Raw genomic sequence first — 1,153,433 nt, 5'->3', positions numbered from 1 at the left:
AGAGTTTGTCTTAAAATCAGTTCTTTACCAGAATATAAAACTAGGATAATGCAGAAGTTGCTTTAAATGAATCACGTATGTCTTAATAACACAACTCTTTTCATTGACATTTTTCAATTTTCATTTTTTTTATTCATGACTTTTCTGTTTCTTTTTACCACTGTAGTCCAATAATGAAATTGTTCATGTGTTCTTAAAGATTCTGGTATCCCAAAAGACATCAGATATTTAATTGTTTGAAAAGACTCTTCTTATTGACTAACTTATATTTTTTGTGTTAAGTGATTACTACACATGAAGAATGGCACATAAAGATATCAATAGCCCAACCATGAGGCACATTTTAATGACTACAATTAGGGAGCAAGGGGTTTACAAGGTTGCTCACAGCATGTTCCTAATTTATTCTGGGTCCTTGGCTAAGATTTTAAATCTCTTATTTCTGGTTATCTACGTGTCACCACCCACCCAGTTTGGAGAAATAAAAAGGCTAATTTCTCATCAGGTGTTGTGATGTTAATCATGTAAATTTGCTACGCCATCTCTTCTCCTGGCATGCGCTTAGCGTGCCCACCCTATAAATCATAATCCAGAAAACATCTATCACTTGCAGTTTAGTTGAATGAAGAAAAGCATAAGAAGAGGACAATCCAAGAAGACCCGAAGTTTCTAGGAGGATTTCAGAGGAATGAGCTCGCGAGGAAACGTTGAGAAAATTAAGAATAAATGACTATCATTCCGTTTTCTCAACTGTGTTGTTCTAGTGTGGGGCTACCACTTGTGAGAGTACCTCCACTCCCAACCCCACCAAGTCTCCCTGGCTTGCTGAGGTCAGCATGTTGAAGACATGTGCTTGAGGAGTGTGCCCTGCCATTCAGTCCACCAGCAGTGAATCTGTACGTAGACTGAGCTTCAGAGGCAGAGAAAGTCTAATGTGTCATAATGAACCTGTGTCAGAACTTCTCTTGTCTCAGGAATGGGGAACTCTGCATGAGTGGCAACATGACGTGTGCCTCTCATATCTGCCCTTCAACTCAGCAATTGGTCACTGCTGTCATGCATTAGTCTAGTGAAAATGGGGATTTAGAGAAAGAAGGGGAGGGAGGTAAGAAAGCTTCTTCCTGTGGTTCCTGTGCCTGCTGGTCAGCCTCACCCTCCATGGTCCTGACTTCCATAAGGTCATCTCCATAAGACTGTTCTAGCTGCTGGGCTTTGGAAATGCTCCTTATTCCCCTATGTCTGTATATGTGGAGTGTTGAGGCTAGAAAACCTCAAATTACACTCTGTGAAACTTAATGGCTGAAAACATGAATATACTCAAAATTTTGTAATTTAGCCAGGTCTCAAGAATTAGGGACAATTCAACTCTGTTCCACGTGACATCAACTGGGTGTTCTAACTAGGGTTAGAAGTCCTGTTTTCAAAATGGCCTCACTTCTATGGCTTATTCCTGGCTCTTGGCTGGGTGCTGAACTAGGGTTGAGGGTCTGGGCTTCTGCTCTACCCCACCTGGTGTCTTCACAGAACTATGTTGGTCTCCTCACAGTATAGCCGTCTTGGATTAGCCAAATCCTTACACAATCCAGGTTTCCCTAGTGTACAAAAGCAGAAGGTTCTAGGTCTATTTAGTGTCTGAGTTCAAAAGTCCCAGAATCTTATTTACATCACCTCATACTATTCAAATTAACCACAGATTGACCAGGTTCAAGGGGAGGGGAATTTGCCTTTATCTCTGCATGAGTGATAAGATAATGTTACAAAAGGGCACTTGGAAATGGAGGTGAGTTTCTGCCATCTTTGGAAACATGATTTATCACAGCTGGTTAGTTGGATTTCATGCATTTATTTGTCTTATTCCTTACCAGTTTCCATTGCATCACACTCACCTTAGCAAGGATACAGAAACTTACTCTCCAATTATATTCAGCTTCTTTCTAATGCTTCCTTCACTGATGCATGTGAATCTTTTCCTAACATGCTTATCTTAAATTCTCTCTTTTAATCCACCACTTGTGTTGAGCTACCATTGTCTTTTCTAACTTCAATTAACTGTCCTCTTTTTTTTAACTTAACATGAATCTATAATATTACTTCGCCCCTCTGAGTTGTAGGGTCTTTTCTCTTTTCCCATTCTGCTTGATACCTTCTTTCCACTGTCTTTTCCCTAAAGTCAACATTATTTCTCTTTTGCTAATTCATGCCTCAGTGGTTTCCCTTTCAAAGACGTTTTCTTCTGTATACCACACAAATACCTTATTGAATCCCAAGCCAAATATTAAGTGTGTATTATGGGTGTAGGGGAGGTTATGGGCCAAGTTCTCTATAATATGTATGCATTATTTAGTGAAAATAAAAGAGATTGTCCATTTCAGTAGTTTTGCAAATACCATCAAAATGTTCTCAGGTTCAATCATAATTCCAAGTTTGGTCAACTCATCTTCATATGCATTGGTAAAAAGAATAATATTATCTGCTTCCATCCAAACTCCCTAAAATATTTCCCATGAAAGCAATTGTGTTCAGTATTTTAAACCAACCATAATTTGAAAGAAAATCTGTACACACAATGATTACTTACTCTATCTTAGCAATAACCATATCTGCTGGCTCTGGGACAAAGGTTCATGGTACATGTAGCACCTTGGCTACTTGTTCATTGGGACTCTTAGGCCCAAAAGAAATGCCTTCAATTCAGTTAATTTTCTGGTTAAATCTCAACAACTTTGTAAGCTTTTGCATCCTAAGCAGTGCACCTATTGGGCACTGAACAAATTCTCAGTCCTTGGGATTGTATTGGATACTGCCATTCTAATGACCTGTTGCACATTGATTTTTACTCAGTGCTTGACTTTTACTCTAGCTATTTCCTACATCCAGATTCACAAATGTGGGGATGTCACCAAGAATAATATAATAACTTAATGTTAAAATTGTGAAATGCCTCAGAGTACCAGGTCCCATGGTGTCAGACAAACATCACTGTGTTTTGCTAGATAATTAAAGATATGCCTTGGCACCCCTGAGATCCCAAGGAACCTCAGCACAGAGTTTGTTCGTGTTCTAGAGCAGCAGTTCTTAATCAGGGGACACTTGAGCCCCAGGGGACACATGGGTGTCACAACCTAAGTGTTACTGGCATCTACAGGGTAGTGACCAGTGATGCAGCCAAATATCCTGTAATGCACCGGACAGCCCAACAGAGACTGATCCAGCCCAAATGTCAATAGTGCCAAAGTCAAGAAACCCTCTTCTAGATGTTTGGAAATGGCATAGGTTACGGAAAGGAGATTTTTATTTCTCTATTTTCTAGTTTTTGTAACCAATCTCTATTCACCAAAACTTGGGATCTGGTATACCTTTTTCTTTTATAAAAGTGAGGCTTGGGCGCCTGGGTGGCTCAGTGGGTTAAGCCGCTGCCTTCGGCTCAGGTCATGGTCTCAGGGTCCTGGGATCGAGTCCCGCATCGGGCTCTCTGCTCAGCAGGGAGCCTGCTTCCTTCTCTCTCTCTCTGCCTGCCTCTCAGTGTACTTGTAATTTCTCTCTGTCAAATAAATAAATAAAATCTTTAAAAAAAAAAAAAAAAGTGAGGCTTAAAGAAAGAAAGGACAGGGTCACTGAAGACGGAAGTTCAGTGGAACATTTTTTACCTGTTCTGTCTCATGAGGCTTCTGTCTCATCCAAAATTACTTTTGATAAGAAACAAATTCTGTGAGCTAACTCCCTAGAATGGATAGAAACCTCCTTTCAATCTTTGAATATATTTTTATACCTGGTTGGTGGGCTCAGCTTCGGATTGGTAAGTCTCTTATTTTCTGATTCTCTTCGAAAATACTTTAGTTGAATATGAAAGTTTGCTTGAAATCTGAGGAGAAATGATAAATACCTTGAAAACAAAATGAAAGAGATTAACAACTGTTGAAATTTTGGAGTGGCAGATAGAGAGATGCTTAACAAGTTATGATGAGAAAAGGTAGAAGGAAAATATGCAAAAAAAATATTTGCTATAGATGGCCATGAGGAGAACATATTTTACGTAAAATATTGAACACTATGTGTCTTCCCACAGCCATGTAGTTTGTATACAGTTTAGTACAGATAGGTGTGTGAGTAAAATAATCATGGTTAATGTGGTCTGTGTCTCATGGAGCCATTAGTGGTGCCATGAGAAAAAAGATGAGGAATCTAGAGCCTTGGAGAAGATTTCAGAGAACAGGTGGAATTAGACTTGGTTCCACCAGAGTTATTAGGGCATTGAGAGAAGCAATAGCTAAGAGTCCCTGGACTGCTGAAACAGAGAGTGCAGAGCAAAGGAGCACCAAGAGCATTGCCTTGTTAAAAAGTGGTAGATAGGGGCACCTGGGTGGCTCAGTGGGTTAAAGCCTCTGCCTTCAGCTCAGGTCATGATCCCAGGGTCTTGGGATCAAGCCCTGCATCAGGCTCCCTGTTCAGCAGGGAGGCTGCTTCCCTTCCTCTCTCTCTCTGCCTACTTGTGATCTCTGTCTGTCAAATATAAATATAAAAATATTAAAAAAAAGAGGTGGTAGACATCATGTGTGCTAGGAGCATGGGGCACATGCACTGGAGAGGCAAGAAAGGAGAGTAGGACCTGCACACCTGACAATCTTGAGTAGGCAGGACCCTTGGCCACCCTGGGAAAGAGAAATATGATAGCAACAAGGGTTAGGCCAGGGATCAATTACCAACAGTCAAGCTTGTATTGAAATTGGAGGACAATACATTGAGGGGCAGAGTCATGAATAGTCCCAGGTTCCAACAGGTGAAGCACCGGGAATGCCCAGAGATGAGACATTAGGGTCAGACTTCTCTGACGTTTCACTCAGAGACAAGTGGATACTTCAGGCACCTACCAGTGGCACAAAAGCAATGCCAAGAAAACTGTCCCAAATCCATGTCTGGGGAGAGCCAGGGCTGGGGAGACTCAGAGAAAAACAGAGTAAGAGACATGGAGGCATATGCTTGGGCTTTCAAGATACCATGGTCCATGGTACGTGCTCATTTCAAATATAATTTTTCTCTTTTGGGAAAAGATTTTAAGTTGAACATCATAAATAAATTCTAACTAATTTTCCTTTTCAGATCAATTACTGTGAATTAATTGCAGATTTTTATAAGGTAAACAAATCTAACGATTTTTAAACGTCCTCCAGCCTGCCACGCACTGTGCAGCTTCTTGAAGCTGTCACTATTTTATTTACTTGTGCTAGCAAACATTTTTCCTCGCAGAGAATGAAGCAATCAATCTGTGAGTCTGAGCTGAGTGGAGCCTCATTTCGAATGTAGAGCTGAACTTTGCAGAAAGGGCCCAATGGTTCTCCATGTCCCCTCTAGAGCTGGTTCACTGGTACTTGAAATGGATAAGTATCCCCCCCTTTGTGAGAAAAGATACTGAGAACACTCCCTTAAACACCGCTTTCTCCCTAAATCCCTCCTCCCTAACATCATGACTCCAGGTGTCTGGTACCATTGGTTGTTCGACTATAAAGAACTTCGCTGATGGTTGAGCAGCAAAAGGGATGCTCTGGGAGAGCCCAGGAAACCATGCCTGGAGATGGCTCCATGGGCACCTTCCAGTGTATGAATTAATGCCAGTTCTAGTCTTCTTTTTCTTCTCTGTCTCCCCCTCCCTTCCTTTTTCTATTATTGGTATTGTTGCGTTGTTCTTATTTGAGGGAGATGAAAAGAATCCTGTGTGATATGGTAGATAAGTTGTTTAGAAACCAAAGAGTAGAGTTCTTCTGGGTGGTTTGGGGACACTTTTGTCCCCCCATAATCTGTATAAACCTGAGCTACCAAAAAGTATCTTGGAGCTGGTGTGTTTTCATCAGTGAAGCCAGAAGGCTCTCCTATTGAGCATATGTGATTTCACAAAATGCTGGCACCAGACAAGGTGTGTGACCGTGATGCATCAAAAAGAAAACCAGACTCTTCTGCAGTCATGTCTGAGTGTGCGCACACACACACACACATGCACTCACACATGATAAACAAGAACACAGCCCAAACCACAGGAAATGACACAACATTACCCTCTCCCAACTAACCCGAGTGACAGCTGGCTGCTTCCTCCCACCTCCTAGGTAAGATTCATTGAGAGACCCAGTCACAGACTCTCTTAAGACTCCACTCATCCAGAACAAGATAACGGCTCCTTAATTATATCTCCTGAGTAACATAAGCAAACCCAAAGCCTTCCACAAGCCTTCTTACTGAGAAGGTCCAACATCCTCCAAAAGTTGCTGTTTTCCTGTTGCAACAAACCAGTACATTTAACTTTGATCAGAAAACATATTTCTTGGGCGCCTGGGTGGCTCAGTGGGTTAAGCCGCTGCCTTCGGCTCAGGTCGTGATCTCAGGGTCCTGGGATCGAGTCCCGTATCGGGCTCTCTGCTCAGCAGGGAGCCTGCTTCCCTCTCTCTCTCTCTCTCTCTGCCTGCCTCTCTGTCTACTTGTGATCTCTCTCTGTCAAATAAATAAATAAAATATTTAAAAAAAAAAAAAAAAAGAAAACGTATTTCTTGTGGTATTTAGTGGGATGAAGAAGCTACCTCCCAGTCAAGACATGCCAAACTGAATAAACCTAAAATGGGGTGTAGGGGTGGGCACCAAAACCATTTCAGGATGAGCGCCCCGAACCACCTCTTTGTGTCCAGACTGTTGCCTCTAAGCCCCTCCATATAGAAGGTCCAACATCACCTGGGGCCAGTGATGACAGGACGGACAATGGATATGGGTGGGGTTTTCCCCAGAGAAGCAGAGCTCCCCATTTGTCAGTGTGGAAAGGAGATGTTTTGGGTACAGGGAAAACCAACTGCTGCCATCAAGGCAAGCTAGGACCCTTGAGGGACTCCAGCTCCCCACTGGGGCCAGCCTGTTCCCTCAAAGACAGGTCCCATTGAGTTGTTTTCAGGAATGTGTTTTTCTCCTGTCATGCCTGCCCAGGTTCTCCCCCGAGTGATCCTGAGGTTGGTGCCTGCCTTCAATATGCTTGGCAGTCCCTTCGTGTGCTTTCTGTAGACAAAACTGTCACTCTGTTCTTTGCCCCAGATGATTTGTTTTCAATTTTAACTAGGAAATACCATGCCCTCTTTTGACCACTCTCAATCCATAATTTATCGAAGCAAAGTATTTCACATCATTTCCTCATCATTTTGGCCTTCATTTTGCCATGTGACATACGGCCACACCTCCCCTTATTTTCCTGATACAGTTGGAATCTCACTATGTGATGGCATGTTAAAGCTCAGGTGTCTGAAAGAATATTGATTGGATGGTGTCTCCGTGGACATAGATGGTTAGGGACAAGCTGTTTCCATCTCCTGGGGATGGAACCCAGTGAGTGGACTTGGGATCTGCCTTTTCTAGAGGTGAGTGGCGCTGGTTTGAGGTACACCAGGTATACTGGCCTTGGCTCTGTCTTTTTCTACCTGGGGAATGGGAAAGGTCACCTCAGCTCTTCCATGCTACAAATCTTATGGTGCCAGGCCCCCAGTGAGGCCACTCTATCTAGTACTAACAGAGCCTGGGTGGGAAAATTGGTCTAATTATGGAATTTAGCGAATGTTCTCCTTTGGCTCTAGACTAAATGGCACCTCTAATTTAGCCTTTATTTGTAGTGGGGATGATACAGAGCACTGTTATTGTCTTCTAGAGCAAGGTGATTTTGAGCTCCAAGTGCTTACTTTTTTCCCAAGGTCAAGGGTGTGGGAAATATATATATCTCCCAGAAATGCTCCTTGGGCTTATTTTAAGGCTCTCATTCATGTTTAGAATGAAACATAGGGTAGCAATTCTTTCTAGAAGAATCAATTCTGAAAAGTAGGTACATCTCTGTCATGATGTCTGAGTCATTCCTGCTTTCAGGGTTTCTTACAGAGGTACTCCAAGGGCCAACTCAATTGATTGGTGATTGATGGGTTCACGTGTGGTGTGAACCCCATAGGCCCACCCCAATAAGGATCTTGTCAACCTCTGGGTGATAGTAGACTGCATTCTGTTCACTCTAGTATTTCAGAATTAATCCCTGCCTCATTTAAATGCAAAACAGGTGATAGCACCACAAGTGGGCAGAAAGCAAAAAGGGACAATATTAATGATCCTAAGAAAGGTGAGTCACAGTATAACCTTTTGATGAAGTGAAGAATCAGTGCTGGTCATGAAGGCACACTGATGGTTTACTTGTTAATGCACTGTGACACCGTTATAAATGGAAAAATACAGTTTCATGAAGCAATTCAAGTAGCTGGGTCTTTCAAAGATGCATCTGGAGTATGCAAACTTCTAGGTGAGGTATAAAGCTGAAACAAGTAGAAACCTACATGTGGTGAAGGCAGTCAATGGCGGTAGAAGACATTTTCCCCAAGAGGTGGTTTTCAGCTGGGCTGCTGATAGGGCTGGAGCATCTGTAATGAGAAAGACAAGATGATTAAAACAACAAAACAAAACAACTGCAACATTTTTCATGGCACAACACATTGGAATAATTATTTTGTTGTAAAAAAAAAAATGAGAATGAGAGAAAAAAAAAAAAAATAGATTCCGGGGCGTAAAAAAGACAGTGTGGAAGAATTTGTGTGTTTACCCAGTTTTGTCCCAGGGAAAGGGTGCTTTGATTCTAGGGCATTGCTCCTGGCTATCTGGACAAATGCCGGTCTTTCATGCTCTATGTGTTGGCAGCAATACCCCTTCATAAAACGTTCAGAGTCCTCCTTTCTAGCCACCTTAGTCCCCATCGTGAGTGACTGAATTGTCACGCTGGTTTCTCTCCACACCTTGAGAAGGTATTAGGTGCTTTCCCTAGGCCTGATCGCTTTGAGGCAAGCTAGTGGAACTGCCATTTTCCATAGAGAACCCACCAAGTTCTCTGCCTCGGGGCAGTTCTGCCTGCCTTGGCCAGCAGGCTTTCTTCTTTGGTACCTCTCTGCCTACAGACTCTTCTTGTGTATCTTCTTGGGTTTTCCTATTAGCTTCATATGCCTTTGTCATGATAGTGGTCTTTCAATGTGGTTTTGGTGATGGAGACTTGTCCCAACAGAGCAGTTTGCCTGGAGGCAGCCACATGGGAAGAAGAAAGCAAGTGTGTCTGCCTTGGGCAGGAAGGGCAAGCCAACACTAACAGACACATCAGTAGGAGTGTTTTCCTGCCCAGCAGTTGCAATCCTTATAAGAGCAGGAGAGAACCAGCCACCCACCCACACACAAGAACCACCTGACCCACAAGCTTTGGTGATGCAGCCATTTTCCCTCTCATGCCTTTGTGGCTAAAGCACCTGGGGGCTGGGTCCCTATCTGGGATTCACTTATACACCGGCTTCCAATGCATGGAGCCTTGGCTTATGATCCTCTGTGATACTCCAAGGCCCATCTGTGTTCATGTGTCAAGTCTTGATTCCAGTTTTGATCAGAAGTTTGGGGCTCTGCCCCACCCCTCTCCACCTTTGGTTTTTGGTCTTGTATTTTCCAGTTAGGAAAGCAAATTATTTCAATGCAAATTTACTGGCTGCATTTAGCTTAGGCTGCTTCCACTTAGGCACTTCCTGGTGGCTGCAAAATTTCACATCCCCTCTGTTCCCATAAGTCCATTTCCCAATTATATGCTCAGGGTGGACAAGCTCTGAAGACTGGCCAGGTGAGCTCAAGGGGCCAGCTCTCTGCTTTCTGTGTCCTCCAGGCTGAGTGTTGACTCTGCCACCTGCCAGCACTCTCATCAATGTTCATGCTAGTTAAATGCTATGCCTCCCATAACATTGTCCCATAAAGAGAAACATGACTGAGAGTCCTCAGCCAGGAGGGAAAATCTTAAAGTATTACCTTTTTCTGAGAAAGTTTTCATGTCTAACTGTTTGAAATATCAGGAAGTTTCAGACTTTGTGTATGTTCTCTGGATATGAAATTAAAAGACCAAATGTCCTCCCAGTTAGCATATTTGGGACATAACCACTCTCTCAATATACATAAATGTTTATATTTTTCTAATTATAATAAAAGTTAATTTTTTTCTTATGACAAGATGAAGAAACTATCAAAGCAATAATTTCTATAATACATTGCCTGCCTTTCTGAGACTTGAAAGGTAAAATGAAAACCTTATCAAACAAAACATCCAATAATGCAATATGTATTTCAATAAAAATAACTATGTAGGGGTCATGGAGGGAAAGCAGGTTTGAGAATATTTTAAAAAGAGACAGCCAGAAAAGATTATTTTCTTATTTTATTAAATCACATGGTTTATCACTCCTTAACAGGAACTTGGGAAGTTCTCCATCTGCATTCAGTTGCTTTTAAATGGAAACTGCATGAAACATAAATGGAAGAGAGCTAATTTCAACCACCAGCTCCCCTAGAATACTCACCTCTGGACCTGCCCCCACAAAATGTGGCAAAGTACAGGTCGTTTCTTGGAGGATGCCATTCTTTACCCCTAGTATGCATGAACTCTCCCTGAGTGTCTTACGAAACACTAATTCTGGGTCTGTAGACCCCCCACTAGGTTGAGTGTGGGTATAGTTTTACCGTGGTCTCCTGTTGTTTTGTGTGATAATGGAAACACATATTTTTGAGGTTTTCCCATGTCTTTGGGGTCTGAGAGCTGAAGCAAGCTCAGGGGTGCAAGATCCCGTGATTGCTTTTGGACAGCTCTCGGGCAGGGAAATTCCTAATCAATCATGTGCTAAGGAACTAGGACGGTCACCCTGGGATGGACAGCAGTTTAGCAGATGGATTAGAAAGTACAGCTTCTACCAGAAGCTCTGCTAGTGATTTTTCTTTTCTGCCTCCATTCCTTGACAATTAATTAATCAACTAACATGCATTTATTAAGCTCCATTATTAAATATCGATTATATTTCTCTCTGTGTGTAAAGTTCCATAGAGAACAGAAGATATATTGATGGGAGATACAATGATGATTACAAAATAATCACCAGGGTACTGTGATAAAGGCTGCCTCTGTTTATTAATTACTGCCCATGTGCTGGGAAGAATCCTGGTGCTTCACACATATCATCTGTAGCTCTTTTGGAGGCACTAAAAGATGACTGTACCGGCCCCATTTTAAACAGAAAGAAATCAAGGCTCATAGTAGTTGCACTTTCCCCAAGACTTTACATAGGAAATGAGTAAGATAATATCACCATATACTAATTCTGAAGATGACATTGGTTATCATTCAGTAAGTACAAAGGGCTTAATGTGTGCAAGGCAGTCCTTGTGCCACTAAGAGCCTAGGAAAAATACAGAAGAGGAAGATTCAGTCTTTGTCTTCTATGAAACCCAACTATCATCAGTTGGTTACAAAACATACATATCCATAGGCCTACCCTTGATTTAATAATGATCCCAATAATCTTTGCCCCAATGTGAGAAGCACATGTAAGGATACAGGAATGACCTTAAAAGGGTAACTATTTGGACAGTCACATGAAACAGCTAGAAGAGTTCTGCCCAAGCACAGCGGCCTCTGTTCCAGATTCTGTTCCTGAATCTGGAGCAGAATATGGTGCTTATGTAAGTTCTTTCACCTCTGTGAGCCTCAGTCTCCCTGTCTATACATGGGGTTGTGCAGGCTCCACCTGCCTCCCACCCCTGAAAGACTCAGTCATGTGAGACATGTTCTAACTCATGTTCTAGCAATGTTATTACTATTGTACATACTCTACAGGGTAATCTCAGAAGACTTAGTGTTCAAATATGTCACTTGAAGGAAAGCCAGTTCAGTTCAGTTGGGCTGAACTTCCACTTTATAAGCTGTCTTTCATTGGTACCCAAGGACCTCAGGCTGAGGGACTAACTCAAGCCCACTGAGCAAACACATCCTCAGTGGACAGCAGAATGTTTATTCATGTCTTTACAGCATCATAGCCCTTGTACAGACTGGAAGTTGTCAGGTCTTTGTAATCTCTCAGCAGTTTCTCTCTCTCATTAGGAAAACAAAATCCTACTCATTGATAAAAATACAGAGTTCAAATACTTAAAGTTCATTAGATTTTTTAAAAAAAATCCCTCATGTGGGTCCATATCTGGGCTCTCTACTCTGCTCCACTGGTATATGTGTCTGTTTTTGTGCCAGTACTATGCTGTCTTGGTGATCACAGCTTTGTAGTAAATCTTGAAATCAGGCAAGGTGATGCTCCCAGTTTTGTTTTTCTTTTTCAACATTTCCTTAGCAATTCAGGGTCTCTTCTGATTCTATACAAATTTTAGGATTATTTGCTCCAGCTCTTTGAAAAATGCTGGTGGAATTTTTATCGGAATGGCATTGAAAGTATAGACTGCTCTAGGCAGTATAGACATTTTAATAATGTTTATTCTTCCAATCCATGAGCATGGAATGCTCTTCCATCTTTTCATGTCTTCTTCAATTTCTTTCATGAGTTTTCTGTAGTTCCTTGAGTACAGATCCTTTACCTCTTTGGTTAGGTTTATTCCCAGGTATTTGTAGAAGAATGAAACTCAATAATTCCCTTACACCATACACAAAGATAAACTTGCAATGGATAAAAGACCTCAACGTGAGGCATGAATCTATCAGAATCCTAGAGGAGAACCTAGGCAGTAACCTCTTTGACATCAACCACAGCAACTTCTTTCAAGATCTGTCTCCAAATACAAAGGAAACAAAAGTGAAAATGAACTTTTGGGACTTCATCAAGATCAAAAGCTTCTGCACAGAAAAGGAAACAGTCAACAAAACAAAGAGGCAAGCAATGGAATGGGAGAAGATATTAGCAAATGACAGTACAGACAAAGGGATGATAACCAAGATCTATAAACGACTCCTCAAACTCAACACACACAAAACAGATAATCATGTCAAAAAATGGGCAGAAGACATGAACAGACACTTCTCTAATGAAGACATACAAATGGCTAACAGACACATGAAGAAATGTTCATCATCATTAGCCATCAGGGAGATTCAAATCAAAACCACATTGAGATACCACCTTACACCAGTTAGAAAGGCCAAAATTAGCAAGACAGTTAACAGCAAGTGTTGGAGAGGATGTGGAGAAAGGGAAACCCTCTTACACTGTTGGTGGGAATGCAAGTTGGTGCAGCCACTTTGGAAAACAGTGTGGAGATTCCTTAAGAAATTAAAAATAGAGCTTCCCTAGAACCCTGTAATTGCACTAATGGGTATTTACTCCAAGATATAGATGTAGTGAAAAGAAGGGCCATCCACACCCCAATGTTCATAGCAGCAATGACCACGGTCGCCAAATTGTGGAAAGAACCAAGATGCCCTTCAACGGATGAATGGATAAGGAAGATGTGGTCCATATATACTATGATGTATTATGCCTCCATCAGAAAGGATGAATACCCAATTTCTGTATCAACATGAACAGGACTGGAGGAAATTATGCTGAGTGAAATAAGTCAAGGAGAGATAATTAATAATCATATGGTTTCACTTATTTGTAGCACATAAGGAATAACACGGAGGACATGGGGAGATGGAGAAGAGAAGGGAATTAGGGGAAATTGGAGGGGGAGAGGAACCATGAGAACATGTGGACTCTGAGGAACTGAGGGTTTTGGAGGGGAGGAGCGTGGGAGGTAGGGTGAGCCTGGTGCTGGGTACGTATTGCATGGAGCAGTGGGTATGGTGCATAAAGAATGAATTCTGGAACACTGAAAAGAAATTTAAAAAATAAATAAAATTTTAAGAAAAAATCCCTTCTGTGGGCAGGCATATATGAAAATAAGAAATGTGTCTATTGAGTTGAAATAAGAATAAGGAGGCTTAATCACCTTGGATTGTTTCATTCTCTCAGGCCAAAATGGAATGGCTGTACCTTTCGGACTAAAAATGAAATTTTTATTTCATTCCCATATCCTCATTACATGAGGAATGGCCTTGGTAATGACACTGGATCCCCAAAAGTCTGTGTCTGTTTTTTCTACTAAAACTGAATTCAATTGTTCAATTATTGGCTCTAGTATTCTACCTTTTATTCCTGTGCTATTATGACAATTCCACGTTTTGGAGTTACCGATTTCAAAACAAAAAATAGATAGGACCAAGGACAGCACTGTCTTGTAGGCCATCTACCAAAAGTATAAACTCAGGCAATGTACTTTCCCTCTTAAAGCTCAATTTCCCCACAGTAGAAAGGGGAAAACAATATCTAATTTATATTACTGTTGTGAAAATAAGCAAGATAATATATGCAAATTATTCAGAACCACTTTGAAACATGGAAAATACAGTAATTAGTAGATATTGGCATTGAGTTGAAAAATGAGTTCTTGGTTAATTGCTACCAAATGCACCTTTGACAATAAGGGAAAGTTTCTGAATTCTTTCTCTTGTAGAGAGTTGTCTTCACCTTAAGTCCACCAATTTCAAGAAGACTAACTGCATCACAGTTATTTTTTTTTTCATCCTAATCAACATTTAGTGAGTCCAAACTTTAGAAAGTTTCTGAGCTATAAACTATTAGTGGTTGTGAAGATATTTTTAGATTAACTAAAGGCATATTATGCACTCTTGGGAGTTTGGAGCAAATAAGTATGCCACGGCACACATAGCTCAAACATGAAAAAGAACATGAGACTTTTCATGAGGCTTAAGTCCTCAAGAGGAAGAAAAATTAAATTGTGCTCTATGTTTGACCTCACATGGGTTCTTTTCATATTGGAAGTAGTTATCAATCTCTTTAGGGGAAAAAATTGAATGAAGTCTTTGAATTCTAGCATCTCTTTCTACATCTACCTTGAGGATAAATTGACAAAGACTTGAGTCAAAACTTTGCATTTTAACTTTAGTTCAGGTATAGAAAATGTGAACATAACACTGAAGCAACCTTCAGTCAGCCCCCTGCCCACATGGGTACTTGGGCACAAGGACCCCCGTGAACAGAATTGAATTCAGAGAGTAACTGGACCTCCAGTGCTCTTTGAGGATCAGACACAGCCAGATGGGCCTGATCATACTGATGCAAAACCTTTCACAAATGACTTTTCAATGACATCTTTTATTGTCTAAAATTTCTATGTACTCCAGAGTAATTCTCTCGAGCTATGTGACTGGGTTGTCATGTTGAAAATTGTGTTTAATGTCATTGAAATATTCAAGGCAGGGAGTGCCTTCCTTTCAGTCATTACCCTGTCCCACCTGAGACAAGAGTCCCTTGTTGTTGGTAGTGGCATCACTGTTCCATTCTGAAAGGGGAACATCAGCAGGGATGTGTTTTTGCTATTTGTTATCCATAGTAAAGAATACTAACTAACTAATGATAAATAAATAAATGTGTGTCAGCTTCAGTCTGTGCCCTCCAGAGCCTCAAACCATTCTGCAGTGATTATAAAATACTTCTCTTCTCCAGTCCCATCCTGGTTCTGAAAGGGGGAAAGTAGATGGTTTGGATTGGCTAGAGAAGAGCTGCCTGAGCTGACTTTCTATTTAGTGAGCCCTTGGCTTCTTCGTGTATAGTGCTCAAGGATCCCAGACTCTGAGAAACTGACTCAACTTCACTAAATATATTCAAAAGGTAACGGACAGTCATCTTAACAGTCCCTCTACAATGGATTTAGGGTTTACTTATTTATTTTTATTCTTTGATAACACCCTTCTTCTATTTTGCAACAAACTCTTCTGTTATTAAAGCCTTAAAAGTTAAAAATGCATATTCCTGTCGATCTTCAACATTGAATTTCCGTAAGGAATTTAAGGAAAATGGATCATGACCATGTAACTTGCACAAAACATTTTCCCATCCATCGTGGGAGCTTGTGGTGACATTCCTGACCACATGAAACAGAGAAGACGCAGACCTGCTCCTCAAGTGTCTGTAAGTGTTTTAAGAAGGCTGTGTCCAAAATCATGTATTTGGAGTTGTGATGGCTAGGTTGACACACCACTCGTTATGTTACAACCTTGTATTTAGGTCACATGACAGGATCTCTAAATTAGTTCATTCAGTTTTGACTTCAGGTTTTCTTTTACAGGAAGAAACAGTGAACCTGTTGTTCATGCTTTGGCTCCAAAAGCAGGGAAGCATCCCCAAGTACTGATGATGCCAGTTTAGTATCAGTGTCATCAGAGGTTTCAGACAAAAAGTCATGAGATTCTAGTAATAAGAAGTGGTTTTCATCTAATCCCTAGATGCAAAGTAAACTGTGCCAGACTCAATCACCTACTTGAACACAATGTAGTTCCTGACTCTATGAATCCACTCTCCCAAACAGGCCCTCCTCAAGCCCATCAGTGAGTGGTTAGATGGGGCACAGGTTTCTTTAAGAGTACTTGTTACAGAACTCTAAAAATCCTTTCAAATTCTCTATTATTTCTCTAATGCAGCTGGGAGATACAGTGGAAACAGATCATAATGGTTTAGTTATATGGTGACATTCTCTGTTTATTTAGAGAATGAAAGAGTAATCGAATCTCATGAGGGTGGACGAAGGAAGACTTGAGAAGGGGTTGTTTTTAGTTAGTTTTCATAGCTCTCTCAGATAATCACTGAGGCAATGCTGATGGAAGACCTCAGGATATAGAATTGGTAGGTATCAGGAGAAATGGAGAATGACACGCATTTTCCTGAGATGGAAATATATAATTCTAATATAACTGAGACATATATTTTTCTTTTTTAAAAATCAAGACACAATTGACATATAACAGTGTTATTAGTTTTAGGCATACAGTATAATGATTCTGTGTTTGTATATGTTGCAAAATGGTAGTTAACATTAGTCATCATACATAGTTATAATTTTTTTTCTTATAAGAACTTTCGAGATCTCTCTTAGTGACTTCCAGTGTGCCATGTGCCATTATTAACTGTAGTCACCATGCTGTACATGGCATCCCCGTGACTTATTTGTTTTATAACTGGAAGTTTGTATCTTTTGGTCTTCCATTATCCATTTTACCTACCCCCGACCCCCAATCTGTTGCATCCACCAACCTGTTTCCGGGATCCAATAGCATGGTGCCCTTGAGGTCTTTCCAAGTTGTCACAAATAGCAAGATCTCATTATTTTTTATGGCTGAATAATATTTCAGAAAGAGAGAGACAGAGCAAGAGAGAGAAACATTTGCCACATTTTCTTTGTCCATCTATGAATACTTAAGTGTTTTCATATCCTGACTATCACAAATAATCTTGCAACAAATGTCAGGAGGCATGTATCTTTTTAAGCTACTGCTTTCATTTTCTTTAGATAAATAGCCAGGACTGGAATCACTGCATCATACGGTATTTCTATTTTATTCATTTTTTAAGAAAACCACATACTCTTTTCCACAGTGGCTGCACCAGTTTACATTCCTACCAACAGGGCACAGGGTTCCCTTTTCTCCACATCCTCGCCAACACTTGTTATTTCTTGTCTTTTAATGCTAATAGGTCTGAGGTAAGATCTTATTGCAATTTGTTTTGACTTTCCATTCCCTGACAATGAGTGATGTTGAGCACCTTTTCATACATCTGTTGGTCGTCTGTATGTCTTCTTTAGAAAAATGTCTGTTTAGTGGCACCTGGGTGGCTCAGTCAGTTAAGTAGCTGCCTTTGGCTCAAGTTGTGATCCCAGGGTCCTAAGATCAAGCCCTGCGTCAGGCTCCCTGCTCAGCAAGGAGTCTGCTTGTCCCTCTTCCTCTGTCCCTCACCTCATACACACACTCATGCTCCCTCTCAAATAAATAAATAAAATCTCAAAAAAAGGAAAAATGTCTGTTTAGATATTCTGCCCTTATTCTAATTGAATTGTCTGATTGGTTTTGTTTGTTTATTTGGTTTTGCTGTTGAGGTGTGTGAGTTCTTTATATATGTTGGAAATTAACTCCTTATCAGACATATGATTTGCAAATATTCTCCCCCACTCAGGAGTTAACCTTTTCATTTTGTTAATGTCTATTTTTTGCCATACAACTTTTCTGTATCTTTTTTATTTATTTTCAAGTTATGCTAATATGGCAAGCATACACAAAAATGCAAAAATTCCCCTTTCCCTGGTGCCCACAAATCCTTTTCTTCCAGGCAAGCTCTGGTTTTAAGCTTGATGAGTTCTTTCCAGATCTGTGTCTATGCAGATCTTATACATGCATGCATATATAGATATATAAATATATATATACACACACAAATATATAGTTGGCTTGCTCATGACATTAATAGATTCACGATGTGCATTTTTTCTTGCCATGCATTTATTACTGAAAATATCTCAGGATTATTTTAATATCAAAACAAATGGATTTATTTATTTTTTCTTTCTAACCACTGCCACTATTCATCTAAATAGTTCCTCATTGATGAGCAGTTAGGTTGTTTGCAATTATTCTGCTGTGACAAGTGAAGCTTCCTTGCCTGTCCTTGCACACGTCCTTTTTGTACACATATGGATATTTTCCTGGAATGTGAATTTATATTTAATAGATACTGACAGGTTACTTTGTGAAAAAATCTATACCAACTTGGAATTCCACAAGTGCAACACAGGATTTCCATGTGTACCACACCCTCAACAACACACTGCATACTAGCAATTTCTGCCAATCTGAAAGGAAAATCACATGCTATTTGTTGAATTTACATTTTCCTGATTTTGTATATTAACCATTACATATACTTTGTATATTTTACTGCTGTTATCTTTTCTTAGTCAGTCATAAGAACTTTTTGTATATTGTAATTCACTATATATGTGTATGTATACATACATATATATGTACATATATGTATATATGTACATATATATATATATATCCACTGTTAATTTATTTGGAATTTTAGGATTTATGTTTTAATAAAATAATTCTAACTTTGAGTAGAAAGTGAACTTCTATATTCTCTTTCTGTGCATTCGTTATTTTTTTAATGATTTTATTTTATTTTTTTGACAGAGAGAGAGATCACAAATAGGCAGAGAGGCAGGCAGGGTTGGGGAGAAAGCAGGCTCCCTGCTGAGCAGAGAGCCCAATGTGGGGCTTGATCCTATGACCCTGAGATCATGACCTGAGCTGAAGGCAGAGGCTCAACCCACTGAGCCACCCAGGGGCCCCTGCATTTGTTATTTTTATTTATATTATTAATTCACATAAATTTATTTTGATTCTTGATATAGCAGGGATATACCTTTTTGTTTATCAGATTAGTAGGTTTATCCTAACAACAGTCATAGTTTCACTACCAGTATGAAAAGCTGTCTCTTTATGTAATTGTAAACATATTTTATGTGGCTCTGTGGCTGAATTCTCTTCTGTTTCATTTCACTCCTTTGTTCCTGAATTACTATAATTTTAGACTATGTTTTAATATTTTGTAAGATATAGTCACTCTTTGTTCTCTTTCAAAATAGAAACAAAATTCTTGGCAAGTCTCAAGCGTTCTCTCTTACCCACATTCGTTTAAAATAGCTCTGTCTTCTTTAATTAAGGAAGCTGGTTAATTCTCATATCTCTCGCTCCTACAAGGAAGTTTAAGGACTCAGTTATCCAGGAGGAGAGGACATCTGCCACCTAAGCTTTCAGAATGCTCAACACTCATGAATGGAGAGATGATCGATGGTATCCTGGCTGATGGCTTCACAACTTTGCCAAGAATGTATCCCTCTCTCATTATAGGTGTATTGTAATTGATAGCCTGAAGTCATTTCTATTTGTGTATTGAAATTTACTTATTCTCTTCTATTTATGTGAATATAAACTTCAGATGAAAGAGAAGCAGGCTGCTCCAGAACAACTACTCTGGTGAATGTGGGGGCTCATAACCAAATATCAGGTAAGGGCTTTGTACTGCTGATGGGGGCTAGGGGACAGTAAGCTATCCTGTCCATAGCTTATCCAGTAAGCTATGTTATTAGCTCCCTTCTGGGCTTCCACCATACTTTAAAATCAGAAAGCCAAGTCAGAGATGAAGAGAGGACCATTGAGAGAGAGGCCAGGTCAGACATCCATCTTGCACAGCCCCATGTGACCATGATGGTGCAGTAGTTTAGCTTCTCCTGCTCCAGAACTGGAATCAATCATCAGTAGAGGGAAGACCCCCACTGTTGCCCCACCTAGATGCAGGTAGACACACGAGTGGATGCCATCCCCAGGTCTCATTGTGCAACAAGCAGTAGGAGAGGGTAACCGTCTTAAAATGTCATAAAATATTCAACCAAGATAAAGATAAGATTTAATAACTGGACCAATGTGCAATAAAGTGGATGCTTATGAATAAGTACCCAGACCCTGTTACACTGTCAATTGAGAATTTTCTTCTCTCTGATGCCTAAAATGAGTGGCGAAATAAGAATCAGATTTCAGAAGGGAAAAGTTGGTAGTGGTTATTTGAACAAAACCTGTTCTGTGTTTGTACCTCACTAAGTCTCCACAATCACATGTTTACAAAGATTAATGGAACCACCATTCATATGGTGTCTAATACCAGAAAATCCAGAATTGCTCGCTATAGCTTCACCTTCTTCCTCTCCTCACAAATCCCATTAATCAAGTCCTATTGATTTTACTTCTTGTATATTTTTTAGATGTGCTGAACCCTCTCAAACTGCCATCGGCTGATCAAACCACTATCACCTGGATTCACGTCATTGTCCCCTAAGTGTTCTCCACACTCCTTCCTTGTTCCACTCCATATAGTCTATGCAGTAACCAAAATCACATCAAGAAGCAAGCAAAGCAAGCAGAACATCTAACCAATCTCCCTCTTGAGAGGCAGAAAGCTTGGGGTCTAACCTTCCCCACTAACCTGGTTATAGATATGTCAACTTCATCTCTCACTGCTCACGCCTTGCTCACGAATCTCTTTGCCTTTCTTACTCTGCTTCTTAAAGCTCCACCATGTGCTCCCAGCACCTAGTTCCTTCACAACTGCCTTTTACCTGCATCTTTCCACACTTCCCCTGCCTAACACCTGCTCATTGTTCCTGCCTCAACCAAACGGCAATCCCTTGACTGACCCACAATTTAATGACCCCATGATTTTATGGAGCCCATGACACCTCATAATTTTGCTTTGTAAAATCTGGAATTATGTGTTTGTCTGCCTTCCCTTCTAGAATGTAGGCTTTAGCCTTGGTTCTTATGATTATTGTCTGGAAATGTCAGTCTTTCTGAGTGATGACTGGTAACTTGGCTAGACATAATCTTAGTTTCCTTTTCGTCTGGTGTTTTATTATTTCCTGTGTCATTGGTTCTCAAGGATTAACATGTATCACAAACACCAGGAAGGTCTGTTAAGACATCACTCTGGAGGACCCCAACTCCAGAGTTTCCTGGTCAGTAGGTCTAACGGAGAGGCTCCTGAATTAGCATTTCTAATAAGTTCTCCAGGCACCCCATTTGAGAACCATTGTTACAGTTTTCTGCTTCCCCACAGCCTGACCTAAGCTGATGGAGTCAGTAGTAATGAATGCTCTGGGGACCAAGTACAGAAGTACACTCCAGGAGACAAGAACTATATTCCCAATTTTGTCATTTTTTCCTTTGTGTCCTCAGTAAATCACCAAACATTTAAGAAAACAACTTCGTCTTTTAGGAAAATGCTGACCCAAGTGCTTTGGGAAATAAAATATTACAATCCATTTTGGATTTTCAAAATCATATTGAGGTACTCAGCAATTACTGCCTTATGATGTAATATTGATTACAACCCAGCTCACTTATTGACCCAACAGCATATTAATTATTGATGGAAATGGTCTGCCTGAGAGTCTAATTCAATTGAACATAGTTGTCATCACACTCATGGTAAAGTTGCATTCATCATCAGGAGTGTTCCCTGCTGGACCATTAGAACGCCCTGACCAGTGTGACTCTGTGAGTGGTTGCTTCATACCTAAACAAGCCAAAGAATGATAAATATGGTGTTTTTTTAGGACCTGAATTATATCTCTCCTACTTCGCTGGCTTTGTCCTATTGACTCTAAGTTCCAGCTCCCAGAGTGGGAGAGACAACTAAATGTTTTATCTATTAGTGACTTTTCTCAATTACAGCAAGAAAAATCCTTTCAGTGAACATAGATCTTCCTTTCATAGCATTGCTATGGACACATATTACTTCTGCCTGAAAGAATTATCTTTTAATAAACTGAACTGTAGTTTCCAACTGGGTGACAGGACCGCCTGATTGCATTTGTCCCCAACAGTGTTACAGAAACAAGTGTCATGATACCATTAACTATAAGAAACCAAGAAATCCTGGAGATTTTTGAGAACACAAAAACATTCATATGTAAAGAAATCTTGGAACACTGAAAAAATAAAATAAAATAAAATTCTCCTATGTGCCCTCACATACAGAGTAAAACTATCTGTCCCTGCATATATTTAAAAAAAAAAAAAAGCAAAAACATACATCTACTACTACATTCTCTTTCTAGAAAATTTGACATGGCTGGCTAGTGGATTTAGGCTAGTGAGGAAAGGTAGACCACTGGCAGAAGTGATGATTAAAAGACATGCTCATCCTTATTAGACAGCTACTGCTTCTCCTGATGGGTTCCTGTTTTGGGAGATGGGCCAGGATTCCATGTGGACCATGAGAGCAGAAGCGATACCTTATAAGGAGTTGCTTCTTATAGATCCAGAACATAATATCATCGAAGGGCTTCTGTTTACTCCAATAGGTCTTGGTCCTTGATGGCCTCTTGAACTTGGTTCACCTGAGAACTTCATGCTGCTTAGATCCCCCCTAGGATCTAATGTGTGCACCAATGATGCTTTGTCTTATGATTATGAACATTTTCCCTGGTAAACTGGCAGTCAGGGGTACACTTGAAAGAGAAAGCCCAAGTGAGTTTCTTATAATGTCCTTGTGAAATCAAGGTTCACAGGAAGTGTACACAAAGTCACCGAAGAGATTAATTTGACCAAATGTTATACAAATAAAGAATATGCCTTCATCCAAGAAGTACAGTAGGAGACCATTGCTTTCAGAACTCCATGTTCCTTTTGGACTCTAAAAGTAGCACCACCCATGGTATTCCCATGCCTCTATCCTGAACTTTTAGCGTCAGCTTGGCCTCTTCACAGATCCCAAGGTGTTTAGTGTGTGATGTGTCATGTGTGTTGTATGTTATGGGGAGGCTGCTACCTATCAGGGACACATCAGAGACATATTATATCAAGACAAATATTTGGGGACTGAGTCATTGCACAGGTATGTCTTAAATAATAAGCTTGAAAACCAGAGAAAAAAAGTGAGAAGTCCACATGCAGATGTCCAGATATTTAAGTTTTGTTTTAAGTCCTTGCCAGTGTCCTGGCAATGGGATTCTCAGTTGTTAATTCATATTAAGATTTCCTTGTCTTAACCTACCTCTCCTCAAACCTTTACTCCCAGGATTAAAACAGAATAGATAAGTTATGATATTAAATCATATGTGTGTTTAATCATATGTATATTTAGTGGACACTAAATCATATTTTAAATCATATGTATATTTAGTGGACACTAAATATAAATATACATAAACAAGTACCTCTATTCTCACACACATCCAAACACAAGCCCATGCATACATAAAGTACGTGGTATATTGTGCTTATGGTTCTGAAGGACTCAAGCTTCCTTTCCTCCTCAGTACTCACTCATTTCTGATCTTGGAGTCATCGGACAGGTTCATATCACCATATGGTCCTTGGCCTGATCTTTCATGTCATGGCTTAGAATAAACATTTTCCTGGGTCCTTTTATACACAGCAACGCCTAATGATAACTTTACTATACATAGACGCAACAAGACTTATGTACACACATCTCAACACAGCCAGACTAGATGCAATCCCTTCCTCACTCAAGCCCCCAAGAGCTGATTCCATAAATGTCTACAACAAACAGGCATGCAGTGAAGTGTGGTAGAAAGAAGACAAGGGGAAAGCAACTGGTGTTTTAACCAATTGCAGTAGCCGTATTGTCACTTACGGAACTTATTTAACTTATCACTGCATGAACATGTTGCTAGGGCTCAGGGGTGGCCATGCACGTGAAGGAGCCTGAAGCTAAAGCTTCTTGACAGAACTCTGTCGGCTGGCTGTGTGGAGGCAGGAGCTAGAACAAGCAAGTCATTAGTGCTTCATCTCTCTGCCTCTGAGGCCATGGAGATTCTTGCTTCTGCTTATCCATAAGCTCCCACTCCCCAGCGCTTTCCCTGATCATCCTTTGCCTACAGTGGTGGTGACAACCCTACATAAACTTTCAGCCTTGGCACCTGTCACTGACTGGCTGGATCTGGGTTTCTTAGTCAGTCTTGGGAAGGGAAGGTGATTAAGGTTCAGCTAATAGTCCATGAACTGGTCTGTGCCTGGGGAGGTGAGGGTTATGTCACCTGCTGCCCACCCTTTAGGATTGTGGACAGAGTTGAATTCTTACCGCTGCATTGGAATTCACTAAAACATATCCAGGGGATTTTTTAACTCCATTTTTTTAACCACTCTTTTAAAATATTTCTGGCTTCCCCACTGCCTTTCTCCACCAATTTATGTCTAAATGTATTGAAATGCCCAAGACCCTGTCCTCCTTTCTTTCTTCAGTTTCCTCCTATCTTTTCTTGTCCCCCTCATCCCTCTACATCACACACAATTTACCACATCAGCCACTCTTGGTTACTACCTAAACTCCCTGATATCTGTGGATTTTCAGTGCCATCCCCACCCTGCCAACAGGAAACCCACTCTGACTATCCAATCTTTTCAGATCCTCCCCCTGGAGCCCAAGCTCCATGGGTATCATTGGAGAGTATGACATGTACTTGAAGATTAGGACCCCTAAACATCATGGTCTCCAACCTCACACCCCTAATAATCCTGCTCTCTCCTGGGTCTGTCTCTAGGATTTCTCATTAAAAATGGTTCCACCAGATAAGTCCCTAGCTCGAAGTCTTGAGAACAGCACATACACAGTCAATTAATTTAGATGTGGGGATGGAAATAGGTGAATATCAACTGAGAAGTGCTAACAGATTGTAACTTCAAACACAAGTGGGTACATTTTTGCAGAACTTCTACAAGGTGGTACCTATCAAAGCAAGTGAATTTCTGGAGGGAAACTCTGTATGACTTGAATCTCTCCCTAAGTAAACAATGAAGAAATACCATGAGAATGCCAAAAAATGTGGTATTTCTAGATCAGGAAAAAAAAAATGGTTCCAAAGTTGTATCTTGTGATTCCTTACTATTATACTGTAACTCACATCTGTTCCAGAAAGTTCCCTCACCTACAATTTCATAAAGGAAATAGAGGGATTAGTAAGATCTTCCCAGATCCTGGCTTCCCTCTCCCTTCCCCACCCCCATCAATTTCACACTCACCAGCACCTGCTCTGCTCATTCCGTTCCTCTTGCTCAGCAGAGGAGCCTCTCCTCCAGCCAAGGACTGACCTCCAACTTGTGTTTTGGTTTCCTCTCCTTCCAGCCCTTCAGGAACTGTCCCAAATCTCCACAGATCTCCAACCTCTCCTCTCTACTTACTGGTCTACTTCGACCTATTCCTAGGTCCTAATGAATCACCATCTCAAAAACTTTCCCTTCATCCTGCTTCTCAATCCTGCCTATTGCCCAAGGCATTTGTTTCAGTTTTTAGGTGTGTTGCAGTCTACAGGTGCCTCAGCCTCCTCATCCCTCATACGGGGCCTCCAGGAGATCTGTTCCTTCTCAGATCCTGAGTGACCTCTGGGTTCCAGAGTCTATGACCTGTGTACACACAGGCCCACAACAAGATATGACCATAATGACCTACCTCTCCTCAAGTAAATTAGTTCTTTGACACCTCTTTTTCTCGGTCTTCCTTCTGTTCTTCTGAGCTCTCTTACCAATCCCTCTATTTTAATACTGAGGTTCCCAGGTATTCCAACCTGCATCCCTTTCTCTTCTCACTCTTCATACTTTTAATGCCTACTCTCATAGATCCTCCTTCAGACTTCCACCCACTTGGCTCCAGATTGAAGTATCTTCCAGATTATTTCACAGTTTCTACATGAATATCTCACAGTAGGTTGACATAAGATATGTCTAAAACTAAACTCAGACCCCCTACCCTGCCTCTTTTTTTAGCCCCTTGCCCCTATACTACATCTGTATAATGACTACATTCCATCTTCACCACCCACATGTGATGGCCCCTGTCTCTGCATTGCCCCCATCTTGGTATATGACACCACCAGGTTACCCAGTCCAGAGACCCTCCTGTTACCCCTGACCCCCAGACTTCTTTCACATCCCAAATCAGATCAGTCTCTAACTGCTGCTAATTTTACCATCTACCTGCTACTCAAAATGACCTATTCCTCCCTATTTTCACCATTACAGCTTTGCTTCCATCCATTCCCAGTTCTTCTGCTGGCCAGTGGCTCTTATGAGGCTTGCACTCCCTCTTGTTGTGACCTGAGTAACATAACTGTCTTGTTTTTTTGATGGTGTAAATAAGATCATGCTTTTATGACTATTAATATAGCACAACTCCCATCTCGCCCCATTCGACTTATTCAACCCTCATTCCCAGTTACATCAGAGTTGGAAGCTTCCCCACATCTCCAAACTTGCTCTTTTCTGCAGCCCTGACACACACTGGCCTTCTGCTCGGGAAGGGTGTCCTTTGCCTACCTTCATCTTAATCCCTATGTTTGATGCTTTTTCAAAGCATCTCAGGTATTAACCCCCAAAGGAAGCCTCTCCTAGCTGAGTCAGAGCTTCTGTGGATTGCAATTGTGGGTTTACCTGGTCAGGAAGAGATGGATGCCACCACCCCCAGCCCATCCCGGGATGCAGCTCAGCTCCCAGCACAACCGGGCACTCAGCGTGTAGACCGTCCGTACTCACACAGCACAGCAAGACCATGGTCAAAGCCAAATGACATTCTGAGTTTGTTTTCTATTTTAACCACCTCACCCCCACTCCATTTGCCTTTACAAAGACGTTTCTCATGACCTGACTTCTAGTTGACAGTTTCCTTTCATTATCCCCAAGTATAATTTACCGGCTCACTTTTCTTCCTTCCAGTTTATTTTTATAGTATTTCTATTCATTTCTGGAGTAACAACTAGTCTTAAAAGCTTATTCTTTTTGAGAAAACAAGCATGAAAACTAGTGGAAGGTATCATAAAGAGAATCCTTTGTGTCCTACCCACACATCATCGGAACTGGCTAACAGCAGTTTCTATAGATATAGATATAGATATAGATATCTTCTGAAGATACATAAGGGCTCGTGTTTGAATAGTTTTCATGTTTTTCCCTTTTTCACTATCTCCTTATAGAAAATTCTCATCATGTTCTCTAGGTTATTGCAAATTCTGCCAGTATCATTAAAACTATGTTCAAACCATCTATTTTTTTCATACATAATTACTTATTTCAGAGATTGTAGCATTCACAGAACTGAATTTTTCCCTGTTTTCTGAATAATTTTGTTAATCTAGGAAGGAATTTAAAGCTACTGACTCATCACATTGCATTTTCACTCAGAGTTGCCTTAATGAGATCCTCACCAATAGTTGACAAAGATGTTACATTTCTTAACTATCAAGGTAGGGAACAAAGGTCTAAAGTCATTCTTCATAACAGAAAGAAGAGAAAGAGAAAAATAAGTATTGAGATGGCACCATAGGGAGTCTTAGTATATTTACCTTGCTTATTTAAATTAATTCAACTGGAAATATTGTTTAAAGAAGAATTTTTCACACTACCTTATACATCTAAAACTGAAACAGATGCATTTGTTTTAAAATATGACCATTTGAATGCCTTTTTTTCCACACAATTCCATGTTTTGTCTCATCTTCCTCTTGTGGGGAACTGACTCATTAATTAATTTATGCTAATTTTGAGGGATATGTTCACAAAATACACCCATATACACACAGACATACCTTTAGAAGGAAAAAGTCTTTCTTATAGTTCATGATATTTCATTGCATGTGAAGTTGACTTCCCTAAATCCTTTGTTAATGAACATTTATGTTGTTTCAAACATTTTTGGCATTGCAGGTAACACTGTATGGGTAATAATGCACATATGCCATGTCACATGTACATAAGAATATCTGCAGAATACTCTCAGAATGGAAATGATCTGATCAAAGGCTATGTGCATTTGTAATTTTGGTATCTATTTCCAGATTACTATCCATCAAAGTAGAACTGTATGTCTATGTCTCTACCTATCTGTCATCTATCTATCCATATCACCATCAGCAACATAAGACTGATTGGCCTTTCTAAAGGCTTTTGATCTTTTGAGGCAAGAGGAATGGTTGAAAATCCCTCCCTTCCTGGGGCTTCTGTCAGTTTCTGACAGAAGTAATTCAGAGAAAGGAGTACGTGCAATCCTCTGTGCAGAAGTAAGATTTAGCAAAATTCAAAACATTGCTAATTGCATAAGAGTGCTCCTGACTCTATTGAACTTGATTGTATGCTGAATTTGGTCTGTACATTACAAACCCCATGTACTAAAATAATCCTGAATATGTTTCCACAGTATTTTATTGTTAATTCAACTTTTAATTTTAAAATAATTTTAGGTTCACAGGAAAGTTGCAGTTTCACAAATTGCACAGATGGCACAATTCTCATATACTCCCACCCAGTTCTCCTATTATCAACATCTTACATTAGTATGTGTGATTGTTAAAATTATTGAACCAATATTGATACATTATAAATAACTAAAGCCCATCCATATTACAGACTTCTTTAGTTTTTACATTTTGGGTGTTTTGGGTTTTTTTTTTTTTTTAATTCTGTCTTCCAGACTCTCCATCCGAGGTACCACATTCCTGTCCACCTTGATACTACTTGACATAACTTGTCAACCTCCTGGCTCCTCACTCATTGCCCATTGATGACCCACTTCTCAAATGGGGAATTCTGTGGGCTGTAGTTTGTGTCACCGAATTCATACATTGACAAGACCAAGGTGACAGTATAGGGATGTAAGACATTTGGGAGGTGACAAGATCATTAGGGCATTGGTCATAAGGTCATTAGCACCCTTACAAAAGTGGTCTTGGAGAGCTAGCCCCTCCTGCCATGTGAAGGTACAACCTGAAGTCTATGACTCAGCAGAGAGCCTCCCCTGATGGTGCTGTACCAAGCTTGATCTTGGCTCCCCAGCCTTCAGAACTGTGAAAAATAATTTATGTTGTTTATAAGCTACCTAGCCTGTGGTAGTTTGTTATAGCAGAGTGACAGACTAAGACAGAGGATTGTTTTTCCCTCACACCCACCAAACCGGAGGGCCAGAATAAGGCATTAGGCTCCCCTTTGCTTCCCCGTGCTGCCTCCAGACCATCACTCATCTTCAGCTTTCATAAGCTCTGCTCCCAATGAGAGTAACACCATTAATCAGTCCTACCTCCTCCTCATTGCTGCCTGCACCGTCATCCTGGTCACTTCCTTCATTTGCTGAACATTTTACCTTCTGGATCACTGGCTTCTTCTCTATTCCTACATCTAATCATACCTTCTACTTACATCCCTGCATGATCCTTGGATGTCATCACCCACACAGACGTACCCCCCATGATCCACATGGATGGCTGTTCACACCTTGACCTTGAAGCTCTGTCTCTTCATCTTCCATGACTTCTCCCACTATGCAGTTTGGCCACTCTATCTTGGGTCCTACATCAGAAAATGATCAGTTCTGACGTTTCACTCCTCAAGTGGCTAACCACCAACACATTTGGCCAAGAATATTCCACTGAGAAATTTCTGAGTCTTAATGTAATTTTTAGCTCACTTAAACTTTTCATTTTCTCACCATCTCTTTGGCTTTCAATTCCTTCATTATATAGCCTAACCTCATCATTAAAATCCTTCTTCTGTCAACTCCCTTCTTTCTCTTTTCCTGCCTGATACTTGAATGGCAACCCTCCAACCTGAATGGACACTTCCATCTGATATCTGAAGCCTTCACCAGAGTGGCTGAACACTGCTAGAGGAAAAGGCACAGCCTATCCTCAATATATCCTTCCCATGTCTTCATTTCAGATTTCATGTGGGAATGATTACATCTATTCCCCTTGGTTTCCCCCTCTCCTAGGTGGCCATCTCATAAATTTTCCTTCCTCATAGCCCCAGTGGAAAACCTTGCCTCATAATTCACAGAATGAATAGAGGTCACCAGATGGGAGACCTCTATTGTTCCCTCCCAACTCATTAATCTGTCCACATTGCAGCTCAGTTCTTCTCTCTTCCCATAATAACTGATCAACTATTCCTCCTTTTATCAGAATCCAGTCCTTCCAGATGTCCTGTGGGTCTCATCTCTCTCATTTTTTTTCCTTCAGAGAGGGCAAGAGACAGAGGGCAGGGGAGGGGCAGAGGGGCAGAGGGAGAGGAAAAGAGAGAATCTTAAGCAGACTCCATGCCCAGCACAGATCCTGATGCACAGCTTGATCTCACAACCCTGAGATCATAACCTGAGCCAAAATTAAGAGTCGGGAGCTTAACCAACTGAGCCACCCATGTGTCCCAGGTCCCCTCTCTTCTTCACATTGTATTGCTCCTTCTGCCATCCTCTCTTTCCTATATCATCAATCCCCATGCTTTTCCAGATTATTACTGACAGCTTGTAAACATGTTCTAGTATTGTCCTCTAAAAACAAAATGAAACAAAGCCCCACATCTCCCTTGGCCATCAATTCCTTTGCAGACCCATCTGTTCTACCCCCTCATGGCCAAGTTTCTCTAAATAGTTGCCTCCAAGTGTTTCCTGCACCTCTTCATCTTCCATTTGCTCCTCAATGGACCACAGTCTGGTTTCTGGCCTTCCTACATCTTGAAAACAACTCTTTTCAAGACAGTCTCCATGTTGTTCTACAATGGTTACTTTTGGTTTTTATTTCACTGTAGTTGCCCCTGCTAATGATCTTTTTCTCCTGGCTTCTGTGACATCACTCCCTCTTGGCTCTAGGACCTTTTTAGGGGTGTGCTCCCACTTACCCTTTAGGCTCCTCTTCATTTTTAAATGGTGAGCCTGAAGGACCCAATCTTGGATCATTTACTCTTCTCCTTTGGAATTCTATTTCGAGAGGACAGCCTCCATTTTCAAGGGCTCAGATCATATCTCAATGACTCTGAGTGCATTTTACCCTTACTGAAGTTTGTTTTTGTTTTTGTTTTCCCAATAAACCTCTTACAAGTCTAATCCCATACTAGAGTCTGCTTCTTGGAGAACTTGAACTAACCCAAGAAATGGGAGGACAAATTTTTCTTCAACAAAGATATAATTACTCACACCTTAAGGAAACACCATTGGAACCTCAGCAAAAGGATAAATTTTAGGGAGCTTTGTGACTTCCCATGGTGGGGGTTGGGAGGGCAGGCTGCTTGACCGAAATGACAGGAGAGAGGTCAGTCATATCACATTCACTTGGTCTTTCATGAGGAACCACAACACACATTGGTTAGCCAGGAAGATTTCAGTAAGCAGGTCCAACTGAGGCAAGAATGCACTTAGAAGGAAGAAATAATTTTTCCGCATACTGGATTTTAAGAAATCATTCGGAAGAACAACATATGTGCCTTTGAAAGCATAAAGCCACTAAAGTCTAAGACAGAACACAGATCATTAGTGAGGTGGCAGGGAAATGGAAATAAATGTTCTTCATGGAAAAGTCACACCTCAAGTAAGACCTTTTGCTGCCACCACAGCAAATTCCTAAACTTTCACAAAGGCAGCAAAATGCCTAGATATTAGATTGAGGAAAATAAAAAAAAATTAGAATTTAAACCTTCGGACTTCGAACCTGCAAGAGCAAAATGCTTGAAATTACACCTAAAGAAATTTATTTCTAAGGGGGTTTAATTCTTTAGCTTTAATATCTCCTTGAAACTCATAATAATGAGAAGGGCTTAATATCAAAAGTTAGAATTTCATCATGGAAAGGGTTTTCATGTTTTGTTGTTGTGTTTTCTTGATATGGTAAGTGGATATCTTGGCAGAACAACTGATGGACTATTTTGAACATGACATTTGGAATAGGAAGTAGAATCAGAAGTGATTCTTAGTTTTGAGTCAGGATAACCCTAAAGTCATTTTAGTTATTGTATTCTTCAGTCCCACCTTGGGGAGTCAGGAGGGTCAAATCTATGCTGCCCCCCCCCATGTTTCCAATGGAATATTTAAAGGTATTCTGAATCAGAGTTGGTGTTAGGTGGGCACACTTGTGAGATGGGAGTAAGGTTGCTTTGTTTGCATTCACACAGGATGAAGAGCCACACCTGAGTCACCACAGGCTTCTATACTAACTTCAGACCTGTTGGTGAGGGGGTTAGGTGGGCATGTATGGAAGAGGGTGACTACTTATTATCCACCCCTGCCATTTACTTTCACAGGAAGGGAAAGTTCAATGTAAATAACACTCCTGATTTCTCTCCGTCACCTTCATATTCTCCTTTGCAGGGGAGTACAAGTAACTTCTGAAATGTGAGAAGACAACCCAATCAGATCCACTTCTTCCGTTTCTCTTGTCATCTGCCTTCCCACAGAGAGCAGCTGTTCTCCTCCGCTGCCCATCCAGAAATGACTGTGTTGCCTTGGTTCTATCTGTTCCAGGATGGGAGTTTCTGGAGCCCACTGAGCAATCATGCTACATTACATTTCACATCTCAGATACCTCACCAGCACCTCGCTTCCTTGTGGGGAGCTGCCTCCAGACCATGTGTGTTCACAGGATTCTTGCTCCATGTGATAATGGGGCACAGTCCGGCCCTCCCTGGTGCGAGTGCTGGAGAATGGCAGCCCCAGCAGTTTGTTTGGTCATTAGAGATGCATGCTCCCTAACTCCTAAATTGCATACATCACAGAGGACAATTAATTTTAAAGGAGGCTGTCATGCACCTGGACTTTGAGAGCTGGTAGAATTACTAGCAATACTGAGAGAATTATTCTAAGGAGCTTTATGGCTTCATGGAAGAGGGATTTAAAACTGTTGTCATTGCATAAGAAAGAGTTCAGATAAATATGGCAATGTTTTCTTATTACATTTTATCTAAATGACAGTGATTTGCAAGACCTTGCTTAGCATCTGACATGAGAAGTGGAAGGGATTTACAGCACTGGTTTAAAACAAGGTTTTGTGTTGTTTTATTTATTTCCTTAAACAATGTACCAGAAAGGACTGGATCACGTTTTTGTGGGAGAATGTCTGTGGAATTTGTAATAAGGAGGTTTTGCTTCACTGAATTGCTAGAAGGTATTCTCAGATAGTTTTTTGCTATTGTATTATCCAAAGTCACCTGTGATCCCAGGGGTAGAAGGAAGATCTCTGGAGCCCAGTGTGACAGTAGTTCAAGATGGTCAAACCACAGAACAATTGCTTTGGTTTAAGGAGTTATAGGGGCACAGAGGAGTATGTAGCCTCAGATTGCCTCAGAATGTAGAGATGAGATTATTTCAATAAATCATCGCCAACTGCCTGCCCACTTGTCTTTAGTTTCTTGACCATATTAGCGATAGCAATAGAACATTCTTACTCTCTTGGCTTTGAAAATCAACCGGTACGTAGCAACTACTCCACCTGTTGGTGTTTGTGGTTATAATTTAAGAGTAGCAACTTTGATATAGAATTCATAATGCCACCAATATCATTTCTAATCTCCAGAAGGACTGAAATAATTTCAGATAAAGCCAGGGTAAAATTTCCCAACTTCGCTCCTAAATAGACCTTCTGGAATCCCACCAGGGATGAGAAGCCTTCTTTATCAAGCTCTGCACAAGACAACTCTGGGATATTTGGAAGAGTCTTGAACATCTCAGTAATTGAGACACCCCCCTCCCCAAATAGCAGAGGCACAGAGAGAGTGACCCCATGTGGTACCCAAGTTCCATGACAATAGCTGTGCTCTGAGGGTGGCCAGGGGCCCTAGGAGTTTAATGCCAGTGACATTTTTAGATCACAAGAGTGTTTCCTTGAAATGAAGACTGCTTCTCCCCATCATTCTCCTGACAGGGCGTTCTTTAACCCATGCCTTGGGCTAAGCTAGATGTCTTCATCTGCAAGAGCCACACACTTTGTATGAATAAGGATGGGTTTGACATCCCAGAGGTTATAATTTATGCCTCCTGCTTATGAAAAATATCTTTAAAGAAGGAAGATGTTAAGCAGAATTGCAAGTTTCCCACATGTACTTTCATTAGAGAAGAAACGGCACAGATTTTATTTTCTTCCACTTAAAAACAATATGTAATTTAAAGAAGGGAAATTTCAGAGGATTTTGTATTTGCTTTTGCAAGTTAACAAAAGGAAAGGAGCCATTTTAATGCATGTCCCATTTAGCGCTATCCCCTCACAGCTTGGCTCCCCCATCCCAGGTGCTGTATTCTGTGTTCACTGTGGAAATCAGGCTCAGGTTGAGTCATGCTATAGGAGTCACATGTGTACGCTCACACAGAAATGTGCCTATGGGGCTTGGCCATGTCCGTTAGTTTCAGATCAACTTGGACTAGTGCGGGGACTGACTGGAAACCCAACAAAATAGGTAAGAAGACAAGGGCAAGCACCTTCCACAGCAGGCATCCACCCATGGCATCTCTGGGTCGGTCAGTTACCCCCTGGGTTAGTGTAGAGTAAGGAGGTTCTGAGACCCGGATCCCACAGCGTGCAGAGAGCTTCTCACAGATGCCCATGCTGGTGTCTGCCCCAGAAAGCAGGGCAGCTGCAGGGGGTCCTTCCCAGAAATGCCTTCTCAGAGCAGCCTAGTTGAAGAGAGTGTGCCCATCACATTCCCTTCATAGGAGGCCTCTTCAGAGAAGATCTGGGAAAAGTCCAGAGCTCGGTCAGGCCCAGACACACCCCAGGTTCTCAAGGGAGTGTTCTGCTGTGTGGTTTCTGTGGAGGCCAAGAGAAACAAGGCTGTACCCACCTCGAGTCTAGCCCTGACATAAGTACAGCCATCTTGACAAAGCAAAAGCTGGCACCTCGCACCCCCTCTCCACCCTCTCCCCTGGTAATATGTGTGACATTCCTCAGCCACCCCTGACTGTCCTAAAAGAAAAACAAGTAGTTAACTTGCAGAAATCACAATCCTGAAAGACAGGAGTCTCCCTCAGTTTACAAATGTCCCAGTGCTAAATCTCACTAATGGGGACGCTTGATGGGAGGAATGTGACATTCCACCAGGAAACTCCCAACTGTCTTCATGTTAGTGCCTCATTAGAGGAAAAAACAGCCTTGGCTTGATAATAACCAGGCCTCCAATATCCTGACAGTCTCTTTACCCTGATAGCCCTTCTGAATATCCCCTTTGTCCTCACCCACCACCGAGTCCACCCCTACCTCTGCCTTTAAAAACTCTGACTGTAATCTGGTTAGGGGTCCAAGTCCCTACTCCGCTATGTCAGGTATACTTGGGCGTAAGCTTAAGCTTGTCAAATAAACCCTCGTGTGATTGCATCAGTGTTGGCTCCTTGGTGGCCTCTCGGACGCAAAAACTCGGACATAACAGTTTCAGTCAAAGAACAGGTTCTTCAGCTAATTCATTCTTAATATGGCGGCCCTCCCTGCTGCCATTTTGGTGAAGCACTGAGGTCAAGTCAACCTTTGCAGGTAATAACCTCAACCGGGTAATGTCGACTCATGGTTTTCCTCTTTTTGTTTTAAGATTTTATTTAGTTATTTGCCAGAGAGAGAGAGCGAGCACAAGCAAGGTTTGCAGCTGGCAGAGGGAGAAGCAGGCTAACCGCTGAGCAAGGGTCCCAATACAGGATTCAATCCTACGACCCTGGGGTCATGACTGAGCTGAAGGCAGATGTTCAACTGAGTGAACCACCCAGGTGTCCCTCATTGTTTTTCTATAGGGTTCAATGTCAAATTCCACAGCAGCTCCAGTATTCCCTGGCCGCAGGTGTCCACAGGCAGCACCTGTGCTCTGGGGACAAGCGCCAAGGCCATCACCCTAAATGCACATCCCGAGCTTGTGGGGCTTTGAGGCAGGCAGGACCAAAATGGGTTTGCTGTGAAGTGTGTCCTCTCTCTTCTCCTATGATTGTTTTCTTAATTACCTCAAAAATTTGGGCTGTGAGCACAGTACATGCTCAGAGATTTCTAATTCGGTGTGCATGTGAGTGTGCATGTGTGCGTGCGCGTGTGAAAAACTGAGTCTACATGACATACTCTGACAACCTAAATCTGCAATTTAAATAGATCAGGCAATATTCAGGTTTCATGCTCTATGCAAAAGCACGATAAACCCATCCGCATAAAGTAAACATCTTTGTCTTTGAGGAGGGTCTCATCATGTAGGAACAAAAGTTCAATGGATTAAAGAATGACGTTACCGTTGCCTGTGTGTCTGAGCCCTCGTGGAGTTGTGATTACACTATGCAAATTTTAATATCGATCTTCCGTGTGGTGAAAATCAGAACTGTCCTTTTTCATACATTTTCAGTGTTAAGTGATGACTGTGTCAAGCATGTAAATAAGCAGACAACAGAAAGCAGTGGTATATAGACTGGGAACACAGGGGTTTCCAGTTTCTCCAGAAAATTTGAATTTAATTTAGAAATTTCTATATAAAATACTTTAACAATTTTTGAACAATCTACAATGTGAAAGCATCAAGAAATACCTGGTCCTATATTGTGTACAAAGGCAGGATAGGTTCCTCAGCCTAAATAAAACATCTTTATCTTCCAGGAGTTTTTCAATGTTTCAGGAACAAGAGTTCACCCTATTTAAACAGTACTGCTAGCTGACGTCTGTTTCCGAGCCTATGTGATTTTTTATTATCATACTTTTTGGGGAATATCCGTCATCGATGTAGTGAAAATCACACTTGTCCTGTCCCATGTTTTTAACACTGATGATAACTGACTAAAGCATTTAGAGATAAGCAATCAGAATTTTACAAAGTAGCAATTCTTTGTTTTGTGCTGCTGATTCTGTTAGGTCCGCTATATACCATGGATGAAAACGCTTTTCTCTGAAGGCTGTTGTGATTCATTAAAAACGCAGCGCACACCCAGGCACCCTGCTCGTGCTGGACCCTGATCGGCTCTGTGTTCCTTCCTACATTTTGCCCTTTCTTTGTTTTCCTTCTCTGTTTCTTTCCTTTTCTGTAAAATAGTAGATACTGAAATAGCTCCCGGTGCCCATCCCCTGATGTTCCCTGAAGGAACACAATCGCACCCCCCAGGCTCTGCTCTCCTCCGAGATCCTTCCTCCACTCCTCTGTGCTGGGGGTTTCGCATCTACTCTGCCCCCGACGGCTTCCCATTTCCCTGGTCAGTGCACCGCTTCCTTTTGGATCTACACTTAGATTGTAGGTATTTTTCTAGCTGAGGCCTCATGAAAACCCAAATATCAAAATAAGCTGAACCAGAACCAAGATTTTTAAAATATGAGGAGGTATTTCAAGTATTTCAATCACACTAAAAATATCGGTATGCTTGTAATCACTTATAAGGATATAATCATGTTTTTGATGAGAGGGGTACTTAGAATAAATATAAAGTAACTTTAAGGAAAAAAAAAAAAAAAACACAGGGATGGAGGAGGTTCAGGGAGAGAGAGGGAGAGAGACCTAGGAATGGAAGGATTTCTGGTCTTTTTCCTTTGTTTACAGCGGCTGTGCCCTCTCCCTGGTCACTCTCCTACCAGCACTTGGACAAGTTCTCCTCAGCCTTAAGATACATCAAGATAGGACTCAGAGAGGTGTTTCTGACCACGGCCAACTTACTAGGGGTCCCTCCCCGCATGTTTTTCCACAGCATCGTCTGCCTACAGCTGTCTCGCCACATGGCCCCAGGGATGGCAAAACCCAGTGACTGTCTCTCTCAGGAACCGTGACCACCCTCCCAGAGGAAACCTTGTTATATTTACCTCTGAAACCACATGGCGTCACGCCGGGTCTGACAAATCCCAAGCCCTCATTGGATGTTCGATCAGTGAATCGGTGAGGATCAAGCGGGGAAAAAAGATAGCAATTAGGAAATAAGGAACAGGCGTGATGATCAAAGGAGCTTCCAGACTAGGGAATGTGAAGTAAAGCCCGACAGCTGAGAACATTCCAGAGGGAATCTTCTTCTCCCTTCCTCTCTGGTAGCAATAACTGTCCCTTCACGCAGAAACCACAGGGTGGGGCAGAAGAACCCACCCGCCCCCGGGATGAGCGGCTTCACAGGCTGGTCAAGGTGAGGAAACTCTGGCCGCCTCCCTCCAGGACAAAGATTTTCTGATCTGACTGAAATCCATCTTGGTCGGTCTTAGCCAGTTCTCTTACAGGGAGCCACACGGGTTTAGTTTAAATGATGAAGTTCATGAAAGGCCTGCGTGCAGTAAGTTGCCATTTAACGGTTTATTTTGTTATAATGGAATTCATTGCAGATGATTGACCTGGGAGTGGTTGTTCCCTGAACCCAGCTGGCTGAGACATTTCCGCCCATTCAAGGAGAGGTTACTCCTTGTCGCCTCCACCTGCTTCTCACCCTCGGTGCCGGGATTGTGGTGGCCAGGGACTGAGAGGGAGGGGCGGGCAGAGAGCAGCTAACTTCTTCATACACATCATTCTGTTTCTGTTCCAGGCATTTCTTGGCTCCTGCCTGCCTCCTACCGGTGTCCAGCCTCCTCCACCTCTGGTCATGTCTGTTCAGCTGGCTGCCCTAGGACCCTGTCCACTGTCTCCCAACCTCACCTTCCTTAGCCTGGCTCTCCCTTTCACATGTTCACCCACGGCTGAAATTCGTCCGATAATTGCTAATTCTAAGAAAGTGGGAAAATGGACATACACTCTCCCTTTTAGCGATGGGAAGACTGAGACAGAGCACCTTGGAGTGGCTCTCCTAAGATCACACAGCTCCTTAGTGACAGCACTGAAAACTATTTTTATCTTTCTGTAGCTCTTCTCCAGAGAAACCAGAGGGTCTGTCCAGCCATCAGTGAACTCAAAGCCTGCCCTAATTCTTCAAAGTCCGTGAAGCACAGTACATTGTCTCGTGTCATCCAGAACTGACCTTGTAAATAACAAAATACTGACCTGCTGGTATGGAATGACCAATGCCTAGCCAGAGATAACAGAGGGATATTAGACGGCATCAAGTATCTTCACAGTGGGTGTCTGATAAACCGATTCCCCATTCTAGCTCCTTCCCAGCTTCTTTGTCTATATCTTTAAAACCCACTGAATCTAATGTTTACAGTCTACTGAATCCAAATATCAGTACTTTACTTATTCAGTAATGAATTTGCTATCAAGTTTTGATGAAGGCCAGCTTAAACAGCTGCTGGGTTGAGCCAGGTGAGGACTAATAATGTGGACAGTACCCAAGATTGTATTCACTGCAAAGATCAAGGAATTGGGGAGTAGAACTTAAAATTTATCTGATATCCTAGTAAGATTTTTCTTCTTTGGCCTTAACACTGGATAACATGGCACACGGCCTTGGCTGGCCAGTGTCCCACTGGGAACCTCTTTCTCTGCTGTGCCTCTAGCCCCTTGGAGGAATAGTCATGGTTCTTCTCTCTGTCCCTTCTTGCCTTCTGTACTTGGCTGCTACACACACTTTACATTAGAACTAATCTAACCTATTGGCTGCCCACGGGAAATATCTTTAGATTTATTCATTTATTGATAAAGCAGGTCAACTGGAAACTTAATCTAATATATATTTAAATGAAAATAAGAAGAATAGACCTTCATTTCTATATATCACTGGAGTTGTACCCCAGCCAAGCTCATTTATTTGGAGATCTCAGCCACTGCACATTTTAAAAAGGGAGTATTAAGTAAAATTGAATCGGCATACTAACAATATTTTTGCTCACGTATTTCTTTATTCTAATCGACTATATACCCTTCCAATCACGCAGTGGGATTATATGATACAATTCGGATTTCCCAGATCTGTTTCCGTTTGCCCCCAAAAGGCTATCTGACAAATACCAGGTACGTATTTCTGGAGAACAAATAGACTCCATTTCTCAGCGAAGGGCATTCTGTCGTTTGAATTCGTTACCAGGGAATGCAAGATCACACTAAATACACAGAAACCCATCTTCCAGTTGAGAAGCAGCTGAACTGCCATGACCAAGATATGTAAAATCCCTACCATATAGCAGGTTTTCGTTTTACTATAGAACGCAGACAGACATTAATATTTTTACTAAATCTCATTCTCGTGTTTATTAGATTCTAATATTGGTCCCAATCTTGCCCAAATAAGTTCAACTTTAAAACTACTAAAGAGACCCTGTCGTTCCCTCCTTCCCTTCCTTGGGGCTAGTCAGCCCTCCCTGTTCTCCTGGGCACCAACAGTCAGGAAACCATGTTAGACGCAGACTTAAAACAGCTGATTTTCCAGCCTGCTCTAGGTCCATTTATGACCTAGTCTTTAAGAGTCTCTCATTCTGCATTGGAAAGAGACCTGTGAAATCCACCTATGTTTGCCAGAAAAAGCCAAAACTAAAGGTAGCAAATAAACTGCCCACATGCAGAAATATAATAGCTTTGAATGTTGAGCATAAATTCTTTCCTCAAGTTTCTTCTTTATGGCTGTTCCCTCTGTTAAGCAAGTAACCAGTACAGACCTTTCTACCTGAGGGCTGCCTACCTTGGGGAGGACCTCTGTGATCCCAGAGCACGGCGATCAGAGGCACCAGTGGTGTGTCTCAGCAGCCAGAGCTTGGGACTGACCTTCTGCATGATGCCCAGACCCAGCTCATTCTGTGGTCTTCCCACCTGGAGCCGGTCCCATGCCTCCTATCCTTGGTGGCTTGTCACCCTTCCCGTGACACATTGAGTGGGAAACTCACAGGAGTGTCTTGTTGAGCCCTCTGCAGACACCTGCAGAACCATCTTTGGAAAACCAAGTCTCCTGGAAGGAACTTTTCCAAAACATGACCTTCAAAGTTTTGGAAAGGTCCTTCAAGGCCCTGGTGCATTCAGGAATAATTCAGTGATAATTATCAACATAAAATTCAGGAAGTTAATTATCAACGTTGAAAAATCCGAAAGTATAAGAAGAGCCCTGATCTTGGAATCATACAGTGTGTTCTCTCCTGGGCTCTGTCACCGAAGCTTGGTGACACTGAGGACACTGAGGATGGTCCTTGGCCTTGCCAGGCCTTGATGAACAATGGAGGGGTTGCCCTTTGATCACTAAGATCGGCTCCTGAGCTAACACTCTGGGCTGGTGGAGCCTTCCAGGAGACCCAGCTTTATGAGTTCAGTGCACAGGGGCTCCCCATGGGATGGATCAGAATAACTTATCCCCTGAAGCCAATCTACACAGTCTTGGTACACTTTCCCCCAGGGAAACAAGCTTCTGTTTCCCCCTCTCCCTGTTTTTAGAAACACACACCCGGGAAGCCTGGCCAAGGTAGACAAGGATGCCATTAACCTGCCTGGCTCCCCAGGACCCTAGGATGTACTTTCCCTGCTGAAACTGCTTTCCCACCATCCACCTCACCTGCAAAACGCTTTGACCTCATGTGAAACCTTAGAATATCCTTTGCTCTAAACAAATACATTTTGTGCTAACATGAATCAATGCCCGTACGCGATGGCTGCCATTAGAGCACATCATTGTCAGCCGCCCCGTTATCATTCTCTTCTGCTCCCACAACTACTTGTGGAAACTAGTTTCAATATCTTAGAGCTGCATGTGAAGGTTTTTTACATCAATGACACCAGCCTGAAAAATTGTGTCGTCTCTGAAAAGCTACCATTAGCAAGATCAAGACCTCTTGGCTTCTCAGACCACCATGCCCAACATGATTGGGAGCACAGTTTCATAACAGCCAAGTGATGAAGGTATTTATTCCAGTTTACTTTTTATATATGTATATATCCAATTTGATGTGTTTTTGAACTGTTGGCTTCCCAGCGCATTACTGGTTAAGAAAGGACTTAATATCAATTTATTCCCAAAATAGTGACAATAAGCTTTATTTTCCTTTTTTTTTTTTTTTTAAATTAAGACTTCACTTTTTAAAAGGAGTTTTGGCTTCATAGCAAAATTGAGGGCAAGGTATAAAGATGTCCCATATACTCCTGCCTCCTCATGAGCATAGCCTACCCCTCCAGCCCCTTATCACCATCCCCCACCAGAGTAGTCCATTCGTTACGGTGGTTCATTTGCTGCAGTCGACGAACCTACATTGACACCTTCTGATCCATAGTTTATACTGGACATATTTGATGAATCATGGCAATCCACAGTTTATATTACAGTTCACTCTGGAGTGGTACAGTCTATGGGCTTGGATAAATGTGTCATGACATGTATCTCTAATTTTTGTATCCTACAGAGTATGTTTACTTCCTTAGGAATCCCTGTGCCCTGCCTATTCCTCCCACCCCAGTGTCCAAACTTCTGGCAACTGCTGATCTTTTTATTGTCTCTGTAATTTTGTCTCTTCCAGAACGTCCTAGAGTTGGAACCATACATGATGTAGCCTTCTCAGATTGGCTTCTTCCATGAAATAATAGGCATGTAAGGTCTTTCCATGCATTTTCATGGCTTGCTAGCTCATTGCTTTTTAGTGCTGACTAGTGTTCCACTGTCTGGATGGACCGCAGTTTGTTTAACCACCCACGTCCCTTGAAGGGCATCATGGTTGCTCCCAAAGGTTTCATTTTAATAACTTAGTTTACAGCTACCAGCCAAGATTCTCCACTGTAGAATCATACACTTCCCTTTGAAGGTAATCCCTGGGTAGACACTTGGGTGTGTAAAAAGACACTGTCTGTCATCAAACTTCACTTTTTAGTTCTAGCATCCACTGAGGAATGGGTGACTCCTTCACCCTTTCCGTACTTATTACTTAGCATCCCACTGCAAATGAGAGCTTGATCTCCCTATTGGTATGTTTATTTATGTCAGGGTCAACTCGCATATTTTTATTTTATCGAGTAGGTTATTGTCTATTGCATTAAATATTTATTTTGATGCGCAGATTTTGACAGATTGGGTGAAGGCAGCTCTTGTAACTCCTGACTCCCTTCGACACGGTCCTGGGACTCCTTAGGGACCTGTTTACTTTCTGGTGCATTAAAGTGTTCCAGTCTCCTCTTGTGCTTTTCCTGGCTCAGCTCTGGAATTAGCTATCTTCCCAAGGAGTCCTGGTTCTTCTTAGCAGAAAATGTTATTTAGAAGTCAAAATCTCGATGCTAGGCTATATGTGTATTGCATTCTTCTCTAACTTCATAGAATAAACCAGGAGCTTACTCTAATCACTCTTTGAAGACATCCAGGATGGCGAGGAGAGAGGAAATTGAAACCTGGCATTTTATAACACCTGGATTGTGATATTGTACTCATATTATGCCTCCCTACAGATTCCTATGCAGAGTGAACTGGTTTGCCTTTTGTTTTTAAAATTGCTTGATTTTAATGCCAATGACTGATATTTCTGCACCATTTGTTCTAAACATAGGTGTGAGGAGGACAGAGTAAATTGGCTAAAGAAGTACGTGGGCACCATAGAAAAACAATGCTCTGTATTACGTCATGAAATATCTTCTGTCAGCTTTGTTTAAAGTTACATATAGCTCATTTCCCGTAATTACATTTTATTGTCTATTGCTATGACAATTATAAGAAAATTATTTCTATAGGAACTGTATTTTTATTCTTTGATTAACCTTTCTATTAGATTGAAAATATGTCTAGTGGCTTGCTGAATTCACTGTCAAAAAATAGTAAAACATTAAATAGAATCATCTTAATTATTCCCAAGTAAAGTTCTCAGGTCTTACTATACTTGAAAATGTAGCTAACACGGGTCATATTTCCTCCTCTTCAGCCGCAATGTCATTTTCAGTCCTGAAGTCTGTTGTCAGTGGTCATTATGATTTCTAGTAAAAATCCCTTATTTTATTGTAGGCATTTGTTCCCTTGAGTCCTTACAATATTGGCTGAAAGAACATTTCATACAACCTCTACTATTAATTTTGGTTATAACTACCACCCGTTAAGTGTCTTGTCTACACAGTTTATCTTCATGACTACGTTATGTTTTACTCATTCCAACGTCTGGGGAAAGCAGCTGGAGATCCACTGTCTCAGGGCTGAGTTTAGAACTGCATCTCCAGAATCTCATGCAGTTCCTCCACGCCCAGAGCCCACATTGGGTTCATTGTCAAGCACTGTTTAGTATTCATGCTAGGGAAACGTTACCCTTTTCACTGAACTAGAGAATGCACCCAAAGCACAAACGATGTGCCTGCACGTGAATTCCAATTTTATGTGGATCTCTTTCTTCATGGTGATAAGTGTGTTTCGAAATACGCCATGGATCAGCCAAATTTTTAGTTGTCAGTGTATCTTCTCTCTGACGCTGTATCTATCAAATAGTTAATTATTTTTCAGCCAAAACATATATTTCTCCAGAGAGTTCATGCACTGAAAGGCATATTCCACAAGTTACTTAGTCCATTCACCACTGGGAAGGAGCCTCCCTGCGCTGAGGTGATTAAGCACAGATGTGGGTCTCCACTCATCGACACAGACCGGGTCTAATGATTGGCTGAAAAGTACAAGCAGAGTCGTGTTGTCCCCCTCGAAACACTGAGCATGACAGTCTAGGAACAAGAGTAGGATAGAAACAAGAGTAGGATTGTTTGTGCCTAGGAGATGGAATTAGGGTTAGTCTTACTTTTCTCTTTATGACATTCTGAAATGACGAAAACATGTCAACTCGACTCTTTGGATTTAGACCACCAGAGTTCTAATTGTCAAAGGACACTCAAGTGTAGCCTGGAAAATAGTCTGTGAGCATCTCAGAACTGAGAATGTGAGCAAACACACACCCAGACAAGAGTTAGTAACAAAATAAGCATACTAGCTCTCTGTAAATTGGGTATTAATACAGTCTTGTACATATCAACTGTACTTTTAAAGAAATCTGGGGGGAGCTATTAATTAGATGACTGATATTAATGAACTTTTCCAATTGTGAAATATCTCTGCCTCACAAACGTGCAATTTCCATTTTTTTATTATACTCTTAAAGTAGATCTGCCAGTATTGTATTTAACAGTTGATGATCTATAGTGTAAATGATACTGAAAACCTTTTTAATTACTTCCATGTCTATTAAGAAGTCATATTTTCATGCATTTGAATGAGTATATGTGTAGTTACAGTTGTGTATGTATATGTAATTTAATATATACTTATATCCTTGTGAAATGCATTTCTTAGAGATTTTCCAATTCATTATAAAAAGTGTTATATTTTATTCTTTTGAACTTTGTTGTTATTCTACTGTTCTTATAATTCTTTTTTTAAAGATTTTACTTATTTATTTGACACGGACAGAGAGAACACAAGCAGGCAGAGAGGCAGACAGAGAGAGAGGGGGAAGCAGGTCCCCGATGAGCAGAGAGCCCGATGTGGGACTCGATCCCAGGACCCCAAGATCATGACCCGAGCTGAAGGCAGAGGCTTAACCCACTGAGCCACCCAGGTGCCCCTATAATTCTTTTTTAAAAGTATTTTGTTTATTTATCTGACAGAGAGAGAGAGAGAGCACACATGCATGAAAGGGGGTGAAGGGGCAGAGGCAGAGGGAGAAGCAGGCTCCCCGCTGAGAAGCCAGAGATGGTGGTGGATCCCAGGACTCTGAGATCATGACCTGAGCCTAAGGCAGATGCTTAACCAATTGAGCCACCCAGACGCCCCTTTTGCTCTTGTAATTCTTTTTTTTTTTTTTTTAAGATTTTGTTTATTTATTTGACAGAGAGAGCGAGAGAGGGAACACAAGCAGGGGGAGTGGGAGAGGGAGAAGCAGGCTCCCCACTGAGCAGGTATCCCTATGCAGGGCTCCATCCCAGGACCCTAGGACCATGACCTGAACCAAAGGCAGACGCTTAACGACTAAACCACCCAGGTGCCCCATTCTTGTCATTCTTCATAGTATTCTTTTCTGTCTTTTTCAGTGGCCATTTGGCTCAGGGAAGTCTATGTAATCCCTCCTAGTCTCAGCATGGTCCTTTGTAGAATGGAATCGGAAACACCTTCCCCATAAGGTGGTTAGATTCAATGAGGATAAAATGCTAACACAGCAGCCTACCCATGGCAAACTGGCTGTAGTTGCCAAGCCAGCCATGCATCCCCCTGGTCTCTGAGACGCGTCTCTGTGTAGCATCTTTCCTTGACCAGGGCAGAGTCGTTGGTGTGTTGGCAGAGACGGATGCACAGAGGGCCCTCACCTTCCCCTCTCTCTTCCATGGAACAGGCTCTCGGACAATCTCTCACATCATGGTCATTCCTGTCTTCAAGAACCACCACCAGGGTCTTCTGGTTTGAGTCTGGGTGGTTTGACGCCGCAAAGCAGGTGATGCGAGGCAGTTTCCTCCCACCGGGCTCCCCACAAGCGGAGCAGTTTGTCCTCAAAGAGTCACTGCAGTTGCTACATGAGGCCCCTGCTCAAGGAGCTGGTCTTCTCCTCTGATACGAATCAATAATAGATCTTCCCATTTTTGCTCCTTCCAGCTGTCTCAGGGCTCTGGAAATGCATTTTCAAATCTTTTAGACGCTTCATTCTACTTGAGTGGTTCCTGGCCACCCGATCCGTAGGGCCGTGCCTGCCGCTGCAGTGAGATCCTCGCCGGCTCTGCCTCCTCTGGCTGTTGCTGTCGTCGGCAGGACTCCGCAGGGGCTTATCTTGTAGTATTTTAGGGTTGATTTGCATAGTTTGTGAATTGATTTCTGTCTGAGTCTTATCACAAAAACCACACCAAAAATCTCTCCGGAAGCTTAAAGAGAGTGAGGGGAAATCGCCAACTTCACTGAGGAAAAAGATAAGAAGGAAATGACCATCGACCTTGTCACCTTGACAGGTCACCCTGGAAAAAACAAGAGAGGATGCGACTAGCAAGAGTGGTTTGTTCTTTGTTTTGTTTTGTTTTTAATTCCTGTCCAGGAATCCTTGGATGAATGGTGTTTTTCTTATATAGATAGATAGACAGATAGAGATATATATTTATATAAATATAAATATAAATAAACCTGTTATGAATTATAAATGAGACTTGCTTTTTTATGAATGGGAGAGACAACTAAAGCCCGTAACTGGGAGGTTGCTTCAAACAGAAAGGATGGATTACAAACAGCGAAGAATTACAACCTACAGCTGCTTACCAATAGGAGTAACAGTGTTTTAATTGATCTAATGTCCAAAATAATTTTTTAATATAGAATGCGCAGGGCACAATACCCTCTCCATCCCCATGCATCCACCACAGATACTAAACAGACATGGACATTTTGTCTATGAGCCCTGGAACCTTTCCCAGCTTCCCCTCACTTGGACCTTCTCAGAGGCAACAGGTACCCCTAGCTGCTGTGTAGTTGCAGTGTCACTGAGAAGAAAGACATGAAGCCCGCAGACCCAGGTGCCAGTGATGGGTCCTGAGCAATGTCCACATCCTGCTGCGTCAGAAGACCAGGACTCATGGCGCTGGCAGAGAAGGGGTGGAAGGCACGACCTCTGTCCCCCAGCATCCCCTCCTTTGTCTCCAAGGACCCTTCAGAGAGGTGCAGTGGGAGCCTGTCCCCTTTGGAGCAGCACCACCTAGAAACCTGCTTCCCCTAAGTGTGGGACCTCGGGCTAAGCAACCCCAGTTCCTTGTTTGCAAGGGAGCCCGGTGTCTCTGGGAACACAGCTCCTGGGAAGGGGCAGTGGGCTTCCTGTCTGATTTGCATTTGGACAAGTCAATTAAATAGGGACCGAGGTCAAGATATTGTTCCTGGACTAAGGTCCAGTCTGGGACAGCCTGCCTCTTAGAACAGACCCGAGTGTGGGTGCAGCTCTACAGGGTTCCCTGTAGTAGGTATCCTGCTCTCCACCTTCAGGCAAGTCAAAACAAAGCCTGCACTTCTGCCTGAGGAGGAGTCCCAGGGGAGGCCACGTGCGATACCACATTCTACCGTCAGGGGCGGGTTCTGGGAGAATCAGGCCCGGCCCAGGTCCCCTTCTGCTCCTGGGCTCTACTTCTGGTCCCTAGGCCTCTGTCGGTAGCCATTGCTAACTTGGGGGTGGGGAGCTGGGCTTTTCCAACATTAAATACTGTGATCCCGAGGGTCATCGGGAGGACTGGCCTTAGGGAGAACGCTCCTTCCTCCTTCACTGATTTCTTTCCAAGGCCTTAACGTTCTTCTGTCAAGTCCTTTGAGGTTCATCCACCACTGGCATGGGTGTGAGTCACAGGACCCCACAGAAGCACTTTAACAAAATGCCGTTTGCAGCAGGATTTCCCGTTCCATCCTTGGGATAAGCAGAGAAAGAGAAAAACTCTTGCCTCCTCCACCGATGTTGCCCCCGCGGACCCCACAGAGAGCATCTCCCACTTGTCCCGCCTCGACTCCAGGGACCACTCTCCGCACCTGTGAGAGGTTTCTGGTGTGACTGACCAACCCTTCTCTGGCTAACTCAAGCACAGGGGAAATTGCTGACCTGACTCAGGGTGGCTGAACAGTCAGTTTTCAGAAGGCCCAGAGCAGCGGAGAGTCAAATATTCTATCCTTGATTCTCTCTCCCAGTCAAGATTCAAGTTCCAGAAGAGAGAGATTCTGATTGGCCTGGTTTGGGTCACCCGCTGCCCTCTGAACCTGAAGGAAGGGACCATCTGATGAATATTCTTGGCGGCACGACCTCAGAGAAGTAGGCTTACCGATTCTTCCTGACTTGCCTGAGGCTTCCTAGTTTAATCACTGAAAGTCCTGCATCCTGGGCCCATGAAAAGTGGGAGAATAGTCACTTACCCTAGAAAGGGCTTGTTTGCTTCTCCTTTGAAGACTGAGGCATTACTACCAGCCAAAGACAGAAAGAAAATTGAACTGAGCAGAACAATAAATACCATGACATCACCCTCTTACGATTCAGGGGGCATATGATTTTCTGAGTGTCCACCATATGGACTTGGTTTGCCTCCTTGTCTGGGAAGCCCTAGAGTTCTGTATGTGAACGGGAATGATAAGCCACCCAGGAATGTCACCACACTGCCCTTTTCTCTTCGTTGTAAAGAAATGCATCTCCACTGTCGTAACAGACACGGTGACTCTTTTCACTGTGATCTTTCCTTGGGTCCTCCACTCTGGTTTTCTAATTTCTAAGCTAATGTCCTTCCAAAACATTGGGCTTTGAGGAAAGTACATATGTGTCCTGTGTTGACCACATTATATTGCTAACAAATTCAAGCTGTACAAGTTTAACTGAACATTTATTCAATACCAGGCCCAGAAAATCCTCTGCAGTTGCAAACATGATCAAGACCTAGAGGGGCCTCTAGTCAAGGGGTCCCAGTCATGGGAGCAATTTCTCTTGGGATCAGTGAATTTGGCTGAGTTCCAAGGCCACAGCCACCGCCCCACCACCTCTAGGAAACCTCCCCTGACTGAGTCTCCAGAACCCAGAGGAAGGAGTTCCCACTTCTTCTGTGAAGTTGCTGGCCCTTCTCATTCTCGTTAGAAGTCTGTGAGTGTGGAGTGTTCCATCCATACACTGACTGCGTAATTAAATGGGATTTATGCACCATGATTAAAATTAACAGGTGACTACTACTTAATAGTGTATCAACTTCATATTTTGTCAGAATTCTTTCTAATTTCTAGTTCCTATTTTATTAGAAAACTATGTTGGGAGATGGAGAGGAGAAGTGAGTTGGGGGAAATCGTAGGGGAAGACGAACCATCAGAGACTGTGGACTCTGAGAAACAGACTGAGGGGAGGGGTGAGGGATGGGGTGAGCCGGGTGGTGGGTATTCAGGAGGACACGGATTGCATGGAGCACTGGGTGTGGTGCATAAACCATGAATTCTGGAACATTGAAAAGAAATAAAATTTAAAAAAAAAAAGGAAGAAAGAAAACTCATGTTTAATTATATACGGCCATAGTAGTCACAATGTGGGCTTCTGGAAACTCCAACTCTCCAAAGCCAAACCTGATTTCTGTCCAATGAATGTTAATGTGTTAATGACATCACAGAAAAATGAACAAGCCTCCCTCGAAGTTAACTTATACTCCTTCTACTGTGAGGAGGTACTTCGGAAATAGATGAGGTAGAACTTCTTATTTTAGGCTTAAGAGTAGTTACTTACCTTTGCTCTTAAGTCTAGATGGTTTTTTGGTTTGGTTTTGTTTTTAATTGGATTCTTTTGGTTAATTTGTTTTGTTGTTGTTGTTTGTTTGTTGTTTTTTTTTTTTTTTTTTTTTTGGTTTGACTTAATCCTGATGCTTCAGAATTTTTTTTTTAAGATTTTATTTATTTATTTGACAGAGAGAAATCACAAGTAGATGGAGAGGCAGGCAGAGAGAGAGAGGGAAGCAGGCTCCCCGCTGAGCAGAGAGCCTGATGCGGGACTCGATCCCAGGGCTCTGAGATCATGACCCGAGCCGAAGGCAGCGGCTTAACTCACTGAGCCACCCAGGCACCCCTGCTTCAGAATTCTTGCAAATAGATCTTTTTATTTTATGGTAACATTATATTCTGGATCCTAAGTTTTGGGAGATGTTCCAGTTTACAATATTCTTTCATTTATTTCCTGCATCAACAAAATTAATCAGATACAACAATGATCAGCATCCAAAACACGTCTCATGGACATCCTCTTGCACCTGGACATGGCACAATGTTGAGTTGTTGTATGTTGTCCCCAGTTTTGTTGCAGGAAATGTGATAATGCTTTCCATAGGTCACTCCTAGGAAACCAAGGCAGGAGCTCCAGATTTCTTGGCACCTGAACACCCAGACGGAGAGGACTTGATGAGCAGCTAGAACATGGATGACAAATGCCATGTTTTCTTTGCATGGCAACGTGCAAAAATCATAATTTGAGAAAAGTGTGCAGGGAGAGCAATTAGCCATCACGTTTCCTGTGAATCAAAGAGATGTTTAGCATGTGACTTAACTTATACTTATAACTTATACTTATACTTAACTTATACTCCTTCTACTGTGAGGAGGTGCTTTGGAAATAGATGAGGTAGAACTTTTTATTTTAGGCTTAAGAGTAGTTACTTACCTTTGCTCTTAAGTCTAGATGGTTTTTTTGGTTTTGTATTCACATATTCAGATACAAAGGAGATACCACCAAAGTGTGGGACCCCATGGCTTTATCTTCAAGGACCACTGTCACGGAGATGCATGGATCTCCCACCAGCTCTGGGCCAGGCACTAGCTTATCTCTGGGGATGTGAACGCAAAGAAAATGTGGCTCCTCTTCTGGAGATACTTCTACACATTTGGATGTTTTGGCAAAACTAGACTTGAGAGTAGACAGAGCCCCTAAAATGCACAGTCTTGCTAGCCTGCCAGAATGGTATGAGGCAAAATAATGTATGAATTGTAAATAAACCTCTTCTGAGAGTCGAGGAATATTTCGTAATGATGTAGATTTATACTGATAAAAGCTAGTAAGAGACTGTTAGGCAAACTGAAATTTTCAGCTCTTAGAGTCATCCAAGAACTGTGTCTGGAGGCGGGAAGATGAAGGGCGGGAATCCTAAATCATTGCTTCTGCGTCTGCTGCTCTGAAATCTCCTGCAGGTCTCCAAAGAGAGATCTTCTGTGTGCTCACTGCTTCCAGGCTCACATCTATATTTCTTGGTGGTAATCATTCTTTTCGTGTGTGTGGTGAAATCCTCGAGATCCAGATCCAGTCCCCTCCAAGTATATAATGCCACACGATTAACTATCGTCCTCACGTTGTGCGCTAGATCCTCTGAACATACTCTTTCTTTCACTGACGATGTGTAGGCTTTGACCTCTGCCTCACCTATTGTCCCCCTCCCCCAGCCCCTGACAACCCCCATCCTATTCTCTGTTTCTGTGAAATTTTCCTTTCTCTTTCTTAAAATTTCACATGTAAGTGAATCTACGTAATAATTGTTTTTGCCTTATGTGAGCTTGATGCCATCCAAATCTATCCACGTTGTTATAACTGACAGGATTCTTTTTATGACTTAACAACAGTCCAGTGTGTGTGTGTGTGGGGTGTGTGTGTGTGTGTGTGTGTGTCATATCACATTTTCTTTATCGCTTCTGAAGGACTTTTAGGTTGTTTCCATGCCTGGCTACTGTGAATAATGCCACTATAAACATGGGACTGAAGATATTTCTTTGAGATCTTGATTTTAATTCTTTTTGGTATATATCCAGAAGTAGAATTGTGGATCATATGCTAGTCCTATTGGTAGATTTTTGAGGAACTATCATATGGTTTTTCACATGGGCTCTACCAATGTACATTTCCACCAACAGCTTATAAGGGTTCCCTTTTCTCTACATCTCGCCAGCACATTTTATCTCTTATCTTTTTGATAATAGCTTGATGTTAATTGTCCTTGAGTCTTGCATAGGAGTTTCATGGAATTATGTGCCTCCTGCCTGCCTGCCTGCCTGCCTGCCTTTCTTCTGATGCAGTGTTCAATGATTCATGAGCTGTGTATAAAACCCAGTGCTGATTCTCTTTCTGAAGAAAGAGGAGATATATATGAGGATTTGATTTTAGGAAAACTTCATTTGCCACTGGCAAATGTGAGGTGTCTGCATTTTAAATTATGTTAAGAGGAAAAGTACTGCCTACCCCCTGAGGTTTTATTTAATTCCAAGTATCAGTGTGTTTAATTGGAAAGAGATTTTAAAGATAAATCAAATAGTGTAAGGCTTAAGAGACTCTAGCATTGTTAAGGATTATTTTAAAACTACTGCATGAATTTTTTTTATTGTTTTTCACAAGAGGGTTAGGACCAGCAGACCACAAATGAATCAGTCTTTCTACCGTATGCTTTCATTATCTGTTCTTAACATCTGCCTTGGGGTCTTTTAGAATAATCAAAAACTGCCTTAAGTTATAGTACAAGTAAAGGGAGATGAGCCAGGTTTCCCACCTCATTTTATGCAAATATATTAAATTACAAGCTCTGAAAAAAATTAGCAAGGACATGGTATCAACTAGCATTTCTTTCTTTGAACATGGTAAAGTGTAATGAGTAGAGATGTTTTATAACCATAGGTATTAAATGCCCTTCCTCTTTTTCACTTTTCCTTTTAATAGACCCAAGGCTGTAAAACCTAAATAAAATCTTAAAGGTTGTCTTGTCCAACAGCTTTGATTAGAAGAAAGCCAGGTCCAGAAGAATTAAGTCACTTTCTTGTAATGGCAGAACCTGTGTGTGTGTTTGTACCATATGCATATAGATAAAGATATATGTACGTACACTCCATGTAGATGTATGTGGGTAAACCAACGGTATCATTCCTTCCTAAATAATCCTACATTTATTTAGTGTGATACATGGAATCTGGAAAGATATATATAGTTTTTGAGAACTAATAGGAGAACAGTTATCTTAATACTTCTATGATAAAAAGTATTTTCACATCTCTAATGAAAAGCAAGCTTTAAAAAAGTGAATAATGTTTGATTTAAGAAAACAGGGTCAAATCTGATGCCATTATTCTCCTAAAATAAAGCCAACCTTTGCACCAGTTTCTAGCGGGTTTGTAGACAGCCGATCAATATGGAGTTCCAATATGGGCGCTGAGGAAGGTGTCCAGTTGCGTGTGCCGAACAGGGTGATCAGAGCACCCTACTTCCACTGCCAAACGCCATCTGCCTCGAGCACACAGACTGTCACATTCTGACTTGTGCCCTGTGTCATTCGATGACTGTGGGACTCTGTCAGGGGCCTTGGAGGAGCCATTTAAATTCTCACTCCTTCAAATGATGATGAAGTCACAGCAGTGATCTATCAACAGATGCCTTGAGAATGAATATGCAGCGCTCAGTGTGTTTTGTTTGTCTGATTCCAACAACCAAGAGTCACTAAAATACTGCAGTTCACCCATTTCCATGAAATTCATGCATGACCCAGAAAGGCATGACAATCTTGTGGGGTTAAGGAGTTTTGTTAAAGTTCTGGTAGGAAAAGGGAGGGCGATGGGGCCTCTATTTGAAACTTCAAGCAACAAAGTGTCCAGCATTTCATCTGCCTGAATGTCTTTGAGTTCTGTCCTACCAATGGAAGAACAGAAAATCCCATGTAATGCATTACAGTCATAAAACAGTTATGTTGATTCGAGGGATTGATGTCCTCTTTCTCCAAGTTTCCTTGTAAGCAGGACAAGAATTTTTAAGGTGCAGACACTTACACATAAATGTTACTCCATACCTATTGGTTGATTAATTTAAAAATCACTGGGCTGAACGCATAGCCAAGTTACCAAGAAAATGTCAGCTGTGTTTTATTTTGATTTTTGTTTGTGGAGTTATCAGACCATGATGTAGAGAACCCAATGCTATTCCACCGAAAATTACCTCTGGGAACTTGGCATATCATACATAATAATTTACAACAGGAAGTCCTACTCCAGGTAACAGACTCACAAGCTTCCCTGGCAAGCCTTTACTGGGCGCCTGCTGCATGCAGACCAGGCAATATGTGAGTTGCAGAGTAGAGACAGAGGCAGCGATTGTCTGAGACCAAGGAGATAAGCGCCATTAAAACGGGGCTCAAGTCCAGCAAGTGGAACCATCTTGGAGTAAAGAAGTCAGTGACACAACATCTAAGTGACCACCTCCCAGTGACTGCGCTGCCCTCAAGGGTAGCAGCTCTCAGGGGAGCAGTAAACTTTTCTATAGGCACAAGGTCAAAGTTAATATACTGAGTGCACTAGAAACCCAATATCATATAAAATAAAAGGTCTACTGGCTGAGTGTCTTTCCTAGTAGATGAGCTTGTCTTCTTGCACGTGAGAAGTAAGGCTGGCAGTAACTTCCCAGTGTTACGAGAAACCTGACATTTTCTCAAAAGCAACTGTGACCAAAACACTTGCATATATTTGCAATCCCATAGACTTTGTTAAACTTAAATACAATGACTTTTTGACTAAGCATTTATCTCAAAGGCTACACTTGACAACATCTTTTCAAACCCCCAGGAATCTCTGTAAGACCAGGTTTCTAGCAGGGTAACCCCAGGCCTGGGCTGGGCTTCAGGAATCCAGCCCTCTTCGCTCCATTATGAAGTGAGTCCACAGCTCCTCACCGCTCTTGCAGCTGTGGGGCGAAACCGGAGAATGCAGCCCCAGAGGTCAGCACCATTCCTGGAAGGGCCACTGAAGGTCCTTATCAGATGTGTGCTTGGTACATGGAACGTGGCTATGAATTCTCTGCAGAAATGCGTCTGAGGGGGGCTCCAAAACTTAAGACATCTGTCGATTAGGCTCTCAGCACACTGTATGGATAACAGCAAATGTATTCCCTCATCAAGAGAAGGATGGCATGTCCCCATCCAAGATCAAAGGGAATCTTCCTTTGTTCTGCCAAACCTCTCTGTGTGTTCAGACCAGCAAGGTTGTGATGAAAAGGTGAGGAGGGATGAACTCTTCAGGGAATCTGCTTGACTGGGGAGGGGGAAGAATGTGGGATTCCCAGGCCACCTGAGAGACAAGCAACATTCCCTCTAGTTGAGACGAGATTGCATCATAACCTGCGGACACATGCGGGGAAAGTCTCCCGAACCAGGAGGTGCTGTCAGAAGGCAGAGACCCCACTTTGATCTTGCGGTTTCTTTGACTCACTGCCCCGGAAGCATCGGCTCTTTCTTCCCTGTCTCCCCCGCTGCACCTGTGCCCCACCCTGAACAGAGCGTCCATATTCACAAAGGGGCGATTGAGATGGACATTCTGTCCCTTGCGCTGTTTGTTTGGTGGAAATTAAATAGTCTCAGGGTTGAAACTGAGGAACTGAACTTCACGTCCCGGAGAAGAGATGGATGAAACGGGTGCAGATAAGTCGGGCTGTGAGGGGCAATGTTGAGGAGGCCGACAGCCTCATCAGCCAGCAAGCCACTTTGGGCCAGTGCTTGACCTCACATTCCGGTGAGTGCAAGTTAGCAAAATTCCAGCGCAGTCACTTGCTCCACACCCGCAGTGTCCATCAGAGGGATGCACAGAATGGGAACAGCCCACCTGGGCGAGAAAACCAGACACTGTGACTCAGCCGCACATCGATCTAGAAACAGAATTTCTGTCACATACAACACAGTTTGGAATTCATCTCAGCTGAGATGTGGTTGAACGCCATTTGGATGCAGATGAAGAGCATTAGATTCAGAAAACAGACTCAAATTCTCCAAAACACACCCACGTCAATGTGTGTGTCAACCCCGCCTTTGGGAGGATGTCCCTGAGAGTCAGTCCTCCAGGCCAGCTTGACAGCGGGGTAGGGGGTCCTGAACCGTGAATGGTCCAGAACAGAGAATGGTCTCTCTGAAGCTGGTGACAGGTAGTGAGAGCCCACGGGACTGGTGCCACCTATCACACTTGTCCCCAGCAAGACATCAGGGACAACCTAAAGGACCTCTCCTGTAGCTTTTCCATGTACAGCTTTTTCACACGCGGCTTTCTGTGTTTCTGCTTTACTCCAAGGGGCAGGGCTTTCTCTAGAGCTCCTGCCAGGAGAGAAGAGAGAAGAGTTTAGCATCAAAAGTTGGACTTTGTCCTCTGCCCAACTTGCTTCCTGCCTTCTTTCTCCTGGTTGCTGATCTCCAGGAAGTATCTCCTATCCAAACTTCAACTCAGCATCTGCTTCCTGAGGATACAATCTGTGAGAAAATAAATGTGTGTCTTGGGGATTTTCCGTGGAATAGACAGCACAGTGTCCCATGCTATTTGCCCTCTTGCTCTTTGCCTGGGTGGCTCCGTTAGTTAAGCATCTGGGCTCTGACATCTTCAAAGAGTCTGCTTTTCTCCCTCTCCCTATGCCCTTCCCCCCCAACTGTACTCTCTCTCACTCTCTAAAATAAATATCTTCCAAAAATAAATAAAATAAAATCCTGGCTCCTATAAGATTGCCACGCATTTCTGCCAAAACAAAATATGAGTTGTCCTGTCAATGACTGGTTTTCCCTGGGGGGCAAAATGTCTCTTAAGTGATTACTGGTGGGAAGCTGCCTCATCCGTCACGCGTCAGCTTAGATGTGTACCATAGAAGACGGTGAATAATAACCATGAGTAAGGTCAGCCTTGGCTTGTGAAGATGGACCGAAGTTCTCCCTCTCCTTATGGAGACGCACAACTCTTCACGTTCTGATGGCTCCATCTGCATGTGCCCACATGACCCCCTGCACTGCCCATACTGGAGCTCATCAGACTCTCCGTGAGGTCCTCTCTGTGGAAAAGCCATTTCCGATGCCCTGGAGAATGCTGGTAGTGGACACTCCAGGCATCAATGTGGTGGTTTGTGCCTGCAGCATCTCAGCATCAAAAGGCAAAGAATCCTAACACATGGCCCCGAGTCAAAGGCTGAGACAGGAACTTACTGCTCTGGGGACCTGGACCAAGAAAAGGCAACTCTAGCCAGAGAACTGTGATAACCAGGAGCTGTTGGGGCCAACCTAGGTTTTTGTTTTGTGTTATTTTATTTTCATTCCCAAATCACTGACAAGGCGTTCCTGGACACCTGCACTATTTGACATTTTGGCACTGGGATCTTAAAGTAAAGTTTAGATTAATTTCTGGAGGCATTTCCTGCAGGGGGATATGGAAAAAGGGTAAAAATAAATCACTTGCCTTTGGGCACAGTGGGAGCTCCCAGGTTGAAGGGAATCTTTGGAAAGATTTTGCTCTCAGCTCAGAATTTAAACCCAAACCTGCGATTTCGGGGACTCCATAGTTAATTTCCAGTGGTTATTGAAGGGGCCAGGTGTCAGTGGCTAGACGGGTGGAAATGAAACATAAACAGGAGATGCAAGGGGCTCATTTTCCTGATCCAAATCCACTGCCCAAGACAGCCATCTTCTGAAAAACAACAAAGATTAAATTTTAAAATGTTTTTAGGCAGCAAGAAAAATGAAAAATAGATCACATTTTAGTGGTTTAGGGAGTTCAAAGGGCAAAGACATTTCCATAGCGGTATAATTATGAATTTATTTTGACACTGTTTTTTAAATTAGTATTGCATAGTGAAAAAATCATAATTTTTTGTATTCTTTTTAGCACTGTGCAGTATAAATATTGACATTTTAAACATTTTCACAAAGTATAAAATACCCACACAATATTTAATGCTTTAAGGGAGAAGATATTTAATGATGCTCTTTTGCATAGTTAACCTCTGCCCTTTGCATTCATAAATATTCATTTCCTCTCAGTCTTCTGCAGGTTTGCCATCCCAGGGCTAACGTTTATAAAATCGGTGTTCGGTAATTAGGGGACAGATGATGTGCTGGTGGGTGCTATGTGGGGAGGACAGGCAACCGAAGATGGGAAACGGTGCCTCTCCTCTGAGCAAATCCCACTCATCAGAAGTCAGGATGGCTTAGGAAAGCGGGGTGTGTTTCACCCGGATCAGAAGGGGGCACCAAAGTCCCTAAGCACCCGTGTGACCCATCAGGTGTACATGTTTTTCAAGCATCAGTCATGTTTGTATAACAACGCACAACCTCTCCCCATCTGCTCAGGCTGCCATGACCAACCATCCCAGACGGGGCGGCTTAACCACAGAGCTTCATTGGTTCGCAGCCCCAGAGGCTGGAAGTCCAAGATCACAGTGTTTGCAGGTGTGGTTTCTCCTGGGTGAGCACACGCCCCTCCCGTTGGCTCCTCACACGGTCTTCCCTCTGCCCGTGCGTGTCCGGAGGCTCTTGTGTGGACAGACAAGGACTTCTTACAAGGACACCCACTGGACTGGACAGTGGCCCACCCTACGAGCCTCCTTTTAACAGAAGCACCTCCTCAAGGCTCTGTCTCCAAATACGACATGGGGGCAAGGGCTTCAACAAATGACATTGGACACAGTGCAGCCTGCAACACACCTCACAAAAAAAAAATTTTTTCCCCAAAGTTACGTGGAGTCATTTAACTCCAGGGGCAGACACTGAACAGATCTTATTATCCCGACTTTCAGATGAGGAAACAGATCAGAGAGATGCTGGCGGGTCTGAGGGAACTCCAGAGCTCTGACTTCACATGTCAATACCCCTAGTCAGCAGCCCTGTGGAAGGTTCCGTCTGCTGTGAGGGCTGGGCCACAGGGTCTGTGCACACCAGGAGGAGCTCCAGCACTGGCCCTCGCCGGCCCACCCCTCACCCCCAGAAGAAGGCATTATGGCTCTGAGATATTTGATTTTAAGGAAAATGCTGCATTTATTCATGATGAAGTCATGCCCCTGCTTTTCATTAAGAAATTTTCCTTTTGCTTCTTGCCCTTTCCGTTTCTAAATTAGTTGGAAGAATCAGGTAAAAAGGATGTAACAGAAAAATGGTGAAGGAAAGAGAGCCACTAGAAGCTGCCGAATCTCTCTCTCCTCAGTGGGATAAATTGTGCTCACTGACGCTGGCTATGTTTTATGTTGCCAATAGATAGAACAAATGAGCTTTGCTTTTTGTAACTGTTTGATACTCCTATTTGTTTAGCTATGGCAAGGAGGATTTTTTTTTTTTTATTAAATAGATCTAATTTTTTAAATTCTTTATCTCCAACATTTTTTTCTGCCTCATCTGTGCCTGCCCTGCCATTAGTCATCGTCTATATACACTTTATTTTTCCAACAAGATGCTATATATCACTTGGCCCCAGCAAACTTCTTTCTGTGCTTGAAGGGAAAAGAAATTGAATGTGTGTGTGAGGAATTGGGGTGGGCCAGGGAGAGGGGGAGGGGAGAGAGGATGGAGAACAAAGGTGGGAGGGACGGAGGGAGGAGGGAGGAGAGAGTTCTAGAATCCATACCCTCGTTGCAAAAACCAGCGCACCCAGTCACAATATGTAAGGTCAGTATCTGTTTGAGTAACTCTAAGTAGAAGCCCTCTGTGACAGAGGGTCAGATCGTTGGCTTCAAGGGACACGCGAGCAGTCAACAGTTTAAAATTTGTTCTCGCTTCTGAATGTTTCTATGAATTGGTCAAGTTTCCATTCCACACAGCGAACTTCTTCCACTCGCATAATTCCTCACTAAGCAGATGCAGAATCAAAATATGCTAAACAAGATTGTCTTTATTTAGAGGACACATTTCCATACATATTTACCCAGACTGCAGACTTCATGAAGGTTCCGGTAATAAGAGCCAAGTTCCACAGCTCTGCATGGGCTACGCAGAGGTGGGTGAGTCGTGACTGACACCAGGGCACTAAGCTGCGTTTGTGAGCGTCACTCTGGCTGGGGTCTGTAAGCCCAGCTATTTCAAGAAATCCTTTGGTAATAATGTAGCGATCAGGCTTTGAACCTGAGTTGGGGAAATAGTTGGGAACATATTTAATGAATATTGAAGATTAAGAAGCCTTTGCTAGTGATGTCTGTACTAAGAGAAAGAAGCAACAAAATGTTTGTTTTACTAAATGGAAAGCTATTGTAGACACACACTGCAAACACACACCAGAAACGTACCACACACACACAGCATAGATACACACTACATACACACATGCCACACACACATACATAAAACACATACACCCACACTCAACATATACATACAACACGTACCTAAAACACACAGATACCACACACATAACCATACCCATGAAACAAAAACAAAAACATACACAAAAAACAAAAACATACACACATATGCACACACCACAAAGTACACAAACACGTAACTCATATACATCACACCACACACACACACACACACACACACACACACACATTCTTTGGAAAGGTACAGGAAGTGAAAGAAATGAGCAAAGACTCGGTTTTAAACTTTCATCCAAAAGTGAAAGTCGCCAAGCTCCCTCAAAGTTGACCATTGAGAGTTGAACTGTTCCACAGCCCACAATGCTTTGTTTCAGAAAAGAATTTTATTCACCAGTAATTACCACAAATTATACAGAAGAAAAAGAAATGACTGTAATTTTGATCAAAAACATATCTTATCCTTTTTAAACAAAACATACATTCTGTGGTACAGAACAAGATGAAATCTAGGCAGGCTCTTTCCCTCTGCTGACTTTAAAAGATAAATGGCTTTTGTGATGGTAAATTTTTCCGTATGAGAGCATAGCAGTGTCTCAGTGTACATAAATGCTACTTCTGCTTTCTGTACGTCTTGTAGAAAATACTACGAGACACTCTCCTTTCTTCAGGAACTCAGATGTTCCCATGCTTTGCCCCAGGTGGGGACAAAAGCAAGCTTTGGAGAAGTTACCACAGAGACATTTATCCTAACAGGGAGAGCTGAGGAGACAATTGGGCTGCGCATTCAAATGCTCCAAGGTTTTCAAAGATGATGGCACCTCTGCAAAAGTGGACCACAGACCTGTCCCCTGTCGTCCTCCAGAAGCTGAACAGCGCACATTAGAAATGATCACGCGAAGAGAAGATGCCCTTCTTCATGCTTGCGCTGGTATAAGCCTCACCAGAGGACCGTGCGGGAGGCTGTGGGGAAGCAATCAGACGCATTCCAGCTTCAAACCAGCAGCTGGGTGGGTGGTGACGTGGGTGTCACCAATGCGTCTGTGTCGTTCAGGTCTGCGGAAAAGATTGTTCTACAGCTCACTCAAGGTCAAGGCCTCTATCTCCTCCTGAGCAGAAGCAGCCCCAGACCATGAGGTGAAATGATCATTATCACTCCTCATTCAGACATAGGGCATGGGGGGACTTGAGCTGCCCCCAGGTCTACTGCGTGGTGCCCACGGCAGTGGTGCAGGGAATGGCAGGTGAGGGCGGGGCGCCCTGCCACGGACATTTGTTAGAATTCTTCACCAGTCCCTCAGTCAGTCAGAAATGTCCACAAACTGTATTTGCTGAGCTCTCGGATATACATGAAAATTCCATCCTACTCTTGGAAAAGTCTCCCAAGCTTACGTGTGTGTGTGTGTGTGTGTGTGTGTGTGTGTGTGACGATGGGATAGGGGGAGGGTGTTGGGGTTGTCTATGGGGATGGAGATCCCAAGTATTACCAGAATTGCTAGGAGGATTTCAGTATGGGCACCCCAAACTAGATCAGGTTTGAGGGAGGAGAAACTCTCAGACTATTATTCTTCTTTTTGCTCCAGGAAGGGCTGGCTGAGATGCTAACAAGGGACAGCATGTATGGGACAACATGAACTCCCCTCTCCTGCCACCAGGACCTTTGGCTTGTCCTCACCCTCTTCAATGTATCCCCCACTCAGCACAAAACCTTTTAAATCTCTTGAATGGATGAATGGATGGATGAATTAGGTAGCTAGGACAGATAGGTAGACAAGATGATGACAGATAGATAATGGATGATGATGATGATAGACAGACACATAGACATCCTGGGTCCTGCTTACCTCCCGTTTCACTGACCTAAACTCAACCCCTGCCTGGCTCTCCACTGTAAAACCAAAAAGTCCTTTATCCCTTAGAGGAAGGTCTATTATGTGTAAGATGACAATCAGATCTGAGAATCTACCTTTTTAGTGAGTTTCTCACTAGCTAAGGACATTTCTTTATGCTCTTTTCCTGAAGAATAAAAACAGTTCCATCTCTGGAACATTAATTAACCCACAAAACTAACTCCCTGGCCTTTATTATCTTAAGTTATTAGATGCAGATAAGACAGAGTTTTAGTTACTAAGATACGGGCTACCTCGTCTCTCTGCTGGCCTCATTACGCAGGGCGCAGCTCTCCAGGAAGATTTAGAAGGTAATTATACCGCCTCTATTTAAAACGTGAGCTACCTTTAAACAGTATCTAACCTTTGTCACAAATAAGCCATTAGTTACCCCCAAATGTTTTCTAGGATCTGTACCAACAGAAGAAGCTAATTAGCCCTTTATTCTGTTTCATGTATGCTCTTAAATATTCATATACAGCATGTACGGTTGGATGTGGGCTTATGTGTGTGCCTGGGAAGGAAATGGAGACTGAGAGACGAGGACAGACAGACCAAGACAGGGAGACAGACAGAGCTCCTGCCTAGACGGTTCTGGGTGTTCTGGATGGGACTGGGGGCCTCTCTCCTTCCAAATGCATCCTCTACTTGGTTTCCACCCTGTGGCTCACCCGGCAGGAGGTGCTGTGCTGTTAGCAGTGGGAGGAGGGAAGAGGGAATGCCTTTTTATTTTACTTTATTTTATTTTATTTATTTTGTCTTGGTTTTATTTTACTGAAATTCCAGAAGTGAAATGAAAAGCATGAAGACACAGAGAACTGATAACCCGTCACTGCTTCATGTCTCAGAGCTCTTTGAACAGGAATGAAGTTCAAACGACTTAGCAGCTCCTTAAAAGGACGATACCAGCCCCCAGGACGAGGGTCCTCCCAACAGAGGTTGTGGATTCTGGACGTGAGCCACGGACTCCCAGCGTGTCACAGTTCTTCATGGGGATGCCCGCTGCTTCCACGCCACTTGCTCCCTCCTCGTCCTCCAGCTGACCCAGCCCTTCCGGGGACACACACAGACAATTTTGCTACTTGGGTCCATGAGGATTGTTCCCTTAGAAGTGGGGTGAACAGTGCGACCAATAACATCCCTATGGCATATAAAATTATGAGTTTCACTGGGTTTTTCTTAAAACAGACCTTAGCATATGCGAAAATACAACTCAGAGGTCCGTCTGCGGGCATATAAAATAATCCCCACACATATTTGGCTCTGCCCAACGGTGGGATTTGACCAAAGGTCACGTAAGTGCACTGCAAATGGGTCACAGTCTCTGTCTTTATTTCCAAGACCAAAGTCTGAGCCCTGGATTTGAAGTTAAACCGCAAGAATAGGCCAGGCTGGTTTGCCTGTGATTAGCCCTTCTGACAGCTGTGCCATGGTATCCCGAGGGGGGTTAACCTGCATTTCCCCATGGCTAAGGAGGTGGAGTATCTTTGTTTTGTCAACCATGTGACTTCCTTTGGAGCTCGATCTGTTCGCTTGCTGCTCCCACTGCCTAATTAGGTTGCTTGATTTCTTCTTGTTAACCCTTCTGAGTTCTGTACACGTTCTGGACAGAAGTCCTTTGTCAGACATGTGATTTCCAAATATGTTTCCCCTGTTCGTGGCTTGTATTTTCTTTCTCTTAAACACCTTAAATTATTTTAAATTTTTTAAATGGAAGTGTCACACAAACACAGAAAATGACCTAATTCATAATTGTGCAGTTCATAATTATGCATTCTTTTCAATTCCCATCAAGAAAGGGGATCAAAATTGGTTGTCATTTAAGACGGACAGCTCCAGCCAAGCATAATCACTCACCGCCCCAGGCTAGGTTAGCAGTATCATTTTTTCAGCCATCTTCTCTGCATGACCTTGATGTCATGACCTTGCATGGAAAGTCACGCTGAGTCACTGCACTGATGAAAGCATGCGGGCCAGACAGGGGAACAGGATGCCCCCTGTCCCACCATGGGCTTCAACCAGAAGCTCAACAGGCCGTTTCAAGCAAATGCACGTTCAACTTGTGCTCACAGCCACTCATCTCAGGTGTGCACTCCTCATGCCTCCATTCCCACTCTGGGTCTTCCTCTGATGACAGGCTGTCTGGGGGGCCGCTCACGCATGTGGTTCAGAAGGCCAGGGGACAGAAAACACCTACAGGTGAACGTCAGCCAATGCTCAGTGGAGCCTGATGAAAACCACTTTGACCTGCCATCCTTCAGACAGGCAATTATGAAGGAGTCTCTGCTTCTCAGGAGCTTCTAGGAGAAGTGAATCCCTCAGCAGCTATAGGAAAGAAAACTAACATGTTCTCAGAAAGTCAGGGCTTTTGTTCGGTTTTGTTTTGTATGGTTTTGTTTTGTGTTTTCCTCGCAATGCATGCTTTTTATAGGATTCATGTAATACACAGGGAAATGGGTCACTCATAAACGTAGAAGAACCGTCCGATTTGTGACGCTTCTCAGGTATCAAGTCTTTGGCACAGGAGATGTAACAACGCAGAGAACAAACAAAAGCTCTATTTTCAGCTAGCAAAATAGTATACGAAATGTTTCAGAAATTGAGCTTTTGGCTCAAGATCTTAACACAGAAAACATATTTTCACTGATGACAGGTACATTCATTAAGGCAGGGAGTGGCCCATCTCATATTCCTCAGCTTTCCAATGGCAATACAAGATACAAAATCGATTCCAAAAGGACTATGTCTGTGATGCAGGTGGCGTGCAACCTTCAAGCACCTTCTCAAAACACTTCAAGGGCAAGTGAGTGGGGAAAATAGCATATTTACCATTGTTGCAACTTTGTGTGTTTCATAATTTTGGGCTTTTTCCTTTGAAGTTACCAAAAAGGGGAACATTTTTCTGAACACTGTGAAGTATAATGGCTTTTCCATTTTAAAAACCACTTATATTCTGTATCTTTGGGGTAAATACCTAGTAGTGCAATTGTCGGATGGAACTAGAGCGTATTATTCTGAGTGAAAAAAGTCCATCAGAGAAAGAGAGTTATCGCGTGGTTTCACTGCTGCGTGGAACGTAAGAAACAGCACAGAGGATCGTAGGGGATGAAGGGAATACTGAATGGGAAGTCAGAGAGGGAGAAAAACCATGAGGTAGTCTTAACTCTAGGAAACAAAGTGAGGGTTGCTGGAGGGGAAATGGGTGGGACGATGGGGTAACGGGGTGATGGGTTTAAGGAGGGCACGTGATGGGATGAACACTGGGTGTTCTATGCAACTGATGGATTATGGAACACTACATCTGAAACTAATGATACACTATATGCTGGCTAATGGAATTTAAATGCAAAAAAACTATAGTCTGAAACGGTATGACCATAGGGTAGTGGAGAGAAAATATTCCTCACTTGCCTGTGTTTAACAACCAAAAATAGTGACAACAAGGGTCTTACTTGCTTTATTTTTTCTCTTCTCGCTCCACCTCAAAGATGGATTTCTAGATACTGAATTTTTGTTTAATATTTAGCATGCATGGCAATGGGAATTGATGGCCAAATTACTCCCAGATTTGCTTTTTACCTACTGATCCTTCCACAAGTAATACATAAGTTTTCTTTTTTCCACATGTCCTTACTAAAAGTTATAGCATCTTTTAACTAAATCTTCTCATCCATGAAAATGGTATATGTTTCCATTAATTTATTCTAGACTTCTAATACTTTACAAAACTTTATAATTTTTATATATAAAGGTCTTATACATGTTTATATTTTGCTTCCTTCTGAAGAATTTGGTAATAATTCTGAGTGCGTTTGTTAAATTATTTTCAATTTCCTAATTTCAGATGATTAGGAATGGTATTTCCTTTTCTGTATTAATCATACAGCCAAAATTCACGGCTTTAAATGCTTATTTACCCTAATAGTCTGTTTATATTCTAAAATTTTTCTATGTTTAGCCAAATATATTTTCTGTAATTAACCAAGCTTATATCTCTTTCTTTTTCTAATCTTATGGTATAGGTTAAGAACTCCAGACACATTATTGAAGAATAGAGATGTTTCCAATTTTAAAATTAATGAGAATCACTTTGATGGTTTAATGCTATGAATACCATTTATTTTAATGTTTGGTGGTCATAGAATTATAATTTAAGAAGTTCTTTAATATTCCTAGTTGTTAAAAAGTTGAGCAATCCTTTTTTGTACTTTTTAAAATAGATTATTTATTTATTTGAAAGAGAGAGAGTGAGCATGAGCAGTGGGAGAGGCAGAGGGAAAGGAAGAAGTAGGCTACTTGCTGAGCAGGACCCCCTCCCCCATGTGGGGTTTGATCCCAGGACCCTGAGATCACGATCTGAGCTGAAAACAGATACTTAACCAACTGAGCAACCCAGGCACCCCCAAAAGTTGAGCTATCTTGAATGGTTGCTGAATCTTATATTTCTACATATTCTCAGGTGATCTTTTAAGTTTACTCATTTAATTAGTTAATATGAGAAAATGAACTTTTTAAAATATTCTAAGATTTTATTTATTTATGTGAGAGAGAGAGGGTGAGAGAGAGAAAGCATGAGAGGGGGGAGGGTCAGAAGTGGAAGCAGACTCCCCACTGGTCCAGAAGCCAGATGCAGGACTGGATTCTAGGACTCTGGAATCAGGACCTGAGCCAAAGGGAAATGCTCAACTGACTGAGCCACCCAGGCACCCAACATTAAACTTTTAAATGTTAAAACATTCTACAATTCCTGGAAAAAGTCTGAGCTAATCATAATGTTTAATTTTATCTGCATTTCTAGATTCCATTTACCAATATTTGAAAATTTCTGCTTCTGGATTTATACATGGAAGTGACCCATAGTTTTTTGTTTGTTTGTTTTATTTTGTTTTTATTCTTGCTATCAATATGATAACAATACCTCAGGAGTTTGTTAACAGTCCTTGTTTTTCCTGTATACTGTTTATATAAGGATTATACATTTTCTGAGTTACATAAACTTCTGTGACACATTTGTTTTTACTCGCACTTGGCAAAGGCTTTCATTATGACACAAATGGAATTTTACAAGATGCTAATTCTTCATCTAGTGAGATATTCATATTTTTCCTTTAATCTCTTATTACTAATTATATTTTTCGTTTTTTGATCATTAAGCCAAACTTGAATTCCTGCTGTAAACTTAAATTGGCTTTATGCTTTTTCTTTTTAACTTGTTGACCTTGGTTTGCTAATACTTCCTTTAAGATTTTTGTATTTATGTACAGAAAGAAGCTAGCCTGTAATTTTCTTTCCAGCAGTCTCATTTGGTTTAACGTCAGTATATAAAAACCCTTCTCTTTGTACTTTCTGCACAATAGAGCTTTTACATTGCTTTTTTGTAATATGTGGCTGGTTTTGGCCCTGTGACCCTTATTTTGTGGAGCACCTTGCAGATTTCAGGAGCACACTCTTTGCTGACACTGGTCCAGAAGAACGGCTGTCCCAGTGAGGTGTCCATACTTCCGCAATTGATGCAATGGCTTGGGCAGGCAGAGGTATTACAAACCATTTTATGTTTCTAGTCCCTCGATCCCCATGTGCTGTGTGCTGCACCTGCTGTGCCTGAGTACCATGTGGTCGGCTGTTGCTTCTCTCTCCCCTCCCCTTTCATTCCTGTGCTGTCCCCACCCTACAGAGCAAGGCAGCCATCCCCCTCATCCCTTCTTCCTCCTTTGAGGGCAAAGCTCTGGGCACCCATCTCAGATGTCACCTAGAATTTCCACTACTAAGGATGCACTTCACAGGAGAGCAAAGAAGGTAAACTTCTCAGAAAGACTGGGGTGTCAAACCTTATATGGCCCGGCCAAAAAAAAAAAAATCACACGAACCTCTGTGTGTCTACTATCTTCCTATCTATCTATCTGTTGTCTATCATTTGTCTATCATCTATGAATCATCTGTCTTCACAGAATTCAGAGGTGACAAAGCTATCTTGTAATTATTACCATGTTTATTAGAAATAAAGCATGAACTGAGGTTATTTTCTGAAATGATGTAAGTCTGATTTAGCAAACACAAAAAAGACTTCTTGTCAGTATAACTGATACTTGCATTTTCCTTTAAAGAATGATGTAAACTTGCACTTCCAATAGTTTGGTGAAAATAGATTTAATCTCCATACACAACACATAATAAAATAAATATATATATTCTCGGCAAATACTTAAAAGTATTTAACAAATGTTAAATGTTTATATGCTAGTGTTTTGAGTGGACAATTGTTTTTCAAAATTCATTTAGAGCTAATGAAAATGAAAGTATTGAAAAACGCTGGTCTCAGAGATTATTCTCTTTCTTTATAAATGACAGAAACCATACAGTACGTTATATACAATTCTTCTCTGTACATTAAAAACCAGAAATATGTGCATTTAACTTTGTTCACCCTAGTGTTTGGCCTTGTAAAATCCCAAACAAGGTAATTTTAATGCTAATTATAAATAAAAATGTTGCTAATTCAGAGAAAATAACTGTATTAAAGTTCTCTAGAAAAGAAACATATATATGTATATATACCTACATGGCAGGGGAGAGCGACAGAGACAGAGACAGAGAGAGAAACCCCTTCACTCAGTCTACCAACTTAAATGTTAATCTCATACAAAACACACTATCACAGAAAAACCTGCAATAAAGTTAAAAAGTTAACAGTCAAGTTAACACATAAAGTCAAACATCACACTGACCACAGTTAACCTTGGAACAACACGGTGTTTAACAGCACAGGTTCACTTATATGCAACTTCTTTTTTTCCAACAAATACAGTAGAGATCTATAAATGTATTTCCTTTTCCTTACAATTTTCTTAATAACATTTTCTTCTTTCTTATTTATTTTATTCTAAGAATACAGCATATACCACATATATCAAATATGTTAATCAACTATTTCTGTTATCGTTAAGGCTCCAGGTAACAGTAGGCTATTAAGTTTGGGGGAAGTCAAAAATTAGACACAGAGTTTTGGCTGTGCTGGGGGGTTGCAAACCTAACCCCTTGTTGTTTAAGGACTAAGTGTGTATTATCAGCCAGTGACTTTATGTAATTAACTGAAGTTTCTGTGCCTTGATTTCTTCTTCTGTAACAGGACTAAACATTTGTCTGTCTTTCTTCCTTCCTTTCTTTCTTTGTTCCTTTCTTTGCAACAGAGAGCATAAGCCAGGGAGAAAGGCAGAGGGAGAAACAGATTCCCCCCAGAGCAGGGAGCCTGACATGGAGCTCAATCCAGGACCCTGAGATCATGACCTGAGTCATGGGCAGATACTTCACCAAATGAGCCCTCCAGGTGCCCCAAACACTTGTCTTTTTTATCTCATTTATATAGACATCTGTTGTAAATCCAAAATTGTTTTGTAAATTCTACTATAAAAATAATGATAGGTTGATCATTCAGGACATCCGCTAATGAATTCACAGTCTGCACATTAAAACCACCCAGAAAAAATAGTTTTGTTCTATTTTCACACCACAAAAGAGTCCCTGTTGCAAGCCACTCAGCCGATTTCCATTTTTACATGTTGTTGGTGATTAGTTTGTTTTTTCTCATTTTCTCTCTTTCTTTTTCAAGATGAGGAGTATCTATTTCCTTGGGAACTAATTTTTCACTCAGGGGGTAAACTTCTCAATGTAGAGGCAGATGGCTGTTCTTGGGTACAGTTTGGATAGCAAATGGTTCTGGAATCTCAAATCTTCAAAACGTTCCACCAACACAGGTGCCGGATGAAGCTAGCCTATTTTTTACTCAAGTTCTTTATTAACTTTAGTTTCCTTTGGGACTGGGCATGGGAGCCAAGAGCGGAGCAATGGCTAGTGGCACTATTTCAGAAATTTGTGTCCCCTTAGTGCCTGCATTCTTAGTCTCAACACTTAGAAGGATGAAGAGGTAGACCAGATGGACAGTGGTGGGCAGCAAAGCAGCGTTTATTGAACAAGACTATTAACATTCCTGGAGAGGAACAGGGCCCGAGAGAGTTGCTCCTGGAGTTCCTAAGCTTAGGGGGTTCTATGAGCTCTTCTGAAGAACATTCTTAAGCAATCAGGGTGTGCTGAGTCATGCCAATCAGGGCTTTGGTCACATATCTATCTACTATTAGGTTCATGTCCACGTCTGATGGTCTTTTGTGACTGACATTTGGGGCCTTACATCTAAACTGCCCCTTGCCTGTGATATTGACAAATGCTTTGTGGTTCATTGTCTTATTTTAAGACATTTTGCTTAAATCATTTCTGTAAATTCTGCAAAGCAGAATGTCCGTTTGGTCCTGTCTAAGCTGCAAACAGGATATCAGTGCTGTTTGATCTTAGCTGTCCTGACTCCATATTTTCTTGTGGGGGACCCCGGCCCCTGACTACCTGATGGTCTAACTCACTCCTAACAGTGCTGACTACAAAAAGGCAGCAAAGGATGTGTGTGCCTGTAACCACCGGAACAGGTGTCACGCTCTGCATGGCACTCATCAGCATTGTTTTTTTCCTCTTCCATAATTAAAATGGAGTGGGTAACATTTTCCATGTAATTATTTGTTTTCTTGTTTGCGCTTGATGCTATTTATATCTTTAACTCAATAAAGTCTTTGCTCTTGTGAGTTCATTCATTCTGTGTGGCTTTAATGAGCTCCGTGGTAATGTCACAGTCAAAACATCCTGCACTGCTTTGAACAGTGGGGGTAACGGTGGAAAATAATTAGTAGCTATTTTCGGTCCTGAGGTCTTTCTGTGACAATAGGAAAAGAGGGGAGCAGAGAGAATAATCAGGAAAGGACTTTGCCCAGCAGGATACAGACTTAATTAATTTACCCCAAGCTAATCTGAAAAGAGAGGAAAATGGACTCAAGAATAAAAGACTATGCTAAGCTTATTTTCTCAGAAGTTTTGTTTTACCACTTTATGCAACTGACATAGTTTATTTTAATGTAGATAACATATAACCTCAAAGCCCCCAAAGAGCTAGTCATTTACTCACATATAGTCATTTACTCACATGCAATGAATTCCTTTATTCACTTAATCAAATATTACATGTTGATGGGAAAAGTTGAAATTACAATAAAATCAAAGAGAGTGACGTGTGAGTTAAAAATGATGATGTGAGAACATCAATTTCCTCCCTCTTGCTTTGCTGAGAAACCCCAAATGTGACTTTCAGCAAGTGTATTTTTTTTTTAATTTTTTATTTTTTATAAACATATATTTTTATCCCCAGGGGTACAGGTCTGTGAATCACCAGGTTTACACACTTCACGGCACTCACCAAATCACATAACCTCCCCAATGTCCATAATCCCACCCCCTTCTCCCAAACCCCCTCCCCCCGGCAACCCTCAGTTTGTTTTGTGAGATTAAGAGTCACTTATGGTTTGTCTCCCTCCCAATCCCATCTTGTTTCATTTATTCTTCTTCTACCCACTTAAGCCTCCATGTTGTATCACCACTTCGTCATATCAGGGAGATCATATGATAGTTGTCTTTCTCTGCTTGACTTATTTCGCTAAGCATGATACGCTCTAGTTCCATCCATGTTGTTGCAAATGGCAAGATTTCATTTCTTTTGATGGCTGCATAGTATTCCATTGTGTATATATACCACATCTTCTTGATCCATTCATCTGTTGATGGACATCTAGGTTCTTTCCATAGTTTGGCTATTGTGGACATTGCTGCTATAAACATTCGGGTGCATGTGCCCCTTTGGATCACTACATTTGTATCTTTAGGGTAAATACCCAATAGTGCAATTGCTGGGTCATAGGGCAGTTCTATTTTCAACATTTTGAGGAACCTCCATGCTGTTTTCCAGAGTGGCTGCACCAGCTTGCATTCCCACCAACAGTGTAGGAGGGTTCCCCTTTCTCCGCATCCTCGCCAGCATCTGTCATTTCCTGACTTGTTGATTTCAGCAAGTGTATTTTTTAATGAGCCATTTTTTTTGACTCCTTAAAGTAAGAAGATTTTCAATCAGAGCCATAGACTAGTACTTAGATGGAAAGTCCTGAGGATGCTTCGAATGTCCCTAAGCCATCGGGAGAAATAAAAATGGTGCTCTATTGATTCCAAAGAAGAAAAAAATAATGTAAGCACCCTCTAAGCCTTACGTAGAGATTTGCAGGTATAATGCAGGTTTTTCTGAGGCACCTACCCTGTGAATAGGCCATGACTCAATTCAGTGTCAAAGTGAAGAGAGAAAATCGTTGATCAGGATGTCTCAGTGGTGAAGGCTCTGTGAAATTCAAAAACTTCTCCACGTCTTTCATCCCAGTTGCTGAGCCTTCAGGAAAAGAAGCCCTCACCACAGTCCCTGCTTGTGTGTAGATATTTCCTAAGAATATGCTGGCATGACACACATGCTCAGTGGTCAGCAATGCCCAGGACACTAGTCCGTGCAGCACAGAGTTGGTGATGGTGTCATCTGAGCCAAGTGGAAGGAGGCTCTGGTGACATGCTGACTCCTCCTTGAGCAGCAGCCTGGCAGCTCTCCTGGACCACCTCTGCATGCATTTGTGTGGATGACTCACCCTGAGCAGAGCCTAGTCTGAGTGCGGCTAGCACAGAAGTGTGATTGCCTTTTAGTGTTTGCTGATCTAACGGGGACTAACGGGCAGCACTGGTGAACCCATAACTGCTAAATTATGCATTGTTGACACAACATAAATGTTTGGCATTATGGATATAAATAGTTGATAGTTTGTATACACAGTCCCTGAAAACAAATTTCTGTTTGCCCACAGAATTAGATTTCAATGACAGACCAAGTTTCTTACCATGATTTTGACATTCATCATAATGCGCCCTATGGGAAAGACACACTCTGGGAAGTTTCCTCTCCCTGGAGCACATGGATGCATTTACTCTTAACATAGTTAAGATGCTGGACTCTATTTTTAGTAGTTTTAATAGGTTATATTTCAGGGACATTATCAGGTAAGATTAAAAAGTCTCAAATCAAAGAGACCATCTTAACTTTCAAACATTAATTCTTTGACCCCTGATAAACCATTTGGGATTTCCATGTGCTACTTTCCTCAGCTGTAGAATAATGATAATACTACATACCTATATGGTTATTTTGTAGCTCAAAAGGAAACATGAGATTAAGAATTTCAGCCTGACAACAGATCCATCATCGATATTCAAATAGTAACTATCATTAATCTCAGTTAATTATTCCTTTATTCACTGATTGTTCCATTAATTTTGAAACTTTACATGTAAAAATGTTTTTGCCTTAAAAATAACAATAAAAAATAAAATTAGGATATTACTTATTCATGTTACTGCTTATTAATAATACGACCACATTGGAATGTAGGGTTTTCTAGGGGAGGAACTGTATCATGTATGTGTGTTTACTGCACATATTAAAGGACTCCTTGTTCTGTTAAAAAAAAAAATCATTAGAAGCAAATTCTCCTAGTTCTGGTAAAATCTTTTTTTAAAAAGTTGTTTACTTAAATAAAAATGAAAAGGGGGCTCTGGAGTCATGAAAAAAATGTTTTTTGCTCCCCACTTGTTTTCATCTCCTTGGGGGCAATGTCACCCAGGTTGACATGGTCAGCCTTTTTCTGAGACAGAAAAACCTTGACTGATCCATGTCTGAAAAGAGAGCTGGGCCACCAGTGAGCACACAGATCTCTATGTGTCTCTTAATTAAAAGTTTAGGGATAAGGTGCACTCCCCCAGCTTTCATAGAAGGGGGAGATGTAGGTAGCAAGCACTTTGCATGGCCCACTTATTCTGCCTGAGAAGGATGGAGCTTTGTAATCAGACAACGTTCCAAAAATGTCTAATGACTAAAGGGAACATGGAGGAAGTTACGGCAGTGTGCTCTGTGGATTTAGGTTGAATCAGTCAGGAGAATAAAGATTGCTGAGACGGTTTTTGAAATAACATATGTGCGAGAGAATAATGATCTAACTGACAAGAGTGGTGTCAACAGAATGGAGGAAAAAAGAGAATTACCAAAATTGCCTAATTTGGCTGGAGAGAGACCGAACGATGACTCAGTTGTTGGAATCTAGATCTGGACATCTGAGAAAAGTATGTGTCATATACATGCTAAAGAATGTCAGAAAGGATACCTGGTTTAAGAAAGAGGTTTCTAGGGGTGCCTGGGTGGTTCAGTGGGTTAAAGCCTCTGCCTTTGGCTCAGGCCATGACCCCAGGGTCCTAGGATCGAGCCCCGCATTGGGCTTTCTGCTTGGCCTGCTTTCTTCTCTCTCTGCCTGCCTCTCTGCCCACTTGTGATTTCTGTCTGTCAAATAAATAAATTAAAATTAAAAAAAAAAAAAAGAAAGAAGTTTCTACATTTTAGATTTACTTATTTGAACTTAACTGCTTTACATGTTGAAAGTATTTGCATGTTTTTCTCCTATGTAGACTTATTTCACCCACACGTATTAAAATGAATATATTTAAATTATGTTTTAACTAATGAGGCTGAAAATATTAGCGATAGTATTAGCTATTTGCCAAAAATAACTTATCCTATAAAAATAACTATGCAACTGACATTTGAAATATGACATTTTGGCATATATGTCATAATAGAGGTGATCTCTGAGATGTTTTTGGAATTATATTTGTAGAATCATCCTAATGACTAATGTTAGTTAGATTTGTGATTATCATCATGATATCGAAGCTCTTAGTAAACAAGATATCTACAAAAAAAAATTTTTTTTTATGAGAATTTCTCTGGGTGCAAATTGGCAGGATTTTTGCAAAGTCTATTTCTGAACACAGGAAGTTCATGTCCACATATGATAATAATCTCAGAGACCCTAGAGGAACAAAAAAATCTCTATCCCACAACTGTGCATTCAATAAAAATTATGTTCTATGAAAATCAGCTACAGAAAAAGAAAAATTCCAAGGCAAAAGATGTAAACATCATGGACTCAGTAGACACATAAAAAGTTCAAATCCAGAAATGGATCTTTATTCCCGCAGAGTTTTGCAATGTGTATTCTGGATTTATTCTGTTATCATTAAAAACCTGAATAACAGTTAAGTTGCCAAGCTGCTGTTGATCTCATTATACTGGGTTTCTTTGCTATATTCATAGTTTTTCTTCACTGTGGATCGATTCAATTGTATTTATTCAAGTGAAAATTTGGATTCAGTTTAATGGAAGTGTATCTACAGGGAGATGAGCTCCTTAGGTGAAGTTGTAGCAATTCTGTATCAGAGCCAGAGCTGAAAAACCCTGACACATGATGCATGGATTAAAGGAGAAAAGTAACATACACACATCTTAGTTCAGCAGACACATCTGCTAGGGATCCATTCAATAATCATACAGACTCAGAATCCAATCCATTATGGTGTCACAGATCCACATGCATTCTTTGGGTTCCTAACTGCCAAGTGAACTGAAGGATGTTGGCATGAGAATTGATTGTATTTTCAAGATAGCTTTTGTGTTACACCCATCAGCAGGCACAGACCAGACTCTGCACTGTAGGTTTCACTCATAGAGTAACACCAACGTGTTCATTCTAGCAGAGATATTCTCACATCAGGCACAAACTTAATCAAACTCAAGGGAACGGAGAAACTATGGCTCCTCCTGATTCTTAGCCCCCAACTTGTTCTGGGAACCAAGACTTGCCCTACCTCTGACCTTTGTGAAGGAATTTTTATGGGCAGTATTTTCAAACGAGTTGGAAAAGATAAAAATCTATCCCTAGATGAGATTACCGTATCCTACTTAAAATCCATATTATTTTTATTTGTATTCAGATAGGAGCCTCGTATGAATTTATGAATATTTTTACTCTGTTTCTATATGTATCAAGACAATGAAAAAAGCAAGCATTTTTTTCCTCATTAAAGCTTCCACATCTAAATATTAACCATTGATAGTGACATAGACATTGAATGATAGCATCAGATAATGATGACTATTGCTACTAGAAAAAGTACTATGATAGGGTCTGTCATTTTGCAGTTAGTGCTAAGGATGATATTTACCTTTTTTAGGATGATATTTACATTTTAAAGAGTTGTCAAAATACATATACACATGCAACAGAGATCTATGTGGTCCACAAAACTGATAATATTTACTCTTACTCTATATAGAAAAAGTTCCCTGATTCCTGATGTAAAGGATTAGGTTTCCTGCTTTGTTACTTAATCTGGCTCCCACCCCTTCCCACAGTGTGTGCTAGTTAACTTTTCATCTTTGTGATGATTCTTTTTTTTTAAATTTTATTTATTTATTTGACAGAGAGAGATCACAAGTAGGCAGAGAGGCAGGCAGAGAGAGAGGGGGAAGCAGGGTCCCCGTTGAACAGGGAGCCCGATGTGGGGCTCAATCCCAGGACCCTGAGATCATGACCTGAGCTGAAGGCAGAGGCTTAACCCACTGAGCCACCCAGGCACCCCAGCAGGCACTATTATTAATCATTTCTTCGGTATTCCATCTTCCTAATGAGTCCCTGCCTCTCCAAGGTCAAGGAAAATTCTGATTGCAAAGTAATTGATTAACAGCCATCCTTGACTTTTTTATAGTGTATGTTCTTCAGTGGATCGTGTCTATTGAGTAGCCCAGACAGCATTTCCTTCTCCCTCACACTTTTTTTCTGCCATCCATCTTCTTGCTAGTCCTGCCCCTTCAAGGTCCGGATCAGCAAGGGTCAGAAGCAAGAATTTATTTACATGGATTCCTGCCTTTTCCAGGGCAGGAGCATAGCAGTTCCATCACCTCCTATCCTTAGATGGAAATGCTGAAATTAGGATGAGAAACCTGGGGCAGAAATGATGGGAGCCAACTCTTCTGGTGAGGTGTGGGGATGTGGTAGAAGAACACAGGCCCTGGGTGGTCAGAGGGCAGTTTGGTCCGCACAACGTATTGAGAGCCTAACCTGAGCAGGCACTACTCTAGATTGTGGAAACAAGGCAGATGATGACAACTGAATAAGAAAGAAGGATATGTAGACTGATAGATAGATGATAGATAGATTAGATAGATAGGTAGATAGTTGATAGATAGATAGTTGATAGATAGATAGATAGATAGATAGTTTATAGACTAGATAGATAGGAAATAGTTGATAGGTAGATAGTTGATAGAGTTAATTCTCATTGTGCACTTACTTAATGTCTGTGGAATCTTGCACAAACTAAAATAACAATCTAAGCCTTGGTTTTTTTGTAAAGTTGTTACTTAAATGCTCATCTCGTAATCACATGTATATAAACTTATACACACACACGTGTCTGTGGATATACACAAACATATATTTGTATATTCTATATATAAAATCTGTGAGTGTGTGTATATGCAGATATATGTATATATCCATACCTATCCAGGGAGAGAGAACATGAACTTGGATCATGATAGCTCCTGGATTACAGTGCAGGGGTACCTGCTGCTTACCTGTTTTGTCATCTGATCCCAGCTTTCCTTATAGACCCCTGTCAACCTCCAGCATCATTTTTGGGCCAGGATGTGACCATTTGCCTTCCTAAGTGGCCCTAAATGATGTCTGAGCTTTCTAATAATATTCCCTGTTCCTGATAGACCACCATCCCAGGAAAACACCGATGGGGTACAGGTGGGCTGACCCAGGAGTGATTTTTGCGTCAGCACCTCCAGCCCTCCTGGAACCACGCGGGGAGCTGTCTTCAGATGGCAATTATTCTCGGCTGCAGCCATGGCCCCATTAAAGACAGAGCTCTAGAGATGAAAAGTCCCAGATCCCATTATCAGTCCCTACTTCAAACATGAACTCTGGGTCTCGAAGTCTCTTCATGTGGCTTCCGCAGCTTAATGACGCCATTAGCATCTCCTACCTGAAGGCAGCGCTAATTAAGGCACTAAGACGCAGGGCCATATTTCAGTTAATTGAGTTCATTTGCTAGTTTGCAAAGAAACACAATTAATAAAGTAAGCTGTGTGTGTCGCATTTTTTTGCAGATCGACTTTGAAGTGATAACTATTTGATCTGCTTTGAATAAAATGAGGAAAATAGTTCATGCTGAACTATTTGTAGGCGGAGGTAGTGAACATATGTTTCTAATTTGAGTTAAGAGAAAAGCAAAAATATACAAATTTAGCAAATCTTAGTTCTTGACAACCACTCACAGGATATTTCAGCTAAGAAGTGAGCATATGGTTCAGGGAATAAATGAACTAGCTAGTGTGGTGTAGAAATGATGTTTCTAGTCTCAGAGTTTCATGGCGGCTACAGCTCATTCTTTCTGAGATGGGGGTCAGGTCTTGAACATTTCCTGTGGATTTTCCCTTCAGTAAACTATGCTGCTTATGTATTCAGGTGAGTCATGCGGGGGTAGAATGGGCACCTCATTATCGTAAAGCCCACTTTGGGTGGGGTGAGTTTCACAAAGAGAAGATTAGGTCTCTTCAGAGCTCCTGCATCTGGAAGTGACCAGGTGGTTAGGTTTGCTTCAGGTAGTGTGAAGTGTGATGGCAGAGAGGTGTGGATTGTCTCTGCCCTTACAACACAATGTAGAAAAGGGATTTGGCCACTGCGATGCTTGGCTTTGAGGGGGAACAGGATATGCTACCTCAGAATGTGCCACTTTGGCATGTGGATTATTTCAAGCTGAAGACAATCAGGGTTCAGCAGACTCAGATAGAGGATTTCACCTTCCTTTTAACTGCCTAAAAGAATTTAGGTAAGGGGCCTGTGCCAGGAAGAGAGCTATTACCAGAAATAATGCTCATGAAAGAAACTGAAAAGGACACAAAAAGATGGAAGACCATTCCATGCTCTTGGATTGGAAGAATAAACATTGTTAAAATGTCTATACTGCCTAGAGCAATCTATACTTTTAATGCCATTCCAATCAAAATTTCACCAGTATTTTTCAAAGAGCTGGAGCAAATAATCCAAAAATTTGTATGGAACCAGAAATAACTCTCTATACCCAAAACACTTACCTGCACAGCATGGAAACATTTGTTACCAAGTGTCTGCTCTTCCAAGCCTCCCGTGAATTCTCTTCCTCCACTTTGAGACCCCTTGTCCCTAACTCAGGATGGAATGTAAACTTTAATTATCTGAGGGCTGGGAGGTCTCATATTTGAATGGGGATTCCAAACATATGAAATTTGTTTTCTTCCTGTTAATCTGTCTTATGTCAGTTTGACTAGGAGACCAACCAAAGAACCTAGAAGAGGAAAGGAGAAAGTTTCCACCCCTACAGCTTTTCAATCACAATCATTTTATTATAGTCAGACTATGGACAAATTATTTCATTTCTTGGTGCATCTGTTTGTTTTTAAATTCCTAAGCCTATTTACACAATACTTACTGCTTTGCAAGCATAAAGTTTACCCTTGCACTGTAATTTATAGAACTGATATTATTTTCAAGTTTTCTCTGATGATAAAATATTTCAAGTTTTCTCAGACATGTTTCCAAATTCAAAGAAAAGCACCATGTTTGATGCCCAAGACTGTGTGTGATGGGGGACTAAGTCAGTGGACCAGAAGCCCCACCCCAAGCATTGTGATCCTGAACGCAACTTGTGAATCAGGAAAAAGTCCCTTAGTCTGGAGGCCTGGAGGCCTCCATTTCCCCATATTTGGAATGGAGGATCCTCAGGATTTATACCAGCTCACAAGTCCTGGAGATTGATGATAAGAGGGTAGACTGTCTGTAATTTATGGACACAATCTTATGGATTCTTCAGCAGGCTAAGGAAACTTGATTCAATGGGGAGGCCACATTCCTAGGGAGAGTACCCAAGCCATCTGACAACAGAGAACACAACCCTTGGGCTTCCTTGACTTTAAGGGTAGGATTTCCACTGCCTGCCATGTTAGCTGCCTAGGTTAACAAGTTTAGGCACAATATGGGTCCTCCAGCTCCTTGCCTTCTCCCAGCCCAGGGGACAACTTGTCATTTCTCTGAAGCAGATGTATTGGCAAAGCTGCAAAGTCAGTAATTGGACATCCTTGAATCCAACATGAGGAAGAATTTTCTCTGTCAGAGTTGCCCAGGATGAGCTGCCTCAGGAAGCCTCCCACTGTGGGTTCTAGCACAGGCCAGGAAAAGGGAAGGACCTTTCAGACACAAGGGGTACAGTCCCATGGTGCTCACCACGTGTTCCCTGGATCAGTGGTGTCGCTCTGAGATACTAAATGGGATCAACCTCACCCCACCCATTAGTGAATTATTCTGGATATTAGTTCTCAAGTTTTTATTAACTATGATTTACTTTTTTTATGATTTACTTTTTAACCACAGCTTCACTTTCCACTGTAACAAAAATAATGTCAATAGAATTTCTGAAAACAAATTACTCCTGAGATTTTAAAAGAACTAAAAATCTTAACAGTCTCAGGAGAGAGCCCCTACAGAGGTGGAGACAAGCCTACAGGCCGCACACTAAGAATTATTTGATTATTGAATGAATATGAGTTGGAATTTTGAGGGAAATTTTCAGCTAATGAAGTCATTCTAATGTGAGACTGCTGGGCAAACCAGAAGGCAATTCAGGTACAGAAAATTAATTTTTTTTTTTTTTTTTTAAATCTGAGAGCATGAGGAGAGGGTGACTTGTGGGAGATGGGGAGACAGAACGAGAGAGATTACCACTTGAGGGTGACCACTTGTGTGGTTACCAGTGATGTCTGGACCTTTCCCAGCCATGAAGGAGAGGCACCACATCCAGCATCAGAGCCAGTACACATCCCGCCTCTACCAGGCACTTCCATGTCCGCCCGCACAGTCAGCCTGAACTCCCAGACGGCATAGGTGCTGTTCAGTGCCAGGAGTGAGGCCTGTCTACAGGCCTGAGAGGAGACCACCATTCCCATCGAGGACTATGAACAATGGAAAATTAAATATCGGGTTTTTTTAAGATTTTATTTATTTATTTGAGAAAGACAACACGTGCACAAGCAGGGGGAGCTGCAGGCAGAGAGAGAGGGAGAAGCAGGCTTCCCACTGAGCAGGGAGCCTGATGCTAGAGTTCTGACAAAAAGCACAACACACAGTTTGACCTTTGATATTTAGTAGTGCATCATTTGTATTACTTTTAATCCCACTCACTGGTGGAATTGGCAATAATTTCAGTTTTGCAATAGTACTCCAGGGTGTTCCTTCTGAGGAAATTCTGCATGAGCTCCATGAGTCTCTTGCCTCACTGGGTCCCCTTACTGTATTCTGCCCCATTTGCTGGAGGTTTCCACAAGCTCCCCTATGGGGTCCAGCTGGATTACTGGTCACTATAGACTGAGAAATGATCTTCTCACTATAGGCTAAAATGATCTTCCATCCCATGAGCCCAGCTCTGCAGTCCATCCCCATGAAAGGGTTGGGGACAAGCTTGGGAAAACACTGAAGCAATCCTCAAGATTAACTTCTTGGATATCTCAGAAAGAAAGGAAAACTTCTTAGGAAACTGGCATGAAAAGGGAATTAGAAGCTTAATTATGTTTTTCATCTCATCCCCACTAAAACTGACTTATGTGATGTGTCACTTTGCTTTTGCACAAACATTAGTAGATCTTGCAAGGTTGGAATAAACGTGTTCTGAAACCCCCTGAGCCAGTGGACTTTTAACTCCCAGATCCTCTGAATGAGCCACTGCTGGAAGAAAACCAATGCTCTGAAAACACAAGTTTAGGATAACTCCTAAACTTTTGGGCTTTTCTCATGACCTGGTAAAACCAATCACTCCATCTTAGAGCCACAGTAAATGTCTCAAGACCATCACAGGAGCCTGACCCTGTGGCTACGGTAAAGCTAGTTCAGCCTCCCTGAGCTGGAAATCAAGTTTGTGTTTGTAAGAACTGATGGGAGATTCTAAAAGGCAACTAACTCCTCCCTCTCATTTTGTACTCCATATACATTCGGATTTTGCTATGAGTTTTATCTAAAGTATAAAAAGGACCAGGAATAGCTACTTTGCACACCTTTGTTTCAAAGGTACGTCAGACTGAAAAATCATCTCTGATTAAAATAATGAGTGTGGGATTGAGGTACAGCATTTGAGATAAATAAAGCAATGTGATCGATCGATCTTCAGGAGAACAAAAATTAAAATGTTTTCTGCGAGGATGTGTCACCAGTTTAGCTCTTTTGTAAGATTTTTAATGACACTAATACACTATGTGGTCTGTTTGATTTTAGAGGTACTGCTTTCTCTACATTATTAAATTGCATTTATGTCAAGATGTTTCACTTGTCGTTTTAGGGTGAGGCTCTTAATAGTCTCTGAAAATTCAGAAACAGAAATGAGCTTTTGCTTAATATGTCTGAGTCTGTGGTTATGTAACTGATTGTTGTTCATCCTAGGCAGCCTTGTGATTGAGGAATAATGATTATATGCCAATAGTAGAGACTGATCGATGCATTCAATCAATCACGAGTCTGGCTGCTCTGTGGTAGGCTCCTGGCTCAGTGCTGGGGGGGAAATGCTTACCTCAAGACAGAGTCTTCACTCTGAGTTCTTCCTCTAGTAGCAAAGGACTTCAAAAGAAAGTTAATTGGGCGTTGTAAGTGCAGTGATGGCTCAGTGTGTGTAAAATACACAAGGAACAGAGCAGCTGACTCCATCCCCAGGGCCAAGAGAGGCAGAGAAAATGGAAGTATTTTGAAAACATGACTATATTTCATCAGTGAGAAATGACCAGAAATTTTAAACTTTATCTGGTAGAAACTGAGATACCTCAGATGGGTTTTAGCCAAGAAGCAACCACATAAATATTGAAAATTTTATTATCAAATATTCCTACGAGGCTTGTTCTGATTTCATATTAGGAAGAATTTCAAAAGAATATTCTCTGTGTTTTTCTACAATGGTGTCATATTTCTGCCATTTGTGTTCACAACTTTAATCCATCTGGAGACATTTTTAAACTTAATCTGAGTAGTGATATAATTTTATTTCCTGTATAAGGTGAGACAGATCTTCCATTATGTGTTTGTGATATGGTCCATTTTTCTATTCCTTTATGGCAGGATCTCTCAAGCTCAGTACGACTGACATTTCTGGGCTGGGTAGTTCTTTGTTGTGGGGACTGCACTGTATGTTGTAGAGTATATAGCAACATGCCTAGTCTCTACACTCTATATGCCAGTAGCTCACCCCCCTCCCCAGGTGTGACACCAAAAATGTCCTCAAATTCCCAAATGTTCCCTGAAGGACAAAATCACCTCTAGTTCAGAACTACTGCCTTAAAACTATCACTCTGACCCCATTGATATAACTACAGAATAGTCCTTTCTATAAGCTTGGATGAGTCTTATTTCTTTATTTTCACATATATTTTTGAAAGATGTTGTCCAGTATCTCCCTAATATCACCCGCTATTAATTGATTATGTTAAAGTTTTTGTTAATTTGGGGGCTATGGATATATTTAAAATGTTATGTTTCTCCCTTTATTCAGTCTTTTGTGTAATTTAATTGACTTTTATCATTTATACATAAATAGTTCTATCCCTAATTAATCTAGGTAGGTTATAGATTAATATTAATGCAAATAGTATCTGAGTTTCTGTTACATTTTCCATTACTTTTTGTGGAAATGTTTGTGTTGATCTTCTCAGTCACTTTGTGCTCACTTTGAGACCAAACACTGCTGCTTTCCTCAGTAAGTACGAATAAATCCACATACATTCTACAAATTAGTTTAAATTTTGTTGGACATATTTATACTTCAGACTTACACGCAGACACACAGAAAACAAACAACATTAATTTGATTTCTATAAAAGTGATTGCTTGATTTCCTATCACTGTGGGGAACAACTATAAATTAAGGACTTGAAGAATTTCATAGGTGTGTTTTGTTTTGTTTTGTTTTGTTTTACTTCCCCCTAATTTAAAATAAACTTGCACAAAACTTTCTATTTCAAAACATTATTACAAGTACAATGTTGCAAGAGTCACATGCAAAATTTATTCTAAAGCTAGAGTAGTTAAGACAGGGCATTGTATAAGATATACAAGACATGTCAGTGGAGTGCAGTAGAGACAAGACATAGACCCACACGCATACAGTCAACTGGTTTTTGAGAAGATGCATAAACAAATCAATTGAGAAAAAAAAAATAGTCTTTTCACAAATGGTACAGGGAAAACTGGATGTTCATATGCCAAGAAGAAGAAGAAGAATCATCTTGACAAAGATCTTGACGAAGATAACTTTCACAGAAATTAACTCAAAATGAACATAGATCCAAATGTAAAACACAACTTCTAGAAGGAAACGTAGGAGAAAAAACTCCATGATGCTGGATTACTTGAGCAATTCTTAAGTAGAAGGCCAAAGCAAAATTAATGAAACAATAACAACAACAGAATAGTAAGCCAGACTTCATTAAAATTAAAAACTTCTACCTGCAAAGACACTGATAAGAAAATGAAAAGACAAGCCCAAGACTGAGATAAAAGATTTGCAAAACACATATTCTGATAATGATCAATATACAAAATATACCAAGAACACTTAAGACTCAAAAATAAGAAAACAAACAACCCAATTTAAAAATGAGCAAAAGATCTGAACATACATCTCAACAATGAAGATATACAGATGGCAAGTAAGCACATGAAAATATGCTCAGTATCATTTCTCAACAGTAAAATGAAAATTAAAATAATAAGGTGCTATTGCACACTTATTAGAGTGGCTAAAATCCAAAACAAATGACAATGAATATTGCTAACATTGATGTACCTTGTGGTAAAGCAAAAAGATATTGCCATTTGGGGAGACTTTAGTTGTTTCTGACAAAGTTAAACAGAGTCTTACCATACAGCCCAGCCATTGGTTTAAATTGAAAACTTATATGTACACACAAAGTCTGTGCATGAATGCTAACAGCAAGTGTTATAATCACCAAAAACTGGAAGCGATCAAGACCCTTTAACAGATAAATGAATAAACAAACAATGAAGTAATTATACAATAAAATACTCTCCACGAATAAATGCATATGGGCTATCAAGCCATGTAAAAAACATGGCTCTACCTTAAGTGCATATTGCTAAATGAAAGAAACCAGTCTGAAATACTATCTATGTACTAATGACGTTCTGGAAATGCAAACAAATAAAGATAGCAAGCAGGTCAGTTGCTGTCAAAAGCTTGGAGTCAAGGATTGAATATGTGAAGTGCCGATGATTTTAGGACAATAAGCTATTTTGTATGATATGGTAATGGTAGGCAAATGACAAAATGTGTTTGTCAAAACCCATAGAACTTTACCACCCAAAGAAGCTTAATATCTGCAAATTTGTGGAAATCATTTAGAAGGACAGAGAATGCCAGGTTAGAATGCACAGTGTGGCAGAAGAATCTAAATATATAACCCGCACAAAATAGCCTCCCGACAAAGAGTGTGAGGGAAAAGTGCCAACCCAGATAACGTAGAAAATTAATGAACTGTTCAAGACGAAAGGCAGAAGGACGTGTACGTAAACACTGTACTCTACTTGATAAAGTTACTTCCCGTGAAGGTTCAGATGAACAATTGTAAAACCACCCTAGGGGGCACCTAACTGACTCAGATGGTACAGTCTTGATCTTGGGGTTATAAGTTCGAGCCCCACATTGGGTGTAGAGATTACTTAAAAACAAAGTCTTTAAAAATGAACAAATAAATAAATAAATAAATAAGCAAACAAACAAATATTTAAAAATAAATAAATAAGGACCTTCCAAGGACCTGTTGTTTTGAGAAACTCAGTGAATGGATGACAGGCGTTAGAAACCAGGTTTCTCACTATTGATGGGGGAGGTTGCAGCTGAGGAAGAGGAAGAGGTTAGAATAATCCTCGTGGCAACTGACTGGAGTTGGACATCAGTAGGAACTCATGAGTAACTCAACATCGATATAGATTGATACACATAGAAACGTTTATAGATGTGTATCTACACGTGCATCAGTATATACACATATAATTCCTTGCTTCTGCATCTAAGGAAGTCTAGAAGCAACAACATCCCAGAGCAATAAGTACACTGGTATGCAGATATTGCCTTCTAATACCCTTCTCCAACAAAAGGAACCAGACTCTTTTTTCTTTAAGATTTATTTGTTTATTTATTTGAGAGAGAGAAAGAGAGAGAACACAAGCAGAGAGCAGAGGCAGAGGCAGAGGGAGAAGCAGGCTCCCCGTGGAGCAAGGAGCCTAATGCAGGACTCAATCCCAGGACCCTGGGATCATGACCTGCACCAAAGGCAGATGCTTAACCAAATGAGCCACCCGGACATCCCAGAGGGCATGGCTGATCTGGGGAACAGGGCAGGAAATACACAAGAAGAATCTGGAGCATCTTGCAGTGCCAGAAAGCAAGACAGACAGTGCTCCAAAAACCCACAATGATGAGGTTATGTCAAAAGGACAGAAGCCAAATGAAAGCTCCCAGTGACCAAAACTGGAACAATTTCAGCAACAAAATGAATAAGTAATATTTGATTTAACTAAAACTATAAAAGAAATATCCATGAGTCCATGCTGAAATAAATATGTAATTGAATCAATAAATTGGTGTGTGTGTAGGGGGGGAATTTACAACTCTTCCATGTAGAGTAACTCTAAATAATTTGTGTAGATACTTCTCTCTCAAGGAGTGAAGAATCACTGCCCACTTCATAAATGCAGGCTGCACGTGATGACTTCCAAAGAGTACCAAATGGAAAAGGGAGGAGATAGGGTAGCTTTACAGTGGAGACTCTAACAAAACTACCTCAGCCAGTTGATAAAGTTAACACTAAACATGGTAACTCGTGTTTCTAGTAGGTGTCAGTCATGGTGATGTGATGAGAATGGCACTTTACACTGAGGTCTTCCCCCCAAACACCCAGAGCCCCTGTCTGATGAGGAAAACATCAGACAACTCTTTTTTTTTTTTTTAATTTTTTATTTTTTATAAACATATATTTTTATCCCCAGGGGTACAGGTCTGTGAATCACCAGGTTTACACACTTCACAGCACTCACCAAATCACATAACCTCCCCAATGTCCATAATCCCACCCCCTTCTCCCAAACCCCCTCCCCCCGGCAACCCTCAGTTTGTTTTGTGAGATTAAGAGTCACTTATGGTTTGTCTCCCTCCCAATCCCATCTTGTTTCATTTATTCTTCTTCTACCCACTTAAGCCTCCATGTTGCATCACCACTTCCTCATATCAGGGAGATCATATGATAGTTGTCTTTCTCTGCTTGACTTATTTCGCTAAGCATGATACGCTCTAGTTCCATCCATGTTGTCGCAAATGGCAAGATTTCATTTCTTTTGATGGCTGCATAGTATTCCATTGTGTATATATACCACATCTTCTTGATCCATTCATCTGTTGATGGACATCTAGGTTCTTTCCATAGTTTGGCTATTGTGGACATTGCTGCTATAAACATTCGGGTGCATGTGTCCCTTTGGATCACTACATTTGTATCTTTAGGGTAAATACCCAATAGTGCAATTGCTGGGTCATAGGGCAGTTCTATTTTCAACATTTTGAGGAACCTCCATGCTGTTTTCCAGAGTGGCTGCACCAGCTTGCATTCCCACCAACAGTGTAGGAGGGTTCCCCTTTCTCCGCATCCTCGCCAGCATCTGTCATTTCCTGACTTGTTGATTTTAGCCATTCTGACTGGTGTGAGGTGATATCTCATTGTGGTTTTGATTTGTATTTCCCTGATGCCGAGTGATATGGAGCACTTTTTCATGTGTCTGTTCGCCATCTGGATGTCTTCTTTGCAGAAATGTCTGTTCATGTCTTCTGCCCATTTCTTGATTGGATTATTTGTTCTTTGGGTGTTGAGTTTGCTAAGTTCTTTATAGATTCTGGACACTAGTCCTTTATCTGATATGTCGTTTGCAAATATCTTCTCCCATTCTGTCAGTTGTCTTTTGATTTTGTTAACTGTTTCCTTTGCTGTGCAAAAGCTTTTGATCTTGATGAAATCCCAATAGTTCATTTTTTCCCTTGCTTCCCTTGCCTTTGGCGTTGTTCCTAGGAAGATGTTGCTGCGGCAGAGGTCGAAGAGGTTGCTGCCTGTGTTCTCCTCAAGGATTTTGATGGACTCCTTTCGCACATTGAGGTCCTTCATCCATTTTGAGTCTATTTTTGTGTGTGGTGTAAGGAAATGGTCCAATTTCATTTTTCTGCATGTGGCTGTCCAATTTTCCCAGCACCATTTATTGAAAAGGCTGTCTTTTTTCCATTGGACATTCTTTCCTGCTTTGTCGAAGATTAGTTGACCATAGATTTGAGGGTCTATTTCTGGGCTCTCTATTCTGTTCCATTGATCTATGTGTCTGTTTTTGTGCCAGTACCATGCTGTCTTGATGATGACAGCTTTGTAATAGAGCTTGAAGTCCGGAATTGTGATGCCACCAACGTTGGCTTTCTTTTTCAATATCCCTTTGGCTATTCGAGGTCTTTTCTGGTTCCATATAAATTTTAGAATTATTTGTTCCATTTCTTTGAAAAAGATGGATGGTACTTTGATAGGAATTGCATTAAATGTGTAGATTGCTTTAGGTAGCATAGACATTTTCACAATATTTATTCTTCCAATCCAGGAGCATGGAACATTTTTCCATTTCTTTGTGTCTTCCTCAATTTCTTTCATGAGTACTTTATAGTTTTCTGAGTATAGATTCTGTGTCTCTTTGGTTAGGTTTATTCCTAGGTATCTTATGGTTTTGGATGCAATTGTAAATGGGATTGACTCCTTAATATCTCTTTCTTCTGTCTTACTGTTGGTGTAGAGAAATGCAACTGATTTCTGTGCATTGATTTTATATCCTGACACTTTACTGAATTCCTGTATAAGTTCTAGCAGTTTTGGAGTGGAGTCTTTAGGGTTTTCCACATATAGTATCATATCATCTGCGAAGAGTGATAATTTGACTTCTTCTTTGCCAATTTGGATGCCTTTAATTTCCTTTTGTTGTCTGATTGCTGAGGCTAGGACCTCTAGTACGATGTTGAATAGCAGTGGTGATAATGGTCATCCCTGCCGTGTTCCTGACCTTAGCGGAAAAGCTTTCAGTTTTTCTCCATTGAGAATGATATTTGCGGTGGGTTTTTCATAGATGGCTTTGATGATATTGAGGTATGTGCCCTCTATCCCTACACTTTGAAGAGTTTTGATCAGGAAGGGATGTTGTACTTTGTCAAATGCTTTTTCAGCATCTATTGAGAGTATCATATGGTTCTTGTTCTTTCTTTTATTGATGTGTTGTATCACATTGACTGATTTGCGGATGTTGAACCAACCTTGCAGCCCTGGAATAAATCCCACTTGGTCGTGGTGAATAATCTTTTTAATGTACCGTTGAATCCTATTGGCTAGTATTTTGTTGAGTATTTTCGCATCTGTGTTCATCAAGGATATCGGTCTATAGCTCTCTTTTTTGGTGGGATCCTTGTCTGGTTTTGGGATCAAGGTGATGCTGGCCTCATAAAATGAGTTTGGAAGTTTTCCTTCCATTTCTATTTTTTGGAACAGTTTCAGGAGAATAGGAATTAGTTCTTCTTTAAATGTTTGGTAGAATTCCCCTGGGAAGCCGTCTGGCCCTGGGCTTTTGTTTGTTTGGAGATTTTTAATGACTGTTTCAATCTCCTTACTGGTTATGGGTCTGTTCAGGCTTTCTATTTCTTCCTGGTTCAGTTGTGGTAGTTTATGTTTCTAGGAATGCATCCATTTCTTCCAGATTGTCAAATTTATTGCCGTAGAGTTGCTCATAGTATGTTCTTATAATAGTTTGTATTTCTTTGGTGTTAGTTGTGATCTCTCCTCTTTCATTCATGATTTTATTTATTTGGGTCCTTTCTCTTTTCTTTTTGATAAGTCGGGCCAGGGGTTTATCAATTTTATTAATTCTTTCAAAGAACCAGCTCCTAGTTTCGTTGATTTGTTCTATTGTTTTTTTGGTTTCTATTTCATTGATTTCTGCTCTGATCTTTATGATTTCTCTTCTCCTGCTGGGCTTAGGGTTTCTTTCTTGTTTTTCTCCAGCTCCTTTAGGTGTAGGGTTAGGTTGTGTACCTGAGACCTTTCTTGTTTCTTGAGAAAGGCTTGTACCGCTATATATTTTCCTCTCAGGACTGCCTTTGTTGTGTCCCACAGATTTTGAACCGTTGTATTTTCATTATCATTTGTTTCCATGATTTTTTTCAATTCTTCTTTAATTTCCCGGTTGACCCATTCATTCTTTAGAAGGATACTGTTTAGTCTCCATGTATTTGGGTTCTTTCCAAACTTCCTTTTGTGGTTGAGTTCTAGCTTTAGAGCATTGTGGTCTGAAAATATGCAGGGAATGATCCCAATCTTTTGATACCGGTTGAGTCCTGATTTAGGACCGAGGATGTGATCTATTCTGGAGAATGTTCCATGTGCACTAGAGAAGAATGTGTATTCTGTTGCTTTGGGATGAAATATTCTGAATATATCTGTGATGTCCATCTGGTCCAGTGTGTCATTTAAGGCCTTTATTTCCTTGCTGATCTTTTGCTTGGATGACCTGTCCATTTCAGTCAGGGGAGTGTTAAAGTCCCCTACTATTATTGTATTATTGTTGATGTGTTTCTTTGATTTTGTTATTAATTGGTTTATATAGTTGGCTGCTCCCACATTGGGGGCATAGATATTTAAAATTGTTAAATCTTCTTGTTGGACAGACCCTTTGAGTATGATATAGTGTCCTTCCTCATCTCTTATTATAGTCTTTGGCTTAAAATCTAATTGATCTGATATAAGGATTGCCACTCCTGCTTTCTTCTGATGTCCATTAGCATGGTAAATTCTTTTCCACCCCCTCACTTTAAATCTGGAGGTGTCTTCGGGCTTAAAATGTGTTTCTTGGAGGCAACATATAGATGGGTTTTGTTTTTTTATCCATTCTGATACCCTGTGTCTTTTGACAGGGGCATTTAGCCCATTCACATTCAGGGTAACTATTGAGAGATATGAATTTAGTGCCATTGTATTGCCTGTAAGGTGACTGTTACTGTATATGGTCTCTGTTCCTTTCTGATCTACCACTTGTAGGCTCTCTCTTTGCTTAGAGGACCCCTTTCAATATTTCCTGTAGAGCTGGTTTGGTATTTGCAAATTCTTTCAGTTGTTGTATGTCCTGGAAGCTTTTAATCTCTCCTTCTATTTTCAATGATAGCCTAGCTGGATATAGTATTCTTGGCTGCATGTTTTTCTCGTTTAGTGCTCTGAAAATATCATGCCAGCTCTTTCTGGCCTGCCAGGTCTCTGTGGATAAGTCAGCTGCCAATCTAATATTTTTACCATTGTATGTTACAGACTTCTTTTCCCGGGCTGCTTTCAGGATTTTCTCTTTGTCATTGAGACTTGTAAATTTTACTATTAGGTGACGGGGTGTGGGCCTATTCTTATTGATTTTGAGGGGCATTCTCTGAACCTCCTGAATTTTGATGCTCGTTCCCTTTGCCATATTGGGGAAATTCTCCCCAATAATTCTCTCCAGTATACCTTCTGCTCCCCTCTCACTTTCTTCTTCTTCTGGAATCCCAATTATTCTAATGTTGTTTCGTCTTATGGTGTCACTTATCTCTCGAATTCTCCCCTCGTGGTCCAGTAGCTGTTTGTCCCTCTTTTGCTCAGCTTCTTTATTCTCTGTCATTTGGTCTTCTATATCACTAATTCTTTCTTCTGCCTCATTTATCCTAGCAGTTAGAGCCTCCATTTTTGATTGCACCTCATTAATAGCTTTTTTGATTTCACCTTGGTTAGATTTTAGTTCTTTTATTTCTCCAGAAAGGGCTTTTATATCTCTCGAGAGGGTTTCTCTAATATCTTCCATGCCTTTTTCGAGCCCGGCTAGAACCTTGAGAATTGTCATTCTGAACTCTAGATCTGACATATTACCGATGTCTGTATTGATTAGGTCCCTAGCCTTCGGTACTGCCTCTTGTTCTTTTTTTTGTGTTGAATTTTTACGTCTTGTCATTTTGTCCAGATAAGAGTAAATGAAGGGGCAAGTAAAATACTAAAAGGGTGGCAACAACCCCAGGAAAATATGCTTTAACCAAATTAGAAGAGATCCAAAATCGTGAGTGGGGAGAAAGGGGATAAAAAGAGGTTCAAAAAGGAAGAAAGAAAAAAGAAAAAAAAAAAAAGAAAAGAATATTTTTAAAAAAAGAAAACACCTAAGAAAAATGTAAATATATATATATATATATATATATATATATATATATATTAGATAAACTAGTAAAAAATCGTTAAAAAAGAAAAAGGTAACAGTTAAAAAAAAAATTTTACCCGAAGGCGAGAAAAAAAAAAAAAATGAAAAAGAAAAAATTAAATTAACTGCAAGACTAAAAAAAATCACAGGAAAAAAGCCATGAGTTCCGTGCTTGGCTTTCTCCTCCTCTGGAATTCTGCTGCTCTCCTTGGTATTGAAACCGCACTCCTTGGTAGGTGAACTTGGTCTCGGCTGGATTTCTTGTTGATCTTCTGGGGGAGGGGCCTGTTGTAGTGATTCTCAAGTGTCTTTGCCCCAGGCGGAATTACACCGCCCTTACCCGGGGCCGGGGTGAGTAATCCGCTCGGGTTTGCTTTCAGGAGCTTTTGTTCCCTGAGCGCTTTCCGTAGAGTTCCGGAGGACGGGAATACAAATGGCGGCCTCCTGGTCTCCGGCCCCGGAGGAGCCGAGAGCCCAGGGCCGCACTCCTCAGTGCGCCCTCAGAGAACAGCGCCCAGTCACTCCCGTCTGCCTGACCTCCGGCCGCGCTCCGAGCTCACCCAGCCTGCGACCGGTTCAAGGTCACCCCAAGCTGCGAGCTTACTGTCAGTTCTGTCTCTGTAGCCGGCTTTCCCGTTCCAATACCCGCAAGCTCTGCGACACTCAGACACCCCCGATCCTTCTGTGACCCTGCGGGACCTGAGGCCACGCTGACCCCGCGTGGGCTTCGCCCCGGCTTAGCCTCTGGAGCGATGTCCCTCAGCGGAACAGACTTTTAAAAGTCCTGATTTTGTGCGCGGTTGCTCCGCCGCTTGCCGGGAGCCGGCCCCTCCCCCCGGGGTCTATCTTCCCGTCGCTTTGGATTCACTTCTCCGCCGGTCCTACCTTTCAGAAAGTGGTTGTTTTTCTGTTCCCAGAATTGCTGTTCTTCTTCTCTTCGATCTGCCGATGGATTTGCAGGTGTTTGCAATCTTTAGATAAGCTATCTAGCTGATCTCCAGCTAGCTGAAGCAGTCTCAGCTTGCTACTTCTCCGCCATCTTGACTCCTCCCCCCCATCAGACAACTCTTAACTGAGGAATGGTCTACCAAACACCTGCCCAGTACTCCTCAAATTCAAGGTCATCCAAACAAGGAAATTCTAAAACACTATCTCAACCAAGAGAAGCCTAAGAATACATGACCATTAAATGTCATGCTGTCTCTGGGATGGAATCTTGGTACAGAAGATGACATGAAGTAAAAACTAAGGAAATCTGAATACAGTGCAGACTTTAATTAATAGTTTATTAATTATAAATATTATTTATAACTTATTTAATTACAGTATAATTTACTTATGTTTAATTATAAGATTAATATATTATCAGTAATTGATATTTTAATTATTTAATGTCTTATCTTATTGATATTTAATAATATTTATTAATACTGATATTTTATTTTATAATTTTGACAAATAGTAGATGTAAGATGTTGAGAATAGGGAAACTGTGAGGTAAAGTGTGTATGGGTAATACCTTTGCAACTTTTTATCAACATAAACTATTCTAATATAAAAAAGTTTTTAAAAAACAGTATTGCAGGTGTCCAGTAGACATGAATGAAAAATAAATTCATTCCAGAAGATTTAAAATAGTATATGTGGCTTGCATCATATTTGCACTATACAGTGTTGTTCTAAAGCATACCTTCATCCACATGCATTACAGCTCTAATAACAATGTTCAGGTTTTCACTTGCTTTCTAGCTGTGCCATGTATGTCTTCCCTGTTGGAGTTGAGAGATCACTTGCAGGAAATGGAGGAAGACTCTAGGATGCCTCTTAGACATCTACACTCTGTACTCCCAGCACACATCTGGAGACTGTCCCTACCTTCCAAGGACCTGTTGTCTTCACTGGAGATTCTATTACAATGATGATTCTGATCCAAAGGCTCAACAGTGAGCACTGAGTTTTGTATGTAAGTGATGAGTCACTAAATCCTACTCCTAAAAGTAATATTATAGTATATGTTAACTAACTAGAATTTAATAAAAACCTGAAACATTAAAAAAGAATAAAGGCTTCTTACAGCCTAAAAATCTGAGAAACTCTCATTAAAATCTAAGAGATACAATAATGTCAGAAGCCAAACAAAGCACCCACACATTTTCACCTATTTAGATCTCTCAGGTAGCAATTTATAGGTTCCAATGTTGGTTTAAACAATTACATGTCAAAATAAATATCCAAGAGTTTCTAATAATGTCTTTTCATCTGAGAGGTGTTTCATTACATTTGAAGGTAGGAATATATTTCCCTTTTGGAACCCATATTCAGCAAGGATGCAGTTTTATGTTTGGTCATTTATAGATCTTAGGCATAATTTATGAAGGAAAGTAAGACAAAGAAATGATAGGAAAATATAAACTATTCCCTTGGGACAGTGAAACAAAACTAAACAATACAGCCATAGGAAAATATGCCATATGTCTTCCCACAATGTTCAGTCTTTGGACTATTTCTGCTACATTCACACAGTTAGTAAATGATGAATCTTTTGGCTTATTAATATAGTTCCCAGTTGCCCCACATGGAAATTAAATCTTAAGGATTTCAATGAGAAGAATGTTGAATAAAAAGGGAAAGTACTTCATCTTCCTCAGAAAAAGCTGTCACGCCATTCTCTGCATGAGCAAAAACACTTATTTTTAGTGCAGATTTGAGTTTGGTGGTCACTAGATGTAACTTTTAAAACTCTGAGGCTTTTTATTTTTATTGCTTATCAGAAACTTTTTTTTTTTTCAAGATCATGTTGAAAAAAAACAATTTCAGCATCTAACTGGTCTTAAAAATCATAGACTTTCAAAAGGTAAGAGTTTTAAGTTCTTGTTTTTTTTTATCATGTGTATTTGAGATTCTAAGGGAAAAATAGAAGTTATCCAATTAGTAGCAATTTTTTCAAGTGTTTATTGGATACCAGGGATATGTTCGTGAACCAGACCTCCTGCTTCCTGGGAGACAGACAATCAAACACATAATCACCATAGTGTTCAATCATGTTATAATGGAGGAAGCACAGGTAATTGAGGAACACAAGCAGGGCTGACTCACCCGGTCTGGGGCCAGAAGAGGGATTCCATATAAAGGAATATTTAAGCTGAGACCCGAACCACGGATGAAGGATGAGGGCGGGAAGATTGTTCCAGGTGGAGTATGGGGCAAAGGCAAAGGCCAACATGACTCCTTTGGGACCAATGAAGTTGGCCACCAAGTCTGGACCCTGGAGAAAGAGTGGTGGCAGAGAGGGAAGAGGGGCTGAATCCAGAGGACTTCAGAGCCAGGTTGTTTGTTTTGTTATCTACAGGGCCATGGGAGGCCATTAAAGAGTTTAAGTCCCATAATTTATAAATGTCCCTCTAGCTACAGTGACTAGAGAGGTAGCATGGAAGCAGAAGACATGCCAGAGAACAAGATCCATAGTCCAGGATAAAAATACAGACTCTACCTAGAATTGGAAGGGGAAAATGGAGAGGTGCAACAGATATTTCAGAAGCAGAGCTAAACACATTTGGTGATTGTCTGAGTGTTGGTAATGAGGGAGCAGTAGGGCAGCATACCTCCGATAGCTGTGCAGGTTGTGCACTGAGCAATGGCAGGATGCCATTGCCATCACATTTACATGAAAGTCCCTTGAAGAAATTGAGCACTATGGTCAAAAGTGAGAGCTCAATGATGAAAGAGCATGTATGCTTCTATCCTGGATGAATGGGTGATTGTTAGTGGAAGGTAGAAAGAGAATCAAGATCCATGATGGAGTGGCTTGGATTTTGCAGCAGTAATGAGGGGATATAAGGATTTGAGTACCAAACAGCCTGAGTTTGAATGGAGATGTGCAAAAGGAAAGTGAATATGTGTCTTCCAATCAGGATATAGGACAATCAAGAAACCTTGGCTTTCTTGGAGTAATTGAAGCTAGGGTGCTGCCCAAGGTTAGACAAAGAAAGCCTGTAGGGACAGAAGAATATATAATATTAATATATAATTATATTAATATGTAATATTAATATTAATATCAATACCTTTGTAATGACAACATCTGTTGAGGGGGATATGGGAAGAATCCTATGAAAAGACAGGGAATGGAGTGTAAAACCAGGAAAGCGTGGTGGCACAGGATCCGCAGAAGAGAATGAAAGGGCCAAGTTGCTGAGGTTGCAAAAGGGAAAGTGCCCATAGGGTTTAAGGATATGGGGGCCATACGTGGCCTTGATTAGAACAGTCCACTGGGAGGAGGGACAGGAGCCAGAGTGCAATGAATTGAGGAGGGAGGAAGAAAGTGCATGATGGAAGCAGAAGGTATAGACAGTTCACACTGCTTAGTTGTGCGCATTAGCACAAGCTGGCCAAGGAGGAATTAAGGTCAGGAAAGGTACTGAAGATGCAAAGAGAATGGTGCCTTACTATTGCTGACGTGGTTTAGGGGGACGAGCCACACAGACCAGGCAACTGGCTTCCTGGAGGAGGCAGCACAGCCCTTACACTGTAACAGCGGGCTATGTTCTCCCACAAATTTGCAATATTTTTTCACTTGAGTTTGCTCAGAATTCAAAAAGGATGTAAGCTGATAAAGCCCAATGTTCAGAGAAGTTTTTTAGATCCATCCTGAAAATTCACATGTTCCCTAACACAACGATTGTTTCATCAATTTTTGGAGACGTTCCTTTTCCCTTTTCAATTTACCTGTTCGGTGGCTTATAAAACTTTCATGCTAATAGCTCAGGAAATTCAAAGAGCGACAGAGATGTAGAAGAAAAAGAACATCAATCTTCACCTGACTAATCTATGCAAATCTGTGATGCTGAAGTTGGACACAATGGCTGGATTCTTGAAAGAAAGCCCTCTGCTAAATATCTGCATCCCGGCTGCCTGTAGGACTGCTGTAAATGTTGTGGGTGCACAGGGAATTGTGATTCAAGCTGGTTCTGGTTTGCGTCAAATCTGATGTCTGGCACAACCACCACTCCCCCAGCTATGTAGATAGAGTTCCACTCTACTTCTCGGGAAGGTTACCAGTGTCTTGGTATATTGCCCCATCCCTGGGGTGAGTTTGAGCAAAAGCTCGGATTTTATTCCTGATGGTCCATGAACTGACCTCACACTGGCTTCTGTTGAGAAGGAGCTCTTCAGATGCCATGAAATCCAAGTTGTGCATCCCTGTGTCCCGGAGATGACACAATCCTCGGCTAAGCTGGGGAGGGAGAGCAGAAGACCTGCTTTTGTTGAAAGTAGTCCCCTCTGTGTTGTTGTTTCCTAACTCAGTCCCTGGTCCCAGGTCCCCAGTATCCATCACCTTATCACACCTTCCATCTCACACCTCCCAGTCTCCAGTTTGTTAAGTAGTTTTCTGCTCTTGTCTGGTGTTTTCTCCCATAATTTGGGTCTATTCCAGCAGTTTTCCACATCTCTCAGGCTGTAAGATATTGAAAATCAGTATCAGAAAAGATTCTCTTTAACTTCATTTTCTGTTGTCATGTCTCTCACATAGATAGCAAGTTTATGAGGGCAAGGAAGAAAGGGACTATGGAGAACGAATAAAGCACAATAAAGCAACATGTCCCATTCCAGTAGCAAGCTCTTAGAATGTTCAGACTGGCAGGGAGGGTGTGAGCTTGGAGACCATGTTCCTCTCTGTTTTCAAGCAAGTCCAGTCATGAAGATCCTCTAAACTAAGTTTCCATGAAAGGAAGGAGGGTTCTGCTCTCTGCACAGGATGTGTCAAAACATGCACACTTGGGCTGGGGCAATGGCTGGCAGGACAGAGTCCTTACAGCCCTGATCATGACCTTTCTGAGGGGCACTGATGCCTGCGGCTCCCCAGGGAGAAAAGGGTGAACCTCACAAGGCTGTGGACTTTGGCCTCTGACTCTCATCTTACAAAGGATTTGGGGGAACCCATTGCCTCCAGGGACTGCCATTAGCATGTGGAGGGCAGGGAATGCTAGGAAACACCAACTTTGTTTCCACAGAGCTTCAGGGCCACAAGGAATTGTCAGTGGTAAATGAATAAACAGACAATTTTAAACAAAATGAAATATGACTTGTTACAACTTGTTTTTGAAGCGAAAATTTGTTGTTCTACTATAATTAGAATATTCTAAACTATGGATACAATATGGGACCTAAAAAGAAACATAGAGGTTTAATTCTTGCTTGCTGAACAGTCTAAAGTTGTTCCAACCACTCGGCCATTCGGTGTGGTTTCTGAGGGTCTGTGAGCTCGACACACCAGTCGTCCGGAAGGAGGATACGTAACTAGGGAACGGAGTCCTGTTCTGTGCTCAAGAAGGGAGAGTGGATTTGAACAGTGTATTCAGTAGCATTTAGGATGCTTACCTTTGGAAACTACTCTTCCATCATTTCTCATCCCTCTCTGGGCTTTCCCATCTTAAGGACCAATTCTTCTACTCTGGTCTTGAAGGGGTTTTGAACTTTTGATTCCTGAATGATACTTTGCCTCATAAGAAAACAAAGTAAGAGCTAAGGGAGCTATAGTGGGCAACACCAATATACTCCATCAAGGGGCACCTTCATTTTTCCACTAAATTCTAGGTATTCAAAATTTTTGCTTATTTAACCAAAACAGTATACCCTAGCCAAAAACAATTAATTAAAATTCAACTCCCCTGTTCTCTATTTTCTAGTCTTAACACTACAATCCCCAAATGCCATAAATGTGAATACAAAAGTCTTATCATTAAAAAAATGTCTCATCATAATACTCTACATAAAAACCATTCATTAGGGGCACGTTGGTGGCTCCACTGGTTAAGTATCTGACTCTTGATCTGAGCTCAAACCATGATCTCAGGGCCATGGGCTCAAGACCTGCACTGGGCTCTGTGCTCAGCATGGAGTCTGCTTGAGGTTTTTCCTCTCTCCCTCTCCCTCTGCACTGGCCTTGCTCATGCTCTCTAAAAAACAAAGAAATCAAAAACAAACAAACAAATGAAACAACAAAAACCTTCGTTAAAAGAGTCCCAAGGTTCTCTTTACTCCTCCAGGAACTCATCAAACAAGTGCAATTTTTAGTATAATGATTATTTGGCAGGAAAAAAAAAATACAAACCTTAAAAGCATTAAACTACTATTAATAACCACTTCTAACTCTCCCTGCTAAAATAATTTCTTATCCCTCGCATCAAATCAGTCAATACTCTGTGTAAAATCCTTATAATGTTAATGTTCTGAGACAGATACAAACTCTCCATGATTATATTCAACATAGAGTTTTGTGTCTTAATCTGGAAAAATACTGCTCTCTCTCTCTCTTTTTATATTTTTTAACTTGGATGGAGTCTCAGTAAAAGCAGGATGCCATCCTAATTAAGGGTAAGTGTATGTGTAAATGGGCCTGTGCAGTTTCCTCTCAGGCTTAGGTACTTGTACTTGTTGAGCCTGGACTTTAGACTGAGTGGGTATGATAGAAATCCAGAGACAAAGCAGTCCATCTTTAGAGCTTCCCCTCCCTTCACTGCATTTAAAAATGACAAATTGGGGTGGGGGTGGGAGGTGGGGGCCGGTGGCTAACTTGGTTAAGCGTGCGACTCTTAGTTTCAGGTCAGGTCATGATTTCAGGGTGGTGGGATCAAGCCCTACATCTGGCTCTATGCTCAGTGGGCGTAAGCTTGCGATTCTCTCTCTCCCTCTGCCCCTCCTCTAGCTCATGCTCAGTCTCTCTTTCTAAAATAAATACTCAAATTTTTTAAAAAACTAACAGATTAGAATTTAACTCTTTCTTTATGGAGATGTGAGAAATTCCTACTGATGAGGTCAAGAAGTATATTCAATATGGTTTTGCTGGGCAGTAAAAGATAAGCAGTGAAATGCACAGGTATTGTTGTTGGGTAAAGGGGGATTTTTGTGAAATGTGAAAGGCACTGGAAACACATAAAACTACTTTACCTTGAAAAATAAAATCTCCAGAGCATGGTCATTTCACTGAAACTTTACAACCAGTATCTACAGATGTTGGTGTTATTGTAGCAAAAACTTTTTTCCTTATGATACCAGTGGAAAGGACAGATATGGGTATTACTTAAAAATCAAACAAATGTTTTCATTGGAAATAAAAAGTTTAGTATTTAAGAGCATTATAAAAAAATAGCGAGTGCAAACATTGCGTGTTTATCTTCTCAATAAATAAGTCAGGAGACAATAGCTTCCAGGGAAAGATAGTTTAAGAAGGTTTACTGGCTGCTTTATGGAAGCAATGCTTGCAAAACTTTTTAAAATAATTATTTTAAATAACCAGTAGTTATTTTAAATAACCAAGTCATCATTTTTGTTATCATGCTACAATCAGTTTTTATAGTGGAATCCAAGAATCGTTATTCAACTCATTACCTGACAAAGATTCTGAAGCAAGACTCTGTATAAGTAAATGTTACTATGACATAGGTGTGGTTTTTTGAGTCATTTTCTTCCTTTTGAGGATGTGGCAACAGTTCTTTCTATGTCAAGTGGAAGGCACTGGGCAGCCAGCCAGGCCCAGCACTGTGCAACCATCCTCCACAGCTTCTCCTCCAAGTCCATACCCCCAGCTTCTATAGACTGAAACTTTCAGCTGCAAAATGAGTAAATTCCAAGGATCTAATATAAGACATGATGATTATAGTTAACAACACTGTACTGTATGATTGGAATTTGTGAAGACAGTAGAATTTAGATGTTCTCCCCACCAAGAAAAAAAATCACTATGTCAGGTGACAGATGTGTTAATGAAGTAGGTGGTAGGAACCATTTTACAATGTATCAGCATATAAGATTATAAAATGTATACTTTAAATGTCTGACAATTTTGTCAGCTAATGCCTCAATTAAAAAAAAAAAAAACTAAAATGTGAAAATATGTGCATGAGAAACTGAGTGAACAAAGAAGCAGGAAAATAAACTCCAATCTCAGACAACAACGAGATGATTTAGTTATCTGATGGTCTAGGTGGTGGGAGGCTTGCTCATACTTTTTCACAGCACTTACATTAATTCCTCCAGGAGACATTCCCACGCTTCTTCTGTATGTCTTCAGTTTTTGGCTTTGCTTTATCTTTCCTCATCGTTTCCTGATTATCTCATGCTCAGGGATGCTGATAAGACACACTCTTAATTTTCCCAGGATGACATTTAAAATGATTTCATGATGAGTCTCCCAAGACCTTTCTGCAAATCTCAACTGTGATTCATGGCTCCAAACTTTAGTGCTAAGAACAAAGATGATAACGCAGAGCACTTTGTTTGTTCGAGCCTGAAAAAAAAAAAAAAATTAACTTTGACCTCCTTTCCACAAACCTCTTGGTGTTGCTGAAATTGTGTGTGTTTATAAGTTTTGAGTTGAAAACTGTGGGAACGTTGTATGAGCTGTTCCTCTCAGCTACAAAAAGGGCAAACTATCTCTGTTGAAAATTGCCAGCATCATTTTTCCTAATAAGGTGATACTGTTCTTCTTACCAAGGCATTAGACTTGTTTTATATATCTAAAATACGGAATCAAAAAGAGCATGTAATTCAAAATATACCACTAGTGGCAGCTAATTGAGTTTTAACACTCTCGAATGCAGAATCTCAGCATGAGGACACTCCGACAAAAGTTAAACTATGCTTTTTATAAATCAAGTCTAGATGGTAAAATGGGTTCAAATATGCATTAAAAAGGGAAGCAGAATCCTAAAGAAGGCGCGTTGGTGCACAGGGGTGAAATGTGGAACGCAGCCTCATCGGATCTTGGTCACCTTCATCCAGTTGTGCCTGGGTGGATGCAGCCCCTTCATCTAGAACAGATGCTGGAAAGAGAAACTAGAAGCTGCTTGGCTCAAAATCAAACTATTCTCTGCACTGTCCAGGAGGAAAGTGGAAACTGGTCATTTGGTTGTTTATTCATTTATTTTTAATACTTACCGATGCCATATTTCTCAGATGAGCTATTGAACTTGGACTCGATTACCGCGTTTATAACAAACTGCTTCTATTAGAGCCATGCCCGAGAAAATAATTTTTTCAAGAAGGACCATGATGAAGTCTTTTTGCTCTGATTTGATAACAAATGGAGACCATTTGGACTTTTTTTTTTCCTTTAAAGATTTTATTTGTTTATATGAGAAGGAGACAGTGAGGGAGAGAGGAGAGGAGAAGGTCAGAGGGAGAAGCAGACTCCCCATGGAGCTGGGAGCCTGATGTGGAACTTGAAGCCAGGACTCCATCTGGGACTCGATCCCGGGACTCCAGGATCGTGACCTGAGCCTAAGGCAGTTGCTTATCCAACTGAGCCACCCAGGCACCCCCATTTGGACTTTTTAAAAAAGGAAGTTTATGTTCTTTGATATCTATTTATGTTCTTATATGAAAAAATCCTGGAATTCTTATTGCTGCCAGTTCTAGAAGTATCTGTAGCTGTATTTAAGCTATATGAACAATGTTTAAGGTAACTATTTATTGAGGAGGAATTATATTAGGCATTTCTGTAGTGCTGCTTTAATTAGAGATACTTGTAAAATTAAGGAGAAGGCCTCAAAAAGAAATCACCTGTATTGCATAATACAGCTAACAGAGTCCTTTAACACTGTTGGCATCCTGAGAGCTGGTTTTTGGTGTTTTGTGGGTTTTTTTTTTTTTTAATCTTTTGGAATGATGTCAATATATATTGCCTATATGCAGATAGCGGTTTTATTGTGTCAGTATTATAATTATGATTTATGAATTCAGGTTAGCCAGAATTGTTGACTTTCTTTAAAGCTTTATGTCTCATTAAGCTGAGTTTTAAAAATACTTGTACTAGCTAAACATATTGAGTAATCAATAGATAAATCAAATTAACAACCTTATCTTTTCCATATGGAATTCTAGTTAGTTTTAAAAATCCATTAAATTTCTTATTCTAATAAAAAAAGAGCTGAAAAATATGCACACCGTTAGGTTGCTATTTGAATTACTGGATTTGGGGCGTATTTTCCTCACATATTGATTCTAGCTTTTCCTGCCAGCTCCTCTGTATGTCTTTAAGCAATTACTTATGACTTAATATGCACTGATGCACTCATAAGAAATTATAGCATCTCATTATCCTATTGGAAAAAAATAATGTTTTCCCAGATGTAGGCATTTGTCAAAATTGAGCAAATATACACTTATGATTTATACATTTCATTTCATGTAAATGTTATAAAAAGCTGTGAACAAATGTTGAAATTTAACTAACGATATGCATGCAGAGTATTTAGGAAGATGTATTTACAGCAACTTACTTCAAAATGCATAAAATGGTTCAACAGAAAGAGAGAAGGGTCGGCGCATGTACGGGAATTTGATGAACAAGGGGAGTAAAATGTTAATGGCAGAAAATAGTTAGGCTCTGAGGGGCTTCATTAGAAAAGTATTTCAACTTTGCTTAAACTTCCAAAATAAAATGCAATTGGGGGGGGCAGGGGGCAGTCTCTAATGCTTGTGCTGTGTTCAGTAGCCTTGTTTTCACTGATATCCAGTGCTTAGTCAGCCCTGTCCACTATTCCTATAATGTACTGACCGAATCTGGCCACTTCTCCTCATCTCCCCCCATTCATTCTGCCACCAGCTACCCTCATTATTCACAGGATGACCCTCAACTGGTCTCCTTACCTCTGCTCTTACCTGCCCAGATTCTCTCCCTGCAGAACAGCTAGAGAGAACTTTGAGGAACATTAATCATATTGTATCTGTACAATTGCAAATAGTATCTCCTTTAAGTCAACAGATGACTAGGAGCTCTCACGTACAACTTCCATCAAAACACATCTGGAAGAGCTGTTGGGTTGTTAGCCAGTGATCACCCCCAGAGACTCTTCCTCGTTGTGGGGTTTGATTAGCTTGTATGATCTTAAGATGAAAAGTGAAACCAAAGAGTTGTTTTTCCAATGATACAACTGCATTGAAATATGTTTTGTAACTGATGTACAGGAGAGCTCTGTACATGTTGGGTACCAGTTCTTTGTAGCTTACGTGTAGCACAAAGCTCTTCTCCAGCCTCAACTTGCTGTTTCACACTCTTAATGGTGTATTTTTAATAATAAACTTTCTTAATTCGAATATTATCCAACATTATACTTCATGGTAACTAATTGTCATGCCTTGTTTAAGGAATCTTAGCCCAAAATCATGAGAATATTCTCCGCTATATTCTAGAAGACTCCATGTTTTACCTTTTCACTTTCAGATCTGTAATTCACTAGGAACTGATTTTGACTGTGGTATGGGATAAAAGCCAAGATTCTTTTTTAATATATATGGATATATAATTGACATGGACCCATGTATTGAAAAAAATCATCCTTCATCCTTTGCTCTCATGAGGCACCTTTGGCATTTATGTGTGTGTGTGTGATATCTTGGATCCTATTCTTTTGAATCAGTCTGTTTGTCTGCATGAAACTCACATCATTTTATTTATACTCACCCTTTACTAAGTCTTGTTATTTATTAAGTCTTATTATTTTGTTTTTATGTGCAGACATCTTAGCTCTCCCAGGTCCATTACCTTTTCACATAATTTAAAATCGATTTCTGTTTTTTAAAAGTTGCCTCTTTTCTTTTGTTGTTTTTAGTGTTATGTTCTGTGTTTTTACATAGTTATCTCAGTTCCTTTTCCTTTTTGTTTTTTAGTGAGTGTATTTGTAATTATAAATGTCCCACTGCATTTTGCTCTGACAACATTCTGAAGATTTTGAGTAGTTTTCTCATTTTTGTTCATTTATCAGTCATTTTTAACTTATTTGAATTTCTTTTGAAAAAAGAGATATTTTGAAATGTATGTTTATAAATTTCAGAATATTATATTCGTACATTTTATTATAATCAAACTTTATTGCATATGACCCATAAAATTTTCTGCTCTTTTGGATTGCAAGGAAGATGTCTGATCATTTTTCAACAATCCATGTGTATGTGAGTAAACTTTGTTCATACATTACCGAATATAATAGATGGGCTATTTGCTTACTCAGGTAGAATTGTTTTTCAAATCTTCAGTATTCTCAATATGTTCGCATAATTTATTAACCTGAGTTTCCAAGATAGGTATGTTGTGCTTTTGTTAAATTTTCCTTGTAGTTCCTTAAATTTTGTCTTCAATATTTGAATCCTATGTTACTAATTGAATAAAATTAATGAGTGATACATTTTTGGAATATTTTTATTTTAATAAATATAACATATTATGCTTTTTCTTTTAGATATTGAATTGGGGTTCATGTGAGAGTAATATTGCCAGATTTGTTTTCTTTTGCTTTCTATGTATTTTTTATTGATCCTTTGTTTTTATCTTTTGTTTACATTGCAGTTGTAGAATTTTGTCACTCTGTAATCTTCATTAATCATAAAAAAGTAAACATAAGTTAGCAATTGCCGACATAAACCAACATTTTTAAAAAGGAAAGCTATGAAACAATACAGAGACAACGTAATCAAGATTTTGTTTTCCTTCATTTGTTGAAATGGAAGTATCTTATGCAATCGTTATCATGACAATGCTTTTATATTACTTTCATTGTTCAAAGCAAGGTGCCTGAAACCTGTGTTAATTCAGATGCATGGTCAGATAGATCTATAATATATGACTATTAAGTGATAAAAAAGATGTGAATTGGGGATGCCTGGGTGGCTGAGTTGATTAAATGTCTGCCTTTGGGTCAGGTAGTGATCTCAGAGTCCTGGGATCAAGTCCTACATCGGGCTCGTTGCTCAGCTGGGAGTCCGCTTCTCCCCCTGTCTGCCCTTCTCCCTGCTCGCACTCTCTCTCTCTGACAAATAAATAAGATCTTTAAAAAAATATGTGAATTGTTAGCATTTTTAATTGTGTCTAATTGATATCATGCATGTTTCATAAAATCAAATACTATTTTTCCACTGAAAAAGAGGAAGAAATTACCATTTTTGAAAAACAGAGTGGATGTGATAAGGAGACCATTTTCATTCATTTAGAAATGAGAAACAAGAGTAATGAGAGAGAAAGTACAAACATTATGAATTTGGTTCAATAGACATAAGGCTTTTCAGCGACTTTCCAGGAAAAGAACAGACGGGTGAGTGAGTGGTACAAGGTAAATGTGCTACAGGTGCCCCGGCCCTGTGGGCACTCCTCCGGTGAGCTAAATGCAGGTAAATGCAGGTACTGAATGGCTTTGAGTCAATGAGTTCATAAGGTAAGTTTTTGAATGAAGGTCACATCATTTGACATAGAGGACAATCTGACAGCTGTTGAGGTTTTAGAAATGATACGGTAACCGTAAATACATGAAAAGTTAGAATACTCTTTTTAAGACCTACTTAGCTTCTTCATGATCCTGAACACACAAATGCACCCACAGACTTTCTTTTATGACTTCTGGGACTGTTTCTTTGAACTTATGGTTATGGTTAATGCTGACAAGCCACCTCACTTCCCAAGAGGCCTCTCTGCATATTGCACTAGAACAGCAAGTTTCTTCTAGAACATTTTTCATCTGATCTTTTGGTAGTGATACTATGTTAAGCGGGATTCTGAAGCTCTGAAGCTTCAGAATCCCGCTTAACAACTGACGACTGATATCGTTGTTATCAGTTAGCAGTTAAGATGAGGTTGGTTGTTGCTGGAAGCTGCTAAGCAACCTTGTAGATGTTATCTCTCATCTCAGATATACACCATTTAAGGACAGAGACCTCGGTCTGCTTTAAATATATAGATAGATAGATGATAGATAGATTGATTGATTGATTGATTTTTGGGAGAGAGAAGCAGAGGGAGAGGGAGAGAATCTCTGGCACACTTATTGCTGAGCACAGAGGCCATGTGGGCCTGGATCCCACAACCTCAAGATCATGACCTGAGCTGAAATCAGGAGTCAGATTCAACTGACTGAGCTGCTCAGGTGCCTCTTCAATCTGCTTTTTATCTCCAGCATATGAAACTAAGGCTTTGAATAATAAATATTTGTGAAATGAAGAAAAAAATCAAAATTAATTTTATAATGAGAGGGATTTCTGGTATTGTGGAGGATAAAATCAGTAGTATTTTATGTGGTCGGCCATAACACAGTACCACAGGCTGGGTGGTATCTTAACCAGCAAAAATTATTGTGCCTCAGTTCTAGGAGCCATAAGTCCAAGATCAAGGGATGGGCATGGTTGGTTTCTGGTGGGAGAGCTCATCCTGCCCTGTAGACTGCCCCCTCCGTGTGTCTTCACAAGGCCTTTCCTCTGTGTGCCCACTTTTAAGAGCACTAATCTTACTGAATTTGGGCTCTATCCCTACAATCTCATTAACCTTATGTATCTCCCTAAGTAACTACCAAAGAAGGCTGAGATTCATGGACAATGAATTGCAGACAGATCATAATTCTGCTATAAGGCTTTTACCAGGACAGTCTGAGAAGTTTGATCTCAATACCTGAAACTTCCATATAGCTCAGTGAGCATACAAAAAAAATAAGTATCACTCATCTCAGAGCCATAAAGTCGAGTGTACACAGGTTAAATTTTATTATTCAATTGAGAAATATTTTAACCTAATAGAGTTATTTCATATTTAAAGGATATTGAGAATAAAACTGTTATATAAGGAAGAAATTATTATGTAATATGCATAATTAATATGTAGATATGCCAAACATGTATAATTTGCAAAACTTCATCATTTTCTTTTCCAAGTGAGATACATACGTACAGATTTGCAAGAACAATTTTTATCTCAAAGAAATCTCAACGACACAGTGCCAGGTTTTTTTATGATGTATAAAATTTTAATCATTTGACATTTTCCAAATACCTCAATGCTGAAGTATTTACACATGAACATCCAGTCATCCACTTATTCAACAAGATTTATTGAGCACTTACTGTGTTCTCAAGCAGCCCTGCTGAGACCCAGTGGGAGAGAGGCAAGTGAGAAGTGAGCCACATTTTCACCAGTGGTCTAGTGGGAAAGTAGATGTGTAATGTCTTTGTTTGTGTTCACATCTAATTCATGTCCTTTAAGAGATTTTAGAGTTTCAAATTTAACTTTATGTCTAGCTATTTTACTTTCCTATATATTATATTAATTTGTAATATTGTCTATGGATCTACTATGCTTTCTATTTGTTTCATATATATGGATATATCTATAGCTGCTCATTATTATAAACAGGTTATTGATTGTTTAACATGCTTTTTTGCTAAATTATCTCATTTTTTAAAAAATATTATTTATTTGAGAGAAAGAGAGAGATAGATTGTACATGGTAGAAGGGGTGAGGGAGAGACTCTTCAAGGAGACTCCCACGGAGCCAGAACCTGACATGGAGCTCAGTCTCACAATCCATGAAATCATGGCCTGAGCCAAAACCGAAGTCAGATGCATTTAATTGACTGAGCCACCCAGGTGCCCCATAAATTATCTTATAATTTGTAGCAATTTTCCTTTAATTTTTGTGAAATTTAAACTATAAAATCATATTACCTGCAAATGTATATAGTTTTATCTATTTTATTCTAAATCCTGTTCCTTTAATTACTTTCTTCTGTGTAATTTTATATATGTTTGTGACATATACATGTGCATATATATGTACATATACATGCCAATACATGTACCGATTCCTAGTTTACTGAGTGTTTTAATATGAATGTGTTATGAGTTAGAAACCATCAAACACATTTTCTACATCTATGTAGATGATCATAGAGTTTTCCTTTAATTTCTATGAATCTGATGGATCATGTTAATAGGTTTAACATATTGACCCATTCTCACTCCTGGAATTTATCCCGGTTAACTGTGATACATTATTTTCTCCAATGGATTATTTGACATACCTTTGCCCAAGTCATATTGAGGAAGAAAAATATTCCTCTGTTTACATGTTTGTATAGAGGAACCTGGCTTTCACCCAACAATCCAGTAATGGCAATAATGGAATGGATGCTACATCTAGTTTACTTTCTGCACTTTATTATTAGTTTCCTCAAATAAAAAGAAGGATCTGTTGACTGCATTGCATTTGTTCCCAGGTGGTGCAGACATGGTGTCTCAAAGCAAGAAAGCAGACAAGTTCTCTCTTTTTCTACTTGTTTTCAGATTGGAGGGAAGATGGGGGAGGGGGATTCAACACTTGTGATGAGCAGGGGTTGTTGTACCAACATAAAGAATTACTAAACTCTACCCTTGAAGCCAATATTATACTATATGCTAACGAACTAGAATATACATTAAAAAACTTGGAACTTTGGTGAGTGCTGTGAAGTGTGTAAACCTGGTGATTCACAGACCTGTACCCCTGGAGATAAAAATATAAGTTTATAAAAAATAAAAAATTAATAAAAAAAAATCAATAAAAAAAAAAAACTTGAAACAAACAAAAAAGAATGGAGGAATAATACTGTGTTTCCCTTTCTAGGCACATTTCCCTCATGTTTGTGTGAGAGTTCAGTAGGTCGACCATACTAGGGAGCAAACATTGTTACATTAAGGTACTCTGTCCGTTTTACGCTCTTCCCTGCCCACTAAGCCTCAAAAGGAGACTACCCCATTTCTTTGTATCATCTTGAATTTTTCCATCAGGGTTTTATCGTTTTCAGAACACAGTCTTTAACCTCTTTGGTTAGGTTTATTCCTAGGTATTTGTGGGGGGGGGGGCAATTGTAAATGGGATTGTTTACTTAATTTCTCTTTCTGCCACTTCATTATTGGTGTATAGAAATGCAACAGATTTCTGTACATTGGTTTTGTATCCTGCAACTTTACTGAATTTGTGTATCAGTTCTACTAGTTTTGTGGTGGAGTTTTTAGGGTTTTCTATAAATAGTCAAACAGTGAAAGTTGCCCTTTTCCCTTACCAATTTGGATGTCTTTTATTTCTCTTTGTTGTCTGATTGCTGTCGCTCGGACTTCTAGCACTATGTTGGATAACAGTGGTGAGAGTGGACATCCCTGTCTCCTTCCTGACGTTAGGGGAAAATCTCTGTTTTTGATTTGAGTATGATGTTAGCTGTGGATGTGTCATATTTTTTATTATGTTGACGTATTATGTGCCCTTTAAACCTACTTTGTTGGGGGGTTTTAGCATAAATGGATATTAAACTTTGTCAAATATTTTTTCTGCATCTATCGTTTCTCAGATTTATGTGATATATCACGTTGATTGATTTGCTTATATTGAATGACCTTGGCAAACACAGGCATAAATCCAATTTGATTGTGGTCAATAATTTTTTTAATGTATTGTTGAATTTGGTTTGCCAGTATTTTATTGAGGATTTTTGCATCTCTGTTAATTAGGGGTATTGGCCTATAGTTCTCTGTTTTTCTGGTGTCCTTATCAGGTGTAGCCCCTGTAGAAAACAGTATGTACGTTCCTCAAGGAGTTAAAAACAGAACTACCTAATGATCCAACACCACACTACTAGGTATTTAACCAAAAAGAAATGGAAGAACTCTAATTCAAAGTGATACATGCATCCCAATGTTTACAATAGCATTATTTACCATAACCAAGATAAAGAAGATGTGAGATAATATCATGTATTAGTATGCAGCCATAAAAAAGAATGAAATCTTGTCATTTGCAACAAAGTTGACTGAGCTAAAGAAGATATTGTAAGGGACATAAGCCAGTCCAAGAAAGACAAATACCATATGATTTCACTCATATGTGAAATTTAAGAAACAAAACAAACAAGCAAAGGGGAAAAAATAAGAGAGAGATAAAGACAAAGCAGAAAACAGACTCTCAATTATGCAGAACAATATGATAGTCCCCAGAGGGGAGGTGGGTCGAAGACGGGCGAAGTAGGTGATGGGCATTAAGGAGGGTACTTGTCATGATGGCACATGAGGGCACAGGTCATGCACGGAAGTGCTGACTCACTATACTATGCACCTGAAACTAATATAATCCCGTATGTAAACTAACCGGAATTAAAATAAAAACTTTAAAAAAGAGGGGGGGGGGCTCCTGGATGGCTCAGTGGGTTAAAGCCTCTGCCTTCAGCTCAGGTCATAATCCCAGGGTCCTGGGATTGAGCCCTACATTGGGCTCTCTGCTCGGCAGGGAGCCTGCTTCCTCCTCTCTCTCTCTCTCTCTCTCTGCCTGCCTCTCTGCCTACTTGTAATCTCTGTCTGTCAAATAAAATAAATAAAACCTTAAAAAAAAAAAAAACTTTAAAAAAAGGAGACTAACCCCAGCTTTGATCCCAGCCCTCCCAAAGAATATCCAAGACATCAGGTTGAAACAATATTAATATTGCTCTTAAAGACATAATTCTGGGACAAAATTAAGGGTGCGTATGTTTTGATTTTTTGCTTTTCCTTTGTAATAGGACTTCATTAGACCCTTTCGTACTCAGTATTTGAAAACCTACAGAGAAGGGTCAACCTACAATATGATAACCTTCCTTGACATTGTGATGAGAAAAATAGGGAAGGTAGACTCCAAGACCTTTTCGGCAATAGTGACTTATAAACCTAACTGGAATATAGCCCCAGAATGGTTCTGGAGAAGCAGTTCTATGAAGTGTTTTATGGGTGGACTTCTAGTGTTCAGTGTAGGAAACTGACATCTCCATGCACAAAGTTCAAGTGTGGGGCTCTGATAATGTGGGCTGTTGCATGTGGTAAAACCACATGATTGCTTGAGCCCTACTTAGTATTTTTAGGTGCTGATTAAAAAAAAAAAAAAACAAAAAAAACAAAAAAAAACTCATAACTGTACGAATTGAGAAGTATGAGATCACTGATAAGGAGATATTTAAAGCTGTGTGTTAATTTTATTGTAATGGCTCATGTTTTGGGTGGAATCAGACTCCTAATTTTGGGGAATTAGGAAGCAAAGCAGATTTCTTACATCTTCTTCTGATATGTAGTGAAAATCCATTGAAACAGTTTTGCTTCTACCTAGTTTTTCCTCCGGTTATCCAAAACATTCTATTGTTCCTAGAATTAATGTGCTTTATTTTCTGATACCATTAGCACTTACTTACCTGGTTCTTGCAACCGACAGTGTGACTACGCTATCTATGTGAGCTTTTCCTTTATAAGCCATCTCTTGTAAAGTATGTATGTCATACCTGATAAGAGACAATGTGGATTCATCTGATCTCTGCAGCGAGCACGATGTTTAGTGTTCTCTCACACTTAAACTAGAATCCTGAATTGATTCACACCTAGAGACTCACGAGAGAAGGATCTCTCAGAGTCTGCCTCTGAAGAACTTTATGAAAATTACAATAGTTTAAATTAAAGGATATTTTAATGTAGTAGGGAAGTTCACCACATAAAAGAAGTCAAAGTCAAAAACCCTTCTTACCATGAAGAACTGGCTGTCTTTTAACTACCTTTGTTATTTGTTTTCCGGGATGGACCAAGTTTAGAGGAAGTAAATTTTCCTAGACTCTTAGTCTCTGACTAAGTTTTGGAATGTACCAAAAAAAAAAAAAAAAAAGAAGAAGAAGAAGAAGAAGAAAGAAAGAAAAAACACAAAAACTTAAATTCAGTGTGGGATATTAAATAAAGGTAATTAATGTGTCCCTGTCTTGTGCCAAGAGACGTGTGTCCATTTGGAAATGCATTCATGCAAAGCTTTGTAACAACTTGTACAAGAAGAATTTAGAAGGATCTCATTCTGTGATGCTCAAGGAGTCCTGACAGCCTGAACGTCAAGAAGCTCCCGGTTCTGGGCTTCCCCGAGCTCATGTCCCTCCACACTTGGGCCCTCACTGCTGACTGTAGGCAGCTCGCTCCCTCCACCTGGAGAAAGTTTCCTGCCTGTGCCCTGTCCTCTCCTTCATTCCCTCACCAACCTCACCTGCGCCTTCCAATCATAATCCCCAATAGGAAAAAGTGATTGGGTATCCGTCGCTAGGCATCTAAATTGATTTGCCTATAAATTATGGACAGACGCTACTCTTGTATGAACACTATGAACCGAGTACAAAGAATGACCCTGACAAGGATGGGTTGAGAATAAATGTACAGAAAAATTGGGAAATGATCCCCATCTTCATGGACTGGCCCGTACACCTCAATTCCCCTGCCCTCCCTCCCGCCTGCCTTTTCTCCCGCTCTCCAAGCTCTGGCTGGCAGATCTGGGGCGTCGCTTTGATGTCAGCCCTTCCCCCCACCAAATATTTAATGATTTCCCCCAGACCTACACATTGATTTCAGATTCCTAAGCTTGGAATTCAACAACTTCTGAAATGAGGCTCTGTGTTCATTCCCACCTTACCCACACGGACCCCAGGGGGTGGGCAGGTGGCACAGGCTACTCAGTTCCCTGTTTCCTGGGCCCCCCAGTGCACTTCACCCCCACAGTCTGCCCAGCACAGACCCCATGCCAGGGGCTCCCCAGTGCACCTCACAGCGCACTGGTTCCTACCCTTACTTCTCTGCTGAACTTGCACTGTGCCTGCATAAAAAATTGGCTTTCATAATATATGAAATATATGGTGTCTTGTACCTGTTTGCTGCCTCTAATCCTGGAGGGAATTTTGTTTTGTGCTAATTTTACAGTTTCTTAGACACTGTTATGAGCTAGCTGGTTAAAGACAAACAAAAAGTCAATTAAGTGTGGATATGTGCTTTTCTTTTTGTTAATTCATGTTCAAACTCGTACTTGCCCTTAGATTTCTAACGTGAATAAAGTATACAATCCAGAGAAATTTTTTTGCGTGGAATTGGGTTTCTACAGAAATATGTTGCTCAGACACTGGAATCACACAGAATTTCCATTTTATTGCATTTGCTAAAAGAGAATATTTATTTAAAAGAAAATTGAAAGCCAAAACACATACAGTATCTAAGGTAGATTATTTAAAAATTATACATATTTTAATAAAGTAGACATTTTATATGAAATTCATAGTCCCAAAAAGGCCTATTTTTAGAGAAATAATATTTTATTGAGACAACTATATTTATGAGCTCTTTATTATTTCTTTCCATATCTTTCTTTAAACTTCTCTAGAGTAATATAAAAAGCAATAAAGCCACAGTTGGACAGTCTGCATTAGTGACAGATTTCTGAAACACATGACATTTGTTTGTCATATTAAAAGGCGTAAGTTTGGAAGGCATGATAAAGGACAGAACAGAACAGCTTTTGACTGTATCAGCATCAGAGTTTCCAGGTTAAATGGTGACGTTGGCATCAGATAATGGAGACCACAGAGCTGCAAAAGCAAAACCCCAAACCATGGGGCAATGAGTTTGCGGGGGCGGGGCAGGTCTCTGGGTATCTGATGAAATGGGGAACGCTTTGGACTTCTCATGGAATTTGAGATCGGAAGTACTCCTTTATCTCCTGGAAAGCTGATAAAACATCAGCATCACAGTACCTACCCCATGTTCACTACATCAGTATCTCCTGACGTATGATGAGCAATGCTAGCCTCACCTTCTCCAGAAACAAGCACAGTGCCAAGAAATCCCAACATAGAGGCTAGGGAAAATCTATTGTCCCCCACCACAGAGAGGACCAAGGATGAGCTAGACCATTCATAACTCTTACATATTTTCTATCTGTTGTCAGGTATTATTGTTAAGCTTTTAAGAGCCACAGTATAAAAGTTATGTTTATGGAAATCAGAGATACTATTCTTGTCTTGACAGGAAGGCATGGAATCACTTGAATGAAAACTATTTGAGTTGAGGGAACTCGAGGGTTTCTCAAAAACGGTGTGGCTTGTGTTTTGCTATATCATTCCATATGGTAGAATTTTGACAATCTGTCATGCACCTAGAAAATCTTTTTGCAATCACCCAAATTCCCTAAAATGTAAAGAACACGTCTTCCCTGTAATGTTGGAAGACAACTAATCAAAGTGAAAATGAACAATGAGGAAGGGTATTAAGTATGAATTAAACTATGCTGTCTGCTCTCACTTTGATTTCTGAAGAGCTTTGAGGACCCCTTACTTGTAAGTCTCAGCGGCATGGCACTGAACCACAGGCTCATCTGTGACATTCAGCACAACATAAGGTATGAGAACATGGGAAAGTGGGAATGAGAATTTATAGAATGCCCTCATATAGAAAGACGAACAGCCTCTGGATAATTTTTTTTTAAGTGTGAGATATGTGTTTAAATGCATGCCTTCTTTCCATGTTACATGAGTCCCAGGCACAATGTAATAGATCATGCTCATATATTTTCAATCATGAGTTTCACTGTATCAGGATAACTGCACATACTTTTCTCTGACAAGGTTCTATTTCCACCCGACAATAGGAAAACAAAATGCTATTGAATAATAAACTAAAACCAATCCACTAACTTTTCTGGGCACTCTGACTTCAATAGCGTCCTACAGGAATATCTATCATCACATCTAAACTTCTTTAACTCAGGTCTGGGTTGACATTTGCACTCTGAAGTCCCCCGGGGCCCCAGCCAGCTGGCCCATCTGCAAAGAGAGTCTGTCCTTGGCTTTGGCATGTCTGGGTCCCACCTGGGCCAGGATCGTGCTTGGTCATGGCTCTTGCCTGTGGTGGCCTGCATGACCTCCCAGATGCTCCATTGTATGGGCTCCAGGTGTTCCCAGAGTTACAAGTCAGGTACTATACACTAATGTATTTGCTGCATTACTCCTAAGGAATGATAAAAATGAGATGGGTTATAATTAACTACCATAAATCCATGGTAACTATGTTTTTATTAGTGCCATGGTGTTAACCAATATTCCCTGTTCTCCAGTGGTTGAAATTAATTTAAATCCAAATTCTCATAAAGAGTTTGACAGTATAAACTCTCACCCATAGAAAAGATGGAAAAGAACATCACAAAAATATATAATCTATATACGCACAATATAAAGATACTATATTGCTGTTTTTCTTCAATTGCAACATTTTTATCTCAAGATTTCTACTCATTTCAAAATCACAAATAAAAGATATGAAAAGGAATATCTTGGGCTTGTTTTTGAGGTTTATACTTTCCTCAGTTCTTAAAAAAATGATCTTTTTATAAAATTAAATGCAATAAAAGACAACAAAAGAGGTTTAAAATAATAAAAAAACAATTTAAAAGAGAAAAAAAATAGAGCAATTTAAGATACCTAATACATTGATGTAGTGAAACACTGAATTTAGGGAAATATATTCAAACATAGAATTCTACAGCAGGCAAATATCTAGCTCTGCATGAGAGGGACACAGCCCCTGGACCACTGAGGAGGAGAAAGAAGCTCCAGTGTCTGCTCAGCCCAACCAACCCCACATCCCTCGGCAAATCAGCCTCACCTGGGAAACATGGACCCAGGAAATAGGACCGGGATCAGAAGACTGGATTTTGATCAAAGCATTTACCATCTAAACGTTATTTGTCCAACTCTGTAATGGATTTAGTAATGCCTTTTATCAGCTTTTGAAGGATTAAATCAGATATAATAATCGAATGTCACTGGAAGGTGGCAAGATAGGTAAAATCTAAACCATATATGCTGACCAGGAAAGGTGAGCTTTACCTGAAATACAAATCCTAGAAGGGCCACTAACTGGTTCTGGTAACAAATTAATGTTCACTGATGTGGTATGGTCCCAGAAGACCATGATCTTCCTCAGACCTAACGGAGCCTAGATGGGCTGTGTATGTGGTTCTCACACACTGACACACACTGGAGAGAGGCGAGGCCGTTGTGTGTTGGCTTGCGGATTGAAGGAAAAAGGGATGGAATGAGAATTTCTGTTTTTAGACAGACTGCTGTCAGCCAGGCGCCTGCCTCTCTCCTTAGTAGGAGATAGTACCTTTTGTAATTTCATCTTGTTTACAAATTTGTGAGCAAGATTTTATCCCACTTCACAGCTGAAAACAATAGAGATTAAATTACTTGCCGCAGGTCAAACTGTTCGTGACCCAGTCGTTATCATAAAATCACATGCTTGCTCTAGTGCAATCTGCACTATACATATATGTATGTCTCTGTGTGTACATAGGTAAATGTGTTATATATAGGATACATATGTATGTGTGTTTATATGTATACATGTGTTAATACATGGGTGTCTATGTGTATGTGTGTGTGGATATGTATATATATTGAGGCTATACGTCTCCCCCCTGACTCTGCAGATTGCTCTGGCCTTTCTCCCACTCACCTGTCTCCCTTTATTACAAAGGTATCTTCTCTTTTACTTCTCTTGTTCTCACTTGAAGACCAATCCAAATCAGGTCAAATTACTACTTTGAAGTTACTTAGAAGAGCTTCTCCCTATGATTATGTTACCATTCAACACATAGTTATGTCCATTGTCTTCATTTTCATGTTGCTTTCAATTGCTGATTGCTACTTGTTTGGGTTTTGTTTTATAATTGTGTTAAATATTCATTTGGTTTCACAATTAAATACACAAAATGAGTTCTATCTTGGTCTCTGTCCCCTCTACCCTGTATCTTCCGTAGTGATAACAATTCTCTTTTAAATTTTACCATATATACTTCCTTTGTTTTTTTCTAACATATAAAACATGAATGTCCGTGTCTAAATCTATATTTGTGCATGTAGGTGTGTATCATTTGTACAGTGTGTGAATACATACAAAATATATTTGTGTGTGCAGGTGGGGGGTATATGTGCTTGTAGATAGATAGGTATGTTTTCTTGGAAGAACAGAGGCAAACTGTATACTCATTTATCATTCAACCTGGAAATTATTCCACAGTATTACATAAATGTTATTCCTTATCTATTTCTCTGGTAACATAGTACTTTCTTCTGTGGATGAACCATATTTTAGTCCACCAGTTCCCTATTACTGAAGTTCAAGTGGCTTCAAATATTTCGTGATTATTTTTGTATGCTTTTAATAGAAATCACCAGAGTTACACTTAAGAGTATATTTTCCTTGGGGGCACCTGGATGTCTCAGTCAGTTAAGTGTCAGCCTTTAGCTTGGGTCATGATACTGGGGTCCTGGGATCGAGCCCCACAGCAGACTCCCTGCTCAGTGGAGAGTCTGCTTCTCCCTCTCACTCTTCCTTTGTGCTTTCTTTTTCTCTCTCTCACATAAATAAATAAAATATTAAAAAAAAAAAAGAAGAGTGTATTTCTTTGGAAAAAGATGCATGTTTTCTTAGTTTGATCTAATACAGGAAGGAGTGAAAAGAAGAGCACTTTTTCCCATAAAAAATTAATGAGTAAAATCGTTGTGCATTGAACCAGTGCCAAATCTGAGGGTCCACTAACTTTGGCTTTCAGATTAGTCATTTGTGAAAACATTCAGCCCAGCTCATCTGTTGGAAGGTGAGCCACAAGCTCAGAAACAAGTTTCACAAAATGATCAGAATGATCTATTTTCATCATTCCTGGTAGACACACGCGACTGCACTTGAAAAGCTTGGGAAATCATCACCCTCTCAGGGTGGATACTACAGACCATAAGGTTGGACAATCCTGGGCCTCTCAACTAGTGTGACAGCTTTCCAGGTTTCAGTGTGGAAATAACTTCACCACAAGAGTTAAAGTGAGAATTCAATGCGACAATGTTTGTACATCATGAGTCCTAGGGCTTGGAGTAAAATAGTTACCCAGGAAATGCCAAATTATTTTTACCATCATCTACATGAACAAAATATTGTTCTCCAGCCACCCCCATGAAACCTTGGTTTTGAAAACTTGGGTAGGTATTCTAAATTAAACCTTTTGGTCTAATTTCTTTAGCTGACTTTAATTACTTGGGCAAACTATAGCCATTGGTATTTAAACACTTTAACTTATGCAACTTTTCCAAAACATCTCAAGAACATAGACTCCAGTGAGAATAATTATCAGACCAGTATGAAAAGGGCTAGAACAAAATTTTCAGAAGTGATTATCCTGTCTGTATCTACACCTTGGAACAAGCCACTGAACCCACAGTGTTCATCTCACTCAATGCACCCATTGAGTTTTGAAGAATTTCTTCACATTAGGTAGTAAGGGGAAATTTACTGTATGTTGAACAACATTTATTTATATAGGACACACTCCACAAAATTGATTAGAATGATTTATTTATTAGAATGATTTAATTTTCATCATTCCTGTTAGAGATGTGAGAATTTACTTGGAAAGCTTAGAAAATCACACTCTGGTCTTTTGGAAGTTGTGGTTTAAAAAGTAGCTGGTGAGAACAAGTCTTTGGGGAAGGTAGGGTAAGGGTAAGTTTTCCTGTTCTACTTGGGTGAGAATTTTCATTAAATTAGAATTCTCAGGTTTTATAATTTAAATTGAATATTACTGCAGTATTATATGAGGTATATCTCATTTTCTGAGATTTTCCTAGGTTCAATCCAATATATTTTAGTTATTTTCACTAAAAAAAAAAAAAAAAAAATCATGACCTATGCAATTAGAGTAAGTCTACCAAGTACTATATTTCAATATTAATTTTCTGTATGGAAACAGAGCTGAATAACAGAGCCTCATATAGAATCCTGAAAATATTTCCAATTCAGAGATGCTCACAGACTCAACTAACTTAATGCTCAAATTGAGCTCCTAAAACTTTATATTTAGTGAAAATTGACAAAAATTTTTCATGTTATGCTTAAAATTTAACTGTATTAAAGTGTGTTTTTTATATTAAATGAGATCTTATAGTTAACAAAACATCTAACCTGTAATGGTAAACTCACGATCTTAGTGATCTTTATTTAAAGCTGAAATATTGGGGGGGCGCCTGGGTGGCTCAATCATTAAGCATTGGCCTTTGGCTCAGATCATGATCCCAGTGTCCTGGGATCGGCTGCATCTGGCTCCTTGCTTGGTAGGAACCCTGCTTCTCCCTCTCCCACTCCCCCTGCTTGTGTTCCCTTTCTCACTGTGTCTCTCTGTCAAATAAATAAAATAAAATACCATTTAACCTGAAATATTTCTCTGATGTTACTAAGATCTAAGATCAAACATCATTTACTGTTTCCCCTGACAACACCACGTGAAGTTGATATATAACTTTGAAAACAAGGACAAAGGATTTATTAGATAAATGGAATTGGTGCTTCCTTAAGTTAAAAAGGTAAACATGACCCTAATCCAAAATTGGTTGTTACTAAACAAGAAAAACCGGCTATTTGCTTGACTAACCTGGATGGTCTGCAAACCAGCCAAGTCCAAGAGTGAAAGACAAAAACTATCAAAATATATCTAGAAAATCTGTTTGCTGTCCACATTCTTTGATTTATGTACCTTATTTCCCATCATTGCAAACGTCATTGATGTTGATTTAATGGCTCAATATTTCTTTAAAATCACAATTAATATTTAAATACATATTAGAGGGACTTGAATACTACTCAGCTTGATAATCAGTTGGCTTTCAGCCAGAACATAAAGATATTTGAATAGAAAGAGTAATTCCTATCAACCTTTTATATTGCTTCATAAAATTCTCAAATCTTTTCCTTTTCTAGCAGTAACGTATCCTTTCATCTTGTCTCCTGATGGAGAGCTTGATCATAAACATTCTTTTTATTTTTAATTCCCTCAATTTCTTTTATTTCCATTTTGAAAGTGGTTCAAGTATTTAAGATAATACTACCTTTAACAAAGTAGCTCTACATTCTCAATAGAGTGTCTCTAATAAGAGTATGATATCCTTAAATTAACATTTGGTTGACCTTAAAATATAAGCTTCATCTCTCATGCAAACAAATTCCATATAAGAGATCATATTATCTTTTTAGGGATATGAAAGAAATTTAGAATGTCACTCAAATTTCCCACTAATGTTTCTTCGGTTGTGTTCAACAACTCTGTACAATAATTTTTCTTTACATCCTTTGTTATCCTTTTTAGTATGTTTCATAAAATTCAAATGTGCTGCTGTTAAAACTGGCTCTATTAGGGCCATTACTGCACAGGTAAAGGGAAGAATGCTAAGAAATTAACAGATTGAAGTGAGAGGACTCACCCCAATGTCAGAGGACATTATATGCTCAGTTGGGGCTGTAGAGTCAGCAGTAGCAAAATGCAGCAGGCTATTTCAAGGTTTAATTGCTGCACTTAAGGCCATTTATCACAGGACAGCTCAGCAACCTGTTCACAATTTAAAGAAAAAATATCACATTCACAAGCTATTGCAAAAATGAAATCCCCATAAAAAGTAAGAAAAATATTCATTAGTGTCACTGCTAGAGCCTCAGGAAATATGGTAGAAAAGAAGGATATATTTCAGAAATGTAAAACAAGGAAAAAGGAAGGAAGGCAGGAAAAAAGGAAAGAAGCGAGGGAAGGAGGAAGGAAGGGGTAGGGAAGAGAGAGGGCAACTAAAATATTGTGATATTAATATAGTACTGAAAAAGTGGTAAAGGTCTTAGAGCACTTTATTTTAAATTAATTCCTATGTATTCACTCTGGAAACCAGTCATGCAAAGTCCTAGAATTTTTCTTTGTCTGAGTTTTGTATTATTGACTTTTCAGTGCCATATTGTCCTTAGAACACAGACATAATTTGGAAATATGAAGTCCATCTGTATCTCAACTTTATGGTCCATTTCCCAGGACTAGGACAATTCACCAAGGTTTGAAGAGATATTTCATAATCATTATAGTCTGTCTCTACATTACCAAGGCCCTAGAGGACAAAAGTTCTTTACTGAATAAGTGAATGGATATGTATAATAAATGTCTACCTTCGTCATAGGATAAGAGAATGAGAGCATGTTTAAAACCACTTTACTGAAGTATGATTGACAGGTGTAAAGCTGGACGCACTTCCGTTCTTCCTTCCTCCCCCACCCCCGACTCCTCCCTTCCTGTCTGCTCTCTCTCCTCCCTTTCTTCCTCAGTGAGCTCAGGACATGTGTACGCCTGTGAAACTCTCACCGCCAAGCCATAGACATATCCAACAGAGAGAGTATTTTTCAATCTTTTAACAGATTCAATGAATTTTTTGAAATTATAGATCTATGTTGCTATTCGTTATGTATCTTTTCTTAAGTTAATAGATACAAATCTTAAAGTAACCAAACAATACAGTGAGGACTACAGCAGACAGAGAGTGTCCCATAACGTATTTTCTCCCCTTAGGAAACAAATCCCAACAGCTTAGTTTTTATTCTTATTCATCAGAATTGTTTCTATGTGTACAGTAGTTATGCATGATTGATTATGGTTGTGTCATAGATAATATTTTTATAAAAATGGATGGCATATCATCTCATGCTTGCATTTTTATCCTAATATATTATCTATAACCCAATTAAATCAATGCCAAGATTTTTGCTGAGATACAATTTCTTTTTCTTTAATTTATTTAATTTATTTTCAGTGTAACAGTATTCATTGTTTTTGCACCATACCCAGTGCTCCATGTAATACGTACCCTCTCTAATACCCACCACCTGGTTCCCCCAACCTCCCACCCCCCACCCCTTGAGACCCCTCAGATTGTTTTTCAGAGTCCATAGTCTCTCATGGTTCACCTCCCCTTCCAATTTCCCTCAACTCCCTTCTTCTCTCTATCTCCCCTTGTCCTCTATGCTATTTGTTATGCTCCACAAATAAGTGAAACCATATGATAATTGACTTTCTCTGCTTGACTTATTTCACTCAGCATCATCTCTTCCAGTCCTGTCCATGTTGCTACAAAAGTTGGGTATTCATCCTTTCTGATGGAGGCATCATACTCCATAGTGTATATGGACCACATCTTCCTTATCCATTCTTCTGTGAAAGGACATCTTGGTTCTTTCCACCATTTGGCAACCATGGCCATTGTTGCTATAAACATTGGGGTACAGATGGCCCTTCTTTTCACGACATCTGTATCTTTGGGGTAAATACCCAGTAGTGCAATTGCAGGGTCATAGGGAAGCTCCATTTTTAATTTCTTGAGGAATCTCCACACTGTTCTCTAAAGTGGCTGCACCAACTTGCATTCCCACCAAGAGTGTAAGAGGGTTCAGTGGGAGTCGTTACTGAGCTTTGAAGGCAATACAGCCAGGACCCATACACTTTGGTCTCTTTGGAGCGTAAAGAAAACAAGAAACCCCTGGGAACATCAACTTGCCCATTGACCAACGAGGATTTGGTACATTTCCATCAGTCGGGTGTGGGGCAGGTGATGAAGAATCTTCTAGCCCATCGCTGAGGTTAAGCCAAATTTCTGAATTGGGTTCTTTGCTGCCCCGTTATTAATTAAATGATACTGTCATTGTCCATTGGCCCTTCTGTGTAGACTTTGTCTCGATGCAGGTGAAGAGTGGAGAGTGAAAATGCCTGACAGGGCAGGATGAGGAAGCATATCAGCACCAAATTCTGAAATACTTGACCCTTGCAAGTTACCAAGAGCAGCCCAGAAGGATGCCGACCAGGAAGTTTGCAACAGGCCATGCATCCTCTTAGAGAACTCCTTTCTAATGGACACATTTTGTATTTAGATACCTTGGTACTTTCGGTCAGTGATGTCAGAGCCTTCTCTACTAGTTACTCCTGCAGGATGGTTACCTCTGCAAGATGATTTTGCAAATCTTTGCTTTCACCCCCTTTGCAAATCTTTCTTCTAACCTTTTCATGGTTTCACCCACAGACCATTTTTGCCATCTTGCCAGTTTTGGGAAACAACTCATTGTAGTCCTCAAATGCAGACAGAAAGAGAGTTTCATTAAACCTTTCTGACAGTATTTTAAGTTGTGTGCAAAAATAAAGAACGATGTTTAATAATATTACATGATGATAAAAATAGTAAAAAGAATGTGCATATAGACCTTGGTCTGCATCGATGAGATTTAATTCATTTTATTTTAATGAGAAAGGAAAATTTTAAGGCTATGACCGTGAACAATTGCTCATTAGAATTCTTGTTTATTTCAAAGGAAAAGACAAGACATATGGTTTTCACTCTCCATCTTTTCAGGTAAAGCAAAACCTGATGAAGAGAAACGGAGAAGAAACAAGGACAGGAAAGAATGAGAGGCAGGTGAAGCGTGTAGGATTACTTTGATGGCCTACTTGCATTTTCCGGTTTTATTTGTCAACACAGAAAATGGCCGGTACGTGGCAAAACAAGGTGTAGGATTAATTCAAAACCACACATTAATTTTCTATATCAGCCTCCAGAGATTGAAGACAATGTCTGTGTGAGATAGTTTAAAATTGACATTCATCTAAACCTGGAATTTATTCTTTGTTTTGTCACATGTCAGTGAATGGTGTCCTTATTAGAAATGGATGGCCATAGGTATGGCAACTAGAATAAAACAAATCACGAGGGCACTGATGAAATGGTACCTCGGCTGGAAACATTCCCAGCTGCAATGGTAGAAGTAATGCATTGTGGTCACTTCCTGAGATTTTGTTCAAATCAGTTGGAAATTTGAATTTTTGCTATATCATTTAGACCTCTCTGAACTTGGAGATTTGACATTCAGTGACAGATTATGTGGTTATAGAGCCAGGAAATAATGTAGAAGTTAAAAACTGTGTAGCCATCCTGACTCACTGTTCCCCGTCTTCCCCTAAAATCTCAAAATGAGAGAATCCAGAGGATAATGTAGGTCTGACAGCAGCAGCTCCAAGGATAAATGTGCTGCCTCCCCCAGGGAGGCCCCCTGCTCACCCGCACTGGACTGGAACAGAAGCATTATTCCATTATTTCTTTTCACCCAGTTACACTCTGCTTTTACCAGGCATTTCCTTAACCATATCTCCCACTGGACCTCTTTCACAGGTAAATTACTAAAAGGTCTAGTTATCTTTGGGCTTTCCTACTTTTAAGAAAACTATCATTTTCTTCTCTTTTCTTTTCTTTTTTAAATGATTTTATTTATTTATTTGACAGAGAGAGACACAGCGAGGGAGGGAACACAAGCAGGGGGAGTGGGAGAGCGAGAGGCAGGCTTCCTCTACAGGGAACCAGAAGGGGGGCTGGACCCCAGGACCCAGGATCCTGACCTGAGCCAAAGGCAGACGCTCAACAACAGAGCCACCCAGGCACCCAAACTGTCACTTTGCATTATTAAGGTCGGATGAGGTAAGCCTTGTGTTTGCTTTTATTGTGACTGTTATGGGTCTTCATTAATACTCATAATTAGCAGCAGTTCAATTAAAATCAAAGACCAGTGCAAAATCAGAGAGTTCACTTCAGTTATTCACGTATTCCAGAGTCAAAATGAATTTAAAAATCACTGGATATTAAGATTTCTAAGGATAGCAAAGATTTCTGAATGATTTCTCAAGAAAATCAGGTCAGAGCCAGCCTGGGAGGACCACAATAAATTACACAGACTTTGGAGAGCCAGTAGCTATTCTTTTAGGGGAAAAAAAAAAAATACCCTCATTTGCTGATGTAATGTATATTTCCTGATCCTGCTTTAGGCTGAACAACGTGTGAGTCCGAGAGCATGGACTTAAACTGAAACTTCCCTTGGTGACACAGGGAAGCTGAAGCGAGCAAATTTAAAGAGGTGGGTGTATGTGAACTGGGGTCTTGGAATCCATGTATATTCCAGTGCGGCTGAGACTGTCAACAAACACTGTTGGCACTAAAAGCAGAGAGAAATCATAAAAGAGGAAGCATGGCCAAAGTAAGGAGTGAACTGAGTATTGTACGTTATTCTCACAAATTTGTATAAAATAATTTAATTCACATAGCATTATTGTTCATGTAGTCCATGCAAGTTCTGAGAACATTCCTCAGAACGGATGACCACATCTGAGTGTGAAGGTGAATTTGATGTGTCTGTTCGACTAACCTAAGGGGTGAAGGAGTGCCCAGAAAACTGGTAAGACATTATTTCTGGCTGTGCCTGGGAAGGTATTTCCAGAATAAATTAACATTTGAATTTGTAGAGTGAATAAAGGAGATTGTCCTTGCCAGTGTGGGCAGGCATCTTCCAAACCTTTGGGGGACTAAGAGAACAAAAAGATGGAGGAAGGTTTGAGTAGAGGGGGCCATCTTCTCTTGCCCTCAGACACCCCAGCTTCTGGTTCCAGAGCCTTCAGACTCAAACTACAGCTTACCTTGATCCCCCTGCTTCCCAAGCCTTCAGACGTGGACTGGAATGAAACCACTGGCTTTCCTGGGTCTCCACCTTGCTAATACCGGATCATAGGACTTCTTAACACTCCGTAATCATGTGAGGCGACCCTTCATAATAACTGTCTTCGTGGATAGCTATCTACATCCTATCCACTCCTAATACACTGAGTCTTCAAGTATTTGAGGAGCTGACTCTGTAAGTCCCGTTCATGTGTAAGCCACTCCTCCACGTCATACTTAGTTATTAACACATGAGATTGATTACTAAATGCTGGGCCTTAAGCAGTGTCAGATGTAAATAATATTTTAGAAGAATTTGACAAACTCCTCCTTTCGCTTTGAAACGCCTCTCAACAATGAGAAAGGATGGGCGCCTGGGTGGCTCAGTGGGTTAAGCTGCTGCCTTCGGCTCAGGTCATGATCTCAGGGTCCTGGGATCGAGTCCCACATCGGGCTCTCTGCTCAGCAGGGAGCCTGCTTCCTCTCTCTCTCTCTCTCTCTCTCTCTCTCTGCCTGCCTCTCCATCTACTTGTGATTTCTGTCAAGTAAATAAATAAAATCTTTAAAAAAAAAAAAAAAAAAAAAAAAAAAAAAACAATGAGAAAGGATATTATGCTGGCTTATCGTCAGAGCACGGCTTACCTTTTTCTTTCCCAGGCACCATTTGGTACAAATGAAAGGATTTCCTAGAAGCTGTATTCATCTAATTAGTCTTTAAGAAAGGGATGTTGGACAGGCTTCATTTTCTTTTTTTCCTTCAAGACTATTTCAGTGGCCATTTCCATTTTCCAACCCTGCAAATAGCATGCTCTCCATACTCCCTCTCAGTTCACTTGCACACCAGCGAGCCTCTTTGTGAGGTCATCTCTTTCTTGTGGGACTTCATTACCTGGACTAATGACAGCCAGCACACACAGTTTTGAAAGTACTTCATCTAGACCCCACGATTGCCAGAGAAAAGAGAGGATGCCCAGTTAAATTTCATAGAAACAACCAATTTTCTTTTGGTATTAGTATGTCCTTAATACTTTATAGGACATACCTATACTAAAAAGTTATTGTTTATCTGAAATTGAAATTTAACAGAGTATTCTGTGTTTTTATTTGCTAAACCTGGCAATGCTACAAGAGTTTCAGCTTCCATAGATACATATATAGCTTCCCAGTCCACCAAATATTTCACAGGTCAGGGTCATAAGATTTATAGCTATGTCTGGTACATGGTATTGCGGGCAGCCAAGATCACAAACAAAAGTCCAAGCAAATAGGACGACATCCTTAGAACTTTTGGTCGGATATGGAATAAGTCACAATCACCCACATTAGCACTTCTAGTTATAAAATATATTATATTTAAGTTGTTTATCCTAACTGCCATTAAAAGTATTTATTACTTTACTGTATAAATGTTTTATATTATTTTGATTTTTTATTCTTTTTATCAATGTCAGGTTTGGATCTTCTAAACCCGATGCACAAATCTTGGTAAGTACAATCTTAATCAAATTTGGAAGTAGACTTGAGAATTTTTTTTAAGAGTACATTGATGTCCAATAAAAAAGTTTCAGTAAGCTGAAGTTATTTTATTTTGTTTTTTTTTTAAAGATTTTTATTTATTTATTTGACAGAGAGAGAGAGATCACAAGTAGGCAGAGAGGCAGGCAGAGAGGGGGAAGCAGGCTCCCTGCTGAACAGAACCTGATGTGGGGCTCAATCCTAGGACCCTAAGACCATGACCAGAGCTGAAGACCATAACCCAATGAGCCACCCAGGCGCCGCAAGCTGAAGTTATTTTAAATTCATTCAAGTTCATTATCTATTCAAGAGATACTGTCAAATGTAACCAATTCTTCCGATCAAAAGGGAGATAAGCAAAAATAAATTTTAAAAATATTATTGATGAGTTTGCTCTCATTAAAGCTAGGAATATAAGGTTGTAATAAATTAGCTATGAGTATAGTGAAATATGTAAACTTAAACATAATTTTATGAGTTTTAATATATCTAGTTTTTATTCTTTCAAAGATCTTTCCATGGCAGTACAAAAAATATAGGCTATCATAATTTATTTAATATTTATTTTTATTTTGTCCATTAATAATATGTAGCTGACTCATTTTTATATTCATTTATATCTTATAATTTGCTACCTACCAACTGTTAAAGTTTTATAGAAGTATATTCTACTTAAATTCTTTCTCTTATAGTCACCTAATGATATAAACATATTTGTGGATTTGGGGCTTCTGGGTGGCTCAGTCGGTTAAGTGTCTGCCTTTGGCTCAGGTCATGATCCCAGGGTCCTGGGATCAAGTTCCACATCAGGCTCCCTGCTTAGCAAGGAATCTGCTTCTTCTGACCCTTCCCTCTGCTCATGTTCTCTCTCTCACAAAAATAAATAAATAAAGTCTTTTTAAAAATAAAATAAAAATATAAGTATTTGTGCATTTAAAATTACTTGTTTAGTTAAAATTATCTTTAGAACATCAGATTGCTAGTGATTTACATTTACTTAATAAGATCATATATTATATACTAATTATAGCTATAGATATACTAAATCATTATTATATATAGAATTTTCTTAAAATTATAAACATACATTATAATAACAATATCATATATGCATTATATATTATATACATTATATATATATATTCTACCTACAATTATAAGTAAAAATTAAATTAGCCAGTAATGTAATCATTATAAAGGTTTTTCTTAGTTAAAGGGAAATTTACCCGAGAAAGCATTTCCTCTGTGCATGAGTAAAGCCGTATCAATTCAGTGACTATCAGCTCAGTTCTGGTGATTGAGCTAAAAAGGATCAAAGTAAATGAGCCTTTCTAAAATAATAATGTGGACCTAATTTCACTTCATTTCTCTTGCTGAGATTTTTCTATTGAGCTTAATATATCAAGAGCAGGAAATTATTTTCACATTTATGTTATTCACATAATTAATTAAATCTGAATTCAGATGCATTTTAGAGAAGTACCCCAGGGATATTAAAAATGTCAAGATCCAACATCGTTTCTCAAACTTGCTATATTAGACCTGTTGTAACAAATAGAAAGAAAAGCAATGCAAGCAGAGCAATTTCTGAACTCGTGGATTATAACCGATAAATATGATACCGGCCACTCCAGGCAAGGTTTGAAGCAGGTCAGCTTAATGTAACCTGTACTATGAAGGCTTAGCTTTCCTGGTGTCAACTATTAAATTTAAACTTTCCATTTCTGAATTTATTCTGTAATATATTAAGAGCGCTGCTGAAAAGATCAGAAAAATCTGATCATCACAAAGACATAAAAAGGGCAGAAAGAGCAATGTATTTTTGACATAATATCAGATTTCACTTTTACTTCTTTTCTATGAAAAAGAATAAATCCCAAATCCATTCAAACAAAGTTAATAGAACATAGAATTTCAGCCTCACGTCTCTGGAAGATTCTAAGGAACATTGTTTGGCTTTCTGTTCATTTTCTTCTTTTGGATTCTACTTAGATGAAGTGGAGACTTGAGATAGTGCAGAGAAAAATAAAACCAAAACAGACACATAAACCTGATCTCTTGGGCCTTTTAAAAATTAATGGTCGGGAAGATTTAATTTGTTCAAAGTGTATTATAGACTTTGTAAAGGCATGATTGCTGAGAATATCCTTAGAAATTTGTTTTAACCTTGTGATCATACCGTAGGATTTTTAGGCTCCTTGACCCCAGAAGCAGTTTTGAGGTGTCGAGGTGGGGGACACCTGAGTTCACCTTTGTCCAGGTCCACTTCCTATGTGAGCGAATGCTCTGTGGGTGGAGCAGAGAAGCACAGGATGCTGAGGTCGGAGGGATGGGACACTGTTGTCTTCTCTCTATGGTAAGTGGAAGAAGATCCAGATTTGTAGGTCAAGACAGATCTGGTGAGGAGGCACGAGTTAGACCATTAAGGCAAACTGCCAAGCGCCAGTTCCATGCTCTGAGAAACCGGACTGGACCATTCACCCAGGCACAAGTTGGTGTGGGCAGAGGGAGCTGCCTCCCCAACCCTTTCCCTTTAGCCTGGCCACCAGTCAATCATTCAGGGCAGAGACTAATCTCCATCCCACAAGATGGAATCTCAAGAAGGAGTCAAATGATGCCTATATACCCATGACCCAGTGCAAAGTTCTGGCCCTGAGCACTACCCCCATTTCAGGGCAGGGAGAGCACAGAAGAGGGAAAGTGGTGAAAACCCAAGTGCCCTTCACCAGCAACCACTTTGTCTACCAGCCTCTCATGAATCCAGCTGCCATGAGCCCCTAGGTCTAACCACCGCAGGAAACTGGGGCTCAGGATTTCCGAGTTGGGATTCCTCTTGGAATGCCTTTTCTGATTTTATTCACTCAGGACTCTGTGAATGGGGACACTACCTTTTATCCCACTGCAGGCTCAGGAAGGTCCCATTCCTATTGGGAACAATCTTGAAAAGCAAATAAATAAATATGGAGACGCTAGAAGGAAAACAGAGCTCTAAATGCCACCTCTCTTTACACTGGAAGACCAAATTCCAATAAATATAACTGCAGACAGCTGTATGCCCCACTGAGCGGAATCCCGTTAGCTGATTTACCGTTAGCAGGATAATCTTGACCTAGGGAACATTTATAGATAAGTAACTGAGAGCATCAATCCTTAATCAAACACAGAATGAGGCCAAATGTGTAAAATCTCCTTTGTACTTTTGACTTTCTAAAAGAATGATGTTTAAAATGCCCTATTAATTTGGAGCTCTACCAAAGATAAAGCCATCTGGGGTAAATAAATAAACTTCGTAAGCAGAATAAAGTCAAGAATGCTTCTCACTGGTGACTTTTTCCCTGCTGGGATTAATGTCTTCTAATACTCAATTGAGTTAATGTAGAATATTTAGCTGGGATTCTCGGTTCATCTTGATGATATTAATTCTCTTGAATGCTCGGAGAGGAGGGAGTCCACTGAGGCATATGCCCCCATTTAATGCGTCACTGGCTCACAACTGTCTGTCTCAGCCCCACAGGCTGCTCACTCATCCAGTTGCTCTGTCTTCTGAAAAGCTTCCTGGATGACATTGTTATGTGTGCTATTGAGTATCATTTTGGGCAGAGTGGAATGGGCAACATTGTAGGATGGCATTACGAATCACTAGCTCAACAACACTGTGATAGGGCTCTCAAATTTATCATCCAGTTTGGGCCATTCCTCTTCCAACTCTCTGTCCTCTGGCCTCCCCACGGTTGATGAAGAGCTTCTGTTTCAGGCACACAGGGCTCTTTCAGCTGGACACTGGAAGGCACCTCATGACCACCACTCCCATGACTTCACCCAACCTTGGAAACTGGGGAGGGTGTTGGTGGGACCATGTGCTACTCCTTATAGATGCAGAGTCTGGCCCTGGACACCAGCAGTGTGTCCTTGGACAAGGGGGTTAACCAAACTCGGTTGCCAAGAATACTGTTTGATGGTTACTAAATAAGCCAAAAGTAGCTTAGATTTTATTTTTTTTATTTATTTTATTTTTTATTTTCAGCATAACAGTATTCATTATTTTTGCACCACACCCAGTGCTCCATGCAATCCGTGCCCTCTATAATACCCACCACCTGATACTCTGACCTCCCACCCCCTCCGCCCCTTCAAAACCCTCAAATTGTTTTTCAGAGTCCATAGTCTCTCATGGTTCACCTCCCCTCCCAATTTCCCCCAACTCCCTTCTCATCTCTATCTCTCCATGTCCTCCATGCTATTTGTTATGCTCCACAAATAAGTGATACCATATGATAATTGACTCTCTCTGCTTTACTTATTTCACTCAGCATAATCTCTTCCAGTCCCGTCCATGTTGCTACAAAAGTTGGGTATTCGTCCTTTCTGATGGAGGCATAATACTCCATAGTGTATAAGGACCACATCTTCCTTATCCATTCGTCCGTTGAAGGGCATCTTGGTTCTTTCCACAGTTTGGCGACCTGGTGGCCATTGCTGCTATAAACATTGGGGTACAGATGGCCCTTCTTTTCACTACATCTGTATCATTGGGGTAAATACCCAGGAGTGCAATGGCAGGGTCATAGGGAAGTTCTATTTTTAATTTCTTGAGGAATCTCCACACTGTTCTCCAAAGAGGCTGCACCAACTTGCATTCCCACCAACAGTGGAAGAGGGTTCCCCTTTCTCCACATCCTCTCCAACACATGTTGTTTCCTGTCTTGCTAATTTTGGCCATTCTAACTGGTGTAAGGTGATATCTCAATGTAGTTTTAATTTGAATCTTCCTGATGGCTAGTGATGATGAACATTTTTTCATGTGTCTGATAGCCATTTGTATGTCTTCATTGGAGAAGTGTCTTTCCATATATTCTGCCCATTTTTTGATATGATTGTCTGTTTTGTGTGTGTTGAGTTTGAGGAGTTCATTATAGATCCTGGATCTGTACTCGAGGAACTACAGAACACTCATGAAAGAAATTGAAGAAGAGACAAAAAGATGGAAGACCATTCCATGCTCTTGGATCGGAAGAATAAACATTGTTAAAATGTCTATACTGCCTAGAGCAATCTATACTTTAATGCTATTCCGGCAAAATTCCACTGGTATTCTTCAAAGAGCTGGAGCAAATAATCCAAAAATTAGTATGGTATCAGAAGAGACCCCGAATCGCTAAGGAAATGTTGAAAAACAAAAATAAAACGGGGGACATCACGTTACCTGATTTCAAGCTTTACTACAAAGCTGTGATCACCAAAACAGCATGGTACTGGCATAAAAACAGACACATAGACCAGTTGGAACAGAGTAGAGAGCCCAGATATGAACCCTTAACTCTATGGTCAAATAATCTTTGACAAAACAGGAAAAAATATACAGTGGTAAAAAGACAGTCTTCAATAAATGGTGCTGGGAAAACTGGGCAGCTATATGTAGAAGAATGTAACTCGACCATTCTCTTCTTCTCGACCATTTCTCTTCTCGACCATAAAGATTTTATTTTATTTTTTTAAAGATTTTATTTTCTGTCAGAAAGAAAGAAAACACAAGCAGAGGGAGTGGCAGGTAGAGGGAGAAGCAGACTCCCCACTGAGCAGGGAGCGCAATGCGGGGCTCGATCCCAACACCCTGGGATCATGACCCGAGTCAAAGGAGATGCTTAACCGACTGAGCCACCCAGGTGTCCCAGTTTTTAATTTTTTTTGTCCCGGCAGAGAGATTGTGTCCAGATATAGGCAGTTTCTAAAAGCCTAATGATAGTTAAGTGTCCAACTTTTTTGGATGATGTTTCTGTCGTGGCTTCACCTACATTACCCCATGCAATGTTTATCACACTCTAGCAATTAGGAGTGTCCGCACCACTACCTAAGGTAGGGAAAGGCAGTGCCTAGCCTGAGGCCATGGGCAAAGTGGCTGATAGTTGGTGACAGATACTTCCCAGTAGATCAGAGAAGGTCACTAGAAGAAAGGAGTCATTGAACCATTTTCAGATCTCATATGGAAGTTCTATTTTTAATTTCTTGAGGAATCTCCACACTGTTCTCCAAAGTGGCTGCACCAACTTGCACTCCCACCAACAGTGTAAGAGGGTTCCCCTTTCTCCACATCTTCTCCAACACATGTTGTTTCCTGTCTTGCTAATTTTGGCCATTCTAACTGGTGTAAGGTGATATCTCAATGTGGTTTTAATTTGAATCTCCCTGAGGACTAGTGATGATGAACATTTTTTCATGTGTCTGATAGTCATTTGTATGTCTTCATTGGAGAAGTCTCTGTTCATATCTTCTGCCCATTTTTTTTATATGATTGCCTGTCTTGTGTGTGAGGAGTTCATTATAGATCCTGGATATCAACCTTTTGTCTGTACTGTCATTTGCAAATATCTTCTCCCATTCCGTGGGTTGCCTCTTTGTTTTGTTGACTGTTTCCTTTGCTGTGAAGAAGCTTTTGATTTTTAAAATCATATCATATACATCTCTGCTTGCATGTAGCATATGCATTAAAATCAGTTTTCCAATTTTCCAAAAGTAATAAAATAAATCTTACAAAAGCCTTGCCATATTTTAGAAAATAAAAATATCTGATTTTAGTATTATCTCTTATTATAAGACCAGGAAAGTTTCAGTTAAAGATTTTTTTTTTAAATGTATACCTAAGTGTCTTACATAATAAATTTTATTTCTGGCGTATCTTCTCCTGTGCGTACATACATGCACATACTTTGTCTAATTGTAAGAAAGTGAACCAGAACTGCTCCTCATGGTTCAGTCATTATTATGCCACAGATTTTTCTAAATTCTTACATTATCTTCTCTATCAGTGCGTGCATACTACAACGATTCATTAGGATTTAACCATTTCCCATTGGTTGGATTAAAATTCTGCTTACAAACATAGGAATTTCTCTAGAATGTTCTCACCTTTCCATTCAGAACTGACACATTTGATTATTTCCGTATATGCGTTAGGATTAACCTCATTGGCACCAGGGTTAACGTATGGGAATTCATCCGAATATGATTTGTCTCTGGAATTTAGCTGGTGCATTTCTTGTATGGGTCAGAGCTAGTGGTCTTGGTTACCGATTTCCAACTCGCTCCCCCACATAATGGCTCCAAAGTTTTGTAATAGAGGAAGGGGAAATCAATCCATGTGATAGGAAAGCCATTCCTATCCAGACACCATCCCTGCTCATTAGGAAGCTTGGACTATCTTACAGCTCTGGGCAGATGGATGCCTCTGTTCCATCATGCTTTTCTTAGATTAAAATTCAGTCATTATTAACCCAGGACATTGGCATTCAGCACAACTACGAGCACTTTAGTTGTTATAGACTGATAAAGAATGGTATACTGCTGGTGTAGTACTTCTATTATGCATTAGACAGGTAAAATCCTGGCAGGGCTATATTTTTAATAACTAGGGCAATATTTTTAATAATCATTTTCAATGATTATTCCAAAATTATACCATTATCCCTTGGAACTGAGTGTCAGAAATTTCTGGGCTTCCTGCAGCGCTGAAATCCTTTAGTCTCTAGCATTCCATCGGTTTGCTCACATGGACCAAGGGCACTAGAAGACCCTCCTGCTGAAAGGAGAAATGTAGCCTTATCTGGGGATAATGCTGTTGCCTTGAGATGTTCTGCTTAGCTTGGTTCTTGAAGGGAGAACAGTTGGCTTTCCACATGCAATCCTGTTTTGAACATCGACCTTTTAAATGCACTCGTGAATGCAGCTGAGTCAGACTTTATCACACTTTATGGAACAAACTAAGAAAGTGATTTTGCAGACAGTATGACAAAGGGGTGTTGTTCCTTCACAGTGACTATCAGAGGGAAAGAAACTCCCCACTTGACTTGTTACACATAAAGTCAACAGACATTAAGACCTGAAAATGGGGGAAACAAAACTACACCCAAACAAAAACCAGAAACCTGGAAACTGCCTGCCTCCAGAGGCAAAGTCTCCCCGACATCTTAATCAGTAACAGACGTTGACAAAGAGCCAGGGACAGCAGTGGGGAGACTCCCACCAGTTAGCACATCCTGAAGAGTGTTCTGTGCCCCAGGATAAAGTGCCAAGCAGGCCCCCAAGCCCCGGACACGCTGGCCTGCGTGCTTGGACTTCCGGTTGCCTGTCCACACCCCAGACAGGTGCATAGGAAATGAACATGTCCCAGTGCTCCGTGGTCCCACTCTGTGCGGAAAATTCTTCCCTGAAGAACATTCTTTAACGCTGATCATTCCTGGAAATCTTCAACTCTCTTCTGCTGTAGGCCCCTTTCCCAGCACACCTGCCTCCTGCCTTTGGTCTCACCTGAGTTAGCCACACTCCTTCTCACCGTGGGGCCCTGTGGGATCCTGACTCCAGGAAGCTGAGGTCTGAAACTGCCATTCTCGACCCTAGATTCTTGGTTCTTGAAGGCTTTCCTTCATTTTCTTCATTCCTATTCTTATTCCAGTGAATGAATGGAGACAGCACCACCCACAGCTGACCATTCATAGTATACCTACTTCTCCCTTTGCTCGTCTCCCCCGCAACTGTTTTTCTGTTACTGTGTTCTTGTTTATTGCATAGATTTTTTAATAGAGTGAACCCACCTGTGTTATTACTTAAGACTTCTGATCAGTGATTAGCAAGGCCTTCCCCTTTTCAAAATTATTGTTTAACTATGTTATGCTTGTGGTTTTAATTTTTTCAGTTGATTGTTTTATATAACTGGAATTTATTTTTGTGTAAGGGATGAGGTAGCAATACAATTGGCATTTCCAAGTTATTAAAGAGTTGTTTTAATCACATTTATTTAAGAATCCATATTTCTCTGCCGACTTAAAAGGACAATTCCCTTTTGGTTGTTATTTTGTTTGTTTGTTTTGGCTTAATACCTATATATTTTTTTAAGATTTTATTTATTTATTTGACAGAGCGAGATCATAAGTAGGCATAAGTAGGCAGAGAGGCAGGCAAAGAGAGAGAGGAGGAAGCAGGCTCCCTGCCAAACAGAGAGCCCGATGCAAGACTCGATCCCAGGACCCTGAGATCATGACCTGAGCCTTTGGTCTCACCTGAGTTAAGGCAGAGGCTTAATCCACTGGGCCACCCAGGCGCCCCCTATATGTTTTTTTAGTTTATTTCCAGATTCAAAATTATGTTCTACTGATTATACACACTCTTTGTGCATGATTATCACACTATTTGAATTAACGCTGCTTTCTGTTAGTTTCTCATTAAGACATAATTGACGTACAAGATTGTGTAACTTTAAGGTATGAAACCGTTGATTTGACACATGATATATTCCAATAAGGTTATCACTGTTAACACCTCTATCAAGTCAATAATTATCATTTCTTTTTTGTGATAAGAAAATTTGAAATCTAGTTTCTTAGCAACTTTAAAATATATAATATAATATTGTTGATTATAATCATTACATTTTTAGTATTTGATGGAATTAGTTCACCTTGATTATTCTTCCTTTTCAAAGCGACATCCATTTTCTTGTACACTTATTTCCCCAAAGAACTTAAGAATTAGTTAATGTATGTGCAAAACAATGTTGTCTATGCATTTATTAGTGTCCACGGAATACTCTGCATAGGCTAGTTTATAAAGCTGGCTTCTTAACAATAACATTTTCCTTTTCCAGCCCAGGAGTGATACACACATTTCTATTTATCTTCTGTTGTATCCCTCAGTACCATCGTAAAGAGTCATTCTTCCAAAAATACATAAATAACTAATATAAAATAAAAGAGATTTACTCTACATGGTGTGCCTGCTTTTAAAGTTTACATCAAGTATTATTCTAATAAGTGGGATATTTCATTCCAATACATTTACTGTTGTTTGTGTTCAGTTAAGCTATTGATTTTTATGTTAATTTTGTACTCAACATCTTACTGAATCCTGTAATTGATTTTAAAGTGTTTTTACTTGATTCCCTTAGATTGACTTTCCACACGGTCCTGCCTCCCCCAGATCCTCAGACCTGAAACTCATCATTTATTATGTTTTTCTAATATGCATGCAACACAAATTTTTTGGCTTTCTGTCAACTAATACTTTTATAGATATATTAGCTTGTGGGGCTCCTGCTTGTTTTCTGGCATGTAAATTAGAAAGCTGGAATTTGAGAGAAATTCACGGACAAACCCATTATCTTCTCCCCTTGTTCTTGCCTACCTTGAAGAAGCGTTGTCCGGATTAAACAGATAAATCCTCTAAATTAGTTCTGAGAGCACTTTATCTCATCAATATTCAAAGATGGGAAGAGATTGTAGACTAAGAACGTCAAGCCGGCTTGTGTGTTTCCAGAACTGATACGGCATCTACAGAACGGAGATGGACATTTCCCACAGACAGAGTTGAGTCATACAGCAAGTGCAAGAATGTGGCCGAGAGAAAAATTGCAGAAACATGTATTAGTATCAACGCGGGCCGTTGCATGGAGCACGGGGTGTGATACATAAACAATGAATTCTGGTACACTGAAAATAAATTTAAAAAATAAAAAATGTTTGAAAAAAGAAAGAATAAAATAAATGAAGGCCGTGTTTTAAAAAAGAGAGAACATAGCCTAAAGATAGGTTGAGTATTGTGAGAGTGAGCATTTGCCAATAAATCCAAATTCCGACAGCCTGACACCCAGAAACTTCTTCCGTAAGGCTAACAGGAGTCCTGCGAAGAAGCATTTTGGGTGTAAAGAGTTTCATCGAGGTTAAGTCTGTATGATTCCCAGTGATCAGGTACATCCACAAAGTCAAGGAAGCTGCCCCTGGTGTCTTGGCCCGAAGCTCTGAGGTGAGTGGCCGTCCGGCTGCCACTGGAGAGAGCCTCAGTCCCACACATTCGCTAGGGATCTCCCTCCACCTGCTGGGGTCTGTGGACGTGTCGGGGATGGTTTCCAAGAGCCCACCAGGAAGCATCAGGAAACCTGTGTCGGCCCACGTGTCTGGTTGTCATGAAATTCCTCTTTCTGGCAAATTCTAGCTTAGAGACATACAGGAAGGGACCCCTGCGCTGTACTTCCTTGGCCTTGGTAGCAACAAGGAGGAACTCTTAGGAAGGGCGGTGGTGATGCCCAGTTGACAAAGCACCAGGCTGCGAACCCACTGAGCAGGGCAACGTGAGCGTCCTGCAGGGAGCACAGCTCACCGAGCAACGTTCGGGCTGCGGTTCCTTAGTCTGCAGCCTTTGGCGTCTCCGTGGGGCCTGTGCCCTCTGCACCCATTCCACAGCTGAGGGAAAGAGGGGAAGCCGCCTTGGCTTACGAGTGATCTGTATCACCTCCATCCGTCCCAATAGCCAGGGACAGACTCATGTCCCCACTCATCCTCAAGAGGGGCATAGAGGTGTCGTCCCGAATGGGAAGCTACTTCCCAATGACCATTCATATTTTGGGAAGGGGGCAGTGATAATGGCGAACAGCACTTAGGAAATAAATTATTAAAAAATAAAAGTTTGGGGTGCCTGGGTGGCTCAGTGGGTTAAAGCCTCTGCCTTCGGCTCAGGTCATGATCTCAGGGTCCCAGGATCGAGCCCGGAGTCGGTGGGGTGGTGGGGGGGTCCTCTGCTCGGTGGGGAGCCTGCTTCCCCCCTCTCTCTGCCTGCCTCTCTGTGTACTTGTGATCTCTCTCTGTCAAATACATAAATAAAATATTTTTAAAAAACAAATAAATAAAAGTTCAAATCCACTTTGGTGTTTGATTTTAAAAAATCAGTCTGGCGATCTATATGCAACAGGCACTGACACTTTCTCAGCACAATATTAAGCTTGACCCTTTAGATTTTTCTTTGTCTTTAGAACATTATATTCTACAACTTCGAATCCACTAGAGTTCTGGTCAGGACAAAATGTTCTCTGAAAAACTCTGAGTTTCATTGCATTTTTTGGTATTGAACCAATATATCATCATTTGGCTTCTGTCATTCACACTGGCCATTAGCCTGCAAGGAATGGATTTATTTTCTGGAATTTGGGGGAAATCTGTCCTCTTAAAAATCGATGAAAAAGGCTGAAATCCTTGATGAAACAGACTTATATCAGAAAGACAGAGTGGACACTTTTACATTTCCTTACACCACACACAGCAATATTTATTTAAATTTCCACAAATATGTGTACCTTCTACCCCTGTTTTGGGCTAAAAATCCCCCCCCCCCAAAAAAAAGTCTGGGCTTGCACTATTCGAAACAGTTTGTCATCAAGGAGAAAATAAACAAATGCTTGTCTGAACCCACTTGTATTTCGCTCAGTTGGACTGGAAAACGTGAGGAGTCAAATGAAAGGCAGGAAAGTGATGCAACTTTTATCACCAAAGGCAGTCTAACAGAATAGTCAATGAACTAATGTTTACTTCCCTCCTGCCTTTGGTCTAGGATTTCCAAAGCCAGAAATTTTTATCCCTTGCACTTAACAATGTTTGTTGCATTTATTTCAATGAAAAAATAAAAAAGCAATGGGTGTGTTTGCAATAAGAACTGGCAGCCTGTGTACCTGATTAAAGGGATCCTAAATATACCTTTCCATCATAGTTCAGGGCATTATTATTTTTCCTGAAATTCTAACCAGAGTCACCCCAGTAACATGACCTTGCCTACAAAATGGGTTCTAATTTATTAAGTTTGAAGATCCCCTGCATTTTTAGGGCAGAAAGGAAACTGATACAGAGATTCACACACTGTGTTTTCCCTAAGTGTCTTTTCTGGTTAAAGGTTAATTCGTTTTATTATATATCTCTGTTTTCATTGGCTGTTGCACTCTGTGTGGATGCCTGTGTTATCTGTTTTCTGGTAACTGCCTCAATGTGTTTTAAGTCTAAGAATCCTTCACCAGAGTTATAGGACTGTGGTGAGGCAGTAGTTATGCCTATGACAAATTTATTTTATAGAGCATATATTTTCACACAGCTTTTCCATTCTAAAATAAGCTCGGTGCCAAAGGGCTCACGATGTGGACAGCATTACCATAGCGTTTCAGACACAGTGTATTTAAAAGTTTGTAACACCAGATGACGATAAGAACAGCACATCGGCAGATAATTAGAGATTTACGATGATGTTATAATTTAATTTCCACAAGGCAACCTTCATACATGGGTTTTTCAAGCGTGTAATTATGAAATTCACTTCAAAATGCCAAACGGAAGCTTTGCAAATAGAATTCCTAAATCCTTATGTGATGCACAAGCAGAGAATATAGGAAGTCGGGAAAATAGTGAACCAAAATGGCACTGGGCACTTGGTGTTTCTCTGAAGGAAGCCTGGAATGATAAAAAGGAATCCGAGAATGTATGAAAACTCCCCCAAGGGCCAGTGGCCCTCCCTCAGGAACGTGCTGCTGGGGAGGGTCGACGTCCCAGTCACAACCGAGGGCTATGACAGACACGGAGGCAACTGTTGAGAATACGAATGTGCAGCTTCATTAATATCTGTTACGGGCTAAGTCCGTCCGCCCACGGTTCATGTCCAAGCCCTTCTCCCCAGGCCCTCAGAAGGAAACTGATTCAGAAATAGGATCTTTGTGGATGTAACGAAGTTAAAACAAAGCCATGAGCCCCTAATCTGTTATGTCTGGCTTTCTTAAAAATAGGGGAAATTTGGAGACAGATGTGAACACAAAGGCAGAAGTCCGGGAGATGCTTGTCTAAGCCAAGGAAGGCCGGCCGTGGCCAGCCACCCCCAGAAGGCAGGACAGGGGCGTGGAGCTCCGCGCTCTCAGAGCCGGGGAAGGAACCTGCCCTGCCCACATCTGGATCTCACACTCCCAGCCTCCAGAAGCAGGACACGATGCCCCTCTGCTGTTTCAGGGGGTTAGTGTGTACTTGGTTACAACAGCTCTAGAAAACCAGCGCAGTAGCATTACTGTGGGACTCACAGTTTAAAAGGAGTGTGCTTACTGAGGAAATAAAAATGTGCTTCAGTAGAATGAGACGGTGTCTGCTGTAATCTAAAGTCGACCTGATAAGGCATTCTGTCCGTGGTCCACGCGTTTTAATTAGACACGGAACCCTCGTGAATACAGAGTAGGTAAAATTTCATAACTCTCTGAGATATCTGCTTTTTCATAATAAATTACAGATAAATAAATAATTATGCATAATGAGCAGTAATAGCAAAGCCCTGTCCTCTTAATTCCTAGATAGCAAAGTTCCTTGAAGACTCAATTATGGAATATGAACGAAAGCAAATGTGGTTATAAGAGAATCATACGAGATTTTTAAATCTATTAATTTATCATGGAAAATGAGAGTTTATTCACTAGAGAATGTCTCTTACACATAGACTATTCTACTAGAAAATGGAATGAGTCTGCATAAATTGTGAAGAAAAATTATCTGTTTTACTTGAAACTTGCTGAAAATTTATTTATTTATATTTTTTTAAAGATTGTTATTTATTTGACAGAGAGATAGAGAGTACAAGTGTGCAGAGCAGCAGGCAGAGGGAGAGGGAGAAGCAGACTCCCCGCCCAGCAGGAAGCCCGATGTGGGACTGGATCCCAGGACCCTGGAATCATGACCTGAGCTGGAGGCAGATGCTTAACCCACTGAGGAACCCAGGAGCCCCTGAAAATGTTTTTGTCTCCTTTGGCATCTAGCCAAAATTTGGAAGTCTTTGTCTATGTACTGAAAGACACTAAGTTGTTGTTGTGAGTGAAATCTCCTTGATATGGGTGGGCATTTTAGATGAAAATGTAAAAACTACGTAGAATCACATATTATCATATAAAAGAAAATGATATCATCTTAAAGTCTAAGTGAAAATTGACATTTATACTACAAAGTATGAACTGATATTTTACCTATATTTGAAGATATTTGAAACAGCTAGAAAACTTCTGCTTCATTCTTTTATGATGTTTTGAGGCAGTGTACTTAGTTTTATTTCTCAGAAGGTTTTTATATGAAGAATATTACAGTTTCAAAGCAATCAGTTTAAACAGTTGAAAGTCCACAGAAATATATAGATGGTACAACTTGGTGTTTACATAATACATTAGAATCATTACCAATAAAATGCCTCTTCTGCATTGTTATTAAAAACTAAAATTGTGTATAGAGATAGAAAATAGTTTCGTGGCTGCCTGGCCTGGGGATGAGAAAGGGAACAACTACAATTGGGCACAAGGTGTCTACCAAGGGTAATACGGTGACCTGAAATGGCTCCCCACCAAGACATATCCACTTAATCCTCACAGCCGGTGGAAGTTAATGTGTATGGCAGAAATACATCTAAGAATTTCCAAATACAAATCAAACTACAAAATATCATCTCATACCTATTAGGATGTCACTCATCAAAAAGACAACGGACACCAAATGTTGACAAGGACGTGGGAAAAGGGGAACCCTTGTGCACTGTTGGTGGGAAGAGAAATTGGTGCAGCCACTGTGGAAAACAGTGTGGAGGTCCCTCAAAGAATTAAAAATAGAACTATCCTATGATCTAGCAATCCATCATCTAGACATAGATCCAAAGGAAATGAGCTCTGTACCTCAGAGAGATATCTGCGCTCCCACATTTAGTACAGCATTGTTCCCAACAGACAAGATATAGAAACAATCCAAGTGTTAGCTGACCAATGAATAGATAAAGAAAAAGGAAAAATGGAATATATGTACACACACACACACACACACACACACACACACACACGCAGCTTGATGGGGCAGTTAAGAGTTTTTAAAGGAAAGCAAATAGAAATCATTTTTCATTGATGATTGCACTTGACATAAGACAGATTGGAGAGGAAATAGTCTAATATGAAGATCTTTAGAAAAGAACCGTCCAGATGTCAAAGAACCTTGCTTGATCTTAAAAGCTGCCCCACTGAAACTCGGCGCCTCTTAGGCTGTTCATGACAGCGGGGACTACCCCATTCCCCCTGGGTTTTCCCCACCCTTTTCCCAGTGTCATGGTGTCAGACCACAGGTCATCTCTTCCAGAACTAAAGGCAGTCAACCCTTCCGCTCTGGGCTATGCGCCTGTGTTCGCGGAGCACCTCCTCATATAAGAAGCAGTGCATGTGGGACCCTGCTTGGCTTAGCATGTTAAAGCCTCTGCCTTTGGCTCAGGTCATGACCCCAGGGTCTTGGGATCGAGCCCCGCATCGAATTCTCTGCTCAGCGGGGAGCCTGCTCCCCCCACCCACTGTCTGCCTCTCTGCCTACTTGTGATCTATGCCTGTCAAATAAATAAATAAAATCTTTAAAAAAAGAAAAAAGGAAGCATGTACTGAAAAGGCTGAACTAATCTGTAAGGTTTTCCCCAATCTTAATATTTTGTATTTAAAGGAAGGTTTTTAGATCTTGTGAATTGTTTCTGTTACGGAGAGAGACTGTGTGGCTGCTATGGTAGGATTCTAAAGTCCCACGATACATCATCCTCATTTTGGGCTTCAAAGAGTTTCAAGCCCTCATAAGCCAGAGTTTAGCTTTTGAAGGCACGGAATTCCTTACTACAGTTAAAATACCTCTCCCGGATCAACTGTAGGAATTCTACAGGACCTGAGCGGCGTTCATCTCTCCCCTATGAGGTTTACTGTTGCCCTCTCCTCCCAGAACTGGGCCAGTAGAGGAAAGCATCAAGTTCACAGCATTGCTTGAATTGGGCGTCTACCAGGTATTGCGTGGAGTGTTTCCCATGTGTCACTCCATTTAACTATCGGACAGCCCTGAATTGCTGTTTCCTTTTATCTTTCGACAGAGGAATAGGCTCTGCTAATTCATGCAAGACCCCTTAACTCTCTAATGGACAGGACTGGGGTTGGAGGCTGGGGCCGGGCGTCTCAGGAGCCCACCTGTGTGAGAATGTACAGTCTGTCGAGTGAGCCTCAGCCTCTCCGAGCTCTCAGTTGATTCTGACACTGCCTCGGTGTTGGGGGATTTCCGTCGCCTTCACGGAAGCCATTCAAGCTCACTCAGGCTTCAGCACAGTATCTTACTTATGGGGTGGGAAATGCCACTTCCTATGACTTTAACTTTCCCATCGCAGCTGCCCATTTGAAGAGGGAGAGCAAAGCACTGATTGGGATTACGCATTCTCCCGGCAGGCGGGCTGTGCGAGGGCTGCTCTCTCTGCAGTTCTCCTCAAGGATACATGCTGTGAGGACACCGTTGGCCCTAGGGCTGAAAGGAGTTGGAGGAGAAGAAAGGCTACAGAGAGTATGATTCTCACCCTCCAAGGCCACATGTGTCTGATGCCATCATCCCGACAGTGGCTGCCTCTTGTTACCCTTGAGGGGCAGAATGTGGATTTGGGACAGCAGGAGGGGGCACATTAAGAGGCCATGCAGTTTGGCCTGAGTTTTACTTCTGCCCATTAAATTGGATCAGAAGTCACGCTCCTTCTGCACCCGTCATACTAAGCTGCCTTGGACTTACTTGAGTAAGTCATTACTGGAAGGGGCTGTGGTACAAGGGTTGGAAATTTCAGGTTTTTCTGGCCTATAGGCAAAAAAAAAAAAAAAAAAAAAAAAAAAAAAAGTTTTGTTTGAGATTCAATAGGGGAGCTTTTTATTTTTCTGTGGCTCCTCCAAACAGTGATTCTGTGCGATGATAGGAAATGAAATTACTGACCTTGGGAATTAATCTCTGTTGCTATTAAATCACTTTCATGCTATCGCTTTAGGGAGGTTTCAAAAGTCCTTTCCTGCATTTTTGAGAGATCCCTTTCCCACAATCATAACATATTTTCCTTTAAAATTATTGCCTATGTTACTAGTGCTTGGAAAATATTAACTTCGAGTAAAAGCTTCCATATTACCCACTGCTAACTTTTCTTCCTGTTTTAATGGTCTGGTCTGGTAAGCCACAAAAAGTTGATGTGCTCCCTTGAGAAAAAAGAATAATAAAGTTACCCTCATGTACTCTATTTGCTGGCGGCGAGGTTTAGGGGAAGGGAGAGAAAACTTGTTCACAGTAGCCTTAAGACGGTCCCCTTCCTCCATAGTAATGTTTGCATGCCTTGCGGACTTTGCTCAGAAACTTGTCTAAAGACAAGATGCCAGCCCAGAAAGAGTGTTGCATGTGTTTCTGGGAGGCAGGTTTCCCTTCATTTAACTTGGAAATGCTGCGTGCTACAGAGCTCCCATACAGAACATTAAAATCGGAGGACTGTGAAGTGTGAGTTTCTCTCCCTAATTTATCATCGATTTTCACCACCATCGTTCTCTGACAGGAACATCTGTTCAGGAGATCTTTGGTGCCAATGTGTACCCCAAGAGCTTCCCCAGCAGGATAGCACCAAGCTGTGTCTAGGCTGGCCCCAAGAGAGCCTTGGGTATTTTCCTTTTCTCAGTGGGTGCTGTCTGAGCTACCATGTGTTGGAGGTCCCGTGCTAGTATGGAATTAAGTCACCGTCATGGTGCACCTGGCATACGAGCTCCCATTCTGGGGAAGTGGAACCCATGAGGTCCTTCTGATTGAAGGTGCAGTTTCAACGGATCCACACAAAGTACTCACAAGGTTCATTACTTAAAGTCCCAGAATGGGCGTCGGGGGTGGGAAGGGTGAAATGAGGTGGGGAAAAAGCCATCCTCTGTGCCAGGTCAGAACTAGCAGGAGACAGAATGCCCAGTGGCAGGCACCTGTTACAAGGTGATGGGGCAGAGGTCATCAAATTTTCTTGGCCTTAATTCTTCATGGTTACTTTAAAAGGCGTTAGGGGAAAAGCAAAACGGGAGCTTAAGGAGGGCATCCTTAACTCACATCTTGATCTACACGTCCAGAGTCTGGGTGCCAGCAGGGTTCTCATACCATAAAATGCCCAGGCAGCAACTCGGAAAAACAAAAGTTGGTTTTCTCAAAAGTTCTTTCTCGCAAACTGTAAAGTTAGTCTGATAACTTAGAAAGAAAGAGAAAAAAGACAAAGTGAAAATGCCTCAAAACAAAACTGCTTGTGGGGTCTCCTAAGACTGATCATTTCACAGCTTCTGTTGAGCACGTAAATGGGGAGTTAATTAGCCATTGTTGTGACTGATACGGAAGCCCACGGTTTCGGGCTGTCTCGCACAGGGTTTAGTAACCAGAGGGTTCACAACAGCGTGAAAAATAATTCACACATGACGAAAAACATTAAAAACATCCAAATAACCAGTCTGTAAACTGCCACTCCTCATCATTAAAAGTCGTGAAAAATAACAACACACAAAAAAACTTCGAGTTCAGCTCAAGTCCCACTTTCTACTCTTAATAAAAGGACGACTGTCGTAGCACAGTCGGAATCAGGAATCTTAGAGACGCAGAGGAGGTGCAGGCGGCAGGAGGGCAAACTGGGTTTCATCTCCGAGGCCGCGGGGGCTGGCGGGGGGCGCGCGTCGGGGAGCCCCGAGCACGCGGTTACTGAGGCCGCAGACGCCGCGGGCTCCAGGCTTGGCGCGTGTCCCGAAGAAGCCGGCCAGCCACCTGCCCAGTCCCTGGAGAGTCCCAGCGAGGAAGTTAAAGGCTTCGAGGCTTCCAGCTGCGGAGAATAACGGAGACCACAAGGGCCCTGAGATCCCAGCAGCGTCCGGGACGCACAGGGCAGCGGCAGCCTGAGTCCGAGCTTTGCGCTTGCGCCCGCGCCCTGACCCGCACAGAAGCCACTGCGTCACACCCTGACACCGGTCTGGTCTCACAGGAGGTGAGATCAGCCTCCGCCGCGGGGATCCACCCGAGGGTCAGGCAAGGGCGCGGATGCCGTGTCCCAGCCGACCTGGCCCTGGTGGCGGTACCACCTCCAGGATCCCCATGGGTGTCAGGGGCCGCCTTCCAAAGGAGGGACCCTGGCCTGTCGTCCTGCAGTTGTGACAGCTGCACCGGGAATAGGAGGGGTGTCAGCAAGTCTGGGGCAGTCCCGCCCCCCACGACCCCGGGATGGGTTTGCCCCACAGGGAAAGAAAAGAGGGCTAGTATGACGTTAGTTCCTACCGTGTTCCAGAAAGGGAAGGACACTGGGGTGTGATTCTGCCTCTGCCTCTCACGGCCGTCCTGAGAAGTGAGTCCGCCTCTGACCACAATGGAAAGGAGATTTTGTGATACCGTAGCTTGTCCCATGTCATTCAGCTGAGAGACCACCACGGGCAGGACCCGAATCAAGATGCGTCTGACCCCAGAGTCCGAGCTCCTCTACTGCCTCCTGTCTCTCTTAGTGAAGGTCTGGTCTCCCCTGAGTCTTTTCCCCATTTCTCTAGAAGCGGACTTTCTCCACCTGCAGAATCTCACTCAATCCAACACCCAGGGTAGTCAAGTTACCAAAAAATAAAATAAAATAAAATATAGAATAAAATAATTAATTAATTAATTAATATAATAAAATAGAACTTAGCCAGGGAAGGAGGTGACTGCAATGTCAATGGAGGGACAGAACCTACGTTAAGGAATTTAGTTTATTGGTCCAGGGTTGACCTTGGAAAATTGCAAATAAGGCACCAGACCTTTAGTATGACTACTCTGAATCACTCATCTCTTCAAATATCTTTTCCTGGATGTGATGGTGAATTTTGTATGTCAACTTGACTAGGTTATGGTGCCCAGTTCTGAAAAACTCTAGTCTAGATGTTACTGTAAAGATATTTATACTCGTGATTCACATCAGTTGACTTTGAGTAAAGCAGATACCTTCAAAATGTGGGTGGGCCTCATCCAATCAGTTGAAGGCCATAATTGCATATTGCAAAACTAAGGTTTCCTAGAGAAGAAGGAATTCTACTCAAGACTGTAACACAGAACTCCTGCCTGAGTCTTCAGCCTGCTCCATGTTGCTCATGGAGCTCGCCAATTCGAACCTTCCTTGGGACCCATGTGCTTGCACCTCTCTCACTGCTATTTCCTTGTGTCTCGATCTGTCTCACCATCATTCCTCAGCACAAATATTTCTTCCTAGGAGAAGGCTTACCTGACCACTTTGATTAATTTAGCATGATGAAGCACTATTAGATATCTCGCTCATTCCCTCTATCCATCCCCTGTAGTGAAAGCTCCTTAAGATTTGATGGGTTCTCTATCGCTCACTCCCCCACACTTAGAATGATCCTTACCAGACAGTAGGAAGCCAGATCCTACTCTGAACAAATAAGCGTATGAATGAGTGTTAGGTCTGGTTTTTAGTTGGGCAAGTGAGAGGAGACACAGGTTTCTGGAGTTCCATCTAAGAGTGAACTTCCTGATTTACTTTTCTGTTCATTTAGTCAAACTTTTATTAAATTATCAAGTGCATGACTTGCAAAATTCCTAAATACTAGGTATAGAACGTGATGTATTTTTCCTAGCAAACACGTTTGCAACCTGCCACTAGATGGAGAAACGGAATATGGTCCCAGCCCCCTGCAGCTGATGCCCCTGACTCCAAAGGGCAGCCTGTAGCCTGACTTCTGACTCCACAGATTCATTGGCCTGTTTGGGGCTATTGTGTTCTTTTCACAGTTACAAAATGGAATCCGGGTGTCTACTAATTTTTGCTTGACTTCTTCCACTCAACACTTAGTTTCTGAGATTGGCGTCTGATACCGTGTGTGTAGCTTTAGTTTGTCCCGTACCATTGCTGTATACTATTCAGTTGCAGGAATGTACTGCAGTTCGCAGGTGCGTTGACTGCAGGCAGACGCCTCAGCTCTCCCCTCAGTCGGCTTTTAAGAATGGGGCCGCTAAGGCCTTCTAGTACATCATTTGGTGAACACATTTATTCATTTTTTTTTTCCTTTGAGAGAGAGAGAGTGAGCATGCATGAGCGGGGGTGGAGGGAGAGGGAGAGAGAAACTTTTTGTTTTTTTTTAATTTAATTTCTTTTCGGTGTAACAGTATTCATTGTTTATGCACCACACCCAGTGCTCCACGCAATCCGTGCCCTCCATAATACCCACCACCAGGCGCCCCCAGCCCCCACCCCCGCCCCTTCAAAACCCTCAGTTTGTTTCTCAGAGTCCACAGTCTCTCATGGTTCATCTCCCCCTCCCATTCCCCCCAACTCCCTTCTCCTCTCCATCTCCCCATGTCCTCCATGTTATTCCTTATGCTCCACAAATAAGTGAAACCATATGATAATTGACTCTCTCTGCTTGACTTATTTCACTCAGCATCATCTCCTCCAGTCCCGTCCATGTTGCTACAAAAGTTGGGTATTCATCCTTTCTGATGGAGGCATCATACTCCATAGTGTATATGGACCACATCTTCCTTATCCATTCGTCCATTGAAGGGCATCTTGGTTCTTTCCACAGTTTGGCAACGGTGGCCATTGTTGCTATAAACATTGGGGTACAGATGGCCCTTCTTTTCACTACATCTGTATCTTTGGGGTAAATACCCAGGAGTGCAATGGCAGGGTCATAGGGAAGTTCTATTTTTAATTTCTTGAGCAATCTCCACACTGTTCTCCAAAGAGGCTGCACCAACTTGCATTCCCACCAACAGTGGAAGAGGGTTCCCCTTTCTCCACATCCTCTCCAACACATGTTATTTCCTGTCTTGCTAATTTTGGCCATTCTAACTGTTGCAACGTGGTATCTCAATGTGATTTTAATTTGAATCAGGGAGAAATAATCTTAAGAAGCCTCCATATTCACCATGGAGCCTAATGTGGAGCTCAATCTCACTACTCTGAGATCATAACCTGAGCAAAAATCAAGAGTGAGACACTCAACTGACTGAGCCACCCTGGTCTCCTGGAACATAAAATTCCTAGGAGTGGAGTTGTTGCATCATAGGGAGTGCTGTGCATTTGACCAGCTTTTGCAGATACTACCAGTTTTCCAAAAATTTCAATGTTATCATTACCACTTTATACTTCCATTAACAATATATAAGATTTCCACTTGCTCTGCACCTAGTCAGCATTAGATGTTGTCTGTTTATCGTGTTAAGCATTCTGGCAGGTGTGTCTTCTTTTTGTTTCTCCTGATGAACATATTTTCATATGTTTATTGCCCTTTGGATATTCTCTTTTGTAAAGTATCTGTTCAAGTAAGTCTTTTGCCTATTTTTTATGGGATCTTCTGCTATCTATTCTTTGAGTTGTAAAATAATATATACGAGCCCTTTTTCAAACATACACATTGAAAATACCTATTCCTGGTTGTTGGGTCTTGCACTCTAAATGATGTCCTTTGATGAAGGTAAGTTTGTAATTCTAACACAATCAAATTTATCCTTTTCCTATAGGGTTAGTATTTTCATTCATGTGTGTTCTAAGAAATTTTTTATACCACAGTGTCTTGAAGATCATTTTCATTGTTTTCTTCCAAAAACTTTATTGTTTTATTGCAATAAGATTTTATATCTGAAATTGATTTTTTGTATCTAGTCTTAGAGGATCTACCCTCTTTATATTCACAGGGACAGCCAATTATCTCAAATCTATATTTTTCAAAATATCTTCCTTTCCTAACTTCAAAGCAATGTCATAAATCTCATGACTTTCTCTGGGTGGATTGTTTCTGGGCTTCTTAGTGGATTCTATTGGTCTCTTTGCCTTAATTACTGTAACTTCATAATAAATCATCAGATCTGTTAAGAGAATTCTTTTGTTTTTGTTGTTTCTCTTCAATATTGATTCTCCTATTCCTGTGATGAATTATGTCTAAATAGGACAATTTGGCTGCTGGGTTGAAAGCAGAATTTGGAGTAAACGATATAAGGAGGAAGGATATCAGTGAGGAGGCTTTTGCATTAAGCCAGACGGAAATATTGAAAAGTAGTTGGATTATGAAAATATTTGGAATATCAGTAGCAGAGATGACTTATAGCCTGGATGTGGACAAGTAAGGTCACTCCAGAGATTTGGGGCCCAACAAAACAAGGACAGAACCATCATTCACTGAGATATTGGAGACTCAGAAAAGAAAACATTAGGGGAGGAAATGAAGAATGTCCATTTTGAACTTCTTAAATTTGAGTAAGAGGACGAGTAAGAAGGTGAATATAGATGACTTCCCTTTCTTTCGGCTCTGGCTACCCAACAGAATTTTGAGTCTTGTCATCCTCACGGGCAAAATGTCTTCAACAGGGCCAGAGATCCACAAACGTTTTCTTGAAAGGGCCAGATAGTAAATATGTCAAATTTTGCAGGCCATGCATGGTCTCTGTTGCGTGGTCTTCTCTTTTTACAATCCTTCAAAAAGAGAAAAATAATTCTATTTTTTTTAAGATTTTAATTATTTATTTGAGATAGAGCATGATAGAGAGATAGAAAACACAAGCAGGGGTGGGGGACGTGGGGGAAGCAAACACCCCACTAAGTAGCGAGGCCACTGCATGAGGAATCTGGGATCATGACCCAAGCCAAAGACAGACTGGGCCACCCAGGCACCCCTGTAAAACTCATTCTTACGTTTCTGGCCCTCCAGAAACTTCAGGGCTGTAGTTTGCCAAGCCCTGGTCTATAAAGTTATTGACGCTCCCCATGCTTCAGTTAGTTCTGTCTGATCTCTTCATCGACATCCTTAGTCTTCCATGTCTCCTTCACAGAGGAGTAAGAATTATGGGTTTTGGGTTTTGGTTTTTGTTCCTGTGTTTGTCGCTTAATCAAGGTCAGATGATGACACTTGCATGGCTTCACACTGAAGGCACAATGAGGCAAAACTTTCCATACAGCCTACCAGGCTGTGCATGCCCTGGCTGCTCTTGAGGAAAGCGGATCCAGCTACAGCCTGTGTTTACAAATACAGTTTTGCTGCGACACAGCCATGAGCATTTGTTTGCGTGTTGTCTAGGGCCGCTTTCACACCATAACGGCAGAGCTCAGGAGTTGTGACAAGACCACATGGCCCACAAAGCCTGAAATATTTACTGTCGGGACCATTGCAGAAAAAGTTCCCTGACCCCTATTCTAAAGCATCAGCATTATTCATGTGCAAGGCTTTTACATGACCTCTCTATAGTGCTCTTGCTTCCAACCTTGTGTCATGGACTTCAAGTTCAACATTTAGTTGATTATTCTCTTCAGTTCACGACAGCCATCATTGGCTTGTGTGAATCGGCACTGTGTCCTTGTCTTGTCTTGTGTGGCATTGTTCTGGGTTTCCACCCCCATCAATCCCCACCCATGTTCTCATTTCATTCCTAATATGGCCTGGTTGGATCAGGTCAGAAAATACATTCTCTGAGAAATCATGTCTCTGAAGTTTTTGTGATTTAACTATGGCCCAAGAGGTGGTCAATTTTCATATAAATTCCATGTGTTATAGAAAACAATGTGTAGATGTATACAACAGGTGAATCACTAAATTCTATCTCTGAAACTAATAATACAGCATATGTTAATTAAATTGAATTTAAATAAAAATTTTTAAAGAGAAAACAATGTGTAGATGTTGAGTATAACGTGCTGTATATTTCCATTCAGACCATTTTGTTAATAATGTTAACCCAATCTTTTGTATCTTGACATTTTATCTGCTTGTTGTGTTCCTTTCTGAGAAATGTTAATATATTTGCCTTTAACGATGAGATTATTGGTTTCTCTGTGTAGTTTGTCAAATTTTTACCTTAGAGCACGATTAGATACGTAAAAATTAATAATTGTCATATATTTCTGATAAATTGAATCTTTCATCATTTGAAGTATCCCTTATCTCTTGCCTAACTAAATCTATGTCTTCTGATAATATACAAATATATAGATAGTAGATATTTAATATAGCTACTAGAGGATATTTTTTGTTAGTGTTTTATTCTATATATTTTCTTTTTCTTTATATCTTCCTGCTTCTTTGTATTATAGCTATATCTCTGATAAAGAGTGAATTGTTGTCTTCTTATCCACACCAATAAACTCTCTCTTTCAACAAAAACATTCAGCTTACTTACCCTGAGTGTACTACTGATGCATTTATGTTTTAGTATCTATTATTTTCCTTTCTATTTGAACCTTCTGTTCTTTTTAACACATTTATTTCCACTTTTCATTTATAATCCCCTTTAATGTCAAAGTAATCCTTTATTTGTTAAGGATTCTGTTTATATATTTTAATAACTTTTCATGATAACATGACTTATGAGATTATACCCACATTATTTATAATATTGTTCTTTTACCATCCTTCCAGATAATGCATATTCTCAGGATTTTAACTCCATTTAGCTCTCTCTAATTGAAGACCACTGTTGTCATATAATAGCCAAGACACAACACTCTGGGGTCTCCCTCCCAGCCCCCAGCTGCCATGCTGTGACAGCAGAAGCATAAGGGAAATCCGTACTGAGATGTGCTCCTCTGGCTCCAGCTGGGTTCCCGGCCAATGACCTTAATACCCTCCAGTCACATGAGTCAGCTGGTGGACCTTCTAGCAATATCAAGCCCCCAGATGACCAGAGCCTCAGGACATGGTGAAGAGAGTTGCTGAGCTGAGTCCCGGCACTAAGAGAAATAGTAAAACGGTGGTGGCTGTTTGCTATACAACGTGCTAAACGATATGGGTTTTTGTGTGATTTTAAAAATAAATTCTCCCTTCAAATTAGATCCTTTGCTCGGTTTCTCTTTATTTTGCTCTGGAATTCTAGTTAAATGTGTATTAGATGGCACACTCCCTTCCACATAATCTCCATGTAGTCCTTACGATTGCATGCATACAATGCTGCATTCTTGATATGCTCTGATCTTAGTTGGTTTACCATTTGTCTGTTTAACTGGGCTTAATCTGCCATTGAATCTGATTATTTATTCAGCCTTTAATTTTTACTGTCTCATGCCAAGAAATATGAAGGGTCTGAGAATTTGCCTTACTTGCAATCTAACAAATTAGCTGAGACTGTTCCCTGAATAGAAAAGAGGAGACGTCTAGGTAAGAGACAGAGAACTTTACGGCTCACCACACAGCAAGAGATGCATGAGCTTCATGTGGACATTGGTCCTCAGTTCCAAAGGGGATGACAGGTAGGGGTCTAGGCAGAAGCTCTGCATGCCGGGGTTTGGGACCTGGAGAATCTTGTATTTAGAGTGCCCAAATCTTTTAGAATGAGAAATAAGCAAATCAACCTGATATTTTCCCCTGAAGGAGATACTATCTTTACTATACAGGATAGTAAGCAAACCTACACTCTGTTCATATGAAACCTCTCTCTTCATCTTTCAAGGCTACTATAGATACAAACATACTTGAAATGACAGCCCAGAATAAAGGCAATTAGTTTCTCTTTTAACAAAATACGCAGAAATATAAAAGACCCATGGACAATTGTCTCCCAACCTTTGCTTTTTCAAATCTAAGATTGTTTTTTATATCAGGTATGTAATGCGATGTGCTCAATGTTCTCCTGAAAAAAAAAGCGAACAAACAAATAAATAAATAAATTTTATGGGAAAACTGGGAACCCAAATAAGTCCAGAGTTGTTTTCTTAAATTTGACGCGTGTGCCATGCTTCTGCAAAGTGAGAGCATTGAGGAAATGGGTGAGGAGCATGGAGGAACAAATGTAGAATCTTTGCAACTTTTCTGCAAATCTAAAATTATTTTGAGTGAAAAGTTTATTAAAATACTCTGCTTAGTTTTGCAAATCAGTTCTGTTTAAATTTACTATTTTCATAGGAGCAAATACTATAGAGGTGACTATGACTTCGAGTACCTGAGTATTGGGCTTGCCTGGCTAGACTCCAGTGGTCTCGCTGCTGGCTTCATGAATCCTAGTGGTCCTCTTAGCATTTCAGAAATTATGAAGAGATCTGTTTTAGGTTTCAAGCATACTTTCAACTCACACAGCAGAAGAATTTCCCAAGTTCCTAATTCACTGTTATCAGATGCACTGAACCTCCCCCACCACAGGAACCCACTCTCTTATCTTCAGTCAGTAGCCTTTGAATTCATCCTCTGCCTCTATGCTTACATGCTGTGTTTCCTTTAAAGTGGATAGTATGGCGTGTGTGTGTGTGTGTGTGTGTGTGTGTGTGTGTGTGTGTTTAAGATTTTATTCATTTATTTGACAGAGAGAGAGATCACAAGTAGGCAGAGGCAGGCTGAGCAGAGAGCCCGATGCGGGGCTCAATCCCAGGACCCTGAGATCATGACCTGAGCTGAAGGCAGAGGCTTTAACCTATTGAGCCACCCATGTGTGTGTTTTTAACTTAGATCAATGACTCAATTCTCATACTTCCTATTTATTCATCACTTCATTTTCATATGTTTCTGTATGTAACTCCGCTACACTTTTTAAATGCTGCATAATGGTCCACCCAATGCCTATGTCACAGGGATCTATTTCATTCCTGTAAAGTCTGACCCAGACATTGAGTTTAACTCCTTGTTTCTATAAGCACCAGCTATGCTTCAACAATTATCCCAATACACCTCCTCAGGAATATGAATACAGAAAACATGGTGGTTGTTGTGTATACATGTAATTTTACTAAATACTGCCGCCTTATTTTTCATAATGCCCGAAGCAGTGACATCACAGTCCTAGCAACTGTGTTTCAGGCTTGAGGCTCCCTACTCTTACAGTCATTTGACGAGCACTGACCATTTGTGCCAGCTACTAGAGTATTTTCTCAAAGTTTTGTTGATTTTCACCTCCTTAATTGTTGGTGTGACGGAGACTCCCAACGTGTACATATTAGTGATTTATTAGGATTCCCTTTCTGTGAATGGTCTATTTAGAGATTTTGCCCTATGTTTTCTTGCAGAAATATCTGCTGTCTGCTCCAAATGAATCTGTTATCAGCTTAGCTATTGAAAATACTGTTGCAATGTCTACTACACATCTGTTACCTTTGTTAATACTATTTCAGTTTTAAAAAGAAATTTTAATTACTAAACTACACTAAGGAGACGATTCAATTTCCCCAAATTAATGCCAGCATGACTGTGGTCTCAATGAAAAAAAAAAAAATGGTCTCAATAAACTAATTCAAAAACATATGGAAGGGCAAAAGACCAAGAGCAGCCAACGCAAAATTGAAGAACCAGGACAACACGGAGGAACTGGCAAGACTCACTGAAGGGCTGTAGTGATCAAGACGGAAAGATGGGTGAAAATTGGCAAAAGAATACTGGTGAAAGAACAGACAAGTAGGTTGATGACCCAGAGTAGAGAGCCTAGAAACGAACCCACATGAATGCAGTGGCCCTTCCTTTTCCAGAGTTTTGCTCCTTGCCGTTTCAGGCACCGAGGTCAACTGCATCTGGGAACAGATTATCCCCCGCCCCCATGGATAGGTCAAGTGGTAGCCTAGTGTTACATCATGGGGCTTACATCACTCACCTCATTTCATCCCATCACTAGATATTTTGTCTTCTCTCATCATCCTAAGAGGAAGGGTGAGGACAATGTATTAAGATATGTTCAGAGAGAGAGAGAGAGAGACCACATTCCCATAAAGCTTGTTACAGAATATTGTTATAATTGTTTTATTTTACTATTAGTTATTGTTAATCTCTTATTTTGCCTAATTTATACATTACATTTTATCATAAGTGTGTTTGTACAGGAAAAAAAAAACGTAGAATATACAGGGTCAGTGTAATATGCAGTTTCAATCATCTATTGGGGATCTTGGAAGTATGGACACCTTGTGGATCAGAGGGACAACCGTGTTGTCAACTCATCTTTGAAAAAAGATCGAAGGTAGTTAAATAGAAAAGGGATATTTTTTTCAACAAATGGTGCTGGAACAATAAGACATCCACATCAAAAACATGAATCTAGACTAAGATCTTATACTTGTCACAGCCATTAACTCAGAATGGCTAACAGACCCAATTATTTAAAAAAAAAAAAAAAAAAAAAAGGTTTTTATGGAAACTCCTAGAAGATAACGCAGGAGAAAATTCAGGTTTCCTTGGATTTGGTTATAAATTTTAGATATGGCACCAAAAACAGGATCCATGAAATAATTAAATTTCATTAACATTTAAAACTTTTCTTTGTGGAAGACTGCTAAGAGATTGACGAGACGGGCCACAGACCGGGAGAAAATATTTGTAAAGGATGTATGTGATAAGGGGCTTTTATCCAAAAAATACAAAGAACACTGAAAACTCAACAGTAAGAAAACAGTGTGATTCAAAAAATGGGCAAAGATCTGAACAGACAGCTTACCAAAGAAGATATAGAGTCAGCAAACAAGCCTCTGAAAAGATGCTCAACATCTTACATCATTAGGAAATTTCAAATTAAACAAAGATTAAGTACCACTGCACCCACTAGAACGGCCAAAACCCCCAACAGCAACACCACCGAATGCTGGTGGAACACGTGCGGCGACAGGAGCCCTCGTTCACCCCTGGCAGGAACGTGCAACGGCCCGAGCACTCTGAAGACAGGTCAGCGTTTCCCATAAAACTGAACATGCGTTTCCCATAAGATCCAGCAACGGAAGTCCTTGGTATTTACTCAAACTGAAAACTTGGGTCCACACAAGAACCTGCCCATGGATGATGATAGCACCGTCAATCGTAACTATCAGAACTTGGCAGCAAGGTGGCCTTCAACAGGCAAGTGGATAAGCGAACGGTGGTATGTCCACGCAATGGGGTGTCATCCAGTGCTAAAGAGAAATGAATTACAAGTCCCGAAATAAGGGGAGGAACCTAAAAGTCACATGACCCAGTGAGAGGAGTCCATCCGAAATGTGACACACTGTCTGATTCTGATTACACAACATTCTGGGAAAATCCAAACTATGGTGACAGTGTAAGAATCAGTGGTTTCCAGGGCTTGCAGGCAGGGACAGCAAGATGAACAGGCAGAGCACAAGAGACTTTTAGGGTAGTGGAAATGTTCTGTATGATATGGTCATGGGACACACATACCACGTGTCAAACCCATAGAACCAGACAGCACAAGGGAACACGAACATAGACTGTGAGACTCTTAGTTAATAATAATGTATCGACACTCACTGCTCGTAACACACGCACAACACTAATGCAAGACATCAGTGACGGGGATAGAAGAAGAGGAGGGAGTATGACGAGGAAGCACGTGTGAGTTTTCTGTTAACTTTCTGTGAAACTTGAACTTTCTATAAACCTAAAACTGCTCTAAGAAATAAAGCTTATTAATTAAAAAAAAAAGTTAACTATACTGTCACAAAGTTCGGTAAGTATAACATATGGAAAAGGTGATAAAATAAATCCCGCTATACCAGAGGTTGTAGGAAACAATTTATTCATCATCATTGTGGGCAGAACAACTCCCACATTGGATTTTTTAAAAGATCCAGGAAAATATTTCTTGAAGAGAAAGACTTGCCTTGGGCTCTACACTTAGAGCAGGTCTCCCTCCATAGGCCCACGATCAATTTTTGTATAATCTGCAAGCTAAATTTTTTTTTCACATTTGAAATGTGGTTTTTTTTATTCTAAAGGTGAATCATAGGGTAGCCCTATTTTTAATATTTGAGGAACCTCCCTACTATTTTCCAGAGTGGAAAACTCTTAAACCAACAGTGTAAGAGGGCTCCCTTCTCTATGATTCAGCAATTGCACTACTCGGTATTTACCCAAAGAACACAAAAATACTAATTCAAAGGGACACATGCACCCTGATGTTTAGAGCAGCATTATCTCCAATAGCCAAATTATGGAAGCAGCCCAAGTGTCCATCAATTGATAAATGGATAAAGAAGTGATATATATATATTTATAGATATCTCAGAAATTACAATTAAATATCCCATTGCATGGATGTACCATAGTTTGTTTATCCACTCGCCTGTTGAAGGCCACCTTGGTTGCTGCCAAGTTTTGACAGTTATGATTGACGGTGCTTTACAATTTATAAAGAAATGACAAATAAATAAAAAGACAAATTGTCACCCATGCTAAATCCTTCCTCTTTTTCCATATATACACACACACACACACACACACATATATATATATATAATGGACTATTACTCAGCCATAAAAAAGAATGACATCTTTCCTTTTACAACAGTGTGGGTGGAGCTAGAGAGTATAATGCTAAGTGAAATAAGTCAGAGAAATACAAATACCATATCATTTCACTCGAGCATGGAATTTAAGAAACAAATCAGATGAACAAAGGGGAAAGGAAAAAAGAGAGAGGCAAACCATAAGGACACTCTTAACTGTAGACTACACCCGGAGAGTTGCTGGAGGGCAGACGGGTGGGAAGATGGAATAACTGGGGACGGGCATGAAGGGGGCACTTGTGAGGAGCACTGGGCGGTTATGTGAGGGAGGAGTCACGAAATTCCACTCCTGAAACTAGTATTACGCTACATGTCAACTAGTATTTAAATAAAAACTGGAAACACTAAATAAATAAAGAAAGAAGAAAACTATTTTATGACTCGTGAAAATTTTAGGAATTTCAAAGCTCATCAGTGTCATTTTATTGAAAAACAATTAAGTCAAGCTGGGCACGTTGAGGGTGGTCTGGCAGTGGACAAGCCCTGTACACTCAGGGACACTCAACATAGTATTACTAAAGTAGTACAGATGCGTGAAGCAGTTTTACAAAATAGAATGGCATTAGTTGTTTTAGCTGTTGCACAAGGTAGAACCTGCGCTATCATAAAAACAGAATGCTGTGTATACATTGCAGATCACCACAAAAATATTTCTGGGTTTATAACCAACATCAATACTCAAACTGGTACTTCAGATGATCTCTCTTTCCATTAACAATTGGTTTAGTTCCTGGCTTAGAGGAAGATTCTGGTCAACTGTCAAGGGTCACTTTATTGGACTTCTCATGTTCACAGCCTTACTAACCTTCGTGGGTTGCCTTTTTCCATTTCTCTCCCCTTGGCGCCAAAACTCCATCCGTGCAAGGACTTCAGGGCAGCAGACGATCCTTCCCACCAACAAAGGTAGGTACCTCCGTTACTATAAACCTAAACTGCATTGGATTCAGCTGCCTCTACCTTTTCTAACTACCCTACATGACAGGGTTTTGGGGTATAGGTGAGGTTCAGTGGAGTGAAGTCCAGAGCTGATGACCAAGAAAGAATTCTTGGGACATATTTGGTGCAAAATGGTGTCTTTTTTGTTGTTGTTTTTTGGTTTTTTTTTTTTTTTTTTTTTTTTTTTTTTTAACTATTTGACAGACAGAGATCACAAGTAGGCAGAGAGGCAAGCAGAGAGAGAGAGAGAGGGAAGCAGACTCCCTGCTGAGCAGAGACCCTGGGATGATGACCTGAGCCTGAGCCGAAGGCAGAGGCTTAACCCACTGAGCCACCCAGGTGCCCCAAAATGGTGGTTTATTAAAGTGCAGGGACAGGACCCATGGGCAGAAGAGCTGCTGGCGCGTGGTTGGGAGAGGTGGCTGATTGTCTACTATGGGGTTGGGGAGGTAAGGAAAAGGGAGGTCTCAAAAGGAGTTGCACATGCTAGAGAAGACTCCCAGACACTGGGGCCTTGACCTGGGCAAGTTAAGGTGGTTTTTCCCTCTAGCAAGACAGTAACATGAAGATAATGGGGAGCTTCCTGGAGGAACATTGCTCTCTGCCCACCTCAATTATCTGTTAATGGGCTGCAGGTTATAAGGACATTTAAATGTATCTACATTCCCTTCTGGAAGCTAGGTTGTTGATAGAAATGCTTTTTCCTTGTAGATTGCTAACAAATTTGTAAACTGAGGGAGACTCCAGTCTTATAAGATTGTGACTTCATAATTTAACTATTTGTTTTTCCTTTCCTTGGCTTTAGGGCGGCCCAGGAGTGCCTGGGGGATGCCACATATATCATATATCTCAGCTTCTGCTTTGTCCTCAGCTAGCCTTCTCTTCCCGCACCATACACATTCCCCGACTGACCTGTGCTGACCCCTAGGTAGGGACATCTCTACTCCCCTACTGAGCAGGAGGGAGTTACAGAAGAGGAGACCCTTCCACCTTCAACAACCTTCAAGATTTAAGGGTCAAAATAGTCCAGGGGAGAAAGCAGGAGGGAGCAGAAGGCTAACTGAAGACAAAGCAGAAAACCACACGCGGCAACCTCCCCCACCACCACCCCTGTGTGGGACCATCAGGACCTGCTTCCAGGAATCCCAACTGTTTTCATGTTAATGCCTTGCTAGAGGGAAAACAACCTTAACTTGCTGCTGGCAAGGCTTTAGTTACCTCTTAGCATATGAAAGTTCTTTCGAAACCTCCCTTTCTGCTTAACCTCCCCCAACCCCACAGAAGATAATCAGTTCTACCCCTGCGTTTTAATAAACCACTGCATGGCACCAAAAACAAAACAAAACAAAAAACACAATTAAGTACTCGTAAAACATCCTCAGTCTTGTCTGTTGGCTCACAAAATCGGAAATATTTGCTGTCTGGCCCTTTACAGAAATAGCCTGCTGGCCCTATTTTAGAGGGTCCGCTACATTATAAAAACAGAAAGTGTTGAAGAACACCTGGACATCTGCTTCACTCGTATTTATTGCTGCTTCAGCAAAACCAAAACGCAAAGCACCTGTTTTTGTGACTAACCCCCAAGGGGCTCCAGAGAAATACTTTTCCACAGAGCTGGCTATTTCCTTGAAAGAAAGGGACCTCCGTCTGAAGTCCCTGGAGTTTGGAGGTTGGTGCCGCTGGCCGGGCTGAGATGGACTCAGTAGTGGAGCATGGTGTGGATTTGAACAGTAGCAGCACTTGGGTAAAAAATAAATTACAAAAAATAAAAAGATAAATCGACACACATGCTAAATCCTTCCTCTTACCTATCAGAAGCTCAAGATACCCAACAGGGTTTCCTCCCAAGCATTGTGGTTTACAGACTCCCCTTCCTTTACTTTGGCTCCAAATGCACGTTCTGGGAGAACTCAATTAGCAAGGAATTGAAACTTGCATATGCAGCCTGAGGAACATCCTGCAATTTAAAAATACTTACCCGTTCTTAGATTTGTAGAGTCTATACACTCTCAAATACGTTTCGTCTAAGTACCAGGCCTGAAGTACCCTGTGATTCTTCACACTGGAAACCACAAGTGGAAAAAGTGTGATTGGGACAGCAGGAGGTAAAAAATATTAATCCAGGATAAAAATGCACTTGCCTTAATAGTAGCATGCCCAAAGAGGCATATGCAATTATTTCATTGCCACGCTTCATAGCAAAAATGGGAAACATCTTAAAGGGCCTTCCATCAAAGACTGAGGACAGTTTTGCATGTGGACATGGTAATGTCTAGTGCTAGGCAGCCATGGCCTCCAGGCGCCAGTGTTAAGTGAAAATGCACCTAAGAAGGGGCTGGGGGCTGAGTATGTGGGAATGCTGCTTGCCGAGGACCGCAGCTTTTTCTGGGTTATTTAGAACATTTGCCAGGAATGCATATCTTTTAAAAGTACGTTTCAATCCTAGGGGTGGAGGAGAGGTTTATGTGAGCTTAGACGGATCAGTAAATAAATCTGAAATACTGAGTTCAAATGAGACAGTCAGGTTGTACTAAAAATGGCCCATTTTCTCCCCTGGGCGGTTCTCTAGTATAATTTTCTGTTTGCATTTCTGAATTGCATGAAGGATTGCTAGAATACCATTAGTTATGGTTGAAGAATTACTTTCAAGCTAAACTCTTGTTCTTAAGACGCTTTAATTTCTTGTAAAAAAAAAAATGTAGCTTCAAATTTTACTCGCTATTTTCAAGCCAAATAGAACTTTTGTTTGAAAAGTTTAGAAGAAAAAGATTCCCTTTGTTCTTGTTAAGTTATGCATAAATCAAAGGTGTTTTTTTAACGCATTGAAAAAAAAAGAAAATTATTCTGAATAATTTTAATGGGTAACTGAACGGGTTTGCACCACATACCCTTTATCTTGTCTTGGTTGCAGGTAAGCGCCACAGAATAGTTCAGTCACGGAAACATCACTGCCTTTCTGGATTCTCAGGACACATGCAGCTATGGTGTAAGTCTTTTCTCATGCAAATTCCATTCTCTAGTGTTTGGTTTTAATTACAGCAGCTGGACAATATGGCATTTCTCCTATTTTTACATTATGTTCTCTCTCTGTTTTCTGTTGTCTTTTGTTTCGACAAGGTGATGCACCAGCCTGACTCAAAATTTCAATAAAATAACACAGCAAATAAAGAAAACTCAGTCCCCTCCAGGACCCACCCTTCAGGTCAGCGTTCCCAGAGTCACATGATCGGAACAAGCTCCTGGCGGATCCTCCCAGATGCGTTCTATGTTTACAAGCACGTGCGCACACACCGGACACTTCCTCCTCCGCAGGGGGACGGGGTATATTCCACATTGCAATCCTGAGAACTCAGAGCTTTTGCCAAGATGTTTGTTCAAAGAGAGTGACTCTGTGCGTGTAACCATTCTGGCTAGAGACGGGTTTACGGTTTCATCCATCAGCCCCAGCCAGGCATGGCCAGCATGAGTCTTCTCAGTAAAAGAAACGACTTGGCTGGCTTTCCCCACACCTACCCACTCCCTCTGGACAGAAACGAAGCTGGGGATCCTGAGAGGGCATGGACTCTGCCCTCAGATTTTCACTCTTTGCAGAATCTGGATGAGCTCTGGTCTCAGCTTGTACCAGCCAGTAGCCCGAGATCTTCCTTTATCTTCACTCCGGACATCTCCCTTCCGGACTCCAAGTTAACTCACCTGCACACCCCATGTAAGGGCCAGAACATGCACCTGCTCCCACCAAGAGGGTAAGGATGGCCAGTCGAGGTTTTCCAGAGAGGCAGCAGAGCCCAGGACCAGCAGACACAAGGTGGCACCCCGGCGATAAAATGAGGGTGAACCCCACATTCCCTCTCCACTGCTCCCCGTCGCCCCGAGCCAGAGAAGTTGGGCTCTGCACAGACGAAGGGAAGAAGATGTCCCGGGACTGGGCCTCGGTGCCTTCCTCCACTCACCAAGCCTGGAGTGGGAAGGAGAGGGAGTGAATGAAGACCAGACCCTCGCCCACTTCAGGTCCCGGAGCTGCCACCCTGACTATCCGCGATAGAGAGAGCACCTTTGGGCTGGGCACCAGATTGGAGCTCGGAGCTGGAGAGATTTTGTAAAGCTGGCAGATAGGGTCAAGAGGACATTAGAGAAACTGCTACTGAACAGTCAAGGAAGGTTTGACCCAGCACAACTAGTCGCCTTGGCTGCTAAGAAAATCAAAGCCCTCCCTCCAAGTGCAGACTGTTTGCTGAATGTTTCTATAAACCACAGCTTATGAGTTAGGGACAGGTAGATAGGTAGATAGTTGTTAAAGTGTTCTTAGCAGTTGATTTTCACCATTTCTCAAACTTACTCATGAAGAGGCTTTGATTTACAGACCCAGGTGTATTTTACAATATTTTAGCCTTTGAATATCTGTCGCTCAGAAACACAGGCCTTCTCCACCTGTCTTCTCTTTCTATGTCTGCCACAGAAATGAAAAACACATGCACCCCCACCCGTAGACAGGAAATACAGGTGCACACAGCAGCGGGAAACATGCGCGCACAGGTGTGGGTGGGACCGAAGTAGCCTAGGCGGGGAGCGGGGGCCTGTCAGACACACGGGGCCAGCTGGGGACCAGCAGGATGCAGGGGGACTGAGCTCTAGGAGGGAACAAGGCAGCAACAGTCAGGTCTTTGGTGGGGTAGCCTGTGAGCACCTGTGAAGGCTTTTCTCTCCATGTTACAGACCTATGCGAATTTATAGCCAAAGGTTACAGCCAGAGTGTTTCTGAGACACAGGTGAAGAGTTCCAGGTAGCCAGACTTTCCTCAGAAGTTCAGTCATTGTCATCACTGCTTCTCGAGGGGTAAAAATAAGGGTGGCTGCGTACATAAAGCCTTGAAAAGACACCATTTTTAACAGAAAGACTTTAATTTCTGAAGTGCAAAGGAAGTTATACTATTTTTATATTGATTAATTACAGATTAATATCTGGATGAGAGACTTTTCAAATGCTTGCTTTAAACCTTTGAGCAGGTGCATTAAAAAACAAAAACAAAAACCTGAACTAAAACAGAACTTATGAAAGGCAGCAGTAAACTCAAACCAAAACCCATGCTGGAACCACACGGAAACCCAGCGAGAGCATTAGCCCTGGGCTCCCGCAGCCTGACCGTAAGACTGGTTGGATCATAGGCTGTTTCCTTGCAAACACACATCCTGAACCTCAGCTCCCTGGTCACCTCTCCCATGTAACCACGAGAATAAGTACAGAGATCAGAACGGAGCTCTGCATTCCATCGGCGGGGGGGTTCTAGACACAGGCAAGGAGCTTTCAGTGGAACCACAAGCCACACATGTGTGCTGCTGCCCTGGTTGTGGCTCCTATGTCGGCTTCTTCCACGTGGACAGCTCCTGGGTGCACCTGATGCCAGGTGCCCGCCACTGGCCACCATCAAGCCTCCCAGCTCTGATCTCCTGCTCTTACCTCCCTGTGACTGCTAGCCTACCTCACCCCGAGTCAACTTTGCCCTCCTTTAAGTGGCTTGAGATAATCAACTTTAGCTTAAGCTATTGTCTTAACTTTGTGTTCTGGTAGTACACTGCTTTCTGCTTTGGACGTTAGAGAGCTTTGCACAGTGATGACTCTTTTCGCCAAGATCCTCTGACCCTGGCTCACCTCTGGCCCATCTGCTAGCCACCCTCCTCCTACTTCTCTACCTTTTCTTCCACTGCAGTCCCTCCAGCAAGTCCCTGTCATGGTCCCTGCCTGGCATGGACTCCCCTTCCTGTGCTCTTGAATCCTGGGGCTGCATAATAATGAGCCAGAGAGAGACATGTGTTGGGAGAATAAAAAGGGAGCCTCGGGGGACTGATTATGGAAAATACAGTGAGAACCTGTCAGCTCTGGAAAAGGTGGACGAGAAACCCAGACGTGCAAGCAAACTGCAAGTCAGGTGCCCAGCTCACCCAGTGGAGCCAGAGATGGGGCTCTCGGGCCTCTCCTGGTGCAGGTGGAGCCCAGGGCGCCGGTGGGATCGCTCCAGGCGACCTTGGGAACACTGTCCTCTGTGGAGTACACACACTGGGGACCGGAGCAAGGTGGACACTGCCTTAGATGGGCGGGGTGGGTGTTGGAGCCAAGGTGGAGACAACGCCAACAGGGAGCGTCCTTGACCCTGATGTATTTTCTGGGCTGTGGCAGGTGGGGCCCCTGGAACCGCTCTGAGCTCAGCATGCGCCGGGTTGGGGCTTTTGTCCTCCCTATGTCGGGGCTTCCTTGTGAAGTGAAAAGTCCCCGTGCGAGACACCCAGATGGATTCAGGGTCTGTGATTCAATGTGTGTCCCGGGACTCAGAGCCCAGTGGGCACGCAGTGGGGGGGCGGAAGGGTGGTCCCGACCAGGGCCTGTGAATAAACAGATAGATGAGTAAAAGACGAGTGAGGAAGGTTCATCACCCAGTAGGGCTGGGCGGAGCTGCGGGGCGGTTCACAGGTGCTCGGACTAAGATGCTGAGCAAGCGTGGTCTGAGCCAAGACTGTGAAACCACAGCAGGTGCCTGGGTTGTGCTGACCTTGGGAAACAGACGTGGGAGAGGAGCTTACAAAACTTGCTAAAGGTCCGAGATCTCTGCTTTGAGAAACACCATTCTGGGAGACGTCTTCCGATAAAAAGAAAGGACGTTATCAATCATTCTTTACACCCTGCTGGTGTAAATATGTAAAACAGACCCAGAACGAATCACCTGTTGAAGAGCCGCTTTAATTTCAGAGGTTAATTCAGCTCCCAGTATATCAGAAACAAAACAGAATCAAGGCCAACTCATTTTCCCCTGTTGGAGTCCTTATCTTGTTACTATGACAACTCACTTCACAAATTTGTTGCCAGACACAGGATAAAAATATGGGAGAGTGCTGTATCTGGTAGAATTGAAAATAAATCCCTGAAAGTGCAAGGCAAATAATAATCCAGTAGCCAAAAGAATTAAAAATGTCCCTGAATAAGTTGTTTTCGCAGTGATATAGATTTTAAAGTTCCTAAAATTGTGAAAACTTTCACAAATTAATATTGAAAATATATTTTCTTAAAATCTGCAAAACCAAATGGTAGCAGAACCATTTTAACCTGCTCAATAAATATGTTATTAGGGGCACCTGAGTGGCTCAGTGGGTTAAAGCCTCTGCCTTCAGCTCAGGTCATGATCCCTGGGTCCTGGGATCGAGCCTCACATCAGGCTCTCTGCTCAGTATGGAGCCTGCTTCCTCCTCTCTCTGCCTACTTGTGATCTCTGTCAAATAAATAAATAAAATCTTTTATAAAAAATAAATATGTTATTAGTTTTGGACAATATTTATGTTTTACTGCACTTGCAGAGGTCATGCATGACATCATGCTATGTGTAAAACAACAGAACCTTCAGAACTAAAGTAAACACAGAAATTCCTCCTTTACTCTCCGTGCTTCATACAGTCAGGGACTTTTCATCTCTTCCCCAAAAGGAGTCACTCTTAACAATTTGTATCTTTCCATAGTAACGAATAGTATGGATAGAGAGAGAAATTTCTTCTCTATACCTTCTTTTTTGATAGCATAGTGCAAGGACTCGCCGTCTTTTATAATAACACGTTCCGCTCTAACTCACTGCCTTCAACGACTCCATCATGCATGGCATAATGAGGATTTACTAGAGTTTTCAGCCATCCCTTCATGGACTGACATTCAGGTTGCTTCCGCTTTGTCATTACCGCAAACAAGGTTACAGAGGACCTGTTGTAACCGTGCCTTAAGGCACATGGTTTATTCCTTCAGTGTGGCAGATGCCAAAAGGGGAAGCAAGAGATAGTCGCAGGAGAAGGGTACTTAATATTTGAGAGGTACTACCAAATTGTTCTTTAAGTGGTCTGTGAAAAGCTGTCTATTAAAAGATGCAAGTGCCCATTTCCGCACTCCTTCAGATAAACCATATTCATATAATCAATTCGCTTATTTGTACCAGTGCAATAGGCAAATATGTATGTATATGAGCCACATACATACAATATCTTTGATTTTATAACTTCCTCAGTAACCATGAAATAATGTGTGATTTCATAGGTGTGTTAGCATTTCAACTTTTTCTTCTGCTGATGTCTTTATTTGTATTCTATACCCGTTTCTTTGTGGCCATTTGTCTACAGAGAAGAAAGGGTTCATTCATCTTACGTTATAGATATAACTCCATTGCACTGGTGAATCCTGCGGGTGTCTATGAGATGAAAATGTTCATCGTATTTACAACTTTGGGGGTTTTTTTCAAATTAATTTTTTTTTCTTTTCAGCGTAACAGAATTCATTGTTTATGCACCACACCCTGTGCTCCATGCAATATGTGCCCTTCTTAGTACCCACCACCAGGCTCACCCAACCTCCCACCCCCTCTCCTTCAAAACCCTCGGATTGTTTTTCAGAGTCCACCGTCTCTCATGGTTCATCTCCCCTTCCAATTTCCCTCAACTCCCTTCTCCTCTCCATCTCCCCTTGTCCTCCATGCTATTTGTTATGCTCCACAAATCAGTGAAACCATATGAGAATTGACTCTCTCTGCTTGACTTATTTTACTCAGCATCATCTCTTCCAGTTCCGTCCATGTTGCTACAAAAGTTGGGTATTCATCCTTTCTGATGGAGGCATCATACTCCATAGTGTATACGGACCACATCTTCCTTATCCATTCGTCTGTTGAACGGCATCTTGGTTCTTTCCACAGTTTGGCTACCGTGGCCAATATTTATAGTTGCTGCTATAAATATTGGGGTAGAGATGGCCCTTCTTTTCACTACATTTCTATCTTTGGGGTAAATACCCAGTAGTGCAATTTCAGGGTCCTAGGGTACCTCTATTTTTAATTTCTTGAGGAATCTCCACACTGTTCTCCAAAGTGGCTGCACCAACTTGCATTCCCACCAACAGTGTAAGAGGGTTCCCCTTTCTCCACATCCTCTCCAACACATGTTGTTTCTTGTCTTGCTAATTTTGGCCATTCTAACTGGTGTAAGGTGGTATCTCAATGTGGTTTTAGTTTGAATCTCCCTGAGGGCTAGTGATGATGAACATTTTTTCATAGCCATTTGTATGTCTTTATTGGAGAAGTGTCTGTTCATATCTTCTCCCCATTTTTTGACATGATTATCTGTTTTGTGTCTGTTGAGTTTGAGAAGTTCTTTATAGATCCTGGGTATCAACCTTTTGTCTGTACTGTCATTTGCGAATATCTTCTCCCATTCCGTGGGCTGCCTCTTTATTCTGTTGACTGTTTCCTTTGCTGTGCAGAAGCTTTTGATCTTGATGAAGTCCCAGAAGTTCAAATTAACTTTTTGAAAAACAAATTCTGAAAACAAGGCATTATAATATTCAAATATATTCAAATTGGATTATTAATTTCTTCCTGTGTGTCTTTTAGTTTTTGTTTTGCCTACTTGGAGACACTGTTATCGAAGGTGTTATCTGCGGTCTTCGTGGCATATAATTTTTCTCTCTGTTTGTCCCATTTAATGATTTTCGGCTGGATTTCTGATTTTATACCTGCCAGGCTTCTTATCTTTTTAGTAACCTATTCTTGATATATCTTTCTTGTACCATGCATTTACTTTTCACTTTTATACAGCATAGCTGTTAAAAGCATAGCCTCTAGAGTCAACCCTTGGGTCAGTAATTGCGCTTAGTTCATAATGTCATTTTGAGGATTAAATGAGCTGATCCTTGCAAAAAGATTGGTCTAGTGCTTCCAACATAGTCAGCAGACCGTGTGTCTTTGTTTTATTTTTGGTATGTGTCCTTGTAAACGTCTTTTAGCTGAATTCTTATTTTGTCCCCATCAGGCAATAAATATATCCCGTTCAAATTTATTGTGAAAACTAATACATATTTTTTTATATTCTTCTATTTGACTCCATTTAGTGTTTAGCAAAAACGTTTAAACATACTTTTTATTTAACTGATACCAAAACCCTGTTTAAGTTCCCCTGATGTGAACACGATAATCAGTCACATACTCAAATCCATCAAACTCTTCTTATTGCCCATGCATTTAAAAATTATGTAAAATTTTAACTCTAAGTTATTAATTTTTTTTAATATTGTGCTTTGGGATTTCTTGGAATTGTTTCTTCACAGTTGGGGTTTACAAGCGGCTACATTTTCCACAGTTGTGGAGGTATAAATCAGCTTATATATTTTTTTAATTCATCACCAGTTTTGAATATTGTGTTTGTTCCTAAATTCTAATTTTCCATCTTTCTACTATCTAGGTCTTAATTGCTCTTTTTCTAGCTTTTCAAGGTGGAAACTTGAGTCATTGTTATGAAACCTTACAGTTAAAGTGATAAATCTGTCTCCAAGCCTTGCATATTTTAAGCTCTACAGGGCAAGAGGAAAAAACCAAGAATATTCTCTAAATGTTTCTATAACAAGAGAAAAAAAAATTTTCACAAATTGCTATCGATGACATTAGAACAGTATAATAACAATTGAGTAATACTGTGATACAGGTGTAACTGATGAAAATAACAGGATTCTGATTTAGGGGGCAACATTTCACTTAACGTGGGTTTCCATACAGCATGTCATTAAAAATGAGAGTAAAAACATGGTATTAGCTTCATTTGTTGGGAGGCAAAAAGAAGCTAATTGGAAACTGCAGAGATTGTGGCTAAAGATCAGGGTGGCATGGAGAAAGAAAGAAAGCAAGTTCATGAGTGCCTCAGAGCCCAGATGTTTCCCTAGTGAGGTCATTCATTCATGCAACAAATACTCAGTGAGGAGCTACCACATCCCCAGCACTATTCTAGGCAGCTGGGATACATCAGTGAACAAAACAGCAGAGATGATTGCCCACATAGAACTCGCTCCACAGGGTGAGATAAGAAAATTCCTAAGTCGGGCATGTGGGTGGCTCAGTTGGTTAAGCGTCTCCCTTCAGCTCAGGTCAGGATTCCAGGGTCTTAGGATCGAGTACAGCATGGGACTCCCTGCTCAACAAGGAATTACTTCTCCCTCTGCCCCTCACCCCCACTCTTGCACACACGTGCTCGCTCTCTCTCTCTCTCTCACAAAAATAAATAAATAAATTTAAAATAATTCATAAGCCAAGACCTAATATTTATTCAGTGTACCTGTGTTGTAGCTCACTTATAATGGTCTGAAGATTTAAAAATATTTTAAAAAAATGTAAATAAGTGAAAGCTGGGAATGTGCATGTAATTTATATGGTCTGTATAAAGACATCTGAAATTACATACTAAGATTCACCCTTAAGCATGTCTTATGTGTAATTGAACAGAAGTTTCAGGAAAGCTTATTGGGTGATCATCAAGATATTTTGATATATTCGACTTCTAATATAAAATCTTAACTATTTTTGTTAGAATAGGACAGGCTACAGAGCATAACAAAAATGTATTGGTTTTGACTCAAAGTCCTTAATTTAATTCTTCATTTAAAGAATAGATGAAATGCAAACTTTCAAATTGTTTTGGCTTGCATTAACTAATATGCAAAATAACCTATTTTACATTAAAATAAAAAATATGAAATTAAATCAACTTGATAGTTTTTTTTTTTGAAATTGACAATGAGGTTAAAGGATTTTTTTTTTTTTTTTAGAAAAATTTTTTAAAGCTCTTGTTTATTTCCTTGAGAGAGAAAGAGAGCACAAACAGGGCAAGCAGCAGAGAGAGAGGGAGGAAGAGACTCGCCACTGAGCAGGGCACCCATGCAGAGCTGGATCCCAGGACCCTGAGAAATGACCTGAGCCAAAGGCAGAGGCTTAACCCACTGAGCCACCGGGGTGCCCCTGAGGATTATTATTTATTCACCCTATGGAAAAAGTGAACATGGAAAATCCTTGGCATTCTTAAATTAAGATCACAAATATGCCATAATCTAAGACACAAGGGAGTTTTTATTCTGCTGTGTAATATTCTTTGGGGACTATACCACAAAAATTAATCCACAATTCTGACCTGAACAAGCATATTAGGTTACTAAAATTCATCAGTATCTTTATAGAGTTTTTTCCCACATAGCCATGTTTTTCCATATTACCATATTTTTATTTATTGAAGCTAATGTCTGTAGTAACAATATTATTTAAAGGAAGTAGATCATAAAATAGAAATGTTTGATAACCTTAAAAACTCCTTAAAAACCTTTGCATAAAATCTTATACTACTGCACAGAAAAGGTCTGCTGAGGCTTATGACATGAATATCTTCATGGATTCTAATTTGAAGCAGAAGTAAACTAGAACATTCTGCACCAGGGCACTGCATACACTCTCCCCAAAAAGAAATCCCATGGGTGCTTCCTCAGAAGTTAGCTGGTGGCTGAAGACAACATCTTGATTTGATCTATTTGGCAACATTCAAAATTAAACCCAGTGTAATTACAGTTAAAATTGTTTTCAAAAAAGATAGTTTTATTTCTCACATTTCACATGCTTTTTAACTGCATAGCTTTGTACTCCCTCTGAACCATGAAACAAAGGGGAAATTTTCAGAAGATAGAATACGTGTCATTGTCATATCAGCTCTTACCCTTCTCTTTCCCAGCGGTACGAGGCCGTTTCTTATTTGTTATTTGTTCATCTGTCTTATTCTTACTTGTCATCTAGTCGGTCATGAACAGGTATCTTTACCAGGTTCCTATGGGGAGCCCAGGTTAGATCCTGAGACACAGCGAGACCTACAGGGTGTACAGATATTCCCCAGTTGTGCTGTGTGCTGGAAAGGCAGCACATTATTCCAAGGTAGAGGATGAGAGGAACACATGCTTCACATGATCACAGATGTCCCGCACAGCAGAGGGGGAAGCCAGTGGAGAAGGCTCCCCATCAAGGGTTTAGAATTAAAAGAGATTTCAGCTCTCGATCTTTGGTAAACAGCCTCTTTAACCTCAGTTTTTTCCAACATTTTTTACATATACGAAGCCTGGAAATTTACGTGGTAACTTTAATAAATATTATTTGTCTGTTTAATTCTTGTTTTCTTTTCCCTTTTAACTTCTGAACTCACTTTATCTCACCTCTACTCACATTATGTAACCTCTGGTTTGGGACCAATGGGTGAAGCATCACCAGCCAGGCTTCCACTTTCTAAATTCTTCTGTAAGAAGCCAAGTCATAGCTCAGAGCCTCAGGGAGTGGATAGCAAATGCTGGCCTACACCCCATGGAAACTATGCCTCAAGCCTCTTGCTCTGGATTTAACCCCCAAAATGGTTCAGAAACACTGTATTGTCTTCACAACCCAGAGGTAGAACACACTGAACTGTAAGAGACAGACCAGAGAGAAAACCAGCCACCATTCAGACTTGGACTGTGTCAATGGAGGGACTTCATGGTTAACTGAAAATCAGCGTCTCCAAGAGAATCCAAGTCAGTACATCTCCTACGACACTGACACCTCACTTCTTTCAAAATCAAAATGTAGAAATTATTTAAAGACTGACTAGAAAATGTCAGCAGAACAGACCAGGTTTACTTCGTATTTTCTGACTGGATAGTTTCAGTTGCTTCTCTCTCCTGTGACTCAGTTTTTAATTTCTAGTACAATGAGAGACAGGAGAAAGCAGTCATTATCACCTATGCCCATTTTGAAAAGATGCTGAATTTTCTATAAATGTCTTCTGAACTTTCACCTTCACCTTCCAGAGACTCTCTTCCCTCTTTATTATCAGAGTTGTAACTCTGCAGCGTACCACGTTGTGACAAGTCTGGAGGGGAATAGCACCAGAATGAAGTTCCTCTTATTGTCCGTTGGGTTCAACAGGCCTGAACTCTCTAGATAATAAACTTAAAAATCTCTCAAACCCCTAAGTGCGCACAAAGATAATCACTCCAAGAAAATATTTTAGGTCAGACGGCTTTGTCCACAGTCTGAAAGCTAAATAAGAACATGCTGGTATCTGCACCATGGGAATGGAGAAGTACCCCCAAATCACCCCTAGTGATTGGAAGGACCTGGGATCTTTGAGTCAGTCTTCCTTTGCTCCTGAGGAGATTTTTGTATTTGGTGGATCCCAAATGTTAGAATTAAAGGATACCATTTGTGAGGGAAGTTGTCTATGGCTGGCCATCTTGGGTGAGGATTCCTGGGTGAAGTCCACCAGGAGAGCTCCCTGACCAGTTCACAAGGGGACCTTGTCCCCAGTGTCCAGGAGTCTGAAATGAAGGTCCTTCCAGACACAGGTGGAGAAGCCATGGATGAAGGACAGAGTGGGAAATGTTTCTATCAGGAGAGAGCTCCTCATTCTAGGTGATTATCTGAAGGGGTGAAGGTAGCCTTGAGTTGGAGATTCAACGAGAGGCAGGAAAGACGTTGTCCACTGTAGGTGAGCACTAATCCACAGATGTCTGGCTAACATTGCCTTGCAGGAGTCCTGAGAGCTGCGGGATGCTCTCTGCAGGAGGAGGCACGTGATGAGTGGGCTGCCAGCACTGTAGTGGGCAGAGTCCAACAGAAGTCAACACTCGAGAAAGAAGCCACAGAAACACAGAGTTCACCACATGTTTTGCCTACAGCAGACCCTGGAGTCACTTCGACTTCTGAGAACATACATGTGATGGAAGGACCAGAGGCCAAGGACTCTGGAAATATCCTTCTTGATGTACTCTTTCACAGACAACTAGGTCTTCAGGCCCATTCCTTGTGTGCACTCCGTTTCCAACATCCTTAACACAGTGGTCTTTCCACAGCAGCCTTAGACAACTCCAGACCACAGATGATCTGTTCTATTTCTATAGAATCTTTAAATGTTAAAAAGGTCTGCAAACTTCTGGTCCCATTCCAGGAGTATCAGCCCATGAATCTGCAGTTTTCTCAGAATCATATTTAGCAACAGTTTTTCCATAATTTTATACAACATTAAAATGTCCAATCAATATTAGATTTTTCTTTTTTATCAGTCAATAAACAGGCGTTTATTGATCACCTACTGTGGGGATTTCAGAGTAAATATACAAGGAGCCTACACATCATGGTTAAATATGAATTCTGTGTGCAGGTGAAAATAGCTTTAACTAAAAAAAGAATTTATACTATTTCTTCTCTCCTTCCATGTGTGTCTCTCTGTTTATTTTTATATCAGTTTTTAAATTGCATATTAGTTTATAGGCTATATATTCTAACCAGTGATTTGGTGGGTGCTCAGACCCTCTCCTTAAACATTTCCATTTGTGTTTGGAGGAAGGACATCTCTAGACAAGTCTCTCTACCCACCTCCATCACACCAGATCATGCCCTTGGCCTAGATTTAGGGAAAGGCCTCCGTGTTCTTTGTTGTTCATTACTGCTTCCAGATCATGTCCCTCCCTCTTTCCTGGCTCCCCCAACTTTGAATCTTATATATCAGAATATACTACCTCACCCCCCCACCCTGTTAACAATCTCCTACCAAACCCTGTACTGACCCTTAATTCCAAGAAGATTTTAGCCCTGCTCAACATCACGTACCTGCTCTCCCCAACACTACCACCGTCGTAACTCTTCACTCTTTATGAAGATGACTTTTCACTTCTTTGGCCTCTGTCCTTTATAAACTCTGCTGCAAACAAATTCTGTGCCTCCCTTTTATGGTCGAATTCCTGATCTCATTGTTTCCAACGCTGCAATACCTATACAATCTCAATCCCAAAGAACTCTGGTCTCCAACAACCATCCTCCAAGATTTCTAACTTACTCCTTCTGCAACCCCACGCCACAAGTCCTGTGACCTCTCAGGACCTCAAATTTGTCCCCCCATATCTTCACTAACCCACAATGGTCCTGTGCCCTATTCATCGTGAATTCTGTGGTCCGACACTGAATCAAGGCATTGTGCATATGCCCCAGCTCACTTTGGTCTTGTTTCCTCAAAAGAGAAAGAACAACAATATAATCTGAAAAACACAACCCCCGACCTGAGCCAGCTCGGCATCAGCAAAACTGAGTGAGGCTGGACAAAAGCACAGAAACACTTTGGATTCATGATTTCTAATATCAAGCAGGTGGTAGTGCTTCCTGGCGGTCTTATTTTCTCTCGTCCAGTCACTCACTCCATCTCTTCTCTCCTCTCCCTTCAGTCTCTGAGACTTCCTCCCCTACTGCCCACCCAGGCTTCCCCATTCACTGACCGACTCGTGCAGCTCTGCCACTCCACCCTTCCTGCTGATACTGTGATGACTGGTCCTAAAGCAGGTCCTCTGCCTGCGAGCTAGAGCCCAGCCTTGTGTCCCAACTAAGGAACACACTGCAGCAATTCTCCCCCTCTTCCTACTTCACCCATATTTCTCCACTGGATCATCTCCATTAGGACACAACCTCTGGCTTCACACATCTTTAAAAACAAAAAACAAAAAGCCATAGCTGTCTCTTGAGTCCACATTCTGTTCTAGACACCATGTGATTCCTCTATTCCCCTCAGAGCAAGCTCTTCCATCAATGCCTCCAGAACCTTCTTCCCTCTCTTCCATGAATCTACCTGCATGCCTCCCAGCACACTTGCTCTATCCTGGGCCGCCAGTGAGCTCTCTACTTCTGTACTCATGTATCCAATCTCAAACCTCTCTTTCATTATATGTGAAAAGTTATCACTCATTAATCCTCAGAAATGCTTCTTTCGTTGTCCTGCACATGCTCACCTGCCTTTCCTCTGCGGCATCTCATTGGAAAATTCTACTTTGCTTGTTTCATTTCATCCCTCTCAACTTCTAACCCCTAGAATCCCTGGAGGCTCAGTCTGTGACCCTCTTATTGTTTCCGTCTATCCTCACTTGGGGATCTCATTCTCACCTGTGTCTTTAACTACAGACAACTAATAAATTTATATCAAGCCTGAATCTCACCATGGAACACCAGATTCTAAAATCTCATTCTCTTCTGAGCTTTTGCACTTAAAGTTCTAATGAGCACCTTGAACATAACATGTTCCAAAGCCCTTGAATGACCACACCCACACCCACACACACACACACACACACACACACACACACATGGTTTCTGTAGAACTCTTCCCCATGTCAGTAAAGACAGCTCCATTTCCCAGTTGGGTAAACCAAAAACCTTGAGATAACTCTTGACTCTTTCCTTTTATATCCATAGGCAATTCATCAGCAAATCCCACTGGCTTTAGATCATGAATAAGTCCAAGATCGCCACTGTCCACACAGAGTTCCCACTTCCTTTCCTCCAAACCATGGCAGTGGCCTCCAAACTGGTCTTCTACACATTGGACCCTTACATGCTATCCCTAACCAACTGGAGTGATCATCTCAGGGAGCAAGTAAAATCATGATAGCATTCCTCCCAATACGCTCTGAGGCTCCACATCTCATTCAGAGTAAAAATCGAAGTCTGCACAATGACTTCAGGGGCTCCACATAACCTGGATCCCTGTTACCTCTCTTATTCTACCTACTGTCTTCCTCCCCTAAGATCTCCTGCCCTAGGCACCGTGGTCCCCTTGCACTTACTGAAAATGACAAGCATGCTCCAACCTCAGGGCATTTGCACTCTCTATGCCCACTGCCAGGACACAGATAGATATACCTGCTTTCCTCATCCCCCCATCACCCATATACTACTTTATTTCTTTCCATGACACATATCATGAATATTCTATTTAATGCAATAAAATATAATATCATCTATGATGTACTAGTCTTTTCAACCATGATGCATTTTTCTCCACTAGACTGTGGTCTTCAAGATGGATTTTAATCTATTTTGTGCACTACTGAATCCCCAGCACAGAATATGGTATCTCATATGCATAAAGCACTTACTAGATACTTGCTTAATTAATCAATGAGTCACTTCACACCACATTGGCATCCAGCTTATGCATAAACCCTCCATGAAGACATTCACTAACTCCTTACATAACCTCTTCCATTCTTAGAGAATTCTGCTGTAAAATCATTACAAAAAGTCCGTCACATTTACATCTGACCAATTGCTCATAGGCCCATTTGTTGCAGTCATACAGGGTAAGTCCAATCCCTCTTCCTTCTGACCTTTGGGGAAAGCCTGGTGACTACCTTCAGTAAGGCTGTACAAGAATTGTGAGAAGGAGACACAGAATAAGAAGCAATCTGAACAATAAAACACCTGGCATGTGCCAAAGTCTCTCTTACTGGGATATCATCCTCTTCCTCGTCGATAGCCACTGTGTATTTTTGATCAAGAAAGCACATTAATGTTCTCAAAATGCTTTTTGAGTTAGTTCATCGTCAATTCTCTTGCCTCACTGAAGGTTTCTGCTAGATATTGTCTAAAACAATCCTCCAAGCAAATTAAAATGCAAAGGAAGTAAATCTGAAGCCAATGTCTGGAAATGAAACTTTCATAAAATAAACCGATAGCAGGGAAAGAAGGAAAAAATAGTGAAAAATAATGGCAAAGGATTTCCAATATTCGGGCCTCCATAAATATTTATAAAACCATGTTCAGTCCTAAAAGGCAGCACGGGATAGTAACCAAAGCATGGATCTAGTACTAGTTCTCAGTATTTAAATTCTGTCTATGCAAGCTGCCCCCCAAAACCATGATCCAGTTGGACTCCAGAATTACTGTGGACCAATGTTGTGTGTGTCTCCCAGTTTACCCCTTTTTGAGTAAGACAGTCTGTAGCAGCTATCCCATACTTATCCTACCTTTGTATGTTGGGTACCTGTGGGGGCAGGGGTGAAAGATAACTCTTCATAGGTCTGCAGATCAAGACATACTCTACTCTAGGACTGTAGTCCAGGAATCATACCTGAAGAGCCTCAACCACACTTAATTTGATTCACACAAGATCCTGGATTTTGAGCTGATGTTATAAAGGACTGAGACCCGGGGGTATTGGAAGAGGTGATTATGTTTTACATATGGAGAGACATGAGTCATTGGTGCAAAGAGTGGCATGTGTGAGCGAACTCCAAGATGGCCACCGAGAATCATCATCTTGTGGGACTTCTGTGTAGCTCCCTCGCACATGGAATCAGGACTAACGGCACGGAGAATAGTAAGAGTATATGATTTCTGAGCCTAGGTCATAAAGGCATTGCTGCTTCCACCTTGGGCCTTTTAATTGCTTACTCTAGAGGAAAGAAGCCACCATGATATGAGGTCACTACCAGCGTGTGACAAGTCCTAAGAGGAGAGGAACTGAGGTGTCAACTCACCAGCAAGGTGACTGAGTATCCAAGGAAGCAAATTCTCCACTCAGACAAGCTCTCCCATGACTGCAACCTGGCTAGCTATTACTCCACAATGATGCAAAAAATTTAACCTACAAGCAGATATGCACAGACTAAAAGTATAATGACAGATGCAGTGTTGTTAAAATAAAAAATAAAAATAGTCCAACAAACATTAAGCATCAATTTGTGGCAGATGATACGATACATTAGAATGTGTTCCCCACAGTCAGAATCCTATGACCCTGCCAGAAAGACAGATGTAATCACAGGAGGTCATTAAATGTAGTCCAATAGAGGCTTTCAGAGAACACAATAGAGTAGGGGAGAAGTCTATGTCCAGGGTTTAGAAGAACTCCCTGGGTAGCTTATGGTCAGTTTGGGCCTGTCGAGTGACTCAGCCCCAAAAGTAGATGGCCTCCTGCATACTGACTAGGCTAACTTTTTGCTCAGGTTGCCATGGGAACAGCCTAGAAAGAGGCCACAAACTTCATCCAACAAAGTTGTGGCTTAGAGACTCTGTAAGAAGGGTAGTAGTTACACTTAACCTTAAATAACAGGACACTGGACTAACAGAAAGAGAGGGAAAGAGGAAAGGAGGAACAGCAGACAGAGAGCTCCAAGCTGGGAAAGTAGAGGTGCTTGAGAGAAAGAAGACTGGCCAGCGCCTGGAGTACAGGGTTTATAAGCCGGGGAAGGGGTAGAGAGAGCCTCGCTGAGGGTCAGAGGGAGTCCTGCAGCAGCACGTCCTTGGCACATGATGGAACTTGCACATTTTTCTGTAGGTCTGAAGAGCGACTTGAAAATGCTTAAGTAAACATTTCGTGGTCACATAAGAGTTTAAGAAAGATCAGTTTGGTCCTTGAGTATAAGACGGATTAGAGGAGAAGGGCTCCAGAGTGGCTCAGGCAGAGGAGCTTCCAGCCCTCGGATTCAGCTGAGGTCATGATGTCAAAGTCATGGGAGGGAGGCCCACTTAGGGCTCCACACTCAGGACAGAGACAGCTTGAGATTCTCTCCCTCTGCCCCTCCCTACCTCCCACCCCCGCTCTCTCACTCTTTCTTAAATAAACAAACAAATAAATAAATAAATATCTTTTTCTTCTTTTTTCAAAGATGAATTAGAGGAGAGAGGGCAGGGGGCCAGAGAAATTAGATCAAATCTTGCTCTAATGACCCCGTCCCTGGAAGTGAGGTCAGGGCGTGGGGACGGAGGGAGCAGGGATTGCCACTGCAGTGGAGGTTGGAGAGAGAGAAGAGCAGAGAGGTGCCCGAGGCAGCAATAATCTGACCCTGCCCTGGGAGGGACGCAGCAGGCCCTGGTCTTCCACAATGATGACCAGTTTAATATTTTCATCTTGTAATTATCCACTAGCATATGTCCCTCCATTTTGGTCTACGTGATAGACCAGATCTCTAGAAATCTTAGAAATCTTAAGTTGTTCAATGAGAATTCAATGAGGTTCAATGAGAAAATTGTTGGGTTTTTTTCTTTTAAAGATTTATTTATTTATTTATTTATTTTAGAGAGGCAAGAGGGGCAGAGGGAGCAGGAGAGAGAATCTCCCAACAGATTCCCCACTGAGCATAGAGCCTGACTCAGCGCTCGATCCCATGACCCCGAGATCATGACCTGAGCTGAAACAGAGTCCCTCGGTTAACTGACTGAGCCACCCAGGCATCCCCTAAAGAGAAAGTTTTAAATGGACTCACAAATTTAACCCATATTTTGGACTGCTTAAGGTCAGTGAGAATAGTTGTAATATGAACCTCTTTTTCTTCTTTTCTTTGCCCTGAGCTTGCAACTGTACATCTTTAAGAAGAACAATCTGGGTTGAGGTATTTAGTTCCCAGCATTTCTCATCCCTTTCACTTTTTAATGTTCTGTGCAAGGCTGTCTTTCCCCGTAGAAACTCACAGAGCAGAAAGAGCTGTATCTGCTTGGACTGTGCAGAGTGAAGGCCAGAGACAGGTAAGACAAAGCCCAAATAGATTCCGACTTCTAAGTGTTTACAGCAGAAACCACAGCCCTGGTTTCTCAACTGTCACTGGTAAATGAGTATCCAGAAAAAAACAATGGAATAATATGTAACCATTAATTGTCAAGGCCTTCCACACACACAACCTCTTGGGAGTTGCTTCTATATGTGGACAAAGAAAAAAAAAATGTATTTGACTTTGAGCCAGGAAACCTGATATTAAAGTTAAACTAGATGAGTGGAATTTTGAAGAATCAAAGATAATCACTTAAGCAGAAAAAAAAACAAAATTTTAAAAGATAAGTGGTATTGGTTTATTGGTAATGGCTACAAACACAGGTAGGCAAAAAAGAAAAAGTGCAAACATTATGTGTCTATACTTAAGTATCTGAAACCCAGTTCCCTCCTTGTGTCAAAAAAGTTAGTACAGGTAGCTCCAGCTGAAACTAATCATTCCCTTCAAAATCCCCTCTCTGGGGATGTGCCTTCACCTCCTCATCAGGGCAGGATAGACACACTGGGACCCTCAAGGAACCAGGCTTAGGATCGGGGTGGACTTGGGTATCATGAGCCACACTGCATCACTTGCCCTGTGTTCTGGTGGTTACAACAGCATCTTCTTCAACATGGCAGGAGACCCCCATTGTGACCAGCTGGTGACATGGTTTGGGGGGCCATCTGGAAAAGCAGCTAGGAGGAAGTTCGTAGGCACTTGCTGAACCGTGGTGAACACACACATAAAGAAGTGGTGTATAGACCGGGACTTCGGTTGAGGTCTTGGTTCCTTTGAGCAAAAGGGAGGCTTGTTATCAGCACAGCCAAGCACTGGATACTACAATAACCGACCCTCACTGAGGGAATGCCACATGGGAAGCCAGTGTAATTTAAAGAAAGAATTCTCCTATTTTTTGTAACATTTGCTAGTACTGTATTAGAGAAGGAGTTATTATTCTAAATTCCTCCCCAATAAAGGACAAAATAGCTAAAATATTTCTCTGGCTGTACAGATGGAAGTTAACACCAGATGGAAATATCAGGGACAACTGTGCTGTCACCAGAAAGTGAGGGCCCAGACCCGCACCCGACATTAATGAGATCTGCAAGTGGTCCCAGAGATCACTTGAGCGAATGACTGGCTTATTAGGAAAACAGAAATGTCATTCTGTCTCTATTACAGACCAGGAAGGCATCTACTGGAGATATCCTAAAACACGCTGCTCACTATAAATTATCCACAATAAACAGATCAATTTCTCCCCATTTTCTTCATCCTTCCGTGGTAATTGGACCCAGGAATCACTCTAGAAACCTCAAAAGCCTCGTGGCCTTCTGTTAAAGTCAGCAGTTATCTAAATTTTCACAATTACAGTCTGAATGCCGAGAGAAAAAGAGTAATTCTGAAAGGGTCTAAAAGCAGCTCCTTGTTTAACTTGGCTGCACGACAAATCAGTTGGTGTCCAGCAGAAACAAAGCCACACTTTCAGGGAAAGCGGGAGCCGCTGACTAACCGAAAGCACCCCCAGGGGAGAGTGTAAACCAGGAAGGAAAATGTCTCTTGAGACGGAATGACAGGAAGGAGAATCTCCATGGCAGCAGGAACAGCATCAAATTCTGGGGAAGAGCCAGAGCCTTGAGGCCCCCAGAGGAGCAGGGTTAGAGCTCAGTGTGGACCCCGGAACCCCTGCCAGTGCAGGGCTGTGGAGAAGATGCGTGTGTCCCCTGCTCCCCTGAGACCCAGGGGTGCGTGACAAGCACAGGACCAGGGGAGGGTTAGGAACCTTCACAGAAGGTAAATCCACCCGGGTGCCCTCCCGATGACCTGGTTTCAGGGAAGGGCTCCGGGCGGATTCGGAAACACAGACGAGGAAATGGAACCATGATGGTCTGGACGTCCGAGGAGAGCCGTGTCCTCCCGGCGCGTTTCTAACCGGATCATGAGGGCAGGTCCTTGTGCACCTGTGGGGCGCGGACAGCTGCCAGCGGCTGGCCCGGGGCGCACGGCTCTTTTCCCTAAAGTCCTCTTGGTATGGACCAAGGGGTGCTTTGTGTCACCTCCCAGGGAGGATGTGCCGAGTCCCCACGTGCCTTCAGGGCCATGACCTTCATTCTGAAGTTTTCCCCGCGGCTAACTGGTGTCCGCGAATGTCCTGCGGTTGTCCTGTTTGTCCACACGAAGGCTGCCCGCCGCTCCTGGGCTCTACTCGGGAAGGGAGTGACTCGGGGGCGCACTGTGTTGGCCGTGGGCGTCGGTCCCACTCCCAGTGAGTCTCGGCAGAGCGGCTGCTTGTGACAATGTCAGCCGAGTCCCTCGAGGCGGCCACCGGGGCGGGTCTCGTCCCGACGTCCCAGTCCTCGGGGCCTCCACCTCGCGCTGCCGCCGCCTCACTCCCCGTTGGACCCGCGCGGCGCCGGCCTCACGGGCGCTCGCTCTGCTCCACGACGCGCCAGCTCTCCGCAGAGTGAGCGCTGGTGACTGTCGTTCGTCCCACGGCAAAGGTCTGGAGAGAGACCGCACTGCGCAGAGAGCGCCGCTCTCGGTTTATCCGACCACCAGCGAGAGACCCCAGCGTCAAGGGCAATCGCAGGTGTCCTTAGGACGTCAGATCTAAGAACCGCAGACTTGCGGTGACCAGGGAGGAGGGAGCTCGGGGTTTTCTCTGCAGCCCCCATGATTCACACACGAGGGGAGAGACCAGCGGGGAAGGGCTGGGGACGTGCTGGCGACCACCCGCTGGTGGGGGCAGCTGGGCCCTGATGCATGGCTCCTCTTGACCTCCTGGGGACCCAGTGCCTGGCTCTTCCACCCCCTCCATGGTCCAAATAACAACATTATCCATGAAAGTGTCCTCGAGCTTCTCAGACGTCCTTGAGAAAAGCCCTTCGCCACTTCGTACCACGGAGTTCCTGCAAGGGCAGGACCGCTTGGAACCGAAAACCAAACGCTGACCCGAGACAAACGGCACAAGCCACTTAATGCTCAAGTGTGCCAGCAAATGCTCATCTCAAGTGCCTGACGTGAGAGCCGAGCAGAAGCAGCTGACACACGTTCTCTCCGACCCTCCGCCCAGGATGCTCAGCACCAGGGACTGTGGCCCTCGGTTCCATGGCAGGTGACACGGCAGGTCTACAGGCTGTGCTGGGTCCCGAGGCCACTGAGTCAGCAGAGCAGGGCAAGTGTGAGTGTGCGTGTGTGTGTGTGCAAGTGTGAGAGGAGAGGGACAGCTTGTGAATGTGTGTGAGAGTGTGTGGGTGTACATGCCCATTTGTGGGTGTGGTGTGACTGTGACTGTAAATTCACGTCTGCAGGTGTGTTGTGATCATATGCGTGTGAACACACGTGTGTGTCCTGTGAGCGCATAGGAGTGGGAGTGTCAGGTGAGAGCGCGTGAGGACCGATGGTTGTGTCCCTGTGTGGGGAGATTGGGGACCGGTGAGAAGAGGGACGTGGAGAGTCTGAAGCACTTTCCCGGGAAAACAGGGACACGGGCACTTGTCCTCCCTGCACACGCGTGTCTTGCTGACACGTCACAGCGCCCCAGGAGCTGGAACAATGACATGGCAGCCCGTCAGGACGGAAACTAAGACCCCCTGTGAGTGCAGCATCACTGTTTACTCTTGCACGTGACCTTCAGTGCCCTTGTCCCAGCGGTAGCTCTGCTCTCTCCGGTGGGTTTGCTGTATCAGGGGAGAGAGAATCGGCCAGAAACCGCCGTGCAGATAGATCTCCTCTCCCCGTTACTTCTTTTTTCCGCCGGTCCTTTAGTCCCCTCAGATGTTCGGAACATTTGCAGCTGATCACTTCGGGTCAATAACTTTCCAAGAGAAATGATTTGGAAAAAGTCCGTTTGCTAATTTTAGATCTGCTTCTGCACACCTGGTACAGCAACTTAAATAACGAAATCAGCAGAAGAGCACAGAGGATTTCCGAATTTGCTGTTTGTGTTTTGCCCTGAAGGAGTTCCCATCACGGGGGACCGAGAGCATGTTTGAAAAGTCCTAACCGGTCTATGTGTCTGTTTTGATGCCAGTCAGTACCATGCTGTCTTGGTGATCACAGCTTTGTAGTAAAGCTTGAAATCAGGTAACCTGATGTCACCCGTTTTATTTTTGTTTCTCAACATTTCCTTAGCAATTTGGGGTCTCTTCTGATTCCATACAAATTTTAGGATTATTTGCTCTAACTCTTTGAAAAATACTGGTGGAATTTTGATCAGAATGGCATTAAAAGTATAGATTGCTCTAGGCAGTATAGACATTTTAACAATGCTTATTCTTCCAATCCAAGAGCATGGAATGATCGATCTTCCATCTTTTTGTGTCTTCTTCAATTTCTTTCATGAGTGTTCTGTAGTTCCTCGAGTACAGATCCTTTACCTCTTTGGTTAGGTTTAGTCCCAGGTATCTTATGGTTCTTGGTGCTATAGTAAATGGAATCGATTCTCTAATTTCCCTTTCTGTTCTTTCATTGTTAGTGTATAAGAAAGCCACTGATTTCTGTACATTGACTTTGTGTCCTACCACGTTACTGAATTGCTGTATGAGTTCTAGTAGTTTGGGGGTGGAGTCTTTTGGGTTATCCATATAAAGAATCATATCATCTGCGAAGAGAGAGAGTTTGACTTCTTCATTGCTAATTTGGATACCTTTTATTTCTCTTTGTTGTCTGATTGTTGTTGCTAGGACTTTTAATACTATGTTGAACAAGAATGGTGAGAGTGGGCATCCATGTCGTGTTCCTGATCTCAACGGGAAGGCTGCAAGCTTTTTCCCATTGAGGATGATATTTGAATATGAATATCATATGAATCTATCTATCTATATGAATCTATCTATTCATAGATATATTTTATGAAGTTAAGGAGTGTTCCCTCTATCCCTATACTTTGAAGTGTTTTAATCAGGAACGGATGCTGGATTTTGTCAAATGCTTTTTCTGCATCAATCGAGAGGACCATGTGGTTCTTCTCTCTTCTCTTATTGATTTGTTCTATCATATTGATTGATTTGAGAATGTTGAACCATCCTTGGAACCCAGGGATGAATCCTACCTGGTCGTGGTAGATAATCTTTTTAATGTGCTATTGGATCCTGTTTATTAGAATCTTGTTGAGAATCTTAGCATCCATATTCATCAGTGATATTGGTTTGAAATTCTCCTTTTTGGTGTGGTCTTTGCCTGGTTTGGGGATCAGGTAAAACAGACACATAGACCAGTGGAACAGAGTAGAGAGCCCAGATATGGACCCTCAACTCTATGGTCAAATAATCTTCGACAAAGCAGGAAAAAATATCCAGTGGGAAAAAAAACACTCTCTTCAATAAATGGTGCTGGGAAAATTGGACAGCTATGTGTAGAAGAATGAAACTCGACCATTCTCTTACACCGTACACAAAGTTAGACTTGAAGAAAAAAAAAAAAAAAGACCTCAATGTGAGACAGGAATCCATCAGAATCCTAGGGGAGAACATAGGCAGTAAACTCTTTGTTATCAGCTACAGCAACTTCTTTCAAGATATGTTTCCAAAGGAAAAGGAAAGGAAAACGAAAATGAACTTTTGGGACTTCATCAAGATCAAAACCTTCTGCACAGCAAAGGAAACAGTCAACAAAACAAAGAGGCAACCCACAGAATGGGAGAAGATATTTGCAAATGACAGTACAGACAAAAGGCTGATATCCAGGATCTATAAAGATCTTCTCAAATTCGACACACACAAAACAGATAATCATGTCAAAAAATGGGCAGAAGATATGAACAGACACTTCTCCAATGAAGACATACAAATGGCTATCAGACACATGAAAAAATGTTCATCATCACTAGCCATCAGAGAGATTCAAATTAAAACCACATTGAGATACCACCTTACACCAGTTAGAATGGCCAAAATTAGGAAGACAGGAAACAACATGTGTTGGAGAGGATGTGGAGAAAGGCAAACCGTCTTCCACTGTTGGTGGGAATGCAAGTTGGTGCAGCCTCTTTGGAGAACACTGTAGAGATTCCTTAAGAAATTAAAACTAGAGCTTCCCTATGACCCTGCCATTGCACTCCTGGGTATTTACCCCAAAGATACAGATGTAGTGAAAAGAAGGGCCATCTGTACCCCAATGTTTATAGCAGCAACGGCCACGGTCGCCAAACGGTGGAAAGAACCAAGATGCCCTTCAATGTACGAATGGATAAGGAAGATGTGGTCCATATACACTATGGAGTATGATGCCTCCATCAGAAAGGATGAATACCCAACTTTTGTAGCAACATGGGCGGGACTGGAAGAGATGATGCTGAGTAAAATAAGTCAAGCAGAGAGTGTCAATTATCATATGGTTTCTTTTATTTGTGGAGCATAACAAATAACATGGAGGACACAGAGAGATGGAGAGGAGAAGGGAGTTGAGGGAAATTGGAAGGGGAGGTGAACCATGAGAGACTATGGACTCTGGAAAACAACCTGAGGGTTTTGAAGGGGTGGGGGGTGGAGGTTGGGGGAGCCAGGTGGTGGGTATTAAGGAGGGCATGGATTGCATGACACACTGGATATGGTGCAAAAACAATGAATACTGTTACACTGAAAAGAAATTAAGAAAAAAAAAAGAAAGAAAGAAAAGAAAAGTCCTAACTGAGCAGCATGGCTGCAGCATCTTCCCTGGCAGGAAGAACATTCGTCCTGCACAGGGAAAGGTCTGCCTCGCACAGGAGGCTTGGAAGAGCTGCCCTGGGGGTGGGGGTGGGGAAAGGAGAGCTCACAGCCCTGTTCCGCCGGATCTCTCTGAGAAAATGAGTGCTGTGAGCTCACATGTCCCAGATCAGCTTCTTTCAGTCCAGGAGAAGGAAACATTCCCTTAGAAGCCAAAGATGCCGTAACAGGGAGCGAGGACAGACAGTTGGAACATTCCATGGATGAGAACCTGGGGCGAGAAGACAAGACCCAAATCTTGGTCTTCAGGCTTTCATCTCTATATGGTCACATTAAGAAATCTTGACATCTTATATAGATGCATCCCATGATTAATTTGAGAAAATTCATCTTATTCCATGAGCATCAATGATCCCATTAGGAAGCTCATTTACTATGGATTTGAGACCCTAACTCAAAGGTGTCCATGGTGGCACCTCAACGTGATGAGATCCAGTGACACTGATGCTGAGCTGAGGTCCTAGGCAAATGGGGAAGGAGACGTTGTCTCTGGGGTCGGTTGTACAGCTCTGAGCAGTGACCCTGCTGCTGCTCTCTTGGGTATGAACTTTATGGAGAAGGGACAATCAGAGCAAAGTCAGGGGGCCTTGTCTCTCCTACTGTGACCTCACTCTGATAATACATGGTAATAACTGATTTTTTTCTCTTCTGAAAAATGTAAAATACCTGTCCTTCACTTATTAATGCCAATATATATGCAATAAGATATCACAATGAAGGAGCAAATTGAAAGAAAATCACCTACGATATATTCCTTTGTGGATTTTCATTTTTTGTGATCTTCCAGTTTTAAGATTAAACCCATAGCCAAAGGGAAATACCTGGAAACACCGTAAAAGACACTGTGCTGTCCTTTCTTTTTCTTTCTTTCTTTCTTTCTTTCTTTTTAATGTGCTGTCCTTTCTAACATCACAGGAAGCCAGGGGACGTCCATTTCCCAGAACACCTGCGGCAGAGACTCTTGGCTGTGAGCGTTTCCTACTGACTTGAACCAGAGACCTGGCAGGACTTTACAACCTCTTGATTAAAGCAGACAAGGGAGAGTGCAGTTCTACATACTAATGACACCTCCGGAAAATTATCTGGGTCACCGTGGAGGGCCTGTCTTAATCTTTCTACAGCAACACCGATGGATGGGCCCTGGTTTTCTTCCAGCTCAGAGAAGCAACCCAACATTCTCATCTGTTCGGCGTGTGCTACACAGAATTGAGAAGGACAGAAGGAAGACAAAAGCAAGTTTCCACAGGGAGCATTAGAGCATTTTTCATTATTAAGTCAATAGAGTCAGACAATGAAAATTCCTGCATTGCTTTATGACGACTAGGCTTTGTGCCCAATGAGAAATGAATCTCCTTCCATAGACCCTAAGAGTAAGTATCTCTACTTAAGCTGGTTTTGATTCATTATTTGCTGAAAAGAAATTAGGTTGGGGCACCTGGCTGGCTCAGTAGAGCATGTGACTCTTGATCTTGGGGTTGTGAGTTTGAGCCCCATGTTGTGTGTACAATTTATGAAGAAAAAAAAAAAAACTACAAATGTTTGAAAAGAAATGAGCTTGTTGGGTCTCCATAAATGTTAATAAATCAATACATGTCATATGTAGAGAAAAAAATAGGTGAACTTTCCAAAATTCTGGACTTGTAGAAATAAATGATGTGCTCTTGGTGGCACACTTCACAAGGTCACAGAGATGTCGTTTCTGGATGGAGATTTCAGCACACAGGCTAGGAAAGAAAGAAGAATCAATTTCAGATACACCAACTTTAACATTAAGTAAGTTGACATAAAAATGGAAAGCAAGCATCCTAATTACCCATTAATGAACACTAAATTAATTTCCATTAAAAACAGACACAACTATTTAATTAGAGATTAAAATAAAATTTCTTATATTGTCCAAAACATATTATACTCATCTTCGTTTCTATTCACAGCTAGTGACTCCACAGTCTCTTGAACAAGTTGATATCAGCCCTGTTTATGTTGAAGCAAACAGCGGCCTTTGAAGCTTGTGGAAAAAGCTTGCATCCTGGCCTACGCTGAGAAAAGCCACTGACCCCGAGAAGAATGAGCTACTCCTAAAACGTGCCTTCTTCCCACTGCAGGTTTGCTTTGTGGAGGGTGACCTGGGCCACATGATATAGATCTTCCAAGTAACTGCTCTAGAAGAGATAGAAGAAAAAAATATTTGAAAAAAAAGAATAAAATATTTGTAGGTGGTAATTTCAAAGAATACAAAAGATTTAACCTTTTATTTTTCTATTAAAAGTGTCTTCATTTGGAAAAAAATGGAATTAGTGTTTAGATGGTTGGGTAAGAATTAGGTAATACTGAATTCCTTTTTTATTTAATTTTTTTTAAATTTTTTTTAAGAATTTATTTATTTATTTGACAGACAGAGATCACAAGTAGGCAGAGAGGCAGGCAGAGAGAGAGGAGGAAACAGGCTCTCCGCTGAGCAGAGACCCTGATCCCAGGACTCTGGGATCATGACCTGAGCCGAAGGCAGTGGCCCAACCCACTGAGCCACCCAGGCGCCCCTGAATTCCTTTTTTAAATACATCAGAAAGGCAGGGGCACTTGGGGGGGCTCAGTCAATTAAGCGTCTGCCTTCGGCTCAGGCCATGATCACAGGATCCTAGGATCGAGCCCGGAATCAGGCTCCCTGCTCGGCTGGGTGTCTTCTTCTCCCTCTCCTTCTGTCCCTTCCCCTGCTTGTACACACACTCTCTTTCTAATAAATACATAAGAATCTTTTAAAAATGCATAAATAATAAATACACATTGGGAAGGCTATAGTTCCCATTTTGAGCCCATTTACTTAGATTTCTCTGTTTCTCAACCCATGCGTTTGCATGTTTTTACGTGTGTGTGTTTACACACAATATTAGATGCACATTTGATGGGTATTTATAGACAGTGCATACACATGCAGTGTCCGGGTGCATCTGTGTAAATGTCTAAAAGAACAGTCACTAAACGTGCCTGTGACCTTGCCTGAACACTGACATTTCTAGTGATTTCTTCCTTTTTTATTGTTCTGATTTCCGACATTTATGTAATACAATAAGTGTGTCTTATCTACGTCATTGCATAAAATGTAAGATATTTTACTGGTAATTTTATTGGAAAAAATGTAACTGCTTCATATATATGAAGAGATCAGGTTGGTTTTTTTCCTACACACCTTTTCCTATAATATAATGGACTGTATTAGGGCTTTTAAAGAAATGAATGCCTTTCTTCTCACTTCCAGATACCACCTCCATTTTAAGTCAATAGGGGAAAACTAAAATGGTTATAGTCTACATTTTATTTATCTTTATAGGGAGCCGCTTTATTTTTTTAAATGCACAAACCATTTGTATTCATATTTGGGTGAAATCAAATATTTATCATGCGCTATGATCATTCCTGCAAACCAGGCTGATTTCTAAGAAAAAATTCTGATCTGGTCCTCAAACGTAAGACCCCATGCAGTTCTAGTTTAGTCAGATTATTTGTTGTAGCCAACACCACAAAGGGGAGGAGACTGCATCTCCTCGTTTCGAGACAAGGTATTGACATTGGGGGCACAGCTTTCCCAATACTGGCTATGTTGCTTTTGTCTTAATTTTTTTTTCTTAGTAAATTATTTTTTTCACAACTGTTTATAATTTTTATTCAGAATAAAATGCTGATTTTTACTCATTTATTACAGAAAATTTCTAAGGTAGTATAACTTCAGAGTAAAATAAACTGAATTCTATTTTTTCTAAAGCATGGTTTAGTGAAGGCAAAAACTTCTGCAAAGAGAAATTGGCGGCACTAAGGGTTACGTGAAAAGGAATTATGAACGGAAGACGACAGAGAGCAGGTATCAAACCTGAGAAAACCAGCCTTGAGCAAATACTGTAGATTGATGTCTTGATTTTATAGCATTTCAGTATCATTTGTAAAAATGTTCTACAAATCGCTTTTAATATTTTCAAAGGAATTCACTAGACTCGGGCAAAATTAAGAGGACTACCCACCAGCGGAAGCCACGGTATTTGGCCCTGGCACCAGAATTGGCATCACGGCCTCAGGTCTCGATTCTCTGCTCCGCTATGGGTCCTCCTCTGCGGTCACACAAGGTCACACAAGGGTATGATGTCAGCAGGCTGCCACCACCAGAGAGTGATGTCACCCAGGTTAGGGTGAGGGCAGGTCTTGGGCTCCAGCCTCACTCCAGAACTGAGGGCACACAAAACAGTGTGGTCGTGGTACACACTGCTCTGTCTCACCATGACAGGCATGAGCCCCAGGTGTCGGCTGTGAGAGGGGCCTCTGAACAATGCTCCTGTCCCCCCACCCATGTTCTGCATCAGCTGGGGAGGAATGGGCAGATGCTGGATGTGACTGCTACACCCATTCCTGATTAAGGCCGAGTGGGGCACATCAGCTGCTGGGAAAGGAGGCTGGGTGAACCAAGGACCAGGGACTCTCCCGTCTCTGATCCAGGCCAAGTGAAGGACCTGTGGGACAGACATGCTGAGAGAGGCAGCTGCCCCCAGAGGAGACAGGGAACAGGACTGCGCTGAACTTGAGCTGAGCTCATTCTTCCAGAGTTCAGACAGAGCTTTTTTCTGGGCACAGTGAGGAGAGAGGAAAGAGGCAGAGATCACGCTGAGGGAGCGCCTTTCCCATAATGGAAGGTTGAGGGTTGGCCACGGTTTTGTCCCCAGCACAAGAGCTTCAGTGTGGGGCTCCCTTGGCCTTGACTTTGGACCCAAGAGTTACCTGCCCTTCGAGTGAGCAAGACACCTGGTCCTCGTGCAGCTGTTCCTCATACAGAAACGCAGATGCAGTTCAATATGTGCTTTCAGTGAGTTGAGATCGATCTATAAAATAACTGGCGGATGCTCAAGTAAATATTGTCACTCTGAGCCCAATGTATACTTAGTCAGTTGTGGCAGGTTTTTTTGTTTGTTTGTTTGTTTAAGATTTTATTTATTTATTTGTCAGAGAGAGGGAAAGAGCAAGTGAGCACAAGCAGGGAGAGCAGGAGGCAGAGGAAGAAGCAGACTCCCCGTGGAGCTGGGAGCCCAATGCAGGACTCGACCCCAGGACCCTGGGATCATGATCTGAGTTGGAGGCAGACGCTTTGCCGACTGAGCCACCCAGGCACCCTGAACTGTGATAGTTGTGACAGTTATTCATGTATTTATTAGCCAGTCAGATATTAATACATGTTACAGCACACAGCCAGCCCACCCCATCTCTCTGCAGTTATTCAGAGAGAAGTCAAAACATCCTGGACGGGGATAATGGAGTATCTTCAACCAAGCGACAGCAGATGAGACTAGGCTATAACAAGATTTTCCTGAAAGTCCCTCTGTCGACTCTCCCTTCTTAATATGGCTCAAATCTGTTCACCGTCCTCCAGATACAACCTTGGTACAAGCACCTCTCACCTGTCCTCCTAAATATCCTCCTGAGCCCTGGTTTGTTTCCTCCAGTCTCTACCCCAGAAAATCCAGAGAGTTTCCTGTAAAGATGGAAACCATCTCAAGGACTCCCCAAATCTAGGCTCTGCTTCATGCTGCATCCTTGTCAGAGATAGTGGTTTCCTGGGCTCCTGACTCCAAATTGTGCTTGTCTTCAGACTGGGTCAGCCTCTCAAGAGCATCCTGTCCCTGAGGCTTCGTGCTTTCTGATCTATACCCTGTTCTCCTCTCCTGCACTGGAAGACTGTCACCATTTTTTTTTTCACATAAATGGGAATCTTAGTAACTCAGATGAGACATGACCTTTTCAGGAAAGCTTTCTTTGGCCTCTCCAGGCTGGAACAAGCACTTATATTCAAGGCATCATGTCACACTTCACACGACACGTAACTTGAGTTTTAGCTGTATCTCCCCCCAGACTGTGCTCCTCAAGAGCACGGAGGGAATCATTTCATGCGTATTCTCACTGGCACGTCCAACCACAGGCACATTTGTGTGTTGCGTACACCTTTCTCCAGCTCTTCCGGAGTGAGTGAATGAATGAACAAATGAATGAAATGCAGATATGTGGTGTTACTTCAGGGACAATCCTCTGCCCCTATCCAGTATTCCTACTGTCCCAATCCCTGCTTTTCCCATTCCACAGATAAGCCACTACAATCCTATATATTCCACAACCCCTACTTTAATTAGTGGCACTCATTTCTCTATCTGGAATGACCAGGATAAAACTCAAAGTCAAGGTCACCATGTGACATGATGGTACAATCTGCAGATTATCAGAGTAAAGATTAAAACTTGTAGAATCCACTTGGGACGTTCCTTTGAGGATCTTTTTCTCTTAGGGTTTCTTCCTTTCTACTTTCTCTTCTTTGGGATTATATTTGTATACCTCCTTCTGCTCATCATACCCACCCCTCCCTTTTTGGTTTAATGAACATCTCACTAATATTTTAGCTTAGATATCTTCCTTTATCAGTTATTTTTGGTCATTAAAAACATATCCAATGCCTGGAAAGCCCCCCCGCCTTTTGGAATGTTACCAGTATCCAGGCAGAATCCAGAGGAAGAGAGGAAAGGAATGTGTGATTTCAGCAAGCTGTTCAAGAAGATTTCTGTCCCCTGAGATATTTTTTTCTCTGGTGTTTCTCATATGGTATCCCTCCACTCAACAGTGGAAGTACAGCAGAGCAATAAAGGCAAAAAGAGTCAGGAACTTTGGAGGCAAAGTAGGAGCACCTCAGGAAACAGAGGCAGGAAACAGGTTGCTGCATTCAGGGTGCTTTGGTCTTCCTGCACCATTCAGAACCAAGTTTGGGCATCTTATACTTGGTCCAGAATAGTCCATCAGGTTCAACATTCCCTCATGGGGCTGTTAACCCACACTGAAAGCAGTAAGCTAAATGTGCCCTGGAGAATGTTCCTGTCACCTTCAGGGCCTTACAGCTAGTGGAGATCGCAAAGATCCTGGACGTCAGCCATTCATCAGTGTCTTTGCGTCATTGAGAACAAAAGCATCTGCCCTCAGGAGGAAGGCTCTTCCCTCAGATAGTGGGTCTGACTCTGTTTTATCTTACCTTGTACCACCAGATATGACATCTACGGCTTGTGTCTTCTATTTCTCCCTTTCTATTGTTTCCTTCCTTGAACATAAAAATATACTCAGCCTCTTACCATACTTAAAATACTTGTTTCCTAAACCTTATTCTCCTTTCTCCTTATACACCTGACCTATTTCTCCCTGTCCTTCCTGTCAGATTTCTAAGGTCATCTGTAATCAGTCTCTACTTCCTTCCCTTCTGTCCATTGACCAAACTGCAATGCTGTAATTCCTGTCTGCCTCTTGAAATCACCTTCAAGTTAAGGTCATCAGGGTCCTAATAATTACTACCCACTTTGGATTTTTTTCATTCAGGAGATATCTACTAAACCAGTTATTACATAAATGATCCAGTTGGTGGGATCTGTGTGACCTTTGACAATGACCTGCTATGATCTTCTTCTAGAACTTTTATTCACCTGACAACATTTTCTCCTGCTCCACCCACCCATCTGTGTCTCATACTTGCTCTTTCCCTTCTATGCTTTTATATTTATGGAGCATATATTTATTTATGCTTTTATATTTATTACAAATAATGATTTTGTTAAATAATTAGCTGTCAACTTTCTGCTAAGAAGTTCCTATAATAGCAAAGTCCTTGTTAATCTGATAAACACAGTGTTATCTGTGGGTGAGTATGGAGCTGAGCTTGGCAATAATACTTGGGATGAGTTGAATATTTCACATAATTAAGTGAGAATTTTGAATGCTTGGGTACTGGGCAGGAGAAAGAAAAGAGAGAAGAAAAGAGAAAACTAGGCAAAAGAGTGAGAAACAGGTAAAAATCAAGATGAAGGAATAATGAGAAACTATCAGGGTCAAGGTAGCTAGAAAGAAAAATAAGTCCTTGTGAGTTGAGGTTCATGCAGTGTGCGAGGTAAGCCCTCCCTGTGACCTCCAGCTGTTCAGTAAACAATCTTCGACTTTAATGAAGGAATTGCTCTTGATGGAGGAAATGAAGAAGCTAAGTCTCAGGTCTGGACCGATGTCAGGGAAACAACATAAAGACCACCTTCCTAGAGTTAGTACACTGAAGCCAGAGGAAAGAAGAAAATGTGGATCCTGATGAAAACGTGAAAACACCTGAAGATGTTTCAAACTTCCACCATTATTAGCATGAGAGTTTAAATCAATCGTTCCTGCATCACAGGGTAATAGGTAATGTCTGAAAACAAATGTTTCCACATCAAGTAATACCTTTGTCATGATCTGCTCCTTAAGTCAAGCCAGTGCACAAAAATTCATGTGACCCTCTTCTGTCTTTCATCCTGAGCTGCTCTTCAACCTGTTGGTCTTCAGTTCAATCCCATTCTTCACTGTTTGCCCATTCTATTCTCTATCATGGGGTCCATCCTTGCAAGCTGATTTGTTCTGGCAGGATCCCACGAATAGGAGGCTCAAAAAAAAAAAAAAAAAAAAAAAAAAAAAAAAAAAAAAAGAGAGAGAGAGAGAGAGAAGATGAAGGAAAAGGAAAGCTTGGTGCATTTCTTTCCCTCCCTCTACAGTTGATGGAGTCATTGCCAATGGCTGAGTGTCCCCTGTATATCCAGATGGAATTCTGTTCTTGCTTCTGGCCCTGAGTGACCTCAGCCTTGGGTTCTGATAAGTATCTCTTCCGTATACAGCTGGGGAAAATGAGAATAGTAGCATTACCTGTGGCTGGCCCATATCTGAGATGTCCCTATGGATTCCTATAAAAATTTCTCAATTTTTCCATCATTTTTGTAAACATCTCCTTGTATTAAACTCTCCTTGTTTGTTCTAACCAAAGTCTCAATGGGAAATAAATACTACCATCTTCTCCCTTCTTCCATATGCCCATGTGGTCTTTTATTCCCTCCCTCTCTCTCCCCTAAATATTCCCCAGAGATTATATTAAATCAAAACAATCCTAGAACTTAATGTTATTAATAAATACACTTGAAGCTCGAGGGACAACCAATATTCTAAAGATATTGGAATAGAAAAGGCTACACAATATACATAATATTATTAACACCTCGGACACGCATGGCAAAGTCAATAAAACTGTCAAAGCATCCAATTACTTACAGTCATTTATTAGAACCTACCCTGGGTCAGTAACTCTCCTTTGTTTCTCAAGGGGAGGGTTGGGGAGAAATTGTAGATGGAAAAATCAGAGTACTGAAATAACCTGCTTTAAGCTGAAGAGAAGCAAATGGTGGACTGCAGAGCCAAAGGGTAAACAAATAATTACTGTAACTTCTAAGCAGGCTCTACACCCCCCAGAGCAATGCCAGCCAGGGAGGGGCAGGCAGCCAGAGAATGCAGCTTAATATCCTCAAAAGCTCCCTCCACTAAGGCTAGTGGTTTCAAAAATATTTATTATCTTCTTGTGTTTATTCTGACTGCAATTCATTTGTATGTATCTTTTGTTTGGCTTTCCAAAACCAGTTAGATAATCAAGCAGCCAAACCTGCAAACCCTGTGTTCTCACAGCTGTCAAGGACTGTGAGTCCATGTTTTTGTATTAATTTGCAATTATCATACAGAAAAGAAATGTGTACAGTGCCAAAAGTATCAGAATATCTCTATAGCAAGACCTATTTTAAAATTCATTGCACCGTGGGTTTCTTTTCCAATTCACTGAATATATCCCATAGCAGAAATAAATTTAAATGTGATATTTCTTAGAATTATCTATACACCACCAAAGCACCCTATTTCATTTAATTTAAAATTGACTGCTCTTTAAGCCATAAGCACATCTTTTATGAAATGCTACAACATGAAGCAAACCTTAAAGAATCACAGATTGCGAGTGATATCTTGTCGATCATCTCAGCATCTGGGCTGACGCTGGAGCCAAACAAATCCTCATAATCTGCATCTGCAGCTCTGAACACAGAAATCAACATAAGTTTAAAAAAAAATAAGATTTTTTAGAAATCGATTTTTATTTATCTTCTTTCCCTTTTTACATGCATTTAGTCTGTTAGGTAAAATGTTCCTAGAACACAACTTAATTATGGGAATAAAAATATTGAGGTAGAAGATGCACTCAGGTTTACAAAAACAGATGAATATTTAGAGCTTTCAATAAGCCGCCTCCAAGAGAGATTGTGAAACCATTTGCCTATGTCTTAGCTCTAAACTTGGGGCTTCTAATAAGACCAAAAGCATGAGAACACTCCTGGGGTATGAGAGCCATTGGTGAGGAAGGCACACGAGGAAAAGCCATCAGGGACAACCAGGAGGTGTCAGGGGCTCCTCCTAGAGAATGAGTTTGCAGCAGGACAGGTCAGCCACAGAAGGCACCAAAGGAAAGCCTCATACCTACCTCACCAAGCTGAAGGACTCCACTGAAATCATGAGGTACAGTTTGTTTTGCTTTAAACTACAAACAAATCTAATTCTGATGAAGTAAAATTCATTTAAATAAATACACATTTCTAAAATATTTCAATGTCGTGTTTTACATAGGCATCAAGCTACATTATTTCTAGGCTCACAAGGTCCCTAATATCTTATGATTTTGTCTAACTGTGATTATGGAGGGAGAAAATAAAACTGCCAGATATTTCAGAGGAAAAGACTATAAACCTGATATGCTATAACAAGAAGTTGGCAGAAGTTTTTGGTAACTTTTATATTGACAGTAAATATTTAAGGATTTGTAAGCCATATCCTCTCTGTTGCAACTTTTCACTGTACAGTTAGAGCATGAAAGCAGCCACAGCCGATACATAAATAAATAAATATGATTGAATTCCAATAAAACTTTATTTACAAAAATTATCGTGGGTCAGATTTGAATTCAGGCTGTAGTTTACCAAAGCCGTTTTGCAATATAGAGCTGTGTTCTAAACTGTACGTGACTCTCAGAAGAATCCAAATCCTTCAGCTGTCTGGGGACACTCACTCACCTCCACATGTGGATGTGGCCTCTGTGCCAGCTCAGGACTCATGTCAAATGGGCGGCAGCAACTTCCCACTGTGCTTAGCGCCACAGAGAACATGGTCAAAACCTCGAATTCTGTTCCTGGGCCCTCCTTGCACAGGGACAAGGCCACACTGAGCAGTATTCACAGCTAAGTGACCTGGATAGACACACATAGCTTTGCCATGTGAGGAAAGATTGGAGGAGGTCAGCATGTTTAGCCCCAGTATCAGAGAACATCAAGGAGATCTTTCACTGAGTGCCTGTCTCTGGTAAATTGTCAATTAAAATGACAGTATTAGGTAGGGCACAGATTGCATGGAGCACTGGGTGTGGTGCAAAAAACAGTGAATACTGTTACGCTGAAAAAAAAATAGGAAAGACAATAAAAATTATAAGGGTTTGTTATAAGGGTTAGGAAACATACAAATTTCTGACATTTAGGAGGGACTAAATAAATGGTAATTGTGATTAAAAAATAAAAATAAAATAAATAAAAATAAAAAATAAAAATAAAATGACAGTCTTTATATTATGTATTTGTAGTACTGAGGTGCAAAACATGATAGCTATAGGAAATTTCAGTAAGGCACATTTTTTTTTCTCAATATAAGGAAGAACTACAAAATTAGAGCTTGCTGAAAATGCATCTGGCCACCTTTGGAAAATTTTCCTACACTTGGGTATTGAGGCGGAGCCCAAATTAGCATCCCTAAATTAAACTGACTAGATGGCTTTGTGCTTTGCTTTTTCCTACCGATGTTTTTCTCTAGACTTTTAAACTGAGACATAACATACATCAGATACTTCAGATTTCCTTTCCAAATAACATGGAGAATTTAAATATTGTGGTCCTATGCTAAGTGAGCTGTCACAATCAAAAGCCTTTGAATAAAGGCATGTTCTTTAAAGAAAACCCAGTAGAAACATTCAGTTATCTGGGGTAATGCATTGCAGGCTCCATCTGATTAATAACATTCTCTTCTCCATGGGACTCTGCACTTAACCCTTGGTTACCCATCACTATGAAGCCTAATTAAAGGGTGAATGCAAAAGAGAAAGGAAAAGCTAACAAAAATAGATGATGTAAACAATTCAAGGATCTCCGATTCTCCAAACTATAATTTCATTAGGCATCTGACATCTAAGAGATTTGGGTACCAAAGAATTAAATCATAGAAAGATATCACTGAATATAGACACCCTGCCTTTCTGTTTAAGGATATCTATACATCTAGTATCTAGCCTACCAGAGCCTAAAAATTAAAGTAATGGGCAAAGTAGTGATATCACCTTGGAAAAGCAAAGAAAGGACAACCCGTACTCCAAAAATATGTATGTTAACAATAGGGGGTCCAGTGCTAAACTCCCCCCTGCTGAAGATGTGCTGGGTGTCTTTTGGGCCCAAATACTCCACGTTGTAGACAAATAGGTTCCCACCAGTCTTCCAGGGCCGCTGTGACAAAGTACCACAGACTGAGTGACTTAAAGAACAGAAATACACCGTTTCACATGTTTGGAGGCCAGAAATCTGAAATCAAAGAGTTGGCAGAATGGTTCCTTCTGAGGCCATGAGGGAGAATCTACTCTGGGGCTATTTCCTTGGTTTTATAGAAAACCATCTTCTTCCTGTGTCTTCACATCATTTTTCCCTCTATGAATGTCTGTCTCTGTGCCTAAATGTCCCATTTTTATAAGAACATCAGTCACACTGGACTTCCTTCACCCCACCCTGTGACCACATTTTAATTGAGTTTCTTCTGTCAAGTCCTTATCTCCAAGTAAGGTCACATTCTGAACATATCTTTTTTTGGTGAAGGCACGGTTCAACTCATAACACCTTCCCCGGAGCATGAACATCTTAACTCACCCTTAAGGGTTGTTATCAACAAAATAGGTCTTTACTTTTGTTCTAGGCAACACACTGTTCCTGGCACATAATTAGGCTAAACAATGCAAGACTGTCCTCCGAGGCATCAAGGGCATTTTCGTCGTGCTCCCTGGCATTTGTGATCAGTCCGTCCGAAAAGTAATACAAAATCTTCAAATAGTTACAAACACCTCACTAAATCAAGACCCACTGGGAAAGGCAGGTCTTCCCAACATCCTACAGTTACAGAGTTAATGCTAATATTCCTTGAAACCCAGTGCATTCTTGTCACACAACCTGGCTGCTCCCAGTCACTATAAAATCCAACTAAATGCAGGCTGCACAGCACCCGTGGCCTGGGAGCTCAGTAATAACACTGCTGGATATTTCTGAGCTCCACATGGATAGCTGACAGCAACTTCCCTGAACAGAATGTGCAACTGAGAAGCAATATGGGTCTCCTTAAGTGATCAGACTTATTAGGTATTGTCTATGCTCATTACTGTTCATGTCAAAATGAGCAGGAACAGATCCACACAAATTGTTCACAGGCCAGAGTGAGCCCTAGCTAACATGTGGATTCGCAGATCAGGGGGGACTATAATTCTGCTGTTGGCCCTGTTACCACTCATCAAACACAATCTGCTTTACACCAGTACTTCCATTTGTTAGACACCAGAATATTGCTGAGGGAGATGATGTCATGTTTTCACTACAATATTGCCTCTTCAGGGAAATTTTTACAGAAAATACATGTATCGTAATCATACCAGAGCTCATTTTCTTTCTAGTTCTAAATGAGGCGCTGTTACGGGGTGATTATGTCCCCCAAAAAAGATGTGTTTCAGTCTTAACCCCTGGTACCGAGGAATGTGATTTTATCTAAAATAAGGTCTTTGCAGATGTTATCAAGTTAACATGAGGTGATACTGGATTAACGTGGACCCTATACCAATGCCTGGTATTGAGAAGATAAGGAAGGAAATTGGACACAGACACACATGGAGAGAAGAATGTCACGTGAAGGCAAAGACAGACAGAGGGGAGATCATCACATAACAGTAGAGACAGTGATTTTGTGATGATTTCAAAAGGCAAAGAACCCCAAGAATTGCCAGGAAACAGCAGAAACTAAGAAGATATAGGAAAACATGCTCCCCAGAACCTTAGCTTCCCCAACATCTTAATTTCAGACTTCTAACCTTCCCAGAACTGTGAGAAAATAAATTTCTCTCATAGCCATTCATTTCTGTAATTTGCTATGGCATCTCTAGGAAAACATTACAGGTACTAGACTAATTCAAATAATTCCATGTGTTTCTGTGCTATGCTAAGTATGTGGAAGATAGCATGGTACATCACGGTGAGTTTATAATTTGGTTAGGAAAATAATGCATAAATACTTAGCATGCAGACAGAAAGTTGCAATGCCTTTTAAGTGCATATCATTATAATTTTATCTCTTACCCAAGAGCTCTCACTATTAAGACTCAAAAAGGAATGAGTTCCAAGCCTTCTCCCCCCATGTCTGAGATTGAGGACCTGTGGCACATGTATGTTGGGGAGTATGTATGCATGCAAGAAGGGGCTAGTATGCCGGAAGAACAGATTAGACACTGTCCCTGCTTCTCTCTGCCTTTTTAATCTGCTGGGAGAACTCCAGGGTTTCCACTGGAAGCATGCTTCTCTGGAGAAGCACACAGCCCCAAAATAAAACAAAGAACAGACTTGTCAAAGAATAGGAGTTCTGTTTCCACCAGTCTGCATGCCCTCCCACTGCATTCACTTTCTCTTTTTCTTAACTAAGATATAATTGAAATACAACATAATTTTAATTTCAGGACTACAACATAATGACTCAATATTTGTATGTAGTGTGAAATACTCACCATGATAAGTCTCATTAACATCCATTACCATACATTTTTGCAAAAATTTTCATCTGGTAATGAAAACTTTTAAGATCTACTCTCTTAGAAGCTTCCAAATAGGTAAAATGGTATTATTAAGTACAATCACCATGCTGTACCTGACATCCGCATGATTTACTCATTTTATAACGAAGTTTGCTCTTTTTGACGCCCTTCACCCATCTCAACACCCCCTGCACCGTGAATCCATTCTCTATCTACAAGTCCATTCTCTTTATCTCTCTGTCTTTTAGGTTCCACATATAAATGAGATCACATAGTATTGTCTTTCTCCTTCTGATTTATTTCACTTAGCATAATGCCCTCCAGGTTCATTCATGAAGATGTCCTTCTTGTTTAGGGCTGGGTAATACATCCCATTAGGGAATTTTCCCCAACAGCAGGAGGGCTCGTGGTGGGAGCCCTTTAGTCACTATGACCTGTCCCAAACAGAAGAAGAGGGAAATGCCACAATGATAGTGGTAGGACTGAGAAATGACGCAAAAGATATATTTGGGTGTTGCCTGAGATTACAATATGGAATTTGGGGGCAAGCACATGCTTCTTCCCTGAAAAGATAAGAGGTCTGGAATATTAGTTGCTCGTTTGCCCTCTGTGTAGAGAAAGCGTATCTGCAGGAAGAAGCTGTGTAGAAACAACCTGAACAAAAAGGAAGATTCAGAATCCTTCTGATCTTATTGGAGTACCTGGATCCAGCCGTACAGAAACCTGATCCATCCCTGGACTTCTTAGTAACATGGGACAATATATTCCTTCCTCTCAGTATGTTTCCTATGCCAGAATGAGCTTATCTTCTGCATTCCTCTGATACAAAAATAAATCCCATTGGTCATTACATATATCACCACGTCTACACTATCCACAGATTCCTTTTCCAGAAATGCAACACTCCAAACCTTGGCAAAAATCTTGTGCACATAGTAATTTATCTTACTTATAGAGAGATGGATAGATAGATGATAGATAATAGATGAAATGGATGACAGATGATAGATAGATAGATAGATAGATAGATGATAGATATTCTAACTATCCTAAGTTTGGTTTAACATTGAAATGTCAGTCAGCAAAGTTTATTAAATAGACTAAATAATTTCACTAACAAAGGAGAAAACGATAGTATCATGTTAATAGTTTAAAAATACATAATTGCTAAAGTTCAACACCTATTCATGATAAAAAGAAACCTCAATAAAATCAGAATATAGGTGAACTTCCTTAATCAGATAAAAATGCTTCTATAAAAAACTTATACTTAGCCATATGCCTAATGATAAAATACTGCTTTCATATACCTAACAGCAGAATCAAAGATCAAGGTATCTTCTTTCTCCACATTTATTATGTTGTTCTTTTGGAAGTCCTAGTCATTTCAATAATTCAAGAGTTGTAAATGAGATAAATGCCATACAGATTGGAAAGTATGTAGGAAGCTTGTAAGATGGCCCCCACTTCCTGGCATTTACCATTACATAATCTCTAACCCTTGAGTGTGGACTGGACTTATTGATCTGCCTCTAACAAACAGAATGTGGCAGATGTAATAGGATGTCACTCTCACTATGAAATTCTAAGAAGACTATGGCTTCCCCTGGGCATTCTCTGGATCCTTCTCTGTTAGATCACCAAGAGCCATGATATGAGTTCACCTTGGAAACCTATGACAAATTCCAAATGAGAAGGAACCAGGACCTGCCAACAGCCATGGAGTAAGCTTGGAAGTAGATCTCCTCACCTCAGATGAGCCCCCATATGAAACCACGTCCCAAGCCAACAGCATAATTGTTCCCAGAGGAATGCCATGAGAGACTTTAAGCCAGAGGAACCTAACCAAGTAAGTCACATCCAGATCTCCGATCCACAGAAACCATGACGTAATGAATGTTTGTCCTTTCATGCAACTAATTTTGAGGTAATTTATTATGCAGAACTAGATAAATCAGATAAGAAGAAATAAAACTATCTTTATTGCAGAAGGTATGTTATCTGCCAAAAAAAAAACCCAAAAACAAAAACAAAATATCTATGAAAAGCCTCTTTCTTCTTCAAGGTCATAGGATGCAATATCAATTCTATTTTATATGCTGGCAACAGAAAATTGAAATAAAAAATGAACGTTTAAAATAGCATCATGGGGCACCTGAGTGGCTCAGTGGGTTTAGCACGTGACTCTTGATTTCGGCTCTGGTCATGATGTCAGGGTTGAGAGATCCAGCTCTACATTGAGCCCAGCATGGAGCCTGATTAAGTTTCTCTCTCTCCCTCTCCAGCCTGCCCTTTTGTCTCCCCTCCACCCCCAACATAAAATAACATAATAAAACACAAAATACTTAGGGATAAATTGAACAAGCTATGTACAAAAGCTGTAAACTGAGAACTATAAAACATTGAAAAAGAAATTAAAGAATAGCTAAATAAACTGGGAAATATACCATGTTCATACATCAAAAAATAAATCGTGCTATGATATAAATTCTCTCCAAATTATTTATAAATTCAATAAACTTTTTGTCAAAATAGAAGCAGACATTCTTGTAAAACTTGAAAAGCTGACTCTAACATTTGTATTAGAATTCAGTGACTTAAAATTTGCAAAGTGTTTTTTAATTTAAAAAAGGATTAAATGGAATATTTATGTTTCACTAAAGATAAAATTTCCTCTCACTCAAAATACTATGTAGAAGTTTGTTTTAAACTTTGTTTTAAACAATCTAACATTGTTTCATCATAGTGAAAATTATAATTCATTAATAAGATTGGAACGACTTATATTTTGACAATCTACTACAATTTCATATTTGCAATTATTCCATGAAAATAAACTTTTAAAATGTGCACATTGGATCATTTGTTACTTTATATATGCTATAAGTCGAAGCATCAGTTACACATTTCTGTAACAAATTTTAAGAAGAAAAAGATATTTCAAAATCAGAAATGTTCCAATAAAGGAAGTTCTTAATTGTTCTTGGCTGCCATATCTAACCATAAGCATCTTTCAGTGGCTCACCTTTAGTGACTTCTTGCGAGCTGAAGATGCTCTCTTCAAGGCACCCCCCCCATATTCCCAGGGTGTCTCCTCTGAAGGGCCCTATTCCTAATTCTCTGCAACTGCTTGTCTATCTGTTATATGTTTGCTTTTATCCATGACTTTTATCACTTTTATGTGAGCAAGAGAACATGTTTCCTGGTTTTGCTTATGTGATATGACAGCATTACTTGAATAATATTTTCTTTTAAAACACTTAAGTATTGTGTTTTTCTATTGTAAAAGACAATGTTCAGAGTCATTCATTTTCTTTCACATTTTAGGCCATAGGAAATAGAATTCTGCCTCCTTGGTTGAACCGCTACCCTCAAAACATATTATCATCTCCTTCCCTAGCTTCATTAACTCTGAATTAGTTCATTTTGTCACACCCTTCATCCGTTCCTCTCTGGAAGAGGAAATTTCCTGTGCCTCTGTGATCATATGAGTCTGTTGCTAAGCTGCTCACTGAATAATCATGCTATTGGGTTACTAAAGCCTCTCAGAGATTTGCAGCGTGTTTTCTTCCCCTTCACTCCCTTCTGTGTGGGGGGGATGTAGTTTTCTCTCATGGTGGTATCTTGTATCCCATTAAGCCACGGATCAGCGCCAGGAATCCCACGTCCTCTGGACAGGTATCTCAGCAGGTGGAGGAGCTTCCTGGTGCTTCTGATTTCCACTCATTCCCCACAGGGCATCAAATATGTAATCTCTACTTGTTCAGCTTTTCTCTTTCCCCAACAGTAGCCAAGTAAAAAGGCTGCGGTGGAGACAGAAATAATGATGAAAAACAGCAATCAAAGGTAGCCAAACCAAGTGTTCGATTTCAGCTTCTTCGAGCCCAGTTCTTCCAGCAGTTTCCATGTTTCCCAGCACTGAGGCAGAGGGGGTGTGGACTAGTCCATGACACCCTCCCCTCCCCAAAGCAGATGCCCAGGCTCCTGGGGGCTGTTGACCTCTGCCCTTCTCTGCAGACCTCTGAATCTGCAACAGAAAGTGGCCATATGGGCTACTGGGCTGAGTCTATCCTACATCATTAGTAACCTGTCATATTCAAGGACAACACTGTAATCACCTCTTTCGGGGAGTCATGAGAAACCATGCTGAGCACTGCTGGGTCGTGAGCAGAGAGAAACCCATGCTTTCTTCTGTCTCCTCTCTAGGCAATAATGATCTCATGATAGCCAGCCTCCTGATTCCTGGACCAGAGCATCAGGTACAATTTTAAGGTTTTGTTTTTTTTTTTTAATCAGAGGCTAAATGCATTTAAAGAGTGTTGTGCTAAGCCATTACCTTGCAGGAACTTGCTGCCCCAATCCTACCTGAAGAGCATGATGCCCTCTCTACAGCTAGAAGCATAGCACAGATGCTTGGGAGCCAATAAGTAGGGGTGAAAGAGGGAGCAAACCAACATACTCTAAGTTTCAACATTGCAAAATGCAGCCATGTGACGGTTGGCATCCACACTTCAGATCCTCTGTTCTTCTATGAGTATCCTTTTCACCAGCAGGATCAGCTTCATAATTTTCAGGGTCAGATGCAAAATCAAATGCTGATTCTCTTGTCCAAAAATTATTTAAAATTTCAAGGTAATGACAGCAGAGCACTGAGTCAAACATAGGGGCCCTTCTGGATGTGGGTGCCTGTGGACCACACCCATCACAGCCATGACACTGGTCCTGCCACCAGCTAACATAAGAGGAGGAGTTGGTGAGAATGCAGCATAGCTTCCTGTGGACCCATGTTGCCTATTTGCTGCAGATACTCCCTAGAAGAAACCACCGATTGTTCCAATTTCCCCTCAGCTTTTACCTACTACCTGTTGTCTAACATGTCTCATTCCCCATTTGGGCAAAGAAACAACAGATGCCCACCTTGTAACACCACAGACTCTCCAAGATGCTGCTGTTAACCAAGGATTTTCCTGTAAGCACCTTGTTCCCTGCAGTAGAATTATAATTAGAGTGTATCAGCCACAAGTCATCTTGAACCCTAAAATGTAGAGCTTCTGGAGAGCTGCCTTGCTTATCTTTGAAGGTATGGAGGGAGCCTCTCCCTCCTTGGCACTGCCACAGCATGGTTATTTCAGGGAGGGTGACAATTGCTTAATTTTGTCTTCCCTCTGCATGTACCGCTGACAGTTGACAATGCCATGTGGCTACAGCCTCTGCTCCCTTCCCCCTGTTAATAAACACTTCTCCTGTTTCCAGTGAGTCTCATCAAGAGAGCCATTTCTCTGTCTTACAGCAATGTTCAAATTCTTTCCCCGTAACTACTCTTTCAGGGCAAAGGAGAGAGGAATGGCACCACTGAGATATGGCAGTGGAAGTGTAACTTCAGAAAAACTGAAATGGATACGTGAACCCTCATATTTCACCTGTAAACGTCATATGAATATTTACAGTTCTAAATGCTGTAAAACTTCTTTTATAAAAATAATATTTTTAAGGAACCAGGAAACTTCTCTTATATCATTTTTAAGGGAAATTGATGAAGTTTTATCATCTTTATTCTACGGCTCCCTGTACTTTCGGACAAGTGGGTCTTCCTTTTAAAAATAAGGAAATTGTTTCTTGGTTTCCATTCTTAGAAAAATACTTGCTGAGCGATGAGTCAGGGATCCATTTATGAGTCAATTACACTTTAGTCTGAATAAGCTTATTCAAACTTCTCCTCGGGGTGCTTGGGCGGCTCAGTCAGTTAAGCGTCTGACTGTTCATTTCAGCTCAGGTCATGAACTCATTGTGAGATCAAGTTCTGCATCAGCATTCACCGGGGGCAGGTAGCCTGCTTAAGATTCTCTCTCTGCCTCAACCCTCTGCTCCACCCTCCCCCCTAAAAAAGAAAAAAAAAGAACTTTTTCTAAGCAAGGGTGAGGGTGAAGGGAGAAGGGGGTGTCGTGCAATTACACGGTGACCTACCTACAAGGGGAAAAGGGGATCCCACTGAGTGAAAACAACGGCACGGAGCTGGGCGCAGACTCCTCTGTATCAAACTCTCTCATATTTCCTCTTCTTGCAAGATCTTGCCCTTTGTTAAAATAATCTGAATATTCATTTCAAACCATTTCCACTAGAAAGAACCATTAAAGTCCCATTAACCTGCCCCCACATTTCCATTGCCTTCACTGTGGGCTGCTGATGTGCCCACTGCAAAGCAGGAGAAATGAGGATAGCCCATTCTGATTCACAGTCTGGAAATAGTAACCATGAATCCTTCATTAATTTTTATTAATATTAATTAATATTAATTAATATTTATTGAATATTAACTATTATTAAGTATGTATTAAATAATTACTTTTGAAGTTTTCTGTTATAGTAAGGTCTTTAAATTTTGGGGGTGGGGAAGCACATGCCACATATAGCAAGAAGAAATAGGTAAAATTTAGGTCAGAATGAATGCAAATCTGTTTGAATATTAGAAGTGCTCATGGAAAATTCAAAGTTGGAAGTGGGTATTTGATAGGAGGTGTGTGGCATGTCAATGGACTTGCTCTGTTCTTTTCCCACAGGTTCAGTGTTTGTCACAGAATGTGTTATGTAACTGTGGGTCCTCATTCACCCTATCAACTGGCGGTGTGTTTCTCCAAGTCTATCACAAAAAGCCTTGAGGATTAATGAGAACCTGTTCTCCAGCTTCATGCTCCTCAGAAAAGATGACCTTGAAATAGAAGACTCGTTGCCTTGTATCCTGAGAGGAAAATATGCAGAAATAAAAAATCGCCTCCTCGAGGAAATAGACAGTTCTATGCTCATTGGGCAGAAGGTTAATTAATATCCTCTGACCGAATAACTTTTGTGTTTCAGAAGAAGCATTTCTTATTTTCATTTCATATCAAAGTTTTTACCTGTTCATATCAAAGTTTTTTCATATCAAAGATTTTTGTATCAAAATTTTTACCTGTTCTTCCCTGGTCACTTGGAAGTAAGCATTATTTAAATTCCCCATCAATGCTGGAAACTCTAGAAATCATGCTGAACATTAAACACACATATTTTTATATCTGAAAATTGATTGTTCTCACATAGTTTTATTTTAAGTTTGAAAAACTTTACAGGCAATGCTAAAGTGAACCCAAGTTCACCGATTCAAGCTCTCTTTGTTATACAGGTATTCCCCACTGTCCAAAAGTTCACATTACACCATTCCACCTTTGTGGAAGACCTATATTTGTACCTGTTTTCACTAAACAGAAGTGATCCAGAGAGGATGTTTGCTTTACCAAAAAAAAAAAAAAAAAAAATCTGTGGCCATATTAATGTACTTTTCACTTCACATCATTTTGGCTTAAGAAAGGTTTCATAGGAACACTCCACTTCTGGATAGTGGAGAAAACCTGTATTGTGATGCCTGTTACCTAATATCTATCACGTAATATGGACTGAAACTTTTCATACAAATTTTTTTTATTTTTTTCTTGTCTCTCTGTCTGAATTGTTCTATTACTTAATTGGCCATTTTTTCCATATGCTTTGAACCTGATTAAAATATGCTTCAACTAGAAAAGCATTTCAAATAACTTGTGTATTTCATGGCTTTTCACTAATACAGAAGAATTTGGCGTAAATTGATGTTATAGAATCTTGCCAACAGAATCAGACATTAGCAAATGGAGACCAAACTAAACTAACTCTCATAGCTAAAACATGTTTTTGCTACTGGTTCATTTGCTTAATGCAAGTGCATTAAGTGAGTAATTTTAGATTAGACCTGCTGCCTTTACTCAAATCATCACGCCTTCTCTCTCTGCTCTGAAGTCTTATTAATGACATGGCTTGCCATTACCAAGCTCACAAGTAAGGATACTCTATCCACTCAAATACCTCCTATTTTTTCCAAAAAGACACAGGCTCAGCATGAGTTTAGGAAGCATGTGAAACACAGTAAGAAAAGAGCTTAAAATATCAAATATGATTAAAACTTGAACAGTGCCTATATTAGTGAAAATTTTCTTGTAAATTGATCTATACACTATTTCAGAATTGTGCCACGGAAAAAATGGTGGAATGGACAGGTAAGGTACTCTTACAGAAACAGCAATAACTGACTAAGAAGTATCTAATGTGGGGCGTCTGGGTGGTTCAGTCAGTTAAGCAGCCAAGTCTCGATTTGGCTCAAGTCATGATCTTGGGGTCCTGGGGTCAAGCTCTGTGTTTAGAGGGAAGTCTGCTTGAAGAGTCTCTCACTCTTCCTCTGCCCCTCCCCATGCTCTCTCTCTCTCTCTCTCTCAAAATAAATAAATATATATATATTTTTTAAGTGGCTGGGGTACGTAGAATGATATGAGACATCAGTTTACTTATATATGCAGCATATTCCAAGTGGTCACTTTCATTATAGGAGATCAAGTGAATTTATTTGAAGAAACTTGTATTTCCCAATGATTATAACATGGGTCAGGAAGAGTAGAAGCAACTCAATGGGGGGTCCAAATTTTGGGGTTCTCAATACCAGCTACATGTTAGAACCATGGGGTTGTTAAAGAATACAGATGGAGCCTAGACCACTGGCTGGGATGCAGTAGTGTTAAGGATGACTGGGACATATTATCTTTAGAAATCTCCCCAGGTGACTTTAACACACAGCAAGAATTGAAGTTTATATTTAGTTACAATCAATAACATTGAAAGGTCACACTCTTTAGTCTATATTTTCTTGTTCTAAAACCAAAAGTCAAATGGATCTGCCATTTGTGACTTGCATTCTGGCAGGGGTCTTCTGTGACTACCTGGTTGAGAGTAATTCCCTAGACCAGCGTGGCTAACATTTGCACTGGCATAGGAATAATCTGGAGATGTTCTGTTTCAGGAGGTCTTGGGCAGGGTCCACAATTCATCATTGCTAACAAGCTCCCAGGGGATGCTGAGACCAAGGAGGCTGATGGCTCAGAAACCACATTTTGAGAACTGGAATCTAGAATTTATTTGCTTAATAAACACCATTCCTTCCAAACACCATTAAAAAATGTAATACATTTATATTAGTCGGGAGAAGAGACTGATTCAATAACCTGTCAATGGATAACTATCTATACCAATTACTATAATATGCATGTCTTGATTTCTTATTACTTATATGCAATATAAATATAACAACCATTTCAATGAAATTCCATTACTTTGTAAATAAATATAACAGAGCATTTTCCTACCTGGGAATTCTGACACTATTAACTCCTTAGGTCCAATGGTGCCCCACACCTGTTATAAATCTCTGTCCACAGACTTGTATGTGTGAGACCTGCACCTGGATTCTATGTAACTCTACCTAGCATTGAATCTGAATTACCAATTACCTAGCTGGGTGAGAAACAGTGCAGGTCTTTGGGATGCAGCTTTCAAAGCTCTGACTTCACAGCTCACGGCCTTTCTCATGCCAAGCACCATATGAGGATGGGACAACAAGGTGTCTCTCACTAATCCACAAAATAACATGCCCATAGTAGCAGGAGCTATAGGTACAAGACAGAGGGCCAACTACACACCCAGGATGCTTTGATGGACTGGTTGACAGATATATGGCTCACTGTGGGATACATTCACCTCAGTGATTCATTCAACCAATGTTCTTATTTATGGAAAGATAAGATCATTCCCTATAGCTTAATTGGTTATCATGATGGCCATCATATTCATCTCAAAGCCCTTGGCCAATTTCTCTAGGTGAGATGTGCAAAGACAAAGGGATTTAATGAGAGATCTAAAAGTTTCTGTTGACTAAAACTTCACTGAGGAACATCAAGTTGCCAGTTCTACCACTGCTGCCAATGCTGATACCACTTTCTTTTAATAAATTTCTCCAATCTGATAAATTAATATCATCATTTAAATTTCCACTTTTAAATATTTCTTACATATCTGATTTATCCTTTTTTCTAACGTTTTTATCTTTTCATTTGAAAGAGTTCTTAATGTCACATTGCAGATATTTGTTTTGATTTGGGATGGATTTGAAATTGGATTTGCCCCGTACTCCATCCTCTTCCCCAAAAGTGTGTGTATGAGCCTCTCTAGAATGTCCTTCAGCATTCCAGGTCCCAAGAATGTTCCAGGAACTGTTTTCTTCCTTCAATTAATGCAAAAGAGCCTAGAGCTTCCAAGGACAATCCCTGGCCCACTCCTTCAGTGGTCATAGCCTTTTCTCTGTCCCCAGCCAAGTGTGAGTTATAGGAGATGAGTCTTGCATACTCTTGAGATAATGTATGATTAATTAGATTAATTGTGCACACACACACACACACACACACACACACCAACAGACACCCTTGTCAAAACAATTTTGTAGAATGTAGTAGAATCTAAATGTAGTAGAATCTAAAAATAAATTGTTCTACTTCCAGGGAAGATGGTGAAGTAGAAGGATCTTAAGCTTACCTCATCCCATGGGTACACCTAGATAACACTCTTATCAGTATAAATAACCCAGAACATGAGCCAAAGACTATCAGAACAGATTCTCCACAGCTTAAAGTAGATATGAGTCCACATTGAAGAGGGTAGGAAGGGTGGATACATTGTTTGGAGCCAAATGGACCTGTGGGACTGTCCATAAGTGGGAAGGACATGAAAAGAGGACAGAGGGGAGAGAAGCAGACCCCACACCAGGCACCACAGGCTTAGGGGACCTACACTGATAAGACAAATCCTCATATCATTCAGGTTTGAAAACCAGAGAGGTCTAACTTCATAAGTTCTTATAATCAGGGGGCTTAACACCTGAAACTTTAAATATCAGTAGTCTCAGTCTTGGAAGAACTAGGAGGACAATAGGAAACTGAGTCCCTAGCCTTAAAAAGACAGAGTACGAAAGAGCCCACTGAGATACAGGACAGAAAAAGCAGTTTGAAAAACACTAGGTGTATACAGGATGAAGATTAGTTGCTAATCTCAGAGTGTGTGCCGGAGGAGCAGGGATCTTTGGGAGACCTCTCTAAGAACAGTGGATGCCATTTCCCTCCTCATATCCCAGCCTAGAGACACAGACATCTGCAGGAACTAGTGCAACAACAACACTCTCTACCTAGCTTCCTGTGGACATGCCTCTCCAACCCAGCACCAACAGGAGTTTTTCAGGATGGTTTCAGGTGCCATCTTGCAGCAGACTTGCAGAGACCTTACTGGCACATTGCACCCCACCCCCACACTCTCCTGCAGACCTGCCTCCTCCAACATTACCCTGGCAGGAGTCCATTCAATGCAGTGCCACAAGAGCAGCAGTATGCAAGCAGCCATGTCAGGAACCAACACCACCCCAAAATGACTCCTACAATGGGGCTGGGGGAGAAAACCACACACACACACCAGTTTGGCGGTGGCCACAAAGTGAGCTGGGGCAGACATCTGGTCTGACTACAGGTTTTGCCCATCAATGAAAGCTTCTCAGGGGATAACATAAAAAGAGTGCCCTGCAGTTCTTTTTATAGCTCTGGTCTGACTCAGCTCAACCCAAGGTGACCCCAGATGGCTCACTAACAACACAGGGACCAAACCCTGCTCACAGCAGGCAAAGAGGGTAATTGCAGATGACTGGACTGAAGACAAAAACAGCTCACTGCAACAGTAGGGCACATGCAACACTCATATGAGACACCCTGAAGTATCAGGTTCTGGTGAACATGGTACACTGCACTACAGCACCCCTTCTTCATAAAGCTACTACTTTTAAGAGTAGAAGATGTAGCTGACTTTTCTAGCACAGAGAAACTGACAGAGAGTTAAATAAAATGAGGAGACAGAGGACCATGTCCTAAATGAAAGAATAGGACAAAATCACAACAAAAGAGCTAAAGGGCACAGAGATGAGTAATATGCTTGATAAAAAATTTAAAGTAACAGTCATAAAGATACTCACTGAACTTGAGAAAAGAGTGGAGGACCTCAGTAAGACCCTCAATGAAGATAGAAAACATAAGAGAACCTATCAGAGATATAGAACTCAATAACTGAAATTAAAAACACACTAGAGGGAATAAGTAGAAGACTAAAGGAAACAGACAAATGGATCAGCAACCTGGAGGATAGATTAATGGAAAGCAATCAAACTGAACAGGAGAGAGAAAAATATAATAAAAAAAACAATGAAATAGATTAAGGGAATGCAACAACACTATCAAGGGTAATAATGTTCACATAGTAAGGATGCTAGAAGGAGAGGAAGAGAGAAAAGGGAGCAAATAATTATTTGAAGAAACAATAGCTGAAAACTTCTTGAATCTGGGAAAGAAACAGAAATGCAGCTCCAGGTGGCACAGAGAGACCCAAAAAAATTAACCCAAGAAGGTCCACTTGAAGACACATAGTAATTAAAGTGGAAAAAAGTAGTGATAGAGAATTTTAACACCAACAAAAGACAAAAACAAAACAAAACAAAAAACAAGTTACATAAAAGGGAAACCCCATAAGGCAATCACCCGATTTCTGAGCACAAAGGGTGGAAGAGAGTGGCATGAAATGTTCAAAATGCTGAAAGAAGAAAACCTGCATCTAAGAATACACTATCCAGGAAGGTTGTCATTCAGAATAAAAAACAGAAGTTAACAAACAAACAAAATTTAAAGGAATGCATCACCACTAACATAACCTTACAAGAAATGTTAAGGGGGACTCTGAGCAGAAATGGAAGACCACAAGTAGAAGTAAGAAAGTAGGAAGCACAAAAACAGTAAGATTAAGTATATCTATAAAAATCAATCAAGGGGTTCATAAAATAAAGGAATGTAAATATGACACCATATGCTGGTGGAGGAATAGAAATTCAGTGATTTTAGGGATTTGTGGACAGCTCTGTCAGTTAAGCATCTGTCTTCAGTTCTGCTCATGATCACAGAATTCTTTGATTGAGTACAGCATCAGGCTCCTTTCTTGGTGAGGAACCTGCTTCTCCCTCGACCTGCCACACCCCCTGCTTATGTGCATTTTTTCTCTCCCCCTTTGATAAATAAAGAAAGAAAGAAATGTTGTTTTAAAAGAAATTTAGTAATTTTAGAAATGTTTCAAATTTAAGCAACCATCAACTTAATATAGACCACTACAGCATAAGATGTTATATATAAACCTAAAGGTAACCACAAATCAAAAACCAATAATAGATATGCAAAAATTAAAGAGAAAGGAACTCAAGGATATCACTAAATAAAGCTAGTAAACCAAGAAAAAAGAGAGCAAAAGAAGAGAGGAACACAGAAAAACAACCAAAAAACCCATAAAACAAGTAACATAATGTCAGTAAGTACACACCTATCAATAATTACTATGAATGTAAATGGACCAAACACTCCAATCAAAAGACATAGGGTGACAGAGTGGCTAAAACCCCCATCCCTGGGTGCCTGGGCGGCTCAGTGGGTTAAGCCACTGCCTTCGGCTTGGGTCATGATCTCAGGGTCCTGGGATCGAGTCCCACATCAGGCTCTCTGCTCAGCAGGGAGCCTGCTTCCCTCTCTCTCTCTGCCTGCCTCTCAGTCTACTTGTGATCTCTCTCTGTAAAATAAATAAATAAAATCTGTAAAAAAAAAAAAAAAATAGAATATATCCACATAATCAGTCTTTAAAAAAAAAAAAAAACCCATCCCCAAAATGTCAAACCAAAACCAAAGCAAAACAAAACAAAAACAAGACCTATATATATATGCTTCTTATAAGACTCATTTCAGACCTAAAGATATCAGCAGATTGAAAATGAGTGATGGAGAAACATTTATCATATAAATGGAAGTCAAAAGAAAGAAAGGGCAGCAATATTATATTAGATAAAATAGACTTTAAAACAAAGAGTGTAAAGAGAGACAAAGAAAGACACTATATAATAATAAAGGGGACAATCCAACTAGAAGATATAACAAGATCTGCACCCAACATCAGCACACTCAAATACATAAAACATTTAATAATAAACAAAGGAACTAGTCAATAGTAATACAATAATATCAGGGGACTTTAACACTTCATTTGTACTGATGGACATGTCATCCACTCAGAAAATAGGAAGGAAATGGAGACTTTGAATAACACTTTGGACAATGGGTCTAACATAAATATTCAGAATATCCCATCCTAAAACAGTGGAATATACATTATTTTCAAGAACACACTTTCTCCACAATAGTTCACATTAGACAACAAAATAAATTTCAACAAATACAAAAGATTGAAGTCATACTATCCATCTTTCCAACCACAATGTTATGAAACTAGAAATCAACCACAAAAAAAAAAAAAAAAAAAAAAAAAATTGGAAAAAACAAAAATCCATGGAGGTTAAATAACATGCTACTAAACAATCAATGGTCAAACAAGAAATCAAAGAGAAAATTAAAAGATACATGGAGACAAATGAAAATTAAACACAATGGCCTAAAATATTTGGGATATAGTGAAAACTATTTTAAGAGGGAAGTTCCTAGCAATACAGACATACATCAAGAAGTAAGAAAAATCTCAATAAAAAACTGAACCTTACACCTAAAGGAGCAGAAAAAGAACAAATAAAACTCCAAACCAATAGAAGGAAGGAAGTAATAAAGACTAGAGCAGAAATAAACAAAATTGAAACAAACAAACAAACAAACAAACAAAAACTATAGAACAGATTAATGAAGCCAGGGACTGGTTCTTTGAAAAGATCAATAAAGTTGATAAACTTTTGCAGAACTCATTAAAAAAAGAAGAAGAAGAAGAGGCTGGAAATCAAATAAAATAAAAGAAGTAAAAATCCACAACAAATATAAACAAAGGATTATAAGAAAATATTATGAAAATTTATATGCCAACAAATTGGACAACCTAGAAGAAACTGATCAATTCTTAGAAACACAATCTCCCAAAACTGAATCAGAAAGATATAGAAGAATTGAAGAAATCAATTAACAGCAATGAAATTGAATCAATAATCAAAAACTCACAAATAGACAAAAGTCCAGGATCAGGTGGCTTCACAGGTGAACTCTATCAAACATTTAAGGAAAAGCCAATACTTATTCTTCTCAAACTACTCCAGAAAATAGAAAAGGAAAGAAAGCTTCCAAACTCATTCTAAGAAGCCAGCATTACCCTGATATGAAAACCAGATAAAGAGACTACAAAACAATAGAACTATAGGCCAATATCTCTGATAAACATAGATGCAAAAATCCTCAAGAAAATGTTAGCAAATCAAATCCAACAACACATTTAAAAAGTCTTTCTCCACCATCAGGTGGGATTTATTCCTGGAATGCAAGAATAGTTCAATATTTGCAAATAAATCAACATGATACATCACATCAGTGAGAGAAAGGATAAAAACAATATGGTCATGAATAGATGCAGAAAAACATTTGACAAAGTACAACATCCATTCATGATAAAAATCCTCAACAAAGTAGGTTTAGAGGAAACATACTGCAACATAATAAAGGCCATATATGAAAAACCCACAGTTAACATCATACTCAATGTTGAAGAACAGAGCTTTTTCCTTAATATGAGAGCAAGACAAGGATGTCAACTCTCAATACTGTTATTCAATATTGTAATGGTAGTACCAGCCATAGCAATCAAATAAGAAAAAGAAAGAAAAGGAATCCAATTTATAAGAAAGAAGTAAAACTTCTACTATTTGCAGATGACATGATGTTATATATAGAAAATCTTAAGGATTCCACCCAAAAAAAACTCTTAGAACTAATAAATGAATTCAATATGGTTGCAGGATACAAAATCAATATACAGAATTTTGTTGCATTTCTATACATTAATAATGAAGTAGCAGTAAGAGAATTTAAGAAAATGGTCCCATTTACAATTGCATCAAAAATAGTAGATTACCTAAGAATAAAGTTAACCAAGGAGGTGAAAGACTTGTACTCTGAAAACTATAAAACACTGATGAAAGAAATTGAAGATGACACAAATGGAAAGATATGCCATGCTTATGGATTTGTAGAACAAATACTGCTAGGATGTCTATACTACTCAAAACAATCTACAGATTTAATGCCCTCACTATCAAAACCCTAACAGCACTTTTCATAGAACTAGAACAAATAATCCTAAAATTTGCATAGAACCACAGAAGACCCCAAAGAGCCAAAGCAATCTTGAAAAAGAACAATAAAACTAGAGGTATCACAATCCCAGATTTCAAGAGATACTACCAAACTGTAGTAATCAAGAGTATGGTACTGGCATAAAAATAGACACACAGATCAATGAAATAGAACAGAAAACCCAGAAATAAACCCACAAGTATTTGGCCAATAAATCTTCGACAGAGCAGAAAAGAATATCTAAAAGGAAAAATATCTTTTCAACAAATGGTGTTGGGAAAGCCAGACAGATACATGCAAAAGAATGAAACTGGACCCCTTCCTTACACTATACACAAAAACAACTCAAAATCGGGGTGCCTGGACGGCTTAGTGGGTTAAACCTCTGCTTTCGGCTCAGGTCATGATCCCAGAGTCCTGGGATTGAGCCCTGCATTGGGCTCTCTGCTCAGCAGGGAGCCTGCTTCCTCCTCTCTCTCTGCTTGCCTCTCTGCCTACTTGTGATCTCTGTCAAATAAATGAATAAAATCTTTAAAAATAAATAAATAAACTCAAAATAGATTAAAGGCCTACATGTGAGACCTGAAACCATAAAAATCCTAGAAGAGAGCGCAGGCAGTAATTTCTCTGATATAAGCTGTAGCAACAATTCTAGATCTGTGCTCATGAGGCAAGGGGGAAAAAAAGCAAAAATAAACCATTGGGACTACAGGAAGATAAACAGCTCCTGCACAATGAAGGAAATAAATCAACAAAACTAAAAGACAACCTACTTAAGAGATTTTTGAAGAAGGGTCAGTATTCAAAACATACAAAGAACTTATAAAACTCAATCCCCCAAAAAACAAATAATTCAGTTAAAAAATTAGAAGACTTAAATAGACATATCTCCAAAGAAGACATACAAATAGCCAATTGACACCAGGAAAGATTCCCATCATCACTCATCACCAGGGAAATGCAAATCAAAACTACAATGAGATATCACCTCTCACCTGTCAAAATAGATAAAATCAAAAACTGAAGAAACAACAAGTGTTGGCAAAGATGTGGAGAAAAGGGAACTCCCTTGTACTGTTAGCAGGAATGCAAACTGGAGAAGCCACTGTGGAAAACAGTATGAAGTTTCCTCGGAAAGTTAAAAATATAACTACCCTATGATCCAGTAATCGCACTCCTGGTTATTTACCCCCAAAATACAAGAACACTAATTCAAAGGAATACGTGCACCCCTATGTTTATTGCAACATTATTTACAATAGCCAAGATTTGCAAGCAGCCCAAATGTCCGTTGATAGGTTAATGGATGAAGAAGAGTTCATATATATATACACATATACACAATGAAATACTATTCACCCATAAAAAGAATGAAATCTTGCCATTTGCAACAACATGGGTGGATCTAGAGGATATAATGCTAACTGAAATAAGTCAGTCAAAGGAAGACAAATACCATATGATTTCATTCATATGTAGTAATTAAGAAACAATACAAACAAAGAAAAAAGATAAAATTGAACAAGTAGACCCTTTTTTCAACAGATTTTATTTACCTGACAGAGAGAAAGAGAGTGGGTACAAGCAGGGGGACCAGCAGAGCCAGAGGGAGAAGCAGACCCCCCGCTGAGCAGGAAACCGGACACAGGACTCAATCCCAGGACGTGGGATCATGACCTGAGCCAAAGGCAGACGCTAAACTGACTGAGCGGCCCAGGCGAAAGCCTATTTTTCACCCCCCAAAAATAGACTCTTAACTATAGCGAACAACCCGGTGGTTATCAGAGAGGAGGAGGTAAGGGGCTGCGTGGAAGAAGAGAAGAGAAGTGAGTACACATATGATGAGGAACACTGAGCAGTACGTAGAATTGCTGAATCATTATATTGCAAACCTGAAACTAATATAACACTGTGCATTTATTAGACTGGAATTAAAATTTTTTTAAATGTCTAAGATACAATTGTACACATATAAAATTTTGCAAGTATTTAGAATCTCATAAAAATAAATAGAAAATAAAAATTAGTTTTCTAACTTCTACAATCTTTATGGCTGTGTCTATAATAGTGGACTATTTTTCTCAAATACAGTAAATGTGAAGTTTTTGTTTTCTTCATCCCATGCTATCAAACCACGCCCTTCATTCTGGGCAGGAATAAGAAGCAGGACCACCACAGCCCTGTGTATGCATGGGGGTCCTCAGCCTCCCCTGCAGGAAACCTGGATCAGACTTCAAATACACATGTGCAAGGCTAACCATGTCTTCTCAAAGGGGAAACCTGTCCTCAGGGTCTGTTTGGGAGAAAGAAGCTGAACTTGCCCTGGGCAGAAGGGAGCCAGTGCAGCTTTCTGATCAAGGAAAAGGCATTATCAAATTGATGTCAAATAGAACATCCCACAGCAACGTGCATGACGGGTTGTAGGGAGCGAAGTTTGGAAGTTCTTTGGGAGAATATAACAGAGCAGCAGAATCAGGATGAGGAGTAGGTGGGAGACAGGTCATAGTTACAGAGGCTGATGCTAGGGCACTGTGTTACAAGGACCTCTGAGCTCACCGTTAGGCACAGGGACCAGAGACCGATGCATGGAGATTCATCCATACATAGACATTGGCTGTAGACCCCAGCTCATGTGTGGCTTTACCTTCAAGCTTACACCCTTCATCCTTCTGCTCCTGCCTCAGGTTTGATTCCAGGGACATCATCACTTCCTGGTATTTCTGGATACCGTTATTTCTCTTGATAATTATACTAACAAACGCCAATGTCTGCTTCTGCCTTATCTGGATCTGGGCACCTGCTCTTTTGTTGAAGATAGGACATAGACAGTAATTGAGGTCAGTAAGCCTCACTTCTCCTGTCACGCCTGGATAGTGGCTCTGACCTACATTTTTCTTTCTTTCTTTTTTTTTTTTTAACACTCATGTGTGCTTAGAAGAAGAGGACATAACAATAGCATGAGATCAATTTGAAAAATCCTGAAATTCTCTGATTTTGCTTTTGAGCATATATTTTAAATGTAGGCTTTGGTAACCGAGGACACACTCAGAGACCTTCTGTGAGAGGAACCTCATTTGTTTGTCTAGTTTTAGCCCTTTGTTTGCAAGAGTCTAAACGTTCTAGGAGAAAAAATTGCCGAAGGAATGTTTTCTTATTAACTTCAGGAAGATAGCTAGCATTTTGTCATGGGAAGAAGTACATTAAGAGCAAGAAGCCCTAATTTGAACTACACTTGAATTTGCTGAGCCCGGTTACCATGGAGATCACCCTCCTTCTCACCTGGTGCACCTGTGGCAATTAAGATGAACCTTTGGTATTGTACTTTGTACGTTGGTCCCTGTGTAGACACCACAGAGAATCTGTGTTCTTGAATTTATACAGAAAATTCACCCTGGAATGAAGTTCTCCTGTACTGGGCCACACCCCAAGATTTTAGTCTCCTCGTTTTGTGGTCAGCTCTAGATGTCAGAGTATTTATTTTAAGTTTCCCAGATTACAATGTAGTTCAGACAGAATAACAAATCCCTGATTTAGTTAGATTAAATTTTAATCAGTCCCAAAACTTATTTCAAAAACTGCAGGAGGAAATCTCCCCATTGGGGAAGTTGGAGGATCCTTACAGATAAGCATCACGTCCTCCAATGTCCATGTCCCATGCATAGCTGTGGGTTAGAAGCTTTAAAAGCCAATGGATGTTTTGTCACATTCCCTTTGACCTACTAGGGCAACTGAAAATTCACCGAGGAGAGTGTTCAATCATCTAATCCTTAGATAATTATGAGGAGCAGAATATCCCTGCCCACCCACACTGGAAAAGACATGCAACTGAGAAATAAAACTCGTTATCTTTAGCCACTGAGATTTTGGGATTATCTGTTACTTCAGCAAAACATGACCGATTCTGATTGATACTCTATAACACAACTTCCGGAAATTTAAAATGTTTCGTGCTTCACTGAGATTAAGATACCATGTGACAAAGAGAAGGGTGATTCTGATAGTGTAAATGCATTTACCTATGAAAAAGATATGTTCTTTTTATTGTGTGATGGATATAAATGTATTTATTACCTCACATGGGTTTAGGTAAAGGTGACTTGTAGATTTCAATTTGTTCCCAAGTTTTCTGATGCTGAGGCTAAAAATATTGGGTTATTTTGAAAAGATGGCTGTAAAGGGATAGCAGATGAAGGTGCCGCAAGAGCTAATTTTGCAATTTAGTGGTCAGCAAGTGAGATTTCAAGAGAATTTACAGAGAATGCTCATAGAAATATGATAGAGCCAATTTCACCTTGGGGATTATTTTATTCAGTTTAGCATTCTGTACTTCAGATTTGTTATTAGCTAATGCTTACAGCAATGAACTAGGAAAATGACATGCAATTGGGATCATATGCATAAAATTACATGAAAAATTAAAATACCAAGGTTGTTTAGCACAGCTGCCTGCTAATGAGATACATTTCCAATACAGATGATTATCATATAACAGGGAGATCCATTTAAGACTCTAAAGTCCACAGGTATAATATAGTCATCAAAGAAATAGGTAAACAAAGACAGAAAAAGGGAAGATTATTTTCAATCAAATAGTTCCTAAAGCCATAGAAATCTACATTACTGAGCATCAAGAATGAGAAAGAAATGTTCACTCTTTGTGAACAGAGAACCAAAGCTCTTCGAAGACAGTCTCCTAGCTGCCATCATCCCGGACTGATTTGAATTGGAAATCACAAGTGACCTCTGTCTAGATGAGTCTTTCAAAGCTCTCCCTATGCTCCCGTCTTTTCTCATACAATTTCTTATATTTTTGCCGCTGCTTCATGCATTATAAATAGAGCAATGAAATACCCATCAGTCCTCAGCTGCACTCAGAGTAACAGCGGAGACAATGGCAAACACATCCTGCTTGTGTTCTCCTTCTTGTGCTGAAGGTACTAAAATACCGCTAGCTACCAGACTCAAAGCAGTGCCTATAACTTGTCTGGTAGCTGGAACTGCATTTTTTATTAGTCTTAAGTGTGTTTACTTGCATTGGAGAATTACATGGTAAAACAGATGGGAAGAAAAAAAAAACCTTTCTCTTTTTTTATATTCTCAGGAAAGCACTCTGGAACAACAACAAAATAAGAGTTGCTCAGGACATGAAGTTTGAAGCAAGAGTGGAAGCAAGAGGGGTCGTCGCATGAGCACAATGAGGGGATGCCGGCAGGATCCTGAAGGCTGAAGTGCAAAGAGAGCTTCTCGCCATGAGGACAGCTGCTTATGGAGTCTCAGCTCTTTGGTGACAGGCTGAAATAATACCTCCTGCGTTATGGTTTGATCATTGATAACTTGGTGGAAACCCAAAAGCAATGTCTGTGTAATATTCTTTTTTTTTTAATATTTTATTTATTTATTTGAAAGCACAAGCAGGGGGAACAGCAGGCAGAGGAGGAGGGAGAAGAGAATCAGACTCCCCGCTGAGCAGGGAGTCCCATGTGGGGTGCGATCCCAGGACCACGACCTGAGCCGAGGGCAGATGCTTCACTGACTGAGCCACCCAGGCGTCCCATCTGTGGAATAGTCTGAGGAAGGTTGTACTTCACACACTTGTTGCAGACTTCCAGCTGTGTCTTGGTTTGAGAATGTCGTTATTCTGTCCATATCAGCGATGTGTTAATAACACTTTGGATCCTGGTGCTCATCCAGGCCATCTGCACGCGAGGACTCAGGGAAGAAAAGTCAGCAGGACGTGCCCTTCTTTACAACTTCCTACTAAGAAACAAAACGGACCTGAAAAGCACCTTCCACGGCTCTTTTGATAGCTTAGCCGAGGGATGGCTCAGCATGGCAGGATCTGCTCAACAGAGGAACGAGCTGGCACCAACCACGGTTCCCATTACCTGACAGCCCAACTGGCAATCCGGAGAGCATCCCCTGGTAATGGTCACACAGGTGTTCCCTGACCCTGGGCACCAGAGGAACAGGGACACAGGTTCACTGGGGGTGTGGAGACTAAGGTGTGGGATAGTAAGAGTTCATGGGTTGTTATAGACCAAGTGTTTGTGTCCCCTCACATCCATATGTAGAAATCCTAACCCCTCGTGTGTTGGAGATGGGGTCTCAGGGAAGCCATTAGGTCTTGAAAGTGGAAGCTTCATGCATGGGATCAGTGCCCTTAGCACGGCGCTCCCACAAAGCTCCTTGGTCTGTTCTTGCCGTGTGAGGACACAAAGAAGAGGGCCGTCTGTGAACCACGAAGTGGGTCTTTGCTAGACACCGAATCTTTCCAGTGCCCTAGTCCTGGATATCCAAGTCTCCAGAACTCTGAGAAATAAATGTCTTGTTTATAAGTCCCGAGTCTGTGATGAGTTATCAAAGGCGCCCAGACCCACTGAGACAAGTGTGTGCTCTAGTACTCCGGAGCTCCTAAGTTCTCCTCGGGGGACCCCACATGCCACCTGCAGCGCCGGCTCCTGCTGTCTGAAAGTGACCCCTTTGCACCGCCTAGGAGCTATGCAGACCAGTCCACAGCCCACCGCAGGAGTGTTAAACCGTCTAAAAGCCGCATTCTGCAGTGCTGCTGGGAGAAGAGGACTAAGTCCCTCCTCCCTGGAAGGGCAGTTTCACGGGGGACGTGGTCATTGGGTAGGACCCTGGAAGTCCAGCAGGATTTGGACAGATCAGGGATGAGGCCTCCAGGGCCCAGACAGGGGTTAGGGAAGAATGTGGAGTGCTTAGGTGGCATGTGCCCCGTCGGGTTCGGGGATATGTGCTCTCAGTGGGTCGTATCTGCCCAAACAGCAAAGGGCTCGCAGAATAAAATCTGCCTGTGTTGGCGCCCCGCCCTCCTAGGCACACCACGTCTATAGGACACTTGTCACTAGGAAATCCCAGAACACAGCTGAACAGGACCGAAGACCCATTAAAATATATATATATATATATTTTTTTTTCTCTTCACTGTGGTTTTCCAGCTCTCCTTAAATGCACGGCTTCCTCAAAAGAGGGGAGTTTTGAGCCCACCACCCATTCTGGAAAACATATATTTATTTTAAAATAACACATTTTTTCTAAATATTTATCACCATTTTGTTTGGTTCTATTGGATAGATCCCACCTTTTCTCTTCCAATAATTGTTTTTGTGTTTTTTCTTCGGTAAGATCTGGGCTTTGCATATGTTGCTAAAACAGATCTAAGGTCAGTTTCAAAGGAGTAATGACTAGTTCCCTTTAAAATTCTAATAAAACACCTGTTTTCAAACACCAAGTAAAACATATTGTTCTATGACATTCTATAAAGAATTATAATTTTCTAAGGCTTATTGTCGTCACTGCTAGCAACATAAATACTAAGAGGAAAAAAAATTGCTAAAGGTCACTCAACTTCTTTCTGTCTTTTCCCCAAAATGTATAATACCCTGAACATAAGTTGGGATTTTAAGTTTAACCAAAAATTCCATTAGTCAGGTGTTCACAGACATAGGTTTCTGAGAACAAAGGTTTTTCAAGATTTGAGGTCAGGGCAAAAATATAAAATTTATAGGACAACTCGACTCAAAATATTCCGGTTTCTGCCAATGGAGCATGAATTGATAAAAAGGGCAGGTTTACCCCATTAAATTAAAGATGTATGGAATGCACTTTTTCACTCCTCATTCCAACTCCTTACTTCCTTAATATACATCTAACTTTGACCTTCTCACATATCCATCCCCAGCAGTGGGGCAGCTAGTCTTTCTGAACAGGGAATGTTAAGAAGAGCATTACCATGTTCACCATAAATTACTATAAAAGAACAGTTCTCAACCTAGAATTCCGTATGCAGCTTTTTAAACATGGAGGTGAAATAAAGACATTTTTAGGCAAACACAGGAATGACAATCCAGTGCAGCAACTTGTATAAAAAATATTAAAGAAAATTCTTCAGTTTGAAGGAAGATGACAGTGTATAAAATTTGTATCTACATGAAAGACAGTAAGACAGTGAAAGTAATAGTTATTAAGTAAATATGACAGAGTTTTAAATTTCATCTTTTTTTTTTTTTTAAGATTTTATTTGTCTGAGGTCTGGGGCCTCTTCAGCCTATGTGATCCACCGACCTCTCCAGACCCCCAGCCCTATGGGCCCACTTGCCCCCACTCCCAGGACCTCTAGAACACTCTTGCTCCAAATGACTCATCAGGCCTCTGTCTGAAGAGTAAGAAGATCCTGAGAGCATGTTTATTTTCATCAAACATGGAGACACCATCGATTTGTGTGATGAAACAGGGACAATGAAGTTGCTTTTTCTGACGAAGACCCCTGGAGACTATGCCGGCAAATTCCTTACTGCTCGCAACACCTACTGCATTTGTAAGCTGGAGCGTGGAGCACCAGGAACCCGACTGGAGAATGCCTACAGAGCTTTTGTGCCTCTCCTCAAGAATCCAGAACCTGAGCTAATTGATGCCTTGCGCACACAATGAGACATCCTGGAGAAGAGCCGAGTGAAATTGCTTAGAAGCCAAGAAGCCAAGAAAGTTGTTCCTATTGAATCTTCCATGAACCTCCCAACCAAATCAACCGGAAGATCAGATGAAGAGGGGCCCACTCGCAGGGGTCCAACCTTTAGGACCAGAGCGGACTTTTTCAGTAGGAGGGATAAACATCGCTAACTAAATAAAGTGACCAATTGAGAGCAGTTAAAAAAAAAAAAAAAAAAGATTTTATTTGTCTGAGGGAGAGCAAAGGAGCACAAACAGGGGGAGGGGCAGAAGCAGGCTTCCTACTGAGCAGGGAGCCCAGGGCTGCAGGGCTCCATTCCAGGACGCAGAATCATGACCTGAACCAGAGGCAGCCACTTAACTGACTGAGCCACCCAAGCTCCCCTTAAATTTCATTTTAAAGTTTAAAGAATCAATACTCAAACTTTTGGGTCTCAAAGCCCATTTACATTAAAAAAAAAAAAAAATGAGGCTACCAAAGAGCTTTTATTTATGTGAATTATAGCTACTAATATGCTTAACAATTAGAAACTGGAACTAAGAAATAATATATGTGTGTATATATACATTCTTGTGTGTATATATATATATATGTATATATAAAATAAATATATGCATAAAATGAATATATAATATATATAGTACAATAGCACAGTAAGTATATATTCTCTCTCTATATATATAAATTTACTTAAAAATAAGAAGAATCCCATAAATCTTGACAAAAATAACGTATTTTCAAAGAAATATAACTTTTTAAAACAAAGCTATTAGCAAGAAGAATGGAACTGTTTTATATTTTCTGCAAATTTGTCTAATGTGTGAATTAAGAAAAGATGGCTAGATTCTCCTATCTGCTTTGTAGTCAATCTGTTACATACCATATGTTATTTAGCCTCTGAAAATGCAAACACATCCTCATGAAAGAATGAGACTGAAAAGGTAAAGGCTTTAGAAGTATTCTGAAAATAGTTCCAAACTCAAGAACAATGTGAAAAAATTTCAGGGTTTCTGGGCCACAATTTGAGAAAATTTGATTAAAGGCAAAGATAATAACAATATATTTTGGAGTTTGTAACAGATAGAGAAGAACAAAAATAGCACATAGGATAAGAAGCAGGATATAGAACTCTACTTCTGCAAGGTTCTCACATTCTGCCACTGTTAATAATCAATATGAAGGTAAACAATAAATCAAAATTGTATATTAAACCCAAGAACAGCACTGGGCAGTTTGGGAGAATGAAAAGGAGAGAGTTAATAAGCCAAAAACAGAATAGAGCATTAATCACTGGATCCCCAAAAAGACAGTAAAGAGTGAAAAAGGACTAATAAACTGATGACATAAATAATAAATAAACGGAGAGAAGGAAAATTAAACATCCAAATGGCAGAAATTACATTAAATTAAAGTTATCTAGTCTAGTTTACTTTTAAAAATCTAAATTATGTAAAACAAATTAAAAAATTAAAGACCTAAACAGTCTAGTTCAGGATGTTTTTTAAAAAAACAGGTTAGTAACTCTGTATGCCGAGTACAGGGGCATACATTAAATATAAAAACATAGTGAACATACAGAAAAAATATATGCCATTGTGAATATGAATTATAACAAGCTTCAAAAGATATTTTAAAGTTGGATGAAGCAGTTTTCAAGACAATAAAAAAAAAGAGCATCAAATAATGATAAGAGTGAATAAATCAAGAAGGCTTAAAAGTTCTCTGAGTACATACCTATTATAGACCTTCTGCATACATAAAGAAAGAATTCACACAAGATTTTTAAAAAAACCGTCTACAATCATAGTGGGGACTTTTGAATGATGGAATGGCACTATCAACCAACTTGACCTAATTGACATTGATAAAACACTCCATCTCAACAGAGCAGAGTGTACATCCTTTTCAAGTGAACAATGAACATTCACCAATATCATAATACATAAACTTAACCATCACACTCCTTTTAAGAAATTTAAAGAATTAAAATTATACAGTGTATGATCTCTGACTGCAACAGAAATAAACTGAGAAATCAATAAAACTAATTGAAGGTTTTCCCCAGATATTTGGTAATTAAACAACACGATTCCAAATAACACATAGATCAAAGAAAAAATTACAAGAAATATTAAAAATAGTTTATTTTTTAAAGATTTATTTAATTATTTGACAGAATGAGAGACAACGAGAGAGGGAACTTAAGCAGGGGGAGTCGGAGAGGGAAAAGCAGGCCTACTGCAAAGCAAGGAGCCCAATGCAGGGCTCGATTCCAGGACCCCAGGATCGTGACCTGAGCTGAAGGCAGACATTTAATGACTGAGCCACCCAGGTGCCCCTAAAAATAGTTTATTAAGTGATGAGTTAAAACTACATATTAGGAACACCTCAGTGACTTAGTTAAATGTCTGCCTTTGGCTCAGGTCATGATCTTGGGGTCCTGGAATCCAGCCCCGCATCAGGATCCCTGCTCAGCCAGAAGTCTGCAACTTTCTCTCTCTCTGCCCCTCCTCACTGCTGTGCTCTCTCTCTCCCAAATAAATAAAAAATATATATTTTAAACTACATATTAAATATGAGATGCAACTAAACACCCCTGATAAGACACGTATAGCTTCGCATGTTTATATTAGAAAAAACAAAAAGCTCAAATCAGTGACCTAGGCCTAAGCTTTCACCATAAGAATCTAGAGAAAGAAGAACAATTTAAATGCAAAGTAGAAGGAAAGAAATAAGAAATATGAGAACAAAATGACCAAAAATAGAAAATAAATAGTAATGAAACCCAGTCTACCAGGTAAGTAGCACGGAAGCCATTGTTCCATCCAAACAAAAAAAAAAAAAAAAAAGAACTGAAAAATCAACAGCTCCTCTTAGATCCCTCAAAGAAGGAGGACCCTCAACCAGGGCCCTCAAATTTTAGAGACATGCCAGCAGATACAGAGAAACATAATTTCCTGAAGCAAAAGTCTATGGGCAGAGACTTCCAAGAGAAATAGGGTGTGGTTAGGAAAGCCTGAAATGTAACTGATGAATTGCTGAAGGCATCTACAGGGGGACACAGACACAATGGGGAAGTGACAGGGGTGGTGGGTGCATACCAATCAAGAGCTTTACCTCCAGCAGCTTGATCAGGTGTCTCAGTGACAATCAGAGAAAAGTCTCCTGTGCTCCTGATGGGAGGAGGGGAAAAGAGACCATTTCTTGATACACCAGAGCATTCTGTCCTACTTAACAAGGCCAGCTCTGGAGAGAAACTATTTTACTAGAACCTAACTTAACAGAGTTTTCTCAAAGCCTAACCAACCTGGGGTAAAGGAAATAAATACCCAAATACAAGCCCATCTACCTTCCAAGTAGAGGAAGGGAATACTCCCTCCAGCCCCCTCTAGCCATCTCATACCACATTTAGGGCTGAAAAAAATTGAGAAACATTTCTGAAGGTTATAGTCCAGGGCGCTAGGATCATTAAAAGGCTGAGACCTAATCCTTGGACATAGAGAGTCCTCCCCCTACACCCCACCACGACCTTACTGAAGACCAATTTATCATGGTCCTTCTGCCCAGTACATGATATCTGCCCTTACACAAAGAATTACAAGGCATACTAAAGGGCAAAAACAAACAAACAAACATAGTGTGAAAGACAAAACAAGTGTCTGAACCAGACCCAAATATGGCAATGATGTCAGAATTATTGACCATGAATTTACAACAACTGTGATTAAAATGCTGAGAGTTTTTACTGTATTTCTATATATAAGCAACGAACAACTGGGAAATAAAATTAAAACAACACATTTACAATGGCAAAAAACATCACAAAATACTTAAAAACAAAATTAACAAAAATAGTCAAGACTTGTACATTAAAAACAAAACAACTGCTGAGAGAAGTTAGGGGCCTATGCAAACAAATAGATGTATTATGTAAATGAGCTGGAAGATGGGAGTCTAAGAATGTCAATTCTCCCCAAATTGATCTATATATTTAATACAATTCCAATCAAAATCCCAGCAGGTTGTTGTAGCGGTAGACAATCTAGTTCTAAAATTTACATGAAAAAGACTTAGATTTGTCAAAGAAACTTAGTAAAAGAATAACAAATTGGCAAGTTTAAATTACCTGTTTTCAAAGACTGATGGTAAAGTTAACTAGTCATGAGTGTGGAATGTTGGCATAAAGATAGGTATATGGACCAATGGTACAGGCCAGACACCCTAGAAATATTAGAACACATACATGTGCAGTAAGTTTTCAACAAAGGTAACAAAATACTTTACTGGGGAGAGGAGAGTCTTCTCAGCAAATGATATTGGAACCATAAGATATCCTTATGGAAGAAAACAAACTTTAATGCATCTCATGATGTTGCCAGAAACCAACTCAATATAAAACTATCACATAAATTTAAAATAATCTTCTAATGTGTTTAAGCAATTATGCATTTAGGGGACGATGTGTTGGAGCTGTTCAGAAAGCCAGACAAACTGGCACCAGAGATCACACCTTTACCTCTTAGGCCACACTCTCTACAATATGATGTGGTGAACCTAACAGGTCAGAGAAAGTTAAATACAGTAATGAAGTGTCCTACATTTTAATTACTGATTAAATGGCATGCATCTTTTCTCTGTGAGTGAAGCAATGTAGCCACAGAATGTCTGCTCATCAGACAAGAAGAGACATGTAGGGAGCAGAGATGGGTTTGTTAGAGCTTCATTCTTGCCATAGGACCATGGAAATCAGTGTTTCCTTTCATGAGCCCAGAAGGCAGGATTTAGTTCAAGAATAGGTTGAGAATCATAAGGCATTGCCTGTATTTCCTGAGACCTAGCATTCTTGGTCTATATGCCTAGAATTCTTGTGTATGTTTAAATGGTAGATAGTGAGCGTTCCAAGCCAAAAGGTTTAACCAAGATCTTACTATATTCCAGGCTCTTCACTAGTTGATAGACAGACTATAAAAATAAGATATCTCTTTTCTGATAGTGAGAAAACTGTGAGTTAGGGGGTTGTGAGAAAGTACAGGAAGTCCTAACACAAAATAGAATGTAAGTGTCCACGAGGGCTGAAAACGCAAAAGTTCCAGGCTGTTCAGAGACGCAAATATCAGATGGGGCGTCTCGGAGGGTTAGGTATTGGAGATAGCTTTAAAAATAAATATGGAAACTTATGAAATGCCATTAATGCCTGGGAGAAACATGCCAGGTTTTTTGCGTTATTATTTTTCAGGGCCCACGGTCCCCACGGAGTTTGTAAATTTAAAGCTCTAACTGGAGGACGAAACTTGATCTTAGCCAAAAGGCAGAGAACTGATGGCTCTGACTAGAGAGGATTCTGAGTTAATAAATTCTGGATGAAGTTTTAGTACATTAGGTACTTTCTTTAGGACAAGATGATGGAAAGATTAATTGTACACATTCAGTATTGAGGTGAAGACTCAGAACAAGTAAATTGCTTTAAATACTCAGTAATGTAAACTACAGAAAAGCTGGTGATAACAATCATAAATAGAATCGTGCATACTTTATATCAAGTGCATAGATATTAGTTTGACCCAAGGTGGGGGGAATTCATGATACATACCATAATAATGAAGATTACCACAAGAGGAATATAAGAGAACAAAAACAAAAAGAGCCTGAATGAGAAATCTTGAGATAATGAGATGAATTTCAGTAAAAATCAATAGCTGAATGCATGCTAAGTCACTCTCCCCAAAAAACCACAAAACCTAAACTCTGAACCTTAGAAACATTTAAAACCGTTTCCTGCCAACTCCTGTAGACAGATATAGGAGGAAGATCCTACAGACACACAGTGAAATCAAAATGAATCAGAAGCCCTGGTCCTTGCAGAAGGCTCCCCGAGTACGTTAACTTTCCTTATCCAGAAATCATTAGCATTTAACTCTGATTCATGGTCATGTTAAACTGAAATTCTGCAAGTGACAGCTTTAGACTTCACAAACCAGACATGTCAAGAATATTCCATCTTTGGGTAGCCTGTGTTAGAAGAGTCATTGATTTTACCTTCTCATGTCTCCAGCAAAATTATGATCCCAAAAAAGAAGAAAAAGTCTCCCTTGTTGGGCATCTGTCTGTCCATTCCCTTTACCTTTTCTCTCTTCCTGTTTCCCCTACTCCCCTTCAGCTGGAGGACCATTTGCTTCTTAATCCAGAGTTAACATTTCTACTATCCATTTTGATTTTTACCCTATTGATTTCCTACCTTAGGGAAACAGGGTGGCCATCTCTTCTTCTAGTGCCCCAATGCCAACGGTCCATCTTAACCTGGAAATCTGTGAAGAAGATGGGACTGATATCCTTAATGGCTCTACAAACACCCCTTTAATCCCTACACCTTTCCTGGGGCAGGATTTTCCCCTGTTCCTTGCCTAGAAAACATTCATATCTAGTGAACTCAGTACCAGTAGAACATCAGGAAAGAAAAACAAATATATCTACACATTAGATGAGGTTCATTTTTTCTTTCTTCCCTTGGAGGTTTTTCCCAACTTCATGGGTTGGTTTAACCACTAATGATAAATTTTTAACTTAATGAGATTATTAGTTTTCTATTGCTGCATTAAATTTTACTACAAAATTAATGGCTAACCTACACCTGTTGACAATCTCCTATTTCTACAGTTGGAGTCCAGGTAGCTTTGCAGGATCACCAGGGTCATGGGGCCAAAATCCAGGTGTCAGACAATCTGGCCTCTTACCTGGATCCTCTGAGATAGAACCCACTTTCACACTTATTCAAGCTGTCCACCACATTCACTTCTTTGTAGGTATAGAACTGAGGCCCCCATTCTCTTGCTGCTATGGGCTGCAAGGTCATTTTCTAGGTTTTAGAGACTGCCCCCCTTTCCTTGGCTTATGGTTCTGTCCATATTCAAAACCTGTGGCATCTGTCAGACTCTCCTTGCACCTTGTAGCTCTGACATTCTAACCCATCCAGCTAATTCAGGATAACCTCCCTATTTGAAGGCCAACTAATTAGAAAATCTCATTACATTTGCAAAATCCCATATAATTGCCATATAACATATTTATAAGCAAGATATCTCATCATGTCCAGACTCCAGAGATTAGCTCACAAAATCTTGAGGCAAGGAATGGAAGGGGTTGGATTTCTAGTATTCTGCCATAACATGATGCTCCTAGTCAAATACATATAGCTTTATTTTTAGTTTATTGCACATAGTAATGTCATCATAGGGGTTTTTTTTAATTTTTTATTTTTTATAAACACATATTTTTATCCCCAGGGCTACAGGTCTGTGAATCACCAGGTTTACACACTTCACAGCACTCACCAAAGCATATACCCTCCCCAGTCCATAATCCCACCCCTTCTCCCAAACCCCCTCCCCCCAGCAACCCTCAGTTTGTTTTGTGAGATTAAGAGTCACTTATGGTTTGTCTCCCTCCCAATCCCATCTTGTTTCATTTATTCTTCTCCTACCCACTTAAACCCCCATGTTGCATCACCACTTCTTCATATCAGGGAGATCATATGATAGTTGTCTTTCTCTGCTTGACTTATTTTGCTAAGCATGATATGCTCTAGTTCCATCCATGTTGTCACAAATGGCAAGATTTCATTTCTTTTGATGGCTGCATAGTATTCCATTGTGTATATATACCACATCTTCTTGATCCATTCATCTGTTGATGGACATCTAGGTTCTTTCCATTTGGCTATTGTGGACATTGCTGCTATAAACATTCGGGTGCACGTGCCCCTTTGGATCACTACGTTTGTATCTTTAGGGTAAATACCCAATAGTGCAATTTCTGGGTCATAGGGCAGTTCTATTTTCAACATTTTGAGGAATCTCCATGCTGTTTTCCAGAGTGGCTGCACCAGCTTGCATTCCCACCAACAGTGTAGGAGGGTTCCCCTTTCTCCACATCCTGGCCAGCATCTGTCATTTCCCGACTTGTTTATTTTAGCCATTCTGACTGGTGTGAGGTGATATCTCATTGTGGTTTTGATTTGTATTTCCCTGATGCCGAGTGATATGGAGCACTTTTTCATGTGTCTGTTGGCCATCTGGATGTCTTCTTTGCAGAAATGTCTGTTCATGTCCTCTGCCCATTTCTTGATTGGATTATTTTTTCTTTGGGTGTTGAGTTTGCTAAGTTCTTTATAGATTCTGGACACTAGTCCTTTATCTGATATGTCGTTTACAAATATCTTCTCCCATTCTGTCAGTTGTCTTTTGATTTTGTTAACTGTTTCCTTTGCTGTGCAAAAGCTTTTGATCTTGATGAAATCCCAATAGTTCATTTTTGCCCTTGCTTCTGTTGCCTTTGGCGTTGTTCCTAGGAAGATGTTGCTGCGGCTGAGGTCGAAGAGGTTGCTGCCTGTGTTCTCCTCAAGGATTTTGATAGATTCCTTTCGCACATTGAGGTCCTTCATCCATTTTGAGTCTATTTTTGTGTGTGGTGTAAGGAAATGGTCCAGTTTCATTTTTCTGCATGTGGCTGTCCAATTTTCCCAGCACCATTTATTGAAGAGGCTGTCTTTTTTCCATTGGACATTCTTTCCTGCTTTGTCAAAGATTAGAGTTGAGGGTCTATTTCTGGGCTCTCTATTCTGTTCCATTGATCTATGTGTCTGTTTTTGTGCCAGTACCATGCTGTCTTGATGATGACAGCTTTGTAATAGAGCTTGAAGTCCGGAATTGTGATGCCACCAACGTTGGCTTTCTTTTTCAATATCCCTTTGGCTATTCGAGGTCTTTTCTAGTTCCATATAAATTTTAGAATTATTTGTTCCATTTCTTTGAAAAAGATGGATGGTACTTTGATAGGAATTGCATTAAATGTATAGATTGCTTTAGGTAGCATAGACATTTTCACAATATTTATTCTTCCAATCCAGGAGCATGGAACATTTTTCCATTTCTTTGTGTCTTCCTCAATTTCTTTCAGGAGTACTTTATAGTTTTCTGAGTATAGATTCTGTGCCTCTTTGGTTAGGTTTATTCCTAGGTATCTTATGGTTTTGGGTGCAATTGTAAATGGGATTGACTCCTTAATTTCTCTTTCTTCTGTCTTGCTTTTGGTGTAGAGAAATGCAACTGATTTCTGTGCATTGATTTTATATCCTGACACTTTACTGAATTCCTGTATAAGTTCTAGCAGTTTTGGAGTGGAGTCTTTTGGGTTTTCCACATATAGTATCATATCATCTGCGAAGAGTGATAATTTGACTTCTTCTTTGCCGATTTGGATGCCTTTAATTTCCTTTTGTTGTCTGATTGCTGAGGCTAGGACCTCTAGTACTATGTTGAATAGCAGTGGTGATAATGGACATCCCTGCCGTGTTCCTGACCTTAGCGGAAAAGCTTTCAGTTTTTCTCCATTGAGAATGATATTTGCGGTGGGTTTTTCATAGATGGCTTTGATGATATTGAGGTATGTGCCCTCTATTCCTACACCTTGAAGAGTTTTGATCAGGAAGGGATGCTGTACTTTGTCAAATGCTTTTTCAGCATCTATTGAGAGTATCATATGGTTCTTGTTCTTTCTTTTATTGATGTGTTTTATCACATTGACTGATTTGCGGATGTTGAACCAACATCATAGGGTTTTTTAATATTAAATACTGGGCTTATTTTAGACGCTAGTTTTCAAAAAGAATTGTTTTATAATACCTCTTATTTGTTCAAGTAATATGGATATTTTGTTTTGTTTTGTTTCTCTTTTAAATCTAAAGACTAGTGTACATCATTTTTATCGATTACTTACAATGATTGCCGTTACAAATTTTTAAAGTAATCTTGTTCTCAAATTTAACACTACAAATGTTCTTTTTACTTGTATTTTAATTTTTTATTTAATTTAAAAGTTATATAGATTTGATCATGTTATTATTCTCTATTGAAAATCTTTCCAGTTGTCTTCCTGACATTAGATAAATCCCAATGGCCACTAAATAACACACATGACCATTTATGACACAGCCCCACTCCACAGAGATCATTTCATTTCTCTCCCCATTCTTGCCCTATCCTTGCTATGCTATGGTCACAGAATTCTAAAAACAAGTGTCGATAACTTTAAAAGTTATCGACTTTAAAAGTTTGCTGAAATCATGCAGAGTATATTGTATCACAATAACAAATCCAAGTAGAAACTAGACTGACACCTGAAAAATATCCCAAATATCTAAAAATGCAGTAACACATTCTGAAATAATCCATGGATCCGAGAAGAAGTCACAAAGGAAATTAGAATGAAAGGGAAAATACAGCATACTATATATTTGGTATATAACGGAAGCAATGGATATAGGAATTGCTATAGCATTAAAAAATCTATAGTAGAAATGGAGCAGCATGTAAAATTAATTATCCCCCACAAGAATCTGGAAATAAAAGAGCAAATCAACTGCCAAGAATGTAGAAGCTAAGAAAAAAAAAATAATAAACACATAAATAATTAAAATACAAAAGGGACAACTAAGAAAAAAAATAATGAAACTAAAGTTAGTTCCTTGAAAAGATTGATAAAATTGATAAAACTCTGATAAGAACGAGCAAGAAAATAGAGAGGACTAATTGCCAGTCTCAGAGATGAAGGATAGGGCCCTCGTCACATATTCTACACATTAAGAAAATAATAGGGAATAATGTTAAGTTTTATGTCAATAAATCTGGAAGTCTAGATGAAATGGACAAATTCCTTGATACAAAGCTAACACAAGAAAAAATGGAAAACCTGAAGAGGCCCTCGTCAGCCAAAGGAGGCTGCTCCAGGGCTCCCCTCTGGGGGTCTGTGCTGCTGCCTCCACTCTAGTGACTAATCTCAGTTTCGGAAAATGCAAAACTGGGCTCCTTAATGGGACTGAAGCAGACTCCTGCCACCTCTTCACCATCCTCCTGAAAGACAGCACTTTAAAATTTTAGAAATAGGAAGAGGTGGGATGCCTGGGGGGTGGGGGGGAGGTGCTCAGTCAGTTAAGCTTTGCCTTAGGCCCAGGTCATGATGTCAGGGTGCTAGGATTGAGTCCTGCCCCCCATTGTGCTCTCTTTCTGACAAATAAACAAATAATATTTTTTAAAGGAAGGAAAGGAAGGAAGGAAAGAGGAAAGAAACAGAAAGAGGACTTCAGTTCTCACATAGAAGTTGGGGATAATGATGCTTCATTCTTTCCTTATAAAACTCCCACACCACAAAACAAAAAACAAAACAACAACAACAAAAAAAAAACACAAGAAACAAACAAACAAACAAAAAAACCTATAATGAATACCTGGTATTTTTTCACACACATATAAAGATAGAAATGTATCTATCTATTTATCTATCAATCTATAGATAGAGATATCTTTAAATTTTTATTGGACATAATGCTCCCCAAGCAGCCCAAGTGGTTTATGAGCAGCTGACTTCACTCCTTCCTTCTGTCCTTCCTTCCTTTTTTCCTTCCTCCTCTCCTTTTTTATATCTTTCCTGAATTCATCTGCTCATTTAGTATGCTCCAGAGAGCAATATGCTTTAAAATATTATTTTGACTATTAACTCAAAACATTCTTAATTGAAGAGACTGTCTTTTTTCCACTGTATATTTTTTCCTGTTTTGTCGAAGATTATTTGACCATAGAGTTGAGGGTTCATATCTGGGCTCTCTACTCTGTTCCACTGGTCTATGTGTCTGTTTTTATGCCAGTACCATGCTGTCTTGGTGACACAGTAGGAAAAAATATACAGTGGAAAAAAGACAGTCTCTTCAATAAATGGTGCTGGGGAAACTGGGCAGCTATATGTAGAAGAATGAAACTCAATCATTCTCTTACACCGTACACAAAGATAAACTCAAAATGGATAAAAGACCTCAACGTGAGACAGGAATCCATCAGAATCCTAGAGGAGAACATAGGCAGTAATCTCTTCGATATCAGCCACAGCAACTTCTTTCAAGATATGTCTCCAAAGGCAAAGGAAACAAAAGCAAAAATGAACTTTGGGGACTTCATCAAATCAAAAGCTTCTTCACAGCAAAGGAAACAGTCAACAAAACAAAGAGGCAACCCACGGAATGGGAGACGATATTTGCAAATGACAGTACAGACAAAAGGTTGATATCTAGTATCTATAATGAACTCATCAAACTCAACACACACAAAACAGACAATCATATCAAAAAATGGGCAGAAGATATGGACAGACACTTCTCCAATGAAGACATACAAATGGCTGTCAGACACATGAAAAAATGTTCATCATCCCTAGCCGTCAGGAAGATTCAAATTAAAACCACATTAAGATATCACCTTACACCATTTAGAATGGCCAAAATTAACAAGACAGGAAACAACATGTGTTGGCGGGGATGTGGAGAAAGGGGAACCCTCTTACACTGTTGGTGGGAATGCAAGTTGGCGCGGCCTCTTTGGAGAACACTGTGGAGATTCCTCAAGAAATTAAAAATAGAACTTCCCTATGACTCTGTCATTGCACTCCAGGGTATTTACCCCAAAGATACAGATGGAATGAAAAGAAGGGCCATCTGTACCCCAATGATTTATAGCAGTAATGGCCACGGTCGCCAAACTGTGGAAAGAACCAAGATGTCCTTCAACAGATGAATGGATAAGGAAGATGTGGTCCATATACACTATGGAGTATTATGCCTCCATCAGAAAGGATGAATACCCAACTTTTGTAGCAACATGGACAGGACTGGAAGAAATTCTGCTGAGTGAAATAAGTCAAGCAAAGAGAGTCAATTATCATATGGTTTCACTTATTTGTGGAGCATAACAAATAGCATGGAGGATGTGGGGAGATAGAGAGGAGAAGGAAGCTGGGGCAAATTGGAAGGGGAGGTGAACCATGAGAGACTATGGACTCTGAAAAACAATCTGAGGGTTTTGAAGGGGCGTGGGGTGGGAGGTCGGGGTACCAGGTGGTGGGTATTATAGAGGGCACAGATTGCATGGAGCACTGGGTGTGGTGCAAAAATAATGAATACTGTTATGCTGAAAATAAAAAATAAATTAAAAAAAACATTCTTAATTGCAAAGATGACCCCTAATTATTTAAGCAAATCATAGTCAGACTATCTCTGTTTTTTGTGATTGTTCCAGAATGGTTCCAATTTGGGCCAATGTGGTATACAGAGGGGTTTATCTCTGGCTCCAGAGGAAATTCCTTCTCATCTTCCTAGGAAAATGCACTGGACTGTTCTCTCTATCCCAGGTGTGAATGCGGAGTCCCAAATCCCCAGACCCTCTCAGGCTCAGGGAACCAGCCTTGTGGGGAGACACAAAGCCTGGATCCTCCATGACCCATGTGACCAATGGAACCCATCAACTCTGAAGCCAATGGCACCTTGGATCTCCAGGCCATGAGTCCTGGGGGTGTCTTTACTGTTGCAGATATGGGGTTGAAAATACCCCAAATGTTTCATAGGAAAGAGAATAAAATTATTTTTAATTAAGTGGATAATATACATTGATAAAGAAAAGAATTTTTGTAGACTAAGTCCGGAACGTTTATCTGAGTAGGAGACCTGGTCCCAGAAACCAGCTGGCTTTTAATTATAGACAAACTTGTTATTTCCCTTTTTTGGTCTGTGCTTTCTGTGCCTCCTCGTTTGTAATATTCATGCAAATTAGAAAAATTATTCCATGGGACTCAGTAAATATGTAAATTAATGGGAATACTCCCACAAAATTAATTATAATTAAATCTGTCATGATTCCAGTTTGGTCTGATTCATTATGAGAAAGTAAGTTCTCAGATGATTTTGAATTAATGCTAGACTACACCTTACTATAATCCAGACACCATTTACTCCAGAATATTATTTTAAATATTAACTCAATAACACACCCTTAATGGCAGGTGTGCTCCCTGAATAAACCAACTGAAAGCAGCCCATCCCCACTGCCACTGTTGGGATCTGGAGTGAAAACGTGCACCCCAGGACCAGTGAAGTATAAGGATAGGTTTGCTGCTGGCTTCAGAGGCAGTTCCTGTTCCTCTCTCACGGAATGGACAGGAGCAGCCCTTTCCATCTGCAGGTGTGAAAGAGGATCCCTGGAGCTTCAGGTTCTAGTGATTCCATCTTCAGGGAACCAATCCTGGTAGGATCTGGGTGTGGCCCAAGGACAGGAGAGGCAGAAGGACTGGGTGCCTTGGAACGCCTCCTAGCCAGAGGTCCATCAGCACCAAGGCCAGCAGCTTTTTGCCCCACCTAGGAGTGAGCCTGGGGGCTTCCCGACTTCTTTGCTGAGTATATTTAGGGTTGAACCTCTCCGTATAACTTCTGGAATGGCCACCACATACATCCTCCTGGATGTTCAGACATCCTCCAAGCTGAGAGACGCAGGTGGTTCTAACTAAGCAGAAAATGTACAGTGATCGGAGCACCTGGGTGGCTCAGCAGGTTAAGCCTCTGCCTTCGGTTCAGGTCATGATCCCAGGATCCTGGGAGCAAGCCCCGTATCAGGCTCTCTGCTCAGCAGGGAGCCTGCTTCCTCCTCTCTCTCTGCCTGCTTCTCTGCCTACTTGTGATCTCTGTCAAATAAATAAATAAAATTCTAAAAAAATTAAAAAAAAAAAAAAGAAAATGTACAGTGATCAAAAAAAAGGAGATGGAGATAAGAAAGGAGTTGGGGGAAATGGGAGGGGGAGATGAACCATGAGAGACTGTGGACTCTGAAAAACAATCTGAGGGTTTTGGAGGGGCTGAGGGTGGGAGGTTGGGTGAGCCTGGTGGTGGGTATTATGGAAGGCGTGTATTGCATGGAGCACTGGGTTTGATGCATAAGCAATGCGTTCTGGAACACTGAAAAGAAATTTAAAAAATAAATAAAAATTTTAAAAAAGAGAGAGAGAGAGCCCAGTGGACTGAGTCTGGGAAGTTTGCTCTATGTAGGAGATCTGGTTCCAGGGACCAGCTTACCTTTTAATTATGGGCAAATTTGTTTATTTCCCCTGTATGTGCTGGCAATTCTTCAGTTTTAACATTCAATCCGGTAAGAAAAATTACTCTCCAAGACTCAATGAATGTGTAAGTGACTGACAATACCCATACAAAGTCAATTATAATTAAATTTATCATGCTCCCAGCACGGTCTGATTCATCATGAGGAGGCAAGTTTTCAGATGACTTTGAATTAATCTAGAATAGCATATCAGTCTTCAGTAACTTCCCTCAAAGCACTATTAATAGTCAGCTAGTGGCTGTGACTTCAAATGTATTCCATTTGGAAGCCAGCCATATTAAGTCCCTACAGAAGTATGTGCATAGCCCTCTTCTAATCTGCATGCCACTAAAATTTGTAGATAAATAATTTATGATCAGACTTCAAATATGTTGATTCTGGTCTGGTCATTGTTCTAAAGAATTTATTCTACTTGTTACACATCTTCCAGAAGTCACCAATGAAATCTCTTCACCTATGGAAGGAACACTGTGTCATGGACATGTTTTTGTGAACCTGTTTGAAGTGATTGGCAGGTGCATCAAATGAAATGTTCTCACCCTGAGCTTTATTAACAAATGACTTCAAGAGATGGGGCCAGTTGGCAATTCTATCATGCCCAGGAGCAGTGATGATAGTGTAACAGACTCTTCCCCCGGCATGACCTCTGGTCTGCTCACTGATGCCCAGCCCACTGTCTGCCCAGTTCCCAAGCCCTGTCTTCCAGCTTTTTCTCTGAGCTCATGAGAGGGTTCCAGTAAGTGTCATCCTTGGTTAAGATGACCAGAATTGTTTCCCCTGCTGGTAACTGGAACTGTGATTCCACCATCACCCAGGATTCCCACCTTCCTCACACATTCAGAGAATCATTCTCATGCTGGTAAGTTTCTGCTACATTCCTCTGAGCTAGGAAGGGAGTGGGAGAAGTGGAAGGCGAGTTTGTTGCTGTGTCTGAAGAGAATCAGGTCAAGGTGAGGTAGATCCGAATACTAGCTAGGTCAGATAATGTCTTCAGTCCCCACCATTTCCAGTGTGCACCTGCTCCTGAGACAGCTCACTTGGACAGTTCAATAGGATGCAAGGAAGGGAACCAAACCTAACGGCTTTGCAGCCAGGCAGGACCAAATTCGCATTTCATGCTTTGCCTTGATGGTTTTATTGTTCTGGCAAGTTTCTTAATCTCTTTGACTCTTAATTTCTTAAAATGCATATTATTTCACTTAACTTATACATTACTGAAAAGATGAGAGATATTGGCAGTAGTCACTGACTCAGGTGTGTACCATAAGTGATAGTGTTTATTATTATTAATATTCATATCATCATGTCACTTCTCTATAGGACAATGCAATTGCAGAAGCTCACATTTTGGAGTTGGAGGATCTGCTTTGAAATCTGGACCTGCCGACTTCCAGCAGTGTAAAAATTCAGGCATAAACACAATTCAAAATGTTGGCTACAACCAACAGGCAAACACTTCACCATGTTTGAGCCTTGTTTCTTTTCCTGTAAAAAGGAAATAAAATTATGCTGATCAAGATTTGTGGGAGGTCAACTGGATAGTATTTTTAACACCCAGAACTGTAGTGGCTCACAGTAGGAGTGTGATCTCCATCATTTTCCTCCTATTTTTCTCTGCCTTTTCTTCTCTTTTTTCTTCCTCACAATCCTTCAAAAACTAACACCTGCTCAGTTTAGTCCTCAAGATCCTGCTCAGTTTGGCTTCAGTTTAACCTTTGGGTGTTACCTTCAACTTCTCTGCTAACAAATTCTCCACTGTGTCAGTGTGCAGCCTGCTCCCCCAGCTGTGCCTCCCTGCTCCTGTGCCCACAGGGTGACTTAACCACAGATGCTTGTTTCCCCACTGACCAGACATAAGGTCTCTTGAGGACAGGGAGGCACAGTATAATGCTTTCTCTCACAGCTGCCACAGAAATGTCGGGCCTCTCTCTCTGCCGCTGATTTTTCATTCCTCGTCTATTCCCCAGCAAAGGGATTAACTAGTCCATTCATTTTCTCTCTTTTCTTTGACAGTGTAACAGGACCGTCTTTATTAAACATAGCAGAATAGAAGGAGACACACTTTTCTGAGTATAGGAGTATATATTGCTGAGCCATAAAATGAAATTCTCATATCAAAGTAGTTCACCCTTGTCCCTTCTGTCATTTTTGTTAAAACAAATCATTTTGTAAATGAACCAGAGAAGTTGGATTTTCTTGGCTTCTTCTCGTGATTTTGTGCATGGTTTGCCACCTCGTCACAGCTGGAGAGGTTGTTGGCCCCATGGCTGAGCACATGGCCAACTCCAGTCCTGCCTCTTGTTGGCCACAGGGTCCCAGCCAGGGAGGACACCACCACTCCTGGGTTTTTCTGGTGAGCACTACGTAGGAGGCCAGAAGAGAGACGGGTAAGAGAGTACTTGGGCTTCCGATGATAAAGCCTGTGCATGGAGCCAGGACTCTGCTCCTTTTCTTTTTTTTTATTTAGGTGAGAAAGACTGAGGAAGGGGATTTCTCTATAGTCCTTTTAGGTGTTCATGTTTTTTCTTTGAAGTCACTTCCAGCCACTAGATGAATCTGAACCAGCTCCTGTCAGTTTAACAATAGTTCAGTAATGTTTGGACCATGGCCTGTGGTGGATTTGGTGAGAAATGGTCACATTCCGGGTATATTTTGGTGGTAGAACAAGAATAAAAAAAGGCGCTGATGAACTAGCCGTGGGATGTGTGAAAGAATAGGAGGGGGCTGGTGTGGACCTCACAGGGGCATCTTGAAGAAGAAATGGGGTCCTGCAAGCCGTCTGAGCCTCCTCCGCATGCTTTGCCAAAACACTGTTGGCCGGCATGAGTGCGTGTCTTTATCGCAGAGATTCATTTTCAGTGTTGGCAAGGAACAAAAGAAATGGTCATTTGATGAATTTAAAACCATAGGAAAATGGAAGCAAAATGGCTCCATTTGAAGATATTTACTTCCACATTTATCACAGAATGACTAAATTTATTCTGAGTGTTGCAAGAGTAGATAATTATGGAAAAATTCATTGTTTTGCTTAAATTATCATTCATGTAGTATGCATTTGTTGGCAGAAAAGTCTGTAAATTCATGAATATAATGATTTGTAAGAACCGAATTGAAAAGTCTTAGTTTAGCAAAATGCCATCAAAGTCTGGATTGTTGTTAGTTACGATGCCTGAAAAACTATTACAAATCAAACTTGACAAGCAACTCCATTTGTATGTTGTTATTATCAAATATTTATAATTAAATTCTTGATTTAAATGCATTTCATTTCAGACATTGAAGGACACTTCTCATAACTGAGGAAAAATAAAAACTACACAATTAGATATAATGGCACAAATATTTCAATAGATTTTTGAAATACTATAGTTTTTCAGAGGTGGCATTTATGGCTTATCATAAATTCTGAATGCAATATTCTAAGATGTGTGACATTGAGAACATATATTTAATTATTACTTTAAGAGGCATGATATTAGGTTACAGGAAGAGCATGTAAAGGTATATAGACTATGGCACTGAGAACATGAACTCCCTTCCCTGGTAGTCTTGAAGAAATCTTGCTGACTATTGGGAAAAAAAGAACAGTAACCCTTACAATTTAATACCAAGGAGGCAGCAACAGCAGAATTGAGTACTTAGTATGTAGCAGGAACAGTTTTAAAGATTTTATATGTGTTAAAGGTAGAATAGTGGACTCCCCAAAAAATAACTATGGCCTATTCCCTGAAACTTGTCATTATGTAAAATGGTAAAAAGAACTTGGCAAATGTGATTAAGATAAAGATCTTGCTATAGAGAAATTATCCTGGATTATTTGGGTGATCCCAATGTAATCACGAGTTGACCTCAGTGTAAGAGGGAAACAAGAGAGTCAGGGTCAGAGAGATTTGATAACACAAGCAAAAGTTGGCGTGAAGCCCTTTGAAGTTGGAGGAAGGGGCCAGAAGCCCAGGACACAGGCGACCTCCGGATGGTGGCAAACTCCGGGAACGGATTCTGCCCTGGAGCCTCCAGAGATGAACGGCCCAGTTGACACCTCAAATGCAGTGTGGTGTAACTGATTTTGAACTTCTGCCCTCCAGAACTGAAAGGTAATGACTCATGTTGTCATAACCACTAAGTTTGTGGGAATTTGTTGCAGCAGCCAGAGGAAACTCACATAGCTTACACAATCCCATTTTAGCTTCGAGACGCCACTGTGAGGTCCACACCAACCTCCTCCTATCTCGTCCCTCTCGTCTGAGAGCCATTATTTTCTTTCACACATCCCACATTTAGTTCATCGGTGCATTTTTTTTCTGTTCTGTCACCAAAATATACCCAGAATGTAACTATTTCTCACCAAATGCACCTCAGGCCATGGTCCAAACATTCTTGCACTATTGTGTCTGGCATGGGATCAGAGAAGATAGCCTCCTATCTCCTACCCTCTTTATCTTCAGTCCCCTACACCGCCCCGTACCATATTGGTTTGACCGACCTCTGCCTCTCAGCCCTTGTCCCCCTCTGTCCTCCCACACTTTCCTTGGCCCTAGGGTGCAAGGATCACTTGGTTCCAGAACTTACTTGGCAGTTTCTAGCTTTAGTGCCTGTTATGGGCTGGATTTTATACCCACCCCCCAAAATTTACAGGTTGAAATCCTAATCTCTAGTCCCTCAGAAGTGACTGTATTTGGAGTTACAGAGGTAAAGAATAGAAATGAGATCATTAGAGTAGACTCCAACCCAGTATGACAGGTGTCCCTATACGAAGAGGAGATTAGGACGCTGGCATGCACTTAGGGAAGGCTGTGTAAGAACACAGAGAGAAGACAGCCAACTACAAGTCAAGGAGAGAGGCCTCAGAAGAGAGCAACACTGCCAACACTCTACTCTTGAACTTCTAAGCTCCAGAACTGTGAGAAAGTACATTCCTGGAATTTAATTTAAGCTCCCCAGTCTCTGGTGCTTTGTCATAGCAGCCCTAGGAGACTAGAGTAGTGCTTTGGTCCCCGTGTCTCTCAAGTCTTTGCTCAAAAAATCAGCTTCCCAGTGTTGCCATTCTTGGACAAATTTTCACCCTGTTTGCTCCTGAATTTTCATACCTGTTTCCCTGATTTATGTGCCCTTGACCCACAGGCACTACTTGGAGCTAGCTGCAGAGTGGAGAGCACTACCTCTGCCATTATGAACAACTTAGATGGTATCCATGACTGATCTATCACTTTCTGGAAGCCAGGTTTTGTACCCATGATTTACTTAAATTACAACCCTTAACCTGCACAGTATCCCTAGGAGGTAGAAAACCTGTCTATCCCACTTACAGATGAGGAGACTGAGGGTCATGAAGGTTAAATGTTGCTCATATTGGTGCAAGATAGTACGATAAAATGGTTAAACGTAAAGGTTAAACAGGACTGACAGTTAATCCCAGAGTCCACCCTATCATGAGTAATGGGAAACTGGGCAGGACCTGGGCTTGGAGCCACCCGCCCAGGAAGACCGAGGGCTTACACAGCAGAGTACTGCACTCCCTGCCGGTAAGCTCACTCCCACCACAAGGATCGGGAGCAGCTTAGCCAACAGACATTTTTCTTACTCACCAACTTAGTAACATGATAAATCCTCAGGCAGAGAGAGAAAACGGGACAGAGACGAGAGGCTTACACACATCGGGCTCTGCCCAGAGAAGGAAACGGCAGGAGAGGGAGAGAACTGTTTCAGCCTAACACGGTCTTTCAAGGACAAACCCAATCACTCCTCCTTCTGAAAGATAATGGACTCTTCAGGCAAAATTAATCTTTCCTTCGCTTGACTCTTTTCCAGTATGGACTCTGTAATGGAACCTGCTTTCTCCTAGATCATGGACAGTTCTGTCAATATCCAATATCCCTGAGGAGATTGGAGGCTCATGAGGAAAGTCTTCCTATCTTAGCATTTTGTCTTACTCTCAATAGTCAGCATCTTCCCTCACAAAGAGTAAAATCTCCATGACGAGTGACTAAACAATTGAAATTTGGAGATACATACTAAGCAAGACAGATTAGTGTGTATTTACAACAAATGGTGGGACCCCCTTTTCCTTGTGCCATGGCGAACTTCACACTCAGTGTACTGAGTGTTACACAAGAGGAAGTCCTGGTTTAAATTCTCCTCATGCAGGAGGACATGAAACCAGGTTAGAATCTAACAACGCATGTTAATTGCAGAGACTGAATACATAGCCTTAGCATTTCAGTTTAGCTCCTGGATTTCTAAAACAATGAACCAATTATTCAACAGTTAACAAACCAAATAGTGTGAATTGGTCACAATTTTTGTAAGTAAATTTGAATATTTTCTGCTCTTGACTATCTCATTTTATCCAATGTTTAAAACAATGAATTATTAATGTGCCTGAAAATTTTCCATTGGAAAGCAGAGCTTTCTAAAGGCTTTCAATAACAGAAGTAAATTATAGAGTTGGCATTCGTAAATTCCAACTTGAGAAATATCACTCATTTTTGTTAGGATGAGAACGTTTTGAGTTAAAGGATTAAAAATAATATTGTCTTTTCCAATTAGGGAAAGTCAGTTATTGGAATCATAAATTACCAGACATCATTTTAGAATAAAGTGATATAAGAATGTAAACTAATTGAAATTCAAGGCTTTGTGATTCCCTTTTGAAACATGATTTTGAAAAGAAAATACACTATTATTGATGGTAACAATTCTTTGTTTTAGTAACTGTATTGTAACTATGCACTTTTTTTTGCCAGGAAAGACTCCTATGGCCCTCCCTTGGGCTCTCTTTGGGGCTCTCCCAACACCCTCCGCATGTCTCTAGAATTTGCTTATCATATCAACTCCACCAGTCTGGCTATCTCCCACATTGAAGAGTAAGACCGTCAAGGGAAGGATGGTCATATTCAGCCATCATGAATTCTGGACAATGATGGGTATTTCAGGACTGACATTCCTTGTACTAAATGATGGCTTCTCATGGTCTTCATACTTCTCAGACCACCTTTCCAAGCCCTTCACAAATTGTCCCTCGGTCCTTTTCCAGGCTTAAAGCTCCCAGCACTCTGTGAACCCGAGACAGCAGAAAACTCCCTGGCCCACTTGTTACCATGCCTGGGCTCATGCCCTTCCATTCCACAGCTCCCACTAGCCCAAGAGATCATCCATGTGTTCAGTCAGCCAACTTTATGAATCACGAAGAAGCCTCACTCATAGTGAGAACGAACATTCCCATCTGCCCATCGATTATCGTCCTCCGTGATTCCTCTGACAGCCTTATCTATTACAATGTGTTTTGTGGTTGGAGGTGACCATGCCTTGTTATTCAGACTCAACTGTAGGCTGTGTAAGGGCGAGGACCAGAGTCCCTGGCAGTACAGCACAGTGTGTGACTTGTGTGGCGACATTCTAGAATTGCTTCTTGAATTAAGACAATTTCTTCAGTGAGGTAGTATATTTACTGATAATATAGGAACAAGAATTATCTTCCTAAAACTGGTGTCCTCTACCCTTAGAAGCTCCATGCCAAAAACAGTTTATCTATCACCACAGAACTACTTTTTTTTTTTTTTTTAATTGATGTGGGGAAAATACTTGCATAATCATCTCACTTTTTTAGTGCAAATTCAAAATAATGCCAGAAGTTAACTGTGACAAATTAGTTTGAAAAAAATGAATTTTTATTAAAAGAGCCTTGGGAGGGACGCCTGGGTGGCTCAGTTGGTTAAGCAGCTGCCTTCGGCTCAGGTCATGATCCCAGCGTCCTGGGATCGAGTCCCACATCGGGCTCCTTGCTCCGCAGGGAGCCTGCTTCTCCCTCTGACTCTGCCTTCCACTCTGTCTGCCTGTGCTCACTCTCACTCTCTCTCTCTTACAAATAAATAAATAAAATCTTTAAAAAAAAAAAAAAAGAGCCTTGGGATGCCTGGGTGGTTCAGTCAGTTAAACGTCCAACTCTTGATTTTGGCTCAGGTCATGATCTCAGGTTTGTGAGATCCAGCCCAGCATCCAGCTTTGCACTGGGTGTGGAGCCTCCTTAAGAGTCTTTCTCAGGGGTGACTCAGTGACCCAGTTGTTAAGAGTCTGCCTTCAGCTCAGGTCAAGAACCCAGGGTCCTGGGTACAAGCCTCACACTGGGATCCCGGCTTGGGGCAACGGGGAAAGACCTGCTTTTCCCTCTCCCACTCCCCTGCTTGTGTTCCCTCTCTCACTGTGTCTTGCCCTGTCAAATAAATAAAATAAAAAAGACTCTCTCTCCCTTCCTGCTCAATTTCTCTCTTTCTCAAGAAAATGGAAAAGAAAGAGAAAGAAAGAAAGAAAAGAAAGAAAGAAAGAAAGAAAGAAAGAAAGAAAGAAAGAAACAATGTCCAAATTTAAGAATCTAATTTAAAGAATTTATTAACTAATTTAGTTATTTATTCGAGGGGTGGCTGAGGAGTAGAAGGAGAAGGACAAGCAGACTCCCCACTGCGGGTGAGCCTGACATAGGGCTCAATCCCACAACCCTGAGATCATGACTGAAACTGAAATCAAGAGTCAGGTGCTTCACCAACTGAGCCACCCAAGCGCCCCTCAAGAATCTAACTCAAGAAGAAAAATGTGCATTCTATTTTCCTTGAATGGAATGTTTTATGTATATTTCCTAGAACCACGTATTCTGATATATGATTTAAATAAAAAATATTCTTGTTGAAAAAAGAAAAAAAAAAGAATCTAACTCAAACATTTTATATAAGTTTAATTTTAATTACTAGTTATTACAGTTGAAGATAGGAAAAAAAAAATCCTTAAAAATCCTGGAATGTGGGCGCCTGGGTGGCTCAGTTGGTTAAGTGCCTGCCTTCAGCTCAGATCATGATCCCGGGGTCTTTGGATTGAGTCTCACATGGGAATCCCTGCTCAGAGGGACAATCTGCTTTTCCTTCTCCGTTTGTCTGCTGTTAGCCTCACTTGTGCTTGCGCTCTCTCTGACAAATAAATAAATTTTAAAAATCTTTTTAAAAAAATCCTGGAATGTATCCAAAATGAAATCAACCCTCGGGACGCCTGGGTGGCTCAGTTGGTTGGATGACTGCCTTCAGCTCAGGTCATGATCCTGGAGTCCCGGGATCGAGTCCCGCATCGGACTCCCAGCTCCATGGGGAGTCTGCTTCTTGACCTTCTCCTCATTCATGCTCTCTCTCACTGTCTCTCTCTCAAGTAAATAAATAAAATCTTTAAAAAAAAAAATCAACCCTTAAAGATGTCATTTAATCAGATTTGCAAATGCAAATGTGATGACACCGACATTGAGGAGCCCCAGTGCTGAGGTAAACACAGCACTTGTAAGTGCTAAGTAAACACAGTTTACTTAGGTAAACTTCACCTAAAATGATGGCATACGAAGAATTTTTAAGGTTCAAAGCATGGTCCACTTTAAAGTCACCAAAGCTCAGCTACATTTATGTAAACTCTCAGAAAGCACCCCTTTCGCCTCTGTTATCCTAAACACAGACAGTCCCTAGTGATGTCAGCAGTCCTCCAAAAGATAGTTGTTGCACCAACAGAAAGTCCAAAACAGGAAGACTGCCAGCAAACCAGAGTGCCTTTATCATGGACTGCATTGAATTTCCACAAAATTCATACGTTAAATGCTTCACGCAATGTTTGATAAGGACGTTAGGGAAGAAATAAAGTTACAGGAGGGTCGTAAAGGTGGGGTCCTAAGCCAACATTCCTAGTGTCCTTATACTAAGAAGAAAACACCCCAGAAAGCTCCCTCTCTGTCTCCCTCTCCTCCCCAACTCTCACACAGAGAAGGAACCATCTACAAGCCAAAGAGAGGGGCCTCACCAGAAACCAACCCGGAAGGCACATTGATCTCGGGCTTCCGGCCTCCTGAACTGTGAGAAAATTAACTTCTGTGGCTTAAGCCCCCAGTCTGTGGTGTTCTGTTATGGCAGCCAAAACTAACTAATATAGCCTGTCTGTTTCCTTTAATTCAAGTCTGTTTCCCATCTCACCAACATTCACGATCATCTTTTGGGATAAAAAAAAGAATTACAGGCAGTTAAAGGCCTACAAATTAGTAGGTATTACTAAGGGGGATTGTGCATATAGATATGCATGTGACAGGAAAATTCTTTGTGAGGCTGTCAATGTATTTTTTTTTTTATTGGTGAGTTTGGGGTCACAAAGTGTTCCTCACTGAGATCTAATAGTATTCTGTTCATGGAGGAAAGTATGGCACTGGAGTAAGTCACGAATATCTGACTTCAAATCCAAGCATTATATTTATTAGTTATGTGACCACAGGCAATTTCTGTAACTTCTTTGTCAGTTTTTCTCATTTCTAGAGGGAGAGGATCCCACCTCTCTTCATTGCTGAGAAATATGATACTGTATGCAAAGTGTCTGGTGGAGAATCAAAACTATTTTTTTTGTTTTGTTTTCTTAAGGATTTCATAGGCTTCCAGGTTACCAGAATTTGCAGAGCTACTTAGGAAGCAAATATCACAATGGGAAATCTTACTTGTCTATGTGCTATGGTGTTCAGAACATTCTTCTGGTGGTAGGACCAAAAGACGGTGTAAACTTTGAGTATTTACTCAACTATGGGTCACTGCTGCAAAGATTACTGGACTTGACCACAAAAGAACTGGGCTTGAGACCAGGGTCTGCCACTCTCTATGGAACTTAAGACAAGGTCTTTAATCTCTGACCTCAGGTTCCTCATCTATGAAATGGGAATAACTCTCTCTACTTTAACCTCACAGATGTTTGTGGGATTCGAAGACAATATGCAAAGTATTTTGCAAGTCATCGAAAAAGAAATTAGATTCTAATAGAAAAGAATTATTGGATTTGTGTGGGAATTCAGACTATAGTGGCTGAGGACTCTGGGTCATGTATTCATTCAACTAGTATTCAGAGAAATGATCCTGGACCCTGTGGTGGGCACAAAGTCTACCTTGATGAATGAGAGGAATTTGGTTCCTCACTTTAAAGAACCATCCATCAAGCAAGGGAGGCAGATAGTAAACACACAAGAAAACCAATACTTGTATTATTTTAAGCTATGGTGAGTTCAGGGTGCTTGGGTGGCTCAGTCGGTTGGGTATCTGCCTTTGGCTTGGGTCATGATCCCGGGGTCCTGGAATCGAGCTCCACATCGGGCTCCCTGCTTGGCAAAGAACCCACTGCTCCCTCTCCCTCTGCCTGCTGCTCCTCCTGCTCTCCCTCTCTCTGTCAAATAATTAAAAATAAAATATTTAAATAAGGAAATAAATAAACCATGATGAGTTCTGCAAACAGAAAGAATAAACAGTCACGAAAAAGCATTTATAAGATGGTGTGGGGGACTGAGAGTCAAGGTCAGCGTTTTACTGCTGGGAGGAGAGAGGGAAGGAGAGCATCCTGGCCACTGGGATGTGGGGAGGAAAGATTGGACCCGAGGGAAGGAAGGAAATATATATTGGAGTCAGATATATTTTGCAGGTACAATGTCCAGGCAGGTTTGTTCAAATAAGCAAAGGCAGCATCGTCACCTCCCTATGTGGGGAAGGAAATAGCATGAGTCTTTATGAAAAAAAGTTTTTGCTAGATGAATAACTTTTGAAAATTACTGGCAAGTCTGAATTGAAATGTTTTGATAATTCTTCCTTTTCCTTCCAGGAAAAGTAATGTCACTCCACCAATTTCACAGCAAGAAATGAAGGCAAAGCAATTGCTTGGGGTTGGGAGAGAAAACTCAATAGTAAAAAGTCAATGCAGCTTAACTTTTATTTCTCTCATACTAATTGAGTGTAATAAGACTTTGTGATTATACTTCAGCTTCAATATTGTAAGTTGTTATTTGCCTCTGAAACTTTTCTAAAGTTTCCCTATGTCTGCTTTTCACAAAAGTGCTTTTATTTTCTTCCTTCGATTTAAGTTGCCATAATTATTTTAATTATCTCTCTCCTATTTTATATCCTATTTTTTTTTCTTTTTCTTTCATTTGCCTGTATAGGAAGTATCTTATCAGTTTATAAGAAATGGCAGGCTTTCATAACTTTAACTTCAACACAATAAAAAAACATTTTGACCATTTTTCCAAGGACAGAAGTTATGAAAGGAACTTTAGACTGTTAGAGATATCGATAAAATCAGATCGACTTTTCCAATAAAATACCAGCCAGCAGAAATTTGAAGTTACAATACTTTCAGGTTTAGAGCAACACCACATTTCAATCTGTCATCTGCTTTTCATTATTAGCACCCTCTAAAATATTTCTCTTTCGTTTTATCTGCTCTCGTAATACTCTGTTCTGAGGAGCTGGCGGGAAGGGAGGCAGCCTCTTCTCTCACAAGAAGCCCATAAGCTGTATGTAATTCCTCACCCTCCTAGTGATTTTCTCACAGCCAATGTTTCCATAAATTCCTTTCTTTTCAACTTCTGAAATGACTGATTTGTTTTGTAATGCATCTTTCATTCACCCATGTGCATATAAAAATAAGTTATAGTTTACAGTATTGCATCGATACAGTAATGTCACTCTCTGTTGCTAGTATTAAAGATCCTATTTATGCCGAATCCATGTGAAATAGACTAATAGTGATAACACCAGTAATGTCATATTTTCACATTAAGTCTCTTTTCTAAGCCTTGAAATGTGGCTAAATTAATAAGTAATTAAAAATCAACTTTTTCTAGAGAGAAAAGTGATTTTCTACTCTCCAATAATCTAATGAATCGCCCTAAGTTTCAAAGGGAGGTGATTCTAACTTCTCAAGAGCCTCATCAATGACCTGGATGGTACCCAGATTCCTCCCTAAGGGTCTCTCCAGCAAGGAGAGATAGACCTGGAGTATAGATATTCGTGGCCTCTTTTGTGTTTTCAGACTGGTCAGAGCCCACCAAGCACCAACCTACTCTGCTTAGGGTCAATGATGACAAACTAGCTTATCTTCTCTCTGGGCTTCTAGAATTCAGGTAACCTTACGGACTGGGAACATGGCCATTTTAAGTAACTTTGGTTCTATAGATAACATAAAATTATCCAAGGATATATTTGATTTTGTTTTCTCATATGGATATCTCTGCAGCCTAGGCAGAATAACGCAATTGTAAGGAGAAAAACCATAGCTATAAATCCCCTTTCTATAACACCTGAAGGTTTATATAAGGTTCTGATCAGTTTCTCATTTTTATTTTGATCCACACATCAATGCCATGGGGAAGGAAGACTAGTTACTGGCCCTATTTCACAGGTAAGGAAAATAAGAAAACATGGTGGTGATTTTGCCCAAGTCCCAAAGCTCACACTTTAGTGAGCTAAATACAGTGATTCAGCACCTCCATACATCACATGGTGCTCATCACAAGTGCAATCCTTCTTCCCCATCAACTAGTTCCCCCACCCACCCCACCTCCTCTCTGGGGACCATCAGTGTGTTTTCTATATTTGAGAGTCTATTCTTGGTTTTCCTCTACCTCTCTCTTCCCCCAGCTTTGCTCATTTATTTTTATGTCTTAAATTCCACATATGACTGAAATCACATGGTATTTGTCTTTCTCTGAGTTATTTTGCTTAGCATTATACTCTCTAGCTCCAAGCATGTTGTTGCAAATGGCAAGATTTCAATTTTTTATGGCTGAGTAATATTCCATTGTGTGTGTGGGGGGGGTGCCACATCTTCTTTATCTATTCATCAGTTGATGGACACTTGAGCTATTTCCATAGTTAAGTTGTTGTAGACAATGCTGCCATTAATATCATGGTGTATGTATCCCTTTGAATTACTATTTTTGCATTCTTTGTAAGGATATTTGTGTGTATGTGTATATACTTTTTCTCTTTAGGAATAGGTTAACTTTTCCTAAATGGAAGACAGAAAACATTGACTATAAAAGATACTGATAAATTCAAATACGTGAAAATTATAAAGTTCCTTTGAGTATTTCAAAGTGAAAAGCCAGAGCAGAAAATGTGGTTTTTCATACATAGATTCAACATAAATTTTGTATCAAGAATTCCTTTAAAGTCTGACAAATTAGTAAGTGAAAGACTGGTGCCCCACAGAGAAAGTCTTGGAAACATGAGTTCATGTAAGTCTCCTTGGCACCTGAAACAAATCATCATAAATCAACAATTATGTTTATCTGTAGTAAAATAAAAAGTAGAAGTTATATGGATTCTCTAATACTTCTTAGCGGTGTATAAGCATTTACATTCTTATCCAGGCATTCAGCAATGTCATTTTCTTTGTTACTTTGAACTGTCTTTCCACTCACTGTTTTTTGACATTGAATTACACAGATCAAACATGACTTTTCCAGTCATTTTTCTTTCCAAGCAAAAGTAATGGGGTTGAATTGTAATATTACTGGTTTTTCCATTTGTTCAATTTTTTTAGTATATTATATATTTGCTTATGAAACCTATGGGCTTTCTATCCAATTCTACTTGCTTCTTAAAGAAACGAGAAGTGGAAAAGCAATAACCAGTAGAGAGTCACATCACATCGTATTCAGACAAGAGTTCCTTTATATTTCCATTCATAAACATTACAAAACTTTGTGAATAAAAAAGATGGTAGGGTTTTACACTAAACATAGAAATGTTCAAGAGAAAAATTTCTTTAGATTAAAACAAACCAGAATGGAAGGAGACTTCAGTCTCTTAAAATTCATTAGTCTATAAACTAGAACCAACAACCATTTTCTGTGACGATGCTTCCAAGTATACCCCCTGGTCCACTCAGTCTTCAATAGTTCTTGCTTCCAGCCTTCCATGAGATTAGCCACTGACCTATCTCAGATTAGTGCCGGCAAGCAGATATCCTGACTTGCATTTTCATTCATCATTTCCTTCTTCCTCCTTGTTAACCAGAAGCAAGTGACCCATCCTTTTTCTCTAACTTACCCCCCTGATTCTCCGGGACTCATCCACGGTACCTCTCACGGTACCCACGGGCACCCTGTCCTATCGGTTATCTTCTCTCTAGTGTATTTTCAACCTCATCTTCTTTGTCTACTCATCCCCATTAAGATTGTTCATGAATATTCTAAGAAAATAAAGCTCTGGACACTACATGTTCTTCTCTTTTCCTCACAGGGCTCTTTTCCTCCACCATAAACGTCCTTAAAATCCTACTACTTTTGCTTTCTCGCTTCCTCATCACCACCCCACTCTCTCCTCAATCTCTTCATCTCCCTCTACCCCAACACGCAGCTGAAACCTGTCTACAAAACACCCGTGATCAACCCATTGCTACATCCAGGGCACGTTTTCAGATCCGCCCCTGAAGGTGGATCCTGCCCATTCATTCACAAAGTCAGTGAGTAAATGACGTCATGTTCCACCCAGTTTTTCATGCCAGAAGCTGAACAAGGGAAGGCGTTGGCCTGGATCCCGTAAGACAGTAGCTTTTCCAGTTTGCCACCTGCTCCCTATGGAATTCTGTTGTATACACTGAGAAGGATGATGTAAGTTAAACACCAAGCAAAATTCCAAAAATATACCTCGAAATGTGTAAATTTGTATTTCTATTAAAAGGGAGCTTGTTTCCATACATTTACTATCACCAGGACATTACCTTTCTCTCCGGGTCAACGTGTAAGGAAGATATGGAGTTTTGCATTCTGAATCCCGATGATGCTGAACCTTTGTCTGGATTTTTGTACTTTCTGAATTCAAATTTCATCCTTTGCCTATTTTTCTATTATCTTGTCATCATCTTTTTGGCTTGTAAACTCTTTAAAAGAGATATAAAACTGTGAAAAGAGTTTTGTTGTGTTAACCAATGGAATGTACCCAGATTATGTATTATCCTTAGTCTGTATCTTGCTATTGAGTTATACCTTCAAAACACAATCAAGTGAAAATAACTGAAGGTACAACTGAAAAATAAAATATCATCATTGATAAAATGTCAGCATCATCATAGACCCAGCTTTCAGACTGTGTAGACATTAGTAGGGACATAAATTACTCAGACTAAGTGTGTTACAGGTTCATTGTAGGCCAGACACTTTATCATTTTGCAGTGAAGCTCAGAGTTCCTGACTTTAATCCGTCCTCAAGTCAAGGAGGCTGTGGTCTTACTTTACAGTGAACTATGAGGTACTTCTCTGACGTGGGTAGACCTCTCACATTGATGAGTGTCCATATGTTCCTCCTGTTGGCCGCAGGTGGGGATGGTATTGGATGGTGGGGGCAGGGGGCAGAAATGAACAATAGGGCTGTCTCACCAGTCCCCAATGCCCATGACCACCTAACATTTACTCATTCTTTATGATTACATAATCTAACTGCTAAAAAGCAATGCTATGTAGAAATCTGGACCAAGCAAGGGATTGCTTTTAGCTCTTTTCAGACAGCTGCCGTCACCCTAGCTCTTTCCACCCCTGCCTTGAAGATGTAGCTGACCTCCTAGCCTCCTGGCTTCCAGAGTCCCTACTAGCCTCTTACAAAGTCATCTGGGAAGTCTTCCCAAACCCTGACTTCAGTGTTATCATTCTCTAAATGCTCTAAAAGATGAGAGTAGATAGTGTCAGAAATGAGTTCAACTATAAGACACCCCATTGGCGTGGGACAATTACTTGGTGGTGGCATGAGAAAAACCCTCCCCATCCCCCAACACTAGAATCATTTGGTGCGGAATGTTTAGATGTTATAGGAAATGAAATTGTTTTCTTGATTTCCTTTACAGATTTTTCATTGTTAGTATGTAGAAATATAAGTGATTTGGGGTGTTGATTTTGTATACTGCAACTTTGCTGAATTTATTATTTTTAACTTTGTGTGTGGGGGGGTAGATCTTTAGGGCAAACTTGCTTTTAAATTATTTGTTAACATCAGGCAATGGGAATTCACACTGTTGAAAATGTTAACATTGCATGTATCAGTTCCATGGGCATAAAGATGTACCCCTCTGATCTGCCTTCAAGGAAAGCTGTTGCCCAGAGACAGATTTTGTTCAGCAGACACCTGCTGCAGCTCAGTCCTCTGGGGGTCCGCCTCAGGTGCGGGGAGCTGCCTCATCCACAGCCATGTCCTTCTCCAGGCACCTACATCTGGGAAGGCAGTGAACACGTGGCCCCTTCAGCCTGGTGCATGACGACTAGACCTGTTCACCCCACTCCTGGGCTCCCTGCAGGGGCAGAGGCTCAGTCAGGTGGCATCACATGTCACCCTCCCCTCTGCCCAATGCTGGGTCCTTCCTTTCGCCTTCACACGTGGTCACTCAGATGAGCGTTTTTCGTCTCAGCTTCATCTCAGCGTCTGCTTCAGGAAACGCACCCTGAGACAGTCGCTAGTTTAGAGATGACTGCTGTTGCATTATTTGTCATTTTTAATTTTCCAGATATTTGACAAAAGCTCACTTAGACAATGGTAATAATTTAAAAGCCTACAATTGCTTTTTTAGAAAGTTTGTACAAAAAAAATTCCAAAGTCACAACTATTTGCTTTCATTCTTTCATCCTTGTTTTCAGAGGAATCAATAAAGATGACCTTGGGGTCCTGTTTACTTTTCCTTCTGAGTTGACGTCAACCAGATGCAATCTTTCAAACACCAGCTCCTTGCTGCTTTACTGAAAGGCTTAAACTCTTCCAACTCTTGAAATGCTTTTTTAAATAAATCTGTTATTTAAGAGTCCCCCCCCAAAGTTGCATGATTTAAAGTTTTCTCTCAGGTGTTTTCTGTGCTTAAAAATCTGTGTTGTTGCTGTTTATTAACGGTCCACCTTCAGCCCTTCAGCTTTTATTGTGTGTGTTTCCCTTTTCCCTTGGCCTGTGACACCAAGGGAAGAGGCAGGACACAGAATGCCCCACTCAGGTGTGGTGTGTTCTACCTCCGCAGCCTAGAAAAGGGGCCATGAGTGTCCAGGAAGAGAAGACCAATATGGCGCCTGTGCGTGCCGCACTGTTTCCAGTAAGAGCCTCATGGGTCCCTGGTAATCGTGAACCACCATGTGGTTCTCACCTGGTGGCAGCACAATCAGCCATGACACATAGTTTGTGCTGCTGATTTAACATTAAACACATAGAAAGCAAACTATGCATACAGACAACTCATTTATTTCTCATGAATTCTGACAGCCGGTGCCAACAGCAGCAGAGGACTGCCAGTTGTGCCTTTATCAACTCCAGCAGCGATTTGCCCAAACTTACAAATCAGGTAAAACTGGCCTCCATTTCATGCTTCGATTATCAATGTTCACGGATCCTCATAATTCTACAATAACGGGGCAACATAGGAAGTCATTTGATCCAGCCATAAGACAATAAGGAAAACCACCAAGGTGTTAGTTCTAATTTAGGCATTTACACAAATTTTCTGGGAAAATTTTAACACTGTCTTTTCTCTGTTTTTCCTAAAAAATAGTTGGTTTCTGTCTGGGGAAGAATTCTTTCAACTACATTAAATGTGGATTTCTCTCTCTATGATACCCTCGTGGACAACACACTGTTCCTTTGAGGACTCCTCTTTGCGGCATACACATATCCCACAAGCCAGCCCCAGTGTGGGGAAAACAAGTCAAGTGCAGTTACAACAAAAAATAAAGTAAAATGTGCACAAGTCTAGTAACACACAGCTTCCGACCATCGGAGCACTTTCCCTGCTGGCTTGGAAGTTGTGATGTAGAAAAATGAATGTGTAGTCTTTTTAGAGTCTTTCTCTTCGTGGCATTTTCTTCAGCTTTTTATTCTGTGTCCACGCTGGACAAATTTGGGTTTTTAAAGAAGTGCCCTAGGTCATCACATTATTGCCCACCCGGAAAATAAAACGTGTTTCCAGTCTCTGACGATGTATATACTCTTTCTTCCGCACGGCGTTCCTGATACGAGCCGGGGGGATGGCACCCATATTCCATTCTGCAAACGACTGTAGAGAAGACATCCCAGAACAAACGTACTTCCTCCCGGCAGAGCAGCGGATTCTTGCTTCTACTTCACGGACACTCGCTCCCTCTTTTCGGTCCCACTCGGAGCACGATCTCCACTTTCCCCCTGTGCCCTGGCATGCAGGCCCTTAATAAACCAATTTATTCTCTCGTTCAAATATTTAGAAGCACTGATAACTTCTGGAACACTTTGACCAGGCCTGTTTTCATGGTGACAAGCAATTTTCTGGTTTTTAAGTACAGCCTGTAAGCCTGTATTCCATCTACGAGTGACAGCAGGTCTTAGGTCTTTGGATGGTAATTCAGGGAGGGGAGGTAAGGCTAAGTGGTTTACATGGGTGCTAAGTTCCTTTCTCCCATAACTACTTTCCCACTATTGTTTCCCTCGTGTTGCAGAACCTTAACACCAATGAAATGAGCCTCATGTCCTCTCTTTTCCTTACCTGTATTTGTGATCATATGAAAAGACACGCATAGCTGTAGTTCTCTTTAAGTATCTCGAACACATCACTACCTTTTGTGGTTCCTGAAAACATGCCTTCTCTCTCCCCACTGACCAGGACTCCCTCTGCTGGAACTTAGAGCTGAAATTAAGGCTGAAATTAAGAGCAAAATTACAGGCTACAATATTTCCACTTCTAACAAACCTTGTGCCAGACCACCCATTGTTAAGAACAACAGTTTAACTAAATTACTGCTGTAAACTATTCCCATTTAATTGACACTATGGAAACCACATTCAGAGACTTGGGATTTTTTTCCTCCTGTTTTGCCCCTGGGTTTAGAGGTGGAAGAGGCTGGTGTCACAGACTGCATAATAACCTCATTGTTCTTTGATCATCTTTTCTGCTGGGGATTATACATTACAGTTGGTCAGAGGTCAGAGATCTGGTCATCCGGATTCTGGCTGTTTCTGAGCAAGGAGGTTGCAGAAGAGAAAAGGCCAGATGTGGTGTGTCTTTTGGAATGTGGGTATCTGTGTTTTACCTGCTTAATGTTTCTGAAAAGTCTTGGCCAGGCCCAGGTGAACGTTTAGGCGTAGGATAACCAAGGGCCTCTAAGAATTGACCGTACAAATGTAATTATTGGGTTTTCAGCAGTTATTATAAGAGCAGATAGGATCCAAGGGATTAATAAAGCAGAGAAAAGCAGTGCATTTTCTTCACATAAGAGGAAAAAATTCAGAAAGGAAATCAGAAATCTAGACATGAATAGCTCAAATTCAATACCCATTAAAAATACCGGAATGAATCATCAAAGAATCAATTTGTACACAAGTCTGCAACCGCAGGGGGACTAAGCCAAGAAATCCATGGGGCTTTGTGAAGAATACGTTCAACAGCCCAAGGCAATTTCCTCCTGAGCATTGTCACAAGCCTGAAAGATCAACAGAAGCCAGAGACAGGACCTGGTCTGCTGTGAAAGCCACTGTCCCCTCCTGCGTGTGGCTCTCTCTCCAACAGCGAGTTAGAATTTTTGGCCCTTGTGATCTTAGAATAGGATTGCAAATCACTGTAAAGTTAACCAGCGCTGCACGCCACACGCTGGGGAGGCAAACCTGGCATAAGGTCCATCAATAATTTACTAGGAAAATCAAGCTTAGGCAAAGTAAAATGAATTTAAGAAGAGATTATCAATAAAGATTCCATTAAAATTAAGAAAGATTAAGTCTGAGTCCTCTGGAGATATTTTACTTGATGATTTATTGATTTCATGTTTAATTGAACAATTATTCTCTTGTTATTATGATTCACTATACCTACTGAATGATACCGAGGAAAGACAGGAAGACCAAACAAAGAGGACAGGCACAGGCTATTTATACAGAGTTTGCTTTATGGCCAGGGAGTCGGCCTGCGTTCTGTGTGTTTGGCAGAGGCTCAAAGGCAGGCCCAGGAGTGGCAAGGTTTATGGAGGGAGAGGAATAGCTAGGGGGTGCCTCGTTTGCAGCTGTTGGTGTGGGCAAGCTGGAGGCGAGCTAACTAGAAGCAGGCATCCTGTGTGATTGGTTAGAGTTTATTTTTGGCTTTCTTTGGCTGGCCCTAAATTGGAACAGGGCAAAAATTGGGGAAACTGCCCATTCAGAACCGACTTTTACAGGACTTATTTTTCTGACCCCCTAGAACATTCACTAGACAACGGCAGTCTGACTTCTGGTAAGTCTGACGTACAGGGAGCCGGCTGGCATCCTGGGCTGGTTACACAGATGATGGTTAGTTTCCTGAACCAACTGTGCAGACTGTGGCTCAGAGTTCTATTGAATACGTAGTGCGGCCCCTGTCCACTTGGACGTTCAGTCTGTCACTACTCCGTCACTGACATGTAATAGTCATTCCTTGATTGAGTCACATTTAATTCCGACAGGATGCTGCAAGGAGTCCTTTGTTAAGGAATAAGATACCGAGTCTTCTTCACATGATGTGTGTCCAGCTATGGAGTAAATGATGTAGTTAGTGATTAGATTTGGGTCGTTTGGCCCTGAAGCATGAGCTCCGGACAGCCCCATGCTCCTGCCTCCCAGATTCTCACTGATGACATCGGTGTTAACTGCGAGATTTGCAAGGTGAGAGGTAGCTTGATACAGACCAGCTAGTCTGCCTGGCTCTTGTGTCCATTTCTATCAGAGAATTTGCTCAAATAGTTTTAGAAAATCCTTCATCTCAGTGTGTCTGTCTCTTCAGAATCTTAAATGAATTTCTACAGCAGAAGGTTAAGCGAAAGGTCCACAGAACCAAACAAATAACCTGAAGGTGTGCATCCCCGGACATAAGGCATGGTGGGGAGGGACTCACATCTGGCAGAGAATAAGTGTCCCTTCTGTACTTGCGCGTTTTCGCCAGGTCACCAGCTGTGCGCTGGACAAGCCAAACCTTCCGGGCAGGAGCTTGTAGCCCTCATCCTAATGTCTGCAGTAGAATCAAGTGGGAAAGGTTCTCGGTTAAAAGTTCAGTCCAAAGAACACCTGCTTAAGAAGATTTTAAAGACTCCTCAGCCCTCAGATGCTGCTGGTTGATGTGCTGCTTTAGCTTCGCCCAATAATCCTTGCAGCTTTCTTCTATTGGATGCGCAACAGTCATTATAACGAACGTCAGATATGGCATGATATTTCAAGGAAGTTTAACTTGAACAATTACAATTTCATCCAGACTCCAGACCCTCTGTTGTCAAGAAGAGTTGAAATGCCAGTTGAGGAAGGAGGAGTCAAGATGGCGGAGAAGTAGCAAGCTGAGACTGCTTCAGCTAGCCGGAGATCAGCTAGATAGCTTATCTAAAGATTGCAAACACCTGAAAATCCATCGGCAGATCGAAGAGAAGAAGAACAGCAATTCTGGAAACAGAAAAACAACCACTTTCTGAAAGGTAGGACCGGCGGAGAAGTGAATCCAAAGCGACGGGAAGATAGACCCCGGGGGGAGGGGCCGGCTCCCGGCAAGCAGCGGAGCAACCGTGCACAAAATCAGGACTTTTAAAAGTCTGTTCCGCTGAGGGACATCGCTCCAGAGGCTAAACCGGGGCGAAGCCCACGCGGGGTCAGCGTGGCCTCAGGTCCCGCAGGGTCACAGAAGGATCGGGGGTGTCTGAGTGTCGCAGAGCTTGCGGGTATTGGAACGGGAAAGCCGGCTACAGAGACAGAGCCGACAGTAAGCTCACAGCTCCGTGTTACCTTGAACCGGTCGCAGGCTCGATGAGCTCGGAGCGCGGCCGGAGGTCAGGCAGACGGGAGTAACTGGGCGCTGTTCTCTGAAGGCGCACTGAGGAGTGGGGCCCTGGGCTCTCGGCTCCTCCGGGCCGGAGACCAGGAGGCCGCCATTTGCATTCCCGTCCTCCGGAACTCTACGGAAAGGGCTCAGGGAACAAAAGCTCCTGAAAGCAAACCCGAGCGGATTACTCACCCCGGCCCCGGGTAAGGGCGGTGTAATTCCGCCTGGGGCAAAGACACTTGAGAATCACTACACCAGGCCCCTCCCCAAGAAGATCAACAAGAAATCCAGCCGAGACCAAGTTCACCTACCAAGGAGTGCGGTTTCAATACCAAGGAGAGCAGCAGAATTCCCGAGGAGGAGAAAGCCAAACACGGAACTCATGGCTTTTTTCCTGTGATTTTTTTTAGTCTTGCAGTTAATTTAATTTTTTCTTTTTCATTTTTTTTTTTTCTCGCCTTCGGGTAAAATTTTTTTTTTTAACTGTTACCTTTTTCTTTTTTAACGATTTTTTACTAGTTTATCTAATATATATATTTTTTCTTTTTTATATTTTTCTTAGGTGTTTTCTTTTTTAAAAAATTCTTTTCTTTTCTTTTCTTTTTTTCTTTTATTTTTGGTTTTTTTTTTTCTTTCTTCCTTTTTGAACCTCTTTTTATCCCCTTTCTCCCCACTCACGATTTTGGATCTCTTCTAATTTGGTTAAAGCATATTTTCCTGGGGTTGTTGCCACCCTTTTAGTATTTTACTTGCCCCTTCATTTACTCTTATCTGGACAAAATGACAAGACATAAAAATTCAACACAAAAAAAAGAACAAGAGGCAGTACCGAAGGCTAGGGACCTAATCAATACAGACATCGGTAATATGTCAGATCTAGAGTTCAGAATGACAATTCTCAAGGTTCTAGCCGGGCTCGAAAAAGGCATGGAAGATATTAGAGAAACCCTCTCGAGAGATATAAAAGCCCTTTCTGGAGAAATAAAAGAACTAAAATCTAACCAAGGTGAAATCAAAAAAGCTATTAATGAGGTGCAATCAAAAATGGAGGCTCTAACTGCTAGGATAAATGAGGCAGAAGAAAGAATTAGTGATATAGAAGACCAAATGACAGAGAATAAAGAAGCTGAGCAAAAGAGGGACAAACAGCTACTGGACCACGAGGGGAGAATTCGAGAGATAAGTGACACCATAAGACGAAACAACATTAGAATAATTGGGATTCCAGAAGAAGAAGAAAATGAGAGGGGAGCAGAAGGTATACTGGAGAGAATTATTGGGGAGAATTTCCCCAATATGGCAAAGGGAACGAGCATCAAAATTCAGGAGGTTCAGAGAACGCCCCTCAAAATCAATAAGAATAGGCCCACACCCCGTCACCTAATAGTAAAATTTACAAGTCTCAATGACAAAGAGAAAATCCTGAAAGCAGCCCGGGAAAAGAAGTCTGTAACATACAATGGCAAAAATATTAGATTGGCAGCTGACTTATCCACAGAGACCTGGCAGGCCAGAAAGAGCTGGCATGATATTTTCAGAGCACTAAACGAGAAAAACATGCAGCCAAGAATACTATATCCAGCTAGGCTATCATTGAAAATAGAAGGAGAGATTAAAAGCTTCCAGGACATACAACAACTGAAAGAATTTGCAAATACCAAACCAGCTCTACAGGAAATATTGAAAGGGGTCCTCTAAGCAAAGAGAGAGCCTACAAGTGGTAGATCAGAAAGGAACAGAGACCATATACAGTAACAGTCACCTTACAGGCAATACAATGGCACTAAATTCATATCTCTCAATACTTACCCTGAATGTGAATGGGCTAAATGCCCCTGTCAAAAGACACAGGGTATCAGAATGGATAAAAAAACAAAACCCATCTATATGTTGCCTCCAAGAAACACATTTTAAGCCCGAAGACACCTCCAGATTTAAAGTGAGGGGGTGGAAAAGAATTTACCATGCTAATGGACATCAGAAGAAAGCAGGAGTGGCAATCCTTATATCAGATCAATTAGATTTTAAGCCAAAGACTGTAATAAGAGATGAGGAAGGACACTATATCATACTCAAAGGGTCTGTCCAACAAGAAGATTTAACAATTTTAAATATCTATGCCCCCAATGTGGGAGCAGTCAACTATATAAACCAATTAATAACAAAATCAAAGAAACACATCAACAATAATACAATAATAGTAGGGGACTTTAACACTCCCCTCACTGAAATAGACAGGTCATCCAAGCAAAAGATCAGCAAGGAAATAAAGGCCTTAAACGACACACTGGACCAGATGGACATCACAGATATATTCAGAGCATTTCATCCCAAAGCAACAGAATACACATTCTTCTCTAGTGCACATGGAACATTCTCCAGAATAGATCACATCCTCGGTCCTAAATCAGGACTCAACCGGTATCAAAAGATTGGGATCATTCCCTGCATATTTTCAGACCACAATGCTCTAAAGCTAGAACTCAACCACAAAAGGAAGTTTGGAAAGAACCCAAATACATGGAGACTAAACAGTATCCTTCTAAAGAATGAATGGGTCAACCGGGAAATTAAAGAAGAATTGAAAAAAATCATGGAAACAAATGATAATGAAAATACAATGGTTCAAAATCTGTGGGACACAACAAAGGCAGTCCTGAGAGGAAAATATATAGCGGTACAAGCCTTTCTCAAGAAACAAGAAAGGTCTCAGGTACACAACCTAACCCTACACCTAAAGGAGCTGGAGAAAGAACAAGAAAGAAACCCTAAGCCCAGCAGGAGAAGAGAAATCATAAAGATCAGAGCAGAAATCAATGAAATAGAAACCAAAAAAACAATAGAACAAATCAACGAAACTAGGAGCTGGTTCTTTGAAAGAATTAATAAAATTGATAAACCCCTGGCCCGACTTATCAAAAAGAAAAGAGAAAGGACCCAAATAAATAAAATCATGAATGAAAGAGGAGAGATCACAACTAACACCAAAGAAATACAAACTATTATAAGAACATACTATGAGCAACTCTATGGCAATAAATTTGACAATCTGGAAGAAATGGATGCATTCCTAGAAACATATAAACTACCACAACTGAACCAGGAAGAAATAGAAAGCCTGAACAGACCCATAACCAGTAAGGAGATTGAAACAGTCATTAAAAATCTCCAAACAAACAAAAGCCCAGGGCCAGACGGCTTCCCGGGGGAATTCTACCAAACTTTTAAAGAAGAACTAATTCCTATTCTCCTGAAACTGTTCCAAAAAATAGAAATGGAAGGAAAACTTCCAAACTCATTTTATGAAGCCAGCATCACCTTGATCCCAAAACCAGACAAGGATCCCACCAAAAAAGAGAGCTATAGACCGATATCCTTGATGAACACAGATGCGAAAATACTCAACAAAATACTAGCCAATAGGATTCAACAGTACATTAAAAAGATTATTCACCACGACCAAGTGGGATTTATTCCAGGGCTGCAAGGTTGGTTCAACATCCGCAAGTCAGTCAATGTGATACAACACATCAATAAAAGAAAGAACAAGAACCATATGATACTCTCAATAGATGCTGAAAAAGCATTTGACAAAGTACAACATCCCTTCCTGATCAAAACTCTTCAAAGTGTAGGGATAGAGGGCACATACCCCAATATCATCAAAGCCATCTATGAAAAACCCACCGCAAATATCATTCTCAATGGAGAAAAACTGAAAGCTTTTCCGCTAAGGTCAGGAACACGGCAGGGATGTCCATTATCACCACTGCTATTCAACATCGTACTAGAGGTCCTAGCCTCAGCAATCAGACAACAAAAGGAAATTAAAGGCATCCAAATCGGCAAAGAAGAAGTCAAATTATCACTCTTCGCAGATGATATGATACTATATGTGGAAAACCCAAAAGACTCCACTCCAAAACTGCTAGAACTTATACAGGAATTCAGTAAAGTGTCAGGATATAAAATCAATGCACAGAAATCAGTTGCATTTCTCTACACCAACAGCAAGACAGAAGAAAGAGATATTAAGGAGTCAATCCCATTTACAATTGCATCCAAAACCATAAGATACCTAGGAATAAACCTAACCAAAGAGACACAGAATCTATACTCAGAAAACTATAAAGTACTCATGAAAGAAATTGAGGAAGACACAAAGAAATGGAAAAATGTTCCATGCTCCTGGATTGGAAGAATAAATATTGTGAAAATGTCTATGCTACCTAAAGCAATCTACACATTTAATGCAATTCCTATCAAAGTACCATCCATATTTTTCAAAGAAATGGAACAAATAATGCTAAAATTTATATGGAACCAGAAAAGACCTCGAATAGCCAAAGGGATATTGAAAAAGAAAGCCAACGTTGGTGGGCATCACAATTCCGGACTTCAAGCTCTATTACAAAGCTGTCATCATCAAGACAGCATGGTACTGGCACAAAAACAGACACATAGATCAATGGAACAGAATAGAGAGCTCAGAAATAGACCCTCAAATCTATGGTCAACTAATCTTCGACAAAGCAGGAAAGAATGTCCAATGGAAAAAAGACAGCCTTTTCAATAAATGGTGCTGGGAAAATTGGACAGCCACATGCAGAAAAATGAAATTGGACCATTTCCTTACACCACACACAAAAATAGACTCAAAATGGATGAAGGACCTCAATGTACGAAAGGAATCCATCAAAATCCTTGAGGAGAACACGGGCAGCAACCTCTTCGACCTCTGCCGCAGCAACATCTTCCTAGGAACAACGCAAAAGGCAAGGGAAGCAAGGGAAAACATGAACTACTGGGATTTCATCAAGATCAAAAGCTTTTGCACAGCAAAGGAAACAGTTAACAAAATCAAAAGACAACTGACAGAATGGGAGAAGATATTTGCAAACGACATATCAGATAAAGGACTAGTGTCCAGAATCTATAAAGAACTTAGCAAACTCAACACCCAAAGAACAAATAATCCAATCAAGAAATGGGCAGAAGACATGAACAGACATTTCTGCAAAGAAGACATCCAGATGGCGAACAGACACATGAAAAAGTGCTCCATATCACTCGGCATCAGGGAAATACAAATCAAAACCACAATGAGATATCACCTCACACCAGTCAGAATGGCTAAAATCAACAAGTCAGGAAATGACAGATGCTGGCGAGGATGCGGAGAAAGGGGAACCCTCCTACACTGTTGGTGGGAATGCAAGCTGGTGCAGCCACTCTGGAAAACAGCATGGAGGTTCCTCAAAATGTTGAAAATAGAACTGCCCTATGACCCAGCAATTGCACTATTGGGTATTTACCCTAACGATACAAATGTAGTGATCCAAAGGGGCACATGCACCCGAATGTTTATAGCAGCAATGTCCACAATAGCCAAACTATGGAAAGAACCTAGATGTCCATCAACAGATGAATGGATCAAGAAGATGTGGTATATATACACAATGGAATACTATGCAGCCATCAAAAGAAATGAAATCTTGCCATTTGCAACAACATGGATGGAACTAGAGCGTATCATGCTTAGCGAAATAAGTCAAGCAGAGAAAGACAACTATCATATGATCTCCCTGATATGAGGAAGTGGTGATGCAACATGGAGGCTTAAGTGGGTAGAAGAAGAATAAATGAAACAAGATGGGATTGGGAGGGAGACAAACCATAAGTGACTCTTAATCTCACAAAACAAACTGAGGGTTGCCGGGGGGAGGGGGTTTGGGAGAAGGGGTTGGGATTATGGACATTGGGGAGGGCATGTGATTTGGTGAGTGCTGTGAAGTGTGTAAACCTGGTGATTCACAGACCTGTACCCCTGGGGATAAAAATATATGTTTATAAAAAATAAAAAAATTTAAAAAAAAAAAAAAAGAAATGCCAGTTGAAAGCATTCAGAAAAAAAAAAAAAAAGAAGAAGAAGATTTTAAAGACTTGTTAATGCCCCTTCTGAATAAATAGGTTTTAAACTGATCTGTGAAAATTCAAAAGTAAAATAATTTGAGAGAAGCAGTATAATTAAGAGGTCTGTACAGAACAGGGGTGGAGTAAGAATCGGTTGGCATGAATATTCTAATTGGACGCATTTTTAAATTTTGTTACTGTGAAAGGATTTTACATTTTCAAAGGTTGTGCTCCTTTCTGTTGTGCTGGGTCTGTAGCCACCACAGAATGAAAATTTAAAAAGCCAAGATTAAATTAAGAATGTATGCAAACAACTACAACACTGGATTCCATTTTGCAATGTGTTTACAGGATAAAATTACAGAATAATTTTTTCTTTGCTTAAATTGTAAGATATTCTGGCCTGTATAAGGATGACTGAGGACTCTATTTAATTGTCCTGGAGAATATTAGGATGTGGTGGAAGTGTAGATCCAGAATTGGGAAACTCAGTGGTCCCCGGCTGCTCACATAACTACTCCATGGGAATCCTAGAGATGATAGATTTAATTTCACTTCTGTTTTCTGTGCCTTAGGTTCATGTTTTTTCACATTATGACAAAGACATGAGTATGTGCCATTGTCCCTAGCAAATGATTAGGGGCGAAGTTTTTAAAAGGTAGGATTGCATTAGACTCAAGTGTTCAGTCTTCTTGATCCTAGAAATGAGTAACTGCTGCATTCCGGGGGAAAATTCTTGTTAGCCTTGCAGAGAGAAAAATCACAGGAAGAAGGCCAGGACATCTGTGCAGACGTCAGGTTCACCGAAGGCCAGGACATGGCCAAGATAAGCGAATGACGGTCTCCGCACCTCTGCAGAGGCAGGGCCACCAACCAGCGCTCTTCCCGGGAAGAGCTAAACACACTGAGTTGAGGGGCCCAGCCTGCTTCCGTGGAGGATGAGAGAAGAGAAACCAACATAAACCAAATCAGTGGGGTCACATGACATTCTCACTGTATATCAGTTGTCCTGGGGTAATTATTATTAGTGCCAAAAATGTCCTGTTCAGCCTAAAAGTTATATGGCTGATAACTAGAGGCTCATTCTATGCTTCCCATCTGGCCAACCTGAGCTCATCTGTGGGCCCCTGTGACTCCGTGAGAAGCAGAGGGAGGGATTGACTCCCTAATACAAAGTGGGGTTTAATGTTTTGATTTTTTGGTGTTTTTGTTTTTGTTTTTACTCGGAGAGAGAAAAAGAAAATGTAGACAATCATTGCTTACTAGAAGTCTCAAAACCAGGAACGCCTGGGTGGCTCAGTAGATAAAGAGGCTGCCTTCGGCTCAGGTCATGATCCCTGGGTCCTGGGATCGAGCCTGCATCAGGCTCCCTGCTCAGTAGAGGGACTGCTTCTCCCTCTCCCTCTGCCTGCTGCTCTGCCTACTTATGCTCTCTCTCTAGCTCTCTCAAATAAATTAAAAAAAAAAAAAAAAACTTAAAAAAACAAAAGAAGTCTCAAAACCAGTTGCTTTGATTCTAAGCACAATTAGGGAAGCCCATGAAAAGGTGACTTTAAAAAAAAAAAAAAAAAAAGGTGACTTTTCGGGCGCCTGGGTGGCTCAGTTGGTTAAGCGACTGCCTTCAGCTCAGGTCATGATCCCGGAGTCCCGGAATCGAGTCCCGCATTGGGCTCCCAGCTCCATGGGGAGTCTGCTTCTCCCTCTGACCTTCTCCCCTCTCATGCTCTCTCTCTCTCACTCTCTCTCTCAAATAAATAAATAAATAATCTTTTAAAAAAAAAAAAAGTGACTTTTCAGATGACCCTTGTAGGTCTGTACACCTGGGAGGCACAAGGGGTAACACCACGCAGGCTACATCAAGAGATGAATCTTCCACTTTTTCTTGCTTTGGGTAGCTGCACCACTTCCGTGAGCTCATTTGTATAAAGCTTCCAGACCCGGATGGAACTCCCCAGGGAATTTCTGCCCCAGGGACCACAGAATTCGGGTCCCCATGGCAGTTTCTTCTTCTTGGTCTTACTTTCTATTGATAACAGGACAAAACCCCACTAACAGGAGGCTTGATCTGAGCAGTACGAATACACAAAACATAGGCCCATCTCCATTTGGAGAGGGAAAAGAAGCTTTTCCTGCTACTTCTACAGATGTGTACTTCATTTGGATGCTGAAATAATTATTCCTGATTTGCCTCAACAGTTTCTCTTCTGGTAATGACCAAATACCTCAACTGGACCAACCTTCTTGAAGATTTCTACACAAACTCTGCACAAAATATAAAAATAACACCTTAAGAAAACTAGAGACTGGCCAAAAGGAGGCAAATGCTAGAGGGCTGGGCATGTGGAAAAAGAGAATAGTGTTTTACGGAGTGCAAGTTTCCCCTTTTTTGTAGCTTTTCACCAGAGGGCGTCAAACAGCAGCCCATCAAGGGGCTGAAACCCTCATCAACACCTGCTGTATTATGGGCTTGGGGAAACAGGACTGAGTTTGGAGCAACTACAGGAACTAAAAGTTATGAGGAAAAATGACCAAAAGGAGGGTTGCAGATGGGGACCCGAGTTTTGGGATACAAACTACACAAAGTTCTTGCTGGTCCAGAACCACTTGAGTGCAGGCAGACCACAGGCAGCACAGCTAAAGTTACAGATCTCAGCACAGATTTTGGTTTGCTGCCCACTGTGAGGGAGGCAGGGTTTGGAGTTTTAAGTCCAACTGCCTCCAAAAACAACAACAACAATAAAAACTCAACACCTCTCAGAGGAGAACATAACAGGAGAGTGGCTATGTCCTATTAGTAACAATGACCAAGAAATGATCTAAAATTACTAGATACACAAAGAAATAGGAAAATGTGACCCATATTCAAGGGGAAATGTGGCTAACAAAGACTTCATGCCTTGCAGATTTAGGGACAAATGAAGACACAAACACACTTAGCTAGAGCCATGGGATTTTCTTACACAGATCCTCTGGACACAGCCCTCTACCCAGACTGCTCACATCACCCACTTTTTTTTTCATTAACATCTAATGTATGATTTGTTTCAAGGGTACAGGTCTGTCATTCATCAGTCTTACACAGTTCACAGCACTCACCATAGCACACAACCTCCCTAGTGTCCATCATCCAGCTACTCCATCCCTCGAACACTTCTCCCCTCCATCAACCCTCAGTTTGTTTCCTGAGATTGAGTCTCTTATGGTTTGTCTCACTCTCTCTCTCTGGTTTCATCTTGTTTTCTTTTTTCCTCCCTCCCCAATGACCCTCTGTCTTGTTTCTCAAATTCCTCATATCAGTGAGATCATATGATAACTGTCTTTCTCTGATTGACTAATTTCACTTAGTGTAATATCCTCTAGTTCCATCCACATAACTGCTAATGACAAGACTTCACAGATGTTTTGATGTCTGTGTAGTATTCCAGTGTGTGTGTGTGTGTGTATACCAAATCCTCTTTATCCATTCCTCTGTTGATGGACATCTAGGTTCCTTCCATAGTTTGGCTATTGTGGATATTGCTGGTATAAACATTTGGGTACATGTATCCATTCAGATCAGTACACTTATATCTTTGGGGTAAATACCCAGTAATGCTTGGTCATAGGGTAACTCTGTTTTTAACTTTTTGAGAAAGCTCTACACTGTTTCTGAGTGGCTGCACCAGCTTGCATTTCCACCAACAGTGGAGGAGGGTTCCCCTTTCTCCACATCCTCACCAACACCTGTCATTTCCTGTCTTGTTAATTTAAGCATTCTGACTGGTTTGAGGTGGTTTCTTATTGAGGTTTTGATTTGTATTTCCCTGATGCCGAGTGATGCTGAGCATTTGTTCATTTGTCTGTTGGCCATTGGGATGTCTTCTTTGCAGAAATGTCTGTTCATGTCTTCTGTCCGTTTCCTGATTGGATTACTTGTTCTTCCGGTATTGAGTTTGATAAGTTCTTTACAGATTTTGGATACTAGCCCTTTATCTGATACACCATTTGCAAATACCTTCTGCCATTCTGTCAGTTGTCTTTTGGTTTTGCTGACTGTTTCCTTTGCTGTACAAAGCTTGTATCTTGATGAAGTCCCAATAGTTCATTTTTGCCCTTGCTTCCCTTGCCTCTAGTGCACATCACCCACTTTTAACTTACAAAGGTCTCCTGTTGAAGGGTCCTTGATTCAAACTCTCATATATTAACATATTACTCTTTACTACCAACAGTGGAAGGCAGGAAATTGGGACCATGTGGATGGAGAAGGGGAGAGAAGGTTTTATGTTCTCCTGGCTTTTAAAGCTTGCTTTGAACTTATCAGGGCCTGAGGGCATGTGTATTTAGGAGAACTGCTGAAGAACTCCTGAAGTACAATGATTCTTCTGTTTATTTACTAAACTTCTCTGAAAAAGACTTGGGAAGTGATCTAACTCAACTTCTTTGTCTAACAACTAGTCTTGGAATTGTTCAAGGTTGCAATGGTCATAGAGCTAGTTTTAAGAAATGGGACCAGAATATCACCCTAACACTTTGGATGTGTTGGATGTGTTGGATCCCTAACACTTTATGGTGCGGGGGTCTGCCATTGATTATTTTATTCATTTTTCAGTGCATTTTTTTTTTTTTTGTATGCTTACAATGTGGCAACTCTTCTGGCATCTGGGTGTTAAAATAAACAAGGAAGATGAGATTCCGGCATTCAATCCTCTCTTAATATTCTGCCTCCAAAGCTGCTCTTCTCTGATTTTAAATATTAACATGGACTATTAGACTTTTATCTTTTAAGATTCTTTCCACTCTAATACTCTTTTTTTTTTTTTACAGGAGAATGCACTTTATTTTTTTCACTGAAGTATAGTAAAGTGAGACTCATTTCTTATGACGGCTTCCTATTAATTTTCCTTATATGTTATTACCTCCCCCAGATTAAGCCATAAGATTCTAAATAAAACCAGACATTTCAATAGACAAAATAGCTGCCACTGGGTCCTTTCCTATAACTTATTTGTTGCCAGGCGTCCTTCCCTTTTCTTTATGACTCTTAAAGCTGTTCTTGGTCTACATGCTATCTATCTCATTGAAGCCAATTTGAATAAATATCACAAGGTACAGTAGTTTAAACGTTCTTTATCTCAGAGCCATAAAAATGTGCAATGTCTCTTACCTATCATTTTCTTGTTGCTTTCAGGGCAGAATAAATAACTACATTGTTGAACAGAATGTAATTTCTTTTTAAAATGTCTTTTGATACTAAAATTCATGATGATTTCATGAAAAGTTACTTTCCAAAGTAAAAACGTGTGACTCTGAATTGTTTTCATGATTATTCTTTTTTCTTTTGCAACCTGACCATTTACTGTAAAGAAATGGATTTTTGCCACCCACCATCCATCACCCCCTTTTGTAACAGCTTTTTCAGGAACTCGCTCCTTCTTGGATGCATGGGAACCAAACCAGATCCATCACCCCCTTACGTTGGAATGGTGAACTGGAGCAGAAGGATGCTTAAAGTCAGCACATCCCAGGGAGGTCTCTGAAGATACTACATCTGCCAATTCAGTTTCCTCTTTCATTTCATTGTCTAAATCATAGCTTTATTTAAAAAAAAGAAGAAGAAGAAGAAGAAAAAAGAAAAGAAAAAAGAAAAACTCCTCTGTCCTTCCTTTAGCCAGAGTTGATTTCTATTTCTTAAAACTGAAAAATTATAACTTAGTCATTCAAAACCCCGTTTCCTCTCTCAAATATGGTTACTTAAAGCCAATGTTAATATTATAGAAGTGTAAATTTGAATGAAATGGAATGGAGAAATTTAATATAGTTTAGTTTTTGCTTTTGCATCTTGGTAGGTTATAGGGGGAAAGCCTTTTTGCAATTCTGCTATATGAAAATGATAACTTCTTCACTGACAAAATAGTACACAAATGCTTACTGATTCCCCAGTTAAAGTAAAACTTCAGAAGGATTAAGCAGCAAACTTTAAAGTGGTGGAATTGCTCCAAATATCTATCCAGTGGCAACTATTCCACTGGTGCCGGAGCTGCTGGCCCTGGATAAGCCGATTTACTCTGCTGCTATCTCCCATGCCCTTCATGTTACTCTAAACGCTCAGAGGGTGCAGAAGCTCAGGCTTAGCCCATAAGCTCAAGAACTTTCACTGAGTAAAGGGGGAAACATAGCATAAAACCAAGTGCATGTTAATTTTTCTTTTCATTTGGAAAGAACATTTTGTAAATGTAAAGTAAAAATGTAGACTGGCTGGTGTATGTTGAGTACAGTCAAGATAGTTGGAAGAGAAAGTGTTCAGCACAGCAGCAGCTACAGAGGAAGAAATTGAGGTTTCATGATTCTCACCCCACGCGGTTGTTACATTGTGTATTTTCCAGCAAGCATGCATACAGACTGACTACTTCCAGGTGGCATAAGTAAGAAACTCGTAGTTTCATTAGCATGAGAAGGTGCAAATAATGAAGGATTTGTTCTACTGCTTTCGGTCACACAGCTAAGTAAAAATAGGGGGTGTCTGCGTGACTTAGTGGGGTAAGTGTCTGATTCTTGATCCCAGCTCAGGTCTCGATCTCCGAGTCCTGAGTTTGAGCCTTGCCTTGAGCCCTGTGTTGGGCTCCGTGCTGGCCACGAAGCCAACTTAAAAGAAAAAAATACATGTACATAGATCACACAGCTAGGCAAAAGTAGAAATGAAATGACCACATAAACTTCCTGGTTAAATGCTATCCTCTTGGGGCTCCTGCATAGCTCTGTCAGTTAAGCATCTGCCTAAGGCTCTCAAGCCTTCACTTCCTAAGTTACCTGTGGGAGCCCGGCTGCCGTGTCCCACTGACATGCACACTGTCTCCCCTCCAGAAAAGAATAGATACATCTCTTCTAGACCCAGTCCCAGGTCTTCAGTGTTGACTAGAAATCAGGAGTTATTTTTGAAATTTCACTCTTATCTGCCCCCCATTTAATTTTTTTTTTAATATTTTATTTATTTATTTATTTGACAGAGAGAGATCACAAGTAGATGGAGAGGCAGGCAGAGAGAGAGAGAGAGAGAAGCAGGCTCCCTGCTGAGCAGAGAGCCCGATGCGGGACTGGATCCCAGGACCTGAGCCGAAGGCAGCGGCTTAACCCACTGAGCCACCCAGGCGCCCCCCCCATTTAATTTATTTGAAGTTACTATTGTATACATATTATACAGTTGTATGAATTTTTATATCCATTTCCTAATGCTGTTATACAACAAATTTCCACAACCTTAGTGGCCAGAAACAATACCAATTTGTTATCTTACAGTTCTAGAGGTCACAAGTCCAGAATGGGCCTCTGAATTGAATCGAGGTGTCAACAGAACAGACTGCCTTCTAGAGATTTGAGGGGAGAATCTGTCTCTGGCCTCTTCCAGATTCCAGAGGCTGTCTGTATTCCTTGGCTTGAGGACCCTTCCTCCACCATTAAAGCCAGCAGAATAGCATTTTCGAATCTCTCTCTGACCCTGACCTCCCCTTCTGTGTCCATCTTCCACATTTGAGGATGCTTGTGATTTCACTGGACTCCCCCCAAGGAATCCAGGATCCCTTTATTTTAAGGTCATGTGATTAGCAAACTTAAGTCCAGCTTCCACCCTAGGTCCCCTCTGCCATGGATCATAACATATTCATGCACCCACATTACAGATTACAATGTGGATGTCTTTGAAAAAGGGGACATCTTCCTGCCCACGGCCATCTTAGCATCTTCCCCTTGGTTTATCCTATTTCTGTGAATAAATGAATGTTATGGGAGTCAGTGTGCAATTTTGTCATTACGCTCTTTTGCCTGCAACCAAAGTTGCCAAATAAAGGATACTAATTGATGAGATTATCACAAATTACTATTATGTGGCTACGCCTAAGCTGCTTTTCCTGGCTACATCTTTGTAATGTTCCCATTAGACGCAGATTTCTCTCTAATCCGCTGACTTCATGAATCATGAAGATTTGATGGCCTCACTTGAGCTGAGCTGTCAAGTATGCATTTTCACAGATGAATGAGACATGGACCCTTTCCAAGTAGACTTCAGGGGGTAAGTTTTAGGTCTGTGCTGAAATTAGGGTTCTCATGGGTTCTGGGATGCCAATTTAATTTTACTGTATCATCATTTGCTAGAAACAGTGATATAAAATAAGACCTGGCTGAACACCTAGGGTGTCTAATCAGGGCGATGAAGATGGAGTGAGAACCAACGTGCCCTTGGTGTTAACGAAGCCTGAACATTTAATTCCTGAAATGTGTACTGAAAAGTTCTCCCCAGTACCTAAGAGTGTCCTTCCTATTGTGAATGATTGTATGCTGTTGTGTGTGCAGAGAAACACCCATTCTTCGCAAGCAATCCCATCAGAGATATGTGCTTTGACGTGACCTAGTCCTTCCTTCCTTGACACACGAATTCAGTTTTTCCGTGCCTCTAAATTTTCACACAGACTTTCTGTTACCCGTTGCCTTTTCCTTCAATTAAACAAAAGTCACTAGATTTCAAATATCATAACTATTTACAAAAGTCTGGACATGGCCCCCTTCCAGTGCCATCAAGGTCAATCAGTCCTGTTCGTGCAATATGCAGTTGTCACAAAACATCAACCTGTATTTGGTGCATATTCAAGTACTATGGGGTTAGGAATGTTTGTAATATGATTGAATGGTTCATTATTAAAAGTGGAAATGATACACATTCTCCCATTTATTCCATTCATTTATTCACTTTTAATCTATGCATGTCATAAACCATGGTAGATATGATGGATACAAGATTGGGTAAGATAAAGTACTTCCTGTCACAAAAACGGGGTTTGAAAGAGAAAAATACATATATATTAAACAGAAAGAAAAAGTAATCTATGGGCTAAGGCAGTCTTATGCCACCTCTTCAGAGAGCTCTCAGATTTTTCTCACCCCTGCACGAATATCAGTCCTTAGACCTAACATGGTGGCATTCCCAATGAAAACAGGGTAAAAATCAACAAAGAAGCTTGGGAAAGGTTGACCTGGGGGGACCTATGAAAGTACAAAGACTGAGATCAAAGGTGCTGCTTAAGACCCAACCTCAGATAACATCACTTTAAAACTTTCATAAGCTTTGAAAATTCCTTAGATCAACTAAAGTATGGTCACACACAACCTGCAATATAAGAAGAATCCGAATGGAGCGAAGCAATAGCTTTCTGGAAGGGAGACGAGCATCCGTGTTCGACACTGGAATGCTCCGGGGAAGGCTCTTCCCGATAGGAGTCTCAGGTGTATTTAATCATTCTGATGCTCTGCTCATGCCACTTCGCTGAAATCAAAAAACATGAAAAAAGGGTCTTTCCTCTTGCCTTCTTCACACCCAATGCAAAGCTGGCTGCTCCTTCCTCTGGATTCAGTTTCCACTTTTACTGCTCTTTTGGAACTTGTCAAAGTCTCTCGCACATTCTTACATAAACTTACCTAATGAATTAGGAGCTCCTGGAGGGCAGAGTCTGTGATCACCTCGGGTCCCAAACATCCCCCATGACCATGCTTTGCTTATGGAAGACTCTCCATGGTGGCTTCTCAAATGTAAAATAATTAGTTCCAGGATCCTCACAGATGCTTTTAATCTCTATCCCTATGCTCACCAGGGTAATAGCAGACTATGAACACTTCCCTTGTAGTTAAAAAATAAAATTTTCCAGAACATGGGGGGGAAAAAAGCTATTTTTATTTTCTATAGTACACAATTGTGCGCTATAAATCTGCTCTCTGCTTTGTTGAAAAAATATACTTTGCCCACTCTACTGGCTTTTACTGATGGCATGCTCTGTATTTCAGCACTCCAGTGGGCTCTCTAGAATACTCCAAACCCACATCAGGTGCCGCAGAGTCCCATGAACTAGTGATGACCCCAAGGAGGTGTATTGATACATCTCCTTAAACCAAACAGAAAATCGGCCTTGTCAATAGGCAACAAGGATGAGAATCAAGACAGCGCAGAGCACAGGTCATGAGTATCTGTGGCTTCATGTGGCTTGGGGTACTTCATGCCCTCTGCCCGACTGAACAGAGAGGGGGTCTTCTTAGAACCTGGGTGACACTGAGAGAAGACAGCTCACATGGATCCTCATCCACAGGCTGCTCCATGTGCTAGAACAAATACACACTCAGGAGACCCCATCCCAGGACACTGAGGATGAGAAGATGGGGGTCCCAGCCCTGACTCAGCCCAGTGAGATCTGTGACTGGGAAAGTCACTTTGCCACTCTTGCCTTGGCATCCTTCTCAAGGGTGGAATGAGAGGACTATGCCTAGATTCGCCCAAAAGGCAATGCCAACTTCAATACTGTGTTCATTTCATTCAAGCATTAGGGACAAACACAAGTCATCTGGAGTCCTATCAGATGCCCAAGAGTTTTATAGCTCTCGGTAAAGACGTAACGAATGTGCTCTGTCTAGTAGGAGAAAAGGAGATGTTTGCAGCTGCAGCCAGAAGTTTCCTGTGATTGAGGAGATCATAGATGATATAAATAATTGTGTGGCCAAGAAAATACACCCCAAGGCCTCTATTTTTCTCCAAAGAGTGGGGAATCCAAACACCACAGATTTTATTTTTTTGTTAAAGGTTGTATTTATTTCTTTTATTTGACACAGAGAGAGAGAGAGAGAGAGAACAAGAGAGAGCAACAAGCAGGGGGAGCAGCAGGCAGAGAGAGAAGCAGACTCTCTGCTGAGCAGGGAATCCCACACAGGACTCAATCCCAGGACCCTGAGATTATGACCTGAGCTGAAGGCAGATACTTAACCAACTGAGACACCCAGGCACCCCCATGATTTTATTCCTGAAAGCGAAAGAAGAGAGGAGTATGCCCCAATGCAGCACAGTCTGAAATACAAAGCAGTTATCAGAATAGAGTTATGAATATAATATAGCAATGAGTTATGAATAGGGTTATGAATATAATTTTTGTCCTTTTATCATTTTATGAAGAAAAATAGTCTTAGTTCATGCCAGTTGCACTACCTTGAATGCAGGAGGAAAAAAATAAGGTGACAGAAATCAAAGAAACAGTATCAAAACATGTTTTGATACGGTTACTTTAAAGCATACAAACGTTTTACATTGATTTTGCTAAAGATACCATTTTCCTTAAGATTATGAAAGTTCTATAAACTCTCATCGGAATTGAAGCTTATCTAGTGATTCCAATTCCTTAAATCTATACTGTATAATGCTGTTGGAATAGCTATCTTTTAATCATGTTTTTCTATGATTAGTTTATTGAAGCAGAAGAGTGTATTAAAGCCCTTCTGTGTCCAAGACGCCACTGTGCAAAGCACGTTAATGACGTATCCACCTCAGTCTGTCCTTGGAGGAGCTACAACCTATAAGAAATAATGCACACACAACCCCAAAACGACCCAGTGACAGAAGAGTCTTACTAGAACTTTGTCCCAGTCTCCATGGGTTGTTCTTACACATTAACTCTTGCTGAGTTTCTCAACAAGTCTGCGGAATAGAAGAGGCTGGCGATATTTCTCACTCTTAACCAGTGGGGGCGCAAATGCAAGTCAGGGATCAAGAAACGTAGATTTTACTTCCTTCTAATACATCAAGGTATTTCTGCAGCTGATGGTAGATCTATGTCAAGATCAGTAACCCAAAGAAGCTTATGAGAAATTTGGCTTTTGCTTTGAGTCTGGAAGAACAGGTGTGAGTTCTCTTAAGGGAGTTGAGGCTGCTGAGCATTCCAGTGAATGGGGCAGGAGCACGGACAGGACCGAGTGTACGGGAGGCTCTGGTGTCTGACGAGCAGCACCCTCCGTCCCGGCAGAGCCTCGGGGACAGATGAGCAGCAGCAGGGGTGGGGCAGTGTCCATTAGAGCTTAGACTTAGCAATGCATTCGGCAAGAGCTTTCAGTCATTGGAAATACTTAAGTGAATAAGGATAGATGAAATTGGTAATTTCTAGAGTCAGGTAGGAGATTCTTATAGACTTCTGGTCTCTAGACTTAAAAATACTGGTGAGGGCTGGAGGGAGATGGAAATTAATGCCCATATGAGAATAAGAAACCCAGTTATGACGTTTAAACACAAAAGAGAGTATATCTCACATGCACACACACAAACACACACACACACACACACAGAGTCCTAATGTTGTACAGATTTCTAAGTCCAGATACTAAAACTACATCATCCAAAATCTGCCCCCTCCCTCCGTCTCTTGATTCTGCTTTTCTCTGTGTTGTTTTCTCTCTTAGGCACTTCCTTCAAGTGATATGCAAGAAGATGTTGGAACTCTAAATCTCCATGGTATTTTCCTCCTGGGAGCTCAGAAAGGAAGAGAATGGACACAGATTGGTCCCTCTGGGGGCCCAGGTCTCAGTGAGCTCTGAGGGAGAAGGGGAATCAGATTAGTCAGTTTACGCCCCTGTGATGAGGAGGGTCAGGGCCCTTGACGGGCAGTCTGCCATGAAGAAACTTCTGTCACTTCCTTTCACATTTCACTGGTCAAAGCAGGTCAGGAAGTCAACACTCACGTTCAAAGAGGGAGAAATGGCAATCGTATCGTGTTTCAAAGAGAAGCCAAGAAATTGTGTGGGAAAAGCACTAGCGAACCCCACACGGCCCCCCAGAATCCCAGGAGGTTCAGAAGCAGAATCCTGAGGGGAAAGAACTCTGGTGCTTCTGAGTCAAGCACTGGGCTAGCAACGCCACGTGAAAGTCACTTCAAAGGAATAATGACTGTGGCCTGGTGAGAAATGAGATATGGAGAAAGAAACCATAGTGAACACCCAGGGCTTTTGGTTTCATTGTTATTTTTTTTGCCTTTTACTTATTCATTTTTGTCCTGGTGCCTCAGGGGACTGAGGTATTAGAAACAGAAACAGAAAAATCAGGAAGAAAGAGTTGGTAAAGGCTGATCATAGGTCTCAAAACGTCCAGAAGATAAATGTGACTTTAGAGTCACCTACAAAGGCAATGTCAGGAAACTCTCTACAGTGATCTTAGGAGTTGAACTGTGACCCCACAAAATTTGTGCGCTGAAGCTAAGGACCTCAGACGGTGACTGTACTCACAGACAACATCGTCAAGGAGGTAGTTAGGGTGTCATGGGGTCATTAGAATGGGCCCCGATGCAACATGACTGGGAAAAGTCATTCTAACTACGTAATGTGATCAAACAATACTAATTTAAACACAGAAAGCAAAGTGTTCTTCTCAACAGCAGCTCAATACAATCTGCCTTACTTCTAATTAGTAAAATCTTCTGTTTTAACAAATACTTAAGTTTAAGAGACTTCAGGCATTTTTTTTTCCCACACACAACATTTTGGATGGTAAGGCATTAAGTATCAGAACTTTTTCTGAAAAAAAATTTTTTTAATTTTCTTAAAGCTGTTCTGTGCGCATTAGGAGAGTGAGCTGTGGGGAATGGAAGCCTTAGTTCTGGGATATGCCGGCCACAGCGCTCTGAGTGACATAAAAGCAGAGCACACCAACATCCCCAGAGGAAATAGCTTCTCTCTTCACAACCATCCCATCACAAAGAAGAAAATCCCAGGTAATTTAGCAGACACGATGATCTTCCTCCCAAGAGAGGCAAAACTTGTCACCTTCTTTCTAGTGCATCCCTTTTAGAGTTGGACATATTAACTTGGTTTTCCAACTCAGGCTGTTAAAATGCCATAAACATCGATGTCCAATCCTGTTGGGATGAATGTAAGATTGAGACATGTCGGAATTTTTGCCCTTAATCCCTTTCTGTGCATTGTTTCCAAACACAGAATCTTTACAGGGATGGAATTCAAGCTGGGCACAGTGGGTAGAATGCCGTCTCTACCTGGGTGGATAAGAAGTCGTTGTTGGTTCCAAATGACCTTGGCGTTCCCTCCCAAAGGGTGACCTTCACAAGCTCCGAGACGTCATCTGCAGTCGGACACCAGGATTTGCCGTTACCCAGATCCCATTTTAATTTTATTGCAGAGTTGAAACTTGTTTTCTGAAAAGCTTCCAGAAAATAGGCCGACTACACTGGAAAGCTAACAGTGATGGGTTTGAAGATACACAAGACAGTTGGCGATGCTCTAAGCCCTGAGCTCACCCTGCCTCCTGCTCTCCGGGTGGTCGTGGGGACAGGTGCTGACGGCCAACCACCAGCGCAAGCATCAGCGCTGCCCAGGGCCCTCCGCTCTCTCCTGACCTCTGCTCTCTCCTTCTTCCTCTCTCCTGGAACTGCAAATCCTTTTCCTCCGGGGAGCCTCCGGCTCTGTGGGTGCACAGCCCGTCCCAGCAGAGCCCTCCCAGAGCAGCAAGCTGACCTGGAGGGTTAGACGAGGACCAGCGCCCTTGGCCCTGGTAATCGCTCAGCAAAAACGGGTCTCCCCATGCCTCAGCCATCCCTGCCCCCTTCGGTGTTCTGCACGTCCGGGGTTCATATGACTGTTTGACCTAAAAAAAGAAGAGGTCCCCACAACTGGCAACAAGAGATCACCTGTCCTCAGGTTGCCAGTTGCTTCTGTGCTTTGACAAAGGTACAGAAGGCGCGCCCACCCCCGGTTGTGGGGCCCCTCCTGCTGACTCCCTCAACCTCCTGGCCGGTCCCGTCCCGCACAGCGCCGCGCCCTCGACGCCCTCGGCCCAGCCTCCCGGCCGCAGCCTCCCGCACCCTCACCGCCTCTCCCTGCCCCGGCTCCTGCTTGGCCAAAACCGCGGCACTTCGGTTTTCCTCCCTGGCCTTTCATCTGCTCCGTTCCTGCCGTTTCGGGTAAGTGACCTCCATCGCAGCGACCTCCCTGTGCCCTGACCCGCACAGCGGCTCCCCACAGAGCAGAGGGCCCCCCCCCCCCCGCCCCAGGCCGCGGTCCCCAGAGCTGGGCTCCGCCGCGTCCTCAGCCGGTCCCGCGGCTGAGCACACCCAGCCCCTGGCGCTGCCAGCGAGTGACTGTCCCCAACCAGCAACGAATTCCAACCTCCCGAAGCCCTTTCTAGGTATTTTAGATAAAGATCTGGATTTTCAGAAAGCCACCTTCCTATGCAATTACTCCTGCCCAAGAGCAGATTCATATGTAGACTTGGCGGCCGGGAAATCGGGGTCTGACTAAATCAGTTTATCCGAGCAGGTGCAAGTCCCTCCCCCGGGGTCAGGAAGAGGCACGCAGGCGGCGAGGCTGAGAGCGCATGCGCAGCCGCTCCCGCCCTCCGGCCCGGCTGCCGAGGGCCCCTGCGGCGTCGGGAACCCCAGGGCTGTGGTCAAGGGCACGAGCCCCAGATTTTTTCCCTTTTAATTGTGCAAGTTCCCAGCTATCATGAGGACATTTTGATACAGTATTACATCTTGAAATGTTATTTACATTTGAGCTCACTCTAATAATAGCACAAACAACCCCTCACATTTGTTGAAATTATCCTGTTGAAAAAATCTCTGTCCAGCCAGGGATTTTTCTAAGTGCTTTATGTGAATTAACTCAATGAATTATTAACACGTCCCTATGAGATCAGTGCAGAATCCCCACTTTGCAGGCGGAAAACTGAGACAATGAGAAGTTAATTAATACCCCCAGGGTCCCAGTTAAGGCCAGAGAGCTGAGTCCAGGCAGTACCCACTGTGCCCACCTCCTTACCTGAACCAGCTTCATTCATAAGAGTGGGCAATCACGGTTCCCTCACAACTTGCCAGATTATTTTGAGCATTTGGTGGGGGGGGGGGGGGGGCGGGGAGCGCAGGGGTGAAGAGGGGCGGGGGAGAGAACCTCAGGCAGACTCCTCGCCTAGTAGGGCTCTTATGACCTGAGTTCAGGCCTGAGCCAAAACCAAGAGTCAGACAGTTAACCAACTAAGCCCTGAGTCTTCCATTTTTTAAGAGGCAAGGATGCACTTCGGGAGATTTAAAGCCAATAAGCAAACACAATATATTACTCATATATTTAGTACTATCCAAGGTTTTTAAAACTTTTTTATTTTCAAATGTTGAATGGTAAGTTATAAGTTAAATGATTTTGAAAAAACACTGAATATAACAAAAGTTTGGGGAAATATTTCAGAACGCGTGATCATGATCTTCCCAAACTGTTAAAATGTGAAACACTCCGTATCCCCGTATTCACCTCAAAGATTAAACAGCTTCGGACTGGAGCTCCCAGTTCCTCCCCCCCCCCCCCCTTCAGGTCTTCCTTGGTGCATGCGCGGTTCACGCTAGCCCTGTATGACTGACCACACGGGGGCCGTGAACTCCTGGGGTCGGCTTTCTCTAGTTGTCTTGTGATCTTCCTGAGAGCAAGGAATCAGGATCCTTCACTTTTGTACATCAGCTCTGCAACCAGAATTAATAACGATTCATGGATTTGAATCGTGTGCCATTCCTTGGCACACCCCAAGCCAGTAATACCTTGGCAGCGTCTAGACGCACAGCTAAGTCTGCAGAGTCCGACACCACGTCCTGTTCTCACATCAAGCAGAGACATATGTGTGTCCTTCTTTCCACGGCTCCCCGCACTTTGCTGGTACAAACTGGCTTTTCAATTCCCCCAGGTTCATTCAGGGTCAAGACGCCACTCAGCAGCCCAGCCAGGCATGGACCTTACACCTGGTGGCGTGGTCTTGCTCTGCCTACTCGATGTTTTTCGACATTATTCTTCTCGCAGTACAGCCCCAGTCCTCTTCTCCTCTCTGACCACAGACACATATTCCCAGGTGCTGCCGTATGCCAAGCTCAGGGAGGCTGAAGCCCCCAGCTTCTCGCGGGAGGCTGAACGGATGGAGAGCGCCCTAGCCTGGCACACAGCTTACAGGAAGCCTTCCAGGATTGTTAATACCCAAAAGGCTATTCTGCGATCGCCTGTCAGTTCCCTGGATTATGACCTACTGGGTTTCAGGGAGCCTTTCTGTTCCTCCCCTTGGTCCCTTCCGGCCTAAACACCTTTGTGCCTTCAGCAGGTTGGACCACCTGAAACCTGTCCCCTGTCCCAGCTCCTCAGAGAAGGTAATAACACCACCTGTCACGCTGAAACCAGTGACCTCTCACTGTCAACTTTCTGCTCTAGCAACTGGCCACCCACCCAGACGCTGCTTCCCCCTCACAGACATTTTTAAAACAAACAGTTTTCTTGCCTGTCACTCTGTGGATGGCATCTTTCTTAGTCTCTTGAGGGGGAGTTAGCAAAAGCCTTTCAAATCTAGAAATGCCGCACGTCTGAACACATTCTGTCTCCTGAGCTTTCTTCAGTTACCACTATGTCAACTTCAAAAGTTCTATGATATATCAATTTTATAAAAATCAGCATTCTCCATTTTATTCTGCTTTTATTAAATATTTACTGGTTAAGGATTTACTTTGTTTACTTCCTTTGTTCCTGTCTCGTTTCTGCTGACAGGAGAGGTGAAGGCTAACTGTGTCCACTGCACTCAAACTCATGTTAGACTCTTTTTCCTTTTTTGAGCATTTGATTTCTCTCTGAATTTGTAGTTTTCATTCAAAACCAGTGGGCCGCGTCTTTGGCTGCCCTTTGTCAGAGTCTGTAGAGAAATCTCCAGAATTGAACTTTAGAGTTTATTCATAAAAAGCACCCGCACGCGACATGGACATCTGGTCACCCAGCACACAGAGCTGACACCTCACACCCTTCCCTTAAAGCCTGATCACATCTCCAGGATCCTTCCTGGAGTGAAATTAAAGAAGCCCCGTTCAATTTCTTATCTGAAGACATGAAGTTCACATTTCACTAGCACTGAGAGCTACTATATTAGAAAATATCCATCAAAGTTCAAATTACCTTCTCTCTGAACTGTGTTATACAGACATGTCCAGCGGCAGTAACTCCCATGTGGGGCTGCCTTAGGACAAGTGTGGGATAGGGCTCGAGAAATATCATCCCTCACGGCAGTGTCCATCCTTCACAGGGATGGATTCCGTAATGCCTGCCATGCTGTGCCGTTCCAGCTGGGGAAGACCTAAAACGGCACCAATAACATGCTAGACTACTCTGAAAGGAGCCACTGTCTGTGATTGAAGGTTCAGGATGAGAAAACTCGGGTTTGTATGCTTATCAGTGTGGACTGTGATAGTCCCGTTGGAGAAGGCTGCCCATGCCTGATGGCACTTGGACACAATTCTCATGAGTCTCATGACCGAATGGCTTGAGTAAATACTCTGTTAGGCGAGTTCCTTCCCTCCTCCAAAGTCAGATTTCTGCAACTGGCCTTCAGGAAGTGCATCAACATGGTGAGAGCCCATAGTGTTCATCTCAGCTTAGGGATGACGAAGAGAGCAAATCAAAAGACAGAAGGAAGCTATTCTGCCTAGAAGGTTTATGGGAGAGGGCATCCCAGAGAGGACCAGGTCTAACTTAGATGGCATTGCATGAGCTCAACAGTCCTGACAGCCTTTGGGAAGAGGTGATATCATGCCACTTTCATCCCAGATCTGATGACCACAAGACAGCTTCCCAACTGAACTGACCTACCGCAAATGTATTTGTTCATTTCAACATGGGTAATCCAAAGGTAAGGGGGCAGAACAATGAGAGGAAGCAAGAAGAGAGGACGACAAGGATGGGGAGCAAGGAGTGGGAACAACTGTGAGTTATAAGGAGTAGACAATCCCTAAATGGTCACCAGCGGGGAGCTCGGGAACCAAAGGTACCTGGAGATACCGGAAAGCCCTTGGTTCTGGGAACTCACTGGATGTCTCTATCTTATCCTCATCAGCTCCCACCGACTGTTAGCTCAGAATCCCAGACCATCCCTTCCACTCACTACCAGGATCAGCACCATCTTGCCTTAATGCCCTTCCCTTCCATCTGGTCAAACCCTAGAGGCAGACCACTTAACATCAAACATTCATAAATTCTATATAAGACAAATTGCAAGTTAGAAAGAAAAGGAAGATGAAAAGAAGAAAGAAATCAGGGAGGGAGCAAGGGAAGAAAGATTATAAACACTTTAGAATTACTATTTATATAATAGGAAAATGCCAACATCTGTTTTGACATATCTCTAGAACTGGCAGACTAATTTGCTTAGCAGTTTTCTCCCAGGAGTTGATGATATTTGAAGCGTTAGATGAAAACAATGAAGCTGTGTTTTCCATAGCTTGACTCACTCACTAGACTGGAAAATGGAGAGATATTTAAATTCTTATGTATGGGCTTAGTTCATTTGACATATTTAACTGATAGTGCTAAGTATGCAACAGCTTTTAATTTCTGAGTTGAGATTTTTTAATTATATAAATAATCAGGTTCTATAACGTGTTGTGGCTTAAAATGTTTATGATAAAGTCTTAAAATACAGTCACTTCATTTAATTGCAAAAGTAACAGGACCCCTGCATGGCTCAGTCAGTTAAGTGTCTGACTCTTCAGCTCAGGTTATGATCCCAGGGTCTTGGGGTTGAGCCTTACATTGGGCTCCGCACTCGAAGGGGAATCTGCTTGAGATTTTCTTTTTCTCTCTCCCTGCCCTTCCCAGCCCTGTACTCTCATTCTCTGTCTCTCTAAAATAAATAAATAAATAACTTCAAAAGTAACTACAAACCTTTAGAAATGTCTCCTAATGCCACCGTAGACCTGCACAGTATTTTACTTTGAGTTAAATATGGAAAAAATCCAAACCCTTTATGTGCTCTGATATATAAATTGGGCCTAAATCTCTCAGATTATTTTTTGGTACTTTGGTTGATTGGCTTAATATTTGAAACTTTTTATAAAAGTTTTAGGTAAATCTTTCTTTGGGAATACAGGTACAATCTACCATGCCCAGCGGCATATTTTCATGTGTTATCTTATATCTGGGAAGAATGTGGATCATCACCATAAGTTAGAAAAACAAAACACCGTATTGGTTTCTTGAGAAGAGTTCAAAAATAGGTAGTGACTTTTTAAGGGGGGGAAACAAACAAACAAAAACCAGAAGAGCTAAAAGCACCTGTACAGTGAATGAAAGAATGACCCTTGAGTTCACTTCCATCCTTTTGTGTTTGTTCCCAACCTGCCTCCCTCAGGATGAAGAACAAAAGAAGTCTGCTTCCGTTGAGATCCTTACAGCCACACTTTCCAACTCTCTCCCATCCAGGCTGCTTCCTTCTCTGAGAATCACCTATCTCCTTTGGTCCACCACTATATTTTCTAGAAAACTCTCATCCTCCAGAGATCACTCCCTCAGCCACTGTGCGTCTATAGAAGCCCCAAGCTGAGCGGGGACTAATTTCTCAAGTGCCCTCTTCCCCCATGTGGGAAGAAGAAGAAAAATCTCCCTCCTCCTGGCTCCTGGAGAGCAGTGCTGCAGTGCTGCACCATCTTCTCTCCTCCTTCTCCCTTGGGCATCCCGTGCTCCCATGGTGATACTTCTATTTCTGGAGCGTCGCTGTAGGTCACTTCTCAACTCACTACCCCTCTCTTCTTGAGCACCCTGCCCTGGTTCAGTGTTCTGCCTCCACTTCATCCTCTGCCAAGACCAGAGTCATTAGAGCCTCTGTATTTATGTGTCATCGATGACATGATAGCAACTCCAGTGACACCTGCCTCCGGATAGTTGTTGTCTTCAAATGGCCTGGCCACACCCCCATGGTGTCATGTCTGGTATGGTCTCACCGTAAAAGGTCCAGTTCTGAACTTCTGGGCTCTGACAACAGGCCCTTCCCTGTCCCTGTCCCCATAGTTGACCGTCAGCTCACTGCAGTGGATTCCTTACATTCTCCCTGAGCTGCACTCCTTCCATGAACCACCTGCTCTCAGCTGGCATCTTCGAGTTCCTCTCATGAAAGATTTATAAATCACCCCTCCCACCTCCATAGAATTTCTGTCACCTCTTTTGTACATCCACCACTGAGGCCTGCTCAGGCCAAGTTCCCATTCCTGCAATGCTGAATTATGTTGGCGAGAAGTCAACTGCTTGAGAACCTTTCCAGACTCAGGTGCTCCTTTCATCTCTACTTTCAGGGCAGTTCCAGGGTCTCCTCTCCCACCCTTGGTTAGTGCACTTTTTAATTCCTCATATTGGTACTGCTTTTCTCCAAGTGTTCATACCTCTATCGCCCAAACCTTTTTAGTGCAGATGTTCTCCCTGTAATTCATTAAAAGCAAGAAGCCATCAGCCTCGAACCGCTTCAGTGCTGGTACACTTTTCGTCAAACCCTTCCTTGCTTCCCCTTTCTCCCTCTCTCTTTTCTCCAGTTTTAGAGGAAAGAATCTTCCGACTTGTTTCTGGGCCTTACCCCATCCCATTAGAAGCCTCAGATTTAGGAAAACTTGTGAATCCCAAATACTAAAAATACAAAGACCACCACACCAAGGCACATCCTAGAAAAACTGCTGAAAGCAAAAGAGAAAAGCATTTATGAAGCTTCAGAATAATCAAAGCTTTAAGGTGAAAAACAGTGTAGGAAGTTGTGCTCACTTACTTGAAGTTCCCTTGTCAGAAGAACTGTGGACTGCAAACACCTGGGTTTTGTTTTTTTTTTTCTTTTTGTTTTGTTTCACTTTGCTTTTTTACTGTCCTTATGTCCAAATATGATTCTCTGACCCTTTGAGGCTTATAATAGCTCAGAGCTGCTGCTGCTTTTTGCCCAAGTTCCTTGCAACTTCTGAAACAGCAAATGTCATAAAGATAAGGGCAGAAAGAATGTTGGACCCTCTTTGTCGTTTCTTCCTTCAGCCATCAGAGATCATTTGTTTCAAAGTGATCTGGGCCCCAGAAAGTTTGACAAAAAGCAGCTTATTGAAATTTTCTGTGAAGTATAAATTGGCAATAAAAACAATTTGATAGAAAGTGTAAAGTATATGTTCATTGATTTTCAAACATATAATAAATCATATTGTAATTTTGTCATCTTAAAGTGGCAACATTTCTATAGAACTTTTCACTTTCACCTTACAAATTAATTTTAGTCAGTTATTCTTGTCCTATACCCTGTTAGAGGAAATGTATGGGAATACCTAAAATCCAGAAATGTAAGAAAAACTCATAGTAAAACCAATATCAAGCAATTGGTATATTTAATTAAAAGATCAGATTAGATTTTCAAGCTTTTATAATAAAACTTTTCTTAGGATGAAACAAAGTGTGTCTGTGTATACATAGGGTGTGGGCGGATACTTAGTGCTTAAAAATCGTGGGCTCTACTACCCAACTGTTAGGGTCAGAGCCCAGTTTAGCATGGACTGAGTGGGATCTCTAAATAAGTTTCTATTTAATTTCCTTGTATAATTTCTATGTTTGTTCGCGTTCTCTATGTGATGAGACACTGTTCTCCGACCTTCCTTCAACTACTCTGACAGGTTTCTTCTGCCTTTTCAACATCTGATTCAGTCTCTGTCCAGTAAATCCAACATCTGGGCTTGCTCTGGGACAATTTCTGTTGATGGTTTTTTTCTTTCCTACATATTAACTACCCATGATTTCACATTTCTTTGAATGTCTCAGAACTTTTTGTTGAAAACAAGATATTTCTAATTCTATAATGTGGCGACTCTAGAAATCAGATCCACACTCCCTGGAAGACTGTGGTCGTTACCATTGGTTGTCACATGCGTGTTTTGTTGGTGCTATTTGTTTAGTGACTTCACTGGACAGGTTCTGCTCATTCTGTACTCCCTGTCATCTGGCCACTGAAGCTTCTGCTAACTTAGCTTAATGGACAGCCAATGATTGGACAGACATGGCCTTAAATGCCATGAATCCTAAGTATCTCACTAAGTTTTGCAAAGGGGCTCTGGGTGTGTTTAGGCTCACCTTCAATGCTCAGCAGGTTATAACTGGTTCAGCTTTTCCTTCCTGCTCATGCAAAGTTTCAGATGAGCTACAGGCAAGAGATTGGGGTTTTGTAGGTCTTTGCTGAGCGTGGGCAGTGCTGCACACGTGCTTGTGGTTTCTAGATTCTCAGAAATATATCAGAGCCCTTCAAAGACCTCATAAACGTCTAATTTTCTAGATTTTAATTTTTTATCAGCTTATTGCTTATTCTGGCTAATAATACTGCCTCAGGAAGCTACAATATTAAACAATTGCTGCTGGTTATTTTTGACAAACAACATGGTGTTAGGGATGTTCATACCGAGCAAGCTCTGAGTCGGTTGAGTAGAGAAAGGGCTGAGAATACAGCTTTTCAGGGAGCTTACAGACAGGTTAAATAAACAAATTCTGTAAGGATGTGGGTTTTTTGTTTTGGTTTGGTTTGGGATTTTTTTATTTTTTTTTAAATTCTAAACCCATCCTGCCCCTTCCAGTAGCTGCTAGAATGCAAGTTTTCACAGTTACCATGGTTGCAAGGTTATGGGTTTTCATGGTTATGTTAGACCTGAAGAGAGAGAGAGAGGGGAATAGAACAAGTAAAAATACCCCAAAACTCATGCTTTCTACCGTGATTCATTTACTTTTCCCCAGATTATTGGAAGCCTTTGTTTTTTTCCAGCATGTGAAAAGTTGCTTTTTAACAATTTCTGACAGTGTTCTGATTGCTTTTCTGGAGAAATAAGCTTTTGGAGGTCTTCTTTCAATTACTCCAGAATTGGCATTTTTTCATATTTTTGTGTGCACAACTTTTTCCATCTGCTAAATGGGGAAAATAAAAGCACTTACTTCATAAGATTATCATAAAGATAAAATTATCTGGCACCTGTAAAAGCATGTAGAGTAGTCTGGGGCACATAAGCACTCACTGAACATGAGCTACTATGGTTATGGACAGAATCAAAGACGGAAGGATACACACATAGTGGCAATAATAATTATCTTTGGGTAGGTAGGATTGTGGATATAAATTTGTAGTATTTTTACCTTTCTAAGTTTTCTGGGTATTCCATTAACAAATATGCAATGCATTTATAATAAAAAAGGGAAAATATAAATATATAACAGAGGTTCTGTCATTTTTTAAATTTATATATATATATTTTTTAATTTTATTTTATTTTTTCGGTGTTCTAAGGTTCATTGTTTGTGCACCACACCCAGTGCTCCATGCAATCCGTGCCCTCCTTAATACCCACCACCAGGCGCACTCATGCCCCCACCCCCTTCCCTTCCAAAACCCTATTTTTAATATATTTTTTAAAATATTGAAAGCAAATGATGACTCCTCTGCCTATACAGCAATAATTTTATATGCGAGGAATAAAAGCTCACCTTCAATGATTTAAAATTCTTTGTTAATCACATTTCCTTTCCTGCACTTATTAAAAGATATTTAGATAGGGATCAAGGACTTGCGGCTGGATTCCCATGAGAGGCAGAGGGTCACGCATTACTTTATGGTGGTATCCTAGGGAAGGAACCAGCCTCAGGCTATGACTACGTAAGTTCCTTAAGAGAAATGACTCTGTCCATGGGACCCTAACTGCGCCATCGACCTTACACTCTCAACACAGCTTGAAACACTGACTGTTTAATGACAATGGAGTACCCACGGTATCTTCCTCCTCTAACCCCTATATGGATGTGTCTTCTTCAGACCATGGAAGTTCTACACTATTGTGAGAAGAAAGAAGGGGTGAGAGAGATCCCCAGAATTATCAACATTGAAGATTATGTCTTTTATATCAAAGATATAAAAGTGAGCTATTTCTTGCACATCTGAGTTAATGGAATCAGTTGTGAAAGTTGTGGAGTCTTATATTATTTTCCTTCTTAACTGTACATTTAGGTTAATCTCATGAAAATTATCAAAAATGTATAATATATGCAGTTATAATGACTAGAACTAGGGAAAAAAATTAACTGTGACTGAGGGGAGATTCATTTTTGACCCCGTCATTGCTTGGATCAAATTGTCACATCAAGCAACTTGCTGCCAATCCATCAGATTCAAATTAAAATGTATCAAAGTAAATCGGGGGCCACCTGTCTCTCTTACGTCTCCACTCTTCCCAACGTGTTTTTTCACCATTTTTTGCCTCCATCTATTTCATGACCTCTTGATTTTCTATTTGCTACCCATCTATTTCTCACAGAAAAATGTAAAACATTGTTATATGCAACTGATGAATCACTAAATTCTATTTCTGAAACTGATTAAAAAAAAGAAATTCTTCAGAAGTTCAACACTTCATTACTTGGAGTTTGGGGGTGTTTTGGCATGTACACACACACATACACATACATATGTACATATACACATGTGGCATTTTGGCATATATATACATATACACACACATATATATACACATACACAGAGATATATCCTTAATGAAGTCATGAATACTGAAATATGACTTTCACTAATAGAGTGGTTTTCCCGGGCCAGGCCTCTTCCAGATGTGTTCTGTTGACTGATAGCAGTTTATTCAAGAAAGCTGTCTTTGGTGAATATGTTTACTACTTTGATTGTAGTGACAGTTCCCAAGTATATGCGTATGTCCAAAGACACCCAACTGGATACATTAAAAATGTATAGTTTTTTGTATATCAATTATACCTCAACAAAACTATTTATAAAGCAAAACAAAAACCCTTTTTCATGCAAGGAACAGTGGGATATGGTGTGCTGAAGGGAGGGTGAGTATAATACAATTTAGTAAATCAATCAATAACCAGACCAGGTATTAACTCCTTGTAAATTAAAAACCTAATAGGCTTTCCTTGTCTGCCAATGGAAATGCTTTTTTTTTTTTTTTAATTGTTGAGGACATCACAGAGTCAGCCTGCTGCTGGTTGGCCCTCTCCAGGCACCTAGGCAAGAGGCCACAGGGATCTGAAGGTCACACAGGAGCATGTCATGGGGTTTGACCAGGAGGTCTTCTCCAGTCTCACTTCTTAACAGGAACCTTCAAGGAACCATGGCGCCTTGGCACATCTGGAGACTCAACTCTCTTTGAGGCTATGCAAAAAAGGTGCACCATCAAATTGTTCTCTAAATGGAAGGATTTATTTTCATGCTCACAGACAATTGCATGAAACAGACTATTTACATAAAACATAAGTACAAACAATATAATACAACTTATAATGCACATAATTAGGATTCTCTTATTTTTGCTCAGAACAATATTGGCAGAGACAGCAGGACCGTTGCTAAAGGAAGAATCTGAGAATTGTTAGCAATACTCTGAATCATTTCTCATGCCTTTTTTTTTTTTAAGAAGAATCAGTTTGGGTTATAGAAATTGGAAATTCACTAACAGCATGAGTGAGCACACTTTCACTTCTGTGATAATGACTAATTTTATCTTATAAACGTGTTGTTTTCCTCAGAGCTGGGGCTTGGAATGGGTGTGAGCAGTTTCTTCTGACTGTTTAGGTAAATTCCCACTCCTCAGAACTTTCATAATTGATCCAATGCCCCAGGCAATGAGTGCCCAGCCCTGGCTGCCACAACTCGTGTCTTAAACTGACTTTTAAAAACAATGTCTCTGACAGATGTCATTAAACAACATTTTTTACAGGTAGAACTGGACAGCTCTCAAAGGAGCATTTGACATCAGTGAATTAAAGGGGAAATTTATATTGTTCACATCTAACAACAAGATTTCAAATGACTGTCATAATTAAGATCTTAAGACTGCAAAAATGTATGGTGCCTCCAATGACCCATAGAGGAAATATCCAGCAAAACATGAGCATCGCAACAGAACAACCAAAATTACCCTCTCTCATCCCAATGAAGGAAGAAATGCCATCTCATCGTATAAAAGCTCCATTGTAATTCGAGGTTTCTGAGAGAAGCAAGGTTGGTAATTTCCTATACTTTTGCCAAGGTTTGAAGTTGACTTTCAAGAATGTCCAAAGACAAAATAAAATAATTCCAAATAGGTTTGATTTTATACCACAAAACATGCAACATGATCAAATAAAAATTAGGAATTTAACATTTCATGTTTTTAGAAGTGTCTTCAAATGGTAGAGCACTAGTTCATTGTCAGGCACTTTATAAGAATCCTACATTGGACCGAGTGTATGCATGTTTTCTGCGGATGATGTCATTTCGTTGGTGATTCTGGATGCTCAGACTGGAGGTTCATATTGTACTTCCCTTCAAAGTGCAGAAGTTCGAGTCTGGTGGTGGTTACGAGTCATGGTATAGGCCAAAATAATCAACTTTAACAGGATAAACATTAGCTTTCTTAGTCAAAGCTAAGGAGGACACTGTTGCACACTCGCGAAGCAGTTTGACACTTACCTTTAAAAAAATCAGGTGGTGTTCTAGGTGCTTCTCATATGGCCAGTCACCATGTCTGCGGCAGGCAAGAGCCAGTGTCTGACTTCCCTGTAGCTATGGTTTTCCTGAGGAAGAAGAGTAACAAGTCCTCTGATTTCCCAGGTATCACATTCCCATTCTACTACAGAACAAACACTACAGTGGTATGAGATTGGTTGGCTTGTTTGTCTGTTTCTGGAAAATGTAAAAATTAGAATGGAGTCAGGCTCTGGAGGCTGAGGCTGGGTTGGCCTAAATTTTAAATTGATTTTTTTCCAGTACCACCTCCCCAGCAGAGTCGGATGGGCGTTGTGTCAGTGGTTTTCTATTCCCGGGTTCAAAGAGAGTCATGAGTAATTTCCTTAAAGTATATCCAGTCAATCATCTGCTTCTAACTAGAACCAACAGTATCTATGAGTAATGATTAATCATCTTAAACAGGGTGCTGGCAACTTTTCATAGGATATTAAACTATCTACAGTAGGTATGCTAATATCAGAGAGGACAGTTTGATGTTCCAGAATCCAGATCTCCTCCTTAGCTTATGAGTCTATAACGTTGAGTCATTTCAAGTTTTTCTTGTTGTGGAGGATTAAATTAGCAGGAGTCGAGAAAGGAAGAAAGCACGTTTGAATGCCTGGTTTCTGATCTCTGATTAAATTAGGAGAAGTGGAGCACAGTTTCTTGGCCAACCTACATCTGAGTTAAGACATTTTCAACTGCTAGCAATGTGTAGTGAATATTCTACCACTTTTCTTCTCTCTGGTCTGAAAATGTGCTGGCTAACTCTATCTTGTCAACACAATAAAATAGGTTTATCTGAATTAGATCTGATATCAACTTTTATCATGGGTAATAAGCCTTATTTTTTTCCAATGGCAGAGCTAATATGATCTTTAGAAAAGACTATATGAAGTGACTTTTGCTAGAAACTGTACAATTGGTATCATACTCTGATTAGGTTTTTATGATGCTGTAAGTCACTTTGCAGTGTGAACTAGATTTTCAAAAGAGAGCAGGTCTCCATTCCTGATGTTTTAATGCCAAATTTCTGATCATAGACTATATTAAAGTTGAATAAAATTTTAACCCATCTGCTAAAAGAAATGTATAATTCATATTTAATATAAGTCCATTTTAAAAAGAGTAGGAATACCATCATTTTAAAAATCACTATCAGAACTTGAGCATTGCAGAGAGGCAATCAGACATGAATAATGCATCTCATTTATTGTTTTTCAATATTCAAAAGAGAAAGGAAGCAAAGATTAGAGCAATATATTTTCTTTGGTTTTGTAGTTTTGAAACAAATACCCTGAAAGCTTTGGTCCAGTATTTATTGAGTTACAAAACATCATTAACTCGATTATAAATCAATTACGAGTAGTGTTCTCAACGAGAAAAAACAGCAAAATAACATCAAAAATGGTACCCAGCCTGCAAATATTTTACCCAAATGGGAATGCATTGTGCAATATTTGGTTTACCTTTGGTGCACTTCTTAGGTGCAAATAAATATTATTTTATGTTATCTCACTTCACGAGGACTGATTGGTATGGTCTTCTGGTATCTGCCATAGATAATTCACAGAAGAATAATCAAATATTGGCCATGCCATGTCAGTAGAAATTGCCAAGCACACTATGAATGAATGGATGTACTGGGCGTGACCAAAGCAATCATCTTAAAAAAGAGTAGCAAAGAGTTTGCAAATGAGTTCGTTTAACAGTGTCATTTGAATACCTATGTAGAAATTGGTTACTGTAGCAATGAGACTACAGCATGAGCCCTCCACATGGAGAGCAGCCACTTTGAGGCAAAGAGAGTTCACTGTATCCATCCATGACACCTGTTATTTGCCCCAGAGCTATCTTTTGAGATAAAAATGCTCAATTCTTACATAATAGAGATACTTAAAAAAAACGTATGTATAAAAAAAAGAACCCTTATGGAGTATACAAGGCATCCTGGGGCTGAAGAAAGTCTATGGCCGTCAGCAAAGTCTATCCTGAAGGTGTTTTCACAGTGCTGAAGACAGGTTCACGATTTATTCTGAAAGCAAGGAAAATGTCATAAAGAAGCAGCAGGGTATTTGTGAACTCAGACGCTACCAACACTACACCTTCAGTGTGCATTACGGCAGTGTTCATGCAAAATGATTAGCTGAGTGCAGACTTGCTACATGTTTAACATAAAATCTCCTCTGATCTTCCAGTAGACCCTGGTGTATCCTGGGGACACGGGACTCCCCCGCTGAGACTGTGTCCCTAAGTCGGAAGGCGGTCTGACCCATGGATTCTGCCAAAGCTCCAGTGGAAACCCTCACCGTCCTGGACTTTGAGTCCCACGACTCTCACCCCTGTGCAGAGAAATAAGGAAATAAGGCCATCCTCGGCTGAAACTCCCGCCCTCAGGACAGTCGGTTCTGGAAGAGTCCCAGCGTCAGACCCACAGAACTGTGCGCGCATCCCGGCTCCCCACCTGGGACCCGCCCTCACACTCAGCTCGGGAGCCACTGGGTCCCCATTGTCACCTTTTCTCACTTTTGCTTCTCTGCCCTCTGGCATCACTCCGTGAGTCCGTGGGACCAGACCCTGGTCCACCCTGAGCACGGGGGCGACCCCTTCCCAGGGACAGGGCTACTCCGGGGCAGGGATGCATGTCCCGCACCGTCCATTCCTCCGCAGGCCCTGAGGTACCCCGCCCGGCCCGGCGCGCACACAGGGAAGCGCCACTGGCGGTCAGGACACACCTGAGTGGGCTTGCTGGACGTCCCCGCGGGAGTGGGGTGCAGAGACCGCCCCAAAGCATCACGGACATGGGCCTCCAGCGAGCCTGGCAACAGAGCGCAGAAGCACGGAGTCTGCTGGCGGAGGGGCTTCCGTGGGGCAGAGCTGCTCCCAAGTCGCTGTCCCATCGCTCAGGGGTGACGAACCCATGTTCATGCCAGCCGCTGGTCCACAGCGCTCCCTGAGAAAACTGTGCTGAGGTCTCCCTCCGAAGGATGGTGGCCTCCACAGTCTATTTTCTCAAAACAGAGACTTGTCCCCTCTGGAGAAAAGACCCTGAGCCCTGCCTCTGGGAATCGCTTCCAAAGAATTTAATGTGAGCCCCAGGAAAGCCAGTTTCCTAATGAAAAGCAAAAAAACTTCAACTGTATCCAGAAATAACCCTAGAGATTAAACTGTGATAGTGTCATTTGATATTAATGGCATTTGATTTTTCCTTTAGCAGGATTAAATTGGTTGGTGCAGCTTGAAAGTATTACTCTCCAATTGTGTTTCACATAGTAAAAAGAAAAAAGGATGATAACAGGTGTTGGCGAGGACGCAGAGAAAGAAGAACCCTCTCACACTGGTGGTGGGAATGCAAGCTGGTGCAGCCACTCTGGAAAAAAGTATGGAGGCTCCTTAAAAAGTTAGAAATAGAACTACTCTAAGACCAAGAATTTGCACTACTTGGTATTTACTGAAAGAATACAAAAATACTGATTCAAAGTCTATAATCACCCCAATGTCTATAGCAGCACTTTCCACCATAGCCAAACTATGGAAAGACCCCAAGTGTTCATCAGCTGATGAATGGATAAAGAAGACACATATAAAATAGAATATTATGCAGCCATCAAAAATGAAATGTTGACACTTGCAACAAGATAGAGAGAACTAGAGAGTATTATGCTCTGCGAAATAAGTCAGAGAAAGATAAATACCATATGATGTCACTCATATGTAGAATTTGAGAAACAAAACAAATGGGCAAAAGGAAAAAAAAGAGAGACGAACTAAGAAACAGACTCTTAACCACAGAGAACACATGGATGGTTACTCTAGGGGAGGGGGGCTGGCAGAAATACATGAAGATTAAGGTGCACAGTTGTCATGTTGGGAAAAAAAAATTAATTACAAAGGAAAAGAGAAAAGAATGAAAAAGTCGCAAAGAAATTAAAAATATGACAAGCATCCCAGAAGTTCTCGGCAGGAATCCCAAACATTCCAAGCCAAAGAAGAGCTGCTTTGTGAAGGGGTGGGTGGAAGTGGCGGATGTGCTGAAAGCCCACTTGGGGCTCAAGGAATCACCAAGGGTGGGGAGACCAGGGCAGACTCGTGAGCAGCCGCTGTACAGGGATGGGAAAACAGAGATACTCCCCAGGAGTGAAAATGCCTTGATTATAGCTAAAAATTTTTTTAATGTTTTTTAAAGATTTTATTTATTTATTTGACAGGGAGAGAGAGATCACAAGCAGGCAGAGCTGCAGGCAGAGAGAGAGGGGGAAGCAGGCTCCCCACTGAGCAGAGAGTCCCATGCGGGGCTCGATCCCAGGACCCTGAGATCATGACCTGAGCCAAAGGCAGAGGCTTAACCCACTGAACCACCCAGGCACCCCTAGCTAAAATTCTTCTAAACCAATCATTCTTGTGTTAAGGAATCCTTTTGTTTATTATTTTTTTAAAGATTTATTTATTTATTTATGTGAGAGAGAAAGAGAGAGAGCATGTGCGGGGAGGGACGGGGGAGAAGGAGGGAGAGCATCTCAAGCAGACTCCACGCTCAGTGCGGAGCCTGATGCGGGGCTCGATCTCCTGACCTCGCAATCATGATCAGAGCCAAAATCAAGAGTCAGCAGCCCATCTGACTGAGGCTCCCCAAGGCATTCTTTCAAAAGATTACAACAGGGACATACCCCCACATACCCAGTAAGAAAACTAAACTACAAGTAATGGCCGCAGCATTACTGGCAGGGATGTGGAGTGACGGGGACCCTCATGCATTGCTGGCAGGAACGAGGTCCTGCTGCCGCTTTGGAAGACGGGGAGCAGCGCTGTACCAAGCTCCAAGCAGCCTTATCTCATCATCCAGCAGTGTTCCTCCTGGGTTTTTCGTAACTGATTCTAAAACTTAGGGCCACACAAAAACTGGCACTCAGAAGTTTATAGCAGCTTTTTTTCCCTCATAATTAGGGAAAGCTAGAGGCAGTCAAGGTGTCCTGCAGTAGGTGTACAGATAAACAAATCAAGGTACATCCATACAATGGGGCATTTATTATTGAGCAGTAAAAAGAAATGCTAAGAAGCCTCACAAAGATGTAGATGAGATTTTAATGTAAATTGCGTTAAGATTTCCCATTAACTCTGAAGGTTCCTGTGCCCTGAGTGAACCCCAAGGACCAGTGAATCACTTGTCCAAATGCCCAACGTAATGGGGATCTGGGACCCTTTTGCTGGAATCCCATTTAGACAAATCCCATTTTTTTTTTTTAATCATTCTGGAAATTCATTTGGAAAGTTCTGGAGAACTCCACAGTATCTGTTAGGTGTTGGTGTGAGTGCCTCCCCGCCCCCACGAGGTGAGTTCCTTCCTCTTCCTCATGCTGCGGGGGGCTCTGTGAGAAGCATGTTACTCCTAGGAGGCGCCCATGGCTTCTGGATCCTGCTTTCCTCAGAGGCCCCGCGGGGAAACACAAACGGATTGGAAGGGACAGAAATGATACTGGTGGAACAGAGAGGCCATCCAAACACTCCTTCAGTATTTTTTGAATCATCAAATGAAATAGAACATCAATATTTAGTTTACTCCATTCTGGAAAATTCCCCTCCCTCCTGTATGTGGCAGTGGAGGTTGGACATCCTTGATGCCTTTCCAAGGACATTTATCACCACTTGTGCACACTTGGTAGCAAGGCTGGACCCTCCTTGCTGGCCACGGGGCTTTATGCACTGAACCCATTTAAACCTTACTGCAATATGGAAGTCATTGTCCTAAGCGGTGGTGCACCTCTTAGACATGTAGAAACCAAGATACAAAGAAGCCAAATAAGTTTCCCAGCACCACAATAGAAATGACCACTGGGGGAGAAAAAAGAAAAAAAAAAGAAATGACAGTAGACAGTCTTGCTCCAAGCCTTGTGCTCTGAACCACCACTCAAATCCCGAAACCCCGGTTTAACGAGCATTCATGCACCATACGCCGGTCGAGGAATTTTATAGAGAATTTCTCATTCGATGCTTGCAGCCGTCCTGGAAGCGGGGCCCTATTATCTCCAATTTATAGACAGAGCAATGGAGGCTTGGAAGGTCCAAGCTGCTTTCTCAAGGTTATGCAGGTCAGTCAAGTCCAAAGTTAATGTTCCCTCCCCCACCTCTTCCTGGGAACTAGGAGACTGGCCGTCTACACAATTGTTTGGTTTAAAAACTCACGGTTTAATTGCCCACTGGGAAAAGAAATAGCAATATGCACCACTTCACACCAGAAACGGGAAGCATCTCCTTACAGTGTGCAAAGAACCTTCCCTGCACTTGGAAAGAGGTTGATGCCGGTGAAAATACTGCAAACGTTGTCTCAGGGCGCCATCTAGGGGACAGTCCTTGAAGTGACACCCTTTTCCTCGTTGCTCTCAACTGCCAGGCAGGCCTGCGGGCCTCTGGCCAGCGCAGCACAACTTCCTGCCCAGAAGCACCTGAGTCTGGGGTTTAGACACATCTGGACGTCGGACAACTGTCCAACACGGAGGAAGTCTTCATTTCTTGTGTTTCGCTTGTTCTTCTACATGTGCGCAACTAATGTGGCCTACCACGGTGTGGGGAGCAAAGCAGAACTAAAAAGGGAGTGGGTCAGGGGCGGGGCGGGGGCATCACCGTTGCCAGCCTGACACCTGCGCCACTGGGTTCTGCCAGCAGCCACCAGGGTCCACTGCCTCCCTTGCACACCTGGCTGCAGGCGTCGCTGCCCATCCCTGACCTTGGTGGCCTCTTGCTCCGTCGTTCCCTTACGTGCACCCTTCCCTCGGAACCTGGACGATTCCGTCCACAGGAGCAGAACCAGGCAGGCGTGTGCAGGTGCCCCAGACACAGGCCCCAGGGCTCTGCCGAGTCCCTCCTGAGCCCGGAGGGGCTCGAGGCCCATGGGGAGCGCCACGGCCTCACTGGATCCACAGCAGGAGTGGGCTACCTTCCACACCCTGACGTCCCCCTATGCCGTGTCCCTTTACGACTCCCGGACGCCGCGCTCCTGGGACCCCTGAGAGACAGAGCGGCGTCCCCAGGGGAGCGGCCAGCATGCACGGAGGCGGGGCGCACCGGAAGCTGCAGCCCACTCCCCCCCCATTCCTGCCGCAGGTGTCCAGGCCGGCAGCTCCAGGCCCTGGATCATCCGGCCGCACGTGACTAGAATATTCCACAAGCATCACCTCCCCCACCTCCAGCTGTTTCTCACTTCTTGATTCTCTGGTCCCTGGTCTAACAAAATGGAAGCAATTCACGAAACTCTGACCTTTCCGGATTTTGTCTGAAGCCTCCAGAGCTGGACCTGGATGGGTTGGACCAAACCCCGGGGGGCAGCCCACCAGCCACTAGAGGTGTCCACGAGAACACTGAAACTGTGCTCAAGGCACGCGAGAACGGATGTCATATGGGCTGTCATCACTTTATACTGCAGCCACTTTGAGTCCCCAGGGTCAACGCCACCTACCGAGAAGAGTGCTTTCTGCGGCACTGATGGCGTTTGATTATAACGTGCGGAGACGGAGAGGAACGGTGCTCGCCATATGCGGATACTTTGTCATCGTGGATGAATCATGGGTGCAGGTGCGGGGGTGGGGGCTGGGGCCAACCGACATCTTTATGAGGATTACATAGTCTATGCAACTAAAAATAGCCAAGCTGGAAATTTTCACTAGAGCCTACACTTTTCTGGATAAGGGGAAAATAGTGCCAAGTAAATCTCTTTTGAATTTGCTTAGTGAGGCTCTTTCCTTTAAATATGCTTTTTTGCTGTTATTGGTCAGTAAGCTGACCTAGAACCACCCCCTGCCCGCACTGGTAGGTGTGTAGGGAACCGATTTTCTGAGCAAAGTCTGATTTATTTCTCAATGAAAAAAAGGAAGAAGTGTATATTGTCTTCCTAAGCCTTCTCAACCATCACTGTTGAATAATTGCTTATTTTCACGCATCGGGCTGACAGTGAGATGCACTGACCTCCCGCCAGCCTCTGTGGATGTGTTAACGTGGGCAGCCTCAGCGGTCACGCCGCCTTTCCGGCGACTGTGAAGTTCTTGTCGCTTCAGGCAGCATCGCGGCGAGGCATGCTTCCGGGCCGTACCCGTATTTGCTGCAGAAGCAGCATTTGCGGACAGGAGTGGGCTCTGCAGCATGTCCTCCTGGTGGGCGAGGCCCTTGCTGGACTCCGCTGTCCTACCGCCGAGCGAGCCAGTGCGGATGGTCTGGGGCTCGATCAGCCCTCCTACCCGGCACGCGTGAGAGACACACAAGTGCTCAGGTGCCCTCCGGACGGCACAGTCTGAAACGTCCCAAGTCACAGTGGACTTGAACCCGAGTGTGCTGTTTGCCCTCCGGGGCGATGGAAAGTTAACGGTAAGTTAACTTATTACTGCACATCAGGCCCTGTTCTACTTCTCACGCCAAACTGGAGACTTCGGTGGATTCCCGCAGATCTTCCAGGTATGTGTCCCTGAACACTCCGGTGCCGTCTCACTCCCGGGCGCTCTCTAGAGGCCAAGCACTTGCACCGGCATGTGTACAATTATATACGGGGTTTGGGGGGTCCATGGGGCATCTTCATTCTGTCAGTCCTGGTCCCTAGCAGAAGGAACAAAAGGTAGGGGGTGGGGAATGGTCATAAAGTGTCAGAAGGTGGGTTCACCTTTGAGGGAAAAACTTGCCTCTAAGCCTCTTCTCTTCTACTCACAGACTTTGCCACAGATCCTTCTGGAAGAACAAAGTCATGGAAGGATGATGACTTTCACACTTTAAGAATACCTGTTTTGGGGGTCACTTGGGTGGTCTGTTGGTTAAGCATCCAACGGTTGATTTCAGCTCCTGTCATGGTCCCAGGGATGTGAGGTCGAGCCCCGTGTCGGGCTCCGTGCTCAGTGTGGAGTCTGCTTGAGATTTTCTCTCTCCCTCTGTCCTTCCCAGTCGAGGAAACAAAGTCTATCTCCCTCTTAAAAATATATATGTGTAAAAGAATACCTATTTTTTACATGACTTGAAGTTCTAGAGGCTTGTTTTATGATAAAAATTACAATCTGTAGGTGGCGATTCTTTTTTCTACTTTGTGTTTTATATTTGTGTGTTTCTGTGGCTGATTTTGGTCAGAAATGCCCTGAGGAAAGAGAAGGAGGATGTGGCCATTTGCTGCCTTTGGAGCTGAAACCATGGCCCCGGAGTCAGATCCCCCATGCTGGATTTCTGGTGGAATCTCACTGCCAGCTGTCAATCCTGGATGGTGCTCCCTGCCCCAGCTCTTTGGTTCATCAGAGCCCTGCTGCCCCACTGCCCACAGAGGGGAACCGACCGGGAGATCTCAAGATGCCCCTGTAAATCAGCGGACCATCACTACTCATCAGGCAAATGCAAATTACAAGCACAGTGAGAAAATGCAACTAGACACAGATCTCAAGCCCTTCGCACAATCAGCTCAGAACGGATCACGGTCCTCAATGTAAAACACAGGACTGAAACTCCCAGCAGATCACAGGAGGAAACCCAGGTGCCCTGGGGCATGCAGTGGCTTCTTACATACAACACCAGTGACGTGACCCATGAAAGAAGTCGCTGATAAGCTGGACTGCATGAAAAACACACACTCCTACTCCACAAAAGATTGTATCAAGAGAATTAAAGACAAACCGCAGGCTAGGGGAAAAAAAAAATTGTAAAAGACACATCTGATTAAGGACTGTTCTCCCAAATATACAAAGAACTCCTAAAACTCAACAGTAAGAGAACAAACAGCCTGATTAAAAAATGGGCCAAAAACATTAAGAGACACCTCACCAAAGATACACAAGTGGCAGGTTAGTCCATGAAAAGATGCTCCACCTGGTGTGATCAGAGGAGTGCAAACAAGGCCAGGCCACTACGCGGTGACTGCCTCACCCGGATCCGGAGATCTGACACCACCAAATGCTGGCAGGGATGTGGAGGAATGGGAACTCTCATGCATTCCTGGAGAACACAGAATGCTACAACTACTTTGGAAGACTGTCTCGCAGTTTCTTATAACACTAAACAGACCTTTACCCTACAATCAGGCGATCAGGCTCCTTGGCATTTACCCAAAGGAGCTTAAAACATGTCCACACAGAATCCTGTACACACGGTTTGGAGCAGCTTTATTCATAATCACCCAAACTTGGAAGCAGCAAAAATGTCTTTTAGTGGGTGAATGGATTAGAAGTATATCCAGACGATAGAATATTATTCAGCACTAAAAAGAAACGAGCTATCAAGTCGTGAAAAGACATGGAAGAAACTGAAGTGCATACTACTCAGTGAGAGAAGTCCATCTGAACAGGCTCATAAGGTACAATACCGACTAACGCATTCTGGAAAAGGCAGAAGTACGGGGACAGTAAAACGATCAGAGGTTATGGGAGGAGGAAGATGGGCGGAGGGAAATAGGCAGAGCACTGAGGATTTTTAGGGCTGTGAAAATATTCTGCACCCTATTATAATAATGGACAAACACCGTTATGCATTCGTCCTAATCCAAGAGTGAATCTTTACGTCAACCATGGACTTTGGTGAGAGTGTTGTGTCAGTGAAGGTTCATCCTAGGCTAAGACAAAGGATCCATTCTGCTGAGGGATGTTGACGATGGTGGGGAGGGCCGGGGCGGTAAGAAATCTCTATACCTGCCTCTCAGTTTCATTGTAAATTGAGAACTGCTGTAAAAACAGTCTTTAAAAAACTGGGGAATGGAGATCTCATGCCGCCAAAGGGACATAAGACAGTATAATCTCTTTGGAAAGCAGTTTGGCAGAGTTAAACACACATCCTCGTATAACCCAGTTATTTGATACCTAGGCATTTGCTGAAGAGTAGAAAAGCACATGGCCACACAGTTCTTGTATGCCAATGTCATAGCAGCTTTATTCAGAAGAGCCAACAGCTGGAAAGATGTGACTGGTTATCAACAGGTAAATGAATCCACAAATCATGGCATGTCCATACAGTGGAATATTACTCTGCAAGGAAAAGGAATAAACTATTGATTGCATGCAATGATATGAATAAATTTCAAAATAATTATGGTCACCAAAAGAATCTAAAAGAAAAGAGAGTATATGGTGTATGATTCCATTTACAGGAAGTTCTAGAAAATGCAAAGTAATGTATAATGACATCCAGCAGCTCAGTGGTTGAGGTAGGGTTATTGGTGTGAAAGGAGGCATGTATCTATCTCAAAGGGACACAACAAAATTTTTGGAGTTCATTATCTTGATGTTTTGATAGTTTCACAGGTGTACATGTATGTCAAAGGTCATCGAATTGTGCACATAAGGTATGTGTGCTTCATTTGATGTGTGTTATCCTTCAATAAAACTAAAAGGGGGGGGTGCCTGGATGGCTCTGTCAGTTAAGTGTCCAACTCTTGATTTTGGCTCAAATCATGATCTCAGGGTCCTGAGATCAAACCCCACATTGGGTTCTGCACTGGGCTGGAGCCTGTTTGAGGTCATCTCTCCCCCTCTCCCACTTTACAAAATTATCTTTCTCTCTCTGTCTCTCAAAAAAAAAAAAAGGTAATTTGTTTCCTAAGTAAAAGGTCTATTATTCAATAACTATTATGGGCTAAGTAATGTCTCCCCAATATTCCTGTGTTGAAGTCCTAACACCCATGACCCCAGAATGTGCTATTTTAAGCCCCTAGTGGAATTGTGTTAAGGCAGCCTTGGGAGACTATTGCAATAATTTGCATAAACTTGCAGAATTTGACGTTTCCCTTTCTAATGCCTACTCGACTTTTTATTATCTAACAATATATGTAAGAAAATAAGGAGGAATCAAACATTTGACAAAAGTTGTATCAGTAGTAAGAATACAAGCGTTTGCCTAGAATTTTGTAATTTTCAAAAACAATCCCACAAAATTTTCTATCTCAACAGATTTTCTGGTATCTTTTCTCCCCTCTGACTATAATATTAGTCCAAGCTTGAATCACCCACATGCTAAGGAGCAGGAAAACCATTGCCGCTATTACGGGAAGGAAATCCCAGGGGTCAAAAAATTTGGCTGCCTGAGTATACAAGTGTACAAAGGACCAGGGTCTCAGAGGGATTTATTGACTTACGGAGAGAGTAGAAGAGTCCACTTTGGAACCAGCCCTGTAGTTGGGGGTTCCTTGGCTTCTAAATCCCATGACGTCTCTAGAGATAAAAGCGTAAGTGTATGCGTTCACGATCTTTCTACAATCAGGAGATCTTGCGCAAGACAAATGACGCATCCAGTCACCCCTGTGACGCTCCCAACAGTGCTTATCCCGGTCCGTTTTGCAAGGAATTCTGACACCAGCTTGTAAGTGATCTGACCGAACACATCGCCTGCCCGGTCTTGCAGCCCGGAATCCATTCCCCGTGCAAAGCGGCTTCCCGGGGCTGCGGAGCGTAGGGCTGTGTGAAATGTGAGCCGAAGGAGGGAGCCCTGGAGGTTTATGTGACATTTGTAACACAATCCAGGTCCTAAATCATTCCCACATGTGAAATTCAAAGTCAACACGACGCTACCCAGCTATCATCTTCAATTGCACTGCCCTTGGGGCTAAATCCAAGAAGCTAGGGAGATGGCTGTTTCCAGTGCTCAGGTAATCGTGGAGGTTGGAGAGCCCCGTCAGTTTTATGCTTGTTCCCCTTGCTTTGTGCTCCTTTGCACTTGTTTCCCAGTCCATCTATTAGCAATTATTTCCAGTTGTCTGGACGTTGCCTTGCAGCCGACGGGGATTCCGTCAGCGGGAAGAGCGTCTGTCTTCCTGGACAGGACGCTGCGTGCACATGCAGTCCTGAGGCTGGCTGTCCTGGTCAGTGCGTTAGCCCTCTCTGTGCTCCTCCTGCCGAGTCCTGGGAGCAGCCCTCACACCTGACTCACTGCACCTGATCTTCCCCGTAACCCAAGACCCCTTCATCGACGCCTCACGGCCACCCGAGCGCTGTCTAGGGCTCTGCATGTTGCCTCTGACTGTGCCCCATGACCGTTCCGGAACAGCAGGAACTTCCATGACGGTCCCGCTCACTGCGGCACCCCCAGCTCCCTGCACAGGCTGGCACACACGGGACAACCATCAGTCATCCTTCGCTGGGGCCTGAGGGAGAGGCAGGAGTTGGCCACATAGAGGAAGGGAATGGGGAGTGAGGGAGGGGTCATTCCAAACCTCAGATGCAGAGAAACATGTGAGCATAACCTCTTTTTCGGTGGGTACAAGCAATTTAGTCGCGCTGGAGAAGGAGACGAGATTGGAGCAGGGATTGTAGGAGTCATGGAGCAGATGGGCAGAGGCGTGTGTTTCCTTTTTCTTCTCTTTTCTTTCTTTTTTGTTTTTTTTTTAGGGACACATATTTTCGATCCTTCCGGTACTTAGTAGTATACTGTGCTTTGATTTATGTAGTACTTGTGAATTGATTATCACATTATTTATCAATTCATATAACTGTTCCCACTCAAGAGTGAGCCTTTCCCGAGGGTCAGCTAGCACCTCGCAGGTTTGTAACAGCGGCTCAGTGAGCCTCTGTTGGGCAGACGGGTGCGTGAGTGGAGAGGAGCAGGAGCGTGGGGACAGATGGATGGACGGCGGACGGGCGGACGGCTTGGGGGACGGACAGACAAATGGACGGATGAATGAGTATGAAAGTTAAATGGAAAACGCAGAGTTCCCAGGGCAGGGGGGACTATTTTGAGTTTTAGTTACTAAAATTTCATTTAGCCAGCAAGCAGAACTGCAGATCTGCCGATCTGATAGTCTAGAAAGAAGGTAGACCAGAAGTATCTTCCTCCATTTTCCCTTTGACTTTTTGGATTTAATAGTCAATGACTTTGTCTCATGGAATTGTACAACCAGTGCTGGACACCTGGTCCAGAATTATTGAAGTACTTCCATGCATCACTAAGGGACCCACAAGGCTGCTTGAATAGCATTGTGTTCCCAAATTATTGGATGTGGGGGATTATCGGATTATATTACCATAAAACAAGTCAGATTCATGGTCTGGAATCTTCTAGTCCAACTCCAAGTTGACCCTTACCAGCCCATCCCTTTTGACCATCAGTAAGACAAAAAGATGCAGGTCCGTAGCAAGCTGCCCCACTCTAGCGTATGTATCTGTGGTTGCTGTCAAACCAGGGTGTACTTGAGGAAACAATTTTTCCATGTGGAAAAGTCCCAGAGCTATAGCAGGTCTTGTGATACAGAGTTCACATATATTACTTAGAAACTTCTTACAAAGAAAATACAAGTATCTCACCTCCCCCTTGAAAATCTGGAAGAAAAAAATCTTAACAACCTCCAGATATGTTCTGAAATAAAAGCAAGATTTAACTGCTCTTATACACAATGGAGTCACGCTCTTGTGTTGAAGTCATCCATCCGGAAAAATGGAAACATGATTTAGACCTTTTCTGAACCTGTTCCTTTGCCTGTTAACCTTTGGAAAGTGAATTAAAGCTGGCGGAAGGTGCTGAGTTAACTGCTATTGAATCAAGGGCCACGGAGACGGATGTCTGCTCCGGAGCCATGCGGTGGGCTGGACACACGCCAGGGAACGGAAAACATACCAGAGTGACCTTGCCATACGTCAAACGCTCCTCTGAAATTCGGAGCACACCCATCCCCAGAATGTCCCTCCGGGAACAACTGCAGCAGCGACAGTAATCCTCGTAGGAGTAGCAACAGTAGCGATAAAGCAGAGTAACACTGTTTTGTTTTAGTTTTTTTAAGATTGCTTTATTTTTTAGAGAGAGTACGTGGGGGGGGGGGGGCAGAGGGATAGAATCTCAAGCCGGGTCCCTGCTGAGTGTGGAGCCCAACTCGGGGCCCAATCCCAGGACCCTGGGGTCATGACCTGAGCGGAAATCGAGAGCGGAAACCTTAACCAACTGAGCCCCCCAGGCGCCCCCATACAAACACCGTTTTAAATGCTTACTTTCTGGGGCCATCATCAAAACTCTTGCTCACTTAGGTTTGAACACCTACCCGGTTGCCAAGATCAATACGGGTGTAAAAATGTTCTTGTAAGGTAGACAATGTGACCCAGACTCTCGCCCAGTCTGCCAATCAGAGGCCTCAGTCGTGAGAAGCAGACCAAGAGGCAAATACATCATTAACCACTGAAGAAATACCGAGCAATTAAGTCTTATCTTGGGTGGTCAGAGTCAAGGAGTGTCTTGGGTTTGTTTTTTGTTTTTGTTTTTGTTTTTGGTGTGTGGCTGATTGGTTTGTTGTTTGTTTTCAGAAAACCCATACCCAAAGTGTGGGTACTGTGGTGAGCAGAACTCGAAGCCATAAACCACACGAACTCGCCTGGCCTTTTGAAGCCATGTTCCTCACACCCCGTTGGAAAATGAGTATTTGTGTGCTTGGCTTCTGGTCTGATATTTACAACAAAGATCAGCTTTGGTTAAAGTATCTGAAAACAGAAGTTTAAAAAGGTTCCAAAATCAGAGTGTCATTTAATACACACAGAAGTAATGGTGCATTTTCTCTTCACTTGGATGACTTAAAAGATACTGGGTTGTCTGCTTTGCTATCAGAGGACAGAGGACGGGAGTGGAGACCACCCGGTCACCACTCGGTATACCGGACCTCGGTATTTTGCGTTCCCCCAAGCAGGCCATGCCATGGCAGGATCTCGGGAAAGCACGTGTGTGACCGTGCGCAGTCCTATGTCCCCACCTTGGTGTTCATGGCAGGCAGCTGGCTCACTGGAGCTGGTGTGGAGCTGGTGACCCCTTTGACATGGCCACGTGACACGTCAAAGGAATGAAGGATTCCCGACCAAATCCCCTTCCCGCGTGGGGCTCACAGACGCCAGCGGACCTCAGCCCCTCACACTCGCCGTCTGTCATTCTTCAGGTAGTGTCAGATGCTGAACAATGAAAAAAGTGCGATTTCTGTCCGTGAAAAAGGCGAAATAAGTAGCAGTCACGTGTTAGATGATCTGTATTCAATTTCTGTATTTTAACACAGTCATGAAATAAAGCATGGTAGCCTTTTTACATGCTTCATCTTTCTTTCTGTTTTCTTTTTTTTTTTAAAGAAAATTCTCCCTCCCACGTGATAGAAACCTCTTGCCTCAGAACGCTGTGTTTTTTATTCTTATGACCCCAGGCCGCACCCTCTTTCTGAAACCACGCTTTGGGCCAGCAGTGACCTACCTAGCATGTTTCACACCCGGAGCAGATCCCACCTCCTCTGTGCAAATTATTTCCAGCAGTAATTACGTTAATGAAACACATAATAATAATAGCAGGCAAGAAACACAGAGAAAATTCCCTTTTATTGAATTTGATATGTGTATATAATTGTGCCAATTAAAAAGAAGGTAAAATAAATATTATAATACAAAATACACTAAGACGCTAATATTTTTTTTTGAAAAACAAGAGAGACTTGTAGCTACATATTGGTCTAACACCTGAATGAACTACACCGCCATGTCTAGTTTCAATCCTTAAGTTCTATGTATTTGTCAAAATTAACGTTTTAGCACATTCATGTTCAACGGACATAAAATAAGATTTGTCCTGCCTCTTCACCCATAGCTAACGAAAAATACTTTCTAAATTCTAATTTTGAAAAAAATCTTTTTTCACATGAGGGAACAGACATGTGAATTGTTAGGACAAGTCTCCAGTACAAGCGTGAGTTTGTCAGAGATTTATACAAATCACGCTTCACAATAATTTCCAGAAGCGGCAATAGTATTGGTATCTCTGTTTCTTTGGGGTTGATTCTAACAGCCTTCCGATGTCTCTGCCATTGAAGCATTTCCCCGAAGATACCTGCCCCAGAAACCTCACCATCGATTTCTTTTTTTCTTTTTCTTTTTTTTTTTTTTTAAGATTTTACTTATTTGACAAATATCACTATCACAAGTAGGCAGAGCAGCAGGCAGAGAGGGAGGAAGCAGGCTCCCTGCTGCGCAGAGAGCCTGACACGGGGCTCAATCCCAGGACCCTGGGATCATGACCTGAGCCGAAGGCAGAGGCTTTAACCCACTGAGCCAGCCAGGCGCCCCCTCACCATCGATTTCTATTAAGGGAAAACATCCAAAAGAACCTGAGAATACGGCTGAAGGTTGACAGACACTGAGAATATTGAAGCTGTCACTTTAGGAGAAGTGGCCTGTTCTTGGGGACATTAATAAAGCTATTCAAATAAGCCCCACCGTTCCTTCTGCCATCGCGAGGCCAACACCTTCTCTCCTTTCCCCCGACATTCTGCCTTGAAATCTGATTCTTTTCTTTCTGTGTAAATTTCCATCTGCTTCTGGTTTTGGTTGCAGAGTTAATGGGTTTCTCTGGCGGGACTGTGCGCTGATCTTCGAGGAACGATTTCAAAGCTTGTGTTTCGCTCTGATTTTTAGGGTCAGTTCTGGATATTTGTAAATATTTTTTATCTGACTTACTTGATTTAAAATTTCACATCAGAAAAAAAAGATGGCTCGGAGAAAACACGGCGTAGAGCAGAGAACAAAATCGAAGGGGCACCTCTCCCGGCCTCTCCATGTTCAGGTCGCGGCGCCCTTGCAAGGTGCAGGCCGACTTCAACCTTGGCCTTTGCTCTGTGGGGAGCCTCGTAATGAGCACATGTTTCCGGCAGGGGGAGCCTTTTCATGATTCTACCTCTATCTGAGAGCATTTGCCACTTACATAAAGAGGTGGAAAGGAATAAATGATTGTTTTCCAAAGGTTAAAAAGAGCCACCAGGAAGGGAAACTTCAAATGGTCATAGAGACAAACAGCACTGAAGGAACCCAAGTTCTGCTTCTTTGTGTTTCTAGTGACTATTGCTGCCACGTCAAGTTTTGCATTCCCTGCTTAAATGCAGCAATCCGTCACTGTGCGGCTGGGGGCCTGGAGGGCACCCACAGCGAGATCTAACAGCGCTGAGCTCCGACCAGTCTGCTCTCAGAATAAATGCAGGAGCGTTCGCTCCTTGCTGGTGGGAATGCAAAATGAGACAGCCGCGTTGGAAGACAGCTCTGCAGTTTCCTACGATTGTGTTTCTAAAAAAGGAAAATAAAATGAAAACTGAATATTTGACCCAGAAATCCCACTCCTGTGTGTTTCTGCAAGTGAACTAAAGTCTTGTGTTTACACAGAAGATTCCCTTCAGTCGGCAAATGAGTGAGCAGTCATGCATTCCCACAACAGAATGCTGCTTGGTGATAAAGTGGGACTCAATACTGATTCACGGAGCCACATGGAGGCACCTTAAAGCCGTTTCGTTAGATGAAAGGCAACTTACCCAAAAAGCCACATGTTGTATAATTCTAATCATATCACAGTCTGGAAAAAGGCAAAATGAGAAGTATTGAAAAGAGATCAGTGGTCGTCAGGGTTCTCTAATAAAAGGAATTGGGGCTCTTTGGGGAAATGGTCTGTAATGCCTCGGGGTTAAGAAATGAAAATCGAAAGACAGCCAATCACAGGCAGCCAGGCTATCCCAAATAATGCAGCGCCTGAAGCCATAGCCAACCCAATAATGTCCTCGCTTTGCTTCCCTGTCTTTTCTGGAAAAGCATAGCTCCATCCTGGGGAGCACTCCTAACGACTTCTGTTTTGGTGCTGTCCGATTTGAACTGATTTTTGTTCAAATAAAATCTTGGAACTTTCACTATGCCTCGGTTTATCTTTACCAAATCTATACAAGGGAATATTATTCAGCCACGAGAAAGAAGGAAATCCTGCCTTTTGTGACATGAATATACACAGAGGACATGCAGCTAAGTGAAGTAAGCCTGAAGTAAGCAAGGAAAGACACGTGTCACTCATATGTGGAATCTAACGTAACCCAGAAGGTCAAAATCATAGAAATAGAGAGTGGGATGGGGATTGTCGGGGAGGAGCTGGAGAGTGAGGAAATGGGGAGACGCTGGTCAAAGATTCAAAGTCTCCAGTTAGAAGACGAATAGGGTCTGGGGACTCTCACACGTTGTGTGGTGACTGTCAAGAATGTGGCAGCGTACCCTTGAAGGTGCTAAAAGAATGAAGTGTTCTCATCTCACTCACACACAGTGGTAAGCATGTGAGGAGAAAAGCGCGTTCCCCTTCGTAACCTTGGTACCCTTTGTAAATGTGATCGCTTCGCACAGTACATCACACTGTACACTTAAATACATACAAATTTATTTGTTAATTATACCTCAGTAAAGCTGGGGAAATCCTGAACAATTTACTTTGGCTTTCTGATTATTTTTCTATTGTGCACTTTTTTCCTATTCCGTTCTTCTCTCACCTTCGAAATATCCTTCCATATTCTTGGTGTTTCATTTCCTGATCATGTTCTAACTTCCCAATATATGAGTTTAAATCATTGACTTTTAAGGTTTTTGGGGTTTTTTAAAGATTTTATTTATTTATTTGTCAGAGAGACAGAGAGAGTGAGCACAAGGCAGACAGAGTGGCAGAGGGTGAAGCAGGCTCCCTGCAGAGCAAGGAGCCTGATGCGGGACTCAATCCCAGGACGCTGGGATCATGACCTGAGCCAAAGGCAGTCGCTTAACCAACTGAGCCACTCAGGCGTCCCTAAGATTTTTTTTTTTTTTAAGATTTTATTTATTTACTTGACAGACAGAGATCACAAGTAGGCAGAGAGAGATAGGAGGAGGAGGCAGGCTCCCTGCTGAGCAGAGAGCCCGATGCGGGGCTCGATCCCAGGACCCTGGGATCATGACCTAGGCTGAAGGCAGAGGCTTTAACCCACTGAGCCACCCAGGCGCTCCAGCCTAAGATTTTTTTTAATAAGAATTCAGATCCACCCATGGAGACCCAGAGCACTGATCAAGCCACAAACTACAAATTTGGTATGTCCCTTTTTCTTCTTCAAAATAATTTCTAAATCCCTTTGTGATTTTTTTTTTTTGACTTGGGAGTGGTGTGTTACTTATTTTTTAATGGTTGGGGAGTTTTCTAGTTTCATTTTGATACTGACTTTCGATTCTTAGAAAGTCCACTGTATGGTCTCCATCTTTCTGGAAGTTGGTCAACTCTGGCAGAGACTCAGTGTAAAGTAGAACAGAAGTTCGGAAGGGGTCGGTGTCAGAATGCTCTCTATGTCTACCAGTCCCATTGGTTTTGTTGCTAAAAATCTAAATGTTTACTGCTTTGTCTGCTTGTGCTTTCCGCTACTAAGAATGGTGTATTGCATTTCCCAATTGGGATTTTAGATTTGGCTTTTCTTCCTCTTAGCTTTTCTGACAAATGTATGTATTTTGGAGTTTTGTTATTAATGCATACTTGGGATTTTTCCTGTCTTCCTTATTAACTCTAATCACCATGAAAATATCTCTACTAGCATTTCTTGCTTTAAGTTTCCTGTTTATATTAAGTGCATCTGCTTTCTTGTGTGCGTGGCATGTCCCATTCCAAGCTTTTAAACATAAAGTAGAGCTTGTCTCTTCTAAACAGCATATGGATGGGTTTGCTTAACATTCTTTCTTTTCCTTGGAATTGTTTCATACTCTTAATGCAATTACTAAATACTTTGTGCAGGGTGTACTCAGGGTGTCCAGCACGCACACTATAAGTAAACCTAGGATGGAAAATTTATGAGGCTTGGCTTTCCAGAAAGTGTTACATTCACTGTGTGATTTTTCTCATGTAAAATGAAGACATTTCATGACCTAAATAACTCCTTTTGTATGAGGGATGCCCCCTCTGTGATTTATGGATATGTTTACTCTCAGCCAGGACCTAAGGACCTGAGAGGGAAGAAGGGAGCAGTGGAGGGGGTCCTAGATTTCTCCACCCTTCACCTGTGTCCTGAAATTACCTGCACACACCTGGCGTTAGTAAAGGTACAATCGATCTCGTGAGTCTGATTCGAGGATCTGACCCCTTGTTTGCATCATGTCAGCTTGCCAAGAGGTTTTGCTGCTCTGATCCTTGGCTTCCCCAGGACAGCCAGAGGAAGCGCTCCAGGGTGGAAGCTAGATCCTATTACTCCTTCCATCAAGTGGCTCTCTGGACGCTTCGGGTAGACGCCTTAATCTGCAATGACCTCCAGGCATGCACCATCAGACCTCCCCTTCTCTGCTCCTCCCGTGATCAGACACTGTCCTCAGGGCCTTTGTCTTTTCCCCTCAGCCTGAAGAAATCCACAGTGGCTGGCTCTAATGTAGGAGAGACGTTAAGGTTTGAAACCAATGGCCAGAAAAGCACTATTTATTTGGTGCAAAAAGGTGGTGGGGGTTAAAGCACAGGGACAGCACCGATTGGCAGAAAGAGCTGCACTGGGGTCTTTCAAGTTGGGAGGGGGTTAGGGATAGACTTAGGGTTTAGAGATAGACTTCCCAAGTTTAAGGAATTTTGGAAGCAAGTTTTCCAGGACCAGAGGGGGCTAGATATTGTTGAGGAAAGGTCATTTATTACCACCTGATAAAACCCTAAGTCATGAGACCTTTCAGATGTATATCGGTGGGTCATATGGTTGGGGGGTGATTGCCAACATGTATCTTGCGGGGGGGGGGGGGGCAGTGGTCAGGCTAGGATTGCCTTTTGCCCATAGCAAAGGGTCAACATCAACGAAGTTGAGTCCCTAGAGGAATGTCACTCTGCCTGCTTCAAGGACTTGTCAATGGGCTGTAGGTAGTGAGGACATTTAAGTTTTTCTTCTGCCTTTGTTTCCCAGATCACGGAGACCCTTCAGATGTCTATCGATGGGTCATATGCTTCGGGGGTGACTGCCAATATGTATCTTGGGGGTAGAGATAATGGAAGTTCCCAAAGGAATTTTTATATAGTAAAGTAGACTCACGGGATCCTGGAGAGTCTGGCCAAGATCGCCTTTTGCCCTTAGCAAGGTATTAACCTTGAGGAGCTGAGCTCCTGGAGGAACATCACTCTGCGTGTTTCAAGGACCTGTCAATGGGCTGTAAGTAGTAAGAACATTTTTTTTTTTTTTTTTTTTTTTTGCCTGTTTCCCACATCAGCTCTCTTGTTCAAGTTTTCCCTTTTCCAGTGAGACTGTCCCCGACTCCCCCGAGGTTGCCTGGCCCCTGGAATACTCCTTCCCACCGCACCCTGGACCACCTCCTCAGACGCATGTAACCAGGCCATCGCTTACTCACCGACAGGTCTCTTCTCCACTTGCGAACGTGAGCTTCCTGAGAACAGAGGCTTAGTTTCGACCACGGCTGTACCCGGAGTACTGAGCAGTACTTGACAAAGCACTCTCGACCACCTGTGGCATGCAGGAACGCCCCCTCTGCATACTGTTTTGGCTGTACCCCACACTCATTTAGTAGTCTAAATCAGTCCCAAATACCCTGTGATCTGGTATTTCCTCCTACGCCATGAGTCAATGGCCTGTATTCTTATGTGCTTTGTGGATTGCTTTCTACAGCTTAGTGTTAACTCCACTAGGGTCAGAGAACTTGCCTTATTTTATGCACCTGTTTTCCCCATGGCCTAGCTCATAATCCATTTCCAATCACGTGTCTTGGAAAGCAGTGAGGGAACTCTTTTTCCAGATGTGGCATATACTAGTTTTTTAACTGTGAAATTGGAATCCTGTTTTATCTGACTCAGTATAGGATACTTCGGCCCAGATACGCAGAGTAAAGAACGCTTGGGTGTAGTTAGCACTCTAGTAAAAAAAACCCACATTGCAGACAGCTGGCTGCCGCCCAGCTCCTCGGTGATCAGCATTGGTACTGAAAACCACGGGTCCACAGCAGCTTGATGGAATGACTGAGTTTGGAAAGGATGTCTTGTTGGTGGAACCAGTGGTGTTCAAGATCTGATGGGAGTTTGGGTAGGCGGGGCGCTCCCCACCCCTACACACAGCTCAGATTACCTGGCGAGGCCCCCGGGGAGTGCCTGAGGCTTGGCCCTACAGCAGCACTGTGTCCAGCCCACGGTGGTAAGAGGGACATAATCCTGACCCTGGAAAGTCGAAACCACCTTGAAAGACAGGCCGTGGACCTTCTAGAGACCTAACGCCGCTAAGCACACCTAAGCACGCTGGGCGTCTACCGCTGCCTAAGGAAGTAAGGGGGTTGCCGGAGGGAGACGAGACGGCTAAGGGCAGGTGCCAGCACCCACTGGGAAGGCGTATTTGTCAGTTTCTCTTTCCAGGTCAGCTTTGGGGCCACGTTCATAGACAACACGGCAGGTGAACACAAGTTCTTGTTCCACTTTGTGACACTTACCAGTGAAGAACATTGTCCTTTTGAATGTTCTCATCTCATCTGCTTTGGCTGATGTACACAGCATATGCATAGAATTAGGTCTGTAACCAGATCTGCTTGACATGTTCTACTTTGTAGGTCTGTTTCCATTACAAGATGTAAGACATATGACTAGACATTAAACAGCCATAAAGCTTTATCAAATCTTAACACTGTTATTTTTTCAAAATGACCAGAAACCTTTGACAGGTAGATGTTTTTGAAATGCCAATCTATTGAATAAAAAACCAATATACACCAGAGCCTAGAAAAATTAATCATACCCTTTTACACTGTCTTCTGTTCTGACAAATTTTAAGAGAATCTGTCACTAGGAATTGTCATAGTCCATTTGGGCGGCTTGTAATAAAACACCAGCCAGTGGCGGCTCATAAATAAAGATTTCTTTCTCTCTGTCCTGGAGGCTGGAAGTCCAGGAGTGGGCTGTGGGTGGGGTGGGCAGAAGGAGCCCGAGCGCTGGGGGGCCTCCCATCAGGGCCCTGATCCCAGGCCGGAGGGCTCCCCGCTCATGACCTTAGCACCTCCCAGGGGCCCCACCTCTTGAGGTCATCGTAATGGAGGTTAGGACTGGAACGTAGGAATTTGGAGGGACATAAATATTCAGAATGGTAGAACTTTTAAAAATGCAAAGATACTAATTTAAGCAGGCATTTTAAGCCCAGGATACAATTTTATATCATGGGATTAATGTAGAAAAACTAAAAAAATATACCAAAAAGAGCACAGAGGAAGAGTAGGAGGGATTGTAGTTTTACTAAAATATGTACTGCCTTGCACCTATACACAGGGTACAAATTTCCTAAATTCTAAAACTGTGATATTATCAATTGTGATAAAAATCATATTTCACATTTCTAAAGTCATTTTAAAAATATCTCTAAGCGTTACCTTAATATTTTATCAGAAATATAGCTTTGGTAATAAATAACCATTTGATAAGGTTATACAGATCTTCCTTAACTTATAGTGAAGTTACATCCCAATAAATCCATGGTAAGTTGAAAATCTCGTTAGGTCAAAAGGCACTTAAGGCACCGAACACTACAGCTGGGCCTGTCCTTCCTCACACGTGCTCAGAGCCTTACGGAGCCCGCAGTCACGTAAGGGGAAGGATCCCATGTTACTGACTGAACGCCGCAGGACGGGACAGAACGGTTGCGTGGGCGCCGACGGCTGCTGGCCCTGGAGACCGGCGCCACTGCCCAGCGCCAGGAGAGCGGAGGTGATCAGTCGCCAGCAGCCCAGGACTCGAACTGGAGCTCGAACGCGGGCGGTCTCTGCTGACCGAGTACGGCTTTACACCGTTGTCCCTCGCACGTCCGGCGCTGTCCAGGTGAACAAGTAATCAGATACGCTGTACCGAGTTCATTTCAATACATTAATAGGCATTCTTTATGGGAGAGTTCATTAAAAAATAAATTATTTTGTCCTTATTTTAAAAACTGGCAACAGAAGTTGAGAGGCTGTAACCATCTATGCGATGGGCACGCGTGCCCATATCCACACCAGGAAGCCTCATCACACGCAGACAGACGCTCTCCTGTGACCCGGAGGCAGCACCTGTGATGTTCTCTAGGACACGGTGGCCACCCCTCAGCTCAGGCGGCCTCCAGGCTGAAGCCAGCGCTGCAGGAAAACCCGAACGGGAGGCTGCTGCCACGGGAAGGTGGCTGCTCCACTCTACCTCCTCCAAAAATTTTCATTTTTAATTTTAAAAATGTTAAGTCTGTTTCAGCCAGTCTTTTACTTTTTTTCTTTTACGTTCAGCCAAAAAAAGCATCGTACTCTTCCTTTATTTTTTGATTTTATGACCAAATGTCCTGAAGATACCGTTTTTCTTCTTTCAAAGTAGCCAACATTTTCAGTGCTTCTAGCTTTTCAACTCCAGCCTGTTTGCTGATTATCTCCACAAGGGTGTCACTGACGTCTTTGGCCATATTCTTAGCATCTCTAGAAAAAAGAACCGCATCTGTGTTTGTTCAGAAAACAAGAATTTTACCAAAGCCTCCATAATTCACAAATCTAACTCCCACTGACTCCCCCACCCTCCAGCCTGGCCTCCAGTTCTCTGGGAAGTGTCTCAACAGGTGTCCCAGCCGGTCACCCGTCAGGCCTCTCCCCAGGGACCAACCCAATCCACAAAGCCGACCCTGTCATTCACAGCTGAAAGCCCCTCACAGGCGTCCTGTCCCAGGAGCAGCTGAGTCTTCGGTTAGTGTGGAGGGACCTCACAGACCTGGCTCCTCGCGTCACTGTCATCCCCGCCCGTCATCCCCCGGGCACACGCGGAACCTGCATTCCCAAGGGCAACAGGCTTTTAGGCCTACAAGCCTTCATGTACACACTGTGCGCACACACACGCGTCCAATCACCAACAGACGCGATCTCCACCACCCCAGCTGTGGGCCCGGCTCTCAGGGCTGACGGGTTTCAGCGCACTCGTTCACAGGACTGGGGAGGGGCCCCCGAGTCCCCCTGCGGCCCCGCCATGGCGCCTACTTTCCCGCCAGAGAGCGGGCGGCCTGCCGGCGGGGGCGGGCCTCGCTGCACCTTGCATCTCTCAACACCTGAGCCGGGCCACAGCACTCGGGAGGCACCGAATGCTGTGGAATGACGAAAACTGGACAGGACACTAATATGTCAGCAAGAGAGCTTGTCCTGTCCTTACAGTGACATTTCCTGAAAAGGGGGTCTCCAGGGGCCACTGCAACTTCCTCCATCACGCTTCCACTCAAGCACGACGAAGCAGCCAGTCCCATGGCTGCTCCCCGGGCACCAGCAGCCGCCAGCAGCCAAACCTACCAGCCCCTCTGTCTTCCTTTTTTTTTTTTTTTTTTTAAAGATATTATTTATTTATTTATTTATTTGAGAGAGATATCGCAATAGGTAGAGAGGCAGGCAGAGAGAGAGAAGGAAGCAGGCTCCACACTGAGCAGAGAGCCCGAAGTGGGGCTCAATCTCAGGACCCTGAGACCAGGACCTGAGCTGAAGGCAGAGGCTTTAACCCACTGAGCCACCCAGGCCCCCCCCTCCCCGTTTTCTTACTGGACTATCAGAGCATAAGGTTCCCCTGCTTGGGAGTGTCCCCTGGACTCAGGGACAAATTCACTCCTTCCAAGGGGCTGGTCCGCGTTAGGGGGCCATGGGGCCTCCCTCCGAGCCCACACCACTGACCACCATGAACACTATCAACTCCACTGTACAGACAGAAGAATGAAAGCACCAGGGATTGTAAAGCAATTTCTGGGCTAATGTGTTGGGACATTTGACATGTTCCCAAGCTGTCATTTACCAGTTATTCATGTATTTGTACAACTGACTGTGCCTCTATTAGTTAGACGCACATCTAAAACTCCAGCCTGGGGGTGCCTGGGGGGCTCAGTCGGTTATACGTCTGCCTTCGGCTCAGGTCTCGATCCCAGAGTCCTGGTATCGATTCCTGCATCAGGCTCCCTGTTCAGATGGGGGTCTGCTTCTCCCTCTGCCTCTGTCACTCCCCCCACTTGTGCTCATGCTCTTGCTCTCAAATAAATAAATAAATCTTTAAAACTCGGCCTGTTCTTCAACACTGACAGCTCTATCCTCTACAAAGTGAAGGTCAGACACTTCTTTAAAAGCTAAATGAAAATGTAAACCAGCACAACGTCCAGAATCTATACCCTTTATCAACCTAAAGTAGGGTTTCTCAACTGAGAGTCAAAAATCCATGAACAGGTCATAAAGTCAACTTAGAAGGCAAAATCAGTGTTTAAAAAACAATGAAACAAAAATTATCATACTATGTCATGAGAAGTAAACAGAAAAAGTTCTGTTTTATAAAACCTGTTTCTATTATATTTATATCTATTCTAGGTCATATACCAGTATTTCTTCTTTGTATCACAGTTAAAAACAAAACAAGGGGCACCTGGGTGGCTCAGTGGTTAAGCCTCTGCCTTCAACTCAGGTTGCGATCTTAGGGTCCTGGGATCAAGTTCCGCATCGGGGTCTCTGCCCAGCGAGGAGACTGCTTCCCCCTCTCTCTCTGCCTGCTGCTCTGCCTACTTGTGATCTCTCTCTCTGTCAAATAAATAAAATCTTAAAAAAAAAAAAAAAAGAGAGAAAGAAAAAAAAACCCCACACCTAATTTGGTGATGTATATAAGTTTCTAAATGCCTGGGATGTGTCAGAATTAAAAAGAGCTATTTCTTACTCAAAAGACCTTTTTAATTAACACAGTATTTTTGAATTCCATTAAAACAAGTTGGTAAGTTTCTAAAACTTTCATTTTTCACGGCAATTTTGAGTTTCCGTAACAGATCTTGCCTCAGAAAGTATATAAAACTTAACATAAAAATGATTCCTCGCTTACTGCCAATTTTGACAATACAAATTATGCCTTAAAAAAAAATCTTGAGATCTCCATTCTCAGAGTCAAAGCCACGGTTTTCTTAGCCAGGTCAAATGCACAAATCACGTATTCTTGCATACAACAAATCAATCTTGAGACTTCAAGTTAAAGTAGCATCTTCACACCAAACAGAACTTCTGGAGGCTAAAACATGTATCCATACAGCACCATGTACTCTGAAATGCAAGAGCCGATTTCACTTCTATTTACATGATAATGATAACATCTCGGCTATGAAATGTATATTAAAGTCATTTCAGAACTTGTATTTCTATTCCAGTCCTTAAGAATCAAACCTCTCGTCCCTGTCTGGATTAATGGTCCCGGTCCATTCAGTAAACACCATCAGCTGCCCTCGTCTGCCCGGCCTCGGGGTGACGGCCACGTACCCACACACGTAAATGCAGCCGCGCTCATGAAGAAGGAGCCTCGCCACCTGCTCGCTGTGAAGCCGGATGTTGTCCTGCACGTACTTCACCGGGGCTTCCTCCTCCCCAACAGGAGCATCTCTTGAGAAGGAAACCTTCAAGTGAGTTAGGACTCCACGCTGGTGGAAACGTCTGAGCTCTTCCCTGAAACACAGCATGTAACGGGACACTGAAAGGTTTGTCACTGACGGTTACAAGGTCCGAAACGAGAACTGTAGGCCCGCTGCTGAGTCCTCCAGTACCAGAATCACACAGTACCTGAATAAATAATCCCTATCTTTGTGTCGGCAGCCAAAAAACAACCACATTGCTCCAAAGTGCCCATCTGGATGTTGTTCTTGGAGTTTCTCTCTACGTGGAAAAGAAAGCAGAGATAGGATAGAAAGAATATGTAAAACCCATCTACTTGGTCAGAAACATCACCAACCAATCCAGACAGGATTCACCGTCACTGTTGAGTTTAGCCACTGAGGTACCGTCGTCCTGTCCACAGGGACCCAAGCGCCCCAGCAGACACCTGGACAAGCACGTGCATCTGTTGGTTACGGACACCTACAAGCTCTGTACGACATCTATGAGGATAATTCAAAATATCCCAGTGTGAAACCTACACTAATTTCTACATTAAAAATTAACAGAAACTTTCTGAATAAAATTAACTCTCAATCAATGTAAGAGAAAGTGGCCCAGGGTTTTAAACGGTAGAACTATTTGCCGTGAACGGTTTCAGGAATGACCCAGCAAGGAGACTTGCTGAGTATGTCTGCCATTATTCTCTGCTTCCTTAAAGGAAAAAACCAAGGATAAAAACAACAAAAAGACCTTGTCCAAAGGATATTACACCATTAAATGTGGACCGGCACATGAAGAATTGTTCATTATCTCACAAGCAGGGAGAGAAGCACGATTTCTTTTATGTCATATAGTTCTAGAATAGCAATCGGCTGAAAACTACTGATGTTTGGGTTTAAGTTGGAAACTTCTGGTGTAATTGTATCTCTGTTAGTAGCAAATTTATCTAGTTAAGGAACAGCCTGTACATCATCACAGCATAAAGATGTGTCTGAAATTTGTCCCCAGCTACATACGTTATAAACTATAGTGCAGCTGGGGGAAAAGAAAGTGCTATAGTAGAAAGGGAAGTTCTAATACAAAACAAAACCTCTGGAAGACATCACGCTTACTTTTCCCATGGTGACAAATTATGCTATTCTATCACACATTTGACAGTAATTTTTTTAAATAAAAACTTCACAACTGAAGTCTGATATCTAAAAGAAAATCTCTAAAGAGACAAAAAGGCTACCATATTTCCACTGAGAATTACAAGGGATACATTTTCTCAGCAGTCAAAGAAAGCTCATACCTGTGTTGCAGGAAACCAATGAAGGGCGCTATGCCAGTTCCCGGACCCACCATTATGACGGGGGCAGAGGAGTCACTCGGTAAGTGGAAAAAATTGGTTGTTCGAGGAGAGATGGATATCTGGAATGTTAAACCAATGCTCATAAGTCTGAAAGAAAACCTAGGCAAAAGCATATAACCAAGATGATCTTTGCTAAAGAAAACAGCAGCATTAAATCTTACTGAAACCATGAACACATCTGTCATTACAGAGAAAAACAAAATCTATCTTCTAAATTTTTCTTTTCTTTCTTTTTTTTTTTCTTTAAAGATTTATTTAGTTTATTTATTTAGTTAGTTAGTTAGTTAGTTGACAGACAGAGATCACAAGGAGGCAGAGAGGCAGGCAGAGAGAGAGGAGGAAGCAGGCTCCCCGCTGAGCAGAGAGCCCAACATGGGGCTCGATTCCAGGACACTGAGATCATGACCTGAGCCGATGGCAGAGGCTTAACCCCCTGAGCCACCCAGGTACCCCGCAAATTTTTCTTTTCCATCAAAATCAAAGGTGCTTTAAAAATCACAAGCGTATTTCCAAGGGAGAACACTGGTACAAGTCCTTTTCCTAGGCCCATGAGAAGCACACACCTCCTAGCAGGCAGCCTCCATGTGCTCCATGGAGAAGTGCGGGCAAACCGCAGCTGGGATTCTGTGTTTGCACATAAGGGGGCAACAAAGACCAGCATCCAGATGGAGTGAGCGCTTCAAGGGCAAACTGGCACCTGAAGGAAAACTGAGGGGGTCGCTCCAAAGATGCTGAAGGACTGTGTCATGTTTGTTAATCTAAGTTCAATGTTACGTGTTTGTGCAAAACCAGAGGAATAAGCAGCACGCACAGATAAAGACAATCTTTTTGCTAAAATTTCAAAAGATTTTTCTCCTAAACCATGTGCTAGGGATACGTGCGAGGAATCCATCTAAAAATATTTCAGTTCCCGTGTCACTTCGCCATGAGTGAGTTACACCAAGTCACAGCAATCTGTTCTGGGTGTAATGGTGCACATTTTAACCTTTAACATAAAGAAAACCTTTCGAATTTTGACAGGATGGACAGGAAAGAACAGGCAGAGCGATGGGAGAGGAGTGCTGGCCTTCTGCAATGAGACTGTCACTCGTCTCACACGAGTCTCACTGACCCACCACTTACCAGTCCCACGGACGGTACTCAGTATGACACGCACCACAGATACAGAAATGAACAGAAACCCTGTCCTCGTGGGCCTACATTCTACTGGGAGGAAGAGACAATAATCAAACATTTATCTGTAAAATGACTGGGAATAAGATCCATGAAGCAAACCAGAGCAGGAGACCCTGGGTCGGACCAGAGCGGGTAGCGAGAGCACACCGCCTGCGTTCTAGGGACTGTACGGAGACCCGGACTGGCCCTCTCTCGCCGCAGTCACCTCAAATGCTGACAACAGCAAACACTTCTTTCTGCCTGGTCGCCGTAATGGCCACAGGCGGGCTACAGCTCTGCAGCCCAGGTACCTCCTACTGGCAGCCAAGACCCAGGGGCGTCCCTGACCCGCATCCGCCCAGCCTCCTGTCAAAGAGGAGAAACAAGCCCCACCAGCAGGCGTGCGGCGCTCCCGCTCAGAGGGGACGCAGCCAGACCGCACACCATGGGGGAGCGCCCTAAGCCTCCCACGGACGGGGTATCTCAACATCCGCCAGCTGGAGGAGAGTGTGGGTGGGTCATGTGAATGTGAACATTCTCCACACTTCCTATAACTTATGCACGGCAGTAAGCGCCAATTTAAATTGTATCCTTATTCCCAGACCTCCAGTGCCTGAAGAGTAGGCAGTCTGTGATGAAGATCTGTTAAAAGGGAGAAAAGAGAAAAGGCAGCAGGAAGGAAAGAATGAATGCGGGGACGGCGCCCATGCCGGGTGTCTGCAATAGGTCGTGGGTAGATCTATTTCTTGAACTTTCTGGAGAGCATCCATTTTTACAGGATCATAAAATGACATAATACTTTTCTGTCCATACCATAATGTTTCTTTTCAAAAAAGGAACAGTGTCTCAAGTTCTTAATATTTTGTTGATGCATTATGGGAAAATACCACGGAAAAGGGCAATTTCAAGCAGCAGCTTCCCATGAGCCCTCTCAGGCATATACTGAAGTCTCACTTTCCCCTTAGGGCATGAACTTTTCAACTCCAATAACTTACAGCAACCAAACCAGTCCTAAGATAATGCTACAGACGACACGTTCATTTTTTCAATACCACAGAAAAAGACGACTTCATGATAACACCTGAAAGGTTTTGTTTTATTTCAACCATCCTTATGGGCAGGAAGGGACTTTAAATTGTTCCTTACGCTGTGGTCCCGAGTGAGATTTGCCAAGTGCTGTATCAAAGCATGAAGGATGGCACTAAGTCTGCATGTAAATGTGTCCACGGTTTGGTCACTCACTCACTCGAGAATTATCAAGGAATACGCTTCTCCTACGTGTTTCAAAAGTGCTTCCCCCTCATTACGCCTTCACACGAAGAGCGCTAATTTGGATTCTACACCACACTAAGACAAAAAGGGAAGAAACGGCAAAAATCCTACTACCCTAAACTGAAGGACAAAGTTACTCTTTGGTTGTGAACGGACTGCCAAGTAAGGATTCACCTGGGACATGGTATGGTCTACACAGAAGACGAGGTTGTCTCTCAACACCAGCCTTCAGACTTTACTTCAGTCTTTACTTGGCTCTTTTCCTGTGCTCAGTCTTCCAAGAGTATTAGCCAAAGACTGTCTTTTCTATGAATATGATGAGGAAGGAGAAAAGAGTATTATGGAAAATTCACACTTTATATATTCGAGAAACACACAGATTTTAATAGTGAATGAACGGGGCGCTGGGGTGGCTCAGTGGGTTAAGCCTCTGCCTCTCAGCGTCCAGGGATCGAGCCCTGAACCGGGCTCTCTGCTCAGCAGGGAGCCTGCTTCCCCTCTCTCTGCCTGCCTCTCTGCCTGCTTGTGATCTCTGTCTCCCTCTGTCAAATAAATAAATAAAACCTTTAAAAGAATTAAAAATTTAAAAAAATAGTAAATGAAAAAAGTAATGTTTTCCTGACTTTCCAACAGAGATTCTAAAATTCAAGTAGGACAAACATTTTCCTTTGAATAATCTTGATGGTAACGGGCAACACAGGGGAGACCACATCGTTCTTCCTAACTAGGCGAACAGCGTCATTCTAGTAACGCCCAAACCGTGCACTCCCAGTACCTCTGGAGCCGGGGCTTTCCCGCCTTCAGCACGGGACACTCGCATGTCTGGACGAAGAACGGGTGCGACCACCGCGGCCAGCCAGCCTGTGCACACGCCCTTCCGCAGAACCTCCTTTGTGGTGTGAGACAGAAACTCCACAATGTTGAAAATGAAACGAAGCTTCCCTGGGTGCGACAGGTTTGAGCTGCAGAGACACACAGGTCAGTTTTAAACTCTGCATCAGGACTAATGCATACAGGCCAGATGCAGACTTTTTCCTAAACTGAAGGATTTTTCCTGTGGGCTGTCCTCTACCTCTACTTTTCAGGGGAAAGACTTCTGTTGCTACTTAAAAGCTCCTCCTCTCCTGCCCCCGTTTTGTGATATTCAGAAAAGTTTCCAACGACCTGTTTGCTTTAAGACTCCGTAAGATTGACACAACTTTTCATCTCCCCGCTGCCCGCCTCTGGTGCCCAGTGGAGATGGCCTGGCACGGCCGTAAAGGCAGCAGGTAGAGGCGCGAGGCACTCGCAGCCCGACCTGGGGAAACGTGGCTGTGGACCACAATGTGGTTGTGCTGCTGGAGACTCTACATTCTCTGCACGCCCACAGGACGGGAGTCCCAACACCCGCCTCCTCCATTCCTTACCATGCCGGCTATTGTCCACAAATCAGGTATATTTTCCCTGGGTAATAAGGATGTGGAAGCCAGAGATTCACATTTTGGGAGAAAGATACTCTATGTTTTGGCTTTTTTTTTTTTTTTTTTAAAGATGTTGTACGCTAATAAACATCAGTACCTCGCGCATGAATATGGTCTGGGCTGGAGCTTAGGAAGGTGTTCTGGGGAAAAAAAAAAAAAAACACACAAGCAATTAATTCACTGCTACTGAGAATTATATGAAAGGGTTTGTAAAAATTCAAGACTGAGTTGGATTTTTCTTATTTAGAACACCCAAAATAACATTTTAATTTAAATCATATTTTAGAGCAAGTGTAAATTCACTGTACCTAAGTAAGTCTCTACTGACTATTTTTTTCCAATTCCTCACGTTAAAAACCAGACATATTGAATTTCTTTACCTGGAATCAGTGTCATTCTAAAGGCTGGTTTCTTAAACCGAAGGATAATAAAAGCATTCATGAATGGGTTTCAGAATCAAGAAACCCATGAAATTTTCTGTGTGTACACAATTTTCTGCAGAAGTGTCCAGAGTTTTCATATTTGAAATAAGATGATGACCCCCCAGAAGGTTAAAGATCACTATTTTAAGGATTATGGGAAATGGGAAATACCTAAGCTTAAAATATCTTTCCTTCTTAATAAAAAAAGGAAATATTTTTCCTTCTTATATTTCTATAAAAACAAAATGAGAGCATCATGATAAAACCTTTAAGTTACCCAGGCCCCAGTGGTTTCTCATACATTGGGGCTCTTTTTAAAGCAGGACAAAGGGGCGCCTGGGTGGCAGTTGGTTAAGCACCTGCCTTCGGCTCGGTCATGAACCCACGGTCGGGGGATCGAGCCCCACATCATCGGTCTCCCTGCTCAGCAGGAAGCCTGCTTCTCCCTCTCCTGCTTCCCCTACTTGTGCTCCCTCTCTCACTGTCTCTCTATCAAATACATAAATAAAATCTTTTAATAAATAAATAAGTAAAAGCAGGTCAAAGAATCGATCTTTGAATACTTAACTGACCACACACAAACTCTGAATTTTTTTTCTGTTCAAGGTTATATTTTCAATAGTTATCTGGCAAAGATTCAGAAAGACCTTTCTAAAATTTAATAAATAAAAGAATAAGCTTAATAGAGAGCTCAACATAATACTAAGCTCTAGATATGTTTACTTAAAGAAGTGGAAAATAAATTTCTTTAAGTCTCAATGCTTTTATCAGTTTTTTATAGAACTACATAATAAATGTTATATACAAGCTTAAAAAAAAAACAACACAGCAAATCCACACAAAGAACTGAAACACTGTCATACGCAGGACAGCTTTACAAGAATTCTAACAACTTCCCCACATCTGTTCTGATTATTCTCCCGACCCCTGCGTTCATTCTAAACGGAGGAGAGGAGTGTGTGTTTGAATACAGGCAAGTGGGAAGAGCCACATCATTTAGTAACGTCACCATTTCGAGGGGGAAAAGGAATAATAAAAGGGAGAGAAAGCAGGATCTGACTTAATAAAGGAGAGTACCCCGAACTGTACTGGACATCAGGGGATCCTGGAGCCTTAAAGTGAAAAGCACAACACACATTTTCCTATCACCGAAGACAAATGCAAATTTTGGAAACTTTATTACTTGTCCCCACAGGGAAGGAGAGAGGAGAGGAGAAAATTGCCAGCGCAGGAAGTACTCAAGGTTTAAGAATCCTGTCCAGTTCCCACAGTCGCTGCCCCTCATAAATGCCCCCGATCCCTAGCGAGGTCACCACCAAAACCCCCTCTGCTGACCCCAGTTCCTCAGGCAGATCTTCTCTCTTCTGTGGGCATGAAGACCCCAGGGGCCAGTGAGGACAAAAACCAGAATCGCCTTATATTTGAGCATTTGGCGACAGGTCATGTCCCGGCTTCAAGCCTGGAGCACTCTGAACAAGGCCACTTGCCCTGGCATGGCCGGCGGTGGGGGGTTCCCCCCACTGCCCTCACCGATCCCGGAGATGAGCTTGGCCAGATGCAGCCTTTCTGTCTTCCGCACAGACAGCACACTGCATTAACCTCTGTCAATTACATCTAATGTTCCTCAGCTTTGAAAAAGAAGAAAAAAAAATGTCTTTTCTTTTCGTTGGGAAACTCATTTTTAGGTAACACTGGACTGAAAAAACAACAACAACAACAACAACAAAGCTTTCTGAAAACCCGCTGAGTAGACAGGATGCTGCATACTGACCCCCGGAAAGAGAATTAGGGCTGGCTATGGTGAGGGAGCAAGGGCTGGTGAGGATGGTGAGGAAGCAGCAGGAGCCAGTCCACCTCGGCAGAGGGATTCCTTCCCACTCGCAGGAGGCCCTGAACACACTCGGATGTTTCCCCAGTGAGACGTGTCCCCACGTGCCAGACAGCCTCTGGCGGGAGGCTGACAAGCAGAGGGCTGTGCGCCAGAAGGCCCGCTGGCGCAGGGGCCGGCGGAGCGGCACTCACCGAGCAGGAGACGGAGCGGCGGCCGGCAGGACGGGAAAGCGAGGAGGAGGTCCAGCAGGCCGGCGCGCTCGTCCCGCACGAAACGGTTGTAATCGGCCGCGCCCTCCCGGCTGCACAGCTCCTGCAGCCTTCGCTTCTCCTGCCCGTCGCTGGTGTGGTCCACGAGGGCTCGTAGCAACGCCTGCAGCCAAGGCAAAGGGAGCAGACTGAAAGTACCTCGTGCGGTCAGGCTGCTAGAATCTGGTTAGGATCGAACTGGGGATGTGCGCAGTGACCCAAGAAAAAGTGACAGCGCCCTTCGGAGTTCGATCAAGAAAAGAGAATTTAACTTATTTGCTTTAATGTCAGCCTGTTAAAAAAAATCACCTTCCATGTTCTCCTTTTAGCCACCTTTCCTGTTTCCTAAACCAACCTCATCAGTCCCAAGTATGATCTCAAATTACGTGTCCGATATATCTGAGTAACAATGCCCAGCGATCTCCTAACGCATTGCTTTAACTCAAGACGAAATGCTTGTTCTTCTCTCAGTGGATGATTCCACGCCAGACTTCTGCGTCCATCTGACAACTGCTAGTGCTCTTTATACAACAGGCAGTGGGCATGACAGCTCTATGCTGACAAGGGCTCACCGGCGAGGGACAGCGTGCAAGAGGCCAACTACCCCAACAGGGGCACACAGGGGCACACCCAGGAGGTCAGGGGCTTCTGAAGCCTAAGGTGCGCCAGAACGCAAGCGTGGGCTGAGGGCTGCCCACAGGAAGAAAGTGTGAAGCAGGGCTAAGCCGATGGCCCCGCTGCAGGAAGGCACAGGAGGCAGGCAAAGGCTCGCTCCTGGGGCTACACGCAGTTTCATGTGGGCCCCAGGCATGCAGACACGGGACGAAGGCTGAAAAGACCAGCTGGGCCTCCTGCACACGGACTCTTAGTCATCTCAGACTCACTGGAGAAAGAGGAGGAGAATATAAACGAAGAAAGCAAAGCAACAACATCCGGAATCCCAAGTGCCAAAGACAGAGCCAAGTCCAAACTCTTGGACAAAAGACCAAACGTGCCAATAACGACTTTTGGTTTCAACATATTCCAAATAGCTCTGACTACTCAAGGATTAAGAATAAAGCAATTAAGCACACAAACTACATCAAATGCTAAGTGAAATGCTAACAGGGACTTTTTATTCCATGGCTCGAGCACCTTTGTGTCCTGAACTCCCTCAGCAGGGATCACTCCTCGTCAGGGCCACAGGTCCCCACGGCCCTGCTCAGAAGCCCTGCCGAAACTACCCTGAGACCAGCACATCACATGCCTTCTTCAAAACGCCAGCTCAGAACCAAACGCGGAACTATCTTGGGAAACTGCGTGGGATGAATGTGCACCCGTGTCTCTGCGCGGACCTCTGGTAAGAGACCTTCTCCGTGCTGGGGTATACAAACTCCCGAGTTCTATTTGGGTAAAGAAGACATGACAGAACAGCATACATACTAGAAGATCTCGTTTTTTTCTTAGCAAAACAAAATTCAAGCATTAAGCCTGAGGATTTGATTATAAAGGACTTCTGTTTCCCAAGTTACTTAATTCTGTGTCCAGAATTTTTATGAGTGCGTTACTTTTATAGTAAGGAAAAACGTGTTTACCTATACGTGCTTTATGACCTGTAGAGCTGAACTAAAATTGTGAAACTGACTGTATTTATTCAAGAAGTTCTCATCACAGTGACTACCACATTTATTCAAATCATATCTAGGTCTGAGCCTCTCTCTAAAGGAGTTTGCTTCCCAAAGACTGCATGCAACAAGCACATTAATAAGATAGAGCATAAAAAAGGCCTTGTGGAGGGCAGCCTGATAACAGCACTATTTACGGGCACTGGCGATACGAATGTGGCAAAGCACAGCTGGGAGGTGTCCCCATTCATACCCATGGGAGGGACAGGCCCAGAGAGGAGCACATTTTAAAAGACAGCTCCCGGAACCCTGCTGACATCTAGTGCCTCATTCTCTCCACGTTCATGCAAACATCAATCGAATCTCCCAGAACCTTTCACGTTTCCTGATGAATTCTGACTTAACAATAAAGAATTATGTACTTTCACAAAGAAGAGATCTCAACATTAAACAGGTGACAAGTTGGGGAAAGCCTGAACTCTCCTAAGCTTCCTGTCATCAGTCACAGAAAGGGTCAAGGTGAAGGGCAGCTGGGTGACACAAGGTCATGTGGGGTCACCTGAATCACTGATTAATGTAGCACATCAAGTGGATATCCAGTAAAAATAAGAAAAAGCGCTACTTTAAAAACCTTATTTCAATACAAAACAAAATTTCAATACAAGCGTAACACAAAAATATCTATGACAACTGCAAAAATACAATGTACCTTTAGGATCCATTTCTGAAAACATGGGTACGAAAGCCCTATTTTCGAAGCCTTCAAAGGGCAAATATCAGATTTAATAAATCCTACACAGCGCTAGTACACTTTTAAATAGTTACCCAAAGAAAAGTACCTTTTTAGGAACTGCTCGTATTTCAAGGCACCAAGTCAGAATGAACTGGAGAGAACGTCCGTCAGGTATGTGCGGGGGTAAGGCTGCTCCTTTTCAGACAGACAGGAAGAGAGTCCGTGACACAGAAAGTAAAGAACAAAACATCTCTGCTTTCTTAAAAAAACAATTAACTGTACACATTACAGTGCTAGCAATGTAAACATGATTTGTGGCCATGTTTGCGGAGTCAAAAAAATTTTCAAAATGGATGCAGGGGGGAGAAATACCTTACAAAAAATAAATAAATAAAAGAATCATAAATTCAATAGCATTATTAGCCACATTTTAAATCTACCAAAGATAAATCTTTGGTGTGTTTCATAAAGATACCAAATCAAAGTATGCCAAACAAGAGGGTAATTATCCAAAGCCAAGGAACAAAAACCCAAAAGATGGCACTTGTCCATTAACACTGCGTATTATTCTCAAAAAGGATTTCAAACTGATGGAACTTCAGTTCAAGATTCTAAGCAAATAACTTAAAAAAAAAACCAAAATTTTCCTTTAATCATGAAAAACTGTTTTACATATTAAATCAGCAATAATATACTATGAGAAATACACATGATTAAAAAAAACTTTAAAAAGGTTCATATAATAAACTTTTACTTTAGGACTACTCTTGTATAACTCAGAAACAAAATAATGCTAACTCAAAAAGCAAACTAACAAATCAGCTCAACTAATCCACCGGCTTCTCCAAGACTACAGCTACATTCTGGATGCAGAGTTTCCAGCATTCTTACTGGACATTTTTTCTGTCCAGTAGTGTCCAAATAAGCATAAAATCCACCATCCTCTCATTCAGTGTACCTGAAGTTAAAAAACCCACAAACCAGAGAGAGTATTGGGATTCTGTCCACCAACCCGTGGCCAACCTCAGACCACCTGTGCAGCCATCACAAAAGGGCTGGGGAGGGGGTCCTTAGACTTGTCACCATTAGCCCAATGACATCCTAAGAAGAGATCAGGGGTGTACCTTTCTTTTTTGTGTCTTCCTTAATTTTCAAGTGGACACAGTGTTCTCTTCTGTCCGTGAGCTGCAGTCTTTGGAGAAGGTTTTGTACCTCAGAATCACTGTTGGGACAGATCACATTGAAGGCATCTCCAGGCTGATAGGAAAAATCTGTTTTCTAGAAACAACCAACATGAAAGAGAAAAAAAAAAGTCCAAGAGTTAAAGAGTTTTAGTTATGGGGTAACAAAAGCATGTTTTTTACTATATGATCCTTTAAAAATATGAATTAGAAACAAAATGATTCTAACTGCAAAAAACAAATGAGCCCAACCGAACAATCTTTTTTTTTTAAAGATTTTATTTACTTGACAGCGACACAGTGAGAGAGGGAACACAAGCAGGGGGAGTGGGAGAAGGAGAAGCAGGCTTCCCACCAAACAGGGAGCCTGATGTGGGGCTCAATCCCAGGACTCTGGGATCGTGACCCAAGCTGAAGGCAGACACCCAACAACTGAGCCACCCAGGTGGCCCTGAATCTTTCATTATAAATTATCTTTTTTTTTTTTAATTTTAAGTAATTTCTATACACACTACGGGCCTCAAACTCATAACCACAAGATCAAGAGTCACATGCTAGCCAGGCACCCAAAGAGTCACTTTAAAGAAGAAAAACTCAGTTATCCAGTGTTTTGCTTTAAATCATTTCAGTATTTTTTACCATATTAGTTAAAACTATTCTCATTTAAGGTGTCTCAGTAAGTAATGTTTTACCAATGTAAAAACCCCTCTTATGAAAACATCCATGATGAGGGAGAGAAACCATTTAGGGCTGCCCACATTGGTTCTCAATTTCCTTTCTGTAGGGGAAGACGACGGGTCGGAGAGGACACTAGTTTTCCCGACTGAGCACAGGCCACCGCAGCACCTGGCTGGGCACTGTGCGTGAACGAGGGCTGGGTGAGCCGCCCCCCACCGCACGGCTGTTTATGGAGGGCTGCAGCGCGAGGGCAGCATCCGGAGACAGCCTCTGACCACACGTGCTCCCGGCCCTGGCCTGAGACGGGCACAGCCTGACCCCACCTACTGGCCAACCCTCACCACTTTATGACAAGAGTATAGAACAGAATAAAAAAACAAATGCTTTGGTGGACAAAGAGTATTTAACAATATGGATATTAAAATGTGGAATGTGGAACATCCAACAGTATGTAAGCAAACCACCTGGTCTTGATGCCTGCCATCCGTTCCCCAGGAGGGGTTCACTGAAATCTACACGCACAGCCCTGACACACCCTTTCCTGCAAGCACAACCCTCCTCCCAGCACCTCCATCGAAACACAGAGCAGAGTGACTCCGAAGACGTAAGTCAAGCTTTACTGAGGTTACGGGATTAGCGGGTGGCTTCTTAACCGAGGCCAGTGGTTTGGGGCAGGGGTGGGCTTGTGGACGTGGACGGAGGTGAGAGGCAGCACGGGAGCCTCCGAAGCTACATGAAAAATGTTTCTATGTAAGTATTTTCCTGCGGGGTGGGGAGCGGGCTGTGACTTCTTCCAGAGTCTCAAAGGAATGAGACCATCACTGTAAAAAATGAAGCACTGTAGGCCCGTCCGGCCTGAGCTCGACTTCCAACTACTGGCTGACCTCGGGTGAGCAGGGGCCTTTCTCAGGACTCCTCTCACACCGAAAAGGCTGCTCTAACTCCATTACTCTTCCGCGGCTTCCTGGGTAAGGGAGCAACGCTGGTCTTTCAAACTGAGTCACCTGTGGGGTCACTCCTCATGTTAAGCTCCTTCCTGAAGTGACAAGAACGGGTGTGAGGTGGGGAGGAAGAACGAGGGGTCAAGAGTAGAGAGGCCAGAGCTCCTGTAGAGGCGCTCCTCCCTCCCGAACGTGTGGACTACGACAGCACGCAGGTCTCCGCGCTTCCTGACAACAACGCTGAGAGAGATAAATTCTGTAACTTACCGAAATGTCCAATTCCACCAGAAGAGTGGTTTTTACGGCATCATTTGTAGTCAGTTGAACTGCCTTTGAAATTGGAACTTGAAAAATTGGATCCACTGAAGTCACAGATGCTTGGCTTTCCTCCTTGAGAAACAAATGTGATAAAATATTACTAAATGCAATTTTCTATCTTATTCGCCATTGCTTCACTTAGTGACCAGGTAAGATCAATAGGATTTTATAAAACGTCCTAGATATTGAAGTATTCTTATCTAAGACAGATGGCTACACACATAGGCCTCTCAATCTTTCAGAAGAGAGAGCTCATCCGTATCTTAAACTCCTTGACTATCATTTGACTTAAACTCCTTGATTAAATTTCTGGGATGTATATATTGAAAATAACAGATACCAGCATTTTCCTGTGAAGGTCTAAGAGTATTCCAAAATAAACCATGCAAAAGGAGACCATATGCATGCACAGTTTCAGGAAGGAGATTCTAAAAGGAAGGACATTTAGGGCTGGAAGACGCCTGAAGAAAGGTTCACAAGAATCTGCAGAGTGGCGGGCCCTGGCGTGGGAATGTTCCACACCTACGTCAGTCAGTACAGGAGCCACTAGCCAGATGTGCCTAAACCCCTGAATTCTTAGTTTTATTTTCATTTATTTGAATTTGAGTGGTCACACATGACTAGCAGCTTTTATATTAGATAGCATAGGTCTTGGGAAACTGCAAAGAAACCCAATTCATTGCACTACGTCTGCTTCTTTTCTAACTCGATATTTCTAAGTTCTGTTGAAGACAGAAACTTACAAAATGCTCATCAGTTAATAGTGGATAAATGGCTATGTGGAAAAACTAGAAAAAGGATCAAACTCAGAGCCTGACAGTCATGACATATGGGACACTGGGAGATGCCGCCCAAGACCGACCTCGGCAAGGCTGCTGGTAAGGTTGTCAGCAGATGGCCCTCAGCTAGCTCAGAGTCATCTCAGTGACCTCAGCATTCCCAGGTCATACCCCTTTTCAGAGGCAGCCCACATCCAACGGTTCATCGAGGACTATAAAGGCCCAGCCCTTTGCCCCAACTCAGGACAATGTTGAAGGGCCATCCTAGCTCTGGAGAACCCTGTTGAGGCTAGCCGGGGCCTTTGCTGGGACACATCACAGTGCACTTCTCACTGTGCCCACTCCTGCTTCTGTCCTCTGCATTCCCCAAGGTGAGGATCCCAAGGGGATAACCTAAGAAATAATCACACAGTTCTATTCAAAGGAAGCCAGTTGGTGACAGCTGGCGCTAGCCCGGTTTCAAGGAAGATGCTACATGGGCGTCTGGAGCTGCATAGCCCACCTGGCTGACAATGAGCACACAACACTGGTGACAGTTGGGAGAGAGGGAGCACAAGGTGATGACAGTGCACGAGCTAAGTGTGATGATACACCATAAGAGGGAAGGCATTAGTGTGTACGCAGTAGCTGGTGCTTGAGATCTATGGGGAAATGGCACTGATAAGGCCTGCAGAATTGTGGGTATTGCCAGCCTTCCATGATAACTCTGGAAAAAATGCAAAAAAACTGAGAACAATTAATGAACAATTAAGCACTAAGTGTGAAAGCCAGAGGACAGCTCTGCAGCACACGAAGAAGCTGCTCATCTCCTGCTGCTAGAATGCTAAGACCTGACTCGGGGAGGCAAAGAATGGCCTGCTGGCAGCTGGGAGAGGGGCATGTGGGTCAAAAATCTCGACTCCCTAGATGTCCTTGAACCTGCTGAGCCTGCACAAGTGACTACTTCTTCCTAAGAAGAGCAAGAATGTCCTCCTCGCATTCAGACCTCCGTCCGGCAAGACAGGCCCATATCCCCGCTCCTGAGTCCCATCTCCTCTCCTGGCTGCTGGGCCAGTGAGGCTCAAGTCAGACACACTAGGCCTCAGATGGGCTGGGCCAGCTAAGGCAGGAGAGGGACTATGCTCTGAAGAGTGTGCAGGACACAGCAACCGCACCAGCAAAAACCAGCAGCGTGTGCACAAGACGGAACGTTGAGGTCCCGGGCCAACAAGGGTAGAATGTCAACTTGGACAGAGAAGTTTTGCTCACTGGGAGCACTATCTCAGGATACTGGCTTTAGCACCTTGGCAACAGCCTCTAGAGATGGTTATGAGGCCAAGGAGGAAGCTAAAGTCCACACTAAATGAGGAAGAACTGCTGACAGTTCCATGGCCAGCACCAGATGACAGGAGTAAAAGGCAAAGAGAAGTGGACAGAGTAAAACGGATGACACTATGAAGAGCCAAAACCTATGGGATGCTGCTGCTCCCTGGAGGGCCCAGAGCACACTCCATTGCCAAGGCCGACAGGACAGTGCTGGTGAGGGGCACCGACATCATGGAGGAGTTCAGGGCTGGCCGCTCTGCCGGCCCGAGCTAACGGACCGGGCCAAGAATAAGGGCGGACCACTGAAGACCAGAGGGACGTGGGAGCGCTTAGTCAGCAAAGTCCTGTGGGGTGTTGGAGGGAGGCCTAAGTATCCCAGCAGGAAGGCTGGAGGGGTGGCTGAACGGAGTCTCCCATGGGTAGGGGAGGTGGTGGGGGAGACTCAGCAGCATCGCAGAGATCATACTCGGTCAAGTTCTTTCAGGCAGAAAACATACACTGGGCCAAGGGGAATACCCAGATACTCCAGGAACTGCTAGAAGAGGGTCCAGCTATGCTGTTACCCAGGAACTCAAAGTGTCATCATGGGCCACATACTAGAGTGCGACCTACAGGGCCAGGCTGTAAACGGGAATCCTGGGCCAGGGCTGGTTCCATGGGTCCACTCAGTTCTTGGCCTGTGGCTAAGGGCTGTACAGGGGGGAGGCCAAGAGGAAGCCTCTAAATCTGACGCTGTCCTCTCCCCTCACCCAAATAGAAAGTGAAAAATACTCCATCCTGAGGAATGGCAGGTATCGATACTGTTATCAATACAACCCCTAAAAACGTACAGGACCAGGGATGGTCTCCATCTAACTCACCAACCCAGTCCCTGCATGCAACCAGGCGGATGCTGGGGGAGAACAATGAAGCGCAAGGAACACCAGCAGTAGCCCCAGTGACGGCCTCCACGATGGATGGTTTCCTTTGCTAGGGTGGATTAAAATGGCCTCAGGCACAGGGCATGTGGACAGAGTGAGCCGCTGGGCTCTTTTCCATCTCTACCCCTAAAGTGGGGCACACTTTCACTTGGAACAATTTCCATTTACCATTTTGACACCAGATTGTGATAATGCTCCTGCCAGCTGCTTCAGGACAGCCTGAATCGACGCAGAACATCTGGACCTCCCGCAGAACGTCACGTCAGCCCATGACATTAGGAACATTATGCTACCCACTACCCACTACCCACTACCGACTCACACGCAATGTGCAAAGTGGCCAGTGTGTAGGAGTTTCTGGAAAGGCCAGACCCTGTGCAGACTGAGAGGCCAGTTTCCAGGAGTCCAGCAGCCTGAGGCACGTCAGGACGCCCCCTCCAGTACAGGACACGCTAGTGCATCTTGTACCTCGTGTCTCCTGGAGAGCGGGAGAAGAGCTGGCATGCCTTTCAGGTCCTGCAAGCACCAGCACTTGCCACACCTGGGATGACAGTGCTGACCCAAGCACCAGGGGACACAATGGGCAGCGGCTGTGAGAGGGGGCCCAAGCAGGAAAGGGCTGTGCAGCAGTTCTGAGCAATGGTGTGGACGAGAGCCCCTGCAGCCTGCACCACAAGACCCGGAGACACCACAGGATCTGAGACACAGCGCTGGGGAACTGACGCTGTGTGGAGCGGGCCTGGCCGAGAGGACATTGAGGCTCAGCTGCCCACTCTGCCCAGTGCTGCTTCCTCCTCCCCTTCTCAGTTCCCTAATGTGAGGATCCCAAGAGGATGCCCCCCCAAATCTTTTTCCAACCCCTTGTAGTCTAAGCATACCCCTTGAGTAAATGTACACGAATATGCGTTAACTGGGTGAGATCTTAAATATTTCTCCACCACATGACCAGAAACTGAAGCCTCTTTAACGACCTGTGCCATACCCCAAGCCTTCTCAGACCCTCCTCCTCAGGAACGTTCACGTTCCTGTGCCTCTGCCACACGCACTGTCCTTGCGGCCTGCAACGGGGGCGCTCACCCTGCCCGCGCACCCCCACCCGCTGTCCAGCCAGAGGCTCACTGCTCACTCCCCTCTACTCCCAAGCCTGAAAAAATACTTACCCTAAGTACCTCACTTAACTAAGCAATTTGCACAATAAGGGAGCGTGAGTGGAAAGCAACACCTGACAGCTGTTTCTATAAACACATTTGCCTGAATGCTCTAGGAAAACACCATAAGCAGATGTTAGAAAAACATTATCCTATCAGGTGCTGGCCAACAGTTCTAAGGGCTAGAAAGCTGTATTTAAATTGCTTCTAAGTTGTACTTAAATTGCTTCTAAAATGCTGGCCTTGCTTCATTAAAATAAATCAAGAAACAAGAAATATAGCTGAGGTCATTTCCTGAGTGCCTACAACACCTGACATCACCTGACCCACATAGAAATTAAGAAACAAATGAATTCTCCAAAATGACAGAGAAACTGAGCTCTTAGCTATTCTTGCTTCAAAGACAGAAATGACGTTATGCAAGCGCTTCTGCCCAGGCACCTTCTCTGGAAGGGGCCAGACAGTAACCATCTCAGGCGCGCCCGCCTCCAGGCACCCCTCTGCCACCCCCCCGAACCCCGCCGCTGCGGCACAGAAGAAGCAACGGGCCACACGGGGATGGACGCGCAGGCCTGGGTCCCGATAAGCCTTACTTTCCGAGGCACGAGGCAGGCCGCATGGGCCCACCAGGCCGGCTTGCAGACCCCTGCCGCAATGCAGTAAGGCCGACGAAGCGGCTGCTCTGGGAAGCGGAGGTTCTGCAGCCGGCGGCCGGAGGGGGAAAGCACTTACCTGGCCCGGACACTCCTGCAGGCGCACGTGCAGGTACTCGGGCGGCGCGGCAGGGATGCTCAGGGCCGCCTGTGAGAGCAGCGGTTCTGAGCGGGTGAGCGAGGAGGACTTGGACTCCGACTCCACCACTGGGGCACCTGACCGACCTCCGTCCACTGCATTCTGTCCCCGCGCCTCAGAATCCCTTCTCCGCGGATCACCTAATCTCAGAAGTTCAACTTGTGATTCAATGTGTAGTAATTCTGGTTTCAGAGGATCCATCCTTTGGGAAGCATCCAATGCCACCCTGAGAGCGCCGATTCTCTCTGCTTTTCCTCGACTGGACGTGAAGTGCTTCGTGAGGGCAGCCCAGAGTCCATCAACCCATGGCTCCACCACAAGTTCTAAACTGGGTTGTTGCAATAAAAAAAGGAAAAAAAATGCCTAAGTTCTCCATTTAAATACAAAATCATGGGATAGTGGCAGTCTACTTGGCAGAACGCTATGCAAATGTCAAAAACACTAAATATAATAATTATTCGGAATACAAAACATACCTATGCTTAAGTTAAAAGCATTACAGTGTGTTTGTTAGAACTTCAGCTGTAAAAAAATTGAGCATAAAGGTCAGAACAGAAATGAAGCCATTTCAATAATAGGTAGCATGAATGGGATTGCTCTTAACTTCCTAAAATATAGTTGGTACTATTTTAAGAAGTTATAATTGTAAGTAGGCCTGCGAAATTCTGATGAGGATAACAGAACTTATCCCAAATCCAAGCCTACTCTAGGATCACGTGATAATTACATATGTCAAATGCAACATCATTTCTTCCCCCTAATTTAGTGAATTTTTTTCCCCTACAAATTAAAATATCACCAAGAAATCCCTCTGGATTAATGCTAGGTATTCTAAGAGTTCAAACCTTTAACGGGTTCTGAAAATTTCTGATGAAATTTTCAGGGCGTCTGAACACAAGAGAAAGAAAACCTAATATTCCTGTAGGAAAGCTGAATGAATCATAGAGAAGTTTTAGAGTGTGGCAGTGTGTTCACTAACAGACAAAGTAGGGCAAGCCAACAATAATATTCCCTACGTTCCCCGAATGGAGAAACTTTAACTGAACAAGTAAGAAACCACGCATCAGAATCTTGGAAATCACAGCCTTTTCATTTTTAATCACAACTCAAAGGAGGTGTCAAGTAAATCCTAATTCATAAAGTTAAGTGACAGAAAAAGGCACATTTCAGACTTCTGTCTTACTAGGACTCTGGCTATAATCTCGTTAGTACAAATCCATCCTTCAGAGCCTTTGGGAAAGCAAGGACATAAAACTCTGGGCTCAGCAACGACAGCTAAGTTTAAAAGCCATCTTCGCAGCTCAAAAACATGAAGTGGCTAACATGTCCACTAGGAGAGCTAATGTTCACGGCACACTTACAGCAGGGCAAGTATTACTCTAAGACGACAACCTGCATCAAGTCATTTGTTCCTCCCCCAAATCTTCCACGACACACACTATTATCCCCTCTCAGAGAGGGAGAACGTGGAGCACACAAGTAAGTAATACGACCAAGGTTTCAGTGCTCCGTGAAGGCGGTTGGCTATCAAGGATCTGCAGGCAGGCGACTGGACCCCACTCTGCATCCTTGTCCCCATCAGTGTGGGGGCTACGACACTACGCCAGGGTATCTCCTTGAAAATAATTTTAGAAGAGGGCAAACTCAAGCGAGGTAGTTAGGCTGAAAATTGAAGAGCTACAGGTTGATGAAAACACCTTCAGGAATTTTAACGCTGGATCCCGTAAACGAACAGGGCAACTGAAAGACTGAAGAGAAGGAAAATGTGGATTCAGTGACAGGCCACGTGGGTTCTGTAAGAAGTTAGCAAGCACATGGCTCATACAAGACAATAAATAAAGGCAACATGACTCCGGCAAAAAACAAGAAACACAAAAACACACACAAAGAAATCAACATAATGGGAGACCAGACTAGAAGGTGAACACGCGAGGCAATATGGCAGAGCTTCGTCACGATCAAGAACATACGCACTGCGCCGTGCGAAAAGACCAGCGCGTCGCCCTCACAGACGGAGCATGAGGGAGCGGAGGGCCGGCTAAGCAGTAACAGAAGTGTTTCCGGCATACCCAAGCAAGGGTGCTATGCAGAAAAGCACAGCATGTGCTGAATTTGTCGTCATTCATAAGCAAAGATCAAGCGGTGAGAATATGCACACCAAGTAGGAAAAAAAAAAAGAGGTGGTCAGCTGTCATCTGCTGAAATAGCCAGAGGCTGAACGGTAACTTAGCTGTAGGACAACATCCATTCGATCTCTGAATAAACACATCAAGAGGAGTTCAAAGGTGGCCCAGAGGGTGAAATGCTGAGGTGTAAAACCACCAGTGAACTAATGCAAACAGGAATTAGATTTCTGGCTGGCATGAGGGCAAGCAGCCATTAAGACGGTAAAGAGAGAGCCAGGGCCCATAGCGTGCCGGCGCGTGAACGCTTCTGGCCTGCGCTCACTGCCAGGGATGCCAGGCGGGATGGGCAGCCTCCGCGCGAGGACCCGCATCCAGTCTCTGTGTGTGCAGGGCAGAAAGCAAACATGCAGGCGATCGAAGTTCCTAAAGAAAATGCGGACTTCTACAAATGCCTCCAGGGCATCTTTACAGATTTCTTCTTTCAGCAGAATCTGGAGGCACTTCAAGTGAACAGAATATAGAAATCAAGCCCTTGCTGATCTTTGGTCCTAGGGCTAAAAAAAGCTAAAAAAGGAAAATAACTTTTAAAATAAAAGCTTCAGTGCTAAATCAAAAGTCATCATATTTCATAAACTCACAAGCTTTCATGTAGTAGAAAGAGGGGCTGACTGGAAATGTGGAGGGGAAGCACACTGCTCTTACCCCACACAGTCATCCGCATGGCCCGTGTCATAGAAATGTCTGGCACCCAGCTCCTGAAGTCGCTTGTCAATGATCTTCCCGCCGTTGCAGAAGTACGTGTACTCCGAATCACCCAGCCCTAGGGAGCCCAAACGGGTTATCAGTGCACACACGGTAAGGTTTAAATTTAAAGAAGCTATACAGAACAAATATTTAAAACAATACCATTCCATGCTCTGATTAATAATGCACACCTTCATGTCTCCTGAGGTTTGCCCTGGGTATATACTAAGTATGCAAATATTTGCCTTCTATTTTACAATATTACAGTAACAGACCCATCAAAATAGAAACACTTCTTGGCCACTGTTAACAAATATTTTCACATTTTTGTTTCCATGAATCTGTGAAAAAATATGGAAATCTTAAAAGAAAAATTAGATAGGTTTAAAAAAAAAAACAGTTATCTGTATTTGCAGACTTCTGATCTTGCGCAAACTACATCCTGTGGGCCAAATACAACTCCTGGACTGAGCCACCCAGGTACCCCCTAAGGACTGTCCTTATAAAGTCGTGCTGGAACACAGCCAAGCCCATTTGTTCACATAGTTTACGGCAGCTCTCCAGATACAACAACAGAGTTAAGTAGTTGTTACAAAGAACACATGGTCTGCAAAGCCTAAGACAGTTACCTTCTGGCCCTTTATAGATTTTACTGACCCCTAATTGAGAGCATAGACAGGTACGTCTGCAGTATAATTTCCTGTATTTCTGTGTTAGGTGAAATAGGAACTCCTATGTTTCCTGGCAAGAAAATGGACTAACATTTTCATACTTGGTTAAAAATTTAGGGTTAAAAGTGTTAATTTCTCAGTTGTTTAATCATCTCCACATACTTTCACAAAAAGAACAGGGTAAGCAGGGCACCTGGGTGGCTCAGTGGGTTAAAGCCTCTGCCTTCAGCTCAGGTCATGATCTCAGGGTCCTGGGATCAAGTCCCACATCGGGCTCTCTGCTCAGCGGGGAGCCTGCTTCCTCCTCGCTCTTTCTCTGCTTGCCTCTCTGCCCACTTGTGATCTCTGCCAAATAAATAAAATCTTTAAAAAAAAAAAAAAAAAAAAAAAAGAACAGGGTAAGCAATCACAGTGGGCACGGGAAGGTCCATAAATGGCCTAACAGTGACTAGAATGGTTGATACCTTTTTTGAGGAATTTTTTAAAGCAACACATACATGTTCATTCTTGAAAACAGAAATTAGAAAAAACTTGAATTAAAAAAATGTAAATGGGGTGCCTGGGTGGCTCAGTCATCGAGCATCTGCCTTCCCCTCAGGTCATGATCGCAGGGTCCTGGGATCGAGCCCCGCATCGGGCTCCCTGCTCAGCAGGAGGCCTGCTTCCCTCTCTCCGCTCCCCCTGCTTGTGTTCCCTCTTACACTGTCAAATAAATACAAATCTTTTTTTTTTTTTAAAGATTTTATTTATTTATTTGTAAGAGAGAGAGAGAGTGAGAGTGAGCACAGGCAGACAGAGTGGAAGGCAGAGTCAGAGGGAGAAGCAGGCTCCCTGCAGAGCAAGGAGCCCGATGTGGGACTGGATCCCAGGACGCTGGGATCATGACCTGAGCCGAAGGCCGCTGCTTAACCAACTGAGCCACCCAGGCGTCCCGACAAATAAATACAAATCTTAAAAAAAAAAAAAAAAAAATGCTATTCCAGGGGCTCCACAGAGGAGCTGCTATGAAGTGAAGACAAGGGAGGCATTCACAGAACACAGGACACCATAGAAATAGAAAACATGTAACCGTAAACAGAAAACCAACAACAAAATCTACACAACTCTATATCATGGTTTTGAAGGATACATTCAGATACCAGAATTAAACCAGGAATAACCGAGGACCGGCAGAGCGCAAACACGGTCCATACCCAGTAATCCGTAGCGCAGGTGAGCAAGGAAGTCTCCCGGCAGGGCCTTGTCCTGTATTGCTTTCAGGAACTTGCGCGCGGTGTCGGGCGGGTCTCCAGTGCCCGTGGTGGAAACCACCACCACGAGAGGCGCTGTTTCAGTTTTCAGATCATACTACAAAACGAGGACCATGCGTCAGGGATCTACAGCTGTACATAGTTCTGACTTGACACATCAGCAAGGCAACCAGCTAGATCTCCTCTATCAAGAACCAGGCATGTGTGCTGCCCGAGGCCTCACGGCAGAGGATGAGGAGGGGGAGTGCAAGCGTTACTCCTCAGGTAACATGGAACCTGGCCCACTCCTCACCCCCTCCGGATCCTGGGAGCTGGGAATACGGAGGCGGGGAATGGAAACCATCGGCAGAAAAGTCGGCAACTTACAGATAAGTTTCTTCACTCTAAGCCTCACCTAATTTAAATATTCCAAAGAGAACACTTCACCCTCTCTATTCCTAATGACTCCATGATCTCTACTGCTCATGTGTATCATCGAATCTGACTGAGGGATTCACTTCTTCTTCATGCTGATACAAGGATTTGAGCTAACAGATTACTAGGTGATTCAATGCTTACAGGAGACAGCACACCCTGTATAGTGAACTTTTACAGTTCATGTAACTTTGTCTTAAAAAGGACTACCATGACCTAGCAAGTAGACAGCTATCTGTTTAAACGTGGATCAAGAACCAGAGAAACCAATGAGCTGGGGAGAGCAAACAGGACCGCTAACATGACTGGCAGCATTCACCTAAGGTTCAAATAGCTGCTGGCCTAGGTGGTGAGGTGAGCCCAAAGGGCCAAACAGGGCTAGTTATATGGTGCTGACAACTTGTTGTTTACAGTAACAGATTCAGATTATATTCTAGCGTGTGGCACCCTCCACACCAACACCGAAGTTGCTGTAGGATTACAGGAACTGCTGACTGGCGGAATCCTCCAGGATGCTCCCTGCGGGGTGAGTGGCTACATCTGGAGTCATCTTGACCCTGACACATACAGATACATGAAGGTTCTCCCATGAGTGGAGTTTATAATTCACTTGTGCTGCTGACAGTCTAGTCCTTTGAACTACAGATGTGGAAAAGACCAGAGGAGACTATGAACTTGAGTATACCGGCTACACTGAGGTTAATTTTTAAAGTACTGAGGGATATTTTTAAAGTGTTAGTGGCTGGCACATCAACTTGTCCTTATATAAAAAGCTCCTGCTAGTTGCTACAGACTGACTTGTAGAAGACAGTAAAATCCAGAAAACTCCATCACACTTACTGAAAGAAGAATACAGATCTGTTACAATCTTCCATGACCTAAGGGAGGAATTTCTGCAGAGACTGAGCCTAAAAATAAGCATTCCCTGCCATAAAGAAGCTGAATCTTCTCTAGAACTTCCACTCCTGCTTTAAATTGTAGTCCACAAAGGAACTGCCTAGTCCTTCACTTGGAGGAACTCTGACATGAATGGCAAAGTCTTTATTTTGAGGAAATGCAAACGGGGCACTTGGGATTCGTGAGTTGAAAAACACACAAGTGCAAGCAAACACTCATCTGTTTAGTTCTCACAGCCAACGAGAGAGAAAGGAAGCACTACGACTACCCCTCACAGTTGAGTAGTTACTTGTTTTTGCTTTTGAAACTGTTGGGTCAAATTCAAATGTACACTTGTATGTTAAAAAAATGACAAATCTTAACAAGAGCTGATAAAATAAATTTCTAAGTGTTGAAAGAAAAGGAAGCATGGAGACATTTAGCAGCTTACTTTGCTGTTTAACATCACCTCCCAACCAACATACTCTGAGCATAAAACACAGTAAAATCCATGAGCAGCCGCTCACCTTATCTGACTCACTAATACAGTGAAGATCTGCGGAAAATCCATGTGCGAATGCTTTTTCACATATTTCTTCCGCTATGGCCTTCGCTTGTCCTTTCTGTGTAGCATAGAGTAACAAAAACCTCCTCATCGCCTCACGGCATGTGCTACAGCTTCAACACACTGTGGAACAGAAGAGACAGGGATTTCTCTTTGTTCCTAACTGAGGCATACACCACAGGTGTTCTCCCTCAGTCTTTCTAAAAGCCTCCGACAATATCCACACGTAACATGAAACAGGCTTCTCTGAGTACGTGAGCGTCATACTCAGCGAGTCTAAAAAAAGAGAATTCATCCAACCAGGGAGAATACAGAAGAAAAGCTCTACATCCACGGTTCAGAAATCGGACGCTGGGGTCCGACTACTCGCACTCAAATCTGGCGCCCATCATGCACGACGGCAGAACTGCGGGCAAGCTTTTCCACTGGTCTGTGCCTCAGCTCCTCGCCCTTGAAATGGGGTAACAGCACCCCGCCCCGACAAAGATGTGCCAGCTGTGGAGATCTGAACCGCAGCTGAGACAGCAGTGCTCAGTACATCTGATGTTTTTATGTTAACAAATGCAATGGGGCGCCTGGGCGGCTCAGTCCATTAAGCACCTGCCTTCCGCTCAGGTCATAAACTCCAAGCCCTGGGATGGAGCCCTGAGGCAGTCTCCCTGCGCGGTGGAGAGTCTGCTTCTCCTCTTCCTCAACTTGTACGCATGCTCTCGCTCTCAGATGAATACATGCTTTTCTTTTAAAAAAGTGTAAAAATTCCATTGGAAGTATACGATTCTGTTCCTACCTGTTCCGAATGCCAAATAAGCTAATCACAGCAGTGACGTGCACGAAGCTACGTACTCCGCTCTGCTTCAGTATCAGACACGGACACACGCGAGTGCACACGTATACACGCACGGAGAGAGAGGAAATATTTCCAATCCACTCAAGCTGAAGATGTGTTTCCTGAAGAGAAAACCAGGAGTAAAACACGGGCCTCTCACAGACTTGTCTCCCTAAACTCATCCAGGATCTAAAGCTGGGGCACTGGAGGGCGCCTGGCTGGCTCAGTCCAGAGTGTGACACCCTTGACCCCCAGGGGGTGAACTTCCAGCACCCGCAGCGGGTGTAGACATTACTCAGTAAATTACACTTAAAAAAATGATGACAAAACCGGGGGACTGACTGCCAACTTGTAGGGGCAGATTTCAATAAATCCGTATCAAATCCTGGCGTTTCGGAATGGGCCATCAGAAGTTTCATATCCACTGGCCAGGTACGTCTAGGGATAAATTAAGCCGCGAAGAAATTAAAAGGATTGTGTCGGGTAACACCGCGCGCACGGAACGCCCTTACGGAACGGCACGCCGGCTGGCTCCGAGCAGGCGGTCAGAGAGTCACCCGAATCAACGAAGCGACACACATTTTGGGCTCAGCGGCAACTGTGGAAATGCAGAGATGGAAATGTCACCGCTTACTGTCCCCACAGCTAAGGACCTCGAGCTCTTCGGGGCGCCAGGCACAGCCCCGGGCGCTCCCGGGGAGGAGGAACCCCTCAGGCCCACCACCACCTCACAGAGGTCTGTGACCCCGTTTCTCCGCGGCGGATCCGCGGCACCCGCCCGGCTCCCGCAGGCGGAGAAGCGGGGAGCAGCACCCCGCGTGACCCCCGCCGCCGCACCCCTTTCCGACGCCCCCTTGGGTCCCCTCGACCCCAGTGTAGGGAAGTGTTCGGGACACAGACGCCCACGGAGGCGCCCACAGGGACCGGCGGGGCCGGCGCCGCCCGTGCAGACGCCGCCGCGGGGCCCGACCCGCTCCCGGGAGGCGACGGGAGACCCAGGCCCCAGGCTCCGGCGCAGTCCGCTCTCCTTCCAACCGGGCCCGGCCCCTGACCCGCCCGTGAGGGCCCAGCCCCGGCCGCGGGAGGGACGTGCGGGCGCAGAGGCCGGTGCCTTCCCCCAGCCGTACGGCCTCCCCGCGGGCTCCAGCTGGGCGGACCGACAGCCCGGGAACTGCAGCCAGCGCTCTCACCGGACCTGCCCAGCCCGAAGCGCCCGGGGCAAGAGTAGGAACGCGAGGCGGCTCCCGCGCGGCGCGCTCCGTCACGGCGCGCACCTTCCCAGCGCCCAAGACCAATAAGGAGCTCGGGAAGGAACGGAGCCAATCACAGAGCTCCCGGCGCGGGCGTGGCCTTCTCTCTGCGCATGCGCCTAGCTGCTGGGGGGGGGGGGGGCATCTGCCCGTACGGAAGCCCACGAGGTTCCGGTGGCTCGGCGCCGCTCGGAGCTCCCGCGGTCTGAGCGCGGTAGGTGTCCCGGCCCCGCGTACGTGAGCCCGCGGCGCCGCCGAAGTGTCCGCGTCGCCATGGCCCGCCCACTCCTCTCCGGCCGCCGCCCCTGCACTCCCCGGGCTGGAGCGCAGGTTCCCGGGTCGCCGGGTTTACAGGCGCCCGGCGCGTGGGGTCCTTTCCCTCCGAAGACGCGGGTCCTGGGGCGCGTCCCCCTGGCCTGCCCACTCGTGTCCCCAGGTCCCACGCGAGCGCTTAGGTGGACCCGGAGCTCTCCCCTCCCCTCCGTGCGCTGCGTCGTGTCACTTCTTTCACATCTGCCTTTTCCCCCAAACTCGAGCCCGCTCTCGCTCAGCCCTGGCCGGATCCGAACTGCGCGAGGAGGGCGACGCCTCGGGCGTTTCCCCGCGTTGGAGCCTGGCTCTGCGTGGACCGCTACGGACTGGGGCCGTTTTACCGTGGCCCCCTTTGGGTGTGTTTTCCCAAACGCAGTGCGGCCAGCCGCCGCGCAGGAGGCGTGTTCGGGGTGCGGACCGCGCGAGGGGAGTCCCCGCTCTGCCGCGGATGAGCCGCGCAAACCTCTTTGGGCTCAGTTTTCTCATCTGTAGAATGAGCAGAAGTACTTGATGCCTTGTGTGGTGAGGGTTAGCTCTGCCGGTAAAGCAGGGGGAGGCGGGAGGATGCCAGGTAGCGGTGAGTATGACTCTTCGATGCCGGCCGCCTTTCCAAGCTGCCGCTGCGGAGACTGGTGTTGGGTACTTGGGCTTATGAGTCACTTGTCTCCAGTACCCCTGCTCGGTTTCTTGAGCAATCATGTGGTTGGATTATGCACTGTATGTATTTGACCTTTTTTTTTTTTTTTTAATTTCCTTTAGTGGTAAATCAAGAAGTGTGGAGAATCCGATGGCATGGCCTTAATTACCTTGTGGAGGAACCTTTGCCATTTATCTGATTTTCGGATCCACCGAGCTCTGGCTGCTCTGAAAAACCATCCTGTGATTCATGTTCACAAGGTAGCCGAGGAGCGTCTGTGTCCGTGGTTCTGTTCACCGCAGGCTCAGCCTCTGGGGGTCAGGTTCCATCACGGCTGTTGTAAAAACTTCCATTCAGAAAACAGAAATGACCTTCATCCGGCTGATGAGGCAGTGTTCTCTCAAGCACACGACTGGGACAGGCCCGAACAAAGTCTTACAAGTGTGGATGAGCAGACGTTTTACAGGAGACTAAACAGCTTCACGTCCTCAGAAGAAGTGTTGAGTTTTATAAGCTGCAAACTGCAAACTTTGCCTGATACTCTAGCAGCAGGCGCCTTACAGCGGATTTGTGAAGTGGAGAGAAAAGATGGTGATGAAAAGCTGCCAAAAGAAATACTAAAGAACCGTGTCTTTCAGGCGCTGTGCATTCAGTGTGAACAGGAACCCTCAGGTCTGCCAGACACGGTGTTGGTGACCACTTTGCAAGCTCTGACTCTGTTGCATGTGGATCCCCACAGTAGCTTGGTTCTGAGCCTGGTGGCAGAATGCCAGCGTCGCCTCAAAGCGGGTGGCCTAGAAGTCCACAGTCTTTGTATTCTTGGGGAAAGTCTGATCAAACTGCAGGGGCCGGGCTGCACGACGCTAGAACTGGTGATATGTCAGCTGAAAAGGGAAAAGTTGGAAGAATTTACCCCTGAGGGTATCGTGGCTCTTTATAGAATCCTGCAGGCTTGTACTGAAAAAGTGGGCCAACACCAAGCATTTCTTAATAAGCTAAACAACTTTGTTCTGTCCGTAGTTTACAGCTTGAGTCCGACATCGATGAGCCAAATCCTCAGTGCCCTGGTGGTTCTTGATCAAACCCAGGCACTTCCTCTGGTTATAAAATTGGGAAAATACGTTGTGAGGCATATCCCTCGTTTTACTAATGAAGAGCTCAGAAAAGTCTTAGAGGCTTTCATATACTTTGGGCACAACGACAGATTTTTTACAAAAGCCCTCGAGCAGCATGTAGCCTCAGTGTGTCTCACTTTGGATCCTGAGGTTGTCAGCAAGGTCACGGAGTACTGCAGTAGGAAGCGGATTCTTTCAAAACCCATCCTCGATGCAGTGGCAGAAACCTTTGTTTGCCAATCAGAAAAATTCTCACCTCATCAGATCTCTGAGTTAATCGAACCATTTGGAAAACTCAATTACTTGCCCCCGAATGCCTCTGCTTTCTTTAGAAAGCTAGAAAACACGTTGCTCACTCATTTCAATTATTTTCCACCCAAAACACTACTGAAAATTCTCCATACGTGTTCACTAATTGAATGCCATCCGGTCAACTTCATGGCAAAAATATTCAGCCCTTATTTTCTTCAAAAGCTGCAAGGTGGGTTGGTTATAAGTTCAAGTGGGGAAATTAACCCTGGAACGTGTGAGGTTTTTGAGGCGCCTGTCTGCCCATACACTTGCCTCTTTTGTAATAACCTTAATAAGAGGGTCAGGTGCGAATCAAAACAGAGTTCCAGGGTGATGGAATACACACAGGGAAAAGAGTTTCGGCTCAACAGACTGCCGGCCCGAGTCTTGTGGGATGACGTGGCCCCGGTCATAGTCACAACACGTCAGAAGCTGTGAGGGCAACTGGAGACTTCCCGGTTTTGAAAGGCTGGCGTCCGTCAGCTCAGTGGATGGCCACCCAGACATGTCGGGTGTCCATGTCTCCAGTTCAAGGGACTCCGTACTGATTTTAACATACCTGTTTCTTTTAATTATATTTTGTCATTTGGAGCTTGAGTTCCTTGGAAGTTAAAATGAGATCGCACGGATGGCAAGCATACTTAACTCTGACACGTTCTTCTGCCAGGTTCGTTTAAAAGTACGTTACTTCCGGGGCGGTTAATATACATTGTACATTCGTGGATGTTCCTTTCTGTCATCACACAGAACAAAATCTAAATGTAACCACAACCGGAACGCTTTTTTATTTCAGGTGAAGAATCACATTTGGACAGACTGAGCCTCGCACAGCTGACCCAACTGTTCTTAAGCGCAGTCCTAGAATGCCCTTTCTATAAGGTAAGAGCGGGAGCCCTGCTGCCTGATTCCGCCATGACGGCAGCTTGCTTTGTGTCCCCGCCCCGAGTCTTTGAAGCTTGTCCTCTTTTTATCTCAGTAACCACATCAGAAAGCGGAACATTCCTGCACTTGGAGTTACTTGCCACCAGGTAACATTTTCTTTGAGAAATTACCCCATTGCTGCCGACTTGGGACCGTTTCCTGCGACAGGGTGTCTTGGAATATTTCATCAAGTGCCGCAGTCAGAGCGCCCCTAGATTCCCTCAGGGCTGTGAAGGGCTTTAGCGCTCCCCACAGCTGTTGGATACAAACCTGCGAATCTCTGGACTGAACAAATCTTAAATGATTACAAGCACATGTTTAAGCCAGACCAGAAATTTCCCTCTTCTCTGTTTAGTTGAGGTGAAGGTTGTGCTTCCCATCTAGGCCTCTAGAGAGTAACTGTCCTGACTTAATCAGGCCCCGTGTGTGGGGTCCCAGATGGCATCTCCAGACTTGCTTGTTTTGCCTGGTCCTCCGGGTCACATTGGATCGCCTTTAAGAGTAGCTCATTTCAGGGGCTCCTGGGTGGCTCAGTGGGTTAAAGCCTTTGCCTTCGGCTCAGGTCATGATCCCAGGGTCCTGGGATCGAGCCCCGCATTGGGCTCTCTGTTTGTCGGGGAGCCTGCTTCCTCCTCTCTCTCTCTGCCTGCCTCTCTGCCTACTTGTGATCTTTGTCTGTCAAATAAATAAATAAATAAATAAAAAGAGTAGCTCCTTTCAGAGTAAGGTGTAAAAATGGAGATACCACTATTTTCTTCTTCTTCTTCTTTTTTTTTTTTTTTTTTTTAAGATTTTACTTACGTATTTGACAGTGGGGGGAGGGAGCGCACAAGCAGCGGGAGCAGCAGCAGGAGCGGGGGAAGCAGGCTCCCCGCTGAGCAGGGAGCCTGGTGCGGGGCCCCATCCCAAGACCCCAGGATCATGACCAGAGTCGAAGGCAGATGCTTAACCAACTGGGCTACCCCCACCCCATCCCCCCCCGCCCACCACCGCCAGCTATTTTGTTTAAAGCAGCTTCAACAGTGCTAAGGCAGCTTAAGAGCAGTGACTTAGCCCAGCCTCCTTCCGTCCCTGAGGGAGCAGTGTTGACCGCAGTTTTTATGTCCAAATGGACACAAAGGCACGAACACTGTCCTGGTTTCTCTCTTGCCTTGGAATGGGGCTACTGCCAGGACAGGGTGCTTTTATGTATACACAGTACATCATGGACATTCCTTGGAGACAGTACACAAAGGTGACATGTGCTCTTTTTAGGAATGGCACGCCATTTCCAGATACTTATTCTGTTCCATCATTGTTGGACTCGCAGGTTTTTCCCCAGCGTTTCTCTCCATCAGCGGGCTGTAGTGAACCTTCTTACGTGTCCTTCCCTACTGGAGCCTTTTTGTTTTTCAATCTAGAGACTAGATTCCTGAAAGTGAGATGACTGAGTTACCTACAAACTTGTTGGCGCTGATGGCTGTAGATGTCCCTTCCCCGGCCATGGCCCTGCCCCTCTGTCGCCGTGTGTTATCAGTCCTTTACTTGTTACCATTCGGCTCCCTGAGGAACACGACTGTGTCACATGTTTAAATTGCATTTTCATGAGCAATAACGAGTTGAACGTACTTCCACAGTGCTTCATGGTCATTTAAGTTGCTACGAATCCTCTTCGAATCCGTGTCTTTACTCACGCTCCTGTTCGGTTGCTCATCCTTTTGCTCTTTGTCTCATCCTAGAACACATTGTGAGATGGAGATACTAGTTCCTGTATATCTGTGTATGGTGTACATATTTTCTCCTGGTTTGTAGTTCTTCTTTTTTTTTAAGATCTTACTTATTTGACACAGAGAGAGAGATCACAAGCAGGCAGAGAGGCAGGCAGAGAGGGGGTGGGGGAAGCAGGTTTCCCGCTGAGCAGAGAGCCCGATGCAGGCTCGATTCCAGGTCGCTGAGGTCATGACCTGGGCTGAAGGCAGAGGCTTAACGCACTGAGCCACCCAGGTGCCCTCCTGGTTTGTAGTTCTTAAATTTTTTTTTTTTTTTTGAGAGGTTGTGTGTGTGTGTGTGTGCATGGCGCAGGGGAGGAGCAGATGCAGATGCAGAGGGAGAGGGAGAAACTTCAGCAGACCCACATTGAACACAGCCTGCGGCGGCGGGCTTCGTCTCAGGACCCTGAGATCCTAAGCTGAAAATCAAGAGTTGGATGCTTAATTGACTGAGCTACCCAAGTGCCCCTATAGTTCTTACTTTTTAATTTTAATTTAATATTGTTTATGGTATCTTTCTATTATATAAAAAATTTTAAGTTTTCTGTAGTAAAATCTATCCATCTTTTAAGGTTTCTTCTCTCACTGAGAATACCTTACCTGTCCTAAGGTAGTATAAATATCTTTCTAAGTTTTCAAAAGTATCATTTCCCTTTCTTTATCTAGCTCTTTATCTCACCTGGAATTTATGATAGTCCACAGTGCTCGCTGGAACTCTCACTTAGCTCGTTCCCAGGTGGACTACCAGTTGCAGCATTTACTATATAGCTATCCTTTTTTCCCTGATTTGAAATGTCACCTTTTTCATACTGTCCTCTATTGAAAACATGAGTGTCCTCAAGGCCCTTAAAGTAATTCTAAGAGTTCCAAAGATGTTTCTGGAGCTGTAATAGCATTATTGTTCTACCCCTCCCTTTCTTTCTGTGACCACTGACTACTTTTTTTTTTTTTTATTTATTTGACAGAGAGAGAGAGAGATCACAAGTACACAGAGAGGCAGGCAGAGAGAGAGGGGGAAGCAGGCTCCCTGCTGAGCAGAGAGCCCGATGCGGGGCTCGATCCCAGGACCCTGAGATCATGACCTGAGCCAAAGGCAGAGGCTTTAAACCACTGAGCCACCCAGGGGCCCCCACTGACTACTTTTAAAACATATTTATAAGATACATTGAACTATTGGATTTATTTTCTTGTTTTGTATCGTTTCTTCCTTTCTCATGTTTAAACATCCAATTTTTAGGGTCAGAAACTTCTTCCTAAATACCGAGTGAGATCATTTCTTACTCCATGTTCTTCCCTGGAGACGCCTGTGGATTTCCAGCTTTACAAATTTGTGAAGATTGGACTGGTTGACCTTTTGGGAGCAAGATTGTATTTTGCTCCGAAAGTGTTAACGCCGTATTGTTACACAATAGGTAAGTAGTAGGGGGTTTGCTGTGCCTGACCAGCCTCGGCATGCTGTCCTCTTTGGGAATCTGTGGGATTTAGTCGCCCCTGCAAGGTCTAGAAATGTAGCAGGGGTGGCCCTTCCCTGAAGGCACATTGGGGGGTGGGGGTGCAGTCCAGACAGTCGGGGGAGTCCCATGTGGTAGCGGAATGTCTTTGGGCAGAGTAACCTTTCTCTGCTTGCTGCTTTTCTGTAAAATGAATGTAAGAAGCACAGTGACCCAGAATTGCATAAGGACCAAGGAAAAGTGTAGAGTGGTACCGGGACTGTAGTACGTGCTGCGTCCCTGCTAGCTGCTGTCGTCATCCAGGGCAGCGCTGGCCAGTGCAGCGGCCAGTAGTACCCGTGGCTACTTAAGTTTCCATCAGCTTCGATTGAAAACCCATCCACAGTTCAGTCCTTCGTTGCATGAGCCACACATCAAGCACTTAAACACCCAGGAGGCTGGCGGATGCTGTGGTGGACAGCAAAGGTGAAAACACCTGCTTCGCGACAGAAAGTTCTGTTGCACAGCACTGACCAGAGAGTTCACATTCTTATGCCCGTCACGTTTTTTTTTCTTAATTAATGAGTAAAAGAAAATCAGCTCAAAGGTGACAGTGCCTTATCGGCTTCAGGTGATCATAGCCCACCTTCTTCACACAGGCTCTTTCTACAGAAGGAATGGCAGGACGTCAGAGGGAAGGAAGCGGTGGTCCGCTGTGCCCGGCGACCGCACATCAGGGTGCAGGAGGCGTTGCTCGGGGGAGGCTCTGGGAGCCGCAGTGATGAAAGTTCTGACTTGCGGAGGTTATACTCGTGCTTCGCTTAAAGGGCTTCCTTCACTCTCTGGGTTGAAGGATTCCCGCCACTTTCTACAGAAGGAGAAGAAGAAAGGCGAGGTTCTTGTCCTGCCCGGTATCTAGAGGGCGCCACTCCTGGTTTTCTCATGGCGGAGCCTCCTTAACTTAAGGCTGACTTGGGTGATTGTAGAGCTGGTTAAAGTGAAATTCTCACCATGGTCTGGTGTGGTCATTGCTTCGCAGACTTCAGCGCGGCTGGCCCATCGCAGTGTGGAAGAAATCAGAACAGGAGGAGGAGGAGGGCAGGCGTGTAGTGTTTGTGAGGGTATCACACGGAGAATGTTTCCTTTCTTCTCTCACCAGATGTTGAAATTAAATTAGACGAAGAAGGATTAGTACTGCCATTTACAGTCAATGAAGATGTGCATAAGAGGTAAAGAAAACTGGTGTGGTTTGATGTGGCGAGACTTGGCAGGCTTGGTAACCGATGCTGTTTTCCCAGGGTGGGAGAGGAGACGAGGTTCTAGAAGTGAAGGCACTGGCATGCAGCATCCCGATTGTGGAAATTCCGTGTAACATAGACATTAATGTTAATAAACTTGAGTGCCATTTCAACACAGGAAAGGATAGCACACCTGTGAGCTACTGGAAATCATGCTGACACATAGGAATAACCGAATCCCAAGCGAATCTGTGCCACTAAGAATATATAAGTATTTTGGATTGTCTTAAAAATTAAATTTCTCCCTCTTATCAGATAAAGGGCTAGTATCCAAAACCTGTAAAGAACTTCTCAGACTCAATACCCAAAAATCAAATAAACCAGTCAAGAAATGGGCAGAAGACATGAGCAGACATTTCTCCAAAGAAGACACACAAATGGCCAACAAACCCATGAAAAGATGTTCAACATCAATCAGGATCAGGGAAATACAAATCAAAACCAACTGAGATACCACCTCACACCAGTCAGAATGGCTAAAATTAACAGAACAGGAAATGACAGATGCTGGCGAGGATGCGGAGAAAGGGGAACCCTCCTACACTGTTGGTGGGAATGCAAGCTGGTGCAGCCACTCTGGAAAACAGGAGGTTCCTTAAGACAATAAACATAGAGCGACCTATGACCTAGTAACCGCACTATTAGGTATTTACCCCAAGGATGCAAACGTAGTGATCCAAAGGGGCACGTGCCCCCCAGTGTTCATAGCAGCGATGTCCACATAAGCCAAACTGTGGAAAAGCCCAGATGCCCACTGGCAGATGAGTGGATAAGGGCGATGTGGTGTGTACATACACGGTGCAGTATTACTCAGCCGTCAGAAAGGATGACCATTCGCAACGTGGCTGGAGCTGGAGCGTATTATGTTAAGCAAAATAAGTCAGCCAGAGAAAGACAAATGCTACTGTATGATTTCACTCATGTGGAATCGAACACATGAACAGATGAACATAGGGGAGGCAGGGGAAAGAGGGAGGAAACCGTAAGAGGTTCTTAACTGGAGACAAACCGGGTTGCTGTGAGGGGAGGCAGGGAGGTAGGGGACAGGGTAACTGGGTGATGGGCATTGAGGGGGCGCTCGGTGTAGTGAGCACTGGGAGCGCTGATGCACGCAACTGGGGAGTCCCCGGCCTCTACCTCTGAAACTAACAATACACTGTTAACGAAACTGAATTTAAATAAAGAATTTTTAAAAATAGTAAAAAATTAAGTTTCTCCCTTCAATCTTTCAGGGTAGCGCTGTGCATCGATGATCCAAACAGGTTTTCTCTGAATACCAAACACTTACTGGGAAAGGAAGCCACGAAACAGAGACACCTGCGCCTGCTGGGTTTCCACGTGGTGCAGGTACGGCTTCTCCGGGTGCCTTTGCTGCGAGAGCAGTTGCTGCTTGTGATTGGCTTTGTCCACGGTGCTGGTCCCAGTGGACACCCAGAATCTTAACATCTAGTTTAAAGGCCAACTCTGTTCATTAGGCTTAATCTCTGTATGTATATTGGAAATATAGAACATTCACACCTTCTGTCCCTGTATTCTCCATAAGCTATGCTAACCTCTGCTTCTAGAATTTCTAAATTAGTAGAATACCTGTTTTGCTTTCGGTTCCCCCGATTCAACGGCTGGGAGTAGGCCGGAGGACCCGTTAAATCCAGGATCCCCCCCCCCTTGTGCCTCGGCCCTCATTCGTGGTTGCGTCAGCAGCGGCCCACCAGGGGCTCCTGCGAGGAATGTGCCTGGAGCTGCCCGGTGTCTGCTGTCCTGTCTGGTCCCTTCCCCACCGCATGTTTCAGCTGCGTCCCCAGACGGATGTTCTCAAGCCCCACCCCACTGCGTGTCCAAAGCCTTTATTTTGCATTCACTGCTCACAGGTGAAAGCGAGAAGCCCTCTGCACCTGAGCGTTCAGGACCCTCCACAGCCACGCCGAGCTCTGTGGCCCCTTTCCTGCTCCCAGTGCCCCCACGGGCTCTCCTTCTGCCCTGGCTGCCTCCCCCATCAGACTGGACCCTGCTGCTCTGAGTATCCATGCTCCGGCTCCGGCTGCGCTCCTGCCGGCCCTAGAGCACCACTGTTCCCGCGTGTTCTGGCTCCCAGAGCCCCGACTATGTGCCAACTGTGTGCCAGCCACTGTCGGAGGCCCTGGGGCCACACAACGAAGGGCTGTGCGCCTCGCCCCCCGGGAGCCTGCACTCTGCCACGGGGGTTCAGGAAACCAGGACACCAAGGTGACTTCACAGTGTGGATCCATTATGATGTCTTTTATTTCCCTCCCTTTACAGATCCCCTATTATGAGATTGAGTTGCTAAAATCAAGAGTGGAATTGGTGGAGTATTTACAAAGAAAACTATTTCCTCAAAAGGTGGGCGTTCATTGGTAACAGGAAGGAAGACTGGCTTTAGGACTCAAAAAAACTGGTGTTTTCGTGGGATTCAGGACAAAACCAGAATGAAGATTGTGAATTAGCCGTTTGTGTGTGGACTGCGGTGATCTGGAAATGGTCTAGTTTTCCTTATACTGTGTATACACTTACCAGTGGTAAATTTAAAATAAATTTTTATTTTTATTTAATACTTTTAGAGGGACTTTTATACATGAAGCAACTGGTCGAGTACAATAAAGGAACGTAATGACTGTCCTTACTTTTAAATCCTTGTTTTATGGTAGTTATTTGCTGACTGAAAGTATTTGCTTTTGAGACCTTTGCTTCCTCTTGTCACAAGCACACGGAAGAAGTCTTGTCTGTTTCCCTCTCTCTGCTTCGTTAGAGGCAGTCGTACGCGGTCAGGAGGAAGAACAGTGGAGAAGAGACTACGACTAAGCATGGAAATGGAAAGTTACAGAATTATGCAGAAGTGACTCTTTACTTAATAGGAAAATGTTCTCCATTGGAAATGGAGCTACTTACACATCCTCCTTCTAAGGTGTAGAGATGTAAAAGTTAACTTGTTTAGCTGGGGCTTGGGGCCGGGCTTTCGGTTGAGAGAGAGAAGCTTCCGAGTCTTGAATCCTGAATCAGACCGTCTCCCGGACCAGATGCGCCCTCGCCCCTTTGAGGTCAGGTCAAAGTTTCAGGGAAGAGGAGCAGGAGGCGGGCTGGTGGGGTGGGCGAGCTCTGGAGTGGGGCGCTCAGGCCCTTCCGCCGGCGAGTCCGTGCCCCGTCAGGGAGCTCCGCTCCTCAGCACGCTCTGCCCACGCCGAGCCCCTGCTGAGCTCCGCAGCTGAGCTCCTGCGAGTCCCCCGCCTTCGGATCTGGGTTTTGTTCCCACTTTGCAGGGTCATGGGCCAGCTCTGCGAGCTTGAGTGTCCTGCCCGTTTCATCCATCACGAGAGATGAAAGAAGGTTCCAGTCTAGTCTTGAGGCTCAGTAGAGCGCAGTGGCTGAGACTCCAGCCTGGGCTCCAGCTTCCCACCTGCTGACAGATGACCTTGGGCCTCTGTGGCCCCAGGGTTGATCATACATCATAACAGGGTTGCAAATAGCTTTCGGGGACGGCCACCACAAAGTACCACAAATGGGGCAGCTTGAAACGGCAGAAACTTACTTGTGGCTCTGGGGCTAGAAGGCGGCCGTCGGTGTCAGCAGGACGACGCTCCCTCTGCAGACTCTAGGGGAGGATGTGTTCTTGCTGCGTTCAGCTTCCAGCCGCCCCAACGCTCTTGGTGTGTGGCTGTGTCCCTCCGGTCTCTATGTTCACATGGCTGCTCTCCCTGTGTGTTTTACTGGCCCAGACTCTGCTGTTTTTATAAGGACTCAAGCCATATGGGATCAGAACCCACCCTAATGACCTCCTCTTAACTTGATCTGCAGAGACCCTCTGTCCAACTAAGGGCATAGTCTCCAGTACTAGGGACCAGCTTTGGGGTGGGGGGCACAGTTCAACGGTCGACATGAGAATTAGTCCAAATACATTCAACACTTGGAAGAGTACCCACAGCCGAGTGAGGCCCCAGTCTGTGAGCTCGAGAAGGGCTTGCCTCCGACTGCCGAGAAAGAAGAACAGCAGGCAGAGGGAGGTGGGGCGAGGAGCGGTCCCTGAGGCTGTCCTGTCCTGTGCCCACACGACCTCGCTGTCCCCTTCCCGGCCTTGCACGTGGGGTCCCATCCCCTGGTGTGCTCGCCTCCTCGGCTCTCCCCTCCCCCTCGCTTGATCGCCAGGTCTTTATTAAGGCGCTCAGACAAGGCTGGGCCCCCCGAATGCTGCAGAGGCAGAGGCAGCAGAAAAGAGCTCAGGATTGAGGGGCGAGGGGTCGAGTGAGGGGAGTCGGTGCGCCAGGTGTATCAGGGACAAAGGAGCTGGCCCCTGAAGAGAGTGTGAGACTCGGAACAGAAAACAATCCAGCCTGCCCAGGGAGGGAGGGAAGGCTTCCAGAGAGCCTGGTGAGCCAAGTTTAGATGGAAAGGAGCTGAGTCTGGGCAATGCAGAGCGTTTCAGGCCTGGCCTGGCCGCAAAGCCCCCCGCACAAAGACAGGGCAGTCTGACCTAAGGAGGCCAGACAGACTGACCCTTGTTTTAAAGTCAATTTTAATCCTGAAAATGGACATGCATGTCCCAAAAATAATTTAGGCTAGTGAATAGACACAAGGTGTCTGGTTCCTCCAGCTGGAAGTGAATTTAACGAACTCCGTAAAATGATAAAGTTGAGTTCTCATCAACTTCATCCTCAGGGCTCTTGAGCTGAAATGTTTACCCATACAAGCATGGTATTGTTGGAATGACATGTCCAGTCCATAGCTCTTGCTACCACACAGCGATGACATCGTTCAATATCTTGCTGTAGCTTTTCAAAAGTAAAAGCAAACCAAATTTTAAAAAATGAAAAATTGTTCTGCACGCAAGCATAACCCTAGAAGCACCAGGTGATATTCTTTAGGCAGACCTCTAGGGGGCAGCAAAGCTCCAGACCCTCCCTGGGTTGCCGCAGTTCAGAAAGGAAGCTTTCGGGGCAGTTGATCCTCCGCAGGCGGGTGAAGTCAGGGCAGGGAGTAGGAGCCCTGGCAGCACGCGGTGACCATAGCCAGCATAAAGCAGGCAGCTTTCCTTACCTGCCTCTAAGGAAGGAATGCGCTTGGCCTGAACAAGTCCTACCCAGACATGGAGGGTGAAGGACCCCTGCTAGGGGTGCCCACTGGGGGGCGGAGTTCCTCGGAGACCAGGACCCTATCTGCCCATCCTTGCGTGGCCAGGTGTGTATGGAGAGAAGGAGAAATAGGAAGGAGAACTCAGTGTGCTTGATGAGATTCTGGGAGGGCAGAAGGCCTCCCTCCCCTCTAAAAGTGCTGTGCCCACTCGAGGACCTCGTGTTCGAGGGCAGTGAAGGCACCTGGGATTGGTGGTGGTGTTGAGCTCGGGGAATTAGCCTCCAAAAGCTGAGATTTCCCCAAACGGGAACATGCCCAGACACCTCGGAGTCTAAAGGCTTCACACAGGATAGTGAAAATGGGGCACACCTTGTCACGTGTTTGGCCAGTCCGGGGAAAGTGGTAAACCCTGGGAAAGGCTTGTGGGCTCTTGTCATTGGTGCATGAGTTATGTTGCGCTCAGTTCAAGGTCACTGTTACTAGGGGCAGGGGTGCATGTGGGGAATGCTCTCGAGGAGGAGCAGGGCTGGCAGGTGAATCCTGGGGATACCACCGTGAACTTGGCAGCGGTTCTTGTTAACATCAAGGACACTGTGCTGAGAGTCCCTCCCACCGTAAAATCTCCGCCATCTGAATCCGTGTCATTAAGAATGGAACATCCCTTTATTGCCTGCAAGATCGGAGCCAGAGGGTGGGGGGGGGGCGGTCTCTGACACAAAGAAGTAGCCTCCGTTTCCAACTACATGCAGAGCTTCAGTGTTTTGGGGGGGGGTGCCTTGGACACAACATCCCACATTAATCTTACTTTTGGGGACTCTGAGTCAGCTTCCCCAGCGGGCCCAATGTTAAGCCCTTTTACATGCACATCTGCTCTGCAGAGAGTATCTCTACCCCAGCTCCATTCAATTTTGCCCCAACCCATCATTTTCCATGTCCTCTGATCATCCCGCTGCCCCTCCATTTGGTTCTCCTGAGGTGCTGTCTCCCTTGCTCAAAAGTCAGTCGGCCTGACTTCACGTGGGTGCTCTTTGCTGCTGGACTCCTTCCTAGGACATTTTACCTTAATACACGCACAATCCCCTCTCAGAAGACGAGCATCTGTCTCCCCACCCGTCCCAAAGTCCCTGGCATCGAGTACACACTCCGTGATATTTTGGGTTCTGATGACTGCAAGAAACAGTATCTCTTAATCATTCTGTTTTTTACTTTGATTATGGAAAATTTTGCAGACAGAAAGTTTAGAGACAGAACAGCATAATGAATTCATGGGAGTCCTTTTATTCAGCAGGAAAAATTAGAACAATTTTCTGATCACTGTTTCATCTGTTCATTCCCCTTATTTCTTTTCCTTTTCTCTTATTGGGAAGTTTGTAGAGAAATCCAAACCATCACACACTTTTACCCTAATACTTCAGTATACATCCACCACTACAAACACAATCCACCAATCACCAGCCACACTTTTTTTTTACTAATCGAACTGGTATTCATCATTACAACTAACAAAACTAGTAATTATTATCTACGGTCACTTAATGCCTGCTCTCTATTCTAAATTACCTTGGCTGTCTCAAAAATAATTAACTGTTGGCTTGTTTGAGTCCGGCTCCACAAAGGTTACATCCTACTTCTACATGTTCTATCACAAAGCCCGACGTCTCCCTCCCGCACCTGCGACCTCCCTCACCTGGTGCGTCGCTCACTCTGTGCGGGGCAGAATCCAGCCGCACGGGGCCTGCGGTCTTCAGGGCATCTCCATGGCTGACGTCTTTAGGGCCCGGTCTCCACGCAATGCCAGGCAGCTACCTCAGACATCCAGTGTGACAGAGTCGATTTTCATTCTGGTGTTTTCCGTCGGCCTCCATGACAGCTCCGCCATGGGCTGGGCAGCTCCTGGGTTTTCCCTGAGCCACCAGCTGGGCCCTCTGGCCCTGGACCAGCGGCCCCACCATGAACGTCCCCTTGGTGGCCAGGTACTCCCCCCGCACTGCTCCCCGAAGCCCCTGAGGTCCCTGTTCCCTGTGGTCTGGCTGGTTCCAGATCCCGGGGACATGACCAGACGCCATCTGGCTTCCTTCCCTGAGCCCAAGGCAGCCAAGGTGTGTGCGCAGCGTCGATGGGGTCCTGGCGTGGGGCACTGGTTCCTCGCGCTGCCCCCCCCCCCCACGGGATGCGTGCCCAGCCCCGTGCGCGCGACCTCTCTGCTCAAGTGTCTGCTCAGAGCTTGTGTCCCCTGTGCACTGCATGGGGCTCTCGGTCCCTGAGTTGCGTGTCCTCCATCTGCCTTCGGTGCAGGAACAGAAACACGCCCCCCACCAGCCCGCGGCGCTCCTCCGCGCTCTCAACGGTGGCTCTGCAGAGCGCGCGCTTCTGACTGAAATAAACTCCGGTTTACCCAGGAGTCCTCTCTCGCCTGTCTTCCCTCTGCCGACCAGCCTCCTCCTCCAAGCCTGCGGCCTGACCGTCCTTGGCGCGCTGGTTTTCTGATGCCTATAATGCGCTCCCGCCCCCGGTGAGGCTGGTAAGGGCTGCACACGGAGTCCCTCCTGGGGATGCAGCTGGGCCCGAGTCCACAGAGAGAACAGGCCGCTTTCGAGGATGGCAGCAGACCGACCCAGAAGCCGCAGCATTCGCCATGAGAGCCTAGAGAAAGCTCCTGATCCCGTGTGCAGGTGAGCGCCAGGCCGGGCCTGCCTCTCACATCGGGGCCTTCTTTGCGAGGTGCGTGGTGCAGCAGTGGTCATGGGGTGATGGATATGGGGGTGTGCCCGGAGGCCGCAGGGCTGCTGGACGCTGGCTCACCCTGGACCAGCCATCATAGGTCAGCTGTGACCCGGCCACAGTCTGAGGGCCAAGGCTGTCGCAACAGCCCCTAGGTTTGGAGGTGCTAGGGCGACGGCCCTGGGTGGAGGAACATCAGTGTCTCTTCCCGAGTCAGGTCTGGGACAGCCCCATGGGGAGGCCCAGTCCACGGCTGTCCGGCGGCTCCTCCAGGTCAGCCTCCCCGGGCCCATGGGCTCTGAGGCACACAGCCAGCCGCCCAGCTCTCACACACCGAGCTGCCTCTCCTGCAGCGATCGGCCTGCACCCCGCCCTCCTGGGCTCCCACTGCATTCCGTCCGTCCTGCTGGCATCCTGTGCCGCCGGGGGCCCCACCCGCACCAGGGGAATCAACACCAGACCTGGGCTTCTGATGAGAACGGGCCGTCCAGAGAGCCCTAAGGAGGCCGGGGAGGCAGGAACACGGCCCGCACACCAAGAGTCGCACTGAATCCTTGCAGGCTGGAGCTGGTGTGGGGGGCACGCGCCCACCGGGGTCCCCGTTCTCTAAGATGCTGCAGAGATTTCAACAGATGAAATAGACCCGAGGTCTGGGGTTTTCTGGGACACACTTGCTGCTGGGGACGCGTGTGGTGAGCACCGGACCCGAGGCCGCACCGGGACGGCATTAGGGAGCTCACTCACCTATTTCTCTGTACAAACAGAGGAAAGGGTCCAAAACGCAACAACACTCAGAACTATAGGAAAACACCAAGAGTGCTGTCCCTTCGATCCGTGAGGCCCTCATTCGGTCCGCGGGTCGCAGACCCCGGGGTGCTGGGAGGGGGCACCTGGGTGGTCCTGAGCGTGTTTACCGCTCAGCTGGATGCGGTTTGCTGCCATCATCCCGCGCCCCCAGCCCCCAACCCCCGAGGCCTTCTTGCAGGCGGCTTTCCCCTGTGAGGGACAGTTTCCCCGGGGCGGCACCCAGGAAGTCAGACTGCCCGGCATCTGAGGACCACGGGGTGCCCCGTGTGCCTGTGGGCGCTCGCACACGTGTGCGCTAGAGCGCGTGAACCACGTAAACCGTCCGGGTTTGTCTTTCTGGGTCTCACTGATTTCACTTCGCGCGATGCCCCCGAGGCCCAGGCACGTCGCTGCCAACAGCGGGATTTCACTCGTGCTCGTGGCTGAGGAATATTCCGGGGTGTGTCCACACTCGTCCTCTCTGTGTGTTCCTCCATCGCCAGACACGGGGGTTGTTCCCCGCGGAGTAAGGGTGGAGGGCGGACGTCTTTTCACATTTATCTTTTCGCTTTTCTCAGATAAACTCCCCGAAGCACAGTTGCTGATTCACAAGGTAATTCTGTTCAGTGAGGGTTTTGTTGTTGTTGTTGTTCTTCTAATTTTTAATTTTTCAAGGAACCTCCCTGCTGTTCCCCACAGGGGCTGCACCAACTTTCATTCCCAAAAACTGTGCCCCAGGGATCCTTTTTCTCCACATCCTCGCCCACACTACACTTGGTGTTTCTTGTCTTTCCGATGCCAGCCCTTCTGACGGGGGTGAGGCGGTCACTCCCGTGGCTTAGATCTGCGTTCCCTGACGACCGGGGATGTTGAGCATCTTTTCATGTTCCCGTTGGCCACCTGTAGGGCTTGTTGTGAGAAAGTCTGTTGGGACCTTCTGCCTATTTTTAATGTTTTTATTTTTGCTATTGTGTAATATGAGTTCTATATGTTTATGAATATGAACCTTATCACATGTGTGATTTGCAAGTATTTGCTCCCAGTCAGTAGATTTCCTTTTCGTTTGGTTGACAGCATCAGTGGCTGAGCAGACACTCTCTCGTTTGGGGGAGTCAAACTAGTTCAGTTTTGCTTCTGTTGCCTTCGCTTCTGCTGTCTAGTGCAGTCAAGCTCAGGGCCCAGGCTGGTACTCAGTCCTGCAGGACAGGCCCCGGGGCAGGGGAAGGTGAGGGGCCTTGGGCTAACCATCCGGAGTCGCCTCCCCACCCAGGGCGGCAGAGCACAGTCTCTGACACAGACAGCACGGGCACGTGGGGCCCAGGTGCCCAGTCCCGGCTTCAGAGGCAGGGGACAGAAGGAGGTTTCTGCACGACACGCTCATGTGGCAGCTAACAGCACTTCCTGCTTAAAAAGGGCAGTTGGTGGCAGTTAGGATTCTGTTTGCAGTTGCCGGCTCCACCTCCCCCATTCTGCCCACAGGCAAGGACGGGGCAGGACCCGCTCTTCTCCGGGGACATGAAGCAGATCAGTATGGACTAAAACCAGACCTTCTCAACCACATCGTGCTCTGGGATTGCTATGGCGTTGGGTGAGGTCACCGGGCAAGCAGGGCGCTGGGGTCCACAGGCGACACTCTGGGGATGTGCCCCCCACATCAGCTCCAGCCTGCAAGGATTCAGTGCGACTCCTTGGTGTGTGGGCTGTGTTCCTGCCTCCCCAGTCCCCTTAGGGTTCTCTGGACGGTCTGTCCTTACCGGAATCCCGGGTTTGGTGCTGATTCTCTGGGTGTGAGTGAAGACCCAGATGATATGGGGACTAGCGAGACGGGAAAGCGGGGTGAGCCCACACAGGGTACGTGCAGGTGAATAGGGGCGGGAGGCAGAGCTGTGTCTGTGTGGAGAGCGGAGAGCTCTGTAGCTCGACCAGGTGCTTTAAAACCTGGGTCCGGGAGGGGGGCTGACTTGGAGGGCCACCGAAGTAATAGCGGAGGAGCCACGGGGCGTCCGTGGACCGGGTCTTCCCAGGGACAGTCAGAGACCTGTCGCATGAGGGGGGGTGCCTTGTACCTACAAACCCGGATGGCCCCTGTGACATTCTTGGTCCTTAAAGTGAGGCCAGGTCACAGCAGACCTGAGGTGCCTGGTCCAGGAACTGTAAATCAGTGTAATGTTTTTTACACGTGAGGGCCATGAATCCTCCAGGAAATCCTCGAGTCCTGAACAGAAAACTTATTCCCCTTTCCAGTCTCCTTCCCAAGAGGGTGGGGAAAGAGATCATTCCAGTCTGGGTACCTGGTGGCCATTGTGAGTAGCTAATCCTAAGTTAGTTACTTCCAAAGGCACAGATTACAGGAGTCACAGCTCTTTCTCAGAAATGTGTCTCTCTGGGCCTACCGAGGGCTTGGAGTAGAATCCCAAGCACAGGTTGTATTCTGTATCTCAAAAAGAGGAAGGCGGTCCCAACTCCTGAGATGGTGAGCAGACGCTTAGGCCAACGCCCTGCTGAGAACCAGGGCAAGCCCCGGGTCAGGGTAAAATACACACACCTGTTAGACCGCTACCGAGACGGGGAGGAACCTCGAGGGTAAAGCCCGGAAGGCTCAGTCCAGGAGACGGGCCTGCTGATTCTGAGGACAACAGCCAGGAGGCTGACCAGAACCTTCCCCAGCATCCCAGTGATGTGAGACAAGAATGGACTTCAGGATCTATGCGGAGGAAGGTGGGCGCTGGAGGTGTGGGGGAGATGCCCTGACCATCCAGCTCATCCGGACCAACTTTGTGGATGAGTGTGACCCAGCCACGGACGGGAGTGGTGCTGCTGCCCCTGGCCGTGAATCCTGACGTGGGCTTGTCTGCTATGTGCTCCGTAGGAGGCTGTCCCCTCCTTGTGGGACCTGGGGATGGAGCAGGAGAGGTCCCCGGGAGGGGCACGTCTCCCCATCCCAGGAGAGGAGGGCGGGAGTGGGCTCCTGAAGTCCTGTCCTCTGGCAGGAAGAAGCAAGTGGTTATGGATGGTGAGACGAGCCTGCTGGACATTCTGGACGCGTGGGCCAGGAGGCGTCTAGCTCCACGGGAGACCAGTACATGCCCACTGGAGGAGACCTCCTGTGTGTGTTTACCATCAACAACATCAAGTCCTTCCAGGACATCCAGTACAGGTGAGCTGCTGGCTGGCCCTCGGGGGTCTCCCTGTCCCTGTTTCTCCTCATGTTTTTCTGTCAAGGTCCTGGGTACGCCCGTGCCTGCAGCATGACAACCGGTTCCCACCTTCTTCCTTGCAGGGAGCAGATGGGACCGCAGGGAGTGACGGATTCCGGGGGAGCCCGGGCTCCGGCGCCAGGACTCTCGGGGACGCCCTGGGGCCCCTGCGACCCAGCAGTCCCTAGTGCTGTAAGTGTCCCTGGATGGCAGGGCCAAAGGAGGGAGGCTGGGTCCAGGGTCCGGGCTGACACAGCTCCAGGGAGAGTCAGAGGTCCCTGCTGCCAGGGTGGTCCTTGTTGGCTCTGTCCCCTTCGTGCGTTGTTGGGGACAAGGTTGGTCGGTCAGCTAGGACTGGGACAGGGGATGTTCAAGCTGGGAGCCAGACCAAGGACCGGCCCCGTGGGGGAGGTCCCGAGGAACGAGTTGCCTGATAGGGATCACCGTGGGGCTGCGGATGAGCCGAACCCATTCGGGGTAGAGAGAAGGTGGGGAAGGACTGGGTCGCTCAGTCCCCTTCCCCCTGCGAGGCCACTAGTCCCCTTCCCCCTGCGAGGCCACTAGGCCAATTCCTACTCTGAAGAGGCCCCTTCTTCCTAGGACGTGAGGACGCCTTCTAGATGCTGGTGCGCGAGAGCCAGGGGCGCAGGTTGGGGAAACGGAGCTCACCCAAGGACGGTGGCCCAGGCTGCATGAGCTGCAAGTCCCCACCCTCCTGACGTCCCTTTCAGGCCATCCTGGCATCCCCGAAGGCCCTCTTGTGCCCCCGAAGCACAGGCAAGGGCAGGGAGGTGCTGGATGCCAGAAGTGGGGGGACAGAGGAAGGAGCAGGAGAAGGAAGAAGGACCCCGGCCGCCCCAGACGCCCTGGACAGAGTCACTGTAGACTGGCTGGACAGAGGGGCAGTAGACCTCCCAGGATGCTGGCACAGATGTGGTGACCTGAGGCCCCAGCACCCCAGCTGTCACTCTCCTCCTAGCCCCGTCCTGGCCCTGTGGCCACAGGCTGAGTCCCAGTCAGTTATTGGATGGTCTTGACCTTGGCGTCTGGCCAAGATGGGAAGGCACTTGGGACCCTCAGCTTTGTGTCTGTCTGCCTGGAAGCCCCTCTCGGGGATGCCTGCAGGGGCTGGTGAGGCAGCCTGGGCAGAGCCACCCTCTTCTCTCTGGGTGTCTGTCTGGTGCTTCTGGCACAGAGCTGTGGCGCTGCGGGAACAGGCCGGCTTCGCATTCTCACACGACAACACTTTATTGAACTCTCAACAGTCAGCGGAGTCTCAGAACCAAGGGAGGGAGCCTTCTCCTGGGGATGGAGACCCGCCTTTCCTTCAGGAGAATGTTGAAATCCCAAGGGGGCACGGGAGCTAGTGTGCCCCACCTTGGAGGTGTGCTGACTCCATGCAGTGACCCCTTAAAGCCAGGTGCTGAGGACAGTGGATCCGAGTCAGAGGGAAGTGTTGGGGTTCCGGGACAGGGTCCTGGCATGTCTGCATGACCTCTTCCTCTGCCCCATGGCTGCCATGAGACTGCTGGTGACCCAGCCTCTGGTGGCACCTGTCTCCTACTGTGGGGGTCAGTGGGCGGGGCCCACCTGCTAGCCCCTGCTCTGCCCTAACCGGGGTGAGATGTGGTCCCCAGTGCTGCCCTAGGTCGGAGATGTGGATCCATGGGGCGTGCCCAGGTCCCAGCTAGCCACACAGAGCCCTGAGAGAACTTAAACAGATTTGGGACAGACCCCAAGGCTGGCCAGGGCCATGGGGCCTATGTCCCATCAGTATTCCTTCTGGTCCTAGGGGGACTTGTGTCGTCTCTGACCCCCAGGACCTGGGACCACTCAGTGAGATCGTTCTGGGTTAGGAACTTGTGCCTCCTAAGGTGGGTGCTGTCCTCTAGGAAGGCCAGTGTGACAAGGCAGGGCATGGTGTTGGCTGCCCAGAGCCTCAGGGTCCGCACGCTCAGCATCGTGCTCTACTCCAGAGGCCAGGAAGCATCTAGTTTCCCTGTATAGGTGGAATCCAAGGGTCCTGGGAAGGTGTGGGCCTTGGGGTTGGTGGCTCAGCGCTGGCCCAGATGTGTCTCAGCTGTGCCAGTCACTCCCCAGAGAGGGTCATGAGCTGCAGAGGCCACAGGGCAGGAAGGGTGTCCTGGGCCCTACAGCTTCATCTGTAGTGGGCTGGGGAGACCCTGTCCCAGGATTCCCAGGGGCATTCTGGGGCCTGGTCTGTGGTGTGACCGCTGGGGTGGCCCAGGCAGGGGCTGAGGGAAAAGGACCCAGTGTTTCGGCTTCATGTCTGGGACTCCCCTTCCTGCATTCTCCTGGTGCGCTGGGAGGCTGCGGGGGTGGGAATTCCATCACTGTGGGAGCAGGCGGGCCAGGCAGGGGTCCTGGGCTGAGGGCAGCTGGGCCAGAACCTGACGCCGGGCCTCCCGGCCACAGGTGGGCAGCCTCGGACTCCGTGGACTTTCCCACCTGCAGTGGCTCCTTGGCCTTGAGCATGGCCTGGCCGGGGGTGGGAGGCTCCTGGCTGCTCAGGGTGTGCGCCGGGCCTGGGGGTGCCACCCCTTCACTCTGGGGAGCATCTCAACGCCGCGAGAAGCGAAAAGAGGCCTGGGCATTGGGGACGTTGCTCCAGACCCAGGGGCATTGGGAACTCTTCAGGGCCCACTGCAAAGAGGCAGACTGGGTTAGCATCTCCAGCAGGCGTCTGTCCCCAGCTGGCTGGGCCCGCAGGGTATACTCATGGCTCCCTGCGTGTCCACCCTGGCCTGCCCCGACAACCACCCTCCAGGCTGCTGATGCCCAACCCCTGCAGGGAACTGGCATATGTCCCGCCCTGGCCTGGGGTCCCCGAGGTTGGAGCCAGGAGTATAGAGGGACAGAGATGACGAAGGCTCTGGGGCGTTGTCCACTGTGTGCTGCCCAGGAGGGAGAATCCGGAGGGATGGGAGCCCTGAGCCTACCTGGGGGTGGGGCAGGTCACACTTCATCCTTCAGAGCGAAGCCATGGAGGCCTGACGGTGTCCTGACACTTCATCCTCCAGGGCCAGGGGCTGGGCTAACGTGTCCTGCAGGAAGTCCCGAAGACCTTTCAGAGGCAGCTTCAGGAGGGGTTCTGGGCAATGTGTGTGAGTCCGAGCCAGCAGGGCCCCACCCTGCCACCCCAGTCTGCCTCCCAGGGGCAGCTGCTGAGGTCCAGCTGTGCCCAGGAGCGAGGCAGGCAGAGCCGGGGCAGGGGGAGGCCTCCTGCCCGCTGCTCCTCTGCAGGGAGTCCTGCCCAAGCCACCTCCCTGGCCTCCGTCCCTCCACCAAGGCTTGAAAGTTCCTCAGCACAGTGGCCCAACGCCCCTGACCCCACCCTCGTGCACGCCTGGGCTCCCGTGGGCTCACTTACTGCGGTGCACCTTGAGGATGGTGTGTGCCATGGTTGTGAGCTTGCACTCCCCATCTAGCATGTGGACATCCCACAGCTTCAGGGTGAGAGAAAAGGGGTCTGGGAGAGCGGGACCATGGGGGGTCCCCGCCACCCCCTGCCTCCATCGGAGAAGGCCCCGCAACCCCTCCTGTGGGTGCCCTCCTCCCGGGGAAGATGGGGTTCCGGACGGCTCCAGGGAAGGGCCTGGCCAGCAGGACATGCGAACCTGGGAGGCCACAGACTCTGCCCCACCCTCGGGGGCCACCCGTCCCGAGAGGCTCGGGGCTGGCCGCAGAATGGGCTGAGGGCCTGTCGCTCTGCAGGCTCCCCTGGCCTTCCTTGGGGAGCTACAAAGGACACAGCTGGTCCCCTGGCACCTCCTCAGGGGTCCTCTTGGGTTCTCCGGGGTTGTTCTGGGCCATGAACCTCGGCCTTAGGGCTGCTGATTCGGGGCCGGCTGGTCTGGGGGGTGAGGCTGAGCTCGGGCCTCCCTGGGGGCCAGGGCCAGGGAGCACGTGGGACTGGGTCTGCCTGGGGGCCTTGCCCAGCCGATGAAGCACTGCAGAAGCCATTTGGGGTGTAAAGCCTCATCTCTTCCTTGTCCTGGTGGAAGGACAGGAGGTGCTCGGGACCCACCCACCGGCGGCAAACCTCCCTGGGCCCGGGCCCTAGAGTTAGGTGGACACGCTCCCCTGGGCCCAGCAGGAGAAGGAACAGGACACTAGGCTCTGGGCAGCATGCGCAGGGTTCTCTGGGACCCCCCATGCCTGCCCCGGGCTGTGGGGACGGAGCCTCTGGGGAGTTTCTACTCGCGAGGTGTTTCTTGAGGTGTTTTAGTTCTTTTGCCATGATGAGCTCGTGATGGGCCTGGAATTGTGCCAGTTTTGGAAACCCTGGAATGAAGAAGCCTGAGAAGGCCTCAGGCGCCACCCCCACCCTACCCTACCCCCCACCAATCAGGGCCTTGTCCCCCACCAGGTGGGGAGCGAGTCCTGGCAGGTGCCTCCTCTTCCATGCCCTGTCTCCAGGGTGTGCCCACAGCCCTCCCGAACCCCGGCTGGTCCCGCTCTTCCCAGACAGCAAGACTGCTGTCCGGGCCTGGATGGGGCGGGGGGTGGAGGGCAGCTGCTGGGGCACAGGACCCTCCTCCTCACAGAGACCCAGCTGGGTGGGTGAGGACCAGGCCTGTCTCACCCAACAACTCTTTACTGCAGGGGTTGCTGCAGGGGCAAGGGAGTTCCCAGCACCCAGGGTCAGGGCACGCGGCCCACAGGGAGGGTGATGGGGGTGTGCAGGGCCAACTCCTGGGCTTGGGATTCAGTCTGGGGACCCATGCGAGTGGCAGATGCTGCTACCTGACTTTGGCCGGCCGTGGGCTGGCGGGGGGGGGGTCTGGGGGGGCAAGCCGGCAGCCAGATAGGAGGCTGAAGGACCCGTGGGAATCTGAGAATGGTCTGCCAATGGTAGGGCCAGTGACCATGGCTACAGAGCCCTGAAAGCTCCCTGGGGAGGCAATGCCCTTTGCTAGTAGGGAGGCGGCCTGGTGCAGTTTCTGGCCTGCCCTGCTGCTGGAGCCGCCCTGCGGGGAGGGCGTCCTGAGCTCCCAGTCCTGTCCAGCCGCCCTGCCGACTCCCTACCCTGTACGGCTTGTCTCTCCAGTGAAACCCACGGAGTTAGCTCCCAAAAAGCCGCCTCCTCGGACAGGAACCTGAGCAGGACTCCCACTATCTGACTCCTGTCCTTTCAGTCGCCTACCTCCTGCAAGAGGTGGCACGTTCCCATGGAATGAGACCACCTCAACGGGCTGGAGATCAGGGTCTTGGGAACCGTTCTGCCCACCCCGTTCTGATTCCTAGTTCGGTCTCTTTAGGACCCAGACCTGAGTTTTAAGGCAATGGTGATACCCACTAGAGCACCAGGCAGCTCCAGAGCTCAGGGACAGGGGCGCTGAGGTCTGCACCCTGTCCTGGCCTCAGTCCTACAGTCCAGAGCCCCATCCTTGCGTCTCTGGGACAATGGGAGCTGGAGTCCCAGCTCTGCATTCTGGCCCCACCGTGAACGTCCCCTTGGTGGCCATCCGCTCCCCGACCCCACACCGCTCCCCGCAGCCCCTGAGGTCCCTCTTCCCCGTGGTCTGGCTTGTCCCAGATCCCGCGGATGCCACTAGACACCATCTGGCTTCCTTCCCTGAGCCCAAGGCAGCCAAGGTGTGTGCACAGAGTCAAGCCCGTCCGTGGTGCAGTCCATGGGGCGCTGGTGCCTCGCGCTGTTCCCCCCCCCCCCCATGGGATGCGTGCCCAGCCCCGTGCGCGCGTCTTCTTTGCTCAAGTGTCTGCTCAGAGCTGTGTCTGCTGTGCGGGGCTCCGGGCGCTCGGTCCCTGAGCTGCGTGTCCTCCATGTGCAAGGGCCCTGTCTTCGGTGCAGGAATGGAAATATGTAACCCCCACGCGCCCCGCCCCTTAGCTTTCCTCCGTGCTCTGAACGGTGGCTCTGCAGAGCGCGCGCTTCTGACTGAAATAAACTCCGGTTTACCCAGGAGTCCTCTCTCGCCTGTCTTCCCTCTGCCGACCAGCCTCCTCCTCCAAGCCTGCGGCCTGACCCTCCTTGTCACGCTGGTTTTCTGATGCCTACAATGCGCTCCCACCCCCGGTGAGGCCAGTAAGGGCTGCACACGGAGTCCCTCCTGGGGATGCAGCTGGGCCTGAGTCCACGGAGAGAACAGGCCGCTTTCGAGGATGGCAGCAGACCGACCCAGAAGCCGCAGCATTCGCCATGAGAGCCTAGAGAAAGCTCTTGATCCCGTGTGCAGGTGAGCCCTGGGCCGGGCCTGCCTCTCACATCGGGGCCCTCTCTGCGAGGTGCATGGTGCAGCAGCAGTCATGGGGTGGTGGATGTGGGGAGGGTGCCCGGGGGCCGCAGGGCTGCTGGAGCCTGGCTCACCCTAGACCAGCGATCAAGGTCAGCCGTGACCCGGCCACACTCTGTGGACACGGCTGACACAGGGCACCCCGGTTCTGTGGTACAAGGTAGCCATCCGCGGTGGAGAAGCATCGACATCTTGTCATGAGGCCTCTTGTCCAGGCCCATCTAGTTGGTCTTCACTGCCCTTGAGGTCAGCGTCTTGGGGGACCCAGGCTTCGGGGCACACTGCTGGCTGCTGGGCTCTCTACACAGCACACCGGCTCCCAGCCCTAGTCACCGGGCACCCCAGCCGGTCGGGGCTCACACTGCGTCTCCCGCTAGGCGCCGCATCAGCAGGGTCTCCAACCACAGAGGGGAACCCAACCTTCGGAAGCTATGTCGGTCCTGGCCTAGGGGTGTCCTGAGGAGCACCCGTCGCCCCTCGCCCCTCGTCCCGGACCGGACTGGACCGCCGTGCAATAGCACAGACACCACCGTCCCAGAACCTTCACCCTCTGGAGCCCCTGCTGAATGGAGGACTCAGTCTGAATGCAGGGGAGGCAGACAAGGGGCCCTCCTTGAAGCAGGCATGGAGTCCCCCATCACTCCTCGGAGTGGCCAGGGGCCTGGCCCAAGGCCCAGCTCCATTCCTGCCTGCTTCCCGGGTTTGCCTCCTGGGTGTCTCTCTCAGCTCCAGCCCAGCCCAGACTCTGCACCTCAGAGGCTCTGGGGATCAAGGCCCTGAGCTGGAGAGATGAGTCCTGCCCCGAGGGAGGCGTTCCTGTAAATGCAGTCCATCCCCGGGATGGATGAAGGAAGAAGGCCCAGAGGACTCAGTACAGAAAGCCATAGTGGTCCGTGAGCCTGCACAGTGTGAGCTCAGCATCTTCCTGGCCGTCCCATGGAGACGCTGCTACATGTGCCTGAAACAGAGGGGGTCCGTGGTGGGGGTCCCGTCCGAACCAGGGGTATGGGGGAAAGGAGGGAGCAGAATGGCTCCTCTCTGCCCTGCATCCTCAGGGAGCCCAGGACCCTCGGAAAAGGGCCCAGCATGAGAGGCAGGCCGTGCTGGCTCCGTGGGAGCAACCTACAGCCTCGCTGGTGTCCACCAGCCACGATCCCCGCCGGGCTTCCCCCGGTCCTACTGCCTCCAATACCCACTGGGTCTCAGCTGCTGGACTCCGGCTCTGATACGCGCCTGGGACATATGTGCTCTTGCTGCCGAAGATTCCCTTTGGGCCAGACCTGCTCCTACATGCCCGTGATCTCCGCCTGGGCCTCCCCTGCTCCTGCTGCCTATGATCCCCGCCTGGGCCTCATCGGCTGTTGACTGTGATCCCGATGGCCCCTCACGGGCTACTCATGCCTGATACCCGCCCCTGGTTCTCATTTGTTCCCAATGACTCTGGTCCCTGTCTGGGCTGAACTGGCCCATCCTTGGCTCTGCCTCCCCCGGCCCCCCCGCAGGCCTTCCCTCTGCCTGCAGGCTCTAGTCCCCACCCCTGCAGGGGGTGCTCCTAGTGTGGATGGTCCCTCTCTGGGCCTCAGCTGAGTTAACTGGCTATGATGCTGGCCCGGTCCAAGACCAGAAGGTTCTCCATGTTCTCTTTCATGGTGCTGTAACCAGAAACCTCCAAATAGGACCCTGCGTGAAAATCTTCAGAGAACAAAGGGGTCTGCTCCCTGTAGGCAAATCCCCAATCCGTCTGAGCCGAGAGCGGAGATACCGTCTAGTTCCGGGCGGCAGGAGGGGGGCCGCTGGGCTGGCGGATCCCACGTGAGCATCCCGCTCCGTGGCACTGCCATCCCTCAGGCTCCTCTTCCAGCCACTGTCCCAGGACACACTGTCACACTTAAATGACAGAGTCTCTTCACCCCAGTGCCAGGAGGCTCTGGGGAACGCTGACCAGATGCTTGATGCGGAGGCCATCTGCCTGGGACCAGCAGCAGGAGGCTGGTTGGAACGGTGGGCCAGCCAGGGTTCCTGCAGCTTGGGGGGAATCAAAGGTGTCTCTGAGATCCCACAAGCACAGGTGACAAAGGGAAAATGCAATGAACTGGACTTCATCAACAGGAAAATCTTAGGCCAGCGAGAGTCTGAACCAAGTCCCCACTCTGGATGCAAGGATTGGGGAATTGCAAGAGGACGAGTGAAGGGGAGACCGGGAGGGCTTCATGTTCCCCGTTCGGGAGGCGTGTGCTGGCTCCTGGCCCAGGAGGCTGAGACCCGGCAGCAGGGGACAGGCCTCACCCCATGGAGCTGTGGAAGGGCTGCCCACGCCAGCTCACGGTCAGTGCTCGGGGGTCAGGGTGTTCTTGGCTACAGCCCGGGAGGCCAGCACCATCCAGCCAGAGCCACAGGCCCCACAGCAGCCTGAAGGGAAGAGGGAGTCGCTCCCACTCACCTGTGACCCGTGGCTGCGTGAGCTGCACTTCCTGTCTACACGGGGGTCCTGGGGCAAGTGGGGCAGTGGGAGTGTGCCTGAGCCGGGGACAGAGCGCGCAAGCACATCCAACAGCCTGTGGACACAGAGCAGAGTGCCCACGAGGCAGCAGTGGGACGCTGGGGCGCCACCGTTCCATCCACAGCGGGGCCCGTGTCATCAGTGCGGGTCAGCGGGTTCCCGTCAGCACTGAACCCTTCACCCTGAAGGTCACACTCCCCAGAAAGGGTCCCGGCACCACGCACGGTGGGAAGGGGAGGCTTGGCTCCCACCATCCTTAGCTCTCACGCTCAGGCCCTCCCGGCACCCTGCCCTTCTAGGTTGACAGGGTGACACACGTCCTCCCACCAGCAAAGGTTCACAGCATGCATTTTGCGCTTAAGAACATTTGCGGGCCTCCTGGGTGGCTCAGTTGGTTGAGGGTCCGACTCTTGATTTTGGCTCAGGTCATGATCTCAGGTCGACAGAATGACTCTGTGTTGGGCCCGGGACTCAGCTTGAGAGTCTCTCTCTCTTCACCTCTCTGTCTGCTTGAGCTCCCTCTCTCTCTCTCTCTCAAATAACTAAAGAAATTAAAAAAAAAAATTAACATTGAAGAACGTCTGAGAAACCTTCATCATCTCTGCAGAGCCGCCTTCATTTTTGGAACGGTTGTACAATCGTCTTAATGGGTCCACTGAGATTTCTACTAGAAGCCCCTATTCTTTAATCTTTATTGAAATACAGTAAACACAGGATGTTACGTTAGTTTTAGGAGTACAGCTTAGTGATTCGACAATTCTGTAGACCTGCACTCTGAAAACTAGAGAACACTCATGAGAGAAATTGAGGAAGATACAGAGAAATGGAAAAACATTTCATGCTCATGGAGTGGAAGAAAAAATATTGTTAAAATGTTTATGCTACCCAGAGCAACCTACATATTCAATGCAATCCTTATCAACATTTTTTGCAGAACTGGAACAAACAATCCTAAAGTTTGTACAGAACCAGAAAAACCCCCAAATACCTAAAGGAATGTTTAAAATGAAAACCATTGTGGCATCACAATGCTTGACTTTAAGCTCTGTTATGAAGTTATAACCATCAAGACAGTATGGTACTGGCACAAAAACAGACACATAGATCAATGGAACAGAATAGAGAGCCCAGAAATAGACCCTCAACTCTATGGTCAACTAATCTTCAACAAAGCAGGAAAGAATGTCCAATGGAAAAAAGATAGCCTCTTCAATAAATGGTGTTGGGAAAATTGGACAGCCACATGCAGAAAAATGAAATTGGACCATTTCCTTATACCACACACAAAAATAGACTCCAAATGGCTAAAGGACCTAAATGTGAGACAGGAATCCATCAAAGTCCTAGAGGAGAACACAGGCAGCAACTCTGTGACCTTGGCAGCAGCAACTTCTTGCAAGACACGTCTTCAAAGGAAAAACTATTGGGACTCCATCAACAAAAAAAGCTTCTGAACAGCAAAGGAAACAGCAGACAAAGCCAAAGACAACCTCCTGAATGGGAGAACATATATGCAAATGTCTTGTCAGATAAAGGGCTAGTATCCAAATTCTATAAAGAACTTTCCAAACTCAACATCCAAAACAAAAAAATACAGTCAAGAAATAGGCAGAAGACATGAACAGATATTTCTCCAAAGAAGACATACAAATAACTAATAGATATATGAAAGAAATGCTCAATATCACTCATCATCAGGGAAATACAAATCAAAACCAGATGAGACAGCCCCTCAAAGCGGTCAGAACAGCCAAAATGAACACCACAAGAAATAACAGGTGCTGGTGAGGACATGGAGAAAGGGGAAGCCTCTGGCACTGTTTGTGGGAATGAGAACTGGAGCAGCCACTCTGGAAAACAGTAAGGAGGTTCCTTTAAAAAGTTAAAAATAGAGCTCCCCTATGACCCAGCAATCGCACTGGGTATTTACCCAAAGGATACAAAAATATTCATTCAAAGGGACACAGGCACCCCACTGTTTATAGCAACATTGTCTACGACAATCAAATTATTTATAAAGTCCAAATGTCTGTGGACTGATGAATGGATAAAGAAGATGGATATATATACAAATGTATGTATGTACACACACACACACACACACACACACACACACACACACTGGAATATTACTCAGCCATCAAAAATGAAATCTTTTCATTTGCAATGATGTGGATGGAGCTGGAGTTTTTTCTACTAAGTGAAACACATCAGAGAGAGACATATGATTTCACTCACACATAGAATTAAAAAAAAAAAAAAGACCTAAACAAATGAACATGGGACGGGGGAGAGAGAGAGAGGCAAACCATAAGTCAGACTTGTAACTACAGAGAACACACAGAGCATTGATGGAGGGAGGTGTTCAGGAACAGACTAGATGCGGGACGAGTAGTAAGGAGGGCCTTGTTGGGATAAGTACTGGGTGTCATGTGTAAGCGGCGAAGCCTTAAATTCTACTCTGGAAACCTTTATTACACGGTATGTTAACTAACTGGGATTTAAATAAAAGCTTAAAACAAAAAGACACAAGGTGAACAAACGAAAATTAAATTTACATTTATATGTTGATTTGTAAGTCTGATGTTTAAAGGAACTAACCACAGGGAGCCCCATCAATGTAATGAGCCAGGCTACAGGAAAACCCTGAGGACAGCGAGCTCCCTAAATCCACTGGCAGTGATACTGGCATTTCCCCAGGAAAGAGGTACCCAGGAAGGTGCAGTCCCGTCCGGTCCTGCGGCAGACCCCTGGCATGCCCACGATCTGGTTACGATGGTTGGGAGGACAGCAGGGCCGGCCCCGTTCCCCGCCCAGAGTCACACTGCTGCTGGCCCCCGCAGAGAGCGCCGGCGGGGGCTTGGAAACCAGTGCAGGCAGGATACCAGGGCTTGAAGGAAAATCCTTTCATTCCCCTGTGTTCAGAATGTCCTTTTTAAAGTCTCCAAAGGCACAGCCCTCCTCCGATCTGGTTGCAAGCTTGGATGTCTTTATGTCCATCCGTTTTACTCTCAGCCTTCATCAGGCCCGCCAAATGTGGAGAAACACTCAACCCACGTCGTTTTTCAGATGTTTTAAAGCCTGCGAATTAAAACCCAACTAATGTTGAGCCACTTAAGTGAGTTTACGCTGACACTTAAAAACAAAATAATTTTAAAAGCTTTTAAATGTGAAATGGAGGTATTAAGATTGTTATATTTTACTTATATTTTTTATTATTATTATTATTACTATTATTATTAAACCTTGTTTTTGAAAGCCTCCGCTGTATGCCTCAGCCTCCGCTGAGGCTTCGTGCTTAGGTAGGGCCTGGCTGCGACTGGGAATGGTTTGGAAGCCCCACGGAGTCCACCCTGCCATCAGACAGATCCCTTCACTCCCAGGTGTTCCCCAGCCTTCCCGCTGGACCCCCCACAGGCCATGTCACCTGCACGGTACTGCACTCCGCCAGGTCTCGGCTCTCTCGTCAGCACAAGGAAGGAGAGGCCCCTTTCTGGCCTGCAACACGAGCAGGTTTAGGAGAGCTTCTGCTAAGCATCCGCTGCCCCGCGAGCCAGCGCTGCATATTATGGGACACGCTAAGGCAACACGACGACTTCTTCGTGGCTTTCTCCTTCCCTGCCTGACAATGACAAAGTTCTTCCCACGGGGCTCCCCGGGCTCACCTCTGCCCACATGTCAGGAGAAACGGCCAAGGCTTCCAGCTGCAGTTTAGACTGAGGACCTCCCACACTCCTGAGAACAGTATTTGCCCCCGGTTCCCCGCGGGCTGTGCAGGTAGCAGAGGGCCTGGTGGGTGAGCAGCGCAGGCTGCGAAGACTAGCAGGAGGGCGCTCGCCGCCAGCCTGAGCCAGAGCAGGGCGACAGGACCCACCCAAAGAGGGCAGCGATCCCTGGATGCTGCGGTGGCACCAGGAGGCGGAATATGGCGCAAGGCGGAGGTGGTCGCGTGCAGCACGGAGCCGAGCCCATCCCCTGCGCAGTTACCCAGCAGCCGGCGTGCTTGCCCGAATCATTCGCTTCCTTGGAGAGTAACTGCTCATTCTTGTCCCTTTCCCTTCTGGACAGAACCTTGCAAGGACAAGTTACAGACATGAGGGACACACATTAGATTCTTTGATGTTGGATTCCACTCATGCCGAGAATACATAATAGGATCATATAGGAAAAAGGTTTTTAAAAGGAACTAAGACCTCTAGATCATGGAAACTGGCAAAGTCTGTCTTATCAAGTCCTTCCTCCTGCCTTTAGGTTGCTGCCCGGTGGCCTTCCTCAGGGCTACCACTCTCCTCCTGAAATAGCCTCATACCTCAGTAGATGCCCCACGCCTTCTGCTGTGAACCCCAGGGCTCCTCTGACTCCAAGATGCCTGCAGGGAGGCTGCACAAAACTGGGCCGGGGTCACACACAGTCAGGAGTCAAAGATCCAAGGGCAAGCCTCAAACCAAGAGGACCACAGACAAGGGATAAAAGGTGCCTCCAGGTCTATCTGGCAGGCAATTCTGGGAGCTCGCTCCATTCTGCTCAAAAAGTTCTGAGGCAGTGCTCCGGCTGCCGTCTGCCGTGACCTTGATAATTCCTCCTTACACCGACTTTGCCACTCCTGTCACTCATGCGGTCCTTCATTCACGCACAGTGGGATTATTTCCCAAATAAGGCAAGAGTCAAACACTTGTCATAATTGTACCTTTAGAGGGAACCAAGTTATGGCAATTGTATCCCATTATTTAGTCACCAAATACTTGTTGAGGACCTACTGTGTGTCAACTATTTGTTGAGGACCTCCCCGAGCCATTAGAGGAAAAAGATGTGTCGCCTCGCCCTACAGAGCTCTAAGTCTAGTGGGTCATTAAATGTCGTCTGCTGAAACAAGATTCACATCCCTGGGCTGTGGAAAAGGATTTTATGATCAAATTATTTCATTGTCAGTGTTAGCTGCCTTCTCAAGCTAATTGGTGTCAGCTACTTCTTCCACTTTCCGCATAATGATACAGGATTACCTGTGCAAGGTTTGCAAAGTCTCATGACCCGGTGATCAACTCTCTTATGTCTTTAAAAGAGGTTGGAGAGGCTACGAAAGGTAATAGAGTATAAGCACTTTTTCTTTTCTCTTTGCTGGTGTTTTTAATGCGGACTTCTCCCATGGGGGGAGGGGGGGGGACATTTTCCTTCACTTCACACGCAGCAGAGGTGGTGGTGCTCTGGCTCCAAGCTCTGAGGACAGAACAACCTCTCATGAGACGCTCCCTGGAGCTTGAGGACAGCGTAGACTGGTGTCTAACCCTTGTCTGATTTGTGCCCAACTCATCTGACCTGCCCGTGGAGCCAAGAGGTGCGAATTAGGGCAAAAAAAGGCCCATGGGGTTCTCAGACCTCCTGGGGGTCCATGAGACAGGGTGGTGACTCATAGTCCTGCCCAGGACCTCTAGGGGACACCAGGTGCCATCTTGTCCCTTGGACTGAGAGGTCCCTAGCCCCCAGCCTGCATCAAGGAATTACAGAGACTCCTAGTAAGAGGGGGTGATGAGAAGGTAGAAGGCTGTCCAAAGACTTTCAGTCTGGTTCTCGGCCTACCTGTGCACCTTGCCTGGCTCCCAGTCCCCTCCTCCTCCTCATGAAGCTCCACCCCCCCTCTTTTCATTGCTGCCCTTGGAACACATCTAGACCGGTCTGCCTCAGGGGCCCCGCAGGCGCTCTTCCCACCGCTTGGAAGGGACTTTCTGGCAGCCTGCGGCAAGCTGGGCTCCTCATTACAGTCTGCTGCACTATGACCTCCTCACAGAGGCTGGCTTCTGCCAAGCACCCTGATTAAAGTATTTCCTCAGTCTTGGTCATCTTGTTGCCCCCAACCCCTCTTATGAATCCGGAGTTTCTGCTCCACGAACTTTCAGCCAAAGGAACAGGCCTAGGGAGCCAGCATTCGGATCTAGAGACCTATAAGTGGCAGAGGGGCGCTAAGGGTAAGGCCCCAGCAGGAGCCACCGAGCACTGATTTAATTCCTGGAGTTCCACACCTCCCCTGGCCATACCGTAACCACCAGCCGCAGCAGGCCGGCACCCTGCCCTGGAACTGTGGCTTAGTAACATGTTACAATGATCATGTTTTGGACAAACTGAGTAAAATAAATATAGCGTTACAACGTATTTCACCTGTCTTTTTGCCTTTTCGGCGTGGTTACGGGAAAGTTTCAAGTTACGTGCGTGGCCCCATCGTGTTCTGTGGGGCAGCGCCACTCTAGACCCTCTTTAGGCTGTGCTGCCCTTCTGCCGGCGGACTGGAAGCCCCGCGGGCGCACCTGCGGCGCGGGTCAAGGATGCGCCTCCCAGGCGGGCGCGGGACGGGGCGCGGTCGGGACCTGCCCCGCCAGACGGTGGCTCTGGCGTGAACGAGCCGGCGCGGCGTGGAGGAGGGTCAGCAGGTTGGGAGGCGCTGATCCGGGGGGGCTCCACCACGCAGCAGGAGGGTCAGCTGATCCGGGGGGGCTCCACCACGCAGCCGCCTCTGCAGCTGGGGCTCGAGGACGCACCCCCGAGGAAACACCGGAGAGTGCGCGAGGTGCGGGGCGGAGGGGCGAGGCGTGGGGGGGCGGGGACGGGGGGGCTCTTCCTTCCCCCCACTCCCGGCCCCGCCCCGCCCCGCCCCGCCCCTCCGCGGGGCCCAGCCCGACCCGCGCGGCCTCGGTTTCCAGGCGACGCCGAACGCGGGCGCCGGGCTGCCTGCAGCCGGCGGGATGGGCCCGACCTCGGCGGGCGCGCGGCCGCTGGACCGGGGTGGCCCGGAGGACGACGAAGAGGAGATCACCGCCGCCACGCTGCGGGGCAAGCCCCGGCTGCCGCCCCTCTCGGCGCTGTCCGCCTTCAGCCACGTCCCGCCGCGGCGCCTGGACCCCCCGGAGCACAGCTACTTCTACCGCCAGAGCCGGGTGAGCCGCACCGGGCAGGGGCTGCGCGCGCGGGCGCGGCGGGGCGGGCGGGAGGGGCAGCCGAGCGGGGCCGAGGCCGGTGGACTGCGGGGTGGGGGCGGGGCTTCACCGCCCGGGAGGGGGCCGGGGCGGGGCAAGGAAGAGCGGAGGGAGGCTGGAGGAGCGGAGGCATAGGGGCGGGGCTTCGCAGCCAGGGAGGGGCGGGGCGGAGAGGTAGGCGGGGACTGCAGAGCGGGGGAGGGGGACTGCGGGGAGGCGGGATGGGGGCGAGGCGGTCCAGGGCGCAGTGGGGCTGGGGTGGAGCTGTACTGGCGGAGACCCGGCTGGGGCCTCACCGCGGGAACCAAGACTGGGGAGAAGGCCGGGGGATGGGGGAGGGCGCGGCGCTGCAGGCCTGGACTACACTTTGGGACAGTCCGAGGGTCCGGGCGGCAACTCTGGCGTGGGGCTCTGGGGGCCAGCCTGCTAGGGGCTTGGGAGGTGGAGGGTGGGGGCTGGTGCAGCTCTGCACAGCCTCTGAGGACAGGTTAAAGGGGCATCAGGGTCACAGGGGGAAGGAAGCTGGGAGAGCAGCCTTCCTCGGGGGCACCTGGACCCCAAAGATTACAGCAAGAGTAAGGTGGACCTCCCCCGACCTAAAGGATGGGCTGGGGCTGAGCTGTGTGTGTGTGTGTGTGTGTGTGTGTGTGTGTGCGCGCGCGCGCACGCGCGTGTTGGGGGATGGGTATGCTCAGCTGGAACGAGGTGCTGGGGTTTGGGCATACAGGGCAGGGTGGGGTATGAGAATGCTCAGCCTGGTATCCTGAGCTGTTTGGGGGTGCGTTAGGTCAAGTGTTTTCAGGGGAAGGGTTGGGGGGCCCCTGGGCTTCCAGGACCACTAGCAGGAGCAGCAAGGTGACCCCTCTGTCCTGGATCTAGAGGAGGGTCTTGGGAGCACCTGGGCTGCACAGAGGTGGGAGACAGGACTCCTTCTGGGGTCAGCGTGACAGCGACCGTACCCCAAAAGTCACAGGTACAGACAGCGATGGAAAGCCCTCCTGCAAACCGAAGATGACCAGGAGGCAGAACTGGACAGCTGCCTGCAGGGACAGCAGGGCATCGAGCCCTCATTAGACTCTGGCCACGCTCCAGCAGGCCCGCCGGCCTCCTGGGGAAAGCCTGCTGGTCTGGGAAGGCCATTTTGCAGCGGAGGCAGGAAGAGAAGCAAATTCAGAACTTGTCAGGAGTCCTCTACTCCTTTGTGAAGCCATTTTCCCTGTCTCCAGTGTGTCTTGGGGTTCAGGGTGCAGGAGCATCATTATTCCAAGGACGCTCAGCCCGCAGACACAGTGAGTGGCTCAGGGAGGGTGTGGGGGAGCCAAGTGCCTGGGAGGAGAAGAGCTCTTTCCCTCATGCTGTGTCGGATGCTTCCTTTCTTCCCTCTCCTCCCCACCCACGAGTCCTAGAGCCCAGGTGAATCCCCGCTCAGGTCAGTCAGCACACTCGGAGGACTGGCCACCCGTGCAGTGTAAGAGAATGTCACGGGGCTTAGCCTTACAGACACCAGCAGAGCTTTCTAAACCATCGTCCCGGGTTGAATTGTGTCCTCCTCGGTGTCTCATGTTAGATGCCCATCCCGGGCACCTCAGAGTGTGACCTTATCTGGAGCCGGGGTCTCTATGGAGGTGATCCAACTAAATGAGGTCGTGGGGAGCCCTCATTCAGCATGACTCGTATCCTTCTGAAAAGGGGAAATTTGGACCCAGAGACAGACCCCCACAGATGGAAGATGGTGGGGAACAGACAGGAAGAAGATGGCCTTCCACAAGCCAAGGAGAGAGGCTGGCAACAGCCCCAGTTGCCGTGTTCCTAATCCAGAGTATCCGGAAGGTAAACACTGGGGAGATTTGGAGTGATGCTGCCCTACCTCAGTGCCACGATGGGCCTCATATTTTCTCCTCCCCTTAGCTTATTTTTGAAAGAACTTTTATCTGTGAATAATTTCATTGGTTAAATGAATTTTACAATTTAAGCAGGCAAAACCTGTATCACTGCCAACTTGTGATTCATGAAGAGCTTTCCGCACAGCATGAGAAAACCAGCCAAAAGGCCAGGAATCTCGATGTTTAAAGTTGGTCCATGCTGGTTTATTGAGAGAACATAAGTTTTGTCTGAAAAAAAAGTCACAAATACATCATTTTATGTGTACCTTTGAGGAGTCCTGTTATGTACCACTTTGAGACTATAGAGAAATAAAAGACTAAAACAGATGGGGGTCAAGATATGGATCTGTCAGAGCTAAAAGCCAGGTTGCAGGTTACTTCTAAGGACTCTGGGTAAAAACTGACCCCGGACACTGAAGCTCTGAGCCAGGTAGATTTACCGATCCGGCCACTGTTGCTGTGGGCCCCAGAAAAAGCAGAGCTGAACTCCCAGCCCCTGGGGGCCAGCTGCTGCCAACAGAAAAAGAGCAGAGTCAGGCATGGAAGGTCTTCATCCTTCCTAAATTCACCAATCTGATACGTGGCTCTACCTTTCTGGGGCCAAGATGCAGAAAGATGCCTGAGCAGTGAGGTCCCCACAGCTCTGTACTTGGAAGGAAATCAGGAGTAAGTAAGAGCTATGCCCCTGTAATTCAGGGGTCCTCACACAAAGGCCCTTGGGCCAAATATGGCCCACTGCCGGTTTTAATAAAGTTTTATTACAACACAGTCCCATGCTCATCATTTAGTATTGTCTGTGGCTACCACCAGACTCGAGTAGTTGCCACAGGAAACCATGTGACCTGAAAGTGACTGTCTCTTTACACAAAACATTCGCCGCCCCCTGCTCTGATACGTTACTGACCCTGGAAGACAGGGATGGGCTTTGGAATGAATGAATGCAAAGCAGACATTATGAAAAACCAGTTCGGTACAGTTTGGATAACTGGGGTCACAGGCAAATTCAAATCCTGAAGTCTTTAGTGTCACACAGAAGAAAATGATGTAGTAGAAATATTAACACCTGCATAAAAGAACCTTAAAAGCAGCAAGAAAAACAAAAGGCATTTCAGAGTACCTTTGCAGGACAGCCACGGATGGTAAGAACGCGCTCCTGGGGATTACGTGAGCCGGTATTTAATCCGCTGGGGGGAATAACGTGCTCCTGGGGATTATGTGATTAATCAGCTGGGGGACTGCTGGAGCTGATTCTCTACCAGGAGATCGTATGGGCTGAAGAAGATGAGCTTCATATCACAAATTTGCTGAGAACTCAGCTGCACTGCAGTGAACTGTAAACCCAGGCCACACTCAAAGCTGAGAAGAAACGTGGCAGAATTAGCTCTTAAGTCATTTACTGTGGAACACACTTAGTAATTCGTTAGGTAGTAGCACAGGCCAAGGAACCTTTGGTTAAAAATACTGGCTCCATGAGAGCAGCTGTGCAGACTGCCCAAGTCACAGCCCCCATGTCTCTCTGCCCACCTATAAATGGGCAGTACTCATGGTACTGCATCAAGGGAGCAATTATGAGAGTTAATTTAATTCGCGGGCATAAAGTGGCACGTGATCAGCCCCATGCAAGTAGCGCTATGATTATTACTATTTGTTTTTGTTAGTGATCATGTGAGTTTCCTTCCACGGAAGGTTAGTTTCCGGCTGGTGTCTTAGACCCCTCACCCTTGTTTGATGTCAGAGATTTCCAGGTGAGGCGGTGTCATTCTGGGGGCTTCTAATCTAAGGGTCTTCCCTGGCAGAGCCCAACGTTAAGGGTCTCAAGACAAATTTGTCACCTAAAGCTGCCTGCTATAATGTGATCAATTCCCGTACTGTCCCCTAGGGGGCACTAGCAGCCTGGGCTTTTCCTATAAAATACTGTTGCCGGGGCAGCAAGGTGAATTCAGTTCAATGATGATTTAAAATTACTTTTTTTCCTTCTTCTGCCTTGTGCAACATTTCTGCCACTGAAATGGAAAAGCTAAGTCAAAGGACAATGCCCTTTTATGAAGGATTTTATTAAATTTCTCCAAGTCTAAGAGCTACATTAAAAAAAAAAAAAAATCTTAGGTGGTTTTAGAATAGGCTTTCCCTCTTGGTAAGCCGGGCTGTGGAGAGCTCTGCCTCCAGGGAAGCTTGGCTCGGAAAGCCTCACCCTGGCTTTCATGAGATTAGCCCACTTTCCTTCTCGGTGCGTGGTGGAGGCAGGGAAGCCAGGGGGCTGCTTCTTGGCTCTCCTGATGGGGGAATTCTTCACCGAATGCAGCCACTTTGTAGAGAAAACGATGCATATTGGCTGTCCAGAGATGTAAAGGGGAATGTCGGGCGGCCCTGTGCTCGCATCCAGTGTGTAGGAGGTGCTCAGTAGCCCGGCACCCCCAGACCCTGATGGAGCCTCCTCATCCCTGGGCATCGAGCACACCTGCCGTGCGCACTCAGCCGCTCCTAGGGGCTCTGTAAGAGGGGTAAGCTCCACTCTGGTGCCCCTTTACTTCTTAAAATCTAGCCAGACCCTTGCACCCACATGCCTTGCAATAAAAATGAGTTCCAGGGGCACCTGGGTGGCTAGTGGGTTAAGCCTCTGCCTTCGGCTCGGGTCATGATCTCGGGGTCCTGGAATCGAGTCCCACATCAGGCTCTCTGCTCGGCGGGGATCCTGCTTCCCCCTCTCTCTCTGCCTGCCTCTCTGCCTACTTGTGATCTCTCTCTCTCTCTGTCAGATAAATTAAAAAAAAAAAAATGAGTTCCAGCGGGGACACCTGGGTGGTTCCATCAGTCAAGCATCTACCTTCGGCTCAGGTAATGGGCCCAGGCGCCTGGGATCTGGCCCCACATCGGGCTCTTTGCTCAGCTTAGACCCTGCTTCTCCCTCTGTCCCTCTCCCTGCTCTTGCTCTCTCTCTCTCTAATAAATAAAACCTTAAAAAAAAAAAAAGAGTTCCAGCTGAATGAAATGATCCCCCCCAGACGTCCCCCCCCCGCCCTTTTTTCCTCTAGTGCACGCTTTAGTACCAACCGACTGAACGCTTTACTTAGTAATCTTGCTGCTTGTTTCACCCGCTGAAGTCTGAGCTCGTGAGGCCAGGGATGATTGCTGTCACCGCTCTGTCCCCTGCACTTGATATACACAGGCTGCCCGAAGGGAGGGGGCGTGCAGGGCCGGGACGCAGCGTTCGTTTAAACCAGGAGAAGTCGCGGACTTACAAGATTAGCCTCTTAGACTACATAGAGGGTCCATGTGGCATAATCCGCTGCCTGGGTTTCCCTGGACCTTGCTCTGCTGCTCAGGGATCAACACCGGGAGCGGACAGGTCGCTTCTCCTGAAGGTGGCTCGCTGCATCTTCTCCGTCTGGTGACCTGCCCTGGAAAACTGGAGGCCTGTGGGGGCCAGAGGAGGGGCTGAGTGTCTTCTTCCAGGGCAGGTAGAGCTCAAAAAGGGGCAGGTCACCCTGAGGGAGGGAGGAAGGGGTGAGGGGAGAGGCTGTACAGGCGTCCTTCCAGCAGAAGTCCTGTGCGCGTATGAATGCAGCGGTGTGTGGCCAACTGTGTTGACAAGAACACGTTCACTCGCACATCACACAGCTGTGTGTATGTCTGTGCAGCTTGCACTTTTCACGTAACATCGTATCTTAGGCATTTATTTCAAATCCATCCCCTTGGGAGCGGCACAGTGACACAGGAAAAGGAACAGCCTTATCCCCCATATATCTGGTCAAGTTTCAGCCCCCGTGGCTCGCCCTTTCTTCTGTGAGGGGCTGGGGGCACGCTGGGGGCTGGCATCAGTGGAAGCGGGAACAAGCGCTCTGAGCCTCCTCTTGGCGACAAGGTGTGCAGAAGCCCTGACGCAGACGCCGTGTGTGTAGGAACACGGGATTAAAGGGCGGTGTTCCTTCACTCTGACGCAGGAGTGAAGGCGGCGGGTTCCAGGGCTCTGGATTTGGGCAGTACTGCCAGCAAGAGAGCCCCTAAAAGTAGTGAAGAAAACACCTCAACAAGGCTGCTTCTGTTAGGATTCTTAATATACTGATAAAATTTTCAGATTATTGGAAAAGTTACGACCATTTCCAAAACTTGTGATCTTAATGCACCAGGAAAGGAAACAGAATCTTTGCCAGAGGAAACCAAAGAGAAGAGCCGAATGTTGTCCTTTTAAGAGCTAACACTGTGTCCTTGATAATACAGTCCTTCTGAGAGTGGAATTTTGAATGGTGTTAATATTAATGAAGATGTCCTCATTAAGCTTCACATACCGCTGGGCCCTGCTGGGGAGAAGCACCAGACTGATCAGAAGTAAAAGTGAGGTCCCCGTGAATCAAAGGAAACCCTTCTGGATCACCTTGAGATGGCAAACAGTCCCCGAGAGCCTTCGTGCGCCCACGAAGAGAGGAAGTGAAAGCAGCCCGACCATAGCCTGATCCCGTTTCAGTCCAGGTGGGCGGGGATGTGCTCTGGAAATAAACAGACCCTGAATCCTGACGGTCTTTACGGTGGTTGGTGTCGGAGCCTGCTTGTACATTTTAGCATTTCGCCTGAACTCTGCATTCAGTTGGAGGCCCGACATCAGGCACAGTGAGAGTATTTCCACTGTGGAAATTAGCAAATGCTACAGGTGAGGTCTTTTTTGTCAGGAGAGCTTTTTTAGGACAGTAACTTGGGAAACCAGGCTTCTCTCTTTTAATGGTTCCAGATGTGCGGATCTTTGGGAACTTGCAGTCCTCTGTTGGAGCCTCTGAACTTGCTGGCCACAGAGCAAGGGAAGTGCATGGAGGACACGTGAGAGTTCTTATGGACCTGGAAGGTGATGCCTGCTGGCTTCCCCTGTAGTTCCTTGCCGGAGCTTGGCACCTGGCCCCAGCCTAATTGTGATGGCACCTGGTGACTGCAGTCTTCTGTTTATTCCAGAAGAGAGAGTGTGTTCAGTGAGCACATTACTCCTGCCCCAGTACCATGAGAGAAATGTATCGACTTCCTTTTTGTTAGTGCCTTGTCTGGATGGACAACGGACAGCACATTTGTATCTAAACGATCGGAAAGAGAGGAGAAGATAAAGGACTCGGGTTCGGTTCGCTGGAGATCTGCCTCTTCTTACTGCTGTGAGAGTGTGTGTGACCTCTTTGGGGGCGGAGCTGCAGGTCGTGCACATCTACTGGGCCCAGTGCCCCAGCAGGAAGCTGCTGACACCTCGCAGGAAGCTTCACAGGTGCTCACAGGATGAGTCTCATGTCACCCCCACTCAGAGGTCATTGCTGAGAACTGGTCACTTGGCTTCCCTCGCCCAAGGGAGCAGTGGAGAGTGACCCTCTGGGGAGTCAGGAGCAGAGCAGAACTGAATATTGGTGATGTCGACCCACCGTCCGATTGGGTTGAACGTTCTACTGACTCAGTTTACCTGGGGCGGAATGCGTTAGCTCCATTCTTATTTTCCGTTGTTCAAAAGATGGCTCCTGCTCGCTATCAAGGGGGTGTGTTAGAGCTGCCATAACGAAGTACCCCAGACCAGGGGCTTAAATGATGGAAATTCACTGTCTCCTCGTGCTGGAGGCCAAGTCAAGGTGTTGGCAGGGTCGGCTCCTTTGGAAGCCGTGAGGGAGAGTCCGCTCCAGGCCGCTGGCCTCTGTGTCTCTCTGGGTCTCCTCACATCACCTCTCTCTGCGTGTCCCTGTCGGTTTCTGAACTTATTAAATAAGGAGACCGGTGCTATTGGAGGAGGGCCCACCCTGCCCCCGTATGACCTCACCTTAACTCGTTACGTCCTCAGCGTCCTTATTTCTAAATCACCTTCTGAGGTCCTGGGGGTTAGGATGTCAACGGATGAATTTTTTGGAGGGTGGAATTCAACACGTAACATGCAGGGAGGGGGCTTCTCTGGGGCTCTGTCCGTACCGGTACGGTACCCGCGACTGCGCCACACAGGCTTCCTGCCTGAGCCCAGCAGATGCTGAATTTTCCTCTCTGGTGCCACCGTACTTTGTGCATACTTCCGTTGCTCCACGGGTATTCCCTTCAACTGTTTAATTAATGACCTTATTTCCATCCTCAGCCTGTGGTCTCCTCTAAGAAGGGGATGCCCTGTTCCTTGCCTCTAGTCCTGCCCTGGCTGGGTGCCTTGTCCGATGGTCAGAGCAATGTGCTTTGGAGGTTGAAAAGTGAAGGTCTCCACTCTACCCACGGCGTCGGCCCAGGGCGACAGAGGGGTTATTTGGCCATGTTAGGAGGAAGGGTCACCGGGGGGAACTGAAGGCAAGGTGCCAGGCCCCAAGCCCAGGGCGAGACCGTGCTACATTTTAACAAGACTCAAAATGCAAAGGGACAAAGGGAGGTCACCGGAGAGACAATAAATGGGGTCATTTTACTTTGTTTTTCAAAAACAATGATACGTGTGCGAGAGGACATTTCTTGAGAGATTTTAATCGCAAAACAGCAGTGAGCGCAGAAGCCCCGGTTTGTGGCGGCTTCTAAGTCCGGGTTAGTTTTTATTAATGCGGTTTTGTTTCAGACGGGGAAGGAACGAAAGACAAACAGAAAGAAGAGAGATTAATAATTAACATTCAGGAGAAGACAGATTTCTGGTCTGATGAGGTGCAGGAAGTAGACATTCACATTGCTAAGCGAGGCTGCCTGCCTGTGGCCCCCCCCACCTCGGCCCCCACGCTTGTTTTTCAGTGACGGAAAAATCCGTTTTTACTCTGGAAAGTGGTGGATGTGCAAAACCCCTGCACAGCGGAGACTGTTCATACCTCGTGGGTGCAGGAGGTCCCTCATAAGGGTTGCTCTAGTGTACGAGAGAGGTAGGCTTTGCAGGAGCCCAACGCCGGGCTGGAACCCATGACCCTGAGATTGTGACCTGAGCCTAAGTCAAGAGTCAGCTGCTTAAGCAACGGAGCCACCCAGGCGCCCCATAGTGCTGCTTCTAAGGAGTGTTGTAGGGGACCTGATGAGGATGGGGAGGGCAGTCGTCTGTGACGCTGCACATCACAGTGGGCTGCTCCCCCGGAGGGGGCAAGGGAAGGAACCTTGCCTCCCTCGTTCAGGTCACAGCGATTGCTTTCTCATTCTGTGCCGGAGTCTGTCTCCAGGACAAGCCCAGGAACCCCCAAAGGGGCTGACTCAGTTCAGGACGGTCAAGCCGGGATGGAAACACCTGCACAGGAGGACAGCACAAGCCAGCAGCTTCCCTGTGCTCGGTCCCCCCACCTCCAGTCCCCCCATCTCCGGCCCCCACAGGGTTGTCCATCAGAACCCCGCTCCGCCGGCCATCCCCACGGCTCCCTGCAGGGACTGGGGCTCACCACAGGTCCCCTCATCTGTGGCCTAGCGTTCTCAGGGCGCAGGTGCCCCCAGGGGCTCAGTCCTGGGGAGCAGGTCTTTCTGCTGCAGACTGCAGCTGCTGTCCCTGAAACACACCCACTTCACAGGGTCAGCCGGGCCAGGAGGGATTCTGGTGACAATGGGACATCTAGATTGTGACCACAACTCCAGCTCAAATTCCTGCGTGTAAGGGAATGGTGTGGGTGTGATGGGCTATTTAGTTGCTGTCTGGGTCGGCCTCCTGGGTTCAGGTGGCCAGTCCAGTAGCTTTGCTCTGAACCCCAAAGGGAAGGGTCTGAAACCTGGCACCTCGCCTCGCAGAGACCAGCATTCGCTCCTTTGGGACATTTATGTCCTACCATCCTGGCAGAGTGGGGGTGTGCTGTACTTGAGTCTACCTTGTGTCACTGCAGGGCCCTCTGGCCTGGTGGCTTCCCCCAAAAGGCTTGCTGCAACCTGTGCTTAACCTCTCCAGGCTGGAAGCAAGCAGCCAGCCAAAGCCCCTAGCTTCTGCGGACACCCTACAATCCCACACACGGTATGTTCAAGACGCCGAGATTTTTCCATCCGTCCTACAGGTTTTTGAAAAAGTCCTAATTTTATTTGATTATCAGATGTCTGATTTTTACATAACCGAAGTGATTGATGTTTTCTTTGTGACATTTTCCCCATTGCTTGTATGCGTAGGAGGTCCCTTATGGATTTTCTTTTCACTTGTTTTTCTAATCCATCCAGAATTGACTTTTGATGATAATGGACTGTGAAGACCCAAGTTTATTGTTTTTCGCAAATAGCTAGCTGATTTTTACAGTACCCAGAACGGAATCAGGTATCACCACCTCGTGGATTTGGGCTTTTTGTTTTTATGAGCTAACTGTAGGTGTCCTTCAGGACAAGTGAAGGCCAGGGCCAGCCAACCCAGGGCATGAACAGACCCAGGAGCCCAGTAGGTGACAGAGGACAGTGCCAACAAGAAGCTACAAAGTGGCCTCATTAAATGGCCATCAGGGTGACAGCTCCTGCCTAAGTCACTTGGAGTGATTCTGAACTGAGGCAAAACCCGTGAATAAATGCTACAGGCGTGTTGCCATTGGAATTCTTAGGAAACTAAAATAATGCTACAAGTTTCACCTTGTTTTGCTTACTAGCTGCTTAATTGTACCAGGACGGTGGCCTGGGGTCTGAGCCATCTTCACGACTCCCCATGCAGGAGTAGCATGTCCGGCACAGGACAGATGACCCGTGAGGGATTTGCCCAGGTGGGGTTGAAGCCACATCACGCTGTGGCATTTCCATTGCTCCCAGCCCTGCGGAGTCCCGCCGTCGGCGAGAATGGGCGGTCTACGTTTTCCAGCCGGCCGAGCCCATGCCATGTGTCCTGTTCACTGTCTGCCTTCTACCTCCGCATCCTGGAGCGAGAGGGAATTGTTGTAGGATTACTACTGGGGAAAACAAGCAGGCAAGCAAGCGCAGGCGAGATACCCTGTGCCCCCAAATGCCAGCGAGACGGAATGCCTGGGTTTGCTGCGGGAGGATCCGGGGCCGCTGGCCCCTGGCTGGAGGGACGTACAGGACAGACCTGACTTACCCGTGAAGATTAAAGAAGAGCTAACACCTGGATTTCTTTTTCTTTTATTAGGTATCAGATAAGGCAGATTAATTTTTGTATCAAGAGAAATTTGAGATAGAAAAATGGAGATATTTCAGATGAAAGCTGTTAGCGGGGTAATTTTCTAATACATCAAAGCTTTGCGTGTGCACGTATTTTTATATCTGTCTGACGTATGTGCGTATATTAGAAATGCATATGTATTATAGATCAGATATATATATATATATATATCTCCATGCATTATGAATGACATTCATTAGAGCCACCACATTTGATTACAGGAAATATTTCTGTGGAGAGAGGTTTGTACTAGGTGCCCCGCCGTTGGCTAGCAACTTACAGATACTTCTGTTTGGTTATATTGTCCCAGTGTTCAATTATGTTTAATTTTTAAAGCAGTACAAGCTTATCGCAGAAAACTTGAAAAATATGAGAAAGGTGGAAATGAAGGAGAAAAACACATCACTTAAGTGGATTGCTGTTATTTTCAGGTTGTGCACGAGTGGTAGAGTCAGAGAGCAGGAGGGTCAAGGGCCTGGGTCACGGAGGGGTGTAGAGGAGGAGCAAGGAACGCGCCACGGAGACGTCCTCGCCTCACGGGGCCTCGCGGGGACCTGCTCTGGTCGTCCAGGGTCTGCTCTGGGGTGAGCTTCCTGAGCACATACTCCGTGTAGACAGGAAACCGCACATCTCCACGGTCCACCGGGGAGAAGCCTGGCGTCCAAGCTCTACAAGGATCGCCGTGGCCCGGCCGTCCAGTGAACCCAGGCCTGTCTTTCTCTTCTTCTCCCCAGACAGGCATCATCTCCCTGTACGACTGTGTCTTTAACAAGAGCCCAGGCTACAATCAGAAACTGCACCGAGATGACAGAGAACACGCAAAAAGCCTGGGACTTCATGTGAATGAGGAGGTGATGTGAAGCCAGGCCGTGGGCAAGGCGTGAACAGATCAGCTATGAGTGCACATCTCTACTCAACAGTGCGCTCTGGCTTCCGTGGGCAGGCCCCCTCCTCCCTCGCCGCCCCCCGGGGCTGAGACCCTGCTGCTCCCAGCTCCCTCTCTTCGGTTTCTGTGTATTTGTTTTTAGGACTGTGTTGTCTAGTTAACGACTTAATGAAGGCGAAACTAAGAAGTTCTTTTCAACAGATAAAGCAGGTTTTTGCTTAACTTCCGAGTCCTGGCTGTCACAGTCCTCCCACGGACCCCAGGAGAGTGACAGGAATAACCTCTCTAGTTCAGGCACCAGCCTTCAACCCCCACATACAGGGCAGCTCCTCCTTTAGGAGGGCTTGGCCTGAGGTCAGGTGCCCGGGTGTGCGAGCAGCAGCAGGAGCAAACTCCCGGTTCCCAGGGAGAGGAGGTCGGTGTCGCAGCAGGTGCTGGGTGCAAGAGGCTGTGCGTCTCCTAGTGGGGAGACCCTCCTGGTACCCTCAGCACTTGGGACTTTGCATCCTCGGAGTCTGATCCGAGGACAGCATGTTTATTAAGAGCCAGATGCCGAGTCGATATCATCATTTCTACAATGCGCAGAATTCGTAATGTGAGAGCCTCTGCTGGGATTTCTTTCTCGGTCAGAGGGTTTTTGCTTGTGGCTGCTCTTGATAAGAATGCTGCCAGGTCACTTCCAACGGACCTTTATTTCGATGGGAAATTCAATGAGGAACTTAAGTCCCAGACATTAAGTGCTTTCCTATTGTTTTTGTATATGGGACTTCATTCCAAGTCGGCTAATGCTTCCCTGTCATAAGAATACCAGCATCGACCCCAGATCCTGAGTGCCCCCATGTGCCCTGAAAAGTCCCTGTCCGCTTAGAGCTGATATTCCTACGGGGAAATAGCACAATAATTGTCATACACATAGGAAACTGAATTCCAGGTTGTGGTAAGTGGTTCGCAGAGAAATAAAGTCTTTTCAGGGGGCAGGGGAAGGGAGAGGAGACTGGGGGGCTGGGAAGGTGGGGGTTTGTGGAGATGAGGGGGTCCGGGGGTGCTCAGGGGACATAGGGGTGCCGGGAATGACAACGTGAATAGTGAAAAGATGTGTTTTGGGGGGAGAGAGGAGGCAGGAAGGGAGAGGGGCAAGTGGGGCTGGAGAGGGCCAGGCAGGAGGCCGGGGGGAGGGAAGGAGGGAGGAACACAGCCGGCAGTGAGGAGGGTGAGACGGTGCCCAGCGCAAGGTCTTTGCCGTTCCTCGGAATGACGTGAAGGACTTGGGGACAATAAGGGGCTCTGAGCACAAGGGACAGGGTCTGCACAGTAGGGGGTCGCCGGCATTAAGAACCCAGCTGGAGAGGGTTGCAGGTGTGTGGGTGAGCCAGGCGGAGATGGCTTCCAGGACGCAAGGTGGGTCCTGTGACCAGGGAGGTGTGAGCTGACCCCGTGTTCTGGTGCCCCTGGACAGGAGCGCCAGCGGCCTGTGGGAGTGCTGATGTCCTCAGTCTATGGGAGGCGCATACACCAGCCCGTGGAGCCTCTGATCCGGGACCACGGCCGTGTCAACCACGTGAAGGCTGACTTCTACAGGAAGAATGACATCCCCAGCATCAAGACGCCTGGCTTTGGGCACATTTCTCCTGCCTGACGCCCCATTTGGGGCCTGGACCGCTGGGTGGCACAGTCAGGCATCAGAGGGTCAGGGAGCTGGCCTGAAGCGGCTTGCACCTGGACAGTGGGGGGATGGGCCCGGGAGCCCCTTTTCCTCGTGTGGCCATGGTGAAGACCCTGGCCAGGGGCCTTTAATGTGATGAAATCTCGTGGGACCGTGTCCGCGGAAATGAAGCCAGAGACCGATCCCTTGTGAGCACCGGAATAAAAGGGAAGTGCTCCCACCTGACAGTGGTCTGCTGACTCTTCACGGTTTCTCTGGTTCCTCAGACCCCAGGGGGCGCTCCGCGAGGGGCGTGCACACCCTTGCTCACCAGCTATGGAAACCACGGCTGCCTGGGTTTACCGTCCTCCAGGAGGCGATATGATATTTCTTTTTACAATAAGTGATCTCTAGATACCACAACATCCCCCTGGCCCAGAGGCCTGAGCCGTTAGTAACAGGTCCGTGCAGTTGAGGACAGAACCCTGGTAGGTCTGGGTGGCCTCTGTCGCCAGCAGTGCCGCCGTCCCCCCTCGCCACAGGTCATGGAGGAGACTGGGCTTTGGTGGTTGACAGCCTTGGGTAAAATTCTCGCTCCTGCCTCTGCCAGCGGCACGGGGACAGAGCCCATCAGGCCATCGACTGGAGCCCAGATTTCCTCCTCTTCCCAGCAGGAATTCCCAACCGTGAGGAGTGTGTGTGGGAATCAGTGGTCCGAAGGCAGGCACCTGAGAGGCTCGGGCTGTTCGTGTGGACGGTTTTCATTTTGGAAACACCTGCTTCTAACCCAAGTTGGAAATGTTTATTTTGGAGATAATTTGAAACTTATTCAAGTATTAAGGTATGCGCTATATTTTTAGTGCACGGCTGTCTTTGAAAGAAATCACCCCGCACCCATCCAATTGAACTTCCCATGGCTTAGTGGTTAATGAGCAGGTGATGTAATTCGTTTTACTGCTGATTCCCCTATGGCTGGTTTTATTGCTCTGATTCTCTAAGGACATATGGCACTGAATTGTTAACAATTTCAAGGCCGAGTGGCTCCTGTGTATTTCTTTATTCTTTTGGAAACGTGTTTTGTTTCCACCTGTAGGTATCTTTTATTACTTTTCCTCCCGAATGCATAGCACTAGTGTATTTGGGATTGCCTTGGGTAGCTTAAGCTCTATTTATAATAATATAATAGAAAATCCATCAACTTTGGATTATGAAAATTTTTATAAATTACTTTCTTCATGACTACTAAGAAAGACGAGGCATCACTAAGAAATGCCTTCATCTGAAATTGACTACAATAAATCTGTGTCAGACTAAGTCATTTTCAGTTATTTAAAGTCAGATTCTACTCCCTTAACCTTCTACTTTTAAAAAGCAGGGCCTGAACTGGACAAGGTTTCAAAAGGTCTTGCGTTCCTTAGGTATCAGGGAAAAATTAAATATATTTCTGTTGGCATCTGGACTTCAACAACTTAAAGCCAGTGAGTGCCCAGTCACCTTCTGAAAGGGAAACATAATAAAAGAATTTGTTTCGATGTATCCAGTCTCCATGGTTAGTCCGTCTTTCTTGGAAGGCAGAGAGGTTGCACTCAGGAAAGCACAACACACTGAGGACAAGGAGCATCGTGGAGGATTTGGGACAACGCAGACATTTCTAAACAGATGTAGGCAACACTGCAGGTTTAATGGGGGCCACATGCAAGCCATTTTCCTGAGAGAGAGCTTTCTGCAAGACTGGACGGTTAAGGAAAGCGTTGAGGAGAGAAGCTTGCTTGCTACCAAGGTCACTGGGCTGCCGGCCATCTGCAGGGTTTGCTCACAGGAATGTTTGTCGCTTCGGAGCTTATTATGAAGACTTGATGCTTTCAGATTTAAGGAGCTGGCCGGTCTGCAGTCTAGGCTTGTCTTGGCCACTGGTCGCTGGGAAGACTGAACAAGGCCCTGGGCCTCTCCACACCCATTTTGTCAGTTGGAAAGCACAGGGCGGCTCAGACTGGGGACCAGAGCCTCCTGGAGAATGTGTTATCTAAACAGTCCCCACGGCCGGGACTCCTGACTCGGCGGGTCTGGGTTGGGGTCAGGAAATGTGCGGGTGCCCGGGAGGCTCCGCCCCCACTGGTCGGGGACCACACTTCAATGATCCGTGTGTGCAGACCTTTGCAAGATGGACTCTGATAATGACTTCGATTGCTTTAGAGCTCAAAAACAGTTTAGTTTGGTAAGCCTGGCAGTTCAGTTTTGGGGAAAAACAAGTCTCCTTTTGAGGTCTTTTCATCAAATTCAGCACATCTTTGGTGGGGGCAGAGAGCCATGCTTAAGTGCACTTGGCCAGTCACTCAATGGTGGGTGCCCGCTAAGAGGAGGTGACCTAACGCGGCCTGGGATGGGTGCTGAAGACTCCAAGGGAGTAAGGACCCCCGGGATATGGCTGCCGACCACGGTTACGAGTGACACAGAAGGCCAGTCTCATGTCACGGAAACCCCAGGGCTCCCTAGTTCCGATCGCTGTTAGAGCAAAGACAGGGGCCCTGACATGCGTTTTTTTCCTTCCGTCACCTTTATGAGAATTCGGTGTATGAAGGCCAGTGCTGACATATAATTATAGGATCAAAAAAATCCCTCACCGAGGCAGGTAACGGACCAAGTCATGCTGCATTCCCACTTGGAGGCCTGTTCCTAGTTTCGAGAAGTGCTTTTATCTGAGTCGGAGTTAAAATCCTGGCTCTGGCGGTGGCTCTGGTGGTAGCTGCCAGGCTCTCTCTCAGTCATTAGCTCTTTGACTCAGACCCGAAGCTATCCAAGAGGAAATACCCCTAAAGAGAAAAGGAGAGATACCCTCCCAGCCACACAGCCCGTAAGCGGCCAGTCAGGAATTAAAACAGGGCTTGTGCTCTGGGTCTGAGTTCCCAAGAACAAGCTGTCCCTGACTGCTCGGGGGTCCTCTGTGCCTCACAGACGCCTGCCCTGAGCCGGGAGGAGAAGCCGGCGTGCCCAGCTGGGTAGGCACCTGTAGCTCTGCTTTCTAACATCGCGTTCTGCACGATCGCTCTCTCGGTCACCCTTTGGCAAAGTACGGTTTCCTTATGTGAAGGAAAAGCCCTCAAACTCTAGAGTTGGATTTACATGAACAAATTTCCCCAAGTCTTCTTTCTTCAAAAATGCGGAACATTGGCTCTGTGCCCTCTTAAGCCTCCTCAGACATAAAAAGTTATCTTCTGGGGCCTGGCAGCTTCTCCCGGTGAGTTCAAACTACTGTGGTGGGCTTCTGAGGTACACAGTCAGTGCCAACTTATTCTCCCACAGCCCGCGGTGAGGGCTGCAGACCAGAGCACGTGGCCAGAGAGAGAGGGCATTGCTGCTGGTAGAGAATTCTTTCACTATTACCGTAACTTCCCAGAAAGTGTTCTCCAGAGATGCCAAGTGAAAACCAGACTGTGGGACCCACAGAGCATTTCCAGAGAGTGGCAGAATCAGGAATCTGCCTCACGGACTTCATCCTGATCTGAATCACTCAAGGATATGTTAACCTTTGCTTCCAGGGAGCTCTTTCTGTCACAACCGTCAGAGGAGCAGGGAAAGCAAATCCCGGTTCTGGAGTGAACCCGGAGGAGAGGGCAGAACGGGGGGTGGGGGGTGGGGGAAGATACAGATTCTAAACCAAAGTACATAAAACTTTTAATGAATCAACTTTACAAAAGACAATGGCATCAAAACATCAGACGCGTTTGGTACAAAACTGGTTCTAGATTGTGAGAACTAATCCTGGAGACGGATGGCACGAGACGCGACAGAGCAAGGCAACAGGACCACGGGTCCCGCTGGGGCCCACGGACAGCCACTGGCGATGAGACACGTGGGTGAACACAGTCAACTCCCATGTGGGGTGACAGAAATCAACTTATTCACAAATACTGTGTGTTTAATATCAGACTAGCAGATGCGGTTGGCGAGCTACCATATTTTCCAGAAAAGAACATGCACCGGAAGATAATATACACCCCCTAGTTTTATTGCCTTAAGAATTTTTGTTTATTTCACGTCCGCCGTCTTTGTGAGTCCGTCGAACGCGTTTCTCCTGTAACACACACTCCTTTTCCTTCTGCTTCGGAGTAAGCACAGTGCAAGTGGCAGAGCGATCTGGGCACACGTCACACACCAAACGAAATGCCACCAGGGTCATAGGAACGAGTCTGAAAAGGCTCCATAGGACAGAACAGAGCACGCACATCAAAAACGAGGGACAAAAGTTTGCGGTCAGAAAGTGCGTTGTACCTTCCCCCAAAATACAGTCTTCTTGCCCCAGTGAAGGCAACTCTTCAGGATGCCAGGTTGCTCTGGGAAAGGGACCGTGACATTTCTGTGTTTACAAAGTACGTCTTCAGCTCGCCCTTGCCTTTCACGTTGATTATTCCTCTGCAGGTGCACGTGTACCCCAGGGTCTGGAGGACGAGGCTTGTCTCCTCGGTGACCTAGAAGCACACGGACAGATGAAGAAGTGGTCAGTGTCTGTGCCGCACCGCCTCTGGGAGGTCCCTTCACCGCAAAGATCAAGAGCCAAAGCCACTCCTGTTCTTTGACTCATTCATTCCACTCCTGAGAAATTAGGAGAGAGAATAACTCAGAAGAAGGAGACCTTTTTAAGGATAATGTATGGTTTTGAGCTGCGACAGTGACAGACTATAAACCACCTAAAAGTCAAGTGATCTCTGGGGGGAGACGAACCGTGACGCCACCGTGATCCGTATCGTGGATGAGACTGTGAAATAAGCAGATCTGCTTCACCCCAAAGGCAGCATGAAGCTTAGACCCACACTATGATCTCTCCTATGTGAGGATGGCGTATTCACATAGAAGAGACCTGGGGAAAAGACAGGAGCTCAGGGTGTGCTGGAGTGGCGGGATTCTGGATAATCTTTGCAAATGGTCATGAATGTCATCTCACGATGTCATAAATCTGAGTAACAGACTTTAATAGGTGGGGGAGGGCATCCTGAGAAGTCTGTGGGTTCCTGCAGACCGCCCCCGGCTTCTGGCTGAATGCTCGAGAGTCAGACCGGAAGGACACTAGGAGTCCACACTAGCCTTCGTTGGGCAAGACCCGGGTCAGGTCCTGAAGGTTCCCTCCCTTCACCGAGTTGGCTGTGAGAGGCTAACAGGGCTGGGGCCTCCTTTGCAGCCCGACGATGACAGGTGATTCCTGCCGCTGCCCCGGGGGCTGGCAGCCTAACCGCAGAGTTGCAGTCAGGTCCTGCTGGGGGCCGCGGGGCAGGGAAGCTCCGGGCCGGCCGGCTCTCCTGTCTGAGCCCGACACCATCTTATTAGCCTGAATGTGTGCTCTGGGCTCTGCTCGGGGCCCACGTCTGGGGAGGGCCGCCCAGGCCTGCCGGGGTCTGTCTGCTCGAATGCTGGGAAGCCTCCTGCTAATGGCGCTTTCTCAAGCAGAGAACAGGTGAGGCGAGAAGAGATGTGGCTCAGGACAGGCCTCGGCCCTGGAGGCGGGAGAAGACCGTCCCATCAGGAACACGGCCCCCAGGTGGGCCCCCCCAGAGGTATCTGGGTCTTGAACAGAGAGTGGGGAGCTGTTTTTCCCGAACTGTCTAGTCAGGCCACTCTGGAAGGGTGTGAGAGAGCAGAGGAGGAAGGATTTCCTCCTGCGTCATCGGAGAAAATGGATGTGGCACCAGCGTGGGGGAGAGGGCAGTCCCCTCAAGTGTGTGAGTGACACATGCGAGCTGGACGGGCTTGTGGACGGCACAGCAAGGCTATCTAACGTACAATTCTGCTTTTGGATCAGGCACTATTGGAGGACCCTGTGGTGAAACAGCCTCCGTGGGCTTGGTGGCTGAGAGGGGTCCAGGGCAGACATTGTCAGGGCACGGAGCAGGAGCACAGCAAAACCACAGGAGAACCCAGGAAGGTATCCAAGGGCCCCCAGAAATAAGGATGAATTGTGTGGTATAAAGGTCTCAAGGGCAGGTTGATGGAACAAGCTAGAAAAATCACTCTCTTCCCGTGGCCAGCCCCTAGCCCAGGGGTCGGTGTGGGTCTTTGGGACCCTTATGACCAGAGCAAGAGAAGGGGGACGCAGGTGCCAGATGCTCACATCCTCCCCTCCTCTAGGGCTGGCTCCAAGTCCTGGGGGAGGACAGGCGAAGCCCCAGCCCAGGCGGACTTTCCATCCCAGATTGGAACCGGAAGACCCTGGACATAGCCGAGAAACTCCGCCTACAGATACGTCCTCGTGATCAGAGTTCTCAGGGCCTGTCAGAACTAGAGGATCCTACAGGCATCTGACTTTGGACCTTCCACAGAGAACACACACATCTTTTGGAGCCTCGGGGGTTCACGGAGCGGCTGACGTGTTTGCGGGCGGGGAGCGGCGGCCCGGGCGTCCGTGAGCTAGCTGCCGGAGTGCGGGACGCCAGCCCTCGATCCTGGGATGGAGCAGCAGGGAGCTGTCTCTGGCAGGAGCCCTGGCTAGTGTCCAAGTGCAAGGGAAGCCCGGCTGCGTGAGCCGTGGGCTTCCTCTGCTGCTGTCTGGGCTTCCAGGCGAGCAGGCTCGGGGGAGTGGGAGGCTCCCTGATCCAAACGGCCTGGTCCGCAGGCCCGGGAGGGGCTCTGTAGTGACCTCAGCACCGCTCACCACTTTTCGTGCACATAAGAGGAAACGCAAAGCTACTGGAGGTGGAGGGAACACGTGCGTTCAGGAGAAGGAGCTCGTGGACACCAGCCTCTGCCGTGCTGCGTGAGCACACACACCTGCCAGCGAGCTGCTCTCCCGCCGAGAAACCCGCCTCGTCTCCTCTGGGCTCCAAGCGAGCAGAGACCCTCCCGGGGCTGCTCAGCCCCCAAACACCCGGAGATTTACGAGGGCCAACATCCTCCTGGAGACACACGGGAGCTCAGGCTCATTTGAAGCCTTGATCTGGGGGGCTTTACGGGCTCCAGGAGGGAGCGCTCTCCCTGACCAGCCGCTCTTAAATTGTTTTTGATTCTTATCCCAAGTACTTGAAAACCACCTGGAGCGTCCTGCAGCTTGTTAAGGTCACCAATCCATCTTCTGAATGTTGCAGGCGTGGGCAGGGGGCCTGGGTCGGCCTACATGTGGGAACGTGTGTCTTTGACAGGAGCACCCTCTCCCACACCAAATGGAAGACGTCTTGTTGGCCAGGATTGCTGGAACATTCCTGCGCAGGGGGAACAGGTGACCCAGGGGCAGGAAGGCCCAGAGGCCGTGGTGGCCTCAGCACACGGTGCAGCTGGACTGTCAACACGGCGGCCGGTGCCCCTCGTGGGGGGAAGCGGGTCGTCTCCTCAGACAGTGACCACTGCTCAGCCCCACTTCTGTGACAGCTCCGTCTGGATTGGCTCTCGTGAGCACAGCCAACCGGCTCTCTTCCCTGGCAACAATGGTTTGGCCGGGAAGCCCCGGCTGCTCCTCCCCATGTCAGCTGTCCTCTCCGCCTTCTCGCTGTCGCTCGGTCGCTCACTTTCAGCGACAGTTGACTAATCATCTGGCTGGAAGAAGATGAACACTGAGAAGTGATGTTGGGCCCGTTCCACATAAAAATTAGGGATATGCTCTAGGAAGCTCACAGGAATGGAATCCTCTTGAATGAATGGGGTGGGGAGCGTGAAGGGCAGGTGAGTGGAGGTTGAATGAAGACCCGCTCTTGACGACGTGGGAGCGCGTCTCCTGCTAAAGTCAGTAGAGAACTCGGAGTCTCTGCCACAATGTTAGAGGCACGGTTATACCTGAGGGCCCTAGCCCAGCCGAGGCACACAGAACAGGGACTTACGGACTTCGTGAAGGACCAACACAAGAAAAAGTGTATGTCCAATGGTTTTCGTACAAACTTGCCATGTGGCAGGAGTTTATCTTCCAGAATATAAGGAGTTGGAGTGACATGTGGAACCACTGCTTTTTGGAGGTGAGGCAAACTGAAAGTTCTGCAGAAACACGCACACACATTCTTCTCATTAGAAGTCAGTCTCTCCTTCTAGATGTCTGGTACCATGTTCAAGCATCCTACCTTGGGTGGATTCCAGCACTTTCCCATCACTCTAGAGAACCAAACCCCATGCTGGTCCGATTTGGCACTGCTATTACCTATCACCCAGAATCCTACCCCCCGCCTTTCCCCAGTGGGCTCTATTCCACTACCCTCTAATTCAGCCACCGGGACAGGAAGTCTGGGGGTTATGTCTGGTATTGGTTATACTATCCCTCTCCCAGGCAAAGCAACTTCTGAGGTGCTGGGCCATGAGACGGAAGAGGAGGAACATGTCCTGCCCTGACTTCATGCTCAAGTATCTGACCGCCAAGTTGATTTTCACGATTGTTGACTTTCACCAAGGCGATAATCTTTATATTATTACATTCCTAAATTATTGCTAAGAGTGAGTACAGAAATGAATTAACCTTTCCCCAATAAAAATGGACTTCTTTTCATGTCGATGTGTTTTGAGGTTTCCTCAAGATTTAAGTAAGTTTCAAGACTCTCTGTTTCAGTATGTTATTAACATTATTACACTTATTTGTGGTTTCAAGAGGACAGAACCGATCGATGCTTACAGAGCACACTGAATTACCTGTATTTTGTCCAACACGCCCGTGCTGTCCATCCTGCTGGCCACATTTACCGTGTTGCCCCAGATATCATACTGCGGCTTCTGAGCTCCAATGACACCCGCTATCACAGGTCCGTGGTTAATACCTGTAGCACAGCAGAGCCAGGTAGATTCACGTCACAGCCACCGTCTTAAACAGAAAAGCTTCGCAAGGATATTCCCGAATCATTGTTGCTGAACAAACATTAGTTCAACCCATGGGGTTCTAAAGCAAAGAAAAACATTCTTTTCCCTTCTTAACCTTGATTCTTGATTATGTCCCCATATATCATTATGATTCCATTGTTATGTTTTTAAAAAACCCAACATAATAGTTTCCTATGTTGCTACATAATCTTAGGCAAGTGACGATCACTGTATTTCCCAATAGTTGTGGAGTTAGTGTTAATTTTGAAATACACGTCTTTCTGCTTGAAATAGCGACCCTGAGAGCAGTGAGTGGCAGTTCTGCTGCTGCTGGACTTCGGGGTCCGTGCCGCCATCTCGCTGAACGCCCCTCACCAGACACCAGAGATGTGTCCTCACCTGCCGTGCGCTGTTCCACGCGCTTTATATGTAAAAACCCCTGTGCTTCTCACAACAGCCTGATAGGGTGGCTACTGTCCTCCTCACTTCCAGCTTCGGGCATGGAGGCAGAGGACGGCCGTCAGACAGGCAGCAGACGGCAGAGACAGGTGGCTCCATGGCCCCTGCTTGCCACACGTGTCCCATGCCCAAGGCTTCTTCCCACCTTGAGGGCTGTTGCCTTGGATAATGTCCCAATGGCAAGTTTACTGAATTCCAGAGGAACATGTTTGTGCTGGGCTAAACCACCTTCCAAAGGACTCCCTGAACATGCACTGCGCTGCTGAGGCCGCCTACCCACGTTGGCGTCAAAACAACAACAGATCTTAGTAGGGGCAATACGGACTCAGATGTGAGGGAATTCTGCCATAAGAGGCTGCAGCCGATAAGCCAAGGGAGGGTCCCCGGAGGCTCGAGTTTGCAGGGATCTTTGGGTAGACAGGCCCCTGGTGGGCAGGTACGTGGGTTCTTGCCCCCTGGAAGCTGGGCTCTTTATAGCTTTGCCTCCATTAGACTGAGGACACCCCTACCTCTGGCATATGTCTCCTTACCAACCGTGATTCCCCAGGGAGACCCCCCAGAAGTTTGCCGGAGAAGCTCCGGAGTCACTACTTTCCAGCCTAGATGGCCAAGACCCCACTGATTGGACGGATTTCTTGCTATCCCAGCTGGCCCATGTGACTTCCCAGATAATCAGGCACCCAAGACCACTGTCGACATTGGTGACGGTGGCCGTGACTGCCCCTTCAGTTCGGAACCGTGATTATAAGCCCATGGTTATTACATGCAGACACCTGAGCTCCGGGTGCATTGAAGCCCTGGAAGTCTGATCAGCTTCTCTAATCAGAGAGGCCGGGCCCCTCCCCCACCCAGTGCTCCAGGCTGGATGAGTCCTTGCCCAGCATCTCAGTCCAAACAGGCAGACCCACATGTCTCACGGGAGTGGTGTGGAGAAAGGCCCCAGAAATAGAAACAGAAATACAGACATGGGTCGATTGTGCCCCTACATTTTCTGCTGGCTCTGAGACCCCTGCCTCACTGCGGGGTCACCTTGCATCCGTTAAGGAGGGTGTTTCTGAGCGATCCCATATCCCACTCCTGAACTGCTTAGCGTGCTACCCTTGGTTACAGACCTAAGCCCAAGCTTCCTCTTTGCAACGGACAGGTGGGCAGGAAGCAGAGTAGAACACCGTTCTGTGAACACGATTCCACAGAATCTTTGAAGGTATGCGAGAAGTGAGCAAGAAATTCTGCTTTTGCCGAGTACACAATAAAGCTTACACTCTGCTTTAGACACCCCAAATAATTTATTCTAGCTGCTGGCTGGTGCTCTCGAACCCCTCTGCCGTCAGCTTTTCTGCTGGCTGCTGAGTCCTGCTTGGTCAGCGCCTGGCGGGGGCGGAGGGTGGGGGGAAGCTTGGGTTGATTCCTGGCACCGGGTCAGTCTACTTAGTGCAGGGATGTGCTCGAACCTTGGCCCCGCTAACCGACTGATTCTGTAGCTTTCCCTGCAGAAAAGGACCTGAGGAGTGAATTCATCTCTTCTTACTTGTATCATTTTTTGGGGAAATATTACTCTCCCGAGTTCCTACCGCGAATGGCCACTGGATGGCGCCACGCAGCCAAGTGCAGCCAAGAGCAGCCAAACCGCCCCCAGAGTGAGGCCCAGGGCTGGGGAGAGGCAGCCCCGAGGCCTGTGAAACACAGAGCTTAGGCTTCCTAGGAAATCCCCAAGAGCTGGTGCGAGGAGTGAGTGTGCAGATACTATTTGTTACTCGATAAGCAGAGTAAATAAACACTCAACAAATTCCTGCCGAAGAGCGTTGATTCCATTCCTTAATTTGGAAAATGCGGTTATGGTCTAGACCAAGGAAACTGCTTTTTTGGGATGTAACGCAGGTGACCAGTGAACAGCTGTCCGCATCTCACCCTGCAGGGAAGGGTGGTGCTGTTTTGTCTGTAAATGCTTCTCTACACACCCGTCATGCCCCCAGGTAACAGATTTTTTTTTTAATTTTTCTTTTTATGAGAGCGCTTGATGTTTGAAGAGCTCATTCTCTCAGCTGCCAAAACAATCAGGAGGCTCTAGGGTCAAGGGGGCGCCTCCGAATCCGACATGGTCAGCAGGCCGTGGGGCAGCCCCCGCCTGCCCAGCCCTGCTCACCGCCGGGGAACGCAGCGCCTCCCCGAGCCCAGCTGGGCCCACAGGCGAGGAAGTCGGAAGGAAAAGGCGTCCAGGCGAGGACACTTAACAGCACAGACGAGCACCTTCAGCTACAGACCCGTAAAATACGCCCGGGTTTTAAAATTCAGCACATATGCACAGCAAAGGAAGAAAATCACTCTAAATATTGGGATTTTTTTTTAAGTGAAAATCTGTATGCAAATGAAATGAAAAGCCATTCCAATGGAATTTATTATGAGACCTACTCGTATGTGGACTGGCTTTCAGAAGAAGCAAAATGTGTGGCCAAGAGGAACATAAAAGGGTCGAAGAACCCGCACCCGCCATGAATGGCCACGACTGTACCCCGGCCAGACGGCGGTGCGCTGCGCTGAGGGCTCAAAGCACACTTTTTATGTGTATAGACGTTTGAAAAACGCAAGTAAGCGTGAAACATGCTCATGAGTCAACTTAAAGTAAGGGAAGAACTTACTAGCAAACGTTAGAAATTTAGAAAGAATTTAAGTGTTTTAAAGAATTTTAAAGAAATACTTTTAGACAAAGTTGGCTTGAATATGCAATCAGAAAAGCTGTGGGTATTTCAGAACCTGGGACACATGTTTAGGGTTCTTGGAGGTTGTGACCCCCAGGGGTGTGTGACTATTTCAACAATTCTAAGATGCCTTTAAAAAAAAAAATATATATATATATATATATTTACATCACAATAAAATTATAATTTACATTACAATTACATTATAAAATATATAAATATATATTAAAATACATATTTATATATAACTATATTGAACTATATTAAATGTTATTAAATATATTTAGATATTTAAATATAAATAATAAAAGTTTTGGATCTCCAAGCCTGGATGCATCTCCCAGCCCATGGCAGGTGCTGATTTCATTGGCAGGGGTCCCTAAACTCATGGGGTGGCTTACAGTCGATGCTGTGCCGCCGGCCTAAGGCCGCACGCAGGGCTTGCAGAGGGACCCTGGCCGCAGGGGTGAGGCAGCGCGGCTGGAATGCAGCGGGAGGACCTGTCAGCGCTCACAGCCGGGCTCCTACCAAAGGCCGTTTTGTCTTCTAATTTGTACAAAAGCGTCTCAGGGGCTCCTCACTTCCCTGAGCCTCCCCGCCCCCCATCCGGCCCTCCTGCCCCTCAGACGCAGGGCTTGGCTCTCCCCGGACCCTCCCCAGCCGGACCCTCCCCAGCCGGTCCCCCGCCGAGCCGCGGCCACAGCTGCGGGATGGTCCCAGCACGTACCGACGCGCAGCTTGAAGTCGTTGAAGGAGTGCTTGTTGATGGCGTCCAGCTTGGCCACCAGCGCAAAGGCGAACTCCACCATGGTGCCAATGTGCATGTACTGCCGCTCGGGCTCCTGGACGGATACAAATATTTAAATATTTATATTTAAATATCTAAATATGTATATGTGGTCCGTATACACTATGGACGGAAGCAGCACGGGGTGGGGGTTAGAGCTCAAGGGGCAGGATGACAGTCCCTGGGTCGCAAGGCGGGCTCCCGTCAGGAAGAATGCCCCAGTCCTGTGGGGTTTACCCCCCGCACGAGGAGGCCTTGTGCCCCCATTCATTTCTGTGGCCGTGGGAGACCTGAGACCTAGGAGACACGGAGCACCCAGACAGACACCCAGACAGACACCCAGACAGAAGACTGCCAGGAGAGCTGGCTCTTGGATCCCCGCTGCCTCCCACACCCATCTCCCCGCCTTCTCCACCGGGCTGGGGCCTCCTGTGGGACTGACCAACGCGAGGGGCCAGGGAGGGTCCGGGGGTGCAGGGGAGAGGGCTGGGTCCATTCCTCCTCTTCCCCACTCCACACCCGCCACAGCTCCCTCCGGTTCTGGAAACACCACATCTTCCTTTTGCCCTGATAGGAGAGGGGTGCTCTGTGTCCACCCAAATTCATAACCTCCAATACCTCAAAATTTGTATTTGGAGATTTTTACCTCCGTCATTAAAGAGGGGATTAAGAACAACTTCCCTATGACCCTGCCTTTGCACTCCTGAGTATTTACCCCAAAGATACAGATGGAGTGAAAAGAAGGGCCCTCTGTACCCCAGTGTTTATAGCAGCAATGGCCACGGTCGCCAAACTGTGGAAAGAACCAAGATGCCCTTCAACGGACAAATGGATAAGGAAGATGTGGTCCATATACACTATGCAGTATGATGCCTCCATCAGAAAGGACGAATACCCAACTTTTGTAGCAACATGGACGGGACTGGAAGAGATTCTGCTGAGTGAGATAAGTCAAGCAGAGAGAGTCGATTATCATATGGTTTCACTTATTCGTGGAGCATAACAAATAGCATGGAGGACATGGGGAGTTAGAGAGGAGAAGGGAGTTGGGGGAAAATGGAAGGGGAGGTGAATCATGAGAGACTATGGACTCTGAAAAACAATCTGAGGGGTTTGAAGTGGTGGGGGGGGTGGGAGGTCGGGGTACCAGGTGGTGGGTATTAGAGAGGGCACGGGCTGCATGGAGCACTGGGTGTGGTGCAAAAACAATGAATACTGTTACGCTGAAAATAAATAAAAAATAAATTTAAAAATAAAAAAAAGAGGGGATTAAGATTAAATTGGGTCATTGGTATGACTTATCCAGTATGACACGTGTGCTTCGAAAAAGGAGACTGAGACACAGACACATGAGAGGACCCTGCAAAGACACGGGGGGAAGAGGGTGTCTACACAGCGAGGATAGAGGCCTCCAAAGAAACCAACCCCATCAGTGCCTCGGCCTCTGACCTGCAGGCTGGAGAACTGGGAGACAACAGATTTCTGTTGCTTAAGCCTCCAGTCGGTGGTGCTCTGTGACGGCAGAACCCTAGCCGACCAACACAGGGTGACGACTCCCTGCCTTCCCGGCCCCAGGCGATTTCTCATCTCTTGAGGAACAGTCATCACACATCACACAGAGAGCCGAAGGAAAGGACAAGTTCAAGGTTTCCAATGAAGGTAAGTGGGAATGTCTATTCCTATTTGCTATTAACTTATATTTGTGACTATTAACTCATATTTGTTAATTTATATTCACAATGAATTTCTAACACCTAATTATGTTTGTAATTCCTTTTGGAGATCATCTTTCTAATATTTCTATTTTTGGTTATATTTTAAACACTGACTCTCTATTAGCATACATATATAATTCATAAAATGTATTCCATGTCCTGAAGTTTCCCGCTGCCCCAATACTGATTAGGGGCATCAGAATGTGGGGTGACATGTAGACCCAGGCCTGTCCACTGGATCTGCCCAGCATCTGGGGCTCGTGGTTCTCCGGTGTCCGTCTCAGCACGAGAATCAGCGCGGTCTTTCATGTCCGTCACTAGCCTGTGAGCTCCCCAAGAGCAGACTGTCTTCTGTTACTCGGTGTCTCCCCAGCATGGCAGTGTGTGGTCCAGGAGCAGCACCCGATGCCTGGTCATCGAGGGACTGCGCTTACACTGCCTGGCGTGGAGCCAAGAGGAAATGTCTGGGAGGAACCGAGAGCATCGTCAAGCTTTGGGGGGAGGTCGAGGCCAAGGGATGCTCACTGGGGTGGGGGGTCCTATGTCCAGGAGCGGCCATTCATACATCCCTGAAGTGGGAGAGGGCTCTGAGGGAAGAAGAACACATGGGATATTCAAGCAGGGATGGGGGGTGGGCCTCACTCGGCTGGGGACACAGGAGGAAACCAGTAAGGACACTGGGAATCCCTGCGATAAAAGCAGGAGAGGTGGGCCTTTGTGGAGCTCAGGTGGCGACTTCCGGGACACGTGCTGGATCCTCTGGACCCCAGGGGAGCTCCGTCAGAGACAGAGAGAGCTCTCCAGAAGGTCAAAGGGGAGGTCCCTGGTGAACGGGGAGGGGAGAGCCCCCCCCCCACAGGGCGGAGATAAAAACCAGCTCTGAGGCTCTCCGTAGGGATGATGGGGCAGGACAGTGGAGGCAGTGGACGTAGCATATTCGAGGTGACAGGGAAGTGGGGAAAACCAAGGCCAAAGGAGAAAGGAAAATGGCAGCAGAGTCACTCCATGAGTCCACGTGTTTCAGGGACCGGAGTCGGGAAGGCTAGCACTGGGCAGGTCCGTTGCCGTGGGCCCTGCTGACACCTGGGCCGGGTCATTCCTTGTCCTGGGGGACTCTGTCCACAGAGGCCAGCAGTGACAGGACGGCTGCCTTCCAGGAATGACAGCCCAAAAGATGTTGCCTGATGTCCCTTCGGGGGCAAACCTCCCCCCCTGACCCAAGACCACTGTGCTCGATCATCTGAACGTGAGCAGGAAAGAGGGTCCATTCCTGGTTCAGAAGAACATCTTCCACTCATGAATTCTGTCCTTCTAGAGAAAGACCAATAAAACCTTACATGAATTCTGTCCTTCTAGAGAAAGACGAATAAAACCTTACATGAATTCTGTCCTTCTAGAGAAAGACCAATAAAACCTTACATGAATGCTGTCCTTCTAGAGAAAGACCAATAAAACCTTACATGAATTCTGTCCTTCTAGAGAAGGACCAATAAAACCTTACATGAATTCTGTCCTTCTAGAGAAAGACCAATAAAACCTTACATGAATTCTGTCCTTCTAGAGAAAGACCAATAAAACCTTACTGGCACCGTAAATCCTTAACTTGGAACGTGCGAGGAAATGCAAACAGCTTCAACAGCCGGAACCGGGGGACGGACGGTCAGTGGATGTCGGCGAGGTCGGCGAGGACGCGGTCATTCCTTCAGACAGTGCGGCGCTTCCGTCCGTGCTCCAATGCCTCCTGTCTCATGACCCCCAGGGAAGGCGTGATTTGGAGGTTCACGCAGTCCCCCGGAGACATCATGCCCTGAACAGGGAGCACGAACTCAACAGGGAGCTCGAAATCAATAGGCAGAATCCCGTGTCACTGACATCACCACTGTCCCAGCAAGGAGCACAGATTTGCAGGGGCGGGGCCGGGGGGGTGACATGGTTTGCTGCCACCGAACGGTGGCGCAGCAAACCCCTCGCCGAGGAATTATCACCCGATCTGTTTTCACGCGGTGGGCTTAAGCTGGAGGTTTCCATGACCTCGGTGATGAATGGAGAGACCAAGTCTGGGGAGTGGGTTTAAATCCAATGTCGATAACTCATTTGGGCTTAGTAAGTCCTTGAAAAAAATGACGCTCAATCTTTATGCTCAGAGCTCAGTTCATTTCAAAAAATCCTTAAACTGAGCTTTTGATAAATATTTGATGACAGTATAAAGCAGCTCTTTCTCTCTCCCACATCAAAATGATTTCTCTCAGATGTCTCCAAGTATTTAAGCGACTTCCAGTGACACGGCAAGGAGGTGCATTCCGTACCCCAGAACCCATCTTGGAAGCTGTTTGCTTTGGAAATTCCACCAGCCAGGAACGCCGCTTAAAGCACATGTATGTTTATCGTGGTCATTATATGACCCACGTGACCGTACACCCCGGGCTCATGCTTTAGGCTGAAATTCACACACGCCTCCTCTCGAGACCACTCTTTTCTCCTCGCCGTCTCCCACCCGTCACATACTCACGGAGCACCTGCTGTGGGGGCATCTGTCTGCTGCTGAAGGGTCAGAACGACCGTCTAGGAGCTTTCTCCCCTGCGAGATTTTTTTTTTTTTAAACATTTTATTTATTTATTTGACAGAGATCACAAGCAGGCAGAGGCAGGCAGAGAGAGAGAGAGGAGGAAGCAGGCTCCCCGCTGAGCAGAGAGCCCGATGCGGGGCTCGATCCCAGGACCCTGAGATCATGACCTGAGCTGAAGGCAGAGGCTTTAACCCACTGAGCCACCCAGGCGCCCCTCCCCTGGGAGATCTGGATGAGACCTTGCATTCTCGAAAGGGAAGGTCTGCTCCGTCCCACGTGGGCTGATCATCACAGGCTGGGGATGGGCTCTCATGTGGTGGCTCTGACCACCCGAGTGTCCAGTACCTGTCGGACCTGTCAGGTACCTGGGACTCCCAGCTTCCCAGTGTTAACCAGAACTCCAAGGCGTAAACACACATTTGGGGAAAGCGGCCTGACTGCTAGGCCATCCGAATCTCCGGAACTTGGATTCAGGTGGGCTCTCACTCTTTTCCACCAGTCTCACTTTCCAGGGAACACAGTTTATTGAAATGCACATTACACAATGTTCTGGAAGCACCCCCCACCCCACCCTCCCGTTTTAAACCATTTCCTAAGAGGAAGTTAGTTACCAAGCACAGCGCTCACCGTGGAGCCACTGTCATGGTTATGAGAGCGTGTACCCCAGGCCTGGTTTTCAGATACATTAATGAATGAGGGACACGATTGTCCCTATGAGCACTGGGACACATAGGTACTGTCCTGGCTGCTGGAGATGTCTGAATAATTGTGAGCAACATCAACATCGTTGCTTGTGTATTTAATCCTCACAGGGAGTCCCATGAAGGACTTCCTGTCTTTATCCCCGTTATGCAGACGGGGAAAGAGAGACCCTGGATGGGTAAAAACTGGCACAGGCGGCAGACCGGGCGTCCGACTCCAGGCCTCATCTTAGCTGCCACGTGGCCGCCCTCCTCGCGCGCATCGAGACTGTGGCGGGACCTTGGCTGTTTGCATTTTGTGTCCCATCTTCATATTTGTGTTGCATCTTTGACTTTCCTTCCAGTTTAGCTTATTAATTTTAAAACTTTCGCATCACATTCATTTTTGTGAGCTTCCTCAGGGACAGGTTTACGTGAAATCTGCACAAACAGGTCGACAAACAGGTAAGCGGTCTTCCGTGATCGTCTTGCTGGTCAATGGTGGCGGGAGGGTTGGATGAGGAGTCCGAGAGGCACTCAGCTGGTGGGGAGCTGGCCCCAGGAACGGCTGGTTAACGGCTCTGGAACTAGCCATGCGGGTGGCTGGAGCTGTACTTGGCGACCCTAGTGCACACCCAAACGGTGTGTCCAAAACTAATACGATTATTTCATCTCCCCAAGGATAGCTCTCACTCTTGACTCTCCTGCTCTGCTAATGGCGTCATCAATCGCAGATCGCTGTATCAGAAGCCGGAGGTGCTGGCAGCTTGGCCTTCTGTGCGGCCGCCCCTCTCCCCGCCCAGCCCCCAGTTCCTACGTCTGCCTCCCCTGGGCTCCCTCCTGCCACTCACGTCTTCCTTTATTTCCCCGGGACCAGCATTAACACTCTGACCGTCCACTGCCTGTCTGAAAGCAGGACGTTCCCCCAAATGACTGCCGATACCTTTGGTCCGGCAACCTTGGGTTCAGCCCCAGGTCCTGTTACCATCAGCTGTGTGGCCTTGGCTGAGTCACTTAACTTCTCTGGGTGTCGGTTTCCTCATCTGTGATGGGACAGTAACTGCCTGTCTCCTAGGGTTGTGGGCAGGGTGAAATGAAGTGGTTAAGTGAATTCAGGCTGTATCCCCGGGGCTCAGGATTTATTTCCTTTCTTTTATGATGGTTTAGAGAAGCATGTCGCTCTGCTTGACGAGAAAATCATCTAGGAGGAAAATGTCGGTCAGAAACTGTCTTATGCCCCAGTGTAGAACTTTCTCCCTTTGCACACACGGAGCATCCTACAGAGATGTATGCCTTTGGCAATGACCGAGCATCTGACATCTCCCGAGTCTTTGAGATTCCCAGTCTATTCCATGAAGATCAATGGTCTGGTTTCTTTCAGTCTTCAGTTTCCTGTCAGTAGCATGAAAGTGGGAAGACATTTCTCTCTGCTTACAACACATCATGGGAGCTGATGTTTGTACAAAAATACACAGCAGAGACCCGAACTATTTTCTCCTTTTCCAGTAAAGGAGACGATGGTTATTGGTTTCGACAGGTGCTTGAGCTACAGTGACACTGCGGCAGAAAGTCTCAGAGTGACCCCTCACTTCTTCCTCAGTCAATTTTTTTTAAAGATTTTATTTATTTATTTGACAGGCAGAGATCACAGGCAGGCAGAGAGGCAGGCAGAGAGAGAGGAAGGGAAGCAGGCTCCCTGCTGAGCAGAGAGCCCTATGTGGGGTTCGATCCATCCCAGGACTCTGGGATCATGACCTGAGCCGAAGGCAGAGGCTTTAACCCACTGAGCCACCCAGGTGCTCCCTTCCCCAGTCAATTTTGCAAAGCCCCTCCGCTATGGACTGAATGTGTCCCCTCAAAATTCCTGTGTTGAAGCCTGAGCGCTGGTGTGATGGATTAGGAGGGGGGGCCTCTGGGCGGTGGCTAGGTCACATGGTGGGGGGGGGGGCTTATGATGGGATTAGTGCCCTCACGCGCAGGGGCTGGGTACAGCTTGCTTCCTCTCCCTGTCTTCCACCATGTGACACACAGCCAGAAGACAGCCATCAGCAAACCGGCAGGAGGGTCCCCACCAGACACCTGATCTGCCGCTGCCTTGGTCTTGGCTATACCAGCTTCCAGAATTGCGATAAATAAATGTTGTCACCCAGCCTCTGGCCGTTTGTTAGGGCGGCCTGGGCTGGCGGAGGTGGCCTCCAGTATTGCACGGCACCCAGCACTGAGACTGGTTGCACATGTGCCATTCCTGGGCTGTAAACTCCGGAGGGCGGTTCCAGAGGAGTCGGCCATCAGCAAGGAGCTGTCACCCGCGCCAGTGAGGAAAGGAAGCATCCGCTGGATGTCCCACCGGCTAAATCTAGACCCACCCAGCCAGAGACGGAGCCATTAACCCGAGTCCGTGAAGGCGGAAGGAAAACGTTTCTTGCTCATGGCTTTGCGGGCAGCTCAGTGTCCCTACCACACTGCGTGAGCCGGTACAGGAGTCTCCCGGATGGATCCCCAGGAGCCTGGGATCTGATCTGGGGGACGGGGGGAGCCGAAAATTGGAGAAACGTTTGTGCTTGCCGACAGCGGTGTCTCTATAGGGCGAACTTGGCAAGACCCAGATGTGGCAAAAGGCGGTGTTAGTAACTGTCCTCAAGCTGCAACCCTGGGTCGGCCGGTGCATTTGTGTGGATACAACAAATAAACGACTACCTTTACTTTTACAAGTTTTTAAAATCAGGTTAATTTTTATAGAAATAAATAATTCAATAGATTAATTTTAAAAATTCTCTCTGCTTGACTTATTTTACTCAGCATCATCTCTTCCAGTCCCATCCATGTTGCTACAAAAGTTGGGGATTCATCCTTTCTGATGGAGGCATCATACTCCATAGTGTATATGGACCACATCTTCCTTATCCATTCGTCCGTTGAAGGGCATCTTGGTTCTTTCCACAGTTTGGTGACCGTGGACATTGCTGCTATAAACATTGGGGTACAGATGGCCCTTCTTTTCACTACATTTGTATCGTTGGGGTAAATACCCAGTAGTGCAATTGCAGGGTCCTAGGGAAGCTCTATTTTTAATTTCTTAAGGAATCTCCACACTGTTCTCCAAAGTGGCTGCACCAACTTGCATTCCCACCAACAGTGTAGGAGGGTTCCCCTTTCTCCACATCCTCTCCAACACATGTGGTTTAATGTCTTGTTAATTTTGGTGGTTTTGATTATCATATGGTTTTACTTACTTGTGGAGCATAAGGAATAACATGGAGGACATCAGGAGAAGGACAGGAGAAGTGAATTGGGAGAAACTGGAGGGGGAGACGAAGTGTGAGAGACCATGGAGTCTGAGAAACAGACTGAGGGTTTTGGAGGGGAGGGGGAAGGGGTATAGGTGAACCTGGTGGTGGGTATTCAGGAGGGCACGGATTGCATGGACCACTGGGTGTGGTGCATAAACAATGAATCTTGGAACACTGAAGAAATAGAATGAAGTTAAAAAATTAAACAAAAAGAATAATTAAAAAGAGAGTGAGAGGACAAATGCTTTATAAAATGGTAGTCCCCCTACTGCGGAAGAGCGTAAGAGCTTCCAGGCACCCCTCTCTGCTTCTCCCCTGCCTATGTTTTCTAGTACTACAAATTGATTCTTTTCAAAGCACTGCTGGGCACGGGTCTCAATCTACTTGAGACCGAGAAGGAGAGCTGGAGGTCTGGCTTACTACAGCAGTAATATAATCAAAGCAAGAATTTGAATGAAAGTTCATTCCTGTATTTAGGGTTCAACATATCTAAGTTCTTTTTTTTTATTTTTTAAGGTTTTATTTATTTATTTGACACAGAGAGAGAAAGAGCACAAGCAGGGGGAGCGGCAGGCAGAGGGAGAGGGAGAAGCAGGCTCGCTGCCGAGCAAGGAGCCCGATGTGGGACTCGATCCCAGGGCCTTGGGATCATGACCTGAGCTGAAGGCAGATGTTTAACTGAATGAGCCACCCAGGTGCCCCTCAACTTATCTAAGTTCTTAATAATATTTGTTTGAAAAAGATCCGAACGATATACACCATGGCTAAGACCAAAGAAAGCCCAATCCTTGACTAGGGCGTGCAGGATGGACTTCCTCTGGGATCCAGGCCCTCGCCTCGGACGCGGAGCGGTGCGGGCCCAGGAGGCAGCGGAGGGAAGGAGGTCACACGGCGTGGCGTGGCGGTGCGGAGAGCACACGGGGCCTCCGGGAAGCAGCTGCTCCCGTGTCCCAGTTGCCGACTATGGTCTTCAGAGATGAGGATCGGGTAGATAAGCTCCCAAGTGTCGGGAGAATTGGAAGTGATTTTTTTTTTTAAGTAAAATGTCCTTTTTCTAAGAACAATACCCTGTAAGTCAAGAAGAGCATACTTGTACCCACGATGTACTCTCAGGGCTTCCGGGGTGAAGGCCATGGCAGGAGCCAGTGGGAGGCTTTGCAGCTGTGCAGCCTGGAAGCAGATTGGGGGGGGGGGGGGCTCCTGGCAGTGAAGGGAAGGGTCCCCGGCTTCCCTCACAGCCCATGTGTTTCTCAGGCGCACGTCCGTGGGGGGCTGAGTGCGGTTAGGACGCCGGCCCATTCTCAGTCTAACGCTTCACTTTCTGACAAGCCCCTGCTTCCTTCGAGAACAACAGTCAGCGGTCATGCATAAGGCAACCAACTACTCAGTCTCGTCGTCTTCAAGCTTCAACAGAGAATGCACTGTTTCATTTAAAAATACGAATGAAGCAAAACAAAGGCAGACACAAGAGCCGTGCTCTGACCAGGTGCGGACAGGCTGCTGGGTCTGTGCAGGTCCCTGTGTGGCCGCCATGGGGAGGAAACAAGAGGGAACCGAGGAACACCAGCTCAATTTCACGCGGCTCTTCTCCAGGTAACTTTGCCTCTTCTCGGATTTAAGAAAAGCACCTTAATCCTTGATCAACCTGATACATTTTGCAAATTGAATGTCTTTTGTTGTCAAACTAAATATTTGGCTAAAGAATGAAGAGAAAGGGTTTTTTTCTTGACTTAGAACTAGAAAGACAAGTAGATAGGTTACAGGCAGGTTACAAAAGGCATAAGAGAATGTTCATTTCTTGGAAAAATAAAATATCCACATTGATACGTATCACATGTGATACGCCCCTCACCCCAATCAAAGGTCATGCACTTTCCTTGCAGAAGACCTGAGCTGCAGTTCAAAGTGTTTCTAGGATGACCTTACTGAGTTCTAATTCAGTGCCCTGCATAAACACAGCTCACACGGAGTAAACGGCCGCGTGGACCTGACGGCATATCCTACTGCATTTATGTCCCAAACCCTTCTAACCGTTCTGCGGAGGCAGCAATGGCCCTGTGCAGAGCCGAGCGCGAGTCACAACTGGGTCATTACGGCTGTCAGCCGTGCCACCTGCTCTGGCCACGCAGTATTCTGTGGATGAAACGGGCTGCTCCCCATTTTACGTGAGGAAACGGGGGGGGGGGCAGATAGCTCAGCTATTGTAGGACGTCACGAGCGGTCTCACGGGACAGTCACGCTCTTTCCGCACCACCATGCGGGCCATCGACACTTAGGACAGAGTGGGGCCTGGGAAGAAGTCAGGAAGCAGCTCACGGGGAGCTGAGAAGGCCGGTTTAGGGCCAGGGGTGGATGAGGGCAGGAGGGATGGGGCCTGCGGGACAGGGAAGGGGTGTCAAGGTCAGGCAGGGGCCGCAGAGACCGAGGGGTTCAGACTGGACCTCGGCGTGCGGCTGTGAACGTGGTGCGGGCGGGGGGGATGGTGAGGAGAAGGAGCCGAGGGACCCAGGGCCCCGGAGCAGCGGGTGAGCCCTGCCCGGAGCGGACGGCCCTGCTCTGTCGCCACTTGTTCTCTCTGTGCCCTTGGGCCAGTTACTGCTCTGCTGTGCCTCCGTTTCTCCTCCTCCATCTAGGACGTGGGTGGTTGCGGGGGGATCTGTTAGGCTTGTTTAAAGCAGACCCAGGAGGTATTTCAGTAAGTTCACAAACGTCACGGGGAGAAAGCAGTGGGTTTCCACCAGCAGGAGCAGGTCCCTGAAACAGGGAAGGAAGCCAAGTGCCGTCCTGAGCAGGAAGGTGGGCACGTGCTCCACCCTCCAGGGAACAAAGCCAGGTCAACGCTGGGCACAGCGCCCCCTGCTGGGGATCTCGGCGGCGGTGGGGGGGGGATACCACCTCCCAAGATGAGGCTGTGGGACACTGGCCCTCCACAGGGACCTGGAAACGCAGGCCTGGCCCATGTCCGGATGGCGATGATGAGGCTGGCGGGGGCGGACTCTGCAGGGGGATGGATCACGGATCAATTATGGGGGAGGCCCTTGACAGAGACGCGGTGTCGGGGTCTGCGAGAGAGAGACCCCAGGCAGCAGGCAGCCCAGCGACGGACCAGAGGCTAAGGAGGAAGGGCTTCTAGGTGGAGGTGACCACCGGCTCGATCAGAGGCCGCAGACAGGACTCTGAGAGTAAGTGTGCAGGGCACACGACCCGACTTGGGTTCTGGAATGTGGAAGTGCTTCCTGGTGTTCAAGAGCAGGATTTACGGTGTCGGGGCTCAAGAGGGTGAGGGAGGAGAGGACGGGCAGAGTAAGGACTCTCGGCCGCAGAGTGCGCCTGAGGGCAGGGAGAGACCCTGGCGAGCCCGCGTCCGGGGAGGCAGAGCACGACACGTCCGGCTTTAGGGGGTGATGGGGGGCGCGTCCACCCTACAGCCCCAGCGCTGAATGGGTTCTCACGCAGCAGCATCTCTGAGAATCTCCACTCTGAGCCTCCGCCAAAGGGGACCTAAGGTCTGTTGGTGACCTAAGGTCTGGAGTGGGTGCAGTCAGGTCACGGACCCTGAAAGGCTCACCAGGGCAGATTGGCCTGCGAGGCCTCAGGAACAGGGTTGGGATGAGGTGACGTGAATGGGGGACCCCCTTTTAGGCACAGAATTTTCAGGAGGTGGCAAAAAGCTCAACAATCAGGATAAATGACATCCTCGTGCGATAGTTTGAAAATAAAAATGAATGCAGAAAAATCCAGAATGAACTAAAATATCAAAACTTGAAATAAAGGTAAATATGTGGAACGAATTGTTTCCTGCCAAAATTCCTATCTTGAAGCCTTAAAACCCTCTCCCCAAGATCTCTTTCTCTCTGTCTCTGCCCTGCGAGGACACAGTCAGAAGGGGGCCGTTACCAGCAGGAAGAGGGCGTTCGCCAGCCCCGTATCCTGCAGGATCGCGACATTGGGCTTGCAGACTCCAGAGCCACGAGGCAGGCCACATCTGCTCTTTGAGCCCCTCCAACGGTGGTGGTCTCTTACCGCGGCCCTCGCGGACTAAGACAGTAAGTGCCCAACACCTCACAGCCTCAGGCAAGAGGAGAAGGTCCCTTCCTGTAGGTAAGATTTTATGTTACATTTTAATGCTTAACTTTTCCCATAACATCAAAGGTGCTCAAAAAGTATAAGTTTGCTTCCATTATAGCCAGGAAAATAAAATGATCATCAGTTCTGTTTTTGGTAATAATTAAGGTAATTCAAGATAATGTCTGGGCGTCTGGATGGCTCAGTCAGTTCAGCGTCTGCTTTCGGCTCAGATCATGATCCCAGGGTTCTGGGATCGAGCCCCGTTCAGGGCTCCCTGCTCAGCTTCTCCTCCCCCGCCTGCTGGTCTGCCTGCTTATGCTCTCTCCCTCTCAAATAAATAAAATATTTAAAAAAGTTATACATTTTCATACCTCTATCTTATAATTTTCCAATACTGTAATGTTCTGTCAATAAAAATCTAATTATTAAAAATACACAATCCCATGTATGTGGGGCTACACATTTCTTCTTTTGCCTCTGACACCAAGATGGCTTGGGAAGGCACTACTCAGAACCCAAGGTAAGAGTCTTCTAAGGTTTCATTTATTGCTCATATATTTTACTTTTTAATATTTTATATTATTTTACATATTATATTATATTATTATATACGATATATATTAATATGTTACTTTATATTTTATGTTATTTATATTTTATATTATTTTTTCTATTTTACTTTTTAAATTTTACTTTTCCTTATTACTAAAGTAACGCTTACCTATTAAAAAAATAATAATCTGGAAGCAAACACCCAAGGAGAAGAGCAAATGGAGTGAGTTGGGAGACTGTTAGCATCACCAGTCAGTCAGAGGGTTCACGCTCCAGCCTCTGCCCATGAATATTGAGGGAAAGGAGCAGAGGGAGCTCTGTTCAGCATGCTGCTGTTTCTCTGTCCCTCTCTGGCCCCATCCAGTCTGTGGGAGGGGGTTGTGGGGGAGGGAGAGAGCAGATGGGCTCAGCCCTGGTTTCTTGGGAGGACTCGGCCTGCCTCCAGCAAGCTGTGCTCTGCTAAGTTCTGTTCCTCTGAGTTGCACCCACCACCTCTGTCTCCACAGCAAACCTGTCCTGGAGCCATCAGGGAGCCCACTGTCCTAAAAGGGAGGGGGTTCTTGTTTACCGAACCACAAGCAACACAGCATATCTACACACACACACACACACACACACACACACACACACACACAGAAACAAAACACAACATAACAGAAAACCCCCTCAAAACTACAGTTACTCAATTTTGCCCCAACCACCTTCTCAACCAAATTTCTCAGTGGTCAGAGTGGTTTTTGGACCACATCAGTTTTAATCAAAAGACCAGGAGCCAACTCTAATGAGTCATCCTAAAATAAACAGCTCTAATCTTCTACCCTTTGTTGTATATTTATCTGGTATCAAGCAGCTGCCAGACGGGTTGTTTTTTCCTACCCCTGCTGACCAGAGAAAGGAATTCTGTGAACAGACCCTGAGAAGCCTCTGGAATCTCTTTTTCTCATTGGGTCTTGATCACTGAGGTTTAGGTTGTACGCACAGTACAGTTTCTGAGTCAGCACATGGCCGTTTGGGCCCCAGGGAGGGTCTATGGGTGGAGCTGAGGCTCCATGTGCTGTTGGGGGGCCGATATGTCTGTACCTGGGCGTGCTCCTGGCTAGGCACGGCGCTCAGACCCGTCGCTGCCATGTATGTGCTGCCAATGGTCTTGATCTTTTCAACTCCACTGAATTTCGGCTTGGACAGCAGCTGGAAAGCAGAGACATGCATTCAGTGACTTAACTGGGTGCACTTTCTAAAGACAGTCTCAAACTCTAGTTCACGATTTTAGAAATACAACTTATTTCAACCACTGCTTACTCACACTTTGACCTTGGGCTTGGATGAGAAAGAACACTTTATATGCTCCATAAAGACAGTGTCCTTGGATGGAAATGCAGTATAATGTTTTACTTCCAATTAACATGAATTAGCTTTTAAAATCTGCCAGTGAAGAAACTAGGATAAATTACAGAGCATGGCCTCAAATAAATTTCCCACGCTGGGTTTGAAAGGCTTAGCACAAACATGATTCAGTGGGGGAGGTCTTCTGTGCATGGGGAGGGTGATTTATGACCAATTATAATGCTGAGAACTGGCTTTTTCCTCTGAGCTCTAGATGTAAGGGGAAGAATGATCTAGAATGTCTCCTCTCATTAGCTCTGACCTGAATATTTCTTGTTCAAGTTTCTGATATCAGTTACCAGCTTCCTACTGGCCTCCTCCCCATCCAAGTACATTAGGACTTGTGGTGGGTTGGAGAATAGGTAAAAATAGGAGCAGAAGCTGTAGGAAAGAGAAGGGTAGAGAGGGGAAGGAAAGAAAACGCTGAAAGATGCTGTCTGCCTCTGCTCAGGAGGACAATGGGACCAACTGAGGGCTGGGAACATCTTGACCCTTTTTTGGCAGTCTGGCTTTTGGGCATACCAGTGGGAATCTCTACTTGCCATGACTTCACCATAAGTCTTGAGTCAACCTCATAGACACAATGGTGGGTACAGAAAAATGTACAGGTCACACAGGACATTTAGAAGGTTGGCCTGAAACCATCATATCACATCAGTAATTTCATCACTGTATTTCAAAGTTCCATAGATCCTGATGAACCTAAGTTCATGTACGTCAATTTTGCTATATTTAGCTTGATATCTGTAAGAATGATGTAGCAACATCCTTAAAACCACAAGTGTGTTTGTTCTTACCAGAAAACAAAACACATTATTCTCTATGTAGGCAGAATACTGGAAATTGAAAAATGACAACTATTTCAAATTCTGAAGCATATACTTTGTCCCTTCTAAGATATGTTATCCCTCATACAGACTGCTTTTTCAGTAACAAAGCATATCATCCCTGCACAATTCAAGTTGATATCTGACCTTGGAGTATGCTGAGATAGATATGCCAATAATCTACTATGATAAATACATTCATCATCTCTTTTTATATCAAGAGATAAGCAAGCATTTTCCTTGGAGCTCAAGCCTTTTGAGAGAATTCATGAGCACACTGGAAAGACATTTTATTGATACTAATTTTGGTACTTGTACCTGGGGATCATCCTATCTCACAAAAAAACTGTATCTCTCTCTCCAAAATTAGTCAAGGACCGTAAGAGAGCAAAAGTCTTTCATTCTTAGCCAGCCACCAAAAATTACACCCAAAGACATATTTCAAGATATGCCACAAGACTGGACTAACTTCCCCCGCAGTGGTCACAAGAATGCTACAGTGTGGGGCGGGGGCTACCCCACCGGGCAAGGGTAATTCTCAAGTACATACATCATCAAAGTCAGCGATGATCTCATTCAGGAGCCGAAGGCATTCCAAGCCCTCCTTGTTCACATCTGATTCCGTGTAGAATTCTTTGAAATCCGGAATAGAGGCAAACATGACGCAGACACAGTCATAGGACTGGTGGTATAAGTCCTGCCCAGGAGAAAGGGAGGCGCTGAGCACTAGGAAACCTTTTCAACAAACACACTCTGCAGGCAAGGGTTTCTCTATGTTAGAACTGGTGAAGAAATCGCCCAGTATCCCACTCCACCTCCCCCACACCAGCCCCGAGCACATTCCAGACCGTGGCTGTTGGTGCCTGGTGAAGGGTTCTAAGGAGCAGGAGGCGGGGTCCGAGTCCTCTGTTCCCACTGCTCTATCAGCTCATCGGAGGAGTCCTTCCGGTAGAATCCCTTCTGCCACCCCGACCTCGGACCATGGCAAGACATCACAGACTTCTGACTTAGTCAAAGAGGTATCCTTTAAGCAACCGAAGGCAAACAAAACCATCTCCCAAACCAGTCTATTGGCCTACAGTGACTTGTGATGCCTAAAATGACACCCTTTGCATTGAGGTCTTTAAGCATTTTATTCTTTACTGTCCCCTGAAAGGAGCAGATGGAACCCATCAAGGTAATTCTCAATGACACCAGAAAGATCCAGTGAAACTCCCCAGGTTCCTTACTCACACAGAATCAAACACCAACACTATTACTCAACATAGCCCTTTGTTTTTAAGTAGAAAGAGATTCATGTTTCTTTATCCATACACATGAATAAAATTACAATGTCTTGTCAATATAATTTTAAGGTGTTTCCATAATGTTTTCAACATACAGCCTTCAAGTTCAGTGACATGTTCAGAAAGGGAGGGTTGTTTTGTAGGCACAGAGGCTGATCCTCGGTGAGGAGCTGTCCTCCCACTGGCGCTCGCTCATCAGGGCCCACAGGTGACATGACACTGGCAGGAAGGCCAGGTGCCATGGCGGGCGCAATGCAGCATGGGAAATACCCCTCCACCAGGGACCATGAGGAATGTTCTGTTAAACAAGATGACTGACCTCAAAGTGGAGAAAGAATGCAGGTGGCCAGGACTTCCTGTGTGCCTGTCAGGGGGAGGGAACGGACTCCGCATGGCTGTTTTGACGAGCTCTGCTCTCTGGGGCACCCAGGGAGACCGCAACTTCAACAGCCCTTGTAAAGGGCTCTCAGAAGAGCCTCTCAGAAGAACCGTTCTTCTCCCACTGAGGTCTCTTAACAAACACATCAGGACAATGGCGACCCACGAAGGTCACCACAACGACTTCCTGAAAAAGCTGAAAAAAAATCCGTTGGCTTCCTGTTCTCAGGGCCAACCGCCCTGCAATGCCTTCTGCTCCTGCCTCATAATCTTCACAAAATACATGGACAATGGAATCAAGGTTTTTCTCTTCTACTCGGCTCTCAACATGGTTGTGTTGGCTCATTGTGCGGACGGTACTTTGTCGGCGGAGCTCTTTGTGAGCATCCGTGCGCTGGGAAGGCAACGCGGGGCCCGTGCGACAGGCGAGCTTAGATTCTAGTGAGTCTGATGAAGCCGGGGAGTCAGCGTACTGGGGAGCGAGAACCCGCTAGAAGCCTGTTCTAGTTAAAAATGCCAGTTTTATCAAAGAAATACACATTTCACTGACCTCCCTACTCCTCAGGAAAAGGAGTACATCTGCAAGACAAAGGGTGTTTTCTGTCCCTGCGTGTCCCCACTGTCTGCTGACGCTGGCCAGAGCGACAGTCTGGGGAGCGAGGATGACAGAGGAGGAAGGCCGGAAATGGTCAGCACTGACCCCAGCGCCTGCTGCTAGAACACTCCACAGGCTTCATTACCTTGCCCCTGGCCACCGTCCTACGAGGCTGTGCTATTATTCTCAATGTACAGAAGGGGAGACTGAGGTCGAGGGCGGTTACATTACTTTCCCAAGGTCACAGTTACCAAGTCTGATGCACACTTGACCCTCACAGACGCTACACTTTACACGTGAACCCGCATGTCCCGATGACCACGGATCGTGCGGCTGATTCAGGGGCAGTGCGGGCCTCCCACCACGTGTGCATCATGTGACCTTTTCTCCTTCCCCCGCGGTCTTGAAGGGCAGGCAGAAATGGGAGACAAGGAAACACAGCACTGAACGCGGCAGCATGGGTGAGGGTGCATATCAGACTCCGCACTGGTTTGGAGTCTGATAAAACACGTTTTATCTGTTGGAGGGAGTCTCGCATGCTATCTCATTCCGCTGTCCTCAAATAGGAATGCATGGGAGAGTCACCAACGGGTTTCTGCCCCTGACCAATGGTGTGTTTGTTTTGGGAAAGGTCCATAGGTTTTTCTGCTGTGCAGCCTTGATTATGAACTACAGACTGAATGAGGAAATGGAAGGTCAGGGGAGTGGGGTGACCCAGCAAGGCTCCCGCTGGCCTTGGGGCCAGGACTACTCTCTAGAGCCCTGTTCTGGCACTCTGCAGGTGGTGAGTACTGCTGGGGGCTTGGGCTGCAAACCTCTCAGCCACTCTCTCTACAGAGCAGGCACTGGGAACCTCTGGGGAAACACCAAGGGTGGGCATGGGTCTCTGGCCCCATGGTCCCCAATTCGAGGCTCAAGGACTCTTCTTGAGAGCCAGGGATGCATCACCAATGGAAAGCTGCATAAATTCTCTGGAGCCAGTGACTTGTGTGGAGCTTAGAACCATACCCTAAACTCATGAGAGGTCCCCTCAGGTATCTGGGTTGGGCTCGGGGCCAGAGAGGACCACGAGCTGATTGGTTGATGGCCTGTGCTTGTCTCATATTTCCAGAGGATCTGGGCATGGAGGCAGGGCAAGTGGGCAGCCTTTGAGGAGATTCTGGAATTCAGGATCTAGAATGGGTGACTCTGGTTGGGCACATGGCTGCCAAGAGGCATCACTGAGCTTTGGAGTTAGAAATGAACCTGGGCGTCATTTCAACCCTCGCTCACATAGAACCACTCTGCCCAACAAGCTCAAGTAATTAAGACGTAAGAATGAACAACTGCGTCTCTGTGCCCACTGCCCCTTGCAGTTTGCTGAGTGACACCTGTTCTTCTCCTACCCAAGCCAACCCTGGACGAAGACTTGGGACAATGCTGTGACTCTTCCTGTCACTCTTGGGTGATTCAAGTCCCCCTGTCAATAATCAAAGTGCCCAGCCCAAGGAGAGGTCAAAACTCGGAACCTGCACGTGAGGCTCTCCTTTAGCAGCACAAGCCTGCTGCAGCGGGGGGAGCCTGGGGAGCAAGGGCCCCAACTGGCCTCTACACTCTCTCTTACATGTGTCGACTTCGACCCTCCCCAGCGTGCTTAGTCAGGCTTTGCAGATCTCCAGGGCGCAGGCCGGGGAGGGAAGGAAGCGTCTGGCGGAGCGGGAAAGCAGTCCCTTGGCTCCATCCTGCTCCGGGGCTCTCGCGCCTGCCCACGTTGCCACGGGTCACTTAGGGACTCCCCATCGCTTCCTCCATCACTGAGCATCCCGCCCGAGCTTCCCTTGCCATGGACGATACACTCCCTCCTGCTTGGGATCACTCTCTGCACCAGGCTCTCCTGCTCTCACAGCTTCTCTGCTGGGGCCTGTTCCCCCTCCAGGTGGCTCTGTAGAACAGCATCCCAGAGAACCCTATGCCAACTGTCTTTCTCTTGCTCTGTCCCCGAGCAACGTTCAGCCTCCTTTGCCCTCCCAAGCCCCGACAGTTGTGTCCCCACCTGCAGCCCCAGCTCTCTCGGCCCAGACACTTTGATCAGCCCCTGCCCTCTGCATTTCCCACTTGTCTGGGACCTGCCTGTCACCTGTGTCCCCCAGAGGTAGGTGTTTTCCCAGGATGCCACTCAGTGGTCCCAGCATAGGGTACACATGGCAGGTCCTGGCGCACGCACAAGGCTGGAGGTGAATGAAGATCCCCGGAGGCCTGACCTCTCACTACATCCTGTCCAGCAGGATGTCTAGCCTCCTGCCCGTTCGGATGCTTCCTGCGAGGGAAGGGCTGAGAATCATGCAACCAGTGTTCAGGACGAGCAAAGGGTAAATGAGCAAAGGGTTCGGTGCCCTCTCTGGAACATGGGAGCTCCTGCTGCGGGTCACAGACAGAAACTCACGCTAGCACCTGGCCTGTGTGTGTGCGCGCGCGTGCGTGCGTGTGTGTGTGTGCACGCGTGCCCACTCTCTCACATCCTCCCCCCGGGGCCGGCTGTACGCTGGGCTTCACACCACGTGTTCGGACCCACAGATGAGCAACACAAGCCCTGCCCTAAGGGGCTCAGGGTCTAGCTGGAGAGCGCGCCCGCAGAAAGAACATGAGAGCAAAGCCTGACTGGGGCTGCATCCAGGCGTGGACATGTCTGCTTGGAAGCCTAGAAAATGTTCAGAACTGACACCAGCACTCAGTTTCTGAACTCCCACATCAGTGCTCTCTCCCCCTGATTCATTCCATGGCCAGGAGGACCTCCTATCCCCTACCTACCCCTGCTCCCAGTTGACCTATGTGCTAACCATGTAGCAGCTGGGTCTCCAACTGTCACCTAATGCCCTAATTTATTCTGAGGTGTCAAGTACTTAGCACAAAGACCCCTCTAGCAAGCGCGGCGTCATTCTAGCCTAACTTTACAAAGAACATGGTTAGGGGGTCTGGCTGGACGACGGGGTGGCGGCGTGGGCCCATGGCTGGGAAGGACAGTGCTGTCTGCGCACCTGGTGAGTCCCCGCAGGGACATCTGGGTCCTGTTCTGATCGGGCCTCCGCTCTCCCGCAATGAGGCTGCCTGGTTCAGAATCACAAGGCTCCTTACCACCTGCAGACTTGGCAAAGGGTCCACTCAGTGACAAAACGTAGTCTTTTCAATGAGCGGTGAAAGCTAGCTTTGATGTCCGCTCAAGAGGCCTTTCGCAACGTTCCTGCGACACAAGGGCAGTTTAAGGGCTCGGGCCGGCACACAGGGCTCTCTCCCTGAGCCTGGATGGTCTATTGCCCGGACCTGGCCAAGACCCTGGCAGCCGAGGGACAGGGAGGCGTGCAGAAGCACTAAGCAAAACAAATACCCCGCGGGAAGGAAGAGGTGCCTGTAGACACAAGCCGTCCTCTGCCCACACGCAGGGAGCACAGGCGGAGGGAACAGGTTTTCGTCAAAATCAAAACTTTAGGGGATCGTTATTGCGATTAAACCATTCTCGACTTCTGAAGGGAAATTCATTTCCTCTGAACATCCATGTGGTGGGCTGGAGAATCAGAAAGAGCTGGAAGGCTCCTTGCTAACATCGGTCCTGGCCAAGGTCATATGTCATGTTCCCAATTAATGTTCCAGAAAACCAAGCCTTGGTAATTAATGCTTATGGTGAACTGAAAGGCATGCACCTGTCTCCCTTCCTACCACCCCTGCCTCCACAGCTGTGAAAGTAAAGCCCTGGGTCTCTGCATCCAGCAGGCGCGGGAGCTCAGCCCACCCCCCAGAGGAGGAGCTGCGGGAATCAGAATGGAGGACAAAGAGGTTACATCGGGGTTTGCTCTCCATCCTCCTTGGGCCATGTAATGGCTGGGGAAGAAGACTTCCTTAAAACGATTAATAAATTCCAGTGGGCAGTGATTTTTAAATTTTGCATAAATCTGGGGTATTTACTTACAAGATAACTAAAATTGAGTGTGGACTGCATGCCAGGCACCACTCCAAGAGCTCTGCAGGAATTACTGCTTTAAAAATCAGTCCTGGACTCGGAGAGGAAGGAGGCCTGGGTCCCACAGCTCGGAAGTGCCAGGGCAGGGACCAGACCTGTGCTCTCAGCCATGAAGCGGGGCCCAGCCCGAGGAGGAAAGCCGGCACGGGTGCAGGCGGGCCAGGCCTCTCTTCCCTTCGAGCAGCCTTGCTCCTGGGTGCAGGCCCCTCCCACGGTCCCTGTTGGTGGCTCTCTGCCATGCCTGGTCTAGAATCCACTGGAAAAGATCCCTCTCCAGGGACCGCACCATTCCACAACAGCCGGACCTCCCCCTCAGAAAGCCTTAGGGAGAGCGAGCGCTCACGCTGGGGGCATCTACTCGGCCCTGACACCTGATGGCCTTGACGGGATCCGCGCCATCAGACCGCACACAGGCCATCATCGCATGGCTGCCAAAGGCCCAGCAACAGCAGCCTGGCAGCCTGGGGTTCCGAGGCCAGGATTCCCCATCAGTGGGGTGGGGAATGGTTTCTTTTGTTCAGGGACAGTCAGGTGAGGACAAAAGGTCTGATGGGGACAGGAGAAGGCGGGCGGCCAACCTGTCAGGAAGTCAGAAGGACGAGGCAGGAGTTTGCTCTGGTTTATGCCCTTAAATGAGTCTCCTTAGAGTAACCTCGTCAGGAGTTCTGGGGGAAAAAACCTGAAAAACATGATCCCCCCCCACTGAGACTCCCAGTGGGGTGCTCAGGACTGTTAGAAGGTGGGAGGGGTAGCGATTTTCTCTCCTGTTCCCCTGCACATGGAGCTCTGTTTTGCATTCAGGATGTTCCCCAGGAGGCTCCTCACCTGGAGAATCTCCTGCACCGAGCGTTTGGTCTTCGGCAGCCGCAGAGCACAAGCCGCCCTGGCCACTGCGCTGCCTTTGAGCACACGGGGCGGACCGTCCTGCCCTGTGAGGCCCGACAGGGGTCCCTGGAAGTTTTTAATCCTCTCGACTTAACAGCGGCAGCTTGGGTAGCTCCCCCCGCACCCCCCCCCCCCCCCATCATTTAACCTAACGGACAAAACCTGGAGGTGCGGTACGGGAAGTCACATCTGAGGACAATCGTGTGTCCTTTGCCCCCCGACAGAGCCCCTTGCCACCCACGGCCGTGCAGCATGTCGCCAGCGGGTCAGGGACCGTCTTGCTGGCCCGAAGCTCCCAGCGTAAGATTCTGCGTGTGTCGCTCTACTGTCCTGAGCAAACTGGGCCGCCACGGCAAACACAGCGATGACGTGCGGGGATCGCGGCACCCGGAGCGAAAACCAAAGACCCCTGCTGTGGGTCTGTGGCTCCGGGGCCTGGAGCAGCCCATGGCAGTGAGTCTGGAAGGTTCTGAAACGGAGCGAGTGCCTCCTTCCCAACAGAGCTGCAGGCGGCCTGGGTCCAGGCTCTGGCTCCTGTTGGTGAGGACCAGCTGTCCTCGGGAGCCACCGGTGAGCTGGGGATTCCCTGGGGTCCAAGACAGGTTCCAAGTACACACAGGAGTGAAGGGGCCATGCATGAAGCCCCCCAAGGAATCCACTTTCCTTATCTGACAAATACGGAAACACGGCATAGGGCTGATGTCGTGACATGATTCCCACTTCGTCCCTGAAGAGTTCCCGAAATGCCCACGTGGAGAGGTAGCCTCCTGAGCCAGAATATTCTCCCTCCCTCCCTCCCCACCTCCATCCCCCCAGCCAGTTTCTAGAACTTTCTTTTCAGTTTCAGAAGCTGCTGCCTCATAGTGGTGGCCTTTCCGGACTCACACATTCATGCCAGTCTGCTTGCACACAGGAGGACGCTGTCGCCTCCAGGTGATGGGGCGGCCTCTGTCTCATCCATCTGTGTCTGGGCCCAGCACCAGCCTGGCCACAGGGCAGGGGCGACATTCAGCACACATTGGATTTATGAGCTGAACTGAGAGCTAGGCAGACAGACAAACATGCTCTTTGTTGCTACTGAAAGCAGGTGGCTCCTTCTAACAGAAGCAGGGATGTCGTTATCTGCCAGCAGCCGGCCGACAGGTGCCGGCCGAGCGACCACCTGCGAGAGCAGCGGGAGAAATGGACGAGTGAGTGGTCCGCAGCCACAGAAACCTGCGGTGGGACCCTGACGGGCTCGCCACGGCTGGCAGGCTTCCAGGAGAACGACAGTGATGACCTTCAGCTCCTACTCACCGCCCGATGCTTTCTACCCAACGTCAACTTCACACACGCTCCGGGGAACTACTGCTTCGAGCCTTCTCACTTGACACTGCTTTGCACCCCAGCATCCTGGAGATGTGGCTTCTCCATGGGCAAGTTCCCGCATCTGTGGGCTCCCAGACCCCTCGCCTGCTCCTGATCCCAACCGAGAACCTCCCCCAAACACGGACCGCACCTCACCTCTGAACCCCCCACAGCGCCAAACGCAGGCCTTCGCATACAGTGGTGCTCAAATATGAGTTTGCCCCCATCCGCCCGCTGACTCTTGTAAGTCAGGAACGTGAAAGAGATGTCATGACATCTGATTTCATCAGCCATTTTGACGTGACCATGACATCCTGGCCTTTCCAATTCTTTCCAATTTCCAAATTCTTTCCAATTTAAGGAACCCTTCCCTCAGACACTCCCAGAGATCGGCACTTCTACCCATTCGAGGGAGCAGACCCAAGTCTTGGACCTGCCCTTGTGCGGAGAGGGCCTCAATTCTGTGTCCTGTCTTTGAAATTCTAAGGCTCTCAAGAGGCCCTCGGGGAAGCTACGAGCTGTGGGATGCCTGCTGGAATTGTGCCGGTTAGGGAGGCGGCCCTCACACCACGGAGAGGCCACCTTTGTGACTTGCTGGGAACCCCAGAGCCTCCCGCCGCACCCTGAGAAAAACCAGGAATAAAGAGTCCACGTTCGGAGGTGAGTCTAACTCCCGGGTCCCTGCTGCCATCCCTATAAACCCGTCAACCTCGCCTCACAACGGACCCGTTGAGGCCACTAGCGGACATGTGCAGCACGCAGGTGTCCCAAGGGCCGCCGGCCTCCAGGTCCGGCCAGCAGCGGCTGGCCCTGGCCCAGCGCACCGCCCCGGGGCGCCCACCTCGTTCTTCAGGCTCCGGGCCAGGAAATGCTCCGCCACGTGCGCGGGCAGCACGTTCTCCAGCAGCACGCGGTTCAGGTTCTCCATGGTTTCTATCTCCTCCCGCTCTTTTTTGAACTTGTTCTTCCACAAGAAGTCTAACCTACAGTAATATTCACTCTGTTACAAGAGGACACAGAGGTAAAGAAACGATAGGGCATCTTGTCCTGCCAGAGAGTGGAGGTTTTCAAGAGAAAACAAAAAGAATGAAACAAAACTGAAAAAAGAACCTCCCCCCCCCCCCCCCCGAACGGAACGGTCTCCCTCCCTACGAAGCCCACGGCTGCCCCCGAGTCTGTCCCCGCCAACCCTTCACCTGCACTGGCACAAAAGCAAGTTTGGGAAAGAACCAGCCTTGGGGACAGGATGGGACGGGGTGGGGGGTGGGGTGAGCAGTGATGGCAGTGACTGGAGGCTTCTTGCAAAGTTACGATAATGAAAAGATGGCTTGCTTTATCTTTGGAGAAGAGGCATAATGGGGTATAAACAAGGGAAATGCATTAGCGGAGAAAGCGCCCTGTGGCATAATTTGCAGTTAAAAAACAAGGGTGCTCATTTGTGGCAGTTTGCCTTGACTCCTTGCAAATCAGTTCTCCGCACCACAAAATTCTGAGACTAAGTATTCACTGAAAATTTCGTCTTTCTTCATTTAGAATGGCATTGTGCTGAGGGAATGACATTGTGTTTACCCAGAAGTTCGTTTGGGGATCATTTAATTAAGATGATGCCTGCTAGTAAAAATGTACGTGTTCATGCTTTATCATGTAGTGAAATTTAATGTGTGTGTGTGTGTGTGTGTGTGTGTGTGTGTGTGTGTGTGTGTTTAACTGTTATTATTAACGTAGAGATAGAGAAGTCTGCTTCCTAGGAAAGGGTTTCTTTGATTTTGGCATTGTGTTACATCGCTATGATAGAAATGATTTTATATGGTGAAACAGCCCTAAAAGAATCCTCCTGTGAGACCAGGACCTAATGGGGTGAATTCCAGCCAAAGAGTCACTTCCTGACAAAAAAAAAAAAAAAAAAAGCAAAGAAGAAATCAATGCTGGGGTCTGTTTTATTGGTCTGATTAACTGTATCAGAGCAGCACAAACCACACACACACAGCCTCTCATGCACAGATGGCAGCTAAAACAACTCACATTTGGAAACCTGAAAGAACAATGATCATTCACCATTTAGGTTTGATTCAGACCACGTTACGATGTGCTCAGAAATTATTCCTCCTCCTCTGGTGGGGAATTTATTTTTACTTCGTAGAGGTTTTTTTTTTTTTTTTTTTTAAGACTGCAAATGAGATATTTTTAATGTTTGTTTATATTAAACTTTTACATTAATGCCAAATCTTCCACATTCTGCACTTACAGAAATCCTGCCCTGCACTTCCTGGAAAAAGCCTGTTGCTTGGAGAATAGAGTATTTGTTTGGGTTTTGGGGGATGACTCCGTGGTGTGGCTGGTTCTAAGCTGAGATGACTTGGCAATCCCTGACGGTGGCATCGAGGAGACCCAGATGCACACTCGGGATCCGACAAAGCGACCTGGGGAGGAACCCAGGAGCGGGCAGGGCAGGCAGCAGGTCCAGTGCAGGGGACCATGTGGGGTTTCCAGGAGCCTTACTAAGGGGTGGTCAGGCCTCCCCAGTGACCGAGACCGCATCACAGGCAGCACCTGGCAAGTCTCTTATGAAAGGGACAGCGATGCTTTGGGACCAGCTTCCCTGGACTGAAAGCAACATTCTGGCAGGTGCTCACCTCCCACCTCCCCAGGGCTTCTGCTAGAGGACCTGCTCCTTGAAGGACAAGCCCATGAGAAACTCACAGAGAACCCCCAATGGAAGACAGATGTTTCCATCCCAAACCAACTGAATGGATTCAATGGTGTCCCCCAGAAAGACAGTTCCAAGTCCTCGTCTCCAGACTCTGGGACTGAGACCTTCTCTGGAAACAGACTCTGAAGGTGTAATTTAAGGAGATCCCGCGGGTCGGCGGGTGGGCTTGAGATGCAATGACTGTGTCCTTACACGAGAAAGGAGAGGAGGCTCGGACACAGACACCCGGGGCAGGTCAGATGGAGGCTGCAGTGCGGGGGGGGGGGGCATGGGAAGCCACTACCCCCAAGACACTGCATGTCCCTTCAACGAAAACAGCAGTGCCGCCTTGTGATGCTCTGTCCCCACATCCTTGCCCACCTCCCCGAGTCTGGGTCTACTTGACCGTTCCCAGGGCCCAGATACCCCGCAGAGACGTGGACTTTGCTCTTCATGTGTGCTGGCAAGGTGAGCAGGAACAGGAAGAGCCTGGAAGGAGCACCAGGCTGTTTCTGGGAAGCTCACTGCTGTCTTTCACACTGGACGCAGCCTCAAGGGCAGTTCTTGCTTTGTCTAGTTCTGAAAACAAGCCAAGGAATTAGAAGGGTTTACATCTTTCTACACGGACAGAAGAGGGGGTCCCGGGCAGGGTAGGAGGCGGCAGGCAGCGTGTGAGTCCACGCCTTCCTGGGCTCTGAAGCCTTGCACACAGGGACCTCAGCCTAACTGAGGCCACCAGACTGCCACCTGCCCAGATCTGTTTCTTGTAGGACTTGTAGAATGCAGACCCTCAATGTCGTGTGTGCTCATTTAAACTCAGGAGAAATACAGAGAATCTCTGTTTCTCAAAAGAGGCCCCTGAATTCAGGCAGACATTTTTTTACCACAGACTGTATTTCAACCCCAGCTCTTTTCCAGGAGGTGTGTTATGGTCTTATTTAGGTGTCTCAGATACCCAGAGCAATATTTAGCATATGCTCATTTGCTCAGAAAGCAAAAACATCACCATCATTTCACAAAAGATGGTCATGGGGCAGAGAGGTCATGAGGACAAAGGACAACAAAAATAAGTTGCAAAATGTCCACACTGTTGTTCTTAAAACACACACACACACACACACACACACACACACACACACACACACACCCGGGAAGTCCCGAGTCCCTGCCTATTTATGAAACTTAAAAGCCTTATTTTAAATATCAGACATTTGTGACCTACTTGTGATTTCAGAAGGGCATGCAGAGCACTAGATCGCAAAAATGTGGACGTTCCTGTGAGCCCAGAAGACTTGGGACCTTCATCTTGGCTCACCCTGGCACATCCCGACGCCGGCTGTCAGGGAATGATCGTTAACACCATCGCCCCTGGAAGGAGCAGGGACTTCTCAGACCCCTGGGTGTCTGTATGATCTGTTGTCAACATTAGTGACGTAACAAGAAAAGACTCCTTATAAGACTGGGGTCAGAGTTATTGTGTTAAATTATGGCCCACCATGATCTGGAACCCTTTGGGTTATCTCACGCCAGAGAGTAATGGATCTTGGGCAGCCACTGGAGGCAGCCACACGGCCACGTACATAGTGGTACTGTGCGCTTGTCATCGCAGTGGCCAATAAGAGTGGGGAGAATTCGGTTTGATTTCTAGGTCCTTAAAAGGTACTGTTGTGAAGCAACCTTGAGTGATCAAGGGAGGAGAAAATGAAGGACCAAACGTCCCTGGGATGAAATGGAGAAACAGGAGACCCCCGCAGAGGGGCTGCCCTGTTTCCGGAGGAGTGACCACACAGGTGATATTCTGCATGGAAGCCCGTTTCTTTCCCATCTTTCACTTCTAACAGGGTTTCCTGAGAGTGGGCATGCCTTTTCTCCAAGAGTGAGAGCAGTAAGCAGGTCAAAAGCGGAGAAAGCCAGGTCTCGGGAGAATCGATGAACCAGGAAAAAAGCGCAGGCATGGTTTAGTGGGTCACCTGAAACGTGCAGAGGCTCAAGACTACAAGCACACGGCGGGGATGGAGGCGGCGTGGGCTGGGGAGGAGACAGGGTGTTCTAGAACTCTGCAGCAGGACCACAGCAGCTCCAGGGAGACTGGTGCTCCCAGGAAGGCATGAGGGGAGGCGACCGTGTTTCCAGGCCGCTGGACTGGCAGCCACGGATCTGGCCTCTGCTCTCACTGTGCCGTCATGAACTTCCTACTTTCAGCTGTTTGGGGACATCTATCTAATTTAAGTGGCTTTGCACTTAGTTGGTTATTTCTATATAAATCGCTTTTCTGCGTCACACCATCCATCCAAGAATTCCAAGCAAACTCTGGTGAAGGCAGAGTGCATGGCGTGCCACGAGTCTTTGTTCTCTGGGCTATCGTGCTCGTGTGCAGCGAGAGGAAGAACGCTGTCCTTGAAAACCCTGCACCTCGGCGCTCCTTGGAGACCAGAAGCAGGGGGGGAGCCCTAGGAGGGACAGTTCCCGTCACAGCACAAAAGACGATTTTTGAACAGAGGACTATAATTGAGGAGGGGCTGCAAGTGATGGCAAAGATACTCATACCCCTTCCTAAGAAAAAAGCCACCCTTTCTGAAATGCAAACAAAACCCCAGTGCAGGGGGTATTTTTCCAAAGAGCGTCAGCTACTGAGAGAACATTCTTGTCAGCTTACAAAACCCACCACGTTCTTTCCCCACCACCCATAGGGAAATGGGCTCACATCTCTATCGTTGGCAAAGTTTGCCTCTTGTGGGAGAAATGAGAGACCTTTTCCCTTTCCCTATGCACGTCCACCCACATTTCTCCTAAGTGATACAATTATTCTGATGTGTTTGCTTGAAAGTCGCTACAAAGCACATCAGCGAAGTATTACCATGATTATCACGGGCGGACTCTGTTTTTAGAACCGAAGTCGAGTCCACGTACGAACCAAGTATTACTAACACAGCACGTGAGAGGAAGTTACGTGAACAAGCGATGTCTTACCTGTCTACCCAGAACGAGCAGTGTGACGAAGAATATAAAGAGAGACACTGAGCCCATGGTCTTCAGGTCTTTCCAAATGCCTGGTCTATTAGAGAACAAACAGAGAGACAGACAGACAAAAGCAATACAAAACAACATACATACAGGACTTAGAATTTGTATATCAACAACTTGAGAACCTCCAGTGCACGTCTTTCTACGCCAGCCGAACACACGCCTTTTAGATACACCCCAGGCCCAGATGGCACCCAAACCAAACAAAATCATCCCTATTTTGAGAGCTTACTAACAGAAGATTCTTTCAAGTTAACAGACTCCTTACTTTCACTCCAAGCTCTAACAAACATAAAAGAAAAGAACAGAGGCATGTGAATAGCATTTTCTTTATCCTCCTAGATCAGTATGGGTAATTTGACATAAAATTTCTTCAACCATTAAAGTGATCACTCTCAGAAAGAGACAGTGTGCTAGAAATTAACAATCATGTCAGGTAAAAAAAAAAAAATGGAGTAGGGAACTTAATTCCTACCAGCTGCTGTCCCCTATGATTATGTAGTTTCTCATAACTTTTTTGGCAGGAAGTTCTCAGACTGTCTTCCGTGTGATTTTGTGACACAAAGAGAGGAACTCTCAGTCCGCTGTCCTGTTTCCCCTGGGGTCCAGGTAGACCTCGGTCATTCATCCTTGCCCGAGTCCTCACCACAACCCTGCAGGCCATGGTCACCCCCCTACGTGGCGTGGGGGGTGGGCACGGTGGGCACGAGATGCCCAGACATTCCCTCCGTGTCATTCCGGGTGTCTCTGTGGGAGTGTTTTCTGGTTGAGATTCACACTTGAATCAGTAACCTGAGTCAACAGATTGCCCTCTGTAATGCAGGTCAGCCTCACCCCATTAGCTGAAGGCTTTTGTGGAAGAGAAGGCTGACCTCGCCCCAGTGAGAGAGCATTCCCTCCTGCCTGACTGCCTCGGAACTCCAACCCTGGCTGCTCCTGGCTCTGCAGCACTTTCTGGCCTTCCATCTCCAACTGGGCCATTCATGACTCAGATTTTGGATTTGCCAGCCTCCGTGATCGTGTGAGCCAATTCCTTGCGATAAACCTCTTGATTGGTATTATATTTATATACAATATTTATATCCTATTGGTTCTGTCTCTCTGGAGTACCCTGACTAATACAGCATGGAAGAAGACATCTCCTGCCATCCTTGGGGAGACCCGCACAGCTGACAAATGACGGATCTTCCACATACAGTAGTGAATAAGACTTGAAAAAGAAATTATGTAATAAGACTTGAAAAAGAAATTATGATTATGTATGGACATATGTCACATAAGCAGCATAGATCATGTGTAATTAAATTGAAGAAATATCAGGTAATTACTTTCTGCTTGTGAGTTGCACCTGCTTTGAGGTTTTCCTGTTTCTCTACTGAGCGTTCAAGGGCTGATGACGTAAGAGTCCATGTGGCAGTGGCCAGGCTCAGGTGGGCTTTGGTGTAGGGTAACCCATGGAGGAACTGAGGCTCCTCTCCTCTTGTCGATCTCTGGGACCTGGGTCAACCTCTCCAAACCTCCCTCACCCCTGGCATCAGTCAAAGGGGGTCACAGTGCCCATCTTATAAGCTGTCCTGGTCACTACATCCCCTGGTCTGATACAGGGGAGGCACTTGAGAGTTTTAGTACTAGCTGCAGAGTGACAAGGGAGGGGACGGAGCTGGAGAGGTAGAGAAAAGGCGCAGAAAATGTAGGTTGGTGAATTAGCATTAACAGAGTGAAAGATCCAAGGGCAAAGGGAACTTGGAGGCAGAGTGACAAGTCTTGGTGCTAGAAGGACTTAGGGCCTCAGAGAACTCTCCAGAAAGGCTGAGCCTCCATTCGGGGTTCTTTCCTCTCTACTAAACCAGCTGGGCAGCAAGCATGTGAGCTCCCCAGCTAAAAGGAGGTCACCAGTTCCTGAGCATGAAGTAAGCTGGGAGCTGCCACTTTCCTGCTTGCCCAGAACTGATTCTAAGAAATGAAGTTGTCCCTTTCTGAGCCTGTGACAGCTCTATTAGCAAAACTGAAGGGACTGAGGGGAGCAGATGTTTATAAATAATGCTGGCTACCACGAACTTTAAACCCCTCTTCTCCCCTATATAGACTGTACTGACGCCATCCTCCCCAAGGAAAGTGGCACAACACAGCCAACGTTCTCAGATGCGCGGGCAGAGTTTGACATTTTCGTGTTGCTTCATGAACCTTCTGGACATTTGTAATTCCAGAGGCCTGAGGAAGCAGCTGTAACAACCCCTTCCACCCTCGCCCGTTACCCCCGAACTAAGAGTAAAACGTTAGCTCCCAGGTCAGGGTCTGGTAGCAGCTTCAGCAGCACAGCCAATCCGAACGCAGGTCTTGCATGCCCAGGTAAGGGACCAGAAGTCCCAAACACGCAGAGCCGGCCCACGTCTCCATCACTGATGGAGAGAGGATGTAGGATCCTCTTTATGCAATTCGGGGCCTGGCTGGGTTTTCAGTTAATCACACAGAAGATACAGGCAAGCCAGCCTTTTCTGGGACTCCTCACATTAATGCATTTGAACACTGGTTTAGGGGCAGAAATGCTCTAGACCACTCATCTCCCACATCTGCAGGCTTCGTGAGGACGAGCGGTGGGAGAGGTGGGGACCTGGAGGAAGAAAGACAAGGTAAGATAAGGCAAGTAGTTGCCGGACCGGACCTAAATGCGCCTTGGAAATAATAAGGCACGTCCAGCCCATACAACGGACTTGTGCGCCAGCACACAAATACCTTTTCCCCTCCCGACCTGCTGTCTCAACGAAGAAGGGCCGTGCTGCCCGTTCATGGATGGCATTTAGGTTTTTCAAAACCTTCTCTTATTCATCCAGCCAAAAAGGATGGCTGGTTCCTGTAGGAGCCCTTCTCTCCTGTGCGGGCCGTGCATGGGCGAGTGCCAGACGGCTCCTGCAGTCTGAAAGAGAAATCTGTCCATCCACAGATGCATTCCTGGGTTACCTGCTCCTTGTGCACTCGTGGAAGACGCAGGGAGGAAGGGGAGTGTGCTGTGTAGACAGAGCATCCAGATTCCGTGGGAAAAAAATCCCAGGATTTAGACGAGGCAATTGTGTTGATGATCACAGTTGGTTTCTAGAACTTTTGAAACAAGGTACTACAAGCTGGGTGGCTCAAAACAACGGAAGTTTATTATTTCACAGTTCTGGAAGCCAGATGTCTGACATCAAGGCGCTGGCAGGACAGCGCTCCCTCTGAAACTTGGAGGGACATCCTTCCTTGCTTCGTTATGGCTTCTGGTGGTTGGCCCCAATCCATGGTGTCTTTGGCTTGCCACAACATCATCTCAGTCTCTGCCTCCATCATCAAAGGGCATTCTCTCAACACGGCCATCTTTTTATGAGAACATTGGCCCTGTTGGGTTAGGGCCCCCACTACACTAGTAGGACTTCCTCTCAAACAAATCCAAGTAAGGCCACACTGTGAGGTAGGGGGTTAGGACTTCACCGTGTCTTCTTTTGGGAGAGACAATTCAATCTATAATAATCGTGTTGGTCATTCAGATAAAAATGGCAGCTAGTAGGGTGTGAGGCCTCCTTCTCTCTCTTAGGTTTTAAGGTTGACATCCATCCTGGACTTTCTGCTTGTCTGGTTGTGCCATCTCTGAGTGATGAAGTAGGGGACACAGCACTAACTGGGAAAGTCTCTAACTCAGTGACAGTTCTAGCCAAAATGTGACTGAATATGCTTTCTTTCATACCTCAAAATTGGGCTCTGGAGACTCAGAAGCCCAAACAAGCCTGCAGCCACACACGAGTTTACAGTGGGTCCTCATCCCGAGGCTGCTAAGGGAGCAATCATTCTGGCCCTCAAGTTTTGAGAGTATAAAAGATCAAAGAAACCTAAAAAATTAGATGAGTAATATGGAGGAATTGCCCAGTGGATCAGTCTCTAACCTAAAGGCAAATGATTCAGTCGTGGTAACAGATGACATTTTTTATTCTCAGGAGAGAAAGCAGTCCAGGCATGGAAACACAAACATGATCTTACTATTTAAAATCTATGTTTTCCTAGATGAAATAGGCCTCTCTTATTTTTAAGAAGTTCTTAAAGAAACTCAGTATTATATGGTAACTCTTTTGTTTGTTTGTTTGTTTCAAGTTTTTGTTTAAATTCCAGTTAGTTAACATACAGCGTCATACTGGTTTCAGGAGTAGAATTTGGTGATTCCTCACTTCCATACCACGCCCAGTGCTCATCACAGCAAGTGCCCTTAATCCCCATCACACATGAAGCCCACTCCTGCCCACCTCCCTCCAGAAACCCTCAGTTAAGAGTCTCTCATGGTTTGCGTACCACTCTGATTTTATCTTATTTTATTTTTCCTTCCCTTTCTCTATACTCACCTGTTTTGTTTCTTAAGTTCCACATAGGAGTGAAATCATATGGTATTTGTCTTTCTCTGAACTGACTTATTTCACTTAGCATTATACACTCTAGCTCCACTCATGTTGTTGTAAGTGGCAATTTCCTTTTTATGGCTGAGTAATATTTCATTGTGCATATATATATATATATATATATATATATACACACACACATACACATATATATGTGTGTGTATAAATATAAATACAAATATATATATGTGTGTGTGTGTATACACACACACACACACACACACACACACAACTTCTTTATCCATTCAACAGTTGATAGACCTTTGGGATCTTTCCATAATTTGGCTATTGTTGGTAGTGCTACCATAAATATCAGGGGGCACGTACCCCTTTGAATCTCTATTTTTGTAGTACAATTGCTGGGTCCTAGGGTAGCTCTATTTTTAACTTTTTGAGGAACCTTCATGCTGTTCTCCAGAGTGGCTGCACTGGCTTGTGTTCCCATCAAAAAGGCAAGAGGTTTCCCCTTACTCTGCATCCTCGTCAATATCTGTTGTTTCCTCAATTGTTAATTTTACCCATTCTGATGGGTGTGAAGTGGTATTTCATCACTGTTTTTAATTTCTATTTCCCTGATGATGAGTGATGTTGAGCGTCTTTTCATGGGTCTGTTGACCATCTGCATGTTTCTTTGGAGAAATGTCTACTCATGCCTTTTGCCCATTTCTTAATGGGATTATTTGGTTTTTGGGTGTTGAGTTAGATAAATTCTTTATAGATTTTGGATACTACCCTTTTTCAGGTATATCATTTGTAAATATCTTCTCCCAATCTGTAGACGGCCTTTTAGTTTTGCTGGTTGTTTTGTTTTGCTGTGCAGAAGCTTTTCATCTTGATGGGGTCCTGATGGTTCATATTTGCTTTTGTTTCCCTTCTCTCCGGAGATGTGTCCGGTAAGAAGTTGCTGCAGCCAAGGTTAGAGAGGTTGCTACCTGTGTTCTCCTCTAGGATACTGATGGTTTCCTGTCTCACATTTAGGTCTTTCATCCATTGGGGATTCTTTTTGAGACACCTTCCATACATGTTCCAGAGTGGCTGCACCAGCTTGCATTCCCACCAACAGTGTAAGAGGCTCCCCTTTCTCCACATCCTCGCCAATACCTGCTGTTTTCTTGTTTGTTTTTATCCATCCAGCCCATCTTGCCTTTTGGGTAGAGAATTCTACTTCCATTGAGAGTAACACTGATTGGCGAGGACTTACGAATGCCCTGTTATTAATAGTTCCCTGGCTGTTCTTCAGCTCCTCTGTTCCCGTCTTTTTTAGGTTTTGTGTTCCTTGAAGTTTTTCATTGCTTTCTTCAACTTGACAGAGCAGTTACACCTTCGAGTTAATTGAGTCTGGGAAGGAAGTGCCCGCAAGCTTCCTGGGTCGGCCGTACCCCCTGCTCTATGCCTCTTGCTCCCTCTTGTGGTGGACTTCTTTTCTTTTCTTTCTTTTTAATTATGTTCCGTTATGCACTGTACAGTACATCGGTAGTTTTTGATGTTGAATGTTTCATGTAGTGTTCAATGACTCATTAGTTACGCATAACACCCCACGCTCATCACAACACGTACCCTCCTTAATACCCGTCACCCTGTTACCCCTCCCCTTTGAAACTCTTAATTTGTTTCCCAGGGTCTATAGTCTCTCATGGCTCGTCTCCCTCTCTGATTTCTCCCCTTCAGATTTCCCTCCCTTCCCCTGTGGTCCTCCGTGTTATTCCTTATGTTCCACATATGAGTGGAACCATACGATAATTGTCTTTCTCTGCTTGATTTACTTCACTCAGCATAATCCCTCCAGTCCTGTCCATGCCAATGCAAATGGCCTTTCTGATAGCTGAGTAACATTCCATGTATCTGTACCTTTGGGGTAAATATCTAGTAGTGCAATTGCAGGGTCACAGGGTAGTTCTATTTTTAAGTTCTTGAGGAACCTCCATACTGTTTTCCAGAGTGGTTGTACCAGCTTGCATTCCCACCAACAGTGTAGGAGGGTTCCCTTTTCTCCGCATCCTCTCCAACATCTGTCCTTTCCTGACTTGTTAATTTTAGCCATTCTGACTGGTGTGAGGTGGTTTCTCATTGAGGTTTTGATTTGTATTTCCCTGATGCCAAGCGATGTCGAACAATTTCTCATGTATCTGATAGCCATTTGTATGTCTTCATTAGAGAAGTGTCTGTTCATGTCTTCCGCCCATTTTTTGACATGATTATCTGTTTCGTGTGTGTTGAGTTTGAGGAGTTCTTTGTAGATCCTGGAATCAGCCCTTTGTACTGCCATTTGTGAATATCTTCTCCCATTCCGTGGGTTGCCGCTTTGTTTTGTTGACTGTTTCCTTTGATGTGCAGAAGCTTTTGATCTTGATGAAGTCCCAAAAGTTCATTTTTGCTTTTGTTTCTTTTGCCTTTGGGGACATGTCTTGAAAGAAGTCGAAGAGGTTACTGCCTATGTTCTCCTCTAGGATTTTGATAGATTCCTGCCTCACATGGACGTCTTTCATCCATTTGGAGTTTGCCTTTGTGTATGGTGTAAGGGAATGGTCAAGTTTCATTTTTTTGTAGGTAGGTATCCAATTTTCCCAGCACCACTTATTGAAGAGGCTTGTCTTTTTTTCATTGGGTATTTTTTCCTGATTTGTCAAAGATTAGTTGACCATAGAGTTGAGGGTCCATATCTGGGATCTCTATTCTGTTCCACTGGTCTATGTGTCTGTTTTAGTAACAATACCGTGCTGTCTTGGTGATCACAGCTTTGTAATATAGCTTGAGGTCAGACACTGTGATGCCTCCAGCTCTGTTTTTCTTTTTTATCATTCCCTTGGCAATTCAGGGTCTTTCTGGTTCTAGCTCTTGTTCTAGCTCTTTGAAAAATGCCACTGGTATTTTAATAGGAATGGCACTGAAAGTGTAAATTGCTCTGGGCAGGATAGACATTTTAACAATGTTTATCCTTCTGATCCATGAGCATGGAATGGTCTTCCATCTTTTTGTGTCTTTTTCAATTTCTTTCATGAGTGTTCTGTAGTTTCCAGAGTATAGATCCTTTACCTCTTTGGTTAGGTTTATTCTTAGGTATCATATGGTTTTTGTTGCTACTGTAAACGAAATCTTGTGGCAGAGTTCTTACATTTTCACACCTCCTCTCCATCGGGCAGGGCACCAGGCAGAGTACTGACAGCCTCCTTTTGTTTTCCCAAACAAAACTTGCTAAAGTCTGTGGTCTGTCTCTCCCTGGCCCAAGATTTGAGCCGGCTTTCTGTGTGTGCTCACCAGCCATCTGCCAAAGCGTGGGAGCGTGGGCAGGGAGCCGGCCACGGGGTCGGGGTGCGGGAGGTGCGGGGATCTGTGGGCGAGGTGTTCCTAGAGTCTCCTGGGCGGGCTTCTCAAAGGAGGCCATGATGCAGTTAAGATCCGGGTCCCTGAGTCCCTACCTGCTCCTGGCTAGCTGCTCCTTGCCCCCGTCACGCAGCTCAGGACTCAGCACTGTGGATGAAGCCAAAGGGGAGTCCCTCTGGCAGCGTCCTTCATGGCTGCTTGTTTGCATGGGAGATCTCCCTTGGGCCTCAGCTGTGCCCTCCTGGGGAAATGGGGGTGTGGGAGAGTCAAGCCGTTCCTCTTACCCACTTTAGTGTGATCAAACAATGTGCTGGAACCCCTGCTCTGGAAACCTGGACTTGCACCACAGCTTTCCAAGGCTCTGTCTGTGGGTCACTGCCCAAGTGTTTTCTAGGGGCTCCTGGACCACAGCCGAGAGGGGATAGCACTGGTTCACAGCTGCTGTAGGGCCCACAGCCGAGAGCCCGTAGGCCCATTATCTGACCCTTGAGTGCAGGAGATGCCTCTCAGGCCCTGCGGCATAAGCTGCTGGATCCCCCAGCTCCTGCAGCAGCACTTCTGTCCCCGGACAGATGCCAAACAACTGTGACTAAGGTTGGCGCTGGCAGTGGGGAGGTTGCAGCAAAGACAAGAGAAACATCACATTCTCTCATGATGGTGAAGTCACTTCCTTCCTGTGCTTCCGAATCCCCAGAGATCTCGAAGCTTTTCCCAGCATCAGTCAGCTCTGGGCTCTCTAACACACGCCAGGCCCACAGGCTCATCCTGTCCTAGGTGTGCAAGATGAGCGTATGCACGACATGCTGACACATCTGTGGGCCGCCTGTGGAAACCCGATTTTCTTATGGAGACTTTCTGTGATCTTCCTCCTCCTCCTCTTCTTCTTTTTGTTTTTAAAGATTTACTTACTTGAGAGAGAGAGAGTGCATGAGTGGGGGAAGGGCAGAGGGAGAATCAGCAGACTCCACACCAGCACGGAGCCTGATGCAGGGGTTCCATCTCTCGACCCTGAGATTGTGACCTGAGCTGAAATCAAGAGTCAGATGCTTAACTGATGGAGCCACCAAGCACCCCTGTGATCTTCTTGACAACAAAGACTACACTTTCTTCATGCCATGCTGTACTCTGGCTCCAGCCCTCAGGCAAGGCATACAAAGGGTGTTCAACAGAAGTGTGTCATAAAAGCAAATGAATGAGTAGACAAATAATCATGTTGGTTTGAAACCTGAGGGGCTTCCTTCCTAGACACTCTTTCCTTTCCTGGCTGGACAGAGATCCACCAGAATCCTACGCAGTCTTCCAGAGAGGATGGTCCGATGTCACCCAAGGACGGACGGCCCAGAGCCTCGTGCTTTCACAGAGCATCCTTCATAACGGCGAAGCAAGACATGCTGGGCTGGAACAGATGAGCACAAGGACGGACAAGCTCACTCTGAGCAATGAGCTCTGCAGGCAGCTGCGGGTCCGGAGAGAAGACAAGGCTGGGGCTGGGCGGTAGTGCTGGCCTCTGCTAAGGCTGTAGTTACATACCTGTGAGTATGGTCGTGGTTTCGTTCTGCAGAGGTGATTTCAAGTGGGAAACAACTGGTCTGGGGTGCAGTAAGGAGCAGGGCTGGGCATGGCTTTGGCCTTGGAGATGGAGGAGGTGAGGATAAGACATATGTGTTCTGCACAATCCATGGGCACAGGCGCTGTGAAATCTCCTGTCTCCCTTCATCCTAAAACCAAACTAAACCAAACCACACAGCCTAAAACCCGAGTAGAATTCTCACAGCAGAATTCTGAGTTGAAATTACCAAGTAGCTCACTAATGGTTGCTTTTTTTTTAATAGAAAAAAAGAAAGCTTGGTGGAACTTGAGTAGCCCTGGGATGACTGGCTTTTTTGTTAATTTGGCAGCTTGGACGACCCTCCTCCTTCTCCGACCTCCCAGGCGGCGGCTGGAGGGGGTCAGCCCCCCAGAAGCGTGTGTGCCTTACTTGCTGGAGCCGGTCCGGGGAGCAGGAGTCGGGAAGGACAAGGAAGCTGAGGTATTGGGTCTGAAAGTAATTGCAAAACTTTTCAATATTAACTAGGATACACAATGGGTTAGAATGTCAATTTGGATCACCTCCCTACTTCCTGGATGGCAGGTGTGGTTACAGACCCTGTGGGTATCAGAGTGGTACCTGCTCTGTCCTTTAACTTAAAAAGAGGAGACTCTAGAGGCATTTTGGGTGCTTTGGGATACCCCAAGGACCCCCCTCCCAGTGGCAGACACACGAGGTTCCCCTGTCCGCTTGTCCCGATTCACTCTGCAGTTCTTCCGCCGGACTCTCAGTGAGCATCTCACTGGCGGATCCCAAGCCAGGACGCTGTCCAAATGTGTCGCGAAATCTCGAATTCTGTGTCTTGAATGAGACGCAGGAGAAACAGAGGGAGCACGATGGAGCTGCGTCCTTCCCGGCTCGCAGTGATGCATATTTGAGCGTCTCCATCACCGTTGTTGACCCGGAGCTTTAAGGCAGTTAGAATCACACAGACATTTCCACCAGCAACCCTCCAGAGCTCCCGACGAGGCTGGACCCTGGGTGTCGTGGCTCACGGACACGCCTCAGTTATATGCTGTCTGCGGAGGACTTGTCTTCTTCCACAAAGTGCTCAGACACCGCTGGTGAGCCCACGGGGCCCCTTGTCAGCCCCTCTGCTCGAGCCCTCCCACCCCCACACCTCCTCCAAAGCAAAGGCACGTTTCCCACACCCAGGTGAGTTAGCATCATTCTGGGTCCATGTGAAACGTAACACGCATCCCTTGAGACTTTTTAGTTCTGTAAGGTAAAAACTCACAGGAAGGATCCGACAGCGTCTTGTGGACTCTGTGGCAAGCCTCTGACATGGGAAGGGACAGTGTCTTTGAAACACAACCAGCTTCCAGCAATAGCAACGCTCACGACCATCACCGTCACTGGGAAGGGCACCGGGGCTCCAGGGCCATATTGGCTGAGGGCTTTGGGAGATAGTGGCATAGGTTGGAACCAGAATGGCTATTAAATGGTTCAGTAAAGCATCCTGTACTCACAGAAAGATGGAGGATGTTATAAATGCCAAAGAAGGAAGGAATAGCTTGTTCTGGACCTTCTAAACACCAGAAACCTCGGAGCATCCTTCACCATGAAGACTGAACTGGAATCTCATAAACACAGTTGGTGATAGGTATGGGGGCATCACCGGCCTCCATTTAATGAATGCTTTATGGCACACCTTCTCAAAGCAGTCTTTTGATCTCCCTTAGAATATGCTTTCCATATTCGTCAATCTGTTAGAGTATCCTTGATGTCTTTTTCTGAATTCATTGATCTGGAGTTTTTCTAGTGCATACTTCTCCTGTTTTCTTTGCTAATCCTGTTGGCAAAAACTGCCCTGGGGCGCCTGGTTGGCTCAGTGGGTTAGAGCCTCTACCTTCGGCTCAGGTCATGATCCCAGGATCCTGGGATCGAGCCCCGCATTGGGCTCTCTGCTCGGCAGGGAGCCTGCTTCTCCATCTCTCTCTGCCTACCTCTCTGCCTACTTGTGATCTCTGTCAAATAAATAAATAAAATTTTTAAACAAACAAACAAACTGCCATGTTGGGTTGTTCTGTCCTGCTGGCCAGTCCATGATCAATGTCATGTGCAGCTGGTTCTGAAAGGTCCCTGAAGCATAGGTCACGGTGAACTCCCATATAGGAAAACACCACCATCCAACTGTGTATTCAGAAGATGGCCTGGCACTGCCTCATGAGCAGAGACGCCCTCTCGGACCTCGCCCTTGAACTATAAGACTACAAACAAAGTGGATGCTTTCCAGCTGTCCCTGGAAAGACACATCGTCAATGAGCTTCTGTCTTCAAGGAAGAAGATGACGTGAGACTTCGTTACAGCCAGTCCTGGGGCCCTTCTGACTATTTGGGAGTGCACCTGCTCTCAGTCATGTATCCAACAGATGTTTATCGAACACCTCCTTACTTCCTGGATGGTAGGTGTGGTTACAGACCCTGTGGGTATCAGAGTGGTACCTGGTTTAGAACTGCTCTGTCCTCAATTTGAGACTATCTAGTATCGCATCGCAGAAAAGGAGACGGCAGACAACGCAGCCCAGGTCATCCACTGCGGGGACATTCTCTGTCTCTGCAGGGCGAGAAGGCTGCTAGGTCCTCAGCAGAAACTTGAGGTGGATCGGCTGGTGGTGCCTGGGGCCGACATGGGCGCCAGTCCAGAGGCCATGGTAGGCACCAAGGATACTCACTGCTGCAGCCAAGCGCACACTCCGGAAAGAAGACCAGGATAAGAACCAGGAAGCCAGGAGTAGAAACGGAGGGCAAGGATGCAAAGACCAGAAATAAGTCGAAAAGAGACAGGACCAAGCTCATCCTCAGTGACACAGATGAGCTCAGTCAGGAAGCGATATGCTGCTTGGCGCTCCTGGGAGCCCCTCCCTGAAGGGGGCCTCTGGCTGTGGGATTTAGGGATGTCCCATCTCAAGGCACTGACCCAAATCAAGGGGCTTTCGTTTTTCTAAGGATCCTAGCAGAAAGAGTTGTGTCAGCATCGACACGGGGCAAAGGATGGGGAAAGCCTTAGCAGGTGTTTGGTGGGAAAAATATCTTGACATTGACATTGAGTTCCAGAGTTCCATCAGACACACACTGAGGCTGGAGAAATCAGGAGGGAGGTGCAAACTCCTGCCCTGAAGAGTCTCTCATTTGGGTATTCAACGGACTTTGAGAAGATGTGTTAATTTCAAGGTGTTCTGTTTCTCTGCCAGTAATGGTCATCGTTCGGTGGAGGAATGCTTCTTCATCCTGGGGGTCCTGTGGCAGCTCACATAGGAAATGGGTGTGGAAATGCCAGGACCTTGCTGAGAGGAGGAGGCTGGGGAGACAGGTGCACCCCTCCTCCTGGCAGGATGCTGGCTTCTGTGGGAGTGAAGGCAGGTCCCCGAGGCCTCTCGGGTCAGCCCTCTCGAGCTGTAAGTTTCTTAGAAAGACAAAACTAGGAGAAGACTCACAAAAGATCTTGGAGGAAATGAAAGGACTCTGAAAGTTAACACCCCTTTTCTTCTTCAACCAAGGAATGACTCTGCTGCTGCTCAGTTCTAAACAGAGATTGTGTGTCTGTCTCAGGTCCCCAGAAGTCATTCTCTCTCCACCAGAAACTCGCTGATCGAATTTCCTCTTTTTCTTTGGATGTGTAGCATAGTCAGGGGCTTCAAATTCAATAAAGGGAAATTCAGCAGCATCGTCGCTGTGCATAAAAATCAGTAACACGACATTTACGGAGGGACTGGATACAGGTTCTTTGGGTACAGCAGAGAAACAGTAAAGCGTGTTTGCTTGGTGAACTGGAGAATTCGCTGGGAAATTAACTCCTGATTTCATTCTCATCCTTCTACGGAATCATAAACTTTCCTTAATACCATTATGCAACTCCACTCCTCTCAGCTTGATTACAGATTATTAGGGCTTCCCAGTGTGGAGGATGATGGAAATTAAATTATGTGAGGAGAATGTGCTGCCGTGGTGTTTCTGAAAGTGCTCTTACTGGCACGGAACACGCACACAGTGAGGTTTTCACTGTACTTGACCCTGAGCCTCCAGTGGAAAAGTAAGTGGCCGTGCGTGGGGAACACAAGCCATCTGTTTGGAGCCACACATCTAGGGAAATATTTAAGGCATTTATTTTATGTTAAAAGAAATACAGATACTTTATGGAGGCTTATGCAACATGCTCATAGAAAAACCCCGAAGGGTGGTGGGTCCAGAAATAAACTTAGTGCATGATATAAAACGTTTTGCTATCAAGATGTGAGATGGAGAACATCATAAGGATTGCATTTTTTTCCAAGCAGAGGATAAATATTCACTGTAAGCTTGTGGAAGTAATTTGATGACAAGAAACCTTTTATAAAGCCGAGGAAGGGCTTGAGGACCCTTCCTCCAGTGTTCCCATCCTCAGGGCTGGCTGTGATCACAGTTGGATCTTCTCACCCGAGTCAGTCTCTTCATAGGAGAGAGAGTTTCCAGTTGATAAGACTCCCTCCACACAAGGGTTGTTTAGGAAATCTCCCAAAAGAAGTTCAATGCTGTAACTTGTGACTATATCCACTTACTTTTCTGGTATTTTCATGTATGTTGATTCATTTGTTTTGAGCTGGCGGGTAGGTGGGCACTTGGCCCCAGGGGGCACACCTGGCAGTGTCTGGAGACATTCTTTGTTGTCATGACTTGGGGGGTGGTTGTGTTGGTGTCAAGAGGTAGGGACAGGGATCTGCTACACATCGTATAATGCCTAGGATGGCCCTCCATCGGCCAACACAACAGGAACTCATTCAGTCCGAAGTATGAACAATGCCGAGGAAGAGAAACCCAACGTTATACTTATCAACACAAATCACCTCTCTAAACTACTTCCTATCCCCTACATGTACATGATGAAACCAACTCTACGTAATCTAGAACGAAGACATACACCAGCTCCCCGCACCACAGTTTTAACGAAACCCGCACGCAATGATGACCGATCACAAGGGTGTTGCTCGTAGGTGTTGACTCAACACACACTCACGTTCTCAACGTCCCAGGAAAGAACCAAGAAGAAGGGAGAGGACGCAGGTTACCTCTCGAATAAGACCTGGCTGTAGTCGTCCAGGACGTGGGCGTGAGTGTGCAGAAGGATGATGTTGTAGGCCACCAACGCCACCATCATGATCAACATCTTCAGCTCGTAGTTGACCCTCAGGAAGACCGAGCAGGAAATCAGTCCCAGGATGCAGCTGTAGATGAAGTACTGGAACAGGGAGAGAGATCGGGGCGTTACTCCGGGTCTCTGCTGAGAAAGGCTTCAGTGAGCAGCAAAACTGGGGGTTACCACCAAGTTTACTCGGGCAGCTGATGAAAACGGCTGTGAAAGCAGATGCCCTTTTCTGTTTTCTGACCCAGCGGAAAATGCCCCAAAACTTCTGCCTTAGGAAGAACTACTCATTCCGTGTCTCGCTGACCCAGTGTAGCGTGTGCAGTAATTGTGCAGACTGCCGCCCGGAAACAATGTTTAACCATCTATATGTGAAGGCGTGTCCTTACAAGCAGACGTCCTTTACTTCTCGAAAATGAAAATACGACTCTGTACCCATTTATAGATTTAAAAAGTCATAGACCACAGAATCTCTTCTCGCCTCGCAATTCTTCATGTACTGAGAGGGTCGGAGTCATTACAGGTAGTTCAGTTAAAGCCACAAGCAAGCCCAGGCGTTTTATTACAAGAGAAACGGTGGGTCTACACCGGGAAGGATTTCACAAACTAACAAGGCTTTGGGCAGGGTGAGCCACGGATTCCCTGGAAGCAGACAGGCACCCCAGGGAGTGGGAAGAACCGAGTGGGAGGAGGAAGGCACACTCCATCCTGTGTGGCCCCAGGAAGCCGCGACTCACTCTTGACCACAGCGGACATCGTCGAGAAGGGACGGCCCTGAGCCATCCTCGCTTGGCTCGCTCATTCGTGGGGATTCTGTGGGCCAGGGACCTGACCTGGCTGTGACACGGTGTCTTCAGCTGTGACACTAGGGGAAGAATATCCTCCTTTTAAGTCACGGAACAGAGTGAGCAGAGCGTGGGGCCCAGAGCCCTGCCCGCCAGGAGGGACTTGCTCAATGAAAGGTCACCAGTCGCATGAAGCCTTTCTCTGCTGCACCAGTTTCTGTGGATGAGGGGTAGCTGCTGTCAGCATTCCAGAAGGGAAGCCACACGCAATAAAGTCTAATAATTTCAATAAAGCATAGACCCGACGGATGCTTGATAAACCCGGTCTTTAAAAGAAAGCCCGGCTTGTAAGGCACTCAATTTTCGTGCCGTTATATGGAGTAAACCATGCACCAGCTGCTTATTTTTGTCACCTGCGCTCTTTTATTTCCCTGGCTAAGGCCACCCGCAGTGAGCCGTCTGGAAGGCTACTGCTATCAGCGCGTCCATCCTGGTCTGGGGAAGAAAGCAAGGCGAGGGGTGAGCCGCCCGGGTGAGATCAGGCCCTTCCTTCTCTGCGAGAGGCGCGCTCCGTGTCAGCACAGACCCCGCACTCGCGGGGACGGGCACCTTCATGTCAGCGAGACCAGCAATCCTCCTGGTCACCGGGCAACGGGTCACCCTTTCAGGGGTGAAGCTTCCGCAGTAAGACCGGGTTACCGGTGACTGCACTGCAGGGGGCCCTGAGGGTTCTCAGCCTCCTTTCTTCGACCGGAGTTACCTCCCGGAGGCCAGTTCTCCCCAGGGCTGACAGCACTCACCCTGGAACCGGGACGAGCAGGAGGACAGGAGGGGAAGACAGGGCTGGCCCAGCGGGAAGACGGAATGAAGACACCGTGAGAGCAGGCAGCAACGGGGCCTCAGTCTCCCCCACAGCAGGAGGCGGGGGGGGGGGTCTGTGCTCTGAAGCCAGTCCTTATTGCCACGGATGTCAGCCACTGTTACCTTTGCTAAATGGCTAAGGAGCCACCTCAGACGGCAGGTGTGGGGGTTTACGACAGGACACGCACCAGGCCTGGGGGCGACCAGAGCACCTGGGGAGGTCCCCTGGGGCAGGGAACGGGTGCAGCAGCCTGACAAGGAGGCTCGTCCCCACTGGATCCCCTGATATAGGCCTCGACTCCTCATGTCTTTTTTTAGTTCATTTTTCTGCTAACTCACTGTTATATTTTTCAAAAGTATCATTCCGTGACAGATTGGAGATAAAAAAAAAAAAAAAAAAAGAAAGAAACAAAGAAACAAAATGAAATCAAGACCTTCCCCACGAGGAGTCTGAGGGCGCTGGTTTGCAACCTGGAGGTCTTCCAGGGAGTAATCTGGAGCATTCTAGAACTGCTCCCTAAAAGCCATGAAATTGCCTTGGGAGCTGGTGGGGGGTGGCGGGGAGGCTCCGTTTCCGACAGGATGCTGCTACGAAAATAACGCTGAAAACCATAGAAATGAACATTACCGACAAGGGCAGCCTAACGGAAGGAGCAGGATTGGGAGCCGCCGTGTGTATCCGCGCGTGAGGGCCGGCAGCCGGGGGACGAGGGCTGTAGAGGTTTCCTTTCCCACCCGCCATGATATAGGTACCAATACCTACGCAAACATGCCTATGGTTTCACCTTTTAAAATTCACAGTCTTAGACTTTACAAACGTTTTCACATTTCAGGAACACTTCCTAGAATATATACATTAATGGGAAGTAGCGTTTAGTCCATCCTTATTAAATAGCTTTCTGGAACAGTTGGAGGCCATGCACAAGGTGGTCTGGGACCAGATTCAAGTAGGCGTGCAGCCTGCAGACCGAGGGACGGGTGGACGAGGGGGACAGCTGAGAAGGCCAGGCCAGGGGTTCTGAAGATCAGCGTCTGCACTGACAAGGCACCTGCCACGGGGCGCTCAGGTGGGCAAGAGTCCCGAGGGCAGGCTCCCAGACAGACTCCCTTAGGGTGGAAGGACTACTGAGCTATTTCTATATAATTCTGATATAATCGATGTATTAGTTAACGACTGTGTTATTTATTAACACTTAAAATTAACATTTAATATCCTTTTGGCTATTCGAGGTCTTTTCTGGTTCCATATAAATTTTAGGATTATTTGTTCCATTTCTTTGAAAAAGATGGATGGTACTTTGATAGGAATTGCATTAAATGGGTAGATTGCTTTACTCTTAATCTCACAAAACAAACTGAGGGTTGCTGGGGGGAGGGGGGTTGGGAGAAGGGGGGTGGGTTATGGACATTGGGGAGGGTACGTGCTTTGGTGAGTGCTGTGAAGTGTGTAAACCTGGCGATTCACAGACCTGTACCCCTGGGGATAAAAATATATGTTTATAAAAAAAATAAAAATAAAATAAAATTAACATTTAATTAAAAGTAATATTTCATTACGAAAATCAGTTGTTACTATTAGTTCATCTTAAGGAAATTAACATTAGTTAATATGGTCATTAACATGCTTGATAAAGCTGATCGATGAAGTCAACTTGCATTTTAATGCCAAAGAAACCACCGCTATTTTCCTGGGTAATTTCCTTAAGTCTCTTTTGGCCTCTGCTCTCCCCTGGAAAACGAGGATTGCACGAACAGCCGCCTCCCAGGGCAGATTTTCAGGTGAAGTAATACAATGTCCGACATGGTACGAACGGCCTACAGGGCAAAAATCCTCTGTGGCTGACTTTGTTGGGCATTCGAAAACGACCTTTCCTCCTTCTATAGGAACGATACATCTGACGCTAAAAGTCAGGGACTATACGGGGACGTCTGGTGGCTCAGCCAGTGAAGCCTCTGCCTTCAGCTCAGGTCATGATCTCGGGGTCCTGGGATCGAGCCCCACACGGAGCCCCCCATGGGTCTCCCCCCTGCCCTTCCCCTGCTCCTGCATGTGTATTCTCTGTCTCTCTCAAATATAATATTTAAAAAACAATTTAGGGAATATATGAAGGACATATATGAAAATAAGGATTTCCTATAATCTCCAACAACCAACTTGAGCCACTATTGATTATTTTGGGTATATCTTTCTAGCCTTTTTGTGTGTGTGTGTGTGCGCTATTTATTACTGGTATTAGTATTTTAGAAAATTGGCAACTTATTTTGTTATGATTTTAAGTGATGCTTCTCAATAGTTCACTGTGACTATATATTTTTATGTCATTAAATATTTTGTAACATCTTTTGTAATGGCTGTGTATAACTAAATAGTAGAATTTATTTAAACAATTAAATTTATTCTAAGTTTTAGGTTGTTGGCTTCCTTTTACTTTCTTGTTTGGTTTGATGTTACATTAAACACTTGGATGAACACCTTTGTAGCTCAGTGTTTGCTCCTGTGAGATTAATTTTTGAAAGTAGTATTGCAGGATAAAAAGTATGTCTATTTTTATGCTTTTTGGTGGCTCTTACAGATTAACATTACGAAGAGTCCTATCACTTTATTATTTTTTAAAGACTTTATTTATTTATTTGAGAGGGAGAGAGAGCAAGCAAGAGCACAAGAACAGGGGGAGGGAGAAGCAGATCCCCGCAGAGCAGGGAGCCTGACGTGGGGCTCGATCCCAGGACCCCGGGATCATGACCTGAGCCGAAGGCAGAGGCTTCACTGGCTGAGTCCCCAATGCGCCCTGAGTCCTATCACTGTATACTTCATATCCCACCACGTTGTCAGCCTCAGATGACCCGCATGATGGGGTTTGCAGAGAAATAAGGTCCAAGTCGTGCACATCCACAAGGGCTTTCCTATGTTCCCGCCCATCTCTGGAGGCAGAAGCCATAGTTTCCAGCATGTTAATAATGCAGTTTCTGTGCAGACACTACTGGGGCACGGGGGGCTTCCTCGGCAAACCTCATCATAACGTTCTTTCTGAGGACTCACTACCGGGACAACGGGGGCTTGTGGACAAAGACAGACCTGGATGTTCAAGAGTCTATTGTGCTTTTTCTCAGAATCTTTTAAGATTGGGTAAATGTTACTTTTCCCCACCTTGGGCTTCTAACGATTTGCTTCTTTTGAAAATAAGATGTCACAGGGACTTACCTCAATGAGACTCAGAGAGATGAACTTACGGCTTTTACTGATGCCAGCACAGTGGGCTGTTCCATCCGAAAACACTGGATGGATGGAGCGATATTTTAAAAAAATGGTTGGGGGCGCCTGAGTGGCTCAGTGGGTTAAAGCCTCTGCCTTTGGCTCAGGTCATGATCCCAGGGTTCTGGGATCGAGCCCCGAATCGGGCTCTCTGCTCAGCGGGGAGCCTGCTTCCCTCTCTCTCTGCCTGCCTCTCTGCCTACTTGTGATCTCTGTCAAATACATAAATAAAAATCTTAAAAAAAAAATGCTTGGGGCAGTTATGCGCCCCTTTCTCATGAAAATGCACAGTCATTGTAAACCCTTGAAAATGCCCTGTGAACGCTGCCTGGGATGCTCTCTCCCTCCGTGGGCCTGTGTACCCCCATGTGCAAACCAGCGCCCCGCATTCAGGGAGGAAGGGCTGGACCGCAGTTCCTTTCTCCACAGAAGGCGGCTCCCAGTTGTCCACAGTGAGATCACAGCCAATAAACCTTTACCACGCAGCCTGTCTCTCACTTTTCACATCGCTGAAACAGAAGGATGCCGTCTGACACTCACGGGGGCTTATGATAGTGCCTTAATGAGGACCAGGACCCCATGCACAAGGGACAGAGCTTAGGACAGCCTTAGGGACTGCGGTCAGCTTGCCTCCGAAGCCTTCTCAGAAACACACCAGACACCCCTGCTCTGTGCACCGAGCTGGGAGCTTCCTGGGGAACTGAAGACAGATGGGGAAAAGAATCAAAGCCAAATAACAAGGGAACAGCTCAGCGAAAGAACGAGGCAGGAAATCTTTGTCACCATAGCTAGTGGAGTTTAAAAAACTGGTGAGGAATTTTTACAGTGTACACACTTATTGAAATTACCTACTTCAATCCCCAAATGGTTCTTCCAGCACTTGGGGAACTGACGACGTGGGACAGAAACTAGATGTGAAGGATCTCAGCTACTTTAGATGATCATGAAGAACAGGAGGGGGTCAGTGCTTTTTGTTTTGTTTTTACATAAATGATTCATGAAACAAAGTTACTAAATAGCAAATAACTGATTCAACCCTTTTCACTTAAAAGACTGACATGATAGCAAGTTCTGAAATTGTGATCTTGGCCCTTCTGGACATCGGTTGAGGTGAGTCAGCCAGCAAGGATTCCTGGAGGATATGATCAGTGCGTGGTGTCTGCAGCCAAAGGAGGGGTGGAAATATGTGATGGGGTTCCCCCCGTCACCAGTCAGGAAGCCGGCACCCGCCCCCTGGGACAACGAGCAAAACCTCTACGCAGTGAATCCAGAACGTCAGTGACTTATGCTCAAACGTGAAAGGCTGAGATACCCGGTGTCGCGCGCAGCCGTGGGAGAAGAGCAGCGAGACACCGGGGAGAGCCTGCCTGTGACACCGGCTGTCTGCAGGCGTCTCGCTCGTGTCGCCGGCCAGGGCTGCTCTGACCGAAGGCCTGAGGTTTGTAGCCGGACAGGACTTTCTCAGGTTATGGATCCCAAAGAGGACAAAGTGAAGTCCAGAGCCGATCGGAACCTGGAGGCCGTCACGTGGAATGGGCGAACCGCTTATAGGACAGCAGCAGAAGCAAGAATAACGAGCGAAATCTTCTTACCGGGAGGAAAAACAGATTTTGCGCCCGCAGAATCGCTGCCTGATTACTTAAGGCGGAAAGACTTGTGTTGGATGTATTGGCAGTTGGAGGAACTGCTTCCTCTGGGTCACTCAGGAAAAACTGCAAAGAAAATGTTTTTCAATGAATTAGTGCACAGGAGATTAAAGAGTTAGCAGATCGGCCTAAATTATTAATGGCCGTGTTCTTTCTGCCCGGTAAGCAGGATTATGTGGGCAGTCGGGTGCCTGTATTTCCAATGCTAATAGCTTCATCTTCTCCTGTTTGAAGCTTTGAGAATTTCTATTAAAGAAGCAAATAACTATTTATTGTTGTGCTCCACGCTTCTAGTGAATTCCAGGCCTACACGACTGATATTAACGAAAACACAAACATGTACAAAGCACAGGGCGGAGGGCTTGGTTGGGATCACTTCTGAGGTTGACAACACCCTGCATGGGGACATTCAGCTTAATACCCAGAAATCAGAGCCTTCGGATATTTTGTTTTTCGCAGTGTTGTCTCGCTTCAAACATCAACTGGGTGCAGGGACTTTTTGATTGTAAGGAATTGTGTGGGCCAGAGGCTGTAACAGGCGTCAGTATTTGTGTGTGTCTGTGAGTGCTCGGCGGCGTGGGGTCACGAGGGTCAGAAGCGGGGAGGGTGACCACGTGAGTAAGGACTGCGGGAGGGGGGTCCTGACTTGAAGGCAAAGTGATCCTGGGACAAGGCAGACGGTGAGCTCTGGTTAAGGTAAAGGCTCTTTCGTACAGGCGGTGGGATTTCAGGGCTGGAATCAACACGAGACACCAGCAACACATGTGGAGACCCGTGTGGAAGGGCCACACGCACGGCCACGGGTGGAGGGTGACGGCGGGCAGCCCCGGCCCTCACGTCTCTGCCCACACAGCCCCCATTTCTGAGTTCGAGAAGGTGACGGCCGTTGATACTAGACAAATGTTCGGGAGGGCTGCCTGCCTGCAGCCAGAAAACTTGAGGGTGAATGGAGGGGCTCCCCTGTTGGGGAGGGACTGTGCATCCCAGACAACAAGAACGTGGAAAACGTGCCCTGGGACATCAGTCAGACCCAGGAACACACACATCGGCAATCCCCGTGCACTGGGGTCTAGACCAGGCCCGTGGCTGGTTGGAGCATGGAGGGTACCAGGGCCTGGGCGAGCAGGCAGCGGGCAGTTAGTGGTTCACGGGCCGGAGTTTCTGTTTGGGATGATAAAAAGCTTCTGGGACTCGTCGTGGTGGGTGCTCAGCAGCGGGAATGGCCTCGGAGCCACTCAGCTGCCCACTGCAAGGCGACAGATCTTACTTTACGTGTACTCTACCCAAGACAAAACTAAGAAGCAGTGCATGCAGAAAGATGAGAAAGAAAAGGAAAAAAGGAAAGCCTTTTTGCTTTATCCCAAAGAGAACACGTAAAAACCACAGGAGCTTTGCAAGGGGACCGGAGTGAGGCTATGACTTTCAAAGGAAACATTTTTTGGATGAAAAATTAGTTTCTTCCCAGGGACCTGAGCAGAACAGGCAGCTTTCCCCCAGCATGTGCACGTGCATGTGTGCACACACGCGTGCACACACACACACACACACAAGAGCTGCTCTTCTTTTAAAATGGGAGTCCAAGGTCTGGATCAGCCTCACTGGGCTAAAGAGGGCTACAAAATAGTGAAGCCACAACTTGGCAGCAGGGCTCCGTCAATTTGGAAATTGTGTTCTCAAAGGAAGGGCTGGTAAGTCTAAAAAGCTATGCTGAATTAAACAGAAACCTCGCCAGGATGGGGCTTGAAGCAGGCTTAGGAAAAAAGGCACAGAAATCATGCCGGCAGCATTTAACGGTGCCCAGGTAAAGACCGGAGGACACCTGTGTCCCAGAAAAACTAAGGGTCTTCTTGCCACAGAGTGGGCGGATGACCCTGGGCGTCCACTTTCTTGCACAGCACCCTCTGGTGCTCAGACTCTGAATGTTTCATCAGTGTGGCCCATGACAGGAGACCCTGTGTCCGTCTCCTGCCATCACAACTTAGGGGACAGCGGTCCGAGTAGCTGGAGGGCATGCCTCTGAAAATCTTCAGATGTGGCCAAAGACCCCACCTTGGTGAAAAAACCCTTCCCCTTCCGTGGTTAATAAGAAATGATAAGAAAGCTTTACAACCAGGGGTAGTGATTTCCTTTCCCTGCCTACTGTCGGCTTTCATACCGCTTTATGGTGTTGCTTTGAAATCGTAAATGCAAAAGGGTTGCTGATGGAGAAGACCTACTGATTTCACAGCACCGGCGATCAACAGAAATGATGGGCGGAAAAAGGTCATCTGCTTCCTCCTTGCCCATGGCTCGGCTGCGGGGGGGGTGGCGGTGAGGGGGGAGCAAAGCCTTATTTCATTCCTGTCTCGAGGGTCATCTATCATACTCCTGACCTGTGTCGCACAGACTTCTCTACCTCTGTTGGCAACAAATTCCTTTTGCCACGAGAAAGGAAAACAATGCTGGGAGATGTATTTCTGGTCCCGAGGATGCATTTTTTTCTCCAAAGGAAACAGTTTATATATATATATATATATATATATATATATATATATATATATATATATATATATATATATATATAAATAAAATAAATAAATATCTGCTGCTAAGTGCTCAGCTCCTCAACCATTTACAGACAGTGTCTGGCCCTCAGTCCCACTGAATATTCTCTCTGAAATGCAATCAGGTGTGCTTCCCATGTCGGTTCTATCTTAAAAAAAAATTGGTGATAAATCCTGGTTTTATCAGGCCAAGGGCACCCCCGCCCCTTCTCCAGGACCCCTAAAGAAGGACTGCTAGGCAGAGGGAAGTGGAAGAGGCCGTCCCAGCTCTGGCTTCCCGCCGGCAACAGCCTCACCGGAGTCTGCACGTGCATCCCAGAAGGAACACGCTCCACGGAGGAACGGCAGGACAGACGCCAAGAAAACACCCGAGGTCCCCCTCAGCCTAGGCCCGTTGCTACGTCCTAACGCAAACACCTGCTCTTAATCGATCCCGGATGCTGCATGTCTCCCCCCCCCCCCCCCCGCCCCCGGGAGCTCCTTCTCCCCGTCCCCTAGAAGACAGCGCAGCCGGCCCTGCCCTCCCCACTTGCCGCCTCTCCACACGTCTGTTGCTGGCTGGGAGACTCACGGTGGCCTTACCCTGCTGCCTGCCGGTCTCCTGGACTTCACCGTGAACTCCCAGAGGCAGGGAACAGACTTTGGGTTCCAGCAACTAGCAATGCACCAGGCACATACTAATGCTCGATAGATCTTTTTATGCCAAATGAAAGCTAAATGGCAAAAACTATGTGTCTATTATTTAATATATATATAGTCTACCTCCTCAACTTATTTCCTGCTTCTGGAAGGCAAGGACTGGACATGATGCTGTGTAGTTCAAACAACCAGTAAAACACCCAAAATATGAAGTATCTTCAGGCCTTACGGTCGATGGCGATAATGTCAGAATAATAATGATGACTGCCGGGTGCCCGGGTTGGTTACGTTTCTCTTCTGAAGGACACGGCCCGAGTGGTAACACTGATCTAGTAAGAGAGACCACTGGTTCAATACTCACAAGCTGCCTGGGGCTGTCCTAGACATGGGAGCCGGGGAAGTCAAAGAGACCATGACCAGACTTCGCCAGGACTCGGGGGCTCGCGGCAGGATTCCTGAGGCACACAGACTCTACTGGCTCCTCCAGGAATTCCTTCCATGTTTTTCCATGACAGCTTTGCTCTGGTTAGTGTAACTAGCCTCTAATAACCGTACACCCCCTCAAGATCTACGTTAGCAATGACCATCCCAGCACATGGCCCACCGTCTATAGCGGAAGGGTCTGGAGCCTAAGGTTTTACGAGACTCTAGTAAATAACCTTGTCTGAGCAGCAGCTAGCCCCTCTAGGTCCCGGAAGCCTTGCTTCCACATTCCTTAGGATTTATGCTCTCCCTAAGCCCCACTAACTAAAGAGTCTAGAATCAGTCACTCCTCCCAACCCCGGTGCGGCGCTTCCTGCCCATGGGTCCTGTCTCCGTGCTATGGTAAAGGCACCCTTTTGCCCCAAAGATGTCTCAAGAATTCTTTCTCTATCATTCGCTCCTGGTCTCAGTAGTGGAAATGGGGGCTGTGGAAGTTTAATGAACACCTCGAAAATCCCCAGCTGGAAAGGTGGGCAGCTAACGTTGGAGACCGGGCCTTTCAGACTCTAGAGCAGGATGCCCGTCCCACGGCACTCCCTGCATCTCGATGGTTCTGTGTCTTCGGTGATTCCCCTGCCGGTGTTCAGCATCGTCTCTGAGGCCAGCAGGGAGGTGAGAAGCTGCCGGTGCCATGGGTGGATGCTGAGTTGAAGAGGGGGTAACTCGTGTCACGGGGAGCTACGGCCGAGGTTGGAAAGTCCCACCATCTCGGGCACCAGAAGCCAAGAGGGTCGTGCCTGGCGGGTGCCCTGACTCACCATGTTGAACACGGCCATGGTCAGAATGATGGCCGTGGTGAGGACGGTGAGAGAGACGCGCGGCCAGGGCCGGTCCGCGATGATGCCCGACGACTTCAACAGCCACAGGAGAGAGGCCGAGGCTTTCTTGCTGCATTGCTGGGAGGAGACAGAAGAGGAAACACATTGCATGAAGTTTCTTCATGAGGCTTAAAACCACCTGAGGCCTCAGGATTCTTCACAGAGCAAAGGAGCAGGCTCTGCTCCGCCCTACCCGAGGCCCAGACAAGGTCACAAACCTTATTAAAATTATGCTGGCATCACTGTTACAAATGAAGAACAAATTAGTTAAATTTCTATGTTAAACATAGAACGACCTGAAATTACTATTATTTTTATTATTTTTAAAATCTCTGGTAAAGGAAAAATGTGTCAGTTAATTAAACCATCTGGGGGATGTGTTGGGTCTCAGATCACAGCGATGATAGAGCCGTTATCATCACTGAGTAGATCCATGCAGAAAACAGAGCGGCCTGGAAGCTCACCGTCAGAACACACGGGACCCCAAAGCAGACTGAAGTCCGTACCTCCAGGACAACCCCTGCTGCCCCGGGGCGAGCGTCCTGCTGATGGCTTTACCTCACCCCACCCAGTGGGTGCTGCTTTCTACTTGGAGAGGCTCTTCTCCAAATTTTTAATTGTGTTAAAAAACACATAGCAGAACACTCTCCCTCTTCATTTTTTTTAAAAGGATTTTTTATTTATTCATTTGAGAGACAGAGAGGGAGAGAGAGCACAAGCAGGGGAAGAACAGAGGGAGAAGGAGAAGCAGACCTCCGCCGCGCAGGGAGCCCGAAGCAGGACTCGATTCCAGGACGCCGGGATCATGACCTGAGCCGAAGGCAGACGCTTAACCGACTGAGCCCCACAGGCGCCCCGCCATCTTCATTTGTAAGCGCACGGTCCGGTAGTGTTACCCGTATTCACATTGTTGTGTAGCATAGGTCTGCGATTTTTAGCCTCGCTCAACTGAAAGTCTAGACCATTAAAGAACTTCCCTCCCCCCTTCCCCTTCCCTCAGGCCACCACTGTCTTACTTCTGCCTCTAAGAGTCTGGCTACCCTGGGTCTCTAATAAACACGGAATCATGCGCTATGGGTGTTTTGTGACCGGCTTCTTTCCCTCAGGCGCATCTCGAGGCTCATTCATGCTGTCACATGTGATGAGATTTCCTTCTTTTCATAAGGTTGAATCATATTCTGTTCTATGTAAACACATTTTATTTACCCATTCGTCTGTGGATGGACACTGTGTGGCCTCTGGTTTGTGGCTCTTGCGAATAACGGGTTAGTGACCATGGACACTGGAGAAGGTCTTTGGGGATGAGAAAGGACTAAGGTATTTATAGGATAGCGATGTTCCCGCAGCATTTTCTGGGGCCCAGACTCTGCTCTGTGGGGTTTCAGGGCGTGAGGTCACTTCATCCTGAAGGCTGCCTTTCCAGAGAGGGGCCGCCATGATCTGGACCTTCATCCAGGTGTAGAGGAATAGAGGTGGGGAGAGTCCTGAGGGGTGGCTGACATGCGACCTGTGCCAGGCACTACTGTGCACAGTCACAGAGGTCCCCTGACACGGCAAGCGGGTACGTAAGACTTCTCTAGGGATCTACATTTTCACCTTCATGCGAAAGGCGCTGTGGCTGGATGGCTACGTGTCCTGAAAACACCAAAAAGAGGTTACGATTTCAAAAATTTTAAGAGAAGGCCAACATCCTCTCACTTTCTGACTTGTACTAAGTTAATATGATGGTAAAACAGGTGTAACATCCATAACCCCCAGCAGCAAATCCTCCCCAGCAAACAAGCAGCCCCTTTATTTCGCTCTCTCTTTTACATCTTTCCGTTTGATTCTCAAAAACATGTCGGCTTTAGTCTCAAAAATGGAAGCATCACAGTGTGTCACATGCTGATATGATGCGATTAAATGAGATTCTTTTTTTTTAGCAATCTTACTAATTAATTTTTTTTATTTAGAGTTAGCTTGAGGGGAGAGGGGCAGAGGCAAAGGGAGAGAGAGAGAAGTTCAAGCAGACTCCTTGCTGAGTGTGGAGTCCGATGAGGGACTTGATCCCAGCACGCTGAGATCATGACCTGAGGTGAAATCAAGAATCATGATGCTTAACTGACTGAGCCACCCCGGTGCCCTTACGTGAACTCCTACAACAAAGTTACTGGTTAGGACAGTAAGAACCAGCCCAGGGTCCCAGGATCAAACATCCACAGTTGAGCAACTTTCTGCAGGTTAACTATCCTCCATGGTCTCAGCTTCCTCATCTCTAAAATGGGGCAATAATACTCCTCTCCTTGGTCTTGTAAGAGATTAAATGAGCCACGTCAGGCACTGGGTTGGGACTTAAAAGCCTTAGCTCTTGTTACATTTATGAAGAAAACATAATACTTCTCAGAGACATTTTAGGGACGAAAAATCTCCTCGCTTCCTATCAATATGAACAAAACCCCCTCATCTTCCCTCTTCTTCACTACAGTGTTTCCTCCAGGCAGCCTGCCTTCTCTCTTCATTCCTCTCGCCAACTAGAGGCCAAGGAGAGAAGTGTTCCAAACGTGAGACTGGGCACCGCTGGCCACAGGACAAGGAAATAGCCGGTGACCGGGACACGGGCCATGAACCACAATACAGAGAGAGGAGGAGGAGGTGAAGATGTTTGCGGAAGCTGAGGAGAAAAGAGACGTCAGAAGGGAGAGGAGACCATGGATTCTACTGCGGCTCTGGGCAAAAGCTCTGCTCGGATCCTGATGTGGTAATTTAGCTCACTTGATTCTACTTTGGATTAAGCATTCGAGTAAAATCTCTGCTGGAAAAATAAGTTTACCAAAATTTGCATCATCCCAGTGAAACATCATAATGGTACCATCTCCCAGAATATTTGGGCATTTATTCAGAAGGTGCTTTTCAGATGAAAATGAGAGCCCGGGTTCGTTCCTCCATGTGATCTTTGGGTTAGCGACTGGCATCACTCCAGTCAAATCTGCGTCCTGTCCTGCCTTTCTTGACCACTAGGGGGTCTCGCCTTATGCACATGGCCTCCCAATCACAGTGAGCTGACTGTTGGTCTTCCAGAAACACACTTGGCTGTTAATGCCCCCGCATCCACTGATAGATGTGGAACTGGGACTAACTGCAGTAGCAGATGGAAAAGGAGAAAGAATATAAATTTATATGGAAATGCTACCCTGGGTTTGGTGCTGGGGACAGTGACCAGGGCAGCTGGCTAACAATGGTGTGGATGGAAGTCAATGTTCTTCATTCAGTACAGGCAGAAGATTCTCCTCAGAAAAATGAAATGTTCATATACTATGTTTGGATTAAAGGAAAAACAACAGGAAAAAAACATTTCCTCCCCCTTCATCCTTTCTACCCCTTACCCCATACCCCCACCCCACTTTGAACCTCTTGCACTGGAAACAATGGGTAATCCGCATTCTAAAATTCTTCCTAATTCAACATGATCTTTATAGCATGGATTGCATTGGCAATTTCATTAGGATCCTTTTACTTTTCTTATTTCTTATTTTTATTTTTGGACAGAGAGAGAGCACACGTGTGCATGTGCGTGGGGGGGCAGGAGAATGGGGGAGAGAGAGAATCTCAAGCAGGTTCCACACACAGTGTGAAGCCACATGTGGGGCTTCATCTCACAACCCTAAGATCATGACTTGAGCGGAAATCAAGAGTTGGACACTTAACAACTGACTGAGCCACCAGGAGCCCCGGTGTCCTTTTAAAAAATAAAATCAATTGCCCGAAAAGAAATAGATGTTGCTATTAATATTAATACAATGAAAAACATTTCAAAAAGCTCTAAATATAACGGGAAGTAATACATTTTTATTATTAGAAAAACAAAACTCATCTTAAAATCTTGCCTGAAAAAATGGTGACTTTTTCATATAAGCATGCATTTTTTGTGTATTTGGCTGAAGGAAAACCTACTTTGGCATTTTAATTCCTCAAGGACTGTCTTTTTGAATGGCAGCAAGCAGCTGTAGCATAATTACTTGTAACATTGTACATGTGCCACAGAGACTGCCACGTGTACTTCACTTCTTTAATTGTACTCGCTTTTCCTACAGAAAGGCTTCTTGATGTCAGTCAGTCCTATTTTACCAATCAACCTGTTTCTTTCATAAGCCGAGTGAACCACATTCCTCAGCCATCCATCCACTGTGTGGCACTCACAGCCTGTCCACACTGTGCTATCTTCGATGATGCACTTGTCTCTGGGAACACGGAGAGCTGGCTGAGGATGGTGACCATATCACACCCCTCTTCATATTCCCCAAGTGGCACAGCGTGCAGCTAAGAGCAGGGACTCAACAGAGGTATGCTCAGCATGTTATCTTATCTTTCACTCAACAATCTTATCTTCATGTGTATCAGCCACTTATTCTTCAAAGAGAAATTTCTAGCAGTCAGAAACAAAGAAGGAGTTCACTGCTAGAGGGACTGAGACTGTGGGGTTGGCCTAGGAGTGTTCTAGAACTGGACACAAGCTGTAACACCTAAAGGGTGGGCTTCTGATGCCCACAGGAAAGAAGATGTTGTCTTGGGCTTGCAAAGGGCGAACAGCTGAGACCAAGAACCCTGAATAAAAGCAGAAGCTCGAGGGGTGGATATATTTTTTCAAATTAGTGTTTTCATTTACTTTGGGGAAGTACTCAATAGTGGAATTACTGGATCATATGAGCACTGAGTAATGTACAGAGCTGTTGAATCATTATATAGCACACCTAAAACTAATATAACACGGCATGTTAATTATACTTCAACAAAAACAAAACAAACAAACAAACAAACAAATCCCAGAGGCCTCAGAAGACTGCTCCCTCTATGTAAACTAGTCTTAAACTTCTAATAAACTTAGATAAATTCTAACTCTAAATGTTAGAATTTATTAATAGGAACCTCAAGTTGAGGGGTTATTCACTGGGTCAAAGACCAGAAAAAGCCCTTCGAGTTCCTGCTAGTGGTTGGAGGATAAGTCCCACCAAACATGACCTCAAAATAAAAAAGAAATTAGGAACCACATAGGACTATGGGCCATAAGAGGAAGAATCAACAGACACAACAGAAAGTAGAATTAGCACCACAGGACCTTCACGTATCATCCATCTTCAACAGCCTGCAAAATTATATTGAAGTAGTCAAGGATGGATTAGAGCACATAATGAATGAGCCCTTAAGAGAAAATAACAGATGCATTTTTAAAAAGATCCACAGATTCTCAAGAGATGAAAACGTAGATATTGAAAAACTCAGTAGCTGTGCTGGGAAGGGTAGGATAGCTCTGAGGAAATAGCCCATAGAACAGAAAGGGATGAAAAACATAAAAGGAATCTTGAGGCACAGAAGGCATAATGAAGATTCCAGACACTTGTAATGAAAGTTTGAGAAAAAGAGAAGAGAAGGACCAAGAAAGAAACAAAATACAAGGAACTACAGACCAGCTGCTTAGTGGACCTGGAGAAAAGCATGAGCTCTGTGACTGATGTGACATCCTGACTCCCAGACAGGAAAATGAAAGCAAACTTCTACCTCAGCACAAGGAATCTATGGCCCATAACTGACAAGGAGAAAATCTACAAAACCACCAGAGAGAAGGCATATTGCCAGCCAAGAAACATCAATTAGCCTCTAGATCTCTCCTTGGAAAATATGGACTCATGTTTTCACAATATTAGAAAAATTATCACACGCAATTACTCAATGAAAAAAACCCCAGACCACTGTTTAAATACAAAAGCTGAATACATTATGCACAGGGTCTCACTGAAAGGGTTATCCTTTGGGACTACGGAGACTGAGTCCTGGGAGAAGGAAGAAAGCTGAGACACTGACACGCAGTAAGAATGATGGCCACAAAGCATAACAAGAACAGTTTAAATTTAGAAAAACGTATCCAATACTCTTCATCTTTCTGGGCTCTTGTACAGCTTACTGACTCAGCTCTTACCTTCCCTTCTTCAGCATAACTCCAGAGTTTCTGATTTCAAGAATCTGATCATCTTATTCCATCTTCCATATTCGAGAATGAAATGGAAGACACAATGATCAGATTTAGAGGACGGTATTCTTCCTCAACAAGGTGGAGATATTATTGAGCTCCACTGGTCGTGGGTACATTACACATTTGAAGTTAATGAGTAAAAAGAAAATAGTCCCTAGAGGGAATAAACAGAACAGGTAACTTGCATGGATCTAAGACAATACTGGAGAGGAAGAAAAAAAAAAAAGTAACAGCAAAGAAGATACATGATGAATTAAAGAAAAAGTGAAGTAAGTCTAGTAGTAATTATAATACACGTAAATGTGTTATACTTGTCAGGTAAAAGAGAGAGACTGCTAGATCAGAGGAAATAACATGCAACTAGATGTTGTTTACCAGAGACACACCTAAAACCCACATACTGACAAGGACAGGCTGAATAAAAAGAAGGAAGGAGAGGACAGTGGGAAAATACAACAGAAAGCTGGCAGAATTGTATTGGCACTGGAGAAAATAGACTTCAAGGGAAAAACACTGCTGGGGCATAGAAAGCTTTTCTATCAGCCAGTGTGTGACCTACTTTCCTTCCACAGGACAGACTTGATGTTTGTGCTTTAATCTCTGCCGGGAACAGGGTCGGTGGGCGGGCACAGAATCTCTGTGACACAAAGCCCAAGATGGCCACATTGAGAGAAAAATCTCTTCTGACGTGTGTCAGCATTTTCATGTACTGTGTCTGGCATCCTTGTTCTAAAAGACGCTCTGGGGGGTGGCTTTCTTGGTGTTATTTTTGGTTAGAGTCACTCTCTTGTATTTGTTGCTGAGATGTACGTCTATTCCGGTCATTTAGTGTTAAATCTGGCTGTCATCACGTACTTATTGCTAGTAGTATGATGACATGTATTACTACTTTCATTGCTGACTTTACTGACAATGTAAAAGGGAATCTCTTATTTTACATTTTAGTTTCTACTTTGCTAAACTGAATTGTTTTGATTATCAAGTAAAATAATAGATTTTCTTATTTGTAGGATTCTCCTAAATGTGAAAACATTTTGCAAAGTATTATTATGAGAGGGACTTTCTTACTAGAATAATTTAGTGTCTAAATTCACTCGTAAACTAAAATTTTCCGCCATCTTACCAAAAGTCTTTTAAGAAGAAGCTGTACTTTCCCCAGGATCCAGTTTTAAAATAAACTGGGCCAACAGCTGGATAATGTGTGTCAGGAAACTAGACCAGAGGGAAATACGAATGAGACTCTCTGTGAGGTGTCTTGACTTTCCAACGTGATTTTGACCAGTGGATGGCTTGGCCATCACTGCAAGGCATCCTCCGTACCACGCATTCCCATGACCATGAACGTGGACATCCTAGCGCTGGGTGCTCACCTGCTGGTGACTCTCTCCACACACAGTCTGACGCCTTCCAAAACATTCCCCCTCCACGACTGCAAGTGGAAACTGCTGAAGCGGGCGGTGCCTCCAGAGCTGGACATCTCTCGTCCACAAAATGCGGGGCTGGATAAGGCCATCTCTGGGTTTCCTGTCTGCTCTCAAGGTTTGCCACTCAGAAATGCTAACCTCAGGAAGGTGCTGATGCCACAGTGCCTGCAGACACCTGACAAGGGAGGACGGGGAAGGGCCAGGATGCCGGCAGGCCAGGACCCTGGCAGCCTTGGCAGCAGGGATTGGCGACTGGGGCTGAACTCAGAGCCACGCGCTCGGAAGAAGTCAACCGGGGGGGAGGATGAGGGCCAGACGTGTTCTGCACAGCAGTGCCGGCAGGCTGCCGCTGGTGCACCCCAACATTCCCTCTAGTGTCCCGAGGTGGGAATATTTATCTTGTATCTCAAGTGCCTGTAGCACTACAATGAACAAAACGGGGCTGCAGCGACCTCGTGAGCGCGCTTGCTCTTGGAAAGATCACAGGTGACAATACAAAAGGAAGCGCCACCGGCAGGCACGCGCGACGTGGGTGGTGACAACGGGGGGCTCTGCCCAGTTGGCTGAGCAAGGGCAGGAGACTAGTTCCAACCGAGGGGACAAGTCGAAGCAGACTGGAGTCAAGGAATAGTAGCATGTGTGAGATGGTGTGTCATCGTGGTGCGACGGGGGTCACCTGCTCACCAGCGCTGTCCGTGTCTGTCTGCCCTCAGGGCCTGGGCCCACGCCAGGGCATCTGAAGAGGATTCCTGTGCCACCAGGGTCACCTAACTGCCTCAGTGGTGGTGTTGGGGAGCAGGGGTGGTATGTGAGAGCAGGGGTGGCATTGGGGAGGCAGGCCTGGTGTTGGGGAGGCTGGGGTGGTATTGGGGATATACGGGTAGTGTTGGGGAGTAGGGGTGGTGTTGGGGAGGCAGGGGGGTGGTGGGGAGGCAGGGGAAGGGGCGTGCAGAGCAGATGAGTGGACTCGGTGGAGGGGACCTCATGAGATGACACGAGGCGCAGTGTTTCCTCAGTGCATGCTTATGAAACACTTCTGTGGGCAGCATTCTGCTGGCTTCACTGGGGGACAGAAAGCCAGCACAGGGAACAATTCTTGTCTCCGAAAACACACTCTGTGTATGGGGAAACAACAGTTACACTGAACCAAAAAAAAAAAAAAAAAAGAGGGGGAGTCAATCACCTGTTACATAATCACGTGCTGAATTATACGGCACAGATCCTAAGCCCCATGGTGCTGGAGGGAGGGCCCATTGCAAGGGCTGGTGGGTTTCTGAGAAAGCTTCTAGAAGGAAGGCGGTTGCAGGGCCCACCCACAGGCTGAAGTGAGCAACATGGGCAGGGGGAGCTTCCAGGGAGCTGCTAGGGCAGGGAGGGCGGGGGAGTGGAGCGGGGGAGGGGCGCAGGGGGGAGGCAGAGAAAGGCATAAAGGCGTGCGTGCTCCAGGCTTCTCAGCGCAGGAAATGTGGTAACAAATACATTTCCTGACTTTTTTCTCACACTGAACAACTATCTGTCTGATTTTTCTAGCAAAAAAAAAAAAAAAAAAAAAAAAAAAAAACAACAAAAAACCCTGCACTTCATGATCACTCTTATTTTTTGCCCATTTTACTGTGGGTCTCTCTCTCTCTCTCTCTCTTTTAAATCAAACCCAGCTGTACAATAATGACAAGTCAATGGCAGGCAGGTCCCCAGGGGGACAAAGGTAAAGCTCTTGGAGGAAAATTCTCCATCAGGCTTACCTTCTCTTGACCTCCTTTATCGAAGGATTTTACTTGAATATTAGCATGAATGTTGCCTCTGGCATTTAAGCTAACATATGGTAATGGGAGGATATGAAGGGTATTAATATTTCTGGGATATTAAATACACTTTCAGAAACTCAGTATTTAATCCAAAAATAAATGAAATCATAGGAACACGTCCTACATTGGGCAGGTTTTCAGGAGGCTAGGGGGTGAGCAGTTAGGATGTCAGGGTAGTTCTCCGTGATCACTAAGATTGTCGGTAACCCACGGCACTTTTGATTGAATTTGGAAGATAGACTAGAAAGCACACCGAAAGCCTTTTGACATTGGTTGTGCCTTAATTTCCTTGATGTTGGCAGTTATAAAAAAGTCCTTACCGAGTCCTTTAAACAGTACAAAGAACCTCTTACGAGAATGAGAAGAATCCCTTGAATTTTACCTGGATTTCCTTTTGACCAGGGATTACAGCCAGTCGGTGGTGGGAGTGTGGAGAGACTCGTTCCCTAATCCTGCTAATTCAAGGTCAGGAACACAGGTCCTCAAGCCTAGGCTTCCAGACCACTTCCGCCAAACCTAGCCTTCTTTCGAGGAGGAGGCAGGCACCCGTTCACTCCCAGCACTGAAATTTTCCCAGAAGGTAACACAGAGTTACAGACTCCCTGGCATCTGGTGTGTGGGTATCAGGGTCTTAGGAAGCCCCTGGTTGGAGGAGGAACCAGGCACTGTGGGTGTGGGATCCTGATGGCCCCGAAGCACCAGAGGGTGGGCGGGGGAGAGACAAGGGGTGCTGAGGCTGGCTGGATTCCAGCCAGGCTGAGCCGAGAGACATCCCGCCAGAGCAGAAGCAGCCTCTCAAAGCAACAAAGTTGCCCTGGAGATCCTTTTCCCAGCCTTGCATCTCCTCCCCACTTCTCTGTTTCTTTTTGATAGCAACTGAGTGGAAAGAAAAAAGTCAGCTTGAAACCTTAAAAACACACTATGTTCCCGGACCCTGAAGACTGGATTCCTTGGAACAGCAAGTGAGAAATGGGGCCATTGAGGCACCATGACAGAAGCTGCTGTAAGCAGAATGAGGCTTGGATTTCCAGTGGGACCATGAAGGCTAGTTCTTGTCTGAAACCTGAGAGATGGACTGCAGAAGCCTTCTGGGGGCCAGGAAGCGGAGGGGGGAGCAAATGACAGGGGAAAGCAAAAAGGAACAGGTTAGCGTGGGGGTAGTTTCCATTATTCCATTCCCAGGAACACCATGGGCTTCATTAGGACTTAAGGTAACGACTTGGTTCCTCACTCACCTTCTGAGAAAAGCCTATGTGCTTTTCCACGTAAGGAAAATGTGAACCTGGAGAACCAGACTTCTTTGTAGTTAAGCATTTTAGAAACTTGACAAAGATTCCCATGGGGCAATATCTACAATCTAGAGTTTTCAGGGATTTAAAGAAGCTTAAGATGCCACCTGTGCATTCCTGGAAATCGGAAACCATGGTGCCACTTTGGGAGGAGTTTCCAATCTGATTTGAAACATCTAAACTATAATCTAGCAAACAACCCCCCCCATTGGTTTGCAAAGGTACGAACGAGGCAGAGACCGTATACAGTGTCCATTGTTGAGAGGCAGAGACATATTCTGAAATCTTAACACATTTTGGCTAAAAGATTTCTACACATCAGACTAGCATGTATCTGATGCTTGGGACCTCGCTCAGAGTGGTCTCTCTTGTTTCTACACAAGAGAAAGCACTGTCTTTTTGGACTTCTGTCTCATTGTTGGCTTTCTTACGATGTTCTCATGGAGCCACTTGCTTTGGCCTCAGAATACTTAGATTTTTGATTCTTACATCCTGAACTAGCACTTGAACCATAACAGCTTGCAATGATTGCTTTAAATGAAAACACTAACAAACCTATTTTTACATTTTTATATTTACATTTTCATATGTTCCAAATTTTTGTATCTTGAAAATGGATATAAAACACATATTTGGTTTAAATTTTAATTCCCCATACAGAAAAATCCTCCTATTATACTAGTGCTTACTGCTATAAAACTCTGAAAAGTCAGAGAGGACACAAAGTGATGACAGAAAAAAAATAAACATGAATATAGTTTTACAGTGTGACAGCCAACACTTGAAATAATCCTCAAGTTAGTGTCTTGGAGGTGCCCAAGCTGCATGAGTTGACATTCTGGGCCGCTGACGTGAAGCATGCAGGCCATTTACGGGGATCTGTGAGCTCCTGAAACGGTAAATCACCAAGCTCCCCTGTTTCAAGCAAGAAGTCAGTTTTCATCCCACGAGCACAGTTTTCAGAAGTTCCGTATTTGAAGTACCTACCAAAAGCTGCCCAGCAAAGCAGATGAAGAGGGTAAAGGCGAGCACGAGAAATGCAGCTCCAAAGGAGATCCCCAGGACGGACGTTCTACCAGGGAAGCAAAAAGGAACAGGTTAGTGTGGGGGTAGTTTCGGTTATTCTGGAAAGCCACCAGGAACACCCTGGGCTTCATTAGGACTTCGGGTAATGAGGACTTCATTCCCCGCTCAGCTTTTGAGAAATGAAACTGGAGCTAAAACCAAAAACACATCCAGAGAAAAGTGTGTTGCAACTGGGTCTGTCACCTTGCTGATTCATCAAAATTGCCCTAGAAGCACCAGATCCTTGTGAAAGCAAAAAACCATCTATTTTGGACTCTCTCACCGCAATGGTGCTTTGATGCCTGGGCCCCGCCTCTTCCCTGGGGGAGCAGCCTTGTCGGATGCCCCGAAGGGCCTCCTGGCCCATCCTTACCCTGCTTACTCAGAAACACTGAGTCCTCACCCTCCCCAAGACAATCCAGCAGATTCCACCTCCTTAAGCAATCACGCAGCTAAATGTTTCCTGAGGTTCCCCACAGACTTCAGCGACCACGGCCTTCACAATCTCGCCCAATCTCTGATGAACACGCAAGCTTCTTCCTATGAGCACGTGACATGCCGAGTTACAATTCTGCCACCGACAGGTTGTGGGTAGATAAAAAGCATTAAAAGAAGTGCATGCCTCTCTGAGACATCCTTTATTTTTTATTTTTAGTTTTTTAGAGATTTATTTATTCATTTCTGAGAGACAGAGTGAGAGAGAGAATCTCAGGCAGACTCCCCACTGAGCGCTGAGACCAATGCAGGGCTCAGTCTCATGTCCCTGAGATCATAACCTGAACCAAAATCAAGAGCCAGAGGCCTAACCGACTGAGCCACCAAGGCACCAAGAAACACCTTTAAAATCATTAAAAAGTTCAAAGCCTCTTAAATCCTCATTTACTCCAAAGATAGTATACAGGGGTATTAAAAGAGCTGAACCACAATGAATAATCAAAGATGAAATTCATCTTATGGTTCTTGGTGCTATAGTGAATGGAACCGATTCTCTAATTTCCCTTTCTGTATTTTCATTGTTAGTGTATAAGAAAACAACTGATTTCTGTACATTAATTTTTCATCCTACCACATTACTGAATTGCTGTATGAGTTCAGGGATGAAGTCTTTTGGGTTTTCCATATAAAGTATCATGTCACCTGCAAAGAGGGAATTTGACTTCTTCATTGCCAATTTGAATACCTTTTATTTCTCTTTGTTTCTGATTGCTGTTGCAAGGACTTCTAGTACTATGCTAAACAACAGTGGCAAGAGTGGACATCCTGGTCGTGTTCCTGATCTCAACGGGAAGGCTGTCAGCTTTTCCCCACTGAAGATGATATTCACTGTGCATTTTTCATAGATTATATGAAGTTGAGGAATGTTCCCTCTATCCCTATACTTTGAAGTGTTTTAATCAGGAACAGATGCTGGATTTATGCATCAACTGAGAGGACCATGTGGTTCTTCTCTCTTCTCTTATTGAGTTGTTCTATCACACTGATTGATTTTCAAATGGTGAACCACATTTGCAACCCAGGGATAAATCCTACCTGGTCATGGTGGATAATCTTTTTAATGTACTGTTGGGTCCTATTAGCTAGGATCTTGCTGAGAATCTTAGCATCCATATTCATCAGGGATATTGATCTGAAATTCTCCTTTTTGGTGGGATCTTTGCCTGGTTTGGGGATTAGAGTAATGCTGGCTTCATAAAAAGAGTCTTGAAGTTTTCCTTCTGCTTCAATTTTTTGAAACAGCTTCAGGAGAACAGGTATTATTTCTTCTTTGAAAGTTTGGTATAATTCCCAAGGAATCTGTCAGGTCCTGGGCTCTTGTTTTTTGGGAGGTTTTTGATCACTGCTTCAATCTCGTTACTAGATATTGGTCTATTCAGGTTGTCAATTTCTTCCTGATTCAGTTTTGGAAGTTTATAGTTTTCCGGGAATGCATCAATTTCATCTAGGTTGTTTAACTTATTGGCATATAACTGTTGATAATAATTTCTGATGATTGTTTCTATTTCCTTGGTGTTAGTCATGATCTCTCCCTTTTCCTTCATAATTTTATTAATTTGGGTCTTCTCTCTTTTCCTTCAGATTAGTTTGGCCAATGGTTTATCAATCTTATTGATTCTTTCAAAAAACCAGCTTCTAGTTCCGTTGATGCGTTCTACTGTATCTCTAGTTTCTATCTCATTGATCTCTGCTCTGATCTTGATTATTTCCCTCCTTGTGTGTGGAGTTGGCTTAATTTGTTGTTGATTCTCCATAAGATACCTGCGAATAAACCTAACCAAAGAGGTAAAGGATCTGTACTTGAGGAACTACAGAACACTCATGAAAGAGATTGAAAAAGACACAAAAAGATGGAAGAGCATTCCATGCTCATGGATCAGAAGAATAAACATTGTTAAAATGTTTACATTGCCTAGAGCAATCTATACTTTCAATACCATTCTGATCAAAATTCCACTGGCATTTTTCAAAGAGCTGAAGCAAACAATCCTAAAATTTGCATGGAATCAGAAGAGACCCCGAATTGCTAAGGAAATGTTGAAAAAGAAAAACAAAACTGGCGGCATCATGTTGCCTGATTTCAAGCTTTACTACAAAGCTGTGATCACCAAGACAGCATGGTACTGGCATAAAAACAGTCACATAGACCAGTGGAACAGAGTAGAGAGCCCAGATATGGTCAAATATCAAATAGAGCCCAGCTCTATGGTCAAATAATCTTCGACAAAGCAGGAAAAAATATACAGTGGAAAAAAGTCTCTTCAATAAATGGTGCTGGGAAAATTGGACAGCTATCTGTAGAAGAATTAAACTCAATGATTCTCTTACACCGTACACAAAGATAAACGCAAATGGATAAAAGACCTCAACATGAGACAGGAATCCATCAGAATCCTAGAGGAGAACACAGGCAGTAACCTCTTCGACATCGGCAACTTCTTTCAAGATATGTCTCCAAAGGCAAAGGAAACAAAAGCAAAAATGAATTATTGGGACTTCATCAAGATCAAAAGCTTTTGCACAGCAAAGGAAACAGTCAACAAAACAAAGAGGCAACCAACAGAATGGAGAAGATATTCGTAAATGACAGTACAAAGGGCTGATACCCAGGATCAAAAAAAAAAAAAAAAACGCCTCAAACTCAACACACACAAAACAGATAATCATGTCAAAAAATGGGCAGAAGACATGAACAGATACTTCTCCAATGAAGACATACAAATGGCTAACAGACACATGAAAAAATGTTCATCATCACTAGCTATCAGGGAGATTCAAATCAAAACCACATTGAGATACTACCTTACACCAGTTAGAATGGCCAAAATTAACAAGACAGTAAATAACATATTTTGGAGAGGATGTGGGGAAAGGGGAACCCTCTTACACTGTTGGTGGGAAGGCAAGTTGGTGCAGCCACTTTGGAGAACAGTGTGGAGATTCCTCAAGAAATTAAAAATAGAGCTACCCTATGACCCTGCAATTGCGCTACCAGGTATTTACCCCAAAGATACAGATGTAGTGAAAAGAAGGGCCATTTTTACCCCAATGTTCACAGCAGCAATGGCCACAGTCACCAAACTGTGGAAAGAACCAAGATGCCCTTCAACGGACGAATGGATAAGGAAGATGTGGTCCATATATGCTATGGAGTATTATGCCTCCATCAGAAAGGAAGAATACCCAACTTTTGAATCAACATGAACAGGACTGGAAGAGATTATGCTGAGTGAAATAAGTCAGGCAGAGAGAATCAATTATCATATGATTTCGTTTATTTGTGGAGCATAAGGAATAACACGGAGGACATGGGGAGATGGAGAGGAGAAGGGAGTTGGGGGAAATTGGAGGGGGAGGCAAACCATGAGAGACTATGGACTCTGAAAAGCAATCTGAGGGTTTTGGAGGGACAGGGGGTGGGAGGCTGAGTGAGGCTGGTGGTGGGTATTATGAAGGGCAGGTGTTGCATGGAGCACTGGGTGCCGTACATAAACAATGATTCTGGAACACTGAAAAAAAAATTTTTAAAAAGGAATAAAAGCTGCCATCCTGAGTGTTGAAGTTAAAAGAATTTTAAAAAAAGATGAAATTCAAATGAGACATTCAAGGAGAGGTCAGGTGGTGTCTCAGACTGCAGTAGAACCTTCTATCCATGAGGTTGGTCACAGATACTGAGGAGACAGAAGAATTGGCATAGAGAACAAAGCAGCGACACTGAGTATTGATGCATGGACGGTTCAGATGGAACTCAGCAACATGCATGCACAGCTGTGAGTTCACAGCAAGGGAAACAAACAGATACCAGTGCCTGTGGCCATCATGATGGGAAGGTTCCACTGTGCTCACACCCTCAAATACCTCCTCTATTATGCAATGATTTACGCATCACTCAAGGTCAACAAAAGCTTGGCTTCAAACCCAAAACTGAGCCTGACTCAGTGGTGCACTGGACACTGAGTTATCTGCTATAGTGAATTCCAGTGCTTTCAATTTACAGGACAGCTCTGATGGGCTTTCTCTGATTCTGTGCTGCCTGGTCCTTTCTGGTATCGAGGTAATATCGGCTTCATCAGGTTGAGTTTAGAAACCTTATATTTTTTTTTTCCTTAGGTCCGAAACTGTTTAAATAACACATAAGTGGTCTCTTCTAGAAGGTTTGGTAAATAAGAACTGTAAAACCATCTGATGAGAGTGATGGTGGTCATGGTGATGGTGATGATCTTGATGATAATGTTGAGGGTGGTGGTGGTGATGGCAGCAATGATGGTGATAGTGACAATGGTGGTGGTGATGGTGATGACACTGATGGTGTGATGGTGATGGTGGTGATCTTGATGATGATGATGGTGGTGATGATGATGATGATGGTGATGGTGATAATGACCATGATGGTTATGATGGTGATGGTGGTAGAGATGGGTGATATGAAGATAGATTACTCTGTGCCAAGTACTATTCTAAAGGCTTTATATGTAGAATTCACTTAATACTCACAATAATCATGGATAACATTTACTATCATTACCTCATTTTACCAAGGAGAAACTGAGGACCAGAGAAGTTGAAAACTTGCCTGAAGTCATAACTCTATTAAGTGGTGTGGTCAGGATTTATGCCCATTTGGTTGTATTTTTGACCCAGATTTGTTTTTTAGGAGCAGACGTGTCACATTTCTGTCTTGATTATTGGCTCTATTTCTTAAGTCAGTTTTGATAATTTTCCTGGAAAATTTAGATTTAGATTTTCAAATGTAAAATATTCTACATAATATTCTTTTAATTTTAAAAGTCTCCATTTTTGAAGCATTGTTTTCTTGACCTTAATGTTTTTTTTCTTTTTCTCTCTAGATCAGACTTTTGAAGTTTTTTCTTGATTGTTATTTATTGCCAATCTTTTGTATTTTCTAATAAATGCACTTAAGGAAATAAATATTTCTATAACTACTGCTTTAGCCAAATCCTACAGCTTTTGATTTGTAGTTACTCATTGTTGTTCTTCTCTAAAAAGCCTATAATTTCAACTTCCATTTCCTTTTAATGCAAGAGTTATTCAGAAGTCTAATTTATAGATTCCACAAGGAGATTATTTTTGATCTGTTCCTGTTACTTCTAATTTTATTAGATTTGACCAGAGATTGTGGTCTCTATTATTTATACTTTAACAATTTATTTTTTCTCCTAGGGTGTGATGAACATGATTTACTTCTATTGTATCTTACAGATTTCTAAAAATATTAGGTATTTCTTTTTGCTGGAAACAAAGCATGTTCTCTAAATATGTCTGTTGTCAGAGCCGGATGAGTTAGTCAGATTCCCAGTGGGCTGACTTAATGGTTCAATTTGGTTTGTCAATTTTAGAATGTATTAATATTTCGGGCTAGGATTGTGGGATTGTCAATATATCTGAACATTCTAATGGCTTCTCTTTATTTCAAAGAGATGCTGGAGTGTGTGAAGGTTTATGATTGTTAAGTCCTCTTGGTGACTCTACCATTGTACAAGTCTTTCTTTTTCTTGTGCTGAATGCCTTCCACTTGATTCCATGTCATCAGAAGTTTTTATTCCTGCAGATTTCCTTTTCCTGTAAGTTGTTTCCCAGAATAGCTGTTTTCCATCCTTATTTTTTACCTTTCTTGTATTTTAATTTTAGCAAGATCTCCTGTACTAGTACAGAGTTGGCCTTAGGTTTTAGCCTCAATCCTTGAGTCTCTTTCCATGATAGGACATTTTAATCCACTCACAATTATGAAATTTGGCAATATTTTCTTAAAGTGTTCAGTGGAATTCACAAATAAATCCCCATGGTGGGAAGTTTTCTTTGAAAGAAGGTTTCAAAGACAAAATTTAGTAAATTTAATGGATATATACCCATTAAAATTTTCTATCCCATTATGTGTCAATTTTGGTAGAGTTAAGAATTTTCCCATTTTAGGCAAATTATAGATCTTTTTGGTCTTGAGTAATTTTTAATATTCCTTATTTATTCCATTAATGTCTATAGGATCTGTAGTGAATCCCTTTTTATTCCGTCTGTCATTAGTTTGGGTGCTCTGTGATTCTGTGATTATCTCTCTTTCTTGATCAGTCTTGCTAGTTGTTTAGGAATTTTTAAACTTTTTCAAAGAACCAACTTTTGCTTTATTTATTTTCTGTATTGGTTATTTTCTATTTTATGGATTTCTTCTTTCTTTAGTATTTATTCCCTTCTATTTGATTTGCTCATCTTTTTCTGGTTTCCTAAATCAAAAGTTCAACAGCAAATTTTAACCCTTTCTTCTTTCTTAATATAAGCATTTTAAAGCTACAGACTTCTCTCTAAACTACTGTTTCAAGCTATACCCCACGTTTTTGGGTAGGTTATATTTCGATATTAAAAATATTTTCTAATTTTTCTTCTGATTTTTAAATTTGACTCATAGGTTATTCAAAAGCATATAGATTAATGCTGAAATATTTGGGGATACTTTAGATATTCTGTTCTTCATTTCTATTTTGATTTTGGTGTGGTTAGACATCACACTGTAAGATTTTTTTTTATCTTCTCAAATTTACTGCAATCTTTATAAATATGTCAAGATGCTTTTATGGCCTAGTATATATTTTGGCTGTGTTCCATGTGTAGTTAAAACCACATGTATTTTACAGCTGGGTTAGTGTTCTAGAAATACCAGGTTCAAGGAGTACATAATCTTGTTTATGTTTTCTATACCTTTATTTATACAATAAGCAAGCAAAAGCGATACTAAAAATCTAGTTGTTATTGTAGATTTATTAAACACTTTGATTTTTAACATTTTTTCCTTCTATCTATTTCATAGCTCTGTTTTAGGCATTATGCACATTTCATTCCTGATGATTTGCCTTTTTCATTATTATTTAATGTCTTTGTTGATACTTGTTTCCCTTATGTCTACTGTGTTATTACTCTATGTACAGTAACCTTCTCACATTGTTTAGATGGTACATGTCTTCTATCCTTTTAATTCTATCCCAACTTGTTTTTGTACTTAAAATGCATCCCTTGGGGGTGTCTGGGTGGCTCAGTTGGTTAAGTGCCTGCCTTTGGCTCAGCTCATGAACTCAGGGTCCTAAGACTGAGCCCTGCATCGGGCTCTCTGCTCAGTGGGAGTCTTCTTCTCTCCTCTCCTCTGCCCCTTGCCCCTCCTTGTGTTTTCTCTCTCAAATAAATACATAAAAACTTAAAAAAATTAAAATGCATCCTTTGTGCTACTGATAATGCGTTTATAAACACTGGGGTGCATGCGTCCCTTTGAATAAGTATTTTTGTGCCCTTTGGGTAAATACCTAGTAGTTCGATTGCTCGGTCATAGGGTCATTTTGCATTTAGCTTTTTGACGAACCTTCATATCGTGTTCCAGAATGGCTGCACCATTTGCATTTTCACCAACAGTGAAAGAGTCATGGAAAGAGCCCAAGTGTGCATGGACTGATGGATGAATAAGGAAGATATGGTGTGTGTGTGTGTGTGTGTGTGTGTATGTGTGTGTGTGTATGTGTGTATGTGTGTGTGTGTATGTGTGCGTGTATGTGTGTGTGTGTGTGTGTGTGTGTGTGTATTGGAATATTACTCTGCTGTCAAAAGAATGAAATCTTGCCATTTTCAATGACATGGATGAACTAGAGTATATTATGCTAAGTGAAATAAGTCAGAGAAAGACAAATACCATATGATTTCACTCATATGTGGAATTTAAAAAACAAAACAGATGAACATAGGAAGAAAGAATAAAAAAATTATTAAAAAAAATGGAGAGGGAGGCGAACTATAAGAAATTCTTAACTATAAGAAACAAATAGTATTGCTGGAGGGGAAGTGGGTGGAGGAAGGGGTACCTGGGTGATGAACATTAAGGAGCTCACTGGATGGAATGAGCACGGGGTGTTCTATGCAACTGATGAATCACTAAATTGTACCCCTGAAATTAATAATACACTGTAGTTAACTAAATTGAATTTAAATGCTAAATAAAGTAAGTTATGACTATCAGACATGGCTCAGGAAGAAATAGAATCTCTGAATAGACCTATAAAAGAGATTAAATCAGTATTTAAAGCAAAACCCAAACCAAAAATTACTTGCAACGAAAAGCTCACACCCAAATGACTTTACTGGTGAATTCTACAAAACATGTAAAGAAGAATTTTTACTACTTTTTAACATCTTCCAGAAAATAAAAAAGATGGACCAGCTTCTAACTGATTCTATAAGGCCAGCATCACCCTCATATCAACATCAAAGATTTCCTAAGAAAACAAACCTGAGACCAATGTGTCTTATAAATATAGACACAAGGACCCTGACAAACTATTAGGAAACCAAATCTAGTCACATACAAAAAGGATTATATAATATGACAAAGTGGGATTTATCTGAGAAATGCAAGGTTGGTTTAATATCTGAAAACCAACTAATGTATAATACACTATACTAATAAAGGAAAAGAAACCCATACAATCATCTCAATAGCTGTTGAAGAAGCATTAGATAAAATCTGACATCCTTTTATTATAAAAACACTTAAGAAACTAGATTAAAAGGGGGGATTTCCTTTATCCTAATAAAGGCATACCTGAACAACCTACAGGTCACATTACGTTTGATGATGAAATACTGAACTCTGTCCTCCTAAAATCATGAACAAGAATGTATGTGTGCTGTGACTCCTGTTGATATCACACTGCAGTTTCTAGTCAGGGAAATTAGGCAAGAAATTGTAATAAAAGACATCACATTGGAAAGGAGGAAGTAAACTTATCTGTATTTGCAGATGATATGAGTTGGTATCGAGAACATTATGTCACAGCCTGAGATTTAGACCCAGAGCACCTCAAACCTATGGCTGTCCAGTTCTCATGTTCATAGTTCACTGGCATTCTTGTTCAGATGGACCACTCATCCCAGGGAACAAGAAACACCATGAGGTAAAGTAATGGCTGGCCAAAAGCTCTTAATTATAACCATTTATCCTGACTGCTCTAACAAAACCATGTTCAGGCTCATTAAGCATACCCAGATGTTTGTGTAGAAGAGTAAATTTTAATTAACATTCTAGCTGCAAAGCTGTTTCTTCTTAACACACAAGCATAATTGATTTATATACTCCCTGAAAAGCAAACTTGACTCTTCCCTGTCATGAGGTGAGAACAATTAAACTTTATAGTGATAGTTTTTGACTTTGGCACTTAAATCAAGTATATTGTTACAGTATATGGAAAAGGCTGATTTGAGACAAGGTCCTTTCTCCTTTCAGTTTTTTTTTTTTTTCTGCAGTCAATTTATTGCTTACAGGTGGTCAGATGTGGGTGAGAAAGCACATTTGCAGGCGGGAAAAATCCAGCAGAAACACACCTGCACTATCTTGCAAATATCTGAAAGCTGTATTAACTATAAACTGGTTCTGTGAGTGAATAATGGCGTCTTTACCTGGAATTCTGTCAATGTGATGACTTCCATGGCCCGCCTCCCTCCTTGCCCTCACCTCCTTCCCCCAAGGACGATGCAGATTCTCCCATCAACACTCTGTTCACAGCTGTTACGTGGTGTTCCGCGAGGATGATACGAACTCAGGGAAGGCTTTTCTCTTAACTGTAAGTTACCACGCAGCCATAAAACCCCCTTTTCTCCCTTGTTTTAAGTGACAGGTGATAGAACTTTGAAACGAAAGGGAATTTGATTAAAACAAAAAAAGTCAGAAGCTGAGAAGGAGAAGAGGCATTTAAATATTCATCATCATTACAGACCACAGCAGCCTTTCTCTAATAACGGGACTTAGGAACTTTGGGACGTTCTGGCCACTTGAAGGTCCTGTGAGGTAGTGAAAGGGAGAAGGAACTGTATTAGGCAGAGCAAAAAGCCTCCACTCCACAGCAATCATGAGGGCTGAAGATTTCAGACGCATTATTCCCCCAGAAGACCCACAGTCTCCACTTCCTATACTCATTTCTTACCCATCCCATCTGATGGATTGAAATATTACCCGCATGCTGCGTTTCCCAAACTGTGGCTCCTCCATTAACCTGGGACTCACGCACTCCCTCCCTCTGTGAAGGTCTAGCACTTGGCTGTCTGGGATGCACACACATGTCTTTGGTCCAGAACTGAGTCCTTGATTCACGGCCCGCCCCACCTGCTCTCCCCCTAAGAGTCTCCCTTCCCGTTAAAGGCAACACCATTTTCCCAGCTGCTCAGCTGAACACCAAACCCAACACCAACATTAAAAACCCCACAGAACTCAGCTTTCTCTTATCGCTCACATCCCGTCCAGTAGCAAGACTGTCTCCATCATTTTTCATGAGCTACCCCCGCAGTTCCCACCTGCTCTGCTACTCTGGTGCCAGCGCCAGCCACCACCTTACCTGGTCTTCCTATTTCTAAACCCCTTCCCCCTGCAGAGCAGCAAGAACAATGCTTCCAAACATACCCAGATCACATCCTCAGCTGAGAACCTTCTGGACCTTCCTGTCACACTTAGCATCGGACCCCAAGTTCTCCCAATCGCCTGGGAGGGTCAACACCACCTGCTGTCACGCTGCCCCTCAGACCCCATCCTCCACAGCTCTCACCTGGCTCACTCTGCTCCCACCACCCTGGCTCTTTGAACATACCGTGGGTCCCATCATCTGGAATGTTCTTCTGCCAGGGAGCCACACAGTTCCCATCTCAAGTCGTTTGGGCCTCTGCTTCAATGTCATGTGATTCGTGATGCTTTCCCTGGTCGCTCTCATCTGAAGTGCCACCCTCCACAGCTCCAGAGTGTCCCATTCTGTCTCATTTTTTCTTAAAGATCATCACCGCTAAACTATCATATGTGTATTTGTTTACCACATCATTGTTGCGCCGCCTACTAGAATGTAGTTATGTGAGAGAAAGGGCATTTAGGGAGGTGCCGGTGCTTCCCCTGCATCTCTAGCGATGCTTAGGATCCGGCAGCTCAGTAAATATTGTGGAATGATTCCACTTGTGACCGGGTACATGTATGTGCTTCTATTATGAATTTCGATTTCTATAACAAATGCTCAGATATATCCCCAGGTATAAAAGTGAAGATCTGTGACCTGTTTCAATGAGTGAAAACATGCTCAGCACCATTTTTCTTGTTAGGGTTCCTCATATCTTACTAGACCACTGAAACACAGCTAAATGCAACACAAATCCGTTTTCATTCCTGGAGAGAATACTGGTTTTCATGAATTCCATTTTTCATGACGACAGCATTTTCAGATGGGCACCCTGTCCTACAGAGCAAAGACTACTCCTTCCAGCCTCCCGTGGAGCCAGGTTCACACATGTGACTACCATCTGTCTTGGGTTGTAAACCCAAGTGTCACGAGGTAGCTTCTAAGTTTCCCCAAGAGATAGCTGTTATGAATGCTTTCTGCCCTCTGCTTCTGGGTCTGTTCCTCCCTCGTGTTGCTCGGAACGTGGATGCTGCCGCTGTAGGGAAGAAGGATGAGGAGCGAAGTCGCTTGGAAGCAGGGGTGAGTGCTGGCGGGACCCAGGTGCCCCCGAGAATCCAAAGGATCGGAGGGCCAGACTGTAACCTTTGGCCTTTGATTAATGGGGGAAAACTAAACTGCCATCTTACATTCAAACTACCATTTGTGAGGCATTTCCTTACTTTCTGATGACCTGAATCCACAGCAGGGTTCTGCTGATCTCAGCAAAACTGTACGGTTCATTTCATCTTGGACCGTGAGACTGATCTCCTCCCTCCGCCTCCCTTTCCTTTCCCACGCTCCGTCCTTCTCTCTCTTTCTTTCCTTCCTGCCTCCTTTTTTTATTTCCCCTAAATTTCATACCCATTCGCCGGGAGTAACTTACTTCTCAGTATCCAATATTTGGATCTACCAGCTTCGTTGCCCACCAAAGAGAACTGCCTCCATAACTGTTATTTTTCCATCATTTCTGTTCAGAAAATCAAGTCTACTTTCAATGGACATGAATGATTCTCCCATTAAACTTTCTTCTACTTTTTTCTCCTTTTCGGAGATAAAACCAAAATGAAAGTGACTCTTTTGAAATGACTATTAAAGAATTAATGGGCATTGATTATTAAAATAAACAATGGAATAAGTATCAAAGAATTTCAGCAGAAATAATAGATCTCACATATTTAAGATTATAATTATTAATTCTGCTTAAGTAAAATATCATTATCTTAATTTAACTTGGGTTAATAAAACACATGATATTTAACTAAATTTTATTAGAAAAAAAATCATTCTTATTGTAACAATTGCCCATGCCTGGTTTAATCTACTTAGCTTGGCAGACAATATGAATAAAGGTACTAAGAACTGCAAAAACAATTTGGGCTCGGGGCGCCTGGGCGGCTCAGTGGGTTAAGCCTCTGCCTTCAGCTCGGGTCATGATCTCGGGGTCCTGGGATTAAGCCTTGCATCGGGCTCTCTGCTCAGCAGGGAGCCTGCTACCCTCCCCCCTCTGCCTGCCTCTCTGCCTACTTGTGATCTCTGTCAAAAAGATAAATAAAATCTTTAAAAAGAAACAATTCAGGTTTGATCATTTTTGATCTTTGAAGGTGGCTCACATTTCTGATAAAGTTATATAGTACAAGGCAGACAGAAGCAAGAGAACAAGCCTAAAAAGAGGAGTCAACCAATAATTTAATTACAACTATTCAAATTCTGAGATTAGAGCCAGATTTATGATTCTGTGTCAAACAGGGATGTTACTTGGCCCTCTTTTAGGCAAAACCTTCCCCTTGATTATCATTTCGAGGTCATGCATTCTTCTATTATTAGTTATTCATGCACTCATTCATTCACTTATTAGTCATTTTTCTCCTTTTTCCTAAGAACATGAGGCAGTTTCTCCAAAAGAATACAAACAGGGTGCCTGGGTGGCTCAGTTGGTTAAGCGACTGCGTGCAGCTCAGGTCATGATCCTGGAGTCCTGGGATCAAGTTCCACATCAGGCTGCCTGCTCAATGGGGAGTCTGCTTCCCCCCAGACCTCCCCTAATATGCTCTCTCCCTCTGTCTGTCTCTCTCTCAAATAAACAAATAGTTAAAAAAAAAAGAAAACAAACGAGTTCAGCACATTAAACAGAAGTGAGGAAGTGAGAAACACTATCCCGACAAAAAGGTTTCACAAAGTATAACAAAATTATTATTTTTAGATAGCCGAGCTCATGAGAAGAGAAAATACTCTGTATACCGAGGGTACTCACAAGCAGAATGTGAGGGGTATTGATGCAAAACAGCCCGGGAGGAAGCAGGGGCTGACACAGGCCTTGGAGTGTGAGATTTAATGTCCACTCAAGGCGGGGGTGCTGTCAGGCATTTCCTTAATGGGAAATTGGAACTGAACTCTCGAATAAAGTCAGGAGCCATAAACCACTGTCCTACCAGGAAACAGGAAACATAAAAACTCTGTCTAGCAGTCTGATAATTTTCAGGGACGTCGACTAACTAGAGTGATGAGTGGAAGCAGAGTCATCCTGAAATGATATCCCCAATCTTGCTCTGTGTTAAGATGTTAGTCAAATTCACAAGACCTGTTTAGTGAAGGGACCTTGACCTTGATCCGAATTTAATAAAATACTTTGACTTGAACTGATGAACCCCAGAGACAGAGAGACACTGAAAAACATATCACAGTAACGCCTTCATAACTCAGAGTATGTGGAATTTCCATGGACCCAAGCCTTTGATGCCAGTGAGCTCACAGTTAAATGACCCAAAGAGACGTGCCACCATGAGTCAGCACAGAGACCGCACAGCAGAATTCATTCATTTATACACCATCATAACAGAATGAAACGAGTGCTGTATTCATATAATATACTTATTCAATTTCATACGATGTGTTTATTATGCTAATAAAGGAAAATTAAAAATGGAATCCTTAGGTAAAATATGGAATTATAAAAAATTCATATTTTCAAGAGACCCTAACAGCCATCTTAGATATAAATAATCACTGAAATTATACACTCAGTGTGCATGAGGGATTCACCAGAATGAATGCAGTGCAGGGAAATAAAGACATGTAAACTCTGAGGAAATAGTATAAGACTTGGAACCCAGAATGAACAGCACAATATTCAACTGGTAAGATTTCAAGGAGGAAAAAGTAAAGATAGAAGGAATATATAAGGTGGTAATGCCAGAAAACTGCCAAAATGTGAATTTTCAGATGGAAAATCACACCCCGGCTATTAGGTGAAGAAGAACAAATGCGCGTGCGCAGAGGGACGGCCTGAGACCCGGGGGCGCCGGAGACACTGGCTGGGTGAAAGGGGACACGATGGCATTGATAGAAGACCTTTCACCAGCAGCAACAGATGATGACATGGGCAGGATATCATCATCATAATACGAAGGAAAAACAGTAGTAACCTAGGGTTTTATATTCAGTTAAACTACTATTCAAGAGCCAATGTGAAATAAGGCAGATAAAAATATTTCAACATAAAGGAAAAAACAGGAGCTCCTGCTACTCATAGACCCTCAGTGAAGGAACTAATAAATGACAGATATCAGAAAGAAGGGAAATAAACTTGAATGAATAGTTTTTTTTTTTTTTTTTTTAAAGAGGGTGGGGGTTTTGGAGGGGAGGGGCTAGGGGATGGGTGAGCCTGGTGGTGGGTATTCAGGAGGGCAGGGATTGCACGGAGCGCTGGGTGTGGTGCATAAACAATGAATCGTGGAACACTGAGAAACTGAAATAAGAGATGGTGAAATAAGTAAGGGGGTTAAGAGTATTCTGGAAGAGCACCGAGAAATGCCTAGAACTGCTGAACACCTGAAACTCACATGACACTGTATTAATTATGCTTCAATAAAAAAGGCACTAATAAACAAATTGGTAAAGAACAAGAGTAAATCTAATAAATACTATGATTACCATCTGCAACAGAAGTTCTAAGAAAAATTATATAGAAGATATCATGATCAACTTCAGAATATCTTAATACTATATATATTGAGTTATTACATACATCGTTATATGAGCACATACACTTTATATATGTGTGCTATATACAGGACTGTAAGTGTGTCTATAAAGAGAGAGAGAGAGAGAGAGAGAGCATGCATGCATGCACACGAGGAGGAGAGAGAAAGAGCAATCCCAACTAGCAGAGGAAAAGAAAAGAATACAGAATACTGGATCAATCCTTCTGAAGTTAGAAAGTGGAAGGTGTGCCAGGAAAAGCCAAGTAATTGAAAAGAGGGAAAAGTGAGTCTCTACATCAGAAACAAAATCAAACACATTAATCTATCAAATTAATCTATCAGAAAACACATCAGATTGAATTAAAAAATAAGCATAGATGATGTTTAGAGGAGGTATGCCCAAACAATAATGGCTTCAGAACCCAGGAACAGATCTATAGGAAGGTAGCACCAGATTAAATTCGTACCATCTGGATTGCGCACACACACGTTTATCATCTCATGCTCTGTATGCTGCAGTATCTCTGAAATACTTTGCAAGAAGAATTGTTTACAAAGGAAAAGAAAGATGAGGACATTAGCATGGAAAGGAGGAACGAAGAGGACATTATAATATGACATAATACAATGTCGACGTAATAGGAAGCAGGCATAGGAGGTTCTGGTCTCAACTCTTTCCTTCAGAAGTGTCCGCAGACCTATTCTGATCTCTGCCAAAGCCGGCACAAAGAGGGAAAGCAACCAGCACAGGTTTCACCACGCTGATGCTCAAAATCAACTTGTTGCTCAAGAGAAACATACTAGGAATTGGTGACGATGCCTGAGAGAAGGAGCTTGGATGAGTCGTCTTCAAGGTACAACACACAAAAGAGAGATGAAATAAAAGACAGGGGTGCCTGGGTGACTCATGGGTTAAAGCCTCTGCCTTCGGCTCAGGTCATGATCTCAGGGTCCTGGGATCGAGCCCCACATCAGGCTCTGCTCAGCAGAGAGCCTACTTCCTCCTCTCTCTGCCTATTTGTGATCTGTGTCATAGAAATAAATAAAATCTTAAAAAAAAGAAAAGAAAAGACAGAGATATCTCCTCGATGTTTTCTGAAGAGTGTGATCCCATGAATTATTTGTCTTGGTCCCTGGAAATTTTTGGCTTCTTTAGCATCACCTTTGAAAACGTCCTAGTAGTGCAATTATTGGATCCTATGGTAATTCTATTTTTAATTTCTTAAGGAACCTCCCTACTGTTTTCCACAGTGGCGGCAACATATTGTAGTCCCACCAAGAGTGCATGAAGGTTGAAAAGAAAAGAAAACAAAACAAAAACACCAATTTGAAAGGAAATACACACTGCATGTTTACTATAGCATTGTTACAAAAGCCAAGATACGGAAGTGGCCCAAATGTCTACAGTAAATGACTGGATAAGGTATACGTAACAATGGAGTATTACTCAGCCATAAAAAAACAACGAAATCTTGTCATTTGTGACGACATGGATGGACCTAGGGGCTAATTTAAAAAACTCAGAGAAAAACAAATGGCATATGACTTTACTCCTACGTAGAATTTAAGAAACAAGACAAAGAAAGAAAAAGGAGACAAACAAGAAACCAGGCTCTTCAAACAGAGAATGGTGGTTGCCAAGGGGATGCAGGCGGACGGATGGGGAACGAGATAACGGGACTGAGAGCTCACTTATGGTCATGAGCCCTGAGTGACGTGCAGAACGGCCGAATCAGTATGACGCACACCTGAAACTGACAGAACACAGTGTAGCGATTATACGCGAATTAAAATAAATAAAATACATAGCATAAAAAGGAATTATTTTGCTTAGTAATAAAATGGATGGTTTGAGAAAGAAAATCCTAGTCTTTCCTCTCTTCCAGTTCCTTCTAATGGGTGATAATCCCAGTCTTAATTATGATGTGGGAAACATGAAGATGTTCATTCAATAGGAAGATGCAGAAAAATCAGTGAATTTATCACCGGAGAGTAATGATAAGGGCGCACTTCCCTTGGGAATCGATTCCCTCATGAGACTTCTCTAGCGGCCTCCGGCTCTCCCTCAGTAAGCTTTGTGTAGGGTTCAGCTGCTCATCTCTTCTACCAAGGGGCACAGGCCTGGAACTCTGAAGGCGTCTAATCCGTTACCTTTCCTCGGGGTGTAAAACAGATACTTTGCTATGGAGAAATTCCATTGACGATTTTGTAAGTCTAGAAGGAGAACTCCTCTGGCCCAGGTGTTTCAGTGCAAATTTACCAGGGGGAAGAGGAAGTTCACTGGGAACCTCCTCTAAAAGGGGACAGAGAGCTTGGGAGTGAACATGTGTGAGTTATACTGCGACGTGTGACTTCTACAAATGCCTTTGTGCTGCTTCTCGCTCAGAAGAACGTCTTTCGGAGCGTGGAGGGGAAAGGCAGACCCTTTCTCTCTAGTTGGCTCAGTATCTGCATGAGACAAAATGCAGCCCAGCCTCGGCAATTCCAGCTGTGGCCAGGTGCTGCTGAAGTTAAATGCGAACACACAGCCGGATCCTGCTAGCTTGAAAATGGCTGCTTTGGCCTTCACAGAGCGTTGATAAACGCAAAGAAGATTTGTCTTGCGAGTTTCTTTCTACATCCCCAATTACAGAAAAAAGACAAAAGTTTCGTTTTCTTCTTTTCTCTTAGACTACAGAATGAGAAAGAAGCCATTACTTTAAGCAAAGTCGGTTGACTTCGATGGCGTTCCTGAAGAAGGTACGAGAGAAAGGCAAGCTAGCAACCCCAGAGTGACTGGATTTTCACCCAGAGATGGCAGGAGGAGTCCACCCCAAAGTGTGCAAGTGTGCACACTAAGCGTCCCCCTTCTGGATCCGGGTGAGCTGTGCAGTGACCGCTTCTAGCCAGAAAGGTGGCAGGTGTGCGCCACTTCTCAGGGAGAAGTTGGAGTCAGAGGGATGGCTGCGTATGGAAAACCCAGAGCAGGTTTTGTCCTTTCTTTTCCTAAATTTTATTTTATTATGTTATGTTAGTGACTACATAGTACTTCATTAGTTTGTGATGTAGGACAATGGGTTAGCCCGGTAACAGGTATTAAGCAGGGCACGTTTTGCAGTGAGCGCTGGCTGTTATACACAGAAGGAACCGTGGAACACTACATCCGAAACTAATGAAGGGGTTCATCTGGGTGGCTCAATAGGTTAAACAACTGCCTTCAACTTGGGTCATGATCCCAGGGTCCTGGGTGTGAGCCCCATGTGGGGCTCCCAGCTCAGCGGGAAGACTGCTTCTCCCTCTACCTGCCATTCCCCTGCTTGTGCTTGTGCTGTCTCTCTCTGTCAAATAAATAAATAAATTCTTAAAAAAAACCACAACTAATGAAGGTTTTGTCTTTTCAATACACAATAACATTACCTGCTTATTAGGAAAAAAGAAGTCCAGAGATTTTGCTCTTTTTGGGTAGCTTTTAAGCTGCATTTCTTCTACTGGGCACCAGAGTAATACAAAAATCAAGTAAGAAGATAACATTTTTTTCTTTTTAAAAGATTATTTATTTATTTATTTGACAGACAGAGATCACAAGTAGGCAGAGAGGCAGGCAGAGTGAGAGGAAGGGAAGCAGGCTCCCTGCCGAGCAGAGAGCCCGATGTGGGGCTCGATCCCAGGACCCTGAGATCATGACCCGAGCCGAAGGCAGAGGCTTTAACCCACTGAGCCACCCAGGTGCCCCTAAATTTATTTTTTAAAAATCCCTATAAGGTGAATCAATACATCCACATTGAGAATGCAATATTATTGTAACCAAGCATGAACGCGGGAGCCACTTAACTTCACAGATACAAAGTGAACTGGCCCTCCCCTGTGATCCGACCCTTCTGTTTGTTAATCTGCATTCTCTCCCACCCTTCAGTATATCTGGGCTCCCGCAGCGCGATGCATGGGGCACGTCCCACTGGGAACCGTAGGTACTTACTTCGGTAATACTAGGATCTGCACAATGAAGATGCAGAAGAAAATGAGACACGCGCAGGTCACGTAGTACTTAAACGCTGGCAGGGCGGTGGCTCGGTACTGAGGGGACAAGAAGGAAACCGTGAGTGCTGCTCTCCAAGGGGGGCGCCGAAACAGCCAGCCGGCAGCCTGCCGCCACCTGCTGCACGCGTCACAGTTGTAAGAGGCCAATGTGGCACAAAACAAGCTAGACGATGGCTGCCCATCTCCAGCAATGAGCGTTTCCTCCTTCCAAAGAGCTATGGAAGAATTTCTTCCCAAAACCACAATTTTTAAGAGGCCAACTGTTCCGAAACCCATTTCAAGTCCACTGGATCACTCCGGCAAGGAGAGAGAGCACCGGACCAGAGGGACGAGGGAGTGAAGGGACCGTCCCAGCATGGTCCCTGCCTGTGCCCCTGGCCCCTTCTGGGTCTGAGGTCCACAGCCACGCGGGGATAGCAGATGGTTAATTAGTTTACTTCTGAAGAGTATTTTGGAAATGCAATTTCCTAATTTTATTGATTTATTTTAGTCTTTTCTGTTATTATTCATCTCAATGCTACTTGGAGGTAGCAAGGAAATTTGGAAGACGGAGAAGGCCAGCGGCTTTGTTCCAGGTCTCTGATGGTTCTGTGGGCTTGTCTGGACCTGCTGGTGGTCACCGCAAGAGCACGCTGGGGACAGGTGGACAGAAAGCGAGCTTAAATCCCAAAGCTGTCTAAAATTTGCCTCAAAGTTGGCCCTAAAAATATGTAATACCAGGAGACTGTCAGCAAAAGGTGCATTTTAAAATGATCACCTTCTGTTTACTTGAATATTTTTTTGGTGAATTTTGAGGCTCGATGGCCAGGATAACGTGCGTGCTGGTGAAGAAGCTACGTTTACGAAACTGTAGAAACGCGATTCTGCTCTGTATGTTCCACTGCACTCTTATCTTTTACCTTCTTCTGAGCTTTCTGTCAAGGTATGAATTGGAATTTCCTTGCGGTATTAATAAAGGAAATGGATTTCTATCAAGCAGGAATCATTTCACATTTAAACAGTAAGTAACCCTCAGTATCTGTTAAAGTTATTTGAAGATAAACTGATCAATAGTAACGATGAGTTATGTCAGACGTCCACTCAGTAAACTGCTGTATTCAGCATCTTGACGTAGAGGTAGACCGCTGATCTCACTGACGGCTAACACACAAGACGGTCTGGGTACAGCTATGAGATTCAGCCTGCGTGGAGTCTGGGCATTCTACTCAGTATCCGTGAAATAATGAATTTTCTTAAGAGCATTTTAAAACCAGTGCTGCAACTTCTGCCATTAATATAGTAGCTTTTGTTCAAACTAAGCCTGTAATTATAGAGTTGGATGATAAAAAATTATCTCTGCCTCATTCCTTTTTCTAGATCCACACACACACAAAGGCAAATACAATAAAACTGACCTAGAAGAGTGGTTGCTTTTTGGGCAATAAACACTTAATTCATTTTAGCAAATCCACGTTCAGCATGTCGAGCCTGATGTCTGCTTCTTCGTGTGCCCTTGCCAGACCTCTTACTTCACAAGTGTGCAAGTGTTTGTGTGCAATAAACACTTAGAAGTTTGGGGTTTCCAATCCTCCAAAACACATGCTGAATGTAACTCCTACCTTTGTTAAAAAATTAAAGTGATTTAATTTTGCAGTAACAAACTGCAACTTTATCCCTTTTTTCTTGATTTCTTGAAGGATTTTATTTTCTTTCAAAAACTTTTTGTAAGAAAACAGGTCATGGAGAGAAACGGTTATGAGCTCCCGTCCCCTCCCCCTAGCCCCAGATCTCAGAGCTGCTGCAAATACCATTCCCACCAGGAGTGTCGAGCATGGTGACAGGCCAGCCAGATACTCAGGTTTTTAAAAACTTGTACTTCAGAAAAAAAGATTGAGGGGAAAAAAGTAGCTTACTTCTTTCTCTAGTATTTTATTGTAGAACAGGAGCGAGATCCTCTGAATGTCTTCAGACTTCAGCCACTGCCTGGAAATAAAAAAAGACAGACATCATAAAACCAAACTTCCAACCAATAATCTGAAACTTCAAAAAAAAAATCACATGCATTCTTCTTTCTTTAGTATAAATCACCCAAAATTGAAGATTCAAAAAAAAATGCTTAATACCAAATTACTAAGTATGCAGTCTAGGACTAAAATAGGATGTATACATATAATATTGGTATTCACATGTGGCCCTCCTTGGGAAATTAGCTATTACAAACCAGTTGGGATATCAAATTGACTCTTCAAATTAAATAACAAGGGAAATAAATCATCAAAAGGATTCAGGTTCAGCAGTAAATTTAGTTCCAGATATTTTACCAAAATCAACATGGTAGGTTTATCCCCTGAAAAATATGGTTCATAGAGAAGCATCATTTTTCTTAGCTTATAGCAAGCAATACATCAGAGCATCAAAACCATTTAGAGTGTCCTCCAAGTTCTGGGAGAGAAGATCCTGCTTCTTGCACACTTACTGAAAATATTTCTATTGTCATGCCTTGCATTTCTTTAAGATAAAAAAATTTGCTTGAATGCATTTTCAAAAATGAATAAAAATATCAACACAATAAACAATCAGTTCAGACCACTAATGTAGTATGTTGATGCAAACATAAACACTTGGGTGTAATACAAACATTCCCTCAGTTGTTTGAAAGTAAAAAAAAGTAAATAAAAATGACATGGAAGTATGTATCCTTACACACTGACTGGCTTTGAGAAATTGGTTTTAAAAAGGCGGCTGAAATAAAGAGCTTAAGGATAGAACTTTGCTCTAGAACGTTGTACACACTCACAAGTGGAACGGTGACACCTGATGTAAGCCCCAGCCAGCTGGGCAGGTGATGCCTGGAACAGTCCCATACCCAGTAACAAAGTACATGCACGTTTGATGACATAAAGATGAGTGAAATGGGAAGATACACACTCTTTTAAGTTCATGAGTATAAAAGCTTCTGCAGAGCAAAGGGAACAGGCAATAAAACAAAGGAGCAACCCACAGAATGGGAGAAGATATTCGCAAATGACACTATAGACAAAGAGGTGATATCCAAGATTTATAAATAACTTCTCAAACTCCACCCAAAAAACAGAGAATCATGTCAAAAAATGGGCAGAACACATGAATAGACACTTCTCCAGTGAAGACATACAACTGGCTAACAGAGATATGAGAAAGTGTTCATCATCTTTAGCTATCAGGGAAATTAAAATCAAAACCACATTGGGATACCTCCTTGCACCAGTTAGAATGGTCAAAATTAACAGGACAGGAAACAAGTGTTGGAGAGGATGTGAAGAAAGGGGAACGCTCTTAAGCTGTTGGTGGGAATGCAAGTTGGTGCAGCCACTTTGGAAAACAGTGTGGAGATTCCTTAAGAAATTAAAAATAGAGCTTCTCTATGACCCTGCAATTGCACTACTGGGTATTTACCCCAAAGATACAGAAGTAATGAAAAGAAGGGCCATCTGTACCCCAATGTTCATAGCAGCTATGTCCACAATAGCCAAATTGTGGAATGAGCTGAGATATCCTTCAACAGATGAATGAATGGATAGAGAAGATATGGTCCATGTACACAATGGAATATTACTCTGCCATCAGAAAGGATGAATCCCCAACTTTTGTATCAACATGGACGGGACTGGAGGAGATTCTGCTGTAAGAAATAAATCAAGGAGAGGGAGTCAATTATCATATGGTTTCACTTACTTGTGGAGAATAAGGAATAACACGGAGGACATTAGGAGAAGGAAAGGAAAAGCGAAGGGGGGTTATGGAAGGGGGAGATGAACCGTGAGAGACTCTGGGCTCTGAGAAACAAACAGAGGGTTTCGGAGGGGAGGGGGGTAGGGGGATGGGTGACCCAGGTGGTGGGTGTTAAGAAGGGTACGGATCGCATGGAGCACTGGGTGTGGTGCCTAAACAATGAATCTTGGAACACTGCATCAAAAACTAATGGTGTATTTTATGGTGACTAACACAACACAATAAAAATTTTAAAATAAAGGAGAATAGGGAAAAACTAAAATCTGTGTATTAAAAAAATCTGGAAATAAATACCAACAAAATATATTATCACCTGGTTTGGGTCATTACACTGGGGAATCTACATTTCTAGTTTCCTACTTTTCTTACATACTTCTATAATAAAAAATAACCTGAGTTATATATGTGTATGCATTAGATATGTGTATATAAACGCATATATCTGCAAGTGCATATAACCATATATCTACATCTATTTCTTTTTGTAAAGGTTTTATTTATTTGACATAAAGAGAGAGAGGGAGAAGCAGAGGGAGAAGGAGAAAGTCTCTCCTCTGAGCAGGGAGACCCATGCCGGGACTCGATCCCAGGACCCCAGAATCCTGACCTGAGCAGAAGGCAGATGCTTAACCGACTGAGCCACCCAGGTGCCCCTAGCTACATCTATTTCTATACCTATACATAAATATACAGGGAGAATGAATACACACACACACACACTATAGTATATATATATATATATATATATATATATATATATATATATATGTATATATACATATATATATTAGGATGTGAGACAAAATTGTTTTATATAGATTTCTAAAAAATGTTGTATCTGTTCAAACACTTATCAGTTCACATGAATTTCTTAATGTGGTACTTTTCCTACTCACTGGTGTCTATGGATCTTGACCGCATGAGGTTTATTTGGGGGATAAGGATTTGAAGATGCAGGAAAGACGGCCAAGTCAACCATTACACCTGACCTTGTAATGGGCAAGTACAGCCAAACCTACTGATATGGATCAGGGTGTGATGCTTCTCATCACGGCTGATGAAAAGTTAATGCAAGATTAATACAGCACATTTGAGAGGGGCTCCTCCAGGTCTACCTGGACAGCCCCAGGCCCAGAACCTCACACAGAGCAGGCACCGTAATGGGCTGGGCTATCGCACCCGACAGACAGTGCACTTTCAACAGAGGCACAGAAGTCAATAATGTGTTCTAGAATGAAGGCCATTTAAAGTGAGAGCTATAAAAATACTTTTTGGTTCAAGATTATAAATAAGCTTTAGGTATCAGGGACGTAAAGTTATCTTGGTATTTCTTACTACTGTACCAGCTGCAGAAATGTGGTATTTTCCTGTTTGATGAAACTGGAAAAATCAGTTTGGTGAATAGCAAAAAGAGCAGAAAATAAAATCCTAGATAAATTTTAACCATATTCATTTTCAGAACTGTGTACTTGTTATGAATATTAAACTATGAATAATATACACAGGTAACTAATTCAAAACAGGTTTTTTTCCCCTTTATCAAGAAAGAAAAATCTAATTTCAAAATGCCCCTGGGTAATCTACGATTGGAAATAAACTAAGAGTGAAATTTATGAAGTAGAAGTAAAAGCATCTCCACGTCAATCAGCAGAGCCCTGTGCCTGGTTGGGTCCCCGTCAGGGACCTGTGTCCTGCCGGGAGACAGGAAGTGCTGGAGACCCGGCCTCACTTCCCGGGGTCCGCAACACTTAACACTGAGCTTCCTCAGCCAGGAGCACCGGGTTCTTCTGACCTTTTCCTCAGAAGGAACGAGAGTATCTTCTCCCCACAGGCTTCACCATCCATAGTTTCTCAAAGATGGATCAATCCCTTTCACTGATTTGCAGGAAGCTCAGACATTTATAAACTGGATTTGGATATTTGGAAAAGGAAAGATTAGCGGGGGTTGATCGGGACAAATATTTTTGAGAACTGGGACTCCAGAGAGGCAAGAAGTGAAGAGGAAGGAAGGTACGGGAGGGAATGTGTGTTACTTATGGCGCCCTGACGTCAGTCTTGACCCACACGGCAATGGGATGAGGAAAATCAACCCCACCCCGGCACTACACAACGAGTGATCCTCTACTGATTTGCCCCAAGTTGGTTTTTGTTTGTTTGTTTTTTGTTTTTTTAAATGCGAGGCCCAGGTCAAAGGAAATTCTAAATGAGATCCTGACTTGCGAGAGGGAATCAGTACCCCCACCTCCTCATCCACAATTATTCTGGAATGGACGAATGTAGGTTCTTACAGCAAAGAGGACACTAAAATAGAAAGGAAGTCACTTTCCTACTGTTACAGACTGAAGGTCCGTATCCCCCCAATTTGTATGTTGAAGGCCTACCTGCCAGTGGGACTATGTCTGGAGATGGGGCCTCTATGGGGACAATCAGGGTTAAATGGGGCCGAAGGGTGGGGCCCTATGGGAAGAGATGAATGTCCTTATGACAAGAGGCACCAGAAGCCCAGCCTCAAGCAAGGGCCCTACGAACACAGCAGGAAGGCTTCTGTGAGTCACGGAGAGGGTCTTCAGCACCCCACCATGCTGGTACGCTGATCTTGGGCCTCCAGCCCCCAGAACTGTGAGAGGGAAAGGTCTGTAGTTCAGCCCCCGGTCTGTGGTCTTCTGCTACGGAGGCCCCAGCAAATGAGTGCACCTGTCTGAGCAGTACGCAACCTGAACACTTCGGTGGCCTTGATGGTGCGCTCAGGCCCTGGGACCTTGGGGAAAGGTAGTATTCGTGGGCGCGTGGATTCTCTGTGTGAAAGACCCACCCTTGCTCAGCCCTGGGGTCTGAGATCCTCCAGTCCGTCTGTCCTGCCCTTGGGCATTTGCTCTGTCCATCAAACATACTGAATCTTGGGGTGCCTGATCTTCTCACCTCGCCAACCTGGGCTAAGTCTGAATCTGGGGCACCTTGCCCTGAGCACTGTGTGGTGATTTCTCCTCTCTCTCCTGGGGCTTTGAGAGGTGACATTGTGCTGTGTCTTGGATGCCAAGCCCACACTGCCCCTGCTCACAAAATGCCCGTGAGGGGAGCAGATGAACGCAGACCGGAAAATCCACACCTGAAACACCATTTCCTGTCTGTCGCAGGACACAACGGAATGGTGCATCAAGCCTGGAGCCCCCATGGTCTCCCCCAGATGAAATTCAAAGATCAGAAGGACATCAGATGTGGGAACAAGAGAGGTAATGATTTGGGCCGAACAGAATAGGACCGAAGCTCATTAGGGAAGCACGCCAACTAGCTTCCGTTTCAATAACTTGCCTTCTGACGTCTGAGTACAGCACGACATCGCTCCCGGTTTCATTTCTGAAACGTGTTGGGAAAATGGCAACCTAAGCGGTTACACCAGCATTAAACATTACCTTAAAATAAAGCGACACAGAAGGACAAAGGTGTTCACACAACACACATTTGAGTACAGAATGATCCAGCACACACAGAATCTGAAAGCCGCCTCCGCCAAAATAAAGCCAAGCCAATGATTAAGTTTTCTAAGAACTACTTTGGTAGGAACACTCTAAAAGGTGGACATAAAGGTCTTTGAAGCAGGTAGAGGTCCTACAGGAAGGCGTGCTGAGTCTGACTTCATGCACGGGCTTTCTATTATTAACATAATTACTGTAATCTGCTAACTTCGTCAGGAACAAGGTGTTGCCTTTCTTCTGATGCTGTGTCTTCCTCTGGGGGGTCCCAAGTAGGAGGTGTGCTTTCCTCCGGCTGAGTGAACATACCCTGCCACCCATCCACATGCCCTCAGACATCCCCCTAGGTTTTGGCTGCCAGCCAACTCCAGGTAAGCAGGTTTCTTGGGTTGTGATGTGTTGAGGTTTCCAGTGGGGCAGAGCGGAGGTTGATTTTCATATTGCTTTTAGGGCCCAGCAAAGCAGAGCATTTCTCTGGGCGCTGCTGGTGTGTCCTGCACCATGACAGGTGGAAGGCCTTCTCTACTTGGGGCATGCAAAGGGGCTCAGAGAGGTGTTGCTTCAACCTGCCAGCACATGTGAATTGCATTTCGGGCTCCGCCCAGACACTCGGTTGTGCACATATACAATCTCACACACACGCACCACATACACAAACCTACACTTGTGCGGTTCTTTCATCAGCCATGTAAGTAGTCCAAAATGGCTGCTTAGAAGGAACACTCTAGAAAAGGTACGTATTTTTCAAAGCTGTGTAACATCATTTTGGAAGCAGGGAGTTCAAGTGAAAATCATTCTTACTTTTCATGAGTCAACTTTCCTGATAAAAATCACATAGTCTGGTTTCCGTAGGATGGAAACTTTTTCATTAAGGCCTTTCTTTTGGACCTACTGATGTGTTCGCTACAATTTAAATTAACAAACCCTCACTGAGTGTCTAATGGCACCAGGCACCACACGGTCATCTATCTGCTGCCCTCCAGGAGCTCAGCCATGACACATGGACCTAAGGAGAATTCAAGGCCAGCGGATGTAGTCATTAAGTCCATCCAGGCTGTGAAAGTTAACACCTTGTTTAATTCCCCACCCCCAGCTCCACACCTCCTGGACCATTTAAGACCACAATAGCAATTCATAGACTGAAGAGACATTCACAGACTTCACGAGCTCATAGACTGAATGATATTTTGTCCCCCAAGGACTCTTTCTTCCTCCCGCTGCTGCCCTGAATTCAGATTCTAATGCTCGTAACCTTTCTTCAACAACCTAGAACCCAGGTGTGTCCATGTTCCCAGATTGTGCATGGGTAGAAGTGCATTTTGAATAGAGAGTGTCGCATATTAACAACTCAGATTTTCCCACGTGGCATTCTTACTGATCTTTAAAAAGTGTTACTTACTGAACATAGTTTGCTATGATTTTCTCCTCTGTGTTTATATCTCATGCTGTTTTTTTAGTAATCTACTTGGAGAGTATTTCTTAGGCAGGAATGAAACATTTTCTAATGACCAAAAGCCATTATTAAGGACAATTGCGGTGAATGGAGCGATGGCTTCCAAAAGCATGGCTTTGTCACAGCAAGTATCAGAGTTTGTGGTGAAATTCGTGGAAAATATGAGACGGTTTTCAAATAACAGGGTTTGAAATTAAAAAAAAAAGTATGATCATTTAAGATCATGAGGTACTCACTTTTGGGCATTAATCCCATCAATTGCTTGAATCATCCTTTCATTTAATTCTTCTTCAAATCTCTTCTTTTGGGACTTGGTTCTGTATGAAAAGGGAGACATTACGAGAGAGAAGGTGACTAAGGCAAATATGAAGTCTGTTTTTCTATGATGCCGAAACCCCCGTTCCATTCTGTCCACGGACAAAAAAAGCAGGAAGGAAGCGAGAGCCGAGACGCAGGCTTTCCTCCACTGACAACCAGCCTCTCTGGGGACTGAGCAAAGGGACTAGAGCTGGTGACGGGTACAGTGAAGTGTTGCCTCACAGTGTCGTCACTGAGACCGAAATGACACCTGGCGTTAAAAAGCAGCTGGAGATGTGTTCTCGGTGTTTGTGATAAAAGAACTTTGTGTCCGAAGAGATGCATTAGCTCTTGACCTGTTGCCTTCGTAAAACTTACTTTACGACAGAGCACACTGGCTTTGGAATTCCCCTGCAAAACTCTGGGCTGGTTGAAAAATAAACAGTTGCTCCTTGTTCGTGTTTCCCTTGGTCAATTTTCAAGAATTTGCAGAACAACAGTCTTCTCTGAGGCATCTCAAAGCTTCATTGTACGCATTTAAAGCTTCCTCAGTATTTGAAAGCACTCGTCATAGGAGACCGTACATGTATCTACAGACACTCAGTTACTCTTAGGAGAAAATAATCTTCAGCTATAATAAAAGATGCCTTGTTAATAAATTAGGCCGAAAGCATGAGCTCCCCAAGGTTCATGTGACCATGCACATGAGAATGATATAAAGGAGAAAATTAAAAATAATCCCTATTTTTAAAAATTGTACATTAAAATTGTACAGGAAAAGCACACGGGAGCCCCACGAAGCTGGCCCGGCCCAGCGGGCATCAGAATTGCGCCCCTGTGAGTCTCGTGGTCCAGTGTGAGGCGAGCCCTCGGCTTCCCTGCGCTCCCCGGGGTGGGGGTGGGGGGCAATCACTCATCCGACAGGCCTCCTACCCTGACGTGGCAGTAACTGTTCTGGTTTCAGAACCGCCTCTAGATGCAGACGAGAACAGCCAGGTCACATTTATCTGTAATTAAATCTCCCGAGAGTACCGTGAGCGAGACGGCCGGGCCTCCCCATCACCCCGGCCCCGCCGGCAGGCTGGTGCCCTGAGCTCCTTCTTTCTAGAAACGGGCGCCGGGCGTTCCGGGTTCAATGGCCCGATGCTCCGACGCGATCCACCTCCGGCTACGAGCGAACCCAACGGAGAGGGGTGGAAGATTCTAAGGCTTGGAAGAAGGCACATTCATTTTGAAAACCCCTCTTTTTTTTAAAAAAGCACGTTAACTTAGCGATCGTCTAGGATGGTTCATTCTCACTTGGAGGCGAGGAGCTCCCTCATGTCCTGTGCAGCGGCCCCTGCCCACTCTCGAGTTTGCGGACGGCAGCTGGTGGCTTGCTTTCTCACAAAGTCTGGCCAAATCGGAGAAGAGTGTAGGTCCCTGGGGGCTCCCAGGAAAACCTAACCCTTCCGAGGTGTGCCCGGGGCCCCGCAGAGCATTGCCTCCGTGAGTCTGTTGTAGGATTAGTTCACGCGACGCCCGCCCGGGACTCAGCTCTGCGAGCGGTGCACGGAGCAGCCCGTGTGCGTGTTAGTACACGTCGACTGTTTAGTATCTGGAAAACAATTCTAACACAGCGGTTCCTTGTCTCTGTCATTTGGGGATCTCTGCTGTGGTGAATGACAGCACACCCCCGGGGCCGATAATCTACCCTGGGAACTCGAAATTTGCCAGCTCGGGTTTTAGTCCTCGGACGTCAGGTGTTTCTGGCTGTCCTGCCCGTGTTCCTGCCGCTGGGCCACCTGCTTTCCGCTGTCCTCCCATTCGTCCTCCTGAGCCCCTTCCCTGACCTGCCCCACTCCCATGCCCGGACTACTGTATCCGAGGATGTGGGGAGGAGGTTGGGATAATCCCAGAGAATGTTCCATCCCAGGACAAGCAGGCTCAACGGCCAGGCTGCAGGCTCATGAAGGTTTTACAACCCAGGCCACGGGGGGACACCAGGACGTGTGAGGACAGCCCCAGTGGGTATGATTTGGAGGTGGTGCTCTCTCCACAAGACCCTGGGGCCGCCACTGATCCAGGCATCAGAGGAACATGGAATCATGGAACTGACATGGAAGAGGCTCCCAGCAAGGTCGGCAGGACAGGACCCCGGAAAGCGGGTTCCAAGCCCAGGGCACAAATCTGGGCCTCGCCTCTGCCAGCCGTGTGCCCATGGGCATTCTCCCGACCCCTCGTGCCTCACAGCACAGCGTCTACGCTGGAGTGACCTGTAGGGATGGCGTGAGGCTTTCCGCGTGCCTGATACGGACCCAGGTGACAGCTTATTGTCATTGTCTTCCACACATCAGTCAGCCTGGAAGGCCGCTGCCCACATCACATGGGCCCTCAGCAAGGCGACCCCACGCTCATTTCGGTAAATAGACCCTTGAAGCAGATCCCAGAGAGGATGAGATGGAGAACTGAAGAAGTGAGGAACACAAAGTGAAAAGATGCCTATGGAATTTCCGTGGCCGGTCTCTTGCGGATGTGCCAGTGGCTTATTGGCTAGAAGAGTCACACCTTCTCAAGGCATCTCGCAGGGTCCACCACGCTCCTAAATTAGCATAAGTTCTCTTTAATGTGCCACTTAATGCTTCCAAAGCCCCCTCATAACATAGGACTCTAAGTACTGTATCTCAATATTGAAATTTCAAATGTGACACAAAATATGAATTAGAACTCATTAAAACAAATGAAGTCACACAGAAGATTCTGGAATAAGGTGTGCTATTTGCAAGGATATGGCAAATGACAATCTGTGTTTGATTATACTTGCATACAATGCATTTTCTACAGAATAAACTCATTTCTCTGTGGGAAAAGAAAGGCTGACTTACGTTTAGGGTTTTCAGTAATTGTCTTAATGACTTCAATAAGAAATACTTAACTCCCCAACCAATACGGACTCTAACCCAAGAGCCAGAGGAGCATGAAAAAGGGCTAGTGCCAGTCATTCTGTGGCTGGGGGTGACAGGGGACCTGCAGACACTGTGTGAAGCTTTTCTTTTTTTTTTTTTTTAAAGATTTTATTTATTTATTTGACAGAGAGAGATCACAAGTAGGCAGAGAGGCAGGCAGAGAGAGAGAGAGAGAGAGGAGGAAGTAGGCTCTCCATGAGCAGAGAGCCCGATGCGGGACTCGATCCCAGGACCCTGAGATCATGACCTGAGCCGAAGGCAGCGGCTTAACCCACTGAGCCACCCAGGCGCCCCAGCTTTTCTCTTTTTATGAGCATGTTGTCAGGCCTTCCCACTATAGAAAGGCCAGACCTATCTTGCTTTTATCTCTAGGACTACACACACACACACACACACACACACACACACAATGTAATTTGAAGCAACATACTCATTTTAAGAAAATTCAGGTTTTTTTTTTACCACATATTAAGAATAGTCATTTTTAGGAAAAACTATTTAAAGTTCTAATGTGCTTACTACCTGGTGGTGTTTTCCCTTTCCCTCTTTTCAACCAATAACATGATACTGATAATTATATTTTTAGAAGCTGAAAACAATCTCATTGAGCATTTCGCAAGGAGCTGCTCTTTTTAGAAGAAATGACCTTCCAAGTTACTCTAATTGATGATAATCACTTTCAGAAATAAATTTTTTTAAAAAGCCTTTAAAAATAAGAAAGTACAATAAATACCATACCTCAAGGTGCGATTCTGAAAATTATGCTGGCCCATTGGCACATCCTATTTCAAAAAACAAACAAACACAAACAATTATTAGTTTCTAAATACATATTTTAGAGAATGACATTGCAGTGATAATCACGTGTAACATTATTTTTCCTTTTATTATGGAAAACATCATTTATGTAACAATTACCCCATGGAGAAGAGTAGCTTAATTATAAATGGGAGAAAGAGGAAACCCTCAGTTGATACTCAGAAAGTTGGTGTCATCTCTAAGCCCGGATGTAGGAAATCCCAGGGTTGTTTTAAAGCTGACATTCTGATATTCGCAGCTATGATTTCAAACAAGGGCCTTGCAAGTAACTGTTAGTGACCGTACACAGCAGACCATCCTGTCTGGCATCAGACTAATATTAAAAAGTGCCTTAAAACACGAACAGCACCACAAGCATTAGCCCTGAGTTGGGCTGCTAAGAAACCACCGCCCTCGATTAAGTGTGCAAAACCACGACTCACTGATCGAAAAGAACAAACCCGCAGGTGAGTGGGGCAGCTGCAGAAAAGGGACAGAGACAGAGACGCTGATCAGGGTTATCAGTGGGGGACATGCCAGCAAGTGCTCCTTAAGAAAACCCCAGAAGATCCACTTGTATCCATTTGTGGTGGAATTTAAAGTTGAAACAAAGCTGCTCCAAGTGGCCCCAAAGGCACTTTCCTTCGCTGGTTCATCTCCCGCGTCACATTAGGGGCTGTATGTAGCCTGGTGAAAGGGAAGGTATTTTTTAAAGAATAACTGGACTCTGGGTCTCCTTACAGGAAGTGTATGAGCCACCGACGCGGGCCCGTATCACATAAGGTGAAGTCACGCGTTATTCACCAGCTCCATCAACGCTCAGTCAAGAGTCAGTTCGGTTCCGGGGAAGGCAGTAAGGAAGAGAAATGACTAAATTGGCAAAGACTCTCTTTGACCCTGGAACGTATTAATAAGAATGACGCTGGGGTCCTTCTCAAAGTGAGCACAGGACACAGACGAGTAACAGTTGTAGGGGCTTCTTGTACTAAACAAAGCCTTGGGATTTTCTTAAGACACCCTCTCCTCGGGGGCGCCTGGGTGACCCAGTCAGTGAAGTATCCGTTTACTTGTTTGCTACTCATGGCCTCACAATTCCCAACAGACGGCCAACTGCTCCCAGACCTGTCTTGGTGGGCTTTCTGGTCGACCAAGGGATATGGCCTTCCGTCATATCACATTTACTTTTTAGCTGGGAAAAAACACAGGGAAGCTGAGAGGAGAGATCTAACGAAGTTAAAACAAGAATATGGGTCTGGGGGCTTGGATGTCATCACCGTGGGCTGCCGGGAGGAATTGGAAAAGTTCGCTTTCAACGGACAGTCTCATGCGTCTTTCTCATCAGCCGATGAGGACTAGGTAACATTCCACTGTCTTTTTTTGTCTCAACTGCCTCCTTAGTACAATTAACGCCATTATACATGAATTTTTACTCAGAGATAGTTTTAAAAATCTAACAATGCTTTTGGGATTATTCTAAGTGCTTTGCCATAGTTACTCTTCCGGCCCCCTGTGGGTCTTTGTATTTTCTATCTGCCTTGCAGCTGTCTTACTGAAAGTGTCCCTGCTGGAAGGAGCGTTGGCACTTGATGAGCCGGTGGAGGCTAGAGTGTCGTAGGTAAGGAGCTACACAACAGAGCACTCACTGCCACGGACACGACTTGAACGTGCCCACCATGAAAAGAATCTGGAGCTGATTCAACCCACAAGGGCATCACGCCTTCATCAGCTCCTTGGTTAGGATGCCTAGACTTTCTACTTCATGAATGCAAACAAACAAAATGCCACAACAACAACAACAAAAAAGAAAGAAGTTCAACTGTATTCAGTTGCTAAGAACTGAATGAAATAACAAATAAATAAAATGGTCCTGGGTTATAAAGTTCTCATGCAAAACCATGCTGGTTCAAACCCTCAGCCACGTGAGCCTGGCGCTCATTCACACCCAAACAGCTGTCTGCAGGGGCCTCCCCAAGGGGAAGGGGAAAGCTTGCTTCTTTACAGACCTACGTTACTTGGGCAGGAGAGGCCTGCCTTTCGTGCTGGGGGCCGAGGGGCCGGCACTCTGCGCTGCGGGCCCCGGGGGGAGCGTACCGTGGTGCTGATCTTGCCGTTTTCTGTGGTCATGCTGTCTCGGTGATGCAGGTGTGCGAAGGGCTTGGCTGCTCCCCAGGACTCCAGGTACCGGGTCATGCGCACGGAGGCCCTCATCTTGGCTCCATCGAGAGTGTGGCGAGGTCTGAAGAGGTGAGGACTCCTTCGCTCTCCCTTGGGGTGAGAAACAAAGCATTACCCCCGCACACAAAGGGGCCGACGTCTCCTGCCTGCTCCCATGCCCCGACGCCCGCGTTCCTCGCGTGTTGCCCCCTCGCCCCCCACGGCTTCTGGCGCCGCCCCCCCCCCCCTCCTTCAGGGACACTGGTTTCCAGTGTTACAAGCTCTCTGAGTGGAGTGATTTTTTTTTTTCCCCAGAGAATAAAAGACAGCTGTAGTTTAAACTTAGGAAAAAATAACAGCCATTTTAATGGGCATTTTTACAAAGCAAATTCTTAAGCAAGATAGGCTGCTCTGTTTCAACTGTTCTTGACGACTGTGGTTTCCTAGAGCGGCAGGTGCTAGAGGCTGGGCTGTGTTCTGGTGCGGAATGCTCATACGGGTCCACGTCCGGGTGTTCCCTGCCGGAACACAAGGTTCTCCGTACACATTTTTTGGGCCTCCTCCCTCCACAGTTCTTCCTGACTGACACACGTCTGTCTCCAGATCAGCTACCCGGTGAGCCGGACGTGTGTCTCCAGAGGCGAACCTGGAGTTCCAGGGAGGCTACCGCCAGGGAGCACCCATGCCCTTGACCTTGTGGATCCTGAGAGACTGGCTTTGATAGCTCGGAGGTGTTTCTTGCTGATAGACTGCACTGTTTACCAGCTGTGCGATTTGGGGAAGTTACATAACCCCCGGGAGCTTCAGATTCTTAATCTGTAAATAGCAGTCGCACTCATTTGGCAGGAATTTGAGAAGGGCGACGAGAAAGAAGAGCTGGAAGCCCTTGCTTGGGCCTGACCTCTGGGGGGAACAGAGCACGAGACAGCTCCGAACTCTCGGGGTGGCCTGGGGAGCCTTCCAGGTAACGAGGAGTTTACTGCCTCCAAGTGAACCCTGTCTGCCCAATGACACTTTGTGGTTAATCTTCTAGAAGTTTCTTCCTTTCCTTCTTTGTCTATGTTCATCCTACTTCATCTCATCAGACTTTTATCATCTGTCGTTTCTCAGTTGCCAGGGTGGGCACACGGAGAGACTTCCAGAAGCATTGGGGACTAACGTACACATTCACTAACACTGATAACCCAACACACAGAGAGTAACCTTACCATAGGAGCAAGCAATTCTTTTCAACTGTTCCTTTAGTCAATATTTCCGTCTATGATTCTAAAACATGTGCCATGATCAAACTGCGATGCATTTAAAGTCATTTTAGGGACAAAGACCAGCGAAGCATTCAACAGATTCTTGACTAAAAGCACTTATCTGGGTCAGTAATTGGCCCCTTTCTAACTTCATCACAGAAGTCACAAGTTAATCATAGACTCTTCACGACAACACTGACCTTGGGGTTGATGACAAAGTAGGTCTTCACCAGGTGCTGTTTTAAATACGGGTCTCTGATGTCACCGTCTCCTTCCTCCACTTTGTAAGCGCCATTCAAGTGCTCCAGAGTGACAGAAGAGATGTGAACGCGTCTGAAATGCCATTTAAAAACCACGGTCAAGATAGGGAAGGATAAACATGAAGGTTTTTCTATTTGCTTGTGAATTTAGAAATAATTTCTTCTCCCCCAAAGAAAGGCTCTATGTTCCTGGTAAAATGGACCGTAATACAGGTTTATATTTTATTAAACAGGGCTTTGGAAAGATGCTGGCAGAGGTCACAGGATACTAACATTTCCAGCTTCTCTGCACTCACAGAAACCTGCACAGTGGGTGTGGTGAGTATGGCGAATAAAAAAGAAATTATGGGAAATAAAAATCGTATGGAAGTTTCACGTGAGACCCTATTTTTTTTTTGAAACACAGGCCAAAGGCATTTTAGGGAGTGTGCTGATGTGTATTAAAGTATGGATTTTCTTTCTCAGAGCTTGCTTCCACGTTTCTTCGAACTATAGCACATCCATCAAAATTCTCTTGTCTGAACCATGCTCTTCTAACAGGAGGGAGACGGTACCATTCACTCATTTCACTAGTATTGGCTTCAGAGGTCACCAATAATAGAGAAATGCCACATCTCACTGCATTAAAAAACACCTTTCCCCTAGTCACGATTCACACACTTGCAAATAAATATAAGTAATTCACGATCTGATAGCCAGAGTCTTTGACCATGGATCATGGGGTGGTGGATTTGAGATTTGAGGGTTCGTGTTAATCTAATTCATGTGAGGGGCCACTGGACAAGGATCATGGGATGCTGATGGAGGCATCAGAAACCATCAGACACCCGGCAGACAGCTGTCAATCCGCTCGCCCAGGGTGTCTCACCTCAACCTGCCCACAGCTTGAAGAGGGAAACCCAGACTGGCCTTACCCAGGGACCCCTCCGGCTTCCATGTGATTGGCCAAGGTAACATCATGTGACCACACGTCATACTGCCACTTCTGCAGACCAATCACCCCGCAGAGGACATTGCCAGAATGCACTCCCACGCGCATGTTGATATCCACTCCGGTGGCGTCCCTCACTTTCCTGAAGAGAAGGAAAAAAACATCACCATCTGGAAACACCCTCCTCTTCCTCTGACTCCTGGCCAGGTTTCAGGGCACTGTGTTACTCAGAATTTTTCAGACTGCTGGAAACAGTCAGGACTCCCTCCTGTGGCAGAAGATTGCTGCTCTAGGCCATGAGAAAGGTCGTTTCTTTCTGGTTGCTTCCAGACCAGACCAAGAGCTCTGTGGCCCTGGCTACGACTGCCAGGTCAGGCCGGACCGTTGGTGCTGATGCAACATTTCAGCTGTAGCTTTGACTTTTTCAGCAAATGTGTATTATCAGAAAACTATCAGTTGCTGACACCTGCTGCGAATTGTCACACTAGAGTCACGTGACATTGACAGAAACAGATTGAGACACCGTCTACGATTCTAGCACTTAGCACAATGCATGTCCCCCGGGAATACTTTCTGCTGAGAAGAGACAGGCGCCGTATTTGTGAGCCTAATGACATCAGCCTGAGTAGGAATTTCTCAAAAAAAGTAACCATGAGTTTAAAGCATTTCATTGTGCACAGTCATCCACAAAAACAATAACAAAACTCTTTAAAAACTTTTAATCATGTGTAAGGAAGATATCATTAAGAAGAAACTAATTGAAAACAATCATTTTTAAAAATACTTTGGGACTCGATCAGTAAGTCATTTACAAAGACAAATGAAGAACTATGGAAAAGCTTATTTATTTCTGCCAGCTGAATGTATTTATCAATGAACTCTGACTGCAGAAGGATACAGGGAGGTGTCCCGAGGTACAGGGAGAGAATTACCCCAGGGCGCATGCGGAGGGAAGCGAGCGCAGTGAGCACTGACGGCCACCCAGCAGGGCGCAGGCTACCAGGTGTGGCTGCAGGACACGAGCAGAATGCCAGGGGCATGGATGTCATGCTTCAGTGACACAGTGGCATCACTTGAGCATGCTGAAAGTGGTAAGAAGTGACAAGAAGAAATGGATCTACAAGGTAAAAGAAAGGACGTCTGCAGGGCTGTCCCGTCCCTCGCGGCGCTGTCCCGTCCCTCGCGGCGCTGTCCCGTCCCTCGCATTCTCTCTCCTCCCGTCACTTCCTCCTTCCCTGTCATCCTGCTCTGTTTTTCTCACACAAAAAATCACAACTTATTTGGTCCCATGCGACTCATCCAACGCTTCCCTCTTGCCCTCACGATGGGTCTCAACATGACACTGGAGGTCTGCCCCTGTTGCTCTGTCCTCTATCAGGGTATGGCTGCCTGGGCACCATATGGTCCTCAACTCTCAGCCTTTGTTCAAGATGGCGCCGCTCTCTGAGCCTCCCTCTCCTGCCAGGGCACAGGCATCCCCTGGCCAGCTGGTACTGGTTTTCCATCAGCGGCTGGAGGCATGACCTCCTCTGGGAAGGCTTTCTGACCCCTCCTCCCAGGTTGATGAGGCCACCCCTCCTTGGTGCTCCGGCCCCGCTGAGTCCAGTCAGCTGTCCCTGCTTGTGTCCACATGTGCTCTCTGAGAGGCAGCCCATGAAGACACACACCTGGATAACTATCAGGGGCTTCAGGGTCTGGTGCAACGTGGACACTGGATATAAGTTTACTAATCGACACAGGTCATTTCTGAAGGATTTTACTGTGCTTCTGTCTTTGGGAGATAATGATCCTGAAAAATCTGACACTGACCTCATAATTGTTCTTAAGATCCTCTGTTACGGAGAGAAGGGTTCCAACCACATGACATTTCTGTTGATCAAATACGGTCAGTAGAAAGTCAAGAAGGAAAGAAGGCTGGATGACACACTTTACGTTTGACCATTTTAACAAAATGGTGAATGATTTGACTTAAAATTTTCTTTTATTTAAATTCAATTTAGTTAACCTATATACTGTATTATTAGTTTCAGAGGTAGAATTCAGTGATTCATCAGTTGAATTCATCATTCATCCAGTACCCATCACAGCATGTCCCCTCCTTAAAGCCCATCACCCAGTTACCCCATCCCCCACCTACCTCCCCTCCAGCAACCCTCAGTTTGTTTCCTAGAATTAAGATTCTCTTATGGTCTGCCTCCCTGTCTGTTTTTATCTTATTTTTCTTTCCTTTCTCCTATGTTCACGTTTTATTTCTTAAATTCCATGTACGAGTGAAATCATATATTTGTCTTTCTCTGTCTTATTTTGCTTCACATAATACCCTCTTTAAAACCATCTCCATGTCCTTTGTGTCTTTTTTTTTTTTTTTTTTTTTTTTAGGAAAATGGGTTGGTTAAGGGTTCAGATGAGTTGACTAACCACATCTTGTAATGCATGTGGATGCAACCTGTGTGAGCTCTACAAAAATACCGCAATAGTTGCCAAAGCTTGTGACCATAGAAGACAATCATTCCAGTTCAAGAGGAGGAACCCTAATCACTAACAAAGTCAGGACTCTGCCTATTACCTCCTCGGTTGAGAAGTTTACATTTTCATGACGGGAAAAAAGAAACCTCTCTAAGCATTGGGAATGTTCCAAACCGCAGCTGACGTGCTCTGTGGTGGTTCTTCAGCTGACAGAGAATGAGGTACTGAACGCGTGGGGAGGTCCTGACACGGAGGAAAAGTATAAGCAAGCGTTCCTGGATCCATGTTCCCGGCTCCCAGGAAAACACTGAGATCACCCGGCGAAATTCCAAGTCTGAGTGTACTCTTTCTCTCTTAAAAAATTAGAATTTTCATATTCATCCTCATCCTATGGTTCATGCATGGGAATGGAAATACTTGCCCTTGTATGTTAGAAGAACAAAGAATTCCTAACATTTGCTGAGATGCCCTCTATGTTCCTGCCCTTTGTGGAAGGTGCCAGAAAACAACCTAATACTGATCACTTTGTCAAATGCACAGAAGCCGAGCAGGTGAAATTTTTTTTATAATTTTTTATTTTTTATAAACATATATTTTTATCCCCAGGGTACAGGTCTGTGAATCACCAGGTTTACACACTTCACAGCACTCACCAAAGCACATACCCTCCCCAATGTCCATAATCCCACCCCCTTCTCCCAAACCCCCTCCCCCCAGCAACCCTCAGTTTGTTTTGTGAGATTAAGAGTCACTTATGGTTTGTCTCCCTCCCAATCCCATCTTGTTTCATTTATTCTTCTCCTACCCACTTAAGCCCCCATGTTGCATCACCACTTCCTCATATCAGGGAGATCATATGATAGCTGTCTTTCTCTGCTTGACTTATTTTGCTAAGCACGATACGCTCTAGTTCCATCCATGTTGTCGCAAATGGCAAGATTTCATTTCTTTTGATGGCTGCATAGTATTCCATTGTGTATATATACCACATCTTCTTGATCCATTCATCTGTTGATGGACATCTAGGTTCTTTCCATAGTTTGGCTATTGTGGACATTGCTGCTATAAACATTTGGGTGCACGTGCCCCTTTGGATTACTACATTTGTATCTTTAAGGTAAATACCCAATAGTGCAATTGCTGGGTCATAGGGCAGTTCTATTTTCAACATTTTGAGGAACCTCCATGCTGTTTTTCCAGAGTGGCTGCACCAGCTTGCATTCCCACCAACAGTGTAGGAGGGTTCCCCTTTCTCCGCATCCTCGCCAGCATCTGTCATTTCCTGACTTGTTTATGAGCAGGTGAATTTAACGGAGAGAGAACATGGATGCCCTTGGTCAGTGAGTGCAGAGCAGAGAGACACACCAACCGTTCGTTGCCTGAGTTGAAGCTCAAGTTTAGTTAGAAGCAAGAGTTCTGGAAAGTTCCTCAAATCTGATAACACTACTGAGATTCTGGACATGAGCTATTAGTATCCATCACAGAGTGATAAATAAAATGTGGTATATCCACATATAATGGACTTAATTACTCCATCGTTAAAAGGAATGAAGGCCTGACACATTCCACAATGTGGATGGATCTTGGAAACATTCCGCTATGTGAAACCAGGCAAACGCTAGTCCACAGATACTGTGTGATTCCACGCATGCCGAGGCATCTAGAAAAGTCAACTTTGCAGAGGCAGAAAGTAGAAAAGGGGTTGCCAGGGGCTCGGGAGAGAGAGGAATGAGGAGTTCCTGCTCAGTAGGATGAAGTTTCTGTCTGAGTTGATGACAAGGTCCTGGAAGTGGACCATGATGCAGGCTGCACGTATTTTAAATGTACTTAATGCCACTGAATTGTACAGGTAAAAATGCTATGGTGCAGTAATTATGTTAGGTATTATGTTACCATGATAAAAAAAATGTAACAGAAAATATATTACTGATGAGTGGGCAGAAGGTGAGTATCCTTCCTCCTAAAAGCTCTTCAATGTGCTGGAATAATGGAAACGTAACAGAACTGGGAAAGAGTTGGCCCGAAAGCAGGAATCAGGCTTCCGTAATCTGATATATTTTTGATGCGCATAATAAGTACATTAGAAAAACCCTTTCTCCCACTAGAACCCATTTCATCCGGTGTTGGAAACCTACATGGAGATCGCCTCCAAGGGCAGGTTATAAATTGGAGAAAACCTTTAGTTTCACTATTTAGATTCACTTACACTGTCTAGACCCAGAGTGTTGGAAATAGTTAATTACATCTGAAACAAAGTAAAAATGTTTTTCATGTCAGAGAAGACAAATGAGTTACTTTGGGGAAGAAGCAGGAGGGACAAGGTGATTCCCACACTGACTAATCCATCCATCTCTGGTTTTAACTCAATTCCACTGAATTCCCTTGCCTCCCGAGACTGATCTGTCCACAGTGGTCTGTCATCACTGCTGCCGACCCAGAGGATCGGTAGCACTGGGACCGCCAGTACCCACAGCAGGCAGTGTGGGCTTCACTGCTTCTCTCTGGACGGGCCTGGGGAAGCCACCTGCTAACTTGTTCAGTTTACTTCACACGTGACCCACATCCACAGTGGCTAAACATGTGACAACCTGACCGCTGCTCTCCCACTGGGAGCCCCATTGACTCTACAGCAGAGACAAGGAAACAGAGCATCAGCCACATAATTCCTGTCCCGTTGAGACTGAAAATGTGCGCAGGAGATGGGAAAATCACTTGACTAAAATAGGCAATCAAAAAACCCAATACACTAAAACCTTTCAATCATATAATCAAATAAGAGCTTTTACCATTACTAAGAATATTCTGGAATCTACCACAGGCATTATTAAAAAGTGTATTATGGCCTTGGTAACAGAAATTAATTTTTATCTTACACTTTTATCTGGTTCTTGTCAATGGTAACATTGTTTGACATAAGGATAGCCTCTCCAGAATTATGATGAAAGAAACTATAAATATGATATAGAAAACATATTCTGTGTATATTAACTGAAACTAAATTTATAGAGCTGAGCATTTTTGACTTGATGCAGTAATTTTGGAATTTTACTGAACTGCAATCTGGTCATGAAAACTACCTTCTCCCCGACAACTTGAGTGTAGCCATATTGTTTGTCGGAAATTGTACGGAAGTGTTGAACCGCTAAATTGCACGTCTGAAACTAATATACTATATGTTAACTAATTGGGATTTAAGTAAAAACTTGAAAAAAAAGAAACTGTTTGTCAGATGGTAAGAGCACAGAGATTTTCCTTAAGATTAAAGAAGATATTTCAATGCAAAAAAAAAAATCACTTTGGAAACAACCCAAACTCTCCGTGCCCGCAGATTTCTCCCTCGGTCTCACTGTACTTCAAGGTTAACCATAACAATAAAAATTTTACAGAAGTCTTACTTTGGACTGAGTTACTCACATACCAGTATTTGGGTCTCTGCACACTTATATTTAAAGGTTCAATAATGTTTTTAATCTCAGTATCAGAAAAACAGAAACAGTCAGGAGTGAGAATCATACCTAGAGATTCTCAAACAGTTAAAAAGGACCCTATGGTGCCTTCACTTACTTTATAGCTTCACACATGTCCAGCCCCATTTTCACACAGTTCTTGGCGTGGTTCGGGAGAGATATGGGGAGTCCGGACACACAGTAGTAGCAGTCTCCCAAAATCTTTATTCTCATGCATTCATTCTCCTAGAAGAAGAAATCACAGCATTCAGCTGCATTCAGATTTTCCGAATGTCATCCAATGCTAGTTCTACTGATACCATCACAGTGACCTAGGATTTGTGGGCGCGGAAATGAGCCCTGGTTGGGTTTCCCTTCATGACCCAAGAAGAATGAACCTCCCTCATCTGCATACCCATTTGCCAAAGCAGGGAGAATCAGGAGAAGGGGAAGAAAAGGAAAGCAGAGAGAATGTGCTGGAATGATTTACTCTGAACTGTAGCAGAGGAGCATACTGACAGGATCATTCTCTCCAGCCCAAACATCCCAAGCACTGACAGCGAAATGAGATCTTCCATGCAGAGCGGAGTCTCAGGACAGTGAACGGTGACAGAACTCGACTGGAATTAGAATTGTCTGTCACTCCCTACTATGCTCAAGGTTCTCCTCATTTTCTTTAAAGCCAAAGCAGATTCTTACCTGAGAACGTAGCTTCTGATAAACATCTCCATAATGCAAAAAAGCCGCCATTCGACATTGCCAAGTAATTTAAAATTTAATTCTGACCTTTGGTTAAACTGTTTTAATATAAAGTAGTATTCACCATTTTTCTTGGCTGGGTGGTTTTTATATTAGGATATTGAGATTAGCTTCATTCATATGTCTAAATCCTACATGCATTTCTAACTTTTCTAGTTACTTCATAGATTAGTCACTAAGGAAAAGGAAAAAAAGAAGAAAAGCAAAAGAAAAAGAAGCAACAAAACAAAACAAAACAAAAACCCAAAGATGTGCCAAACACAGATCTCCTCCTTCTTAACACTAAACATAGGCTTATGTATAAACCGAACTGCAAAAGTCTGAAATAATAAAATGAATATAAGATTTTCTTGTTCTAAAGTACATGTTAGGTTTGTTGAAGATTTCGCACACTTCTTCCCCGTGCGGTAGAGAACCCACAGGCTAGGGCATATTTTCATACTCATCTATGGTGCTACAGTTGATGTGTTTACTAACTCCTGATTAAGAATCTCAGAAGTACTAAAAAGGCAAAAAATTATATACTAATAGGGCTTCCATCCCATACTTCCCAAATAGCTATTCTGAATCTAGAACACAATGAAATTAACAAAAGTGAATTCTCGGAAAACTCATCAAAGACCAGCTGACCGTGTACGTATACGCATGTGTTTATTACTGGGGCTCAGTTCTGTTCTACTGGTCTGTGTGTCTGTTTTTAATGCCAGTATCATACTGTTTTAATTATGGAGCATCGTAATTCATTTTGAAAAAAGGAAGTGTGATGCCTCCAGCTTTCTTCTTCTCACTTAAAATTTCTTTGGCTATTTGGGGTCTCCTGTGATTCTGTATGAATTTTAGATTTTTTGTTTGTTTGTTTGTTTCTGTAGAAGATGCCACTGGGATTTTGATAGGAATGGCACATGCTTCAGGTATGATGGACATTTTAACAATATTAGTTCTTCCAACCCATGAACATGGGATGTCTTTCTATTTATTTGTGTCTTTTTAGATTTCTTTTATCCATGTTTTATAGTTTCTCTTTTTTTAAAAGATTTTATTCATTTATTTGACAGACAGAGACCACAAGTAGGCAGAGAGGCAGAGAGAGAGGTGAAAGCAGGCTCCCCACCAAGCACAGAGCCTGATGCGGGACTCAATCACAGGACCCTGAGATCATGACCTGAGCCGAAGGCAGAGGCTTAACCCACTGAGCCACCCAGGCGCCCATGTTTTATAGTTTCCCATGAATGAGTCATTCACCTACTTGGTTAAGTTTATTCCTAAAATAATATTAATAATTATTAATAATAATATTAATAATATTTTAATATTTTATTCTTTTTGATGCTAATGTAAATGAGATTATTTTGACTTGCTTCTCAGATATTTTATTATCAGTATAAAGAAATGCAGCTGGTTTTTGCACATTGATTTTGTATTCTGCAACTTTACTGAATTTGTTGATTATTTCTTTTTAAAAAAATATTTGTTTATTTGATAAAAAGAGAGAGCACGAGTGGAGGGAGGAGCCGGGGTAGAGGCAGAAGAAGAGAAGCAGACTCCTAGCTGAGCCTGCAGCCTGACACAGGGCTTGATTTTATGACCCTGACATCATGACCTGAGGCAAAATCAAGAATTGACAGCCAACTAACTGAGCCACCCAGACACCCCCCTATCTATTAGTTCTAACAGATATTGCATATATTTTATGGTTTTCTACACACAAGATCATGTAATCTGCAAACAGAGACAATTTTACTTTTTCTTTCTTTTTTTTTTTTTTTTTTAAAGATTTTATTCATTTATTTGACAAACAGAGATCACAAGTAAGCAGAGAGGCAGGCAGAGAGAGGAGGAAGCAGGCTCCCTGCTGAGCAGAGAGCTCGATGTGGGGCTCGATCCCAGGACCCTGAGACCATGGCCTGAGCTGAAGGCAGAGGCTTTAACCCACTGAGCCACCCAGGTGCCCCATTTTTTCTTTTTTGATTTGGATGCCTTTTATTTCTTTTTCTTGCCTGGCCGCTCTGGCGAGCACTTCTAGGTTGTGCTGAGCAGATGTCGTGGGTGCAGCCATCCTCACTGTTCCCAGTCTCGAAGGAGAAGCTCAGTTTTCCTCCATCAACTATAATGTTAGCTATGGGCTTTTTATATATGCCTTTATTTTGTTGAGGTAAGTTTCTTCTATATGTTATCAGTTAAGAGTTTTTATCATGACAGGGTGTTTAATTTTATGAAATGCTATCTCTGTATCTACTGATCATGTAATTTCTAGCCTTCATTCCATGACTGTGGTCTGTCATGTCGATTGAGTCGTGTGTTGAACCAACCTTGTATCCCAGAAATAAATCCCAGTTGGTCATTGGGTACAGTCCTTTAAATGTGCTTTTGAACTCAGTTTGCTAAGTGAAATAAGCCTGACTTTATTCAGGACATCCAGAAGATAGACACTGCATGATCTCACTTCTATGAGGAATCTAGAATAGCCAAATCCACAGAAGCAGAGAGTAGACTGGTGGATGCCAGGCCTGAGGGAAGGGGGCAATGGGGGGTATGGGTAAAAGTGCAGACAGTTTTATGTAAGATGAGTAAGTGCGGGAGACCTACGGTATAGATAGCACAGCGCCTGTTAACAATGCTGTACCATACACTCCAGAATGTGCTAAGAAGGTAGAGCTTATGTTAGGTGTTTTAATCACATCATCATTAATAATAAATCATGAGGGCAGAGAGGACACCTTTGCACGTGGTGGATACATTTATAACATAGATTACACTGATGGCTCATAGGTATATGCTTATCCTCAAGGTCATTACAGTTTATAGATTAAATATGTAGTTTTTCACACGTCAATTATACCTCAATAAAGCAGTTTAAAAGATTAAAAAATAAAAGCATGACGTTGAATTCTTAGTTTAGTTATGTGCTGTATGCAAAATTCACTCAATCGTCTGAGCTGTTTGCTTACGATCATGTCCACCGCCACGTCGTTTAACCATGAGGCACGAACTGGTTTCCTAAACACGTTCTCTCTATAGTAACATTGGGTGGACCTCGCCATCCTAGGCTCTAATCGGATACTGCCTGGACAGCCCTTCGTTCAAACCATCAGAGAGGAACAGGTCACACTAAGTATTTCTGTTACGCGCAATGAAGTTTGTCTTCCCCAAATTCACATGCTGAAGTCCTAACACCTGCAGAGTGTAAACTTGGCCTCCCTGCAGATATAATTAGTTAAGATGAGGTCCTACAGGACTAGGGTGGGTCACGAATCCAATATGACTGGTATCTTTATAAACAGGGCACATTCAGACACTGAGACTTACCCAGAGGGAGAATGGCATGTTAATACTAGAGCTATGCTGTTACCTGCCAAGATTGGGATGTTTCTTCCTAATGTGACAAAAGTGACACTTTATTAATTCAAACTTTGAAGACATTATTTAAGCTTTAAATCATATTTTTCTAAACATGAACACCCAAAAAACCTCAACCTCTCCCTTTGATTTGGTAAGGGGAAGAAAGCTGTGCTATACTCTAACGGCTTTTTTAAAAAAAACACCCCAGTGAGATCCCTCATGGTCAGGCTGGCAGCAGAAGGCACCTCCGGGGGAGCCTGACGCAGGGGTGACCCTGTGAACATCAGCAAGTCACGTCTATTCCTAAGAGGCTTGCTTGGAAATGTTCTGTATGGTTTAAAAGTGAGAGGAATCTTGCAGGGAACTAAATTTGGGACCAACTCTCTCTTCCATATATAAATAATTCATTTTAATCAGCATAATGAAGTATTTTTTGCTGGAAATAATTCAAAGAAAGCATGAGGCTGACCAGTAATGCTTTATGCGGTGGAAGTAAAGGGCTGCCAAGGGAGGAAGTAACTGTTATCGCTCTTCCCACCAGTAACCCTCAGGGTTCCAGTAAATATGCAAGTTCTTGTAGGGTTTTAGATTGCCTCTCACCATTTCCTCTCCATGCGCGTATGCACGGCAAATACAGAACTCACGTTTCTGTTCAAGGGGCACAAGGGTCAGTGGATATTAATGAGACAGCAGTAAGCAAAGGGCTGAGATGGGAAATATGCATCCTATTTTAGGGGTTCTCCCCGGGGGCTGATACATGAACAGTTACGGCTGGAGGAGAGGCAGTCTTGTTTCCAACAGCTGACATGGAAATGCCTAAAAACAGGATCTTAGAAAAGCCCTGGGCAGAGGCTGTTCATCTTAAACTCACCATCTTGAGTGTATTTACTCTATGTGCGCTGAGTTCTCTATAAGCAGAAATTTTAAAAATAGACGCAAACATGTGCTAATTATACGCTCTGACATTTCTCATCCCCAAGAAGTGAGACTCATCAGAGCCCGATAGCCAATAAACCCTACAAATCTATAAACACCAGTTCTAAGTGGAGCTCTATGAAAAACAAAGAATTGATAAGGGACCAGAGAAAAAGGAAGCCAAGAGTCTAGAAAGCCTCAACGCAGAAGGGACTCACTACGACTCACCTTTGCAATTTGGTCGAACTTTCCAAAGAGCTCGTTCAGCATGTGGACGAGTTCTCCCGGAGAGCAGTCACTGGCCAGCCGGGTGAAGCCCACGATGTCAGCGTACAGGATGCTGTGGCAAAAGGGGAACAGTGTTTGCAAGCTCGTGTTTGTTAACAAGTTATGATACTTTTTTTTCCCCTTAAAAGAGTATATAGTTTTTTACATTTATATTTGTGTCTTACAAGAAAAATGCCATTTCCCCAGATAGGAAACAAATACATATTTTGCCAAGCTTTCCTATTAAAAACGTTTTTTTTTGTTTAATGCTGTTTTTATAATTAAAATTGGAGAAGAAAAAAATCACATGATGCACTCTGTCCATTCTAACTGATGACCTTTATTCCCTGATGGACAGTCCCGCCTCCCTCCCTGGCTTACGCGGTATTCCTTCTGAGAGTTCATCACACTGCTAGAATTCAGGTATCAGTGGCCTATGCCTCTGTTTGCACTGTTACATGCATTGACTTTATAGAAATTTCTAAAGTAAAGGAAACAAAATAATAAAAGCAAATTCTGTTTTTACTGACTTGAAGAAAGACTAACAATCTTCTTAAAAGAAAGAGTACTTAACAAAAGGTTTTGGATGACTTACTCCTTGCCGGGATGAAGCAGACACAGTACGTCTCCTTCAAACTCAGAGTGTTGTTGGGGGGGGGGTGGAGTTAAGAAAGTAAGGAAGGACTCCAGCAACGGCCAACCACCGTGTTAACAAGTGTGTGTGTGTGTTGGGGGGTTAGCTGGTGACGCGCCTGGGAAAGCTTCCCTCCATGCGACAAACATGCTAGTGGGACAGATGTCAGATTTCTCTGAGTTGTGTCTGTATTTCGTTAACCTTCAAGGGTCAGGATGGGGAAACAGGCCCCAGGATGTGCGATATCACTTTTCCATACAACGACATGCTTCTGATTTGTATAAAGGCCTCACAAAGAAGCCTAAAATTCCTGCTGGCAGTTGGGAATTCAGATAACATGGCTTAAGACAGACCCTGAGACAAAACTGACTGCTACTTCATACCCATTAGAATGGCCCTTATCAAAGAACTGGGAAGTAACAGATGTTATCAAGGGTGCGGGAGAAATCGGAGCCTTGTGCATTGCTGGTAGGAATGGAAAATGGTGCGGCCACTCTAGCAAACAGTACGGTGGTTCTTCAGCAAAAGAAACAGGATTCCCAGATGGCCCTCTGAGTTCCCTGCTGGGAAAACAACCCAAAGATTGGAGGCACGGACTCAAACCACTATTTGTACCCCATGTTTACAGCAGCATTATTCACAATCATCTAAAGGTAGAAACAGCCCAGATGTTCACTAACTGATGGATGGATAAAGAAATAGGGATAAAAGAAATCCCTACAATGAAATATTATACAGTCTTCAAGAGAGATGGCATTCTTCCACATGAGGCAATGCGGATGAAGCTTGAAGACGCGCCGCTGCGTGCAATGAACCAGGCCCAGGAGGACAGAGGCTGTGGGAGTCCGCTCACACGGGATACCCAGCGCCGTCAGACCGCGGGGCCAGGAACCAGAAGGGTGGGTGCCGGCGGCTGGCTGCGGGAGAGAAGCTGCTGACGCTGCTGCACAGACAATTAAACATGGCTAAAACTGTGCTACGTTATGTTATGTATATTTTGCCACAGTAAAAAAAGGAACGTGGCAGTGGCCAGCCCGATCTTGGGCAGGAAACAACTGGCTCTCTGCTGTTGGCCGAACTCGTTCGCTGGGCCAAGCATGAGGTTGGTGGCTTCATCTTGAAGGAAAGACTTGGTTCTCTGTTGATGACAAAAGCTGGGGGAGAACCCTCTGGCCCAAGAAAACCAGGGCTGCAGGGGCTTCCACACCCTCCATTCTGTTCAGATGGTGCCATCAAACCTTCTCTGCTCCCCCACAGCACCCTTTAGCAGCACAGATCACAGATGCTGCGCCTGGTCCAAGAGGAAAAAGTTTAGAGAGTGTGTCTGATCCAAGGCAGCACTGGGAGGGAGAATGTGCAGATAGATGGGCAGCTGACAACCTCCACCGTGTTTCCTGTGGTCCAACCCTGGAGTGGGTAAAGCCACCCCCGCCCCCAGGTAGGCTGGCTAAATGTCCTACGATGGTCCAAAAATTACTCAGCAGCCAGGAGACTGAGGACGTAAACAGGTCATGGTGATGCAATGTGCAAAGGGTTACAGGAGAGGAAGCAGGGTACTCTCTGGGATCACGCACGTACCCGACCTAGATCTGACCATGTGACCATCTTAGAAAGATCACTCTGGCCACAGCAACCTGGAGGCAGGCAGGTCAGTTAGAATCATAGCCCTTTCCTCCAGAAGGCCCATGTGGAAGGTATCGTCAGGCGAAATGGAGAGAACTGGACAGATATGGGAGAAGTGCAGGAAGGATGAATCAGGCGTGGTTCGCGACCAGACACGGCGGGCAGTGTGTCTAAGGGAGGCGGCGACAGTTTCCGGCGGAGAAGGGGGCTCAAACCTAGCTCTGAACAAGTCACAGCAAGCTTGGAGGGAAGATGACCAGTTCAACTCTGGTTGGGTTGAGTTTGATGGTGGTGTTGGTGGAGCGTCTAAGAGGAAGAGACACATTAGGTGAGCGAGTATGGAAGCTATGGTTGAATTCTGCATCTTGTAAAAAATATTTATTTGACAGAACGAGACAGAGTGGGAGGGGATGGAGGGACAGAGGGAGCGGGAGAGAGAGAAGCTCAAGTGAAGCCCACACTCAGCATGAAGCCCAGTGCAAGGCTCAATCACCTGACCCACGAGGTTATGACCTGAGCTGAAATCAAGAGTCAGACACTCAACCAACTGTGCCCTCCAGGTGCCCTGGCTGAGTTCTGCGCCTTGGTATCCCACAGATGGTAACTGAAGTCCTGAATGAGAAGTGGAGAGACCAGAGCGGAGCTAGGAGGAACCTCTGAAAACACTCATTTACAGAGAGGCCAGATTCAGGGAAGAGAAAATGGCAAAGGACATGGTAAGAAGAGAGAGGGGTAAGATGTCAGGGAGTCCACAGCGAGGGAGAATTCTTAAACCAGGAGGGCAAGGTCCGCCGGCCAACCACACCGAGCTACCAGAAAGAAGGATGCAGAGGCTAAGTCAAACTCAGATCTGGGAGCACGGCAGCTGGTGGTGACCTGAGCGGGCATGAGCTCTGCGCCATGGTGGATGGAGGTGGACGGCAGAGGGTGAGGGTTTGAGGAGGGAGGGAAAACCGGGAAGACCAGTCAGAGAGGGAGGAACCACCTGTCTAGAATCTTGGCTTTGAAAGCGAGAGAGGGCCAGTCTCAGAATTGGACAGTGGCACTGGAGTACGGGGCCTGTGCTTATTTTCAAAGACGGGATGGGTTTGTGAATGTTTCCCTACTATCGGCAGGATTCAGAGGAAGATGCTGAAGATTCGGGAAGTACTTCCCTTCTAGAAATTCCTTCCTTCCTCCTCATCATTATACACATTATTAGCACCCTCAGAAGAGTAAAGAGCTAGGATATGTCATTAACAGAGAATAACCATTTTTTTTTTGAATGAATGAATGGCCAAAGCAGAACTAAGAATGAACAGATCTTTACTGTCCATAGTCCTAATGAGAATTATTATCCAAAAAACCCCTCAAAACTGCTCAGGTATTGACTGGACTCGCCACAATATCCATTTACCATGCCTGCTTCTTGGCTTCTGCTTATCCTGTCCAAGATGAAAAAGTCGTGTTTTCGTATTTCTTATAAAAACAGTTGGTACATCATGTGATTTATGTATGCTTTTACATTTTTAACTTTAGGTATTGAAGTTACTTTAGCGTTCCCAACTATAGTTTTGAATTTTTTTTCATCGAATTTTTTAAATTGATTTTTTACTTTTCAGTGTTCTTGACGCAGCAAACATATTCTAAATGATCTCTGAAGGTGCTTCTCCAATCCCTTGCCTTGACAGCGTGGAAGTCAGCTTCCAAGATGGCCCCAGAGAGACCCTCACCTCCTGGGACTTACTCTTGAACTGTCTACCCTCCCCTGGGGTGGGGCTGATCTGCATCCCCAGGAGGATGCTGCAGGAATTACGACAATGACTTTGCAAGCCTGGGTCATAGAGGAGCTGCTGTTGCCCATGGCCCTGTCCTGGATCCTTGCTCTGGGGAAGCGAGCTCCCATGCTGGGAAGTCCCTCTAGCCACCTGTGAGCAGTAGCTTGGCAAGGACGGCCTGCAGCCTCCAGCCAGCAGTCAGGCCCCTGCAAACCACGTGAGGAGCGGCCTTTAAGTCAGGTCCCCCAGCAGCCCTCCCAACACCAGGCCTCAATCTGTATCAAAGATGGTAAGTCAGAACCACCAGGAGAAGCAGCTCTCAAAGTGTGACAGACAGAAACTGCGAGATGATGTTTACTGTTGTCTGAAGCCACTGGGTTTTGGGGTCCTTTGTGCCGTACAAATTGGTAGCTGACAGACAGCACCGGGAGCCTTTGTCACCTGCCTGAGGCCGGTGGTTTCATTTTGATCAGGCTCTTTTATCCTGGGTCATTTCACAGAGACTGGAAGATATTCCAGGACTCTGTTTAGATACGGCTGTGTTCATCTTTACATGAACTCTTTCCTCAAGTAGGAGGGATATTGCTGCTTTTTCAGACAGCTAAGGCTGGAAAGGGAAATTTCTAGTAAAATACACCTTGTGGGATACCGTGAGAATGTTTCCTCTTTAATTCTTTAAGTGAAATGCTTAAAAACCTGAAAGCAGGCCAGTGTTTTAAATAATTTTACTCCTTAACAGGTGTGGCTCTTCTTGTAATACAGTCATTTTTTTAAATTCCTCAAAATGATAGGGACTTAATTTAATTTAATTTAATTTAATTATTATTTTTTACCCCTGATTCTCCATTTAGCCGCTGCTTCCTTAGTTCTCAGTGATAAGCAGCTTTTTTTCATTACTGCTTTCCCAATCTCCATTTCTCGTCATATATTTAGCTAGGTGCATGCTTGGACATGCCTGGGCCATATCACCAGCTCCACACACCTTTCCTAAAATCTGGGGTCAAAATGAGATGTGTCTTAGCAATGTAGTTAAATTGCAGTGGCAAAGCCTAGTCAAATGTGTTTCTTATTAATAAACTTCCAAAACCCTTGACTTGCAGCAACCAGACTGGAAGCTTGGATCGTGCACTGGAAAGGATCCAGGCTGGAGAGCAAAAGGGCAAGGAGCCAGTGCTCAGCCAGTTGCAGTTACGTTTGTGGTTGTGGCTCCCGAACTAGTGAACAGGGTGAGTAATGACAAGGCGGAATGCATGAGGCCAGATGCACGAGGTACTTAGCGAGAGAACCCGGCAAGAAAGAAAGCACTACTGCACCATAGCTGCATGGATGCAAGGAGAAGCCCGCAAAGAAGTGGCAGGAGGCTTGGGGGGCTTGGGGAACAGTGAGGGGCCAGGCACCCGGGCCTGCAGGGGCTGCATTCTGCAGCCGGGAGACGGGCAGCAGGGGAGGAAACGCCCCCCACGCCGAAGTGAGGGCGCGCACAGCTCCTCCCTGGAGGAGTGCTGGGGAGAAGGAGGCCCCACAGGGTTCTCTTTCCGGATCTCAGTCGCAGGCTGATAGCATGTGTTCCACGTACTGTGATTCTAGAAGGGCTCCCTGAGAAGCAGACGGGACTATGGCAGAACGGAAAGCAGGGACTTGCACTATTAACCAAGGGGCACATCAGTCCCCCGTGACATTGGTCACTGGTTGGCCATACCCCGGACACCCATCATTCCTGACGGTCAGGGAGTGCTCACTTCACCGAGACCCTGGCCCCCAAGTCCCTCCGGAGGAGTCAGGTCTTGCCTCAAGAGCCCACTGTACTACCGTCAGTCTTACTACAGAGTCGCGGGTCCTGGGCTCCGGGATGCCATGAAACTATCCATGGTGTTCCCCGGATAAGGACCCTCCAACCACTCCTCACTCCTTTGGGACAGAGGGTCAGCCGTAGAAAGCAGGGCCATAACAGACAACAGAACCCAGTAAAGTGAAGAAGATTCTACTTCCTTATCTTTCTGTGAAGGCCCTGAGGGGCAGCAGCAGGGAGGGGGGTGGGGGGGGCAGAGACTCCGTTCACAGTTGCGGAGGAGACAGGGTTTTGTGAGACGTGAGCTCCCAGGCTGGCGAGCGGCTCCCGGGACATGCGGAGGGACAAGAACAGAGCAGCGTACCTCACGTTGGTGTGTCGCTTGACATACAGGTTGTGAAAGTTGTTTGTGTTTTCCATTTGGCCGGCTTTGGGGCCCTGCAGCCTCTGGATGATCTCGGCTTTCATCTCCATGGCTATGTGCGCCGGCAGCAGGGAGAGCAGGAGCCGCTCCTGAGAGAGGGTGTGGGAGGAAGGCGGACATTTTACATCATTACGGTGACATCCAAGTCCTCTCTGAGAGCATCGCGGATCTGCACTGGGGCCAAGCGGACGACTCTTTCCAGCAAGTTAAAACAGGGGGAGTAGAAGGACATGTTGAAAAAACCCAACATTTCTAAGGTCAGCATGTGTTATATTATTTATTATTTACGGAGTTCTAAGTATGTGTCCTTCAGAGTGGAGAATAAAGGAAAGCAAAGATACTTCCTCCAAGGATACTATTTATCTACTCCGGTTTTTACACAGTAAAGCAGAAATGATATAAAAATGCCGGAAACCTATGGAGAGTCGAAGATAGAAAATACTCATTTTTGCCTGCCTGTTCATTTGGGAGATAAAGTAAAAGCTTTATTGCATTTCAGAAAGTCAACAAATATTCCGTACTTCTGAAATAAGATAGCCAAATATTTTCAAATATTTCATTTCCTCTGTGATGACTACACAATCCCTTTTAGTGATTCTAAACTATTATAAAGGGACAGAGGCAGAAATAGCATCTGTAAAATGTCATGCATAAAAGACTACAGGTGGAACACATGGAAATGATAAATTATGAGCCTTTTATTTTTGGTCTTTAGACACAGCAATAGTGGCATGTAATATTACACTTATTTTAATATCTACTTATTTTAGAGTGACATTTGCAATACTGTTTTTGAGAAAAAGTATCAAAGAAGAGGAATCTCTGAAACTCTGTGGTCATCCTTAGTTATTTTAAACATTAAATTATTTTAGTGGTGCCTGGGTAGTTCAGTCAGTTAAGCTTCTGATTCTTGGTTTTAGGTCATGATCTCAGGGTCGTGAGATCGAGCCCTACAGTGGGCTCTGCGCTCAGCACAGAGTCTGCTTGAGAGTCTCTCTCCCTCTCCCTCTGCCCCTCCTGCTCATGCACATGCATTCTCTCTTTCTAAAATAAATAAATCTTAAAAAAACACATTCATGTATTATAGAAAACACCATAGTCAGGTGTGCATTTAACAATTAATAGTGTTGATTGAAAAACATTTCTTGAATGAAATATTTTCTCTGTCTTTCCCATTTTCTCTTTTTTCTTCCCTTCTTATTCACTCATTTATTCATTCACCCATTTAACCATTCATTTATGCAGACAAAGTAATAGAACACAGGGGAGGGGAAGCTGGTCTTTTTTCCCAGGTTTACAGGGCCGGTGTCCCTTTGGGTCAAGCCCTAGGGCACGTCATTTCAGTGCCTGCTGAGAACGTCCACTGAGGGAGCAGAGGGAAGGTGTGGAGGGCATCCAGATGCAGATGCGAAGCCCTCACTGCAGCCCCTCCCCAGCCTGTTCCAGGAAAGAAAAAACAGATGAAAAGCTATTAGGAGACGGAGTGGGTACCTATGGGGGGATCTCAGTGCATGGTAGAGTGTTTGACCAAGAACTGGCGTAACTGAGTATTGGTCATTTGTTCTGTCATTCATTTATTTATTAATTTATTCACATATTCAGAAAACATCCATCATTTTCCATTAAATGCCAGGCCCCATGATAAGCACTAATAGTGAATGCAAAGAAGAAAAGAGTCAACATCCTTGCTACCATGTGGTTCATAATCCAGCAACAAGCCCAGCCACAGTGCACTTTCCATCAGATGAAGCTGGAGGACCAGGCTAGTGTTTGCAGGAAGCCACATGCTTGAGATGTAGGAAGTCAGAAGGGAAACTAATAGTCCAGGAGCTCCTGCTATTCATGTGAAACAAATGAAACAAAAAAACAAAACAACACCTCTATTTGGTTAGTACTATCACCAATCTCTTTGCAAAAGGAGGCAGTTAGGTAGGTGGCAAGGTGCTAACAGTTGTCATAACATAAGTGCTGATACTGATATGGCAAAGGGAATTTTAATCAGATTTTAATTTTAATCAGATTAATCAATTTTAAGAGATTAAGAAGACAATTTAATAATTATGTTCTTAATTTTCTTAAATTCTTATTGAAGTTTCCATTTAATTAAAATTAAAAAATAAGATGGAAAAATCCAAATATTTAGTAAGTTAAATGTCCATATACATATCTGGGAAAATATAAATTAATATTAGTTGTACAAAATAATGAGAATAATGTCCTAGGTGATCTAAAATACAACAGAAATGAAATCTACAATGGCATTAACACAATCTGTGAAGTGGAAGTAAGTGGATTTAAAATATTCTGGGGTCCTAGGATTATATGGGAAGTGGCAAAGGTAGTAATTTATAGTAGAATTCAGTAAGTCAAAAATGGATATAATTTCTACTTTAGGAACAAAGAGTGAAAGAATGTATGACTAAGAGGTTAGCTAAAAATGAGACAGAAATTCTTATTAACCCAAAGTAAGTCATAATGAAGAGTCAAATAGAACTTCAAACAGGAGAAACAAGCAGAGTATAAGTCATAAAATTGCTATTATTGGCTTTTTAGATCAGAAATTACATTAAATGTAAATGAACTAAATACTTCAAATACTTGACTAATACTGCCAGGTTGGATTTTTAAAAAGACAAAATGTAACTCTATTCACAATAAGTACATCTTAAATATAAAAACACAGCATTACAGAAAATAAGATAACAAAAAAGAGATAAATTATGAAAACCTTAATGAAAAGAAAGCTGGTGTAGCTAAATTAATATAACAAATAGACTTTGTAGATATTTCAGTCTTCAGGGAGAGGATGAACAAGTCTACATATCTTCTCAAATTTTTTTGAGAGGAGGAAATAATAATTTTTGCTGTGGACATTGGAGATACATCTTCAAATGTGGTTCCTCCGACTCACAGAGACTGGGGACAGAAAAGGAAATAAAGGCACCATATACATTGCTTTATTGCTCAACTCCTGTGCAAGTTCCCAGAAAAGAGTATTTGTTCTAGAGTTATTTCTTGAATGAATGAGTGACCTACCGTACATTTTATCTGGAACACATCAAAGACAAATCTAATTTCAAAGCTTCTGTTTACTGTCAGTGATGACCATGGTGGGTGGGGACCTGGAAACCTTGGGACCTGGGTAGACAGTGCTCATGTTTTAAAGTCATATTAATGACCCTTCTGACCACAAATACCAGCCCTAGGCACAAGCTACACTAGTGATATTCACACAAAGGAAAACTCGACTATTCTGCAAAATAAGGGTAGTGATTGCCTTGGGTTTTCCTCCCTGGAAGACTATCACACTGTGGTTATGGGCCAGGGAATGGAGAGAAGGAGTGAAAGACTCATGCAGAGGCAGGAGAGACACTAGTTTCATATCAACAGTCTGCATTTAAGGAGAAAGAGCACATTCTAAGCTCCCCCATGTTGGGAAATGGCCAGTGAACATTGGAAGCCACTTGAAGTTACATTCTGATTTTATTCCTATCCTAAGCTCAACTTCCCTTCTGTTATTCTCCAACTTTCACTAACAATCTAACAACATAGCAACGTCATGTTAGTTTAAAAGGAGGAGGTGAGTTCAAATTTTGGACTTAAGCAAAATGCTGAGAACAGAAAGCATGCCCGACTCTGTGAGACATCTCAGCATGCAGCTAGGGGCCAGGATAAGCAACACCAGGAGGACAGAAAATACGGAATTCAATAATGGAATAAAAAAATCAAGTAACTGGGTTTAGTAAAGAAACAGATAGCCTCAGAAAAATGGACCCATTTGGAATTAATTCAGAATACCAAGAAACTAGTAATGACATGAAAATACAAGTTCAAATTTTAGAACTTGAAAAAAGTCTGTGTCCTTACTATGCACAAATTGAGCATTTGGTTTATTTGGCTGATGGCTTGGTGGTGATACAAGTTGGTTCTCTCTCTAAGAACCCATGTGAAAAGATAATGGATTTATGCTTAAAATAAATGATAAACCCTTTTAAAATCTTGATATCAAGAGTTAGTCCACCATCTCATCTTTGGCCACCCATCCCCCAAATACACAGATTTGCCACTTATCTTGCATTCTTCCATGGGCTGGCCTTTGTGACCAACAGATATTTGAGAAGTCTAAAAGTCATTAAAATACATGACATATCCAAGGAAGTATTTAAGATAGATAGACTTTGTCCCTTAAAGTTTGGGGCTGAGTCCCACTAAGACAACATTTACTTAAACCCATCTCCACAAGGACTGAGCACACTAGATGTACCAAGGGATACTGTGTGGGATGGTCACTTTCCATTTATCGATTGATGTATTGGATAGTTGCATATAAGACCAAATATTATAAAGGAGTCACTATGTTAAAATCTATCTCAACAAACAGGGGAAAGCTAGTGAGGAATATGAGAAGTTGCTGTCCACAATCACCAGGAGGCCTACCTGCTCATGTTCTCAGCATGAACAGACCAACCCTGGACAGAGCCAAGGGAAGCCTATTGCTCTGAGAAGCCATCAAATCTCTGTCATCATCAAAGCAAGTAGACACTGACTATAAATTTCTTAACTTCTGAAATGGTAATAAAGAACATGATAGAATGTACAACATAACAGATTATTAATCTGGACATAGGCTCTCTTTTTAGAAATCCCAGTGGAATCTGTATTTCTACAGAGAAATCTAGTGATTGGCTTAATTTGATTAAAATGAAGTTAGTATTCTTTCTGATGGGTGACAGATGTGTCAAGGGCCATGAAAAAAATAAAATTCACCAGGACATAATGTTCAACTTACAGAGTTCTGCTCTATTCTTTTATGATCATTACCTGTGTGTGTTCATGGATTCTGTGCAGTCTTCTCTAGGATTTAAAACAATCAGTAGCCTTTCTCACTGTTCACACTCACTTCTAGTCATGCTTCTGGTGGCCGGTGCTGTCCTGTCCATACTCACTCTGCCTTCCTTGGAGGACGCCTGCAGCTTGTTCCTTACAGTTTCATGGGTCTCAACCAATGACGGAGAACTGATGGATAAATCCCCTGACTTCTGCACCCACATCTCTCAGTGGGAAGATCTGAGCATGTTCCATGCTTCCCTCTGAGGGTCTCCAGCAGGTCTGAACCCTGGATGCCCCCGGTGGCCCCTTCCAATAGCTGACCTCCCTCCAGGACCCACTTCCCACTCTGCCACCTGCAGCCACCTTCCAACTAAATGCCTCCACGCAGATCCTTGTCTCAGGGTCTGCTTGGGGTAAACCCAGTTGAGATCTTTCCAAGCATCTTCTCTCCTCCTCATATACTCTGTCATAAGAATAGGCTAAATACCAAAGTTAGCCTTTCCTGAAGGACAGAGTCCACGAACAAAAATGAATCCAATATAGTAATTCTCTTTCAGGCCCATAGCTTCATTTAATGACCAAATGTAAATTATAATCTTTATTTTAGACTCAAATGCAGACGAATGACTGGCTTTTTATAGGTAGTTTCAAAAATATAAGACATATATGTGTGTGTGTGTGTGTGTGTGTGTATATATATATATATATATATATATATATATATATATATATATAGTATAAGCCAAACTTTTCTTTTTTCCCCCCTTTTTTTAGTGTTCAAGAATCTGTGTGAATTTAGACTGGAATTCAGATTTTAGTAACAGCCAACCAGACAAATTTAAGAAACCTAAGGCTGCCTTACTACCATGCTGTTCTGGTACCACTGGTAGAAAGCGGAACCTCTGATTAGAGCTCATGAATGGGGTCTGTGCTTTGGGGTCTGCACATGTCCTCTTGGTGATGACAGCACTGGACAAGAGGGTAAGCCTCAACTAAAAGTCTGTACTGAAATATGTAAATCAATACACTTTTATCTTTTTTTTTTCTTACAAAATGCTATACTCTGAAGAAAAAAAAAAGCCCAATATTATGGCACACATGATAAATTTCAACTCAATTCATAATCTGACAAGGTTAATATTTTCATTAATATTTCAGCTTTTTGCTAATGTAGCTGTGTGCCCTGCCAAATTATCAGAAAGCAACTCACAAACGTAAGTGCTTAATATGCCGGATATAACCCAGCTCTGCTCTCCCTCCAAGTACACTGGAGAAATTCCTTCAGGGGATTTTTGGACAATCAAGCTGTCATTAGATTGACTGATGCATACCATTACTACTTCTTTCTCTTCCTAGAAAAGACTGTCTAATGACAGAAAATCTGTCTAATTCTGGCATATTCAAAGGTTATCTGATAAATCACGGCCCTGGCTTCAGGGGTCTATTTCAACACATCCTTTTATTAAACCTCCAATTATTATTCATTAGCAATTTTTCCCCTAGAAATTGTTCCTTTACATTGTGCCTCATAGAAGAGCTATGGAGTTAGTAAATTCCAATGCCCTGTTGATCAAAGTGTCGGACACTTTGAGCTCCAAGGTGTTTCTAATACAATGAAACAAAGCAGATATTATAACTTTCTATTTTTATGCTATTCTGGAGATTATTTTTGTTGATAGTAAAATCCAATTTAAGCAAAGAAGACTGGTACTCAAATTTTGAGCTAAGATATGATAATGCATGTGATGTCTTGTGCCTTCAATAAGCCATGCATGTAATAACAATTTAAATCTGCTGAATTTTTCAAAGGAGAGGAAGACAGTGACATGCTCCTTTTGTAAGATGGAAATTTTTTTCTTTTTCAAGATTCTTATTTCTAGTTTGTTCTTATTTTAAATGCAATCCAGTTACATCAGGATGCCAAACCAATGTAACAAACAGAAGGGATATTGTTATAAATGTTTCTCCTCCCAACAGAAAGTAGCTATCAGAATGAAAGACACCAGATCCCTCAGCAGCCACCGGGTTACATGTGGTGCTAAGACAGATGATGTCATTTAATACTGGCCTCCCATACGAAAGGACAAAGTGTCCATTCAGGAGCACATGCCGAGAACACTATACTCAGAAAACACCTGCCTGGACATGAAGATACGTCAACACCTTCCCCAGCTCGGATTTCTCTCGCAGCCAGCTTCATGTCTCTTGGTCTCAGAAAACAGGCAGCCTCCACCGGCACCACCTCAATCATCAGTGCATCCCCAAAATATGTTCTAGTAACCACTGCCACTGTTGCTGTTTCCTGTTGTTAAATTGAGCTGCTTTCTTTCAGGTTCCTCCTTAAAAATCCTGTTTCACATCAATTAACCAGAACACACTGAATGCTCTTAGAACCTTAAAGGTCTTGTTTCATCTTTCCAGGATTTTTACAAACATTTCGTCATGAAATGCTCATATGAAAGAGCACAGCTGCACTTTGTAGTAGAAACAACACCGACATGGACTAAGACGTGGCTTCCCGACCTTTTTCAGCCACTATCTAGAACACCCTGACCACGTCACTGCAGCTCTTGAGTCTCAGTTTGGTTGTCTAAAAAACCTGCCTTTTTAGCCAGAAGAGCTGAAGGTCTCCATGTCCACGTGAATGCTGAGCATTTGTTGGAACCACAGGTTGCCTTTTCCAGAATTGACTTCTCAGTGTTTTGGGGTTGAACACTTGGTGACACATAGAGAAAAGGGCCCAAGTGCTCACACTGGGACATGGTGGCAAATATTGTCAGAAGGACCATGAGGAAGGAGTGACCACTTGGAATCTTGACTATGGCAAGAGGAGACTGAGCCTGTGCTGGTTCTTGAAGAGTGACTTCAGTAAGGGGAGGAGGTTGAAGAAAGACCAGAAGATCTGGTGCGCCCTATGAATGGCCGGTGTTGGCGTACAGAGGGAAAGCCCGCCTGTTTGCTCCACAGTCTAGGAAAACCGGAAAGCTTAGTGCAAATTAAAATCAATATGCAATCATAAACTGCTGTTTCCTTTTACAAAATGGTAAGTCCTTTCATTACATTCTTATATCACTGCCTCATTTTACAAATCCTGGTCACATTCAGTCTCACGTGAATGTTAACATTTTTTACCCAAAAAGGGGCACTCTAGATACGGTGTCATTCAGAAGGACGCAGTGAGGTGGTTGGTGTTCACTGGGGAGTCAAGACCAAATGGAACTTCTGTCTCCCGACTTTACAGTCGGGACCACTCTTTGAACGCGTTCTGATTTGCCAGCTCCGTGAGTTGATGGAGAGGGTTTTAGAGCATACATCATTAATAGATGGTACAAGAATAAAATTGTCACTCTCATGGGATGACTCTCTAGTTCAGAGAAGCTGGAAAACAAAAGGGCCAATCAAGTCAAAGTATAAACTGTGTTTATAGTCATGGGGGATGGTAAACGGATACTTTTCAACTTGAACTTTTTACCATCCACTGTCAATTTGATTCTCAAAATTAGAGCTTCTGGAGGGAAAAAAAATCACTGATAAGATAGAAATCTTCAATCCTCGGGTGGAGACTATGGAGGTCCTAAGATAAGAGGCACAGTGCTCTGTTCCCTCAGCCAGCCTGCAGGGCCGTCCACGGCACACAGTGCCCAGAGCAAGATGGCAGGAGGGGTCCGGGGGGTCACAGGCACCTCCCAGGCCAGGGCACCCACCCGGTCTGGGCACAACACAACTCAATGCCGGTGCGGCTGCATCACCCGGAGAGCTCGTCACGCAAACCCCCACACTCACACAACATAGAGTAAAAGTCAGTGCTCCACAGTGGTGTGAATTCTGGTCTGATCGGCCTTTCCAAGAACAGCTGCCCACGAGCAAGGACCCATCCGGCCTGAAGCAGGTGAAGCCGGTGGAGAAAACACTGCGGAGAAGATGTGTTAAGACTGGCCACCCTCCTGGATTTCTGGGGGGAACAGGGGCAAAAAACCCCTTGATATACAGGTGGCCAGAAGACTTCTCCCCAGAAGAAGGGAAGGTGGAGATTAACACTACTGACAGACGGAGCCACAAGAAAGAAGTTTGTTGGAAATCGACTTGAGGAAGGACTGCACGGAGTAAAATCGGATAACTTCATGTTCACAAATGCAACCCTTGGATGAAGCCACGGGCTAGAGAAGACTAGATGCGCTGCTCTGTGCAGGAGACACTTGCAGTGCGCGGACTTGTTTTCCTGAAGGAGGTGTTGGCCCTTTCTTTCCTCGCTCTACTCACCGTAGGCTCGGCCATGGTCTCAGTCTGATCAATTCCGAACAGAACTTAGAAGGGGCCCCTCTTGGGGCTCACCATGTTCTTGGTTTCCTCTGCTTTGGAGATGAGCACTGTCCCCGGTAATGGCTACTATCAGCGCAGGTCCCAAGTCTGATGCAAAACGGCAGCCCGCGACACCAGACAAACATGACTGAGAAGGCTCTATTGCTACCGACACTCTGACTTGGGGGGGATTTTTGCCACAGCCTCGTCTAGCTATCCAGGTAGCTGCAACACCGCAGGGCCATGTGCTCAGTCCTGTGTGCTCAGGATTGTCAAAGCTGCCCTGACTTGGAGAGACATCCCGTACTCACTGCCATAAGCATCCTTGTCCTGTGAGCTGAGGCTCCAAGGTGATAGGTCTGGAAAGCACCTCTGGAAGCAGCGGCTCTTTCCCCAGCAGACTGGAGCCAAGGAGACAGACTCAGAAGGCCGTGTGGTCATGAGGAGCATACTGGTAGTGTCCCCGTGACTTCCCAGCCCGCACTGGTAGTCCCTGCCTGCACGGCTGGCCGGGGAGCAAGGGGCTGGGGATCCGCCCGTCGGTGGCTTTACGAGGTGCAGGGACCCCACCCAGCGTGCAACATTTCAGGACTAATCTGCGTTTCTTTATTCTGTGATGAAAAGCAGGGATGACAAGCCTAAAAGATGGTTTTCTAACTAAAGGTTGAAGTCATGAGAATCTGCCCATTCTTCGTGGCGGCAGGTGTCGTCCTACACACAAAGCATTGTGGTCTCTAGTCTCCTATCAGGGTTTTCATTCTGACTGAATACAAAAGCTATGGGCTTTCCTCAGCCAACCAAGTGTCCCCACACCCCAGGATGCTGGCCGCACAGTGTCACATGGTGATGTCCATGGCATCGGCCAGGACAAGCACAAGTGCACCAGTCTGTCTGCTGGGCGGCTGCGTGATCGAGTTCCCTTCCTGACCGAGCTGAGTCTGCAGGTTCGCTTTGTTTAAGCCCCCAGCGGCCTGGGATCGGAGTGTGGATCGGGCTGCTCTTCCTGAGCCCACGTGCTCGGATTTATGAGACCGTACGAGCCTGTAAGTGGGTGTGAGGGGCGGGGATGGCTTCTGGAGGGCGTGGGGCTTCGGAGGGAAGACCGGTGCCCTCAACATTGCGACCAAGTTTTGCCTCCAAAACGGTCTCTCAAGTCACACCTGAGGCATTCAGAATTGATCAAAGAACAGCAGGAGAGACACTACGGCCAGGAATGTCCTCCTTGTCCTCCCGGCAAGTCACAGAACTGCTCGGCTGCAATGCCGCTGACGTGTTCTGAATTCCCGATTCTCTCCCCCACTCGACAAATACTTCTGGGCTACCTTCCACGTCCCGGTTCCCATTCTGAGCGATCTGTAAGCCTCATGCCACTCGATGCTCCCCCAAACCTAATCAGGAAGCCAGGCTTACGTTGCCCGTTTCTACAGAGAGGAAACTGAGGGCTAGATAGATGGTGGAGGTGTAGTCTGCGGTTAGAGCGCTCCCAAACCCGTTTGCGAAACTCCACCCAGCGAGAACGAACAACCCGCGAACAGGCAGAAGAATAAGCAACAGCTTTGCTAGCAACAGGGAGGGACCGCTCCCCATGGCAGTGTCTCGAGTTGTGAACAACTCCCCTGTCTCTTCAGTGGGGTGCAGGGAACTTTTTCGTAAGGCTAAATGTGGAGACTTGAACCCCAGAGCAAAATCCTCAGCCTCCTACGCCGTCGAAAGCCCTCAGCCTCCTCCTACCCGCCCAGCCTGACCCTGCCAGAAGCACCCCCGGGGCAATGCTAGGGCGCAGAGCACCGCACAGCTGACAGCAAAGGTTGTCTTTGGAAAGGGAGGGGGCTGAGAATTCTGGAAGCAACTGCTTGACATTTCTCCTGTGACCCCACAACTGAATCCTGAAACAGGTGTCTCCTTTCTGCTGCTGTGGCTCGAAGATGAACAGGTGGTGTGGACAGGGGACTCGAGGGCTCCGCAGCTCTGAAGTTGACGCTCCCATTTCTGCTTATTTATCAAATAATAAAGTGCCCCGATGCCAGCCTCCAGAGAAAAGCCTCCAAAGACACAACCCAGCGGATAACACCTCTTAAGTAGCGTGCCTGCCCTTGAACACGGATCGTCATCTTGGGCACGGATGTGGGTGATACCGAGACGTGCCCACGATTTCTGCACCACGTCACCGTCTCCGGAAAAGAAGGACAAGGAGAGAAGGCAGCTGACAGAGCGGTGCTTATTCTCAGTCCCCACAGCAAGCAGTGTCCGGAGTTTCCCCAGATTTAGTCAAAGACGCAAGCAGCACGTGGTCCCGCAAAATCCCCACAGCAAAAAGCTGAAGGGCTCTCCCATCCTAGAATTTTATTAAAAGGAACTCAAAAGAAATGCTGGGGTTCAAACTCGACAATGAAGGTAGCCTTCCGGCTGCAGCTTGCTGGGCAGTGGCCTGGCACAACCCGATCGGTGTACTCACATCACGGGCCAACCGTCATTTTTAAGAACCAGTAATCTCAGTCACAGACAGCGCGTTTTCGTTTGGGGATTCTCCCACTGAAGGCTCACTCACAGTTCTGTCTTTGGAGACAATCACATCGCATATTAGCTTAAAAAAAAAGTGATTCTTGGGCCGCCTGGGTGGCTCAGTTGGTTGAGCAACTGCCTTCGGCTCAGGTCATGATCCCGGACTTCCAGGATCGAGTTCCACGTCGGGCTCCCAGGTCCTTGGGGAGTCGGCTTCTCCCTCTGACTTTCTCCTTTCTCGTGCTCTCTCTCACTCATTCTCCCTCAAATAAATAAATAAAATTAAAAAAAAAAAAGTGATTCTTGCTCAAGACCTCACATGTACTGCTACCTGACAAAAAGGAAGTCATGGATTGGAGGGTCCATAATTTAAGAAAAAAACATCTTGCAATAAACCTTACTGTAAATTACACATGATGATAACTCACGTTTAAATCATAGAGGTAATGCAGCAGGAAACCTTGACCAGGTGTTCTTTCTGACTCAGTTAATCTCAACACAGAGGGGAAGGCCACATCCAAATTTTAAGTTCCCAGGAAGCAGGCTGACAGCCTGTGGGCTGAGCTTGGCCAGGCAGATGAGCTCTGATCGGCTTATAGACGGCACATGTGGTGTGTGTGTGTGTGTGTGTGTATCTGTGTAGGTATGTGTATGCATGTGTAGTATGTCTGTATGTGTGTATGGGTTTGTGTAGGGGTGTGTGTGTGTAGGGTTGTGTGTATGTGTGTATATGTGTGTGTGTATGTGTATGTGCATGTGTGTGTATGTGTGTATGTGTGTAGGGGTGTATATGTGCATGTGTGTAGGGGTGTGTGTATGTGCATGTGTGTCTATGTGTGTAGGTATGGTAGGTATGTGTGTATGTGTGTGTAGGTGTAGGGGTGTGTGTGTGTATGTGTGTAGGTATGGTAGGTATGTATGTGTGTGTAGGTGTGTATGTGTGTATATGTGCATGTGTGTGTAGGTGTGTATGTATGTGCATATGTGTCTATGTGTGTAGGTATGTGTGTGTAGGTGTGTAGGGGTGTGTGTGTGTGTGTGTAGGTGAAGGAATGAGAACAGGTACGCCCTGCAGGTTCACTGTGCACGTTTCCCTTACTGGCATTTGCGGCAGGACAGCTCTTTGCCCTCCTGTACACAACGGGACGTTTAGCAGCATCTCCGCCGTAGACGGAGACGAGACTTCAGAAGCTCCGCACTAGTGAAATGCCAGTAGAGCCCTCATCCCCGTCTGAGACAACCCAAACTGCCTCCCGCCACTGCCAAATGCTCTTTCCTGGGGAGCGGGGAGCAGGCTGAAAAGTTCCCCTGGTGGTAAACCACGACTCTGAGTCGTGAGACGTCCCCCTCGGACCTCTAAGCTGACCACTTTCGCCCTGTGGCCCCGGCCTTCCTTGCTTCCCACTCTGGACTTCGTGGTCCGTCACGTCAATCTCTTTCATGCCCCCATCCTTCCAGAATGGAAGAGCACACCTCCCGGGGGCGTCCTTCGGAAGAACACCATGACTGCTGCTCAAGGGCCATCGGCCAGAGGTCACCACAAGCCCGTCTGTCTCTCTCAGGGATGCTGGGACATGTTTTTAATCAGGATGGCACGTCTCTTTACTACAGAAGGAGAGAATGGATATTGGGAGACGGAACAGTGGTTTCTGTCCCAGGCAGGGACTGAAAATGCAGCATTGCCACCAGAAACGACCTTCCCTCCTCTCGTAAACTTAGTCCAATTAAAAAGTAACCATGCAGGGGTGGCTCAGTGGGTTAAAGCCTCTGCCTTCAGCTCAGGTCATGATCCCGGGGTCCTGGGATGGAGCCCCGCATCAGGCTCTCTGCTCCATGGGGAGCCTGCTTCCTCCTCTCTCTCTGCCTGCCTCTCTGCCTACTTGTGATCTCTGTCAAATAAGTAAATAAAATATTAAGAAAAAAAAAAAGTAACCATGCAGAAACCTGCTCTCATCCTCGGTTACGCTCCCTCTCACCATCCCGCGTCCACGAAGCGGCGATTCCCATCCTTCCCGCCATGCACAGAACTTGCCCCTTTCCCTTGACCGACAGCTCCCTGCCCCCATCCCATTCCTGGCCACGACTGCTGCCCGTCTGAAGAGCAGCTCACCTCCTCGCTGGCTTCTGCTTCCTGTACCCCGTCCTCGTGCTTTCTCTTCTGTAGCAGAGAACTTTCCATCAGGTGAGTCTCAGCTCGGAAAATGTCTTCTGACCAAGTCCAAACTCTCCAGGTGTGACAGGATGAGCTACACCCCTGTGAGCCCCAGCTCCGTGCTTTCTCCTCCTCTGTCTCCCGAGCCTGCAAACCACCTGCAGCCCCAGCGCCGCGCTGCAGTCACCTCCTCCCCGCAGAGCACGCTCCCCGGGACCCGAGCCCCCGGCTCCCACACAGGGTTTCCCTCCACGCCCACTTCCTTCACGAGGGCTATTCCTGCAAATTGTTTGAATTGTTCCGACAGGCTTCTGATCACACACGTCCATCGCCTCCTCCCTGAGGGCTGCTCTGCACGCACTCACCACTCCCAACTTGGACAGGTGCTGTGCACAGTGCCGGCACCCAACATACACCCCTGAACTCTGCTGGAGCCACCTGACCACCTTCCTGCCCAAGGCTGTCGGTGAGGGTGTGGGTGTGCCTGAGCGGGGCTTTCTTTGATACCATATCCCCATATGGAACACCAAGCGGCCCCATAGTAGACACTCAATAAACATTTGTCAGACACAGGCAAGAATGTGTGGTATGCAACTAACCAACACCTCGTTACACTTCAAACCAGAGTTCCTCTGATAGCTCATTCACTCATCTGGTGTTTCCATGGTGGAAGTCCGGAGAATATCCTGGCCTCGACTCTGTCACTCAGTAAGTGGACAAGGGGCAAACTGTTAACTTCTTTGGCTCTCAAAGTCCTCCTTGTAGCCTGACAGGTGTTTGAACAGATTTCTACTGTCATTTCCACATCTACATTTCTTCCACTTTGGAAGGTGTCCGAAAGAAGCTGGAAAGACCGTCTCGAGTGTGGAAGCTGAGAAGAAATACATTTTGAAGTCTTGTTTGTTTTTGGTAGTTTTTAAGAAGTGGTGCCTTTTCTGTGCTCTCAGACACGATGGGAGAATGTGTATAATAAATATGTGATGTACATCACGCATGCGCATAACACACGTGTGTGTCAATCTACACCTACAGATGTCTACACCTATAGATACAGAGGTATCATTTGATCGGCTCACAGTGCTCCAGAGTCTGCATGCACGCAGATTTCTGGGGCAGCTGTGAAGAAACAAGAGCAGTTCTAGCTCTTCGTATACTTTTCCTGAAGGTGTGCTGAAATCTGAGCTTTCTACAGCGAAGGAAGTGGCACGGCTGTTGACTCTTCGGCAGGGGAAGGCAAGTGCGCACACAAACGACTTGGGCCTGGGCTCCTCCTGCCGCGAGTCCGGCTCCCCGTGCGCAGCCCAGAGCAGGGCGCGGAGCCGCAGAGGAGGGGATGACTAACTTACGACTCGCAGCCTCGCCAACGTGAAAAAGACGGCGGGTTTCCTGCCAGGAATCAAAAACTGAGATCGGCGTGAGAATGAAAGTCACAGCTACTGAGAAGAGAGGCTATATTACGTTACAAAATATTTATGAATTTGACTCACAACATCAGCATCTAAAGACTTGGGAAGTCTCAGCGGGGCCACGCCATTAAGCACATTTGTCAGGTGTAAACAGATTTTTAAGAGCACTGAAGGCACAGGTGACAAAGCTGGCATTGGTGAAATACTGTATCTCAAATCACGCAATGCCCTCCCCAGCGTTTGGGCCTGTGTGGACCTGAGCTCAAGCCCAGATCGGATCAGGAATATACTCCAGTTACCTATTGCTGCCAAGTGAGTCACCCCAAAGCTAGTGGTTTAGAAGAGTGATGCCTTTTGTCGTCATGATCTGTGGATCGGCGGGGCAGTTCCTTGGTGGTTTTGCTGTGGGCCGCCACAGGCCTGCACTCACCGGGAAGGCTGGCTGGCTGGAAGGCCCACCATACCCCCAGCCACACGGCCCTACGGCAGTGCCTGCTGGCAGACGTCTGGGCCTTGGTTCTGCTCCACACGCTCTTTCATCCTCTGTGAGGCTGGACTGGCTTCCTAATGGTGATCTCAGGGCAGCAGCCCCAGAAACGAGAAGAGAACTTCAGGGCCTCATAGGGCCTGTGCTCCAGACATCCCAGAGCATGACTTAAATTCTTTTAGAATAAGTAAGAAAAAGCCAGTTCAGATTCAAGGGATGGCAACTGCGTCGGGGGTGGTGGTGGGAACGTTGGTGGTTCTCACTGGACACAGACTGGAGGGCAGGGCCTTCCAGCATTCATGGATCCAAAGGTAAGTAATTTCTACAGGCTCTATAGGCTCAGCCCAACTCCACGAGCAGCCCCAGAGCTCAGGTTCAAGTAACGACTGGGGAGATCTTGGATTCCAACTTGACTTTCTATGAATTCGCCGCATGTCCGTCTCTCTCTACACATCACTTCTCTCTCTTGTCCAAACACGGGCTCTGAGCTGGACCTCTACTCTTTAGGGGGAGGCCTGGGAAGACCAGCTCTCGGGGAGGATATGAGGCAAATACAACTTCAATGCCACCACTACGTCCCTGTTTTGGTTTCTACCCTTGATCAACACTTAGCAAATAATTCTTAGAAATAACTTCAAACCAATAAGACACACAATGAAAATTCAGCAGCTGTCCACAAAGGCAGTGAGTCACTTTCAACTTATTTTAAGATCATTTCAGACATGAATCCGTGTAAATTAGCTCCGACAATGTGGGGGTTTTCAAAATTAATGTTGACTTCTTGTCACGAATATAAAAATAAACAAAAATTGGGTGGGATTGAGATTTCTTTTAATAAACAATTTTGAAAGGAAAGGAGAAAATTAATGAAATGGCATTCGGATATGTGTCAGGATTCACTCTGAAGTGGTCCATGGAAATATCTGGGAATGTTCTGTCCTCTGTTCAGCAATTTTACTAGAACACTTTTCTAGTAGCTTATAGAAACATACAATATCACAGTACCCAAAGCAAGATGTTCTTTGCATATAATATATGCAATTATGATTGAGAAGACTATGTTTAAAAGAAGCAGCCAAATTTTCAGTTCACTTCCCAGACCTTAACCTTCTTACTCAACTTGGATTCACAACTGAGCAACACATAAAATAAGATGTCAGATCCCCAGTCATGCTTTCCTAAATATTGCAAAACTATTAAAAAAAAATCGGGTCTTAAAGGACCATGCATTTAAGACGTGAAATAGAATTATGTATTAACTTCCCAAATCATGATTTCCAGACGATCATAAGGATAGCTACTTGCATTTACAAATGTTCCACTGTGGCTGAACGGTTTTACCCATAAGCCCGTGCCCCTGCCCCCTATCTGGTTGACAGCTTCCACGCAATAGCAAAGGCACCCCTCCTTCAAGTCTAAAACTTGTCCAGGAAGGTCATGGTCCTGTCCAGTCTCTCTACAGTACTTGCTACCATGTCTTTCATAAAATTCCAGAGATGTGGTTCTGTTCATTTCTCCCTGTGCACTCTCTCCCATCATGCTCCCTGTTTTGGTTTGTTCTTAACTTCTCCTTGAAGATCTACCCTTGCCCCTCATCTTAAAGGGGACAGAGAAGCCTGTCCCGAATGGGCTTGCTGTGAGATCAGAGGAACAGATGTTTACAAAGGGCTTAGAACAATGCCTGGCAGGCAGGAGGCCTGTACTTTTTAGCCTCAGGGATAGTGAAGTCTCCGTTGACTGGTACAGACCCACAGGCATTCAGCTTCTCTCAGAATCAGGACTGGTTTCATAGTCGGTGATGCCCGCTGTCACGAATCATTCTCCTGCTCCCTCACTTACACTGGTTTGCCCAGTTCTAGTCTCAGTGACTTCTGGGAGGGGGCAGAACTGGTTGAGATAATGCATTTTATTTTTACATACCTTTGACATTCTAGATGTTTATTACACTCATCAAATGATCAGTAATTATGATTGCACTGGTTGATGACTCTGAGTAGATGAATTAGATAGGGGGCCAAATTTAGTTGTCATGTTAAAACCAGCATAGGGCAGAACTTCCCTCACTCAATACCTAATAAAATAGGTTAACATTTTCAAAAAGCAACAAAGAAATTTCACCAATGACAGCAGTGACACAAAGAAGACATAGAAATGGCCAACAGACACACGAAAAAATGTTCATCATCACTAGCCATCAGGGAGATTCAAATCAAAACCACATTGAGATATTACCTTACACCAGTTAGAATGGCCAAAATTAACAAGACAGTAAACAACATGTGTTGGAGAGGATGTGGAGAAAGGGGAACCCTCCTACACTGTTGGTGGGAATGCAAGTTGGTGCAGCCACTTTGGAAAACAGTGTGGAAATTCCATAAAAAATTAAAAATAGACTGCATGCATCTATGGCTCTATGACCCTGAAGTCACAACAGAAGTAGTGAAAAGAAGGGCCATCTGTAACCAATGTTGATAGCAATGTTGATAGCAGCAATGGGCCCTGTCACCAACTGGGAAAGAACAAGATGCCCTTCAGCAGATGAATGATAAGGAAGATATGGTCCGTATACACTGATGGAGTATTATGCCTCCTTCAGAAAGGATGAATCCCCAACTTTTGTAGCAACATGGATGGGACTGGAAGAGATTATGCTGAGTGAAATAAGTCAAGCAGAGAGAGTCAATTATCATATGGTTTCACTTATTTGTGGAGCATAACAAATAGCATGGAGGACAAGGGGAGATGGAGAGGAGAAGGGAGTTGAGGGAAATTGGAAGGGGAGGTGAACCATGAGAGACTATGGACTCTGAAAAACAATCTGAGGGTTTTGAAGGGGTCGGGGGGTGAGCCAGGTGGTGGGTATTAAGGAGGGCACGGATTGCATGGAGCACTGGGTGTGGTGCATAAACAATAAATCTTGGATCACTGAAAAAATAAAATTAAAAAAAAACAAAAACAAAAACAAGGGCGTGACCCAGGATCATAAACTCCAAAATCAATGGCCAGGAAGAGACAGAGAAGATTCCTGAATTGAGCATGAGGTGGGGCAGGCTGGGATCATAACCCTGCCTGACCCCTACACAATCTCACAGAGGAGACAGAGCCCAAAGAATTCTCACTCGTGTCCACAAACCCGAAGAGAGGTGAAGTAACGTCCCAGAGATCACGACAGGGAGGAAACGGTATGACTTCCCATCTACTTTGAAGGGTGTTCCTAGATCCCAGATAAATTAGGGAAAATGCCCAGTCCCCTCTATAACTGATGCCACGGGGAGGAAGGACGAGCAGTGGGCTCCGTCCCATCCCGTAGTCGGGGCTGGACACAGATGCACGGAGGGGTGGACACTCACCTTAGGGTCCCTGCAAGTGGGGGACCTAACCTGAGTGCTCAGATATGAGAGGATGTAAGCTCCCGAGGTGAGCAGGAAGCCCTGAACAAGTCCCAGTGGCCTCACGGACACAGCTCAGGGAACAATGGAGCATCCTTCAGGATACGGCTGCTGCCCTGGTGTCTGCCCTCTGTGGACTGACCTGTGAGTCTCTCAGGATGACCCGGTCACGCTCTGTCCCACTTCCCCACCTCCTGCTCCTTTCCCATGGCCTTTGCTGTGGGGCCTCCCTCTACAGCAGGCGCGGTAAGCAGGGACAATTCTGCACCTGACTTAGGGGTACGTGGTGGTGCCCGGAGACAGTCGGCTGTCACACTGAAGGATGCCACTGGCTTGCGGTGGGTGGACGGTGGGGCCGCCGCCACACGTTTCTGAGTGCCCTGGGGAGTCCCACAGCGAGGAAGGAGCCAGCCCCGGGGGCCAGGCTGAGCTTGTGACCGGCCACTCCCGGCTGCCTACTTTACAGCCTGTCACTGTGTTTAACGCTTCGTTCAGCTTAGGAATGGGATGGTGGAAGTCGCTGTAGAAAGCCGGCCGCACTTCTGGTCTCCTGGGAGGCACTGGCGCTCAGGAGCCTGGGGGAGCCTCCCTGTGTTACAGAGAGGCAGAGGCAGCTGCTCTGCGCAGACCAGAAGAGACACGCCACCCTGAGTCACGCGGGCCTGCCCAGATCCTGGCGGTGACTGGAGGGACGGAGCAGCAGAGCCGCGGGGAGCAAACACGGCTGTAGAATGCTGTCTTGGTGGCCAGGAGCTGCTGGAACAAACCACCACGGAATCACATCTCCTCATGCTTCCAGAGGTCAAGGTGTCCCAGGGCCGCTGTCTCCCGAGGCCTCTCTCCGGCTTGCAGAAGCTGCGCCCTCCAGGGGTCCCCTGGGTGTCAGAGCACGCATCCCCTCTGGTCAGGGCACCAGTCCGACCGGACGAGAGCCACGCAGTGCCCCGTGTCCACGCACTGGAGAACCGGCGGCCACAGCTGCATTTTATGAACTTGGGGGGGCACCGTTCAGCTCCCAGCTGGAGAAACCCTGCATCCACAGGCAGAGGAGAAGGAGGGGGTGATGCCTGAGCCCCTGGGGCTGCCCTGGGCCCATGAGCAGACAGACCCTGCCTGGCTCGGTCTCCCTCCGACTTCTCCACGCTGCCCCTCCATCGTGCTACCTGCTTATGTGTCCTCACGGCTCCTAAAATATTCCTGTCCCTTCTGTAACTGACCTGAGCCTCTCCCCACGGCCACCCTCTCTGGGCCCGTCACCCAGAGGCACCCAAACTACGCAGCAGGAGTGGCCGCTGGGCAGCTCCCGAGGCTCTCGACTCGGCCAGGAGCCATCCCTCTGCGGAGGGGTGGGCTCTGCGTGTCCTGGGCCTCCCGGGGAGGCCGGGGAGCTGCCCCTTTGGCCGGAACCAGCACATGACCCAGAGCCTCTGCCGACCAAGTGCAGGGCCGGGGTCGGCAAATTCTGCGAAGGGCCAGATGATCCACAGCTCAGGGGCTGTGCCTCAGCCCACCTCTGTCCGAACCACTCAAGGCTGCCATCATGGTGAGAAGCAGCCCCCGGCCCTATGCAAAGGAACCGTGTGCCAAGATTTCACTAGTGGGAACTGAAACTTTAATTTTATAGAGTTTTCATGTGTCGTGAAATATTATTTTTCTTTTGATTAAAGAAAGCATCACCTAACAATGTAAAAAGCATTCTCAGCTCAGGGGACTGTATGGAGGCCGAGGGTGGGTGGCTGAGATTTGGCCCCCGGGCTGCCGTTGGAGGGTCTCGGTACAGAGACACTTCTCTTGGACGTCACACTTAAAGGCACGGCAGCCCCGTCGGAACTGCCACTGACAATCCGAACTACGAACAGGAAAGGGATAAACGGTGTATCCTTCCACCCAAGGGCACCGTTTCACTATCTCGGTGATCTGTCTCTCACTTACTCAACACGCTGGACTTTCCAATAAAAGCCTTCAAGTGGATCTTCTCAGAAAATACCCATTTCCAAGTTCTCTTTGGGTTTTCCGCTGAAGACGAGGGCACAGAGGCCCAGCGCACAGGCTCGGGTGTCCGGGCGTCTGGAAGCAAATCCCAGCTCCCCGATGTGCTTGGGTCCCGGTGGTACCGGCTTCTGGGGGGATGTGGCCACATCCTGGAGGTAAGGGGCTGGTTGCCCCGTCTCGCCACGCGATTCACGACGATGCCGGGGCAGCGCCGTCCCTGCACACCGACCAGACGATGGAAATTCATGTCTGGCCTGGCCACCGCCTTGCAGGGGACTCGTAACCTTTCTGGGCCTCGCTTTCCCCACGCTAACATTGGGCGGCCGGCCTAATCCCAGTCCCCTCCTTGCGACAGAAGCTGGGGAAGCAATCGTTCCAGAACACTTATTTTTAGAGAAAGGAAAAAAAAAAAGTCAACTTGAGTTTAGCTGCAAACAAAAGTATCTCATTTCCCCACTCCATAGCTAATTCTCTAGCCGTCAGAATTCAGAATACATGTTGCTTGATTTATGGTGGCAACCAGTAATTTGTGTGAGAAAGACTTAATTTAGAAGAACGCACATGTCATTTTTTTTCATAACCAAGTAAGAGTTACAATTAGTTTGATTCATACGCTGTCACGAAGCCTCCAGCACGGGCACAGCGAACAATGCAGAGTTTCTCAGGCAGCTCTTTCAGAGAGAGGCTATCTCTCAGTTGTGTGATTAATACTAAACATAAACCCTCCTCCTTCCTCTTGAGCGCCTCATGCCCACTCGAGCGTCATCTCCTGTGAGGGGATCATCCAGTAGGAAAAACACTGAAGAGGCTCACTTTTCTCGGAGTTTTGCTCTGCAAAGCTCTACCTTTGGGAAACTGCCAGAACATGTAAAAGCAAAAAGTCCAACAGCAAAGTTTTTTTTAAAAAAAAATGCCTCAACGTTTCCTCCCATTTTTACCCATTTCTTAACCTGTAGCAAATTTTAAAATATTATCCTTTCATCAAAAGTCCAATGCCTCAAAATGCTTTCCAATGTTTGATTTGGAAATTAAAGGGGCAAAAAATTGAATTTAAAAGGAGAATGGGGGGCGCGCCTGGGTGGCTCCGTGGGTTAAGCCTCTGCCTTCGGCTCAGGTCATGATCTCAGGGTCCTGGGATCGAGCCCCACTCTCTGCTCAGTGGGGAGCCTGTTTCTCCCTCTCTCTCTGTCTGCCTCTCTGCCTGCCTGTGATCTCTCTCTCTGTGTCAAATAAATAAATAAAATCTTAAAAAAAATTGGGCAGGCTGTCTGTGATGGAAGAGTCAAGTGTTCCCACTTACTTGGGTTCTAGTTGCAAACTTCCTTCCTTGCTTATCCTCTATCAGTTGTACTTGGAAATTAAGTAATTAAAATCACATAATAAGCACTGATTAGGAAGAAATAGAAGAAACTACCCACAGCTCAAATCTTAGGAGAAGTTATTATAAGGGACACGGCATCGTGGGTAAGGGGTAAGTGGGGTTTATTTCCAAACGTGAGTGCGTACACACTTCGTAGACCACTGAGAAATATACTCTTGGTACAGAGAACAAGTCTGTGCTTCCTATTATGAAGTTCAATCGCAGGATAATAGTATAGGTTTTCAATAAAGCCATTTGTTCCAATGATATTTTGTCACAAAAAAGAATACATCAATTATTCTTTTAAAAAAAACCCCAAAACAAGGTCCAATGTCTTGTCCGTAATACACGCTCAATAAATAGCGGAAGGACGAACGAACATTGTTTGGAGATTCCAGCTCAGCCCCATCGCCCTGGGGGGCAGCAGCCTCTTAACTTGGATGAGCGAGGAGCAGTCAGTCTGGAAACAGCAGGTGCGCTGGGAAGGGGGAAGGAGGGGACAGCCATCTTTCACAAGCGACAGGCCCACCTTGTTCAGGTGCACAACGCGGGCTTGCAAGCCAGTGTCGTCCTTCTGTGTGACGTGCCCTTCTCCTGTCATGTCTCCGCGTCTACACAGCCTACCTTCTGGGTTAATTGTTCAGTGCTTTTTATATACGAAGGCACTGAAATACAACAAATACATTAGAAAGCAGAAAATAATAGGAGTGACAAGCCCTGCATCCTGAGTGGTTCCCACGGGCCAGGCACTGTGCCTGAGCCACCATGATGCTGGGGCGTCGTAATGCAAAGTGGCCCAGCTCGCGTCGCCTGCTGGTGGTAGTAGCCCTTTTGTGGTGCCTACGCTTGACTCGTCTCCATCATTCATTCCTTTGGCTCTTCCCATCTATGCTCCTTCTGATCCTTTTTCATCGTCTCCTGCTAAGAAGTACCGGAAGTTTGGGTGATTCTCACAAAAACTGTGAGGCACACTGGCCTGGGACACCACTCATCCCACCGCCCAGACCCGAGGCAGGTCCAGGTATGTTTCGACGTGTGTTCTGGGAAACCAGGGGAGCTGGGATGGATTCTCATTCCAGCGTCAGTGGAGACTGAACGGGCACTGATAGACATCAAGCCTCCCATCACCGTTCACATCAGCACCGATATCAGAGCACCTGGCTTCTTCCAGGGCCACGCGGGTCTCAAGTGACAGCGGAACAGAAGAAAGGCTCTGAAGGACAGACTTCCCGCTGCACCGCAATGGCACATGTATATGTTTCTCTTTCTCTGATTAAAAAACACCTTTGTTTCCTGAAAGGTGGGTGGGTATTGTTCTTAATTTCTTTTGATTTCCAGTGATTTCCCCCTGCCCTGTATCAGTCAAGGTCCTCCAGAGAAAACAGAATCAGCAGCATGTACGTCACCTATGCCGGCACCTGTCATAACTTTCAGAGCTCCGTGCCTGCTTCCATCTGCATCTGCCGATCACCAATCTATCAATCCATCACGGTCATCACCAGCTACATTTAAAGGAATTGGATTTTGTGATTTTGGGAAATGTCGAGTTCAAATTCCACAGGGCAGGGCAGCAAGCTGGAGACCCAGGGAAGGACTGGTGTTGCATCTTGACTCCAAAGGCAATCTGCTGGCAGAATTCCCTCCCCCTCGGGGGACCGCACTCTGTTTTGAGGCCTTCAACCGATTGTAAGAAGCCCACCACATTATGGGGGCGGGGGAATCTGCTTTACTCTAAGTCTACTGATTCAAATGTGAATGTCTTACACTTGATCTTAGCCAAAAGGCCGAGAAGCGATCAAATGTGAATGTCTTAAAAACACCTTCATAGCAAACCCTAGACGGATGTTGGAGCAAACAGCTAGGTAGGACGGGCTGGCTGGTCAGACAGACGTATGGAACCAACCATGCACCACAGTGTAACTCGAGTAAGGGAACGGGCATATGATAGAAAAAGTACGGAATCATCCTCATAAAACTTTTCAATAGAGCTGTTTGCAGAGAAATCTAGGGCATTATACATTGAATTTTACTTCCTTTTTCTCCAGAGAAATAGCATCCTCAGGCACCCACAAGCAAAGAGGGAGACATCGATCGACGGGACCCAAACCAATCACAGGGCACCAGCCTGGACCTCGGGATCTTCCGTAGCAGACTCACCCCCGCCCCCATCAACACCAAACATCTTGCTTCCGATGGAGGGAGGAAGGGTGAGTAAGCCACGGTTTCACTTTCAATCTCCCTGATGCCTATGGAATACTTCAGTTTTAAGTAGTTTGGTTAAAGTAATGAACAGATAAGTCTAGTGAGTAGAAGGCAACCGCACCGAATCACTCAGTATCGAAGACCAGGACTTTGCTTCTCCACCCGCAGGAGCAGAGCAGGAGCTCATTCCAAGTGAGGAAATGGTTGCTCTCCTCTCGAACAAGGTTTTGGCATGCTGGTTTGTTATTCCAGAAGAGACTATTATCGTGTCATAAGTATTAAGAGAGGATGATGAATCACATAGTAAATACTGAGCTAAAATTACTTCAAAAAGAAGTGTATTTTGGAATCTGGAAGCAGATGAAGAGTCATGGAAGATGCAGGTTCTACCGTTCTGAGATCTCCCCAAGGCCAGGACGCCTGGATGGTCTGACAGGGGATCACGGGGTCCTTGCCAAAGCATCTTGTGCTTGTTAGAACCTGGGGTGGAATGTAGCACGGAGAAAGCTGATGCTTCTCCTTCCCAGCCCCGTAGATCAACCTCCCGTAACACCACCTTTTCTTTGTTGGAGTTCACGCTTTTCCTCTTTAGGGAAATGCCAAGGCAAGGAGCCAGAGAAGCAACTGTCTCTCCTTCGGACAGCCTGTGAGACAGGGGATTGCCCTCTAGGCACTGAATGGTTCTTTCCTCTGTGCTGGAAGGCTTTTCCCTCCCTCCACGCATCCCTTGATATATACGTGATGATCCCACCAAATGCCAGAACCACATCTACGAACCTGACCCTGCCTGCAGGAGCTCTTGGTTTGTGTGCGAGTGCTCAGGCATGAACCAGATCCTAGCGGTGGACTCCAGTGTTTTCTTCAGGGCAGATGAGACACAGGAGAGAAAATCCATCCTGTGGATAGAATCAGTGTACCGGACCCAGGGTAGGACAGAAAGGAGCAGGAAGCGGGAGGGCAGGGCGAGCCCCAGCACCAGGGCTCTGGGGGGTAGGCGAAAGGGCAGGGCGTGTCGATCCAGACAACTGGGACTAAAATCCTGACCCCTCTGTGCTGCGCTGTGATCCTGGGGACGTCACGTATTGGACTCTGAGTTCTGTCCTCAACAGTACGAGTTCCACCTACCCTGTGTGTTTTCGTTGAAGTCGCTTATAGAAACGTGGAACGTTTCTGGTGCGATGTGGGCACTATGTCAACCGAGTTGCCACCCTCCCAGGCAGCCCTAGAGGATGGCATCTTTAATGTAGAGGCGGCACGGTGGCCCAAGGGGAGGGGGTTCCTCCCTCCTGCAAGCTGGAAAGAGGAATACAAGACTTTAAGAATTAGATGAATAAACAAACACAAATGGACCCAGCACAGACCTCTTCAAGGGCAAGATGCTGCAGAATGGCTTGGCTTGTTGGAACCCCGTGGAGATCAAGAGGAAGAGCAGAAAGGAGAGGGAGAGGAAGCTGCTGATGGTCTCTCTGGGCTGTCCAGGGAGAGGACAGGCAGGCTCAGGACCCCCAGCACTGTGGCCATGTGGACCCCCCAGAGGAGAGCAGCAAGGGAACCCTCAGAACCCATCTTTACAGTAGCCCCTCTAGCTCTGCTCATTCTGATTCTTGCCCCTAAATCCATACACCATGAGAAGAGACCTCCAACACAAGGAGCACGAACTAACCTGCAAATGTGAGCATCGTGCTTTAGGCAACAGTGGGATTTCTCGGTGGAAATCCATAGATGGTCTGCCTTCTGCTCTGATGGCTGGTGCATGGGAGTCTGCTTCCAAGAGTGGGCTGCGTGCTTGGGCGGCTGACAAATCAGGTCACTGAACATCCGAATTGAAAGATAAGCCCAGGCTGAGGAGAAAGGCTCAGCCACTGTGTGGGAGACTTGGGGGACATCCAGGCGGACACCCAGGACTTCCAGGGGACACCTGTGATCGCTCAGTGCAGCAGAATGGGGGCGGCAGACGGTAGGGCTGTACTCCTGGGCACAGACGGTCTCATTATGATTGCTGATAAAGTGAGCCTTTTCTTACCATCCCTCTCTGAAAGCAAAAGTCTTATTGGCGAACAGAAATAGTTCTTTACAATTGAAGTAGAATTTTAAAAATGAGTTTTCAATTCAGCAGTGAGAAAAAATAAAAACACAACTCGCCTGTTTTCAGATTGAACAATTTGCAACTCTGGCCCATAGGTTATTTTGTCCCATCTTTTGCCATTAAATGTTTTTATTAGAAGTTTTATGAAGAGATTCTTTTGAAAGGTTCCTATAACCTCAACTTTAATGGTTTCCATAAACAGAAATTGCTAGTGTTACCTTGAAAATGCATTTCTCCTTTACAGTGCATTAGCACACTGAACCTGGAAGCGCCCAGCTAGCTTGTGCTCAAAGACATGAACAGGATATTTTAGGCATTAGACATCCACACAGGGGCACCTCCATAGTCATCCTCTGAAAGCCACCTTCCAGCCCAACCTGCTGAGTTTCTTCAGATGCCTCTCAGACTCCTGTGATTACCATTGTCAAGAATTCCCTGGTAGCCCAGAGCAAAATCTCCTTCCAAGAGAGTTCTAGGATAAGCAAAACACCCTGTTAAGGTGCACCTGGCCTTAGGCCTTTGTCTTTGATCGCAGAGTCCCACCTGGCAGAAACCTGACCTCATGTGTTTGGGCCTGCCCTGAATATGTTCCCTCCAGCAGTCTCCCATAGCACCCTGTCCTATGGAAGGCTCCCACTGGTCTTCTAGAAGAACCTATATTCAAGAACCAGAACTGTTAATGCGACCACACAAATGAGCCCCATTCCAGGCCCTTCCTAAGGACTCTGAAGGAACAGGCTTCAGGTTTTCTTGCACATGGGATCCTACCAGCCCGTTAATGCAGAAGCCATGGGGCGTCTTCAGAGTCTCCCTGTTAAGAGTCAGAATCCTGAGGTCTCCTGGTGCACACTGGGGTCCTGGGCATTAGGCTGGGAGCTCCAAAAGTGAGGTGTTGCAAATACGAGGAGCACGCCCAAAGACCACTGTCACTTCGGAGCAAATGATGACAGTGACAGTGCCAGTGGTCTGGGAAATGTGCGTCTGTGCCTTCTCGCTCGGGGGAAGGCCTGGCGAGGGGTTGGTGCTGCTGCACAGGATCTCCTCCTCCTCCTCCCCCTCTCCATCCGTTCCCTCCTTCCTTCCATCTTCCACCGCCGCCTCCTCATCCTTCTTCTTCTCCTCCCCCTCCCCCACCCCATCTCCCCCACCCCATCTCCCCGACCACTTCACATTCACTAAGTTGCCGTCAATGTAGAAAGCCTAACTCTGTCCTCTGTAAGTCACTCAACAGCTACCACTAGAGTGATTCTAGTGATATCAATACCAAGAGATTATCATACGGACATGTTCATAGAGCCTCACTCTTCCGGACTGTTGGACTCGGCCTCCAACATCTCCTCAGCCCAGCTTGACACATTCATAGACTCAACACTGACTGTCTTTGGCTAATTCAGACTTGAGTATGCGAATGTGCTGAGTCATGGGCCCGAACCTCTCTGCAGACCTAAAGAAGCAAGGTCCACGTGCAGAGGTGGCCACGGACCATCCTTCCAACAGCTGCCGGTTTGAGTCAACTCTGACCAGTCAGTCTCCTGCTTTTCCTCCTCTTCTGAAGTTTCTGACCTTGTTTCTGAGGATGCCAATAGTACGCAGCACTTTTCTGTGCTCTTGATGTTTTCTAAGAAGCCCTTAAATAATAATAATAAAAAAAGAAAATCTTGTCTTCCAAGAGACAGGAAGACCGCAGACCGGGGAATGCCAGCTGTTGGGGAGATCCATGAAGATCTGCACCTGAATGTCATCAAGGTGAGCAGGGGCTTGGGGCAGACAGATTCCAACCAGGAAGTCTGGGGATAAAGGGACTAGCACTCTGGGTGAAGCTTTTCGAGACCTGACACAAAATGTGTTCCAAATCATGCGAAACACTAGTAAAACAGCCATGGTCCCAGCACTATAAATTAAAAATAGAACAGAAAAGACTACAGCTGCCGTGAAGGGCTGCCAGCCAGAGGCACGAGGGCGTCTGTCTGTTGGGAGGGCCGGGGAGGGAGAGAACAGGCTGCTTCCAGCCTGGCAGCAGCCAGGCCAGGGTGGGGGGGCGAGGGGCAGCAGCTGTTGTAGGGACCCACAACAGCTGGAAGAAGTCTCAGCTGCGTTTCTGCCTGTGTCCTTGGAATGGGAGAGATCTATTTGACAACAGCCTCGTGCTTCCAGAATACTGCTTGCTGCTAAATTTTGCACATTTGCTTCATTGCAAAATGATCACATCCCAATCTAAGGAGTTTTCTTTTCCCTTGGACCCCAACATCGTTCCCCTAACGTCTGCCATCTTCTTCTGTTTTTGGTGTATGAGTGTGCTGGACCAACAGCTTTTATATCATCACTTGACTCATGGCTGCTCACAAAGAGGAGGAGGCCATGCATGGTAGACTGAACATGGCCACCCAGAAACATCCATACCCTAATTGCAGGGCCTGTGGGCGGCAGAAGGGACTTTGCAGGTGTGATTAAGGATTTGGGGGTGAAAAGATGATCCCTGATTATCCAGCCGGGACCAATCACGAGGACTGTTCTAAGAGGGAGAAAGGGTCAAAGACAGAGGAAGGCAATGTGACCGTGGGCTCAGAGACAGAGCCGGGAGGAGGGTATTCTGCTGGCTCTGAAGGTCGAGGGGCCCAGAGCCAAGGTGTGTGGGCAGCCCGTGGAAGCTTGATTTGAAAACACTTTCCAGGCTCAAGATGGAGCTGCTCCTGCCCAGGGCACCCTGGTAGCCAACAGAAATTTGGGGAACTCTCTTGTCCCTGTAAATGTGCCGCTTGCCCAGAGACGTAGTCAGTCCCAAGTGCCGAACCACCTCCGAGCTCTCCACGCACGTCCCTGGTTCCTTCTTACCCCAAACAAGTTGACTGTGTGGCCCCGCCCCTCCGAGATCATCTGCTTTCCTGCTCCTTGTTCTTTATTCATGATCCGATAAAAGCTGCCTGCCGTCTGCCCATTCTGCAGTTCTCCAAATAGAGACCGTCTGCTTTGGGAAGTGTTAAATAAAATATGTTTGTATCACCTAAACTGTCTTCTCCCATCATTTTTTAACACTGGAAAAGGCAAAAAAAAAAAAAAAAAAAAAAAAAAAAAAAAAAAAAAAAAAAAAAGCCCCCCTCCCTTAAGCCTCCAGAAGGAGCAAGCCCTGCTGACCCATTTTAGCTCTTTGACTTCTGGAACTGAAAGACAATAAACTCCTATGGTGTTGAGCTTTGACGTTTGCACTGATTTGTTGTAGCAGCAACAGGAAACTCATATACTACATTAGAAATGAGACTACAGGGGTGCCTGGGTGGCTCGGAGGGTTAAAGCCTCTGCCTTCGGCTCAGGTCATGATCCTAGAGTCCTGGGATCGAGCCCTGAATCTGGCTCTCTGCTCAGCGGGGAGCCTGCTTTCCCCCCACCCCCTTGCCTGTTTCTCTGCCTACTTGTGATCTCTGTCAAATAAATAAAATCTAAAAAAAAAAAAAAAAAAAGAAAGAAAGAAAAGAAAAGAAATGAGGCTGCAGGACCCATGGGCCTGGGTCTTCTTGGAAAGGAAACCGAAGGGTGTGGTTGTGAGCTCTGCACTGTCAGTGGGGTGTGAGTCGTGGGGCAGGACAGGTGAACACACGTGGGATGTGGCCATACGCACCTGCGCCGGTGTCCCCTGCTCCAGCGTGGCACTGTGGCCCTGGTGACAGGCCACAGACCTCAGCCCAGGAGAAGTCTCCCTCACCTGGACATCTTCTAGTTGTGTTGCTTCTACCAACACTTACTTAATACGACTAATCAGTACCATTCGCCAAAATAGATAAAAGAGGGACATACCTCGCCCTCATTAGGCACCCTGATGATTTCTGGGTTGGGGATAAGGTTTTCTGTAGAACAGGGATTCACAGGGTGTGTTGACTTATCTTTTAAAATTAAAAGTCAGAAAGGCATCCAGCTATTGAATATCTTGATTGACAACAGCTCCTCAGGGTGACTGCCCGGCACAAGGCTATCACCCACAACGGAGGGTGCGCTGGCCAAAAGAGAGTGCTTCCTGGGCAGGTGCCGGAGCTGGTGCTCCCTCTAGTGAGGGACCTCACGGCCAGTCGGGGAAGGTGTTCTCACACCTGCTCTACAAGGTTTTCTGTGTGGTTAATGCCACAGAGATGGAAATCTGTATAAAACTTCAGAGTAGGACAGACTTTAACACCACATGGTAGTGTTCTAGTTAAAAGTCATTAAACTTAAAGAGGAGTTGTCTACTTATTTATTTGTGGTGAAAATTATAGGAGTCCAAATGAGTTCATCTTTTCTTCATGTCAAAAAACCTGTAATATTATATTAGCTAGGGGATTTTTTTGTGCACATGCGTGTGCGCGCACACACACACATACACACACACACACACAATTAATCTGTCCTTTCAAAGTAAAACCGTTATTTCAACCATGAAGGAGAAATGATTTTTTTCTTTAATAAGAACACATGTTATGGAGAAACCATTTGAAAAGCAGACAGTTAAAAATTTCTCTTTATGAGCTTTTCTTGCCAAAAACAATATATAAACTCTCATATTTGTACATTTGTATTCCTTAGAAAGGAATTTTTAAATTCAGTTAAAATCTCCCAAATGAAGATTCAGTACATCTTGAACCCATTTGCTAAAAAATAAAAATGCAATACCTTCTGGTTGATTTGCAAGGAGAACTGATTGACATCAGGAAAAGATGGAGCATTTACAGCTGAATTTCATCAAAAATCTCTGTGTAAGTGTGGACAGGATTGAAAAATGAGCGTAATGATTTAAAGACCCAGCCATCAGTTCTTTCATCTAAATCATTTAGCCATTAAATCAAGGGTCAGGGGGCGCCTGGATGGCTCAGTGGGTTAAAGCCTCTGCCTTCGGCTCAGGTCATGATCCCAGGGTCCTGGGATCGAGCCCCGCATCGGGCTCTCTGCTCAGTGGGGAGCCTGCTTTCTCCTCTCTCTCTGCCTGCCTCTCTGCCTACTTGTGATCTCTCTGTCAAATAAATTAAAGAAAAAAAAAATCAAGGGTCATAACACACTGAACTTCAGTACAGAACCTAAAAGTATTTGTAAACCATTAAAAAAGTAAATTAAACTATTTTCATTGTTTTCTATCCTTAATTCTAATTTGCATTTATAAAGTGCATAAAATAGAAACATACATATTTTATGAATAAATAGATACCATACCAAGGCATAAATTTTTTTACCCCAAGTACATACAGTTAAAACCAGTTTATTGCCCTCTGCCTTAGAGCCATGCCTCCCTGCCCAAAGCACCCTTTGCTGGCTCCCAAGAGGCAGAAAGAAATAAGAAAATCCACTGCCTTAGGAAAGTTGCACATGCGGTGAATATTTATAGATCAGTGGTGCCTGATGTTAGGGAGAATGACTTCTGCCTCTCCAAGCATGTGGAAGGCTGCCTCCACCCCGTGTGCACGTGTGCACGCTTCCCCGTCCCATTCCTGTGCTGTGACAGTTAATGCCATGTGTCAATGTGGCAAGACTAAGGTGGGCGGGTGTTTGGCCAAACGCTATCTGGATGTGGCTATGAAGCATCCTTTTTAAAGATGTTATTAACACTCACCATCAGTCGATTTGAAGTTAAGCAAATTACCCTCCAGAATGTGGGTGGGGCCTCATGCAGTCAGCTTCTGTCCTTAAGCACCAAGACCCGGGTTTTCCAAAGAAGAAGGGATTTTGCCTCTGAACTGCAACACGCAAGTTCTGCCCGAGCTTCCCGCCCTCCGATTCAAGACTGAAACATCTATTCTCACCCGGACCTGCAGCCTACTGACCTGCACTCTGGACTTTGCACTTACTAGTAGCCCCCACCATTGCAAAAGCAGCTCCCTAAAATAAAATTCTCTCTCTCTCTCCGCACACACACACACACACACCACATCCCCGATTGGGTCTGTTTCTCTAGAGAACCCTGACTAACCCACCTGCTCGAGGAGCAAGACCGAGACCATGACCTTATCCCATCCATGCCTTTCTCACGCCCCTCCGAAGGACGGATCATGCTCGGCACGACCCTCCCCTCCCCGCTTCCGTTCCGACAGCACGCCGGTTTTCTCATCTGCTCCTTGCTGCCTTAACTCTTCCTGGGGAGCATCCCCAGCAGGGGTTCCCACAGCTGTTTATCTCCACCAGGGACCAGGGCTAACTAACTTCGTGCCATTTGGGGCCAGGGCCAACTGAAAGCCAAGAGAACATCATCGATGGGAAGAGGAGTTCTGATTTCCGTCTGTCTGACTTCTGTCTCCGTTCATTCTGATCTCAGGCAGAGCCACAAAGGTCACTGGGCCCTCTAGATCCCCCACGGGCCCCTGGGCATGGTGGGCAAGCGGAAGGGTGATCCCAAGTGTTACGTGTCTGGGGCTCCATGGGAAGCAGCGTCCACACACAGTGCAGGCTGCTCGTCTGCAGGGCCACGGACTGCTGCTGTCCTGGGGTGACTTCCTGCGGGTGACGCTTCCGTGAAGACGAATAGTGTCAGCCGGCTTGATGGCGAGTGGGGGAGGCGGAGACAGAAGGAGAAAGAGGAGGGAAGACGGGCACAGAGGTCAGGGGGAGCTCTGTGTCTGGGGCTGCGAGTCTGTGGGCTCGGTAGTGGTGTCCTAATGGTTGAGCTCTGCCTCCTGAAAAGGGTCTTACCCCACCCCCATTCTCCCTGGAACCCGCCCCCTGCAATGCCACAGCAACTTCACTCTTAGAGGAAGGGCCTAGATTGGGGAGCTCAGAAGCAAAGAGCTACATTGAAAACCAGAGTCATGGAAGCGAGGTGTTCCCTGTCCCACACGTCCTACAGCACCGGTTTGCACGCTCACTTGGGCCTGCCCCATCGCTACGTCACAGCCCGCGAACTCACACGGCAGCTTGGGCAGCCGGTCCTGGGGAACGGAAGGTCCCACCAGCCCCGGGCAGGAGCGCGCGGCACGGCCGCCCCCCCGAGAACCCACAGAGAAGCTCTGCATTTGTGCAAACTGACTAGTGAGGCTGTTTCCTGGAAGTCACATCTCTCTGCTGGGACCGGCTCGTAGCAGAGCACGATTCCGTCTCGGTAACCCAGCGCCCTGGTCCCACAAGTGTCCCGTTACAAGCCCCGGATATCTGAGGACTAACTGGCAAGGATCCCTCCTAGAAACCACAGAGCTATGGGTTTGCACAAAAACAGCTGGACTTTTCAGCAACTTTTACGAGAAACGACAACGATTCTGGCGTCCGTTTCCCAGGGGCATTTCCTTCGATTCCACGGCGGTGGCAAGCGACGACACAGCCTGCACAGGACAGCGATCCGGCGTCAGGAAGCTCTTGAACAGAACACACACGCGCACACACACTCTCACACACGCACACACTCACACACACCTCTCACTCACATGCACGCATCCACATGCACTCTCACACACACGTGTGCGCACACACATGCACACACTCACACACATGCACTCTCACAATGCACTTGTGCACGCACACACATATGCAGTCTCACACACATGCACTCACACATGTGCACACTCACATGCACGTGTGCGCTCCCACGTACATGCACACTCACACGCACATGTGCGCGCACGCACATGCACACTCTCACACATGTGTGTGTGTACACATGCACACACTCTGTCACACGTGCACTCTCACACGTGCACTCACATGCACATGTGCACTCACACACACACAAAGGAGACACTCTGGTTTATGCCAGTTCTCATCCCGAGTGACACTGCGCTGGAGAGAGCTAGGTAACTGCACATTATCAACAGTATCTGAACAACAGCGTGCGCCGTGGCAGAGTCAGGAACACTGTGTCTACACAGCCGGCAAGCCCTTGCAGGTACCGCCCGAGTGGCGGCTTGAATCATTTCCCTCCCGATCTGAGTGATCACCCAGGTTTCGAGAGATGCTCCACACAACACACATCTTAATATTTTCAGTCAAAGCACCAAGAGAACACAGCGATGGTTTGATGCTTCATTCTCTGTGTCGAGATGGTTGGGCCCTGCTGCCCAGCAACGTGGTCAAACGTGGCTCTGGGTGTTTCTCAGAGGGTGTTCTGGGATGAGATTTATGTCTTGGTCAGTGGACTCGGAGAAGAGCAGATCACTTTCCTAACGGGTCCGGGCCTCATCCGACGAGGTGAAAGCCTGAATCAGCGAAAGTTTGTGACCCGACCCCAGCAAGAAGGCATTCTGCGCAACGGCCACCGCATCTGATCTGCACGGGCTCCTCCGCAGCCACCAGCGTGCCGGCCACCTGCCGAGCCGGGACTGTCCCGCCTCCGGAACCCTGTGAGCCAGTCCCTCGCCACAGCCCTTCCTGCACAGGTGCACATATGCCCTCTTCGTTCTGTTCTCGGGAGGCCCTGACCAACAGACTCCGGACTGATAACCGCCCAGTGCTCCGTGTGGCTTTGCTTCCCAACAGAAGAGCTGCAGGAATACAGCGTCCTTCCCGGCCGACGAGGGAAGAGAGCCTTGTCCCAGACTGCATGAAGGGGATATGCCAACAGCAGCACAGCCGGGAGTGGAGAAAGCCCTGGAAGAGGGGTTACCGGAATCTGTTCCGGAGAAGACTCTGGAAGAGAGGGGGTCAGTACAGAAGCAGCACCTGCAGTTCAGCAAAGGCCATGATGTTCGGGGCCCTGGTTCGCAGGCTCGGACCAGAAGTCAGTGCGCCCAGAGAAGCCCCAGGAGGGCAGCACGTCATGCCTCTGGAGGCTGAGGCCCTGAACACCGGGGACACTTACTTCCAGTGTGGTTTCTTCTATCAGCCTCGATGGCCGGCACGATGCCACAGTCACAGGGGCCCCCACTGCAGGGTCTTATGACTTTGTTGGAAAATTGTGTGCGGGGAATGATGGCAGCTGATTTTCAGCAGTGAGAGAGAAGAGCCAAGGTCTGGGTTGTACATATCGAAAGGCATATGGGACCCTTGCCTAGATATGTCGATCTGAGGAGCCATTTCAGAGATACAAGGTGGGATCTGTTTTGATGCTTAACTCAAGAACCAAGGTCACGAACCCTCCATGTGAGTTAACCCCTAGGAGGAAAGAATAAGAAAATAGCTCCATGGAGCACCTCATTCATGGGGTGAAATCAAGAAGGTGCCCGTGTGTGCACATGGATGTGCACTGGGACGGGGGAGGGCAGAGCACGGACGCAGAGGGACGGTGCGGGAGGCACGGACAGGGTCTGCTCGGGATGGGGAACCACCGTCAACCATCCTGGGACACACAGCGCCCTGCTCCATCCTCCCTGAGGCCTAGTATGCAAGGCAGGGCTCACAGCACAGCAACAGACAGTTCCTCCCATTTTTCCAGAAGATTTCGCTTTGTCTACGCATCGCTACCAAGTGTCCATAGTGAGGGAGGCAGACCCTCAATCATCCGCACACTGCCAGCTGCGCACCGCCCCACCTAGTCTCCTACTGCGGGCAAAGGCTTCCTTCGTTGGGTCGTGCACACTATTACCAATCCCGGATGGGCCAGGCCCGTCTGTGGACGGCAGACTATGCAACCACGTGCTTCCCCCAGCCCCACTATACATGAGCCGATGCACACTGCTATTCCTTCTGCTGAGGGATCCCTCTCTCATGTCCACCTAAACACGGCGAACTTCATGTCATCGCCGGCCATCTTGCTTTCGGTGTGAGTGACCAGATGCTGCCGTCTGGAGGCTCTGGGGGCTGAGGTGGGAACGGATGTTTGCCTGTTTACCCAGACAGCGAGGACCCCAGGCTCACTTCTGTGTGACGGACTAAAAACACCGGCCACCACAGATCCTTCTGTGGTCCTTTTGTTCAAGACTGGTATCTAGTGAATGACCTTCTCTTCCCCAATTGATTCTCTCAGTGTGCCTCGGACTCGATCAAAGGACTTATTTTGATTTAAACATGCCTGAAAATTTTAGAAGCATCTCATTGGTAGATAATCATTGAAAAACATTTAAGAAAGTGTTTCATACACAGCAGCTCACGCTTGTGGAGAGGTTTTTATGGGTCTGGGTCTCTCATGGTAACATCGCAGACAACCTTCTTTTACAAAGTGAGCTCACGGGCTGTGGGGAAGCATCGGGACCCCCAACCCCCGACTGTCCAGCTCGGGAGGCTGTCTCCCAAATGGAGATTGGACACAGGTGGGTGGGGGCTTTGCATTGTGTTTTCACAGTTCCTAATCCACAGCAAACATGGTCATAGCAAGTGTGCAGTTACTTCTGAGAACAAAAGTTGTACTTTCTTATGGTTCTGATACTTGGTCTTAAAAACAATCTGAAATAGCAATAAAAGCAACAAAGGAACACAACCCAGTAGGATGTCATAAACACAGGACCCCTCTGTGACACCATCAATCTGCAGTTACCGATGTGGTTCTAGCCCTGGGATGCAGGAAACACCTGCTTTAAGCCCTTGCTCTCGCGAGGGCCAAGGGACATGGAGGGATCAATCCCCAAACCCAGACATGTGTCTGTCAATATCCCAGTGCCTAAAATTGAGCAGGGATCTGGAAGCATGTACCTCTAAAGCCTGGTGGAAATATCTATGCTTTGCCCATCGGCATCTCCCGAGCAGATGTTTCGGAAATCTACAACTGCCAAGGAAGCACTACTCACCCAGCCTGTTTTTACCAAATGGACACGTCTCAAGGTCTGGCTTCCCATTTTCGTGTTTGAAGACCTCGGAGATCACTCATCCACGCTGTTGGTACCCCTATCTGGGCAATGACATTTCTCCTGCTGTTCCCGTTTCCAGGGACAGCAGTGTGTACTACGAGCCACATCTTGCCCTCTCTGGGTGAGGGGTGGGTGAGCAAGGTAGGGCGTTCAGAGACACAAAAATGAGCACATCAAAGAGCATAAGGAAATGATAAATTCATGAACTAAGAAGACAGGGACAGACAGAACTCCAGTGACAGGTGGGGAGGATAACCACCACCAGCACCTCTGTCTTTGTATACAGCAGGTGCCACCTGTACGTGCAGAATGACCAGGTTGGCACTCCCCTCCGTGCGTGCACCAGAGCCCACCGCACCTCTCCGACTCCAGGAAACGGTTCCGGATGGCGGCCTCTTACATCAGCCATTTTCCTTCTGAGGCATCATTCAGCAGTGTACCCTTGGCTGCTCTTTCTCCCACGGTCCACGTAACCCTCTCTTGACCATGTCTCCCTCCTGGCACCTCCCCCGGCAGCCCCCCTGCCCCCGAGAGAAGACTCTACAGTCTTTCTCCATGCCTCCCCTCCCGTCTCCGCTGAACCCCCAGCAAGGAGGCTCCTTCCTCACTGCGCTGTACTGGCACAGCAGCTCCTGTTCGGGACACAGCCGAAGGCTCCCTCTCCCCTGACACTCTTCAGGGGCACATCTCAGAGACGCTGCGGCTCCATTCTAGAACCCTGCCATAAAGGGAGTGCGGTGAGAACGCGAGTCCAGCATATTTTTTGGCTTCCCAGTGCACATAAAAGTTATGTTTTCACTCAACAGTAGTCTCTTAAGTGTGCAGCAGGCTTCTGTCCAAAAAGCAATGTACACACCTTAATTAAAAAAATACTTGATTGCCAAATAATGCTAACCGTCACCTGAGCGTGAAGCAAGTGGCTTCCACGGATGACCACTCACCACACAGAGAAGAATGAGGACAAAGTCGGAAATACCGACAGAACTCCCCAAACCGTGACCCAGAGAGACAAAGCGAGGGAAAAGCAGTTGGAAAAATGGCACCGACGCGCTGGCCCCAGGGCCGCCACCCATCTTCAGTTCGTCAAAACTGCACACAAGCAGAGCCGAGTGAAAGGCGGCGTGCCCGCATCCAGCTGGCGCTCTGACCCACGCGGGCCGGGCTCCCCCGCCGCAGGGACCAGCCCCTCTCCCCTTCTCCGGGCCCTCTCTGCCATGTCCTTTTCTCCTGGCCTCTGAATGTCGTGGCCCCTTGATGGCTGCCGTAAATGCTCTCCAGCCGCCCATCGTACTCAAATGTGCCTCCACCCCAGCCCACGGCCCTGGACGCCAGACCGACAGCCCCAAACGTGTTCTCCACAACTCTCCTTGGATTTCTAACAAACGTCTCACACGGCAATCCAACACTGATCTCCGAATCGGCCCCACAAACTGGCTCCTCTCCCAGGAGCCACGACTGAGTCTCCCTGGGCGGTGGTAAGAATGTACATTGTTTGGGACTGTGTGCGTCCTGTGTTCGGGAAAAATCCACACACCAGTCTATACTCATTAAACATGTGAGAACAGTGCACCTCAACCCAACTCAGTCGGTGGCCATTCCTCACGGTGGGTCCGGCATTCTGAACAATTAAGACACCTAGAGACGATCTACAGAATAATAAACTTCCCCATCACTACTGAGCAATACATGCCAGGAGAAGAATAAGCCCTCCAACCTTTTATCAAATCCTCGCTCAATGCAGCAACATGGGGTGACATGATCATTGTCCCCATTTTTTATATCTTGGATGTTTGGCTGAAGAACGTAGCCTGCCTGACTTCTCACGGGAGAGCCGGACCCAAATCCAGGCTGGCTAGCTCCTGAATCCACGCATCCAGGCCTGGGTTAGCGGAGTCATCACCGAGGGGAAAAAAATAAAGCAAAAAAAAAAAAAAAAAAAAGCAGAGAAGGACGTATTTTGAGACCCAAATTTCTTAGTAATTATACTTAGTGTAAAAAATAAGCCCCTGCCAGTACTTTGCATGGGAATGAGAGCCCTCCTGTGTCTACCCACAGCAGCCGTGGCTCAAGGGAATGATGACTTCAGCTCCAACACACAGGAATGTGGAAGGGACCTGGTCATGGAAGCTATTCTTAATTCTAAAATCCTAAAATTTCCTTCTCTCTTTTTCCTTTCTTTCTTTTTTTTTTTTAACATTTTTATTTTCCCCTTGGGTAACATTTTATTGCTTTCCTACAAAGTTCACTAGCAAAACTTAAGTAACAGTGAAAATCAGTATGTCGTGGGCAGGGCAAGTCCTAGAGGGAGAGAGGAGCTTTTCCTTGAAACGAAGGGAAAGCAGTCATTCCAAGACACTCAGAAAGAGCCCAGTGCGAGCCCAATGCAAGCCCAATCAAGAGCCCTCTTGATTTAATATGTGCAGGTTTAATAAAATCTAACCTGGGTCAAAAGTCAACCTTCACATCACTGGCAAGGAGAGCCAGACACAGGACTTCTCCGAGCTCCCTGTACCATGGAGTCAGTATGACCAAAGGAATTACAGAGGACAGATGAACTTTCTAGAGCATCATGCAAAGAGTTCCCTTCATCCTTAACATGGATATAATTATATCAAAAAGTCATGGCAATTTTTGAGTAGCATATCCCAAACGTATCCTACCTTCAAGGATAAGGAAAGGAAATATTTTGTTGTTGTTGTTATAATATTTACCACATCAGCATACCTTAGAAAACATCAAGAGCAAAAAAATTTTTTTTAAGATTTATTCGTTTGAGAGACAGAGAGAGAGAGAGAGCTCGTAAGCAGGGGGAGAAGCAGAGGGAGGGAGAGAGAGAATCTCAAGCAGGCTTCACGCCCAGCCTGGAGCCTGGTGCTGGGCTCGATCTGAGGACCCTGAGATCATGACCTGACCTGAAATCAAGAGCTGGACGCCTAACTGACAGAGCCACCCAGGTGCCCCAAAGGCAAAACATTATTCATTGTTAATACCTGAAAGCCGGATCTTGATCCAGTAAAAGAAACAGTAATTTTAATGTCTTCTCCATCTGCCCTCTTCCCGTGCTTCTCCCTCTCTCTCCTGTAACGTAGACGGCTCACTACTTGCTACTCATCTCTACCGAACAGAAAAGGCAATGGAAGTGCCCACAGCTACAATCAGAGGGTGATTTAAAACTTTCACCTTTCTTAGTTCTATCGATCCGGTCCGCCTTTATGTCTGTGATAAACGCTAGCGTGTCTTCTGCCCCCGGCTGGAAACGTCAGCACGTCGAACCGAGTTTTAGGCAGTGGAGGTGAAGGGTAACTGTTACTCAGACTGCAGTCCGTCGACGAGAAGAGGCCGTCATTAGACAAGTGGTATCTTTACATCCTCCCTCTATGTTCTTGCCCAAGAAAGGACCACAAAGAACAACCCTCCGATGCCGGCCCTCGAGTCAAGACCCCTGAGCCCCAGGCTGAATCCTGCCCCTGGTCGCTCACATACGATCTGGAAAGAAGAGGAAGGAAGAGGAAGGGGTCGCAAAGCTGCTTCGCCCCCGGCCGGCCTTCTCGTCGCCGCGCGGCCGAGGACTGGCCTTGTCGTCGTCCGCGGTTCATCGCGTCAGTTTCTCTTGGTGCAAACAAGACTCCCGGGGCTACTGTCCCACAAGCACGGAACGCCGATTTCGGTGCCCAGGGAGGAGTTTTTGGAACCTCCTGCAACTCTGTTTTATTAGGATGTGGAAAATGACTCTTTGTCTGACTTGACTTTCTTTTTAGATTGGCCCCTATTCCATAAGGCTCTAGAGAACTGAATTCCTTTAGGAAAGAACTTTTCTCACACTCCCCAGTCATCACTGGAGATTGCCTGTTCAGGGCAACAGCAGCAATGCTGGAAAATATAGGGCAGAGGAGCCTGGAGAGGGAGGTTGGGGATGCTCATAACTGAGGCGGATCTTTGGGTTTCATGTTTCTGGGGGTACATTTGCTCTATTTTCCACTGTTCTGTGGTTAGCGCTGCAGAACGTGCTTTCCGGCCTTATGGTCCCGGACGCTGAGGTGATCACGCCACATCATCGTTTCTCACTCGGTGCCAATGCCCAAAGGCCACAATGAATACTTATGATAGCAAACAGCTGTCATTTCCTGCAGGCTTGTTTTAACGTTTAAAATGAGGGACTTGGGGCACCTGGGTGGCTCAGTGGGTTAAGCAGCTGCCTTCGGCTCAGGTCATGATCTCAGGGTCCTGGGATCGAGTCCCACATCGGGCTCCTTGCTCGGCAGGGAGCCTGCTTCTCCCTCTGCCTCTGCCTGCCAGTGCACGCGCACTCTCTCTCTCTGACAAATAAATAAAGTCTTAAAAAATAAAATAAAATAAAATGAGGGACTTAAAAACTCAGATGTGGTAAGACACAGAGACACAGAAGGTCAAGTAGGACTAAGTTTCTGTCCTCTACCAGAGAAAGAAGAGCCATGGATGGCTTGTGAGGCCATGCCGGAAGCACCAGGTCAATAAGAAGCAGAGGGAATGAGGGACAGAACACCGACAAGTGTCTTTCCTGGGGTTTTGATGGGAAAGGCAAGGCAGGACAGGGCAGGCAGACTCAGGACTGGCCCATCTGTATAATGACAGCAAGCCCTGGGGCTGTCCCTCGTTGTCTGGTACCCAGCCCCCTGGGATTAAGGCAGGTGGACAATGGCCTCGGGGAGGAGCTACCAACAGGGGATGGGGTCAGGGTGTGGGCCTGGGACAGGTGGCAAGTGCTCTACTGTGTCTAGGAACTGGCCACCTTACAGGGGGCAGTGTCTCTGAGAACAACAAGCCCCCAGACGTCATAACATCAGCAAATACAGAAAGCAAAGGGCATGATTAATACAGTGCCTCAGCTGTGGTGGCCGTTATTCTAGAAACTGTATATAACGATCACTGAGCTGGCACCCTCAGGGACAGAAAAGTGAAGGGTGGGCGGGGAGGAGTGTGTGCACACGTGTGTGCGTACGCACATGCATGCAGATGGCGGGGTGGGGGAGAGTTTCCATCTTATCCTGCGTGAGTCACTCCAGGGGAAGAGCAGAGACCCAGCCACAGAAGCAGCGCAGCGCTCTCTGCTTTACTTAAGTAGAGATAAAACAAGGCAACTGCCTGGCCTCCAGCCACCCCAGCGAGCGAGGCGACAGAGCAGTGGCTTCTGAGGGAGGTGTTCTGAGGATGGGGATGATGATGACCGCTGGTACTTTCTGACTGCTGTCAGTCAAGCACAAGGCATGCACACAGATCAAGACCAGCGCCTACGTGGAGTCAGGCGAGGCTGGACTTCTCTGACACCAGCCAGTGTGTCACTGCCAGTGAGATGAAAAAAGCAGAGAGCAGGTTCCTAGGAGAGTGAGTTTAGAAATTTGGGTGGTTACCGCTTTTTAGCTATTATGAATAATGCATAATGCTGCCATGGATATTTATGGACAATTTTTTGTGTGGACATATGTTTTCATTTCTTTTGGGTAGCTACCTAAAAACGGAACTGCTGGTTCATATGGTAACTCTAAGTTTAATCTTTTGAGGAATTGCCAGATTGTTTTCCAGAGCAGTGTCCTCACTTTACGATCCCCTCACCGGTGTATGAGGTTTCAACTTATTCACATTTTCAACGACGCATATATTCTGTGTTTATGATTATAATCATTCCAGTGACTGTACAGTGATATCTCATTGTGGTTCTGATTTGCGTTTCCCAGACTGCTAATGACGAGCATCTTTTTAATGCATACACTGGCCATCTGTATATCTTCTCTGGAGAAATGTGTATGGAGATCCTTTGGCTCTTTTTAGCTGGACTTCTTTGTTTTTTATTACTGCATTATAAGAGTTCTTTATATATTCTAGATACCAGTCCTTTCTCAGAGATACAGTTTGAAAATATTTTCTCTCACTCTATGAGCTGTCATTCCCAGTTTCTCGATGCTGTCTTTTGAAGCACAAAAGATTTCAGTTTTGGTGACGTCTGATTTACCTCTTTCTTTCTATTGTTCTTCTTTCAATATCATACCTAAGAAACCCACCTTAATCCTGTCTCATATGAATTTATGGATACATTCTCTTGTAAGATGTCTAGAGTTTCAGCACTGACATTTAAATCGCTGAACCAGTCTGAGTTAATTTTTTATGTGGCGTGAGGTAGCATCCAGTTATATTCTTTTGCATGTGGATTTTCATTGTCACAGAACAATTTACTGAAGACAGTATTCCTTACTCACTGAATTATCTTGGCATCTGCATTAAAAGCTAATTGATTATAAATGTGGGTTTCAATTCTATTAAATTGATCTATATTTCTACCCTTAGACCAGCAACACATTTTCTTGATTACTCTATTTGTGTAGGAAGTTTTGAAATCAGGAAGAATGAGTCCTTGAATTTGTTTTTCTTTTTCAGAATTGTTTTGGCTGTTCTGTGTCACTTGCAACTCCACATGAAATTTAGGATAGCATTCTAAACTTGTATTCATTAGTAGTCCTTTTGTGGGCTATTACTGCTGTGTATGATAATCAATGCACATAATTACTACTATCATGGTGTGCTATACATATTCCATCTCTGTAAGTCACACCCTCTGTAATACCTTGGTGTAATTATTAACACACACAATATGATGTCTTTTAAAGAAACTCTGAAAAGAATATGTATACATTTATAGAGTTTTTAATTTCTATCTTAAAATGAGTTTCTTAGTTGAAAGTTGTTTTTTTCTCTCAGTACTTTGAACATACAATCCCACTGCCCTTTGGCCTCCATTGTTTCATACGTAAAGTCAGCTGTTAACCTTATTAGGATTCCTCTATAAGTGATGAGACATTTTTCTCTTTCTGCCTCCAAGATTCTCTCTTTGTTATTGGATTTCAGCATTTTTACTGCAATGTGTCTGGGGGTGGATCTTCCAGCATTTATCATACTTGGATTTTTTTTATATTCTTGGATTCCCTGAATTTGGGAAATGGTCTTCATTGTTTCTTTGAAGTTTTTCCTGCTCTTTCTCTCTGCCCTATCTTCTGGACTCCCAACAGACTTATGGTGGAGCACTTACTGGTGTCCTACTTTCCCCTGAAGCCGAGATCATCCTTCTCTATCCTCTTTCTCTCTGTTCGACAGTTTGCACGTTGCCCATTGGTATCTGTGGTCAGGTTTACCGGTTCTTTCTTCTGACAGCCCCAATCTACTGTTCATCCACTTTACTGGCTACTTCATTTCAGTTATTGTACTTTTAATTCCAGAATTTCCACCAGCTGTTTTTGTCATTTCTATTGATCCAATGATATTATTATTGGATGACACATGGCCATCACATCTTCCTGTACTTGTTTTAGCATGGTTTCCTTTAATTTTTCAAGCATTTTTTATTGTAGCTGTTTTGAATCTTTTATTTCTTCTAAGTGCTGGGGACATTGGGATAAGCCAAATTTTCAAATTCCCTCCTATATTGATGCTTTTTTCTATTGAGTGATAATGACCAGAGGTCATCAATCTATGGTTCCTGGGCCACATCCTATCTCCCACCCATTTTGGGATGACCCATAAGTTAAGAAGGGTTTTTACATTTTTAAATGTAAAGCGTAAGTGACTCTGTGTGTGTGGGGGGGGATGGGTAACAATATGCCTTCTGATAAGAACAGTGGCTTGATTTTGCCACTTGGCCCACAGAGCCTAAAATATTTACCATTTAATCCTTTACAGAAGATGTTTGATGATTTCTGTTATGACAAAAAGCAAAAAAAAAAAAAAAAAAAAAAAAGAAAGAAAAAGAAAAAGAAAAAGAAAAAAGAAAGGAGAAAGGAGGAGAGATGGATTGTTGGCAAGGGCTGTGAAACTGGTGCACAGCCGGGGGATGAAGATCCTTGACCTGCCGTGTCAGACAGCAGAGTCACAGGTTATCGCTAGGGGCTGGCGCTGGAGTAAAGAAGGCTGGGAGCAAAGGAATCAGTGTCAAAGCCATGTTGCAAAATGTACCCAAACTGAAGAGAGCTATAAGGCCCCATGTTGTTACTGTGAGGGGGAAAAGTGGTAGGATATAAAACTGGAAAGTCAGTCAGTGCCAGATCCTTTGGGGCCACATCAACCAGGGTGACAGCTTTAGATTCTATTACCCGGGGTTAAGACAAAGAGTAATACCAACTGACAAACAACTGTTTTAAGGCTTAATGTGGACGCTGTGTGGGGAACAGACTGTGGGAGGACAGGGCATGTGTTATCAAGGGTCACTCAGGTAACACTGATGTCCGCAGAGAAGGATGGTGGTGCCAGTGGTAAGGGAAGGTGGGGTGTCCTTGGAGCCAGAGCCAGTACCATTTGCTGGTGGTACCAACGAATGTGAGGAGCAAAGAAAAGGAAGAGCCCAGCACAACTCCTCTAGTGATTCTGAGCTTGAGCAACTGGGTGAAATGTATGTCATTTACTGAGAGAGAAACAGGAAAAAAGTCAGTTTGGGGGAAATCAGAGGTCCCATTTGGGTCATGTTACGTTTGAGATGCTCAGTACACATTCCAATGAAAACGTGGGTTTGTTAGTTGGACTCTGAGTCTGGGTTTCAGAGGAGAGATCAGAGCTGTACAGTATTCGGTGTACGGAGGGTTTTAAAGCCACAAGCAAGGGTGAGATTCCTGGGGGGTGAATGACGGGGAACAGGCTGGAGACAAAAGCCCTTGTAAACCCAAGTGTTGAGAGGTGTAGACAGGCAAGGCTTCCTGCAGAGCGCTCCTCACACGGACACACCGTGTGCTACATTTCATTTCCTATTCCTCCCCAGAAATAAAACGAGTACGGTTCCATTCTTCTGTCTATAAATGTGGGTAACAGTATGTAGCTTAGTACAGGCTACATTTAGATCTTCAGATCCAGAATGTGCTACATTTCCCATGCTTGAGTAAGCCCGGGACACTAGCTGCACGTGCTCCTCACTGACCAGGTAGCAGCAAGAAATACAGTGTCCGGGAGAACTCAAAATCCCATGCTGAATCCTCTATGACATCAGAAGGTAAACAAAGGAAATAATTTTTGTATTGAATGTTTCATTCCATATCAAGACAATATTTGTAGCTCAGGAAACTTTGTACTCAGTTGTTGTCCAGATGAGGGCAAAACAGGAAAATAATGTCATTTCTGATTTTCATATTTCAAAGTTATCGTAATGTCCAACCAGAAGCCAAAGAAATTCCTTCAGTCAGAAGTTATCTCTTGGGCGCCTGGGTGGCTCAGTGGGTTAAGCCGCTGCCTTCGGCTCGGGTCGTGATCTCGGGGTCCTGGGATCGAGTCCCGCATCGGGCTCTCTGCTCGGCAGGGAGCCTGCTTCCATCTCTCTCTCTCTCTCTGCCTGCCTCTCCATCTACTTGTGATTTCTCTCTGCCAAATAAATAAATAAATAAATCTTAAAAAAAAAAAAAAAGAAGTTATCTCTTAAATATTAAGTGGATCCCACTGGAACGACACCGAGGACATAAGGACAAAAGTGTTTTCTTAGCCAGAGAGGTAATTTATAATGTATCACTCAAATTTATTAGACAAGTTTTATGCCCAGTAAGTTCTAGTAGCATATTTTCTGAGACATCATATTTTGCTTAAGCCATAGCTATGAGCAAAAGACTTTTATCCAATTCCACTCTTTTCCAGAAACCAACAGGAAATCTTTTTGCTTATAATGGCAGCAATGGTTCGCTTCACAAATTTAAGATAATACCTTCTTTGCACATCAAAGTTCTGTTAGGTGACACAAATGGTTTTATTTATCTATGATTACATTTTTCTGCATTTTATGACTTAAGACTAGTTTATTTTATTTATTGCTATATATTTCAGGTCTCACAGTAAGTCTGTTTTTCTGTCCTTCCACATTTTTCTTGACAAAGATTTTCTTTTTTTTTTTAATAAAGATTTTATTTATTTATTTGACAGAGAGAGATCACAAGTAGGCAGAGAGGCAGGCAGAGAGAGAGAGGAAGGGAAGCAGGCTCCCTGCTGAGCAGAGAGCCCAATGCGGGACTCGATCCCAGGACCCTGAGATCATGACCTGAGCCGAAGGCAGTGGCTTAACCCACTGAGCCACCCAGGTGCCCTTGACAAAGATTTTCTTAAGTTATTAGGAGACACTGCCTTTTTCTATTGCCAGGAGACAGGCCTTTGTGAGTGGTCATTAATCGAAACCATTAGAATGAGGAATACTGATGCTCCTGGGCCACCAACCAATCATATTTCTGGCAGGATATATTTCTATGCTAAGTGACCATAGTATTCTTCCTTGTACACACAAAAACAAGTTTTCATGTACTGCTTTGCTCTGAAGAGTTTCTTGTAATGGGTATGCATGAATATTTACAATTCATGAAAATAATTAGGCAGAGTAGGAGGGATGTGCCATGAGAAACGAACACAGGATAGAAACCAGATAAGGAGTGAAACTGATAAGGAGTGAAACTGCATGGGAACACCTCAAAATCTTAGCCAGCATTTAAGGGAAAGGAAAGAAAGGGAAGGGGAGGGAAGTAGGAAGGAAGGGAAAGAAAAGAAAGAAAAGGAAGAAAGAAAGGGAAAAAAAGAAAGGAAGGAAGAGGGGGAGGGAGGAAGGCAGGGAGAAGGAAGGGAGACCAGTCACCGTCCGTTGAAGGTTTCTGAGAGACTGAAAACAGTCCTGGAAAAATGTAAAGTCATGGACCATTAGGCTGGCAGGAAATCTATCGAGGACCAGAACCCTCATTTTACTCATGAGGAAGATGCAGCCCAGAGCACTGATACCGCTCTCAGCATTGTGTCTTCCCCAGGGCTCCTTAAGAGAAGAAGAAGGAAGGCAGAGTCTGATTACCAGTCCCTTTGCTTAGAATGTCAAGTCTCAAATATTTTTTTTTAAATTTTTTCAATATATTTATTTTCAGAAAAACAGTATTCATTATTTTTTCACCACACCCAGTGCTCCATGCAATCCATGCCCTCTATAATACCCACCACCTGGTACCCCAACCTCCCACCCCCCGCCCCTTCAAACCCCTCAGATTATTTTTCAGAGTCCATAGTCTCTCATGATTCACCTCCCCTTCCAATTTACCCCAACTCCCTTCTCCTCTCTAACACCCCTTGTCCTCCATGATATTTGTTATGCTCCACAAATAAGTGAAACCATATGATAGTTGACTCTCTCTGCTTGACTTATTTCACTCAGCATAATCTCTTCCAGTCCCGTCCATGTTGCTACAAAAGTTGGGTATTTGTCCTTTCTGATGGAGGCATCATACTCTATAGTGTATATGGACCACATCTTCCTTTTCCATTCGTCCGTTGAAGGGCATCTTGGTTCTTTCCGTAGTTTGGCGACCGTGGCCATTGCTGCTATAAACACTGGAGTACAGATGGCCCTTCTTTTCACGATATCTGTATCTTTGGGGGAAATACCCAGGAGTGCAATGGCAGGGTCATAGGGAAGTTCTATTTTTAATTTCTTGAGGAATCTCCACACTGTTCTCCAAAGAGGCTGCACCAACTTGCATTCCCACCAACAGTGGAAGAGGATTCCCCTTTCTCCACATCCTCTCCAACACATGTTGTTTCCTGTTTTGTTAATTTTGGCCATTCTAACTGGTGTAAGGTGATATCTCAATGTGGTTTTAATTTGAATCTCCCTGAGGGCTAATGATGATGAACATTTTTTCATGTGTCTGATAGCCATTTGTATGTCTTGATGGGAGAAGTATCTGGTCATATCTTCTTCCCATTTTTTGATATGTTTGCCTGTTTCATGCGTGTTGAGTTTGAGGTGTTCATTATAGATCCTGGATATCAACCTTTTGTCTGTACTGTCATTTGCAAATATCTTCTCCCATTTCGTGGGTTGCCTCTTTGTTTTTTTGACTGTTTCCTTTGCTGTGCAGAAGCTTTTGATTTTGATGAAGTCCCAAAAGTTTATTTTGGCTTTTGTTTCCTTTGCCTTTGGAGACATATCTTGAAAGAAGTTGCTGTTGGTGATATCGAAGAGATTACTGCCTATGTTCTCCTCTAGGATTCTGATGGATTCCTGTCTCACATTGAGGTCTTTTATCCATTTTGAGTTGATCTGTGTGTACGGTGTAAGAGAATGGTCAAGTTTCATTCTACATATAGCTTTCCAGTTTTCCCAGCACCATTTATTGAAGAGACTGTCTTTTTTCCACTGTATATTGTGCTGTCCAGTTTTCCCAGCACCATTTATTGAAGAGACTTTTTTACACTGTATATTTTTTCCTGTTTTGTCAAAGATTAATTGACCATAGAGTTGAGGGTCCATATCTGGGCTCTCTACTCTGTTCCACTGGTCTATGTGTCTGTTTTTATGCCAGTACCATGCTGTCTTGGTGATCACAGCTTTGTAATAAAGCTTGAAATCAGGTAATGTGATGCCTCCAGTTTTATTTTTGTTTTTCAACATTTCCTTAGCAATTTGGGGTCTCTTCTGATTCCATACAAATTTTTGGATTATTTGCTCCAGCTCTTTGAAGAATACCGGTGGAATTTTGATCAGAATGGCATTAAAAGTATATATTGCTCTAGGCAGCATAGACATTTTAACAATGTTTATTCTTCCGATCCAAGAGCATGGAATGGTCTTCCATCTTGTTGTGTCTTCTTCAATTTCTTTCCATGAGTGTTCTGTAGTTCCTCGAGTACAGATCCTTCACCTCTTTTGTTAAGTTTATTCCCAGGTATCTTATGGTTCTTGGTGCTATAGTAAATGGAATCGATTCTCTAATTTCCCTTTCTGTATTTTCATTGTTAGTGTATAAGAAAGCCACTGATTTCTGCACATTGGCTTTGTATCCTGCCACGTTGCTGAATTGCTGTATGAGTTCTAGTAGTTTGGGGGTGGAGTCTTTTGGGTTTTCCATATAAAGAATCATGTCATCTGCGAAGAGAGAGAGTTTGACTTCTTCATTACCAATTTGGATACCTTTTATTTCTCTTTGTTGTCTGACTGCTGTTGTTAGGACTTCTAATACTATGTTGAACAAGAGTGGTGAAAGTGGGCATCCTTGTCTTGTTCCTGATCTCAACAGGAAGGCTGCAAGCTTTTTCCCATTGAGGATGATATTTGCTGTGGGTCTTTCATAGATAGATTTGATGAGGTTCAGGGATGTTCCCTCTATCCCTATACTTTGAAGCGTTTTAATCAGGAACGGATGCTGGATTTTGTCAAATGCTTTTTCTGCATCAATTGAGAGGACCCTGTGGTTCTTCTCTCTTCTCATATTAATTTGTTGTATCACATTGATTGATTTGTGAATGTTGAACGATCCTTGTAGCCCAGGGATGAATCCCACCTGGTCATGGTGGATAATCTTTTTAATGTGCTGTTGGATCCTGTTGGCTAGGATCTTGTTGAAAATCTCAGCATCCATATTCATCAGTGATATTGGTCTAAGTTCTCCTTTTTGGTAGGGTCTTTGCCTGGTTTGGGGATCAGGGTAATGCTGGCTTCATAGAAAGAGTCTGGAAGTTTTCCTTCTGCTTCAATTTTTTGAAACAGCTTCAGGAGTATAGGTGTTATTTCTTCTTTGAAGGTTTAGTAGAATTCCCCAGGGAATCCATCAGGTCCTGGGCTCTTGTTTTTTGGGAGGTTTTTGATCACTGCTTCAATCTTGTTATTAGATATCGGTCTATTCAGGTTGCTGATTTCTTCCTCGTTCAATTTTGGTAGTTTATGTTTTTCCAGGAATGCATCCATTTCATCTAGGTTGCTAAGCTTATTGGCATATAACTGTTGATAATAACTTCTAGTGATTGTTTCTACTTCCTTGGTGTTAGTTGTGATCTCTCCCTTTTCATTCATAATTTTATTAATTTGGGCTTTCTCTCTTTTCTTTTGGATTAGTGTGGCCAATGGTTTATCGATCTTATTGATTCTTTCAAAAAACCAGCTTCTAGTTTCATTGATATGTTCTACTGTATCTCTGGTTTCTACCTCATTGATCTCAGCTCTAATCTTGATGATTTCCCTTCTTATGTATGGAGTTGGTTTGATTTGTTGTTGATTCTCCAGTTCTTTAAGGTGTAGAGACAGCTGGTGTATTCTGGATTTTTCAATTTTCTTGTCATATACTTGTATCAGTCTTTTTATCTCTTTTTGTTTGTCTACTTCATAAATCTTACCTTGGGGCCCCTCTGGGCTGAACCTTCTTTTTCATCTTCCCTTTCTTTCCTTTCTCTCTCTCTCTCTTTTTTTCTTTTCTTTTGTCTCTCGTTTGGGTGGGGAATCCTGATTGCTCAGAAGTGTTCTAGGGTGCACCTTGACTGCACCACAGTTGATACATCCAGCTACATCTGTTCAGTCATCTCCCACCAAAATGACTAGGAGGAGGAATGCCCAACAGAAGAAAAATACAGAGGATGGACCTTATGCAACAGAGCTAACGGCTATCAACATAGACAATATGTTGGAAAGAGAATTCAGGCTAACAATTATCCAGGCAATAGCTAGGTTGGAGAAAGCCATGGATGACCAAACGGAATTGATTAGGGCCGAACTGAAAGCGACCAGACAGGATGTTCACAATGTTAGGGCGGAGCTTAAAGCTACCAGGGAGGAGGTTCACAATGCTTTCAATGAGTTCCAATCTAATCTAAACTCTCTCAAAGCTAGGGTAACTGAGACAGAAGTTAGAATTAGTGATCTGGAAGACAAACAGATAGAGAGAAAGGATCAGGAGGAAGCCTGGAACAAACAGCTTAGAAACCACGAAAACAGAATCAACGAAATAAATGATGCCATGAAGCATTCCAACGTCAGAATTATTGGAATCCCTGAAGGGGAGGAAAAAGAAAGAAGTCTAGAAGATATAGTGGAACAAGTCCTTCATGAAAATTTTCCCAATCTCGCGAATGGAACCAGCATTCATGTACTAGAGGCTGAACGGTCTCCACCCAAGATTCTACATTCCAAAAAAACATCACGACACCTGATAGTCAAATTGAGGAATTATAATTGTAGGTATAATCTCTTGAAAGCCGCCAGGGCAAAGAGGCTCCTTACTTACAGAGGGAAGCCCATCAGAATCACATCAGACCTGTCCACAGAGATCTGGCAAGCCAGAAGAGGCTGGCAAGATATATTCAGGGCACTGAGTGAGGAGAACATGCAACTAAGAATACTTTATCCAGCAAGACTGACATTCAGAATGGATGGAGAGATAAAGAGTTTCCAAGACTGGCAAGGCTTAAAAGACTATGCAACCACCAAGCTGACACTGCAGGAAATATTAAGGGGGGTCTATAAAAGAGGAAAAATCCTAAGAATAGCATTGAACAGAAATATAGAGACAATCTACAGAAAGAAAGACTTCAAAGGTAACTCGATGTCAATAAAAACGTATCTATCAATAATCACCCTCAATGTGAATGGCCTAAATGCACCCATAAAACGGCACAGGGTTGCAGACTGGATAAAACGACAGGACCCATCCATATGTTGTCTACAAGAGACCCATTTTGAGCCTAAAGATACACGCAGACTGACAGTGAAGGGATGGAGAAGCATCTTTCATGCCAGTGGGCCTCAAAAGAAGGCCGGGGTAGCCATTCTCATATCAGACAAATTAGACTTCAAACTAGAGACTGTAGTCAGAGATACAGAAGGACACTACATAATCCTTAAAGGGACTATCCACCAAGATGATCTAACAATTGTAAATATCTATGCTCCCAATATGGGAGCAGCCAATTACATAAGAAAATTGTTAATCAAGATAAAGAGTCATATTGATATGAATACACTAATCGTTGGAGATCTTAACACGCCTCTCTCAGAAATAGATCATCGAAGCAGAAAATCAATAAAGAAACAAGAGCATTGAATGACACACTGGACCAGATGGCCCTCATAGATATATACAGAACATTCCACCCTAAAACAACAGAATACTCGTTCTTCTCAAGTGCACACGGAACCTTCTCCAGAATAGACCACATACTGGGTCACAAATCAGAACTCAACCAATACCAAAAGACTGAGATTATTCCCTGCATATTCTCAGATCACAATGCTTTGAAACTGGAGCTCAATCACAAGGAAAAGTTCAGAAGGAACTCAAACACCTTGCTGTCAAGGAAGCTAAAGACCACCTTGCTTAAGAATGCTTGGATCCACCAGGAGATCAAAGAAGAACTAAAACAATTCATGGAAACCAATGAGAATGAAGACACTTCGGTCCAAAACCTATCGGATACAGCAAAGGTGGTCCTAAGGGGGAAATACATGGCCATCCAAGCCTCCCTCAAAAAAATTGAAAAGTCTCAAATATTTTGATGCGGAGAGAAAAAGAAACATCTGGAAACATCGAAAGCCAAGTACAGACTGACCTGCAGCAATCAGGAGAGATGATTCTTTGTAGATCTTTAAATTTTCCAAAATTTTACAAATATTGGTGGGAAAGAAAGGAGGTCGGTTGTCCAGCAACACTCTGGGCTGGTAACAGCCCTCACTGTCCACCCCTCTCTACTTTCCTGCTTGTTATTTTCTTAAGTGTTAAAAGGTGTCTTTAATAGCACTGCTAATTTCCAAAAGTTCACAATGGGGCTACTTTTTATAACATTTAGAGCATTTCCGAGTGTTCATACAATAGAAGAATCTTGGTGCAAACCACCAGTTCACAGCAACAAGAGACCCGCAGCCCATGAGGTTCATGGCTCATGCAATTTCCGCCTCGTGGCTAAGAGCCCCCATGCGCGGCATGCTTGCTTGCAGAAGGTGCTCCAAATCTTTGACATATACGCTCTGTCCCCAGAACAACCCAACGGGACAGATGCTACCACTACTCACATTTTATAGACCGGGAAACCAACGAACTGAGAAGTTTGAAAACCAATCAATCCACCCACCAGCCAATCAATTAAAACAAAAAATACTTGTCCAGGGTTGGTCACATAATCAGGCAGAACTGGTTATACTGGAAGTTAAAAGGCGCATTCACTCACCGCAAAGGACAGGAAGGTCTGCCCAGTGAGGGGATTCGGGTTAGGAGAAGCCAACCTTTCCTGAGTGCACCAGACTTTCCTACGGCTACTGTTTCCAGGGCTAAAGCCTGAGAGCATCAGGAGACAGACCCCGGGACACTTCAGGGGAAGGCAGATGCTCCCAAGAGTAAGGAACTCCCAAAGCAAACTTGTTTTTGAGTCTTGCCTTCAGGAAGCTACATGAGATCGCCCGTCTGCGTCAGCTGTTGCTACTGCCTCAGTACCTGCTGTTTCTTTTCTTGTTGTTTTTTAAAGATTTATTCATTTATTTGGTGCACAGAGACAGAGAGAGAGATCACAAGCAGGGGGAGCTGCAGGCAGAGGGAGAGGGAGCAGGCAGTGGAGCAGGGAGCCAGATGAGGGGCTCGATCCCAGGACCCATGACCTGAGCCGAAGGCGGATGCTTCACCCGCTGAGCCCCCTAGGTGCCCCTGCCATATGCATTTCTGCGAGTGACACGACAGTAGGACACAGTTGTATGGGATGTGCTATTTATGACTTTTATAAAGAACTTTGTTCTCTGAGATTACAGATATTAGGTAAGTGCAAATCTCAATAATGCTGAGATGTGTAACGTGCCACAGAGTACTGACTTTCACAGCTTAAATGTAATACGCACTATTTATCTGGTCTTTCTTTTTTCTTTCTTTTCTTTTTTTTTTTTAGATTTTGGTTTTATTTACTTATTTGAGAGAGAGAGAAAGAGAGAGAGAGAATAAGCAGGGAGGGGAAGGGCAGAGGGAGAGGAAGAAGCAGACTCCCCTTCGAGCACAGAGCCCTCTGGGGCTCCACCCGGGACCCCGGGATCATGACCTGAGTGGAAATGAGACACTTAACCGACTGAGCCAGTCAGGATCCCCCTATCGGGTCCTTAAACTGAGGTTTTATCCTACATGGGTGGAAGGAAAGTATGAAGGACTCGGTCTACTGAGCTGTGCGATTCAGGACGGCTTGTCCTTAGAGAAGCGATGCCCTCTTTCCTCCATAGGTTGCTGTCTTGAAGTAATCATTCCAGACCACGTTATCCATTAATAAAAACACTCTCAAGCTGAAATCATCTGATTTTTAAAATATTCGAGTTTTGTTCTTCTTGCTGTTTTAATTAACAGTTCTATTCTTACATTAGGCAACTACAATTATTTAGTCTTATCGTTTAAGCTTTACCAATTTCTTGGCTCAGGAAGTTCTTCTTATTCCCTACCTTTTTATCTCTTTTGTTTGCATTCATTTTTTTGTGTCTTACTGGAAAAAAATCCTAAAATTGCCATGTCACAGCACACGTGTGGGGTTGCACTTCCTGAGTGCACGCACGCCCGCAAGTCTTTACTTCAATCTCATTTGACATGGTGATTTGCTTTTGTACAAATCAAAGTGAAAAATGCTTTTCTTAAGTATTTTTAAGACTTTGCGCTACTGCGTTTTTAACATCTGATGTTGTTTCTGAGAAATGAAAATCGGACCCTCGTCCCATCACACTTAACCTAGAAGTTGTTATTTCTTTCCTCCACTCTAGAAGCTTCTAGGGTTTCTCTCCTCATTTCTCATACGAAAATGTTAGCAGCACAGAGATGAGTCCATATGGATCTCTGGAGTTTTCATTGAATAAACAAAAATTCAGGCTCGTAACTCAAATGTCTTATCAATTCCTCATAGAAAGAAACGTCTCTAACTCATGACTTAAGAGCAGAGGGGGTAAAGATATGACTAGAAAGAAAGTAAAGGTTGTGATTAGGAACCTGTTCATCGGTCACCAGGTAACCAAAGAGAGCTCCATCTTCCTTCCCCAAACTCTTACAAACTAGACCCTCACTGGGATGGCCTTTGATGCTTTCTGTTGTCAACATTTCCTCTCTGTTGGCTGAATAAGTACCTCCTGGCATTTACGACTTGGAGGCTTTTTTTTTCCCCCTCAGGACTTTGAAGATGAACATGCTGGCTTTGCTTTTATTATCACTCTGAAAGATCTCTCAGGGAGGCCTGCTCTACATCAAATGAGCCTCAGCTAAGCTTCTGCTCTGATACGAACTGTCAGCTACTTCCTGGGCCCTCACTTTTTAGGCCATGTGGAATTCAGAAGGCTGAACCCCCACGCGGGCACCCATCTCCCAGAAGCCTGAGCATTTCCCTGGAAGCGGGGGGAGTGGGGAACATCAGACCTAGGTCCTGCTTTGCAGGGTGTAAGTGACACTGGAAACATGGACGGTGGCGCCGATTTTCAAATTCCCCATTCCTTCTGTTCAATGGGAGCTTCTGGGTAGAAAGGCTGAACAGGAAGCAAACACAGAACTTTCTCTGAAGCATCAGAAAAGCAAGTTTTCCAAATCCTTTCTCAGCTGGAGCACTGGATTAGCCATTATGTTTCACGAGACCGAGAAAACAATCCAGCCCATCCTTCTCTATTTTACTGCTGAAGAAAGAGAGTAAGAGATGAAATGATTAAAGTCATCATTCTCTAGAGAGAATATCCACAAAATACCATAATTTTGGTCTCTCTCTCTTTTTTCTGCATAATATGTTTGATTTGGCCTTTCTAGTCTTCATGCCCACGTTGCTCATTTCCCAATGAAATAAAATTATGATATCACTGAAGGCAGAAGACAGTAGCTATAAATGCTGATTTACATGGGGAATGATGGGAACATTTTTCATGAAAGCATATAAAAAGCAAACTTATTAAAAGGCAAGTTTTAACTTTTTTTTTCCCCATTATTCATCAAAAACTTTGAGAGATCTGTCCCTTCTCTCTCCTGTGGAATTTGTCACATTTCATGCTTATTTCTATCAGCTGATGAAGTGCACTGCCCTTTTAATGAAAGGATTTCCCTGTTTTTCAATAGAGCATCCCAAATCCCACTCCTAACTTTTCAGGGAGCTCACTCATCTGGCAGTGTCACATCCTCACGGCCCGAGTTCTGAGTGCTTCTTGATCCATCTGCCCTTTTTAAAGCATAGAATCTGTGGTTGACGTTTGTTTCAGTGTATAGACCCATTCTGGTGAACACTCATTCCTAAGTATCCCCCTGAAACATTTCCCCCCAACTTGTTAATAAAATTCACCAGCAAAAGTCTGAAACAGCAGTTAAGTGCTGTACTCATCGATCTCAGAATCTAACACTGTTTCAAACATGCATAATCCTTGGGCACCTGGGTGGCTCAGATGGCTGAGTGACTGCCTTCGGTTCAGGTCATGGTCCCAGTATCCTAGGATCAAGCCCCGTGCCTGGCTCACTGCTCAGCGAGGAGTTCACTTCTCTCTTTGCCCCTCCCCCTGCTTGTACGCACTCTCTCTCTCTCTCATAAATAAATAAATAAAATATTTTTTAAAAGAAAGATCCATTATCCCATAAATCATCCCCACAACATGTCCATGAGCCAAGTGTTTCATCAAAAGCTATTTTATTTTATTTATTTATTTTTTTAATTTGACAAAGATCACAAGTAGGCAGAGAGGCAGGCAGAGAGAGGAAGGGAAGCAGGCTCTCTGCTGAGCAGAGAGACCGACTCGGGACTCGATCCCAGGACCCCGAGATCATGACCTGAGCCGAAGGCAGCGGCTCAACCCACTGAGCCACCCAGGTGCCCCTCAAAAGCTAGTTTAAATGCATCTTCTTCAGCAGATCTGGATTGAGCTAACAGGCTGGGTGATTCCAAGCTTGTATCTTGTCTTTGACATAATAATTGGGTTGTTCATAACACACACACACACACACACACACACATAAATTCTACCTGTACACTCCCTTCTGGAAGGCTATGTTGATCACTTCCATAACAATGAAGCTAATGTTACCCAAGTTCATAAGAATACTTTAGCCAAAAACATACTAGAAACTTTTGGGGAGAGGAATACGGGTCTGGGAGAATAGTGAATGGCCCATTTTTGTTGTTTGCCTTGGTTAATCTTTTGAAGATTTAACATGCATGACGACGTGATATAAATGAGCCTCATAATGGGAAGATGCATCTGAGAGTGTCAGGTTCATTCAAAGCAGCCACGGGCACACGGGGCTCGAGGATTACACAGTCAAGGATTAAATACTCAGGTTTTCATTCCAAAAGGCTTGTTTAGAAAACCAAAGTCTTAATATCTTAGAGATCTTAGAGAATTGGGCCGAAACACAGCCAGAAAGGTGCCTAAATCAGAACTCGGGAAAAAAAAAAGAAAGAAGAAAGAAAACAACAAGAAAATTCTATTTTGCGGCCAAAAAGTCATTCCCTGAACTCCTGTTTTCTGGTCAGTCCTGACATGTGGAGTCAGTGACCAGCAGGAAGGAACTCTCAGCACACCTGCTGCAGCCTTCAGAGCTCTGACCTAAGAAGGTGCTCGGACCTGCCTCCCGGGGCTCCTGTTTCTAACCTTCAATCCCTAACTATTCCAGGGGTGCTGATTGACTTTCATCTTCGGGAGAAATGCCTACCCTTGCTTTTCCCATTCTTAGAATGAGGATTACACCTGTAGGAAAACCACCCAACATTGAAACATTCAGCCCTGGGCAGTGACCCTCCGGGGAATAGGGCGATGGCACATTCACTGATACACATTTTTCTTTCTAAGAGGATGAATTCTTTTTCTTCTACCATTTAATCTTATGGTTTTACTTGAATGTGTTTCTAAAACAGTTAACCCACCTTAAGGCTTGAATTTTTGTCTTAACCCATTCTCTTTATTTTACCTACAGTCTTCTCAGCCTTTTTGTTCCCTTTCACAGTTTCCGTATGTTATTATTTTTTGCCTATTTAATAACTCTTTTTCATTATTTTCATCTGAGTTAAGTCCATTCTTGTAGAAATTACCAGATATGAGTTCACATACACAATGGACCAGTGCTGGGATTAGTTAATAACTGTAATCCAGGAACTCAGTTACCTTTCTGGAAAAATCAATCAATCCTTCTGCCCTTTCCTTCCTGGGAATCAATGATTCAGAATAAAAGAAAGACACATTTGGGAAACTGTAATATATTACAGTAGAAACAATAGTTAGTGTATAGCGTATTGGTAGAGATGCTATAGTAAGACATGTAATACAACACCAGTTTCCACCTTGGGTGAAGAAAACCTTGACCAAATAATTTGCTTGGAAATTTCTGGCTCCTCTTTATAGCTGGATATGTCCAAAGAGATGTTAACAGTCACTGCATGCCTTTCCTCACTTCCTATTTTCTCCTTACCTGAGCTCAGTCGTTTTGACCCCTCTGCCGAGGCCACTGGTGACCGCCATGTTGCCGAGACTGGTGGTCCCCTCTTTGATGCTCCCTCCACTGTGACTGTTTCAGCACTTGACTACGTTGGCCACTGTCCCCCTAAACTTTCTCTCTTGGCTTCTCTGGCTTTTCTCCTATACAAATGATCTTTCTCAGTGACTTTGGCTGACTCTACTCCTTCTGTCCTTTTCTCTAATGTTGGTGCATTTTGGGTCATGGCCCTGGGCCATTTTCATATTTTCTGATCATATTCTTTCCCTAGAGGATCTCATTTAGTCCTTTAAATACCAACTATATGTTGATGACCTCCTAATTGACACTTTTAGATCAGGATCTTACTTATAACTACAGCTTGGCCATCTCCCTTTGGACACATAATAGGTATCTCAGAATTAACTGTTCAATACTCCATTCTTGAATTCTACTCCACCCCTACCTCCAATGAATATTGTTCCCAAAGACTTTGTCATCTTCTAAGTAACACACCAACTGTTACCCAGTTGCTCAAATGCAAAGCTTCTGAATCTTTCTTGATTATTTTATCTTTCTCTCATCCAACATCCAACTCAACAGCAATTCCTACCCATTTAATTTCAAAATATGTCCTGCATCTGTCAACTATGACCAAAAGCTTCTCTTATCTCTAATCTGGATTGCTGTCCAAGCTTATCCCTCTGCTAACGCTCCCTCCTCCCACACTCCATTCTCCTCCAGCACTCAGAGAGATCCTTTAAGAATGTTACCAGTCCATTTCCCGACCTCACTTAAACCCTTCAGTGCCTTCCCATTCAGTGTATAACAAAATTCCAAGTCCTTAGCATACCTTGCAAGGCTCAGTGTGTGCTCTGGCTCCAGTCTGCCTGTCCAACTCTCTTCTTGGACCCAATGGTCCACTGACCTGTATGTTCCTAAAGTGAGACAATCTGGTTCTTAACCCTCTGCAGGGCTTCCCCTTGTTAGAGGACTTTCATCAGGTTACCAAAGGGCTACATCCTTCTGTAATACCTATTTCAGCTCTAGTGTCACCTCCCAGAGGACCTTCCCTGATGGCCTCTCCAATGCACCACTCCACCTTCCCCATTATGCCTTGTCCCCTGAACTCACTGTATCTTCTAATCAAACATATGCATTTAATAAGTTATAGTTTGTCTCCTGTCATTGCAGTTTAAGTCCAAAGAGAACAGGAACCTTAAGCTTTAGGTATTATTCTATTCCCTGGAGTTAATCCCTTGGCACATAACACATAATCAAAGATAAAACTGTGAAGTAGGAGCACTGACAGATAGATCTATGCCTTCCAGGCACCATAATTCTGTATTCAAGGGAAGTATATATGTAAAGCCATATTTTTTAAAGATTTTATTTATTTATTTATTTATTTATTTATTTATTTATTTATTTGACAGAGAGAAATCACAAGAAGGCAGAGAGGCAGGCAAAGAGAGAGGAAGGGAAGCAGGCTCCCTGCTGAGACGAGAGCCCAATGCGGGGCTCGATCCCAGGACCCTGGGATCATGACCTGAGCTGAAGGCAGAGGCTTAACCCACTGAGCTACCCAGGCGCCCCTAAAAGCCATATTTTAACTTAACAGCTTTCTGTGCACATCCTGACCTCAAATGTTCCTCCTGTTTCATTCCCGAGATTATTGGATAATTGTACATATTTTTACTTTTATGGAGAACAGAGGTCTCTGGAAGGAATTTTCACATCCAGCAGCTGACATATAAATGGTCCCTAATATATTTGTTCTAGGGCTCAAAAAGCCCTAGAACAAAATTTCCTAAACCTTTGAGGACACTCAACAACCTAAAACAAACAAAAAATCCAAAGATTAACGCTTCTTGGAAACATATATGCAATTAACAAAATTCCAAAATTTGTTAAGTCCTAATTTTTAATTTAGTATAAACCTCAGTGGGTGCCTCAATTCAGTAAGTACAATGCTAATGCCACGTGAAGTATTTTTATCCATGACTGTGCTCATGGTAATAAATTATTAAACAGGTTCAATAACGTTAACACTTGAAAAGCCCCATGTTGGTAAGTATAAAGTGCTTCTTTCTCCCTATTAACAGTTCAGTGGCCTATCTGTGGTTTCATCTGCAAGAAGAAAAATATCATCGAAGACTTGACACTTTGCCTTTGATTTTGGAGTAAACGTACATTTTCTCTGACATATGATAAAAACCAGAAGAATGGATGATGCAAGCAGAAGGACTGATTTTGGAATTCCTTTCTATTGGGGTTATTTTTCTCATATCAAGTGATGTTGAGCTTTCTTGAATCTTTCGACTACATTATCCTTTGCCTATTATACAATCTTGCCAGCATCAAAATATTGCATCATGGGGTATAAAAAGTAGGCGGTCTCCATGAAACACTAAAAATTCCCAGAGGCCAAAAATACCAAAACCAGATGCTCTCCTTAGGGCGCAACTTCTGTTTTCTGTGCTTCTTTTTATGTTATCAGCATAGATTAGCTCAGGATAAGCTACGGCAACAAAACTGTTTCCCAGGTGTTTCTCCAATAAGACAGGTGAATTGCTTACCATAAATGTTAGATGGGATTTTGCTCAAGTTTCTCACATAAAGAAAACTTCTGCAGAGTATTATTTTACCATTTAGCTTTTCTGCTGTCATGATATAAATAGATATTTGCATATATTTAATCATTAGAAGAATCTCTGCTTGACTAATTGTTGTACCCCTATTTTATTTTTCTTCCTGCGGAGCAGAATGTCTAACTTGTTACAGGATGTACAGATAGTCATTAGTACTCTTTTCGTGAGGGGCTATTACTAATCTCCTGTGGTTCTGCTCCGCGTTAGGCATGGCATTCGACAGTGAGTCTTGGGAAACCTTCCTCTGTGGTCTTGGATCTGTAATTGTTGGTTTCTCTATAAAGAAGCCAAACTGCACATTCACAAGATGGCCCTCATTGCAATCTTCGGAAATATGTACTGATTTCAAGCATTTTAAATGAAGGACCTATCCAAAAATACTTCAGCTTTATTAATATATTTTTTCTGGAATTGATTTTCACTCCTCATTTGAAGGAACCTGGTCAAAGGGTCATGGTAAAATGCAGTATTTGGAAATACCTTGCCCTGGAATTTCTCAGTGAGGTATCACACACGAGCATCCTGAGAATTTACGTCATCAATATGAGACAACATGGTGCAAACCATGACAACCGTTCTTGAACTTCCATCTGATGGACTCAAATGGCGAACGCTTTGAAGCTAGCCCTTTCATGAAACCATGACTCTTTGTTTTTTTCAACTTTCAAGCAAAAGGTAAGTGTCTTTCACCCTCTCCCTAATGTGTGCTGAGGATGAGGTGGTGATCAACCTTTACATGAGTGCAGCCTCTCCAATGAGACAGGAAATGATGTCATCTATCACTTAATACAATGGAAGAAGGTGGTGACCAAGAACAATGTAAGCTATGACTTCATCAGGGAAGATAAAGATTGTCCAGGTGATGATTTAATAAACTAGAAAAAAAGTGGGCTCACAAAATAACATATTCCGCTGGCTGGGAGGAAAGCGTGGTTAATAATCTTTGATGATGCAAGACCCTGAGCAGAGCCCGCATATCGGAACCCAACTGCATGTAGGGCACGATGTTGTGCGTTTCCATGTTCCGTTACCCTGACTGGAGGCACTGCCCCACCCAAAGGTCTTGGGTAACATTTATAACGTTTCCTGCTTGAGTTCTTCAGGAGTTGCACTGGGAAGGTCTCACCAGCTGGAACTCTTGTTGGCCTCTTGAAGCCCACTTTGCTTTCCTGGAGAAGCAACGCTGTTGAGATGCCGCAGCTCGGACCCCACCAACCAGCTCCCACTGAGATGACAGAAACTGGAGGACGCAATGAGTCCAGCAACATGAGCCGCCAGGATTGCCTCACCCTGCCCGTTCCGTGGGTGAAAAGGAAACTCTTGAATTTGGGGAAATGATGTGAGTAGAAATAGTGTCGGGGACAATTATCCACCAGCTAGGCAGACAAAGCAAAACATTTCTCTGTCCCATCTGTTCGCAGCAAGGAAGAATGAAGCCCACTGGGGCAGGAACTCCTGGGACGGCCTGGTCACGGAAAACCCTCCCTCCAGCCCCCTCGAGCCCTATGGCCCGGCCAGGGTGGCCGCAGACTTCTGTGGTTGAATGCGAGCTCTGATGCCATCAGTATATCGTGGCCACACAGGCGACCAAGCACTGTCTGAACAGGAAGCTGTTTGGGAGGCAGAAACTGTCTCTTGAACTGGGCAAGGTATCAAGCACAAGCTCCATCAGAGAAACTCAGAACTTAAGAAATCGGATCAATGTTACAGGGAAAGAGAACAACACCCATGTCAGGTCAGGTGGTCGGCCCCCATAGTGCACCCTCCTCTCGGCCCCTGCACCACAGCGTGGCAATAAAGCCATGGACAGAGTCCATGCTGTGACTCCGTGTGTGAGTGAGCTCCTGCAGAACTTCCAACGCTCCACAGATGAAACTCTACTCATCATGATGGTGTGGCACCTAATGATCAGATCATGTCTGGTCTTGTCGTATGCTTTCCTGTTTCACCAGTAATGATAAACAACGTAGTTAATGAAACAAAACTCCTTTATACCTGGGAAAATCTCCAGCTAACCCATGCTCAGAGATCACTCCAACAAAGCTGCCACGAACCAACTTGAGAAGCAGAAAAAGCCGCATTTATTAGCTGAGTCGTCTTCTGTAGGTAATTTGGACATTTGGCCAGTTCCTTTATCCGGATAATGTAGGAGAAAGGACTTCGGTCATCAGGTTCATCCAGAAATAAAAAAAGATAATGGCTTGGAGAAGAGGACCCCATCCTAGTCCCTGGAACCTGGGATTATGTCACCTTACATGGCAAAACAAGAACATGGCAGATGTGATTAAATTAAGGACCTAGAGATGGGGAGATTACCTTGGGTTATACTTACGGAGGGAAGCAGTAGAACTAGAGGCAGACAGAGGGAAAAAAGTACAACTGAGAAAGATGGAGAGGAGAAGAGAGGGAGACTAGAAGATGCTATGCTGCTAAATTTGGAAATGGAAGATGGGCAGTCTCCAGCACCTTGAAGAGGCAAGGAAATGGATTCTCCCTCAAAGCCTCTGAAAGGAGCCAGCCCTGCCAATACTTTGACTTTAGTTCATGAGACTGAGTTTGGACTTCTAACTTCTAATGATGAGAATAAACTGTTCTGTTTTAAGCCACTTCACGTGTGGTCATTTGTTATAGCAGCAACAGGAAGTGCGTACAATATATGTAAAGTACTAAAGAGACTACCTGGTCCATTAGAAAGACTCAAAAAAAAATTAGTTCCTTCTTTTCTTCTTTCTCTCATGAAAACAGACAAAATATAGCAGCCCAAGTCAAAAACCATTCAACAACACTTTTCCTGGCATTCTCAATGACTTATGTCATGTGATCAGCAATGCCCTCATGTGACCTGCTGTCATGCTTGGATGAACACGTGTGCATTATCTACCCAACCACGAACACAAAAGGACCAGTTACATTTTCCACCAAAGTATGCACAGAGGAAAAGCAATTAGTCCTCAAGGAGAGCCAGGAAGTCTACTGACTCAGTAACCACCCCCGTGCCTCCACCCTGGTTTACCAGGGCGCTGTCTGTGTCTTGCTTGACTGGTGCTTTCTCCGGGAATGCATATTCCGTCATACTCCATCTATAGCATGGTTCCAGATGAAGGAAGACGATGTAAAAATGCTCTGATCATATTACTTTAAAAGAAAGACAACGTATACATGCAAGAGGGTTTGTTTTCTTTCCATTAAAAAAGCAAATCCAGTTTTTACAACTACAGAAGCAAAATTTATTTCCACTGCCCATGCGGTTAGGAGGGAAAGTTCTTGTTTTGCTTTGAATCCAGCTCCCATCAATTCTGGAGAGTCTATTACATACTCCGGGGAGAAACGCTTGTTTTCTCAGCTTTGATAAAGAGCCTTGTATCACGCTGACACAGTGCTCAAGAAACGGCTGTGGGTTTTCTGGCAGGACTCAAACTTAACACAAGAATCAAAACTCCCCGAGAAGATACCTTCTAGCCCCAATGGTGGCCTTGATGCTAACGCATTACATCTCCCACCTGATATTAAAAAAAAAAAAAAATCATAGTTTTTAGTGTTTCTACATGACAGCATTTTCAGGGGAAGAATAGAACTCTTGAGAAAAACTCTGCAAACATTTTTCATTCCCTCCTCTCCCCAAATCTCACAGCACAAAGAGTCACTTTATTCAAACGTGGTTTTTATCTCTAAAAATTCATCTCATTTGCATCTAGGGGAAATATCACAACATCTGAAGAAAGGAAAGGAAAGAGTGGAGCAGAGTTGAAAAGGTTTCAGAATTCCTAGACATCAGCTATGACAGCCCCCAGCGGGGTGGTCAGCTGTGCTCACCTGACATTGACCTTCCTCTCAAGGAGGAAGGTCGGTTGAGTGACCCTGTGAAAGAGGCTCAGGAACGACCCAAGATGGCGGTTTCTCAGCCTCTGGGAACGTTAGCTCCCTCTGAGGCAATGGCCAATGTAGAATACTAACATGGATGGCTCTTATTTTATCATAACAGATGCTGAAGCAAATTCTTTTGCTCAGCACACACCCCTGTCCTTGAGTGGAGCATCTGAAGGACATTGCTGGTTGTCATCTGAAGGACGGGTGGAGCCAAGATGGTGTGTGGCTGGGCAGGAAGTGACGTGTGGACCCCTTGGATCACCTGAAGGACACTGTTGTTGCCATTGTGACTACGGGTGGAGCCAAGATGGTGTGTGGCTGGGCAGGAAGTGACGTGTGGACCCCTTGGACCATAATTTGGTCTGTGGCTATACCAGGCCCCACTGTCTCAGAGGCTGACCCTCTGTGTGAAGGACACACAGATTGCCGCTGCCTAATTTTCATGTATTTCCTTATATCTATCAGATCGTGTCTTACTGATGTTATTAACGAAGAGAAGTTTTTGTTCCCACTTAACTACAAGTCAGTCTGAAGAAAGTACAAGCATTCATTCTAACTCTAGAAACACATTTCCCAAAACCCTAACAAGAAAAATACCACGTTCTAGGCACCAGACCCTGGGCACTGACTCCCAACTTCAAGAGCAAAGCACATTTGTGGTATTAGATTATATTTTATTAAACATCTTTACTACAAGGTCTTCTTTTTCTTTCACAGTGTCCCTTTTATTTCATTTATTTTTTAAAAAGTTCCTTTGTAAAAAACTAGTAAATGCCCTTATAATGTCTTATAACACTCTCATGATGGTCCCAAAATTCTCTGGCACACAGAAAGCCACAGCTCTAATTCCCAAACTATTAAGGTCACCGTGTGGCCACCGGACTACTTGGAAGCCACCATGAAAGGCTGGCACCCAGTTCTGCTTGCTCAAGGACTCTTCAGCGAAGTATGTAGTGCAGACGAGGTCAGTAGTCTGACTTACGTTTTTGTCAGAACGGGTACTATAAATATTAGGTTATATAATCTGTCTACTTGGAATGTCAGTTCCCTCAGCCTTGGTGCGATTTTGAAGCAGATTCAGGAGGTGATGGAACAGGAAGTTCAATATGTCTGTCAGGACCCACCTGACAGAGTCGCTGCTATTTGAAAAAGGAAACCATCTATCCTAAAACATCAGGACTCTTCAGGGAAAACAGTCCTGTGGAATTTTCTAGAACCCAGATTTAAAATACTACTGGAATACAGGTGAATGAAAACATACTGGACAACGGTCCCAAGTTAACTGCCTATACTTCTTAATGTTGGATCCAGAGTTTGATATGCATAGAAACCAAAGAACTAAACATTCGTCCCTAACTACCTTTGCTATACATGCTGTAACACAAAATGCTGCTTCTTTAAAGATTTACTGATTGGAGAGAGAGAGAGAGAGTGCAGGGGAGGGAGGGGCACAGGGAGAGGGAGGCTTACACAGACTGCGCTAAGCACAGAGCTTGATGCGGGACTCGATCTCACGACCCTGAGATCATGAACTGGGTCGAAACCAAGAGTCAGACACTCAACCGACGGAGCCCCCCAACGCACCTCCACAAAATGCCATCTAAAAATTAACTACGAGATTTGCCGATAATACCAGTGAGAATGCAATATTCACAGCCATCTTTCCAGCGCCTGGACTCACTCCTGACCGGCGCTCACTCGTTGTCGAATGAACTGAACTCCCTGTTTTCAAAATGGGACTCAATCACGATTCTTCGGTCTGTACACAAATAAAAGTCCACATCGACGTTTGAGGGATGCTTTTTTGCTGCCACGACTGTGATACATTTTGGAGCAATTTTATAGAATGGGCGAACTCGGAACAATCTAACAAACAGTACGAAGCATCTTCTGTGTGCCCATATGGACTGGTACGGCAGGACCCAGGATGAATGCCCCGGGGTGGGGGGCTGCTGTTCACAGAGGCTCCTGCTACTCGTCCCCTTCAGAGATGGGAGCCGAGTTCCTGGGGACGATACCCGAACCCAAGAAACACAAAGCCTGTCGTCCGTCTGTCGCATGCTGTCCCGCCATCGCCTGAAGTCCAGCACGTTAAGATGGGGTCCCTTGTGTATTTATGGTTTTCCCTCCAAAACATTTGTTTCCCCTGCTCTCCACCATCCTTGATGACACTGTGGCTTTGCCTGCCACATGTCCTTCTCGCCCGCCCCTCCCTTTCCCAAGGCTTTGTCGTAACCCATGTCTCTGCTGTGCATTTCCGTGCACACGGGTCAGCACAGGACAGCCCCTGTTACGGCAAAGAGCTCTCTGTTGGACCCTCCACCTCAACTGCTGTCACCCCCCTCAGGGACAACTCTGTTTACTTCCCACCACGTGGACAACAGGTGCCGTGGGAAGCACTGTGGGGCAGAGGGGGCTCAGACGTTAGCTGGGGAAATGCTATCACAGAGCACTGAGCCGGCAGCAGAAGCGAAGAAGTGCAACCAGGCATCATCATCAATCATTATTATTATTATTATTATTATCAATCACCACTCTTACTGGAACGTCCAGCCGTGTGGGGGTGGCAGGCGGTGTGGTGCTAGCCTGTGGGGGATCCTAGGGCCCCGGGGTCTGGGTCTGCAGACGCCATCCCTGAGCACGGGCAACCAGAAGCTCCGACTCTTGCTGAGGCCCATGGTGGGCACACGGCATACCCGGTATCGACAGAAAAATGTATCTCACCTGCTGCCGCTTTTCAAATTCCAGCTTGATTCGAGACTTGATACAGTTGCACGTGTCCTGGTAGGTCTGCTGCAGGGCGAGCTCCATGAGATGCTTGTGGTACGCGCCCGCCAGGTTCCCACAGATGAAAATGATCACGTTGGCCAGGATCTAGAAAGACAGAAAGAGCCGCTCAGGAGGGCGAGCCTTGCTAACTCGGGAGCCCAACACCCGCAGAAGCCACGTGAGCTCCCGCAAGAGACGTCTCCACCGGCAGTCAATTTCACTGGTCTCCAGACTCACATTTTTATTGATTTAAAGAAACAGCTCTTGCCTTCAGGGATTTTAGCCCCTTCTGGGATCCACGCCCTTTGAGAGAGGACTCTGCGGTCCCTGCCTTGTCTTGGGGCTCAGCCATGGGATTTGCTCTGGTTAGTGCAATGGGCAGGGGTAACTGAGAGAAAGTATGTGAAGTAAGAAAGTAAGAGCGTAAGTGACATCACTGAGTGCAGTAGGCTTCGGGGGCCGGCATGGTTCCGGGTGGCTCTCCTGTGCTTCGTTAGCACGATCATGCTCTGGCTTGCCCACTGGTCCCAAGAAGATGAGAGGCTCATGGAACAGAGCCAACCAGACAGCCACTGGGATTCTGTGGTTGTTACAGAGCATGATTTCAGTAACAGGTAACTGACAGCCCTAGGCTGCTCGCACACCAAAGCTGTACTCACGGAGCCTGGGTGAGTGACAGTCCTTCTTACCTTATGTTTACATAGGAATATGGTAGACTCTCAAACCACGTAACTCACTACTCTTTTTTTTTTTTTTTTTTTTTGACAGAGAGAGATCACAAGTAGGCAGAGAGGCAGGCAGAGAGAGAGGAAGGGAAGCAGGCTCCCTGCCGAGCAGAGAGCCCGATGCGGGACTCGATCCCAGCACCCCGAGATCACGACCTGAGCCGAAGGCAGCAGTTTAACCCACTGAGCCACCCAGGCATCCCTCACTACTCTTTTGATGACAAAAGTTCACGTCCGCAAAAAATTGGGATGAAAACAGAAAAAATACAAAGAAATACTAAAATGAACCTGTAACAGTCCTGTCCAGGAAGAACATCTTGCTGTCCATAGGGCCTTGTCCCCACGACATGTCCCTCTGCATCCTCAAAACCGTTGCCAAACTTTGTCTTGCCAAGACCACTATCTTGTTCCAGAAGGACCAAATTCATTCTGAATGCAGTGTTTTACTTTGCATTTTTAAAAATTTAATATTTGATCAGATATTTTGTAGCTCATAAATATTCTGTGCAAACAGGATTTGGAATGCTTAGATAACATTCACTTCTATAGCTGTGCAAGAATTTAGTTTTATTCATAGTATCCAACACTTTATTAATATTCTTTGCATTGGCACACTGCGACAGTGGCTACCCTGACGTATAAAGCTTTGGTTCCAAGCTTCATCTTTTCCTTAAGTCGATTAGTAAAACACATAAAGTCAAAAGCCATGACCATTTTTAAGTTCTCGATATGTACCGTGAAATGGCTCTGAAAACACATTCCATTTATATTCTCACCACAGTGTAGGACATGGTTTTCTCAGCGTGTACTCCTACCCAGCACACTAGTCATACAGAGCAAGTGACAGCGATGTATAAAATGGATCCATACGGATTTCGCTCTTAAGTGTTTAGGGCAGGACCTGCAGGGCTGTCAGAGTGTGGGTGGCCACTCCTGGCTAAGGTGCCCCGTTGCCCCCTCCAACACATGACCTCATGTGTCACCAAATAGGGCACTACCAGCTTCCAGAAGCTCAGCATTCTTCTCTGAGAACCTCCTGCTAACATCAGTTTGCTGCTCCTGCTGAATGTCTGACCGGAGAGGCTGTGAGAAGGATCTGACCTCGTGAGCCAGGCGTCTGCTCCTCTCAGTGGCTTCCTCCCTTATCCCCTCTGTTCTAAGCCAGCAGAGCCCGTGGGCCCACGCGCCCTGTGCTGGGAGCAGGAGGAGGCGGGGTGATTCAGGGGAATGGTGTCCCGTCCCTGGAGCCCAGATCCAAGCCACATCTCCCAACAGCTGTAATGGTAGCAAAGGTGATGTCCTGTTCTCCAACCCATGATGTCCTTGTCTCAGTAGGTTCTGAATACGGGTGGAAAACAGGGCTCCTCAAGCTCTCAGGAACCTGTCTTGGGGACGGAGGGCAAAGCAGGACAGGGTTAGAAATGGGAAGAACAATATGACAAGATTCTCTCTGGAAAAAACACACCCCGCAGAAGAAGGGAAGGGTTGTTCAGACCAGAAGGGCCCTCCAGGTGTCCATCAAGCCCACAGATCCTGGACGCAGAGACCTCCCGCTCACCCACACTCTCACAGCAGGCCCCCAAAATGTCCTTTTAGGCAACCTCATCCTCCTCCTATAGAATGGACAATTCAAGAATTAACTCTGGGTCTCGCTCTGTGTGTGTGTGTGTGTGTGTGTGTGTGTGCACATGTGATGTGTACGCATGTGATTGTACACAGGATCTATTTGTCATGTGTGTATGTGGTATGTGTGTGCGTGCGTGTCACATGTGCGGTGTGTGTGATCTGTACGTGTGACCCATGCATGTGATGCATACGTACCCCTGATACATCTCTGTATGCCTTGTGGGACAGATCTGTGTCTATGCTGTGTGGTTTGCGTGATGTCTGTGTGCACACTACACGTGTAATTTACATGCACCGTGTGCAGTTTTACATGATGCATGTGAGCCATGGATACCTCTGCTAGATAAATAACATGCCTATATGACGTGCTCGTGACCTGTGGGAGGCATGCGCGTTGCTGCTGGGCGTGTGAGTGTAAGCCCTGACCCAGAGTGTGGGAGCAGGGGAGCAGCCTTCACTGCCATTTCCAAACACTTCTAACTGCAGGGGGCTCCCCTTCCTCCCGGAGCCGAACGCACACCCTTCGCCTCTGTGAATGCCCGTCATGTGAGCACAGGGGCTTGCCAGTGTAGTCCTGACTCCCATCTGGGGAGGAGTCCTTCTCCAGCCGACGGGATCGATCTCAGTGCCCTTCCTCCAGCGCAATGGTAATTCAGCACTGCCGGATTCTGCTTCTCCAGAATGATCGTCTGCTTTGCTAGATTTTCCCAACCTTGTCTCTGCTGGATTTGCTCTGAAGGACGGTGCCCCAAAGAATGCAGACGACGAGGAACGCCAACACAAACCAGACTGCTCAGAATTGGAAAATGCTATCTCTTTCCTTATTAGGTACAGCTGAAATAATAACTTAGTGATTATCTAGTGGAGATTTTTCCTTTTCTCCTTAAAAAAAAATGCCTTCAAAGCAGAAATGTCAACATTTTAGGAAGTGGAGTCCTCCAAAATGAGAACCAAATGTAAGCAACAGAGCCTGATGACGCCATCCGCTGTCCCCGGGAGCCCCCACGGCAGGGTGTAGGGACAGAGCCTTCCCTTGCTCACCTGGAGCCACTTCTTCTACTCACAGGGACCTCAAGAGCAACAGGCGGCCTCTGCCCATTTGGAAGCCACTGGGACACCTGCTGCACACCAGCGCTGCATCTCTGAGCGACTGTCACTGGGGTGCGTCACCTCCCCCTCCAGCTCAGGCCAACAATTGGGTGGTCACACAGGCCCCCTGGGGCCCTGCCCATTGCTGGTGTGGTCACCAGGTCATCTGGTGGGCGCCTTCAGGATCACTACAGAAATCTACAAATCTGATGGATGTCCTGCATTATTTTTCTTTCAAAAGGGTGCATTCATAGAATGACTTTGTCTAAAACCCAGGACACCAAAGAAACGATTCAGTTAAAATATTCTTTTCAAAAACAATCTCACAGCATTTTATTTTCTAGAAAACTATTAGGCAGAACACATGATGAAAAACCCCATCTTCAACGACGCTGGATTTGTTTTATAACATCGAACCGTCGTGACGCCTTCTTTTATCTCATTGCTCCATTTAGCGACTTTTGCATCTGCCAGAAAACAGGAGAGGGAACTCGGCCTCCCACGGGATGTCTTGGAAGAAAACAAATTGTTTAGGGTGAAAACAGCCGTGAAAAGTTTACCCTGAAGAGTCAAACCAGGCCCTGAAGTATCGGGGATCTGCGCGAGAGGCAAGAGCGTTCGGCCCGGGCTCTCCCCGCTGCCCGCCCGCACCCCATGTAAGTGGGGTCCGCCGGCCACGCTGCTCAGAGATCCTCGGAACTGAGCGATCCAAGCCAAGCCTTGCATCTTTCCATTCTTGCAAGAGCCCAGAAGACAAAACCGCCGGGAGCATGGACTTGTTTTATTATTTCATTTCGTAGGCAAAGAAACAGGCTAAAAAGTGAAGAGACGGGAGGGCCGGTGGGGCTCTCAGGATGACTCCTGCTCCATCCCACACTGCCCAGTCCACACCGGTCAGGCAGGTGCACCCAGCACGGTCTGACTCTCTGCTGGGGCACAGGGGGGGTACGTTTAGGGAATTTCGGAAGAGATGTGCTATCCTGTAGGAAGCTCATAGTTTGCTTCCCTTTAGAGAGCATCTGTATCTTGTGCTATAAAAGCCCTTTGATCATTTAAGCTACTTGAAGTCACTGCATTTTGGAGACCACCCATTCACGGAGCTTTCACCTCCTGACGCTGCTGTGTCTGAGTCTGTTCAAAGGAAAGTAACACAGAGGTTGAGCGATTTCTAACGGATCATGTGACCAAACGCAAAGGACCTGCGGGTTATCTCACTGGGGAGGAGAACATTCAAGTGTGTGAGTTCACTGTCCTTTAGCATTGAGAGATTTCCATGTGGCTTAGATGATCACTCAGGAACTGTGCAACTCTGAGAGCTTATAGTTTGAAGAGTTCAGACTTCCTGCTCTGAATCTGAGGGTAGGGGCTGTACGCTACCACCCGCACAGGACGGCAGATGTCCACACGTGCCAAGGACAGGCTCCTGGGAATGAGAGGAGCGGCATCACTTAAGGACATGGTTTCCCCATGAATTAAGAGCACGGGGTTGGAGGAGGAAAAATGGTAGAGCATTTGAAATAGGTCATTGGTTTAAGACAGAGCAAATCATAAATATGCAAAAACACCAATTATAAGTCAAAAGAAAATAAAAGAGATACAAGAACGTTATGAAAAGAGCTGCAAATGAATATTCAGCAAGCTTGCCGCATCTCATAAGCACCAAATTTGGCTTAAATAAAACAATGCTCTTGCTCAGGAGAGAAAACGATCGGGTAGAACTTCCGTCCGTGGAGCTCTCAAGCATGCTGTGAAGACACCCAACGCCAGCTCCTTGGCATTCCTTGTGATGTTCAAAGAATTAAATTTGCTGTATGCCCGGGCCTGAGGGTTTCTGCTTTTTATCATGTAGTGCAGACTAGAAATACTGTGTTTGGATAATAACATCCAGCAATCCTTAAGACATGTGTTAGAATTCTCTAACTCAAAATCCTTCCAAATGAATAGAAGGGGAGTCAGAAACAAAGTCTGTTGGACTTAATGTGTGTGTGTCTCCCCAAAATTCACAGGTAGAAGCCTTCACAGGAGGTGGGGCTTATGGGAGAAACTTGGGTGTAGGTGAGGTCATGAAGATGTGGCTCCCCTGATGGGATTAGCATCTTCACAAAGATAGGAAGAGTCCAGAGCCCTCTCTCTCCACTATGTAAAGACTCAGGGAGAAGGGGCCGTCCACAAGCCAGGAGAACTCTTACCAGGGGTGGATTTGTCAGGCACCTTGATCTGGGATGCCCTCACCTCCAAAATGGAGAAATCACTTAGTGTAGTCTGAGTCCCAGTCGGAGGTGTTCTACCAAGGCAGCCCAAGCACCTGAGCAATGGGCATTACAGGGCTCGAGTTTGAGACTGGAAGTGAAGATCAGGAGGCCACCTGACACACTGTGACGTCCTATGGAAATGGCCACTGAAACCAGACGGTAGGGCTGGTTGTGACTCTTCCTGTCATTACCCTCTTTTGTATTACATCTGTTACTATTAAGTCTTTCTGAATAGCACACAGCCTGTTGTTTCTGCAGCCACATTTGGGTTGAAGGATACAGATCTCATGTGTAGATGGGGTTCAGGTCCAGCATCACAGGGAGATAAAACATTTGAGACACTTGCTCATCTCAGAAGTGAGCCATCAGCTCATCATAAGCCACAAGGAAGAGATGAACCTAGAAGATACTCAAGACCTTGGTAGAAAGTTCCTTCCATAATGCAAGTCACTGAGAATGCGGCTTCCCGAGAAGGGAAAGCTGACTTAACCAAGCAGAAAACCAAACGTGTACTTCTGAGCTCAGTGTCTACAGATTTGAAATGGATGGGGATAAGGATGCCTTGATGAATAGTTGAGAATAAGAAAAAAGAGACAAAACAGAATTTCCAATTTTCTGAACTCTGCGGGGAAAGACTAAACCAGCCTCCCACCATTGAAGACAGATAGCTCACTCCCCTTTGCACAGAGGAGGGTACTGTCACACTGTTTATTCTCTTGTCTATCTTGGACTTCAAACCCATGGAGCAATCTCAGCACTGGGGGCTCAGCTCCTCTCCACCACGGTAAGAAAGGAGACCGAGCCAATACATTATATGGGAAGGAGGGAACCACCACCACTATAACTGACATTGCACAGTTCTCTGGCATCCAAAGTGGGGACCCTCATAGCCTTTGTACTGTGACCAATTTTGCAGGCCATTTCTTCAGAGCAAGGCTACCAGATATTTCTCTCCCCACTCCCTGCGGTGTTAGCAGAGCTCCAGCTCCAATTTCAAGAGCACCTGATGACAAAGCTTGTCTCTGTCGGGTTCCAGCACTATCTCCTGTCACCCAGCCTGCTGGTACAGTGATGTTTGGATGATAACACCTGACATTTTGTTAATCACCCAATCAATGATTAACTGAACTTTGTATCTCAGCTAAAACCCACAGAAATTATTATCACCTTGGTCCTTGCCGAGTCCAAAGAATCGGAGGGTTATTTATCTCAAAGAGATTCCGCTCTGCTCATTTCAGAAACTCAAGAGATCAAATGGTCCTGGATAGTCCAAAGGGTTATTAATTACAGGTCTCGGAATCATACCAAACTTGCTCTCCCGTATGTAATGACACACACACAACAGAATGCGCTTTAAGTGATATGTCTTAGTGCTTTTCAAAACTTTAGAAATATGTAATTCTATACTAATAAATCTCAAATTTTACTAATCTTAAACCAGCTTTCCTAAGGATCTTCACCAAGCAATATACAACAATTTGCTTCATTCTGGTGATTTCCATGAACTTAAAAGTGAAAAAAAAAATTAGTACACTTTAGAGTTTCACTAATTTAGAGCCTCTAATTAATCTGAAGCCATGAAATCTAGCTTCCTTTAAGCGCCATACAGAATTCCCTTCATTCATTGCCACTTTACGGGTGACATATTTGATAACCCCTCATTAAAATTTTAAAAATTGGTAGGTGATCAGATTCAAATAACAAGTATCACCAAGGCTATCAGACCCTTCAGTCTGTGTGGCTTGGATCAAGATGAAATTATAATTTCATATAATATAATATAAATTATAATGAAATTATAATTTCATATAAACGCCACTGCGTTTCATGGCGCACATGTGAGATAAAGATTTCCTTTCAAGGAAAACGGTGCCCCAGAGGGGAGGCCCGCCTTTTGTGGGTACGTGGGGTATTTTTGCACTGATGACCTGTGACATGTTTCTGTCCCATTATAACCTACCCAACAGGAGGCAGACTTAAAATTAAATAGACCAAACATCACGCATCCTCTGATTATGACTAAGATGACACTTTATGAAGGTACACAGACCTAAACAGAGATAGCAAATATAATGTGACAACAGAGGGACAACTGGTTAGGGAAGAGGCATGGCAACCCAGGGACGGCATGGCCAATCTTGGCTGTGAATTTAAATGTGACATTAGCAAGCGTGTTCACAGAAAGGCAACAGATTGCAAACTCCTGCAAAAACGAGACGCCAAATACAGAAGAAACACAATGGGTGCTGTGATTCAGAAGCTCTACTTTTGAACTGGAATGCCCTTTTTAGTAAGGGCAAAAAATGTTCCACAAAGTCACACTGTAATTAAAAAAAAAAAAGATAAGTCACTGCCTGGATGCATAAACAGAACCATTTGTGAATAGGAAAACAAAAAATTTCCTCTTCCAAACTAAACTTTACATGTTTCCTTAATGATACCAATTATGGCGGGGGGAGGCCTGGCAGCAACTTCTCTTTTAACAGAATAAAAGGCCAATATGAACTTAAAGACAGTCTCTCCCCGGCGTGCTCTCCCCTACTCTATAGGAAGTGATGTAATGAATGCCTCATCTCGGTGCATATTAAACCAGCACCAGCTGTGCGTGGCATTTCTGCAAGAGCATGACCAGCTCCAAATGTCTAAGGAATGTAGGTTTTAACGTTTCAGTGGGTTCTCCGGTAATTTCTAAATGATCCGTCTTTAAAACTAAGTATCGTGTTGGAATGAACGGAATTGTAACCCACCAAATTCAATTCTGGCCTGAACACTGCGTTCTGTAAGGCTGCAAAGATGCATTTTTAATGCCGTTGACATGAGATCTTGATTTCTGGTCAATTTCACCCAGAGACGATGCATTAGTTTTGACCAAATCACTGAGAAGCATGTTTTGTTTTCCCAAATGACCACGAGAGTCCAGCAATTTTCCCAGGTGGCAGCATTCAAGGACCATAATCCAGAAGAGCAGACTTTGCGAAACTGTGGTGGTCTGGCCATGACGAAACATCACGGGGGCGGGGGGGAGCGGAAACAGTAGACATCAATGCTCCCATAGTTCTGGAGGCCGGAAGTCAGATCCAGTATCGGTAGGTTTGGATTCGCCTGAGCCCTCTCCCCGGCTTAGAAAGGGTCTTCGTGTTTCATTCCAGCTGTGTCCCTGCACAATCTTCTCTCCACATGGCCCTGGTGTCTCCCTGTGGGCCCTAATCTCTTCTTCTTGTAGGGTTTCAGGCACCTGCACCAGAGTCCACCCAAATAGCCTCCTTTTAAAACTTCATCACCTACACATGCCCCCTCTCCACAGGCAGTCACATTCGGAGGTACTGGAGGTTGGGGCTTCACCATACTAACTTTTTAGGGGTAGGGGAGGCACAATTCAGTCCGTAATAACATGATGCTGAGTTTTAAAGACAGGTTATTTAGAAATTACCAGAGAACCCACTGAAACGTTAAAACGTGCATTCTTCAGACATTTGGGGCTGGTCATTCTTTTGCAGAAATGCCACACACAGCTGGTGATGGTTTAACAGGAACGGAGATGAGACAGTCGTTACGTCACTTCATTCAACCAGCGTTATCTAGCATTCATTTATGACCAACCAAATGTTTTACCCCTTCCCCATGAAATCAATGTCATTGGGATAAATGCAGTAAAACAAACCAAGAGAAGTCAACAAAGCAAGCAAACACAGGAGACACAGAGCCAGCTTGTCACGAGCGGGACGGTGAGCTGCCGCTATAGCTCCGAGCTCTGGGGGAACCGAGGGTGCTGCTGTCATGGGTGTTCACGGCGACCTGTCTTGACAAGAGAGGGTCCTGTGGTTGAAGGAAGACTTATGATAAATGGAGCCTACTTCTTCCAACACTATTACAAAACTTTCCTGCAAAAAATTAAACCACTAAAACCACAAATGCAGACGTTCCCAAATTTCCCTATTTCACAATGCTCAGAGTGTCTTGTGAATTTTTCATAGCATTCCTAGGTCAAAGGAAATACCGCAAAGTATTGCGTATGAAGTAGTCGTGTCCAGAAGAGTTACTTATTGTGACCTAACAACTTAGTAGTTGTTGGGGGACGACAACGACATATATATAACAATAAAATATAATATTTTTGTCTCATTCTTCAAAGACCCAGGGACTTAGGATGGGCCCTCAGTAGCCAACGTGTTCGTGGAACACTGTGAACCTTCACAGCCACTGGACTCTGATTCAGCACCACCACAATCATAATTCCTGTTCTGTCTTGACTTCTTGGATTTTTGAAAATTTGAAATATCATGAGGTGCCCCCCTGGGTGCCTTGGCACACAGTTTGGAGAACCACATCCCTAATAAACTACAGTTTTGACAAAATAAGTAATTAACATGACAGAATTGAAAGTGTTCCTATAATCAGGATGGGGCACGTGCAATGTTTTCTCCTTCGTAAACTCTGAAAAGGTCTACTGGATTAGACCAAAAATCTAGGAGACTGGTTGGCAGCTTATACAAAGGGGTTTGCTTCTCCTAAGTAAGCCCAACCTGAAGGTATTATGGTGCAGGTTTTTTAGAAGATCCAGCTGACAGGAGTGAACCTTGGTGGGTTTAACCTGGAGGGGTAAAGTGTTCTATGTGTCAGTTTTGTGACTGAGTCGAGGCTGACGTAGGGGCAGAAGGAGACTGTGGCCCGGAATGCCACGTTCATGGATGCAAGAACCACACAAGAGGGAGGTAGTTGGGGGTCAAAGTTGGCAAAATGCCCTGGGAATAGCAGAAAAAAAAGAACAAAGCCTTGTGTCATTGTCAATGGCAGGTACTTCCCTCCTCAAGCCCCCTTGTCTTCCTCAGAGAGAAGCGAAGATCTACTCCACCCACAGGCCAGGGTCTCACCCAGAAAGAGGGGGAAAGTCTCTGGAAATGATAATTTGCAATGGTTTCCAAACAGCGAGCTTCACACACGCTTTTTCAGCCTTTGAGGAAAGTAAGAGAGAAAGCCCCGACCTTCATCTGGAACTGTCACGATCACATTTTAAAATGCTAGTGTTTCCAAGTCTAAGTGCATTTCTGGGATGAATTAACTTGCTTCCTGATGGTGTGAAGAAGTACTGCAAGCCAGGCAGGAAACAGAAATCCATCCAAGGCTACCAGAACTCCAAAGAACAAGTATAAAAAGTTAAGAATCTTCACTTCCACCTTCCAGTGGACACATTACATAAATAAATCTGTCCATTAAAAAGTCAAGAGTAAAATGATTCAATGACTAGTCCAGAGGTACTCATTTTTTTTTTAAGGACCAAAATAAAGAGTGGAAATCCTAGCTGAGAAGTCATGATTTCCCCTTTATTTTGTATCGCAAATAAATCAGACCTTAACCAAGTACAGCAATATTTACTATCTCACAGTTTATTTTAGAAAAACAGCAATGCCTTTCTTTACAATTGAACAAGATTATTTGGGGCATGAAATTAAATAGAGCAGCACAAAAGTTTACTGAATGTTCAAGAAACAGAATAGTCTGAGAAGTGGTCTTTACACGAGAAAGGAGGAGAGGCAGGCCTTACGGAGCGTCCCAGGGTCCTGTGGCCCTGATGGCTGCCTTCCTCCCATCAGACAAATTAACCTGCTGTGCCTGTGAGGGGGGCACATTTCTCAAAGCTCAAGGACTTCTGCGGGCACTGCTCTGAAAGACGCCAATGAAAAAAACCAAAACACAGGCCCAGCATCAGAACCACACGGCAGGGGAACCGAAATGGGTGAACAGTTTGACCGTAAGAATACGCATTTAAGACATTGCTTTGTTTAACTGAAATTCGACAACCAAATTCCACAAGCAGCAAGAGAAACAGTTTTTAACCACCAGGCTCAAGAGAACCACACAGACCTGGACCATCACCCTGGACCCCACCCAGCAACGGGGATTCTGGGCTCTGGTTCATTCCTGAACTTTTCCCCACAGCGAGCCAGGCTGCTCCTAACCACGCAGTAGCCTCCCCTCACCACACACAAGGCTTTCTTTGCTTCCTTCATTGTTTCTCATTTTTCCTTTGGGACCAAGTCTTAAAGCCTTGTCTACTGGAGGGGCGCCTGGGGGCTCAGTCATTAAGTCACTAAGTGTCTGCCTTTGGCTCAGGCCAGGATCCCAGAGTCCTGGGATTGAGCCCCTTGTCTGACTCCCTGCTCAGTGGGGGACCTGCTTCTCCCTCTGCCTATTTTTGTGCTCTCTTTGTCAAATAAATACATAAAATCATTAAAAAAAAGCGTGTCTACTTGAGCTCTTTCCACTACTTTGATCCCCGACTCCCCATTTCCCGTTTCAAACAAGACAGTAAGCCCAGCATAACTCCGAGGGTGGTCAAAGCCACTGACCCTTGCTGTTCCCTCCTCACTCCCTGCCGTGACTCCCGAGGAGGGCCTCTGAGCCCCTGGGCGCCATCGGCGGCCCAGGATGCCCACAATCCCCCCCTCCTGTGGCTTCCTGGGTTCCACGCTCCCTAGGGTCCCCCTGTTCCACGGACTCCCCTGCTCTGACCCCAATGTTCCACTCTCCAGGGTGCCATGTGGGCCCCGATTTCGCCCTCCCAAGGTCATCCATGTCCGTGACTTCCTCAACACCAATTCCCAAGCCAGACCTCAGTGGGGATCTGGCTCGGAAGGCTGCTCTTGGAAGGGCTGTATTTCCATTTTACCGTTGGCCCGAAACTCCATCTAGGTCCTGCCCCAGAGCACCTTCAGCTTCTGGTCAGGCACCACCCTGCAACTCCCCTCTGGGCCCCACACCCTCCTCTGGGGTCCTCCGGTGTGCTCACTGCTCCATCCAGGTGTGTGCTCACTGCTCCATCCAGGTGTGCTCACTGCTCCATCCAGGCCTGAGGCCGTTGCTCGCAGAGCTCTCTGGGTCTCACACAGCCCCTTCCTGCTCCTCCTTCCAAGGGCGCGTGCTCCTTCTCCCAGGCCGGCTCCTCCCCGCACGTTCTCTGAGGGCCTGTCCCTCACCAGCACTACACCCAGGCATCTCCTCCAAGATCACTTGCCCCCAAACGCAATATCTGCTTATTGCCTGCCTCTCCAGCTCTGCTCTGTGTTCCAGGAGGGCAAGGATCCCATGTATTTTATGCCCTTATGTATATATCGGGTAATTCCTAAGGGGTCTATCATGATGTGCATCAGAGAAACATTCTTCGAATGAATGAACATACCCCTCATATCCACATGATCCACTACCTCACAACGGAGAGATCTTCATTTGTCCATGGAGTAAAAATCTGTTCTCTCATTTAACAGGTGCTGCTGACAGCCTACCGTGTGCCGGGGACTGTTCAAGGGGCTGGAATTTTGAGAACAAAGACAAAAATCCCTGCTTGCCCTCACGAAGCTTACATTGAAATATGATTTTTGGCCTTAGATCAATCTGCTCCTTTTTTCTGCCTTTTATATTTGGAAATAAAACTTCATAACTGCTTTGTAAGATGGTATCCTTAATATCAGGACTGTGCTTTGGCATACAGCTAATGTCCCTGCAAGAAATCCATGCAAATGATATCAAGAATACACATGAAGAATTTGGACCCCAAATGGTCCTATCAAAGCTATCCTGGGGGGGAAAAAATGCAGACATGTGTTTTGTCATGTGAAAGAGAATGACACCTTCCTAGGCTGGCCAGATTTGACTCTGATCTGCTGGGGAAACTAAAACATCAAAAGAAAAGATGTGTGTTAAAAAGGGCAGGGTGAGTAGGTGGTGAAGATTTTAATTCTGGAAGCAGAGAATAAGTCCAGTCCCTGATGAAAACAGGGCTGTCCAGAGCAGACGGCATCTTGTCAGCTGCTTCTCGCACCTGGCCCACCTGGCTGGTGCGTCGCCCCAGTGGACGTGCCCACTTAAGGCTTTCAGAAGTCCTGTCTTAAACCATGAGTTCTCAACAGGGCTGTATCCTTCCCCCAGCAGGCAAAAACATGGCTTCTTGGGGAAAGCAAGAAAAAGTATCTTTTTGTTTTGTTTTGTTTTGTTTTAGAGAGAGAGAGAGAGTGAGTGAGCATGGGGAGGTAGGGAGGAAAGGCAGGAGAGGGAGCGAGAGAATCTTAAGCGGTTTCCATGCCCAATGCAGGGCCTGATGTGGGGCTCGATCTCACAGTCTTGAGATCAGGACCCTCGTGGAAATCAACAGTCAGACACTTAACTGACCGAGCCAGCCAGGTGCCCCAAGAAATTTACTTTTTGAATGTATAATGCACAGACACGCTTACCTCACTTAAATAAATATGCAATATTCTAAAATTTCATGGGGGGGTTAGAAAAAAAAAGTCTAAAACGGTTCTTTAGGAGAGTAATAATGGAGAAGAGTCAAGAAACCTTGCCTGAAACATCATTTGTGGTATCTCCGTGCTCATGGGTGGCCTCTGGATAAAGAGGCTTCTTGGTACAGAAATGGTTAAGAGATAATTTCACAACCTATCTGATCTATGACAGTCGTATTCCTCATGATACATTAACACATTAACTCCCTGGGCTTACATATCATTATTTTTCACTTTTGTTAGAGCAAGTCAGTCACCCACGTTTGGCTGGCGAAGTGTGCTTTACTGACAAGATTACACCCAGGATGCTTTACTGACAAGATTACACCCAGGAGCTCTCCAGACTGAAGGCCACTCCCCACAGGAGAGAAAGCCCCCAGGTGGACAGACTTTACCTGTTCAGACAGGCTTCCCCGGGAGACATCATTCTTCAAATTAAGACCAATTTATCTGACTCCACCAGGCACAGATTTAAAGACACCCTTCTTAATCTATGCATATTTCCTTTTTGCATTGCACATAAATCACGCCCAATTCTGCAAGTGACTTTTGCCATCTTTTATAGCTACAATGAATCTAATGAAAACATCATGATCACATACAAATGCAAATTTCACACGCAAACTGTGCTCTGTTTAGGGAACTGAAGACTCGCATTTTAAAGTGCACTTTACTCGCCATACAAATACCTCCTCTGATTTGTGCTTAAGAATGGAAAAGGCAAGATAAGGCTTCACCAAGGTGCTTTCCGCACAAGAGCTCCTTGCAGCAAGGTCTTGAAATGTGCTGTGCCTTCGAGTCGCCTGGCAGTTTAAAAAGATATGTATGTGCTCAGGACCCACGCCTGGAGAGTCAGTAAGCTATTATTCTCTTAACATAAATCTCCCTGGACTTATGCACTGGGAATGGAGAAACGAATGTCAGACATGAAACATGACTAGCCTTGAATACCGCCGAGACAAAGAAACAATTCGGGGGAGAGGAGCTGAATATTTCATCAAGGATGGAATGAATACTGGTTCATGGTAATGAGGACACGTTACCTCCTCCGAGGAGGTGGGCTTTGCTATTCAAACTAAAAATGTAAGGTGTGGTGTGATTATTTAGACCAAAGGAAAGACATCCTTCCGCTCCTGTAGGAGGGCCCTGGGCTGATCGAAGGAGGAGATGGAGGCTGCGGTCCAGGGTCCAGGCAGGAGAGCCTGAGCCTGGATTCCCCCTGAGGCCGAGCTGTGCGGTGAGGGCAGGGGAGGAGTGAGGCTCCCCAGCTGAGCCAAGGCCAACCTCAGATACTCATGTGGGAGCAGACAAATGGAGTTGCCGAGGACCCACAGGAACGGCTGAACTAAGGCTGAGGGGAGGCGGTGGAAGACAATACACCGGTACTGTGACCTCAGAGAAATATTCTCAGGAGGATGGGCTTCCCTGGAACTTCCGAAGGAATATTTTTAAATGCACTCTTTCAGGATTACAGAGCCCCTAGCCATCACGCACCCCTAAACTTCATTTTGAAAGCAAAGAGCAAACGTTCACTAATTTCTAAGACAAGTGGAAAAAAGAAATCATCATGTTAACACCAGTTAATAAACCAGCACTCTGAACTTCTACGTCATTCTCTTGTTCTTCTGTGAGACCAAGACAGCATGCCAGGTCTAAGGGTGTTTGGATAGCAAAGCTGATCAAGCTGGGATTCATAAGCGGGATTACACCTCATCGCCTGCAAATACGCAACCTTGCCCTTTGCATTAAGAGGGCATCGCACGAAATGAATGAGTCAAAGACAAACATCATGTGATTGGACGTACAGGGAGACTCTAAAAACAAGAGAAGCAAACAAAGGAAAAACCAGACACTTCAATACAGAGAACAAACTGACGGTTGCCAGAGAGGAGACGGGAAGGGAGGCTGGGTAATGTGCAGAATGGATGAGTTATGCATAGAAGTGTCGAATCGATACGTTGTATGACTGAAGCCGATGTAACAATGTACGCCAACTACACTTCAATAATAAAATGCTGGTACGAGGAAACTTTGGTTTAAAAAAAAAAAAAAAAGTTGTATTTAAATGAACAATGAGCGCCAGGATGGCTCAGTCGGCGAAGAGTCTGACTCTTGATTTCAGCTCAGGCCATGATCTCAGGATCGTGTCACTGACAGTCCGGCTCTATGCTGGGTGAGGAGTCTGCTGGAGATTCCCTGTCCTTCCCTTCCCCCACTCCCACGGGCAGGCGCTCTCTCGCTCTAAATAAATAGATGAAATCTTTGAAAACAATTAAAAAAAAACCAAATTGTCATTGACCAAATTGAGATTTATTTTATTTTACAGATTTTATTTATTTAATTGACAGAGAGAGATCACAAGTAGGCAGAGAGGCAGGCAGAGAGAGAGGGGGAAGCTGACTCCCCGCTAAGCAGAGAGCCCGATGCGGGGCTCGATCTCAGGACCCTGAGATCATGACCTGAGCCGAAGGCAGAGGCTCTAACCCACTGAGCCACCCAGGTGCCCCCCCCCCATTGAGATTTAAATGTTAAACTCTGTCTTTCATAAATAAAAACATTTTAAACTTCACTCAACCATATAAATAAATAATACAGTCACGTGTATTAAATTTTGCACGGACGACTGACGAATGGACTCGAGCACATGAGTATGCCCAGCAGATTTCATTTTTTCTGGGTCTGTCCTTGATCCCGCTGTGCGTCTCACCATCAGGTTCAGGCCCGCTGGGTAATGGCTCAAGAAGAGAGAACTGTGAGAAAATTGCCCGTCATGTTGTGTCATGTCACGACAGTAAGAGCCGTTCCAGGATCACAAATGATGTTCTCCTCCACAGGTTGTCCTAACACCCCGTAAGGACCCATCTGTGGGCACGCCCATAAACATGGCACATGCAAGCCTGAGTAACAGCCTTCCTTGGGTTTACCAAGTACTGCAAAATCACTGCACTGCGGCTTTCTGCCAGTGGAGGCGGCCAGAGCTCCGTACTGCACACAGCATTCACCTGCACACTTAAAGGAAAAACTGCACTTTGGCAATTTATGTACGTTGGAGATCATTACTGCCCACGAAAGTAACAGCTATTCCTACCAATCCTGGCAACAGGCAAGATGGCAACACCAGATGGTGTGGTGAGCACCTGTGAGAACCAGGGCAGCCGGGTTATGCGAGCACTCGGAGGGAGCAGCTAGGCAACTCCTTGCCCAGCCCCTCTCTCTGCGGACCTACAGAAGCCAGACATGCACACACTTGCTTCCGCAGGCTCCTATGTAGCTGGGAGTATATGTGAATCACCTTTGGAAAAGGAAGACTCTGTGTTGGCTTTTAATTTCGCACTAAAAAGGAACAGACACAATTCTTGGGAAATGTTCAGTTTCCTACTCCTACTTGCTTTGAATGCAGATGAAATGGCTGGATCTGCAGCAACCTCCACATGACCATGAGCGAAGGGCCAGTGGACTCTGGAAACATCAATCCCGATTTCATTGATCTGTTGGACCAAGGTCAGTGGCCATTCCACCTCTGGATTTCTTTTGACTAGAGGCAAGTAAATTTCCATTTGATCAAGCCTCCCTAGTTTGATTTTGTGTTTTCTGCAGCCGAATGTGAGGCTGACTCATAGGGTTGGGACAGCCCGATTGAGTTAGCAAACACAGCTTTCCCTGTGTTGTGGCATAAGCTTCTGTTACGAGTAGTTTTCTGAGTGTGTTTGGTGTAAAGCAAATGAATGAGTTGGGACCACACATGAAAGCTATGTATGGAATGTACCCTAAATAGTCTAGCACACCAATAAGAGAAGGAATTGAGACTGATCTGAGAAAAATTAACCTCTTTCTGGAAACCATGATGTCAAGAAAGACTTGAGTGAGAAAGACAGACTGGACAGGGTACAGGAGCGGGCGAAGGAGACCTCCTGCAGGTGAGTCTTGAGCTGAGTATGAAGAGGTCAGAATATGGCTCCTCCATACACGGGGGCCCACGCTTTGAGAAGAGCAAATCGGGCCAAGCATGAAGTCATCCCGAGTGTACCAGCCTGAGGGATAAAGGGACAACAGCAGACACAGAAGACACATTCTTTCCCTCCAGGAATGGACTCTAACCTTATGAAGGCAGAATAAGCTCACAAAGGGAAAACGTCCAGATTTCGCCCAGGCACCATTTTTGCCTGTAGCGAGCTGAATGCTACGCCCCTATTCAATGGCTTGCAGTGTAATTAGGTTACGCATCAGAGATGACATCCTTCTAAAGTAGGGTGAGCCTTAGATCCATGACAAAGGACCCTGCGGGAAGAAAAAAATGCTGGAGAAGCCATGTAGAGATGACCCCGAGAGAGGAAGGATGGAACCACAGCCAAGAAACACACAGCGGCCAGCAGAGGCTAGGGGACGAGAGAGGAGGGTTCTCCCCTAGAACAGAGGGGAGACGGCTCTACTGACCCCCGGATGTTGAACCTGTAGCTTCCTGATCTGTGCGAGAACAGATCAAGTCTACGTCTTAGCAGCCTCAGGGAACTCACACACACATGCACACTCTCTGTCTTGCGGTGGGGACAGAGGGGAGGGCAGTGGAGCAGGAGACCCTTGGAAGGAAGGGAGGAAGGAGGGGAGGCTTGGAGCAGACACAGTGCAGAGAAAGTGCCTGAAGGAGACAAAGACAACGGATGTGAGCTTTCTCTGCTGGGAAATCACCCGGATGGGCTCGTTTGTTAAATGAATGCTTTTCTCTCAGCAGAAGGCAGTGCTGGTGAGAATAACAAGCTCAAAACTAAGCCTGTTTTATGGGGCTTTGTTTTAAACACAAGCATGGCTGAAGGTAAGAGGCTGGGGCAAAGTCTGTGCAAAAGCCCTCATCCTATGTGAAGCTTAGCGTGCAGACTGACTATGCCTCTGACCGGAGACTTCCAGGTGCTGACGTGTCTGAAGACCAGGAGGTGGGGGGAGGGGGTGCAGGAAGCCTTTTCTGAATCTCCTCCACACCTATATTCCCAGTTCTTTCTTCTTCATTTTTAAGTAGGTTCCACGCCCAGCCTGGAGCCCAACACGGGGCCTGAGCTCACAACACGGAGATCAAGACCCGAGCTGAGATCAAGACTCGGATGCCCATTGACAGAACCACCCAGCCACCTTTATTTTCCCATTTTTAAATTCATCATGGTATTAGTGTGAAATTGAACTATTAACGGCTAAATACTAAATTGACCTAACAGACCACTGTCAGAGGAAAAATAAACTGGATAAGTTGCTGGTGGGTCAGTGAAGGGGCATTTGGCCTTGGGCTCTGCGCAAAAGCTTTGACCATGTGGCTCCATCCTTCACTTTGGAAAAGGTAGGCTGGGGCCAGCTGTTTGCAATGCTGAAGCCTTCAGAGTCTGGCCTAGAGGCTTCCACAGAATCCACTTTATTCAGACACTAAGACATTTTAATAGTCATGGCCATGACTGATCAACAATTCTTAGACATATGAACTCGGACCAATGACCTTCACACCCCATCATTTTGGCCATGACTTTGAAATTTCTGATCACATGAACCAATCCACCTCAGACATCTCAAGCTCACTGCCTGTCCTGCCTTCCCTTCCAGCTTCCTACAGCCTCCTCTTGACCCATCGCAGGGGCCTCACTCCCAGCCCCTGCCGTTCCTGCTCATCTGTCAGCCTGGCTGCTGGCACTGCTTCCTTCTGTAAACGGCCAGATCGCACCACAGATGATGTGAAGTTCCTCCTCTCTAGTCCCCTTGCAACCACATCAGCTGTGCCCTGTAGTCAGGAACCCAGGACTCATGGCCTCATATCCTATCCACCCTACGCCAGGCACACAATTCAAGAGGATTCCACATGGATTTGAGATTGAAACACTACTGACGCATGGTCTCCAATCTTGGCAACAATAGGACGTCATGTCCACACAGCTCCGTTTCTGCTTCTGTCTCCTCCAAGCCAACCTCGGCCATTCTCTCAGTCTCCTTCCCATCAGCCTTTATGTTCACGTTGTCAAGACAGTCCCCTTTACTACACCGAGAAAACTGAGGCCACCTTCACTCCCCCCATACCTAACCCCTTAGCTCTACACCCACACCATGACTATAGAGCTTTCCAACTGGAGCCGTCCCTCTCGTTCAAGGACAGCCTCTCTGCCTTCACGCAAACCCTCCTCCAGGACTCCTCTGGGGCCTTGCTGTGGCCACAATCTCTTCAGCACCCTCCTGTTGATTCTGTCACCAAAGAGATCCGTGACTCCCTAGTTTCCACCCGCCTTGATTTCCACTCCCCTCTTGATTTCCATCAACCTTCTTGAAAACTAAGTGAGTCCCAAACTTGAATGTGCATCGAGTTTCATGGAGAAGCTTTTGGGGGTCCCTTGAATCCATCCCACACAGATGCGTGAACCCACATCTCTGAGATCTTGGCACAGAAGCCACTTTTTCACCAACCATCCTGGGATCTCTGAGACGGTTCATTGACGATATGCTCTTCCCTCACTTACGTCCATCTGCTCTGGCTTCCCCGCAAGGTTCCTTTATGAACACCTTCAAGTTAGTGATGACCCTCCAACGGCCGAATCAATCGACTTTTCTACCACCACCACGTACCTCCGTACGTGATCCCTGAATAAGCCAATGGGTGTGAATGAATGAATGAATGAATGAATGGTCTCTTCTAGCTCCAGGCTTCTATTGCATATTTCATTGCTGTCCCACTGCTCCTGGAAAAAAGCAGCCTCAGCCTGGAAGAGGTGAAGGCAGGAGGTCACAGACTTGAAGATTCTGAGTGCTGATGACCTGTGAGCTCCTCACCCTGGAGTAAGCGCAGCCTGAGGGCACCAGCTTCTCAACGAGGGCTCTGCCTACCTTCCCCAGAAGCGGCCTGCACATCTGCTTTGAATCACACCCGAACCACAGCCTCACCCTGGCCCTACCTCTTTCTCCCTTGCCTTCGGGCATGTGGCAGAAAGAGCCGTGGATCAAGGACAGGAGGAAATAGCAAAAGCCTCCTACTGTTTCCTTTCCCTTCAGAGAGAAAATAATAATCAAGATGAATTGAGATTTCTGGAGGCTGCCTCTGTGGCACTCCAACTGGAGAAAAGATCTTGGGGGCTTGCTTTTACAGGAGCTCACAGCGGCTCCAGAAGCTGCTGTCCCCTCACTGGCTTGTCATTTGCCTCGCTTTCCCTGCTCAGGGGAGACTTGTTTACTGTTTGTACATGGCCCACCTCGACCGTCCAGTTTGGAGCAAACTGAGACTGATTTTAGAAAAATAATGAAGATGCCGATTCCTGGGCTCAGTGGAGCCGTAATGTTACATGGTCTGGAACATTTAATTGAGTGAATACCAGTTAAACACAACCACCACCACAGCAGTCACAGCCACTGCCAGACCCACGGGCACAGCCTGTTTACAGAGCTGCCCGTCTTACTGCTGAGCATGTGGGGAGGGCGGGGGCACTCAGCCCGGCCGCTGGGGGCCTAGGAGGACGGATGTGCAAATCACACAAACAATGACATTTTAGGAAAACATTTTTGATTTCCCCTTGTTCGCCTGTTCTTGAACAAGAACACAGTTCCCTTGGTCAGTTTCACTAAGCTGGGACGCGGACGCCTGCTGGAAACACCGTGTCGTCCGCGGGAGAACTGCCAGTCAGAATGTCAGGCAGGAGGAAGCTATTTAGGGGCATCTGGGTGGCTCAGTGGGTTAAGCCTCTACCTTCAGCTCAGGTCATGATCCCAGGGTCCTGGGATCAAGCCCCGCATCGGACTCTCCAATCGGCGGGGAGCCTGCTTCCCCCACCCCCTCTCTGCCTGCCCCTCTGCCTACTTGTGACCTCTCTCTCTCTGTCAAATAAATAAACAAAATCTGTAAAAGAAAAGAGAAAAAGAAGGACACTATTTACTAGTGTGGGCTTCTGGGCTGACTTGAGTTCAGGTGTCCCCTCGACAGGGGCTAAGTCACACAACAGAGCATTGAGTCATCCTGGCCACGTACCCACTGGCGGGGATGTTATTTTGTGCCTCCAGTGATCCATCTGAGAAACGGGCATTTAAAGGATTACTTTCTACTTCTTCCAAAGGAACTTCGAGGTGTTGCTTCCCAACCACGAGAGGATGACAAGGAGAGAAAATACATGCTTTCTCCAATCAATAAAGGAATAGATGACTGAAGGATACAGCTACTAAGAAGTTCTGCGAGTACACACACGCACGCACACGCACATACACGCACACATGCACACACAAGTACACGCGCACACACGGATACACGCACACACACACACACACACGTTTCCCCATATGTGCAAGACACAGGGATGGCCAAAGGGGGCTGTCTGCCCAGCCGGTGCCAGCAACCAGGGGGTTCGCCCCGAGCCCCCAGGGGAGGCTGGGCCCTCACCAGGGCGTCCAGCTGGGGAAGGCCTCCGGAGGGAGTGCAGTCAGCTGCTCTGAGAAAAAGGCGAAAGGAGTATTTCGGAAACATCGTCACATGAAACTCTGGTGTGTCTCTGTCCTTGACTAGCATTGAAAATTCGGTTGTTTGTCCCTGAGAAACATCCATAGCTCAGGAGGTGCCAAACACGGCTCCTTTTGTTTTCGAACAGCAGAGAGGAATTTTCATCTCCCACAAGAAGATCCGTGGGAGAAAAGAGAATAACAGATTGCTCTTTCCTTGAGGGTTCACACCATCTCTTACAAAGCCAGGGACTGTAAACACTTGGTGTCTGTTTGGAAAAAGCCGACTTCAACGCTCTCAAGTATTTCTGAAGCACAGGAAATTAGCATAAAGAATATAAATACCAGTGTATGCGGGAAATGACTCCTTAAAATATTAGGACATACATTCTCAAGTAATAAATGCTTGAGAATCAGCAAAGAAAATGGCTTATAAGGCATGTGCTGCTGAATAAACATGGTAAAGCGAGGACTGACCCCTGTTTTCAGTCACCCCTGCTGTCGTTCGGAGAGCCTGTCCTGGGGGTTCGTGGGTATCTGGGTATCCACTGCACTGAGCTCCTTATCAAGGGACAATTATAATTAGATAACAAACAAAACCACGATCCCTTGCAAACCATCTTGCCTTGAAGGACAAACAGATTAAAAGGGAAAAGCCAAAAAGGCAAGCCAATTTAGAATTTTATACCAGTGTCTCACATAATTGGCTTCCAGAGGGAGGCTCTGGAAACTTGGGCTGGAGACTCCATTTCTCTTTAGACATCGTCTTTCTTCCTGCTGCTGGATAGGGTTCATGGGGTTGATGGAAGAAGGTGCAGCGACCAGCTCTTCTTATCAAAGCTGGGGACTGTTTGCTTTAATAACTTCAAATAGATTTTCTGGGGTGAAGCTTCCCCAAGTATAGAAAATACCCTCTTCCTAGTGACGTTCCGCTCATTGGGTCATTTGAGCATCGCACACTTTAATGAGGAAAAGACAGAAAAATGTCCCCATGCAAATTTACATTCTGGCTGGGAACAAGGGCAAGAGATGCATAAACTTTTAAATTATGTCAAAAATTAATTACAGACTGCAGAGTACAAAGAAGAGAAGTGCAGGGCACTGAAGCAAAATATTAATTACCACTATAAAAATGAGAAAGGCTCCAGGACTCCTCTTGCTTGAGGACTCTCTCCCACGAGGCTCCTCCCCCCGTAGGCTGCTCCCTCATGAGGCTCCTCCCTCCACAAAGCTCCTCTCCCAGGAGGTTTCTCCCTCATGTCATTTGAGTTTCTCCTCTTGCTTTGATTCCATCTGTTTGCCCAACGTGCCCAAACCTTGGAGCCTGATGTGCTGCCTCTGGTTCTCCATGCTTCACATAATGAACTATCTTGACTGGTCAACCTCCAGCAGGCGTCCCATATAGACCAGCTCTACAACCTCTACTGTGGGTGCCCAGAGCAAGCCACCACCCCTGCTGTCCCAGCTGTGCCCTCTAAACTAGTCTCACGGCTCTGCTCTGCCCTCTGCCCATCTCCTGTCAGCACAACGGCCACCATCTCTGACTGAATCAAAGTTGGATCACAACATTCATTTCTTCATGGTGCTCTGGTGGCTTCTCAAATCAACTCAGCAAAAGTCAGTGCCCTTAATGTTGCTGCCCGAGCCATGTGTGGCCAAGTCTCTTCAATGCCACGGCTTGTGTGCCCAGCTCCTGCACCCTGGTTTCCTTGCACTAGACCTCTCTTAACCCAGATGTCCATATACACAGATCTCACTCACTTTATGTTATCAATGATAAATGACCATCGTATTCCAACCAAATAACAATGATTCCCTTCTCCTTCCCTAGCACCATCAAAATCTAGTGGCTTTTTCTGCTGTGTTTTTTTTTTTCACACAGCTATCACACTCTGTCATATACATAAATATATTTGCTTTCCATCTTGTCTTCCCCCTACTAGAATGTTAATGTCATTTGTGTTCACTGCTTTCCGCAGTTTCTATAAAAAGTGCCTGAGAGTAATTAATGAACCCATGTTGAATGCATATCGTGGAAGAGATGTACATTTGTTTGAGTCAGTATTCCATAAGAAGAACAATTCTCCTCTCTTCTTTTTGAGTGAGTTTGAAGAGGTTCTCTCTTCTTTACTGAGCCTCTCTCTCCTCCACTCCATCCTCACAGGGTCCCATGGAGAAAGAGAGAGATGCAAATGTGTCCATAGATGCAAATATGTTCACAGGGGTTCGCAGACATCTAATCCATACTCTCTAACTCATGCCTTCTCCATGCAGATGAGGTCAGGCCAGCAACTGACTTTATTAAAGCTCCTGACAAGACAAGTTCACTTTCTTGACTCAGAGTCCCTGCTCATAAGCTAGTTTATATAATATTCACTGAGCTCATGAGGTAAGAAACTTCTTTGGTCTGAACTCTAAAGTGCTCAATACTGGAAACTTTCACACATGAGAAGTAACTTTTGGGGCGCCTGGGTGGCTCAGTGGGTTAAACCTCTGCCTTCAGCTCAGTTCATGATCTCAGGGTCCTGGGATCGAGCCCCACATTGGGCTCTCTCTGCTCAGCAGAGAGCCTGCTTCTCCCTCTCTCTCTCTGCCTGCCTCTCTCCCTGTGATCTCTGTCAGATAAATAAATTAAAATCTTTAGAATAAAAAAAGGTAACTTTTGGTAGAATTCCAAAAAAGTCTTGGGAGAAACTGCTGACAGGAAGAGCATTTTCTGTGGAATATATGTCATAGTATTTTATGGCTAAAACCAAGTCTCATTTTGGCACTTTTAAATAAAAAATGTCAACCTAATACCTCTCAGTGAATGTTTTGGACACTCAAGCACGTATTTCACTGATGGACCTCATAGTTTTTAATGCAAAGTTTGCATCATCTCCAGAGAAATAAAACTCAGGAATTTCTCCACCGACAGCAGGCAGCTCAGGTTTCTGCAAGCCAGGATGCCCTGTACCCTTCTGTCCCACAGCATCCCTCTGCCTTGAGGTTTGCAGACCACGGCCAACTCTCGGACTTGGTGCCCCTTCTACATACGTCAGATCCATGGTCCATGCAATCATATCTCGACCCTCCCCCCATCCAGAACCTAGTCCTATCTGGACCTGGTTAACACAGCCTCACGTGTAATGAGGACAGTAAGTAGACGCTGCTGATAAAATCGACTCTTGCGCATGAACAACAAGCCTCTGATTGTATGAGTAACAGGCGGGACCAAATGAATGCTGCCCGGGGACCTAACAGACGAGTGCAGAGATTCATTCAGAAGGGACACTGCGCAGCTGTTCCCAAGGCTCTCCCTGATGCTCTGGGCGCAGCTCTGGGCCCCCAGTCTACCCTGAATGAACTAAATCAACCTTCATATCATCTCCCAGATAGAAAAGGCTTGATGCCAAAAACACCCAACTAGGAAATGTAAGTAAATAATACAAGCCCTCAAGCTACGCATTCTATCTTACCTAACACGGTAAATCGTAAGCTACCAGGAGGAACCCTCTTTTTCCTCTTTTTCATTAAGTTCACCTTTCTAAAGGAAATGAGCTACATTTTGCTACTATTTTATAGAGGTGCCTTTGCGGGCTGCTGTGTTCACTGTTCTACATAAATAAAGTAGGATTTTCTTGAAGTTGCCTGGTCCCTGATGAAGCTCAGATTTTTGGTTCAGATTTACCTCATTCCAAGGCTTCCTGCTACAGAATGTTCCCCTGTTTTGCATTTATTTTGGGAACCTCTATTCAGTTTACCAATCTGTTGGCCTGTGCACAATCCCCACGCAGACCCCACAGATGTTTTCAGAAACAGGTAAGTGGGTTCTTCATTTCTATTTGACTTACTACATAGAGCATTTTTTTTTTTTTTTCTTTTTGGAAGTTCCCAAGATTTTAAATTCTTCAAGAATGTTAACATCAATAGGTTTTTTTTTTTTTTTTTTCTAGGTCCAGGAGACAGACAGTGGGTTGGAAGTACAGGTTATCCGCCAGGTGAGTAGGGATCAGTGGGCACCGGGGGGACTCCAAGCCCACCCCAAGAGAGTGGTCTCCACCCCCTTTCTTCTGATTCTGTCTTCTGTCTTCCAGGAGGAGGTTATGCTTTATTTTCGCATAGGTTGTGAGACAGCTCTTTGGCCCTATTCTTCCAGTAGCTTATCAATTACTAATAACAAACCCTTTTTTTCTTTTTTTAATCTAGGATCTTATGTTTAATTTATCCAAAAGATACCAGCTTCCATTTGGCAGACATTTCCAGAATCTATTGTCATAATATTTAAACATGATTTCCAGATGAATTATATTTGGATGAAAAACAAAATCATATTCACAAATATTTAGGAAAACTAAAGTCCTGGGGCCGGAGAAAATCTTTCTAAACAAGACTGAGACCGGAGACGATCCAGGAAAAGTCGCAGACAGGGCTTACGGACAGGACTGCACACAGACATCGCTGAGATGGATTAACCAAAACAATTAAATAAAAGTAACTTTTTAAAATGCCCCAAAGCAAAAACACCTCAGACTTTTGCACGTATATTAATATAATGACATGTATTTTTTTTTTTAAGATTTTATTTACTTAGAGAGACAGCACACAGAGGGAGAGGGAGAGGGAGAAGCAGACTCTCAGCTGAGCAGAGAGTCCAACGTGGGCCTCGATCCCAGAACTCTGAGATCATGACTTGAGACAACAGCAGACACTTAACCAATGAAGCCACCCAGGCGCCCCAACATAACCACATTTATCCTGGAAGTTCCTGCGGGCTGACTTTGTCCACGCCATAACATTCATGACTTTTGGTATGGCAGTATCATTGACCTGTACCATGGCCCTGTCAAATAATTTTGCATATTATTTTGCCTTTTCTGATGACAGAAGACAGGCAATACTGTCTTAATCTACTGCACTACTTATACAGAGAAAAAACCTTGCTTCCTTTCCCAAGGGCAAACAAACCCCAAATTCCCAATTTTTTGAATATGCCTTTGAATAAAGAGAAGACAGAATTCAAGAACGACTTACAGAACTATACAGCTATTTGTTTTAAAGATTTATTTGAGGGGGAAGGGGCAGAGAGAGAGAATCCCATGTGGAGCCTGATGTGGGTCTCAACCCCAGGAGCCTGAGATCATGACCTGAGCTGAAACCAAGAGTCAGATGCTTAATGCCTGGGTGGCTCAGTTGTTGAGCGTCTGCCTTCAGGTCAGGTCATGATCCCAGAGTCCTGGGATCAAGCCCCACATCGGGCTCTCTGCTCGGCCAGGAGCCTGCGTCTCCCTCTCCCTCTGCTTGTGTTCGCTCTCTCGCTTTGTTTCTCTTTGTCAAATAAATGAGTAAAATCTTAAAACAAACAAACAAACAAACAAACAAACAAAAAACCAATAGCCAAAGCTTAAATGTAGCCTAATTTTGCAGCTTTGCCTTGAATTTATCCTCTCTGGTACATGTATCAGAAAGAGCTGCTATCATTATCTGAGAAAAGGAAATTAAATTGCAGAACGAAAACATTTCCACTATCAATTAATAATCTCTACTATTCTATCATTTTTTTTGCAAGAGTCCCAAATTTAGCTTTTTTACACCTCTTTTTACATCACTATCGTTTTCTTTCATGATTAAGTACCATGACCCCCCAAAAGGACTCATTCCCTTCTACCTCATTTCCAACAGGTCCCGTTAGCTTTGATTTTGATTTCCATCAATGGGGTCTAAGTTTCCCAGCCACGCATCTCCATGCCAGGCACACAATCTGCAGCCAACTGTGTCTGATGCCCACAGCGCAGGGAAGGAGGGAACCGTTACACGGCCAATGGGACTTTTGGAACCAGATGAGAAAGAGCCCATTTAACCTTGCCCAGTCAGTGCAAACATTACTTGATGGTTTTCCCATATGCAGGGAGAGAAAGCCTTCGAGGGTGCTTCCTCCAGGTGAGAATGATCACAAGTGCTGGGAACGCCTGGCAGTGCCGCGATGTATGTCTTGGCATGGAAGCTTTTGGAAGTCCCGTGGAGGAGTAAGATGGAATTTCTCAGATGCTCGAGCTTCAGGGTGGACAACTGAAAGGGATGACCCAGGAAGGCCGGGCAGAATTTAAGGCCCAAGGAAGGTCCTGCAGGCTTAGGTAGGATTTCTCACTACAAAATTAGATACTCATTTCTATTTTCCTTAATTTTAATGACATCGTTTTTTTGTTGTTTTCACTTAACTCTTCATTTAGACTTTGTTTTGGTGGTTGGATGAAGGTCCACCATGGCTTCTTTCCCTCTGTTGCCTAGCCCGGGTCTCGCACTATTTACTGGATAACCTTTACCTTCTTCACTAGCTGGTAATGCCGCCTTTGCATCGGTTTAATTCTTAACGTGTTTTACAGTATGTTTCCTCGTTCTTTTTTCTCTGCTGGGGCTTGGCAAACAATGGGTCACAGGTCAAATCAGGTCTACGGTCTGCCTTTGAATAGCTCTTGAGCTAAGAATCATTCTTTTTTTTTTTTTTTTTCATTTTTAAATGATTGGAAAAAAAAAAAACAAACAGAAGTAAGCAGTAACATCTTTGGGGAGACAGAAAAATTATATGAATTTCAATTTCATTCTACATAAAGTTTTACTGAAAAAAAGCATGTTCATTTGTTTACATATAATTTATGGTCACTTTTGTAGTATAACAGAGAAGAAGAGTTTGGCCCACAGACCACAAATAAGTAATGTCTGGCCCATGGTCATATTCCATTGATCTGTCTATTGATTCTAAACGCCTAACTGACAAAGCAAATTTTATTAGGTATTATTTCTTATTTACTTTTTCCAAGTAAAATAAATAGATCTTTAATCAAATTACTGCTATGGACTGAATGCTTGCGAACCTTTCCCTTAATTCATAGGGTGACGTCCTAACCCCAGTGCGATGGTATTTGGAGATGGAGACTTTGGGATAAATAGAAATGGCTGACATCAAGAAGGCTGAGTCCTGGCCTGATTTAACCAGGACCCTCTAAGAAAAGACGCCAAGAAGCTGGCCTCTCCCAGCAAGCACGAAGGCCAAGCGATGACCTGGGGAGAACTTGGGAGGGGCTGACACTGATATGATATTTAGTATTTCCACCCAAATATGCCCCCACTTCCTACTTACTTGGACTTTTTATGTCTCTCAGGAAAAAAAAAAAATCATTTTTCCATACGTCTTCAATTTTTTGTAGTAATTTATTCAGAAAAATCATACATTTAAAAAGATCCCCAATAGAATCACTTCTTCTGTTCTAGTTTTCTATCTGAATATTACTAAAATAAAGTCTTACCAGCTTCTTGCATTGTTCTTAACCACTTTTCTTGATTTTCTTGGTTTTTCCGGTAATAACACATTATTTGCAATCACAATGATAGAGAATATACAAGAATAATTTAAAATTCCACTTTTTCTCCTGTATGTATAGGTTTTCTCCTTTGCTGTGGTCAACTGCACTGACTAGTATCATCGTAATAACATAATAACACTGCGGTGCGACACAGGCCTTGCGACAGGGCAGGGGAACTCCTCGCCTACCCTTCCTCGGGTGGTTTTACAGCCTCCTCACTGTCCCTTTTATGTGCTCTTTTTCTCAGTTCTCTCCCTTACTTGTCCAGACGGGCTGTTACCGTTCTGAACGCTGACTCCATTTCTGTTCTTGACTGGAGAGGAGAGGCCCTCTGCATGCAGTCATCCCACGAGGCTTTCGTCAGCGAGGCACCGGGATGCTGGGATGCGCCCGCCCGTCTGGAAGGGGCTGGGAGCGCGTTCACAGTGGACAGTGGAGAAGGACACGCGGGGAGGGTGGGGACATCTCATTTCCCTTTGCTTCAGCTCTTATTTTTTTTTTCACTATGTCCATGTATCACAGTTGTAAGAAACACGAGTGTTTTTGATATGGATAGAAGTACAAAATAAAATTGAGACGAGAAGGATTAAATTAAAAAGAAAACACCCCGCGTCCTCGCAACAGCGTAGGGAAGGAGCCACATGAAGACATCAAACTCGACGCAGTGCCCGGGGCTGCGCGGGTCACGTGACCTGCCATTTACTGGGCCATCACTGTGAGCAAAGACTCAGGCCGCGGCAGGAAGCTGGGCGAGCGGGGGCTTCCTGGAGCACGTGAACGGAGTCCCAAGAGATGGTGAAGGCCGCCATGTGAGTGATGCCGTGCTGCAGCGGAAAGGGAGGGCTCTGTGCCCTGGCAGGCCAGGCTGTGGGTCCTACGGCCCCGGTCACGGATCGTCTAATTCTGGGTGTCTCTTCACATCACAGCCCCAGACTCTTCACCTAAAAACCTGGGGTTCACATCTGTATCTTTCTATGTCGATGTCTGTATGGACGTAGCTACCCATCCCTCCATCTGATGATCTGTCACCCACCCATCCATCCATCCAACCATCCCTCCATCCATCATCGCCCCCTCTGCAGACAGACAGACAGACAGACAGATGGAGGCAGATAGGGACATGAATTTGGACGCGCACACAGGCAGAGACACAGAGTCTCTGTGCCCATCAGGTACGCGCTCACATCATGTGTACCTTCCCTTGCCCCTCTGCCCACATTTCAAAATGACTCTTCATTCATGCATGTTGCGGGAACAGATCACCGCCCACAGTCTGCAGACCCACAAGACTACCTCTCTGCAGGCCTTCCTCTGACAGTCTTACACACGGATTATCTCAAACATGTCTGGGCACATTAGAGACGGTCGCTGAGCCGCCTTAACACACCCCCTGGGAAGCACAGAGCCCAAGGTCCCTGTCAAGGGCTTATTTGATCACTTTCCTCCTGCGCCGAAAGGCAGCCCGGTAGCCAACGTGATGAAATTTAATTAAGTGCGTATTTTCTTTCTGTCACATTTGTCAGCATTCATGAACAGACTTAGAACTGCCTGGTGCAGACATGTCACCTGCACCGAGGAGACCCGGGGGCCAGAAGGCAGGACAGTGAAGTACCAGGAGTGAAAGGAACAGCTGAAGGACAGGTCTGCACGAACCCAAGACCTCAACACCGGCTGCTTTTTTAAAACTACAGTTCTAGTTTGAATTTCCACGTCACTGATTTAGTGGAATTCCTTTTTTCTTGACCTCTAAACTGCCTCTGCCACCTTGTCATGGGTTAGTCCAAATCTATACTGTTTTGCCACAAAAATGAAATAATAAAATAAAGTGAAATCAGTGAATTATTTTCCTTCCAAATACAGTCATAATCGCATCTATCAGTCTCAAGACAGAAAAACATGAACTAAGGTGGCTCAGTCTGGAGACAAGCTTATTCTTGTCTAACACACAGTCAAGGATGGTATTTTCCTTTCATTTTTTAAATTTAAATTCAGTTAGCGACATATTGTACATCATTAGCTTTTGATGTAGTGTTCAGTAATTCATCAGTTGCGTAGAACACCCAGTGCTCATCACCTCACGTGCCCTCCATAATGTCCATCACTGGTCACCCCCTCTCTCTGCCCACCTCCCCTCCAGCACCCCTCAGTTTGTTTCCTGGAGTTAAAAGTCCCTGATGGATAAGTCAGCATTTCCTTCCTTAATCTAGAAACATGCCTTAACCTTTATTGCTCTGTCTTACAGCGATGAGAAGGGAAGGTAGGTGTGTTCAGGAAACAATGAAATGAATAACGTATTTTCACTCCAGAAGAACAAGAGTGAGAAGACATGTGACAGCAAGCAGACAGTAGGTGCCAGACACCTTGGACGATCTCACCAATAACTGCTGATGTCATTCTTTAAAATTAAGCTATTTTGGTTGTGAGTGTTATTTCATTATGGTTTTAATTGTTCATGAATAAACTGGAGGCCCTTCATGGGCTTATGAGGCATTTGTAAGTCATCCCTTGTGAAATGTCTGTTCAGATCCTCTGCCTCGTTTTTGACAGGGTTCTTCTTCATCTTATTGAATTGTAGGAGTTCTTTGTATATTCTGGATAAAGGTTTTTTTGACCTGCACTTAGCAAATACATTTCCCTATCTGTGGCTTACTGGTTCATGTTCTTTTTTTTTTTTTTAAAGCTTTTATTTATTTATTTGAAAGAGAGACAGAGAGAGACAGAGTGAGAGAGCATGAGAGGGGAAGTCAGAGGGAGAAGCAGACTTCCCATTGAGCTGGGAGTCCGATGCGGGGCTCGATCCCAGGACTCCGGGACCATGACCTGAGCTGAAGGCAGAGGCCTAACCAACTGAGCCACCCAGGGACCCACAGGTTCATGTTCTAAACGGTGTTCTTGATGAGAAAAATCTATCCCCTTAAGGTTCTTCCTTTCTGTGCCCTGCATGAGAAGCCCATCATCTACGTCAGCCCCAACAAAGACATTGTTTTATGATTTCATTTAGGAGTTTTATAGCTTTGGTTTTTACATTTAGCTACAGATAGATGATTCAGTTAGATTTAATTTCTTTATGATGAAAGGTAGAGATATAGGTTTTTAGTTTTTGCTTTTTTTTTCTTTCATGTATATTCTGTTGTTTCAACAGTATTTTGAAGATGTTCATTCACCCTTGAGATTACCTTGGTGTCTCTGCCCAAAATCCAATGACTGCATTAGTGGTGGCTACTATGAACTGTCTGTGCTGACCCCTTGCCCGGTCACCGGTTGACTATCACATCAACACTAGCTCTCTTGACTACAAAAGCCAACCAAAGGGAGGAGCTTGACTTTCCTCTACCTTTATATGATAATTTTGACTATCCTAAGTCCTTGGCAGTTCAATGTAAATTTTATAATTGCTTTACAAAGTTCTACAAAAAACCCTTTTGGTTTTATCATTGGAACTGATTATTTAGATATGGCAATCTTGAGAAAATTCTGAGGTTTCCAACCCATGAGCACAATACATGGCTCCATTTACTTGGGTTTATTTTTATTGTTACTTATTTATTTGAGAAAGAGAAAGAGAGCAAGGGAAAGAGACAGAGAGCATGGGCGAGGGAGGGACAGAAGGAAAAGCAGCTCTCCCTGAGCTGGATCCCAGGACCCTGAGATCATGACCCGAGCCAAAGGCAGACACTTAGCCGACCGAACCACCCAGATGCCCCAATTTGTTGTTGTTTTTTAAAACATGTTTCAGCAACTGCATAAATGTAGTGTAGAGATATCCCTTGTCTTTTCTTAAATGTATTACCAAATATTTGTTTGCTTACATAGCTATAAACAGAATTCTACTTCAACTTTTTCCTGACAGTATATAAAAATACAACTGATTTTTGTCTACTGGCTTTAGGCCCCTCAAACTTTTTATGCTGGCTTGTTCACTCAATTCCTGAGCATTTTCTGTGTAAATGATTGGTCCTCTGTGAAAAGAGACGGTTTCACTTGTTACTTTCTATGTTGATGCCTTTTATTTATTTTTCCCTCATTTCACTCATGTGACCTGCAGTAAATATTAAACAGGAGAGCCTTGTTCCAAATCTGAGAGGGAAAGTATCTGACATTTTGTCATGGTGTAGGGTGTTGGCTGCGTGTGTGTCATATGTGTCCTTTACTGTTTTAAGTGTTTCCTTCTCTTCTAACAACTGAGTTGCTGTCCTAGAAGGGTGTTGAATTTTACTGAGTGTTCTTCCATCTGTTGCAATGCTGACATTGTTCCTTTCTGTCCTTCATTCTGTAAACATGGTGGACTAACTTGATTAATTTCCACATGTTAAACTACTCTACATTCTTGGGAAAAACCAATGTGGTCCCTTGTACGTACTGGTGGATTTGATTTGCTAAGATTTTAATAAGAGTTTTGCATATAAATTCATTAGGAAGATGGCTCAGTCCCTTTCTCTCAAATGCCTGTGTTAAGTTTGGTAACCAGGTAATACTGGCCTCATAGAATGAGTCGAGAGGTGTTCTTTCCCATTTCCATTTCTTTCAATGTCTTGTGTCAGATTGGTGTTATTTTTTCCCCTAATAATCACCAATTCAGTCAAAGGGGATTTGCCTCTTACTCTTTTTCATGCTATCAGTTCTATTCTTGGTTATCTGAAGCACAGACATTGTCTGAGGCTGTTCTGTCTTCCTAATGAAGGCACCTCCGATTGTGACGTCTGGTAACTCTGGGTCTTGAATGAGATCGTCACGCAGCCACTGTGGTCTTATGGCACTTGTCCCTATGGCGTATCACACAAAACCCTTGTATCTTTAGCCTGTCTCTCCATTTAAAGTGCATCTCTTGTCAATAGTCTAGTACTGGGTTTTGCTTTTTACCTATTCCAGTAATTTCAATCTCTTTGTGTATTTGGTGGCTTTTGTTTCCATGTACCTGAGGAGGCAACTGATTCTAACTTGAGTCATCCTTGTTAGAAAGGTTTCCCTATGCCTTTTAGTTATGTTTATTATTATTTTTTAAATTTAAGGCTCCTCCATGTCCTCTCATGGCTCGATAGCCCATCTCTTTGTATCGCTGAGTTCGCTGTGCAGACGGACCACAGCTTATTCTTCTATTCAGTTGTTGAAAGACATCTGTTTGCTTCCAACTTCCAGCAATTATGCATAAAGGTGCTAGGAACATGTGTGTGAAGGTTTCTGTGTGGATATAAGTTTTTTTTTCTTTTAATCTCATTTGGATAAATACCTAGGAGCACAATTACTGGGTCTCATAAGACGACGATATTTTGCTTTATAAGACACCACCAAACTATCTTCCAAAGAGGGTACTGCATCGTGTCTATTAATAATCAATTATCCCTTCACTCATCCATTGTGCCAGTGACAAAGCTCCTCTGTGGGTTTTCCTTGGGTTCTTGGGTTGGGTCTTAGGCTAATTCCCAACCTGCTCCCCTGGCAAGGGAAAACGGAACCTGGGATTGTCTTGAGCAGGTCAGAGTTCATCTGGATCCGGAGGGGGACCCCGTCTCCTGAGCGCACTGCGGCCCAGGAAGCAAGGTGCCTCACGGCTTCGTGCCTGTGGCAGCAAGCAGGATGGCGGAAGGAAGAGCAGCTGTGGAGGGAACCAACAGCCTCGGCTCCCTCCTAACCAGTACGCCGCCAACTTCAGTTTTTTACAACTGGAACACGACCGACGTTCAGCCCTGTGTAAGGGTGAGGGGACAGCATAACGACTGGTATTTGTGTATCGCGAGAGGATTACCACAATAAGTTGTTACCATCCGTCCCCCCAGAATTACCACAAAATGCTCCTTGTGATGAGAACCGTAAGATCTACTCTCTTGGCAACTTTCCAATACGTACTGTGGTTTTGCATATAGTCCATTCATTTTAACACAGTTATTAACAAGGCTGGATTAGAGCCACGGTTACTGGGTGTTTTCTGTCTCTCCCAACTGCTTCATGTTCCTCTTCTCCTCCTCTCTCTGCTTTCCTTTGGGTCAATTGTTTTTGTTTTTGTTTTCATTCCATTTCAGTGGATCCGGTGGCTCCTTGGTGATGTCTCCCGGCGTCGCACTGGAGCGCCTGCTGTAGATGACAGGAAGCATCCCTAACTCTCCCTCACAATGCCCACGAGGACAAGACGCCCACAGGAGGCAGCGGCGGCCAGCTCTGCTCTATCCTAGGCTTCTGTCTTGTCCTTGCTTCTTTCAGAAGTGGGGTTCACAATCAGCCCTGGGGGCTCTCCCTCGAAGGCACTCTCCCCCTGTGCCAGCGGCTAGCGGGTCCCAGCACTGTCTTACTGGTGACCCAGTCCAGGAAACCGTAGACATCTTTTGAGTTTGTCCCTTCCCGCTGGGGCTGACCGAGGCTTCCCCCAAGATCCCAGATCCAGAAGAAGAGAAAACTCCTCTATGGGCTGATCTTTCCATCCAAGCGCTGACTCTGCATGTTCTGCTTCTTCTCGGCCATTCACCAGAGTTTTCAGATAGTTTTTGTTCACATTTTATGCAGAGTTTGTGGAGTTATCCTGGGGGTGAGTAGTCTGAGAGGAGCTACTCAGCCATCAGTGAAGGTGAAACTGCATGACCCATTGTAGAGATGGGAGCAACTGACCCCCAGAGGTTAACTCTGTTTCCTAAGACTTACCCTTCATTCCAAGGAAGTAATATTAGAGTAAAAGATGACAACATTCCCTGCTTGAAAGGAAATGTGTCTGAGCAACCCACGAGGGGTCCTTACTTACCAGGGTCTCTGTTTTTGTACCCCAGCTAGTCCGCTAGGGAAGACCACACACAGACCGAGGGAAGACCACACACAGACCGAGAGAAGCTGCCTGTGTACTGCCTTCCACAGGGTGTTTTCAAGGAATTCTGCCCTGCTCAGGGCATGGAGGTGGTAAGGAAGAGGGAGAGGAGGCCAGAGGCGGCTCCCTGCTCAAATGTGAACCCAGATGGGAAGGGGAGTCCCGCTGCCGCATTAACACAGCTCACTGAGGCTTGGTCAGTTAATGTCTGCTTTCAGCTCAGGTCATGATCTCAGGGTCCTGGGATCGAGCCCTTTGTCAGGCTCCCTGCTCAGTGGGAAGTCTGCTTCTCTCTCTGCCTCTGCCACTCCCCTGCTTATGCTCCCTCTCTCTCAAACAAATAAATAAAATCTTAAAAAAAAAAAAAAGACAGCTCGCACCATAGACTCTGAGAAAAAGCAACCTCTGAAAATAACAGACCAACCCACAATCCCCAAATACTCAGTTATTTAAGAGAAATCAAATAAACAAACTATACACTCAGTGCAAAAACAGCCAGACAACAACAAGGCCAAAAGAAAAAACAAATAAAAATCTTGCTGAAAAGAAGAATTTCTCTTTTTAAAAATACCCCGGCAGCAGGTCGGAGCATGTGAACAGTATTCCAGCGTACGGAAAGGGCGAGAAGAAAGAGCTAAGTGTTTATGCTTGGTGGCGGGGGGGGGGGTGCTCAATGCTCCATTTATAGAACTTTCTAAATACAACGGCGCGGGGGCTTGTCCCAGACTTCTCTTCCCTGTGACCGCTGGTACCAGATCCGTGCACAAGCGAGCACTTCAGAAGGCTTCCTTCTGCAGAAAACCCTCCACGTGCTCTCAGGTACATCAGGCGCCGAGAAACCAAAGGCAAGTGATGCCCATCAGAAAGGTCCTTGTTCCCTGCATCCTCCAGCACCACATACTGTGTGGGATCAACTGTCCAGGGTCACAGACGTACAGAGCAGGCTTGTCGGGCTTTTCCCAGTCACTGGAGGGAGCACACAGAGTACCACAGCTTTTCGAGAACACCGGAAGCTTCCACCAAGAGACACACACCCGTGGGTCGCGCCGGCCGACCTCCTGCCCAGTAGGACCAGCTGCCTCTCCCCTGCCCTTTCCTCTCCAGATGGGCTCCAGAACTTGACTTCCCTGTTACTCTTGTTGACAATCAAAATGTAAGTGCCTTTAACCCCTTTCCTTGTCTCTGGTCCACTGGAGTTAGGAAATTTTCTCCAAGCCTCCCTTATCTTTCTGTTCTAGAAGCAAATTTTGTCCTAGAAATTTTCCAAATTTTGTTTTAATTTATTAATTATGAGTAGTTGATTATCTTAATATTAAGAGTTATAAGGAAGTAGTCAAGAAGCAATCAGCATTATCCTAGAGGGTGTTTATAACACAGAGGCAGCCTTCTAGAAGTTTCTCCAGGGGGCCTTTCAGACATGACCGGAGCCACGTCTCAGCTGCTAGCTCCAACCAGTGTGTCACCTTCATCATCACCCAACTTCACTCCTTAAGTGCGAATCACAGACACCCTTCCTTTTCGAGAAAGCCTGTGTGCCACAAACGTCAAACTGTGGAAGGAACCAAGATGCCCTTCAACGGACGAATGGATAAGGAAGATGTGGTCCATATACACTATGGAGTATGATGCCTCCATCAGAAAGGACGAATACCCAACTTTTGTAGCAACATGGATGGGACTGGAGGAGATTATGCTGAGTGAAATAAGTCAAACAGAGAGAGTCAATTATCACATGGTTTCATTTACTTGTGGAGCATAAGGAATAACACAGGGGACATGGGGAGATGGAGAGGAGAAGTGAGTTGGGGGAAACCGGAGCGGGAGACGAACCATGAGAGACTGTGGACTCTGAGAAACAAACTGAGGGTTTTTTGCGGGGGAGGGGGGTGAGCCTGGTGGTGGGTATTAAGGAGGGCATGGATTGCATGGAGCACTGGGTGTGGTGCATGAACAATGAACCATAGAACACTGAAAAACTAAAATTAAAAAAAAAAAAAGGAAAAGAAAAAGCCTGTGTGCCAAGCACATGCACATCAAAATCACACGTGTGTATGTTACCTGCAAATCTGGTAGATGGTAAAACTGCATTAAAATATTCCAAATACAGGATCTGGTTCAGTGTCTTCTACAGAACAGAGTAGCCTCACACAATTGCTTTAGAGACTATCTTGCATTCTTTGGTCTGGTATCCGATACGAAATTACAACTGAAATGCTCGGTTTACTTTAACGTAGCACCAATATTCTCACCCTGTAGGTCTTGCTCTATCTACGGTGTGACCTCTTCAGACTGCCTTACCCTGGCCGCCCTGGAACACGCTGGAGCCCATTTCTCGGGGGGGGCAGAGACTGACCAATGGCCAGACTATTAGACAGTCCAGGAAAAATAGAAAGACAGCACCCCTATCTGTCATAAACTCAGGAGACAAAGAATAATTTTCAGGACCAACTCATGAAGAAAGGAATGAGGTCATCCCTGAGATGAAGGAACTTCTTCAGACACACACACACACACACACACACACACACACACACACACACACAGATGCAGTGACACTAAAAATTTGCATTTTCAGGGAAGATAAATCTATTCAGTTAAACCATACCTGCACACAGATTTTCCTAAAAATAGTCTGCCAGCTTCAGATGGCTCTGTACTGTGCTTGTTCAGCAAAACCCATTTACTATTTGGGGGTATACTTAGAATGGACCCCCAAGGTAAGGGACCCCTTAACCATGACGTTGATGGGCGTGTGTGTGAAAAAATTGGTTTGATTTCTGCCATTTACACACTGTGTGGCCTTTAGCAAGTTACTTAAACGACCGGAGTCTCACTCTCATCCTCTGTAGAACAGGAACACTGCCGTTCTGTGCATTTAAATCAAGGAACACCCTGGATAATACCACTCTGTGCCGTGTCTGGCACACAGCAAGCCTGCAAGACTCGGCGGTGTTACTTTTATTTATCCAAGAACCTCTGAAATTCTTGGACTGCACCGCAAGTCTTACACAAGGTGCCATGAGAAGGTTCCTTGTTTTCTGTAGCCCTGTTTCACCTAAGCCATCTGTCCTGACTCCACGTGCAAACCCAGAAATGCAGATGTGGGAGGAGGAAGGGCAGGCACTTGCCAGGGGTAATCAGCGGACCTGGCTTTGCCCACTCGCCCGCGGGACAGCCTCTGGAGAGTGACAGGAGCCCGGTCCCCAGCCACCGCCCCTCCCTCAAGAGGCATCCACGGAGGCTGCAGCCTTCGCACAGAGCCATCTGTGGCAGCCCCGTGACCGCTCTCTGACTGCTGTCCATCCCTGGGGAGGGCCTGTGTGCAGAGCGGTGAGCCAGAAAGAAAACATTTTTGGCTCCGTGTCTCTGGGGGCTGGAGGAGGGCAGGCCAAGGATGCTCAGGCCCATAGACTTCTGGATAAAGATGCCTAAAGCCCAGAGCACTACACCCGGAGAGTCAGTTTCACAGATTTCAGCTGAAACAATACTTCCTTGTTGCTTTAGTCAAGAGCAAAAGGATAGTTGTACTGGCCAGTTAGACACACACACACACACACACACACCCTTTCTCTCTCTGTCATAAACAGTCTTGGTATTTCTTAATTCTTGATACACAACAATGGTGTCTTAGGGAGAAGTCATTTTAAAAATAACAATTTTGTTTTCCAATAGATTTGATTATTTGTAATACAGTAGATTGTGGGGGTTCTTTTATACAGAATTATTTTGGTAAAAATGGTCCCTGGACATATTTGATTGTAAAAATACAGCTGAAATTTAATTTTCTTAACTGACTCGTAATTAAAAGTCAGTCCCATTCCGAGAGTAACTATAAAATAAATGGCTTTGTCAAGGGTATGCACAGCAACAGAGTTATCTGTTAAACTCTGGAAGACCTAAATTTTAGGATTATTTAAAATGATAGATAATTTCCAGAGAAATAAACAAAATAAGAGCAAGATGGTACTGAAAAATGAAGGCAAAAACACTTCACATTTTAAGTCCTACATCACCAACTCTGTGAAATCAAAATAATCCTATCACTACTACTTCTGGAATATCTTTCTTAATATTTAAGTAAGTTATGTTGAGTTTTAAAAAACATTATATGTTTATTTTAGAACATGGGGAAGACAATCCAGAAAAACAAAACATCACCTATAATCCAAAATAATCCACATCAGCATTTGGATGTATATCATTCCACTGGTTTGTGTTCACGTGTAAACATTTTTCTTTACAAAAATAGAACAGTAATAGCCCTATAAATTTGAAACTTTTTTTACATAATAATGTAAAAAATACTTCCCATTCCATTACTTCTAAATCTTTGTATAATTTTATTTGAATATAACAACATTTACTTAAGCCATTCCTTACTGTCAGACACTTCCCTCTTTCTACTTTTTACCATTATAAAATATACAGGGGTAAACATTCTTGGAAGCTAAATTTCTGCACACATTCATCTTATCTCCTTAGGACACATGACGACAAGCATCACTGATAGGTCAAAGGGCATTCTGCAAGAGAAAATCATTGCCGTATTTTAACAGATTGCCCTCTAAATACCAGATCTATTGAAAGGTTGCAAATAGCATAGAAGGAGGCTCCTTTGTACAACTTCTCACTAACCTAAGTTTTACATGTCTTTGACAGGTTTTCTACTTTGCTTAGGATGCTTTAATTTCAACACTGTGAATGATATTCACATCTATTGTGTGTGCTCACGTGTGTGTGTGTGCGTGCGTGCGTGCTGCTCCAAATCCATAGCCTACGATCCCCTCTCCCTGGCCTATTACTAGTTTTTTAATTCACTTGAGAATTCCTCTATCTATTCAAAAAAATCAACTCGGTCCCATAGATGCTGCAAAGGTTTTCCCAGGTTTTTTTTTAAATATCATTTTATTCTTGCATAGATCATTTTTATGGAAAGAAATTAAAAAGTTATGCAGTCAAATCTCCAAGTCTTTCCCCTTGTCCTTCTCTTTTTAGAGTCACTCATTCATTTCTCCTACAATATGGAAAAGAGGTGATTATCTGTCACTCCTGTGAACACAAACCTCAGGACACCCCCTCCACAGGCCCTCCTCCGAAGACACACTGAACATTTTCTTGTACCTTATGTGAACACGAGTTTGCATGTTAATTATTTTCTTCTATTTAATGTCATGTTACTAATTTCATAAGGTAGATTTTCAAAAAAACAAGTTTCACTCTTCAAATCATGAACAAAATAATACCAACTCTGAATGTATTTGTCTGCTTGGGCTGTCATAAAAACTACGACAGACGGGGGCTTATGTAACGGAAGTTTAGTTTCTCACAATTCTTGAGCCTGGAGGTCTGAACTCAAGGTATCAGCAGGGCTGGTTTCTTCTCAGGCCATTCCCTTTCGCTTGTAGATGTCCTCCTTCTTCTGGAGCCCTCACGTGGCATTTCCTGTGTGTGTGTGTCCCCTAATCTTTTCTTATTATATAAGGGTACCCATCCTACTGGATGAACCCCCCACACACATGACCTCATTCAATCTTAATGATCTTTGTGAAGACCCTACCCCAAAACATAGTCACATATTGAGGTACTGGGGGTTAGGACTCAACCAGATGAATTTGAAGAAAGGAGGCATATAAGTAGCCCCTCAACACTGATTCATACAATCCTTAGGACAGGAGAACAAGCTACACAAAATTTTTAAAACCTGCAGCCTGTAACCAACTGGGTCAGTTGCTTGCTAAAACAAGCCATCAATGTTCCCCTTAGGATTGAAACAAGACCGAGAATCCCATGACATAATACTCAAAATGTCTAAGAATCAATCTAAAATTCCTCAGCCTGTTAAGGTTCTGGAAAATCTCAACTCACATGTAAAAGTAAAACCAACAGAGATTACTTGTGACATGTCACAGATGTGAGAATTAGCAAAGGCTTTTAAAAACAGCTAATACAACCATCCTCCAAGAGCTAAAGGTAAATGATTTTGAAATAAATGTAATGTAGGAAATCCTGGGAAAGAAAGAGATGACATAAGGTAGAATGAAGTGGAGATTTTTTCAAAAAGATTTTATATATTTATTTAGTTAAGAAAGACCATTAGCCCAAGTGGGGCGGCGGGGGCAGAGAGAAAGGGAGAAGCAGACTCCCCGCTGAGTAGAGACCCCCATGTGGGGTTTGATCGCCGGAGCCTGGGATCATGACCTGAGCCAACGGCAGATTCTCAACTGACTGAGCCATCCACTGAAATGGAGATTTTATAATTAAATAAGACATTATTATTATTATTTTTTAAGTACACCCAACGTGGGGCTTGAACTTCTGATGCCAAGATCAAGAATCACATACTCTACCATCTGAACCAGCTGGGTGTCCCAAGGCATGACTTTTTAATTTGAAGTTTAAGCTACCATTATTAGTTTTTATTTCAAAATGAGATTTATGATTTCGGTTCATTTTATTTTTCTAATTGCTAATATACTTGCACATTTAAAAAAAAAAAACAATTTTTGTCAAAAATACTCCAAGTCCCGCTTTCTTTTCCACCTAAGTCACCTAAAAGAGAACCGTCCTAAATTTATCTCTGAGAAGGTATCTCCTCTGAACCTTCTCCCAGGTCTCACCTCCCTTCTTCTGATGTTCTCTGTTCCCGACACCCATGTCCAGAGGCTGGCACTGAGCCTTTGTTCCCAGGAGAAGCTCCAGGACAGCCTCCGTGGGTAGACTGTTAGAGACAGACTGCCGGGGACACATACCTAAAAAGGTTATTTGTAAGGCTCACCTTTACTAATTGCAAGAAATCTATTTTTTTTTTCTTCACATCATGTGCTCTTGAATAAGCTGGAAACCAACCTGACCATAGGTCAAATGGCTTATGGCTTATGGTTATACAGCTCCCACAATACACATGTTTCCTAGAAATTTTGAAGATCAATGAAAAAAAGAGGGGGTTATTCTTCTTTATTAATAAACCACCAATTTAAAAATAAAAGTCATTTTTTAATTATAGTGAAGAAAATGCTGAGCAAACTTACTTTCCAAAGCAATCACTAAAGCTAAGCTTTAGATTTTATAAAAGAACTGACTCATACAGTATATAATGTCCAAATTATTGCTTCTGATTTTCACAATAAATCTCTAATGACAGATAAGCTAAGAATATTTCTGGTAGAATCAACAAGCCATGCGTGGACAAGGGAAGTGTTGCTGGGACCCCGTGAGACAGAGAGCTAAGGGCTGAATAATAAAAGAACATTTACAGCAGTCCAGGACAGAAGTCACAATTTTCAGACATAAAGGAAATAACATTACAGTTCTATTTCCCTGAAACTGAGCTGAAATAATACAATATTTGAATTATGTCCAATATATTGAAATGTAAAGGAAAGTTCCCAGGAAGTCATATTCTAGAAGAGCAGGTGAAATTCTATAGTGTGAAGACTAAAAATATTTATATATCCTTTTGTGGTTTTACTTCCTACTCTTGGTCATAAGATTTTTTTCCTCCTAATGCCTTGGCTTTTCCTTAATTTGTATAGCTTTTTGCTGGTTGTCTGTTCTTTTTCTTCTGCATTTCTCTGTCATCCTCACTTGGGCTCACCTTGCACTGCTTCTACCCAGGTCTGAAACCTGACAGCGCTCCGATTCACCTGCTTGTGACACGCTGAATTAGGAGGGAGCCTCCACTCTGCCTCCCAGTCTCAGAGAAATCCATGCAGCTGTACTGACCTCAAATGCTACAGCAAAGACACTGTACATTAAACTGTATTTATTACAACAAAATTACGGATCACGAAGATATTGAAGCACGTCCATGTAAGTTTCTTAGGATGGTGCTCGACTCACAGTTCAGGTACTCAGGACAAAAAGGCAAGGACCAGCCAGTTTCGACCCACGTTTCTCATTTTGTCCTTGAGAAATGTCTGCCTGCCGACATCGTGGACACGGCCTCACTGAATCACAAATTCAATCTGGTTTGGAACGTGACCTTTAGGGAAAAGCTTAAATGAACGATTCCAGCAGAAGCCAGATGGTTTGTATCCACGAGGGATAAAAAGGCAGCATGACCTTAACGGAGCCCCTGAATTCAACTCTTTGATAACATCACTGAGACTGGCTTCGAAGACATTCATGGCTCCTGATGCTTCCAAGATTATTAGTGGGTCTACGAATCTTTGCCTATGGAAAATTCTTCATCTTCCAGCCAGAATGAACTTTTCTGTACTTATGGGAATAGAGGCCTAAAACCGCTAAATTAAGTGATTTGATTCTCAACAACTTTGCCTGGGTTGTAAGTGCTCACCTTTTTTGCTTTTCCAAAGGCAGACAACCCATCTGTGTTTTCATCTTAAATCTGGGCAGGTCACCGTTCCGACTATGGGCTTGCCACCTGGGAGAGAAAACTCCCTGAGAGCCAGCAGGTTCAGTGGAACAATCAGGCAGGAAGTTAGACACATGGGACACAAAAAAACCAAGCTTCCAACACCAACTATTCTAAGCAGTTTAGTGACCAAGGAAAGGAGGACTATGAGTGAGTAGTGCCCGTCTAATGAAGGCCACAGCCTGTCATGGACTGTATGTGTTTTCAAGGCTGTGGCCCGAGCACTTTACAGGTACCATCTGTAAGATCTCACCCCCAGCCCCGAGCCAGGTCCAACCACCTGTAGGAGGTGTAGAGTCCCCAAACATGTCTGCACGCTCCGATTTCTTGCTGATGTGTGTGGCTGCCTCAGTCCCACCGATCTGCAATGCCCTCTTCTCCAGAACCTTCCCCACCCACCCTCGGCCTTAACGAGCCCTCTCTTGGGTGGAACTGGGGTGGCTTGTTCCCACTCTGTGCCTCCACTGTGTGGCCCATGTGTGCCGCCTTCTGAGCAAAGCTGTCAAGAAGAGCCAGCCTCCCAACGCAAAAGAGCTTCTACTTTCATAACCCATTACAGCCGAAGGGCTGCTGTCATCACCATTCTGACAAACAACCCGTGAACAGACACAGCAGGTTTGATTGCCTCAGTTTAACTTGTGCAATGGGAAGTCTACGGATGTTAACTTAGTCTCATCCTGGTCCGTTACATCGTGGCCCAAAAAATAAGAAAAATGAATTCTTCACACACACATACACACAGAAGTCACGCAGCTGGAAAAAAATAACACATTTGCTAGAACAGTTGTAAGTCGAAGAGAATGAAGAAGACATTGACCTAGATCATGAATTTTTCTGGTAAGAGAGTGGGTGAACTCTCTGATCTCATTAGGAGACTCTAAAGACCCCTATTTCGGGGAGCCTGGGTGGCTCAGTGGGTTAAAGCCTCTGCCTTCGGCTCAGGTCATGATCTCAGGGTCCTCGGATCGGGTCCCGCATCGGGTTCTCTGCTCAGCAGAGAGCCTGCTTCCTCCTCTCTCTCTCTCTGCCGGCCTCTCTGCCTACTTGTGATCTCTGTCAAATAAACAAATAAAATCTTAAAAAAAAAAAAAAAAAGACCCCTATTTCATTTCCAAGAAGGGAAGAACCCCGGGTGGAGCAGCAGCACCTGCAAAGGTGTTTCTGGTAGGAAATTCTCTCCCTCAGTAGCAACAACCATGGTCAACCAACACCAACGATCTTAGACTCTGTCTCCATTCCCAAAGGCGCATTCCACCGGCAACCACAGAACCCCTCTGGAAGGGAGAGCATGTGCTCAGGTGGCATCATTTCCATAACTTGAACAAAATGACTTGAGAAAGGAAAAAGGAAGGGCTCTTGACACGCTGGTTACTGCACCAGCCATAAGGATAATGCCACGTGTGGTCCTTTAAATTCGGCTCCGTTTCTTTCATTGGAGGGTCAATGAGCAATGCTGTGATTAGACCACATGAGACCGAGAGACAGGCCTGTCACAGATCAGAGCTGGGTTATGGATGGGTTGGAAAGTAAGGCTGCCAGAATGGCAGGGAGAGGAATCAGCCATGGCCCGGGGGGAGCGCGAGCGAGGAAGGCGCACTGGAACTGGCAAGTGCACCAGGATCCGAGCCCCCAGCACACGCTACTGTAAATGCCACGTGGACAAGGAGTGAAACTGTGTTAAAACCCAGATCCCAAATCTTAAAATCTAGAATGTTGTTCTCTCTTAAAGGAATTCTAATGGGAAAGGTGGACAAAAAGGCAGTTGCCCCTTTATTGAAAATGTGGAACATAGAATACAGCCCAGAGGATCGTTGGGGAAGGGAGGGAAAAACAGAATGGGAAGAAATCAGAGAGAGAGACGAACCATGAGAGACTCTTAAGTCTGGGAAACAACCTGAGGGCTGCTGGAGGGGAGGCAGGTGGGGGGATGAGGGCACTGGGGGATGGGCATTACGGAGGGCACGTGATGTAAAGGGCACTGGGCATTCTGTGCTCCCAATGAATTACTGAACTCTCCGTCTGAAACTAATGATGTTCTATACGTTGGCTAACTGAATTTAAATTTAAAAAATTGTACACACCCAGGGTTTCAGAGTCAGGTCCAGATCAGATTTTCCTTTGGGTTTCGGCCATCTGACGACTCAATGAACTACATTTGATAGGTACTCACTGAAGGGGAAACTGTATACTGAGTAAATATAGAAATGAAACAATCACATAAATATTCACTACTTCTTTCTGTACAATGGAACACAACAAAACCAAGAGTAAAGAAGGAATTAGGAACCACCAGAGAAATTTATGACACTGCATAAAGAATTAAACTCGTTAACAAACCCGCATCTTTCAAAGACATGCAGATCCAATGTTATACAATATGGTGTATAAAGAGGTAGACAATCTCTAGAAAAAAAAAAAAGCATCTTTTTCTTTGGCAATTAAAGTCATGTTAGGGAAAAAACCTAGGGAAATGCCAAAATCCATTGCAGATAAACTTGTCAGCTTAACACCAGAGTCCGGGGAAGAGTTTTGTGAGACAATCCTGTTTGTTCTAAGAGACTGATTCAGAGGAACAGAAACAACAACCACTGACTAACCAAAAGACAATACAGTAGTAAACCTTTTAAAATCAAAGGCTGCAGCAATAAAGCTCACAAACATAATCCCTGATCTGTACACCATCAGGACCCTTGGAGAAAGCACTGAGCTGACAAATGGACACATGATGGAAAAGCCCCCACAAATTCAAATGCTGTTTAAGTCACAGAGTTGTTAATGAGTCTACAATCATTTAAAGATATATTTTATCCAGCAAAAAAATGACTGAGGCTGATCAACATGTTCTTGGAATACTGAAGCTATAATTAAAAGTTACTGCAGATTTAGTCATCTTAGTATTTTTCCAAGACCAAAATATTATAATATTTGGAAACTTCTAAATATTGACAGTTTGCAACTTCACTGGCAAAATTGTAGAATATTAGATGAGGTCATTCAGTGACCAGTTCCTGTCATTTGTCACTGAGGGGGTCAGTGGTCTCACAGTGGGACCCTTAGCCTCTGGCTAGTGAGACGGGTCCCTCCATCTGGGCCTTCCCGAGACACACAGAGGCCCCGGATGCTGCAGATGTCACGTCTGTGAAGTGGGACTCGTTCCTGCGAAGCCACTCAGAAAGAAGACAGTGGGGTCTGCGGTGCTCCGTGGCTCACAGACCAGCTCTCTTGCCTCTTACAGCTGCCCTCAGAAGGCGCTCACCCACCTCAGCCTACTTCTTTGCTGACCCCGAATTCTCCTTCACACTTGGCACATGCTTCCCTCACTCCGGGGAAAAACCCTTGCAGAGTGCTTTATGCTCCTTTTTGGAAACACAGAACTTTCTAGATTTATTTTTTCTCTTATGTGGAGAAAGCGGAGTTAGGTTTCTCAGAGCCTGTTTCCGAGACGAGGGTGTTAACAGATGTTACACGGAAAAAGTCTCCACAGTTCAATGCATTTGGGAGAAGCTGGGTGCCTCAAGGCTCAGGGTTGCCGAGCCCGGGAGGGTCAGCGGGTGGGGGGCTGCCACAGGTGGCCAGATGCTCTGTAACCATCCCCCAAAGCGTTCGGGCCCAAGACTGCTGTGTGGGGAGCTTTCTGGAAAACTCAGGTGTGCAGAGACATGGGGGCAATGCTGGTCTGTGTCGTTATACATAGATCCAGGTGTCTTGAGCTCTGTGCTAATAAGGCAGACCATCATCCTGAAATCTTTTTATTTATTTTTTAATTTTTTGGTAGCTCAAACAACTGTGTGAGCCTAACTTTTATTTTTTGGAAAAGAAGTTTCTCTTTTCAAAACTTGAGAAGCAAACTTATGTTGGAGAAAATAAGCAGCTCAAAAATAGTTTTTCCACAGGCATCCTGCATTTCCCTGTTGATATTAAATAAAGTGGGTGCCACACGGAATTGGTCGGGTAAGAGCCCAAAAGTTCTGAAGCTATTTCAGCATGTGAGAACGAGAAGTCTGAAGGAACTCCTCCGTTCTGCATGCATTTCTCTAGCTCTGTAAAGAAACTGAAAGCACTTTTGATAAACGTTTTAATGAGTCACCCAGTGTGTCATTTATGTGAGCTTTGAAAGGCTCTTGAATAATACTGACTGAACTCATGGTGTACTTCCGAAAGCCAAAAGCCCAGCCATAAAGGAAGCAGGCAAGAGGAAAGGTGGCACTTCTCTCGGTCCAGGAGTGAGCTAGTTCGTCAGCCCTCCTGCAGGCACGTGGGTGACCACAACCTGTGTGTGCGTGCGTGTCTGTGTGTGTGCACGCGTATGTGTGTGGGGGTGTTCATTCTGGTCTCTGAGCATCTGGCCTTATTACGAGCAAATTCACTTCCAACAGCTCCAACATTTCTCTTTGTCAGCCGGGTGAAGATACATGAAGCGGTGATTTGCGTAGGAATGATGCTAGGAAAGTCACCCTCTCTAACATTTAGAAAGACCTATGTTCAATATTGCACTTTCCTAAATTCACCATCACTTGTGATATTAGTTGATGCTTATTGAGTATCTGTTGGTAAAGGCCTTGCATACCATTAGGCTTTGTTTTTGTAAATCTTCAATCGCAGAATGAAACCTTCCGTTTCCTCTGGGCTGGTCTGCAGTGAGCTATTTGAGTTTGGTTGGGTGGCCGCAGGGAGTGGAGATCAATGAGGTGACTTACGCACGTTCTCTTGGAACCCACCGCCCTGCCCTCGCCAGGCATCATGGCTCAGTGAATGTGGTCGGTGCAGGAAAGCCATTCCCTCCAGCATAGAAAGAATGCTCAAGATCAGAGAGTGACTCACATCTGTGGAGACAGCACGGTGCCACCAGGAAGACCACAGACTCAGAACACACCATGGACGGGGGACTCCCAGCTCCACCGCCTGCCTGCTGGGAGCCTTAGCCCAATCAGGCACCCTGTGTCTCCCAGGGTGGCCAGGAAGAACGCATGAGCTAACATAGGGAGAGGAGCTAAACCACACCGAGCAAGCTGGAAAGCTACGGGTGTGTTGTCACTATTGTTTCCACTTAAATTACACGTGAATTTCTCTCTAGGTATATTACTGCTGCTATAATACCTGCCCCATTACTGTAAGAAGTGAGTCTTCACTCCATTTTCTCCTTTCCCTAGTCCATAAATATGTCTTTATGCTGCATTGCTAGTGTGGTTCTTGGCTCAGGAAGAAATGGCACTATATCAACAGATAACCATATTAAACTATATTTTGGGGGGCAAAAAAAGTGTTAAGTACTGGGGCACCTGGGAGGGGCTCAGTAAGTTAAGCGTCCAACTCTTGGTTTCAGCTCAGGTCGTGATCTCCGGGTTGTGGGATTGGGCCCTGCATAAGGCTCTGCGCTGAGCTCAGAGTCTGATGGAAAGTCCTTCTCTCCCTCCCCCTGTGCCCCTCCCCTGCTCTCTCTCTCTCTCTCTCTCTCTCCCTCTCAAAGAAATGTGTAAGTCCTTAAAAAAAAATTTTTTTTAAGTGCTATCAAGTTCAGGGAAGAAAGAACATCTTAACTATGGTAACAAACACTATCTTCTTTAGAATTAACCTTTAAAAAAAATCTATTTAATTAAATCCATTTTCAAACCAAATAGGAATAGGGCCACACCTTGCACGTGCCCAGTCTGAGTGTGCAATCTCAAACACAAGCAAACCCTGTTTCTCTAGGACTGTGCGTGGGATCGTACTTAGGACAAAAGCTAGAGGGCTCTTCGCCGAAATCCATCGTGGCAGCCCCCGTGCCCTCATCCCCTCGGCCCATCCACGGCGACTGCCCATACACGTGGGGAACCGCACCGCGGAGACGCGAAGTGAAGAAAACAAGGGCTCTCAGTCCCGCAGACCTTAGAACACGGGCGGGTTCGGTGCAGTATGTTTGCACATGTCATGCGGGAGTGACCGCGGGGCCCTCGCGAAGGCAGCTCTGAATCCCCCAAGAAGCTGTAGAGCTCCGTCCTCTCACTGGCCACGGCCCCGCGTGGGCCTTCCCACGCCGCTTAGAGATGCGGCCTCGTCAGGTACGTGGCGAAAAGCGCCTGGGTTCGATGAAGTTACGTAAGAGCCATTCTGCTTCTTACTTCTGGTTTCAAAGAGCCTCCATATATTTAGACACTATGAATATACTACCAGGAGGACTGTAGTTTTCACATTTTGATTTTAAGAATCAAACAGGAGATTTCAAAACTCCCTGTGACTCTGGAACAGGTCCGCGTGGGGCGGCGCGCTGACGCTGGAAGGCGAAGGCAGCTTCCCCTCCGGGCAGGGGTGCTCCCAGGTCGAAGCTGGCGCTCTCTTCTGCGGGGCAGGCCAGTTCCTACATCGCCCCCACAGGCTGTATGTTTTATTTACCTTCTAGGAAGTTCTATGTTCTAAGTTCTGGAGCCCGGAGAACTGCAGAACACGACTGATTTCTGTCACCAGGGCCCAGGACATTCAGGGACCGGCCTGCCTTAGTGTTTGTCCCGTGCATACTGGTTTCTACTGAAGGGGTAGTATTTGCTAATTCCTTTTAACTTTGCTTTTTAAAAAATAAATATCACAGATCATATTGTTATGAATAAATTTCAAATGTGGCAAGATCAAAGGTGAAACCTGTCCCCAAAAATGTCAAGAAAGATTAGAAGGTCGGTATAATCCATTGAAACCAGTCTGCAGGACCGCAGAGTGAGCTGATGAGATCCACAAGCCGGAACGGAAGCCCTTAAGGTCAAAGTCAAAGGCAACATACTGGATGGGAATGGCTCAGGCTTTCTCTCAGCTGGATAATCTGATGTTGATCCCTAAGGGCCGTTCTGGAAAATCTGAACAGCAAACCTACTGACTTATCAATGGATTCCAGGTTGGGTAAAGAAGACTGTTCATGAACACACTAAGAAGGTAAGGAAAGGGAGCCTTTCTACAAAAATTTAAAGCTTGGGGTTCTTAGGTTTAAAGCTTACAGGCTTTGTTATTTTGAAACATGTTTTCATCAGTGTCATCAGTTTATCTGCTATTTAAAGGCCTGTAAATGTGTGTGTGTCCTGGATAGGAATGATCCAAAGGAATTACTTATCAAAACTCATTAAGTGAAATAGAAAAGACTGACAAATTTTCTGTTCAGCTATTGAGCACAAGAGCCCTAAACAATGAATTATCACAGTAAATAAAATGCCACAAGGATCACGCTGAAGGTAAGCAGGACCGGCTCATCCATTAAAATCAGAGACACAAGAATGTCCACCCCATTAGTTAATACCTTCCCAGGAGTTTAAACTTCACTGAAACACACACACACACACACACACACACACACGAGATACAGATACTGAAATTGCAATATAATTACAAGTTATCATTAATCACAGACATGATCATCCACATGGAAAGAACAGAACAAAAAATAGGATTATTTAAAAGTGTTCGGTTATAGTCAGCCTGTTAGAAGCTATGAATGTCAAAATTGAGAGTTTTCCTTCTATACTAGGAATAAGTCATTGAAAAGTATAATTACAAAAAATGAAAAACTTATTCATAGAGCTTTAAAGTGTATAAAAGAGTCAGAAATTAACGGGAAGTGTACAAGGCCCGTATAAACAAAATGACAGGATTTCACTCCTGTACAGGGAAAATAGGACACAGATGTATTGTTAAATGTGCAGCACAAAATTCTCGGGTATGGGGCCTGGCGTCACAGAGAATGGAAATCAGCACAGACCTCATCAAAGCGGGCACTCTGGGAAGCTGTGTGCCTGAGTGCGGCTGGAGAAAGACAGCAAAGACGTAAGTGGGCTGTGAGGGGGATCAGGTCAGGGCAACAGTTCGCACAGTTTCCTCCGAAAGCAGAAGGAGTTCCCAGCACGGGGCCCGGTCTTGCTGGCTGTCGAACGCAGAACACATGTCCTGGCTGGAACATGTGGCGGGTCCCCATTATGTGAGCGTTTCCACATGGAAAGATACAGAAGTCTGCACATTGGATTCTTAAGACACTCTAATAGTTCTGCCAAAAGAGATACTTACTATTTGCCTTTACATCTGAAAAATTTATATTTTAACTTTGGGTGGGCCTGTTACAATTCATTCAGAAGGGGAAAGAGAATGATTACATAGTATCGAACATCAGAAGGAGCCCCAGCATGTGTTTTAAGGCCATGTTTAGTCTCAATTTTGACCTTTCCCTAGGAACTGTTAAAAATCAATGCGAACATATATAGAATCATGTCATCTGCAAAGAGAGAGAGTTTGACTTCTTCATTGCCAATTTGGATACCTTTTATTACCCTCTGTTGTCTGATTGCTGTTGCTCTGACTTCTAATACTATGTTGAATAAGAGTGGTGAGAGTGGGCATCCTTGTCGTGTTCCTGATCTCAACGGGAAGGCTGTGAGCTTTTTCCCAATGAGGATGATATTTGCTGTGGGTCTTTCATAGATGGTTTTGATGAAGTTCAGGAATGTTTCCTCCATCCCTATACTTTGAAGCGTTTTAATCAGGAATGGATGCTGGATTTTGTCAAATGATTTTTCTGCATCAATTGAGCAGACCATGTGGTTCTTCTCTCTTCTCATATTAATTTGTTCTATCACACTGATTGATTTGCGAATGTTGAACCATCCTTGTAGCCCAGGGATGAATCCCACCTGGTCATGGTGGATAATCTTTTTAATGTGCTGTTGGATCCTGTTTGCTAGGATCTGGTTGAGAATCTTAGAATCCATATTCATCACTGATACTCCTTTTTGGTAGGGTCTTTGCCTGGTTTGGGGATCAGGGTAATGCTGGCTTCATAGAAAGAGTCTGGAAGCCACCCCCAAACTACTAGAACTCATTCAGCAATTCAGCAATGTGGCAGGATACAAAGTCAATGTACAGAAATCAGTGGCTTTCTTATACACTAACAATGAAAATACAGAAAGGGAAATTAGAGAATCGATTCCATTTACTATAACACCAAGAACCATAAGATACCTGGGAATAAACCTAACCAAAGAGGAAAAGGATCTGTATTCAAGGAACTACAGAACACTCATGAAAGAAATTGAAGAAGACACAAAAAGATGGAAGACCATTCCATGCTCTTGGATCGGAAGAATAAACATTGTTAAAATGTCTATACTGCCTAGAGCAATATATACTTTTAATGCCATTCTGATCAAAATTCCACTGGTATTTTTCAAAGAGCTGGAGCAAATAATCCAAAAATTTGTATGGAATCAGAAGAGACCTTGAATCGCTAAGGAAATGTTGAAAAACAAAAATAAAACAGGGAGAATCACACTACCTGATTTCAAGCTTTACTCAAAGCTGTGATCACCAAGACAGCATGGAACTGGCATAAAAACAGACACACAGACCAGTGGAACAGAGTAGAGAGCCCAGATATGGACCCTCAACTCTATGGGCAAATAATCTTCGAAAAAATGGGAAAAAATATACAGTGTAAAAAAGTCTCTTCAATAAATGGTGCTGGGAAAACTGGACAGCTATATGTAGAAGAACGAAACTCGACCATTCTCTTACACCGTACACAAAGATAAACTCAAAATGGATAAAAGGCCTCAACGTGAGACAGGAATCCATCAGAACCCTAGAGGAGAACATAGGCAGTAATCTCTTCGATATCAGCCACAGCAACTTCTTTCAAGATATGTCTCCAAAGGCAAAGGAAACAAAAGCCAAAATAAACTTTTGGGACTTCATCAAAATCAAAAGCTTCTTCACAGCAAAGGAAAGTCAAGAAAACAAAGAGGCAACCCACGGAATGGGAGAAGATATTTGCAAATGACAGTATAGACAAAAGGTTGATATCCAGGATCTATAATGAACTCCTCAAACTCAGTACACACAAAACAGACAATCATATCAAAAAATGGGCAGAAGATATGAACAGACACTTCTCCCATCAAGACAAACAAACGGCTATCAGACACATGAAAAAATGTTCATCATCACTAGCCCTCAGGGAGATTCAAATTAAAACCACATTGAGATATCACCTTGCACCAGTTAGAATGGCCAAAATTAGCAAGACAGGAAACAACATGTGTTGGAGGGGATGTGGAGAAAGGGGAACCCTCTTCCACTGTTGGTGGGAATGCAAGTTGGTGCAGGCACTTTGGAGAACAGTGAGGAAATTCTTCAAGAAATTAAAAATAGAGCTTCCCTATGACCCTGCCATTGCACTCCTGGGTATTTCCCCCAAAGATACAGATGTAGTGAAAAGAAGGGCCATCTGTACCCCAATGTTTATAGCAGCAATGGCCACAATCGCCAAACTGTGGAAAGAACCAAGATGCCCTTCAACGGACGAATGGATAAGGAAGATGTGGTCCATATACACTATGGAGTATGATGCCTCCATCAGAAAGGACGAATACTCAACTTTTGTAGCAACATGGACGGGACTGGAAGAGATTATGCTGAGTGAAATAAGTCAAGCAGAGAGAGTCAATTATCATATGGTTTCACTTATTGGTGGAGCATAACAAATAGCATGGAGGACAAGGGGTGTTAGAGAGGAGGAGGGAGTTGAGGGAAATTGGAGGGGAGGTGAACCATGAGAGACTATGGACTCTGAGAAACAATCTGAGGGGTTTGAAGGGGCAGGGGGTGGGAAGTTGGGGGTACCAGGTGGTGGGTATTATAAAGGGCACGGATTGCATGGAGCACTGGGTGTGGTGCAAAAATAATGAATACTGTTACGCTGAAAATAAACAATAAATTTTTAAAAAATCAATGCGAACAAAAAACGGTAATAGGAACAAAATGCTAATGTATTTTTAAAAATAAAGAATAAATGATAAAGTTCAATATCAGAAAAACATTAGTGAATCCAAACTTTTTCCTGTCACTGTTCTGCATAAGAAACATATCTGAATGCTTTCATTCAAGCGCTTTGCGAAGAACTGGCAACATACATTTCAAAAGGTAAGGTTAAGGGGCGCCTGGGTGGCTCAGTCCCTTAAGCATCTGCCTTCATCTCAGGGTCCAGGGTCCATGATCGAGCCCCAATGTGGGCTCCTTGCTCAGCAGGGAGTCTGCTTCTCACTCTGCCGCTGCCTCTGCCTGCCACTCCCCCTGCTTGTGCTCCCTTTCTCTCTGTGTCAAATAAATAAACAAAATCTTTTTTTAAAAAGGATAATATTAAAATGACATCGGAGGGGCACTTGGGTGGCTCAGTCTGTTAAGCATCTCCCCTCAGCTCAGGTCAGATCCCAGAGGCCTGGAATTGAGCCCCGCATCAGGCTCCTTGCTCAGCGGGGACCCTGCTTCTCCCTCTGCCCCTCCCCCTAGCTTGTGCTCACTCTCTCTCTCTCTCTCTCTCTCTCTCATTCTCTCTCAAAATGAAAAAATAAAATCTTTTTTTAAAAACTGACTTCTGCTTGACTTATTTCGCTAAGCATGATACACTCTAGTAAAGCAGAGAAAGACAACTATCATATGATCTCCCTGATATGAGGAAGTGGTGATGCAACATGGAGGCTTAAGTGGGTAGAAGAAGAATAAATGAAACAAGATGGGATTGGGAGGGAGACAAACCATAAGTGACTCTTAATCTCACGAAACAAACTGAGGGTTGCCGGGGGGAGGGGGTTTGGGAGAAGGGGGTGGGATTATGGACATTGGGGAGGGTATGTGATTTGGTGAGTGCTGTGAAGTGTGTAAACCTGGTGATTCACAGACCTGTACCCCTGGGGATAAAAATATATGTTTATAAAAAATAAAAAATTTAAAATAAATAAATAAATTAAAAAAAAAAAAAAAAACTGACTTCTGAACATCTACACGTAAGCCTGAAGAATGAACACGCCGAGAACCCCAGACAGCTCCTTCGGTATGGTTGGGGAGATAAAGACTTTTGTAAAAACACATTTTCCCCTTACACTATCAATTGTTGTTACTCGTTTTTTTTTTTTTTTAAAGATTTTATTTATTTATTTGACAGACAGAGATCACAAGTAGGCAGAGAGGCAGGCAGAAAGAGAGAGAGAGAAAGAGGGAAGCAGGCTCCCCGCTGAGCAGAGAGCCCGATGCGGGGCTCGATCCCAGGACCCTGAGATCATGACCCGAGCCGAAGGCAGCAGCCCAAACCACTGAGCCACCCAGGCGCCCCTGTTGTTACTCGTTTTTAACTGCTTTAAAAAAACAAAAACATTTAGAAGGCAGAGAATAATATAATCAACCCCCGCAAGCTGCCATCCACAGCGATCCCCAACGGCCAACGATTCCCGAGAAGCGCGCCCCTCCCCTCTTCACAGAGGCGCTGGCTTCCGGCCCTTCTCTGTCCTCTGACCTGTCGGAGGGTCACCACGGCCAAAGCGCAGTGTTGTTCGGTGTGTTTTCATCACACAAAATGGCATCTTGCACACATCCAGGAGTCCTCAATGTGCTACTTTTCACTGTTTGATGTTTTGGATGTCCGCTTCTGTGAGGACACCGAGACCCAGTTCACTTTATTAATTTCTGACTAATATTCTTCTCTCTGATGATACCACAAACTAAATATTCATTTTTGTACCCACAGATGCTTACTAGTCACTTCCCATTGCTTATGATTGTAAATGATGCTGAAATGAATATTCTGCAGCCCGTCTCCTTGGGAACACTCCCCAAAGTCTCTCTAGGTAGAATAAGCAAGTGACATTTCTGCTTCAAAGGTCTGCATGATTATAACTTCCTGAGGTAATTATTCTAATTGTTATTCCCAACGGCAGAGTCCCAGCCCTCACTCCTTCCGCAACACTGCTCCAGGCGTGCCCACCGCGAAGTGCCCAGTCCCGTGGTTGTGCACCTGCAACCCCGCAGTCACGCACATCCTTCCCCGGACGAGGGAGCTGGAGCATCACTTCTTCTGTCACTTAGATGCACGCACGGCACTGTGCTTCCTGCCCTGTCCACGCATTCGCAGGGGCTCTGTGCACTCCGTGTTCCAGAAGAGTCGAAATTTCTACGAGTGACACTCATTGCACACGTCTTCTTCTGGACCTGTCTCTTCATTTGCTTCAAGTTGTCTTTGTGCAACTGAAATTTTAAATTCGAATGTTCTAAAATGATCACTCTTCTCTTTTAGGGTTAGTGCTTTTTGGGTCTAAAGTTCTCATAAAAGCATGAGCCACAAAGAAAAAGATTTAAAACTGAAGCACTGTTGTTCATGGGAATGTTGAGTTGCTGCAGCCACGATGGGAAACAGGTTCCTCCAAAAAAAGGAAAACCAGAACTAGCGCAGGATCCAGCAGTCCCACCCCTGCGGAGACATCAGAAGAAAACGGAAACACGACATAAGAGTGTCTGCGTCCCCTTTGTCACCGCGGCTGTGTTTCCAGCAGCCAACACACGGACTCGACCTCCGTGCCCATCAATGGGTGAATGGAGTAAATAAATATTACACACACACACAGAGAAATATTAGTCACCCATAAAAAAGAAGAACATCCTGCCACTTGTGACAGCACGGATGGATGTGGAGGGTGTTATGCTAAGTGAAATAAATTAGACAGAGAAAGACAAATATTGTATGATCTTACCCCCATGTGGACCCTAAAAATAAAAATAATAATAATAATAAACCAAAGCCAAGCTCACAGAAAAAGAGAGTAGATTTGGGGCTACCCGAGGCAGGAGGTAGGGGCAGGGGAAACAGAAGGAAGGCGGTCAAAGGGTACAGGTTTCCAGTAGAAGACGGGCACGTATGGAGAACATTGTGTGCAGGACTACCGCTGGGTGGTGCGCAGAAACGTTAAGACGGCACGTCCTGGGGCGACTGGGGGTGGGGGGGCTCAGTCAGGTAAGCACCTGACTCTCCACTGCAGCTCAGGTCACCATCTCAGACTCAAGAGATCGAGCCCCATGTCAGGCCCCGTGCTCTGTCCAGAGTCTGCTTAAGATTCTTTCCCTCTGCTTCTCCCCCTGCTCACATCTGTGCGCGCTCTCTCTCAAATAAAAATAAATAAAATCTTTTTAAAAGGGGAGAGAGAATAGATACTAAGAGTTCTCTAACTAACTGACAAGAACTAAGAGTTCTCATCATAAGAGGAAAAATATTTTTCCTTTTTTTGGGGGCGGTCCATGTCAGATGTTGGATGTTAAACTAAACTTCCTGTGGTAATCATTTCACGATATATTATACATCGTTACGCCGTGCAACTTAAAATTATATGGTGCTGTATGTCAACTACATCGACATACAGCTGAAGAAACACCCTGAAACACGGAATGTTTAAACCTTTATGACAGAAGTTATCGTTAGCTAAAAGTCAGGCTTGACACACTGGCACACACGTTTATTAAAAACTGTTTTGATGCAGATGGATTCTTATGTTATTTACTCATTCATTCATACAACCATTCATTCATTTCTATTCTGTCAGTTGTTTGTTTTCTAGCATGTAAGCTCCGGGATGCTGAGAATCTAACGGATTTATTTATTTTCAGCAGAACAGCTCTAGACACATAGCTCGTCGCTAAGTATTCACTGAATGCTGAGGGAACTGCTGCATTTGAAGGAGATAGGACACACATGTGCAAAAATTTTAATGTGAAATTGTTCATTAGATCATTATACATAATATTGGAATATTGAAAATTACCTAATAGTGTCAGGAAGCCAGTTAAATACATCGTGTCCTCTGAGCTGTCCAGTATGGTGGCCCCCAGCCACAAAGGGCCATTAAGCACATGAAACGTGGCATATGCGGTTGGAGAACTGAATATTTATTATATTTAACGTACACTTAATTGTGAATAGCCACATGTGGCTTGTGGCTACCGTGTTAGTATAGTTTTGAATCACTAGACCAACAAAATCCTGGGAACTGGTTCCATTCATTTGAATTTTGTTGCTGATTTCATCGTCCAAGAACTGTGTGTGTGTGTATGTGTGTGTGTGTGTGTGTGTGTGTGTGTGTGTGTAAAAGCAGGGAGATCATGGCTTTCCTGAATTGAATTAAAATTTAAAACTCAGTCTCATATGAAAATTGTACAACCACATATTTTTAGAAGATACGAATGCTGGCTATGGGATAGGAATGTAGTACTACTGAACTAAATTACTCATGCTTGGAAAGTAACCCTCTTATTTTAAGAACATCTTTTCAATTAACTTCCTATATATTTAAATTTAAAATGCCTTTTTGTCCACACATAACTACAATAACATTTCAATAAATACCCACGACATACAAACAGGTATGCATGCTGTATATTTTCTATTTGAATGTAAGCGAATGAAACTACATAATGAACTGACTTTTTATCAATTCAAAAGTGAAATGTCTGAACAATTTCCCAGAAAATCGCTCTTTCCCCAAAACACAAACAGGCCGAATATCAAGTACTACTTAAATTTTCATAACTTTAAATAGAAGAGGAATTTGAAGGCAGTTGTTCAAATATGTAGCAGGCATTCAAAGAATATTTCTTTTATTTTCTTTTCTTCTTTTTTTTTTTTTTTAACAGAGAGTGAGTAAGAGAGCACGAGTTGGGGAGGAGCAGAGGGCAAGGGAGAAGCAAGCCCCCTGCTGAGCATGGAGCCTGACTTGGGGCTCGATCCCAGCACCCTGGGATCATGACCTGAGCTGAAGGAAGAGGCTTCACGCACTGAGCCCCCCAGGCGCCCCACCAACGAACATTTCTTGACTGAAAGGTTCTGACTTCGAGACCCATCACCGTCCCCTGAACAACAAACTTTTAAGAGACCCCTACAGACCACAGGATGATTCAACAGGCCCATCACACAGCAACGAGATGGACAGAAGCTGGAAAGATGTATTTTTTAAAACAGTGCAAGTGCAGAAAGGCAAAAGGTGTGCACAGGCACCCCTAGTACCTCCAAAGAGGCCTGATTTTCCACCTGACAGTGAATGCATTACGAAAGGCCACTTCCTTCGGTCACAGCTGCTTGGTGGCCCTTATTAGGCTGCTGCCTCGGAAGCAGAGGGGGCCAGGCTGGAAAGAAACAGCAGGGTGGAGATTTGGGCTCTGGGCCTTTGGGCAACTCCTGGAATATCTAATGGAAATGGCTGAAACGTTTCAATATAAACTAAAATATTTCACAGAATTCGAGAAGATTGCTGAGATCGTCTCCCCATGAAATCTGTCAGCAGCCCACTCCGGGTGTGAATGTCCAGCCAGAGTCTGACGGCTGACGGGAGCCTTGACTGGCAAAACGAAGGTGGGTTTGACCCAGCGCCCTCTTTTCGGGTGTTTTCAAAAACTCAGTGATGAAAGAAGCCGGTCTGGCTCTCCAGCTGACGCGGCTGAAGGGATCAAATGGGACGTCTCTGTGGGTTTGTGTAGAGCTTCGCACATATACTTGTTCAAAGGGACCACAATACAGAAAGGCACATGTGCTAACAAACCACACCCAGATCCTTATTTACAGAAAGTAAACATTTGGTGATTATAATTATAATCAAATATGTACTTCCCATCCCCAAACAACCACTTCTTTATTAAGAATAGCATATTGCCTTCATTACAGTTAAAATGCAAAAATATGTTCACTCTTCACAATGCCATTGGAACACTTTCATGTTCTCTCATGCAGAGCAAAAGGGCGCAGATGAATTCACGCTTTTGCTAAGAAAAAAAAAATCAAGGAAAATCCCTTCATTTATATTTAAAACTAAAAGAGAAAAATGTAAATTTAAGCATATAGAAATTTGACTAATCATTTTCTTTCCTAAATAGACCCTCGGCGTACTTAGTCCCAGGACTGAAGAACTAATGAGCAAATTCATTGTTCAGTCTCCCTCCCTTCCTTCCAGCCTGACCTGTTAAATCTGGTCATTTTCTTACAGATACATGATGCAGGATGGCATGTTTTTACTTGCCAATTTCCAGGCCCTCCACGGTTCCAAAACAGTTTATGTCACAGAGTATGTTCATGGTCCCACTGGGAAGAAGACATCGTTCATCATGCCTTCATCATTTTTATTATCCCCCACACTTTCCTTCCATTGTGAGAAAGAAACGGAGGGTCACACTGCTGTTCCCATGTCTCACACGGCAAGTTAATACTCTCCAGCAACAGGGCTCTGAAACGCCACAGTGGGTCCGTGGGGCCAGCCGCGCGCTGGCTGGGGAAGCGCACCCATGGGTCCTTCTAAACAGAGGTGCCCCTGTGCGGTGGGGCGCCAGGCTCGCCCGGCCCTGCCCGAGGCACAGCTGACCTGTGCGCTGCACTCTGCAGTGCTCTCGGGCTCCCCGGGCTCCCGTCAGCTGTTTGGAAGCACAGAACATGGTGCTTGTCCTCAGTCTCTCGGAGGGATGTGATGTGTCCAGGCTCAACTGAGTTAAGTTTCATTTTTAGGGCAGAGAGATGTGAGGGGTCGGATGCGCTGCTGTTTTGTAGCCTGGCCCCTTTTTCCTTCCTTCTCTTTCTCTTTCCTTGCCGGAAAGCCTGAGAGGAAGACCTCGTGAGCACGAGTGGCGCCTTCTCAATGGATGCTGTGGCCAAGGAGTGCACCATCAAGAGAAGGCAGCGAGAGCCTATTGCATTTTGGCGACAACCCACTGTCTTGGAAGCTCATTAAGGGTAAGTGTTGTGTGTCTTAACCGTTGTGGGTGTCTACACAGGACCCAAGATTTGTCAAAAGTCTCTGAAATGTGTACACTGGAAATGGTGTATCTTACAGTACGGGAGGTTTTCCCTCACTAAAGCTCATGTGAAGTCTGCGGGAGCGCAGGTGAAGAAGGCTCCTTTGGGGTGCTCTGGTCTTCCAACAAGGTTCCAAGAAAGCGGAGTGATCGAGTGGCCAAAGGCTTAAGGCTTGACCAACACCACTCTGGCCCTTTCCTTCAGGAGTAGGATGAAGCGGGGCCACAGAATTTCATCCCATTAAAAAATAATAGGAATAAATAATCTATTTTAAGGAAAGTACTTACAAATACTGTGTATTGGCTCTAAATCTTTATTTTATTTTATTTTATTTATTTATTTGACAGAGACACAGCAAGAGAGGGAACACAAGCAAGGGGAGCAGCAGAAGGAAAGGGAGAAGCAGGCCTCCCGCTGAGCAGAGAGCCCGATGCGGGACTCGATCCCAGCACTCTGAGATCATGACCTGAGCAGAAGGCAGAGGCTTAACGACTGAGCCACCCAGGTGCCCCTGGTTCTAAATCTTTAAGTGGGCTACTGAAAGGAAAAATGTGCCACTTCTTTTTAAAATGTCTTAACTTTTGGGGCACCTGGGTCGCTCAGTTGTTTGAGTGGCTGACTCTCGATTTTGGCTTGGGTCACGATCTTGGGGTCCTGAGATTAGGCCCCATGTGGGGCCCCGTGCTCAGTGGAGAGTCTGCCTCAGGATTCTCTCTCCTTTTGCCCTTCCCCAAGCATGCACATGCGCGCTCTCTCTCTCAAATGAATAAATACATCTTTAAAAATAAAACAAACTTTCATAACCTCTGCAATCTCCAGCAGCTCAGCAGAAGGCCGATCTACCCTGGTGCATTTATGGTTCAAAATAACAGACGAGAACGCATCATGAGAGAGGCCCTACGCAGGAACGCATCTCTCAGACATCTGATTTGAATGACCAGATCAAAGAGGGGTTTCTGGGCACTGGAAGGAGCCACGAGAGAACACTTCACAAAGTAAGTTCAACAAGCAGACTAAACTGTGTTCTACTCCAAGGCTTCCAAGCATTGGAGACAGCGGGTCCAACTTCTGCTAACAGAAGGTGATATTTGGGTGATTTTATTCCCTTTGAAAGAAAAAAGTGCAGGTCTGCCAGGAATACTGACGCAGGCTTGTTGGTCCCGGCGCGCGCCGAGATGTTGGAAGGGAGTCTGTCAACCATCAAAACTGTGCTTTTCGCTGATGAAAGGCCTGGAGTTCAGACTCTCATTTCCAGAAGAATTTTTAAAAACAATGTAATTAAAATGTGGCTGAAGAAGAAAAGTTTATATTTCTCTGCCTTAGCAAGTCAGTTTATTTGAAGAGGTTTATAACCGCTTCAGTCGGTTTCTTGAGTGACAGCCTCCTCTCCGTCTTACAGGACGCTCTCCTTCTGGGAGCGATTACAGCAAAAGTATTGCTTCTTCGAACCAACAGCTCTGTTCAATCTACCTCCACATGTTACAGGATTCTCATTAAGCCATTGATAATCACATTTTAATTAAATGGCACAACGCCACACTGATTTCATTCTTTCCGCTAACGTATTGTTCAGGTAATAGAGTTAAGCACAGAGAGCAGACATCGGTAAAACATCGGTCACAGACCTAATCCGGGAAAGTCAGAAGTGGTAACAGGCATGATTGGAGACAAAGCATGCTCAGGGAGTGGCTTTCCAAGGCATCTGGGACGTCTTGGGGTTCCCCAACTCTTTGTCCAATAGTTACTTAAAAGCTGCATCCTGGACACTCAAAAGTGCCTCGAGTGGTGAGCGATGGAACGTTTCCAGAGCCTTCAGCAGCTCTTGCAAGAAGCTTCCTCCAAAACCACGATGCTCCAGAGCTGCTCAGAGGACTGACCGCGGAGGTGCCTGGGGGGCTAGGTCGGGTAAGCGTCTGACTCTCCATCTCAGCTCAGGTTTTGATCTCAAGGTTATAAGTTCAAGCCCTGCATAGGACTCCGTGTTAGGCATGGAGCCTGCTTAAAAAAAGAAGAGGAGGGGGAGGAGGGGGAGGGGGAGGAGGGAGATGATGATGACGACGGTCACAACAATGAAGGCGACCGACAGTGCTCACGTTCAGATACCAGCACCGGTAACTCTCAGGGATCCCTGAACCTCTGCGGGTAGCAGCATCAGGTACACGGTGGACTTTCTTAGGTACTTTGAGCAGTAAAAGCATACCTGAAGCAGAATGCTTATTCATGTATTTTTCACACTTATTTATTTTATTTGAGAGAGAGAATGAAAGAGAGAAGAGAGAGAGCATGAGAGGGGAGGGTCAGAGGGGAAAGCAGACTCCCCGCTGAGCAGGGAGCCCAATGTGGGACTCGATCCTGGAACTCCAGGATCATGACCTGGGCTGAAAGCAGAGGCCTAACCAACTGAGCCACCCAGGCACCCCTATTCATGTATTCTTAAAGGGAAATCAGAAATTGCCATCTTCAAACACTTGCTTTGTGCATCTTTATATGGAAACTGGGACCTGCCGAGAGAGAGCACAGCGATGCAAAACAAGAACACGGCTCTGATGCTTCCTGTCAGGGAAACTCAGTCAAGTCACTGCAACTCTTCTGTTCGCCAGGTTTAAAATGTGCTAATAGTACTGACTTGCAAGGGAGCCTATAAGAACTGTGAGTGTTGGGTACGCCGTCCTGCTTCGTAACCAACCCTGAACTCAGAGCAGTTTTCTTTCCTGTGCTTCCCGCAGTCCCAGAGACTATTTTTAGAGCCACTGATAGAGGGAAATGTGCTACAGTGAAGGCTGGCCCTTAAGGACAAGCTCTGCAGAAGGTCTGGGAATTGAGGATGTCTTCCGCTTAAGAAAAAAATAAACACTGAACTCAACCTGTGAGGAGTCAAGAAATAGTTCTCCAAGGAGGTGGCTCTAGAGCTGGTTTTTCAAAGACAAATAGGGATTCTGTGGGCAGACAGAAAAGAGGGAGCAGAGAAAAGGGAGGACACGATGGAGTAGGGACCATAACATTCCAGGGACCTTGGGGGAGGGGGCATTTCCGAGCAGATCGGGGTGGCGGAGGAGGGTCCTAGGAGTGAAAGTGCAGGTGGAAATCGTGGGTCTGGGATGGCACCGCGGCTTGTGCTATCTCAGGAAAGTGTTAAGGGGACACGAGGTGGGGCACAGGGACAGGGGGTGCGAGGGTGACAGGTATGGAGCGAGGGCACTCCTCCAGCATGGCCATGAGCTCATGGCTACAACTGCTCCAGATACCTCCTGGGGTCTCATCCGTGAGCTGAGTCACCAACCAGTCGACAGAAGATGTCTAAAGAAGGAATGGTCATTCCAGGTGGTTCATTTAGTGCAATTTTCACTTCAGTGTCACAAGCATGGACTGGAATCAAGGCCACTGAGACCTTCCGCAGAACAAGGGTCAACGCCTAATGTTTCACCAGTGTCGTATTTCTTAGTGAATGATACGCCTGGACCAGGGATTTTTGGATCCAGCACCCCACGAATGGTTCACTTTCTCAATAACAAGGATGTTTCGTAAGAAAATTGGGATATATTATTTCTGAACTTAAAAAAAAAAAATCACTTCTTGGTCAATTTCAGAAACAAAGAACCTTTGGGTTAGAGTTGTAATTGTCAGAAAATGCTTAGTTGCCCTTTAAGGAAAAGGGATCCGCTCAATGTGATAGAGAGAATTCTGGGAAACATCTTCATGGGTAGGGCTGGATCTGCATTCACACTCTGGGAACTCTGGAATGTCAGTGCAGGAGTTCTAGCGTTCTAGCTGCAAAAAGCTCCCAGAGTCCAGAGAAACAAAGGAGCAGCTAATGACCTGACCACTGGCTGAGGCATTCCATGTCCCAGAGAGAGAAGCTGTGAAGAAGGAAGGAGAAACGACAGAACCCCAGAAGGATGCGCATGAAGCAGGAGCGGGTTGGACGTTCAGGCCTGTCCAGGACCCCACAGATGCAAGAGACGGGTCTGTGCACACCACAGGGCTCACACGCTCCCCGGCATCCTGCCAGGGACAACATCAAATGTTCCTGCGCCACGAGAAATGTGAAGGAAAAGCAGCTTTGCTGGGCCCAAAGTGGGAAAGGAGTGTCCGTTACTTAACAATCAAACTACCCCCCAATTGGTCAAGAGTCAAAGAGTCCTGACCACATGGAAAGAAGAGCTCCTCAGGTTTCAGAGGTGACGTAGCAAAGATCCAGTAATAAATGAACATTTGCTTCAGAATGGATTTGTCTGGGCAGCGCACGGTTAAGCATCTGACTCTGGATCTCAGCTCGGGTCTTGATCTGAGAGTCGTGAGCTCAAGTCCCACACTAGGCTCCAAGCTGGACATGGAGCTACTTTATTGTCTATTTTTATTTTTTATTAACATATATTGTATTATTAGCCCCAGGGGTACAGGTCTGTGAATTGCCAGGTTTGCACGCTCACAGCACTCACAAAGCACATACCCTCCCCAATGTCCATAACCCCACCCCCCTCTCCCAACCCCCCTCCCCCAAGCAACCCTCAGTTTGTTTTGTGAGATTAAGAGTCACTTATGGTTTGTCTCCCTCCCAATCCCATCTTGTTTCATTTATTCTTCTCCTACCCACTTAAGCCCACATGTTGCATCACCACTTCAGCCCCCATGTTGCATCACCACTTCCTCATATCAGGGAGATCATATAATTGTCTTTTTCTGATTGACTTATTTCACTAAGCATGATACCCTCTAGTTCCATCCACGTCCTTGCAAATGGCAAGATTTCATTTCTTTTGATGGCTGCATAGTATTCCATTGTATATATATACCACATCTTCTTTATCTGTTCATCTGTTGATGGACATCTAGGTTCTTTCCATAGTCTGGCTATTGTGGACATTGCTGCTATGAACATTTGGATGCACATGCCCCTTTGGATCACTACCTTTGTATCTTTAGGATAATACCCAGTAGTGTGATTGCTGGGCCATAGGGTAGCTCAATTTTCAGCTTTCTGAAGAACCTCCATGCTGTTTTCCAGAGTGGCTGCACCAGCTTGCATTCCCACCAACAGTGTAAGAGGGGTCCCCTTTTGGAGCCTACTTTTAAAAAAAAAATGGATTTGTGTTTGGAAAGCAAAGAATTGCAGACACCCCTGGGTATGAGCGCCCCTAGGCGTGGTAGATCGTACTGTCCTTTGTAGAGATCCGCTGCACCATCTTGTGAGAAAATTCCTTTCCATTCCGTTTCATGGTCTTCAAACTCGGTGTTGTGATTTGTGATGCCCCTTCTATGCGGGGGGGATTCCATTTCTCTTCTCAACTCACATAAAATCTGGTGATGCTCCTCAGAGAAAGTGACACGAACCACGTCCGAACAGAAGCTTGAAGCCCCACCGTGGGACTCGGCCATCTTTCACTTCCATTTGCTGTGAGTCCCAAAGTGTTTGGGCCGGGGAAGCTCCCTCAGCCGGGGATGTGGAGGAAGAGGGACCGGGAACTGCAGGCAGCTCCCAGGACAGAAATGCAATGGGGCAGAGCAGCACCGCTCTGTTGGAAGTCGCAGGGGTTTGGGGATCATTCCTTGGGAAGGGTAACCTCACTGAGCCTGATTTACACTCGAGGTCCCAGTATTTAGGGTCCTTTGTAGGAATTACAAAACAATCCCAACAGAACAGATCCCAGAGCTGTTATATAACACCACTGGCTGCATGAATTCCTAACTTGTGTTTTCCGCACCATTATCCGCGCCTACAAAGCCACCACCTGTAATTACGCACAGGGCCGCCTGCAGATGCCACGCACTGCTCAGCCCGCCAGGCTCCCGCCGCCCCCGCGTGCCGCCGGCCCTCCACCGCCCCTCCCAGGGCAGGCGACAAAGGCGGACAAGTAAATATTATGGTCCCGTGTTTATTTTTAATTTCACAAAGCTCATTTATATGCAAATCGCAGATGGCTCTGGGGTTCTAGGCCAGTTGCCAAGAAGATTCTTGAGGGCCTGAGGTCTGGGCACAGTCCTGACTCGCCTGCACTTCCAGCGTGTTTCCAGGACGCAAGTGCCCGAGGCAGATCCGCTGCTCTTCGGAGGAGTCTTAAAGTTAAATGGCAAAAGCTGAGACTCTAACAGCTTCCTGGGGAAGGGGCAGGATAATGAGGGGCCGCTGGTGCAAGACGGACACAGACACAGTTGACGCAAACAGACATTCGGCTCAAGTGGCTTCCAGGTTCCCGGTGTCACGCTCCACCAGCTGTCCTAAAACATGTGGACGGCGACGCTTTACTCTTGTAATTATTCCCACGTGGGATTTTATGAACGCACCCAAATTTCAACTGATGGCTTTTATATTTTCAGATATATGTATCTGTATAGTTTATAATATATAGACTATAAATATATTTTACAAAGTACATTCATGGCGACCTGGGTGACTCAGTGGTTTAAGCCTCTGCCTTCGGCTCAGGTCATGATCTCAGGGTCCTGGGATAGAACCCCACATCGGGCTCTCTGCTCAGCAGGGAACCTGCTCCCCCGACCCCCAGCCTGCCTCTCTGCCTACTTGTGATGTCTGTCTGTCCAATAAATAAATAAAACCTTTAAAAAAACAAACAAAGTAGATTCGTTGTGATTGCTATGAGTAGATACTGATCTTTTTCCCTGTCTTTATCCTGGAGCAAAAAAACAAACCATAAGTGACTCTTAATCTCACAAAACAAACTGAGGGTTGCCGAGGGGAGGGGGTTTGGGAGAAGGGGTTGGGATTATGGACATTGGGGAGGGCATGTGATTTGGTGAGTGCTGTGAAGTGTGTAAACCTGGTGATTCACAGACCTGTACCCCTGGGGATAAAAATATATGTTTATAAAAAATAAAAAAATTATAGTATGTTTAAAAAAAAAAATCAAAGAGGGAAAAAAAAATTAATATATGAAGAAGTCATTCCTTTAGGCAAACTTGAGTTGTTAATATTTGAACCTTCCAGACAAAACTGTCTTCCTAACTTAGAAATATTATCTTGCCGCATGCCAAAGGTGATGTGTTTTTCAACCTGGCACTCTGCGAGAAAGCTAACACTTTCCATCAACGCTGCTCCTTGCACCCGGGAGACAGGCAGGTGTCAGTCAAACCTGGGTGGGTTTCATTTCAGCTGTGCGGGGTCCCAGAGGGAGGTTCCTCCACTTTAGGAAACCTCATTCCTGCGAATTTAGGAAAAGGGAGCAGCTGGGTGGTGCTACTCAAGGGACGGCTTAAGATGCAGCTGATCAGGCTGGGGGAGGCCAGGGGCACCCCCGGTGATGCAGGAACAAGAAGGCAGGTGAGCTCAGATGCCGTCTCGTTTTGGAGACTGGTCAGAAAGTCCTGGGGAATAGCTTTGTGCTTAAGGGTTAGAACCAGGGGCCCCCTGCAGGCTCTGGGTCTCCCCAGGAGCACGCATCTGCTGTCACCTGCCCTCACACAGGGGAGACAAGGAGGCACCACCTGAACCAGGGTCTGCTCCAGGAAAACTTCACAGCCGGGCTCCTGCACCCCCGCTCCTGTCTCCCAGCACTGCGCTCAGCTCCAGTAGCAGAGCACCACGTCCGTCACCCCAGCATCTGTCTGTCCTCCCCACTAGATCCAGAGCTCACTGAGGATGCAGAAGAGTCCCTAACCAGAATCTCTGTGAAAGGGACATTTGACAAGGAAACGAATACACAATCAGGAAGCCTGGGGGGCGGGGCTCAGCTCTGTGTCCTGTTTCCAGGCCTGCCAAGCTCAGCCTCCCCCATGGGGCCGAGGAAGGCGGGGCGGGGGGTGGGGGGAGTCCTACCAGCACAGGCAGCTCCTTGCAGCAGAGCTCAAAGGTGGCAGCGGCCTGGGTGTGCACAGAGGTAGCCCCTTCCAAAAGCAAATCCCCATCTCGTGACCCCACAGAGCTCAAGGCTGGGCAGGTAGGAGACGATGAACAAATACAAGAGGAAGTGAGTATAGGAATTGGGGCGACCGCCCCGGGGTCAGGCGGCGGAATCAGACTCCTGGGCTTGCAGAGTCAGGCTCCTGACAACAGGAGCCACCGTGAGGACCCGAGGGAGCTGAGGACGGGGGGGGGGGGGGGGGGGGTGTCCCGCCAACGTGTTTACTCCCTAGAAACTTCTGCGAGCCTCCAGAACTGCATGGGAGTTGGTCCCTCTGCTCCGTGGGCAGGAGCATCCCCCACGGCCCGTGCTCTCCCTGACGGAGGGGAGGCTTCCCACCTCTCAGCTACTTTTTGTTCCCATGTAGACATGAGAAAGGCAGGAAGGCCTCGCGTTCGCGGACGGCGAACTTGGTAGCCAAATCAGTGTGGCTCACGGGAACACATGAGGACACGTGGGGGCAGGGCACGTGTCTTCGGGAGCCCGCTGCTCAGGTGGGCCCCCGTGCTCCCCTCCGCTGGTGCTCACACCCCTGTGCTACCCCTTTTCCCCGGGTGTGGGCCGGACCCGGTGACCTGCTGCAGTGACCAGCGTGGGCAAAAGTGACAGGTCAGATGTCACTTCCAAGAGGGGGTTACAAAGATGGTGGCTTTGCCTGGCTCTTACTCTCTTGCTGGTGCTTTTCTGCCCTGTCCTCTGCTTGCTCCAAAGAAGCTAGTGGCCATATTGTGAGCTGCCCTGGGGAGAGGGCCACGTAGCAAGGAACTGCATGAGGTCACCAGCCAAGAGCTCAGGAGAAACTGGGGCTGTCAGACCCACAGCTGACAAGGAACTGAAGCTTGCCAATGGCCACCAGGTGGGCTTGAGTCTGTCGCCAGCAAAGCCTGAAGATGCGTTCAGGTCACGTTCTACAGGAACTGTGAGACAGGTGAGAAATGTTGCTTTGAGGCCCTAGGTTTGAGGGGAATTTTCTGTGTAGCTACAGGTAACTACTATGCAAGCAGAGAGAGAAAACTGAGGCCAAGGTAGAGAAGCAAAGGTAAGGTGACCCAGAGGAAGCCCCCGACCCCTGGCCCTGTCCCCAGGCTGGAGAGAAAGGGACGGAGGTGAAGGTAGCAGAGCCCCAGGTTACTGTGCAGAACCACACTGGGCCCGACCACCAGAGGCTGGTACCATGGGGGAGAAGCAACGTTGAGGTCACCAGGAAGGGAAGAAGTATGATTGGCTTCCCTTTCCCATGTCACCCAAACTTCCGCCAGTGCTGGGGTGGTCTGAACCCAGCTGGAGCCAGCAGACCCCGGAGCCGGGGGCACCTCCAGCAGCCAGTCCCTGTGATACGGCGCATCAGATGCTCAGGGATCGCGTGTCTCTCTCTGTGGGAATCCGTCCCAGCTCAAGGCACCTGGGATTCACCTGGATGTCATTTCTTTTTCATTTCTGTGTGATGAGCCCTTCTCTTGTCTTCACGTGGAGGGGCGTCCCTGGATGCTCCCGGACTCTCTGCCCTCACCCTACTTACCCCTCCTTCCAGAGCAGAGCAGTGGTGTAGCAGGTGATACTGGAGAAGGGACAGCCTCCGTGGTGGGCGGGGTGGGGCCCCGCCCAAGACATCTGAACCCACAAATACAAGCCCACAGGGTAGAGGGGCTTGGCAGGTTGATTCAGTTACTGATCTGGGCATGGGAAGTCATCCTGGATGGCCTGGGTGGGTCCACTAAATGGGGCATTGTGCAAGGTGGAAAGGGGAGATCAGAGAGGTGATTGAACACGCACATTTGGAAGGAAAAGGCTGGAATGACAGGAACACGAAAAGCAGGAGATGGAGTCTCCTACAGACCCTTCCAAGGATCCGCCCTGCCCACCCCTTGATCTAACGCCCAGTGAGACCAATTTCTTACTTTTGACCTCCAGCACTATAAGAACAAATCTGTGTTGTCCTAAGCCACAAACGCTGTGGTAATTCTTACAGCAGCCATAGGAAACCAGTGCTGCCTGCTCACCATAGCTAGTCCCTGCTGGTTCTGTAGGACCTTCCTGTAACAGCAAACACGAGTGTTGGGGGCTGCTCCTTGTCACAGGGAAGGGACCCACACTGCCAGGGCACGGGAAAGCGTGAGTGAAGCACCAGCAGTCACTTGCTCTCAGGTCTAATGGAGAGACTTGTTTCTCTGTCTCTGAATCACAAGTGGACTTTCAGATGGTTCTGGGAGAAGAAGCAGCTAATACAAGAAGAGCTCCTGAAACCTCTGAGTGTGTGTAGGGCCATCGGTAACTGTGTTGGGATAAACACAATATAAATAAATATATTCACTACTAGTTCTATCTCCATGGAGAAAGCGGACTCAAACACCTATTAAGACCCCAAAATGGCTGTCATAACCATATTAATTTTGGTAAAGCAGACTTCAGAACAGGAAAATTATCAAAGATCAAGACTGGCATTACATAATGGAAAAAGGTCAGTTCTCCAAGAACGCATAATAATCCTAAATGTGTATGCTCCTCACAACAGAGAGTCAAAATACATAAGATAAAAACTGACAGAACTGAAAGAACAGACAAATCCATGAATATAGTCAAACTTCGTGTCCCTCTCTCAGGAGCTAAGAAATGAAGCAGGCAGAACGGACATAAGGGTTTAAAGGACCTGCACGGCACGATCCATCAACCCGACCCCGAAACGGCACTCCACCTCACAATATCAGAGTACATTCTTCTCAAAAATGCATGGAAAATTCACCACAATGGATCACACATTCTGGACCTAAAACTAACCTTAACAAATGTGGAAGAGTGGAAATCATACAATGTGTGTTCCCAGGCCACAAAAGAATTAAACCAGAAACCAGTAGCAGGAAAATAGCCAGAAGATCCTCCAAATATTTGGAAATTAAACAATATACTTAGAGATAATCTTTCAGTCCAAGAAGAAATCTCAAAGGAAATTTTAAAATACCCTGAACAAAAGGAAGATGAAAAACCCATCGTCAAAATTTGTGAGATGCAACCAAAGCAGCGTTTAGAGGGAAACTGGTTGCATTGAATTTGCATGTTTTAGAAAAATAGATCTAATATTAGTAACATAAGCTTTCCTTTGGGAAAGTAGAGAAAAAAGAGCAAATTGAACCTAAAGCAAGCAGAGGCAAAGAGATAAAATTAGAAGAGAAATTAATGAAATTAAAATGAGGAAAATGATAGAGAAAAACCAAGAAACATGAAATCTGGTTCTTTGCAAAGATAAGCAAGTTGGCAATCTTGGGGAAACGATCTTAGGACAGCTGAGGGATTTATGCCGTATTTGTTTTGTGTGGAATCTGCATTTTAAAGAATTATGTTATTTCTGCTTCCCACTTACATAACTGAATCAGTTAAGATCTAAACCAGTAAACTGTGAAATGGCATGTGGCCATGAAGCCTACAGTCTGGCAACGGCCACTGGACGAAAACCTCAGGACAGCCTCATGGAGAGGTCCACGCGGTGGCCCCTGGGACGGGGCCCTGGGAGCCCTGTGTCGGCTTCTTGTGCCCTGCTTCTTTGCTTTCTCTCACCACACTCGCTTCACATAAAGTTTTCCAGATTTTCCAAGGGTCACGCAGGTAAACGGATTATAGTTCTTCTTGAGCTGTTTTATCCCTTTTCATTAAAAAGCAAATGCCGAAAACAAGAAGAGAGAGAACTCGCGAGTGATTTTGCCTGCATCTGGAAGCACAACGGGAGTCCACGTCTGGTCGGTTGGGGCCACACGGTCCATACTTCCAACTGAATTTGCCCGGCACCTCTCCATCCCGAGTACCCCACGCTACCATTCCGTTTCCGGAAACTTTCACCTCTCCACGGGCCATGATCCTTTTCCCTTTCAGTGTTTCCCACAGCAGTTTTTACAGCGGTGCTCTGCACTTTGTCACGAAGGGACAGAGAAGGGAAAGACCTCGAGATCATTCTCTCCAAACCCCTCATTTGACAGATGAGGGCATTCACACGGGGACGGCAGCAGGGTCACAGGGCTCCTGGCTCACGGTGAGCTGGCCCAGAGCCCATGTCCCCAGCTTCCTCGGTCGTGCCCCCTCCTTTGTTCTTGCTCCTGTCCTATTTTTTTACTGCCTTCCCAGGAAAGGTGACTCTGGACCGATATTCCTGCTTCACACCCGTAACCGATCACCAGCAGTGGGAATGGTTCCACCAGCGACTTTGGAAACCCCATTCTTGCTGTAAGTCTCCCCCAACTTGGCTTTAAATTATAATCCAGCACATCTCGCTACTGACCCTGTGCCAAAAGTTTAATTCCTTCTCAGTCTGCCATTAAAGTCAAGAAAATCATCTAAATTTGACTTTTATTATGTGACTCTGGGAAACCTCTGTCTCGCATTGAATGAATGGCCACCGTGAGAGGGAGGGAGTGTACCCATGGCCTCCCACTGTGGTTAGGGGTGTGGGCTCTGCAGTCAGGCTGCCCGGACCTGAGTCCTACACCCGCTGTCACAGGCTGAACAACCCGAAACACCCGCCACCTCTCCCGGCCTCAGGGGTCTCTCCACTGTAGCCAGAGGTACGGAATATGCCTGGGGAAAGAGACGTTAGTTAACTCAATGTCAATTCATGAGTAAATGCTCATGCATTAGCCATGATCAACCTGTTTTCTGGAAATGCATGTCATCATAAAAGATACAGACAAAGGGGTCACTGTGAACTCCATCACTTCCTTTTGTTTTATGTGGCTCTGCATCACACCGTCTTCCTGGAGACAGGATAATTCTGCTCTTGGGACACACTCACCCAGCAATCTGAAGCCAACTAAAATCCCTAAACAGGCTTCTTCTTCAGGAGACTCTGTCACATCCTGCCGCTCCCTTTGCTGCGGATGTGGCTTTCATGCTACTTCCGTCCCGCTCGCTATCTGCTGCAGACTCACGTCTCCGACCTTGCTCCGGCGGCTGCTCTCAGCACCATCTCGGCCCCAAGCAAGCCTCTGATTTAAAACATGGGGCAGGGAGAGCGGGATGACCCTGCAAAGGGTGTCTGAAGACTTCCTGGCACAGGGACACGGGGGTCCCTGGGTGTGGTGGCTCTCCCTGCTCCGTCGGGGACGCCCCCCAGGGGGCGCCGTCGTCCTGGCCACAGGCCACAGTTCTCTCTCCTGCCCTGAAGACGGGGGCAGGACCTCCAGTGCCTCTCAGAGACAGACACCCTCTGCTTCCAGAATGCCCCAAACTCACACTCCCCTGCGCCTTCCAAGAGCATGTGTTCCCACCAGACCTTTAATACATGGGAAGCGTTTTGTATTTTCCTGAATATATTTTCATTTTACAACTGCATTTCGCACCATCTGCTGATCTGGGCACTTTTCATGCTGCCAGTCAGCTAAAATTTTATTTTTAGCTGCCAGCTTTGGGCCGACCATGAAAACCCTGTAGGCTACATTTTCAGAGAGTTTGAAACAAAATATCCCAATGGTTTATGAAGACCCCAGGGGAGTGGGCTGGGCAGAAGCTGAAATTGCTGAGAAGCACTTGCTGGTTGGTTCACGGGAGAGAAATGAGAATAGCAGCAAATGGAAAGGATCAAGCGGCCGCGGGTGATGCAATGGTGTCGTGCGCTCCGGTACGGTATCCTGCACACCGGTACGGTGTCGCGCACACCAGTACAGTACTGTGTGCTCTGGTACAGTATCGTGCACTCCCGTCCCGAGAGCGGACTACAAACATGCACCCATGGGCATAAGGCAGCCCTGGCGGGGTGAGAGGCTTCTCAGCAACGACGGAGAAGCCAGAGCGCTGAATGGACGCCACTGGACACCAGTGGATGGGCTGAGCATCCTTAAGGGCCTTTTCTCCTGAGAAGGCTCCCATCTCCCTTCATCCCTCCCTCCATGTGGACCACACAGAAGGAGAAGCTGCCCTGGGAGCACAGGAGGCAGGTTAGGAATCAACCATCTTTTAGTAAAGTGTTCGGGCTTATCGCACCGACGCTGTCTGTCTTTTTAAAACAGACCCAGCCGTGGCACAAGTAGTGCGAAGTGCTGACCAGCATATCCTGGGAATTTTTCATTCTGCTCCTTCATTTGCTCTTTGGGGAATTGTTAGGCAGTACCCCCACCCCCGGGCTGAAGAATGGATGGCACGTGTGCCTCAACCTCCCAGCCAGTTCCACGGTGTTGACAAATGTGACTGTGTTACGGGAAATCCGAAGCATCCGCTTAATTAAAATCCAGCAAAGACATCAAGACACGCTCAGGGCACAAGAGAAACCGGAGGTGGGAAGGGGAGGAACCCTGAGTCCTATGGCCAGAGTGGAGGCATTGAGACCAATTAAATACAAACCAACCTCACATTCACCAGGGATGTGACACAGGGAGCCATTGTCTGAGGCCCCCCGAATAAGATGGAGATCTATTTCTAGAAGAAAATGAGTGCTTTGGAAGTTGCCTAAATTTCAGAGAGAAGTTATATTTCATTTAAAGAATTTTAAAGGCTATTGTGGGGTGTAAGTTATTAGATGAAAGACAAGATTTCTAGTTGTTATTGTAGGACAGGCCAGTAGGTCCAGTCCGGCCAATGTCTGATTCTGCCAATAAAGTTTTATTGGCACCTGGCCAGACACATGCATGTGCTTGTGTGTTGCTCACAGGAGTTCGTGCGCTACGGCGAGCAGAGCTGAGCACTTGCCTCAGAGACCAGATGGCCGAAAAATCCAAAAATATTTCCTCTGTGGTTTTTCCCAGCAAAAGACCGTGAACCCCTGTTCAAGATCACAGCCAAGTCTTTCTTCCTGGCTCACGGACTCCCCCGTAAGCCCCACTGGCAATCTCACACTTGAGTGACCAGCGAGCTGTGCTATCATTCGCAAGCCCGCCCGCCTTCTCGCTGCAGAGTCTGGCTGTGGACAGCGCTGGACTAACTCGACTGCAGAGGGAACAATCATCTCCCTTTGTAAACTGTTACGCGTTCTGTGTTCCTGAAAGTTCCCCAGCAGACACTACAGTGCTTGAAGTCTTTGTTACTACCATTGTAAGGCGAGTCTTTTTGGTCGCCCTTAGAAAGGACTGGAATGTAGCAGTTACTCAAAGTAGGTCTCTAGATAGATTCATGAACGTGCAACTGACATTAATTTGGTAAGCTATCTAAATTTATGAGAACATATTTATTAAAACTGTAACGTGATCTGCAAAAATAATACAATTAAAGTTATTATTACCGTTAAAGAAATGGGTTTTGAGAACTACTTCCTACGTGCCCCTCCCACGCCCCATCATGAGTCTCCACAGTTGTACACATTTAACTGTTGATCTGCCTGATGCGATATGACGCGGTTTCCCTTAAGGGTCACACGACTCGCCCACTTGCTGCTCCAAGAAATCTTGACGGCATACTTCACTGGATGTGCAGTGTTTTCACCCGTTTTACATGCCTCAGGATGCTCTCTCCTAAGTTTAAAAGTTATGTGCATGTTACTGAAAAATAACAACAACAACAAAAAATATGTTACAGAAAGAAAAACCCCAGAAAGCCACAAGCTCTTGAGTGGCTGCCATTTACTGGACACTTGATGTGGGCCAAGCGCTCAGCTAGGAATTACGGACGCCCGAGCCCTAATCCTCTGTCCACTTCTGCCACTGGCCCTCTTTTACAGATAAGTCCACAGATGGTGGGAGAAGTGAAATCACTCACTCAAATTCCTACAACCAATTCATGCACAACGGGGATTTGAGCTCCAGTCTTTGTGACTCGAAAATTAAAGCTCTTTCCATGACACATCACAGTGACTTTGACAAGGGAAAGCATGCCTTTTAGTTCTGGGGGATTCGGCAGAAAATATTTCACCGAAGTATTTAACTTCTGTCTTTGCTCCTGCAGCACCCCCATAGGCTTTCCGAGAGCCACGGCACGAGGTTCACCGGGGTAGACAGACCCGTACCTCACACACGCAGAGAGCACCTGTGCGCCCGCCGTGGCCCAGAGAGCAAAGACAAGGCCGTTTCTACGAGGGGCGCCCAGGCAGCGCAGGAGCCGGGGAGAGTGGCGGGCTCCAGGGGAGAAGAGCACTGCGGCTCCACTCCCAGAGCTCGCACGTGGGCTCCTGGGGCAGGTTCACGTGCCAGAGGGCGAGACACCTAGGCTGGCTCGCAAGCAGTGTCCAGGTGACAATGGTGGGAAGCTCCACAGGGAGGACACGACAGAGGCAAAGCAGAGTCAGGCGCCGGCTTGTGGTTCAGCATCTGCTGAGCTCAGAGTCCCCGGAGGGAAGGGTGTGGATAAGGGGCACATCGTAGGGGCCTCCCGTGCCGCCCCAAGACAGCTGGGTGACTCGTTCCGCAGGGAATAAAGGATGATGAAGGCAGACCTGAGCTTCAGGATGTCCCTGGGAGAGCCGAGCATCCGGCCTCGAGCCAGGCCTGGTATTCCTGCAGCTCCCCAAGCAGCAAGGAATGCGTCCATCCGACCCCAGCCGGGGCAGCAGGGTGAAGGGCGGGAAGGAGACTAGGCCTTGAAGGAAGGACAATGAACAGAAGCTGGTCTCTAGCAGGGCGAGAGGAGGGGGGCAAGACGGGTCCCAACCTACAGGCCGGGAAGCCAGCCGATGGCGGAGCCATTCGCAAGGTTGCAGAACAAGAAGGAGCTGAGTTTGGGGGATGCTTCATTCGAACTGGCCGTGGCGGCCGAAGTGGAGGCAACGAGTGAACTTCTATTTCAGAGAAGTAATTCCGGGGATCTGGAGCCAGAGATCGTCAAAATGGACCGTACATCGTGCACAGGCCAAGAGGCCTGCGATAAAATGGAAATATCTTTGAGTCTGTGGACATTAGAAATATTAGATTTTAAAACATGCTAAGTAAGAAATGAGAAACTTAAGTGGTCCAAAAGGTAAGCTTGAAATAATCTATAAAGTTTGAGGCAAGAATGTACTCTACCCCCAAGACAGAAACCTAGCCTTGGGGTACCTGGGTGGCTCAGTGGGTTAGGCCTCTGCCTTAGGCTCAGGTCATGATCCCAGAGTCCTGGGATCGAGCCCCGCATCGGGCTTCCTGCTTGGCAGGGAGCCTGCTTCCTCAACTCTCTCTCTGCCTGCCTCTCTGCCTAGTTGTGATTTCTCTCTGTCAAATAAATAAAATGTTAAAAAAAAAAAAAAAGAAACCTAGCCTTTTTATAGAAACCCACAAGATTCCTTAAATTCTGTAAGAGACAGAGTTAAGGGAAGGAAATGAAGGAACCATGGACTTCTTATGCTTACTTTTATTTATTTATTTTAAAGATTTTATTTATTTTGGAGAGAGAGAGAAGAGAGAGTGCTCATGTGCAAGCATGACCTGGGGCGGGGGGAGTGTGCAGAGGGAGAAGCAGGCTCCCCGCCAGGGAGGGAGTCTGATGCAAGGCTTGATCCCAGGACTCTGGGATCATGACCTGAGCTGAAGGCAGATGCTTAACCAGTGAGACACTCAGGTGCCCGATATGTTTGCTTTTAAAAGTTTTATTTAGAAGTGACAGTTCTTGCTCTAAAATATTTAGATCAGCATGAAACCTTCCTTCTAATAAAAACCTGACCAAATTCCTCAAAAGGCCGCCAGACTGTTAGATGGGTTGGTAAAGGCTAACTCCGGTTGAGGGAAGTATCCCGAAAGGCTCGACACACAGCAGGCTGTGCAACATAAAGAACTGAGAACGCCAGGCAATGACCAGCAAGGAGGCACTGCAGGGTTCCTGCCTCGATGTCCCGGGCCCTAGGGCCGTCTGAGAAGGTTCTTCAAGGGAGGTAAGTCGAAGGGTAATCAACTGCACCAGTTACTGCTGAACCAACTCTGCAGGGCTTGTGCGGGCCGGCAGGAGGAGGCCGCACCCCACTCCCCAGGGGAGGCTTCTGCTGGGACTCGTCCACATCCATCCATAATCTCCGTTCCACAACCGCCAGGTGTGCCCGGAAGTGATGAGGCTGAGAGTGGAAATGTGTTTCCCTGCGTCGGGGACTTGCAGTTCCTGATGAGTAGAACTGCCCGATTCTGGGTTCTCTTCGGCAGGGAAAGCCAGGAAGGCCTTCCAAAGGGGAGCCCAGCTCTGCTGCAGAGAGGCCGCTATGCACTCCATCAAGGACAGCCGTCTTCGACCTGTTCATCGTCTTAAGCCAGAGGTTTACGTCGAAGCATAACCCAGAGCAGCACTAGGTTCTTCGTGGACAAAACCTTCTGAGCCATGTGTAAGGCAGCTCATCTCTGTGTCTTCAGGACTTTTGAAAATGTCTCCATTTCTGTATGAATAGGAAAGGAATTTGGTGACCTCCTCTGCCTAAACATCCAAAATAAGATGATCGCTAGATGCAGAGACTAAGCTCACATGGGCTGCGGGACTCTTCTATGTATCATTTTATCATCACTGGAGCCCGTGAATTTTGTCTCCTTTTTCTGTCCACCCCAAGTCATTTCATGTCCTTGAACCTCTCTTTCTATATTCGGTTTCCAGTTCTTCAGCCATCTTTGTATCTTTCTTCTGATTCTTCTATAACACTGTAGGTGGGAAGAGCTTAGGAAGGAATTCGAACTCCATGTGAAGATCTGACCGATCTTGAGAACGGAAGTGCAGAGGGTGGAGGCTATTGGGGCTGCGGTCACTCCCCCTGCTTCCCTCGAATGGATGCCACCAATGCACCGACGTCACATTCAGCATCGTGACTGCAGACGGTGCAACAAGGAGGAACCACCTGTTATTCTCCTCACTTGGTGATATCAAAGGCACCGAGAGGCAGGCGGCGCCTCCACATGTGGGTATGCGTGTTCACGCCCATTCATTCCGTCCCTCTCATGCTTTCTCACGCACACATCCAGTTAACGCCATGTACCCTTGGTGCCGGGACAGATAAACATATTGAAAAGCTTTAGTTCTTGCCACCAACATCAGAAGCTCATCTCAAAAACCCCAGCAACGTGCAACAGAAGGAGACACAGACAAATCAGCCTACTGAAGCGCAGCACGATGGTTCTTGGGGGAGGGAGCGAGAGCAAAGCGTGGGGTTCTTAGGGGGCACGGGAATCAGGGAGGAGCCTCCCACAGTCACAGCCCCTGCCTCAGGCCAGGGATGCCCACTGGTCACACTGTGGCCCAGGACAGGGACCGCTTTGCCACATGGACTGTCCCTCTGTTCTGCATCGGTCTGCCTGCCTCCTGGCAGAGCAATTTAAAAAGAGAAACAGAGAACAGGAGTGCTCAGGGGCTAGAGCTTAAGACTTGCAGCTGAGTCCTTCACACTGTGCTGAGACTCAGACCTGCAAACCTAGTAAACCAGGCAAGGTAGCTGCTGGACTGCACGGTAGCCCCCTCAAATCCATACGTGGAAATGACTGTGTTTGGAGTAAAGGAAGGAATTCAAGTTAATGACATTATAAGGGTGGAGCCCTGATCTGCTTCAATTTTAGTGTCCTTATAAGAAGAGATGCGAGAGCACAGACACTTGTTCTCATCCTGTCTCCTCTCCCGTTCGCCCTGCACCTTCCCTCCCTCCCACGCGAGAACACAGCAGAAAGGTGGCTCTTTCTAGAGCCCAAACATACTGACACCCTGATCTCAGACTCCCAACCTCCAGAACTGTGAGAGAATCAATATCTGTTGTTTAAACCACTCCGTCTGTGGTGTTTTGTTATAGCAGCCTAAGCTGACTGATACAACTTGTGGCTAGGAATCTTAGAAATATATTCCATATGGTAATAAACTTTAGTTAGTCTCTATTCTTTTCTTCCCCTTCCCGTCTTTGGTTACCATCCTGATCTAGTGTTTCAGGCTCAGACATGACACAGAAGGTGACATTTTGAAGAAACCAAAGAAAAGGTTAAAAACTGGGGCACCCAGGTGGCTCAGTGGGTTAAAGCCTCTTCCTTTGGCTTGGGTCATGATCCCAGGGTCCTGGGATCGAGCCCCACATTGGGCTCTCTGCTCAGCAGGGAGCCTGCTTCCTCCTCTCTCTCTCTCTCTGCCTGCCTCTCTGCCTACATGTGATCTCTGTAAAATAAATAAATAAAATCTTAAAAAAAAAGTTAAAAACTAAATACTTCCATTTTGACCCACAAAGATAACATTTCATCTTTTCCTAGAAACTATTCATAACACCAAAGAGCATGGGAAATATACATGTAATTTATATTTTCAACAAAATTAGAAAATCAATAGAACCTCCAAACTCCAAGCAGGTATGAGGGCTACGTAAAAGCATACAGGGCTCAGCGGTAGGAAGCCAAGGAGACACCATAAGAGGGCCCTCATGGAGGAGCATGCAGACGTCAGAAAGGAAGTAGAGAGGTACCTATCCAGGGTGAGGGACCCACCATAATGTGTGAAGGCCAAGTCCCTGGTTTGCAATTGTAGGAATGTCAGTGGGAGCCTCCTGCATTCAGTATGTTCAGGAGGTTAGTCTCCAGAAGGGATGATCTCACTGGACACACTGTGGGAAGCTCCCCTGCTTCGAGGTGTGGGGGTTCTGTCAGTTGGCATCTCCAGAGGCTACAGCAAGTGTGTTCTCTGGGGTGTCACATAGTGCAGTGACCCACCTCCACCTGTGCTCAGTGTGCTCTTGTGTTGACGCTGAGAGCAATCAGCACTCATTTCTTTAAGATTTTATTTTTAAGTCATCTCTACACCCAATTTGGGGCTCAAACCTACAACCCCAAGAATGAGAGATGCATGCTCTACTGACTGAGCCAGCCAGGCACCCCAAGAACAATTAGCATTCACAGTAACAGTGTTCAGATTAAAAGGATTCTGGAAAATGGAGACTGAAGCCAAAAATATCAATAAAACTTCAAATCACAGTAAACTTGCTAGACTTAAAAAAAAAGGGGGGGGTCCAGTGAGCATCCAGGTAGAACGATCAATTCTGTTGTAAAGGAAAATAATAAAACTTCAGGCTGGCCATAGACTACCGAACGATGGCTTCAAGACAATCCACAATGTAGAAATAACATAGAAAATTGTCTGATCTTAATGCAAAAACAAACTAACAAACAAAACCCCAAACCAAACCAAACCTAAAATTACTAATAAAAACAGAAAAGAAAAATCCTCCATCCCTAGGGATTCAGTTTGGGGGGGCAATAAAGTTTCTCTATGTTGAAAAATAGACTGAATCTGCAAAATATCTAGAAAATTATGATGATAGGTACATATAAAGATATAAGGCATAGAGCTAAAGCAGATTTTAGAGGAAAATTTATAGCTGGTCCATACTTGTATAAAATATAAAGGAACAAGACAGGGGCACCTGGGGGACTTAGTTAGCCTTCGGCTCAGGTAATGTTCTCAGAGTCTTGGAATGGAGCCCCGCATCGGGCTCTCTGCTCAGCAGGGAGCCTGCCTCCTCCTCTGCCTGCCGCTCCCCCTTCTAGTGCTCTCTTGCTCATTCGCTGTCTTTCTGATAAATAAAATAAATAAAATTTAAAAAAAAAAGAAAAAAGAGAAAAAAATGGCTCAAGGATCTAACATAAGAAATTAGAAGTTTAAAAAGAAAACTGGAAGAAATCAACAAAGAAAAAAACTGAACTAAAAAAACACCCCAAATTAATAAAAATAATAAATATATCCACATTACATTCCTTGTAGAAATAAAAACAAAATAAACAAAATATTAGAGAGATGAATCTGGAATTAACAGAGAAAGGGAAAATCTCAACAATAAGAAAGTAACCAGGGAGAAGGAGAAGCAAACACAGATACAGAAGTAATTGAAACCATGACCAGAGATTACTCAACACTATGAAAATCACTGAAAGCTTGTGTGAAAGAGACTGTATTTATAAGAAAATATATTTGACAGAAACAAACTATAGAAGAGAAAGTAAATCTAAACAGAAGAATTTTCATAGGAAAGAAAAGGAACAGCATCTGATCTAATCTAGTGTTATCTATAGGAACCTTTGAGACGAAATGCACTGATACATGAGTAGAGCACACAGAACCATCCCTAGCCCAAGGCAAGCGCTGTCCATTTGCTCTTATTACAGTCAAAATAAATGTAAAATCTTTCATAAGTTATTGGCCAAAGGAAATAAGCATTGGATAGATAAATAATATGACCTACTGAGTTAATCCAAAAAAGTCAAGAATGTTCAATATTATACAATGGGAGAAATCATACAATCCTGTCCAACAGTGACAAAACTATCTTTTAATACATTCAAGATCCATTCCTTAAAGAAAAACAAAATGGAAAAGGAGAAAATAAGACCTCTCTAGTAGGAACAGATGGTTACTTCCTTCAAATTGTAAAACTTACTTAACCCAAATGCCAACATACTACTTAAAAGACAAAAACATCAATCCTACTAGATAAAAAGCAAACAAACAAAACACAGGTAACTGTGTCTCTTACCACCATTTTAATGTTCATTTTTTTCTGGAGGTACTAGACAAAGCAATTGGAAAATAAATTAAACCTCAAAAATTGGAAATTCACTTGAAAATGATGTGATTATATATCTGGAAAACGTAACAAGATCAAATGAAAAGTCACTATAAGTAATGAAAGAATTCACAAGTTGTTGGAAGAAGTGTATTCACTGAAAACCTTTTGAAACCTTTCCTTCTATTTTTTTAAAAAATGTGACCATATCACCTATTTTTAAATGGGACAGTGGATGATAGCTTTGTTTAAACAAGGGTGGAATTTCCTGATATTTCCTCACTCTAAATTCTCCTAGTTTTGCTTTGCTTTCATATATGTTACCAAGAATAGCTTCCAATGAGGTATCTTGCTATGCCGTGCACCACAGAGCTTAGTTGTATCTGAGGAGGCAAGAGAAGGGGAACCCCATGGCCACTGGCTCGGAGACTACCTACAGGGAAGGTCTGCACCAGTCTGTGCAGGAGTGGAGTGGAGCTGCAGTCTAGTTGTGGATGCTGGTATCTCTAGTGGGCTGGACAGAAGCCCCCAAATCTCCCCCACTGGGAACCTCAGAATATGACTTTTGAAATAAGGGTCTTAGCAGATGTAATCACTCTAAGAATGTTGTGTGAGCTCATCCTGGATTCAGTAGGGCTCTAAAGACAATGACCAGTGTCTCTGTAAGAGACATAAGGGGAGGAGAAGCAGAGACAAAAAGGGAAGAAGGCCATCTGAAGACAGACACACAGAATGGAATTTCGAAGCCCCACACCATGCCTAGAAAGGCTAGCAACAGCCAGAAGCTAGAGAAAGGCATGAACGCATTCTTCCTCAGAGCCTCTAGAGGGAACCAACTCTGCCAAAGCCTTGGTTTTGACTTCTGTGAGAGAATACATTTCATAGTTTAGAAAATGCTGTTGTTTTTAGCACCCAAGTTGGTGGTAATTTGTTACAGCTTCCCTGGGAAACCAATATAGTATCTCAGCTGGAGGGGGCACAAGGGAAACGAAGATGCAGAGCTGTATGAGTACATGTTCCTCTGACCACAGACACACAGGATGGCCAGATCCACCCTATACCACCTTATACCCCACGGCTGGTCTGAGTGGGACAAAGTGCAATCCCCAGGGTTGCCTGGGGAACAAGTGCAGGCTTCTCCAGAGAACAAGACATTCCAGAGAAACGATGGCACAGACGTCCAAGATGTCCTGTTCAAAGTGACCCTATAAATGCCTCCTCTTGTACTTCTCCCTCTCACTCTTGACAAGCGATGAACTCTGCTTCAGTGGTTTCCAAAACCAGGTATTCCATTAACCTACAGGAGCTGAGATCTTCCAGCATTAGCAAAACTTCAAACTCCACTCGTTAGTGGAGGGGCTTCTAGTTCCTCTTGAACTAGAGCTGCTGGAGCAAGATGACGCTCACTGCCTTAAGTCTGAGTGGGCACAGGATGGGATGGTCAACCAGGCCAGATCTGTGTTCTGACGGGTTTTCTCATGTACAATCCAACTCTTGCCTGACTCAACTCCACAGGCCATTTGGGACTTTGCTTATTGACACATTTCCCAAAATATTTTTATGTCCCATCACTCTTAGTTTTTGTAAAAGTCATTTAAACTTAGTAAAATACATCATGAGGCTGTTCTTGTCTACCATTTATTGACGGGTTAAGTACCAGCCCTGCTTGATGACGGGCTCTCCAGACATGCTAGTTCACTAAATCAGCACCACGGCCAGCAACTGTCCAGGGAAGTCCTTGTTACTGCTGCCATTTTACAATAGAGAAAACAGTAAACTGAAGTATCAGCCCAAGTTCATGCAGTGTTGCAGGCTGGCCTGGAGCACATTCTGAGACAGAGCTCAGTGTTTACTAGGGAGTGGCATTTGGATCAATGGCTGCAGGGAAGGAAGAAATCTGGAAACTAAGCAGAGGCAGAAACTGAACTGTGATGCAGGCCTGACAACATTAAGAGAAACCCACAGCAACTCCAGAGTAGACGTGGCCACCAGCAATGCCCTGTGGTGGTCCAGACTGGATAGAGTCCATGTGCCCACCTCAAACAGTCATGGATGGAGGCCACCCTTGAAAAGACATAACCTTGAGCTGGCAGCTCTGTGCAGCTGAGACAGCCTTAAAGAGTCTAAGGACTGAAAATCAGGGTTGCCCACAATGCTCCCAGGAAGCGGACAGCAAGTCTTTTTCTTGAGGGGTCTCTGGTGAACCTCCATGTTCACCACACACAGCTATGAAGCGGGAACAATAGAATTCTGAGTCCATCTGAGGCCAAAGCTCTTGCTCTGTCCACCACCCTGCACATATGCCATGTCAAAACACTCGTGAGCTGCTTGAAAAGGATCAAAAGAAGAATAAAAAATGATGAACCCAGTGTCTGGTGAGCAAGATCCCACCATCTCCGAGGAGAGGCAAAAATCAATGCATGTTATTCTTCGAGACGGCATCTGTGACTACTGTCGTAAAAACAGACAGCATGTCTCCTCTCTCTGTTCCCAGCCTGCCCAGTCTAATGCACTCCACAAACATACTCAAAAGGCTGTAGGTGTATCACCAAGCCATCGTTATTAGTACTACCTGACCGTTCTGACCACTAGCCATGCACCTGGCCCAGGTAACTCCTTTTCACTTATTACTCATTTCATCATGTTTGCTGCCCTAACAAAGAACTACAAACATCTCCAGCCCCGTCTCCCAGTGACTATGTGTACATCCTCTCGCCACTCCACCAAATCATTGGGATTCTGTCTACTTTTTAAAGAGATCCCTTAGAACCATGATGAAATTCTTGCTCAAGTCAAGCTGTAGATATATTTTCCTCTCAAGTTCATGTAAGTCAGCAGATCCACCATTCATCCTGCAAATAAAAGGAGTCCTGTGTGACTTACGCTAAGGGTGCTGATTTTTTTATTGTCTTCTAGGGGTTTTAAAGAGCAATTACCAATGGATTAATAAATAATTACAATCAGTACCTTTCACAAATTATCTTCAACAGTAAACATTTGGAATGCACAGAGCCTCCAATCTTTGTATACAGTGGAACACGGTTGCCTGGGTTGGAAAACACATGAGGAAAACCACCCACCAAGATAACAACCAATGAGTGTGCTACTCAATCAACCTGTATGCTGATCTGTGATGTATCATATTTGATATGAATCCAATGCTTTGAATGAACAGAGTGCACAGAGCTCCGATGACGGAACCCAGGAGAGGATACAGATAGCTAAAGGCGGTGGGGGAGGGGGACCAGCATTTGTTCCTTTTTCAAGAAATCCTTCTGTTTTTCTGCTCTTGTAATCAAATATCCAAGACAAAACTCATGGTATAATAGGGGTTCCCTTTACCTCTTTTCCTTCTAGACCCTCCTCAAAACAGCCTAATGTTGAAAAACAAACCTAGGTCTCATTCCACCATCACAGTACACTGATTAATTTTAACAGGAAGTTCTCTGTTGAGCATTCTTGCAGTTTCATTCTAGAAAGTGCCAGAGTGTTTCTAAAGTGATAGGATGGCCTGCAGGAAAGTGTGAATTGTGGTGTTGTCGTCCACCCGTTCCACCAGACTCTCTCTGGTGGGATGATGGTGTGAAGCTCCTGCCACTTAAAGGAGAGGCAGGGGTTTCTGTGGGGCTGGCGGAAGGACAAGGAGGGAACAAGGAGAGAAGAATGCAGGGTGCTTTATATTCGCTTCAGGATTCCGTCCCGTCAGACACTTTCCTATTTTTACCTCCTTTCCTTGCTTACCCTGACTCCTTCCAAATCACAGTGCCTGTAGGACCCATAAGCCATAGCTTGCTACAACGAGATATGGATCTACTCAATGGATAGCTAGATGCGCACGAAATGAAGAGTGATACAGTCTCCTTTCTTCCCTTTTGTGGAAAATATTAACATCCTCCACTTCTCCAGAGACAGAACGGTAGCGAGGGAGATCCGAATTCTCCACTGTTAGTCTCCCCCAGAGCAGGAGCCTGGGCAGCTGGTAACCTGCTGTTTTCCTTTTGAGCTTCTCAGATTAGATCCTAAATGCAATTTAATTCCAGATTCTAATATACAGCTCCTGAATTATGCTGAAGAGGAACTGGTTACGTAACAAAGCGGCATGAATACTGATTACACTCTTGCCATAGATGACAGGTTTTGTTTTCCACTTTAGGTCCAAACTAAAATTGTTTTTCAAATTGTATCATAAATATACCAAAGTATCCACTGCATAAAAGAATTCTGTAACCTTTATCAGAAATATGAGTAACCCCGCTAGAAAATCCATAAGCGCTCCTTAGCTTATCTCCTTTGATGAATATGGATTCCCATGTAACTGGCTTGTGTCCGTCAGTCCACATTCAAGGTCCTCCTTGTTTTATGGGAAAATAAGAGACAGGACATGAAAAGTCAGAATGTGGTATGAGAACCAGGGAAATGAAAATACAAGGAAAGTAAGTAAGCTTCAAGTAGACAACATAATCGTGATATATAAGCAGGGCCATCTGCCAACTCCTTGAGGGTGGTTCAGCACCCTGCTGGCAGGGGGGCTGGCAGGTAAACAGCGAGCAGACCACAGGTGCATCTAGGACGTACAGCTTGCACGCTGGACCACGTCTCCTGAGCAATGGACCAGCTGCCCTCATCTGGGAGGCGAGGTTCCTGCTCAGCCTCCAGTCGTGGGTCAGAACGGAGTGTCACCCTCACCCCGGGCTCAGGCAGGAGGCAACACCACAGCACAAGTGGGGCGGTTTCAGGCTCTTTCCCTAACCTCAGTCTCCCTCTGCCTCGACACAGCCATAAACAAAAAGGACTCCTTGCTGCTCTCAGAGTCACATGCATGCTAGCCTACTGATGCGAGGAAACTTCTTATTTTCTAGTTAACCACGAATTGCTAAGGACTTTCGGTGCTCACACGAAATTCAGGATTGGTCAATAAGGGTACATTCTTCTCAGGCAGGTGACTGGGTGGCTCAGTCGGTTCAGCATCCAACTCTAAATTTCTGCTCAGGTCACGATCGCAGGGCTGTGAGATGTAGCCCTGTGTTGGGCTCCTCGCTTAGCAACAAGTCTTCTTGAGATCTTCTCCCTCTCCCTCTGCCCCTCTGTTCTCTCTAGAGTAAATAAATCTTTAAAAAATAAAAATACATTCTTCTTACACAGAACACATAAAATGGCTCTTCTTTAAGTTTCCTGGTATTTAAGGATTATCCCAGATTCCAGAAAAACTGTCCTTTTAACCCAGTTAAGAAAACAAAGATGAGGAGAAGGGAGTTGAGGGAGATTGGAAGGGGGAGGTGAACCACGAGAGACTGTGGACTCTGAAAAACAACCTGAGGGTTTTGGAGGGGCGGGGGGTGGGAGGTTGGGGGAACCAGGTGGTGGGTATTAGAGAGAGCACGGATTGCATGGAGCACTGGGTGTGGTGCAAAAACAGTGAATACTGTTACGCTGAAAATAAATGAAAAAAAAAAATAAAACGAGGGAAAAAAAAGAGAAAACAACGATGAAGGCGTTATAAGATACGCTGAGGGACTAGGACAAGAGATCACAGCAAGCCGCTCAGAAGGATGTCTTCCTCCCCGACCAGTAAACGCGGCTCAAAACCTGCTCCTTCGCGCCCACTGCCTCGCCCCGGCCTCTCCTCCTGCGCTTCTTGTCCTTTTCCTTCTCTCCCGAATGGAACATTTTCATTTTATTTAGTTACTTATTTAATTTCTTTTTTTTTTTTTAAGATTTTATTTATTTATTTGAGAGAGAACGAGAGAGAGAGAGAGCGTGAGAAGGGAGAGGGTCAGAGGAAGAAGCAGACTCCCCACTCCGCATGCAGCCCGAGGTGGGATTTGATCCCAGGACTCCAGGACTGTGACCTGAGCCGAAGGCAGTTGCTTAACCAACTGAGCCAGCCAGACGCCCCGATATTTAATCTCCGTGGGTGGGGGGAGAGAGACTGCAAGTGCGTGAGCAGCGGGGGAGGGGCAGAGGGCGAGGGGCCGAGAGAAGCTTAAGCAGACGCTCCATGCAGCATGAAGCCTGAACAGGGCTTGATGTTACCACCCTGAGATCATGACTGAACCAAAGCGTCAGACCCCAACCGCCTGACCCACCCAGACACCCGTCCTTCTCTCCTGAATAACTCAGTCCTCAGCCGTCGGGCAGAGCGAGAGACACCTGCACCTACAGGGGACCAGGGAAGCTAAACTCACCCACAGTGATAAAGCCGGGTTGGGTCCCAGGAGGGTCTGCCATGGGGAGAACATAGGGGACAGAGCCCCAGCTCGGGGAGGGGACCTCACACGGATGGAGCGTCAGAGTCTGAACCAGGGAAGGGGGCATGTGTGAGCGGAAGGGAATTTGGGCTAAGTGAGAAGACACCTGTGTGGCAGTAGGGGTGGGAACTGAGAGAGGAGACTGGATCATACTGGGATTGATCCAGTAAGTTAATACATTAAGGATCATGTATTAGCCAAAGAGTCACAGTGGAAAAGGAGAAAACTGGCATGGAATCCACAGTGGGTTAGAAACAGCAGTGTGAGGTCATGGTATTTAATATGGAATGACAGATAACAGTAGATGTAGGTGTAGACGCGTGCACTCCTTGCTTGGAGTACTGACACCCCAGTGGGAATGGAAATACCTGAAGCCCAGATCTTGCTCCGAAGTGCCATTCTTCATGAAAGAGACCCAAGGCTCCCTGGAGAGATGATGGACTTCAGGGCCAGGACAGGGAAAGCAGGAGATGAACCTGGAACATCTTGTTGTGTCAGAGAGCAAGGAAGTGTTCCAAGAGTGAGGGGGACACATCACAAAAGGTAGAGAGCCCAGCCTGAAGGAGTATCCACAGAACAAGTCGGAGCCCACACAGGCATCAAAAGAAACAGGGACGGCCACGGCTGATAAGCCACTGTATGGAACAGACAGACGGTGGAGATACCAGCAAGTAAATAAAATGGGATATTGCCTGGTATCAAAGTACCTCTCCACAAACTATTTCCTAGTAACAAAGAGAAATCCCCAAGTGGGAAAGTCTGGCAGACAGCACGTCACACTGATACCAGCATAAATAATGCGGCCCTGACAGGACACGACGGGAACAGCGTCACTTCCGCGACTCCTGCCGGAGAGGCACAGCCCGAATCTATTTGTGAGGAAATGTCAGACTCAGACTGGAGGACATCTGACAAAATAACGTCTGTAACCTTCAAGAGCGTTAAGACCTTGAAAGCCAAGGGAAGTTTAAGGAGTCGCTCCAGACTGAAGGAGACCCAAGAGGCTTGAGAACCCGCTGCGACATTGCAGGATTCTGATCCGGGTTCTTTTCTGTAAAGGACGTTATTGGGAAACCTGGAAGAGTCTGAATGGCAGAGCAAAGTGATGTGGATTTCCCAGTTTTGTCCGCTGCATTACGGTTAGGTAGAACGGTGTGTAGGAAATGCAGCCTGGAGCATTAAAGGGTGAGGGGACATCGGATTGGCAACCCATCTTCCAACAGATTAGGGAAAGAAAATCATACTAGATTTGGAGCTTATTGGTAGGTCTGTGATTGTCTATCAAAGTACAAGTTTAAAAAGCTGGTAGGGATTAATTATACTTTATGTTTAAATGCATTAGAAATCACCATTCACGATTTTCAGGTCTTAACTAAATTTCCTCAGTTCAGTGATATAGCACAGCCTGAGGCTGAATTCCACTTCAAGTCAATGCTGGGAAAATAAGTTTTCTGAGAATCATGACTCTGTTAGTCAACACGGAAGGGAAGACGGTGTTCTGTGATGTCAGCGTTTGGGTCAACAGAGAAACAGTACAAGCTATGCACGGATTGCCAATGTTCAGGAAATAATACGGATCCATGCTAAATAATACGCATTCCTTCATGGATGGCTTGGAAGGCAGGCTAATACCGGCCATCACCCACAGGAAAACCTCTTCACAGGAAACCAGTCTTTCATTTGTTGTGACTTTGCTTTAAACGATCATACTGCAGAAATACAACCACTTAGTCTACAGTATTCTAAGTTAGGCACAAGGTTCATAGACAGAACTCAGTGGGGGTCTGGGTAGTTCGGTCTGTTAAGCATCTGATTCTTCATTTCAGCTCCCGTCATGATCTCAGGGCTGTACTTAGCTCCGTCCTGGGATGAAGCCTGCTTAAGATTCTCTCTCTCCCTCTTCCCCTCCTCCCCCGCTCGGGCTCTCAATCCCTCTCTCTCTCTTTATAAAATAAAATGAAATAAAACAAAACAGAACTCAAGGAAGTGTTCTTCTCACATTATAAGCCAGTGCTACTTGTAGGCTGTATGTCCTACACCTAACCACGGTATTAGAGAGCTTTTCCTCATGACTCTGACATTTACCACTGGACCTTCCATTTTAAATCTATCAGCAACTCCTGCCTTTCCTGAATCTCAGAATCACTGTGAAATTACTTCTGAAGCAAAGAAACACTGACATTCCATTGTTCTGCTCCTTTCGTGTTGTTCTTCTATGAAATAATTTGGAATGAAAAACTTGTCTTCTTTCGGCCATTCCAGAATTATCCCATCTCTGGCTGGCCACTGATAAGAATTATTTTCCTTTGTGTGTTTTGAAAATTGAGTAATTAAATATTTAAGACTGCATTCTTTCCCAATTTTTTCTAACTAATGGAAGAAACTAAAAATGCCTTTAAAAAAAAAAAACTCACTACAGTATGTAATGACCTAGAAAAAAACCAGGGTCTTTACAAAGCACTTATCCCCCCCCCCACTTTTTTTAAACCCCATTTAATCCTCACAGGCATGTATCTTAATCCTCATTTCCCAGAATATTTTTTCTATTGCACCTGCCCCGCAGACACTAGTTATTCATGAAGGGGCAGAAGAGACAAGTACAAGTTCAAGAGATGTCTTCCAGGAGAGCCTAAAACCAGGAAGGTGTCCAAGCCCGGAAAATGTGCTCGAGCGCCCCTGCACCCGCGAGCGAGGGCTTCCCCTGCGATCTTCGCCAGCTGGCGGAGCAGCTCACCCGCTCCTGCCTCCCGCAAATACAGACCCAGCCCCAGGCCCGTCACCAGGAGAGTGGCAAAGTGAATTTACTAGAGAAAGGAGAAATGGCCCCGCCTTCAAGGATGAGCTTCAAGGGGAGCTCTACCATCCTGCAGACAAAGCCGATGCGGGGCTCTTGCAGGAAGGAACACGTTCCCCACCAGCCCCCAGGCACAGCTGCACTGTTTCTTCTCTTCAGAAACCACCACCCTCCGACTTCCATTTGATTTGTTCCTGACCAGTCTCCCTCTGAGTCCCCGAGGCTACAGGCTGCTCTGCTCGGCCGCAGGGAAGCCCACGGGAAATTCATGACATGACGCGGCTGGCCTCCCCATCCGAGCCCACCCCTGTGCCCCCCACGGTGCTCCGCGTAGAAGTGCGTGACCCGCACTGCACGGCGCTCAGGATCCCGCGGAGCCAGCAAAGGGTGTCTCACAAACACAGGGCTTCCTGAAAGCTGTCTTAGGAGATCCAGGAGAGGAATGTTGAGAAAAGGGATCCCTAGAAAGCTTTCCAACTCAGGGGGATTGTTAGACACCCAAGGATAAGCCTCCAGTTCCACTTCAAGACTCCAAATAAGACATTCCCTCAACTGAACCACAAACTGCGTTCTCAGACCACACCCCGGGCTCACCTGACCCAGGTCTGAGATTCCCCTTCCAATGGCAGGGCTGTTCGTTCACCAATTCTGTCAGCGCCTGTGGCGTTTTTACACCGCCGCTGAGTTTCTTCAATGTCTGAGTCTAATCGAGCAAAATTAAATATACCTGTTCCGGGTGAAAAAAGGAACTCGGGAATAACTTCAAACCAGTGACCCCCGCATGCAGATGAGGGTAGGGGTGTCCACAGCAGGAAATCAAATCGCTTTCTAAATGACTTAGACTAATTAAGTACAATGGCTTCTTTGAAATGCCATTTATTAGCAAAGCTAAATTCGCTGTCTTGGCATTTTAAAGACCTTTATCATGCCCATGGACCTGCCAGAAAATTAGGAAATGGAGCAGTCGTTTCTCCTCTGTAAAGAAGGGGTTTCACATAGGAAGGTAGAGAGAAGTGGGGGGAGACTTACGAATTTAATTGTGTAAGTTATTTTCACTCTAAAAATAAAAGTGCTAAAATAGTCAGAATAGCTTGTAAGCCTCACAATCACACCACCGGCTCAGCAATCAGCAAAATGGAAGCACCATTCCTCATTTTCACTGACGCTGATTGCTAAGTGTTGCGGCCGCGGATGCATGCGGTGTGGCCGGCTGCCCATGAGAAACACGAGAGTCCACACCAGAAAGCAGAGCGAAAGCCCCTGCCAGGTACGGACAGTCGCACCCTGAACCAGCACACAGCCCCCCCGGCACGCAGGGTGGGGTGGTGAGGGCGGGCAGAGGTGAGGCGCACCCACCTGCCAGACCAGGTGCTCCTTGGCCCCCGGGGTCGCAGAGAGGCAGACGCTCAGCACGATGGTGTGGGAGGAGGAGGTGAGCACGCTGGCGATGATGGCATCTCGCATGTTGAAGGGGAGCATGGTGTACACCACGAAGATGATGAAGAGGAAGAATGACACCTATGGGAAAAGAACAGCGAGAGTCACCGAGAGTCCCCATTCCCCGGGGCTTCCCTCTCCTTCCCATTAAAGGCTGCAGCAGACACCGTGAACTATACCCATTTAGAAAGTAGGATGACGATAAAACAAGACAACATGTTAAACCCAAGGGATAACAAGGAAGGACTAACACGGTGATGGAGAAAAATCGTTCTTTTTCAAAATGTGGGGATTTCCAGGTTTGAGACCCAAACCACGGCAGACATTAGGTAACTGTACACTTTCGGGATCTGGATGCAAGGAGGGTCCTAAACACCCCAGATTTAGTCTCCTCGCTGCAGCACACACGTCTGGATTCCTAAGTTCTGTCTCCAGGTGTTTCCAGAGACCCGTGGAAGATGGGCAGGGGCTGTCCAGGGTTGCTGGGGAAAGTAGAGACCCAGAGGGCATGTAACAAACAAAATGAAACAGCTTAGGGATGGTTCAGCTGTTAGGAAACTGAACAGTTTGACAGTTTCTCAAAAAGTGAAACACACAATTACTATATGACCCAGCGACTCCTTTCTCAAGTCTCTGCCCTAATGAAATGAAATCAGGTTCTCAAACAATGCATGTGCACACATGTTCCTAAGAGCAGTATTCACAGTAAGTAAAAGGTGTTAACAACATGAATGTCCACCAGTGGAGGAAGGGATTAGCAGCCTGGGGCACACGCAGGCAGGGGAGTACTCGTCAGCTGGAGAAAGGAAATACGGATACATGTTTTCACCCAGAGGAACCTCAGAAACATTATGCTAAGTGAATGCAGCTAGGGCAGAAGGCCCCCTACCACAAAGTTGCATTTCTGTGAGCTTTCGAGAATAAATAAATCTACAGAGACAGAAAGCAAAGTGGAAGTTGGCAGAGGCTATAAAGGGGAACTGGGAACTAACTACTGATAGGGCCAGAGTTCCCTCTTGGGTGATGACAAGTTTTCTGGAGCTAGATGCAAGTGTTGGTAGCACACCACCATGAATGTACTAAATGCCACCCAGTACTTTAAAATGGCTAATTTATGTTACCTGAATATCACTGCGATTAAAGAAAAAAATCAATATGAAAACCCAGAGAAAGTTTTGGAATGGAAAATAAAATGGTTTAGTAGGTAATAAAACAGGCCATTTTCATCACAAAAGCAGCAGAGATGGAAGAACATGGAGAAGGATGAAAAGGTGATCAACCAAGTGGGAAAAGAGCCGAGGTCAGGGGAATAGAAGAGCAGCATCGGGCGAGCTCTGCCGCACGGCTCTTCACTCAAGAAGAGAAGTGAAGGGAAGAGCTCATCCCGCAGTAGAGTGATCCGTGCTTCCCAAGGAACCCCAAATCCTAGCACAGCTGGAAGGACTTGGAGACACCATGCCAGGTGTTCTGTGGTGAGCCAAGATATGTGTTCACAAGGAGGACATGGGCTCTGCTCCTGGTGGATCTGAAGAGTGTGAGGTCTGGAAGGACACCAGGCTCACGCTCATTCCCCCTCTTGCATAGACATGGGGGTCCGCACCATGTATTACAAGAAAAAGTTACAGTCATCATTTCACTGTGCAAGCTCTATGCGCACAACCGTCACAGACAAAAGAGCGTATGAAAGATCAGGGGGCATGACCTAAAAGGAAATTTGGATCTCCCAAACATGCTTCTTCCTTTACTCTAGGGGACTCCTCTGCTCATCAGAGGAGCATGTATGGAACTTCTTGGAGGAATCAGTGAGGCCCTGGAGGCCGAGGATGAAGGCAGGATCCTGGATCTCAGGCACTTGACAGCTCGGGAAAGGGACGGTCATGTGGCTCAGCCATTGCTTCACAGCTGATGTTGCCTGAGAGAAAGGGTACCCAGCCCCACTCTAGCAAGACAATGGGGTGTGGTCTCCACATCCTCTTCTCTTAGATCCTGCAAGTTCAGGGGTCTCAGAATGACAGCCGAAGAGAATCCCGCCAGGAGTGGGGAAATGCGTGTAGGAATCCTCTCTGGGGAGCCTAGGCTGGGCATGGACCAACCATTTCATGCCCATCTCCTCCCAATTCAGCCTAGTCCTGAGGGACCTCAGGTCAAAACACACGGGCAAAAGGATCACCATGCCCACACTATTTTTCTGGTAAATATGTATTTTTTAAAAATTTTACCTCTTTAAAAAGATTATAAAGATGTTTTTTAGTCAAGTCTTGTTATTTAGCATTCTATTTCTATTCTATAGATGGGATGGGAAAAAATTATGTTAGACGGTTTTTGTGCCAAAACACCTAGATAGATGGAAAGAAACTGGGCAGCTCTCGGGAGGAAGTTTTCTGAGGCAGGTGCCAAGCTACATGGGCAGATGGGGGAGGTCCTCTCCCCCCATCTTCCCAAGAAGAGAATATACAGAATGAGTTCTTAGACCCCTAAATCAGATTTAAAAACTGGTAAGAACTAGGACATACATTTATGGGGGCCCTCTGTATACATGCCCTTTCCCCGCTCTCGGATGCGTGATCTCATCTAGTCTTGACAAGAGCTCTAAGAGGGGGCTGTTCACTGCCTCCTGTTCTCTAAAAGTGCTATCGCTGACCCAGAGAAATGGGGAACTTGGCCAAAGTTCCCAAGTAGTCAGTGTCAAAGCCCAAACAGGAATCCATGGGTTTAATTCTTCACATGTTCTCAGTAACGAGTTGGCAATATTTCTCTCCCTTGATGGAAATTTCACAAAGCTGAAGGCCTAACAGAAGACACAAGTGCCCACGAACCACTTCTACAAGAATGACACGGAAAGACAGCAAGCATCTTCCCTCCTGCCAAGACAACCACAGAAAGTGCCCCATGTCTTGGCTCCAATACTGGATTCTTTGAGCAAGCAGGACCAGTTATTTTTAAAAGATTTTATTTATTTATTTGACAGAGACAGAGAACACAAGTAGGCAGAGAGACAGGAAGAGAGAGGGGGGAAAGCAGGCTATCCGCTGAGCAGGGAGCCTGATGCGGGGCTTGACCCCAGGACCCTGAGATCATGACCTGAGCCGAAGCAGATGCTTAACCCACTGAGCCACCCAGGCAGCCCAGGACCAATTTTTAATCATCATTACAAAACTACTCACATTTCAAAGATAGGCTCATATTCCCTTTATTTCTGTACATTTAACTTTTGGTTTATGTTTACAGTGTGGGTTTTGGTAAAAAATAACATACAATGAACATTTAGCAAAATCATCAGAGAAGACAGTTACATTAAATACTGGCCCATCAGGAGCTAAAACATGTTTAATTTCTTGAATTCTTTCAGGGGTACAGATTCTGGGAAGCAGGGTTTCTCCAACTCAACCCTGTTGACACTGGGGGCTAGACAGTTCTTTGGAATGGACACTGCCCTGTGTAGTGTAGGAGGTGTGGAAACATCTCTAGCCTTTCCCCAATAGACACCATTGGCATCCCCCTCTTCAAAGTTGTGCCAACTGCTGAAAATATCTCCAGACATTGTCACACGTTTCCCAGGGGGTAAGATCACCTTGATTGACAGCCATGAAACTAGAGAAAAAGTTGCTTTTAGGAATGAGAAAAACAACCATTACATTGTCATGGTTTACTGAGAAAAATAAATTGACTCTGGAATCCCTAAGAGCCACCAAATATTTTCAATTAAGATACTAATTTCTAGACACAACATTAATGCAAGATCCTATATCCTTCAAGAGGCATTAAAGGAATATTTTCAGGTATCAGAATTTACAATTACAACAAAGAGTCTCTCTTTTACAACTACACATTTTTCTTCCAATGCAAAACCTGTAGCAGTTCTTTGAAAATTATCATAACTTCTGAACAGCTTAATTTTGGACAGCTCTAAAGCTCTCACATTACTTCAATTAATATACACTTCCGCAGACATTTTGAGCTTTGAAAAGGAAGCACGTGGAGGGCTTATCTGCAGTAACCAAATGGAGAACAGACATTCTGTTTTCCAAATACAGTTGCTCCTGCTAAATGTTCATTTTTAGATGACAAAATGAATTTTTTAAAGGTCAATTAAACAAGTTGTATTAAATCAAGTTTTGAATTTTAGTGGTAGTATTTCAGGAGCTGAGCTCGGGGCACCTGGGCAGCCCAGAGGCTGGACAGGAAAGAAGAAAGTCAAGTGTGGTTTCAAGTCCCACAGGGGAATAGTCTTCACTTCTTATGATTCCCAGAGGGCTCTACTTATTTATTTTTTTTTAGCCTTCTTTCCAAAGCAACCTCAAATAGGGCCATATGTAAAACCAAAATGGATTTGGCACGTCTAAAGAATGTGTGGGTTAAAAGCTCCAAAAAGGCGAATGCAGGCACTTGGGTTTCCATGTTACCATGGGGACATTCCCATGACTGATTCCCCTTGAAGGTACCTCTGTCCAGAGGCTGAAGAAAGAGGAACCACTGATCTGATGATGGAGACCCTGTCCAGAAACGTGGATTGGCACAGTATCCGAAGCGGCAGTACTCCTCCCAATAAAACCAACTGAAGGGTTTCTCTTAACTTAGCCCACCATTTGCCTTTTGCAAGACCTACACATCTTCCCACCAGTCTACTTGAACCTCAAGCCCATAATTTTTTTCAAAGATTTTTACTTATTTTAGAGACAGAAAGAGCACATATGAGTGTGGGGTGCGGAAGGGACAGAGAGAAGGAGAAAGAATCTCAAGCAGGCTCCCCACTGAGTGAAGAGCCTGATGTGGGACTTGAACTCCCGACCTTGAGCTCATGACCTGAGCTGAAATAGAGTCAGACGCCCAGCCAACTGAGCCACCTAGGGGCCCCTGCTCCATAACTTTCAAACAAAAGAAGAGCTTCTATGTTCTTAAACCCACTCCTCTGACAGACTAAGGCAATTCTACCCATGAGGTCTTCATGCCCCAACAACCCAGGTGCAAAGCTTTATGCGTCACCTTTGACAATTCTTCCCATCCACACTCAAAAACAGCGTCTTCTTACTTTAGGACTCCAGCGAACTGCATCTGCTTGTCTGCTCCTCTCCACACTTACTTCCACTGGGCTGGCTCCTTACTTTTCCATATGTTAAGAAATATGCTTCCCTATTTTTCTGTCACTTTTTCTTCTCCCCGTCTCCCAAAAAGGGAACCAGAGTGTAGAGCCTTCTTTGTTCTTGCCTACTCTGCCCCATTCTCATTACCAAATATTTCCAACTTTCTTCCTTCTAGAAAGCATTGAGCATTTTCTTCCAAATCAGATGAGGACATCTGACTGGCTTTGCCAAATGCAGTGTGGAAAGAGGTCATAGGTGTCTTATGGGTGGAAATTAGTGCACAACTTACCAAATCCCCCTCCCCCTCTCTGGCAATCATGGAAACATGACACAGGGGATTCTCCCAGACATGGTCTCGTGTGAGAGGTAGATTCCTGCAGCTGACCCACATGGACCTGTGTTCATTTGAATGAGTCATAATCCTTTGTGGCAGTAAGCCCCTAGGACCTCAAGCACAGCTTATGTGGTCCTGACTGATACCAAGCTCGCTTGCTCTCTCTCTCTCTTACGCACGCACACACACGGTTTTACTGATGGATAAATTAGATGCCTTTATATGCATTACTCTGCAATTTGTTTTTTATCACTGAATTATACATGATGGGCATCCTTCCAAGTCTATAGATACGAATATATATGATTTACTTTTTTACCAATGACAAAATATTCCATTAGTAATGGAGGCACCAGATTACTTAGCATTTCCTTACTGGTGATCGTTCAGGGCACGGCAGGAGCCCCTTATCCAGCCGCGGCAATATTCTCACGGATCTCCCTTTCTGCAACATTCCCCTTTCCCTAATCCAGCCAACACACAGCTGCTAGAATCATGATTCTGAGTGCACAGGTTCAATTAGTTCCTTCCTTGGACAAACATTTCCTCTGGCTTACCCCGTGGCTCAGAACTCTTCTCTTCAAGGGTTCTCATGGTCACAGAATAAAGTCGAAACCGCACAGCCTGGAGGTCAGGACACTCCCCTGACCGGACTCTCCACGCACACCCACACCCTACCCTGCTCGGGAGCCACGTCTATGAGCGTGGGGTGCATCCCCGGGAGTGTGGGGCCTTCCACTCCACATCTGCCACTCCCCGTTCTCAGGATGTCCTCCTTCCTCTTCTTGGCCTCTTGAAATCTCACCTCTTTCTAGACCCACTTCAGATACAAATTCGTATCATCTCTACAACAACGTTTTCCAGCTCACCCCCATTTCATTCACTCCCAGGTCCTGGCAATAGCCCCCTGTCCTAGGATGTGGCCTCCCGAGGCCACCTCCCCTATACTGCATCCACTCACTTCTTCTCCATGATCCAGGCTTCATGGTTGTTTCTGGAGTCCTGGAAGAGATGCTTGTTCCTGGGCGCTCTGCCCACAACGCCCCTGCCTGGCTCCCTCTCTGAAAACATCTGCTCATGGTCAAACTTTGAAGCAATTCTGCTCTTCTAGGGGGCACAAATCAAAACGCAGTGTCGAGACTACACTGTAAGACCAGAATTTAGATCTCAAGCACTTTCCATGCACTATCCATTTCATGCTCCATTCCCACATGCGGGACAGAGACTAAGCATCTGCAACATCAAATTGTTTAGTTTATGAATCAGAAATATGTCATAAACATGACTTTTTCCCCTTTTTTTAAACAGAAAATTACTGCAAACGTGGAGAAGACTTAAGCAAGGATAGGATAGACAGAAATGGCCCTAACCAGACTCCATGTAAATCTGATCTCTCACGGCCCAGGTCCCTGGTGTGAAGTCTGTGGCTTCACTGTGTGATTCCCGTTTGTTTCAGAGTTCAATGGCAAATGGGATGTCCCCAGACATGCCAACAGTAGCTGAAAGATGGAGCGCGTAGTTTTTCCTTCCAAATTGTACCCCAGCTCTAATGTCACCATGAAGCTCTGTTGTCTATTCCAATCTCCCCGAGAAGGCATAAGCAAGCATAATCAGCAAGATAATCAGGATTACTCATGTAAATCACCATGGTTCTGTTGAAAATACATCATCTGAGAAATTCTTCTATTTTTTATGCTAATAATGTTAAGAGAAATAACATTCCAGTGAATGTAAGTATTTTATAATCAGAAGCTGAGCTCCTCAAATCACCCTTCTTTCCAACAAATCTCTGAGACATCAAAAATAGCAGGGTTTAAAGTAGTAGCTCAATTTTCAAAGAAAGATTTCACTAAAACCAGAGAAATTATACCTTCTTGAATAAAGCATGAATTGTAGTTCCTTTAACATTGTATCTTGGCGTTTCAGAACTAGAAATGCCAAATTTTAGTAAAAATTGCCAAAGGAAAAGAGAGAATTCTTGAATATACTGATTGAGCATTCTGTAAGTAAATCCTACATTTGAATAAAAATTTTCTTTCTGAATGCTACTTCCATCTCAAAGGATTGCTGGCTTTGAGAACATCTATACCACTTACTAATTAAAAGCATTTACTTTTTTTTCTGGAAATAATTAGAAAGATATTTAGCCAGAAATATGCCTTAACATTTTTTAAGTTTTGATTCAAATTCCAGTAGAGTTAACAGATAGGGTAATATTAGTTTCGGGTGCACAAGGTAGTGACTCGGCACTTCTATCCATCCTCACCATGACAGGTGCACGCCTTCATCCCCAGCACCTGTCTTACCCATCCCGTGTGTTCTCTCTAGTTGAGAATTTGTTCTTGGTTTGCCTCTCTCTCTTTCCTTTTGTTGATTTGTTGATGTACAAAATGATACTTAGCTTTTCATTGAGATTAGCATTTTCTTATCTTGTTCATTGATCATACTTTCTATAAGGATTACTTTGTCACTGTTACATTTCTTAGTACAAATATCGCAACTGTGTAAACAGTTTTTTCTTTAATTGGGGACTGTCAGTCATACCGATGTTTAGTGAAGCCATCCGTGTACATCCAGCCTTCTATGGCTAAGATTACCTTCTTTCTCAGGTGTGTCTTCCTTCCCTTTCCCCTCTTTCTCTCCCAGGTCCCCCCAGTGGGGAGGGGTGTGCACCTGCACATCTGTATCTATATTTACATGTGTATGTGTATACACATATAGAGAAACATATACACATACACATACACACACATACATGTGTATAATTCCTGTGTAAGTGCCATGTATATGCCTGGACAAAACCACTAAAATCCCATCACACCTCAGCTCTTGTATCAGTTAAGAAGCCACCTCTCCCCAGCTCAAAGAGAGAGGATTTTCCACCAGAACAAATCAAGGGAAGGACAGCCCGAGTCTGCTTCGCAAGGAGGTCTAGATGTCTGACCCAGGTAGAATTCAGCCCAGCTCATGTCATGGACGCTTCCAGATGCTTCTGGAACTTTCTCAGATTCCATTCTCTTTTCAATCACTCTGGCTTCAAGCCTCACAAGACTTCACATGGGGCTGCAGATTGAGTCCACTGGCTCAGTTCTAAGATCTTATCCTGAATTTCATGCTTGTGCACCACAGTGGATTACACAAACAGGAGAGTCAAACTGTCACTAGTACTATTTATGGGAAAGCATAACAGAGACTCTGGCTTATCAGAACAGGCTCAAGTATGCAATTCTCAATTACACATATTTGATCTTCCCAACCTCCAACCCTTGTCCTCCTATTCTTTCCCATCCCATTTAATTAACTCTAGTCTCCATACCTAAAAGTTATTCTTACTAGTTTTCTCTTCCTCATTCTCTTGATGCCCAGAAGACATCCTGAATCCACCTGTCCCTTTCCATCTGTGGCTGCAACTCTAGTCCAATTCATATGATCATCTTGGATTCCCGCAACATCATCCTGAATGCCCTCTCTCCCTACACCAGTGACCCCTAGCATGAGTTTTCCATGCAAAAGTCAAAGTGATTCTTTTACAATTAAGAAATAATTTGCACATAACATCGTGTGAGCTTAAGGTGTACAACATGTAGATGGCATACTTTTACATATAATAATATAGTTAGACTTCTGGGTACATAAACACAGGAAAGGAAAACAGGATACTGAAAACCTGCAAGTTATTTGCAGTATTATTCATAATATCAAGATACAGAAACAATCTAAGTGTCCATCAATGGATGAATGGATAAAGATAAGATGTGTATATATACATACCCCCAAAGTGGAATATTATTCAGCCACGAGAAAGAAAGAAATCCTGCCCTTTGCAAAAACATGAATGGACCATGAAGGCATTATGCAAAATGAGAGAAGTCCAAAAGAGAAGACACTGATGATGTACTTATACGTATGACATCACTTAGATGGGGAATCTAAAAAAGCCAAACTTGTACAAACAGTAGGATGGTAGGTAAGATGGTGGTAAATGGGGGGGGGGGATCTTTGTCAAAGGGTACAGACTTGCGGTTGGAAGAAGTTCTGGGTATCCAAGGCATGGCAGGCACTGTCACTGAGTAGCAATATTGTATTACAGATATCAAAGTTGCGACAAAATCAGACCTTTAATGTTTGTCCCACAAAATAGGAATGATAATCATGAAACATGATGGAGCTGTTTGCTAACAAGTCATGCAAACTAAAGTGATCTTCTAACATGTCCAAAATGACCATTCACTCCCCCTCTATGTATATCATACCATCAGCTTTCTCTAACACTGAAGAAATATGCAAAGTCCCCATCATGTTCCCTTAGTAAGAGTTCCTCATGTCTGGTCTGGCTGGTGCCTCCAATCTTCTATCTCAGCAACTCCATCAACGACATCCATACAGTCCCTCCATACTGGCCCTCTCACTGGTCCTTGAACCTCAGGGCCTTTGCACTTTCTGTTCTGCTCCAAGTGTTCTTCCATTACCACACTACCTCCCTGGAGAGAATCCACTGATCCCCTATCTAAAATATACCCCATTCATTCTCTAGCTAATCACCTTGCTTTAAATTCTTCATAACATTATTGGAATTGGAGTGCTTACTTTTATGTTTTTCTAATCCTTATTTTCTGTCTTCTCCCATATAAATGTAGACTCCATGGGGACAAAGGCTCTGCATGGATGGTTCCCTACAACCAAGAACAGTACCTGTCCCATAAAAGACCTCAACAAATATTTGCAGAAGGAAGGAATGAAACATTTCAGGTGCAATGACACATGCAATCTGCTCTGTAAGGTGTAAATCAAGGGCGCTCTGCAGACACATGACACCCACCACCACATGGCGGCATGCAGGATGACCCCCATTTCCATTCCAGCTAGCTCAAGCCCTGACTAGTAACAAAGATAACAGGGGAGCACAGCATCACAGCTATAGACTCTTCATTAAAAGACACACAATGCTGTCGATAATTAAAACCATTTTTTAAAATTTAATTTTATTTTTTCAGTGTTCCAAGATTGTTTATGCACCACAGCCAGTGCTCCATGCAATCCGTGCCCTCCTTAATACCCAACGCCAGGCTCACCCATATCCCACCCCGCTCCCCTCCCAAACCCTCAGTTTGCTTCTCAGAGTCCACAGTCTCTCATAGGTCATCTCCCCCTCTGATTCCTCCAATTCACTTTTCCTTTCCTTTTGCTAATGACCTCCACATAATTCCTTATGCTCCACAAATAAGTGAAACCATATGATAATTGACTCTCTCTGCTTGACTTATTTCACTCAGCATAATCTCCTCCAGTCTCATCTATGCTGATGCACAAGTTGCGTATTCATCCTTTCTGATGGAGGCATAACACTCCATAGTATATATGAACCACATCATCTTTATCCATTCATCTGTTGAAGGGCATCTTGGCTCTTACTACCATTTCACAATTGTAGCCATTGCTGCTATGAACATTTGGGTACAGATGGCCCTTCTGTTCACTACATCTGTATCTTTGGGGTAAATACCCAGTAGTGCAATTGCAGAGTCATAGGGAGGCTCTATTTTTAATTTCTTAAGGAATCTCCACAGTTTCCCAAAGTAGCTACACCAACATGCATTCCCACCAACAATTTAAGAGGGTTCCCCTTTCTCCATATCCTCTCCAACACACGTTGTTTCCTGTCTTGTTAATTTTGGCCATTCTAACTGGTGTAAGGTAGTATCTCAATGTGGTTTTGATTTGAATCTCCCTGATGGCTAATGATGATGAACATTTTTTCATGTGTCTGTTAGCTATTTGCATGTCTTATTTGGAAAAGTGTCTGTTCATGTCTTCTGCCCATTTTTTAACATGGGTTTTTTGAGTGTTGAGTTTGAGGAGTTCTTTGTAAATCTTGGAGATCAGCCCTTTGTCTGTAGTGTTATTTGTGAATATCTTCTCCCATTCCGTAGGTGACTTCTTTGTTTTGTTGACTATTTCCTTTGCTGTGCAGAAGTTGTTTATCTTAATGAAACCCCAAACCATTTTAGAGCAAGGAATGAAAATTAAACCCACTTCTTAGCATCGGCAGTGTGCTCTGCATTCACTAACCTGTAAGTGTCTGATGTCCCCTGCCTGGGTGTATGCACCATCTTCCCTGTTCCCTCCAGTTCATTACTTGTCTTGGCTGACCTGTCATGCAGTGTCAGAGACTCAGGCCTCTTCTATGCTTCCTGGTATCCCTGGATCAACAATATCCCTGAATTGTCCTTTGCTGGGCAGAGCACAGATGTCTGCTACCCTAAGTGTGGGCCTCACATCTGGGCCCCACCTCACCTGAAAACTCATGACCCACACTCTTGGGCCATGCCTTGCATTTAGATATGACTCTCTACTGTAGTCCTGTTCCCAGGTGATATGCATGGGGCCTACATGGATCTGAAGGGCTATCCATGAGTTCAATGGTCGGTCACTCTCCATGGGGTGGTGGTCATTGAAGGGAATTTCCAACACTCCAACCAGATAGATCACGAGGTGAAGGAACTATAGATCACGAGATGAAGGAACTGTATTCGTCTCTGCCTCTTTCAAGTCTGGTGCTAAGTAGTTACTGAATTCATCAATTAGACAGTGAACTGTGACAAATAATTACTCATCTTTGACCTGGTTACTACATCTTATTTCTTGAGGCCTCCGGACCAATTTGATTTTAAAATAAGGACTAGGTTTAAAAAATATATATTTATTTCCAGCATCATTTCTACTAAGTAAGCAAAAAGGACCAGGTCCACAATTACTGACAGCCTGGAGCATGTCCCACACCTTCCTCTGTGTGGTCGTTACCCCATTCTGCCATGTGCTCTCTTGTGTCCCAGGCAAAATCTGAATTATCCAATCAAGTCATCAATTAGTATCTCTTGTTTAATACAAGAGATATTATAATGAAAAAATTCTTTCTTATAATGAAAAAATTCTTAGAAATTCTTGGAAATTAACTTCATACTATTCCCAAAACATCCTTTACGACCATCATTTAGAATAAAACTCAGGACACCTTGAGGACTTGATAATAGAAAAGAGTTTACATTTCTTCTACAGTCACCTTCAGCTAAGACGATTTCCCAAGTATCAACGCCCTCAGTACAGAATATGAAAGCATTTCTTTAAATGTTATGTTTTGAAGTGAGAGGCTACATATAATGCTCTTTGATGGAAAGCCTGGGCTGCAGAGAGTACTGATGAAATCATGAATCACCACGTACCGCTCATTCTTCTTCGGAAATGTTATTCAGACTTAGGGAGACTGATGGAATCAGAGGAGAAACAATGACTCTCACTGTGCCTTTTTTCATTTAAAATAAGTAGGAGGTAGAGCATAAATTTTAAAAAGCTTGGGAAAAAAAAAAGAATAGTAGGATGTAAAAACCTGATATCCTAAGGGAACAAAGGCAGCTTGTTCTCTCCCTAGCCCTCTGTCTGTTCTGAGCCCTGAGCAGCACTTAGTGGCGGGTAGTGACTGATGTGGTTTCCTTCCCTCGGTCCCTTCTTTTCCTCCTGACTCCCTGTTTGGTTTTGGGTCCTCATCTACCTATGTGTGTCATCTCCCTTTCTTCACTCATCATTCATATGCATGTATCCCCCAGGAGTTACTTTTACTGTACAAGGTAATTTATTACCTATTATGGAGAAGACACAGACAAGCCCTGTTCTTAAGACATTGAAATTACTTGGATGGAAGGCCAATTCTCAAACGTGCTCATTTATTTCCCATACCTCCTTCCCTGCTCTCCTCATAGTCACATGATGATGGCAGAGTCCGTCTGCAAGTCTGGTATGTTTAGAGTTAAAAATCGGAAAACTTTCCACCAGTAATTATCCAAATACTATGTCTGAATGTGGGCTACTCTCTGCATTGTGAAAGTGTCTCTTGGGCCTGAAAAAATAGTATCGTGTTCCCCCGTCCTTTCCTGTTTCTCAGAGCATCAATCACATTCTGTAAAGACTTGTTTTGGATAGGGATTTCTTGGCCAAGACAAAAATGAGAACACAAAGCATTCCTAATGTCCCTCACTTAGGCACAGTCTCCTAATGTGTCAGAAAGAGTACAATATGGTTATCTACCTGCAATTCTTCCTTGTCTCTAGCTCTCGCCATGGAGAAGAACAGGTGGAGAAACCTCCCTAGCTTACTGACTTTGAACATGGCCACGTGACTTCCTTTGAGCAATGGAGTATAGGCTGACAGCAAACCAGTTCAGAACTGAGGCTTTAAGAGGCCTCAATTCACATTTCTGCCAGCCTCCTTGGAGTTCTGGTCTTCCACAACGAGATGGCCACGGTCCAGAAAAACACATGTCTTTTAAACAGGTCTGACCGAAGACACGCGTAGCAGACCTGGACGGAACCCACAGTCTACAGTCTACCTACCTGTTTAGTCCAGGAGGGTTGTGAGACCAGACAAATTCAGCAACTGGCAGACTGATGAGTGTGACACAGGAAATATGTCATTACTCCAGAAGCCACTTGGATCTATGGCTTGCTTGCTATTCATCATTCAGAGCGAAAACCCAAGTAAGGTAAAAATTCATATCAGAAATGATTTGCTACTGTAACGAAGACCTAAAATATAGGTCATTTCCTTTGGGACTCCTGGAAGTTGTTGCAGGCTCCAGCAGAATGTTAACTCACGGCAATATAATTGTTAAGTATCACTTCTAAGACAATTACCAGAATGTCCAGGCTTTCCAACGTCTACAAATTGCATGACAAGGTCTTTAGAAACACCAGAAGAAATGGGAAAGAGTGGGTGTGTTGCCAGAAATGTCCCTGAGTATACAGAAAGAGCATTATCTAACCTAAAACTGACATTTTATCTAGCTCAATATCCATTACGAACAAGATTTACTGGCAAGTATTTTCTAATTTTACAACTGGAAAAATCAAGGTGCTGAAGGGCTAAGTATTTTGCCAAAGTCCTAAGACAGCATAAAAACAGCCATAATCGTCTGCTATAGCTTAACAAAAAAAAAAAAAAAAAAAAAAGAGTAACAACATTATTTGCCATAATCCTTGAAGGTTAACAAAGCAGGTGAGCGCCCCCTCAGTGCATGGGGCTCCATGTTATTCAAAATAAAAAGAACCTTGAGAATCCATCTGTCTTATCCAAACAGCTTGTTTCAACACCAGGAGCCCTTTTTCTTAAAAATGATTTTTCTCATCAAATGCAAAGGAAAAAAAAGAGCAAGTTCATTTGGAAGCAATCATGCAAAATAATGTTTATTATTTATTAGACTATGTCTACTTATTTTCTCTACTCACATGATTAGGAGAAAATAAAGTACTCTTTGATGATTTTCTTAAATTATTTTTTTCTGAAGGTGATAAACAGCTTTCTCCTTTCTGAACTCAGACTTTCACAAGTGACTCCATGGACATTTTCACGTCTCAGGGGCCCCGGTTTGGAGGGGACCCGAATGGTCAACCCCACGCATTGACTGCATGGATGCAGTCACGAGCAGTGCATCCCAGATTTAAGTTTCCTGCTGCGGCTGGAGTAACTTCGCTCTCATTGCCATTCAGATTTAAATTACACCGTATACTGCAATTAAATTAGCATGTACTATGTGGTCATGTTCAAAGACAAACAGATACAACCTGGGGTAGCCAGTGCTTATCAAACAGACAGCAACACTCAGGGATAACTTAAATAAGATACCCCAACAACTCCAAAACAGAGTTAATCAATCAAATACAACAGCACTGGCTCCTTCTAAACCAGTAGTTTGGGCAAACATAACCACAGGCTGAATTTGTGATTATCTTTTTCCTTCTGTTCTTCTACTCTTTCCTCTATCCCCAAAGGAAGCAGGAAAAGTGGATCTTCATTATTTGTGTTCCCAGCAGTTGGCATGTATGTTCTTAACCTTTAAATCCCTGGCACATATATAAAGACACCTACAAATACCCTGGCATACTTAATGTGTATGAAGGAGCTATGTTTTTCAGGGTACGTAACCGTGTTTTATTTTGTTTTATTTACTTTTCTCTTGTCATTCCTCCAGTGTTTTAGACACTTAATATTGAGAGCCTGATACCTTACGAGGTAGCCTCTACGGCTCGTGGACTGCGCCACAAGCAAGTACTACCTTATTTCTATTTAAGGAAAGGGGACTATTGAACAGAGGAAGCTGAAGACGAGTATCGGCACCTCAGGGACGGGTAGGCTGTGGAAGAAACGGTGTCCCGGAAAATCACTTGGACTATCATCTCAGAAGTACAGAAGAAAAAAAAAACACACACACACAAAACAAAGATCTACAAAGTAAGGTCCTTATAAAAAAAAAAGTAAATGTTATATAAAAGTGCTTTTATTTATGTTCACTGTTTTGGTCTTGATGAATATTCATGCCTCCAGTCTTTTGAAACATTTTATTTATTTAATCTGAAAGGCCAGTGGCTCTGACGAGAAAAACTCAAGCAAGGAAACGAGTGAATTATTCATCTAAAAACCAACACGGTCTGGGGACTCCGCTGTATACTTGCATCGTCAACACCCGCCAAAATGAGCCCCAGGGGAGTGGCGTGTGTCCCACGGGCCGAGATCCACAAAGACCCGGCAAGTTCTAAATGCCTTTGTTCGCTTTTCTCTCCTTCTGAAAGGGGAAAGTCTCGAAGGAAGAGCGCATGTCCCTGAGCTGCAGAAATGAACTATTTCAGTGTTTGCGTTGGCTCAGCGGGGCGTCCGGTTCCTGCGTTACACAACTTCCCTCCGCAGCCCCGCACGCGGCCCGCAGCCCCGCGGTCACCCGGGCTCCTCCAGCCCCGCGCGGTACCGCGCCAACAGCCCTCTCCCATGTCCGTGGGGCACTGGGGCTTGCCAAGGATGTGGTCCGGCTAAGTGTTACATTAAAGCCTCGGGATTATGAAGTCTGGGGCTTAGGTCACTCTTTCATGATATGTACCATGTTATTTAAAGGAACACGATTCCATCTCCAGTATCGTAAAAACCAGTAGCAACGTACATACACGTCTTACCAGGCTCTGCATTCCTCTGTAGTCCCCCCAAAGATAAGCAAGTCTTGCATTTTTTTCTGATGTACACTAATTATTCCCGAAGTGATCACTGCACTGTGACCACCTAATATTAATAAGGATATGGCATTCCCGTCCACATAGGCTGTATATTCTAGAGAGCCAGGCGAAGTGAACAAAAATGGGCAAGTTCCTACTCTGGAAGTTTCAACAGTTCAATGTCTATGTTAAAAGGGTCACAATAGGTTTAACTTCAAGAAGTATCTGCTTCTTGAGTCTGTAACATTTCGTCTTTGAGTTTCGTGTTTGGGCCCGTTTAGATGTGTTTTCCTGGTGTTGATGCATGACTGACTTCAACTCTGTCGTGTCACGATTGGGTTCCTTGAACCCACAGACACAGGTCCCGCACGCCTGGAATAGCATAGGGATGCAGCGAAGTGAGGGGCCCCGAGTCACCATGCCCAGGCCCGTCGTGCCTCCAGAAGCTTCCCAAGGGTGGCTGTCAGCCCAGAAGCTGAGGGAACTGAGGCAGAGCTCCACACAGAAGCAGAGCTCCTGTGGGCACAGCCCACACTTGGGCTAAACTTGCCTGTTATTTTCTCATGGTTTAGTCCGTCCAGGGCACACACAGGCAAGGTCCATGTGTGCGCTTCCAAAACACCCCGTTTTCCTCATGCTGTTCTCACCCACTTAAGTTACAGTTGTTTTCAAGGTCAGTCTTTATTCCACGGCTCAGCCAGGTACGCACCTGTCACACTGCCCTCATGCACGCCTCTCACCGTGCCCATGTGCACACCTGTCGCTGTGTCCTACTGAACACCTGTCGCTGTGTCCTACTGAACACCTGTCACAGTGCCCTCATGCACACCTGTCACAGTGCCCTCATGCACACCTGTCACAGTGCCCAGATGCACACCTGTCACAGTGCCCAGATGCACACCTGTCACAGTGCCCTCATGCACACCTGTCACAGTGCCCTCATGCACACCTGTCACAGTGCCCAGATGCACACCTGTCACTGACAGTGCCTTCATGCACACCTGTCACAATGTCCAGATGCACACCCGTCACAGTGCCCCGATGCACACCTGTCACAATGTCCAGATGCACACCTGTCACAGTGCCCTCATGCACACCTGTCACAGTGCCCAGATGCACACCTGTCACAGTGCCCTCATGCACACCTGTCACAGTGCCCAGATGCACACCTGTCACAGTGCCCTCATGCACACCTGTCACAGTGCCCTCATGCACACCTGTCACAGTGCCCAGATGCACACCCGTCACAGTGCCCTCATGAACACCTGTCACAGTGCCCTCATGCACACCTGTCACAGTGCCCTCATGCACACCTGTCACAGTGCCCGGTTGCACACCTGTCACAGTGCCCTCATGTGGGGCGCAAAGCCAGTGTGTCTGGCTTTGTGTCCCACACAGGATTCAGCAGAGAGCAAAAGGAATGGAGTCTGGCTCCATGGGGCCCAGACAGCAGGCTGCTCTGAGAGGCGGGGACTAATGCTTCTAGGTGATACTCAGGGAGTGCTACCAAAACCCAGAAAGGGGACAGCTTTTTCCTAGTGAAGGATCCTCCAGGGAGAGGGGACAATGAGGGCCAAGCCGGAACAGAACAGACCTTTCATGGAAAATGACTCTGGTTTCTTGACTCCCAAGTGCTCGGGACCATTCTCACGACGTCAAGCATGAAATATATCACCATGTATGGGGAAAAGCCAGTTGAGAACCAGCAGCACTGACTCTTCCTGAAAAGCCTCTCAGAAGCTGCTGGGGAAATGAATGGGCGAATCCCATAAGAAAAGGACCTGTCAGACTATGGGTCCCATGAGCGTGACCACCGAACAGTATGTGACCTGCTGGCATGGGAACGGCCTCCACACTCAGTTTCCTGTATCGTCAGCCTCTCCAGTAGCTTTCTGGGAACCACATCGGTGATGGAGGCCAAAGGATCAGGCTGGAGTCAGAAGGGGAGATGAGAAGGCCCATGGCAGGGGCTTTTGCCCAGCCTCACCCTTGGGGCTGTGGTGGGGAACAAGCTCCGACGCTGCCCAGCCTTTATCTGGGGGCTGCCACAAAGTAAACAGCAGAGTGTGTGGCTGGGCAGAAGGAGGGCAGATCGACTCCAAGTGCGGTGGGTGGTCTTGAGCAAGGATGACATGGTTAATTTGTTGTTGTTGTTATTTCTAGTGGTTATGGCTGGCTATCAAGAAATGTAAATTCGCCCTCTGTTCTGTAATCTTAATGTAAACACCAGAAATGCGGAGAGGCTTCTCATTCATCCAACACCCTGGTCCTGTCTCCTGGTCCAGTTACAAGTGTGGCTGTGGCTGGCTTCCTCCCTGGGGGACCCCTCCATGGTGGAGCATATTGCACCCACTGAGGGGTGACCCCCAATTTAGGAAGGGACTGTCTGTGTCTGGGTAAGGCTATCATTCAGTGTGAAGTCCAAGTGTTACAACATTAGGACTAATGCCCCACGCCTGTCCCCTTCAAGCTAGAGGACCAATCCTGAGAGCTGGGGGGCAATCCAAGACTGTTGAAGAGACTGGACCCTTTCTGCTTGGAGCCAGCATTTAACCCTCCTTGGCCTCGAGGACTAGAGCTGGCAAGGCCCACGGTCTCTTGGACTGCACCATTTTGTTTTCTTGTGGAAGAGAATATCAAGTTGTTTGGCTACTGGATGAAAGGAAAATAGACCTCACCCTCTCTGGGTGAGGAGGTATAGATTTTTGTCCTTGATGTCACCATCACCCCCCAATGTCTCTCAGCATCTACTGCATTTCCTAACAATTATTCTTAACTTCTAATCTACCTCAAAATTCTCAATTTCTTCTCAAACCAGTTCACATTATTGAAAAGCATACAATTTTAGTTGACATTTAAAAAGAATCCATCATTCTGACCCACAAGCACTGATATCTTAATGAAGTAATTTCTTTTGCTGAATAATAACATCATTTTATGGCTCACAATTGCTAATTTTTTTGAAATTTTTCTCCATACTTTCATGTTTCCCCTGAACTTGTATTGTGTGTGTATGGATGGTCGGGACCACCAAGGAACCCCCCAACTGTGATACCAGCAAGTACATTCATTTCTCCACATGGAAACAGATAAAAGCATTAAAACAAAATATCACATCAAGATCCTCAGCAGGAAGTCCCATAAGGGAAGAAAATGGAGATGCTCACTTAAAAAAAAAAAAATTCAAATGTAGCTAGTACTTGTGAATCAAAAATAAAAATGTTCAAAGTTTTCTAAAAGAGTACGCATACAAGTAAAATTTCTTAAAAGTCAATTTCTTAAATTCATAATTTCAACTAAGTCTCTCAACTAACTCAGACTATATCCTTGAAGAAAAGCTTGCAGCCTTCTCTTTGAAATCAGGAACACGACAAGGATGCCCACACTCACCACTCTTGTTCAACATAATATTAGAAGTCCTAGCAACAGCAATCAGACAACAAAGAGAAATAAAAGGTATTCAAATTGACAATGAAGAAGTCAAACTCTCTCTCTTTGCATAAGATATGGTACTTTATATGGAAGACCCAAAAGACTCTACCCCCAAACTACTGAAACTCATACAACAATTCAGTAATGTAACAGGATAAAAAATCAATGTACAGAAATCAGTTCCTTTCTTATGTACTAACAAAGAAAATACCGAAAGGGAAATTAGAGAACTGATTCCATTTACTAAGAACCAAGAACCAAGAACCATAAGATATCTGGGAATAAACCTAACCAAAGAAGTAAAGGATCTGTACATGAGGAACTACACAACACTCATGAAAGAAATTGAAGAAGACACAAAAAGATGGAAGACCATTCCATGCTCATGGATCGGAAGAATAAATATTGGTAAAATTCCTATACTGTCTAGAGCAATCTATACTTTCAATGCCATTCCGATCAAAATTCCACCAGCATTTTTCAAAGAGATGGAGCAAACAATCCTAAAATTTGTATGGAATCAGAAGAGACCCCAAATAGCTAAGGAAATGTTAAAAAAGAAAAACAAAATTGGGGGCATCATGTTGCCTGATTTCAAGCTTTACTACAAAGCTGTGATCACCAAGACAGCATGGTACTGGCACAAAAACAGACACACAGACGAGTGCAATAGAGTAGAGAGCCTAGATAAGGACCCTCAACCTTATGGTCAACTAATCTTCGACAAAGCAGGAAAAAATATACAGTGGAAAAAAGATGGTCTCTTCAATAAATGGTGCTGGGGAAAATGGACGGCTATCTATAGAAGAATGAAACTCGACCATTCTCCTACACAATACACAAAGATAAACTCGAAATGGATAAAAGATCTCAACATGAGACAGGAATCCGTCAGAATCCTAGCAGAGAACATAGGCACTAACCTCTTCAACATCAGCCACAGCAACTTCTTTCAAGATATGTCTCCAAAAGCAAAGAAAACAAAAGCGAAAATCAACTTTTGGGACTTCATCAAGATCAAAAGCTTCTGCACAGCAAAGGAAACAGTCAACAAAACAAAGAGGCAACCCACAGAATGGGAGAAGATATTCACAAATGACACCACAAAGAGCTGATATCCATGATCTATAAAGAACTCCTCAGACTCAACACTCAAAAAAACAGACAGTCATGTCAAAAAATAGGCAGAAGACATGAACAGACACTTCTCCAAACAAGACATACAAATGGCTAACAGACACATGAGGACAACGTTCATCATCACTAGCCATTAGGGGGATTCAAATCAAAACCACATTGAGATACCACCTTATACCAATTCGAATGGCCAAAATTAGCAAGACAGTAAGCAGCATGTGTTAGAGAGGATGTGGAGAAAGGAGAACCTTCTTATACTGTTGGTGGGAATGCAAGTTGGTACCGCCACTTTGAAAAACAGAGTGGAGATTCCTTAAGAAATTAAAAATAGAGCCTCCCTATGACCCTGCAATTGCACTACTGGGTATTTACCCCAAAGATACAGATGTAGTGAAAAGAAGGGCCATCTGTACCTCAATGTTCATAGAAGCAATGACCACAGTTGACAAACTGAGGAAAGAACCAAAATGCCCTTTAACAGATGAATGGATAAGGAAGATGTGGTCCATATACACTATGAAGTACCATGCCTCCATCAGAAAGGATGAATACCCAACTTTTGTAGCAACATGGACGGGACTGGAAGAGATTATGCTGAGTGAAATAAGTCAAGCAGAGAGAGTCAACTATCATATGGTTTCACTTATTTGTGGAGCATAAGGAATAACACGGAGGACATGGGGAGATGGAGAGGAGAAGGGAGTTGGGGGAAATTGGAGGGGGACATGAACCATGAGAGACTATGGACTCTGAGAAACAAACTGAGGGTTTTGGAGGGGAGAGGGGTAGGAGGTTGGGTGAGCCGGGTGGTGGGTATTAAGGAGGGCACGAATTGCATGGAGCACTGGGTATGGTGCATAAACAATGAATTCCAGAACACTGAAAAGAAATTAAAAAAGAAAAGAAAAGAAAAAAAACATATTCACTTATTAACTAAGCGCATGTTGGTAGTTTTCAAACAATACAATTCCAGCTCAGACCTAGGATCAAGAATTTCTCCATGGATCCTGGGCTCTTTAAGGCAAACATGCCTTACGAACCAGAAGTGCATACCAGGTGTGATCATTAGTCCATTTATTTCTGGTCACTTTCTGAAAGCACAGCTAAGAGATACATCTATAAATACAGAGTACAAATCATGTGTTCATAGAAATTCTTCCAGTTTGGATCCACTAACATACTGTTTTTCCTCACTTTGTTCTATGTATATGTGTATCTCCTTCTCTAGCAGTAACTTTGGTTCCTAACATATCAATATATTTATTCCCTCCCTCAATACACACTCTTTAAAAGAAAAAACTTATTTCCTTATTTGAGAGAGAGAAAGAGAGAGAGAAAGTGGGAAGAGAGGGAGAAAGAATCTCAAGCAGACTCCTCCCTGAGCACAGAGCCCCATGCAGGGCTTGATCCCACGACCAGGAGATCATGGCCTGAGCCTAAACCATGAGCCAGACGCTTAACCAACTGAGCCACCCAGGCGCCCCTCAGGAGTTGGGGGAAATTGGAAGGGGAGGTGAATCATGAGAGACTGTGGACTCTGAAAAACAATCTGAGGGGTTTGGGAGGGGCGGGGGGGTGGGAGGTTGGGGGAGCCTGGTGGTGGGTATTAGAGAGGGCACGGATTGCATGGAGCACTGGGTGTGGTGCAAAAATAATGAATACTGTTATGCTGAAAATAAATTGATTAATATATATTTTTTAAAAAGTACATACTCTTAATGGTATTTTCAGAATTATTATATCAATACAATTGCCAAAAACAGGCCAAGGGTGTTCCAGGATGTGTTTCTTATCTTTCCATTCTTGGAGTTTTCCATAAAGATCATACACCCATTGAGCTATTTATAAGTTACTTGTATTAATTTGCCTTTTTGTGTTGTTACCAATATGACATGTATTTTGGCTCATTTGAGGGTTTGATTTTTATCTGCCTTTCCAATTTAAGTTTACTTTTGCAACTGTACTTCTAGGAATAATATTCAAAACAACAGAAAAAGGAATATCCAGGGATTTTCACTGATGACACACTTCAGATGAAAAGAAGTTCTCTATAATAGGGTGTCGCATTTAATTCAGAACTCTAAGATCTACTTCACTGATTACCTGGATTGGATCTTATTTTATGTCTGTCTGTGTCTGTTTCCTTGCATCCCCTCTTCATCAATGAAGAGTTTTTGCTTCATAAGAGGGTTCCTTTGCTATCCTACCTGGACTCCTATCTTGATAATATCCTCTCCTTATTCACTATCTGCCTTTAACTGGTTTTACCTTTGCCTCCTCCCCTTTGTACAATTTTTAATCAACTATTTTCTTAGGACAGTTTTTTATCTATGGAAAAATAGTAGAGATATTACAGAGTTCCCACATAGCTCACACACAGGTTCACCTACTATTAGCATCTTTTAACAGATTGGCATATTTGTTATGCTTAATAGGCCAATATTTTATAATATTGTTCATTAACATCCAGAGTTCACTCAAATTGTCTTAGTCTTCACCTAATGCCCCTTCCTGTTCCAGGAGCCCAACCATGATATCATATTATGTTCTCATGTCCCCTTACAGTGACAGTTATGCAGACATTTTCCTGTTTCTGATGAACTTGAGGGATTTGAAGACTACTGATAAGGCATTTTATAGACTATCTCTTGGCTGAAATTCATCTGGTGTTTTCTCATGATTTTCCTGGGGTTATGTGTGTTGGCAGGAAGACCAGAGGTGAAGTGCCATTCCCATCACAACATATCATGGGTAGGTTCCATCCACAAGGCTTATCTGTTGATGTTGACCTTGATCATTTGGTCAAGGTCATGTCTGTCAGTTTTCTCCATTGCAAAACTACTCTATTCCCAAACCTCTCATATTGCCCTCTGGCAGGAAGTTACTTTGTACAGCCCACACCTGAGGGGTGAGAATATGCTCTTCCTCCCTGAAGGCAGTGTATCTAAATAAATGCTGTAGAAATCATCTGCATGGGAGATGTGACTATCCTTCCCCACTTATTAAATAAGTGGGGGTTTATAAATGTATTTCATACTGTTTATTTATTTTTATTGTCAAATTGTTCCAGCTTGGAGAAATGGTTGATTCTAGCACAGGGGCAGGAAATATACACAATAAGCTTTGAACCTCAGGGCAAGTAAGTGCCTAACAACATATCCCACAGTGATAGGCACATCAAGGGGACACAGCAGGAGACAGTGGAAGAGCTCCCACCCTTCCGCCTTCTGAGCTGTTGGAAGTACATCTCTCATAACAAGAGAGGAGTTGTGTTTTATTTTGTGAGCCAATACGTTTTTCAAAAATGTAAGTAGGTTAAGCCCATTTGTATTCACTGATATGACTGCAAGGTTATAACTTGGTCAAACAGTTTATATTAATCTTACTGTGTATAACACATTATATTTACTGTGCTTCTCTATATGGATGTTTTTGTTTTTTCATGATTTTGTTATTTATAAAGGTTTGTATTTTTGTTGCAGTGCTCACTGCTACAAATCACACACACACACACACACACACACACACAGCCCTAGTCCTTCTTTTCCTTACTGGTTTAGGTGCTTTAAATTTTACTCTTGACTATCGTTGATTAACCTAAGCAACAATCAAGGATTAATTTTATTTTTTCTCTTTTCTCTTTCTTCCCAATAGCGAACCTTTCAAAAGTTAAAGAGTGATGCCCACACAAAAGTACAAAATTGCTAACTGCACCACATCAAGGACTATAAGAAGCAAACAATGTTATACAACCATAACCCAGAACAAGAAAGAGAATAATTCGTGCATCTCAGAAAGTATCCTTGTGCCCCTCCTCCCCCAACCAGAAACTGTATCGACAGAAGTAACCACCACCCTGACTCCAAAGGCCAGAAATCAATTTTGGCTCCTTTTAATCTTCATCTGAAAGGCCTCCTACCACATACATCCTTTAATGTTTGGTTCCTTCTGATCAGCATTACAGTGGTAGGACTGATCTGTATTGTTGAGTGTAATCACCATGGCGCCAGAATTCTCCAGGTTGTCAATCACCCCACTGTATAAATATACCACAACTGGCTTAATCATCTTCCTATAAGTAGACATGTGGGTCAGTTCCAGATTTAGGATATTACCACCAAGGGTTGCTACAATCATTTTTCTGCATATCTTTTGATGAATATACTTTTGAGATAAACCGAGTGGAACTGCTGAGTAGTAGGCTACACAGGTGGATCTGTATTAGACTCACTTGGAAGTTTCCAAGCAGTAAGTTACTGCAAGTTACACCACCCAAAGGAGTTTGTGAAAGTTTCACCTGCTCAGTATCTGTCAAAATCCAATCCACTTTTAAGCCATACTACTTGAATCTTTTCAAAAATATGACATTTCCACATACTGCGGCCCCCTATTTGTCTTCATGTTCTGGTTACTCTTAGATCTACAGAGTATCCATAAAGTTTGGAAACAGATGATGTCTCTATTATTGTGGTTGTTTTCTAGAACACATATATCTTAGAAAACACCTGTGTATGTTCACCTGTGCTTCCAGAGGTCATGGCTACTCAGCAAACTTCAACATATTTAGTACATATCATCAGTTCTGTTGCCTACATGTCCCAGTCATAATCTCCTGGGTGAATCTCATCCTTTAACACAGTGCCATGAACAGTGTGCTCTACTGACTGGCAACTACTACAATGTAAAATAAGAAATTTGTGCCAGAATTAAATGAATTATTTCACTGCGGACATTGTTTAGTTCAGTCAACATTTTGTTGTTTTGTAAGCATGTTCGGTTCGCAAAAGTAAGTGGTGCAGCAGGTTACTTTCTGGAACAAGCTCCATATGTCATCATGAAACAACCCACTGAGGAATACTGCTTCCTCAGGAAGGATTCCTAAGTACCATATGACTTGGGCCTTTCAAAGACAGTTTGGCTGGGTATAAAACTACAAGCTCATATAAAAACACATCCTTAAATTTCATAAATGTTTGCTCCACTGCAGTCTTGCATGGTATGTCAACATAGAGAATTCTAATGTCAATCTGATTTTTCTTCTTAAAAGTGATGGATCTTTTAGTATGGACACCGTGAGGGTATGTTCTGATCTGATCTTTAGAATCTAGTAGATTACTCTAGCAGTATTGACCAATTTAGATGATCCTTCTCAGGTTCATGGTCAACCATCTAATGTCTAGATTCAGGATTTCATTAATTTCCAAAAAATTCTTATATTTTAGTTTTTAAATATTGGGTCTATATCATCACACTGCTTTTGGCTTCAGGGACTGCTGTTATATGCATGTTAAAACTTCTCTGCCTATCTTTTATGCCTAGTCTTTCTCCCTAATCCTTTTCACTTCTTCTTTCATCATGGTCTCTTGGCTAATGCCCATGTATAGATATTATACAGATATCGATATTACCCGCCATGTTCTTATTTAGCTGAGCAAACAATATTATATCTGGAGCACCTGGGTGGCTCAGTCTTAAGCATTCATCTTCGGCTCAGTTGATGATCTCAGAGTCCTAGGATCGAGCCCCACATTGGGCTCCTTGCTCAGCTGGGAATCTGCTTCTTCCTCTCCCTCTGCCACTCCCCACCACTCATGCTCTCTCTGTCTCAAATAAATAAAGCCTTTAAAAAAATTTAAAAAAAAAAAACTACTACATATGTATGTAGGCAAGAATGAAGGGTACTTCTTTATTTTGATATAGTAAAATATAATTTCCTTAATAATTGGCTCCTTGGGAAAGAATACAGTGGGTTCTGATTTTTTTAATTCATATTTTATTTTTTCTAGCTCTATTGAGATATAATTGTCATATAACACTATACAAGCTTAAGATGTACAATGTGTTACTTTGACTTACTTATATATTGCAAAATGATTACCACCATAGTGTCAGTTAACACCTCCAACCCTTGGGCACTGTTGGTGAGAACGTAAACTAGTGTAGCCATTATGTTCTACATTTGTTTCCACTATGGAAAACATAACAAAGGTTCACCAAAAAGAATTTAAAATGTAAGTACTCCATGATACATCAAGCCCACTTCTGGGTGTATATATCCAAAAGAAATGAAAACAGGATTTTGAAGAGATATCTGCACTCCCATGTTCATTGCAGCATTATTCACAAGATGTGGAAACAACCTAAGTGTTCATCAACAAAGATGAAATATATATAATGGAATATTATTCAGCCGTGAGAAACAAGTAAATTCTGCTGTTTGCAACAACATGAGGGCATTATTCTAAAGAAAGAAATCATACTCTAAGACATACAAGACATATATAACACATAAGACAATACTATATGATCTCACTTTTATGAAGAAGCTAAAAAAAAAAAAAAAGCCAAACTCATTGAAACAGAAACTACAATGCTGGTTACCTAGAGGCAGAGGGTTAGGAGTGCAGAGACGGAGAGATGGAGGTCAAAGGTTACAGACTTCCAGTTAAAAGACAAGTAAGATCTGGGGTATATTGTACAGCATGGTGACTATAGTTAATAGTTATATAGTTATATAACTACAGTTAATAGTTAATAATACTACATTGTATTTTATGTTTGGAAGTTCCTAAGAAAATGTATCTTAAGTATTCTCACTACCAGAATAAAACGGTTCTGATTTCTCATTCCCTGGTTTCTTCAAGCCTTTAATTTCTACATTCATTTTTCATTTCCTTGGATGCAAAGTGATGGAAATGAAAAATGAATGTAGAAATTATATAACTACAGTTAATAGTTAATAATACTACATTGTATTTTATGTTTGGAAGTTCCTAAGAAAATGTATCTTGTGAACTTTCAAGTCATCTCTTTAAATTCTGCATAAGTCAGTGTTTTGACGCATCAAAGTTCAGACCAGTTATGAAAGGGTGCTTCTCTCTCTGAGGATGATGATATGTACTCCCACCCCCCCACCCCACCCGCCCCACCGGGCACTGCCACCATACTCTCCTGCCCTCTTCCTGGCTCCCACATCTGGCACCAATGATAGTTGGTATATGAGAGTCCCAACAAACAAATTACATAGGCATTTGTGAATTTCTGTTTGCAGGAGATACTTAAGTTTTAGGGATAGGTTATAGATGTGAATATTTTGGGAGGGACATGTGGAGAAATTTATATTATGTGATATCTAAATGAGAACACTGACACCAGAAATTGTAATTTCCTGTTTTTATCCCCAAATGATTAGCTAACACTTTTTCTGAAGACTCAATTCATTTACCACTGATGTGAAATGACACATGTATGCTTGTGACTATCTATTTCTGTTCTATCCGTTTGTCTATTTTTATTCCAGTAGCCTAATCTTTTAATTATTACAACTTTCACACATTCCACTATCAGAAAAACACAAGTCACCATCTCTGGATCTTCTTTATATAATTTTCCTGGTTATTCTCTTTTAAGTGTGGAAGACCATATTAAAGTTAGTGACACACCATTAATTTTTCCATGCTTAGTGGTAATTTTGGGTGAGAGTCAAGATTATGAGTACTTGACTTTTTTTTTCTTTTAGAATTCTGTGTCTTTATATATGAGAACATGCTACCTCTTGATGAATCAATATCTTCTCTTATCATACTCCCTTAAGTTTTATAGTTTTCTTCCAAGAGATTTCTCCTTATGTTTATCCTTAGGCATATTATTGTGTTAATAGGATAGCATATTCCTGGATATACTAGTATTATTATAAATAGTGTTACTGTCTCATTATATGTGATAACTATTTTTACTTGTATATTAGAAAGCACTCAAGCTTTACATATGAAACCAAAACTCACTGACTCATGGAGTCTTTCCATTAATGCTACTGGGTTTCAACTGTGTGTCTTTGGTTTCTCAGGAGGTAATAGTAAAAATGAGTAGCATTTAGTGAGTGTTTAGTCTTTGTCAACTATTGCAAAGGAGACTCCTTCCATGCACTATCTCACTTACTTTAACAACAAATTTGTGAAGGCTATTAGTACTAATAGCCTAAACAGAGAGATTAGATGTTAAAGCTTAGAGAATAACCTGTCTGCAGTCACCATCCTATTGTCTATCAAGGTCAATGTATAAAAGCCACAATTAATGATCATTTTTCCTTATCCTTTCCTATATGTATACTTCAATTTCTCCCCCTGTTCAACTAATGTTTGGTTAAGTACAATGTTACCCAACACAACTGACAGCATAAATCTTTCCCTGGTGTCTGTCTTGATGGGAATCCCTCTAATGTTACACCTGTAAGAATCTGGAGGCTGAGCTTCAGTTATTTTTATAAAATGTTAAGGAAATTTTTCCTTTTGCTTTTTATTTTAGAGTACCTCCCCCTATGAGTTGCAATTGACTTGTTTTTAAACAAATATCAAAAATTTTATTTTCAATAGATTAAAATGTTAAATAATATTATTAGATTTTATAATGACAAACCTTCCCTACACTCAAAACAAACAAACAAAAAACTACATTGCTGGGCACGGTATGTGTGACCCTGGCAAATTCCTTCATCTTTATGGGCCCATTATATCCTTTTATGTAAAATGGGAATATTAATAGGGTCAATCTCCTATTGTCATTGTGAAAATTATTAATTGATTTATTCAACAAATTTAATGAGTGTCTGTTTTGTGCAAGGCACAGTTCTAGGTTCTGTGGTTATACCAATTAGCAAAATAGAAAAAGACATTATAAGTTTATGTTCTAGTTAATAAAATAACATAAGAACTTAAAATAGGGGCACCTTGGTGGCTCAGTGGGTTAAGCCTCTGCCTTCAGCTCAGGCCATGATCTCAGGGTCCTGGGATCGAGTCCCACATCAGGCTCTCTGCTCAGCAGGGAGCCTGCTTCCCCTCTCTCTCTCTCCCTACTTGTGATCTCTCTCTGCCAAATAAATAAATAAAATCTTAAAAAAAAAAAGAACTTAAAATAGTACCTGGAACATAGTACCATCTACATAAGTGTTAGCCACTATTAATATAATAGTTTCAATACACTATTGGATTAAATTTGCCAGTATTTACCATAAGATTTTTCTTTGACAGCCATGAGATTTTTCAATAGCTCTATTTTTTGTGTTATCTTTAAGGTTAGAATGTTATGATGATGTCAAATCATAGAAATGAATTGGAAAACTTTTCTTTTCCTATTATACAATATGTTAAACGTTATAGAAACCATTTTGGCACCTCAGTGACTCAGTCAGTAAGCATTCGACTCTTGACTTCAGCTCAGGTCATGATTTCAGGGTCCTGGGATCGAGCCCTCTGTCAGGCTACACACTAAGCATGGAAGCTGCTTAAGATTCTCCTTCTCCCTCTTGCCCTGCTCCTCCCCAACCCCTGCTCACATGTGCACACTCTCTCTAAATTAAAAAAATATATATAGAAGAAGAAAAAAAACCCATTCAACCCTAGACAATAGAGCCTTGACACTAGAGCCTTCTTAAAAATATTTCCTATTTTTCTAAATTTCTCAAATGACTATCTGATCATCCTTTAATTCTGCTGAGGCAACATATATTTTATTAATGTCTATTTCATTTCGATTTTAATATTTATTAGCACAGATCAGTACATCGGACTACTCTGAGTTTCCTAATATTTGTAGATTGCTAAGCAATCTACAAAAGGTGGTATTAAAAGGGTTACAAAGAAGGCAAGTAGGGAAAATAAAGAATTTTTCTATCTCCTCCCTCATCATCTCTGATGGGAGTTTTGAAACCGAGGATATTAAATGAATCATCAGCAGGAATTATCATACATTACTCACCATTTTAAATAGGCTATCTCAAAAGTTCAAGTCAAATTATACTGTTGAAACACACAAGTATGGAAAGAAAACCAGCCAAGCATGAAGGGTGTGCATATCTGCTGTCCATGTCCACTCGTCCATCCTCTATGTGCCTTGACGATTTGGGGTGGGGATTACGGTTGTGTGCTACCTGCAGTGTTGTAATATCAGCCCACCAAACTATCGATCACCCACCTATTACCTATCATCTATCTACCTACATATCCATCTATCACTTATCTACCTACTTACCCATCACCTCAGTCACCTATTTCTTTCTTTCTTTCTGTCTGTCTGTATGTCTGTCTATCTATCTTTCAGAGTTAATGTATGAATGCACTGGAAAAGTAACTTTTAAGTCATCACCTATATCTTAGTGACTTCATTTCTCCTTTTTTGAAAGCATGAGCTTTTGCATTTTCTTTTTGCATTCAGAATCACACATTTGATGAAAACTCATAAAAGTCTACTGAGACAACCTCGATTGTTCTAATCTTTCATTTTAAAATTTCAAAGATCCCATCTATGGTTTAACCTTGGATTCTGTCTGTGGCAACAAGGACGGCAGTCCTTTACCGTCTCACAGTGCGCCTGGCATCTCCCAGGGGTTACCCCACAGAGAATGGATACACATTTGGGTAGTTGGGAGAGAAAACTGTTTTGATTAATTCAGTCTACCTTTTACATAATTTTTCTTTTTTCTGAAATGAATGAAAACTTTTCACAGACTGGCTAAAATAATTCCTTGAAACAGCTTCCAAATATATTCTTAAGATGAAGAAATAATAACTATTTCAAGAACTATTTTTAAATAAGAATGTCAAAATCTTCACATTCCAGAAATATTTAAAAGGTACAGTATGACTTTTCCAGGTTTAATCAAAATGGGACTGACTGAACTCAAAACAAAATTCAACAGATATTATCCTACTCAGAAATTTTTTAAAAATCATAAACATATTCAATTTAGGTCATTTCATTTAAAAGTAACTATCCTCTTTTGCCAATGTGTTTAGTTAAATTCCTAGGAACATAATAGATTTTCAGGTATTAAGGGCTGTTATAGTATTCATTTCTAAAATAATTAACTTACCCTATCTTAAGAGTTCATGGAAACACATTTAACAAATAAAACACATTTATTTATTCTTCCAAATAAATAAATGTGAGATTCCTGTAACAGAACTATATGAGCTTCCCAGTGCCAATGAATAAGAGGTAGAAGTTCCCACAAAGTCAATGTAACTCCTTTTATTTATTTATTCTTAAAGATTTTATTTATTTGAGAGAGAGGGAGAGAGAGCACGAGCAGGGCAGAGGCAGAGAGAGAAGCAGGCTCTCTACCAAGCAGGGAGCCCGATGGGGGGCTCCATCCCAGGACCCTGGGATCCTGACCTGAGCTAAAGGCAGACATTTAACTGGCTGAGCCCCCCAGGTGCCAGATATAACTCCTTTTAATAAGAGCATATTCATTTAACATTATACAGGTGTAATGCCTGGGCTACTGGAAACACATATACGTGTGGGCCTAAACACAGCTTACAAACTAGATCAAACTAAAACACGGATTTGTCTAAGTTTTGTTTGGGGGTATGAAGGTTTATTTATTTTAAGGGTAGGAAGGTTTGAGTGAGAAGCAGTATAAAGGAAGCGACAGCAGAGAAACAGGGAACGTTTCCCCAAAGAGAGAGCAGGGAAGCCTGAGGTGGGACAGATGGCATAGAAGCAGTTAATGGCAGACTAGGTTTTGATGCAGGTTAGCTCAGGCACATCAACAAGAGAGCCTCAGGCCCAGTGTTCTCCCAGAAAAGCATGGTTTAGAAGGACAGAATCAACATTTCCATCCACTGTCTTCTCTCACTGTCTAAAATTTAGTCAAAGCTACCAATACAACTGATCAAAATGAAGTCTGTTTCTTTATTCTTTGTATTCTTAACACTGCTGAGCTCTGTTACTTGACACCTTGGTAGCTTTCCAAGTAATTCACATTTCACTGGAAACCTATACAACTGGTTCCCATGTGCTTAATTTTGACTTCATTAAGGAGAGCACGTAATGTGATGAGCACTGGGTGTTATATGCAACTGATAAATTATTGAATACTATATCTGAAACTAATGATGTTCTACTGTAAGTTGGCTAATTGGATTTAAATTAAAAATAAAATAAAATAAAATAAAATAAAATGGGACCTCATACCATCTCTGTGCTTGGGTAATTCCCAAAATGAAATCAAGAGTGTCTGCCCCACTTTTGTCTTCTGAACCCACACCATCTGCCAGGCAAGGAGGCGTCCCCAGATGCTGGATCCAGGCCTTGCTCCCTAGGACGGGTTTGCAACATGACACCTGAGCTTATGTGAGGGACAGCTGTCTCAGTTCTGAGCAGCAGGAAGAATACTGCAAGAAGAGCCGTATCAAAGAGGGGTGTGGAGGGGGTGGAAGGTGTGGGGTTGGAGTGGAGAGTTAAGGAGAGGCATAAGCTTTGGACAGAAGTCTAGACTAGATGAGAGCCTCCCAGTAGGAGGGGAATACAATGGCATATGGGCTTTAGAAAGAACACCCCACACCAGTGACCTGGATGGCAGGAGCCAAGGGGAAGCAGCTGGAAGCCTGGGTAATATTTCAGTTTGAGAAATAAAGAGAACCTGAGGTAAGAGAGTCACAGAAGAGGAAGAGACAAGGGTACAGACTTGAGGACCTTGGGCCTCCATCTTGAGCAAGAAGGCAGAAGGCAGGATCACAGAAAAAACTGTGACTTGCTAGTAGAGAGCCTAATCCCAACTGTAGTGGCCGCTGTGCGCTGGGAATCCAAATCCCCCTCAGGACTGAGGACTCATCACTTGTCCTGGACCACACCCCTGAGCAGAACCACCTGCCCTGGGCTGCCGGGATGCAACTGATCAACTCTGTGGCTGGCTGTCATGGGTATCAAGACAGTCTTCTCACCCAGCTTGGGGGACCACTCGAGCCTCTGGGATCCCTTCAGGGCACCTGGGTTCTCGCTGGGCCCTCAAAACAGACCACCCCCTGCGGCCCAGTCTGCTTCCTTCCCTTGGCGACAGGTGTCAATCTCAGGAGGCACCCCACTACGCTTCTTGCACCGTGACCCATGGAAATTGGCCCCTGGAGCCCCACTGGCAGCAGCCTCAGTAACAAGGGGGATCCTGCTTGTACTACACCATGAGCACTAGAGAAGCACAGGGCTGAAGGCACGGCTGGGGCACAGGTTCACGCATAGGAACGGCTCTCCACAGAAGCGCTACATGGATAAGGGAAGAAAACAAAATAACTTGTTCAATTATTTTTGTGCCTCTAGAATGCATGTTCTAAAATTATCCCAAATGGAAATTAGTGATCATTAAAGAGAGATGAAAATTAATAATACAGAAAGTTAATTAAAAGTAGGAGGCCAACAACACCATTAGGGGCTATACAGCTTCTTTGTTACATAAAGCAATGATTTTAATATGTATTTTAGTCCTAGATGTCATTGGCCTATTTTATAAACTATATACCAAAATTAGTGAGACATTTTTTTGCATATGATGCAGAAAAAGAAAAAGAGCCAATCAATAAGGTGAAAATAATATTGAGGTAATCTGCTCCCTTAGGAGATTCACCAAAAATCAGCTTTATGTAATTACTGTTTTTATTAGTTTCTGACTCATCTTACAAAAACAAGCTAAATGGAAGATACAGAATATCTTTTCAAATTGTATTATCTTCATAGCCAACATGGATCTGTAAGAATCCATCTTGAACATCCTATAGTTCTAGTTATTAAAGATAATTTTTGTTGATAAACTGAGGAAAACGCTCAGCTGCCCTCTGTTAATCTATATCCAGGCATTTCCCTTTATTTAATTTTGTACTTCCTGGGCTCCCACTTGACATAATTAATCTCATTTTGTAACAGTCTCACCAGCCTTCCAATTACAAAGAAAACCCCAATAGCGTCATCCATTCCCTCCAATCATATCCTCAACTGTGTACATTTCATTTGAAAACTTTCCATCTCTTACCTGTATCTTATTTAATGGTCTTATTATTTAATGCAGACAGACTTCAGGTGACTGTGATGAGTAACCAGATTAATGTGCCTTCTCTAAACACCTGTGGAGGTGACACACCTGTTCAGGTCAGCCTTTGGAATAGTTACCTAATGCATCTGCGTTCACACAGGTTTAAGACACTCGGTCATTTGCCATGCAATCCCACCCACAAAGGGATGCTTTATACATACATGCACATATATATGCACAGATACATATATGTACACAGACCGTCAGCAAGAGCCCCTCAAAGGTAGGCGACAATCCCCTATAAGGACATTTCTCTTCTTTCCATTTGTTTTTTTTCTTTCAGCTTGAGACAATCACGTCAGCAGAGAACCGTACCATATCTGTGTATATGCCTCATTGTTCCTGTTGTCTAATCTAAAACTCCCTTCAACACAGGTACTTTACTTCTGGGCAGCCAGCAGAGCCCCGCACCTACAGTTTCCGATTCAACCCACGGGTGTGGCGTGGATAGGGCAGACCAAAGTCCGCTGGAAGTGAACTGCGAGCAGTTAAATATTCCCATTTGAAAATAATGCCATGTAATGCCAGAGAAAGGAACTTGTGAAAGATATAAACAATGGCATCCACAGAATAAAAGGACAGCTCTCAGAGAAGCAATTCAAATTACACAACTCCCACCAGTTGTAAGGGGAAGAAAGCTCATATCAGTTATGTGTATTTTAGTCTATGAAAACGCCTACTTATTCTTAAAGTAATAATGAACCTCCAATCACGCATCAGAGTCCCTTCTCTCGGAAGTAATATCTCTTCCCATTAAGAATGATAAATTTTAGCACTTCCATCCTTAAAGTATTTACCCTGATTAAATGAAATGTCAAGCCTGTCTTCAAAATTCAATCAAAAAGCAGAGAAATCAAGAAAATCAGAAGGGCATCGTAAGCCTCCAGCTCTACACCTGTCAAGTGTCCGTCTTAGGTTACCAGGCGAGAGTCTGGGTTTGCTACACTGGGTCCCAAAGTGTGAACATTATTCCCCTAGACACCCTTGGGTAGGAAGAGCCAAGGCAATTCAAGAAAGCACCACATTTAGGATAGCCTAAGTTTTCTATCCTGGGAGAATCCTGAGTATTTATAATCTACATGTCCCTCTGCAGGTTGGCACTGGGAACCCATGAGATCACACAAATGTGTGCATATTCGTGTGTGTAAATGTGTGTGCACATATATAAACTTGGGTTATTACAGCATTTCTTTAAAATGTTTTTAAATTTTAAAATCTTTAAAATTTATAAAAGCACCACTATGAACGGATACAGTCCGGGGGAACATACCCTGAACATCCAATGTACCCCTGGTAATTCACCAGCTTCCTCTCAGTCCTGTGTGCTCTTCATGAAAAAGAAGTCACAGACATTTTCACCTTAAGTTAAATTTCTTATTTAAACTCAATGTAATTAACGTCTACGGTATTATTAGTTTCAGAGGTAGAACGTAGTGATTCATCAGTTGGATACAACACCCAGTGCTCATTATCACTTCAGATTTCAACTGAAAACTAGAACTCTTAGTTACATAACTCCCTTCACAAATAAAATGTTATATTTTTATAGTTTTATTATTTTTATTCATACTAATAGATACGCACTAAAGAAAACAGGGACGATTCAGACGAGCAAATAAATCAATATAAGATCTCTAACGCTCCCAGGTCACTCCTTGTATTGTCTGGATACGTATCCTTCCATTTTTTTTCCCCAAGATAAATTAAAGAACAGAATTGGGATTATGCTATAATTTTGTGATGACATATCATAATTAGGATAATAATAAAGCCTCATTTCATGATTTTTACTGAGGTACCAATAGACATTTTTGAACCCAGCATTTCTCTATGCTCTTATGAAGGCTCAGTTACATCTTTTGCCCATTTGCAGACAGTTTATATGTCGAAGAAGATGCACATTTTAAGACTTAGAGAGAAATCCCTCCCATGGTTGAGTGGCCACCTACGCCCCACGGAGGGTACATAAACATGCCGGCTTTGCTTCTGCATCACTATTCTTTCTGTTTTGAAAATGTCCTATTCCGTACATGTTAGTTTGAATTTGTTCGTTACTGGTGAGGCAGAGCTTAATTTTTTCATTTACATTTATGCTATGTATTTTAAATTCTTGTCTTTGTCTCTTCCTCTTTGGGGGTTTTGGTCTCTTTTTACTGATGCGGCAGCCTCTTTGGAGAACGGTGTGGAGATTCCTCAAGAAATTAAAAATAGAGCTTCCCTATGACCCTGCAATTGCACTACTGGGTATTTACCCCAAAGATACAGATGTCGTGAAAAGAAGGGCCATCTGTACCCCAATGTTTATAGCAGCAATGGCCACGGTCGCCAAACTGTGGAAAGAACCAAGATGCCCTTCAACGGACGAATGGATAAGGAAGATGTGGTCCATATACACTATGGAGTATTATGCCTCCATCAGAAAGGATGAATACCCAACTTTTGTAGCAACATGGACGGGACTGGAAGAGATTATGCTGAGTGAAATAAGTCAAGCAGAGAGAGTCAATTATCATATGGTCTCACTTATTTGTGGAGCATAACAAATAGCTCCATCTCCCCATGTTGAACATGGGGAGATGGAGAGGAGAAGGGAATTGAGGGAAATCAGAGGGGGAGATGAACCATGAGAGACTATGGACTCTGAGAAACAAACTGAGGGTTTTGAAAGGGCAGGGGGTGGGAGGTCGGGGTACCAGGTGGTGGGTATTATGGAGGGCACGGATTGCATGGAGCACTGGGTGTGGTGCATAAACAATGAATTCTGGTACACTGAAAAGAAATTTTTAAAAAAAGAAAGAAAGAAATGGCCTCTATATTTCAAAACCATTAATCTTTCAATGCTCCAGTGTTTCTAGCATTTCCCCAGCCAACTAGTTTGTTCGTAGAACTATTTATCATGGGTCTGCGTTACTTTTAAGACTTATGAAGTTCTGAATGTGTGTGTAGCCAAGTCTACCAAGTTTCAGAGGGAGAAAGGGACACACTAACATGCAGGTAAAACGGAGACTGACAACTGGCCGCTGGATTTAGCAACATGGAGATTACGGTGACCTTGACAAGGTGACTGTATCAAGAGCAGTACCCCCAAATGGGCTGACCCTGGGACCTCTGTTCTCCTCTGGCTACTCTTACTTAGTCCTGGTCTCATCTGCTCTGGAAGAATGCGGCGTACAGGGAAAATCGTGACCAGAGAGCACAGACGATGCTTTCAAGGAGAGTTCTTACAAATAGAGAGGGATAGGATGCTAGTCCACGGGAAAGAGGGTCAAGAGTGTTGCTTTGTAAGATGTAGAAAGGGCACGTTGGCATCCTGCAGGAGATCCAGTAGAGAGGGAGATTCTGGGAGGCAGGAAAGTAAGCAGAAAGTCCTATCACTACTGGACAGCTAAGAAGTCTGAAAGCTGACCAGGAGTTAGAGTCAGCCCAAGATAAGAGACTCACCATAGGTTCAAAGGTCATGATGGGCAGGAAGGCTCAGGATGGGGGGACAGAGAGGTGGAGATGGTGGGGGAGCTCTCCGGCAGCCTAGAACTTTCCAGGGAAATAAGACACATTTATCTGCTGAGAGTGACTGTTAGGAGGAAGAGGAGGAAAGTCTTGTTCTCTGAAGCAGTTACCTTTCAGGAAGTGCAAGGGAGGGCGCAGGGCCTGAGTCCCTCCCCAGAAGGATGCTACAGCTCTTCCTTTACTCAACGGACTTGCTGCCCATGACTTCTTTAGGTCAATCATACATTGAAACATTGTGTGATTTTCTTTCCAAAGGTTGTGGATGACAAAGGTTGTCATGGAGTTTCTTCCTCTAAAAACTCTGTAGTTTTGTAGACTTGCAAACTGGCTTACTTCTTCCCAGTACATTTTCTAATTGGGGGTGTTCGTGGATCATAAATAAACCTTGAAAGCAGCAGATTTATTTTTTTTACTGGTCACTTGGAAGACTTCTCAATGCATTATTAACTGTCATGTTTTCAATTCAGTAGCATACATGTGGACCACAAGTTTAGGAAATCACTGTTGATTTAAAACCATGTTTTGTCAAGTGGAGGAATATTTCATCCAAGAACAGATGGCCGAAAAGTGGCTTACAGGAATATCATTCAACTTCTTAGAACCTGGGTCTCCTCACTGATGACAGATAAAATCTGCCCTACCAACATTTAAGTGATCCATGAGTTCTGTGTAAAACTACTTATAAATTGCTTAGTTACATACTAATAGCAATAGTGATTATTAGCCAACAGTAGGACACTTCAGATCAGTAAGGCTAAACGGACTAAAAGACAACTGAATTGTACCTTGTATGTGACCCAGATTCTGAGCAGAAAAGATGAGCAGGAAGGCTCCCGCAGGAGAGAGGGAAGGAAGGAGGAAGTGTGTCTTTGGTGTTGGCACATGAGGTAGTGGGCGGGGCCAGAAGTCTGCAGCACCTGCTAGCTGCCACCTTCCCCTTCTGCCCGGCACCCACATCCTGGGCCGCCTCCTTGGGCTCCGTGTACATCAGCACTGCAGCCATGTAGGGAGCAGCTCAGAATGTCTCTACTGCAAAGGAACTTTCAAACCCCATTACCTTAAAGAGTGAAGACCCTATTACATTCTAGCATGACATTCTTGAAATGTTTCCTGTATTTCAAATAATAACTGAAAATGCAATTGGTCTTTCTAAGATGGATGGCACTCTTCCTTGAGATGTATTACAGTCCTCAATCCCTAAAATGCTGGCATGTTCTCTGAGGAACTGCATAAGCAATACATTCTTCAAGCACAGCCTTCCAGCAGCTCAGTACCTTTTAGAATTTCGCATCTTCTACCATTTCTAAATCACAGGGGAAAATACACATATTGACAGCTTAAGAACTGATTCAACTTAAGTTGTGACTCTTTGAACTTCATTTAAAACTACTTTCTTATCCAAAAACAAACAAACAAACAAACAAAAAAACAAAAACCAACTAGCTTCCTATAGTAATTGTACCATCTTAGAAATATATAAGTTGAATCTCACTGATGGAACAGATTCACTGAACCGTGAGATTGTGGCTCGAATCGTGGATGTGATGGATGAGCCAATCCAGTGTCTCGGAGACACCAGGTTTTCTTTACAAATCTTGTCGCTCTCTCAAATGTACCCCTTTACAGAAAGTTGTCCTTTTGTCCTGAATGTCCTTGTGCTGAAGATGGACCCCTGGAAGTATCAACACATGGGACATCTTCAGGAACAAAGTGTATAATGTCATAAAACTCCTTCAGACTCCAAGTACGTTACCAAGGACGCCTCGCACATCCAGCTGTGGTTTCTGCTACGTTTTAATCATCCAAACCCTGACACTTCTATAGTATTTCTTAGAAATGAATTTATAAAATAAAAGATAAATATTTAATTCCATAAGCCCACATAATTATTAAATCTAGTGGCATCTTATTTATTACATAAATGACACCCTAGAATATCAAATGAAAATGAAAAGCATCTGCCCCCTTGAAGGAGACGGCAGAATGCTGCCGAATGTCCTATGTGTGGCCTCGCTCCTACAGAGAGCTGAGTGTTTCCTTACAACCCCCAAGATGTCATATGAGATCTGCTATCCCTATAGCTGATTCCAGTGTGTCATCAGCGAAAAACAAACATACTTTTGGAAGGACATGTATTTCAGGCTGGGGATTCTCCCTTTAAAATAACATTATCAGAGTGAATTATGTTTAATAATGCTGTACAAACAGAGATGCTTTTGTTTACCTTGAAGATTATCCTTACCCTAAAATATTAGATGATGAAATAATTATGCTGTACCAAACGTTTCCATTTCTTTGAAACAGTTCAATAAATATTTATTAAGCAATAAAGACATACCATTCATTCAACAACTGTCTAAGTGCCTAGTATGTTCAAATACACTCTGTGGTTATTAAGATTACGCATAGACACTCAGACAGGTATAAACACAGGTATAGAAGGGTGCACAGGGAGGAAAGTGAAGGGAAAACCAGCAGCACATGTATGTTGATTCCTACTTCCTTGATGCCACTCAAATTGTATGTGCTGGCTAAGAGCCATGCCGAAGTTAGTTACATGGCTGTTCGCAGCTTTCTACTTTGGGAGACACAGGATCTTTGTTAATCATCCTAGTATCACTCAAATAGGCTTGCAAGAGTCCAGCCCATCAGACAGCGAGCCCACCCACAGGACAGCCCTCCTCACCTGGAGAGGAGACACAGGCACTCACAGATGACTTACAACTCCATAGCGTCCTACCGCCCAGGTGGGTGGCGTAGGTCCTGGGCTCGTCAGGCTGATAAGGCCAAGGCATAAAATCACCGAAATACCACCACACTGCCCCAGCAAGCTGCCCGTACCAGCTAGCATTTTATTTTCATTCACTAAGTTGATCAGTCACGAAATTCCTTCTGGTTATTTTTAATGGAGCCCTGTAGGGTAAAAGGCTGAATAAGGTGGGCTGAAAGCCCTGAAATTAACATCAGGTCCATTCACAAAAAGCAACCGCTGCTCCCTGGCATGTATGCACATAATGGACGCAACCGTTTCAGTGCTTTGCGAAATCACTAGGTTTTGAGGGATCAGCAACATGGGAAACAAGACAGGTTCTGGGCACGACCACACAGGTCGGTTCGCTCCACACGGAGACTGGCTTCAGCGCTGCAGACTGCAGCCCTGACTTCTCATTAGACCTCAAACAGTGCTTTCGGCAAAGGCATTTTATCTAAAAAGCAAGAACTGTAAACTGAAGATAAGATCAAATCTCTAAAAGCTCTATAAAGAAAAACTACATGTGCCTTTGCAAACAGCCCATGCTGTCTCTGGCACGAGGCTGACATGCTGGGTTAGAGCAGGAGCCACGTTCCTGTCTGGAAGGTGACAAATGGCCATCAGGAGGAGGGCTTGCCGCACCTGCGCCGGGTAACCTACCGCCTGCAGGGAGAGAACCACGGAAGAGAGCCTCTCCTTCCAGAACACCCCTCCTTCCACACCGAAAATTCAGCAGGTGCAGTATAAACAAACACATCCTCCCATATACCATTTCTTTCAAACTGAAAGTTCCAGAATCATACAGTTAAGGTGCTAAAGCATATAATGAAAGCACGGCATATGAGAATTTAGGCTGGGATTAAGGATATCAAATCACTTCAATTTTCTGAAAAATAATTCAATATCCACTGCCTCCTGACTCAGCTGTCTCTTTTCACCGGGACTTCTTTGAGAGAAACACAGCCTTCACTGTGAACAGGTCCCACAGCTTTTATGACCCATCGTCTTTCTCGAGGAAACATAGAAGGACGTGGGAGAAATGCCGGAAAGCGAGACGTGATGTTAAATCTACCATGAGCTTTGCCAGAGAAATCGCATCTGGAGAAATGATCTGCAGAGCTAAAGTTTTATGGTTTTCAGAAAGTATTTTTTAACTTTCCTGGTCTCGTAGTGATCAGTATAAGCTGTGTAAGCTGTGGTGGTTCTTCTTTTCCAGCTTTGTTGAGACACTTGACATACACCGGCGTGTGCCTTTAAGGCATGTGTGGATGTGGCCGCAGAATGATGCCACAGAATGACGGCCCCAGTGGTGCCAGCTGCCCCCTCTCACCTCTCATACCTATCATGTCTCTTCCATGCTGAGAGCATTTAAGATCCACTCTTTTTTCTCCTTTAAGGCATGTGATCCTTATGTTTATGGCAGCATCATTTACAATAGACAAAATGCAGAATAAGATCCGTTCTTTTACCAACCTTTGAATATACAGGACTATTAACTATAATCACCATGTGTCCATTAGCTCTTCACAATTTACTCACCTTATCGCTAGAAGTTGGGACGCTTTGACCAACATCTCCCCATTTTCCCCACCCCCACCCACAGCAGCTGCCAATCTAGGCTCTGTGTCTAAGAGTTGGTTTTTTTAAGCTTCCACGTGTGAGATCCTATGGTATTTGGCTTCCTGTGTATGACTTATGTCACTTTCACAATGCCCTCAAGGTCCATCCATGGTGTCACAAATGACAGGACTTCCTCTTTCTCCTGGCTGAATTAAATTCCATTTTATCTTTATCCACCTATCCACAGAGGGACATTTAGGTTGTTGCCATATCATGACTACTGTGAATAATGCTGCAATGAACACAGGAGTGCAGATATCTCTTCAAGATTGTGATAGCTAAGATCTATAAAGAACTCCTCAAACATAACATTCAAAAAACAGACAATCATGTCAAAAAATGGGCAGAAGACAGGGAACAGACAGACACTCCTCCAATGAAGACATACTAATGGCTAACAGACACATGAAAAAATGTTCATCATTATTAGCCAACAGAGAAATTCAAATCAAAACCACATTGAGATACTACCTTACACCAGTTACAATGGCCAAAAATTAACAGGACAGGAAACAGCAAGTATTGGCGAGGATGTGGAGAAAGGGGAACCCTCTTACACTGTTGGTGGGAATGTAAGTTGGTACAGCCACTTTGGAAAGCAGTGTAGAGATTGCTTAAGAAATGAAAAGTAGAGCTTCCCTATGACTCTGCAATTACACTACTAGATACTTACCCCAAAGATACAGATGTGGTGAAAAGAAGGGCCATCTGTACCCCAGTGTTCATAGAAGCAATGGCCACGGTTGCCAAACTGTGGAAAGAGCCAAGATGCCCTTCACTGACAAAAGGATAAAGAAGATGTGGTCCATATATACTATGGAGTATTATGCCTCCATCAGAAAGGATGAACACTCAACTTTTGTATCAGCATAGATGAGACTGGAGATTATGCTGCGTGAAATAAGTCAAGCAGAGAGAGTCAATTATCATATGGTTTCACTTACTTGTGGAGCATAAGGAATAACATGGAGGACATTCGGAGAAGGAAAGGAAAAGTGAGCAGGGGGATATCAGAGGGGGAGATGAACCATGAGAGACTGTGGACTCTGAGAAACAAACTGAGGGTTTTAGAAGGGAGGGGGTGGGATATGGGTGAGCCTGGTGGTGGGTATTAGGGAGGGCACGGATTGCATGGAGCACTGGGTGTGGTGCATAAACAATGAATCTTGGAACACTGAAAAAATAAAATAAAATTTAAATAAATAAATAAATGGGGTGGGGAAGATTGTGATTTCCTTTGGATATAGGCCCAGAAGTCGTACTTCCAGATCAGATGGTATTTCCATTTCTAATTTCTAAGGAAACTCCCTACCATTGTCCACAGTGGCTGCATCAGTTCACATTCCCACCAACAGGGCACAAGGGCTCCGTTTCTCCACATCCTCCCCAACACTGGTTATTTCTTACCTTTTTGATGAGAGCCTTTCTAACAGGCATGAGATGATATGTCAGTGTGTGTGTGTGTGTGTGTGTGTGTGTGTGTGTTTTAATGACGTATAGTTGTCACACAGTGTTACATTAGTTTCAGGCATACAGTCTAGTTGTGCCAAGTCTGTATGCTGTGCTCACCACAAGAGTGGCTACCATCTGTCACCGTACAATGCTATTGCTATGCTACTGACTGTCTTCCCTATGTTATGCCTTTTAATGCTGTGACCGATTCAGTCCATGACCAGAAGCCTGTATCACCCACTCCTGTTTGCCCATCTTACCCGTCTCCCCCCTATGGCAACCATCAGTTTGTTCTCTGTACTTATGGGTCTTTTACTATTTTTTGTTTGTTTGCTCTTTTGTTGTTGTTGTTGCTTGGATTCTACACATAAGTGAAATCATATGGTATTTGTCTTTCTCTATCTTATTTCACTTAGCATTATACTCTCCAGATTTTTATTTGCATTTGCCTAATAATGGGTGATCCTGAGCATCTTTCCCTGTGTCTGTTTTGGCCCTCTATATGTCTTCTCTGCAGAATGTCTATTCAGTTTCCCGACCCATCTTCTTTAAATGGGATTGTTTCTGGGTTTTGGCCACTGAGGTCCACGAGTCCTTGTATAATCCAGGATCCATCCTTCATCACATGTACAATCGGCAAGCATCTTCTATTCCCTTCATGCTTGCTCCTCTCTGGTGTTACCACTGGGTTGTGAAGAGTGAAGACAATGAACTTCAAAGATAGGTTCTCATGAGACACGTTATCTACCTATCAGAAGGCTTAATATTAGAAGAATGTATCTATCAGAAGATGTAGGATGTCAACTAACACTACTGTCTGTTGTTGTCTCAACACTTCCTCAGACCCAAGATCTCCAGGATGCTAAGGTTTTACCACACACCTGGTCCCACCACAGTCTTCCCCACTTCAGGAAAGTGCTGGCTTCCACCCTGTTACATAAGCCTGCAGGATGCTCTGGACCAGCCTCACCCTGCGGGAGCGGCTCACTCCACCCTAAACACACAGCTCAGCTCCACTGGCCTTTTCTGCCACCACTACCCACAGACCCACATCTCTCCTCCATGTGCTGGGAGGGACCTCACCGCGCTCATCCCTCAACGTCGCATCTGCGCCTTCCTGCCACCAGTGACGTGACCTCTGGAAAAGGTAATTCCATCCCTATCCCTCTCAGCGCAGCACACCTGATCTCTCTCCACAACCATGCTCTGTCCTTCCCTATTTTCCCATGTGTCCAAAAGGCTGGTGTCTGGGGAACTGGGTCTATTTTGGCTTCTTGTCATGTTGACCACATGGAAGCACAGACAGGAGGTGGGAGAGCTCACCCTGCCAGGTCAGCACAGGACAGCCCCCTCCAGTAAAAGCCAGCGCTCCCTAGGAGACTCTCCCGGAACACATGTGACCTGGGTCTGGGGCTGCTGGGCCCACCTTCCCATTTCAGGCTCAGGTGGTAACAGTTCCTGGTCATGTCTGCCCTCAGTGTTTTACCACCACAGTTGGTTTCTCTTGCCTAAACTGGCAAATACCACCTTCCTTAATGGCTTCTCAGTCAGCCCGTGTGAGTGTGTCACACGTGTCCCGTGGGGACTGTGGTTGGCACAGTCTACTTTTACAACAAACCAGCCACTTCCCAATGCACTGAGAGGACAGTCAGCTTCTTCCGGTGGCGACCTGCAGGGTCTGTCCTGCTTGTGCCTCCTGCCTGGCTCAGCAGGCCTCCCTGTCCAGACTCCTAGTCCCGATTCCCGGGTTCTTTGATATGTTCTCTACCTGGGATGTTTTCTCCCAAACTCCTGCCCCAAACTGCCACAACCAAACTCTTAATGTGTCTGGCTCCTTTTCAGCCTTTGGGTTTCAGCTCCCTTTTCATCCCTTCAAGGAGGTCCTGGTCCTCCATGTCTAATAGTGCTCCAGGACCCTCACCATAGCACCTGCTAATATTGTTCACAGCAAGCACTGTCAATGTTCTCCTTCATTCCACTATTTCTTTGTTTTCTTCTATGTATCGTCTGCCTTGTTACTGGGTTGTGAGAACCATGGAGACAGCTAAGTCTGACCTTTTCCTCTACGATGCAGAAGCCTCAAGCCACTGAGATAAGGCAGCATTCCTTGTCGCCCCCAGAATACTTCTTTAAAGATTCTTTGGTGGGCGTGGGAGAGGCAGGAAAGCATTCTGGGTCCAGATCACAAGAACTCTGCTAATGCTAGTGCCGTGCAGGACCATGCACACAGAGCCTGCCTACTCCTGAGGCAGGTCCAGTACAGCAGAGGACTCCTCTCCTCGGATCCCATTACCAGGTTTGCAAGCACCGAGTAATAAGTAAGAGTGAAAAGAGAAGTGAAAAGAGAAAAGAGAATAAGTAAGAGTGAAAAGCAGAGTACATAAGAATGAGAAGAAAAGTCTCCCTGGGGTACTGGGAGCATGGGAAAGGCCTAAAGCTGAGGGTAGAGCAAAAACACTGGAAAAAGCTCTCTGCCAATCAGAACACAGACTAAGGACAAGGTAAAGACTTAAAAACCAGTGGTGCAATGAAGTCACAAGACAAAACCCAAACCCAGCACAACTCCTGACAAGAACAAGTCGACTGCCCATATTAGTGGCATACCCCATTTCCAGACATAAGTTCTAACTATCTCCATATCTATTGTCCTACTTGGGAAGTCTAACATTTGGTCAAAAATGATGGGACACACAAAAATCCAAAGGAAAATGCATCAAAAAGAGACAAAGCAAGCCAAAAATCCAAATATATACATGATCCAGAAAAGGAACGTAAAATACCTACAATTAATGTATTAAATACCATAGAGGGTAGGCAATGCACATGAACATAGACAGGATTTCAGCAGTGTGGGAGCTGTCATAAGGAGGAGTAAAATGGGAATCCTAGAAATAAAAATATGAAGACAGAGATAAAGGAAGTCTTCAGTAGATAAAGAAGTCTTCAGTGGACTCAAAACAGCTTCGGTAGGTATGAAACTGATGAGAGGTTGACAGAAATTAACTAGACATGAATACAAGCAGAAAGAGGGGACAGAACAGAACTGTGCATCGCAGGCTGTGAAGGAAGAGCAGACAGCCACTAACATGTATGTGGTAAGAATCCCAAAGGAGAAGAGAGAATGCAACATAAGAAACTATGGCAGCAAATTTCTCCACAACTAGTGAAACACATCAAACCAGAGATCCACAGACCTCAGGACAAATGCAAAACAAAACAAAAAAATCTTGACATACTATTTTCAAACTGCTGAAATCCAAAAACAAAGAAAAAATCTTGAAGCTCTCCAGGGAAAGTGAAAAAATATTACAAAGGAAAGAACAAAAAAAGGAATTACAGCCAACTTTTCCTTAGAAACTACTTAAGATAGAAAACAATGGATTGGGGTGCCTGGGTGGCAGGCTCCTCCTCTCTCTCTCTGCCTGCTTCTCTGCATACTGTGATCTCTGTCTGTCAAATAAATAAATAAAATAAAAAAAGAAAACAACGGATTGACATTTTAGAATGTTGAAAGAAAAGTGTCACACCAGAATCTATACTCAGAGAAGATGTTTCTAAAAGTGAAGAAAAAAATAAGGACTTTTTTTTCAAACAAATTAAAATTAGAAGGTTCATTACCTACAGTACAGAAACCTGGATCCACACAAAGAAAGGAAAATCTCCAGAAATTATTAAAATAAAAGTAAATGTTAAAAAAAAACCCTGCATTTTTCCTTTGTTAAAAGAATCATTCTAAAATATAATATCAAGGAAAAATAGTAGCAAAAAACTGAATTTGTAGCTAAAAATAAATGAAAACTAGCACAAGAAATGGGAGGGAGTTTAGGAATATACTCTTATAGGCACCATAATACTTGTGACGTGGTATAATATTACTTAAAGGTAAAATGTAAGTAAGGACATCCAGTAAAAATTTATAAGATATAAAGAAGAAGGATATAAAAACAGAATAAAATAATATTCAATCACAAAAGCAGGCAGATAAAGATTTTAATAACAAAAGAACAGATGGAGCAAATAGTAAGCAGCTTGTAAGATTATAGTCTTTAACTTTATCGATAATTACATAAAAGGTAAATAAACATATCAATTAACAGACAGATAGTCCTGCTGGATTAAAAAACAACAGCCAACATCCTCTGTCTACAGGAAACCCAACTTAAATACAAAGACAGAGACAAAATGAGGAAAATGGAAGCAGAAGTACAACATGAACCCTAAGGGGAAAAATCTAGAGTAGCTGCATTTTACCAGACAACGTCTACTTCACAATAAGGAACATCACCAAGAACAGAGAAGGACATCACGTAATGATAATGGATCAATTCATAATGAAGGCATAAGAAACTGTAATATGCATGTACCTAGCAACACAGCATCAAAATACGTAAAGCCAAAATATATTTACCTTTATCAAAGTAGATGAACCCAAACTAGGTAGGTAAAAACTCTTAACACTTCCCTCTTAATAATTCGTATAAGTAGAGAGAAATCAGTAATGAGGAAAAGACCGAAAAAAACCCAATCAATGTATTCTAATTTTTTATAAGGCATTCTATTCAGCAAAGGTGGAATATACATTACTTCAATAACTTGTGGAGTGTCCATCAAAACAGAACATGTTCTTTAAGACATACCTCATAAACTTAAATGAATCTAAATCATATAAAATATGTAAAGTGTGTTCTCTGGCCATAAAAGCACTAAAAGAGAAGTCATTAACAAAGACATAGAAGCTATAGAAATATAGAAAATAATCATGCAACTTATAAAAATTATCCAGAAGATAATGAGCGAGAAATGGGACACTGACAAATAGAAAACCTACTGTTGAAAAAATGCCATATTCCCTCCCTTTCTTTTTTCTCTCTCTCTCTCTCTCTCACACACACACACACAGACACCTTTTTAAAAAAATTTAATACCCTCAACGTGGGGCTCCAACTCATGACCCCAAGATCAAGAGTCGCACACTCCAACGACTGAGCCAGCCAGGCGCCCCCAGAGCACGTTTGTTACCATGAGCATAAACGGCAAATGTCTAAGGACTAAATCCATTTATATCCTCAAATTACTTTTGGTTCTTGGTAATGCAACAAGTCAATGGGCCTAACTCATTCCAAACACAACGTTAAAGGTGTAACTAAGAGAGTAACTTTAATTAGCAAACTGACCCACCAGGGCCTTTAGACTATGGGTATTAAAGGTAGTTGCCGTGAAATGTGAGACAAAGCTGCTCTACACAATGGACACCGAAATACAGCTAACAACTGCGGGGCCCCTCGCAGAGAATCACCTCCTCCTTGAGAACACGGCTACAGTAAAGCTGAGATGGCCACTTAGTAAAAGAAGGAAGGAAGAAAGGAAGGGGCCATATTATCACGTAAACACAATAGACTATATCTGCTTTGTGCTTTCGGGACCATTCATGAAAATACACAGTCTATGAAACTGCGGATAAAAATGTTAAAAAGCAGCAAAACACAAACTAGAAAGTAAGAGACTGAGAGGCAGAAACCAGAAGTGAGCCCTCAGGGAGAAAATAATGCACCAAAGGATCCGCACACTGAACTGCGCTCACCACACGTCCTCGTGACATTCAGTGAAATTCGAGAGGCGCATGTATTACCGTCACCACAAGCTGTTGTGTTATTTATATGGTTCTCCGAGGTCCAGCCAAACTGCGAGGTGACAAAATTGTGAGATACAACTATCAGAAGGTAGATGAAGAATTATCTCTGTTTATAAAAGACCAACAAAGCTATTGAACAAGTATTAAAGTCAGTAGCATTAAATTGGCCAATCACAAACACATGCGCACGCGCGCGCGCACACACACACACACACACACACACACACACAAGCCTGTGTGTGTGTCTGTATATAATGATAAAGAAAACTCGAGTAAAACTTCCTCATGCAAATTTTAAGGCTAAGATGTATCTGGAAATACACAGAATGCAAATATTCAGGAAGTATTGGTAGAATACTGTGAAGCCTTATCAAGGGTCAGAATAAAAATGAACTTAAAAATTAATAAAAAGCCACATTATGGGAAGGCCTGGGTGGCTGAGCTGGTGCAGCATCTGACTCTTGATCTCATGGTTGTGAGTTCAAGTCCTACATTGGCTCAGAGCTGGGTGTGGAGTCTATTCAAAAAATAAAAAACAAAACAAAACAAAACAAAAAAATCCACATCGTGTTCTTATGCAACTAATTACTGTGAACCTGTTGTTATTCCCAAATTAATGGGTAGATGTTATAGAGTGTCATTAAGACTTATGAAGGAATTTAGGAAAAAATATTCCTCAAGTGATTCAGGAAGAATAAACTGAAATGAACAGGAAAAGAAACATATATAAATAGAATAATAATTAAGGATTTGAATTGTCAAAAGTCATAATAGGGAAAATGAAATGAAAGTCAAAGCTTAAAATATGAAATATTTTAAATATGAAATAAAAAATATGGGGCGCCTGGGTGGCTCAGTGGGACTCTGGCTTCGGCTCGGGTCATGGTCCCAGGGTCCTAGAATCAAGCCCCGCATCAGGCTCTCTACTCGGCAGGGAGCCTGCTTCCTCCTCTCTCTCTCTCTCTCTCTGCCTGCCTCTCTGCCTACTTGTGACCTCTGTCAAATAAATAAATAAAATCTTTAAAAAAAAATAGGAATAGCGCTTAGAGGAAGGGAAGACGGAAGATACGGCACGTGGGATGGTACAGTGTGCGGCCATCGCTGTTGGGATATCCTTGAGAGGCTCACTATTACAAACAGAACGAAGATCAGAAGAAGTTTATGATCACATTTTTGTGTATGTGTAATAAATGGGCAAGAACACAAATTTATTGTACAGCAGAAGCACAGAATCTGGGTCTCAAAAGTTAATAGCAGTTATGAATGGATGGTTGGCTCCTTGGTCCTTTTTTTTAAATCTCTGCCTTCTGGTGGGCTTCTAATTTTTCTTCAAAAAGAATACATTACGGGGCTCCCGGGTGGCTTGCTCAGTGGGGGGCCTGACTCTTGGCTTCAGCTCAGGTCATAATCTTCAGGATTGTGGGATGGGGCCCTGTGCGGAGCTGCCCTGAGATTCCCTCTCTCCCTCTGCCCCTCCTCCCGCAGCCCACTCACACATGCCCTCTCTCTCTCTCTTAAATAAATAAAATCTTTTTAAAACAAAGCATACATTACTCTTGAAATAATCAAGATATAAATTAATGCTACAAAATTCCCAGATAATGCAAAAGAAGTCATGAAAATGACCATTCGGTCATTTCTTACTTGTATAGGGGAAGCCAAGAAGAAGGGACGTCTGCCCCCCTTGCTGCCTTTCCCTGGTAGGGACAACATGACATATTCAAATACTGTGGGCTGACTCAGCCCTGCGCTGAATTACAAGGCTGTTTAAAATTTACGTACCCTTTCCTGGACATGAAATATCCAGACATTCTTTGAAAGGTGTTATTTATTTAAGCAGTCAGTTTAGCATTTGGTTTCAAATGAATTTGTTTAAGGCATGAGAAATTTAAATGGCTGGCCTCAAGTCACAAAGTAATTGAGTTTCTGCAACAGACTCTGAATTCATGGCTTCTAGGTCCTTGATTTTTATGCTAACGTCCAGATTCACAGATAAATAGGAGGTTTTTAGTTCAGCAACCAGATATAAATTCAGACCCACAGCTTTCCACTTACTATCCTATGAACTCCTTCCTTTTTCAATTAACAATCTTTTGTTATTGGTGTTTTCCAAAAGAGGCAAATTTTATAACAGGAAAGCGGAAAAATAACACTGCATCCAATCTGAAAAGCAATTGCAAAATCATACTTGCAAAGGCCATAAGAATGAATATATTTGATCTACCATTTGGTAGTCAAATTGGTGTGAAATCTGGCAAAATTATTTAAGGATGCTTTCCTTCTCCTACAGAGCGTCTCCCCGCTAGGTGTGCTCTGACCCAGCAAGGGACGCTCTGTCCATGGTGTCCCGTCCTCAGACAGAGCCTCACCAGGACTTACTCATGAAGATCCTCATACACCATTTCCTATCAATCTCTCGCATCCTGTCCAGTCCCCCTTCCAACGCTGCTGTCTTCCTACTCCTTCAGAAGCTGGTCTTTCTCTAGCACCCTCTTCAGAAGCCTGTTGGCTGATTTGTTTGTATATAGGTTCAGGCCTATTTATGACCAAACTGAGATGGCATTTCCATCGTGACCCTCACGGTCCTCACCACCACCCCCAGATCGCTCACGGATATTTCCATAATATTGCAAGAAAATGGGAAGTTCACCCAACTGTTCATGTTTTGGAACTGTGGTTTACAAGCAGTAGTATTACTCTCAAAAATATTTTAAAATATTACTCTCAAAAAGAAGCAATATTTTTGCTAATGCACAGCTTCTCTATTAGTAATTAGCACTGTCATTTCACCACTGTAATATTGAGAAAAACTTTTAGAAAAGCCGCTTTCAGATGCTGAAGCAAACATCAGTAAAGAGCCATCCAGAGAGTCATGATTTATTCAATCACATGCTCTCCGAGCGGCTGAAGAAAGATGAATAAGATGGTTGTCTCAAGGAGTTTTTAATGTAATGGGATGGAATGATGGAACGCTCTTGCAGAAAGTCAACATATTTTTGTTAGAAAGAGCCCATCAATGATTTCTTTCTTCCCCAATGGAAACGGAATTTGTTTATCCAGAAACACTGCTGAATCACAGAATTCTTTCCTGAGGGCAGAGATCTGAGTTGTCAAACCCCGATCAACTCACAGCCAGGCCTCTGCAGATGGGTTAGTGGGACCTTCCCTTCCAAAACGGCCCCCATCGACGGCGTGAGGGTGCTTCTCCATGGCCATCCCTGGCAGGTGTGATGATCAAAGTTCCCTGAACATTCTGTGACACAGGGAAACGGTGACTGCGAGGGGTCTAAGCTCTAATAAAATCTGGCTGACAGTTCAGGGGTTACCTGCATCCAAGCGTTCTGCTCCCTGGAAAGCACGTTGTCTTGTTTTGTCTTATGAGACAATACAGCCCAGTAGTTGAGAGCGTAAGTCCAAAGTCACTCTCCAGTTAGCAGCCTGGTGTCCCTGCGAACTAGCGGGCCTTTGAGCGACTTCCCTCAGCTCCCTGTGCCCGAGGGTCCTCACCTCCACACCAGTCCCTGCCCCACAGGGTGCCCGCGGGGAGTCATGGAAGGAAGATGCTTCACCGGAATGGGATGGGCCCACAGCAGGGACCCCCACAGGTACCACCCATCATTATGACTTTCCATTCCTCAAACACAGCTGGCCCTGATTCAACTCCGAAGGATGCGGACGCGACCACGTACATCTCTGCCAAGGAAACAGGACTCGAGAGACACTCGAGCTGTTCAGGCTGAATTCATCGGCCCCCTTAAAGGCTGGGTTCTTGCAGCCAGTGTGCAAATGTCCCCATTGCTGGTGACGTCCTTGTGCGAGGAGAGGTGGTGGGACAGCGGTGAGGGCCCAGCTCTGGTACCTCTAGGCCGGCTCTAATACGGGCTCTGTCACAAGGCCGTGTGACCTTGGCGAGCCGTGACCACCCCACGACCCAGGTTCAGCTGTAAAGAGAGAGCGCCGACACAAGCTATCTCGTTAGAGCTGCTGAGCTGAGGGAGGTCACGGGCGTGAGGTTTTAGAATGCTCTGGGCTGCAGGAAATGCTCCATAACGATGAGTCGCTCTGTACTAACAAGACCAAGACTGTCCTGAGAGAAAGAAAATGATCTCACACAGGACACCACATGGAGTCACCTCTGAAGAAAAAACATAAAGGCATAGCTTGATGATTTTACCCAGAAAAAAATAAAATAAAGTCGGGCTAAAATGAGCATTCAAAGCACTGGCAGCTATACATCCGTCCCATACCACTAATAATAAAGAATTTCATTGTAAAATGTTCTATTCCTATTCATTATACATAACCAGGCTTCTTAGCTCACAGAGGCAGAAAAAATTATTTTTCAAAGGCAGAAACTCATCTACTGGGGGCAGATCCAGGGCTAGAATGCAGTTGTTTCGGTGCAGAGACTTTCTGCAGTGAGGACTGCCCAGGTGCCCAGGACCTCCTCAGCCGGAACCCGGTGTCCCTCCGACAAGCAGGAGCTGGAAGCCCTTTCTGGGGTGGGGGGGCCTCTCTCTCCACGAACACTCCAGTGGGCCAGCCAGAGGGCAGCCAGGCCCCTCCCGCCCATCCCAAGCCAAGAGGAAGAGAACGGTCCCTACAATCATTCAGAACCGGCACGCGTCTCTAGGTCAGGATCCACGCCTGCACGCGCATGCCGTCATACGAAGACGTTGAGCCACCTCCTGACCTTGGCAGCATGTGAGTTACACCTCAATAGAAAAGAAAAACGTGCTAATAAGGGGATCGAGGTAGCTTCCATCGGAAAATCCCAAGTGTCTGCATTCGCATGGACTCTGTCCCAGTCATAATGTGTGCCCTTTCGGCTGTGCCTGTCCCAGTAGCTGGTCCTGAGGCAGCACACACTTAGCGACTGGCCAAGGGGAGGCATCTGGGGACAGGAGAAAGGAAGCCAGTGGTCCAAGGGCAGCAACCTGTCCGTGGGACTGTGAGAGACAAAGACCCAGCGAGCAGGACCCCAAGGTGCCCGACCTGTGCCGCTGGCGACAGGAAAGACACGGAAGGGGAAACCTGTACCAGGAAGGGGCTCTGCGGGAAAAGGTTGCAAACCTGGGGCTACTTCTTTGACATCCGAAGGGAGACCCAGGATCCTAGATGTAGTCAGTCCTGTCGACTCGATACGCCTTCAAGCTCTTACATCCGGCACTATCCTGTTCACACCACCTACGCTGGTCACTTGGCCATTACGGCTGCTGGGACCCACTTACATCCAGTGTAAGGTCAGCAGCTTCTCTGACGACACATTTAGGCATGACGAAGAGCACCTCAGAGGCCCTCCGATCAGTGTCCCTGCCCAAGGGAGCTGGCCCTCTCTGTCCCCGTCTCCTACCACTGCAGAGAAAAGCAAGCCTTTGTAACCCAACCAAGGGACCCTAAGAGCTTGCCTTGCACGGGGGGAGGCAGACAGCAACCACAAAATACGGAGGACATTGTCAGGAAGTAATCAGTACCAGGTATAAAACTAAAACACAGTAAAGGGAGACTTTGTAGAATTTCCTAAAAAACCACCCAAACATGTCATTTCTCTACTTAAAATTTCCCGTGGCTTCTCTGTGTCTTCTGAATAAAATACAGGTCCTTCTCCGCTTCCTCTAAGACGCACTAGAGTAGAGCAGCCTAAATGCAGACTGAAGGGCCCCCCGCCCCATTCCATGTTCCTCTGTGGCTTAGTTCTTGCTGTCACTCCCTCCGTGAGTCCTTCCTCCTGGTAACCCTGCCCTGCCTTTGAGTGCACGGTCTCCATAGAATAGCCGTAATCCTTCAACCCAATACGGTCGCTTCCACCTTTGAATCCCCATAGGTTTGGGGGCGGGCGAGGGGGAGAGAGGCGTAAAGAATTTTCCTCTACCTACCATGCTAAAATAGAGAGAGTTACATGCTTGGCTCACTCCCTTTGTGGGCAGCGCCCATTTGCTCTGTGCCGGGCTCCCAGCTCCCGGCCATCCACGTGATGGATAGAGTGCAATGGCACAGCTTCATGCTGAAATGCCAGCGCTCCGGAACTGGGCTCAGAAGTAGCTCTGGCTCTATATTTGGGACCCATCAATAAAGAGCAGTGGATACCGGGAAGGTTATGCAACCTTTCTTTGGGCCTCGGTCCCCCCAACTGTAAAATGGGGGCGGGATAAGAGACATGGTAATAAACACTTCCTGGGACCATGGCACACAGAGTAGTGTTAGTGAGGATGTGAGGACAGCATCCAGATTTAAAAAGATTTTGATAGTCCAGAAGATAGGGGAAAACCAAAACAGTGGCATGCAGTAGGCATCAACAGAAGTGTGGGGTGGCAAAGACAAATTATAGAAGCATGTTTATTTGGATAATTTTTTTTTTTTTGATTAAAACACACTGCTTTTACTGACTCTAAGGTAAACACCAGCCAACTCAAAAGAAAACTGAGCTCTGACTGCAATTTCATGGGCATCCCAACTCTGTATGGCTATCACAAAGCCCGGGGTTACACACTGCCCTCTGACAAACCTGGGCAAACCCCCCCCTCCCAGACCTACTGCCCACTGCTGCGCAGGTCCCCATCTGCCCCGTCCCCCCAACCCCTGGACGGCTGCAACCCCCCTCAGCTGGTTCCACGCCGCCAGGAGCCCGGCCGCAGCACTGAAAGTTCCTACCTCGGGGTGCCTGGTGGCTCAATAGTTAAAAGTCTGCCTTTTAAAAGTCTGACCCTGGCTCCGGTTGTGATCCCAGGGTCCTGGGTTCAAGCCCCGCATCAGGTTCTCCACTCAGCAGGGAGCCTGCTTCTCCCTCTCCCACTCCCCCTGCTTGTGTTCCCTCTCTCACTGTCTCTCTCTGTCCAATAAATAAAATCTTTAAAAAAAAAAAAAGTAAATAAAGTTCTTTTCTAATCCACCCCATACATGGAATTCAAATAGAGAATGCCGCTTCACAGACAATGGCCATTTATACCACAGTCGCCTGCCTGATGCTAAAAACTGAAATGAGAGCAAAGCAAATATTTAAAACACACAGAATTATATTCACCAACTTCACCAATTTGATGATGCAAAAGGCAAGTCAAAATTTTTTAGGTATTCTTGGGAAGAACTTCCACCAGTTATTATCAGAGTCATAAGCTGTCATTAAAATAGAATGTCCAATAATTTGGGGGTTTTTTTTGTAGCTATGTTTGACCATCTGTATTATTTTTAATATTGAGGGAAAATATTTCCTATGAGAGATCTGAAACATTGGATACATTCGTTATTAACTTCAGTAAATGTGACTAAAACTGCAATACGGGGCATGCCATTTAATCGAGAAATTAAAACTTGGCGACTGATCTAGTATTATCAATCAGTAGCTGGAAAACACAATTTGGGGAAGACATGTTTGTTACTTTCATCTGCCAGTACTTTTTAAACATTTCCATTAATTAGCCCGAGAGATTCATGACTCTCTTCCAAGTGTTACTCAACTGCTACTTGAAAATAATAACGTTAGATGCACTAAGATGCACTGTTTGGTTCTTAGGCTGCTGGTAATTAAAACACATTAGCCCTAATAGAACACGCAGGCGGTGTCTTATGCACAGTCCCACGCTGCTCCGTCTAGTAGGCGACGCACTCTATTTACAAGAGAAACCGTGAAGAGCAGCAAACCACCATCAGATGCGTGGAAGCCATAATTGATCACGAGGATCTTCACCCAACTACCCATCCTTACTTCCCATCTGCGGTCCAGATCTTACATAAGCCAGTGACCTCGCCTGTCACTGCCTTTCCTTCTCTGGGAGATCTTGACGATGTGGCAATTATGGATGTTGAATGTGCCTTCGTATCATAGGTGCTAAAACAGGAGACCTTAATAGAAATCATTTTTCATTAGCAACCCAATAATGTTTCCAATGTGAATTTAAACACAACACTGGAAACATTTTTTTGAGTTGCTTCTGGAAAGCATAACCAGCATCCATTACTTAAAAAAATTCACAACACAGAGAACCTTAAAGATTTAGCTCACCAATCCCCAGTCCAAAAGGGCAAGGGAATTTTTCAGAAACCCCAGTTATATTTTCCCATACAGAGCTACACACTAAGGGATCCCTCAAACTTAATCCCTAGCTCTTTTTAAAAACAAGATTTGATTAGTTTGGAAGCTCTATCTTACCTTAAGAGGTGCCAAAGGCACATATGTGGAAACACAATCATGCTTCAAGGCATCTTATAAGATTAAAAATAAAAAAAGCTACAGAAAGGCAAAATATTACACTGAGTTATTATGCTACAGTGAATACAATTAAAAGGTTGCTATTTGGTGTATCAGAGTGCAGGACCGTAACAACATTCTCAGAAAATCCTCTGAGGACAAACTGAACACACAGCTTTTGCCAGCTGCCCCCAGTAGGGGTAATGAAAGCCCACTTCTTTGCTAAACCAGCCAAAGGACTCCATTATCCACTTCCGTTTTAGATGGATGCGGTCATTCAGCCAGTGAGAGGTGCGTGGGAATGTATGGTTTCCCCCAGTAAGAGTCCTCGTTGTGGTTTTGTTCTACAGGCTTGTTAAGGTCTAACTGATATATTAAATAGAAGATACTGAAAGTGTCTATTGTGACAATCTGATATACATACACACGACACAAGGGCTCCCCCAACTAGTTCATAACACACCTAACACTTCAGCTGCTTATCTTTATTTTTAATGAGAAAATTTAAATTCTACTCTCTCAGGAAATCTCGGGTATGCCATACTGTTACCACCTACAGTCACCATGTTCTACATGAGATACTTGATCGTGTGCATCTTATAGCTGAAAGTTTGTACTTTTTTTTTTTTTTTGTACTTTTTTTTTTTTTTTAAGATTTTATTTATTTCACAGACAGAGATCACAAGTAGGCAGAGAGAAGGAAGCAGGCTCCCCACTGAGCAGAGAGCCCGGTGCGGAACTCGATCCCAGGACCCTGGGATCATGACCTGAGCTAAAGGCAGAGGCTTTAACCCACTGAGCCACCCGGGTGCCCCTGTACTTTTTTTTTTTTTTTTTTAAGATTTTATTTATTTACTTGTCAGAGAGAAGAGAGAGAGAGAGCAAGCGAGCACAAGCAGGGAACAGCCAGCAGAGGCAGAAACAGACTCCCCACTGAGGAGGGAGCCCCATGTGGGACTTGATCTCAGGACCCTGGGATCATGACCTGAGCCAAAATCAGAGGTTTAACCGAATGAGCCACTCAGGCCTCCCAAAGTTTGTCCTCTTCAGTCAACTTCTCCCTATGTCCTCACCACCTCCCAGACCCTGGCAACCAGTCTTCTACTTTGCTTCTATGAATTTGTCTTTTTTAATCAAATTCTTTGACAAAAAAGAGTCAAGACTATTTTTTTTAGATCTAGATAAAAATGATATGCAGTATTTGTCCTTTCCTGGCTGACTTATCTTACTTAGAAGAATGCCCTCAAGGTCTATCCATGTTGCAAAGGGTAACATTTCCTCCTTTCTCATGGCTGATAAAACTCCATTGTGTGTCTACAAATACACACACATTTTGTACATATAATCCCGTGTTCTTTATGCATTCATCCACAGATGGACTCTTCCTTTGCCTCCAAATGCTGACCGCCGTGACTAATGCTGTAGTGAGTACAGACATCTTCTCTGAGATCCTCATTTTGTTTTCATTTTCTTTGGCTATATACCCAGAGGTGAAGTTACCGGATCATATGGTGGTTCTATTTTTAATTTTGTGACGGGCCTCTGTGCTGTTTTCCACAGCGGCTGCCCCAGCTTGCATTCCGCCAGCAGCGTACAAGGGTTCTAAACGTTCCTTCCCATCCTCGCCAACACTTGTCATCTCTTGTCTTTTGGAGGAGGCCGTTCTAACAGGCGGGAGGGGCTCTCTCCTTGAGGCCCCGATGGCTGAGGGACGTTGGGCAGCTTTGGCTATCAAGTGGTCATCTGGATACTAAGCCCCTATCTCCAGTAAGACCCTCCGCACAGGAGGAAGACCTTCCGCCAGCCGGGAGCACTGTCATGGCCCAGAGAACAGCTGCCGGCCGAGAACGCGTGGGCAGTCAGGAGCCACGTCTCCGGGGGCCTCGCGATCCCCCTTTCCAACCCTGGACTCCTAACTCGGGACTTCTCTGAGGTGTGACCAAGACAAACGCCCCTCCTATATGAGCAACTGCTGTTTGGGATGGTTTCTCCTCCTGAATGCAGTGGAACCTAATTTTCACAGATGGGGCGATGCAGAAGACAACGCTTCAAATGCCTGTCGCCTTTCCAGACCATCCCCCGACCCATCTCCTTTCTGGCTGGGACCTCCTCTTCATGCCCTTCTGAGGAGAAAGACACGAGGGACGTTATGAGAATGACTACCTCGTGCTATCAGAAGTTCACAGGCATGGATATGACGCCATGTCCACAACAAAAAAATTAAAATTTAATCTGAGCAAGAGTAACACATTTAATGTACAAAAAGGAAAACCACCACCCCAAGAGAACCTCTGGTTAAATCGCCCTTCTTGATACTTCCGTTTTGAAGGTGCTCTTAAGGAACATGCCAATCATTACCTTATTACTTAATTAATATCGTGCTTCTGGGACACTGATAAGTATCAACATCTAAAGACTAACTCAAGGGTTTTAATTTTGTTAAAGCTAATTACTTATATTTTTAAGCTAAAAGAACAAAATTCTTACAGCTCTATAGTATATATATATATATATGTATATATATATATATATATATATATATATATAAATTATATTTTATAGTAAAAGAGCCAAGTAGGTGCTTCTAGGTTTCTTAGCACTATATATAAAGGGTCCCTGCTTATCAATTGTGCTAAATATAATTTTAGCCCAGTAGGTGAATGGAATTATACTACCATTTTTGCAAATACACAATTACCTCTTAAATGGCTAAGGACAATACATTTAGGTTATTTCAGTTGTTACTGCTACATGCCATGTTTCAAATTTATCTATTCCCAAATAAACGCAACAGTAACTGTAGCCCATCCTATTTTGAGGTCAAATTAAGAACACAGGCTAATCTCAACTAGAATGTTGCCAATACTATTCTTAGAAAAAAATGTAGCCATTTCAAAATTGCTGCTACTAAGAAAGACCACCTGCTTGGAGGCTAATTATGCTAGGGGGGGGAAAAAAACACAGACACACACATAAATCTCACAGTCTCCAAACCATGAGCTAAGAGTTTGAGGTAAACATTTAGAATGAGAAACGGCAATAAATTTTGCATTAACATGTGTACGTTTACCCCCGATTCTTCCTGCCCCGCTTGGAATGGTGTGGACTGCGGGTCTGCAAATGGTGACTCTGCTCCATGTTCCCCGTGGGCAGCGGACACCTGTGGCCCCGGTGGTGCTGGGCTTGGCCACACGACTCATTTGGCCGATCGACCTTTAGCAGACATGACGGTAGCAGTGGCTTCAAGAGTGCTTAAATATTAAGCTTGGTCCCTGTGCTCTGAGGACCCGCCGTGAGCAAATGCTAAGAAGCTCCTGATCCATGAAGATATACATGTGTGTGGGGCAGGTCTGAAGGCACCTGCGGCCTGGAGTGGGGACCAGCTGACAGGAGCCAAAAGCCAGCCAATCCACAGGCCTGAGTGAAAAACACAATCTCCATAATTTAAGCCACCCAGCTTGGGATAAATTTGCTTCAGCATCACTGCGGTGATGGCTGACTGACGCACCACTCAAAGCGATCTGGGCCAGCCCCCCGCAGTGGGGCTTCAGCCACAGCCCAGTCATCTCGGCCTGGCTCTCGATCCACAGCTTGGGCATCAGGTCTAATTCCTTTGACCTGAACAGCTCATGTTGGGCTCTCTGCACATCACTCTGCCTAACTCTTTCCAAAATGACCTATATTTGCTCTGCTTTCTGTACTGGCAAGCGTTAGATGGCCATTCTTTGCCATAACATCTAGCCTTCTGAGATCGCTCTATAATTATTGGACAATCGGATTATCCGCACTGAATCTTACCCAGCTCCCTGTGGGCACAGATTTTTTCTTACACAAATCTTAGAGATGGACGATCCAGACAGAAGAGTCATTTAATGTGTGCAGGTGCAATCAGGGAGAAGCTGTGAGCCAGAAAGCTCCTAAGTGAGAAGACAATACCACAGAATATGTGTCTCATTTTCCATAAACATATACAGGAAAAGAATGAGTGTCTCTGCACATAGAAATTATGTCCTAAATACATCTGATCATTGTTTGTTAATCACTGCTTTAGCTGCGTATTAGCAAATGATCTGGAAATGCAAGGCAAACACTTCTTTCTGGTTATGTAACACTAATATACACAACAGTTGATTACTGCCATGAATAAAGTGTAACATGAGCTATTCAAAACCAGCCCACTTACTGGAAGTATGATAAAGGGCCATATTATATTTTGGTCCAAGACTATTAATCACCACATACTTCTTTTTTTCTTTTCTCCTACTCTTTTTCTACTCTTTTCCTTACCACAAACACTCTTGAAATGTGCAGGAGGAGACCAAGAGTGAGTACTCTGCGTTCCCCACATCTATCCACGACTATCCACGTCTATCCACGACTATCCACGTCTATCCACGACTATCCACGACTATCCATGACAATCCATGGCTCTCTCAGCCTCCGGAGGACGTCATCAGTCTTGTGTGAAGCCAGTGGACTCTGAGAGCATGCAGGCTGTTATTAAGCAAAGTCCATTCTAGAAATCACATCGGCTATCCAGGAAATTTGCTTGTTTTTACTTAGCTGTTTAAAAAAATTTTTTCTCTGTTTTTGAGGTTTATTTGGCCTTTGCAAGCATGGTATTCTCACCGATCACTGCTCATAGGCGTGACCAGTGCCTTTGAACAGCTCTGTTCTCTATAACCCACTGTGCCCTACTTCTCAACCTCAGAGAACATTCAGAAGGCTTTGATGTGAAGGAAGCAGAGCTGGCCTTGAGTCTGGGTGGTCAAGAGCAAATGGCAGAAGGGGTCCTGGGCTGACTCTGAGGTCCTGCTCCTGCCCCTTCTCTAGGCTCTCCAAGAAAGAGCTCAGAGCAGCTTACTGGAGGAAGGAAGACGGTGAAGAGGACAGACCAGGCACCACAGCTGAAGGTGTTCCAAACCAGCCAGCCCCCAGATGACCGGCAGCCGGTCACAGACGCCTAAGGGAAGCCAGCCAAGAGCAGAAGAACTGTCCCACTGAGACCACAGGGCTGTTTTAAACCACTCAAGTCTGGGATGGTTGGTCACACTACCAAATTAGCTGATATGCCAGGTCTTTGTCCAAAACTCCAAGGACAACCTATTTCCTAGCATTAGGAAACCTCACTGCACGAGAGGAGTCAAGTCAATTTCAAGCAGGGCTGTTGCACGAAAACAATCCACCGTCCAGGGTAAGGTTCTCCAGCCGTCCAGGGCCTCAGAACCACCTGGAGAGCTTGGGAAAGCCGCACGGGCTGCTGGGCCCCCCCAGGGCTCCTGATTCCCTTGCTCTGGGGTGGGGCCTGAGAATCTCCAGCAAATCCCAGGACTGGTTAATGTTTTCAGTGCGGGTACCGTACGTGGAGATCACCGTTTCACATGCCTGAGTATACTGCAATTAAAAGGTTCCCTCATAGAACACACATATTACTAAATTAAAAGAATAAACTCATCCCTTTTAGAAATCCGATTAGACTATGGAGTCGCATCAGATTTCAGCATAAAGGGAAAAGATATTAAATTTATTATTCAGATGTGCTGGGCAAAATGCAGATTATCACAGAAAACAGCCGATTACTGCACCCGGGACCATGGACATCTCATCAATTACCCACAGTGCAACAACTTATGGTTGTACTGAGAACTAAGACTTTTTTCCTACAGTGAAGAGAATGTGAGTCACAGGGCACCAGGGTCGCTCAGTTGGTTAGACATCAGACTTGATTTCAGCTCAAGTCATGGTCTCAGGACTGTGAGATCGAGCCCCTTGTCAGCTTCTGTCCTGACTGTGGAGCCTACTGAAGATTCTCTTTCCCTCTCCCTCTGCTCCCAACCTCCTCTCTCCTCTCTCTTCCTCTCTCTCTCTCCCCCTCTTAAAAAAAAAAAAAAAAAAAAAAAAGAGTCACATCTAAAATTATAGCAGGAATAGACAATGGTCCCATATACTATTAATATTTAAATTTTGAAAATCACAGCAAGCAGACTATTTCTTTGAGCCTAATTACAATAATATTTCATATATTATTCATATTGCTGATGCCATCCATGGTTTATGGAGTGTACACGCTTTCATTTTGAATGGCTCACTTCGGTAAGTTAAACATATTTGCATTCTCCGGAGCAAAAACTCCCAATTTTTCCAGGCACATTAAACCATTTCTATTCAGTCTCCTCCAATCTGTGCATGGAAGAGATCATTAGTATACACTGAAACCCTAAAGACATACAACTCTTCAAGGGAAATTCATTTCATTCAAATCAGTATCAGAATTGATAACTTAGAAAACTGACTTGCTTAAAAAATAAACATCTTTGAGTTCTGTTTTCAATTTAAGCTAATGATTAATGTTCCAATTAAGATGAGTGTGAATTTCATTATTTTATACACTTTAAATAGTAAGTTCCCAGCAAATGCTATTACAAGGGGATTCCTCTCTTTCCCACAGAAACTATAAAATATTTCATCTCAAGCACTTATCAACTCAGGATGCAAGTAGTAGACAGAACTGTTATTTATCTTAAATGTAACTTTTAATAAAATTGTCTTAATCATTTATATAACTTAAATATTAAATGTAACTTGCGTATACTATTATAAAATATACTTATGTAACAATATAAGTATAATATTAGTGCAATTATAAATGTTTGTAAGCATTACATGTAAACATTATAAACATATATTCCTAAGTTATATATAACACACATTATCCAATACAATACATAAGATAGATGTTTTAAGTTATATTACATTAATTTAGAAAATGTGTTTTATATATTTATATGAAACATAAGTTTTATAAATTATGTTATTTGTAAAACACACTCCATATTACATAGAATATTAAATATGATAACTCTTTTTAGCTTTTAAATTCTGTTTATTATAAATCTTTTTTTCCTTTGCAAAAACAAACATTTGTAATCAGTTATACAGATGGGGAAAAGTGATGATGATTTATAAGACATTCAACAAATTCCAATACAAGTTCAAGTTTAAATTAATTACTGTTTTTCTTTTTCTCATAAACTCAAAAAAACTCAGGTTCAGTTCAAGAACAATCTAACAGATCAGAGCCTCAGGGCAGCCAAGAAAGGGGAACGCTGATAGTAACAGCTGTGATCACACCAATATCAAACCTGCCAGAACCTTCAGGAATTCTGTCTGGAAAGACTTGATTCTGGGCATTTACAATGCAAAGAAATTATACAAGCCTTTGTTGACTCAACCCAGGGTATAAATGACCCTGTTGCTCAAGGTAGCAGCTGTTCTTAAACGATATTTTTGGGGAGACACTTTGAAACGGTTAACAAACACAAAGAAAAGCTTTTTTTTTTTTTTCATTAATTTTTTTTTCATTTATTTGAGAGAGCAAGCGAGCCAGAGAGAGAACAGGAACAGAGGGGAGGGCAGAAGCAGAAGCAGACTCCCCGCTGAGCAGGGAGCTGGATGCTGGACTCAGTCCCAGGACCCTAAGATCATGCCTGAGCCAAAGGCAGACACTTCATGGACTGAGCCACCCAGGCACCCCCTGAAGAAAAGCCTTAAAATATAAACCAGTATTTTCCTGGTTCCCCTCGACACTGCCTTGTGTATGACACAAGGTAGGCATAGAAAGGACAAATGACAGAGTGGGTGAAGGACATGCCATTGGAGTTGTATAGAAATAAACAGAAATAGATACATACAGGAGTGCCTGGGTGGCTCAGTCGCTGAAGCGTCAGACTCGATTTCGGCTCAGCTCATGATCTCAGAGTCCTGGGATGGATCCCTATGTAGGGCTCTGTGCTCAGCGGGGAGTCTGACATTCACTCTCTCCCTCGGCCCCTTCCCCAGTTCTATCTCACTCTCTCTCTAAAATAAATAAATCTTTAAAATATATATATTTTATGTTTGTATGTATATACATATACATAGATATATACGCAGACACACAAACAAATACAGAATCTTGGGTGGTTTTTAAACTGAAGATCCTGAGTGCAGAAAGCCTCTTCCCCCTCCCTCCCGGGGGCTGTCACCAGCTTTCCAGTAAGAAGGTCAGTCTATCAGCAAGGGAACCCCATACGACCTGGGCATGTGGCTGCTAGAACAGCCATCCTGATTTCCATAATGCAATGACTCATAAAATGTATATATCAAATAGATTCATGATTATGCTTAATTGAATAGGCACTTATATTATTTTAATCCCACATAACGAATGGTATCATGGCATTTCCTAGAGGCCGCTCTCTGAGCGTACGGAGAAGCGTCACTCCACCAGCTGAGTGACCAGCGCCAGCAGAACAGCATCGAATCGTGGCCCGCCCATTTCAGGGGGACCTTTGGGTCTCAGTCTGCCTTACTGAGGCAGGACAGGTGGGGCCTCTCTCTGCTAACAGGACACCACCAGAACGTCCGCAGGGAGAACAGTGGAAGTCACAGCTGTAATCACTAACTTTATTCATCTGCCTTAGCCTCAAATGACTACTCATTACATTATTTGTCACACAAACAGGACCTAGGAAAGATGGCAGGTAAGATTAAAGACTTTGTGGATACAAAAAAAAAAAAAAAAAAAAAAGCGAGCGAGAGAGGGAGAAGAAAAACAGATTAAATTGTCCTTGCAAAGCTGTTTGGAAGTGTACTCTGGAACTCATAAATTCTCATTTGGACCAGCAATTTCACTTTTTGCAATCCATACCAAGAGATGACTATAAGAAGCACAGAAACTGCTTCTTATGGGGTAGGAGAGTATCAGAGCATAATAATAATGGGAAAATTCTGAGTAACTTAATATCTAACAAGAAGAGGCCATCTGTACAGGAAATTAAGTTAACGAACAATTTTAAATACACGTGGAAAGGCAAGCTACCAAACTAAAGACAGAATATGAGCTCAAGGACATGTCCGTGCAGAGGTAAACGTCCAACAGAAACTTCCAAAACAGGCCTAGGGTCAGCTCTGCAAGGCAATGTACCCGTGAATTTCATTTTCTGCGCTGCGTGGGAATGCACGTGTCCTCTATTACAGCTTCTGTAACAAAACACCGTCTCAGAGCACAGCATGACTGGCGAGCTCTCCTGCAGAAGCTTCTGCCAGATGATGTGAGAACAGAAATGCTGAGCCAGGTCTGGAAGCGATAGTTGGAGACCTGCTCGGACAAGGCAGCAAAGTAGGAACTGATGGGAAATTCATTCCGCACATTTTGAAATACACGCAAACCGCCTTCTTGAACAGGAATGGGCCCATAAAGACGGTACATCCAGCTGGCTGTTTTCGGAAGGTGACTGTGGGGCAGCATTTTAACACGAACGCGTTTCAGTGTTTCTGGTTAGAAAGTGTGCCTTCCATTTGTTCGGTGAGTTTCTGAACTTGAAAAGATCATCAGTAATGAATGGATGTGCTCAACCTGCAGCCCCAGACTGGCCCGGGCTGTGGATCCAACCAGACACGGCGACATGCTTTCTCGCATGTCCCCGCCCAGGAGGCCCTGGGGTGAGGCGCTCCTCATCAGTCACCCGAACGAGGAAAGAGAACAGACAGCACCGCCTGATTTGGGCCTGGCCACGGCATTCTCCTGCACCTCTAATGTATTCTCATGACAAGGCCAGTGAGGTGGGTAGGACAGAATTTGCAATCCCCGTGGAAACTGAAATCCGCAGCTGTGGGAGGCAGTGAGCAGAAGGCCCTGTCCTTGTCACCGGGTCCGGAGGCCTCCGGGTAAAGCAAAGCTCCAGATACTCCCCGGCCGGACACAGGGTGCATGGGTGAGTGGGGGACTTCAGGAGGGAACGTCACCCCCAGCAGGGGACAGGCCTCCGGAGGGGATCCCTCTCAGGAAAGCTCTCCAGCCTCCCACCTCCCTTCTGCGGGAGCCCCAGGCCCTCCAGAAAAGCTTCGGAAGGCCCAGGCCATCTGCCCCGACTCGTCTCCCCACCAGGCTCTCCAGCTCTGCTCTGGCCTTCTGGGCACTTCACTCCCGATTTTGCCTCCAGCCACCCCTTTTGGCCAGACGCAGGACATTTTGTTCCAGGTCTGGTTCCGTGACAGCACCTTACACCCTGGCCACGGGGTGCCCCTTTCCCACAGGCTCCGCACAGCTTGCGCGCCCCCTCCGGCAGGTAGCCTGGCTGTTGCCGCCTCACAGAATGGTGACATCGCCCCCCCTTCCCCCAGCTGCAGGCCTGCTGGAGTGGAAGATTCTACCAGCAGAAAAACAGGCCAAGAAAAGAAAGCAAAACATAACAATCAGTGGAGACTGGTAGTGGGTCTGGAGATGGCAGACCCAGAAACCACGCTGGAGCAGCACGGCACTGGCGACCGCTTAGACGGGCATCTCCCTCTGTCTCCGCAGGGGCCCTGAGAACGGAGGGGTCCCTACGTTAGCAATTACTCTACAAGCCCCCTCCTCTCTGGAGGCAGAAACAGCCACAGCCAATGGCTGGAACTTTTACGGAAAGGACAAACCAGGCCAGAGACACTGGGGGCCGGAATGAGGGCGATGGAACAACAGGGGTGATGGGGGGACGGGCGAGAGCGGGAGATGCAGCGGGGCCCCGCGCTTTTGTTCCCACGAGCGCTTCTGGAGGAGTCTCCCCAAGAACAAGCCTGGGGGCCTGGGGAGCCTCTGACTAGGGGCTGGCAGTGGGCACCGAGCACGGTTCCTGTCAGCGCAGGGACTGGAAGGCAGAGGGACTGCGGCAAGGAAGTGAGGTGTGCTCTCAAGGTGAAGACATCCATCCGTCACCTGAGGACAAGTAAACAGGTGGCAGAAACAGCATCCTTAAGAGCTCAGTAGGTTAAGCATCTGCCTTCCGCTCTGGTTGTGATCCTGGAGTCCTGGGATCGAGCCCCGAGTCAGGATCGCTGCTCAGCAGGGAGTCTGCTTCTCTCCCTCTCTCTCTCCAAAATAAATAAATGCATCTTTAAAAAAAAAAAAAAAAAAAAAAAAAAAAAAAAAAGAATTCAATGAGGAGCCTTAAAGTCCAGAGGCTGTGGTTGCTTTTCAGGGTGGGAAACGCAGAGACAGAAGAAAGAGGAACTAAGGTGTTGAAATTGAGTACGCACATAAGGGAACAAGACAAACTAGGGTCATTCTGACAGCCCCAAAAAGCCATCTCCCCTCCAAAAAGAAAGAAAGTTGAGAGAGAAAGAAGGAAAGAAAACACAAAGAGACCACATGGGAAACTGGGTGCTTGTGCCGTACACATGTATGGACCTGGGTTCACTCATGTGCATCTATAGGGCAGAACCGAGACCAAAACTGCCAAACATAATAATGCAAATGGCTCTGAGCCCAGTGCAGAGTCTGCTTGAGATTCTCCCTCCCTCTGCCCCTCCTGCTCGTGCTCTCTCTCTCTCGCTTTCTCTGAAATAAATCTTTAAAACATAATAGAAATGGCTCTAACCTATTAAAAAATACTTCATGCTCGAAAACAATGATTCAATTCTATATAAAAGAAACTCATAAAATATCCCAGAGAGATTAAAAATAAAAGGATATGAAAGGGTATGCCTGGCAAAGGCAATAGCATGCATTTAACCTGGGGTTACGATTTTGGTACCAGATGTGCTGGAATCTGGGACAAAGGTTTATGGAGAAGCAGATGAACGCGGCACTGTATGATGCAAGAGACGACAATAGGCAATCAAAATCCTTAAATATAAGTAATTATATTAAAGGATTATAGAATCCATTTCTAAAAATGTCAAAAAGGCATTTAACATAATTCAATGACAATTTTTTATAAAAACACTGGGTCAAAGAGGAATCAATAAATACTTACTTAACATTAAATGTAATTATGTAAATAAAAGTCTTAGTCCTCATGCCTAGACCTCACTCAGTGAGGAATGTCTGGAGAGAGTCCTACAGAAGTGAGGAACACGACACAGGTGCCCACTGCCACCGCAACTACGAAGTATGGTCACGAACAGGGTAGACAACGCAACAAGAGAAAGCAGTTAGAGGCAGGAGAATGGGCCCAAAATAAATAAAGCAATCTTTATATGCAGATAAAATTAGTATTAATCCTGACACTGTAAAAAAAAATCCATATATATCCAGGTATATGTATGTATCTGTACAAAGAAATAATTACCGGAGGTAGTTTAGAAAGTTCAGCCGTTCGAAAAGTAGGTACCAAGCATGCCCAGTGACGCAATTCCACTTCCCTGTCTCCTGTGCCCCAGACATGAAATGGCTCTTGGGGACATCGCTGGAAGCCTCACCTCCAAACCCCAGAGAGCCTCGTGCTATCAAGGTGGGTGTGAGCCTCAGTCCCTTGACTCTGTTGAGGACATCTGAAACCCCTCTCCTAATAGAACTGTGCCTCCAGAAACGTCCTGTCCTCCATACCCTCACTCAGATTCGACGGGCTCATAACCTCCAGAAGCAAACAGCTTTTGGCTGAGTCTAGGGGTTTTACTGCCGCCTGGGCAGGCAGCCTGAGCGGGTCCCTGTGATCTGGTCCCTCACCAGTCCCATGATAGCAAAGGCAATGGAGCCTCACAGGAAGAGACTGGACTGGAGAGATGTGTGGTCACTCCAGGGGGCTCTATGCCCTCCCCAGCCCTGAGAGGGCCTGTCTCTTCTTCCCAGGCTTCTGGGGTAACACTTCTGTTTTTCTGGCTCATCTGACAGATTTCAGTTAATATGCATTGATTTTTTTTAATCCGAAATTCTGTTTTGTTTTGGTTTGACATTTGGAATCACATCTCTAACTTCCCACATTCCTCTCTATCTCTGATTAAGAAATTTCTCACAGGCAAGGACTGCGGGCACATCTGATCTGCACTGATGGAGCTGGGACTATATTCCCCCATTTAACCCAACAGCAGTGTTTGGGGCAACTCTGGAGGACACGCTGAATAGGACACAGGAGGACAAGAAGAATGTGATTTGCATGCACAGTGTGAAAGGATTAACTCCGAGATGTCCAAGTTAAAATAGGCTCCGATAATGACTCCTCTTTTAAAATCCATGCTTCAACTCAGAAAAGCTAAATGAAAAGATTTTAAAAGTAGCTTAGAAAAAAAGTACTTAAAAAGCTCCCGTAATTAAACATTTTGGAGCATAATCATAAGAACTGCGCCCACAAAGTACATTTCTTCAATGAATCATCTATCTTCCTGTGAAAGAAAACCAAGAACATCCTTTACTGAATGATTCTAATGCCATCTCTACATGGGGCTTGTTTTCAAGTAAATAAAAAAGCCAAGCACAATGGGAATCTCATCTCGACAGGATAGATGTTCTTTCTGTTTCATTTCAAATTTTGCACAGCCTAGACTAAGTGAACTTATTATTTATATTTCTTTTCTCTCTTAAAAAAATGGCTTTATTTATACAAAAACCAGAATATTTAATGTGTAGAACTGATGTGTTGAGAGATACACATCCACCTGTGAAAGCCGCACCATGATCAAGATAACGTATTTGTCACCTCCAAGTGTCCGCTTGCAACACCTTTCTTGCGGTACTGCCACTCAACATGATACTTTCCCTCTTTTTTAAAAAATGATTTTATTTATTTATTTGAGGGGGGAAGGGCAGAGGGAGAAGAAGAGAGAGAGGGAGAAGCAGATGCCTCGCTGAGCAGGGAGCCTGAAGTGGGGCTCGGTCTCATGACCCTGGGATCATGACCTGAACTGAAATTAGAAGCTTAACCCACTGAGCCACCCAGGCGACCCAGCCTGATACTCAGCCTCTTCACCAGAGTTTCCAAGGGCTGCATTCAGTACTGTCACCTACAAGCGCTACCTTTGTAGAGCTGATCTCTAGAATGGATTCGCTGTGTGTAGCTGGGAAGTTGGTCCCTGGCAGAAAGCTTCAGTCCTACTTTCTGTGCACAGTCTCTGGTTGCAAAGTTTCTCCACCTGTGGCCAGGGCATTCCACATGATCACAGCAGGCTGAGACCTCCCCTACCTCTCCCGCCCTTCCTGGGGGGTCTCCCCATCCTGTCCATCAGCCCTGGATTCCACCATGATGACGCTCACATCCCCTACCTTGACACTAGCCTTTCTCGTGAGCGCCACACCATCACCTGCCTCCCGGACACCTGGACACCTGGACGGCACGACACTCCTTCGTGCCCACCTGAGCGCCTCCTGCTTCTCGTCTTCCCCAGATGCAAAGTCTGTAGCCCGAGCGCACGTGTGCACGGACGGGCGTTCGCTTACTCACCTCTCCCTCATCCTCCTCAGGACAGGAAGTGCTGTGCCTTCTTCCTCCACTGTGTCTCTCACAATCAGACTGACATCTCTGCCCAGGAACTTCTCCCTCAGTGACACCTTCTCGTTCATAGCAGACAGAATTATTTCATTTAATTCCGTGGGAACCTAATGGTTTATGAGTCTTTTCATGAAGAAAATGTGACATCGCTGAGGCTTCAATACATACAATATACGTATATTCTATGTGTTCAGAAGCATTTTAAGTCAGTACCTACAGTTCTTTCTAAGAGGCTAATAATGAGACTATATAAAAGAAACTACCAAGAGACCAGGATCTCTCCACAATTCTGCTTTCCCTGTGTGGTCAGGCCAGCAACAAATGTGCTCACGGTATCCAGGCATTAGTACGTTTTATAGCATTGATGGAGATGAAAGAGGGGAAATGGAGACCCGACCCCCTCCAGGGCTCCTGGGTGAGCTGGCAGAGGGAACTGCTAAGCCCAGGGGCCCTGCAGCACCTCCCCCACCGGGAGCTCCCCGTGGTGCTGAACAGGGGGGGCGGGGAGCCCCGCAGAGCCCCAGAGCCCAGCACAGCAGCACTTCCTTCAAAATCCTCACTGCTGCTCCTACTAGAACCCCTGATCGCTGCAGCAGACACTTTATCACTCATCATCTCTGGAAACTGACCTGTGAAGTGTACTGTACCTATTTTACAGAAGAAGAAACCGAGGCTCAAAGAAACTAAAGCAGTCACAGCGAGTGAGCGGTAAAGCCAGACTTGAAGTCGGGTGTTCCTGGCTCTCATTCTAGCACGTGTGCCGGCTGCTGTCCCCAAACCACCAGGTGACCCCTCAGGTCTCCTTGGCAGCTCTCCGGGAGACAGCCCCTCGCCATCCCGCTGACGACTGCAAGCCCACTGGCACTCACCCTCCGTCATCTCATTCCCCTCCCTTCCCAGTTAGTACTTGCTGTGCCCCAAACCACCTGTAACTGAGTGATGTGATGCATGTTACATCTGCTCTTTGCCAGGCTGGACTGTAAGCTCCACGAGAGACCAGAGGGTTTCCCTTTTCTCCTCCCTATGCCCTAACAGCACGGCCTAGAAGCGGCACCTACAACGACAGACACAAGTTACTACAAATAACTACTAGTTGAATTGAAGTGAGAAACAGCGAGAAGCAGAGAGATTTCCAAGAGCTCCTAAAATTTCAACAGCGGCCTTCATCTACAGAAATTTACCTTTACTAAGTCACTTTATTTCTTGTGCAGAAAAAAAATACCTGTCAACCTAAGGATACAGTTCATATCTAACAGGTGTGGGTGCCCACACTCTCCATTTAATTGTGTTGGGCTCAAGCCCCTCAGGGTTAGGAGTGAGGCCGGAGCTTCTGCAGGCACCGTCCCCACCACTGACCACACACACACAACCTCCTGTCCTGAAAATCTGAAAGAAATCTTAGCTGTTCCATTAGCAGCGGACACATTCTCCAAACAGTCCTATGGTCTTTTTTTTTTTTTCCCCCAACTGGAATCATTTAGAAATCTTTTTAGACTCTTAAGGAAAAGTTATTCATTTAATTAATTAACAGCTTATCTGCAATGGGAGTGTTTCCAGCGCTTAGAAATGAGCGTCCTTCCGCGCTCCGCCGTCCTGCTGGCCAGACTCCAGGTCTGCGGGCAATTCCAATGACACCATCTGACAAAGGGGCAGGTTCTCACTCTGGGACACGTCTGGATAATAAGTGAAGGGCCATCCGGAAAAGAAGATGCCAGCTGAAGCAAGCCTAGGTTCTCCTCCAGCGGAGGGGAAAATGCTCTCATCGCAAAAGCTTTCATCCTCTCCCCCAAACCACTTTTAAATTGGTTGACCTTAAGCTGGTTGACTTGAGTATTAGCCAGATGCTGACAGTGATCCCCCAAGATCTCCAAGTGGCAGAGCCCGACTTTTGCCCAACATAACCTGCCAAAAACAGTGACCTCGCTGTGCAACTCTCTTGAGGCCTGAAATAAATACCCAAGGAGTGCCATAACCCACCCGGTTCTGGTCTGACCTCCGACACACACGCAAGTGCACAGGGTTCCCAGGTAACCTAGCCCCCTCAGAAAGGTATTTGGTTAGCAGACAGGAGCATTCTCTGAGTAGCAATAAAATCATTAATTGGCATTTTGGGTAAAAATAAATTCCCCACAATCAGATCATCCTAGAAAGCAATAGAAGAATATTCTGGACCCATGCAGACCTCCCACAAGACAGACACCCAAGAGACCCTAGCTGAAACCATTTGCTCCCGATAATCATGATACTGGAGTACACCTTTATAGGACCCTACTCCTCCCCCATAAGGTCTAGGGACTCTGTGCTCTACTCCCCCCACTATGACACTCCCAAGTAACCAGAGGCCACACCAGAGACCAGCACATAGATGTCCTCCAAATGATAAAGGCAAGTTTCCACTTTGAGTTCAAAAGACAGCCCTGGGAGTCTGTGCTCATTCTCAAAGCCTGCGACACCCATCTGTCTCCTCCTCAGTCTTGGTGACTTCGCACTTCCAACAAGCCAAGGAGTTAAGCAGTGATTATCCCGTCTAGATTCTGAGCTTCGTCCTCCTCAGAGATGCATGCGGCAGGAAGCTGCCATGGCACTCCAAGCAGGAGATGCTGGCTCAGTGCCTTCAACGTGCCGCACGGTGTCCCTGCACTCAGACTGCCCCGGGTGCTTTCAGAGAAGATGTGCAGAAGGCAACGGGAGGAAGAGAGTGGCAGGATTTTGATCAGTCTATTTTATTGGATGTCTGTACACTCGTGATGTCACTGCCATCAACGTGGGTTGGCAGGAAAAGGTGTTAGAAGATACAAGCAGGCCACACTCAGGAGAATGCATATTCCCAGGCCCAGATGCCTTCCTTTTAATCATTCCCATTATATATTTTTCAATAGTGTGGTTTGTGTGGTTTTGGGTTGTTGTTTATTTTTTTAGAATAGCTGGGAACCAACAGAAACAATAAATATTTAACTACAATAAGAACCGCTTTATAGGATTTAAGGATTATGGCCACTAATCCTCCAAGTATTTATTCCAAGTAAATGTAATAATGTCACCTTTTAGTTATTTATTATAAGTGAGCATAATCTTTGAGCATTTGACTGGATTTTCAATCATTGTTAAATGCAGATCCCAGGGACCAAACCCCATCATCATTCAGTCTTAAATTCCCTGCCACGGGTAGAGCGCTGGAAGATGTTTTTCTAGGTTTCAAAAATAGAATACGTCTTATTAAAACTAGGAACACTAACACACATTTGGGGAGCTCGGGGAAAGGAGGGTTGATTTTTCGTGACGGTGAACATCACAACAGAGGCTGTGCAGGGGGAGCGGTGGCGGGGCAGGGAGGGGTGGCCCTCCGCTGCAAGGCACGTAACGGGGCTGGATTCTCAAAGCCAGCCAGCAAAGGCAGAGTTATATTTAGTACCCCTGATTTCCTTTTAATATAAAAAATTTGACTCTAACAGTTTAGAAAAAAAAAAAAAAACACTAAAAACAGGGAAATCAGAGTTTTTAAAAGTACAACAGATAACCGGACAGCCACCCACAAATTCCCTTGTGCACTGCTCAGGATGCCGAACTGGCCTGCGATTCTAGACTTTCACAGGTATGATGCATCTCTAGGAAACACACAGGCGCTGGGGAAGTCAGGGCTAAAATCCCCCTTTCACATCCTCGGTCCTCCTTCCCCAGGAAAACACTAGGAGGCGAAGATCAGCAGGTTACCCTTTCTCATCCATGTTTTCATCTAATTGTGCTCCAAAGTATTCAAAATCTAGACAGATACATTATCAGCATAATTTTGAAACTTCCTGATTTACTCAACACTGTGCTTTTAAGATTTACCGGTGTTGACTTATGTAGATGTGCTTTTGTCCATTTGATTCTTACTTAACCTTCCATTCAGAGAAGACAGCGTAACTGATTTACCTGCTCCCCGCTGATCTGTCCTCGGGCCTCCTCGGGCACACGAGCAAGCCCGTCTCCTGTGGGTATACAGAGCAGTCCTGGCAACGGGGATGGGTCCTCCCTTCTACGGCTCTTCATCACGTTCCTTTCACACAGTGCTCTGGATTTTTTGTTGTCTGTTTTCTGCTTCCCGTGGCTTATTTCACAGGTTCTCTGTAACACGGTTATGAAGAGCTTTCCCTCTACATTTTTATGAAAACCCTAATCATGTGCCTTCTTCAGATTTTAATCCACCTAGAATTTATCTGGAATGGAGGAGGCATCTGATTTTTTTTCTGTAAGGTAATCAATTTCTTTTTTTTGTTCACTTATTACTGCGTATATTCATTTTTCCACCTGCCGAACAGTCTACCCCAGCTGACCCCACGCTGACTCCCCTCTACCGCACAAGACAGGGTCTTGGGGAGCTCTCCCTCCGACACCTTGGTCTGCTGACCCACGTCTGAGCTAAAAGGACAAAGTGAAACTTGATTATTTTTTTATTTTATAATATACTCCCATTTATTTCCCTCCTATCAGAAAATAACTCTGTCTCTCTCTCAGAAGGGAATGTCACTTCATTGTTTCACAACTTACAGAGTGATGCATCTGTGTTTTTATGCCTCTCGGCATAGTTAGTTCTTCAGCAATATCCCCAGTTGGGGGGGTAGAAAGTAATAAAAGTGATGTTGGCATAGTAAGAGCGTGACAGAAAATACAGATGATGACCTAGGCATTTTGTATGTGTATATCACGTTCAATGGGGAACATTCTTGGGGGACCTGGGTGGCTCAGTTAAGCATCTGCCTTCAGCTCAGGTTCCAATTCCAGAGCCCTGGGATCAAGCCCCAGGGTGGACTCCCTGCTCTGCGGGGGTCCTGCTCCTCCCTCCCCTCCCTGCTCCTGCTCTCTTGGTTGCCATCTCTGTCTCCAATAAATAAATAAAATCTTTCCAAAAAGTGGAAAATATTTTTTTAAAAAAACAGGATGAACAGAAATTGAATTTCAAATGATTCAGCAATTGATCTGCCCATCTTTTAAAAAGTTTAATAGGTAATTGGTCTTTACTCAAGGAATCGTCTCCTCCTCAGACTTGATAAAAATGGAAATACTGCCAATCTCTTAGAATGACTTTTATCTCCTTAAGGATCCCCCCTCTCCCTTAACCATTATAAAGGCAAGGAGGGGACATGGCCAAGACCTGGCAAACCAACACGTGTGAATGCAAGGAAAGAGGGAAGAAGCAGTGGCTTCTCCCCTTAGACCTGCCACATGTTTTTGACAAATCATAAAATCTCTGTATCAACAATGTGAAATGGACTTTGTGAAAATTCTTTGCATGCTGCAAACCCACACACACCATTTTCACACCTTTATTGAGGTATAATGAGTGAGGGCGCCTGGCGGAATCGGTTGATGGGGCATGTAACTCTTGATCTCAGGGTTATGAGTTTGAGCCCCACATTGGCTGTGAGATTACTTCAAAAAATAAAAATAAAGTCTTTTAAAAAGTAGGTTAAATTGGGTTGTAAGGATCTGTTTATACACCAGAAGTACAAGTCCTGTCAGGTATGACGCGTGTTTTGTCCCTGGTCACTTTCTTCACAGTGCCTTTGAGTAATAAAAGCTTTTAATAAAAAAAAAAATTAATTTTTTAAAAGCTTTTTAATTTTGATCAAATCCTACCAATTTTTTTCCCTTTAATAGGTCACAATTTAATTCAAGGGTACCAAGATCTCCTTTCATGTTTTTTTCTACAAATGTCACAGTTTAGAACTATATTTTAAGTCTACAATCCATTTTCAGTTCATTTTTATGCACTGCATGAGCTCTGGGTGAAAGTTCACTTTTTTTTGCACACAGATAGGCAAAGTTTTCAGCAGCTACTATTGAAAAGTTTACACTTTCCCCACTGAACTGGCCTGAACACAGTCAAAAATATAAACTGACCATGTATACGTGTGGGACTATTTCTGGACAAGTTACTGAATCCCACTGGCCTAAGCGTGTGTGGTTACACTATGCAGATTACTGTAGTTTGATCAGATGTCCCGAATCCAGTAGGGTAACCTCTCCACGCTCTGCTTTCTCAAATCTGTTTTGACTATCCTAGGGGTTTCACATGTCCATCTACATGCTAGAATCTGCTCGTGACTCCCTATAAACAAGCTTGCTGGAATTTTCACTGGGATCCCACCAGAGCTACAGCGGGTGACTTGGGCAGGGCTGGTAACAAGAACATCAAGTCTTTGGGCCCATGAACAGACTGTACCTCTCTCTACGTATTCTTTAATTTCTGTCAACAATGTTTCAGTTTTCTAGAACAGTTATACACATTTATGCAAATTTATTCCTAAGTATTTTATATTTTTGATGCTGTGCTGAATGGCATTTTTTTTAAATTTTCTGATTGGACAGTTCTAATATACAGGAATACAATGTATTTCTGTATCTAAGCCCTGTAAACTGTAACCTCACTAAAGCCACTTACTAGCTCCAGTAGTGTTTTCAGGTTCCACAGGATTTTCAATACACATCAATATTCCATGCACACAGAATGCAGGCCACGTGCATAATATTAAGGTTTTTAGCAGTCACATTAAAAGTAGGTAATTCGATTTTAACAACATATATTTTTCTTTTTCTTTCTTTTTTTTTTAAGATTTTATTTATTTATTTGACAGAGAGAAATCACAAGTAGACGGAGAGGCAAGCAGAGAGAGAGAGAGGGAAGCAGGCTCCCTGCCGAGCAGAGAGCCCGATGCGGGACTCGATCCCAGGACCCTGAGATCATGACCTGAGCCGAAGGCAGCGGCTTAACCCACCGAGCCACCCAGGCGCCCAAAAACATATATTTTTCATATTTAACCTCCTTTTCCCCAAATATTATCATTTTATCATGGAATGAGTTTTAAAAACTATTAATAAAATAGTTTACATTCCTGTTTTCATAGTAGGTGTTTAAAAGTAAGTGTTTACACTTGGGAGCATCTCTCAACCCCCAATATGGAAGCGCTCGTGTCCACATGTAGCTTCAGGCTACCGTAAGGGACAGTGACACATGTGCACGCACATATGCAGACACAGTCACCCGAAGTCTTATCTTCTAGTCTGCAAGTCTTTTGTGCTTCTTCTCACTGTCTACACTAGCAAGGATGTCTGTACAGTGTTGAGGAGACCACCATAGTGGGAGGGATCGACCCTGATCTTACTCGGGATCGCAGGGGGATGGCGCTGAATCTTTCACGATCAGGAACAATGCTACACTTTTTCACAGTTGCCCTGAATCAGTTTGAGGTGGTTCCTTATATCCTAGCCTGCTGAGAGACCATGAACAGGTGTCGAAGTGTGGCAAATGCCCCTTCTGCATCTCCAGATATGAGAGCACCAATGTTGACGGAAATCACATTCATGTGACAAATCACACCACTGATTTTGTTAATGTTAAGCCAACTTTGAATTCTTGAGATAAACTTCATTTTGTCATACTATATTTTACCTATAAAATATATGCATATATATATATATATATATATATATATATATATATATAATATATACTTTATTTTCTTTTTCATGACCGTTTTAGTCTTAGTTTTCTTTCCTCGTAAGGTCTTTGGTTTGGGTATCAGAGTAACGGTGACTTCATGACATGACACAGGAAATGTTCCCTCTTCTATTTTGTGGAAGAATCAGTGTGGTATTGGATTTATTTTATCCTAAAATTTTGGTAAGAACTCACCAGGAGAGACATACGAACCCAAGTTTTCTTTGTGGAAAGATATTAACTACATACTCAAATTATTTAGACACAAAGGGCTCTTCAGGCTGTCCTTTCCTTCTTCAACGTACTCTGTTAGTTTGCTTTTCAAGGAATTTTTCCCTTTATCTAGATTGTGGGATTTGTTGGCAAAAAAGCTGTTCATAACATTTCTTTACCTTTTAAACACTGTAGGACTTAGAGTGACTATCCCTCTCATATTCCTAAAGTTGGAAATTTCATCTTATTTCATTATTTCTTATCAGTCTGGTTAGTTTTATCACTTTTATTGACCATCTTAAAGAACCAGTTTAGGGGGCACCTGGGTGGCTCAGTGGGTTAAAGCCTCTGCGTACGGCTCAGGTCATGATCTCAGGGTCCTGGGATCGAGCCCCGCATTGGACTCTCTGCTCAGCAGGGAGCCTGATTCCTCCTCTCTCTCTGCCTGCCTCTCTGCCTACTTGTGATCTCTGTCTGTCAAATAAATTTAAGGAAAAAAAAACAGTTTAGTCTCATTGACTTTGACTTTTCTCTATTGTCTTTCTGTCTACAACTTCATTGTTTTCTGCTCCTTTGTTTAATTCCATTTCTTCTAATTTCTACTACCTCTTCTAGTTTCTGAAGGTGAAAGCCTAAGTGACTGGTTTGAGCCCTTCATCTTTTGTAGTATAAATAGTCAATACGATAAGTTCCCTCAAGCCCCATTTAGGGCACATCCCCCAAGTTGGGAGGTATCCCATTTTCATGTCATTCTGTCCAACATACTCTCTGATCCCCTTGTAATTTCTTCTCAGAGTCATGGGCTATTTAGAAATGTGTTGTTTGGTTTCCAATTACTGGCAGAGCTTCCAAATTCCCTTGCATTACTGACTTCTATCGAAGCCCATCATGGTGAAAGGACAAACTTTGTACGATAGTATTCCGCTCGCACTCCAAGGGGATTTCACAGTCAAGAATGTGGTCTATCTCGAAAAATGCTCAGTGTGTGTTTGTTGGAGGGAACATCAGGTCTGCCTTGTTCAATGGAGTATTCTAGGAACATCAATCAGACCCCCCTGTTTGAAAGAACCTGCAAAATCTCCTCTATCTTTATTGACTTTCTTACTGTCCCGCCAGCTTTGAAGAGTGGTGCAAACTTGGAGTAAGGCTGTGGATCTTCATGTCACCTATTTTGAATCTCCTACGAGGTACACAGCATTTGAAACTGCTCGGTCTTGATCAACAGATCCCCTTTACATTAGGAAATGTTCCTCTGTCACGGGCACCTTGCTCTCCCCAGCCTGGGACCAAGAATCATTCCTCGGTATGGAGTGATACCTGGTACGGAGGGCCCCCTCCTTCTTGGAGGCTCTGGAACACTGTAGGTTCCTTTCACTGCATGGGCTAACTGGTGCTTAATGGAGACTTCACAGGACCGCCCACAAGTCTCCAGAGCTTTCTCTCTCTCTGTGTCACTCTCTCATCTTTCCTCTTTGGTTTCCCAACCTGAGAATTCCCATGCATTTACCTCCCCAAACTCTGAACTCCGTTTCTTCAACTTCATGAAACCACTGAGCTCTGCTTGGGTCCTGCCTCCCTGTGCTGGGGCTGGAGGCGCTTTTGAGGCAGGACGCTGGGGCAATCATACAACCCCCGCTTTTATTTCCCTTCCTTTGGGGTCACTTCCGTGGAGTATCCCTTAGCCCGTGTCTCAAAAGCATCATTTACTGTATTTGTCAGTTAAGGTAGGAGAGTAAACTAGTCCCAATTACTTCACTGGTGTTTAGAACGGGGCATTCGAAACGCCATCCTCCTTGGAGTAGAATTATCACACGGATGATTTTACAAGTATGCTTATTAATCTCAGCTCTGAATTTACTAGACAGCAAAATTATTAAACCAGCTTATGACAAAATAAATGTAACACAATCTGTACTCAGAGAGACTGGTATATATTAACAGAACCACAAGAACGAACGCTGCTCTTTAAAACAAAAGCTGAATTTGAACAACCGAATGAAAGCAGTCATCAATCATGGGTGGCAGAGCAAAAACATTTATTTGGCCAAAAGACTCCACCTTTGGCTTAGAACAGTTTTCTGTGCTGTTCTGGGTTTTTGGTGTTGTTTTTTTTTTTTTTCCTCCCTGGGTTTTTGGGTCTCCCCTGCCCCCAGCAGTGATAAGTGACCCTTTCAAAATCTCTCCTAATTTCTCCCAACTTCTTTTCTCACTGACTTCCTCGGAGGTGTGGACCACTCCCCACACCGGAAGGATGCTTGAGTCTCACCAGCATCACCCCCTCCCTGCAGCAAAGCCGGGGGCAGGAAGAGCTCGCAGTCTCACCACCATCAACCTCCCACCCACAGCTGCATCTCTGAGCCTTCAAAACGGAGACCACCTCGCAGCCCCCCCAGCCCCAGGTGCCAGCACGTGCACCTGTGTGGACACACAGGACCCTCACTTAGAGGGAACTGCAGTGGGTCTGACAACCCTGGAGAGACCGTCTTGAAGTCCCTAACATTGAACCTTGAACCAGGGGCCCCGCATGCGCATTTTTGCACAGGGTCCATGTCTCACGCCGCAGCTGTGAGCACGGACGAGGTAATGTATGTTTTACGTCCACCATGAGCAAGCAGAGATAAGACCCACAGCTTCTCTCATCTGAGTTCCCTCGCACTTTGGATGGGTTAAATCATGCGCCCATGCCGAGAGAGAAAGAGAAAAGGAAAGGAAAAAAAAGTTATGTTGAAGTCCTAACCCCAGTACCCCAGAATGTGGGCTTATCTGGAAACGGGGTCACTGCAGATGTAACTGGTGAAGCTGAGGTCATGCCGGAGTAGGCTAGCCCCCAGGATGACCAACGTCCCTACAGCAAAACAGCAGCATGAAGACAGACGGACCCGGGGGGGACCACGTGAGGACAGAGGCAGAGGCTGGCTATGTAACGGCAATCAGAGGGATGACCCTGATGGCCAGCCTACCACGAGAAGCTGGCAAGACGCGAGGAAGAGCTCTCCTCTGATGCCAGAGCGAGCATGGCTCTGCCACACCTTGATTTTGAACCTGTGGCCTCTAGAACTGGAGGGCGAGACAGGTGTACTATCCCAAGCCACTCAGTCCGTGGTACCTGAGACACTGATATGGCACCGAACTCTGCAAATTGCCCCAAGCTGCACGTTCCCCTGGGACCGAAGTCAGCTCACCCTTCCTGGCGAATGTCCTCTCCTTAATGCTCTGGAGAGTTCCCGGGGACACCCTTGCACGTGGGCTACAAGCTTTACAGCAGCCACAAGGAGCCATGACTCCCAAGTGCATTCTGGAGGGTGATAGCCAGTCCTGGCAGCTGTGTCTCTCATGGAGGGAAGGGCATCTGGGCACACCCCGGAAGCAGAGAGAAATGCCCCTATTTTATGGTGGTGAAGCTGAGATGTGGAAATGATTAGAAACTCCATTCTGAGGTCATAACACCTAAAAAGAAAATGATGTGAATCTTGGGGAAATGTTTTATTCTTGCTATCATCCCCAGCAGGGAACACAAACCTTTGGACAGAAAAACCTAGAAGAAATACTCCATTGGGCCAGAGCAGGGCTTGAAAATACTAAATAGATCATCTTTAGGCAGAAATGGATCCTTCCTCCTCTCTCCTCCCCCCGCCACCTCCCCCTTGTTCCTCAGCCAGCACATCATCAACCTTTCCCAGCACGACTGGTACCCTGCCTGCCCCTGTGCATCCACCACTCTGGCTGCTGGGCTGGGGGTTAGAAACAGAGAGATCCACAAAGCCCCAGGCGGAGGGGACCGGTGACCCAGTGGACAAGGCACACAGTCCATCAGTACCTGGAGGACCTGAAAATACTTCAGTCCCCTCTACAAATAAGAAAATTACATTCAGAAGATATAACACACACACACACACACACACACACACACACACACACACACAGTCATAAAGCACTAGAAATATGGAATGAAAGGAAAAATCTCATGCTGATGATGGAAAATACAGTATTCACCTGTTTGCCCCAATTATTTGTTCATCCTGAGTCTAAAAGTTTACTGTAGAGTCTCCATGCAAACCTCTTACTTGGGCTGGGGGGGACACACCTCGCTCCCCTCCTTGAGTCGGGTGAGGACAGGATTACTGGCTGAGAAGAGGAAATCTGACATACTGCATGCTGGGGAAGCTAAGTGAGGTGTTGCTAAGCAACTCTTAATAGGAAATAATTTAAACTCTGGATTTATTTTCTCCTGAGAACTTGCTGCTCTGGCCTGGAGTCCAGGATTCACTCCCCGCCGTGCTGGCAGCGCCCCAGCAGGCACGCATGGGCCCGCACACGGCCCCCACCTGACACGGACAGGTTGCGTGACGCACAGGTCCCCGCGTTCCTCTGGATCTAACAATCACGTCCCACTTGATTACAAGTGCAAGGTAGCTGGCGTTCCATTACAAACACAACCTCTCCCGAAGTCATTCACAAACACTGAACGCGGCAAGCTCTCACACAGCCAACAGCCAAGGTGTCTCCATTTAAACCGAGTCAGTAGCAGATGTTCTGGAAGTCCACAGAACATTCTTCCTGCCTCCTAAAATTCCAGCTCTTTCACGAAAACACGACAAATTCCAGATTGCAGTCATGACTTCTTTCAACGTCACGATGACTTCTCCAGGTGGTGCTTCCAGATGCCCTGAGCTCTACACACAGCGCCGGCCTCCTCATGACGGTGGCCACCCCCCACCCCGCCAACCAGGAGCACGAGAGCCATCCTACGCAGACTTCAAATAAGGTCACAGATGGAACCCAGAGCCCGTGCAGCTCAGGGGGAAACTGTCCCAGGCTGGACGGGCCTCTGAGCCCTGAGCTGGCATCCTAGCAAATGCCCTCCCAGGGCCCTTGGAGTCAGAGGGTTTTTCATAAAAGGAGGAAAGGGCCTCTGTGCAGGTACACAGGGACTAAGAATGGACCGGAAGAGAAAACCAGCAGAAAGAAGTGAAATTACAAGGAATCTATAAGGAAGCAATGTTAACCTCAGCATAAAAGCAGTCACTAATTCCCAGACGTTAACACTGGCTCATATATGCACATGGACATTTACTCCTCGAGTCAAGTATGTCCCGTTTCTCTTGTTGATTCCTCTGAGGAATGAGACACCTACGCTCTTCAACGGGGAGTATCTGCTGACAACTTGAAACAATGATCTGATCAACTTTATGGCATCTCTAAGTACCGACTTCCTCTCTATGAGGTTTTTCCAAATAACATTTAACCCCAAAAGGGGCTCAGACAGAACAATTCAGAATTTCCAAATATGTCCCTTCCTCATCACAATCATCCTGTGATTTGCCGAGGCAGGACAGGAAACACCCCACCTTCCCAATAGCAAGGAGCACAGAACCATGACGCACGGTGATCCTGGTGCCAGAATGCTACCTTCAGATTCTGTCTGTCTGTCTGTCTGTCTGCTGTGTGACTTTGGGCAAGATGCTTAACTTCTCTGGGTGCTCATGTTCTCACCTGCAAATTGCAAGCAATAACGGTACTTACTTCAGAGGGGGGTAGAGATCAAATAAGTTATGGATAAAGTCACTGACTGCTGCCCGGCACAGGGAAGAAGTATTTTCTATCACTATGAAAGCGGAGGAGGCGAGCCGACAGGCAGGGGACGTGTATGTGCGTTCAGTATCTGCACGACTCTCTGCACTGGGATCCCCACACAGGCGACCCCAGCTGCATGCTGGGAACGGAGCCCTGAACAAACATGTTCCCAAGACCGCTCGGTCTGTGAAATGTACAGTGATGTGGCGCGAGTGGGGGAGATATTCCAGAAATGCAGAAATGAGAAGGGTGGTGCGTGCTTCATCTCCAGACAAGAGTCTAATTAAAATGCCCATCTTCAGGACCCAGGTCTGTGCTCCTCAAAGAAAAGCACAGGAGGAGAGAGAGAGGACGAGGCAGAGAGATTGTTGTGCAACCCCGGCAGAAGGGTCTACTCGGGCAAGGTTGGGGCTCTTGCTGGGGACACCCAGAGAGGGTTGCGGTAAGTTCCCAGAGCACGGCACAGCCAGGGTGATGGTCCCCTCACTCCGGCTGGGAACTAACAGTAGGGAGAAGACAGAAACACCACCTCCGCACACAGCCAACAGAAATGTGCAGGATCTGAAAACACCTACACTTCAGGCTAGGTCCAGTGGCGATGTGCTTCCTTAAAATTCCCATTTTGTCAGTACATCCTCTGCCATTAAAACAATACATCATTAGAAAAACCCTCATCTTTTGCTGCTATACGGAGACAATTATTGGCGTAACGTTTTCATTCTTCTCAGGTGTGTCCTTTCCCATAGTGAGTGTACAATGCCCCTAAGAAGCCTCACTGGTGCACAAAAGCTTAGAAATGGGAGCTTCGTTCGGGTCCTGAGGTGCGATCTCCCCGAGCTGGATTTCTCTTTCCGTTCACATGCTACCGGGTCTCCTGATGGTAAAGAAATTCTTTAGCAGCATTCCAAGGGACTGCACTGGAGGAAAAGCAAACCAATTCTCGCAGCCTACGAGAAGCCTTTCTTTCTGATCATTTGTCCTGCTTTCAGTAAAAATAAAAAAAAAAACAGATGTTTGCACACTGATGTCCTACTTTTGTAAGCAAACACGCGGGCACGCACTGAATGTCTGGTGTCCTTTTAAGTAATGCGACCAAGGAGCGGTCTTCTTCCTGGAGCAAATTACTAGCCTTTCAAGTTGGTGGCAATTTAACAAATCTATACAATGACTTCAGCATGGTCCCTGTGCCAAGGCTGCCATGGGGCTGTCAGGAATGGAAGCCCTCATTTAACTCTATTCAGTGAGCTGTTAGGATGGGGGGGCAGGAAACAGGAGACAAATGCAAATGCGACTCAGCTGTCTTGTCCTCGCTTAGCCAAGCCGGGCGTCTGTCTGCCTAGGAGCCAGCCATGTGGGGGACCGCCCTCCTGCCACCTTCTCAACGATATTCTCGTCCAGGAGGGAGGCTCCTAAGTCAGGGCTGTCAGCGGAGGTGAAATGCATTCATTCTTGCCAGAAATTCATTACATAAAACATCTAAAAGCTTGGGTTTCACCAAGTAAACCAAAGCACTAGGAAAACGCATCAGGCAAAACCTCTTGATGTCATTAATGCCGGAGCCCAAAAGAAGCACTTCCGTGATTCCGACGGGCAGAGGTGTTCCTAGCTAAGGCCCGAACAGTCGTTCGCGATGCTGTTTACACGGCTACGCGATCGTCGGATTAAGTTCTCTTTGTGTTCGTGAGTGGGTTTAACAGGATATTCACACACTGGAAAGTACCTAATTCCCGACATGCTGGGTTCCAGCGCATCCGTTTGAGTCCGTGGTGGATGTGCAGCCTGTGTCGGCTGACATCAAAGCAGTTAGGGGACTCCAAGAAGGGTGAGCAGACACCCGAGCACCAGGCCACGCAGGACGGAGGTGGCTTCTTGCAACCCACAGAGGGAACGGTGCATCTTCCCGTGAAATCAGAGCCGTCATGAGTTGAGCTGCATCCCCCAAAAAGGGTATTTTCAAGTCCTACCCTCCAGCCCTGTACCTTTGAGTATGATCATACTTGGAAACAGGGTCTTAGCAGTTGCCAGCAGTTGAGGACAGCATCACCACGAGAAGCCCTATGTCCAGTACGATGGATGGGTGTCCTTACAAGAAGAGAAGGGACACGCGGACAAGAATGGAGTGTGACTGAACGGTATGTCTACACGCCCAGGAACACCAAGGACTGCCAGAAGCCGCATGTGGCTGGAAGAGGCAGGAAGCATCCTCCCCTGGAACCTGCAGAGGGAGAATGGTTTTACCCATACCTCGATGTCAGACTTCCGGCCCTAAAGCCCAGAGACACTCTCTGTGAACCTCACTAAGCCTCTTCTTCTGGGGCTGACCTCTCAGGAAGGCCCGTGTCCCAGAGGCTCTGGTACAGGGACAGAGGGACCACAGCTACGCTATGAAACTGCAAAGGCATGTGCTGAAGAGGGAGCGATTTGCCCCGTACTCGAGGCCACTGGTTTCTTAAAAAAAAAATGAAAGGATCCCACTTTGCCTAACAGAACAGAGAAAACAAATCTCTTATATAAGCCTCCACGAACATTCGGTTCAACACTGCTCCAGTATTTTTAAACCACTCAGGAAAATAAGACGGGAAATAAGACGGGAAACAGCAACAGCACTGCCCTTCTCGCCTACCCGCTTACCAGTGGGAAAGCCGGAGCCCGGTGCAGGGCGTGCTGGCAAACCAGCCCAGGCCCGAGGCGCGCGCACGGGTCTTCCATCTAAAACACAGTGAAGCAACCAGAGCCACAGACCCAGCGATGTCCCGCCGATTTCCCTCGGAGTTGCTGGAACCACCAAGAACAGACCGTCTTTCAGTCCTTTTCATCCAGGAGGCAGCTGCGTGGGACGAACGTCCATGGGCGGGCAGCCAGCAGCACGGGTGGAAGGGGACATGCAGAGAGGCCTGACCGGGTGGAAGACCACGTCAAAGAAGGTGGGCAGGGAGACTCGGGCCCCGTCGGGGCTGGAGGGCACACTGCCGCAGGCCTCCTCTCTTCCCTTCTGCGGGATTCCCCACGCCTCCGTCCACACCGCGCCACTGACCCTCCTGGGTGCCCGCCACCCTCTGCCCCCCCGACCTCCTCAGGCCGGATGCTGCCCAATCAGTCCTCGTGCCTGATCAAGACAGACCAGCCGTGGCACGACTCCTCCTCCTCAGGCTGGCTGAAAGGCATCACTGAGGCAGGGCACTGGACCACGCCAGGGTGTCTCCGACCTGGCGCCCCTGACATGGGGGCTGGAGGAGGATTTCCGGTGGGAGCCGCCCTGCTCATGCAGCAGGACATCCAGCAACCACGCTGGCTGCTCCCCACTGATGACAGCAGGACGGCCCCAGCAGGTGGGACCGTCGGGTTTGTTTCTAGACATGGGCTACCATCCCATCTAGACGTGACATGGCTCCCAGCAGAGGAGCCCTGTGTCCCGGGAGGGAGGCTTCTGGCGTCAGGTAAGGTGCTCCCCAGTGCGCCAGCCGCTCAGCTGTGAGCAAGGTCCTTGTCACCCTGCATCTTTGTTTCTTGTAAAGCAGGGGTGTGACAGTGCCCCCCCAGGGAGCCACGCGGGGATCGGTGAGGGTCTGGCAGGAAGGGCACACAGGGCAGGGCCTGGGCCCATCCTCACAACTGCATGCGAGCCGGGGGTATTCTGAGCTCGACCCTGGAGACGCTGATGACGAGGCTCTCTGTTCGGATCATCTGGGCGGAGAAGGGACATCTCACCCGGAGAGAGGCTTGCCCTTTGCCCTGGGCTCCAGCACCTCTCCAGCCCCGGAAGGTCTCCGTGGCCCGCGGGCTTGGGCCAGCAGAGTCTACACATGATCCGGCAGGGGCGTCCTCGGGGCCACGCGGGGCCAGCGGTGTCTAGGAGGGCTGCAGGCTGGGGCTCTCGGGTGCAGCGCCAGGCTGCAGGCTGAAGTCAGCCCTGCCAGGTGCAAGAGACCGAGTCCCAGCAAAACCCCCAGACACAGAGGCTCAGCCCGGATGCCCCAGTTGGTAATACTCGGTGTCTCATGGGACGCTGAGCAGCTGAGGGCAGTGCCATCCGTGACTCCGCAGGCAGAGGACACGAAGCTCCGGACGTGGTAGTTTTCCTGGACGCTTCCCTTGGCTGATGTCGGTCTGTCCCCGTTCCTTGACACGAACCACAACTATGACAGCCTGCCCTGAGTTCTGGGAGTCCCTCCAACAAGTCAGCAAACCCCAGGGCAGCAGGGGTCAGCAGGGAGCGGCCCCATGGGGACTGTGCCTTCCGTCTATGCAGGCTCACTCCCGCACCTCCTCGAGGCAGGATGGTGAACTCACCCCTGCCCGTGGGAGCCCTCTCTTGAGCACTCCTCCTCCTCCGGCACAGGGAACCTCTTGCCGTGCTCCGTGAAGGCTAGTGCTCCCTGAGGGGCCGACATCGGTGGTGCTGGTATTGACAGAGGCGAGGCTTTGGGTAACGGGACCGAATAATCTCATTTTAAATCACTGCTCTGAAGGTTTGAGGAAGGATTTCAAACCCCAGAGAAGGCCCGAGTGTCCCTCTCCTGGCAAGGCGTGTGAGAGGGAGACACATGACCAAGACCCCAGCTTAGGCACAGTGGCCAAAAGAGAGCTGCGACCCCCGGGCCTGGCTGAGGCCTTTCCCGAGCTTGGACCAGACACGGCTGTGCTGCAGGCTGCGAGCTGGGCCATGCCGGCAGGACCCAGGCTCCACATAGAAGCTAACTCTGCCCAGCGCCCGGGAGGCACAGGAAGGCAGCCAGAGCCCAGGGCCAGTGGGGCGGGGAAGGGGGGAAGATCACATGGGGAGGAGGAGGTGAGACCGTCCCGACTCAGCAGAAGCCTGGAAACAAGAACATCCAAGCACAAGAAGAACCAACCCTGAGACATGTAACCCGCGAACTGTTTTTTAAAGCAGGTGGACAGCAGCAGTAAAACCAAATGAAGGCCAAAAAGCCAAAAGGTAAAAAGCAGAACAAGTGGACCCGAAAACAAAAAAAGAAGAAGAAAATCCAACAACAAATCTGGAGAAGAACTAGAGCCGCACATCTACGGAAACACGGAGCGAGCCCGCTCTCGGCAGAGCGCTCGAAGACAGGCATGCCACCCCCAGACGTGTCCGTCCTAGAACGGGGGACGGTCACTCATCACACGTGCGATGGAACACCTGCAGCAGGGTCAGGGGTGTCGCCAGGTGGGGGGCACCAGGAGGCGGGGAAGGCTGCTCTTACAAGGTCTACAGGGTCACATGGGAGCCACAGAACACGTAGGAGGAGAACCTTCCAGAGCCGTCGCAGGTCCTCCTCGGTCCTCCTCCTGACGATCGGTTCTACTAAAATTGTAATCGCGAAAACAGAGGAAACCTGACGGGTGAAGTTACAGATGCTGCAGTTGGAAACTACGGTTCTGCATGACAAGTCCTGGGGGACACAATTAGAAAATACAATGCATGCAAATGGATGGACTCAAGGACTTGAAAGGGAGAAAAAGATTCTCTTGAATTATCTTAAGATGATAACAGGGTCTGTATAGATAAACTGAGACCCTCAGATTGATTAACAGAGCTAGTAAGAATTCCCTGAGATTGCTGAATACAGGTTATCATAAAAATCAACAGTATTCCTACGTGTCAACATTGACCAAATAGAAAAGGTAATTAGAAAAAAAATCCCTTTTATAAAACAACAACAAAAAAAGTTAGGTATCTAAGAACAAGTCCAAGTAAAATGACTACTGATTTGATGCAGGAAAAAAAAAAGTGTTCATACATAAAAGAAAATCGTACTTACTGGACAGACAGACCACATCATTCCATGGAAAGTCTCAATACAATAGGATAGCAAATCTCTGGGTGCTTTTATAGTATCCTTTTATTATTTTCTAGACACTTCATATCATTCAAAGCAAAAACTAAGAAATCCCATATTATTAACATATTATATAACTGTATATATACTATACAATTATATTATAATTTATATTATAAATATATCACATATTATAAAGGTATTACAATATATTTTATACGCTATATGATATAATACATTAAGATAAAACTCCAGATCTCAACAGGAGTTTTCACTGGACTGATGAGCTGATTCTGAGATTCATACGGAGAAACGCGCTCAGAGAACTCGGAACCAAAGGAAAACTAAAGAACAAACAGAGGATCCTTCCCTTCCAGACAGTGAGGCCTCTCATAAAGTCACACTGTTAAAGGAGGTGGCGTGGGTGCACACCCAGGCCGCTGGGTGGGTCCCACTGTTGGCCGGCACCCCGGTTCTGTCCCATGTGCGCGTGAGGCCAGAGCACGGCGTGCAGACAGAGGGGAGGTTGGGCCAGGAAGCTGCTGGGAGCCTGGGATGCATACCCAGCCCTGCCAGGGCCCTGAAGGCGACAGTGACGGAGACACTGGCCTGGGAGCCTCCCTGACCAGGGGAGCAGCAGAAAGGGACAGCAGCACCACCATCTCTTGCGTCCACAACAGTGTCCTTCGGAGCCAGAGAGACCAAGTGTTGTTGACTTAGTCCAAGCCTCTCCCTTTGTAAGAGAAACTGAGGCCAAAACGGGATGATGGCTTGGCTGAGGCCATGAGGCAGAACCCTGTCACACTTCCTAACAGAATCTGCTGGAAACCTCACCCAGGGCTCTCTCCAACAATGGCAGAGTGGCGACGCTCTCCCCCGGCCCTGGTATTTGAGCCCTTCTGTCCGCTGCCCTCTTCAATCTCTCCTCTCCTCTGGCCTCAACAGGAATTCTCCCTACTGGTCTTGGTCTCCTAATGCTTTCTCCTCTACCCGCTTCTGGCCCCTGTTCCTTTCCTACTCACCCCTCACTCTGATGTCCGACCAACGCTGTGACAGCCCGCTCAGTGCCCAATGCACTCTCTTCCTGGATGGCTGCAGAACCTCGAGGCTTTGATTACGAGCTCAAAGCTGGCAGCTTGTATACCATGCCTGCAGCCCAGTCCTGCCCCGGAGACAACCCAGGGCTTCCTCAGGCAGTCCAGAGTGTGCATCCACGTGGCAGCACACAGTGGTGAGTCCTAAAGAGCTAACAGCCTCCAGGTGGCGACTTCCTGAGCCAAGAACCTCCCAGGGTCAACATGAAGAACCATGGGTTTCCAGTAGGTGCATGAAACCATCCTACTGATATGACAAAATCAGACTGATGTAAAATCAGTGTCAGAGAAGTCTGTATGTGAGGAGGAAGATCTGGTAATGGACAAAGAGTCCAAGGCAAAAACCAGTGTCTGAGACTGACAGGTACGGCTCTGATCCCAGACGGATCCTGGAATAACAGAGAACTCAGAAACCAGGACACCATGCAGCCAAGTCAGCACGAGGAGTACAGCTGGACCCGGGCATCTCAACCAAGTGACAAGGTAAGACCCAGGCCCGCACCCTGGCTGCTGGCAGATCTGAGAAGTCCAAGCAGGTGTGGACTGACTTCAGCCATAAAGCCACACTAACGCGGCTAATTCGAAAGACCTTCTTCTCGGCCACAGGTCTCCTGTTTCCAGTTTAGGGTCAGGTTTGCAGAACCAAGTATGTCATCAATCAAACCACATAAAGGAAACACAAAAAGCATTTTAACACCATACCTGGTCCCAGGGAGAGACGGTGCCTCCAAAGCACATGAACAGGTACCCCATGGCCACGAGACACAGCCATATCACCAAGGAAAAAAGACGGAGCAGCTTCTTAAACACGGACTCGATGCACACGAGGATGAATATCGCGAAGAAAATCGCCAGGGCTGTCGGGACCGTTATTAAAAATGCCACATGGTCTTCGACTTCCTAAGAGGAAGGAAAATATTGCAAAGGCACAATTTAGCAACATGTGACACCCACAGTTCATGTCCTCAAATGTCATCAACATGAATCAATGTCAAATAGATTGAACTGTAAAAATTATTCCAGAAGTAGAAGGGTCTGAACGTCTGAAAATTTAAATTTCCCATTAAATCACTATGTTTCTCTATAGAAATAACCCAGTATTGTATATTTAAATTATGCAAAACAGCAACACCGTCAAATTTAGATTTTCCCTGATAAATGGAGAAATGGATTTTATTCAAAAGTGAGTGTAAGAATATTTACTATCAGGGTAAAAATAAGACCAGCAACTTCACTGCCTGAATCAGAGGACTAGAAATGCCCTTGCCTTAGAAAATTAAGGCTTCCAAATGGGTTTGAAATGTTTTATTTAAAATCTAAAAATGGTCTGAGTCTCTCAAGTGATGAGCATTTATTTTAATGCATGACAATTAATGTTTTAACAGGATCGCAGGTTAAGAGAAAAGGGTCAGAAAGTACTAAGTGTAGGCATGAGAGAGCAGGAAACACTTAGAAGAATGTGCCGTTTTGCTGGCGGACCTCCCCACTTGTCCGGTGCTCCAGCGGCAAAAAGAAAATGAGCAAGCAGCATTCGCCCCCGATGCATTTTCTGAGGTCCACTTCTGCACAGTAAGGCTCCGCTCCCTCCATCCCTTTCTAGCCCACACGCACAAAAGGAACACTATTTCCATTCTATACAATGTCCGCTCAGTGCGGCAGACGTGGTGCTTCCTTGCGCTACCATGGCATGGATTCAGCCTCTCGCTTTGGCAAAGCATTCCCAGGAGGCCACGCACAGCACCCCCTGTGGGCTGGAGCCACCGAAGGTCTCCATCCCTCATCTGAACACGGGGAGCTACCGACGCACCTCAATCCAAGAACCCAGAGGGGCAGAACCCTAAGAACTTCCCGGGGGGCTTCAGAAGAGCAGAGACGGTGAGATCCGGGATTTGTGGGGCGCTTCTTTCAAATCCCAGAGCCCGGCGAGCTCTTCCCCTGTGCCCGGGGGTACGGGGCTCACGCCACGCCATCGGCAGCTCCAGCTCCCGCCTCCCCCGATACCAAACCCCTAACCCCGGGGACACGGGGAGGCACAGCAGATCCGCCAAATCGCTCCCAGACTCTGGATTAACATCAGGGCAAGGAAAGGGCCCTGAGCCCGCCCGCAGGGCTCAGCTGACTGCGCTTCCCCTTCTCCGCCACCATCACACGCGCCTCCAGATGCCTGGGGAAGAGACAACCACCACGGCGACCGCAACACAGAACAACACACAACCACGTCATGTACTTACCACACCCCCGTGGGGGGCACGGTGTCTGCGCGATTCCACAGGTGAGGAAAAAGAAACCCCAAGAATGAAAATGAGTCTCCACGGCTGGTGCAGCTGGGGAGGGGGGCAGGGGGGCGGCTGGGGTCCCCGCAGCAGATGGCGAGCGAGACCAAGGGGCCGAAGGCATGTGCGTTTCCAGAGCTGGCGGGAGACAGGAGGAGCCAGTGGGGAGTTCTCACTCCCCCGGCACGGCTGTCTTCGCCCCTGATCAGGTGCCGAGTCGCACCCACACCCTCGGCCACACCGCAATGAGGGCAAAGGGTCTCGGCGGTGCCACAGCGGCGAGGGCCCCCCACGCTGCAACCCCACAAATAAATGGGCTCGGGGTCGTGACCGCATGTCCTCTGGGGACATCCAGCCTGAGATCCCCACCACCTGCTACACGCACAGAGCCGGGAAATCTCACTTAAACTGCCCCTAAAGGACTGAACTGTGGACACAGAGCTCGCCCCTAGGTCGCCGGGACGGCCGTTGTCCTGCATGACCGGTCACTCACTCCATCAACCCTGGCCGGGGAGAAACAATCGTCGACTTCATTGGCCCTCGTGTCTCCAGAGAGACCGAAAATGATGTGAAAATAGACATGACTGTGAAGCGAAACTTAGCACGTGAAGCCACGGAAGGGATCGGAAAGCAGCGTCGGGAAGCGTCGCCTGGCCTCTCCCTGCCCCCGTCTCGGAGCGGCTCTAACGGGAATGAGACAAAGACGGGACAAGGTCCCGTGATGCTGGCTCCAGGACAGATACACCTGATACTGTTTCGGGTCTTAAATACTGGAGTCTCTATCACATATACGTTTTTTTTTTCTTTAATTTTGGGGTCCCCATTGCCAAGAAGTGCCTTGTCTGGGCTGAAGGTGACTTCCCCATGCAGCAGAGCAGACACAGTGTCTGGATCCCCTAGTGCTTCTAAGAGTCCACAAATGTGTTTTAATGTCTTTTAAAATCAAAACAAAGAAACATAAGCTCTTGGGGCCAAAGGGCACACACCTGTTGATGCTAACGCAGTCGTGAACTATAATTGTGAGTCCATCTTGAGGGAGGAAAGGGACTTCCACGGCTCCTAAGTCACACGCCACGATCCCTGGGAGCCGATGTGGTGTCCCAGGGGCAGGTGCGCAACTGGAAGAGCTGGACCCTGCACGGTGGAGGACCTCTCGCTTCACCCGCATCCCCCAGCCTCCCGGGGGCAAGCCGGGCTCCCAGCTGGCCTGGGGCTTCGGCCCAGCCCTCTGCTGCTCCCGAGGCTGCCGGCCCCAAACACTGCCCAACCCGAGCCCACGGGAGAGTCCGGCTCTTCTGAAAGAGGGCAGCCAGCAGCTGAGTCTGCATTTGCCTTTGGAACTCAAACTCCAAACAAGTTTTCATAAGGACTTCTCCACAAAATAGCATCTTTTATAGGGCATCAAGAAAAAAAAAAACAGTAGAGCATTCATTAAAGAGTGTATAAGCTTACGAGCCACAATCCTTCCCAGTCTTGCTGCTGGCATCATCTGTCTCCCCCGACCAGGGGAAGTAAATGAAATGCGGGAAGGCCTACCGTGCCTGCACCACAAGCTTCCTTCCCTGCCCTGGTCCACTCCCAGCGGACAGGACCACGGACAAAGCCACAGAGGCACACCCCGTGGCTGTTTTCTTCGGAGCTACTTCAGTTTCCAAAATTTGTAGCATAAAACAAACAGCATAGCTTAAAATAAAATGAACTAAAACATTAAAAACACTGTCAATCTCAATGAAATCTGTTTATGCAGCCCAACCCCACCTCCCTTGGTGGAAACAAAACTTCACCATACAACACAAACTACATGAAACATATGAAAATGCCTTTATTAGTAGTACTCAAATGCCTTTAAAACATGCTTTAAATAGAAAAAAAAAATTCTCCATATGACACAAACTAAGTGAAATGTAGAAAAATGCCCTTATGGCTACTAAAATGTATTCAAATGCCTTTAAAAATGTTTTTAAAAAATACCTTACAATGCAAACTAAATGAAATGTATGAAAATGCCTTTTCATCGCTTCTCGGCCTTTTGGCTAAGATCAAGTGAAAATGCCTTTTCATAGGGAGATCGTGAGCATGGCATCATCTATGTAATGATAACAGGTCCCTCTTGCTTGTTCCCTGGGAACATCTTATCCTTTCCTTTTCAATGCATTTTCTAGTAATTTTGGAGGGCTTCTAATTGCGAGGCCTATTAAGTACCCATAGCTTTCATGTGTTCTGTGACAGCTCTTTGGTTTCTTAGAGGCTTTTCCATAGAGCAACAGATTATATTTTCATTCTTTTCTATGTGCATTTTTTTCTTTTTCTCTTCTTCCTTTCTTTTTTTTTTTTTTTGTTAATCAGTACTACTTTTCATTTATATGGTAAAGGCCAGTCTCGTGCAAAACACTGCTTTTCTATTAAAAAATACTTTGAAGTCCAACGGACTGAAGGTAGGTCCCATCTCCACTTACTTCCGTGTGACTCGGGTTGAGCACTGAGCTTCCCTAAACCTGTCTCTTCATGTAAAAAGCAACATGGATACCACAAGGCTAGTGGGCACTGGGTACATACAGGTGTACCAAAAACAACAGAAATTATTACCATGAGGGCCATCATGGCCTTTTTTCCTTCAAATCTCAATACTTTCTCACCAAGGCTGGTCTGACCGTTCATTATTGGAATGGTGCCCATTTTGCACTCTAAATCATCATTGATCACCACAAATCATTTTGAAGGTTTGTCACAGGGCAAAAATAAATGAGCTTTTAGCTGTGATAGACATTTGACTAAAGATACATACTTTCATTCATTCATATATAATATATGTATGTGTGTGATATAATAGAAAATGTATTTTTCATTCTTTTCCACATATAGAGTCCTACTCCATTTTATCATGAGGTATGAAAGGAATAAACAAAAATTCTGATTAAATATTTCTATAAAATTGTGGTGAAATATATCAAAGACCTCAATAAATGGAGAGATACTTCATGCTCATGGACAGGAAGATAGTATGGTCAAGATATAAATTCTTTCCAAATTAGTCTGTAGAGTCAATGCAATCCCAATTAAAACCTCAGCAAGTTATTTTGTAGATATCGACACATGGATTCTAAAGCTTACACGGGGAGACAAAGCACCCAGAACAGCAAACAATATGGAAGAACAAGAAAAAATTTGGAGCACTGACCCTACTGGACTTTGAATTTTGCTATAAAACTACAGTAATCAAGACAGGGATGGTCCTGGCAGAAGAACAGACCAATAGATCAACAGAATAAAACAGACCCACATAAATGCAGTCAAATGACATCTAGCAAAAGGAAGCAGACCTTAGGCCATAATTCTGTCTGCACTTAACAAGTCCCTTATGCAGCTGTGGAAGATACATCTTTCTAAGCAGGTGCAGACTGGTTTTTCTTACACATATCTATAATTTTTTGTTTATTTTAAAAATATGGTCTTGACCATATTTACTTATTCTCAGTTCCTATTACACAGGCCAGCATTTTCACTCACATTTTAAGAATATGGATAAAAACATGAAATAAGTGTGTTTTACATAAGAAATGGTTCCCATGGGGCATCAAACTTTAAAGAACTCTCCTTTCTACAACTAGACTCCAAATAATATTCCTAAAGGGACTGCTAGTTTCTACAAGTGGTAGACAAGATCTCCAACTCACTTCCCTACCCATCCCCATAAAAAAACAAAAAACAAAACAGAGAAACAGAAAATATGAGTGCTAAACCCTTAGCAGGGGTAGGTATGTAGACAGGAAGTCTATACCACAAAAGCCAGGGGCAGCCGGGAGGAATGAGAACCAGCCTTGCCCTGTAGACAACAGGTGCCCAGGAGATGCCAAAGCTGAGAACCTCAGCAGTGTGTAGATCTACAGGACAGCGAGTGTGGACAAAGGGAGCCAGAGTAAACCTCAGCTGGGGTACATCCCAGCTATCTTGGAAAGAGCAGCTAACTATTCTTAGGCAAAAGCTTTCCCACTTAGAATCACAGTATTCCAAGCAATTAAAATCAGTCAACATCTTTAAAAAAATTCGCCAAAAATGATCAGTCACCAAGAACGAGTGTCCAAGGAAATAAAAAATGGTTTAGATTCTCAGGGACTGTAGACCCTGAAAGTGACAGCCAGAGAATACCAAATAGCTGTATTTGACACATTTAAAGGAATAAAGGACGTACTTTCAAGGATGCTCATACAACAGAAATCGATCAGGTACAAACACATAGAAAATGGAACCTGTAAAGCTGATCAATATAATCATGTCAATAAAAGTTCAACCACTGAAAAAAATAGAGACAGAAAACAGAAAAAAGCAAGGGTTAAAAAGAAAATCAGTGAACTAGAAGATTCAACCAAAGAGTTTATTTACAATGCAACAAAAGAATATACATATTTCTTTATAATATGTAAGAGATAAAAATTATAAAAAGCCTAAGACACAGAGAATAGAATAAGATGAATAAGAAGGTATTAACATGTCTGATTGGAGTTCCCAAGTTGACAAAATGAAGAGACTTGAAGACATAAAATATCTAAAGACAGATCACTTGAGGATGTCTAGTACTAATTAGCACTAATGAAAAACCAACTCCAGCCAGGTAAGCAAAAAGAAATACATACATATATCTATGATGGTAAAAATGCAAAATATTAGAGATAAAAGAAAAAATCCTGAGTGGATAAAGAGAAAGGAAGGACTGCCCACAAAGAAGAACAGTTCACATGAGAGCAGAAATTTCAACAGTGCAAGGCAGTGAAGACAAATTATTGAAGGAAAAAAACAGTCAACCTTATATCACCAAGAAAACGTGTGCTTTTTTTGGTAATAAGAGCAAAAATGCAAACATTTTTTAAAAATTATTTTTAAAACAGGATCTACCATTGAGAAACCTGCTTTAAAAGAACTTCTAAAAAATTATATAATCCTAAAAGGACTGTATGAATTGGAAGAAGGCGGTGAACAAATATAATGGTAAATACATTGGCACAACCAAACATACACTGTCTATCTGAAATTATAATAATGAATGTCTAACTTCCAGGCTTAAAAAGACAAGTGAAATATGCATTAAGTAAAAACTAAAAACTTCAAGGGTAAAGATAAAATGATAAAATGCTCAATTCCAAGGCAATGAAAATAACTTTAAGCATCTATGAACTCATAAAATGGTCTCAAAATATATAAAGCAAAAATGTACAGACCTAGGGGGAGAAGTAAATTAATTTTACCGAGAGCAGATTTCATCATCTCCATCCAGGTATTGATCGGTCAAGCAAACAAAAGTAAAAACAAACAAAATTAAGAAGATGCAAAATATTTGAATGTAATAATTAATAAATGACCTATTGGTAAATAAGGAATTCCACACTCATCCTTAGGAAGAATAATATCTCATGTGCACATGGAATATTTATGAAAACTTGCAAAAAGTGTCAAAGAAGAGGTATCACAGAGACCCATGTTCCATGATCACAATTTTAAATTAGCAGTTTGTAACAAAAACATAAGTTAAAAATAATCACATATTTGTAACACAAAAAGCGTAACTCTAAACTGGGGGTGGGGGGGAGGAATGGAAGAGGAATCTGTACCAGATCTAGAAGGTGGAAATGAAGCAAGTCCTCACCGAAAGTCTTCAAAGTCGGACAGGATGACGGGCAGCCACAGAGGGCCAAGCAAGGCTTCAGCTTGTCCTCAATGCCCCACCTCATACTCTCCTGCTCCTCTGCCCAACTTCTAGCCACTGGGGAACAGTGGTCCAGCAGACACGCAGCCGCAGAAGCACAGTGGTAGCAGTTACACAGAAGTATTGGTTTCCCAGAAACATCTCCATCGAGTTCCTCCATCTTGGTCACCTACGGTGACTAGCCAAGTTTGGCTTCACAGATTTCCCTGAAAGAACCCGCTTCTCCATCCAAACTAGTCCTTTACTAAGAATTCTCCGTGATTCTACAGATACTCTCCTTTTGAGAAACAGTTGCTGACTCATTACCAACCTCAAAAGGGACTGAACACTGATCATGGACCATCACCAAGTCTCCCCGCAGTCCAACCTGCTCATGTGTATGGAACTGTCTGGTGACCCCCTAGCCATGAAGTGGACGTGCACAGCAGCACCCCACCAGCAGACGGAGGGGGGCTGCATGAGCTAGGGCTCAGGTAGACTCTGACGGCACAAGTAAGCTGTAGGAGCAAACGTCACCGGTTCGCATCGGCACTGGTATGGCCACACCACCTGCCCTGTCCCCCTCAAGCTACATCTACATCCTCATGCAGAGCTCCCTATGACCTGCTGCCTGAGGAAATACAAATGCAGGTCTGGGTGATGCCTGGTTCTGCAGAATACACTGAGGGCCACCCAAAAGAAGACAACGGAAGCACTGTAACTCCAAGCCCCTTAAGTGTGCCACCCTCTGGAGGACCAGCCAGCCAGCCATGGCGGGTCGATTACAACTGATGGATGGCACAGACATTTATTTTCACTTCAACTGAACCTACTTTGGACACGGGTTTGCTTTCCTGTCCGTAATGCTTCCACCCAAAGCACCATCTATGGACTTTCCCCATGAGCTCTCCACTCGCAAGGTATTTCACAGAGCATGGCTTCTGACAGAAACATTCATTTACAGCAAATGATGCATGACGATGAGCTTATGCTCTTGGAATTCACTGACCTAACCCTGCTCCTCATCGCCCTAAAGCAGCTTCCTTCATGGAAGGAGAGAATGAGCTTCTAAAGACTCAGTGAGGGTACCAGCCTAGGGGCGACACCAGGTAGGCTTGAAGATACCCCCTGGGACAAAAGAGATGCTTGGGAACAGCCACCAAGGCAAGACATGGACTCTGCCACCGCCAGGATCCACACAGGTCTGGGAATCGGGGAGTGGAAGCAGGAGTGGCCGTCCACTCCTGTAAACTCCCATTCTCAATCCTATAATTGTAGGTTGTTCCAGTTTTGAGGGCTTAGTTGCGAAAGGAGGACAGCCTCCACCAGGGAACTCAATAATGTCTCCATTAAATTGGACACAGAGATTGCTATCTGGCCGCTCTAAGCGACTAATGTCACTGAACCAGTGGGTAGAGAAGAGCTTTTAGTACGGCCGGGTGACTGATGGACACTACCAAGACAAACTGGGCTGCTCGAGCACAATGCGGGCAGGGAAGGCCAGAGCATGACAGAATGGACGTTGTAGTGTTTCTCGTCTGCTCCCGTATCCAGTGATAAAAGTTCTCGGACATGTCTCACAAGTACAGTCTATATGCAAAGTACCAGGTGAAGCAACTGTTTACACCCCACCTGCCAAGGAAATGGAATCAGATAAGGTGCTTGCACAGGGCAAAGGGAATACGGAATGGGCAGCAGGAGGACGTTAGAATACGAGCCACATCCCCGTGATCAGCTGGAGAACATGGCAGGAGCCATGACTATTTCTTCCTTGGGCTGGTATGAATGTATTTGCATGTGCATGTGTCTGTGTGCATGTGTGTGTGCATATCATGCAATTCTTCTTCTGCTGCTGCTTTTGCTATAACATGAGATGCACGAGTACTGTATGAGTAGCTTCTATACTCAAGTCTGGAAGAAAAGGGATGTTTAAAAGACACAGTCCTTAGATGAGAAACGAACATCACTAGAGTGGACAAAGTGGCCCTCTGCATCCTCTTTTAGGGAGATGGCTGGCCTGTTTTCCATTGCACAGAGAAGAGTTGTATCACGTTAGGTGGAAGCGTGATCCTGCTGCTGCCTTCTCTATCCAGAAGTAAAACAGAGTTCACAGCGGTGTACATGGTGCCCAGGACACAAGCAGTCGACTATGTTGGATCATTCTATCATCACATTGACTAAAGCTACTTCCCAGCATCCCCCTTCCCTGGATGCTCCTAGACAGGCGCTGGCATCGGGGGTGCTCGCCTGAGATGTGGGAGGTGGAAGCAAAGCAGCCCCCAGGAAGGGTAGCCTGCTGGTCACAGATGGTCGGAGATACACGAGGAAGAGCCTGGGGGACCCCAGCCTGCCCTGACTCTCCAGGGATCTGTGTGCAGCCCAGACCTGGGCCCTCACCAGGCACTGGGCTACGGGCTCGCACAGGTGGGTGCCACACAAGGGTAACCGCTCTCGGGAACCCCCCCAGGAGGCCTTCTCGGGTGGACGCAGGCGCTCAGGTCCTCAGCTCTCCTTGCGCGACTCTGCTAGTTCCTAATGCTCCCTGCGGGCGACCAGCTTTCCACTGAAACAAGCAGGCTGGAAGGAAGGAACTCTGCATATCCGCCTTCAGAAGCTACAACAACAAAACAAGCACAAAGGACAGCAACAAAAGCAGCCCAGAGAGAGCAAAGGAAGGTGGGATGGTGGAGAGCTTCGGAAACACCCGCTACTGCCTCCTTGCAGGTTCCTCCTGGGAAGCGCTTTCTGACCTCCTCGGAAGTTCGAAGTAACCATGCTTTGGCCAATGAAACACCAGCAGAATTCCGGGGGTGCCCCCTGGCCGGGCCATGGAAATGCCGGTGTGAGGCCACACCGCACGGCCCTTTCTGTGGCGCAATGATTAACAAAAGTGCTTGTCGTGAGAAGGACGCCTGCAGCCCCAGCTCCCTGGGGCTGAGCAGAAGCTGAGTTGAGCAGAAGCTCCCTCCTGGCCAGGATGTGTGCACAAGAAATAATCCTCTGGTGTGTTGGGCCAAAGTTGGGGTTTGTAAGCCCATCAAAGCCTATAACATCTTCACTGACAACAAAAAAATTAGTGCATGACAAAACCTAATGTGACGGCTTTGACTGCGGCCAGCCGGCGGGAGAGGCAAGGACACTGTCACCAGAGACTGAAAAATGGCAACCAAGTTAGCAAAGGCCCAACACGGGTTTCTCATTTCTCTTGGAAGGCAAGCGATGCCCTAACAGAATTCTAAGTCTAGAGCAGGGCTCAGTGAACTGTCTTCGTAAGGAGCTAGGTCATCAGTACTTGAGGCTTAATTTTGGTCGCGTGGTCTCAGTCTCACCATTTAACTCTGTGGCCGGACCAGAGACATGGCCACAGAAAGGTGTTTCCACGGCCTGGAAATGATGGCCAGGCTATACTGAATAAAACGTCATTGGAAAAAAATAGGCAGTGTGTCCGATCTCGTCCCTGGCCAATGTGTGTAGACCGCTACTCCGGACGAGGTCATTGAACAAAATGTGACCAGTGTGTGTTCGCTGCTGTTGGCCGCATGTGTTCACGCAGCACAGCACACACACGAGATCAGAAAAGGAGAAAAACCTCCTCCTGCTTAGAAGGAGGAATGAAGCGGAAGCAACACAGTCCAGAACTGTACAGCTCTGCGAGGCCGTGAGAGGGAAGTGATTCAGCCTGGGTTCCAGGGTGAGAGAGGATGAAAACGCAGCCTCGTGGGGAGACCACGCCCACTGCTGAACAGCGGACGGACGGAGGGTCTCCGAGTACAGCCCAGTGAAGAGTGCGGTGCCAGGAAATCTCCTCAACTAGACAGAACGCCACATGGAAGAGAGGACCAGAGAGTGTGTCACTCAAACAGGGTCTGGGCAGGTGCCAGCTGAGAAAGGGCAAGGGTGTGGGAGGGAGAGAAATGGGTTGAGAAGGCAGAGGAACAGCAAATCTAGCAAGCGTGTCTTGGAAAGAAGGACGATGGCCGCGGACAGACACCTGGATGCACACGCCTGAAATGACACAGATGAGAAGCTGATACCCCTGGAGAGATGTGTGTTTCCAGAAGAAATACCAGCCTGCCCTACGACTGCTCTAGGCTTCCAGGAAGTTCTGGGTTCTCTGTCTCTGACAGGCAATGGGCAGAGGCAATTGCTCAGTCCCCAGGTGGGGAAGATTCCCAGATGGGTTCAAGGGCATGATCAACAGGGAAGGTTCAGAGGTCAGAGAAAACAGCACACAAGGGGACGATTTCCAGGACAAGAGTCTGGGTCTAATGAAGAATCAGTTCTCAGCCCCCGGGGTCAGGGACCCTGGAACCGCCTGTCTGGAGACTCAGTGTCCCCTGTGTCATCTTTCTTCGGCGGATCAGCAAGGACAGGGCACGGCTCTCGGAAAGGTTAAGACAGAACAGACATATGATGACATTAAGAAAGGTAAAAAAGAAAGCAACAATGTTATAAATAAAAACCAAAGACAGAATATATGTAAATGAGAACAGTATTATCAATGCATACCATTAAATTTGGCAATTTGGATGAAAAACAAAAATTCCTAGAAGTATCTTATTGAAACTGACTCAAGAAATAGAATTAGAAATACTGAACAATCCGTTTAATATCAACAATACCGAAATGGAAGTTTTTAACTCTCCTTACAGAGAAAGCAAGAAGCCCAAGTAGTTTCCCAGCAAACTCTATCAACTCTTTCCAATGTGCCCAAAACTCTTAAACTCTTACAGAAAACTGAAAAAGAAGACATGGTTCCTGATTTATTTTATAAGGCTATCAAAACTTTTAAAAAAATGAAACAGTTTGGGGCGCCTGGGTGGCTCAGTGGGTTAAAGCCTCTGCCTTCGGCTCAGGTCATGATCTCAGGGTCCTGGGATGGAGCCCCGCACCGGGCTCTCTGCTCAGCAGGGAGCCTGCTTCCTCCTCTTTCTCTGCCTGCCTCTCTGCCTACTTGTGATCTCTCTCTCTCTGTCAAATAAATAAATAAAATGTTTTTTAAAAAATGATAGTTTGATGAAGGAATATTCCAAACTCACTTCACAAAAAAATGTATTTGCAAAACCCTTAATTGAAATGTTAGCACATCCCATCCAAAATTTTATGAGATGTCATGAAAATGTGGTTTGCCTCAGGAACGTAAAAATTGTTAAATACTAGAAAATCTATAACTATTATTCATTACATAGAAGGATTAAAAAACAACTTAAAAAGCATATACAATCACTTCAATTTAGTAAATTCAGCACCCAATCACATTTAAACTTTTTGTGTAAAATGTATCAAAAGGAAATCTCAAAGGAGATCTACAAAACCATTATTATCCTAAATAAACTATGAAGAGACTCTCTTTAAAATTAGGAAGAAGGCAAGGATACTCATGATCACCAATTCTGTCAATATAATTTTAGAGTTCTTAGCCCACAAAATAATATAAGAAATAGAAACTTACGGTCTTTGTACTAGGAAAAAGAAAATAAAACTCTCGTTACTTCAGGTGATATGATTATCTACACAGGAAACATGAATGTACATTTCACTTATAAAAAGCATAAGATAGCAAGTTGCAGAATGACATATATAAACTGTAAAACTTCACTAAAACACATAGATGAATAGGGAGATGCTCCATTGTTCATGGGCAGAAAAATTTAACATCATAAAATATCGATTCTAATTAGTGAATCAATAGATTCAATATGACACTAACAAAATCCCAGTTGAGTTTTTCCCTCGGAGATTGACAAATGATGACTATAAAGTTTGTAGAGAAGAAAAAAGGTCAAGAGTAACCAGGAAACATTTGAGGGAGCTGAATGTTACTTGCCCTGCTTAATCTAAAGACGGGTTATAAAGCTTTAGTAATTATAGAGGTGTGTGTGTGTGTGTGTGTGTGTGTACACACGCAATACTCGGGGATAAAAACAAACAAAAATTAACCAATGGAACAAAAGAGAACACATAACAAATCACTCATATATGGAAATTTGATATATGACAAATGTGGGGAAATAGCTAAATGCAGTTAATAAAATTCATTCACCTTAAGGAGAAAAATGTAAATGATCCCATCACTACCTCACACCATACACATGCAGTAATATATATAATATGTATTTGTATGTACATATGCATGTATGTATATGATAAAATGAACAAAAAAAAACCCAACAGAATGACGACAAAAAGTACAATATGAAGGCTGCTTCTGAGGCAGACAAGGGAACGGGACAGGAGGCAACATACGGACTAAACTATGTTACTGGACATATTTTAGTTTGGACTGGGTTCATGGGTGTTTATTTTAACATAAATAAATAAGGAATCCAGAGAGAGACTGATGAGAATCCTGCTTAAAAAACAAAGAACAGGGGCACCTGGGTGGCTCACTGGGTTAAAGCCTCTGCCTTCAGCTCGGGTCATGATCCCAGGGTCCTGGAATCGAGCCCCGCATCAGGCTCTCTGCTGAATGGGGAGCCTGCTTCCTCCTCTCTCTCTCTCTCTGCCTGCCTCTCTGCCTACTTGTCTGTCAAATAAATTAATAAAATCTAAAAAAAGAAAAAAATCAAAGAACAATCAAATTGGTCAAATCCCGTTTTGTATACCTAACATTCAATTCTGATGAACATGGCTATTGTATGCTTGACTTAACTGCAAGCCACTGACGGGAAAGGATTAGACATCTGATCCACCAAACGTCTGAAACTCTTACCTCTTTTGTTAGTATTCACCTGATTCCTTTATTCTCTGAATATGTAAGTAACATCATTATTGGTTCTAGTAGTGAACTAGTCTGAAATGTTTCCTTTATAATGTCCGCAGATCGTTAGCAGCTTGAAATCTCACTGTGCCCCTTATTTTTTATACAGCTTTACAAAATAATAATACAGACATTTAAAACACACACAAGGATAATTCGGTCTTGGGGGGTGGGAACGGAGAAATAAGAGACAGAGCCTTGGAGCTCTGGCTTTTTGTAGCTGCAGTAAAGGACATTATGGGAATGGGTAGGAGACCTCTGCGGTCAACAGCCGGTCCCAAAAGCGCTGATCCACGACCTCCCCACCAGCAACCTCCTGCAGGTGGTGACCACAGAGATTTGATTCATTCATAGGATTCTCTCAGGCAATGACCGTCTTGAGAAATCCCAGGACTTTCACTGTTCTAAAAAGAAGCTATTGTACTTTATGTCTGCATGCTTCAAATACAGTAAATTATTCATTGAATATGTTTTAATTGTGTTAATAATTGACAATTCCCATTCCTAGCACCAAGTTTTTTAAAAGTGATGTGGTTCAATTCTAAGATACAAGGGGCCTTCCGTAACCGTAAGAGCATCGACCTAGGTCCATACTCTAATTCTATCTTGGACCATACCATTGTTCCAGAGACCTGGGCAAAGTTAGAAAACCAGTTGGCTTTTGCTCACAATGCCTTCTCAGGTCATGGTTCCCATTACTGCTTCCGTCACTCTCTCCCCTGAGTATGGCTTCTAGGGTCAGAAGTGTAAGCCCAAGTAAAAGGTAGGAACAACAACAACAAAATTATTTACAGGGCTGCCAGCAATGGCTAGACTCAGGAAGTTTTTTTCAGAACGTCTCCTCTTTCCCTTCCTTATGGTTTTTTTTTTTTTTTTAAATCATATCCTTATACAAAGAGGGCAAAGAAGCAACATTATCCACCCCTCAATTTAGTCAAAATACAAAACACCTGAGCTGACCCAACAATCCTTTTCTCTCCTCCTAAATGCACCTGGGGGTTGCAAGCCAGAATTCCTAGGGGTGTGTCAATTTCCTGGTTTAAAACCAAGAAATCACATTGTAAATATCTAATTATTCTTGGTAATTTTATATACCATTACCCAAAGCTAACAAAATTGGGAAACATGAGGGCAGCAGGTGAATGTGGCATGAGTTTTAGCACTAGAAAATTAAAAAAAAAAAAAAAAAAAAACAACTTGTGTCAAATTGTGACTTTTAATTAAACTGTGCTTCTCCATCTATGGTTAGTAATTCAAAGTTTATGCACAACGTTTCTCAGATTGTTAGAAACACATGCCGTGCTCCTTCAAACCCAGATTGAAGAATCCTAGTCTTCATGTGGTTTTCAGCCAGAACTACATCTAAGGAGACCTCAACAAGGAAAACCATCTGTGGTACAAAGATACTGACAACGGTGACCTACACTGGCTTTGGGTGCATGTGCGCCTGGCAATGTGCTCAACGTTCAAAGGATCCAACCTTCTCAACCCTCTCAACGCCCCCAGAGCTCCCAAACCTGCCTGTGCTCCTCGTACTGTCTCCTGGATAAAGCATCTGAGCCTGCAGCAGGTAAATTAATCTGTCAGGAACACACACTATGTGCCAGAGCAGACCCCAATCCAGGTCCATCAGCAGAGTTCTGCACTGGGAACCTGTAGGCTGCGCGATGGCAACAGCAGCTGCGAAGGAAACCAGACCCACCCCATAAATTCCACATCCACTCACCACGCGCCTCGGCCACGGCTAGTGCCTCGTTAAGATGGGGGGCTCTCGGGGGGCCCGGAAAGAACTAACAGCGAGTGGAGGAGAGAAGTCAAGCTCACAAGACTATTCTGGACGTCCGATGACGGTAAAGCGGTGGTGAGATGATGTCACAGTGTTCTAGCACTTGCGGGCGTCAGAGGCAGAAACCCGCAGGGGTGGGAACGTGCAGCAAAGGCGAGACTGTTGAAGCTCAAGACGGAGAAGCTGAGTAAGCACTCAGGGAGGAAGAGGTCTCTGTGGGGGGGGGGGGGGGCACCACAGGGACACTGTGGAGCTGGAGGGGGTCAGGGGCAGGTGCTCTCAGCCCCTGACATCCAGGCTCAGAGGTTATCCTGGGGAGGGAGACAGGAATGGAAGGATGACATCAGTGCATCGGAAATGAGCCACTTCTGGCGGGAGCACTACCCAGGGGGCCACCAGTCCCAGAGCTGGCCCAGGAGGCGCTCGGTAAATGGCAGTGAAGGAGAGGGAGGGAAGTCCAACGAACGGTGCCTGCTGATGCCGCTCTCGAGTTCTAGAAAGGACGAGCGGATCATTCACAGACACCCAGTGTGAACTCTACCACCAGCCATTACTGATCAAACATATCAAAGTGATATAATCCCGCCATCAGATACCTTTAACAGAGTAACAGATCCGCGCTAACAGTATTATTACCTCTCAAATAGAGTAACGTAAAAATATCAGGAAGAATCCGTAGATTTCACACGTGGATCAATCGGGAATGATTTTACGCGCCACAGGATTTATGCCAGTGACTTCTCAGACATCAAAGCATGGCCACAGACAAATCCTCCGCTTAATGGGAAAGACGCTGGGAATATTCAGCATAATGAAAATAAATGACACCCACCTCACTGAGCTCCTCATCAGGAAGCATCTCTACCGAGATTTAACACGAAAGCAGAAAAGCGGTGACGTGTATGTAACGCCATCACACAGAATGATGGCTGAGGACACTCACCTCAGGATGATCTCCCAATGGGGAAACTGCTCTCGTGCCGGGTCGGGGGCTGGGAATTCCAGATCTGCACCCATGTCCAGTACAGCTCCCAATGAAAACTCAAGCGCCTTACATCCAGCCAGAGCACTGCACCTGGGAGACCTTGAAGAAAGGACCTCACTTCTCTGGGTCTCGCTCGGTGTCCTCATCTAGAATGAGCGCCCTCCCAGCTTGAAGGCTGTGTGACATGTTCCTTCACAGCAATGATAAAAATGCAAGAAAAAAAGACCCGCTAGGGGCAGCAGCTCCTGGGGGTACGTTCCGCGCCAGGCATAACCCTTAAGTGCTTCACATGGACTGATTTGGACCACTGCCTAAGAAGGCAGGTACCATTCTATTTTACATACAAGGAAACGGAGGCACAGAGAGTTAAACAATTTGCCAAAGATCACAGACAGGGAAAGGGACAAAGCTAAAGGGTCAATGGAGATAGACGCTCTCAACCATTACCCTCTCTGCCTTTTTAAAGGGAGAAGACTAGGTACCATGCAGATGTTTAATTATGCATTTTAATACCCCAAGGAGGCTTCCAGAGCCTTTCTTGTTAGCCATCTAAATGGCAACCACCGTTCCTGCAGAAAATTACAGTTTTTCCCTTATCTTTTGTTTAAACAACAGTTAAATCATAACTAAAATGACTTGTGAATTACTGGTTGCAATTACAAACACCTGCCATGTAAGATTTTCCTGCATGCACAGAAATCCGCCAGAAGGTGTATCTTTAGCTACCTCTATTCCCATTCCTAAGAACAGGCACTACTTCCCATGCATCCCCAGAATTATGAGACTAGAGGAAGTATGCACAGAATTTCCTGCACCTCTCAAGGAGGATCCCAGAACATTCCATTGCCTTCTCTAGCCCTCACCCTCCAAGGAAAGGGTGAAGGATTGAGTTTGTCCCTACGGATGTCCTTCCACCCACTGGGGGCGCTGAAATATTGTCTGGAAAGATAAAACCGATTTCCCTGTACAATGACTGGGTTTGTTTGTTTTGGAAGGATTAAAATTCTTTTTCCATGTATAGCCAAAAGAAACACTGATATATCTGTTCCTAGAAAAAACACCCAATGCTAGAAAATCGATTTGGAATGACAAGCACTTATGGTTATTGTTTGAAAGACCTACCTCACCAAATCATGTAAAAGCAAGAAAGGAGATCATATTCCCAGTTCAAATCATGCATTTACATATTTAATCAAAGTACATATGTTTCTATAGATTGCAATATCATACTCAAGCCAAAAAAAATCTATTTTATTGCAATATCTGACTATTTAAAATTTATGAGAGTAAAAGTTTTCCATTCCAGTTGAAATATTAACTATTTCTAATCATAAATTTTACCTAAAACAAATCTGGTCAGAGGCAGCTTGTATTTTGACAAACTGAAAAATTCATGTCAATTTCCTAACAATGGCAGGCTAATTTTGAGAAAAGCATGCTGATTTTGGACATAATAAATGAGACAGGACTTAATTCTGATGGATGGTTTCCATGCACTTAGCAATGAGAATCAGTCCTGAAAAATGAAGTGAGCTCCTAAGACTTAGAACTTAAAGTCTGGTTTCATTAGTTCCAAGTTTATGATGCCAGGTGTCAAGTCTTTTTTGCCCATCATGCCCTGTACTATCATTAAAATGTCCATGAAAAGCAAGAGAAAATATTTTTCATATTATTAAACAAAATGTTAAAATTCAAGACATCCTATCAGGTGTCCTGTTTATTTCACGTCTAGATATTTCCTGACAAATATGGGATTAAAGCTATTGAATAGCTTTAAAAAAAAAAAACAACTAATTAATAGCTTTTTATGTAGAAAACACTTAAGTGAGATAAAGTTTCAATTCAGAATTTATTTTGATACTATAATAAAAATACTTCAAGAACTACTTTAAGTTCAAGACTAACTGATAGAGATTCATGGACTCATCCTACATAGAAATGAAGGGAATGGGTTTGTGAATAATGTCAGTTAGGGAGACAGTAAGTCAAGACAAAACTTACTGCTTTCTTTTTGAACAGCTGTATCAAAGCACTTCATACAAAGGCAATTACATACAGCAGAACATCACTATGTACTTGGACGATGCCGAGACCATTTTGTGATCCAAATGTTCTAGGAGAGGACGGATGAGCGTTAAGATTGCCAGACTTTTTCTACTATAAGAACTGGTGGAAGTCTATTAGAAACCAAAATCAGGCAGATTCGTGGGAAAGAAGAAATCTGTCCAAGATTTCTGGCAGCAGAAATAGATCCGCCGAGCTCCTGAATTACATCAGAGCCCAGCTATTCTAGTAAAGTGCTCGAAGGTGGAACCCTGGCCCGGCCCCAATCGACTATTTCCATCTTCCCGAGGTAGCCCAGCTCTGGTCGGCCTGAGACATGAGCTCACCCCACTCAGTGAGAACACAGCTCTACCTGTGCACACCACCCCATCTTTCAATACTCCATCTTTGACTGTGTGAATGGAGAGTATTTTTCGGACAGTAGAACTGCTGTTTATGATATTACTGAAAGCAAGAGAGAAATGAGCTGTCCAGAGCTCAGAACTGTCCCAGTCCTTCCCAACATCCAGTATCCGAGGAAAGTGTTCTCAACCTCCCACTGGGCCCTGCAGTCCCAGGTCCCACCTGAAGGGAGACTCTACACCAGCCCCAGGCATACTCCCCGATTCTGGAACATTTCTGCATAGCTCTTCACCTCAAAAGATGGACCCAGCAGTCAGTCTGTGGACCAGGTACAACAAGAGTCCATTCTGTGGCCTCTGGCCATCCTTCTGGGCTACGGCCACGCCTCGGGGAGTGCCGCCCCGGTGCTTGAAACAGTCTAGCTGGATGCCAACACAGTGTGGGAAATTCTGATTTCTCAAGAAAAAGTAAAGAGATCTGGATAAACTTTTACAAGGATACCACTCAGTACTTGACACCCCGTGAAGCGGAACATAAAAGAATTGTATAAGGAAAGACAAATCCAAAGCTCGAAACAAATCAGAGAAGGGTGCTCTGGCTGGAGTACTCGGAACCCCAGACAGACCTCTTCGAGAACATCGCCATCAGCACAGCTGAAGAAGTTAGAGATCTGTATCACAGAAAATAAAGTGGTGTGTGTCCGGGAGATGCGAACTTCGCCCTTGTCTTTAAATATATTAATGGTGCTATAAATAGGCCGTCACCTGCTCCTCCTTTTCCATTTGGAAGAGAACAAGCTAGAACGGTTTGAATTACAGATTCAACAGAATCACAAGCAGCAATGTCCTGGGAGAACAGATTTCCAGGGGAAAACTGACATGTTTTCTTCCCTGCAAGCACAGAAATGAAAAGAAGATGCTTTTAGAGACCGAGTTTCCAGTCTTAAAAGTGGTGGAGATCAAGATGCCATTCCAGGGAGCATTCGAGGCTAATTACAAGGGTGTGAGGACTGCCTTGAAATCACACCCAGAAAACAGGATCCAGGGGTGCTCTCTGCTTTATAGGTAAAGCCTATAAACCACGTGTTAAGAACCAGTTCTCGGTCTGTGGCATCCTCATCTCCTACCTTCTACTCTTTATTCTCACTGAACGCCATCCGAAGACAGCACTTCTAGAGTAGTGTGTGTGGGGGGGGGGGGGGACTTTTTTACTTTTTAAAGAACCCTATGATGATAACAAGTTTTCCCATGCATAATAATTGCGCACCATCTGGCTCAGGATATCAGAAACAAACTGCCAAACACGAAGGACAGCTATTTGCCAGACCCGGTGAAACACAAACCGACAACCACTTCTTTGCTCGGTGGACACGACTACAGGTGCATGCTTAGAGTCTAAGCTTAAAAACTATCACTCAGTAGAGACATCCCCAGATCAACCGATGACCAAAAATACTTCACTGGAGAAGCGACGCCTGGCACAGGCAGCGCATACATAATCATCACCACAGGCGGTGCAAAAGTTTGCCCCGCACAACCAGAACGGTCGGTAACAGGAAGTTTACCGCCATCTACAGATTTTCCCTCTCCGCCCAAGGGAGCGAGCCAAGGATTCCTGCTCGAAAAATATCAATTGGCAAAACTGGCATCAGCTGTTGAGTTGCATTAGGCTCCCAGTGATGAAAGCCACTTTAATAGCCCGCACAAAACAGTAAACACGATGAACTACCCCTCTAGAAACGGGAAATCAGGGGTCCGTCAGTGCTTGCTACCTACAGATGGGGGCTCACAACAGGTCAACACCCCATCTCCTTCGGGCTATGGCAAGAAAGACACACGGGCTGCAAGGCAAAGGTGTATAATAATATCCCTTTTTTTTCTTCTTCTTCTTCTTTTTTTTTTTTCCATTTCCCTCGCCATTAACCACCTTCAGAAGGCAGCTCCGGAGAGTTCCCGAACCATCTAAACTAAACCGCCCGCTCCGGGCCGTGCAGGGGCCTCGAGAAGCAGCCCGCTGGGCGCTCCGGGGGCAGATGCTGCGGGCAGCGGCGCCGGGAGGTCGGCGCGGCGGGCTCGGCCAGCGGGGGCGCGGGGCCGGGGCAGGCACACGCCCCGGCCGTCCACCTGGGGAGCACCCCGGCAACTTTATTTTGGGCAGAACCTTCCGGGGAAACTTTTCTCTCGCCCGCAGCCCAGGCGAGCCGGGCCGGCCGCGGGCGGGCAGGGAAGGCCGGGAGCCGCGGGCCGAGGCGCCAGCCCCCGGCGGGACGCGGCTCGCCGGGCTGGGTCCCTGCGGTGTCGGGACCCGGGAGGCGCGGGGCAGGTCGCGCGGGGAGGCCACTCACCAGCCGGAGCGCGAAGAAGACGGCGAGCAGGGCGAGGCAGGCGCCCATGACGATGAGCAGCAGGAAGACGATGAGCGGGTGCTGCTGGCTCATGCAGTAGTAGGACTCGTAGAGCCAGTCCCGGGACCGCTGCAGCCCGTCGCCGCCGCCCGCCGCCGCCGCCGCCGCCTCGGCGCGGTCCCGCAGGTAGCGGCGGCGCCGCATCGCCTCCCGCCACATCGGGCCGGCTCGCGGGGCGCCCGGCCGGGGCTGCGCCGCCCGCGTCCCACCCCCGCGCCGCCTCGGCCGGCCGGGCTGCCGCGCTCGGAGCTGCGCGCAGGGGCCTCCGGCGCGGGCGGAGCTCGGCGCCCCGGGCTGGGCGCGCTGACGCGCGGGCGGGGGCCGGGCGGCGGCCTCAGGGGCTGCTCCCGGCGCCGCCGCTGCCGCCGGCGCGCGGGAGGGGGCGGGTGCGACCGGGGCCCTCGGCCCGCCTCTCCCCCACCGCGCGGCGCGCAGCCCGGCCTCCGCCCACCGCCGCCGCCCCCCGACGGCCCGGCCACGCGCTGGGGGGCGGCCCGCGGCCGCGGAGGGGAGGGGTGCGGGGAGCAGGGGGCGGGGGTGGGCGCCGGCCGCGCCCCAGCCCGGACGTCCCCTCCTTCCGCCCTCCCACGCTCAGCCTCGGCGTGGCCCACCTCCTCGCCACTGGCGGAGCGCGGCCTGGGGTTCCCGCTGCCTGCCCCCCCGCAACGCACACATGTCCCACCTCGCTCCGAGGCTGCGGGGGCGCCTAACCTCCTCTCCACGAGCTCGGAGCGCGGCGGGAGGGGGGCCGCGGCCTCCCAAGGGCTGCGGGAGGGGGTGCACCCGCACTCCCCGGCGCTAGCTCGGCGCGCGGCGGGAGGGGACTCCCCCCGCTCTAGTGCCCCCTACCCAGAGGACAGCAGGAACTTCCTCCTTTTCACCATCTGGGAGCGCCGAGGAGGGGTTCTCCTCCCCTCCCCCCTGAGCGGGTCGGGGTTCCCCCCCTTCCTGCTCTTGGCACAGCGCGGGTGGGGTGCCCACGCTCCTCCCACTCCCACTGAGGGCAGGGGACTTCTCGGGGGGGGGGGGGGGCCAAGAGGCGCTGGGGCGCCAGGAGTCCGCTTAGCCGAGAAGTGCCCCAAATGCGCAATGGAGGAGCGAGGCGGGGATGCCTGAGGGCTGTACCCCGCCACGTCCTTGGGTAGGCGGCTTCACTTGCAACCGACACAGTCAGCTTGTCACACTTTGGGATGTCCAGAGGGCCAAGGTGTTGCTTACTGGAGGTTCAGGGGGCGCCCTCTAGCCCGCACGGTCCCGCCGAGCCCCTTCTGCCTGGCGGGGATGGCAGCGAGGGCGCGCCCGGGTTGCTGGGTGCTGGCGCGGGCGGGGTCCGCTCGGAGATCGCACCCTCCTTGGGGACAACCACCTTGGCAGGCAGAGACAGCGCTGGAGCCACGTGGGGGCAGACGCGGGCAAGGACGGTGTCCCTTCCCCACACGCCTGAGAGTCACGACCTCTGTCCCTCGCCCTGAAGGATGGAGGAGCGCTTCGGCTTTCCCCCAAAGGAGGGAAACCTCCGCCCTTCTGGAGGTTTCCTCCTATTCTAGTGTTGTCCCGCGCAAAGACCCGCATATCCCACTTCTTTCAAAGCCTAAGGATCCCGAGGCAGGGCGACCCTCCTCTCTCACGCCGCCGAACACAGCCCGGGGGCTCGTCCCTAAGCACTCGTGGTCCCCTCCGGTAGACCCTACCTGGCACCGCCAACCTCAGAAACCTTCCCGAACTGCCCCGCTGCCCGCCCGGGCTCTCCTGTCCCCTGCGCCAGCGGGGGCGTGCGAGCTGGGTGGGACCCGGCACCGCAGTACCCAGACCCCGCTGGAAGGGGGAGCAGGAGCCGCGGGAGGCGGGGGGCGGTTAGCAGCAGTTAATGCCTGCTCTGCCCCGGGGGGCCAGCGAAAGGCTCAGCTCTCCACCGGCCGCGGGAGGGCTGGGCTGGGCTGAGCTGGGAATGGGGGCCCGGAGAAGGGCGGCGAACAGAGGCTGGGCTCAGGGGCACGTCCCGAACGCCGCTCCTGAGCCTGGGGTCCTGCCCTACCACGCTTCACCTGGTCCCTGGCCTTTCCTCCTCCCGGAGACCCCGAGAAGACAAGTGAAGGAGACAATGGGTGGAGAAAGTCTCCCCTGAATGTCTCCTGTTTGCGTCACCAGCTGATGATATGCTCCCGCCCCGGGGGGAGAACGAAACTCTGTTCTAGGTCGGGTTAGTTGTCTATCTCCTGCACCTCCGCTCTCAAACCACCCCTATCGTAGACTGCAACCCGGGGAATGCCAAGTTGAGCCTTTGGGGCGACCCCAAACCCGCCCACGGGGCTTGGTTCTTTCTTTTGGACCGGGAATGTTAGGTTTGCGGTGGTCCTGAGAGCAAGTTGCAGTGAGGGCATTGATGGACTAGACTTAAAATGGCCAGACCGGGATCTCTCCTAAGGACAGGCGGTCCAGGGGCAGGCTAGGCAGTTTGTGCCGTGGGGATCCTGTTTTCCTCTCTCTGGGCCCCAGGTCTTTCCCAGTTGGGCAGAGCTGTGCATTCCCAGTCTTTGGTGCTGAAGCAACATACTAATTAGCCCTCCTCCCTCCAATGCTTGCTGCTGCTTCTCCGCTTGTATTGATAAACATCTTCCTTCACTCACTCAAGGAAGAAGAAGTAAATAATCTGTCATTTAGATTTATGGGCAAAAAGAACTGAAAGACTGTGAGAGAAAAGTAAATGTTTAATTATTTTCTTTTTCTTTCTAGTGTGGGAGTGGGGTATTTTTAACTCCCAGTGTCTATACCACGTATATATGCTCCATATGGTAAAGGGGGTTGTTACAAGATTTTTAGGGGATTTTGTTAAATCCAATGGTAAAATATAATCAGAGAGACTGCAATGGACTGAATTTTGCACTTTGACCCTTCTGACATTTTTTATCATATTTTTTTTCATTAATTTATTCAAGACACATTTATTTTTGTGCCTACCATGTGCCAGATGTCCAGAGAGGGGAATAAAAATAGTAAATTAATAAATTTTTAGAAAAACGGACTGGGCCCTCCTGGGACTCTTCTAGGAATTCCCAATGTGCCTTGAAAAGTAGGACTACAAAATACAAAACACGATTAAAAATCAACATGCATCCCCTGCTCCTCCGTCCAATTTAAATTTTATCATCATAGACAAAGGTCATGGAAGGAATTGAATGTGAAAACTGGGCTATGCCAGACTTCCCGGAGATTTTTTTGTTTTGTTTTAGTTTTGATGCATATTTTTATTGGGATCTCTGTCAGTACTTTATGTTTGAGACAAAATGAAATGTGAACCGATGTGTTATTATAGCTGTTCTCTAGGTGTTTTAGAATATACTGCACCAACTATGCTTTTTTAAAAGTCCACAACAGTTTGTACTTTGAAAGAAAAGAAGAAAACAAAGTAATAACGGAGGGATGACGTGGCATGAAAAATGCTCTTTAGCACAAAGCCTGAAGTATAGGTTTTTGCACCAAAGGGACCCCAGGGCGTCCGCAGGTTCATTTCCTATCTTTGGACAACAGGGCTGCTACACCAAGGGTAGGGTATGGTGAGGAAAGAGGTCCTCCCGTAATTTAACTCCATTTCAATGCATTTGTGACAAAACGCACAAAGAAACTACCGTGGAAGCTCTAACTGGGCCCCAGAAAGTGTATAAAAGAAAAGCATTAGGAAGGAGAAATTTGTTTTGACCGCTAGAGGGCAGCCCCCCATCCCCGGAACCCAGCAGGCCGGGCAGGCGGGAGGGTGTGAGACCCCTGTAGTTGCATGGGGGGGGGGGGGGGGCACACTTGATGTAAGGTTCTGCTGTCACCATCTTGAAATTCTTGGTGATTTTTGAGGGAGGGGTCACGCCTTTCCATTTTTCCCTGGGCCCCGCGATCCGAAAGTTGGTCCTGGGGGCTGGTGACACTAAATGCCACTCCGTCTAGGCCTGCGTGCAGAGCCCTTGGGGCCCGGGCTTGAGGACAAGCAGGCAGGCTCCTCTGCCGGGGGCCGCCATCCACCTATCGCTTCCTGCGCTGACCGTCTTTCACCTACACACGGGCACACGGAGTCCTAAATCTGGTAAACAGTCGTGCTGCTTGACAGGCGGTGGAACCAATGGCTTTGGCTTTAAAAATAACCCATCTTCCAGTCCCTATTCCCAATCCAGTCCGATCAGCTCAGTCAATAAGGACACTGCTGCCCTCCTCCCAATGTCACAGTGCTCTGATCCATTCGATAACGGCAGGCGAGCAAACCGTGCCAAGGACAGACACAGACGTGTGCCAGCCCGGAGCATATTGTAGAGCTGAGCACAGAGAATCTCCCTGTGTATGCGTTCCTCTCTGGCAAATACATCGCTACAATTTATAGAATAAAGTATGAACAGTATGTCAACAGATTCATTATCACCATGAAATATGTTTTGTGTACCCAGATAACATTTACATTTTTATTGAACTAGAGTCTGGGAGTACAGAAAGCACACAACCAAGCCAGCTTATGGCTCCTGGAAGGCTCCTGGACTCCTCCAGCTCACTAAGGAACGTTTTTTGCACTTCAGTGTCTAGAGCGTCAGGAAAGTAGCTGAATGTGACATTAATATATTCATGTTCATTCCCATCTACTGAGGCATGATCTCTACCTGTCTTTGAAAGATCCTCCTTCCCTGACTTACTTGATAAAGCATTTCTCAAGTGACAAAATTATGATAAATATTTCACAAAATCATTCTTAAAATCTGGTTTCAGGTGATTTACTGGGATTTATGGTCCTGAATGTATGGGAAGGTGGCCTAAGTGTCTTCGGAACAGAGCCTTCACAAATTCCTGCTGCCGTTCCAAAGTTTGATTCTGGTACTTATTTTTCAAAATCCACTGAGACACTGGGACTCCGTTCATGGGGGGGTGGGGGTGAGAACAGGTTAATGACTAATCAGTTTCCAGCACGTCTACAATCTTGTAACGAGATATCGATTTCTCTGCTCTTGCTCAGAGAATATGATCTAAAAAGCAATGATTCATTGTACAGGGATGTGTGCTCAGGATTTGTTGCCTAGGGAGGTACAGGAAAAGGAAGCTTACTTAGCAAGCATAAGTGGATCACTTCGATACCAGACTTTTATTTTTACATCCTTTAAGGTGTCCCTTAAAGTGGTCAATGAAAGAATAATAAATTAATAATTGAGTCACTCTAAAACTGAGGAACAAGAAATGGTCTCTCTGAAAACGGTTGACATACTTTATGAATAGTTTTGCCCACTTCTGAATTCACTCAATTTAGATAACTTAGCTGAAGATTTTAAGCCACTGCCACTGCTTGATTCGTGCTTTTATATTTAAGTTTGAAAATAAATAAATTCACGGCTTGTGTTATGCCACACTGTTGTAATAATTGTCAATGTTCTTATGATAACTTTCTTAAGGTGCTGGATTTTGCCTCATCCCTGAAATCAGCTGCGAAAGTTCAAAGAAGCCATAAACATCCCTGAGCCTCAGGTTGTGTATCTGTGAAGTAAGATGAGTGTGGCAGTTACCCTAAGGATCTTTCTGATATGTTCATAAAACCCTGGACTGGGTAACAGGATGGATTTTAATCTTTTTTTTTAGATGGGGGGGGCGGTGGGAATCACTTTTATTCAATAAGAACAAGTGACTATGCTCAAAAGAAGTTTGTTCAATTGTATGGAAGCACTTGATTACGAGTACTATTTCCTTAGGTTTCAAGGCAGAATGAGTGTTTCTGTGCTATGCTGTGGCAATTTACTGGGCACACACTAATCTTTTTGTGTTCATATGACCTGTCTTCCCTTGTGAGAAGGTAAATTCATTAAGGGCAGGGGACTTTGTTCTTTTGTTCGCTGTTATATCTACCTCTCTTACTTGAAATTTGCAAAACACATAGTAAGTACTTAATGAATACGCGCCAGATGAATGAATGATTGAATGGATGAGGACATAAGGTCACTTCATTCTTTGAGAAGAAGAGTACAATTGACAAATAATGCTAATGGATTACTTTAATCAGAACTTGATTTGACAGAAATGTTGCCCAAGCCCTGAAGAGGTTACATGTACATAAATGTTTGCTATTAACACTACGTACTTTTTTCTTAACCTCACAGTGCTTCCAAATCCAAAAATGGTTAAGATTTTCATGCAACATTGAGGACCTATCACTACCAGTCCCACTCACCTAGCAGAGCAAAGGTAAGAGCACATACGAGATAAGACACTGAAGAAAGAGCTGGAGAATGACTAGGTCCAGGAGAAGAGAGTGTCTGGGGGAAAGCACAATTTGGGGTTGGTTTTCTCAAGAGAAAATGGCGTTCAGTATCATAGTTCCTAGTCCTACATCAGAGGCAAAACAACACCAGGCAATGAAGATTCTCCGGATTTATGAAGTCTTAAAGTCTTGAAATCTCGTCCTTTCTACATCTGAACCATGGATGAGAACTTGACAGTAAGAAAGCAGAGTAGGATAGAGGGGAATGAGTCAACTCTATGTGTGGTCACTCTAACAGCCAGGCATGCTTGGATACCAAACTTGAAGGAAGAAAGATGAAAAACAACAGCTTAAAAGAGGATTATTTTGGTAGTTGAAATGTGTTTGTTATAGCTAGCATTTTAAAAAAATAATAATACTTGTAAACGTCATTCCAAATATTAGGAGCCTCATGTCTGTAAACTGTGTTAGAGATTCCCCATTACAAATGAAGGCAGTTCTGCTCTTAAATAGAAGATCTCAAGAAGAACCCCAAGTAAATGTTTTAAATAGCACATAGGGTGTTGCGACATGTGATACATTTAAATATCTTCACCTCTAAATTATTAGGCACTTCCCTCCCAAATGGTGCTCCAGCTCCAGGTGGCAAGTGGAAAACTGAACTCAAAATCATGCCTACCAGAGTTGGTGGCATCTCACCAAGCTAGAGGCTTGTCCTCTGCTCCCCACTCGGTCACGTGCCCCCATCCAAATAGCCATCATTCCTGCAACTGTATTTTGATTTTTCTCAAGCTTCCTCGTCCTCCACAGCCCATTCTATTGCCTCAGGGCTTTAGACTCTCTAGCCTGCCTTGTTGCCTGCTCAGATCCATCCCACAATTGTTCCACCCAGCACAGAAATCTGACCTGTTCTGCCCCACCATCTACATAAGAAAACCACCTCCTGACCCTCTTAGCCCCTTTATAACTTCTGATTTAGGTTCCAGATCGAGTAAGCTACAAGACTGCCTGGAGGGCCCCCCTACTTCTCCTCTGCCTCAGACAGCGCCCATCCCCTAAGCTCTGTTTGAGGTAGGAGGCCCTTAGACTGGGTTGGTTCTTTGGTAGCTGATCTAACCAGACCAAAACCAACATCAGAGTCACTGCACTCAAATCTGAGAAAGTGAAACTTCTGAACAGCCAGCTGCAGTCAACCAGGCTTTCCCAAATAAGGCCCCCAATTAGGCTGTAGCCTATCAAACCATTGCTTTGCTTCTGTATCTTCTCTATAAAGAAGAAGCCCCTAGCACCTGTAGGTAGAGCCTCCTAACCACTTCTGGTTTGGCATTGCCTGATTAGAAATTATAGTTGCTCAATTATTTTAAAAAAAATGTGCCTCAGTTTACCTTTTTCAACATATCCATGATCACCCAATCACCACCCACCACTTCCATTACCTGGAACACTGGCACTCATCCTCTTACCTGGGAATCTTCTTGAAGTCCCTCCTCCACCCACAGCTACTTCCACCCTGAGGACCTTTATAAAATAGGAAGGCGCCGTTATCACAGAATACTTCAGGTGTTGGAGGGTTAAGTCAAAGACATTTTGAAAGGACAGCTTTTCAGTAATTCATCAGAATGAATGACCAGCCTCCAGGCTTCTTTTGTGGATCATTATTATAAATGGGACCTACATTTATAATATACGTTTATAATCTGTAAAAATGTGCTGATAGATTATAGAAAATACAGGATAGTGTATATCAATAAGGATAAAGATTTCCAAACACGGGTTGTTTTTCTTCTAAACAGAACGTATACGTATACAGATAAGTGAGTACATTTTACTATAAAAACTAGTTAAAGAAAATACTGTCCCGGCAAGAAATGATATTTCAAATGAAGAATCAATGAAACCCCGCTGAAGGACATAAAATCTGCTTTTTCTGGCACTAATGCCACCTGAAATGCACTTTTATCGGCTCCCACTACAGTGCCAGGTGGTGCCTAGGTCCACGGGCGGGGGGAGACTGCTGGGTTCACGGGGCCAATTGCCTTAGATTAAATAACCCCCAAATGGCCAGCTACGGTTTACGTGCCAACCCTATCTAGACAGGCTATATTTACATTGTTACTGGGAAGTGCTGAAGACATTTTCATGCTCAGCAGGCTGCAGGAATAAAAAGGCAATCTTAAACCTAGACTCTCATTATTGCATTACAGTCTAATAACTAATACATGAAAAAAAAAATCTGTCTTCCCTGCTGTGGTAGGCTGCTCTTCACTTCTAAATATATTTTCCTCCAGAGACAGCAAATGGAAGGCTCATCTTTAAAAGAAAATACTTTGAAATTTTAAAGATATTAATATTAAAATATCTGAACTAAAATATAAAAAATACTGATCAGGCTTGGAGGTTGCTCAGTGTGGATTCAAATTGTTTTATATTGTTTCATTACAGAGCAAAGTGTCTATTCTTAAGATACAGAGTTTGCAATTAGCTCTCCAGTTACAATGATCTCTTTGGTTTTCTTACATGGAGGCAAAATATAATTATATTTAGTCCTTTCAAGTGTGCTGAGTTTTATCGGTCCTGGACGAAAGTTTACAAATCTAAGGATAGCTCCCTTTTGCTAATTCTATGTTGATGGTGTCGGAAAAAATATCCATTAGTCTTCCTTACCCTCTCTTAATGGTATTTTGTAGGGAAATTTAAGAGATAAAGGAGTTGTATAGTGTGACATTAGAAACCACAAATGTGAGCACATAACAGAACGAGATTATTCCAATGATTCACACATTGCCCATCAGACGTCTTCTTTCATTTGGATCCTTCTAGAATGTTTTTGCTTGCTGTAGGGGAAGTATTCTTTACCCAAACTATATTCAGTTCTTTGCTTCTTTGGGGGTCCATTCAGCATTTGAGTGAATCACATCTAAACAAAAGTACAAAACGGAATTTATAAAATGATCTTTGTGCTTAGGCTGGTGCTTAAGCACCTTTCAGAGCCCAGAATGGGCTGCAGATACTAAAAAGCCAGCAACCATAGGGATTCACATGAAGACATGCTGAACCACTAGGAGGTTGTCGTTCTCATCAAATACAGGGACAGAAGCAAAGGCAGGCGTGAGGACTGGTTCCACTCAATCTTTTAGCATAGTCATTGTTGGATAATAAACTGTAGGGATGTTTAACATTTTTTATTAAACATTTATAGGATGATTACTTGTGCTTGTTTATCTTCTTTTTGATCATTAGCCCAGGACTCATAAACAAATTCTCATACAAGCCCACTTTATAATGCAAAAGTCTAGGGAAGGAATCACATCTTCTTAAGTTGTTCAGACAGCTAGAAGGTCCACAGTCATGATCTTGTTTACTCATTAATAGTATTTTTTACTGTAACACACATGTAATCCTGTTATTCTTTGAGTTGCCCTGTTTCTCTTAACCAGTTGGAAGCTTTCCTGTTTCCTAATTGATTGATCATTGAGTGGAAACCCGTGCCCCCTCCCCAGAGGGACTGTTGGATCAGGGGCTGTTCTCAGATTGTTCTATTTCACACAGTGCTTAATGAAAAAGTGAATTCCAAAGATTTTGGAAACAGTGGGATTTTAGAAATGGCATCGAGTGAGTAAGATCAGTGAAGAGCGCACCTACAGAAGAGCCTGAGAGTCAGAATCTCAAAGCTACACACTTTACTGTGGGGAGCCAGCAGAGCCACACAATGGCTCCCCTGCACTCCACTGCGCAGAGAATCTCCCCTCCATGTTTCCCTGCAAGTGTTCTGAGCTTCTTCACAGGCTCCCTCCCTGGTGGGCAGAGAGGAGAAAGCCCACTGAGTACAATGCAGCCATTAATTTTATTCCTTCCCTGAAGGGCCCCCTTATGTAATCCCAGCTCTGAGGTCCCAGGTGTTAGGTCACAGCCCCATTTTCAGGATCTGCCCTGTCCTTCCCCAAATTTGAAGTGGCCTGAGGGGAAGTAAATTAGGCAGGAGACAGGAGGGACTGCAGAGCCATGTAAATAAACACTTCTGTGAGCCTGCTTACTGGGCTAGTCACTTCTGGGATAGGCCCACCCCGGGCACTCCATCAGCATTTGCTGATGGAGGGTCTAACTTGAAGTCAGCCTGGTCGATCATCTCTCCCTGACTTGTTTCCATGTCTCTGGTGGGATGACTTTCCCTGGTAGTCCCAGGCAAGATGGCTAGCTCTCACCTCAGCTGCCCCTAGGACCCCAGACTCTCAGAGGCATGCAGGGAAAACTGAGTCCTACCCCTGCCACATAACTTGGGGGCTGGGAGATTGTTCAAAAGTTGAATCTTCTCTCCCCTTGCTTACCTGCCCAGCACTGTTGATTTGGGCTTTCTACTTCCCAGACATCATATGGTCCTTTTCTCTGTCCTTGGAATTAGATAAAAGTTTTAAGTCTGCACCCAGACCAACCCTACTTCTAGGTGTGTCAAAAAGTATGGTAGTCGTTAGAATAGCTTTTGCCTTTAAGGAAGAGGATTCCTGATTCTCCATGACACAAAAATCAAGATCGTTAGTTACCTTACCCAACAGGGAGTCTGGAGTCAGGAGGTGGCTCCTTGATGTTCTCAAGCTTCCCAGGGATGCATAACCCTCTGCAGTATTGTCCTTGGCAACCTGACTATTCTTCCCTAAGACAGTCACCTCTACGGTACACCTTAACCACTGCAACTCTAGACGTCATATCCTCCTCATATGACAGAATGTGGACTAAGGAGGACATGGGCACAGAAGGATTTCCTCTTGGAACATTCTGTCTTTTATTAAGTTGCAAATCTGCTCCTCGCATGCACAGCAGAATTCTCCCTACGTACACTGGCAGAAACGGGGCCATCTACTCATCTCCAAGCCAATCGCAGGAAGAGAACTGGGGTCACTGTAATGGTAAAATCCACTGTGATCCCCTCCTGGAGTCCACCTTCCCAGAGTGTGAGCTGACCACATGCCCAGATAAAATCGATGTTTGTTGAGTTAGCAAGGAACAAGAACAAAGTGTTGGAGAAATTGGCAAGCTACAGCGTCCATCCCAAGGGACATAGGGAAATTCACAATACTCTCTTCTCTTTTGGCAAAGCCTGCCTCTTACAATTATTGACTTGCTAAAAAAAGTTAAGAAGATCAACTTTGAGAGTAAAAACAATCAATGCTCTCCTTGTTCTTGTCCTCACCCCCTGGGACGACAGTGGCACAGGGTTTAAGGGGGAAATAAAAACATCTTGGTTTATTATTTATACAATTAAAGAACTATTTAAAAATATTTTCAGGCTTGTGATTTTACTATTCATTCAAATAATGAGCATCTATTAGGAACCGACCCTGAACTCTGGGCTAATGTGGGAAAGCAGCTTTATGAGAAGCTTTAATGGTATAAAACTAAAAACAATAAACTAACACTAATGGAAGATAAACTGTGGTTCACTGTAAGGCAGAACTTTTGTGTATGAGAGCCATTTTAAATGTAACATATTATCTAGTGAGTTGGTAATTTTGAAGCACAAGATATAGGATGGGTTGTTATGAATTGAAGAAGATGACTTCTGATTAGGTTTTAATATTTCAATATGCTTGAAACACCCCCCAATAAGCATGAACACCACAAATAAGCAAATAATAAAAGAACCACACCATTTTATGAAAGTGCTATTTGTATTAAAATTCTAAGTATGACACCATAAAATTAATGCACTGTTATCCTTTGAGTCCAGAACAGTCAACTGGCAACAGATCTAGTTTTATTACATTTATTCTTAGAAAATTCACATGTGATAAACATCTAGACCTTACCTTGTATTTTAGCCTACCAACTAAGCTTGACATATTTTCATGGTATCTTTCCATTATATAGATACAGGATTTATTGTGAAACTGTTTTCAAAAGTAAGCACTCTCCAAGTCTCATAAAGAATATTTTTAGAAAATGTAAAGCATCTGTCTTAAACTTATCTGAGAATTTATAGAATCAGTACACAAATGATATTTAAAAAATAAATACTAGTGATCATACATATTTTGTACTATCATTTGCATATTCTTGCACCCACAAATCTGGGGTAAATTTCACAAAAGTCTGGGGTAAACTATCTGATTCAATTGTGAGCAAATCAATGATACTGTGAGTTGCTTACTAGTAGTTTGTTTTTATTTATGAATCGGATTTTCCCTATTGGCAGCCTTCCCAATCAGCATAAGGATTGCTTTTAGAGTTCTTTTATTTTATTTCTAAAGATAAAAATAATATTGGCCAATATCATGATTGACAAGAATTATTACTTGGATACTAATTTTAGCATAAGGTTAATGAAAAACAGTTTTTTAGAAAAAAAATCATTGTCATTGTGATTCAATCTATTTAATGATTTTAAGTTTTTATTTAAATTTCAGTTAGTTAACATACAGTCTAGCATCAGTTCCGGGGTGAAATACTGTGATTCAATGGTTCCATCATGACAAGCTCACTCATTCATCCCCATCACCTGTTTCCTCATCCCCTGCGCACTTCCCTTCTGAAACCATCAGTTTGTTCTCCGCCGCTGGGCTCTGCCGCTGGCTCTGTCTCTTTTTTCCCTATCCTCCATTGTTTTGTTTCTTGGATTTCACCAGTGAGTGAAATCTTGTGGTATTTGTCTTTCTCTGACAAACTCAGTACACTGAGTATCATATCCATAGCTCCAGACACATGAGAAGATGCCCAACATCACTAAGCATCAGAGAAATACTTTCTGACTTGAAAATATATCTGTGTACATTAAAATTACCTTTAAACCAGTTTTTGCTATCTGTTTGGTACATATTATATATGAGTTTAAGAAACGATAAAAGTTAAATGGCTCTACCTTGAATGATGTCTTAAAATCATACCTAAAAGTTCCAATTTCTACAAGAAAGAATGGGTATGTTGGAATAAGCCTCTGCAGACCGTAGTGAGCAACACAGGAGATCTGTACACTCACATCCACGACTATCTGAAATGCTAGAGAGGGGCCAGAATCACCAAGCACGAGCTAGGGGACAGACCTATCTCCTTAAAGAAGGAAACACACTGGGAAGGCCACCTGTATCCAATTTTTCACCCGAAGGCACTCCACAGCATGTGCTCTGGCAGCTAGAACCTAAAGAGGAAGCCACAGTCTTACTGTTGAGGTGTCAGAAAATGTTGAGTTTGGGACTGCTGAAACAGCTGACAGGTGAAAGAGATGCAATGGGAGAATCGCAGGAGAAGTCCCAACTCTGAGTATAAATATCGTCCAACGTTTGACTGAACCCTGGACTGCCCATGTGTGGAGATGGCATAAAGCAACATCTGAAAAACTAAAAGAGCAGAGCAAAAAATGTGGCTGCTGCTCATCTCTGGAAAAATAAGATTTAAAGTTTGAGTTCCACCATGCTAGAGGGAGTCTCCCAAAAAGGCCCCACCTTCAGGATAAAACTATATGCCAGGTCTAAAGGATTCTCCTTATGACTAAAAGAGAAACTGAAACTCATGCAAGCTAACATATAAAGCCTGCTGAATGTGAAAGGGATTGGCCAGTAACTTCATTGCCTTCTGAAGTGAAAATCAACTCTTTTTAGAGAAAGATACACAGTCCACAATATCTACAATGTGTCATTTCCAAAGTCCAACATAAAATTTAAAAAGTGTTAGACATTCGAAGAAACAAGAAAACGTGACCCATAATTAAGAGAAAAAGCAGTCAATAGAAGTTGATAGTATCCAGATGTTACATGTAGAAGACTATGGCTCAAAAATAACTACTAGAAATAGTGTCAGATATATAAAGAAAAACATCATCAAGACAAGTAAACAGAGAGTTTGTACAAGAAATTGAAACTATGAAAAAAAAAATCAACTGGAAATTCCAGAACTGAGAAGTAAGGTATTTCAATAAAAATTAATGTAAAAATTAATGAACCTGGGTGGCTCAGTGAGTTAAGCCTCTGCCTTCGGCTTAGGTCATGATCTCAGGGTCCTGGGATCAAGCCCTGCATCTGGGTCTCTGCTCAGCAGGGAGCCTGTTTCCCCCTCTCTCTCTCTGCCTGCTGCTCTGCCTATTCGTGATCTCTCTGTCAAATAAATAAATAAAATCTTTTTTAAAAAAATTAATGTAATAGACCTAATGGTATATTCCAAATGGTAGAAAAATGATCACTGAAATTAAGACAGGACAGTAGAAATCCAAACTGAAAAAGGAAGAAGATTTAAAGAATGAACTGAATTTAACTAACTTGTGGAATCATAGCATGAATTGTGACATGAATTCTTCTTGTAAGAAACAATTAGAGGTGAGAAGATAATAAATAGGACAATGTCGTTGCACTGGAGCAAAACACACTCACACACACACACACACACACATTAACTAAGAACTCTATAAAAGGAAAATGCAAGTGTGAAATACTTTTAGGTTAAATAAGATCTGAAAGAATTAATTGCCAGGTGATCTGATAATGGAAGCTTTTAAGGCTGAAGGAAAATAATATCAGATGAAAATTCAGATCTTAATTACCAAAAGTCCCTAAATATTTAAAGCAAAGATAATGACATTATAACATGGAATTTATAGTATAGGCATCTCTCATTTAATTGTGCTTTGCTTTGTTGTGCTTCACAGATACTGCATTTTTTGCAAATGGAGAGTTTGGGCAACCCTGCATCAAGCAAGTCTATCAGTGCCATTTTCCCAACAGCATTCACTCATTTTGTGTCTCTGTCACATTTTTGTACTTTTCACAATATTTCAAGCTTTTTAAATTATTAATATATTTGTTATGGTGACCTGTGACAGATGATTACAACTTGCAGAACACTCAGGGGATGGTTAGCATATTTTAGCAATAAAGCAATAAACTTTTTGACTTAAGGTATGTACATTGTCTTTTTGGAGACAATGCTATTTCATACTTAATAGACTACAGTATAAATATAACTTTCATATATGAAAAATATGTATAACCAAAACATTCATTTGACTCACTTTATTATAGCATTCACTTTATTGCAGTGGTCTAGAACTGAACATGCAGTATCTCCCAGATATGCTTGTATATACTTTATAAAATTTATAATAATAGCAAAAAATAAGCAAGGAAAATGAATTATGAAACCAGTGAGAATATAAATGGAAAGATTAAGTTATACCTTGTAAGCTTTTATATTCTATGTGAAGACATATTTATTAGGGCTAGAGAGTGATAAATAAAAAATGCATATTTATTTATTTATTTATTTTGAAAGATTTTATTTATTTATTTGACAGAGAGAGATCACAAGTAGACAGAGAGGCAGGCAGAGAGAGAGAGGGAAGCAGGCTCCCCGCTGAGCAGAGAGCCCGACGCGGGCCTCGATCCCAGGACCCTGAGATCATGACCTGAGCCGAAGGCAGCGGCTTAACCCACTGAGCCACCCAGGCGCCCAAAAATGCATATTTTAATGAAGAAATATTTGTTAGGGTTAGAGAGTGATAAATTTAAAAATGCATAATTTTAATTCCTAAAAAAAATTCCAAGGTATAACTAAAAAGCCAGTAGACATATTAGATCATAGTTCTAATTCTAACAGCAAAGAAAGACAAGAAGAGAGGAACACTGGAATACAAACCAGATGAAGCAAATTGAAAGTAAGTTGAAAAGTGGTAGAACTATGCCCAATCATATAAAAAAAAAATGCCTTAAACATAAATAGAATAAACATTTAAAAGGCAGAGATTGGAAGATCAGAGAAAGAAAAGTAAGATCCAACTACATGCTGAACAAAAAATCACTGAAATCACTTTAAATATAAAGTCTCACATGTAAAGATGAAAAAGTATGTGCTATGCCAAAGTAAGTATAAGGAAACTGGTATAATTATATTAAAATCACAAAAAAAAAATAGAATTCAAGATTAGGAACATTCCTAGAGAAGATGAAAGGCAGTTTTTAATATTAAAAGATTCCTTTCACTGGGAACACACCACAAGTCACACACCCAAATTAGCACCATAGATCTGACAGAAGAAAAGACGAGTGTATATTTAGGACTTTGGTGAAAGCGACCATTTGTAGGCCACACAAGTAGTCCAGATAAGAAGAAAACATTGACAAACGGATATTATCTTAAAACAATTTTATCATCAAAAGTCACTACTAAGAACAAGAGAAAATATGTACAATATGTGTATTTGAGAAAGGTCTTGGATCCAGAATTCATAGAGAATTCTTATAGATTAATAAAAAAGAGAAAACAACTCCAAGAAAGATAGGAAAAATAGTCAAACAGCTGCTTCAGAAATCTATAGAAATGATCACTAAGCACATGAAAAGATGTTCAGTGAGATAAATAAGAAATTACATCCACAATAAAATAGCGTTTCGTACCACTAAAGTCCGAGGCTAACACCAGGTTGAAGTGGTGCGGAGAAATTGGAAGTTTTATACGTATAAAGTGTTACTTTAGAAAGCAGTTTGGCAGTTCCTAATAAATTTAAATGTATACCAACCCTAGGATCGATCCTACAACCCCACTCCTAGGTATTTAACAAAGAAAAAAGAAATACTCAAAAATTCTTGAACAAGAATGCTTGTTGTAATAGCTTTGCCTATAACCAGCAAAAACTGGAAAAGACCATAGGTCCATCAACTGGAGAATTAATAAAAAGCCTCGGTCTATTCATACAATGGGATACTATTCACCAATTAACAACAACAACAAAAGGCAGGAAATATTGCTAGAAACAACAGCATGAATGAATCTCAAGGACCATGAGCAAAAGAAGCCAGACACAGAAACAGCGCACTCTGCATGATTTCATTTATTAAAGTTCAAGAATGAGCAAAGTCTTGATGACACAAATCAAAACAGTGGTTGTCCAAGAGGGATGGGAACCGACAGGGTGGGAACAGAAAGAATTATAAGAGAATTAGGAGGGGGGTAATGAAAATGTTCTGTCTCGACAAGTGTGTACATGGATCAAACCTCACTGCACTCCGTGCTTAAGATATGTCTGTGAAAAAAAAAAGAGTAAGTATTTTGTAGACTGGAATACTTATACAGAAATAAATTCCAATAAAATTATGCCAAAACAAAAAATAAATGTAATTAATATATTACTTGAAGGACTGTTACAGTTTGTAGTGATATATAATATCTAATGTAAAAAATTATATTTTAGAGGACATATTCCTTAATACTTTTTTCCCTGTGTTTTTAACTATTTGTACTTTCATTTTCACTTCAGGTTAAAAACTCCGGTCTGGAAATCAAGTTATAATGTGGGTAGGGAAGTAATAGTAAAACCATTATTAAGAATAGGAACATCAGGGTGCCCGGGTGACTCAGTTGGTGAAGCATCCAAATGTTGATTTTAGCTCAAGTCATGATCTCAGGGTTGTGAGATCTAAGCCCCACATTGGGCTCTGTGCTGGGCATGGAGCCTGTTTAAGATTCTCTCTCTTCTTCTCCTTCTGCCCCTCCTCCCTAAAAAAAATACGAACATCTAAAATGTTCCATTTAATATATATCATGTGAAAATAAAAGTAAAAATAGTTTTTCATGTATCCATGGATAACAAAATAAATGAAAAATGTAACATATATAAAACTAAAACATCACTGGTGATCACAAATGAAATAATCACAATTTTCAGGGATAAAGCTGCTATGATATTAAATATTCACACAACATACCTCATGCAAAAGTAAATATTGAATTTAGTTGAGCTAGGTAATGGCCTGAAGCAAAAGTATATTCCAATAATGAAGTCGTTGGTCTTCATAGTAGGTGACTAATTCAAGCAATTAAACTCCAATTAAACTCCCATAGGTTATTTCTCTCACTTTCTGATCTATTCTTTTCATACCTGTTGCACACCTCTTACATCAGTAAAGTGGCCTCCTAATATCAAATAATCCTGGAAATAGGGACTGTCTTCTTTCCAGAGTATTTTTTCTTAAAAGCCTCAAAAACCTACTTCAGCTAGAGATGTGAGTGGAAGAACGTCTCTTACATAAACCTCGAGCAGCAGCTAACTCTGAGAAGCATCCCATCCTGTCCCGAGTGCTTCCACGCCTCGGAAAGCCCACTGATTCTCAAGTGGAATATAAACATAGGGTAGACTTGAATCGCTGCCTAGCCATTCATGCTACCTCCCTGGAAGTGTAACCATGTGCAGGAATGATCTGCCCTGCTTACTCCTGAGAAGAGGTGCGGGACGGCCATTGTCCTTTTAGATAGTTCCTTGATGGTCTCTTCCATGAGAGACCACTCCAGAAAGGTAAGTGTGTGCACGGAGGTTTAATTATTCCGCGGGTATATGTACTCCTTCCACTCCCGATGGCATGATTCCTGTTGTGTGAATGTGCACATGCATTTGATTATGTCAACCGAAATTATGTATGAAATATATTCCTGACCTTTGTTTTTCTAAGAATATGATTTGTTTTTTTGGAAGTAGTTTCGAATTTGAAGGGCCAACCAGTTGATCATATAATGTAATAGCTGTAAGTTTTTAAGCAGCATTTTCTAAGTCATCTGAGCATACATGTACAGCCCAATATAATCATTCAATTCACTTGGAGTTATTTAAAGGATTCCAAGGTTAGCATATACTCCACAACTACCAAAATGATCATAATTAATCTTCCTTATAACCTACCTTAGGAAAAACACAAAGAACCTAGAGCATGTCTAAGTAAGGTAATAAAAGTCACTGCATATTGGAAAATGAGCAGTGACTCTCGTTATATGTAAATCACCACTAGTTGTGCAATCACTTGGATTTGTCCTTTCTATAGCAAATTCAGTAACACTTTTACATTGTCCTTTCATGACAAGATGATACACATTTGAGAGATTGTTTGGAGTTACGATATGAAGTCATGAAGATATAAAAATACCTTCATACATCAAACGCATGAAGACCTAACTTCGATGCAAAAATGCATCAAAACCTGACTTGCGTTGTAAGCGCCGTGCTCTGAATAATAGAGCCACCAGTCAGCTGTAATTCAAAATGTAGCTCATGATTAACTCTCTGTGCCTTTGTGAATCTGGTACTGCAGTGGTGGCGCTCAGCTTTCACTTAATTACTGTTGACTAGGATCAGCCCCAGAATGATGGAAAAGAAAAGGATTCATCATATGCTCATTCAGTGTTGCCAATGAGGAGAGATTCACAACTGAGTGAGACACGAAATTGATTAAGGAGATGTAACATTCAGTCACTATAGCCATGAGCCAATTTAGGAGAAATAATCATCAGCGAACATTTACTTGCTAGATTTTCTGCAAGGTATTTGAATAGTTCCCCCTCCCAGTAGGGATAAACTGTGATCTTCTTGTCCGAATATGGATGGGCTAGTGTTTTTGTGTCTGAAGTACATATCCATTATTTCCTGAGAAAAACTTGCATAGAACCACAGACAACTGTGGAAAGAAGGAAGCACTGCAAGAAGGCAAAGTGATGATGGGGGATGGCTGAAGATAGAGTGATGGCGAGGGAAGGAGTCAGGCAATGAGCAGAGGTGTGGCAGAGACAGTGCAGGGGGGAAATTAGCTTAAAGCTATACATTTATTTTCCTTTTCTCTCTTTTTTGTTTCTCTGCCTCTGAGAAGTTCTTGTCACTTGGCTCACCCCAAAGCCCATTTTGTGGAAAGTTCCATAGAGGTTTGAAGTATTTCCTGGATGCTCTGGTCCAGAGACCTCCAGGGACATCTGAAGAAGGAGTCACACATCAGCCTGGCTTTGGAATTATTTTTAACAAAAGAGCCTTAAGAGTAACACTGTTTTGGTTTTTCTCTTTGAGGGAGGTGGTACACATGAGCTGGGGAGAGAGGAGGAGGGTGAAGGAGAGAATCCACAGAAAATTTCAAGCCCAGCACAGACCCCAGCTGCAGAGTTTGATCTTACAACCCTGAGATCATGACCTGAGCCAAAACCAAAAGTGGGATGTCTAACCAACTGAGCCAACCAGGCGCTCCAACAGAAACACCATTCTTACATTTTGTCACAGTTGGAGTTGATTTCTTCTTTCAGAAAAGTACTGTGATGAAGAACAAGAAAGAGAAAGGAAGCAGGGAAGGGGGAGAGTTTCATGAGACTGATCAAGAAGGTGACAAAATTAGAGGTGAAGTTGTTACAGAGCTAAGAGACGGTCCAAGCAGGAGAGCTGTAAGTGAAGGAGAACCTGTGCACTCTACTTCGGGGGCCGATATGGAGGCTGTGGCCAGGACAGTGGGAGCTTGCCGAGGTTGGGTACAAATACCTTGGAGAGGAAGGATAGTAGGAGAAGATCATGGGCTCTGGAGTCAAACAAATACACACTCATACTGACTGTGTGACTGTTTGTGCAGCCTTGGGCAATGTCTCACCTCTCTGGACCTCAGCTATAAATGGATGTGCTTGACTGCACCACCTCCTAGGAATGTGATAATTAAATATTTAATGGGTATGCAAAGCATCTAGCAGTAGCTCATGGTCTGGAAACAGTAAATTGTTTGTTTATCTGACCTCATCTCCTGTCCGTTTTTATGAGAGGATTAAAGGGAATGAATTAGGCAAGCACACAATTTTAAATCTACAATTCTGATGTACTCAGCCATATCCTCTGCAGAATGGGGAGGACCCAAGCCAATCATTCCTGGTCTTGCATGGTCATTGCCATGAATATTTAAAACCAACTATCATATAGGGCCTGGTGTCTAAAGTTGATGGAACCTGCATCCCAAGACCAGCAAATTGGAAAGACATCCTCTTGGAACGGAAAGACAGAATACCTATAATGAAAACACATCATTTACAAAACATTTACAGAATTTGTTTATTCCTCTCTAATTTTGCATTTTAGCCATATAAGACAGCCCAAATCCTTTCAACATATTGAAAGTTATTTAAGAATTATCTTGTCATTTACTGCTAGCAAAGAATGGGAAAATAAAATAAACAACAATAAAGTGAGAAGGAAAACTGTTCCAGCTACGTCTATGAGGCAGCGAATGTATACATTTTGTGTATTTTCCAATACAGCCACAGAACTGGATGCGCTTACCCACATCCATAAGCTGCATAAGTCAGGGTAGCCCCAAGCATAAAAAAAAAGACTCACTTTAGACCCAAACCAGTGAAGAACTGGATTTAGAAGATCTCACAAAGCAGGTATGGAAAATGCTCCATTAATTCATCTTTCTATTTCCCTCACCACTTGATGGGGTTTCATAGGATTGGTGTTTAGAGATCTGAGGGCTGCTGGGAAAAAGTGCCCCGTGCTGGGGGGCAGGTAACCTTGGAAAAGGGGGAGGGGTAAAGTTACATTGTTTCTGCTTAATGAATTTATCACTGGCCTTGATTTACATAATACATTTACCATTACATGTCCACTAAAGATTAGCACATTTCTTGATATTTGTACAAGAATCCTTTTGATCTTCTTCGTTGTTTTATTCTATAGAATCATACTAGTTTTATAAAATGAATTTCTCTCTTACATTATTTATAAAATAAGGAATGGTGGAATCCTTAAATATTTGATCATCTCACCAGCTGTATTTTTAGCATCTTTTGTCCACATATATTATTAGACTGTTAATGTTTTCTACTCCTTCTCTGGTTAATATTTTTCATTTATGTTTTCCATAAAGAGAGAGAGCAGTGTGCTCAGTGGGTGAATACCCTTGGAACAAGTGACTTCTTCAGTATAGTTTCAAGGAGAAACCATTTTCCCTCCAAGGCAGAGGGGATCTAATGTAGTCAGTCTGTCGGCAAGCAGGTGGCTGGTTCTCACAAGTGTTGGTGCTACACACAGAGCTCACCATTAGTCGCTGTCTCTCGCTGGTTGGATATTTAGCTATGACTCTAGACACATCAGCCTTGGTGATGTCAGATACTTTGTCCCCTTCACTTAGAGCACTCTGGATCTGTGAACTGGCTTAGATCTGGGAACTATTATTGGAACAACCTCCAGTGTCGAATACCTTAGCCCACATTTTCTCTGAAGAGCCTCATGCTGCAGACCTGCAAGCCCAAGCAGGAAGAGTGAGGAGAAAGAGAAGGGGGCGAAGAAGGTAGAGCCACACTGCAGCACTGTGATTCACCTGCTGCCACTGCTTCACCGGGAGCTGCGCAGAGGCTCGGTGGATGCTCGGCGGAAGTTCGGCGGAGGCTCGGCGGAGGCTTGGCTGGAGGATCCAAGGCAGCTCCGGTGCCAGGGCCACTGAACTGGCCATTAAGAAGAATCGGATCTCAAGTGTATCCACAGAAGGAAGCACTGGTGTTGGTGAGGAAACCCCGGAAACGTTTCCTCTCATCTCCTTTTCCCCATCACTCAAGGTTCACTCCGTGGGTAGGTAACTGCTCCGCACCCCCAGGATGGATTGATGATTTCATTAGTCAGGGGCCACCCATCAGGCGGGATCCATGGTTTGGGATGTGTCATTTCAGTGACATCACAGGGATTCAGGGAGCATCAGGGAGTGCAGCAGAGTTGGTGGTGAAGGCAGGAAGCCCCTTCAGAAGGAAAGAGATGGTCAGGGGAATATGAAGAGGTGCAGGGTTCGCACTCAATATTCCCATCTAGGCAAGAAGGGAAACCGCAAATATATACTGGAAAGGACTGATGTATTGACGTATAGAACTTGTCATTTCCATGAGGGAAAAAAAAGAGAAGATACACTAAGTAAAAAGAAAAGAGGTAGAATGCTAATGAAAATAGATATAAATTTCTTATCAAAAAAATCCCTTTCACTCTGAGAAACAAACAGAGTTTTGGAGAGGAGGGGAGTGGGAGGTTTGGGCGAGCCTGGTGGTGGGCATTAAGGAGGGCACAGAGTGCATGGAGCGCTGAGTGTGGTGCGTAAACAATGAATTTTGGAACACTGAAAGGAAATAAAATCAAATAAAAATAGATCCCTTTCAAGTCAATACTAACAAATAATTTTAGGCAAATAAGAGAATGGGGTAATTTGAAAATCCTTGTTTATTAAGATCTAAAACACATCACAAAATTAAGGTGAAAGGAGACCAAGGCAGGGAATGGTGCTGGCTTGAAATTGTTAGAGGACACCTGAAAACCTAAGAATGCCAGACATTGTTTCATGGACAAAGAGAATTAGGATGAAGTTCTCTTATTCTATTATCTAGCATTTTCAACTAAGCTTATTAAGTTACAATGGAAACAATAGATAGGAAAATAATGAGATTAAGAAGTTTGTACATTAGGGGAGCCTGGGTAGCTCAGTGGGTTGAGCCTCTGCCTTTGGCTTGGGTTGTGATCTCAGGGTCCTGGGATTGAGCCCCGCATCAGGCTCTCTGCTTGGTGGGAGCCTGCTTCCCCCTCTCTCTCTGCCTACTGCTCTGCCTATTTGTGATCTCTCTCTCTGTCAAATAAGTAAAAGAAATATTAAAAAAAAGAAGAAGAAGAAGTTTGTTCATTAAAAGAAAATCTTCAGAGGATAGGAACTGTAGAGAATAGTTATCTTTGCAGAATGGATGTGGGAAGCTCAGGGCAGTGATGTGAAGAGGGAAATAGAACTTTAACTCTCCCTTGTAATGTCTTTCTATAGTGCTTCAGATTTTTACCACTATCTGGTATTATGTTCCTTAAATAAAATTTTTTAAAAATTAACTAAATCAAAGTATACATGGATATCTTATCCTTCATGTGATTTCAAAGTATAAAACCAAATTGAAGAAGTCACAAAAGAAAATGTTAACCAATTCTAAATGTAAATGTAGGTACCATTAAAGCCATAAACCACATTAAAAGGCAAATGACAACCTTGAGGAAATATATTCAAAATCTATGACAAATGCTATAGACTGTGCTCCCAACCCCATTGTTCTCCTCTTCCCCCTTCATATGGTGAAACCTCATAGGATGGTATCTGGAGGTGGGGTCTTGAGGAAGAGATTAGGCCATGAAGGTAGGGCCCTCGTGGAATTAGTGCCCTCATAAGAGGCCCCAGAGAGCCTTCACACCTCTTCCTCCATGTGACCTTACAGAAGAAGAAGCCAGCTACAAATCAGAAATCGGGCTCTAATTGGACACTGACTCTGGGGTGCCTTGACCTTGGATGTCCCAGCTGCCAGGACTGTGAGAGGTAGACTTCTTACAACATATTTTTTAAATCCTAAAAATAACTAAATAACAGAAATTAAGTCAAGGACTAGGAGAAAAATAACAAGACTATTCTCATTATTTTTGTAAGTAGAGCCATTCCATTTAAACACACCAGGGTATTGCTTCAAGTGTTCATTGTGAATTAATGAGAGATAGGTCATTTTGGGGATAGCTCACAAAACACCAGATAACAGTGTTCAAGGAATCAAGATCTAGTTTAGTAATTAACTAAAAATATATGTTGCCTTGTAAGCGTAGCTTTGTGATTCCGTTGGGGAAATCTCTAGGTCTGAAAGATAATGGATTGTACTGTGTAACGCACTTGAACCTGGATGGAATCCATCTCCAGCTGTCAACAGAAATTAAACCTGTTCTTTCTCAGCAAAGAGAGAATGAACAAGTCAGGAATAATGCTCTTTTAGTTCTCAAAAACTTTTTTTAAATGAAAATTCAGGGAAGCCTTCTGTGATCTAAAGTGTATCAGGATGAATTGTTGGATTCTCCACTGGGCAAACACCTCCGTTTGATATAGGATAAAAAGACCCAGCAAGAACTAAGATTCAAATAAGTTCATTCTGAGCTTTCCTGGAAACAGGGGCTGAACCTCTGAAACTGGGTTTAATAGTGCAAGGTCTTGCTACTTGGACAATTTCCCCCTCTTCTCTGCTCTTTTTAAGTATGCAAGAAGAAACATTTTACCTCTAAATTTACCTGTGACCACTGAATATTTCTCTCCAGTCACTTAAGCTTTGACTGTGGTAAGAACATGTTGAATGTAGTTGCATCGTATCAGCATCCTAATTATTCGTTCTAGGTTTAGATAACTAATAAAATTGCTTGACCTCATTCATCCCTTGTTGACCCAAGAAGTAAGGATGTTTGACCATTCTCAGTATCCTGAGTTAATTCAGAAAAGGAATCATAGGATTATTCTTTCTTAATCTCTTACCCCAAGAGAACATATAGACATTGACGTGATATAATCTTGATTAAGTCAACTCCATGAGTTTTGCAGTTTGGATGCAGGAGACAATGTTGATGTTGATGTCCATGTAAATATTTCTACATGAGCTGATATATTAAATCAATTTAATATTTGATTACAACTGGCCCTTGAACAACACAAGTTTGAACTATGTGTGTCCTCTTACACAATTTTTTTATAAATACATTATAAGACTGAAAATGTATTTTCTTTTCCTTACAATTTTATCAGTAATATTTTTCCTTTCCCTAGCTTACTTTGCACTGTAGGAATACAGTATATAGTACATATAACCTGCAAAATGTATGTTAATCGAGTATTCACGTTACTGGTAAGGCTTCCAACGAACAGTAGGCTATCTGTAGTTAAGTACTGGAGAGCCAAAAGTTATATGTAGATTTCCGGCTGTGCAGGGGATCATCACCCCTACCCGGTGCATTGCTCAAAAATATATATATTTTAAACTATCTTTATTAGTGAAGTGTTATGATCATTTTGATTCTTATTGTCACTATTATTCAAGAATTGGTTTAAAAATGGCAGCACATCCCTTGGATGGTTAAAGCCAAGCAGATCTCTGAAGCCCCAGCAGGTGAGGAAGTGTAGGCCTGGGGGCCACATCAGGGACCAGGAACCACAGCATCCTTCCCTTCCTGGAGTCACAGCCCCCGCAGTCTCTGCATCTCTGTGTCCCTGTAGCCACCTCCCTCTCTGCCCAGCATGTGGCCTTCTCTGATCTCTCTTAGCCACCCAGCCCCGACGTGATTTCCTGTCACCATTCCGGCTCCAGGTCCCCTCACAGGAGACCTGGAGAGAGAATCTGTGTGCCTTCGGTGCAGCAGAGAGCAATCATCCAGGCAGCGGTGCCGAGGAAGGGCCTGCATGACGGGGAGCCGCCGATTCTGGGCTGTGGGAGAGGAGTTTGCGAGGAAGGTCCTTGGGAACAAAGAGGGGGTATTTCTGGTATCTCCCGAATGATCCTAGCAAATTCCTAGGTCTGTAACAGTTCAAAGGTCATACTGGCCCACAATGTGAAGTTCAAGTAAAAAGACTGCATATTAATTACATTCCGAATGGTGTCTGACCATACCATTGGGCCAATTTCCTGTCTAGATTTACCAGCTGCGTCTGTTTATTCTGTGTGTTTCCAGTCAGGTTTCCGAGAAGTGAAGTCTGAGACAGGGCTTCCTGGGAGAGGGCTTCAGGGAGTGCTCTCGGGTGGGGGGCGGGGGGCGCGGAGCAGGATCCAGAGTAAGGAAAGAAAGGTAGATAAGGAAGTGATTCCGATTCGAAGTGTAACGGGGTCTGGCAGTCACACCACAGAGTCTTCGCCTATCAGGCCTGGAGGTGAGCCTTCCATACGCCATGGCAGCTGGGCACTGGCTGCTCGCAGCCTCTACCTGCCAGAGGGAGGACGATGTGGGACCTCAGAGCAAGATGGTTCCCATCCTGCAGACAGGAGGCCAGCTGGGAGCCAGCATCAGCCAGAGAGGGGCAATGACCAGCACCCACCACCGCATTCCAGGCCCACAGGACTTCCCAACCAGGGCTAGTGCAGCACAAGATGAAACGCAAGGTCAGGTTAGATTATGTCTCGCCCTTCTGCACTCCCTGCCCTGATGATTTGTTGGTTTCTGCCTCAGCGCTCAGGGTTGGTTTCTGCCTTGGTCCTCCCACTGATGAATTTATGTCCTCACTGATGCCAACACGTTGCCCAGTCTCCTCCCTGGCCCCCGCCTCTTCACCACAGCCTCAAAGCCCCCCCTTTTCTGGCCAGTGCTGGCTTCTTCTGCCTCATGGCCCCCCTGGCCATCTGCTGCTTCCTCACTGGGCCACAGAGCCTGTGCAAAGGCTCTTCCTACCCCCTGGAAAGCTCTTCCTGGCCTCTCCCTCTGGCCTTGTGGTCCTCAGCACACAGAGGTCTCTCTTATCCTCACTGCCACCATCATCCTTGGAGCTTTCACACCCCTCCAGTGTGTTATCGCTGTTAACCTGGGGTGGTGCCTTTATTGCCCTCCCATACCCTGCCGCAAACCTGGTGATTTTCAACGGTAAGCTTATCATGTACGAGGGAGGGACGCATGAATCAGTTTAGTGAATGGTGACAGACACTTTTAATAAAATTAGAATGCACTGGAAGAGAATGTGTTACACTTAGTAAAAATTAAGTATTATTGTAAAATTATCCCTCCTTCTGGGTGGGGTGTGTGTGAGTGTGTGTGTGTGTGTGTGTGTGTGTGTGTGTGCTGAGTCATGATGTAGAAGGTATTTCTGATTTTGTGTTGGAGATAAATAAAGAAACCTGAAAGCCACTCTATTAAATTGCAGACTCCATTTCTTTACTGGATGTGGAGTTTTGGGCACATTCCTTGACTCTCTCTGCCACAATTTCCTCCTTCCAGAGTAATTGCAAGGATCAAATGAATTAATATTTGTAAGTGCTTGGAGGAATGCCTGGCACCCTTAGAAGCACTGTGCAAGTGTTGGGAGGCATTGTATTTATTTGTATTTCCTACTCATTGTTCACATCTCTGTCCTCTGTGGCTATTACAGAGCATGGCACACCCTGGCTCTTAGCCATTACTGTTGGATAAGCAGCAGGGACTCGGCAACTTACACCGTCTTACATGGACTTTTAGGTGAAGGAAGGAAACTGAAGGGAATCCAGCATGGCTTTGTTAGTGAGAAATGCCAGAGGAGTGTTTTCCTGCCAGTAAATCTCTCACTCTTCCAGCCTCAATGCACTGGGCCTTACCAAAGGCACACACACACACATATGTTTAAGTGTCTGGCAATTTCTAAACATTATGTACAGAAGTAAGGGGGGACCTACAGCATTGGGAGGGAACATCTTCACTCAAGAAGGATATCCAGCAACACCTAAGCATTTCTTCCATCTTTTTTCAGAAGAATGATTCTTTTGAGGCCAAACTATTGGCAGCCATGGGAGTTATCCAATATGACTGATGAAATTGTTGGTTTTATTCCAAAATCTCCTTCAACCAACCCAAAGAGGGACCCAGGTGAGGGTGGTGTGAACTCTGAGATTTGTTGAGAAGCTGGAACTCTAATTCAGAAGGACACATTAAATATCTGCTCTTCCAAAGACAAGAGTGTTATTCTGAGTCCATTATCACTGAAAATAGGTTAATGGATTTTTCCCTGTTCCGACTGTGGCTGACCCAGGAATGATATAGGCCACCTCCAGCTTTGCTCCCTGGTCACCTGGTAGGGAAGGGAACCCAAGAACATGCTACTTGCCTCTCTCCCTTTCCTTGTAAGGGAATGGCAGTGAAGGTTACAGAAAGGCAGATTTAATTTAGTTCCAGGAAGTTGAGTTGGTCAGTGAAAGCTTTGACCTATGGAGCGGGCTGCTGGGGAGAGTGGTGGAAGTCCGTCACCAAGGGTGTCGCCTGAGGACCCAATAACCATTTCCATCTGTAAGAGCTGTGTCAGGGGTTCCCCAGAACCTGAGGTCCTGAAAGCACTCTTCTCTGTGCTGGGGTATCCCACTATCCTCATCCTGACACAGGCCACCGGGTAGGCAAGAGGAGGTTTCTAGGGAGAGCCTTCATGAGGGTGTCCCTCCTTCTTCTTGGTGCTGTGTTTTTTAGTGCATGTGTCAGATACATCATTGCATTTTATCTATGTCCTGGGTCCAAAGTTTTCTTTACTCATGATTACACGAGAATGTGCTTGTCTGTTCTAGTCCTGCTTGTCTGTGCTAGTCCTAGTGAAGAAAATGGTTCTATCCTTGGAAAAATATCAACCTTTCAAGGGACATGGAAACATGAGCTTATAATATACTGATATGCATATGCCAGAATGGCTATTACCATTTTTGTGTGAGAATAGTTATTATAGCTTAGATTTTCCTTTTTAGAATAAAGTTGAAGTTGGATTGTATGAAATGTTAAGAGCATTTTTAAAGCTTTTTTTGATCCATAAAGAACATAACTTTGAACATCTGAGTCTGGGAAAAGGGTATAATTGTGTGCAGGATGGTGATTCCAAGTGAAAAGGTAGAGTTGTCACTTTATGTAGGAGTGGAATTTACTTCAGAGGAACCCATCTGCATGAGAGCTGGTTGACTTTCTCCATGTTTTCTATGCATTAAAAAAATAAGTTTCCTTAAAAAGAATTTTACAGTTATTTCATAATAATAATATATTGTAACAGACAGAATAGAGCAGGTGATGAGAATGTCCGTTGGATCCTCTTCTGCTTCTATATTCAATCTGTTGTGACATGCCATTTTTGTAGAAACAGATAAAGAAAATCTGGCCTGTGATAGGTATACAGCCGGACGGGGGCGGGGAGGGGGGTGGGAATTTGAATCGATTTTTCTGATCATTGTGCATAGTCTTCTTTGTTCCTACACCCAAACTCAAAAAACTCCTTGAAGGTTCACTATAAAGTGATCTGAACCCAGAAAAAATGAACTTTCTCTGTTGTGGACACTCATGAGAGACAATGAGAACAAGCAGGCAGAGAATGACTTTGGATTTTCCCCCCAGCTTTACCGGGATGTAACTGACATGTCAGTTATGTTAATTACCATATGTCATGTAAGTTGTGACATGTAAGTTTAAGATAAACAACACGATATCGTGGCAAATGTATACATGGTGAGACGATTGCCACAATAAGGTGAGTTAGCGCCATCACCTCCCGCAATTACATTTTTTTAAAATGAGAATGTCTCAGATCTGCTCTCAGCAACTTTTAAATATGTAATACAGTATCATTAACTATAGTTACCGTGATGCACATGTGATCCCTAGAACTTACTTATCTTCTACAAAGTTTTATACTTTTATACCACTCTGATGCATTCCCTGGCCCCCTACCTCCTACCCCCTGCCTCTGATGATCATCAACCCACTCTATTTCTATGAGTTCTGTTTTTTATATCCAGATATGAGTGAGATCTTATAGCATCATCTTTCTGGAGAAACCATAGACCTGGGGAGGTCTCTGGGTACCTTGCGGTGCCGGCCTGGGGGAGGGACCATGTGGTCAGAGTGTACTGGCTCCTCTTACCCTTCTCACTGGTTTGGAGCTGGAAAATTCCAGAACCTGGGGATGAGGCTAGAGCACACCCTCGACTTGGTCGAGGTTCCCAGGTTCTGGAATTTTCTTAATGGTGTCTTGTTTCTCGATAGATGCTAATTGGCCTCCTGGGGAGGGGCTGAAGTCAGGAGCAATCTAAGTCAACATCTTGATTACATTACCTTCCAATTTCAGATTAAGAAAAGTTTTCACCTTGCAGATCTCCCACAGAGATTTTGGGGACCACAGTTCTCCCCCTACCACACTTGGAGAACTGGGTTTACCCCCCATTTTGATGTAGTAGCTTGGAAAGTATATATAGGGAAGAGGAACTTGTAACGTATAGCATAACAATCCCAACAAACTTTTTTTGGAGATAATAACAAAAAAAATTTGATGAGGAAAGGTAAGGAACTCAAAATACCAAGACTTTGAGAGAAATTTGTTTCTTGAGAGAGACAAATACATTTGGATTGCATACATTCCTCATTTTAAGACTCCCCATAAAGCTCCCCTATAATCAAGACCACGTGATTCAGGCGTAAGGGTGGACAGATCTATGAAACTGAGCTGACTCCATAAGTAGATCTGCATATATGTAGCAAAATTAATTTTGACAAGTGTGCCAATGTAATTCAATGCAGAGAGGGAAGTCTTTCTAATAAATGATGCCAGAACAACTAGGAATCTGTTTACAAAAATTGAAACTTGATCCATATCTAACATGAAAATGGACAGACACAGGAGTGCCTGGGTGGCTCAGTTGGTTAAGCGTCTGTGTTTGGCTCAGGTTGTGATCTTGGGGTCCTGGGATGGAGCCCTACATTGGGTGTTCTCTCTTTCTCAAATATCTAAATAAAATCTTAAAAAAAAAAAAAAAGAAAGGAAAATGGACAGACATGGGTGGATTCCAGACAAAAATTAAAAGCTGGTTGTAAAGGGGGGGCAATATCTTTGTGGTTTGTGTAGTCAAATATTTCTTAGAGAGAATGCAAAAGCACTAACCCAACCACGGGGGAAGGAAAGGTAAACTAGAGCATCAAAGTAAAAATTTCTACTCTACGAAAGATTTTGTTAAAAATTAAGAAGACGATGGGGTGCCTGGGTGGCCCCGTCTGTTGAGTTGTCAGAGTCTTGATTTCAGCTCAGAGTCTTGATCTCAGGATGATGAGCTCAGGCCCTGTGTTGGGTTCTACACAGGGCATGGAGCCTACTTAAAAAAAATTAAAAAGACAAGTGAGTGTCTAGGAGAAATATTCACAATCTCTACATGACAAAGACTTGAATCCAAATGATGTGAAGTACCTGTACATACCAAAACCAAAAGATTAGCAACCCAATTAAAAATTGTCAACAGTCTTGGGTAGATACCTCACAAATGAGGATATAAGCATTGCTAAAGAGAGACAAGAAAAGATGTCTTTTAACACTGTTAGTTATCAGGGAAATGCCGATTAAGCCAGAATGAGATACTACCATACAGAAACAAGAGTGTTTTAAATTTACCTGACTTCCAACACCAAAAGCTGGAGAGGACGGAGTGATGGGATATCTGACGCCTCCTGGAAGGAGAGTGTAACATGGTGCAACCAGTGTGGAAAATTGGTTGTTTCTTATAAAATTCAATATCCATCTACATTATGATCCAGCAGTGCCACTCTAAGATAATTTCCCAGCAGAAATGAAAACAAACACCCACACCAACATCTGTATAATAGTGCTTTCTGCAGCTTTATTCACAATAGCAAGGAATTTAAACAACTCAAGTGTCTATTAACAGGAGAATGAATAAGCAAATGATAGTGTATTCATATAATGGAATATTACTCAGCCGTGGAAGGGATGTGCTCTGGATGCACACACATGGGAGAATATAGAAAATCCTATGTTGAGTGAAGGAAGCCAAACATGGGTATGTGCTCTATATTCTCATCGTTATGAAAGTCAAGGACTAATCTGTGGGACTGTAACCTAGCACGGTGGTTGTCCTCGGTGTGGGAGGGAAATACAACATCGAGACACATGCAGGAACTTTGTAGGGGGAAGGCATTGCAGCTCCTTGATTGGATGTTGGTTCCGTGGATATATACATTTTTAAACACTCATCAGAGAGTGCACTTAAGATCCACACATTTTGCTATACATAATTATACCTCAATAAAAATATGAAAACTGCATACCCTAATTACACCACAACTGTTATGAATATTTTCTTGGTTTATTAAATGAGGCGTTCATTCAAATATGCATTTTGATTGCATTATGAATATGAAACATGCTGATTACCAATTCATATTCCTTTGGAAACCTAGAGACAGAGCGAAAACTGCTGTGTGACAGGAAGATGGACTTACCCATCCTTCAGCATTTTCAGTTTTCAGTCTCTTGTCTATTACCATGGTAATTGCCTTTAAGGACTTTGTTCTCCTCAATGTAATCAGACAGAAAACTTTAGATGGAAGATGCATAAATTATTCTAACTCCTGCCAGGAAAAGAATCCAAGACTTTAATCAACTTCTGCACCTTTTATTCTTCTTGTTAGGAAATTTTCTTTACATGCATACTTAACCAACAGACCCCATGCCCAGAAGGTGCAGTGTCCCCCTCAAGAGGACTGTGTCCACAGTGAAGAGGACAGATGGCCTTCTTCTTCAAAGAGGATCAACTATGCCCAAGATGGTTGTGCAAATTCATTTGACTCTGTCTGCTGTTTTTATACATTGGCTCATTTGAATATCAACACCACTGATAGCACTAACTTTATATCACGCTTCTCAGCTTATAAAATACTGTGCACTCAAAGCAAACATCTGGGAGGAAAATAATAGGAGAGGCCTCATCACCCCAATTCTACAGAGAAAATCATTGAAGTTCATGACATTTAAGTTTGTTCATTGTTTCCTTAATGAATTTGGGTCATGCTTTTATGTCTCCTGCAAAGACGACTAAAATTTACCTCCTTTCCTGAAGTCTTTCTAAATTGAGCTTCCCTCACTTCTTACAAAACCTGCACAGAACACATTCTCAGTATTCGGGTCAGCAAGGCGTCTCTGCATTTTAATCCTCTATCAACGGAGGAATCTGGGGCAGGAACCAGGTGGGAGAGCTCGGCAGATTCCACTCAAGAGCCATGGTAGGTAATACCAGGCATGGGTTTGATGAGGCCGGCGTATGGTCTGGTCTGCGCGCTGTGCCCCGTGAGAAGCAATCTGAATGCTCTTCCTTGCCATTTTGAAACAAGCCACGTCTCCTACTGACTTACAGCTCAGCACTTATTGAATTAAGGAAACACTGAACAGAAGACATTTTATTTGATTCTGAACTGCATCATTCTAAATATTGATTGCAAGAGATTTCCTACTCAGAGTAACTTTAGGGTCCAAATATTCCCAGAGAAGCCTCATGTACAGCTATATGACCCCCCCCCCCAAAAAAAAAAAAGAAAAGAAAAAAGAAGTTGCCATTCAGATGGAATCCGTTTGGGCATAAAGAACTTCACCTGTTTCGAATTTAAGTTTGGGTCTTGGAAGGGGCTTGGGGTTAGGAATGCAGGTCCAGGTATGGCGGCTGAATTTCCAACAGTCCCAGATCAATAGCGTGGACATGCAACAGCTCCACACGTCATTTCCTCACCTGCAAAAGGGGGGTAAGGACACCCTGTCCTCTCTGGAACCCAGAGAACCTTCCAGTGAATTAGAAAATAAAAAGAAACCACTTTGTGGGTCTGTAGAAGTTACTCAGTTGCATAAGAGCTGAGTTACCCCTCCAGTTGTCCCTGCCAGGGCTCTCTGCTGTGGGTTTTTTTTTGTTTTGTTTTGTTTTTTTTTGCCTTTCTTGGAGGTTGGTGGTAGATCTGGATTTCTTTCAAACTCGTCCCTTGGCTTACTTTCATTCTCTTAATACCAGAGCCTTCCCATTATGAATTCATTTAGAGTGTGGCTGCTGATCTTCACCCTTTTAGGCACTTTTATTGTACCTCTTGTCTCGAATGCTTCCTTTGTAGGCACGAATGTCCATTTGAGCAGGAGTGGTATGTGTGCGTTTGTGTGGGCATAATTGGAAAGGGGAAGATGTGCGTTGTTTCCTTCCTAAGGAGGACTCTGGGTCGAGTGCAAAGCATAAAGAGGAAGTATTTCGGCCTACAAAGCTGAAGTATGAGGGTCCGCCATGATGGCACCCAGAGGCTCTGACGGCATCCGCAGGTTTCCCTCAGTCCCACTCTCTTCCTTTCTGCTCTGCTTTCTTCGGCATTGGCTTCATTTCCAGAAAGGCTCAGACTCCTCCGTGATGATGCCAGGATGGTCACTTCCAGCTCCAGGACCATAGGCTTCCTGTCCTCGTCCATTTGGGCTGCTCTAGCAAAGTGCCCCCAGCTGAGTGGCTTATGAACAACAGTAATGTACTCTGCACAGTTCTAGAGGCCAGAAGTCCAAGATCAGGGTGCTGGCATGGTTGGCGGAGGCCCCTCTTCCAGGATGCAGCCTTCCTCTTGGGTCCTCGCATGGCCGAGGAGGCTGGCTGGTTCTCTGCGGCCACTTGAATAAGGGCCAAATCCCATTCCTGAAGACTCCACTCTCATGACCTAATCACCTCCCAAAGGCCCCCGCCTCCTAATACCATTGCACTGGGATTAGGATTTCAAGATACAAATTTTGAGGAGGCACGAATACTTTTGAGGAGTCTTCTTAACAATCCAACATCAGGAAAAGTGACACAAACAAAAGTGTAGCAATTAAATATCATTGGCTTGAATGTTCTGCGGGCTTGGGCCCCACACCACACCTCTGCCGAGCATGGTGACCAGGGCCAGTTGTCTTAGGTCTAGGTCAAATGGACAGGAAGGTGAGCCCGAGTGGGTCTCAAGAAACACCAGGTGCTATCAACAGAAGAACTCCCAGCACTTAAAACCATGAAGGTTGCTTCCCTGAGGCTGAGGTTCACTGCCTTCTTGTCCGTGTGGAGCTGCCTGGCTGGTGTTGACATCCACTTGGCCCTAGGAGTATTCCCTCCACAGCAACATGGCGGCTCCTGCCCTCACCACAGGATGCAGCACCTTTCTCTTCTCCCTCTGAGAGGAAGTTTGGGATTGTCACTAAGAGACAATTCCATAGGAGCCTTTTCCCACAAGTCCCTTTCTTCGGCTGTTAAATGAAAAGCATGTTTCTTCAACGGATATAGTCCAGCAGTAATTTGTTTCTCAGACAGTACATGTTGTGATTTTGATGGATGTGTTAGTTTCCCATGGTTGCTCTAATCAAGTATCCCAAACTTGTGGCTTAAAACAACACAAATATATTATCCCACAGTTCCAGAGGTCAGAGATCTGACGTGGGTCTCATGGGGCTAAAACCGAGGTATCGGCAGGCTGCATTCTGTCTGAAGGCTTTGGATGAAAATCCATATCCTTATCTATTCCAGCTTCCAGAACCGCCTGCCTTCCTTGGTTCACGGCCCTTCCTCCATCATCCTATCTTCTTGACATCATCCCCTCTCACCTTGACAACACAGCCTCCCTATTATAAAGACCTTGGGACTACACTGGGTCCAACTGTGTACTCCAGGATAAAGCTCCCTTTTCAATATGTCCTATCTGCAAAGCCCTCTTGCCAAGTGAGCTAACATACTCCCGGGTTCTGGGGCCGAGGACATGGACATCTTGGAGAGACCATTTTTTCTCTCTATCATATTTGGGTCCAAGTTCCTAGTTTCGATGCATACACCTATTTTTTCCTTATGAATATGTCTCAACATCACCTACATCATTATTATTTTTCACGAGGACGATCTTCCAGGTTCCATATCTTTTTCTCCCCCTCTTTCTACATTTAGGCATTTGAAAATGCATGCTTATTTATCTTGATTGTTTCCGACTCAGACCAGCATATTTTACCAAATATAACTGAACATAGAAATTTATTGAATTTGTTTAGACTTTTAAGTCTATGGTGCGTAATAATGTGATAAGATAGAGACCAACAACAGAATTATGTGTCATAATGTAATATAATACCTTTTTGTCCCCTTCAAGCCAGACTATGTACTCAGTTCAGAGGAAAATTTAGTTTAATTATAAGTCACTAGAAAGAATATAATAATATAGAAATGGAAGACATATGAGAGTCACTACAGTAGATGTGACACTTGCTGATAACCTTGTTTTTGGTAGAATTCTTTTGTTGCCCAAAAAATGTGGTTGTGCTTTGCATGATTTATTAGACATTGATGCTACCCTTGACTCTGAAATGATAGGCTGAAGTTCTTGCATGTTTATTTCCCAATAGCTAATGTGTCACATCTACCAAATGATGCTTTTCCATGCTTTTCTTTCCTTCTGCTCATAGAAGATCTCCTGGGATTCCATTTCAGGAGAGTATATTGGATTGGATGCTTAGTCTTAATTTCTTACTTAGTACGATATCTTTTCAATTTACAGTTAAAATAAGAGGGACATGTTTGCATTATTAAAACAAAGACACAAACTACCCACCCCTACTGAGATAAAAGATGCACATTATGGTTTCCTCTTTCTTTTATGTGGAAGATCTTCCGATGTCTTAGAGAACGCCAGTGCTGAAACTTCCATAGATGCCAGGGTCAGAAGAGCATAGGGAGGTAAGAAAAAGATGGAGAGCCCACCATATGCCTACGGGATAAGCTAGGCCCTCTGCACCTGCTCGTCGCTAGGGAAGCAGGAAGGCTGCCACTTGCCCTTTGTGCTGTATGGAAGTTACCATGAAGCAGAAAAGAAGAGGCCTCGCAATCCCTTAATTAAGCGGTTGATAATTTATTCGAGCTCCATCAAGTGAGAAAATATCTTGCTATGGTAAAACCTATTTAAACAGTAACAGGAGAATTTCAAGACCTCCTACGGTATTGTCCTTTTACTTATCAGTCTTGTAGTGATTTTATCTTATTTAAAATATTTTTTTAAAAAAATAAAGTATTTTCATTAATTGAAGCATCTAGCATCTTTACCCCCAATATGGGAGATATGAAAAGAGAAATAAATACATTTAACCTCCACCATTTCTTTTATTATAAACACCCCCCCCCAAAAAAAACTGCTTAGTTAATAGGATTTACAAAGCACAAAAACAGTGTGTTAAAAATTGCCTCAGCTAAAAGCAGGTATAAGGCAATAGCAAGGATTATGTAGCATTCCACAGACAAATTGTGCGACTTGAGGAGGAATTTGAGGAGGAAGTGTGAAATTTGCTCTTTTTTTTTTTTTAAGAGAAAATACCCAACAGATGCTTAGAGATATTAAAAACCCTTTTCAGTTGCACAGGGAACAGAGCTTCTGCAGAAAGGTTGATTATATACAGTGGCATTCTAATATGGGCAACCTTGTGGCCACCGCTGCAGGACGCCAAGGTTTGTACAAGAGACATAAAATTCTGCTGCTAAAGGTAGAGGCATTCTAGGATACGTTAAAATGTAGGCACATGCTGATTGTGAAGAAAATAGTTTAAGAAGCATTAATTCACCTGGTGGGGCTCAACGAGTTGTTTAACACAACTGAGTAATGGGTCAGCAGCTGTAACAGGGTTTCTTAACTCTTCACGTGTGCGGCGACTGCCCCGCCCTTTGCCCACAGGCCTCCTGCCTCACATCGGTGGCCGGTGGCCCTGTCATACCTGGGTCCCCGCCTCTCTGCGTCATTCAGCAGCTTCTAGGAGTTCTGCCCCCCAGAGACCCAAGCATGACCTTTCAAAGTATTGGCCAGTCTTGGGCAGAATCTGGGTCTGGGAAACTCTTTTGGCATCTTTTTTCCCTAAGATTTTATTTATTTATTTGACACAGAGAGAGAGAGAGAGAGAGAGAGAGAGAGATCACAAGCAGGGGGCATGGAAAGCAAAGAGAGGGAGAAGCAGGTTCCCACTGAGCAGGGAGGCGGACACAGGACTTGATCCCAGGACCCCGAGATCATCCAGGACCCTGGGATCATGACTGAACCAAAGGCAGATGTTTAACAGACTGGGCCACCCAGGCACCACCACTTACACTTGAGCATCATTTCTACATCTACAAAGTAATGTAGTTACATCTATGGCTGGCAGTTCCCCACAGGTACTGGGGAATTTGTTCAGGCTTTAGAGGATGCACTGTACACTGACGTATTAGTAGACTGCTAAGAACCCAGACTAAATCCCTTACACTTATGTCTGAGCCTAAGAACGTTTCTATTTCACATAACATGGGAACATGACATATTTGTCGTGTTAACTTGTTTCCAATTTTCTATCCTGTCTTATATGCATGATGAACTTTACACAGTAAAGAAAGCCAGCAGGATGAAAAATGTCATACGTGAAGTTTATGATACCAACATACACAACAAAATCCCAGAGAGAGTGGCGATATCTTTCCTAGAGCAATGCAAGGACATTTTCCCCATCTTTTCTTATTAAGAAAAAAGCAGACAACATGGTGCAGGCGCTGGACACTGTCTTATCTGAGCAGTGCAATTCTGAGTAGTTTCCAACAAGTCTGTGTTCATATCCTTTGCCAGGAGGCTCAGGTTCCCCACAGGGGGTGACTTTTCCATTCAGCATATCTAGTTCATGTCCAAACTATTTTCTCTTTCCTTTCCTTCTCCTCACCTTTTTTTTGGGGGGGGGGGGCAGTTAATGTTAAGCATACATACTTTAAACTCTAAATTATACAAAGTGGCAATGATGATTAAATAGTTGGCTGCTTTTGCTAGAGAACAAATATGTGTCTGGAGAGTTCTGATGATCATTCTCGAACCCTGCCCCAGGGGATTCAAATTTAGAAATGGGTCTTTAACAGTGACTCAGGACTCATGCTCAAGAGCTTTAGAGTTAACCTGCAGTCACCACTCTCTGCATCTGAAGGTTTGAGTGAAAAGTGCACAGAGTGGGTATTACTTAATAACTCAATTAGGTTGCTTGCCTGCCCAAAGGGTTTCCTATCAGGATTTTGGCTCAAAGCGACAAGCCTCCACTCTAGACATGTAGGTATTCATTAAACACATCTGACAACTATCCAATCTCTCTTTTACGACTTCCCTTGATACACCTTTAGCTCTAATCAAACTGGGCTCTTATCCTACGAAGCATCCTTCAAATCTTCATGCTCCAGCCTCTGCTCATGTCGCACTTCCAAAATCCATTTGTTTTGCTTTTGTTTTGTTTTGTTTTTAAGATTTTATTTATTTATTTGACAGACGGAGATCACAAGTAGGCAGAGAGGCAGGCAGAGAGAGAGGAAGGGAAGCAGGCTCCCCGCTGAGCAGAGAGCCCGATGGAGGGCTTGATCCCAGGACCCTGGGATCCTGACCTGAGCCGAAGGCAGAGGCTTTAACCCACTGAGCCACCCAGGTGCCCCCCAAAATCCATTTGGGATAGCTGCCAACTGCTTTCTCTCTGCCAACTCAAACCCTGCAGGTGCTTTGAAAACCAGGCTGAACATTTTGACTGTGTAAGCAGAGTCCCGAGGTTAACCCTGGTTCAGAATCACCTGTCCCGCCTGCTGAACTTCTCCAACACTGGTTCATAGGCGTCATACAACACTTGCCCTTCTTTTGTGTTGTGTGGGACTCTCAGTTTGTACCTGGCTACTTTTAGAAGAGTACTTGTTTCCAGGGGAGAATAGGCTCGTCTATTTCTTTTGGATTTCTCACAACGCTTGTGTGAATCTTTGGACACTGGGATTTGGTGGCATTCTCATTGAACTGATATTCTTTACGTAATGAATAACATTTTGTGAGCCTTTTACAACTCTCCCAAACATAACTCTACTGAATTTTTAGTACTAATCTGAAAATGAACAAAACAATAAAGATGATTTATAAAAAGTATAGTTTCTGGAAAACCACCTAGAGTTAGATACTAGATAGATTCCTCTATCTTACACCACAATTTCCAGAAAGTTACATCTAAACTTAGATTTTTGTTACTCTAAGGATAATATAGGAAAAGTTATTTCTAACTATGAAATCATAAATCTTTAATAATAACTTATGATGTGATGAGTTTTTACTTTTAGTAACTTATACAAAGGAGTTTTTTATAATAAAAATATATATACACAATGTGTATTTATATATATCAAATATCTGATGTATGTGTTTACATGTATGCTTTTATATAGAGAGGTATGTATGTGTGTCTTTATTTTCTAAACTCATATAGCGATTAGTAATTATGAGAAACTAAAAGTGCACAGTATGCTTGTTCAAAGGCCCCAAACAAACAACAAAACTAAGTGGATTTTTTTAAGTTCTAAAACAATTTTAGAAATTCCCTTTTCATAGATCAATGGAACAGAATATAAAGACCAGAAAGAGACATGTGCAAACATGCTCAACTGACTTTTGACAAAATGCATGACAATTTGATGGAGGGGACATGAGAGATAACCTTTTCAACAAATGTTGCTGGAGAAGTTGAACATCTTTGGACAAAAATGGAACTTCAACTAAGTCTTACACCTTATACAAAAATTAACTCAAAATGAATCATGGCCTTAAGTGCAAACTCTGAAGCTATAAAACTTACACAAACTGTAGGAGGAAAACTTGGGGATCTAGGCAAAGAGTTCATAGACTTGCTGCCAAAACACAGTCCATAAAAAGAAAAAGTGCTAAATTAGACTTTATCAAATTTAAAAAACTTATTCTCTAAATAACATATGAAGAAAATGAAAAGACAAGTTAGAGACTCAGAGAAAATCCCTGAAAACCACATGTCTCACAGAGGACTAGTACCTAGAATATATAAAGAACGCTCAAACTCAACAGTGAAAAATACAACAATCCAAATAGAAAATGGGTAAGATGGTGATAGACCTCTGTCACAGAAAACACACAGATGGCAAGAAAGTAGGTACTCTCTTGTTGTTGATCAAAGATGATCAACATCCTTAGCCATCAGAGACATTCAAATGAAAACCACAATGACCTATCACTACACAACTATTAGGATGGCTAAAATATAGAGGTAGAGATGAATGTAGAGAAAAAATATAGAGATAACACCAAATGTTGACAAAAATGGGGAAAAACTGGATTACTCACAAGTTGTTGTTGGGGATGGAAAACAGTACAGCCACTCTTGAACGCAGGTTAGTGGTGTCTTATAAAACCAAACACTCAAATATAATAGAGTCCAGTGATTGCACCTGTGGGAATTTATTCCAAAGAAATGAAAACTTATGTTCTCACCAAAAACCTTTTACAAATGTCCACCATAACTTTATTCGTAATAACCCAAAACTGGGAATAACCCAGATGTGCTTCCGAGATGAATGTTAAATCAACTTTGGTACACCCATATCACAGACTGCCACTCCACAATAGGAGGGAAAAAAACATTGATATGCCAACAGCTTGGATGAACTTCTAAGGAATCACATTGAGGGAAAAAACAAACAAAAGGTTACATACGGTATGACTCCATTTATATAACATTTTTGAAATAATAAAAATTTAACAATGCAGAACATATAAGTGGTTGCCAAGGCTGAGGGACTGGGTGGAGGGAAGGCTGAGGTGGGGTTGGCAAGAAGGTGATACAGAACTTTTCTCTATCCAGATTGTGATGGTGGATATTCACGTGATAAAATGGTATAGTGCTAAACACACACATAGACAAACGAGTGAAACTGGGGAAATCACAGTAAAATTGGTAGGCTGTACTGATGTCAATATCCTGATTGTGATATCACATCATAGCTTTCCAAGATGTTACCATTGTGTGTAGGGGGTACGGGGTAAGGGGTAGGCAGGGCACTCAGAATGCACAGTTATCTCAATAAATATTTCAATTAAAAAAAAAAAACGAACAAACAAACAAAAAAAAAACAACCTCTTTTCTTCATAGATTTCCTTGAGTTGTGCCATTTTGGGTTGCCATTCCATTAAGTAGTAGGAAAGAGTTGCCCTTGGTCAATACTGGCCCTAATTCTTTAGTCATTTGAACATGGGTTGTGTGTCACACATAAACTGTGACTGATCAGGTTAGCAAAGCCCAGTCTTCATGACATCATCTTTCCAAAGCTAACCAACCACATCAAGTAAACAGATGTTTTTACCACTCTTTTTCTTCTAGATTCTTCAAAGAGATCCCATGAAGGACCTCTTCTGTTTCTAGGAGGCCATGCCCGAGGCTTTGAATGTCTCGCCAGCCTGTGGTTTTGGCTGGACCGTCTGTTGGTGCATTCTCAGTGTTAACACCAAGTTTCTTTAAAGAAGTCTATGAGAGTTTGAATGGGTTTTCCAGGGCCCACCACAAGTTTCCAGGCCCATTAATGTCACCCAGAATCAGAGTGTACTTCAGCGCTCGTACAGCCATAACAAGTTCAAGGATATTCTCAACACTTTGGTGATAACAATAATAATAATAATAATCCTTGTCTATGATCCTACAAAAACAGACTCCAAAACATGTGGAAACACATGTCAGGCAGTAATAAACATAACTGCAGGGTACGCCTGTCCCGAATAACACAATTACTGTATTCAGTTACGTGCTGTTTCTTCCATTCCACAACTCCCAAACACCCCTTTTTTCTCTTAACTCATAAACAAAAAAGAAGAGAAAAAATAATGTTTCCCTTAGTAATGTTCTATTCTTCCCATTAAGAAAGAGCCACATGGTCACCCACAGGGGTTCCCTCTAAGCCTTCCAGGATATCAATTAATTCAACAACCAGGCAATGATTTCCTTGGGAATTGTTACATAACAGTGACTGAACTATCCTCACTAGGGCAGCCTGGAATTTCAGTGAGAGGAGAGGCCAACAGCTCCTGAATTACCACAGACTCCAGGGCAATCGAAATTCAGAAAATCAGAATTAAGAGAAACTATGCACTCCAGGAAACCACTGGGGGTTTCAAAGGGTAGGAGGGTGGGGGATGGGTGAGTCTGGCGATGGGTATTAAAGAGGGCACACATCGCATGGAGCCCTGGGTGTTAAACTCGAACAGTGAATCTTGGAACAGTACATCAAAAACTAATGGTGTGGGGCACCTGGGTGGCTCAGTGGTTTAAGCCTCTGCCTTCGGCTGAGATCATGATCTCAGGGTCCTGGGATCGAGTCCCGTATCCGGTTCCCTGCTGAGCAGGGAGACTGCTTCCCCCTCTCCCTCTGCTGCTCCTCCTGCGTGCGCTCTCTCTCCTTCCCTCACTCTCTGTCAAATCAATAAATTCTTAAAAAAAGAAAGAAAGAAAGAAAACAAATATCTTTAAAAGAACAAACAAACAAACAAAAAACTACCAATGTACAGTAAGGTAACTAACATAACATTAAAAAGAAACAAAAGACAACCCCGCAGTTCACGGTTCAGCCCTTCCTCTGCTCTGAAGGTCATCTGGGATTTTCCGTTCTCCCTCTGCTCGGCCCCACTCTGGCCCTTCTTTTCCTGAAGTTCAGAGGCCTCGGCTTTGATCTTAAAACTTGGAGGGGGGGGAAAAAAGGAATTGTAAATATCTTCAGAGCCTCGCAATTACTTTACGAAATTCTGTTCTGGTCCTGCTGGTTCACTAATGAACCTCCCAGCTGCATTCACTGGCGCTGGGCTCTGCAGTCGCCAGTGTGAGCCCTCAAAGACATTGCTATTCTGACCAGCACGTCAGAAAACTGGAACAAAATTGTTGCCCAACCGCTGCCTCCTGAGGGCTGCTGGCCCTGAAATCTCATCTCTACAATTTTTCTGATGATGGCAGAGGACCTGGGTGCGTCAAGTTCATTCGGAAGAATGCATGTGCACGAGGCTACCAGGGAGATTTTTAAGAAATGAAGGTCCATAGTTCCTCTTTCAACGTGATTAGATATTCTGTATCAATCTTAGGCCTTCTTCTGCCAAAAAGGAATAATGAAGCTTTAACGTGAGAGATCATCAGCATAGAGAGCGAAGCAGGCTTGTCTGCCATCTGAGCTTTAGGAGGCAGCCCAGGGAGAGACGAAATCTGACTCCTTGTTACAGCTGGAAAGGTGGCTCCAAGGAACCCCAGGAGGCCAAACCCTCCCCCCCAAAACAAAACATAACAAAAAACAAAACAAACAAAAAACCAAAACCAAACAAACAAACAAACAAAAACAAGCAAGCAAGCAGGTGTTGTTAGCTGCTCGTTGTCTAAAATTTAAAAAGGCAAAGCAGGATTGAAATTAGGGATAAATCTGAATAGATAAGCAAATCACTTTACTGCTTTAGAAGAAAACCCAGTGAAACTCACATTTGGTTCACCCACTCGTTTCCCAGCTCTGCAGGATTCGCTGAAAGGACCGAACAGGTTTATCAGGCGTGCGGAGAGTTTTGATGGCCCAGCAGGAGGAAGATGTTGAAACTCGCCTCCCAGGATGCTGGAGCTGCCCTACACACAGCAGAGCTGCTGCAAGGAAAGATCTATTTGGAATTCCAGAGGTCCTGGAAACACTCAAAGGCTGTTAATCTGATGCAGTTTAAAGGTAAAGGATGTGCAAGATTAGGCAAGCCAGCCGCTGGAGGATGGGGCCCCAGGTGGGCAGTGAGTGGATCCCTGTAGGGCTGGACTTCCTGGAGGCCAGAGAGCCTGGGAAGGATGGTCAGGACCAGAACCCCGCATTCTGCTTAGCTGTTTTATATGGGCCAAATTACTGGACTGCTCTGAGCATCCACACCCTTTCCTTAAAATGTGTAAGAAACCTAGCATAAGAAGTTGATACAGAATTTTAAAAAGAATGTATCAAATGCCCAGCACCCGGCAGTGATCAATAAACATTAACCTCTTCCTGAAACCTGCTTCCCTAGCGTACCCTCCATTGCCCAAATGAATGCTTTTATTGACTCATACATCAAAGACACCAGAAACACTTGATAGTTGAGAAAGAACTTAGTGTACGTCTTATATTCTCTTTCGTAAATTAAATAAGCATATGGATATTTAAGGATATGTAAACCTAGGTTTCCTCAAAGACGCTGCATTACATAGTTAATTGAAGAGAAGGCGCCAGCCAACCCCCACCCCCATTTCTTGTCTTTGGGTGCCCAGTTCTGGGCTTTTGTCCTAAGAGCCCTCAATTCAATTAATCAACACTGAGCTCAGTGAAGCCATGCGGCTCCAGCCCTGGGTAAGCCGGCTTCCTGAGACAGGGGGATGGCCACACCTCTTAGGTTCACTCCCTGGTTTACTCAGGCACGGGAGCCGGGGGGTACGGATGAACGGGGGATCCCCTGGGGCTCCCCGTAGAGACTAACCCAGCTCATTCCTCAATCTTCTCTCTAAATGGGGATACAGAAAAGAATGCATTGATAAGAATAGGCATTTGAGGGGCACCTGGATGGCTTAGTGGGTTAAAGCCTCTGCCTTCAGCTCAGGTCATGGTCTCAGGGTCCTGGGATCGAGCCCCACATCCCGCTCTCTGCTCAGCAGGGACCCTGCTTCCCCTTCTCTCTCTGCCTGTCTCTCTGCCTACTTGTGATCTCTGACTGTCAAATAAATAAATAAAATCTTTAAAAAGAAAAAAAAAGAATAGGCATTTGAAAAAAAAAATAATCTGAATGATAATAGTAGCTTTAACTCTTAACTACTGCAGGTACATGCCAGGCCCTGTTCTAGGCACTAAATGTATTAACACCATCTGCCTCACCACCCAATGGAGGTACAAGTTGTCATCCTCATTTTAGAAAGTAGGAAACTCAGGCCCAAGGGAGGGTCAGTGAGTTATTCAAGATCCCTGAGCCAGGGGCCAGTATCTTGATCCAAGGAAGTCCAGCTTCTGAGACGGAGCTCCTGCCTGCGCATACGTCTTATTGATTACTGCCCTAAGACTGTTTGTACAATAATCTTGCTGAGAGGAAAGCCCTTTCTTAATCCCAAGCTTAAACTCTTAGATTTATTTGTTCCGCATTGGTGTAGGGTATTAAATTACTAGAGTAGTCTCGGCAAAAAGCAATTACGGCTTCATTTGAAATTCAAGTTTATTAAGCATTGTTGATTTTATTTTCAAGTGAAATAACCTTTCACTTAGGTTTATGAGTCCTTATGTGGTTAAAAATTTGTTCAATGGCCAAGAAATCCCACTGAAGTTAGTCACAGTGTGCTACCAAGGAAAATCTATTATTTTCATTACTTGTCTCTTAGGTTGTAAAGTGTAACGACGGAGCGTTCCACTGACATCTTCAGAGGTTCAGAAACAGAAGGGTGGGCGTTGGGTTAAAGCAGAGCCTGTGGGAGCCCACTTAGCCGTGATTTGGGGAGCACATGGAAGCGGTAAGGCTTTGTGTTGGATGATTTTGCCCAACTACAGGCTCATGTACACGTTCTCAGAACATTCAAGGTAGCCTGGACTAAGCTGTGATGTTTAGCAGGTCAGGTGTACTGAATGCATTTTTCAAATTTAGTTCCATGTAATTAACATATAGTGCTATGTTAGTTTCAGACCTACAGTATAGTGATTCAGCAATGCCATATATTAGTGCCCGTCATGGTAAGTACACCCTTAATTCCTTTTACCTGTTTCCCCCAACCCCTACCACTGCTCCCCCTGGTCACCGTGAGTTTTTTATGTATACTGAAGAGTTCGGTTTTTTGGGGGTGGTCTCGTTCATCTTTGTCCATTTGTTTTGTTTCTTGAATTCCTCTTCTGAGTGAAATTGTATGATATTTGTCTTTTCCTGACCGACTTATATCTTCTAGAGCCATCCATGCTGTTGTAAATGGCAAGATTTCATCTTTTATATATAGAGAGAATATATATGTATTTCATCCTTTATATGTATAAAATATATATATGCCACTTCTTTCTTACCCATTCTTCTATAGATGGGCACATGGACTGCTCCGTAATTTGGCTATTATAAATAATGCTGAAAGAACTTAGAGCTGCATGTGTTTTTATGATCAGTGTTTACAGATTCTTTGAGTAAACACCCAGCAGTGGAATTACTGGATCATCTGGTAATTCAATTTTCAACCTTTTGAGGAACCTCCGCACTGTTTCCCACAGTGGCTGTACCAGTGTTCATTCCCACCAATGGTGCATGAGGGTTCCTTTTTCTCCACATCCTCATCAACACTGGTTGTTTCTAGGGTTTTTTATTTTAGCATTTTGACAGGTGAGAGGCAGTATCTTGTTGTGGTTTTGATTTGCATTTCTCCTATGATGAGTGAAGTTAAACATCTTTTCATATGTCTGTAGCCCATCTGTATACCTTTTTTGGAGAAATGTCTATTCATGTTTTCTACCCATTTTTAATTAGATTATTTGGTGGGTTTTTTTTTTTGTTTTTTTTTTTTTTTTGGTATTCAGTTGTATACGTTCTTTAAGTACTTTGGAACTAACCCTTTGTCAGATATGTCATTTGCAAATATCTTCTTCCATTCAGTAGGTTATCTTTTGGTTTTGTTAACTGTTTTCTTTGCTGCACAGAAACTTTTTATTTTGATGAAGTCCCAGTAGTTTATTTTTGCTTTTATTTCTCTTGCCTCAGGAGACATAGCTGGAAAAATGCTGCTACAGCTGATGTCAGAGAAATTACTGCCTGTGCTCTCTTGCTCTCTTCTAGAACTTTTATGGTTTCAGGTCTCACATTTAGTCTTTATTTCATTGTGAGGATATTTTTGTGTGTGGTAGAAAAAAACTGGTCCAGTTTCATTCTTTTGCATGCTGCTGTCTAGTTTTCCCAGCATCATTTGTTGAAAAGACAGTCTTTTTCACATGGATATTCTTTCCTGCTTTGTCGAAGATTAATTGACCATATAATCTTGGATTTATTTCCGAGCTTTCTATTGTGTTCTGTTGATCTAGGTGTCTAATCTTGTGCCTGTACCATCCTGTTTTAATTACTACAGCTTTTTTTTTAAGATTTTATTTTTAGGTAATCTCTACACCTAACATGGGGCTCGAATTTACAAACCTGAGATCAAGTGTCACATGTTCTACCGACTGAACCAGCCAGGCATCCCTAATGTCTACAGCTTTGTAGTACAACTTGATGTCTGCACTTGTGATGCCTGTAGCTTTGTTCCTTTTTTTCAAAAGAGCTTTGGCTATTCAGCATCTCTTGTGATTCCATTCAAATGTTAGGATACTTTGTGCTAGCTCTGTGAAAAATGCTGGTGGTATTTTGAGAGGGATTGAATTAAATGTGTAGGTTGCTTTGAGTCATGTGGACATTATAACAATATTTCTCCTAATCCATGAGCACAAAATGCCTTTCCATTCCTTGTGTCCTCTCCAGTTACTTTCTTCAGTGTTTTGTGTTTTCATAGTAAAGGTCTTTCACCTCCTTGGTTAGGTTTATTCCTAGGCATCTTGTTATTTTTGGTGCGATTGCAGATGGGATTTCTTTCTTGAGGAACATTTCTTGAGGAACGCATTTCTTGAAATGCGTTATTTCTTTCTGCTTCAGTTTTGATAGGTTATGGTTCTAGGAATTGATCCATTTCTTGTAGATTGTGGAATTTGGTAGCATATAATTCTTCATGTTCTCTTGTGGTCCTTGTATATCTGTGATGATGGTTGTTATTTATCTCTCATTTCTGGTTTGGTTTGTATTCTCTCTCTCTCTCTCTTTCTCTCTCCCGCTTCAGTGAGTCTGGCTAAAGGTTTATTAATTTCGTTGATCTTTTCAAAGAATCAGCTTCTGGTTTCATTGATGTATTGTTGTTTCCTTTTAATTTTCTCTAACGTTTATTTTTGCTTTAGTCTTTATTATTTCCTTGCTTCTACCAGTTTTGAGTTTTGTTTGTTCTTCCTTTTATATTTTCTAGCTTCTTTAGGTGTAAGGTTATTCTTTATTTGAGATTTTTCTTGCTTCTTGAGGTAGGCCTGTGTTACTATAACCTTCTCTTAGAGCTGCTTTTGCTGCACCCAAAGATTTTGGACCACTGGGTTTTCATTTTCATTTGTCTCCATGTATTTTTTAATTTCCTCTTTGATTTCTTGGTTGATCTATTCATTGTTTAGTGTATGTTATGTAACCTCCATGTGTTTGTGTTCTTTGCAGATTTTTTCTTGTCGTTGATTCTAGTTTCATGTAACTGTGGTTTAAAGTGATGCATGCTATGACTTTTATCTTTTTTAATTTGTTGAGACTGGTTTTGTGGGTTAATATGTAATCTATTCTAAAGAACGTGCCATGTGCATTTGAAAAGATGTGTATTATGCTGCTTTATGATGGAATGTTCCAAATAGATTTGTTAAATGCTTCTGGTACAGTGTGTCGTTCAAAGTCACTGTTTCCTTGTTGATTTTCGGTTTGGATGATCTATCCATTGATGCAAAGGGGATGTTAAAGTCCCCCACTCTTATTGTATTACTATCACTTACTTCTGTTATGTTTGTTACTAGCTGCTTTATGGATGTGGGAACTCCCCTGTTGGATACATAAATATTTTCAATTATTATTTCTTCGTTTTGGATTGTTCCCTTGTGATTCCATATAGTCCTTTGTCCTCTGTTACAGTTTTGTTATACAGTCTGCTTTGTCTGATTCATTTCAAAATGAAGTAAGCATTGTTAAGAGTCATTCAAAATCTGGAGGATACTGAGGAAGATGGGCTTATGCACTTCTGTTTCCATTTTTAGAATGTCTGAAACTTTTGACTTGGGTCAATTGTACCTTCTCAGTTGCACCTCTGCATCTCCTGGAACACATCCTTCTACTTTGGACTGAAACAGAGATACTGTAACACTTGTTAGCTAAATAGCCAATCATGTATTAGTGAGTTAAACTCTGTTAGCACCCATCAGATTTTTTCCAAAAGAATTTACTGACCTTGTGGTTTTTGCTGTTATAAGTCTGCACCCCATGCTGGGCTACCAATTCACAAATCAGAGAATAAGTTAGATTTGGGGATAAATTCTGTGTCTCCCAATTACAATCCCAAAGACTCCAAATAAATGCTTTTGCTAGTTTTGCAGCCTTGTCTTCTTGACTGTTACATGAAACAATGCAGTTCCTGCCACAAGGTAGTCAATAAATGGGAGGCATTGTTGATATCTGGAATGCACTAAAAAATGATAAGCCAAATGATATTTAGATTTTTACACAACACTAAATTTTTCCTCTGAATGAAATGAAAAATGATATTAGTTTCTTACAGTAGCCCTGACAAAGTATCACAGGCAGGGTGGCTTTTAATAGAAATTTATTCACTTGGAGTTCTGGAAGCAAGGAGTCTAAAGACAGGGTGTCAGCAGAGTCCTGCTCTCTCTGAAGGCTCCAGGGACACCCTATCCCATGCCTCTCTCCAAAGTTCTGGTGTTGCCAGCAAGTCCTGGAATTCCTTGGCGTGTAGCCATAGTGCTCCAACATCTACCCTCCTCTTCTCCCCTGCGTATCTGCATCTCTCCTCTACCTCTGCTAGGGACACCAGCCAATTGGATCAGAGCCACGCTAATGACCTCATCTTAATTTGATTACATCTGCAGAGATCCTATTTCCAAAAAATGTCACATTCACATGTACATTGAGACAAGCATTGTCTTCATGAGGGACACAATTCAACCAGTAATAAACGCCCTGAATATTTCACTAACATCTGCCACTGATGAGGTAGGGGGTCTAGAGCTACAAACTAAACTATTTCCTATTAGCTCTGTGGAATAAAAACACCAGTTTTGGGTGACTCTTTGTACCAGTTCTTGTTGAGTTTATTTTGTTCTGATTCAAATGTATTCTTATCAGGAGCCATAAAATTACAACCTGATTTTTTGAAATCTCAAGACTATATTGAGTAATTGAATTAAAAAAAAAACTGGCAAAATGAGGAAAAATTTTTTAAAAAAGAGAAAAGAAAGCAGCAATTTGTTAGGAACATGAAAGAACCCCTTCAGACTGAAAATGTAATACAGTAACAATAGAAGACGATCAACTGAAACAACCCAACCAACTTCATATTTTGGTGTGTTCCCAGTGGTTTTTTGCCTGCCTTCGAGGCAAACCTTGACAGTGGCACTTAGAACACCTGGAAGCAATTATCACCAGTGTCAGTCTACACATGCAGAGGAAAGAAAAATTAAGGCATTGAACAATTTTGATCCTTCCTGGAATTTGTATAATTAGTCCATAGAAACCACTTAAAAAAAGTCAATGCTCAAAGTCTCTCCTCCCTGCATTTTTATGTTGACACTATTGTAAGGCTGTCGTTACTGATACTTAGGAGGCCAAGAATGGAACAAAGTTCTGTTCACTTGAGAGACGGTCAGCATAACCTCTTGGCAAGGCTGTGTCTTCGAGGCCGTTCTGTTTTGAGTGGGCATCCATCTACTCCAGCTCTTAGCTGGAGAACCACAGGAAGGAGTGAGACTGCTGTCAGTGAGACTGCTCCCTGCTGTCAGAAGGTAGGGATTCTGTCCCCTGGAGTCACAGGTGGGGCAGCGGTCACACAAGACATTCAGTTTACAGGCAAGAAACCTGAAGCCCAGTCAGACAGCTGCAGTGAAGACAGGTCTGAAACCCGGTTTTTCCCATTCCCTGCCCCAACTTCCCTTCTCTCCCTTCCCTAGGCAACCAGCCCTGTGTTTTCTGTCTGTATAGATTTGATGGTTACGGATATTTCATACACGAGGAAGAGGTGATTCATGGTTGATTATTTGGGGGCCTCTGTCCACTAGGGCTGTCCCCACATTTCATGTTGTAAACTGACCTCCAACTAGTGTTTTCCACGTAGCAGTTGCTAATATAAACCACTGCGGTTTATCTGTTTACTATTTTCATGTTGCAACTGATGAATTCTGTTTCATTTGGGAAGTGTTACATGAGCTTCTCTAGGACCCAGGCTCTCTACTGGTCCCAGAGACACCTCGAAGGAGGAGAGGGAGTTGGGTGCTGATGCTGTGCATACAATGGAACCCTCACCGTGATGCAGGGCTTGACACCTCTAACATCTATTGTCTATCAGATCGTCCTGCATGCGTCAAAATCCTGATCAAAGGAAACTCAGGAAAAACATTTGAGTGAGGATCAATTTGAATCATCGTTCATTCTAATTGTTTTGGACTTTTTAATTAAATGAGTATTTTACTTTTAAGGAAGGGGAACAGGAAAAAGTGGTAAAATAGAATATACTTATATCATAGTGATTGTTAACTTTTGAGTGGGAATAAAGGATAAGTGAATTAAGGTTTTCTAGAAGTTATCTATCATCATGCAAACATGTATACAGTGCTTACTGGGTGATGTGTGTGGCCCTGTGCAGGCCACAGGACCCTGTGCTTAGAAGGACCCTTCTGCTTTATCTAATGATCTGCTGTCACCGTCTTAAAACTCTTGGTTTTGGGGGCATCTGGGTGGCTCAGTGGGTTTAGACCTCTGCCTTCAGCTCAGGTCTTGGTTTCAGGGTCCTGGGATCGAGCCCTGCGTCGGGCTCTCTGCTCAGCAGGGAGCCTGCTTCCCCCTCTCCCTCTGCCTGCCTCTCTGCCTACTTGTGGTCTCTCTCTATCCCTCTGTCAAATAAATAAAATCTTTAAAAAAAAAAAAAAACCAAAAACTCTTAGTTTTGAACAAGAGTCCCTGTGTTTTCATTTTTCTCTGGGTCTTATGAATTACGAAGCAGGTTCTGACAAGATAGCAGGCTCTCTGCTGGCCTTGAAGGACCTTCAGTGCTAGACATAGCTCCATCTTGGAAAGCTAGCATCTCTCCTGTTGGCTTATCTTTGCTTTCCGATCTCTGATGACTCAAATTATTTTCATAAAAACAATTGTCTTTAACTTAAAATACTTATACTTTGTAGATAAATACATTTTGATTAAAAAATAGTCAACAATGTAACTTTCGACACATTTATTACATATAGAAGTTTTCAGAGGCGAGACCTACATTTTAAGGTCATTTTGGTGTTTCCACCCACCCCTGACCTCCAAAATTCCTGTTGGATATTTTCTTCATCTTTATAATTCAAAAGAATAACATAAAATCTGCCAAGACATGACTTTTCTTCATTTTTTTCCCTCTGGAATGCTGTGGTCCCCTTTATGCATGCATGGATCTGTTTCAGTTCAGAACTCTCTCTCTCTCTCCCTCCCCCCACACAGATTTAACAGGAATGTTGAGCTATAATTCACATGCCACACAATTCACCTGTTTGTAATGTACAATTCGATGTTTCATTTAGCACAGTCCCTGAGTCATGCAACCAGGACCACAATCTAATCTTGGCATGTTTTCAGCACTCCGAAGAAATCTTGTTCTCATTCTTTCCCTCAGTGGTCCCCCTGTCCTCAGCCCTAAGCAACACTAACCTACTTTCTAGATTTGCTTACTCTGGACATTTCACATGAACGGAATCACATAATGTGCACGGTCTTTCTGACTTTGGTGACTGGTCCTTTGGCTTACTGTAATGTTTCCAAGGCTCCTCCATGTTCTAGCATTTGTCAGTAATTTATTCCTTTATGTTGCCAAGTAGATATTTTGTTTTATGGAGATGCCATATATTTTATTTTATTTTATTTCATTTTTAAGATTTTTTTTTTTTTTTGACACACAGAGAGAGCGAGCACAAGTAGGGGGAGTGGGAGAGGGAGAGGGAGCAGCAGGGATCCTGATGCGGACTGAATCCCAGGACTCTGGGATCATGGCCGGAGCTGAAAGCAGACATTTAACTGACTGAGCCACTCAGGCGCCCCTGCCTTATTTTTTAAAATCCATGCACCGTTGAAGGTCATTGGGTGGTTTCTACTCTTTAGCTACTATGAGTAATACTGCTGTGAACACTTGTGTACAAGTTTTCATGCGGACATATGTTTTCATTTCGCTTGAATATAGAGATGGGAGTGAAATGCTGGGTCATGGAGTGACTCTGGGTTCAAAAGCCCCTGTTTGCTCTCCTGCCGGTAAGGTCTGAGGATTCCCACTTCTCCAAGTCCTCACCAATTCTTGTTATTATCTGCTTTGTTGAGCTCAGCCTCTCAGTGGGTAAGGCGGCAGCTCACTGTGGTTTTCACTTGCGTTTCCCCCGTACTAGTCATGTTGAGAATTTTCCATGTGCTTCTCAGTCATTTGCACATGAAATGTCTCTTTAAGTGCATTGCTCCCTTAAACATTGGGGTTATTTATCTTTTTGTGACTCATCTTAGACCTTAAAAATTATTGTTTGTATTTCATTTGTTCTGCTGTCGTCTTCGGGATCATCAGCTGTGTCGACCTTGACCTTCCCCTTAGGAGGCTGGTACTAGTCTAGAGGTTTTTCCAGACACTGCAGTGCACCATTTTCAGAGGGAAGTTTCTTCACTTAGTCCTGCAGGCAAGAGTTAGTATTTACTAACAGGAGGGTTACACTTGGCCTGGCTTTCTGCCTACGTGAGAGGCCCCGTGATTCTCCTCTCAGAGCTGCCGTGGTGCATACGGGCCCTGCTCCATGGGACTGTACCGCCTCATCTCACCAAAGCTGCTCCTGTCACCGCTCCTGCCCGCTGTCCTCGCCTCTGGGCTTCTCCTTCTCACTGTCTGCCAGGTTGTCCACTCTGTTCCCCTGCAAAGACCTGGGACCAGGGCCTGTGATGTCTCCCACTGGGTACAGGTGGCAGGGGTGGGAAATGACTCCAAGGTGAGGAAAGTCTAGGAAGGCGTTCTCGGTGTCACGGAGTGAGCCTCGGGCTGCCTAAAAGTTACTGTTCCATCCCAGACATTTGGCATTAGACTGCCTATCTGCATTGTCAGCGCTGTGAGGCTCTTTGTCTTTTATTAGTTTTCTGGTGTCTTTAAAGGTATTGGGGGAAAAGTTTAGAGAGGTGCTAGGTAGGAAGGTTTTAAACTCCAATTCAAAATGTAAAGCAGCTCTTGGAAGTCTATTAAGATAAGCTACAGGCTTCTAGCATTAAAAAAAAAAAAAAAAAGTCATAATATATTTTGTTTCCTATGGCTGTGCCAAGGCAAGATGCCTTCATTTTTGGCTTCATCATTGGCTGTCCCCTCTACCATGGGACAGTCATCCATCTTGGAGTGCTTTTGTAATGAGGTCATTCTGGTCCTTTGAGAGCTCATCATCTTCATCAGAGTAAGAGGAACACCTGCTACAGCTTTTGGGAAAACACCGTCTTGGTGAAATGCTGATCATGTCATGTTTGGGAAGTTCTGGGTGAAAGTCTTGGATCTTTGAAGCCAATCCCTTAGTGTACTGACCAGGCTTATAGGCAAGCCCCAAATTAGCAGCTGCACCTCCTTAAACGTACGCGGCTTCAGAGCCATTTTCCATCTCCTCAACAAATGTGCTGTCAGTCCCCAGAGGCCACTCCTTCCTGATGGATAATTCTTGGGTCATTCGCTGCCACTGGTACCTGAGCTGGGGCAGCCTGTCTCATTCATCCACGGGCGGGCAAATGGAGCAGTTATGGGAAAGATGAGCATTCCTCTTCCGAGAGCACGTGCTCTCTACTCAGCATGATTTTAATTTAAGCTGTACAGCTGGGGTCCAAATAACACATATTCATCTGCAGGGAGGGGAGATGGAAGATGCGTTTCCCAGTTTCTAGAGGAACGCTGATTCGCAGATTTCTTCCCCAGCCCAGGGTTTCTGCCACCAGCATCTCTTACCCACTCCACGTAGGAGATGAAGATTCTATCCTGTAAATGTATAGACTGTGCTCCATTAGGGACCACTAGATTAAAGCAGAAAGGGTACGGGTGTTGGAGGAGAATCCTGACTTCATGATTCATGCAACAAACATTGGTAGGTTGGGTTTTCTTGGACGTGGACTCTGAGATAGAAATTTGTGCCTAGGACATTTATTACAGACTGTTGGGGGTCTGCCATCTATGAGAGGGAGAGGGCGGGACTGGAGCGGGGGAGAAGTTCAGCGGCGATGCCCCCTAAGAAGGTCCTTGATAGACCCTATAGGAAGCTGTAAAGATGGGTTGATTCCTCAAATTGTCCTGAGCTGGGGAGAGGAAGCCGCCACTTTCTTCTCTCTTATCGGTCATTCATGGGATGTGGCTGCCCTTGGAAGGAGGCTTTTTTTTTTTTTTTTTTGGTCCAGGCAATCCCCAAAGAGGATTAACAATGGAGAGCTGTCTGCTTGGCAGTCTGCCAAGCTCATTGCCAAAGAGCGGTCTGGAAAGCACTAGGCAGTGTCCACCATGCCACGTGACCTTGAGAAGCTCTGTGCCTTCTCATGGCTTCGATTTCCTTACTGATAACGGGCTGATTGTAATGCCTCTCTCACTGAGTGGTGGACAGACATTCTAGATGACAGGATGACTATGAAATGTTCAGCTCAGTAAGTACAGAATCCTTCCCTAATGTTGACACTGGAAAATGAAAAAGCACCATTCTTGTTTTAAAAAGTCTCCATCCTGGTGTAGAGCCTACCACCTCTCTCCATACAAGGACAAATTTTTAACTATAAATTACTTCTCTGACGACCAAAACCTTGTCATGAATTGGAGTTGATTTCCCAGCAATACTTTCCGGTTCATTCTCCTGGGGTAGAGTGGCGGGGCGGGGGTGGGGGGCTCCTTTTATATGAAAAGTCCCTGTAGTAACTTCTTATGGCTACTACAACAAATTACCATGAACTTGGTGGCTTACACCGTACATATTTATTCTCTGAAAGTTCTGGAGGTCAGAAGTCCAAAAGGAGTCTCATGGGGCTAAAGTCAAGGTGTCAGTTGGGCTGATTCCTTCCGGGGTTCTAGGGAAGAATCCATCCCTGGCATTTTCTGTCTTACGGAGGCCGTTCTCACTTCCTGACTCACGGCCCCACATCATATGCCTTTCTCCCCTGCTTCTCTTCTCTTCTGTAGACAAGTGTCTTTCTGCCTTCCTTTTATGAAGACGGTTGTGGTGGCCTTTCAGTCCACCTAGATAGCCCAGATAATCTTCTTATCTCAAGATCTTTGGTCATACCTGTGAAGTCCACTTTCCATAGACGGTGACATTCATGGAACCCAGGACCAGACCCTGGCTATCTCTGGGGCCATTGTCCAGTCTGCTCCTAGCTCTTTCTCTTTATTTTTTTTTATTTTTATTTTTTTTTTAGATTTTATTTATTTATTTGCACAGAGAGAGAGAGAGAGCGAACACAAGCAGGGAGAGTGGGAGAGGAAGAAGAAGCAGGCTTCCCACCGAGCAGGGAGCCTAATGCAGGGCTCCAGCCCAGGACCCTGGGATCATGACCTGAGCCAAAGGCAGATGATTAACAGCTGAGTCACCCAGGCACCCTTTTTCTTCTATATTTTAAGACAGATGGTAATTTACCCAAATTGGTCTGTGGCTCCCGGAGGACAGGAAAGCTCATCTGGATTTTTCATTCAGGACAAGCAAATAGCATACATATAAGATCTTCCAAAAACACTTAGGACATTTAATCCAAAGCTTATTATCCCTTCTCCAAAGCAGCAACTCATCATGAAGAACTATCAAGTTGACAAGGGCTCCTGTATCTGAGAGGCTAAGATAAAAGGTTTTTTTTTGTTTCTTGCAAATGTAAGAGAGTTTCTGGGGGCCATTTGTGCAGGGCCCTGAATTCCGGCCAGGCACAAGGCCACCGTCAGTGAGTAAGGGGCTTATTTGCATAGGGTCGAATCACTGAACCAGTGTGGATTTGCAGCATATCTTGCTGACCCCACTCCCTCTTTCCGTGGACAATTTTACATACTGTGATGCTAGCTTCTCGCTCTGCTCAGCTTAGTACAAAGTAGAATATTCTAAAAAACATTTTAAAAAATCAGGTCATTTAATTAGCTTTTCTGTCATTTATAATCTTAAGGATTGAAGCAGTAGCTTTCTCTTCTCTCATTTGTAGCCAGAGCCTCGGACTTAGGGCTATTGACCCAGCGGACACTTAGCAAACAATGAAAAACACAAGTCAGCACAACAATGAATTATAAAAAAAAATTCTTCCAAAAAGGAAAGACAAAATTAATTTGATGAAGTGACTTAGATCTTCCTGAAAACACAAGTGATCATGAACATTGGCCTTGGGGCCAGGAAGCAGGCTCAAGGCCGGCTGTCCGTGGCTGAGTTGACCCGTGCGGTGCAGGCACCAAGAACCCGTAGTACTGGGACTCAGGTTTGGCTTTTTTTGTTTGCTTGTTTGTTGTTTTTAACTTACTCCTGGGAGTTCAGTGCTGTTGCATTTCTGTGTTTTAAGTCCCTGTGTCCCACTGTGACAAAGCACGTTGTCAAGTTAGAGGTCATTCGGTAGATTCCCACATGTAAAGCACAGTTTCCTCTTCTGCAGGTGTCCTGGCAAAGACCTGTTTTGACCGGAGACTCGGGACCAGAGAAGATTCGGGTCCTTGGGCATTGCATCTGTGCAGGGGGCACATGAGCAAAAGCACAGGGGCAGAGGCTAAAGGAAGCGGGGGGGGGGGGCTGCTGACGGAGGAGCCCCCAAGAGAGGCTGTGCTGCTTGGCACAAGTGAGGGGCTCTGAGGACAGGGATCTCAGACCACAGGGAGCACGGGCTTCCAGAACGAGGAATGTGCTCGCCGCTGAGCTTTGTTTGGCCGCAGCTCTGTTTCTTTGGACAACCTCGCCACCTCGCAGCTGGGGTCCAGTAGAAGGATGGTTTGTCCCGCTCTGATGCCAGGGCTGCAAGGAGGCTGAGGACCGGGCTCTTTTGAACCCGTCACCTTGATAAGGTAAAGCTATCCAGAGGGGGAAGGAGCCCAGCAGGGCCAGTTAGAATTCTTCCATGGGTAGCTTTATTGGTACCGGTGGCGGGAAGTGCTTTTTCTACCGGGCTTGCTAAGTCAGGGGCTGGAATCTGGTTTGTAGCTAATGCAGCTCAGGATCCGGTGGTTTTTCTATGAAACCCCTGAAGCCCTGGTCTGGGCAGACCCACAGGCCAGATAGAGCAGATTTTCTTCCATGTGACCATGAGGACCAGGTGCTGCTGACCCTGCCCCGCACGGAACACCGCATACACTCCTCACCTCACCCCACCAGTGTGCTTTGAGTGCCCAGTGTCTGCTAGGCACGGGGTCCTGGTCCCTGCCAAGGGTCTTGTTTGGAAAGGAAACTGGCCACTTCTAAAGATGTGTGTGGCAGGGGAGGACAGTGAGGAAACCCTCCAGGCAAAAGCCAGAAGAAACAAGCAGAAACACACAAACTCAGCTTTGCCAAGACGGGCTTCAGATGGCCAATGTGTGAGATAGAATGGCTCAAGCCGAATGCGTTTTATCAAACTGAATGCAATGGGCTATGGTCCATTTGAATACGCTTGTGCAAGAGCACCCCCCACCCTTTTTTTCCAGGGAGGCAGGAGGTGAACTCAGTATCTGAGGCTAAAAGTCAAAAGTAGAAGTAAAACCTGTGAGTTGCAAAGTGAAATACAGTGAAGAGAAAGAGGAGGCAGGAGGCAGAGGGGAAGAAAGGTGACAGCCTGGAGATGACAGAGTTAATACAATGCTAATGGGCTTGAAGCTATACTTCATGTTATATTCTGTCAATTTAGCCTGAGTGTGAACGTGCGTCCGAGGCTCCCCTCGGTGGAGGGCAATCTGGGTGAGTCCTATAAAACCTGTGGCAGCAAGAATTATGCAATTCCAAGTCCTGGTGTCTCAGGCCTGTCCCCGAAGGCTGCCTTGATCTTATCAGTCCTCTACCTCCCCAATACTATCTGGTGAACCACCAGCGGCACAGCACAGCTTTCGAAACAAAGAGCACCAAGCCCGCAGGCTCCGCTCTCGCTCTGTCTTTGGAGGAAGCACTGTGAGAAAAGCCCGCGTGACACCAGCAAAGTAACTTTGAAGATGAGCCCACGTTAGGTTTCATAATGAGGCCAACGAGACTTATCAGACCCGTAATCTAAAGTGCTTTTGCCCCAGCAGCAGTAACTCATTCCAGGGCTGCACAGAGAACTCTGCCAAGGTGTCTTGAGCCCTGTGGCCTGGCAAAGAGACCCGCACAGCGGGCTGTGGGTTCTCCTGTGGCCATGAAGGAAAATGACCAAATGGCCTCTTGTTTCTTCCCCTGAAGAAGAGGCAGAGCAAGACTGAGTATGAGCCTTAGAGGGGACACAACTGAACGTCACCAAGTCTCGGACTCAAACGAAATGCAAAACTTTCAGGAGAATAGAAGTCTGGAAAATATTCTCCATGCTAAAATAACCAATACTTTTTGTATAGAAGGACCTAGAATCACAACTGGAAGCAGTTGAAGAAAGAATAAAGGAAGCATTTAAGGTGAGTAGAAGTAGAAAACATTTTCCACCCTGGAAAATTGGGAAAGAAATAAGCCGCTTGTTAAAACTTGTACATTTATGGGCAATATGTGCGTAAAATACACATGTAGAAATTATAGTGCTTTCTGCCATGAAAATATAGTGTACTCAATAAATTAGAAATTTTCTTTTGTGAAGTCATTTTAAAGGGGTTCTAAATTTCACCAATGTAATGCTTTAGTGGAAATTTTGCTTTATTTGAATCTATTCTAAGTTTACAGGAATAAGAGTACTTTATGAGAATCAAGTGCAACGTAGTTAGAAGTCACGTTTATGCCTCTAAACCATTGGAAAAGGACCTCTTGTCCTTGGAGTAGAGAAGAAGAAACTCCCAATGGGGCTGGGAGCCTTTCAAGGGTGTGGCTCACAGCTGGGGTGGCCTCGGGCACCGGCTTCCAGCAGGCTTCCAGAGCAAGGTTGGACACCAAACGCGGAACCGCACCTCCTTGTTAACTTTGATCTCTGGTGCTGCCAACTGGAGGCTCTGGTGGGAGACTGGGCTGGAGCAAAGTTACACGGAGAAAGCCAAAAGCTCCTTCCCTGCTTGTATGAGTTAGAGGCTGGCCATGCCGCTCAGATCTGGAGCCTGGGAATCCTGAGCAGTGGCTGATCCCGTGGAAACAGTTCCAGTCTACGAGAAGCAGCAGTGCTAACAATTCCTTGATTTACTACAGAAACAGACAATTTGGTGACCTGAGATGTGCACCTGGGAACCCCACGAAAGCTGCTTCTCCTGCCCCAAATGACCCTGTAAACATGCACCTGCTCGGGTTCAGTCCCTTTGACTTAACCCTCCCAGAGTGGGTGGTGTTGCTGGCCATGGGAGGCTGACCAGAGCACTGGGGAAAAGTTGGTCAGCAGCAAATTCCGGAAAACAAAAAGAAGTGTCATTCTTGGTGTACACAGAGATTTCTTTGTACGGAGAAGTCTGCTCTAAGAAGCACATGCTTGTGCAAAGGTCCTGGGGCATGTTGATTCCTGCATTTGTGGTGAAACAGAAACAGTTCTCATCACAGCTGAATGTGGCCGGGATCTCCAGGCCTTTCTGGGAATAGCTTGCTTGGGAGGATAACACCAACCCTCCTTCAGGAGGCTGGTGGCCGACTCAGCAGTTTCCTATAAGGAGACATCCTCCTGGCAATGTGCCGACCTTGGCTTGGGATCTCAGTGGATTATAAGAGGCTGGGTTGAAGATGCTGGGGTATTTCAGATAGAAATTATATATGGAGCTGCAAGCAGGAAGTTCTTCATAAATCAACTCATGGCCAACGTAATGCTATCTATTACAAAAGCTGCCCAAAGTCAGGAATGCCCACTTTCTACCTTTTAGGAAATCAGAGTGCTTATGGTAGGGGTCATGTTTCCACACCTGAGACTCATTCATGACGGTGATTGCAACTAGCAGATGGAGTATCCTAGGAATTACTGTTGAATGTAGGTTTTTTTTTTTTTTTTTTTTTAAGATTTTGTTTATTTATTTGACAGACAGAGATCGGAAGCAGCAGAGAGAGAGAGGGGGAAGCCGACTCCCCACTGAGCAGAGAGCTCGATGCGGGGCTCCATCCCAGGACCCTGAGATCATGACCTGAGCCGAAGGGAGAAACTTTAACCCACTGAGCCACCCAGGCATCCTTGTTTTTGTTTTTGTTTTGCCTGGGGAACGATTTCCAAGCCTAGGGTACATGTTGGAAGCTAGTTGGTGCAGGCACCCTGCGTGCCTGTGTTAGCCCTTAGCTGGGAGACGGAGACTCAGTGCTCAAGGACAGGGGATCCTGCGGTGGCCATGCTAGAGTGTCTTCCTTATCACGAAGGACGTCCAGGGGAAAGGCTTGATGTCCTCAGGACAACCACGGTGGGAAGAGGGGAAGGACAGCTGGCAGTTTCTAGGCCAGCTCGCCGGGCTGTAGAAGCTCACCGCAGCTAGGCAGCTAGCGTGCAGCCGCAGATACTCCGGCCGGACTTGGGCTCCTGGCCTCCCTGTAGGTCAGCTCCCCCCACGAACCTGTGTGTCCCTCAGTCTCCAGGGCTTTCCTTGGCCTCACCAGACCAGCTCCCATCTTCGGCTGAGCATGCCGGGGTGCAGCCGCCCAGGAAGTACACAGAGATAGCAAACCCCTAGGGCTGTAACCCCTCCTGTATTGTCAATCAGGGACCAGTTGCCATGGGGACGAGGCGGTCAGGCTCTAGGCGTGGCCCCAAATCTCACTCGATGTGTGCTCTTGGGGTCGTCTTTCACCGCTGCAAGTCTCGATGCTTTTATTCATAAACTACTTGATGGACTAAAGCGACAAGACCCCTTTCACCTGCAGAGCTATCAATGGGTCACATGTGTACATTGAAAACCCTTTGCTTTCTAAATACGCTTCTAAAAGTTTCGATCCCTCTGATGGAAAAAACATAACCTCATCAATTGATCTTGTAGTGATCATACTGCAAAGTAAGTGCCTCTGGAATAAGACCAAGTAGGGCCAAGTCATTCAGGAGGCAAGCGACCTAAATTCTTCACGCTTTTTAAAAAAAGATAACACGTGGTATTTTGTGTTGAGTAGATACAACATAGACAGGCAGTCTTGAAATGAATAGAGTTTATTAAGAAACACCTCAAAAGAAGGGGAATATAAGCTACACATGGGGAGAGGGAGTTTGTGACATACAGTTAACAAAGCTTCATGCCAAAAATATAGAAAGCAGAAAATCAAAAGAAGAGAAAGACAGAAGGAAAGAAAGAGAGAGAGAGAGAGAGAGAGAGAAAGGCAAGAAAACTTGAGATAAACAAATCCAATTTAAAATACTAAATTAGGGGCGCCTGGGTGGCTCAGTCGTTAAGCATCTGCCTTAGGCTCAGGTCATGATCCCAGGGTCCGGCATGGAGCCCCCGGCAGGCTCCCTGCTCAGCGGGAGGTCTGCTTCTCCCTCTTCCACGTTTGTGTTCCCTTTCCCACTGTGTCGCTGTCAAATAAATAAATAATAACCTTTAAAGAAAATAAAATGCTTAATTTACCTATGAATATTCTAATCGATAAACCTCCCAATACTTCTTTATATAATTGTCTTAGAATCATCTTGGCACTTTTTAAAAAAATCAAAAGGAATTTTTGGTTTTCTTGTCAAAATGAAAAGAATCTAGAAGCTAAAAGAATGCAGTTAGCCCCCTTATACATTATATAATTAAGATGCTGGATGGATTACATATTTCGTTATGTGTCAGTTATTTAATGTTTTCGATGAGAAAGTGATGGCCAATGTTGGTGCTTTTAATTAAACTAATCAATATTACACAAAAAGACTTCATTCGGAAGCTATTTCTTGTAGAATCAGCAACTGGTCTGTTCGCTCCCTCTGTAGCTTTGATGGAAACAGAGGGCTGCCTCTTGAAGTGTACAATTTCATGAATTTTGGAAAAAGCTTACAATCATGGACCTACTACCACAATGAAGATACAGAAGAGTTCTCCCACCCCGCCAGGGTTCCCTGTAGAATCAGCAGCTGGTCTGTTCTCTCCCTCCGTATTTTTCCCTTGCCAGCGTGTCGTGGAAATGGAATCACACAGTATGTAGCTTTTTTGAGTGTGGTTTTCCTCACCTCATGGAATGCAGCTGGGATGAAGCCATGGGGTCACGTGATCAGTAGTCTGTTCCCCCTTGTTGCTGGGGCACATCCCACCGAATGGGAGGACCACACTCCGTTGATCCACTCACCACCCAATGGGCATTTGGGTTTCTTCGCATTGAAACTCTTGGCAGCTGGAGGTTAACTGCCATCATTCCCACGACTGGGCACTTGCAAAAAATGTCAGGGAATAAGCTGTCACTTCTTGTCATCTGTCCCGTGCACAAGTAAGAGTCAGGGGCATGTGGATTGGACTCATTTACTATGAGTCAGACTCGAGGAGATGCTTCATGTTATCTCCTTGAATCCTTACTACGTCTTCATGATGGACGTAACTTTACCCCCATTTCATAGATGAAAAACTTAAAGCTGGAAAGTTAAGTGATGGTCCACACTCACTAAATTTTGAGTAGATTTGGAAGGCCATCCTTGATGTCTGACCCCCTGCACACATACGGAACATGCAACTGACATGTTAACCCAAACGAACCCATGCAGGTATGCTGTCTTCCCAAACAGGGCAGGAATTCTCAGCCATCATTTTATCTGAGCTTCTAGAAATCCTGGATGTCATCCGGTCTCTCCATCCGGAGAGTAGAGGACGGTCTTTGTTTCCCAAGCTTCTGTGCCTTCTGAATACCAGACAGAGAAGGGGCTACATGGGGTCATTTCTCCTAGAGTCAGTCTCACATGATGCAGAATGCACCGCTCCATCCGATAATGTCCTAACTTTAGATGCAATATGCTATTTGGGGAATACTCATGTTTGGGGGGATAAAGGTCTTTTTCTTAAGATAAAGACCAGGAGTGATTAATGTGAAATTGCTGGAGCCCATCCCAGACCCTTGAATGAGGCTTTTGTAAGTGAGGGCCAGGAAACCAAAGCTTCAGAAGCTTCACGAGGAATTCATCTGTCCTGCTGTTTTGCTCACTAGTTTTTGAGAAACATCAATAAATATTTTGAGAAAATTTTTAACAGAGATGAATTCAATCAGCATATTTTATTGAAATAACTTATTGCCAACTTATTGTATCACATCTTTGATCTATTTTCAGCCCAACCCTCTAAACAAGAAAATGATAACCAATCATCACCGGTGAGAGCTGTTGGGCCAGCAGACGGAAGCCAGCTGGAAGTGATAAACTGATCTGCAGGTTGTCTCCGCCCAGCACGTGCAGAAGTGATGAAAGTTCTTCTTAATTAGATCAAAATTCAAAACAGATCTAGTAGGTGGAATTTTACCTGGTCATCAGCTCAGCTGAAAAAGCCATATAACACTTTCCTTAGTTTGTTAGAACTGAGTTAATTTTTACCTTGAGCCTTCTCTTCCAACAATAATCACAATGTAATCTTAGTCGATTCCAGACAAAAGTTGACATTTCAGTTTCCTGCCCAGCCCTCTACAGGATCCTGTGTAAATCCCAGCCCGGTGGTGGGCATTGGATAAAGAGCCAGTATTGGGTGGAGGTCTGGTACATGGGCGTGGGTCATCAGCTGTCCGCTCTGGCTGTCCTGGATGCACTTTGAGGACTGTCTTCCCTCCAGACCAGCACCCCTGGATGGGTCTTCCTGCTTGCCTGTTCCCTGGCTGCTAGAATTTGGTCCAGTGGAGAGGTCCTCCCAGGTGCATTGTCTTTCTACATCAAACTTTGCTCCTCCCTTGGCACAGGTTTTATTGGTCCCTGTGGTAAGTTTGAAAATTTCAGGGCTAACCAAGGCAAAGAAGAGGCAAGGCAGTGAGATGACAATATTGTATGACAAGCTTTACTGAGTGGCATTTGGAGAGGACTACATGAGGAAAGTCCCTCCCAGGAGGAGAATTTTCTAGAGACAGCTTCACAGGACCCCTGGACAGAAAAGAAGGAAGGTGAGGGAACTCCCAGGGGGCAGAGGGGGCACGGACAGTGGGCATTTACACAACCAGATGATGGTGGCTGCAGCTAGGTGAGGAGTCTCTTGGTCAGAGAACTCCGAAGGCAAGCAGGTATTTTATTGTCACAAGATTTGTCTTATCCACAGTTGGCCGGTGTTGCAAGCTGTTTCCTGAGCATGCAAAGCAAGCAAGCTGTAAATGGCTGAAATTCTGCCTATTTGGGGTCTACTGAAAACAAATGATGTGTAACATTTGAGTTTAGTGCCAGTGGGCTTTGACTTAATGGTGGTAACCCGTTGTAAGTAACAATGTCGGGGCCAATACAGAAGGGTCGTCTTCAGGGTATTATACAGTAATCCCTACACAGCACTGGGTCACTCAAGAAGTCTTGAGGCTTCCTCAGTGCTAGCTCCCGAGCTTTCTCCTTGGGGACGATGCTCAGCACACAACGCTGAGTCATCTCAGCCTCTCCTTGGCTCCGGATGCTGAGACACGGCTCTTCCCCAATCTTAGTTCCCAACTGTTTCAGTGTTTTACAGGAAGTATTTTAGATTGAACTACAGGGTTGGCAAGAAAAGGATTCCACAGAGAATAAAAATGAGCAAAGTCAGAAAACCTTGGTTCTCTGTAACAACCCCTCGGCCAATCTCTACCCAGGGGCACAGATAATCTGATGATTTGAGCTTGGACACCAGCCACCTCACGCTCACACCTTGGTTCCGACTCAGTTGCTCCAATCCCAAAGCAGAACGATATCAGGTCCATTTATGTGTAGATACACGATCTGTCCTCGTGCAAACATGCATTAACCCTGATTATGTTTTAGTATCTGGGTTATCTGCAACAAGTCTGATAATCTTGAAATTAAACCTGGTCCTGAAAATTAAATGCCCAGAATCATCATCACTATCAATATTGACATGGAAAAGTAACTGCTATACCCAATAAAAGTTTATTAATGCCTGTAATATTTTATACTTGATCTATGAAAAGATGATGACATTTTTCTAATGCATTCCAAAAATGTCTAACCCAGGGCAATTATTTTAACAATCTTCCTTTTGTATAGGAAAGTATCTGTTGCCCGTGGTGGGAGGTTACGGCCCACTCCACATGGCCAATGCTATTGTCTGTAATGGAAAGATCTCTACTATTTTCTCAGGCTTTATTATTAAGTTATTTCCTCTAGTATTCTGATGGAGCTTCAAAGAGAAGCATAATGGCAAGGACAACATGCCTAGTGTTTTGTCTGTTTCTCAGAGTAGCTAGAATAATATGTGCTTCATGACACACAACATAGTCATGCACAAGAATATTGGTTTCTATGTAAGCTTTTAAAATAAAAAAAAATGCCTCTAAGCAAAAGAAAGCCAATAATAGCCCATGTAAGATATCTGAGGACAGAATTCAGGTCTAAGAGCCCCTCATTCTTTGCTAAGCCCATTCTATTTCTGCAGAGAATCTAGAGCATTGACGTGAAGGCGGTTTAGATTTGATTTCAGATTTTTCAGACATTTTTTGTTATAGAAAACATACCACCATTATTTAGGAAAACAATGTGACCATTGAGTCCCTAAACAGTAAGCATAAGACTACTGGAGTCAGAAATGGAAACTTGGCGAACCCAGCTAATCTGAAGACAGATGATCCAGCGTAGACGGCTCATGTAAATCTCACACCTTAGAAGTTCAGTCACAAATACCGAAGGGGTTCATATGATGTCACAGGTACAACTTTGTGAATTCAGAAAGGATCACCTTGTATAACAGACAATAGATAAACACTTGTGTTTTCGGGGTTTTTTTTCGCAATCCCGTTGCCTTTACTGGCTATCTCCTTTTGTAGGAAACGTCCTTTGAAAACAAGGCAGGGAATTGAAGAGCACAAAATAAATCAGAGCTTTCTTTTCCCGTGTAGTGGTGGTGGCAGGGGGTTATATGTCCACGACCTGTACATTGCAAGAGCAGTAATAGAATAGTCATCCTTTATTTATTTTTTTTTTAATTTAAATTTTTAAATTTTTATTTATTTTTTAAAGAATTTTTTTTTAAATTTATTTGGGAGAGAGAGAGAAAGAGAGAGCAGAGAGGAGAGTAAGAGGAAGAAGCAGATCCCCACTGACCGGGGAGCCCCATGCGGGGCTCAATCCCAGGACCCTGGGATCATGACCTGAGCTGAAGGCAGAGGCTTTAACCCACTGAGCCACCCAGAAACCCCCCAATAATTCTTTTAATTCAAAATGAATTTTACCTTTTTCTACTTTCATAAATTTATTTGTTTATAGCTACATAGCTAACATTATTTATTTTGTAATTAGTATGTTCAGATATCATATACCATAGAATCTTATTAAATTCTAGTATTTTATAACTTTTCACATAAAGTAATATTGATGTGTGGGACAATACAAAGACTCTAATATATTTGCATATAATGCAGTGTTACTTATAATACTAAAAAGGAAATGTACTATATTTTTGTTAAAGCATCTTATAAAAGTCATGATGTAAAAGGAGGGGCAATGGGTCTGTGTGTGAGCTTATGGGGTTCCTGAGGCTGTTGCCACATTACACTCAGCAGAGAGACCCAGCATCTTTCAGCAAATTCTGTCCCTGGGTCACAGCTCGTCATGGCCTCCACCTACCTCAAGGCTAACATCAGTGGCACACAGAAACGGAAGCGAGGAGTCACCAAATTGCTGTGGGCTGCTTGTGGGGTAGCATCTGTTTCCAAGGGGGATGCTGAAGAGGAATGACATTATGCATCGGATTTTTTGGAAATCAATACAACAGTATCATACAATAAAATGACTTGATACAAAATGCATGCCATAGAGGTGCCATATGGAATTTTAAATTTTCTAACAGACCCATTCAAAAAGGGAAAAAGAACCAGGTAAAATTAATTTTTACAACACTAAATGTAAATGACAGTGTATGGTCCATGTAAAAATACTGGGGATATTTTACATTCCACACTCTGTACTACGGCTTCGAAAATCTAGTCTGTACTTCACACTCACAGTACATTTCAGTGTAGGCAATCTGCATTTCTGGTGTTCAGTAGCTACACGAGGCTAGTGGCCACCAGAATGCATCAGATTTTTTAAATCATAAAAATAATAGCTAATCGATTTTGAACTTTTCCTATACTTCAGCACTACCTTTTTATGCTATATCTAACTTAGACTTTACCTTCTACCTAAACGCACCTGCTAGCGTGTCAGGGCTAAGACTTAAGTTCAGATCTGCGGTCTGCCACCTCAAGGCTCTGAGCGCTACACTAGACGGCCCTTTCCTTTATGTTAATCACCACAGTTCTCCTCAAAGCCCTTATTTGGGATATTACAGATACTCAGTGATATTGCTGCTGCTTCAAGCAAAGGAAAAATTCAGTATTATTGGAGGAAATCACACCTCAGATAGAAATACGGTTTTGAATTTTTCTACTTTCAGCGGCTTCTGCAGATCTGAGACGTCTGTCTATTTTGATAGTTCTACTACAGTCACTTACTTTCCTAAGATAATCTGTTCTCCATATGTAACATGCTTAGAGCTCCAAAAGCCTCTTCCTAAGGGAGTAGACCCTACCCTGTGGATTTCCTGTGGCTCTCACCCCAACAACCTTGTTCATTCAGCATTTGTGAGGATGTGTCTCATGGGCTGTAAGACGTCTGAGAAGGTCTCCATCTTCATTACCCTCTGACAGCATCCTCCGTCCTTGAGGGCAATCCATCATTTAGGAAAGGATGATAGGAGCCACTTGCCTATAATAAATGTGTTTCATCTGTAGGCTTTCTATAAATATCCATTCTCGGTTTACTTATTTAGAGTCTCCCACACACTGGGGTACCGACTGTTATTTTTATCAGTGAGTGTTCAGTTTTGTGATCCATGATGTTCCAAATTCAATGTCAAACAATTATTTTTCCAAAATATCAACCTATGTGACTCTGATAATAAGGGCAATTAGCAACTCGAATATACCAAAATGTTGCCCACTGCTTTACAGATTAAAACAAATGCCATTTATGTTACTGAAAAGAAAGTTGCTTTTATGTAACTAAAACATTTTCATTTTCATTTTACAAAAACTGTCAATAGAAAGAGAAGAAATGAAAAAAATTGTCGAAAATATATATTAGTCTCCTTTGGTTTCAGTGTATGATCATAAAGCTTCAGTTTTGTAAATACAATCGTTTTCTGAATAGATATATATCAGTGGTTAAATATTAAGATTGTTCAACATCTACTGATATTTTTGGCTGGATAGTTCTCTGGTGTTAGGGGCTATCCTGTACATTGTAGGATGTTTAAAAACATCTTTGTCTCCCATCCAAGTACTAACCAGGCCTGACCCTGCATAGCTTCCGAGATCAGACGAGATTGGGCGTGTTCAGGGTGGTATGGCCGTAGACAAAAAACATCTTTGTTCTATACCCACTAGATCAGTAACAAATTCCAAGTGTCTCCAGAGATTGGCATTGTCAAATGTCTCTTTGGGGACAAAAGACCTCCCCCCCCAGTTGACAGCCACTGAGATATATTTCTTATACATGCTTTTTTTTTTTTTTTTACTTTGATGTTTTCAGGGCTAAAAGATTATAACTTAAAAAAAAAAACATCCTATTTAAGGTAAAAAAAAAAGTTGCATTCCTAATTAAAATGACTACACATATATACCCCAAAGTGCATTAATAAAGAACAGACATTAGAATGATACTGAATTAGTTGTCTGTTGCTGTTTGACAAATTACTCTAAAATTTAGCAACTTAAACAACAACTTTGTGTCATCTCAGTTTCTGTGACTCAGGATTCAGGGGGTAGCATAGCTGGATGGGCAGTTCTGGTTCTGAAGTCTCGCACCAGGTTGGAGTCAAGATGACAGCCAGGGATCTAGTCATCGCCACTTGACTAGGGCTGAAGGATCATCTTCTAAGATATTCCATGGGTCAAGCAAACTTCAACTTCTCTCAGGCTGTTGCACTGAGCCCTCAGTACTTCATCACCCATGAGGGCACCTTCACAAGCTGCTCTTACAACGCGGCAGCAGCTTCATCGGGCTTGGGTGATCTGAGAACGAGACAAAGCACACCAGAGATAGAAGCCACATGCTTTTTTTTTTTTTAAGATTTTATTTATTTATTTGAGAGAGAGAGAATGAGTGGAAGTGGGGAGGGTCAGAGGGAGAAGTAGACTCCCTGCTGAGCAAGGAGCCCATCATGGGGCTCCATCCCAGGACCCCTGAGATTATGGCCTGAGCTATAGGGAGATGCTTAACACACTGAGCCACCCAAGTGCCCCTCCCCCCCACCACATGCTTCCTATACTCTGATTTTGGAAATGACGTCCCATCAGTTCTGCCATGTGAAGTGAAACAATATGACCTCCGCATCCTCACGGAGTGGGCGTTACACCAGAGCACGAGTATCAGGAGACAGTGGTCACTGGGAGCCATCAGAGCTTGCCAACCACAGTCTCCATCACATAAACAATTAGCTTCCTATGAAATGAGAATCAGAACTCTCCCTTGCTTGGCTGATAACCACTTCCATAACTTGGGACCCTTTTCTCAGCTGAATCATGTGCAACTTTGTCAATGAATCCCCTGAGTCAGTTTTGAGCCTAAAGTCACTCCTCTGCCCCCTCCAATCTTTGCAGAACTCCTCTCTGTCAGGGCATGCAATGACTCGCCGAGATTCCTCTCAGTGACTGAACAGTGAGAGAAACTCCTCCATCCTATGGCTGAAGCAGTAGCCAAGCAGATGGCTCTCCATTCCCCTACGGAACTCTGAAGGCCTAGGTGGCCAGGAAACATTCTGCTCTTGGCATCCTGGTTTCCAGTCTGAGCTCCAACTCTTACCGTGCCTCTCTGAGCTTACTTTTCTGACCCTCAAAATGTTTTTGATAGTAGGGGGCTGGCACGGCCTACCTCTCAGGATTGTTGCAGAAATGAAATGAAGGAACACACAGAAAGCCCCTAGGGCGCAGTAGAATATTTTAAATAAAAGTTTTCTTATATTCATTGATTTCTAGAAGGAAGCAGTTGTTACATGGCGCTGCACACACAGGACTCTGTATTGGTGTTAAATTAGAGGCAAGCCCCATTTGTTTGCCCAGCCTGAGTCGTAAACAGCAGTGGAATGCGAGTTACTTTGGGAAAATGCGTTAGTTCCAAGATGTCTGATTTGGAATGGGTTTTTGAATGATGGCTTATTTTAATTTGACTACAGTGTGTGACAGTTAAATTTGTTTCCTTGTACTTACTAGTGATTTTAACCAGAATTCCTGACAGAATAATTCTTTTAGTCAGATTCCTGGAATAGGAAGCCAGAATTCTGGAATCAGGCCTGGTACCAATTGTTGGGATCATTTTGGGCAGGTGGCTTGATTTCAACTGGCCTCATTTCCCTGAGTTTACAATGAATGAGGCATATGGATGAGGTAATTTCCAAGGCTACATTTGATAAAATCCTATGCTATTCATCCTGTTGGAAACAGTAATGTCATGGGGAAAATCATCCAGTAAAGCAGAAAAGACTTTCTAAAATATGCCCATAACTTTCTCATGTCATTTAGAAAGGACTGGTAGCCTCCGCACTGAGGTAGGTGTATAAATATGTATTGAGCTAAATGAGCTTGCCATTCCTTGCAAATCCTGGTGGAAGATTGTAGGATTTCTTTCCTCAGTTGGAACTGGTAACTGTTGGAATGCTAGTGACCAGCTTATTTTGAAAATAGGTAAATAAAGGGGAAGAAACAACAAAACAAACATTTTCTCTTTCTTCCGCAAGTGAATAGTACCATTGGCCAACCAAATAGTGGATGAGATAAGTTTTTATTTAGAAAACATTCCAGCTAATACTTAAGTAAAGTGTGATAGGAATTAAAATATGGCCGTTTCGTAGCGCGGGGGATTAGTGCACCCAGTCAGTGGGTATCGACAGCAGCGAACATCACAGAAGAAGGGAATCAGACCCCATGAACCTTCTCAACAGCGCAGTGCCACTGACGAAGCACTCTTGCCATAAAAATGGAACCCAAATCTGATCAAAGTTCATCTAGATCCAGTGATCTACACAGAGGACACACACAGCACAACATCACATGTAAATAACACCACGTGCACGCAAGCAGCAAAATTTCATCTCTAGCAAACGCTACAGGACCCGCTGATCTTATTTCCTTTGCAAACATGTTATAAGGGGAAATGATTTGCCGAGAAAACTCTACCAATTCAAAGAGATTTATCCATCACGCATAATGGGCAATTGCATCCAAATTCACACAAATTATAAAAAAAAAAAAGTAAAGGCCATTCGTGACATATATGAGACAGGGCTTTGAATACGGATTAGAGAATCTCAATGTTATTAAGAAATTACGTTTTTTTAAATGTGATGATGGTGTTGCAGTTACGTTAAAGAAGTCCGTATCTCTTAGATACCTTCTGTCCTACTTACACATGAACTGATGCATTTTCTTCCGAATGATGTGAAGACGGGCGGATAGTGGACGGGAGCGTAGATATGAAAATGGTGCAGTGTGGAGGTGGGGGGGTCATAGAGGCGGAGTGCAGAGGTGCTGCTGAATGGCCCGGAGTTGGAAGGGTTAAGGCATGTAATGGAAGCAGGAGGTTTCCCACAAAACTTTACATATGTGTTTGGAATTTTTCACAGTAAATAATCACAAAGTAGGTAAATACCAGTGACTAAAAAGAAAATTAGAACCCTCTATCCTCAAACCCATTCCATATTTATAAAAGCAACTGCACACAGATGTTTGGGCATCCAAGTGTTACTCTACAGTGGACTTTGTAAAAACTCAACTTTATAGCCAATAACAAAATGCTGACTTTCCCCCTAGTTTTAAGAGCTGGAAATGGGTTACAAACAGGGGTATGCCAGCTCCTATAAACTCGCAAGAATTGATTATTAAAATTTTCATTGAAAACTCCACCAAAAACTGAGGCTGTACCATATGTTGGCTAATTGAATCTAAATAAATAAAAGTAAATTTAAAAAAAAGAGAAAAAAATAAAATAGTTTGTCAAAAGTTTTCAATTGTTAAACTCAGCCATTATTAAAATTAAGTTATATAGTCATAACTCAATCACACAAGTAAACTATGCATAATTTAATCAACTACATACATATATTAGAAGATAATAAATGTTCAAAACTCATTGCTTCTTAATTATTTTACTACATTTCCCCATTTCCACACTCCTAAGGTTATTTGCATCTCCTGTACATATAGTCATAACTCAATCACACAAGTAAACTATGCATAATTTAATCAACTACATACATATATTAGAAGATAAAAAATGTTCAAAACTCATTGCTTCTTAATTGTTTTACTACATCTTTCCATTTCCACACTCCTAAGGTTATTTTCTTCTCCTGTATGTATGCATAGTGGCAAGGCTCTGTATGGTCTAGTGCATCTCTTGAAGCTCCGTGTTCAGCAATATCACAATGTTCACTTGCAGTTGGCCACGGCTGACTTGCGGCATAGGAATTGGCCACTACTACAAACCAGGGCTTTTTTTTTTGTTTCTCCCAAGCTCCAGTTGTTATCTACCAGCATACCATTGACATAAGGAATCACCCATTTGGTTCTAATATGAATAAAATATGTTTATAAGACGACATTTATTTATTTTGAGAAATACTCGAGAAGTAACTGTTTCTGCACTGCACTGTCCCGTTCTCTTATACCTGTGCATTATATGTCTGCTTCTTCTACTCTCACTGAGCTCCTGAGGGTAGGGAATGCATTTACTCATCATTCTGTTCCAGTGCTGGGAGAGTAGCTGGTGCATTTGGCTGGCTGAATAATGAAGTGATGGTTTCTACTTATTTAGCATCTTCAATGTGATCATCGTGCCAGATACTGTGGAGAAGCAGGAGAGTATAATCGTTTCTTTTCCCCTCAAAGGGTTTTTGGTCTAATTGGGACACCCCAATGGTAGATTTAACAGTGGTATTAGTGATATGCAATCATTTACCAATTTCTTACATAGAAACTATAAATTCCAAAAAAGAGCAATGAACAAGCATTCAGGAAGGACAAGGGTATCCAGTGACATGAGAATTACCCTAGTGGATGCTCACCAAGTTCTTGGTTAAGAACACACCACATACCAGGTACTATGCTAAATCATGTGTGTATATTTCATTGAAAAACATTGATGGTTCTGTGAGGTAGAAATAGTAACCCCATATTACTGATGAAAAAACTGAGCCTGAAAAAGATTAAGTAATTTTCAGATTGTTTATTTTCAAGCATCAGGCTTTTAAGCATTTCCTGTACTGACTTAAAGAGGAAAAAACAGAATTAGTTCTTAAAAGAATTTTAATTTACACCAGTCATTTGAAAAGCAGAGAGAAAGAAAAGATAGTTTACATAATAGGGAAAGAGGCATCATCGAGGCAAGATATCCAGAAGAGTGGAATATTTATGAGCTAGCCAGGAGACTGTCTTGGCCGAGTGGCTGATTCATCCTTGGGCAGAACAAATATGGGGCCGGCTGGGAGGACCTATTTTCTTCAAAGCTTTGAAAGCCAGGCAGAGAAATTTGGCTCTGAAATAGGGAGCCATCAAGGTTTTGAGCTGGAGAGTACTATAAAAATTACAGAATTTTCAAAGATTATTAGCAAATCTACCCAATGGGCTGACAGGGTGAGGATGAAAGCAGATGTTGCTGTAATTAAGGTGTAGGGCAGCATTAAACCAGAATCAGATAAAAGATATTTTCTTTGGAGTTTGGGAATTTTTCCTAAATTGTTGCCCATAACTAATGATCATAAAACCACAAGAAATTCTCCTAATTGAACAACTAATGACTTTTCCCCTTAGTAATCATAGTACACATCCAATATCCTACCTTAAAACAGAATGATTCCTACTATCACCGTCTCTGGCGCTCCAGCAGAATGGAGGTCATCTCTGTGTGTTTCGAGCAACTTTGTATGGGACTTTTTGTGTGGGATGTCTAGCACCTGATGCTCCAGGACACGCAAAGCCAGAGGCAAACCCACTCCCCAACTTGCAGCATTTGCCACTGCTGCCTTGGCACTTTCTAGATGCCCTATGCAGAGGGGGATGCCCCAAGGGAGAGAAACTCAGATGAACTAACCACATTTTGAATTCAGTTTAATGTTCCTTTTTTTTTTTTTTTTCCAGGAGTATCTCATCCATTAAGAAGGTTTCATATCAAACCATCTGTCTTTTATTTCCAGGCAAGACTTACACAGGCTTAATTATTCATCACATCGACCTTCCAAGTCTCGGACCAGAAGAATTATGTGGACTTGTTTGAAAAACCTCTTAATGGCAAAAGGAGAATTGTATACCAGTGCCATGCATACAGCCTAAGCAGAATAGGTAAGTATCTGAATAATCTTTATAATAGTAAAATCAGAGCTTATTTAGGTTGTAAGAGATTTGAGGTGAAGATCACGTTAGCATGCATTCAAGAAAGCAGAGTTTTGGAGGAAAAACAGGAAATACCTCTGGAGGGAAAGGGAGACGAATGCAGGATTGAACAAGACTCACAGGTTTTCAATAGTCTAGTACATTATTCATCAAGAACCTGTGTTATGCCGTTAGTCTGTGCGTCTGATTAGATTTCCAAATTCACATTCAGTTCTGTTTTGCAAAAACGAGTGGGTGGAGATGTATGGATTTTATTGACCTTCTCGAGCCTGGCTGCTGGCCGCGCTAGTCCCCAGCGAGGATCAGGGCAGCCCCACCCAGCCATCACAGCCTCTGACTTCCACAGTCATGACAGAAAAAACCCAAGAGGAAAGTCTCCCTCTTACCCAAACTTCCTCACCAAATTCTTTCCAGGAGCGATCCGTGGGGTTACGGGCAATAGGGTAGCAGGGGCACGGGGATCAGAGACCTGGAAAGAAAACCATATTGTACAGAGAGATTCAGAGAAAATCATATTGTACAGAGAGATTTGTAGAAAATCCTATTGTACAGAGAGATTCGGAGAAGGAGAGGCTGGAAGCCACCCACTCCCACCCCAGAGGAAAGAGAGAGGCTGAGAGCCATGACAGGTGAAACGAGCTATGGAAACTCACCTTTTGTGGGACTGAAGGGCCAATTTTAGGGACATCAGAGAAGATTCTGTGCAGGGTGTGGATGCTGATAGGGTGGACACAGTCCTGATATCCCCAGGTCACTCTAATTAGTGCCATATTTGAATACATCAGTTTGGAACACCAAATGAGAGTGTTTAATAATGGTAAGTTTTTCAGTGACCTGGAAATTTCTAATTGAAATGATCTCCTCACTAGCCTTCCTGCACCAACCCCCATTCTGTCTTCAACACAGCACTCTGTGATCCTTACAGAAGATCAGCCAGATATCACTCCTCCCTTACCTCCCTCCGACAGTTCATGCACCATGGGGAGCAACAGGAGGGGGGCCCCGCATGACGGGAGGGCCCGCAGCACCCTGGTTTCAGCCCTTCCGCCCCGCCTCACCCCACACCAGCCTCACTGAGCTTCCTGCTGATCTTCTCCCAAGTCAGGCATAGGATCTCTCAGACCTTGGCACAGACCGTTCCCTTGTCCTGTCATTCTCTCCCCAGACATCCGCCTGGCTCCCTTCCATGCTTCCTTCAGATCCTTGCTCAGATGTCACCTTCTCAGACCACCCTCCCTGTCACCCCTTCTTTAAAAGAGCAGCAGAGTCTGTCCTGTGCACTCCCACTTCTCCAAGTTTTCCATTTTCTCCCCTGATCATCCCAGCATGATACTAATTTGTTGATTAGGGTCATTATTTACTGTGCGTTTCCACCAACAAGGAGGAAAGAATCTTTTCTGATGTGCATTTCTGATGGCAGCTAGAAATGTGACAATTGTTTATCAAACTAATCTGTTCATTCACCTTTTCTTTGCGTCCAGTGGATATACTGATAATGGCATCAAAGGCTGTGTTATAGAGAAACACAGTGGAGTTTCAAGCCTATGCAGGGTTACACTTAATAATGATGATGGTATTTTCCAGGAGACAACCTGCTTGAAGCTGATGGTCGACATCACCAGAAACCTGTGCTTCCGGATCCTTTCTGTGGCACTAGCTGCTCTCCCTCTTGGCAGCATCTTGATCACTCACTCTCCCTTTCTCAATTAGTGAGTCGTGCTGATGGAGCCCATGCCAGCCTGTGCCATGTCTAGACTGTCTGCGTGTTTGCCCCCACCTGACCACCGGTGCACACATAGATTTCAGTATTCCTATCTGCAACCTCTGCTAACACAGACTCAAGAAAGAGGAGGAGTAAAGAAGCACCCTCCGTGAGAAAACTTCTGTAACATGGGACACATGCCATGGGAACTGATTTTGTGGGTAACAGTGTCTATCATTTGGTTAGGGGTTGACTGCTACCTGCTAACCTGCCTTTCCAGGCCTCAGCACCGCAGTCTTGGATGCAGCTAATTAGGTTCATCTCTCCAGGAACTTCTCCTTAACTTCTTAAGAGGTTCTGGAGTGTGTATAATAATGACAGTATAAAAGAATTATACTGGAGCAACTGAACTAATGCTAATTGAGTGACCATATCATTAAGCACAAATATAAATACCCAGTCCTAACAACAGAATGATTCTGGCTCTTGCCTCATTGTTCTGTCAGGATGAAAGCCTCCTGAGAGAGTGGGTTTATCTTATTCTTGACTGGATCTCTGGATGGCGGGCAGCAGGGCCTGAGGGACTGCTGCTGAATGGATAAATCACTCTTTTCTTAAAGGAAAGCCAGTGGTCTTACGAGCTGAGTCTCAATCCTTGTGAGTTCTTGCACTCAGCAGTGTGTGTAAATGTGGACAAGTTATTTGTATTTCCCATGCCTCAGTTTCCCCAACTGTGAGCTGAAATAAGACTGTTTCCTGTTTTTCACAAATGTGTGGTGAGGATGAAATGTGTTTTTGCCTGTGGAACCACTTAGAACCACACTGCTCTTTCCTATCTGATATTATCCTTAGGACCACAGAGAACTTTTCAGTGCACGTTTCAGAAGACAATCAACATTCTGGGGCCATGAAGCAGGCTTTACTTGGTGAAAAATGGCTAACTGGAAGAAAAATAGCCGAATGGTTAGCACAGGATTTGTTGTTCATGTTTCCATTTCTAAAGCTGACTCTGGTCCCACTCCTGGTGGTTGGTCTTTTTCTATCTGATCACCAATTGTGACTCATAAACAGCACACATGATGGCATTGTCTACACCTTGGACTGTGACGATCTTACACTGGGCTGGCTACTTTCCATCTGATGACCTTGCTCAACCTTCACATTGCCTTGACTGTCCTCCTGTACCTTCGTCAGTGTGCTCTGCCAACACCGTGCTTCCATGTTACATGCCACAGAGTAGACTGCCCTGTTCCCCTGTCATCTCAGTGCTTCTCTTGTTCTGGTTTCCTGGTTCTGCCATCTCTCCACCCAAACTCATCACCAACAAGTGTTTCACACCATGTTGTGCCACGGCGGCCATTCCCACGGGAAGGGCAAGTGTAGTGACTGGAGTGCACTTCTGGCTGTCCAGTCTCAAATTATGCTCTTTTCAGACTTAACAATAAGCAGTTCATGCTGGTAGTATTTAGTTCAAGCTAGTTCTGTTTCTAATTGCCACTTTGTAATTAGCACTACCTGGGTGGCTCAGTCATTAACAGTCTGCCTTCAGCTCAGGTCATGATTCCAGGGTCCTGAGATCAAGCCCCACACTGGGCTCCCTGCTCAGTGGGAAGTCTGTTTTTGCCTTCCTCACTCTCTCTGATTGTATTCCCTTTCTCGCTGTCTCTCTTAAAATATAAAACTGCATAAATGTATAGTTGGTTGAAGAGTTATAGAAGAAATTTAATTAGAGGGTGCCTGGATGGCTCAATGGGTTAAACCTCTGCCTTTGACTCAGGTCATGATCTCAGGGTCCTCAGATGGAGTCCTTCACTGAGCTCTCTACTCAGCAGGGAGCCTGCTTCTTCCTCTCTGCCGCTCTGCCTGCCTCTCTGCCTACTTGTGATCTCTCTGTCAAATAAATAAATAAAATCTTTTTTTTTAAATTTTTTTAAAATTTATTTTCAGCATAACAGTATTCATTATTTTTCACCACACCCAGTGCTCCATGCAATCCGTGACCTCTATAATACCCACCACCTGGTACCCCAACCTCTCACTCCCCCCCTTCAAACCCCTCAGATTGTTTTTCAGAGTCCATATTCTCTCATGGTTCACCTCCCCTTCCAATTTCCCCCAACTCCCTTCTCTTCTCTAACTCCCCATGTCCTCCATGCTATTTGTTATCTTTTAAAACAAGAAATTTAATTGGAGTTCTAGGGAGCTTTAACTGGGATGCTTCCTGAGGATAGATTATAAATAATACAATTAACTTACCAATTTTGTGAGTTTCTTTGTGTATGGCTAGAGATTGATTGAGATTGGTGACAAGGAGTAAGTCACTGGAGGATAAAATAAGAATGGCAACCGCACATTGCCATGCAGAAAGATTACCAAACAAGCGCAATGATGACTGATAGAATTTACATCTACTCATCATGTGCTGTCACTCCCAGAAGCACTTTATAGGGGCTTACACATTTAAGCATGGAGAGAAATGATTTTGCATGAAGAGAGCAGAAAAATGCCTAGGAAAAAGGCAGTGCTTTTCAAAGGAGGGGCTGGGATCAGGCTAACCACAAAGAGGGTCTTTGGGAGTGGAAACCATGGTGAGCTTGCCTCATGACAACACAGAATATATTTCAAAGGCTATCCTCACTTTACTTCTGTTTAGTCACATGATCATACTTATGTACGTAGATTTTGAGGCATGAAAGTGGATCAGGATTTCACAGCTTAAGCAAGATAAGAAGAACTTGAAAGATTTTGAGAAAGAGATCTAATAATTATTCATGCATTTATGGGGAAGAAAGGCAGATTGCTGAAGGAGGAAATAATTTAGCCTTAAGAAGAAAAGACTGTGGGTATGGTAATGTACACTTGGCACATTCTCTCTCCATCTCTACCATCTGTATCTATATGTATCTATCTATCCTATATCTATCTATCCATATATCTATCATGTATCTAATATATATTACATACTTTATATGCATAATACGTATGCACACACATATATATATTCATTTTATTCATATTATATATGTATCTAAATATCTGTACATCTCGTTTGGGGAGATAGAAATCTATTTTGAGAACGACGAGATACTACATTAATACATTAAAGCAGAAAATGGTAGACGCTTTTCCTTTCCGTCAATGTCTTTAAAAATAGGATGAATTCCCATCCACTTGGTATAAATATGTATATGTCCTGAGATAATGGAATAGCTGGGATAACCGTTCAACACCCCGTCTCTCTCTCAAAGCCTATACTTCTCTGGTTATACATTCCTTTTATTAGAACACGTCAATAAAATTGTTGATAAACAAAAGCAAGCTTTCCTCCCTGACTACTTTGACTCAACTGGGAAATATAACTGCATACCCACATGCCTCTTGGTTCTTCTTTTGAAATTAAAAAAAAAGAAAATCAATATCAAGAATGCTTTTTTGACTAGTGCAAAACACCCCAACTAATCACAGGAGGAAAACAACTTCGTCAATGTAAGTTGTTTTAGGAACATCCTGAAGGCCTGATGGTTTGACGTGTGACAGTAAGATTTCATTTTCTCTATTATTCCCAATGTGGAGGCAACACAAATATCACTTCTTCAAGGTCAGAAGGAGAAGGAAAATGAAACTCTCATTAGAAGAGACAATTCCCTGACTCTGTCAAGTGTCTACAGGTCCATTTCCTTTGGCAGTGCAAGTTGAGTGTTCACCTCAGAATGTGAGAAATTAAGGCAAAGAGAGTGAATGAAAGTATACAGATGCACCTGTTTCTGCCTCCAAAATTTACACTCTTTATACCACTTCCATGGTACTTAATTATATACGAGTTCTACAAAACATGCCACATTGATGACTGATATGTGTTTACATGTGCTCTGGGGAAAGTTCTGGTGCATTACAACATCTTTTTTGCCATTTTACTCTGTCATCCAGGACACCTTAATCTTTGCAATACCTTATTGTATTCCCCCAGCAAGTTATTGCCTGCTGTTTATCTGCTGGAGATAAGTCTGCCTTTCCGACTCTTCCAGAAAATTCCTTCATCTTACTGGGCACTTTGAGTGACCTTCCTACAATTATGATGAGCTGAACCATTTATCTGTATGTTGGTGGAAAGAACAGTTTTATGGGATGTGAAATTATTAATGATGAGTAGATTTCAAGCTTCAATTTTCACCTGTTTGAGAATGAAGTCTATTTCTGTACTGAAGAAATCCTTCACAAGAACAACCATAAGGTCAAAAAGGATAGCTAACCAGAACAAAAAGGCCTGCATTTCAATAATTGAAACACAAGTGAAAACACGACACAAGGGAGGGAAATCTTGAAAATCAGGTAGCAATGATTTATAGACATAGCAGAGATATAATTATAGAAATATAATATGAGAAATAGAAATAATTCTTTTTTTCCTAAGAATTTTTGAATCATTTTATTTCAGTTTCACTCATTTTGCCTCACAGCAAATCTTTTGTCTTATTTTGTTTTAGTTATTTATAAAATCAAGGCAATTAGATACTCTTGTTCAATTTAAAAAATGATCTAGAGAATAGGATTTATTCTAAAATCATTAATATGAGAGAAAGCTATAAATATAATTTTTGTTTTCTATTCATTAAATTGTTGGAATTTCAACTTTTCTCTTTAAACATTTTCCAAACCCTGTCGATTATTTTGAAAACTTGGGAGTCAAGAAAAACCAACTTTTTCCAGGAGCTGAATGAATCTTCCTTAGAGTTCATGATTTGCTGAAATCTACTGTTTGTCTGTCATCTGGGTCTCTGGGCAGTGAACATGAGAGACAAAGTAAGATGTGACTTGTTACATGTGGTATTCAACAATGGCTTCCCAGCCTTTTGGCTAAGAGCTAGCACACCTGGCATTCAACAGAGAAAGCAAAACTGTTAATGCACATCCCGCTTGGTGAGAAGCTGGCTTTAGGATCAAGTAACATGTGGGGGTGTATAGAATAACGTAGTTTATGAGACAAGAACAATTGACATAAATAACAGTTGCATTGAAAACATCTGATGCATCTTAGAAGACAAATTTGAAGCCTCTGCTTACGACTGCCTCAGCCTTGGGGAGATAATCATACACAAAGGAGTAGTCAGTTTTTCCAAGCAATTCATGTCTGACCTTATAAGGATTTCTCATAGTTTTTAGAGACAGTGGGTCATAGTTTGGGATTTTTTAAAATTCAATCATTTTTTTAGAATGTGGAGTAGGAGAAGCTCCATCTTGGTGTGGAAAAACCCTCTCTTTGCTTCTTCTAAAGGAACTTTACAAGTAAAAGATAAAAGGGATAAAGAGAAAGATTAGGGACTGCATGATTTGAACTTGCTTGTGTTTAGAATAATTTGACTTTTGGGACATGCCTCTTCTCCACATGAAAAGAACAGGTTAAGACTGGTTGAAAAAGATTTAAAGTTTTGTATCTCAAATAATTAGCAAGCTTATGAAAAGTTACAAATAGGTCAAAAGCAAAAGGACGGAAAAAGATACACCACAAACTGGGTGGCTTAGAAATTTGTTTTGTTTTAATTTTTATTTTTAATATATTTTTAAATTAAATTAAATTTTTTTAATTTCTTTTCAGCGTAACAGAATTCATTGTTTTTGCCCCACACCCAGTGCTCCATGCAATCCGTGCCCTTCTTAATACCCACCACCTGGTACCCCAACCTCCCACCCCCTGCCCCTTCAAAACCCTAAGGTTGTATTTCAGAGTCCATAGTCTCTCATGGTTCACCTCCCCTTCCAATTTCCCTCAACTCCCTTCTCCTCTGCATCTCCCCTTGTCCTCCATGTTATTTGTTATGCTGGACAAATAAGTGAGACCCTATGATAATTGACTTTCTCTGCTTGACTTATTTCACTCAGCATAATCTCTTCCAGTCCCGTCCATGTTGCTACAAAAGTTGGGGATTCATCCTTTCTGATGGAGGCATAATACTCCATAGTGTGTATGGACCACATCTTCCTTATCCATTCGTCTGTTGAAGGGCATCTTGGTTCTTTCCACAGTTTGGCGACCGTGACCATTGCTGCTATAAACATTGGGGTACAGAGGGCCCTTCTTTTCACTACATCTGTATCTTTGGGGTAAATACACAGGAGTGCAATGGCACGGTCATAGGGAAGCTCTATTTTTAATTTCTTGAGGAATCTCCACATTGTTCTCCAAAGTGGCTGCACCAACTTGCATTCCCACCAACAGTGTAAGAGGGTTCCCCTTTATCCACATCCCCTCCAACACATGCTGTTTCCTGTCTTGCTAATTTTGGCCATTCTAACTGGTGTAAGGTGATATCTCAATGTAGTTTTAATTTGAATCTCCCTGATGGCTAGTGATGATGAACATTTTTTCATGTGTCTGTTAGCCATTTGTATGTCTTCATTGGAGAAGTGTCTCTTCATATCTTCTGCCCACTTTTTAATATCATTTTCTGTTTTGTGTGTGTTGAGTTTGAGAAGTTCTTTATAAATCCTGGATATCAACCTTTTGTCTGTACTGTCATTTGCAAATATCGTCTCCCATTCTGTGGGTTGCCTCTTTGTTTTGTTGACCGTTTCTTTTGCTGCGCAGAAGATTTTGATCTTGGTGAGGTCTCAAAAGTTCATTTTCGCTTTTGTTTCCTTTGCCTTTGGAGACATATCGTGAAACTGGAGCTCAATCACAAGGAAAAGTTTAGAAGGAACACAAGGAAAAGTTTGGAAGCTCAATCACAAGGAAAAGTTTGGAAGGAACACCTGGAAGCTAAAGACCGCCTTGCTTAAGAATGCTTCGGTCAATCAGGAGATCAAAGAAGAACTTAAACAATTCATGGAAACTAATGAGAATGAAGACACTTCGGTCCAAAACCTATGGGAAGAAAAGAAAACAAAAAACAAAAAGCAAAAACAAACAAACAAACAAAACAAACAAACAAACAAAAAACAATGAAAAAACAAAACAAAAGCAAACAAACAAACAAAAACCTATGGGATACAGCAAAAGCGGTCCTAAAGGGGAAATACATAGCCATCCAAGCCTCCCTCAAAAAAATTGAAAAATCCAGAATACACCAGCTGTCTCTACACCTTAAAGAACTGGAGAATCAACAACAAATTAAACCAACTGCACACATAAGAAGGAAAATAATCAAGATTAGAGCAGAGATCAATGAGGTAGAAACTAGAGATAAAGTAGAACGTATCAATGAAACTAGAAGCGGGTTTTTTGAAAGAATCAATAACATCAATAAATCATTGGCCACACTCATTCAAAAGAAAAGAGAGAAAGCTCAAATTAATAAAATTATGAATGAAAAGGGAGAGATCACAACTAACACCAAGGAAGTAGAAACAATCATCAGAAGTTATTATCAACAGTTATATGCAAATAAGTTAAGAATCCTAGATGAAATGGATGCTTTCCTGGAATACTAAAAACTCCCAAAATTGAATCAGGAAGAAATTGACAACCTGAATAGACCAATCTAGTAACGAGATTGAAGCAGTGATCAAAAACTTCCCAAAAAACAAGAGCCCTGAACCTGATGGATTCCCTGGGGAATTCTACCAAACTTTCAAAGAAGAAATAACACCTATTCTCCTGAAGCAGAAAAATTGAAGCAGAAGGAAAACTTCCAGACTCTTTTTATGAAGTGAGCATTACCCTGATCCCCAAACCAGGCAAAGACCACACCAAAAGGGAGAATTTCAGACCAATATCACTGATGAATATAGATGCTAAGATTCTCAACAAGATCCTAGCAAACAGGATCCAACAGCACTTTAAAAAGATTATCCACCATGACCAGGTTGGATTCATCCCTGGGTTACAAGGATGGTTCAACATTCGCAAATCAATCAATGTCATAGAACAAATCAATAAGAGAAGAGAGAAGAACCACATGGTCCTCTCAATTGATGCAGAAAAAGCATTTGACAAAATCCAGCATCCGTTCCTGATTAAAATGCTTCAAAGTATAGGGGTAGAGGGAACATTCCTGAACTTCATAAAATCTATCTTTGAAAGACCCACAGCAAATATCATCCTCAATGGGAAAAAGCTCACAGCCTTCCCGTTGAGATTAGGAACACGAGAAGGATGCCCACTCTCACCACTCTCGTTCAACATAGTATTAAAAGTCCTAGCAACAGTAATCAGACAACAAAGAGAAATAAAAGGTATCCAAATTGGCAATGAAGAAGTCAAACTCTCTCTCTTCACAGATGACATGATACTTTACATGGAAAACCAAAAGACTCCACCCCCAAACTACTAGAACTCATACAGCAATTCAGTAACGTGGCAGGATACAAAGTCAATGTACAGAAATCAGTGGCTTTCTTATACACTAACAATGAAAATACAGAAAGGGAAATTAGAGAATTGATTCCATTTACTATAGTACCAAGAACTATAAGATACCTGGAAATAGACCTAACCAAAGAAGTAAAGGATCTATACTCGAGGAACTACAGAACACTCATGAAAGAGATTGAAGAAGACACAAAAAGATGGAAGACCATTCCATGCTCTTGGATTGGAAGAATAAACATTGTTAAAATGTCTATACTGCCTAGAGCAATCTATACTTTTAATGCCATTCTGATCAAAATTCCACCAGTATTTTTCAAAGAGCTGGAACAAATAATCCTAAAATTTATGTGGAATTAGAAATTTTTAAATTTATTTTATTTTATTTTATTTTTAAAAAATATTTATTTATTTGTGGGGGGAGGACAGATGAAGAGGGAAAGACAGAATTTCAAGCAGACTCTCCACTGAGTGCAGAGCCTGATGCAAGGCTGGATCCCAGGACCGTGAGATCACAATCTGAGCCAAAGCCAAGAGCTAGATGCTCAGCTAACTGAGCCACCCAGATGCCCCAATTTTTAAAAACATTATTCTTGAAATAGAAAATTACCTCCTCACAGTCGTAAAGGCAAGAAATATAAAATCAAGACATTTTGCAGGGGCAGGTTCCCTCTGAACACTCCAGGGATGACCATGACTTACCTTTTGCAGTTTCTGGTACATGGACGTTCCTTGGCTTGTGACTGCCTCCCCCGGTCTCCACTGGCATCTTCACAGTGCTGTCTTCCCTGTGTGTGTGTGTGTGTTCACATGGCGTTCTCCTGTGCATGTGTGTGTCCAAATTTCCTTCTTCTTCTAAGGCCATCAGTCATGTTGGTTAGTTGTCCACCTGAACGGCAGCATCTTAACTTGGTAATATCTTCAAAGACCCTATTTCCAAATGTGGTCATATTCATAGGTACCAGATGACTAGGATATCAACCTATCTTTTGAGGGGATACAGTTCAACTCCTAACAGAATGCTAACAACAGAAACTCTGCTTTTACCATGTGAAACTGTTAGTGACGTATTTGTAACCTTTGTACCTTGCACAGGTACCAGTCAGTGACCTGGAATCCTTTAGCTGAGTGTAAAAGCAAGATGCCTCAGAGCGCCCAGAGGAAGTGCTGTCTTAGGTTTGTCTCCTACTTTGCCATCAGACTGGCCTAATATTCTTTTGAAGAGTCTCCTCACTAACATATGACTTTGCATTATCAATAAATGTGATTTTATGAGATTAATGTACACATCTCTTTTCCTCTACGACTTTCTTTCTGCCTTCATTAGCCTTATCTAATTGTATCAGTAGGAGAGAGACATGTCTTTAGCTTTCAACTTAGCCAGCATAACCACTTTTGTTCTCAGCTACCAGCAAGAGCAGCCTTCATCTTGAAATCTTCTCTAGACAACAACCACAGTGACGGATCTGTCCTTGTCTGGGTTCAGAATTTATGGATGTGGGGGGCACCACAAGAAAGCAGAGTGGTGACCAAGAAAGGAATTATCATGGCTCAATGTTTTATCTGTAGAATGTTTAGTTTTCCCAATGGACATCATCAGATTTACCTTCCCATAATGTCTAAACTTTCAGGGAAGAGTCCTGTTCCACCTGAGATATTTTCTTCAAACTGTGTGGTTGAAAAGGAAGCAGCCACATTATCTTTATAGACCATGACAGGCAGCCTGAGCAATTGGCTGGAATGGATCATCCAGGAAACCTGGCAAGTCTGGATTCTGGCCCTTTGGCACTGTGCGAGAGTTGGGTTTGACTCTGTTTCCAGCAGGCAAGGACATTTGAGAGAATTTAATCACACTTTTTGGCTTCTGATGTACTCATTTTTACATTGACTATATTTATAGGACAGAAGACAGTGGCTTTCTGATTTTGGTTGTGACAAAAAATTCGTTGAAACATACGGTTATTGAAGCAAGAAATTCAATTTTAAAAACAAGACAATGAAGTAACTGAGAGGCACTGTCAGAGAGTGACTGAACTTTGGAAAATATGGCACTAGAGAATTATTATTTCGACCCCTTTTTGTAGGTCTATTCACATTCAAACGTCTTTCTTGAGTCAGTTTTGGTGTTCTTTGTCTTTCTAGAAATTTGTCTGTTTCATCCAGTTAATCTGATTTGTTCACATTCAGCTCTTCAAAGCTTTTCTTGCTAAGTCTTTTTATTTGCTCTAAGGTTGGTAACGATTTCCCCTTCCCATTTTTTCATTTCTGTTCTTAGTACTGGAGTCTTCACTCTCTCTTTCCCTGGTCAGTCTAACTAAAGGCTTGTCAATTTGTTGATGCTTTTCTTTTTTTTTTTTTTTTTTTTTTTATAATTTTTTTATTTTTTATAAACATATATTTTTATCCCCAGGGGTACAGGTCTGTGAATCACCAGGTTTACACACTTCACAGCACTCACCAAATCACATACCCTCCCCAATGTCCATAATCCCACCCCCTTCTCCCCAACCCCCTCCCCCCGGCAACCCTCAGTTTGTTTTGTGAGATTAAGAGTCACTTATGGTTTGTCTCCCTCCCAATCCCATCTTGTTTCATTTATTCTTCTTCTACCCACTTAAGCCTCCATGTTGCATCACCACTTCCTCATATCAGGGAGATCATATGATAGTTGTCTTTCTCTGCTTGACTTATTTCGCTAAGCATGATACGCTCTAGTTCCATCCATGTTGTTGCAAATGGCAAGATTTCATTTCTTTTGATGGCTGCATAGTATTCCATTGTGTATATATACCACATCTTCTTGATCCATTCATCTGTTGATGGACATCTAGGTTCTTTCCATAGTTTGGCTATTGTGGACATTGCTGCTATAAACATTCGGGTGCATGTGCTCCTTTGGATCACTACATTTGTATCTTTAGGGTAAATACCCAATAGTGCAATTGCTGGGTCATAGGGCAGTTCTATTTTCAACATTTTGAGGAACCTCCATGCTGTTTTCCAGAGTGGCTGCACCAGCTTGCATTCCCACCAACAGTGTAGGAGGGTTCCCCTTTCTCCGCATCCTCGCCAGCATCTGTCATTTCCTGACTTGTTGATTTTAGCCATTCTGACTGGTGTGAGGTGATATCTCATTGTGGTTTTGATTTGTATTTCCCTGATGCCGAGTGATATGGAGCACTTTTTCATGTGTCTGTTCGCCATCTGGATGTCTTCTTTGCAGAAATGTCTGTTCATGTCCTCTGCCCATTTCTTGATTGGATTATTTGTTCTTTGGGTGTTGAGTTTGCTAAGTTCTTTATAGATTCTGGACACTAGTCCTTTATCTGATATGTCGTTTGCAAATATCTTCTCCCATTCTGTCAGTTGTCTTTTGATTTTGTTAACTGTTTCCTTTGCTGTGCAAAAGCTTTTGATCTTGATGAAATCCCAGTAGTTCATTTTTTCCCTTGCTTCCCTTGCCTTTTGCGTTGTTCCTAGGAAGATGTTGCTGCGGCAGAGGTCGAAGAGGTTGCTGCCCGTGTTCTCCTCAAGGATTTTGATGGATTCCTTTCGTACATTGAGGTCCTTCATCCATTTTGAGTCTATTTTTGTGTGTGGTGTAAGGAAATGGTCCAATTTCATTTTTCTGCATGTGGCTGTCCAATTTTCCCAGCACCATTTATTGAAAAGGCTGTCTTTTTTCCATTGGACATTCTTTCCTGCTTTGTCGAAGATTAGTTGACCATAGATGTTGATGCTTTTCAAAGAACTGACTTTTTCTTTCATTGATTTTGTTTATTTTTATATTCTCTATTTCACTCACTTCCAGACTAATCTTTACTATTTCCTTCCTGTTGCTTCTTCACGTATAATATCTATTCTTTTTCTGGTGCCATCAGGGGAAATATTTGTAATTGATTGGAGATACTTCTTCTTCTTCTTTTTTTTAAAGATTTATTAATTTCAGAGAGAGAATCGGCGGGGGGGAGGGACAGAGGGAGAGGGAAAGACAGACTCTCCAGCAGACTTCTGCTGAGTGAGGAGTGCAACACGGGGCTCCTTCCCAGGACCCAGAGATCATGACCTGAGCCGAAATCAAGAGTGGGCTGCTTAACTGACTGAGCCATGTGGGCACCTGAGATCTTTTTAAAATATTGGGGTTTCCAGCTATAAATATCTCTCCAATCCCTGCATTAGCAGTGCTCCATACATTTGGTGTGTTGTGTCTTTGTTTCATCCCTATGACAATATTTTCTAATTCATCCTATGATTTTCTTTCCCCTTTGATCCACTGGTTATTTAACTGTGTGTTGCTTAAGTTTCCATGTAAGTATAAATTTCCCCAATATTTTCCTGTTACTGATTTCTAATATCATTCAGTTGTGGTTGGAGAATTCGCTTTGCATGACTTCAATCATGTACATTTATTTCGCTTGTCTTAATGGTTTTAAAAAGGTCTATCCTGGAGAATGTTTCATGTGCCCTTGAGAAAATGTATGTTTTGCTGTGTTTCAGTAGAATGTTCTACACAAGTTGGTCAGATCCATTTAGTTTACTGTTTTGGTCTTCTGCCTATCTTTTTCTGCCCGTCATTGAAAGTGAAGCATTAAAGTTTCCAACTGTTATTGTTGACTTGTTTATTTCTCCCTTCATTTTGTTGTTTTTTGTGTTTCATGTATTCTGGCAACTTTGCTTTTATAAACACCTGTTTACTGTGGTTACATCTCACTCATGGATTTGATCCTTTTTCCTCTATAAAATTTCCTTCTTTATCTCTAGCAATATTTTTTGTTTGGTTAACATTTATTTCCTCTGTGTACTCCAGATCTTTTATGGTTGCTGTTTGCATAGGATATCTATACTCATCACTTTGTTTTAAGCCTATTTGTGTCTTTGAATTAAAATGTGTCTCCTGTAGATGGTTAGTTGGTCCTTATTTTTTTTTTAATTTAGTATGATACAACAATCTCTGACTTTTGATTGGGTTGTTTCATGCATTTACATTTAATGTTATAATTTTTGGTTTATGTTTGCCTTTTTTTTTGTTTTCTGTACATCAAGTCTTTTTTTATTGTTGTTGTTGTTCCTCTCTTCCTCCTTTATTGCTTTCTTTTGAATTAACTGAACACTTTTAGGGCAATAATTTAATTCCTTTAATGATTTTTGTTACTGTATTTTTGAATTTTTTTCTTAGTGACTGCTCTAAGGCTTACTTTTCAGCAACTTCTTTAGATTCATATTAACTTAACTCCAGGAAGATATAAATATATAAACCCATATATATTCTTCCCTTTCTTTGTGTGCTACTGGTATTAAATACACCTGTACATAGATATATGTATGTACATAGATATGTACAACCTGATAGCATGTTACTACAATTGCTACCATATAATTATGTCTTTTAAAGAAGTAGAAGGAAAAAGAAACTAGCACAGGCATATTTATAGCTTTTTTTTTTTAAATAAATGAGGTAAGATGGCTTCTATATATTGGCCCTACATTGTTTAGTTCTTTTGGTAGACTGGGACAGTTACAGCAAAAGCCCTTTGGTGCCAAACTCAAAAAGTCACTAGGATAATATCAAAATACAGCTTGCTGAATGCTTTTAGTAAGGTGGTAATTTAATAAGCTACAGGTATTATTTTCTGATTCCCTAAATCAATATAGGAATAAAGTCTTACAACCTACAGGTATTGATATTTGACAATTCTCCATGATACTCTCTCTGTAATTGGTTAGTTATACTTTTTTTTTTTTTTGCTTAGTTATACTTTTGTTAAGAGTATAATTATTTTTTTAAGCTACAAAATCCCAGTTCAAAATTAGCCATTCTAGTATACTTGGAATGCAGATAGATTCTTGGTAGACACCTATGGATTTTGCAGCACAGAAAGATAATTTTATCTGGAATGAGGGAGAGGCATTAGCTTTATAGACTCTAGAAATGCTTCTCATCATTCTGGTAAGTGTATATGATAAATACTAATCTCTGGCCTGTGAAAATGAAGACTCATAACCCAGTGGGACAGTGTGTCAGGGACGGCTTCTCTGAAGATGAAATGCCTGAATTAGGGGCTCCTGGGTGGCTCAGTGGGTTAAAGTGTCTGCCTTCGGCTAAGGTCATGATCCCAGGGTCCTGGGATCAAGCCCTGCATCGGGCTCTCTGCTCAGCGGGGAGCCTGCTTCCTCCTCACTCTCTGCCTCTCTGCCTACTTGTGATCTCTGTCTGTCAAATAAATAAATAAATAAAATCTTTAAAAAAAAAAAGAAATGCAGGAATTAAGCTGAGTGGATCAGAACCAATACTGTGTGTTAATGTCTCGGGGCAGGAAAGAGTGGCACTTCCTTTTGAGGAGCTGAAGGAGGACCATGCATTGGAAGTCTGCAGGGAAAGCCAGGGGACCCAACCTTGAGGAGGTGTGTGGAGAGCAAGGCCACCAGGGTCTTGCAGGCCACACGCAGATTCCTGCTTGATATTTCACAGCGGTAAGTGGAGCATTTGTGTGTTTTTAAGCAGGGCGATAACATCTTCTCATTTGCATTTGAAAATGATTGTTCTGGTTTTGTATGGAGAGCTAAATTGGAAGGGAAGCAATAATAGTAAGTTATTAGCTGCTCTAAAAGACAAGAGGAGAGTAAGATGAGCTGGGTTTGTGTCGATCTGCTGTGAGCACCGCATAATTTGAGCTACACAAAAGAGATAAAATCCATGCAGCTGAGAAAATGTCTTGGACGTTGAGAATAAAATGAAAAGTATGGGATAGACAGAAAGCTAGGGGAGGAAAGCCGTAACATTTGCGTCAAATTTAAATCTTTAAAAGTCTTGGTTAGAATACCTTCAGTTCAGGAAACCAAGCTATTTTAAGCAAATTGGGTGCTACAGGATAGAGACTGTAAATACACATTAGGTTCAAAAGCCAAAGTCATGACATCTTGCTGAGCCCAGATCAGAAAAACAGAAAGAATTTCTACCTCATTTTCCTTGTGGAAATGGTGTTGCGCTGGGGAAGGACATGGTTCCCACAGTATCTACCCAAGGAACAGGCCTTCGGAAAGTGGTTCTCTCTCAGCCCCAGTTTGATAATCTGCTTCTATGGGCATATCTGCATTTTCAGAAATCCAACACTTTGACCACTGCTACAAACCACCCTCTGCCCCCACTGGTGTGGATCCCAGTAGACGAGACTGGTGGGGAATTTTCAGCAGCTGTGACTTCTCAAGCACAGCTATGATGCAAGTTCATGCCACTGAGAGGATGTAAACCAGTCTCTGTACATGTGGACAAGATTTAGTCTCCAGGCTTACTGATATTCTGGATGAAATAATTCTTGGTTGTGGGAGTCTGTCCCGTGCATTTATGTGTGTTTAGAATCATCCCTGGCTTCTATGTCCTAGATGCCTTTGTATCCCTCTTCTCGTGACCATCAAAAATGTTTTCAGTCATTGCCAAATATCCCCTGGAAATCAAAAATTGTCCCTGAGGAGTACCACTGGTTTAATTTTTAAAATTGGGTTTTTGTTAGGTTTTGTTTTTTCAGTATTCTTTATGATTATTATTGAGAATTTTGAAAAAGGAGACTATTTGTGTTATGTTTCGTTCTTAAAAATACACTATTAACTTTCTCTAATGAACAGTTTTAGCTTTGGGATTTGAATGGAAAATGTCAAAGGTTTGGTAAATCATAGCCAAACTCTGATGTTCCAAAATAAGAATTTGGTTAAACCATCTTGGTATGTGCATATGATAAATTTCAAAATAGTTATTACAAATATCCTAAGGAAAAGACTTATCAACATGGGAAAACACTCCTCATAAGTTGCAAAAGGAGGACACAGCAGCTACAAAGTGATGTGTAGAGTATGACATCTAAAATATGTGTATATCTATGCTTTGATGAGATAAAGCTTCTCTAAATGCCTGATATACAATGGACACCATTTTAGATTTCTTTCTAAGTCAACATGGCTATACATAAACTTTGCTTAAAGCAAAAGCCTTTTTTTTTAACTGTCTTATTTTTATTTATTTATTTATTTTAAATATTTTCTATTTTTTTATAAACATATAATGTGTTATTAGCCCCAGGGGTACAGGTCTGTGAATTACCAGGTTTACACACTTCACAGCACTCACCATAGCATATACCCTCCCCAATGTCCATAACCCCACCTGCCTCTCCAGATCCCCCATCCCCGGCAACCCTCAGTTTGTTTTGTGATATTACGAGTCTCTTATGGTTTGTCTCCCTCCCGATTCCATCTTCTTTGATTTATTCTTTTCCTACCCCCCAAACCCCCCACATTGCATCTCCACTTCCACACATGCATTGTACATCTTTGTGAATGAGTAGCCTATAGGAAAATCACCCTGACCTTGAGATACCCACCAGTGCTGCTACTCTGCATTCCTTGATGTTTAAACTCATGATTCTCACCCATATGTTAATCTATAATCTTTTGAGATTTTACAAGATGTAAAAAAAAAAAGTATACAACTCTGTAAAAGCTGCTCATTTTCTGGAACACTTTCTTCCCTGCGAAGAGCACATTTCCCTGGGGAAGCGGCCTGCACTGTCTTTCCTTCTTTTAGAGATTCAAAAAAGTCTGTTCATTTGTGTCCACAGTTTGTATAATCTCCATAGATATATACCATAATAATTATCTTAGAATGGCGGTTTACGCAGGACTTTTGTCATTTATATTTCTTCTGTGCCTCTGTGTTTTACAACTTTCTTGTGTTAGAAGTGTAATACATTGGCAGTGAGAAAAAAAGCCAATCATAGTGTTGTTCTTTAAAGTCATCCCATTAGTAGAACTTCCTGCTCCTGGAATTCAATACCTACTTCTAAAATCAGGTGACTGAAATCGCTATTATGTTCCTACAAACCACATCTGACCTGTGCACAGTTGAAAGGATTTTCACTGTGGTAAAGACATACATCAACCTAATCACTCCAATAACTCAAAAGTAACGATTTAAAGTTAAGACAACTTTTGAACTCTAAGCTTTTATATCGTGGGGACTACCATCTTTATAAGTGATTTAAGGGGAAAAAACACAACTACTAAATTGACTAGGAAAAAAACTGGCTATTTTTCCCTGCCTATGAAAGCCAACAGATAATTACAGGGGAAAACACATTAAAATACAGAGGGGGAAATGGCTATGTTTTAACAGTATTATTTCCTGAAAACAGGACTTTGCAATATATGTTATTTGTCTACTTTGATAGTGTTGCCTTGATGTTCTGGTTACAAAAGAGGTTTTGTCTAAGGAGCTTTAATAGCAATGAAAAATGGACATTTGCTACAAAGAAAATGGAGACACAGTGATAATTCCCAAAATTAATAGAAGCAGGGCTTATTTAAGATACACTGGTGAAATTTGCTGGCAGGATGCTCTTATTTTATAGCATTCAAATTGCATGAAAAATATATGCTATTGTTTGATACCTCTATGCTTTTACAATATATTACTATCATGAACTATCATGCCAATCCCATGACCATGAACCTTATAATTAATGACATTTTGTTTTCTTCTTAGAATATTGAAGTCTTTCTGAAATGATTTGAATCATGCAAAAATTCTAAGTATGCCCAAAGAAGTTTGCTTCTGGTTCCTTCCAGCACATTCCAGAATAGGTATCATTCTGCTGACAGAAATAGACATTTTCTCAAAGTACCATTTAAAAATCCTAAAGGTTGGCTTTTGAAAGGAATTATTTAATCTGCTCTGCTCAAATAAGGTATTAGGGAAGTAAATAAGGTAAGACCCTATTTCAGTTTTATATGAAAGGATTTCCACATATGTCTAGGAAGTAAGATATGGTTCTCCCATTGTGACTGAAATGCCATACAACTATACTTTCAGGACATTTGGATGATTGGAATACCAGGGAAAAAAGACTAGGAAGAGTGGAGGCCAGAAGTGATATTTGAAGAGATAAATATGGGAATCATGCAAAACTGTTGAAAGTTCAACCAACTCCTATTTTCAGGAAATAATACTGTTAAAACCTATCCATTTCCCTCTGTATTTTAATGTGTTTTTCCCTATAATTATCTGTTGCTTTCATAGGCAAGGAAGATAGCCAGTTTTTTTTCCCTAGTCAATTTAGTACTAAATTGATACAAAAAGGCTGAGGAAGAGATAAAGCAAAATTTAATAGGTATTTTCTAAATTGGAAAGAAGAAAAATCAAAAGAACAAAGAAGAGATGAGACAGTTTGGAAACAAATAACAAGAAAGCAAACTGAAGCTTAACCATATCAGGAATAAAGTATAACACAAATGGATTCACAAGTCCCAGACACACATTTTCATTTGGATACAAAAGTGTAGCTCAAACTATGTGACCCTCACAGCAGATACACTGTTTGTATGAGAGCACAGGGTGAAAATTTAAGGAATGAAAAGTACATCTCATCAGATAGCTACCGAGATCATACTCCTAACAGACAAAGACTCTTAAGTCAAGAAGTAGAAGACACTGAACCAGAGGATGTAGTAATCCTAAATAGACATGTATCTTACACAGAGCTTCAAAGCATATAAGCAAACATGGTCGTAGAATGGAAGTCTAGGAGGGTACAGAGCTGAAGCAACTATTTTCAGATATGTGTATGTGATCAACTAAATAAAAATCAATAAACATATAACATTTTAAAAAACAACTTTACTAATTACCATAAGGCTTGAAGCTGAGATAATTTAAGTTCTATAGCTTTGTTTTTTACTCTACATTACTTATGACTTCTGTAAGTCCTTTGCATTTCCATATGAATGTTATAATCAGCTTGACAATTGTTACAATCAACCTGTTGGACTTTTGATAGGGATTGTGATGAATCCACAGAATAGTTTGGGAGAATAGACATCTTCATCATAGTGAGTCTTTGTTACCTAAATGAACCAAAAATGACCTCTGAGTATTGGCCCATAGGCAGCTTATGTCTTCACTGCAGGCTGAGACCTGTTTGCTCAGAAACCCTCCAGCACCAAACTCAAAGTTTCACACACCTAATTATTTTTAAAATACCCCAACAAACCTTCAGGTTGTTTCTTTGCTGCAGGCTGAAACCTGTTAGCCCAAAAGCCTGCTAGCAACAAACTCAACATTTTACACAGCTTATTATTTAGAAAATAATAAAAATTTCAAAAATTTTAAAAAAAATTTAAAAATTGCATCGGGTCCCTGAACTCCAGCCGGCATCCACTCATGCTTGCCCTCTAATTTATGTAGGATTTCCTTTCCTTCTCACAATAACTTGTAGTTTTCATTGGACTAGACTACTTTATTGGACTTATGTCTGGGTATTTTATACTTGCAACACTTCTATAAATGGTATTTTAAATTTAATTTATATTTTTTGTTGCTAGTGTATAGAAATATTATTGATTTTTGTGTATTCATTTTTCTAATCTGTTGCTGAACTCACATAGAAGTTCTAGTAACTTTATCTGTAGATCCCATAAGATTCTCTGTGTTTTCTATGTGTTGGGTAGATTTCACCAGTGAAGACACCAGGGTTAGAATTTTGGGGGGTAGGGGAGAATTTTAAGGACAAATTCAATTTCTTCAAAAGATACAGGGCTATCTTTTTTCTTCTTATTTCTTCTCAAGAAGAAGGTGTATTCTGTTGTGTTTTATTGTTCTATAGAAATTAACTAGGGCTAGTTGGTTCATAGTCTTTCTTCAAAAATTTGGCAAAAGAAAGGAGCACCTGGGTGGCTCAGTGGGTTAAAGTTAAATTTCTGGAGTTTATCTTTAAAGGTATTTGCTTATTTTATCTCAGTTGATGAAGTTATAAGCTTAAGATGTTCATTCTATCATTTTTACATCTGTAGAATCTGTTATGATGTCAGCTTCCTGGTTTCCAATATTGATAATGTGTTTTTGTATTCTCTTTCCTACCTTCCTTTGCTCTCTTCCTTCTCATCTGTCTGGCTAGAGGTTTATCATCTTTATTAATCTTTTCAAGAACGACCTTTGGTTTCATTTGATTTTTTTCCTTTTTTTATTTTTCATTTCATTAATTTTCACCTCCATGTACATTATTCAACCAGCTTACATTCGATTTATTCTTCTAATTTCTTAGAGTGGAAACTGAGATTATTGATTTGAAATCTTATTTTTTCTCTTCTAATGTTACTTGTGGCATGTTACAAATTTTGGTATATTCAATTTTTCTTTTATTCTTTTTTAAAGATTTATTTATTATTTGAGAGAGAGATTGAGTGCAAGCAGGGAGGGCTACAGAGGGAGAGGGAGACATAGAATATCTGCTGAGCAGGGAGCCCGATTTGGGGCTCGATTCCAGGACCCTGTCATCATGACCTGAGCTGAAGACAGGCTCTTAACTGGCTGAGCCACACCACCCCCTCAGTTTTTCTTTTCTATTCTTTTCTTTTCTTTAAGATTTTATTTATTTATTTGACAGAGAGATCCAGAGCACAAGTAGGCAGAGAGGCAGGCAGAGGGGAGGGAGAAGCAGACTCCCTGCTGAGCAGGGAGCTTGATGTGGGGCTTGATCCCAGAACCCTGGGATCATGACCTGAGCTGAAGACAGTCACTTAACCGACTGAGCCACCAGGTGTCCCTCGGTTTTTCTTTTCATTCAGACTAAAATACTTTCTAATTTCCCTTTAGACTTCTTTGAACCACATTGGAGTATGTTATTGAGATTTCAAATATGTTGGAAAAGCATATATATATATATATATATATATATATATATATATGTATGTATATATACATATATATATGATTTTCTCTTATTGAGAGAGAGAGTGTGTGTGCCATGTGAGTGTGGGGAGGGACAGAGGGAAGGAGAAAGAATCTCAAGCAAACTCCACACTGAGCATGGAGCCCACACAGGGCTTGATCCCACAACTGCCCAGCTGAAATCAACAGTCAGTCACTGAGCTACCCAGTCACCCCCAAAGAAGATATTTTATGTGACTCGGATCTTATAAAATTTATTGAGACTTGTTTTATAGTCAAGATTATGGCTTATCTTTGTAAGTTCTCATGTATAATTGAGAAGAAGTTGTATTCTATTGTGTTTTATTGTTCTATAGAAATTAACTAGGGCTAGTTGGTTCATAGTCTTTCTTCAAAAATTTGGCAAAAAAAAAGGAGCACCTGTGTGGCTCAGTGGGTTAAAGCCTCTGCCTTTGGCTCTGGTCATGATCCCAAGGTCCTGAGATTGAACCCTTCATCGGGCTTTCTGTTCGGTGGGGAGCCTGTTTCCCCCTCTCTCTGCCTGCCTCTCTGCCTGCTTGTGATCTCTGTCTGCCAAATAAATAAATAAAATCTTAAAAAAAATATATCACAAAAAGAAATTTAAAACTCCCTATATTCCTGTGTCCATATTGCTTCTTTAATTAAAAAATGTTTCGAAAGAAAATATGAGCCAATTCCTAACTTATTTCATAATGCAAAATTTTGCTTCATAGCAAAATCTGACAAGGACATTGTAAGTAGAGAAAATTACAGATTAATATCTTGTGAATAGGTGCAAAATTTTTAATAAAATATTAACAAATCAGATCTAGGGATAAATTAAAAGGATAACAATTCATGATCAAGCAAGGTTTATTCCATGAATAGCAACTTAGTTCTGCATTTGAAATTTAATCAGTATAATTCACCTTCTGGACGGATAAGAGAGAAGATGTATAAATTAATCTTAATAGATATAGAAAAGGAAGTTGATAAAATTTAATACCCAATCATCATAAAATTCTCAGAAAAAATAGGCATAAGAAATCTGATACAGGGTCATGTCCAATAGATCTAGAGCTAACATCACAGTTAATGATGAGATATTCAGTAATTTTCTCCCTAAATTGATGAAAAGAATGTTCACTATCCTTCATTTTCTTTAACCTTGTATAGGTAATCTTTTTTTTTTTTTTTTTAAGATGTATTTATTTATTTGAGAGAGAAGGAGAGCATGAGCGGGAGAAGCAGAGGGAGAGGGGAGAGTCTTGAGCAAAGTCCCTGCTGAACACAGAGCCTGCAAGGTGGCCTCTATCAATCTCATAACCATGAGATCACAACCTGAGCTGAAACCAAGAGCCAGAGGCTCAACTGACTGTGCCACCCAGGCACCCCAACCGTGTATAGGTTATCTTAGCCAGTGCAGTCAAACATGGACAGAATAAAATGTATAAACATCAGAAAGAAATAAACAAAACTTCTTTTGTTTTCAAATGATATGACTATGCACATAGATATCCAAATAATCTAAAACCAGCTAAAACCAATATGAAAATTTAGCAAAGCCAGAGGCTACAAGGTGAACATATACAAATAATGTGTATTTTGAAGTTCATCAATAAATGATTGAAAAAATAAATATTTTAAATTTCAAATAATATTCTCAATTGAATAAAAATATTAAAAAACTTACTGATTCATTTTATTTATTTATTTTTAATTTAAAAAAAATTATTTATTTTTTAAATTCCTTTTCAGTGTTCCAGAATTCATTATTTATGCACCACACACGGTGCTCATTTTAAGCAAAATGTGGCAGATCTCATTAATGGAAACCACAGAATATCATTGGGACAAATAAAGAAAACCTAAATAAATGATGAAATACAATAATAAATTTAAAAAAAAAAAAACCAGTTTGGCTTCAATACTCATTAGGGAAATGCAAGCTAAAGGTACAGGGATCAGAGCCCCACACCACCAGAAGGCCATGATTACAAAGACAAATGTTTGCAAGAATCGTAAGTGCTTGAGCTCTTGCTAGTGCCCTCAGGAGTGGGAAATACTCAAGCTGTTTGGAAACCTGTCTGGCAATTGCCATTAAAAATGATATTAGCATTAATTGACCCAGAAATTCTACTTTTTTAATTGTGTTATGTTAATTACCATACAGTACATCATTAGTTTTTGATGCAGTGTTCCACGATTCATTGTTTGCGTGTAACACCCCGCGCTCCCTGCGATCCGAGCCCTCCTTAATACCCATCACAGGCTCACCCATCCCCCGCTTCTAAAAACTCCATTTGTTTCCCCGAGTCCATAGTGCCTCATGGTTCGTCTCCCACTCCGGTTTCTCTCCCTGCATTTTTTCCCTTCTCCTAATGTCCTCCATGCTATTCCTTATGCTCCACAAATAAGTGAAACTATATGGATAATTGACTCTCTCTGTTTGACTTATTTCACTCAGCATCATCTCCTCCAGTCCCATCCAAGTTAGACAATCGATTCACTTTACAATAGCACCAAAACCCGTAAGATACCTTGGAATAAATCTACTCTTAAATATAGATAAATGAATGTAAGTGTATTCTAAAAGGCATTTATTGAAATGTTCATAGAAACTTTATACCTATGAGTCAAAAAGTAGGAAAAAAACTGAGATACTATCCAACAAGTGAGTGAGTAAAAACTAATACCCAGAGGACTATTGGATAAAGAAAAAAAAATTATTTATTGGTAAATGAAGAATATGGGAAGCTCTCAAATATATTACTAAGTGAAAAAGATCACATGAATAAAATCACATACTCTATAATTCCATTCATATGAGGTAAAAGCAAAGCAAACAAGATCAACACAAAACAAAAACTCAGTGTGAACTGATGTTTACGGGGTCGGGATTGTGGTAACCTTTGGGAGTACAGCTTTCCAAGGGTGCCAGAAATCTGTTTCTTTAACCCCAAAGTTATAGTAGCCTATGAATGTCATACACATCTCATGAACACTCTAGAGAATATTTCAATTTTAAGATATTTTTGAAAATCTGGAATTGTATAAAAATAATTTGTTGAGCAAAACAGATCTTCAAGGTAAAGTAAAGTTCATAGAAGTAGCCAACCTGATGTTCTCAGCCCAGTGAAGAGGCCATGTGGGGTGCACAGAGGCCAAGCTCCTTCCCCGCAAGTCTCAGAAGTTTTTCAACCAGCACGTCTGAGCCACAGATGGGATTTTACATTTTCTAGTAACTACATTCAGAAATTCAAAATTCATATTAATAATATTCTTTACTTAAATTGGTACATCTAAAATATTATCATTTCCGCATATCATCAAAATTTAAAAATTAATAGGATATTAATTGTTTTTTATTAACTTGATTTTATTATTTCAGTGTTCCAAGAGTCATTATTTATGCACCATACCCAGTGCTCCCTGCAATCCGTGCCCAACTCAGTACCCACCACCAGGCTCACCCATCCCCCCACTGCCTCCCGTCCAAACCCTCAGTCTGTTTCTCAGAGTCCACAGTCTCTCATGGTTCATCTCCTCCGATTTTCCTCAACTCACTTTTCCTTTCCTTCACCTAATGTCCTCCATGCTATTCCTTATGCTCCGCAGGATATCAATTATTTTATTCACTCTAAGTCTCTGAAATCTTGTGTGGATTTTACATACAGCTCAGTTTGGACCAGGCCATTTTAAGGACTCTGTCACCTGAGGTGGCTAACGGGGACTGCACGGCGTTACCCAGGAGGGGGAAGGGGGTTCATGTCTTAGTTCTGTGCTTGTTTATTATAAGGTTTTTGCTGGGGGTGGGGGCGTGGAGGAGAGTGGGGCCGGATCTTTGTACATGTGAGTCAACAGCTTCTTACTGATTTCAGCTCAACTTCCATGAATTTTGAACCTGCGTATGTTTCTTGATTTTGTCCTTTAAGAGGCTTTAAAGAAATACAGGTAATTGATGCCTGTGACACCTGTCTAACATATCAACATGACTCTTTAAAGAAAACATGTGGGGCACCTGGGTGGCTCAGTGGGTTAAAGCCTCTGCCTTCAGCTCAGGTCATGATCCCAGGGTCCTGGAATCGAGCCCCGCATCAGGCCATCTGCTTAGTGGGGAGCCTGCTTCCTCCTCTCTCTCTGCCTGCCTCTCTGCCTAATTGTGATTTCTGTCTGTCAAATAAATAAATAAAATCTTAAAAAAAAAAAAAGAAAGAAAACGTGAGATTTCTTTGTCATGGGCTCTTTTAAAGTGCCATGCAAAATTGGGCTATCATTTTGTATATGATTTTAATCAAACCTTCTAGATTTATCATGGGAAATCTTGTTTCTGGTTTCCAGTTGGCGGGTGTCTGGGATTTTTGTCCACTAAATGGTGGGACCGTATTTCCTGGTGTGTAGCACTCTAGAACTTACATTTCCTGTGGTTTCTGAAGAATGAGAGCTTCTGGGTCCCCATCGGCGTGTTTCACCAGTGCAGGTAGGGGTGGGCATCCTTTCCATCTCTTCCCCCCGTAGGACGCCTCGCCTCTTCATCTGACTTCCTTTGTCCTGTTGTGCTGCTTCGCGGAACTACTTCCTCTCTACATAGCTCCACCTTCTTTCTTCTCAACGGCCACAAGCCTTGCTTCCTTCCCATTTCCCTCTTATCTCCCAAATAGAGAGAAACTAGGCTTCCTACTTTAATATCTTCCACAAAGCATTTTATCATGTTGAGAATTAACCTTCCCGGATGATGGGTTACAATCCTTTATCTAGATGGCTTCTTTAATCTTTGTTATTTATTCTGTGAAAGCAGGAGGTGAGCAAACCTCTCCTAAGGAAGTTGGGTCTATTTCATGGGAACCAGAACAAAAACTTAGTACCTGGGAGTTCATGCTCAACAGCACAGCAGATTCAAAACGAACCAAAAATCAAATAGCCTTACATTTTTAGAGCCAGAATATCACAGGTTTCATAGACCTGCCTGAAACTTATTATTACTATTATTATTATTATTAAAAATACTATGTTTAGTAGACCGTATGCTCTCTAATATGCTAGAAGTCTTGAAAAAGTTAAGCTCTCCTGTTTTTTTTTTTTTTTTAAGATTTTATTTATTTATTTGACAGAGAGAGATCACAGTAGACAGAGAGGCAGGCAGAGAGAGAGAGAGGGAAGCAGGCTCCCTGCTGAGCAGAGAGCCCGATGCGGGACTCGATCCCAGGACCCTGAGATCATGACCTGAGCCGAAGGCAGCGGCTTAACCACTGAGCCACCCAGGCACCCAACTCTCCTGTTTGCTTGGAGGAATTCTTGACAGGCAAGGGCAGGTCTGTTGATGCAGAAGGAGATCAAATTCTAAGCAGTAAAGCCTTATAAGGAGACTGTTTTAAGAGCTGAAGTCAGAAAAAAAAAATGACAAGAACATAATTCTTTTTCATATTTAATAAGCACAAAAATTCCATTCTGCATAGAATTACTTCATAAGGTTGTTTGTCAAAGTCCATTTTGAATATGTGGGTTTCAGAGTTTTAATGTCTCTATTGTGGAAATACAGCATTTCATTTCTTAAAGCCTTTTATCCAAGTTGGCCACCAACTGGGTAACAATAGTCTAATTGATGTCTTTAATTCTAAAAGATGGGTAACAGGTCCACGTTTTTGTTAATTGTAAGAGTCTTGGACCATGGTGTTCTATTCTCTTTTATCCTCTAAAATAACTCTTCCGATGGCTGGTGGATTCCTTAGTTCAAAACAACTCGCACCAAGAAGTTCGTTCTATTTCTCTGGGACCTGCTCTCAGATGGCTGAAGCCCCGCGACAGAGAGGCAAGGATGGGTACCCGAACTGCTCCCCAAATTTGCCCAGCACCTGCTCAGCTCTTTGGTTTCTACAAGAGGTTTTCCACCCCTGTGGCGAGTCTCTAACCAGGGAAGAAAACACAGTGAAGAATTATTTGCAGGTCTGCAGAGCTGTCAAACAGGAAGTAAGAAGATAGAAGCGTCCATATAAATATTTTCTCGTGGTGGCGGACTCAGGTTAAAAGCAATCTTGGGGGACGCCTGGGTGGCTCAGTTGGTTGAGCAGCTGCCTTCGGCTCGGGTCATGATCCCGGCATCCTGGGATCGAGTCCCACATCGGGCTCCTTGCTCAGCAGGGAGCCTGCTTCTCCCTCTGCCTCTGCCTGCCATTCTGTCTGCCTGTGCTCGCTCTCCCCCCCACCTCTCTCTGATAAATAAATAAAATCTTTAAAAAAAAAAAAAAAAAGCAATCTTGGTGGGGCGCGCCTGGGTGGCTTGGTGGGTTAAAGCCTCTGCCTTCGACTTAGGTCATGATGCCAGGGTCCTGGGATCGAGCCCCGCATCAGGCCCTCTGCTCAGCGGGGAGCCTGCTTACCACCCCCCCCCCAACCCCTCTGTCTGCCTCTCTGCCTACTTGTGATCTCTGTCAAATAAATAAAATCTTAAAAAAAAAAAAAAGCAATCTTGGTGATTTTCTTTTCTTGTTCTTTCTGATACAAATCATTCTTCGTGGGATCTGAAAATTTGATGGGGGCACAAGTCTGCATTCTCTTGCGCATCCTGAGGAATAAATGACCCAGCTGTGGGGAGAGAGGGTTTCTCAGTCGTGAAGAAGACACATCAGAGGCAACTGTCAACGACGATCACAGTTCCAATCTTAATCCTTCTCCGGACAAAAATCCCACTCCCCCATCCCCAGCACCCCTTTGAGAAGAACACTGCAGCCCCCTGGGAGACCCGAACCATGGAGCCTCCGGCCAGCCCATTGCCTTTCACCCCAACACCAAGTGGTGAAGGGGAGAAAATGACAGATGTGCAAGTAGCTGAGGGCCTGACACTCACCCTCCTCTAACTGGTTATTGGTTTTCCTAAATCCTGACAAATAAAAATGCCAAGTATCACAGGACTAAGTAATCAGATCAAACACATAGTAGTCTAAATAGGCAGACTTTTCTCAGAGCATGTGGCTTCTTTATTCCCTTTCATTATTTTTTTAAATCTAATTTAATTTTATTTTATTTTCAGTGTTCCAAGATTCATTGTTTATGCACCACACCCAGTGCTCCATGCAATCCGTGCCCTCCTGAATACCCACCGCCTGGTACACCCAACCTCCTCCCCCCGCTCAAAACCCTCAGTTTGTTTCTCAGAGTCCACAGTCGCATGGTTCGTCTCCCTCCGAGTTCCCCCAACTCCCTTCTCCTCTCCACCCCTCCACATCCCCTGCGGTATTTCTTATGTTCCACAAGTAAGAGAAGCCATATGATAATTGATAACTCTCTGCTAGACTTATTTCACCCAGCATTCCTGCATGTAAACCACTCTTCTCATTCGAGGGCTATCAAGAGACAAGCTGCTTTGGGAGATGCCATTTTTCTTGTGCTCTTTTACAGAAATCAGCGAAGCCCTGAAAAGGTTTAACATTGGTCTGTGCTTATCTTTCTGAAAATAATAATACAAATTTTTATAGGGAGCTGTCATTTATAATACTGGGAGCTAATTTTTATATATGATAAGTAAAAATTTAGAAAAATTCCTAAGACTTTTATTAAGGGAATTATAAAATATTTTTTAAAAATTCTTTTTATTTTGGATCTTAAAATGCAATGGGCTGCTGATTCTTCTCATTCTTATCTCCTTTGGATAGTCTGTGAGTGAATGCCCAACAGTCATGGTGTAAGATGGTTTCATTTCATTTAATTAACAGAGCTGGGTCTTTAGGGATTCTTCCCATTAAATTTGAGCAGTCCTGTAAGTGGAGAAGTAGTTTCTAGAGAGAAGGCCAACATAATCACCCACTGACACTTTTATAGAAATAATTCCACGTTGAAGAGAGAGCCCCAGGATCATGTTAGAGCAGTTTTCATCATAGCTTCTAATTATAAACCATAAGTCACTTAGACAATTCCTTGCATCTTAGATATAATAAAAGAAATAATGAACAGTTAGCAAGAATTCTCAGCAAAGGAATCTGAGAATCTTGTACCTCAATAAAGTAAAATACTTTGTAGAATATCCCACTATCTGGCCTGTTATTAAGGATCATTTACCAGAGAGCTGGTCCTGCTGAAACACTGGGGCTCTTGCCCACCAGCTGCTGGGAGGTTCCTGGGGCTGGCAGACGTTGAACCTAGAAAACCCGCTGTTGGTAACAGAGAGTGACGGTTGGTTGAGGACTGTTGTTATTGCAATAACTGTTGTTATTGCAAACCACCCCAGGGATTGCTGTTCTCTGTGCTTTCGGATGCTTGCAGCAGGGGCTACCTATCAGATCTTTGTAGTGGCTGTAGTGTGAGTGTACTATGGATGATTGTGATTTTCTTCTTCTACCTTTGTATCAGAACCTGAGAGGCATTCATCCTTCCTTACATCCTTCTACCTACGATTCCTGTAGGTTTCCCTCCTCTGGAGTTTCTCACAACTGCTCGCTCTCCAGCCCCCTGGCCCCAGACTGTGGCTCACACCTTCTCCTTGATTCGGGGCCATTCCTTCTCTCCCTCCTTCCGCACTGACAGAACAGTCTGTTGAAAGTCCATTATCTTACTGTTGCTGTAATCCCGGGCAAACCTTTTCTCCGGTGACTTCATTTTGCTTATAAAATAAAAATAATCAAGCTTCTAACCCACCTTCTGTTTGATCTGGCCCTCCTGTCACCTTGCCAGCCCTCCCTCCTCCGCCCTATGGGAAATCTCCAACCCCAGCATCGAACCCCCGGTTGTTGCCCGCATGGGTCCCGGGCTCCCGGCAGCTCCATGGGTCTCCTTAACTCTCTTGCTTGGTTACCCTCACCCAACCATTAAAACCTCAGCTCGGAAAATATGTCCTCCAGGAAACGTCCTGACTTTCCTGCATCCACCCACTCCGGGCTACAATACTACCTCTCTGCCTTCCCTCAAATTATTTATACTTGGTGCTGCTATTGTGTTCCATGATAATGGTAATTACAAGTGGTTGTCATCCCCTCAGGGTACATGGATTCCTCTCTAGGGTCTTCATATGCACATGATTGAAATTCAAGGAATGTTTGTGGAATGAATGAATGAATGAATGATGGATATTACTGATGAACCTGCCAGCAGTTTTATAGATTCCCTTCTTTATGCAGTGTTTGGTGGTAACGTTAAAGGAACTTTTCGAGTATTTTTAGAATCATAAACCAGAGAGGCAAGGCAGAGCTACTGAAAATTGGGCCGCCCGTCAAGTGTGTCCTGTAATATACATCAATGTAATCAGTGCTTTGTGTGTGTTTGTGTGATAATATAATGTTGCAGTATGATAGCACAGGGAAGACCCAATAACACAGTGACATATACCCTCATGTGTTGGCTACTGTAGCAGAGTATCACAGGGTCAAATTTGCAGCTTCAAACTATAGTTGCCTGGCTCATGATGGGCAATGTTGCAGTAAGAAAAATCAGAGCTCTCCATAGTGTGGCACAATTTTGCTCCTGCTGTGGTTGGCACAGCTCCGGCAGCCTCATCTTCCTATAATTCAGCCATCTGGTGTGTCCCCCTCCTTTGTAATTGTGGATTTCTTGACTTCCGGCTAGGCAAATAGTGAGAGAGAAAGAAGATTGCTGGCACAGAGCTGTGGTCACCTCAAAACTGAATTCCATTAGTTCCGTGCTGGTGGCCAGAACTGATCCCCTGTGGCAGCAGACGAGTTGCCGGGCACGTGCTCCACCTGTCAGCCCAAGAGGAGGAACCAGGGAGTCCCATATGGCAAGGTGACATCACAAAGCAGAGCCCGGGGGGCTCCACGGTGCAATGTGCCGGTGGTCCCCGTGGTTCAGGGCCAGTGCTGGTGTGGGAGAGGAAACTCATTATCGGTGACACCTAACACACAGCTCAATCCCATTTTTCCTCCAGCACATGAGGTCACCTGCACAGAGGCCCCTACATACCTCTGCAGGCTGATAATGCTAAGTTCTGTTAGGGATTTTTTCCATTTCCAGTATTTCAAATAACTTCCCTTCTTCTCCACTCTGCCATAATTGCTTTTCTTCTTCTTGTGGCGATAAAGATAGGACCATAAGTTAAACTTTGTGTCTTGACCCAGGAGAACTATCTGTCATGAATACTTGTAGCTTTCAAAAACAAGGGTCAGGACACCTTAAGTGCACCTTGAAATGGAATGTCAGATTGAATTTGTTTGAATGCTCTTACACTTGATGATATAGTATGTTTACTATTTGCATAAATATATTATATAAATAGGTTCGTGGTGCTTTAAAAGCCTTAGGAGTCTGCAAGGTGACCTCACCTGCGGTGGAAGACAGGGCGCAGTTGCCAAGACTCGTGGACGAGGCAGCGTGGAGGGGGTCGTGGGGGGAGGCGCTCCTCTGCTCATGGTCCGTCCCTGCACAGGCAGGTCTTTGCAAGATGCTCACGAGAGATCACGGCTCCCAGGTGCCCACCCCTGTGTTCTGCAGCCCGTGGGCTCCAGCTCCATTACACCCTACATCTTCAACTTTCCCTGGGCAGGGGCCTGTTGCTTCTAATTGCCCTGTTCTTAAACACCTTCCTTCCCACCGTGGAGAGAGACCTTAGGTCTCAAGCTGTGGAGAAGACTCCACAACACCTGTCTCATGTCCTTAACCTTCACTCATTCCAGAGATTTCCAACTGCCTACCTCCCCTGAAGATGATCTCTGAGCTCCTGACCCACATCTACGCGCTGAGCTGACCTCTCCACTCCCGTGTCCCACATGCACCTCAAAGTAGTCATTTCCTAAAACACACTCAGCCTTTCTGAGTTAGCACCTGACTCCGCCACTCATTGGCTGTGTGATCTTAAGCAAATTACTTATCTTCATTTTACCTCAGTTTTCTTTTTTGTAAAATTCAGATGGCAGTGGGGTTGTAGGAAGAAAACATGCCAAGTACCCAGAGCCGTCCAGATTTGCAGGTCTTAACTGAGAGGCCAGCTGTTTCCAGTAGCATTGTTATTCTTTTCTCTTGCCACAAATCGCTCCTTTTCAGGCTTTTCCTCACCAGCAAATGACACCCCAAGTTTCTCAGGCCCCATGCTCTGAAGCACCCCATCTTCTCATGTACCTTACCAAGACCTGCTGATTATGTCGAGAATGTACCTTCTGTACAAAGATGCTTCTCTGTGCCCCTCTTTCCCATCTTGCTTGGGCCGCCAGGAGCCTCCTGGGTGGAGCCTCCTGGGTGGAGCCTCCTGGGTGGAGCCTCCTGGGTGGAGCCTCCTGGGTGGAGCCTCCTGGGTGCCCCTCCTCTTCTTGCCCTTCTTGCCCTTCCAGCCTGGGGAATGTTGAGAAATGCAAACTGCCTCTTACCATGCCCAGCTTCAGCAGCTTTATGTGACTCAACTGAGAGACGACCGGTCACCTGTCTCACCCACCAAACTGTGTGATGCGGTAGGCAGAGTGGAAGGCTTCCTTTCTCCATCCTGTCTCCAGGCTGGCAGTGGGTGCTCAAGGACCACCTGTCGGAGGCAACAGAGAAGACTTGTGCTAGCATATTAATTCCGTCCATCACCTCTCTTTGCATCTCAGCACTGCTGAGTCCAGTTGCCTTTTCTTGCAGTTCCTCTTCACGGCTTGGTTCTTCTGGCCCTGACCCTTGGCCGACTTCCTCTCAGCTACAGCCATCAATAAAACTGTCTCTGTTGTACTCTGTCTTTCCAAGGTTGTCAGAACCTATTGTTCTATCTCTCAGAACACATTCAACGTTAGGTAAGAATGCCATTTCCTCCATCAAGCTCTTCCTAACCTTTATTGATCATTTGTTGTCTCCACCTTCTGTGAATACCCTACCATTGTGTTCTTGTCTCTTGACTTCTGCTTTGTTTGTACAGACATTTGTGTATGTCTGTGTGACTCCAATGACTGCTGGTTTTCACCCATCTGGGCTTGCTCCGCTCAACAGATAAGAATTTAGTACCTTCTGTCAGTTGTGAAGCTGATGCTGGGGGTTAGCAAGTCAAAATTAATGGCACCATGCTGGCCTTGAGGGAATCACAATGCCAGCACATAGAAACAGTCCTACCTACATGCATCCCTTGACGCCACTGCAAAACTTGTGCTGGAGTGTGGATGTAGTTCAAGGGTCAGTTTCTTTACTAAAAAGAGTCATCTTATACTTGAAGTGCTTAATTGATAGGTGATCATAAGTTTGTAATTAAGAAATCTAGAAGAGGGCGGGCAATGTCTGAATAATAAAGTTAGTAGTTTACAATGTAATATAACATTTATTTTTAAATTAGAAGGCATCAAAATATGTCTGAGTTCTCCAGGAAAACAAAGCTCTATACCTCTCTCAGTTTAAGATAGTTTAGCTTTTAGGCACTTGGGTGGCTCAGTCAGTCAAGCATCTAGCCCTTGGCTCAGGTCATGATCCCAGAGTCCTGGGATCGAGCCCCACATCAGGGCTTCCTGCTCAGTGGGGAGTCTGCTTCTCCCTCTGCCTGCTGCTCCCCCTGCTTGTGCTCTCTCTGTCAAAAGATAGTTTAGTTTTTAACCTGAAAAAAACAAAAACAAAATAAATCAAAACAAAACACACACACACACACACACACACACACACACACACAATGTATCTTGAGCAACTGCTTTTTTCCAGGATTCAGTCCATTTCCTAAAGTATCAGGAAGTTTAGGAGAGGTGGCTGTGGTAATAAAAATTTAATTTGTTCCAGTATTGTCCACAATGAGGGTTATGAAGTCACCCATGTACTGCAATTTGCATTGGCATGGGTTATAAAAGAAAACATTGGAACAATGTAAGAAGTTTTTTATACTGGGTGATAGAGAATTTACTCAAAAAAAAAAAAAAAAAAGAATGTTCTCAGCATGCCTATTATGGTTTTTCCTCTTCTCAATCCTACTGGATTTTTTTTAAATTTATTTATTTTCAGCATAACAGTATCATTATTTTTTCACCATACCCAGTGCTCCATGCAATCCGTGCCCTCTATAATACCCACCACCTAGTACCCCGACCTCCCACGCCCCGCCCCTTCAAACCCCTCAGATTGTTTTTCAGAGTCCATAGTCTCTCATGACTCACCTCCCCTTCCAATTTACCCCAACCCCCTTCTCTCTAACTCCCCATGTCCTCCATGCTTTTTGTTATGCTCCACAAATAAGTGAAACCATATGATAACTGACTCTCTCTGCTTGACTTATTTCACTCAGCATCATCTCTTCCAGTCCCATCCATGTTGCTACAAAAGTTGGGGATTCATCCTTTCTGATGGAGGCATAATACTCCATAGTGTATATGGACCACATCTTCCTTATCCATTCATCCGCTGAAGGGCATCTTGGTTCTTTCCACAGTTTGGCGACTGTGGCCATTGCTGCTATAAACATTGGGGTACAGATGGCCCTTCTGTTCACTACATCTGTATCTTTGGGGTAAATACCCAGGAGTGCAATGACAGGGTCATAGGGAAGTTCTATTTTTAATTTCTTGAGGAATCTCCACACTGTTCTCCAAAGAGGCTGCACCAACTTGCATTCCCACCAACAGTGGAAGAGGGTTCCCCTTTCTCCACATCCTCTCCAACACATGTTGTTTCCTGTCTTGCTAATTTTGGCCATTCTAACTGGTTTAAGGTGATATTTCAATGTAGTTTTAATTTGAATCTCCCTGACGGCTAGTGATGATGAACATTTTTTCATGTGTCTGACAGCCATTTGTATGTCTTCATTGGAGAAGTGTCTGTCCATATCTTCTGCCCATTTTTTGATATGATTGTCTGTTTTGTGTGTGTTGAGTTTGAGGAGTTCATTATAGATCCTGGATATCAACCTTTTGTCTGTAATGTCATTTGCAAATATCTTCTCCCATTCCGTGGGTTACCTCTTTGTTTTTTTGACTGTTTCCTTTGCTGTGCAGAAGCTTTTGGATTTTAACGAATCTATTTTTTACTCTTTCCTATTCCTCTATAGTAAGCCTCCTTTCATTCATACAACATTCACATGTTGTAGATCCTCAGTAACGGAACTAGTAACATCTCTGCCAGGATTTAAGAAATCATGACCATCAGGAATACACTGTGTAACACGCAAAAAAATCAGTCTCTATTATTTCTAATTAATCTTATGTTGTTTAAGATACAGTGTCTCATTCGAGAGAGTTACTTACTAAATGAAAGCTCCGTGAATGTTTACATATTTGAATTACAGTGTCATTTCTACTGTGTTCATGATCTTGAACACGGGAGAAGCATTCACTCACTGGACGCATCTTCCTGTGAACTCAAAGAACATTAACGCTGACTTAGCTAAGGTCCCTGCTGTCAAAATGTGGAGGCGAATGACCTTTACTTTCCAATTAAGTGTGTGTTTTTGAAAAATGTACATACTGATAATTTAGATGAGGTGTAAAGGTTTGGGAAAGCAGAATAGTAACAGCGACAGAAGATAAGTGAATGAAATGCAAATTATCCCTTCATTCATCCAGAACCACCGATAAAAGTGCTTTTAAGATTGAAGTTGGAGACAGATGGATGATCGGGAAATGGATGGATAAATCAGTAGGGGGACGAGTAGATGTGCGGTAGAAGACGACAACAGGTGTACAAATAGATGATGGATTGGTAGGTAGATGATAGACGACGACAGGGAGATAGACTGATACAGGACTCAGAGCTCACAATTATCTAAGTGTATAGCCTGAGCCCTGGTATCTAGAACAAGTCCTGACCACTGTGAACAGTCAGGCTGGAGAACTGATGTTTTGAAATCTTGTTACAGTTTTGATTTAATGATTTTAACGTTGATAGAATTCTGGTCACTCTTTCCAACTAGTTGCTGATTTTGTTTCAGTAAAAAGTAATCAGTGAGATACACACTTAAATACATACAAGATCTTTGTGTTGAAGACTGCAGAGCCTGGTGAAAAAAATCAAAGAAGCTTGAAAGAAATAGACATACATTGTGTTTGTGGGTTGAGAGATTCAACAGAAGAGAGATTTAAATTCTCTCGGAACTGATCTACAGATTTAATGCAAAACTCCCAGCAGGAAACTTCTGACATGGGCAGATTTGGGGTGAGTGTTCGTGCCATTGTTCCAGCCTGGTACATACCTCACCCCCACAGATGAAGCACCAACCAAGACCCTATCTGGGTACCTCCTTCTCCAGTGCTTCCGCTCCTGGAATGGGAGCGTGTCATTCCCGAGGCCCAATGGAGCTCATCCCGAAGGCAGCCGGAACATCTCGGGGATGAGCTCACCCCCATGAAACCCATCTTGGTTGAGTCCCACACTCACTGGACCTGCCCTGCGGAGGCATGTTAAACCCAGTCCAGAAGCACCTACAGTAAGACCGGCTCGAGACTGCGGTGTCAGCTGATGCCTCCCAGATACGATGTCAGATTCTTTCCCTGATGCACAAGGATGGCTCATAAACAGAGGCCAGTGGTGTGGGTTTGTGGAGGAGGCCTCTGACAGTCCGAAGCACTCTGGGGACAGCAGCTCCATACGTGTGTGCACGAGAATGGCACAGAATGAGGAGGCTGTGGTGGGACCATTTACAGCCTCCTGGGGGTGGGACAATTAGTCCTGGTGACTTTGGGGAGGGCCCTGCAGAGGTTGCAGAGAGACGGCTCCTATCCCTAGCGAAACGCACCATGTTTCACCCCCTCCACCCAATGTAGAAACAAGAAAGGCAGACACAAGAGTCCGGCAGGGATACCTGGCTGTGGAAAGAAGAATGTGATTTCCTTATGCAAACCACGGTTTAAGGAAGATAGGCAGAGGGTGGCAATGACTTCAAAATCATCGCACACTTTGGGAAAAAGGCAAGAAGATTGCAGTTTGCAGGTTAATACTAACAATTTCTATCTGGTAGTACATCTTCATTTCTTCTTAACTGCTTTATCATGCCTTCCGTAAGTCAAGGTGAACATTTCGTGCTGCCTTTTGCCCAGCAGAAACAGAAACCACGGGTTACCTAGAGGCTGCAGAAGGTTCTCTTGCGAGTTCGCTGGAAAGCAGGGACGGGCGCCGCGTCTTCCCACTGCGGCTGTGCGTTTTCGGGCTCCGCGCAGTCACGAGTAAGGCCGGCGCCGTCCCTGTCCCTGAGTCCGGCCAGACTCGGGCAGGGTGTGGGGCAGGGCGGCCGGGTCATGGGGCTGGGGACCAGGTCAGAGGACAGAAGAGAGTGGCCCCCTCGCTCCCACCCCGAAAACGTTGCCTCTGGCAGAGAGTTGCCTTGGAAACCCATCTCCGCACGCGTGGGGATGTGCAGGTCCCACGGGAGGGTGGGGGGCTGCGGCGGCCGGGGGCGTCCTGCGCGCGTGGCGGGCGGGGAGCCTCATCCAGATCAGGACTTCCAGCGCCACAGACGCCCAGACGGGAGCAGCCGGGGAGCAGCTTCGGAAGCTGCGGCAAGTGACACGGACGTGGGGGGCCAGAAGCGCCCACGGTGGGTCGCCGGGACGACGGGCGCAAGCAGAGGCCGGACCCCAGAACGCGGCGGCCGGGAGGGAGGCCCCGGGATGCTCTCCTGTGGGCTGTCCCGAGCAACACCGCGTCTGGCCAGAAACATTTTAGAGATAGTTTGTTTTTGGGGATTTTTGTTTTGTTTTGATTTTTAATCAAAGTAATGCATATGTGTGTTTCCATTTTTCTAAAGATTTATTTACTTTCATTTATTTTTAGGGAAAGACAGGGAGAGGGCGAGTGGGGGGAAGGGACAGAAGAGCGAGAATCCTCAAGCAGACGCCCCGCGGAGCACAGGGCGGTGGGCTTTATCCCAGGACCCCCAGATCGTGACCTAAACCAAAATAAAGAGTTGGACACCCAACTGACTGAGTCACCCAGGTGGTATCTGTGGGTTTTTTTTTTTAATTGTACTTTTAAGATTTTATTTATTTATTTGAGAGAGCGCGCATGAGAGGGGGGAGGGTCAGAGGGAGGAGCAGAGTCCCGTGGAGTCCGGTGCCCGCTGGATCCATTCCAGGTCCCTGAGATCCCGACCGAGCTGACGGCAGACACTTAACCATTGAGCCACGCAGGCGCCCCTGCATTTCTAGTTTTAAATGAGGGTGTTTCTGAGAAAGAACCGAGGACACAAAGACCTTGAAGCTCGATGGGACAAAGAAGCGGAGACGTGTCCAGAGCTGGCTCAGCCATCGTCCTCGTGTCTGGTGCCTGGTCGCGGAGGGGAAGCAGGTTTAAAGCCGCTGCACAGACCAAAGATGCCAGAGGCGTAAGCCCGGGACGGGGGGCTGGGACACCCTGTCCACCTAGATGGGGAATGGCTTGTGCCTGCCTTGCCTCTGCGTACTGTCTCTTGGAGAAATGAAAATTCCAGGCCAGAATTTTGCCTGAGTGAGGGGTCCAAATTTACTGTACACACGAGGTGAAGGAAAATGTAATTAGCGGGATTAATATAAAACTTGGTCCTAGGCCAGTCATCCCGCTGAGCCATCTGGAAGAATCAAATGGACGCCAAAACTAAATGGAGGCACGCTTTATCCATTGAGGATCTGAGGACTGACAATTAAACAAGTGCCGTCTCCAAGTTTTACAACACCCATGGTAAGCTCTATGAAAATCCTGTAGGACTGAAATTGTAAAATACCAAATTGAAATATGTTTGAATAAATAGGCTTTAAACCATTAAGAACATGAAGGTAAGTTATAAAAACCATTAAAAAGCCCATTTTTTTAAAAAGAAAAAAATGTGCTAAGAAAAAAAATTAACCATAAGGGAACAAAAATTTAGCTCTCTACCTCCTACAATATCGAAACATCTAGATGGAAAAAAAAAAAAAATCTACTTGTAACTGTGAAACTAAAGTTTTGACAGTTCTGATTCCTATCTGGGGATGTAAAGAGCTGGAAAAAATGTCCCTCATATTTTTACAATTATACAAACTCCACATCAAGTTGCACCCATCAGAGAGCAAAGGTCACAGAGCAACCAAATAAACCCAGATTTGCAGAGACCAGTGCCTCTAGGAAGACCCAAAACTCTAGTTGTTGTTGATCTGGGTCAGAAGAGGCTGGACCCTGGTAGGTAGAATTTCTCTAGAACTTTCTATAAACTGGTGAAGGCCAAGTGCAGGCAGCCTCTGGGGGAGGGGACAATTGGGGCAAGAGGCTTTTTACCACACACCCCTAGCACATGCTGGGGGAGAGACTGGGGAGTCCCAAGAAAGCCACTGTGGCAGGGGCACCAAACTCCCCCTGGATGCCGCTGCCCATTTTCCCCATGGAATAAACGTCTGGATCCACTGGGCATGGGGTAGGCAACACAACAGTGTTGCAGTTGGACGAAGGGGACAGGAATACAACCAGAGGAAACCCACTCATGAAGTCTTTGTCCCTGAGCTTCAGGAACACAAGCACCTTTAAGGCAGGGTTGGCCGGAACATCAGAGAACCACTTCCACCCCCAAGAGATCACAAGCCACGGTCAAAAGTACTCGTGAAATACTGCTGGGAAAGATACAAGAGCCTTTGTCAGAGAAAAGGAAGCCTAAAACCTGAATAGGGAGCAGACATGAGGAGAAGCCTCTAGAACACCAACCCCCATACAAAACACAAGGTATTGCTACAAAAATTTAGACCTGCCGTGCGCTGAAGGTAATTAATGGAACAACCTCAGACCCAACTCAAGCCCTAAGTAAATCAGGGGTCAATAAGCCACAGGCCAGAAGCCATGCCCAGCCCACTGCTCCCTTGGTGATGGACGTTTTGGGGACACAGCCACACCCTCTCGTCTCCCTTATTTGTCAGAGGCTGCTTTCAAGCTACAATGGCAGAGTTGGCGGAGAACTCACAACTCATGGGTTTTAAAACACTTCTTAGTTGGTCTTTTGCAGAGACTGTTTGACTAGATTAACTCAAAACGCCACAGGAAAAAACAAGTAAAAGGAAAGATGTGCCCATTTCTGAGCATGAAACCATTTCCTAGTTTCTACCATAGGAATCTTCCAGCAAAACCTACGAAGCATAAACAACAAGAAGGAGAGAGAAGAGCCATGCGCTCCTAAGAGACAAACGATAAACAAAGCTGAATTCAGATCTGACGCAGACATGACGGACGGGGAACTGAGACTAATGATCACTGGCAAGCTGATGTTGAACGCTCTGATGCAAAAGTAAAAACTACTCATATTAGAGAAGAAAGGGGGCGCCTGGGTGGCTCTGCCATTAAGCGTCCGCCTTGGCTCAGGTCATGGTCCCAGGGTCTTGGGATCGAGCCCTGCATTGGGCTCCCTGCTCAGCAGCAAACCTGCTTCTCCCTCTCCCACTCCCCCTGCCTGTGTTCCCTCTCTCACTGTCACTCTCTGTCAAATAAATAAATAAATAAAATCTTAAGAAAACCCCTAAGCTTCCACCTTAAGAAACTATGAAAAACAATAAAAAAAAAGAGAGAGAGAGAGAAAATTAAAAAATTCCCCCCAGTTAGTAATTCGGTTTCTCGCAGGCTTTTGGTAAGCAATTTTGAAACAAACAAATCAAATCAAAGGAAGTTCTTTAAAAATAAAATTGCTGCTTTTCAAAAGTATTGAGTTAGTGTGGTTGAATCAATATGCTATACATCTAAAACTAATACACAAGGAATGTTGAGAACCTGTGAGGACTGAAGAAAGTACGAAGACGTGACGACTAAATTTAATGCGTGTCCCTGTTTTGGGTCCTGGAATGAAAAAGGAATGTAAATTGTAAAACCAGATAAAATCTGTTGAGGCACGCCGGTGATAAGTGTTACGCTTCTTTATTTACTTTCTCTTCTATTAAGTATTCTATTGTATGCACGGCTCATAAATTATTGGGTATCACAAAGAAAAAAGCTTAAAAATTTATAGAGTGTCTTGAATTCTCTACATATGTCTATATAAATATATGCGTTTATATAATCACAATCACTATCATGGATCTAAGCATATTCGTATATATGTTCATATATAATATATATCGTTCATACTTTACATATGCATATGTGTGTGTATGTAAACATGCACATGTGTTGGAGTGATATATCTTAAACCCTGGAGGGAATTACAGGTGGGAGAGAAGGACAGGGGTATTAATGGCTCTTTATTATTTTATTTCTTCTAAGAAAACTGGTAGGACTCTACCACTAACTTTCCAAACTTGAAGACTTATTGAGCCCACGTCCTTGGGTTTGTGGGTGACTATGATGTTTCATATTTGAAATATTTCACGATTTAAAAAGAAAAAGCAAAGATCACCTGCAACAGTGTGGTGGGTCGATTGGACAGAAGCGACGTTGGGTGGGGTGTGGGCATTCAGAAAATGACATCAGCAACCAGGCTGGGGTGCTTTCCTACTGTCATTCTGGTGTGCTGTAGCAGCATGGAGAACGTGACAGCTCTGGTTGTCAAAATTAGGTTAACTTTTTTTTAGTCTCTGTTTTGTACAACTGAACACCAGCATGTGCATGGGAAGCAGATTTCTGGTCCCAGCCAAATAGAGAGAGAACTCAAATCTGAGAGTGAAAAAAGATTGTTCCCAATTCAGTTATCCCACTTTTTAGATGAAGGATCGGGCCAGTTACCTCGTGGGAAGTAACAATGGAGAGATTGTGTCCTCTGTCTCCAGTGCCTGGTCTTTTTGGCATTCCAGACCCATACGCATTCAGATGGTCAGTTACAGTGGGGGAGACATGGCCATCCTTCCCAGTGATGCGTTAGAGTGCCCTTAAACCTAGAACACACACAATTAAGCCAGCAAAATGATACCTCCGGACACCTTTTGTCCTTTCCCAAAGAAGATTGCACTTAGACAAGAAAATGACTTGTCGATATTTGTATATGAACTTATTCCTTTGATAGCTGCATTTCCACTGAAATATTTTAAACTTTTTTTTTTTTTTTTTTGGTACCAGACTCCTACAGTCATGTTAAAAATCCTAGCATTATAACTCAAATTGAACCACCAGCTGAGCTCTATTTATATAAAAATTCTATAATTAGAGGAAACAATGTCACCCAGCCATAGGAGCATGTGCAGCTGTAGAGCAGAAGAAGCCAGAATGTGTCCATGGAAGTGAAGCTCATTCCTGCAGAATACCACAGGCAGCTGAACTCTCCCAATTGTCCACCCGTGGTCCTTCCACATGCATAGCCCACAGGCGTGGTCCAGAGGCACTGCGCGCTCTGTGCAGCCCTGACACACCTGCTCTCATATGATGTCTGCACCTCTCCGGGGAACGAGCAAAGGGACTTCCTGGAATGGGTTTCAAAATATTATAGAACGAGGGTTTCACAAACGCTCTCATTGTCCAGCTAAACATGAGCTGGGTCTTAGTCCTTACTTCTTCCATGCAGCCGTCATGGCGAGGGACCAGCTCAGTCATTCAGTTCCAAGGATGCCTTTCGGATACATCTTGTCTTGGCCACTATTGGAACGTTCATCACAAGCCCGAGAGAGTCTTCCAGGTGCACAGGTGTGACACGCCCTGCCCGTGAGGGTTCTCAGGTCACTAGAGGTCACAGATGCGTCAGCCAGAGGATTTCAAGAACAGAGAGAGACGAGGGGCCACTGGAGCCATGGGAGGGTGGGTTTCCACCTCAGTCAGCAGGGTTGGGGAGGTCACCTGGGGCCACACATTGTGGAACAGGTCTCTGAGGTTGTGGAGGAGACCAGAGGTAACCAGGAAGGGGACAAACCACTTCAGGCTGAGGAATGGCCAAAGCAGAGAAGCAATGAGGCAGAAGCTGTGCACACAGCTCTTTAGGACACAGAAGGTTGGGTCTGGGCTTCAGAAGATGCCTGCATGAGGGCCCACAGGCAGCGCATGATCCTGCAGAACACAGGGGCCATTGCGTTGGAGAGTGTTGGATTCCAAGCTGCAGGTGGGTATTGCCCGAGGTTCTTCTTCCATACTCAGCCTTGATCTTTTTGGACTCATCGGTCTTATACGATAGTGCCACACTCCTCTCCCTGTCATGCACAAAGTAGGAGGCAGAGTGGGGAGCACAGTTTGCTGATGGGTGGGCTCCAGGCCTACGGTCTTGGGGCCTTCCGAAGACTCCATGACAATCACACTGATGACAGGGCCAAGGGGCCTTATTTGGTCCTTTCTTGTGGGCATCACAAGACGAAAGGCTTACTGCCACACTAGCATCACCATCTCTTGCAGGGATTTTATTCAAAGAGAGAATACTTAAGTCCCTCTATGCAGAGCGGTTCTTTCCAAAGAACTTTAGGTAACTTCTTGCTTCTGAACATGGGTGAACAAATTAAAAACAGTAAACTGGTTGACGTTACAGATAGATTCAAGAGCTGCTTAGTTAAGGAGAAGAGCATCACAATGCCCTAGCTGATCTAATTAGACAACGAAACCTGTGTGCAAATCAACTTAGGAATGAAACAGGGCATAGATGATATTAAATGTTTAAGCAAATCATATGGTCACTGCCCGTGATGTCCCCAGCAACTGTTCCACTCTCCTACCCTTGCCTGTGGCCGCCCACCCTCCAGAGCTTGCTCCTGATTGAACTAAATCAGTGGGCACAGTCCCATCTTCATGAAAGTAAAATAAATAGAAGGAAGTTCAGAGTATTTTTGGATGGGGGATATGAGGGTTGGCACTAAGTGCTGTGACTTGGGTCTAAGAGTTGGGATGAGTCTCCTTCTTGATACCCTGTCATCATTTGGTGTTATAATCAAGTTCACTATAAGGACTACTCATGATAGGTCTATGACGGTTCTTTAAGTGATATTATGGGATGAATTGTGTCCCACTCCAATTCATAAATTGACATCCTAACCCTCAAAATAACTATATTGGAGATAGGGTCTTTAAAGAGAGAATTAAGGTTAAATGAGGTCATAAAGCTGGAGTCCTATAGGACAAGCGTCTCTATAAGAAGAGGAGGAGACATCAGGGATGCTCGTTCACAGAAGAAAGTCTATGTGAGGACAGAGTGAGAAAGGAGCTATCTACAAGGGAAGGAGAGAGGCCTCTGGAGAAACCAGCCCTGCTGACAACCTGACCCTGCACTTCTAGCTTCCAGTCTATGAGACATAAATTTTGTCTGTGGTATTTTGTTATAGCAGCTGGAGCAGACTAATACCCATGCTATTCCTTAGGGTGAAAAGACGAAATGTGGGTTGGCCCCTCCTCCTCCTTTCCCAGGCTGAAACTAAAAAGAGGGAGGGAAGACAGGGAAGTAGTGTTCTCCTGTGCTCCCTGCTTCTCTGGTAACCCAGACTGGCACTGAGGCCATCTTTATGCCAGCATCTGCTTGCTTGCAGTCTTGTGGCATGGTGTGATTTGTTTCCAGAGATTCTATAAGGGGCCCCATTGCACATCTCCTTGATGTAGAACATTGCACTTGACTTGCCTTCTTCCAGTGACCCCTAGTTCTGGTTTTGCTGGCCTGCTACAAATGATCCTCTTGCTGGAGCCCTGGAAAAACATTCTAAGCCAGTCCATTTCCCACCAAGGCCACTTGACCCACAGGAAACCCAATCATCCCTGTATCAGCAAGGGATGGGAGTTCAGCCTGCTACACTAGCAGTAAGCTGCAGACTGAGAGGAAATGAGACATCAGCCTCCCTTTCCTGGTCCCACTCCCAATCTTTACAAAGTAAGTTTGTTGATACCTTTGTTACCAGTCTTGAAGGGTCACTGCCATGGATTAGGAACAAAGCCTAGCCTGTCCCAGTAGTCCCAGGAGTCTTGTTTGACTCCGTGGTTCTCACTGTTCACCATTGCAATTTCTCTTCCATGGGCTGAGACAATGGTCCTGGCCAGTAGGAATGTCCTTAGATCTTCCTAACACAGCTTCACAGAATATTCTGGCTCTTTTCCACTGTGACCACTTACATTATGTCTTACATTTCTTTTTTTTCCCTTACATTTCTTAATGAACAGAAATCAGTGAACCCAGGTTGAAAATTTTAGTTTGGAGAAATAATACTGAAATCTATCTGAAATACATTTTTCTACATGTAGGATATCCAAAGTGAATATCCTATTGGTAAGTGAAAAAGAGAAAAGACTGAAAATAGATACCTTTAACAAATGAGCTCATTGAAGTTTATGATGAATGCAATTTTGGGGGACAGAGCGAATAAAAAAAGAGATTAAAAGGTCAAAATGGAAAAAAAAGGTCAAAATGGCTTTGTTGGGGGATAATCATTGAGAGATGATGCCAGAGGTATTGGTAGAAGGGGTCTGAATAGCAGTCAGAGCTGTAGGAATTTGTGTGGTGCTTAAAGACGGAGGGTCAACATGGAGCTCCCTGGAGAAAAGGAGAACACCTTTGGAGTCAGAAAGAAAGCCTGACAAATGCTAGATGATGAGATGGTGTCAGTGATGGTGATGGTCGTGGTGATGATGGCGATGATGGTGACGATGGTGATCGAGGATGCTGGTGATGATGGTAATGGCGGTGGTGATGGTGTCGGTGGTAGTAAAGATGGCAATGGTGAGCATGATGGAGACGATGAGGATGACATTGAGGACGAGGATGTTGGTAATAGGAGCAGGTAACACTGGAAGAGCAGATACTCTGAGTCAAGGTATGAACTTCATGTTTCTTGGCCCCTTGACCCTCATGAGTTCTCTAAGAGATAGGTACATTTGCTCATCTCATTGTACAGAGGAGAAGAGTGACATGAACTCCACACCTGTATTGTACAAGAATGTCTTTATGAAGAATTTTTGTCTTGTCTGATCTCAGCACCCTTCAGTGGTAACTTAGGATCATCCTCTGAGTGTGTCTGTAAATAACCCCCTGAGCCATTCAAGACTTAGAAGCTACTATCTAAAGAAAGAGAAACATTATCTGTTTTCCCCCAAGGTACAGAAGAATACAGGCCTGATAAGCCAAGGCTCCTAGATGTGATATATTTTTAATTATGTTATGTCAGTCACCATACAGTACCTCATTAGTTTTTGATGTAATGCTCCAAGATTCATTGTTTATGCACCACACCCAGTGCTCCATGCAATCCGTGCCCTCCTCAATACCCATCACCAGGCTCACCCAACCCCCACTCCCCTCCCCTCCGAAACCCTGTTTGTTTCTCAGAGCCCACAGTCTCTCATGGTTCATCTCCCCCACCCCGATTTCCCCCAATTCACTTTTCCTTTCCTTCTCCTAGTGTCTTCCATGCTATTCCTTATGCTCCACAAGTAAGTGAAACCATATGATAATTGACTTTCTCTGCTTGATTTATTTCACTTGATACATTTTTGAAGCTAAGAATACCTCCAACAACACAAGTTTTTGCTTTTAGAAAGGTAACTACATTTATCTTACTGACACATATCTTTACCTTTCTAGCTATGGAAGAAATAATAGCAACAAATAGGTTGATCGTGTGTTCTTCCTGAGAGCGTGGATAACTTGAAGTTCCACAGCTTGTCTGTTGGGGTAGGATTTGAACTCAGGGACTCTGGGGCCAGAGGCAATAGCAGCGGTATGCTGCAGCTACATCTCATGAAAGCCCATACCTATATCACCATCAGAAATCATCAAAGTGACTGAGAGGTGTGAAAAAGGCTTTAGTGGACCCCAGTGAGTGTCTTAAATAGTTTTTTCTCATTCAAGCTCAAATGGGTGGTTTTCTCAGAGGAAATGTTCTTGCATAAGAACACATGGAAATGGGTGAGTTTTCTAACTTTTGGGGGGAGGAAGGTATGGAAGGTGTATTAGTGTCAAAGCAGATAAAAGCATAAATCAGAGAGGACTGTGTGAAGGGAGAATGTAAACATAAGAGTATTTGATAGCAGAAATTAATGATCCTAGAATTATGACAATGACAAGCTTCTCCAAACACAGCTTCACTGAGTTATAATGTATATACAGAACACTGCACATATTTAATGTGTACAATTTGGTGAGTTTGGGCAAACGCATGCAGTCATGATATCACCTCGATGGCCAAGGGAATAAACATGCATCATGTCCAAATCTTTCCTGTGTCTTTCTATGGGTTGTGTGTGTTTATGTCTGTGAACGTGTCTCTGTATGCATGTGTGTATACGTGTGTGTGTGAGTGTGTGTGTGTTAAGAACACTTAACATGACATCTACTCTCTTAGAACTTCGTAAGTGTCCAACAGAAGCATTGTCCATTGTAGAAACAGTGTTCAGTGCATCTCTAGAACTTTCAAGTAACTTAATGAACTTGAAATATGAGAAGGGTGTGGATCTGTGTATATTTAGTGTCCCCGGTGTGGTTAATAGTATTTTGTTGACGCTGGCACAAGTTGGGGGGGCCTTCTGTTCCTTAGAACAAGTCATTAGGTAATTTTCTTATTGTTTCTGCCAAAGGAAAAAGTTAGTAAATTTGTGCTGTTCTGAGCTACTAAGTTTTTGCCCATACAGCAATAGAAAACAACACAGTGGTGAACTGGACAATGGGTTCTTTACAGAATCTCCTTTTAGTTTCTGCTCTTAAATAGCTCTTTGAGATTTGGGTCTTGTTATGTCTCAATCAATCCTGGCATCAATTTAAGAAAAATTAGCATCATTAAAGTCATCTGCCTGCAAATATGGCAGAGGTCCTGCTCTCCTCATTCATGTGCCCAGACACTCCCTCCTCATGCTTCCTCACCCGTAGTCCAGATTTCCTTCCCGTGGACCCTCTATCCTGTGGCTGTCCACCAAATGGAAATCCAGGTGGCAGGCTCCTCATTCTGGCAGACTAATGTGTGGAGTTGGATTATCAATTTTTCAGAGCCGATCAAATCCTAAGTCAGGATAGAAGGATCCACTCCATTTGATGGCGGACATCATGTCTTCTTTGTTCTATGCCTTGTGCCCAACAGTGCCTAGACAAGAGTAAGACTCCCAAAAGCCTTTTGAATGAATCAGTTAAATGAGCTATGGTCAAACTATGACTTCTGGGCACTCAGCTTGCCTGATGCTTTCATAACCTAACATTTATTTCTATACTTCCAACAATTATGTGGTTGCCTCAGATAATATGTGAATCCTTTCTTGACATTTCCCATCTCGGCTAACATTATACACGTTCTTGCTCGTCTTGTTAAATTCAGCATGCAGTGTTTTAATGACTGATTGATAAGCCCTGGCTGTGAATCTTGGAGAGGTCATTCTAGATCATCTTCATCTAGAAATCAAACATCAAAATTCCCATCCTAGAGCATTGCTCAATAAATATTTTAATACGGTATCAAGTCTCTTTTTTTCTGGCACAGCATTGATTTGTATTATGACTACACAAGAATCATCATTAAGTAAGCCAAATGGTTTCTGAATCTTTTATATTCAAGTGAATCTGTTAAAAATTGGCGTTGCCAAGTGACAAATCAGGAAGCAAGAAGCATGATCAGTATCCCAAGTCTGGAACTGGGGGAGACTTTTAAGACAGTGATACCATCTGGAAGAATTCTCTAAAAATGCAACCTACAGATCTGATATTGGTATGGGGGGAGGGACTCACAACTGGAGGTTGAACAGTAACGTGGCTTCTGCAAGTAACCAGCTGTCTATCATGCGACAGTCATCTCCTGACCCTCATGCGCGGCAGTTTTCCCAGCTGTAAACTGAGAGGATGTGAGTCACTATCTCTGGGACCATTTGATCCTTGAGATTCTATGGCTCTGATTTTAAATATTTCTTATTTAGAGTTTAAAAAATCTAATTTATGATAAATACTAAACTTGCTTCATATTGAAACAGCCACTTAGCGGCTGGGTTTTTTCAAAATTTTATTTTTATTTATTTATTTTTTTAAATAATTTTTTTATTTTTTATAAACATATATTTTTATCCCCAGGGGTACAGGTCTGTGAATCGCCAGATTTACACACTTCACAGCACTCACCAAAGCACATACCCTCCCCAATGTCCATAACCCCTCAAAATTTTATTTTTAAAAAAGTATGTCTTGGAGTAAAAACCAGGAATGCCAAACTTTAGATCTTTTGTACTTAGAACACAGTTTGAACACAATGTATCTTTTGAAAGGGCTGGGCATAGAGCAGATCACAGGATTTGAATGGTCTCAAAACCTCCCCGCAGATTTGTAACCTGATAATCACATCCACACTCGGTGGAAAGCTGTGCCGCAAGCCAGCTGGACGGCACAAAGGTGCAAAACACGTTCTGTACTATCAGAACAACCGTAGGCCACCGTTCCTTCGTAATGATGAAAATGTCAAGCGGAGTATTTTGCAGAAAAAATCTATAAGGTAGGTGTTTATAAAAGACACATGCTTTGAAAGTGTTTTGGACCTTTCAAGGAAAATTAATGTCTTATCCTTCTAAAAAAAATTGTCCAAAGCTATAGTGTTTTTGTGCGTTGAATACTGTTCCCCCAAAATTCATATCCACCTGGAGCCTGAGAATGGGATCTCACTTGGAAATAAGGTCTTTGAAGAGGTAATTAATGAAGTCAAGATGATGCTGCGTTAGTTTGAGTCCCAGATCTGATGACTTGTGTCCTTCCAGAGATAGGGAAGAAGGTCAGTCAGGGCAGAGGCAGAGACCGACGGCAGGAGGCCGGGGATTGCCCACCACCGCAGAAGCTCAAAGAGCAAGAAGGAATTCTTCCCTGCAGTCCTCAGAGAAAAGTCTGGAGCCTGTTGGCACCTTGACTTGACTTGACTTCTAGCTTCAATCTGTGAGAGAAAAAACGTGTGTCGTTTCAAGCCACCAGGACTGTGGCAGTTGGTTTCGGCAGCCCAGGCTGATCCTGGTGTTAAATGGGACTCGGGAGTGGACACCCAGGAAAGGGCCTCCCCTTCCTGTGCAGAAGGTGCAGAAGGAAGCACCGCTTGGTTCCAGCTGATGGTCAAAGCCAATTTTAATTTTACCTACTGAAGTCCAGCTAGGACTGAGCGCTGGCCGCGTCGGACCCCGTGAATTCTCACCATCACCCAGAAGGCAGCTCTGGTCTCCATTTGAGCCAAACGAAGAACTGAGCTCCGGGGAAGGGCAGAGATGTCTTCCTGAGCTGCGAACGCGGTGGAAGAGGTTTGAAATCCGACCACGGGAAAGCTCGCACTTTGCCTGCTGCCGCCATTAAGGGGAGCAGAAGCCTCAGTCCAGTATCTAGAGTGAAGGCTGCGGAGAGAGGATGTCAGCTTCAGCCATCAGGAGAGAAAAATAAGAGGACATGCGCAGTCACTTAAGGGAGGACATGGGGGACACAGTGGTCACTGGCGGGGTAGGGTGGGCGCCTCACCAGAGTGGCCCCAATGGCCTCCCTGGGGGACCTGAGCCTTGCTGCCTCAGATTGAGGAGGCCCAGGGGACAAGTGAAGGCCGCCTGAGTGAGAAAATTCTGGAACATTATCGCCGTGGGGATGGTCATCCCGTGCACAGCGGGTGCCTGCAGAAAACAGAACCAAACGCTGGCATATTGACAGACATGTGCTAAGATGTGCCTCTCTAGAGCCTCAGTGGGCTTCACAGGGTCGCTGCTCCAGTGACCCGGGGCAGCAGGGAGCTCACGGACGAGTAAAATCCCCTCTCAAGTTTGCAGTGTGATACGGAGGGTAATAAGTCACACACACACACATACACACACACACACACACACAGCTATCGCCCTCCCTGTCATACAGAAACCTACAAGGGTACTGCTTCACCCCCTGAATCAAACGGATGAAGTCTGCAGCTCGATTGCGTGTTCTCTGGGTTCACTGGAAATCGACGCCCGGCTGTCAGAGTCATTCTGTGCGAGGTTCCGAGCCACCCTGTTTCATGCAAGACCCGCTTTATGAAAAAGAGAGCCACTCAAGACTTTGCAGGTACGATGCGTATCTAAATGCTGAACACATTTCCCACTTGGTTACCTAGTGAACTCGGAACGCTAGACAATGGGGATCAAACACCACCATTTTCCCAAATTGTAAATCTTGGGCCTATTCTTGACAAGGGAAGAGGGATTTTGTGGTCTTGGTGATGTTTGGGAGGTGGCAGCAAATCTGGAAGGTAAGCGGCTCCTCCACCTCCTGAGAGCTGGCGCGCCCTTGGGCCCCCCTTGCTCCCGCGTCTTCTGCGTCTGCCTTTCATTTCTTGTGATTTGTGAACACCGTGGCTCAGGTTTCTGACTCTGCAGCTCCTGGCTCGGAGCAGGAGTAATTAACCCTGCTCACTCAACCTTCCTGAAAACATTAACTGAAGCTGGACAGGGACGCGGGGGAAGCAAAGCATCTGTCCACGGACACAAGGCCAAGTCATGGCCTCTTATCGCAAGCGTAATTTCCATTAAACGCGTAAACTTTGTACTTGATTTCCAGATGATCCCTATGAAACTGAGCAAAGCCTAAGTGCTGATTTTGGAAAGCGGCTGTATTCGTAACTTGTAAAATCAATGGAAACCAGGTATGGGTCTCCTGAGGGGAGAAACTTGCTTTGAATGGTCAGGAGGAACGTGCGAATAAAGCATCCTTTAAAATGGTGATAATGTCAGGGGCCCCCAGGTGGCTCAGTTGGTTGAGCTACGGCCTTCGGCTCAGGTCATGATCTCAGGACCCTGGGATCGAGCCCCACATCAGGTTCCCTGCTCTGCGGAGAGGCCTGCTTCTCCCGCTCCCTCTGCCTGCCACTCCTCCTGTTTGTGTTCTCTCTCTCCCTGTGTCAAATAAATAAAATATTAAAAAAAAAAAATGGTGATAATGTCCCAGAGCTGCCGGCTGCTGGAGCGGTTCTGAAATTTCAGCCACTTCACTCACCACTTGTTCAGTGTCTCCCCCTTTCCTCCCAAACCAAGTGGCCCATAATGGCCTTAATTACAGTACACGTGAGCTCCAAAATGGGGGGTGAGCAGAAGGAAGCACCGCTTGGTTCCAGCTGATGGTCAAAGCCAATTTTAAGTGATTTATGTCGTCCGAGATATGGCAGTTCCACGCAGTGACTGAAGATCAAATAACTCCGTGTTTTTCAGGAATAGGACACTTAGTCCCAGAAATCGCATCTGGAACAGGAAGCGGGGCGGGCACCTGAGAGCTTGGTCGCAGCGGTGGGACCCGAGGGACCCGAGACGGGGGAGCGCGCGCCAGCATGGGGCTCACAGCGCCCAGCCGGGGCTTACAGAACGCGGCTCCTTAATAAGCAACTCAAATCTAAAAATAGGGCTGGGGAGAGAAGCCTGGCTTTCCGGGCTTGGTTTTCCATTCTCCTTTCCCTCCCTACTGTCTTCCAGGCATTTATTCTCATAAGAATAAGAATATTTCTCCTACGGAGCATATGCTGCTTCTGAGCTCCACTGTGCAGCTCGACGTGGAGCGCGGCTCTGAGAGCATCCCGTGGGACGCCCCCACCCCGGGGTCGAGGATCCATGGCTGTGGTGAGGTTGCACCCCCGTCCGGACGGGGGTGCACACGGGCCCCTCCCCCCAACATACACACATACACCTGCAAGCAACCCAGAGGCACCACAGAGGGATCAAGTCCCACCCCGGTCACAGCCCGGCCACCCCTCCCTCCACCCCCCACACCCCCCACCCCACACCACGCCCCCCAGTCTATCAGCGGAGGGAGCAGGCACAGGGCCTAGGATGGGGCCCCGCAGACCGACACCACGAGGCCAGCTGGCGGGGTGCAACTCTGGACCCCGCGGAGGCTGGTGAGGGGCTGCGGGGCAGTGGGACAGGGACACACACACTTTCCATGCTGTCCTCCAAGACACGGAGACCAGAGCGGAAACCCCGGCGTGGCCTGGGGGCACCGAACCACCTGGAGTTCCTGGTTCTCATCTCCCTGGGACCGCAGATGAGTCCTGGGTTAGTGGCCACGGAACAAAGACGGGCCTTTCCCGGTCCGCATTGGGTGTGGGTGCTTCCGTGCGGCACCGCCCTGGAAGGGAGGACTGAGCTACTGGTGACATAAAAGGAAAGATTGGAATTCTTAGCTTGAATCCAGAAAGTGTATCTCAGTGACAACTTTTGCTTAGAAAAGAACACTGAAGGACAGAGGCCCCCCTCCCTGGCACCCACAGCTCCTGAGATCACGTGGCATTTCCATTTATTTCTGTAAATGGTTACTCAACCGAATAATCACCAAAACGCAAATAACCACACTCCGCCAAGGGTCACCGGCACCTTTCCTGCTGTCCTCTGTCTGTCGTCGATCTCCCAAATCTGAGCTTTGAGCTCCAGTGGGACAAGGGCCTGCAGGACGTGTATGGAATCACAGTGGTTGGATCCTAAATGCTTTTGTTGGATTAAAGCCACAGAGAGAGAGACAAGTTTCTCCTGAGCAAACTGCCTATGCTTGTACAAAATGGGGAGGTGCTGTCTGCTTAAAACACAAACCCTGATTGCAGTCTGTGACAGGGTGCCAAGGTCAGCAAAGAACGAAACCATTTAGTGCAAAAAATGTTATAGAATATAAAATCTGCTCATTTATATCCTGCAATTTTATATTTTATTTTATTTTATTTTTTATTTATAGCAGCAGGCAGAGGGAGACAAAGAATCTGGGGCAGAATCCACGTCCAGTGGGGAGTATGGACTTGATCTCAGGACCCCGAGATCACCACCTGAGCCAAAATCAAGAGTCTCACACTGAGCCACTGGGGCGCGTAACCCATAGCCCATGCTTTCTAAGAATAAATGAGAAGCAGGACTATTTTCTGATTCATCTCTCACTCTTCCTGTCTGTTAAATTCTCAGCCTTGGACTTCTAATTCCTGGGGTGCTCCTAGCACTCCACTAAGCCTCTCCGCCATGACCAGGCCACCCCTACACCTTCGTCTTGGGAGCCAGTGTTCAGATCACTGCCTGTCCTCTCAGTAAGGACTTTGGTTCTCAGACAATGACCTCCCAACTCAATTTCTCTTGGGCCAGAGTCTTCAGATCAAATACAGGATTCCCAGTTAAATTTGAATATTAGACACACATTTTCAGGTAATTTTTAAAAAAATAACCTTGTCCATACAACATTTGGGGAGCAATCATACTAAAATATTATTTATTTTATTTGAAAATTCAAGTTAACTTGAATCCTGTATTTTTATTAATTGAACCTGACCACTCTCCATTGTACCCCAATTCTAATAGTCTCTGTTGGTATTGGGGCCTTCAGGGTTTTGGTTTGACTTTTTATTTCTGTGTCTCCTCCCAAGACTTGGATGCCATGGTATCAACTTGTGATTTTTCCAGATTTACCTGGCAGAATCTCGACAGTGGTTAAATCCAATTCTCCATATTCTTTGCGCCTGCACCTGAAAAGCTTGATGTGGACTGAGAAAAATACGTCGTGATGATGAGTGCTTTTGCTTTTTCATTTATGACCACAAATTCTAAATAGATCCTTAGCACTGCCCAGAAGTCACGCTATATTTCCTTTAAGAATTGTTTTCACAGGCCCAGAGAAACTAGTTCAGGCCTGTTCTTCTTAAACCTCAACACCAACTTCTCTCCTTAGCCTCAGCTGATGGTCCTGTTCCTGATCTCACTGAGAAAACAGAAAAAACGAGAAATCTCTGTCCCCATCACCGTCGAGCCAAACTTCCTGTGACGAGCGGGTGCTGTTCTTTCCCTCCTGCTTCTCTGCGGGGCCGCGCTCAGCCTGCACGCTGGATTCCACGCATCTCTGCTGACTTTAGTTCCCTGTCTTGCCTATTATTTGCTTTTTTCCCTCTTTGTAAAGTGTTTCTATCTTGAACAGATCACTATATCCAATTATACTCAGAAGCCCAGAAAAAAAGCATCTGTAGCTAAATCAAACACACTTTTGGGTTTTAAATTATTTAATGCAAATTGATTCGTGTGTGTGTGTGTGTGTGTGTGTGTGTGTAGCTACAGTAGGAGGAAAGTGCACATTTCAGGCTTGACTACAGGACCTCACCCATGTGGGCCATGAGGCTTCTGTGGAGGACGGGGCATTATGAAGGATGGGCAAGGACAGAAAGAAGAAAACAAAAGCAGCCAGTCTGTGCTCTCAGAAAGGAAGCCCAGTTTAATCTTTACGAGCTCAGAACTGTAAAACTAAGCACAACCTTGTACCTTTCTCTTACGAATGGCAATTTGACAAAAATGGGCACATATAGGAAGATCTAGAGAACACCGAAGGTAACTGGTAGTGCTTCAAAAGAAACATAATTTTGAGCTCCAACATTCCAGACAATAGAGATGTCTGTGCAACTTAAAACAATATATATAGGAGACTTGGGATGAAGCTTCATAGGAAGGTTTTAAAGGGAGGCACTTCTTGGCATTGCACACAAAGAAACCGTTTTGAAATTTCTGGAATGATTTTGTGACACTGAATCTCTCTACTGAATCTCAAGAGCAAATTTTCCTCCTGTGTTGATGCCAGGTTTTTTAAATGCACTCGAATATTAAACAAAGAGCATCTCGTTTTGCCAAATTTATTACAAATGATTGCACTGGCTATTAAAATTTGCATAATGTTTCCAAGTGTGGAAACTCACTTATCACAGCTCACCCGCTGCAGTGTGCAAAACAGCTCTCCAAGTTTTATGGGTGGGGACGGCCATTACTCAACTAGCCTAGATTCGGAGCCCATCAATTTAGGGTTTTGATAGTAGTAAGAATTACCACCCTTTGTATTCCATTAAGACTGAACTGCAAGGTTAATAATATTATTAACCCTAGTGAGATGTGAAAACCAGCCAACAGTTTATGCTAAGCAAGCAGAAAATGGAAAATACAATTTTCTGTGTGACAAGCAAATATGGGTTGGGTTGTAGTCTAAGACATGAAAGATTTGGGTTCTTCAGAGCCTTGGGCTGTCCTGCCAGGCATCTGATCCTCTCACATCGGACTTTAAAATGGGTCAGAAAACAGACACTCAGCTAATGATGGAATGTTATGAGAAGTTTTGTTTGTCTTTTACAAAAATTGAGAACAGTTAAATTTCAAGACTCTGTGTACAGAGAATAATCCAGGATTTGGGGTGGGACACACATGTTCTGTGAAAAGCAGGTCAATTGGGTCTTTGGATCGTGATGTTGGAAGCTGAGTAAAGCTCCGGAGCCATTTTCGGCTAACGGTATGGCTCCCTAGTTCTGGAGCTGGAAGGAAGTGTTCATCTCTGTGCTGTGAGATTTTCCAAGGAGTTTCCCTCGCCCTTAGTTTGTGCTCTTGATCAGCTGCCTTGGTCCTACCTGGAGAGTAAACAATATTCTCTGGGAAGGAGTGCGGCTCCCAGAAGCTTCACTCCTTACTGGCTGTGTGACCTTCCGCAAGTCATTTCCACTTCTGCAAGCTTCCCCTTCCTCATTTTAAAATGGGAAAACTTACAGCACCTGCCATGCACCGGTTTCATAAGGATTAAAGAAAAGCATACCTGGAAGGCACTTGGCACAGAGACTGAACCATAGCACGTTTTCAATAAGTGTTTGTCTTATTATTTGCTGTTGTTGTTATAAAATCGGGGCAGTTGTGTCTTCAAATCGGCAAATGTTTATTGAAAGCAAGCTCTCTGCCATTGAGCAGGTTAGCTTCTGTCTTGCTAGCATGCGTGACACCGCCCTACTTTACTTCTTCCTTGAGTTCTAGCCATTAATCCATAGAGTCCCCCAAACCCTCATGACAAGCAGGATATCCTGAACTCACTGCCACAGTCTTTGAACATTTCCTTCACCTCTCATTTCTGGAGATTCCAAACCCAAAGGGCAATCACCAGCACTCAAAAATTCTGAGTTGTTTAAAACTGAGAGCAATGGAACATTGAAAGAGCTCTCTTACTCAGCACCCAGCCGTTGACGTTCAGTAGCATTATAGGCGTGTAATAAGAAATGGGAGAAGAAAGGACTTAAAAGTCCGAATGCGTGTTTGGATTGATAACAGCTGTGAGGAACTGTCATGTTTCTTGTTGAGCACATATGGTTGCCCTAACGTGTTTGAAAGGAAAAGGCTGCTGACTGCCTACGCCCGCCCTTGCTCAGGCTCTCTCTGAAACGTGTCCCTACTGGGCCAAGCTACAATAGTCCCTGGTACAGTGTTTGTCCGTCTTTATATTCTGTATGGCTTCCAGAAGGTCCACGATGTAAGCTCCTCTGCACATGCGAGCATGGGTACTGGGGACACGGAAGCTGCCCGTTTCACGTTCGGTTCTATCCTAGTGTTTCACTGGTGGAAGAGCTATGTGAAAAGCAGACAAATACCAACTGTGTGAAAAACAGATGAATACCAAATGAGGAATGTTCTGTGAAATACTGACCAAGGCAGTCAAGGCCGTCTGATGAAGGGAAGTCTGAGAAATGATCACCACGGAGAGGAGCCTAACTAGACATGATGACTCCATGTAATGTGGGGTCCCGGATGGGGGTCCCAAACCAAAAAGGAACATCAGGTGAAAATGAAGGAAATACAGAAAAAGTGTGGACTTTAGTTAATAAAAACGGTTCAATATTGGCTCACTGTGGCAAGTATACGTCACTGAGCGAAGATGCTAATACTAGAGGGAAATGTGGTGGAGGGTGTGGGAGAATTCTCCAACCCTCATCATTTTCCAGTAGAGCCAACGCTTTTCTGAAATAAAAAGTTTAGGTTTAAAAAGGTTGCGTGACTAAATGAAAACAAGTGGTTTAGCTAGTGGAATTAAAGAAAAAACATGTTCACAGACAATTATGATCTCAAGCATCTACCACGGCTTTAATGTGAAGGACTCCCCACGACTGACAATGGCTCTGTGGTCCGGGTACTAACTGGAAAGAGTAAGCCTGTCTCCACGGTTGTATATCTCTCCGAAACTCCTTGTATTTGGTTGTTAAACTGTAGCTTAGCTACTAATAATAACTACTTCACCATAATAACTACTTCACAGGTTGTCTCAGAGGATTTAATTCAACATTGGCGAACCTCCACACAATGTCTGACACATAACATTGTGTAAAGTAGGCAGTATAAACTCCTTTCATACTCCTTTTCACTTCCTTTTCAATATAGAATTAGTCACGCTCTCTCTTTTCTTTAGATTTGTAGTACTTGATCAACTGTTAAAATAATTTTGGTTATGCCATGTGTGGTTGGACCATAAGAAAGAAATTCTTTAATGTTCAATTTTTAATTATCTGTGAATTATCTGCACACAAAGCTAGAAGCTTTAAATAAAACAAAACAAACAACAACAAAAAGAACACGGTTTCAATGTTGCCCTGTTCCAGGTTTTGGAGAGAAGAAATATCAGGTAGAACTTGAAGGCACTATGTGTTTAAGAAAAGCAGATATTCTCTAGAAATGAGTTAGTCTATCTGCATGGACCATTTTTTTTTTTTTTAATTTTCTGCAGTTGAATAGATAAGTGGAGAATGGAGAGGAAGAATCCTATTCTTATAATCCATGGCTCTGTCTTAAGGGACTTGGGTGATTTGAATTGAGGTGTACGTATTCACTCAAGCAACTAACTTTCAAGAGCTCTCTATATGTCACTCGGATACTGATGTTGGAGAGGGAGGGAAGTGAGGTCTCAGCTAAGATATTGCTCACGGTCTACTTGAATAGATTCCATGAATTAATACTTGACACCTAGCCAGGGTCAGGGGTCAAGAGAATGTCCCCAAATATCCCATTCTGCAGAGTTCTGAAGGCCATCCACATAAAAATGAGCATATGGAGGTGGCCGCAGACCTAATAAGCTGAAAGTCCATGTCCCAGCTGGCCACAGCTACACACTGCCATAGAGACAGAAGTGTAGGCTACAAAAGGAAGGCTGGTTGATGAGGCAAAAGAGTGAGGCCGTGGCCAGGTCCTCTGCTCAGCCTTGCTCAGCTCCGGAGTTAAGAGGTGAACAATCCCGACTTCCATCGTAGACAGGACTCTGGGTCTGCAGGCTGGAGTAGAGACTGACATGGGCTCAGATTGGAGGCTGTGTCCAGGTAAGTGATGAGGAATGAAATAAGGGAGCAGCCAAAAAATGAAAAGCGAGCCGGGTGGGTTGACGCTGATGAGTTGCTGACCAAGTGAATGTAGAACCCGAAGTCTTGACTAACTCCCAGGTTTCTGGCTCAGGTTACTGAGACGGTTATGGTGGATTCGTCAGCATGAGGAACAGAGGACAGGGAGCCCGTGTGACAAGGATGGAGAAGATGGGGAGGAGGAGCTTGATTGCTTCAAACAGGAAAAGGCTGAGCTGGAGGAAGCTACAGGCAGTCTACGATACAACTGAACATATCAAGACGAAGCCAGTAATTCTCAACAAGGAAAAAGTACTGATGGGAAACAACCCCCTTGTGATTGGAGGAAAGAAAATCATGACAAAGGCGGTGGTGAAAAAACTTATTTATTGTGGTGTTTTACCTTAAATTAAATGGAATTACACAAACAATGAATCATGGAACACTACACCAAAAACTAATGAAGTACCGTATAGTGACTAACATAACATAATACAAAGGAAAAAAAATTAATAAATTTATTCTAAGTTGCTTATTGAGTAAGAAATTAAAATTTTGGAAAGCAATAAATAAATAAATATATGAAATTAATTTCAATCCCATACTGGCCTTAAGAATTATTACAAGGTAGATAGAGCAACAGAAGCATATGGGGTCACTAGGGTCGAGATGGTTCTTGCAGTCTGGGTAGGGTTCAGTTTGCTCACACAAAGCATGTCAGATTACTGGAAAAATCATTATTCTGTAGCATGGCCCGTTGCCATGCTCTGAAAAAGCACAGCCCTGGTCTTCTGAATTTCCTCCAAACCCAAGAGTAAAGCTCTGAAGCAGGAGTCAGATTGAGAAGACGCGCTGAGGTGCTCTGTAGATGCCCTCCACCATCCAATGCAGTTGAGTGACTGGGTTTCTTAGGGACCCCCGGGCATTGACTACAAGTCTGAGCAACACATCATTCGGCTTATTTTCAGGAAACACAAAACTAACAATATATTAATAAAATAAAATGCTGTGTTAGCCCAACTGTTCACTAACTTTATAAATCTATTTTGGAAAGACGTGTTCATTTCCCCATCACTAATCTGTATGATGGTTCCTTTGTATGCACTAGGATTTGTTTTCCCTGGGAGTGGTAAAAACCCCGAGTAGCAGTGGCTTATTCAGGATCGGTTTATTTATTTCTAGTGTGAAAGAATCCAGAGGGCAGCTTTGTGGGGCTGCTCCCAGCACCGCGGTTGTCAGGATCCCAGACACTATCTGGGCAGTTGCCCCACTGTCCCCCACATGCGGCTCCCCGTCATGGGCTCTGGCATTCCAGCCATCGCACAGGCACCCCCGGCAGCAGGAAGGCAGCAGGCAGACCTGCCTGAACAGGGGCAGGACATTCCCCGTCCCATCCACTGTCCAGAACCTGGCTGCCAGGGAAAGGAAGAAATGCAGTGTTTCTTCTGAATAGTCAGGCGCCCTGATAAAAATGAAAGGCTTTCTGAACAGGGAGGAATGGGGAGAATGAGTATGAGGGGCAATAATAAATCTCCGCCATACATGCCCCTTAAAATTAGGGTGGTCAGATTTGAGCAGATAGACAGATAGTTAGATATTTACTCTAACCAAAACGTACATACCCCACCGTATCTTCTACCAGGCACTTTTAGAGGCAATATAAGGAAACAAAACAGAAAAAAACAAAAACAAAAACAAAAAACCTCCCTGTCCTCACAAAGCTTCTCAGAGCTTAATTTCTAACAAATGATAGCTATTTTTACCCTCAGGATCAGGCCAACTTTTTTTTTTTTTTTTAAGATTTTGTGTATTGATTAGAGAGTGAGAATGAGTGAGGGGAGCAGCAGGCAGAGGGAGAAGCAGGCTCCCCGTTGAGCCCAACGCGGGACTTGAACCCAGGACTCTAAGATCATGACCTGAGCCAAAGGCAGACACTTAACTGAATGAAGCACTCAGGCGTCCCAGTCAGGCCAACGTTCCACCAGAACTGGCACAGAGGGTGAACAAGCCTCGTCCTTCCGTGACTGAACCAAGGAGTGGGAGCAGACCCAATCGTCTGTGTACCTCTGACACAGGCAGCTTCATGGGCGGAAGAACGGTGTTCAGAAAATATACAAAGATGACCGTCTCTAATCTCTGCACTGAATGCCTTCAAATTCTGTATCTGTTAAATTCGAGCAACAAAAAAAGAGATGGAAAAAGTCTTAGTTTTGAGAATCTGCGTCCTCCTGCGCCGCGATACTCGAGGTGGCCGAAACCGTTGCTTTGTTTCCTGGTCTTATGTGCCACGAAGACATACACAGCGGGGATGGCACCTTCGGGCTTTCTCTGTAACTTGGGGTTCTCGCTCGGTGCTGCTTATGGGCTCCTGATGCCTTGGGCGTGATGTAATGCTGTTCCAGCCCGTAAAGAAAAGGGGGGGTCAAGCCTCAGATACAATATCAAGAGCCCATCTGTTTCTCTTGTGTGTATCACTCATTATGAGTCCACGAACTATCCACTGGTCAAGCTAAGAACTCAGGATAGGCTTTGCCACTTCGGCTAAATGCTTGTGAGTCAGTTACGTACCTTGATTAAACTACAATTTTGCCATCTGTAATAAAACAAGAAAATAATATTACCTATCTCCAAATGATCCCCCCGCAATGGTGTTTAAAAGTAAATAAGATTACATATATACACATACTCTCTAATCTGTAAAACATGAATAAAAATGTCATGAGGGCCTTAATATTATGTTTGAAATGTGAGTTCCTCAGGCAAGATTATTAGGCCGACTAAGATATTTTATAATTAGTATGCATTTTGATTTATGCCATCTTGTAGGAAAGAACTCATTCAAAAATTTTTTATTTGTAGTCGGTGTTTAGATAAGCTTAGCTGACCTTTTCCCCAATCTCAACAATTAGCTGGTGAAACAAGATATGCCTGGCCAGGAGAATACACGGTGTACCTTACTGCTGTGATAAAACAAACAGCAAACCCAATCCCAGAGATCAAGCCATAGAGGCAATTAAACTTTGTAGAAGGTGTCAGTCCATGTTCAACCAAGCAGACATAACAATTTCTGTAGCAAGAGGTATTTTGATTCACCATGAATCCTTTTGTTTTTATCAGTGACAGAGCTGAATTAGTGTTTGCTGGATACATTTCATCTTTCTCCAGATCACAGTTTATTTTTTAATTGGGTTTTCCAAAATCATCAGGTTGGGCTGGACTTCCGCTTTTTTTGAGTATTCTGGGAACTCTGAGGGCTAAGCTAGGAAAGATTCTGTTCGAGACGTGTGTGACATTTTTACGGATGCAGCTGGCCCCTGCCACCCCCTGACCGGTGGAACAAGGAAACGGGATGGAGGGTTGTGGATGAGAAGCAGATAGAAGATCCGGGGGAGAATGACCAGGGGAAAAGGGTGGTCTCTAACAACAGAGTTGTTCTCATCTAGGGAGAACGTGATTCTGCTCTGCTTTTGTAAGGCCCAGTGTTGGCCTTTGTTGGGAGCTTCTTTGATGTTTTCTTATAAAAGTGTGAGACCACGCTCTTATAAGACACGGATGAAAGTTCTGCTCATCAAATCATGTAACAGTGATTTCTTCTCTAAGAAAAAGTAAAGACTGTGTTGGGCAAGAGGACCTTAGGAAATGCTTCCCTGGTGATGATGGTGCCACCAAGAGATCAGAGACTCAGAGGCCCCTGGAATAAGCCCTGTAAGATGGAGGGTCACAAGCTGTGGAGACAGAATCTAGAAATATCCACTCCGGAAAGGCACCGCACATATGCGTTACTGACTGTCCTTCACTTAAGATTACAGGACCCCAGGAAAGGTGTCCCCCAGGGTAGGGCCGGGCCACAGAATAAAGACAGTAGGAGACAGGGATTTGACACTGGGACATTCTGCAGATGGCCCACAAGAGATCTCTGGAAGGGTGGTTCCTCCAGACCCAGCGTCGCGATCCCTCTAGAAGTGTTCTGTTCCCACAGGCACCCCAGCCACTCAGGAGAACCCTCTGGTGGCTCCCGGACCCACCCTCCCAGGGAAGTTCTACTCAGACTCTCCCAAATCGAGGTCCCAACCTCTCCGGGCTCCACAAATACCCTGGCTGGACATGAGAGAAGGGTCCCCATTGTTGAGTTTGCTCCTAGAGCACAGCTCAGGGGAGCAGAGTCTCCCCCCCACACTACATAATCCGATTTCTGCACTGGGTGGAGCTGATTGTACCTTCGTTGATTACAATGCTCTCGAGTCTAAGAGCTCACAGAGCAGGATGCATTGGTATCAAGGAAAGAAATGGTGCCCACAGAGGAATTAATTTAAAAGGAATTATCCTTACTAGTGGATGTGCTGGAAGAAGGCAGTGGGAGGTGGACAGGTAGGAGATTAGACTGACTTGAGCATTAAATAAAGCTACCTCGATTTAATACTTCTTAAATGTCTTTAATGCTGATTACAAAGGGAAATACAAAGTCGCCCTGGGCTTTCCTTTTAAGATGGAGTCCCCCGCACACGAAATCTCCGATGCGGTTCTCAACACTCGCATACACGTCACAGAAGTGCTTTGAGGGCCGGCATCCTCTGTGTTTGCTGGCCTCTGTTTTTAACACCAAACACTGTCCGGGACACTGTGGTCCCAGATTCTCTATTTCTCTATAACAGAATCTGATAGAGGTCTGCCCACCCAAGAGTTCTGCTTTTTGACTCATGGCACCTCATGAGTTAAGTCACTTTCTCTGAATTTGTGAATTAATAACATTAAAAAACATGTATTCAAGTAGTTTTAAAAATGCACTCACCATGATTTTCTTTTTTTAGAGAGAGAAGGGAAGCGGGAGAGAGAGAATCTTAAGCAAGCTCCACACCGAGCATGGAGCCTGACGCGGGGCTCGATCTCACGATCCTGACATCATGATCTGAGCCGAAATCAAGAGTCAGTTAAACATCTGACTGAGCCAACCACGTGTCCTTGCATTCCCCATGATTTTTATGAAGTTCAAGGAGCATGTTGAATTGTGGAGGAGAGAAGGGAACGTGGGTGGGATCTCATGGTGGTGCAGTTGTGACCTCATGAGGCATGTTGGGATCCCATGGTTGTGCAGCTGTGACCTCATGGGGCATGTTGGGTTTTTAGGATTTCTCAGTATGACTTTTTATTGGTTCATCAAGTGAAAGACGCCCAGAAGCCCATTAAGTGATGCTACCTCTCCCGTTGTTGGGGGTCAAAGACTAAAGAGGCTCGGTGACTCAGGAGAGAAGGAAGGAGCCTAGGGAATCTTGATTTGGATGTTTCAGAGGCCAGGCATATTTTTCCTTCCCTTGTCCCGAACTTGCTGTCTTAATGAACTGTAACCAGTACTGGCCCAAAGTATTGATTTTCCCATCTCCTGCTTTTATCATCCACCAACTGGAAAACAGTTGCTGCAGGCACCTGCTCCCAGAACAGTCCATGTGACTCATAACCTTGGGGCCTTTTTCTTCCTGTGCAGCATAATGAGAGAATTGTAGCTTTTCTCTGCCTTTTCAGAGGCTAACTTTTCATTCATGTCTGAGCAAACTTAAGGTTAGTATGACGTGCAAGCAATAGGAAATGAATTTTTTGCTATTGGTTTCAGGGTCTTAAAACGGATGCTTCTTATTTTCTCTTTGTTCTTCCCCTCTAGCAGTTACTAATAACCAGCAGGAGGAGTTCGGGCGAACAGAAATAAGTAACCAAAGAGTTTGCTTGTTGAGGCAGAACTTTTCTGGTCAGATGTGTGTCCTCTTCATGCATAGATCTGGGTGGGGTTTTGTTGAGGCGCATCATCATACCGAACTCCGTCTTCTGTTTATCTGCTCCTCTGTGTCTTCCATTTTGAAAGCGGTGGTCACTTTGTTTCTCATTAGCCATAGGTCCGCATGGTCACAATACAACAACAACTAAATGGGTAACCAGATAAGTATCGTTTATGATCTGCTAATAGGGTAATGTAATTAACTAAATTACGTAATGCCATAGGAAAGATAAAAATTTAGACTGAATTTCAGGAAATGTTTCCTGATTATAGGAAATATTTGATTAATAGAAAGGCTCTCAGGAGGACGGATAGGAGTTCTACCACTCAGAACATTTCAAATTAGATCAAAGCCAGAGAAATGGAAGCTGGGCTTTTGTTGATATCTGCGTATCTCTTAGATTCTCCCTTTCCAGACCACCCCATATGGGAGCAAGAATATTCTATTTAACTCTGGACAACTCTGTATAATAAGCAAGTTCTTGACAGCTGTGTTCTTCTAATATGAATCTCATTTTCCAGTTTCTGAACAAAAGTCATCTTTGCAACTCAAGTTGAAAGGAATGGTTTTACTTGATTTGGGAAAATACAAAACAGACAAATATCCCCGCAGCTTTGGGTTCCCCAAATGTGTCTGATGTCTGTTCTTTGTGGCTCTGAAATTCACCCGTGAGGCAAGATTCCATCTTGTCAGCTCCTAGAAGTGTACGGGCCATCACTCACAAGACCCACTGAACACATCGGAAGACGTCTTGTGCTCTCTGTGCGGTTCTTTGTATACCAAGGCCCATTCCATCGCGGCACCCTGCTCGTTGAGGTGGGCGGGAATGCCCGTTTGTTCCCCTGTCCAGTTTGATCATACGCACTCACTGAATATAGTCCTAGGTTTAAAGAGTTACTCAACACACACATGCAAAATAAAAAGTTAAAACCCCTCCCCAACTCTTCCCCAACAGTCCAGATTAGTTGGTATCATTTCAGAATTCATCGCTTTACTGATTTATCATGCATACACATGTGGCATGTGTGCTATTCCAGGGCAGTTCACAGACAATGTCGTATTATTTCAGGCATTACGATACATGGATTCAGCAATTCTAAACATCACTCAGTGCTCCCTCGGACAAGGACACTGCTCACCCTCCTCACTTTTCCCCAACCCCCCTAACCACCTCCCTCCAGGGACCATCACTGTGTTTTCTGTAGTCAAGAGTCTGCCTTTTGGTCTGTCTCTTTTTTTCTTTGTTTTACACACAACATGTTTTTAACTTAAATAGAATCATCCCATTTCTGTCATTCTGTAATTTGTGGTTTCCAATTAATAATATATCTCCGAGATCTTTTTCAGGGTAAAACATGGAGATCTATGTCATTCTTTAAAAAGAACTATATAGAACTCATGGTAACAGCATTATTTATATAACCATTCTTAAATTAATAAATGTTGAGTAATTTTTCCCTTCTGGGAAATGCTATAATAAATATTCACACTTATATATCTTGTGGATGAATATGAACATTTTATAACATTACGGGCTCTCACTAATACGGCAGACGTTGTTCCTCACACTTGGCAAATTTTACTTCATGTAACCCTCACAGCTTTACAAGGCAGATACAATCATTCTGTTTATAGGTGACGAAACTGAAGCAGAAAGTACTTGCTGCTCTTGAGATTGGGGCCTTTTTTCCCACTAAAGGTTCTAATTGGTGATTACTGATTTATTAAAAAACTATTGATTTTTGTATATCAATCTTTTACCTAATCTTTACAGTGAATTTACTCATAGTATTTGATAGTTTCAATTGATTGCATTGGCTTTTTTTTTTCTTTTAAGATTTATCCATTTGTTTTGCGATAGGGACAGTGTAGTGGAGGAGAGGCAGAGAGAGAGAAAATTTGAAGCAGTATCCTGACTGAACACAGGCAGACAGGGGGCTTGATCTCACGACCCTGAGATCATGACCTGAGCCAAAATCAAGAGTCAGATGCTCAACCTTTGGGCCTCCCAGGTGCCCAGATTATATTAACTTCTTAAAACAGTGTTATCGAGGTATGATTTTCAGACTGTGAAATTCACCTGTTTTAAATTACAGTTGATCACTTTTAGTGAATTTTCCAAGGTGGACGACGGATGGCGTAAACCAGTTTTAGAACATTTCCATTGCTCTAACTACATGCCTCATGCCTACTGGTAGTTAACCCCTTGTTCCTTCCTCCTTTGGCACTCAACAAAGCAATTTCTGTCCCTGTAGATTTGTGGTTTTTGGACATTTCATTTAAAAATAATCATACAAAATGTGGTCTTCTGTGTCTGGCTTCTTTTATTTGATGTCGTGTTTTTCAGGTTCATCCATATCCTGATATGTGTAAGTATTTCGTTTCCTTGTGTTCCTGACTGCCATCCCGTTGCACGGGTAAATCATCCATGCACCAGTCAGTGGACTTCTGGATCTTTCTACGTTTTGTTTATTATTAATGATGTTGCTATAAACATTAACATGGAAGTCTTGGTGTGAACATATGTTTTCATTACTTTGGGGTAGGTAAGCTAGGAGTCAAAATACTAAGTCATATGGTAAATTTATATTCAACTTTTTAAGATACAACCAAACTATTTTCCAAAGGGCTATACTGTCTTATATTTCCACTAACAATGCATTTCTATTAACAAGGACTATAGCTGATAACACCGTATTGTATAATTGAAATTTCCTAAAAGATAGAAGTAAAATATTCTTTTTTTAAATAGATTGTATTTATTTATTTGACAGAGAGAGATGACAAGTAGGCAGAGAGAGAGAGGAGGAAGCAGGCTCCCCGCGGAGCAGAGAGCCCGATGCGGGGCTCGATCCCAGGACCCCGAGATCATGACCTGAGCCGAAGGCAGAGGCTTAACCCACTGAGCCTCCCAGGTACCCCAAGAAATAAAATATTCTTAAAGAATATTTTGAGAGAATATTTTCCCCTTAAGAAGGGGAAAGAGGAGGATGAGAAGAAGGGTGGGGGAAATGGTTTTTCTGCGGTCCTTGCCTGTAAATGGCAGAGTTAAGAATCACACTGAGATCTTTCTAACTCCAAACCCCAAACTCTGAAATATGGCAACATCAGTAACTTTAAGATAATTATAAGTGATTTTCTTGGTGACAAAATAAATGTTTCTAAGGCTCTATTTAAAAAAAAAAAAAAAGCAAAACTTAAATTCTATATGGACAAAGTTGTTACCTTTTGTTGTTGTTGTTGTTGTTAAGTAGAAGGAAGAAGACAAGATATCTGAAGGAAAGAAAGAATGAGGAAAGTCTTTGATGGACAAACCCGCACCATGACAGCAGGTGAGACACTTCCTCTCCCAGGACCTGCTGATTCTGCTGCCTGAACTGTCATTACACCCACTTCTCTCTCGGATAAGTCATATTCTCCCCTCAAGACTTAACCCACGAATGTCACCCAAGAAGATGGCGGCATAACTGACTACCCACGCGTTACTGATAGAAGAAGGGTTTGTACTTCCGGGGGGGTGGGTATTAGATCATCCAAAATCCAGTGACACAATCCACCATTCTTTACCTTGAACACTCCTCCTGACACAGCTCATCTACTGGTCGCTGACCGGTGTTCTCCCAACAAACCCAGTAACATGTCCTGGCCACAGGGACACCAGAGAATGCTCCCGACTGCTCTCTGGATGCTGTGATCATAGCCTCCGATGCTGTGCATATCTCAGGGGTCTACACACGATTGATCTCTCAGGTCTACACACGATTGATCTCTCAGGTGACCAGAACATATGTGTCCCTTTACTCTAGCAGTGATGTACAAGGCTAACGGAATGAACCAGGGGGATTGGGAGTCTGTCCCTGCCACAAGGTCTTCCTCTGCTGCGCTCAAGAAGAGAAAATAGACCACTTCTCCTTTCGCTCAGGAGATCCACTTGATCCCAACATTCCCAGCACACTCCCATTTTCTCCCCCTTTAGAAGTGACAGTACGGTTGGTAGGTCAATTTAGAAATGGATAGACATGAACTCAAATAAAACTCCTCGTCTTATCTACATTCATGTCTAGCACATTTTCCATTGGATCCGATACTGGTAGAGGATTATCTTTTTCAATCCCAGCAGTATCCAACTGAGTTATCATACTTGATTTCCCCAATGCACAGAGTAATTCAAACATTCCTAAATCCCACTGAACAAAGGCACAACGTTTGAAACTTACTTCCAAGTCTGTCACATGCTGTGCGGACACATCCTGACAGAAAAGCTGACTTGGATTACGCTAAGTCTTTTTTCTTTAAAAGCCAAAGCTTTTGGTCTGGCTGATGATTCTGGGTGTTGATTTATTAATATCCCTGAGTTAAATACCAGCTTCACAAAGGCTTTCCACAAGACTTAGTCCACTTTAGACACATCTAGAAGAATCTGTATGTGCAAATACATAGAGTGGCTGAATAGAATGGATTTTCTAATATTAACATGGATCATTTGCTTAAACCCCGACTCTTATCCGAACAAATACTTTTCAGCATATATATTGCTTTTCTCTGAATCCTTTGGAATTTTAGCAAAAAAAAACGCCAAGGATTCCCTCAAGGAAAATACAAGTCTGGAGCATAACAGCTGAAAGGAGTCAGGGGGTGGCTTTTAGAAGAGAAAGTCTCCACATCTCTGTTCCCTAGACTTTTTTTTTTTTTTTTATAAAGCAAACAATGTTAAATAAACCAAAAGAATGGCCAGGAAGAAACCAGAGAAGGCAGTTGGAGATGCACTTCGCATTTTTCCTCCAGTTTCCAAGTTCCTCTGGTGAGGCAACATGAAGCTGTTGGAAGCCTCGCTGTTCTTGTGTTATTTCAACAGCACTCTCTTTGGCTCTTACCTGACATTCCTCAGTGAGGTTGAAGGGAATATCTTCTTTTAGTCACTTCGATTTTATTAATATCTTGGATTCTGTATATGTTTGGGATAAAAACTCTCATTTTGACCTCAAAAAGTAACTTGTTTCCCCTTGCTAAAAAGTGGATAGTAAAAAAGACACTTTTATTAGGAAAAATATCTTAAAAGACTGAGGTGTAATTCTTCAACTGTGCTACACTTCATTCTTCTAATGAGTTTGATGTTGATGAGAATAGGTATGCTAATGGAAAATCAATGTGTCTGAGGAAAACAAACTTTTTAACATGAACTTATATAATTAATATTAATTCTGGCACCCCTGGGTGTGCCTTTAGCTCAGGGCATGATCCTGGCATCCTGGGATTGAGCCTTGCCCTGGGTTTCCTGCTCAGAAGAGGGCTGTTGCTCCCTCTGGCCTTCCCCTGCTTGTGCTCATGCTCTCTCTCTCTCTTTTTCTGATAAAGAAAAAAAACTTAAAAAAATAATAATTAATATTAATTTTCAAAATTCATTTGAATGTCATTATCTATTGTGTGAAATGTATTAACTTTTGATAGTACATAGAATAAGAGGTATTTAAATTACTTAGTATCTAGTTTACAGGAACTCATACTGAAGTAGGTTGACTGTCATTCTATATACTATAGGCAAAATGTTGTGAATAATTGCTCAATTCTTAAAAGAAGCTCCAGGAGCATCCTTTGGATACCCCAGGTACTTCTTTTGCCAAAGTTCCCCCTCATTGACACAGCAATGGAGACAAATGCACAGTTTGGGAGAGAATGATATTGAAGGGGTTAAAAGAACTACAAGCTGAAAAACCTTTCAGAGGAAAAGCCGAACGTGGCCGAATCTGAAAGATGACGATGTGAGCCTTACTTATGCTACCCTGGAATCAGCTTCCCTTCTAAAGGTCATGCTGTTGCTCTCCGAGGCCTTGAAAAGGCTGAGAAATGTCAGTGCCTTTGTCACCACTACTACTACTGCCAGCAGCAAACCACCACCTTGAATAAAAGCGCACAAAGTGCGTCATTTTCTCATTAAGAAATAAGTAGAGGGGGGCTTGGGTGGTTCAATCCGTTTGGCGTCCAAGTCTTGATTTCCTCATGATCTCGGGGTTGTGGGATCCAGCCCTGTATCAGGCTCCACACTTCGCAGGGAGTCTGAGAATTCTCTCTCTCCCTCTGCACCTCCTCCCGCTCCCATGCTCTTTCTCTCCAAAAAATAAATTAATCTAAATATGTAAGATTTATACATATATAAATATATACACATAAACATATTGATTATATGTACAAATAAACATGTTTACATTTTAAAATTTAGGATTTCTTCCTTTGAGTGTGTTAAAAGCAACCACTAGCTTCATAATTCAGTAAATTCCTACAAATTTCTTGGTGCAAGACATAAACCAAATTGTGGAAAAGATACCAAGTTAACCCTTCCACCTGGTGGAAAGCAGCTTTTCTCCTCTTAAAGATGATCTTATTGAACTCTGCACATTCTGCAAATAAATATTCTAGAATATGTATATAATCCCTAAGATGCAAGAGATTTAAGAAATGGTCACTCTCTGAAACACTCATGGCAGGAACCAGTATTTAAAATGCAGGCCCAGTTATCCGCAGAGCATTCTGCTCTAAGAGAACATTTCTATGTGTAACCGATGGGACGGAGATGTTTATCAAATCTCCATCAGGAGTCCAAGGGAGTGTTCTTGGGAAGCACAGCTGGGGTATAATGGTGCAATCCATCTTATGGCACAGAAAACCCCTTCTCAACTGATGATATGTCTTCAGCAATGTCAAGAAGAGTGGAGAACAACAAATATCATATGACGTCACCCACATGGGGATCTTAAAAAGCCAGACTCATGGAAACATAAAACAGATCAGTGGTTACCAAGGATTAAGGTAAGGGAGGAAAGGGGAGGTGGTGGTCAAACAGCACGAACTCCCAGTGAGGATGAATACATTCTGGGGATCCAACGTGCAGCGTGGTGTTTAAAGTTGATAATACTGTATGATGTGCTGAACGGTTTCTAGGAGGGTAGATCTCAAATGTTCTCACCATAAAAAAGAAAGGGTAACTATGGGTCATGATGTAAGTGCCAGCCCATGCTATAGCGGTCATCATTTTGCAATATATCAATGTATCCAGTCAACACACTGTATGTCTTCAACCTAATGTGATGTCATATGTAAATTCTAGTTCAATTAAGCTGGAAGAAAAAAAATGTCTGATCATGTGGTCTTCCAGATTCCTGATGAATTCATGTTTAAGTAGACTCTCTCCCCTCACACAGACAGCCAATTCACATGGAATATGTGTAAATAGAGAAGTGCTCTAAGTGTGCACTGTGTGTTGGTGACAGTGGTGGTTGGGGAACAGAAGGACAGTGACCCACCCCCCTTTTTAAAAGCCATCTTCATAGATCTTGGTAGTGCTAAGGTATCTTGAAATCCACTTCCTGAGCATACAGCACAAAGAGACAAACGTCCTTTCTTGTATTTTGCAGGGAGATGGTACATCCCAATATAACAGTTTGTCTTTACGATGATCTGAGCACTGCATTTTGAGCTCACCAAAATTGTCAGCTTGATTCTCTTATTGACATGTGTGCTTGGGACAGAACACACAGATCCTTTGACAAAGATAATTTGGTCAATATTGCCATGGCAAGTTAACAAACAGGCATTTTATTTACCAGGTAGGCTCTCTGGATGCTGAGATATAGATGTTTTGTGCTTGGTCCAACTTTTTATGAATTTTGTTAAAGTTTTTAAACTTGCAGCGTTGAAGTCCAATCCCTACGCAAAGGGTCACAGATTTACATTCCTAGAGGAACAGGTAGTTAAGGGAATCACAAGGGGCAGGTTGGGGACCACAGCAAAATGAGACTGCTTGGCTAGAGCCAGTAATGACCACATAGAAACATGAGAGTACCTGTGGCCAAAACTAGCTTTTCAATAAGAGATAAATACCCAGATTTTTCGTGGGAATACTACTAATATTTAAATATTAACACAAATATAACAACCAGCTGAGATTAATGAATCATGCTTGGAAGGGAGATCTGCCTTATGGGCAACCAGGGGTGACTTCTCCCCAAGCTCCTGTTCTAAAAAGACTCAGTCCTGACTGGAGTTCTGGAAGTTTTCTTTGCTCATCACCTCTGTGTACTTCATCTGAAATTGACCAGTGAGTCTCATGAATTGACATGACATTGAAGAGTTCCAGGGGTTTCACATCCTTCATCTCAGATGAGTTAACAGAAGGCATTGAAATAAATAATTATGGTAACAATTACAAATAATATTTCCTTTGCACACACATCTAATGTTATAATTATATATTCATATGCACACAGCTGTAGACTCTAATCATCTAAGTAAAATAATTCATTCTTCCCATATTGCCATTTCTAACTAAAAATCTTAAGATGCAAAGGTCTGCAGTGACTTCCATGGACAAAGATTCTCCCCAGTACATACTCTTTGAACTAATATTTCTAGACTTCCTACAACGTCATCTTTCTCTGTCACAGCATGCAGAAAGGCAGATGAATTCTGTTCCTTCAATAAACAGTGGGTGTTTCAAAAGAAAAGTCTGTGGAAATGCCTCTGGAATGGTATTGACAGCTTTTTTCACCTGCAGAGTTTTGCATTGATCTTACCGATTAATCTCTCCATGGGTGTGTGACCTTGCTGATCTGTTTGATCTGGAATAATAGTTATACCCTTATCCACTGCCTGGATTGATCATTGTCTGTGTTTACTGCCTCATAGTATGCCCAAACATCGTTTCTTTTTTACTTTTACATACAATAAAAATATTAAAAAATCAATAAAATCAATGTCTTATCAAAATCACCAGATGAAGCAGAGTGTGAAGGGCTCCACCTAATTGTTCATTCAATGATGAACCTTGCAAGGGCTGCCTCATTCTCTCCTGCCTGTGATAGACTGTAGCTCCTGGTGGGTAGGGACTGTTTATGAGGCTGTGTGACAAATGGGGAAAAAGGAGTCACATGAGTGTTTTCATTTCACTCTCCTTGTCTATGTAGAGTGTGAGGTGGAGGCAGATGAGGGAGAGATGAGTTTACGACCTCTCAGTTTCAAGTTCGAGCCAATGAACCCTACTTTTTCTTTTTTACTTTTATTTTTCTTTTTTACTTTTCTTTAGAGAGAGAGAGAGAGAGCATTGCAGGGGGAAGGGGTGGAGGGAACAGGAGAGACTCTCAAGCAGATTCCCCTGTGCACAGAGCCTGCTGCTCCATCCCACAGCTCTGAGGTCAGACCTTAGCCACAACCAAAAGTCAGAGCCTAACTGACTAAGCCACCCAGGTGCCCCTGAACCCTACTTAAAAAAAAAAAAAAAGTATTTCTTTGTCTTTTCCTCCCTATTTATAACCCCCTTTGTTCTCGAGCAGTCAATGTATTTGGACTCTTTTGACATTTGCTGCCATAAACTGAAGGGTATAGAAAAGAACCATGTTGGTGAGTTGGTAACCCAGCAGGCTAATCACCCCAGAATTTGTATTTTAAGAGTATAGGCTGGGAAATTATAGAATTTAGTGGAATTAGTGCCCGACGGTCATATCCCTGCCACTATGCTCCTTAGAGGAAATGAGAGAGAGAGAGAGAAGGAGATTGTGGTTGGGGTAGGCTTTATTACCATGTTGGAAATCCCATCATGCTGTAGAGCTGATCTCTGGAAGTTCTTCATGTTGTGTAATGAAAACTGTACTCTGTGACCATCGACCATGCAGTATAGCCTTTAGATTACTGTGTGTGTTATACACTTAATGTTTTCTAAAAAGGGAGACCTTATGCTTCCTACTACACATTAAAAAATATTATAATACGCAGAGTGGGAAGAAACTTGGGGAGTGATGGATATGTTTGTGGCCCCAATGGTGGTGATGATTTCATGGGTTTTACCCAGACTCATCAGGTTGTATGCATTAAACATGTACAGCTTTGCACGTGTCAATCATACCTCAATAAAGTGGTTTAAAAAAAAAATCACATCATGAAGATAACTGCTTTCAGCATTATGCACAACAAAGAAACAGGTAATAAGAAAATTCTTCACCAAATTTTATCAACCCAGTTAAGTAGTGTTTTTTTCGGGGTGGGGAAGATTGTTGTTTGGTTTGGTTTGGTTTGGGGGTTTTGTTTTGTTTTTATTTGTTTGTTTGCTTGTTTTTGCTAAATAATGTACCAACACACAAGTACAGTGGCATTAAAGACCCTGATTGATCATTGTTATCCCCAGCTGACATTAATCTAAGATTATTTAACCCACGGAGACCTCTGTCTTGAACGGCCTTGTCTGCTCTTGCACTCTAAGACCCCATACAATGGACTCAGGATAGATTCAGTGAATGAATGAGTTGAAAAACACATATAGCCCATAGAAGGGGAGAATTGAAACAGTGTCCCACATTGCAGCCCACAAGAATGACTAATCAGATGAGAAATCTCATGGAGGGAAATGTCCTTACATTGAATCTGTATTTCTACAAATCAGGGAGATAAATCTTCACAAAGTGCAAAATCCATGCCTCAGTGGAAATCAGAGCAGAGCCAACCTCCTTGTTAGTTCTGTCCCATAGTAGTGGGGTGACTTTGGGTACAGAACCAATCTCTCCAAGCCAGCGTGTTCATCTCTACTGTGCAAGTGGTGCTTACCTCAAGGGAGGTTGTATTAACAGCAAAAGTGAGATCTGAAACACGAGCAAGAGCAAACATTTCCCTTGCCTTTCCACTTCCTGTTTTTTCTTACAACACTCCCATCTCTTTCCTTAATACATTCACATCATTACTGAGAAAATCGCACTGTGTGCTCCGTTGCTGGCCCCACCAAAATCTGGTCATGTCACTTTTAACAAGTTGCTTACTATCTTTTTAAAATCTTATTTACTTAAAGAAAAAAAAAATTTTAAGTAGCCTCCTCCCGGTGTATAATGGAATGTTACTCACCCAAATGCAGGGCTTCAACTCACCACCCTGAGATGGGAAATAATCCAGTCAAGAAATGGGCAGAAGACATGAACAGACACTTCTCCAAAGAAGACTCACAAATGGCCAATAGACACATCAAAAAATTTTTCCATATCAGTTGGCATCAAGGAAATACAAATCAAAACCGCAATGAAATACCACGTTACACCAGCCAGAATGGCTGAAATAACAAGACCGGAAACAATAAAATGTTGACAAGGATGCGGAGAAAAGGGAAACCTCTTACACTGTTGGTAAGAATGCAAGCTGGTAGAGCCGCTTTGAAAAACCATGTAGAGGTTCCTCAGGAAGTTAAAAATAGAGCACTCCTAGAACCCAGAAATTGTACTACTGGGTATTTACCCCAAAGATGTGGATGTAGTGAAAAGGAAGAGGCACCTGCACCCCAGTGTTCACAATGTAGCAGCAACGTCCACAATAACCAAACTTTGGAAGAAGTCGAAATGTCCTTCAACAGATGAATGGATAAAGACATATATTAAGATATATCTGTATATAGATATACCTATATTTCTATATCTATATATAGCTATATCTATCTATCTATCTATCTATCTATATATATATATATATATACACATACAGTGGAATATTACTCCACCATGAGAAAGTATGAACACCTACCATTTACACTGACAGAACACCTACCATTACACTGATGGAACTGGAGATATTATACAAGTGAAATACGTCAATCAGAGAAAGACAATTATCATATGGTTTCACTCATATGTGGAACATAAGAAACAGTGCTGAGGACCTCAGGGGGAGGGAGGGAAAACTGAATGGGAAGAAATCAGAGGGAGACAAACCATGAGAAGCAAACTGAGGGTTGCTGGAGGGGAGAAGGGTGGGGGGATAGGATAATGGAGTGGTGAGCTTTAAGGAGGGCATGTGATGTGATGAGCACTGGGTCTTGTACACAACAGATGAATCATTGAGCAGTACACCAAAAACTAATGATGTACTATATCTTGGCTAATTGAATTAAAAAAAAAAAAAAAAGACTTGACCTGAGATCAAGAGTCAGACGTTTACTGACTGAGCCACCACCCAGGAGTCCCTCTTTCCTCACTTTTAAAATGGAAGAAATGACACAACCTGTAATGAAATGTATCCATTAGAGCCCTTTGTCAACCTCATTCTATCTTCTTTTCTTTGGGGAATTATGGCTGCTGTCTTTGTTAGTGTCCAACCAGGAAAGTAAGAACCACTCTAAATATGTACAACAGAAAGACTTTAATTCAGGAGATTGGTAAGCCGATGATGGAGGAAGTCAGGAAGCCAGCAGAAGACTGTGGGGCTGGGGGGAGGCAGAGATTGGCAACAGCAGACAGTGGACAGCCTGGGGAGGTGATGGTCCAGGAGGCTGAGGGCCGGAGACATGTGCCCAGGCCTGTCTGCTGGGCATGGGCTGAGACAGAGGGTGAGAAATACCCAAGCTTGGGACGCCTGGGTGGCTCAGTTGGTTAAGCAGCTGCCTTCAGCTTGGGTCATGATCCCAGTGTCCTGGGATCGAGTCCCACATCGGGCTCCTTGCTCGGCGGGGAGCCTGCTTCTCCCTCTGCCTCTGCCTGCCATTCTGTCCGCCTGTGCTTGCTCTCTCTCCCTCTCTCTCTGACAAATAAATAAATAAAATCTTAAAAAAAAAAAAAAAAGAAAGAAAGAAATACCCCAGCTGTACTGTTCTTCCCATCCCTTGTTTCCCTCCATGGACTGAATGAGGTCAGGAGCCAGCTGCATGGGGGAAAATGCAGCCCAGTGCGGAAACCAGTGATCCTGGGAGTGGGACAGAGCCAGAAAGGACAGAGGATGATGGGATTGCCTGCTGACAGCACTCACATCCACCACATGCTGCTGACCATCCCAGAAGCCACATGTGGAAACAAAAACCCCAATTCAGTGGATATAAATAGAGAATTATTTAATGTGGCGTAGAAATGTTTTCATAGGTGGCAGCAAAAGACTATGGGGATGCTGCTTTGCATTATCCCTCAGTTAAACCTTGGATTTCCCAGTCTTTTTGGACTCTTAGAATGCCATCAAAAGAATATTCCCTCGGTTTTTATAAGGATGGTCCGCATAAGGGGTTAAAAAAGCATATAAAAATGAGTTTTCACAGTACTGAATTGCTGTATGATTTCTAGTAATTTGAGGATGGAGTCTTTTGGGTTTTCCATATAAAGTATTATGTCATCTGCAAAGAGAGAGAGTTTGATTTCTTCATTGCCAATTTGGATACCTTTTATTTTTCTTTGCTGTCTGATTGCTTTTGCTAGGATTTCTAGTACTATGTTGAACAACGGTGGCGAGAGTGGGCATCCTTGTCATGTTCCTGATCTCAAAGGGAAGGCTGTCAGCTTTACCCCATTGAAGATGATATTCACTATGGGTTTTCATAGATAGATTTTATGAGGTTAAGGAATGTTCCCTCTATCCCTATACTTTGAAGTGTTTTAATCAGGAACGGATGCTGGATTTTGTCAGGTTGGTGCAGCCACTTTGGAAAACAGTGTGAAGATTCCTTAAGAAGTTAAAAATAGAGCTACCAGGGATGCCTGGGTGGCTCAGTGGGTTAAGCCTCTGCCTTCAGCTCATGTCATGATCTCGGGGTCCTGGGATCAAATCCCGCACTGGGCTCTCTGCTCAGCGGGGATCATGCTTTCCCCCCTCTCTCTCTGCCTGCCTCTCTGCCTACTTTTGATCTCTGTCTGTCAAATAAATAAATAAAATCTTTAAAAAAAGATAGAGATACCCTATGACCCTGCCATTGCACTATTAGATATCTACCCCAAAGATACCGATGTAGTGAAAAGAAGGGCCAACTGTACCCCAATGTTCATAGCAGCAATGGCCACAATCGTCAAACTGTGGAAAGAACCAAGATGCCCTTCAACAGAATGAATGGATAAGGAAGATGTGGTGCATATACACTATAGAGTATTATGCCTCCATCAGAAAGGATGAATCCCCAACTTTTCTATCAATATGGAGGAGATTATGCTGAGTGCAACAAGTCAAGCAGAGAGTACTCTGCTTATCATATGGTTTCACTTACTTGTGGAGCATAAGGAATAACATGGAGGACATTAGGAGAAAGAAAGGAAAAGTGAATTGGGGAAAATCGGAGGGGAAGATGAGCCATTAGAGACTGTGGACTCTGAGAAACAAACTGAGGGTTTTGGAGGGGAGGGAGGTGGGGGTAGGGAGAGCCTGCTGGTGGGTATTAAGGAGGGCACGGATTGCATGGAGCACTGGGTGTGGTGCATAAACAATGAATCTTAGAACACTGAGAAAATAAAATAAAATTTAAAATGAGTTTTCAGGGGTTCACAGTGTTTCTCTGAAAGTTTTAGCATGGTATTTTTATGGAGTTTCATTTATTTCATTAAAAACATAGGCAGGTCTACATTTGTTCAAAGACAATTCTTTCCAAAAAGCCAGTTCCCTTGTCAATTCTTGCAATCTGCTGTCCTTTTACAATCAATCCATGTGCCTATTAATTCAGTATTTGTCTTGAGCTCTATGTGATGCATGAATATGAATAAGACAGACTTTCCCTTAAAGAGCTCAGGCTTTATTTGGGAAGGAAGGCGGGACAAGAGAACATAAATGATGGCATAAAATGTCATAAGGAAGAAATCGTGTATTAGGAGGGCTATACTCTGGAATCTGGATCTTGAGGGTTTTTTTTTTCTTTTTACTTCTGTCTTAACCTTTGAGGAAACAGCAGGAGGACGTGGATGTCTTTAGCAGGGGGATTACTCTGCTCACCACAGGTAACGTTCAAGAGTTTGATGCAGCGTGCTAAACACTGGATCAAGATTGCTCTTAACAAATTCTTTCACTACCTTCTTAAAATTCCAAATTAATGACTTTTATCCAGCAACCCCCACCCCTCACACCAGTGCCTGCCTGTACCTCTCAATGCTGGTGCCAGGGTAAGTGAGCCAGGTCCTACCTTGACAAGTGTTAGGTTTTCCCTGAGGATGGAAAAAGGCGAACAGAGCAGAAAAGACAACAGTTGTTCAAACACGGATGTCTAAGAGCACCTCATTCGTAAACTTCCTGCTCCCCTGGTTTTCATTCAAAGAGTTATATCAAGTTTGGGCTATATTTTCTTTAGTTCCCCAACTTCTTGTCATGGGTTTCTTAGGCTCCTCCCACCCCAAGCTGCAACCGGGAGGTGAGGATACTTGAGACAAGAATGGGGGGAAGGGGTCCTCTCTACTGTCCTCTCCAATCTCCCTGAGCACTGAGGATAAGCTAGGTTTCTGCATAGTGGTTCAGGGGGGTGAAGGAAAGAGTGAAGGGAGAATGAATGAAAGAAAGAGTCAAGACAACAAAGCAACTGAAAAGAACTTAGGCATTGGGATAACGGAAATCTGGGTTCCAATCCACCATCTTCTCACCGTGATTTAGGACAACTAGTACAACATCTCTGAGCCTTTCCTTGTGATTTGTTGGAACAATTAATGATAAAGAATTTAAAGCATGAACCAGAAACAGTGACTCCACTATAAATTCTTAAAAGACGGAAGGCTTAAAGAAGATGTAGTTCATATATATAATAGAATATTACTCAGCCATCGGAAAGGATGAAGACCCACCATTTACAATGACACTAATGGAACTGGAGGAGATTAAGCTGAGTGAAATAAGTCAAACAGAGAAAGACAATTATCATACGGTTTCACTCACATGTGGAACATAAGGAATAACACAGAGGATCATAGGGGAAGAGACGGAAAATGAATGAGAAGAAATCAGAAAGGACACAAACCATAAGAGATTCTGGACTCTGGGGAACAAACTGAAGGTTACAGAAGGGAGGGTACGGGGGGGATGGGGGAACTGGGTGATGGGCATTAAGAAGGGCATGTGTTGTGATGAGCCAGTGTTCATTGAAACTAATGATGTTACATGTGACACGCAACTAATGAATCATTGAACACTACATCAATAACCAGTGAGGTACTATATGTTGGCTTATTGGACATAGTAATAACAACAGCAACAACAACAACAAAAAAAAAACCCCAGAAGATGAAGGCTTTGTTCCATAAAGATGGGGAGGTTTATGTGTTAGCTTAGTATGGGAGAAAAAGAAACCAAGAAAATTTGTGTTTTCTTCAAATGTATTTTAAATAATAATGGGTTCTTGATGCGAAATCAGCTAAAACTATTCAAGTGTGGTCACAGAAATTTCTTGGCCATTCCTTGACTAGACTTGGATGGGATATAAAGCTATGAAGAGAAATTGCTGCCATTCCCCTCGGATTGATTCATTTAATTCCTTTCCATCTGTTCTATTGTGATCTTCTGTTGAAACAAGGTAGGCTATAAATAAGTACATAAATACCACCACTGTTTGACAAACTATCAGTTACTGACATTTTAAGGCATAAATCAAGAATTCTGTGTTATTATTTCCATTTTACAGGGAAGAACTGGAAGAGTTAGTCTGAGCTGCCCGGGGTCACAGAGCTGGTGACTGGCATTCCAGAATATGGACACTTTCTGGCTCTAGAGTCTGTTCCCTGAACACTGTATTATAACTACAGTAACAAGTGGGACAGCTTCTTTGATGTATCTGACCTAATTTGAGCAGGCCTTGCTGTGGAATGTTGTCCTGTCACATACCTTGAACTAGCTTAGGCACCCGAATAGCTCGGGTTTAGCCTGACTCCTGTTTCCACCATTGGAAACTCTACTGCAGGCATAACTGAATGTATGAACATTCTTTCTGGAAACCCATGGCCCATTTTGTCCCTTCCAAGAGACAGTAGGAGTTTTGAGGCACAGCTTGTCAAGTCAACTGTTCCAAGGCTCTCAAACACCCAGGGGCTGACTCCTGGGAGGGCAGGCAGGATGTCATGAGTTTGAGCAAAATTCTTTGTTATTGTCACAGGCTCTTTGAGGAAGAAGGACAACTTTCAGCAATATTCAGTTCCTGCAAAATCTGCCTGCTTTATATATTTGGCAGAAGTTGAAAGCTGGGGGTACATAGAATGAGCTTAGTGTCTCCCAATTACTGGGAGCAAGAAAGTAAGAAGAGCTTATCCCGCATCTTCCCCACTTAGGAAAGAAACAGTGTTTAAATTCATTAAGAGGAATTAAAGACCAGAGCCAGCCTGTGGACAATGTGACCTAGGTTGCATTTATTTTAAAATAAATTTTAAAAATAAACATATATGAGTTTTCCATCTGTCTGGGAAGGTAGATAGAGCAGTTTTGGGGGGACTTGGGAAATGCAGCTTCTTTCCCTAAAGTGATATGTTTTATTTAATTGCTTTAAGACTGATTTTTACCTCTAACATGGGGGAGAAGGACCAGGTCAAGTTGTTTACTTTCTTTAAAGTGTTTTTATTTGAAAAATTTCAGCATCCAAGGAAAGTTGCAGCAACAGTACGGTGAGGTTCCGAGCCCCGTTCATTTGCATTCACTGGTGCTATGCTTGTTTCTCTCTTTTCTGTGATAATAATGATGATGAAATTTTTAGTATTTGACGCAGCATTTCAGAGTCAATTGGAGACATTGAACTTTTTCAGGTCTAACTACTTCTGTGAAGCATCTCTTCCAAAACCAGGACGCAATTATCAGTCGGAAAATTCACATTGATACCCTGGTACTGTATAAACCACAATTCATACTTACATTCCATCAGATGTCCCAATAATGTACACTGTAGCAATGTTTCCTAATCCAGAGTCCAGTCCAGGATCACACTTCCATTGAACTCAACAGGACTCCTGGGTCTCCTTTGATCTGAAACATTTCTCTTATCTACTTTGTCTTTTGTGACATTGATCTTTTGGGATTACGGAGCCAAGGTTTTGCATTAACGTGATGCTCCCCCATGTTCAGATTTGGGTAGTGCATTTAGGGCACAAGAAAGGAGGTGGTATCTTTGTGCATTAGCTCAAAGGCTGTGCGGCCAACTTGGCTCGTTGTCAGTGACATGCCCTCTGATGACTTGGTCCAAGAGGTGTCCTCTGCCGCAGTGACTGCTTTCCCTTTTGTATACGTAGGAAGGAATCTCTGTGAAGATTCTTTAAGGCTGAGCACATATACTCTTTCTTCATTGAACTCCCATCAAGGAGTTTAGCTTTCTTTGATGAGTCATGCTTCGAAGCACTCGGCGCTGTGATGGCTGCAAAATGCCAATTTCCTGACCTTCCTTCTGCATTTGCATATTGGCTTTCTGCTGGAAGAAGGGGTTTACTCCGCTCCATTTAGTTACGGTGTTTATTGTCTGTCTGTGCTTTGTCACTCCAGACTTGTGCCTGAAACACTTTTTTGACCCAGACCCTGAGATAATGATGTTGAAGCACTATTTCCCTGGGGGTGGGGTGGAGGGTGGGGAATGCATGTACTCACAGACACCTGCCAGAGTGCATATATTGTTCGGATTTTGCTGGATCCTTGAAGTCCATTTATAGGCCAATCTTAAGGTAGTCACAAAAATTTGCATAATGGCTCTAAAATGCAGTGATACTTCTGCACCTGTTGAAATTATTTGCAAGCAAGCAGATGCTAGGTCTACTAAAATGAGGAGGACAGATGCATTCCTAACTCCTCAATTACCAGACAGCTTCTTAGAAAGCAGGTTATTTTGGTTTCTTTTATGACTATCACTGTACAAGTGCCTTCAACACACCCTTAAAAGCCATACAGTATCTCTTGAATGCTCAGAAAGCTAGAGAAACCCTCTCCTCGGCTCCTCCTTCAACCTTTGGGTCCCTGCTGCTTACAGGGCAGCAGAGGCCCTATTGATTCCGGTGAGGCTCTTAGTGCGCTCCAGTGTGGGTACAAGTCGCCACTCATTCCAGGCTGCATTCTGGAGAAAGTGGCAGGAGCAGACCCCCTATGGGGGCTGTCCACAGACAATCACACCTTTATTCTAACGGAGGAGAAATATCGGCCATGCCAGGAGCCGATGACTTTGTATTGAGGCTCTGAGATAGGTAGACCAGAGTTCAGACCCAGGCTTGACATTGGACATCCCTAAATCTTCATTCTCTGACACACACAGTGGGGACGGGCTCCACATTTGGACCAAGTGTCAGGAAGAGCAGGTTCAGGTCTGTGGAAGGGAGGAGACGGGAGCGGGTAGTGATACAGAGGCTCATCAAAACTGTTATGCAGGGCTTCAACTCACCACCCTGAGATGGAAAATAATCCAGTCAAGAAATGGGCAGAAGACATGAACAGACACTTCTCCAAAGAAGACTCACAAATGGCCAATAGACACATCAAAAAATTTTTCCATATCAGTTGGCATCAAAGAAATACAAAGCAAAACCGCAATGAAATACCACATTACACCAGCCAGAATGGCTAAAATAACAAGACCGGAAACAATAAAATGTTGACAAGGATGTGGAGAAAGGGGAAACCTCTTACACTGTTGGTAAGAATGCAAGCGTAACAGTGCCTGCTTCCCCATTCATTCACTCCTTCCTTCCTTCCTTCTCTTCATCGTGAAACACTTACAGAGAGATACTATGTGCAACTAAGATGGCTAACACCAGTCCGGCATCTTGTATCAAGGAAAAAAATATCAACTGTTTCATTAATATGATCCTAAATCTCTTTTAAGGATTTTATTTATTTATTTGAGAGACAGAAAGTGCACAAAAGGCAAGGGGCAAAGGGAGAGGGAGAGAGGCAAGCAGACTCCCTGCCGATCGGGAACCCTGACGCAGGGCTCAGTCCCAGGACCCTGAGATCATGACCTGAGCCCAAGTCAGACATTTAACCCACTGAGCCACCCAGGCGCCCCGATCCTATATATATATATATATATATTTTAAGATTTTATTTATTTACTTGACAGAGATCAAAGTAGGCAGAGAAACAGGCAGAGAGAGAGGAGGAAGCAGGCTCCCCGCTGCGCAGAGAGCCCAATGCCGGACTCCATCCCAGCACCCTGGGACCATGATCAGAGCAGAAGGCAGAGGCTTAACCCACTGAGCCACCCAGGTGCCCCCCAATCCTAAATATCTTAATGATTTCTTCAAGGAAAGTACTTGAAGCTTTACCGATATATAAATTTGGAGGATATGATATCTAGAAATGCCTTCTCAGCTCACATTACTATCTATTGTTCAGATCATTTATCTCTACTAGTCCCCTTTTTTTTCTAAGGAAGCTATTTTGGGTAATCATCTTATTATCTTTATTATTATAATATTCTTAGTATTTTAGGATAAAGAACAGATATTTCTGCTGCTCGCACTTCCTTTCATTGGTAGAAATTCTCTGCTTCCCTGACAAAGCAAAATGAGAAAAAAAAAAAAACATAAAAAAATAGAAAGACCCCAGATAGATGCGAGTGGGTGAGGGTGGCCAGGTGACCAAGCACTGGGTGCCTTCAGAGGTGAATGATGATTTCAAAGATGTATCCTTAGGTATCAAGAAAGACACCACATTTAATTTACCAGATGAAGCATTACACCAAGGTCTGATTTACCCAGATGAAGCATGAAGACATTATGGCCACAAGCCCTATCACAGTTTAAAAATTGGGAAGAGGCATTTAAAATTTATTCAACCCTCAGCAATAGTTGATATTGATTTTTTCCAAGTCCTTCAATCCTTGAAATGTTAAAAAAAAAGATATTATGTCTGAGGAAATTCAGCACCAAATACGTTTACATCATATTGTGTGAGAATTGATGTGTTTGAGAGTAGGTGGGAAGAAAGGAGATTTGGTTGGAAATAGTGAGGGGGGGGGCGATGGGGTAAAGGTGGGTGGGGGTGGGGTGGAGAGCGGGAGTTAGGGGTGGTCTGTGGGGGATGGGGTGGGCAGGAGGAGGGCTGGTAACAAAAGCACTCTTGTAATTACACCTTGTGATTCGTTGATAGCACAGTACTAAATGGGGGAGAAGGGATCTTGTGTCATTTATTACATAGGCTAGTTGTAAAAATCAAATAGAGTAATGTAGAATGTTTATATAAACTGTAACGCGATGGACAAATATAGCATATTTTAGGAAGGATTTCTTCACTCGGGAGGAATCCCATATGATCACCATATGGTGTGACATTGTTTCCTTTATGTGAGTGCAAGGTAGAGAATTGCAACAGCATTGCCTACCAATACTTAAACGTGAATAAATTTCCAGTTCTGGAAAATTTACCATATCAGAAAGTTTTCTTGAGACAATAGAAAAAACTAGCATTTACCCACTTATTCACCAATCAGTAAGCACTGAATGAATCTCCACGATGTGTTAAGTATCAGTCTGGGCCCCAAGGATTCAGAAAGGTAAGGCCAGTCCTGAAGCTTCGGACATCCTGTGTCTGGGGAAAAGGGCGGGCAGTACAGGAACTGTTCGAATACAGGCAGGTTTCTTCCTGACTTCAAGCCCCTGGCTCTCTCTTACTTAGAACATTTGCTTTAGAAAACTTGCTATTGGAAATCCTTTCTCTGCCCTTTTTGAGATGCGGATCTTCTCCTCGACTCTTGCCAGTTTTAAAGCCCAGGAAATGTCTTTCTCAGGGACCTGGGAGCCATGCCTGTGAGCTGTGGTCATCAGGAAAGACGGGACACCTGCCACCCAGTCTCTGTAAGAGGGTGGGACCTAACTTTGGTAAACACCGAATAGCAAACTCAGATGGCCTAATCTCGTTAGCCACAGGCCCATAATGCCTGCCCTGCCATGCTTTCCCAGCATCTCCCCAAGGCTTTGAAACTATGTCCTCCTTCGTGTATGATGCTTTTAATCTCTTCTATTAGAATCTCTCCCCTACTCCAGAAGTCTTGAATAAAGTCTTTCTTGCCTCTTTAACTGACCCAGTGCAATTTTTCTCTTGCGAGACAAACACGGAGGAATGAGAACAGAGTGACGGACAGAGAATTAGGACAAAGATAGATGAACCGTGGCTTCCGTGACACTGGAGCTGCTTAGATGCTGAACTGCATTCTACCCCAAGTCCAAGGGTCCATGCTCCCTGAGCTTTGGGTACACTGGGCTGTCCAGCTCTATCTGCCTTGTCCAGAGGCAGCATCGCATGAACAAAATACCTAGTATTTTATTCAGTTATTTGCGATACACTACCTCCCTGAGGTGAACAACCACGGCTTACCAGTGCATGATTCAGAGAGCCGGAGAAGAAGGCTTTTCCAGGAAAGGCAATTAGCATTGGCTTTGAGGAAAAATGCCTTTGTTTTTAAATACTGAGGGATTGGAACTTTTGAACCTGGCTAAGGAGCCCCAGGAGAGCGGACAGAACCACAGTAAGAACAGGGAAGTTGAGCAGAGTGTGTGCCACAAGGGAAAACACATGTGATGCTCTCACCAATCATTTCTGCATTCCCTGTGGTGTGCCTTGGTGAAGTAGCTAAATGCCATACCTCTTTTTCTTCTTCCACGGACCATGGTTCCCAGCAGCCACCTGCTGCTGGCGCAGGACCGACCTAATCTCACCCGTAGTGGCAGCAGACTCCAAGTCACCAGTGCCTCACAATGAGGGGAACCAACTGGTATGATGCTTCTGGGGGGTGACCGGGCAACCAGAATTGAGTTGTTTTGACAGGCTTCCCTTGGCGTCTCACTGTCCCCGGGACACGGACAGCCACTGACCTTTGCTGACTGCAGCCGCTCATCGATATGCACCAGCGATTCTAAAACCGTGCCATGTTCATTAGTGCGTTGGTACCGGATGGCTCAACCCACATACCCACCAGCTTGTCAGTCCACAGCACCCCTTTGGGGTTGCAGGCAGCTTCCTCTTTCTCACTGCTGGTTGCAGGGTTGTTCTTTCCGCTGGGAAACTGGAGGAGTAATATCTCAGAATAATTTCTGCTCAAATCGTAGTTTCTTAGCTGGAACTTCTAAGGTCGTACGTCTTCTGAATCGTTCTTTTCGTTCTTTTCTGGCTGCCTCCAAAAGATTTTCAGTGTTCTCCAGATATATATATATATATATATATATATATATATATATATATATATATATAATTTTCTCCCCAGTCACTACCTGAAAGTACAAAGGCTCTTCTGAGGAACGAGCGGTTTCTCACCTCTGGAACGGCATCCTCAGCCTCAGCAGAATGGGAAGGACCTGAGTCCTTGGCAGATTCCCTGGACCCCAAATCTGAGAAGGCAACCGAGAGCTTACGCCAAAAAAGATGTCCATTTAAACATGACATCAGTGTATCCCCAAACGCTTTCTGTACCACTGCCCCTTGTGAATACCAGTTTTCCTGCAGGAGGGAAGGCTCGGTGTGCACGAGCCAGGCTTGGCGAGGCTATGGGTTTAATACCCGCCCGCCACTGGGGTGTTATGTATTCAAGATGAAAAGTCTAGGTTGCAGGCATGTTTGTAGACTTCAACAGAGAATCGAACTGGATTCCTCAATACTCAAACAAAATAGGTGGAAAACAGCTATTTTAGAAATGCCCATCTCTTGACGGAACTCAACCTTGATTCATTCCATTGAACAGACGTGAACACACTGGAGAGTCCACTTTACTGAACTGGGGAGCATGTCTATAAACTCCTCCTTCAGCATTAAAGCCTGAAGTAAAAAGTGCTCCTAAATCAGTTGGTCTGTGTCTCCATGTAGAAATAGTAAATAAAAATATTAAATTGGACATCCTATAATCAAATCAGCAAATAGAAAATAAACTTCAAGAATCAAGTAGTCAAGTTCCTTGCCTGCACACAGGTGTTTGTTTTAATTTCCTAGGATCAAAAGACTTGATTTGCCTTCCACCCACCCCACCCCCCAACTCCTGCCATCTCCCGTAAGATCTTCCAGAAACCCTCAGCGGCTCATGCAGGTATCCTGGTCAGCCTGATTGATGGAAGGTTCTTCCTTCCTTCCATTTAATTCCCATTTCTTCTATCTTAATTTAAACATTATGTGGACTTACTTTAGCTGGTAAATAAGTATTTGCCTTGGGCTGCCTTACCATGATATCATGGACAGAATGGCTTAAATAACAGAAATGTATTTTCTTCCCATTCTGAAGTGTGGATACCTGTATGGTTGCCTTCTGTCTTCTCACTGCGCTCACATGGTCTCTTTGGCTCAGGAGGGAGATGGAGCACTCTTCCATTTCTTCCCGTGAGGGCATGAGTCCCTTCAGAACGTGGACCTACCCACATGTCCCCAACCAACCCTGATCACCCCCTCAAGACTCCATATCCAAGTCCATCACGCTGGGGGTTAAGGTTTTCACATAGGAACTTCAGGAGCACAAGCACTCAGTCCTTAACAACTTCCTATTGAATACTTCCTTTCCTTTGGGTTTTATAAGTTTGGGTGAGCCTGGTAGTAGGTATTAAGAAGGTCATGTATTGGGGCACCCAGGTGGCTCAGTCAGTTAAGCCACTGCCTTCGGCTCGGGTCACGATCCCAGAGTCTTGGGATCGAGTCCCGAATTGGGCTCTCTGCTCAGCGGGGAGCCTGCTTCTCCCTCCCTCTCTGCCCGCTGCTCTGCTTACTTGTGTTCTCTCTCTCTGTGTGGGTCAAATAAATAAAAACCTTTGGGTAAAAAAAAAAAAAAAAGAAGGACATGTATTGCATGGAGCACTGGGTGTGGTGCATAAACAATGAATCTTGGAACATTGAAAAAATAAAATAAAATTTAAAAATAAATAAATAAGTTTGAAGTTCTAAATATTTTAAAAGATTTATTCTATATTCTTTTAGAAAATCATTAAAGTCTACCTCTCAGCTCTGTGTAGCTCCTCCCATCTTTTCAACAAATGACTCTATAGAACTACTTATAATACACATATATCTAAACATATGTGTGTATGTACATGAAGTGTTTAAGCAGCTTCTGAGAAAAACTGCATAGGTGTTTTATACTTCACCAACACATCAAAATAAACCCCAGATTAATGAATGAAACATGAACAAGAATGAAATTTTTCAAAAATTCAAACTTGATAACACTGATGGATCATATATAAATGTTACTAAGAGCCTCAGAGAGTCTTTTTAGGCAAAAATTCCAAAATTCAAGTTATACTGATATATGTTATATTCAATGACACAAAAAAATAAAATTTCCTGCATGGAAAAATAAATGACAACAATAAAGTAAAAAAAAAACAATGAACTAAGAAAATGTTTCTAACATATATGGTAGACAAAGGGCTAATGCCTTTAAGACAGATCAGCAAAAACAAAGAAAAACTCAACCCAATAGAAAGTCAGTAATAAATGTGAAAAAAAAATTTTAAGCACATAAAAGGAAACTCAACTTTGCTTATTAAAAAAATGCAATGATATAGAAAACCCAAACAGATGAAAAGTCATAAGAAAAATGGAAAAAGTTAACAAATTATAATAAGAACTAAATGAGACACCATTTAAAATTTTAGATTAGCAAAAAATGTTCTATAAGTTCCATAAGCGTGGACAAAAGTGTGGAGAAATCATTCTGACGTGTTGTGGTAGAAGCATTCTTTAACATCACTTCTTTGAGGAATAACATGGCAATAACATTATCAAAATTTAAGAAGCACGTACTCTGACTTGGGGATGCTCTCAAAGGAGATTCACCCTTGGATGAGTCCTGTGGCAAGAATCTCACACCCAGGGGACCCAGTGTGGCACTGGTTGAGTGGCTAAGCCCTAGAGTCAATACTACTTGGTTCTGCAAATCATGCTTATTCAATAAAATTCCACGGACCTTCTAACAAACGGGGGAGGCTCACCTTTATAAAATTATCTTTCACTGTTTGTTCATGCATTTGTCTTTAATTACTCACAGTACACATGCATTACCTCAAAAATAACCCCTGCAACAATGGCCCTGGTGGTATTTTGCCGGGAGATGGAGAAGTTTGCATCAAACCCATGGCTAGTAAGAAACATCTTACTCAGCGTTTCTAATTAAGCACATATCGGAACTACCAAGGTCATTATCCTCAATTGGCCCTTGCCTGTTTCCCGCTGTCCACCTGACGACACATAATGTTTGTTGAATGAATTGTAAATATGCACTCATGATCTCCAGGATCTACTTTGTATCCTTTGTTCAGTGTTTTCCAGAAATACCTACATTTGCTGAATGCTTGCCATATGCCAGGCCTTCACTAGGCATGGAACCCAGATATTAAAGTTTTAAAATGGGAGATCTCATAAAAATACAGTTGGCAGCACTTCTTCCATTTGAATACCATGTTCTCCAATAATTAAATCATAAATGGGACAGCCTTGAAAAAATACTTTTGTACATCTCCATTTCCAAAGTTTGAAATAATTTTAATAATTAAACTAGTAATCTGAGTAATGTCATAATCATATGCTACAACCATTTTAATAATTGAAGTAATCTTTTTATAATGTAATAATTTTAATATGATAATTATAATAATTCTAAAGAGTAGGAAGTCATGAAACAACGAGGGTACAGGATTTTGCTTCAGAATCATACTTGCTCTTTTCCTAAAATTGATCCGGGCTTTTTTCTTTTACTTCTTTTTCTTTTATTCTTCTTCTTTTATTTTTTTTTTTTTTTTTCTGGAAAGTGCAGCTGAGCACAACTAGGTCAAGACAGTTAAAAAGAAAATCGTTTTTAGCCACTTATCTTAGCCAGAAAATCTGTTGAAAGTGAATTCACTGCTGTCAAAAAAAAAAAAAAAAAAAAAGAAGAAGAAGAAAAAGAAGAAGAAGAAGCTGTGTAACACCATTTTTTTAAAAGTACATGGTATTTTGGATTCAATTTTCTGGAACAAAATCCAGGTGGGGAGATGTCCTCACTGCTTTGTTTTTTACATGATTCTGCTCTGACATCTGTGTTTTCACCTTCTGTCTCCTTATTAACGTAGACCTGTCTATATAGACGCCTTTCATGTGACTCCTGATCGGAGTCATTCACCAAAAAGTAATTCATTAAAAATAATATAATCAATATCTGTTGTAACCTGCATTGTCATACCAGTTTTTCATAAAAAGAGTGAAATTTAAAAGAAATGTGTTTGAAAGAAAGTGACACAATCTTCAACGTGCAAGATTCCAGACCACATAGTTTTTTGCGGCTGTGTTCCCGGAGATGTGGGCATCCAACTACATTTTTCAAAAAAAAAAAAAAAAAAAAATGTAATTAGGAAACATCACAAAATCATTATGTATTTGAGCTGACTGGAAGCAATTTGTTCATTTTCTCTCTTGCACTCTGAGATATTAACCTTCAGAATATTCCCCAGCAGACCAAAGTCATTACTTTCACAGAAAAGGCCAATTCAGCACTGCCCTATATTTATCACCCCTAGATACAGGCTCTGGGTGGAGCTGGGAGGTCAGGGGTGATTTAAACACTCTCAGGTCTGGTGAGGAGTTGATAGGCCTCCCAACACCACACGGTTGCCAAGGAGCTGCACCATGGTTCACGAGGCCCTCCCTGGGCTGAACGAGAAGGACAAGGATGGGCATGCCAGCAGAGGAAGAGAGCCTCAGAGACTTTTGGTAGGACACAAAGGAAATTCCAGCCTCCCTGACAAGAACTGCAAGTGGACAGAGAGCCCATCTAGGTGGGGGCATGGGCAGAAATCAAGAGAAAGGGAGAGGGAGGCATCTGGACTCTTAGGAAAGCTGGTGTTACCAACTTCAGATCTTTAAAATACACTTGAAGGCACTAAAGGACTCCGAACAATCATGATCACGTCAATGATAATTAGAACAATTTGCTCTTAAGGTATGAAGTTGCCTCAGTCATACCTATCCCCGCCCAGAGTCTCATTGAAGGTTGTCATCATTGCTGTCATCATTAATAGACCACTGAGGCCACTGATGATGTCCGTTACGTATTTAGGAGACCTCCCATGTTCTGAGAAGTGCACGGATTGCATGGAGCACTGGGTGTGGTGCAAAAAACAATGAATACTGTTACGCTGAAAATAAATTTTTAAAAAATTAAAAAAAAAAAAAAAAGAAGAAGAAGAAGTGCATGACCCCAGTACCCGGTATCCTGTGACCAACCAAGCTCACAATTGCGTGGGTGATGTCCACAGGCCAAACATCAGACCTCCTACCTTTGAGGTTTGTCTTGCTCTAGGTGGTGTGCTTGGGTATGTTTCCAAGGCTGTACATGGCTGCCAGTACTCCAGCAGATACATACTTCCATCCCATGGGTCCCAGCACCGTGTTATCCAGAATCTTTCCACACATGGAGACCGGCAGGAACCCTATCAACAGCCCCCTGAAAAGAATCTAGAGAAGTGACATTTGGGAAAGCCACACCTGACTTTACCTTATTTCCCCTATAACAGTGCTCTAGGTCTACACAGGACCCTTGGGTTTAATGAAGAATAGGGATTATAGAAAGGGAATTTGAACATGGGAAGAGAAATTTATAAACTGTGAACGCCAAAGGAGTATTTCCTTAATTCAGTGAAAAGGCCTGAATAGGAGTTAAACTGTGTGCAAGAGACTCTTGTGTTTTGCTTGATGCTGATGCATCTGCCTTCAGAAGAGGACATTTCCCACCGACCTGTTGTAGAGTTATGCATCTTCCCTGACTAGGTGGTCCAAGGACAAAGGAATCCCTTGCAGAAACTTTCCCCATGTAGTGCGTTGGATTGTGTCTCCAAAAAAGATATGTCCAACTCCTAAAGCAGAGGAAGAGGTGAGGAAGGACCTTTCTTAGAAGGTCCTTTGAGGGATCCTTCAGAGGAGTGTGGTCCTGTTAACACCTTGAGTTCATACTTCTGGGCTCCCAAGCTATAAGAGACTAGGTTTCTTTTGTCTAAACCATCAGTTTTGTGGTGATTTCTTTTGGCAGCTCCAGGAAACCAAAATACCCCCAATCTGTGTTATTTAGTCTGGGCCAGACGAATGCTAAGGAGAAGGTGGCAGTCGGGAGGGACACATGGGAGGGTGAAGCTTAAGGGGCACCAGAAGAAGATGGACCAAAGAAGGACAAATCTAGTCTTGTGCCAGGTGCTCCAGGGTCACGCAGGCATCCCCTTCCGTGTAGACATTAGACTGGATCAAATCTGACTGGATCATGAGTCAGTGAAATTCTTCCCACGAATCTCAAAGACCAGAATAAATTCTAAACGATGGTATGGTCTAGTTCCATCTTAGGAAATAAAAACGTTTCCCTCAGTGCATCAGGATCTTCGCATACTCCTGCCCAGAATGGAAATTTCACTCTACAATGTTCAGCAAAATAGTCTTCCTCTAACCCGCCCTCCACCCATACCATCCTCTGATCTTGAGCTTGCCCTGGTGCACCATAAAGATAATGATGAGTTCAATAATAATGGTATAAATAAAAAGAATTGCAGGCACTAATGTAGCACTTACTGGGTTCCCAGAAGTGTTCTAAGCAGCTTAGATCCCTATAATAGTCCATTAGTAAAATGAAAACAAACACACACACAAACAAACAAACAAACAAAGACCCAGGACACTCGGGTGGCTCAGTTGGTTAAGCGCCTGCCTTTGCCTCGCATCATGATCCCAGAGTCCTGGGAACAAGTCCCGCCTTGGGCTCCCTGATCAGCCAGCCAGGAGTCTGCTTCTCCCTCTCGCCTTCACCCCACTCATACTCTCTCTCTCTCTCTCTTTCAAAGAGACAAATAAAATCTTAAAAAAAAAAAAAAGACCCTCTGATAAAATATTAACCCCATTGCATAAAGGGGCTGAAGAGAGAAAGTGATTTGCTCAAAGACACACTTGGCTAGCAAATGGGAGTCTTAGTTTCATTACAGGATCTACACCTGTATACAGAGACTGTCATGGGTTGAACAGTGTCCCTCAAAAGGTATGGTGAAGCCCTAACTGCCACACCTGTGAATGTGGCTTTATTTGGAAATAGGATCTTTGCAGGTATATTCAGTTAAGATAAAGTCATAGAGTGGGTCCTCATCCAACTCCCAATCCAATAGAAGTGTCCTTCTATGTGGAGGTCACTAGGACACAGGCACCCACACACAGAGGAGAAGGCCATGTGAAGACACAGACACAGAGGGAAGACAAGCTGTGTGAGACGGAGACTCTGCCACAGACCAGGCGACCCTGCCGGAAGCAGACACAGGCAGGAAGTCACCCTCCTCCAAGGCTTTGGAGGAAGGACAGCCCAGACCACACCTTGATTTTGGTCTTCTGGTCTTCAGAACTGAGAGAAAATAAGTTTCTGTTGTTTTAAGCTACCCACAATGTGATACTTTGTTATTCTAGGAAATTAATATAGAAATCTAGCGAATTTTCAGAAATTATCCGTTTCCTTTTTCTCTTCTACTTTTGTTTAGATGTTTTTAACAGAAAATTAATGGACAACCAAGTAACGGGGAAAGTACCCTGCACTCATCCCCCAGGTCCCAGAAATAAAAAAAAAAATTTCAGAACCCTAGAAGCCTCCTGTATATAAACGTTCTTCTAAATTTTATAGTATTTTTATTTTGATGTATGTATATAATCTCTTAATACTCGTAGACAGCTTATTTCTATAGTTGGGTTTTGCCCATCTTCTATCCTTATAAAAGGGTCCATAGAGCATGGATGACTCATGTCCTTACTCAACAGTGTAAGATAGCATGGCTCGCCTGGCTTGTGCGGCTCACCACTGTGCGGTGACCTCACCCCGACGGTCCTCGGACAGTCCAGGAGACTGAGTTCTACCTCTTTGCCGGAAGTGCCTTGCTTATTACTGGTTGTCTTCATTTCTGTAGACATTTTAAAAGCAGCTTGTCAAGATCCATTTGAAAACAGCTGTTGGGATTTTTGTTCTACTTCATTCAATCCATAGAGGACATCGGGCAAGAACTGATATTTTTTCAATATCGAATATTCTATTCCATAAACATGTTATAACTCTCCATTTCCTCACTTCCTATTTCCTTCTTAAACACATTCCACAGGTTACCCGATTGAATTACTGGGCATAGTTTATCAGACTTATTCTCAAGCATTTGCCGTTTGTATACTACTTTACGTATCTATCTTTAACTTCATGTTCTGCTTGTTTCTCATTTATGGAAAGACTTGTTTCTTTCTGTTTATTGATATAATAGCAAATATATTGCACTTATAAATTCTAATAATTTATCACAGGTTTTATTATATTTTGAAGATATAAACATTTATAACTTCTGCCAGTGTTTGCTTTCATTTCTTCGTGTCCAAATATTCTACATACTTTTTTCCTTTTCTTTTCTCACTGCAGAAGCCAGGACCCCTAGTACGAAATTGACTAGAAGTAGAAAAGTGACCACGCTGGCTTGATCTCGGTCTCAGAAAGGAGATTTCCAAAGTCTTGCTGTTTAAGTGATATTTGCCATTTCAGAAAGCTAGTGTTTACTGCAGTGGTTTTAAAAAATACCTCTCTAAGAGTAAGGGAATTTCTTTCTGCTGTGGTATGTGATGGTTTTTTTTTAAATCATAAACAAACACTGATGACTATAAAAAGTGTTTTCTGCATCTATTGAGATAATCATACCATTTTCCATCTGGATTCTATTCCCGTGGTAAATTACAATATTGATTTTGAATGAGCTCTGCGTTTCTGAAATCTATAGCCAGCTGACCATAATGTCACATATTCCTATACATTTAGGATTTTTAAGATCATGTTTTTAAAATGTGATTTTTTTTTAAACACGGCCTGAATCACAACCCTGAGATCAGGACTTGAGCTGAGACCAAGAGTCAGAAGCTTAACTGACTGAGCTACCCAGGAGCCCCTAAAATGTGATCGTTTTTGTGTGTACATACAAAACAAAAAAACTTCAAAAAGTATGTATTCGCAATAGAAAAATACTTCCTTTTTCAATTTTTGGGAAGAGATTGTGTAAAACTGGTTAAATATCACATAGATTTTACTGGTGATGCTATTTGGGCTTGGAATGTTCTGTGCCAGCTTTGGTGATCTGTTCTCTTACGAATGTGTCTGTTATGTCCAAATTTTAAATTTACTAGAGCTGCCTGTAATATCCTCTTGTGATCTTTTTTAATGTGTGTGGATATGTTCCATTTCTGGTGCTGGTCTGAGTAGTCTATACTTCCTCTCCTCTTTTGCTTGTTTTTTTTTTCCCTCTTGTTTTACCGTGGACTTAACAATTGTATCAGTCTTTTTAAAGAAGAAACTTTTGTTTTTATTGGCCATGGATATTATATATATTTTCCTACCTAATTAATTTCTGTTTTTATCTCCACTATTTCTTTACTTCTAGTATTTCTTGGTTCATTTGCAGCTTTTTCTGCAAATGCTCTAAGATGGGTGTTGAGATCACAGATGTTCATTCTTTCTTCTTATTTAAGTACAATGAGAAGTCACTTGAGCTAAACAGGTGAGTGATTATGACCTCCGTGACATTTTTGCCAGTATTAATTCTGGCTAAGTTCAAAAGATATGACCATAATTAACATTCTATTTTATAGGTATTCAATGTTTACTTTCAAAACACTCAGAAACGCATATGGTGGCAGTTGCCATTGCAATTCTAGAGTTGTTTCAATGATAAATACGAAAGGAAAATAATTGAAAGAGAAGAGATTTTATAGAAAGTCAGACCTGCAAACAAAGTGGAAAAGAGAACATAATACAATGTGAGTTCATGATGTGTTAGACCAGATGGAAAGATGATCCTTCAACAAATCAAACAATGACGCCATGGACATTAAAGACAAAGGAAAGCTATGAAAAACCAGCGTCATTCAAGTTCATGTCCATAAGGTCTCCCAAGGAAAATTAAGTCCTCCTGGAATCACAGGTCTTTGTCTCTTAAATGAGCAGTGCCTGGATGGTTCCTTCATTCTCTGGTAACCTCCATAAAGCAATGAAAAGCATACTGACATGTCTTTCCCTTTTACAGAGGAACCTATTTGTACTGACTTGCTTTTATCTGAAAACAAAAAGCCAAAATTACCTATCAAGTTGACCTTGTTTACAGAGAAGATCAAGTTCATCTTCTTGAACATGTATTAAATGGAAACTTCAAAACGCTTGAGGCTGCAAATTCAAGCGAGTGATCTACACTGAATCCATCAAAGTTTTTTGCTCAACAAAATGTAACTGTTTTAAGTAAATGGCAAATGGTTTCAGTCCATGGTTGAGCAGGTTCTTTGGCAGCTGGAGATGTTTCTAATTGCCGACCTCCAAAGTAGAAACTGCTATAACAAATGTGGAAACACCCATGACAAAATCTTAAGCAAAATTTCTGGGAGCTCCTGGGTGGCTCAGTGGGTTGAGCCTCTGCCTTCAGCTCAGATCATGATCCCAGGGTTCTGGGATCGAGCCCTGCATCGGGCTCTCTGCTTAGTGGGGAGTCTGCACCCCCCCCACCTGTCTCTCTGCCTACTTGTGATCTCTCTCTCTCTCTCTCTCTGTCAAATAAATAATTAAAATCTTAAAAACAAAAAAAAAAAAAGTTCTGGTACACTGGCAAGAGGAAACTAGAGACCAAAGAGCTTAAGCTTGAGAAATAAATGTCTGGAAACAACAAAAAAGGAGGTTGATGTTCCTTAAGCCGATCGCTCTCCAGCACTTCTGGTCCAGGTTTGGACAGCAGCGGTTTTAAAATGTGATAGAAGCTCAGCTAAGGACAAGCCTGGAAGGAGGAGCACAGTCCCAGGGTGGTCCTGCGTCCACAGTTCTGTTGTTACAGGACCTCACGCTGCCATTAGGCGCCTTCCTGACTCAGAGGACACAGCGTGTGTTAAATCTCCATGCACGTGTGGGTCTGCTTGTCTGGCCGCGTGTCCCGGACGGACCAGCGAATGGAGGAGGCAGACATTTTCAGAAGGGCTCCCATCTTCAAGGAAGACATGTCTTTCTCATCACACAAATTACAATATCCAAAAAATAAAATGAAAAGAAGGGACTCTTCGTGGGCACAAGCAAAACTAGTGTGTGAAGGTTCTCCTGCAGAGACGTGTGAGTGATTGCGGATTGTGAGGGCTGAGGTCGAGGAAGAGAAAGAACGTGAGCAACACCAGTGCGTGCCGAGGAAGACCGCGAGGGACGTGGGAAGCACGCGATGACTGAGGTGGAGAAAGCGGGCAGGCCGGTGCCGGTGACGGCGCATGAGAGAGGACTGGCTTAGGTCCCTGAGCTGAAGTGGGCGGCGGCAGCTGAATACGGGTCCCGTTGAACAAAACAGGTCTCTTCTGGCTCAGAGTTGCCTGTTCTCCTGAGGACTTCCATCCTTGTGAGGCTTTGTCAGGGGCCAGCACACCTTCCCAGAGTCATCAGGTGGCAGCCATGCCAAGTCTGAGATGCAACTCTGTAGATAAAGGTCTCGTTCAATTGTTTGTGAGTTCTGCACAGTGAATAGAAAACGTGTATGTGTGTGTGTTGTGGGGGGTGCGTGCATGAAAGTGATTGACGCCCCTCAACCATAACATGGCAATTGCGAACAAAGACTTAAATGTATATATTATCCATGAATTTATTTTTAATAAGATGTCTCATGTGGGCAAAAGTATGATGCAATAAGCAACTTCAGACCAGGGTTGTGAGGATGTAAAGTAATATAACTGTTTTGAAAATCCTAAGTAGAATTTAACCAAGATTCTTAACATTGATATGCCTCCTCCCTTGTCAGTGCTAGTTCTAGGTGTTTATACGGAAGAGACAATTTCTTGGAGTTGCATGTGAATTACTTGTGTCCAGGGACGTTCATTGAATTGTTTCATATTTTAGTAAAAGGATAGAAATAACCTAAACATTGAATATGGTTGGAGAGTTAGTCCAATTACATATGTGCCGCATCACTTCTGCTGCAAAGTAAACCATTACAAAACTCAGTAGCTTAAAATAAAAGTCATTTATTTCGCAGGCTGACAGTTTGGGCTTGGCGGTTCTTCTAGTTTCCTCTGGATTTGGCTCTCTTCGCTGTTGGCGATGTCCTGTCTGGTGCCTCGGCTGGGAAGACTGGGTTGACTGGAGCTCCTCTCCAGCCAGTCGTCATCCAGTGCGTTAGCTTAGGGCTCAAAGAGTGCCAATGGGAATACGCAAAGGTTCTTGAGGCCCCATCTCAGAACTCAAGAACGGCTTTTTATTGGCCAAAGCAAGTTCTAGCTCAGCCCAGATTCGGGGCTGAAAAAAGTAATAGATTCTACATCTTCATGAGAAGTGTCCATTTGGGGTCTTGACCCCAGGGAGAGTCACCTGCATGGCTCCTGGATCCCAATTGCTATCATACTCCACAGCCATCAAGATGGCATCTGTGCCATCACTCTCTGGAAAAACTTTGGTCAATGCTAAATGAAAAGCAGGATGCAAATTTGAATATGCAACATGAGCGCAAAAGGAGCTTATTCTAAAAGTGGGAAATAATACAGCAGGAAGTTAATAATAACTGTCTTTTGGTGGCAGAACTATGGATGATTTTTCTGCTCCTCTTTACATTTCTGTGGTTTGAAAGTCCCAAAGTAATGTGAACATGTGTGCATGTATGTGTAGAAACACACAAACACACACACACGTGCGTGCATGCACACATGCGGAAACACAGAACACTTTCTCTAGATGGATACATACTGTGTGATAGAGTTGGGGGACAGGGTGAGAACATTCTTAAAACCCATTATGGCTGCCTCGGTGTTTACGAAAGAGTCATCTACTCCTCCTGATTGGGAAGGGAAACAACCTACATAACTGTGACACCTACATAATGTGTCACAAAACCTTTTTAAAAGTTACAAGCACCATTAAAAGAGCACATATAATTAAAACATAAAGAAGAAAACAGAGAACAGAAGGGACTTAATGCAAACGGAACTGATGCTTTACTAGTGGATTTAATGTTCTCAATACAAGTGTGGTTGAATTATTCCTCAGGGTATGCAGAGCAACAAAGGAGGGCCAACGATCCCCAGTGACGCTGTAATGGGCCAGTATAAGAGCAGAGCGCGTGACTGAACGTCTGGGGAGCTGAAAAACCACAAAGAATACCGCAGAGGGTACTCAATTCTAGTTACAACAGCTCGAATCACAGGCAGAGCCTGGTGGTCAAAAGTGGATTGTTTTGTGGAAGAGGAGGATGCCAATCACTCTTGAAGTTTATGATGAAATATTCCAAATAAAATGCATTATAGAAAGAAAAAAAGAGTCAGAAGCCTAGCAAGAATTAATTAGTGATTGATCGATTCATTGATAAGTGCAGCAGGCCAACAAGTGTGAAATCTGAGGCTGGTTGAAATGTAGCCACGGAGCAAATGAAGGTGAGCTCAGCCTTCACAAGACACATGGCACCCTCGCCCTAATGCAGCGAGAATTTCCTCCCATTTTTTCCTTTTTAATTCTTAGATAGATTTTTCTTTTCAAATCTTATTATAAAATATTTTATTTATTTATTTGACAGACAGAGATCATAGATAGGCAGAGAGACAGGCATAGAGAGAAGGGGGAAGCAGGCTCCCTGCTGAGCAGAGAGCCTGACGTGGGGCTTGATCCCAGGACCCTGAGATCATGACCTGAGTGAAGGCAGAGGCTTAACCCACTGAGCCACCCAGGGACCCTCAAATCTTATTATATATACATTTTTTTTAGAGAAAGAATCTTTTTTTTTTTTAAAGATTTTATTTATTTGACAGACAGAGATCACAGGTAGGCAGCGAGGCAGGCTGAGAGACAGGAAGGGAATCAGGCTCCCTGCTGAGCAGAGAGCCCGATGCGATGCGGGGCTCCATCCCAGGACCCCGGGATCACGACCCGAGCCAAAAGCAGAGTCTTTAACCCACTGAGCCACCCAGGTGCCCCTCAAATTTTATTATATTATTAATTTTCATAAAATATCCATAGCCACCAGCATTTGCATTAACAAACACTGTAAGATTTGCCCACACTTGAGCCCACGACAAAGAATTCCATGCTTCTTGATTCATGTGCTGTTCCAGGCCTGGCACAGAAGAATGGACGTGCATGTGGGGTATCGGGAGAACAAAGCAGAGGCCGGGGGTGGGGGTTCAGTCAGTGAGGTAGGGGACAGATATTTAGGGATTCTTTAGTCTGACGAAGAGATTTAGATTTTTACTTACATCATGATGGAAATTCATTTGAAGACTGATTTTCTATGGAGTGATGTCATCTAATTTAAAAGCTCATTCTGGAAATTTGCACGGGACAAGAATAGAAGTAGAGAACTAAGTCTCAGTTATGGAGATGAAGGTGATGAAACACGGTCCTATTTGAAGTAGATCATGAAGATATCACCAACAAACTTGGCCACTGGACAGAATGTGGGTTGTGAAAACTATGAGCCACACAAATTGTGTGTTTGGCCCAAGCAACTGGTTGGAGCTAGCATTCACTGAGATGAGTGGTAACAGCTTTTTGAGAGGAAATTGAAAGATTTTTAAAAAGACATGTTAAATTTAAAATGCCTATTAGACATTCAAGCTGAGATCACAAGTTGCCTGTAGGATTTACAAGCCCAAAATTCAGAGAAAATGGAGGCCGGAAATAGAAGCTGGGGGATCATTCAGTGTGACTGAAGGACACCATCCAAACAATAGGTGCCTAGAAAGTCAATCATGGAAACACAGAGATTAACCTTGTTCATGGATAGAAGACATTTTTGTGTTGACAGAAACTATTAGAACTACATTGTAACCATGTAAGTTCTCTCAAAACGTACTTATACATTTGATGTTTCCTCAGTCAAAATCCAAAAGGACTGGGGCGCCTGGGTGGCTCAGTGGGTTAAGCCTCTTCCTTTGGCTCAGGTCATGATCTCAGGGTCCTGGGATGGAGTCCCGCTTCGGGCTGTCTGCTCAGCAGGGAGCCTGCTTCCCCCTCTCTCTCTGCCTGCCTCTCTGCCTACTTGTGATCTCTCTGTGTGTCAAATAAATAAATAAAATCTTAAAAAAAAATCCAAAAGGATTTTGGAATGCCCATGGAATCTGAGCCTCTAATTCTGAAGTGTTAAGAGTTTTTGCATTTGGGTAACAGACAACCCAAAGTGGTAGGGGAGACGTCCATTGCTTGGCTCAGGCATCCCAGTGATAAAGCTGTGTGAGACTGGTCTAGTTCAGTAAGTCAGGGTTTCTTGTGTTTGAGCTTGGGCTGTGTCTTCCTCTGGATGTCGCCCCCATCTTCACGCTTGTTCCCTCCCCTGTGTGCGGAACTGATGCTGTTGTCCCTGCTCCACGACGGAACAGAAACCCCGACCACCTGGGGAAGAAATGCCTCTTACAGAACGACTTTCTCTCTTTCTCCTAAAGACAAGGTGGCTCTGTCCCTGGAACTGCCAGGAAACCTCTTGCTCAACCTCAGCCTGAACAGGGTCACATGCCCAAGCCCATGTCAGGGCTCAGTGCATGTCACCCATCCATCCTAGCTCTGGGGCTCTGTCCGGAGGGATGTGGGCTGCATGGTGAAGGGAGACGACTGAATGAGACGTGGCAGTGGATGTTGAGTACAACATAACAACCCATATTACTATTATCACAGGAAAATGCACATAAGAAGCAAAGATATGTTTAAAAGAATAGTGAGGGTGTACCTACTGGCTCAGTCAGTAGAGCACACAACTCTTAATCCCAGGGCTATGGGTTCAAGCCCCACACTGGGGATAGATTTTACTTAAATAAAAAATACATATATTAAGAAAGTAGTGAGGAAGAATTTGCCTTCTAAATAACAAAGCAACCTGTGAAATTTTGGTGGTAAAAGTGTCTGCTATTGGCTCCAGAATGGGCCAATGAACTGATCAAAGAGAACAGAGAGAGAATTTACTATATGACGAGGCAGCACTTAGAACCAGCAGGCACTAAGGGATTATTCAATAAATGGTATCATATGATTGATGATGTATTTGAGAAAAAATATAGTTAGAGCCCCAATTTATAACAGATACAGAAATAGACTACAAATAAAGAGTTTAAGATAAAATGTGTGTTTATTCAAAAAGAAATGAGGAAGTTTTTTACAGTCTTCTGGTGAGGGAAAGCATTTCTGAGCAAGTCACAGATCTAGTACCTATAAATGAAAAGGCTGACAGATTATACAAGATGAAAATTGAAAATATTTGTATGACACAAGATGACATTCCAAACCTCACAGTTAGTCCAGGTGGAAATATTTGCATACTACTGGCATCAGTAGTTACTTAACAAATATCCAAGATACAAAAATGGGTGTGCCTGGTGGCTCGGTCGGTTAAGCATCAGACTCTCGGTTCCGGCTCAGGTCATGATCTCAGGGTCATGAGATCAAGTCCCATCTCGGGCTCCACACTGGCCGTGGAGACCGCTTAAGATTGTCTCTCTCCCTCTCCCTCTGCCTCTGCCCCTCCCCCGATCATGTTCTTTCTCTCTAAAAAAGAAGGGAGGAAGGAAGGAAAAAGAGCACAGACATACTTCCTTTTTTTTCTTTAAGATTTTATTTATTTATTTGACCGAAGGGATAGCGAGAGAGGGAAAACAAGCAGGGGGAGTGGGAGAGGGAGGAACAGGCCTCCCACTGAGCAGGGAGGATGACGTGGGGCTCAGTCCCAGGACACTGAGATATTAAGACAGATGCTTAAGGACTGAGCCACCAAGGCGCCCCCACAGGATACTTCTAAGTCAAAAGCCTTCAAGCTAAGAGAATTTCCTGCTCACAGTTGACCTTTTTTTTTTTTTTTTTGGAGGGCTTTCAAAAATGACCTCAGCTGATAGAAGCCCCTCGCCCCCTGAGACAGACAAATACAGGGTGCAGAGGATCACTCCTTTGCCTCAAAGGGGACCTCTCTTTGGTGTCCTTCCAAATCCCACCCCTGACTGTTTGCCTGCACCTGCCCCATCTGATTCATCCTGCGCTAAACCTCAGGGTAATTCCTTTCCATCAGTGTATTCCCGTCCCTGTCCTGCCTCCCTTCCTCCCTCTCTGAAGAGCATGTTCTCATGAACCCGTGTCTGGACTCAGTGTGCAGACAGCATCCACAGCTGGAGATCCCCCTCCTCCTGCTGCCTCATCCTGCCTGCTTCATGTAAAAGCCCCCCCAAAGGGACGTTCTCCTGACCCTCCAGGCTAACACAGTCCCCTCTGCTACATGCGCAGAGCATCCGAACCCCCGTGAGAATGTTTGCATTCCACTGACCCACAGACTCTGTCTTGCCGGCTGGACATTTGTTTCCGAACAGACCATAAGGACCCATTAGTGGGTCAGAATTCAACTTGGTAGGTCACAAAGAGCATTTCTCAGATGGTATAGACTAGTTTAGAATGAACAAAAGAGAAAAATCTCAAAGAGCACCATTCAAGAAAATAGTGAACATTGATTCTTTGAGTGTTTCTGTGTGTGTGTGTGTGTGTGTGTGTGTGTGTGTGTGTGTGAATTTGCATTATATACACAGAAAGTGTATTTCTTCTTGTGGTTCAAAGTCAAAGGCTTGGCAGCCCTTGTGCTAGACTGGAAGCTCTATGAGCACAAAGACGTTGTTTGCTTGGGGGTTGCTGTCCCCGCAGCACGCAGCACAGTTGCCAGCATGTGGTAAATGACACACAGTAATAGCGCTAGATATTACCAAAGTAATAATAACCAAGCAGTAATAAGAGCAGTACATACTAAAAGCCTTATTGATATCTAAGAGGTATAGCGTGCCTACTATGTGCTGGGCCCTATCCTATAAGTTTTCTACATAGTTCGTTTCAAACCCACAATTATTTTAGGAGACGTTATTGTATGAATTTGACATGTAAGGAACCAGATGCTTCAGTAAATACTTTGTGGCCTTGGGTCAATATTTTTATTTGCCTTCTATCAATAGTAATAACAAAAATTATAATTTGAGTGACAGTCAGTTACCGATTAGGAGCCTTCTTGCCAGTCAACTGGCATACCTTGTACTTTTCCATGCCAAATTGTGAAAGGCAGCTGTTACAGTTGCCATTTTCCACCTGTGAAAATGAGGCCCAAGGAAGATCTCTAACTTGCCCAATGTGAGGAGCTACGGGGCTATTTCCACACAGCGCACAGTTAATACATGTTTCCTAACAATGAGCTCTGGCGTCCCGCCTACCCGTTTGGAATTTTCATGTCCCGGGCGTCGCTGATCGCGACTGAGTAGAAATGTTTGTACATCGATGGCTTTATCAAAAGCTTCCCTTCAGACACAATAGGTTAAGTGGAGCCAAACAGATGGGTCTGGTGCCTTCATCTGTGCAACTGCTGCTTCACTGTGACACTCCAGTGACAGGTGCAGCCGGACTTTGGCTCTCCACCTCCTGCTCACTGTCCGCAGACACCATGCAGGATCCGGAAGGCTAGAGTAACCTCCTTCCGCTCTTTTTTTAATTATTGCTGGCACTCAGTAAGTGTACCTGGACTTAATCAATTCCAGGTTCATGGGGTTAAAAAGGATCATACAAAAATTGTCTTTTCCTGACGTTAGTTTCTTGGAGAACTTATAACAAACAAGCAGATTGAGTGGTAGAAACTACAGACATCTGCTCTCTCCCAGTCCTGGAGGCCATGAGTCTGAAATCAAGGTGTCAGCAGGGCCACACTCCCTCTGGAGGCTCCAGGGGACAATCTTTCCTGCCTCCTCCAGCCCCTGGTGGTTTGCTGGCACTGCTTGGCTTTCCTTGGCTTGTGGCTTCATCACTCCAACTTCGATCTCTGTCTTCACAAGACTTTCTCTCCATGTAATGTTTGCCACTGGATTTAGGCTCTGCTCAGGTAATCTGGGATGATCTCACCACCAGATCCTTAGCTTAATTATATCTACAAATACTCTTTTTCTGAATAAGGTCACATATACAGGGGCCAGGGACTAGGATGTGGGGAAGAGGCACCGTTCAACCTCTCTCCACATGGCTTCCCCCAAAGCAGAGTCTAATTTGGGATCAAGTGACCCAGAGGCCTATGAGGAGGTCATATTTAGGGACAGGAGTGTGTGTACATGGGGGGGTGATGCGGTCCAGGAAGCAGGACAAGTCCATATCAAGCTGCACCATCAAGGTCACCACTAAGACAGCTGAGGCTCAATACCGTCTGGAACTTTTGGGGGTGGGTCTAAACAGTCTGTCATATCCCCAAATGTCTTTGTCCCTCCACTGTTGGCAGATTCCCCAGGGAACACCCTTCCCCCACCACACACACCTGTGGTTTTGGAGCAGCCCAAGCAGGAAGTGAAACATCTTTGAGACCCAATGCCAGGGAGTCCTGCTGGGCAAGACATCTCATAAATTGTGATACTTTTAAAAATGTCTGTGTGTCTTAAACATTTCAAATTGGTCTGATCTGGAAATTCAATCACTATCTTAAAATATGTTTTATTTTTACTGATCATCAGTTCCAAATATATTGCTTCTGTAAGACAGACCAATCTTTTACAAGGCCTTGGCTTAATGGTTAAATGCATTTTAATGAAAAAAAGAAATGTACTTTAGACTTGAAAGAAAAAAATCAGAAATCTTCATAGATCAAAGCTGACTTCAGATTAAAATTTCTGTCAAATTTGCATTTCATTTAGTCCTAAATCTCAAGCCCGCCATCCCCAAACCGGGAGGCTTTCCATCCTGGACAATGCGTGCACAAAGAGGTGGCTGAGGTCAGGTTAAGCCCACTGCCTCCTAGTGTGTTCATGATGTGACTGATGGTCAAAGAATGATTAATAGATATTTTAAGAGCACTGAGAGGGTACAATGATGCACACAGATTTGTACTCAAAGAACAATAGTAAATTCAGTTTTAGAAAGGAGAAAGATAAATCAACAATGACCCAATAAATTGAATTTTACTGTAGAAATAACAGACATGGACGACACAGTTTACAATAGATATTTTGGGAGTCTGTGAGGCTGTTTGTACATTTTATTTTATTTTTTTTTAACTTTATTTATTTATTTGACAGAGAGAAATCACAAGTAGATGGAGAGGCAGGCAGAGAGAGGGAGAGAGAGGGAAGCAGGCTCCCTGCTGAGCAGAGAGCCCAATGCGGGACTCAATCCCAGGACCCTGAGATCATGACCTGAGCCGAAGGCAGCGGCTTAACCCACTGAGCCACCCAGGAGCCCCTGTTTGTACATTTTAAACCGAAGTGAAGTAGCTTTTAAATATTACACATCTTGGGCTTGGATTGTTTGCCTCACCTGTCATGAGGAAAATGTCTTCTGTTTGTAAGGCCTACTTTGCCAGAAGGAGCCGTTTTGTTGTTTATGCAGTAAACTTAGATTGACCTTGCCCCTCCCAGAGGAACTTATTTAAAAGCAAGTCTGGGAAACCAGTCCCAGGTAGCAAAGCCCAGATACAAGGACAGGTCAGGCCAGGTGGACACATCCAACCAGTGGGGCGCGCATACTGTCTCCCTAGCTATCAAGGAGGGTGGGTCCCGCCTTTTGGGTGCCAATTCTGACCAAGGTGATAGGCTAGTTCAAATGTCTACTAAGATAAATTGAAATTCAATTGGCCACCCGTGTGTGACCGAGCATGACTGTGCAGTTTTCTCTGTGTGTTGCAATCTCACTGGCCACCTGTGTGTGGCCAGGCTCAACCACATGGCCTTTGCTCTATAAAAGTCAGTCTGTGAGGCTGGGAGGGGTCACCTCGCCTCTTTGTAAGAGGCGGCCCTGACCAGTCAGTTTGATTCTCAATGCTTGGTGCGAAATAAAGCTTTGCTGGACCTTCGCTTTGCATCAGTCTCCCTCCTTTGATCATGGGCCCATTATTGGGGGATCTATCATGTTGACCAGGGCTTCTCAGGGCAATCCTATGGATATGTGGGGCCAGACGATTCCTCCTGAGGGGGGCTGTCCTGAGTGCCATAGGATGTTCAGCAGAATCTATGGCCACTGTGAACTCAATGTACACAGCATTCCCTCCACACATCAGTTAATGCAAACAAAAAATGTCTCCAGACATTGACAAATGCCCTCTGAAGAAGCAAATTGCCCAGGGTTAAGAATCTTTGCTGTACGATAATGCTGATTTCTTTTTCACTATACGCCAGCTACCGCAAGGGAGGAGTTGTCACCAGTTTGGAGTCAGACATCCCTGGATTCAAATCACACCCTGCCACTCTACGACATACAGCTTTATATTTATTTAACAAATTAAGTTATTTACCATTACTTAGGCTTTTTGGACATGTGGAAAATGGAGAAAGGGCACCTGCCTCGTAGGGTCCCTTTGAGGAATAATTTGGAGCATCTTTGTGAAGTACTTGGCACAATTCTTGGACTATAATGATCAGACGATACACCATAGTCCCCATTATTCACAACAGTAAGTGGCAGACTGTTGCATCCAGAGAAAGTGTTCAGTACCATTGTGGATACCATAATAGCCATGATCTTGCATAATAAGGAATGCTATGTTTCATAGGTATAAGTGAAGACTTAGTTTTCCTGTCCCAGGTAATGGGATACAAGACAAGCCACTACATCATAACAGGGCAGAATCCTCAGGGGAGGGGAGCAGGACAGGGAGACCACAAAGAATGTCATTTATTCTTTGAACTCATTTATCTGACAAGCTTGTATGGTATACACTCTCCATTCCAGAATATACGGTGAGGAGGGAAGGTAAGATATTGTTCCTGGCCCTGAAGTACTCAAAAAGATTAAGAAAACTTTAAGACCCTATAAAGAAGCAACCTGGTGGCAGGAATTTTGAGGTGTTCTTTGGAAGAAAGCAAAGACCCCCTAGACTGACTGAAAGCAGTAAAGACTCCTGTGTAAATTCTGAACTCTGGGTAAGTACAGATGCCCTGTAGATCCTAAGAGGAAGTAGCCATCTGTAGTGGGACTCGAATGGCAGGTCATTCTTTGGATTTCTCAAGTTGCCCCCTTCTTTTTCTCCAGCCCTTTGGCCTTGGATAAACTAAAACACCAGGATCATGGCTTGGAGAGTCCATAAGAGCCAGGACTCCATCCAGAAATGCAAGAGACTGATCTCTGAGTGGTAAGCTGTGACTGATGGGAAAGAGGAGCGTGGGACGCCGGGAGCACAACCCCCACCTTCGCTTCCTTGCACCTTCTGGAGGAGTCCTCCTACATGCTGAGGGAGCACTCCCGCTGGGTGGCCCGCGGTGTCCCCTTGTGGCTGGCGGGGAAGCTGCGCCCAGTCAGCCGGCAGCCCGCCAAGTGCTTCGCACCCGCCCTGCTCCGGGCTCCTGAGGATCTTCCTTTCAGGGTCTTTCTCAAGGAGTGCAGCTCATGCACCATACACCCCAAACTGACATGAGAGCAGCCTCCGCCACAAAGAAGAGATTCAGCAGGACCTGGATGTTGAAGGACAAATTCAGTAGGATTTGCCTTAGCTATATCTGGCTTATTTATTTTTTTTTTTTAACCAACTCATGGGCAAGAGGAATTGGATGTTCATATCAAGACACTATTGCATATTATTTACGGGTTATAGTACAAAATCACAATTGTATTGGTATTGATATAGTTAGATACACGGGCTCCAATCATTTCAGATTCTGGGCACGTGAGTAGAACCTGGGTGCATAGGTAGAATGATCTAACGGCTGCCCAATTAAGGATTTTCCTTGCCTGCATGTGTTACAAGTCCCAGTAGAAATGTCTAGGAAGCATAAAATCCAGCAGGACAAATCATTCCCACTCCTCAGCTCAGCGGAGCCTGTCGGCACTGGATTGGCATTGTGCATCAACCGGCCTTGCGAGACAAAACTGGGAAGCATTCAGGAGTTAGTTGGAAAATGGCTACATGCTGTTTTCATCTTCCTTAGCAAAAAAGAAATGTGAGTCTCTAATCTGGGATATAATAGTCTGATTTTACAGTGTTGCAGTGAAAACTCTTCTAGAGAAGAGAAAAGCTGTCAGGAAGGTCAAAGATTATTCTCAAGAGATTATGAACCAGCAGAGAGACAGAGCCTTGGAGGGAACGCATTCTTGTCTTTCAGAAGAAACAAAGACTGCGGTAGGCTGGCAGAAGCTGCACTGGTAACGGACCGCGCTTTTAAATTAGGTATTGCCTGGATCAATGTAGCTCATTTTTATTAATGAAAGGGAGGGGAAAGTATCCCTGAGGTTACTGATCTAATTCTAATACTTGAAAAGGAAGGTGAAGGTTTTGAAGAGAAACTCTAGAGCATAATATTCCATAAAGACTTACAGAGACCCGCTTGTCATGACGGTGAGACATGAGTAACAGAGAGGTAATAAAATATTGAGACTGGTATTTTTAAGCCACGAAAGCAAACAAATCATTTTGCATGTAAGTGTGCCTGTGCATACACGCAAGTGTCGGTGCTGGCACCAGTGTGAGAGAGGCTCTGGGCCCAGAATGAGCCTTGCGAGCTGGCAGGAGGAGAGAGATAGAGATGGATACGTGCATGTGTGTGAGGGTGAGAGTGTGTGTCTGTGGGTGTGTAAGCACGAGTGTGAGTCTGAATGTGAGCCTGTGTATGAACATGAGTGCGTAAGAGAATGTGTATTTCTGTGTGTGTGAGTATCTGTGTGTGTCTGTGAGTGTGTGGGCATGAGTGTGTGAGTGTGTGTCTGTGTGTGAGCATAAGAGTGTGTATTTGTGAGTCTGTATGGGCATGAGTGTGTGTGTGCTCGTGTGTGATGGGGAAAGAGGGAGGAAGGGGGAGGAAGAAAAGGAGAGATGACAGGCAGACAGACAGACAGACAGAATAAACGCCAACTGAAGAAGTTCTTGGCTAGGAAAGCTTTCTGGAAAAGGTAAGTCACCCTGAGCCTTGACTAGAGCACAGGGTTCAGAAATCCGTGGGAGGAGAGAACGTCCTGTCCGGAGATGAGGGACAAGTGCATGAACTGGGGCGTGAAGGGCAGAGCCAAGGGCGTGCCTGGTGGCCGCGGTGCGGGCAGCGCACAGCGCGTCTGGCTGGGGCTGAGGCTGGGTGCTGGCTGACAAGGCGGCCTCCGCTGGGGACAGCCTGGGAGCTTCAGTGCTAGGGGAGCACCAGCCTGCGGAGGGCGCCGTCAGCGGGACCTGGGAAGAAAGGACACAGGAGAGTGAGCGCGGTGTGGGCAGAGGGACCTGGCAGACAGGGCTCAGGATCCAAACAGAGCAAGGAGGGTGTCCCGAGGAGCCACTTCAGGAATGACTGAGCAAAGCGCTGGAAGCCGGCTGCCTGACATTTTGGCTTTGGATTGGGTGACTGCTAATTCCAAAACAAAATCAAGAACACATGGAGCGTGCTTTTGTTTGATGTGTGGAAATGTGACGATGAAATCCAGAGCACGAGGAGGCTGATGAAATCAAGCTTTCCACCAAACCAAGGAACCAACAGGGAAAGGCAAAGGATTTTAACCACTTCTTCGTTAAAATCACTATTTCTCTTCTCTACCCCTGGTCTCCATCTCAGTCTGAGGAAAATAGAAACAAAACTAGACATCACCTCTTCTGACTGAAAAAAGGAGGCTTCGTGGAATTTAAGCATATGGTGTGCGGATACACGCTGACACACACTCAGGACACAGCCGTTCACGTCAACTGAAGTCATGCTTTCCCCCGAGATGCAGAATAATCACATACATATATTGTGTCGCAGAGCTGTATCGATTGCATGTTTCCTCTTTCTTCGAAAGGGCATCCAGGTTGGAAGAGAATGCCATTCTACATGTGCTTACAAAGAAGAAATGTCGGAAAATCCACACCAAGTTAACTAAAAGAGAAAAGAGAAGAATCCAGAAACAGAAAGACCATGAATGGTGTCTACGGCACTCCCTGAGTTAATACACAGTCTGAAGTGACCTTTATTATCCTCCAAGTTTTGTCACATTTGTTGTCCCCCCAAAGTTGAGGACCATGGAGATCGGTGACAAGTCCGCTGTGGCTGAGGAAATGAAGTATGCTCCGAGTGCACAGTCTTGTCTCCTGCGTGGTACCTGCAGAGCCACAGAACAAAGCAGTGGAACAGAGGGTGGGAATTAAATCCTAGGGAAACCACAGAGACTTACAAAGTAGACACCGATTCAGGCGAGATGGGTAGCTAGAGACTATGTATATGATGAGACTTGAAAATCAAGTTCCAGAGAGCTAGAAAACAGAACAAATTATCTTGCTCTCCCTTCCTGTGTGGAAGACGGGGAATGAGAAAAAGCAGAGGGATCCCAGGAGACAGAGGCAGCAGGATGTAGGCAAGCACAAGGTCTAAATAGCCTCTTGGAGACTCTGCTCAAGCTCCTTCCCTCTATCAAAGGGAAGCAGGATCATTCTGGGCTGCTGTGAGGAAAGACGGGGCCTCTGGAGAGATTCTCCAGCCTGAGAGCTGGAATTTTTCTGGTGCATGATTTTCAGGTCAATTAAGATCCCTCCAGAGTAAGAAAAGTCCTTCCAGACTTTAGCTGGACATCTTAATTCCCCTTTCTTTGGAACCTAGTTGCTTTCTGTCTGTGAGAGAAAAACGTATCCGATTCTGTTAGGAATTCTCTCCCTGCATGAATAAAACAGAAAGTGTTTTAAAATTCTCATAAAAAGAAGCTCAGATCTACCTCTGGCAACAAGAATGATTCATTGACATCATAATCTTCTTAAAAGCTAACCTGGAAGGGTCAGGGAAAAGGGGAGATGGAAAAAGCTTTTATTCCTGGAAAAAAGGTCTAAAATAGTTGAAGAAAATTTTAACTGACAAATTCTGAACAAATTGTTTTTATATTTGCCTTAGAGTAGAAACTTCTTTAAAAGCCCAGCGGTGTTGAAGGAGAAGCTGTGTTTGGAAAAATCTTCCTTAAGAGCGATTGAGTGGATACACTCCAGATCCTCCAGAGGGGAGGGCAGGGTGGTGAGCCTCTAACAGGGACGTTCAGCACGCCGGAGGGGAGGGAACAAAGATGACAATTCCAAAGTGACAAGTTGTGAGTCAGCAGCGACCCCAGTCAAATCAAACAAATATTCTGAACTTTTTGTAGTCTAACCTATTAATTGGAAATACTTGGTGTTTGTTTTAAAATGTGTCTCTAAAAGTCTTCCATATTTTTCTCCCTTTCCAAGCTGGAGTCCGCTCCCCCTTCCCTGGAGTGCGGGATGAACTCGGTGAGTTGCTCCCAGCAAATCCCATGTGGCACACGTGATGGTATGTGAGTCCTGAGTCACGAAGGGCAGCTTTCTCGTTGTGCTCTCTCCTGAACGACTGACTTGCTTGGGGAAACCGGCTGCCTTACTGGGAAGACACTCGAGTAGGGGGCCCTCTCAATGGAGAGATTTAATGATGAGGAACCGAGGCGTCCCCGTTAGCAGCTGTGGGAGGGATCCCTCTAGAAGGGGCCCTCCTGCTTAAATCAAATGTTCAAATGATTACAGCGCCAGCCAACATTTTGGGTGGTTTCCTTGAGCTGGAACTTCCCAGCGAAGCCACTCCCAAGAAGTCCTGACCCACAGAATCTGTGAGATAATAAATGTGCATTGTTCTAAGTCACTAAATTTGGGGGCATTTTGTTATATAGGCAGAGAAGAAAGCATGAAGATCCAGTGAGACGGTGTTGCCGAAAGGACTGTAAGGGCTGGTGCAGATCCACGGTGGCCGCAATCTGGCCCTCGAGCTCCGGTGACCACGGTCTGGATCACACCCAGCACATGGGTTTATCCCAAGACTGTAACCCAGCAAGGCAAGGGGTGCGTGTTTCCAATTCCTCCCCAACACTGTCTCTAGCCACGGATGCCGTTTCTGAGACTGAGCAGCTCGTGACCAAGTCTCTGTTAACAGAACGAATCAACACATTTTGAGCCAATTATTCATCATCTCCAAACTCCAGCCGCCTCTGTTAAAGGCGTCCAACCAAACCATCTGAGATATTTGTCCCGGTCCCGCAGTAATTCCAACATTCAGTGGGTAGAGGTTCACATGACGCTATTTGTTTTCATCTATAAATAAAAGTACTTATTTATGGATGTTTCATTTATTTATTTTATGTAAGTAAAAATAAATAGCTCTTGCTATAGGCTCTGTGCTAGGGATATATTAGGTATCATGCAGGGAGAATTTATTTTGTGCCGTCAACAACCGTACAGGGTTGGTACTATTATTGTGCTGATTTTAAGAATAAGAAATCTATGGCACAGAGAAGTGACATATCTTTCCTGAGGTTCCAGGAGTGGTAAGTGTGAGCCAGGATTTGAACTAAGGAGACTAATCATTATAATCCAAAGATGAGCCTGTTTGAAGACTTTGACTCTGTGGTTTGGTGAACTGATCTGGATGATAAGCTGAGGGCGATTCCTTGTGAATATTCATATCCCCAGTGCCTAACACACAGCCAATTCTCAAGCAGGGCTCACTCAGTGAGTGAGTGGATGGTGGATGAATGAACGAACACACAACGTGGTGTGGAAACACCTTTAACTCACCCTTAATATGATTGCAAAAATTGTGGAAAGATTTAATATTTAGGATTCTGTGGGCTGTTCACTTATTATTCTTCAGTTACTGGGGCTTCTACTAAGTGTTACAGGGAAAGCCCACTTCTTAGCCCCTCTCAAAACATCAGACTGTTACTTTATACTCTATTAAAATAAATGAGTAATGTATAGAATTGTCAAATCTCTGTGTCGGACACCTGAGACCAATATAAAATTGTATCCCAATTATACTTCAATAATGAAAATTAATACTACATTTAAAAGATCAATGAATTAAAATTTAGAGATATGTCATAACTAAATTTTAAGTATAAGGGGTGGGCAGGTACCAGTCATAGGGTTTATGATATTGAGTATTTGATCTACTTCCTCTCAGATATAGGACAGATTTGCTTTTCCATCCAAGCTTCAGTGTGAGGTCTGGGTGTTAGGGGTGCTTTACGGTTTTCTGTGGCCCATGGGTTCCAAAACAGTCACTCTCTGAAGTGTAAAGATCCCATAAACTGCTCTTAGTCAAGGCTATTACCTTAAGCTAGAATTAGGAAAATTAAAAACTGGTGAGAAACTATACTTAAGAATTTGGAAGTTTGGGAGCACATTTGACTGTTGACCTGAGCTCAGTCTTGATCTCAGGGTCGTGAGTTTAAGACCGATGTTGGGCTCCACAAGAAAAAGAAAAAAAAAATTGAAAGTTTTAAAATAGCTTTGATTTAAATATTGTAATTCTCTTAGAATTACTAAATTCCATTTTATGGGGTAGATCATTAAGTCTTTGGAAGAGATTACTTCCAAATGACTTTATAATAGCAGTTATACTACGAAGATTTTTTTCCCTCTCTTTCAAAAACTCAGGGACAATACACATGCCAGCTTCAGATGAATGGTTTTGGGGTGGGAGAGCCATCAGAGATGAGAAAAGACCAACAGGCTAGAGCCACCTGTTTGCTAGGGTTATGATGGCCAAACATAGGAGCCAGTTCTCAGAAGGGAGCACAATCCCAGAAACAGAAGTAGACACATCATTTTGAAACAGAAAAAGAATGATGCCAATTAACATGAAGCCCTAGTCCACATAGTCAACTGTAGTTCCATAATTTTGTTTTGTACAAAATGCTCATATTGTAAGTGTTTTAAATTGTGGAAATGAAAACATACCACACTCCAGCCCTGACCCTGTACGTCATTTTTGCTCAGAGTTATGTGGATTCTCTGCTTTTTCTATGGTTTCTCTGCACCTGAGTTATTTTGCTTCTACATTATGTTGGTAGATTTTATCATTTAAGTTTTTACTCAGGTAGGGCACATAGGAACTGTATATACTAAGCTGTTTCATGTTTAAATGACTTTATTTCTCAGTGACTGTGACAATGACAACAGACACTAATATATTTCATTACCTTGTTTCTTGGGTACTTTGCACATGTCAAACCCTGCCCTGGATTCGTCGGCCCACCCAACATCTCTTTCAAGTTGGCTTGTTCTCTTTTGTCTTTTGTCCTTGAACTTCTCCTCAGAATGGCCTTGATAGAGAAGAGTGCACATCAATTTGTGTGAACCCAAGTGTGATTTTCCAACCTACAGATTCAGTCCTTTACTGATTCAGAGTGTGTGGTGACTTTACCCTCAAGGTTAGCAATTATACCAGATCATGGCAGTCTGTTTTCCATATCTACTAGCTTCTCTGATTATAGTGAAATATTTGCTTTAATTATTTGTTCTTCTGTCTCTGATCATCTCAAATCCTCCTGGTGAATGATGTGGCTTCCTGTCTCTTCCTCACTCTTCTGTCTTCTTTATTAATTCAGAGAGAATATTTCATTCTTCAGGTGTGTTTCCTTGGGCATGCCGTCTTCCTTTCCATCTTGTTCCCTTGTTTGTTCATATTGCCTTTGAGCTGTTATTTCTTTGAATGTGTGTCTTATTAAGTTGTCATGCAGCGTGACACCATTGTGACAAATTCTCTGGTGCTTCCTGAATTTTGTTTTCCTTTTAACTTCTTAATCTGTCATTTACATGGCGTGCTCCTTTCTTGTATGTTCTGTGATGAGGTGTAATTGTAGACTCCCCACAGAATTCTTTATCCTGCTCTGGAGTGAAAGGCTGTGCCAGCACATTCTCCTTGCTCTGACCCTATATTGGTGTTTTCACCTACTTCCTATCAGATCTAGGATAGATTTGCTTTCCCTGCTGAGCTTCAGTTTGAGGGCTGCGTATACGGGTGCTGTTTGGTTTTCTGTGGGGCCCGAGGATATGGAAGGGAGGAAGAGGATCTTGATGAGGTCCTGTTCTCTCTTCTGCCATATCGCTCTGTCTCTTAAGTGCCCTGTACTCACTCGGTGTTGGGAGGTGCCCTAAAGCCTCAGACTTGGACCCCAAATGGTGAACTATGGAGCCCTTACTTTCCTTTCTCACTTATCCTCTCTTGCCCATTTCCACCCACCCACCCCCAAAATTCTTTTTTATTTAAGATTTTTATTTATTTATTTGGAAGAAAGATAATGAGAGAGAGAGAGAGAGAGAGAGAGCATGAGAAGGGGAGGGTCAGAAGGAGAAGCAGACTCCCTGCAAAGCAGAGAGCCAGATGAGGGACTCGATTCCAGGACTCCAGGATCATGATCTAAGCCGACGGCAGTCGCTTAACCAACTGAGCCACCCAGGCGTCCCTCTCCCCAGCAATTCTTTCCAGTACCCCTCAGTTAAGAAAGCTAAGGTTACCTCTCAGTTTGAATTTCCACATATTTGGAAGACAGAGACCAAAAACTCTCGAGATTTGTGAAATCACCACTCGAGTTTCTGAGGAATGGAGCAGAGTCAGGAGTGAACTATGCTGTACTTCACTCAAAATCCCTTTTCTTTCTTTGGTTTCAAGTTTGGGGGTTTTGGGAATCAGGTTATATCTTCTCTGTGTTTGGTGTTATAGGTACGTTGGGGTTGCACTTCTGGTTTCTACTAAGTTTTTGCTCTTTGGGTACAAAGGAGAGACTCTAATGCAATCGCAGTTTTTGTCTTAAGTTGCAAGTTTATCTTTACAGCAAACTTCTAGTATCTTTATTAAAAAACAACAAAAACAATAAACCTTCCTTTTTACTTTATCTCAAGCACCTTTTTGCAGGCTTAGCTTCTATTTTTCCCCCCTCATCAAATGATATTTTAGAGACAATGATTAATAATACAGTTTCCCTGGTTGATTTAAATAAATAGCTCTTTCTTAATTTTTGTGATTGGTATAAATATAATAAATGACCATTATTAAGTCTGGAAGGGAACACAAATGATTGAGATGCAAAATATTTATTTTATATATGTTTTTAAAGATGTGATTGAGAGGAATTACTTCTCCCTTGTCGTCTTTGGGGTGGAGCCTAGCCCTGTGAGGACAGAGTGTGTCAGTGAGGTGGTAGAAAGGAACATCATTTCTGCTTCCCCAGCCCAGCCCTGCCTGGGACTTGTCAGCCCCAGCAAGCCTGGGGAACAGCAGGATCCCACATGAATTAGCAGTGCTGCCCTAAGGCTGTGTCTACTGTCATCTGTATCACAGCTGACTTACCACATCCAGGTCCACAGACGTCCTCACTGGTCCTCAAAACTGCCACAAACCCCCAAATCCCCACAGCAGCTCCCTGACCCTTCCTCAAAGAACCCCTCCTGCCCCTGGCTGAAGTGATTCCCCTCTAGGAACCTGCACCCCTCCATGCGCTATCCCCTTCACGTCCCCATCAGCATCTATAGCCCTCAGCAAACTTGCAGGTGTATGGGTTACATGCACTAGAACATAAGCTCTATGATGCAGGAGGTCTGGTCTGACATGTCCAGTTCTACATTTTTACCACACTCAGGATTTCCCCATCACATGAATCAAATGCTTTTCTGAGCTGTAAGTCGGGTCCATGGGACTTGTCCTCAACCCCAGATTCCTGCTTTGGCATTGGAGTTTTATTCTAGCACCTGAGCTCTCCCCCTGAACTCACCTCGGCCTTGGGACCTTTTCAGTCTTCCTGGTCCATGCTGCCCCCCTTGGGGCCCTCTTTGTCATGCATACTTACCCCAGCCAGTAGCTCTTCCCATGAAGGCGATCACCTGCGGACTCCCCAGTCACATGCATCTTGGTGGCTATGCCCACTGCACAGTGATTCTTCAGATCCACTCTGACCTCACCTTGCCCTGTTGCAGTCAGCAAACCCACTGAGATCATGAACACAGAATGACAAGCAAAGGGCAGGTCACAGTGACTAATTGCCCTAACTTTAGCTCACTTCTGAAATGCATTATTCCTATCCACTCTGGAATAGCATGGATAGTCCAAGCTGGAATCCTGGAAGATGCCATGGCCATGGGGAAATTGTGCCAATGCACCGATCAGTACTCTCCACTGCTCCATTTTTCATTTCACTCCAAACTCCCCAGTGCTGAAGGAAGGCAAGTCAGCCACTCTCATAGAACAGAATTCCATATCTACTTGATGTAAGAAAGCTTTAGGAACAAAGTACAAGTTCTGCTTTTGTTCTCCTCTGCAGAAATTCTTTGCAGGAGCAACTGTTCCTATCTGGTTGCTTTGTGGTTGTTTGGAGTATTTTTCATGATTCCTTTTGGGGTCAAGCCCAGGACAGGCCCTTTCCTGCTCATACCTCATCCCCAGAGGGAGTGGGAGAGCCTCAGTTCCTGAAAATTACTCTTGTTCCAAGGAGGATTCTGCATGTCAGACTTGCTAGAGAGAGTGACCTACCAGAGAGAGGAGCACTGAGAGTCCAGGTCTAATTGTAGAGCTGAATGGGAATCCTTGCAGGAACACCCCTCCTTTCTTCCCTCTTCTCTAAGTGACAGGCAATTTCCTCTTGTAGAGTCAGTCGTATCTCAGTAAATCACTTCCAGACTGGCTCACCTTGACTTCACAGGACTCAAATAGGAAGGAAAGAGGATTACCTTGCTTCTCTGCTGTCACCAAGAGATCAGATGAAATTATTTTAAGTTCAAATGTTTAAATGTGTTCACTTGCCGGCAGGAAATAAGCTTCAGAAGGAAGATTCAGGTGGAAAATATGGGATCAGACACAGCAATAATGGTCAGGCCTGGCTGATACAGAGTCCTTGCTCTCTGTGCCTCAAGAGCCAGGTCACCTTTGCTGTTCTATTTATAAAACTCACTCCTGCAGAAGTCACTTTTAATGCCTGCTATAAATTGGGAATTGGATAATTTCAAATGCTATTATCTGTCAGCATTCAGAAAAGCCACTTTTCTATAGCTTTTTATACAAGTAAAAATGGGTTCCCAGCTCAAAAAGAAGCAGAGCTTTGTATCATGAGGATTTATATGGGCAAGTCAGCAAACACTCCTTACAGAGCCTTCACCATGTACCTGGTCCAATGCCAGCAGCTGGAAATCATAGAAAAATTCAGTTTGTCCTTACCCCAAGTTGTGCACCATCTAGCAGGTGAAGGTTGCTCAAGGTGACTTAAATAATGAAAGACAAGGAATTTTAACCTAAATTCTATTGTGAAAGGAGAGCTAAATGTTGAAGTTCTATTTCATACTCTCTAGCTCTTACTGCTTAGAATATTATTTTAAAGAGCCATAACCTGTGAAGATTCTCCAGGAGCCACTGAAATTGTCAAGTCTCTATTTTAAAATAGAATATTTAGTTACTGGGTCATAAATAAGTAACTTTGTATATACTGGTACCTGAACAATTAAAAAAAAAAAAACCTAAAGTAAATAAGTAAGATCTAAATAACTAAAGAAGAAAATAAACGAGCTTGAGCATTTATTTAAAAACACTTTACCACACAGAAATTTCCATGGTCAGACTTATTTTAATTGGATGGAAGGCTGGCATTCTTTCATTAACTGATATTTGTTAGGACTCAATACCATTACTTTTTTTGGATATTACTTTTTAAACATTTCTTTTGAAGTAACTACAGACTCACAGGCTTACACAAACAGTGCATAGATTCTCATGAACAATTTATTTAGCTTCTTCTAACAGTGACATTTTACATGAATGTACAATGATATCAAAACCAGGGAACTGACTTGGTATAAACCGGTTCACTAGACTACAAACTGCCTTCAGTTGCCACCAGTCTTTAGGGTTTTAAATTGCACTCATGTGCATGTGTGTGTGTGTGAGTGTGCTCGAATGCATTCACAGTACCATCCTGTGTGATCTGATCCTACCTGTGACCCCATCACATCCAAGATGCAAAACCATTCTGTCACCACGAAGGCATTCTCTCCCGCTACCCTGTAGAGTTGCACCCCCCACACACCCCCGTCCCTGTCCCCTGGCAACCACTAAATATTCTCCTACTTGGATTTAATTTTAACTGTCCTGTTTGGCCCACCACACTGGCTTGGATCTTGTTGATGAAGAGTTTCAGCCAGATTGTGCTTGGCATCCAGACGAATTAAACATTAAGGGAATATCAAAGTGGGACACAGTGACCTTCTAGCAAACTGAAGAAGGTAATTCATTTACTTTGTTGTTCTTTTCCTTTTTACTAATAGAATAAATCTTGGTTGCTCCTTTTTATAAGGTCAGAAAGCAGAAGTGCTCTCAGAGACAATCTAGAGGGGAAAGTATCTGTCATCTCTCTATCTACCTATCATCCATCCATCCATCCATCTATCATCTATTCATCTATCCATCTATCATCTATTCATCTATCCATCTATCATCTATTATCCATCTGTTTATCTATCTATCTGATCATTTTCATCTGTTCACTGACCCAAATATCTACCCATCTATCTAAAATGAAAGTACAACCTCATTTAAATTAAAATCAAATCTACTCCCCAGTAATTTAGCAAATAATTTAACAAAATATCAACATTAGGGATTGTGAAGAAAAAAAAAAAAAGACCAAGTTACTTGGTTCCAGTAACTTAACAAGAATTTCATAACATCCTAGTTCTCTAAGTGGTTAGCAATAATTCTAAATCCTGTTCTGATCTTCAAGTCCTTTTCATTCACATCACCTCACAGTAGTTTCAAATAGTTACATGAGAAGTTCCCAGAGGAATTTTTGACATTCATAGACCAAAGAACCAAAATGACGAGAAACATCTGGAACTGTGTAACTAAATGAGTGGTTTTAAAAATGTTTAAACTTACTATTTGGCAAGATTACATTTCCAAGATATAATAATTTTTATTTATATTTCATATACAACAATAGTATCATAATATGTATATTATATATTATTATTTATATTTATATTTATATTATATAACCATATAATATAGTGATATTAATACATACTATGCTCATTATATATGATTGAAATTATTACTGTATATGTTTTATTATATATAAGTATGTAATACAAGTCAGTATTACATATGTAGCACAGCATATAATATGTTAACTTTCTATTGTATTATTACTATTTATGTATTATTACTATTTATCACACAGGTCATTTGGCAGCACCTGACTATGAGGACCTTGCTATATACATATTGCATTTAACACAGGGAGGGATTTCAGGCAGTTACCCTTACAAGTGACACGGAGATTATACTTCACAGTGAAACTGGAACTTGCATCTCCCACAGGGTCTGGAGCACCTGAGTATTTAATTTAAATGTATTTATTTTTCTATTTGATTCTAAGCTTGTGTAGGGCAAAGTCCTATTGTTCTTTGGATCCAAATAACAGCTTCTATAAGATGCATACCATATGGGCAAGTTGGAAAGGAGCTGTTAGAGTATTTCTACTAGATTCAAAAATAAAACCCAATCTAAATATTGGGTGTTTTCTTCTGTAAAGGCAGTAGGTTTCCAGTGTTACAGGAATAGCTGGAGAAAATTTTCTTTGGAGTCAGTCCCTGTCCTTGGTGCTGAGCATGATTTACCCTGCTGGTCCAAAGACTAATGCCTAGTAAAAATATTTTTCTTACACATTTCTAATAGAAACTATTGGTTCTGTCCTAGACCTGAAACCATGAAATACTTATCTCATTATTGTCGAACATTTTATTCAGCTTAACTACAATATAAAGTGTTTTTTCTCCAACAATTTATTTAGAAAGATTTCAAACATAAAGACAACTTAAAAGAATTTTATAAAAAACATCAACACAGCCACCTCCTAAATTCTATTTTTTTTTTTACTATTTCTTATTACATTTGCCTCATCACATATGTATCCATCTATGCATCCCTCTATCCATCTATCAACCAACCTTAATTTTTCTCCACAACAAAGTAGGTTTTTGGCATCAGTACAGGTCAGTCTGAGTCCTCAATGTGCATTTCTTCAACTAATGTTCCATGTTTCTTCATAGTTCTTTTTTTTATTATAAGACCTCACTTTTAAAAAGGAAAATAAAAGCCATTGCCCCACAATTTGACATTCTGTTATGAATAATACAAATAAAAACCCATCCAATACCACTGTTGTTGACATATGCTGCTAGGTAAAATTCTAGAGTTATAATTCCAGATAAAGTAGTTTGCACATCTCCTGGATGCAGACAAGTAGAAATGTTCTTTACCTTCTTGAGAAGAAAGTCTGGGATATTCTTTCCAAAGACTCTCCTCACCAAGTGTACTCAGGGTGAGGTTATCTTGAATCTCTCAAGAGCCATAACTTTTCTTTCTACCTGAATGTGGAGGGGGGCCTAGTTGGTCCCAGGGAACTTCTAGGCACTAATGTGCCTTCCCCCACTGAGAAATGAACTCTGACCAAGAGTGTTCTTTGTTCTATATTGAGCTCATGCTTTCTTTATGTGTAACACATGTGTTTCCTTGTGCATTCCCTCTGGCATGTGGCATCTAAAGGTTTTTATCACTGGCCTGACTTTTAATGTGGGCTTTCCAGAGTATTTCCTTTAAAATGGTGTTTTGCTAATTTAAGATTACATAATATAAATGAAAATGTGTACAATTCCTTGTCATCTATGATAAAAATTGACCTTCTGATGAAATTCACTTTGGATGCTCAAGGGAGGCCCTTCTCTCAAAACACATGGTTCCCAGATAGGAATTCAGATCCCCTGAGTTATATGGATTTCTCTAAGTTTTCTAGAAGGAATAAAATATGTAACCTAATAAAATTATCAGCTAATTCCTTTGTGTATTTGCTTTGAACTACTTGTTTTTGTGGGCCATCTTGGAAAGGGTCTAAAGATTACCATTGACTTTGCATTTAAAAGTTGCATATGAAAAGTTTGCATTTAAAATAGCATATAAAAAGCTATTTTAATAGCACCAATATTGTGTAATATGCATTAAGGGCTAAAAAGTACCAAACACTAAGAGCCTTATGTATATAAACCTGCTCAATCCTTTTAGCAATCCTATGAAGTGAGTACTCTTATCTTCAACACTTTACAGTTGGGGAAACTGAAGCCAGGCTAGGTAGGATAATTATTTACTGAGGGTCACAGAGCCAGTGAAAGACCAGCTGTAAACTGTGTTATTTTGTTCTAATTTGCTCTGAATGCACTATGCCACCTCTAAAACTAAGTCATATGGAGGTATTTCCTGAGAAAGAGCTTCAAGTGTCTTAGCTTGTAGTGTATCATTTCATTATTTTCCAGCATAGTCCACCAAACATACTTCCAAGTGGCTTTAAGGGAAGAATGAGTCTGTCTCCATTTTTGATGTGTCACTGCTGACTTCTTCCTAGGCCTCACCCTACTTTCTGCTTTTGCTTACTTCTGGACAGACTGATAATAAAGATCGAACATGCCTTCACTGTTCTGCACTGGTAGGAGATCCAAATTTCCCACACATGGGGACTTTCCCCCAGTCCCAACCCTAGCCACTCCAAAGGTCGACCTCTCCTTCCCCTGTGCCCAAGCCAGCCCAGACTACCTGTGTCTGCCCAAATGCTTTCTCCCAAATTCTCTTGGTGTATAGAGTGTCATGATCCTCAACACCCAAATCTGTTTTCTGTGGAGTGATAACAAAATATTTAAAGAATTTTGATTTGGCCTAACTTTAAGGTTCTTATTAGTTCCATCATAATTATGCAAAAAGAATTAACTAAGACAGATTAAGATCAGAGACATAAAGTGGAAACTATCCCAAGGTTGTTCTTTATGACTATTTTCACTAAAATGCTTTTTGTGATTTTGTTTCAAGCCCTAGGTCCCTATACATCCCTCAATTTCTTTATTAGGTTGTCATCTACTGACTGTGATCCTGGTGTGAAGGCACAGCTTACGTGGTCACCACAGCCTAACCCTTAAGTGGCTGTCCTCTGCCACCAGAAGGCCAAAGCTCACAGGCTGAGGGATGGCAAGGCAACAAAGAAGGAGGAATCTGCTCCCTGCACTACTTCGTGGAACACAGAACCAACCTCAGTCTCCCAACCTGTTCCCAGGACCATATGGGTCACCTCTGAATGACCACTGGTGTCCAACAGGTAGAAACCATCTATCTTGTTCCTCGTTTGGCTGCCACCTTGTTAATAGTGTTTATATCCACCTCATGGCTCAGGACAAAGACTGGAGTACTTGTCTTTTAGTTCATGACCCACATTTGGTCAAATTACATTCTAATCCATGTCTTCATCATGTCATCATGCCTTAATACTCCAATGGCCCCCTAACTGGTCTTTGCTTCTCCTTGCCACCCCATCCTCAAATCCGTTCTCCACTTAGAGCCAGAAGAATCTTTCTAAAAAAACATAAGTCCAGGGTTCCTGGGTGATTCAATGGGTTAAGCCTCTGCCTTTGGTTCAGGTCATGATCTCGGTCATGATCTGAGGTCATGATCCCAGGATCCTGGGATCAAGTCCCGCATTGGGCTCTCTGCTCAACAGGAGGTCTGCTTCCCCCTCTCTCTCTCCCTGCCTCTCTGCCTACTTGTGATCTCTCTCTCGGAGTCTAATAAATAAATAAAACATCTTTTAAAAATAAATAAATAAATAAACATAAATCCAATCACCGCTCCCGTGACAAAACCATCTGATAATTTAGGTTTTTACTTTATATAAACCCAAATGTCGGGGCGCCTGGGTGGCTCAGTGGGTTAAGCCGCTGCCTTCGGCTCAGGTCATGATCTCAGGGTCCTGGGATCGAGTCCCGCATCGGGCTCTCTGCTCCGCAGGGAGCCTGCTTCCCTCTCTCTCTCTCTGCCTGCCTCTCCATCTACTTGTAATTTCTCTGTCAAATAAATAAATAAAATCTTTAAAAAAAAAAAAAAACCCAAATGTCTTATCCCAACTTATTTTGATATGAATTTTTTGATAAGTCAGAGTTGTGTGCAGAGAGGATTAACTATAGCTAATTGGGTTATAAGTTAATATCCAAATGACTAAGAAGGATACATTTTTTTTTTAAAGATTTTATTTATTTATTTGACAGACACAGAGATTACAGGTAGGCATAGAGGATGGCAGAGAGGGGGAGGGGAAGGCAGAGAGGGGGCTGAGCAGAGAGCCTGACGCGGGACTCGATCCCAGGACACTGAGATCATGACCTGAACCGAAGGCAGCGGCTTGAGCCACCCAGGTGCCCCAGAAGGATACATTTTAAAACTCAGTTTTCCTTTAATCTTTTAATTGCCAGTTGTAAGCCTGATTACTAAATCTAACAAAATAAAAACAATCACCTTCTGATTCTGATCATGATAAATTTTTATGATTATGGGCAGTGTTAGACTAGCTCAAGTTCACACCATAATAAACTCCCTCAAATGATTTATTGTTTGCAAACTTATTTAAGTGAATTTATTTAAAATTTCCATTGCATTTATAAAATTAATGATCTATATTCACTTTGAGTACTTCTAATAACTAGGCAAGTTTAAGACCATAGCAAGTAAACTGTCCAAGAATTAACTCCTGTAACTAACTCCTATGTGCCTAATATTGCACACAGCAAACTGACCCACAGGCCATGCTCCCTTGCTATTTGTTTTTGTAAATGAAATTTTGCTAGAACACTAACACACCCATTTATTGATGCATTATCAATGGCGGCTTTTGAGGTACAGTTGACAGAGCTGAGTAGTCACAACAGAAATCATATGACCCACAGTTCACCAAATCCTTACTATCCAGCCCTTTACAGAAAGTTTGCTGACCCTTGATCTAAGATATTAAAACTATATACATACATGTCTCAAATATCCAATGGTGCTAAGTTGACACACTAGTTACAAACTAAATCAAGTTCTCTTAACACTGTTCAACTTAAAATGACAAGTGTAACATTTTGACACATTAATCTTTTTTTTTTTATTAATTTTGTTGTTTGGTTTTGTTTTTAAATATTTTATTTATTTATTTATTTATTTATTTATTTATTTGACAGAGAGAAAGAGATCACAAGTAGGAAGAGAGAGAGAGAGAGGGGAAGGAAGCAGGCTTCCCGCTGAGAAGAGAGCCCGATGCAGGGCTCAGTCCCAGGACCCTGGGATCATGACCTGAGCCGAAGGCAGAGGCTTTAACCCACTGTGCCACCCAGGCGCCCCGACACATTAATCTTTTTGCCAATATTTTCTTCTACAAATTTTCAAACTCATAGGAAACGGAGAGTTGTATAACACTCACCACTCTCTCTTCCGTCTCACACCTTGCTCGGTTGAACCCCATCTCTCGTCGCCCATCCATTCTCTTAATTGTCCATGGTTCATGTCTCTCTTTTTTCTTTTTGGATGCATTTCCAAGTTAGCAATTAGTAAATTTCACCAGTAAAGACTTCAGCAAATATATCCTTAACTAGAGTTTATTATTTCTTATAATTCTTTTTCCTTTTATTTTAACTTGCATATTACAATGTATATATGTAAAACATATCATTTGAAAAGATCTGACAAATGTGCATGCATTCATTTGGAGGAGGTTATTTTTTAAATTTCATTTAAAAATTTAAATTTAATAGCTTTTACCCTTCTAGTGTACAGTCTTACAATCTTTTTAAATACATAAAGCTGTGTAAATGGCATCATTTGCTGATACGGAGAAGTTCTATCACCCCAAATTTCCCTTGTGGTGCTCCCTTGAACCAACTCATCCTGACCCCCAACGTATGTCAATCACTGGTCTTCTTCTAGGGGTTCTTCTCACTGCCTGACTTCTGTCTTCACAGTTTGTCGCTTTCAGAATGTCATGTGTATGAGAGGACAAATCCCACTTCACTCTCCATCTAGAGATGGCATGCTGAGCAATGGTGAGGTGCCCCGTCCAGCATCAAAATTCTCCAGCCCAGAATTCCAAAATTCCCAGCTCTGCTCATCGTGTGGCCCTGGGCAGTTCCATTTCCTCTCTCTCCAGGACTCCATGCTTCATCTACAAAGTGGAGATGGTAACAGAACCAGCCTCATATCGTTTTCTCAGATAACAAATAAGAGGTCTGGGAATCCTGGGAAACACCCACTCAGTGCTACGGAATCTTGAATATCATCATCATCTCTGACCCCTACTGTCCTGTTTTCTAAAATGCCAAGTTCTCCTAAATATTTCCTATATTTTGAGTAGCCTACATATATAAATTATTATAAATTCAGCACACAATACTGACATGGTATTAATTAATTCCATAATTTTATTTCATATATTTAATTGGAGATCCTTCTGAGATTAAAAAAAAAAAAAAGACACTTACCTACTAAGGAAAGGGTTTTCTCATTTCAAGGAAACTGAGACCCCACTAGGATGGTCATATCTGGAGAGCCATGGGTACTTATAGGCCTTGGATTCTGAAGCTGGGAAGTAAAACATAGGACACCATACATCCTGGGTCAGACTCTGTACCACAGATGGGCACTCTGAGTTCGTTTTATAATATTCATGACAACATGGCTCTTGTAGGGGAATGTGATGGCATTCAAGTTTTCTGGAGCTAAAGTTACTCCCTGATGTAATTCTTCTGTAACTTCTTTTAATTTTACCATCAAGCTGGTTAGCTGAAATTCAGCAATATCACCACCCGTGATCATAGATGACTTCCTACTGTCTGGTGGAATCCTGCGCATGTCTACTACTCTCACAGACATTCCAACAATGTAGTCAGGTTCTGAGTGTTTCCAAGTACTGAATATTCCAGCCCCTCCCATCCACCTGGCTTCACCACCTTGTGCCAAAGACTCTCCTTACTTACCTTCCTGGGCCACTCTGTAGCAGACCAGCCAGTTCCTAACACCAGGCTCCATCTCTTCCAGCCCTTGATTCCATGTGGAATGCTCTTCTAGATCTGTATTTACAAGAGTGGTTTCTTGTCATCATTTCTCCCACCTCTTCAGAGAAAACAGCACCGACCTTGCAAAAAGAAAAAGAAAAAAAAAACTACATCGGCTCAGTCACGCTTCATTATGGCCCATTCTTCTTTTTCCTTTTGGATTGTATGTGTATTTCCCATCTTTCTCTCTTCTTTTCACCGTATCTGTGAAGGCAAAGTCTGTATCATTTCCTGCTTCATCTCCAGAACCTGGAACAATGCATGGAACAGAATGGGTGCATACTCAGCCAACAGTGAACAAATGAATGAGTTAATGGTCTGCTTTTTTTTTCTTTCTTTCTTTCTTTTTTTTTTTTTTGATGGAGCAATGGTGCAACATTTACTATTGCTAACATTTCTCAGGAAAACAAAAGAAAGGCTAACTTGAATAATCCCTAGGGGTTTTAGATCTATTTGAACTATGTGTATATAATGGCTGTGCAATTTAGGAAAAGTGTCCTTGTGGGTAATGTGACTGTCTCCTTGCCCAAGCTGTTCTTGGGCAAGGAGGATTAAGTCTCTACAACAGCAGCCTCAGCCCAGGTGGCTGGAGAGATTGTTATCTGATCTGGGCTCCACCTCCCAGTTTGGTTTGCTTAGAAGACATCCTTTGTCTCTGTAGGTAAAAGGCTTTGAAATGGAAATGAAGGAGGACCTAGTTAAACTAACCCCAGGACATCCTGTGCAAAGCACTGAAACTTGAAAGATTAGTGATGCCAATTAAAACACTAAGAGGCTCTGCCAAAAAAAGTGTTCATAAGAGGACCTGCAAAGACATATACAGCCACAGCGGCAGCCTCAGAGCCTGTTAGCTTTTGTGGAAGAAAGCAATCACAATTTTTAAAATTCAATCAGTAGACTAGAAATATAGCTGAAATCTAACAGAAAAGAGTAGAAAAACAAAAAATAAAAAAGTAGTAGCTGAAGTCAATAACATGGGTATTGATTATGGGCTCGGGAGGCATGCGAGTGTATTTTAAAAGAACTTCCAAGTCACATCTCCCATAAGAGAGTTTCAAATTTTAGAACTAATGGAATTTGAAATGCGGGCTGTATTCCTCATTCATTGTTTCCATTTGGTGATAAGATATCTTCAGGGACGTAATGACCAGCTGTATCCAGCACTCATGTTGGTGAGATAATGTTTTCGTGATTTCAAGCGATATTAATTGAGCATTATTTGAAGGTAGATTGTCACCAGCTGCCTAGTAAGGATAATGTGCAGTGCAATTGAACCTGTGAGTAACCATAGCACCGTTATTTCAAGGGCGCTGTGTTGGGGAGGGGAGGGCAGGTACCAGTTCCTATTTGAATGGTGAGAGTAATTACAAGTCCTCCCTCCAGAAAAATGGCCACATTCAAAGATCTGATGCAGCCTTCCCCTACTCTGCACCACGGCAGCTCAGGAAAGAATGCCAACACCCCAAGAGGAGTGAGCGCATCAAAGGCAGGTAGACCCCTGGCCATGGTATCATGGGATCACAGAACGGAATCAGAGTATGAAAGAATCTTGTATCATAAATTAAAGGAAAAATCATAATAAAAGCACGTAGGCCTTAGGCCTATTAGCAAACTGTTCTTGCTACCAACATCTTCAGAGTGAAATGGAAAGTGATAAGCTTGTATTAAGAATCTCAAATTGCTGCACAATAATTTACTGTAATGGCAAACTTTATAAGTCTGTTTTAATTTATTTTATCTATGTATAAATTATCTATACATTGAAGCATGAACCCCAAATGTAGATCCTTGAGCAGCAGAAGGGAAAGCTGATGATTTAAAGACAAACATGAACACATGGAAAAAGATCTTGGTATCTGTAAGGTTTTACAGGTGAGACACACATGACAGCAGGCGAGACAGGCGTGAGGCAAGGTTTATTAAAGGCGCCCTCGGGTGAAGTTCTGTGACTCAGGAGAGGTGAGTTGGGGAAGTTGCCGGTGGGAAGGGGTTGGGTGAGTTTTTATTGGGCCAAGGCAGGGTGGGGGCTCATAACCGTATTTGGTAAGGTTAGAGGTTGGGGGTTGGAAAGTCCCAAAGCGGCTGGTTTCTGTTTCTTGCATAGGTTTCCGTTTGCTCAAAGTGATGTGTCCTTGACAGATGTCCTTCTGGTGGGAAAGTCCTGGGTAGGGGAAGATGGCGGCCTGGAGGCCATTTTATTGTTCCTCCTGCATTCCCAGGGCCGCCGACCTAACAATATCAAGTTGGGTGAACTTGAATCATCTTAGGCGTGAAGGGATAGAGGTCTATTCACCAATATCTGTAGAAATTGGTCTTAAGCATGCCACAGCAAGAAAGGAGAAAAAAGGTTTTTGTACCGAGCCACAAGAGGTAGAGCAGGGGACGGAGACTCAGGTGTCAGTAATGGTAGCAACAGAGTATTAAGCTGGATTCATTCTCTTGTCTAAATTCTGAGCCCATCTGTGATCATGAGCTGCAAATAAGGGGATATCACAGTTTTCTTTGAGAATAAAGGGATCAGAAGGCACAAGGCCGTGTCTCCTCCTCTGTGTCAGGAGGACAGACACTTGGCTCCTGGACCTCTTTCGAAAGCATAAGCAGGATGAGGGTTGCCTTGGTTGCATTATTAACTTAGCTCCAAGTTCTGTTTTAGGCAATTATGTTTTATGCACCTCTTAACTGCATGTTCGTTCAATCATTAACTATGCCTTTTTTACCCCTACTCTCTGTTTATGCATTGATTGTGGAAACCTAGTGGGGAATGAGCCATAACATTTGACTTGAAGTAATCCAAGGTACCTCATGGTACCAGGCCCCGAAAGGCACCTCATTGTTTGGAAGAGTACATGCCTCCAGACTGTTTCAAACAGTCTTTCAAACACAGATAAGCTGTCCCTAGGCTCAGCAGGGAAAGGGGGCTTTGGGAATCATCCCCAGCCTTCTCACTGGGCCACCCTTCTGATAAGCAAAGTTTTCTTTGCTTCCAAACCAGTGTCTTAGACATTGGCTTGAGACAGAGCAGAGACTGGACTTGGGTGTCCTCAACCTGCTAGCAAACTTCAGAGTTCCTTGACAGCTGAAACCCTAGCCCCTTGAGTAGCACACCTTGCAACATATTTTGGAACCTGGAAGGGGGATGCTTGACCAAAAGTGCCCTCAACTATGAAGACTGGCCAAGATCCAACCGAACCAGTGTGTGCCAAGGTGGACCCCAGCGCTAACTTTTCAATGACTTTCCCGTCAGTAGAACACTAAAAGTCACGCCCATGGGTGACCATGGAACATGCTAGTGGGACATGCAATGTATGACCAAGCAAGCTTCACAGGGCCTGTGCTCTCAAATTTCTGTGTCTCCCCCCAGATATACATATGTAGACGTCACTCTTTTTCCCGATCTTTTTTAAGAGAGCCAGCATGAAGGACCCTGTCCTCTGTTCTGTCTCCCCAATGCTTGAGCATAAGCCCCCAGGACGAGCATTGCTAAGGAATTCCAGCTTGGCCCCAGTCAGCGTCTGTTGCTTGGAGAGCCCAGGACCGAAGCTGGCAACCAAACACTGATGCGTGAGGTGTACGGGCAAGTCTGACTTCCGTAACATCACTTGGTCATTTTGCTCCCATTCCTGCAAAGGTGGTTAATGCTGGGCTTTGCCCAGGGGGAGCTGTGCTGCCCTCCTTCTCAACTCCCGAGTCATACAGAGGCTGGCAAGTGCTTCGTTCCCCGTGACCCCCTGCGCAGCGCTCAGAATGGATATTCTTTGTGAACCAATGAACTTGAACAAGCTTCTTATTTTGTAGTAAAATGCTTGTGGGCCACAGGGACTAGAATTTTGAAAAGTTCAACCACAGCAGCAAGAGGAAGAAAAATTCCGAAGATAGTGAAGCCGTGTGAACGTCCGACTACCTTCCGAGTTTTCCTAGAGCCCAGACAAGGAAGGTACTGTGTGCCCTGTGGACGGTGAAATGTCCCAGGGATTACTTCTTCAGGGCTTTGAAACCAGGCCTTGCTGCCCTTGGCAAGGCCCTCACCCATCCAGATACATCTCATAGCCAGGGGGGAAGCGGGGGTGTGGGACAGGTTGGGGAAAGCAAATGGATGGGCTGCTTCAGGGGTTCCTCTGTAGTGCAATTCTGAGTCCCAAGGAGACAGAGTTGCTTGGCCCTAATTCCATAAAGGCCAGAGGGACATGTTTCAAAGGTTGTCCTCTCTGAGTTACCACGCCCGAGGGCTTGCCGGTGGATGGCCAGACAGCAAAGTGGGAAGCTGCCAGCCCCACCCGGCTCTTGCCAGAGGGGTGGGAGTTGAGGGTTTGGAGAGGCAGAGGCCTTCTCCCCGGGCCCAGCCAATGTAAGACACTCAATCCGCCGGATGCCCCATGGTACCCTGCTCAGGAAAATCTATTAAGACTTGTGTCATCTATCTCCATAGAATTATAGCATAACTACTGCACTGGGCCTGCAGGATCATCTAGGAGAGCGGGCGGTGTCCACACTGCTCTGCTACCTGCCTGTGAGCGGTTCCCTTTAGGTCCTACGTCTTTCTTCATGGAAAGCAGTGCTAAATCCTGTCCTGAAAGACCAAAAGAACCCCCCTGGCTAGAAGTGCATTTTTATCCTGTTAACCAGCTAGTTTTGCGGGCTAACTGGCCAGTTCTGCTTCTGTAAGATTGCTTTGTCTGATTTCGCACGGACCCTTTGTCTGCTTTCCCGCGGGGGGGGCCCCCTGAACCAATCCGCTGGCACCAAGTATGCCTGTTTAAACTGTCAACCAATCAGATCAGCCCTACCCGAAACTTGTTTGTATCTGTCTATAAAAACCCTGCAGCAACCCAGCTCTGGACCTCTTGGCATTATCCAGTGGCGCAGAGGTCCAGGTTCGAACCTGCAATAAATGACCCTTGCTGCTTGGCTTTGACTCACGTCTCTGGTGGTCTTTTAAGGTGGGAGTAATAATCAGTTGGTATTTCATTTGGAGGTCCCACCGAGATCTCCCCTTCAAGCCCACCAGACAACTGGTCAACGGGTCGCTGCAACTGATTGGTAAGAAAGCCGGCTTTGTCTTTTGTCTCTATGTTTTTCATATGCTTTGTTCTTATGTCCTGACTGTGTGTCTTGTCCTTTCTGTGATTATTCCTGGGTTAGAATCCCAGGACCTGGGTTAGAGTCCCAGGGCGGTGACTGGCAAATACGCCCTGGCGGACTCGCTATAGGGTTGCCAGCGGGCCAACGGAGACGTCCCTCGTGCCTGGCGGGAACGGCCCCTCAGAGATCGTGCGTTCGAGTCCCACCTCGGAGGCCAACAATGTATGTCTTCATGTATGTCTTCATGTTATGTCTTTAAATGTGGATATATGTTCCTTGTACTGGTTATGAAGGTTACATTCTGTTTAAGGGGAGGGTGTCTACCCGTTTGAATCTGAGGAATGTCTGACTGTATGAATGTGTTTGTGTGGCTCCACCGCCTTCGGCTACGGAGTCTGACTGGGCTGCACCCTGAGTCTCGCAGAGCGTCATATGGCATAATGGTCATCTACTCCATGGAGTAGCCTGGTCCGGGGTTTATAGGATAGACCTTAGCTAAGACGCTCCTGAGTTCCTGCGAGGGACACGAGCAGGACAGCACCTGAAAGATCCCCCTCCCCTTGTCTCGACATCGTACATATCGGGAGGGAATATAAGAGATAGGTATTAAGAGCTAAAACCAGATTCAATGAGTCAATGATATGAGAGTAAACAAATTATGAGAATCCTAACATTCTGAACACCGCTGGTCCCTTGTACCTTAACAGTTGCCCCTCCAGGTTGGAGGAAATTCTTTCCCTAATTATCCTGCCCACACTCTCCTAACCCATGTCACTTTCAGGTTCACCCTGGCGGACAGAGGAAAAGAATTCCTACTCTCGCAGTCGGAGGATGAAACTTGCCTAGCTCCTACCCCCAGGCCACCAAAGGCTTTCATCCACCCCTTCGGACTGGTTGAACCGGAACACACACCCTCAATTCGCCCTTTCGAATTCCTCACTTGCTCGTGCGTCTCGCACCCCTTACACCAGTGTCTCTGTCGCTTTCTGCCTATTCTAGGTGCCTTTCTTTTCGTCTCAACTATTATCTTGATCTGGGAACAACCTAGTCTAATGGGGCAAACTCAGATTACCCCACTCTCCCTTCTCCTGGCTAACTTTAAGGATGTTCAAGCGAGAGGCAATAACCTGAGCCTGGATATCCGGAGATCAAGACTTATCACTTTCTGTCGCTCCAAATGGCCAACCTTCGGAGTAGGATGGCCCACCCAAGGCACTTTTTGCCTCCCCATAATTCTTAAGGTTAAGGCTCAGGTATATCTCCCAGGTAAAGAGGGACATCCAGACCAAGTCCCTTACATTACAGTCTGGCAGGATCTTGTGGAAACCCCTCCCCCTTGGTTGGCCCCCTTTCTGTTCCCAGAAAGCTGCAAGGTTCTCGCAGCCAGGCCGACAGAAGCACGAGGATCTCGTGCCCCATCTGCACCCCCTCCACCCGTCCTCCCTGATAGTCAAGACTTACTTAGTCTAGATCCGCCCCCCTTATCAAACCCCTCCCCTAGCGCCGCTGCGGCTGAGCGGCTGAGCTTTCTCCCCCTGTGCCTGCCCCGGCTGAAGCCGCCCCACCGGGCCCTGAAGCAGAAGGTCGAGAAGCAATTGCTGCAGTCCCTGCCGCTCATGGAGGGACTGACGGCCCTGCCGGACACACTAGGGAGCGCACTCAGAGAGAAAATCCATTTCGCCCGGCAGATTCAACTGTGGCTTTGCCCCTTAGAGAGATTGGCCCCCGAATGATACTGGTAATCCCTGACTCCAATATTGGCCCTTCTCAACTAGTGATCTCTACAGTTGGAAAGCCCAAAACGCGCGCTTTTCAGATAATCCAAAAGATCTCATAGCCCTTCTAGATAGCATCATGTTCACCCATCAGCCCACCTGGGATGATTGTCAGTAGCTCTTGCGTATCCTATTCACTACCGAAGAAAGAGAGAGAATCCAGGTGGAAGCAAGGAAGCTGGTTTCCGGAGACGATAGCAGACAAACCGTGAATCCAGACCTCATCAGTGCGAGTTTCCCTTTAACTAGGCCCAACTGGGACTACAACACGGCCGAAGGTAGGGGACGGCTGCTCATTTATCGCCAGACTCTAATGGCGGGTCTCAGGGCTGCTGCCCGCAAGCCCACCAATTTGGCCAAGGTATATGCAGTTTTGCAAGGTAAGACAGAGAGTCCAGCAGCATTTCTAGAGAGATTAATGGAAGCCTTTAGGCAGTTTACCCCTATGGATTCTGAAGCCCCTGAGAATCAGGCAGCAGTAGTCATGTCTTTTGTAAATCAGGCAGCATCAGACATTAAAAACAAACTACAGAAACTAGAGGACCTAGAGGGCAAACAGATTCAAGATCTACTCCGCATTGCACAACGGGTTTATAATGCCAGAGATACTCCAGAGGATAAGCAACTCAAAGTAACAAAAGAAATGTCCAAAGTCCTAACTGCGTTTGTCCAGGAAGAATCGACCCCTCGAAGGGAACCTCAAAAGGCCCAAGGGTTCCAACGCAATCTGGACCCAGATCAATGTGCATATTGTAGAGAAAAGGGACATTGGGCACGTAATTGACCCCCCCCAAAATAAGCGTAGACCGCAACCATGGGGAACGAAACCCAGCCCCACTCTGGTTACCCGAGATTCAGAATAGAGGGGACGGGGTTCGGATCCCCTCCCTGAGCCCAGGGTAACCCTACAAGTGGAGGGGATCCTGTACAATTTCTGGTTGACACCAGAGCTCATCATTCAGTGTTGACCAGACCCCATGGAGAAGTTTCAGACAAATTTTCCTGGGTCCAGGGAGCCACTGGGACTAAAAGGTACCCTTGGACAACTCAACGGACTGTTAACTTAGGTACAGGAGGAGTAACTCCTTCATTCCTCATCATCCCTGATAGCCCTTGCCCTCTGTTGGGAAGAGACTTATTCACCAAGATGGGAGCGCACATTTATTTTCAACCCGACGGCCCCACGGTAACTAGCTCTCAGACCTTGCCATTATCAATACTCACAATGCGTTTGGAGGACGAACATCTACTCCACCAAACCACCCCCCCTTCCCAGGAACTCAACATTGAGTCCTGGCTTCACCGATTCCCTAAAGCCTGGGCAGAAACAGGAGGCATGGCCGGCCCTCTTCATAGAGCTAAAGCCTGGGGCTGACCCCGTCTGAGTCAAACAGTACCCCCTGCCCATGGAAGCTAAATCGGGCATCACCCCACATATTAGACGTCTCCTGGACTCAGGTGTGCTACGCCCCTGTCACTCGCCCTGGAACACACCTTTGTTACCGATGCGTAAACCCAATAGTGGGGACTACCGACCTGTACAAGACCTAAGGGAAGTTAATAAACGGGTTATGGACATACACCCTACTGTCCCTAACCCCTATATTCTCCTCAGTGTCCTGGGGCCCACCAGAATATGGTACACAGTTCTTGACTTAAAGGATGCTTTTTTTAGCTTGCCCTTGGCCCCCAAGAGCCAGGATCTTTTCGCCTTTGAATGGACAGACCCTGAGAGAGGTATAAGTGGACAGCTGACATGGACTCGCCTCCCACAAGGGTTCAAAAACTCGCCCACCCTGTTTGATGAGGCCTTCCACGAGGATTTAAGTGAATATAGAAAGCAAAACCCTGATATAACACTCTTGCAATATGTAGATGATCTCTTAATAGCTGCAGATTCCCAACAGACCTGCCTACAAGGAATTGAAAACCTCCTCCAGGCTCTCGGCGACCTGGGGTACCGGGCCTCAGCGAAAAAGGCCCAAATTTGCAAGTCTGAGGTAATGTACTGGGATACTTATTGAAAGGGGGACAAAAATGGCTCGCCGACGCCCGCCAGAGCACTGTACTCCGCATTCCCCGACCTGCTACACCGCGGCAGGTAAGAGAATTCTCGGGACGGCAGGGTACTGTCGATTGTGGATACCGGGCTTCACTGAGATGGCCAAACCCCTGTACATAGCCTCTAAAACTCAGCAGACCTTTGAGTGGACGGAAGAGGCAGAACGAGCTTTCCAACAGGTGAAAAAGGCCCTCCTTTCAGCCCTGGCGCTAAGACTGCCGGATGTATCCAAACCATTCCACCTATACGTGGATGAACATAATGGGGTGGCTAAGGCGGTGTTGACCCAACATCTAGGCCCCTGGCCTAGACCCATAGCATACCTGTCAAAGAAACTAGACCCGGTAGCAGCAGGAGGGCCCCCCTGCCTCCGAATGATAGCAGCCACCGCCTTGATGGTAAAGGACGCTGATAAACTGTCACTGGGTCAAGAATTACGAGTGACCACTCCACACGACATTGAAAGCCTCCTCAAACAGCCCCCTGACCGATGGATGAGCAACACTCGCGTGGTCCACTACCAGGGACTATTGTTCAATCCTACGAGGATAGTCTATACTTCCCCTCAGGCCCTAAATCCCGCATCACTACTGCCTGACCCAGACCTGGATGCTCCCCTCCATGACTGTATTGACATCTTAGCCCAGGTCCATGGGCTACGGGAAGACCTGCAGGACTATCCCCTAATAGATGCTGAAGTCGTTTGGTTCACTGACGGCACCACTTTCGTCCGCAAAGGACAAAGGTATGCAGGGGCCGCAGTCACATCAGAGACGGAAATTATCTGGGCTGGTGCATTGCCTCCGGGCACCTCAGCGCAAAAAGCCGAGCTAATCGCCCTGACACAGGCCCTCAAATTAGGGCAGGGCCTCCGGATGACTGTATATACAGACAGCCGATATGCCTTCGCCACGGCCCACGTCCATGGGGCAATCTATAGGGAGAGGGGATCACTCACTGCCGAGGGAAAGGACATCAAAGACAAGGACAAAGTTCTGGCCTTACTAGCAGACATCTTGGCCCCTAAGAAATTGGCCATAGTCCACTGTTCTGGACACCAAAAACCAAGCGATCCAGTCTCTAGGGGAAACAATTTTGCTGATCAGACTGCTCGCCAAGTAGCCTGTAGCAAAGTCCCAACGCTACCAATACAACCACCCAACCCGGGACCCCGAGAACTGCCACCCCATCCGGAATACTCCGAAAAAGACATCGCATGGATGAGTAAACTCCCAATGGCCCAGGTTAAGGATGGCTGGTGGCGAGATATGAAAAATAACATCATCCTCCCCGAGGCCACGGGACAAGAAGTTCTAGAGTGAATTCACCAAACAACTCATTTAGGTTCCAGACGGCTACAGGACCTTATGCGACAATCCAAACTATCTATCAGAAACGTCGTTGAAAAATCAGAAAGAATTGCCACCGGATGTGCAGCTTGCCAACTTCAAAACGCCTGCCCACACTCCTCTATAACCGGATCCCGAGAGAGGGGAACCCTGCTGGGAGTCTATTGGGAAATAGACTTTACAGAGGTAAAGCCTGGGAAATATGGCTATAAGTACTTACTGGTGTTTATAGATACCTTTTCAGGATGGACTGAGGCTTTTCCAACCAAGCATGAGACTGCACAGGTGGTGGCAAAGAAACTACTCGAAGATATTCTGCCTAGGTATGGCTTTCCTGTTATGATGGGATCAGACAATGGGCCAGCCTTCGTCTCTAAGGTAAGTCAGGGTCTGGCTTCCATACTTGGGGTTAATTGGAAATTACACTGTGCATATAGACCCCAGAGTTCAGGACAGGTAGCAAGAATGAACAGAACCTTAAAAGAGACCCTTGCTAAATTGACCATGGAGACTGGCGCTAACTGGGTGGCTCTGCTCCCCTACGCTCTGTATCGAGTACGCAACACCCCATATAAGCTGGGGTTCACACCTTATGAGATCATGTATGGTAGGCCTCCTCCCATCATACCTACTAAACTCAGAACTGACCTTATCCAGTCAGATCATGATAACTCCTTTTTATTCTCCCTCCAAGCTTTACAACGAGTCCATAAACGTATTTGGCCAAGACTAAGGGACTTAGATGCAACAGGACCTCCGTCTGTACCCCATCAGTTCCACCCTGGAGATTGGGTTCCTGTCAAGCGACACCGAGCCGAGACCCTCAAACCTCGTTGGAAGGGACCTTTCCAGGTTATCCTGACTACCCCTACAGCCATCAAGGTGGACAGCATAGCAACCTGGATACACCACACCCACGCGAAGCCAGTTGACCCACTGTCAGATCTCATCAGAAAACCCAACCAGGACATCAGTTGGACAGTGGACCACAGTAAGGACAATCCTCTTAAACTAACCCTGCGCCGAAAACCTGACTCCCGTTTCCCCAATAATTAATATGAAACTTCCTCTCTTTGCTCTGCTGTTTACACTCCTGCCATGGTATGGGGCCTCCAGTCCCCATGCCCCAGCCATTTTGACTTGGCAAGTCACTAATAGTGCGGGCTTAGTAGTTTGGAACATGTCACACACAGCTACTCCCTACACCTGGTGGCCTAACTTATACCCTGACGTCTGTAAGTTAGCCATGGGAGCCCCAGCCAACTGGGACGCAGAAAATTACTTTGACCTCCAGAAGCCCCCTTCACAGCCATCCCCCCGGGGGCGACTCGGGTTAGACCCTTGGGGAGGCTGTGGGGACTGGAGTCAGCGAAGTATGTTAAGCACACTTACCTTCTATGTATGCCCCGGGGTTCACAGACCCAGGGAATGGACCCACTCATGTAGTGGGGCAGCTCACTTTTATTGTCGCAATTGGGGCTGTGAAACCACAGGTGACACTTATTGGAAACCCACCTCAGGCTGGGACTACATAACCGTGACGGCGAATTATTCTCACGCCAGGAGCAGTCCCAAATGGACACAGAACCCAGCCTGTAAAGACCAGTGGTGTCACCCACTCAAAATAGCCTTTACTGAGTCGGGAAAAAGACAAACTAACTGGGTGAGGGGATATACCTGGGGCCTCAGATTCTATAAAGAACGTTATGATGACGGTCTAACGTTCACTATAAAACTTTCTATAGAAACCTCTAAAGCCACCATAGGGCCCAACCCCGTACTTGCCCCACCACCTCCAACCAGGCCCCGCCTAACAGTTGTCACTCAGAGCCCTACCACTTACGGGGCAACACAGACGGCCACAATCGGACCGTAATCCTCCCACTCCCCACAAGCCCCACCAAACGGCCTATGATAAGTACTGAAAAACCTAGATCAAGAAACCCCAATGACCACCTACTTAAGTTGATCCAATATGCCTTTCAAGTCCTGAATTATACTAATCCCAATGCCACTGAGTCCTGTTGGCTATGTTATGACATAGCGCCCCCTTTTTACAAGGGGCTGGCCACTCCAGGAGGTTACAATCTATCATCTGCACCCTCCATATGCCGGTGGACAAGTCGAAGCCCCCACCTAACCTTAGCAGCCGTACGGGGCTGGGGGACATGTGTAGGAAAGATCCCGCCTGAACACATGCACTTATGTAGTCAGAACCTTACTATAAATAACACAGAGCAATATGTAATACCTCCCCAAGATGCCTGGTGGGCCTGCACCAGTGGGATAACTCCATGCATCCACCCAGGAGCATTAAACCTAAGTGCAGACTACTGTGTAATGGTCCACCTGATTCCTCGCTTAATCTATGATCCTTATGAAGATTTAATGTCATATTGGGAAGGAGGATTACATAGAACTAAAAGAGAACCCGTAAGCCTAACCCTGGCACTTATGCTAGGCCTAGGGTTAGGTACCGCCGGGGTGGCTACCGGGACTTCAGCCCCAATCTCGCAACAACATCACTATCAATACTTACGAGAAGCCATTGATATAGATATACAGGAATTAGAATTATCCATTTCTAAACTTCAGGAGTCTGTCAGCTCATTAGCAGAAGTTGTCCTCCAAAATAGACGGGGATTGGACCTCCTATTCTTCCAACAAGGTGGCTTATGTGCTGCCCTTAAGGAAGAACGTTGCTTTTATACAGATCACTCAGGAGTAGTCAAAGACTCGATGGCTAAGGTACAGGAAGGATTGGCAAAACGGAAAAGGGAACGTGAAGCTGGCAAGGTTGGTTACGGTCATGATTTAATTCATCCCCTTGGCTGACCACCTTAATATCCTCCTTCCTAGGACCCCTTTGTATTCTGATCCTTTTACTGACCTTTGGCCCATGTATTTTAAATCGTCTGGTGGCCTTTGTCAATCAACGCCTTCAGACAGTACAAATCATGCTCCTAAGACAGCAGTATCAGCCCCTAGACTTGAGCAACAACGATGACCTCACTGATGACAACCAAGGACCCAAGATTGGCTCCTCAGGCACCTGAGAGAAGGGGGGAATGAAAGACCAAAAGAACCCCCCTGGCTAGAAGTGCATTTTTATCCTGTTAACCAGCTAGTTTCGCTTCTGTTTGAACGCTTGCTTTTTCGCGCGCGCGGGCTAACCGGCCGGTTCTGCTTCCGTAAGACTGCTTTGCTTGTTTCTTGCACGCGGGCCCCTTGAACCAATCCGCTGGCGCCAAGTATGCCTGTTTAAACTGTCAACCAATCAGATCAGCCCTACCGGAAACTTGTTTGTATCTGTCTATAAAAACCCTGTACCAACCCAGCTCTGGACCTCTCAGCGTTATCGGCAACGAGTGGCGCAGAGGTCCAGGTTCGAACCTGCAATAAACGACCCTTGCTGCTGGGCTTTGACTCACGTCTCTGGTGGTCTTTTAAGGTGGGAGTAATACTCAGTTGGTATTTCAGTCCCAGTGCTGCGTTGTGTTGATAAGTGGGTCACATGAAATCTGAATGACGAAACCCTCACAGGAGCTGAGCTGAGAAAAAGCAGAGACAACGCATCAGAGAGGGTGACTTTCACACCAACAGTCTGATACTGAATCCTCTCAGCGAGGTCTGACTGGAAAAGGCCCATCTGACCCTTTGTCCTTGAGTCAACAGGTAGATGGAGTCTTAGTTTGTGGATTCTTACATGTTCACTCACTTTGTTTTGCACGATGAACAGAATTTCTGAGGATCTTAGGTTAGGCTCTTCTCCCACTCTTATACACGGACGCCCTGTCCTTTAACTTGTTTTTCTGGCTCTGGGAACTCCGCATCTGCTGTTTTAGTTGCTCAGAGGAATTCACCCAGGTCTTTATATCATGACTTTTCCTCAGGATTTAGGTCATGTACTTTGCGAGACCCTTCTCCATCTCTCTAAATAGAAGAGGCCTTGCCCACCGACCCTTGACCCTTCACCTGTTCCATCTTCTCAGACCACTTGTTCATTAGTGAGAATATCTACTTTTCTGTTTTCTACCTTCCCAGACAGAAAAGATGCTTCTGGGGGGCAGGGGTGCCTGTCCTGCTGGGTCCTTCATGCGGGCGCAGAAGGGGATGCCAAGTGCGTTTAGGGAAAAGAGAGAAGGAAATGCTTGCTTGTCCCCATCCTCACCCCAGAGAAGCTTCCAGAATGCCCTTTCTCCCAGGCATCCTCACTGCTCCCTCACAGGCATGGCCACAAATTCCCCCTTGTTTCTGGGGAGAAGTCTAGTTTCAGGGGCACTAATGACACAAGGAAGGTTGACTTAATTATAAGCAATGCAAATACTTTGAGGTTCTCAGAATAACTTATGATTGTTTTTTGAAACCCCCCTCCTGCCATGGGACACTTTGCAGAGCACTTTACGCATATCAGGTGCTGGTAGTTTAACTGAAATGAAGTGATGACAAGAGTCTACTGAGCTAGTCAGACTCACTTTGCACTTCATTCTCCTCCTTTAAAATCTTCGATCAAAATGGAGAATCCAAATAATGTTAATCACAAAATAACAGTTCCTGGAGTAATAAAGTTCATAGGGGGGCACCCAAGCGTGGTTCTTTGCTGAGATTGACCTTAATTTTCAAGATTAGGCTTCAGGAAAGGGAACCAACAGAATCATGAAGACCGAGTCCCATTTTGCATCAGTTTCTCAAGAGGAAAATATTAGCAACCTTAGCAAAATTAAACAGAGGCAATGTTGCCAAGGAGTTTCTTGATTTCTACTCCCACTGAAGGTAATGGAGTTGACCCTAGATTCTCTGGAATAGAAGGCTACTTCAACCAAAACCCATGTTCCATTGTCATATCATTCAATACCCCTTGGTGGTACTTCCACTAATGTCTTATTTTTGGCAATGTCACCAGGGAGCATTTGCTGTAGGTGTTGGCAAACAAAACAGCAAGGGGAGATGATTTCACTTCTCGGCTCTGAGTTGACCTCTTGCTCAGCTGGGCAAATATCATGCTTCCTGTGATTGCTGAGAAGGTGGCTCCCCTGCTAAGCTGAAAAACCTGAAGACCAGGACTTATCTTCCGTTACTAACTTTTTGTGTTTTGCTTATAAATTATTTATTGCTTAAACTTTTTCATTCTCACCTCCAAAGAGCCATAAATTAGTCCCACTCTTTTTCTTCTTCCTTATTCCCTTTGCTAGTATTTTCTCTGAAATTATTGTTAGCTGTCAAATGGATATATAGTTTTCAGAAAAGAGTAAAAGAAAGCAACATTGAAAGAAGAAAATCGTGTCTTTTTTTTTAAAGAAAAGAATGCCAAGGAAAAGAGAAAATAATCAAACCAAACTTGTCAACATAGTTTATACAAGAGATTACATCATATTTTAACGAAGATCCTTTTCTGTAAATGAAATCATTTGGCCAGGACCATTTTCCCAAATATGCAGAAAATGTACCCAATGGGACTGCCAACATAATATTGTAATGGGTATTTCTGGGATGTCGTCTAGCATTGTTATAAAAATAGGACAGTGTTTAAAACAAGGCTGTATAATTGTGGGCACAAACAAAAAACACCTCCCAAAACAATATGAGGAGGGATGAAAGACTGGTTTTCCCCACTACTGGGAAGAGGAGGGCACTGCCAAAATTCACCCTATAAAGTGCCCATTGATTTGCAGTCTCTCCAACTTAACAATTAGTGGCTACCTCAGGAACATGTCAGGAAAGTGGAGGGATATCACAAGATGGATATTCTGCAGTGTGCAGCCTGTGTAAAAGGGAAGGAGAACACTATTTCTATTACTAGAGGTTAGATGGATGAGAAATTTAGTATTTTGTTGGCTTAGGACATTTTCCGGATCTCAGGTGGTGGGACCTGCTTGTTCTTTAAAGCTGGTCAAGCTGGGGGCACCTAGGTGGCTAAGTAGGTTAAAGCCTCTGCCTTCAGCTCAGGTGATGATCTCAAGGTCCTGGGATTGAGCCCCGCATCGGGCTCTCTGCTCAGTGGGGAGCCTGCGTCCCCCTCTCTTTCTGCCTGCCTCTCTGCCTACTTGTGATCTCTGTCTGTCAAATAAATGAATAAAATCTTTAAAAAAAAAAAAAAGAAAAGAAAAAGCGGGTCAAGCTGGTCTCCACTAGATGCCATAGCTATGAAATTTTAGGGGTGTCTCCTTGAGGGAAGACTTTAAGGTACACTCACACATTTCAGACTTCTTTGAGAGATGCATCAACATTTAAACAATGGATCCACTGACATGTCAGTATTAATCTAAAATTTTAAGAGAGCTACAAGCAATTTGAAAGAACACACAGTAAATGGAAAAAGAACCCAAGAATGACTCTGCAGAGTGACACCAAGAGTGTAAGACATAGAGACAAGGTTGAAGGAGAATTCACCAGAGAGGTGAAAAAAATTAATCACTTTTATCTCTGGGTTATCAAATTAGAATAAATTTTTGTGCTATTCTAATCCTAATGGTCTATGATGAGCTTGTATTGGTTTATCATGAGGATAAAATAAAAACCAAGCTACGGATATTAATGTTCAAACATTACAAATTTTTTTTTCTCTATCTTTTCTTGATCAGCCATGGAATCCATTTTAATTTTAGAGTTAGGAACCAGCCAGGTTAGCTGTGTTTTCAATGATGGTTAAGATGAATGTTGTGAGTGGTGCCTGGCTGGTTTGGTCAGTATAACATGTGAGTCTTGATCTTGGGGTCATGGGTTTGGGGCCCCACGTTGGGTGTAGAGATTACTTTAAAAAAGAGAGAAGGTGTGAAATCACGATGCCAGTTTTATGTGGCAAAGTGGTGCCCTCTGGTGATAGCTCTGTTGTTAATTAATCAGCAAATTTTTCATTCATTCACTCACTCATTCATTCCACAAAAAGCTATTGATTGCTTACTGGTGGGGTGAACTCTGTGTGTAGTACTGAGCTGGGCAAACAGGCCCCCTTTCCCCACAAAACCAATGCAAGGCACTCGATACCACTGCAGGCAAGTGCTGAGAACACCTGGCAGGAACACCAAATGCATTTGGGGTGGGGAAGATCCGAACATATATGATGTCATTTTGAGCAAAATGGACTTACAGTGTGAGAGAAAAGATATACCTAATTTGAAAGAAACCCTACAAAACATACACAAAGTGGAGCAGGAGAAATTTACAAAGAAGAATGAGAAAAAATAAGTTAATAAAAAGGAAAGAAGTGGCCAGTGTAGGATGAAAGTCAGTCAGGAAAAACTTTTTTGAGGTAAGACATCACTCTCTCCAAGGAAATAAATGTGACAGTAGACAGTGACTTGGGTGGGATGTGATGATGGTGGTTGAGGGTCTTACATCTAGGGATAAAAAAGGCTCTGGTCTCTGGAAGATGTGTGCTGGATTGCACAGGTACCTTTTGCTCATACAAGTGTGTCTGCAGGAACCCTGTTACCCTTGTCAGTGCATGGTCCATGTCTACCTTCCACTCCTGTTGCTTGATGACATTGCCATCATCAACCACCATCAACCATCACCAACCACCAACAACCATCACGAACCATCATCAACCATCAACAACCATCAACAACCATCATCAACCATCATCAACCGCCCAGAAGGTTCAACCAACATCTCTGGGATGGGTGGCCAGCCATGTCAGGAATATCTCCTGGGAATTCCCACTCCCCTGGCTTCTCCTATTCAGTGCCCTATTGGAATCTCCTTGGCTCCTACCAGATTGGTTATCCAAAACAAATATCTCCATTCTTTTCTAAACAAGTACAGGTCTCTGGGAGCAAGGGCTTTCATCTCTGTGGCCACAAAGACTTGAAGTTGAGTGCCACTAAACACACGGGTTATTGACACATTTTGACAGCAAGGCCACACCCTGAAATTCTGCAACTATGAACAATGGACACACTTAAAACTCAGACTTACTGGAGACAAGATGGCAGGGAAGTAGGAGGAGGCGCCTTTTCAACCTATACCCGAAAGTGAGCTGATTACCTGCCAAAGAACTCCGATCACCCATGAAATCAGCCTGAGATCAGAATTATACACATCTGGATCTCTACAGGCGCAGAAGACACCAGTGGGCAGGTAAAGCAGAGGGGGGACGGCGGACTGATAAACAAAAGGGGGAGGGAGCCACCAGAGGCAACCAGTTGGAAAGTAATACCCCAAACCGGTTTCCTCAGAGCCCACCCCCTTGAGGGGGGGTGGGAGGACTTAACTCAGGGAACATCATTGACTGAAAACCCATGTGGCAGGCCCCTCCCCCAGAAAACCAACCAGGAAAGAAAGAAAGAAAAAAAAAAGACGACAAGATAACAACCACCACTACTTCATAAGACAACTTTTATTTTTAATTTGTTCCCACTATTCTGGCTCACTTTTTTTTTAAATATAGATAATTTTTTAACCTATTTACCATCACAGTGAGCTATCCAGTACATCAAATTCCATAATAACCTTCTAACCTAAACTTTTTGATTCATACACCTGTGTTTTTCTTTTGCATTTCTATTTTTTAAATTTCTTTTTTTTTAAATTTTAGTTTAGTTTAGTTTATTCCTTTTTTATTTTTATTTTCTAATATTCATATAGAGTTAAACTTCAAAGTAATCCCCTTTCCCCAATCAATACTACCCCTATAGGTAAACCAATTTTTAATCCCCCTTTATCTTAGGAAAGCTGAGGCCTTTAACAAAGATACCAAGATACATCCAGGAAGAATTAGAACAAACTTCCTCGCCCACACTGAGAATTTATAACCACTCCCCCATCTTTTTCTTCTACCAGTGTTTCTGTGTTTTTGTGTTTGTCCTGATAATATATAAATCTTACACTTGGGGTTCTTTTTGACAAGGTTCTTCCTTTATTTGCTTATATATATATATTTTTTTTTCTCTTGTCATATACTTTTATCAGTTTTTGTTTGTCTGTTTTTGTTTGTATACTTCATAAATCTTACCTTGAGGCCTATTTGGGCTGAACTTTCTCTTTTATTTTCCTTTCTTTCCAATCTCTCTCTCTCTCTTTCTTTTTCTTTTCTTTTTTCTCTCATTTGGGTGGGGAATCTTGATTGCTCAGAAGCGTTCTAGGGTGCACCTTGACTGCACCACGGTTGATACATCCAGCTACATCCATTCAGTCATCTCTCACCACAATGACTAGGAGGAGGAATGCCCAATAGAAGAAAAATACAGAGGATGGGCCTTCTGCAACAGAGCTAATGGCTATCAACATAGACAATATGTCAGAAAGAGAATTCAGGCTAACAATTATCCAGGCAATAGCTAGGTTGGAGAAAGCCATGGATGACCAAATGGAATTGATTAGGGCAGAACTGAAAGTGACCAGAGATGATGTTCACAATGTTAGGGCAGAGCTGAAAGCTACCAGGGCTGAGGTTCACAATGCTCTCAATGAGTTCCAATCTAATCTAAATTCTCTCAAAGCTAGGGTAACTGAGACAGAAGATGGAATTAGTGATCTGGAGGACAAACAGATAGAGAGAAAGGATCAGGAGGAAGCCTGGAACAAACAGCTTAGAAGCCATGAAAACAGAATCAGGGAAATAAATGTTGCCATGAAACGTTCCAACGTCAGAATTATTGGAATCCCTGAAGGGGAGGAGGAAGTCTAGAAGATATAGTGGAACAACTTCTTAATGAAAATTTTCCCAATCTCGCAAGTGGAACCATTGTTCATGTACTAGAGGCCGAACGATCTCCACCCAAGATTATAGATTCCAAAAAAAAAAAAAAAAAAAAAAGCAAGGCACCTGATAGTCAAATTGAGAAATCATAATTGTAGATATAATCTCTTGAAAGCCACTAGGACAAAGAGGCTCCTTACTTACAGAGGAAAGCCCATCAGAATAACGTCAGACCTGTCCACAGAGACCTGGCAAACCAGAAAGGGATGGCAAGATATATTCAGGGCACTAAATGAGAAGAACATGCAGCCAAGAATACTTTATCCAGAAAGACTGACATTCAAAATGGATGGAGAGATAAAGAGTTTCCAAGACCAGCAAGGCTTAAAAGACTATGCAACCACCAAGCCAACACTGCAGGAAATATTAAGGGAGATTCTATAAAACAGGAAAAATCCTAAGAATAACATTGAACAGAAATATAGAGACAATCTACAGAAAGAAAGACTTCAAAGGTAACCCGATGTCAATAAAAACGTATCTATCAATAATCACTCTCAATGTGAATGGCCTAAATGTGCCCATAAAATGGCACAGGGTTGCAGATTGGATAAAACGACAGGACCCATCCATATGTTGTCTACAAGAGACCCATTTTGAACCTAACGATACACCGAGACTGAAGGTGAAGGGATGGAGAATCATTTTTCATGCCAATGGGCCTCAAAAGAAGGCCGGGGTAGTGATTCTCATATCAGACAAATTAGATTTTAAACTAAAGACTGTAGTCAGAGATACAGAAGGATATTACATCATTCTTAAAGGGACTATCCACCAAGATGATCTAACAATTGTAAATATCTATGCCTCCAATATGGGAGCAGCCAATTACATAAGAAAACTGTTAATGAAGATAAAGAGTCATATTGATATGAATACATTAATAGTAGGAGATCTTAACACACCTTTCTCAGAAATAGATAATCTGTATCATCGAAGCAGAAAATCAATAAAGAAACAAGAGCATTGAATGACACATTGGACCAGATAGACCTCATAGATATATACAGAACATTCCACCCTAAAACAACAGAATACGCATTCTTCTCAAGTGCACATGGAACCTTCTCAATAATAGACCACATACTGGGTCACAAATCAGCACTCAACTGACACCAAAAGACTGAGATTATTCCCTGCATATTCTCAGATCACCATGCTGTGAAACTGGAGCTCAATCACAAGGAAAAGTTCAGAAGGACCTCAAACACCTGGAAGCTAAAGACCACCTTGCTTAAGAATGCTTGGATCAACCAGGAGATCAAAGAAGAACTTAAACAATTCATGGAAACCAATGAGAATGAAGATGCATCAGTCCAAAACCTACGGGATACAGCAAAGGCAGTCCTAAGGGGGATATATACCTAGCCATCCAAGCCTCCCTCAAAAAAATTGAAAAATCCAGAACACACCATTGTCTCTACACCTTAAAGAACTGGAGAATCAACAACAAATCAAACCAACTCCACACATAAGAAGGGAAATAATCAAGAATAGAGCTGAGATCAATGAGGTAGAAACCAGAGATATAGTAGAACATATCAATGAAACTAGAAGCTGGTTTTTTGAAAAAATAAGATCAATAAACCACTGGCCACACTAATCCAAAAGAAAAGAGAGAAAGCCCAAATTAATAAAATTATGAATGAATAGGGAGAGATCACAACTAACACCAAGGAAGTAGAAACAATCATCAGAAGTTATTATCAACAGTTATATGCCAATAATCTAAGCAACTTAGATGAAATGGATGCATTTCTGGAAAACCATAAACTCCCAAAATTGAACCAGGAAGAAATTGACAACCTGAATAGACCGATATCTAGTAAGGAGATTGAAGCATTAATCAAAATCCTCCCAAAAAACAAGAACCCAGGACCTGATGGATTCCCTGGGGAATTCTACCAATTTCAAAGAAGGAATAACACATATTCTCCTGAAACTGTCTCAAAAAATTGAAGCAGAAGGAAAACTTCCAGACTCTTTCTATGAAGTCAGCATTACCCTGATCGCCCAACCAGGCAAAGACCATACCAAAAAGGAGAATTTCAGACCAATATCACTGATGAATATGGATGCTAAGATTCTCAACAAGATCCTAGCAAACAGGATTCAACAGCACATTAAAAAGATTATCCACCATGACCAGGTGGGATTCATCCCTGGGCTGCAAGGATGGTTCAACATTCACATATCAATCAATGTGATAGAACAAATTAATAAAAGAAGAGAGAAGAACCACATGGTCTGCTCAATTGTTGGAGCAAAAGCATTTGACAAAATCCAGCATCCATTCCTGATTAAAACGCTTCAAAGTATAGGGATAGAGGGAACATTCCTGAACTTCATAAAATCTATCTATGAAAGACCCACAGCAAATATCATCCTCAATGAGAAAAAGCTCACAGCCTTCCCGTTGAGATCAGGAACATGACAAGGATGCCCACTCCCACCATTCTTGTTCAACATAGTATTAGAAGTCCTAGCAACAACAATCAGACAGCAAAGATAAATAAAAGGTATCCAAATTGGCAATGAAGAAGTCAAACTCTCTCTCTTCGCAGATGACATGATACTTTATATAGAAAACCCAAAAGACCCCACCCCCAAACTACTAGAACTCAAACAAAAAAACTCAAAAAACAAAAAACATTACCCTTCAGTAATGTGGCAGTATACAAAGTCAATGTACAGAAATCAGTGGCTTTCTTGTACAATAACAATGAAAATACAGAAAGGGAAATTAGAGAATCAATTCCATTTACTATAGCACCAAAAACCATAAGATAACTGGGAATAAACCTAACCAAAGAGGTAAAGGATCTGTATTCCAGGAACTACAGAACACTCATGAAAGTGATTGAAGAAGACACAAAAAGATGGAAGACCATTCCATGCTCTTGGATCAGAAGAATAAACATTGTTAAAATGTCTATACTTCCTAGAGCAATCTATACTTTTAATGCCATTCCGATCAAAATTCCACTGGTATTTTTCAAAGAGCTGGAACAAATAATCCAAAAATTTGTATGGAATCAGAAGAGACCCCGAATCGCTAAGGAAATGTTGAAAAATAAAAATAAAACTCGGGTCATCACATTACCTGATTTCAAGCTTTACTACAAAGCTGTGATCACCAAGACAGCATGGTACTGGCATAAAAACAGACATATAGACCTGTGGAACAGAGTAGAGAGCCCAGATAAGAACCCTCAATTCTATGGTCAAATAATCATCAACAAAACAGGAAAAAATATACAGTGGAATAAAGACAGTCTCTTCAATAAATGGTGCTGGGAAAACTGGACAGCTATATGTAGAAGAATGAAACTCGACCATTCTCTTATACCATACACAAAGATAAACTCAAAATGGATAAAAGACCTCAACATGAGACAGGAATCCATCAGAATCCTAGAGGAGAACATAGGAAGTATTTCTTCGATATCAGCCACAGCAACTTCTTTCAAGCTATGTCTCCAAAGGCAAAGAAAACAAAAGCAAAAATGAACTTTTGGGACTTTATCAAAATCAAAAGCTTCTGCACAGCAAAGGAAACAGTCAACAAAACAAAGAGGCAACCCATGGAATGGGAGAAGATATTTGCAAATGACAGTATAGACAAAAGGTTGATATCCAGGGTCTATAAAGAACTTCTCAAACTCAACACACACAAAATAGATAATTATATCAAAAAATGGGCAGAAGATATGAAGAGATACTTCTCCAATGAAGACACACAAATGGCTATCAGACACATGAAAAAATGTTCATCATCACTAGCCATCAGGGAGATTCAAATTAAAACCACATTGAGATATCACCTTACACCAGTTAGAATGGCCAAAATTAGCAAGACAGGAAACAACATGTGTTGGAGAAAATGTGGAGAAAGGGGAACCCTCTTCCACTGTTGGTGGGAATGCAAGTTGGTGCAGCCACTTTGGAGAACAGTGTGGAGATTCCTCAAGAAATTAAAAAAAGAGCTTCCCTATAACCCTGCCATTGCACTACTGGGTATTTACCCCAAAGATACAGATGTCGTGAAGAGAAGGGCCCTCTGTACCCCAATGTTTATAGCAGCAATGGCCACAATTGCCAAACTGTGGAAAGAACCAAGATGCCATTCAATGGACGAATGGATAAGGAAAATGTGGTCCATATACACTATGGAGTATTATGCCTCCATCAGAAAGGATGAATCCCCAACTTTTGTAGCAACATGGATGGGACTGGAAGAGATGATGCTGAGTGAAATAAGTCAAGCAGAGAGAGTCAATTATCATATGGTTTCACTTATTTGTGGAGCATAACAAATAGCATGGAGGACAAGGGGAGATGGAGAGGAGAAGGGAGTTGAGGGAAATTGGAAGGGGAGGTGAACCATGAGAGACTATGGACTCTGAAAAACAATCTGAGGTTTTTGAAGGGGCAGGGGGTGGGAGGTTGGGGGTACCAGGTGGTGGGTATCATAGAGGGCACAGATTGCATGGAGCACTGGGTGTGGTGCAAAAACAATGAATACTCTTATGCTGAAAATAAATAAATTAAAACAAAATCAAAATGAAAAAACAAAAACAAAAAAAACCCAAAAAACAAAAAACAAAAAAAAGTCAGACTTACTGCAATCAGAAAAAGACAATTATCATATGATCTCCCTGATATGAGGGAGTTGAGAGGCAAAGTGGCGGGTTTGAGGGGTAAGAAGGGAGAAAATGAAACAAGATGGAATCAGGATGGAGACAAACCATTAAGAGACTCTTCATCCCACAAAACAAACTGAGGGTTGCTGGGCGGAGGGAGGTTGGGAGAGGGTGGTTGGGTTATGGACATTGAGGAAGGTATGTGCTATGGTGAATCCTGTGAAGTGTAATCCTGGTGATTCACAGACCTGTACCCCTGGGGCTAATAATACATTATATGTTAATAAAAAATTAAAAATTAAAAAAAAAAATTCAGACTTACTGGATGGCCATAAGCTCATCCAAAAGGAAATCAAACTGGGAAAAAAACTCTAAAGCCATTGAAGAAAAGGGCCATATCTGGCTCTAAGATCAGAGCTGCATGGAAACTTAGCCTCGCCAGCAAGGGGGAGCCCACAGTGCCTTGTCTCTGTAGTACAAGGGACCTACACCTGCCTTCTTCCCCCAAGCACAATAGTGTATGCTACCAGAAGGTCACAAGACTTGCCTTATTGGAAACATTGTATCTTGATAACTGATCTTCTGTGAAAACAACACATTACTTCACTATCATGGTATCTATACTAAGAAATTCTGGTAGATTCAGCAGGCAATCTGTTCCCATATTGTGACTCAGACAGAAGAAGCTTTTCCCCAAACATGTCAAAATATAATATTTAATATCTTCTTTAGGTTTACCTCAAAAAGAATCTTCACCAAGTCCAGAGACTCTACTGAGGCTAATGATGAGCCCATCTGTAGGGTTATGTTCCCTTGGACAAGGGAACTGGTCCCTGGTATGCTGGCATGGGGGTCAGCAGTCCTAAGTGACGTGGTGTCAGGGAATCATCTGAGAAGGATGAAGCTCAAAGCACTTGAGCTCTGACACAGCAAGGGATCAACATAATTAGGTCTTGTGCAGAAAACTGCCTCCAAAGAGGGGCCTTGTGAGTTATCTGGAAACTGACTTGCAATTAGCAATTTCTGAGGGACGTGGGAGTGAGGGTTCTTCTAATGAGAGAGCAGGTCTGGTGACCATCCAGCTTCTTGCTTCCCTTAGCTGCTTTTGGCTGAACATTGTCTTTCCAGAATTCAATTCCCTCATCAATATATGAAAGAGCTGAACTAGATCACCCTGCAGCATTCTCTGACTGCAAGAAATCTTCAGTTAAAGAATATGTGCGCACATGCCCCTTCACAGTTTTCTGATCCAACAGGATTCATTATGACACCATCTGCGCCCTGGTAATGGACACTCAGGGCGTGAGGGTAAGAAAGAATTTCACGGTATCGATCTACCTGAATTTTAAACCTCTTTTTCTTCTTCTGAATGACGTAACTCCTAACAAATAATATCAAGGATGTAGTTTGTTTCTGCCCAACAAATTCCTCCATGAATCTTGTAAAACTTACCTGGAAATTGATTCTGGGCAAAATTTGTGCAAGGCAAGCAGATGCTGACATTTTCCTCAAATTGAATTTTTTAACGAAAACAAACATCAGATTACCTGGGAGGAGATCGGAGCTCTGGTCCCATGCAGACATCTGGCAAAAAACACAGGGTTAATTGTTTTGTTTTGTTTTGTTTTGACCAGCCTCCCTGCCCCCCCATCATAGTGGTACCTCATCAAAACAAATGGCTTTTAATTCACGACAAAGCAAAAGCCTAGTAAATATGTGGTATACAAATTGTAGTATTTTATATTTTTCTAGGAAGCTCATGGTACGAAACAAAGGAAGAATGATGTAACACATTTTAGAGCTACCTTAAAGATAGACTATTGCTTTTGGCTGACAGATACAGAAATCCTTACCGGTAAGCCGTGACCACACTCTGAAAAAGTGCACAATACCTTCAAAATAAACTCCACATGTAAATCTGTGTTTCCTATTCTTGAGTCACAGAGATTAAATATTACCTCTGGGCGTGGTTGCTTCGTTGTCACTCTTAACTTCTGTAATAAAGTGTATGAGAGACCAACTTTTTAAGGTCATTATGGGTAAATCTCATTCACTCAACAATGAACATCCACCATATGTAGGGCAGTGTGTTTTGCACGGGATACGCATAAAGAAATTCTTCTGACCACCCCTCGTGCACAATGTTGGGGGACAGGCATTTCAAGAAACAACAGGATTTCAACTGCAGGAAGCCTAAAGGTTAGCATTGCTGTTTCTCATTTGAGAGAATCTTCGAGAAGCCACTTCTGGGAGTGGGTGCTAGAGTTTAAGGCTTATAAAGGTCTGATTTGGTAAGTCGTATTATCGGGCAGATGGAATATGAATTGGAAGGGAGTCTGGGTGTTGGGAGGAGGGAAAGGCCAGAGGGAGGCTGGAGTGTGGCGGAGGTGAAGATGGGCCCCAGAATGAGGACACGTGTGAAGAGAAGCTGGCCGCCAGCCCGGGCGGGTGGGGTGGTCGTCTGCTGCCCAGCACCTGCGGGCCTCTAAGCTCACCGCAGCACCACTACACAAAGGCTCTTACCCCACTGGAAAGTAAGTGCGCACATCTGTGTGCACATGTGTTGGGATGAAACAAGGAAATGGGTGAGAGGTAGAGGACCATTTCACCTGGTGTTAGCTAAAAAGTCTAGAAGAGATCATGGCACCGCAGACCATGTTTGCATCTGATGAATAAGTGAAGATTTCAGACAGGGTAGTTAACTTTCTCTTTCTCCACAACAACCCGGACGCTAGGGACAGACAGCCACTGACTGATGAGGCTTTCCTAACTTCAGGTATTTATTTGTACTCAACACCAATTGAGTTGTTTGTGAAAATACTTTATGTTTTTCCCAATATTAACATCATGCTTTTATAAAGCTAAAGTGAACATTGTGAAAACATAACCAAAATGTATCCCAAATTAAAACCGATGGAGAGAAGAGATTATTATCAGATTGGTATTTTTAAAATATGTATTTTATATTCAAAGCAATTCAGGAGGCTAAACATAATGCTATTTATCTTTTTATTTATTTTTCATTATGTTATGTTAGTCACCATACAATACATCATTAGTCTTTGATGTAGTGTTCCATGATCCATTGTTTGTGTATAACACCCGGCGCCCCCTGCACTCCGTGCCCTCCTTAATGCCCATCACTGAGCTAACCCATTCTCCCACCCTCTCCCCTCTGAAACCTTCAGTTTGTTTCCCAGAGTCCATAGTCTCTCATGGTTCATCTCCCACTCTGATTCCTACTCCCCCTTCATTTTTCCCTTTCTTCTAATATCCTCCATGCTATTCCTTATGTTCCACAAGTAAGTGAAACCATATGATAATTGACCTTTTCTATTTGACTTATTTCACTCGGCATAATCCCCTCCAGTCTCGTCCATGTTGATGCAAATATTGGGTATTCATCCTTTCTGATGGAGGTGTAATATTCCACTGTGTATATGGACCATATCTTCTTTATCCATTGTCTGTTGAAAGGCATCTTGGTTTTTTCCACAATTTGGCAACCGTGGCCATTGCTGCTATGAACATTGGGGTACACATGACCCTTCTTTTCACTACATCTGTATCCTTGGGGTAAATACCCAGTAGTTTTTTTAAAAGTGAGTAAAAGACTGCAGGGAAGTAAAATGAACTATTTACAACAATTTTAATGTTTATGTTCTTTTTTTTCTTAAAGATTTTACTTATTCACTTGTCAGGGAGAGAGAAAACACAAGTCGGATGGGGGGAGAAGAAGATGGAGAAGCAGGCTCCCCGCCAAGCACGGAGTCTGATGAGAGACTCAATCCCAGGACACTGGGATCATGACTTGAGCCAAAGGCAAACACTTAACTGACTGAGCCACCCAGACATCCCATAATCTTGATGTTCTTAATCCTTCAGTTCTGTAAAGGTTTAATATTAAAGGTTTGATATACATAGTGCAAGCAAAATCCACCTAGTCTCCACCCAACTTCTCATGCTTTAAGCATTTCATGCCTTTATTCATCAGTTTGGGGGAATGACTCAAGGAGCCCCACCAAGACGCTCAACTCATAGCAAAGTGCAAGAGAGTTGAAGGTGAGAAAAAGAAGATTAGAATCTGAGGTAGAAGAGAGCTAAAATGAAACCAACATGGCTGCTATGATGGCAGGAAATGAAGACCTCACCTCATAGTGGACAGTGTCCACAGGAAGCTCTGAAATAAACAATATAAACTATTAAATAAACACCATAAAGACCTGAAGCCATAAAATTTCCAGAATTAAACATAGGCAATAAGTTCCCTGATGTAGGTCTTGGTGATGATTTTTTTTTTTTTTAATCTGACTCAAAAAGCAAAGCAACAAAACCAAAAATGAGCAAGTGGGACTACACCAAACTAGGAGGTTTCTGCATAGCAAAGGAAGCCATCAGCAAAATTAAAGGGCAATCACCGAATAGGAGAAAATACTTGCAAATCACATATATAATAAGGGGCAAATATCCAAAATATATAAAGAACTCATATGACTCAAGAGCAAAAAACAAAGAAATAAACAAACAAACAATCTCTTCAAAGAATGGGCAGAAGATATGAGTAGACTTTCTCTGAAGAAGATGATACAGATAGCCAACAGGTACATGAAAAGATGCTCTACATCATTAATTAAAACCATGATGAGGTATCCCCTCACACCTATTATATGGCTATTATCAAAAAGATAGGAAACAACAGGTATTGATAAGGATATGGAGAAGAGGGACCTTCCTACATGGTTGGTGGGACTGTAGCTGAGCAGCCACTGTGGAAACAGTGTAGATGTTCCTCAAAAAATTAAAAAACAGAATTATCATATTACCCAGAAATTCTGCATCTGGGTGTGTATCCAAAGAGAATATAAACACCAATTCAAAATAACATATTTGCCCTCATGTTCACAGCAGGATTACTTACAGTGTCCAAGGTATGGAAACACCTAAGTGTCCACTGACAGATGAATGAATAAAGAAGATGTGGTAGATAGCATGGAGTGGAATATTATTCAGCCATTAAAAATGGAAATCTGCCATTAGTAACAATATGGATGAACCTTGGGGGCATTATGCTAAGTGAAGTAAGTCAGACAGAGAAAGACAAGTACTGTATGATCTCTCTTATCTTTTATGTGGAATCCAGAAAAAAAGTCTAAAATATCTAAATCTTAAAAAAAGAAAATTTTATAAAAGCTTATAGATACAGGGAAGAGATTGTGGTTGCCAGAGGTGAAGGCGGTGGCGGTAGTGGCGGGGTGGACGGGAGACGTGGGTGAAGGGGGCCAAAAGGTAAAGAGCTAAAAAGAAATAATAAAATAATAAGCAAACAATATGAACCGAGACCAGTCTGAGCGGTAAGGATTTATGGCTGCCCTTGGCACTGAGATCAGAAGAGTACCCGTATGGTATTGGCACATCACCGATGCCCTTCACGGCTGTCTTGGGCTGCCCCATGGTGGGCACCACAGTAGGGGGGAGGCTGGGTCTTATGAAGGCCTCAGGACAGGGTGATGGCATGGTGCCATTCATTGGGGGTTACGCTGTGCGTGTGTATGTTTGTGTGTAGTATTTCTGCGGTGTGTATGTGTGTGAGTATGCGTGGGTAACAGTGTATGTGTGCGATATGAGATGTGAGGTGAGATGTGACTGTGTGGTGTACATGTATGTACTAAGTGCATGATACGTGAATGCACATGTGTGTGTGTGTAGTTGTATGTATATGGGTGTGTGTGCGTGCCTGAATGTAACTATGTGTGTGAGTGTATGTGGATTTATGAGCTTGCATACGTATGTGAGTATGAGTTTGTGGATTGTACAAATGTGCGTGCACGAGTGTGGGTTCATGGATGCAGATGTGGATGTGCACATGTATGTGTAGGTATGACTGTATATCTGAGTGTGAATATGTGTGTGGTTGTCTATGGATTGCATGTGAGTGTGGATATGTCTGTGTGGGTGTGTGAACCTATGGGTGTGTGTACATAGCATGGTCACATGTAGGTGCTGGGTGTGCATCTGAGCATGTGCAAGGGATATGAGTATAAGTGCATGTGACTGTGTGTGTGTGTGTGCATGCTTGGGGAAAACTTGACCTAATAGCTGCTCTGCCTTGAGCTCAGGATTTGTTTTTAAGTGTCTAGGTCTGTGTGTCCCTGAACTATCTTTCTTGGAGACTGTGTTTTTCAGCTGAGGTTTGGGTGAATGCTGAGTGGAAGGACACGCAGGTGCAGACAGTGGGGGTCTTCAGAATGCAGCCGAGTCCAACCCCACTACCGAACACAACCCCTGCACGGTGTGAACTAGGGGCAGATCCCATCAGCCAGCCTGAGGCTGTCTCCAGAATTTCACTGTGAATCTGTTCTGTCTCACATCTGGAGAACGACAGGGCCCCACACCGTAAGCAGCTTCCTTTAGCTTTGAGGAGATGGTTGAGGCTGGGTGAGGGTGAGTGTGGGCTGCACCAAGCAACGCCAGGGAAAAGACGGCCTCGCGGAAGCATCCTGGGACTAGCCTGGAGCATGGGCGCATCCCCAGGAAGCCTCCCTGGGTAACATCTTTGGGGACACACCTAAGAGAAGCAGATGAAGTACTTTGCTCCACATTGTCCTCATGCAATTCAAAAACAGAAAAGCAAATACAAAATAAGGTATGTTTACTTTGAAAAGGTTGCTCTGAGGTCCTTCCTGGCAACAATAAGATACCAGCAATGGTGTTGTCTAGTAACAATCTCTGGAGCATTCCAGAAAGAACTTGCTAAATGCCTCTATTTTTACCTTAATCTATTCTCAGATACAGAATCATCTAAAGAGGGTTTTTAGAGACAGAGAGTGATCAAAGAGGAAAAAACATGGGGTTGGGAGAGTTTTTTCTTTCTACTTTCTTGTTTATGAATCACACTCTCTGACAGACTCTCTGAGCTTCCCGTATTTCACAGGCTCGGAGGGGATGGAATTGTCATGCTCCGTCCGCGTGAGGGTCCTACAGAGAGCATGGGATTTACACCCAGAAGAAAACACATCCTCCCGACCTCCGACCTCCGCCCTCCCTCGGTCTCTGAGCGCGGTGCTTTCTTGTAGATTAAGTACTGACACGTTTGAGATTTTCAGATGGGATGTCTTTAGAATCCCTAGAAGAAATCCGCATTAAGGGACCTCTTGCAAAAATGAGCACGCCCCCCCCCCCACCCTTCATTACAGGTCTCCATCTCCACCACCTCCCGGGATTCTGGTGATTTACCGGTAAGGAAGGTTAATGATGGGCAATTTGCAGTGACCACAGGGTATCCTAAAATGCAATTTCTGTGACTTCAGGCTGACCGTGGGAGGCAACACACATTTGCGCTCATTTGTTCAAAGGCATATTTTGAGGGATTTGAAACTTCAGCCAGAGTTGCGCTAATTGAAGAGCATATGTGCCTGTCCGGCTGCATTTGTCTGGGGAGGGGGGTGTCCAGTTGTTACTATACAAACGCTGCATTAGGGCCCCCCCCCAACCCTGGCCCCCATCACCCTGGTGCCGCCGCTCTCTCAAAAGCCACCTTCCTACAAACAATGCTGCACACAGAGCCGGACTCCAGGGGCGACTGGAGGCTGGCCGACCCATTCCTCCAGCTCTCTGCATCCTGTGGCTTCGTCGGTAAGAAGTAGAGGCACATGCCTGTCTTGTAAGGATTCGGGGAGGAACTGATGAACCACCTGGACACGGAAATGCCTTGCATAACCCGTGGCATGAAAAATGTGAGCTGTTTGCCCCCAGCCAGAAAAACAAATACCAACATAAATCATCACATCTAGAACAGGCTACCTACCTGTGCTGTTTTAGACTTTCTGAAAATAAACATTTCCTTTTCCTTTTCCCTGGAGTGAGACCATTCCCTGTGCTCTCTGTGACACCTACTTCGACCAATGCGCCGCGGTTACTTTGTTTGACAAAACGCCTTTCTCCGTTGTCCATCCCTTTTCTCTCTGAACATTTAAGACCATTAAACAAAACAAAACAAAATAGGTTTTGCTGGAAGCTAATCAAGTTTCTTTACATCCCTAGCCCTGCTGTCACCTGGCCTATTCCATTCTAGAAGATGTGCTAGGCCCAGGAAGGAGGCTAGGGAACCTCACCACCGGCGGTGCAGGTGCCCGGCTCTCCCATTCCCCCGGGAGAGAATCCAAGGACCAGAGTCAAGTGCAGCAGAAGCGGTGTTACCGCACAGCAGGAGTGCGCGCTCCAAGGGCGAAGAGCACTGACCCACTGAGTTAGAGAGGATCTAGATCGGGCAGGGCAGATCTGGGCAGGGCAGATCTGGGGCTGTGATTTTTGCAGAAAATGTGGGAATGTGGGGTTCTCGGAATGGGCGGGGATTTCCAGGAACTTTGCATGTCATTTGCACGTCCCAAGGACCTACTATGCGCAGGCGCAGTCTGATTTTTCTGGCACCTATGCCAAAAAGACTTTAAATATATTACTGTCCCTCTGGCGTCCCCAGCGGAGGGGTCATTCTCGGTCACTGGCAAGCCGACGGGGTCTTTGCGAGCAAGTGTGCCCTGGGCTTCTACACCAAGAGGATGCTTGTGGCCAGCAGAAACCGCCTGTTATCACAAGGTCGTTTCATCGCTGCAAAGTCTGTCATGTGTCAGGCTGAGACTCGGTTCTCCATTTTATGCTCCTTCTGCAGTTACCCAGCCTTTCCTATTCTACCTGTCCCAGTGCCAGCTTTCTAAGAGTCTGCAAGCCAATGCTTGAAAATAAGGACATTGTAAATTGCTGGGTCAGGGGGTTCCCCAGTGAGGCTTGCAGCCTTTGCCACATGCTTTCAGCTGGCTGGTCTCAGTCCGTGCCAATATGGAAATTCACTTGTTTTCTGGGCTTGCTTTCTTCCTATCTCATTAGGATTCCACAGCGTGCAAAATCAAACTACCGCGGGACACTTAGATATGTGGCCAGGGGAATACTTCCAAACCCCACATGATTTTGATTCATTTGCTCTCTTTCTATCAAATCACCAAGCCAAGATGGTAGAATTTATTGTACATGGCAATAGACATGACAGTTAGATGCCCAAGACATCTTATAATCCTCTTGGGAGAAAATTTCAAAATCTCTCAATGTTAGATTTCAGTAACCTTTAGAGTTCTGTAAGTGTAACTGAAAACTATACTTTTGTTTTTGCCAAACTTTGAAGCTTGACATGATTGAATCTCCTAGATTTCTCCAGGTTTCTCCTCTAAAAACAATACAGTCACCAAGTTCAACTGGTTCACTCAAGAGCAAGTTTATGATATCCTGGGATGACCTGGACAAAGTTCTAGTTTACAGCGAACAGAAAGATTACAAAAAGTGTTTCTTCATCTCACGGAGGATTTCATTTTTTTATTTTTATGGGTTTGTTTTTTTTAAAAGATTTATTTATTTAAGTATTTTAGAGAGGGGGCATGTAGGAGGAGAGGGAGCAGGAGAAAGAATCCTCAAGCAGATGCCCCCTTGAGAACAGAGCCCCATTCGAGGTTGGATCTCAAGACCCTGAGAACATGACTTGAGCCAAAACCGAGAGTCAAATGCTCAACTGACTGTGCCGCCCAGGCACTCCTGGGTTAAGAGCAAAAAACTTCAAGTCCTCATAAAGTGGGCTCCAACGTTAAATCTAAGTCAATGGGCTGGTTTACTCTCAGAGAGCTCCAAAACGGAGCTATAATCCAAAATAAACCAATAGTCTTTTCTCTTTAACCTCTGCTGTTGTCTGGGTTTTGTTCTGTTTCTCTCTTTCCCTCACTGTGAAAAATCTCAGCAGAGGAGGCTTCCTTTCCTGATTCCCACAATTGCTCAACCCTTGAGAATCTGATCTTGCCCACACCAGGCCACGGCCACCAGAAGCTTCCAGACTCAGGGGGCGTCTGCCCTGTGTGACACTGCTGGGGGCGCTCTGGGATAATCGACTTCAGCCACTCACTGAAGCCAGGGCTAGGACCTCTTTAGGATTTGGGGTCAGAAAAATGGAGAAATTAACTATAGGCAGATCAAAAGCCATTTTTCATGTCATGTTCAAACATTACAAGACAATGACACTCATGGGGCTTGTTTACTAAATCTCAGTAGACCACCATTCAGAACCCCCCGTCAAACCTGGGAGACAAAACATGTCTTAACCCCACAGAGATCATACAGGCAGAAAATGTGATATTTTTGGACACTTTTTAAAAAACTTTATTTATTTATTTAATTTTATTTATATTATTTTATTTTGTTTTTTCAGTGATCCAAGATTCGTTGTTTATGCACCACATCCAGTGCTTCATGCAATCTGTGCCCTCCTGAATACCCACCACCAGACTCACCCATCCCCCACCCCCTTCCCTCCAAAACCCTAGGTTTGTTTCTCAGAGTCCACAGTCTCTCATGGTTCTTCTCCCACACCAATCCCCCAACTTACTTTTCCTTTCCTTCTCTTAATGTCCTCCATGTTATTCCTTATGTTCCACAAGTAAGTGAAACCATATAATTGACTTTTTTCTGCTTGACTTATTTCACTCAGCACTGAGTGAAATAAGTCAAGCAGAAAAAGGTCAATTATATGGTTTCTTTCTCCCTTAAGTCTCTCCTCCAGTCCCATCCATGTTGATACAAAAGTTGGGAGTTCATCCTTTCTGATGGAGGCATAATATTCCATTATATATATGGACCATATATACTCTATCCATTCATCTGTGGAAGGGCATCTTGGCTCTCTCCACTGTTTGGCGATTGTGGCCACTGCCGCTATGAACATTAGGGTGCATATGGACTTTCCTTTCACTACATCTGTATCCTTGGGGCAAATACCCAGTAGTGCAATTGCTAGGTCATAGGGTACTTCTATTTTCAACTTTTTTGAGGAACCTCCACACTGTTTTCCCAAGTGGTTATACTAACTTGCATTCCCACCAACAGTGTGAGAGGTTTCCTTTCTCCACAATTTCTCCAACATTTGTTGTTTCTTGCCTTGTCAATTTTTGCCATTCTAATTGGTTTGAGTTGGAATTTCAATGTGGTTTTGATTTGAATTTCTCTGATGGCTAATGATGATGAACATTTTTTTCATGTGTCTATTAGCAATTTATATGTCTTCTTTTGAGAAGAGTCTGTTCATGTCTTCAACCCATTTTTTGACTTGATTATTTGTTTTTTGGGTGTTGAGTTTAAGAAGTTCCTTATAGACCTCGATATTAGTCCTTTATCTGTAGTGTCATTTGTGAATATCTTCTCCCACTCAGTGGGTTGCCTCTTTGTTTTGCTGACTGTTTACTTTGTTGTGCAGAAGCTTTTCATCTTGATGAAGTCTCAAAAGTTCATTTTCACTTTTGTTTCCCTTGTCTTTGGAGATGTGTCTTGAAAGAATTTGCTGTGGCTGATGTCAAAGAGGATACTTCCTATGTTCTCCTCTAGGATTCTGATGGTTCCTGTTTCATGTTGAGGTCTTTCATCCATTTTGAGTTTATCTTTGTCTGTGGTATAAGAGAATGATCAAGTTTCATTCTTCTGTATATAGCTGTCCAATTTTACCAGCACCATTTATTGAAGAGACTATCTTTTTTCTATTGGGTATTTTTTGCCAGTTTTGTCAAAGATTATTTGACCATAGAGTTGAGGATCCATATCTGGGCTTTCTATTCTGTTCCATTGGCTGTGTGTCTGTTTCTGTGCCAGTATCATGCTGTCTTGGTGATTACAAATATAGGTTGAAATCAGGCAACCTGATGTCCCCAGCTTTGTTTTTCTTTTTCCACATTTCCTTGGTGATTTCAGCTCTTTTCTGTTTCCATACAAATTTTAGGATAGTTTGTTCCAGCACTTTGAAAAATGCTGTTGGTATTTTGATGGGGATGGCACTGAAAATATAGAGTGCTCTGGGCAGCATAGACATTTTAACAATGTTTATTCTTCCAATCCATGAGCATGGAATGTTTTTCCATCTCTTCATGGCTTCTTCAATTTTTTCATAAGTGTTCTGTAGTTCCTAGAGTATAGATCTCTTACCTCTTTGGTTAGGTTTATTCCAAGTTATCTTATGGTTTTTGGTGCTATTGTAAGTGGGGAAGATTCTCTATTTTCTCTTTCCACAGTTACATTGTTAGTGTATAAGAAAGCCACTAATTTCTGTGCACTGATTTTATATCTTGCCATTACTGAATTGCTATATGAGTTATAGTTGTTTGGAGGTGGTCTTTTGGGTTTTCCACATAAAGTATCATGTCATCTGTGAAGAGAGGGAGTTTGACTTCTTCTTTGCCAGTTGGAATACTTTTCATTTCTTTTTGTTGTCTGATATCTGTTGCTAGATCTTCCAGGACTATGTTGAACAATACTGACCAGAGTAGGCATTTTTTTAAAAAGATTTTATTTATTTATTTGACAGACAGAGATCACAAGTAGACAGAGAGGCAGGCAGAGACAGAGAGGGGGAAGCAGGCTCCCTGCTGAGCAGAGAGTTCGATGCGGGACTCGATCCCCGGACTCTGGGATCATGACCCAAGCTGAAGGCGGAGGCTTTAACCCACTGAGCCACCCAGGTGCCCCCAGAGTAGGCATCTTTGTCATGTTCCCGATCTTAAGGGAAGGCACTTGGCTTTTCCCCATCAAGAATGATATTTGCTGTGGGTTTTTCATAGATGGATTTTATGAAATTGAGGAATGTTCCCTCTATCCCTATACTCCAAAGAATTTTAATAAAGAGATGATACTGTATTTTTTCAAATGCTATTTCTACCATCAATTGAGAGGAACATGTGGTTCTTGTATCTTCTCTTATTTATGTGTTCTATCCCATTAATTGATTTGTGAATGTTGAACCACTCTTACATCTCAGTGATAAATCCCATCTGGTTGTGGTGGAAAATCCTTTTAATGTATCTTATTAGCTATGGTCTTGTTGAGAATCTTGGCATCCATATTCATCAGGGATCCTGGCCTGTAATTCTCCTTTTTGATGGGGTTTTCCCCTTGGGATCAAGGTAATGCTGACTTCTTAGAAAGAGTCTTTCTGTTTCTATTTTTGAAACAACTTCAGGAGAATAGGTATTATTTCTTCTTCGAATGTTTGGTGGAATTCCCCAGGAATCCGTCAGGTCCTAGTCTCTTGGTTTTTGGAAAGTTTTTGATCACTGCTTCAATCTCATTACTGGTTATTGGTCTATTCAGGTTGTCAGTTTCTTCCTGTTTCAGTCTTAGAAGTTTAAAGTTTCCAGGAATGCATCCATGTTTTCCAGGTAGCTTAACTTATTGGCATATAGTTGCTGATAATAATTTCTGGTAATTGTTTCTATTTCCTTGGTGTTAGTTATGATCACTCCCCTTTCATTCATAATTTTATTAATTTGGACCCTTTCTCTTTTCTTTTGGCTAGGTCTCACCAGTGGTTTATTGATCTTATTAATTCTTTTCCAGAAGTAGCTTCTAGTTTCCTTGATGTGTTCTACTGTATTTCTGGTTTCTGATTCATTGATCTCTGCTCTAATCTCAATTATTTCCCTTCTCGTGCATGGGTTAGGCTTAACTTATTGTTGATTCTCCAGTTCTTTAAGGTGTAAAGATAATTTGTGTATTCAGTATTTTTCTATATTTTATTTTTTAAAGTAGTTTTAGGTTCATAGCAAAATTGAGTGGAAGAGATGGAGGGTCCCCATATTCCCCCTACACATGCACAGCCTCCCCTTTTATCATTACCCCCAAAGTTGTACATTTGTTACCACTGATAAACCTACAACAATATTTCATAATCACTCAGAATCCATAGCTCACATTAGTGTTCACTCTGTTATTATACATGCTATGGGTTTGGACAAACATATAATGACATGTATCCATCATTATAGTATCACACACAGTATTTTCACTGCTCTAAAAATTCCCTGTGTCCTATTGATTCCACCAGCCCATAAACCCCTGGAAAACATTGACCTTTTTGCTGTCTCCATAGTTTTACCTTTTCTAGAATACAATATATTTAGAATTGTACTTTATGTGGCCTTTTCAGATTGTGTTCTTTCATTTAGTAATATATGTTTAAGGTTTTTTTCTGCACTTAATAGCTCACTTCTTTTTAGCAATGAATAAAATTCCATTGTTTGGATGGACCATATTTTATCCATCACCTACTGAAGGACATCTTGGTTGCTTCCAAGCTTTCAATTATAAATAAAGAGGCCAAGAACATCTGTTCACAGGTTTTTGTGTGGACATGAGATTTTAGTCCATTTGAGTAAACATAGAGGAGTATGATTGCTGGATGGTACAGAAAGAGTGTTTAGCTTTGTAAGAAACCACCAAAACATCTCCTAAAGTGGCTGCACCATGTTGCAATCCCACCAGCAATGAATGAGTGTTCCAATTGCTCCACAACCTTCTCAGCATTTGGTGTTGTCAGGGTTCTGGATTTCAGCCCATTCTAATTGGTGTGTCATGGTATCTCATTGTTGCTTTATTTGCATCTCCTTGATAACATATGATGTGGAACATTAGCTCATATGCTTATTTGCCATCTCTGTATTTTTTTGGTGAGATGTCTGTTAAGGTCTTTGGACCATTTTAATCAGGGTGTTTGTTCTCTTATTGTTGAGTTTTAAGAGCTTTTGTATATATTGGAGAATAGTCCTTTATCAGATGTGTTTTTGCAGTTATTTTCTCCAGATCTGTGGCTTGTCTTCTCCTCATTACTGAAATTATGTTTCTCAGGGCAAAAGTTTTTAATTTTAATGAAGTCCAACTAATCAATTATTCCTTTCGTGGATCACATCTTTCCCACTGTACCTACAAAGTTATCTCCATGACCAAGGCCATGTAGGTTTTCTTCTGTGTTATATTCTACTTTTATAGTTTTGCATTTTACATTTAGGTCACTGATCCATTTTTGAGTTAATTATTGTAAACAGTGTAAGGTCTGGGTCCAAATTATTTTTTTGCATATGGATGTCCAGTTGTTCCAGCATCATTGGTTGGAAAGACTTGGTTTCTTCGTCAAAGATCAATTGACTATATTTGTGAGGGTTTGTTTCTGAACTCTCTATTTTGGTTCATAGATCTATCTGTTTATTCCCATACCATTGTATTGACTAGTGCAACTTCACAGTAAGTCTTGAATTCAGGTAGTGTCAGTCCTCTGACTTTGTTCTTTTTTAATACTGTGTTTACTATTCTGCATCTTTTGCTTCTGCATATAAATTTCAGAATCAGTTTGTCAATACTCACAAGACAATTTGCTGGTATTCTGATTGGAATTGCATTGAATCTATACATCATGTTGGGAAGAACTGACGTTTTGACAATATTAAATCTTCTTATTCACAAACACAGAATATCTCTTTATTTAGTTCTCCTTTGGAGTCTTCACTAGAGTTTTGTAGTTTTCCTCATATAGATCTTGTACATATTTTATTAGATTATACCTAGATATTTCATTTTAAAGAGTGCTAATGAAAATGTGGTGTGTGTGTATATATATATATATTTAATTCCAATTAGTTGTTGGTGGTAAAAAGGTAAAAACATTGATTATCTTTTGTATATTAACTTTGTATTACTATGTTGCATAGTAATCCACTGGCTTTCCACTACAGTAACAATAAAATACACAATAAATGCATTTCCCAGGTTTGTAATGCTCTTACCAATGGTTCTCAAATAGGGGAAGAGCTTATCTCCTGGGGACATCTGGAGACATTTTTGCTTATCACAACTGAAAGAGGGGTTGCAGCTGGCATCTGGTGTGTAGAGATCAGGGATGTTAGTAAATATCCTACAGTGAACAGACTTCTTATAATAGCTTATTAGGTCCAGCAGATTTTTGTCTACTCATTTATTTTGTTTTTTTGTTTTTTGTAGGTGGCATTTCTTCTTCATCAAAACAAATTCTTCTTATGATGGAAATAATTAAAATCGTGGTATAGCCTAGGAGGAAAATGTTGTCAAAGTGTATTTTGATTTAAGGAGATATGTGTATGAGTCAGGTTGAGACTGTATGTATTGTGTATCTCATGGCTTAGCACACTCAAAGCTTCTTGCATGCCCATACAACACCTGATATGGGTTGGGGACCTTCCATCCTGGCTCTCCTATAAGAAATTAGGAAGTTTCTGGTGTGGAAATGAGCCTGGCAAATATGCCAGATGGAAAAATTCAAGGAAAAGGTTCTAATGGTGAATAACATGAGCCAAGTTGTGTAGAAACAGACTTTTCACTGCCAACACTATTGATCTTGGGAGCAGATAATTGTTTATTGTTGGGGGCTGTCCTAGGCACTGTAGGATATTTAGTAGCATCCCTGGCTTCTACTGCTGTAAGGCAGTTGCATTCCCTTTTCCAGCTGTGACAATCCCCAAACCCCTAGACATTGCCAGATTGTCTTTAGAGACAAACTCTCCTCTGTTTGAGAACCACTGGTGTAGAGCATTAGAAGCCTGGGAAAAGCATTTACATTTTATTGTTACTACAGTGGGAACCAGTGGAAGATAATAGTCAGTATGGTGATACTAACCACCTCTACTTTAACAATATGTTACCACATGGTGACTAACATAACATAAGAAAAAAATAACAATGATTCTAGGCAGGACTGAAACCAGGAAAGCCTTTGAGGAAGTTCCTTCATTCAAGAGATGATTGCTTTACCCAGCATGGTAGCAAGGTGGCTAAGTGGTGTTATTGGTTAGATTTGAGATCTATGATATTGGTAAAGCTACAGAGCTTGTGGTTGAGTTGAATATTGCATGTAAGGGAAAAAGAAGCAAACAATCATGAAGTATCATTAATCATGATAGATACCAGTGGCTTCAAAACACCTATTTTTGGAATTGCACTGAGTTGACTTTATAAGAAATGTCTAGGGAGATTGTAAAAATTATAAATTCTTGAGCCTCACACCTGGAAATTCTGATATATTAAACCTGGCAAGTGGCCCAGGAATCTATTTTTAACACAATCCTTCAGTGATTCTGAAAGAACCTTAGTTTTGTAACTCCCAGAATGCATTGTGTGGGTTTACATGGGGTCATAGCCCTGATGGGTCAATATTGTGTATTACTCTATTTGTACATTAAGGGCCCAGAATCATAACTGTCTTTTCCTGAGATGAGGAACTATGTAGGGGTGTTTTTTTACTTTGTTTTTGACATGTATCTTTATTTCAGGTTAAGTGTAAGCACGGGCTAATTCATAAACAGAAAAGACTATGTCACATAATAATGTGGCAAGAGCTTACAAAGAAATTTTTAAAACCTACAATATGGTAAATAAAATGCTATTTGGCATGCTTCCAAATATATGTTCAATGTAGATTGCACAAAATGGCTGTTTGATGTGGGGGTTTTATATTTAAAAATTTATGTTTATCAGCATGTTTATTGGAATTTGTATGCTGAGAGCTTTTTAAAATTTTTAAAATATATGTTATGAGGTCTTTAACTGAAGTTGATTTATTTCTGAGAGAAAGACTTCGGCCCTGAGAAATCTCATCAAAGGGAGATTTATGTAGATACTGAGGTACAGTGTGCGAGCACCAAATGTGGGGCAGAGGTCCTTGTTTCATGTCTTGAAGAGAGTAGTTGTATTCCTCCAAGTGGGAGAGATTTCTAAATTGACTCACATTCCCTTCTTTACTCTTCTCCTGACGTGATGACGGTGGGAGCACATATTAGCACGGAGATACCATTAGATCCAAGCAAATGAAAACCTGAGGCAGGAGGTAAGTGGCTCTGGACAGGCACTGAGACCCATGAGAATAAAAAAAGAAAAATTATTATTATGCCATACAACTGAGAGTTGGCTGTCATTTGTCAACTGAGTGTAATCGAGCCTAGCCTGAATGGTATGTTCAGTTTTGAACATTAGGGTCTTTGTGATGAACTGTTGCAGAATGTTTTAAAGGCTCCATGATGGCTAAACAAGTCCTTGGTGTCTCTTTGAGGTATTTATATTGACATGAATTGTGGCTGAAGAGAAGTCACTGCCAGGGAAATGGTTAATACATGCTGTAAAAATTAAAGTAGCAATGTCTCATAAAATGCCCTTGATATTCAAAGAACATGAAGCACTAAGTGTTATACACAACTGATGAATTATTGAACACTTCATCTGAAACTAATGATGTACTATGTGTTGGCTAATTGAATTTAAATTAAAAAATAATAAAAATAAAAATTAAAAAAAGAACATGAAGAAGCTTATAGAACAAACAAATTTGAATTTGAAATATTTGAAGGTGACTTCAGGCTTCCCAAACCCTGTCTATTGGGTTGTATGCCTGCACAGGCTCCACACTCAGAATGTACAATATTTTCTGGAAGAAGGAATACCTTGAGAAAATAATTCATATCTGATTCTTCAGGGTGGAGCCTAGGAACTGTTTTATTCTGTAGTATCACATGGTCTCACGATTCATTTGAATTATTAATCCTTATTCTTTTATAAAGACCCAGGGTTGAAAATATTCAGAATAACAAGGAATGTCATACTTATCAATCTCAGTAGAAAATGTTGGAAGTAGAAGTGATCAAGAATTGGTAATCATTCCTTCCATAATATTTTTCTGCAAGAGTTTTTGCCAACTCTGTTGATATTAAAATACATTCAGCAAGATTTTAATTATCATGCAGTTGATGCTGTAGGAAGTTGAGTTGTGAAATGCATCTGAAAACTGACTTAGTTAGAAGCATAGAGCTAAATCTCCTTTGGAGGAATTGGATTGGTTCACCCCATGGTGGCCAGCCACCCAGCAAGGCACCATCCTGTCCACCTGTTCACCCAGTCATATGCAGATATGTTGTGGATTGCAACAATGCCAAAGCCCACCAAATATTCGGTGCTTTCAGGGGATTATCCTAGCCTTGGTAACAGAGGAGCAACACCCACAGCCTTGTCTCTCCTGGGTGTTTTTGCTGGGGGAAGAGTCTTTCCAAAGTTGGCTTTGATTGCAGTTACAGCTTGCCACAGATGATGCCCTGAAGACACTCAAAATTGGGACTCAGTATTTGACAGGACTTTTCTGAGTGTCCTGGAGAAGGTGGTAGAACTTGGAGAAGGTGGTAGAGAGCTTTCACTCCAGAGCCCTGGTGTGGAATGAGAATTCCATTTGTCTTCTCACAGAATCACTAGGAAATAAAACTCTCAAAGTCCTCCAGTCTTTTGCTACACTGGCAGGAGGAAAGAAGATATGAAATATGTGATTTGCCTGCCTGGTCATACCAACTCCTGACGTCACCTCCACTGGAGACAAAGTCCATCTTATGCACCTGCTTCACCGGTCCCATCCACAGGGCTGCTGATAGTGTTTCCCCACAGAGTGGGAGGCTGTGCAACCCCATTAGTGGTTAGAAAATGCAACCAACAGTGATGAATTCTCCAGTGTTAGGTGTTGCCCAAAGTGCCATGGAATCATCATATCTGAATTTATGCTATTAAAATGTATGGAAGAATTCCAGGCTCTTATTCTTTATACTTCCTTTATTAGAAACACCACCTAGTACCAAAGCTTCTATTTTAGAACAATGTTAATTCTAAAACAAGTTTAAAAAATTTAAGGTTATGTTATATCAGAAGACAAGAGTTTCCTTAACTGCCCTTAGATTATTTTTCACAAGTTATACTATCTATAAGTTTGTTTTGGGGACCCTTTCAAAGAGTAACAATTATGATAATATTTTTCCATCCAAGTCATCAAATATAATTGGGGGTTAAGGAAAAGAGGAGCAGAAAATCACCTGTAACTCCCCTTCCAGAGACTACCACCATTAAAGATTTAGGAGGTTATATTTCTAAATGTCTTTTGTGAACATTCATACATTTATATGTTTGACATGGGGATATACCAAATATACGCTTTAATTATCTGCTTTTTTCTACTTGCAAACTCATTTTTCATATAATGCATAATAGATATTATTATTTATATAATGTTATCACGCACATTTTAGCACACAAAAAGTACCAAGTACTAATTAAAAGTATGTGAGATTAATAGAAGCAAAGAACAGAGAGGTGGTTTTCTGGGGCCAAAGGGAGGGGGAAATGAGATGTTGGTCCAAGAGTAAAAAGTTTCAATTATGGGAGATAAGTAAGTTGTAGAGATCTACTGTACTGTGCAGAGCCTATAGCTAACAATACTGGATTGTGTACCTAAAATATGCTGAAAGTAGACCTTATGTTAAGACTATATCTACACACAAATCATGATAATAATACAGGAGATGGGAAGAAACATCAGGAGGTGATGGATATGTTTATGGTCCTGATGGTGGTGATGGCTTCACAGATATACACATGCATCCCAAACTCATTGACTTATACACACTAAATATGTACAACTTTTCATTCCTCAATCATACCTCTACAAAGTAGTTATATTATTGTGAAAAAAGTACAATTTTGAACAGTAGACTAGTAAGCAAACATCAGCAACCTAAGGTTAAAGTTTACAAAATGACCACTGCGGGAGAGTTTCCTGCAAACAATTTGCTCTCTTTGATGATAATACACAAAATAATTACAAATCTGGTGGAAGTCCTTTACCCTTCAACTTCACTGTCAGCTCATACAGTGGTGTTTTCCAACTGAACTCTTTGTGGTAGGAGAATAATGGCCTCCATCCTTGTTAATGCCCTAATTCCCACCCCATGAATGTATTACCTTACTTTGCAAAGTGATTTTGCAAATGTGACTAAAATTAGGGACATTGAGATGACGGATTCTCCTTAATTACATGGGTAGAGCCAATGTACTCACATGGGTTCATAAAGATGGAGACTCTTTCCCACTGTGATGACCAAGAAAAATCCAGGAGTTGGCTTTGAGGACGGAGAAAGGGGCTGAAGAGCCAGGGAACCCAGGTGGCCTCTGCAAGCTGGAAAAGGCAAGCAAATGTGTTCTTCCCCAAAGAAATTGTTCAGAAAGGAGCACAACTTAGTCCAGTGTGTGTGATTTTAGTCCAGTGGAATCTTAGAGACGTCTAAGTTAAAGAACTGAAAGATAATAAATTTATATTGTTTAGGCCACTAAGTTTGTGATAATTTGTTATAGCACAATGGAAAGCTAATCACACTGATCTATAAAACAAAAGCAAAACCAGCTGACAGCATTTTATTATCAAGGCTTTGTGTTAAGAGTTGCTCCTTATTTTTCAATATTTCAAAAACAAGTCTACTAACAATTGTGTCCTTTATGTTAAAAACTATTTTTCCCTAATTTTAAAATGTGGGTTTATTACTTTTATTTTCTTAAGTTTTTACTTAAATCCTAGTTATTTCACATACAATGTAATACTAGTTTCAGGTATACAACATAGTGATTCAGTGCTTCCAAAGGACACCCAGTGCTCATCACAACAGATGCATTCCTTCAACCCCATCACCTATTTCACCCACCCCTTTCCCCATCACTATCAGTGTATTCTCTGTAGTTAAGAGTCTGTTTCTTGGTTTGTCTCTCTCTCTTTCCCTCCTCCTTTCTCCTTTGTTTTGTTTCTTAAATCCCACATATGCGTGAGATCATATGGTATTTTTCTTTCTCTGACTGACTTATTTCACTTAGCATAATACTCTTTAGCTCCATCCATGGCATTACAATTGGCAAGATTTCACTCCTTTTTATGGCTGAGTTATCATTTTTAATTCTATAGCATGAAGCACTTTGGGCCTTCTGTGTGCCAAAGTTTAAAAAAATAAGATCTTTGCCAATAAAAAAAAAAAAATGCAGTTGTCTTTCTTCATCTTGACTGTTAGTTCTAGAAGCTGCTGAGATTCTGATTTCCACCATTTCCAACACTCATCTGGAGGTGACAATGCCCCAGAAACAGCCATGCAGAGAGCAGCACAAAAGAGACAGGAGGTAGCACATTGAATCTTGGAGACTTAGTCCTCACAGTGTAGGTGGGAACAAGAGCAGAAAGAATCCTGGTAGCAATGGATGCTACAGATTATAATGGGTTTCATCTGTTCAGACTCTGGAGTGTAGGAGAGTCAGACACTAATCAGAGAAAAAATAGAACTTATGAAAAAATACTGCAAAAAATAGAACATATAAAAATGAACACTGTGAGAAAGAAATGAAATGGGAGCATCATTATGAAAATTCAGAGAAAGAGCATGTCTCTGAAAAAAATTAGCCACATAAATAGATGATAATTTAGAAATGTTGGGGGGGCACTCACTAAGATCCAAATTGATCTGTCCTCCATCAAAAGGAGCAGAAAGGCTTTTGGAGCAAACTGGCTGAGATGAGGAGGTAATCAGAAGAATACAGAAGGCATAGCTGCAAGCAAGTTGGAGCTCAGTAGCAATGCAGGTGGACTGGAGCAGCAAGTCTGCCATAGGGTGTTAATGGGGGCCTCAGGGGGTCAGTCTGGCAAGCCATCCTATATGGGTGGGAACCCAAAAAGAAAAATGTACATAATGACAGAGAAAGTGGCAGAGATGGAAGACATGGAAAGCTTATCCAAGCCTCGAATTATAAGTTGTTTCCACAGAAGTAACAAGAACAATTACAACAGGGACAACGAACACAGACATAACTGACAAATGTTGCATTGGGTTCAAAGATATGTTTTCTCAGAGATAAAAAGGACTTAACATCTGATACAATCCTTCTCTTCATCTCATTAACAATCCATGCTTCATTCTTGACTGATAATCCTTATAATCATTATATTAATTATGATATCTAAAATTTCAAAATTCATGGGAAAAATAACACTCCATAACACTTAAATTTAGGTTTTTCTATTGTTATGAACTTCCAAGTAATTTTTTATTATTTTTTCTACCTTTTTTTTCAATTTTTTACAATGAGCCTATATTACTTTTAATCAGGAAAGCTGATATGATATTAGAATTAAAATATATTAGGTGTGCCTGAGTGGCTCAGGCAGTGAAGTGTCTACCTTAGACTCGGGTCAAGATCTCGGGTCCTGGGATCAAACCAGAGCTCCCTGGGGTCTCCTTCCCCCTCTGCCCTTCCCCTCACTTGTGCTCTCAGGTTCTCTCTCTCAAATGAATAAATAAAATCTTTTAAAAAAAATTAAAATATACTAGTCAGAAACACCATACAATTGTGTTTAAAAATAAGTACAGAAAGAGACTGGAATTCTTTGTAATATCTCTCCCTACATATTTCTGCATTTACTAAATTTTCATGAAATTTCTAAAATAAACATATATAATTTTTATAAAGAAAAAAAAAGAAGAATCCTCATTTCAAACCATATGTGGCATCACAGAATAAAATAGTGGACAATATGCCAAGATCCAGTATAAATTCTCAAAGGCAAGTGGTTCTCCACCGTGAGTGACCAATGATGTGTGAGTAAGCAAGGATCATAGTGATGTGGTGGAGAATTCCAAGGTAATAATTTTTTAAATCATGGCCAACTTCTTCTCAAAATGGTATCGTGGCTCTTGGGCCAACATCATCACGTGGCTGAACAAGTATTCTAATATGTAGGATTTTCACAAGCTAAAATTTCTCACAACAAATTAAACAAATATGGGAACCAGCAACTTAAATTGATTCCTATGCAAATTGTCCATCTTAGAAACCTGCTGAAGATTCCTGAAGCCGATTGCTTGAGGAGAGTCACTGTATTTCACAGGAAATTCAATATCCAAGGCTACTTTTAAAGGATTATTAAAGGATTTTTTAAAGGATTTTAAAGGATTATTAGTAGGCAACAGTATTTATCAGCATTAATATGGATATCTGAGAGTAAATGTTTACTATGGGCCTACAGCCATTCTAGGCATTTTAAATGTGTGAATATATTTATAAAAATATTCATAAAAATTACATGATAGGTGCTGATGTTACCTTCATTGAACAGATGCAGATGCTGGTGCAGAGAGAGATTATGCAACAAGCTTGTGTTTTCTGCAAATCTGTGGGTGAGGGGTTTTCTGTAGGAATCTCAGGTGTTAAATTGCTTGTATTATCAGTTGGGATTCTCCAGAGAAGCAGAACGGGTAATCTGTATCTCTATTTATCTATCATCTATCTATCTATCTATCCTATATCTATCTATCATCTTTTATTATCTATCTTTCTATCTATCCATCCATCTACCATCTGTCTGTCCCTCAGTCTCCTTTCATTGTTACTTACATATTCCACTCATCATTCAGCTAAAGAAAATATTTAGAATTTGAGAAAATTCTATGCTACTTGTTCTACCCCTATTATTTTAATAGAAGACTTTTTTGCAAGACAAAGGAAGCCTGTTACCCAAGTTCTGTGTCCAGAGCCTTCTGGGGTTCTGTAGCATCTCAATGTTGGTCAATCCAGCAGGTCACTGGGATCCGGGATATCCCCAGAGTCTTAATTACAATAGAGGAGCCATACTTCTGCTCTGGGCACCATGGATGACCTGCCGTTTCTAAACCCATCTAGATTGCACAGAAGTCTTGGCAAAGATTCAATAAGGTCGTTAGCTAGAAAGAAATTAGATGTATCTTATAAATGGGTACGGATCAACTTCTTACATGTGGGAGTCATTTTAGAAGTTCTGTGACCACTTGCTGGCATCACTGGCATACACAGTAGTGACAGGGTATCCTACCAAGACCAGCTCATTCTTGATTTGTTTTTTTTCATTTTCAGTGCTGTCTAATACAACATCTGTGTGGTTACCTATCTTCCCACATCTTGAGGGTTTTTTTTTTTTAAAGACTTTATTTATTTATTTGAGAAAGAGAGAGAGAAAGCAACTGAGTGGGGTTGGTGGGGGAAGGGTGAGGAAGAGACGAAGAAGAATAAGCAGACTTCACACTGAGCGCAGAGCCCCACACAGGACTCAATCCCTTGACCCTGAGATCATGACCTGAGCTGAAATCAAGAATCAGATGCTTAATCGATGAGCCACCCAGGCACCCCTACCTACACATCTTGAGTTTTGAATAAGGCACAAGCCTTTTTTCTTATCAGTTCCCAAACCTGGAACTTTTTATGATACACCTTAGGATTCATCCACATTCTAAAGTTTGGGGAAAGTGTTCCCTTTGCCCTCCACTCCAAGCCATGCCAGTGACAGCAGCTACTTGGAGAAGCTTTGAGAAGCGCTCTGAGGAAGATCTCTCTCCAGGGAGACCATCTGTGTCCTCCATCACCAAAACCCAGAATATTGACAAGCAGAGAGATTGCCTTTGGCAATGAGCAAGCTCAGAAATAAAGGCCAGCTTTGGACCTTTCCTTTTCAACTGCTAGAATTTTTTTTTTTTTTTTCCTGCCTTAAGGCAACTGGGATTCAGCCATCAATTTGGAATAGCAAGATCTGGAAAGTTACTGCCAGTGCTTAAGGGAAATTTGTCCTTCCCTTTAAAACCTCATATTCCTCCTTGGTTTAAAAATAGAATCAAACCTCGTAAACCTAGCCTCATTTTCAGATTCTGTCAAGCCTTCTAAACTGTCAGTGCCAGTAGGCTGGTAAGTCAAAGATGGTGCAAGACATGCTAGCTTTTATTTATTTCAGAATTGTTTATTCTAGTGTTGCAAATTCCACTTTGATTACAGAATATTCCAAGTGGATGTGAACATTTTTTTGAGGATTAAAATTCCCATAGGGTTATTTCTCAAAGCATTGTTAGTTAAATCTACACTGTAATTCCTAAAGAAATAGCCCAAGGGCACTGCAGGTAAAGCTCTGATAACCCCATTATTAGCATTAAAATTCAGATCTCCAGAGATAATTATTTGAGCTGTCAGTCATAGAGAATATAAGTCGTTGAAAGGTTGTCTGATTGACCCCAGATATCTGCATGAACAGTGTGCACTTGGGTATATGCAAACATGAAACCGTTAACAAGCCACTTTTTCAGGCAGAAAAATTGCTAGAAATAAATCAGTTCTTATTGGAAAGTAACAGAAGCTCAGTGATATTTTCTGACAACGATGACAGTGGAATGTCCAAAGGAACAAAGTCAGAAGTCTTTAGAAATGTGCACATTGATTTCTTCTTAAGGCACATTGATATTATGGTCTTTAGGAAAGTGAACATATTGGGACAGTCCCATTTCTGTGTTTCTTCTGCAGTGTTTCAAGAAGGGAATTTTATTCATTGGAGGAACACACTGGAGAGGAGCCTGGCTCAGAAGGGTGCACCCTTGGTCTCAAGTAGCTTAAGGGCAAATAAAACTATAGATTCCACTTGTGGAATCTGTGGGTGGGAACAGGACCTCTGCATAGTCCAGAAAGAGAGTAACCCAAGAACACATCTCTAGACTATCCCATTTCTAAAAATAGATGTTCAGCAACTTGACTTCCAAAATTGATAAAATCAAAACACTGAGCTAGCTAAGGCTGTTAATTCTTTCCTTTCCCCTAGAGAGGCAAGTTCATTCTGCTTGCTTCCAGCGTTTAGTTACCAGGTTAACTTGGCTATTTTAGGGAATGGTTCTGCAGGCCAATAATCCAAAACTTAGGCTGTTAAAAACAATATCAAAGTGAGTGCCTAATGGTTATGACTAGTAGTTTAATTGATATGAAAGACCACAAGTTTCCCATGCATTGTGTGTCTCTACATAATTATCTTTAATTACTTGGTAACTGATTTAAATACCAACAAATATCTATATTTATATACTCAACATATAATTTATACATACTAAAATTAGTTGACAGTATTCTTTATCTTATAAAATTGGGAGAAATGTAATTATGTGTTAGGTATATCTATACTGTTAAGGATCTCTACTAGAACAGAGAAATATTGCAGGTAGTTCAAGGAATTTTCAGTTACAACACCCAGCCCATGCCCCTCCATCAGGCCATCTCTGGTAGATCACTTAGCTCTTGCCTGTCATCCTTCAAGTGTGGATTTTGAAGACCTAATACCTTCCATGGCCCCTTGCTCCTTCCATACCTCCCAGGCCCTACTCATTCATTCATTTCATTCATGCATCTAGGAAGCATCCAAGTAGCCTAGGGCCCCTGCAGCACTCTAGATGGAAGATACTGATACAGTTTAGAACAAAACAGTTTCCCTCCTCATGGCACTCCAACCTTTTATGTTTCTCTTTCATTCTCAGTTTTTTGGTCATTTCAAAGTGTCATTTGTACCAATACAATCGGTAACACCACCTTGTATTTTTTTCCCTCTCTTGTTTACTTTGGCTTTGCAGATATCAACAGAGGCCAAATTCACACTTGGCATTTTTATCGCAACTTTTAACTACTGGTTTTATCATCCAGTGGGTTTGCGTCTTAAAGCCAAAGCATTGAATTTAGTCCCCAAAACACTTCAACTCTTGAGTCCTTAAAATGTCCTCACATAAATCACTGTTAGAGAGCAGTGCTTGTTCACATGCAAATATTCTTTTTGAAAAAGCTTATTTTTCCCCATTATTGAAGCACTTACTTTTCCCTTACAGACTCAAGAAAACGAGCCAACACAAGGTGACAACTGGGTCACATTCCCAGTCCCAAAGACTGAGTTTTGGTGCAGATTCTGTAATGTCTCCTGGGAAACAGGACAACCAGAATGATGGACAATAGAGTGGGGAGATACTGGCATTCAATTCTCTTGAATTTTGTTGTTATTTTTCACTAAAATTTTATTTAAATGATATGCTTGGCTTTCCTTCAAAACATGTATTTCTCCTGTTGACTTTTATTTGCAGTAAAATGGATCCCAGAGGCCAAAGAGTCAGAGATTTATAATGCCTCCTGGGAGGCTTGTTTGTTTTTCCACATCCTGTTCTGACATTGTCAAATATTAGTTTTGGCAGGACAGTGGGGGCTTGTCAGTAGCAGCTCAACAGCTCGATGGCTGTCCCATCATATATTGTCCAGCAATGGCAGAGTTGCAGAAAGTGCCCTTATCACCCAAGAAGAGCAAATTGATGGAGCTGACTCCTACAAGTGCAGCAGATAGGAACAATGCGCCACATTCTGGCCAGTGCATGCATGGTGGCAACGAGAAGCCAGTGTGGGAAAGTTCTGTAGAGTTTGCATTCCCCACAGCGTCCACGGCAAGAACGATGTCCTTGGGGCCTTTTCCTTAGCCAATTTATAACACAAAGTTGTTGTATTGGGTTTTTTGTTTCTGCAATAACTCTCCGAACTTCACATCTTAGTTTTGTTCGTCAGGGGACCAACTCTCAAAATGACCTGGGCCAAATCTAATCAGGACACAAAAGCTACAGAGAGGAGCCAGTATCCAACGTCTTTCAAAGTTAAATACAATTTAGTATTTAAACCAAAATGTGTTTCTCTGCTTCTCTATATCAGCTCAAATAGGATATTTTCAGAAATAGGCAGCATTATTTTGCTAGAAATAAGTACAGGTATTTAGTTTTTTTCAAAAGTATGTGCAGTGAATTGGGAACAGACTGCTGATGGCAATGTAAGTTGATGTAATCATTCTGGAAGATAATTTGGTCTTCTGAGGCAGAAGCCTTTAAACACATTACATACCCTTTGATCCAGAAATGTTATTTTCAAGAAGGCATAATAGCAGCAGATTTTTTTTTTCCTTCCCATACTGTGTTTTAAGCATCTTAGGATTTCCCCTCCTCTTTCTTGGGGATAAAAATAATGGAATGCCAGTTCACATCCTTGAAAACCAAAAGCTCTCAACTGTCACTGAAAGAAATCTCAGGAAAATAAGAAGGTAAAAATGTTCCCCTTTCCGTATAGTTAGGGAAAAGCTGACACTGCTCTGTGAATAAGCTAACACATATTCCAGCTTTTATAAAGTAGGAAAAATTGGGAATAACCAGAGAATTTTCTCTTCTCACTCTCTTGTCCAATGTGAAGCCTCAAATACAAACCTATTCCATTTCTGTGATGAAAATTGCCCTTTAAATTGTTTTGTGAAACAGAGACATGAATACTATTAAAAAAAATCCAGTCAAGAAATATAAACAGGTATTTCTCCAAAGAAGACATACAAATGGCTAACACAGACATAAAAAAATGCTCTACATCACTCACCATCAGGGAAATACAAATCAAAACCACAGTCAATACCATGTCAAACTGGTCAGAATGGCTAAAATTAACAAGTCAGGAAACAACAAATGTTGGTGAGGATGTGGAGAAAGGGAAGCCCTCCTACACTGTTGGTGGGAACGCAAGGTGGTGCAGCCACTCTGGGAAACAATATGGAGGTTCCTCAAAAAGTTAAAAATGAGATACTATATGACCCAGCAATTGCACTACTAGGTATTTGCACAAAGAAGACAAACATCGTGATTCAAAGGGGCACGTGCACACCAGTATTTATAGCAGCAATGTCCACAAGAGCCAAACTATGGAAAGAGCCCAGATGTCTACCAACAGATGACTGAATAAAGAAGATGTGGTAGATATACAATAGCATATTACTCAACCATCAAAAAGAATGAAATCTTGCCATTTAAAAGCACATGGATGGAACTAAAGAGTATCATGCTAAGAGAGATAAGTCAATCAGAGAAAGATAAATACCATATGCTTTCACTTATATGTGGAATCTAAGAAATAAAACAGGTAAACATAGAGGAAAGAAAGGAAAAACATAAGATGAAAATAAGGAGATAAGCAAACCAATGAGGATGCTGAACTCTAGGAAACAAACTGAGGGGTTGCTAGTGGGGGAGTGTGGGAGCATGGGGGTAACTGGGCGATGGGTATTCGGGAGGGCACTGATGTAATGAGCGCTAGGTGTCGTATGCGACCGATGAATCACTAGATTCTACCCCAAAACTAATCAGTTGACGAGATTTGATTTAAAGAATTAAAAAATAATAAATAAATAAAACTGCCAGCTATCTTAACAGCAAGAAAAACAAAAGCAACGATAACAGCAACAACAAAAACAAAAACCCTTGTTGCTGCATCCTGTGAAAGACAGACATAAACTTGAGGTCTACAGCTCTGTTTGTCTTACTTGAATATGTGTCCCAATAATAAAATATCGATTGGCACATCTGTTTTCTAAGAGGATGTGATAGTTTTGAGTTTTCTCTATAAGCCACAAATAGGCATATCTCCCTTTATCTCGTGGTTGGAAGTAAGACCGATCCACAACATTGTTGGATTCTAGAATTACATTGAAAGTTTTAGAGACTTTTAAAATTTTATATTGACTGTATTGGAACAGAATAATTAGAAAAGTTGATGAAAAGATTTGAGCCCATGAATGCTCGTTGAGTGTTACTGATAATAGCTGAGAAAATCAGCCACAGCCTTGATGGTTTGACCATTTGGGCAGGTCAGTCACAGCATCCTAGAGACCGGGCAATTGCAGGACATCTCCCAGACCATTGGAAATGTACCATGTGTCAAAGAAAAAATAATGCAGGACACCGAACTCTAACTATAGAGCAGAAAGATGAAAAATCAACATATGCAAAGTGGTTGGCCCTCCCTGGCAGAACTACAGGTGATTCAGGTCTTCTGTTCCCTTACATTCTTCTGAATTATCTACTTCTCCTACAACGAATGTGATTTTCTTTGATAATTAGAGAAAATTACTAAAGTATCACAAGAAAACCCAACAAAATATTTATAAGCATCCCAATATTTCGGGGTTGTATACCAAAGCTCTACTTGGCTTTAGGTCTCTTTTTATATTCAAAAGATGTCAAATGGGAAGTTGATTTAGCTGTATCCAAATGTGATTTCTGTCTTTCTCTGGAATACTCTGCCTTCCTCTAAAGGGCATCGTTTGTGAAAAACTGGACTTTTCTCCACCAGTTGTTTTCTTCAATATGCAAGAGGTCTATCCTGCTTAAAAATCAGTGTGATTTTTCAAAATGCCATTCCTTTCTCTCGTTGTCAAAATAATCAGAAATGAATATACCTACTGAAGACTGTAAAACTGTATGAATATATAGACCAAATTGTGAGCCTACAGAATTCTAAAATCAGTGCCAATGTCCTAGTTTTTCAGAGACCTGAGAAACTACAGAAGGCACACTTAGTTTATGAAGTGGTTTATTAACTCCATGCAGCTTGCCATCCCTAAAGCAGCTTTTGTAGGGGAAGATGAAACTGTCTGGATGTGGGGTCATAGTACAGCACCCAGAGATCTATTCACTAGCTTCTATCTACCCGTTATTTTTCATTCTGGTGCAGCTGGCATTTCCCCCAGAGATCAAGAGCGTTCCCCACGCTGTCCTCACAGGCTTCCGCACCGGTGATGTCTCTCTGAGGGAGTCATCATGCTGGTTGGCATTTTTTGTCCATACGTTTTTCTTGTTGGATGTCTTGGGTGACTATGTCTGGTGTTTGAAAGAGGAGGCGGATGGCGGAGGGTCCCAGAGGCAGCAGGAATTGAGCAATAAAAGCGAGAGGAAAGGCCCATGTGGGCAACAAGGCATGAAGCGTTGAGAAGGCAGTGGAGTGGGGCTCCCATGTCTTATCAGACTTAGTTTCAGGGGATACTGGAGCTCAGCAAGAAAGCATTTTCCTAAAATTAGAAAAAAAAAAAATTACCAAAGCAAGATTGCCTTCAGGTAAACCCCACATTCTCACCGGCAAATGGTTGTAAAATGCACCAGACAGTGCGCAGATTTTGAGCAACTGAGCATTGCCTGCATGTGGTAAAGGGAGCGTCAAAGCAGAAACATCGCACCAATAGATTTACGAATGTATGAATGTTAAATACGAACGAGGGTTGGCTGTGTTAGGAGACCAATCCTATAAGACAAAAAAATAAAAGGTTTGTGGGGGAAATTAGTCTTGGCTAAGGGCCAAAGAAGAACCTGTCATTTTTAACTCAGAAAAAAAAGAGACATTATAAATGTAATTGATTTCTTCCTATAGTTTTTTTTTTTTTTAATGTATGGATCCATTTCCTTTATATCCCGATTGGCTAAAAATTAACGAGGACATTAATAGAATGACTGACAAACTTGTTCCTGTTAGTCATGTGTCACTGAATTAGTCGCCCCTTACCAAAGCTTGTGAGGACTTGACCGCGCCCCGGTGGGCCCCCAGGAATGGGTCCGGACCCAGAAGGAGGACTTCAGAAGTGCATGAAGGAAGACGCAGTTGTCAGTGTTGTGCAAAGACAAAGGAAAAAAAAAAAAACAGCAATAAGCAGAGCAAGAGAAAATGCGGTCACTTAGAACCGGAATGTCTGTGGTTCTGTCTGTCGCCCGTGTGTAAGTCATGTTCAGGTGTGACCGAAAGAGGGAGAGGGGCACACAGACGAGGATCATCAGGAAAGACAGACCCGGGTCACTGCCAGAAGAGTTCTGAGCAGACGACGGAGTGCGGCAGGTGAAGGGTTCGCCAGGGTGCGTAAGAGATGCTTCTGGAGATTATGGGGGTGACCCAGAAAATGTCCCCCGAGCCCTATAAAATTCCTGGTCTCTGGACCCTGAAGATGTACTTTATGTGCCAACAAGGGACTTTACATGCAAATGTGATTAAGAATCTTAACATGGAGAGATTATCTGGGACTATTGACGCAGCTCCTAGATGTAGTCATGTGTCTCTCCGTGAGGGGGACGTGGAGGGAAATCCACGTGCATCTAGAAGAGGAAGAGACGATGTGGCTGCAAGCCACTGGGGTGATGTGTCACAAATCAGGGGACACTGGCAGCCACCAGCTGCTGGAGAAATACGGAAGAGATTCTCCCTGGAGCCTCTGGAGGAAGTACAGCCCTGAGGAAGCCTTGATTTTGACCTGGGGATACCAACATTAGACTTCTTCTCCAGAACTCTGAGAGAGTAAACGTCTGCTGTTTTAAGTTACTGGGTTTGTGTGGATTTGTTACAACGGCCACAGGACACGGGGGCAGTTGTCTCGGCAGCTCCGTGTCTGAGTATCTGGAATTGACCATGATCGTCCGCTTGAGTCATGAGTCTAATTGTCTTCTAACCCTTCCGTTATTATAAACACACAGGTCTTAAGATCACAGTGGAATATGTGGGCCGGGTCCGGGTGAACAGCGACAACAGTCCGCCAGAGCTCAGGTGCTGGCCTCTGAGAACTCGATGGCAACAGGGTTCCTGTCATTGAGGACAATAAACCCACAAGGACACCGTGGTTCATGGGTATTTTGTAAACCTTCATTTGGTCACATGCAGAGGGAAGCCCCTGAGGGCTGCAGGGGTAGGGAGAGATGATTCTGGCATTGAGGGCGGGTAGGGTAGGAGGGGGAGAGAGGCGGGTTGTAGCCATCCCCTGCTGTAGAGCTCTAATCAAATGCAGATATGGGCGAATGCCAGCTTTGCATCGGGCTCTCCACAGACTGTTTAGGCTACAGGGAACGAGCACCACACTACTATACTCCTGCTCTGTGCCTGGGAAACCGGGTCTCAGAGAAGTCAAGTAATGAACCTGAGATCCAGACCGCAGGCGAAATGCAAGCCGAGACTGGTCCAGTTCCAAAACCAGCGCTCCCTTTTGCTCTGACCACTTGGGCTTCCCTCCTCCACCTGCCTCCCAGGGCTGCTGTAAGGCACGGACAAGGCGGGGCCGGCTCAGTGCCACCCTCTGAGGGCAACGACACAGGATTGTTACGATAAAGTGTTAAAAACAGCAGCACACACACTCCACGGAGAGTTGTTTTCTGACTCGTTAATTCTTTCAGAGTGAAGCAGAGAGCCCTTGACTAAGGGGACCCCGTGTGACTGGAGCCCCCTCCCCTGCCCCGGGAGTTCTGCTCAGAGAAGAGCCCTAGGAGGTTCTGCCTCACCTCAGTCTGGAACCTACTCTCTGGCCAGATTTTTCTCAGACGCTCATCCGCAGTGGTGCTTAGGGCACGGACATGCCTCCATTGTTTTGAACGCCTTATTTTTGAATGCCTTACCTCTTCTGGCTTCCGTTTAAAAACCTTTGCGTAGAAACACCACTTCAGAACCCGTCAGAGGGAGGTCCCCCCACTGGCTGGGTGGGCTCCTCACGCATCCCCTCACACACAAGTCCTCTGGCCCCAGGCTTTGTTTGCTGCCTGGAAATTTCTTTACATACCTATCCCTCTTGAACCTTTTTAGCCATTCCAGATCTCTTTAACCAAAGAGAACACACCCTTCTCCTTGTGGTCCTTCTATAAAGACGTCTCTTTCCTCAACATCAACCATTACCTGGGAGTCCGGGAGAGACCACCCTCTCTCCCTTCACTGCGCGGCCAATTGTCCTGCCTCCTCATGCCGTTGTCTTCTGTCCTGCCCTGATGACCCAACCCGTGTTCAGAGCGAATCCATTCTCCATATTGTTGTTATGTCATCTTGGTTGGTCCCTTGATGCCCTGCCTATTCTCGCCCCCGCACCCCCACTTTCCATTTCAGTTCGTCTTCTGAGATTTTGGCAAAAGAAAAATCTATATGAAGTCTTGAAAGAGGATCCATTGTGCCCATACAAATATTGCAGTCAGGATCTTTCTGGGTCTTTCCTTGTCCTTGACAGGTATTGTTTCAACCACACAAGCCCATCTATGGTTCCTTGAATAAAGCATGCTCTCTCCTGTCCTGGCCCGAGACATTCCCTTTGCCTGAAATATTCTTCCCCTACTCCTCTGGCCAGGCTCCCCAATTCTCCACTAAAACCGTCTCTCAGGGAAGCCCATTCCGACTCCTTGTCAGAAGAGCTGCCCCCTCTCTCGACTCTCAGTGAACTGACCCTGACCCTCACTGCAGTATCCACCACCTGCACTGAAATGACTGGTTCTATTTCTCTTTCCACCATTAAGACCTTACCTGCAGACCCTCCTGACCACCGTTCCTGGCCTGTAAAGGTATCCTCCAAAGTTCTGTGCAATAAACAAATAGATACATGGCTCAAATACATATTGCTCCACGGATAAACCTAAGATTATGTCCCACTTGTGTTTAAGAAAGATGAGGACATTGGGGAGGGTACATGCTATGGTTAGAAAAAAAATTAACAAAAATTTTTTTAAAAATTTTAAAAAGAAAGATGAGGGAATAAAGTGAGTTAAAAATCACAACATGGTGAAGAGCATGATGGGAAGGGCCATGGTAGCAAGAACAGGGAACCATATTGACAAAAAAGAAAAAAAAAAATTGGATTCATTAAGAAGGGATTCTGAAGAAGTGAAATTAACTTTGTTCTAAAGGTGGTTCCTCTCTCTAGTCAATGACCAAAACAGCACCCTCAGTTGCCTCGTGTTAAATTAAGTAGGCTGCTACTCTACGATCAGCAAGCGGTCGCAGAAAGAAGCAATTAGGAGTCCTAAACAGCAAAGATGACATACCCTTGGCTGCAGTGCTCGCCTATGAAAGTCTTTCTGCTTTTCCTCTAATTAAAAGAGACCCAATTTCCCTCTTTAGTATGCCAGATATACAACATCCTTGTAATTGAAAGGAATAAAAATGTACTTTTTCTTCCCCACACTGCAGAGCTGATGCAGAGAGGCAGACAGCACCTCCTGACAAGTGTGCCCGGAGCACTCTAGAGAGAGGACAGCTGACAATGGCTCAGGAGGCACGGAGCACTCTAGAGAGAGGACAGCTGACAATGGCTCAGGAGGAACGGCTCCACGTCCCTATTTCTTTGCACTGCACTTGTGAGACTCAACGCTGTCTCTGTGTTTCCATGTTTAATGAAGGAAGTTTCAAGGGGTGAAAGGTTTGGTTTATGTATTTCAACCCTGGCTGCTTATCTTTAATGAAACGCTGGTTTTCAGTGTCTTGCTCATGCCATCCGATGGAGCTGAGATTTTCCACTCAATGCTTTCATTCCTTTCTAAGAATCAACAGCCCATCCTGACAATATTTTAAAAAGTGAGACCCTGGCATGTATTGCACGGAGCACTGGGTATGGTACATAAACAATGAATTTTGGAACACTAAAAAAAAAAAAATGGATTTAAATTAAATTAAAAAATAAATAAATAAAAAAGTGAGACCCTGGGACAAGCACAGGTTAGAGGTTCACATTCTAAGTCATGCCTGAACACATAGTCAGCTTCTTCTGCCCTCAGTAGGTCCTGGGTGAATTTATGTCACCTGCTGGGCAGGCAGCCAAGATAGCCTTTCCTTCTCAGTCAGGATTAGAAGGAAGGAAGCCACTGGACAGAAAGCCAGACCTGCCAACCTGTCTATGACCCGACTGCAGTGAACATCTTCACAGTATTAGGTCAATATTCTTCTCTTGATTGTTATTTCCATTTGGCCCTTTTTGCCTGGAGGTGGAATGGTTGCCCTCATCATTCTGATATTGCTACACAACCTCTAACTCAATTTTTGAAATGTCTCCTTCACTGAGGAGCTGAATCCTTTATTTAAAAGATTGATATTGGCAAGTCAATAAATAGTTAACCCAATTTCTGAAATGGCCTGCAAGAAGAAAACGTTTGCATTTCTGTCTGTCGTTTTTTTTTTTTTTTTAAGTAGAATGTGAATGATAATTAGACCAACATGCGATCTCTCTCCTGCAGCAACTGACTCACAAAATGTGTAAGTAATGACAGAAACCCACATACTGAAGGCTTTTCCTGCTTCGTGGAAAGAAGAGAAATCAAGCCTACTAAGATGAAAACCCTACATGCATTCTTTGGTGCAATTTTGACCAATAGATTGCTAAGTTATTACAGCTTGTGTTTCTTGTGTTAAGTGGTGGTGGTTCTTTGGGGTTCTTTCAATGAGTTTTTCCACATAAAGCACTCATCACCATGCCTGGCTCACGGTACTTGTAGGGGCTGATGGATTTAGGGAGAACATAGAGGGACTTATTGGCCAACTGACATCAAAAACACAGGAGACCAGTAAGACAGGATAAAAATCAGATTCAAAGAGAGATTTTCCCTAATACTTTAGAAGCCCCAAAAGTATAATACCACCAGTCTTCTCCCAAATCCATGCCCTCTTGGGATTACGTAACAGTAAGTGCAGTGACAAGAGCTCCCGACTTCACCCTTGCGTGAGGCCCCTTCAGGCTCTACCACCATCTGTAGGACTGAATAGATCAGCAGAGTTGGCTCCCATCTGGGCAGTTGTGGAAGGATTACTGACATTCTAGAGTAATTAACTTTGGGGGTATCCGGGTGGCTCAGTTCATTAAGAATCCTACTCCTGATTTTAGCTCAGGTCATGACCTCAGGGTCATGAGATTGGCCCCACATAGGCTCTGCACTGGATGTGGAGCCTGCTTAAGATTCTCTCTCTCCCTCTGCCTTTGCCCCTCCAGCCTTTCTAAACAAACAAGCAAACAAATAAATAAAATGAAGTAATTAATCTTGTAACAACAGAAAACAGAAAGACCTACTAAGAAAGTCATTTTATAAAAACCTTCCCAGTCAAAGCTGTTCTACCATGTGGACCCTACCAGGACAGGAGACAGATAGAAATTTGAAAAATATTCTAACTGAATTTTTGGATCTTTTCACGTTTTAATGTTAGTGTTTTTTCATGAAAGGAATGCTTTTCAATAACTACCTTTGAACGTAAATGGACTAAATGCTCCAATCAAGAGACAAAGGATGTCAGAATGGACCAAAAAAAAAAAAAAAAAAGAAGAATCTATATGTTATTTACAAGAGACTCATTTCAGACCCAAAGTCACCTGTGGATTGAAGGATTGAAAGTGAATTGATGAAGAAACATTTATTATGCTACTGGCTGTCTAAAGAAAGCCAGAGTAGCAATACTTACGTTGAACACACTAGACTTTAAAACAAAAACTGTAATAAGAGACAAAGGACACATATAATAATAATAATGACAATCACACAGAAAGATCAAACAATTATAAATATTTATGCCACCAACATGGGAGCACCCAATTATATGAAACAATTAATAACAAGCATAAAAGAAATAACTGGGGGACGCCTGGGTGGCTCAGTGGGTTAAGCCACTGCCTTTGGCTCAGGTCATGATCCCAGGGTCCTGGGATCGAGTCCCACAGCAGGTTCCTGGCTCAGCAGGGAGCCTGCTTCTCTCTCTGCCTCTACCTGCCACTCTGCCTGCTTATGTTCTCCTGCTCTCTCTCTGACAAATAATAAATAAATAAAATCTTAAAAAAAAAAAAAAGTGGTAAAAATACAGTAATAGTAAGGGACTTTAACACCCCCTTACATCAATGTACAGATCATCTAAGCAGAAAATGAACAAGGAAACAATGGCTTTGAATGACACTGAAACAGATGTGTGGTCATAATGTTCCATCCTAAAACGGCAGAATACACATTCTTTTGAAATGCACATAGGACGTTTTCCAGAGTAGATGACCTATTAAGTCACAAATCAGGTCTCAGCAAATACAAAAAGATTGAAGTCATCCCATGCACCTTTTCTGACCACAAGAAACTTGACATCAACCACAAGGAAAAAAATTTGGAGAGACCACAAATACCAGAGGCTAAACAACATGCTATTAAACAATGAATGGGTGAACCAGGAAATCAAAGAAGGTATTTTCAAAATACGTGGAAACAAATGAAAATGAGGACAGCCCTCAAGAATGTTCCCCATCCAACAAATGGGCAGTCTCTGAATTCATAGAAATGGCAAGCAGACATTTACTATAAATATAGACTCTCGTGGTATTTCAAATTCTGCCTTTGTAGTGAGCTGACTGGTGGCCCCCCAAAGGTTGTGTCCATGTCCCAAACCCCAGAACCTGTGACTGTGACCTTATTTGGGAAAAGAGTCAATACAGATATAATTTAGTTAAAGAGCTTGACCTGAGGTTATCTTGGATTATCTGGGTGGGTTCTAACTACAATGACAAGTGTCCTTATAGGGACACAGAGAGGGCCATGTGAAGACAGATGGATAGATCGGAATGATGCAGTCCAGACCCAGGGGAGCCAGCAGGAGCCACCATTACATGGGGGAGGCATGAAGCAATGCTTCCCTAGAACCATTGTAGGGGATTTGGACTTCTGACCTCCAAAAGTGGGAAAGAATACATTTCCATTGTTTTAAGCCACCCAGTGTGTGGTCAGTTGTTACCACAGCCCTAGGAAATGCATACAGTCACCATCTGCATCCTTCCACTACCCGGCCTAACGTCTAAGCTGGAAGGCAGCCAGGGCCACGCCAGGTGGGATTTCATAGCTGTCAGGTGACTGGATTGTTGCCAGAGAAGGGAGCATTCTTAGTTGGCAACGGGTCTCAACATGGAGACCCATGAGAAGTGAGAGTGGGTTAAAGCAGCCTAAAATGGCAGCAGTCACTATTGTAGGAACATAGTCGGAAGAGCAGCAGAGAAGCAGGAAGGCGGGACGGATGTCTCAAATGAACCAGAAAAAAGGTAGAGCCCCTTAAGAGGCACGTAAAAAATCATAACATATTGGCATAGCCCTAAGAAAAAAATCCACGACTGCTTTGTTAAAGGAAACTCTGGGAAGGATGTTATATGTTGTGGATTTCATCAAAGCGCAAGGATGTCCTGACTCCTGAGTCACCAAGCTTCCAAATATGCCTTAGATTCAAGGTAAAATCAGCCACGACTGCCTTGCCTCCAAGATGGCCACATAAGAGCATCCCAATGAGCTTTGCATAGAAATGTCACAGGTTACCCTGTATACTTCTACTCTATAATTTAAAAGCAGAGTTTGTTAGACTTTCAGCAAATGTATTCTACTGAGTTGTAATATTTTTTAAAAGATGACATGCAAAGATTCCAATTGGGACACAGCTTTAGATGATAAAGGTCTTATTTTTACAAATCTTTAATAAAGATGCTTTGAGTATCCTTGGTGTGTAGGGACTATTTGTGGAAGACTTTGAGCAAATCAGTAAAACTCTTCAAAATCTCCCCTAAACCTTCGGTGTATGTGGGTTTAAGCAGACTGAGCAGATACTGGGTGTGCCTTCTGTTACTAACCCATCACTCAGACCCCGGGGACTGGGACGCACGTCATCTTAAAGCACGGATGAACGGGACCTCACGTCTATATGTTGTTTTCAGAAACATCCATTTTACCACATCTTTTCTAGAACAACAGAGCTTTTTGGAACCAAGGAATTGTCCCAAAGGAGCAAGGTTTGCCATTGTGAGATCCAAACAGATTTCATCCCGAGAAACAGGGAATATTTCCATCTCCGTCCTGCGTCTCCCTGGTCTCACTGATGCCAGTGGGGTGTGTACCCGAGCTGAGTGGCAGTGAACCGAAGCACTGACTAGGGGCTGAGAGAGACCCCCATGAAGTCTGCACAGGTCTTTTTTGGAAATGCTGGCTTGCTGTCACCTGAAAAGGCAGACTCTTAATGCTGCTTGGGCTTCAAATTCTGTTGAAAGTAAACTAGGTCAGATCCTAGGAAAAATTACATATGGTTATATCTGCAAAACTGTCTTCACATAATCATGAGAACTTCCAAGTATCATAAAAAGATACAGACCATTGAAATTGTCCCATTGCTGAGGAATGCCCTTGCCTCATTCTGCTCTCCTAGCCAACAGCATCTTAGGAGATGAGGAGGGAATAAAGCCTGTGGGATGGAGGAGAGACAGTGTTGGGCACAAATAATCAGGCTCCGTGTCTCTCAGCGGTCAATCACGGACAGTCACTCTCTACTACACAGAAAGGAAAAGGGGGGAAAGCTACCTGGGTTTGTGATTTTGTACTTTAGTTGTGGAAGATAAAGAGCGTCGACAGACCAGTGGATCGTGCAATCACAAATGTCCTCATGCAAACACCCTGGAAAACGGCAGATAACAAGAAAGTAAGTTGCTGTCAATAAATCACATTTTGGGGAATGTCCCAGCTTCCATAAAAGTTCAACCAAATGTTCTAGCTTTACACATCGATAAAACAACCCCATGACTGATAGAGTTGTCACCGAAGGCAAAGGACACAAATTTACTAAACACAGAATAATCAGTGTAAGAACACAGAAAAATTGATTTAATACGGTTCCCAAATATTCTCATGCAATGTCCCAAAAGCAGAGGGGATTGCACTGAAAGGACTGTCAGCTGCTCAGAAAACCGTATTGTCAGGTATGTCTTTCTGCCCAGTTTTGCCAGACAATGAAGGACCCTTATTTTCGTAGACAAGAAAATGTTATTCACAGACACTGGAAGAATAAGTAGGTGGTTGAGGAAACACAATTTGGTCCCGATTCAAAGGTTATTTTTAAGCGTCAGCCTGAAAACGCTTCTGGTTGCTTGGAGAACATTTGGCTCCTGGAATAACGAGGTAGGCTTTGTGGCTTGCAATAGAAGGAATCTGAAAAGATGATGTTTATACAATGCCAGTGAGGGTTCACGAGTATTCTCTTGTTCCATCTTTGGCCCCGGTTTTACCTCCCAGAGAGACCGAGTAGCAGACAGAGAGGATGGCAAGCATGTCCAGGGCAGCCAGGCAAGTATCGGGATGAAGAGAATGTGACGTTCCAGCCACTAAATGCAGGGAGACACACGCTGAGGTTTACTCGGCAGCGCTCCTGACGGGACATTTCTAACCTCATCTGCATGTTTAAAAGGTCTGGCATTACAGAACTGGGGAGATTTGTTCTGGTTGCGGAAGAAGCCAAGCAACACTACCCCCATTTGCTTGGGAAGTTTCTTTCGCTCTGTGGGTGTCTGACTGTGTTCAAATGAGTCCTGATCCGATTGATGATTCCAGAGCTTTTAATTAAGCCAAGATTCAGGTCCCTGCCCCTGAATAATTTAACGAAACTATACCCTTGAGGGCAATGCTTATTTAAATAAACAAGGCTGTGTGAACTCAAACGCCCATTTCCAAATATTATGCAACAGAGCAGTTCATAATTAAAAGAATCTCTGCTTCCCATAACCTAAAAGATGGTTTGGGAGGCTGTCATGGGTGCTCGATACATAGCGAATGGACCACAAATATTCAAATGGGGTTAACTCGTGAAACAGAAAGTCCTATTCTAGGTGGAAAATAAGAGGTTGTCATAGCAAATAGGTCATGGGTTTATGTGATGATTAATACCTAGACAGGGTCAGCAGATCCCAGCAGGGTCACAGCTCACAGACTGTGATTTGTTCATTTAGCCCATGGGTTCTTTCTTTATTATCGGTGCTTCTGCCGGTCTTTTTCCCTAAAACGAATGCTCTCTCGTTATTTAGAAAACTGAGTTAGATTCAAGATCACCACTTCTCTGCATGACCTTGTGCAAGTAACTTAATCCCCCCGAATCTGGACTTTCTCAACTAGCCAGTGAAATTGCCTCCCTCGCTCATAGAGTGGGGATGGGAACCCAGGTAGAGTACTTTCCAGGGATATACAGTATGTAGCATGATTTTAAAAGTTCATTTAAAATTAAGCGTGTGTGCCGATTAAAATCCTCAGCAGACTTATTTTCGCGGCTACATATCCATCATTTCCATCTGTAACAAGGGGACTTGGAGAGGTTGTAGTTTCATAGGATGATTAAGTATTAATAGGTTAAAAGTTCCCTCGGAAAGAAAAGAAGTCCCACGCGGAGAGTGTGAGTGAAACCCGCACTGGCTACCCCCGTTCCGAGGCTGCGGCGCGCTCGGATGCGTGGTCGGCAACCTTGTGGCCTTATTTCTTCTCTCGCTCCAGGTCAAGCCCCACGCAGAGACTCCCCACAGCCCCACAGCGTGCCCACACCTGCCTACTGGATTTCACTGTCCTCGGTTTTTCACTCCTCACGAAGATCGTTAGGGTATTATGGACCCGGTATTTTAAAATGAGAAAGCAGCGACTCGAACCCTTTGAGGGGGTCTCCCAGATTGCATCCGCGCTGCGAGGAAAACCAGCGTCCAGCCTTTGTATCCACTTTGCGGGCACGGTGACACGGTCTGCGGGCAGAAGCCAGGGACCGAGGACCCCACATCTGTGTGTCTCTGCTCTCTCACACGGCAGCCCCACACCTCACCTACCCACTGCCTGTCTAGGGCTGGCCCCCGATATTGGGCCGACCCCCCAGCGCAGCCCTTCCCCGTGGCCTGCCCGCGCTCCAGGCTCACCTCTCGCTCCCCGGCCCCCCACCCTGCCAGCGGCTCCCCGGTTCTTCAACCGCGGCTCTTCCCTCCTCCGCCTGCGCCCCCACAGCCCACCCACTGCTGGACTTTCTCCTGTGCAGATTTCAGAGCAGAATTAAAGTTCGTGTCCTCACCAAAGCCTTCTTGACTCATTCTAACGGCGTCAGAGCCCACCATCTCTCATAGCGCCTCATATTTTCCTCAGTTGAGTTTTTCCCCATCTCTACTTACATATGTGTGAGTAGCTAGACTGACAGATAGATACAAAGAGTATAGAGACAGATGATGATGGATGGATAGATAGACAATGGCTGGCTGGCTGGCTGGTGGATTGGTGGATGGATGGGTGGGCAGATGGACGGATGGATGGAGAGATAAATAGACAGATAGGTAGACTCCACTGATTCTTTACTCTGCAGAACCCTGATTGTTGCAATCAGCAACATGTATTAATTAGCTTCTCTGTATGGTATAATGGCTCAATAAATGAGTCTTCTTAGTTAGAAAAATACTCCTTAGAGGAGCCTGGGTGGCACAGTTGATTAAACATCAGACTCTTGGTTTCCACTCAGATCATGGCCTCAGGGTTCTAAGATCGACTTGGCCCAAGTTGGGCTCTACGTTCAGGGAGAGTCTGCTTGAGATTCCCTCTCCCTCTCCCTGTGCCTCCTACGTGTGCACTCTGTCTAAAATAAAAAAATAAATCTTAAGAAAAAAACACACCAAAAAATACCCCTATGCTCTGAATCTGATTTTCTGCCCCAGCTTTCCTGGGACCTCTTATCTTTGTCTGTATATCCCTGCATGAAATTCTGCTCCAAGACTTCTCAGGTCTCACTGTGGACACAGACACAGGGGTTCTTGTCAGAAAGTGAAAAACTGTGCACCTCCATGAAACAGTTTCGGAGCACTACTTCTGTTTATGTAAGACTTTAGATTTTCATAGGTATTTCCTTTTCCTGGTAAGTTCCATACGACCTACATGTGTCCCCACTCTCGTTCACTCTGCCTTTATTCCTTGGAGATGTGAGGGGAGCAAAAGTCCCAGCCCAATGAGGACACTGAAAGAGAAACATTTTAGTGTCTCATCTAGACCCATGGGAGCGAGATACAAAGTCACTAGAGGCCCCTCATTTTCTGCTCCTGAACAGGTTTGAACTGAAACTGTCTTCTTATTATCTTTGGTTCATACAAAACACTGAAAGATATGTTTCAAGAAACCTGTTTTTCTCTGTCGTGCAAAATTCTGCATGAAGATCAGATGAATCCTGTGAATTATTTGACTTTTTGTCATTTGAACACCTCTTGGTAAAATAAATAGGCATTGGGCATGCTCAGTGGGAAACTCGCAAGGGGAAATTACTTAGAAATTAGTTTCAAAACCAATTTAATTTAATAGCTTAAATAAAAGCCCATAAAACTTGAATTTATCCAAAGCACTAAAACTGAGAACTAATGAGAGTTAAAAAAATAAAATAAAATTAGGATGGGGACACTGCCAGGCTCAGTGAAGGGCTGTTAGGAACTAACAGGTTACATCATTATAATATTTTCATGATTTCATCTGCAAGCTAGACAGCAGTGCACTTGGGCATATGCAGGGAAAACGTGATAAAACATCACCCTTTTTCTCCATGACGCAGTTGCTCATGAGGTGTCTAAATGTCCCTGTCTCTTTCACACCACTGATATTCTGGATGCTGTCACTCTCAGGGCATGTCCCCCTTTCCCTCATAATTCTGCCTCTGACAAAATGAGCCTTTGTCCTTTGAAGTCAATATTCCCACTAAAAAATGTGTAGGTCGATCAATGTGATTCTTCTTTTCATGTTGATTTACAAACATTCTAGACCATTTTGGTCACCAAAAAGAAACAGACTTGAAAAATGTGAATTCACCCAAAAGGAGCTCATCTGGTTGTTTTTCCCAGTTCAGTGGATGGAGACTGCTCTGCTTCCAAGCATCCAAGCTCCAGTCTCCTGGGATTCATGGTCTAGCCACCTTCCTCCCGTCACATGATGCTGCAGGGCCTTGCTAGCTCTAACACCCTGGTGGGGTTCTGGTTCAACTTCTCCCTTTCTGGTCCTCTTCGCCCCCTCAGCCTGGGGCGTGGGCCTGCTCCTGTGGGAGCCCGAGTTCTAGCCTTCACCATCTCTCCTGAGGTTCAGGCTCGTTGCCCCATTTCTCTGCTCTCCACCAGCCATCCACATGGTCCTAAGACACCAAAGTTGGGTTTGTTTCTCAACTGCCAAGTTCCCGCTATGCAGTCCCACTTCCCCCCGGACAACAGTGAGAGCTTTACCCACTCTACACACTCCCTGTGCACTCCCCATGCTGGCCGCCCTCAGTCCCCAGGCAGGCCAGGAGTCCTCCTACCTGGGAACTCTTGCCTTCTGATTTGCCTGCAAGGTTCTTCCCCTTCTCACTTGCTCTCTCGCCTCCTTCCTTTAGGTGTTGGTTCAGACGCCATCTTCTCTGGCCCCTCTCCATGACACTTTGAGCCTTGGTCTGGCCTATGGCTCTTCCCTCTTTGGTTTTTATCCTTGGTGCCTACCTACCCTTGGCACACGTTAGATCTGACTGGAGCTTCCTGCTTGGTGTCTGTCTCCCCTCTGCGATGGCAGGGTCCCATGGGAAGGAAACCTTGTCTTCATCCTGTCTGCAGCCCCTGGACTTGGAGCGGAGCTCACACAGAGTGCTTGAGTAAATGTTTTTTCAAACAAATGTACCAACGAAAGGAACTCAGCATACAACCATACAGGAGTAGACCCAAACCCAGCCACTGTCTCCTCTCCTTGGAGAACTTACTCAGAACGTTTGTCTCAGCCAATACCTCCCCTTCTTACCCGAGGTACAAGTGAGAAACCACCCACTCCAACCACTCTGTCCCAGCTTTGGTCTTCAAGAAGACATAAATTTTAGGAATTAAGAGAATAATCCAGCTAATATCAAAGGCTTAGAATTATGTTTTGTTAATTGATATTTTTATCAACATGTCTCTCCAAGAAAGTTTTTTCCCTTAACTTAGTCTTTTTAGATTTTTTCCCCCTTAAATCAGTGTATGTTTAAGTCTGTGTACGTAATGTGGAGGCCAGGAAAATTAAGACCCTCCCACCTCGAGTTTCACATTAGCACAAGTACAGCCATTTTAGCTTCGGCAGCCGTCTCAGGCCCCTGTGACCCAGGGCTGAAGTTTCCCGTACTTTATTTTAGTTGCAGGGACCCCAACCCTACTTTAGCAGCAGCGATACCTAACCCTGTCAACACTTCCAGGAAAAACCACTATACCTAACCCTGTAAACACTTCCAAGAAAGTACCTAACCCTGTAAAAAGCCCAGCAGCAGCTCATCAGCTTATTGCAGAAAAGTCTGAAACTTCTTCTCCCCCTGCCCCCAGCCTCTGGTGATGACCCATAAAAACCCCTGCCTTAACTAGTGTTAGGGTCCAAGTCCCTACTCCGCTGTGTCAGGTATACTTGGGCCCAAGCTTAAGCTTGTCAAATAAACCCTTGAGTGATTGCATCGGTGTTGGCTCCTTGGTGGTCTCTCGAACACGAAAACTTGGGCATTACACATAAGGGTTCCCTTCAGTCTGATGTTGACCCAGCTGTGTCAGCATCGTGTGGGGCAACATCTCCCTGGACCTCCTCCCCCAGCCCTTTGCTGTGTCATCCATGCGTCCTTTGTACAAAGTTGGATCTGATTTTTAATCTAATCAGGAAACCTTAAGTCAAGCAGAGAAAGACAATTCTTCCATGCTTTCATTCGTATGTGGCGCGTAAGGAATAGCGTGGAGAGCCTCAGGGGAAGGGAGGGAAAACTGAATGGGGAGAAATCAGAGAGGGAGACAAACCATGAGACACTCTGAACTCTGGGAAACAAACTGAGGGTTACAGAAGGGAAGGGTTGGGGGGATGGGGTAACTGGGGGATGGGCAGTACGGAGGCACGTGTTGTTATGACCACTGGGTGTTACATGCAACTAATGAGTCGTTGAACACCACATCAACACTAATGATGTGCTCTATGCTGACTGACTGAACAAGAAAGAAAGAAAGAAAGAAAGAAAGAAAGAAAGAAAGAGGGAGGGAGGAGAGGAAGAAGGAAGGAAGGAAACCTTAGTCCTTTCAGTAAAGACTATGATTGTCTTTGTTTACTTTTTAAAAGATTTTATTTATTGTTTGTTTGAGAGAGAGAGAGAGAGAGAGAGCACAGGTGGCAGGGTGCGGGGGAGAGGTAGACGCAGAGGGAGAAGCAGACTCCCTGCTGAGCTTAGCGCCCGAGGTGGGACTCAGTCCCAGGACCCTGGGATCATGACCTGGACAGAAGGCAGCCACTGAACTGACTGAGCCATCCACGGACCCCTCTTTGTGTACTTTTAATGAGTGATATGTTTGGATTTATTTCTACCATATCAGGTTGTACTTTCAATTTCCCTGATTTTCTGTTTCTCCCCCGCCACCCCGCTTTGCATTTTTGTTCTCATTTCATTCCTTTTCTATTAGTGTGGAAAATCCTTTGTGTTTATCATTTTCACAGTGACATCAATATCTAAAATTAAATCTGTATCTTTACCATCTTAATAGATAATTGGCCAACGTTAGAACCTCTAACGTAGGTCAGATTCTCTATGACTTATGGGCAATTGTTAACATGGATTCCATCTATATTGCATCTAGGGTCATGTATGGAGCAGCCTCTAATTTTCTTTTTGTGTCACAGCCTTGCTGGATTTAACTGTGAGACTGTGCTGGCTTTACAAAATTAGTTTACAAGTGTTCTGTCTTTCTGTATTCTGTTTCTTCTTAATTATTTATTGTAATTCCTTAGTGAGGCATGTGAGTCTTGAATTTCATTGAAGAATAGATTTAGATACAAATTCAAGATGAGGATCATTCATATACTCAACTTTGCCTTGTACAGTTTTCTAAATTGCATTTTCCTAAAAAGTTAGGTTTCATTTAAATTTTTACATGTCTTGGCATACTCTTTTTCTTAATATAATTTCTTAATACAATTTTTACAAGTTATATTCTCCTGTTTTCATTCCTGATGTTGAGTACAGGGTTTTCAATTTTATAAATGGTTCCAAAGAATCAACTTTTAGGTTTGTTTTAACTACTAAAAAAATTTGTTTGTTTGCTTATTATCTTCTGCTTTTATCTTTGTAGTCCTTTGAATGCCTTTCTTTGGGCTTATATTGCTGTTCTTTTTCTAAATTTTCATTTTGTCCTTAGTTCATTAATTTTCAGCATTTTCCCCCTAGGAAAGGCATTTTAAAAATGATGGCTTTCTGTTTTGAATATGGTATTATTTTCATTCAGTTTAAACTATCTCCTAAACATGATGGTTTCTTCTTTATATTGAGGTTATTTAGAAGTAGGTTTCTTAAATCACATGTAAGAAAATTTTCTAGTTATGTATTTTTGTTGATTTCTTGTTTACTTGAATTGTGGTTTGAAACTATTTGTTATGTAATTTTGATCATTTTGAGACTTTCTTTTAGGAATCACATATGGGTCAGTTTTTGTAAATGATCAATGTATTCTTGAAAAACGAAATGGGCCTCTAATTTGGTGGGTGAAATGTTTCGCATTTGTCTGTTAGGCCACATCTTTTGATTGTTTATCTCTGTTTTTACATCTTTGGTGATTTTTTTGGTCTGCTTTTCTATCAGTTAGTGAAAATGTGTGGGCCTGACGTTTGGAGCCACCTCTACCTGGAGCATTTGCCGTGCTAGAACGCAAGGCTAAGAGGCAAAGCAGTTCCTTTGCCTAACTTCTTAGCCCAAGAGAACAAAAGTTGTGCGGGGAGGTTCACCGAAGTGGGGTCTGAATACACCTCTTATGTCTTTGGTTGGAGTTGGGGAGGTCGTGTGCTAGAAGACCAGTGTTGGGACAGCCCGCAGCCCAAGTTGGATGAAGTGGATCCTAGATTGTTTGTGCCCCAGGTGCTCAGGAAAAGTCAATAAAAATCCTCTCTGGAGGAGGAGGACATGATCTTAGTCTTCCAACTGGTCCTGTGAAGAATGTTTATAAGTAAAATGCCTGGTACAAAATCACAGATCACCTGAAGCACAAGGAGAAGCTACATGAATGAAAAAAGAAAAATTGAAATGAGAAGCTATCACGCAGAGTCTCCACCTGCTGAACTGAGGAAGGCATCCAGATGAGTTCAGTGTGAATTTTGTTTGAAATTTTTTGAAAATATGTTTTCTTTATGTGGGCAAGATAACTAGTCTTGGCCAAAGAACCTAATACTTTGCTAACTTCCCTTTGCATTCAAGCACATTTTTTATAACTTATAATTTATATTTTGTTCTCTTAGTCCTCAGTGGGAGAGTTGAACTGAATGCCTAGTCCACCATATGCAAATAGAAACCCTTCTCTTTTGCTCTTAACACACAAATTTGACTTCTGCATGCAGGAAGCTATTGCAATTTGACACAGTTTTGTCAGGTCTAGTCCTTTCCAATACACCAAGCTAATCCTAATCTTCAGAGGTATTTATTATTAAGTAGTAGTGTAGTGCTCTCCCTTTATTCCCCTACACACACACACACACACACACACACAAACACACACATTGAGAAGAATAAAGGTATACAGAATGGTAGGTAACTTGCTCTCTCACTTACAGTCTGTTTCATGTCAACCTCTATAATCACGCTTCACCCCTTCTGAAAGTGACATATTCCTCCAGGTATGTACTGGAAAATGTATTATCTCATTCCCTTTTTGTTAGACATTTAATTGTCTTTCTGTCTTGCATTGCTATTTTAAATAATGTTGCAATTAATTCCGTTGAATATAAATACAGAACTGCTTGTGAAATTTTATTTTAAGATAGCTTTATTGGTGCTGAATTAAAGTGTATAGGGATTCAAATTTGTAATTTAAAAGTCTAGGGGATACTGCCAAATACCATTATTGCATTTGGGAATCTGGGTTTCTCACTTTGTGTCAATGCGTTGTGAAATTCCAGTTCTAATTCCAGCTTAATGGCTGCTGAGTTGAAAAAGAATTCTCATAAGATTATATGATGTCTAATAAAGTAATCCAGAATTTACTAAATTATAGTACATATTTACCAATTTCATCAACCGACGATGCCGAGTTTTGTTAAAGTTCGCCTGTGAAACCAAACTGTTCTGTATTCAAGCGAGCTGGTCTTTGTTCTCTGTCGATCCCCTGCTCCTGGAATGTCATCAGAATGCGCAGGCTTTTTGATGTTTTAAACAAATAGGTTGAGAGCTCACTGAAAGTCATCATTTGAAAGATTATTAAATAGGGCAGAAAATTGTTTCCAATTTCCAAAGCGTGTGAACATAAATGGTTTCAAAGGTGACATTATGTCAGCAACACCACCTCAGTGACTCGATGCACTGATGAAAATATTGCCAAACACTCACTTCCAATGCTCTTGTTAAAGAGCATGTTCCTTTCAAAATGCAATTGCTTTCTCGCGCTTTGTTAAAGTGTCATCTTTACCTGGAAGGAATATATCAACTGATCTTCCACTTAGAAACTACCTATTCCTGGCGGTCATTCCTCAGGGTGTAACTTTGTGGAAGGGGCTGGGCTGGTTCCTCACCCACTCTGACTTGATCCCAATGCCAGAGCTGAAAACATCCGGCTTTCCCCAAGTGCTGGGAAAACCTAGAGAGGAGTCTCTAGCACAAAGGTCTCCCTTGGGCCTTTGGAAATCAGGGTGTGGACAACAGTAAAATGTGGATGCAAATACACAGAGAAAGAGAGTTCTGGTTTTTCACACCCCAGGAGATTAATAAGCCAGGGGCAATATAAAATGGAAACAAAAAAGAGTTGTCAGAAACTGTTTTCTACCCCCAGGATAAATGATAGCTTCAATGTAGCAGGGTGTCGCGACCTAGCAATCCCTCTAATGATTACCAAAAACCCCTCCCTTTAGGCTGACTGTTGTGGAACTCAGCGGGCAGACACAGGGCAAGGACAGAATCCCACTAGAACAAACTCGCTGACAGTCAACGGACACATGGCCTGAGGTTAGATCCAAACCTCATCTTCAAATGGTTAACTTCACTGCAGAGACCCGAGAAATGGGACCAGTTCTTATGGTCATAAATAATCAAGTTTTATTTCAAGATTTCAAGATAAATCAAGTTTTATCTTGATACTCAGATAACAACACGTATCTGAAATTGAAATGCTATTGGTTGTATGTTTAATTGAGCTGGGACCTCATTAGTATGATTAGACATTTACAAAGAATATAAATTACAGGCTTACTCTCTGTTTTTGATTATTTATACTATGAAAAAATGGATGTGAAAAGCTCTAATGTGAGGGGATCAAAAAATTCAGTGACCTTATAACATTAAAAAATAAAGTGTGTTTATTATGTGCATATAGTAAAAAATTTCCCTGGAAATCATATTCCGTTGTAGTATAATACAGGTAGTTGAAGTCCTGTAAATGTGGCTTGTTCTTTGCAAAATAATGCATGTGTGGTTTAAATGTTTTTACATCCTGCACTGATACAGTAAAAGCTCACTTTGGAGCAGACAGAGTTACAGGTGCAGACCAAACAAAGATGAAAAGCAAACAATGCCCGCCATTTTCTTTTGTCGTGCGTCTGTTTGTCCTTCTTTCCCACTAGAAATTGAGCATCTTGAAGATAGAGACTATGGGTCCACATCGGCACCTACAGCCCACGGGACCCCTCCCAGCAGATCTGCCCGAAGCTGCGCCCACATTGCTCCGGACTCGGGGCTCCGTGTCTGTCTTACTCTCAGCGTCGACCCAGACAGGCAAGGTCAGGCTCCTCGCCAGACTGGCTTCCCCTTGTGGGTTTGGATAACAAAGAAAGAATCGAATGAAGCCCAGTTCTGGAATTGGGAGTGAGATAATAAAATAAGGCCAGTCATAAGCAGAGACTGGCTTCAGAGTAGGGGGTCAGAACGGCGGGAGCATTTGAGTGAGAGAGAAATACGGTTATTATCTGTGTATCAAAGGCTTCCCCTCCTGAATCATGAATGTCACAGACTCTTTCGTGAGGAAGCGCTCCCAGCTGTGCTTTCTGTTCCATATTGTTTCCTGCTTCTTCCTGATGCTCATCTAACACATCCGGGGGTCCTCACACCTGTTGCTTTGGCGGTGGAGAATCCAACTGTTGTGTTTGTCTATCAATAAGTCAGAATACGAACCTATAAACAAAGCCTAATCTTGAGATTTCTGACAAAAAGGACACGGGACACTGGTCTCACTTATCTAAAAATATGTAATGAGATTTCATTACATTTTAATAAAAACTGAAGAAAAAGACTTGAAGGACTTTTCAAATTTAAATTATGAATTGTTAATTACAATTTGCATTTTTGCCTTTTAATTTTAACAGATAATTGGATATTTAAAATAAAATAAAACTTTAAACTACAATCTGGAAATAATTTTACTTTCTAAAAATTTTTCTATTTTCTTTAGTGTACTTCTTAAAGTACAGTTTTAAATATAATGATAGTTTACTATTTAATCCTTTAAATCATTTCTTTCTACAGAGAATCAGTTTTAAAGCTATATTAAAAGAAAAATCACGTGGAATAAGTGTATAATAATTTACGAGTTATTTGTGTAGGTTATCTTGTATGGTCCATGAACAGAATGCCCACATGTGAGCAGCGATCATCACCTTTAGTTGCCTTTCATCCCGAATGACTTTCAGTGATTTAAAACCATATTTTTAATCTTGAAAGGGTCTGTGAACAAAAGGACGAGCTTGATAAAAAGCGAAGGTCAAGCAAAGCTTTATTTTGCACCAAGCATCAAGAATCAAACTGACCAGCCAGGGCCATCTCTTGCAAAGAGGGGACCCCTCCCAGTCTCACATTTTTTTTTTTTTTTTTTAAGATTTTATTTACCAGAGGAGTCAAGATGGCAGAGAAGTAGCAAGCTGAGACTGCTTCAGCTAGCCGGAGATCAGCTAGATAGCTTATCTAAAGATTGCAAACACCTGAAAATCCATCGGCAGATCGAAGAGAAGAAGAACAGCAATTCTGGAAACAGAAAAACAACCACTTTCTGAAAGGTAGGACTGGCGGAGAAGTGAATCCAAAGCGACGGGAAGATAGACCCCGGGGGGAGGGGCCGGCTCCCGGCAAGCGGCGGAGCAACCGCGCACAAAATCAGGACTTTTAAAAGTCTGTTCCGCTGAGGGACATCGCTCCAGAGGCTAAACCGGGGCGAAGCCCATGCGGGGTCAGCGTGGCCTCAGGTCCCGCAGGGTCACAGAAGGATCGGGGGTGTCTGAGTGTCGCAGAGCTTGCGGGTATTGGAACGGGAAAGCCGGCTACAGAGACAGAGCCGACAGTAAGCTCGCAGCTCCGTGTTACCTTGAACCGGTCGCAGGCTCGGTGAGCTCGGAGCGCGGCCGGAGGTCAGGCAGACGGGAGTAACTGGGCGCTGTTCTCTGAGGGCGCACTGAGGAGTGGGGCCCTGGGCTCTCGGCTCCTCCGGGCCGGAGACCAGGAGGCCGCCATTTGTATTCCCGTCCTCTGGAACTCTACGGAAAGCGCTCAGGGAACAAAAGCTCCTGAAATCAAACCCGAGCGGATTACTCACCCCGGCCCCGGGTAAGGGCGGTGTAATTCCGCCTGGGGCAAAGACACTTGAGAATCACTACAACAGGCCCCTCCCCCAGAAGATCAACAAGAAATCCAGCCGAGACCAAGTTCACCTACCAAGGAGTGCGGTTTCAAAACCAAGGAGAGCAGCAGAATTCCAGAGGAGGAGAAAGCCAAGCACGGAACTCATGGCTTTTTTCCTGTGATTTTTTTTAGTCTTGCAGTTAATTTAATTTTTTCTTTTTCATTTTTTTTTTTTTCTCGCCTTCGGGTAAAATTTTTTTTTTTTTAACTGTTACCTTTTTATTTTTTAACGATTTTTTACTAGTTTATCTAATATATATATATATTTTTTTTACATTTTTCTTAGGTGTTTTCTTTTTTAAAAAAAATTCTTTTCTTTTTTTTTTTTTTTTTTTTTTTTTTCTTTTTTCTTTCTTCCTTTTTGAACCTCTTTTTATCCCCTTTCTCCCCACTCACGATTTTGGATCTCTTCTAATTTGGCTAAAGCATATTTTCCTGGGGTTGTTGCCACCCTTTTAGTATTTTACTTGCCCCTTCATTTACTCTTCTCTGGACAAAATGACAAGACGTAAAAATTCACCACAAAAAAAAGAACAAGAGGCAGTACCGAAGGCTAGGGACCTAATCAATACAGACATCGGTAATATGTCAGATCTAGAGTTCAGAATGACAATTCTCAAGGTTCTAGCCGGGCTCGAAAAAGGCATGGAAGATATTAGAGAAACCCTCTCGAGAGATATAAAAGCCCTTTCTGGAGAAATAAAAGAACTAAAATCTAACCAAGTTGAAATCAAAAAAGCTATTAATGAGGTGCAATCAAAAATGGAGGCTCTCACTGCTAGGATAAATGAGGCAGAAGAAAGAATTAGTGATATAGAAGACCAAATGACAGAGAATAAAGAAGCTGATCAAAAGAGGGACAAACAGCTACTGGACCACGAGGGGAGAATTCGAGAAATAAGTGACACCATAAGACGAAACAACATTAGAATAATTGGGATTCCAGAAGAAGAAGAAAGTGAGAGGGGAGCAGAAGGTATACTGGAGAGAATTATTGGGGAGAATTTCCCCAATATGGCAAAGGGAACAAGCATCAAAATTCAGGAGGTTCAGAGAATGCCCCTCAAAATAAATAAGAATAGGCCCACACCCCGTCACATAATAGTAAAATTTACAAGTCTCAATGACAAAGAGAAAATCCTGAAAGCAGCCCGGGAAAAGAAGTCTGTAACATACAATGGTAAAAATATTAGATTGGCAGCTGACTTATCCACAGAGACCTGGCAGGCCAGAAAGAGCTGGCATGATATTTTCAGAGCACTAAACGAGAAAAACATGCAGCCAAGAATACTATATCCAGCTAGGCTATCATTGAAAATAGAAGGAGAGATTAAAAGCTTCCAGGACAAGCAACAACTGAAAGAATTTGCAAATACCAAACCAGCTCTACAGGAAATATTGAAAGGGGTCCTCTAAGCAAAGAGAGAGCCTACAAGTGGTAGATCAGAAAGGAACAGAGACCATATACAGTAACAGTCACCTTACAGGCAATACAATGGCACTAAATTCATATCTCTCAATAGTTACCCTGAATGTGAATGGGCTAAATGCCCCTGTCAAAAGACACAGGGTATCAGAATGGATAAAAAAACAAAACCCATCTATATGTTGCCTCCAAGAAACACATTTTAAGCCCGAAGACACCTCCAGATTTAAAGTGAGGGGGTGGAAAAGAATTTACCATGCTAATGGACATCAGAAGAAAGCAGGAGTGGCAATCCTTATATCAGATCAATTAGATTTTAAGCCAAAGACTGTAATAAGAGATGAGGAAGGACACTATATCATACTCAAAGGGTCTGTCCAACAAGAAGATTTAACAATTTTAAATATCTATGCCCCCAACGTGGGAGCAGCCAACTATATAAACCAATTAATAACAAAATCAAAGAAACACATAAACAACAATACAATAATAGTAGGGGACTTTAACATTCCCCTCACTGAAATGGACAGGTCATCCAAGCAAAAGATCAGCAAGGAAATAAAGGCCTTAAATGACACACTGGACCAGATGGACATCACAGATATATTCAGAATATTTCATCCCAAAGCAACAGAATACACATTCTTCTCTGGTGCACATGGAACATTCTCCAGAATAGATCACATCCTCGGTCCTAAATCAGGACTCAACCGGTATCAAAAGATTGGGATCATTCCCTGCATATTTTCAGACCACAATGCTCTAAAGCTAGAACTCAACCACAAAAGGAAGTTTGGAAAGAACCCAAATACATGGAGACTAAACAGTATCCTTCTAAAGAATGAATGGGTCAACCGGGAAATTAAAGAAGAATTGAAAAAAATCATGGAAACAAATGATAATGAAAATACAACGGTTCAAAATCTGTGGGACACAACAAAGGCAGTCCTGAGAGGAAAATATATAGCGGTACAAGCCTTTCTCAAGAAACAAGAAAGGTCTCAGGTACACAACCTAACCCTACACCTAAAGGAGCTGGAGAAAGAACAAGAAAGAAACCCTAAGCCCAGCAGGAGAAGAGAAATCATGAAGATCAGAGCAGAAATCAATGAAATAGAAACCAAAAAAACAATAGAACAAATCAACGAAACTAGGAGCTGGTTCTTTGAAAGAATTAATAAAATTGATAAACCCCTGGCCCGACTTATCAAAAAGAAAAGAGAAAGGACCCAAATAAATAAAATCATGAATGAAAGAGGAGAGATCACAACTAACACCAAGGAAATACAAACTATTATAAGAACATACTATGAGCAACTCTACTCCAACAAATTTGACAATCTGGAAGAAATGGATGCATTCCTAGAAACATATAAACTACCACAACTGAACCATGAAGAAATAGAAAGCCTGAACAGACCCATAACCAGTAAGGAGATTGAAACAGTCATTAAAAATCTCCAAACAAACAAAAGCCCAGGGCCAGACGGCTTCCCGGGGGAATTCTACCAAACATTTAAAGAAGAACTAATTCCTATTCTCCTGAAACTGTTCCAAAAAATAGAAATGGAAGGAAAACTTCCAAACTCATTTTATGAGGCCAGCATCACCTTGATCCCAAAACCAGACAAGGATCCCACCAAAAAAGAGAGCTATAGACCGATATCCTTGATGAACACAGATGCGAAAATACTCAACAAAATACTAGCCAATCGGATTCAACAGTACATTAAAAAGATTATTCACCACGATCAAGTGGGATTTATTCCAGGGCTGCAAGGTTGGTTCAACATCCGCAAATCAGTCAATGTGATACAACACATCAATAAAAGTAAGAACAAGAACCATATGATACTCTCAATAGATGCTGAAAAAGCATTTGACAAAGTACAACATCCCTTCCTGATCAAAACTCTTCAAAGTGTAGGGATAGAGGGCACATACCTCAATATCATCAAAGCCATCTATGAAAAACCCACCGCAAATATCATTCTCAATGGAGAAAAACTGAAAGCTTTTCCGCTAAGGTCAGGAACACGGCAGGGATGTCCATTATCACCACTGCTATTCAACATCGTACTAGAGGTCCTAGCCTCAGCAATCAGACAACAAAAGGAAATTAAAGGCATCCAAATCGGCAAAGAAGAAGTCAAATTATCACTCTTCGCAGATGATATGATACTATATGTGGAAAACCCAAAAGACTCCACTCCAAAACTGCTAGAACTTATACAGGAATTCAGTAAAGTGTCAGGATATAAAATCAATGCACAGAAATCAGTTGCATTTCTCTACACCAACAGCAAGACAGAAGAAAGAGATATTAAGGAGTCAATCCCATTTACAATTGCATCCAAAACCATAAGATACCTAGGAATAAACCTAACCAAAGAGACACAGAATCTATACTCAGAAAACTATAAAGTACTCATGAAAGAAATTGAGGAAGACACAAAGAAATGGAAAAATGTTCCATGCTCCTGGATTGGAAGAATAAATATTGTGAAAATGTCTATGCTACCTAAAGCAATCTACACATTTAATGCAATTCCTATCAAAGTACCATCCATCTTTTTCAAAGAAATGGAACAAATAATTCTAAAATTTATATGGAACCAGAAAAGACCTCGAATAGCCAAAGGGATATTGAAAAAGAAAGCCAACGTTGGTGGCATCACAATTCCGGACTTCAAGCTCTATTACAAAGCTGTCATCATCAAGACAGCATGGTACTGGCACAAAAACAGACACATAGATCAATGGAACAGAATAGAGAGCCCAGAAATAGACCCTCAACTCTATGGTCAACTAATCTTCGACAAAGCAGGAAAGAATGTCCAATGGAAAAAAGACAGCCTTTTCAATAAATGGTGCTGGGAAAATTGGACAGCCACATGCAGAAAAATGAAATTGGACCATTTCCTTACACCACACACAAAAATAGACTCAAAATGGATGAAGGACCTCAATGTACGAAAGGAATCCATCAAAATCCTTGAGGAGAACACGGGCAGCAACCTCTTCGACCTCTGCCGCAGCAACATCTTCCTAGGAACAACGCAAAAGGCAAGGGAAGCAAGGGAAAAAATGAACTACTGGGATTTCATCAAGATCAAAAGCTTTTGCACAGCAAAGGAAACAGTTAACAAAATCAAAAGACAACTGACAGAATGGGAGAAGATATTTGCGAACGACATATCAGATAAAGGACTAGTGTCCAGAATCTATAAAGAACTTAGCAAACTCAACACCCAAAGAACAAATAATCCAATCAAGAAATGGGCAGAAGACATGAACAGACATTTCTGCAAAGAAGACATCCAGATGGCGAACAGACACATGAAAAAGTGCTCCATATCACTCGGCATCAGGGAAATACAAATCAAAACCACAATGAGATATCACCTCACACCAGTCAGAATGGCTAAAATCAACAAGTCAGGAAATGACAGATGCTGGCGAGGATGCGGAGAAAGGGGAACCCTCCTACACTGTTGGTGGGAATGCAAGCTGGTGCAGCCACTCTGGAAAACAGCATGGAGGTTCCTCAAAATGTTGAAAATAGAACTGCCCTATGACCCAGCAATTGCACTATTGGGTATTTACCCTAAAGATACAAATGTAGTGATCCAAAGGGACACATGCACCCGAATGTTTATAGCAGCAATGTCCACAATAGCCAAACTATGGAAAGAACCTAGATGTCCATCAACAGATGAATGGATCAAGAAGATGTGGTATATATACACAATGGAATACTATGCAGCCATCAAAAGAAATGAAATCTTGCCATTTGCAACAACATGGATGGAACTAGAGCGTATCATGCTTAGCGAAATAAGTCAAGCAGAGAAAGACAACTATCATATGATCTCCCTGATATGAGGAAGTGGTGATGCAACATGGAGGCTTAAGTGGGTAGAAGAATAAATGAAACAAGATGGGATTGGGAGGGAGACAAACCATAAGTGACTCTTAATCTCACAAAACAAACTGAGGGTTGCCGGGGGGAGGGGGTTGGGGAGAAGGGGGTGGGATTATGGACATTGGGGAGGGTATGTGATTTGGTGAGTGCTGTGAAGTGTGTAAACCTGGTGATTCACAGACCTGGGGATAAAAATATATGTATATAAAAAATATATGTTTATAAAAAATAAAAAATTAAAAAAAAAAAAAAAAAAAAAAAAAAAAGATTTTATTTACCAGTCTCACTTTTATAGAGCAAAGGCCATGTGGTCGAGCCTGCCCACCCACAGGTGGCCAATTGAATTACAATTCACCCTGTAGTAGTTATTTGAACTGGCCTATCACTCTGGTCAGAATTGGCCAAAAGGCAGGGCCCACAATTTTGGGTGGTTAGGGAGGTGCTTTCCTGATTGGATGTCTCCACCTGGCTTGGCTCATCCTTGGCGCGTAGGGAGGTAATACGTGCGCTTTCACTGATTGGACATTTCCACCTGGCCGGACACGTCCTTGTGTGTGGGCTCCGTTATCTCTGCCCAGCCTGACATGTCCTGGTATCTGTGCTCTGTTATTGGGAATATTTGGCCATATTTCACCAGTTCTATTTCTAAGTGCTTTCCTCTTGGGGGAAGGGGCAGTTTCAATCTAAGTTTACTGCAAAAACAACAAAATGGCTCACTCTGGCTAAGTAGGCTCTTACAATCTTTTCATTAAAATGGTACACTTGTCAGAAAGGACAGTAGAACATACTTCATTTAACTTTTGGTCAGCTTGACTTCTAGCTGGAAGACATTCGCACGTATGGGGTGTGGGCTTCCACATGCATCTTGTCGGGAACACCCCAGTGGGAGCGGCCGGACGTGCTCCTGTTGGCACCCCAGCCACTAATAGTGCCCCGGAGAAGTCACTCGGTGGAAGAGAAGCGGAAGGTGGGGGCAAGGGGCATGTGAGCTGATCCCCGAAGGACGAGAGGAAGCAGGTGTTGTTGTGGGTCCTGGGCAGAGGTGCCCCAGGAATGAGGGATGACGTACTGTAAGGGAGCCAGGCTGGAACTACCGTATGTGTTCCCAGAACAAGGCAGGACGGAGCCAGGTTTCAGGAACCCTTTGGCTTTAATCGGTTTTATGGTGTCAGGGTATTTGGAATAGGTCATTGAAAAGATAAAAATAAAAGCTGCTGCCAAAACTGCTTGGAAAAAAAAAAATCCCCGTGAAGGACCATAGTTCACTCTTTGCTCTGCTGTCAAGGAAACCCAGAGCCACACCTGTGAGCCTCTACTGGTGATTAAATTCCACTTCAGAGAATGTGCTGTGCACCAGCATTACCTCTTCTTGCTTTACTTTTCTGTCCATATCTTGCACTCAATCCTTCCTGCTTATCTATTGATTTTTGCTGTTTTGCTGTGTGTAACAATGCAAGCTGATCAGATGCATTTTTAGGAGAAGAAGGAGCAATGTATAGATTTAGACAGAAGCCTAGCATCAGAAGGAGCAGTGAGCTGGGCAAGAAGAAGTGTCGCTTTACACACATGGATCTAGGGTGCTGGGAGAGTGGCAGTAAAGACTGGAAGTTTCCAGGGGGACAGCAGGCCTGAAGATGCAGGAGACCACGTTTGGGTGGGCACCTCCCCAGAGAAGTATTGTTGATGGTGGCGTGACGGTGGACGAACCAGCTGTGGTGGGCAGAATAACGCCCCCCTAGATGTCCCTATCCAGATCCCTGGAACCCTGGATACGTCACATGACATGGCAAAGGGACTTGATAGACGTGATTAAGGATAGGGATCTTGACATGGGGAGACCATCCTGGATCATGTAGAGGGGCCCAGTGTAAGCACAGAAAAACAGAGAATCTTTCTCAGCCTCATCAGAGAAAGCCGTGGTGACATTGATGGTTTTTAAGGTAGAGGAAGGCAGCCACGTGCCAAGGTACTAGGGCAGCTTTAGAAGCTGTAAACGGGAAGGAAGTAGATTCATGTCTAGAGCCTCCAGAAAGGAGCGCAGCTCTGCGGACGCCTTGACGTTAGCTCAGTGAGACGTGTGTTAGAATTCTGCCCTCCAGAACTGTAAAATAATAAGTTCATGTTGTTTTAAATCACTCAGTTTTGGTGAATTGTTACAGCAGCGATAGGACACTAGTGTATTAGCCAAGAAAAACCCGGCTGAGCCCAGCAACGATGAATCCAAAGAGAAGGCACAGCCCTGGCTTCCTCCTCACATCCAGGAGCTGAGCCAGGAGGGAAGTAGCAACGTGTACCTGCACGTACTTCAAAATTTGGGTGGCCCACACAAGGACATGCTCTGAGCTTCCCAGCATGAAAAGCAAAATGCCTGCCACTTCACTCCTATCCTCTAGACTGTGCACAAAAACCCCCCTCGTGCCTCACTGCAGCTGAGAACGTCCTGGAAAGGAACCCTAGGAAATGTTTTCTGGTCCAGACAAATGGACACCTTCGAGTCTGCCACAGTCCACTCCTTGCCAACACGGCAGTCATACACATCTCTCTAAGTCATAATTCTTTTTCAAATAAAGATAATAATGAAATCATGCTTTAGGCTAACTTGATACAACTGTCTCGGGAACACATCAAACCCACTAACACTTTCCTCAGAAGAGACTATGCTCCTGTCATTCCATGGATTTGTGGCGCGCCTGGTACAGCAGGTGAGTGCGAACCCAAGCGGGGGGGATAGGTGGATGGGCTCAGAACGTAGCTGCAAGTGAGACTCGAGGACCCTGAGGCAGTTGCCTGGAAAAGCCGCTCTTGGCACAAAGTTGTCTCGCACCCTCATCACCTTACAATTTCAGTCCATTTCAGAATGAAAGGTCCTGAAAAGTCTGCTCACCCATTTTTGGTTTTCTTTTCTGAGGCACTTCTTTGACAGGACAGGAACTTTCAGAAAACCTCAGCCCCCCTCAGGTCACCCACTTCTCCAGCTTGCTTTGCGGATGCTGAATGCAATCAGAAAGCCCAAGGCCACAAGCTTGCAACAGGCTCGTGGGCCTGACTTACTACCGGCTTGCTGCTGCAAACACCAGACCAGACCAGTCACCGTGGGCGCCTTTCCCTCCTCGGCATGCTAAGAATCATGCCCAGGGCTGGAGCCATAAACGCGAACAATGTGCGGACCCGCAAGCTCCTTCAAGTGCACATGCGCCTCCAACTTCATCTACTTCTCCCCGCCCCACCCCACATGCCTAGATGTCACTCCTGTCCTGCCTTGGTCCCTTCAAAAGCTTTCCCCTGGCTCTGCTGAGGGAACACCCTGGTAACCCTCTTACTGAGGCTCTTTCCCCCATGCCCAGGCACGGGCTTGCTCTAAATGATCTCTGCACCACCCTTGGCCTTGTGTCTGTCTCTATGCTGGTGAGCCAAAGAACCCCAAGATCATAAAGAAAGCTGCTTGTAGCCTCACTCAAGTGACAGCAGAAGACAGTGGAGAGAAAGGTCCTCCCAAAGGGCTGAGCTTTGGGCATCCTGGGTGGCCATCTATGAGGAAGAGAGAGAAGTGACAAGGGGCAGAAAAGATATACAAGACTAGTGAGACAGTGACGAGTGGCTGGACTAGCTGTGAAGAACCTGGAGAGTAGAAGACTGAATGATGGATGCAAAGAAGTGAGGGTTGAGGCCCATGGAAAGGCAGATAAAAGTCAGTGGGCCTGGGGGGTCCGGGATGGCTATCCGGGAAGATGCTGAACTCACCTTCTGCACAGACATGGCACGTCTAAACCCACATGTAGAGCTAATCTCCCCGAAAAACTGATGGCTGAGGGGACAGCTCCCTGCAAGAAAGGAGATCAGGACCACACAGAAGATGGAAAGAGAGGAGGAGATGTGGTCATGATGGGATCCCACACTCCTGCGGACTGGGAACTGCACTGGGGAGGGGTAGTACTGAGGGACCCTGAGCAGATTCATCTACCCTGGCGCACAGAGAAAAGAAATAAATAAAATAAGATGGGATCAGAGGGAGACAAACCAGAAGAGACTGTTAACTCTAGGAAAGAAGTTGAGGTGGTGGGCGGGAGAGTCGCGTCATGGGGGACGGGCCCTCAGGAGGAAACGGTTGTGAGGAGCAGCAGGTGCTGCATACAAACAACTGAACTCTACGTCTGAAACTAATGACACACTCTATAGCAACAACATTGAACTTAAATAAAATAAAATTTTAAAAAAGATCGGATGGGCACAAAACAGGACAATCCTTGTATCACAAAGGACATCTACCAGAGAAGATACAAAGAGCAGCCCAGTAGGCAGAGTGACTCCACCAGTCGACATCAACCTTTGTCACTCGCTTAAGTCACAATAGACTCTTCTAGACTCTGAGCTTCTAAAGGGCAGGAACTCTATTATAGTGACTGATCTTTGGACTTTAGGAACTATGCACTGGATCAGCACACAGTAGGCACTTGCTGTATGTTCATGGAAAGAATGAATGTCGTCATTCATTCAGCATCCTCTTGGGGGCTGTTGTGTCGTTTTCTCATTCTCTTCTTCCCCTTCCTTGGAAATGCGAGACGGGAAGAGGGTTGATAATAATTCACTTTCACATCCAAGATCGAAGATTTTTGTTCTTTTCAAAAAAGTATAAAAAGACCAGCCTGGGTGGTACATTTGCTTTTACAGATTTTATTTCTTTATTTGACACAGAGAGAGAGAGCGCGCGAGCCCCCACTGAGCAGGAAGCCCAATGCAGGGCTAGATCCCAGGACCCTGAGATCAAGACCTGAGCCGAAGACAGACACTCAACCAATGGAGCCACCCAGGCACCCCTGGAGGGTACTTTTTATGACCCCCATGCCTAGGCCTTGAGTCCAGAGAAATGACAAGCACCTGACATGCTTAGTGACAATACGAGTTAAATGTCTATTTTTCCACACTCCACAAACAACGCTCAGGGACTCGGGAACATAGGAAGTATGCAATAATAAATTCATATTTGTGTTTTAGCAGGAAGAAAACTTCAATCTTTATTTAGCTAATAATTATATCAACTAAGTTTGGCAGCCTAAGGCTGTTTTTTCTTCTCCCCAGACAAGGTGTTTCTTACAGTAAGATATAAATAATGACCCAACATTTTTAGACCCAATAAACTCACACATACTGTAAATTTATAGTTGCTTTCCATCTGTGAGGACAGTAAGTGCATCTTGATGAAGAAGAAAAAAATCTGAATTTCTTCAACCCTAAACCTAGTCTTTTATTAAGAATAAAAGGGTACATTGGGGCACCTGGCTGGCTCAGTCAGAGAGCACGCCACTCACGATCTCAGAGTCATGAGTTCAAGGCCCACGTGGGGTGCAGAGATGACTTCAAAATAAAATAGTTTTTTTGATTTTTAATAAACTTTGGAAACCAGAAAAAAAAAAAGAGAACAAAATGTGAATCTTTTCAGCCTAAATGTAGTTAATTTTACCCTGAAAATCTTAATGTAAATACATTTGAAACTGAGTTTGCATTTTAATTGAGGAGACAAAAGTGATCACTTTAATAACAATATAAGGCAGGGGTGTGAACAATAACATTGGCTGTTTCTATGCATTTTCATGGTTTGGAAAGCAGGAAACTTCAGGGATCAGGGTTGGGTAAAGGGGAGGTCGTGAGGGTTTCTCACGTGGCACCTACAGTGACTCACCTGGTGCTCTTCCCCCTGGGGCCCATACTGAATTTCTTCATCAAGCTCTAGTCAGACCCTGCCCAGTTCGCCTCTGCGTGCCTAGCTCCGTGTCCTGAGCCGGCAAGAGCGTTTGTTGCTTGAACCATGAATGATACACACCATTTGCAAGCATTTCCACTTCCATGGAAGTCTGGAGAACGGAATTCACACACTTGTAAATTCTTCAGAAACAAATTCTAACAAAGCAAAAGAGCCAGAGCTACTGAGGAGAGTAGAGACACTGATGGCCAGGTTACCTTTTCTATAAAATGCCATAGCTATGAGCCACGGGTGGCCACTGGAGCCGGGGTGCCATCCTACAAACCCTTGCAAGGGGAGACGCAGGGTCTGAAGCATGGAAGGACCACCCTGAGTCATAAGGCCACTCAGGTAGGAGTGGAAGCCCTCCCCAACTAAATCCCAGGACTACACACTCAACTGCGCTGGGGACACGATCTCCAGGCTCAGCCGGCCGGTTTCTAAGGCCCAGAAGAGAAGCCAGCTCCACCACCTGCTCTGGAAGTGACCGACGGCAGCCACAGGCCTCACCACAGTGCACTTCTCTTCATGGCCGGGCTCAGGCTTTCCCAGTGCCCTAAAGACTTCCATAGAAATTTTCGTTTTCTTATCAGTAAAGCTGGGGATCTCATAATATGTGGGTTTATCTTTTGCCCGTCATCAGTTGTGTTGTCTGCAGACTTGACCTGTTTTTCTTCGGCCTTCTCCTTGTTGGTTCTGCACGTCCTCCAGGATAATTCCCTGTGACTCGTCTCGGAAGCGTTCTCCTGGCCTGTTGCCTGCCTTTAACTCTGCCTATGCTGTCTCACTCAAAACTCTCTTTTTTCACGTAATGACGCAGTTAATTTGCATTAGATTATCTGCTTCTGAATTTCATTTTTCGGAGCACCTGTTAAGGCCTTAAATTGTTTTATTAAACAAAGCTGGAGGAACACCTGCATGGCTCAGTCAGTTGGGCGTCCAACTCTTGATTTGGGCTCAGGTCATGATCTTGGGGTGCTGGGATCAAGCTGTGCTACCTTCTCAGTGTGGAGTCTGCCTGTCTCCCTCTCTGCTCCAACCCCCACTTACTCTCTCTCTCTAAAATAAATAAATAACTCTCACAAAAATAAAAAATTAATTTAAAATGCTGGACTTCTAAAAATTTTTATTTTATTTTATTTTTTGAGATTTAATTTATTTTATTTCAGAGAGAGAGAGGCTAGAAAGAGGGAGTGGTAGGGGAAGAGAGAGAATCTCAAGCAGACTCCCTGTTGAGTATTGAACCTGACTCCGGGCTCTATCTTGCGCCCCTGAGATCATGACCTGAGCCAAAACCAGGAGTCAGATGCTTAACCAACTGAGCCACCCAGGTGCCCCTGCATTCACTATGATTTTTTAGGATTATCAAGTAAAACTACTGTTCATGTAAGAGAGGTTAAAAGCAGGGATAGAAACAGTACTTAGGTTATGAGGATAAGACTAGATTCACGATTGTGGTTCCCCCAGGTCTCAAACAATAAGCACCTCACACGTTAGTTCTAAATACATGATGGGGAAGTAGAGGGGATGCAGGAGAAATACAGAACAAGATAAAGAAGTTAAGAAAGGGGGGAATGATAATCAGAGCACCTCCTGAAAGCATCTGTTTGTTAGTTGCTATCCTTAAAAATGAGCTAGACACAGTAAGACATGCTGGTCTTTACCCTCACAACACCTGCACAAGCTAACTAGCACAGGCAGCATTTCCGTTTTATGGGTGTACATAGATTTTCAAAAAAATGAACCAACCAGCATATGATCATAGTGGCATCACAAATGTAGGACTTTGTTGCCTGACCTCAGTAGGAACCTCCTTTCAGCCGAAAAGGAGTTATTGCCATGTCCCAATGGTAGATTAACCGCCCCTATTGATCAAGTTCACTGATTAAGTTGCATACGATGCTCCCCTTGGCAACCCAGAAATATCCATCCGTCTACTCGATGGCTATTTAATGAAACGTGTTAAAGGCCAGGTGCTGGGCTTGACACAAGGGACATGGAGGCAAACACAGGCAGACACAGGCAGACACAGACTCCGCCCTCATGAATCCTACCCCAGGGCAGAAACAAGAGTCACAAACCAAGTAAGGGTGAGCGTGATGAATGAAGGTTTAATGACGCAACCAGCCCAATCTATAAAAGCAGGAAAGGCTTTCTGGAGAAGCAATATTTGAACAACCATGTGAGGTAGGAGATGACTATGTCAGTGTTGTGGAGAAGGAAGGATGGAGAAAGAAGAAAAGAACGATGGTGGACTCTAATGTGTTCGCCTAACATGGGGGGTGATTGATACAGCCCCCTCATGGTGAGGTTGGGTGTGCCCATGATTCAGTTCAGCCAATGGAATGTGAGCAGACGTGACATGAGACTGGAACAGACACCTCAGGAGCCAGTGTGACGTGCGGCCTGCTCTCCTTTCCTTGCTCCTGGAGCATTCCAGCACATGCCAGCAGGGAACCTGAGCTGCTGAGATATGGAGCCTCTTGTTGACTATGGCGGACAGAAGACGGGGAATAATTCGGGAACAGGAAGAACAAATGCTGGGTTAGGGACGTTGGATAAGCTGTGGTTTGGTCCAAGGCAGAGGCAATGGAGATAGGAAAAATGGGTATATTTGAGAAATGTTGAGCAGAAATAACCAGCAAGGTTTGTAAACTGAGCAATAATGCAGAACGAAGGGATTAAGGATACCTATGAGTTTTAGGGAAAGATGATTCCATTTGGTCACATTCAGATTGAGATGCTAATGAGGCACCCTGGTAGAGTCATTTTCCCTGTCGCTGTGCAGCGCCTGGAGCTCACAGAAAGAGCTTCTCTGGTGACATAACTTCGGGGGTCTTCAAGATGATAATTGAAGTCACTGGAGTGAATGAGCTCACTCAGAGAGAGGGTGTAACTGTTGGGAAGGGAAGAGATACTGGCAAAGCAGAATGAGAAGAGATCAGATGGAAAGAAGGACATCAACAGGGGATTTTTAAGAGGAAGGAGAGGACAAAAGAATCAAATGATTGGGATTATTCGAAAAGCTAAGGGATAAAACTGCCTATCAGAGCTTCTGACTTGGAGGCTGTTAATGACTTGATAGAAGTTTTGGTGGAGACGTGGTGGGGAAATTCAGAATGTGGTAGATTTAAAAGTGAATAGAAGCTGAACTAGAAAATTTGCAGAGATACTGCTACTGAGGACAACCAGAAAACTTGGGCATAATCTATGAAGTCTGCTGGAAGATTCGTGATGACCTAATAAGGTAATACACTAAAAAATTAGATCCACGAGAAGAAACTTTTGGGTTACAATTTCATTTCATGGCATCTTCCAAATTCTGGAAAGTGTAGAGAAAAAAAAAAATTGTGAGCAGACTTTCTGACAACCTCATAGGATTATGGATAACATGGAGCCCAGGTCTCACAGGTAACAGAGAGAGGCCCTGCCAAGCTAGCTGAGATTTCATTTATGATACTTGAAAAAGTGAGGTTTTAAAAATGAAATGAGATAGACTTAGTAATTCCAAAGCAAAGCTTCACATCGTTTCAGACTCTGGGACTGGATGAAAGTGAGCCAGCATCTAGTGCCGGTACCTGCCAAGAGGATGAAACCATTATTCTAGGCCTCAGAGGTATTTGTAGAATTCTGTATACAATGTCTTGCACTCAATCTGCAATGACACACACACAATTAGACAAATAACATGAGTTAAAAAGAAGAAAACATACAAGCAACCATAGAAACAGATCTGCATTTGCAAGTACGTAAAACACAAGAACAAGACCTAAAGAACAGAACTGGAAACTCTAAGAGGAAAAAACAAAAATCACAGACACGAAAACTGAAATGAGTAAAGTTAAGAATGTATTAGACAGATCAGCCGCCGATTAGATGAAGTTAACCAGGAGATGAAGGAACTAAAAGACAACACAGAAATAAAATCCAGAATGAAACACAGAATGCAAAAAGAATTTCTAAAAAAGAGGAGAGGGCAAGTGAAAATATCTAGCGTACATGTAATTGTTACAGAGAGAGAAGATTGAACATGTAATTGTTACAGAGAGAGAAGATTGAACATGTAATTGTTACAGAGAGAGAAGATTGAACATAAAGCAGAAAAAAATATTTGAGGAGAGAATGGATGACAGTTTCCAAAAAAAATTAGGGAAAACGTGGAGATACAAATTGAAAAGGACCCTGAACTCACAAGCCAGATGAATAAAAAGAATGCCACCAATTTCAGAGTAAAGTTCAATAAAATCACACACAAGAAGAAAATATTGAATGAGTTTGGAAAAAAAGAGATCACCTTCAAAGAAGCTGTAAGATTCTGAGCTCACTTCAAACCATGAGCAAAGCCAACCGGAAGGAAGCGCTATAATACAATGTGAAAGGAAAACAGAGGACAAACTAGAGGTCTACATCCCCAAACTAAATCCCTTCCAGTTTGAAGTATACCGTTCAGACAACAACAAGTTAAAGAAATAAATAATATTTTTATTCAAATTCAATTAGCTAACATATAGTATATAATCAGTTCCAGATGTAGTGTTCAATAATTCATGGTGGCGTAGAACACCCAGGGCTCATCACACCACGTGACCTCCTTAATGCCCATCCCCCGCTAACCCCATCCCCCACCCCCTTCCCTCCAGCAACCCTCAGTTTTTTTTCCTAGAGTTAAGAGTCTCTCATGGTTTGTCTCCCTCTCTGATTTCTTCCCATTCAGTTTCCCCTCCCTGCCCTATGGTCCTCTGCGCTGTTCCTTATATTCCACGTATGAGTGAAACCATATGATAATTGCCTTTTTCTGATTGAATTAAGAAATAAATCATTAATAACAGATCTTTAAGATGGGGGATGTTTTGAAACAGCTTCAGGTATTTAAAAAAAAAGGCTTTCAGTTGAAAGTTAAAGATGCAGGGCAGCTCAGAAATAAAAAATCGAGAAGCATGAACACACAGATAAAACTAAAGAAGTACTGAATGATAAAAAATAATATTAACAAACTCTGGGAGTTTAAAGATGAGTGAAATTCCGATACAGAAGGCAATGGAATTAAAGTTATGAGGGAGAAGTCAGACGTCCACGAGTCAAGGTTAAAGCTTGCAGTCTCCAAGGAAACTACCAAATAAATAAATAAATAAATAAAAATAAATTTTAAAAAAAAGCACTGAAACAATATGTACTTTCTAGGCTTATAGAGGGACAAATAAAATCCAAGTATCACATGCTTAGTGACAATATGTCCCTGATAATCAGAAGCTTTGTACAAAAATGCTGATGAGTCTACTTCCAATTATTTTTAACAGGAACATTACAACGCATTACATCTTATCCAAAACCCTTAGTCAATTCCCTAAAGTGTAGCTAAGACACAAGAAAAAAGCCATACCTAAATTTCAGCTATTCTGATCACTGAACAGTTATCAGTGATTGAATTTAGTGACTAACCTCTCTCATGGCCAGTTACTCAGTAGGTGCATGAGATCTTGACTGACAAAGGGTTTGCTTTTCAAAAAGGACACGCACTATTTGTCGGTTCTACTTGTTTCATATAACAACTTTATTAAGACACAATTCATGTTTTCTTCTGCATTCTCTGGGTCTAGCTACTCCATTTAAGTCTATGGTTCATTTCAAGTTACTATTTACATACGATGTGAAGTCCAGATTCATTTGTTCGTGTGCGGGTATGCTCCTGCTCCGGGGCCTTCTGTTGAAAAGACTCTTCTTTCCCTATTTTTTTAAATTTTTATTTTATTTTTTCAGTCTTCCAAGATTCTTTGTTTATGCACCACACCCAGTGCTCCATGCAATCCGTGCCCTCCTTAATACCCACCAACAGGCTCACCTATCCCCTTTCCCCTGCCACCCCCGCCTCTGAAAGCCTCAGTTTGTTTCTCAGAGTCCATGGTCTCTCGTGGTTCGTCTCCCTCTCTGATTTGCCCCAATTCACTTTTCCTTTCCTTTTCCTAAAGTCCTCCATGTTATTCCTTATGCTCCACAAGTAAGTGAAACCATATGGTAATTGACTCTCTCTGCTTGACTTATTTTACTCAGCAGAATCTCCTCCAGTCCCATCCAGGTTGATACATAGAAGACATACAAATGGCTAACAGACACATGAAAAAATGTTCATCATTATTAGCCATCAGGGAGATTCAAATCAAAACCACATTGAGATACCACCTTACACCAGTTAGAATGGCCAAAATTAATAAGACATGTGTTGGAGAGGATGTAGGGAAAAGGGAACCCTCTTACACTGTTGGTGGGGATGCAAATTGGTGCAGCCATTTTGGAAAAGAGTGTCGAGATTCCTTTAGAAATTAAAAATAGAGCTTCCCTATGACCCTGCAATTGTGCTACTGGGTATTTATTCCAAAGATACAGATGTAGTGAAAAGAAGGGCCATCTGTACCCCAATGTTCATAGCAGCAATGGCCACAGTCATCAAACTGTGGAAAGAACCAAGATGCCTCTCAACGGACAAATGGATAAGGAAGATGTGGTCCATATACACTATGGAGTATGATGCCTCCATCAGAAAGGATGAATACCCAACTTTTGTACCAACATGGATGAGACTGGAGATTATGCTGAGAAATAAGTCAAGCAGAGAAAGTCTTCCCCTACTAAATGGTCTTGATACCTTTGTAAAAAATCAACTGGCCATGATGTGAGGGTTTGGTTCTGGACTCCCAGTTCTATCCTATTGTTATATATGCCAATATGTCAATCTTATGCCAGTATACACTGGCATGATTACTGCAGCTTTGCAGTAAGTTGTGCAATTAAAAAAAAAAAAAAAGTCATAGGAATAACATGGAGGACTTGGGGAGTTGGAGAGGAGAAGGGATTAGGGGGAAACCAGAGCGGGAGATGAACCATGAGAGACTGTGTACTCTGAGAAACAAACTGAGGGTGTTGGAGGGGAGCAAGGTGGAGGGTTGGGTGAGCCTGTTGGTGGGTATTAAGGAGGGCACGGATTGCATGGAGCACTGGGTGTGGTGCATGAACAGTGAATTCTGGAACAACAAAAAGAAATATAAATAAATAAATAAATATATGGCTTCCAAATATATTCTTATTTTTCAAGATTGTCTAGGCTATTACGTTTAGGATTAAATTTTCATATAATCTTAGGTCAGCCTTCCAACTTTTGCAAAGAAGCAAGCTGGGATTCTGATAGAGATTGCATTGAATCTTCAGATCAATTTGAGTACTATTATCTTGGTAATATGCATTTTCCAGGCCACAAATATGGATATCTTTTTATTTATGTAAGACTTCTTGAATTTCTTTTAAGCAATAATTTGTAGTTGCCAGAGTATAAGCTTTTTACTTCCTTTGTCAAACTTGGTCTTAAATATTTTACTATTAATGGTACAGTTGTCAATGGGATTGTTTCCTCAACTTTATTTTAAAATATTTTTTACTAGTGAATATGAATGCAATTGATTTTTGCATCCGTGTCCTACAGTCTTGCAGGATTCATTCATTAATCATAATCTATGGATAGAAATTACACACTTGAGAAAGTGAAAACAATCCACAGAGTGAAACAAGATATTTATGACATATATAATCAGAAAAGGCTCATATTTAAAATAAGGGACCACCTACCAATCAATATGAGAAAAAGATGGATATCTCAATGGAAAACAAGCAAACAATTTGACCAGACATTTTATAAGAGAGGAAATCAAAATGGTCAATGAACACTTGAAAATGTGTTCAAGCTAAATTACAATCAGGAAGATAAAAATTAAACCCACAGTGAGATATCACTCTATCTGCCACAAGAGATGAAGTTCAAAATAATATGATGTGAAGGTTTAGTGAGGGTCTAAAGCAGTCGACGCTCATCGAGTGCTAAGAGCGTAAAATAATGCCAGCCCTTGGATTCTCCACCGAAGTTGACAACATGAGCATTCTATAACACAATAATTCTGTTCCCATGAAATGCATACGCATTCAAACTAGAGACCTGAACAAATTGGTCATAGTAAGAGCAGACGCTAGCCTCAAACTGGGAAAAACAAATAAAAGGCTTTCAACAATGCATTGGATAAATTAAGTTATGATATATTCTTACCATGTTTCTACAAGAAACAAAAAATCTACAAAGGTATAGATGAAACTGACAGATACAATGTTGAACAAAGTGAGTCAGACACAGAAGAACATATAAATGTGATTCCATTTACATGAAATCCAAACCAGATAAAACTAGGGCTGTGGTGATATAGAAGTCAGGATAGTAATTAACTTTGCAGGGAAGCAATACTGGGAAACAGTCCAAGTGCTTATCCAGGATGCTGACAAAATTCTGTGTCATAGCCTGAGTGGTAATTATATGGATATTTGCTTTGTGATGATCGAGTAAGCTGACCATAACTGTCTTTCTGTAATTTCATTCACACATTTACAGGGTGAAGTATGAGAGCGTAGACCCTTCATTTCTTTACTCTGTCATCCCATTTCTTTCTTCATTCAGTAACGACTTACTCGGCACACATTTCATGACAGGTGCTGTGTGATACACTAAATATGAAGTAGTAAACAAGATAGATTTTCCCTTGCTTTTTCATGGACCCCAGAAGTCTGTGAAGGAGAGAGGGAGACCAGCCACAGGGCAGGGATTTATTTATTTTAGGGTCCTGGGATCGAACCCGCATCGGGCTCTGTGCTCAGCAGGGAGCCTGCTTCCTCCTCTCTCTCTCTCTGCCTGCCTCTCTGCCTACTTGTGATCTCTGTCAAATAAATAAATAAAAATTTAAAAAAAAAAAAAACAGGGTAATATGGAGCGCCTGGGTAGCTCAGTCCCTAAGCATCTGCCTTCGGCTCAGGTCATGGTCTCAGGGTCCCGGGATTGAGTCCCGCATCGGGCTCTCTGCTCAGCGGGGAGCCTGCTTCCTCCTCTCTCTCTCTCTGCCTGCCTCTCTGCCTACTCGTGATCTCTCTCTCTGTCAAATAAATAAATGAAATCTTTTAAAAAAAAAAAAAAAACCTGGAAAACATTTACACACCTTTGGGAACAGCCAGGACCCAGTCTCAGATCCAAAGCTTTGAAATTTCAAGTCTCTCTCTGCACACTTGAATCACTATTTTGAAATGGGCTACCTCTTCCCAGGACAGACTGTTCTGATTCGTCATTTCCCAGAAGAAGGAGAAGAAGGAAGTGGAAGAGGGCGAGAGAGGGACGCCCCAGACTCGTCCCTCTGGAATTGAGCAGTTTGCTACAGAACATGACCTAGCGTGTGAGAGGCCAGAAGCCAGGGTGATTGTATTAGGGTCGCGATCGTTTTCCTTGCTGGTGGTCATCAGGCATATGGGTTAAAACCAAGCACACCGTGAGCTTCAGCGGCTCCATGTTCTTCTCCCTCTCGCATTTGACTGCCATTAGGGAGGAAGCGGGTATATTGGAAAACCCCACACGTCACATCTCTCTCCATCCCTTATTGCGGGGCTAGCCTGAGACCCCATCCTTCTAGAAACGGATAAAGGTCCCCTTCAAAGTCATATTCTTTAAAGACAAATACAGACGCAAAAATGTTGTGAATGTGGTTTGGGGCTGGGCACCACATGGAGAGAAAGAGAAAGATGGCTCGAAAGGTGGAGCTCGCTAAGACCCTCTGTCTCCCATGCCCTCTGAGTGCCTCCAGGGGCCAGGCCCTCTTGTAATGTCACACCAGCAGTTTCCAACTCAAGAAGCTTATTAAAATATTCCTTTCTTTCACTCCCACTGCTCTCTGAGAAGTGTTCCGGTAAAGCAAGCTGTTAGTGTTTATTATGGAAGCTTTCACCATGCTGGTAGAAGTTTGGCAGCCTTCTATGGTCCCCACAGAACTGTGCCTTACTAGGCCACCTCTCAACCAGTCTATGAGCCCATGTCCATGTCATGATCTTAGGGCCACCGTAAGTCCTCCTGATGACTATGATCCACTCTGCTCCTGCCCATGTTTGATGTTCCACGGGTGCCTTTGTGATATTAACTATTAAAAGCCCTTGTGGAAATGCGTGTGTCTTATTTGGTACGAATCATACATGGAAGCATGGTCAGCCATAAAGAAAATATCCCAGCTAGTATTTTGATTATTTAGTCCATCAACAAACATTTGAACACCTACCACCAGCCCAACAGAACTGAGTCTAAGATGATGTGTTTTGGAAGGGACGAAGATGAGGACTTTGGGGACATCTTGTCAGTAGAGCCAGGAGTCCCTATGAAAAACTAGACACAGTGTGAAGACAGAGGGGACAGCATGGGTGTGGGGGGGTGGGAAATGGTGGGAAAAATTGAACTGGCTGAGCGCTGACAATTCTGGAGGATGGAGTCATTTATTATGGACACTTTTGTAGATCCAAAATAGAGAACCAAGTTTGGTGCATTTGGTTTCTCAGAAAAACGAAGCGTGGTTTAGTTGCTCATTCCCTTTCCACATGTTCTTCAACTTGCTACAACAAAATTACAGGTTTTTATGTGAAAAGCAATTAACTTGATCTTCGTGCCCATGGATTTTTAGATAAGATTTATGAGGACATGTTACAATTTTTTTAAACAAGAATTAGACGGATGTGGAAAAAGATTCTAAAATGCAGCACTTCACAATTAGGTCACGGCTTCTATTTTTTCAAGGAACAATTTCAACCCTCTGCATTAGTTCTTTTTGCCTTAAACAAGGACACTTTGCAGACTTGCACTTGATATTGAGCTGTCTGGATCGTTCCCATCTCTCACAATATCGTGACATACTGAGACATTGACAAATTTCTTACCTGCAACATTTTAAAACAAGTGTACATGCACTCTCCTGCTTTCCATAAAGAAAACGTGAATCTAAGATGTCCTGTGGAAAATTAGGATTCACTCAGCCATGAATGTTTAAATCCCATTCGAGAAAATAATTCATGTGCCTCTACTTTTTTCTGGGGAGAGGTATTTAATGTTTATCTTTTCAATCACGACCTTGAAGAGGTCGCTGGGCAGGGAGGTGATTTCTAGTGTTTTTCCCTGCCACCACGGGAATTTTCTTATGGCTTCTGAGTTGTGTGGAGACCAGAGAAGTAATCAGCCCCTTGTGACCTTGAGGAGGCACTGGCCATCTGGTCTGCTCACTTTGGAAAACTGCAAGCCAGATGGGATGGTGCAGCCATGTCCAGCAGCTCCCTGCACAGAGACCTGCTTTCATCCTGTCTGAGAACGGGGTGGATTCTTCTGAATTTCAATTACTTGTGGGTGCTGCCTTTTCCAGCCTCGGTAGGGAGATGTCCCTGTTTCTCGCGGTGAATGGCAAATAGACTGCCTCCGGTCTACTGCTCCTTATAACTCTAAAATTGCTTGGGAAAAATAGTTTCTCTAGATTGTAGCAGTTCGTTTTTTGTTTGTTTGTCTGTTTTTAACAGGCAGGCCTCTGAGCTTCTCAGACCCAATACGACATGACTCTTTTGTAGATATGACTCTCCTCTTGGGGTAATTGCAGTTTTATCCAGAGGAAACCAGGCTTGTCCTTTCTCCCACTTCACTCCATTAACCACTGCAGACGCTCGCAGTTCCAAACAGGCTACCATGCTTACCTTCTCTCTTCTTTCAAAAGTAAGAAAAAGTGTTGTTTCAAGTTAGACACAAGTGAAAAATGTCAATGGTATTTTGATAGGGATTGCATTGAATACATGTAGGTTGCTGTGGGTAGCATAGACATTTTAACCGTATTTGTGTTTCCGCTCCGTGAGCATGGAACGCTTTTCCGTCTTTTTGTGTCTTCCTCGGTTTCTTTCGTAAGTGTTCTGTAGATGTCAGAGTGCGGGTCCTTTTCCTCTTTGGTTAGGTGTATTCCTAAGTATCTTACAGTTTTTAGTGCAATTGTAATTGAGATCAACTCTGTCTTCTGTCTCATTGTTAGTGTATGCAAATGCAACTGATTTCTGTGCATTGATTTTGTATCCTGCCATGTTGCTGAATTCCTGTAGGAGTTTTAGCAATTTGGGGGGTTTTGCCCAAGATTGGGGTCTTTGGGGTTTTTCACAAAAAGTATCATATCATCTGCAAAGAGCGAGAGTTTTGTTACTTCTTTGCCAATTTGAGTGCCTTTTATTTCTTTTTGTTGTCTGATTGCTAAGGCTAGGACTTCTAGCACTATGTTGAACAACAGTGGTGAGAGTGGACATCCCTGTCATGTTCCTGAGCTTAAGGGAAAAGCTCTCAGTCTTTCCCCATTGAGAATGATATTTGCTGTGGACTTTTCATATATGGCTTTTATAATATTGAAGTATGTTCCTTCTATCCCTACACTGTGGAGAGCTTTAACCAAGAAATGATATATTTTGTCAAATGGTTTTTCTGTATCAATTGAGAGGATCAGATGGTTCTTGTCCTTTCTTTTATTAACGTGATGTAGCACTCTGATTGATTTGTGAATGTTGAACCACCCTTGCAGTCCAGGAATAAATCCCACTTGGTCATGGTGAATAATCCTTTTAATGTACTATTGGATCCAACTGGCTAATACCCTGGTGAGAATTTTGGCACCCACGTTCATCAGGGATATTGGTCTATAATTATATTTTTTTGTGGGTTATTTGTCTGGTTTGGGGATCAAGGTCATGCTGGTCTTATAGAATGAATTTGGAAATTCTCCTTCCATTTCTATTTTTTCACAAAGCTGAAACAAATAATCCTAAAATTCGTATGGAATGAGAAAAGATGACAAATAGTCAGAGGAATGTTGAAAAAAGAAAACCAAAGCTGGACTTCAAGCTCTATTACAAAGCTGTAATCATCAAGACAGTATGGTACTGGCACAAAACCAGACATGTAGATCAATGGAACAGAATAGAGAACACAGAAACTAACCCTCAACTCTATGGCCAACTAATCTTTAACAAAGAAATAACGAATATCCAATGGAAGAAGACAATCTCTTCAACAAATGATGTTGGGAAAATTGGACAGCCACATGCAGAAGAATGAAACTGGACCATTTCTTTACACCATACATGAAGATAAACTCAAAATAAATGAAAGACCTACATATGAGACAAGAATCCATCAAAATCCTAGAGAAAAACACAGGCAGCAACCTCTTTGACCTCAGCTGCAGCAGCTTCTTGCTAGGCACTCCAAAGGCAAGGGAAGCAAAATCAAAATTGAACTATTGGGATTTCATCAGGATAAAAAGCTTTTGCACAGCAAAGGAAACAGTTAACAAAACTAAAAGGCAACCCACAGAATGGCAGAAGATATTCACAAATGACATGTCAGATAAAGGGCTAGCAACCAAGATCTATAAACAACTTCTCAAACTCAACACTTTAAAAATAAAGACTCCAGTCAAGAAATGGGCAGAAGACATGAACAAAAACATCTCCAAAGAAGACATCCAGATGGCCAAAAGACATGAAAAAACGCTCTGCGTCACTTGGCCTCAGGGAAGTACAAATCGAAACCACAATGAGATACGACCTCACACAACTCAGAATGGCTAAAATTAACAAACAGGAAACAACAAACGTTGGCAAGGATTTGGAGAAAGGGGGAATAATCCCTTACACTGTTGGTGGGAATGCAAGCTGGTGCAGCCACTCTGGAAAACAGTGTGGAGATTCCTCAAGAAGTTAAAAATGTGCAATGTCCACAATAGCCAAACTGTGGAACGAGCCGAGATGTCCATTGACAGATGAATGAGTAAAGGTGATGTGGTATATGTAAACAGTGGAATATTACATTACAAAACATATGAAATCTTACCATTTATATTGATGTGAATGGAGCTGGGGATATTATGCTGAGCAAAATAAGTCAATCATAGGAAGACAGTTATACGGTTTCACACATATGTGGAATATAAAAAGTAGTGCAGAGAAGCATAGGGAAAGGAGGAAAAACTGAATGGGAAGAAATTAGAGAGACAACCCACGATAGACGCTGAACTCTAGAAGCAACCTGAGGGTTGCTGGAGGGGAAGTGGGTGGGGATGGGGTAACTGAAGAAGGGCATGTGATGTAACGAGCGCTGGGCATTACATGCAACTGATGAACTACTGAGCTCCACATTTTAAACTAAAAATGTACTATATGTTGGCTAATTGAATTTGAATTTTTAAAAATGTAAGATGTAAGAGCATGGAGTAGAGCACCTCCTGCCATGTCCTCGACCTAACCTGATATGTGTGTGCACACAGACCCATGTGCAGATACATGCACACGAACCTACACGCACGCACAGGCATGCACATTCATACACACATGCAAGCCCACATGCACACACACACGCACACACACTCCCTGTCGAGGAGAAGAGGAAAAAGAAGGAATCAAAGGAGTAAAAGGGAGAGGCCGAGTCCATCCCAGACTAGCACTGGGTAAGAATGCTATCCGAGGCAAGAAATGGAATACTCGAGAACAGTGACTTAAGTGAGTCGGAGTATATATTTCTCCTCTAAAAAGAATCCTGGTGTTAATGGCTAGTGTTAGGGTAGGGGCTCACCAAAGTCCGGGGTGTCCCACACAGCAGGACAGCTCCACCCCCAGTTGCAGAGGAGCCATCACATCACGCATAGTTAACCAGGAGTTAAATTAGAGTCAAGAGATCATTATATTTGGCAACTGACCCGCTCACAAAGCTGTATTTATAAGGTCGAAAATATTCATTTCCTATAAATTGATGTGTCTGCTCCGCAGCCTCCTTTAACACGTAATACCTGGTATCCACGGTAAATGTGTTCACAGGATGCTCTCCAGACGGAAATCGCCCTATTCGGATAGACTAAATCCATAATGGCTCGTGCGCATCAGTGCCCCTCCCTGTTATAATCTGGTTCATCAAAGCCGGGAGAGCATGCAAGGGCATTAAAGGAAAGGCTTCTGTGGAGACATCAAGTGGGCATGCATATTTATTTGCTTCTGACAACCTAATACTTCTTACTGGTAAGTCGTTACATTTAAATCTAGAACCATCTTAACATAAGCCGTGTGGAGAAATAACCTGACCTTGGTTACTTCTCTAGCCACACTGTCCTGACCAGCACTTGATAGGATAATTTTGTGAGCTAGAAGCCTGCGAGTCCGTTACCCTATCAGACATGTAGCTCTATCGTTCCCATGATGATGTTCCCATGATGATTACAGCTTCCCATCTTTTCCCTAGAAATGAGAGAAATCATTTTTTGTTGAACTTGTCATTTTTATATGAAAAAAAAGTGTGACTATGAGGATGAAAAGTGAAAAAAAAAAAAAGGCTGATCAAAGCAACTTTTATTATAACTCTACAATGAAAATGTGACAATTGAGAGGTGCCTGGATGGCTCAGTCACTTAAGCCTCTGACTCTTGGTTTCAGCTCGGTTCATGATCTCAGGGTTGTGCGATTGAGCCCAGCTTTGGGGTCATGCTCAGGACAGAGTCAACTTGAGATCTTTCTCCCTTGCCCCTCCCCCCACTCACGCGCACGTGGTCTTTCTCTTTTTTTCTGTGATAAATAAATAAAATAAATCTTTAAAAAAATAGTACAATTGAATCCATGAGTTTCCTTTTCCCATCCATAAAGTAGGAGTACAAATACTTCTTTTTTTTTTTTTTTTTAAAGATTTTATTTATTTATTTGACAGAGAGAAATCACAAGTAGATGGAGAGGCAGGCAGAGAGAGAGAGAGAGAGGGAAGCAGGCTCTCAGCAGAGAGCCCGATGTGGGACTCGATCCCAGGACTCTGAGATCATGACCTGAGCCGAAGGCACCGGCTTAACCCACTGAGCCACCCAGGCGCCCCACAAATACTTCTGTTGCATATTTATTGAATGATAGAATGAGATAGTACAGAAAAAGTATTACGTGAATTTCTTCACGGCTCATGGCAGGCACTTCTTTTTTTTTTTTTTTTTTTTTTAAAGATTTTATTTATTTATTTGACAGAGAGAAATCACAAGTAGACGGAGAGGCAGGCAGAGAGAGAGAGAGAAGGAAGCAGGCTCCCTGCTGAGCAGAGAGCCCGATGCGGGACTCGATCCCAGGACCCTGAGATCATGACCTGAGCCGAAGGCAGCGGCTTAACCCACTGAGCCACCCAGGCGCCCCCCATGGCAGGCACTTCTAAGCAGAAGCAGATGCTGTTAGCTAAATCCAAAAGGAGTTTCTGAGAATTTTAATTTTCTTCTTTATGAATTTTTTGCAATTCATATGTATTACTTTATACATCCATTTTGAAATACACATTCATACACAACTACTCAAAAAGAATTTTGATTTTTGTTGTCAGTATTAAAACTTCCCATTTAAAAACAGACATATTGACAATGGAATAGAATAGTGAGCCAGGAAATAAACCCACGCATTTATAATTAACTGATCTGGCAAGTGCGTCAAGAGTACACAACAGGGAAAGCATAGTCTCTTCAAACAATGGTATTAGGAAAACTGGATCTAACATGCGAAGAATGAAAGTGGACACTCATCTTACACCATGCACAGAAGTCAACTCAAAATGAATTAAAGATTTAAACATAAGACCTGAAACTGTAAAAATCCCTAGAAGAAAATATAAAGTAAAAGGTCCATGACAACAGTCTCATCAGTGATTTCTTAGATATGATGTAAAAAAGCATCAGCAACCAAAGAAAATTAGGCACACGAGTCTACATCAAATCAAGAATTTTCTGCACAGGAAAGGAAACAACCAATGGAATGGAAAACAATCTATAGCACAGGAGAAAATATTTGCAAACAGGTCCGCCTGGGTGGCTCAGTTGGTTAAGTGTCCACCTTCAGCTCAGGTCATGATCCCAGGTCCTGGGATCGAGTCCCACACTGGGGTCCCTGCTCAGTGGAGATCCTGCTTCTCCCTCTCCCTTTGCTGCTTCCCCTGCTTGTGATGGTGCGCGCGCTCTCTCTCTCTTTCTCTCTCTGTTAAACAAATAAATAAAATTACATTTTTTTAAAAAGAAAATATATCACAAACTAGATATCTGACAAAAAATTAATCTCCAAATTATAACTATATTATGTATGATAACTATATATAAATATAAATATATTATAGATATAACTATATATATACATATATATGCATATATATATATATATAATCTCCAAATTATATAGTTAAGGAAATTTTACAACTCAATAGGAAAACAACCCAAATAACCCAATTTTTAAAAATGGGTAAAGGACTTGAATAGATTATTTCCCCAAAGAAGAAATCCAAATAGTTAACAGGCATATGAAAAGATGCTCATTATTACTAATCTTTGGGCAATTGCAAGTCGAAGCCACAGTAAGATATCACCTCATACCAGTTAGGATGGCTATTATCCAAAAAATTATAACAGCTGTTGGCAAGGATGTGGAGAAATTAGGACCCTTGTCTACTGTCGGTGGGCATATAAAATGCTGCACCGATTGTGAAAAATGGTATGAAAGTTCCTCAAGAAGTTAAAAATTAGAGTTACCATATGAGCCAGCAATCAAATTTGAGTATATATCCAAGAGCATGGAAATCTGGAGAGTGAGGAAATGTATGAACCCCTGTGTTCGCTGCAGCGTTTTGCACAATCGCAACAGATGAATGGACAAAGAGAATGTGGCACATACATCAACATCTACAGAGAGAGATACAATGACATTTGATTTAACCTTAGAAAAGAAGTAAAATTGTGCCCACCTGTCACAGCACTGAAGAACCTTGAGGACATTATACTAAGTGACAGAAGCTCAAGGACAAAATACTGTGTGTTTCCACTTACATGAGATATTTGAAAGATTCCAATTCATAGAAACAGAGAGTGGGATGGTGATTGCAAGGAACTGGAAGAAGGTGAAACGCAGACTTGCTATTCACTGGCTATGAACTTTCAGTTACGCAAGAAGTTCTGGAGACTTCTGTACTGCACTGGGCTCATGGTGTGTATGACACGCGTACAGGCTGTGGAGAGGGGCGCTCTCCTGTGAAGTGTAATTTGTTAACTGCGAGCATTCTTCTCTGATTGTTCAATCCATGGTTCTGAGCCAAAAATACCCATAAGAACTGGACCTACTCTAAAATGCCTAGTTCTCAATCCAAATAAAAAATTTTGTTGTAAAATACCTAATTTATATCTGATGTCCCTTATATTTGATGTCCTGAGGTTTATGAATTCCATATAAAGAAGGCTTTCTTGGTCCTCTCTGTATTTCAAAATTACCTTATCTTTGGGATTTTACTGCTGAGGATTTACACCTCCATGAGCCCAAGAAAGGCAGAGCACAGTAGTTAACAATGAGAGCTCAGGAGTCAAAAGTCCGAGGTAAGATCTTGAGTAAATTGTTTAACATCCCCAGATGTCAAATTTATATAGTGATAGTTTGTATCAGAGATAGTTATACATGGGGAGATAGAGAGGAGAAGGGAGTTGGGGGAAGTTGGAGGGGGAGGTGAACCATGAGAGACTATGGACTCTGAAGAACAATCTGAGGGGTTTGAAGGGGCGGGGGGTGGGAGTTGGGGTACCAGGTGGTGGGTATTATAGAGGGCACGGATTGCATGGAGCACTGGGTGTGGTGCAAAAATAATGAATACTGTTATGCCGAAAATAAATAAAAAATAAATAAATAAAAAGAGATAGTTAGGATCATTAAATAGGTTCATCGATGTAATGTGTTCTATACTTCTCTCTCTCTCTCTTTTTTTTAAGATTTATTTATTGATTCCAGAAAGAGAGAGAACATAAGTTGGGGGGAAAGGGAGAGGGAGAGAAACAGATTCCCCTCTGAGTACAGAGCCTCATGTGGGGCTCAATCCCATGATTTTGAGATCACCTGAGCCAAAACGAAGAGTCCAATGCTTAACTCTCTGAGCCACCCAGAACCCCTGTCCCACACTTTTCTGACACATAGTAAATTCTCAATAAAAACTGAGTTCCCAACTATCTCCTATGAAATTAATCTTGTTAGCCACTCTTCTCTCCTACCCAGTACCCTAAACTGTATGCACCGAAGGTGAAACAGAGTAACAACAACTCATGCAAAAACCACACAGGCAGCAGCACCTTCAGAGCATGCAGGGTGAGCAAGTTGCTCTTGCAAAACTCTCAGGCTTCCGGATTCCAGAGCAGCAAGAGGCCAGCCTTTTCTGCTTCAGACCAACAGGTGCCTCCCCATGGAAGACTGGGTGCCTCTTAGATGAAAGAATAAAAGGAAATGTGTTCTCTCAAACATACTTCTAATCCGGAATTTGGAAGGATAAACTAGTAGTCTTTGGAAATCACATGCAATCCATACCAGCTCTCCAGGTGAGAGCAGAGCCCAAACCGGTGATGGAGAATGAGTTTCATTGGGTGGTCGGTCCTCTGGCCCTAAAGCTTGGAAATTCTTAATGATGAGGCAACGGGAGCCAACAACTAGCGAAGCCCAGCATGTCTTACACTCAATGATCCAAGACGATTACTGCATTTTCCCCCAGATTTATCTCCCATGTGCAGCCTCTCCTAAGTCCCGGGAGCTCAAATCCGGTCACGGGTGGAGTCCGTAGGCTCATCCTCTCCTTCACCCGGGCAACCTGCCTCCGGGCCAAGGTTCTCCTCTTGAGCCCTCTGTCTTCTCACAGTGATAATTAATATTGAACTGTGCTTTAGCTTTTCTTCATCTCATTTAAGGAGAATTGGATTGTTCTTGTCACCCTTCCCAAATCTGAAACACTCTCTATGGTGATTTTAATAAGCTTTTGCCACTTATGTGAAAGCAATAATTTTTAATTTACAAAGGAGAGAGAAAATGGATATCACGCTTCTGCAAAACAGGTAAAAGTGAAGTGCTGTTAGAGCCTAATTGATACAAACTAATTAGGAAAATGACCAAGGAGTTTTTCCGATAGCATTTTAAGTGTTTCAGCAAAATTGACTTAGGAAGTCATATTCAAGAGTATAAAGATGATGACAAAAATCCATGGGGACTGATGACATTTTCAAAATCATCGCAGAGGTATGGGGGACAAATCTGCGCACCAATTCTTTGCCACCCTGTGGGGTCTCACCTAATTTAATCTCACTTTTGCAGAGGCCTCACACTGTCTCTGTATTCACGCAGCCCTCAGCCAGGACCAGTCCTTCTCCATCAGATTTCCTTGGGTATTACCTTCACATCTTTGGCCAACAAGTTTTAGTACATTATACATTTAATTTCAATTCCATAATTATGATGGTGGGCTGCTTCTCTTCTTGTTCTAGAGGCAAAGCTCCTCTAAGTGTGCGTATTCCCTTTCCATGTTTCAGCACCGAGACAGTACCCAAACCACAGAGAGCACTAATAAATATTTGTGGAATGAAGATAAATGAATAACCAAGTGAACTCTATGTTTGCTGACTGCTGATGATTCAGAACCGGTGACTCAAGTGTGCTTGTAGGCAAACATGATGACAGGTCTGGTAACATTCACGATATAATATCTGAAGGAAAATAATTTGAAGGTGGACCCCATCGTTGGAAGATTTATTTCTTCATGCGTACACTTCCTGTAGCTTCAGAGCTACTCATTGTCCAAGCACCCTTCCAGAAGAGTGGCCTGGGTGGTGTCGTGGAGAGATTAAGAAGGTTTATAACCTGGAATGTGAAGCCCACCTTCCTGGTGGGATACCATCTTGGACTGTCATAAACTGTCAGTCACATTTTTTCTGGCTTTCCATCTATAGAAATTTGTGGGCTGGAATATCTGAGTTTCTCAAGATCCTTACCCAACAAAAGACAGGACCAGAAAGACAGAGTCCATCTGCCGACGTCTCTCCCAGGCAGATCAGAATTGGATAGTGCTTGTCTCCTGTCAGGGACTCGAACTATGGGTCATCTCCAGCAAGCATCTAACCCAAGGTCTTATCACCAATGCTGATAAGCCTCGGGAGATAGCAGTCCACGTCAGGACTCTGTGCCGAGGAAGCATCTCTTCTGCACTTTTAGAGCTAGATTACCTTGTGCACTTTCTGTGTTTGTAGCAACTGCTCATCCTAAACATTCTGGTCACGTGGTATTTACATTTAGACCTAATGTTACATATTTAGCATGAAAGTCGTAATTACCAATAAAGTCAAAGCATTTAAAACTGCAGTTTGTGTGTGTGTATACACATACTACCTATGTACCTGTACATGCAAATATTTAAAAACAGTATTAGGAAAAATATTTTTTGCACAAGATGAAAAATTTAGACTCACCTTATATTCAGTAACCTAGCTATTTGGCTCATTTTAGTTTCTAAAACAAAGTTCACAGCTCTCTAGAATTTCAGTGACTAATGGTGAGAGCACATCCTCTGGGGCTCTTCCACCTCAGTTTGGATCCCAGACCTTTCTCTTCTGGACTATGATCTCGGGCAAGCTCTTTATCATCCCAAGCCTTAGTCTCTTTTTCTTTAAAATGGGGATGATGATAGCACCTACTTCATAGGCTTGTTTTAAGCTTTAAATTAGTTAACATTTGTAAATTCAGTAGTTTGTAGCACATAATAAACTTTTCAGGTGAACTTGATAAGTGAATAAAATATCATATTTTTCAAACTGAGGGCTGTTACCCATGTGAACACAACAATGTGCCATGGGGTACTCAGCACCATAAGATGCATTCCAAGACCTACCTGTGGTAAGTACTGAAGTCAATGACGAGGAATAGAACAATTTTATTGTAAGTAAAGGCAGATGCATTAAGGAGTAGACATTTTAAGATAAAACATGGGCTTTCAAGACGTTAATTTTTGCAGCTAGTTCCTCTGTTGCAAGACATGCCATTCCTGTCCGACGTATCTTTCATCCCTTCCTTACAATAATCCAAATTCTAATCAGACTCTCAGTTTTCTGAGCCCATTCCATACTTTCCTATATCGCCTCTGCCAGTGATGACCACTCCTCCCATCATGGCCACCCACAGAAATCTAGCCCCCCTTCCAGAGCCACAAAACATTTTCTTTCCTGGGAGGATCTCTTGAGGCTGCTATTGAATGTAACTTCCCTGTCGTGAACGGCCCGAACACTGTGTGACTACTTCACGACAGGTGTCACATACGGAATAGGCACGTCTTCTGGGCAGGAACACTCCCACGCCTCTTGTTAGGCTGTAAGCAACTTGAGTTCGGATATGATTCCTCCTATTCTGCTCTTTCCTTTCCCCCACAGGGCACCCAGCACAGTGTCTCTCACTTTACGAGGTGTTTATTGAGGTGACTGGCCCCCATGTCTCCATCAGGAAAAGCCAGCCACAGGGCAGTTGGAAATCATTCATCTTTTGTCACAATGGCATCAATGAAAAGATAACTACTTCAAATGGGTTATTGACTACAATTCCAGGAAAGTACCAAGAACAAGAGTTTTAATTAATCATCCAGCCACAAACTCTTAACTTTCCGGTGAGTCCAATTTACTTTTCCCCAGGGGTCCTGTTAGCTTGGCTCAGCATTTGCGAAGAGAAGTGGTTCAATAAGGTGAGCAACACCTTTAATGAGCAGCCTCTTTGCAACAGGGTATAATTCATACCTCAGCATGAGAAGGAAACCTAAACATTCTTCCTGGGCTATGACGTGACAAGCAATTTCTTATCTAGTCCTGCCCCTGAAGATTCTAGTAGCTGTATTTTTGTTTTACAGACTTTCTTTGGAGATAGTTGACATCAAGGTTTACAGGAAACAACATGAGAGCATTAACTAATTTTTTTCTAAAATATTCCCTGCATGCCCGCTATATACCAGAATGGTCAAGATGGAGATGAGTCACAGTCAATAGTGAAATTCAGATAAGTAAGTGCAAAATTAAGGGCAGGGTGATATGTTGTGAGAGTGGGAGTATGGTTTGCCAGACAAATATAGAGGACCTAGAGTCAATAGGAATTGCTTGTAGCGTGTGAGAGAAATCAAGGAAAAAGCCCGGCCTTCTGTCCTGATTACTCAAGGGACACTAGGAAAAAAGCAGGTTCATCCAGGGTAAGGGTGAGGATGATGATGGTCACTTCTATGTTGACCAGGCTGAGGATGAAAGGTCATCAAGACATCCGAGCAGAGATGTACATTAAAGGGCTCAAAAGCAACTGAGGAATTTGGGAGAGAGATCCTGATAAAGGCACATATTTCTTAGATACAAAATAAGTAATGGTGATTGAAACACCAGGGAAGATTGAGACCGACAAGGGAAGATGCTTCTAGAGCAGAGTCAAGGATAAGTCCAGGAGGTAGGAGGAAAGCCAGTAAGGATGTCATGGAGGTCAAAGGAGATTCAAAGAGAAGGGACAGGTTGTGCATAGCCAACACCAGTGAGCAATCAAGAAAGATGAGTACTGGAAGGAGACACAGGATTTAGTCAAAAGAATTCTCTGGTGACCTGAAAGTGTAATGTAGTGAAGAGATAGGGAAAAAAGCCAGTAAGGAGTGGGTGGAGAGTGATGGGAACACATGCCCAACAGAGATGGTAAGCGTTCGCTGCTCTTCTCAGAAGCTTGATGGTGGAGAGAGAGCACGTGTCATCCCAGAAGGAGACTTTAGCACAAGGAAGGAGTTTTAAATGATATTTGGACCTTAAATATACTAACATATTTTGAAAAAAATATCCAGTAGCAAGGAAAAGAGGAAGAGGAAGCCATGCATAAAAGAATGAGGGAGGAATCGGTTTTAGGGCACGGGCAGGATAACATTTAGCACATTGAATCTACAGAACTTAGTTAACCAAATACAGTGGCCCACGGAGAAGTAAAGCACCAAATCATGAAAGTGAACTACGTTATTAAACTCAGAGTTCTTATCCTACCAATATGCAGAATTCCAGAGGTCCCATGTAAGCTCTGAATCTGCCTCTGATCCTCGGAGATGTCTTGGAGAAAGTATGTCATGTTCTCTGTAGCTTTCCTCATCAAAAACAACACAAGTTGGACCAGCTGCTCTACAAGGTGTCTCCCCATGGATGGGGCTCATTTGCACGCAGAGTGTAAGCTGAGGAGGCTTCGGTAAGCGCCTCCAGGATCCTCTCCTTCCTTAAACCCCTTTTGAGCAGGTGTGGGTTGCTGGCTGCAGAGCCGGGAATACCCAAAAGCCTAGGAGTGTAGATACTCTTCTGCACTTGCTCCCTCAAGATAAGGTGAGGACTTGTTCCTTTATAAGGCTCAGAATGTTGGGCCCTTCCTTGCTAAAGCTAATCTGCTGGGTGTAGAAGTTACTCCCTGGTCCCATCCCCCAAATTTCTTTCTTAACATAAGCCATTTCACTTCAGTGAGGGAAGAAGTGTGTCCTCTGTCCCTCACATTTATTATTTTTCTCTTGTATTTATTTTTAATACCCAAATCATCCTCCTGGAAACTGCAGTGAACTAGTTGTTCAGACTTATTCCCCTCAATATGCCCCCCTCCATCTCAAAGGTGGAGTCTTCCACAAATACTCACCAGCCTGTGATCAGGCTGTTTTCATTTTAGCTTCCTCATTACACCATCGGGTCATACTGCCACCGCCACCCTTCAGGTCATCTTTGCTCAGCTCTGATGACCATTTCACAAGATTGTGTTGCTCCAGAATGAAAGACTGAGCTGAGAGTAACTCACTTCTGCCACTAGAGGTGGCCACTCTGGGACACCTGGACAAACCGGACCTCAGATTCAATTCCAGACTGTTTCTTAGATTCATCCTCATGGGAACGAGGAGTTCCCCACAGCTGACAAATCACCACTGTCTGGAGTCCACGCCTTAGAATCCAGGCACAAGATCTCTGACCCTGAAGAACAGTATCTCTGTCTCCTAGTGTAAGTGCTGCCTTCTTGAATCCTCATTACCCATCCCAAGATTAACCTCTACCTTGGCCGATTGGCAATAAATACCCAATACTTTCAGAAGGTGTGTATTCTGCATTCCATGACCCTCAAAAGATCATCCCAACAGTAGCCCGACATTCCTAGTCTAACTGACGCCTGCCCGTTTTAAAAGGATTTTATTTATTTGTTTGACAGACAGACGCCTGCCAGTTTTTAATGGTATTTCTACTCTCAGATGCAACTAATTTCTTCACCTGTTGTTTTAGTCCAAATGAATGGTTCTCCATCTGGACCATGTGGGAATATCAGCTCTGGACCTTTGAATAACAAATGCTCACTCTGGACACACCCTCTGCTATGCACTGAATTGTGTCCCCCACAGTTATACACTGAAGCCCTAACCCTTGAAGTGACTATCTGGAGATAAGGCTTTTAGGAGGTAATTAAAGTATTGAAGGAGGTCATGTGGGTAGGGTCCTAGTCCAGTAGAATTGTTGACTGTGTAAGAGGAAGATCTCCCTGTCTGTCTCCTTCTCCTGTGTAGGGACAGTGAGAAGGTGGTTATCTCCAAGTCAGGACGAGGGCCTCAACAGCAGCCAACCACACTGGCACCCCAGTATGGGAGCTTACAGCCTCCAGAACTCAGAAAATAATCATTTGCTGTTGTTGGCATGACTATGGTATTTTGTCGTGCAGCCTTTGCAGACTAATGCCCTCACCTGGCATCTCTAGGGAGCAGCACAAGGACAAATAAAGATGAGCCGCCTCTGCAGCCGGACCTACTGACCACTGGTACAGCCAGCGCCCAGGCCTATTTCACAAGTAGCCACGTGCCTCTACTGAGAAGGAAGGACGTTTCTTCTCTGAACTTCTGCTCCATTTTCAGACTTTCTGATAGCTAGCAAAAGGCTCGTGTACCTTCCTCGTCCAAGCTTCGGTTACGAAACTTCAGTTTCCTATCTTACCTACATCGTTCTGGTCTCCTCTTCGAGTAATGCATAAGGGATTATTGGGTATGGCCATTTCTCCCACATCAAATATCTAGCGCACCTCTCTCCTAGGTTCCTTCTATGACAGGAGTTCTGGACCTCATTAGCTTGTGGACCCTCTTTGAGAATATGAGGAAAGCCGGCACTACGTCTAAAAAATACACATGCCTGCATGCCGACAGATTGCGCATGACTTGGGGGCTCGGGAGATCATAGTTCTGCCAAGGCAAAGTTACCAGTCTAAAGAGTCATGACCTACAGCCTCACTATGCCTGGTCTTCCCATGAATATTGTCACTGAACGCAGAGTTTCAGGGCATACCCAGGACCTACTCATCAGAATCTGCCTCTGAATGAGACGCCACGTGACTGTGTTCGCACTAAAACTTGCGAGGCACTTTACAACAACTCTGGCTATAAACAACTAATTTATACACATAGTATGAGCAGGATGAGTTATTATAATTAAACAATTCCCACTCTGAGGGTTTCTCTGGAGGGAACTGAGAGAAGAGAACAGGCATATCGCCAATGTGCTTCCACAGAGCACTAGAGATGGGAGTCTTCATCCATGTACACTTCCTGACCTGGCTCCTATGGCCCCTAATCTCCACCTTTGGAGGAGACTTCCATTCATTATGAATATTCCTACTGAGCATCTTTTCCTGATAAAATATCCCCAGTCCTCAAATAAGAGGAGCAACAGTGAGGTAGTCACCAAAATAACTCCTCTTACTGCTCTTTGAGATTCAGGTACTAAGTCAGATGGCGAAAAAAATGATCCCTCAACACGTTTCCATATGTTCTGACAACGTAATCGCATTGTATCACTTACAAACTTCACATACTAAATTAAAAACTGTATTGACTTCATCTTCTTGGTGTGAAATCACCCCTAGAGCCTGACCTTCTATGAAAGTCTCCACAGCTGACAAATCAATCTCGTTCTCGCCAGTGATGAGGGATACACTTCTCTGCTCCCTGAGCAATTGAAATGTACAGCTGTCTCTTGTACATATTTTAATTAGAGATTTTTCCTTTTCTGTGCCCTGGGGCTTTTTCTGAAGGTACATTTCCCAAGACTCGTGATAAAAATAACGATATTGCATGGTGCAAATTCACGCAACAGAACACAGGTGCCAGACTTCTACTTGGATTTGTCATGGCTGAAGGATGTAAAAGGTGGTTGTCCAGGCTAAAAGTTAGGGAGCAGAATGGACGAAAGAAGGTGAAAAGAATGCAATGTGCGTCTGTAATTCCAGAAAGGCTGCCATGACCCCTAATGCCAAGCCTTTCTCCTCCCTTCACCCAAAGATGCTCAGAGACAACACACAAGACAAGAATCTAGTCCATGTAGGCTCAGTCACTAGCTTTTGGTTCCATAGATTTGTGTAGGTGGATTCAATGATTTTATGATGTGAGTCTACCTGGGCAAGAGACTGTATTGAATCTATCATCTTCTCTCCTCTGTCCCATCTCTCCTTCTCTGGAAGAACATTCCATGAACACTTTCTTCCCAGGAAGCTGCCAAACCAAACCACCTTGCCCACAACTGAAAGTGTCTTCACCTGATCATTTTGAGCCCAATCCTCTGTAAAACCACCCCCAAATCCTTCACCTGCTCATGCACACACACACACACACACACACACACACACACACACTCAGAAACAGACTACGGGGGAATGCTTAATGCTTACAGTAAGCTTCAGAAGATAGCAAACGTGTAGCTGAAAGTGATATTAATTTTTGCACAGCAGCACAGTGAGGAGACAAGACATAGGAGTCGGGATGTGTTTCGATTTAAAATAGTGTTTCTAACCTCTGGAGAGATGTCAAGTCACTCTGTTTTTATATTCCTGGTCCAGATCTTCACTTCTGATGGAGCACTGGTCTGAAATTGGGGCATTTTCACACACTGCCCCTTCCCCAAACTGGGTGACTGTGGGCGGTTTTCCAGTGTTCAAGTATTATATATTATACATACCATTTGAGGATATAGCCCTGCCTTGAAATATCTGTTTAAAAAATGTGACTTTTTCAATGGTATTGTTGGGTTGCATTAGTCAGAGCGATGCTGGGAACTCCAGTGAATGTCCTTCAGATCTCGGGGCATGAGTCCAGCACACATCTATGTCTCTCCTGCATGCACCTCCAGTGACATCTGGGAGGCTCTGCCCCAGGACTGTACTCACCAACCCGGACTGCTTTCTCTGGCAACACCCCCATCTTCGACATGAACCTGCCCTGTGTGGCCAGCACCCAAGGAGAAGAGACCGTGGAGAGTCATATGGACGGCTTCACGGCCAGGCCGAGGAGTTGGTACATCACACCATCCTCATCTCATTGGCCAGGGCTCAGGACTCAGCCCCAACCAAACTGCAAGGTAAACTGAGATACCGTTTTCTCCATGGCCAGGAAGAGGGAAATGGAGCAGGTGCTCCCTGCCAGCATGCATGCACGCCCTGGTCAGCTTGACATTACAGAAAACTAACTGTAGATTTCATGAAAGCAAACACACAAATCATCCAACGTCTGTGCTACGGCTTCATGGTTTCCTTGCTGCCAGGTACAGGATTCTGTTTTGCTAAAACAAAAGCAAAATGTGGTCTGAGTGTGCATGTGTATGTGTGTGTCAGAAAATAGTCCTTCTCTGAAGAAGGTGTTATAAAACAGTTTAGAACATGTTTTTTTTTTTTTAATAATCCCTAGAAGCCCTAACAGCAAAGTCTGCATTTCATCTGTTGTCTGAATCCTGACTTTGACCATCTTCTATTCATCTTCCCCACCCCTTCCTTCTCTCTGCCCTCCTACCCATGAACACCAAGCCAGTGGGCCTCTGGTGTTCTAAAATTAAGTTTAATGAAAGCCGTTTAATGCTGAAAAAAAGAATTCATAAAAAAAACTGAGTACAGAATTGACCTAGATTACATCGAAATTCTATTTATGATAAAGGAGATGTTTTAAATTAATGTGAAAAAAAGGAATGTTTGGTAAGTACTGTTAGTACAATTGGTTATCTGTTCAAGTAAAAGAAAACTGTAACTTCCTCTCCACCACAATAAAATTTCAGATAAAAAAATGTAAACATTTAAAAAATTGACATTATAAAAATCCTAGAAGATCACAGATGAGTTATTTATAATATTAGAATAATGAAGGTTTTTAAAAGTAGTACACAAAACCCACAGTCCATATTAGTAAATTTGACATAAAAATTTAAAACTTTTGTGTTATAAAGATACAGAAAATTGGTTACTAATCATTCATTTCCTGTGATATACTATTTCACAATTTAATAAAAATTACATACTATAAGTAAATAGAACTTGTGGGAAAAGAGAGACATTCACTTTTCATTAAACTTTTGCTATGTTCTGAAATTTTCAAAAGATAAGCCAGTAATAGTTTTTAGTACACAGGTTTAATTTTCCTCAAATTACAAAAACTGTATACAAACCAGGCAAAGAAAATAAGAGATCAATGAAAAGACGGCAAATGGTATTGATGGGCATTTATAGAAAAGCTGACCAATGGCCAATAACCATGAAAAAATTCTAAACTCAAAATCAAAGACATGCAAGTCAAAAATAATAATGATAAATGTCATGTGTGTTCTTAACTTACCAGCTACTTAAAAGGGGGAAAATATTGATGATGCTGGTGCTGATATAGGTTGAAGAAATAGACAATCTCCTTACGAGCAGGTGGAACTCTATGTACACAAAATTGTGGCATTCGATTTACAAATATAAACGAAAATACTAAATATAATTAACCTTTGCCCTGGAAATCTACTGCTAAAATTTTATTCTACATATATCTTGCTTTTAAAAGCTTTGCAAAGGTGGGGCACCTGGGTGGCGCAGTGGGTTAGGTGACCAGCTCTTGGTTTCAGCTCAGGTCATGGTCTCCGGGTCATGGTCTCAGGGTTGTGATCTGAGGGTCGTGAGATTGAGCCCTGTGTGGGGTTCCGTGCTCAGCGTGGAGCCTGCTTAAGATTTCCTCTCCCTCTGCCCCGCCACCCCTGTTCTCTCACAAATAAATAAATAAATCTTAAAAACAGTAAAGAATAAAATGTTTGCAAAGGAACGCATGTGCAAGGATGCCCCTTGTAGCACTGTTTACAAAAGCAAAAACCAAATAGAACTGAAGAACCAAAAGTAGGAGGCTCATAATGTGTTATGATCAATGCAGATATTAGAATATCCGCAACAGGGAGAATGAAGAAGCTTTTTCTGTACTGATGGTAAAAGACTTAAAAAACATTCAAAAGGAAAAGAGCAAATGCAAAAGAGCAAGCTCTCTGTTTTTATCTTTGCTTTCGGGGGGGGAAGAAATCTCAAGATACTGTTAAAAGTTTGCATTAAAAAGAACTTGTCAGAAAAGAGAGACATCTGCTTTTCTTTTTTTTTTTTTTTCAAAGATTTTATTTATTTATTTGACAGAGAGAGATCACAAGTAGACAGAGAGGCAGGCAGAGAGAGAGAGAGAGGAGGAAGCAGGCTCCCTGCTGAGCAAAGAGCCCGATGTGGGGCTCGATCCCAGGACCCTGAGATCATGACCTGAGCCGAAGGCAGCGGCTTAACCCACTGAGCCACCCAGGCGCCCCGACATCTGCTTTTCATTGCAAACGTTTTCTAGGTTCTGTAATTTCTAACTTTGTCTAAATATTTCTTATTTATTTAATTTATAATAATGAAAAACAATTATAATTGTGGTTGTTGGGATGAGATTTGAAGTTCATATTTTGCTAGGGATAAATCCTCCCTCGCTGAGGTAGCTTACAAAGGAGAACCATAACGACCCATCCAAATCCTTTCCCATCGTGTTCTACTGCAAATCCACTACCAAATACAGGCACTATACGTCTTCTTATATAGATGTACACATCTATACACTCCAGCACAAGCTCTATTTATAACAGCACACACCCTCCCTGGTGATTTTCAAGACTGACCACAAATCCCCTGCCCCGGTGTTTTGCAGTGCGATACAGCAACTCCCCCACAAAGGGGGAGAGCCTGGGTCTCCATCCCTGCCGCCGGTGGGGCCCAGAACAGTATGTGGGCAGAACGTGACTTGACGTCAGTCCCCAGCCTGTTGTGAGGTCTCCCTGTCAGTGGTGGGGGACACAGTCAGGCAACCTCCAGCTATACTTCAAATCTGAGTCAGGTCCCCCCTTCTCAAGACAACCTTCCCCAAGCCCACACGTTTACTCTCTGGGCCAGTTATGGGCTCACTTGTGTTCCCTCAAAATTCCTATGCTGAATTCCGAACCACCCCCCCACCCCCTGCTCAGAGTGCCTTCAGAGATGCGGTGGTCAGGAGGTGACCAGGGTAAAATGAGGTCACCAGGGCACACCCCAGTGCGATATGACGGGTGTCCTTATACGAAGAGGAGATCAGGACACAGTCACACTCAGAGGGATGCCCTTGTGAGGGCACAGGGAGAAGAAGGCTGTCTGCACCGCGAGGTGAGGGGCCTTAGGAGAAACCAATCCTGCCGACACCTTGATTTTGGACTTCTAACTTCTCCAGAGCTGTGAGGAAGCAGACTTTGGTTTTTAAGTCCCGCATCTTCGGTATTGGTTACCTTGTGTTCTTCTGACTCCTCCTTCCCCTGCCATGTTGTAGGCATACGTGGAATCCCGAATCTTCCCCCTCGATGGGGGCGTCGGGTGGAGACTTCATCTACCCATCTTTGTTTCCGGAGAACAGAGCAGACCCAGCGGCTGGAAAGCTGGAGCCTCCGTGCAGATGCCAGCAATTTCCTTCTGTGCCAATTTTCACGTATTCACTGCTGTTCCTCACAGTTCTTGGTCCCTCCTGGGCCCTGGTGTCTGGCACTTGGGCATCTACAACTCTTCTCTGCATCTTCCTCTCATGCCCAGGTCAGTGGTCGCCCTCTGGTGGGCTCTCAACGATGACTGACAGACCCGACAGGACCACAGAAACCGGACACGATGCTTTCCAAAGCAAGAGGGAGGCAGAGCCAGGGATCTCTCCTTCCGTTCCAACAAGGCTGAGTAACGAAGTTGGTCCGTCCTCGATTTTGTTCAGGTAACTGGAAATGCAGACAGACCCAGGAGGCACTTTGGTGATGTAACAGCCTGAGTGTGTGTCTGCAGAATCAGAGCTCGCGCGAAGCCCGAAGCAGGCTGTGACACTGAGGGGGAGACTCGGGAAGCCTGGAATTGTGACTTCGCACCGGCCCGCATCTGTCTGCAGGTCAGGCACACGAGGGGACGATGACTCTACTCAATGCCACCACCATGCCTCGGCAACTCGTCAGGAGGCTGACCCTCTGTCTGGAAGCAAGAAGAGGGCAAGAGCCCCGCCGGCTTTATGAAATGCAAAGTGCGGATCTATCTTTGCTTGGAAAGATGCCCCGGGAAAAGCAAAAAGGTATTTATTGAAAATATGAAGCCACATATTGTTACCCATCTGAGTAAAAGTTCTCCAAGGTGTAGTCAGGGTAAGAACACGAAAGACTGGTGGACGTGTAGGGTTTTTCGGTCTGAGTAGTTTCTCACAAAGAGTTTTGAAGACCATTTCACCAGGCAGCCCAGACCCCCACAGCGTGTGCTTCTGCCCACCCGCTCTCCTCACTTGTTAGGAGCCAGCGTGTGTGTGTTTCTTTCTTCTCGCTTTGAGCATCTCCTTCCCACGTCGGCTACTGTTTTTCCTCTCTTCCTTGCAGTAACACCCCGAGTTCCTGCACATATTCATTCCACGCCCACTGTACCTGTCTTCTCTAGGGAGCCACCTGTCACCACTAAAGTGTCGTTATTGTCATTTTCTGCTTTCGTGCAAGCCACCATAAGGTGTTTTATAGGGTAGACAGGGCGCTGTTATTCAACCGTGCAGCATCAGGAGAGACTGAAACTAGGCTCTGTACACCAATTTTAGTACAGGAGAAATCACTGATACCCTTGAAGAATGAGAGTGATGATGTACTGTATTCTGCTACTCACGAATGCAGTGTCGATTGGGAGCTGGAGGCAGACAGTGGGAAATTAACATAAATCGAGATTTCTTACATTGTGTGTAGTTGGAAAGTAGCACTCTTCCGAGGAGGAAGTCATAAAGCACTATTACCAGATGTTTTCTTGGCAGACTTTAATTACTCTCCTGCTCCCTGTCGTTTTTAATGATACCCATTGGCGACAGCTACTAATGCATGCTTCCCTGCTTATCCCCTGGGATTTCAAGTTTTTCATGTGTGTCTGCTCTTCCGCATAGGTCTGAATTGTCAGGTGATTACAAAATACCATCAGCAACTCTAACAAACAGGCCAAGGGTTTGGAAGTATAAGTGGGCGTCTAAGTATCTATGTGGAGAGCAAAAGGTGAAGATCGTGACAATGTTAATCCGGGAAGACCACAGAGCGCGATGGAATATGGCGCCGTGCCCAGAGCTAAAGGGTCACATTCTTGGCTAAAGGTAAGCACAGTGAGCATTCAAAACGTCTGCGCTCAAATTTCCTTCCCATCTGGAAACACTGTCCTTACTAACTGCTGACCACAAAGATTGCTTCTACTGGAAATAGCAAGGGAAAATGATCAGTCTTCATAGACGACTGCCAATAAGAAAACACTGCACAGGGGGAAAAATCTGCACAGGAAAATAAAAAATTCCCTAATTTCAGTCATGGCTTTTCTCCCAGTGTAATAGTAAAACTAAATTGAAAAAGATGTAAGACTATCAATAAATTTTACTGATTTCAGGCAAAGATGTCACATACAGGTTCCTAAATTTGAAACTCTTTCCTCCTATTCTAATCTTTCCTAAACTTTGGCTCTATCCCGGTGTATTTCCAAATTCCTGGGTTTCTGCCTGCCCTTTCAAGGATTATTTTTAAGAGGATTCTGGCCTTTCTGTGGTTAATGATTTAAGGCAGAGCCAAACTGGAAACTGTCACCAGGAAAGTGACAGGGGATGCTTCTGTTGACAAATCCTTTCAGTATCGCACTGAAGGCCTTACTGAGTCTCCAAAGAGGGTAGAAAAAAGATCTGAATGCATTCTTATTAAAATTTTTGAAGAGAAACTTTTGTTTTGTGGAACTGGAGTCTGTAAATGCATGTCTCCCCAGAACATGAGGACAGTTCATTTTATTGAGTAAATGAAATATGCCTTCCAAAGTACTGGTGCAATTTTAGGGTATTTAACCAACTTCTCCATTCTTAAGAGTATAAGCATCAAGGTAATCCTTTTCTACTCATTCTCAAAATACAATTGAAGGTGATCTGAATTACTGAGGATTTACTACATTGATTCACTTCTGATCTTGAAAGAATAAAATGATTTGTTAAAAATAAGATACTTGGAAGCTAAATGTGCTTTAGAAAACTGAGCAACCATCATGTGCTTTTTCTTTTTGTTTTTAAAGGGAGAAGGACCAGCAAGGGTATAAAATTTTAAATCAGAAGCTCACTTATGAACACACACAGAAGCAAAATATTTTTAAAGGAGGTTATTATGGCATGAATCACTTTTATGAGGCCGTATCAGACCTGCAGAGGCCGTTTGACAGAATATCTATGAATTGTCAATCACCTAATTATGCTGTTTGACCTTCCTTCTCCTTGAACTTCACAGCCATAGTTAGCTGGACAAGAAAAGCCGACATACCTGAACAGATGTATTCACAGCCTCGGTTCATTCTAAGTAGAGGACATTCTCTGTGATTTAGAAACAGAGTTTCTAGCTTAAGACATCATAAAATTGAATGAAGACATTACTTTCCATTTGTCTGACCTCAAAAGAAGTATTAAAAATGTAAATCACCAAATTACCTAGATCATTCTAGGCTCGTCGAAATATCTAATTCATTTTCTCCTAGACTAAATGCTCCATGATTTGCATTGTATACATTAAGTAAAATAATGTGATATACACTGATACCAGTGCAGGGTGATTTTTTTTTCCAATTTTATTTTTCACAGTGGGTATTAGAACCGTACTAGAAATACAATTACTAACATCACTTATACTGGTGACACCAAGGAAACCAAGGTCCTATCCCCATTTAGAATTTAGAAATCAATTGAAATAGTAGGTCATTTATGAAGGGAACCAGCCTTCAAACACATTTTGACTCCTAAGTCTGTATGCATTTCCTTTTTTCTTTTTTTATTTAAATTCCGTTAGCCAACATATTGTACATCCTTCATTTTGGAAGTCGTGATCACTGATTCATTCATTGTGTACAACCCCCAGGGCTCACCCATACGCACTTGAAGGAGCAGTTTCACCTTCCAGTCACAGGCGTGGCGTGGCGGAGCAGCATTCCAGACAGACCCACAGAAAGGCCTGATAAAATTAAAAGAACATAGCACAGACATGTTTTCTTTCCTTGGGCATCTTAAAAGAAAAAAAACAAAGTGTGCAGGTTGATAAGAACGGATGAAAAAAAGCAACCGAAGTCGTAACCAAGGGATTTTCCTGCACGGAGATCCTGGGAGTCGAGAATTCCAGGACCATGCAAGGGTTTGCTTCGGACAGACCATCTGGATTCACCGCCAAAGCGTGGAGAGGAGAATCAGCACACCTAGGCTTCAGACTGACATTTGAGTTCCTTGAATGTCAGCTTTCCTCAGGGTCTAAAATGGGGAAAATAAAATCTGTTGCTCTTTTACTTTCTAACACATCATTTATAGAAAGATTCTGATCTTAAGACCAACTCCTGCAGTCTAGAGTCTAGGCAAGTATCATGATCGTGCGGAATGTCAACGTGTAGGTTATTCGGAGTTTCCTGCAAAGGAATTCAAAATAAAAAACAAAATCTGTCTGTTGATGGACTTTATGAACCACAGTAAGTTTTCCAGATTCATCCACATCTGCATCCACAGTGATGCAAATGAACTGAGGAGCCTCCAGTAAACAACTAACGTACACATTATTTCCTTGCCTTCTGCCCAGTACTGACCATGGTGTGCTAAGCAGTAAAACCAACATACGATTCATAGACTTCCAGCTTGACCGTTTTATAATTAGCAGATTATAAACCCAGAAAATCTGGATTAAAAACCCAGAAAATGTGATTTCTTGGTGTACAGAGACGCCCAGTACAGCACAAAGAGGCTGGCTGACTAGGAGGAAAGGGTTTTTTTTTTTTTCCATTTCCCTTAGGGAAACCAAAAAATTGTGTTTTTTTTTAAATTACCAAAATAAAAAAATAAAATAGGACTTTTTTCCTAAATAGAATTATGACTAAGTTAGCTAACTATAAGCTCTTTTGAAAAAAGAAAGATTTTACAAATGTTTAAATTTACCTTTGTGTTTTAAGAGATCTCACTGACCGAAGTTATCATGCCACTTAGTCATGTTAAGTGTCCCAGAAAAACTGAAAATGTAAATTAATGGCAGAGCATTTTATGCCCAAGGCTAAACCACACATACTACCTACCAGAGATAGGACCTGCACACAAAGCCCTGCTTGGTTCCCTGCAGGCTCTGGGGAAAAAAGCAGAGATTGCTTCCCATTCTCCTTTATCTTCCTTTGGTCTTTCTTTTCTAAGTTTTAACGGGTTCTCCTGGAGACCCACAGTCCTGAGTCTGACTCCGATCCTTTCAGTGTGATGCGTCTCCTTCCAAACTCTAAATGTCCAACTAGCACCTGACTCCTTTGTTTCACCAAAAAGAAAAGAAAAGAAGGCAAACCCTCAAATTTCTTGAGATCCAAACTCTTAAATGTTTAATAACAGAAGCAAATTCCACTAAACAACCAAACTATTTTCTATCAAACTGGTTCTGTGCAAAGGACAGCACCTTCTCGACGTTTGTGGTTGCTCACCCCGAATGCCTCAGGGACCGAACTCGCTCTCCAGACTTCGCCTCTTCGCCACACTGAGAAATTCCCAGACCATCATCGTCTCCAGCGCTTGCTGCCATTCCTTCCCGCCACCTCCCTGTCTCTCTGGCTCACGCTACACTTCAGCGAAGACTTTAATGTCAGGGTCACACTCATTTATTTCTCCCTAATACAATTCCTTCCCATGTAACTTCAGTGTCATTGGGAAAGCCCGTCTGGTGTGCCTGTCTCAAAGTTCTTCTCACCTTTCAGTTCCTTTACATTTCTTTTCCATTTTACCACAGTGGTTGTTCCCCATGGTCACATCCTGGATCGGGTCATCTCTTGGAAATCCTTCACATCTGCAAACAGGAACTGTGAGATGTCCCAAAGCCAACTCCCTCCTCTTGTCCTCTCTTTCTCCCACCACATGGGTGGCTTTTTTGGCTTCAGACACCCGTCGTTTGACTCCTCTTTCCTTTACGTTTGTTAAGCTACCGTGCATCGAAGAGCGTCAGCACATGGGGCTTCTTCCATTCGTGTTTCTGTGCCTCACGTGTGCGGCGCCAGGCTAGACCAGCGGTTGTCTTCCATGCGTGGAGAGATGCTGTCGTGCAGAATTGCCCAGTCCTCTCTCCTGGCCTGGTGTAATCCACTCCACCCCTCAGGCTGTGTGACAGAGCGGTCCGCGTACGTCCTGCAGACCACTCCCTCCCCCGTTCCCTTTGCTGACTCATAACCTTCACCTTGAGTTTACTCCAAATTAATGAAACCTTTAAATCTATCTACACGTCTAATAGCCTACCTGCTTTTCCATCTCTTCACCTACTTATTCAGCCACTTATTCAAAAATATTTATTAAATTGTCCATAATATGCTAAATAGTATATTAGATGATGGGGTAAAAAGAAATTCTGACAAGGATGTTTATTCTTGGGGAGCTCATAGAATAACAGAAAAGAAAAACATAAATAACTGCAGCTTCATGCTTCATGGGTGTTTTATTATGTTAATGGAAAAGGTAGGTAAAGGATGGTTATGTTTCATTTGGGGACTCTTGATTGCTCAGAAGCATTCCAGGGTGCAACTTGCCTGCACCTTGCCTGCACCACCTTGCCTGCACCACGGACGCATTCAGCTACATCCTTTCAGCCGTCTCTCACCAAAATGACTAGGAGGAGGAATGCCCAACAGAAGAAAAATACAGAGGATGGGCCTTCTGCAACAGAGCTAATGGCTATCGACATAGACAATATGTCAGAAAGGGAATTCAGACTAACAATTATCCAGGCAATAGCTAAGTTGGAGAAAGCCGTGGATGACAAAATGAAATTGATTAGGGCAGAACTGAAAGCCACCAGGGATGATGTTCACAATGTTCTCAATGTCTCTGTACATTAGGATTATAATTCATTTTAGCTTACACTTTTTACTTATTTGATTTATTATAAAATTTATCATTTGAATATGTATTACCATTAAAATAAGAGAAGTGGTACGTGTTGGTCAGGACTCTCCAGAGGAACCAAACCAATAGGATGGATATAAATTTTCTAAGGGAAGAACTCGTGGGATTGCAGAGGCCAGCGTGTTCAAAGTCTGCAGGGCAGGCCGGACACTCGGGCAGGATTTTGGGGTTAGTCTTGAGGCAGAATTCCTTCTTCTCCAGGCAACCTTGGTTTTTGCTCCTAAGACTTTCAAATGACTACATGAGGTCCACCCACATTATCAAGGGCAATTGCCTTTACTTAAAGTCAGCTGGTTATAGATGTCAATAACATTAACAAAATATCTTCACAGCAGCATCTAAACAAGCATTTGTCCAAACAGCTGGGTGCCTAACCTAGCCAAGCTGTTGCATAAAATTAACTGTCCCAGGATATTATGGACTGAATTGTGTCCCTCCAAAATTTATATGTTGGAGCCTTAATCCCCAGTAGGGCTGAATTTAGAGATAGGGTTTAGAAGGAGGTGATAAAGGTTAAATGAGCTCAGAAGGCTTGGACATTAATCTGGTAGGACTGGTGTCCTTCTCTGAAGAGGAAGAGACACAGAGATCTGAGGACTCAGCAAGAGCTGGTCATCTGCAGGCCAGGAGACTGGCTTTCCCCAGAAACCATCCTTGACGCACCTTACTCTCATACCTACCACCTCCTGAAATGTAAGAAAATAAATTCCTGTGGTCTAAGCCACCTAATCTGCGGTGTTTTGCCATGTCACCCTAGCAACAATAATACATAAGGTATTATTAAAGAAGAAAAAAGAGAGAGAAAGCCACCTACTGAAGACAATGATTGGTACAATACTAATATTCAACCTGGCTGTGTATCAGATTACCCAGGGAACTTTCACAAGCATTGTTCCCACGCCCAAACCCTGCGGTTCCCACTCAGTACTGGGGGATGAGGAAGGCGTGCACCCACATGCTGCACTGTTCACAGCAGCACGCTGCTGAGCAGAGACTCTGCAAAGAGGGTTGTGACATGGGACGCTGTAGTAAGGAGGAAATCTTATTATTTCTATTTGCATGATATATATTTGTATCATATATATATTTGGGCCTGAACGATACTGAATGTGAGGACTGACTGAATGTGCGGCCAACTTACAGAGGGCAAGAAATAGATTTATGGGTATAATCAAATCTCAGTGAAACAAATCCCCACAAAATGGACAACTGGCTTTAAAGGACTCCAGTACAGAAAGTGATTATTAACATAAGGCTCACAGTGCAAGCACAGGTGACCAACAGGAGCGGGCAGAGTTTCCAGAGTCTCCTTTAGTCTTCAAAAGAGGCAAAGGCTAATGGTCTCATCGAGTTTGACCAGAGTCTGTCCAAGATCCTCAGAATTGTCAGAAGACCATTAGTGCAGATTTACATTCACCCACATTAGCCATCATACTGTGCATTGAAATATTAGCAAAGGATAATTTGAAGTGGTGGCGATTTTGGGAAAATGTATGTCTTAATCCACTTTATCTTTAATGTAAGATTTTTCATATCTCTTTTGGGATACATTTCATGATTCATATACTACATTAGCACATTAGTGCGCATGGAGTCTACCAGATGGTGCTGAGAACTGGAATGGGCCGTAAGACTTGAGAAAATGACAGTTGTTGGGGTCCTTGATAATGACGGTTTCCGTGGGATTGTTGGGTCGAAGTCTTGCTTGAAATACACTCGGATGAGAATAGAGGTGAGAAAGTGAAGACAAAAAAAAAAAAAAAAAAAAAAGTGAGAAAGTGAAGACAAGTCTTCTCAGGAAATTTGCTCTCAAGGGTCAGGGTGAAATAGACTAGGAGCTTACGGGATAATCACGCCATGGAAGGATGTTAGAAAGGGAGAAAACACGGCATTTTTAAATGCTGATGCAAATGACCCTGTGAAATTAAAATTTGATTACATAATATATAAAGGGAGTAATTTCAAGAGCAAAATTCCAGAACAGATGAGAAGGGGGGGTGGGGAGTCTGGTACACAGCAGGAGAGCTGGCCTTTGCCAGGACAAGAATCCATCCGCTGTCATTGGAGAGTCAGCAGAGTTTATGGGTATAGACCGAAGCCACGGGCAGAGCTGGGAGAGGGTAATGAAGTTCTCCTCTGATTGCTTCTCCATGAAATCAGGAGCAAGTTTGTCAGGGGATGAGAATCCATGTGCACCGATATCTGCAGCTCTTCACCTAGTGACCATAAGAAGCTTCATGGCAAAGGATGACCCACATTATGCAACTAGTAAAATCTATGGTTTTCCCTGAATGTCTTGAATAGCAAGCATTAAACACCACAAACTCTCAATAACAGCTCATCAACTTCTAATTTCTTGTTGTTATGGAATTAGAGTAAAACCCTCGGGGCCCCTGGGTGGCTCAGTGGGTTAAAGCCTCTGCCTTCGGCTTGGGTCATGATCTCAGGGTCCTGGGATCTAGCCCCGCATTGGGCTCTCTGCTCAGCAGGAAGCCTGCTTCCCTCACTCTTTCTGCCTGCCTCTCTGACTACTTGTGATCTTTGTCTGTCAAATAAATAAATAAAATCTTAAAAAAAAAAAAAAAAAACCCTCATTCTCCCTTTTATGGACCACTCCACACTGATGTTCTTCATATCTGGATCTGGATCCACTGCCCACTCTTGTGTCTCCCACCACTCTTGTCCCACCGACTCCAATTTTTCTGTTACCATGTCCTCCCCTCTGGATGTTCACTCCCATTTTCAGAAAAATCCAGTCTTGCTGAAAATCCCCATAGAATAGATTCAGCCCCAACTCTACGGCTGCATGAAATTGTGTTTGTTCCCCCAAACATAATGACACGCCTGTCCCAACTGAACTCTCTTTGCCCAAATCTTCAGTGCTCATGTCTTATCAGTGTGTCTCCCACCAGGTGCTTACGATCTGAAAAGCGAATGTCCCACTCTCCAAGAAGATGCTTCCTGCCTCCTGCTGTGAAGTAGCCCTCGGACAGCAGCTCTGGGGTTGACCAATTTCCGTCTTGGCTCCCAGTGTCTTGCTGGCATGGGCCAGTAGAAGCAGTTCAAAATGAGAAGAGAGCCCAGAGGGAGGGCTTCTAGAGAGGCCCTTCAGCACTCTGAGCCAGGACATGGGACTCAGAGCAAAGTCCTTGCAAGCTTACAGCCCGCCCATCTGCTCCTTTGTAAGAGACCAAACAAACCGTATTCTCATGCAAGCTTCCCACGTGACTATTCTCTCTGCCCCTCACATTCTGTGCAAACACGTGGAATCCTAATGGTTAAAGCACAGAAAGGGCCAGGGGACTCCAGGTCAAACCTTCATTTAGAATACCTCTCTCGGGCGATTTAGAGACATTCGCTGCGGCAGGAAAAATAAAACAAAACAAAACACCAAGTTATGTAACCTGCCTGCTATCACACACGACTCTTATTATCACCACCTGAACAACACAACCAGAATGAGGGCTTCGCTTCAGAAGTCATTTCTGATTCAGGGAATGGTCACGGCAAGTTTAGAGGTAGGGACCTGGCAAAGCACAGCCCCACAGAAATTCACAAAGAGGAATATGCACTTGGAAGTTGCATCTGATGGGCTTCTTTCAGGCTGAAAGAGATTCTTGGCTCGGGGGAAGAGATGTGGCATGACATTACAATCGAAGGAGTGACGGCGCCCAGCCTCCCTCTGCGCTGGGTCTGCTGGCTTTCAGACCAAGGCCACAGGTTTAGTTTTGCTTCTCTTTGCCTGCTCCCTCTCAACTTTATCCCCAAAGAACTCTATCTGGATGGACCTAAAATCACTGACTTGTCGTGGCTTTTTTATTATGCACCCAAGACCCAGTTGGTTTCAGGTGAGGAGGGAAGTCATAACCAGCTATAAATATGCATAAGTCCTCTTCCGGTTATTGATTTTCTCCTTCACACCTAAGTGCTAGCGAGGGAAGAAATGGAATGGAATGTCTCTCAGCCTGCAAGCCACAGAACTTGTTGATGAGAAGTAGCATCAACTTAGAGAACCTTGAGAGGAGGGTTGGGGCACGAGCTGACACCCCAGTAGGCAAGGAGTTATCACTTATGAGGAACTAAATATTGCAAGTTTCTGTGAAGGAAAAGAAGTTTTTCCATTATTCATGCAAACACAGTTAATGATTTCATTTCACATTCAACCAGGGAGGCCTAGCATGACTAAAAATAGAAGCTGATCTCAAATGCCACAGGCATCGGTTTCATTGGTACCTATAAAGAATGAAGCACTTCAAACAGAATAATAAAAATAGTACCACATTTGTTCATAATGGGTAAGAAAATCCAGGCAAACCAAACTTTGCAGGCTTTTGTTTCTTGGGTAAAATAATTCCACTTGATTAAGTCTATGAAAATACCATCTCAGTTTATAGATTTAAGCCAACCTGCAAGATTCATATTAACTTTATTGATCTTAAACTTCATCTGATCTTGCCTGTATTTTACATTTAGTTCCATGCCAAAGAGATGTATGTTTTAGGGTATGAGTAAAATTTAGAGGCTGGCAGCACTAAGCCTTCACCACTATTCCCATTAACATTTTTCTAGCTATATTTTAGATAACATTAAGAATTTATTCATAGTTTTATTAGGTGGTATACTTGATTCATGTGGTGCTGCCCAAGCCTGCCAATAAATACTGGCCTGTCCAATGTATTTCATTCGCCTGAGGACAAGCACAGATCTATAAATCTTCATTCAGTGTCCCAGGATTCAAAATCTAGCCCAGGGTCCCTGCGCAAAGAGAAATTCAGAATCAAACAGTGCATGACAACAGCAAGAAGGGCAGAAAGGCACAAGACCAAAGTGATGTGGAGGCATATAAAGGAATATTTATTCGGAACCCAGAGAGGAAGTGAGCACAGTAAGCCAGAGGCATTGGGTGGAACTCCAAGTTGAAGAACAGTTGGTCTGAGCCGTGACAAAGAGGCTGACCTTGGAGAGGTGGAGAGGAAAATTTGGAGGATGGTTGCCATTAGGTAGAGCAAAGAGATTGAGCAAAGTCAGAAACGTAGAAAATGCATAGCAACTTCAGACGGCAGTTTACCCGAGGCGAGCTCCTCGGAGGAGAGCGGGGGAGATGGAGTCTGGTACTAGAAGACTTGAATGCCAGATCAAGGAATTCAACATTTATCCTCTAGATAATAGGGAAGCCTTAGATATTTTAGGGTCCACTGATAACTTCATAAAGCGTCAATTTAGGAAGGCTAGACTTCGTTGGCATACACAGGGAGAACGAGAAGCCATACTTTGGAAGCTGTTGCATGAGGGCAAGTAACAGGCGACAACGCTGCAGTGAAACGGTACGGGAAGGAGCGGACAGCTGGAAGCAGACGGGAAGGCTGGGGTCGGAGGAGGGTGCAGCAGCTAGCCGCAGGTGCTCAGGAGAAGGTTGGGGCGGGGACAAGAGCTGGGAATGGGAGTCT

At 44.0% G+C, this 1,153,433-nt stretch overlaps 5 protein-coding genes and 1 long non-coding RNA gene across 18 annotated transcripts; 4 read left to right on the top strand and 2 right to left on the bottom strand.

Annotated features, from left to right (window-relative positions):
- Positions 1-321,700: 321,700 nt before the first annotated feature.
- Positions 321,701-353,381, bottom strand: MTRR (5-methyltetrahydrofolate-homocysteine methyltransferase reductase). 6 transcript variants are annotated; one of them, XM_059173622.1, is made up of 17 exons: positions 353,219-353,349; positions 352,604-352,689; positions 352,053-352,213; positions 351,228-351,388; positions 349,354-349,507; positions 347,448-347,565; positions 344,560-344,947; positions 339,625-339,747; positions 337,682-337,835; positions 336,664-336,752; positions 334,164-334,344; positions 331,817-331,859; positions 331,035-331,221; positions 327,773-327,891; positions 326,665-326,757; positions 326,368-326,550; positions 321,701-323,538 (listed from the first exon to the last, which is right to left on the bottom strand). In XM_059173622.1, exons 4-17 carry the CDS (start codon positions 351,354-351,356, stop codon positions 323,394-323,396), a joined length of 2,106 nt encoding a protein of 701 aa, XP_059029605.1. In that variant the 5' UTR covers positions 351,357-351,388; positions 352,053-352,213; positions 352,604-352,689; positions 353,219-353,349; the 3' UTR covers positions 321,701-323,393. The 6 variants fall into 6 exon arrangements, with proteins under 6 accessions (XP_059029605.1, XP_059029606.1, XP_059029603.1 ...); XM_059173623.1 differs by having other exon boundaries at positions 353,287-353,326; XM_059173620.1 differs by lacking the exon at positions 352,604-352,689 and having other exon boundaries at positions 353,287-353,381.
- Positions 353,382-353,473: 92 nt separating this feature from the next.
- Positions 353,474-363,739, top strand: FASTKD3 (FAST kinase domains 3). Of its 5 annotated transcripts, none has more exons than XM_059173615.1 (7): positions 353,474-353,555; positions 354,413-355,886; positions 356,490-356,575; positions 359,603-359,777; positions 360,955-361,024; positions 362,326-362,440; positions 363,371-363,739. In XM_059173615.1, exons 2-7 carry the CDS (start codon positions 354,446-354,448, stop codon positions 363,467-363,469), a joined length of 1,986 nt encoding a protein of 661 aa, XP_059029598.1. In that variant the 5' UTR covers positions 353,474-353,555; positions 354,413-354,445; the 3' UTR covers positions 363,470-363,739. The 5 variants fall into 5 exon arrangements, with proteins under 5 accessions (XP_059029598.1, XP_059029600.1, XP_059029601.1 ...); XM_059173614.1 differs by lacking the exon at positions 353,474-353,555 and adding an exon at positions 353,587-353,796; XM_059173616.1 differs by lacking the exon at positions 353,474-353,555 and adding an exon at positions 353,840-354,009.
- A 7,408-nt stretch (positions 363,740-371,147) lies between these two features.
- Positions 371,148-378,845, top strand: LOC131831570 (uncharacterized). Of its 2 annotated transcripts, none has more exons than XR_009353705.1 (4): positions 371,148-371,267; positions 372,670-372,836; positions 372,960-373,068; positions 373,477-378,845. It is a non-coding gene; the product is annotated as an uncharacterized LOC131831570 (long non-coding RNA). The 2 variants fall into 2 exon arrangements; XR_009353704.1 differs by having other exon boundaries at positions 372,902-373,068.
- A 9,448-nt stretch (positions 378,846-388,293) lies between these two features.
- On the top strand, positions 388,294-403,579 carry CFAP90 (cilia and flagella associated protein 90). The gene is made up of 3 exons (XM_059173612.1): positions 388,294-388,577; positions 400,250-400,366; positions 401,858-403,579. Exons 1-3 carry the CDS (start codon positions 388,386-388,388, stop codon positions 402,035-402,037), a joined length of 489 nt encoding a protein of 162 aa, XP_059029595.1. The 5' UTR covers positions 388,294-388,385; the 3' UTR covers positions 402,038-403,579.
- Positions 403,580-405,698: 2,119 nt separating this feature from the next.
- On the bottom strand, positions 405,699-814,841 carry ADCY2 (adenylate cyclase 2). 3 transcript variants are annotated; one of them, XM_059173611.1, is made up of 25 exons: positions 814,615-814,841; positions 792,344-792,541; positions 699,181-699,342; positions 604,010-604,159; positions 535,185-535,333; positions 528,979-529,090; positions 523,856-523,983; positions 517,809-517,967; positions 516,835-516,967; positions 515,328-515,501; positions 513,177-513,220; positions 509,433-509,513; positions 502,416-502,485; positions 500,462-500,559; positions 480,996-481,080; positions 469,427-469,564; positions 464,950-465,069; positions 458,385-458,554; positions 443,963-444,047; positions 439,145-439,303; positions 430,372-430,518; positions 428,692-428,799; positions 414,680-414,794; positions 410,633-410,757; positions 405,699-406,509 (listed from the first exon to the last, which is right to left on the bottom strand). In XM_059173611.1, exons 2-25 carry the CDS (start codon positions 792,392-792,394, stop codon positions 406,357-406,359), a joined length of 2,916 nt encoding a protein of 971 aa, XP_059029594.1. In that variant the 5' UTR covers positions 792,395-792,541; positions 814,615-814,841; the 3' UTR covers positions 405,699-406,356. The 3 variants fall into 3 exon arrangements, 2 of the variants coding, with proteins under 2 accessions (XP_059029594.1, XP_059029593.1); XM_059173610.1 differs by lacking the exon at positions 814,615-814,841 and adding an exon at positions 813,873-814,282; XR_009353703.1 differs by lacking the exons at positions 405,699-406,509; positions 410,633-410,757; positions 414,680-414,794; positions 814,615-814,841 and adding an exon at positions 813,873-814,299 and having other exon boundaries at positions 439,145-439,286.
- Positions 814,842-937,305: 122,464 nt separating this feature from the next.
- On the top strand, positions 937,306-1,032,941 carry LOC131831505 (uncharacterized). The gene is given in 11 exon segments (XM_059173526.1): positions 937,306-937,488; positions 941,014-941,183; positions 942,874-942,929; positions 944,143-944,286; positions 1,027,264-1,027,597; positions 1,027,926-1,028,307; positions 1,028,689-1,029,014; positions 1,029,016-1,029,683; positions 1,029,686-1,029,787; positions 1,029,790-1,030,933; positions 1,031,039-1,032,941. Coding segments are annotated over 11 exon segments (4,614 nt in total). The 3' UTR covers positions 1,032,144-1,032,941.
- The last annotated feature ends 120,492 nt before the right edge of the window (positions 1,032,942-1,153,433 follow it).

The sequence above is a fragment of the Mustela lutreola genome, chromosome 5 (genome assembly GCF_030435805.1).
Source record: "Mustela lutreola isolate mMusLut2 chromosome 5, mMusLut2.pri, whole genome shotgun sequence".
NCBI lineage: Eukaryota > Metazoa > Chordata > Mammalia > Carnivora > Mustelidae > Mustela > Mustela lutreola.
This window is presented reverse-complemented; position numbering and strand designations above follow the sequence as displayed.

Excerpts from the sequence above, each read along its gene's own strand:
- FASTKD3 (XM_059173615.1), top strand. The coding sequence starts at position 354,446 with ATGGCCTTAATTACCTTGTGGAGGAACCTTTGCCATTTATCTGATTTT. Across the intron at positions 355,887-356,489 it reads TTTTCTTCAAAAGCTGCAAG|GTGAAGAATCACATTTGGAC; the intron begins GTGGGTTGGTTA and ends TTTTTATTTCAG. Across the intron at positions 356,576-359,602 it reads TAGAATGCCCTTTCTATAAG|GGTCAGAAACTTCTTCCTAA; the intron begins GTAAGAGCGGGA and ends TCCAATTTTTAG.
- CFAP90 (XM_059173612.1), top strand. The coding sequence starts at position 388,386 with ATGGGCCCGACCTCGGCGGGCGCGCGGCCGCTGGACCGGGGTGGCCCG. Across the intron at positions 388,578-400,249 it reads ACTTCTACCGCCAGAGCCGG|ACAGGCATCATCTCCCTGTA; the intron begins GTGAGCCGCACC and ends TCTTCTCCCCAG. Across the intron at positions 400,367-401,857 it reads GACTTCATGTGAATGAGGAG|GAGCGCCAGCGGCCTGTGGG; the intron begins GTGATGTGAAGC and ends GCCCCTGGACAG.
- ADCY2 (XM_059173610.1), bottom strand. The coding sequence starts at position 814,091 with ATGTGGCGGGAGGCGATGCGGCGCCGCCGCTACCTGCGGGACCGCGCC. Across the intron at positions 604,160-699,180 it reads AGGAGCACCTGGTCTGGCAG|ATCCTGGCCAACGTGATCAT; the intron begins GTGGGTGCGCCT and ends CTGTCTTTCTAG. Across the intron at positions 502,486-509,432 it reads GATGGGATTAATGCCCAAAA|GCAGTGGCTGAAGTCTGAAG; the intron begins GTGAGTACCTCA and ends TTTTATTTCCAG.
- MTRR (XM_059173620.1), bottom strand. The coding sequence starts at position 351,356 with ATGAGGAGGTTTTTGTTACTCTATGCTACACAGAAAGGACAAGCGAAG. Across the intron at positions 344,948-347,447 it reads CATGCGGATGACTGTGTGGG|TTTAGAACTTGTGGTGGAGC; the intron begins GTAAGAGCAGTG and ends GCAACAACCCAG. Across the intron at positions 323,539-326,367 it reads GGCTGCATTTACGTGTGTGG|AGATGCTAAGAATATGGCCA; the intron begins GTACGTGGCCGT and ends TCTTTTTTCTAG.